The sequence below is a fragment of the Osmia lignaria genome, chromosome 14 (assembly GCF_051020975.1).
Source record: "Osmia lignaria lignaria isolate PbOS001 chromosome 14, iyOsmLign1, whole genome shotgun sequence".
Lineage (NCBI taxonomy): Eukaryota > Metazoa > Arthropoda > Insecta > Hymenoptera > Megachilidae > Osmia > Osmia lignaria.
The window spans coordinates 12813132-13966564 of NC_135045.1; the positions used below are offsets into that span (position 1 = coordinate 12813132).

Genomic DNA, 1153433 nt, shown 5'->3' on the forward strand with positions numbered 1-1153433 from the left:
TCCCTATGTACTGTGCACCGATCATCAGAAGTCTCGCCGGACGACACAGGGGCAAGAGGATGTACTACGCACACATCGATTACTCCCCTAGTTTTACACCAGTTTAACCGTTTCAACCAACCATACGTCGCGACCAAAAGTACGTGTGAGCTGAGGTGCGGTGCGACCAATTAAATTGCGTTATTTTCACGATACTTCTGTGACCCCCATCGCTTGCACATATGTTAAGTCCACGCGGGAAAATTTAAATCAATATTTGCTTTTCACTTATATACTATATTTTATAATATTTAAAGATTAAAAATTATATTACTGTTTTTTAAATTACTTTTAATATTAACATGTATCGTTAAAATTAAAATTCCTCTACGAAAGTCTGATTTCATCGCGAGTTTCTATCGTGAAACTAATTTAGTTTTTGAGTCGTTCAATTGTTATACAATTTTAGAAACAATACTTCAGAGTATATCTTACATTCCAGGTTAATCGAACACTCTTTTGTTCGAATTTTCTTAAACTCGTGGTCAGTTCTAAATCCATCACCTGCTTCTCCTATTTTCTCTTTTCTTTCCTATTGTTTTATGCCATTAATTTCACCATTTAAAATGAACAAATAAAAAAAATATATCATTAAAAATAAAAGTAAATGAATTATACTAGAACTTTAATTCAGAAAAATTTTATTGAAAAAATATTATATCGAATATGAAATGTTGCTATTAATTTTTAACACAAAACTGTAATTTAATAAATTTCATTACTTAACTTGAATCGATCAATTATTTTTCTTTTTTATATTTTTAATTCTTAATACAAATAAAAATGCATTTATTTATTAACATTGGCGTGATATTCTATTGTTATTATATAGTTTTAAGAAATTTTGCAAGGTGTTTTGATACCTCAGTAATAGAAAGAATGAAACAGAAATCACTTGTAAGCATTACCCTCGGTTACGATGGACCTTAAGGGAGGTTCATTTTCTGAAACGGAGTCGTTTTACTTGAATATCACGCATTCATACATAATGCATTACATTTACCGATAGCTTCCCTCCACCCTGAAAAGTAACGAATGGCTACGAATAATTCAGTACTTCCTTCGCGTCAACTTTCCCCCAACTTCAACTGTTATCGCGTTAATGTAACTTTGAAAAACAATAAAGAATATAAATTGCTGTGGTATAAAAGTAATAATTGGGAAAATAAATTTCAGTACGTGTCCAGCGGTTGGAAATTGGTTGGAAACAGTTAGAATTGGGCATTTGATATGTAACAACCTAATAACGTAAATAATACAAATTCTTTTACAAATATTTTTTTAAACTGTGCAAAAGATAATATTATCTAATTACAAAGAAGTATTAAGAGCACTAGAGTGATCAAAGCTACCAAAAAGGGAGAGAATTGGGCGATTCAAAGCCAGCAGGATCTTCTGAGATAGAATGTCCGAACAACTTTACTCAAAGGAAATGTCCGACCAAGAGACACCAGGAAATTGTCCTTCCACGCTCGAATCCTTTCCCCTGTTAATGACATTTTCTCAATATATGCGAATCTTCGCAATCAAATTTAAGAGCACAAAAAGATTGAAACAATATTAATCAATCGGTTAAAACATAAATAAATGTAAGTTATAAGCGAAACTTCTGGCATTGTTTTTATATTTAAATTCGTACATCAACATTTATTATTTTATGTTATTTATAATATTTGTAAAGTATTTGAAATAGGATGGTAAAACAAATATTGAGTATAGTTTTAATTATTTAGAATAATGTAGGATTACCTTTTGGAAAAACCAAGGATCTTGATGAGTATGTTACCTATAAGAGATTGAAAAATAGAAATATTGTCATTAATCTTAATACTAATACATTTTTAATGTGCTCCGAAATCTTTCAAATTTTAATTTTCGGACATTTCAGTCTTCTATTTTTTATCAGTGGCAGAAATAGAGAGAGGCTGGAGTGCCCCCCACCCCCCGAGGGATTGGCCCTTTTCATAAGATTCTAAAATTCTCTCGTAGGATGTTGCGAAATGCAAAATATTAATAAAGCTAAGAAAGGCTCACCCCCGACAATAATCTTATCGTTCATTATACCAATGTTTTCTATTCTGAGTTATCTACTTCATAATAAATCTTTAAACAAATTTCGTGACTATTTCCTTGCATTGTTATATCTTAAACGTCATTCTATTTTACCCTATTTTTATATTATATACTGAAATATTCGATGACTCTCTGATGATGTATCAACATAGATCAACGATGTCTAACTATCTCTCGGAATTAAACTGGAAGCGAAGAACGCTTTCGCGGAAACGAGAAATAAAATGGCCTGATATAACACAGGACATGTCCTTAGAGGCAGAAGATTATCCAAGACGATGGTAGTCATGACGACGGCACAGTGTATCGTGGAAAAGTACATTCGTTTCTTAGCTTTTCAACGTCTGAATAAGGGTGGTGAATCGAAGAGGGTGCAGAAAAGAGCTCGACCATGTAAAAGTTACTTGGAAGTGGAAAAATTGACGAGAACTCGGCTACTTTAACCCCTTTTTTCTGTTTCAACCGCACAGATAACTTCTTTGAGGAGCATCCGACCATTATTCAGCCTTTAGTCGGATTACGATCTGAACTTTTATTATTTTCCAAGTGAATTAATACTTTGTCAAAGTAATCGTTGCAATATTAGAGATTTCAATTTTTTGATTACATAATTTCAGTAAATAATTACGTAAATTCAGTGAGTTATGAATTCATTATATTTGGATGAGGAGTCACTGGAAAAGTTTCAATTTAATTTTTAACATTTCTTTACCATTCTTTTAAAAATGAGAATTTTTGTTTAAAAATTCGAATATTTAATTTTAATCAAAGCATCGTTATTTACGTTTTATAGATCTGACTCACAAATGACTCAGCACCATCGTTTAGAGTTTAGAGATTACTAATTTCAGTAACATTCATTAAAAATCAATTATCTGAATGGTAGTAAGTACGGTACTTACCCTTATTTTACTTTATCATTGTTTCTTTAAATTTTCCATAATAAAAAACTGAGTAAGTTGCTTTCTGAACTTAAAGCGCTTTCATCTTTCACCGCTTTTAAAAATGTTTCAAAGGTAGTGGTACTCGCGTCACGATCGCGAAACCGCTCGTTGCTGGTTTGGATTTTCCGTCTCAGTTCGAATGAGTCAGTGTTGTTTTACGCACGATTCTCTAGCAGGATATTTTTCTGTGATACCACGAAAGTGAACAGGCTGAAGCGAACGAGACTCGAAACTATTGACACAGATATCATTTTAACCGAGTCGAAGCCTGCTACTGTTTAATTAACGGAATCAGAACGAACATTATATGACACTGATAATTATTTCTAGATCGTTAAAACAATTTAATAAGAGGCTGGAATTTCGACGAATGCTAGGAAGCTACAGGTTTCCTTTTCTTCGGACAACTTGTTGATCGTCGACCTTTCTTACACAATCTCGGCTGGTTTTAGAATAATTCATTTTTTTAAATGAATGTATCCTGCTTAACCACAATGCAAGATTTTGAATGGTAGTTAATCTATTTAGTTTGATTAATTTTTGTATGATTCAGTGTTATCATAAGTTTCATTTGGGGATTTAAATACTTACCAAAATAAAAGTAAAAAAATTCGAAAATAAAGGTGTGACGATAAAGTCCATGGTTCAAATCAGTGATGAACTTTTTTAAAAATAATGCAAATATTTGTAAAGTATTCAGTAATTTACATATTTCAAACCTAAGTTTGAACAAATAAGATCTGCTGTTCAAAAAAATGGACCGCTATTTTTATATATATTTAAATAAATTCTTAAGGAAGCCTAGTCAAAATTAAAATGAAAATTTTCAAAAGTATGCAGTTCCGTCCCGTTTTATACGACCTTCGTTGTTCGTTCACTGACTCAAGTATTATGTGTGTAACATTGCAATCGTTAACAGTGAAAGTCCAAACTAGTTGCACGAATAAATAAACAGGGATCAGCCAAACGTACAAGTTCCGTCTCGGCACAGTTTTATAAGAGAGCGCGAATCAACAAGGAAACGGTATAGACTTTGAAAACATTAATTCGGCTTAGCTGACTGAATGGCGCGTTGATTTTGAACTTGAAATCAGATTACAATTCGTCTTAGCATCGCTCGCTTTGATTTGCCAAACGATATTATGCTGTTAGACTTTATGAAGCACGCTCACTTATTTTGAATCGATCTTCAGTAATATTTCTTAAATACAACAGATGACTTTTAATTTAACTATATTCTTGTCTTATGTTATGTTAAGTTTTACTCGATTATAATTTCGATGGAACAAAAACAGAAGATCTCTAGCAAAGATCAAGTCCAAAAATATTCAAAAACTCAAACTATTAATAAAGCTTGAATTTCTAAAAAAATAAAAAAATAAATTATTTCTATTCAATAAGGAATCACTTCATCACTTATCCCTAACCAAATAATGAACCCTTAAGTGCACCATCAACCAAACGCTTTCACAACAACCAAAGGTAAAATCAAATTAAAGCAGCATCACAAAATCATTTTGAAACTGTCTCTTGGCTAAATGTAATTTCCTACAAGCAACACTGGAGTTCGATCAATAAACTCGATTAAAATCCCTAATCAAACTGTATCAGAATTTAGTAAACAACCGTAAAGAAATTCTTTAGAGATTTGATAGTAAGTAGTCCCATCAGAGGACACTTAACAAAACGGCAACGTGAAACGAGCAAACAATTAACAAAGTCATTAATCGCAGAGGTTCGTTCCCGTATCGCTTCGTGAACTTTAATAAAACACGCCGTCGGGCTTATCGATCTTCGACTTCGAGTCGAGATAGATCGAATCGCGAATTCAGGGACGATGTGAACGGATCTAACTGCGCAGTTCGCGATCACTCGATGGTAACCGATGAAAGCCGAACTGTCGTCGATGGGTGGGGCGGTATATAAAGAATGCCGATGCGGAGGAGACGGCAATTTAACGCAGACATTCGCGGTTCGTGCACATCACTCGTTCATAGCTGCTCAATCACCAACCGGATCCACGTGGATACCACAACTGTCAAGCGATAACATCGCTACTATAATCTTGGTATGTTTAATGAACATTTAATAAACGTTTTGATAAACGGATTAATAAGAGATAAATGAATTAAAAAACATTCTTTTTTATTATGATTCAGTGTAATTATTTTGAGCCGTGTTGTTTGTTGATAAGGGGATAGGTAGGAAAAGAGCAATTGAAATTTCTCCATTTTTATTAAATTTGTTATCAGGCTACATTTAAAAATTTATATTACAATTTTAGAGTAATTGTTTTGGGTCAAGTTATATAATTGTGAATGATAAAGTGAATAATGATAATTAGAATTTTAGTATATTTATTGAATTTGTTATTCTCCAAAATATTTTTGACATTTTTGTTTTAAGAGTTCTTACTAATAGATGGCCAAAAGAAATAAGGACGTGAACAAAATAGAGAAGTTTAAAAAATAGATTTTTATCATTGATAGATATAGTTGAAATTGATTAATGGACGTTGGTTAATCATTGAGGATGTCGAAGATCAAATTGATAAATGGTAATTAAATTTGATAAGCTTTGACTTGAATTTTTATTGTGATGGAATTGTTAAGGTTTAAGCTTCATTTTTTGAAATTGAATAGTTTGATATAAAAAGAGCTGAAATATCATAGGGATATATCAACAATTTCAACTCGTTCTGTAACTCTTCTTACATTCCGCATAAGAATGAAGTCATTTCCGTGTCGATTAACATGTTTACGTAAAGTAATGATAAAGATTTTAGTATAAAAAAAATACGATTAAAGGGGGAAAATAATGAAACATACCTGTTTTTTTGTTTCTTTTTTTCTTTTACGTGGAGGAAATCTTCGGAAGACACCTCCAGCCCCCCTAGGGAGGGACCTGCACTGGGGCTACAGGGAGGGTTCCGGGACCTCTTACGAATACACTGGGACCCCCACCCCTGGTACTCCAATCTAAATGAAACATACCTACAAGTCTGATTCAATTTTAACAATTCACATCAAAAAGTTACTCAATTAAAATATACTTTAACATAGTAGATTACACATGTTACATATTTTTTCAAATCGATTGAAAAAGAATTTTAAAAAATACACGTGACAAATACATATAGCACGTAAACATGTGTTCGGATCATGCACTAGGCATAGACTAGTTTAGATGTTCAGAAAATATCAAAATAACGAAAATGTCTGCTACATGGAAAATTTAGAAAACGTAAATATATGATTAACCTAGAGATAAATGATATTACGAAATACACAAGTACGTTGCTGAAGCTTACATCAAATTGTACGCACGATTATGCGTGTTTACATTAGTTTACCGAGCCTGCAATACGTTTCCTATCTTTGCAAACGCAAAGCATTCCAAGGATAGGATTGTCCTTTCGCTCCTGTAACAGTCTAGATGATTAATCGAAGAATTTATTTGCCTTTAATCGATTTCTTTTACTGTTTTAGTTATTTAAAATGGGATTAGATTTTTTTTTGATTAGATAATCGAGAAATGGTTCGTATTTCGCATAATTTTCAACACATTAAAAAATCGTACAATTAATGTACCTTATTATTTTATCAGCATAAAAAGTTTATCGTATATTTGAAATGAAGTTGAAAATGAAATTGCTCATCTTTGAAATAATGTCTATTAATAAAAAAATTTTAATTATCTTTATTTAATAATTTAGCCATCACTTTTTTTTCAGTCAAGCTGAGCTGAAAATCTCTAGAACCAATATTTTATTAAATATTTAAAGAGTATAGACCAATGTAATGTTTGATCTTCTTTTGTTTAAGAATTAATCAGTTAAGTAAAATCAGAGATTTTTAAAGCTGAAATCTTTCGAAAGTTGACTTTCGTATTGAGTTTCTAGAACGTGGGCTAAATGAAATAAATTCGGAGTAATTAGAATTTGAAAGGTGGAAGAGTTGAGTAATTTTTGTTGGGTAACTGGTAGAAGTACGTAAGATCTTGATTTTTATATAAGAACATAATAATTATGACCTTGACTGATCATAGTAAAGATTGAAGAAAAGAATGATCGGTCATGGTCGATTTAATCCAAATATTACAAAGATATTATGACATGTCTTGAATCACTAAAGCATACTCACTTCATCTGTTCACATTAATTTTTACTTATTCGTATGTTTTAAAATTTCGTGATAAATTAAAATTCAGTTTACCTTCTTTGATGTAAGATAATTTACATATTATAATCGTTTCCTGAATAATGCTTTCCAAAATTAAACAATAACTGAGTATTATTTCTATTAACAAAAATGATTGTAAGGAAATGGAAATTTTTATGTATAATTTATAAATGATATTTAGAATAATTTGATCCGAAGTTATTAAACAAAAGCGTAAAATATCACAATGAAATTGGAAAAGTAAATAAGCAAAGGATGGAAAAAAAGTTGACCTGTATAATAATTATTCTTACCTTCGATGAAGTTAACATAGATTTTGTTAAAAGTTTTAGAAAAATTTCTGTAATTTAAAATAGAAAAATTGATGAATTTGCCTCGTATTATATGAATATTATTTTCATTGAAAAGACTATAGATTAAACAATAAAAAGCTCTTTATTAAAACACCTAAGGATCTTGATGCAATCAAATGAAAAATCTCGTACCTATCCCAGCTGTACAGTTATTATAACAGCCTATGCAACTGCTTCTAAGAACAGAGATATTTTCCTTGTATTTACGCAATTTGGACATCTCCAAAGATATCATTTTACCAAGACGAAAATAAATTAATCCTACGTGAAAGTAACCATACGTTCACCTGTGTATCAACAGCTCGATGACCTCAAATGGTTAACGTGTTTAAATGAACTTCTGCTTGCATTTCCACTTCTGAGAGTCATTTGACGTCATTGCTGCGATCACGGGAGTTCCCAAAGGGAATTCCTTCTTTTTCTTTGACGTTCGAGGTTTTACGTTAAATTGTCATTTCCTTTTTTCTACGTAATACTGAACGTTATTAATACGTTATCTGCCGCAATAGAAATAGGAAATCTGTAGAAATTATTTATTAATCGTTATTATTGGTAAAAATTTAATTTATTAATATATTGCAACTATCATAATATATTAAATTTTGAAACCAAATTGGACAAAATACTTGTCAAAATATAAAAAAATTTTATTTAATAATTTTAGATATGTCTAATCGTAAAATTGTATACTTGCAGAGTGATTTAGACAATTATTGTTCATAATGTGCTACACAAGTTAAATGAAATTTGATGAAATAGCTTTTGTTTTCATTTAATCCTCGGACAGCAGATTATGGAGAGAGCCCCAATTTGAAGTTAATTTTTGTATCTCATATTATTTTCAATTTATAAATTTTACATTGTTCCTTTAAAAATTATTTTGTCAACATATGAAACTCTATCGTTTAAAAATTATTCATTTAATTTTTGGGTAATGTCCTTGGACATATTTTGTAGTTTTGGGTCTCGATTGACCCAGACTCCGCTGTTCAAGTATTAAAATAACTTCAAAATAGGATTAATTGATTGCACAGTTTTTTACAATCAATACGAATTTAAAACGTCATAATTTTTTATAAATTTATTAAATCTTATCAGAGCTCTTGTTGTTATTTGCTTAAAATCGATATTAATTTATGAAACTAAATTAAGCTATACTTCACAATGTCATAAATTTAAAATCATTTCATTAAATTCTTTTAATTAATAACAAAATAAAATTAATAGATTCATATTTTTAACAATCGAAGCATAAAATGTAACAATATGCTGATCAAGGAAGCACTGAATTTTAATCATATATTTGTATTGATGGTTCTCAAATTTCCACAATGAATGATTTATTCCTGTCAAACGCTTTGCTCCAACAAATCTGATGACAAATCGATTATGCGTTCATGTTCCATACGGTTGTCAGGAAACAATCTATGACCAATCACGAAGGGGAAAGGTGTCGAACGAAACTTGCTTCAAAAAAGAAAAAAATAGGTCATGGTCATTGTTCTCTCACGAATCAACTTGTCTCTACTTGCGATGGAAATCGTAGATCATTACGCACAGATCAAATCTCTTTTCCTCTCTTACTATCTATCCAAAGAGGAGACACGTGTCTCTACCTCCTACCTCGATTCTAAAGACCCACATTGAGAAGGCAAGTCTCGCCAATTATTGCATCGTATATATGTACATACAGAACACTGCCACGATCTGAACGTCGAGGTACGACGACTTTCAGTGATATCTTGCCATCGGGTATAACGTGAATTGCTTATGATTCAGTTAACTGCATTGGCGTAACTAATTGTAAGATTTTTAGATTTACTAAGGTCCTCTAGATTTACTCATATGTCTAGTATGTATTGCATAAGGGACTACGTGTACCTAAGTCGATTGAAAACCCAATCTTTGAAAAACATTTTAATTTGATAATAGTACTATCTTCAAACTATATTTCTTGAAAACTTAATTTAAAAATTCCGAAAAATTAATGAAGTTGCAACCTACAAGAAATAAATTATTGTTTGATTTTTCAAATGAAAATTATAAGAGATATGTTAATTACTGGGGAAGCTATTTTCAAACAACTGTCTATAAGGAACTGCTATTGCATATTCAGTTTCCAGAATTTTCGGATAAAATTTACATGATTGTTACTAAACTATACCAATTTCAATTGCTTCACAAATCCATTTACAGGTTCATCTCACACTTTGGGTGCATTCTTTACCTTTTACATATACTGAAACAGTTAAATTCAAATTTTTATTGTTTCGTTTTTAAATTCGAATTAGAACTTCTTTTTAATTAGAACAATTTTTTTATATACATATGTTACTAAACTAATTGTTATTAAATTACTTAAAGTAATTATTTATACTGTAACTCTAAATATGTAACAAATGATTGCATAAATTTATTATTGTAATTAGGTATTAATCACAGAAGTATTTAAACAAATAATGCTTTGTTTTAATTATACAATTTACTTCCTCTTTACAAAACCCTCAACATATCTATATTATTTTCATTTTGTAAAATGTCATGATGAAAAAAACAACATTGTATATAAACATCGATCCTTGTTAACCGTAATTTATCAAGTCCAACTTTTTTATTCACACAAATACATAAAATATCAGTCGTTCATAACGTGAGTTAGTTTTGAATATTAGTCAACAGAATGTGGAAATGTTGCAGGAAACGTAACATGGATCCCGACGGTTTCAAGGATTTCGCCAAGGAAATGGCAGAATACATTGTTAATTATCTGGAGAATATCAGGGACAGGTGAGTTTTTTATTGTCTTTAAACATTATATCCTGTATCATTTGTCCTTTGCGTTTTGTTACACATACCTGCAACGGAATGTTCGATATTTATTATCATAATAAGGTACATTCGTAGCAGAAAAATTTTGTAATTGCTTGTAGAAAAAGTCGCTTATTTTCATTCTGTATTTTACAATTGTACAAAATTGTTAAAAAAGAAATATTTCAAAAATTTATAGAATTTATTGAAGATTTTATTAGCTCACAAAAGAAATCCAATCACTACACTTTTTTACATTTAATTAATGTTTCATAATAACTAGCAATAGTACAATGAAAGTTTTAACAATTGCAACTTTTTTTAAGTCAAATTGATCTTAATTTGTAGAAAAGTACTACCAACAGTGGAACCAGGTTACATGAAGCCTCTCTTGCCAGCTGAGGCTCCACAAACTCCAGAAAGTTGGAAGGATATAATGGCAGACATTGAAAGAGTAATCATGCCAGGAGTGAGTAATCCAATCTGAAAACTTATTATTAATCCTTCCACACAGTAATCATTTCAAGAATGAATACCTATTATTAATCTTTCCATGAGCTCTAAAAATATAGCCACCTATTATTGTTCCACTATTAAAATATATTATTAATTGTATTAATTGTTTACACATATTGTTAATGAATATGATTTTAAAAAGAGCCATAAAAAAAGTAAAAGATTACATTAGAATGTGCAATTATTTGCGACAAAGTTAAGAAAAATTTTGCTGCTATTATTATTATTATTCTTTTCTTTTGTTTTTTTTATTTTGATAGAAAAAAAAATTGGTTTTAGGTAACTCATTGGCATAGTCCAAAATTCCACGCTTATTTTCCTACGGCTCAATCGTACCCAGCAATTGTTGCTGATATGCTCAGCGGTGCTATCGCTTGCATTGGATTCACTTGGGTAAGAGTCAATGATACTTCACTTCTTAATTATTATCATTATTTATTTACCAAGATATAAGTGCATTCATTTGTTTACATAATTTTGAATTATTTTCTTATCCTTCTATTCTCACAATTCAAATTAGTCAGTGCCATTTATTCTATGCCGATATGCTTCATTATATTTTAATATAATTTAAATGTGAAATAAGATTAATTAATTTTTGTGTACAGATCGCGAGCCCTGCTTGTACAGAATTGGAAGTGATAATGCTGGACTGGTTGGGAAAAATGTTAGATTTACCTAACGAATTTCTAGCTTGCAGCGGTGGAAAAGGAGGTGGTGTTATACAGGTAATATTTTGAAAATATTGAAGAAGTATTTTAGTTATAATTCTTAAAATTTTGAATGCGTTACTAGATTATACTATACTGACGATGAAATTCTTAGAATTTTAAATAGTGTGCTATACTATAATTTTAACTCTTAAAATTTTAAATACTAACGAACCCAACTGTGAAATAAATGCTAAGAAATTAAAGCCGATTTTATTTAAAATTTAATATAAATTCTACTAAAGCTCATCTTATAAATCAAGTAATATTGTTCCCTAATGCATTTTGTATTGGAAAAATTTACTTTTCTAATTTAATCGTTAAGAAATCATAAAAGCATACATTTGTCACTTGTTGCTCGCCTATTAAACTCTTCATGATGAATCTTAAGCTTTAACTTCGGGAAAATCGGCTAATAGCAGCAATAAAATAGCAGTTGAATTTCACTTTATAGGGAACTGCAAGTGAAGCAACTTTAGTAGCACTTCTCGGTGCCAAGGCTAGAAAAATAAGGCAGGTCAAGGAACAACATCCTGAATGGACAGACAACGAAATAGTGGGAAAACTAGTCGCTTATAGTTCCTGTAAGTAATTAGTTAAAATGAATTTAAAATGTATTCACACGTTAATCTGTTTTTCCAATTTTATCTTACTTGGAAAGTTGAAGAAGTTTGATAAGTAGCTTACACATATAAATTTAAAAGGTTTAATACAAATTGTATAGTAAGTTATAATAATTTAAAGAAATCATTAAACATCACTGAATGATGACGTTCATAAAAAAAAAAAAAAAAAAAAAAAAAAAGAAAACAAATTACTCTTATTTTATACAATACCAAAAATTAAAAAATCACTTTCATCCGGAATGGATGAACAACGAAAAATAAGAATGTCAAGGGGATTAGAAATTAGGTGGATAAAAAATTCTAGCCACTATTCGATCATGATTTTCTCGTAAACAAGATTAACGATGACGTTGGCCGGCGCTCTTTAACATTTGACAAAGGCATGAGAGTAAGAGGGTGAGTTGACAGGACAGAGTACGGGGTTGCAGCACTTCATCAGCCAGCACTTTGTCACCATGGCAACCCGTAATAACCACTCGAGTTATTCCAACCCTTCTATCATCGACCACCCACACTCACCCCTTCGATTGCTCTGCGCTCCTGTTACCACTTCGCTCTGCTGGCACGTCGAATCGTAGAAAGTTACCTGCACAAAAGCATTTCGTAATTTTCCATCGTCAATGTAGCTCGACGGATGCATTAGCAATTCGAAGAAGAAAGGAATGAGGTGTCTCATGAGAATACTTGTAATGCTTCTATATCGATGATTAATACCTCTTGAAATAATAGCTTATTGATTATTGTGTTGTGAAGATTGAAAATTGAAAGAGGCTTTTATTTTGTTGAATGAAATGTAAGTCATTTTATGAAACTTGCAACAGTTGATTAATACTCGAATGAAAATAGTAGTGTTTATTGTTTATAACAAATTACAAGAAATAGGTATAACAGAATAATCATTAAAACATTTCATTTATAAAAATAATGAAACTATTTTTTAAGTTAATTATTTTAAATGTGTGTATATTGTTATTGTAACCGTAGATAGTATGAAAACCTTGAAATAAAAATTTCAAAAAGATTAATTTCAAGTAAAATACAATTGGAATAAATTAAAATGTGATTTTTCATAGGGATTGTAATCAAATTCTATTTTTAAAATATTTATAAACTACTTTGAACTGTTCGATTGAATTTTCAACAATTGAAAAAGGTTTTTATTAAACTAAATTTTCTTACATATATTTTTGATAACATAACAATTTTTTCATATACATTTCTATATATGTGTAACAGACAAGATAAAATTTTATTTTTAATTTGTCTTTCAGGTCAGGCTCACAGTTCTGTAGAACGAGCTGGCCTTCTAGGAGGCGTGAAATTTCGATCCTTAGAAGTTGATTCTAAATACAAACTTCGAGGTGAAACACTTGCAGAAGCGATTCGCAAGGATAGAGAACAAGGATTAATTCCATTCTACGTAAGTTATAAAATTTTCTTTTAAAATATTAACACTAAAACAACCAAAATTTCTTCAAAACGACGAACTTCACATTTTTTATTTTAAGTTACAAAAATGATCAATGTCAAAATAAAAAATTATTTTATATGGTAATTCATTTCTAATTTTTAATTTTTAATTTAAACACAGGTATATCTCTGACGTCGTATTGTTCTAGTGTTAAAACTTCACTTGCTATAATTTATATAACTTATAATTACGTATTTATTAAAATTATTTTATAGGCTGTTGCAACGTTAGGGACAACTTGCTCCTGTGCATTCGATCGCCTCGATGAAATGGGGGTTGTTGCAAATCGCGAGAACATTTGGTTGCACGTGGATGCTGCTTATGCTGGTGAACTATTAAAAAATTATACTATTCTCTATGAAATATTTATATGGTTTTTTCATTAGGTTCCGCTTTTATTTGCCCGGAATTTCGACATTTAATGAATGGTATTGAGTTAGCTGACTCTTTCAATTTTAATCCACACAAATGGATGTTGGTGAACTTTGATTGTTCAACCATGTGGTTAAAAGATCCGACTTATGTTATTAATGCATTCAACGTTGACCCGTTGTATCTGAAACATGACATGCAAGGATCTGCCCCAGATTATAGGGTAAATTTGCACATTCATTTGTAATAATTAATCATTTTTATAATGATCAATGAGTCAGAATATATGTATTATTACACAAACTATTGAATTAACAACAATTTAAATTTATTTGTAATATATTATATTACCTTAAGGATTTTTAACTGTCTTAAATTTTAATTATATCTATTTTAAAATAATTTTAATTCACATAAGTAAATTTCAGTTTGTAAAAGAGAGATATACACCTAATTTTGTAGTTTGCTTCCTTCCCTGTAAAGGCAAAAATTTATTAATATGCACTTAAAAGCAACATCTGTTTTCGTTCCATAGCATTGGCAAATTCCATTGGGACGTAGATTCAGAGCGTTGAAATTGTGGTTCGTTTTGAGAATTTATGGGGTAGAGAATCTCCAACGATATATCAGGACTCACGTCGCCCAAGCTCATGAATTCGAGGCACTGGTCCTTTCAGACCCACGATTCGAGATTGTGGCTGAAGTGGTATTAGGACTCGTTTGCTTCCGGTTGAAGGTAAATTATTTTCAAGATTATCATTTATAACATAAAGTGTATGACATACTATAATATTGTAATTACCTATGTATCCTTTTTTAATTCTTTTTCTTTCAGTTGTTTTATCTGCACATAAAGTAAAAGATTGAAAATTTGAATTTGAAAATTAGCTATTCTTATCCTTATGAATTATGAAAAGAATTTATTTTATATTATAATAGTATTTTATGTCTGCATTTTCTTAAATATTAGATAAAAAGAATTTTTAGCTTGCAAAGAATTAAAGTACCAAACATCTTATTTTGCTAGCTGCATGAAATCTTTTATATTAACTATATGAAAATTATTCACAGGGATCAAACGACCTGAACGAGAATTTGTTGAAGAAAATCAACGCTACTAAAAACATTCATCTTGTGCCATCCAAGATAAATGATACGTATTTCCTGCGGTTTGCAATTTGCTCGCGATTTAGCGAGAGCAAGGATATTCAGAATTCCTGGAAGGAAATAAAACTCAGGGCTGAAGAAGTCCTCGAGGAGCAATCGGTTTCTAAGTGATGGCGGGCTCAGATAGCTCGTGGTTGCAGATCCTTGGCACCTGCAACCTGCAATCAATCTTAGCTTTTAATTCTTTTCTTGTCTTAAGTAGACCTGGAAGAACCAGTGGATGATTTAAATGTGCTGATCTGTCTTACGTATTTCACAATTTTAAATTAATTACAAAATTTATACACTACTTACTTTTTATGTTTATAACAGGTAAGGAAATTTTAATTTATTAAAAATATTTTTTTGCGCTACGACATTATAGCAAATATAGTTAGTGTCAAAGAATTATTTAAAGAATCTGATTACTGAAAAATCTAAACATTTTTCAGAGCTTGTAAAATTAATTTATATGGATGTATTAACCCTTGAACGACGGTTAGCAGGTCAATCATGATCCATTCCTAAGAATGCGTGAATTAGAATTAGAAACATTTCAAACGAAAGACTTTCAAACATTGGAAAAATGCTAATTAAAAAGATAATATAACATTTAAAAAGTAAAAATTTGAAACGAATTTAAATTCTAAATTATGCTTTGGCTGGGAAAAGACCTGATATGTTATTTGAGGATTAATCAGTACCAGATTCTCAAATAAAAATTATTTATTAGGTAATTAGTAAGATTTGGAAATACGCTGGACATGTCCCGTGTGTACGTAAAATGCCAAAGATCGTTCTTCGGATGCCGTTTTACGCAAAGAAGCACATAACTCGCGTAAATGCAGTATTACTGTCACCTTGTGCTACTTTTTCCGATAGCTAGCCAACGTTCTTCAGATCCTTTAAATCGCTTTCTTCCATCGTTGAACGACACATACACTGTGCATCTTTTGCAACACTGTTACATAGTTGTTGGCACACGTGCAACTTGCAAAAATATTGTTGGGTTTTCTATCAAAGAAACAGAATCTTATCTTGTATACATTAAACAAGTTAATAATATAAATCCAATATAATTTTTGCATTTGCTTGATAAATTATGAAAAATGCATGGTGTTATACAGGGTGTTCCACACTTTTCTGATTAAAATTTGTCAGTTCATTCTATGAGTATAAAGAAGAAAATAAAATGTTATTGGATCATTAAGTATGAAATTTGACTAAATTTTTTGACAAGCAAAAATCGGTGAAATTTAAGATTCAAAGATCGGGGTCCAGTCAGGATCGGATCGAGATCGGGTCGGGAATTTTTACATTTCGTTCGGGTACCCGCAATTTTGGGATTCGAACTCACTTTAAGTGAAACTTTAGGTGTCATTACATTTAATCTGTTTATGCCAGCTGTGTACTATTTGAGGTCATTGAAGGTATTAAATGTAACACCGTTTATGGCTTCTATGAGAGCGGATTTCCACTACAGCAGTGTTTCCCAACCATTTTTGTGCCATGCCCCACTTAAGCCTTTCTAAAATTCTTATACCCCCTATGTAACGTAAACATCATTTTTAATATTCAAAAATTGAATTATTCACTGAAGAAACTTAAATGATAGGTTTTACAAAAAAATCACTAGGAAATTGTTGAGGAAACACAGTAAGTAAATTTTCAAAACATACAATGGAGAACCGAAATTCAAGTAGGATATAATTTTAATGAAAGATTCTTCTATATTATATTAATTATTAGTAATTATGGACGTTTACCCACCTTGAGTAGCGACTGAGAGTCGTCATACGATTAACTTAAACTCTGGATGAATCCATCTTCGAATTGCTCCCGTTAACAATCAAATTGCCCCTTTGTGGGGCGTGGACCCCACGTTAGGAAACGCTGCACTAGAGAGTTAAACTCGCGCGAGAAGCTGTTAAGAACATTTATCGTAAATGGACACTGTGCCTATCTAGAATTATATTTGAGAATTTCAATTTATAAATACTACAAATTTATTAAATCTTGAATAGTAATTATATGTGACACGAAGCGTTAAAATTGTAACAGTTCAATGACACAAAAACAATTTCTGACTGAATTTAAATAAACTGTTAGGTGTCAAAATTAATTCGATGCTTTTGGTATTACATTTTCTTAGCTTCGTTTTGAATTTGAATATTTTCCCGCGCTTCTGTGAATTTGAATAGTGGCCCAAGAATATGATAAAGATAACGATGAATTCAATAATTGAAATTACTGTAACTATTAAAAAATGAATCTTCGATTTAAAAAAGGGAAGGCTCCGAATAAAATGCATCTAATATAATACATAGATATATGAATCTTTTCTTTGCATTTGGAAAATAAAATCTAAACAGTATGGTGACCGAAATGAAAAATCTAAAATATATTAGGTTTTAACTATGAAAACTATCGATTTGCATGTAACATTTCTTATTTATGTTCATTGAATTTACAGACATAGTATGACTGAAAAAATTGAGATACCCTGTATATATCATCACAATAATGTACCCTTGTTGAACACATATAATGTTAGTGTAGATATCAAATGCAATACGAGAAACGAATTAACATGAACGCTGTTGTTGAATTAAATCGCGTTGTAAGCAGTGCGCTGAATGCAATTTCCGCGTGTAGACTCAATGTAGACTCAAATATAGTTTTGTTAAAAGGATCTCTAAATTGACTAGTTGTGAATATATCATTAACAGTTTCGTATATTTTAAAAGAAAACATAATAATAAAAGTATTTTTTACTTCTGTAACAAAATGCAGTTTCTATAGTTTCCTTATTTTCAGTATATTTTGTAAAGATAATTATACAAATTAGGAATATATAATTTTATTTGTCACTTTAATACTTTGCGACATTTTAATAAAAATTAAATTATTTGCAAAATATTCTGTTAAAATGTTTAGCTAAAAGTAGGTTAACTAATTATAAAATTGTTCCCTGATGCAATATGTATATGAAAAACAATACTGTATAAAATATTGTTTAATAAGCCTGTATATTAAACAGCAAACAAAGTTATATGCATAATAATGAGCTATAAAATATTGAATAACTGATTGATTAAATTTAAATTAAATTATATTAAAGTATTACATATTTCTTTTACATAAAATGATGATAATGAAATTATTTAATTAATAGAATATTTTTTTTCAATTCAATATTGCAGTTCTAAAAATAAATACTCATCTAATGTGTATTAATTGTTAAAGAGTACGTAACATATTTATGTTGTAAATAAGTTATAATAATCATAAATATGTAGTATATGTATGTATGTAAGATATCTTAATCTTCCTCTTTCGCACAAGCTATCATCATTCCCAAATATTATATTCATTTGCCATAATTGTACTTGAATTTCAATATCAATAATTGAAAATAACTAATAACCAAATTAGTTAGATTTAATGTAACACTTTGAATGTAATACTAATATCTTGAATGATTTGTTTTATATTATACTGTAGCCATTGGCATAACTTGAACCTTCTAGGGTGGGCTAACAATAAATCTCTTTTGAAAAATTATTTAATTTTTGAATTTTGAAACTTTCAGGATTTAGAATTTTGAAGTATTTAAATTTTGGAACACTGAAATTTTTAAATTCTGAAATCTAGGGAATCTAAAAATTTGAAATTTTTGAATTCTAAAATTTAAAAATAATGAAGATCTACATTTTTGTTGAATTTTCATATTGTTAATACACTTATGGCATTTTTAATGTAAAGTAGTGCTGCAACTGGGACAATAAATAGATCTAGAATTACTTTGCACTGTTTGGTCTATCAAACGAGCAAACGTTCTTAAAAATAATTATGATTAAATAACTATTTCATATGCACTGGTTACGATTTGGCACACTGATTTTCTATAAGAATGAGCAACATACAGATATTCAAGAATAGTTAAATATAATAATTAAAATGTATATATTTTTTTATACTCAAGGTATTCAAATATATTGAAAATATTTATATCAATAGGAGTATTAATTTAAAGCAATGAATTTGAATAAGTATTAATTTTGTTAATCATAAGAACGTTTTCTCGGTGAAATAACACAGATTGCTGTTAAACGGGACCAACGGAAAGTAATGAAAAGAAATGTAACTGTATGTACGTACCTGTTATACAAAAAATGTGTTTCAAGCTTTCGTTCAATAGCTTAACATATAAACATTAATATTATCTGTCAAAATGATTGTCGTTATAGCAATAATAAATCATATAAAACATGTGACTTAATTAATATCCTAGGACACATACGAGTACCCCACTGTGTTCTAATTGTTACGGTTAACTCCGCCGGGGTGCCGACTCAGTCGGGGAGTCCGGGGTTCGTGTAAGAATAAGACGGTGTTAGCGGAATAACGTTGTGTATTTCTGTGCTTAATGTCAGTGCTGTATGTCAGTGCTTAATGCTACGGCCCTGCGGGTACGACAGTCTAAGGGACTTAAATCTAGGTGCGCGGTGCTTAGCCTACGGTACGGTCGCGGTGCGGGCGAGAGACGGCCGCGTATAGTGACGAGGCAGCGGTCGCGGTACGGTGGCAGTATGTGCGCGGTACGGTCGCGGTACGGTCGTGACCCGGCGGGATACGGCGGAGGTAGTGGGAAGATGCTCGGGAGACGAGTAGAGATGTCTCTGGGGCGGACGACCGCAGTGCGCGTTTCGTCCCACCCCGACAATCGGGAGACCGTGGCTCCGGTGGACGTTCGGATGTCGTGTACGTCCGGTCTGGCGGTCGGGAAGCCGCACGGGAGAGTCCCGGCAGTGGCTGGCGGATACAGTCGAGCTACCGGCGGACGACCGCGGTACGCGTCTCGTCTGTCGAACACTGACAGAGCCGTGGGAATCCAAAAATGTAGCTAATCTTGTCTCTTTCTCGCTCATCCTGGGATTCGCTTCCGAGTACAGATCTTCCTGTTCCCGGCTCGCGGCGCGGTATATACATGCTTGCGAGGCCGTTTGCCTTGCGAGTTTCGCGGTTCTCGCGGTTGCCATCTGGCGGTGGTGTTATCAATCCGCGAGCTAGCGGTCTCGTGGTTGCGGGTCCGCGGGGGCCTGCTATTTCGCGTTCAATATTTACATTACATAATTATAAGTTATAATTATTCTAATGTTTCTACCTTAGTAAACATACGTGTTCTTTGGTATACTTATTTAAAATGATATGTTATAAGACTATTTATAAGTGATTTGGGTTACGTCTTAACTTTTCTAAAAAATCAAGTATTACAGGTAGAGTAACTCATCATCCTGTGTACTTTTAACCGACTTCGAAAAAGGAGGAGGTTACTCAATTCTATCAGTATTTTTTTTTCTGTTTTTTTTTAATTTTATTTTATTTTATTTTTTTTAATGTTCGCCGATTACTCCGAGATGGATGGAACAATCGGAACGAACCTGTAGCATCTTGTTGATGTAGCATCTTGTTGAGTACGTCTCCCGATTGGGCCCGTTAAAAAAACATTTTGCATTTTTCATTCGTAACGATTTTTATTGCAAAAAACGTAAAGCTGCATTTATATTTTTCGGCGTTTCCTCTGCAAGGAATGTACCGATCGCGATGAAAACTTTCACATTTAGTAGGAGATATATCCGCGATGATCTCACTTGCATTTTATGGAATTTGTTGGTTATTAACCATCTAAATTCAGTCAATATATTGTTTTCGGTTTATGGTTATAAAAACTCAAAATCACCTCACGATATCCTACAAATACTGCACGTTCCACTAAAAAGTGTGAAATAAAATAATTTGGGTATACTTCCGAAAGGCCCTCCCCCCACCCTAGGACAACCAAACTTCGGATTTATAGTAATTGAAGGACGAGAAATCGAATGAGACCATTTTCAGAACTGGCAAATAAACCGTTCTCGAGGGTCAGGTTAGGTTAGGGTTAGGTTCCACGGACCTGGCCAAGTGTACTGGCTGGGCGGAGAGGTGATACCCCGACGTGGCGCGTCCCCAGGTGGCGGATTTTCGGAGTGCATGGAGGGTAGGAGTGAAATAAAATAGATCCCGCGAACCAAACACCAAGGGAAGGAGAACCCATCAAAATCTGCTCTGTGACTGGGGGACAGAATACAGACACGGTAACCCCTGCCTGTCGTACAAGGCGACTAAAAGGGGGGCGCTTGCTGCTGTCGAAGTAGCCTCGCAGATGACCCGGGGCGATGCCGGTGGGATCTACGGATTCTGGCAGGGCCTCCCTTGCCGGTAAGGCCTGGGTCGGAGAGGCGAAAAGGTGGTTGCGGCGTCGTTGAGTTCTCCAGGGGCTAGGCTGCGTGGCGGTCTGGTGCGGGTAGCGAACCCGGAGTGCCCTAGCAAATATACCGTAACCCAGTGGTCACGTCTCGCTGGAACGGGGGGCTTGCCTTCATCGGCCGGCCCGCGAGGATGACAACCTCTGTAAAAATCCCTAGCCCCAGGCTGCGGTCGGCGGTGAGGAGGGCGTGGCCGGAGTAAGCGCCGGGCGTGGCTGATGGGTGCATTAGTCTCTAATGGCCAACCCCGGGGTACCTGGCGACCCCCCGGGTGGACCCACGGACCGACCCACTCGTGGGAATAATTCAATACAAACAGAAAAAACACGACGGGTTACACCTATGACGACAACAGCGACGGACCGGGACATGAACCAGGGTATGGCGGTGCTGACCAGCACCGAGGGGAACGCGAACTTGTTCGCTGCTCCCCGCTCCCAGAGAGCTAGAAGAGAGGCCTTGCGACCCCGTGAAGGTAGGAGCTCCTCTGTTTCGGAGAGAGGAGCTCCGAGTTCGATCGACAGTGGGGAGAACTCGGATGAGTCTTTTGTGTCCGCTGCATCACTGAACCGCCCGTTAAGGAGGGGGGGGCCCGCGGAAGGCCAAGGAAAAGCTCCTCCTGGCGACGAGGGATGAGGCGGGGGTCAGTGAAGAGGAGCGGGTCCTTGACCACTCTCTGCTCCCACCCGCCCCAAGCAAAGGCAGCATTCCCCTCCCAGAGCTGCTTGAGTTGGAGCTCCGCTACGAGCCAACGAGGGCTCTGGCAGCGCGGACACTGGAGCTGACCGCGGACGTGAAGAGGGTTGCCTCCGTGTCCAAGGGGCTCAAAGGGACCTTCCAGAGGTCCCTCTGGCGGCTGCCCGGCGCATTAGGGCCATCAACGCGGAGATGGCCAAGAGAATGGCGCCGGACAGCGAAGCGGAGGAAGTCGTAGGGCTGAGGCTTCAGCTCCGCCAGCGGGAGGAGCAACTCGCACCCTGACCAAAGAGCTGACGGAGGTGCGGGCTCGCCTGGTGGCGGTTGAGGCCCCCATCTTCACTGCCCCGGCCCGCATCGAGAAGGCGGCTAGACCGGCCTCTCCCCTGGCGGAGCAGGGCGGAACCAAGAAGAGGAGGCCGGAACAGGAGATGGCCATGCCCGAGCCAGTGGCTGGCCCATCCTGGCTGGAAGTGGCGCCGCCCGTCCCCATCCTGGCCAAGAGGGCTGCCCCCTCTCCATCTAAGGGGGTGCCCAAGATTTCCCGGGTGGAGGCGGTCGACCTTGAGGGGGGGGGGGGGGGGCGGGGGGGGGCATAAGGGTTTGCCTTGCTGTCCTTATGCAGCAGGTCTCCTCCCTCAGGGCGGAGTTTCTTGGCGTTCGGGGGGCCGGGGTAGCTCCGCTGACGCAGAGGAATAGTGGTGGGGGTATCAAGGCCGCGCTCCAAACCAGGGCTGTTGGCGCGGCCAAGACTGCCCTGAAGCTAAAGCCCGCTGGCTGGGGCCAACCGGCGACCAGGGCTCCACCCCTACCGATGGAGGAGGCGAAGAGGGAGTCGCCCCTGGAGGCGAAGATGCGGGGCATTCAACAGGAGACCCGTCTCGCCGCCCAGGGGAAAACTTGAGCCACGGTCATGGGCCGCAAGGCCAAAAGGGCCCAAAAGAAGGAGGTGGCCGGGGTCCCAGTGATGCAGCAGCAGGGAACTAAGACTACCTCCATGAAGAGTGTCCCAGCCCCGGCCAATAGTAGCAGTTTAGTTTCAATCCGGCCGTCCGAGGACAAGCGCGGATGTGCCACCTCACCCGTTAGGGTATATGCAAACATATCTACCCACTCCCCAACAACCACCACCACCCAGGTGGCGGGGAGTGGAAAAACTGTCAAACTCCTTTTATTTCAAATTCATCGTTATCGGGTACGGAAGACCCAACACTTGACTCATCGTCGGCGTGTAAGGAATTTATTCTAGGACGCTCTGACTTTTATCAAGCTTACCTGATGGTCTCAGCTCATCCCACCAGGCGCTTAACGTCCACAGCCAGAGCCTCGTTTGCCACCGGTAAACCGGTGGCCCGGGCCACACCACGAGGAGGAGAGGTTGGCACATGTCACCGCAGGGGCAGTACTGCAAGGCCCCGTACGGCATCTTTGTGACCCGGCCAATAGTAGCAAGAAGAGGGTTGCCAGGCCGCCAAAAAAAGCGGCCGTCACCTTGACTTTGGCCCCGGAGGCCAAGGCCACATATGCCGAGGTGATGGCCACCGTCCGAGAAAAGGTCGATCTAAAGACAATCGGGATCACCGAGATTCGGCGCCGGCGGGCGGTCACTGGCGGCCTGGTGCTCGAAATACCGGGCGAGGAGCGCACCGAGAGGGTGGCTGCGTTAGTTGGCCGCCTTCAGGAGGTGTTCGGGGGCACCGAGGTCCGGGTGTCTCGCCCCATGAAAATGGGCGAGATGAGGCTTTCGGGACTGGACGACTCGGTGTCCCCAGTGGAGGTTGCGGCAGCTTTGGCCGCTGTGGGGGGTTGTGGCCCAGCCGACGTCGAAGTCGGGGAGATAAGAATCTCCCCGGCTAGGCTAGGCACTGTTTGGGCCAAATGCCCCCTGACTGCGCTGAGTAACATAGCCGCCTCCGGGAGGATCCTGGTGGGCTGGTCGTCCGCCAGGGTCGAGGCGCTGCCGGTGCGGCCTTTGCAGTGTTTCCGCTGCCTCGAAAAAAAGGCCATGTGAGGCAGAGGTGCACCTGCGAGGTGGACCGGTCCGATCGCTGCTACGTTTGCGGCGAGTCGGACCAAAGGGCCGCCACATGCAGCGCCTCCCCGCGGTGCCCCTTATGCACCGGCTTGTGGCGACCCGCGGGGCACCGGTTGGGAGCGAAGTCGTGCGCCCCCAAGGCCCGGAGGCCGAACAGCAAAATGGGCGCCGTGCAGGGGGTTGTAGCAGCCCCCCAACAGGCGCAGCAGCCACCAGCCAAGGCTGCTGCGCCCAATAAGAAGAGGGGTGACAGACCTGCCACGCCGAAAGGAGGAAAAGCCACGGAGGCGGCTACGTCCAAGCAGTAATGCGGCCCATTGGGCCCATAATTCAGGGCAACCTGAACCACTCGGCCAGGGCGCAAGATCTTCTTCTGCATCACCTGGCCGAGTGGAAAATTGGGTTGGCTGTGACCGCGGAGCCGTACAGGGTCCCCGACAGACACGACTGGTTCGGGGACGACGACGGCTCCGTGGCAGTGATTGGCAGCGCCCTTGCCCCGCCCCCTTCGCTAATAGAACGGAGGCGGGGGTTTGTGGCGGTGCTGTGGTGCGATACCGCGGTGGTGGGCGTCTATTGCCCGCCCAGTTGGCCCCTCGCGACGTTCGAAGAGTGTTTAGGCCGGGTGGGAGACGTGGTTTCCCGTTGCTACCCCCGGCCGGCATTCGTCCTCGGGGATTTCAACTCCCATGCCCAATCGTGGGGGTCCCCGAGGACTGACGCGAGGGGTGAGGCGGTACTCGAGTGGGCGGCGGAATTCGAGCTCCGGCTGTTGAACCGGGGCTCGGTCAGCACCTGCGTACGCGCTTGGAGGAAGTCGGTAGTTGACCTATCGTTCGCAACTCCCTCGGCCGCACGCATGGTGCAGAGTTGGAGGGTGGTGGAGGGGGCGGAGACGCTTAGCTATCATCGCTACATCCGCCTCGGATTCTTCACCCTCAACCGTCGCCCGCCGAGCGGCCCACCGCCGCGGAGATGGGCGCTGAAGGGGCTTGACAGGGACGCGCTGATGGCCGCAGCTCTCGCTGTGACCTGGCGGGAGCAACCGGACGGACCAGTCGCGGATATAGGGGAGGAGGTTAAATGGTTCCGAGGCACGATGAAGGCGATCTGTGACGTCGCCATGCCCCGGGCCAAATGCCTCCCCAGACGGGCCGCCTACAGGTGGTCGGGCGAAATCGCCGACATTCGACAGAATTGCAACGTCGCCCGACGCCAGTGGCGGGGGAGGAAGAGCTGTACGGGTGGTACCGTGTATTGGTGGTAGCCTTACAGCTGGCCATCAGGGAGGCCAAGTCCCGTGCATGGCAGGAGCTCCTCGGCTCTCTAAATGCCGATCCGTGGGGGCGCCCTTATATGTGAGCGATGGACGAACTAAGGCCCTGGGCGCCCACCGTGACGGAGAGCCTCGACCCCCAGTTCTTGGGCCAGGTGGTGGACACGTTGTTCCCTCGTGACAACGGTAGCCACTCCTGGCCCCCGCCGGTCGAAGTGGAATGGACCGACGACATGGGGGTCACAGAGGGGGAGCTGGCCGGGGCAATTAAACGCATGGGGGCTCGGAACACCGCTCTGGGCCCCGACGGCGTCCCCGGCCGACCCTGGGTATTGGCTCTCCGCGTCCTTGGACCGCGATTGAGTCGCCTCTTCAGCGTCTGTCTCAAGGAGGGGGTATTCCCCTTGGAGTGGAAGGTTGGACAACTGGTCCTGCTTAGAAAGGAAGGACGGCCCGCGGAGAGTCCCTCCGCGTACCGGCCCATAGTTTTGCTCGACGAGGTCGGGAAGCTTTTAGAAAGCGTTATAGCTGACCGCCTCGCCGGGCACCTATCCCGGGTAGGCCCTGATCTGGCCGAGTCGCAGTACGGCTTTAGACGGGGGCGCAGCACCATTGATGCGATCGATTCGCTGCGCTCCCAATGCGACTCGGCTACATCCCGGGGCGGGGTGGCGATCGGTATTTCGTTAGACATAGTGAACGCCTTTAACACTCTGCCCTACGGGACGATACTGAAGATCACGAAGTACCCCCAGTACTGAGACTGATGATCGGGGCTTACCTGCGGGATAGGTCAATCATGTATATGGGCCGGGACGGACGTGTCTATCGGAGGGACGTCGACGAGGGTGTACCCCAGGGGTCCCGTTTGGGGCCCCCACTGTGGAACGTGGGGTACAACCCAGTTTTGCGGGTCGTAGTCCCGGACGGTGTCAGCATAACGTGCTTTGCAATTGACACGTACGTGTTTGCCACCGACCGGGACTGGAGCAGGACCAGTCGTCTTGTGGAGATTGGTGTGGCTGCCGTCGCAGCTGCGGTCCGGAGACTGGGGCTGCAGATAGCGCCCCACAAGACCGAGGCGATGTGGTTTTACTCGCCTCGGCGTGGGGTTGCACCACTGCCCCAGTCTTGGATCCGGGTAGGTAACACCAGGTGGGTGAAGGGTTCAAGTATCTTGGCCTCCACCTGGACAGCCACTGGCACTTCGAAAGGCATTTCGACCGTCTTGCCCCCCGATTAGACGGGGTAGCAAACGCCCTTGGGCGGGTCGAGCAAGAAGGTTCGCCGCCTTTATACGGGGATCGTGCGGAGCGTTGCCCTATATGAGCCGCTCATATGGGCTGAGGCCCTGATGGCGTCTCGCCGCAGCCAAGTTGTGTTGCGGTGAGTGGAGAGGAGAATGGCTATCAGGGTCGTGAGGGGGTACCGCACGGTCTCCCACGCGGCGGCGATAACTCTGGCGGGTCTCGTACCCTTCAAGTACCTCCAGAGCCGACGGTCGAACGGGAATTGAGGTGCCAGGCCCGACAAGATGCCCCGGACCGGTAGCGTCGCGAGATCATCGCGAGCGGCACCGCTGGCCACCGAACGATCGAGGTGATCCTGCCCGTCAGCAAATAATGGCAGGACCGCGGCTTTGGTCGGATCACCTACCGGACCACACAGGTGCTCAGCGGGCATGGTTGCTTCCGTGACTTCCTGTGCCGGATTGGTCGCGAGGCGGCAGCTGTATGCCACTGTGGGGCGGGGCAGGACTCCGCGCGGTACACACTGCAGCCTTGTCCAGTGTTCGCGCGGCCCCGTCACGCCCTGCAGTGTGAGTCAGGGGTGGATCTCTCGCCGGCGAGCGTTGTGAGAAACATTCTCGCCGGCGAGGATCAGTGAAGGGCGATGACCTCCTTCTGTGAGGAGGTCATCGCCTTGAAGGAGGAGGCGGATCGGGGTCGGGAGAGTGCCAACAGTAGAAGACGCCGTCGGGGGAGTGGTCCCCGGCGTCGGCGGAGTTGGCACGTAGGGGAAGGGTCAAAGGTTAGACTCTCCCTCGAGATGGGGCGCAAACGCGCCAAGGGCGGGGGGGTCCCGAAATGTTCGTCAGAGGTCTCGGGTCCCGCCCTCAAGCCCAGTGCAGGCCACCGCGGGGGTTTTAGCAGGTAAGAATCCTGCACTACCCCCGGCCCTTCCTCAGGGGGCTGAGGGTGTCTTGTAGAAGATTTCCCCCACGAAACAAAAAAAATAAGGTTAGCCGCCGGAGGGCGGCCGGCAACACTGCAACCGTCGTCGTATATTCAAAGTTTTAAATAGAACACCCTTTAGTTAGTCAGGTTGGAACCCCCGCTGCGTCAACGGCTGTTCGACACTTAACGATGACATCTACTACAGCAAAGACGGTTGTATTGCATAGTTGCGTCTGTATAGGAAAGATTCTATGTATTGTACGAAAGTTTTTAATTAATATCTCGGAAACTAATAGGAAGCCGAAGATACCATTTTATATTTGGGGTCGTCTACAGTGCACCGATGAGATGTTGCGGAGGCTAAGGAGTGACTCCTCGGTCTGTCCCGCTTAGTCCCAACGTCGTTACGCACCCACACCACTTGACTTTGCGGTGTGCAAGCAGCGGGCTTAGTATGTGTGAGCGTTTCGACCAATAACGCGCGACGGTCTAGAATGCGTGTGCATTAGGCGTGACTAGAAACCTCTGACCAATTGTACCCGCATTCCTTAGCCTCCGCAACATCTGAACGGTGCACTGTACCTGCTCCCAACCAATCCTCCAAAGGGTATAGCCGGATAAGATGGTCAAAAGTGCCCCCAAACCAAATTCGACTTGCTATGAACCATTCGATAGGTGATCAAATAAAACTAGTCTGTGCCAAGTTTCAACCCTGTATCTCATCTGGGAAGGTAGTTACGGGTAAAAATGTAATCGCGAGGTTTTTGGCCAATTTCTCCTATTTAGTGACATTCGAAAATTCTGAGAAAAAGCAGAGACATTTCTATTTGTGAGGCACATATTAGAGAATTTTTTCAGATTTTTAGATTGAAAATTGAAGCCGTGAAAAATCAAAAATGTCAAAAAATGCTGAAAAATTGCGATTTTGTATTGAAGAAGATGAGGTCCTACGATCATATCTATTTTATAAGTGTATATTATTGATACTATCATCCTCAATTTTTTTCAGATTTTTTGGTAAGGTGCGCCACAGTTAACAAAATTAAAATCCGTTTTTTTCCCTGTTTTTTGCGTGTTAGAATTACTTATTCGGCGAATTTTCGTCTGTTATTTATCAAATACATGGTATATACACTGTTCAATGTTTTTACATGCAGTGGAATAGAATAGGAATTAAACTAAAAAAACCTAATTGATAAAAGTACGTTATGTCCGTTATATTTCAAACGATTAAAGGTATTTTCAATGGTGTCGGTGGTCCAGCGGTAAAGTGTCTGACTGCTAAACCGGTGGAAGCTTCTTTTCGTAGGTTTGAGTCCGCTCAGACTCAATCTTTTTTTTTGGAAGTACAGTATTTCAAACTGTGAGAAACCTATGGTTCTCATTGCCGCTCTGTGTGTACGCGTGTGAGTGTTCGCCCTCGTGACGAACCGCGTTTTCTTTCGTCTCCTTGCATCCCGATTGCAATATGGTGATAGACGTGTAAAAGCAAGCGTACAATAAACCATATTAAAGTAACGTGTCAACGGAATTGTGTTGCCTGAGTTTCCCGACCTGCTCCGTTTAACACAAACTTATCCAGTTTTTTCAAACTACTTATCCAGAACTGTTGAAGATAATGAAAAATATTAAACAATACTGTAACTAACAAAATACATGACAAGAGAAACGATAGAATAGAAAGTACTTCAAAATGCTATTTATATAATATGTGCCTCACAAATAGAATGTTAGGATTATAAGGGTGGACCCGTCTGATAATCTATAAAGATCAGGATAGCGTTTTTAAGTATGACTTTATTAAACATAGCGTTACATTACACTAGCGCGGGCTTTTAATCATATGAACATAGTGAACAAGATCTACGATCGATTATCGATCGTTACCAACCTCGCCGCGGATTGCGTTGTTGGTATCCCTAACATAGAAATGTCTCTGATTTTTTTCAGAATTTTCGAATGTCATTAAATAGGAGAAAATGGCCAAAAACCTCGTGATTACATTTTTACCCGTAACTACCCTCCCAGATAAGATACAGGGTTGAAACTTGACACAGACTAGTTTTTTTTTATCACCTATCGAATGGTTCATAGCAAGTCGAATTTGGTTTGGGGGCGCTTTTGACCATCTTATCCGGCTATACATACCCTTTGTGGTCTGTTTTACGTTTTTGACGTCTTTCGCGAGTGAAAATCGTAGAATACAAATTTCTTCGACCTGGACACTTGTACACACATCAGCCCTTGAGTGCTTGTTTTGTTCTGTTCGACCCAAAGAATAGCGCTCTGGTCTCTATTTGGACATACGATTTGCAAAAATGTTTATATTACGAATAAATTAATGCAGGTGAGTCCGATCCGACATTTTCTCGACCGTTGACAGACATAAATTTTAATATTTTATAACTTTTTGACGATTTGGATCATATAAGGACCAGAGCGCCATTCTTTACGACTTTCTGAACACGTCCCTTAAATTTTTTTGCATTCTGTTTCGTAATGACGACGTAATTTGTGTTCTCATTTCTAGGGATTTTTCTAGGGGGGAGAAATTAAGAAGCTGGAGGTTTGAAAGGGGCAGGATAAGGGAAAAGGAAGCAAGGCAGAAGAAAAAGAAAGCGAAAAAAAAGGCGAAGGAAGAAAAAGAAAACAGGATTGAAAAGGAGAAAAACAAGGAAAAACGAAAAGCAGGGGAGAAAAAGCGGAGGAGAAAAGAGAAGATACAGAGGATGAGATGAAGGAGAAGAGTATAAAAGAGAAAGACAAGAGGAGCAAATAAAGGAAGCAGAAGATAAAGGGAGAAATAAAGGAGGAATACAAGGAGGAGCAAACGAAAGAGGATGCGAGAAGAAAAAAGGGAGAAACAAAGAAGGAGGTCGGAGGGAGATCTGGAAGGAATTGAGGAAGCAAAGGAATGGAGAAGGAGAGAGGAAACAGGAAGAATGAAGAGAGAAGAAGAGGAATGGATAAAGATATGGGAGAATAGAATGGAAAGGGCGAGAAGAGAAAGAAGGAAGAGAAGTTTAGTGGAGGTAAAAGATCTAGAAGAAAGAACAGTACGCATCAAGAAGATGGTAAGAAAAGATTTGAGAAAAAATGGTGGAAATTAGGAAGGTGACAGAAGTATTAGGGGCAGGAGGGAGAAAAGTCATTCTGACAGAGGACTAGAGGAAGAAGATGATAAAACAGAAATGATGTGGAAGAAAAAAGGTATGTGGGAAAGGTGGCAGGTGGTAATAGATGAGGGCCTATCGAGAGAAGAGAGAAGAAATAAATGGCGAATTAAAGAAAAGGCTAGAGAGGAAACGGCAAAGGGAAGATGGGTAGAATACAGCAGCAGAAGACTATGGATCGATGGAGAAGAGTGGAGATGGAACGAAGAGGAAGAGAGATGGGTATTGGGAGATGGAAAGTAAGGAAAACAAAGGAGGACAAAGGTTAGGGGAAGAAAAAGAGAGGGTATGAAGAAGGAAAAGAAAAGGAGGTTATATCCAACAACAAGTGTAAATATGCAAATTTAGCAAATGTAAAGTTAAGAGAAGCTTATGTTCAAATGTAAAATGTACCAGGTTCGGGCACGCTCCTACAAAAAGCAGCTCGCTACCCTGAAAATACATTCATACATACAGTACCCATTTTTCATACTTTAGAAAAAATATTTTGGAGGCCTTGAGGGTGATGTACTATTATATAAATTGACTTCACATTTTCAAACAATGGAATGCAGTAATATAAAATATATTAAAACTTCAAGGATAAATTAAAAATTATATCTTTTATTGAACTTGACTATGTGCAATGTAAAATTGTAGCAAAGGTATAATTTACAATTATAAAAATAATATAATTATCAAATGACAAATTAAATACATTCCTCAAAGAATTTGGAACTTAATACAAATTTCATTTTCAGCTGAACAATATGAACTGACGAATGGCTTTTCGTGGACAGTAGATCTATTTTTGGACGTAACACTTGGTACAGGTACATTTACTTCGACATATATTAATTTTTTACACTTTTAAGAACTCTTCTCGATAATTTTCTTTGGTGGACCACCAAAACGTTTTGTCAATTGAATTATCCTCTCCGCTTCTCGAATGCCACTTAATCTAGCACCGTGTACTGTGCTATAGTGACCCGGAATTGTGGCTTCTCCAGCAAATAGGAGAATTGGTGGTATTGGCTCACATGTACCTGAAGAAAGATAAGAACTTTTTCCAAAACGGCCAGAGCTATTAAACAGATAGCTAAATTCACGAATTCCTCTCCTTTCTTACAAAGAAAAACTATTTTAAAATAACATGCATAAAATAAAAAGATTCTATTTTAATTGCTACTTTAATAGAATAAATTTGGACGTCATTATTCATCCAACATACTTTAGATTTGCATTCTCTTGCACTAGCTGAATCTACATGTTTTGTGTAATTTAAATTTGATAAATGAATTATATGCGAAAATGTCGGATATCCAATACTCGAGTCGGGTTCTGTCGATTCGGGATTTTTGAAATTTGGAGATGTTAGGTTTTAGTCAGCAAAAGATGGTTCTTTTATTTTTGTTACTATATAGATGACTCTACCTCCTCCCCTCTCTCTCCGGTTAGAGTAAAAATATTCGTTAAGGGGGTAGACACGGGTAATGCAGCGAGGTGACATTACCGGCAAATATGGGCCTATTAATGGGTTTACGGAAATCGGTTATTTGTCCTTATATGAGAACACATAGGGCTGGGTGAGGGCTCATTCGAAAGAGGAAGGTACAATGCAGGGCGGTCAACACATGGTTTAATGAGATTATGTCGATATTTAATAATATCAGTGTCGAAAGTAGAAGAAAAAATCGACAAAATGCAGTTGCGAAATCGAAGCATTTTTAGGTCACTAAAAGAGTTTTGTGACTCAAACGGTGAGTTGACCGCCCTGCATTCAACCTTCCTCTTTCGAATGAGCTCTTATTCAGCTCAAGATCTTCTCATATAAGGACGAATAACCGATTCCCGTAAAAGCATTCCCAAAGACGAGTTCCACCATTACAGTAAAACCTGGATAAATGCAACCAAGATTGGGACCCAGTGGTTGCATTTATCCAAGCGAGGTGTCGAATCTCGGGTTACACGCGACGACCAGCCAAGCGTGAACGTAGAAAGGGACAGACAGTGGCGGAAAGAGAGAGGTCCGATGATGAAAGGAAAGAGCCGAAATGTATCGGTGTGACTAATACTAATTCAACTATAAAATTTTTTTATTTTTGACTTTTTTTTATTAAAACTTTCACTAACGCATTGGTGAAATTTTTCTGATTCAAATGGTACCAAACACGATATAGTTTCAATTATAATTACTTGCTAAAATTGATGTTAAAGGTTGGCGAAAAGCAACAGAGATTGAAATCAAAACCACTCGCGGTGTCGGCTCTGGTTTCAAAGGTTTCATTTATCCAGGCAAGGTGTCGATTCTGGGCATTTAATGTTGCATTTATCCAAGCGAGGTGTCGATTCTGGGCATTTAATGTTGCATTTATCCAAGCGAGGTGTCGATTCTGCGTCCGTACACATGTTTTGTATTCAGCCGACATGCCGATTCTGTGTCCGTACACATGTTTTGTATTCAGCCGACATGCCGATTCTGTGTCCGTCCACATCTTTTGTATTCAGCCGACATCATTTATATTCAGTCGTGGTGTCAATTCTATGTTGTTTATTCTATTACTATTGTTTATAAATATAATTCAAACTATATTGTGTTTGGTGTCATTTTAATAAGAAAAATCTCACAAATGCATTAGTAAAAGTTTCATTAAGAAAAAGTTAAAAATAAAAAAGTTTTATCGTTCAATTAGTATTAGCCACACCGATATTACGGTCGGATCATATTACACGGTTTCCTCGTCGAGCGGCTCGGTTCGCCTAGGGGGATCCCCCCAAGTGGAGGGGATAGCGATGTTGCATTTATCCAAGCATTCTTTCGTTGCATTTATCCAGGTTTTACTGTATCTGGATACTACAGAGCAAGTCACGTGACAAATTTAGTTCAGCTAGTAGTTATAAGGTGGCGTCTAAGTAGAAAGGCTGCCGAGTTGTAATCGTAGTCAGAATCAAGCGTTAGCTTGATTACGTCACTCGAACTGTGCTGCGAAGGCAAGCGAAAAAGGCAACATCGCCCGAACGCTGAGAGAGATGCACTACAGTCATGCTGTCCTTCTCTCATTCTGAATGTTGAGATTGTCCCTTTTCGCTAACAAGCTGTAAGTTTTGACTGCGGCCCGCCTGGATTTTTCACAGCGCCCCATAACCTCGCCCCATTCAAACTATATCGTGTTTGGTATCATTTTAATCAGAAAAATTTCACTAATGCGCTAGTAAAAGTTTCGGCTGAACTATACTTTAGGGGACACAAAATTATCTGCTTTTTTCTTCTCAATCTAATAGTTTTCGATGCGTAGAATTCAAAAATGCAGGTTTTAACTGTCGAAATGCAGCGGTTTAAAAGTTATGAGCGTGTAAAGTTTTAGTGCATTTGCTACGTTACTGCGACGCCATATTGGCTTCTTGTCCAATGAACGGTGTCGCCAGCAGCAGACAGAACCACGTGGGTGACGACCATTTTAGCGGGCAAAGTCAAATGTTTTAGTACATTTGTTTTGCAGATGTTACACTTTTTACATACATCAATTGTTTTGCAGCCTACAGGTAAGAATTGTTTCAGAATTTCCAATGCGTTTGAAGAGTTTAGTTGTCTGTGCCACGTTTTCGCTATATTTTTTGCCGTTTTTTTCTTGTTTTTGACTGTTTTGTTTGTTTTTTGTTGTTTGTTTAATTGTTTTTTAAAAACGAAGTTCAACCAAAGTTTCAGTAAAAAAAGTCAAAAATAAAGAAGTTCTATAATTGAAGTAGTTTAGTCACACCGATACGTTTCGGCTCTTTCCTTTGATCATTAGACCTCTCTCTCTCTCTCCTCCACTGTCTGTCCCTTTCTACGTTCATGCTTGGCTGGTCGTCGCATCTAATTCGAGATTCGACATCTCGGCTACATGTATGCAACGTCTGGTTCCCAATCTCTGTTGCATATATTCAGCTTTTACTGTATATGTAGACGCGAGGTCCCTCCATTTATTAGTTCTAATAGTACCATAGTACTTTTTTATGCAGAATGTTTCAAGGAGTTGACACAAGTAAAAAAAAAATGCAATTCTATTTAAATAAAAAGTGGATTTGCATTTTTGAGTGCATCGTTGCATTCACGGAGAAGATGAAATCACAGAAAAATAGACATTATCATACCATTGAACTTTTACATAAACAGCTTTTTCCTATCTCTTATCAAATTCAAGATATAACCCGTCAGAAATTGCATGACGTATCCTGTATATTTTTATTAATTAAGAAACATTTATTTAAAGAAGTTAATAACTTTTTCTAAAAAGTTTCTCAGATTGCACGTTCCTTCGGTTCTTCAGAGTAGGCATATATTTTTCAGCAGCGAGGGGTGCTACGGTGCGCTATATAAAATCCACGCGTTCAGTCAGTCAGAATTTATCGGAGCGGGACAATTCTATCATTTAGGTTGAAAGAAGGATAGCATGATCACCCTACATCTCACTCTAACCACGCGCCAATGTTTCGTTTTCGTTCTTCAGGCGGATCGTCGCGATGCCTCTGGCGAGATGAGCGTTTGAATGTTTTGTAAAAATGCTTGAGGCGCTGTTGCATCCCTAGATCGTGTTGCGCGCACGCTAGCTGAGAATTAAACCTTTCAAGTTCGTAACAGACCACGCAAGTGGCTCCACCAGGCCCAACGAAAAAACTGCTGTAATACCGACGCCCGAATCGGAGAGGTCACGTGCCGTGTCTAGCGTAGTTTTTCGCAATAACAAAGAAGAACAAAGAACAAAAAAGAAGTTTATTTTGCGTTACGATGTAAAGTTTAATATCTTAGAATAAACATAAAATAATTTTTAACAAAAAACAAATCCGACTTCGAAATGCACTAAAAAGTGTAAAATAATTTTTATTTCATTTATACCAATATTCCATAGTTATTAATAATATCTACTTAATCGTTAACTAGGATACCAAATACATTTCAAAGTTTTCGGAGGCGACAAAATTAAAAACTTTTCCTCTACTAGGAAAATCCTAACTCGGGCGTCGGCAACCTATGATAAATGACCCATTTGATAATTTCAAGTAAACAATATTCAACGGGAATCAACATACCCATTGCGAATTAACTATACAGGGTGATCCTCTCGCTAGGGGACACAAAGGAACTGGCGAAAATGAATCCCTTGACCGCACCATGAAGGCACACAGAGTTGTCTCGGCCTGGGTAGGTTCCTGATGGTACGTGACAATACGGACCTCTTTATGGTGCGGTCAAGGGGTCCATTGTCGCCAGTGTTCCTTTGTGTCCCCTAGCGAGAGGATCACCCTCTACTGCAGTTCACGAGTGACCGCATTAACTCGCGCTGCTCACTAGGTCTAGGGAGATTTTTAATAGCGTGTGTGATTCCCCTTTACAGCTTGCTTCTTACTTTGCGTTCACATCATTTTTTTTTCGAAAAATGATAGCAATTTCATTGTATCGTGAAACTTTACAATATCATCACCGGTTATCAGTTATCGTACGTCATATATTTCTGCCCACCATTTATATGATCGCAAAATATAATAAGAAGCAAGCTGTAGGGGGGAATCACACACGTTATTAAAAATGTCCCTAGACCTAGTGAGCTGCGCGAGTTAAGTATGGTCTCTCGTGAATTGTAGTATAGTGCATGTATGTATATCAGGAGTGCTGCCAATTTCTGATACAATCGTTAAAATTACAAATGTTTTCAGCCGGACCTATAACGTTCCGCTTTTTCTCTTACGACTTATTAATTACCAAGTTTGCCATACCGCAATTAAATCGTTATTGGCAGCATCGTTTGTTCGGGTATTTTTAATTTTGCGCCGCCTCCGAAAACTTTGAAATGTATTTGGTATCCTAGTTAACGATTAATAGCTATGGAATATTGGTATAAATGAAATAGAAATTATTTTACACTTTTTAGTACATTTCGAAGTCGGATTTGTTTTTTGTTAAAAATTATTTTTGTACCAGTAGTATTTGTAGGATAGTGTAAGGTGATTTTAGGTTTCTGTTGCTTAGCTAATAACCATAAACCGAAAAAAAATTTCCCGAATTTAAGTTGTTAATAAACAACAGATTTCATAAATTTTTACGAGTGAGATCATCGCGGATATACAGGGTGTCACGCGACTGCCTCGACAGCCGAAGAGGGATGATTGCTAAGGTGATTCTAAGCAACTTTTTTCCTTTGCCAAAATGTTGGTTCGTTTTCGAGTTATTAACAAAAAACACCGACCAATCTGTGCGCGTACAGCACGCGGGCACAGGGACTGCAATGTCCTCGTGAACGAAAACGTGAACGAACGGCTCGGCACCCCGTTGTCATAGCACAATAAAAAAACTGAACTGGTACAACATTTTTAGTCGTTTAAAATGAATACGGAACCTAATCTCTTGTCGCCTGTCATAATGTAAAAAAGGAAATTCCAAGCATTCTAAACAACAAATAAAAATGATTGAAATTGAATAATTAATAAACGTTTGAATTGGAGGCTACGTTAATGATGAAAAATTTGAAAACAATTTAAATGAAACTTTCGCATTCGTTCCTAAATTAACCTGCTACGCTGAAAGCAGATAATTGTCACTGGGAAACGAGGAAACACGTTCGGTAGAACAGCCCTTTTCATGATCCGGCCAGTGAACGGCCCTCATTTATTGCACTTAGATATGAATAATAGACGAGGTATTTCCTCTTCGAATGTTCAGAATCGACACAATGACTTAGCGGGAATTATTTGCTTTCAGCGTAGCAAGTTAATTTAGAAACGAATGGGTAAGTTTCATTTAAATTGTTTTCAAATCTTTCATCATTAACGTAGCCTCCAATTCAAACGTTTATTAATTATTTCACTTCAAATATTTTCATTTGTTGCTTAGAATCCTTAGAATTTCCTTTTTTACATTATGACAGGCGACAAGAGATTAGGTTCCGTCTTCATTCTAAACAACGACGAAAAATGTTCAACCAGTTCAGTTTTTTTATTGTGCTATGCCAACAGGGTGCTATGCCGTTCATTCGCGACCTACGTCAGGCCCGGTTTTCGTACTCGACACTGCAGTCCCTGGGATTGCGCGCTATACGCGCTCGGATTGGTCGGTGTTTTTTGTTATTAACTCGAGAACCAAGCCTTAACCAACATTTTAGCAAAGGAAAAAGTTGTTTAGAATCACCTTGGCAATTATCCCGCTTCGGCTGTCGAGGTAGTCGCGTGACACCCTGTATATCCTACTAAATATGAAAGGTTTCATCGCGAACGATACATTCCTGGCAGAGTAACATGAAGCAATAGATTTTTTGCTATAACGGTAGTTATTAACAAATTCCATAAATTTTGGCAAGTAGGATCATTGCGGATATATCTCCTACTAAATGTGAAAGGTTTCATCGCAATCGGTACATTCCCTGCAGCATAAATGCCGGAAGATATAAATGAAGTATTACGTTTTTTGCGATAAAAGTCGTTAGGAATGAAAAAATACAAAAATTGTTTTGCTGGACCAATCGGGAGATATACTCTACAAGATACAAAATTTTCGATCCGATTGGTCCATCCATCTCGCGGTAATCGGTGAAAAATGTAAATCAAGCATTACGTTCATTGCAAAAAAATCGTTAGCAATGAAACAATGCAAAATGTCTTTTTGACAGGACAAAGTGGGAGAAATACTCTACAAGATGCAAATAGTTTCATTCCGATTCGTCCATCTGTCTCGGAGTAATCGGCGAACGTTCGGCGCACGTACATGAAATAATACGTTTTTTTGCAATAAAAAGCGTTCGGAATGAAAAACTATAAAATGTTTTTTTAACGGGACCAATCGGGGCACATACTTTAGAAGATGCAAAACGTTTCGTTCCGATTGGTCCACCCGTCTCGGAGTAATCGGCGAACATACATTAAAAAAAAAAAAAAAAAAAAAAAAATATACACATCGAATTGAGTATTCTCCTCCTTTTCGAAGTCGGATAAAAATACAAAATTAACAGCAGAGCTGTGTTTCGGGGCGAATTTTGTTGAATATGACCGTGAATTGGGAGTATTTACGAAAAAAAGTTTTTAATTCACTAAGGCAACCAAAACAATTCTTAACCCGTTCCGGGTAGCGAGTACCCGACATTTTTGAATTCTTGCACATCTATACTATCGAAAACCTACCTAACCCGACCCGACCCGACTCGGTATTTTTAGGTTCTCGCATATCTCCAAAAAAACAGTGTCTATACCTGGCAAAGGACTGGCCAAATCGCACTGATGCCCAACAGTGCTGTCCATTCCCATATAACTATATGCACCAGCAAAGTATTGATCCATGCACCATTTACTTCTGAGGAGATTTGCTGGATAGGGAAGCGTTGGATCACCGGTAAATTGTCGAAGGACTCTTGTTATTGACTCAACCACCTCTTCGTCGGAACATAATTCCATATCCGCTGCTTCACGACCACAGATCCATGCACATAAAACGTGCTGTGATGTCGATAACTCTTCTATGTTTGAGATTCCTGTAATATGAGAAAATCTGAATTATTTGATTTAATGCATATGTTATTTAATCACTTTAAAAAATAATATTTGTTTGACACTCGAAGGGCCAATTGCAAACGACGATATCAGGTCACTTTTTACTCACAGCTGAATTTTCATAATTCATACTTTAGATCTTGATCTTTAATAGAAACTATTTTCTGATAATGTTTGTATTTAAAAATATTATTTTATTTAATTCTCTGTTGGTTGTTATACGTTTTAAACGTATTTTATTATACGTATTTGTTGCCATTGACAGGAGTGAAAAGTGATCCTGTATCAGTTGTACGAGGGTTAATAATGTTATCAAGCATATATAACGACAATAGGAATAACTAATTAAAGCATAGACAAACATGGTAAATGGAATTATTCACTTTTTAAATTTAGTAATAAAAGTAACATCGAATACTCTTCCTATTTTTAAATTTTAACTATTATATTAAAATCTGACCTTTCACCCAGTCGCATCTGTCAGCAAGTTCATCAGCTGACCAAGCTAGCTTAATGCCACCTTCTTTCCAAACCCAGAACGGCCTCGCGTATTCCAAGAATATTTTATTAACGTAACCATATCCCAATTTACAAATAGCCTCGACTTTCTCAGCAGGCAATGCTGGACAGAAAAGTTTATCGTGTTGATGTTTCAGGACACCAAGAGACACGGTAACGATAACGTAATCAGCGGGAAATTCTTCGCCATCGCAACACTTCACCACAGCTCGAGGACAAGAATCACTTATGGCACCCCATCTGACACAGCTAACTGGCTTACAGTATCTAATAGAACAAATGTACCCATTTCATTTTCTGTAAATAAATCAACTAACATTGATATCATTAAATATAACATTTATTTATAGCGAAATGAATAGTTATTTATTGCTTTCGATATTGATATTGTTGGTAAATTTGAAGTAATCATTAAGATTGAATTGGTTAGCATAGAACATTCATTGTACTTTACATTAAAAATTTGTTAGGTAAATTTGAGATCTATTCTGGATGCAAAATTCCAATAATACATTACTGTCCAAGGATTGATTGATTAATTATGAGCAGTTTAATCAATGTTATGAACCTTCTACTAAGGAATGTGTAACGAAGAATGAAGTTCATATATTTACGATGTTATAAATAAATTCAATTATATTTTGAATGAAAGTATGTTTAATGACTTTAATAATAATTAGTAGGCAAACTTTTCTTGTTTAATAGTGTTGGTGTGAAGAGTAATAAATATTCATTTTATCGTTAAAATGTCAAACTTAGAAGTACATACATTCTTTATCTGACATTTTAACTTCTAGAATAAAAACTACAATTATTAATTATTAATTCAAAGCTTCTAAAAGTCCCATCAATGACTATTACAAAATTAATAATATCTATGATTAATTTTCTAATACCTAATAATATCCTTTGATTATACAAATTAATATACATATGTATAAATCGTTTTAACCTTTATAGTAAGTATTAAAAATAACATGTAAATTATTAAAATTATCGTATAGAAACTGTGAATTATAATGATCCATACAATATCATTAAACTGAACAATAATTTCCAAAAAATTTGCAACCCATTAATATGTAGAATATATAAAATAGTAAACGACAATTGTAAATATTTTTATCAAATAATTCCAGAGTGGAATACAAATATGTATAGTTGCCAGAAAAATGAACAACAGGTAATCGGATACCCGGTCTCTGTGTTGTCTATTTGAACTTGAATCGGTCAAAATCAATCAGTTTTGCTTGAAACGCTTTGCAAACACCATTGGTAGCAAAAGAGTTAACTAACTTGAGAGAACAGCTTGGCAAATCTCGTAGCAGCGGAGCAAGTACACCGACGTAGCCAAGAGGCACTCTAACATTACCACCAGGAATCTCGATGTAACTTCCAAATTGATCAGCAGAAACTAGCGAAAGATCATCACCGCACCGACATCTCACGCAGTTTGTCATTCCGTACATCACTCTGGCTGCGTCATATCTGAAGACGTAAAATTGCCAACGGTATCGAGAGGGAACATTTTGAAATATTGTGTCGTTAAAAACGCAGTGATGTAACGTAACATGCTAGATCTGATTTACTATCTAATTGCCAAACAATTATTTTCATTCATATAATTATTTGTATGATAGGAGGTGTATTTCTGGAATTAATTAGTTGAACACTTGTGTTTTAACATTCGATTATTTAATTCACGAATTGACGGTTTAAATATGAGGCGTTAATTATTTCAGGTTATCATTCATTTAAAAGATTGTAATTACGAGGGCAAATAAATTTAATAAAATGCAAGTGTCACAAGATCTCAACAAATAGTGCGTGATTACAACTTTTTAAATTTTCCACAAAATTGACAATTTACTGTAGAGCATATTAAAATTCTGCTAGCATATAAAGATCATTTTTTTAAATATGTTTATTGCGGACTGGGGGCCACGGATATTCGCTGGTTTAATTAAATGAGTAAAAATAATATTAATTGTGAAAATAAATTAATATTAATATGCGCAGTATTTGAACCTTTGTTTTTACTTGGTTTCTGATACTTTCAATGTGATATTGTTATTCGTTCTTAGTGTATCTTCAGACTTTCGTGCAATTGTTCGAACTTTGAACACAAAACATTTATACGAATTTTTGAATCTACTCAAAAACTTTTAGCCTACTATACCCCAATCCAACCTAACCTAATTCACTTATATTAGGCTTAATGCAATATAAAAAGTACAAGCTTTTTTTATTATAACTGTCAAATCGTGATCGCCCTAAGACTCTGAGAAAGTGCATTTTATTTAAAGCCCTTTCTTATATAAAAAATACCCGATTTCATTATCAGTAAAATCGTCGTTAAAGGCTTTTTTCCATGGTTTTACCCATATCTTATAAAGTAAATTCATTTTATATATAAAAATATCTGAAAGTCTGCAAGTTTGAAAGTAAATTCTGAAAAGTCTGTAAATAGCGTTGTTAACGATATATTACCATCTTATCAAACTAGAAGGGTATTGTTGAACAACTACATAATAATTAAACTCGTATTCTGAAACTATCTCTAGCAATTTCACTACCATCTACGGTAAATTAAATCACGCCAGTACGAATATTAGAGCTACTTTTACATCACTGCTGATAAAGTTTGCAGTTGACCTGGGCAACTGTACCGTTGCTCCTCCGGGAAATTGTGGAGCTCCTGCTGAATTCTGACACCCATGAAATTCAGCAACGTACCGTGGGTGCGGCCACAACCTAGGGAGAAAAGAGCTGCTGCCTGTTGCTCGATTTGACGGAAGGTATGATATGCAGTAATGCTGACAGGAAGATCGATAGCCCGTCCATCGCTTGTACAAAAAAGACCGCGACTTGGATCAGGTCTGAACAGAGGTGGCTTCAGAAGACCCTCTTGAGCAGCTAAGGTGAAAACAGGATTCGCTACGCATCCTCCTTCGATCCAAGTGGCGCCCATTTCCGCCACTACGTCACCTAACCAACATGAATGGATTCGGCCTCCTGGTCTGCAAAGAAGATTCGTTATCGGCACCTTGTAATTAATAATCTACCAAAAATATGGGACCAACTTTTGATAAGGATGTAAAATAACTCAGCTATACGAAATATGTACACAGGAATTTAGATCAAAATGAAGGACTTAAATTTAAAAACGACCAAATTTCGTAAATTGGGAAAATAATGTCTCAAAAGGTCTAAAGTTAAATTTCAATCACCAATGATTTGTTTAATAAATATATAATCTAAAACAAATAATTCTAAATATAATTTAATAAATAAATATTAAATGATTCCAAATATCATTTTTTTATTCTCAATACTTAAAAAATATTAGAACTATCTTTACTCAGCATGAGTACTTACAAGGAATGATCCCGAACACGGAAATTCAAAAAATGATGAAACTCTGTGGATATGTAGAGGATCTACAGAGTCCATTTGATTAAAACGCAATTTTTTTTGCTATGAAAATCGCCTTTAAATTTTGATCGTTTTTCGTTGTTTTTTCTTTTTCTCCGAAACCATTAGAGATATTCAAAAACTTCATAAACGAAAGTTGTTCATTTTAATATATAGTGTTTTCTTTTAATGTTGAAACAAAAAATGGTTTAAACAATTACAAAATGTTATAAATAAAAAAGCTTAGAAGCTATTGAAAAGTTCTAAATTCTTGCGAAAATTGAAAATGGTCTGTTGTTTAAAGTGATATAACGTTTAATTATCATTTCCTATTTTAAGGGTGCAAAAAATATTACTGAATATAATAATAATATGTTTTGTTTTTATGTTATTATTTGCAAACGGTAACTGATATAAAACGGTCCTTCGGACAATAATGTCAAAGTACGCTAAATATACTTTTTTCACATAATCGTATCTTTTAAACAAGTGGTTTTCTAAACTTTAACTTGCATTTTCAAATGTTCCAGGTCGGAAACAATGATTTAATATTTTTTAACCAACAATTTTCGGTCTCCTAAGACGAATTGCAGCCTTTATATCTATTAATAATTCATATTAACTACAATTAGTTACTCTTGAATGCAAATAATTTTAATAATTATCCATTACCTGTATACATTGTGGGTAACTTTTTGCCAGTTGTGTTGTTGTATGCCCCAGTATCAGTCTTTTATTATAATAAATAGAAACAGAGGGCACAGAGTGCAACGAAAATAATATAAGATATAATTATCCCAAATTTTTACGAAAACATGTTCTCCTGTGCTTTTAAAAAATTGCGAAAAATCGTTTAAATCATCAGTTGGTTGGAATCTGTGACCCTGCATGGCCATATTTTAGTAATTTTAAATTCTCTTTCAAGAGAACATTTCATCTAATAAAATGCTTGCCATAAATCCGGTAAATGTAATTTGTTTGCTTATGATTACATTCAGCGTAACGAATGACAATCAAACACCAATTAATAACCGTGGACAAGAACTTTATGATATATTAAAAGATCTGCTGGTTAGAGCGGTTGAAGATATGTTGTCTGTAATGGAAACTGAACATACATTAAAATTTGTTGATCCGTTTAGATCACATTCTGTGGAATTTGTGGACGAAATATTTTCACCTATTGATGAGAAAGTTGTAGAACAAGTAGAAGATAAAATCGAAACACAGGAAGGAGGTATTGTGACATTAGAATATAAAGGAAATGCTGTTGTATATTGGAAAGGTGGAAAAAGGAAATGACTTTTATGAGAAAATGTGTAGCATAAGTTCCGAAAAGTTCAATCGATTCACCAATTGTACAGGTAAAGCACATTTAAAAAAAGAAATATTTTGCTTTTGTAATAGCATTTGTTACAATAACATTTTGGAATAAAATGAGTTAATCTTTTTACGTTTTTACAGAGATGGGAAGAAGCACTGCATAAAGAGGGAACTCGAAGAGAAAAATAATTACAAATTTCAGAATACGTTTTCAATCAAGTTTGGAAAAGTGAAAATCGTGTTATTATCCACGATTTAGATATCCGAATGTGGACTGTAGAAGCAAATGAAGTAATTAAACTGGAAGAATTTAAGACATTTTGACACTGGTTATGGAGTTTCAAAAAGGCTCATAGAACAGTTTCTAGAAAAATAAACAAATTTATTACCCGTTCATACGAAATTGATTCTCCTAAATTGGACGAAATTGCCTCCTCTTTTGTTAATCGCGTACAACCTTACATTAAAAAAAATATTGACGAAAGTGGATTCGATTTAGAGTTACATTCTGGTCGTACTTTAGCAATGCAAGGATCAAAAATTGTAGAAATTGTTGTTCAATCTACTTCCGCTACGACTCATCGTTACACAATACTTCTTACAGTTTCAGCTTCGGGTAAGCTACTTTCTCCTCTCTTTCTTGTTCTAAATTCTAAAGGAACAAGGAGGTAATTTCGGGCCAAAGGTACCAGGGTCATTGTTTAAATCGTGGAATGTTTATTTGGTGGCATCAACATCTGGAAAATTAACAAAAGAATTATTCAATGAATGATTAATGAATGTATATCTACCCAATATAGGACCGAAAAGTGTCTTGTTAATAAACTCATGGTCACTGTCCAGAAATATTAAAAGAAAATGTGCTGTCAAATAAAGATTTGGAAATTTACACAATACCAAGAAAAACGACAGGATTGATACAACTTGTTGATCTTGATTGAAAAACTTTGTCACAAAATTTTCCGACCTCGTAATATTAAAAAATTATGACATTAATTTGCATTTTTGAGATAATGTTATTAAACTTCAATCGTTAGTACATAATCAGCTATCGCCACTAAAATATCACAATATGTTTTCATATGCATGGTACAAAAGTGAGTTGATTGAAGAAAAACCAAGTAATTTTGCAAACCCAGTAGATTTTGTTTTTGCTCAACAAGATTCTGTAATCCCACCACATATATTCTAGCTACGCTGTAATACGATAGAGATTAACACAAAACCTACGTGATGCATAATATGTAATCATCGTGATTTTTTAAACAAGGGTAAACAAGGGTAAACAAGGACAACAATTATTGTCCTAAGGACCGCTTTATATCAGTTATCGTTTGCAAATAACAAAATGAACACGAAACATATCATTATATTTAATAATATTTTTTGCTCCCTTAAAATAGCAAATGATAATTAAACGTTATATCACTTTAAACAACAGACCACTTTCTATTTTCATGACAAGGTTTAGAATTTTTCAATAGTTTCTAAGTTTTTTGTTTATAACTTTTTGTAATTGCTTAAACAATTTTTTGTTTCAACATAAAAAGCACTATACATTAAGATGAACAACTTCCGTTTATAAAGTTTTTGGATATCTTTAACGGTTTCGGAAAAAAAAAAATTAAAAGCGGCCGAAATTTTGAGGGCGACTTTACCCCTTTAGACTGAAAACGGACAGCAAAAAAAATTGCGTTTCGATCAGGAGAACATCCTCTACGTCAGTGTTTCCCAAACTTTCGACATCAATGTACCCCTTCTATCATTTTCGTAACACTGAGTACCCCTCGTAAAAAAAAAAAAATTGCATATACTTTAATAACAATATATATTTATTTTTTCCTTTTTTAGTACATAAACAAAATAATAATAAACGTAAAATAAAATTCATTCATTTCATTCATAAAATTCTTCCTGTCCCCCAGGAGGTACGCGTACCAGACTTTGGGAAACACTGCTCTACGTATCTACAAAGTTTCGTAATTGTTTGGATTTCTGATTTCGGGAGTGTTCCTTGTTAGTTTGCATTTCCATGAATAGTCTAATGAGTGTAATAGGTATACGATGATTTTTCAGTGTGATTCGTGGTTACTGTAAATGGTATACCTATCCGTTGCCTCTAATATTGTGAAATTTTGAAGACCACATTGTGCTAAACGATGCGCAGCTGAAAGTCCGGCCATCCCTGCACCAATGATCACCACTGTTGGTTCCGGTTTGCATGGATCCAACATGCAAGGATCCAGTTGACATGACTCGAATCTGGCCACTTTTGTACATGACGGTATTTCCTTACCACCTCCTCCTTTCTTTGACGAGTAGGTTCTAGACATATTCAACATAAACATATATCTTATGACGGTTCCCATTTTCTTCTTTTTTATATTTATTTCCTTAGAAATTTGTAGCTAATCAGACAAAGAATTTTCATTTTATGAAACTTTAAGTCACGATTAAACTCAACAAACTCGTTGAAATTGATTATTATCTAGGGTACAAATTTTGCGAATGCATTATTGATAGAAAATAACTACATAATTGATTTGAAATATGAAATATTCTGTGATTTATAAATAAACTGTACGGTAATTGTTAGGCTGTTTCGAGTATTTATTTGTAGAAGAAAAAACATGCAATGAACAGTATTAATTACATTATATTTTCATCCGTACAATTCCAATAATTATCACTGTTTAATTATAAAAATTTGTAAAACTTTTCAAAAGAATCAAGTTATTTATGAAGTTAGCGCAAAATACAATTATGATTAACGACAAACGCAAAATATTGTAAAATAACAATTTGTATCTAATTACTGAAAAATCAGGGCATAATTTAATTTAGCAATACTTCAAATTCAAATATTGATAATCAATAAAAATTTATAATTCTCTCTTTAATCACGCAATCTGTCATAAATGGTGTATGAAGTTATCAAACTTGCATTCCAACCTTACAATTTTTTTTCTATAAACACATTTCTACAGTGTTTTGTAAACAAAATGAAAATATTTGTTAGTTAATTGTAAGTTATTCCTAAAAAAAAAACACTTAGGATGTAAATTCAGGAGTATAAAATCTAAATTTGAAATTCTAACGTCAAAATGTGAATGCTAATTACCGTAATAACTTACTTTACTAAAATTGTTTGGAACCTTCGAAACGATAATCTGGACCTCGTAAGTAGCATCTCATTGGACGTAAATCTGCGAAACTAGTAAATTTGTTCATGAAGACGATAATGCTTAATCTTGATAAAAATTTACATAGATGTTATCAAGGAGGGGTTTTTTATTGGTGAACGTTGCTATGAGGAGAGCATGCCACACGCGCAAACAAACGACCATTGCCTTCCTGATGTTTCATTGTTTAACTCTCGTATGTATTGTACTTACATATAGTACATGGTCACTATTCTGGTCAAATTGACCGAAAATCAGAAGCTAATATCTAATCATCTATTAACCAAATTTTCTACTCCTAAGAAATTTACTGTTTTCTAATTAAAAGCCATTGTAGAACATATTCATTGATTAAAATATAAATTAATTTTACTTTTTACTTATACGTGGAAAAGAATGATACGATGTAATCAAAATTGGAACGGTGCACACGGGTTAAAGTCATAGCCGACTATGACAATTTCCTGTTTTGATTCCGGTGAAATTGTAGCCTTTTATTGAAATTTCGTCCATAATTTCTAGAACACTTTAGGATTATTCTACAATCTTTTGTAAATTAGGGATTTTAGATAAACTTTAGATGAACTAATTGTTTTAGTAAAATAGATCTTTCCAGTCAATGCAAAACTTGTATTCATGGAATTTGCCGCAATTTTAATATCGTGCTGAAGAATCGAACGTTTAAAATTGGAGTATCCATAATAGAATGATAGAAGATTGTATGTACGTCATTCAAAATAAATTATGGCATTCATTTCATTTGAATCAAACAAGAATATTAGGTAACAAATTAATCCTTTATTTTTAAGTTATTTTTTGAAATGCAAGATATCTGGTAATTACATATATTCAAACGTATAATATCTAATTAAATAATGAAACTTTGCTGTAATGTAGTTCTTACAAAAATATTACACACTAATTTTTTATTAATAGCTATTTATTTTGAAGGGGTGAATGCAACCCTCAAAAGGGGAGATGCATGATGTATTATAATGAATATGCTTGAATCTATTAGAAATACGGCAGTGGTGTGAGTTGATGAAATTCATGTTTTCGCACACGTTATATCTGTGAAAGTGGTTCAAATTCGGTAAAATTCATGTATATATTGTAATCCAAATGGTGTCGATGAAAAACTTAATCAATAATCAATAATCAAAAATATAAAAAATACGATAGCTTAAAGTTAACAAAACTACAACTTCAAAAACAGTGTTTCTGAATACGTAAGTTAATATATGCATATAAATGTTTGAAATATATGTATATGTATATGTAATGTTTGCGTATGCGTGCATATATCATACTGTTAATATAGAAGAAAATTAATGAAAAATAAATAGATCTAAAACAAATAGGAATATTCATATGCGCATACACCATGTATAAAAATCGTAAACAATAAAGAAGATATTCTAAAAATAATAAAACAGTAAACAATAAGAATACAAAAAATAGCAATGATGGAGAAAGATCACGAAAGAGATAGCTGGATAACCTTTTAGCGCACATATTATCTACTCACGTGTGTGTACTTATATTTAGACACTTACATGTACGCACGCAAATACGTTATACATATATATATAACGTTATACATATATAAAATACATATATACATTTTTTTCTATATGTATATATTAACTTACGGATTCAGAAATAGCATTTTTGAAATTATTGTTTCGCTAACTTCAAGCCATCGTATATTTTATGTTTGATTTTTTATTTTTTATCTATATGCCTGTACGTTTTTCCGGATTACAACATGTATAAACACCGAATTTGACCAAGACCACTTTTACAGATATAATGTGGGCCTTGACTGTGTAAAATGATTTGCAAAATGTCTATTCATTTAAACATTGTTATGTAGGAGAGGGGAGAAAAAGGCGTTTCGTCTGTCAGATTCGTCAATGGAGCTGACAACCGACGAACCCTGGCCCAAACATCTATCATACCGCAATTCGAATGCTAGGCCTGCCAGGCGACCGCTTGCGAGAGCACTGTCACTGGATCTTTCGCCGCTACCTAGCGATACCCGGCCCGAACTAAAAGGCATCTGGGGAGACGAAACCTTCTCCCCTCCTCCACTAAATGCCTACAGTTACAACATAATTTCTTTATTTTTCAAATCCTACATTAATATTCTTTTTTTAAATCTGCAATAACAAATTATGAATGAAAATATTAATCAACGAACACAATTAATACGAGCTATAAATATTTATGTCAGCAAAAATATCATTACAATGATTACGCTTAAATTAAATCACAAAGTTTCATTTTTTCCGGCAAAGAACTTTGCAATTATTTACTTTCGTCATACAACTCACATGCTACTTTAGATTCGAATAGTTATTACAGATATTTTCAATATTTTACTTTCATAAACTGAACATCCAATTTCAACTATTTTTCTCGTTAACTATAAACGAATGAACGAAGTTTTGCATTAAAATCTTATTTTCTTAAAACTAAACATCATCCTACAAAGACTGAAAGCTCTAACAGGTACTTGAAACTTTGAAATCGAGTTAGAAATTTTAGAAAATTAAATACAATTTTCCTACTTTTGCTCCATAGCGTAAAACTTATTCTACGATATTGTTTGCGTTTTTGACTCGAGATTTAAACTTTCTATCCTCGTCGCTAAATCAGCCGAAGATTTTGCGAATGATTCATGTGCTTTTTCTTCCAAACAAGGTGTCTTAGGTCCCACGATTTCTGTCGCTTGTTTTGTAATTTCATTCCAAGCAAATATAACATCTTCTTCTCGAGTTAAACGACTGCAAATTACGAATCGAACAACCAATTTTTCGCGAAAAGTTGCAGCAACCACATAAATCTTCTTTTCGGCTGTTAAACGGCTGAGAAGTTCTTTAGTTAACTGATTGTCACCCTGAAAATCATAATAAATTGATTAAAATAAAATTTAGAAAAAAAAAGAAATTACACTTTATGTGAAAGTAGAAAATTGTACATATCTATTTAATCTCATATTAATTATTCATATTCACATTAGTGTCTTACAATTATAATTTGTTGAAATATTTACGTAAATTAACATCATAGGTTAAAAAGTTCATAAAATTATATTTCATTTTATGATGAACTTCTTTTCTCTGTTATGTATACACGTATATAACAGCTGAAAGTGGCATTTTTTTAAAAACAATTTTCTTGTTACAGACTTTTAAATTATATCGCAAAACTTTTAACCACTCGGGTACGACAAACATTGGACACTTCTTGTCTTATCGACGGGAGCTGATTCAGTGAACTAAGAAACTTGATAAACAAAACCTACAGTATATGGAGTTTGGTCGATAAACCAAGAAATCATGCTTTCTGCGACCTATAGTTAAATAGGTAATATTCTTCAAATTTCTGATTATTTTAATTACTTCATTATGTATATTTTGTTCTATAATTTTTATATATGTACCTTTATTCTGAAGCAAATTAAACCCATGGATCTACCTATCACTAATTCGAACCTGCTGTCCGATTTAACATATTCTTCAAATATTTGAGCAAATTTTATGGTACGCCTTATGTGTTCCTGTAAACCGTCCACTCCGTATAGACGTAAGACAAACCAAAGTTTCAAAGAACGAAAACGTCGTCCCAACGGAATTTGCCAATTCTGAAAAATAATTTTATATTTTTTAATTTTTCATAAAAATGAACAAAATAATTTATTGAATAAGTAAATAATTACCCTATAATCTGGAGCAACTCCTTCTTTATCGTGCGCCAAATAAATCCTATCTACACTGAAGACTTCAATGAGTCTCCTAGAATCTTTAACCCTATAATTGTTTAAAATATACAGCTATATCGTTTTGAGAGTAAAGAATTTTGTTATTTGTATAAACTGCAAAAAAATACACGCACCATAGTGCAGAACAATCGAAATTCACGAGTAACCATTTGTGTGGATTAATATTGAAGGAGTCAACGTATTCAACGCCAGTCATTAAATACCGATATTCGGGACAAACGAAAGCAGCACCTACAAAAATATATATGTTTACATAACGTTAATAACTATTTTTAATTTTTTGGAAAGAAAGTAAGTTTCTCATTTCTATCTACTTGTTATTTATTTTACGCTGTATGATTTATTGAACATAGATTAATTAAAATTAATTTTTAATTTATTCAAATCATATTGCTTGGTTTTAAAAGATTTGAACGGAATTCAATATAACTCAATTTACAGAAGTTTGAAATTATATTTAAAAAGTGTACTATGTTATACTTTATGGCCTAAAAGTAACGAAATTCAAAGTGATTAATTATTAATTGTTAAACATTTCTAAACAAAAGATTGTAGTTGTTATAAATTTATTAACCTGCATATGCAGCATCGACGTGCAACCAAACATTGTACTCTTTACAAATGGGTCCCAATTCTTCAAGTTTATCAAAGGCACACGTGCCAGTGGTACCCAAAGTAGCTATAACACAGCATGGTACCAAACCTTTCTCCAAGTCCTCCTTGATCGCTTTCAATAACGTTTCACCTCGAAAAACACATTTCTCGTCGGCTGGTAAAAGTTTCATGGTAACCGAGGCTAAAATTCCTGCTTTTTCTATAGAGGAATTTGATTGATCTGTGTGAAACAAACATTGACACTTAAAATGATCAATCTTGCTGTAAAACTATTTAAGAAAGCGATTGATGATTAAACAAATTTATTTTCTGAACTTTAAGTAACATTTATCTCTGTTGATTGCTAACTGAAGTTTAGGTTACAAATTAACAAAATTTCATATTAATCTTTTCTGATAAATTTCAAAAATTGGAAGTAAAATTTAATGTATAATTAGCACATTAAAGATATATTAATTATAAAATTAAATAAGGGCATAATATGAAATAGTTACCAGACGTATATGCAACCAATTTCGACCTAATATAAGCATCATCCCAGTCTGAATGAAGATGTTTTATCCGACGTGTGGTTTGTTCTATAGCTACTAATAAACACACCAACGTAGACTCACTTGCTGATCCCTATTTAAATAAAGAAAACTACGTAATATATGTAAAAGTAATTAATACATTAAATGCTAAACAGCAATTAACCCTAAACATATGTATACAGGGTGTCTCATTTTAATCTTTATACGCGATCTCCTCGAAAAATATTCATTGTTCGAAAAAAGTGTTTAGACAAAACATACTCTATTCGAAGGGGGACATACAATGGTGGACACTGTTTGTTTCTACATGAAGGCGCCTCCGGGATTTGAAAGTGACCTTTATTTTTTTAAATGGAATGGGGTACTTTTTTATGCATCAAACGATCTAGCTAGACATTCTTTATAGAAAAGTACTGACCTATGTATGTCGAAAAGCTGGTAGTTTAGGAGATATTTCAGTTTAAATAATTCTACTACAGTGACTGATATGAAGCAGCGTATTATTGACAAATGTGGCAAAATATCAGCCGTTACATTAAATAACGTAGGCCAGTCCTTACTTCATCGATTTCAAAAATGTTGTGATGCAAATGATCATTATGTTCAACCATACTTGTAAATAAACGCTAATATCAGCACGAATTTTAGAATTATTTAAACTGAAATATCTCCTAAACTACCAGCTTTTCGACATACATAGGTCAGTACTTTTTTATAAAGAATGTCTAGCTACATCGTTTGATGCATAAAGAAGTACCCCATTCCATTTAAAAAAACAAAGGTCACCTTCAAATTTCGGAGGCACCTCCATGTAGAAATGAAACAGTGTCTACCATTGCATGTTCCCTTTCGAACAGAGCATGTTTCATTGAAACACTTTTTTCGAAAAATGAATATTTTTCGAGAAGATCGCGTGTAAAGATTAAAATGAGACACCCTGTGTATTTAAGCTAATAATTTCTAGAAATATTAATTTCTAGTAACATTTATCATAAACATATTAAACATAACAATTATTGAACTCTCATTAAAAGGTACATTAGAACATAACGAAAGAAACAGTAATATAAGAATACAAGAATACAAGAATAAATTGAGAAAACTGATTGAAGGAATGTAATATTTTTGTACAATAACATTAAAAATAATGATATAATAAACTTAATGAATTTTATATTATTAAATTGGTTAAAGAAAAGTGATTGACATAGCGGCTCGTTGGTCTAGGGGTATGATTCTCGCTTAGGGTGCGAGAGGTCCCGGGTTCAAATCCCGGACGAGCCCAAAATTGTTTTTTATTTTTACATTTTAATTATAAAATATAGAAAATGTGTTAAAAAATAGATATTAACAATTCCGCTATAAATGTTTCAATTACAAGTAAAGGATTCTTAGAAAAATATTAACACTGAAGTACACAGGGTGTTTCCTACTTTTCCGGCAAGATTGTAGAAGCATGATGAAAATAAGAAAAAAATGTTATATGAAATTTGTTTAACCCTTTGTTACGAAATTATAGGCAAATATTGAATGTAACCTGAATAGGTGCGAAACAGCAGATTTAAACCTGAATAATACGGAAGGTCGATTGTGTTTACTTTGCCTCTACTTTGCCTCAGTTGCTGAGATGCAGCAAAATCCTCAGGAAATTCAAAATGTAATACATTCCATATTACATCGATGTTAAGTTTGTATCAGTGCAGAAGGTGGTTATTTTGAAATGATGATATAAAAATTCTTAACGATCCTCATACGTTAAGAAATATCTTGTAAGTACAGGCAAAATATGCACAATTGACCTTCCGTATTATTCAGCTTTAAATCTGCTGTTCTGCACCTATTCAGGCTACATTCAATATTTGCCTATAATTTCGTAACAAAGCGTTTATAAACAAACTTCATATAACATTTTCTTCTTATTTTCACTTGTAAATCATACTCCTACAATCTTGCCGGAAAAGTAGGAAACACCCTGTATACACACACCCTAAATTAGTAAGATGAATACAAGAGAACTGTAAAGCATCCTCCTTTAAATTTTTCGAGACAGAAATCTTTTAAAAATACAAATTTGCATTTGTGGATCACAATTGATCATTTTATTAAATTGTTAAATAATTAATGTAATTTGTAAGAGATACAACGAGCAACCTCATTTTGTTGCAAAAACTTAATGCATTAAAGCCATCATGCAATCAAATGTACGATTTGTAAAATTTATTAAAAAATTATAGCATATTTCAATCTTTCCAAAAAAGATTTTTTCCTTAAGATATTTTCACCATATTGAATTAAGATGAAAATACCCTCACTCTGATGGGAAATAAATACTAATTTGTAGGTGAGTTATGTTATGGAAAGATGTTGATACATATATAGATGTGTCTGTTGCGTGCGCATGAGAACACGATTATGAAAGCATATGTATAACTGTAACACAATAATAAAGTTTAATGTTATATATAAAGACTATACAACAAGTTATAAATGGATTGTAGTTTTATATACAGAAATCAAATTTCTATTGATGATTCTTTAGATTAACAATAGTTATCTACCTGTATAACACCACCTCCTGGGCCTTCGCCACAGTTTAGAAACTCCTCCGGTAATCCTATTAATTTTCCGAGCCAGTTCATTGTAATAACTTCGAGCTCGGTGCAGGCGGGTGAAGCAAGCCATGAAAGTCCAATACAACCGATACCACTGCTCAAAATTTCACCCACAAGAGCCGGATAGGAATTTGCTGTCGGATAAAATGCATGAAAATGCGGTGAATTCCAATGTGTTACCTGTAAATAAGCACAAACCACTGTGAAAATGGCTATATGTTGTAAGATGTACTAAATTATTAATAATTAATACATAATATGAGTGGTTCACTTTTAAATTCACGCCTTTAGTTTATTATCCTACATTATTAGTATAATTCTAACGCCATTAAAAGCTTATTTACCCTTTTCTTATTAACCCTTCGATAACTTATCCCTAATAGACATCAGAACTCTAACATATTGACTGTCATATATTTGGCTCAAAAATATTTCACCTACAATTGGCTTAAAATGCATGTACTTATTTAATTAAAAATATTCGTATCAGGTACTTATTTGCAATTATAAACAAAATGAGTAACGAAATATCGAAAAAATAATACCGCGTTATTTCGAGTTTAAGCTGCAGTAGGATTTTAAAATTAGAAAATTGGAAAAAATAATAAAAATAAAAGTGATTTTATGATAGGTATTGAAAAATAAGAAAATATTTGTTTCAATGAAATAGATAGAAATACAAGGTGTTCGACAACAGATGAGAGATCTTTTAAGGGATGATTCTTGGGATCAAAATAAGATGAAAATCAAGAATTACGAAATAGCGTTTGCGGCTTTGTTTTCCAATAATTAATGTTTAAAAACTCGAGTTAAAGCGCCTAAAACCTGCAATCTGCCCAGCACCGACGACTGAACGTCGCGCGTCGCGTCGCGTCGCACAGTGGGACAAAACGGCTTTCGGCGATCAAAATTCGATTTTCGTGAATTCGAAAATTGAAAAACTAATTACATATATCGATAGAGAATGAACTGTAGTTTAACGTAGTGTAATCCGTTTTTTCATATTTGCTTCCGTTTTGCCGTGGTTCGCATTCCAAGTCAGTAGAAATTCGTCAAAACGAAACGCTGATAATATTACCCGTAACTTCAATGTACGATTCTAATGAATTTTACTCGGAAAGATAAAATTCAAATGAATTACAAAGTTTACTAGATTAGTATAGATTCTATTCAGTGCATAAAATAAGTTAAAATGTTAACTTTTTAAATAATAGGATCTGATTGAAACGAAGTACATTTAACTAAAATCACAACTTTGCGTTTGATTTAAAAAAAAATGCCACAACGTGCCACATGTTTAATTATTACTGCAGGAAAGAGTGAACCTTCCTCTATTAGAATCAGAAAAAAACGGCTGCCCCAACTTGCCACTGCTCAAAAAAATGGCGATTGAAGTAAATTACACTCATCTTGGCCGCAGCGCACGATGATGGAAAAGCAGTACCAGATACGATTATTATCCAGTTAACTGCATTCGACGTGTATATTCGTTATCCAAAACTTTATTTTGGTTCAATAAAAGTTGCCGATCCCTTCTACAGTGATTGTAATTTAACGATCGCGATAATCTTCAAACATCTACCAGCTATTCTATTAAGTACCAGTTGTGCCAATCACCATATCATAAACTGATCCACTTTTTTTATTAACCTATCGGCCATCAATTACCTTCTATAAACGTTGGCACAGCCCTTGGTTAATCAAATCAGTAGATATATTTTCGTTATGTTCTCTTAACTTCTGCCTTTTGGTCACTGCTGAACAATCCTGCAAACTTTTCACTGGTCTACCTATATTAAACGTGGATGGAACTTCATATATCGGTGTGTCACATGTTTCTTCAGTTTTTAAAATCATGCGGGTACTAAGCCACAACTGATTCTGCGCTTCGAATCTTGATACCGACCTATTAGCACCATTCCACCTTCTTTTGAAGATTCTGTAATAATGTCGGATCGGTGTCCTATTAACAATTTGCACATTGTTCGTCCTTGCAACATGCCATAACAAATGAAAACTGTTTTCACGTATGATTTGGTATAGATCATAATAAATATAAATAAATATATTATAATAACACATGTCTTGTCATTTTGTCATATTTTGACACCCTGTAGTTCAATATGATTCATATTGATACAACTTATGTACCATAATGTAGACAAAAACTTCCCAAAATTTCATTAAAATATTTCCAATAGAACCGAAGTTACAGAATTTTCATCGCCGAAAGCCGTTTTGTCCCACTGTGCGTCGTCGAGAAACAGAATAGCACGAGGTAAGTTCCTACTATTCAATGATTTTTGGTTATGACTGTACCCACCCATGCTGACCTGACGTTCAGTCGTCGGTGCTGGGCAGATTGCAGGTTTCAGGCGCTTTTTACTCGAATTTTTAAACGTTAATTACTGGAAAATAAAGCCGCAAACGCTATATCGTCATTCTTGATTTTCGTCTTATTTTGATACCTAGAATCACCTCTTAAAAAGTCTCCCACCTGTTGTCGAACACCCTGTATAACTATAATAAGCTACTTACAATTTATTGAAAATCTTCTTTAGATATATTATCACTTTCGACATCTACATTTAACATCTGATGTTAAAATATTCGGTAAATATTCGGAAGTGTAACTCCTGTCAGAATCGAGCTGATTTTTTTTTTTGTGTGGTTTCTTACAGTTAAAAAACATCATATTTAATATTATTATGGCAGCGCATCAACAAAAACAATGTCAATAAATATTTTTTTAAAGATTTTATGTACTCGTTCACTGTGCGCGGTGAAAACTCGACGAAATAGAAAATATTCGGTTGAACAGTAACATATTAAATTCGTTTGGCTGACTGGGGGGTTCGGTCCCCCAGACCCCCCTATATACTAGACTAACTAATACCAATAAATATGTTGCTTTGTAAATTGTATTTATTATTTCCTTATATTAAAAGTGGGTATTGGTATTAGTTAGTGTAGTATACAGGGGAGTCTGGGGGGCAGAACCCCCCAGTCAGCAAAACGAATTTAATATGTTACTGTTCAACTCGAGGGGATGTTTTGTTTTTTGTTTACATCTGGAATTGCTGTGGTAATATCCCAAAATTTGGACGACGTGACTACCACATGGCTGGTTATATTGCCGCACAGTTAAAGCGTACATGCCATTTTCGATGCTATTCAGCAATTTTATAATGAAGAATTGTCAAAATAGTTTGTATGTCTATTGTATTTTGAAAAAACAGAATATTTCTTTTAGAAACCTTGAAAAAAAGTTCGAAAGATCGACGAATAAAAGTCTTTAAAAAAATATTTATTGACATTGTTTTTGTTGATGCGCTGCCATAATAACATTAAATATGATGTTTTTTAACTGTAAGAAACCACACAAAAAAAAATCAACTCGATTCTGACAGGAGTTACACTTCCGAATATTTACCAAATATTCACTTAGAATTTCAACCGCACCATAATTTGACGACTTAAAAATGTGAATAAAAAGTGCGGCTTAAATTCGAAGTAATACGGTAAACCAGATTTGTTAAAAATAATAGTATTTAATGAAACTTGTTGAAAGATTGGTTCAAAAATAATTCTATACCTGACTTTCCAGTAAACCAGAAAGACAAGAACAGTAGTCCTTATGATTACATCTTTTTCATTTAAAATGCAATATGAATATGTTTCTGTAACTGTTATAAAGAAAGCATAGTAAAATAATGTACTGTCTACTGATGACAAGAAGTCTCACGGGAGGGTACGGGGGCAAAAGGGTGATACTATGCTTATATCCGCTGACCCCCTAGTTTTACACGAGCCTAATTAACAGATGTCACCGTTTCGACCAATCGTGCATCACGACCGAAAGTACGTGTGAACTAAGGTGGGGTGGGGTGCGATCAATCAATTTACGTTATTCTCATGGGACTTCTTGTGATCGGTGAATAGTGTATAACACAATTTTTTTTTTAAATGGACTTAGGTTAATCCGGCTGTCAGGTACGAAGTTAAATCTTAAAACGCATTCACATCCGGAACCAATAACCAACATATGCATCGCGTGATGTTCCACTCGTCACCATTTAATTTTATTTAACCTTTTTTTTCAACAAACAAAACAAAAAATGAAAGAATTTAATAAAATACAGACTTACCCCTGGTATAATATACTGCTCGACATCTTTAAGCACTTGCTGCCAGGTTTCCGCTTTCTGTGGCGCTTCTTTCGGCAACAATTCACTAAGATATCCAGGTTCAACATCCGGAAGAACATTCTTGTTCCTCAAGTTATCCGTATAATTAGCCACGAAATCGATGGCCGCTTTGCCAAAATCAACAAACTCTTTTGTGTCCATTACCGATCAGAATTTCCCAATAATATACTTTTTTATTTTTAATTAATCCTATGTGTTAGAACAAAACAACAATTATTAAGATATAAATAAAAAACACAAAAAGCTTTTGTGATATTTGTTATAATATCAACGTTCTATAACATGCTCGAAATTTCAACGGAAACGATCTAAGGACAAACAATCGAACCCGATCGGAACCTATGATACACGTGTCGTGTTGAGAACGGTCCCCGAAGGAGTGAGTTCGCTTCTGAACCTCGCCGGATAATGTTAAATGCCGACACATAAGACATAGAAAACTTTCTCTCGCTTTCTCCATAATTATACAAAAAACAAAATTAATCTGTCTGTGTCACGGAGGAAACGAAAAAGGTCCTATTTCGGGAAAGACTCCGTTGAAATTTCGTTTTTTTTGGGTGATTCTCTTGTAAACGCACGTTATTATGAAATTCCCTTAAAATTTAATTAGATATAAATAATAATAATATCTAAACACTGATGGGATTTAATACTGTAGAAATTTTAATCTCTGGATAGATTGAAAAATAAAACTTTATCAAAAAGTCAAATAAACTTCGTGTTGACAGCTTGTATTCAATAATTGACAGGAAAGATATATAATTTTTCCTTATTTTACATTGTTAGACTACGACGGTTAGGTCATTTGTTATATTTATCAATATACTGATATTTACATTTAATCTTAGAACGTTCTTTCATTCTATTATCCACTTAAGGTTTTTGGGTCAAAAATAATTCAAAGACCGCTCTAGGGTTAACTTCTACGATACGTACAACCACTTCCATTAATCCATGAAACCGACGATTTTATACCGATATTTGTAATATCAGTAACTTTAGTTTTATGAAATTGATTGTCAAAGTTGTTCGTCTAGATATTGAAGAATGAAATTGACGATTAATACACGTATATACGTAACTGAAAAACATATTAGGTTAAATAATTGAAAAATAATTATTGATCATATTAACCAGTTTAATTATTTCATTGAAGATTCATTAATGTTGATTATTATTTTGTTTGTTTTGTTGTATTTCATAATTCTTACTTTTCAGTTTAATCAATAATTTCAGTGCTTTTAAAAAATTATGTGTATTAATTACTATAGAAATAGTTACTTTTCAAATTTATGCCGTCAGTTTATCGCTATTAGTATAAAATAATAATAGTACTATACAAAAACTTTCTTTCCCCTTTCTTTTAATTAATCAATGAATTACCTTGAATCTCTTATATCCTCGTGATAGTCAACGTGTTAATATTCCTTGAAAATTTTTATTAATTTCACTTAGCTTTCAGTTCTACTGTTATTTAAAATTAAGTGAAAAAAGAAACAATAGAGCAATCACTGCTTGTGGATATGCAACATGTATAAAGGAAATGGTACTCTAAAAATACTAGAAGCATATCGAACTTATTTAAATATGCTTGAATATATCCATTTATGAATTATTGCTTTAGTTAACGAGCGAAAACGGTAAAAATGGTAAAAATATGATATGCAGAAAAAATGTCCTTGAACTAATCCCGGAAGAGCATTAATCAGGGCGGTAGTGCATAACGGCCTTCACTTCTTCCAAGGAAATTATCCGAAACGGGAAAAAGCATTTACAGCAAATGTAAATTTATGAAATGCATTTATTTTCCATGTTCCAATTCAATTTTCAAAACTAATCGTTGTTACCAACTCTTGATTTACTGTTCAGTATGATGGTTAATTTATAAGAAGAAATATTGCTCAAATTAGAAATACAGATATCGTAAATTTCTAAATTATTCTAATGTTACTCGCGAAAATATTGAATAATTATTTCGCGATTGAATTAAACATTAGCTATCCGATGCTTATTCCTTAAAAATAAACTTAAAATATCTTACTTTAAGAAATACAGCAAAAATTAAAGAGCAAGTATCAATTCTTTTCCGCAATAATTTTAATTTGTTGCTTAGTCTGTTATCTAATAAATTTTGATGAATAACATGAAGTTTATGAAATGGAGTGATTCACAATCATGATTACAAATTAAATATTTGTAATAATATTTGCACGTGTAAACTATTAAAAATCACATTCCTATTAATATATGCCCTAGATAACTTTTTATTATGTTCAATCAATATTCGCATAACTTAGTCACAATTGTTATACAATGTCAAGAGTAATTATACATTTCGTGGTATCTTTAACTTTTGCAATTCTAAATTGCTTTTTGTATCTAATAATATGTTATAATTATATTTAATTGTTTTAATTTTACATAAACTGGAAAATTATTTACTTTTAAATGGTACTTTGTATTTGTCATACTAGGTAAGGAGAAGATAAAAAATAGTAATAAATATCAACATTACGAATACAAAATATCGGCTGTCAAGGTATTAAGCTATTCAAAACTTTTCTTCTTTTAATTATTTTATTTTATTATTGAATTGATGGTACTGGTCACCGATAACCCCATGGCATTCAATGTATTAAATTTAACAATGGCTACCCTGCTACCTTGTATAAACAATGCAATATTAATAGCGTATGAAATTCTCTTTAACCTTTTTTTCTTTTAATTATTTGATAATATTAAACTTCTATTGTTGATCAGTGATGACAGAAATTAACGCGTTAAGTAAATAAATCTACTTACCAGAAGGGGCAATGCACTGAAAAAGATGATTTTAGAGAATTGCAATTTTTTGAATGGTCAGCTTCAATCAACGAAGAGAACGTATTCCACTGAGAATGATAGCAGAACCATCCCCTTTATATACCCTCGGCTGATTAACACTGTTTTTCACTTATTGAATGTAAAATGGCTGACATTTCTGTGCATGTTTCTTTCTCCCAGGATTTTCATTGCTGTCGTGGGCAACCTTGATCAATCATGGCAGCACGATCATTTTTACAACTTCACTAATTATTTGTTTCAATTCTCTGAAATTGTTTGTAGGAGTGAGATGTGAGAGGAAAATGCTAAACTATGGAATCCGTTTGTTGAATAACAAAAATTGACTTTACAGTGTACAAATTTAATACTAATACGTTGAACGCTGCACAGCAAAAGCAATTAAAGATCATTTTTAATAATATTAGTATTATATTATTTATACAAAAGATCGAATGGAAAGTTTAAAATGCAAACTACAATCGTATTCAAAGAAACTATGTATAATCATAGTGTGCCATACTATAATCAAACCTGTTTTTGTGCGGTCTTTTTTTATGCGATATGTTTTTATGTGACTTGTTTATTGCGATTTTTTTTTGATGCTATTTTTTTTGTCAATCACAAAAAAGAATCGCAAAAAATAATTCGTACAAAAAGATTATGCATAAAAGAAGATACATTTCATATTTCTTTTAGGGACAGTAGAGTATTTCCTTTGGGATACATCTGTGTCCGCCATGTTTTGAAAGTACCGCAATGCGTTTGAAAAATGTGGCGGCCGATGTCGATAAGGAAGATCAGTCAAGATTATTCTCACCGCCACCTTTATTGAACTATGTTTATTATTCATTTGTTATATTTAAAACAAATTGGAATTAATTTTATGAATGTTCATTCCTCCAAGAGCCTTTAAACCCAAAAGACGTGTATACTATTATATTAACAATTTCAAATATATTATTATAATTAATACGCAATTCATTCAATTTAAATGTGGGATAAACCCCCATAAAAACAGTATCGCTGGCGCCATCTTATGACGCACGAGAAAGTTAACAGTATAAGCGATTTCTTTCATTTGCAAAAATTAATGACATTATGACTATAACACGTTCGATTCTACTGAATAAAACTCAAAAATTGCTTACTTGACAAAAAGATGGAGCTTTCTATTTCATGATTTTTTCCGTGCAAGGTCAGACGTCACTAACAGTATGGATCTCAAAGCGCGATAATGTAAAATTGAAGAAAAGATATTGTATAAACATAAAGTTTATGTCTTATTTCGCAGAATGTGCAGTTATAGAATTTTAATTTAGAATGTAGATTGTAAGAAGTATAGTTATGCAAACGAAAATGCAGTTTAATTATAAAATACCGATAATTTACATTAATTTCAAGCAGAGGTCAATTAAACCATTAAAAACATTCAACGCAGAATCATATTTTTCAAGAATAGAGACAAAATATCCACTTAGTCATTTGAAATTAAAGCAAAATATGTTCACTTTTCTCATTCAATATCATCAGTCATTTTAACGTTTTGCAGCATTATTTAAAATGTGTACAAATATATAATAAATGTTTGTGAAAGATAAATTGAGTAAAATTTTCTGACCAAGCTTTATTAATATTTCAATCATATTTGACAATAATACACATGTAAATTAAAATATTTACAACGTAAACAAACAAAACCATTTCTCTATCAATAGAACCTTCCAATTTGGAAATAAGCAGAATAACATGATACACTATATTAAAATGGTTATAACGATGAAATTCAAATAATTAATAAAAGGTTTGAAAAAATAAATCAATTTTTGGGCTCGTCCGGGATTTGAACCCGGGACCTCTCGCACCCGAAGCGAGAATCATACCCCTAGACCAACGAGCCAACTTGTCAATGTCGTTCATCTTAATGACTACCAAGCTCCTGACAAGATAAACTAAAATTAGATAATAATATATATTTATAAACATATAAAATCATCAAGTAAAATGTATTATCTAGTCATTCATCACACAATTCCTTCAAACAAGTTGTATGAGTTCAAAATTTCAATCTATTCCTACAATCTTTATTAAATAATTTTTTTTTTAATAATATTTATGAAATTAAAATGTATTATCACCTTTCTGATTAAAATTGAAGATTCAACTGTCTAAGAGGATTATTTTGCTAGATTAAAATGTGGAACCAATGTTACCGACTGAGGAAACGGATTTAGGTCGATTTCTCAATAATTTGTTCTCCACGATCAGCTTTTTAGTGAAAGGATTGTTTATTAATCTGGCTCGTTGGTCTAGGGGTATGATTCTCGCTTAGGGTGCGAGAGGTCCCGGGTTCAAATCCCGGACGAGCCCATATATTTTTGTTTAAATAATCAATTTCTCAAATTTTTTATTCCTTATGAAGGTACCAATCTCTAATGAAGGTTTGCTCTCTAATGAATACTTCACACTTTCAAATTGAAGAAAAGAAGTTTAAACGCCTAAAACTTTCAATATTTTATACTGAAACATACTGTATTGTAATACAAAACAATAGCAACAGACCTTTGCAAAACATAAACTGACACATAGTGTTTCAAATTTATTTCATAACTTGAGAAATATAAAACGTATACATGAAATAAAATTTTTCAATCGCTTGAAGTTTCTTACATTTTCAACTTAGTGGACGCATACAGTATGTATGTACTTAAAATGTTGAGGTCCGATACCAACCATCATTTTATCCCTTGAAGATGACTTCCGCTTTTAACGCGCCCTGTATTTCGCACATATAATTAGTTTTAAATACAACTATTCTTTTATATTTTTCTTATTTATATATTTCGTATCAAAGTGATGTATGTATTTCTTAATTTATTTATCATATTGAACTTGAATATTTTATGTAATTCATTTAAATCGTAACATATGAATTAAAATTAAACATTTTCCTAATGAATAAGGTCGCATTCAAAAAAATGGAAATCTGTAAAATTTTCACACAAATTGAACACAATACATTTATACAGAAGTATATTGAAAAGTCATATTTTCTTGGCCATACCACATTTTGATTGTTAGTTATGTCAGTCAATTTTGTTTTTCTAGTTTGTGGATTCTGATTTAAAATTTATTAAGATTATTACAAAAATTAAAATATTTAAATCTACTAAATGATGGAAGTTAATATAAATATTCGCACTGATTGAATTGGTAAATTGCATAGGAGCAGAACAAAAAATAACAAAGCGGAATTTTATTTAAAAAAATTTGTTTACCTCTCCACAGTGATATAACGAAGAAAATTTAACTTAAATTGCAGTTCGACTTTCTCAAACTTTCTCTTAGCCACATTAGTTCATTCTGAACTGACCTTTTTCCTAAACGCTTACCCTCATTTCCTGAGAAAGGATCCACGTGTACGTACAAATTTCTACAAACATAAGCAGATTTTTTAAACCTAACATTTCAAATAGTGCAGACTGCTCACACAACAGATATTTAAATTAGTTTTCCCAATTTTTGAAATGGAGCAAATTCCGCAACAGAAATGCATTGGAAGTAAAAGGATAATAGCATTTGAATACTTTGCATAACAATGAAACCATTTACATAACATTGGACGATAAAAAGTAATAAGAGATATGACCATGAAGGTGGTGATTGTCATGATCAACTATTTTCAGTATCTTATTACCATTTACCGGAACTATATTTTCATTTGCAATGAGAGAAAAATGTTTCTTTTGGAAATTTTTCTCTACGAAGATATAAGTTGAATCAAAAAAGTTCATTAGCATATAAACATTAGGTATTCTCTGTATTTTTTAATGTTTTTATTTAGCTAATAAATATACTCAATGATGGTTTGTGTACGAAATGAAATAAATATTTCAACTCTTTAATATTTAGTACGCTTATGTTGAGTATTGATACTAGAGTAAACATTATTAATTGAAAATTTCCCAAATTTTGTTCTATAACTAATTAAAATGAAAAATGAACCTGAGAAATATAGTTTTAAGAATAAGTATTTAGAGTTTGAAATGTATTTCCTTTCTGTATTATTACTAATTCTGGTAACGTACAGTTAATCAACTATTTTAAAACCATATCCATAATTATCCCTCTAAATCTTCGTAAAATTTATGTTGTGCTTTTTGTTCAATTCCATTTAAAAACCTGTAACTTATTGTTAGGTAATTGTTCTGATTCCAGAAAATATTATTTATACTTCCAACAATACACAAATCAATGTAAAAGTTTTTCCAAACTTGAAAATATGTAAGTACTTTCAATATAAGTGTACTGTATGTTGAAGTACCTAAATAAGAAAAAGAGATTTCACATGGGGGCGTAGCTCAGATGGTAGAGCGCTCGCTTAGCATGCGAGAGGTACCGGGATCGATACCCGGCGCCTCCAGAAATAAATTGTGAATTTAATTTTTTTACCTTTCAAATACTGATAAATAAAGATATATTGCCATGATCGTTAAATGGTTATTTTTAGGAACCTTCAATAGTTGCATAATACGTTGAACGCTGCAGTGTAAATGAATGTGTGTAGTCAGACAGTGATATTCTGCTTATAGGGGATAGAAATAGTTAATTTTCAGATTTAAAATTCCAAATTGCTGCTGTACATTATTAGATTGTCATAATGCTATCAAAAATCGATTTTTACTTTTATTTTATTAATTACTCGATTACAATTAGATTCAAATAGTTACTACGTTCAATGGGTTAAGAGGACAGTTATTTTGCGTCATTAGCTAGATGCATCTATAGAATCCTCGGCGCCAAGTACTAGAAATCAAAACATTTGTCTATCCGCTTATACATACACCTATGCATTATGAATTTATATTAATAAAAATATTTTTTATTAATTGCTTATACAGATCATTATAAATATGAAAGAAGCTCGGAATCAGCGGCGCCGTGGCTTAGTTGGTTAAAGCGCCTGTCTAGTAAACAGGAGATCGAGGGTTCGAATCCCTCCGGGGCCTTGCAACTGCAGATGTTTTTTTTGCCATTGAGACAGTTATTTTTATACTTGTGTCGTCTTAAAATCTACAAGCGATTCGTACATAAATATATAATTTTAAAACATTATGCAATGAAAGTTATGAATCTACAATGAATTAAAGGAAAAGTATAAATATTAAAATACTTCGTGGTATATACCAATTTGATAAAAATTATTGAAGAAAAAGTTATTACAATTTCTCCTCGTAAAGAAAGCAAGGAATCTGCTGTTTAAAGTTCTATAATAAATGTTTCACTAAATTTTATAATTATTATAAATTTTACCTATAAATATTAACCGTTAAATGTGAGTACCACGTTATGTTTTTTCTTAACTAAAAACGTTAAGGTTGGAATTAAAATTCCATGTAAAAATCTTTATGTTTTTCATTATATTATGACCCAACTTGCGTTGGGCACTACAAAAAATTTCTATTAAGACTCATCAATTATTCCCCTCCACGGAAATCTTTAGTAAAAGGCGAAAGATTTATACGTGATTTGAAGGGAAACCAGAGTGCTAGTTCAATCTCCAGTTCATAATATATATCCTCGTCATTCACATTTAACAGCGAGAAAGTTCGCCACCTAGTGGCCTACTTGTATATTAAATCAAACTGAGAAAATAAATATAAATTCTTTTTACACTTAACTTATTTGTTGAAATGGTGATTGTCGCTAAAAATATACATAAAAATTCTTATTCAGCAATAAATTTGTAAAAGGTGTCACATTTAATCATTATTTACTATTATATATTTTTGTAAACATTAATAACTATACAAATATTAAAACCAACATATCATATGCATCATATTGCATCAGAATGCATCATATTTTTATATATGTAGGTACATTAATCTGTAATTAATTATATTTTTTAATAATAATAATGAAAGTATTCACTAGTAATGTGAATACTAATATGTATGTCAGAGGACACTATTATGTTTTCTACTAATATATTAATATTAAATATAGTGAAATGTATAATAACAATTAAAATTTCAAATTGGTGATCTGAAATAAATGTTTTGAATTGTGTCAGACAACAGTCACTGATTTCGTAGGAATAATTCTATAGTGCGCCACCCGATGGCGACACCAACATCATTGAATTCGAGTAGAATAGTGTGGGCATTTGTATCAAGTGTTTTTTATGCATCAAAGAAGCCATTTAAATCTGTATACATCATACGCCTTATTGGATAGTACAACAAATGTTAAAGATAAGTTTTACACCTTAATTTAATTCCATTAGCAACAAAATCTATGTACTTAGAATTAAATTTTATGTTTATTAGCTCTTTTATTATTTTGCTTAAATAGTAAATATAGTATGTATATTATTTTAATATAAAATGTTAGGAAGAATAAAGTTCATACATTCTTAATGCACTTAACCTTATAGAGACGGCGTTAAATTTCTTTTGCGCCAAATTTTCTAAGATAGGACTCGGTGTTTTATTTAAATATTTGTGTTTTATTGTCACCTGGATAGAATAGAAAAGAAATGACTTCTTTTTTTTTAAGTTCAATTATGAAAAACGTAAGTACCTACAACATCTAAAAAATATACCTGCCCGCTTTGTCAAAATGAACTTGGCTCATCCTGTATTTGATAAACAAACAGTATTCAACGTAGTAATCATTCTACCGAAAAATAGAATAAATCTCGTATTAAAGCTCAGTCCATCTCAACTTAAATATTAACCCTTTCACTATGATAATTTAAATAAAAAATGTTTGCACTATATGAATATGAACATGGAATAAAATTCTTCCTACTTACCACATAGAGTTATTTCGGCAAAAATTCTGGCTTATTGAATTCATTTTACACTGCACACGTTGTTCTGTTTCATTGTGACTTATTCCATCATCTTTTCATATAATATATGATATATGTTGATATAAAAATAAGTACAGTTACTGTTAGTATACAATCACCACTTTTTCGTAATTCAATTTTTTGAATATTTTTTAACAAGAAGAGGATTCAAATTTATTAACTTACACACAAAATATAGACCTGCAGTGAATGTGAAATTTATTATTATAATTTCATGGGTTTACAGATTTAAGCAAGAATAGAGTGTTCTATCACTATACAAGAACAAACAAAAACTGCTCGTCTGGTCAGAAAGAAAATCTTTTCCGGGTGTTGCATTCCCCAAAGTCCTTGAAGGCGTTAGAATTGTTGGGTTCGACACACATGGCCCATATCATAAACAATAGTATAGGACCTACTGTCCGGTTTTTCTTAAGGTGTTTATACAAACATCGGCAAACCGTATTTGAGCATAATTTTTACATATTATCGTTAGTCTAACCTGTGAAGCAAATAATGAAAATTTATTCTAAGATACTAATTGTAAGTTGTACCATGACTTATGGACAGGGGTGTATGTATATTGCTGACGAAGTGTGGATCGGAGATGCACCTTTACATCGGCAGCAAAAGAGTTAATGCTCATCAGACCGATAAGCTCGCGTGTGTCGCGTGCTCGGAATAAACGCGTGAAAAAAGTGTGACGAACGGTATGGACATCGGCATGCGTTCGCTTCTTGCAACAGGCAGCAGGCCACGCATGCAGATGAACTTGCAGGCTACGTCGATAGCAACGGCAAGGAGGGGTTCTGTCGATTGAAAAAGGGACAGCCGATAACAGCGCGAAGGGTAGATGAAATGGGGGTTCGTTTACCCCTGGAAGAGTCACCCTGTCCTCATCGATCCTCATCCTCCGCCTTCTCTACGGGCGTCTCCTCTTTCCACCCTCTTGTTTCTCCCTCTCTCGTACCGCTACTACCATCCTTGTAGCGCCTCATTCTATTTCTACTACCACCCGCGCGATTCTATCCTCTCTCTGTCCCACAAGCCGACTCTTCGACTTCTTGCATCTCGCTCCGCGCCTCTCTCTATTCCTCTTGTCCGATACTCCCGTCAGCATCGCGAAGAAATTCACTTTCGCGAAAAAAAAGGAACCCGCGAAAAATCGATGCTGGCCGCCTATTGGTCACGTAGTCGGTGGATCGCGACCGCATTGGTGCTCGCCGACTCGCGGGCGTGGCTTAAAGATGAGCTCTCGCTATGTCATCGCTTATATTGATCCTATACTCGGGCCAGCCGGTGGAGAACGACGTGGGCACACACCGACGTTGATCCACATGCATGCCGTGTTACGCGGCCCACGTTCCATTGCGAGCTGATCCGTGCACGCGCGGCCGAGCACACGTCCATTTCCGTTTCCACGCTTATCCGCTGCCGGAACCCGCGCCACGGTGTGCCCTTAACACGTTCGCTGTGGACTCCGCCGATCCGCGTCGCCTCTGATCTTTAGCAATATGCGCGCGACGGGGATCCTCATCACATTCAATAATTAATATTATTTTTACTAATTTCATTCACCTGAAAATGCCCACAATTCTTCCTAGGCTGTCCCAAAATTGAAAGCGAATAGTGGAACCTGAATGTATCTGCACGTTGCCTCCTACGTTGCACCTGATGTACATACCTTGGACAACATAAGAGGAATTAGTCTCGTGTTATCTTTCTGCGTAGAATGAAATTTCATGTATTCGCACGAAGGAAATAAATCTAAATCTAAACACGGAATTGATCCAAAGTGATACGTGCTCACACGTGCTACGTGCACGGACAACATCAAACGCCAAGGGTCTTAAGGACCATAGGATCTACCCGTTCTCGTTAGATCATTGATGTGAAGCTATGTTGGGCACGGTTTTAGCCCTTAAGTGCTGTGTGCTGTTGGCATATAAAGAAAAATAATGAATTAAAAAGTCAGAAAGGCTATACATAGTTTGTTCAACAACATAGAAGAATTTAATTTCCTGGAACCCCATCCTGTAGGATCTCTTTGAAATAGCTGATAATCAGTCAATTATTAAGATGTTTTTTTTTGGTAGTAAGCGTTGTATACGGACAAATGTGATTGAGGTCTAAATTGACCCCTTATTTTGATTTTAAGGTATATTCGCACACGCACAGTGTGCTTGAAACAATGGCAACAGTTCGTTTCGAATTGGGTAGTATAGTATATTCAGTAACCATAACTTAAGACATTTAATTTTAGGTTAGCAAAAGGTAGATTCGATAGCTTTAAGGCTTATTTTCATATTAATAGTGTACAGAGTACTATGTCAAGTTTATAAATTGAAAGGATCAGAAAGAGAATAGGAATGTATGTTGCAGAACGTAATACATATTTGCCAAAGAGAATTCTGAGCTGTACATCTATACTTCAAAATGCGCCATTATGCGAACTCCAAACGCTGCGAAATGTGATTAAGAATCGTGAATATATTATAAGTACATGCAACCTGAAATACAGCATTGTTGGAATTGATAATGTTTAGTTGCTCGGTGCAATCACGAAAGTTATAATACATCATTTTCAAATCTCAAGTTCAATACAAAAATGAAATTAAATATTTTCTTAATTATTTTTTAACCAATTTTCGATTTATATATTAAGAACATAGTAACCTATAAGTAAAGAAATATTTTATAGGTATTAGACTTAAAATCAACAGCTATCATTTTATTTAAATTCACTATTCATTGATAATATTTGTAAAAATTAGAAGTTAAATGTTTGAAAAGAATATTCAGCAGCACAAATTCATTCTCATAAATTTTATCAAATTCAATAATTTCACAAATGTGTAGTATTATTGAAGTATCGTAGATAGATACATTATCGAAGAATTATTTTATATATATACATAGATATCAATATTGATAGCGCGGAAACAAATCACGGATAACACTTCCTGATGATAGCTGAATCTTTCATTCACTCCTGAATATCGAATCGGGGGATTTCGAGGTCGATAGTCTCGAAGAATGCATGAGGGAACCGCGTGATTAATTTATCAGCTAGAATCTCTCTCTTCATTATGAACGACACATATATTTGGGTTAATGGTGCCAGCTGGTTTGAAGCCAGAATAGTTTACGTGGTAGATGTGTGGTAAGAATCAAGTACTTACTTGTGTCTTCATACTGATCCCTTTGCATTTCATGTAATGAACGCCTTGTCCTTTAAGATGTAACAGAAATCTTGAAAACTGAAAAAGAAATAAGAGTCTTGAATAACTTTCCGATTCTGTAGTGTATATTATAATCATAATTAGAATTATTCTTGTAAAATAATTTAGATTAAAATTTGTTCTTTTTATTTTTTACATAATTGAAAAAATTTAATTGATGAATTTAAAAGATGATAGGTATGCTTATAATTTTTACAGTTTGCCGTTGAAAGAATTAAAAAATTTACCTATTTTATTTGAAAATTTACAAACTTGGGTAAAACTATAAAAAAAGGACTGTGACACCGAGTTTTCTGATTTTTAAATACGCATAGAAAGAAGTGCCCTGTGTAAAATGCACTTTGTTCAAGACCTCGGACGATTACGGTTCAAAAGTTATGAGGGAAAGAAAATCGAATATATTACTATTCAATCAAAATGAACTTTGCAACTTTTCTAAAAATTGCTACTGCATTATTCTTCTTTATTTAGATTGCCCTTATGCAAGTTTAAAGCATAACTATCGGAATATGAGACATTCAACGCAAATTTTTTCGCCTTTCTAGATCATAAGTCTACTATACCCTAACCTAATCCATTTTCAGTATGTAGGAAATTCATGAATGAATAAAGACAAAATGTTTGAGCGCGCTACCAGTAATTTTATTACTTTGCATAGGAAAAATATCAAAATCTATGATGAAAACATACTACTGTATGATAATTATCCATTTTTATACACATATTCAATTCACTGTAATGTAAGAAATACAAGTTCTCTTTTTGTTATAATTTTTGAATCGAGATTATCCCAAGACTCTGGCTTTTACTCTGGGCTCATCTCTTTACAACATTTCCAAAAATCAGCGAAATAGGCGTTGAAGCCTCTTTTTCTATAATTTTATCCTGTAGTAAATTCATTTTCCTATTTAATAAAAGAATAATTTTAAGAAAGTAACGTAACATTTCTTAAACTAAAAAACTAGTTTCTCAAGCACGGAAAGTAGCAAGAATTGTGAAAATTTATATTGAACTGAAGTAAATTGAGTTTCTTTCCGACTTTCTAGTTGTCACCGTATTTAAATACGGTGCGCAATCAATTTCAAAAGTTTTGAAGGTGAACGGAAGGGGTAGCAAAAAGCAGGGGCGTGAGTTATATCGTGACTGTTTTGATGGATTAATTCGCGAACCGAACGGAAAGCTGCAAAGACCGACTTCGGTGTTGGGTGGTTCGTTTCATTTTTCTAGTTAGCCGAGGAACTATTGAAAAACGACTCGTCGTTCTGTATGTTGATTTTTCGAATTCGACTATGTATTGTACTCCGATAATTGTACCTCAATGCTTTCTAAATATAACAAAATATTACAGGATCAAACCATTTTTTATTTATTTATTTATTGTCGTGTGAGTTGACTGCCACCAGTGATATTATCATTTATATTGGTGATTGTCTTACTTATGTCATCATAAACTTCCACTAAAATTAAAATATAAATAAATGACTGCTTATACACGATTTGTTAAATAATAGTATTTACATTACAATTTCTTCTTGCATTATTTTTCTATTATTTATTATATATTACTTAATATTCTTATTTATTCTAAAAAGGATATGATTTCTTTTACACACTTTTTATTATTCAGGCATTCCTTTATAGTTGAGGGTAGTTTAGGATGCAAAGAAGAAAAAACGTTTATTCTTGATAATTCGAAGTAGTTTAAAAAATGTTTCTGGTAAATTAGATTACCGTCAATTTGAAGGTTGAAGTTTTCCCTTCGCAATGATTGCCTGAAATCTTAATGTACGACTTTTTATTGCTCTTTTATTGTAATTTAAATAATGATGAAAAAATACAGTAGCAATAGCTAATTTTATTCATTTATTTATTAATACTGATAACATACATATATGAGGTGTCAATTCAAAGTTTGTTCATCTGATTAACTCAAATCACCGAAAACAAAAATGTAAAAAAGGAAGGAGAAGAGAAAGCAAAGTTATTGATGTCACGTTCACGCTCTTTTCACAAGTCCCTTTTGAAGAATCCCATGCTCTTATGGGGTCCTGTACACATCGATTGCGGACCATGTGCGCCTTAGTCACGGTGGCATATGGCTAAGTCATGAAGCCACTAGGTGGTCCTCAGTATATTACTCTACCTGTCGTCATCCGTTCCTTATGGGGGGTTCAACTTATGGCTATTTGTATGACAACAAAAGTTGTTTTTATACTGCCCCATGTCAGTCATTGATGACTTGCAATTACTAGAAAATATATGGTAGTTGTGGCACGTGCGAATTCATTCGTTCTTTATTCAATGACCACTATGGATACGTCAAAATTCTTGTGCTATAGTAAAAGAGACTTTCCACATTAAAATTTAGATGTCACTTTTTTCAAATTGAAAAATAAATAAAAAGTAGGTGTTTAGACCGCAAAAGATATTTCTTATTTAATACTGAAAGAATATTTAACTTATTTACAATTAATTAATAATTTAAATCTAAATAATTCAACGTTTTGTTAGATATCAGTTATTATAATTGAATAAGCAATTATTAAATCATGTCAAATGCAGTTAGAGTTATATTACATTTTATTTGGAAATAAATGTAATAATATAATAATTTTATTTCATCATATGTAGTAATATTAAGTCTAATAATTTTCTGTATCTATATTCTCATATTATATGTATAATAATATTATTCAGATAACAATCAGCTCTTCAGTTATTTTATGTTTAATCATCTTTTTAAACAAATTTTAATGTACGTACACCTATGTGTATGTTAGATGCTATTATATATCATATTACTTGTTCTGCTTATTATGTATAAAATTATATTTCTAAAATAATTAGATTTATCTATTAATTAGAATAAATTAGGATATCACCTAAAGACTGGTATCAGAGAACCTTATAATAATTGGGGGTATAGCTCAGTGGTAGAGCATTCGACTGCAGATCGAGAGGTCCCCGGTTCAAACCCGGGTGCCCCCTTACCCTTATTTTTTCATTTTTTTTATCTCTTATTCTACACATTTTATATTTTAATGTTATTTATAAGTTGGTTTGTCAATATCTGAACCAATTCTAATGAAATGACTATTTTTAAATGGAGGAAATTACTATGCTTAGACGTTCATTTAAGTCAATTTACTATCTATTATTGATTTATTTATCTTTAGTTTAAACCTATATATAGATGTAGGTAATGCTGGTTTTCTTAATGTTAAGGTCGTAATGTTGTTTTCTTATTTTTTAATACAAATACTGATAAATGGTACTTGCAATAACAAAAAGTAAATAAAACACAATTTTATTTTACATAATTGTAGCATCAAGTTTAACCTTAGAAATCCTAAGGGAAAGTTGAAAAACTTCCACAAATCTTTACACTTTTCAACCTTTTGGAATACTTAGGGTTAAAGAACTCAAAAAGATGGCTACAATATTATTTTCATTTTTTTTTAAATACAAATTTTAAAATACAAAGAAAACATCGTGTTACTATGACGCGTCGTTTTCAGAACAGAAGGTTTATCGATCAATCTTTAAGATCATGTACCTAATCACACTACATGAATGTTCCAAGCGAGAACCACCTGCTCCAGCATTAAACGTTAAATCCGTAAGCTCCACAAAATATTCGATAAAATCCGTGAAATGCCCTCTATGTTCCGGATGATCAGGCCAATTGGCTGATCGCCAAATGAAATGTATATGCGGCATAAGTTTCCCCATTTGACTCGTTTGTCATATTTACGTTCATGCACCCTCCTATATCGCCATTCATTACTGGTAACCGGTACGTGTATAGTGTTTGGTGAAAAATGAATCAAAGAAAGACGAACATAAAGTCAGCCAATTTGATTGCATAGACAAGTGAAAATTATAGGTGCATCTAATATTTTCGGAAAATATAATAGAGATTCATTCACAGTTTTTAGATCATTCTATGCTGATTATATGTATTTTAATACAATCTTGAAGAATTATGGTTGTTTTATCTTAAATTTTTGTATCATTTATTTTTAATATAAATAATTTATTTTAAAAAAATTTATCAATAAACTTTTTGATATTAGCAATTATTAACCAAAAATTAACCTTCGAATAGCTGGACCAATAGTTAGCTAGATTTTCAAATCATCTACAATCAGAGGCCGATTGCAATTTAAATTTTTACTAGGAGATTAGTGATTCTTGTAGAATATCGGACCTAATTTTAATTAATTAGGCTTCAAATCCTTATCGGCCCACCAAGAATTTTTCTGAACTCCCGATGGTTAGTCCATTATCCGCTGATTGGTGCATCGACAAAAATTAGGCACTTAAATTTCCACACGAAAGATTTTTAAATATTAGAAATAACATAAAATTCAGAAAATTAACATCTTAAACGATACGTTGAGTCAGCGAGGATTTGACTCCAATATCCAAGGGTTAATAAGCTTATTTAATCCTCGATAATGTATTGGGTACCATTGCTACCTTTACGCGATTTTGGGTAAGTCAAATGACAGATGGTACCGCGCTAATCCACCATTATCGCTGCCAATGATCGGTAGTGCGTTGAATAGAATACTTTCGATTCACTAGCTTTAGGGATTCACCCTGAAGGTAGTTTAGTATGAGCAATCGCGTGAATCACTGTAGATCGATCTAACTGGTCTAATCCAACGATTGATAGGAAGAAGTATTGATACATGTAACTTTCTTTCAGAAGGGTTAATTGTTGTATTTGTTTCATTGTTAGAATTATAACACAATAATTACCAAAAGTAAATAAAGATGCTATTAAAAGAATTTTAAACAATTTATGTTGCCTATTATGCGATATATAAGACAAAATTATAATAGTCCATTTATAATCCATTATAATGGCCCAATCAAGACAACACTTTCCTAATATTTTTTTTTTTTATTTCATTAACTAAATATAAAGAGAAATTATTCCTTTTTATGATGATTTTAAATTTAAATATTAAAAGAGAATTTTTCATTCTTACAAACTTTATTTTAAATTTTTAATTTAAAAAGCTAGTATTCATATTTATAGAACTCTTCAGAAAAAAGATTATCATAAATTATTATAAATTATTAGAATTTATTAGAAATGATTAGAAATCATTAGACATTAGTTGCGAAGTTTCCACTGTACGATTTGCTTTTATTCCCTAAACCCTAAATAATTATTTCATAGTGGTTATACTCGATGTAGGTATTAAATTCTATTGCTGCTTCTAAATTCTAAATCAAACAGAGTAAGACAATTTTTGATAACTGAATTAGTTAGATGATAAGTAATAATTAGTACAAAATTGCCAGATGTTTTTGAGTGGTATTTTTTAAATTGAAATCGAAATTTCGATAATTTTATATTTTCCTAGGCATTTATTTATAAATTCACAACCCCTATGCCGTATACGGTCGAGAAGCATGGTACAACATGGAAGACCAACGCAAACAGTGGCTTACCACGTGCGATAGGTTCAAAGAGCAGGATCCTTGCTTCAACCACTAGCAAGGCGGTAACAAAGGGTCTTCGTCCCTGAGGGGTTTCTACGTTTTGTCCTCGGAGGATTGTCAGTCTCACCCCAGGCCGATATCTAGGGGCTGAACGTTTAAATTATTCATAAACAGTCGAGTGATTTGTAGAATATAACTTACTATTACGTGCTATAACGTCCCCGGCTTCATTCGAATTCATCCCGACCAGTTAATATCTGACTCTTTGTCGCTGTCTACTTATACAGATAATAATTTCCTACATTTATGTACAAGGTGTCCATTCAATGAACATTTTTTTAAGTTAGACTTATTTATTTTAACTTTGAAAAACATATGTTTATAAATTTGAAAAATATTATCAAAAAATTATTTTATTCACTTATTGATAAAAAGGTTTTAAATTTTATTTAACAAACGCATTATACAATTCTTTTTCATTGAAATATCATTCATACTATAATGATAAGAAAAATAATTTATTGTGATAGCAATATTATTACGGCTAATATTTGAAACTTTAGAAAATTTAATTGTTAGTGATACTGTTACCGCAAATGAATTGGATTGATAAAACATCGATGCAATGATGTCTGCGTGGAAAGAATCGTTCACGACGCTAATTTAATTTTCCCTGAGTTCACGAGAGTCTCTTTGTTCAGAGGTAATCCAAGATGGAAACCAATTCAGAATTCTGCTGACCGAAGGTAACGCGAAGCAGAAAAGTTTTCTCGAAAGCCGAAAAGAAATGCACGATATAAAAGTTTGCAGACCATTGTTCCTGAATTGCTTAACATTGCAGAAACAATTGTCGTTCTATTTTATAATACATAATTTAAAATTCTTGATCGTTAGGTACCATTCGAAAACTAATCTGATAAAAATGATTATTAAAATTCTTTAGTATAGAAAAATTAATGTTAGTTTTTCCCATTAGTCATTCCCATCTAAATTATTATTTTATCAATTATTAATTTCAACCGGGACTCATTTTCACTTCTTTCAATTATTATTTATTACATTATAAATAAAAAAGTTTCTTTAATGTTACTTCGTAATGTGTAATAGGGAAAGTTGTATTTTAGAAATAACAAAATTATTTAATAAACAAATATCACGCTTATAGGAATCCATATTTCTTAAATAAATCCATTCTACTATTGAAATTCTAAATTTCTGATTATCGATTTTTAAATTTTTCTGAGTTTTGATTGCTACGTTTCCCAACATCAGTTTTAAAGGTTTAATTTCTAACCAATTTCTTAATTTTAATTCCTAAATTTAAAAATATCAATTTTTCCAGTTTAATTTCAATTTCAATTTTGAATCAAATGAGAGTTTACAAAATTGCACGCTTTAAAGAAAAACTCAAAAGCAAAGTAGTTAGTGTACATTTTTCATATTTATTTTGTGAAACAATTTCATTTGATGCTAACATTGTTTTTTCTCTTGACATGAATCGATACATCAGTGTTTATGGGTAACCCATTTTTCGCGAGGAAAAATGTATCCGAGTATATATGTGACATTCTATCAGTTAAGCCACCCCAACTTGGCTAGTGATCTAATTTAATTGACACCCTAATAGCGAGCCTGTACGGCCGTTAGAGTTTCGGGTATGGTGCTCGAGTGCTCGTGGAGAAGGATGAAAATATAAGGGTGGTTAGCTGGGCGACGCATGGGGCGAAGACAATTGAATTTCATAGGGGTTTGGCCGCTTAACCAGCTAATTGGTTTGTTCATGTTACTGCAAGTACATAACTTGTTGGCTATTCGACTGACTCGTTATTTGTCCGTACTTTTTACTTTATACAATTAAACGGTAAGTAGGGTGCGTGATTTTATAATAAACAGGAAATAGTTATCTTACCTACATAGAACAGTGTTCTCTTCAATTATCTAATTGGTATTAAGAAATATCATTTTGAAATAGCTTATCTTACTAAATATTAAATTATAAGTTTGGTAGATGTGGAATCATTAAAAATTCTAAATAAAATATGGATAAGTATAGTAATTAATATAATTAAGCTATAATTAGGAATTTTTTATTTTTTATTTTCATAAATTTTCAACATGATAAAGTTTTCATTGTTCTTTCCTTTACACTTCAAACATATTCCACCTCTAATACAAAAATTCATTTCAAGAATAAAATAAAAATTTGTTAATTCCATTCATAAATAGAACAGAATTTGATGGGATAAAAATCTTGACATGAAAATGTCACTATAAAATATTCAAACGTATTTATATTTCAATCATTAACAATTCGATAAATGAAACATACAAGTAATTATACGTAGATATCAGTAAAAAATATAAACATAAATTGTAAATTATATGAATCAAGAATTTCTGTATGTGTTCGCAGAGGAGGTAAATGAATTCCTCGCCTCTATTCCGACCAGCCAAGCCACTAAGAAGCGAAAACTGTGCCCCTTTACGGCACTTTCATGAAGTGAATATTTAACTTTACGTCTTGCGGGTTAAAAATGCTGACCCGCCGGCAGAGGTTTAAAAAGTTGGCGAAGTACCGAGATAAAAGATAACGGCTGATAAAACTTGCTCAAAGTTTCGCGCCAAACTGTACGGTACTTGCGTTAGGCACGTAGAAATTACTCCTGTTCTTCCAATTAGAAAGTTTTTCATTGTTTTTTGATAAGCAATCATCTGAATACTTCTCGTGAAATTTTCCAGACAAAATACTATTTCTGTCAAAACATTGTCATTCACCTAAGAAATAATTATCATTACCCATTGATAAAATCTAATTCATAGTGTTAATGACGGTAAGAATTATTTTTAATTATTGTTAGTTAATGTCATTTGATGTTAATTAATGTAGTTGATTAACCCTGTATGGATGAAACACCTCTAAGCTTGATATTATGCATGAGTCGTATATTATTTATCTAAATTAAGTTATTTCTTCCTAAAAGCATACACTGTAAACTTATAATCTCTCTACCTATAAACTTTATTTTGTACTAAAATCATAACAAGGATTTGCTCTTTTTCTTCTCCAACTGGTTAAGTTTTAATATGCAACTTTTAAATTAAATAAAAAATTATTTTTAGCTTAAGATTTTCTTTGCTTATCCATGTCAAGTTAAAAGCTTAAAATTATAAGGATAACTCTATGGATGTATTTATTTATAATCATTTAATTTGTATTTTACATTTCACAATGATATTGAATTAATAAAATACTGTGACATATTTAAAACATTCATATTAAAAACACGATAATACGTTTGGTCGTATTCCATTCCATCGTTTTAAAATCAAGCCAACCGGTATAATTAACAGAATTCTGTGTAACATCTGTTCCAATCCTTTTGTTACTAATTTAATTACTACAGCAGGAAACGAAATTTTACATTTTTATTATTAAGACTGGTTGATTTGGACCATTATTTATCGTAATTTGATTTTAAAGCTGTTAAAAGCGTGGGACTCTTTTTGTCCCAATAGTATTTTTTTGTAGGATAATAATGACCCATCAATAATACAATATATTTCAAGAAATTGGGTTATTAAATTTAACATTTTCACTGTTGTAGTAGAGATCAAACATTTTTAAATTTCGATTACTAAGGATACAATTATTTAATTTTTACCTAAAAATTGAAAGTATAGCGTCTCAAGTTAGTATCATTAACGTAATAAATAATTAATATAATTAACATAATACTCACGTTACCCAACATTTATTTTGTTGTATTTATTATTGATTATACACCAAATTAACCCTGAATGACTTTCCAAAGGACGCTGTGGGTTTTTGAAGCTATAAAATTCGTGTCCATGGAATTGCAGTTTATCTCACAATGCGTAGATCTCCTGCCGTACACTGAGCAAAAAATGACTTTTTTTGTTCAAAATTGTCTGGTCTTCTCAATTTTTAACGGAATCGAACTTTGCATTATCGGCTACGAATCGTCTGATGGATTAATTGGGCTATAGGTTCTTGGGGTGAAATTTTTTCAAAAATCGACTTCCTTACTCCTCTTTAAAATCTTTCTACGAGTAATTTGAGCCACCATACGTTCGATTCCGTTAAAAATTGAGAGCTCCAGACAATTTTGAACAAAAGAAGTCAGTTTTTGCCCACTATGTGCCGTCATACACTAAGGTTCAATACAAAATTTAAGACGCCGCTTACCGATTAACTGATAACCATCTAACAGTCAACGCGTTAAATGAACTTTGTTCTGCCTTATATTAAAAGAAATAGAAAAAAAAATTAATTTCCTGGAATTTTTGTTTTAGGAATCCAGGCTCCGGAGGGATTCGAACCCTCGATCTCCTGTTTACTAGACAGGCGCTTTAACCAACTAAGCCACGGCGCCGTTGAAAATCCGACGAATTTGTCCATATTTCACTTATGTGATATGCTTAATATACATAAATTAAGTTATACTTAATAATATAAATTATAATTCATTAAAAGTGTCACATTTCTATCTGATGAGATAATATAAATTGCTGGAATGAGAGTTACTTCAATTTCAACTATTTTTATTGTGCAATATTTTTCCTTATTACTATTTTATAATTTATTAATGAATAGAAAAAATGATGATAATAGAAGCAAACAGGTACATACATATATAAAAAAAATTGGTATTAGGTTGTTGGATGTCAAATAACCAATTTCGAATCAATCAATTACGATGGATCAATTTACAGTTTAATGTTGCTCACTTTTTAATTATTCCTTATATGTACTTCCGAATGGTTATGGATCTTTTGATTTGTTATTTCAGTTTTCTAGTTTGTTTCTGTTACTTTTTGAACAGAAAATTAAATATTCTCTAATGACAACAATACCAATCGAATGTTATACGTTAGTCGATTCGTTGTTTATTTAAGCTAATAAATTTTATCCCATTTACACTAAGGATATTGATAAAACGTTTGTGTAATCATTTTGGTTAAACTTTAAGCTTTAAATTGATATGACATAAGTGTTATTTTACGATACTTTTATGTCATGAAATCATGTCAGATTTTTTTGTATTTCGAGAAACTTGGTATAAATTAAATACAAAATAATAAATTAAACGTCATATACTATTTAATACAAAATAATAATTCATAAATTTTCTTTGAGCCAAATCATTTTGGTTAAATTTTTTAAATACCATATAAAACACTAACAATATTTTTATGGAAAAGTTGGGTATTCTTATTCATTCCACTTTATCTTCCGCATAAGAGAATATTAGATTAATTATCGTGGCCAGGAATAATCTTCAGTCATATTTTAATGTCTTTCAATTCATCTGACGTACAATTACATTCTTTTATTATTCATTCTTATTAAAAGTAAATCTCTTCAATATTAAATGCATCATTCTCTTTTATCTTTTAACCTACCGCACACTTCGCGTTCTTTTCATACATTCGCAATTAATGCACACACAATTTGATTATATTTTCCGTTTCTGAAATTTGATTGCTTCTTTTGTGAATACGTAACACGATTGTAAACAGTGTATCAAAAGATTCTTTACAATCATACCGAAGGTAGATTAAAGGCGTAGCTCGAGGCAAAAGCATATTCCCTTTTCAACAAGTTATCTCGCTTACTTCGTTAACAACTAATAATCTGTGAAACTGGATTGCTCCTGCTACGATCCATTAATTTCTTATTAATTAGGTCGTTAACATTGAAAACACCATTGAAGAATCTGCCGCGAGCTTTTCAGCGCGTTTAATCGAATTCCCTCTGGAGCTGGCTTCATTTGATTCAATCAATACATCTTAAATTACTTGTTTTATTCAGAAATTGACATTCACATAAATAAATTCGACAAGTCTTATTAGTTATCTATTTGAAATAAGAGGTTAAATAATTTAATTTGATCCTTATTTTGATATTAACGATAAGATATATGAGTATTTACACGTAATTTTCATAAAAGTTGTAGTTTTCTTTTTTTAAGGTAAATTTTGAAAAATACTTAAAATTTTTCAAAAACGTCTGTATCATATTGAAAATTAAATAAATTACATAAAATAGGTGACACATTGGTCAGTGGTAATCGACATTACAAATTTAATTTAATTAATCCTTAAATAGCAGAGCCTGAGTCAATCGTGACCCAAACCTGCAAAATATAGGTATACAAGAATATTAATCTAAAGTTAAATGTATAATTTTTAAATGAAAGAGTTTCATATATTGAACAAATAGTTTTTAAAGGAACAATGTAAAGAAAATGAAAATATGTGAAATACAAAGTTGTATTAAAATTGGAGCTCTCTCCATGGTCCGCCGCCCAGTTCAGAAATCAAAATACTAAAATTGTTACAACTACCATACAAATTATATGATTAATATAAAATATGAAACTGAAGCATTCTATCAAAAAATTAATTTTTTATACTTTCATTTTGTAATGTATCTGGCTAAATATTTACTAATACCTACATTCGCAGTGAAAAAAGCTCTATAGATAGTAAGCCATTATACATAATACAATTTATTTAGAATACAATTAACTTAAGTTTTTCCCTTTATATGGAAAAAAAAAAAAATATATACACATCGAATTGAGTATAAAAAGGGGTTAAAAATTCTGTATTGTTTCTTACTTATTTTGTCTATCCTCTGTATGTATTGTACTATCAGTTTTCGACAATAAACAGTTTAAATATCAAGATAGGAAAAGCTCTCAGAAGCGAAGAAAATCGAGAAATACGATGAGCAGATAGATGTATGGATAAAGAGTAGACGTGGGAGACGAGAAGACAGAGAGAAAGGGAGTATCGGGTATTCCTCGTAAATTCTCGCGAATAGCTTCAAGTAAAATATAGAGGTGGCTACGTTCCGCATATGTCATTCCTGCTCTTTCTCGCTCACTTTACGAATACTCGCGGACGATCACGTAGAGACGGATAGGTGTGCGGTTCTGTTTTAATCCAGCGCTTCTCACACCAATGTTCTGTCAGTAAAATTGATAGAAATTCAGTAAATTTAAAAAAAATTTGTAGTTCTAGTGTAGAAATGATTATCATCCCTAATTTCTATTTCGATAACATAAAATTTATTCCGCCTTATTTCTTTTTATGTAAAATTATTTGAGACTATCACACAAGGAAGACGTTTAAATAGATAAACGTTTAGATTTTTACGTATCATTTTTAACTTTAACTTTATATTATAATTTTTAATAAATAAAAATGTTGCAAAATAGCGGAGTTATTCGCTACTTTTAAAATCTATTCTATTAGAAGTCTAACCAGAGCATACGGTTTTAGGGACATGAAAATATTGACAAAACAATAAGTACAACATTTTAAAAATAAAAATATTATTTACTGAAACTGGCAGTGGTAACAATATGTTATTGACATTTACGATTTTTCTTTTATTTTACAAGATATTATCAAAACTTATTTTCTATCCTACTTTCCACTATCTTCGTCAAGAACGAAGACAATTTCGAAAGGGGCAAGTTTGAGAAACTCTGTCTTAACTTACGTAAACGACGATGCCATTTGGAGCATCGTGTCTAGGTGGGTGGAGTTGGAAAGAAAGAGAAAGGGTGAAGAGCAAATCGTGGGGACATTTCACACGCGACAGAGCACATGCTCGAGCCAGCAAGTACGAGGTACATTGGAAAGGACAGAACAAGATGTGTGCCCGATGAAAGTACATTTTCTGCTTCTATACTAGGGGGTACATAGGATATACGGAATAAAGAATTGTTCTTTTCTATTTTGCTCCTGGAGACTGTCGATGACGTTAATTTTAACATATTTCCTTGAATTCTATTGTTTCAATATCTATTACCAATAGATATGTAGAGGTTTGATATGTTTCTTAAAAAATGAAACACGATGTAAATATTGTTATTTAACATATTAAATACACTGACATAACTAGATGAAGGCCAGGGTAGGCCATATTTGGTATTTTAAAATTTCAAATTTCCAAAATTGTAAAATTTCGAAATTCTAAAGTTTTAAAAATTTAATATTTTACAATTCTAAGATTCTAAGGGTTGAAAATTCCAAGATTCCAAGATTCCAAGATTTTAATATTCTAATACTTTAACGTTCGGCATTTGTCAGACAGGTTTGCACACGGTACCAATTGCCGTGTGCTAATTACTATGGTGTTATTTGTATCAAGGCTGGTTGTTATTTGTTCAAACACGGACGAACGAACAACAGGGAACGAAGAACAAGGATTTCGTATCGGGAATAGTAAACGAAGAGCGATACAACGGCTAAATAAAACTAGCAGGACTGCGATATCAATTTCCAGAAAACCAAATAATTTTTCCCTTCGGTTTGAGGAAAATAACGGGAAATATCGTTCTTTCGGTGCGATCCTCTGGCGATGCCTGTGCCTGTCCTGGCGCATAGAGTGCAAAACGAAGGGAGAGTAACCATAGTAAGCTCGAAAAGCTCTGAACAGCTCGAAAAGCTCGAAAAACCCGAAAGAGAGTGTCACGTTTCCATGGAAACCTGGTGGGGCAACTCCGCCTCTGGACTTGCCGGTTCGATATCCTCTCGTCTGCTTCGTTGCTCCAACGTCAACGTGTTCCACATTTTTCCGAGCCAGCCTCGCCAAGTATTTTCCCTGTTGGTTCAATGGAAAAAAAAGAAAAACCGAGAGGAAGCACCGATGGCAGTGCGGCGATCTGAAAAAACCTCTTTTTTCCAACGAGACACTTCGATACTTTCAAACCGTCCGAGGATCCTCACTCCGAGGTCCGAGGATACTTTCTTCCTCATAACCCAATTTTCATCCTCTGTCAGGTTCGATTATATTAGTTTTTTAGTAAAATGAAAGGGTGGATTTAGTTCGCTGATTCAAAGTGTATTTAACGGAGAATGATTAAAAGTCGAGAAATTATTAAATATGTAACCGATTTCGAAACATCAAAAGTCTGAACGGATTTGATGACATGAAAGTATTATAATCAATTTAAATCTTAAAGTTTCCTTGAAACGAGTTCATCAGGAATTCTTCGACGTTCTTAATATAATTTGAACGATTGCCAATTATAGTAAATGATGGCCTATATTTCTAAACATCAAAAGCTTGACACAATTTGATAACATAAAAATGGCATAAAATAACACTTATGTTATATCAATTTGAAGCTTACAGTTGAAAATGTCTATATAAACCTTCGATCAATATACAGACTAGTTAATGCAGAAACAAAGATAAAAATCTCAGAAAATTTATCGGTGTCAAATTGTATGATCCTGCTAACCATTTGACATTTCTTCTTCATGAAATTCAGCATCCATTGAATTTTTCATACACTGGAGTGATTAGGGTGATTAACTCCAAAAGTGTTGTTTCGTTTTATAATTTTTGCCATGAAGCAAATTTTATGTAAAAAAATAGAGAAAATCTGATATATATGTTACATAGTTTCTGTTTTATTTCAATTTGCAGATATAATACCTACTCATCGTCAAATTTGGTAACCCCATATAGTATAACTTACTTAAAATAAAAAATCAGAAAAAGTGACTATTACTATTTTCTTTCAAACAATTGCAAAAATGTCACTGAAATGCCATTATTTGAAAGCGTATGCAAATACCTTTTGAATCCATTCTAACAGTAAGTGCAAGGATTAAGAAAATGATAAAATCCTATTATGGACAGAATGGAAGTTAGAATTAAATTAAATTAAAATCAATTCTGAATCATATGTAAGGCAAGGAGTAGTTTGTGCTCTAAAAATCGTAACCAAGAAATTTCGCGGGAATAAGTTTGAAGTGGCGCGCGCAAAACGTGGTAAAAGGTAACGTTACCGATATCTCGGCTGGACGTGACTGCGACGTCGGTCCGAGGTCGAGGAACGTAGGTTTAATTTCGTTGAGTGCATCCAACGGGTGATCCGACGGGTCGACGCTACCCTCTGGATATGTGTCTATTCAGAAACATGTGCATGTAAGTCGTCATGCGCGCGCGAGCGTGCACTAGCGATGGGCATTCAATGCACCCCCAATTTGATTTTCAAGCAAATCTGTCGTCTTAACGTCTCCAATGCTTGTTCATTGTGTACCTGACAGAAGAAAAAAAAATTTTATTCATTTTGCAACTCACTTACACCTTGTCAACTCTTAGATGGCGGAGGGTATTAGCTAAATTTGTATTTTCAAAAATTTAAGTATCTAATTTCCAAATGAAATGGTTTTACATATCAGAAATATAATGTCTAAAGAAATAGTAAAAAATTTCGAAAATTAGAGCTAAATTTAAATTCTAAAGTATATGTATCTTTAGTCAGCAAAGTACCTACTCGGCTCCATCGTACAAGGGTTAATAAGGGGAAAATGGGTTACTATGGTACGAATTAATTTTTTTTCTTCAAAGTAAGAGTGGAAAACGTTGGTTAATAAAGTGTAGAATTATTAACAAGTTGTAATAAATTTAAAACAAAATATGATTTTTTACAATAAAATTAGATAATTTAATTCTTAAACAAATTTACCTTTTCAATTTTGCACGTTTGAAATACTGCTTAAAATAAGTTGAGAAAGTCATAATAAAATATAAATATTGGCATTGTATTTGAACAGATTCAAAGAAATGTTAGTTTCGAAGAAATTGAAGTTTTCAGGGTATGAATATTTCTAGGAATTTTGCTGCAAAAGATACCGGTTCGTAAAATACAGTACGTGAAATGAATTGAGAAAAGCATATAAAAATTTCAAAATAGGTATGCTTCTTCAAACAATAAACCTGTAGCTCATTTGAGAACACTTCACGCGGTTTTATTTCTGTTCGTTGACTTTAAAGTCTGACCGAGATTTTCTTCGTTTCTTCAAGAAAAATACAAAAAAAAAATGAAGAAAAGCATCACATCCCGAAGCATTAATTCTAGAGAAAGCCGAAATGCAACATTGTGCATGATCTTTAAAATGTATGAAGTACATGAAGACTTTGAAAAAGATTCTGAGATAAAATTATCCCGTAGTATTACGGATCCATAAAACTTGTATGGTTCATTATACCTTAATCCCTTTTCTTTTGTTTTTATTCAACTTCATTAAAAATTATCAAAACTCTTCATTCATTAACACGTTGACTGTCAAGGAAATTGACACTATAAAAATGTAAGAAATAAGTAGAAGAAAGAAAATTTGGAGTATCAGTAGAATTACACTGAGACTTTAAATCAAATAATTAATGCATAATATTCTTAATATTTATTTTATTCTATTTTATATTGTATCAGCTGTGATTATTTTCTTCCCGGTAGCCAGCATATTTAAAGAAGTATGTGATATATAATTTTTATATTGTATATGTGCTTTACAATTTGTCCAGCTGGACATTTGGTAAATTTTTCCATCAATTTATAATACATAAATAGCTATACAATCTTCATTTACAATTTTTATTAATATAAATGTTAATATAAATCTTAATGTTGTCCTTCGAGTCACTAGAAGAGTTTATAATCTAGACTCATAATATACCTATCCATCATTTCAGAAAAATTACTAACATTTTCAAAAATGAATAATTTTAATTTGCTATTGAATTTGTGATTTCTATCCTATTTGAGTTTAATTTGTATTAATTTATTCTGTCTCCTGTATATCATTAAATTCTATTGTATATTAACTTCTAACTATTCTATTCTATTCTATTTATCACTCAATCCAATAAAAGTAATAAAACAATTTTTAATATAGTGTTTCTCAAGAACTTACAATTTTTTACCCCCTAATTATTAGAATATAAGAATCAAACACAAATAAGGATTACCCATATGTCTGAAATTTGTAATTTTTATTCCATTTTAATTTAATTGCTAGTAACTTATTCTACTGCTTTCCTTGCATCACCCAATTTTATTTGATATTAATTTTTAACTGTTTCCCACCTTGAATCTTTCGATTATTCCTCAAACCCATAAAATTTTTAATTGAGAGTTTCTCAAGAACCATTTTGCCTCCCCTGTACACTATTTGTTAGGATATGAAAAATAAAAATGAATCAAGAGTTACGCTTATGTTCTATAATCCAATTTTACTTTTCACGAATACTAAATCAACGTGGTGAGTATTTAAACGATTCAATTCACCTTGTTCCCATCGCTAGCATTCGCGATAGTACGTTTGGTTTACGGCGCGAGTGAATAACACATAGAAAAAGGTCCCTGTAGCAGTGATTCACCTAGGTACAATAAAAATATGTCTCGCTCTCCAGCTCTTGCCAGAATCAACCCCTGTCGACTACTGAGGGGCGAAGTGCCGGCTTAAACCACCCCCGTACACGCCCGACGCTCGAAGGGTAGGTTGGACTTGGGTCCGACCAACCCGTGGCCGCCATTATTGACCATCGGTCTTGATTAGCACGATACTGTTCTGCCTCTTTCCTTTCGCAACCTTCCGAAGTATCCGAAGCGTCGCCAAACTTTTTTTTTTTCATTTTGTTACCTTCTTCCATCTGTCATCTGTTGTTTTTTTATTTCGTTTTCCATTACAAGATGTTTGGAGATTTTCCGCTCCACCATGTGAAAAGATATCTTTTGTTCTCTGGAAGATCGAAACGAAATTCTTGTTATTTGTTTGAGATCGCTCAAAAATTCTGTTTCTTGAGTTTTAATTTAGGATGAAAATAATTGAGATCCTTTAGTAGTTTCAATGGTCTTCTTTCAAATTTTACCCTTAGATAATGCTTTGATTTATTTTAAATGAGCAATAAGATTTCTTCTTTACAATTACACTGTTATGATTACAATAGTGATTCTTATTTTAGAAAAGATATGATTTTTTGTTATTTGGTATAATATAAATTAAATGCCATCATGGTCAACGATAATTAATTTAATAAAATAATAAACTAGTGAAGGAAGAAAGAAAATTTGAAATACTACTGAAGTTATCTACACTAGCAATTGAAATTAGCAATAGATTTGAAGCAATAGATTAGAAAATTAATTTTTAATGACTTGTATTATCTATACTATTCAAAATTACCATTAAATCTTGAATATAATGCGCATGTCCGATTTAGTCTGACAATACATATCCATAACTTTTCAAAATTCTATTTTAAATTGCATAAAATATTTGTTAACAAAACTGAAACTTTCAATAAAAAATAAATAAAATTTATTAAGGAATATCCTTTATCGACGTCGCCGGCTCAAAATTTAGCTCGGCGAATTTCTCGCATTAAAATCAAGGAATGTTTTATGAATATTTGTTTAAATATTGATAGGAGACCATTAACAGTGTCGAAAAATGTTTACTTTTTTTCATAATTCAATATAAAATCTTAGAAATAAAATGACGATCACCTAGATGATTCAAGGACAAAATTACCAGTACCAGTTTCACAGTTCAGAGATGCTCAATAAAATTCATCTTTCGCATTCCCTTGAAACGCAACCTTCAGACATTCAGCAGAAAGGTGACACGACTTGTTCTACGTGTTCCATCGTTCGACTTTTCCATTCGATTCGCTCGCACGTACCGCAAATCATTCCAAAATCTTCTAGTAGGACGCGTCCGTGCCCCCTGCGCGTATCTCGCACGAGGGAGACAGATTTGCGGCGCAAGCGTGCCAACGTAGCTACCCCACCAAAGCTCTCCCCCGTTTCGGTGCGAGCTAGTCCGAGACGGTTCGGTGGTGACCATGGATGGTAGGGTGGAAACCTCTCCTCCGACAGGGCTATGCACACGGTTTCACAGAACGTTCAGAACCACCACCTCCACCTATCTATGCGTCCCTCCAAGTCCCTCCAGGTCCCTCCAACTTTCTCATCCTCGACGCTGAAGCCGGGAATCCCGCGAAGCCGACTCCATAGTGTCGCGGTACCCGCTAATCAAATCGCACATTCCGAGATCTTCGTGGCAGCGTGCATTTTTTTCCGCTCGATTCATAGATATTCATTCAAGTTTCGTCACTTTGATAGAGAGCATCTTTGAAATGTCTCAAAGTATCGTCACTTTTTTCGTATCGCGTCATGCGATGATTAACGGCGCATCGGTGATCGCGCGAGTCGCTTGACGAATCGACGAACCCGTGGACGGTGAACGAAGGAAGAACGAAATAAATTAAATGCAGAACATTACCGAAACATCATGGAAGTATGCATCGTATCGTAATCATCCGCGTTCTTCATTTACCTCGGAAAGTGGACTGATCGGTGTACCATTTACGGAGTTGGACAGCATAAAAGGAGAGGAAGATTAATTCAATCGGTAGTCCATCGACGTGGAAGATCAGTCACCGAGCGGAATTCGAAGGATTCCGAAGAAAAGTTCGGACCAGCCCGAAGGGAAGAAAGTCATTGTCAGTGGTGGATAATCATCGTCGGCTGAATGGACGGGTGCGTCGGCCGATGACGAGTTCGAGACGCGTCCTCTCCACCGATGCGAGGGGCAAGAAAGAAAAAAGAAAAGGAGAGCGTGGCAGGACGAAAATCGCGATTCAACAGCCGTGGAATTCGTCGTTTCTTACCGGTCGCGGTCCTCGCATTCGGCTCGTATCTGCCGGGACGAAAAGGAAGACCCGCGACGAACGGCAACCTCAACGTCCGAAAGTATCGCTGCTACGTGATTCATTGGGTTTTTCTCTCTATTGGCATTCGGAATTTACATCGGTCCCGGCCACGATTTCCATCGACACGCGTGTAAAAACTGCACCGCCTCCTGCTGCTGATCAAAGCCGAACGCTCGAGATAGACGCGCTGCGAACAAGATTAGAAGGATAGAACTGAGAAAGCCTTAGACTGCTATCGAGGCGATCTTCGTCTTTCTACTCGACTCATCGAAACGTGGCCGCGGCCGCGGCCGTCGCGAAAAGGCTCGTTTCGACTGCCACGTTGAGATTCGTATTAGGATCGGAACGCAAGGAGTACTCGTAAGAAAGGCATCCTCCTTAGCTTGCTGGGACCTGGATTTTACCATTTTACTCGTCTTCTCGATGTATTAGAAATACAAAGTTTTAATGTACCGATGTCGAAGAAATGTTAAACAGCATAATATCCTCCCAAGAAACTTCCATAAAGAAGTTCAGAGGGATCTTCAGTGTTTTAGATTGTTTTTATTACTTTCGTATCAGTGCTATCTCGTGTCAATTATAATGCAACCGCGGAAGCATTTCGATGCACTTTGTAATGATCAATTATGAAACTGTCTGGCGTGAATTATACAAGGTCTGAATAAAGGGTGCCAGGGCAAACGAAGATAATCTCGCTAAAAGGAGAAAAGAAAACGAGAAAGGTCGCAGACAATTTTACAAAGAAGACCGGCTTAGATTGGAGAAACATAAGCAAGGTTATGGTCGAGATAAACCGGGAGCCGTGGACAAACCGATAAGACGCGAACTGTCGCTTTGGAGTTCAGAGCACGAGAGGGACCGAACGAGTCCGTGGCTGGCCTCAGGTCCGCTCGGACCTTGCCGGAAACCGAGGTGCTCTGCTCTCTTCAGTTCCATTCCTGATCTCGACCTGTCGATTCGCGTCTCGATCCGTCTGCAAGCGCAAAAATTCAGCCCGGGAATTTCAGTGATGTCGATCATTCGACGCGGTGACGCGCGATTCCAAGTGACAGTTTTTCCTCTTTCGTGAAACAATTTAACTATCTATTGACAGGGAGCTCCGCATCGTTACGTTTTCATCGAGACGAAAATTCTTATTGAAAGAATGCAATTTTCATGAGAACGGATAAGGCGATTAACGACTCGAAACGTTCGAGTCATTGATCATCGACGTTGCGACGTAAGCACTGTCGAGTGTCCACTTTATTGCCGGTAAATAGTGGTATTTTTCTTGTTCGCGAAGTCGCAGACAGAGACTATTTACAAACATGCCATTCAGAGTCAGCTTGTAGCAGCGGCGCTCGTAAACATTCGTAAGCGTCGTTCGCTCGGCACGCTCGTGGTGATCCTAGAAACAAGAAACGTCAGTGCTTCTGTTGCGCCCGATACGCGATCGTTCGACTGACAAGCGTGCGGACTTCTCTACCCTGTGGCAGACAAAGTCATCGGAAGGTGACAAAAGTAAAGAGCCTCTCGACAATCGATCGTCATCAGCGGTTACTTCGCAACAGCGGGAACGAGATTACGACGGGAACTTTGGACGATCGATCGATAAAAAAACGGGAAAAACGATTGTTTTCTTCGACGTCGTTCAATGTGATCTGCCGAGACGCGAACGATAGGAATAAACAGGCTCGATGAAGACGGCGAAAGTGTGTGTCGGTTTCGTGTGTCTGATCAATTAAAACTGTTCAGTTAGTGATAGAAAGATTTTGTGTTCTGACGAACAGTGACCCGAGAAGTGTACGCTGAATTCAGTTTCAATTTCAAATAGTATATTGTCTCAGGCCTAGTCAACATCATCAAGAATATTAATAATTCTTCATATTTAAATTAAAACCAACTAGTTTTTTTTTTCTTCGGCGACAAGGGAACACGACTAAAGATGCATTCATAATTGAAAAGGTTCATTTTCTGCGTTGAGGAAGGAGAAAATATTAACTTGAAAAGTGTGCATTGCATTAGGTTTCAATTTCATAAGTTAGCACCATACAAAATAACAGAAATTATTCTCAACCTTAAAATCAAGACCAAATCATTTTCATCAAATGTGCAATCATAATTGAGTGAACATTAATCTTGGAATAAACTACATATATAAATAGAGAAATTTCGTGCTGCTGGAAGCATTGATGTTTCCCCATCATCTAGAATAATACCAATTATCCTCAGTCTTGGTGTCTGCAAATGTGCAATTATAATTGACGACTGATTAGAGAGACTGATTGAAAGGATCCAAGCTTAAGAACAAAAGAGACGGCCGTCGGTCGGTGTTCCCACGATTGCCTCTTCCTGGTCTTATACTGGAGCTGTACTTGCCGTACGCACCACTGCCGGGGGGTGGCGGAATCCTCCCGGCGGTGAGCAGCGGTCCTGGTTCAGGAGGGTGTCGTCCGGTACTGTTGGGTGGCGTCGATCTGTCGATGTCGGCGGCAGTGCAGCCGGTCGCGACGCTGCCGACGCTACCGAGTAGCGGTCCGCCGCCGCACAATCCGCTTCACCATACACCTGGGGGGCTACCTCTGCCACCATTGGGCTCGGCACCGGTGATGATGCCTCGGCCACCGGCGACCACCATGCCATCTTTGGGTCCTTCGTTACCGCCGTCGCATCAGGACACCGGCGACTTGGCAGAGGCTGCGCCCAACCAGGACGTCCTCTTGGCTCTCCTCGCCAGGAACAAGAACTTGGAAGGTAAGGATTCTTTCGATGTTTTTGTGAGATCTGACTGGGCTGTGACCGTTCCAGAGCGCGATTTTCTTGTACGAAGACAGTATTTCAGGGAAGATTAGGTATGTTTGGTTCTACCTTTGATGTTTTTGAAATGGAACAGTTGCGTGCAACTTACTAGGCTTTTTTAAAATTAAAGAAACGAACCACTGTCCTTATTGTTTACATCAAAGGACAGGAGGATCCACGTTAAGTTCTTTAATGTTCTCTCTAAACCTTTAACTTTCTTACTTAAGAAGAGCCTCCGTTGCACCGCAATGTACCTATACGTAAGTCTATCACGGATGATGCATTCCAAGCATAAAATATACAAAATTTATAGCAGTTGAGAATGTTATTATTATACATTGTTTTGAAAATATTTATGATTGAAGCAATAGCTAAAGGATTAACCTCAATCCTTTGTATACGAAGAATTTACATATGTATATGTGTTTAATAAACACTGTGCTGTTCTGTAAATAAATGAACAAAGGCTGTAAGCTTAAAACAACAAAATTGTTCATTAATTTAGCTTAAATAAAAGGTCTTTCTGTACAGAGCGTTGAGCTGAAACATTATTTGTTACCTACTTGAAGAATTAAGATGATGAATTAACATTTATGATATGTATTTATGTAAGATTTCAATGAAATAATAATATTTTGTAATTAATTTTAAAGATGAAGAATTTATATTTTATTTAGTTAGTTTTCTTGAATGCTGTATTTGGTTGAGGAATAGTATTATTAGTTATTAAAGCACGATATACATTTTAATTAGAAGGATTATTTTCAGAATGTTTATTCTGATGTTGAATTGATAGTAAAATTTGAAAATTGCAACATCACTTTTAACGTTATATGCCTTTAATGAAACTAATAAAAAAAAACGTGGTTCTGTTTCTTTTTTTTTGAAAGATGAATGCTATTTATTTATAGCAATCTGTCACGAACCATGCTATCATATTCTTTAAAATTTTGTAAACTTTTTTCAATTCAAAGTTAAAGAACAATTATCGTTCTACATTGAGCTGCGTAAAATTTGTTTGGATTTCTTTAAAACGAAGTACATGATGCAATTCGTTACAAGAAGTAGTGTTACTGACACCACGATTGCATTATCTGTATGAAGAAAATTATAAATCTTACCAGATTCACTCTCAAGGTAATGAGTCCAAAGTGCATCAACTTACTCGAAAACATATAATTCGATTTATTTTTAGTTCTCTCCTAAGCCCCTAAAAATATTTAAACAACATATATAAATTATATAGTGTAATAGTTTTTTTTTAATTTTGATCACATCAATAATTAACAAAATTAAGGGTACTCACAGTTCTCTTAGAAATCGTCAAAAGTAAAAAATCACGCTCCATAATTCTATTTCACAAGATTTACTTGTTATCGCATTAGGCAGATTGCAAAAGAACAATTCTATTTGCATCTGTAATCGGAATCACTTTCCTGATTCCAATTAATTACAATCGATCATTAAAATCATAGAATTAATTATTCAATCGGCGATCAAATTTAGCTGCGAATAATCGATTTTACATAAAATGAGACGGTCATCGAGAGACATATACTGGAATCATTTATTTATGTGTTTTATATACGAATGATAAAATGCAATTGCGCAGAAAAGCTGAGGATTGATGATTTGAAACTGGTTACAAATTTCATTATTTCATTGGTTGGTTTTTAATGGACCATGGATAATACTTTACCGCAATAATTTTTTTTCTTATTTTGAAAATTAATGAAGGTAATAAAAGGCAATTAAAAATAGTATCACTATTTACTATTAGATGAAAAATATAGAAATTATCGTTTCCAGTAGTTGCAAATAACATTACGATGGTTATTGCAAAAATTGCGTGGAGTGAAATTTCACCCATCAGCATTGATCCTTAAAGGGTTAAAATTAATCATATTTTTTTCACACGTTGGCTGACGTGAGTAGTGTTTCAAATTTAATGTAATCAAATAATAAAATTAATAAAACAGTAGGGAATAAAAATTTTCGGATACCCGCAATTTTGGCACCTCAATACCTACCGACTCCAGACCTAAACTCAATTCGAGACTGGAAACTCAAATCGGGAGTCAACGCTGCATTCGGGGCATCATTTTTCATACTTACTCTAAATTTTTAATTTTGAAAGCATTTTCATACGTTATCGTGTATAATCGAATGTAATTGAGTTCCGGGTTCCAAATTGATATTCGCGTTTTCAAATGAGGTGTACTCAAACTTTATGTACTAAAGAAAATTCCCGACCCGAATTTTCAGGTACCTGCAAAACCTAGGGATATAATGCAGGATTATACTAATAATAATTAAATAAGAAACTCAAAGCTTTAATTTAAAATGTAATTATTCATACCTTATATAATTAAATTTTTAATATATTAATCTGTTGAAATTACTGAGTAATTAATAAAACAATTAATAATTCTAAAAGGGAAAATCAGACCGTTTATTTTTCGAAAATTACCTTTATAAATTTTTATAAGATCATCTTCAGATAAGAAATGAGCAACTTTAGCCTAAATAATGAAGTCGCTGTCACGAGTTCTTCTAATATCGGGTCAGGTTAACATTTTTGTGCCACAGTACGCGAACAGTGGGGACTTTTCGATAAGAGGATGTCGATCCGAATGATTGATAAGATTAACTGTTCACATCGAGAACGCACGATTTTGTCACATTTCGGCTATCTACACCGATTCGTATCAATTTTGAAATATCCGGTTTCTTGTTCATCGATAGAAGTCACGATTCACAACCTTTCGAACACACCTGATCGATATTCGTCGATACGCATTCTAAAGTACTGATTTTGTCACTTGAATCGCATAGTACGATTAATAAATCCAGAAAAGTTAAAGTATAGGTACTTTCACGCGGTTCAAAAGTCATACATATTATAATGTTCCAGCGTTATCAGTGATATGTTATATTATCATTACCAACATAAGATTAAGTCAAACTAAGAATCAATTCATAATTTACTATTGATCTATTTAATTGGACGATTAACAGAAATAAATTCACTATTTATTACGCGCGTAAGATTTAATCTACCATTAAGTGGAGTACATTACGACGGTGATAGTCTTGTATCGTACTAGTAAATGTTATCAATTGATAGAGGCTATTCGTAAATATTGGATTGGAGTGATGCGTACAATTAAGATTTCCGATTTGTTTGTTTGTTTAGAATTAAAGTTTATTCATACACGTGGTAATAAGAAAAACTGTGATTGATACAATAAGAAGATATTATTAGTTGCATCATAATCTAATTTGGATTATTATCAATATTCTTAATGCGATACAGTTGTGAAATTTGTATAAAAATGATGGAAATTTTTTCTCTTACTGAATTATAAATTATTTTCAAACACAGAATAATATATTTTTGTGATACTTTTTATAAAGAGAAAATTTCATATGATATTTTGTAAGTGATTTTTTAATTATTCTTAAGAAAAAGATAACATCAAGTTCTTTTTAAAATTTATAAGCAGTTCAATTTTATTAAAAACACACACTGTAGAGAATGAATAAGCATCAGAGATAAAAATACCGTGCCAGTTCTAAAAAAGAAATTTTCGTGCAATAGAAAATAATTTTTACGAATTAAGATGAATTAAGATTGATTTTCACTACTTGCAGTTTCATCGTCGATTCATCATGGAATATTTTTTATCATGTTATCAAAATTCCATGTGTAATCTCTTGAATTTGGAGATGTACCTCTTCTATTCAAGTAATGGTCGTTTCTAATCGCGAAAAATTGCGTTGTATATATTGTCGACAGCAATTATGATCATCTTATACTAAAAATTGTGATTAGGATGAATTGAACAAAAAATTAAGTTTTATTTTATTATTGTAAAACTTTTCATAATTGTAGGAAATCATAGAATGCAATACTGAAATTTTATTTTAATAAAAAGGTTGAGGTATAGTTGTAATATAAAGATTCCCTTTGTCTTTGTTTCTTCATTTCTTTTATACTTTCCTCGCAAAGCAAGTTATCGCATGAGTTATTTATACGGTCGATTTCGGTGAGTAGAACAAGGTCGAAGATTTCTTCAATTATGAATACCCTTATCCAGAGATTTCTCGGTTCCATTCGCTACGGCTACGAGGTTTCAATTTCCGACTACTAAATATTTTTTAACGGCTCCATTCAGGTGCATGACAAATGAGTTACGAGCTCTAGAAACCTATTCCTTCCTATTCTAAAAGTCCTTGCGTTCTCTCTAGGAAGGGTATTTCTTTTTACCTATTTTTAGAACAAAACATCTTCGCTTTAAAATTTTCCTTTCATAATGAAAGTTTGTTTAAAAATTAATCCCAACATGAACATTGAAAATACAATTAAAATGGTAAAACTTTTCTATTATTACATTGTTTTATACCGTTAGTAGGTATCTGTTATAATAAAATATTATTTTTTTATTTGTTTACTTGTAATGCTACCTTTTATATTATTTATGTTGGTTGCAATATTACTATAACCTTTTGCCTTTACTGTCTGATCTTTCATATTTCTAAAACTCTGAATTATATTTTCATATAATTCTCTTAATTTTCCTTTATTTTAGTGTTTGTTGAGAAAAAAAAAGCATTCGTATGGATATGATTTCAAAGTTACATTCTAATGTGATCCTAATCCCGCATTCATCTCATCTGAAACTTTTTTTTTAGAAAAAAATACGAAATCAGCAATAGTTTCTTTATTTGTTGAAAGTGTTAATTCTCGGACAGCGGACCATGGAGACGGCCACAATATTAATTTAATTTTTTATTTTATATTATTTTCATTTTCTAAATTTTATATTGTTCCTTTAAAAATTATGTTTCCGATATATAAAATTCTTTCATTTAAAAATTATACATTCATCTTTAGGTTAACATCCTTGTTTATATTTTGTATGTTTGGGTGTCGATTAACCCAGATTCCGTCGTTTAAGAATTAACGCGTTTAAGTATTTAATGGATCCTCATCCTTTTCGAACGAAAGTTCAAACTAAACAGCTAACAAAAATTGTTCGAACGTTCTTCGATAACGAAGAATAGAGGACGAAATTGTAGCTAGTTCGCGGGTCCGCGTGAAGGTTTTGTTAAAAGGGCGCGGTGAGAGTGGTGGATATTTTAATAAGGTAAGTGCTGCAAGACCGGTTGCTATGCCATTGGGGCGGTTTAATCATGTAATGTGTTCGGAGGCTCGGCCACCCCACAATCAATACGGTATTGCTTCGGGCACGATAGCGAATGTGCTTAAATCTAAACCTAAATCTAAACTTAGGCCCAAACAGACCGGTCTAAACTGCATGCCTCTGTTAGCCTTTTCTACTGGTACTGCCAGTCGATTGAGCGTTTCCTACCTAGTAACACGTGGCTATTAAGTTCTGTCGTATCGCAAGGTGGATTTCAATATTGTAGAAAATTAGTTGATGACATAAAAGTATCATAAAATAGTACTTATGGCACATCAATTTCAAACTTGAGATTTGAAGAAAATTACTATATAAATGATTTGTTAATGTTGTTAATATAGAATGACTGATCGTCAAGCACAGCAAGCAGTAATTAGTTTTAAAGTGTATAAAGTCTGACACGATTTCATGACATAAAATTGTTACAAAATAACACTTATAATACAGTGGTACCTCGATATACGACCTTAATGCGTTCCTGATGTTTGGACTTATACCGAATAGGACGTATACCAAACGAACCTTTCCCATAAGAAGTAATGTAAAAATGAATAATCCGTTCTGATGTAAAAAAAACTCCTATTGATATTATATCTACATTAATGGGGTTGTAAAATAATTTAAACACTGTTTATGTCATGAGCAGCGTTTAAACGATTTCCTAGAAGTTTATAAAAAATATTCACTAGTTTATTTAACATAATTAATTTGTAAAAGATAAATGTAACCCAATGATAGATTCTAAATTAGCAAATCAAATGAAATAAATTTTATTGCTTCCTGTTTTGCACCCTTACTTGTATGATCAGTCAGTTAATAATACATCAACTCCGAATATAATTGATTATTAATTTAATTATTTAAAAATAACGTAAAATTCACAGAAAAAATTTATGTCGTATACCGAGTAAAATTAGTCACATCCAAACAGGACGTATTCCAAAGCAGACGTATACCGAGGTACCACTGTATACAATGTATTAATGAAAGTTAAGGGTCTGAAGAAAATTACAGTACAAACGTTTTACTAATGTTCTTTATGCAAAATGATCGATTGTCAATTACAATAAACAATGACTAATTTTGGAAAATATGAAGTTCAACATGATTTTTCGTAATATGAAATAGCTGATTGCTAATTACTATAAAAAATAAGCGACTCCGAAACATAGAAAGTGAATTGATTGATCGATCATTTCTTCTATTAGAGAACTAGCCACTTTATGTAAAGAATTTTCAGCCAATTTAAGCTTCATATTGATATTATTATAAGTGCTATTTTGCAATACTGTTATGTCATCAAATCTCTAACTTTTGATTTTCCAAATCGGCTATTTAATTTGCCACAACCTAACGATTTGATGACTTCATCGTTACAATGAGAAAATATTTCCCAGAATAACTTAAAACCAATCATTGGCCATGAACTGAAATGATCAAACACGACATGATAACAAAACACACGTTGATAACTCAGAAGAAAATGGGGCCAAGTGAAATTTCGGAACAGACAGACAAGTAAAGAGTCGCGGTTTAATAAAGCGTAGAAAGCTCCAATGAGGATGTCAAGCATCCCTCGCGTAAATGGTAACCATAGGAAACGGTGGCTCATGGCGAATGGGAGTCGGATGGTGACGGGGGTGGAAAGAAAATGGCGGCTGGTTAGAGGGCGCGTGGTATTCACGCGCGGGGGTGGAAGTGCCGGGGCGGGAAAATGAGGATGAAGGTTCGCATCTTTGTTGCGGACAGCGACGGATCGGCTTTGTCGTTTTCAAAGGACCAAACCTTGAGATTCTTGTCGAGTTTTGTGCGTCTGTAGCGCGCGTTGGGAACGTACTTTTCCGGCTTAAGGTAGCCTAAGCCGGTGATTGGAAGAGCTTATCGTATTAAAGAGATGAAAAAGGCATTCTTTCTAGAGGGGTTTTTCTTGCTGTTTGGTAATTTCATGTTGATTAGATTGTTTAAATTAATAAAATTTGAGTTTTTTTATATACTACATATAAGAATATAAAACATATAAGTATATGCTGTAGGACAATGTTATAATTAATTGATAATTTTAAAACATTTTAATAAATGTTGTTGACGATGTTACTGGCATGAGATTATTAGTATTGAAAATAGGATAATAAGTCATATTAATGGTAAAACAATAATCTTGTAATGATCCGCCTATAAAATAAAATAAAATAAAATTTTCGGTGTTATATTAGTCAACAATCTTGCCTGTTCTTGCACTAGGAGACTTGTTATTTTTCTATTGAAATATGATTTAGAAATCTGAGAAATTCAATTGAAATGAAGTACCAAGTTTTAATATCATGTTGAAAGAAAGAAAATATTGATAATCGAGATTAAAAATTGAAGCATAGAATGATTAGAAACGGTAAAATTGATTAATTCTGATTATTAGCATTTCGTTAAATAATTTATATTTTCATCTCAGAAATCTTAGAAGTAAGAGATAGTTACGTGATTTAGGATTGGAATTAAAAGCAGTATAAAGAATTGAAAAAAAAGTATCAGTTTTGATGTTTCAATGAATGGTAAAAATGGTAAAAAGTTTTGGCATAAATAGATCCTAGCTAGTCAAATTTATATTAAACAAAAGATCATAACGTGTTTTGTAAAAAATTGTAATATATGTTAAGTTGATAATGAATGATTAAAAATAATAGTAAACATGGACATACTGTCAAGAAGATGAGAATGGTAGTTTCATCAAAGATCGATTAGAGAACCAGTACGCACTAAATATTCTGAAGTAATAAAAAAGCTGGCCGGTCTTTTTTCTTCCGTACAAAAGAGCAGGAACGTTTTCCCACCTACATTTCTCTTGGTGAAATGTTCGCGGACCGCCGAGATGGGAATTGCTTTCCAAGTCGAAAGTTTCTGCGGTGACGGTGGTTTTTCCTATTTCTCTTTTTATGGCATCGCCGCATCTCCACTACCCACGCCGGAAACCCCGTTGGAACGAACCCCAACGACCCTTCCGGCTTTCGTTTCCTTCGTGTTCTTCGTTTTCTCGCTACGACTTTGCCCCGAGCAACCACTACGCGTGATACATCGGGCTTGTAACGTCGTTAAATAACAGTTATCGACCAGCAATGACCAGTTTCTGTCTTTATGAGAGAAAATTATTAGCCGCCCACGTATCGATACCCTCTCGATGTGTCATTTTTTATGACCAGCACAGACGAAACTCAGCTTTCAACGATATAATTGTTTTGGGGATGCGTTCTGGCCTCAGGACTTAGGAAAAATTAAAGAAAAAAATATTTCAAACTATTTTATGAAAACATTAACGTAAGTAAGTGTTGAAGAGTTCAAATAAAATGGTATTTTAAATAGAAATGAAATTTTGACAAATAAAGTCATTATTTCAGGGATGTTTGCGACTCTACAAGTTCTATGGATATTAAGTAGAGCTGAATAAAATTTAGAGAAAAAATATTCCAAATGTTAAATGTTACAAAATGGTCAAATAAAATTATTTTATTTGTCGAAATTTCATTTCCTGTTATTTAAGCTGTGTAACATCTAATAATTTAAATATGTATTTCAAATATTTCTTGACAATAAAAGTAAATTGATAAAAAGAACGGTATATCTATATTATAACTCAAGAAACTATAATATTTGTCAAAGAAAATTTACGTTTTATTTATGTATCATTTATATATATATTAACCCTTGAACAGTGGAGCATAGGTTAATCGAGAGCTAAACTTACAAAACTCGTACAAGGATACCAACCTAAAGTTAAATGTATGATTTTTAGACGAAACGGTTTCATATATTGGAATAATCATTTTTAAAGGAACAGGAGAGTGTAAAATTTAGAAAATGAAATTAATATGAAATCTAAAATTAAATCAAAATTGTGACACTTCATGATCTGTCGTCCCAGGGTTAAACAATGCGTCACTTAAGATTTCCATCACTAACAATAAGCTACTGCTTTGTAGACACAAAATTAATTAAGCAAAACTAAATATACTTCAATCTCTTATAAAAAATTAACTTTTCCTTCCATTAAGTTTGAAGAATAAAAATAGCTCGAATGCTTATAATTTCAATATTTTTCAAACTCTTATTATCTTTTATTCCTAAAAAGGAAATCAGAAGTTATTTCGAGGGGATCTGATTCACTTTGTCGACAATTACATAAAACAAAAAACCAAAAACCAAAAAAATAATAAAACGAAACAAAAAAAAGATTATAAAAACCAAAAAACAACATAATTGTCGACAAAATGATCGTGTCGACAAAGTGAACGGTTCCGATTCAGAGGACTCAGAATTTCTTTGCACCTCGGATAAAATTCACGACTACGATACTGTTATTCATAACCACGATACGACTAGAGCGTAAAAAAGTTGGAAAATAGCACGTCGCGAAGTCGTTTTCCTCCTGTTGTGAAAATTAATGCGAGGATAAAACGCGACGAGGACACGGAGAAAAGCAAACGGCGTGTAAAGCAGCATCTGGGAAAGGAACTGTTCCTGGGAGTCCTTTGGGCACGCGTCGAGCCTTGGCATCAAGTTACCACGTCTCACCCTGTGGGTCATTACGCTATTACCAGTTTTTTCCATTCTCTTGTAAGCGATCGAAGACAGCCCATTTCCGGGCTGACGTTTCAAATTTGAAGTTTGATCGATAGTTTCTTTTTTATGACAGTTTCTTTTGTTTTTTCTTCTTTTTTTTCATCTTTGGATATACTCGTGGGATCATGGTAGACGTTATTCTTATATAAATTGATAATACTCTAGACTGTTTTTTTTTAGTGAAAACATTATGTTATTATTATAATTATGTTAAAATGTTTTGTTTGAATTAGTTTTTATACATGCAAATCATGTTTTTGACACATGCTTATCAAGTTGCAAAAAAGAGTATATTTATTCAATACTCATATTTTTCAAATAATTATTTCAATAATTAGATAATTATTCAACAGTTTATATTTACAGGATTTTCAAGTTACAAAATAAAGTACATTTTTTAGATATTTAAAAAATTGCAGTCTTTAGAAGTTATTAATCTATTTTAATGATCAGAAATTTTAAATAGGTAAAAAAATAAAGATTTTTAACAGATAGAAGTAAAATTATTTTATTTGGTATTTGTCTGAGTAGCGACCGTCTTAAAATTATTAGGTTCCTGGAATTAATGGCAATGGTAAATCAATAATAATTAAATGAACTAAAATTATATCACGAACGGAATGGAATGTATCATTTAACATTTTACTTATAGAGCAACTATTAAGATTTTCGAAATTATAGTGTATCCAATTTGATTGATTTGGATTATAAATAAAATATTGGTAATCAAATGTTCGTTAATTGATTTTCTATCAAGAACTGTTAGCATTCAATTTGTAACCTATGAATGTTTAAGATATAGTACTATTGATATAGCATTTCTGAAATAAAAGCACATTAAATACAATTACACGTGTCTGTATAAATACGCCCCACTAAATAATCATATTTCATTGTTGTTGAAGTAAAAATATTATTTATCTGGTATAAAAAGATACACGAACTTTTAAAAACTGTGCTTGCATTTTTATTAAGTAATATAAGTCATGGTACTTTTATGTACAATAATCACAGTGAATACACGTAGGGCTCGTCTTACAATTAGCGTACTTGTCACTATGAGCGAAATTTTCTTCGCCCCCTCCCGCTCGCTCAATAATAATATATGCACATAAAAATGTTCTACCTCGAAGTTGATGCATTTTTTATTACACGTTTTTATAAATGGTATTTAAGGCGCCGAGGATGTTTACTGCCCTGACCGGTAATCCTATTTCACCCTTCCCTAAAGCTGGTGCTGAATACATATATGTTTTAAATGATGAAGTTTCCTCAATAGGTAACATGCTGCGACATAAGTCGACCTCCTTTTCAGAAGCTTCTACGCAAGTTACCACATTGACTAACACCGAGATAACACTATTATACTTCAGTATGTCACCGACACGTGAGTCGAGCTACTGTCTGAAGAGGAATGTCTTCGATAAGATTAAATATTTCGTTCGTCACTATTAGAATGTCAATATTTGATTAAGAGTTATATATAAAGTATATAAAAAGAAGTTCTTATCAAAATTAACCCTGTCATGATCTAAATCCCTAATTCTTCAATTATTTACTATAATTATCCTATTTAAAGACTTCATTTAACATTTGTGATGCAGCTATTATAAAAATAAGGGTAAGGGTTGAAAAAAATGCAGCAAAATGAAATAGTTCCATAATTTAATATCTCATTAATATCATAATTTAAAATAAGTTTTCTACAAAAGAATTGGTGATATTTTGATTGCTTTAGTTTCAAACATTAATTTCAATTCATAATTAATCACGGGAACTGAATTCGGTCTTCATTAATTAAATAGAAATTCAGCAAAATTGACTTTATCTAATTACGTACGTAATTTTATAATTTTTCTTCACTAGATTAACTTCTCATGAAGATTTATTATATGATTGTAACATATGATTCAGTAAAATATCTCCAGTTATTACTTTACGAATAATTACTTGCCTGACACCATTTACTATTTCAAATGCCAAACTTAAATGTTAGATTTAATATTATTTGCAAATGTAATTTACATAAATGTACGAAAAGTATTTTTCAAATGTTGATTGCAGGCTTACAATTAGATTATGGCTTGTAATTTCAACCGATTACAATTTTCTCAGGTCATCTAATAAACCAACCTTTTTAGCTTCTTCAAGTTCGAACTTTTAAAGAGTGTGTAAATATTTTTTTTTTATCCATTGTACATGCGACTACGCTGGTGGCAAATGCGTTAATCCAGTAAAGCATCAAAGTTGCCAACAATACTTTGAAAAACGATTCGATTACAGTCCTCGACAAACAAGGAGACCGCACGAGCAATGGGCAACAGCTAAACACCGTGTAATCCGAAACGTTACACCGAAAATTCGAGGGGGTTGGAGTTGGTTTATGCGCGTATGTACGTGGGAACCCATGACCCGGGGGTTGTTTTTCTTGTAGGCGGTGCTGGTGGATTTTTTCGGGGTTTGCGGTTAGGTTTTTCGATGAAGAACAACCGGCTCGTGTGGATGTTATGCCCGTTTTTCCGGCGCCACGTGACTACTCGATGAGGTTTGGTCCACGCAATCACGTGTGTCCCTTTTGTGGCCACGCGTTACCCATTGTTGCCTGAGTTTACACGATCGAAGATTAAGTGGCTCTTGATGGGAACTAAACACCGTTTAAATCGCGCACTTAGAAAACTTATGTTTATATAGAATTAATAACGATGGCTTGTTACTGCGAAAAACATGAGGTACAATACATTTTGAAACCGTATGTTAACGAATTATACTGAATATAGAGTTCATTTTTTGCAACCTTGCGTTGAGATCCATTCTATTCAGTTGTTGCATATTAAAAAGTTGCATTATTAATTGAAAATCCTTTTCAAGTTCATTCAACAATTATTTTGCCAATACAAGGTATTGCAGGCATAAATTTATAAAATATTTATAAAATAATAATGTAAAAAAATAAACTTAAAATTAATACATAAATTAATAATTTTTAAACTTTCTAAAATTCAAGCTCATCATCATACATCAAACGGATGTATAGTATCATTAAGAATTATTATTCATGTTGAATTTGGTATTCTGGTAGATTTCAAAATATAAAAAGTCAAACACAATTTAATGATATGCAAGTACCTCAGAATGACACTTGTGATATGTTAGTTTGGAGTTTAAGTTTTGATGATTATGATTATATACCCCTGGTGAACAGGACCCCTACTGATACCATACTTCCCACTGAAGTGAATTTTTCCCGTGAAAAATCTCCAAATTTGTTAGCGCAATATTTCGAAAACAAACGAAAATCAAGTGTATACATGCAAGCTTAATGAATTCGACTTCAAAAACACTATCAAATGATCGAAAGAAAAATATGTATATAGTTCCATTTAAAAAACCAAACTTTGCCATTATATTTTTGAAAATAACAATGCAAAAAAAAATTCGTCTACGTCAAAATGTTGCCCCAGCTTAGCATGCAATGACCACCAAAGCAATTTCCTGTATCTTTAATAGTTTAGGAAATAATTGAGTGTTTCCACTTACGCGAGACACACTGTATAAGAGTTTCATAAATATTCTTAACACAAAATGATTAATTGTCACTTAAAACTAATTTTATAATCATACTATAGATTGATGTTTGATAACGTAATAGAGATTGGGTTTGACTATTTTATATTCTATGTCATTAAATGATACTTAATAAGACAATAGAATATGCAAAGGATAAATACAAAATTGGTCAATTGTAGCCCTCACTGCTAATGAAATTCTTAATTATTTATTCTTAATCTAATGAGAAATTTATAAACATTACATATAATAAATATAAAAAATGTATGTATAGATATTACAAAATAATTTAATTTTTAGTAACAAACAATACTTAAAACGAAATATCATAAAAAATGAGTTATTTCATTTAAAGAAATTATGAATCATAGTATGGTAAAAGTAAACTAATTTACTTTCAACGAAAAATTCAGAAAGTAGAAGATTATTATTTATTCTAAATCTTTCGAAATGCTAATTGTTATATAAATTACGAATATTTTCATTCAGTCTATGTTTCTGCATGCATTCTGTACATAAATTTAATAACAAAAATGTTTATCTAATTTCAATTTAATTTAACGTGCAAAATTATGTGAGTGAATATTTTCCACACAATTTTCGCGCTTTTTTTTTTTCTTTGTAAAGTATACATGGCAATTTCAGTGTTTACGCGCGAACAGTTTAATTCACATGGGTGACGAATCAGAATATTGCACAGGTAGGTGAACGAGTATACTCGTTTGCAGGTAAATTATTTATCATTTCTACCGCGAGAAAAGTACTATCGAGTTTAAGCACGACTGACACGATATCCCATAAAAACCTTACTATCCTTGGTAAGATAAAACGTCAGCATTGTCTACATATTTTTGAAACAAAATCACGTATAAGTCGGTAAAGAATTCGAATTAACCGAACTTTCTGTTGTAGTTTATGCAAATACAATAAAATATTTCATAACAGCTTTCTAATTTTATTTATTTGAATTTTATTTTTTATTTCAATAATTTCTTTTGATATTCGTTCTTTTATTTTCATTTCTTTTTATATGATTTATTTTAATAGTTTTAATCGGTTTGTTCTTTTCCTTTTGTTTTAGAACGGAAGATCAAAACACCAAGCTGTTTTCCGATCAAGGAAGAACGTGAGTCCTTTTTAATTTGATATTCATTTGTTTTTGTTTGTTTGCTTCTGTTTCTTCTTTCTCCCTTAGTTTTTATTTGTATCATTTAATTAAAATTATTCTTCATATCAGTTCATGCGACATTTATAAATAGGCGTGGAAGTGCGACTACTTTAATACATTTAGGTACTTATCCTATTTTATATCAATTTTAAACACTTCATGCAGATGTGTAAATAATAGCATTTACAGTAAGTTTTTGGCAAAAAGCTAACATATAGTTGGCTTTTAATGTGTTTCAAAGTTTAGTTAATAGTTTCTTTCAATGGAATACACACCTCAGTGAATTTAAATGAATTTGTGTGCAAGGTAAGGAGATAAAATAACACAAATTACAATATATGTATAGTATATTCTATGGTACACTATATTCTACATACTTTATTTACAGTATGCATACATATACACTCGTGATCAAATCAGACTTCCCTAGAAAAAATGGTGATATCCCGGGTAGCCGTCCAATCCCTTTCCCTAGGAATGGTCGGAGAAAATGACGTTGTCCACTCACCACTTGCTTATAAGTGTTTACACGGGAAAATTTGAATGAATATTTACTTTATTACTCATATTTCTTAGTTTATATAGTAAATTTTATAATAATTAATAATTAAAAATTATATTATTTTTTTTTCTATATTGCTTTTAACATTGGTATTGAAATTAAAATTCTAAAAATTCCTGCTTCCACTGTATCGCTATTATCCCTAGAGAAGCCTGATTTCATCGCGAGTATACCTATAAGCAAGTGTTATGCTAATTTCATTTTGGTAAGCCACTGAATCAACTATCTAACAGTAAAGGTATATAACATTTTATTTTTTTGGTAAACCTCTTCTTTAGGAGACCCCACTCCAATGACTTTGACATATATTATAAGGGACACCTCCCTGAGTAATTTTTCCTTATAACTTAACCGTCGGTCGTTGCTTATTAAAACGTTATTAGCAACGAAAAATTGAAAAATGTACCGTTATTTTTCTAAAAATCTAAATTTTCTCCGCATAAAGTGCTGCCATGTTAATTAAATATTCTAGTACTGAAACCGACAAATAGGAATTCAGAATTCAGGCATTGGAAGGTTAAATGATAATTGTATGTCTAATTTAGTAAAATTGTATCTGAGACACATTTAAAGAAGTTTATATTTCTCGGTCCTTTTACTTTCCATCTAATGCTCAAAGCTCTGTCATTCTTTCAAAATATTCAACTGTACATAGGTAAATCTCAAAATTCGATCAAAAACCACCGCTCCAATGTATCATTATCAAAAGCAAAGATCCGTTTCAAGTACTGACCCTTATTTTTCCAAGTGGCTATCGGCAGTTGATTCTACAGAGGGGTAGAAAGCACGAAACATTAAGTAGAAGACCATCTACTCTACCCCATATGTTGTCGAGAACGTACTATCAGTCATGCCAGTTGGTCGTTCGTTGTATTGTACAATGGCATTGTTATGTGCGATTAGGAGTTACTTTTCCAGTTGTTTATCATCGAGCTGGCTTATCCTTGAAACTTTCAAAGTCGAGTGGTGTAACTTACGCCGAAAATGCGGGCGCCTCTTGTTGGCCCCTAGCTGCGACCCTTTCAACATTTTTAAGACCATCAAAGACAGTTTAATCGGTGATCTCGTGTAGCGAGTGACATGGTGGTTTTTTAAGCTAACATTTTTATTTATCTACATAGTGTGCTTATGATAGAATATAAACTTACTTAAATACACTTAGGAAGCAATTGATTGATTCTATAGCGGAATTAATTTAATGATAAAAATATTATAATTACCATATTAAATGTGATGGATGGTATGAATTTAATTAAGTCAAATAATTGAAAAGCGAAGGAAAAAAGGGAAATTACATTAACACATCATGGTAGTCACCAGTGATCGGTGCCCCAAGTTTTAAATAATTGAATAATTAATCAAAGTAAAGAGATTTTGAATAGTGTCAGTGTTATATTTGTAATGCAAGGTACCAATCGAGAAGCTTAAATTTGAATATTAACCGATTGTATCCTTATATTAACTACAATAAACTAATAACTACAGTTTTAATATTTCTGACTACATATATCTATTTTCATTGTGGTGGTCAACATTAAGAATTCAATGTAACAAACTTTACGTGTATAGATATTAGCAGAAGAAATTTTGTAATTGGAGAATAATTCCATAGAGAATAAATCGAACAAACAAATACGTATTCTACCATTGCATGGAAACAAATTACAATAACGGTCAATGACTCCAACACGAAATTGAACAAAAGTCATCTGCATGGAGTCGGACAACAAAGAGTGAAACACAAAGAGTCGTAAGTCGCAACAAGGAGAAAAGGGTAGTAACACCTACAAGTTACGAGATGATCTTATACAGCAGAATTAAAACGCGTGTACAGCACGCGTACACATTCATCGACGCACATGGTGCCAGAAGCGACGGGGCACCAGTTGTTCTGGCACGCTCCTGACACGTGCAACTCACGTGGCGACTCGAATGAGTGGATTGTTCATTCCAACGTTTTGTGAGCCACTTTTGCGCCAACCTGAAAGAACATCGGTTTTGCTGCAACAGGACACGATAATAGGAAATAATTGATAAAATACGAAACAATTACGGTACGCTTGACATATAAATAAAAAAGGCTTAAATATGAGATTGCTGCATAATGAATAACGAATTGCGAAATAGTGAAAATCTGACACTATTTTATGACACAACAGTGTCGTAAAATGACACTTACGGCACGTCAATTTGAAAACTGAGCTTTAACGAAAATGAACACAAATATTTTAGTAGCATTCCTATCAAACACTGACTAGTTCTTCTACGAAGAACGGTAAAATTACTTTTTAAATTATCTCTTAATATAAACGATATTAGAGTGTCTTAAATATCGGGACAAAAATCATGAATTTGAAAACCTTAGATTATTTCATAAATTGTCAACTATTTCTGTCTTTTGACATTGCACTCGAATGCCTTTGCATGCAGAATATTCAAAAAAAATTGATCTGTCGTGAGTAAAAAAAAAACACATAATTTCATTTAAAAAGGAAAATTTGTTTGCCTAGATACTGTTATATTGACTTGAATAGACATATTACATCATTTTCCATACACTTTTTGTTGATTAATACCAAGGACATTTTTCTTGATCCTACATCGTAGAAGAGTTACGAGTCAGTAGAAGTATCACACATGAAATCAATAACGCCCAGCGGCGTCCACAACTCCATTAAGATAATTGTATTGTCGCTTTATTTCTCCTTCCATTTGTCCATCTATCTTTTCGACTGTCTGTTTAACTGGAGTTTCTTCGTGGATACGACTGGGTAAAAATGGCCTTAGAAGTTAAAAATTGTCTGCTAAAAAAAGAGTCAATTTGTACGACCCTACTGCCTATTTAGGATGATTGTATTATATAATTTAATAGCGGAAGAATTTTCATTGAACTTGGTTTTCTCTTTTGAGGGAATTCTGTAGTTGGTTTCATATTACCTGAAAATAATTTAAAAGGTTTTATATAGTTTCTTAAGGCTTTGCATTTATATTTATTTTCAAGCTTAAAACAGAAAAATTAGTGGTTTATTATTTGTTTCTTGTTCGATATGGAATGAAAAGAGATACTTCAATAAATGTCGGAAAATTTACATATATCTTTAGATGAACAATACAAAGAGGTATTCTGCAATAAGATAGAAATTTTGAGAAAATGCTCATAGGAACACCATAAGAAGTAATAAGTGAATTATTTACCAAGTTTTAGTAGTAATAAATGATTGATTTGTTTACGAATTGAATGGTGATTATTACAAATAAAGGGATTAAAGATGTTCCATCCTGAAAGGGTTAACAAGCCATCCACAATTTAAAATGAAAATTTGAATTAGTTCTAAAATTCACATTTCCTATCAGTCAAAAAGTACTCATGATATAAGCTCAAACCGGTCTGTCGATCACTTGGGCGGAAAAAGGAAACGCCCATGGCTTTACCACCGAGTGAATGGTCCGCAGAAGAGGCGTTAAATGCGACAAAACCATGACATCCGGTGGACACGGGTCGACACGTGACCCGTTCAATGCTGTTAAGCCAAGTACTCGATGAGGATGGCCAAAATGCTATTCTAAGCGTCGTTCAACACTTAAGACCCTTTATCCTCAGCTTTTTCTTCAATTTGTTACAATACCGTTTAATTTCTATGTTTGACAACTGTAATTATTATGCTGTGTCATCAAAGTATGATACCATTCATAAGGATTCAAATTAATTGATATCTACAATATTACAACGCTGTGAGAAATACAAATGTAACCCTTCACAGCTTTAGATCCTTGATCACATAAATAAAAGATATTACTTTTATTGTAAAAATTTGTAAACATTTGATATAACGATCAATTACATTTACATATTATGTAGTAGAGACTTTGATAAGTATTTTAGAATTTTTTTAAATTTATTGATATATTAAAACTATCCAATAGTGTAATAAATACTTTGCCTATAAAAAGTTAATTATTTGTTTAAAATAAATGACACTGTATTAATGAATAGAATAATACTTTAATTCAATTTTTAAAGAAAACATTATTACACAAAAATAAAAGTAATGGACGATTTTTACAATTTAAGATTTCACTTTTTCATTATCTGAAGTTTAAACATAACATCAAAATTGTTAATAAATTTCTAACTAAAATGCAGTTTAAAAAGAGAAGCAAATGTATACCAGTTTGTGTACAAATGATTGCCTGCAACCAAGAGTATTTACGATAAAACAGATCTTTACGGACAATTACATGATGGAAGCATGGGAACTGGGCTACGGGACATCCCGATTCACCCATAAATCCACCTGCAATTTGCAATGCATGCCATGGATAGCCAGAAAGCATACCACTGGAAACACTCGCATTCGTTGCCATCTGTATGTAGGTGTGGCGTGGCAAGTATTGTCATGCTAAACTATTTTTGTCCACAATAGTCATCGACAAAACCGCGAATCGATGACCGTGATGGATCGTCGCTCTTCTACCGTGGTTGGGATAGTTTGCTCTGAAACTAGGTAATTCTATTTGTAAAATTGTTGTCTATTTGGTCGAATTATCTAACCTTTTGTCCTGTAGATTAATTTATTAATTAACTTTTGATTAATTTCTTGATTTGACGATTTTAAAAATTTTATTTATCCCATGACTACATCTTTTAACAAATATCATAATTATTAAAATATAAAAAGTTTCATCAAATGTGATAACATAAAGGTACCAACAAATGGTAATTATACCACCCTAATTTGTATAAATTTACATCTAACGATAAGTAAGGAATAGTTATTTTGTTTTTTATATAGATTAATTTATTTATGACATACTAGGTGTCATTTAATTGATATCCACTGCAATTAAAATGAAAATGTAGAATCATAATTTTTGACATAACGCCCTTTTTTAACAACCTAACTTATTTAAACCTTCACTTTATTTTCAATCTTTGCTTCTATTTTAATGCAATATTCCAAAATTTGTAAATAGAATAACAAATAAGCTTGAAATGTATAAAATTCTTAGAATGATTTTATTATATAACTACACTTAGAATATTAGCAAAAATATATATATATATAAGTAAGTAAGTCTTTAGGATAGTAATAAAATGAACCATATTTGTGTATTATAAGAAAAATGAAAAATGGATCCTTAATCGATTACGCTTATTGAACGCAGGGGAAGCGATAGCACGCAGTAATCCATCTTGTCTCTAACGTACCAAACAAAAGGAACTAAAGAAACGAAAATCATGAGCGCCATCTGCAAGGCTTATCTTTAAATTTACTTAAATCTAACAAAAATGAAATTGAAATTCATATTATATTGTTGTTTTAAGAGTCCTTGGTAATGGAACTTCAAATATGAAAGCATCCTTTTGCTGTGATTTTAATGAACTTTTGTTTATATTGCTTACCATACCAAGAAATTAAAATGGTCAGCACCACTCTAGTCGGATGTATTTAAAATTTTATCCAACAATGGGTATCCATCCCACAATTGAAAGTAGGTTTTCTATAGCCAGCAGGGGAAAAAGCAACTAAGCACGAATTTGGTTTCTATTCATGTACGCACGAAGCCCTGCGAGCTTTTCATTTTTTTTCTCGAACAGAATTTCTTGAGCTTCCGGTCATTGTTGCGTTAATAATAATCCAAAGCGGATTATTCGTGTGCTCGCTGAACGATACGACTGCCTACTGTCGATTGAATTGAAACGACGTTTCGATGACAATTGAATAAATGAAAATAAATTGTCTTTGAAAAGGTAAAATAGTGTATTATCGATCAAGAATAAAACAACCTATGCTTTCAAATATTTAACATACATACAATATAAAATTGAAAGTTTCATTTTAAGAAGCATAAGACTTTTGATTAATTTTCATTTTTGTGAAGGATTTAATTTGCTTTATATCAAATTATCAAGTGGATTTATTTTTATAAACACGTACGTAGAAAATAGAAATTTTAAGGAACAATCAAGGGAAGAATCGCAAGGAAAGTGAATTTTAAGAGTTCTTTTTGGCTTCTGGAAGGTATTATCACTTTTTATAATTTTCATTATTTCATGCTTTACATAATTCCACTATTTTTCGATTTGTTCCCCTTTGATTCTATATGACTGTATTATTATTATTATAATAATTACAGAGTAAAATTCGAAGTGTTGAAAAGTACCCAAAGTAGGTTTCAAGCGTTCACAATTAACAGAAAATGTAGAATCTGTTATTTATCATTCACAAAACATCTACTGTGACCATTATTCAATCCAAACTTAAAAAGCAAATGATAATCTTTACTCAGATAATGAGAAAAATTTGGAGGAAGAAAAAAACGTATAAAAACAATTATTTTTATTTTCCAAGGAAGAAAGTACCTTAAGAAATTTCTGAAACAGTTAAACAAGAAGGAATTATTCTCGTTGACAAGTCGAAAGTCAACGCATCGCGTAGAAATCAGTGAAAGAAGAAAAACATATCGTCCCCTAATAGCCCTCATTGACGAGAGCACCGGAGACAAGCTAAGGGGGTGGATTCTCCTGTTTTCATTTCAATTTCTACCCCTTGATAGCTGGGTCTCTTTTCGAGGCCAGATGGCGAACGCTCGTACTCTCTTCGTCCCCTATCCTCTTCTCTCTATCTACTTCCTCTTTGAGCGCGTATAACGCGATCGTGTTCGTGAAGCGATGGTAGGTGGAGAGATCGAAATGATTGAACATGTCAATGTTTGGTTTGGCTTATACCAGCGTGCCTGTAACGTGGTTAACGAATCGGTTTACTTTCCTAGGGTTTAGCTCGCTTTTCCTCGCTCTATTCGTCTCAGGACACGCTTCGAGTGGCTGAGAGAATTTTCACTGAAAACTGAATTATAGTTATCGATACGGTGATTAAAGTTCAAGAAGATAATTTCGTTAATGAGCATTTTTATAGATTATTTAAACACATTAAGTGTACAAATCAATTAGTGCCTTCCTAATTAGTATTTTAGATTTGAATATTTTATCACCCCCTTTATGATAATTTCAGGTAATTATCGATATCTCGTCAAACCCATCGATTTTGCTCGTTTTTTACTGTATCGTTGGGATGATGATTCTGATAATCGCCGCTCGGCTTTAGTTTTCAAGATATTTGCAACAGAAAGTTGCTACTATACAGTAAATTCTGCGTATAGCTACACGTCCATGGCAGTGTGTGCGTCAGTATGGGATGGCTGATTTCTATAAACACAGCATGGTACCTGTCAAGTAGTATACATAACGGGTGGAACTTAAAAATACAATATTAATTTAACCTAACCTAACCGAACCTAATCTAATATAAAATTAAATTAGTGAATTAGATTAGGTTAAATTAGGTCAGATTAATATTCCGGCCGCCATGAAGCGGCCGGCCACGCAACTCAAAATTCAAAATCATTGAAATCAATCAAGTTCGATTTTTTATTTAATTCACTCGTTATACTTCTTAAGTTTCGGCCGCCGTAATCTGCTTGCACACACCGCAACGGACGTATAGATATACGCAGAATTCATTGGTATAGTAGCAACTTTCGTTTGCAAATATTTCGAAAACTAAGGCCGAGCGGCGGTTATATATATATATGCTCAGAATCATTATCTTAACAACATGTTAAAAAATGAGCGAAATCGGTGGGGTTGACGAGATATCGATAATTATCATATTATTTTCTTCCTAGATAGGAGGAAATATTAATTTCTGCCTGCTGACTAATAAATATGGCTTGGCTTACAAAATATTTTCCATTTATTTATTCATGCCTTCATTTCAAATAACTTAAACTTATAACTTAAAATTATAATTTATACTAATACACTATTTATTTAAAATTTTTAAATTTAATATATATTCCACCCCATATCCTATACTCACCCCTTTTCTTTATGTCTAATTTTTGTAACCATTCTGTTCATTCCTTCCACTACCTGTAACCTGTTTGAAATATCTCATCCCGTACAACAAAAAGTGCGTAAAAAGTGGAGTTGCCTCCGTATTGCTGCAAACCCCTCAATTCAATTATCAGCCCTGTGGCCACAAGCGTCGATAGGCTGCGGGGAAGTTGAAGTGTTTAAATTTAGACGAATGAAATAATAAGATCAAACGGTAAATATGCTCGATGAAAGGCACCGCGTGCAAACAAAACTTTTGAGACGAGGGTGTGCTTTGACCGCGTTGCTTCTGAAAATACATATCGCGATTCTCCCGGGATACTCGGTGCTTCATATCGATTGTCGGCCCTGCGCACCAACCGCGAAGAGTTTTAGTAAACAGCTATGCGACACGCGAATTAATGTTGGGACAGTTAATTATAATAAATATCGATAAACTCATTGATTTTTTTAGAGCTTTTGAGTATGCCAACGGACATCATTCAAATTCACAAGAATAGACTGCATTTTTAAACTCTTCTATTTTTTAACATCTTTCTTAAATGTCATTGAACCAGTCTTAGTAATTTGAACAAGAATTAAATAAGAAAGTATTTAAAGTAATTTAAAGATGTTTATTAATAGGACAATTTAATAAATATTCTGAAAAAGTCAAAATGTAAATTTATCATCAAAACAGAAATTGCAATTTTAATATCATATTTGTTCGAAGAGACTCGTTTTTCAAGTAAAATTATGGATACTATTAATAAATTGAGGAATTGAATTTTGGAAACATTACACATTTATACTTATCCTTAATAATTGTTATCGCAAAATGCCGTAATGAATTAATACCGTAATGCTTAATCATTCTTATTAGCATTAAGTGTTTTCATTATTTTGTTTAACCCCTGTACATTGTACATACATACATACATACATACACGGAAAACAAATAATATATTTTTGGATATTGTTGTATCCCCCTTTGTATATGCTGGAATTTTTAGAAGCGATGTATGACGAAGCATTTCACTTTATTATTGTAGGTATAGTAATGTTCACACATGCGTATTTTGAGGGGTACATTTTTTGTTTCTGTAGCTGAATAATATGTTGATTTCCCCTTTTTTTGATGAAAGTCGAAGTCTCCGTAGGGGTAAATTTACAGTTTGTATAGAAAATAATGGTACAAAGAAATGTGTATTATATTATAGATTTAAAAAAATATTAATTTGTAAAATTGTTATGAGAGAGAATTAGAAGTTATAATTCCTATTTTTCTGATTTTCTTTTTAATATTTACATTTGAATAAAATTACCTAAATTTCTTTTGCAAACTACTGTGAATTTCATTAATTCTTCTGTTAGAATAAAAATAAAGAAAAATTGTTTTATAGTAGCATAACAATTTATTGTATAGATAATAGCATAGTCAAATGCAAGAATTATAGAAGTAGAAATTTGACGTATAAAAACAGGACACGAGTGGGTACGTCATCGTTACTTAAAATTTTTACGTTTAAAATAACGTTTACTTTGTCAGCTGCACTCTTTCGTTCACTTAAATGAACATGCTCCAGATACGGAATTCCATCTTCTTAAGTTATAATGCATTTCTTATTCTACTTTCCTCGAAGGGAACATCAATGTAAAGAAGAAAGGAAGCGTGAAGTGCATATTCAAAGAATAGATCACTCTGATATGATCAAAGAAAAATGGATCAAAGAAAGTTGAACAAGTAGAGCACAAAAGATGCAACAAATGTGTGTATCACATTTTTACATCAATAGATTTCTTACAAATGGTTTTTTATCAGCACTGTTTTACTGATAAATCATTTTCTTCGCTATTGTTTATTTTACTTCTTTTAATGTATTATTTTTACACTTTATAGAAAATAATTTTTAACGGGAACAAAAGTTTCATTTATAACATGAATATGGACTTTGATTTTACGATATGATAGCAAAAAAAAGTATTTTATCAGTTGTTTATTAAAATTGGTACATTTGAACGCCATAAAGGGTTAAAATATTGTTATTATTATTATTAATAATCACTTAATAGTGATCCATATTATTCAATTTTATTACATTAAACTTAAATTTTATTGACATAATTTAATTATAGATAAATCATTCATGATCAAAGATATATTAATTGATTTTCATTCAATAAGTAATTTGATATCAAAATTACCAGTCGATATTAAAAAGTCTATTAATAGAGGTCTTAATGCGGTATCAACACGTTTTGTACATACTAAAACTCGATCAAGAGGTCTTCTAGTCATGAGGATTTTCTAGTCAACGAGATGTTAATATGTTTAACATGTACCGATATTGAAGATTTTGCAAAAATTATATCACAACTCTTAATGGTAAAAACATCACAAGTATATTAACTAGCTATACTTTTACTGCTATATTGTGCCTAAAAGTATATTTCTTCCCTAAATTAAAATTGGATCTTTGGTAAACACCTTGTTTTCTGCCAATCATACCGTGGAAAACAAATGTGTAATTCCGTCAGCTAAGTTCTACTGCTCTCCTTAGTTAAAATATTATATTTATGATTTCTTCTTACTTTTCAAAACATTTGAAAAATGCTTCGAAACATTAGTTAAAACACTGAAGCTGAGGAGGACAGTCAAAAGGCAGAAAACAACAGTGTCGTATATTCTCAGAAAACGATCGTCTAAAAGAAAATCACAGGAGAAGATTTCGTCGAGTAGAAGCCAAGACGGAGTTGAAAGTCATCCTGTTAATTACAGGGATCGTTCTAACAAATCATCACGGGCCGACCGCAAACCCCATAATTGCAGGCCTTATGGTTTCACCCGTGGCACGAGCGCTTCCGCAGCTGACCATCGAGTACTACGAAGTCTATAACGGGAACGCAATATCCCGGAACACCCGTGGACTATGGAAGCCATAATGTAGAGCAGCGCCCACCGTCCATGAACGGAGTGATTCACCGAAATGCGCGACAGATGCACGATTTCGAAGATAGCTGGTGGATATAACATTTAACGTTCGGAAGTAGCCCGATAACTTCTGGAAGCCTGCACGTGGTTCGCCTTTGTTTTTATACCAACCCTTAGCTTGCTTCATCCTTCCATAAGGTTCCAGGATGAATGGATCCTTACCTGACATAATTACGAAAAATTCTGAATTTTTTGCATTTAATTATTGAAACATTTGGCATTGATCAAAAAATGAGAAATTATATTTTGAATAATTTACAAATTTACATAGGTGAAAATTATTATATCTGCATTATTACAGTACCTGACTATCAAATTAGGGCCCCATGTAAAAATGTTTTAATTATAATATTCATTTGTAAATGGCCCCGTGTTTATCAAATAAATCACACGCCTACTTTGGGATTAATCACGAGTTTATCTGAAATTCAACGCGTTGAAACGCTATTGTGCCTCTCGTTCCTTGATCACCGACTACAAATTTCCTCTCATTTTTCCATGCTAACAATGAGAACCACCCTTCTAGAGAGGGTAATCAGGAAAAAAAGGAGAAGAATGACGCGGCAGACGCGAAACAGACGAGCGCGTTCGGATAGTCGTGGCTGCTAGAAGTAGAAGAGGGTGTCTGGTTTGTATACGTAGAAAACACGCCGGATACCGGTATCTGCAACCTGGAAATAAGAGAATCACGCATAATCGGACGTGACAAGTGACGTTCTCGCCGGGTAGTAAGTCAGCCCCTCTGCTTTTCGTCGGAGCGTTACGATACCGAGGGGAGAAACTGTACTCCCCCTTGGCTTGTATTCACAGTACACCCACGCACAATGACTGTCCCTAATAGGTACACGCAGCCCTTGATTAGAATCTAGGAGATGCCTGTGACTTTTGTGAGCTCGCAAATGTGTGTTTGTCCGACCGAACAGCTTCACTACTACTCAAAAGTATTTTATTACGTTGGGATATCAATTTTCGAGAAAAGGAAACCATCAGTTTTTATTTATACAACAAATAATTTGCGCATATGCGCAAAACTTTTCCGTTCTTCGCCAACGTGTATAGGTAGCACTAGATAATTTTAGAAAAATAACCATTTATTTCTATTAATGCAAGAATAGTGATCATTGTGTTTAAGTTATAAAGTACATGGTTAAGTGCAAATTACGCAGAAAGTGAGAAATATTTTTTTTCCGTACAAAGTAGAAGCTCGGGCAGAAAGTCACGCGATATTCGCACTATGTATTCTCTTTAGTTATACAACGCGCCAGAAAGTGATGTTACACCCGGAAAGATGGACGGTCACCTGATACGAGCCTGTACGTGTGCCACTCACGTGTAATTATAATAATGAACCGTAATTTATGATTTATGACGTTGATCATTTTTTAGTGGTCAATGTCGGACAAGAACGATAAGATAAAAGGTCGTATAGTAGCTTTATGTAGATGACCTAAATATTCTTGTAGAATTAATTTTTAATTTTGTGCACTATCGTGTGCGTGTTATGGTTATAAAAATCCTTTCTGACTTTACGTTTTCATTAATTCTTTGAATTATGATGGGTGTTAAAAACGTTCCACTTTTTTTGTCCTTAAATATGCATGATGAGATTTTGAATACCTTCTCGATAAATTAATATTATTTGTAGCACAAAAATTTACATTACACCTTACTCCTTTACTTTGATTGAAACAAATTTTCTTTTATTCATTTCGTATAATTTTACGTTCCTATAATAATAACTATTAGGTATAGCTCTAGGAGAACCGAACCTCATACTTCACAATTTATTTTTAACGCTTTCTTGTTTAATAAATATCTTTAATGAACCAAAATCACTTTCTCAGTCTCACAAGGGAAAGGTCAAAAGTGGATGGTAGAGTTGCTCGTCCAGACTATGTTTATTCGAAGGAGCATGAAACGAGGAGTTTATGGTGCAATTTTTGGGTGCTTTTAGCAGCGGGTTCAAAAATTATGGAACTTTTAAATTTTCATATTTTTAAGTGCAAATGATCACACCAGTACAAATTGCATCACTTGGGAAAACATGCAATTTTCCCTGATACTCATCTTAATTGTTAGTAAACATCGTCACTTTTACACTTAATTTTCACTTCATATTTCGATTTCTCATGTTTTCTAATCATTTGCACTTAAAAATATGAAAATTTAAAAGTCCCATAACTTTTGAACCCGTTGCCAATGGCACCCAAAAATTGCACCATAAATTCCTCGTTTCATGCTCTTTCGAATAAACATAGTCTGGACGAGCAACTCTACCATCCACTTTTGACCATTCCCTTATCAGTATTTTCTAATTGGTGGGCTTGACAAACTCCCTGCTTGATTTTCCTAAGATTAACCATTGGATATCGGACGCAGAATCAATCGTGACAGAAAATATTTCGACTAAAATTAGGTCCTAAAAGTATATATTGGAAAAATAATACCTAAAGAAATACATATCATACATAGTTTACAGCTTACAAGTTAGAAAGTGAAAATGAAAGAGAGTTTAAAATTAAATTGAAATTATTGCTAACTCAGCGGTCATTCATCCAAGAGTTAAAATGAACTTATTTCATCAATGTTTATTAAACGATAAAAAAATGAGATTTCTACGCAGCATGTGCCTGTTCTTATTGTTAAATTCGGTGCCTCAAGAAATTTAAGGTCCTCCTTTATGAAGGAACATAATTTTCAAGCACGTTAATGGATATCTAGAATCGCGAGGATGTTGTAAAATGGACATACCAGGAGCCTATTAATAAGCATGAACTCTGTTGGTTAAGTTTAATGATACACATTAAAGCAAAATAGGGCCGTCTGAACCGTCGACCGTTTGGTCAATTATGCAGGCTTCAGAAGTGTTTTCAACGAACGAGACTACCCTTTTTGGGGTTGGCTTTCCTAAAGGATGTCAATTAATTCTAAAGCGAAAATTACCTACTAAAAATGTATACATATCAAGACGAATGAAATATTTTAAAATTTAATACACATTTTTACGCCTATTAACACTTATCCTATCGGCTTTTACCTCCTGAAATCCTGAATTATCCTATCGGTCTCCTGAAGGAAAAACCAGCCTATATTCTTTTTTATGCATTATTTTTAGGTAAAAGTACAAAATCGTTTATAGCTTTGAACCATACTGTATATCATATTACAAATTGCAAAAATGCGATGCCGACGGTTTAGCGATAGACCAGAAACTTTGCATAAATGCAATGCCGACGGGTTAAGTGTTAAGTAATTAGACTACCCTAATCAATTAAAATAAATATGTCATTTTTCAGGATTTTTTTATAAGTCACAGGGATACTTTTTTCGATCAAAACTTTTAATAAAAACAGATACGTGAATAGTACATACAAGTTTTGTTTCACTTAAATTGTATCGGGCTTTATAGATCTTGAAATTTACCATTGTTTATTATTCACTGGTCATCGTTTATTTTTTGTTCAAAATATTACTGAAAGGTTTATATAATAATTTTCTTCAAATTTTAAGCTAAAAATTGGTCTATCATAAAAGTTATTTGACAATATTTTTACGTCATCAAATTTTGTTAATGAATTCTAATGGTTTGAAATCACCCATTTAATATGCAATAATCTAATGTGTTAATTTTTCTAAAATCTATTTTTGACAATATTTAAAATGGAAAAATATTTTTGTTACATCAAGAGAAAATATTTAAAAGTCACAAGTGGTAACAAAGCTACGATATAGGAGCATCCCGAAAGGGAAACGAAAAGTTATGAGCGTACACGCACAGTTTGGATTATGAGGCTTGCTCGGCTCGACATTAGGTCCTCATGGGACGTTATTAACGTTGGCTATCATGCGTGGTGCAAATAGAGCGTGCCCGAAACACGAAAGCATTACGCTTGATTACTCAACCTGCCAAGCGATGAACTGGCATAATGCGTGACGTTTCCTACGGTTACATTCATGACATGCTTTGTACGAAGCTGAAACTAATTTTGAAAATTCGCCAGACATAGCCAAGATTGTAGGACAGTCGTTTTTTCGTCAAACTGGCTGTAATGTTATACAAACTGAGACAGAACGAGTAATACATAAATGGTATATAAACATCATCTTCATACAAAAACTTCAATGCAGTTCAATTAATATTTCTTCAAAGAAAACCCAATGCAACATGTTAAATCTATTGACAATCTTATAAATAATTTCTGCATAATTTTAAAAAAAATCCATGCTTACAATAAATTGTACAGAGTGGTCCAATAAAAATTAGCACCTCGAATATCTTTCGAATTTCAAACCATTAAGGTAAAATTTTTCGAATAAAAATTTGTTAGTAAAAATAAGTTTAATATGTAATCACCCTTCCATGAGTTTGATTGACTTTGACCTCTTTGCCTTCTAAGCAAATGTATTTAAACAATGTGATCATGCCATAATCACTTTAGTACTGAAAAATTTTTCCCTTACTTTTATGGTTGCACAGATATGCAATCGTGCTGATTCTTATTGGATCACTTTGTATATCTGTATATTATTATCATTTTCTATTAACATAAAAATTATTTATTATTATTCCTGATAACGAATTATGATTCAACATTGTATACCTACAATAAAAAGAGGTATAAACTGAAACAATGTATAAACACGATCAATAATAATTCTGTCACAACAATTTGCCAAAATCTATTCTGAGGTACCACGGGTATCGTTGATAAAGATCTACCCCATCAAATAAAACTATTTTTATTATCAATATTCGGAGTCTGTTCCAGTGTGGATCAGAGAATTGGCACGGGCCTCTCGATCGTGGGATTTCGCATCCCTTGGGGTTAAAGGGAATGATCTGGATTTCGTCCGACTGCGGTATCCCTCGGGAAAACTTGGACGTTCCCTTAATTACTACGTTTTACCGTCGTTGGAATAATTAAGACCAACGGACGCATCCAGCGAAACGATTATCGTCCTGAGTAGAAAAATTCTGTGATTAAAGTTTATGCACATCATAAGAACACGAATTTAATTCAATCGTATTTCCATATCCTTTTATGAGAATGAAAAAGAATAAAATTTGACTTTTGTGTAATTAAAACATCAGAAAAGAGACTAAAAAGTAAAACAAGGAAATAAATAGTTTCTTCAGTTATAAAATTGGCAATTATTATGGCAAACAAGTCAATAAAATAAACAAATAATGTTGTGAGGAAGATTTTAAAGGTTATCGCAATTAAGAAATTTGAATAAAATTTAATTTTGTTATTTAATAATTTAATTCATATTACACCTACATATAAAGTCCTATCTTTATTATTATTTCCCATACAGGCAAAAAAAAAAAAATTACGTATATACAAAATAAAGAGGAAATAAAATCAACAATAATAATGGAAAAATAAAACAGTACTAAATACATACGGTTTTTAAGTTTGTAACAAGTAAATGATTTTCATCGTTTGCTGGTTAGTAAGACTTGACGCAAGCGGATCTGAAAAAGCCCAGGCATCGTTGTGCGAGGGTTAACTTTGAACAATCATTCAGATCACCTGTTTCTGATTCTTCTCCACAACCTGTTCGATGAATTTTTCAAACATTATCGATTGGAAGGCATCAATGGACACAATTATCCGGTCACGTGTCGATCCAAGCGCGTGTTTCCGAAAGAGAGCGAAGGGTGCTCAGGGAGAAGGTGAAGATAGAGCAGATCCTTTCGTCCTTTGAAGGATTCGACGTTGATGAATGTCGTACACGTGACGGTCGTCTGTTCTTCATTTATCTCGAATTGTAGTTGAACCTTCGTGTATTTTTGATACACGCTTTGATCCGTCCTTGCTTTGCTTTCATTTCATCATGGAAATTATTAAAACATTTAAAATTCTACAACAAATATACTTGAATGAAACAATTTTATATTGTTATACATTTAATAATACCTTTATAAAATAATATTTATATTTTCATAGTATATTATCTTACATTACATAAATTAACACATTTATATATTAAATTAAGAACTAAATTCGTGATTTTTACATTTCTGTTATCGTAGAATTATTTATTCAAATTGAACAAATAATAATCTTAAATTGAGGTAAGCATTATTTAAAATATAATCTTTGCTATATTACTGAATAATAAATAGTAATAAAAGGAATATAAGTTGATTAAATATTTATATTCTAAAAGTACAAAATTGTTACTCTTGTTTTTAATAAAAATCAGTGAAAAACACAAAAAGGGAACAAACTATACTGCTTTCCTGAATATAAAGTTTCAATCTTATGAAATAAAATATGTTAAAGATAAAATGAGATTAAAACTTTTTTTTCGCAGACGATAGAAATTTCAAGTAAATAATGAAATTATTATAAATATTTATATAAATTAACTGTTATTAAAAATGATACGTTTAATATCGAATTTATAGCAAACATTTCGTCTCAAACAAAAGGTATTATCGAGTTGTATAAACGATACGCGTGTCAAATACGTGACTTCGATTAGAATCGGCAGATGATCATCAAACAATCAATTGGATTATTTTTATCTGATTCCTTCAGATACACGTTTCACTAGTGTAAGTTACATGAGCGATTACCGTTCACGTAACAACTTTCAATAAAAATATCCTGAAGTATTATCGTCTGTTATAAAATGTTTACTAATTAAAGCAAATAATTAATTAGTTCGTATATCTTCTCAATAAATTACAATTATAATTATAATTTGAATACTTCTGAAAAATATAAAATTGTGTATCAACTTTCAAACTTCATCAATGGTAAATTAAACACTTCTAGTCTTTCAATTATTTATTTCATTAATTTTCAACGAATTGATTTAACCATATTTTATAAATAAAATGTATATCAGTATACCTATGCATTACAAATAAAAATATTTTCTATAATTCCTGAACTTTCTGCTTGCTTATTATTAAAATAATTAACAACAACAAAATTATAATTAGATTGAAGTTGTTAAAATTCTTGTCTACATTCATTTAGGTATATAAAAATTAAGAATAAGGCGTAGTATTTTAAATCCTATGAATTTCTCCAATTTTTCAGTAAATTCATTCAGTAAATTATGTATAATTATTTATTCATAAAACGTAATAATAAAATAAAACAAAATATTATAATAAAATTTTATTGGTAGTGAAAAACTTTCTATTTTGTTTCAACAAATTACAAGTCTTCTTATCAAGTTTAATACAGTTTTCGTACTGGTCAACCTTCTTTTATTTGTATATTTATCTTTTCTTATATGTATATTGCAAAATTATGTGTATGTAGAATTTCTAGAATTTTATTGTAAATGTAGTTCCTTTCCATTTATTGTACTGACTCGAATGAGCTTTACTTCCACACTTTAATCATTTATCTGTGTAGATATTTTTGCACAATGTTATGTGTATTTCTAAAAGCGTATAAAAACGAACAGACGCATCAAGCGCATATATGCATCAGTAATACAAATCGATTATAATATGTAACGGCAAAATAGTTTTCTTTCGATCAATATTTGATCCTTTTCGATCGTCAAAATATTCCCCTAAATTCGAGATGTTTTGTTCTTTAGTAACAGCAAACGAGAGCTGGGCTAATGTCAACGCTCGTAAAACCGGGAACGTATCCTCGAAACGCACGGTCAGGACGATCCATCCGGTACCGAGACGGCAAAGTCCTGTGCCTCTCTGATTTCCCAGGGGATTTTGCCAGCGCTTCGTTTCCACAGTTCTACACCCTCGAACGTTAGCCTCTTCCCATACGTGTTCTCCTTCTCTCATGGAAACTCACTGTTGCACAGGCCCGATGATTACGGTGGTATGTGATTTTGCTTCGTCGAGTAATTTCAGCATGGAAAAATTTCGTTTACAACTATGAAACATGATGGACTGAGCATAGAATATAAAAGAAAGCTCTTGCGATTGGTACGTGAAATCAGAAGATTTACCATTTTGATAAATGCTCAAGTATTTGATTTAGATATTGTGAGATATGGTTTTTTGAGGACGTACAGGCTGGTATGAATAAATATAAGCAATGTCTTTTACTTTGACAAAATAAAGGCAATGCTATACTTTTAATGAATAAAAAATAAGCATTACTTATACCCCATCTGTTTTTTTCTTTAAGCAACTTTTCATATTATTATATAATTTTCTTTTACCTCCTAATTGCTTTTGTGTTCACTCTTAACTTATAACAAAAAGGTGTAACTCATATCAGCCATAGACGACTTCATAATTTTTTTAGTATTAAGCTGAGGTAAAAGTTCCTTTATGAATGGATTCTGAGCAATATCTGTATATATATATTTGTCGGTTGAAAAGTTTCTATTCTGTATAATTATCTTTTTATAATACTTTATTGTTTCTTTTTTATAGGGGGAGGTTCTTTTTATAATAATTTTTACAATCGGTATAAGTATTTCAAAAGTAATTATCTTTACATATGTAAAGCGCAAAAGGAACAGAATTATGTACAATGAATTCTAATATAAACCGATTGATCTTTGTATTTGGAAAGGATAAAGAGAAATTCTGGGATCCTGATTAACTTTCTCGCTCATCAGACACATTGTGGTTCTCGTTACTGAAAGTTAAACAGAAATCCAGGTCGACTGTAGCTTAGCGTATCGATCTTCGATAATTTCCGTAGTTCGCACGGACAGTGTTTAATCCATTTACAAGAGTTGTTATCCTCCTGTCATCCAATAATCCATGTTCGATAGATTGACACACGTTCGAGAATAGAGTTAAGACTACCTTAATTTTTTCTCACCAAAGTACTATAACAGAATCTTTTTTTATTGATGCTTTCCCATGATTATAGGATATTTAAACACAATCGTAAAGACAATTATTATTAACAAGAGAAAATTTATCTGAACAATTTTACATGTAATTTTTTTTTTCTTTCATATTTTTGTAAATATATAATAAATTCCATGGTATATAATATAAAACAGAGGTTTTATTTTTAAAAAATTTGAAAAAATTCTGGGATACTTATTGAGTTCTTCCTTTAATATATAGGTATAACCTATTTGATTCTCTGAGTCAAATGTTTAAAGAATTAATTGTGGAAAATAAATATTCAGAAGGAAATTTGGAAAAGTTGGAATTTGCTTCGAACATAAACAACCCACCTTACTCACGAAGAGTTAATATTTAAAAATCACAAACTGCAACTCATAAAAAAAATAAATAAATAATAAAAACGTTGAAGAAACAATCACAGCAGTTTTAATTTCAAAACAATAAAAAATATAAAAATAAAGATAATAATATTTGATTTTGCTATACGCAGTACCAGCAAAGGAGCAACTCAATTAAAAACCCTCATGGTGTATCACCATAGGACACCAGCAGTTTTTTCGATCTTCACCGTGAGAAGGCAAGTAGCCGATCACCCTATGACCCATGGGTACCATCGTGGAACGTGTCAAGTGTGGAGCAAAAACAGCCATGAACAACGACCGTGAACACAATGGCAGGTCGTAACACTTGCACACTGCTCCATAAGCGGATCCATGCATCTCTTTCTCGTTCACATATCCTGTGTCATTCGTTGCCGACTTCTAGCACGGAAAGCCCTATGGGCACCTCCTGCAATATGCTGGCGAGTACATCGGATACTCTTGGGTTTGGTGTTTGCAGTGCCGTTCCCATAACTCCCCCGTGAATTCACTCGGCTTGTTACATCTCCAGGGACTCGATGCTGATATAATGTGAGAATCGAGACTGGCTGAGTCTTTGGTTGAATCGATAGACAGCAAATTTCAACTTTGGGCGATCCAGTGTTCCGATAACAGAAATTGTGGCAAACAGTTGAAGATGGAACTTTGTATTTGCAATTAGGTGATGGATAATGAAATAAATTAGTTGATTAGTTTATAATAACGATATAACCTCAGAATTTAAAAAACTAGAAAATATGTTTCTTTACCATGTTTAGAATATTAACGAATTGTTAAATAATAAAACTACTTTAGAAAATTATTATTGAGGGTAGATGTAGCTACTTTTTTCTCAAATTTTGTTATAAATTTGAATAAACATAAGATTAACAACAGCTATATTTAACGAAAATTGGCACGTGTCAAAGGACAGATGGTGAAGCCTTTGCCATCAGTTCTCCCTTTTCTTAGCATCCTTCAAACTTCCTGTCAGAAGAAATTGACCAATGTTCTTGAATGATGACACAGTTCAATGGATCAGTTGTCCGGTATCTTGTTACCCCATTCGACACCATTGGCTTCTAGGACCTCGTGCTGCTACTGTATCGTTTTCACTGTTTTAACCCTTCTGCTGTTGAAAGTCAATGGGTTACCGATAAAATTTCATTGTGTCATCAAGAATTACTTGAGTAAATATGTAGATATTGTTGAAGATGAAATGATAAAGAAGATATTAAGTATGTAAATTAATTAACATTTTATCTACTGAAAATCCTCTATATCCCAAATTTTCTACGTTTGTAAAAAGAAGATAAAATAACATTAGGGTTACTTATATTTTTAAATGACAGTTAATGATTAATTAAAAAATATAACTTAATATTTTCAAAAGATATGGTAACCTTTATATGCTTGCAAACCATTAATTTAAAAATGAAATAATTACAGAGAAAATAATTCGTTTGTTATTCTTCGAATTATCATGTCATCGGCTGAAAGAGTTTGATTGAAAACATGTTCCGCAGGGGTGCTTTCGATTCAACCACCCTCTCAATATGTGACCTCAAAGGAACAAAATAAAATGGACTTTTATTAGAGGCCCTCCTGGAGTCGTAACGCGAACAAGTCAAAGAAAATAAGAGCAACGGCAGCTGGTGCTCGCTGAAGCAAACGAAAAAAAAAAATATATTAATAACTGAGGCCTTTGCATCGTCCACCTTGTGACCCTTTGATTTCCGGTTTCTCGACCTTTCCCGGAAGCAATGTCTGTGTGTAAAGCTCCGTGACGTTGTACCTCGAATGAAAATCACTGTACGGAATAATTTGTCAATCGTAGAAAGAAAAATGGAAACAGCATGACTCGAAGACATCTGTCTTTTTGGTTCAGTGATCATTAGTTAAATTATAATTATGTGACTGTGCTGATAATTATTTCATTTTATTCAATTAAAATTCTTAAGGTTATTTAAAACTGTAATTCTATTTAATTAATGTTTTATACGTTCAAATGTAATTTTAGTGAACTGCAAAAATATATAAGATGTTTAGAAATATACTATTATAGGTACATACAAGATGACATGATGAAAATGTACTAAAGGTTTTTATAAAGATATTAATTAATTACATAATTGATTTACAATAAATTCAATTTAATTATGAACACTATGAATATTATTTAATTATATAATTATATAATTTTTATTTGCACATAGAAATGTATATTCTAGATAATGCTAATAAATTTTGGATAATTTGAAAAAAAAATTTAAAACATCCACCAAAATTGTGAAATAATTAGTTGCACTTATTATTCTTTAAAAAAATCGCAACTGAAATTAATTATAATATTTTCTAAATTAAGAGGATTCATTTTATTATTTTGTACTTTTTGTATTTACTATCTGGTATGCTTGTGTTATGGTTATTTGTAAAAAGAAAAAATATAAAAGAACAAAAACTGTGATAACTGAATAATTGAGTACGTCCGCACTTAGCCCGCTTTGCCGAACTCTTTACCTATTAGCTATACCTGTAATACGCACAATAATTATAGATTGCGCTATTTTATGGACTAGGTGTGTGGAGTTTTCTTCTATACCGTCGCGTCGGTATCTTCAACAGTTTGCAATACTATACAAAACTATTTTACTAACACTTAATTTACTATAATTTTATTAGTCTAATGATAATGTTATCAGCCACACATATGCACACTTTAAGTAATCAATCAACTTCTCGTGGCAAAGAACTAATATTGTAAATATTAAAAAGAGCAACATTCACATTGATTCATTTAAAATTGATTATTATTTTCAATCGATACGATTTATAGTCATTACTATAATACAAGCGACCATGGAGGATCAATTTAGAGTTCGTCTCGTCTAAACGAGCGTGTAACAAGAAGCCACTTCCACCTAGTCGACCAGTAATAGATTAAAGCCATCTTCCACCCCTGATCCGAAACGTATATTGTCCCCTTAACACCCCTATCCCGGTAGTTTTGCTTTAGTTCACTTGACCCTACTTGTCCCATCAGGGTCTGGTGCCGCGTTTCTCCCTTCAACGTGCTCCATTTCGTTTATGTCCCTCTGTTTTACTGCCGAATTTTTCATTCTATCCTTCTTTATCGCTTTTTGTCCCTTTGTACCCGGACTCTCTTCTGCTTTCGCATCTCTGTGAATTTTCTCGCGTTTAGTTTCATCGTCGTTTGTCTTTATACGCCTTTTATTAGCTGCTTGCCTCTCAATTCCTTTTGGATTTGCTTACTCTCTTTATACATTCATCTTTTTCAACCAATGTTTCACTGTTGATTATTTGAATTACTATTTTTGGAAACGAATTGTTATTTTGTTTTTAATTCGTTTAACAACAGCAAATATTACAGATCCCGCCCTTACATTGTCGTAAAAGTATTTCAATCCTACACCAATCAGTAACATGAATTTCTTTCACCAAAACCCACAATATCGTCTTTATCCTCCAATATATATTTGCAATTGTACATATGTATAATGAAATCTAAAACAAATATCTAAACAGACAATCAAAGTGTTGTAAAATAGGAATTGTAATACTTAATTTCTTTTGTGGAAATTCTTCAATGAAAAATCTTCAAATCTTAATATTTAATTAAACCAGTTAACATCAAATCATCTTCGAGAAATTTCATCTTCAAGTAAATTCGAGTAGTTCGATTTTTGCGAGTAGCTCGCTTTTGTTTCAAACAGTTCGTCGATTTCAAGTAATTCGGCAAATTCAAGCGCTCGGCTCGGCTCGAACAATCGAAGCGAGTTCAGCTCGGTTTGTAAATTACGAGTACTCACACACCTCTACTAAATATCTCCCACAATATATATTTTTAATAAAATCCTGAAATAAATCTAAACATATTTGGTAAAATAAAAATTATAATAATATTTTTCATAAAAAGTTTTCGATAAAAAATTTTTGAAATGCTAATAATTAATTCAATCAATCAACATCGCGTCAGCCAACAAATTACCTACTTAATCTTTCGAACAGTTGCGTATCGTCGTTCCGCTATAAAACAGCACGTCAGTAGGCATATCAGCGCATCTCTTTCAATTCTCTGCTCCTTTTATCTATTCGACTATCTGGAAGCTAGACAAGCGTATATATATGTGCGAGTGCTTTCCATGTCGGTCGGGAAAAAGGCAACCCTTACTCGCACCCCTCGCTCGTGTGGTTTATACGGAAGAATGCGAGACCAGGCTGGCTGTGACAGGGAGCGGTGCGAAGAGTCCACGCAATTTCCTTAATGTACTCGCTAAATGTTCTAACCCTCTTCGTCTGATACATATACCAGCCAGTATTACGTATGTACATACTGCTTCTATATGCCGTATGTGTTCGTGTACGCGAACACCCTTCGAGACAAGGGTGTGCGGTCACACGTGGAACGCTTGAAGGAAGTAGGCTAAGCGGGCACGAGTGGGTGTCATGATGGAAGCGATTATCGATTACGTAGCATATCTATGTAAGGAGTGCTATTACCAGTTTCGTTAAACGTGTATTTCCTTTGAAAGTCTGTTTTGTTTTTTGTTTTTATAAAAACATGCTTTTTTTTGTCTCCTGCAGAAAGTATTGACAGAGATATTGGAAAAAATGTTTTTCTTTTACTTTTTCTTCAGGTTTTTTAACTGATTGGACTGTTGAAATAATACTTCTAATTGATTATGGGTTACTTATGTAAATGCATACTTTTATAAAAAAATAGATTAGGAAATTGGGTGCCAGATAGATAGATACCTACTTGTTTTGTTGTTAAACAATTGTTCTATAAATGTTTCTTTTCGATTTTTCAAACCATAGTTATTAACACATTTTTTCGTGTAAAGAATAATTCATTGCACATATTTTGTAGCTTTTTTAATTAAATATAGAACCTTTAGCATTCTTTAATTTATTAATAAATTGTATCACTGATTATTTCACTAATTAATTGTATCACTAAGTATACGTCATTTCTATACATAATTTCAAATTACGGAATTTGGGTCAATCGTGATCGCACTTTACAAAACTTATTCAAAAATATTAACCTAAAGGAAAAAAGAGTTTCATATATTAGAATAATTTTTAACGAAACAGTGCAAAATTTAGAAAATGAGAATAATATATAATACAAAATCGAATTAAAATTGTGACTCTCTCCATAGTCCGCTGTCCGATTCTCAATAACATGTTTAATAAAAGCCTAAAATGAACCAAAAACATTACATACACACACACATACATATTCATTTTTTTCTCTAATTACATTTGTACATCTTAAAATTTTACATAGATTGAATAATGTATCCCATACCTAATAACTGAAAATCAAAGGTAAATATACCTACACACAATTATTTGTCATACTTTTACAGACTTTTAAATCTACCTTTCTGTTCTTCTTCTGACAATTATTCATAATATATTTTGCACATAGTTTGATCTATGTATTCGTTTTTAGACAGAATGACAGACATTAGTCAATGTCTGATTATATTCTGATCACTGTATCCTTCGTCATGGATCATTTTGGATCGAGCCAGTTTCTAGGATAGAAGGAACACTTGGATAAAATGCTTAATGGGGTAGCTAATGTCCCCATATGCCTAAGCCAGCGCATGGATATGCAGGACACGCAATGGGCGGTGCGCATAAATAATTTAAGCCCCGGACCATCATCCATCCTCGCGAAGAACCCCATTTGGTGTACGTGGTGCTTGCTTTAGTCATGCGTTTCCTACCTACGTAACGTGTTACTTTGATAGCTTAATACAGAAACCTCACTCTGATCGCTTTGTAATCCGATGCAAGTCAAGTTTACTGAAATTCCGAACTTATCCGACAATGAGTGACTTCGCACACCATAACTTTACTGATAGTAGGTACGTTACATTGGTATCAAACGAGAGTGTTTGTACATTGTTGAGCGAAACTGTATTTTTAGTAAGTCGTAGATGCATCAAATGCAATTATTTTGTTAAATATTTCGAAATGTATGATTTTAGGGATGAAAATAAGGGGCAGGATAAAAAAATGTGCTTATGTGCTGAAGAATAGAAATTATTACAAAATCTGATGTTTAAGCTTTTAATAAGAAAAAGGAAATAGTTAATAGCTTATAAAGGGGAAAATCTATATTCTCATAAAAATATTTAGATTTCAAATTTGATCTTATTTTAAAATTGTTAAGCTTCTACATTTGAAATTTTCTCTTTTTTTACATTTCTGAATTTAAACTTTTATCCTAATTTCTTTTAATTTGCATTTTTTTAAGCATGACCCTTTCTTTAATTTTATTTATAATTTCCTTTGATCTGCAATTATTTAAACCTGAAAGCTTTAATTTTGCTCCTAATTCTTTCTAATTTAAAATCTTGCTTGAATGCTACTTATGAAATTTAATAAAAATCATACGAATGCTTCTAATAAAGTTAATCGACATCATTTGTCCGAGTTGTAATCGACGATAAAATCCATGAACGTGACTCGCTCTTTTCTCCATGGTGTTCACCCCACGTGAAGAAGGGAAAAACAGGTCCATGGCCTTTTTATCTGGGGTTCTGTGAGCCGCAACGAACCATTCGTATATTAGCCAGTCCCGCGGACACATTGTGAGCATTTTATACATGTTTGCACAATTCCCGATGAATTTTCGTCGTCCACGGCCAACTGTTTGCCAGCCAGGATCGTTCAGAAGGGAGAAAAACGAATTCGACGGATCAGTTGCCGTTTTATCGGTCGGAAGTTATTGGATTTATTAATGTCGTTGGTTAGGCACAGTGAATTTATTTTATTGTCAGTAGTGATTATTCCCTATCACGATATTTTATCTTTGATTTTGATAGTACTTGTCTTTGTAGTGTTTAGATTTCTTATTTACTACATCTTTAATGAATTAATTTCTTCCTTTTTATACTCTAAAATATTTGTAATATAATTAAATTATGAAAAATTGCATACTTAGAAATGCGGGAAATAATAATATTAAACTTGATTTCAATAACTGATAAAGTATACAAAATTGGTATGTACATTCGTATTAATTTCTAATATGAAAATTATTTGAAAAACTGAAGAGATGGTTATTGTAAGTTTAACGTAAACATTGAGAAATATTCAACAGTTTTCCATTTGCAATATCTATGATCCTAATCGTTGGTATTTTCCAGTTTTTTACACTGTACGTTTCAACTCATTCTATGCACTTTACTTAATTGCATCCTCCATGAAACACCAAGTTTGCTGTCGTTTCGTATACGCATCAGTTTTATCAGGAAAAAAAATTGTGAGAACATAAAATGGAATGCTACTTTAAATGTTGAGTAAAAACGAACAAATTATTTACTTACATTTCTGATCAGTATTTAAATTGAAGCTTTCAAAATGGATACATTTATAATTATCTCTTTTCTTCTTATATTTAATCGAATGAACACAGAACTAGAAATTTTAATCATAAAATTAATATAAACAGTGCTTTTAGTTTGTATTTATTAATACCTAACTGTACAATATTATGTATAAAAAATAGTTTTAATAGAAAAGATCATAATAATTTGATCATAATAGTATGCAGCTGATTGCTTGCAATATCAAAACTTATTATTTTTTTCATTATATTACAATGTTACAACCAATCATAACACCATAATTTAAAAAAGCTTACTTTTAGATTCTATCAAAATAGCTTCAAACAAACGGATTATTTTATAATACATAAAGATAATTATGTACTTGAGATTCCAATTTCATTATTCCAATCGTTAAGTCCAAATATTTAGGTGTCTAATATAAATCCAATTAATCTCTTCCGTTGAAATCACCTCTGTCAGACGGATCTTTCACTATCCATAGATATCAAACTCGTCGATTACTACATATACGCGGTTAATTGACTTTTATTACAAATGATTGATTTCTAGGACAACCTGTGTGCACCTACCGCACTTGGCTATATTTACGAATAAATCTTTTATATTTTATAGTCATATAGTTGAGTTACAATTATTGAAAAGGGTAAGACTTTAATCATAAATTAATGAAAGCAAATACAGAAAAAATTCTAAAACTTCCCTTGAAATTTTCTATGCTTGATTTCTATTTTTTTTTTTCTTAATACCAAATAGTTATCATTGTCACAGTTATAAATTTGTTGCTTACAACAGGCATTTAGTACTGAATTCTTCTGCAACCATAGGGTTACCATAAAGTTACATTTAATACACAGTTCAACTTAAAAGTGAAAATTTAGAGATGATTTATAAGTACACTTTGGTGCAAAGTAGACTTTTTTGGCTAAAGAAAAATAAATATAGTTCAAAGAGCCTTTTTTTGATAAAACCCTGTAGAGATCCTAGAAAAAGTCTAATCTAGAATTTCCTACTCTCATGCATAACCTATTATGACCAAACGTCGTAGGATCTACAGACGAACCAGGGGTGAACTGAGAGTTTGAGAAAATTTCTGTTGGGCCAGTAGGTGTTTGAGGACTAAATTAAAATTAGGGCCGGTATTCTGCAATAAGGTCCATAGTGTCACTAATCACCAGATAAAAATTTTAATCCCTGAGGCGAACTATAATTATTCTTAATAACATAGATCTACCCCCTTAAACATACAAATTTTCCAGTTTGAAAAGCAGGATCTTCCCTTTTTTATACTTCTCCTTAACTAAAAGAAGCCTAAATTGCACACAATCGTACATATTGAACTTGATCCCATCCATGTGCACCCCACCTACCCGCTGGATTTTGATCCACGAAGCCGGAACTGGCTGCGAAGTCAGACATCGTTGATCTCCAGGGATCGCGTTACTTTTGATTATCCCTGAAACAGCAAAAGGGAACCGGACATGAAAGGTTCAGCGAGCACGGACCGGTGCACGCAAATGCGCGGGCGTATGTCGTTTAAGCCCATTTAACCGTACAAACGTTTGAGAGATCTCGGACGGTGCCGAGGAGACAATGAGAGGGAGCTGTCGTCGGGCTTTGTGAGCGGCTTTTCATACGAACGCGGACGGGGGAGTTGCAACGAGGATTGCACGTAGCCGAAATTCGAAATGACGAGGTAGCTAGAGGGGTTTGGCGGTCCGAGGTCGCTGCTGAAATCGACGAAGAAGGGGCTGTTGGCGAGGCGGTGGTTATTCTGCCGCGACGGCACACCCACGCACGCGCTCTTTTCACCCCTTTTACCTCTTCTCTTCTTTCTACCCTACCTCCCTTCTTCTTGTTTACCGACGAAACGGTACCCATGACTACACCAGTGAAAATTTAAATTCTCTGTATTATCGTTTGGATCTATCAATTGTAAAAGAGATACTGCAGGACAAAAATAAAAATTTCAGGATAGAGATTTTTTAATTGAAATGGATAATTAGTTATTTTATTAGGAATTTATGATTAATTGCGTTCAATGCAAAATAATTCCAATCAGTAAGGTGTCTATGCGTCAGAGAAAGAATTAATGATATTTAAAATTGAGTAATGTGAGAAATATTCAGTACTGTCCTACTGTTCTCATTTCTTAATTATTTATGAAAGTCATTATTTTCTATATGCGTAGTTTGATAACAAGAACAATAATTTTATTATACAGGTTGACAAATTTATTTAATTATGAAAGTTTATGTAATTATTTTTTCATTTATCAACTGTCAGGATCTACTTGCAGTTTAATATAGTAACTTACAAACAAAATCCGAAATTCTCTGAAACTTAATTATGTAAATAATTGTATAGAACGAAAAATATTTTTGAAGGAAATTTAATCCTTTGACTATTATTCTAACTAATTAGTAACTTTCCTGTGGAAATAATCATTTTGTAATATTTTTTTCCATTTTGGTACTAAAATTGTATATTTTCGATGATTTTTTACTCTGTAATTAGTGCAAATATCAAATGCTTAATCATTTGTAGACTCTTAATGTAAAAAACTCATCAATTACAATCTCAAAACAGTAATATGAATTAATTGATCGATTAGTTTTACTTAGATAAAATTCTGGATAAAATCTCAAGTATTCTGAGATTGTATCATAAATCATAAATATTTATTTAATTTGATAAAATATACAATATTTTATGAACAATATATTGAATAAACACTAATTTTAATTGATACCTTTTAGTCTTCACGTAAGAAGTGCAAGAACCAAAACAGCTCTACTTTCATAGCAGTAAATATAATAAAGAGCAAAAGAATCGAGACTTTAAAGGGCCACACTAGAATTTATATTTCGACTCACTTACTCTTTCTCTACCCTTTTCTCGTTCCCCAGCTTTCTCTGCTACGTATTCTGTTTTCGACTTTGCGTACACCTCGTCTCGGTCCGATTTTCCCGCTTCCCTGCCCCGCAGACGATTCCGCTCGCGTGCACGTCCATGACACAATGGCACATCTGGTGCTAACTTCTGCTTTGCCCGTCGCGCTTGTCGCAAGAAATCGGCCTCGCTCGTTCTCGTCGAAAACGCGCCAAATCTGCTCCTAGTTACGACGAGGAATCGCGCCAATGTCGGTATATAGACGTTTGTTCGTTGCGACGCCGTGAATGCGACAACCTGTTCTTTTTTTTTTTTTTTTTTTTCTTTTTGTAGTCGACGATGAAACTGGTCGGTGAAAAATGACGGTTTATTATTTTTTCAACGACGCTTGCTTGCCGAGCGGGTGCTTTTATACTCTTTGTACTCGACACAATGACAATGGAACGCTGGATTTCGAAATGGATCGTGTCAGGTTTTAGTCATTCTTTCTGTCACTGATGACCGGGCTGATACCTCTCAACAGGTTCTCTATGGTCTTTTTCCAGCGGTGCGGTGTATTAAATATTCTTATTCTTTTATTGAAAATTTCACGGTAGATAATTTTGTCATTTCTTTAAACTGAAGATTAAAAAACAATTGTGTTGCTTTTTTTATTATGATACAAGTGTTCTTAGACTGTTTTTGATCAACAAAATTATACAGGTTGGACCAACGTTATTTTACTGTAAATTTTGTAAAAATAAATTGAAAAACAAACCTTAATTAAAAAGTTATTTATTGATTCAAATATTTTGTTTTAATTAAATAAGGAAAATTATATCCATTCAATGGCTACGATTCGGTAGCTCACAAATAGTTCTTTTCTCAGCATAATTAATTTAATTAAAACTTTAAATGATGGATTATTTAATTCTTCAATAAATCAACTCGTTGAAAGAGTGGTAAAACAATGTGACTAATGATTGATAATAATGTCATTTAAATCCTAAATTTTTAATTCGAATCATGCATTTTGTTAAAACAATAAAACTAATCTAGGAGAAAATATGTTTCATCACATATTACATAACAATTTTCGCACACTGGTATAATAAATACATATGTATTTATCATAAACTATTTTTCAATTCAACTGTATTTCTAAAAAAGAAAAGAACGCAATAATGATTAAAAACAAAATGTAAAATTTTTTGGAATGAGAAAGTGACTTTGGTCGACCCTGTATTTTTCGTGCAACTCATCATTTTTTGTACATAAAAAAACAAAAAATAAAATTAAATATACAGGGAAGAGTGTCTTATGATGATACAAATTCTTTGAAATGATCTAATACTTCTTCGAAAAAAAGTCGTGGAAAAAATGTTCTACAGATGAGGAGCAAACCGGCAAAAAGGCGATATCGATGAAATACGCGCGTTCACGAGGTCCGTACGTTTTTTAATTTAACGCTATTCCCGCGGCTGGGCGGAGTGGAAGGCGCGGAGGAATCGGGAGCGAGATACAACTGCATATAACTGAATTTGCACGGGCAGATCCTCTCCATGGGCGTTTCCATTACATCGGCGGGTAATAAATTACGGCACCCTCACCGCGTAAATACGTTTGAATTTATATCGGCCGGTTGCTCGCCTGCCCCATTTACGCATATGGTTTTTTAGGCGATGAATTTTAGGCGGACCCCGTCCGTATCGTTGGCCCCGTGCTGATCGAATTATTAGATCGAACGTGAAACCTTTTATATAGAATATCAACACGTTGATGCATCAACTAATATACCTAAATATTAAAAATTGTTAATTTTTTTACATTGGATAGCATTCAACGGCACACTGTGACTTAAATTTTTACGGAAAAAATTAATGACGGACCATAATTTAATTAATTCAGCCCCAAATCTCTACCAGACCAGCTTAAAGTTTCCCGAACCCCCGAAGAAATAAAAACTTTTGTTATTAATAATGTTAGGCTTCTTACGTTTTAAAATCGGTTTTAATACTTCACCATTTGATTATTGATTTTATATCTGTTAAACTAAAATTGAGATTAGTTTTAATGATATTTCTGTTATTAAAAAATCATTGACGACTGTTTAAAGAAGAAACTTCCAGTGTTTCCAAAAATTATATAATTGCTTTATAGCAATTTAGATAAGAATTTATATTCTACACGGTATTTTAAAGAGCTATTGTTGGCGATGCCAACGCGCCTTGTCGTGTACTTAGTACGTTGCGTATGCGCTAGGAGTGCATCCCTACCATAGACTGTGGCCCAATGATTCGGCCGTTACATATAAAACCGTTATTTCTTTATGTGATGTTCGCGCCTTCAAGCAAGACCACGTTTATGTATTCTTTGTCGTTAAATCTAAATATATATACCTACTATAAAATAAGAAATAAAACAGCTATCTTATTTATCTCATTTATAAACTTGAACAGACTTTCTTTGAGAACTGTTTAACAAAATGTGTATTAAATATTTTTTAGTCAAAGAAGTGTAATAAATGTAGATTGCACTTCCCATTTATGATGTAATGACAAAAGTTTTGGAATAATGAAATGTTTTACAAAGAACAGAAACCAAAACAAAAAAGCATCGAGAGAAAAATCATCATCTAGGGGATGAAGGTGCCAGAAGCGCCGATAATGACTCGAATCCGACCCTCATCCCCTGACCTTTCGTTCTGATATTTACGATATCCTCGAAGGAAGCGAAATGAAAAAAAAAGAGAGAGAAATGTCATCGTTTGTCGGGTCAAGTGTGCAACGCCGGGGGGATGCGTTCCATCCTGACGAGCCAGTACTGCTTGCAACCCCCTTTTTTCCTGCCTCGTGGTCGTTAGTCTTGCCACGAGCCAGGAGGAACCCGTAGGCGAGCGAACCTCCACCCTTGGATAGGCCGCGATAAAACCTAGCACTGATGCTTTTTACGGTGACGAACGACTCCTGGAGGCGTGTCGACATGTGCAACGGAGTCGACGAAGGGTGGGCTCGGGTGATCGAAGCTCCAGGAGGACGCCCACGGAAATCACGGGGTCGCGCAATCGCAGAGCCACCCCCTTAATGGATCTTCGCGATGGAAACGAGAGGGTTGTATCGGATGTATCGGCAACCAGCGACATCTTCGGCTTTCCAGGTGTCCTGCTGAAAATGCGAACGGATGAGGAATGGACAGCAAAAAGTGAAGTAGTAACAGAAGGTAAACTCCTGCCAGGGGCGTCGAGTAAGGTATGGTAGCTTTTGTGAAGCTGACCTTGCTAGCTTAGAGCTATGGAATATCGATTTTAAAAATCGGCAATTAATAACTACAACAGATTGATGAAAAACTTTCATGAATGAAGTTGATGTGAAGTATTTTGGTAAGTTACTGATAAAAGAAAGTAAAATTTCTTACCCCTATCTTTTTATTGCTACGTATGTATAAATTCAAATTTTTTATTTATTAAGAATAAAGGATGATAGAACTACGTATCTAGGAAAAAGTTAACATGACGCCTCTGATACGAATGAATTAATGGCGTTGAAGAAGCATACAGGGAACTTATTATGAGATTAAATATTAGGGTGGAATGAGCCACCTACAGTCACTCACACTGAAAATCGTCCACCCACACCACAGTTGCCAATCGGTATATTAGTCTAAATAAAACAATAAATACAAATAAAATACAATGTTTGCCCATATTAAATTATTCTACATAAATAACTACATAATATAATCTAAAAGCAAAAGATTCTGTTGAATAATAATCGAGATATACCATTGCAAATAGAATCATGTCCGAAATGAACCTCACAGTGAAAATCGTCCACCTGCAACAATGTTTGATAAATTGCAATAGTTATTTGATTTTGTAATTTTTAATGAGTAATCCTTATAGATTTTTGTGTGCTGAATCCGAATCTTTAAGCCATTTTTATCTAATTTTTATAGTTTTCGCGATAATAAATCTTAAACACAAATTGCAAATATTCAACTTTGAAAATGATTTATACTTTTACAATAGCAGATATTCAGGTTCTTTTTTCACGCAATAATTCTGTGAAATCTACCGAATAAAATGATATAAATTGTTACTACATTATAAACATGTAATGTTTAAATAATAATGGAAGTGGAATATTTTTTATTATATTTCAAAAACTAACAATCTAGGAGAAAATCTAATAATATCACACGATAGAGAAACATTTTTGCTAAGTATACCATTAAATCAAGGTATAAAATTATGTTTCTACTTTAAGATTTAACGATAAATATGATAATTTGACATAGAAGGAAGGAACATAATCGCAAAACTTACCCGACAAACAGGTCGACGTTCAACATTGAGAACTACTGGTGTCACCTATACATATAACGCCATCTAATAGATATCTAATAGATTTAATTTAATTTAATAATTTAATATGCGCAATCATTGTATTCTATTTGTATTTATTGTTTTATTTAGACTAATATACGCCCCATTGAGGGTGGACGATTGTCACTATGAGTTACTGTACGTGTTTCAATTCTTTTAGACTAAATATAAATTGTTTCGTTGCTTTTAGTAATTATTGAGTTTATTATTATAACTTATTGGGTGATTTAATTAATTATCATTCTTGGTATCTTCTGACCCTTTTAAATTTCTTGGGCATAATTTGAAAGAAAATTATTAGTTTTTATTTCGGAATGCATTTAAATCTTATTATTATTTCTTGCATTATTTTGCATTTTCGATTTTCTGTTTAGATCAAATTATAATAAGGCTGAATCTTCTAGGCTGAATGCAAGGTGATTTTAGCCCAATATGTATCGTACATTTCTTTCTATGCGTATATACATACACGCAGTATTTATGTATACTTCATTATAGTTAAGTATATTTTGATATTGTTATAAGTCAAAGTGACCTTGCATTCTATTATCAAATGTTACAGAGCATTCTTCTGACAAAACTATGTTCCAAAATCTAGCAAAATCATAGTAAAATCATTGTCTACATATATTATAGCGTGTCGTATTCTAATATAGTTTTAAATAATTTCATTAAATTTATAAACGAGTTTCCATCTTTCACTGTTTACATGACTACTAACCTCTTCCTTACAAAAACATAATAAACGCTTAGAAATTTACGTATTCATATTGTTCAACGAACAGTAATCACGGTTCGAACACCAGACAAGAACCTGTTCAAGCGAGACACAAGCTCGTAAGCCTTTAATCGACCATGACAATCGACAACTATCAGAGAAATCATCCACTCGTTTATGATCTCGCTGTAGAATCATAATCGACCAACGATTCCAGTTAGATCGGTCGCACTACGAAGAATGTAAAATTTTCCACCTGATGGGACGAGAGGCAACAGATGGTTCGACACTTTGCATGCACGACCATGGTCATGCCCATAAAATCTGCTATGCGTACGCGTCACCTTCCTTCCACGCTTCTAAAACGACGTGCCAATAAAAAAAAGTTTGACACGCAAACGATTTGCCAGGCAGGGTGTGATGTATCTTTTTTTCAGCGGTAATAATGCAAATTGGTTACACGTCATTGCACTTTATGGCTAGTTTTTATTATCATTAGGCTGTGGATATTTATACAAATAGGCACCAGCATAATTTTTATTGTTTATGTTGATCAAAAATATTTTATGTATTTCCTATATTTTGAATATTCTAAATAAGTTCTATTGATTTCTCTATAGTTTATCATTTAATTATCATTTATTTGTTCTAACACTTTTATTACTTGGAAAGTATTTGTTTGTTTATTCATTATAGAGAGTGGTGCAGTACAGATAGTATGTATAATCCGAGATAATAAATAATTTGAAAGAAAAGAATTAAAATTATGAAATATTGTCGGCGCTTAAGTGGAGGGGGAGAGGAGGGTTTCGCCCGGGCTTTAGTTCGGACCAGAGACCGCTAGGTGGCAGCGAGATGATCAGTGACGGTGTTCTCGCAAGCGGTCGCCCGGGATGCAGTTCGAATATATAGAAGTTTCGAATTGCGGTGTGATAGGTGTCTAGGGCAGGGATCGTCTGTTATCAGCCCCACTGACGAGTCTGACAGACGAACCTGAGAACGCTTTTTTCTCCCCTCTCCTACAATAAATATATTTTTGAAAAAAGCATCTACTTTTTAATAAAACAAAAATGGCTACTTTCTTACAGCAAAAATACATACTTTAATCCAAAGGTTAATTCTTTGAAAGTCCAATAAAATTACGAATTGCTGTCAAAAAATGTGCGTATTACTAGAGTAGGTATATTTTATACTAGGGTATAACAGCGTCCTAAACGACAAAAATTAAACAATATTTTTGGATCCAATAATCAACAATGTCACTTGAGATAAACTGTGGAAGGGTTAAAGATCTGAAATATGAAATAGAAGAAAAAAAAGTCGGTTTTAAAAAATTTCTAGACCAGAACCTGCTTGTTAAGGGGTGCGATCAGAGGTCGCACAGCCAAGAGGAAAATCGCGAGCACCGCGTTTGAAACGCGAACCGGAGAGAGGGTTTTCATCCGAAAGGCGAAGGGGGTGAACGAGATACAAGGACAAAGAGGATACGAGCCATCTGACGCGACCGAGAAAAACAAAGACGAGCATTGAAAGTGTGCCGGTTGATGGTGGTAGGCGCATCTATACGTCTACTTACTTATACGTCGACCTATACCCACCCTCGTCGACTTTATTCGGTTCGGTGTGTATGGGCGCGCGCTCGCCAGCCAGGGATGAAAAAAAAAAAAAGAGTATACACGTCTGATCTCGACTAAGATTATAAAATGGCGACCCTCACCCCCCGAGCCGAGGGCTGTTCTTAATTTCGCTCGGATCCTTTTGTCCCCCACCTACTCTTCAGCCCCGTTCCTCCTCTTTTTCGCTTCTTTCGCTTCTTTCGTTTCTCCAGCATCCAGCTCGCCTCCACCCACTTTCTTTGCCTTTCCGCGACGCTTGCTTTCACAATCGACGCAGCTCTCTAGACGTTGCCAAAGGAATTCGCCGAGTAAAGGCCGACGAATTCTTTTACGTGACGATTCTGATGAATAGAAACCGTAGCCACGCTCGTACCCGTGGAAATGGATCCACGGATGTGCCGTTGGATGATCGTCGACTGAAGAAAATGCGAGCACAAACTGGTGGGGTGGTTCTCTGTCATTTTTTTCTTTTCTTTTTACGACTCGGTTCGGTTTCTATTTGTTCTTACAAAAAAGTCAGCACGAATGTCTTCCTTAGATTTTTATGAACTTTTGCATGTTGATAAATCAATACTATTACGATTTTTCCTGTATAGGATGTTCAATGTAAATTTAACAAATTATAAATAAAAAATAATAAATGCTAGTAGATGGACAAATTATAAAAATACTTTTTGGCCAATAAAAAATTAAGTTAACCATCTCCCTTTCTAAATATCACAATATGTCATTGAGATAACGAAGAATTTGTATTTCTAATCCAGTCGTTTTAACATAAGCATTATTTAGTTTTTACAATATTTATAAAATATCAATCCCCATTGTTCAATAATTTTGTCAGTGCGGATAGTATAATAGTACAATTGTTATTTTTAAGTTGAAACGTTTGAATATGAAAAATTTATCACTAAATGAAAAAATGATATTGGATAATAGTTTGATATAAATGTTAGTCGTCAGATGTGATTTTGAAAAATTAAACAATGAATACTCCTTATTTATGGTCCGCTTGCCAGACTAATTATTGTTCTACTCTACTTCAAATTGAATGTAAAGCGTATCAATAATATTTGTAATTATAACTTTTGACGATGAAGTTAATTTGTGTATGTTTGCACTAGAAACACAGAAGAATAACTTTGGAAGAGAATATCAAGGAACTTTAAAAATGGAATAATTACATAACAAACGAGGGAAATAGATCTAATCTAAATGAACAATTTAAAACAACAATTTTCATATAATTAATTAGATTCTTAGATTCTAATAAAATATTAATATTAATATTGTACAACGTTCATTTAAGAACTAATTTTTCACTTTTTTCTTTTTTTTATTAAGCTTTCAAATCATAATACAGATTTATTCGCTTTTCGGAGTGACAAAGAAGGAATTATACAAACAATTTATACTTTGAAATTACAGCTTTTAAGAAAAGAAACAATACATGTGCACGCTGCAATATGGGGTTTCCTGAGTAAAAAAGTCATTTTTAGAGGCAACTGACACTTGATTGATTAATAAAAATTTCAAAATTGCATATTTTCTAATTCCTTTAATTATTATATTCGCACATGATCTAATCAAGTTATAGATTTTTTTTACCTGTACTTTAAAAAAATGTCTATCTATATAATCCAGAACTTAACGAAAATACCTAAATTCTATTCTTTTATATATCTAACTAAATTAATTTGCCAAAATCATTGTAACTTCAGTAAGAACATTTATACATAGACAATAAGATCAAAGATCGCTGCCAGACCTCTGATTTACATATGTACTAACCATCCAACTAAAATTGCAGTAAACTGAAATTCAACCCCAGCAACTGCAAATGTCACCACCCTAACATAAGCCAATACATTTCTCTGTCAAAAGCATCAGAAACATAAGAAACGTTCATTCTCATCCTCGTAGCGTATCATCACCGTGTCAACAGCACATCACCGGCACTCTAGCCAGCACCCAGCAAGTCAGGACAGCGTTCGCGTACGGAAAGCTGTTTGTGGTGCGCCGATCGCCATATTGGAGGCGGTCGATCTTTCCACCAATCGGTGTCAAAGCGTTAGAAGCGTAGGTGCGAGCCATAGCCAATAGGATTGCCACACGCCCCACCGAAAATTTGCCACACCCACAAGTGTCACGTGCGCACGAGCAGCTCCAGTATCGTTCGAACAGTCTGTCGCGTATCCTCGCATCGTTAGCATCGCTACTCGCTGATTCACTCTCAATGATTTTCCTTCTCTCAATACATCGACATCCTTTATAATCATTGGTCCTTTGTTATCTTTAAAACAATAGTTCGATGGATTTACAAAAGTGTTGGATAAGTTTGTTGAATGAAGTTGGTGAAGCACTTATTGTTAAATGAAGGACATATTTAAAAATATGTACTGAATTGGGACAAATTTGTTACCGAAAAGGATTGAAATATCCATGTTTATTTTTAAAAAACAGTGGAATATAACATCTGTTATGATGGTGAGACGAATATTCTAGATATTAAGACCTAGAACTTAGGAATAATGAATGTTAATCATCAGGGTATAAAAGAAAAATTAAATTGAAATTCTATGGGGACGTAAAAAGTCCCAAAATAATCAAGATTCAATAAACGAACGTCATATGAAGCGAAAAATAAAAATTAACATTAGGATCAAAAGCTACACGTAGTATTCAGCTAATTAGTCCTAAATTATCAACGTCTGGAGTTTGACTAATTGTCGATGAAGAAAAAGAAATGACTGGAGACAAGTGAATCGGATAGAAAGTCGCAGTTATGACTATGATAAGCCTGGAAATGTTGGGCCGGGAGGCTCTGTCTCTGGAAGGGATGTATCGGCGTGCTCGTCAAGATATCTTGACACCGCCACATGACAGTCCAGAGTCGCAGAACGTCCGCCGGAACAGCAGTAACGCCGGAAACACTGTGAACGTCACAAACTTCGAGAAGGCTGACCACAACGAAATGCATCCACTCGATCAGCCGGCTCTGGAACTCGGTTTACCGGCTCACATTCCCGAGATTCTTTATTGTAAGTGAGGAATGTTGATCCTGTTGGTCGAATTTTCATTACCAATGGTGTAAAGAAATCGTGTGACACTTAAATAGTTTCTAATTAGAGTTGACACGATGTGCAAGTGTACTTGAAGTGTTGAAAGAGCTATAGTAATGTGAAATTTGATTTTGAAGAAAAGAATGTTAAATTTCGTCTAATAATTACAAAATATTTTTTTTTAATTTATTGCGTTATTTGATGTTGATTGGTTTAATAAATTAACCAAATATAGGCATTTCTCATTTTTATAGTCCGGCCTTTCTGAATTTGTTATGGATAATGTGAAAAAAAATTACCATAGTATTTATTTTTTTGATTATTTGATCTCTTATAATTCTCATCAACTTTTATTGCAATATTATAATTATAAAATTATGGTATTACAATATTGTAGAAATGAAGGTCGAGTGGCAGTAAAAATTATAGTAATTTCTTCTCAAAATATCCACATTAAGATTAGAACATTAGATGATAAAAATAAAATATAATCAGTTTAGCAATTTGTTATTATGACAGTGAATCGACTTTAAAAAACCGTGATAAAAATTTTATTCGTGATAATAGAAATCTAAATTAATTTATAATCATTGCAACACACACTTACAGAAAAATTCAAATCACATTTATTTGTAATTATTCAAAATAAATATAAACAACTGTTATTATTTTGTGATTCATGTATTTTCAAAATCTTGCATTTAATCTTTCCCGTCGCGTCGGTTCGATAGGATAATACGTGTCCATCAATATAATTATTTTTGTATACTTATCTTTCTTAAAAACGTAGAATTAATCACGGAAATAGTATTCAGTTTAGAAATCACTATAAAATTTAATAGATTCATTAAATGAATTCATTAAATTCAGGTCTATAATAAATTATAATAAATATCATTGACCACGGCATTAAGTATTTTCTTGAATTTTGTGCTCTTTCAGTTACTCAATTATATTAAATTTGTAGTGCTAATCACCATCGACTTCCACGGCGCTCAATATATTAATTTGCTCATCATTTATATTCACAACTTTTTTTTACTCTTTGATGAATCGCGAAAATAACTCATTGAAATTTTGATTCGAAAATGAATGATGATGTTTTTGGTTGCTGTATAAAGGGTCTGGTGAATGTTGCAGCCTCGATACCAAAATGTGGAGGCTGTCAGGAAGCAATTTTGGACAAGTACGTTCTGAGGGTTCTCGAAAGGTGTTGGCACGCGAGGTGTCTCACGTGCAGAGATTGCGGTGCAAGATTGACCGACAAATGTTTTGCGAGGAACGGTCATGTTTTCTGCAAGGACGACTTTTTCAAGTAAGTACCAATAATTATTTCTAAAAATTCAATAATTTTTTATTTTACTTTTATCTTTTCATTCCCATCGCCTTTCTGATCATTACAAAATTTAACTTCAGCCAATCATTTTCTTCCATTGTATTGAATGCAACAGCTATTGCATTGTTGGATAAATAAGTTCGATTTTAAAAAAGAAAGTTACGTAAAGACAATATCAATATGTTACACGTATTATAAAAAAATATTGTTCAAAACACCTTTATGCCGCATATGAAAAACGTGTGAATCGTGAGATAATCAATACATCATTACGTAACAACATGTACGTACACTTTTTCTTCCTATAAACACTATCTGGAGAGATAGTGAGAAAGGTATATAAAACTTTTATCAGTTACTATTTATCGCTTGCAAAATGCACGTGGAGAACCGAAACTCTGTATTATTCATCATGGATGATAAAAAAGTAGATATTAATAGGAAAGTACAAAAAGTTAGATCAAACGTGTACACATACACACACACGTAAGTAAGTACATACATCTGGGAGCGGTATCGATTGTGTCCGTAGAACGCGCCTTTTCTCATCCACCCATACTTTGGTAAAGTACGAGACGCCATTTTTCTTCTTCTGAGTCGAAGGTACTTGCTCCCTTTCCGCTTCGTCTCATCCTTCTCCATAGAACTCGCCCTTTCTTGGGATCGGAATTTTCAGGGGAATTGGAAGATTCGAGTTCGCAACGCGTTCAGAAACAATAAAAAGAACATTCAAGTTCGATGAAGGAATGATTTGTTGCGTTTGACGTATCGGCTCGGAGATGGTTTCTATTATTTCTAGAAACAAGCCTTATTTTTAATCGTCATAACGTTTATTAATACCTTCAAGAAAGATTAAAGTATTGTTAGTTTCTTTTTTTCTTTATAATGAAATTTCAGCTAAATGAACTAGCATATGATGGTCACCGAGAATTGATATCTAAAACTTTATGTTATAGAATAATTTTAAAAAAATTTGGTATAATGTTATGATAATAATGTATGGTACATGCTAAGTTGGAAATTTTTATTTGAAAATTAATTCAACATTTTGATTAAGTTGAAATGATTTTTCTAATAAAAAATACAGTAGATAAGTTATTGAAGTAGTATTATTTATGTGCATAGTGATTCAGTGCCTGTTGTTCAAGAGATACCTACTCTAACAGTAAGTGGTTTACAATCTTCCAGTTTCCCTGATATAGATACATTGTGGTTGATAAGAAATACTTTCACTATTTTATGGTATTAATTTTATTCTAACTTTCAATCAATGTAATTTAATCAAATAGTTACTAAACCAAAAAATATAGGGTATTCTAAGTACCATTCAGACTTTAACAGTAATAGATGATAGCAATATAAATAATCATACTAATTAATAAAATCATTGTATCCTCAATACTTTGTATTGAACGGCCAAACTGGATTGATCGTAGTTTAAATCTACCGAACATACTACTTCAACTAAAGTTGAAGACAATCTACCAGAAAACAATATTTAAAAGAATGTCATAATACAGAATTTATAATAGAAAAATAAAATATTGTAAAATATAAAATGAAATTCAAATTATTAAATTAAAATGTATGGTACCCTATGTAGTCGTTTCAATTGTAACAATCAGTACACAAATTAATACTAATTATAATCCCAACAGTTATTTCATAATAGATATGGTTAAAAAAACTATTCGAATACAATATTTACAAAGAAAGCCTGTTGTGGTATCCCCTTCTAATTTTAAGAAGAATAAAATGTTTTATCTGTCACAAAATGTTTCTAAAGGGTGAAACCCCACTTTAAAGTTTATCCTTTATTTATTAACTTAGACTATACAAAAATAACGCTCCGTTAAAATATTTTTTTAGTAAACACACGAAAACGTGTATAAAACTTGTCCAAATTTCTCGCGACCACTCTAGGGTTAACTAATTTAAAAAAAAAAAACCTGTAGTTTCTAATACAAGAAAAAAACATTTCTATTTTTAAGGCAGTATCAGCATGATACGGCGACACGTTGCTGTCACTAATGCACGAACGTAATGTGAAAATGTTGTGTGTTGTTGGTGTGGCAGGCGTTTTGGGACGAAATGCGCGGGCTGCGGCCAAGGATTGGCACCGTCGCAAGTTGTGCGTAGGGCCCAAGAATTGGTCTACCATCTAACTTGTTTCTCGTGCGCCCTTTGCTCTCGACAGTTGGACACTGGCGACGAATTCTACCTCATGGAGGACAGGAAGCTTGTTTGCAAGCCCGATTACGAACAGGCAAAGGCAAAAGGTAAAAGATAAATTACACTCAATTGCAATAAATTTGTTTAAGTTCAATCCTTTAAATTACACTTCATTGATCAGATATTTCTTTTGTTAGTAAAATGAGATTGTTGCCGATCAGTTGCTCTATATCTGTATAGATTTCTTATTTTAACCCTTTAGATATAATGTAAGAAAAAGTAATTTTATTTAAAACTCTTCAATTGCAATGATTGTGAAGGTATCTGAATAATATTTTTTACTCTTGATTGAAAAGATATTATACTTGAATTTTTCTTTTCTTTGCTGCTATATTTTCTTACAAAGTTTTCGAAAGAAATTTAAATTCTGTAAGTTATTTGAAATTAGATGCATGATGTTCCATAGCACAAGGATTGAATTGGTGCTTAAACGAATTTGATTTTCCTTAGAACACCTTAGAACAAGTATCCTTCGAAAAATTAATTTATTCTACTTGCTACATTTTTTTCGAATGTCTAAATTGTAACGTCATAGATAGAAATTTTAAAAATATTAACAAGTACAGTGAAATAAATAATATTACCCAAATGTTGCATTGATATGATTGTATAGATTACGAAAAAATAATTCAGAAGAATGTTTCTGCATGAAATTCCTTTATTTACAATTTGTTGTTGAACGCTCCCATTTTTTCAAATTGTAGAATTGGCAGACGGAGGAAGTATAGACGGTGACCAACCAAACAAAAGGCCGAGGACGACGATCACGGCAAAACAGCTGGAAACTTTGAAATTAGCTTATAATACCAGTCCTAAACCAGCAAGGCACGTGCGAGAACAACTCTCACAGGATACAGGACTCGACATGCGTGTTGTTCAAGTCTGGTTTCAAAACAGGTATGTTTATTTGAAATATTAACATTTAGTAAATACGAGCTAATGATACCTAATACATTTGTACTTACCATTCATAAACGATATAGATAAGTATCATCATTTTACAACTTATAGCTAACAGATTAATTCATTTGTTATCAGTATCCCTGTTTAAAAATTTAAATATTTAGTTAAAAGAATATATATATATACATATATATAAGTAAGTACACGTATACATATACCGATCGAATTGAGTAACCTCCTCCTTTTTCGAAGTCGATTAACAAAATAATGATCAAAGATTTAGAGAGAAAAAATGTAACCGTTCGTAAACACGCTGAATAGTCTTTTCCGAACTTCCTAACAAATATTTACTTTTTCCAATTCATCTTTTAAACATTTGACTGAAAGAACGATTATTAAGTATTCCAGAATTTTTTCAGATTTTTTGAATGACAAGCATATTAAAAAGATTGATCGTGAACATAATTGACTCAGGTTGCCCACGCCGAATCAACTTTATTACCTAAATTTTTAAAAAATGATATAAGCATCATATTTGAAGAAATAGCATGCACTTAAAAAAATGGAAATACAATTTAATTTAATTTGTTAGTAATCTGTCGTTCGAGCGTTGATGGTCCAAGAACTTATGTAAAATCGTTCACTTTATTTAGAACAACTTGACCACGGATTGCATGAAATATAGTACAGTTAATAGTGAAAATGATTCAGAAACAAAATAATATGATTTCTAACTATTAACACTCGAATTACCGAGTTTGATACACGCTTACTATAAAGTTGAAAATAATGTAGAAAATTAAATAGATAAAGGACGAAACATAATTCTTTATCTCGTCAAGCCAACATACATTTCAACAAAAAAACCTTAATAATACTTGCACGTTAAAATAAGAAACTTGAAACCTGTAATTTTAACTGGTTTGGTAGTTCTAGTGTTAAATATTATAAAATCTAGTATATAACTGAAAAGTAGGAATAACAAAGTAAATATTAATTCAAATTTTCCCGCGTAAACATTTATACACAAGTAAAAGGGAATTACAGATTTATAGGGTGTCCTAGCTAAAGTGTGACAGAACCGTTATTCCGTAACTGTTAATTGTACAATAAATTATTGATATGGAAATTGCACGGTAAAATTTTTTTGGTGGAGAAAACACCATCCTCCACACCATGGGGTACTTACCGCAACAATAGGGCCACTTTTACGATTTGCTACTCGAACCGAGACGGCTCTGCTAAAAATTGGAAAATTTGTTATATCTTGAAAACTAATTAAAGTCGGGCGTATACATTAAAGCTTAATAAATTCGTCTTGAAAAGCACTTTCACGTGATCTGAGAAAAATATATAGTTCCATTTTAAAAAACAAAACTTTACCATCATATCTCTTGAACTAATAATGCAAAAAATTTTTTACTTCTGCCAAAACATAGTTCCCATAGTACCGTGCAATTTTCATATCGACAATCTTTTTTAATTAATAATTACGGAATAACGAGTCTGTCACACCTTAGCCGGGACACCTTGTATATGTACAAACATGGGGCCGTTTCCCAACTTTGTCATTTTCCTTGAAAATGCCCTTTGAAAAGGGGTGGGAACCTGAGGGAGAGGAAGTCTGATTTAATCGCGAATGTACAAGAGTGAAACCAATTAAAAGTAATAAAGTTTTAAGCAACTGGCACAGGTTAACATTTAAACGATACTTAAATTTTAATACCAAATACGATTACACGAGTCTTTTCTCTTACCCGAATATTCTCGTTACTAGTTAGGATACCATAGAAAAACAGTTTTGTCATGGTTTCAGAAGCCATTTATAACTGAAACTTAATTGGACCAGATAACATCAATTTCTATAGTTTTTAAGCGAATCTAATTTAAATAAATTTTTATTTCTTCAACATTGAAAAATAAATTATCTTCATTTTTTTAAATATATTTAGCAGCTTTATGTGATACGTGCTATGTTTTATTTATCAGTTATCTGTAAATTCAGATTTTTATAACACATCTTATCGGTTTCGACAACGTAGGATATGACATTGCGTACAATGTAGCAAGCAGAAGAAAAAAATATTTTATCAGCTTTACAAGTACCTACGTGTATTACAGTTACTAGCAAGTCTGTGTTTAATGTTAATCCTATGATTTTTTTATATGGAGCAGAACACTGTGAAAATGTCGATGCACTGTACTGTTATCACGATTTCTTTTATAATTATTGATAAAAGGAACGTAGAGGTTGTAAAAATACGCACGTGTGATGTAGGTATATTTTTCTCTGGAAACATCTTCTCGATGCTCCTTAACAATGTTAAAATAACTTACAATTCTTGTTGCAATGGGTGAAAAATCGCATGGATATAAAATTAATGCTTTGTTAGAATTTTTAACAATGGTAATCTATAGAAGTTCTTCAATTTCAAACGAGAGAGTCTGAATCACCATTGTATTCCACGATCTGTTTTTTTCTTCTTTTTTTTATGAAGAGAAAAATTTATTTTATGAAGATTTCAGGCATTGTAAGAGAATTTCAAAATAAAAAATTTAGATTTATTGTAGTATCTAAATAAAATGCTCATTCAACTTGATCTATTTATATTTTTTCAATTAGCATTCTTAGTAAAATTAGCTGATTTTGGAGTGTCTGCAAAAAATAAACATATCTTACAATTGGCATTCTTTCACAATTTTGAAAAAAGGAATGAATAAATAGAAATAAGAATAAATCTAATACTATTCATTTTAAAGAAGAATAATCTTCTGTCAAATATTTAAAATAAATTAAAGTACACGTAGGTACTCATACGTTTTCATTAGGAACTTTGTCTAAAGTCAATTAATTAATTAATGTTACTTTTGTATTACTATTTATTTGTTTAAAAGAAATTATATTAACAGCTATTGATTAATGCGAAAGCTTTTATCAATTGCCACCCGTAATAGTTTTTATCCCTTTGGTAGTGGTGTATTTCAAATAATAATTATTTTTTGTATTATTTGTTGTTTATAGGAGAGCAAAGGAGAAGAGACTGAAAAAAGATGCGGGAAGAACGAGATGGTCACAGTATTTTCGAAGTATGAAAGGAACAGGAGCTGGTGGACATTCACCTAGACATGATAAGCTCCTTGATAAGGATGAACTTAAGGTCGACTTAGACTCCACCTTTGGTCACCATGGTATGTACCAATATTTACATTTACCTATTTTGTTCTTTGTTCTTATGATTTTATTGCAAAAATAGCTCAATTGATTTGTCAAACATTTTATTAAGAATATCGTCATACATTATTCTGTGAAAACAAAACAAAAATGAATCTTAATGATTGAAATTTGATCCCACTTATTCTATTCAAAATAAGATATAGCAATTAGAATAATTCAAATAAAAAGGATCAACCTTTAACTGAACAAACGAGTACCCCTTTTTATATTTCTTTTAACAGTTTGTATTCTTCTGAACATGTGCATCGATTTACATTTGCAAAATACAAATTTATGCAAAGAGATTTTTAATATTCAAGCTGCAATTGTAATTAATGATCTTAAAATATTAAACGGTTTATTCAATTTTTGTAATTAATATCTATCATCATAAAATTCTAGCAGACATTATGATTAAATTGTAAATATAGTTTTATCATAGTTTATATGTATATAATAACAAATTATTACATCTTGATTAATTCCATTTTCATATTATTTTATTTGAAATTGCAATTTATAGGAGCAATATTTGTACCGTCTATCCCAAATAATGTTCTTGATGATTCTGTAGTCAAAAAATTGCACGGCGTTATTAAAAATGGGCATTGAAAAGCGACCGATAACACGTTATTTGTGTTTCCAATATCGCGAAATGTACGCAGGTTCCCCTTTTGTATGCACAAGCATTTCTTCCGTTTCGTGAAACGAGAAAATGTTGATATCAATGCCTAGGATCGTCGAATATATTCGTGTTGCAACAGATTTTATTACACTGAAATGAAATAACTTGCTACAAAAACAAAAAATTCTTCAAGGAATAAAAAGAACAAAATTTTTGAATGTTCAAATTCTCTTCCTACATTGCAGTGTGCTTGTAATTCTCCTTTCAAAAAAGACATTTTTCGTAGCTTCAACGTGGAAGTTAATGTACGCTTTCAAAATAAAATAAATCAGCAATTCTCAACCTTTCCATAAATGCGTATCACCAAAATCACAATTTAAGAATTTTATTATCATTAACAAAAGTAATATGTCTTGTAGTACATACATTCGCGATCAAGTCAGGTTTCTCTAGGAAAAATCGGTTCTCGGCCTTTCCGAGAATATAAGATTGTATAAGAATCTGGCCCTATCATTTGCGTGTAAACATTGAAGCTTGAAAATTTGAATTAATATTTATTTTGTTATTCGTACTTCGCAGTTTTATACTAATACTTTGACTGGGTTTTTACAAAAATCCGGTCGAAAAATGCCACGCGGCGCGATCTCGCGTCTTCTGTTTTATGTCACAATGCGTTATGCAGCGCGGTAACTCTATTTAATTTTATAGTTTTGTTAATTATCAAATTATTTGCATTCTAAAATAATCAGCTTGCAAAAATACAGGTGTTCAATCGTGTAACATTAACAGTGTATTGCATTAACGTTAAACGTACGGATAGTTGGGTCCACTGAGCCGATTCCGTGGCATTTTTTGACATGGAACAAAGTGCGATCGCATCGCTTAGCACTCAAACCGTTAATAAGTAAAGATTATATTATTTTGTTTCTAAATCATTTTTAATATTAACATCGTCAAAAGATTTCAAAAATTCTTGCTTCCTCGATATCGGCATTTCCCTAGGAAGGCTTGATTTGATCGCAAGTATACATACATAAAAACCTAAGAAAGATTATACATTTAATTATATTGAAATTAATAAAATTTAATAAAATTGATATATAATAAAATAATTATATTTTATTATATTAATTTATTATATTATATTAATTATATTTTAATGATCGCAACAGTAGGGCCGCTTTTACAACTTGCCACTCAAATCGAGACGCATCTACTGAAAATCGGGAAATTTGTAAACGTTATATCTTGAAAACTAATTAAAATCGAGTGTATACATTAAAGCTTAATAAATTCGTCTTGAGAAGCACTATCACATAAACTAAAAAAAAAATATATAGTTCCATTTGAAAAACGAAACTTGACCGTCATATCTCTTAAACTAATAATGCAAAAGATTTTTCACTTCGGCCAAAACATAGGCCCCCTTTTACCGTGCAATTTCCATATCAACAATTTTTTGTATCATTAATAGTAACGGAATAACGGAATTATAACACTTAAGGTGGGACACACTGTATATTAATAAAATAATTATATTTAAAGAATAAACTAATATGTACAATTGCTAAATAATATTGCACAAATATTGTACACTGTATATTGCACAAATCATCCATCTACCACTCAGATGCCTTGTGCATATTATTAGTGGTACGTGTACCACTAGTTGAAAATGACTGAAATAAAAAAAACGGAGTATAAAAATATCAGCAAAACGTTGAAAACAATTTAAAGTTTAATCAAATAATTAATCTTATTTTTATGTTGAAAGATTAATTAAATTGCAACTTACAATTGCACAATGTAATGTTAAATTAATTCGTGATACCGGTAGCAAGTTCTTTCCATGACAGTTGACGTGTTAAAAAAAAAAAAATTGGAAAAATACAAATACTGAAAAGAAGTATTCTTTTCCTGTGTTACATTCGCTTTAACGTTGGTTACATCTAAGCTCTCGTGTACTGGAGCGTTTAGCGGAGGGGAAGACGATCTCGTCAATTATTCAGGTAGTCGTGGCGGCTAACTGCCAGTTCACCGTGTCCGAGATTTCAGGAAGATTGCGGACTATCCTCGAATTTATGCCTATCGTTAACCATGCTCGTCGTAAAGTCATGTAAACTTCAGCTATTGCGTAAATTTTAAACAACATCATTACCGAGTGTCTTTCCTTCGCCTGACAGCATTTTAATCACGCGCACTTCAATTACGTTTCAGATTAAAAAATAAATTTGTTAAAGTGCATTCATTGTTAGGGTAAAATTTTACGCTTAGAAACGAAATTTACTTTTACATTGCATAAAATCTGACAGTGAGTATTGAAAGGATTTTTGTAAATTTTAAATATTTTAAAACAAGTTGATTATCAATTAGTAAGAACTTACTTTCAATAATAGGTTTATTTTTATGTGCCATAAGATTAAATACATTGCAAAGTTTAAATTATAAATTATTTTAATTGCTATATTAAATTGTTTGTAAAGCAAAACGTTAGATATACAAAATAATCATGTAATGATTTTATAATTTATTTAACACTGGAACAACCGGATGAATTTAAATTACTTTTAAATTATTGAAAATAAAGTCAAGAAATGAATTAAAGAGAAGAAAAATAAATTAGTATGTACAATCCATCTCTATCTCAATATAAAAGTTCATCTTTATTTCGACAAAAGCATCTTAATAAATTCTGCAATTTAGTTATAATAAATCTGAAATTCATTATTTCGAGGGGTTTGGTTGTTCTAGTGTCCAAGAAAATACATTCTTTGTGATATTAAAAGCATTCTTTTTGATAATAAATGAATATTTGCATTTATCGTTAGATTTGAGTAACGACAGTTACGGCACTGTGGTGAACATGGGATTAGATGGTGAAGGCGCGAGTCCAGGTGGCGGTGGAAATGGGGCAGGTGGGGGCCCTCCACGTGGTTATTTGGGTGCAACAACACCCCCTTATCTTTCAACGTCCAGATCACCGTCCTTACCACCTCAATTCCCATATCCACCGGATGCTGGCCTCTCCGTCTACACTACCCTAGGTAAGTAAATGTATCATTATCACACCATAAACTATTAAAACATCAAACAGCCGACTTCGAAATATCAAATTTTAAACTTAACATATTTTATGTTCTTTATATCGTACATTTTTACAGCACTGATAGAAGTTCCTGTTAATTGTTAATTTAGTTTTTCTACGTACATTTTAACCCTTTGACTATGACATACTTTAATAAAAAATCCATACAACTGCAGGATAGAGGACCTTTGTTACCAGTACAATTCTTTAACATATACAATTATTAGTCATTAATCGTAAGTTTCTTTTCTCATCATTAGGTACAAATGAGCTATGTATGTCATGAAAATGATTGCTTTTACGGTGATCATTATTTATACTTAAATTTTGCACTAATATTGTGTTGTGTAATTATCATGAATTCTTGTTTAAATAAAAGAATAAGTGTTGTACCCCCATCGATAATTACCAACTGGACGATGAATGTTGCAGGAGGCGCAGGTGGCATGGTACCAGGGCCAGCGTCGGATTTGAGCAACGAATCGAGCGGAGGCGGCGGAGGCGGTGGAGGCGGCGGCGGAGGCGGTTACCCAGACTTTCCACCCTCGCCCGATTCATGGCTCGGCGAACCACCACCTCCACATGCTCACCACCATTCACACTACGCCACATAACCCGGCAAACTTACGCGTTGCCAAGCACCGTTCGGAAGAGCGGATCGGCGCAAAGCGTTCACCTGACGAGCCCTTCGACGAAACATAACTCGGTCGAAAGACTAAGGCCCTCCATCCGATCAACCTGTCCTTCGTCGATCGTCGATGTTAACGATCCTCGACCCGATCGAAAGGATCTCGGTGTTCTCGATGTTCCATCGTAAAAGAAAAAGGATTCATCTACGAGAGGAACTCGATACAAAGCTGACAATCGAGCACCGACTCGAGCCAGGGAATCATTCTACACCGTACTCTGCACCGTCCCGGCCGGTTTCCCGTCATCGAAATGATGCCATATTGTCTGAGCTGTCGTATAACGTTACATTTATAGCGCACGTACGATACACATTCGATAGGTACGATTAATCTAAATATATTTATGTACAAGTTCCTCGTTTCTCGGTACTATGGAGTTTAATCGTCGAATAAAGAAACCTAGAGGGTAGTTTAGACGTGTCGCGAGAAACGAGCGTTCGTTTGAATCGATGCGACTCAACAGAAACAAACTGCTCTTCGAACATATACCTTGATATTGATCAAAATCAATATTTGGGAAATATTTCGGAGAGCTCCATTCGCTTCTTCCAACGAACGACTCCGTTGTATCGATCGAAAAATCGCGATTCTAATTCGCAAATCACATCGTTTCGTTCATAGGACACGTTTCTGTGGTATTACAGCGCTTACGTGACGATAGAAGTTTCAGGTGTCATTTATTGTAAATAGTTTTCAGATTAGATTCTATCATACTACAGTAAAAGAAGGCAGAAAATGATAAGTAGGAACAGAATATAAAGAGGATTGGCGTACAGCGATCTTTGCAGGGACGACGCCGTCCGCAAGCAAAATTCCGAATATAAATTTAACCCTGAAGCACTTTTACGAATCGACGCTCGTTAGATATCATCCGTGTGAACAAAAATTTACCTAACATTTTTCGATATTTTTGATTAGTATACTTATAAAAATACATCGAATAGCAAAACTTTGTTTGGAAAAGATATCAACGAATTATAAGGATTCGTTTGAGAAAGATCAATGTTGGTTGATCACAGTGTAAACAATCACATTATCCCATAAAAGTCACCACGTGTAAGGATTTAGTAGTTTGAAATTGGCGCGTATCGCGGCCAATCAAAAGCACGCTACTTACCTTTCCGCGAACCGCTCATGGTCAGTCGACTTTGAGAAGCGGTAGGGTGTAGACGTGACGTGTAAACGGTCCGCGTTAATTGTATACTTCCGCTTCTACTTTCGAGCGTCTTGTAAACAATCTTGTGATAGCGTGATTTCTAATCGTGACAGTTGGATGTGAACCGTTGATCGTGTCGTATTTTATCACGTATAAGACGTTTTGTTTCCGATCGGCGAACCTCATGGGACCCCTGTCATTGGATAGACGCATCTACATAACTGTATAATTGACGGTGTATCGTGAGATATATAGTAACTCTTGAAATGTTTTCTACCCTGGTACCAGTGTCTGAGGTTGTCATCTAAAAGTAAGTCTTGTTTTAAACAAATTATTAGACGATAGTTACTCGGTTCCGTCAACGTACACGAAATCGCCAAACAAATATGGCGACGTTCGATCGACTATCAAATCACAGTTTGTTTGCATGTTTGTTTATCGTTGGGGTAACTGAGCGTCATTAGATTACACCTTTGACGCGTTCTGTGTCACGTTTTATCGATTAACCACTATCGTTGGACGATTCGATCGATCGATCTGATTTAAACGAATGTTCGATTTGCACGGTTGACACTTTACGGATGAAATTGTGAAATGTTTTCTAGGATAAATACCTTACGTTTCTTTAAAATTTTATGAAAAATATCTGTAACTAAATGATTCGAACAGATAACAGTTTTTACCATTTGAACTTCCTCTTTTAATCCATAGATTTGTTAATTACATTTTCATCGGTAGAGTGGTAATAATTTTAAATAATCAAAGTCATAACGATGTCAATTGTCCTCGATTCATACATGCGTTATGTATAAAATGTATATGTATGTACACATAAAGTACACATACTCGCAAAAGTACGATTAGATATAAAATAATCGATAATCAAAAGTAGCAGGTTCGATCGATCGAATCTGACGATTAATTTTAGACGCATGCGCAATGATACGAGGCATGCCGCGGTCGATTCTATTTCAAATATTTTGGCGCGCAATCATTAATAATCGTATACTTTTGAAATTATTTTTCAAAAATTATTCGTGTGCCTCGTATTATTCGAAGGAGCAATTGAGATATCACGCGACATGAACAAGGACCGAGACAGAAAGAAAAATATCACTGTAGAATTGTATATACGTCGTCCCCAATCGTTTTACCCGCGAAAAAAACGATCGTCAAGAAATATGCTGTACTCCGTCGGGTAAGAATATTGAATGTTGTACAAAATTATGAAAAGCGAACACGTGCTCCTCACCGAATTTCACAAAGAAAAAAAAAAGAGAAAGATTCGCGTGACTAGCGCAATTCATAAACTTCATCGACATGAGTTACTACGGATCTTTATATTATTATCTAGTCATCGAGTGATAATAAAAATTCTATCGTAATCTACATCACCCTGTATTTTCTTTTTAGCTTTACAATTGAATCATATTTTTAACGTCGGAATATTTCATTTACAGGAATGATTGTAGTAAGCAAATTTTATTAGGATGTTTTATATTTCACGTAGGAATTGCATATAGATTCCTTTTTGAAGTTTTACTTGTCGGTTACGTGGATACTATATTAATTTTTTTTTATTAAAATTGAAATTAGAAAAGAATTAAATTTGACGTTATGAGATTGGGAAGTAACTTTACGAGCTTTACCTTTTTCTTTTCTTGAGAATTATTTATTATAATATTAAGTAATAACAATTTTTAATCGAAGTAAGCATTATTATTTGAATCAAATTCGTGTCATATTAATTAAACTCGTCAAAATATTCCAAACTTTGTTTTTAATTTATTAAAGTTCTTTCGCTGAAATCTACATTGATTTTGAAAAGATAAGAAAAAGTTATTATATGCTAATTAATTTCTATTCTTTATTTATTTATTTAAAATTTTAAAGTAGATATGTACCCATTTCGCAAATTAATTGTCAGCCTAATACAAATTATCAAACAGTAGCAGATGATAATACCATCGTGATTAAATATTTTTTTCTTTTTATTTACTAAATATGTCTTGCTTTTCTTTTATTCAAATGCTATCTTATGAGAAGAATGAAATTAGTTTAAGAATTTTTCTAATGTTAAATGTTGGTAAAGTTTCTTTTGTTTCTATTAAAAAATAAATATTGTTTAATCATTTTATCAAATGATATAATACAGTTGAATAAAGAAGAAAAGAAAAAGGAAACGATTTATAATGGAAGGAATGATTTTAGGAATTTTAGGAATGAATTTGGTCACAAATTTCAATATTTGTCAAATATCAATGGCACTTTATTTGTGGGACTATGTACAGATGCTGAGTAAAATGATAAATTCTGAGTTTATATGTACACGAGCGCGAATTTCTGGTCTCGAAAAACACGAAATACGATAAAATGGACAGTTTTATCTTTTGTTAATTAAAACTGCGTAAATCTTTGGAAAGAAGAAACAATCTACAAAAGAACGATTACACAATTATATACAAAACTCACAATGTACAGTTTCATCTTCTTTTCAAAAGTACGCTTTACCTTCTTCATTCTTTTCTTTTCACAAATGTATGAAAATACTTTCTTGCAGTTAGCACACAATATAACAAGCGTCGCTGTCGTTTATCAATTGGTACAATTTTAATTTGAAATTTAAATAGAATCAAACAGCGCGTCAATAACAGAGATATAATAATAACGCAATTATAAAAAGTAAACTGTAACGTCAATTTTTAAAATTTGCAACCAACAGCGACTTTACATTCTGGTTCCTCTAACTCTATCAATTATCCAACGGCTCCTCGTACGTCCTTGTTTTCTTCAGTATACTCTTCGTGATTTGTAATTGTTTTGCTATAGCCTTTTCGACGTTCTTTTTGTTTTTGTTCGACGCGGATAGATGTTGAAAAGTATCCTCTAATGCCCTTCTAGTTTTCATTAGCCTTCTCTTCAGCGTTTCATTTTCTTGTTTTAAAGCTTCCACCTCGTCGAGACCTAATAAAATAAAATGGAATATTGTTAATTATTATACTCTAATTGAACGAAATTATAGATAGTTAAGAAGATTATAATAATTTGTGAAAGTTTGAAAGAATTCGGTGAAATTATTAGATATAATCATAGTAAAATTTCTATAAAAATTACCTTCTATCGGCAATGGGCTTTCGTTATCCATTTCTCGAACTGCTCTGTTACTATTGCCATTGTCTTCGTCGCTTAATAAATTTGTCATTGATTCGGTGATTTTCAAAGTATCTTTTAATGGTCTCATAGTTGTAATAGCTGCATCGCTCTCAATCCCTAAATCTGGTGAACAACTTGTCTTGCTACGTCCACCCATCGTTGGGTAACTTACAGGTAACCAATATTGCGAATTCTATATAAAAATAGTAGTTAATAGTAGTTGATTGGAAAGCAGCAAATAATCCAACTTAACACCTTTCACTATCAATTGTTACAATAATACACTGTTAACACAAATGTTGCCTTTTTGTTTTTATTGAATATTTTTATTCTTAACACATTATCTACCGTTCACAAATAAAATAAATAAGCATTATCATTTTATAACTTGGCATTAGACAAAGATTAAAGGTGTAACTCTTAGTTTCAATTTCCTCTTAAGTAAAGTGCATTTAATTTTTATTGCTTCAACTAACTCATAAACTAATTTGTAATAATCAAAATATCAACAATTAATTTTTTTTTCAACAATCGATGGACTCGAAAAATCTATTAATAGGCTTCCAGTAGAAAAAGTGTAAATAAGAATAATATGCGTCTTCTCACTTAAAAGAAGAATATTGTCTCATAGTGATAAGTATTATTGAAATAATTGACGGAATGCAACACATGCGTCAGTAACAGCGAAGGTGTTAATCGTGAATAAAAATTATCAACTAACGCTATAAGCTGGATATTCTTGCATGAAGTCCTCGCATGTTTGTTTCAGTATAGCCTCTGTAGGTATTGAAGAAACTCCACTGGAACTTGGCGCCGAATCACTTGCTTCGCAAAGTGCAACATGCCTTCGGAGTTCTTTGTTAGCGACCTCTAGCTCCTGTAATCGTACCCTATGAGATTCGTTTACTTGATTTAGATCCGATATCTGAAAACAGACGTCAAAAATTATATTTCAAATCTATATTAATTTTAATCACTATTTAAACGTGACGATGGAAGCTTTTGAACATTCCTAACCAATAATATAAAAAATAGTAGACGTGATTTGAAATTATATTCTATCATAGCAAAAAGGTTGTTCATATTATTTTGTAAAATAAATCTTGAAGACCTTACCTCTTTGTTAAATTTGTCGTGTATAGAACGGACGGTCATATCACATCTACTCTCTGTTTTCCTCATTTCTTGCTCCAAACGTAATTTATCATTCGTTAACTTAGTATTTTCTACAAGAATTTGGCTGTGCGATAGAGTGAGGTGGTCCAATTCTTTTGTCAATGCTGATATGCTTGCTTTAGCAGTTTCATTTTCTTCCTCTAGCTTCTTAATTCGTGTTCTCAACTAAAATTGGATAAACAATAAATTGTAATTGAAAAATATCCATCTAGGAATGTAAAACTCATTTCAATTTCTTTTAATTCGATAGCTAAATGTTTTTTAAATATTCTTCAGAAACAGTTGCATTAAGCACAATTCTTATTTTATTACTATTTTCACACGAAAATTAATAAAAATGAAGTATTTATTTGTATTTCATATAATTGTTAGAAGGTTAAAAAGCTTGGACATTGTAATATTTTAAACAGTAAATCTACTAAATTCTACAATAACTTTTAAAGCATTGTTTACCATTGAATGTTGGTATTAAGATTATAATTAAAAAAATTATTCTATTAATATGAATCTAAACAAATAATTGTATCTTAAACATGATATAAACTAACGTAAGTCTTAAAATCATAAATTTTTCAACTCGAATATAATCAGGAAAATAATTAATTACCGCATCATTTTCTCTGTTAAGCGTTATCAACATCTCCGCGGTTTTCCTCTCAGAGTTTTCTTTATAGTGCATCAATTCGGCTTTCTGTTTGTTCATTTCCGCTGCCATACTTTCCAGATCAACTAATTTCTTTTCTAATTGTGCTTTGCGAGCACAGTTTTGTTTATTTTCCTTCTTCAACACGTGAAGTTCGTGTGTTCTCCTTTCCAAAGACGATTGCAATTTCTCGCAGAACTTCTGCGACTTTTCCAATTTAATGATTAAGGGAGATATTTTTTCATCAAATTCCTAATAACATTAACAAAAAAATATTATAGCAATAACAAAAATTTGTATAACAGGTTAATAACTAATTTTAAGATTTTAATATTTACTGACAACTTTCAATAACTATGATTTTATTAAAATTAATAGCAGTCAAAATTTATTCCTCGTAAAGTAAAATACTTAAAGTAAAAATATTTACATTTTTCTTTTAAATTCTGAAAATTTTAATTGATAATTATTAAGATCTCGCGATTGCTTATTAGGATAGATCATAAAAATTTTAGAAATATCTGAATGTGTTTTTGAACTTTTCCTAATTTTTCCTAATTATGCATATAAGTATAATGGTGGACTAATAACAGGATTTAATCATTTCAATTTCTCAGCCAATTCAATTTTATATAACCAAATAATTAGTAATAAAGAAAACTTTAAATACTCTTAGTATTATGTTAAAAATGCAAGGTACCAATCTAAAAACCGAAATTTCGAATTAACTGATCGTATCTTTAATAATTATTGTTTTAATGGACCTTATCAATGATAAAATAACAAAGATCTTCGTTAATAATTCATTACCCTAACAACAAGAGTAAATAAATACTTACACAATCGAACGAAACGTTGCTGGTCAAATCATTTCTAAGAGCACTGAGCTCATTGTACAACAAAGCATTCGTTTCCTTCAATTCTTGTATATGATGACTCGTCTCAGAATCATTCAAATCATTTTGATAAATATTATGATAAGGCACATACTCCAAGGAGTCCTCAGAATCGCTGAACGTCTTGGTGTACTTAGAAAACCTGGATCGATTCAACGATTTCTGTTGCGTCTCCTGTAGCCCAATCCTAGCCAAAGAAACAGTTCTATCCGGTTCTGAAAACGCTTCTGAATCAGACTGCGTAGAGCCATGGTTTTTAGTAGCACTGAGCAGATTCTCTGACCAACTTTTCTTCACCGAATTATCCATCGACCTTGCGCTTACTTGCTCCAAGTTAAATGGAAGATCATTGGTCGAAAGACCCTCCAATGCGTTAACAAAATCATCAGACAGTATCTTCGAGCTCATCAACACATCGAGTACAATCCTCTTATGCTCATTACCAACTGTGTCTGCATGGTCTACAGTCTTCATCATCTCTTGCATGAACTTCATCAAGTCTTTCAAATGAGTACGTAACAATTCGCAATACTTTTTCGCTCTCTCCGTCTGGTTATCCCCGTATCCGTCGATTTCTGTCGCAATGTCCGGTCTCGAGACTAGTTTCAACCACTTCAAGTAGTCGACTTCCTTCTCTAACTCGTTCTTCTGCATCACCAGCTTCTGTACATAATCCGTCATGGTTTTTACATCAATGGGCTCGTTCCCGTCGACGTAGTTCAGTTGGATCACTTCATTGGTAAACGTTACCCTGATACCAATGTCGTTCAATTCCTTGACCAGGGTCGATAGCTGCGCGCTGGCGCTCTCTTGCATCATGTCCGACTTGTTTCGGCTCCTTTCGTGACAGTAGGTGGCAGTCATATGATTATGGAGTTTCGCTATTTCCTTGTTCTTGCTCCACAATTCCGTGTTCACCAGCTTCTGCAAATTCTGAGTTTTCACCTGCAGCTCTTTCGACAGCTGTTCGATCTTTTGATTCTTCTCCTCTATCTCTGTGTCTCGTTGCTGAAGTTGTCGAAGAAGGTCCTCTCGTTCAAGCACCTCTTCACCTTCAGTTTTCGCTGTTTCTTTTAATTTGTCGAGCTCCTTCTCTTTGTCTTGTAGTTGCTCCCTTATCGTCTGCTTCTCGATTTCTAAAACTTCTATCTTCTGTTCCTTGTCTTGAAGTCGTCCCTGCAGTTCCTGTGGAACAAATTGTATTTATGTTTGATGAGTTTGGGAAATGATATGTAAATCGTGTTAATAAGATGCTTTACATTTATTTGATTTTAAGCGCTTTGGGTTTATTTTTATTAGTTTTGTAAGATAGGAGGATATGTAAAATAATATTTAACACGTTGACTACTATATTTAAATCATACTTAAATTTCCATAGTAGTCTATAACTCAAATCGTTCAGAATTTTCGAACGATTCGAAATATTCATATTAAATACTTGAAATTATGTTGATGGGATGAGATTTGTTCAAAATTAAAATTAATCGCTTCAGCGTGGAAATCAACGTTTTACTTGTAAATAAAAGGTCTTGTTTGGAAGTAAATGAGAGTCACTTTACAAATTAAACTAACTCGTACAAATGATATGTGGGTGGTAAGAGTGAATATTTTATAGTACGTTAGTTAACTGACTCTTACTTGTCATAAAATGTAATCAAAGATAATTCTAAATTAAATAAACAATGTTGTAAAACAATTGAAAGAACTAATTGAAAGGCACTGTAAGAGCCATCAGGATGTAAGGAAGTGATTGTAATTAAAACTGAATTGTAATATAACGTACGAACGAAAACAGTTAGATTTTATAAATATAAATCAAAAGAGGTAATAAACAAATGGTTATTATTACCTACGTATACGTTTTTACAATCAATAAAACGATTTCTTTAAGAGATCTGAATAGAAAATACAAAATAGTACAATTCTTTATGAAAGTTTGCTTTCAAAAATTTAGATACATAATTTAAAAATTGTTATGATATTTAAATTGATATAAGAAACAATACTCAAAGGTGAAATATTCTTAGTTCTTCATATTGTGTATTAATTCTTTATCGGTTTCAGTTAACTACTATTTGACAATTCTTCCGTTTCATTTAATCGTATACTTTAAAAATATTTTGCTTTTTACATTAACAATAACAGGAAGATTCTTTATACAAGGTGATCGCCAACAAGTGGGACAAATTTTAACAAAAATCACTTTAACAAAAGTGACGAAATCGAGTTCGCGGCTTTATTTTTTGTTAATTAAAGTTGAAAATTTGAGTGAATGCGCCTATAACCGGCAATCTGCACAGCACCGACGAGTGAACTTCATGCAAGTAAGGACGTGTACAATCAGAATACTAGAAGCTCAACATGTGCTATTCTGCGATATTTAATGTAACGTGTGAACGGTTGACAATCCTGTATTAATTTTAGTGAATACGATGTGCGTTATAACATTTCGTCCAAGATTAAAAAAAGAATGTTTAATGATATGCAACGATTTGTCAGTACTTACTTTATACCATACTATAGCAAAAAGGAACTCAATTTCACGTGGTAAGTTTTTAGTATCCAATGGCTGGTGGCAATGACTGTACAGGCCGGTTTTAGGCGATTTTCACACGAATCTTTTAACTCTAATAACTAAAAAAACAAGTTCAAAAATCATCTCGTATAATTTGTTTCACCTGTTGTCGAATACCCTGTATAATCTAAGTGGCTAAAATTGATGTTCCAATCAAAATACAGTTATTAAATATAAAGTACTTGGGTTCTTCACATTGAAGATGAAAAAATGTTAATTTTTACTATTACTACATGGAATGTGAATGTTTACTATCATTTGGCAGCTACCTTTCTGTTTTTATATAATATATAACAGAGTAAAATTACTTCAGATCTTACATACTGTCTACGTGTTATACTATTTTCTATGTAAATGTTTAAAAGAATTGTCATTTATTTTATAGTAGATATGATGAAAAATTATGATTATTTCAAAATTGACGTTCCGTTATAAGTACTTGTTTCTAGGAATAAATGAAAAGACATTTCCCAAATTTTAAAATAATAAAAAGACAAAAGAATCCAAGTTTCTTACAATTGTACACTCACGTTCAAATCAGGCTTTCATAGGAAAAATGTCGATACAAGGTAAACAGCAATTCTTAAATCATAATTTTGACTATATCAATATTAAAAGTGATTTAAAATAAAAATAATATAACTTTTAACTATTAAATATTGTTACATTTAATATACATATAACTACGAATAACAAAGAATGTATTAATTCAAATTTTTCTGCGTAAACATTTACACGCAAGTGGTGGTGGGGGCCACAGACCTATATATAGGTATAGATATGGGGGGCCCCATTCTTATATTGCCATTTTCCCCTGGGACGCCTACGAGAAAAGGTAGAAATCTGGGACATCCCCGTATTTCCTGGGAAAATCTGATTTGATCATGAATATACTTACACCGTTCATATTTACTAACAAGTACAGAATACTTATAGGAAATTGTTGAAATAATTAAATGAAAGTTACCTCCGATTCAACTTCAATCTGCTTCTCCAAACGACTCTTCTCAGCCTTGATCGTCTCTATTTGGTCTCGTAGGTCGTTAATTTTGGCTTCCATTTCGTCGAATCGTTGCTGCACATATAAAGTATTGTTCTTGTCAATAAAACTCGGAAACAAAATCGGTTTGAACGATCGGTAGGCTTTATTTGCAAAACAGCTGCGATTACAAAGATAGTATGTTTATGTACAAAAGTTGCGTGCGACAAAATTATTGTTTGCATTTCTAAGCCGTGCTAATTAAACAAATTGAAAGAATTTCGGTGTTCATGGAATTCGTGGTAATCGAAGGTAAAAATAGAGGGACATTTGCATGCTATTAATCATCGTGTAGAATTTTCTGTTTTAGTGATTTAGGATATTTAGAGTTTCGGTTTCCTTGACCAACTGCGAGGCGAGACAAGGGTTACAATATCTGGCCCCTAAAAGCAAACAAATAGATCTAATTTGTAGTTTTACTCGATTAATGCTCTACCGATCTTCTGAACACTTAATTTGCTATTTTATTTTTGGTATTAAACTCGGATAGTTTAACAGTGGAATTTAGAATCTATGATAGTTTCAGAATCTTTAGCGTTGCGAAAGTGAAAAGAAAGCGAAGCACTAGAAAAGAAATATTCATTAACAAGCAGGGAAACAATTAGCGATATTAATTGTAAATTAGTATAATTTATGTGCATTGTGTAGTGTGCTGCAGGTGATGATTAAATTGTTGGCTACCAGTATTTTAAGTTTGTTCATCATAAATCACTTTCTTGTTTTTAAATAAAATAATATTCCTTTTTATAAAAGAAAGTTAAAAGGGTACACGACTAAATTTGATTTCTATCTGTTTCTATCTGAAGTAAATAAAAAAATGAATCATGATTTCATATTTATGTGAAAAATAATTTCATTACTTTTTATATTTATGGGAGCCAAAATTAATAAATATAACTTTTAATTCGTACATTTGTCTGGGTTAGACGATAGAAATTTTGAAATGACATTGAAGATCACTTATTAAATGTAATACAATAAATAATATTTAAAAATAATTGACCGCTAATTCAAATTTTTGTATAAAAATTCAAATATCTAATCTCCTGCCCAAAACTGACATGTAATTTAGTTATGATATACATAGTTTCCCAAATGATTGAATCATACTCTTTTCATTATCATTAAAGATATCGTTGGTTTGCCAAATAACACAACTGAGAAAAGTAAATTTTTTCAGAGAAATTATTATTTACTCACTTTCAAAAATACTATAGTAATATTTGTTTAACTTCCTTTTATTTATCAAAATCAAACACGTAATCTTAAATACACTGAATCAAGATGTTCTAAATGAAAATTCCGATTGGCTCTTTTTTAACACGACACTCAATACGTTTACCTACCTCCATCCTCATCGAGGCACACAAACAGGAGAACATTTTTAATCGCTTGTTCGATTTCAATTGTATCGAATTATAATCCTTGAAAAGATACTCGACGCGAATGCTAGGATACTTAGCACTGGTGAATATCCACAAAAAATTCAAGATAGCGTCGTTTTTTTCGAGTCGATCTTCGAATTCAGTGATGATCCGTCTTTCAAAACGTGGAAAATCGTGAAAAGTCGTTGCTTTTCAATCTCGTGACAATTCGACCGATTTTTCTCCTCGAAATTTCGCTTCTTTTTTCTCGAAGGTCGTTTTTCCCTTCGTCGTTAAGATAAATAAAAAATAATAATAATCACACGTTATTTTTCCTCGCGATTCGTACTTTAATCGTCGTTTTAATTAAAAAGTAAAAAATAAGGATACGTGGTCGGTTCCTCGAGTCTCCTGATCGAGATTCGTCGATCGTGTTTTTTAGTATTTTCTCGTTTTTTTTTTTCTTTTTATTCTTTTTTTCGTTATTGTCGTTCGTTGTGGAGGAAAGCCACGGTGGTTGGAACAGTGTCGAGACGAATTCTCGTGCGAAGACTGTCGTGAACGGATCGCGCAGACTTCGCGAGCGGACTGTCTCTATTATTAGACGAAAGGCACGTCTTCGTTTTCGTATCACGAGGATAGCATGTCGCCGGGACTTGGTCTTCCACGAATATTACTCGATAGCTGATCGTCTTAAAAAGCATCGTGCCGATTTCATTCAGTCGTATTTCTCCTAGCATCGATAATTCGTGCTCGTTTAGGATGGAATTTCTGTGTGGGTTGTCAATGGTCGTTAGACTGGAGAGTCCTAAATTAATCTGACTTTTAACATCTTGTACTCTTGACTTTTAACAGATTAAATATCATTAACCTTTAGAGTACTACGCCGGATATGTACGTTCATTGTCCGAAAAAATTGTCATTATGGCAAATTGGCCTAAAGATACATTTATTTGCTCAGAATGATACGGCTGCAACGACCTGATACACAAAGCGAGACACCCAAAGGTGATAATTTCAATTTTTTTGTAAATTTATTCCTACACGAAAGAAATATTTCGAAGTAAAATTATATCGGATCAAGAGTTTAGGATTAACTTAATTTTTTTTATAAACCTTTTGCTGTCGTTGCTTCCGTTAAACACAACTGTACGTTTGTATAATCAGGGTCGGCTTTAGGGTGTCTATAACTTTTCCAGCTTGAATTTTTTTTCCTTTTTTATAAAACGTTTTTAAAAATTAAAATTAAAATTAAGGCACCCTGGGGTGTTCGCCGCCCTGGGCGGTAGCCTAAGTTTACCATCCCTCAAACCCGCTACATACTGTTTATATTAAATTATTTCATTCAATATCCGAATATAAATAAAGTAATTTTATTCATTAAATTCTATTCGTAATAAGATATTTCTGATGTAAATATTACTGTTTTTTCAATTATATGTCTGTTATTTTGAGATGTAAATGTTGTGTTAGATGATTATAGTAACACAGTAACGTAAGAGTCAAACAGAACAGTATATTTTTCTTTTCACGTAAACCGATCGTACACGATTACACAGACATTTGTAAAATTTAAAAGGGAAATATTTCGTATAATAACTTGAAATATTTCATGAGTGTTGATACTCTTTTTATAGAGAGTAACAAAATGAAAAATATACATTTTCACTTAGAAAAACAGTTATGACCTAATAAAATTAGTTTCTATCTTTTACTCTATTATAAAATTATAGCTTCGCCCAGTTTCGTAAGACACTCTGCATATAAAACAATACTATCGTTTCCTCAAAAAGATGTTATTTATCCCCGTATTAGCACAAAATAATAAGAAACTCATTTTGTATCATTTTAAAACTGTTTCGAATTAAGAAATAATTTAAAACATCTTGTATGTGAATCGTAATTTTAGAAAAAAGGTCATTATAGTAGTATTATTGTGCTTTCTATTGTAATATTTTAATTTAATGTAACAAAGGTAGAACTAAAGTATTAAAAGAATTTATATTGTGCAACCTGTAAAAATTTTGAGTTTTTGTTGCTTTAAATGTTTTTAGATTTACATGTTTCAAATTAAAAAATAACTTTTAAAAGTAATTCTTAAAATTTTTCTTAATAAAATATTTTAAATAAAAGTTTACGATAATCAAATGAAAAATCAACGGAGATTAGGTTAATCTTTTGAAAAAATATTTAAATTTAATAACCCTTGAGGAACTGGAACCTTGGGCTACAGCTTAATTAAACTATATATAGATTCGCCCATGGGTAAATTTTGGAACAGAATTGAAGAAACACCGGAGCTTCGCAGCTTAAAAGAATTTTCTGAAAAGTTTTACACAACAGCAGGTGATTATAAATTAGTTTAAAAAATAGTATTTCTGAACAACAAAAAATTAGATATTTTTTATACGTTATAAAATTGTTGTAAAATTGTCCATAAGGTTTTAAAATTTAATATTTTCCCTCCATAATTTCCTTAGTATAATCCAATCCACGATATAAATTAACGAATAACTTTAATTTTTATTAATTATAGTCTCTCGAAAGCTTCGTCAATTTATATTTGATTTACATTTGCAAAATTTGACATAGTTCTGTCAATTTTGATGATATATATGCCAATAAAATTTAAAAGATATATGGAAAATCTAATTATAAATTTATCAAACAGTCTATTTGAAATAAAAAACATGTAGAGTTGAGTAGCTTGGACTTTGAGGAAACAGTATGCAGTATATGATTTTATGAAAGAATTAGTTAGGAAAACAGTATAAAAAAAAATTGTACAAAAATTTATTAAAACTTGTCAGTGAAATAAAAAATTTACATATAACTGTATAAAATACAACTATTCAAATCAACAGCGGTACGCATACACAAGTTAAAGGTATAATACTCTTGTTCGTAGTTTTTATCCATGCCATGCGTTAATACTACGAATTCGTGCAAAAAAGTATATTTTTTCTTTAAAAAAAAAAATGATAATCAATAAAAATATTTGAAACTTCTTGATAAAAATCGACAAAAAATAAATAACAAACAAACGAATAAAAAAAGAAACCTTTATATATGTAGGAAATTGTAGTTCAAAAAGTGATTGAAAAATTACTAAAGTCTGAGCTCGAATCCTTTAATGCGTACATGTTGAATAGTGCACAGCTACTTGTTGTCTCAATTTTTCAAATTAATAAATGGTAGCCCAAAAGCAGTAAGTGTCATGCAGTGAGAGTGATGATTGGCGAAAAGTAGAAAAAGAGAAGTAGAAGATGTTAGGTGATATTCAGTATCTCTGAAAGAAAGAGAAACGTTTGATAATAGTTAAGCCATGCATTACAGATTCAAAGATCTGTCTCTACGCTTGCAAATTCTCATACAGTATAACTAATTATGTATTTGTTAAGAATTACAGTCGTTTATAAAAGTATTCGAACGATTGCATTCCGAATTGTTAATAAATAAAATATACACATTAGGTTCAAATTTTCAAGATAATATTGCAACTGATGTAATGGTCGCATTAGAAAAGAAAGTGGATAATTGGTGGACATTTAGATACAAAATATGATAAGTATAGAAAGTTCATCTTTTACTAAAAATACTTTTAGTAGAAAAATTGAAAAATAAAAATCTTTTTTCTTTCATATTTAAAGATAAGTCTAATTTTTTGTTCTAAATATATAAAAATTTTACTATGCATATTAGGTGTATAAATTAATTCGATGCCTTTAATATTACACCTTCGTAATTACCATTTTAAATTTGAATATTTATCCACGCTTCTGTATATTTAAAAAGTGGCACGAAAATATAATAACGATACAAATTATTTCGATAATTAGAGCTATTATAATTGTTTAAAAATCTTCAATTTAAAAAAATGAAACAAGAACACTTAATATGTGTGAAGGGTGACAAAAATTTATGGAACTACAGACTACTTAACCCTTTGATTGTAAAGGCCACCGCGATTCGCCTGAATTAAGATTTTAGTAATATGTCTACGATATTGATATCATTACTATTGTATTATAATAATATTAACTGAATTGTATGTATATTGCGAAGGTTACAGTTTGAATTTGTTGATACATTCTTATCAATCATGAAAATAATTTAGGGATAATAATGTAAAGCTTCAAAAAAGAAACTTTTATCACTGTATGATCTTTTAAAAACGTAGAGACAACCGTGCAAAGTAGATAAATCATGATGTCCACCTGATTGCTGGGATCTCGCTCCGGATCATCCGTCATGTCGGTGCTGAAGTCTCTTCGAATAAACTGATTATGACTATCCCTCGATGACTGGATATTCTCGCACTCTCGTAACCTGTTCAATTCGATTTCCAACTCCATGATCTTCTGTTCCTTCCTCAGCTTCACGTTCTCCAGTTGTTGTTGTCTCTCCATGAATCCTTGGATTGTCTTGATGGCTTTCTCGTGTTCTCCTTCCAACTTCTTCAGCCTGTAGTCCGTCGTTTCAACGTGCTTTTGCATGTTACACAACTTCAATACCAATTGCTTTCTTGATTCTTCTTGACGTTTCAAGTCAGCATCTTTTTCTTCTATTTCCTACAGTTAATATGTTTTATTTGTATAAATGGACAGGTGTAAATTAACTTTAGGAATCCCAGGAAGAGGTCAAAGAATGTTTATAAAATTTTTAATTCCTAAGTATTTTTTTCTTTTTTTTCAATTATCATAACTTTAGTAGATTATTAATCATCTAGTTTTGTGTCTAAAAATAAAATTCGTTATTATAAATTAATTAGGATTTGTATTGACAGATAGAATGAATAGAAATTTAATATGATCAATAACAATTTTAAGAACTAAAGCATATGTATATAAGAAAAAGACATTTAATTCTTCTTTAAATTTTCAACTTTGGTTCCATAGAGGATTTTCTGTGTCCATATAGGTCCAATCTAATTTACTTTGTAAAATTTAAAAACTTAATGAAAGAATAGCGAGTAACATGTATAAATTTTCAAATAATTATATCAACACACATTAAAGTCTTCTTAGTTACAAATTTTTACAGATTTTGTAAGCCCCACAGTTCATAGAAAAATTATATAAAAGTATAGAAAATACTTGATTTATTGAAATCATTTTTTCTTATTTTTGAAAGGTCGAGTTTAAACTTTACAAAACCTTGTGATTCCTAGAGTTAATATTATTTATTATATATCTTTACAGAAGTAAAAAAGATTAACTGCAAGCGTATTTCAAGACTGAAGTAATTCGAGGAAGTAAAAAGGGGAAGGATAGAAATTTCCACGAACCTTGATCAAATCTCTCACGTCTTTGACCTCTCCGCTAAGAGTTTGCAATGGCGACTTCATTCTCGTTGACCTTTCTCGGTTTGGTTCCCAATCGAGACAAGTGTTTGCCTTCTTCGTCATCCCTTGGACACACGTTAACTTCTGTCCCATTCTCGATTGTAAAGGATCTTCAATTGGATTCATAGCCGATGGACTGCTAGGTGGAGATCGCTTGGCGTAACCGTTTTCAAACTGTAATGAAAATTAATTAAAGATTTTGAAAATTATTTATCCGATATAACTCAAAATAACATATTACGTAAAAACTATTTAAAGAAAGTATTATATTTTATTCAGTCCTTTGGAAACTAATACAATTACAGGGCAGTAGTAAAAAAAGACCGATTTTAGACTTTTTGAATGCACACTTATTTACCTATAATTTAATAGGAAAATTATAAAAACCATGTATAAACTTTAGAATTTTTCCATTAATAAAATTCATCTAATAAGGGTTTCAAATTATTGCATAATAAATGATGGATTTTGAAACATAGAATGTCTGACATGATTTAACATAAAAGTATTACAAATTACCATTTGCAGTACATATATCAATTTGAAACTTAAGGTTTGGTGGAAATTACTACATAAACCCTTCATTAACATTTTCAATGTATCTGCATAATAATTATGCATTTCAAAAAAATTGATCAATAACAGCATTTTCTAAAATTAACCAAATTATACCACTGTTCTTCATTACATTGTAAACTCTAATTATGCTCAAGCATTATTTTATTTTTATTGCACAATGAATATTGTAATCACATACTACTATATTATTAAAATTTAGTAACTTCAGAACCATGGCTTCGCGTTTACACCAGTAGCAACAGATAAACTATTATCTATAACCTGTAGTATAATTTTCATTTGATAATTGCAACAAAATACATGCAAATAAAATAAGAAATCAAAGAATCACCTGAGTGAGTAGGGCACGATGTTTGTTGTTCAGATCCGTGAGGGCATCGTCCCTGGTTTTTATAGAAGCCCTTAACTGATCGACTTGTTTCTTTCTTTTCTCTGAAACTGCATTCAGCTCCTCGTACGCTCGATACTTCTCATCCAGCTGAGCGTTTTTCTCCTTAATGATTCTTTCTTTTTCAATCAGCTCGTTTCGACTCTGTTGAACGACGGTATCTCTTTTCAACACTTGCTCCTCCAGCTCTTTTACCTTCTCTCGTAACTCTTCTATGTCTTGCACCCTTTCTGCAGCCAAATTCTCTTTCAAACGCGTCTCAGCTTCTAAACGTTCCCTGAATTCGTCCCTTTCGCTCTCCAGCTCTTGTGCCCAAACACGTTCCTCTTCTAAACTGTTCGTTACCTGTTTCACCTATATTAATCCATGAATAATTGTATCATAATTGACCTTGGTTCGTTTTGGATAGATTGTTGCTTGAACATAATTTTCTATAACTTTCCTTATAACTATAAGCGTACCACATTAACTAGTACAAGAATAATATTTAACGGACAATTTTTATGAATTTTCATTAAAATTGCGAGAATGTCAAAAATACAGATTTCATTAAAATTTGTCAACGATTAGTACAGTATCAAAACTAATATAGCTCGTCCTATTTGCAGAGTATCCCCAAAAATCACAGAATTAATGTTTAAAAAATTTTTAAATGTTGAACACTTTCCACCACAAACAAAAATAATTTTTATCAGAATCAATAAAGAAGAAGTAACTGTTTATTTCTCTGAATACTAAATACTCAAATATACAACGTGTTGCAAATGTTTTATGAGTGAAGAATATCGGTGCAAGCTCTTGCACGAGCAGAAGCGTACTGATTAATTTTTTTCCCTCTTTTTGAGGAATGATAGCCGGCTTATCAGGAAACGCATTCCTTTCGCGGCAGCTGAAGGAAGTGGATACTGATAAGGTAAAAACGATGTAGATACATAGGAAGAAAAATATGTAGAACAGTATTTACTTGTCGATTGTAGCGTTCACGAACAGTGTATCATTCTTTAGGATGAGTTCCGTGGAAATGAGTCAGAAATGAATAAGTCACCTTCTCTACTTTCCTTAGAATTCATTTGTATACTATTATATTTTTTGTTCGTTTCTTAGGACATGTAATTTTGCCCTTTATAGTACGTATGACAATTCATTTTATTGAAGTTTTATAAAATGAACCTTTGTATTTTATACAATAAGCTAAATATATCATAACAAATAGCTTCAGTAATTTATTCAGACCCTTATTAAAATCATTAATAATAATAAAACCTTTTTTCCCTCTATATGTCTTAGATTAATAGAATTAATCTAACACACACACAGTGAGTTTAATATTAATGGATTAAATATGGTTCTCATTATTTAAAACGTTTGAACAATTAAACATTTTATTTTATTTTAATCCACTAATATTAAACATATTTGTATATTCATAAATATATACGGCAATAAAGCTAATTTAAATTATTTGCATGATATAATTAAGGATTATCAACAAGGGTGTCCCGCGACTTTTGAGTAGGAATGCTCGTTAAAAGATATACATATGTTTCTTCTTGTATGAAATTATTCAAAAAAATACTTGGAACTCCAATAACCCACGTACCACTCAATGTGTTAATAAATTACATATTCTGAATGACATTTTACCTCGGCCTCTAGAGATGCAACAAGTTCCTCCATTTGATGCAATTTCTCTTCGTTCTCCAGTGCCTTCTCTGGCGTAATGCCGAATGCTTCCTTATAGTAGATTGATGCATCTGCAACCTTTTCCTGGTATTCCGCTAATTCTGTCGTAACAGAGAGCAGCACAACATTTTCATCGCACCGAGGATAAATTAGTCTTAAGGGAGGCAAAGAGTGTAAATCGAAAGAGGAATTCAAACGAGCAACGGCATAGTTACGACTAAGAATGAAAATCGATAAATTAAAACCTTAGAATACATTACTTTTTCAGAATCTATTTTAGAGTTTATTATAAATTAAATGGAATATTTATAATTACATAATAATACAAAAATTATGAAAGATCAAATATATAAACTGTGCATATTAAAACAAAAATCATGGAAACTGAAATAATTCCTCCATTTTCATTTGAAATCTCACAACTAACCTTTCTCAAGCAGCCTGATCTTTTCTCGTTCATTTTCAAGGGACTGTTGATATTGAGCTTGATTCCTCGAGGAAGCTTCTTTTTGTTCTTCAATTAATTCGAACGCTTTGGCTGCTTGACTAAGAAGTTCCTGCTTCTCAAGTAGCTCCTTCCTCAATGATTCAATTTCAACCTAATAGTAAAAGTAAATCTCGTGAACGAAGACGTACAATAATTTAATTAGAATAATTAAAATCCATCTGTCGTTATCTATTAGATTTTTCATTCCCAGATACTGAATTATTTAGTACCCTAGTTTTTAAATTATTCTTTCTAATATGGTTTTGTACAATTAATGCAAAATTTGTAATTAATTGTTCGTAAAATTACATATAAAATTAATATATTTTGGTCAACAAATAAATTGAATTTATTTAGTTATAAACTGAAATAAATTTGACTAGCTTATGACAAATTTAAACAGTTTAAACTGGAAAACATTGTATAATTTTAAAAAATATAATTTTTTCCGATGCATTTATTTGTATTTTACCAAAACTTAAATAATAAACCAAAGAAACCGTGTTGTAAAGTCGATCAAACATAGCGCACTGATAACATCTGAAACTTAAAAAGGTCAGTACAAACTTAATGAAAACAAAAGAAAATACATATATGTGAAAAAACAAATTAATGCCAATTCAAATGACATAAATTCATAACTATATAAGAAATTATGATTAATAATTAACTGAAGATCTATGAAACGTGCAGAAACCTTCAACTCAATATTCTTCTTGATCGCATTTTCGTCCGCCGACGTAATACCCATTCGTTCTTCGAGAAAGTAAATTCGTAATTTAAGGTTGAAGTTCTCCTTTTTAAGAGCTTCTAATTGGTCTTCGTATTCTTTCATTGTTCTACCGATTCCTCCCCCGTCTCTAGTTCCGATTACCCCCGTTGGGGAGGTCTTACCAGGCGATTTCACATTTGTACCTGAAATAGAAAAATAAATGCTTTTAGTTTTTCTTATGTAAATGAGTAACACAATTGCATACTATCAAACGTTTCGTTTTCTAAAAAATTTTAATTCTGTTGATCTATTAACCACCTTTCTGATACTAGGAATCATTATACTTCGTCACAATTATATTCATTACATTATTTTAATCATTCTCTGATATGAAATATTATATATAAAAATGGACGATTAATAAAGTCTTACTATTTTTACTACTAAAACTCTTACTAATCACTACATAATTAAAAGGATGAATAGTGTTTACTTAAAATTTTTATTCGAATATATCATAACTTATTACTATTATGATAATAATATAATAGTAGGAAATAAATTATAATGCATAAAAATAGAAAAAGATAATAAGGACTTGACGATAATAATTAGTCTTACTTTTCATAATTAGCAAGACAAATAATACCATAATAATAATAATAATAAAAATACGAATAATAGAAATACATAATAATGTAATAAGTACCTTAACCTAATAATAAAAAAAAAAATAATAAGAAACAAGAAAATTGATGATTAGAGATTATTAGAACCTTACTTTCCATAATTAGCAGAAGAGATGGTGTTACCCTAATACCATTGGGTATTTTATCGACGTCAGAGCTTCTCCTAAGTCATTTCTAATGAAAGAATTTTAACGAGTTACCAACTTCTTCACACGCGAAATTTTCACCGTTTACGTGTTATAACGATCTTTCAACAAGTCACCGGTTTGATCACGGCTACGATATACTCGTTTACATTGATCCGATGACGGTAACTTTACCTTTAACATTTACGTGCTGAACATGAGAACCCAAATTTTGTACGATCACGTTTACGACTATGACAGTTTCAAGCTTCCTAACCCGTAACCCCCTTTCTGATTTTCCATCAAATCTATCCGAGTTGCCGAGAAATCGTGAACAAAAGACAATCTATCAACGACGTCATAAACATTTACGTAACTAATTATAAGCTAAAGGGACCCTCGAATGATCAATATTTATTGACAAATTACATTCACCTCTTACATTCAATATTTATTGAAAATACATTCAATTTTTAATTAACATTATTGATATAATTCAGTAGGGGTCAAGATGAGCCTGGTCTTTCCAAAAATGTGGGCTGATCCCCTCACCATTTAAAAATTCTAAGATTCTGAAATTTCCAAATTCTACAATTTTGAGGCTTTAAGCCCTGAGATTCTAGGGTTTTAGATCCTGTTGTAAAATCTTATGAAATGCAAGATATTAAATATTTGACACTGTCAATAAAGCCAAAAAACTTGACCCACTCTATCCAGAATTCTTACGATTAGTTACAATTCCAATGGTTGATATTTGAAAATGTCTAATCAAACGAAAACTTGTATGTACATAAATACATACAGTTTTAATCTTATCAGTGAAAACAAAAAGAAAAGAGTATGGACTAGGGAGTAACTTTTAAGAAGAAACATTTTTTCTTTGAAACTTGAAAACATTTTTTTAATTATTTTTGTAAATAAGAAGTTTTTTTTACAATGTATTAAATTTAGTAAGACCAGCTATCATGAAACAAGATACAGTTATGCGAAAAGCTATTTCAGTTGAGGAACAGTTGTCATTAAATCTCCAATTGTCTTAACATATGTTTCTTGGTCGTGTAAATCTGGAACGTGCATGAGAAATACCATATTAACGAAGGCATTTCTGCCATGTAAAAGGAAACCTATGGACAAAAAGTACCGCGTAAAGAAAGGAACCAGTGTACTTTCAATAGCTCTCAGATGATTAATATTGTCAATACTAAAAATATTTTGGTTTTCATCATTTTGCCTTCTCAATATTTGTTCAACGTGTATACACGTCGTATAAAATAAAAAATTACCATTTGCTATAAAAACTCCAAAGAAGTAATAAAAACGTCATTGGGTGGTATGTGTTCTTTATATTACCATTAAAACTACTATGTATTTTATAAGAAAAAGTTTGACTATTCTCTTTGGTATATTGGATATTCCCCGTACAATGTATTACTTTTTACAAACTGACAATGAGTCCGAATTATTTTGTATACTTTACTGAATATTTTAACTTCTTAAAATTATTTTCTTTCTGTAACTTTTCTTACGTATAAATTTTATTATTTTTTGATAATTCTTAAATTTTTAATAACAATAACCTTTTCAACAATGAACTGTTAATTTTTTATTGAATAAAAATGTAATCCTTTTTCGTTTAGCTTTACTTTTTTTGTAAAATTTATAATACGAACATTTGCCCTGCATTCGACGTGTATACTCTTCATTATTTGATTTTAATAATGCATCCCGTGAGCAATTTTTAAAACTAAATTCCGTCGTTAACTGGTTTATTATTGGCAATTCGTCAATCTATTCCCTCATTGAAATGCTGACAATAGATATGAGGGACGGACTGGCCCATCGGGAATTCGAGAAAATCCTTGGTAGGCAGTTAGGGAATTGGGGCCTAATTAATTAAAATTAGGGCTCGTGATGCTACTAATCTCCCAGTAAAAATTTAAATCCCAGTTCACCCCTGGTAGATATTGGTCAGTTGAAGGTCCTCTTAAAATGTGAACTGCTCTTCCCCCTTCCATCAAAATTATTAGAAAAAGTAAAAAAGAAAGCATTTATCAATTCATAAAATGTAAATAAAGATAAATATTTGGACCGAGCTGCAATATAATATTCTTATTACGTGATATTATAAATAAAAACTGTTAGAATTAACAATTTTCATTGCAATATGCTTTAAAAAAAACATCATCAGTATTTCTCAGTGGGGTGTTTCTAAAATTACAATTTTTGTATTGTTAAAAATAAAAGAGCATTGAAATAGTTCTCGTTATTCAGTTATTAATTTGGTTGCTACGCGATTTCTTATAATCATTGTTCCTTATTTATTTCATGCGAGTGAGTGATTTTTGAATTCTTGCCAATGCAATGGAGTGCAGAGTTTGTAACAAACAAGTTCCACTCCCGTGAAAAATCGATCGTAACGCAAACGCGACTTTGAGAACATGAAAACTAAAGATAAGCATGTCTCGATTAGGTCTCTTTTAAGGATACGATCCTCCTCGTGACTAACGAAGACAGTTAACGCAAAATCAGCGGGAGGTGGTTTTTTTCCTCCAGGTGGACTTTTTGCAATAATTGAACGTTGAATCGATCCTATTCTCGAATTCATTCGAGCTACGTGAGTGATGCCAATTTCGTGATGCTAAACGTGCGCCGCCGTCTTGCTCCCTTTAAATCTTTTCTGGCGCGTCACCAAGCGCCGTTAAACCTTTCAGTCGATCCTTACCACCGTCGCTTTCGATGCTCGTTTGATGCACATTTTTACAGTTCTTCCTTCCATTCCCTTTGTCAGTTCTCTTCGTTCATTAACCATGCTCTTCGCTGTGTCGTTCTCTTTCTTCTGGCATGCGATTCGTAGACAAAAGATGACACGTTTTTGTCCCTCGGTACCTCTACCCACCGGAGATTCCATCTGACGTTTTAACCGTTTATTTGAGGATCGTGAATTCTTTTGTATTTTAGGATCAAGCGAAGTGGTAAAGCACCGATGAAATTCTTTTTTATCGAATTTTCCATATACTGATATCGTTATGATACCGGGGAAGAATCACTATTTCAAGGAGAGCTTCCAAAATAATCCTTTCGTTATTAATGTAGGGGTATCAATTTTTATAACACTGCACTGTCAGGTAAAAATAGATAGTATGTATTTTGCCTAGCTTTTAATTTTGGACCTTTCGCTCTGTTATCACCTCCGACCCAATGCTTTCAATGGGTAATGGAATTTTGTCAATATTAATTGTTATAGTTTTGACGATAGTGGTCTTCTCGAGTATAGTCTGCATAATTAATTATTATATCTCAGTACTCTGATGTGTGCGGGTACCCGAAATTTCGAACTCCGGTCGGTACAAATCAATTGCGTAAAAACAGTTCAATATATTCAAAATAGACAATAATGTTAATATCGAGAACCGCTCAATTTGATAGGTGTATAGGAGAGGGGAAAAGGGGGATCGTCTGTCAGGCTCGTCAGTGGGGCTGACAACAGACGATCCCTACCCCATACATCTATCATACCGCAATTCGGAACTTCGAACTGCATGCCGGGCGACTGGTTGCGAGAACGCTGTCACCGATCGTCTCGCCGCCACCTAGCGGTCCCCAGCCCGAACTAAAGGCGTCCGGGGTGACGAAACCCTCATCTCTTCCTACACTTAAACGCCTACAGGTGTATTTATTTAATAGGGCATAATGTTATACGATGCATAGCTTTCGAGATATCAATATTATTAAATGTACAACAATACTTTCACCACAATAGCATCAGTGTTTTCTTCTAGAAGAAAAAGTTAATCTTAGGCATTCGGTTTATAGAAATTCAGAATATAATACTAGGGGATATAGTTTAAAAAAAACTAAGCCTAAACATTGAACGAATGTTATTTAAGATCATGATCTTGACGACATACATCATTGGAAGTGCTACCTCTCTCCATCGACATACCAAAAGTAGATGAAAGTATTGTTGTTATTACATTTAGAAACCAATATTTCGAAAACTATGAATCGTTGCGCACTAGCGGTTTGCAGTATTCTTTTTGTTGATAAAAATATCTATCAGATACACCTATCAAATTGAGGGGTCCCGGGAATAACATTCTCTGCCAATGATCGTATTTCAAACAAAATGCTATATTGAATCTCGGTTATCGGGGCAACTCGCTCGAACTCATCTGACCTTTCCCGAACTGGTCTGATTATGTCGGACTAACCGAGTGTTCATATGACTCGGGTACCCGCCCAAACCCGTTCAACTTTATTCGATTCGACTGCTCGAGTGCTCAACACAGACGGGTACCAGTACACCTCCACAAGACAAAGTTTATTATAACTTAAGAAAATTTGGATATTGAGTTTAAGAAGTTTGAAAACCTTTGAAAACTTAATTTCGGTATAAATATCATAAAAAAATAAAGTAGAAAATTCTATCGAAGATATGGGACTTTGGAACGTGTCACTGGATTCAGTGTCCACAACATGAAAACCATTGAAAAGTAAAGAAGGCCGATCTCTAAAATAACGTATCTAGATGATAACTTCTGGGACAGTCAAACAAGTGTATCCAAATGCATCTGTCACTTGTGCTTTAATACAGACTATTAAGCACGGTAGTTTGCAGTACGACGTTTCTTTGTGCGACACAATTCAGCGCGAACAAGTAGGAACATTGGGTGTATTCAACAAGGTAAATATTTAGGCAGTTTAACGACATATAACAACGCAAGGTTAAGTATCGGTGTTTTATGATTAAATATGTAAGTGATTAAAAACATTGCGGTGGTGATTAATAAGATTTTTAATTAAGTGCTTTGTTAATCCTATGTATATTTTCGAATTTAATTCTTGAATGGCAGCAGGGCCGCGTCTAGAGTTCTTCAGGCCCCAGGTATACAAATGAAAACCGGACCCCTTCTTATACATTGTATATTTCTTAATTAAATTTAAAGGTCAAAGTCAGCAAATTTATTTATTTCAGGAAAATTTTCGGTCGACTAGTAGGAATTTGGAGCCTAATTAATTAAAATCAGCGGGTTCGTCATGTTACTTACCTTACGGTAAAAGTTTAAGTCTCATCCCATCCCTGATAATGACAAATACCTTTATACGGGCCACTTCTTTGACCAGGCTCTAGGCATCTGCCTATATTTCTTAAAGATAAACGTAGCCCTGGATAGCAGGACTGATTTGAATTCTAATTTAATAATGAAATTTAATTTCTAGTTCTATTTCAAGCTAGTTTTCTAAATTGTATAATCGAGAGATGAGGACGGACCTTTTTGACTAATTTAATATTTTACACGATTTAATTGCTTAATCAACTTCAACTTAGTGTTTTAAACAATTCTAAATATTATTATTGAAAGGCAAGAATGTTGCTCTGAAAAGAGCATAGACAATTTTAATGATAGCAGCCACTTTATCGACGGAGTAACAAGGTGTTACGTAATAATTCCGTATCAACTTTTTTTCTTTCCTCTATTACGTTCTTTCATTGCAAGATTAACGCGTCTATTCATCAAACGATTACACATATTATTCTTAAATGAATCACTTTTTACACATCATAAAGGATACACTGGGACGAAGTAATTTATTCGACGACCTCTAAATGATCTGAATTGTTAATTCCAATTAAAACAAAAACTCTATACCTAGTGCATAATATTAGAAACATTCAATTTTCAACAATTAAATTGTAAATATGATTGATCTAAAATTTAAATTAACAAACTTTTGGTTAGAATCTCATGCTGGAAATATTGCACTTTTTAATAGTAATAGGTTAAATAGGCTATTATTGTTGTTAATAAATTTTTATAAATATTTCGTACCGAACATAACTTGAATTTTTATTGGCTTGTCCTGGATGTTTTCGAGGAGGGTCGAAGCATTTAAGCGCGACCTACCACATCCCATCCCACGTGGAACCTTATCACCTTATCGTATCGTCACATTTTAAGGAACTTTTTTAACGATTAAACATTTTGAAGAAATATCCATAGAATTATTCACGGTTGTTCAGAAATATCGTGGATGTTTTTACCGTGGGCCGCGCAAACACCAACTGAAAGAGAATGGTTGAGCAGCGCCAAAGTTTACATCGCAATAACGTGCAGTTAAAATTATATTCGGAGCGTATATCGTATCACGTACTAGGTATAGGCAGACTTTTCAAGGATTCTTCGAGCCACAACATCGTGCTTTGGAAAGACTTATCAATTTTATTTTTTATATGTTTTCTTCATTCCCGAGAAAATTTTAAAACAATTCTATTTAATTCTCTACAAAATTATTTATTAAAATTGATCAAATACATGATATCATCACATAATAACATCCTCCGTTCAATGTACGCATATTCTGTAATTGAAAGATATTCTTTCAAATAGATTATGATTTTCAAACTATTATTAAGGTAGAAATAGCTACTGAATCATCTTATTCTTTCTAATAAATTATCCCAAAATTCCCTTCAACAGAAAACGATCTTGTATGAAACAAAATTAGAAAAGAGAAGTACTACTTTCATTCATCACTTTGTGACAGTAGAAATAAAACAGACGAGTCACTAACTGCAAAATTAATTTCCATGACAATCTGTCTACACCCTGAGGTATCTTAAATTGTTTCTTTTATAAAAAATATTTACTTGATTCCAAATACTTTGGAACTTTATTTTAAGAATTGAAGGATAGAACAGAAATAAAATATCCTTGTAATAGAAAATTTGCTCAGTACAATAAAAAGAAACTACTGATTTTCATAAAGATTTTTTGGGAGTGTTTGTTAAACTAAACTAAACTTACACTGATTGATAAATCATTAATGCAATATAAATAAAGATACTTTAGCCAAGAAATATTAGTAATTTGTTGTATTGAAAACGCTGAAAGCTGTAATTTTCTGCTAAAATTAAGTTTAAGCAATACATTTTGTAATTTTAATCAATTGACGATATTCTAAGAATCGAAAGAATTTTAGTACAAGAAGAATTTCATTTAGTATTTGTCTCATATGACACAAAAGGAAAGTACACAATATCCATTTCTTACTGCAGTACTGTAAATATATTTCTCTTTAAAATTTTCTCTCTAAACTAATTGCCCATAGTGAAAATGTCAAAGCACTGATTTAATTTTAAACCTCCCAGACAAACTTGTGAAAGCGAATTAACGTCCTTCAATATACACGTGGTTCAACAGATAAATTTTCCAATAACAATAATATTTGAAAAGCAACAAAGCAAAAAATTATCTAAAAACGATACAACTAAAAATTCGTTCAGAATGTAATTTTCTCTAACAATTGAAGTTCCAATATCTGTTCATATTAATGTACTTTTGTATTATTTTTATTTATTGTTACATAGATTCTATTTATTAGTAATACTAAAACTACCAAACTAATCAAAATGACTGGCTTCAAATTTCTTATTTTAAATTATAACTTTTTTTGTTAAGACGTATGTTGGCTATGATCGAGATAAAACATAAATGTATATATGTATATATATTAAATTATGTTTCATCCTTTTGCTGTTTAATTTTCTACATTATTTTCCTTTCAAAAATAAGTGCATATTAAACGTCGATAGTTCTAGTGTTAAACGTTCTAAGTAAGTATACATATCTCTGTTTGTTTCGAACATACAGTGAATCAAAATGGTATTGGTACACCAAGTTTCAGTGTGATAATTTTAATCAAGAACTGAACTATTATTATACCTAATACTTATGCATACTGTGGTGTCTTAATAAGCAATATAATAAACTATAATGCAATATGGTACATAATGCATGGTGCAAGCACTAAATCCTCTGCAAACAGGAAGTAAATCCTATCCCACGTTTAAACGTTAGATTGATCGCCGGAAGCTATCCTCTCACATGCATTTCCCTCTTATGGTTACAATTGCCAGCTAAAATTCCAAGCGAGTCCTGTTTCCACTTGAATTTTACCCCGATGCAGTTCCTCTCCAATGTTCTACACCACGTGTTCCAACCCCTGTGAGTATATATTACTTTTTGTCTACCTTCGCGGAAGAAAGACAGCATCCATTTTTTAGAATGAACAATTTTTTTCATTCTTTACCTATAGTAACCCTTCGTTTTTAACGTCGAATCGCAATACAATTTATTATATAATTCAAATACGATTCTCAGTTACCATACCATAATTCTATGCTAAATATTCATTATTCTGAATCAACATTCTATATTCAATGAGGTTACAATTGTAGACGATCCCTACACCAGACACCTATCATACCGCAATTCGGAACTTCTATATGTATATTCAAATTGCATGCCGGGCGACCGCCAGCGAGAACACTATTATCTCGCCGCCACCTAGCGGTCCCCGACCCGAATTAAAGGGCGTCCGGGGAGACGAAATCCTCTTCCCCCTCCACTAAACGCCTACACAATCAATATTTTACAAGATTTTTTGAATTTTGTTTCAAATGTCAAATAGATGATTAATTCCTTTATTACAGATTTATGAAGTTATGTTCTATAAAAAGTAATTTTAATTGAGTATCAATGTCTTAAACGAAGGGTTAAGTTTATCAGTAAGTAGAACCCGGTTCAAATTGATAAGAAGATATAAGTGTTCGAATACAAGAATTTTCAAGTTAATTTTAAATATAAATTTTTTAATTTCGCATAGCACGTTCGATATAAAACCGCCGTACTAATTACGGATTAATTTCAAATACATCTTACATAAATTTCGAAATCTCTCATCTTTACCCCTCAGAAAGTTTCATTTAAAAAAATCTGACCAACACAAAAATATCAACAATTTGAACTGTCACCGAACGTTCCAAGAAGCAAATAACAGGAGAGGTAATATTTCTCGTTTCCGGCTATCGATCAAGGTGTTTCCGTGATTTAGGTATCGATGCGAGTGCAATATCGACTTTTGCCTCGAGTCTGTGTCGAGCGGACACGGGGCTCGCGTATTTATAGATGACACATTTAGGCCAGAAGCAGAGTTTCTCGGCTATCTTTATTTTGGCAGACCGCTCTCCAGGCCCTCGGTGTCTGTCCAACACCGGTGACTGTAATTAAAGTCGCGAATTCGAAACGTGAGCGCACGCAATTGCAATTTCACCGGCTAGCATCAGCCTATTAATTGTAGAGCAGAAACGAGGATCCGAAGCAGACGGACCTCGTTGGTTATTTCGGGTTACTTGAACTGGTCACGGCATTGCGACACGATGCGTTTACCTTTGGCTGACACGCGCGTTAACGGGGGGGTTCTCGTGTTCCTCAATCGATATTGGATTCTGCTAATCGACTCTGTCAAGCTAATCGAACGGAAAATAGAATGGGGAATTGGATTCAAGGAGAACGATGCTCTCGTTAAAAATAAAATGGATTATTATTAGGTTGTCCCATATCAAATGGACGATTTCGTAACATAACAAGTCTCATAGAATTTCCATGACATAAAAGTAGCAAAAAATAATAGTTGTGCTACGTCAGTTTAAAGCTTAAAGTCTAACGATGAAAAAAATTACTACATATGTACATAGATATTTCATTAATGTGATTGATACACAATTATTGATTGTTGATTGTACTAAATAGTGCATTAAAATGTATGTACTGTTCATTAAAGTCTATCGCGATTTCATGACAGAAAAGTATTGCAAAATAACATTTATGCCATATCAATTTGAAGCATAAAATCTAAAGAGAATTCCTACATAAATGTTTCATTATTACTTTTGATACAATTACAACAAACTATAATTTCCAACAAAATTCAACTATTATTGCATTAAAGATTTCGATCGAAACATTCTACACCAAAGATTACTGACAATTTAATAAAATAATTAAAGAAACTGCACTAATAAACATAATATAATATTAATTTAACAAATTTCAATCAGAAAATACAAAGTTCTGAAGTAAACCATGTGGTGGTCGATTATAATAACCAATTGCAAACTATAATATACATATAACTTTAAAGAACTCGAGGGTTTTAATATTATTCTTATCTAATATTATTAATTTATTTAAAAATAAGATTCAATAATCAAGAGAAAAATATTGTGTTTTTAATACTTTCTCCAACATGAATAAAAAATGACCCTCCTTCGAATTGACCTTAAACCTTCCAACACCTTGAGATTCCCAGGATTAACGTTGCAACTATTCGTTATAGTATCTATTAAATTAAATGAAAATGAGATGAATTTATAAACAGTCTATGTTATACAATAAATGGATCATAAATGATTCATTGAATGAATTTACATATCGAATTTATACTGCTTTTGTATGCATCAGATATAGCAACAGGAAAATTGCATGGTCAAATAAGGTTTCTTTAATGAATATAAATTATTGTGTTTATAGAATGTTATAATGGTGAGAAATTGAAAATGAATGATGAAATATTACAGACACACAGAATTAGTAACACTAAATTCGTAACAAGTTATCATGTTTCTATGTTCCTTACTCTTTGTTTTCTCTATTTATCTGCATGCAAGCATCTTCTAAACTTAGATCAGCCGAGTATCGCAAAACGTCACAGACAATATAACTACAAACAAAGATTAGAGATAAAAGAGCATTAAACGATAGGAATATACTTTTCAACGTGTTTTTTCAAATTTCAAACATTTGATGGCAGAGGTACATCAAAATATTGTAATTAAAATTAACGTTTTTATGGTAACTAAACTCATTGCTCTACATCAACATTACCGGCATTTTATTGAACCATAAATAATGTATACATTCGAAAATATTAAATTTTTAAATTGTTTTTAACTCGCAAAACATATTTTAACAGTGGTTAGCTAATTACCATCGATGTAGAACATTTAGTATATTTTTAGATGGGCAAAATAAGTCAATTCGAAGATGAGACTCGAAAGATTAAGGTTTATCGTCCCTGCCATGTGCGTTAATACGTAAAAATAGAATTACATACACTGTGAATTATCATTCACTTCATAAAGGCACCAATTTTTCGTAGACGTGTAGGCGTCTGGCTCTACCCCAATCATGTCAACGTATAAATGAAAACGACACGTAGAAAGCAGTTTGGAAACGTGTAATTAATTTTAACCATACGTCAGGTTCATTACCCGACCATTTAACAGGTTATATGCGGCGCTTAGATGATTACCTCTTTATCCAAACCGTAACAGATGTATCATATGAATCATCAATTATTAGGCTCTTGCAGATCAAAGGGCGAATTTCAGAACTTGGAAAGTCTGATATGATTCGATGACATAAAAGTGTCATAAAATAGCACTTGTAATACATCAATTTCAAGCTTACATTATGGTGAAAATGACTACATAAATGGTTTAATAATACTCTTATTATAAAATGGCTGGTTGTTAGTTAAAGAAAACAATGACTGATTTTGAAGCATACAGGTCTGACACAATTTCATTGCATAAAAGTTTCACTAAATAACACTTGTGATTTATCAATTTAAAGATCATATAAAAGTTTCATCAGTAATATTAATAAAAATTGACTGTCTCTAAATTGAAAATTAGAGAATACTAAGCGGTATGTTACGAGAAGAACTATAGTCATTTTCTATTAGGAATATTGACAAAACTTTTATGTAGTTATTTTCAGCAAAATTTAATAATTGTAATTAATTTAACATGAGCCAGTCTAATACAATTGGACGCACAATCAAAAAACATAATTCTAAAGTATGAAAACTGATTTAAAACAATTTGAACTTTAAAACTGATAAAAATATGATCATTAGATTTGGTCCATTACAATTTGTGCGACGTTATGTAAGCTTTGGGACACGATTCAAATTAACTAAAATCAATTTTAACTGAGATTGTCTTGTACACGATCGAATTTCTAAATAGAATGTATTAGATAAATTCATAGGGTAAGCATTTGTTAGTTATTAGCCAATATGTTTACCTAATGCGTGTAGTACAAATTATATGTCAAATAATAACATCTTTTGTGAAGTATTTATTATTTTAATAAGGTGAATCAAGAATAGATGTGATTATTTGACTTATTTATAGCCAAGGATGGTTATTAGGTTTGAAATATAAAATTTTGTGTGGAATGATTATGGTATATTAGAAATGATTTCTTAACCCTTAAATGATGAGGTGAGGTCTGACATATCCTATTTATTTATTCAACCAATTATTAGATAAAACATGCCCAATTATTCTATAAATGCAAGTACTAAACGACAAATATACTCCATAAGTTAAAAATTTTCTATAAAAGAAAATTAAACAGACATTTTATTACCGTTTATTTAAAAGTTTCCGTATTCCTCAAAAACCAGCTCACCAGTTAAGAGTTAAGCATGGGTGACTATATTCTTATTTGAATTATTTGTAAAAGAATATATGGAATATTGTACTTACAAGGGAACATCGGGGACTGATACACTCCGATTTTGATGAAACTTTGCATAAATATTTATTAGACCTCTTTATGAAGATAACTGTAATTCGTTGGTGCCCGTTTTTTACTTTGAGGGAGATATCAACCCTTTTATCCGAACCGCCCTTTCTATATACGTGCTTATAAATCGTAAACAACAAAAGATATAAAAAAATAGTTGAAATAAAAGTTATACCGTTTCTTGAGGTCTATAAAGCTGCGTAAAGTTTTTCAAAACGGAGGGGGAGGGGGAATTAAATTTTGCAAAAAGCATGATTTAAAAGAAAAACTTACACGCAGCTTTATAGACCTCAAGAAACGGTGTAACTTTTATTTCAACTATTTTTTTTATATCTTTTGTTGTTTACGATTTATAAGCACGTATATAGAAAGGGCGGTTCGGATAAAAGGGTTGACATCTCCTTCAAAGTGAAAAACGGGCACCAACGAATTACAGTTATCTTCATAAACAGGTCTAATAAATATTTATGCAAAGTTTCATCAAAATCGGAGTGTATCAGTCCCCGATGTTCCCTTGTTAGATTGTTTATATCTCTTTTGTGATTTTTATTGAATTTCCAGTAATAGTTATATAAAAACAAACATGCTCTAAGATCATCCGATTGCTCAGACCTGGTGTATACAATTCATTGTTGAATTATGGCAAACAGAATTGCGAAAAGGAATCATTGATCAAAGGGGTTAAATCAATCCTAGCATGTGAAACGTTTACAGCTAACAACCCTGCTGATCCTGGTATTCAATACAAATTTCGCATTCCACGATGCAGACGAAAGTTTAGAAGATAGGAGAATCTGAGCCACCTGGAAAAACAAACAATCCAATGCTCCACAGTGGACTAGTGTGCACCGTAGGATATTGTGCAAGTAACACAGCCGGCAGAACATCGAAATTGTTCGCAAAGGTGGCGAATAACGCGGCAGAAGACCACGGGGCAACGTGTTACAGAAATAAATACAGTGTCGCGACACGTATCCCCTGCTCCTCTCACCGCGAATCCCCTCTGAAATAAATGGGCCACCGCTTCCTGTAATTTGAGACCGCGAAAAACACTTTTCTAGGATACACACGGCTTTTATTTCGGTAGGAAAATGAATCTTTGCGCGGTTAAGATCAACTCTGATATGTCCATGGTACTTTTACTATTAGAATTTTTTTATTAATCTTAGAAAGATTAGAAGAGGAGCTTTTTAAACCTACCAATTAAAAAATACTAAAAATTTACTATTTTGCTCAAACGAAAAATTTCTAAAAAATTATCTATTGTTATTTAGGTCTTCAAGATTAGTATTGAAGAGATAATCTTTGTTTAATATAGGCATTGCATAGAATCCCTTGGCAATATACATATACATATAATGCCTGACGTTTTTGGGCAAAGTATGATATGAGTAATATTTCACACATTTCCTAGGCATTTTATGCAATGCCAAAAGATAAACCAGCAAAGTATAAAATACTCCCGCTAATGACGTTTCTAATATCACCTGGTATTTTCTTTTTTCATTTATGTTTTTCTTTAATGAAGAAGGTCTTCATGACTTTCTTTTCAAGTTTTACTTTTTTTGTAAGAAAGACAATTAAATGCAATTCTAAATTAAATTCTTTCCTTTCTTGTTGCAACAAGTAGGTTCATATTTTATTTTCTCTTATTTTCCTCAATAAGAAAGTCTTATACTTTATTTTGTACTTCTTTCATGATTCTCTTTTAACACTTTACCTAAATAGTATTTCTCATTCTACAGAATCCCTAGATATTACATACAATGCATACAAAAAGTTTATATAATATTAAAATAATTCGGATATTTCATACTTTGCCCAAAAACGCCAGGCAACCTATACAATGCCTGCTTTTCATACATTGCCGGTAACATACATATTATTTTTTAGAAAAGCGTTAAGAATGAATGGTAGTTACATACACTTACGATTAAATAAGGTTTTCCTAAGGAAAATGGCGATATAGGAAAAGCAAATATTCTCAAAATCCTAATTTGAAGTAATAATAGATTAACAAAATTTAATTAGAAGTATTTAATTCTAAAAAAATACAATCGCTCTGTAATGGTTCATGTTAGCTTGTGATATAATTACCCATTATAGTTACCCATTTAGTATTATTTATACTATTATTAAGTTATTATATAAACAAAATGATATACAAAACGAGTAATAATAATAATTATGAATTATTAAAGAGAAGTGAAAAATTTTAATCAATGGATTTATTAAAAGACAGAGATTTGCTCAATATTTACTTGCTCAACAAATGTAATCAAATAATAAGTACATTATCATTTATTTGAAAAAACATATACTATCTCAACAATATTATGTATAACCACACGTAATTTAAATTTAAATTTAGAGATTATATTACATGGTCAGTAAACTGCCAAAGAATTCGCATTCCAAACTTTACCATGCCGATGCAATAAAGTTCAGACGATATATTTAGTCTCTCTAAAATGAAATTCTCATAAAAATTTAACGGAACTATAAACTTACTTCGCTTTTCCATTATACGACACATTACAACAGTAATTACAACCCAGTACTATTTCATATCGTGGATAGAGTGTAATGGAATGTTTGTTTTGGAACATTTGATAAATGGTAGAAAAATTAAAATGTTCATCCATGTTGTTCAATTAATTGTCATATCATGGGTATATTATATATGTACATTCACGATTTCATTGAAAAACAAAGGCATTGATATGCATTTGTACTGCACTTGGATCTTGTGGAAAATTCCAACTGACTAATCTATTCCGCCTTAACTATCTCAAGACATAAATATATTACATCTGTATCTACAACATTTTCTTTATCGACTATGTTGTGAAATATATTTAACTTTATTTTTCGCATCTAACGACGAGTCAAATGAATTTTATATTAACTAAAAACTAAAATTAACTTAAATAAACAATACAAAAATATTAATTCTTCAGTTTATATTTTCAAAACTTTGTAGTATTAGAAAATTATATTTATTTGTCACAGATAAAGCTATAAAGTTAAACAAATAAGTCTGAAGAGGACCATAATTTTTATTAAAATGTTATTAAAAGAAGAATAGTGTTCCTTTTATTCCTAATATTAACACTATTTATATAAAATTAGAAAAAAGATAAAATAATTTTCTAAGCTTACACAAATGACAAATAACTAAACATCAAGAACCGTTTCAATGTCTTTTTATTTTTCGTGTTATAATTTTTTTGCAAATTTTACATATTATGCAATTTTTCTTCAAATCAATTTCCAAGATACAAAAAAAATTTTTTATTGTTTGAAACTGTATTTTCGGGTCAAAATTAAAAACCAAATCATGCTACGGGGGGGTGAATAATATAAAGTTCTAAGTTTAGAAACACAGCACCGCAAAATACTAATCAAACTTCAAATAATCGTCACTTAAAGATTCCTGTCTTCAATTAACACCACATAAATCTAACACCAGATTTCACCGGTATTTCCAGAAATCCATCAAATTTTATCAAGGCACAAAGAGATCCACAGGATTCATCGCGTACAATGATCCTCTGCTTCTGAACAACATCCCGCTAGTTTGTGGAATTTAATTAATCCAACTGGTCGAATTGAACCAAACCTCGACTCTGTTTTAATTAACGTTATCCAATCCTTAAGATCTGGAAACAACGAACGATAGATTCGTCTCTGTTATTCGTCTAGAATGCCATGGAGAAAATTAAAAGCTGCTCGCAGCTGTTGTAAACCGAGTAAAGAGTAGAGCGTGTATCGCGCGTAGACGAAAATCAAACAGCGATGGAACGGCGAGCACGTGCAATTTTATCTATAGATCCACGGATTACGGAAACGCGGTTGAAACCAGAGCAAAATGTTGGCCAGCGCTGGCACAGATTCGTTCAGCCAACGTACAAATTTATGCTTTACTACAAAGCAACGTTGGCTAGGTTAGTCTAGCTAACTTTTGGCCACTGGCCACGCCAACTGCCTCCTGTTAGAACCACTGTTTCGAATCTTTCTTTCTGTTTCAAATGACTACGGATGTTTGTGTATCTTGTTAGATAATTAGTACAAATTGCGATCGCAATGATGGTATGAGTTTTTAATTGGAGTTTCTGTCATGACTCAATAGATTAAAGGAGATTTTGTTAAGAGGACAATAGTTGAAAATTTGGGCGTGACCACCCCTGTCGGCAGACTAGAGATTACGTCGGAGCCTGCGTAGACGCGAAATAGCTGTAATAGCGTGGAAGAAGGTTCGTTGACCTGTTTTCATCGTGATAGATGCAATTACCAAGACACGCCAGGCCGTGCGAATTCTCGTGCACTTTATTAGATAGAATGATATTGGGATCTATTACTTCATCAAGAGGACCAAACAATAAAAAACCAATTCTTATTTTTCATTATTTTTAGCTTAAGACTATTTTTGTTATTTTTCAATAGAACAAATCACACATTTCTTACCTATATAAAAATCAAAGTTCAAATGATTAAATCTTCTTTATTTTAAATGAAATATGAATAGATCCGTTTAACTCCTATACAATTAAAAATAAAGAAAAATAGAGAATGATAATTCAACGTTCATGTCAAGCAAAAATTGTATCCAAAAACTAACTTCTGGACTCCAGTATATTGTCACACTTTCCAAATTTTAGAGAATAAATCAAAAGTGCAAAAATCTTGTAATTTTGAAATCATTAAAGACATGTATGTAATTTTATTGTTTAAAAGTGAAATAATGTACTGGAGAACGGTGGACTTAATATCAACATATCTTGACTCAATACTGCCTAGTTCCAATTTTGTATCTTTTCTTGTGTGACTTAATAATACTATAAACCTGGACAAAGTGTTATATGGTTCTGACGTATCTTTTGAAGGAGGTATCAAATCCAAAATTATTTTAACCTAACACTGGATTTCAAATTATTTGACTCTGAAATTTTTTATAAACTAGTATCAAAAGCCCCTTTTAGACTGTTTGGCACGGAACAAAATATGGACTTAATATTATTTTTACATTATTATATTAAAAATTAAGCGACTAGATCAAAATAATTTTCGTCATCAGAAAGAGTGAAAAGTGGTCTTATACTCTGGCTCTAGGATCTAGATTTATATTTTAAAAAGAAATAGACTTGGATTAATTTGACTCTTATTGTTAGATAGAGATTTAAAATTTGTATTTATCCTAAGTAAAATGTCACTTATTAATTTCGTAACAGAATCCTCATTTTTATTCTTATTCGAACATCAACCTTAATTACCTATAAAAAAAATTTCCAAATTTCACCTATTTCCAGATACTCCAAAGTAGTGTAAATCATCTTATAAATATCTTCGAAAATAAGTTTCTGGAACGACCATTTTCTTGTCAGTAGAATTATTGAGCAATCAGCTGTTGGTCAGTGATGAACGTTATCGATACAGGGTCAATTGCTCAGGGGAAATGGTCAATAAAGGTAGTTTCACTAGGGAAAGAGGAAGGTAACTGATCGTTCCATTGTCAGCCCCAATATCGGTGACCTCTCGTCACTTAAGCAATCAGTTAATCTACAGGAACATCATCTGTACACGACATGTTCGTTCGAAGTCGAACTGGAACTAATAAATACGCCTTTGTAATCAATTCTTATATAACAATCTACAGTGATCATGGAGCGTAAAATTATATCCGGTTCGTCGTGATGAACGATAAATCTTAACGACTCATTGATCGACAATTTGTGATATGAATCTTAACGCATCGCTAACGAAGATGAAAATGTCAATAAATTCAGATAGATATGCGTAACATATAAATATTTATTCGCTATGTATTTCATTTACAGCTTAACTCTTCGCTGCTTAATTTTTGTTATTAAAAAAATATATAGCTTTTAATAATACAATATGCTTCTCTATTTCAGAAATTTGTATAAAGAAAAATTGTATAATATTGAAAATTTTCACTATTATGTGAAAGAATTTGTAGTCCCAAATGTTTAAAAACATACAAGAATTTGATAGCAACACAATGCAATGGAGGTCCAACAATAAGTGCAGAGAAAATTACATTATTTTGAAAAAAAAAAAATTACAAAAGACAATTGTAGTATATTTGATATAAGTAGTATACCAAATTTAAATAAAAAAGATGGTAATTGTTTGACTTACCGTTTATTAATGGTAAAGTCTGGCTCATAGTTATGTCTTGTAACGGCAAATTTGTGCTGAAACAAAAAAATAATAGAAGCGTAAATTAAGTATTATAAAATAAAATTCCTCGTGTGATTATTAATAATTAATAATTAATAGAGATTAATTATTAGATTTAAAACTAATAGTTTTGTTAAATTAAAAATATAAAAAATATCTTGTAATAAAAATGCTATGACTAAATAATTAATATTAGAATATATAGAATAAAATATTAATATTTTATTTTATCGTTCAAAATACATAACCATATGACATGACTACGTACACTAATTTTCAATATGGCAATCAACCTGTCAAAAGAGACAATAAATTGTCTTTTCTTGCAACTTTCATATACATAGATATTTTGCATATTTTTATATGTTATAATAACATAAACATCCGCAGACTAATGATTACAAATTTTCTGGATTCAAAAATCAAACATAAGATAACATGTGTTCATTATGTTGCTGAGTAAGGGCAGACATTTTTTGTTCATATTTGTTCGAGGTCTATAATGAAAGGACGGTCTTTGACTATAGCTCAAAGACCGTTTATTTTTGGAATACGGCCGAAAATGGAGCGAAGGCACGTGGTGCCTCCTGATTCCACAGGAAATAGACTCAACGAACTAGACCGAATTAGATGAAACTTTTAAAAAGGATCAAGATGAAGGCTAACTTCTATTTCCAGAACGACGCTCGATTAGGAGCAAAACATCCTGTGTACTAAGGACGAAGTTCGGGCATACGTTAAGGATTAATCAGCTGAATCAATGGGGATTTAAATAATCCAGAGAATTCTAGTGGAATCTCCTACCAGACTTAGTAAAATAAAAAACGAATTGTTGTATGTGGTTTGTTTCAAAAATGATATGATTGATTTATTAAAAATTTGTATTGTGAATTTCTCTGATAACAATGAGGAAAATTGCAACTTAATCCTTGAATCTTTAAATGAGTTTAAAATGAAATTATAGGGAATAATAAATATACAAAAATATAGAACATCAACCGTAACTATTCTGTTTTTATTCAAATGACTTCATAAGAATTGGTAAACTAACATAGAAAGCCTCATAGAATTTAATGACATAAAAGTACATTACTACACAATAATACATACGCCATGTTAATTTAAAGCCTAAATTGTGAAAAAAAATAGTAAAAGGCAATTTTTTAACTTTTTTATTTGAGCCTGTAATTGAAATTTAAAATATGACATTTGTAAATTTAAGTATGTATGTTATGTGTATGCTGAAAATCGCAATTTTCGAAAATTTTAATTACTTGTAACTTCTATAAGTGCATTGACCCATCTCGATGAAATTTTCAGCATACACATAACTTATTTGAATCTACGAAGAACATATATTTTACATTTTCATTATAGGCTCACATCAAAAAGTTGAGAAATTACCCTTCACTATTTTTTTTTCATGATTTCAATAAATTGTAATTTTTTAAAACAGCAAAAGTACATATCTTAGTAAATTAATTTTTATAGCTTCTCAAAAAACTTCGTTATTTGGTCCAGTTTTATTATAAATGAGGTATTCTATTTTAAACGGTGTGCGAATACTTTTGCGCCCCACTGTATTTACATTTGTACAGAGATGGCTGTATCGGTATTAAACTAACGTCGATAATCTCACAAAGACGAATTCAGTAATCTATATATTATAATGACTAAATAGTTTTTCGTATTCGTTGACAGTTTTTGATAAAATTAAAAACTTCACTCAGGATATTCTGCAACGAAGGCTATTAGCAATTTAATAAAATATTTGAAGTAAGTACATTTAATGAACGCGCAATATGATAAGACCTCTGGATCTTGACATGATTTTTATAAAAGTTTATATAATTTTGAAGTCGAGGTAACTTAGTACATAAATGAAATTATCACTGTATAGGAGCGTTTTCTAACGAAAACTGCCGTGATGAAAGGGTTAACAACGACCCAGATTTCGATTTCAATGGTCATCGTTTGAACGAACGATGGCTTAACGTAATGTAAAACTGTTTGGATGACATGCCAGTGATGTATAGTAGTGAACCACGTGAAAGCACGGGTAAAAGCAATAAGGAAATGCAGTATTTCCAGAAAGGTTTAATATAGATTTCATCCAAATGCTATTCCTGCCGGCCGGTGTTGAAACGTAAAATGAGTAATTAACGGATAACGTTCCTCCAGCGTGTTGTCGCGAATCTTAACAAGTTCTAAGAGTTCTACTATTATTCGCCACCGCACCGTGCTGTCTGGAAAAGCCGACAGCACTGGCTTCTAGTGCTTAGAAACTTGCTTCAAACATGGACCAGCTGCTTAAAGATTCATAGAAGTTAATGATTTTGTTGAAATTCTGAAGTTTAAAAAAGAGTGCTTTAAAATTAAAACTAAAAATAGAGACGCAATGTATAAAATCATGTTGGCAAATCTAATTTATTTTAATTTCAAAAACCCTTTGATAGATGTATAAATTAATTTAATGCAATTTCTTTTTTTTCTTTAATCGAACTCTAATTATTAAAATAATCGTTATCTTTATCATATTATCCCGCCACTTTACAATTCCACAGAGACGCGGGAAAATATCCAAATTTGAAATAATGATTAAATAGCCGTAATACTAGAGGCATCGAAAATTTTTGAGAACAGTTAGATAATTTAAATATTAAAGAAAAATACACAGTAATAAATAGAAGAATATCACATAGATAAAAAGAACATGCAGTATAAAAGAATTATTAAAATAATTAACAATATTACAAAATGAATAATTTTAAACGATAACTGTATTATTCTAAAAGCGTCCAACAAACTTTTAAGAAATTAATCCATATGCATTATTAGAAGATTTGAAAAATGTGTTCATATCACTACTTTTTTTTTATTCAAGATGACATCAAATATAACAAAACGGATCAAAAACATACAATTTTTGTACTTCTATTGATTTTCGATGAGAAATAGCGATCTAAAAAATTTTGTTATGCATCCGAATACAATAGTATTAAATTTTTCTTCATTTATATATTAATTATTATTATTATCATTACTGTATCTTATTAAAGGTAATAATCTGGCGCACGGAACGAATAGGTATATCAAATTCCTGATGCAAATGAATTAATAAAACTGTAAATTTTTATTTCTTTTTTCTAAATAATCAGAATATTGTATCCTTTTAAATTTCATAATACGTACGAATTTAGGAATCATGCACCTAAAGTTTCAATAAAATAAATATCAACAGAAATTTCAATAGAATGGAAAATATGAACTAACTGAAATAAGCAACCATGATCAACTAAAGTCTGTAATTTTGAACAGAGCCGCCCCAAAGCACCGGTCGAACGGAGCACTTGCCCCACATTTAAAATGCTTTCAAAACTATTAAATTTATTATCAAATTTCACAGTATACATATAACAAGTACAAAATATTCGTGTTATCTTTAATTTTACAGTTATGTGTACCTCATTGAATACTTTCAGTAATCTCGACTTTCATTCCGGGCTCTGCAATATCTAACGACAGCTTCGATTTTAAATGCTTCGTAGCTTGTAAAAATATAAATGTTTCGAAGTCCTTCGCTATTTATATTGCAAATCTGCTACATAAAATAATATACTATGACATAGGTAATTAAACTGTGGTCCACGGACCCCTGGGGGTCCGCGTAACCATTACCAGGGGTGCGCGAAATTATAAAAAATGGTTGCAAACAGTTGAAGCAGACAATGAAAAGGCAAGAAGAGCGGAGCAATAAAAAATATATTTTTAAGGTAGTAAATAAAACACGAACTTATTATATTCTGTGATTTTTATGTATTTCTTTTTATTTTTATATCATATTGCTTAAAAATTATTATTTGTATTTTTCTCAGAAGTCGACTTTTTTCCAGGTTTCTATATTTTATATAACTAATAAACATTGTACGAAAAAGATGTTGTTCAAGAGGGGGTCCTCGGACTACATAAGTTTAAGAACCCCTGTACTATGATATTCTTGTGTTTCCAACCTTTTCCAACTATAAATTTTGTCTTACATAACGTTACAATTTTTTTTTAAATAAATTTCTAAATGAGAAAAATATCTTATATCGTTTAAAGCTGTTTCTTTTTAAAATGACAGAAAAAAACTTAGCAAAGAAGGATTAATGAATATTATTTTTAACAAAGTTTCATAATTGAATTAACCACTTCGTCCTCAACAATTTAACAGTTATCTAAAGTATTACATCCCTCTTGTACTTCTTGTTAAAAATATAATTTCCTTTTCTTGAACCCCCAAAACAAAAACTCGCTCAAATAATTACCAGAACTCTTTGAACGTATCATTAACCTTTGTTATCCTTCGTCACTCTTCAAAAGACGAGGGCTACCAATTTTTCTTTTAGCACGGTCTATTTAAAAAACTGCAAGACCAACGTAATTCCGTTCACCTCGCCAATGGGAGACACAAATCGCTATAACCATGGGTGTCCTCTCCTCTTTTCAACTGCACCCCAACATCCGACTCTGATATATTAAGCACAACCCTTACGTCCACGTTTAACTAATCCAGATCCAGACTTCTGAGAATCTTCGGACGCCTCAGAAGTCTTCCGAACCGGAACGAACACGGAGGAAAAGCGAAGGGATGACACCGACGTTCATATTATTATTGTGAACTTTATGCGACAGATAACGATAACTCAAAATAGCCAATTTTCAGACAATAGAACGTAAATTTACAAATTCTATTTGACGGAGTCTTTCTCGATACATGTATGTACATTTCTTATAAACTTACATGGCTAATATTTACAAATTTAAGGGACACAATTCTCTTTCTGAGTTACTAAAGCTGAGGATTGAAACATGAAAATCATTGATAACCAATCTTGACATAAATGTAAGTACCATAAAATAACATTTGTGGCATACCATTTTTAAGTTTAAGGGTTGTTGAAAATGGCATTGTTGCACATTAAATGGCAGATTTTGAAACCTAGGAAGTTTCACATGATTTGATGACAGAAAGGTATTACGAGATAACATTGTACCTATAGCATGTTAATTTGAAGCTTTAAGTTTAATGAAAATGACTACATAAAGGTTATCATTATTCTTAATCAAAATTGGTCATATCTTCGTTACAATAAACAACAGAACAATTAATTCATTAACATTGAATTATCCAATTTCTTACAAAGAACTTTTTATGCAAAATCATGGTAAAATCTTTACGCAGTCATTTTTATTCAATCTTAGCTTTAAATTAATATATCATAATTGCTATTTTAAGAAACTTTTCTGTCATGAAATCATGTCAGATATTCTATGATTTCAGCAACCTAAACCTTTTATAATGTAGCAACTTTATCTCTTTTCAAAATATAGTAGTAAGTAAGTACATGTGCGAATGAAGATAATACAGAATCTGATTTAAAAAGAAATGATTTTACTAATATTGCGATAAGGAAAATAAAGACATTAATTTCATTTTAATGCAATGATTTAATCATTCTCAAATGGTAAATATATTGTCCTTATTTAGTATCAAAACCAAATGTTTATTATAAAATGAAATTACAAAACATTACAAATATGACAAAACTGACGTAGAAATGAATCAGAAATTAATAAAACGACCATCTGCGTCGTTGCAAAGCTACAATTGGTCGCAACAGAGATTCGTTACATAATTCATAACGCATTTCATAACGTGCAAACGGAACAGCATAAAAATTAATATAATATGTATGAAACTAAATGCAACCATACTGAAACAATATTTAACAATATCTTTTGTAAAACAGAATCTACAAATGTAAATCTGAAAATCCAAAAATTTTAATAATGCACTTCCAAAAAGATTACTGATCAAATTAATAATTTATCTATTTTTCCCAATCATATTAAAAATTTAAATTAACGATAGCTATATTGTTCTCCGCCGTACGCGTACTGCTAGCTAATCATCGAAGACAAGTCGAATCGTCGAAGAATTGATAAGATTGAAAACAATTTCATGAAATGACGCAGAGAGTTGTCGTCATCTGGCAAAATGGAGGGTGGTTGTGTAAGTAATCAATACCCGGAGAGCAGATATGGTGGCATGGACCGAAACAGGAGCACGAGGTACGAGTATTAATCGATTCTGTAAGGGTTGCGTTCTTTCCATAGAACTTCCTTTGTACAAAATTTTGTATCATTTGTGAAATGATCCATTGTAAAATGCAACAAAGAGCGCACTGTTTACGATATTGCGAAGGTCTCGAGATTACCTTTGACACAACTTGATATAAACACTCACCGACTTGTATAATACATATAAAAGAAAAAAAAGTTTCATATTAATGATGATTACATTCTAGTACTAAAGTCATGTAAGATCATCTATTAAACCTTTCCACCAAAATTTCTTTTTTTTTTATTGTATACATAAAAATTATCCTTCGTGTTGCTATTATTTATTGTCACCGTTGCCAATTGAAGGTAGTAATACCTGTATATTCAAATGAACAAAAAGAAAATATAAAATAACGCATACATGTGACATATATTGTCCAACAGAGAGACAGAAACATTCATCATGGCGTATTTGTTCAATTAGGGTTAAAAAGAGTTAATTAATTGTCTAAAATATATAAATTGTCATAAGATTCATATATTAATCTCATTTGTTTAAAAATTATTTTATACTGTTTTATGAATTGTTGCAAGAAAGTTACGATCAAAGAGTTTTATTATCTCTGTCATTTATAATAATTAAGCACGTGATTCTACGTTAAATAATAATCAAACAGGAAAATCGTAATCTTTTACTTTTCTATTAGAAATTATTATAAACATGTATAAATTCTATAAAATATAATATAAAAACTAAATTATAAAAATTTGTAATTTAGGAAAATTCTTTTGTAATTTAAATTCAGCAAATTTAAACATTAATTATTATGGAATAATCACACATATAATCTGAGCTTCACTGGTGGAATTATTTATTGCGTAGAATCTAGAAACATTTCCACTGTATTTTAAATTAATACAACGTTTAAGTAACATCAGCTTTGCATACTGTTAGAAAATTTGTTAATTAAAATATTCTTCAATTTACAATATCAAATTGGCATCACCAAAACTAAAAATCATATATAATTATTAAAATAAATTATAATTGCCTTTGGCGATATGCTTTATTTATTATATACCACATTTTAATACGCTTTAATTATTCATATATGATTCTTTAAACATTTTTATCATTAACTTCAACTTTATAACATTTAATTTATTAAAGAAAACTTTGTTTGAACAATTCGGTAAACGTCACTTAATTTTAGTACGTTTCAAAATAAAATTGTATTGAATTTTAATTAAACGTTTAACGAACGATATTCGAACAGATAAAATTAAATTAAAACTAAAAACTGTTCGCTGGTCGTATTACTGCGTAAAGGTTAACAAAGTTCAACGATATTTTGATATTTTAATATTTCATTTAAACACCACGTGTCAATTAAAAAATCTGCGATATCCAGTAATACTCTAGATATAAATTATCATCAGTAATAAATCTTTTTCGGTAACAAATGTAAAACACAAACTGCAGTTTCAAAATTCCTAAAAATAAGTAGCAATACAGATGACAATAAATATATAAAGTATATTCAAATGGATATTTATTATATTATGAATAATTAGACTGCGGATTTGGAACTTTCACGATAATTTAACTATCAAACGGCGGATGTTGTCAATAATTGTGACACAGAATTACGAAATGCAAAAATGCTTCATCTAAAATTAGGTATTCAAATGTTTTAAAGAATTCAATATCGTTATATGTATATCGAAGAAGTAGATAATAACTAAAGAAATAAGGTAAAGCTTGGAAAATAAAAACAGAAAAATCTAAAATTAAATTTAACCCCTTATTGAATATATAGCAAATGTGCTATATAAAATGATATGCTACAAAATTCTTGTATTATTCAAACATTTGTGACTATCATGATGTAACTAGGTAGAGGCCAGAGTTGGCCTGCCCCCCCCCCAAATATGCATTAGCCCTCTCGCCGCTCTAAAATTTTAACATCCCAATAGGAATGTGTAAGTAGCCGATATTACAGGCTTAGGTAGGCGTCCGATACATGCGCGCCGCAGTCGGGTAGCCCGGCTACCTCGGGTTCGATCCTCCCGTGGGCCGCAGTCCGTGATCCAACTCTCATCTACTTGTTAATAATACTTGCAATAAGCATGTGCAAAATCTGTTTTATATGGAATTTTGGAATAAGATAATTTTCCGAAATAGTCGGGCTACCCGACTGCACGCATGTATCGGATGCCTGCCCGATGTTTTCCGAACCGACCCGACTAGTCGGGCCGAGCACATCACTACATCCGAAGTTTCCAAATTGCCAAAACTCCTCCAGAATTTCGAAATTCCAAAATTTCTGGGACCTCGCCCACCCTAGAATAAAATCCTAGTTACGCCAACTAGCTCTTTTAAAATACAAAAAACCATGTAATGAAGGGTTAAATTGTATAATATTAGTTGTCCATTATCCAAAGGGTTAAATTAGTCACGATGACTTTTCACATTTCCATTATGTTCGTGTTATGATTTTCTTACAAGACTTAACCTAACCTCAAAATTCCTAATGACTAATACGTTTCACTCCTACTATAAATGCAATTCAGTCAGCTGATCCAAAAGTATGACTCGATATTATAAGGCCAAAGATTAAGAGGATAATGATCGGTGGATCATCAACATGTTTTCACTGGAAGTAATACCATAAATCAGCTTTAGCATCGCATGATCGTTCGAAACACATTGTTGAGCGATATTAGAACGAGCTAGTTCACGTTAACGTGCAAACCTTCCTCAATTACCAGATCGTTAAACGTATTAACTTGCCCAGTTAAACAATTAGTTCGCCCTTGTCGAGTGGAAACATTGTTTACAGCGAATGTCTAGCTACCGTACCTACTGTTATACGTCTCACCGTGTAGGTGTCCAGTGGGCGAAAGAGTTCATTAAGGCTTTAATGAATGCACAAGATATGTACTTGAAAAACGTACATGTATGTAAATCGATTCAATTTAGTCTGACGTATCGCAAACGTTCAATGCGTAAATGGCCATTGTGTGACGACTTTTTTGCGACGCATACATTGTGATTCTCACAAGAATTTTCGTGTTTCAAACACAAATGAAATTGTGGAGAAAGACTTTGAAATTTTTTTTTATATTTTCAATTCTTTTATTTTAAGTATTCGTGATACTTGTTTGGAAACTAATTATTGATTAGTTATATTAATTAATAATTTATAAATAATACTTATTTACTCTCTTTTTATTCAATCCTATGAACAGTGTATCGAATATACAGATCCTAAGCCTTTTTCTTATTTAACACTCTGTATACAAGTGCTTCTATGTTCGATTGCTAAAATATTGAAAGCTTATTCATGGCACCAAAGTACCAACGAGTAATTTAAATACCAAAAGATTCGAATGGCTCCAGTTCCCAAGGATCGACAGAGGTTAAAGTAAATGTGTAGGGAACATGATTTGAAAAAATTTGATTAGAACTGGATAAGTACTTTATTAGACGTCAATCGATGCGTTTTGTTATTCTTTACAAAATAGTACTTGATACTTGGGTCGAAAATTGATTATTTCGAAAAATATCTTACAAAGTGACAGGAAAAGTCTCTTCTGAAGATTCCTTTTGAACCAATCAATTTTCAATCCAAGTATCTTAATACTTTTTGTAGAGAACAAAGCTCTTTTCGTACAGAACTTCGAAACATATAGAAAAGTGCATAGTTTCGTCTAAAAGAATAAAATTGACATTGAAATCTTTGAAACGCCTCCATTTCCGGAATCGGGAAGTTATGCTCAATTCAACACTACTTAATTTCGTCTGTCTTTTACGGTTTCAAAGCTATAGCTTGTCCCAGTTTCATGGGACACCCTGTATATTCGAATACTAGAGTATTTAAAGTTTATTCATGGCATTTAAGTATGTACTTGCGAATAATTTAAATACCACGAAGTTCAAATAGCTCCAGTTCTAGCTACAATATAGTAAAAACTACTCGTATTAAAAAAAAAAAGAACAATAAAATTATTGTGTGTTTCTCTAGAAATAATTAAAATAATTACTTGCATAATACATAATACATATATTTTGTTCATTAATTTTTGGTATTCATTTTCTTTTATATAAAAAAATATTATTAAAAGAATATTTAAATTACATCAGTTTTCAAAATGAAAAAAAGAACTATAAAAAATTTTTAAATAAACAATGCACCTTCTTTTCTTGTACTTTTGTAATTTGAAACAAAGCTGACTAATTGTAAGTAGTATAATCGCAATGAGCGTTGACCTCTTGCAATTTAATATTCAACCATGCTAGAATAAAGTACAATTGAATATGACTCTATTAACTCGTTCCTGTATTCTTTCTCTTAATTAATTCATTCCTACACATTATAGTATACGTAAATACTATAAACAAACGTCTGGCTAAATGATTCATGGTTCCTATTCGGTAGTAGCTTTAATAAAAACGAATTTATGTTAATGAATGTGTTAATTACGAAACCAACGAATCTAAGGTTAAATTCATGGAAGATATTAACGATGAACTCTAAACTTGAATAGATTAATAAGCAAACAAAGGATTTCGTCTTCGATACTTTTCGGAGTATAAATAGCTTGCTAAGCAAACTATTAATCATCATAGTGTATTTATGAGTCAGTTTAAGGAGAAAACAACAATTGATCTGGTATTTGCACACCAGGAACAGATACCAACCCTTTGTGCTACTTTTACCACTGCGTAGTTGGAATCTTCCATTACTTTGAAACAAAAATTGTACACGTGACATTAGATTATTCCATAACAAATAGAAAAAATCTAGTATCATCTTGTAAAAGTACCACGAAATAGCACTTATAGCATATCAATTTAAAGCCTGAAGTTCAATAAAAATGACTATATATACAGGGTGATTCTCTCGCTACGCAAGACAAAAGCCGTGCCGCACAATGGAACCCATGCTGTTCCGTTTCTTGTCCTTCGTCTCAGCCATAAACACACACAGAGCAGTCTTGGATCCGGCGATATGGCCCCTGGGTCTCTTTACCCGCAAAAACAGCAAGGTTCGATTGTGCGGCACGGCTTTTGTCTTGCGTAGCAAGAGAATCACCCTGTATAAAGGTGTTATGATTCTTAATACTTTATTAGTTTTTCATTGCAGGTAATGTACATACAGCTCATAGTACTGTTCATTAGTGAATATTCCATTTTAAACGAACAATTAACCAATTTGTATGAAGAATATTAACGAAACCTACATACTATGTATCTACAACCCTTCAGAGTAACATTATTTTGAGCTATTTTTATGTCATCAAATCGTGTCAAACTTCATAATTGTTTACTGTAACTATCGATTAGCCATTTTATGTGATAATTTTCATATAACTTTAACCTTTAAATTGGTATATCATAAATATTATTACATGATACATTTATGTCATCAAATCATGTTTAATCTAATACAAATTACAAACAGATATTTGAACAACAAAATAGATAAGTAATAAAAACTGCATACATATATGACGCTAATGGTTACTCAATAATTTTATTTACTTAATTTACTATTGTACAATATCGAGCACAGTAGGTTTCCCTAGGTAAAATGGCGTATGTAAAAAATGTTCTTGCGTAAATATTTATACGCAAGTGGTGGGAGGCCCCACTCTCCTCGGAAACGCCTGGTGAGGGCCAGAAACCCAAAAATCTGTAAACTTACCAAAGGACTATCCCGAAGTGACAATTTCCGATTTTGATGAAACTTATGTATAATATAGATCTCGAAAAAATATTTGACACGTATTTTTTTGTAGCTGCCAACATTCATGTTAAGGGGGTGAAAATAGCCCCCAAAGTGGAGGGCGAGAATCATATTTGGTCGAATATCTCTGAAATCAGCAGAGCTAGAGGGATAGTGTAAATTGCAAGATTATGTATTTTTTTATGAGGAATCTAAATATGGAAATGGATTTCAAAAATTCGCATTTGTTTAAATAATATATTAAAAAATGGGACTTTTTTGTTAATTTTTCCGTTCAAAAGTTGATGTATCTCTCTGTAAATTTCGATATAAAAAGTATACTCGCAGGTACAAAATACGAATAAAATGGAATTTTCATTTTTACAGTGTAAATATAGTTAACTTGGTCGAATTTTTATCGCATTTTTGCGAGACGCAGTCCTTAAATGCATATAATAATCAAACAGATAAAAAACTTCTACGTTTTTACTGGTAACGGTATTACAGTGAACCTAACAACTTTGTTTTGGGTAAGGTCAAAATTACCGTCGTAGGTATAAGATACAGCCGGGCGGCGCGCGGTGCTATTGCACCCGAATTGTTTCAAATTTTTGGCAACTGAAACCAAGTTGTTGCACGTTTACAAAGATATGGGAGCTCTGAAAACAGCTGGTGTAACCGTTGGTTCCTGCAATTTTCTGAAAAGCTGAAAATAATGAAATTATTACTTTATTCAATGCAATGATTGCAATAATGATACTCGACTAGAAAATGATTAAAACATAAATGTTCCTGACACCACGTTTTATACAAACAACACTACTACAGCGATTACAAATTATAACTGATGTATTCGTGAAACAAAGTTCTACGGGGTTTTCGAATTCTCCTGCCCGGCTGATTCTTATACTTGCGACGGTAATTTTGACCCCACCCGAAACAAAGTTGTTAAGTTCACTGTAATACCGTTACCAGTAAAAGCGTAGAAGTTTCTTATCTGTTTGATTATATGCATTTAAGGACTGCGTCTCGCAAAAATACGTTAAAAATTCGACCACGTTAACTATATTTACAATGTAAAAATGAAAATTCCATTTTATCCATATTTTGTACCTGCGAGTATACTTTTCATATCGAAATTTACAGGGAGATACATCAACTTTTGAACGGAAAAATTAACAAAAAAGTCCCATTTTTTAATATATTATTTCAACAAATGCGAATTTTGGAAATCCATTTCCATATTTGGATTCCTCATAAAAAAATACATAATCGTGCAATTTACACCATCCCTCTAGCTCTGCTAGTTTCAGAGATATTCGACTAATTGTGATTCTCACCCTCCACTTTGGGAGCTTAACATGAATGTCGGCAGCTACAAAAAAATACGTGTCAAATATTTTTTCGAGATCTATATTATACATAAGTTTCATCAAAATCGGAAATTGTCACTTCGGGATGCTCCCTTGTTAGAAGAGGCTGGGAACCTACGTGGGGAGGACATATGGCCATTTTTCCTGGAGAAGTCTACCATGCTCGATACTGTACATCAGGAAACTTACAATTACAAAGACTTGAAGACAAATATAATGAAGTATATTTTTGAACCTATCTTCAATGAAATCGTGTGTACAATGCTTAATAATAGTGCACCTATAAAGTGCAGTAAGTGCATTTACTAAGCTTCAACAAATCTGTTAAAATACAGAATAAGGAATTGATATACGAAATGACTGATTCAAGTGTGAAGTACAATAGAAATTTGTAAAATACCACCTTCTTGGAATATTTGTCAGACAATTTTCAGGTTCGCAGAAACGATGCAACGAGTAAAAGGATGCTGCATTTAGCGGCTTCTTTGATTACCGTGTTTACAATGAAACATTTGATGCTGTTATTCAAAGCTGTCAAACCGCACCCTCTTGTTACATATCGAGAAAGTAACGATGCAAGGTTTACCTTAAAATATTCACGACAATCTAAATTTAGGTAACGACAGGGGAAACGTAGTGAAAATCGTTTTGATCTACTTGCGTGACGCATTTTCGCTGCAAAATGTATTCTTTTTCAATATCCAAATTCGAAAAACATAGCATATACATATATAACTTACTTACTAAAAAAATTGTAAAATACGAACTGCAATTTTTTAAGAATAACGAAAACACGTTATCTAATGAAATAATTTTCCTAGCTTTAAAAAAAAAAAAAAAATTAAAATCTTTGATCCAATTTTAAAAAACTTATTCTGTTTTAAAGGGTGCAGGTACAAATACATTTGCGCCCCACTGCACTGTATGTTAGGGAGGATTAGATACGGTGCCTTATATTCTAATTTTTTTTAACAAACAATTGACTATAGATTCACTATACTCGATGTGAAATCAGCGGGTTACTCACTTTCGAAATGGGCTGTAAACGCTACCCCATGCGCTGGTCCTGGTCGGCGAGGGTGGATTGTTTTGATGTTGATTGGAATATCCGTAGCCGGCGAAAAACATATTGCGGTAATTGTTCCTCATCAGTGTAGACCAGAATAAAAATATCCGTACAAATAAAACGGGGCCCCTTCTTATATAAAACAACTTACGCGTATAAAACGAACCTTACCAATAAAAACTATAAAACAACAATAGATAATAATACAAAGTGTTATTGTTAGACGATAATACTAGAAAACTTGTACTTTCAATTGAAACGCTTTGGCACGTGTTAATTTGGCACAGAAACGTCTATTATAACATACACGTTTTCAAGCGAGCATTATCGGTGCGAACCGATGAATCTCGTCAGTCTTACGATTACGAAACGGAGCATCTACTTCTTCTTTTTTCTTTTTTTCAAAACAAAAATCCGTGTCCCAAATCGAAACTGTGTTACCACGGATCGACCTCTATATGTTCCTGGACCGATCAATGCCGACAGATAACTCTCGCCCAACGTCAGGTGACGATTCCACTGTGTCCTAAAGCACGTTGTTCCACACCGAATAAACACTCTTCTTCTCCTGTTGATCGATTCGCGACAGACAACAAAACACGTAAAAACAGCACCCTGTCACTGAATCAGCAGTTTGTACTTTAACACAGTCCTCTTGGGGAAAAGCAATAGCTTTAACACCGGTTTTCTATCGCCTTCCATCGCGAGTCTCTCGATCGAATCGAAAGAATCACTGCTCCTTTCGATACACCCAATCTGTGTAATCCATTCAGACCGTTGTCCTTTTTATCACGCGCGGATTTTCAACGAAGCGCAAAGATCCACACGACCACGAAACCTCCTACTCTGACGACAGATTGAACGCAACTGAAAAGCAGGCGGCGACACAGCTCTGTGGTTCTGATCGAGGGGCAGGAACGAGCGGAGGGTTTAAGGTCGGAAGATTCTTGCGAGCTGATGGAAGAGCAACCGAGAGAAGGGAGGGTCACATGGACCCCATGCGAATGGGCAAAGAGGGAAAAAGAGGGAGAGACGGTAGAGCAAAGATAAAGAGCAGACGGAGTACGTGACGGAGGGAGAACCAAACGACAAAAACAAATACAGGGTAGAAGCGGGGTTGTAAGGAGACGGAAACGTGGTGTGCATCGGTCAAATGCAGCGTCTCTCATTTGGAGATAAAATAGTACGGTGTGATAGCATGATGATAACATAATACGATAATGCGGGATGCTATACCTAATGATGCGATCGTAGGACTGAATTGATACAAAAGTAATTTCGATTTTAGTCATTTTTCATTTTAATACAGTTTTTGAAATAAACTTTTATTTAACACATTTTATTCCACAATGAAAATAGAAATTATTATAGTAAGACATGTTCGAGATCTATCGAACATTTTCAAATTTAAATCTTCTGTTGTTGGTATGTATTTTATTTTCTTTCCTTCTTTTTCATTATTCAATTAAGCACATTCGTTTGTAATGCAATGAACGCATTGACACTTTTAACAATTTTGAACGTTTTTGAACAAATGTTGCAATCTCAATTCCTTAGATACTTTTCATACCAAATTATGTTTTTAAAATAAAAATAATATTACAGCTTTAATGAGTACCCATGTACTCGATTATCCACATAGAAGCTGATTATTTACACTGTAAATTGATTCAACGTTATAATAAGCTGCTTTAACCTTATATTAAAATTTATTTATTAATACTTTTATATAAAATGATAAATTGTAGAAGCAATATAAACATAATCAGTCTTGCATAATACTCAATTTTTGGTTTAGTGGCAATACAGGTCGAATAGTCGAATAATTATATTTTTTATTATAATGACTTAAATGTTCCGAATTTCTAGTAATAATAGTTCACTGCAAAATTTAATAGATATTGTAATTTTGATTTTTACTAATGTAGGAATTCGTGAGAAATTCAAACCAGAAATCTCAAACTGAAAAACCTAAATATCTATTTATATTACGTATGCAAACCATAAATAATAACATTACAGTAGTATACTGTACAAAAACCTTAAAAAAATACAATATATAATATTACAAATTCTTTCATGCATATGTATCTTTAAAACTAAAAGTGAACGGTGGTTATTATGAAAATTAATTTCCATAAGAACATTGTAATCGATAAGATGCATTGGTATAATTAGGAATAGATCAGGTCTCATAAATTTACAAAGAATGTCAAATTCAAATTTAACTCTTCACTTAATAAGAACGTTATTTTGTTTTTAGTTGCATATTGCATTTCGACCCAAATTTTTATTTCCATTAAAATTTCACGAGCTAATGAATTCTCTTTTTAGTGGGAAGAGATGCCAATCCACATTTTGGGAAAGCCAGGCGCGCCGTGGTTCCACAGTTGCGCCAATCGTAAACGCACCCTATTCTGCATAATCTACGAATTAAAATTGCTAAATAGCATTAATGTAGTGCCTGCAGACACAAGACACTTCGGTGTACGAAATTTGTGTTAAAAGCAATTTTTTACTCGGTGAATACCTTCTATAATTTATGAATAAATTAGCTACAATATTAATGTTAATATGTTATTGAACTTCATTGGATTTACAAATAATACAAAATTCTACTGACTGCCGGCAAATAGGGTTAACTCGTGCTATGAGTCATACTTTAAATGTGCAATAAAATTGAGGACGTTCTGAGGATTATACCAGTATATAATCTTGTATATCAGTGATTACCAGTAAAAGTAATCGCTCATTTTTGTTTACATTTCCTGAAAGCAACAGCTGGGAATTCTAGTAAACTTTTTTCTCTTATATCAGGTAATTAATCCATAAACTTTATGTTAATTTATTCACCGCATATTAAAATGCATACAATTTTATTGTTCATTACGTTAAATAAAATTTACCGGATAAACTTTATAAATTCATAAGAAAACAGAAAAAAAATATCGTTAGTATTGATTAATTTCTAAAATCCAATTTAATTTTAACTTTTGTACAAACATAAAAACAACATACTTATGTGTATAAATTAAGTATAATGACCAAATGTTTTACCATTTTAAATATATGAAGGTTTAATTATTACTATTATTGATAAAACTACTTTAATCCATTGACCAGATTTTTATTTAATTTTAAAATTGAAAATCATAGACTTTGTAGTTAAATCTTTTTTCTAATTCTTCTATTCAAAAATCCCCACATAGGGTTTATTAAAAAAAAAAAGAAGAATCCAAGAAATTTCATGAATTTCTTACGTGTAAGAAAACTGTAGATTACAGAACAAATACCGACAAGCCTATCAGTCATCCGTTTTATGATTTTACCTTTCTGATAAAAACCCATCCTGTTCGGAAAGAGTTCGAAGAAATTTAATTTCTTGCGGGCAAGTAACGACCACGAAAATGAGTATGTATTCTGTTTACTTCAGAATTTATAAACCATAATCGTGAGTAAGAAACACGGTTCTTATTGAAAAACAGGTACCGAGATTTACAGCTTTAGGGACAATTACAATTGATTGTCAGGTATATCGTATACCCGAAGTGAGTCAACACCATAAAACTTATAGTTTAATACCGATACTACACGATTAACTTATACGTTAAATTGACGATAATTCAAATTAATAATAAATAAAAAACATGTTTAAATAACTGATACCTATCGAGATTACGACATGGACGATAAGAAATTTGATATTTTTTACTGAATTTTTAAGAAACAGATAAATCTGGAGAACCACTGGAATGAGAAATGACCTCTAACCCTCGCCGGTAGAATTATCATTGTTTAAATAAGCAGTAAAAGAATTGAATCTTTAATTTGCATGGTACATATGTAGCAATCTAATATAAATTCATATAACATAATTTTAATATACGTACTTCTTTCACAAATTTTCAATTAACAATTATGTATATGTAGATATAAGTTTAACAGTTATGATTATATTGTACATAAATTATCATAAAAAATTGAGAAATCTAATTGAAAGTTGCATTTTAAATCTTTGACATGTATGTAAACATATAAATAGTAGATAAATATAATTGATAAATTATTTTAAGTAAACACTTTGCTTATTTGGAACTGATTTAAGGGTAATTTTCTGAATATATTGATATTGAAAATTTATCAAAAATCTAATATTTTAAACAGACCGCTTATAGTGAAAAATATATATCGTCATCTAATATCAAGTGTTAAAAATGAGCTTTTTCATATCACCAGGGAGCGCAAAAAATACATCGATCTGCTTATAGTTCTTCTTATTAATACCAGACGGCACTACAGTACAAAAAAGCGCCATCTCAAAAACAACTATATAAGTAAGTAAATACTTACGTAACCTTAAAATCTAATTTTAACGAATTTCTTTATATAAAGTAAATAAGATTTTGTATGTGTATTTTATTAATAGAAACTAAATACATACGAAAGTAATTACACAAATCTGTAACAACAAGGCAAGTTTAATATCATTTAAAACGAAACTGTTTATTAATTCGAGGCTTCACAAGAAATGTCGATAAAATCATTTTCTATTATTTACATCAAATTGGACACACTGACAGCTGAAAACAATAGAATATGTGACAATTGAATGTGTAACAAACAAGCTAAGTATATATAAGACATTAAAAGTACTTCATTCTTTTTATTTGTTTCTTAAAAGAAGAAATAATAATTTCAATTTTATAACAAAGTTTTATATTAGGCGCACGTATATATTTAATAAATTATTAAAATATTCAGGTATACAATATTTGTTAAATATTTAAATAAAATAAAATGCATAACATAAAGTTGAATGTACAGTCATCCGAGGTCTTTCTTAAGTAGTAAGGAGCAAGTTTAAAGGAACTACGATGCGTAAATAATAGAGACCCCCTACTATGTATTACAACAAAAAGTAACATGCTAAATACGTAAAATTAAACAAAAACTACTTACGCATCGAAATAATTTACTGTAGCTGCCGTTTCGTTCAAGAATTCCCCCATTTTGTAATCCAATTTCACAACACATCACCAAAAAACCACGAAAAATGAGGATCCACATGCACTTCCAAATCCCAAACCGTTGAATTTGAAAACATTAACTCACAATGCCTCCGCCGTATACGCTAAGTGCACTCTTCATTTTATGTGTAGCAGTTCTACCAACATTGGATATTTAATTTTTATCTTCTATAAAAAAATGTTCCTAGTGAATCAATGACTTCATTGGTTTATGTCCTAAGAAGAATCGAGTTTGACAAAGCATAGTGACGTTATATAATTATTTCTACACACAGAAAGATAAATATATGTATAGTATTCCGTCACACAATGTAAATACATATACATCATTTCTGTTTATTTTTAACTGAAGTATAAAACACGTATAAGTGTTGTTCATTCAATGGTAATCTTACAACTTGGTGATACTCGATGTATGTGTGCATGTATGTACATACTGTTGTGTGGGAGCGAAATTCAGTAATTCGAATTTCGCGCTAAGTTTCCGTGTTTTTCCCGAAACAGGGGATACAGTATCGCACTTTATAACCAGTAACTACTTACGTGACTAGGCAGTATGGCAGTCGGCTGCTTGTGATGCATGGTTTGGTTGTACGTAAAGTTATCGTCGCCGCGTATTCACTGATGTTTTTACGATGACTCAATCAAGTCGAACCGTGTTTCAGCAGTAAAGAATGAATTATTGGTATATTCTTCTTTTATTCTACTGGTTTTAATATTGCTCCAATTAGTGACCCCAAAGTCAGCACATTGACATTGACAGGTGGTAGTTGTCATTTTCTGGTCGCGTCGTTGGAGGTTATAGCACCATGTTTGCAACGCTAAAGAATAAAATAAGAGAAGAAATAGGGAGTGACGTGTCAACTGTTGTTAGAAATGCCGGCAATGTGCGCGGTATCAATTCAAGGCATATGTCTCAGGTAAACATGTTGTTTCTATGTATCAAATGTTATCAGTGTTTAACGCGATATCGCGTCTATAAACACCTAATTCACTTATTTATAGATCGTCATTAATTTCTCATTATTGTTTTAAAGTGTTATTAATCGTTGGGGAAATTTTAACAGGATTTTAAATTAAATATCAATTTATATTTCTACATATGTTTTCCAGATGGTTCATTAATATTGCATGTGTTCATTATCCGGTTTTGTATTATCACAAGTCTTGTTGGAATATCTGCTAACAATTCGCTTTAACGTAGTTTTCTTTAGTCGTATTATGTTTCATGAATTTTCTTTGTTTTTACGTTGTAAAAAAAATGTTGTATTTTAGATAAATTTATAATTAGATAAACTAAATGCATTATTTAAATACGAATATTTAAAATAAAATTTTTTTAATATTTAATGTTAATAGATAATATATTCTATTGTTATTGAACTTGTATCTATATAAATGTTTATGTAATATAAATTATTATAAGAAATAACAATCTTTTTATAGACGGGATCCACAAGTAGCATTAGTGGATCTCAGCTTTCATTAGATGGTTCCCGAGAAGAAAATGCAGCATCACCTTCTCCACCTATTTCTTTAAAAAAAGACAATAGTTTTGATCTGAAATTGAATGATGGAATGCAACTTTCTGCCAAAGATATTAAAAAATTTGAAAACAGAGAAGATGAGTGGCGGAAAAGAGTAGCCAAAAAAGAAGCAGAGATGCTAAAAAGAATGGAAAAAAAGGAAGAGGAATGGAAAGTAAGACTTCTTGAAAGAGAAAAAGAATGGAAGAAAGTTGTTGAAAAACAAGAAAAAGAGAAAAGCAGATTAGAAGAGGAACTACAAAATATAGAACGCACAAAACAGTCATTGGAATTATCTTTAAAAGATGCTGAAGGTACATGTTAAATAAAGCATGATAATTAATATCACATATAATTATGTGTTATACTAATTATAATCAATGAATGAAACTAACGTTTCTATTAATAATATCATGTTTCAGAATACAAAAAGAAGTTGTATAGTTTTCAAGAAGATGCAGAACAGCTAGAAGGTTTTCAAACCCAAGAAATGGCAAAAATAAAGCATTTAGTATGTTCAATTTAATGCATGCGTACTTAACAAAACTAAGTGTATGAACTATTATTTATATTTTCATATTTTTTAATGAAGTTGTTGGCCAAAGAACAAGAAGTGGACGAGAAAACGCATCATTTAAAAGCAGCTACTGGAGAAATTGACAGTTTAAAAAGTGAAGTTTCACGTCTAAGAAGATATGAAGATGAGTTGAACAATGTGCAGGTGAGTACTTTATTATTTCATTTGATTTTGAATACTATTTGAAAATACACCATGAACCTTAGACTTATGTTAACATAATTGTGTTAATATAAGTTGCTTAATTACCCTCAGTTGAGTAAATAAACATGGAGCATATTTTAATTTTAGTTAAAAATATTTATTCACATTTTTTCTGTTCAAACGTTTTATAAATTACCTGTACATCAAAGTAAATTAAAATACATCAAAGTGATATCTAAAACAAAGAAATTTTTTATAAGGTTTCATTTATTCAATTACTTTCATTTATTCAATTACTTTCATTTATTCAATTACATTCATTTATTACTTTTACATGTATGTATTATATAGAATTTTACATTTATATCTTTTATATACTCATTGAACATATTAGTTACTAGAAGAATGTAATATTCTCTGAATATGCATTGTTTTAAACTATATATTGTAACAAAGGAAGAGAAGGAGAAAGTATTATTTAAACCAAATATTTTTTAAATATTTCTTATAACTAATCGTAATTTATAATAATTTGTTTAACCTAGAAGAACTTCTATAACAAAGAAATGTAGTACATATAACTTAATTCGTGTAATAATTATAGCATGGTAAGATCAAATGATTCCTTTAGAAACACTTTTCATAAATATGTATTAAAATCTGTTTTTTCTATAACAATGTTATTTCTACTTAAAGCAAATCCATTTCTTTTTCAAATGAATGAATTCTTTTGCATATACTTTCAGTGCTGTATCAGATTGAAAGAATATTAGATTAATAATTTTAAATCTAACATTTTTGTATTATACATTGTGCTACATATTGATTAATACCATGGATTATTTGTTTCTTTTTTTTTGTTATTATTATGGAAACAGATAGAACTGCATGAACAGATTATTTTTGTTTATTCCTATCATAATGTTTTTTAAAAAATTACTTGTTTTTGTAATACTAGTTAAATGTTATACAGTTTCCTAAAAAGTTAATAAACGTATATCTTTTAGATATAAGCACGCTTTTCTTATAAACTTGAATTTTATTTTGAGGCTTTTTTCTTTTATTATTTTTATTATTATTATTTATAGCTTTTTGTTTTGTCACTGCTATGTTTTTCTGCACTTTTTTTTAATACTGACACAATACCAAAATCTATCATGGACAGTGACTATGATAATAGTCATAATCTATTATTTGATTACATTTCAAACATTTATTAAAATGAAATAAATAATAAGCATATGTTCCATAACTGTTAGTTGCCTTCCTGTTTTTCCAATATTTTGTAGGAAGTATTTTACTTCCATTTGATTTAAATTTAGTTTGGGAAAAAGATAGGTATTTCGTTAATTATATAAACAAGTTGTAAATGAACAGTGTTCTTTTATTGGTTATGGAACATGAGCGAAACCTAAGTGAAATTGAAAGTTTTGTGAAAACAACATACGCATGAAGATTGGAAAACTTTGATAAACGAGAGCATTGGAGATCAGAGTAGGCGGTATTTTCCGCTAATTCGCTGCTGCTACCGCTGACGCTAGAGGTACGTCTTCAAAGCTTTGCTGCTACTCTGCAACATAAATAACTTCTATAGATTTTACTTATATCAATGTTGCTCTTTATGTAATTCTCTCCTTGGTGCAAAATTTTATAACATACAAGAAATGCATGTATTAACTAGTGAAAGTGGTTTAATAATAGAAGAATTTCTCATCTTACAGTAAAAATTTCATTTAAAATAAACTGTTTCTCTACTGCAGTACTCATACTCCAATGTTGTTACTCTCATAACAGCGTGGAATAATTATTAATCAATTTTAACCAGTAAAACAATGAATTTATACACATTTGTTTTCAATATTGTATTGTATTCATCTTATAACAGATAATAAAAGACTTTATTTATTTTTTTAATAAAGATATTTATCTAACACAGTATTTGTTTTTACTTCCTAAACTTTTTTTTTTTTCGTTTTGTTCACTTTCAGCATTGTTGTTATTTATCATGTAATTCATCATTATTCGCTTATTCTTGGCTTCATAAGGTTTGGATTATTTTTAACATTTTATTCATGTTTATGCATTAGCAATGCTTTGGTAAGATTTGCAACAAAGCTTTACAGAGCAAAATTGAATAATGATAATAACAACAAAATATTCGTTGTAACAACATTGACCTTTCCAGGATGAAATGGAAACATTACGCCATTCTACTCAACGAGAGAGAGCTCAACTTTCCTGTCAACTAGCACAAACCGAAGAAGAAGTTCGTCATCTAAAGGACAAAGTTTTTGTGTTAGAACAGAGAATTGCTTTAGAGACTAATGATCAAGTGACAGTTGATGAAAGAATAGCTGATCTGATGAGAGAAAGAGCATTGTTAGAAAGGAAGTTGGAGGAAGCACACCTTCATCTATCCGATATAAAGACTAGTTGGTCAGGGAAAATATCCAGTTTAGAAACACAAGTTGGAAGGCTTAGTAGACAGGCTGGTGAGGAAGGTTTAGAGAGAAGACGAGTTGAAGAGGAAAGTGAGAAATTGAAGCAAAGGATCAAGCAGCTAGAAGCTGAAATAGAGGTGAACAATGTTGTCATGGCGACGAAAGACGCCAAGCTTTTGCGCATGGCAGAGGACATCGACGAGATGGCCACGGAACTAAAAGAGCTCCGGGCCAGCGTCGATGATGAGGTGGAAGAGTTTAAGCGGCAAATTGTGAGTTACCGCGATATGTAGTCGTGCATGACTTAGATTATTTTGGAGAAGATGTCCCGTTAGACCTTGAAATGTAAACAAATGAACATTCCTTCTTTTATCAACTGGCAAATTTTTTAATGATCACAGTACTAAATAATAATCTTTCAAAGCTTTGAATTTTGTTCTTTTTTTTATACAACTTTCTTTTTTTTATATCAATATGTATACTGAAAACAAGAAATTGAGTATTTTTATCTTACATAATATATTTTGTTTCTAATTAGATTACCTGTGATCATGAAAAGTTATGTTTGTATTCTATTTTTACCATGGTTTCTCTAACTGTTTATCGTAATTGTTTGAACACATTTTAATGATTTTATAAGCTATTGACGTTACACGTTGTTGAGTGTAAAATCACTGGAACGCGTGTACACGAACGCGTAGAATAATATCGTGTGTTAAACTTGTAGAAAAAAAAACTACATATCGCCTATGTATACTTGCATGTTTTTTCTAAGATGCTTGACGCTTGACGCACAGAACATTTATTTTATGCATATTTATCAGCACATTCTTTTGTTTATAATTTTTTATTTACCGTTAATAAGCATGCAGAAACTTACAATGTACATTTTATAATTTATCTAAGTCAGTATCATGTACCAATAAACAAAGATGACATTGGGTCAACTCTTTAAAATCCTACTACATTTCCACTTGTGTGCCTTTGTACATGAAAGTTAGGTAGTATCGACATAATGATATTTTTATGTACGGTCGCATCTCTGTATATTTTATTTGTCGAATAAAAAATAATAATAATAAAAAAAAAATAATAATAAATTACATCGTTTATCGCATTCGTTTTTGTGCTTATTTTTTTTATACCCATTTTTATATCCCTCTTTTCTCAAGCGGCTTTTTACATATTTATTATAAACACAAATTTCTACACGATTCTTACAGGGTTAAACGAATCATTATATTTTACTACACTAATGACACTGTTCAATTATGTTTACGTTGCTGTAAATATTAGGAATGTGTGTCCAGGCGGATACAATTAAAAGGAAACATATTGTACATTGTTTAGAATAGAAACTATAATAGAATGGTTAAATAGAAGGATTGAAAGTTTTATTGAAAATTCAGTTGTATAGTAAAAGTTGTTCTAAACCAATTACAGTCTGTTGCAGGTTCGAGCTTTGGAATTAATGGCACAACCAAAATTTTGTATTCAAGTACTGCTGTTACAACACAACTTTGTTTTTTAATTTCCAATCTGAATTGTTATATTCATGGTATTATATTTGAAACATTACTTTGTGTTTCCATTAGAAATTTATGTAGTAGCTCATTTCAAGCACAAGAGATTATTTGACAGAATGCAGAAATGTTTTATCAATAATAATTTTTCATTAAATCCTACTGCCTTAATTGAGCTATCTATATAAACGGTATTAAAATAATTTGTAAATATTTATTTATATCAATACGAAGAATTATAATATTTATTGTAATGATGATTGCTCCATGTTCATTTTACTCATATGTATGTTTCAACTAACTTCACATTTTATATCTTGCTTTAATCTTTTAGTGACAAACCTTAATTGTACCATAAATTCCAAAGATATGGGTTCTCTGGTCACATCTCACAGAGTGTTGTCAACACAAAATTATAGTTATGTGTTCGATAGTTTCAGTATTAGATACCACTCACGTGTTTTATTTTCTTTTCTTTTTGTCAGGAATCATCATCTAAGGAGATCTCTGAATTGAAGCAAAGTCTAACAGGAACTACGACGAAGCTTACAGCTATTACTTCTGAATTAGCACACGTTCGTTTATCTCTGGAAGGTGAACGAACAAATAATTCCTCCTTACACCTAGAGGTAGCTCGCTTAAGAGAAGACTTAGAATCAGAACGAACATCATCAGCAACTTTAAGGGTGTGCTTAGAGAAGGAAAAAGGTGAAAAGGACTCTGCTTTATTGAGAAACGCTCAGGTTTCTCAGGACATTGAAATTGTGAAACAGGAAAATCGTCGTCAAGAAGTGGAAAATGCAGAGTTACAAAATAGGATAGAAACTTTAGAAAATAATTTACAGAATAAAAGCAAGGAAGTTGAACAAGCAATGGCAACATTAGAAGAAACTAAGAAGCGAATGTTAGAATTAGAAGAAGTAGAACGAAACAGAGAGAAAATGGAGAAAAGTGAGAAAGTTTTGAAAAGTAGTTTATTGGACCTAGAGGAACAACTAAACGAGAAGACTAAGGTAAAATATGAAGAAATAAGAATGGAGGTGAATTTTACAGGACACTAATCATTGAATGTATGTATAGACAATTAAGGTTTTACAACAACGGCTAACAGACATGAAGAAGACCCTTCACCGAGAGTTAAGAGTCCCATCTTCTTCGCTGGACAGTGATGCTGAACCTTCTGCTGCAATTCTCAAGCCTAGCTCGTCAAAGACAATCACTGCCAGACACACCACTACAAGAGAGGATGACGTTAACTTCAAATATCTTAAACATGTTCTCATAAAGTTCCTAACAAGTAGGGAATATGAGGTAAATTCAATGACTCACTTCACAAGAAGGAGAATATTATTTATTCTGCTCTCCTTTACTTTTCTGGTCCTTGAAAAGTTTTAGCAGAAGTTTTTTTATACATATACACATATGTATATATTTTGCTATCACAAAAATTAAAAAATTTTAAACTAACTTTCCTTTTTCCTTTTCTTTGTAAGGCTCTTCATTTGACAAGAGCAGTTGCCACTCTTCTACATTTCTCCCCGGAAGAGGAACGATTGTTGCAAGAAACCTTGGAATGGAAAATGTCATGGTTCGGTACCCGGCCTAATTTAGGTTTTGGACAGACTGCCAAAGCTATACCGCCTAGCTGATAGCTGCAACAAATTTCCTTTTCTATAGGTATCATAAAAGTGGCCACTGATTCGTGGTTAAAGTCGAAGAATTGGATTGTGTCGATAATTGATCGCACATGATCAAAAAGATTAGCAAAGGAAACAGTGATAGGAAAGATTTATAAGCTAGAGGTTTCATAAATTTTGTAATATATTTAGCATTTATAAAACACATATATAATATAATTTATTCACGAAAGCTATAGCGAGCTTCGAAAACGTGCAGTATATTATTGTGTAGCATCAAATATTATTTAGAGAAAAATTTATAAGTTGGGGATAAAAAGGAAAATCTTTAACATTCATCGTGTGTAATGACATTGAGCATAAAGAGACAAGATGCATAATATTGATTCAGAAGTGAGTCACGATATGTGGTTGTTTTCGTATGCAAATACTATACATACGTAACTTTGCAATATTCAATACACAAGAATTATATCTAAATCCATTTATTATATGTATGTATACGATCATAAAATGAAAGCAAGGACTTCGGTCATTAAAAGGTATGTTTAATTTTTTATTTTCTGATGTAATGCTTTTATACATAAAAATTATTCTATCGTGCATTTTTTTACCTGACCTATTGTATGCTTAATTAAAGTACATTAACATCATTTAAATTGTTGCATCATCGTTCTATGATGTGAGCAACTTAGGATTCTTTGGAAGTGTTCAAATATTCTTTAAACATGGCTGCAGGTCGGTTATAAATAATAAAAGCTTCGTTGGTCACGGAGCTAGATGTATAATTGCCATAATTATTATTTGTGATATGAACATTGCATTTGTATTATGTTCATGTTTGTAAATAACATAGTAGTGTCTCTGTAGGTGGTAATCAAAATACACGAAAAATAGAATGATTTTTTAGAAAGAATGATTCATTCAACTTGTATCTAGTAACCGAGTCAAATGATTGTCTTTTATCTGTGGTATTTATTTTATGAAGTTTGTGTAATTATTTTAATGATAATGATAAAATTATATTGACAGTAAAAATTTATAATTATAAGCGGAGAGTATCGACGTATTGCTGTACCGCATTTAGATAGATAAATGTACATGAAAAAAAAAAAAAAACATTTATTTTTCATGTGCAAATTATTTAAGAGCGCGAATATTTTTGTTCATCGATTATTACTTATTTATTACAGTATTTTGTGAATGTAAGACTGTACTTAGACTTCAATATTCGATATTTCAAGTTGATGCAATTATATCAATTAAATAAATTCTAAAAATATTTCAGCTCAGTGGAATTCCTTTCATTTATTGTTAAATATCCAAAGACTAATGACAAAAATTATTTCACATGTTGAAAACAATACAGTAAGATTATAGATCAGTTAAGGAATAAAACAAATTGTTACACATGTGTAAAGTATAATTATTTATTTACATAAGCCTACGTTAGTTTTACTGATTAATAACATATACATTACAAGTGGAGAATGATATTTCATAAATATCAAATTGGTAATTTTATAAAGATCGTATTTTATAACTTTCTTTTTAATTTAACTTGATTTACTCAAATTTTTAATTTTATTTTTTCTTATCGTTTAGAGAAAAACCAAAATGAGAAATTTGACTAATAATATTAATTTTAAAAATACATCTTCAAATTTACTATACATGAAAATACAATTATGCAGTAGTGCTAAATATAAAAATACAAGTGAAATCCCCAATAGTATTCCATTAGATGCCTATTTTTGAAATGGTAAACTAATTAACAACAAGATTAAAAGAAAAAAGTTTTGTAAAATACAGATTGTAATTGTTACTAATTTATCTGTACAAGTTTAACACTTGGGCAAACAATGATCTATGTCTGATCACCGGGATTATTTGAGAAACTATTGAAAAACAACTAACTACATCTTTATTAAAATCTAGCATAAGAATAATATATACATGGTGCATTAGTAAAGACGAAACACATGAAGTACATAGAACTACTAGGTATGTTTAAATACCTTTTAAAGTGGAAGTGAATCTGTATTTCATCGAACACTAATATCTTTTTTTTCTTTTAAGAGGTATACGTTACATTTATCTGTTATCTTTTTTGATTATGAAGTTAGATTACATTTAATAGTATAATAAATTGAGCTTAATCGCGTTATGTTTAATTATTGTGTTCATTACTTAGATTTCATTGGTAATTTTATACTAGAATAACCGAGATAGGTGCAAATTAAAAAATATGTATATATAAACAATAAGTTTCGTTAAAATCAATATTGGATATTGTGACAGGTTTTGTATATTTAAACTAAATACTGCAAACATGCTATTGACAATTCATTATCTTTTTTTTCCTTCTTTTGAAGAAAAAACCTTTTGAATAATCGCAAATAGAACATGAAAGGGTTAAATATGAAATAAAGTACCTTTTTTTTTATAAAAGATCAAAATTTGTTATAGAATGACTTTAATCAAACTAATTCTACCTTCAGTGCCAATCTTACGCTATGTAGAGTATTTATAAAATATACAGGAACATGTCACCATATTCGCTCGTCCCAATGTCAGAAGAACTATTGGCGAAATTTGTCCGATCGTTTGATGACAGAAATAGAATCTTCTCTGCGCAACAAGCTCCCTGTTTCTGGCCTTTTATCATAAAAATAATCTTACAACAGTTCGACAAACTTTCAGCCTAAATGTATGTTCTGTGGTATCGCATGTGTTATGTTATAAAACCCTTTACGCGTTGTATCTACAAGGCGCAATGTAATTTGTCATGTTCATATTTAAAAAAAAAAAGAAAAAAGAAACATTACGTTACACGTCTAACTTTTACATATATCCTCGACACTTGAAATCGTGCGCGACGACTAGAACTTCCTCGTTCCGGATATAATTTCTTTATAAAGTTCAGGTGTGATCTCGACGTACTCTTTGTTACCCGACAAGAAGTACATCTTGTCTTGAACTTTACTCGGATCGAAGCCTTCCTTTTGAAGGTTCACTTTCTTCAGTTTAAACGTTCCTGTCATTTCTAGTTCCTTCACGATTCTTAAGAATATTGGTCTCGCATAGGCTGGCAAAGCTTTTTCCAATCCTTCCGCCAGGGCTTTGAAGTCTAGAAGGCTGTCTGGATCAACTATCGCTGCCATTCCAGCCCTTCCTTCCATTCCAGGTACCTTGAAAAACATTAACATACGTTTACTGATAATTAGTCATGTGGGTAAATTAATTTTTTACTTTTTGCAGTGGATTCTCGGTTCTTTGAAGTCACATTAAGGGATAGTCAAAGAAATTGAAATTTTTAAAATAATTTCTTGCCACTATGGCCCATTGAGATGGTGATAATTTAAATTTCATTTTAGATTTCTTTTCATTTTTGTTCATGTTTGTAAATTTGCAATTATTTCTTTAGATACTGTCTCATTACACAATTTAAACATCTAATTTTAGGTGATATGCTCTTGTGGTTTGAGTCATATTGACCCTCCATGCACCGTTTGACATTTAAGATAATATTGATTTGAGATAATATTGTTTTTAAAATTACACACCTGAACTCCATAAACAGTAGCATCTCGTTGTCCAGCAATATTGCTGATGACACCCTCCACTTCGGCAGTGGCGACATTTTCACCTTTCCACCTAAACGTATCTCCTACTCTGTCTTTGAAATAAATATAACCACATTCATCCTCTACCAAAATATCACCTACAAAAGAGAACGATAAAATATGTAAGTCTTCTTCGAAAAGAAAAAATACAAAAATGCTTGATTGTATAATATATGTATGGAATTTTGTATTTACAGTTCGTAATGATTTGCAGTTTCTCTTATCATTTTTCAAATATAACTTACCTGTCAGGAAAGCCTTATCACCTTTAACAAACACATCTTGTATTATCTTTTTTTTTGACGCTTCTTTATCTAGGTAGCCATTGAACTCTCTCAAGGCATTCCCTTCTTTTATTAGTCCTATGAACATCCCTGGCTCATCTGAATAAAAAAAAATAATTTAGTGTTATTCAAATTAATATTATTACATGACAAGCGATGTAATTATATTTTAGCTAGGTTTTATTAAAAAGTTTATTCAAAAAGTTACATGGTATCAAAGAGTCCACAACATAGGATCATTTTTGTGTAGATGGAGGATTTTTTATGATTTCAAAATCAATACAATATTTTTTTAATAGTGTATTGTATATTTTTTACATAGGTTGATTCTTTGGAGTACTCTGCGTGAAAAAGTATTAGGAGGCACCACCAATATGCAGTTTCATTAAAAAAAAAAATTTATTTCGTCTTGTATTCTTCTGTAAAATTTTAAAATATTGCAAAGTACATATTAAGGTACTCACAGGGGCGGCGCGAGGCAGGTTCAGCGCGTTCGCCGGAACCCGGCCTCGCGTTTTGAATGGCCCCGCGGAAACTCGCGGTTGAAACTAATAAAAAATTATCTTCGATCATCAATAAGCCAAGACCGATTTACATCCCTGGCTATTCTTTCGATAGAATGCGAAGTAGCTAACTCAATCAATTTTGATGATGTAATCAAAGATTTTGTGGCGAAAAAAGCGAGAAAAATTATGTAATATTCATCTTACAAGAAATATATGTAACATCCTTTGTACTTATAATAAATAATTCCTTATTGTGAAATTTAAGTATAGGATTTAAATGTGTATTTTGGCCCCGCAAAAGGTCACGCCGGCCCTGGGTACTCACTTGGATTGAAAGATATTTTAGGGAGAAACACGGAGAAACACACGGTCTCTCCCTAAAATATCTTTTGAACTAATCGATTTTTGACCCAATGGCCTTATTACTTTTTTGGAGAAAATTAAAACTCACTTCGATTGACATATAGAAAAATATATAATTCCATTTAAGAAAACGAAATTGATCTTGAAATCTGTGGAACGCCTCCGGAACTTCCATTTGCGGAACCAATATGTACTTACATACATCAGATAATGGTCTATTCAACATTATTTAAGTTTTCCTAACGACATCTTTTTCTATCTTCGATCATTTTAGAGCTATAGCATGTTCGAATTCCATGTTATCTATATACATGGTTGATCTTAAAATCTCCTAACATAAAATTCTCCACTTTATTAAAAAATAAAGTTTTCTGTCATGTTGTGATTCCTTCGGTACCATATAATTCGTAAATAAACATTTTCCATATTTTTACTAATAATAGAAATATTTAGGTATTTTGTTTGTACTGTAAAGCTAACTTAAAATATGTCATTTTTTCATTATCCATTGACAAAATGTTAGATAACTGTTTGAAATTCTTACTTGTTTCTGCCCTGATGCACAATCCATTTGGACCTCTAATTGGTTCGTAAGTTTCGCTATTTACACGAATAATTGCTAACGGATGGAATCTTCTTGGTATAATTAATGGTACAAAACCGACAGCACCAGCTTTACCATCCAGATTTGCTGTAATGTAAAAGTATATTAGAAAATCTTGTGAAATTTCACTTTCGTAGATATCAATATTCGAAATTATGAAGAAATAACGTATTTATAATAAAAAAAATAAAATTTGGATTACAAAGTGCGATTTAATGTTTCATAAGATTATGCAAAATGCAAAAATGAGAACTAAATATTTTTGAAAAACAATTCAATTCGGCGTAAACTAAAAAGAAGAAAATATTTATCAACTTGAATATTGTGACTCAAAGAAACTCAATACGACATAAAAGCACCAAATAGTATTATCACAAAGAGTTGAAGGTTTCAAAGAAAACAGCACGATATACAGAGTTTAACGAAATAATATTCAAGATTCATTCTTATCCCGATTTACATAAAACGTTAAATATCGAACTAGGCACGTAACTATTAGCATTGTGCAAACGTTTCCACTGTCCTTTTAAAACAATTTATTTTATTAATATTTTATAGTTGAAAGAATATTTTTAATGATAATATTTTATTATCAGTCATAGCGATAACAGTCATTAGCGAATTATTGAGAAATTTATAATAATACTATACATATATTACTATATAAACTTCGCAAATGATTTTTGTTGATGCAGCAGCTAATTTGTAGAAAATAAAACAGTTATTAATAGGTATAACTAATAGTTTAATACGTTAATACTCTTGTTATACTAAAATTAGTTTGCAGTTGTCCTGATTGCTGTATTTTTTTATCTCTTGATTAAACAAAAAAAAAGATACAATGACGAATATGTGTCTTATGGATTTTTATTTTTACATGAATTTTCAAGGTATTGTTATTCTAATAAATGTGACTCTTTTTATACCATTTTTTATACAAATTAAGCAAAATATATTACAAAGTTAACCGAAATTCCTCGTAACGCTATTTATATATGGTCAATGGAAACTTTTGCACACTCCTATTAATATTTTTAATTTTACCGATATTTGCATTTCCCTCGCTGGACCCGTAAAATTCAGCGACTCTTTTAATGTTGAAACGCGTGACGAACTCGTTCCAAATTTGCGGTCTCATGCCATTTCCAAACATGAGTCTTAATCTATGTGCATTGTCTTCCGGTTTCGGTGGCGCATTCAGTAAGTAACGGCACATTTCACCGACAAATTGCGCAGCCTAATAAGTAAAATTACCAATGAACAAAGTTATTTACACTATCAGCAACGTTAATTATAATCGTCAGAATTATTAGTGTCATGAAGTTATATCTAATTCATCATTAACTGTTTACAGTTCAACTGTGCTTTCTTGGCAAAAATTTAGTTAAATGCATTAGTTTGCAATATCTGTAAACCTTGGAAGATTTGTGAACAGAATATCTACTAATTTTATATTATTGTGTGAAATAACATGTTTGATGTAGTGCACAGTTTGATTTGTTGTTATCAAATAGTTCATTTCATTGTTTACTGCCTCAATAATTATTATTGTAATTAAATAACATGTTGACTACCATGGTGGATCTTTGGTGGCCCGTACATTGCTACACCTCAAATCTAATATACATATAATGAAATAATTCAGAAAAAAAGAAATTGGTAGCATTACTATTATATAGGATTTAAAGGAAACACCATTCAATACTTATATGGTATATTAGAACACACTGTACTGTACTGTACTGTATGCATAGGTTCGCCCACGATAAGTAGGTTCGTCTCCGCGTCTATTTCCTTAGGCTCCCAGTGTTAATAACAGCACTGGTTAAGCCATTAATAACACCATAACCGAAATTAAGTCCCGGCTCGTAACGAAGGTATAACATTGAAGCAAAAATGGAAAACATAATGTATGTATTATGATTGCAATTTTCTTATAATCAAATTAATATTGAGTTAGTATTTTTGAAGCGAGTTGTAAACGCGTTTGTCACACAATTTAAATTTCAGACGGCATGGAATGTGTTAATAGAAAGAATAAAAAGAAATTATTCATTTGATCAAGTCATTTCATAAGCAATGTCATCTTATGTACCTTGTTTGTAATTGTAAATGTTTAGAAATTCGTTGGTACGTATCCTGCCTGAATTATTTCACAACTAGTTTAATTTAAATGCAGTATTCAAATCATTCTTTTGCTATACTTATTGCTTCTATGCGAATTCGTATAAAAATAGCAATACGGGGTGATACCAAATTTTAGATTAAGGCAGGTTCGGATTACGATTTCTGAAGCGCAAGACTTGAACGGCCATCTTGGTTGATAAATTTCATTTAAAAATTCAAATTTATTTTAGATCAAATTAAATAATATCTAATCGCAAAAAGAGGGCAACAGTAAACAAAATTTCAGTTAATATTTTTTGGCAAGTGAAACTTGGGGCTGCAACCCTCATTCCTAGACATCCTCTTGATTCTATACTGGATTAAGGATATTAAAATATTAACAGAAAATTGTTAAGGTAAGATATTAACGCGTTGATTTCCATGGAGAGATCACTGGTGACCAGTGTATATAAAATTTTATATAATTAAATAATCAACAGCAAGAGAAGACGAATTTTAAATACACTCCGCAAAACAATTAAGGGATCACCTCTACAAACCTGAAAAATAGGGCGAGATTCAAATGGTTATCGATATGGTAAAAAGATCATTTGAAGCTGTGAAATCTCAGTTTTTAGATACTTTTTTAGGATTCCAGCTATCTTGCTTTTTATAAAAGTTATAGTTGTATAAGTAGTACTTAGAAAAGTTACCGATTCGCTAGATCAATCGCTGTGTAACTGCTAGAAGCGAAAGACCCGCTGCTCCCACTCTTACCGCTTCAGACTTCCCCCACCATCCAGCAGTGTCAGTAGTGGGGCAGCGGTTTCTAGCGGCTAGGACTAGGAATACGCGTCAGATATTGGAAGAGTCGGGAAGTTTGTCACGGTTGCTAATTTTCGGTGGGCAAAAGGGAACCAGAGTTCCCAGAGTACGCTACCCTTGCAGATGAACAAGAGGCGCGAAATGCACCCTTAAATTTGCTAACAGAGGGGAACTATGAAGAAGAAGAAGAAGAAGAAGGGTCAGGAAACCAACTGAAAGAGTGGGGGGAGCCGAGCGTGAGCTGCGTGCCCGCGGGCCGCAGGTTAGACAGGTTTGCGCTAGAAGTCCGCTTGAACGGAACGACATTACGGGAAATTAACGCTGAAGCTTTATTTTATACAAACCTGCAATTTTGAACGCAGTGGTCAAAACGGGTAAAACATTGTCACAATGCATTCGCTTGAGTCCCAATGGAATCGGCAAATTCTCGACTTTAAAATGAACTTAAGATCATGATTGGTGACGACCATCTTTGGTGAGATGCAGCGAGTTAAAGATAAAATGGAAATTATATGAGTTTGAAGCATATCGCCAAAAAAAGCGGGTACATCAAAATGTTTATCAAATTGAGAAACCAAGAGATGCATCTTATCGTTAAAGAGAAAAGTCTGTTCTTTCTATTGCTTTCTCATTGAATGTTCTGCGATGATTTCTTTGCTTTCTAGGGGCAGTTAGAGTCAAAACGACGACTTTTACTTCAAAGTTGAATAACTTGGCCAAAAAAAAAATCGTACAATAATCAACAGATAGGTACTGATTTTACAGAGAAAGGTAATCCCTTTCGACTGGTATAAATATAACTTGTTAAAAAATTATGTTCACTTCATGCAACATTACATAGTTGAATAAAATTTTAAAAAATTTTCTAAGTACCACTTATATAACTATAATTTTTCGAAAAAGCAACATACATAGCTAGAATCTTAAAAGGGTATCTAAAGATATCGATCAGACCATTTTTGTCGGAGCTATAACCATCTGAAACTCGCCCTATTTTTTGGGTTCCGAAAGATGATCCCTTAATTGTTTTGCGGTATGTACTATTATTAATCCTTCACTGCATCGCGTTGTTTTGTTACACAAAATAATGTCACGAAATTTTTGTATTTTTTATCTTATAATTTATCTTTTGTCATTATAGTTACTCTTCAATAAAAAAAATATTCTTTATTGTTGAACGGTGTATTTCTTTTCAAAATTCAACAAGAAATGACACTACAAAGGATTAATAATGTAAAATGATAAACTGAATAAATTAATTATATTTCGAATAATTAGTGTTTTAGTGTGTTTTACTGCAGATGTTCATTTTCACTGTGGTAAGATAAAGGTCATCAATGACCAAAAATGCGAATTAATTTCAGTTAACTAATTAAGGAAATCAAAGAGTAAAGCAATTATAAGTGTTACTAACAATAAAATCATACTGTTAATTTGAAATAGCAAATCAAAATATTACATTAAAACATCAAATGAACACGTTTAATACCACAGCAGAGAAGGCTATGTATAGTCAGACACGTTATACAGTAATGCTTCGAAATAAGCAAGTGGTCTCTGCTTCGAAATAAGCAAGTCGCTATCCCCTCTTCTTTGTTTGAAGTCGCCCGCAAAGTGAGAGGTACGAGAAACGAGTGAGAGGTCCATCAAAGCGCGAAGCCGATGTTTAGGGTAATAAATTTCACGCTCGACTGAGCAGTGACATCGGTTAGTAGAAGAAGGATGGAATATATATAATGCTTTCTCAGTCTGGTATATTTGCTTCGAAATAAAGCATAGTGCGAGAATGAGAGGGCATGTTATATTCTATCCTTGTCCAAAAAATAACATCGCTGCTCGACCGATCACTTTATGATTTGCCGCTACCTCGGATCTCTCACTCGTTTCTCGCGTTTTCTATCGTCCCGTTTCAAGAACAAAGTCAAGCCGAATAGGTACCTGCTTCGAAATAAGCAACTGTTCGGTCCCGAGCCACTTGCTTATTTCGAAGCATTACTGTAATTAGATACAATCGCTCAGTATACGATCGTTTCATTTTTCAAATTGTTTTCCACTGTCGTAGTTAGTATGACATGTGTTCCTTTCGTAGTTAGTATGACATGTGTTAACTGTAGAAAAAATTTACTCTAATTTTTTGTGTTTTCATTATTTGCGAGGACCGGTTAATGTTCCAAATTAAATTTTTAGTATTTTATTTAATATTAATGCTATTTAAAGTATACCTCTCCTTTCACTAATATTCGGTTATAATTAATTCAAATAAATTTTGTTATCAATTAACGCTATTCAAAATTTGTCTCCTCTTTCCTTTTACTAATTATACGTTTCAATAGCGCAATTACGGTGGATCAGAAAGGTCAGCTGACCTTCTTATTAAGCAATTAAAAACTTTTTTTTTATGCAAAAAAAATAATATTGGAATATTTTCGAAATTTTCAGATAATGCTGAGTGTAAACAAAAATGCAGAAAATTAAACTTAATATGATCATGATGTTAATGAAGTATGAACAAAACTGTTTCGACCCCTCTGTTGGAGAATTATGCCGTTTACCAATGACCCTTACAGTAGTTACATATAAGAATAATAAATTCGTATTATAGTGCGCCTTACTAGATACGATTACATATTTCTATTATGGCAATCAACATGTTAACGCAGTAACACGACTGCGGGCAGGGGTCAGAAAAGCCAGCTGACGCCCTATTAAAAAATTAGAAACCTTCTTTTTCCAATAAATACCGGAATATTTTGGAAAATTTAAAAAATTGTTGTCGGGAATAAACCAAAATTGAAGAAAATTACATTTATTATTAATCTTTTTGATCCTCTCTATCGGATAATTATTATATCGGGCCGCTGTGTTAATGTATTAAAGTTAAAGTTACTCATGAAAAGCAACGCTGCTTATGGAATGATCTGATGATTTCAATGAGATTGTTATAAAATTTGTAAACCACCTACTGTACAATTATACTTGATGCAGTCTGTCCAATAAGCCGACACTGAAAACTTGGGCCTCAACACAGTTGGTATACCTTTGAGAATTGCGAAACCTGCTCCAATCATTCCACCAGTGGTATGGTACAATGGATTTGGATTGTACAGGATATCGCTAGATCTTATTCCTAGTAAATTAAACGGCATTACGACCAGCAAATACCTGGAAAAACAAAAATTATTCTCTTTACATGTCAATATTACACACTATGAATAGGATACTGTTAATACATTTTATTACCCCTAAGAGTAATAAAATGTATAAAAATATTAAGACACATTCTGAAAAACTTTTTAGATACATACCTTAGCAGATATTAAAATAAAGATTGCAAGCAAATTTTAAATCTTATAAAAAAGAGCGTACTTATGTACTTTTATTCATTTCACCCCTTCCCAACTAAGTTCGCGACATTTTCTCATCTTTTCCTATTGGATTATTTATTAATATTCTATAAATTCCAATTCTCAATTCAGATAAGCGCCAATTAATAATCTTTTATCATATTTGTGTCAAATCTTTTATTTTTTTGTGTATATGTGTATAATGATTAATGCAAAAATTTGAATAATATACTACTGCAACCGGTAACACTCTGACAACATTTTTGTCAATAATGGACTATAATAAATATTTCATTTAACTACATTTAATTTTCTACGTTCTTTTTCTTTTTAACCGACTTTGGGAAAGGTTGAAATGTATTTAGTATACTATTAAACGATTAAATAGGTTTTATTAATAGCTGTGAAGTATTGGTATAAATGAAATGAAATAGTAATGCAGCAAGAGATTTTGTTAATAATTGTTACGTAGTTGTATAAACGAAATATAAATTATTTTATGTATAACAGTTTCATTAAGTGTTATTATGATAAAAGCTAATATTATTGAAAAATCATATGCTTCGATGTGAAATTTTTTTTTACTTATTGTCATTTATAATAAAATGCTTTATTCGAATATGAGGATTTAGTAAAACACGCTTAACAGATGTAAATGTATGTATTACCGTAATCGCATAATGCAGAATTTGATTTGGTAATGATGTAAAAGTGTGTGAATCTAGAATAATCAATATTACAATTGAGTGGATAAGGTGACATGTCACAAATTAATTATTAATTACTCAAGGCAAGTTATTAATTTGCATCTTATTTCTTCAGTTAACGAATAATGGTTAGACAACTATGAATTTATGTTTTTATTGACGGTAATAATAAAAGAGCTGTGTTTTCTCTTTTAAACTAAAAAAAAAAATTAAATATTTTTTGATTTTTTAAAAGATATGTAAACGAATTTATTGTCTTTCGAAAATCCGATAGCATTATACATAGACAAAACAATATAGTGCTACTTTATAGATTGGTTTTCGAAAAATTGTTACATGGCACCTTTATTCACTCGTGTCTTCAATTATTCTATTAATTATGATTTAACCTTTTGACATAGTTTGAAAAACTAAATCTCCGACTTGAAAGTGTTATTTGTAGAATCTAAAATATGTGAGAAAATAAGGAAATGTTTTTATTTAATTGTGAAAGGAGTGAAATTATTACACTGACGCAAAACAGAAGTTGTTAGTTAGGATAAGGATACTATGTTATCAGTAAAAAACAGACATAATGCAGGCAGACAGGATGCAGACACGTTTGCAGAGACTACATTTACATGTAATCTCATTCTGAACGAGTCGTAAGGCTTTCCTGAGAGGATTACAGATCATTTATACGTTCAGCAGCTAGATAATTCATTCGGATTCATGGAATAAATAAACTGTTCTGAAATTGTTCGTCATTCTAATTGTAAGTCCGTTGTTTTTTTAATAATGAATTTAAGTAACAAATTAGACTTTGGCAACAAATTATTCGTCAATTAAAAAGGGTTGAAAAATCATAGAACTGTTGCAAAACCAGTTTTGCTTTAAAAAAGCTTTTAAATTATTTGCAAAAATACGTAAATTATACTTATTTTAGATTTTGTTAGAACAATTTGTTAATTGGAGAAAGTTTATCGGTTCCTGTTATCAAATCTGACGATGATACTATATATTATATATTTATGTATAAAGAGTTGCAAATATATCTTACTTTGTTAATTTTGAATATATTTATCCACGACTTTCTATAACAATATTTAATATAATAAATAATTTAGATATCGAAAAATTATTTTAATTATTTTAAATATTGTCTGAAAATATCTTGATCTTATTACTTGCACTCTTCAACTGCTATTAATCAATATCTTTCTTTTTTTGTGTGTAATTTAGAATAACAACACTATATTGTTAAATAATGAACAATTAACAAACATGTTTTCTTAACTTAATGCTTAAAATACTTTAAAAGAAACATAAAACATTTGAAAATTTTACAAATTTTAATGGTATTAAGCTCTAGATAAATTCCTGCTTAATTCTTTCAAATGACAATTAATTAATTGAGCACATATAATTTTTTACGTATTTCTTATTCTGTGTAAGTAATTTCATTTCTTTTGAATTATACCAAAATTGTTTGCTTTGAAGCAGTTTTTTATATTTTTCTTTTAATTATGATTTTAATTAATTATGGAATGGGCAGGCATTACTGGTATAATTTTAAAACAGTGCACTAGTATTGAGTGTATTATTATTATTTATATATTGCTATTTTACAGGAGAATTATTGATCAGCTTCGAATTTTCCAGAGGTATGTCGTTTTAATTTGTCGTTTAAGAATGACCTACATCTGATAATCAATATTCGTACATAATGAATTAACTTTTGTAAACTACGGTGATATAGTCAACCTTGACTATATGGTATGGTTGAAGTTCAATGTTAAAAATAAAGCAGTGTTAAGGAATGCTTGAATATAAAATGACATTGTTTAAAATCATTATATTCCTATTAATTTCAAATAAAGTACCTATTATTCAAACACATGAATGAAATAATGGTTATTTAAATCTTACAATTAAGTTATAAAAAGATTTCAATAATTACTATCTATTTCAAAAATATTTCCTGAAACGCTATATTTACCTTTTATCAAAGTAATAATACCGTTTATACTCATTTATTGCAATAGATTTAGACTATTTAAAAAAAAAGATAAGTAGGGATGGGTGGGTTATTGAGTTAGACATTGAGTTAGACGATTAACAAATATTGGAAATATGTTGTAGAAAATTTGCCCCGAATTGTTTATTTTTACACATGTTTCCAAAATTAATATTAAAAAACTGGTCTTGGTTTAGCAAAAATATTATGTTTAAAAAACCCTTTTATTCTCTTTGATTTTCATTTTCTAAACTGTAAAATAATCCTTTAAATATTATTTTTGCAAAATTCTGGTGCCCAATTTTAATCAAAGCACTTCTTATATACATATGTACCTATGTATACATTTCGTAGGTCTGGGTCACTCTTTGATCCGGCATTCATTGTTCGATGATTAAGAATGAAAAGGGTATTGCATTGAACCTCTCTATTTCATTCAGAAGTGTCTCAAATCGCTTATTGTTAGTTTATGATCAGTTTAGGAATTGTATGGATTTTATGGTCGCATTAAAAGAAAAGGAACTTTGTTTACCTTGAATTTAGTACTATAGCCACTTTTGGTAGGCCAGTGGTGCCGCTGGTATAAATGTACAATAATTTGTCTCTGTATCCAGGTTCATCTTTGACCACTGGTTCTTCTGTGCTGGCTTCTGATAAAAGTTTGTTCAAATCGATCGCACCATCTTCATGGGTTTCGGATTTGAAGCACACTTTGTATCTGTCGATGCCATGAATCGAATCTTTAATATCATTGATGGCTGAAAAAGAAAATTCAATATTTTATATTCATTTAATTTTACATAATTAATACTTCAATTTTTCATAAATAAAAATGTTTTTATTAAAATATTTCTGTTATTTTAATACATCATTTAAAGAAGGCACGCAAAAAATAAAAAGAAAACGATAATATTTATTAGCACAAAAGCTATTTTCTTTTTTTTTAAATAATTTTTATAGATGACTTCAATTGTTTTTCAAATTAAAACATTAGGGTCCTATTTTTAGACCCTTCTGTTTTATATAATACAGTATGAAAGTTTGATGATTATTTGATCAATGAAATTGAAGAAATATTAATTTTACTCTTTTAAACATTCGTTGCATTATATTGTAAACCCGTTACATAAAATTTTATATCGAATATTCGTAATTGTAAATTGTTTTTTAAATAAGTTTCTTGAATAGAAAAATACTATGTATGTATAACTACATAATTAATATATGTAATTTAATTTTGTTCAAACAATCTGTTGTTTTTGTAAATGTATTGTAATAAATATTGTGCTGCATATTGATTCTGAGTGAGAGACGGTGGGAACAAAATTGGTTTAAGAAGGAGTTAGCGAAGATTTGCAAAGATTACGAAACCTTCAAATCGAGTCGACGCGTAGAGTTCGACATTTAAAATTGAAATCCCTTACATTTTCTCGGACATACATATCGGCACTCTTATCGTTATATTTAGCAATTCTAATTCTTGAGAAAACATTCGATTTTATTTATTAACAGGATCAATTCCATTGTTTATAAATAAGTATCCCTAATTTATTTTCCATATTTGAATTTGCATATACACAAATTCTCTTTAAATTGTTTTAATTTTGATAAAAAGAAGAGAAGGAGAGAAGCGCCACAATACTGATTCGGTGACAGATTCGGTGAAACTTTGTGTATGTATGTACATACAAGCGAAATTCAATGTAGTAGTATTACTCATTAGTTAGTTTACAATTAGGGAAAATAAGTTGTAGACGTTTAGTGGAGGGGGAGAGAGGGTTTCGTATCCCCGGACGCCTTTAGTTCGGGCCGGGGACCGCCAGGTCTCCCGGCATGCAGTTCGAATATACAGTGTGTCCCACCTTAAGTGTTATAATTCCGTTATTCCGTAACTATTAATGATACAAAAAATTGTTGATATGGGAATTGCACGGTAAAAGGGGGCCTATGTTTTGGCCGAAGTGAAAAATCTTTTGCATTATTAGTTTAAGAGATATGATGGTCAAGTTTCGTTTTTCAAATGGAACTATATATTTTTTTTTAGTTGATGTGATAGTGCTTCTCAAGACGAATTTATTAAGCTTTAATATATACACTCGATTTTAATTAGTTTTCAAGATATAACGTTTACAAATTTCCCGATTTTCAGTAGATGCGTCCCGGTTTGAGTGGCAAGTCGTAAAAGCGGTATTGTTGCGGTTTCTTATTCTTTGGGTCTGCCGTTCCTAGCGTAGACCCCCGCTATGACACTTACCGCAACAGTAGGGCCGCTTTTACAACTTGCCACTCAAACCGAGACGCATCTACTGAAAATCGGGAAATTTGTAAACGTTATATCTTGAAAACTAATTAAAATCGAGTGTATACATTAAAGCTTAATAAATTCGTCTTGAGAAGCACTATCACATGAACTAAAAAAAAATATATAGTTCCATTTGAAAAACGAAACTTGACCGTCATATCTCTTAAACTAATAATGCAAAAGATTTTTCACTTCGGCCAAAACATAGGCCCCCTTTTACCGTACAATTTCCATATCAACAATTTTTTGTATCATTAATAGTAACGGAATAACGGAATTATAACACTTAAGGTGGGACACACTGTATGTATAGAAGTTCCGAACTGCGATACGATAGGTGTCTGGGGCAGGGATCGTCTGTTGTCAGCTCCACTGACGAGTCTGACGGACGATCCCGAGACGAAACACCTTTTTCTCCCCTTTTCTACAAAGTTGTTTAAAATGACGAATTTTACAACATGTTTAAAAATCATCGAAATCGGAGTAGCTTTTTTCTAACAATTCATCTTTTTTTTACAATCAAATGTCATTTAATTTTGTTCAAAATAAATTTCAATTTTTGAATGAAAGTATATCAACCAAGAGGGCTTTCGAAGGTTTAATAGCTCCGAGGCGTAGAAATCTTAACCCAGTCTTGGCCATAAGGGTCACTGATGACCGAAAGCTCAAATTTTGTTAATCGAATAAATAGTAAGCAAAAAAGAATAGATAAATTTGAAATAATATTAGTTTCTACCATACTAATATTGAAAAGTACCAAATTTTAAATTAAAGTCTAAAAATTAACCAATCATATCCTCTGAAATGTTGCTTCTATAGAGGTCATCGATGACCGGCTCTACGAATTCATTTAAATTAAATAATAAATCTACAAGTACAGTGATAGAATGTTAATACTTTTATTAACTTTTTACTGAGGCAGTTGACGCATCAGTAACGAAACAAGTTAAAAACAAAAAATTCCATTTTGAAATGGAAAAAGTAAAGAAAATAATATTTCTTCACAATGCTTTCCCCTCTTTCATATCTTTCCTACACGCGGCTGCAATAATTAAGTGTCATATTTACCGGACGAGTAGTCTTCCACATAAATGATACTCTTCACTTCGGCGATACGAACGCAATGAATCAAAGATTGAAGTCGTAAATTCGTGTTAATTAGAGCAGTGACAACGCCGAGTTTTCCAAGACCAAGCCAGATAGCAACATATTCCGGCCTGTTTGGCATCATTAATGCCACCGCATCTCCTTTTACGTAACCAGCTTTTTGAAACACAGAGGCTATCTGGTTGCTATATTTGTTAATCTGGAAGTTTAAATTTTTATCCATTATTTCTCAATATTTTTCTCATTTAAATGTAAACAAACATACAATTCGTTTCTACGTTTCATTCGACTTGAAATAAATAAATCTCAAATTTATATCAGCTTTGTTTTCTGAATATAAATACTACTTTATTAATTTTCTTATCATTCTTTACGAATCTTGTATGAATACTACTAACAAGTATATTTTGATGTTTCTGAATAATAATTGAAAGACATTCTGAAATTGTTAGTAAAAATAATGTTTTGAATTGGTTTAGTTATGAAATTATTAAGGAATATTAAAAAAAATATTTGAATATTTTGGATGTCTGAATTTGTTTAGAGAAAGAAATTTATGAGCATGTAAAATGTTAATTCATGACATTGCTATTAATAGATTCTCGTTTTTATTAACAAAAAATGTCAACAAATTGCTTAATTACTGAAGACAAATAATTTGAAGCTGAATATTGCTTTGTAACTAAACTTCGAAATTGCCTGTACTCATTGGCATAACTAGAATTTTTTTTGGAACTAGCTAGATCCTATAGAAATTTTGGACTTCTGATATTTCGAAATCTTGAAATTTTAAAATGGCGGAAGGGCCAATCCACATTTTTGGGAGTGCCAGGCCCACCCTGGCCCTTACCTCGTTACGCCGAAGCCTATACATATGTATTCATAAGTGACACAATTTTGATAAAATCTTATCACCCTTTCTACAATTTCAAATGCTTGAAAATATAGCTGACAGACATACAACTTTCAACTTTCCAGAATTTTCAACTTTAAATATACTGTTAATTTTCCATAAAATTAAAAATTATCTTTCTTTTAATTTTGTACTTACGTCAGCGTTCGTCCAAACGCGATCCTCAAAGAAGAAACAAGGTTTATTAGGGTAATGTTCCACCCTTTTTCGGAAAACCTTTGTAACAGTCATATTGTTCCGACGATGGCTTTTCGTTTCTAATTCTGCTGTAACAGCACGATACAGAAACCTGAAAAATAATAATTATAAAATTAAAATTCATTTTTTAAACAATTTAATGAATAAATAAATTGAAGTATAAAATTAAAAATGTAGAACAAAAATTCTATGTTAAAATTCTTATAAAATACGAATTTCATTTTACTATTTGTTTATAATTTACCGTGTAGGTATTTCGTCTACATAACATTTTATATTTGTGGCTATTACACAATATTTGCTTTTTGTGCATTCTCATAATCACTCTATGATCAAGCTATAATTATATAATATTACAGTACATGAGTCATGAATGCATGTAATTAAATTCTATTTACATTACTCGGTTAATTCATTAATTATTTCCTTTTTTATCAAGTATTATTTTTCCATCTAAATAATAAATTTATTATAACACTGATTGATAAAAGAAGCGTTATATTTGCAAACTGTATTGTTAAATGAAAGTAAATGAAATTTCAACTCAATTAACCCTTGATCACCGAATGTTAGATCAATCGTGATCTAATCTTACGAAATGAAAGAGTTTTTATATAGATAAATAAAATATTTAATGGGAATATTGAAAATATCTAATGTCTTTCATATAAAAAGATTCTCAAAAATTATTTATTCTTACACATGTTTTCAAAATTAATATCGAAGAAGCAGCGCCGAATTAAACGGGACCCGGTCATAGGCGTTAATTTACTATACTAACAATAAAACATATTTCCTACCGTTATCCTTTTTCTTTACATTCAAAGTTATTTAATTTTATTTAGAATAAATTTGAATTTTCTAACCAAGTTTATTAACTAACGATAAGAGGCCCTCGAAGGTTCGATGACAAGATTGAAATGATCTTGTTTTAGCAGAAATATTTAATGGAAATGTTGTTTTTATATTACAAATATTACCTATTGTATATTAGAAAATTAATAATTTTATGGAATACCTAGTGTAAAGTTTAGAAAATAAAAATAATATAAAATATAAAATTAAATTTTAAAATGTCACTGTTTTCTCAGCGAACTCTGTTATTTTACAGTTATATGTTTAATAATAACGACGACGAAGTAATAAACAAATAAATTTTGCATATTCACGTTATGTAGTTATCGTGGCAATGTTCTACGTAAATTTCCATAAATAATAGTTTTGTAAGGTAGCGTAAATGACACCGCAGGTCATCGATGCTGAACTTTTCACGGTCTTGTGAAGGAATCGGGTGTCTGTGAAATATTTACGAAACCTCTGAATAATATATCAATTATGATAATGACACAAGTTGAATAACATGACAGAAACGATCATTACGTCTGATCGTATTCAGATCCTAATTTCAATCACCGTTCTTAAAGAAACACGACAAATGAATGAATATTTTAACATATGCATTGCAAAAAGAAAAGAGCGTAACAAGTAATTGCAAATAATTCAAGGCCGGGATCGTTCATGTTGTTGATAATAAAAATTGGCAAGTAATGCTGATCATAAAATAGAATGCGTAATTATGTTATATATACATATGTACATATATGACTGGTCGTAAATATGTTCACAATGTATTTTGTTTCTTTTTTTTTGTATTTTGCACGAAATATTTCAATACCTTATTATTCAATATTTCGATGTTGTTCATTTCATTATTTGTATAATACCATTGAATTTCTTTACGTAACTAAAATTCTAAACCTTTTTTTCATAATTTAGAATTTGTACATGTATTTATATTACTGATCAAAAGTCAGAATTACGTTTTATGATATGTACACTATTGGTAAAAAATTTCAGATCTTAAATCATATTTCTATGAAATTTATTTAACCATAAATAATTGGTAAGTTTATTTCATTTTTAATTGCATATTTCTCATTATACAGAAATAATTCAAATATAATGTTCTTTCAAAATTTCAGCGCGTTGTTCAGACTCTAATTCAAATAATTTCAATTAATCACGAGTAATTCTACGCACGTAAATGTTTATAAAAGAAAAATGCTTGGACGAAAATGTATCATTGAAGAATATTCAAAAATTTATTTTTAGTTTTTTTATTGTCATTGCAATTAGCACCAGTTATTAAAGTAGCATTAGTAAAGTATGCGAAAAATCACTTTTTTCATTATATTCAGTGATAGTCGAATACAAAACAATGAGGTAATTAATTCTGCGGTATTTATAAACGACCTTATTAAATAAAAAGCAATATAGAGCAATTAATTTTCCCATTGACTACCTATAAGTTGGGCTCAAATTATGTGTTTCTATTCCTATTTAATCATTCTAAAAGATACTAATATAAAAGTAAAAAGAAAATTGTTATAAGGAACTTAAACGAAAAATTAAAATGTTAAAATATCAAAACTATCATATTAAATCATACCTAGTGTGATTATGAAAAATTGTTTTATTTTTTGGTAACATACCATAAAAGAAAATATCATGAAATAAAACTTATTCCACATTAGTTTAAAACATCGAAATGACCACTTAAATGTGAATTATCTTCAAAAATGGCAAAGTTACCCCTTCGGGTCAGTTTCAAAAATCGGTACAAACGAACTCTTTGGGGTACAAACGAAAGTGAAGGTGGTACAAACGGGTACAAACGAAGGGGAATACAATACAATTTGAAGAAATTGAATTTTTCAAAGTTGGGTGCCAGGTTCAGGTAGGTCCGGGCGACAGCTTGCGAGAACACTGTCACCGATCATCTCGCCGCCACCTAGCGGTCCCTGCCCCGAACTAAAGGCGTCCGGGGAGACGAAACCCTCTCTCCCCCTCTACCAAACGCTTACAATTAATAGCTGTTGGGTATTTGTATAAATGAAATAGAAATTATTTCATACTTTTTAGTGCATTTTGTTGTACAAATGAAGTATAAGTTATTTTACACTTTTTAGCGCATTTTGAAGTCGGTTATAGATAAATAGATAGCTTTATTTCTTGCCTTTCGGCTTTGAAAGGGGGTTTGGCACGTGAGTGCGCCTACAATATTTTATAAGATATGTACATTAAGTTTAATACAATAACGTCCGTGATCTTCAGGTCTTCCGTCCCAGGTCTATCTCCTTCCTTCTTCGAATTATTTCCCTCATCCATTTTCTCCCCTTCTCTTGACCCTGCAAAATATTCTACCTTGTTAAATCATTATCCCTTTCTACTTCCCTACATTCTTTTAACAAGTGTTCTATTGTGTCCTCTCCTAATCCACAAATTCTACAGACGTTGTCCTCTTTCTTTTTCCAGTATCTGTTGCCTCTTTCTTCATTCCCACATCTGAACCTTGCAATCATTGACTGGTCCCTTCCTTTGTATTCTTCTTTCAGATAGTAAGCTCGGTTTTCCTCCCTTATCCCTCTGTATTTTCCGTTATACCTTCCTATTACTATTCTGTCATAAAATGTTTGGCACTGCTCTGCTCTGTCTAATTGTGATAGATTTTCTGCTAGCGTCAGGTCTCCCGTGCATTTACCTTTGACATCCTTTATTTCTATTCCTTTCTCTTCGTAGTATTGTCTTCTCTGTTCTTCCCATTTCGATCTTTTCCTCTCGCATTTTGTATCTACCTCTTTCCAGCATTCTAGTATTAACTTGTTAATTCCTTTCGTCCTTGTTTTTTCTTCGTATCTCACCGCTCTCCTGCCTGCTTCTATTCTTATTTTGTCCTCCTTTGTTTCGTCCATTACTATATATGTTGGTGTATTGAAGTCCAATCCTAATACCCATTTTATGTACTTTGTATGTAGTTTTTCAAGTCTCTCCGATTCGCTCCATCCCCATATATCTGCTGCATACATCATAACGCTTTTCACCAAACTTCTGTAGATCTTCATCCTTCTTTCAAAGTTGTTTTTGAATCTCCTTTCTCCTATTCCCCATGTTTGCTTCATCACTATCATCGCCTTTTTCGCTGTTTCTCTCCAGTGCATCTCCGTTCCTCCATTTTTCTGGAAGTGATACCCTAGGTATTTGAAGTCTTTTACTTCTTCTAATTCTTCTTCTCCCCATTTTTATATCTCCTTTTTCTTCTGACTTCTTCCTTTCTTGAAAATTATTATCTTCGACTTTCCAGCGTTTAGCATTAACTCTCTTCTTTCAAAGTATCTTTTCATTCTGTTTATCATTTCCTTTAAGTCCTGCGGATGTGTTGCTAATAGTACGATGTCATCTGCGTACGACAGTGACCAAAACTTCTCTTTTCTGATCACCATTCCTCCTGCTTGTCCTTCTCTCAATTTCTCTTCAAGGTCCGCCGTGTATAACGAGAATAAGGTAGGGCTTAGTGGACATCCTTGCCTTAATCCTTTCGTTGTCCAAAACTTTTCAGATACTTTCCCATTAACTCTTATCCTATTCTCTGTTTACTTTATCGAAAGCCGCTGTTAGATCTGCGAAGAAAGCATATAGCTTTCCTCCTTTTTCTTTGATTTCTCTGTTTACCACGTAGTTTAGAATAAAAATGTTGTCCATTGTGCTTCTTCCTTTTCTGAAGCCTGCTTGCGTCTCTGGTATGATTTTCTTTTCCTCTAGTTCTGCACTTAATCTGTTCTCTAGAATCATCGCGTATATCTTGTATGCCGTATTTAGTAGCGTTATCCCTCTGTAATTCTTTACATCATCCCTATCTCCCTTCTTAAATATAGGGCTAATTATACCTACTTTCCATATTAAAATACTCCCTCTCTCTCCCTTTCTCGTCCAGAAAGCATCCTCTATTTCCACCTTCACCTGCAAGGACCTGCAAGGATATTACCTTTTCTGCTGTATCTTTCGGTGTTTCGCCTCTTGGTAGTTCTTCTCCTTTCAGTGTGATATTGTTTCGTTTCTCCCTTTTTTCTCTTGCCTCCTCTTTTCGCTCTATACGGTTTATTCTTTCAATTAATTCGTCCGCCTTATCTCTTTTAGTTTCTAGATTTTTAATTCTGTTCTGTATTTCTTCTTTTTCTCGCTTCCACGCTTCTTGCTTTCTTTTCCATTCTTCTTTTAGTTCTCTTATTTCCTTATTTATGGATTCGTTTTCTTTCTTAATATCTTGTGTGTCCTTCTTCACTGTCAGTACCAGCTCAGTCAATCTGTCTAATCTTTCTAATTTCAATCTGTCTAATTTTTATATCTTTAAGTTCGCCTTCTGTTCCTTCCCCTTCCGTAGCTTCTTGCGGTGGTGATCTTCCTACTCTTCTTGCTTTTTGGAAATTTTCTATCAGTTCTTTCTCCACTCTTCTTCTTTCTTCTTCTGCTTCTTCTTCTTCTCTTTTTCTTTTAAAAGAGTCCAGCAGTGATCTTTGGCTGCCCGACCTATACTTCCCAAGCTGTTCAGCTAAAGTCGGCCTTCCTCTTTTTCCAGAATCCTTTGGGCTCTCCGTCTTTCCTGTCTTACTTATCTATGTTTTTCTCTCTCTGTGTTTGCTTCTATGCCGCTCTGATCTGCCTCTAGATGTCGCTACCTTCGTTTTTCTTTATCTTATCAGTTTATCATCAAATCGATCTACATTTATCGACGTATTATTCCACGTCGTTTATTAATCTACAATATCGACTTTTTCCACGTAGCTCATTAGTCAATCTAACCTCTTACCTCTTTCGCCAGTTTCATTTCTTTTAAGCAACTTGTTTCTGTGTACTTTTTTGATGCCTTTATACACCTGTGTTCTTTGGTTTTTCCTCTTTCCAGCGGTATTTATTGCACCTCTATCCGTTCAGATTTTCCTTCGGAATTGATTGATTTTGTTTCACTTCTCTCCGACACGTACTGCCTCTATAGCTATCGTCACCTGACCCCCCTTGAAGTCGGTTATATTTTTTGTTAAAAATTATTTTATTTCACACTTTTTAGTGGAACGAACAGTATTTGTAGGATGCCGTAAGGTGGTTTATTGTTCTTATTGGTTAATTGCAATAACGATAGTTATTAACGATAACAAATTCCATAAATTTTTGCAAGTGGGATCATCGTGGAAACATCTCCTATTAAATGTGAAAGCTTTTATCGCGATCGGTACATTCCTTTCAAAGTAACGCCAAGAAATAAGGTTTTTGCTATAACAATAGTTATTATACAATATGTAAACTGAATTTCGGTCGATGCGATATGTGTATAAGAAACAGTAGAGAATCGGCGAGTGCATGCTGACCCATACACCGCCAGAGGTAAGTACGCGGGTATACGTAGAATTCAATGTAGTAGTAACAATAGTTTTTTACGAATATCTCGAAAACTATAAAGCTTTCCGTTAATTATGCATAATGAAAAAGTTGTTCAGAATCATGCCCCCGGCAACATATTAAAGGATCATTGAAATCATTCTATGTTGAGATTAGACACTTCCTGTGTTTTGCAATAATAATCCTTAGCAATGAAAAAATGAAAAATGTTTTTTAACGGGACCAATCGAGAGACATACTCTACAATCTACAAGATGCAAAAGGTTTCGTTCCGATTGGTCCATCCATCTTGGAGTAATCGGTGAACAAACACAGAAAAAAAGATATATATACAATATACTGATCGAATTGAGCAATCTCCTCCTTTTTCGAAGTCGGTTAAAAATACGAATAAGAATGTAGGTATTAATTCAAATTCCGCGTAAACGTTTACATATATGCAAGTGGTGGGCCGCCACGGACCTATAACATGTATGTATGTATGTATACATATGTATGTATGTATGTATGTAGGGCTCCTTCTTTACATAGACATTTTCCCCGGGGATGCCTATGAGAAAGCTGGGAACCAGGGACATGGTTATTTTTGTTGGAGAAGCCCCATTTGATCGCGAGTGTACATTATCAAAATTATTGAATTTAATAAGCTTCAAATACGCACGCAATTTTATTCATAATTATATCTTATAGTCAATTGTATATCAAAGTTTACCATGTTAAAGGAGTTTGAAAGTCAAGAGTCCTTACGTGGAAATAAAACAATTAAAAGAAGAAGCTGTGAAACTTTGAATGACTTGTTTGTCAATGATAAACGAGGTATGTACATAAGTAGTATGCTCGGTGATATTAGAATGAACCTTGGAAGGAAGTTTTATAAACGACAGGAAATACGTTGCGCTTATTAGAAAATAATTGAATTCTTCGATTACTGTAATTAGATTTGTTTCAACTATGAGTCTATCATTTTTCTCCAAACAGTTTCTGGATTTCTTTGGACGATGTAAGAATGGCTTAGTCAATCGATGACCTTCCATTGCGCAATGCGGAATTTCTATTTTTTCTGCTTTTCCTTTTGCATAAATTCCATGTTATTATAATTGGTTATCCCGTTGTAGCAATCAATATTAATTTCTTTGAATAAATCAATCATTAACTTCAATTTTGCATTAATGAGATATTGATTTACAATTTTAGATTAATGGAATATTTATTCGTTCGTTGCACTCTACATAATTTGTAAAATAATGAATCTTCTTTTAACACGTTAAATATCTTAACATGAAAATGAACGGAATTATATAATTATTGTAATTATTTAAAATGCATTTGTTTAATTTTCCAGTTTAATTTTCTACATACTGTCTTACAAAATTTATATAATAATATTGTTGATTATAATTTTCTTTAATTACTTTTTGCTTTTAGTTATTGGAGAATATTAAATGTATGATCGATTGATCGATGGTGACCCCACCCCCTAGGTTCAATGTGTTAATATTAATATTAATATTGATTACTAAAGTCAGCAGCGGATTAAGATTTCCGAGGCCCCAAGCCTATCGAACCTTCGAGGGTCCCTTTGGTTCAAAAACTGAAGTTTATATTAAACAAAATAAAATAACATGTAAATGTAAAGAAAAAGGACATTAGTAAAATAAATTATAATACATTCAATATTTTTTGCCATGGTAAATGGAAGACATAATGGAGCCTCCTGCAAAGTGGGACCCGGGCTACAGCTCCCCTAGACATCCCTTTAAACCGGAGCTAACTAACGTATATTAATATAATATTAATAATGTTAAATAGGTGGTGGTGAATATTTAAATTTTATCGATTTCCTTTCTACGCCAATACTATTACTATTGTACCAAAGAAATTTACTTTATTAACTTCAATAAAGTGGCATCTTTAGTTCAAACAAAAGGCGACTTGTTTCCATTAATGATTCTGAATTATTTTTTCGTCATATAATTCCAATTTGATTAACAAACAATAAGAGAAGCACATAATAATTAAGAACGCATATTGAAAACATTTTATAAAAGGTCTCCATAAAAGAAAATCCATTACATTAGCTTTTCATTAAAAGCAGTGAACATAACGTTTTTATATTCGACGAAACTGACCGTCCTTGAATAACTAAGAAAGATCTGAAACTCAGTAATTGCGAACTTTGTAAACGTACCGGAGATATGTATTCTCCTGATAACGTAATTTACTTTCACTGCCTATTTTCAGTGTAAAGAGATGGAAAACTTAAAGTTTCAACCATTCTTCGTTTCTTTTTTCTTACCAAAATCATTAAAAAATATTATTTAAGAAAATAAATGAAATTTTATTATAAGATGGTATGTATAGTAAGGGCATATTTTACCTTCTTAGAAGATGAAAATGTAAGCAAAAATGATTGCATATTAATTAGGAGACCCTCCTAATTAATTCAGATATTCACAAAATTTTATATATCTTTTTTTTTAAATTACTGAGTTCAGAGTCTCTTCTTATTAGTAAAATTAAAATAAAAGTTTATAGTTAATAGAGTGTTAACACCACAGCAATTAATAATGAATGTTATCTATTTTTAAAATGAAAATAAATTTTTAAAATTAGATGAAAGAAGGAAGAAAAATAAATTATCATACATAATTATTCTTTATCTCAACAATATTCAACGTATATCTCAGCAAATGTATAAATAGGTGGTTTTTTTTTTAAGTTGCAGTTACTGAATAAAATTTAAATTAATTTTGTACGAATATAAAAAAGAAAAGTATTTAATCTTTAATGGACAAAGAAACCTCTCAGGCTTTTACAGATTTTTTCTGGTTTCCCGTCTGGCGTCACTGTTGCAAACACAAAGCGATAAGACACAGTAAACACGATATTATTCGTAGCAAATACAAAGAGCTCGTGTTCAAAGAGGTATTTGCAATGTGCGCCAATGAAATGCTCTGTTGTTAATGATCCGCTCTTTTTATGTCATCGCTTTCATTTTAGACACTCAGGATCGTTTTCTCAATAATAATAATTTATGCTTAGATCAAAGTTTAAACTTTGCTCAGACATATTTTGTTATTTTTCAAAACATGGAACGATTTCAAATGTTAATGTTTAAAGTGTTTGCTACTTTTTAATGTAAGAAGCACTTCAATAAGTACATAAAACTGAAGGTCCAACTTGTATCTGTCAGAGTTAAATCTTTGAATTAAAAAGTTAAATACATTTCAGCGATTCTCAACCTTTCCATAAATGCGTACCACCGAAATTAATTTTCAAGAATTCCAGTACCATCAATGAAAATATGTTTTGTGCATTCACGATCAAGTCAGACTTCCTCAGGAAAAATGGAAATGTCTGATGTCCCTGGTGCTCGGGGTTCCCCTTAATACTAGTATCGCCGTGCCGGGAAAACTAACACGGTAGAAAAGGGGTCCCATATAAGATTGTATGTACATATGACTCTGGCCCTATTATTTGCGTGTAAACGTTTACAGGGAAAATTTGAATTTATATTTATTAATTATTCATATATCTTAGTCATATACGAAATTTTATAATATTTAATAATGAAAAATTACATTATTTTTTGTTAAGTAACTATTGAGATTAATATCGTCAAGATTAAGATTTTGAAATTCCTGCTTCTCGTTCATCACCATTTCCCTTAAGGAAGCCTAATTTGTAAATGCCAATATCAAAATTTTTCATAAAATAAACGTGTTTAATAAATTTATGTCGTTTTGTAAAAAACACAAATAGCATGAGCATTAATTCTTTCTTGTTGTATTACAACAGCAGAAATTATTTGAATATAAACTCCTTGCACCAAGCCACAGATTTATACTTTATTACGTACATACATAGGTACAGCTTCTATTTTTCTATTTTGTATATGGAGTTTATATCTACAAATACAGTCTACAAACAAACAAATAAATAAATGAATAGAAATTTTTTTAGTGTCATATCATTTTCACGCTAGTGTACTTCAAAGCAATAGTAATGTGTTTATTATACCGTTTAAGGAATTGTATTGAAAAATACTATCAATACAATATGTTAGATTCCGATGTTTAATAAATATTTTATTAAACTTAATACACGGAATTCTTACATTGGACACTTAAAGTAATTTCCTACTGCTAGCGATTCTTTACGTGATTACACAACTCTACTTCTGGCTCTGATTCGTATTCTTATTCTGAAGGAAAAGTGTTCTGGTACTGTTTTTAAAAGGTCGGAAGTCTGATTTTGAAAGTGGTGAAAATGAGGATTAGGACCAATAGGAGTTCTTGGATATTACTGACAATGAGGTTCGAAGGATCAAGCGTATGATTCAGGGATGGTGAGTAAGGAACTCAAGGGTCGTACGTGTAATTGTATACATACGAGTACATATACATATGTAGAAGACAGTGCGGCTAGAGACAGAATTTAGGATTTCTCTATCTTAACCGAAACGAGAAGAGTAAAAATATTTGCTTAGTCTATGACGGTATCCAACAAGTATTAATGGTGCCATGGACAGGCAAGATTCATCGATGGAAAAATACGTTTTGTTGACCCTTTGCCTCTCAATAGTCAATCGCGAAGACAATTACATAAGTCTCCATGTAACAAATACAAGGGTCATGTGCGATATAGATTCTTTATGCATTTCAATGCAGCAAGCCCAATGATCCGTTTTAACTAACGTGCTCGATTAAAACGTTTTGATAGCAACAGTAAACGAGTTAATTTAATCAAATAATTAAGAAAAGAGCAAGTAAGTAAATTCTAAGTAACATTATTACTGGTATTTTAAATATCTATTTCATGTACAGACATCTAACGCTTTTTTAAATACACAAAAGCGCAAAAAAATATTTAAATTTAAAATAACAATTAAGAAGGCTTAATGCTAAAGGGCACCGAATTAATTTGTACACCTAATATTTAGATTAAATATTAGTATTTATCTATTTAATTTAAATGTAATATAATTAAATAAATATTATATATTAACAATTATTAATTACAGAAATATTTAATTTTCTATTTTTTCTATTTCGTATTATTACATGAAATTAATATTATTTTAGACATCTAGGTACCTGACTTCATTTAAACATTTCGGATATCAAAATATTTACTTTTTCAGAACAGATATAAAAATAAAAGAAATTATGTTTTACTGTATATATTCATAAAAAATCCTGAATTCTAAAGTCTCATACCGAAATATGTATTTATCAATATGTTAATAATTCATTTATGTTAACATTTCTAAAACTTGAACTTTGTATTGTAGGAAAATGAAATTTATACTTTGACCACTTATTATCATTACTATTAGTGTTTTTTACAGTCTTTAGTATTCGATTATTGGAATATTTATAACTACTTTGTGAGCGATTATCGCAAAAAAAATTGAATATACATAATTTCATTCATTCATTGCAATAGACTAGTATATACATTCTGGGTTATGAAACGATTGACCTCTATTATCATCATTGCATTGCACTATGTATTTCGATCAGTTTATAGCTTGTATGAGACATCTAACAGAGATACAGACTTATTTCTGCCGAAGGAAATGGGCACGGTAAATATAAAACAGATTGATACACTGGGTTCGAGCTATTAAAGGGTAAGCTTTCCAAATTTGGATCACATCGGTAAACATTTTTTAATCTATATTGATAATGAACCATATTTAACCCCTCACACTCCAAAAAAATATTATACCAAATAACCTTATGTAAATAATATTATTTGCTGCTAAATAAGAATACCAAAATAATATGTATTACAATAAAATATGAAATATATTTCGAATCATTTGATTTATACGTTTATATCAATATTTCAAGTCGCGTTTTTATTAATTATTCAAAGCTTATTGTTTTATTTTAACGGGATATTTATAGATAATAAATGATTCTTCGTAAATAGAAACCTTCGATGTAAAACACTATTTTCTTAAAATTTTTAGCTTTTTGCAATATACAGGGTCTTCCATTCAAATGTTTGTCTTTTAGTTTTGCTCAATACATTTTTTTTTAACTTCTAGTGTTTTAAAGCTATAATTTTAAAGTGTCTTTACGTTTAACCGTTGAACAGCGGAGGCTGGATTAATCAAAACCCAAACTTACAAAACATACAAGGATACTAATCTAAAGTCAAATGTATGATTTTCAAATGAAAGAGATTTATATGTATATTGGAAGAGTAATTTTTAAAGAAACAGTGTAAAATTTAGAAATTGAAAATAATATAAAATACATAATTAAATTGAAATTGTAGCTTTCCCCATGGTCCGCCATCCAAGGATTAACAAATGTTGTCTAATACCCATCATTTCAAGTAGGTACTTAATACAAATATTTTTAATGTTGGGAATTTAAGCACCAGTCAAATATAAATGACGGTGAACTTGTAGAAAAGCTACTCCCCCTTTGATTTCGATGTTTTTTAAATATGTTGTAAAATTCGATATTTTAAGCAACTTTCTTCCTCTAAGCTATATGCCGAACTCAATTAACTTGCGAGATATTAGCGAAAGAATATTATTACTACTACATACAGCGAATTCTGTCTATGTATACGTATGCACCCGTGGTCATGTGTGACCTAACCTAATCTAGACGAATAAATAACAGAAAAAATAAAATACCGCCAACATCTTGTAGTGCACAATGAATAATACCAATGTTGACAGAATATAACTATTTTTGTTATTTGTATGTTAAGTTAGGTTAGGTTATATTAACATTCCGATCGCCTTTAGGCTGCTGGCCAGATAATAGTCAACGTATTAAAGCACAAAGTAGCTTTTAATAATTCTTTTTAATTCTTCAAATGTATATTTCTAATTTTGTGCAAATTTTGCATATCTGTACTTTTTCCGCTTTCGACAAGGAAAGCGCAGAAATGGTTCATCGTTGAACGCAGGAAGTGCGTTCCACCATTCGTTTAACCCGATTACTTTAACTTTCACACATCGTTTGTTTTATCACTCTTATATCTTGCCTGCACTCGTGAGACTGATTAAAAGTGAAACTGAATGTGCCCACGCATTCGTATTTTTTAATTGATATTTTAAATGAATTTTCTTGTTATCTATAACGACAATATTCATCTACTACCACCCACCCATCCATCCATGCAGTAAACTGTTTCTTTCTTGAATGATGGTCGGTCATTGACCCTCGCAAAGCTATGCTCGTTGGCCAAAGCAGACCGTTAGGGTAGAAGAAATACATGCATTAAAATCTGCCTGTACGCTTATTTACAGTTGTTGCAAAGAAAATGAGTTATAACATTGCAGAATAGATGGATAAATTTAGATCCAGCTTTTCAACGTTCCAACATTTTGCACTTAGGGGAGGGTTACCTTAATTGGTTCGTCGTCGGTGTTTTACCTACTACTGTAACTTGACGTGTATAAGGCAATTTGCGTCGTACAACGGGCAAAATACGGTTCTTAGGCTTAAAGCTATTTTCTCGTATTTCGAAAACATAAATAGCGACCTTTTCTCCCTTTACCCTCTATGTTTTCACCCTTTCCCTTTGCTTTGACTACTGTTTTCCACTGCCAGTAGAAATTTTCCTACGTATAAAATTATAACTTCCAAGATATTGTGGTTTTCCTGATTATAGTTAGAATGATCATTTCGTTATTTTCTTGTCTTAAACAGAAGGAGATTATTTTCAAAATTATTTTTAATACAGAGTGCAATGTGAAATTGTCAAAATTTAACAACATAAAAGTAATAATGCTGAGAATAAGAGAACTTTTGTCAAATTTTTCGTGATGATCTTTTAGTTATATGTTTTACTGGAATTTAAGTATTTTAAGTAGTTTTAAGTATTAAGCAATTTATTTTCCAATAAAACTATTCAAGGACTTCTTTCTTCACGTATTTAATTTAATTGAAACTTGAAAGCACTTAAAAGAAGAAATCAAGACCTGATTTATATTGTTCTATGACATAGAGTCTGTTATTAAGATATAATTGTATTCATTAATTTATTGTAAATAAAAGTGACAAACAAGTGACATGTAAAGAGCAATTAAACAATCTAAATATTACAGACAAAAATATGTGTTAAGTAAAGTCATGCTATTAGAAACAATATTAGAGATAACCAATAATCATTTCAATACAAAAAGTTATAGATATTTATTAGACGAGGTATAAATTATAACAACCCGCAAATTGATGTAAAAATAATAAAAAGAATTTTAAGAAATATCATAACGCATTTAAGACATAGTTTTTTTCGTTCTTTTCTTTGCTCAAACAAAACGGTAATTCTTCTTTCCCGCGTATAACCATCGATCCATCGAAAACCGTAATTCTCGCTTTTCAATGGATGAACAAGTGACCTATTGCGCGAAGACAAACTAATCGTTAGAATGAAATATCAATTTTTCAAAATCAAACAGAGTATAATATTAAGCTCTCTTTTATTACAGCCTATATTAAATATTAATATTTCAATTACATAATGAAATATTTATTAATTGATTTTCAATCAATAAATCGATAACATCAATCTATAACTCCTTTGGTGTGAATTTTGTCTATTTTAAAAAGAAATCCTCAAACGTATCTTTTTCTTAATATAGATTTGAGAGTTACGTTTTTGCAAATTATGATACAATTTTATTTTAAGAAATATAAAATAGTGATAAAAGCAAACATAAAATATTAAAAAAAAGAAAACAGTATGAAAATGTAATATAGATTCAAAAGGGGGACAGTAGGGTTAAAACGGATCATTGAAAACGATTATCGAAACGTATATACCATCCCTATCAATTCGCGTCTAATGTAAACGAGAAATGATTTGTGACTTACTTCATATCACGAGGCAGAACCTTGCAGATGACGTACAGCTTCCGATGAAATCTGCATAGCACGGGTAGCAACGCCACAGCAAGCACGATCTGTGCGATCTTGTTAAATCCGGGAAACCCGAATCTGGTTGCGACCGCACCAAACATTGCACCGATGATCGCCAGGATTAACAGTAAAAGTCTGATGTCCATGTTCCAATGTCACCCACTCTATCCACCGAATTCTGCTACTTGTATTTTGAAACTGTGAAAGTTAATACAAATATATATATATATATATCTGAGAATTTCTCTCTTGTCAGAGAATAGATAATTAGGACAATGATCCTTTCGTTTCTATTGAAAATTTCTTTAGGAATGTCAACCTACACAAGATAATACGATCGTTCACGAATGCGACTCTTAGGGAACCCTCTTTTCGCTTCGAACTTAAGACGAGCACTCTTTATGTTTCGAAATTACGTAAGGTAGCCACGGTATCGGTAGTAACATTATTTCTGAACCGTACAAGTTACCACGATCAATACTTTGCATTTTAGGGATAGCCGAGCGACTGACATCTATCCGTTTGCGTATGAAAGCTAAAACGGGCTTGGTTCGTCGCTCGTTCGCTTCTTCTTTGTCAAATTAATATTCCGTACGCTTTAAAAATCTGCACGAAACTACAAGGTCAATCTCGGTTACGTTCCCGAAGCAAACAGGACGCCACTACTATGAACGGACGAGTTTAGCATTTGAGAATTGTATCACACAGTCTCTTTGTTACGAATCAGTCTCTTTGTCAAGAAGTTACGGAAGACTACTCTGTCCAAGAGAGCCAACAGCCTCTTTGTTTCAGAATCGCACGTGTTACGATCACTATCTTGTCTCGTATAGGGATAACATGAACTGCCACAACAACGATCGTATTTATACCTATACGATGTATCACGGTCAATATACACCACCTTTCAAAAACTGTATAATGCACTTTCTGCTGCAGTCTCTGAAATATCATTTGTTCGAAATTACACCAGATGCGAATATTAACTGATTGGTGGTTTAGCGAGGATACGAGCAGCCTATCAGTGCTTGTAGTTTTGGAAAATTAAATAGAAACGCTAGGATCAATTTTGATGCATTTCGGAGTTGCACCTGGCACGAGCCAAGCATCTGCGTTACATATAGCGTTACTACAGGCGCAACGATCAATATCATTTTCTTATTTATTTAGCCAATCAATTTCTAAACTGACTTATTTATAACAAAATTGATATTTTGAATCTTATTTAATACTTTATGTCTCTTCATGGATATCACGATTGTTTGACAGAGGAACATACACGAGACTCTACTGCAAGGAAATTCCTTTACGCTACTCACGAGAAAACGCAATTCTTTTACTTTTTTTCAAATTGCACGTGGTGCACAACGATCGGTACCTTGCTCGTTAATGGAGAGTCGCGCAACACCCACGTTAGACGATCCTTCGTTGACTGAAAATTGTTCGTAACAGAATGCAATCAATATTCCACGAGTTCGAAACGGGAATCATTAACTGTCCACGGTAACACCGACAGCATAAGCAGCCGGCGAAGCGACCAACTGAACAGAAGCACGGCACCGCGGTTTCTTCCTCGTCGCTTTACAATTGCGCCACCACGGCAAAATTATTCGCGTACGATAGTGTGTTCGGAGTAGTAGAAAATCGAAGTTTTATTTTAACGGGACCCTCTCCTACCAACCGCTTTTTCCTCCGGCTGTTACACTGCCGAGCCAGTCACTAAGCATGCTCAGCTACTGCGGACTCTCGTAACCATATTTTTATTTTATTTTATTTTATTTTATTTTACTACGGACCTGCTATAATCTATAGAATAGACCAGCCAACTTTTGTAGGAGTTTCTACCGTACGATCTGAAATACCGACCTCTTGCAAAACCTCGTTTTGTTGCGCTCTCTACGTTTAAGTACTGTGATTAAGAATTACGTTGCACAGTCGGAAAGAATTTCTAAAAAATAAGAAAAAAAGTGAGGGTTTAATACACAGTTAGGAGTATATGAAGTATTTAAAATGGTAAAAATGATCTGAGTACAAATACTTATTGAAGTCTGTAGGATTTTTTCGTATGAAATATCTTTTTAATATTTTTTGAAAGATTTTATTCAAACTGTGTACTTTGTCGGATGTTAATCAAAACGGTTTTTATTTTTTGCAAAAAAGTATTATGATATTTGGGTCGAAAATTAATTACTTTGAAAGATATCTTACGAAGAAACCATTGTGCTCTCCCACTCATCCCCTAAAATATCTTTTAAACTAATCAATTTTTGACCCAAGTATCTTAATACTTTTTTATAGAGAGTAATAAGATGTGAGATAACAAGAAATTGATCTTGAAGTCTTTGGAACGCTTCTTCCGGGACCGACACATGCATCGTACGATGTTCCATTTAACCCCATATGATTTTTTCTAATGACATTTTTCTCTATCTTCTACGATTTTAGAACTATAACTTGAACCAGTTGCATGTAACATCCTGTATACAACAAATAAGCCTTGTATAAATAAACAATTGTAAAAAGGTACTTAAACTAACCCTACAACGAAAGGTTAAAGAACTTGAATTAAAATTATAACTTTGCCTGAAATATTTGGTTTTTATAAAACTTTGTTAATTGAATTTTTGAAATACGGGTCCAATAAGATTTTTGAATAACTACGTATTTGGTTTTTTTTCTATTCTTGTACATCCAATAACTTAATTTATCTTACAATTTATATAAAACGCAAGTAATATGATATAAAGATTAGGCAGAATCGCGTATTTCCTACGGTTTCACTTTAACATTGCATCCTCCTACCATGTTCTTATCTTGCTTCCTGTATATTATACTCGACCTGCACACATCTATGACACAGAATATTAAAATTAGCATAAATATATATTGAAAAGCAAAGTAACAAATTCTGTGTTACGGAATCTAATTATGAAACATGTAATTAACTAATACTTTACTTTGTACTATACACTTACCATAGATTTGTATCAGACAGCGGACAAAGAAATGGCAGTCGAACCATGAAAGATCGTCGGATTCTTCATCTATCTTTTTTTTGCAAGAGAATCGTATGTCGTGCGTAAATAATGGTAGAAGATGGTGGATAACTAAAGAAAAGAGAAAAAGAAAATAAGAAGAAATTTATGAAATGAAGAGAATCCTGCTTAATAGATTAAAACTAGTTGAAGTTGTTAAACTGGTGATTCTTCAAAGCTATTGACTTATAAATTTGACGCGCTCTGCGTCAGATCCGGTGAAACATCATTGTGCATAGAAGTATGTAGGTATGTGTTTGGTACTAAAAGCGCAGAAATAAAATACAGGATATTTCATGCAAGTAGATCAAGCTAAAGCTCTAAAATGGATATAAGATAGAAAAAAATATCATGAAGAAAAATTAAATGGTGTCGGATGAAGCATCACATGATGCGTATGTTGGTTCCGGAAGTAAAGGTGTTTCAAAGATTTCAAGGTTATTCTTACTTTTTTAAACGGAACGATACATGTATGCGTTTTCTAGATGTCAATCGAAGCATGTTCTTATTACATACAAAAAAGTATTAAGATACTTGGATCGAAAATTCATCAGTTCAAAATATATCTTAGGAAGAGACCTGTAGTCTCTTCCTGTATCTCCTTAAAATATCTTTTCAATTAATCAGTTTCTCATGCAAGTATCTTAATACTTTTTTGTAGAGAATAAAAAAACGCTTTGACTGAAGTCACAAGAAGTATACAATCCCAATAGAATTTTTTCAATTGAAACTGTGTATTTTTGTGTATTCGGAACATTCTATGTAAAAAAGTATTAAGATACAGTATCAAAAAAACTATAAATTCCTGAGGTATTTTAAATTTTTCTTTGAGGAATATTTAGTATAAATTTAGTAGTATATATGTATGGGAGAGGAAAAGGAAGTTCAGTACACTCACACTATCAATCTGGTCACAGAATCTTTATTATCTATGTTTCACCATTTTTAATACATATTTTAATGTTAAGTTTTAACAGATCACATGTGTTACTATACCACATTGATTATTATCTAATGAAAAAGAGATATGATAAGACATGGTAACATACTTTAGTTCAATTTGAAATGATCATTAATTTCAAACACATTTATAAAATATTTTTTCAGTAAAAATGTTTCGATCCATGATTGTAAAATTATTGCATGATTGAACACAACGTAATTGTTACTTTGTACAGTGATTAATTATTCCATCACATAGCTATATGTAATAGATGTACAATGATTTCAACACGAATTATTTCTATTGTTTTACTAGAACTGTACTGTCAAACAATTTAAGCATAAAAGATAAATAAATGGAGAAGAACATACAATTCTACCTTAAAAATAAGCACCATCAGCATTTCACTGAAACTTAATCTGTATATATTAATACTCTGAATATTTCGTAAAAATGCAGTAATTTTTAAATCACATAAGCTATATATAGTCAGCTTGCTGTTGAATTAACTTTCTTAAAATGTTAAACAGTAATTAATATATTTTATTTTTATTATAGATTTACTGATTCAGAGCTAAGATAGGACATGATGGGAAGACTTAACATTCTGAAAGTGAATTTAGGTATATTTAAAAATAAATAGTTATTGTTGAATTAGCTTGTAAAGAAATAATAGTTAGATGGTAATATAAGATTTGCAGAAATTAAACAGAGGAATTACCTATTTTTGCTGAGCTGGATACAATTTTTATACATTGATCTACTGATGGCAAATATTCTAAAATAATAATAAATTCCTTTCATTTAATTTTGCGAACTTTTCTGATATGCTTCAACATCAACTAAATTCAAAATATCAAACTCTATAATATTTTTTCCTGCAAACTGTCCAAACACACCACTTGATATGCTACGTTTAACAACTGTAAAGTAAAAATAAAGAAATTAGTATAGCAAAAAATATTATGTGATTATTATTAAATGCTTTAATAACTGACCATTTGAATTGACTTTTGTTAACATGTATGTTGGTAAATCTTGACATTCACGGGCTATATATGTACCAACCACTGATAAATCGGTAATCGGTGGTGTTACTACTTTCATTGTTTCACGTACAATTTCTGTGTCTACTTCATAATAACCTGAAACAATTATAAATATACAATACTTATCTTAATATAAGATAATTTAAAAATAAAAATATCTCTTCCATAAACCTAATTATATTTACCATTGTATATTTTTCGAAGAAGATCATACATGTTGCGTGGTGGTAGAACTGTTTTACGATTTAGTGGCATAACAAAACAGCATCGCCCATCAACATCAATAATACCAGTTTTATTCTACAGCAAAATGAAATATAAATTCAAAGCTGTAATTTATTATATAAAATGTTATTTACAGTATCTCCTAATTTATTAAACTTACAATGTTGAAATCATGTATGAACCTGCCTTGACGACCACCACGGAAGTCAGGCACATCAATTTTCTCATAATGTTCATTTTCCAAATCAAATTCAAATTGTTCATTGAAGAAACTACTTATATTGCCATCAAAATTTTTTTCAATACTCATTACTTCCTGCTGTTCATCTTTTATTGAACTTCTTAAAAGCAAATCTAAATCTGCCATCAAACTTTGTTGAGCAGCACTTTCAGCATAAGATGCTTTATTCGAATTATCGTATGGAATGCTGTACCATCCTGTTCTAAATCTATGCATTTGTGTTCGAGCATACTGCCTATATATGTATAAACCTCCAATTACTCCAATGATAAGAATCATCAACGCAACAAGGAACAGTGAAAATGTTGCTGTAACATGAATATGATGTATGCTTCTTCGTGAAACAAAAAAATGACCTCCTACATCAGACTTTTGACGTTGTGCTTCTGGATCTCTCTTTGAAGTTTCCTATTTAAAAAAACATGTATTCATAGAAAGAAAATTTTAACTGAGACAATTAAAATTCAAATTAACACTAGACTGTTAACACTAAAACTGTTAAACATATATTTATTTTAGAATTGAAAAAAATTGCACTGACATAAGAAAATTCATAAATCAATATCATAATAACCATAATAATAACAATGACGCTATGATAATGCTGAATACATGTAATAATCTATTATCAAATGACACTGTAAAATATGCTTTATATACGTTATCTTTCTACTGCCAATAACAATTATGATGATGAATTTATATACTTTAGAATAGCATTCAATAGAAATAAAAATTCGGTCACGTAATTGATCGAGGACTACATATATGTTTATTTATGAACAGCAAAGTATATTTAAAATATATAAAAAACTTTGTTTATCAATTATTCTTTTTTAAAGTTGATGAAAATTGTTAGATTGAAAGAAATGCTAACCCCAGCATTTTCTTCAACAAACAACGCTTGCTCCTTTTTGTCCGTCTTCTTCTCGGTAAGGGCCTTTGTGATAATCGTCATCTTGATGGATGTTTTGACTTCAGTTCGTTCTTAATTCAAGTATCAGTACTCCTTCTGCACGATAGCCGTGCGTTAGGATGTATAATTTTAACTAACGATTATCGCACTTCAAACAAATGTTTGAAAGTAACACAATACGTACGCAGGTAAAACAAACTACAGCTCACAAACTTTTCAGATGAACTGCATACATACAAATGCAGTCGAGATTGATCGGTGACAACCGCGCCCTCATTGCACTAATAAATACGATGTGCGCCTGCGTCAACTCTGAACAAACGGTATAGTCCACTGTTTTCCAGTGATGATCTTATGTATATATATATATACTTCGTATATAGTACATATATATGTATGTTATTTTAAAGACATTTTTATCATATTCCAGAAAGCATAAGAAACTTATGCTGTATTACTATTATTTAATATTTCCCTATGTCCATTTATATTTCCTACGTTCTTTATAACGGTATGTATTAATATAACATGGATCAAGCACAGAGTACTGTTAAGGATAGTAAATTAGAAAATGTAGAACATAAAAATAAATATTTACTTAAAAACGAAGAGATAATCGATAAGCAATCAGAACTTGATCATAATGAGTTAGTTAAATTAACGAAAGAAGCAATTGATAATATAATAGAAAGTGATCCGCTGTTCTCTGGTTTACCGTCGGATGTTACGGTTGAAGAACTTAAAGCTCAAATTGCAGTTGCACAAGGGCAAGCAATAACTTTGTATTTGAATCGTGGAGAACTACCAAAACTTGGGATTGTGGTAACATTATTTCGTATAAATTTTTTTGTTTTCCTCATTACAAAAATTACATTATGTAATTATTTAAAAACACTTTTTTCACGTTTAGGTGCCTCCTCACAACACTACAGTTTTAAATCTCAAGAAAGCTATCAAGCGTCACACAAATTTATCTTTGAAAAGAGAGAATGTTAAGAAAAAAATAAGTTGGACACACATTTGGAAAAAATATCATTTGTGCTTTGATAATGTAAAACTGATAAATGATAATGAAAACATCAAAGCTTATGGAGTTACAAATAAAGCAGAATTATATTATGTTAAGAAGCGCAGAGAGAAAAATAAATTGATAAAGAATACTTAGTTTCTATACAAAAGATTAAATATATAAATATTTTTAATTTTTATAAATTATAATAATGTATATTTTATAAAACATGCTACAATATTATTAAAATTTACATTTATTTTTCATATCCACGTACTAATAACATGTCCTTTTCTAGTTTTAGAATTTCACACTTTAGATGTGGATTAACATCTTCTAACATTAAACAAGTTAACTCAAATCCTGCAGAATCATAAAAGTTTGTCACAAGCAATTGCTTTAAATTGGGCATTTTGTATAAAGCCTCTAATCCTCTTTCTGTTACATTCTTACATTCTGATATATCAAGATATTCTAATGTTGGATATTCTCCAGCTATTTTATCTATACTCCAATCATTAATTGTGTTACAACCTCTTAAGATCAGACATTTAAGGTGATGTAAATGAGATATGACATAAAAATTTTCATATTCTAAAGGATATCCTCTTAAATCTAATCCTTCTAAGACAAAGTCTGGTTGATATTCTTTTGGAAAATTAGCAATTTCAGTTGTATTAGAGTTATCGATCCAGTCATTTTGATTTGTAAACTTCACTCTGCCACCACTCACTATCACAAATTTAGCTGATGCTAAATCAGGACCTAATGCTTGATTTCTCTCATACCTATATTTTTGTAACTTTTTTCTAAGTTGTACTTTATAATGTTTCCACCAGCGTATCCAATTATATGTAAAAAAATCATGTATCTCAGGTGCAGTAGGGTTAAAATACATCATACTTAATGGCCCACTATTCGTTTTCTTCTTGAATGTAACTTTCTCTTCATCCTCAACATAAAGATCAATCGTATCCTGTCGTTTGCGTAGGTATTTTACTAAGTAATCGATACTGTTCCTATCGTTGTAAAATAACCGTGCAGTATTATTACATATTTTATTACGATGAGCAAGACATTCAAAAATTTGTTTAGTCGTAACGTGCGTAGAATACTGAAACATTTTCGTTAAAAAATTATTGTGCAACATTTTGTACGAGTGCAACATACTTTACACATAAATTGAACAATTCTTGTATTATGTGATACTATTTCATTCATTAATAATTAAATTCACTGTTTATCATAATATAATTAGTTAAACCATCATTTAAAAACAAAATATCTTTGTTAATTTTAAAAATTTCACGAATCACCATGCTCCTAAGGTACACGTGTATCCTATAATATACATATATATATCGCAGTTCACCAGAGTCCATAACTGCGAAAAGACCAGTTTTCGTTCTTCGCGCTTCTCCAGTGCGCATCTTCGCCCTGATTGGCGATACTCCCAAACGAAGTGGAAAGCGATTAGCAGAGAGCTCGCTGCGTTCCCCCACCATCTTCCAACTTGCGCGTCGCAGTTATGGACTCTGGTGAACTGCGGTATATGTTTGTATGTATATGTATAAGTACTTATGTATTTTCGGCCCTAGTATTGGTTGAAGCGGTCACATCACTAATTAGGCTTGTTTGTGTAAAACTAGAGAACATGCCGGTGTGCGCGTTCCCCTTCAGCCTAGAGAGAGCCCCGTCTACACAATCGTTTCTTCCGACTCGTAACACTTACTAGAATTATTTTAAAACCATTTTAGAATAATTTTAGAGAAATTTTAGAATCATTCTGGAATTTTAGATTTATTTTACAATTATTCTAGAATTATTTTAGCATTTTAGAATTACTTTAGAATCATTCTAGAATTATTTCTGTATACTTATTCTATTTTATAATTTTAATAAATAAATGTATTTTCTTCAATTATACAGTAATTCAATAACTTTTTAGATCATACACTTATAAAATAAAACAATCCAAATTCAAAGATAAATAATTTATTCTGAAATAATTTACAATATATAATTATCAAATACCTAAATTAATCATCTATCGAGGTGTTAAAATTACAATAACAATTATTCATTGATGGCAACACTCTCTAGGTTTTTTACCAATGGCCCAAAAGTCTTTAATAGCCTGTGAAACACCAGGACCATCATTTATAAATACAAGCAGTCCACAAAGTATAAATGCTGAAAAGATAAATAACGACAAGTGTAAAATTTTTGGTAATACTGTCCCAACAACAATTGGACATGCATAGTCTGTAATAATAACCTCCAAACCCCTATTAGAAAAAGGATTATATTGTACTCAAGTATTATTAATTTATGTATTAATACTATATTATTAATGGTATTATATTTTATATTAAAAAAATAGAAAATATGAATATTAACAAATATTCACCAGTGTGTATGCATTACAACTAATATACACATTATTCCATCAAAAACAGCATTTTCCATTATCAATGCAGTAGGAATTATAATTGGAAGTGCTGATGAGGCAAGTTTTTTTAAAACTCAAAGATGTATACATGATCACTATTAATTGTACTTGCTTTCCGACTCAATTGCAGACCAATAGTTCCATTTACTGGAAACTAAAGAAATAAATTATTAAATTTAATAGCATACATATACATTATGCATAAATTTGTAGAAAATAAACAATTGACATTAAAGATAATAATTTTATAAAACTATTACCTTAGTTCCATTATTAATTACATTAGAATTTAAACATTCTTTAGGATTTGTAATAGTTGTGGATGTTCTGCTAAACTGAGAAGACATATGAGTTTGCAAAAAGATTGGTGTTAGACAGTGATTCTGTAAAATTAATATAATCTATGTTACAATGTCTTACAACACAAATTCAATATAATCGTACATATGTATATAACAAATTAAAAGTAATTTTCTAAATTTTATATTTTGTTTTATTATGCTTGCAATTTACATTACATTTTATATTATAATACAATTAATTAAATAATTCTGTATTGAATAAGACGAATAACGAAGACATATAACGAAAGACATTTGCTAATGTTATCAAAAAATAGTCAATTAAGATTATGCAGAGGAAGAATTTAAATATCTTTCCAAATCTTATATACAATTTACCTAGGTGTGTAATCTTATGGAAGATATTAAAAGTTATTAATTTTTTAACAATCATTTTATAATTGTTGAGTACAAGATCTTTCGGAAAAAAATCTTATTAAAGAAAGACAGTGTATCTCTTTCAATTTTAATGACAATCAAAAGTTACAATTAGAACACATGATACACACAAACAAGAATACCACACCTATATACTTACATATATGTATAGTAGTTGTAACAAATCTATTATACCGCGTTTATTTGAAAAAATTACGAATCATAAGCAGGTAATTGAAACATACAAAAATATAATTTGAACATTTTATTTAAAATTAATCAGAATAGAAAAAGTACTGACACAGTATTAATATGATTGCATGTTTAAAAATAAGTATATGTATATAACATTTGAACGAATGTCAACTGTCGATGGTAGCGACAGTATCAAGGTGTCAAGTAGGTGACAGTAATCAATTTGTTTTGTTCGATGAAGATATCGACAAAGGTTTTCTCCGACAGATACCTACTAAAAATGAAATATATCGCTTAATTTATTTGTACTACCGTTTTTAAATTAATACGAGGTATAAGAAAATAAAAATTTAACGGAATATGCATTTGTGAACTGTATAACTTTTTGTGTGCAATAACATACTAAAGACAAAAGTAATATAATATTTATTAAAAACATTAATTTAATGACTATATTTTAATTGTTGGTACCAATTCATTTGGGTTTGTATAAGAATTGTTTATTATTTTGCAATTTATTAAAAGACCGACAAGATGATGGAAGATATGCAAGAAGAGGTTAGTATTTTTTCTTGGTATATTTTCACTAACTTTAAATTTTTAAAATGTAAATTTATTATCTTTATGTTAAAAATGCAAGTTAAAGAAATATTTATACATTTTAATTAATGTTTTATTGTTTTAGATCCAATTTGTGGTTGATGATGTAAGCAAAATTATTAAAGAAGCAATCGAAGTATCCATTGGTGGAAATACTTATCAACATAATAAAGTAAATCAATGGGCATCAAATGTTGTTGAAGGATGCTTGGGTAATCTGACAAAACTTCAGAAACCATACAAATATATTGGTGACTATTGCTATGTTTAAAAAAAAATTAATGTCTTAGTACACATCAGTAATATACAAAAAATTAAATTCCTTAATTTTGCTTGTTTAAAATTCTCTTAGTTACCTGTACTATTATGCAGAAGAATGGAGCAGGATTGCATACAGCAAGCTCATGTTTTTGGGATAATGCTACTGATGGAAGTTGTACAGTACGTTGGGAAAACAAGACCATGTATTGTATTGTTTCCGTATTTGGCTTGGCAATTTAATTGATATTAGTGTATTAACAGCTTCTGACAAATATTAAAGAAAAGTACCAAACTTCTGTTTAACATGTAGCATAAATTATAGTAAGTGCGATATAGAAAATATGATATCTATTTTTCACAACAGCTTCTTTCTTTTACTAATATTATGTATTTTTTATATTGCAAATACACTATGCTTGAAATACTAATTATTGTATTTGTTAATAGTAGTATTTATAGTAAGTTTATTAACTGAAAATTAATATTAAAAGAATTTATTTTATTGTATGTTTCATATAAAGGATATTATTTATTTACACTTATGTTTGACATGAGAATGTTACTGCATTTTAATTTTTACAGTACTTAATGATAGTTGATCATATATTTCACATAACATAAAAATACACAGTCATGTATTGATTGATGTATATTAAGTTGCAAAATATATGAATATTTTTTGTAAATGAACACAAAATATGTGTATGTTTTTGATCTTTAGTAGTGATTATTCCAACTGGAATTGGAACTTGATAATTATGTAATATTGCATATATGTTTGAAAATAAAATTTAATAAATTATCAGCAATATTTCAAATAACGTAAATTATAATCATTATTCCATAGTATTTTATAGTTCCGATATCTTGGTTAAAAAATCCTCGTCAACAGTTAAATCTTCGTCTAATAGGACCATATTAACGTTTAAACTGTCGCCAAATTCATCGTCTATATATAGGTCTTCAACAGTGCTGTCAGGAACATCCTGTAAACATGTTTCATATAAAAGACAAATAATAATTTAATATTATATATAGGTTATTAATATATTATTAATATATAATCGAAATTAGTTCTTAAATTATGTAATGTTCAAATAAATGATGTCATAAAATATCAATAAAAAAAAAAAAAAAGAACAACTTTAACCAGCAGTTGCTTATACATATACAAGGTGTCCCATGCAACTGACGACCAGTAAAGCTATAGCTTTAAAATGGTATACAATAGAAAAAAATATTAGAAAAAATTGAACGGTATCGAATGGAGCATCACATAATGTACGTGTCAATTCTAGAAGTGGAGGTTTTGTAAAGATTTCGTCTAATGAAATTTTTGTCTATTTTCCATTATTTTAAAACTATACCTTGACCGAGTTGCATGGAACATTCTGTATAAAGTATATCTTGTTCATGAAGTTCTTACCCCTCTGCGTATTGGTAATTTCCCTAAAGCCGAGTTATTCATTGATCTCAATTGGTTCAATGCTGCTGGTAAAGAACGTCTTCTTGGTAAAGCATTGTGATAACACGACTTACAATTTTTGTTTTTCGAACTATCATTTAGAAACATCAAATTAAAATCCTTCACCTCGTTTTCCTTTACTTCTCTCCGATCATCAACACTACTTTGATCTATCGTCATTGTGGATGTTTGTACAGTTCCTTCAATATTGCTTGTTTCATCATTTCTAAATTCTTTATCCGACTTTATATCATTACATGAGTTATTAAATTCGCTCGACACTTCAGCAATTGATTCGCAGATAAAACTTCTGTTGTAAGATGCATCATAGGAACAACTGGATTTTTCTCGACTATTAATACTGATAGTAACTTCGTTTCCAGGCTTTTGTTGGACTTTGTTACTGGTCATATTGTTTTTATTGAACAGAAACGATTCGTCCTTTGTTGTATCTCTTTCAATTATTCTAATTTTTTCGTTATCTCTATTCATTCGTAAATTGTATAAGTCTTCGAAGATAGATTTGCAGGATTGGCCATTGTCCATTGTGTCTTCAAACTCTTGAAAGGACTTAAATGGAGGAGATGGACAGGATTCATCGGTATTCGGTGTGACGGAGCGTACAATCTTCGTAGCTCGATCCAAGGCGTCTTTTAAAACTTGTAATGGTTTACTCCGAGGACTTATAGTTTCCATCGAATCGTTTGAATTTCCGGAAATCTGAGTTAATATTTCTTGGTTGTTTTCGGTTTCAGCAGCTAATTATTGTATCAAAAATGAGAGATGATTATAATCATTTGTATACAAATATCACAGGACTACTATATTTGGGGGGGAGGGGGGATTTAATGACGATTCTTTTTTTTGCAATACGTTCGCTGTGATCTTGACGATAGGTGTACGACATTTGTGTCACATTCAATTAATATTAAAATTTTGACGGCATCAGTCACGAATTTATATGTATACAGTGTTCTACCTATCTAAGCCAAGTTACGTCTCTAAAATGATATAAGATAAAAAGAAATGTCATTTGAAAAAATGAAATGTCGTCGAATGGAGCATTCATTACTAGTGGAGGCGTTTCAAAGATTTCAGTCATCTTCATCTCTTTAAATGGAATTGTGTACCTTAGTATACACCAATCGAAATATTTTTAATTCTCTACAAAAGAGTAATAAGGCACTTGAATTGAAAATTAATTGGTTCAGAAGATACCTTTCTTCTTAAGGAAAGACCACTCTAGACCATTTACCTATTTCTCCCTAAAATATTTTTCGAACCAATTAATTTTCGACTCAAGCGCCTTAATACTTTTTTTGTAAAGAATAAAAAGATGCTTCGACTGACGTGTAGAAAAATATATAGTCCCATTTAAAAAAGTGAAAATGACCTTGAAATCTTTAAAACGCCTGGAACCGACGCATACAGTAGCACCTAATGTGATACTCTATCCTACACCGTTTAATTTTGCCTAATAAAATTTTCCTCTGTTTGATACGATTTGAAAAATATATGTTGGCCCAGTTGTATGAGACACGCTGTATAAATTTTTACGTGAGAATTTTTTAAAATTTATTTCTATTCATTATACTGTGTAATAATTTCAAATTGAAAGCTAATAATTACAAAAATACACAAAAATAACTTTTTCAGTCATCTGTTTTTCGATACAAAGGATTTATATGAAAATCATATATTAGATGAGGCCATCCAAATCTTAATATTAAAATTATTTTTACTTATTTACTTAGTGAGTGTTTATAACTAGTAATCCACAGCAAACTCATTAAACATTTTAATATCAGCTTCATTTGATTTTAAAACAAGAATGCTGACGCATGGTTCTATCTATTACCTTCTGGTGTTTTATTTATCACATAAGTGTTATCACTTTTCGCTGGAGAAGTATATTCGTTCGTTTGAGCTAGGGTAAAAGTTTCGGTTGAAACTGTATCGTTATCGTCTGTATGTTGTGCAGTATATTGTGACTGTAAACAAAAAATGTATGCATGTAATTTTTAAAGATCACGTTACACACGCTATCAATTAATTAATTATCATTATAATAATTTTATAATATTGTCTTACTGGTTCATCACAATATGATTTCCGCATTTTGGATATGCAGATTAATTTCTCCTTTCTCCATAATGAAGTTTCGAAAAAGCTTTGGGGATCAGAATTTAATACTTTTCGTTGCGTTATCGCATCTTTAATACTTTCAGGTGTGTGCAAATAAGGAATCTATAATAAAAATTAGATGATTGTGAGGAACTGACGAAGTTTTAAAAGAAGAATTATATTTCCAAGAAGAAGCATACTTTACGACATTGTTGTAAAGATGATTTCATATAACTAGGATCATATTGATTGGGAGATTTATTGTATTTTGGTTCCAAGCTAGTCTTATGACTGGCTGGTTTATGTGGTTCATAGTCTTTACTTTTTGTTTGATTGAGTATTTCAGTTTTTGCATTTAGACCTGATCAACAAAATTTCATCAAAGAAGTTTAAGTTAAATTGTTTACAGATTAGACGTTTAATGCGACACAAATTATTTACACTCCTGCTCAAAGGTTACAGGCTACTGTTTAAAATTTCACGAGGGTCTAAAAAATATATTTAAAAAAAATACAATTATAAGTGGAAACGTTAAAATATTTAAATTTTATCTCTTTTCATATTTTATATAACTAGCTATGTGTATGATAACAAATAGATGTGATAATTATTTATTCAAAACTTTAACAAAATCATTAATGAATTGTTATTTAATAAATTGAATAAACTGTTATTTTCAAATTTTTAAATAAAATCATGCAACAGAATGAGATTATCGAATTCATTACATTATCACAGCTTCTATTATTTCGTACAAAAGGAATACTACGAGTCATGAAAAAATAACATACATGTCAGTAGATGTACATTGTACAGCATCGAACAAAGTAGACTTCTCCTAGGGCAGGCCTGTCTAACTTGCGGCCCGCGGGCCTCTCGTGGCTCCTTCCCCTAACACGCAGCCTGCGCTCGGCTCCCCCCACTCTTTCAGTTGGTTTCCCGACTCTTCCAATATTTGACGCGTATTCCTAGTCCTACTGGGTGACCCATCCTCTCGCTATTGGGCCCAAAGGAATTGCCGCCACAATAGAATGAAGAAGTCGACATCCCATTTCTGTCATCGCTTGCTTGACGGAGGTGGCCCCTGCAGCGGAGACGGCTGCGTGTGTGAAAATGTGTGTAATGAGCAGAAGAGTCCCATTTAAACGCTGCGGAAAACAGAATATTTTCTTAACACATTTTCACCCACACAGCCGTTTCCGCTGCAGGGGCCACCTCCGTCAAGTAAGCGATGACAGAAATGGGATGTCGACTTCTTCATTCTATTGTGGCGGCAATTCCTTTGGGCCCAATAGCGAGAGGATGGATCACCCTGTAGCTGCTAGAAATCGCTGTCCCACTACTGACGCTACTGGATGGTGGGGGAAGTCTGAAGCGGTAAGAGTGGGAGCAGTGGTTTCCGAAGAAAGTGACGATCTATGGGAAGGACGCTCAATATATACATACAATATGGGTCTGTGGCCACCCACCACTTACGTATAAACGTTTACGCGGCAGAATTTTAGTAGATATTTATATTATTATTCATATTTCTTAATTATATACTAAATTTGATAATACTTAATAATTAAGAATTATAATATTATGTTTCTAAATCACTTTTAATATTAACATCGTCAAAATTAAGATTTTGAGAATTTCTGCTTCCCCTGTAACGCCATTCTCCCTAAAGACGTCTACTTTGTTCGATACTGTACATACTTGTATCACTGTGCAATAATGAAATTAAAATGTCTGCTAAATTATTCACTTCTTGATATAAATACCTTAATATATTTTATAGAAAGTGAAAATCTGCATTAACTAACGTACTAAAAAATATACATATATCTTTCTAGAAAAAAAAAAAAATAAATAAAAACAAAAACTTTGACCTTTACTAGTTCTCAATGCTTTCATCTATTAAAAAACTATTATTATATATTAAATTATGCTCCACTAGAAACTATTTAATTTTTATTTAAAAAAATTATTTAAAATGTGTTTCGGTATAGTTAACAGTCTCAACGATACTTGCAATTTTCAATTCAAAATGAAATACTCTATAAGAGGAGGGCTCGTTCTAGCGATCATTTAGAAAATATTAAAAATATATTATTTCTATCATTCAGAAAATGTACAAAAAATGATTTATTGTCGCTTATGCCTTAAAGATTTGTAATAAATAAAGTGATATTGGCTTAATAAAGGTATTATTAGAAAAAGCATTAAGAATGAATAGAGGCTTCGTTATTCTAGGGTTATAGATTTTCAAAAGGGATGTGTCTCGACTTTTGAGCAAGAATGTACATTATTTATAAGTAAAATAATTTGATGTATAAATCTGTCTGTCAGACGGTCTGCTAAAAAATAAATTCCAGTACGTACTCGTATCCGCTGAGGTGTGCGACGAATCGCTGCCGTAGAAGAAATGTTCCCTTCTGTTCGCCAATACTTTCTTCAGCTGTTTCAAATTGGTTCTGGCATCTTTGAAGGACTCGTCATCGGTGGAATCCAACAACGGTGACGAGTACACCGATGTACTCCTGGATTCCATGGTTTCTTGCGGTCCTTTTACCTTCTTGTAAGTGCTGTTCCATGGTTGGGAAGCCTCCGAGTTAACTTCATCGTTCGGAGCAACATCCAACGTTTCTATGTTACAATTCGGATAGTTATGTTTCTTATAATTATTATGCGCACTGCAAAGCACATTCATGTTTTTCTGGATGTTATCGTTAGTGGTGCGTTTAACATCCTCGCCAAAGAAGTTTACTTGTTCGATGTGCGCTGTGGCTTTGACGCTTCGGGTTTGTTTTGATCTTTTTGAATATAAATATTGGCTCGTTGGTGATTCTGGATTTCTCGCAGGATATAACTGTCTCGTTGAAGCACTTTTGGTTAATTTTAAACTCTTGGATTTGGAGATTCCCATCGGAGATCGTGTCACTGGTGAAACAAACGTCTTTCCAGTATCGTTGTTGTTGTTTGCATATTGATCAATGTAAACTGGTTCTTCGTCTTCGTATTGCATCTGTAAATATTGAAAATTTTGCAAACAACAATGTTTTGTTAACTTCTCCGATACAGCAAATTTAAATTACAAAGTATTTATGCTAATGTTAACCTTCGTTGTATGATTTTCTTTCTTAATTTTGAATAGAAACAGAGTTTTAATCGATCTTTGCACTTCTATATTCGATCACAATCCACTTCGAATGTTATTTTCAATATAATAAAAATACAAATAAAAAAAGTAAAGTAAAGAAAAAAATTGGGGGTTTAAAAGATCAAAGTAAAATTTTCAACCTTATGTAGAAGAAAATTTATAATTACAATAGTTTAATAAATACAAGAATTTAATACCGTGTTATTTCATGTATCAAGCAAATTTTCAACATATGTAATTGTGGACATCATCGGTGACTGATGCTTCAAATGTAATTTGAACCAATAAATTTAGAAAATAAAGAGAAGAATAACTTTAAATAATAATACTGTTTGGAGTATCGAGTTATTTGTAGAATTAAACATCTTAATTAATGAAGAAACGAACCTCTAGCCTTTGAAGAAATCTGCGCATTCTGTTCATATCTAACGTTCTTTTATTCACATCCAATTGCAGTCCAGCTTCCAATAAGTTATTCAACAATGGTGGGAAATCGTATAAATCCATAATAACACCTCGTTTCCAATGCATGTACTGTCTTTCCACGTCTGCTTTGCTGTAGCCGCTCCATGGTACACGCACTGTACATCGTTTAACAATTAATTTTTATTACATGGAAAATTACATGATGCAAGGAGAGAATTCAACAATTATGTACAAAAATTTTAGTTCTTCTTTTTTTCTAAGGGATACTTATACATTTACTGTCGTGTACTCGTCGCCTCAGTTTTTTTTACAATCGAATAATTAATTTAAAAAAAGAGTACGCAAACTACGTACAGCATTAGTGTTCTATGAATAATGTAAGAGAGCAAATTAAAAGTATAATTTGAAAAATAACCCATCACATTGTGAAATAATATGCTTAAAAAAATTTTTAATAGCCCATGTTATATTTATAGCAAAATGTATGAATTATAGTTTGGAAAATGATAATTATGAAAACCATGAAATGTAAATCTATCGAATAAGAAGAAAAGAAATGAATTTCATTATGGATAAGAAAGTAATTCTATGACAAAGTGATAATTTGACAGTCTTAATAATAGAATTACCGACGTTTGATGTACATTTATTTTTAAGTTGAAAATTAAATGAAGGGTGAAACATAATACATCCATTTCAACAAAAACATCTCGATAAAATTTAGAATTTAAAATAAGAAACTTGAAGCCAGCGATTTTGACTGGTTTGGTACCTGTAATATTAAAAAAACAAGAACAGACAGTAAACCAAAATTGCTATGCAAGACAATAAAATCAAATATAACTTATAAAACAAAGCCCCCAGCCCTATTTATAAAGAATAACGTTAACGAACCGTTACTAATAATTATTATTATCGCTGTAAATATGACCTAAAGAGAACTCAATAATTAACATAAATTAGCGAAAAAACATTAGTATCACATAAACGTTTTGTCGTTCAATAAAACTTTATTTGCAAAATAAGCATCATTAATTTTTAACAAGAGCTATAATTATTTTTGCGCTAATCTAGTAATTATTCAGGAAACGGAAATCATGGATCCCCAAGTATCTCTGGGAAACATTTTCGCGTATTTACATAATCGAAGCAGTTGCGAAATTTTGTTTCAGAATGGCTGATAAAAACATAAGCAGCGAAATCGACGAACCATTGCATATATTGAAATCTCAGTGAACGTGATTCCGTTTCCTTATCGGTTCGAAAACCAGTTTTATTTTTACACCGCGATTCTCGACAGGATTTCTAGTTTAAAAGCAAATCTCGTAATCGTTCAGGTTCACATGAAGAAATCAACGAGCTCGGGATTCCGCGTGTGCTCCGAGTCTCGCTCGGGATGTTCCGTGAGAATCCAGAGAAAGCAACGGGAAATTCGGGATAAAGGAAATGAACGATTATCCAGTCTTTAATTGTGAGAAGCTAGGTTGATTAATTTCATATTTTATTAATTTTCATTCTTCTATAACTCTTACATTCAATAGATAATTAACGGTGTTATTAAATGGTTGGTTTCGAGACATCAAAGATTTGACACGATTTGATAACATATAAAACTATCGTAGATTAGCACTTAATGGTACGTCAATTTCAAGCTTAAGATTGGAAGAAAATAACTGCATAAAGTATTTATCGATATTCTTAACACAAACTGATGGGTTGTCAAAGAACTTAATCGTTTTACTGAATATCATACAGTAATCGACAAGACGATTCGTTAACAATTAAACAGTTTTGCATTAAAAAATATTAACGAAGATTTTCTATGATACTTTTCAATAAACTGTAAGCTTCAAATTGATATAGGATAAGGTTGCTCAAGTCGTACCCCTTAAGCAAAAACTCGTATAAATGTTAGGATTCATCAAATAAATAAGAATTATATGTGTTATTCAAAACTTGTGTGAACATTGATATTATTTATTTGTAATAAAATTCAAAACTCTGTATGATTTTACATAAAATAAACTAAATATTTAAAATCTCATAGCGGTACCACGTAGGAAACTGGTTTCCAAAGTGGTACCACCTATAAGCAACAATAATAATTAAAGCCTATTTCTTTATTAATCTGTTTACATATGTTACATATTCAGTTAGTACAAACATCACACACATATTTCTTTATTCTTTTGTTAACTCCAGCGCATAGATCATGCATCCATGCTTTACATTTCAAGCTTCGAATCATATTTTCCTTCCGGTCTTCTGCACAAATATTATAAAACCAATCAGTGTAAGTTTTCTTTTTTTAAATTTTTAATGTAGGTACTTTTCTGTTGACTACTTCCTTTTTTGTATATTCAGATGCCGTTACATGCGCAGTTGTCGTCCTATTAAATTCAAAATTCAAAATTCAAAATTCAAAATTCAAAATTCAAAAGGTACGACTTGAGCAACCTTACCCTATATCATAGGTGTTATGTTAAAATACTTTTGTGTCATGAAATTGCGTTAGATTTCACATGTTTACTCCAACTGCAAATCAATCATTTTGTATTAAGAGTATTAATTTATGTAGTTATTAGCCAATCCGTATCTAATCGTAAGATTGAAAATCTTGAGAAGGAGGCTATAGCATTTAGACTTTCTGTCACTTTTGTACAGGCCAAACGGTAAGAGTTATCGAAAAAATTCTTGCGCGATTGTGTTTAGTGGGTTAAAATTTTAACGAATTGCTGAATTTTTATTTTTTTTTGCCACTTTCGGTTCGATCGGAAATGGCCGAAAAAGAGTTGGCTCTCATTGTCAGAGGTGTGCGAGTGCTCAATTTATTCGAATACTCAAATTTCGAGTCAAACAATGATCGGTCGAAATCGACGAACTGCTTGAAAAAAAAGCGAGCTACTCGAATATTCGAGCTGAAAATTCATCTTCAAGTAAATCGAAGTTTTACGACGCTCGGTTTTGTTTTAAACAGTTCGTCGATTTCGAGTAATTCGGCAAATTCAAGCGCTCGGCTCGGCTCGAACAATCGAAGCGAGTTCAGCTCGGCTTGTAAATTACCTCAATTGTAGTTCACCTTTTTGTAGCCAACAAAAAAGGTTGGAATTGATATACATAAGTGCTGTTTTGTGATAATATTATGTTATTATATCACGTCAAACATTCCATATTTCGAAATCAGCCATTTAATAGGTATACAACGGTCTAATATGATGGTTGTTTAGTTATTTTTTACTTTTCTACGTAAGTATTAAAATCTCCAAATGGGGGTTATACTGGTAAATTAATTAACTGAGAACTTACTTGTACACATTTCCCAAATTAACAAAGTTAGTCCGTAGACATCGCTCTCCTTTCGTGCCTCGTAACTACGAAAAAGTTCCGGTGCTTGCCAACGGAAGATCTCGGTTCTTAAACGTTCTTCGTATTCCCTTTCTGGTTTTGGCTGCATAGATCATAATGAATATTGCTGTTTTTTAGTTATAAAATCATTAATACTATTCGCAAATGAATAAAAGATACTAAATAACCAATGAAACACAAGAATCTACATATATACATGTTTATCATGGTTAAAAATATTATTTCTTCTGCTTAAACATCAAGTAATAAGATATAAAAAATAAATATTATAACACAAAAATACTAACTGTAAATACTTGACGTAAGATTATAATTTAACGTTAGATGTTTTATTCATTAAAAAAGATTTAATAGTTCTTTACTATCAGTCTTCATTAAGTCCTTGATTACAAATAAAATCAAAATTTGTCTTTACAAGTTTGAGGTCTGTTCCAAAACTAGATTAATAATATGTAACAGGAAGAAGTTATTTCATAAAAAAATAACAAAAAAACGGAAATTAAAATTCAAAATCATCTAGATATTTGTTTGACCCTCTATTGGAATTCCTAGGATTAAAATATGAAAAACATTTTTGCTATTTCACTTCCTGGCATATTGCAATATTAATCGCGCTTGTAAAAGAAAAATCGTGAGAATTGGGCATGAAAGCCTATTGAGAATCGTGTAAAGTTCACAGAAATTATTCTCAATCCAGCACGCAGACGTTAGATAAATTAATTCTCACCATTCTAATCCCTGTTACTTTCTGTATTACTTCATCAAATTTACGACCACGATTTCTTCTCTACTTTCATGCATACTATGCGAACTAATTAAAATCATATCGATTGGAATCCTGTTAATTGTCTTTATCATATCAATTGTTATTAATTGAATGCCAGAAATCAAACCTTACGATTCTATCTAAATAATAAAGTTTAAGTGTCGTACAATTAAGAGAACTACTTAATTCTTCCAACTTATAGTTACTATTAAGTTATAAAATTGTAATATGTTATATATATCCACTTCAAGTGATGAGTAAAGCATTCAAACATTGCATTATTAATAACAAAAAAACAAAAAAACAAAAAAAAAATTGTTAAATAGAGTTTAATGAAATGTTTAGATAGCTTAGTGAACCATAAAAATCTTAAAATAACTATTAATCCAAGATGTTTGGGCTTTATTTCTACTTTATTTATAAAACTGATGTAAGAATTTAATTTTCATTAGAAAATATAAAAATTTAAGTAAATAAATTTCAGATGATTATGAGTAAGAAGTTTTAATATAGTGACGTTTAATTGATATGATTTAAACAGAATAATGATTGACATTGGTTTAGTGATTTATTTAGTTGATTCATTTCCTAAAATATACATGACACTCTGAATTGTGAATTGCATATGATTTACGTGAATTTTCATGCTTCAGCCGTTGAATGTAATTAAGAACGTCACGATACAGTGATTTCATTCAAAAATAGACATTTTTGTGAGAAACAAGATTGTTTCCTGCTGCGAAATACCGTTGGGTGTAACAATGGAAAAACGGATGTGACGTTACATCCACTCAATTTTAGCCATTTTGTACACGTCACTCTCGAAATAATTAGAGGATCTCGTATTTAAAAAATAGAAAACTGATATCTATTTTTAGAGATTTTACAAAAATTATTCACGATAATGTGATGGTAGTAAAAATTAAATTTCAAAGGATTATAAAATGCTTTCTTTTTTCATTTTATTTAAAGTAGAATACTTTTTGCAATATTTTGTTTCCGACTTCAGAAATTTTAGGGAATTTAATTTAATTGGTATAAATTAAAAATATGCTAAAGTCTAAAATGTTTTACAAAATAAATTCTTTTATGGCAACGTTGGAAAAAAAGATAGATAAATATTTTTAAGCGGCACATTTTGCATCCTAATGCTACTATGAGGGTGAGATGAAAAGCTTCTCAGCCTAACTTATAAGAGATACAGAATTATTCTTCGTTAGCTTGACTTCAAATGGTCATAAAATTGTCTTCTGCAGAAGGTCAGATCACGCGATATCGCGCGTTTGACTCACGTTAATAACAAACAGGAAAAAGGTTATAAATACAATAACGTAATATGAGTTTGCATTAAAAGTATCAAATAGTCTGCATTTGAAGAACTTTTGTGTATTATACACAACAAAAAAGATTAAAATACGCGTAATAATAAAGTATTTCTATGTTAAGCTGGATTCTATTGTACTAGTAAGTACATTGGTTGCCATATAAACTACTTACATGCGGATAATGCTTCAATTTTCATAAGAATCTACCAGCCATATTATTAGGAATTCTATGACTTTCCCATTAGCGTAACTAGGTAGAGACCCCCATGTGGATTGACTACTCGCAATTTAAAAATTTAAAAATTCTAAGACTCTAAGGTATTAAAATACAATTTCAAACATTCCGAAGTTTTTAAATCCTAATATTATAAAATATTTAATATTTGAAATTACAAATAATAGATATGTTAAAATAGTGTAAAAATAATACATAAAATCTATTGAAAATAAAAATATCAATGGTCTACTCGGGTATATTTAATAAAATTATCAACAACTTCATAGTGGCAACCAACACGTTAAAAATGAAAATACTTACGTTATTGACGTGCATCGCCAATTCCCATCCACCGAGTTTGACCATACCATTAGAAGCCAAATAGACGCAATGCGAGTTGATGGCAGTATGCACGTATCCGCGCATGTGAGAATGTCTCAATGCATCCGACAGTCTTCCTCCGCATCTCGCGATACCTTGTATGGATATACGTTCACCCTGATCGTGTATATAATGATAAAGGGTGCAATCAATGGATTCTAAAATTGAGACTAAACCATGGTCGTCTGTGAAGGTACTAGCCATCAATAACAGCACGTTTGGGTGTCGAATTTCTCTAATAAACAGAAAATGACACCAAATCTACATTATAAAAAGATTATATCCTTTTATAAATTAAAGGATAATTATTATTTAATGATAATTAAGAACTTCAATTGCTAATCGTTAATTGTAATAAAAATTGTCCTTTTTTTCCAGCTCTAGCATTTCATTAATTATAGTATCTACATATGTATATGAATTTTAGGCAAAATACAAGGTAAAAGAAATAATTTTAATTTAATACTATAATAATCATAAATAAACATTTGAGGGGTCATATTTTTCACCTATGTTTATCATTTCGATTATTTTATTATACATACATATATTAAGAGATCAATGACAATTTTTTATGCGAAATTGATACTTACGAAAGTACATCTAAATCTGCTTTTACAGCATCTTTACATTCTGGGTGTGAGTGTCTTTTCAAAGAAACTCTAGTATTTTGCCACTCGGCAAAAATTAACTCCAGATATCGATCTTCCGTCCCGGCTACCCATCCGATTTCAAAGATTTCCGACGGTGGTATACGTGGCACACCCAGAACACACGATTTTAGTTCATGGCATTTTCTTTCATTGTCACATTTATTGTTATTATTTTTAGTCAAAAGATCGGCTCTCTTTTTATCTGGACTAGCCGGTGTATCCGTATCCACGTCGTCAGAAAGTCGTCTACGATCTATGAATGCTTGCAATGCATTACGGTAAGATTCGCTAGAATCAGAGATAACGTCATTATTAATAATATAAATAATTACTATGGATATACCAAATAGTGCTGTGAATAAAAAATATAAATTTAAAGGTTATAATACAAAATTTGTTGATTTTTTAATTATTCGTAAGTATTTCAAAATGTCACTGAGAGACTAGAATAATGTTAGTTGAGAAGCACTGTTTAATATTTGATAAAACTATTTTATTCATCTGTTCTCTTATTTTATCAATTTTGTAGCACATTGAACAGTTGTTTACTATTATTTATACTAACACTTAGTTAACTTCAGAAATTGTTTTAAATTATGATGCTTTATATCACATCACACTATAGATATTCACACACAATAAATGAGAACATGCAGGGCGATCGGTATTTCGTAAAGCATGAAGGTAATACACCAAGAAAATGTGACTAATTTACTTTTATCAAATAATAAATAAAACGAAAGACACTGATCGTTGTCAGAAGCGAAGAAACATTGTAACTACTTATAGAATAAAGAGTAACGTAGAGTCGTTTGGAAGAACCACAGTGGACGCTGTCAGTTTGAATTATCCTTTGACAACACACGCGACAAAATAGGTTAAGACGTTTATTGCCCTTGCCGGTAAAAATATAACACTCACCTGACAGTTCGTCCGCAACTGTATCTCCTTTCATGTCGCTTTTTTACGCCGTCTGTCATTTTTTTAAACGCAGAAAACAATAGAGCTTTCGTCTTGGAATTAAAAAATAAACTTATCCTTACGAATAATGCGCGTGACAGTGATTAGCGTCGGTAACCCGTATACAATAAAAATGCTAGCCACGGTGCGCTATTGGTCATTACTAAATTTCTGATTTTTGATTGGCAGGCGCGTAAATTTGAACTCGACAATTTAACACAAGAAAAATAAGTGTTTTTTGTTAAAAATGATTTTATTTAACGAGTTATTAAGTTAAAATGTGAACCTGGTAACGTTATTTTATTCGAGTTCCGAAATTCTAACCAATGTACGAGTGAATTTCGTTATAGTTCGATGTTCGCAACATGTAAACGATTTCCCGCGGAAGGTGTGGTGATAATGATCGCTATTTTCTCGTGTTCAGTGAGGTTTAACATGATCACAATGAGCCGGAACCCGATCTAACATTGAACTTTCGAAGGAAAAAAATACATATGCTACGTGCATTGGAACTGCACGATCCAATATGTACATACACATACAAAGACTAGTGAGCATTTGTTCGATGAAACTTGTTTTACGAGCATGTGTGTGCTTGTATTATTTTAAAGTGTGTGTAATGCAATTAATTATTCATTCAATTATCTAGACGTAAATTCTATGGAATTGTGAAAACGTATCGCCATTTTGTACTTTCTGTTATGAAGCGTATTGATGTAATTGTAAAAATTATAAAGAATATTTAAAAAATTATGTAAAATAAGTTTCGATAATAATATTAGACTTACTTATTTAAGCCACACTGTTTTTGTGCCAGATTCCATCCGTTTCGATCTCTTTGTATAACATCCCTGTAAAAAAAATAGAGATGAATATTTGAAGGTATGCGAATATTCATATATTAAAAATATATTCAGAAAATTCGAAAAACTCGGAAAATATTAAAAATTTTATGAAATTAAATAGATTTAAACCGAAACTAATTTGAGTACAATGTATCTTGAGTACAATTATGCACGTATTTACAATTATTTCTGTTCATACATTTAGACATTTTAATCCTCGAACAGAGAAACAAAGTCTTTGCTGATATAACGTATAATTCCTTTTCCTTTTCTAAATTTTATACTATTTTTTTTAGATATTATATTTCGAAAGTATGAAAATCTTCCGTTCGGAAATTTTAGTGCTTAATTTTAATTTGGGTTACGATTGACCCAGTTTACTGTTTGAGGATTACCTAATCATACAATTTTGTATGGTCAAAATTAAAACAAAAATTGAATATTTGATTATTCAATTGAAATTGAAATAAATTAAAATTAAATAGCGATTTTTACAGTTAAAACTCGTTTTCGATGCATTCGTAATGTTTCGCGGAAAATTGCATTGATTATATGGTTTCGTTCCAGATAACGTTATATAGTAATTTTATTAAACTTAATCCACTTTCTAATACGTAATCCAGTTGCAGCGTTATATGTAATAAAATGTATTAGTAAATCCTCAGGAGGAAAACTGAGGGGATGCACCAATTTCAACCGAGTGCAATCGAAACGGTCAGGTCAGTAGAACAACTCAGCCGGGAGAAAAAACTGTTGTACCGCGAAAAGTGAATAGCCTGTAACGTTCGTTTCTGGCCTGCGAAATTCCACTTGTACTTTCTCTGATTCCTTTTTCATGGATCGTAGAGCAACGACACAATTATTTCCGTTCCTATTTAAATGTTTCTTTGTTCTTCCTTTGTATTTCCCATGGTCAGTAGCGTAGCCGAAAGATCAAGAAAAAATTGATTGGTATTTACTGTGTTTAGAATTGATTATTTTTCATTTTATTTAACCCTATCAGTGTAGAATATTTTTAACAAGTGATTGTCAAATTCATTTTTAAAGACTCTGGTTGGTTATTATAAATTATTAATGTGATCTTAATGGTATTTAGAACAACATTATTATTTGAATCTTTTTAATTAATTGATGGGTGATTGTCGTGGCGCCGAATGTGTTAATTTTTATTCCATCAAATTGAAAATTGAGAAATGTTTATAAATTAAAAATTGACATTATACTTTTGTGTTATTTCGCGGATTGAATTGGACATGTTGTGCATAATTATGCATCGTATGCATTAAATTAAACGTACAGAAATAGACACACTCCTGATTGGTGAAATCAGGCGTAAACGGCAATTTCTTCAATTGAATTCAAACATTCGAGCAGCGTTCGTTTAAGAAATCCCCACAACCGATTGCCAGAACAATTAATTAAGCTCTGTATAACGACTGAGGCGACGAGTGGGTGAAATTGATGCTAATGGTGTTGGAATTTTCCTGTCCATAAATGTTTTCAATAATTATTGCAGTTTCTGTTGACATTAATTTCCGGCTGCAAATAACATAAACCGCAGTAATCGGACCGATACTGGATACCAATTGATGATACTCGAACAATTTGATACCAAACAAATCACTTTCACATACTAAAACACATTTTGAAAAATGCTAAAACGTCACAATACAAGATATTCCTATTGTTATCATGTATAAGTTTTTATTTGTATCTATAATTAAAACAGAAATTATTTATACTTTCCATCGATAGTATCGAATCAACGAAATTAATTTAATCAATTAATTGAACTCGGCTCGCTTGGTGTAGTGACTGTATAATCGTCAATAACAAATGCAATTAAAATGTTTTGATCAGGTTACACTTCATTAATTAGGTGGGTTGATCCATTGAATTTTAATGGACGAAAATTAAATGAAAGATTAATTAAACGATCGATAAGTTGGATCTGAAGTATCGATGTCAATATTGAAAATTGTAATTCCTTCTCGGTTTTATCGATAAACATGAGACAAAATCTAATGAATACTTTCCAATTGAAACGTGAAGGTAAGTCTTGTAGCTTTTGTATGTATACAAGGACTCGTGCTGATGGTTGTTTGAAATTCAAGTTGAAACGTAACGGTGAGTATCCATTCACAAAATAATGATTTCTGTTTGTGGCTTATAGTAAAATCAGAAACCTTCGGCATGAGAAAAAATACACGTAATGATAATGCAATCTGATAAGCTGTAATCTGAAGCTACTGAAGGTATTTGGAAAAATAGTGCGCTTCCGTAATTCACATTCGTCCGAGTATGGACGAATTTAATGCTTGCTCGAATGGCTCCTTTTAGACCCAGGAATCAATCCTTTTATTTGATACATTGACTGACGATGAGTGTTACATGAGCCACCAGTGATGTTCAAAGAGGGGAGTTGAAAGAAAGTATTTTTCGATCAAATTTTGAAATAATATTGAAAAAGAAAAATTAAAGTATAATAAATATAGTATAATGGCAGTTTTGTATAATTATACATTAGAATTCATTTGGATTATATATTAGGATAATATAGCATCCAGAATTATCTATACTATTTATTATAAAAAGTTAATATTGTTTGTTACTATATAACGAGTATAGTAATTTGACAGTTTTCTATGTTGGATTATCTGTTAAAAAAAACATAGCACACAGGATTATATAGATTATTACGAGAAATATATTCTGTTCAAGGTAGCATATTCACGATTAAATTAGGTTTTCCCAGGGAAAAAGATAATGTTCCGGGTTCTTGTCCTTCCCAGTAGGTATTCCCAGGAAAAATAACAATCTAGCAGAATCTAAATATGTACAGTGGGTCCAAAAAGTATTTGTACACCATTTAAAACAAAGTACCTCGTTTAAAATTAGACCAAATGACTTGAGGTTTCTCGAGAAACTATACAAATTAATTTACTAACATAAGATATGCGCTTTTGTCGTTTTACAAAATTAAAATTTGTTGAAATCGTGAAAAAAATAGTGAAGGGCAATTTTTCAACTTTTTTATGTGAGTGTATAATGAAAATTTAAAATATGTCTTTCGTAGATTCAAATAAGTTAGGCTGTTGCCTCTCACCACTTGTGTATAAATGCATACGTAAAAACAGTTTGAATTGATATTTATTTATTATTCATATTTCTTAATTATATAATATTTAATAATTACAATTTATATTATTTTTTTTTTCTAAATTACTTTTAATATTAATATGGTATTTTCGGAATTTTTATTTCCTGTATATCACTAGGGAAGCCTAATTTGACCGTGAGTGTATACAGAGGATTACTTATTACCTACAACAACAAAAATTATATTCTATTCAAAGTGATTTCGAAAGAATCTTTTTATATAAAAGACCTTTCTTTATTAAATACATGATTAAAAATCAATTTGAATACACAGTAAACCAATTGTTATTTTTAGGAAGTATATGAATTACTAAGGAAACTATTATTCTAACTGGTCTTGTCAAACCGAAAGTGTACAGGCTTTCAGAAATCAGTTTCTCTAAGAAATAATTACTGCTTTGGTAGCCAGCGGCATTATACATATATTCAATACTAGGTGTTTTGTTTATGTGATCTAGATTAGTGAAGACGAAATAGGAAATAGTATGCAGATAGGATACTACACATCCTATGGCCGCATTTCATATTTTTCGCACTAGAAAACTGGCCAACTAAGTAGTTGCATCAATTTCTGCATGTACCTGCATGCACCTATTTACTATTAATATGAAAGGAGCATTTTAATTTATTCTTTTTTTAAATTTTCAATCTATTTTGGTATCAGATATGTATGTACATATATTACATTTGATCGTAAATTGTCATTTGAAAGTGAACATGGGATTAAATAGTTCTTAAATTGATAATCTTATTATCATCGTAAAATAAACATTTTAATTTGATATCTTATTGTTGGTAAATAGATAATGTTTATCTTTTAGTACCGTCAGGGTGTTTCATTGATATTTATGGGCATTTACGACAAACAGGTACTTCTGGATGAAATTTGAAATTTTTCGTGTAATAATTTACAAACTAAATTTATGAAATGACTTTAGAAAATAATTAAAAATAAGAACTGTATAAAAACAGTAGAGTTCTGTGAACTAAAGAATCAAATTTAATGTCTTTATAAAACCTTACTAGTTATTTTTATTTAACAAAGATTTCTGTTTAGAAATTCTTTGCAGATGTAAAGGTGAAAAATATAACTCTTCAGCTTTCAAAATATAACAAATTATAATAGTCATTACGTCTTAATATTTTTATTCTCTTAAGGAATTGCAAAAGTAAATGTATATGTAACAAATTTAAAAATCTTAAGATTGAATCTATCTTTGAAGCTTAAAGTGAATCAAACGTTTTATAAGTAATTCATTATTTAAAAAAAGTTTGAATTATATTATGTCTAATTGAATTACATACCAGTCTAATTGTAAAAAATAAATTGATAAATCTTGGGTCTAATTCTATGCTAATCAACAAATTGAAGTAATGACTTTGAATTGAATTTGAATTAAATTTTTGGTAATAAACAGAAGATGATTTCAAAAATAAACTTTTCTCAGTTATGAGAAGCTAAATTCGTTCTCCAAGCTTAAAGTGTGGCAGATTAGGAGAACGTAGCAGATTACTTGATGCATTAAACGGGTACTATACATGTCGTCCGAGTCTCTTCTCTTATACCAAGACGAAACGATTAACAGGGAAAGCATACACAGCATATTAGTATGCTTAATAAACCTTTATTGTGTGCTCGTGCAGTAAGAACTGACCCGTTGCTATTTTCAGATCTGCATCGTCACAGTTTCATTAGCAGTACATGGGCAATGTAGAATACGATGATGCCCGAATTTGTGATAAAAAATGCTAGAATGTAAATGCAATTAGATGTATTTGTAAAAGAATTGTTTTATTTCGAAACAGCATCATTGACGTAACTAGGTAGTGTGCACCTGTCCTCTTAAAAATCTGGACCGGCTCTTTACCAAAAATGTGAACCTTTACCATTTGAAAATTCGAAGATTCAAAAGTTCCAAAATACCTACATTTCAGAATTTCAAATTTATTAGGTGTAAAAATAAATTCTCTACTTTTTCTTTATTTTGATTAAAGATTCCAAATTCCAAAATTCTAAGGTTCAAAAGCTCCAAAATTTTGAAATTTCTGATTTCCTATTTTTCAGAATTCTAAATTTACAAATCTTCTAAATTTCAGAATTTTAAAAGTAAACAATCCTGAGATTCAAAAATTCAAAACATTAGAATTCCAGAATCCTGAAATTCCAGATCATCAAAATTTTAAAATTTCAAAGGGACCTGATTTATCCCCTTAAACCTTCTGGTCCGAATTATTCTAATTAATAGCATGAACGCAATGAAAGTTTTTGTCCTTGTGAGGACAATTGAGTGCAGAGGTAACTACTCAATGCTTTGATCTTTCAATATTTTTATGCCAATTAATTTATGCAAAAAATTTTAAATATTAGAGTTTGGATACTTGGTTGCCCGATTGTGTCCAAGGCTTAAATTGATAATTAAATATAAAAGCAGATCTGATTAATGATACTTCATAGCAAATAGTAACTGAAGATGAAAATGGCACTGTTGAAATGATACATATTTAGATGGTAGAAATGATTTTAATTCATAGATTGATGTAATACTAAAAAGAGTCAATTAATTTTTTAATCGGTACAAAGTACTGCTATTGCAGGTATTAGAATTGGTTATATAATATTAATTAAAATTTATCAAAAAGGTTTTCTTTCAAAGTTTAAGTTTACCTACCAAAACCTTTCATTTTTCTTGAGAATTTCAAAATTTTCCACATAGGAATGTAAGTCTGGTATTTGCAAGGGTTACTGGTACGTAGAATATCGTATTAATATTTCATACCGATCGTCTGATTAGTTTCTTTTTATTCTAATTAGGCGTTAAAAAAAACGCGTTGAAAGTTCACTTATCTACGTTATACCCCAATAAAAAAAGCGATATATGTATGTCGCAACATTGTTGGAAGTTTATACTTTTAAAAAATGTAAAATCAATCGTGATCCTGATCAATAAAGATACTTCGTCTAAAATTTAACGCTTAAATTGTTTAATGTAAAACCCTGATGCATTAGAAAAATAGTTAAAAATTTAGAAATTATAAATGACAAAAAATGTTAATTGCAACTTTCTCAGCGATATGATATCTAAGGATAAAATAATTTAATATACGAAACACATAAAATTACCATAAAATTCTTCATTTCACTCAACACAATTTTAAAAACAATATTCTTCAAACGATGCACCTAATTAGAGGAACGTCAGTTGCATGAAACATTAACTTTACGTAACTTTGTACAACAGTTATCTCAACTTCATAATGCTAGATAAGCGAGAATATTCAATGTGAAATCAGATCGAACCACCAAATGCAAGAACTGTCACATGACCCGTGAAAACGAATTGAAACTTGAAATTTTATTAAACCGACGATAACGTGGTCTACGATCGCAATTGCAACGATGATAAAACTAACGCGGTTGATCATTGTTTTTCATCGCGAACTAGTGTTTTAGAGCAGGGGAACCTGGACGCAGCGACGTCTATGATAAAGCATCATTCTCATGCCGACGAGTTATGTTATAGGTGAAGGTTACCGTGCCAGTTAGCTGATAAATAGTACCGAAAAGCATGATAAAAGTTGAATAATATAAGGTGGTATAAGAAAATCTAAAATTATAATCTTTGATGTTTTGGCCTTTATTTTGAAATTTGAAATATGTCACGAATTGCTGACTTTTTTTAAACATTATATCCTAATACTTTGAGAACTAATTGATTTTAATGCAAAATATTAGGTAAGGCGTATAAATTAGTTCTGTGACTTTTTTTGGCAGAAAGTCATGGTAACTCTTAATTATTGAAGGAATTTATATTGTTAATCATATTTTTGCGCCGTTTTTCAAACATACAGAAGCGTGGAAAAATATTCAAATTTAAAATAGTAAATAAAAGAGTAATATTAAAAGCACCGAATTAATTTGTTTACCTAATAAATTTTGTTTAAAATAATTTTTGAAAAATGAAAAAAATTAAAATAAGACACCTTGTATGTGCAAGTTAGACAAATGTTGAACTAGAATTTTGAGTTAAAATACTAATTTTGACAAGTAATTATGGGAACACATTCACAATGTGTCAAAAGACTATTGGTACATCCAGTTTTATTTAAAAATGTATTCTTTATGAAGTAGTGTGTTAACATTTTTTTGGCAAAATTTAATTAATTAATACCTATAAAACAAATGATATTTTACGTGATATCAAAAACAGTAAAAATGTTTATAATCTCAACATCACAAGAAAAAGTAACATCATTTCCTTTTTCTTAATTAATTTTCATTTCAAGTGAAGGTAAATGAACCTTATAATAAATTCCTCTTGACTATTATTTTATCTATTTACAATAATAGAAATATTTTAAGGACTATCCCATTTCCTTCTCTTTTGTTTTACAATTTCTGGTAATGGGAAATCACTGATCACGCGTGAAATATTTGGGAACTGGTTGTGAAATTGTTGTAGTAAAATTTATTTGATATCAAAAGGTTCAATTGTAAAGATTCTTGGTGAAAGTACCGACATGTTCGTACGTTTAATTGCTGTATTCACCGTTCGATTAGACGATGCGAAATGTAGACTAACGACAGCTTCTCCTATTATTACATTCGTATGCAAAATAAGTATTGATGAGTTTTTTCCCTTACTCTGTACTTTCACTGTTTTAAGAACTGCTTTCTAAATCTTATACTCCATACTGAATATTTATAATTACCTAATGTTGTATAATTTTGTTAATTCATTATTGATTCCGATTCTAATAAACTATCCGATTCATTTTCAGGCGGAATTTGTATTATACTATAATAATAAATTGAATTGATTATTAAAAAATGAAAATTAATTTAATTTACAATACTCTGTGTAAGGGCAACTGTACACAAAAATATATAAAAGATAAGTTGATTTTCATTTCTAAGTGTATTGAAATAGTAGCTATGCCTATTCATTTCCAAAATGTTAAATATTAAATATAAACTGTCCCGTTGATATAATTTCACTGATCCAACATTACGTAAAAGTGGATCATTTTATTATTTGAATGCAGGTGGAACAATTCTAATAAGTGTGACACGCGTGATGCGTTTAGCAACTGCAATTATTATCATACGCATTGTTAGAGTGCAATGAAAGAAATGCCTGTTCGTTTGTCACTAGTATAACGAACAATGAGGTGTCTCACTTTGCTGAACACTGTTTCCTGTTTATGCCATAATAATAGTGTGAACCCGAGAGTTAAAAAAATATACCGTTGTACTTGAAATAATTATTCTTTTCTCTTTTACCTTTTTTATTTTTTTGGTGAATCCTTCGGTAAAATCACAGGAAATTAAACCATATCAGATTGCATATTTTTTGAGGAAAAATTTGATACGAAAGTAATAATTAACTAATTAACTCTTGTATTACAATCAAACTATTAGGTATAGCCTTTCTTTCTTTTTTTAATTGAAGATTTATCTTTAAGAAGACTTTTTAAATACACAGAAGCGCAAGAAAATATTCAATTTCAAAATAGTAATTAAGAAGGTATAATATCAAAGGCACCGAGTTAATTTCTACATCTTAAATTAGTTTTCACTACACCTTTGTAATTATCATAATACTTTAGATTTGAATATTGTCTCACTCTTTTTATAAATTGGAAACTTTTGAAAATTAAAAAAATTCAAACTTTTATGACTTGAAAAAAAGTCTTTATCTTATTTTTTTCAGTAGGTAATTACATTTCTTGCCTAATTAGAATCACAAAAATTTGTTGCTAAATCGTTACAAGAAATAATTTTTCTTTGTTTTGCTTTTATATATTTATTAATATAGTCATATATGAATCATATTAATTATACAGCAATTATTTAATAACTGTTTATTATTTTAAGTTTAACATGTTTTAATCTCATATTTACGGTTGTAAAATTTTTCTTAACAGAATTGTTATAAAAATTCCTTCGTTTTTTATTTAATAACTCCATTGAGAAATGTTAATTTTAATCAGTATTTATTTACACATTCTCTTGTATAGGTTTAACGCGTTCCACGATGATTACAGAAATTATGTTATTAAGCACTTGATGAATGAAAAATGAGCAAAAGTAGTTCATCCATTCCATTATTTGAAATAGAAATATCAAATCAAGAGAATTCAAATTGTATCACATGTATCGGAGGAATAATCACGACACTGACATACCATCGTAACACGAATTTGTGTCTATTTTGAAGGTTGATTCTGTTCTCCCGCTCACAAGTGTATATTTACTGTGCGCAACGGTTACTATCCTTTTGACATGGATTTTAATTAAAATCCTCCAAATCTATCGTTAACGAATACTGAAGTTTCATTTAAACAAACCTTCCATAGATATGTTTGTTTATTTTTAAATTTTTTTGAGTCATTTGAAATCTAAATGGATACAAGCACTTTTACATTAGAACCTATCATTATTTCACATCTGCAATTTTAAATAAAACCTACTGGAAGTATTCAATAAGTAATTTTAAAATTTTAAATTGAGGGTACACTTTTTAAACCAAAATAACTTTTTTAAAAACAGACCAAACAACTAGAGTTTTTTTTTTTTGAGAAGCTAGAATTACTAGATACCATGTCTTTATTGTTTTAAAAATTTACAATTTGTCGGAATCATGAAAAAAGTAATGGAGGACACTTTTTTATCTAAGCTTGTAATGAAGATTTAAATTAACTAAATTTTCAAATTACATAAATTTTGCAGATTTAGGTCAACGCACTTGCAATCAGAAGTAACGCGCAAGCAATTAAAATCTCAATTTTTTCGCTTAAACTTTATTATAGAATACAATGATCATTATTTTCTCTGTCTTCTATCATCTTCAAAAAATTACCCACTTTATTTCTCAAAAACTCTTCAGGGAATATATTTGAGTGAAAATAAGGCTTCTTATCTCTCATTTTTAATCCTTTATAACACGTAACAAACTTTATTAACCTTCACCTTATTTTCAATAAAATGCATTTAAATGTACTTACATTTCTAAGGTCTGTATGCATTTGTTGAAACAAAAGAAAGTTAAATGTCATCGCCTTGACGAAAATAAGAAAACTCTTTAGCTAAAAGCCAATATTATAGGAAAAAAAAATGTATGTAAGAATGTTTTAACGTGTTTATGGTGCAGTACAGAATTTTAATTCTTAATATAATTACGCATATTTTGATAAATAAAACATTTTGAATCGTTCTTTGTTTGAAAATTAGCTGGCTACCGTTATGGGGGTCATGGATCTATCGACTGTAACGAGTGTTGACAGTAATTACGAAGTTCTTTAAAAGCAGCCTTTATAAACACACGTATGTATGTAATAGCAAGTGGGACATTAACAACTCGACAGTTGGAGTTTTATTAGTTTATGTTTGCTAGCGATATTCTATTCTTTATGTAAACAGTAATTCATGTTGTAATAGCCAAATAGTTATTCGAACAATATAAATTTTTCTTCTAGAAAATTAAAAGAATCATTCTAGAATTATATTGAAAATTCAAGAAAATAGAAATTGCTATTTCAAAAGAGTGATTTTTTAAAGAATAACTGTAACAATGATTTTGACAGCTATTCAAGAAATATAAAGACAAAATACTGTATTTTTTAAAATTTTTATTATTATTTAAAAAATAAATAAAATTATTTAAAGAGAACTATAATTATAAAACTTTTTTCTTTTTATTAGTTAACATTTCACAGAGAAAAGTTCTACCTGTGCTCAACGATATTCTTCTCTTTTTAAAATATTCAGCCATTTAATCTACTTCTGATTCTGTTTTATATGCGACTTAGGTTTATTCCACTTAATGTTCTAATTAATATTCTACACTTTAATGTGGTAGCACGTCGTGAAAGTCACACATGTGTTCATCATCGCGTCTCTAATATCTTTGACACATCTAATCATGAATTTTTTTCTAGTTAGTTGCAATTTTTTTCTTAAATTATTAATATCTTTTGTTAGAGGCAAACGTTTCTTATCGTTTTGTATCTATTCTATTATAGTTTTAGAAATATTATCGTGTCATCAGTTTACCATACGATTATATTGCAAAAAAATCAACCAGCATGATCGTTAATGTCTATGTATTTAGTTAGAAATAGAGTTTTCTTCTAACTTTTAAATTTCAAAACTTTGTAGAAGAAACGTAATATATAGCAAAACCTTAGAAAAAATTATAATTAGAAAATCTTTAGAAAAAATATTTAAAAATATTTTATAAATCATATCAATAATTATTTTAAAAGAAGGTATATATTTATTTAGTCTACTTTTTTCACTTCTTCTGATAAATTTTAATGTCTAAAGTATACAAAAATAATAGAATAGTTTGAATTACAAGAATTATATCAAAAATTCTGAATCATGATACTTTAAACCAAAAGGGGAAGTGTACCTTGAAAGATTAATTAATTAGTTCTCCTTCGGTCTTTATCGTAATTATCGTGCACATTGTAAGTAGGTACGTGTCCTTCTTTTCACAGTAATTACAAAACTGTTTCGTTATGATTACATGTTTCCAATATGTATACTTCGAAGAAGATACACATTTTTATGTAAATAAATTAACATTTAATTGTATTTGTAGTTGCAAAGAAACGTTACGTACACGATGTAACCTTTCAATCATTACCGTTAAGAGGAAAAAAAAGAATCTATATAAACCGATAAATCTTGTGTGTAAAAAATAAAAAGTCACATGTACGAGGTTCATCATTAAACAGATCGTCGAAATTATTATTGTCAGCAAACAAACCGCTGTGTAAGATAATAATGTCAGTCTGTGTAGCTACTAACATTATCACAGCTATTCAGAAAAAATTTATATGTTTATAATTATAAATTTACCAATATAGAATCCACGATATTTTTATTCGATAGTATATGCATAACATTAAATTTATTAAATTGTCTTCATTTTCAGCAAGCTTCTAATATTTGATAGGCAGTTGATGTTTGTTATCTTTTCTATTTATTCTACTTAAGTCAGTTGTTAAGTGCAGCGTTACAACAAAAAACGTTATCAGTGCTTTCCATAATACATGATAATTCTTCTTATCAACACGTTTATTTTCGTTAGTTGGAACTTCTTTATTTTCAGTTCATTTTCCTCAGCTCATTCAAAAAGACAAAATTAAATCAGTTGTATAATAATCGAGGTAACGATTGTTATTAATTACTGATCAGTAATTAATTGGTAATATTAACAATATTAACTTTTCGGTTATCAACAAGCTTTTAATTCGACCATCGGATATTCCTTACTTTAAGTAGCAAAATAATATAAAGTACATATTATCCTCTCGTCCTTAACTTATTTATGCCAACCTCTTTTTCAATGATAATTAATAGACATATTCTAATAATAGAATTCTAATACAGAAACTTAACTACTGATAAACATTAAGTTACTCAAATTTTTTAACTATAAATTTATAATAATTAACAACATTAACTTTAAAACTCTAATTTAACCATTAAATAAATAAAATAAATTTTTAATTTTTAAAATGTTCCGTGCTTAAACTGTAACAGTTATTTGACTGCTCTTAACACGAAATAATAGAAAAATGTCCATCATATCGTCAAGTTTGTGGCACCTGTCACTTTTCATGTGTTGAACCTTCCGTTGTAGATTTGAACTCGGAAAGCACATTGTAGGTAATAAATTTTTAACTGTGACATTGACAAAACAATTATATACATTGTGAAACGGAAAGATAGAAGTTGTATTTATGTATAAAAGCTAAACAGGTAATTATACATTCGTTGGTAACGTTCATTTGAAAATTTCTCCATTCTAGAATACTTTTTTTTTCTAATAAAATAAAACAATATGACTTTAGACGACGCATGTCGTTCTATACGAAATCTAACTGAAATGTTCAAAACCCAAATGAAAAAGAAAACAGAAAATCAGTGAACAAAGAATCGTTCGCAACGTATTCTTGAACAAGAATTCGGAGTCCAGTACAAAACAAAATCAGTATTTTACGTTTGAAAAATTTTCAGAAATTAGCTTCAAGGACTCCTCTAATTTTCGCTTGTTTCGAAATATGTACAGAAAACTTAAAACCGACGTTATCTTACAAGTAAGTTTATTATAATTGAATATCTATAGGCGTCAATAGCACGTGTCGAGCGTATATAGGTGTCAGTATCATTGAAAGGGTTAAAGAGGAAAATAAACAAAAAGAAGAACAACAACAATGAAACAAAAGAAAAAAGAAAAAGAACGAATAAGAAAACACTTACTTTCTAAGCCACTTGAACATTCCCATCATGCCCATCGCGCACGTGGCGCATCGGCAGACTGCTCGTAGATAAGAATCGATAAGATGACAGGTGAACACCGCGATGCCAAGGAACACTCCGATCAGGAGTTTACTGCGCGACGACGCGTGCGGATCGTGCCGATCCGCTTCCTTTCCACGACTGACGACGCCGGCCTGACGAACGTTCGTGTCGCCGCGACACTTCCTTCTGACACTTCTGACAACACGACTGACCGACCGTTCGCCGTTCGCTTCGAATTCTAACTGTGGTACGATCATCGATCGATCCCCACTACCGATATCCTGGTCGAATCTTCGGTATCCTTGCGACTTGTTCCTTCGAACGAACGAATCAAGGGTAAATCAACCGAGTCAAATATTGCGTCTCTATTAATAAATCATTATAGTGGCTTTTGGATGAATATTATATGATTGAGGATTGGATCCTTAGATCGAAAAATCATCTATTATGATTGAACATTCTATCGATAATTTTGTTGCCTTTTTAATATTCTTACGATTTCAGTCGTAATGTACACGCATTTAACAGAAGAGGTAGCAGAAGGGTGATTAATATTTTAATGATTAATGTATGTTATTTTTACATTAGGGGATCTCGAGGTAAGGGAACAAATTTTCGAGTTCTGGAGGTTTCAGCTTATTGAGTTTAACACCGGTGCACGGTGCTCAGAAAACAAAGGTGCGACTTACAGAGGGTTTGTTTGATAATTTCGACTTGTAAAGTTGTAAACAAAAGGCAAATTCAAAGGCCAATTATTGTTGATTGTATACCTATAACTAAATATACAACTTATGTATTCTATACCTCCATGTATAAATATTATTGTAAGATTAATTTTATACTTGAAATATTCCTTTTTATTATTAAAAACAAGCTGTGATTTTACTTTGTTTCCTGAATTTGAGTTGTAAAGGTAAAATACATAAATCATTCAAATTAACGGAAACTTTATTAATTGCGAGTTATAGAGGTTTTTATAATGGAGTGGAAGGGAATAAAGAAAATATAATATTTGTCTTATAGAAGTTTTCGAATTATCGAGGTTCGACCGTAATATGGGTCGGCAGTTGCAAGTCAATTATAAAAATTTGACAAATAATAATTTTATTATTTAATTTAATTTCGTTCTACTTTTTTTCTTTAATACTTTAGCGCTTCTAAGACTTTATAGGCACTAATTCCATATTACAGAAGTTATCATTTTTTTATGTATGTGCTGCTTATAAATTGGTAGTTCCAAGTTGATTATTTAAATTTAATGAATTAATTTTCCATTATATAATTTCATTTCATTTTTAATATTTTTACATTTGTAGGATTTCATACTAATTCTATTTTATTATATGTAGGCACTTTTCGTTGGGACAGAATTATTAATCCTTTAGTTATGGTGCATATCATGCATGATCGGTAACTGCAAAACGACGATTAAAATTTGGCTAATAAACTTTCTATAATATAGCTAGTTTTATTATTATTTTTTTAATATTTCTACTTTTCTGGTACTAATTACTTTGTATTTCTATATTATGTCACGTGTAGGGGTAAATTGTTGATTATATTATGTTCAGTTTTAAAAATTAATAATTCATTTTCGAGCTCTTCTGTATACATATACAATATGCCCCATGCATGCTATAACTCCAAAATAGCCGAATATAGAAAAATTAAGAAGTGTAGACTGGAGCATCACTTTATGTGTGTGTTAATACTGGAAGAGGATGCATGTCAAAGATTTCAAAGTTAATTTCAATTTCTTTTTCTTTTAGTAGAACTATATAAGGAAGAGATAATTCGAAGGGTTAAAATAAGACGAAAATCAAGGATGACAAAAAAGCGTTTACGCCTTTGGAGTAAAAAGCGCCTAAAACAGATAATCCTCACAGCACCTAGATTGAACGTCGTGTCAGTAGGGGCCTGCACAGCCACAACCAACAGTCATTGATAATAGAAGCTTACTACGTGTATTATATTTCTTTTTGTTACAGTATGATATAAGGTGCTGACAAATTGTTGTCTGGCATAAAACTTTTCACTAAAATTAATACGATATTAATACGGCAGCACCGAAGAACAGAATACATAGCACGTGGTAAGCTTCCATGTAGTATTCAATGATTGTTGGAAATGACTGTACACACTCCTACTGACACGATGTTCAATCCGTCGGTGCTATGGAGATTGCCGGTTTTAGGCGCTTTTTACTCGAGTCTTTTAACGTTTAATAACTAACGTAAGAAACAAAGGTGTGAATGCTATTTTGTCATTTTTTATTTTTGTCTTATTTTGAATCCCAGAATTATCTCTTAAAATTTGTCTTACCTGTATACTTATTTATATGTCAATCGAAGCGTCTTTTTATTACCCACAAAAAAGTGTTAAGGCATTTGGGTCGAAAATTGATTAGTTCAAAAGATATCTTAAAGAAAGACTACTAGGCTCTCCCTGTCTCTCTCTAAAACAATTTCTTTTAAACTAACTAACTTTCGACTCAAGTACTTTACTGCTTTTTTTAATGAAAGATAACAAAATGTATCGATTAATGTCAAAAGAAGTACTCATTGTCAGTTCCATTAATTGCTTTTTAATGAAATTACCTATTTTGGGGGGAAAGGGTTAAAGTTGGAAGTGTGAAGCTAGATAATAGGAAATAACGTGGAAATTGCGTAACTATCTGTTGAAATATAAAGGAAAGATAATTTCTCAAAACGTACAAAGGTCGAAGTTTGTATTTAAAAAATCTGCAAATTATGAATAATATTTCATTGCACTTGCTGATATTTTGGTTTTCATTGCCAGTATAATTCAAATTGTTTTTAAAAACTTTGAAATGTTATATCTCGGCTTTGAAAGTTTTAGAAACAATATAATTTTTAAGTATTAAATAGGTGACAATTTTTGCAGTATAAAATTTCATATTGTAATAATAATTTATTCAATTGTCTAAATTAATATAAAAATTACCCAAGATGCACACAGTTTATAATCTGACGAAATGTAACATTTTTTCTGCAATTACATATTGACTGCCAATTCAGTGTGAACTTTGAAAACGAATTAATTTTTCATAAATGTCAAAATAATTTTAGACTTAAGAGTTAATAATTCAATCCACGATTAATTAAATTAATTAGACGAGTATTTATTTTTAATAAAATATATTTAACTACATTACTACTGCTGAAATTGATAATCCATCCAGTCTATCCATAGGTATTATTTTCACAACAAAAACATCAAATAATTTGATTTCACCAATAAGACTTACCTGTATAATTGTTTTAGGTTCATCATTTTCATGATTTTTTCGTCGAATGATAAAATGTTTCCAAATCTTCTTTTAAATTATATTGAAAACTGATACAAATGCACTGTAATGATCTATTCAACACTTGCTTCGTCTTAAACTTATAAAATTAAATCAGATTTATCTCAACTATAAATTGATGGTCATGGTGATAAAAATAAATTAAAAATATGTATTACACCGTTCACGTTTGCTGTTACTGTTAGAGAGAATGCAACATCGTGTCAAACTAATCGACATCTGAAACGAAACTCACTTGTAAATATTGAAACAGTGTTTAAGTTTGACAACAAGCTTCGACTTTAGCGAACTTACGCGTGTCTCTAATCTGTCAGTTGTCTTTGATTATAATTTCTTGCTTGACATTTACGTTTTTTGTTGTCTTTGGAATTTTCTGTATCAAATTAAATTCATCGATTCAAGCGCGCCACTTGAAACAGATGTTTCATATAAAATAATTAGAAGATTTACGTAAATTGTTCAACATGTCAAGTGGTTTGTAGATCCACAAATATAGTATGATTAAATAATTGAGAAAAAAAATTTCAGGAGAATTCTAAGTAGCATCAATATTATAACAATTTTGTAAGGTACCAAATAGGATATTTATAATTATATTACTGCTTTTAATATACTTTCCAAGCAAGTAATAATAATTTTCCAATTTTCATAAAATAAAATTCAATGCAAAGTAATGTCTATCATAATATTTTCCAAGGAAATAATACTGTCATTACAGTACTATTAGAATAATAATTTTTTTGATAAATACTAATAATTATTAACAACAAATTTGAAATTTTAGTAAAATATAAAATAAAATAAAATTTGATAAAAAATAGTATCCATCACCAATGATTACTATTTTCTTATGTAACATTATGTCTTTGAAAATAATAATTTTCTAATAACAATCTTTAAATTTCAACAAAACAAAATTTTACAAAAATATAATATCCATTACAATTACTTTGAATTATTGTGGTAAAATCATTCTAAGGTATGCATACTTCAAATTATCATCTTATTGTTAGAGTCATTTTAGCAATTAATCTGTCGAGCTTTCAACTACGCCGCTTAATGCATTCCTAGACGATGCTTGTTATTCTGGAACTAGGAAGCTTTTTTGCCCTCTCATTCTCCTTGATAAAGTTCGTTTGATGTCAAGTTGTAGGTACACGTAATGGAATGTCTCTTTTCGTTGGCTCAATTCATGAGACCACCAGACGGTAATCAGTGTGATGAGTGATAACAAACAACAATTACTGGGACATTAGTGGTACATACATATAGGAAGAGTAGAACATTTTGTAATGTAAGCATTAATGTGCAGTGTAATTAATTATTATTAATATTATTGGACGTGTGAGAAAAGAAATTAACGTATTGCTACTATTTAAAAGATTAACAATCGATAAAGTATCGATGAAAAATGCTGATCATTTGAAAGACTCTTAATTATGATCTAAATGTGGTTAAATAAAATCTATGATTCCCGCAATTTTCTTTTCCTTTTTATACATAACTAGCAGAATCAATTTTAACACATTTGTGGAATTAATTCTATATCTGTGACATGGTGCAAGAAGTACCAATGTCAGTGTTTACAAAGTTGAGACATTAGCACTTAAAGATATGTTAAAAAATTCATATTCATATAATTTCTGACACAAAAGTTTCTGCTGTTTCAAATTTCGTATCTAACGCAAAAAGAGAGAATTAAAGCTTATGTTATTTTTACATTGACTTGTACAAACGCCATTATAGTCATTACTAAATAAAATTTTAAATTGTTATTTTTGCAAAAATACGATATTACCACTTTTTGCACCAAGCCACAATATAATTTAGAATTAAATCTAACTGATTGTTAGGTATATTTTATCTATATAATATAAGTAAATGGTCGTAATTTCCAATATTTTATAAAATGAATTTTAAGGCAAAATACGTCTGTTTTCATTTTTCTTCAACGCCTCCGTGCATTCACTCTTTCAATATTCCTTTTGCCATAAATGGTTAACTATTAAGAATATTAAGAAAAAAAAAAAAATTAGATCGATAGTTACAGTTTCCGAGATAATAGTTTGCAATACTTTAACTGATTTACTCTGTATAATACGGAAAGAAAATACATTTATTATTGTAGAATATCAAAACAATATTTATAAGCCAATAATGATTTTTTTTATGATGAAATAGCTGTTTAAATTAAGTATATAAAATCTCAGGCATATTAATATCACTTTAAAAATAAATACATTATGTATAACACTCATTAATAAGATAATAAGTTTTAACGAATACTTATCAAGTTAGTAATATTTATACATAAATGCGAGGACTAGCTTATCCATGTTCTTTGTACAAACCAAAACATAGTAATCACATGAATATAAAATGGTAACGAAACAAATGTACATAGGAAAAGCACAGAGATTCTTTCTATATAATAATTGTGCTGTTATCATATTGAAATTAATGAAATAGAGATTAAATATAATTTCTGTAAAACTTCAAAGAAACCAATGGAGTCTAAATGGCACTTTACGATGCTTTATGCAATTATTCCTAATTTCATTTTTTTTGGTACATTTATTGTTAATTAGCGCGACTTCATTTCTTGTTTCACACAGGAAGTAAATGCTTGGAAACGTTTGTGTCGTTGTTGAGACTGCAACATACAAGAATATGAAAATATGAAAGTGTATTAAAAACTATATTGATGTATGAACGGATTTTAACACTAGAATTATCAATGTTTGATGCACTTTTATTTTTAAGTTAAAAATGATATGAAAAATTATATACAGGATACAACATAATTTAATGTATACATTTAGTTTTTAATGGCAACAGTCAACATACAATTTCAACAAGAATACCTTGATAAAATTTATAATTTAAAATAAAAAACATGAAGCCAGTTATTTTAATTGGTTTGGTAGTTCCAATGTTAATAATAATAATAATAATAATAAAGTAATATTGAAAATTATTATCAAGTATATCAGCACAATTACTCTGATAAAATTAATTATTTAAAACTAAATTTTTTAAGAAGTAATGTCTTGAACCCTGTTAAATACAATAAAATAATGTTTTTATACCTTAAAACCTCTACGAAGACGATCCTTCATTATTGCAATAAATTCTTGATAAGATAATTGACCATCACCGTCATCGTCGAAAAGTGCAAATACAGTGTCAATAATATGATCTGAAAGTATGCTTCCCGTGCATATTTTCACAGCTCGTTGAAATTCATCTGAAAGATAAGAAAAATAATTGTTGGAAATTTATGTCTGAAGCTTTGATAGATATCTAAGTTATTTTTAGAAAATGGTATCCTTTAAAACCTTTTGATATTGGATGATCAGCCAGTGTATACATTCGCATAGCGATTGCAAAATCATCGAGATTATTTAAAAATTGATAGAATCGTCTGAACTCTTCGAATCCGATACCCGTCTGAAGATCTGGATTCTGTATTATTCTATCCAAGTACTTATCGCATCTGTAAGCAGAGAATACGTAAAATAATCAGAGATCAATCAATTATACAAGATTCTATCGTTTACATATTTTATATTTTTAATTCGGTAAAAATGAACATTTGTAAAGCATATATGTATTTGTTAATCTACACCCTTTCTGTTTCATCAGAAATTTATGGAAAATTATCATCATTATAATTACATAAGCGCCACAAATGAGTTTTTAATAATGAGAATAATTGTAAATATTAATTTAAACTGATCGACTATTTAATGACGACTGTATTTTTCCTAATTACGAGATTACAAATCATTCTTTTTGACTGAAAAATTGCAAAATATTTTAATATTTTATTACAGGAGTAGCTCGTAGATAGGCGCTGCGAAACTGCAGCACCCCCATTTCTTTTTGATTAATAAAATTAATGTATTTATTAATTTTATCGATGGTAAACAATATTTTTTGAAAACTTTTGTATACTTTCAATACTGACTTACTCGTCAGTAACGAGTTGAGTATATCTTAACAGAATCTTGGCAAAATCTAACTCGGAAATAGTATCTCTTCCTTTACTAAATTCGTGAAACTCAAGTTCTAGAACTTCCTGTTGTAAGTTTTCCATGAAACGTTTAAAGTCTTCGTATTTCAGCTCGTTATTGCCGTCTTTTCCAAAGAAGTGTATCATTAAAGATGTATCTACTGCATGTCGACGTTGCAAACCCTGTAAAAAAATATTATTATGATCGGTTATAATATCTGTAATTTATAAATGACAAAAGTTTAATACTAATAGAAACCACTAAATAAATGTATAATTCTTTTTTTTTATTATTAGAAAAAAGAAAAGGAATATGTTCAAATATTAGTCGTCGAATCGAAAATTCTATATAATAAAATAATTCTTAACAAAAAATACAACCGACTTCAAAATATTATATTTTATTTTATTCTTATATATTATATTTTAATAAAAATGCAAAATATTTGTTTACGAGATCAATTGGGGGGAATATGTATTCTACAAGATGCAAAAGGTTTCGTTCCGATTGGTCCATCTATCTCGGAGTAATCAGCGTACACGAAAAAAAAAAAAAAAAAAAAAAAATTATACTGATCGAATTGAGTAAACTCCGCCTTTTTCGAAGTCGGTTAAAAACGAATAAAATTAGTTTAATCTGCTTTCTTATATACTGTTACCGTTCATAATTAATAGAAATTATTATCGAGAAAATAGTAAAATGAAAAGTTTTATAACATTCTACTTGATAACAACAATTACTAAATTACACTATTTATTAAGCAAATATTACAAAAAAAATATTAGAAATTTCAAGTTGTAACAACGGTAAAAAGAAACTTCGCGAAAAGCGACGCGGTCTAGAAACGTCCAGACGATTTCGAGAAAGTCGATGATAGAGTCTCGCGGGAAGCAGAGACGCGAGGCGCGAGCGGAGAAAACGCCAAATTCATTCCTGACGACGACGAGATCGTTGATTTCGGCGACTGCGGATAGCAACGAGCGGATATAAATTAAGGATTCGCGACTGCCTCGGACTATTTCGCCTGCTGTTAACAGAGAGAAAGGACGAGCTAAGACCATCGGCCGCTCTTGGTCAGCAGGTTAGGGACTCCGGCAGGAGAGTACGGCGACAATTCCTGGACGCCTACCGGAAGAAGGGAGAGTACGGGAGACCTGTTTCTGGACGCTCGACCGACACGGAGAGTACGGCGATAATACCTGGACGCCTGCCAGAGAAGAGAGAGAGAGAGAGATCCCGGTAGGAGAGTTCGGCGACAATACCTGGACGCTTATCGGAAGAGAGGAGAGTACGGGAGACCTGTTCCTGGACGCTCGACCGACACGGAGAGTACGGCGATAATACCTGGACGCCTGTCGGTCGAGAGAGTACAGAGCATCTCCTGGACGCCCTAGTAGAGATAGTTTCCTAGACGCCCGTTCGATATGGAGAGTTCGGCGATAATACCTGGACGCCTATCGAACGGGAGAAGTATAAACATGGCGCTCTTTGTAGAATGTTTTGTACAAATAAATAAAAGAGAAAACTGTATCCTACACCTTGTAACCTCACCTAATCCAATAAATCCTATCTTTTCAACAGTTTTCCTTATATTTTCGATTAACGATGGCTACAAAGTTTTATAAAACCATTCTCATTTACCTTAAACTAAAAATAAGTAAACATTTGACATAATTGAAATATAATATAAATATTTTCAAAAGTATATTTTTCTCATCTTTATATCTAATGTTACGTGCGGAGTAGGCGTAGTTGGTAGGTGACTACTCTGCGGTAGTTTGTGATCCGACGCAACGCTTAAACACCTTCTTTTGTGAAGGAGAAGTATTATGAGATTCGTTCGTTGGATACAGGGTTTGGGAATACGCACCAAATAATTACCAAAATTGAATAAATAACTATTATATATATTATCCCAAAAGAAATGATTTGTTACAAATTCGAATTGTTATACTTTCCGGACGAGAATACAAGTATGATAGTACGATGCGTGACCAAAAGATATTACAATTTTCTTAACAACTGAGGACAGAGTATACAGATTTTGGTTGGGAATCACCGGATGAACAGAAACGGTTAACGAATTTGATAGATGGCTGTCTTCTCTCTCTCTTCCTCTCGACGCACGGATGATGGAACAATGTTCTTGATAATTGAAACTATGGGTTTACACTAACAATGAGTCTATACTTGATGTCACGAGAGTCCATAACTGCGAAAAAACAAGTTTTCGTTCTTTTCTGCGCATTGTCGCTCTGATTGGCGATACTTCCAGCGGAAGTGGAAAGCGATTGGCGGATCGCTTTCCCCCACCATCTTCCAACCTGCGCGCTTAGTTATGGACTCTCGTGACATCAAGTATAAATGTCTTTACACTAACGGTTCTATCGGTAAATTATTTGAAACTGGAGTCTTTCTTTAACGAGGAAAACTGAGTTTTTTCGCGTGACACTGTTATTCAAGAAACTCTGCTCGAAGTATTTCGAAATACCAGGCGTTCCTCGGACAGAGAGACCGCGCACCTCGCGACTGTATGGACGACTGTGCTCGCTATTGCCCGTAATCGGTTTTTTATTATGGCTGAAAATGCTGATTTTGCATGGGTTGAGAAAAGAGTTCACTAGCATATTGACCTATTGGAATGTTGGTGCGTTGGCACATATTTTCGGCGCAACGTTTCGAGAAGAAGAAAGAATTTGTTAACGCTGGTGATTCTAAGGACGTCAGTCAATGAACTGATTTCATGATTGCTAACGCTTTCGTAACTTGAAATGGGAGATAATAGAATTTTTCTTTGTCGGGACGTAACACTAACAATAAATATATGACAATTTATTAAATAGAGGAAATCAGGAAAACATAATTTAATAATGAATTCATATTTTTATTAACGAATCTGTAATCGTAATCTTAACATGTATACTTACGATAAAAGAATTTTGCCTACCTGATCATCATCGATGTATTGAACTTGAATCTCTTCAGGGGTTGTTTGTCTTTCGGTTAAAAGGTCTAATTTTTCTTTAGTTTCTGTACCATGACGACCTCTCCAAGCATGGCTAAAGACTTTTTCCATCTACACGAATCGAAAACAATATAAATTATTAACATTTCTTAATTGTAGCTAAACATAAAATTTTTGTAACAAAACATACAAGTGGATTTGCATAACAGAGAGGCAAAATGGCAGCAATGATTTCAGCATCCAATGTTATGGGTCTGAAATAAATGGCAAGAGGGTTAGCATGGCAAAGATTAATAATAATGGATGGCACACGTGTATTGTATTTTATTGTGATATGTTTATGTGCCAACTTATTATATTCGCTTCTTAATGAAACAATGTTAGGTTTGAATTTTATGGAAGCTGAATTTATATACTTACCCTGTACTTTAGAATATTATTATAAAATTAGCTTTGTTTTTAAGTATCTTTATTAAACATTCAAATTTGTTAAATCTTTAATCATGTTAAAAAGTTTTCTACTTTACATCAATTTCAATATTTTACTCGGCAATTTATTAAACAGAGTTCCAATTAGGTTTTATATTTTGTTATTTTATCCAGTTCACCCTAATAAATTAAAATTTTTTTCAACTGTACAAATTACGATGGTAATAACAATAAGTAAATAAAACTGGTAAGTTTTAAACTGATTAAATTACCGAGTATGAAAAATGGAAATTTGTAATAATTCAATTAAATATTAAAATATTTACTAGCGACCTTTATAAACACGAATTACAACGAAATATACGAAATAGTGTAACTTATAATAATGTTAAATAATTTTAATTATACCTAATTAAGTATAAGTTGCAAATAGAAAGTGCACTCTAAAGAAAAACCAAACGCGTGTACATTTGACATAACGAAAACTTACGTAGGATCTAGAGACAATCTCTTGTTCCTTAATCTCTTCATGGTTGTTACGAAGTTTCCGTTTGAAATTGACCTCTCGGTTCGGTGTAATTATAGAATTCAACTGATACATCGAAAAGAAAGTATCAACAAATAATAATTCAATTAACAACTAATTAAATGAAATTAATCAAACTAAAAGATACTGCATTACACCCAAATTAAAGCTTTCGTGAAACGAAGTGATTAAGCGAAAACGCAAATGAAAAATTAGACAAACTTGTGATATGTAACAAAAGAAAACAGCCCAAGAAAGAAGAAACAATTTCAAGCATTAAAATGTACAAGAAGATTAATTTCGAAATGAATAAAAGAAAAATTAATGACTGCTTAACAATAAAAAATAAAATTAAAAATTAGTAATTACAAATTTTAAAGCAAAAATATTGTTATGGAAAATTAGCATTAACCCTTGAACAGCGGAGCCTAGATCAATCGTGATCCAAACTTACAAAACACATACAACAATTTTAATCTAAACTTAAATGTATGTTTTTAAAACGAAAGGGTTTCATATATTGTAGGAATAATTTAAAAAAAAAACCACCAGTGTAGAATGTAGAAAATAGAAATTTAAATTAAAACTATGGCTCTCTCCGTGGTCCGCCGCGCCGTTCGAAGGTAAAGATACTTATCATTTTGTTAAAATGTTGCAGGAACATAAAAATAACATCCATAATTATAAAACAACAAATAACATGATCAAACTTTTCGATTTATAAGTTGAACGAATTACAAAAAAAATTTCGTTCGATTTTAATTAACATTTAGAAATGTTAATGTAATTACATCCTTTTTAATTATCCTAACGCAAACCCTTTTTTACCTTGATGCATGGTTTTAACATAAAGATAGCTATATAAATTTTTACATATTTTAAAATAAATACAATAAAATAAAAATTGGGAAACAAAAGGGAGCAACATATACTCATATTTATTAAAAAGTTCTGAACGAAGACTAGTACATCTCATAGTAGATTATGTTAAATTAAAAATTTTTCATTTACATTAACTCTCTCAGCCCTGTTAGTGGCAAGTGCCACGTCGTCTGATTTGTATGCCTATGGTGGAAACCCGTTTTTTGACGGGATAGTTCTTATGGCAGTTATAAATAATATTTTGTGCCAGAAAAATTTGTTTCTAAATATTAAACAATCTGAAGGTGAAAGAGTTAAGTTACTACTGCTAAGTTGAAACTTAATATGTATAATTAACTATATTAATTATACAATATTTTCTATAATACAAATTTTATTTGATTTATTTCGTATAATAAAAAGAATTTGATATTTAATGTTTTTAAATGACAAGGGTTAGTTACGATAAATTCATCTCATTATTAGTTTATAAATTTCGAAGTTTTTTAAGTTAAATGTAATTTCTTTTTATCCTCTCGCTAATTTCAAAATCTGTGTAATGAAAATTTGGAAGTTAAACCCATATAAAGCAAAATTAAGGAATGAGTTAGGATAATTAAAAAGCCCCATGGTTATTCTAATATTCTCGACTGGAAATTATTAAAAATAAGCATAAAAATTATTAATGGATATTCTGATATTCCCGTTATGGATAGAAGATGTTAAAACATCGAGGAAAGAGTAAATCGACAAATACTGTTAAGCAAGTTCGTTAGATGTCAAAAGCGTACAGCCGTCATGGTCTGATTACGATTTGCAAGCGATTAAAGAGTCGATAATAATTGAGGCTGTACTCTCCGTTCGATCGCCCTTTTCTGTTTTTTTTTTTCCCATGAATATATTTAAACTCACTGCACGTTTCATTTCATCGTCGAGTTCTCGATTCTTCAACTTGCCATTGACAGTGAGTAACCGTCGGATCTGTGAAAATTACAAACGCAACCGTGCAAATTGAAAAATTCTAATTCTTTCATTGAACTCATTCTTCATCGTTCATCGAATCACACGAGCCTCTTTTCGTCGTTGTATATTTTTAGTTACATTTTCTTGTTGCCACGTGCTCGGTGCCACTGTATTTAGGTTTTACTAAATACGTTTAACTTTATGATAAATGCTGTGCAATATGTTTATTGTTTTGTTAAACTGCATTTCCGATTTAAATTCAATTACAAATAAGAATGGGAAAATTATGAAGTTCTTTTTTAGAACAAAATTTTTATTTGATATCTTCATAATAAATTATATTTGTGAGAAATTATTTTTTACAGCAAATTATATAGCAGGAATTTTATATAATTAAGATAGTATTATTTGTCAAATTTAATATTAATTTCAAAGTTTATTTAGCTGCAATAAATTAGTTTATTTATTATTTACTTAGTTTACGCTCATTTTAAATATTATTAGAAATATCATAGAGTAACAAAATTATGTTTTTTTAAAGGAACATATTTTTTAAATTAATATCATATTTTATTATTTGTTTCTTTTTCTATCTATTGAATACTTTTATAAACTTTTAAATAATTCAAATTAAAACTGTTCTTTGATTATATTATGTATATATTTATATTAATTACATCTATCAGTGCAAATGAATTGATTTATTGTTTATTATGAAAGGTTAACAATTTTAAGTTTTTTCAACATTTTTTAAATATAAGGGTAAATATAAAACAATTCAAACAATAAAGATAAAGTTTAATGAAAATCTGGAGGTACTGGTTGTTAAATAAAAACTTCATATCAGTTATTAGTAAATGTCACTAATTTTATATATCTTTCATGTCACTGGAGTTTTAAAATTGTGTCGTATACCATTTTTTTGTTTTATTTCATGTTGTATCATTGGTTTATGAATAAATTCATTTTGAAGTGAAATTAAAGTATGATTTACTATAAAACTGTAAATGATGCATTTGATTAAAATTCTTTAACATTTTACTTTAAATGCATGCTATAAATAACTGGGTATAACAAAATATCAAGACAAATTATTCAAAACGCGTACTCACAATAAATTCTTTAAATTGTTCGTCTTTGATTTGTTGCCAAAATTTGAATCTTAATTTTTATATGTATGCATTAAACTTCTATGAAACAATAAAAGATAAAATTAGTGCTACTTTATTTGAACCATTTCAGTGAAATAGATATGAACGTGTTTATATAGCTACTTAAAAAAACTTTTAAAAATTTGTGGACAAAGTGAACTCATGCACACAAAAGAATAAAAACAATCATCTTACCACAAGAAACTCGGTTTTGTCCACGCGTCCATTCCCATCGGTGTCGAACATGTTAAATGCGATGTGAAAACCTGACTTCGGTTCTGAAAGAAAATTCCTTCTCGTTTCGTGTTTATTTTCGACATAATAATAATTTAGTTCTTTCTACGGACACAGTATCTTAAGTTACTTTTAATAAGTGACAAAATGAATGTATACTCACTGATCAGGATGGACAAGAGAAACAAATACTCCGTGTAAGAAATGATTCCTAGAAAGGAAACAAATGAAAATAAATTATTATCTATTACGTTATTACATAATTTTTCAAAAATTTATCATGTTTTATTAAATATAGCAATTTTTATTTTTTATTTTGTATATTACCCAATAATATGTTAATTTTAATAGGCGTCCTTTGCATAATTCATAAGTTAACCAAATATTAGATTAATTTTTTATATAAACCAATAACAGTATAAAGAAATATAATAAAAAATCGACAATCAGTTGACGACGACGACGTATGGGGAATAGACGTGCTCTGCGACGAATCCGTTTTATTCATTTTATAATTACCGTTTCTAATTAGTTTAGGCACGTAGAGGTAATAAAACCTATACTTATAATTTTTTATTTAAAAGGGGGCAAACGAAAATTCCAACAGGGCATTAATGGGCAAACGATGGGCAAACGTTTGCAAAAAGAAAATTGAGTTGTTTATAATTTTTAAATTAAAAGGGGGCAAACGAAAATTTCAACAGAGCATTAATGGGCAAACGATGGGTAAACGTTTGCAAAAAGAAAATTTTTAATTTTTTAATACTGGGTGGCCAACTTCACACGGCTATAGCTTGAAGCTATTTTCCTAGTGATCCATACCTTCGAGTTAGATACGTCTCTCCGTAAACTTGCATGTTCTAGTAGCTAGGACCTAAGTAGTTGGTCAGATCGTCGGGGTGCTTCTTACTCAGTCTTCTCGGGATAGATGTGCGATATAAGTTATTTGCTAGCAGATTTGGATGATCTTCTAGCCTTTTTTTGTATCTAGCAGCATGGCATGATATTGTGCTTACAACAGATTCTATCTGGAGATCCTTTCTGAGATCTTCGTTCCGACTATACCACGGAGCATTAACTACCATGCGGAGAATTATCGATTGTAAGGCTTCGATTTTTTTTAATATTGCTCATAGCTGCCGTACCCCATAGTTTTATCCCATAGGTCCAGATAAGTTTGATAATGGTCTTGTATAGTAGAAGTTTGTTCCTTGGATTCAGTTTAGAGTTTGTACCTGTTAGATAGGCCATGTTTCTCCTTTTTATCTTAATTTGCTCTATTTTTTTTAAGCTTTGAGCTCTTGTACGCGTTTAGCTAGTCCATTGGCATTTCAAACTACAAGAGTTAGTTTATGATTCATTGCGATTTTTTCTGAGCATGAGTTTTGTTAAGAGGTCTAGTATAGTGTTGAATTGTTGCATTTGTTGTTTTAGCAGATTCATTTGCTCGTTGTGCATGATTATTAGAATTTCTGTATTTTTAACTAATAAAGCAAGCAGCTTTTTAATTTTACATGTATCCCCGGTAGTACTGGTTTCAACGTTGTTGATGAAGTCATTTTATGGCAGCGAGTTTATTTTTGTTTGAGCACCGCTAGTTACCCGTGCATATGATTTTGCAGAAGCTTGATTATAGTGTAGAGCATCTTGAATTGTGGTGGCGGTACCTGTATTTGACTGAGCTTGGTATGCGCTGAGCTTAATTTGCGTCTGAGCTGAGGGAAAAGTTTCTGTTGCAATTGCTTTCTAGCAATACAGCCTTTGCAGCTGGCAGGATGATTGCCTTGACAATTAAAACATTCAACATTGTCGGTGCAATTCTTTATTGGGCAGTCATTAGTGAGCTGATTTTTAGCACATCTGACGCAGGCTGGAGTTTTATTATAATAATTTTTAGTATGGCCAAAGGATTGGCATCTACTGCATTGAGGAATGTCGGTTGGACTTTACCAAAAGGTGGGACGCAAATCCGGATGGGTCATATATCATTGGAAAGCCCTTGACGAGAGGAACACAATGGCGTGAGTGGGAGGTGTTAAATATGTGACCTTGACCCGCTAGAGGTCAAAAACTGAGATGATTTCAAATATATATATTGAGTTTATTCAAAAGCTGGGTGGCAAATCCAGATGGGTCGTATGTCATTGGAAAGCCCTTGACGAGAGGAACACAATGGTGTGGGTGGGAGGTCATAAATATCAGACCCTGACCCGCTAGAGGTTAAAAACTAAAATTACGTTAATTTTGTTGTGCGAGAGGTTTTCGTCCAGATAGACCCACTCCTGACGCTGGATTATGATAAAAACGCGAATGTTGCTGTGCAACGTACAAACCACCGCAGATACAGCGCCGTCATCGCCATATTTAGGTTAGGTTAGGTTAAGTTAGGGTGTCTTTTTTGAAGATTTCTCCTCGTTAAATAAGAAAGAAAAAAAAGTTAATAAATTTATATGTTTTGGGGCATTTTAGTTTTTGACGTCTAGCGGGTCAAAGTCTCATATTTAAGACTTCCCACCCACACCGTTGTGTTCCTCTCGTCAAGGGCTTTCCAATGACATATGACCCATTCGGATTTGCCGCCCAGCTTTTGAGTAAACTCAATATATATATTTGAAATCATCTTAGTTTTTGACCTCTAGCGGGTCAAGGTCTCATATTTACGACCTCCCACCCACACCATTGTATTCCTTTCGTCAAGGGCTTTCCAATGACATATGACACATCCGGATTTGCGTCCCACCTTCTGGTAAAGGTTAACCAACTCCTCTATTGTCATATCTATTTCTGCTACAGGGTGATCCTCTACCCAAAGGAAGTGCCGCCACAATAGAATGTAGAAGTCGACATCCCATTTCTGTCATCGCTTACTTGACCGAGGTGGCCCCTGCAGCGAAGACGACTGTGTGCGTGAAAATGTGTTAAGAAAATATTCTGTTTTCCGCAGTGCTTAAATGGGACTTTTCTGCTCATTACACACATTTTCACGCACACAGCCGTCTTCGCTGCAGGGGTCAAGTAAGTGATGACAGAAATGGGAAGTCGACTTCTACATTCTATTGTGGCGGCACTTCCTTTGGGTAGCGTAGCGAGAGGATCACCCTGTAGTTACGGATGCTGAAATTAGTCTTTTTTTACGTAATCCATTATTGATAACGTAGCGATCGCCTTTCTTTGCCAAACGGGGTTTAGTTGGTACCTTTTTAATTGATCCTTTAGAGTCAGTCATAGCCTGCCGCACTATGGGTCACCGGCGAAGGCTTGCTTTTCTTCCTTTCTTTAATCTTTCTTTTAATTATAAAAGTAAATTTCTGTATAGTATGTGTTTGTAGAACAACACTTCGTATTACTAAGAGACTGATTCAGACACTCGCTTAATTGTAAACACACGATTGCCTCGAACGGTTACTTCGATAAGACTGATGAAAATCTTTAAAACAATTATTTTGACGACTAATGCATAGGCTTACTTTGCATTTTTCACAGAAAAAGTAAGTTTTAATACCACATCTTCTACGTCTGATTCATTTCCATTGCCAATTCGCGATAAAAATTCTTCCACCAACATCTCATTTTTTTTGGCGAGGTGCCGAAAGTGTTCGTTTGGGACCAAGCCAAGCTTTCGTAGCCGAGGCTGCCGTCCCTGAGCCCGCGCGCTATGCGCGTTCTGATTGGCCAGCGGTTTTCCTTAATAATTCAAAAACGAAGCTTCAAACAACATTTTTGCAAAGGAAAATGTTGTTCAAAATCACCGCAGCTACCATCCCCTTAAAGGACTAACACTCTTTCTGGGACACCCTGTATACTCCATTTTGGAAGCAGACGGCTAATTGTTTAAAAGATATTAACAATTAAAGTTAGTTACTTCTTACATTCTGAAGTGTAACAAACTGATGTGAAGTGTCACACATAGAAACGGTTAGCCCCGCGGTTAAACACATGACTCGCAATCTAAAGGTCCACGGTTCAAATCCTTAGTTCCTTTTTCTTTTAATGACAGTTTTGTAACGTCCCAGCAGTACCTCAATTTCGGATAAATGTCTAGTCGGTAAGTCGGTCGGTAAATGAAATTATCGATAAATGATCGACGTGCGACCACGTGTGCGCTAGCGGAACCGCGATGATCTCGCGGTGGGGTGAAATCTTAGAGTAGGGGTGCTCGGTAGACACGTGCTGGGGAATTCCAGAAATCAAAAGGAATTCTATATAGAAAAAAAACGCTTGGTCAGAAAAATCTGACTATAAGATCGTCTCCGACTTCGGTCGAATGCAGACAACACTCTGATAGTAGAGGAAAGCTCTGCGCTGACTTGCTTAGGCAACGATAGAATGCAAGAGTAAGCTAAATCCTTCTCTTTCAGTGGTGACGTGCGAGTCTTCGGATATGTGGACACCGTACTCATGGTGCGCAACGTGTTGAACACGTGTTAGTGCTGAGCCAATACTCAAGTGTAAAGAGCTAGCGAGGAGCGGAGCTCCTTGAGCAGGCCTGTAAGTACTAGCATAGCTCTGGCTAGACCAGAAACCGATTGCGACCTGTAGGCCAGAGTTCACTCGTGTCTGAGGATATCGTACAAGCCACTGAATATAGTTTTCAATACTTAGCGTAGTTGGTGATTGTACAGAGTATTGGCTGTATCCATAGGTTAAGCCGCGTACTAATACTAATCATATATTTTCTACTGTATTTTCTCATCTAGGGCGTACTCATTATAATTTCTTATTGTATTTCTATTCTAGCCCGCACTCATTGTTATACTAGCATTATTATCTTATATCATATTGAGAACAAGCATATTTAGTTATCAGCAGTTTACTTACTTGAATAAACCACTATTAGTCTAGCACATTAATGTTTGGATTTTACTCCTCAAGCGCACACCACACGAACCCATAATCCCTAATACTTGATACGAGTCGCCTTCTAAAGCCGAGTATCCACCTGTATCCAATACCCGTATCGTATCACCGTTCCGAACCCTTTTGAGGCAGGCCGATTCCTATTGCCTAACCGTTTCTATCAAGAAACGAAGAAATATTGTCCGAGCCGTAGCACGCCGTGGCATGCAACGAGGCAACGTCTGCCTATTCAAAAGGGTTCGGAACGGTGATACGATACGGGCGTTGGATACAGGTGGATACTCGGCTTTAAGGGAATCGCTCTCCCTATACGTCGGTGTAGTGACGTACCTATCTCTGGGACGTTACAGTTTCTTTCTTTTTGAATACATGTTACAGCTGTGCTATAGTCATTGTATTCATTAATAATTCATCACATACGCTGCAATTTTTATAGAATTTAAATTATGTTTTCCGTCTAGTACGTACATTAATATCGCTACGGCATCGTATGCTTATTTGCTACTAGCTGTTTACCCGGACCTCGTCCCGGAGGACATGTGTAATAAGACACGCAAATATGTAGGTGATAGCGTGTATTTACATTTAACGCCAATAGATTCCTGCATCACCCTTGAGGTTCTATTGTGAATGCGCTTTTTTTTAGTGGTTTCCCCAGTAGACCTATTTCACTATTACGAAAAATAGCTTAATACTTGTGCTTTGCTCTGGCATTTAATTACTTTAAATACATTATGACTCCAATAACGTTTCCTTTAATTGCAATAAATAATTTAAAGGGTCTAGCCGTATAAGCATAGTGAATCGGCCCCAGCAACAATTTCGGTTAATATTTATACCACATAATGCTTTCTACCTAAACAACAATTGTGTGCAATTTCAACCCCCTACCCCCTCTGATAAGGGAGATATGAGGGTATAACCCCAAAACTTTACTATTTTTTTTCTCGGAAACTATTTAAGATTCAATAGTAGGTATTCATTAACTGTATTTCATACTTTTTTTTCAAAATTTTCAACCTTATATTAAAGGTTGAAAATTAATAAATAAATTTTTGGAAGTGATTTTTATAAACAATCCCTTGAGTGACACCCACCGAAAAAATTAAGAATAATCCTTTACTATTTAACTCTTATCTGTAAAAGTTTCAAGGGCATCGGATTGGTACATCATAGTTAAAAAAAAATAAAACCAATGCAACGCCCTTTCATAAGGCAAAGCCAGGCTGAACGTTAGAGGCGCTCAACCTAACCGACTTATAGGGGAATACGTTGCGCTGCGCCGTCCCGCCACGTTTCTCATACCAGAAACAGCTCCCAGAAAAGTATGAACTTTTCTTTCCCTAAACTGTGTGTTGGTCATTTATTTAAATAATATACTAACAATTTAAATTTTTTAATTAAATTTTCAGATCTTAACTTTTAGCGTCCGTGTTTTCACGGCGTTCCTCGTTTTAAATATGTGAGAGCCCTAAATCACAGATTTATATCACAGATTTATATCATGTCTTGAACAATGGCACTATGTTAGATGCCATTAGTTGTCCTTTTAATAGTCGAAGAAGGTATCACAGGGATAACTGCAATATCATTCTATTCAACGTTGTAAAGAACATTTCCGTCTTTACCTTTTCACGTACGTATTACTTTTAATTAAATTATAGCTGGTACCTGTGAATTGTTGTAACTAAGGTCTTCCTCGTTTTAAGTATATGGGCGCCCTGAAAAGGGTTAATTATGTTATAAATTTTAATTCACTTATTTGATAAAACTAACATTATTCCAGTTATTGATGAAAATAGCGACGAAGGTTATAACTTATTTACAAGCTTGTTTTTTTTAAAAAAGTTTTCGAGTATTCTTTTTCAAATCATCTACTTCAACCTGACGATACATAACACAATCAGCTCTCTTTGGGCTTAAAAACGAGAAACACCTTAGTTGTATTTATATAAGGGGGCCATTTGTAACGTACAACGCATCAGCTCTTTTTAGGGCTCCCACATACTTAAAACAAGGAACGCCGTGAAAACACGGACGCTAAAAGTTAAGATCTGAAAATTTAATTAAAAAATTTAAATTGTTAATATATTATTTAAATAAATGATTGTTAACTAACACACAGTTTAGGGAAAGAAAAGTTCATACTTTTCTGACAATGACAGCTGTTTCTGGTATGAGTAACCTGGCGGATCGGCGCGGCGCAACGTATTCCCCTTTAAGTCGGTTAGGTTGAGCGCCTCTAACGTTTAGCCTGGCTTTGCCTTATGAAAGGGGGTTGCATTGGTTTTATTTTTTTTTAACTATAATGTACCAATCCGATGCCCTTGAAACTTTTACAGATAAGAGTTAAATAGTAAAGGATTATTCTTAATTTTTTCGGTGGGTGTCACTCAAGGGATTGTTTATAAAAATCACTTTCAAAAATTTATTTATTAATTTTCAACCCTTAATCATCAGATAAAAATTTTGAAAAAAAAAAAAAAAAATGAAATACAGCTAATGAATACCTACTATTGAATCTTAAATAGTTTCCGAGAAAAAAAATAGTAAAGTTTTGGGGTTATACCCTCATATCTCCCTTATCAGAGGGGGTAGGGTTTGAAATTGCACACAATTGTTGTTTAGGTAAAAAGCATTATGTGGTATAAATATTAACCGAAATTGTTGCTGGGGCCGATTCACTATGCTTATACGGCCTTTAGCACAACTACCCAATGTCAGGCAAAAACCCTGTAATTATTAAAAGTCATGGTTTCATGTATTATAATTTTAAACAAGGCAAAACCCGTTTGTAATTACCCCAGATACGGCATCGCCCCGCGGGCCGCGGGTAGTCTCTTACAGACACAGAATTTTTTACAGACATGGTGTCTCTCACAGACATGGTGTTTTTTACAGACATGTTGTTGTCTCTCTTACAAACATATTTTTTACCGTCTAACAAATATGTAATATACATTTAATAACAATATAATTGTTACTGTATCTACATCAGATATGTAATATACATTTAATAGCAATAACATTAATACGTCTTTTTCCTCCCAGTTGTCTACCACACGCCTCACGGTTAGCTCACGCACATCCCTAGCCACTTTGCCAAGTGTAATACATGAGATAGAAGAGGGACCGGAACAGGCAGGCTCCATCCCCTGTGATGGGAACAATAGTGTGAGGCACCATCTCACCCTTAATATTTAAAAACTCAAGTGTCATAGCGATTTAAAAACAAAGAGAAGAGACAAACCGCACTGAAAAGTGAAACAAACGCGAAGTAGTATATTAGAATAGCGATGTTCTCCCACTTCTTGCATCCAGCGATAGTCCGATATACGCTTACGTCAATTAAATAGGTTTCTATGATGTTTAATATGCATAAAATTTGGATGGCTACCACAATAGCCAAATACACTAAGCGGGTTAATGAGAAATGTCAAGAGTCACGATCATAATATCAGAAGTCGCATTATCAACAAAACTAACACCTTAACGGTCCCTCCTATCTTTAATTCACAAAACACTATTCAGCTACGCATCGTCAACACAGCACGTACAGACCAAACAAAAGAGTTGTTAGAAAGATTAAGTTAGCCAAACGGTACCCTAAAAATTCCAAACTTTAATAATGCATAACTTTTGAAATAAGGAATTTCGACACTCGAAATCGTTACATTTAGTCTATATTTATTGAATACAATCAGATCATGCAAAAAAGGTTTAAAAAATGCTGCTCCTAAGCAAAGTTTAACCCTAACTGTTATAATATCAACTTCCGTGAATAGGCTCCCCCTTGATAAAGCATTAGGAACTAGAATTTAATTTTTTTTACCTATTTGCAAACATTTATTATAAATCTGCTACAGCATTCAATATAGCTAAGAATTTAAAAAATGGCACTCACGAAAAAGGTACTATTCTGAAAATATAACTCGAACATTTTGCAACCAGAAAAGGGGTATGACTTCTTCTAGTTACATGGATCACCCTGTTGGTTTGAAAAAGGCGTACTCGTAGTGTTAATATCTTCTAAAAACGAATCAATTTCCACATAGAATCACATCCGGAACAATCCAAAGGATAATGTACCAAGGTGTAGTTTTTAATCGAAGGGACGTGGTACCAGTTTTTCTGATGTTTGCCGACCTCCCCGAATAGCTTCATCCAAGGGGGTTAATCCGAAATACTCGATTCAAGGATAGAAGAAACGAAATGTATAACTCTGACCATTTCCTTCCACCCACTTTCTTCGTAAGACTTTTCACCTTTCTCGAAGCCCGTGAAAGGATTTTTATAGAGTGCTTATGGGATAATAAAATCGATTTTACGTTCGCCACAAAAGCGAAGCACGCGAGGGAGGTGTGTTCGAGGGTGATCAAAATTTTCGATACACGAGACTATCCTGTGTCCCATCACGGACGCCTTTAAAACTCTGAATTATTGGGCATTCTCGAGCCGCGAGGAGAAAAAGATAGGGGATGCATAAAAATGCCTAGGACGCTATGAGGCGTAGCTAATTCCATTCGTTGCTACTTCTAGACATGTTCTATTGTGAGCACTGCCACGGTGAGACGCGAGTTTTAACGTGATTACCGTAGAAATTAATACGGAATTTTGTCGAGACATCCTCGTAAACAAAGAAGGTAAATCCTATAAATCCTATAAATCCTATAAATGGATTTATTCGTGAATGGATATCAATCTTCGGCAGTCGGCTTCCTTTAGTGTAACATTAAATATACTTCCTTTAAGGAAAATTAAATAATGTATTGCTTTTTCAAAATAAATATTATAATTCGGTTGTATTATGGTCAAATGGTATTACATAAAAGTATTACTAAATAACAGAACTGAATTAAGATTTCTGAGGCGCGGGGCAATCAAACTTTCAAAACTCTCTTGGCTCATACACTTTGTTCAAAAATTGAAATTTATTCTAAATAAAATTGAATAACGTTTAATTGTAAAGAAAAAAACGGTAACAATAAAAAAATTGTAATTCAATATTTTTTGACATAGGAAATGGAAAGATTATAAGAGCGGCGTTGCGAAATAGCATTTATGATGTATCAATTTAAAGCTTAAAGTTATATGAAAATAACTATATCTGTAGCTTGGTGCAAGAAGTATGTTCAAAATATGTTTATAAAAAATCATATTCAAATAATTTCTGGCACAGAAGTTTCAAATCTGTTTTCCAATATAAAAATAGAGAATTAATGCTTGTGCTATTTGTTGATGGACGTAAATGTTCCATCAATATTCATAATCCAAAATGACTGATTGATGCTTCTAACAAACAATAATCTATTTTTCCGTTGAATGATAATATGCACATCTATTACCTATACTGTATAATACTACACTAGTGGTATAATCATAATGTAGTAAAATAATAATTGCAAATATCTGCAAAAGGGTTAAATAAAAATCCTATTTATGTGAAATCTATTGACTTTTGCTAAGATATTCAAAGAATATTATTTGATTATGTTTTTGTAATATATGTGAATGGAATGATAAAAATACAATAAAAATTTTAAAAATATTCAAAGGCTGCAAGGTAGATTTATAAGGGTTAGAGTAGATCAAGTCGGTGTTCGTTTATAAAAATCTGGTTCGTGGATCACACGCAGGTAAGAAAAAGAGAAAGTGGTATTAACATAGAGAGCAACGTGGCTCGTTTATTAGAGGGAAGTGTGAAACTGGCTCCGTGCGTGCGCGATTATTTGCATTTCCATTAGCGCGACAAACGTGCGGTGAACGCAGAAAAAGCCAGGAAGAGGCTGAAACCAGCTGCACCGGTGACTCGTTAACGACAGGACCCTGTTATTTTGTCCGTCGATGGGGTGGCGGGATTAATTGCTCTACCGATCTCAGAAATGTTCGTGCGAGCTCTTGTAAGAGTCTTGGGAGCCTTTGAAAATTTCACCTTCGATGCGAATTTAACATGTGAATTGCTACATTGAAGACACTGAAAATTTCATTAGGTAGCATTTCTATTTTAAATAAATCTTATCCATTAATTTTCACAATATTGCATTAACCCTTACGATTAGAGCGTGGACTGCTGAAACAATGATAATTTAAATTTAATTTTATATTCCATATCAGTGGTTCTCAATCGGAGGTACGCGGAATAGTGCCAAGGAATTTAATTTGTTTTGCTCTTCAAAAAATAATTAGATATCTATTATTTACTATAAATTTATTTTGCCTACCTCATTAGCTACATTTACAATGTACCTAGTTTTATTTATTTTAGTGTTTCTTAATATAATTTTTATAACTTTTTTGTTTATAGAATAATTTATATCATTTTTTCAGGAATTATAATCAACAATCTGGAAACATATCATGGAGAAGTCTAGTAGTACACAATCACCGAAAATCGTACAATATTATTTTACAAAATCATTTCGCGTAGAGCCGCAATTAATCGACTGCGACAGTCTTTGGAATTAACGGTCCCGGCTTCCTTTTTATGGGCGTATCTGAAAGATAGGGTCTACGCGAACAAGTACGAACAATTCTTAAGCTGCAAGACACTATTCGAACAGAAATTAGAGGAATTCAGTTACAAACATTAAACTCCACTATGGAAAATGTCGTCGAAAGAGTTTGCCTATGCGATGGAGAAAATGAGTGACACTTAAAGGATGTAGTATTACCTATATAGTGTTAGAGAATCTTGAAGTTTTATACTTTATAATTAACTAACAATGAATAAAAAATATAACCAATAAAATAAGTTATTAACTATTTAAATCTCTTCACGACGCTGTATAAGTACTATTAGAATATTTGTGATTTCATTTACTGAAAAATAAATGTTTGTATTTCTGGTAAATTTTACTATTGTTTTTGTCAAATAGCCTCGCGATCATTAATAAAGATTTTCTTATTTTGCAATAATAAGAGGTACTTGAAAAAAAGGTTGAGCACCACTACTCCACATTATTTGAATTTTCTACTTGTAATATTTTCTTGCAATATTTTTTTGCACAATTGTTGCAGCTCCGTCATTCGAGGGTTATATATCCAATACCAGTATTTCTAATGAAGCAAGTCGAAGAATTTTAAACTTCATCCTCAATGGGTTCCATTCTATTTCTTTTTTCACGATGCTATATGGTCACTTGTGTACGTCACCCTTACTTTATGTGCGTTTCAAATTTGCACGGATAATGAAATGCTAATTGAATCGATTAAATGCAGAGTGGCGCAATTAACCTGGTACCGAATGTTCTTCACGGTGTTTGAAGATATATTGGAGAATAGAGTAATGGGGAAGAATAAATTTTGATGCTAAAACGTTGGTTCGCGTTATTGCTCTTTTATTATAATGGGGATGAGAAGAGGTGCGAATGCTATAATAGAAAGTGGAAATAATGAAAAGGAAGGTATGTTAATTTATTGGTTTTTTACTTGTTAGGTACTTTAGATTCTAAATTTAACAACTCAATTTCTCAAAAGTTATTATTCAACTAGATTTCTTGTAAATAATCTAATACGAACAAATTTTTTATTTTATAATGTTAGTTTCTTTATTTGTTCTACGTCAAATTAAAAAAACAAACGAATAGTAATGCTTTCATGACTATGGTTATAATGTTTCATAAAACAGTTTCATTCATTCAAACATTTCACAACTATAAATACCTATAGTTATTACAAATACCTTCTAATATAAAATTATCTACAACGATAAACATTATTTTGGACGACAACAATTTAATAGTTGTCTTGAAAATAGATTACAAAGAAATTAATACAATTTTAAAACAGTTTATATGTTATAAAATCACACTGATTTCTTTTTTAAATCTATTTCTAAGACAGTCTTCTATCAAATAGTTATAATCCACAAATATATTTATAATTGTTCCTGAAGTATATTGTTGAAAATTGAGATGTACGAGATCCTGAAAATTACAGGTATCCGATACTTGGATCGCGTTGAGAATTATTTCAGTCGAATCGTGACCCCCCATACGTGCACTGTGTTTCGGAACAAACTTTATTCAGCATGACCGTGAATTGGAAGTGTTTATAAAAAATTGCATCTAATTCACTGTGAGCCGACCAAAACACTTTTCGATCCAATCCACAAGTATCGGATACTCCAAATTTTCGAGTTCTCGCAGATATATGTGGGCCTTGAGTGGAGGGGGCGAGAGGGTTTCGTCTCCCCGGACGCCTTTAAGTCGGGCCGGGGACCGCTAGGTGGCGGCGAGATGATCGGTGACAGTGTCCTCGCAGGTGGTCGCCCGGTATGCAGTTCGAATATATAGAAGTTCCGAACTGCGGTATAATAGGTGTCAGGGGGAGGGATCGTTTATTGTCAGTTCCACTGACGGGTCTGACAGACGATCCTGAGACGAAACGCATTTTTCCGCCGGCATCCTACATATACATATACAGCGGATAATCAAATTACATATTAGAGCCATGGTATGAAAAATGGGTTTTTCTTGTTTGTGTAGAAATAGAGCCACAATTTTAAGGTTTTTACATTGTGTCACTTTTAACCAATAATCCTCTACTAATAATGTACAGAAAAATACTTATAAAAATAAACAAGTACATTTATGGTATAAGATTATATTCACGTATGTATGTTAGTATTTCGTAACGCCGCCTTTTGCTGCAATTACTGTCTCAATTATTTTCGACATACTTTCGATGCATTTTAAGCAATTTTTCTGGTCTATACTTCTATCAAACGTTCAATCAATTGACATTTATTACTAATAATAAATATTTCCACAAATTTTCGATGGGATTGAAGCCCGGAGAATTTCCAGGCCAGTCAAGAACTTTCACTTTTTTCAACTGTGTATCATAACTTTACAAGCATCAATACATCATAAAAAAATGATAAAAACTCCGTTTAACTAGGTTTTCATTTAAGAATTAATCGTTTTTATGTAAAATCATCATTTATGCGAGTGGCTCTAATAATTTGATCACCCACTGTACCTTCGAGTACATACTTGATGGGACCCGATCCAAACGATGCAGATCCAACTCGACCCGACATTTTCGGATTCTCGTACGCCTCTAATGTTTAATCATTTAACTGCATTCGACGTGTATACGCGTCAATCCAAAACTTTATTTCGGTGCGGTTGACGTGTATACTGGTCGTGCAAAATAAAAAATTACTATTTACTATAAAAACTCCAAATTGATAGGAAGGGTAGGAAGAGGGAATTTAGAATGTAACGGTCGTCAAATGGCCAGGGCGCAGGCGGGTGGAAGAGGGAATGTTTCAGTCATGTATAAGCGCCTTGTAAATCCTAAGGGGAAACAATAAACTACATACATATAAAAACTCCAAATTTTAATAAGAAGTAATAAAAATGTCATTTGGCGGTATTTTTCCTTTATATCACCAATAAAATTGCTATGTATTTTATAAAAAAAAATTTGATTATTTGGAATATTAGATAAATATTCGTCATTGCTTGATTTTAATTACGCATCTCGCGAGGGATTTTTAAAACTAAATTCCGCAGTTAACTATTTAATAATATAAAATATGATATATTTGATTATATTTCAATGAAGATAATGACAAAATGACGAAAATTTTAACTCAACATCTAAACTGATGTTCTGCGAAAAGCTGCTCGCACAGAGCGAAGGTACGAAGATATGAACAAAGGGGTCTCTATGTCCCCTACCTTAGCGAAGGTGTTAACATGTTGACTGTCGTTGAGGTTCATTTTCTAATTGAAAACTGCCTCGTTGGAAAAACTATTTCAACGCGCAAGAAGATATGTACATTTGTCGCGTCGTTAAAGAATTTTTTCTTTCAAACATTTAAAAATCGAAAAAGCAACGTGTGATATTTTCTGACTAACTCACCTTTGTCCCGAAGGTTTCTGAACATATGTGGGTTTCCTTGGCGTAGCGAAGGGATGCTGTTTCTCATCACTTCCAGCTCCTTGTCAGCTAACACGCGTCTCTTCAGTCTCGCTGGAATATCACCGAAATTTACTTATTTATTTAGGTTATTCACGTGGTTCGGTTGATCAAAGAAAAGAACCGTGGTTTCACTGCATCGTCATTGCCAGTTTGTATGGGGAGGTACGCACGTCAAAGCATCGAGGAAAAGTTCTACAAAATCACTTGTTTACAGTTCGAAGCTCTATTTTAGCCACAACGTGCATGCATTGAAATAGAATGATGAGATATTTTTATTCTGAAATGTTTCTGTCTTGATAGACAACTTTATATTGTGACAAGCATAGCGGATAATTTGGAATGAAAAAACTTGAATTTTGATTTTTGAATAGACAAATGAATTGTAATAAATGAAATAGTTGATTTGTTTATAAAATCTTTTATAATTATAACTTCGTAAACGCTTCGTTGCATGATTTTTTTTAAACAATGAAAAGTCAATATTTGCATAATATTGAAAATTTGCAACATTACGTAACATGATATTTACAATTACTAAATACAAGAAATACAAAAAGTTAATTGAATATTATTTTACGTAGCAAAATAACATAAAGCAACGAAGGATTAAAAATAATGTTCATAAATGAAAGAGTACCCTTAACTATAGTATAGTTAGATATATAGTTTTTACAGTCACGAATCAACTAAAATTATTATTAATGTAGTATGTTGTTTGATTTCACTAAATTAATGGCAGTTAATTTATGGCACCAAATTATAATGACATTGTATGATAATATGATAAAGCAAATATCTATTTGTTCTTCGTATAATACATATATTACGTGGTCAGAAAAATTAATCTTTTCTAATTTATTTATCATTATGATTGTGTAATGAATATTGAGAAGTTGTAAGTTTTAAAAAGTGAAGTAAAACTTTTTCTAATATTTTACAGTGCATGCAGATTACAAAAAAGGTAAGTTTGAAAATGTTAATACAGATTTTAGAAAGCAACAGTACACGATTTAATATTACCAACAATTTTTTTTAGTATTTATCCCATAAAGAAAGCACTTAATATATATATGTTCCTTTTTTTCAATAAGAAAGAAACATCTAGTAATGAATTAATTTAATTTTGTTCAACTATTAAAGTTAATATCTTTTCAGTTGCTATTTAAAATTTAAATATTTTTCCGCATTAATTGAAATTATCATGACTCTTTAAAAATAAAGCATAAAGTAAAAAAACAGAAGGGACACTGAATTTATTTGCACACCTAATATTTAACATTCTATGTTCCACTACATAAACATATTCGTATTAAACAGTTTAATAGGATTTGAATGGTACGAAACAAAAGGTAGCACTGGAATGGTGAATATATGGTGGAAGAAATTACGAGGGCGTTTGTTGTCAAAGGCAAAGACGAGTTATTATCGTAACCTGACAACGTTAATGCTATTCAAGCAAATTTATATAATGCTTACGTCTCGGTTCTGCTTCGATAACGCTGTCGAGGAAGTCCTGCGGTGTCATGTACAGTTGCCCATCATATTCGACTGATGCAAATTTTATAAACCTTCTTTCTCTCATCGTCAGTTTAACTGCCTTTTGTGCCTCATCCTCTCGCTGTGAACAAAATGAAACAGAAAGTTGAACTGTAATCTTTGAATTGTACATTTGTAATAGCTGCTTTTCATTGTTTACTATACAATATGTCTTAATATTTTAATGGCCGCATATTCTATGAGATCAATTTTTATATTAAAAAAAATTACTAAAAGAATCATACGTCTGAGAGTTTCTACGAGATTCTTAAATATGAAATGGCTGATTTAAAAACATTAAAAGTCTGATGCAATTTCACGACATAAAAGTATGTGTTGTAATACACCACTCGTGATATATCAATTGAAAACTTAAAGTTTCAGAAAAATGATTATAGAACAATTATAGGAAGCCAATCTAATTTTACTGTCAAATTGAATCTTAAAATTTACTAATAATGATAAACTATATATTATACATAAACTCTTCATAAATATTAATAACGCAAATTGCCTAATTATTAAAGAATTGTCTTACTAATTACTATGTTCAATACACAGTAAAATAGTTAGCTAATAATCAACTTTATATTAAGAACATTAATAAAAAGTTCATATGACCACTTTTAATAAACTTTAAATTTTAAGTTGATATATCACACATGAAATTATGTCAAACTATGTTCGTTTCAAAATTAGTCATTGTTTATATTAACAATGTGGTCATTTTCAGCAAACCTTAAGTTTCATAGTACTATTTTGCAATACTTTTATGTCATGAAATTGTCAGTCATTTGATGTTTTGAAATCGGCTATTTAATATGCAACCATCAAATATAATATATGCCACTAAATTACCAGATTTCAAATTGTAAATACATAATATATAGTGCAGTAAATGGAAATAAAATAAAGTTCATCTTCCACAAAAATGTATAAATACAGTTAAACCTCTATAAGTCGTCACTCCGGATAAATTGTCATTTTAAAATTGACATGGTTTTTACTCCGGATAAGTCTTCACTCCGTTTAAGTCGTCAAAATTTCTCGGTCCCTTGAGTGACGACTTATCGAGGTTTTACTGTATTCCATTGGCTAGAAATCAGTTTCATGGGAAACAAAATTTCATATGTAAAAAAATCTTAATAATTCAATCACACTGGCCAGGCTCCCCGAAAGGTTAACTATCGATACACGAGTGAAACATGACTATGAAAGATTGTCGAATTTCTAGAAGGGCGAGGCCCTTTTGTTGGCTTCCTTCGTGTGAGCCTCTACGCCCACTTTGTGGTTGATTACTTTCCTCCCACCTATCTGCTTACCTACCTATCCAGGTAATATCCATCACGTATATTTCGCAACATAAGCTGCCGTTAAAGCTTTAAAAAATATACACGCAAGACTGGTGTAACGATGTGAATTTTGCGATCTCGCCGGCCATGAACACTCTACATGAGATTTTCTTTCTCAAAAAATCAATTTCCAAAGCTTGTTCGTTTGATTAACGTTACATTCGAAGTGAAGAAACTCCTTTTATTACGGAAAAGAAAACAAGATACATTCATTTAGAATTTTCTATTTTATATAAATTATTCGAAAATATGTTCATAACTAAAATAAGTATGAATCAAACATGATAAAAAAAAAAAAAATAATTTTAATTTAAATCCTGTGGATACTTTTAATCCTTCCTCATGATCCTAAGATTAAAAATCTAAAGTTACATAAAGTTGCCGTCTCTAATTATGTTCCTATCAAAAAGTCCAATTACAATATAATAAAAAGGCAAGAATGATAAATCTCGGAAAGTTTCTAAATTTTCTCTAAAGCGTGTTAATCGTTGGTCAAGGTCAGTCATGAGAAGAAGTAGATACAATCCAGTCTCTTACGAAACAAACATCGTTCCAGGGATACGATCTCACGATTCTTCATTGAAAAATACATCAGTGACAGAGGTGGAGGTTGACTCGTGGGGGAAAGATATTTCCGCGAGAATGAATTTACGTCGTGGCTAACTCATAAATCGTTTCGTTTTCTTTCCGTGGTTAATGTGCGGTGCCGTCGATTTATGGGATACCAAACGCCGTTAGGTCTAATCTTCTTTCGTTAGAAAGAAGCAACGAAAGTGCCGGTGGCTTTGTATAAATTGCTACCGGCTAAACTGGGGCCACCAGTTACCACCATAAACATGGTCTTCTGGTTTCGGAAATTAGGTGTGTGATGTGGTCAAATAAATAAAATTCTTTTTCTGATTCAATGCCCTTTAAAGGAGGTTCAGACAATCAATTACCACTATTTCAGTATTTTCAATATTACTAAATCTGAAACTGAAGACATTTTAAATTAATTATAAGATAAATACACTATCATTGATATTACTCTAATTTTGTGATCCCATAGCTCATTAACTATTTCTCTTTTTCCAGACAACATATAAGGCATTCAGTGTAATACTGGCTTAGCTAATAAAAATTCTAAAAAATGACATTTTTGACATAAGTACATACACTCGCGATCAAATCAGGCTTCCCCAGAAAAAAGATAATGTTTCAGGTTCTTGTGATTCTTTACATATAGGCATTCCTAGGGAAAATGACAATAAAGGGGGAAAAATTTGAATTAACATTCATTTTGTTATTCCAATTTTTCAATTATATACCAACCTATTCAATTTTATAATATTTAACAATTAAAAATTATAATATTTTTTTCTAAATTGCTTTTAATATTAATATCGTAAAAATTAAGATTTTGAGAATTCTTGCTTCTTGTATATCGCCATTTTTCCTAGGGAAGTTTAACTTAATCGAGAGTGTACTTCGTGTTTTTTATGGGCATCGGAAACTCGATGTAGAAAACAATATTGCAGAAAGTTATCTGTGATAAGTCAAAATAACGAAGAATTAATTATCACGTAATGTAAGTGTTAATTACTCAAAAGTTATTGTTCTAAAGTTAGGGCTGTGATGTGCTGAATGCCTCATATCTTCATCTGCCTCTTCAGCAATGATTACGTCAATGATCCAACCGTGATAAGACAGTGTTAATTTCAGTCAAAAATTCTTTTATTAATATTCCAACCAAGGTTTTTCCACCTTCGTACAAACGTCTGTTGGCATGTCTTTGCGTGTCTACCGAATCCAAAGGGGTGTTAGTCTTGGCATGTTTTCGGTTCGTGGTAATGACAGACACTATGAACATTTATGCTAAGTGCGAAACCTGATTTCTTTTTCTTCCAATGGCCCACTGCGTGTGATTAAGGCCCGTTTCATCTGCACTCGTAAACGTTTACCTCTTTCTTACCCCGCTGACCTACCTACCCGTGTCGGTTGTTATAGTTTTCAATAAAGAAACACGCGACCAGCTCTCTCCTGCTGCAACAATTTTCTCCTGGTTCCAGCTAAATCGTTGCCCGCCAGAGACGATCGTATCTGGCGAGGATCGTTGGCAAAACTCCGATGATTTTTAAGGACACGGTACGCCATTATCTTCCCTCAGGCGAGCTTTCAACTGCTCCTTGTTGCCAGTATGTGATTTAGTTCTTTTTTCTTTTTTTAATAGTTCTGAAGCGAATTTTTGTTTTTATTACTTGTATTGATTGAGTAGATTATATTAGTCGTAAACGTTGATTCCTATGTTGGTACACAACTTTATTAAGCTCTGATTTCATTTTCGAAATAATTAAGGAATAATCAGTTTTTAAAAAGCTCTCAAATTTCTATCTTACTGATTATTACGACAATGATAGTAAATTGTATTAATGGTATTCTATCTTTTTCTATGACTTACATATTAGTTAACGTATCAATTTGCGTTTGAGTCAATTTTCAGAAAAAGTTCGTTTCTTTCTTTCCCAAAAGTAACGAAAAACAATGTAATTAATAATTATCTATGATCGAATGTTTACGTGGGTATTGAAAATTAAAGCTGAAGCGATCGATGCAAACCACGTGGACGGCAAAACACCTGCCTACTGTTGATGCACCAATGCACGTGGTTCACCACGGTGCATAATGCAATGGCGATTATAGTGGCGCTGAGATTGCGGCAGGAAATTGAAATCAGATAACAGCCTCGCATCGGAATACTACCTTCCTACAGCTACGTATTTGCACATGAATATTTAATTGCTAAATTTTTCGTGTTTACCCTCGGGAGTTTTTACCTGTTAACCATCTAAATGTATAACAAAATAAAGTAAAAATTCAACACCGATATCACCGATTTTTGGATACGTTGAATAGAGAAGGGCCTTAAGTAAAATGCATTTTGTCAAAATCCTGGGACAATCACGATTCAAAAGTTATGAAAAAAAGAAACTTGTATTTCTTACATTACATTGAGCCGAATATAAGCGTTTAAAAATGGATAATGACTGTTTAGTAATATGTTCCCATCATAGATTTTAATATTTTTTCTTTGAAAAATAATAAAATTACTGGCATTACGATAAAATATTTCGCCTTTAAAAAATGAATTAGGTTAAGTTATAGTAAATTAATGATATACGAAGGCGAATGTACGATGTCTTGCATTTTCATAGTTATGCGGTCAATATGGTATAAAAGAAGTAACTTATATTAGATTAAATATAATGTAATATATTTAATTTTTTTTCTCTTACAACTTTTTTTCTTTTCTTATAACAAACCTCGGACAAAGTGCATTTTACTCAGGGCCCTTCTCTATACATATAACACATCCAAAAATCAGTTAAATCGGTGTTAAAGTCCTATTTTAATGGTTTTACCAACAAGTTTAATTTTATGTATGATTTTCTACGATTTTTAGAAATTGTTTTATTAATTAGAAACATTGACTGATAAATTGTTAAGTAATATACCCTTTCTATAGTTATGTTCACTTTATATATTTGATAAACATGCACTTCAAATGTAAAAGCACATTTAACTGTGTGAAATGAAAAGAAAATCAAAACAGATTTATTCAGTGCTCCATTTGAAAAATTTCCATAAAATCTATCTTGAAACGCTATTTTATAATGTGATTTTTACAGTTCATTAAACCTAGATTCATTGAAAATTAAGTTTCCGTATAAAACAGGAACCGTAAAAACATAAAAGAAATTCTTATTTTATGATGCAACGATAATGGAAAAAATTTCATCCTAGTTATTTAAGGACTCGGAAATCTTCGAGTTTTACACAACTCAAATAAAAATTTAATTTTTCCAATTAGTGGAGATAATTACCATTCACGTTTTCTACAGTAAACTAAAATTTATATTCATGGAAACCTCTGAAACATACCATTGCAATCAATCAATTCTACTTAAATCTTCCTGAAACTATAATCAAACAAACCATCAGCTTAAGCTTAACTTTACACTCCTATAAATCTAATTTTATTAGTTTACTAGCTGTGAACTGCGAACCATTTTACGAGACGTTTGTGCTGATTAAAGATTTCTTCCTGAACCGTACTCCACCGAAGTACCCTTAGTTTGTTGAAACAAACTACTTTCAATTAATTATTCCTAAAAAGCGTTATACAATTTACGTAATTTTTTTAGAAGAGATTGAATATTATATCATCTAAAAAATATTCAAATGTGAATTTTTACTGTGTTTTCAGGAAATTGATTGGAAAGAACGGCGAAGAAAACTGCGTCAAACATAATAATTAAAGCTCTAATTAGTAAAGATATGAAGAGTTAATTTTCAAACCTAAGCTCTTAATTTTCTGTCTTATATTATTAGTATAACAGTAATGTTTAAGTCCTGAAATTGCTGGTATCCGAACAAAGTTATATGCAGGACAAACTTTCGGGGTCGCACTCGAACTCGAAAAAAATTCCCGACTCGAGTTCGAGCCGAATTTTCAGGTATCCGCACACCCTAGAAATATTATAAAAATAATGAATAAAATTTGTCAACAATCATACCTCAGTGTGGTAGTCAACATGTTAAACTTAACTCTAATAATAATAATAATAATCTCTTGTTAGCAAAAAGTAAAAATAACATAAAAAAATTAACATTGAGTTATAGATTCCATGAAAAACGAACTATTTTTGAAACAGCGTGTTGCAAACAATCTAGGAGAAGATCAAGTTCACCTTCACCAGTAGATGCTTGATTATCCATTATACTACAACTGGTAATGGTTCATCAGATAAACGAAATCCAATTATATGACGATGTCCAGGGCTTGCTGTACATTACAGATCTTGCGGAATTTCAATTTATACGATATTTCCTACTATTTATGATGATTCTTCGTTATCGAATGCTTCGCTTGTTCAACGAAGAACAAGAAGATAACGTGTTCAAGAACATTCGTTCCTTCGATCCGATTCAGACGTTCCTTCTACCATCTGTATCTACGCAAGTTTACCTCAGTGCCAACAGCTTTTATACTTTGATTTTAAAGTGTACCAGTTTTACGATTGTACATTACTCGCTGAATAATAAAATTTTGCTCGAAAATATTGAGCAATAAAAGGACGTTTTATGGAATGTACTTTCAGTTTAAGGTGGTTTATCAGTTCTACCGTACTTGTATCTACATCTTCCGTTTATTACTGTAACATCTTTCGATATAGTGGCAAATAAAATAACGTTTATGTAACGTTACCTAGTGATCCAAGGAGATTTCAATATCAGAAAACTAACTCTGACAGAAAGAGAAATAGATACTCTAAAACTGCTGAATGGTTTTTATAGAAAGATAGCAAAAAGTATTTTAAAACACAGTGAATGTTATTTTTTGATTATAAAATTGCCAGAAAAAATTGTTAATATTAAATTTAGATAATTGAATGGATGGCATAAGCAATGAAATAAAAATGTTCTATCTACTTATCTTGCATTTAATCTTTTAATCTTTCATCTATGTATACATATTTCTACTGTTAAAGCGAATTTATTTGGTCATGCAAGAGACGAATAAACAAAGAAAAGAAAAAAATTGCAAAGATTTTCTTGGAAATAATTTTTGGGATATTCACGAGTTCTTTGAATAATCCCTCCATATTCCCCATCTTCCGAAATAAAAATACCTTCTACCTTCTACTTTTTTCCAAGCAAGAAGCATCAGGTCGTATTAAAAATTTCCTTTCCTCGTCTCAAAACCCCAGTAATTGCTTCTGACTCGGTAATTGCCCTCTTAACAAATTGTATCTCATCCGAGCAGCAGTATCTTCCTTACCATCGTTCATCGTATCTTTTAATAATCAATTTTCTGCCAGCAGCAAGAAGCGTAATCGTAGCGAGATAGCTGAAAGAGGGAAGGCAAAACACTATGCCAGCCTTGGGAATCACGTACAGCCATCTCGCGATACGTTCGACAAGGCTTGAAAAATCTTATCGTTTGAAAATGAAGATTTATGCTGCTTTGACTCTTAATTTCACACTATCGTTTATCAACCTAACGCAATTAAGTAACTACGCTTGATAATTATGAAATGACAGATAGTGTAGTTTAGTTAACATCCACATCGTGTACAAAAGGATTAAATAGTATCCGCATACTATCAACAAAATAAGCTAACTAGAAGGAAATCAAGATTCCTTTCAATTGCTCCTTTCTGTAAAATCACAGATTAATTTCTTGGGTTTATATAAGAACTCGGCAAATATTGATTGCATTTCAATCATTCGATCAATTCTTAAAGAACTTGATATGTAAATGAGGCCTGCTATAGTTGAAGTTGTTAACAGTTCTAGAATAGACTGTGAGTACTATCATTGCGCGGTTCAGTGATACGATTCGCGCGTTGTTTTCTAACATTCTTTGGAGCCGTGTTCCGTGTTATCGCCAGACAACATGTTCGTCGATCGCTGTATCGAGATGGTGAAACGACCGTGACGATGTACTTAGTCGAATCTCGGACGAGATAATAGCCGCCAGTGTATTACTGGTTTGCTGTGATTTGTGGCTGTGCCAGAATCTGCACTTGTTCTGTTAGATTCCAGGTATAGTTATGGATGACTTGTATACAAGAGAACATATGATACGAGATGATCTGTTTATGGTTGATGCTTTGATAATTTGTTTTGGTTGAGCTAAAGTGCAGTAGAATTTGAATAAATGCAACCCTGATGCTTGTAAATGAATATCATTTGAGTAGCAATGGAATTGTTGGAGAGATTTTGAATTTATGCAGAAATATTGCATGATGAAACTTGTGTTACTCTACTTTTCTGAAGCATCTTTTTTTTTCTAAAATATAAGATACAACAAATATTAAATCTTCTACGATTCTGTGTTTTATTTAATTTTATTTGTGATTTAATGGTTTCTACTAACAATTTCAGTTAGTATGAATTCCATCAAGATGGTTTTGAAACGCAGTGTATCAAGGTAAGAATATGAAGTCGCAAATGAGAAATTTGGGATGGTAGATCATATTGGTTTATGATATATTACCTTTGCGGGCAGCAGAAAAAACCCTTTGAAATTTCTAAATCTATATCTATGTGCATTTAAGGTCGATTTAAGATATTAACATTATATTACTTTTATATCACAACTTCATTTATTAGTATGAATAATGTTTTATGACGCAGATGTACATTTTCTATTTCTTTATTTGTAAAGAGACTTTTCTGTTTGTTCTATGCATACTCATGGAATATATTAGAAGTAGTAAAATGTTTATATATTAAACATAACAACTCAATTCTTATCAATTAAATAATTTTTACAACTTTATAGTTTAAAAATATCTTTGGGAGAATATTTTACATTTGAATATACTAAAAGATAATTTAGTAAATTAAACATTGTGGAAAATAAGAAAAGCATTTTCTTACAAACACACTCAATTTTAACCTATAACCTATAACCTCAAATGTTAATGTCACATTGTGTAACATTTTTTTTTCATTAACAGAAAAAAATGAAATCACGTGGTACAATCTATATGTGATGAATTTAAGCTATTCAACACTGGTGAATCAACTACTCAACAAAGTCATTAAACTATGCGACACTATATATCAGCGAACATAAACAAATCCTCTACGTTAAATACATCAAATTTTGCAAATTATACTGATATCATTGCGTAAGTTGAAAACTCATTCTTCACATTCAAATCTAGTGTTTATAAAAGTTTATAAACTTATATTTTCTATACAAGGGGAGATAATAAATCTGTATTTACAAACCTTACGAGATTTGGCGTGTACGACATTGGATTTTGAACATTTGTAGCCAATAAGGAGCGCGATAGATACTGCTGCTAATAACCCGGTGCTATTTTTCCATTGTTTCACTTCACTATCACTTCGCCACGAATTGCAAGAACGTGTGACACCACGAAAATGCCGGGAGAATAAAGATAATCGACGTGACAACCTCACTACCGTCGCCATGTTTAATGCAGATGACAGCAGCACGCGCATGCGTTGTAAGTCGATTCGCAAATTTATCCCGCATATTATGAATTTACTTTCGTATTTTATAACTTGATTAATAAACAATTTTAATAACCTCGTCGCTTAATAAATGATGTATTATTTTAACAATCAACATGACAATAAAAATAATTAATTTCTTGTCAGTTCAAAGCAAATAATCTGTAATTATTGAGTCAGTTAAAAGAAGTTGTGTTACTTCAAAGTTGTTTTTATTAATTAAAAGTGTACCTTTTATAAAAACTGTTTGATAGATTGTTAAACATTTGTTAGAAAATATAGTAAATCCATTTGTAGAAAATATGTATTCATCAGACTGTGTTCAGAATTAGTTCACGGAAGAGGATAACATAACCAAATTATTTAATGACTGAAGTTGATAACAATGAGACCCTTACCTACCTAGGTTTATTTACTTATTCACTCTTGTAGGTTTATTCGTTACATTTAGGGCAGTGGTATACTATTATGAAGGAATGGAAACTAATAATAAATTAATATAGTGTATACTGTACATATTAACAGTATTGACATTATAAAATAATACCATAAAATTTTATGGTATCAGTTAACAAATGTAAAGTTATTCAAACCTACATTGGTTCTCATAAATAAGCTACGGATATTTATGTAAAAATATTTAAGGGAGAGATTTGGGATCTTATAATTTAAAATAAATTTTGACGAATTTTGTACTTTCTTTGACGTCATTTGATGCATCTTGTTATTCTCTAAGAAAAAGTATCAAGGTAAAAAATTGATTGGTTTAAAAGATAACGTAGAAAGGTAGTAGACACCACTAATCTCTTCCTAAGATATTTTTTGAAGTAATGATTTTTCGATCCAAGTACCTTAATACTCTTTTGTAGAGAATTAAAAAACGCTTCAACTGATGTATAACTAACGTAAGTACACAATTCCATTAAAAAGAAATGAAGATAACTTTGAAACCTTTGAAACGCTTCTAGTTTCGGTGCCGACACACGCATCATATATGTGTGTATAATGCTCCATTCGACGCCATTTAATTTTTCTTAATTACATTTTAGTTTATGTTCTACTATTCTAAAGTTATAGCTTGTCCCAGTTACATGAAACACTCTCGTGTTACATAAATTTTGTGTTACATGCAACCAATACGTGTAACACATTTAAAATATGCAAAATGTGTAAAATATGAAACATAAATTAATCAAAGTCTGAATGTGTGCAAAAACCCTATGTAAAGGGTACACATTATGTAAAATAAAAAGTTGATCCATTTTTTTTAATCGTTTCTTGCAAAAATATATATTTACAAAAATATCTGCAATCTATACATAACGCCGTATAAATTCAACATTACGGTGAATCACCTGATACCAGTTCAATGATCGTGTTTTAACGAGGTATAGAAAGACACGCAAGGCGAAACAACTATGTCTGGACGATGTGATATTTGAATGACTAAAATAGCGTGGAGGATAAAGCAGCAAAAGACAGTATTGGAAGGGCGTTATGTAACGAAACGGTGCCATCTTCACCCACGATATGCTGTGACGCAACGCTCAAGAGTTTCGTTCAAGCGCCGCGAGTGCTAAAATTATGCGGGCTAATGTACTTACTCGTACTCTTACTACCGGTTACCCTAGTAATTGACGTTTATTAACCGGGACTACCTGCATCTTTTTTCCTCCTGGTTGCATTTATGCATCGTAGAGTTATAAATTTTCTCCCCAATAAAAAATATTGTAACTATGTAGTGCATAGATAGGGATTAAAACAGGAAGTGATATCTTTTATTTCTCAGGTGTATGATATAAAAATCTTTAAAATGACCACCTTTTAAATGCATATGCATTTTTTAAACGAAACTGGTTATTCATATATTTTTGTGTATACGATTTTTATAGATATTAACGCTACTTTTACTGTTTTCATATTGCGATGAGGTCTGCAAAGATTTTTTTTAAATTAAATATTCCATCAATGAAATGCAGTTTTGCACCTGTTATCTGAAGACCAAATGGCAATTCTTTTTAGCTTTATACATTTTTCGTGTTATGAAATTAGTAAGGGTGATATGATTGTAATATTCCATTCTATGTTAACACTTTGATATGATGTAACGTACTTATGGCATTAGTATGTAACATTTACGTTTTCTCATCCTTCCTTATCAAAATTCAATTGAAAAATACCTGTTTATCGTTAAATTAAAAATGTGCCTAAATTATGAACAAATTCTCTTTTTACTGAAAGTGTCAAGCATTATTTATAATGATAAGGTTGTAAATTGTAAAGCTCAATTGCGAGATATTATTGCTTGACTCGACAACTTTATTTCTAAGGGATTAAAAGAGAGTTGATTGCTGTTATTATAGGGTATATAGTATACTTATTGCTGGTTAGAAGTTGTAATTGAGACTTGTTTTGTTAAGAATACGTTTGTTACAGAATGATAGTAGCTTTGCTGTTAGAAAATATACATACATAATTTTTCTTGTTTTAGTAATACGAATATGAAAATGTAATTTATTTTACATCCATTTGAAAAATTCTTTAACGTGTAAACAGCTGTAGTGGAAATTACCGTACGTGGTTAGACACATTAGGTACTTAACGAGTTAACATTAAAAACTTAATATTAATATTTAAGAATACCTATTCACTTATTTTATTATATAAGTATATTAGATTTGTGGTGTCGGTTATCAGTGATTTTCATAACAATGATTTTATTACTATTGATTTTAATTACTATAGGTTTTATTAACTCTAGGTGCCTAAACTAATTATAAACTGTAAAACTACGTAAACTATGAATAAAACTATTGTCTATCGTCGCGGATTCGTCACAGATCGCAAGGGCACGTCTATTCCCAATACGTCGCGTCGCGTCGTCGTCGTCAATTGATCGTCGATTTTTCGTGATCGGACGTGTCGCGAACCCCCTGCGACCCCCTGCCATCAGCAGTGGAATCCAGAATATATTCTGGAATACGTCTTTTATTTCCTACATTACTATTGATTATTACAATAATTTTATACTATTGACTGACAATGAGAGATATCTATTCATGGATTTCAAACGATAAAAATGATATAATATTATATATTAAAAAAAAAATATAACACTTAATTTCATAAGTCTATATTCCGTTTTCTCTTATGTAAATGTTAAATATAGATTGTCGTATAGATCACTGTACGACTAATAATAGAGAGTAGTACAAATAGTGTTTCTCTACTTTGTAACATTCAGTATATTTCACAAGATTTAGTTGCCAATTATTAAATTAGAACTTCATTGAAGTTTAGTAGAATATAACTTAAAAATTTTTAATTACTTTTATTTTAACCGAAAAAAAATTCATATTTAAAAATTTTTTTAAAATACAATGCTTGAATAGAATATTTATTTTTGTTAAGTACTTTTAATTTGATGTTGAAATTTAGTCTAATTTTTTATTAAATACGAGCAAGTTTTTTTCGATAAAATCATGTTTTTGTTAACAATAAGCATAACAAGAATACAATTGATGTTAATTTTACATTTCGCCAGAGAATAATGCACGATCATTTGCACGTGTCACGTAAAGTAAGTACAGCAATTAATAATGGTAATTAATAGCGGATACGTCAGTGTCACTTACATACCGATGAAGCAGCAATACATCATTCATAGTTATCTAGAGTTTATAATTTCATAACGGTTCTTGATTACTTGCAGCAAAGTGCAAATTCTATCTATTTGTAATTTACAATGATTGATCGATCGTTTTTGCATTAACGATATATACAGGTATCTTGTTTTTATCTTTTCAACAGCATATTGACTCTGTATTAATGCAAAATTGTTATCGACAAGAAGCGACTTCCAGGTGTTATCAATTATTTAAACGGTAATATAAAAATATCTATTTTACACGTAAATGTATCTATGGCATCAAAACAGCATTTTTATATATATTTATAACACAGGATGTCCCACAAGATATGAAAGGTGTGATATTTTAATCGATCAAATACGTTCACGGTTAAATCAGACTTCCACAGGGAAAGTGATCATGTCCCGGGTTCCTACCTTTCTCCGTAAACTTCATCGAGGAAGATAACAATGGAACACAAAGGGCACCATATTTGTAAGTACATATCTGTACATGTATAGCTTTGTTACCTTCCATCATGTGTGTATGTATGTACACACATTTATGCGGAAAACTTGAATTAATATTTATTGTGTTATTTGTACTTCTTAGTTATGTACTAAATTTTATAATACATAGTAATGAAAAACGACCGCGCGGAACATACCCAACACTCGCGTGGTTCGGCCCGCGCTAACGGCGCGCTCTGATTGGCCAGTGTTTTTCGATAATAACTCGAAAACGAAGCCTTAACCAACATTTTGGCAAAGGAAAAAGTTGTTTAGAATGACCTCACCAATCATCCCTCTTCCGTTCCTACCCCAGTTCTGGGACACCCTGTATTTCTTCACAATATCTAAGTACTCTTAAGCTATCGCTTTGATACTTCGCATAAATTGTAAGGAATATTGATACTAATGTAAGTTAAAATTTGTTTACATTTTATTTTATCTTAATTATTTGATCATATTGAATTCACAGTGCCGACCACCGGTGACTGCTATTTGTCAGGTTCAAATCATACATATGTTAGGTCAGTAAAGACCCAACTCCGGCATCCGAAGATTAATAAATCATAGCACAATGTAATTATTTAGAATATCATAAGAGTTTATAATTCTGTCAGTCATATAAGCTCAAAGGCATACAAGATCAAGCAACAAGAAATTTTCTTTACCTCATTTCGAGGCGCCTTGTCCAGTCATGCAAGATGGAAATACCCTCTCTGATCGTCCGCTCACGATCCATAAGAGTGTGATTAATAACAAAGCCGTATACCGACCGTGAAAGCGGTATCAATTAAACGAGTATCGCAAAAAGTTCGTAAACGTCAATTACTAATTGGAAGCATCCGTTTATCTCACTGTCTCCGCGATCCTGCCGCGACCTAACATCCTGAAAAGAATAAAACCTCCGGATTCTTTGAGTCGTTGCGTTGCTTGTGTTCAGCATTCCTGCTGGCCCATAGAAGAAAAAAGAACGAGCGGTTGTGTCGCACGTACTACTGCTTGTTCGTAACGACAGGAAAAAAGAAACTTGTCATGAACATTCTTCAGGCTGCTCGACATCGATCGACAAGATAGAATGAGAACGATATAGTAAGCTTGACTGTAATATGTTGTGCAGCGATACTAAAGAATAATCGTCTGGTTAATCCTTTGTTGCTCTATGTTGAGTTTAATCTAACCTCCTATTTTTAGATTAGCTCAACACATAAGAGGAATTTTTGTCTACTTGATTCTAAATTAGAATAATTTGAAATATTCTTAAGATGTCATGTATTAACCCTTTGCACTCCAAGCATATCTGCTATACGTTGGTAGTTCACTTCAAGCAAAATGCTAAAATTAAAAAATTAATTTTTTCCAATTTTCTGCTTGTCCTGCTTGTTTGAGTAAAATTTATTAGAGTATGCAGCCAGCTGCGTTGGTCAAGAGTCCTTTAACCATCTCTTCGACCGAGCATCTCTCTCCAGAGGGAAGATTGTCTAGGAATTATGGGTTGTATCCGCGCAGGACGAAGCTTCCACAAGCTAGTAGCTAGCAGCCGTGCATCCGCCAAGGCTATCGACTCTCTCATCTGCGCTTATTTGAATAATTGAAGTCGATCCGGCTTAGCGTACTTACGATCGCTCCAGCGAAACAGCCACCGATTTCTTCATAGCTTGGAAAGCAACAAAGAAGCCGCCTCAACCGGGAGGTACCTTTAATGATTGCCACAATGACACCAATAATCCTGATAACGTGGCATCGCACATTCCAGAAAACATGACAAAATGATACTGACAGTAATTATCCACTGTAGAGGCATTTAGTGGACTTGTTAATGATGTGATCGGTTAGCTGCGCCCTGTAGCCATTCGTTTCTTGCTCGAGCGTAAATTAGCGAAATGGTCATTTGGGCTTGATTTAGATGCTGATGAAAACAGACACTCCTGATAATCTATTAACGTTTCGAATATTCTCCTTTGATCAAATGTTCATCAGCTACCGGCATTCATTACAGATTATGTAGGCCAATTAATTCGGTGTGCTTGTGGTGGTAATGCATATGTACAGTTATGTACTCATAAAATTGAACGTTTGCCTATATAAGAAAATGAATATTTATAAGTAATACAATATGTATGATAAATGAAATAAAAACACTGTAGGCGTTTAAGTGGAGGGGGAGAGGAGGGTTTCGTCTCCCCGGACGCCTTTAGTTCGGGCCGGGGACCGCTAGGTGGCGGCGAGATGATCGGTGACGGTGTTCTCGCAAGCGGTCGCACGGCATGCAGTTCGAATATACACGGTGATTCTCTCGCAGCCGGACGCAAAGGAACATTGGCGACAATGAACCCCTTGACTGCGGCATGAAGAGGTCCGCATTGTCACGTGTCAGCGGGGACTTACCCGGGCCGAGACGACTCTGTGTGTGTACGGACCTCTTTATGATACGGTCAAGGGGTTCATTATCGCTAGTTCCTTTGTGTCCGGCTGCGAGAGAATCACCCTGTATAGAAGTCCCGAATTGCGGTATGATAGGTATCTGGGGCAGGGATCGTCTGTTGTCAGCCCCACTGACAGACGACCCCGAGACGAAACGCCTTTTTCTCCCCTTTTCTACAACACCTCCTTAATTATTCTGTTTTAATCCCATCAAACTTATTTGGGAAAAATTAAAATTTAATATATACAAATGACTTCAAAATAAAATAACGAAGAAAGTGTAACGATATTTCATATTTCTTTATACAAAAGGTTTATAGATTGTCATTGATGTTAAATGCTATGTAACAAAATATTAATGTATTAGGTTGTGTAATAAATTCTCGCGTTTTTATATTTTATGTTTTTCCCGCAATTTTGTGTTTTGTTAGGTAAAGTATATATATGCATTCGCAAGTCTTTTTCTTGCTGTACAGACCTATCTGCTTCAATTTTTCGAATTAATTAATTTTAACCAATTTTCAGGCTTTTGAAATGGAAGTTCCGGAAGGCAAAAAAATGTATTTTCGACATATGTTCTATTTCGCCTTCCGTCGCGTCGTGGAGTAAAGATGGTTAACGATGGTCTTGAAGGCACACCCTATCTTTTCGGCCAACTCTCGTGTTGTTTGACGACCATCTTCCTTCAGAAACGTCTTGAGACGGTCTTCGTCGAACTCGGAAGATCGGCCGGAGCGAGGTGCGTCGCCAAGGTTGAAATTGCTATTTTTGAACTTGGCAAACCAATTTTGAGCGGACCTCGGAGCTATAGCATCTACTCCTCACACGTCACAAATGTTGCGAACTACTTCCGTAGCTTTTTGACCACGACAAAAGGAGCAGATATCGAAAATGAACTTTTTTGCCTCTTGGAACTTACATTTTAAATACCTGAAAATTAATTAAAATTAATTAATTCAAAAAATTGAAGTAGGTAGATTTGTAGAGCAAGAAAAAGACTTGCGAATGCATATATATACTTTACCTAACAAAACATAAAACTGCGGGAAAGAAATAAAATATAAAAAACGCAGGAATTTATTACACAACCTAATAAAATAGCTATATCTCTTTATTTTCACTTATATTCCTATCGGTATAAAAGCTGTACTTTATCTCCTTGTGATACTTTTTTATTAATTGTTTAATAATACATATGAATATTATATTAAATATGTATATTGTATTGTTGCTTATGAATGTGTATTTTTCATGGGTCTTACCTGAATGTATATTCAATTTTGTGAGTATTGGCGTAACTAAAAGAATTTTTGTCTGACCGAGATGGGTCAGGTCTTCTAAAAATGTATTACTTGATTCTGACACAGGATGTACTTCCGAAAGGACCCCCCACCCCCCCGTCCTAGAGCAGCCAAACTTCGGATTTATAGTAATTGAGAGACGAGAAATCGAATGAGACTATTTTCAGGACCGGCAAATAAACCGTTCTCGAGATATACATATAAAATATACTCACATTCGGCTTGAAAACAGACTGCGCATGCGCAGGAGGGAGTGAGGCTGCGCAATGGCTCTCTTGCTCCTTCGGAGAGTCCTTTGCTTCCTCACGTGCTACCTCAGCAGAACCAGAATGCTCACTCGTTACAAGCGTTCAACTTTAATTCAAATTTTAAAGCTTTAATTCTTTGATTTCGATTTTAGTTTTTCTCGTCCCTCCATTACTATAAATTTGAAGTTTGGCTGTCCTTTCGGAAGTTTCTCCCTGACATATTTAGTTTTCATTTATAATTTTACGTATTAACTTCTTAAACCTGACACTTTACTTTTTACTGGCCCAGTAAAAATTTTGTCATATCTAAATTACTATAACTCTCAAAATAATATATTATGGTTTTTTTGATTACTATCAAGAATGGTTACCTAATTTATTATATTTCAATACTCAGCTTTCTTAAAATAAGTTTCCAGACGATTTTACCATATAATAGCAGCAAATATACAAAAATTGTATATTACGTTTCTTATTTCCATTTTTACTGTGGTGCTTAATGTTTTAATAACATGTTTTTGAATACTTGAAAGCTTCTTGATGTGGAAACCACGATGTCCTCTGCTTCCGCCTTTGTGTTTCACATAATCTGCAGCTATTCATACAAGATTATTTAATATTAAATTTTTAATAACCACCAACAGGGATTACAACCACGATGAGAAAGGCAATTATCAACTCACCAGTGTCTTGGATTCTTGCATCAAATACTGTTTTTATGCACACGTGAATACGACTTAATATTGTGTTCGACAACATTGTCCCTCGATCCGTTGACGTTAACGGGAATAGCGTAACAAAATCAATATTATTATTAATGGATTGAACGGTGAACATAATTATCTTTATATCTTTATCATGATAGCGTCGGGACGAAGGCAAGAGATGTTAGAAAAGACGAGTAGGAATTCTACTACAGCAACATTAACTATTTCATCTTCTTGCTTGATAGTTTTTCGTACTACCGGATCGTACATGGTTTTTGCTTAGTTCAACTATTATCATGTCTACACCTGTCGTTTTTTCATAATCCTGTTTCTCTTCGTTCCTCTTCTTCGATGGACGTTTCTTTTTATTTAATAATTTCCCTTACGATGTTCTTTCTATGACGTTCAGTTGTCGTAAATCAATCGGTTGTAAGGGTCTCAATTATTGCACGCATTTCGTGATTATTAGAGTATTCCATATGTCAAGATCTGATATTCATATAGAGTATTATTTCATACTTTTTAGTGCATTTCGAAATCGGTTGTATTTTTTGTTAAAAATTATTTTATTTCACATTTTTTAGTGGAATGAGCGGTATTTGTAGAATGCCGTAAGGTGGTTTACCGTTCTTATTGGTTAATTGCAATAATGATAGTTTTTAACGATAACAAGTTCCATACATTTTTGCAAGTGGGATCATCACGGAAATGTTTCATCGCGATCGGTATATTCCGTGCAAATTAACACCAAGGAATAAGGTTTTTGTTATAACAATAGTTATTAACAATAACAAATTGCATAAATTTTTGCAAGTGAGATATTGCGGAAATACATATCTTCTATTAGATGTGAAAGGCTTCATCGCAATCGGTAGATGCCTTGCAGAGTACATATACATACATGTACATATACATAGAAACAGTAGAGAATCGGCGACTGCATGCTGACTCATACACCGCCAGAGTCACGTAGCCATACGTAGAATTCAATGTAGTAATAACAATAGTTTTTCACGAATATCTCGGAAACTAAAGCTTTTCGTTAAAAGTTGTTCAGAATCATGCCCCCGACAACATATTAAAGGGTCATTGAAATCGTCCTATGTTGAGATTAAAAACTTCTTGTATTTTGCAATAACAATGAAAAAATGAAAAATTTTTTTTAATGGGACCAACCGGAAGATATACCCTACATGATGCAAAAGGTTTCGTTCCGATTGGTCCATCTATATCGGAGTAATCGGTGAACACACACAGAAAAAAAAATATACTGATCGAATTGAGTAACCTCCTGCTTTTCGAAGTCGGTTAAAAATGAAAACAGTATAGAATATAAAATTAAATTTAAATCATTGTCGTTTTACCAAAACAATACATATGTCATATTAATTTGAAGTATAAAGTTTGGTAAAAATAAATAATAAATTTGTCTATTTAAATTAATTGTGCCTTAATATTTTTAACTTCTATATTTATAAGTATTTAAAAACTTTATCTTTGAATTATATGGGAAAGTTTTGTTATTATTTTACAGCATATTAATAAGGATTTTTAATTTACTAAGTGTCCTAATTAATTTTAAACTGTCTTTAACAGCAATATTTTCTATTGAATATGTTTTCTTCTCAAATTTGTAAAAGAGATAATGTTAAAAAGACATTTTTTTCATTAATGTAAAATTAGAAAAAAAAAACGAATTTTGCTGCAATGCTGAGTAAGTTTTCTAACAAGGAAACATACCGAAATGTTCGTCTCCCATTGCGATGAAACTTGATAAATATCTTAAGCAGGTGAAAATAAGGGACACATATCTTTTTAATAGCTGCCCAATCCTAAGATGCCCAATCAGCGTAACATGTTTCCTCTTCGAATGCTCAGGATTGGCACAATGAGCCAGTGACAGCCAACCATTTTCATTGCAGGTTTTCATTTACATTATTTTTGGACTTTTTCAAATTTAATGTAGGTTATAATTCACATGTTTATTAGTTATTGCATTTTAATCCTTTTTTTATTATTTGCAAACTTATTTAAAAAAAAAGAAAAAATAATAGTATCGATTTATTTATTCTACATGAAATCTATTCATTACTTTATTCGTTGTTCATGAGCAACCAATAATTCGATACTATTATTCTTTTCTTTTTTTTATTCATTATTCCATACAACTTTTGCCCAACGAGTCCTACTATGTATACCGATGTGATTCCGATGCACTTGATCACGATCACGGTTCGAACGCAAAGCATACCCAACACTTCAGTGGTTCAGCCCGCGTTCTACGTGCGCTCTCATTGGCCAGTGTTTTTCGTTAATAATTCGAAAACGAAGCCTTAACCAACATTTTGGCAAAGGAAAAAGTTGTTTAGGTATACCCTGTAGACATACGAGCGGCTATTTTTATGAGTTACACATTTGTTAATTACAGTAGGGTCTTGTTTTCGCTGCATTCCGTGTCATGCCTATCTATGCCTATCTAACATGCAGTCATTAAGGTAACAGAATTGTTATTATGTACTTAACATACGTATCTTCATACGCACATGCCTGTGCGGTAAAGAACTACCCATAATATACGCAAATAATAAATAATTGCTGAAATCACTTGCGTTGAAAATCAATTAATTTTAATTAATCAAAATATCGTATGGTTATAAAATATCAATTCGTGGTAATACGATTGAATTTCAGAACGACATTTTAATCTTACTGTTTTGCACACAGACACTTTGTGCTGAATAAATCTTATTCATCTGTGGCCATAAAGCATACTAATACTAATAAAGTTCAGCCAGATGATTGTGATACCAGGTACACAGGATATGTAAACGTCATGTAGAAAACAGGCCCCCTCATTTCGACAATCTAATAGACTTTTGTTTCGGTACAAATTCAGCACCAACATGTGACATTTATGAAAATGCTGCTATTATTACTTGTGCGTGGTGTAAAAAATCATTCTGCTTTTGACATTTCTTTACACTTTACGGAATACCATTTCTACGAAACTTTTGTTCCGTAAATTTACAATCTTCATACTATTAATATTGCATTCTTTACATCATAATTGGGATAAATAATTCACTAACGAATAGTACACACGCCAAGTATATTTAATCTTCAATCGAAATGAAATGATATCAATTATTAAATTTGATGAAATCATCCTCGTCCGATAGCGATCGTATATAATGTCTATGTACATAAAAGTAAAGAAACTGATAAGCCTTCTCGAATTTAATGTTTACTACTTCTGTAATTTTTATATCAATTTTGTTGTTAACGTATATTAATTTCCAAGCAATAAATTACTTCCTAACAATGTTATACTTTTCATGCACAAATGTAGGAGAAATTGACCAAAACGTGTGTTTTACATTTTTGCCCATTACTCCCCCGCCCTATATGTGGTCATATCCGGCTGTACCCTTTTAGATGATCTTGGTATGATTAATAAATGTGTATCTCATAAAAATAGCCGCCCGTATTTCTATACATATACATGTTACATATGTATACTCGTGCGGCCGTAGCTCGGCGGATTCGCGCGGTCTGCATATTACAAAACTGTAAGAGGCAAATCTATTATATTATATGTATATCAGTGGATTCAGAACAAAATTTTGGTTCTTTTTTGTTATTATGTTATTATGTAAATTTACAATACATTTTTTTGTTATAAACAAATTACTTTATACAAATTCTGTGATCACTTTTTGTTTTACCTCAAGAAACCATGAAACTTTTCCCTATGAAGTTTTCTTATATTTGTGATAGTTTTCTAGATACCATTTTTCTGCTGAAACTTCAAGGGGTGATTTCACTCCCTAAACTTGCGATTGGGCAGCTATAAAAAAATATGTGTCCCTTATTTTCACCTGCTTAATATACCCACCATGTTTCATCGAAATCGGAGACGGACATTTCGGTATGTTTCCTTGTAAGCAAGAAATTGAAATATAAATACAGGTATAAAAAAAATAGCATCAGAAGCATTCTTTTGAAAGAAAATGAACAACGAAATTGTATAATAGGATTAGCGTTGATAAATTGCTAAAGAAGATAAGATATATGAAATAAAGAACAAGATCCAGTTGTATTCAATAATATTTCATTTATTACCTCTAAAAATTATATGGCGACGATATGGTGGGGTTTTGCATCGAAGGAACGAGAGAGAAGATAAGGGGAGTGATAAATACACATTTCTTCATCCTTGGTGAAACTATTCCTTTGAAACAGTGTCACAAGGATCAAAATTACATTTCTTCTGCTCCTATCTCTTCTCCCTTCTCGTTGTTCTTGAAAACAATGAGCAACGCAAGTATACATGAAGGAAAGAGGACAAGAGAAAAAAGGGATCCTGAATGATGTCACAAAGTAGCGTTGTAAGTGGCGATATTTTGACTAAATATTAAAAACAAAACAGTCTGAAGGGTTTCATACCTTAGAACCCAATAGCTGTTTTTCTCATCGTTACCTCTTGCTCATTCTCTCTCTTTTCACCGATTTTCATTAACAATTAAATATTTCATATTTCTTTTTGTTTCAGTCTATGAGAATTAAATACGTAGCTTACAAATGGCAGTGCTAGACCAGTTTCTTCATCGTTGTCTCAGCTGTTCCGATAAAGGATCGCTAGTACGTTCGTCTCCGTGCTTGTCGTATTCTTATTATACTTCTACGCTCTTTTTCTTTTTCTTTTTTACCACGAGATTTCAAATACTGATTTTATCCGACGCCACTGTGTTAGGAACGATCACAACGATTCGCATGTACCATGATTAGACTGTGGATGTTTATGCAAATCAGTGCAAAGAAACGGAACTTGAAGAGAAATTTGTTTTTTCATTAGATGGTTTTAAAAATGTATATTTTATTTTGTACATTGTGTTCGACTGATAGATTATCACGTTCAGAATCAAGCTATGCAATAATTATTAAGTAAGTAATTAACACTTATGTTGTTGCAATGATTAATCAATATATGGATATATTAATACCCCCTCTTTGTATTTTTTTATTATCCAAATTATGCGTATATATATTCACGCAGTTTTTGTGTACAGTTTATCAGAAAAGGTTTTGAATGATTAAAATAAGATTGTGTTCTTTTCCTTTTTTTCTAATAATTTTATTATATAAATTTTAGGTGCTTGCCATCAGTGACCCCCATTACAGTCATTGTGTTAATTATTAGATTGCATTAGGTTTGAAATATTGATAATTGGTGACCCTTCCATAATTAACGCGTTAATATTAATGTGTACGAAACTTTTCAAAATTTTATTTCTGTTGAACAATTCCTCAAAAAACTGTTTCAATAATAAATACCGCATAATATTTCTGAATAAAATAACGTAAGTAACATTTATTCATCATATTATGTGCATGAATTACACAATATTAAGTACATAAAGTCTAACGACAATGTTGTACGGAAACTTTATTGAAACTGATTTGTATATATTTTAACAATGTTATAATTGCATAAAAAACATCCGCAGTCTAAATTCATGACAAACGACTTCGCAGTTTAGTATACAATTCGTCGATGGAACAAGGTGCTTTCATCTTTTTTTTTATCTTTTCAATTTAAAATACAAAATAATCTGGATATCGTCGATTGAAAATGTCACGTGACCATCTTCCATGCCGAGAACACGATACCTAGGATAAAAATTAAAAATAATAAGCGCGTACAATTTTTGTTTTCTTTTGTATACAATTTAACTTACATAATATAGTAGCTGTTTTTCTCTTCTTCTTCATCATCATCTTCTTCTCCGTTATACAGTCTTATTATTAATAATAATAATAATAATAATAACAACAATAATAATAATAATAATAATAATAATAATAATAATAATAATAATAAAGTCCTGTCGAATAATACGAAACCATCGAATAACTTACAATTTATATCGCACACTGATCATCCGGTTTCCCTTTAGTCTCTTTATTCCGATCTTCTATACGATTACAATGTATAATGTAGCAGTTTGGTGTCTGATCGACACATCGCGACGGTTTTTTGAATGACGCGCACAGAAACGAAATTGCTTTTTAAGGATATTCCGTATAATTTTTTTCATTTTATTCCTTCTATTTTCCTCCGGTTTCTCGTTCTCGCAATTGTACAAACGTCGTTCTTCTTTTTTATTGTCTCTCGTTAAACTCGTACAGCCCATGCGCGCTATCGTTACAATAAATTTGTCTTTTTACCTCTGTCTCATTCGCCAAAACATGCATACCTTATTACAATTGCAGAAACTCGCCAAAAATATCGACATTTGCGTTTTCATATATTTTTTTTTCTGATATGAAATATTTGTGACGATTGTATGAATTTGATAAGAATTTTTTTTTTTGATGCTGAAAGTGGTTGAAATGAGATGTGATGTTGAAGAGAGGTATCGTTCTGTTTGTAAAAAGGAATAAATACAAATTGAATATTTTTAGCGAAAAATATTTGAGATAATTCAATGTACTTCTAATATACATCTCGAATTTAGAATAGATAAATATCTGTTCTTTTCTTATGTTTTCTACCATTTTATACGAATGGCTTAAAGATGGTATCTTTTTACTTTCGAAAAATTTAAATTTAGGAAGAATAAATGAAAAATCGTAATTTTATGCGTGAAATCTTTAAGAAGAAGTAAACACTTTTAGGAGATCAAATGAAAGATGGATAGTAGTCAACGAAAATTAAATATCTTTCCCTTTTTGAAAAATTTAATTATGAATAGTGTAAACTTTTATAACTGCCTTATAATATCGGAAACAATTACTTTTCTCAGAGAATAAAAAAATAACGTTTCATTGAATTCTTGCATCAAAAGGAGTGTTCATGATAGATGTAATTAAGGTAGCTCGAATCAGGGCATACATATTTATTTCACACATTACTGCGAAAATGCATGCGGAAGCATTTTGCCTCGTTCTACTTCCGTAATTTAGAGCAACCGAAATACAAGCGTGTTATCATCTGGAAATGGAAATTTAAGTGGCTGTGTTCGTTGCGAGTAAAGCGGTCCAATTTCAATTCCGCCGGAAGTAATAGCCAACTTTTTTGTCGGGGACTATTGTTACATCTGTTGCATAACCGTGGCTCTATGCTTGGGAAAATGCTTTCCAACTGATAAACATGGAACACCTGGTCCAAAATGAAAGTTTCATTTCGTACAATGTTTAACGGTGGAACAAGTGACCTATTTTTAAATCGAAGATGAATTGGAAAAGTAAATGAATAAAAGTTGGAACATAAATTAGAATATATAATTACTCTATATCTAATAAAAAGTCAACATAGCTACATCATGACGAAAAGGTTTTTAATAATTTTTGTAACATAAAATGAGAAATCTGGAAACTATCATTTTGGTGGGTTTGGTTGTTCGAATGTTACGTAAAAATTGTATTTTTTTTTTAATTTGAATATTTATTTAAGAAAGCGTGTACTTTATTAATGTATTGTAAATTTTGGTAATTATATAGAAGTTTGCCCTCCTCACCGATTTTCGTGATCTTGAAATATGTTGTCAAAGTCATCATTCTGAACAACTTTTCCCTATACATGTTATCGTGGCTCGGCCTTAGTTTCCGAGATATTCGTAAAAAACTGTAGTTATACTTATGTCACTAGTACACTGTATTCCGGCAAAAATGGAGACTGAATGGTGATTGAAAGAGTGATTGAAGTGGTATGAGGTTAGGATTAGGGTTTTGTTTTTGATTTTTTCACCTTATAATTACTCTTTCTTTCACCTTTTATATATTGTATACCTGTTATTCATTTTGTGTTTCGTCAGAAATCAGAAACATCTCGGCCATCATGTCTAAAAATGCCATTATACGCTCATTAACATCATGTTGACGCCAGAATAAAAACTCAGCTATATATCCCACGTAATGAGATGTACGAGTTCCATATGGAGGAATATTAGCTCTCGTATCACGCCATGTACGCTCTAAACCTAACCTAATCCTAACCCTAACCCTAACCCTAACCTCAAACCACTTCAATCACTCTTTCAATCACCATTCAGTCTCCATTTTTCCCGGAATATAGTGTACTGGTGACATAAGTATAACTACAATTTTTTACGAATATCTCGGAAACTAAGGCCGAGCGGCGGTAACATGTTAGGGAAAAGTTGTTCAGAATGATGACCTTGACAACATATTTCAAGATCACGAAAATCGGTGAGGAGGGCAAACTTCTAAATAATTACATAAACTTTTTTTCTACCTTATATCTATTTTACTTAATTTTTTTTTTTTTTTCATTTATCTGTATTTTTTGGTGTTATATATACTTTTTATTAACAACTTTAATTTCTGTTGATGAAAATGATAAAAGTAGACTTATTGATTTATATGCTACCTTCCTGTTGATTTCCGATAATTCTTTTTCAATAATTTTAATTTTCCAGTGATATAAAATGTGTTGATTTACTCATTATCTTATTGTTATAAGATTTTATGTATGTACATCATCTTATTCAAATTTTATTCAGTTTCAAAAGACTGATTTATTAAAAGCAATAAATTGAATCTACTGTATATTCATCTTCCAGTTTATAATTTAATTACTATCCATTTATTTGATTCATAGGTGCATATATTTTGATTTTAATAGGCATACTTTTACAACTGTCTTTCAATTCATCAGCTGATGGTTAACAACAAGAAACGAAAATTCTCCAAAAATTATTTAAATTAAAACGTTCGTTTACTATTTAATTTTATTTGCCTTTTAATCAACTCACAATTTTAATATCAAATTATGTAGATACTTCGTTCATTTTTCATTTTCATATCATCATCATCCTCTTCCACAATACCCTTATTCGAATATATTTATTGAAATTCACACACATCATAATTACCTCGTATCTCTTGTTTTTACATTTCATACTATAATTCAAGTATAATAATTTTTTTAAAAAGAAAATATTTCAAATATTAGTCGATAATTTTTGACGAATTCGTACGTCCGAAGGACAGTCACAACATACGAAGAACACATGATCGATGCGCATGATTGATGAGTAATGATCGTAGACGTATGTACACGGAGTCAACTGTTTACAATAAATAAGTCTTCAATAAATATACTACTAGCATTAATAGGTCGTTCCTATAAAGATTCGTAGCGAGGTCAAGACATTTCTGGCTTCTCTTCGGATGTCGACAAAAATCATTGATCGAGATTCAAGGAGACGTTGCGCGCGATAGAATCTCATCGAGTTCCTTCGGATTTTCTTTTCTTTTCTTTACTTTACTTTTCTTCACAAATCTGTCGCGTTTCATCAAATATAAAATGCAACCGCGTGCCAGATGTTTTTTAAACTTACGAAAGGCAGTTCAGTGTTTTCTATGAAAATGCATCAAAAATACCTCCTTATTGCGACGTTGCGAGGTTCGTACCTACGGAAAATCTTTATTCTTTTACTTTTTATTATTATTCCTACGCTTTTGTAACGTCAATTATATTCGAGCAATAAATAATTTACGAGTGATTTCTTAACACTTTGACAGCCTGTGTCACATATTCGTGATTATTCACGTCATTTTTAAACAAATTTCAAATGAAAAATTAATAACTTTGCAAACATAGTTCATCAATTATACGAAATGTGCACCGATCAAAATGTTAAGATTGATCTTTAAAAAAGAAAAAATGAACAGAGCATTATAATAGATTTCCAAGATTCTATTTACAATATGCTTTTCTTCTATTTTCAAATAATTATATCAGCTAAGTGGAAGGATACAAAAATTAGGCTATTTCCTTCCAGGGACGCTGATAATAAGTTCGATGATATTTAAATCTCGTTTACAATATTCAACTTTAATCGCTATTTCCCATGGAGGAATTACAAATTTTTTGCAGATAGGTATTTGCCTCTCCGTTAGAATAAAGAACGTCTTAACGTTCATTTAATATTAATACTTTTTTATCTTCGCGAGTAGTTTTAATACTTTGGATTCTCTGTCTAAAAAACGTACAAAATTATCGGTCTTTTCTTTAAAAATTCAAGCTTTTCATACCGTTTTTACTGATATTAGCAGTAGAAGGCTACTAGTCAATTTCCTTAACATTTATGTTGCGAAATTTAATTATAGTCATTCATCAGAAAATGTATTTTCTTCGTTGTAAGAATAAACTAGGCTAATTCTTTATTATTATTATTAATATTATTATTTTTAGTAGATAAATAAAATACAGAAGAGAAATTTTGTTAGTCATGGATAAGTGAATAAACTAATTTAATTTTGATAAATGCCAATAACAACATTAAAAACACTGCCAATAGTCGTTTAGTAAGTATCAATAGAATTGTTTTTTTCTTTAAAATTGAAATTATTCAAGAACCATTGATAAAATTGATTACGCAACATAAAAATTAAGGAACACTCTAACTTCTCCTATCCAATTTTCTTTTTACACCACTATCTGAAAATCCTGAATACCCAAACTTTCGATGCGTTTAGCCTAAAAGAAATAAGGAAAGGAACACACGCGACGCTTGTAATCTCCTTAGGGAAAATCACCGCGAAATCGTAAATAACGTTCATAGTTATCTGACGTATGTGATTGGCCTCTTGTGACGACCGTATGCCGACCTAATCATCGTCTCCTTAATTCCCTCGATTACCCTGCTATTACCTTGGCAGTCTGTTCTCCATGGTGTCTCTCTCGGTGTTGTTCGTCGAACGTTAGTCCTAGCCTTAGTCCTCTTCGTTCGACATCGCACATTGTCTCGTTTCCCGTGCTCCTCGCTTCCGTTCAAATACTATCATTACTTCTCTTACCGCGAATCGCGGGCCGTGTTAATTATAACTACTTATTGCAGATAATGTACAAGGTGTTCTTCGTCCGCCGAACAACAAAGTTGAAAATTTTTAAGAAAGTGAATTTAAAAAGACGGTCTTAACTTAACGTCGTGCAAGGCGTCTCGAGCAGTTGTAGCGAGCAGTTTTAATTGATCGCGGTCCAATGAAGGTGAATTTTGGCTTATTAGAAAACGGAAGGGCTGATGGATGGTGAACGAATACATTAATTTTCGCACGGCATAAGCGAAAACATCTTCATTGGACACGCTGTAAAGGAATACCAACGAGTCAGGCATTTAATGAAAACAGTTCGGTTTGAATCAGCTGCGCTCGCGAGGCCGTTCGCGTAATTAGTCCATTTGCGAACGATCCGGAACGCGGTGCTATTCTATACGCGACAGCGAATCGTTTTTACAGAATAAGAGCCGAGTTTTCTGCTCGTTACAAGGGACCCGTCGTTTGATAAGACCCGTCTCTTCCCGTTGGTAATTACGTCTTTTCGAAATAACGAGGAAAGACCGAGCGGACAAGCCGTCTCGGCCGACACGCTCCTTCGTGACGTACCATGAAACATACACGGTTCATTTCACGTTCCAATCGCTTTCCGTCGACACTAGTGGGCACGCTTGTTTTGCGGCAATTATCGCAAATGTGGCTCGAAATCGAAGCGAGTCGAACTCGATGAAATTAATTAGGCTGAACATGCATGATTTGAGGTGTCTACCGCATGCACTGACGTATACGTAATCTTTTATTTTTCTGTTAGGTTATCTCTACCTTTATTAGAAGCGACGAGCATATAGCGTTGCTTAATTCTAAGATAATTATTTTGCGCATTTTGAGATGGCCTAGCTAATAAAAAATTAACAAATAAATGTAATTAAATTCTTGTAAATTTAGCAAACTATTCGCAAAAAGGATCCTCGTGTTGCATGCAAACTTAAGATTGGTTTACTTCCTATCGAGTGCAATAATCTTAATGGATAAGACACCTCGAAAGCACAAAATAAAGCAAGAATTCCAAGAATATATCAAGTGAATTTTCTTTTCTTTCGATTAAGAGCCACCGGCGCGCCGCGCCGCACCGCGGCGGATCGAAACACCGAGAGTTCCACGCGCGGAACACTTCATGCGCACGCAATCGTCATACATGAATGTGGAGTATGTTGTAAATCGTATCGTATCATGATTACTATGTACACGTAAGTTTACAAATAAATCCATCCCAGTGGACACTATCGAGTTTAACCGAAGGCTGGTAATTCGGCTTACATAGCTAACCTCTCGAACGGTATGCCAGGGGTGGTGGTCGACTGAATAATTTCTGGCGTGTCGAACCTGTCGCTGTCGTCTGTGCTGTCCGCTACTTCTTCGACCGATTTGTTCTCCTCCTCGAGCAACCCGAACGTGCTGGACGTTCCGGTAGCCTCGATCGAGGTGGTCGAATCCATTACGGCAGTCACGTGTTCGTTCGAATATGTCGAAGACGCGTCTTCGTCGATAAACAAGGATTCAGACAACGAGGATTCAGATCTCGAGACATCGTCCGCGACGTCGTCGGAGGATAGACTCGAAGAATTTCGAATAGATCGATCAGAAACGGTCTGAGGAACTTTCACGGTCACCGATTGGTCGGGATTAACGGTGGTCTCGTATGTATTCACGGCACGGTCGATCGTCTTGGCACGATTTTTCCCGAAACCTTTCCCTACCCTACGTGGATTGCCAGAAGACTGGTTTTTCCGCGAGGAAGCCTGCTTGCCTCTGCGCCTAGGCGAGACTCCTCTCTCTGAAGGGGCGGTTGACACACCAGGAGACCACCAAGAGGAGAAGGACGTTGCGAAGATCGGTACGGGAGTTGCCGTGGGCACCGCAGACGTGTTGTCCGTTCTGCTCCCAGGCGTGAACCTTTTCCGGGGCAGAGGCACCGCTCCGTTCCTCCTCGCTGCTGGCCCCTTCTTCTTTTTCTTCTTCCCGTCCGTCAAATTAGGCTTTTTACTTTGACTCATGCTGCCAGCGGCGTGTACTTTTTTTGCGTTTGACGCTGGTGCTTTGCTCTTACCGTTGCTGTTGCCGGTGACATTCCTGCCGACAGTTGCCACCACCTCGGCCGCCTCTTGGACCCGCAGCTTCCGTTTCTTAGACGGAACCGAGAGCGCCTCTCTTCGACATGCCTCCTCGCTCGCAGCCCCTTCGCAGGATCTCTTTGACTCCGGGGAAGTTCCGTTCAAAGGGAAAGCCTCGCTTCTTACCGGATGTACCGCGCTCCCTTCACCCTTCTCCTCTACGATTTGACACTGAGGACCCGGTTTCTCGCCCGGTCTGCATCGTCGCTTCCTCTTCTTCCTCTTCTTACGTTTGCGACACCTGAACTTGTCCCTGCCGTCCTTTTCCTGTACCGGAAGAGTGGGGCAGAGCGACTGTTGGATCAAGTCACCGCGATGCACGTTGTGCCGATGACGAACGTTGTGCTGAGCTCCCAACATCCGCCTTTGAAGCGCCTCCACCCGCTCCGATGGAGCGACCTGAGTTAATACTCGCGCGTAGGCGGACAGTCTGCCCAGGTTGTGACCTTTCGCCTGTACCCTCCTCGGCTGTCCACGCCGGTTCAACCCGAGATACAGGGTCTTCTTTGCCGTGGACCATTTTGCCGAACTGTAGGTGTTATAGTTGTGCTGCTCGAGGGTCTCGTTGAACACGCAATCGTCTGTGTACTCTCGCTGTAACAAAATACAAAAAAATGGTCAGACATCGATGTTAACGTTCAAACATAGAAAAATCGTTCAATTTGATTGACTGAACTCCAATCTCCGTTTAGGTTCATATGGTTCTTGTAATTTTTCTATTTTTAACCAGCTATTCAGCTCCGTTTCGGCGTCATAAAGACAAGTCGGTTTTTCGTTACGCGCCGCAGTAATCTTTACGCTCGCCAGAATTTTTCTGCTGACCGTCGGATAAACGCTGTAATTAGAGCCGATGAAGAGCGAGGCCGCTTCCGCTCGTCTAGAAACGAGTTACCATAAAGCGGACAGTGAAATCATAGCGCGGCGTAACGCCAGCGAAAACATAATGCTCGGTGTGCGGCATCTCTCACCGGTCTGGCTGCTTCCACTGTATGCTTAATGCTCATTTAGCTTCCATCGGGAAACACCATTAATACTTTGACCGGCGATTACCCGCTTTCGAGAGTCTGCCTCAACGAAATGAGAATTGTGTGTTAAAGGGGAAGACGATTCCGAGCATCACCGCTTTTATGCTTTACGCTTGAACGGTACAATTACAACGTGATAATGACGAGTAATTGGTCTTATCGATCGATAACTATTGCTGGATTTTCTACGATTTCTATAATAGAAAGATATCCCAAAATCGTTTTGTTGCTTCCTACTTAAAATTGATGTTCTCAAGAACCAATTAATTTTATTAGATATTCTTTCTTTTTCAAATTTCAGACAGATTTACAGTATAGTTTCAAGGTAAAATTTTGTGAAAAAAAGAAGGATTAGTTCATTTGGAGGTTGAAGTTAATTTGTGTTTATTGAATTTCCTAGGTTTCTTTCCACTCTTCAAATTTTATTTTTTCAATTTAGAAACTGGAGAGAAACAATTTATGTTCCTGACTTATATAACAGTGCGAAATATGATGTAAATCTTTATTTTTTCAATTTGGCCTACTTTGAATCAAAACTGACACAATTTCTTAAAGAAAAGATATTACAGAATTACTAGAAATGTGGTATACAGTTATAATAAATAATGATCATTGTATTTTTTGTTAATCAGCACAATATGATACAGTAGGAATTGTTAACTTAGAAGAAAAATGCAATTTGGCAGCACAAAATATTGGGAGGATAAAAATAAGTAAACAATATAGGTATGTAACGCATACATATATTATGTAATAAATTATCATTTTTCGTACGTAATGTGTTTCTAATATAAATCGTTCGATTATCTGAAAAATTCGATTATCCGAACATTTTAAACAGAATTAGTTCGGATAATCGAGATTCTACTGTAATTGTTTTTAAGCAGTTAAAATTATTGAGTTACTGCACATTAAATGGCAGATTTTGAAATACAGAAAATCTCCATATTTTTATAAAGGGTTCGAAATGTTCAATGAAAAGTTACATTATTAATGCTCAAGCTAATTTTGCTAATTTTGCTAATTTTGCTAATTTTGCTAATTTTGTAATGAATTATTAGGATCACACCGTTAGCTACATTAGTTACACAGGGCTGAATTAAAATTTCTTCAAAAGCTCCCTTGGTTGATAAACTTAGTTTAAAAATTAATATTTATTCTTAATAAAATTAATAAACATTTAATGCTAATGAAAAAGGGCAACAGTACGTCATTCAAAGATTTTTGACATATCTAATAAATGGACTGATAACGGGGCACCTGCAAAGAATTTACAAAGTGGAGCCCGAAGCTGTAGCCCCCCTTAGACCTCCTTTTAATCCGGCAGTGTATGTACATATTTATGTCCTGAATGTGTTTATTTACTCATCCAGTAACTGCTTCAATGTTGTTACTGATACGTCACAGGTTCGCTGAGAACGTCTGAGTAAATTGAATAACACCCGACACGTTATTATGACTATTGAATCGCAAATTGAGGACTTAACGTTGAATTTATACCGTTGAATGTTGCCGCCCAATTTCTACTCATTTAACTCTTCCACTTTAAACGTTTACTAGCTATAATTTTACTTTCACTAACTTCCTTGCGTTTCAATTGAAATTTCTAGGTACTGTAATCAACGATATGTGATAGATTGTACTACATTATAATCAAAGAAGAGGATTCAATTTGTTAATTATAGGATGTTCATCAATCTTCTAAATATAGGATTCAGTTTGTGTCTTCAAGATAGTGATCGTGTTAAGAATGGTACTTGAATAACGAAACATTACTTGTTACGAGATTTTTATGGAAATGAAGCTGCACTGATTATAGAGGATACATTTATTGCGAGCTTTTAAATGATTTCAGGATGTTCAACAACGGGAATGAGAATTGCAGTAATTATTCAACATTACCTTAATGGTTTGAAAAGGTTATAATGTTTAATTTACTAACAAGAAGAACACAAGTCTTATTATCACATAAGTAAAGTTTTACAATATTTTATTTGGTATCATTGACCCGGTTTTATTTAAACATAATGACCTTTTGTTTTATGGTTCTTATAATTATTTTAAGTTTCACTTAATCAATTTTGAAAACGAAACAATTTGGTTCCAATAATTTCAGTTGATAGCACATAATGCTTTTTGCCTAAAGAACAACTGTGAGCAATTTCAACCCCCTACCCTCACTGATAAAGGAGATATGCGGGTAACAACCCTAAACTTTACTATTTCTTTTCTCGGAAACTGCTTTAGATATTTGAACACACTAAAGTGCAAATAATAGGTACTCATTAGCTGTGCTTCATATATATTTTTTTAAACTTTTATCCGGTGATTTTTATAAACAATCCGTTGTGTGACATCCACCGAAAAAATTAAAAATAATCCTTTATTACTTAACTATTATCTGTAAAAGTTTCAAGAGTGTCGGATGGGTACAACATGATTTAAAAAAAAAGAAACCAAATATAACGCCCCTTCATAGGGCAAAGACAGGCTGAACGTTAGTGGCGCTCAATGTAACTGACCTACAAAAGAATACGTTTCGCCGGTCTGTCATGATTTTTATACCATTTTATACCATTTTTTCCGATTGGTCCTGTTAAAAAAACATTTTACATTTTTTCATTGCTAATGATTTTTTTGCAAAAAACATAATGCTTGATTTATATTTTTCACCGATTGCTCCGACACGGATGGATCAATCGAAACGAATAAGACTTTTGCATCTTGTAGAGTATATCTCCCGATTGGTTCCGTAAAAAAAATATTCTGCATTTGTTTATTCCTGACGATTTTTATTGCAGAAAACGTAATTTATATTTTTCGGCGTTTACTCTGTAAGGAATGTACCAATCGCGATGAAAGCTTTCACATCTAATAAGGGATATTTCCGCGACGATCTCACTTGCAAAAATTTATGGAATTTGTTATTGTTAATAACTATTGTTATTGCAAAATATTCCTTGTTTGGTGTCTGCAATGCATAGCCATTACTCTGCAAGGAATGTACCGATTGCGACTTTTCAACATTGTCCGTGAAAGTAGACTTCGTCATTTTCTTTATCAATTGGTCGCTAAAAAAAGAAGGGTTGGCTTGCCCCTTCATGTATCGGTCGCTGGAAGCTGGTTTGGACTGTTTCTTTGCAAAAGAAACCGTCGTTATCTTTGCATTTCTGTGAGTGCCCTTTCGTCATGCGTGTTATCAGATAACTAAATCATATAAAGTTAGACCATCTAAACTTTTGACACAACTAAGAGCGACGTTCGGCCTTTTGCAAAATTCTTTTTGCCAAGATCAATTATAGCTTTTTTATTAACCATCTAAATTTGATTAGTATATTTTCTTTTGTTTATGGTTATTACCTAACCAATAAAAACGTAAAACCGCCTTACGGTATTCCAAAAATACTGCTCGTTCCACTAAAAAGTGTAAAATAAAATTATTTTTAACAAAAGATACAACCGACTTCGAGATGCGCTAAAAAATATAAAATAATTTATATTTCGTTTATACAATTACTTAACAATTATTAATAAAACCTCTTGCTGCATTAACAAAATACGTTAAAAAGTATGAAATATTTTCTATTTCATTTATACCTACCAATACTCTACAGCTATTAATAAAATCTATTTAATCGTTAAATATGTAGTATATTAAATACATTTCAACCTTTTCGGAGGCGGCGCAAAATTAAAAATACCCGAATTAAAGTACCCGAGTTAAAAATACCCAATAACGAACGAACTTGGTAATTAATAAGTTGCGAGAAAAAATACGGAACGTTATAGATACGGCTGAAAACATTTGTAATTGTAACGATTGTATCAGAAATTGGCAACACTTCTGATGTAATGTAGTTAATCCGCAATGGGTGTGTTGATTCTCGTTGAATATTGTTTACTTGAAATTATCAAATGTATCACTTGGTGACCCGTAAGTCATAGGTTGTCGACACCTGAACCGGGATCTTTCTAGTAGAAGAAATGTTTTTAATTTTACGCCGCCTCCGAAAAGATTGAAATGTATTTAGTATACTATTTAACGATTAAATAGATTTTATTAACAGCTGTGGATTATTGGTATAAATGAAATAGAAATTATTTCATACTTTTTAGCGCATTTTGTTAATGCAGCAAGAGGTTTTATTAATAATTGTTAAATAATTGTATAAACGAAATATAAATTATTTTATACTTTTTAGCGCATCTCGAAGTCGGTTGTATTTTTTGTTAAAAATTATTTTATGTGTAAAGCATTTAACTAACAGTCATTTATTTAAATAATATATTAACAAATTGATTTTTTTAATTAAGCTATCTTACTGAATAATGGCAATTGAATGGAATGTGTAAGGTATATATACTAAATGCTTTTTATTTAAAAACATACAGTTTAAGGCAAACAAAGTTCATATTTTTCTGAGAACTGTTTCTGGTATAAAAATTGTAGCGGGCCGGTGAAACGTGTTCCTCAGTAGGTTGGTTAGGTTGAGCGTCATTAACGTTCAGGCTGTCTTTGCCTTATGAAGGGGCGTTATAATTGTTTTATTTTTTTTTTTTAAATCATGTTGTACCAATTCGACACTCTTGAAACTTTTACAGATAATAATTAAGCAATAAAGGATTATTCTTAATTTTTTCAGTGGGTGTCACTTAAGGGATTGTCTATAAAAATCACCTTAAAAAATTTATTTATTATTTATTTATTTTTCAACTCTTAATCATCGGATAGAAATTTTGAAAAACATATATGAAGTACAGCTAATGAGTACCTACTATTTGCACTTTAGTGTGCTCAAATATCTTAAAAGATTCCGAGAAAAAAAAAATAGTAAAATTTAGGTTTGTTTCCCCTCATATGCCCCTTAAAAAAGGGAGGGGTAGGGGTTGAAATTCCTCAAAGTTCTTTAAGCAAAAAGCATGCGATTTAAATATCAACCGAAATTGTTGTTGGGGACCGATTCACCATGCTTGTACGGTTAGACCCTTTATCTCAAGTTTTATTCCATTTTTACACAGTTCATGTAAAATATGATTTTAATCGTAACAGTGTAACAACGACAATGTAAATGTGTATGTTTTTGATAAAATCTACCATACAAAATTTGAAATTATTACAATTGCAGCTAAAATTTAATTTAATAAAACAAATTAAGCTATAATATTCCGTGTTTCACGTTAAATAGGGATTAGCTGAATTTCTTTTATAAAATAAGTTGAATCTCTTATCTCAAGAAAATTTTCATAAAATCTTTTTCGAAAATTGATTTTTCAGAAAAATATATGAAACCACCAAGCAGATGTTATTCTAATTTATGAACGATTAAAGTGCAATACAAGAAAGATTTGTCGTTAAGAAAATCTACATCGGTATTTCTCTCTGATTTACGTCAAATTCGTAGCTCGTTAATTTTCACACCGATGAAGGAGAAAAATAAAAATAAGAGGAGAGAATTCTGATGTCTGGCCGCATCCTCGTTTATAGCAACGATAAATGTGGAATACCGCGAAATAGCAATTTCATTGAGCGGCATGTGCGTGGCATGATTACAGAACGATCGCATTGACCCTCGAATAATGTAATTTATCTCACCAGATATATTTGTGGATACGTTGAGGGTGTGAACGAGAATAACTTTTACGATTTATGCACATTTCGGCGCATACGTCTATGCCGTTTCGTTGACAGCCTATTGATTAATATTACTTCGAGTTTTGCATCTAAAGAAAAAGAAATTCCTTCGTAGGTTGCTATTTCACCGATATTAGCATTCAATTATCAATGTTATTAGAAATTTTTAAAAATTATCTAGTTGAAAATGTTCGTATTGAGTAGGTATCTGGAATTATGAAAATATTGTGAAAATAATGGATAAGATTTGTGCAAAATAAGAATATGATTTAATTAAATTTTCAATAACTTTAGGATAGTAGTCAACGTGCTAATATTACGTCGCGTCGGTCTAATTAAGTAATATTTTACATTTGAATATTTTCTCATCCTCTGTTTTAGATTTGAAATGCTACCAATAAATGGCGCAAGAATATCGATAACGATGATAGTTGTTTGCCGAATTGCTTTTCTCAACACAGAAGGTTGAGAATCACTGAGTAGTAATTTAAATCATTTCTACGAGTTCCTTAAGGCGTCCATAAATATGAAATACTAGGTAAAATGTGTTTCGTCGAGCAACGCACATGTTGTGCCGCAATTATTCACTTAGCAATTGAATTCACCCTTGAATTTCGCCATAAGCAAAGGAAAACGAGCGATCATGCATTAAACGTGACACCTAAACAAACCTTTGTGTTTTCGCTGGAAGATTTACGCGCCACCGAATGGCCGATTTCTCTCACTGTCGACAGCTCGAGTGAAAAAATGCACCGGCAAAATTATTGAAATCATCGGGATTTCCTTTCTCTGTGAAAGATACGTCGTGGACATGTGGCTCCTGTTCACTATCCTGTCTGCAACCACGAAACTTCCTTTCGTACATTGCGAAGTTTGCTTACTGACCGTCAAAATATCAGCTTTGATCTCTTGGAACGTTGTTTTAACATTTTCAGGCTTCACTTGTATTGTAGAAGGGTAATCATCCTCGTTTCCGTTTAGAAGTTTGTAGACACTTAACATTTTGACTGTCATTCTGAACTTGTTGAAAGTTTCAGGTTTCAGCAAATATCAATTTTATTTCTAACAAATTTAATGTGTTATTTTAAGGATAATTAAGTTTCTGTATTATAGATATAAATTTTTACTACATACTTGGTATAATTGGAGGGTTTATAAATAAAAATAACCCTTGTCAAAAGATAATAATAATAACACTTTGAAATTCACACTAGTGAACTTGAAAACAATTTACATAAGGTGATTCTAATAGCAATTAAATTTCTTCATCATATATTAGGTGAACAAATTAATTGAGTACCTTTAGCATTATGCCTGCTTAATTTTTATTTTTAACTGACTTCGAAAAAGGAGTATCAGTGTATTTATTTTTAAATTTGAATATTTTCTTGCATTTCTGCGTATTTGAAAAGCAGCGCAAGAATACAATAGAAATATCGATTATTTCAATAATTGGAACTATCATAACTTTTTGAAAATAAATTTTCAATTAAGAAAAAAGGTACATAATTGATTTGTATACCTAATACATTTATAAATACGCTTCTAATTAAACTCTTATAGAATATCACAAAACTTTCCGCAATCTGAAATATTTTACAATTTTTTAATACGTTTTGAAATATTCAGTCATGTTATTATTTGATTTTCTAATAAACCTGAGAATAAATGATTTAGGATAAAACTCTACTTACTTAGTTTATTCCAATTTTTGTATCAATAAATAAATACAGATGAAGTGAACTTTATTCCTGTATTTGGAATATTACATTAAGATAAATCATTTAGTATTTAACATAAAATTATATTAAAAATTGTATAATTCACGAAGTAACAATTTTTTATTTAACCAGTACCACGAAAATTTAATTCGAAGAAATTACGATACAAATACACAGATTGACGTTTAATTTTTTGATTGTTGCAATTCTCGGATAACATTAAGCCTTCAAACGCTTTTAACTTAATATGTTGTGCAAGTATCAATTACAGACGTCGATGCTGTTTATCTAGCAAATTACGGAGGATGGATTGACTTCGTGTATAATTTTTCAATTGCCAATCCAGTTGCAATATATGTATGTATATATCGGATCAACACACTACGAGCTATTTTACAGACGCTATTAACTTGAGCACGGAAATCTGTTCCCTTTCAATGCCTCGAACTTAATGGTAGGTCTGCAATTAATGAGAACCGAAACGTGTAATTTGTCAAATAAATTATAGCGAACGTCGAACGGAATTACGATTTCTCCAAGTGGTAAACATAATCATGATGTTACCTACTTCTGACCGTTTACAAGTTGGATACTTTTCAGTTGGTATTGTATTTAATCTGTGGGTAGATCTGAGATTTAATATCATTAATTTTGTACTACACTGTTCGAAATAATTGGAGGAAATCATTTAACATTAACGAGATATCGTTAGTTATAATTTAAGAGGAGCCTACAATTAACTTGTACGGATGATAATTAATCAAAATTCTATAAAAGTACACCGTGCTTGTATACTTTGATAGATTGAGTTGTGATTAGAGTTTGACTAATTTGATTAGAGCTCAATTAACTTATAACTATAGCTATACATATATTTGACGTACAATTGCGATCAAATCAGGTTTCTATAGAAAAAGCGGTGGTGTCCCGGGTTCCCGCCCTTGTCCATAGACATCCCTGGAGAAATTGACAATACAGGGAAGGGGATCTATACAAGTCTGTGACCTTCCGCCACTTGTACCTATATGTATAAACGCTTATGCGGGAAAAATTGAACTAATATTTATTCTATTATTTGTATTTTTATTCAGTATACAATTTATATTATTTACTTTCTGAATTACTTTCAATATTAATATCGTCTAAAATTAAAATTTTGAGAATGTTTGCTTCCCCTGTATCATTATTTTCCCTATTACCTAAAAAAATTGCGTCATTTTGATTATTTCAACAACGGCATTTAATTATGATTTAATGAAATAATATTTTAAACAGAAAATGAAATTTCGACAGTGAAAATAATTTTACACTAAAATTGAAAGAAAAACTGTTTTAAGTACTATTCAAAATTTCAAACAAAATAATATTTCTTGACCAAAACTTCATTTTCTACTTAAAATATTATTTTATTTGAACTCTGAAGAATGTAAATATCATTTTAAACGTTATTTGAAATATCTTTTCTCAAAATTTTACTTACAATCAACTGTGGTTAAAAATTATTTTAAATGGTCAAGTTAGACCTATTCTCTACAAACTGAGCTGCAGTAACATTAAAGCGATGATTACGTAACATTTGTAACGAGCCTTTTCCTCTGAAACGCGAGTCAGACTTGGTGGCCTGAGTGCTCGCGGTTACCGCAGAAGTCAAATTGCGCGTATATTTATGTTTAGTATATCTATATTTATCAACGAAGCTGATTTTAAAGCAATTAACCACCATTTAACTGTATTTTAAAGCAATTAAACCACCATTTAAAAGCAACTGTAATTACTGTTATCGGATCGATCGTCAGCACCGGAGAGCATCCTCTTCCTTGGCAATGTTAAAAACAAGAAAAATAATTTTAATTCTTATCAGAAGTTCGTTTCCTTCTCCTATCATTCTGGTTTAGTCTGACAGTGATAGTAGTAAGATATATATCTTCAATTGATTGATAAATAAAGTCATAGCATTGATATTATTAATTAAAAGATTATACAATCTCAAAGGGAAACTAGTGAGATATTTTATATTTTATTTTTAAAAAGTAACATTTTAGCTTTGAAGTTTTAAATTAAGATGACCTAGTGTTTAAAACAATAAAAGATAGAATATTTTAATAATTCCTTAAACAGGAGAAAAACAAAAAAATAACACTACTTTACTTATTAATCTCACAATTAGCATTAATTTCAACCGAATTTGTATTCGTAAGAATTGTGTTGGATCTTGTTAATATTTCATGTTTTTTTAAAGAAACTTCCAATTATAAAATTACTCAAAAATAAAATTTTTATATATGAATTTCCTTCGCGGTTTATAAAATTACATTATAGCAAATTTCATTAAACTATCCAGAAGAATTATTACATTTTTACTCATCCATCGGTCGTACCAATACCCCTCACATAACAATTAATCTTTTCGAAAAATCAACAAAATCTCTTTCGTCTTAACCTTTCCAATCATCAAAAATTTTAACGAGCATCACGTCCTTATACGCTATACATGTAATATGCGTTTTGTGACGAGCAATGAATCAAGCCCCGTTGAATTACCGATGTCAACGAATTAATGTCACAGAATTTGAAAGGAGACATACGTAGCTTAATCGACCGACAAGCCTGTTACCTGTCGTTTGACGTGACACGTGTTCATCCAACGACTCGTACACGCAAAGATGTACATACACGTACGAGAGATATGTATGCAACTCGTTCGACGGTTCATGCGGGGTCAAAGTCAACTGGTTCCTACCCCATATTCAGCGTGCAACGTATGTACGAGCGCAATTGCATCACCGTTTCATCCGCCATAAATTATCCGTCTCGTTCGTGGCAAGAGAACGTGCCTGTCCCACGGGCCAGATTATCATTTTTGCACGCCCCGTGTCTGTTACGCGCAATTTCGTCTGGATACGTCTTACTGTTGCTTCTCGAGGTTCTCTTTGATCCTCCTTCAGGCTAGTATTTAGCGCGTTCACTGTCAGAGTGCAAACGACCATATCTGGTACCGGCATATTTTTCGATGAATTATTAACGTGTTCACTTTGTTCCAATAGAAATATCCATAGGCGTGCAACTTTTTATTCCTATTTATTGTATAACTTATTAATTATAATTTATTAGTTGGTAAATAAAAGAATGGGTAGATTTCACCTTTTAAAAAATGAATTTCTCCTTCCGTTCAGTTGGATTGAGAAGTTAAAGTTCCACTTCTTTCGGATCAGATGTCACTGGATTGTCTAATACTATATTAAGATTAAAGCTTGGTATCAGATAGTCGAAGAAAGAATCTGACGCAATCTTGGATGACCCAATAGGCTTTTCAATACCATTATCATCTTATTATCTTATTATCTTGAACACAACATCCGTAACACCTTCTTTCTTGTGACAATATTGCGTAAGATTTTTCCTTAGCTGTGTGTAATGATTTGATCAACATTTCTCCTATTTCTTCTGATGATATGATACTGCCCATAATAGTGAGGTCAATAGCAGTTAGTATCACATACAATTGATACCTTACTAGGTTTCCATCCTCGCTTGGGTCTTTCACAAAATTAATCACGTTGAAAATGCATTGATATGTAGCTGAAAGAGCTATCGTCATACAAATTTGTAAGTCAATCGTGACATATTGTTCAAATCTTTTGTAAAAGTTTAGGATCTGTTTTTACTGTTCTATCTTAATTTATATTAGTTAGTAATTTTATAAATAATCTTCTTTTATAAGGGAGCTCTCGAAATCTAACGCTCTGATTTTAGCGAAACTTGGAATTATGATTGATCTTCGGATATTAAAATTACTCGTAAAGTTTTCACCGTAAAAGACTAATAGTTTACAAGATATTTTACATATTTGACATTTTGAAACATGTGTGTATAATTTATTGAAAATTGCTATAGAAACCAAACAAATGATGTTGGTGGTAAGACGCGTGTTGCTGAGGGAAGTACCTTTTTTTTTTCATAAAATATTCCGAAATGATATAAATGAATTTTTATTTCATACACATTTTTTGCAATTAATTGTAGTTATTACAGTAATAGGACAATTGCATCAAGAATTTCCATTCTCGTCCAGTCTCACGGTTAACGATACAAAGGATATATTTCTAAAATATTTAAAACAATTCAGTCTTCGTTGTTAAATATACATGTTTGCTATCTTTCCCACAGTGTTTCATTGTGCGCTTCGTCACATAATGACAACGCGAACCACGGCGCCAAGAGTGAGCGATCAATCTCATTATTTTCATCGTACACACGGCGCGGCGTGGCGTGTACGCGTTTCCGTGATGCGGACGGACGTGAGTAGCATGCTCGCCACTCGTTCGCAGGTGCATTTGCCGGGATATCGCCGTTTACGGCGAACTTATCGTAAATAATGGTCTCGTTAGAAAAAAAAACCCACTTAATGGAGAGCGTAATTTCGCGGTGCCACCAGCACCAGGCCGCTTGTTGCACGCTGTTTTACACCTAGACAAGAAAACTTTATGACTCGACTGTACCGCTCCTTGTCTACGGATAAGAGATTTATCCTTGCTGTAAGGCACAGCTTGCACTGTGTGCGCAACGTGTTGCAACCGAGACTCCTAAGGTCATTTTAACCGTGAAAACCCTTGCGCACACTGTGTTTATCGTCGAAACGACGAGTTCGGTGTTTTAATCACGACTATTTGGTTCACGTGAACAGCCTGTTAAAAACAACATGCGGTAAGGTGTAAGTTTTCCTGATTTGTAGTAAGACACCTATTTGTAATTAATATTCTTGTGTAAAATAACTGATTCATTTTTCACTTGTGATTGTTTGTTCAATGTGAACGAGTAAACCAAATGATTATTTGGTTCATGTAAATAGATTGTTAGAAATTAAAACGGAATAAATTTTTTAAATTGTTAATAGAATTTTAAAAAATTCAGAATTGTACATCCTACTCATTTCTAAGTAGAGCTTATGTTTTTATATATATTATATTTCAAGTAAAAACTATTCAAAATAATTTTGTCTAAGTTTGATAATATTTAATAATTTGATTCATTTGATATTGGAATTATTAACTGAAATAATAATTTCTTCAGTATAATATCAATTTCTTCTTCTTCGCTATTAGTTATAATTGTACATAATTTTATAATAAACTATTTAGTAAATTATGTAATCTTGCTGGACCTATTCCACCTTTCATTCAATTTTTAATAACCCATAAGACATTGTAGAAATTCAATCATTAATATACTATTAAAGCTTCACTTTTTCAATCATTTAACTGTATAACCATTAAAGGTTTTGCAAATTACAAATTGATTGTACAACATTGACTTAATTTCCCAACAATTATATATGTAGATAACAGTTTTTGTTATCCGATATCCTCTCGACATAATTAAGAAGACAGGAAAATTTTTATGTATTTCCCTACCATGGAAAATAAGCGTGTCCATAATTTGATTTCTTCGCAGGAAATTACACCTGTCTCATGGTCGTCGTTCTTTCATATCCTCATTAATATTCCATTAAATTTTTCTTCTCCCCCGCAGAATATTCCATATGTGTAAAAAAGATTTAAATGACGCAGCATATTATCGATGCAACGCCATAGTTCGTTTTCATCCCAACAATTTCCAGGATTATCAGAAAACACAAGCTGCCGTGTTTCAATCGCTTTCGTGAAAAAACACGATGATCACTTTCTTTAATGATAACCACCCCTGTGTGATCACGGCTAACTGGCACGATTAAGTGACGTTCATGTTGATGTCGGTGTTTCAATTAAAAGCAAAGTTGTCTCATGGAAGAGAGAGCCTTCAGGTTTTGCGTTGTTTCCTTGTTACGACAACACAAGAGGGCTTATTTAACCCAGACCCTTTCTTGTTATGAAACACCTTAGAGTTTCTGAATAACGCGTATAGTAAATAAAATTTTATTAATCTGTTGGCTTAGAATTAGTAATTTCAGATAATTACGGATAAGAAATATTGATACTTTTTACGTATTTATAATGTTTATAAAGGTTTTATATTTTTTGATAAAATCTAAAGGAAACTATTCTACAAATTTGTAAGCTCCGATTAAACAACATTTAGATAGGTAATATTTACAGTTTGCCTGTAATTAGTGTAAAAACATTGCATCTTTAATTAATGTTTATGAAATTAAATTTCATAAATTTGTACGTTTTAGCTCAATAACTTTTTTTTGAATAAAAGAAATTCTAATTATCTCTTCTAACAAAATTCTAATATTTCTTGATGAATACTTTTGCCTAAATAAAAATAATTCTCTTCGCAGAATCACAAATCATTTCTTAAACCAACCCCAAGGACATTATTCCACAACGATCAAGATACTCTACTTCTTGAAAACTTGATTGACAACGGGTCTCGTTAATTGCACTCTCATGTGACGGTACAGTCTATTAAGGACAACGTCTTCTTTGTTGCAAATTAACTGAACACGCGTGACAGTTGGTGATCAGGCATTTGTTAGAGAAGTCACACACGAGCCAGATAATTTTGTAGAGTTCATGCTTTCTATTCTAGTCCCTTCTTCAGCAGCCATTTCTATACGCGTCTGTGACTCTAATAATTGAATAGGCCATCCTCGTTTCTGCTTCTGGTTTGCAATTTTCCTTCCATCGTCGCAAGAAAACCATTTGATGCCCCGTTTGTTCTTGAAGATAATTCGAAGTTTAATTGGGACAGAGGGTAACATTCAGGGTTATTGCTCCCCTTTTGTAATTAACCGTGTAATGAGAATTCGCTTCGTCTGGGATTCATTTGGATAACGAACATTCTACTACCTTTTCTTTGCATTTAAATTACAATTGTTTCTTCTATCTTTGGTAAGTATAGAAAAATATGTGGAACAATTTATTTTTTATGAATTATTAAAGGGTAAAGTATAATTTAAATTTTAATATTGTTTGTAACAATATTATTGTTAAATTATTAAAAAAAAAAAATTGAAAATTAACAGTTCTTTATTGTGATAATAATACTAGTACGTCAACCATTCGTATAGATACATACTAGGGATGTGCGGCCCGACTAATGTGTCGGGTTCCCGACTAGCCGGGTCGGTTCGGAAAACATCGGGCCGATACATGCGTGCCCGACTATTTCGGGTTTGGTCGGGTACAGTCGGGCAGATTCGGACGAGCTCTCAAATTATCTTATTCCAAAATTCCATATAAAACAGATTTTGCACATGCTTATTGCAAGTATTAACAAGTAAGTACATGGGAGTTGGATCGCGGGCCGCGGCTCACGGGAGCTCGTCCGAATCAGTCTGACTGCACCCGACCGAACCCGAAATAGTCGGGCTACCCGACTGCACGCATGTATCGGACGCCCGTCCGAGCCCGTAATATCGGGTACCCGCACATCCCTAATAGATAGGTACTGTATAAATGTTTAAGCAGGACCGGTGCTGAGCTGTTAGCTAGCTACGCGCTAGAAACATTTGGCTGCCTTTATCAATGCAATTTGCGATTAGATTCATAATCTAATCATGTTTTTATGACAGTTCTATATAATTGACGAGGGTAAATATCCGTAAAAATAATGATATATTTATTTTAATTTTATTAAAAAAAAAAAAATGAACGGTATATTAGAAAGAAACAACATTAGGTATTTGTAAAATCAGAGTTGTATTTTTCCTGATTTCGTATTTGTTAATTCATCAATAATATCGGTTAATTTTAAACTTTCGCACAATGAATACATATATTGACAATTGTTCCTTGGATTTTACTTACGATTAGTATTAGACACTACAGGGGTAGGTTCATCTTAACAGATGATACAATATCGTCAAATTTCTATCTTTTTTATTTTACAGAGCTAATTAGTTTTTAAACAAAATATTTGCATGTTTTAATATTAATAATACAATTAAATCATGATAAAAGTTGTTGTAATAGCGAAAGTAAGACAACGAGGACAAGTCACGCAAAAGCTTAAGATAGAGTGGAATGTGGATTGTCATCGTTTGAAATAGAAGACGGTAATTCCTTCAGTTTCGTTTTATCTCGTTTCTTTTTTTTTAACTGAATTTCTTGTATATTTTGTCGAACGAATTCAAATGTTGCTATATTGTATACTATCATGAATTCACTGAAATTATGTTTATATTTTATGATTGATCACGGATATATAGCTTTCATTAAATAAAGATGTATAATATTAAAATTATAATATGTCAAAAAGTGTCGAAATTCATTAATAAAACGCTTCATGAGGTAAAAGAAAAAATTATTATAAAAAACACAGATATTATTTTTAAATAAATGCTTTACATATTATGAAAAAAATCAACGACGATTTAGTTTTATTTTGCGCGGAATTATATAACTTTTAGAGATAAAATTATTGAATGACAAATCGGTGTCTCGTTCTAAAACTAGGAATGTTACGTAGAGACCCAGAATTCGAGTTAAATCCAATAAGTTCGAAGAACGGTGAACACAGTATTAAGATTAGGATTGTTACGAAAATCGGTAGAATTTGAGATAATCAACTTTGTGGGAGCAAAATAGATATGCTGCGTAATTGATAATTTTAAGATCAAGTAGTTCTGTTAAAAATTATGCAAAATAAATCATAAAATAGTGAAAAGAAAAAACATTGGACCTTTCAAAATAAATCTTATCGATATCTTAACTAAAGAAAATTATTTTCCTATTATTTCAATATGTATTTCGAAAATATTATTAAATTTACTTTTATTCATCGTATTTTGCACTAATTCCAATTTTTAAGTAATTTTATGACGTATATTATAAGAGCTCCCAAATGTAATTTTCTGAGTAATTTCTTTTTCGAAAATAACAAAAGCCATTGATGAACTGTATGGTCATGAAACAGTAAATTGACGAAAATGATTAAGAAATAATTGACATAGTAGCAATCAATTTTCAGCCTTTTCACTTTCCTACTGTACAATTAACAGACTTGCAATTCAGTTGATAACGGCGATTAGAAACGCATGACAGTAACATATGTCTGATAATATTTCTAGTGCAAAACACGAAATCATTCAAGGTTCATTTCACATTTGAAACACATGCTTCGACACGCATCTGCATTTCGAATATATAATTAAAAGTCGTTTAGCCGGAGTGAAATTGTTCCTTATTACTGGACACGAAGCCATGATTTATTTGCATTGATTAGTAACAACACATTGGATGAGGAGTTATTTAATCATAGAAAGGAATATTGCTTTGGCGAAACAAGTAGAAATTATATTTTAAATCATTTACTTTTCACTGAGTACTTCCTAGGAAGGAATTGTATGTGATTATGTGATTATTTGCTTAGAAATGTAATAGGCTGTTGACTTGTAAGATTCAGAGGGCAAGTAACATTAACAGTGTACTTACTTATTATTAGTGGTTTTTGAATAATTCATCTTTTTAATAAAAGAACAAAGCAAGTCAAATTTTCTTTTGTTTTTGTATCTTCTGATAGTTTATTATTTCAAAAATATAATTTTAAGGTATTTTGGAAGTACTTGATAAAGCAAGTATGACATTTTTATTTTCATGTAATATGAAACACGTTTTTATCGGCTAATCTGGAAGTAAATCAGTATTTGTAAATTTGCTACTCAAAAAACAGACATCTTTGTTTCCGAGAAAAAGAAACTTTATATCTCGTCATTTTTTCTATCTTTTGATATTTTTCTTTTATTCTGCTTAAGTCTATAGTCATACTTGTACAGATTATGCATTTTTTTAGAGTCTTTTTTTATTTTATACAACTACAATTACTATCACATCAATCATGAAGAACAAAGAATAAATGTATGCTGTTAAATAATTGAAAAGTTGCATAATTTCTGTATAGAAAATTCTTTAGAATTGCCTATTGAAGGATCATTACCTTTTGACTAACTATAACCTTTGACACTTTTAGTAAAGCTAAAGGATCTGGTGCAGCCCAGACAAAAATCCTAGTTACGCCACTGTGTATAGGTATCCTTAACGAGCATCCTCGGGTAAAAATGAAACGAACGAAAGAACAGGCTCGTGTGGCAATTGATTCGCAACACAGGCTGTAGGAACAGGCTTGTGTGGTCGATGGACGAAACGAGAAGATTTACGGCGCCTTAATCGCTCCACGGTAATTTGTAGAACTCGAGGAGGAGGTGGTCGCGAACAGCTAATCGAATTAGCGAATTAATTGCGTTATTAGACGCTGCGCCGTAGGGGCTATCCAGTACCAGAGTCCACGTCAATAACCGTAAATCACTGGTTTGAATTTTGAATGCCGATTATCTTGTTGCATACTTTCGTATTCGAAACCGAGAACAGCCCACGCGTCGATTCGTTCCTTTCATTTCTTTTTTATACTTCACTGGTCACTTTATATCACGCTGCTCGCTAATTCCGAGGTGTTAATCGTTTAATAGGCGAGACATCGTCGATCGTGTATTTTAGAGGACGTAGACAGATGGGATGGGTTGTAGGTTCAGATTCTCCTTTTCTAATTTGGTCAACGACGCGAGCCCTCGAGCTAACAGGATTAGGAACAGGTTCTCTTTTCTTCTCTTGCATTGTTTTTTTAACAGTGAATTGTTTAAAGGAAGAAACTGTAGGAGCAGGGAATTGTAATTTATTGCGTCGTTTTTTGCTAGATTCTCTTTCAATGAAATGTTTTAGAAGATAGAGAATTTTGCTGTGTTTCCGAATGGCCCCACCAAAATTGAGAACTCAGGTTCGGTATATAACCTAAATTGACTACAAGAAACCGATTAAACTTGATTTCAGAGCTGGATGTTTTACCCTTTTCGAGATATCGTGGTAAGGTTAGGTTCTGTGTCGAATAGCGCATACGTAGTCCCAAAATTGTACAGAAATTTCTTACCACGATATCTCAAAAACGGTAAGACATCCAGCTCTGAAACCAATTTTAATCGGTTTCTGGTAGTCAATTTAGGTTATATACCGAACCTGAGTTCTCAATTTTGGTTGGGTCATTCGGAAATTTATCCGAGAATTTTAACGAATGAAGAAAAGTAAGATCCAGGTGATTATTGTATTGTAAAGAAATTTTATTATAATATAAAATTGTTTTGAAAATGGAGATAATTGCAAGGTTGTCTTCTAAAGTAAGGAAGAAAAAAATTCTCTCGAGAGCAAGGATGACTGTTCGTTCACATAAATTCTTTTCGGTAGCAACTTCTAGCTTCTCGACGGGATCACTAATTCCACGGGAAAATGTTTCTGCTCCCACTTTGGTAGGAACTTGTTCGCGTAAATTACGAGATTGGCGCGTGTAGTACGCTGGTGCACGCAGAATTACGCTCTTAGACGTGTCTAAGGTTAAACTAGCAACGGATCGGGTATGCGACGTGTATTTTCGTGTTACCATGTCAAAAGAAACCGCGCTCGTAAACCAAACGAAGTACGATGTCAGTGTCTTCCACGCGAGAAGATACATTACTTCGCAACTCACAGTGGTTCTTCGCTTTATTTCTTCGATACTCATCGTTCAACCGTTGCTTGATCCTTCATTAACATACGAGTCGTTTCAAGTTGAATTATAGAGAACGTTTAGACACGATTTCCATAAAGGAGCTTGAATAAAATTTGGGAAAATAAATATTTAATATATTATTTCTAATATTTGGTCCTACAAGGTAAATAATAAAATAACTTTATTTTATGCTCCAAATTATTAAATCTGAATTATTAATATCAGGACTATTATATTTTGGAATTGGTACAGTAAGCAATGTTGTATAATAAATTATTGATTTTCATTTTAACAAAATATTACTATACCACGACAATAATTTAAACACTAAAAGTTTGTAAATTTAAGGATATTGTAATATCCTTAGATTACATAAGGTTCGTATTAGATAATTGGTAAACAATTAAAATATGAACAAAATACTTTCCTTTTGTATAATGCAATATGAGAAATAAGGAGATATATTCACGTATGCATATACTCTGATGTCCAAAAGTTAAGCATAATTAGTAATTATGTGCATTTTACGAATTATGCTTAACTTTTGGAAACCAGTGTATATTATAATAACATTGTTATGGGTCAGAGGTAATGTGGAACAGGTTAATGTGTTTCATTTATCTAAATATTTAGTGTTTAAATAACATAGCTATTTAAAATTAATCGTATGTTGTTTTATGATTAGTTGAAGAAACAAATATAAATTAAAAAACAAAAAATACTAAAATATTTTGCAAAGTGTACAGATTAAAAATTAAACAATCAGTAAACTCAATTTTCTAATTTTTAACTTAGAAAAAGTTAAAAATTGTAACTACATAACAATTATAAACTCCTAAGTTCTTAAACTCCACCTATTCATTAACATTTACCCTTCAAAAACACTTGGTACAGCAAATCTTCAGAATATCAATCTCTATTACAATCGAAATGTAGAAAATCGAAAATGTCATAAACAATAATGGGGCGTAGTTACGAAAGCTAAGGAAGATACCGTTACTTAATACCAGATCTGCCTCTTCGAAACCGAAAAGAAATGAAAAAAAAAAAGCGGAAAATCTCAAACAAACAGGTCCTTATAAATCTCTACGAGAAGTATCCTTAAAGTAAGACGTTACTTTTCCTGTCCACGTTTCCCTATCATTTTCCCATGGGGAAGCCGGACGAAAATTTGAGAACCCGAAAAAAAGGGTAAACGTTAGTGGTCCGAATGTGGCCCGAAAGGAGGATCCTCTCCTTCAGGATTATTTAGGGGCATTCCTCGAACGCCCACTGGTCACCCACGAGCCACGAACCTCCACCAAGAGACCCCTAAAAGTTCGTCCTTTCGAGAACACCGCTAAACAAGACGAAACGAAAGCGACTCCGTCTGGTTCAGCTTCTCCATTTTCGACAAGCAAGACAGATTACTCGAGCCCGGTGTGCGCATGCAATTCTCCGTTCGTTGAATTTTTATTTCGTCTCGTCGCGTCGCTTGGCTCGTGCTAAACGCGAGAATTCTTGTCTGGTCAACCAGACCGTTCGATTTGTTTCTTAAACTTCAGCTGATTTATTTGTTCCTTTTGTGGTAGAAACGCTGTAGGATATTTGTAGAACAGGGGTGAAAATTAGGATAGTTTCTTGGGGTAAGGTGATACAGTAGAATTCTAATAAATTAGGATGGTGAATGATGAACTGTGAAATGCTGTGAATTGTTCCAAATATAAATATTAAAAATATTATGCAACGAAGGGTTAATAAGCTGTGGCTGGATGTGACAAGGAATAAGGGACGTATCTAAAAATGACAAAAATCTATGGTCGTTTTATGGTAAAAACATTGTAGGATATTTGTAGAACAGGGGGTGAAAATTAGGATAGTTTCTTGGGGTAAGGTGATACAGTAGAATTCTAATATATTATGATGGTGAATGATGAACTGTGAAATGCTGTGAATTGTTCTAAACATAAATATTAATAAATTATTAGGGTGACAAATAAATTGACTCGTATGTATAGGAGAATCTATAAATTACCATAAATACACTACCATCAGTAAACAAACTGTGAGCTTCAATTTAAAAATTATTTATATTTTTAATAATCAAAGCTTCAATGTGCTGGTGTAGTTTAAGGTGTTAATTCTTTCCAGTAGGTACCAGATTGTACCCATAATTCAACATCGCCTTGTAAAGGGAACAGCGTATCACGAAGACCAAGATTTCCTTGTTTCTCTCATTTTCATTCTCAAAGAGTAAAGCTGCGGTTCCGCCGAATGTACAGCCGATCGTCTATCATAATATTTGTGCCCGTGTCGGCGGTTTGAATTATGTTGTAACGAGTAGTCACGAAGCAAAGGAAGGAAGAGATGCTAGCAGCTGCCGTTTGTCTTTGTTCGTCGGTGTGTATGCGACGAAAAGAAGAAAAAAAAAAGATCAAGAACGGACCAGAACTCTTGGTAAGTAAGTACGAGGCTGATGTACGACGGGCCAAACGAGCAAGCACCGTGTCCGATTTTAACGAGAATCCAGCCAGATTAGTGTCTGATAAACTATCGTTGGTTTGGGTTAATCCATTGCTGACCGTTGGTCAGGATGGATTTCATATTTTCCGATGGTATTTCATTGATATTCGTAATTAAGACAAAGAGATGGACGACACTCGAGATGGACATCCTTTATCTTGGAATTACTGGATTTACTGAAAAATCTTTTCTAGCAAAGAAAATAATTGCTTTTTGTGTTTTAGCATGTAACAGGATCATTTTTGTAAACACGACTCTTTTTTTGGTTTTAAATAAAAAATGTTGAATATTTTTAATTATTTTTGGGACCATTTTAAGTTATTATTTTAATATAATAAATTACATAGATTATAGACCAAAATCATGATTTCTAACTTATTTTATTTGCTATAAAATGAAGAGAATTCCATATCTTTAAAACTTATTAAGGAGTTAGTAAATCAATTGCTATTTTGAAAATAATTAACTCGACCCAATATACCTGATCTGGGAACACCGGACCACCTGTTGGTTATATTATCACCAAGAAATCTAGCTCGTTCAATCTCTTGGAAAAATGAAGAAACAAGAAATCATAGAGCGGTCACATAAGTTAAATAAACGCTCTCATTCGTATAAGCTGCACACGCATAAAGTGGCTAAAATACTAGCTGCGTATCTATACTTCTCGCGACCATCTCGATAAGGCTACAATTTCGAGCCATTCTATTTCAGCAACTTTTATTTCTTGCGTTCTTACTGTTCTATAACCAGAGTTTATCCAATCTCTTGAAACAACTTCATTCGAGTCCCTTACTTTATTAATTATACAATTAATTATACACGTTAAAGCTATTAAAAAGTTCATTAAACCGTATTTTTATTTTTACCAAATCTTCATAATATTTTATTATATCTGGTATCTATAATGTCACATATTTATAATTAGGTAAGTTAAAAAATTCCAAATAATATCAACATGTTAATCTTCACCGATGACTTTAATGTCCCTGTAACTCGGATCACCCGAAAGCCGAGCCGATAACAAAGGGAGTATCCACCCTTTTCATGTTTCTCTGAACCATGATTCATAAAAACTTAACCCAAAACAAGAAGACAAAAAAAAGAATCGTTATTCGCGGTAGGTCGAACACCGTGGAGTAACGAAAGCACACAGTTGAAAACATCGATTTTCCATTCAGAGACTATCCTCATGGGAAATTCACACGTGTCCCAAAGACGTTCGAGTCTTCTTTTTCATGGCGGGGACGAGATTTTTTGAGGTACCATTCAGTGTCGTGAGACGTGCAAGGTCCAGCATGTATTTATGTGACACCATGGCCGATAAGGGTAACAGCCAATTAAACTTGAAAGCAGGCCGAGATTCGAGAAACAACCCCCTGCTGCCGTTTGACGCGGCTTCAATTACAGGATCCTCGTGAACGACCATCACTTTCACGCTAGCTGCCTTTTGTCTCCCTTTCACCACGCCCCTGAGATCTTCGAGACAGGAGATGATCCTTCGGGATCCTCTTTTGGAGGAATACAACGGATCGTATCTGAGATTTCGGATTCCTTCCCATACCAAAGATAAAAGTTTGCATATTAAATTATGCAACTCGATATCTAAACGTACCTAAAGTAATTTTAGAACTGTTCATGAAGGACGTACTCTTTTAGACTTTTCATAAAAACCATTCTACCTCGAAATTTTCTTCGAAAACATTCTATCTATAATTTTATTGTTCATAATTTGATTGATAAAAATTTCATTTTACTCTCGACATTACATAATTGTTTTATAATTTTTTTAAACAAAAAAATATTTATTTTTGCGTAAAACTGTATTTCTTTTAAAAATTCAAAGAGAAATTCGTATCGAAGGGTTAATGAGTTAAAATCAGAAAAATAAATTAAAGGAAAAAGTAGTGAGAATGTAACTGAATGTGAGAAGAAGGAAAGAAGTCTAGAAATGGGAAAAATCTATGAACGCCCTTTACGGACGACCTCCTACTGGTTGCTAATGTGTTGACTACATGTGAAGTTAAAGCGTAGGTAAGTACCTGTATCAAGCTTTACATGTTTTTATCTTACTAGTGCTAGTTCGATGGCAAGGCGTTTCTTAGTCGCCAGCTCGACGTGTTTCACGACGGATGAAGAGGTTTCCACAAAGGACGATGGAAAGCCAGAAGAAACGCGTCCGCTTCAGCACGGACGAACGCGAAAGGAAGGAAGAGCTTTATCGCGTCGGATCGATATTTATTCTACGCATTTCGTTTTATTGATCCGAGATCATTGGCTGCGAGTTCTTCCCGGTGTTCAAGAGCGCCATAATATCATGCTTTCCCTATCTTCCTCTTTGCTCACCCCTTTTTCCGCGTTAATTTATACCCGTCTGTTCGCTCCCGCGATAAGTGAAAGCCTCCTTCTCGAATCACGTCTCGTCACCGATCTATCGATCGCGTGGGTTGGATCATCCGGTTCCTTATGAGCGTGAGAGCTCGTTTGTTCAACATTTTCATCAGAGAACACGGCAGTCTTGTATAACGCGATAGTGGGTGTCATCAAATCTAGGGAGGGCATATTTTTCTTTTGCACAAGCAATATTATTTATCACTTGAGAGCCTCAATACAAAAAAGAGAATTAGTAGTTGATTTGTTAACAAAATAATTGGGCTGTTTGCTTTATAATTCAAATTAATAATTCTGATTAAAGAGAAACAAATAATTTAATTGAAGTAAGTGGCAAAGTATAAAGTTGATTCGATGAATTAATTATTGTATATCTCAAATGTACAAATTAATTCTGAGCTTTCTTTTTTTTAACTGTAGATTTGTTTCTAACGTCATGGCAACTTCAATTATTATATTTTCGCGCCACTTTTCAAGTACACAAAAGCGCAAGAAGATATTCAAATTTAAAATAGTAATTACAAAAGTGGAGTAGTAAAGGCACTGAATTAATCTGTATGTATGTACACCTAATGTTAATGATACTTCACACATAACATAAATATACAATACTAGAAATACAGTTTCTAACAAAGGCGGTTATAGCGTAAGGGTTAATTATTCTACAAATGCAACTCGTGTTTGATATTACAAGAGAAAAAGTTAACAAGCATACTATTACAATTGACGAAAATTTACCAAGTTAAGTAATTTAACCATTCAATTTAAAATAATTGAAAATATGTCTGATCTTAGTCTGCTGTCTACTGGCAAACGACGCAATTTTCGGGTTTCTTTCGCGGCTTCTCAACGAGCGACCCTCGGAAAAATCTCAGATTCCTCGGTTACAAATTAAGTATTTAAGATAATTAGCCGAGCGTGGCTCGTTTCGTCCGTGAAAGGAGCGAAAGATCTTATCGTGTTCCGGTCGATTCTGCTGGACCTCTTCGCTCCGAGCTTCTGGCCCCTTGATTTACGTGGACCAGCGACGAAACACGCACCGCCCCGTCATTATTTTTATCTTCGGTCACGATTAAACAATTGTTGGCCCACGGCATCGCCACCTTAGCGAGAACCTACCCTCCTAACACCATTTTCACGACACGTTACAGTGATAATTATTACGTTTAACATTTTATGATCAGTAAATCACGTTAACTCTTAATCTATTTATTTCTGTAATTGCAACAATGACAATAAAAAACTCGGAAGATAATCATTTTTTTCATGCACTTTAAGTGGAACAGAATTGACATGGAATATAGGAGAATTAAGTCTAATAATCATTTTAAATAGGGTAGCTTAATGTTCTATTCTACTTTCTCATGTACTAATAAATAGTTAACTTTGTGTTAATGTTCAAACTTGTTTTTCTAAATGTTATGTAAGGGACTAGTTTATAATAATTGCAACATTAAAATTTGCTGTAATACGCCACTAAAACAAATTTTACTACATTTAAAAATGATTTTCTTAATCAACTTATTGAAGAAAAATAGAAAAAAGTGCATTGTATTATTAAATAGAAATGATGATGTCATCAACTAGTGATACCAAAAGAAGTTTGAGATTTTATTTTAAAAGATACTGATTGTGAGTTAAAAATTAAAAATTAAGAATCTACTTCTGCTACAAAATAAGAGCAACTTAAGCAAAAAGATATGTATGTAATAAAAAAATCTCATAACTTTCAAAGTACATATTAACACAGATGTCTAATAGCGAATTTGTGATGGTGATTAAAATATTGCAAAGTAATGTTTAATTTTCTGAATTAGTATTATTAGGGTTATTATAAGATTTATTTTGTAGAATATTTAATAGAATAATAATGCTAATTATGTTTTGTTGGCACGAAATCCCTATAGGCCATATATTGCTATGAAATAACGTCCACGTTATTCTTTCTTAATTATTATTTCTATTATAATGTTAGTTTATAAGTTAATTTCTCATATTATTGTACTCGTTTATATAATCATTAATATTAAGCTTAGTATAGCGTAACTCTGTCATATTTGTAACAGACATAAAAAGTGAAAACATTAGTAATTAATAACTTATTAATTCGTTTACGAGTTTTACATTAACGATAAGTATAACTCGTAACATCGTAAAATATTTTACATTTATACCATTTTCTGGCATTTATGAATATTATACATAATTTGAAGTATTAATTAAAATCCTTATCTTTAAACTTTACGAGGAGATAATAATTATATCTATTGTAAATTTTTCAATCGTACGTAATATTTTTGAACAAAGGAAGTTTACCTTCTTTTCTTATCTAAAAGAATGTGAAATTAAATAGCAGGTTAAGTAATTATCATTAAATGTACAGAATATCAATTGTAGACGATCTTGCGCAATAAAATCCCGTCCAATTTTAATCTCACAGATATAATTAAATTCACTGAGCACTTGCTATAAAGTACTACATATAACAAGATCTCAGTTACGATCAACTCCATAAAATATGAACTGCAAAACATCCATACGGACAATAAAATTTTATGGTAAACTTCGATTAAAATCAAATTGTAAATATGTATAATGTCGTATGTTGCATAAATTTTAATTCTAATTAGATTCAATACGATTAAATCGGAATCGTGTAATAAAACTTCGAGCCCGGTTAATTTCGACTAAATTACAATTGAAATTTCATTTATTGAATATTATATCCGACGAATACAACGATAGTATTATGAGCTGAATACTTGGAATAATATTTGAAATTGAAGAATTACTCGTAGTAATTTCATTAATTAATGCAAGATCAGATTTCGTAACTTCAAACTATATTGTACCTTTTATAAATGAATTTAATCAACGCTACTCATTAACGGGTTAAATGCCGGATTAATTTTACAATAATAATAAAATCTATAGTTTGTGAGATGTTTCAAATTTAAAAGTGAAATATATTACATAAAAAGACTTGAAATGTTCCAGATACCGCAGGTACTTTAATACTATTTCGTGCATAATATTCTAAGAAATCAATCTATGTAAAAGGAAAAAAAGAATTTCCGTAAAATTTCAGAGGCACTTCCGTCTAGGCAAGACTTCAGATAATATAAATTTAATTTGAAATAAATATTTAAATAAAAATAACATCCTACATAATTCAGCCCACTATTTGATGTTATCTTGGTTGCAAAGTCCATAAAATATAAACATTGGAATCGGAACTTCGGGATATTGAATCGGCAATCCTTGACTTAATTTACTCAACAACTGAGCAAAGTTGAAAAAAGCAAATAGAGTTAGCCACACGTTTCCTGCAGAAATATGCTTCGATGTATCATTAACCAACACACTGTAGATATAATGTAACCTGGCGGTACAGCTATCGGCTAGTACTGTATTTAGCGGCTATAAATTAAGGTACAAATTAATATTTATGCAGCCATAACACGGTAGCAGTAACACGAACGGGACGTGCTTCTCTTAACTGCTTTGCTTTTATCATCGGCATTTTCTTCGATCCTTCTTCTACCCGACAGTTTTCTCTCGTTCAGTAGATAGATCGATGAAAATTAGTATCCTCCTCAGGTATTTCACGTATATCGATTAGGCCTGTTGCTGCATTGAAAAACGAGGAAACGTTTGAGAAAATGTAGTTAATGTGTTAACTGTCAGCGAACAAATAGATAGCACAAGTAGTTAAAAATGTTTTACGTGTATCATTAGAGTCTGATTCCATTTTCATTATAGTTTAATTGGAAATTTTTGTAATTTTAACATCTTGACCGCTAACAGGAAGATTTTATTCCAGTTAGATTATATCCTTTAATTAAAAGTTTATATGGTTCTATGTAATACTTGATCTCTTAAGGAAATTGCATACATTAATTAGCAGTTGCGACGGCTATAATAAAGGAAACAACAGTGCTTTCGTAATGTATTGGTTAATATAGTGACATATAATTATAGTGCTTATCTATCATAGGTCAGTGCTTAAACATTCCAATTATTAATAGACCAATGCTTAATTGTGTAGTTAACTTGACATTTAATTTAGGATTCTTTTAGAATATTTATAATGGTGCTACATATATGTTATATTGAATACCATATACTGAAATAAATTAAAAATAGAATTTTTTAATTATTTTAAATAGTATACACTTATGAATCGTTGAAACATATATAAAGTTTTCAATTAAACTACATCTAATACATATTATAGTAATCAATAGATGAATATTTTAATTTAATAATCTAATTAATACTTTTAAATAATTATTATTCTAAACTTTATTTATTTTTGAAGAATTAAGTGTCTTATTTTACAATATAAACTTTAGTAGCACTTATAGATACTTGGTGAAAATAGTAATACTTCAAGGATTCTTTAAAAAACTACAAAAAGGAACTTTATGCAATTAGTTTAAGAGTTTTTCTGAAATTCTATCAAAGGACTATGCTCTTTTCACGCTATTGTATAATAGGAAAGTGTGTCAATGACGAATTGGTGCTTGATGTGTTTATTTATCTAACAAACTGACTCGTGCTACTTCATTAAAACATTTCTGAGCCATTCTCTTGTTGTTTTACCTTTCTTTAACTTGGTTTAGGCAGCCTGTAGGTTTAAACTAGAGATGTGCGAGTACTGGTAATTTACAAGCCGAGCTGAACTCGCTTCGATTGTTCGAGCTTGAATTTGCCGAATTACTCGAAATCGACGAACTGTTTGAAAGAAAAGCGAGCTACTCGAAAAAATCGAACTACTCAAATATCTACTGATAATTCATCTTCAAGTAAATCGAAGTTTTACGACGGCTCGTAAGCTTTTTTATTTTTAACTCTTTCTTAATGAAACTTTTACTAACGCATTTGTGAGATTTTTCTGATTAAAATGAGACCAAACACAATCTAGTTTGAATTATATTCACACAAAGTACAAACACACGGTGCTCTCATTAAAATAACAATAAAAGGATAATGTGAAAGATCAATTAAGGTTGCAGCACATAGAATCGACACCTAGGCTGGTTATATGCAATGTGTTCCTAACATAGGATCGACACCTAGGCTGGTTATATGCAATGTGTCACTAACATAGAATCGACACCTAGGCTGGATATATGCCGAGTTTTTACTATACGAGACAAGGTCCTTATTACTATCTATTAAGAATCTATCCGAGGGATTAACTCTATGGTAGACTTAAACATTTTCAATACAAAATGGTTGGTGTATCATTATTTTTTTCCTTTGTTCGTCATTTCATGTCAAGAATATTAGTGAAATTTTAATATATTTAGTTGGTTTCATTAAATCTTTAGCTTTAAAACAATATGGCATGAGTGCCATTTTGCAATGTTATGAAATCATATCAGATTCTCTGCCATTTGATAAGCAAGAACGTAACATGTATGTAGAATTCTATTGTTTGCTAAAATTTGTAATCATCTATTTTGTATTAAGAATATCGATGAAACATTTACATAATTATTTTCATTAAGCGTAAGCTTGAAATCAACATGCTATAACAACACGGTGATTTGCGGTACTTTTATGTCATCAAATTATGATAAACTGTCTAAGTTTCAAAATCTGCCATTTGATATGCAATAACCCAGAAGCCTCTCACCAGTTTGCGATATTCCAATTATTATCTAAATCTGATTTAATTCCAAATTCCTGGAAATCGTTCTAATTACAGTATCGCCCCGATTTCATCTTATCGCCCATGTGGTCATCGTTTCAACTGAAGTCATCGAAACTCTCGTTTGCTTTCATCGACATTAACCAGTTATCATCTAGCGTGTTAATGGACAATCATTAGATAAGGCTTGGCTTGGCTTCTAAACAAGCGATCGTTGCAAGTGCATTAATATAGCGAAGTGAACCAGAGAAGCCGGCAGGATTCTCTGGAAAGGATGCTAATGCATCCCGGTGAAATTGTTGCTCCCATGGTGGATGTGTGGATTCCTGCGTGATTCCGGGCTCGGAATGTCCGAGACACGCGAACAACCATGCAAAAAGCACCTTGGATAACGATGAAAAACGCGCACCGGTTCGTTCGCGGTAAACATCCCGCGGTTTATCCGCCACGTTAATTCCGGCTCGATTCAGCGAACTGAATTGAACTGTCCGTGGATCGAGACAACTCCGGTTTTCCATCGACTGTACGAGTTACTTTTTAACGATACATCAAGTTCGCTGTTTCCTTCGGTTCTGGATACATCATAGCGGAAGCTCATGGTTTTCAACCGACCCGATAAAAATCGTCTTTGCGCGAAACAGGTGATATAGTCGACAGGTGTTGCCGGCGTGTCATGTTAGCGAGACTGATGGAACGCGGACCATGATTAAACACGCGATCGTTCTTTTTTATATTGACGCATGTAAACTTCAATGTAAAAAGTCGCAAATGAGTGATAATGTCGGATAGCAGGAAGCTTCTGATTTTCTGATCATTTTATAGAAAAACTGGAAGAGATGTCTTGATCGTTTCAATTTAAAAGATATAGAGGGATGTTTCAAGATTTTTCAGGTTTTTCTTGGTTTTGATGGAAGTAAATTGATAAGAAAAAAGTTGAATATAATTTGTTGTTACAGCGCAGCGTGAAAATGCTGCAGTGAAGATAGAGATGTATGGGATAAGTTTCCGAATGGTCCCACCAAAATTGAAAACTCAAGTTCGGTATATAACCTAAATTGATTACCAGAAACAGATTAAAATTGGTTTCAGAGCTGGATGTCTTACCGTTTTTGAGATATCGTGGTAAGAAATTTTTGCACAATTTTGGGATACTGAGCATGCGCTATTCGATACTGGGCATATGTTATTCGATACTGCGCATACACAGAACCTAACCTTACCACGATATCTCGAAAACGGTAAGACATCCGGCTCTGAAACCAAGTTTAATCGGTTTCTTGTAGTCAATGTAGGTTATATACCGAACCTGAGTTCTCAATTTTGGTGGGGCAATTCGGAAACACAGCCGACGTATGTATAAAAGACATTAAAATTTTAATTATTCGAATTATGAATAATTAATTCTGAACTTCTCCCAATGTATAATAGTAATGCTATTTAATCCTTGGGACACAGTTGAGCACTACCTATGATTCAGAATAATTTCTGATTTTTTATAACATAAAATCAATTTTACAGAAAATTTAGAACTTTCTCCACTTTTCACTTCAAGGTGCAAGGGAATTTGTATGCGATAATAAATAGAAATGATAACTATTCAACCTATGTATATATCTGTCCACAATACTCCAAACAATAACTGATAATCAATCATTCGAGTAACCGGTATTCGAATAATCGATGTTCGAGTGTGCATAATAATTTGATACCCAAAAGCCAGAGTACAGCCAGTACTTTGCTTGCTGCCCGTGGCCTACATCTCCGCGACCATGAAATCTCGTCCCGGTTCCAGCCGTCCCAAAGCCTGGAGGCTTCTTCAAGGGAGAGATTCGAGGTATCGAGTGGCGTTATCGCGCGTCACCATTATCGGGTAATTGAACGGGCGAACCTGCAGGGCGTACCAACGTAACGATGACCCTGCACGTGCAAAGTGCAACTTGCAAACCTGCTTTTACACGAAAAAAAGACCAGCCGTCTTAACGGTCGCGGCGCGCCGCGGCGAGAGGATAAAAAAAGGGAAAGTAACCTTTCCACTTTTGCGAGAGGTAGATTGAAAGAAAAGAGGAAGGTTATTTCTTCGCTACCGGCGCGAAAGAATGCGGCGGATGCTTGGTAACAGGCGTACGTTTACGCTTCGCTTTTGAGAGACGCGTCATCAAAAGACACCGATGTTAGGCGTACGTCTCTCTAAATCGGGATCCTCTGGATCGCGCGTCGCCAGAGTTCGTTTAACTTTCGAACTGACCCCGATTTAAACCAGAAAAAGATGCGGACGAGATTCACGACGACGGAAGCCGGAGAACCCGACATCGTCGTGACTTCCTCACGGCACGAGGAAAAAGGGTCTCGGTCGTCTACGACTCGCTGCGAAAATAGGAACAGTCGTGTTACGTCTCTTGAAAATAGACCGATGGAAGCGTGATGGGACGTGTTATGGGGTGATCCCGGAAAGCAAATGCTTTTTCTTTTGCTTCCATTCTTCGCGCTGGCAAATTGGACTTCAATTAGGCTGGCTTTTATAGTCTTTTCTCAAGAATCACGTGTATATCTTTTTGACCGCTCTGGACGCACATGTGCCTGTGTCCGCTCGAAGCTATTAGTCCTATATGCGTTTGGCAATTGCATTTCTTAGTAATTACACGCCAAATGTTATCAGATCAGAATCAAATGGTAAAACGATAAAAAAAGAAAGAGAAATGAAATGATAAAGCAGCAGTCAAAGAAATACTGACTGATATTTCTGTTTGTAATATGTTTAAATCCAATACATTTGAAACTCCGAAAAAAAGAGAAAGGAAAAAAAGGGAAATCTACTAAATAGGAAAAAAAAATTCAGAAAATGCCCAGACCACCTAGTGAAAAGTGACTTTCCGTAGCAGCGACTGAACAAGCAGCATGAATTTGAGTTAATTGAGTACGCAATCACTGATAAATATACACGAATGGTGAGGATAGTGTTAGAAAAAGCAGGTTTCCGAACACGCGACTGGATCAGGTTCTACCGGTGCATAGCACACGCGACACGTGAATGCTCTTTCAATTTATTCCTTTAACTATGGATCTACCCCTTTGATTTGTTTATTTATACCGGGAAAAACGGAGGGGCAGCATTGACGATTCAATGTTTACGAGCTCGATCAGGAACGGGCGAAATCTTCAGCCTCATTTAAGTCGATGATAAGCGTAATGATTACACGTTCGTTTGGCATAGCTCCTGTGTTAGCGATTAAAGGCGTGTTTACGTTGTCCCTTTGCATCATCAATTAAAGATTGAAGCGCATGCCGAGCAAATGATACTGATAATAAAAAAAAATATATATACCGATCGAATTGAGTAACCTCCTCCTTTTTCGAAGTCGGTTAAAAATGGGGCATTTCTGTACCTCACACTACGTTTGTGGTTCAAGAATGATAAGGGGAACATGATGGTGATAGAAAATGGACAAACTTGGGGAAAAAACATGCATCACTGCTTGTTAATAGCTGCAATTCATTTTCATTTGGAAAAATGAAAATTTACTAATCAACACGCTGATGCCATTAACGACCAATGTTCCGAATTTTGTACAGTTGAATAATTAATAATAGAAAAAAAATTTGGCAAATTTGACCAAACGCGAATTTCGCGATAATCATTGCATTTAGGATCTTTTATGTTACAATTGTATGACTTTGGAAACAGTTCTGTCCGCTGTAAATTATCTTATCAGAAAATTTACGAATTGAATTATTGTTTTCCGTGCATATGTATGTGTATAAAAAGACTAACACTGGTAGTGTATGATGAAATAATTTTCAAAAATTCAACTTCAGTAAGGTTATTTGTCACCTAAAACCTGAGAGATTACAAAGTACATACATATAGTCTACCGAGGGGTTACAGGAAGCAGTTTGTTCGCACGCGGAATGCGAACACGCGACAAGAACAAATTCTACCGCACTGAACTCACGACGAGTGTTCCGGCACAGGGTGCAGCCGGCATTCAAACGGCCTTCAGCTCTATTCTCGACCTAATGCAATACCTGTCACGAGACTTCCTACTCTATCCGACGGAGTTGAACGTATTACATTTTTCATTCAATAAAAATTAGAAATTAACGTAAGTTATTTGAAAATAATTAATTTCAATCATATTTTAATTTGAAGATTATCCAAATAAACTTTTATTCGAATAACTCAGTTATTTGTGCGATGAGCTGGGCGAACCAGTAAAAACATCCAATAAACATTATTTAATATTTAAAATAAATAGGTTGTTATCTACTTGATTATTTATGCTACAGAGTCTCTATTCGTGTAGTTTGGCTAAATTTACAATTTAGAAGGAAAGCATATCAAAAGCTTGTTGCGAGTTTTGTTTCTTTTTCGTTGATAATATTATGCATCCATCGCGCTAGTTTAAATTATATGATACACGAGCGAACGTTCGGTGTTCAACTACTAATAAAATGACAGAAGAAACGTGCTGGGAACTGGATTTATTGAAAGTCGTTCGAAACCGCGGGGAAAATATGTAACGAGTTCCCAGGTGTTCTTTCACGCCTTTAAGGGAACACGCTATTAAATATGAAATTTTACAGTGCTGAAAGATGAAGCTGATTCTCCTGGCATCCAGGATCATACATGTGATTAACACGTTTGCTCCCAGTTCTTATTTGGAATGCCGTTTGCCACTGATCATGCATAGATCGTGCAATTACAGACCGGCTTACCCTTGCATTCTTTTTTTTTTTATAAAATAATATAAATTGATATGTTGGAATGCAACGATATCTACGCACACGGGAATAGAATCGAAGAAACAGGTAATAACGAGAAAGTGTTGAAACTCTTGACCTACAGTTTTCTCTGGATCAAAAATAAACGAACGATGAAGAGGATAATTCAAAAACTTTGAGTATATTACGATTTCAAAATAAATATTATGCCTTTTAAGTAGATAAACGTTTTATAAAATTTTAAGAAAATTGCACTTAATTATAATCAAAACTAATTCAACTTGGGATGACGAAGCCAGCTCTTTGCTAATTCAATGTATATTTTAAAGTTAGTCATTTTCAATTTTTCAGGGATTCCACCTTACTCACTGATATATACAAATATTATTCATACAAATTATTACAATTATCTATTTATAATGAAGAAGTAGTCCAATTCATATGACGAATTTTTACCTTTATCCTTGTTCTTTCCAATCTTTCTTGATTAATGAAGGTGTCTCGTGTTGGGAATACATATAAATTAGGAGATAGGTAGAAGCTAATAATTATGAAACTGTGTAGAGTGACGGCAATCAGGGTTGAATATCTTTTTTAATTGTTTTAATTGCTGGCCAGCTGCCGGGATAGAACGACAGATATAGGTGTTCTAATTACAAGGTACCGATAGCTCGTAGAAACAGGTTAACGTGTGTTTATGTCCACAGTTCCTCTAATGTAAATACTTGACAATATTATACTGGGTCTTCACCTTCGCTTAGATTAACTAAACATAACCAGCAGATTGTTATCGGTTTCACTCGATGATCAAGGATTAATGAAGTATTCTTTGATTTGCCACGTTAGAATAACAGATTTGGTTAAGGCTTGATAACACATTTACTGTCATCAATTTTGCTGTACTTGTTTCATTATTAATTAGTTTAATTATGTTTATCAACTAGGGATGTGCAGCCCGACTAATGTGTTGGGTTCCCTACTACATAGTCGGGTCGGTTCGGAAAACATCGGGCGGGCGTCCGTTACATGCGTGCTGTCGGGTAACCCGACTATTTCGGGTTTGGTCGGGTACAGTCGGGTAGATTCGGACGAGCTCCCAAATTATCTTATTCCAAAATTCCATATGAAACAGATTTTGCACATGTTTATTGCAAATATTAACAAGTACATGAGAGTTGGGTCGCGGGCCGCGGCCCGCAGGAGCTCGTCCGAATCAGCCCGATTGTACCCGACTCAACCCGAAATAGTCGGGCTACCCGACTACACGCATGTATCGGACGCCCGTCCGAGCCCGCCCGAGCTCGTAATATAGGGTACCCGCACATCCCTAGTATCAACACTACTATTGAAATGTCTTAAAACATTTGTCATACTGAAAATGATGAATTTTGAATATCTAATGGCTTTTTCTATAATATAGAAATATAAAAATTAGAAAATATGAAAATTTAGGAATATGTCAGGTGTAAAAATTAATTCGGTGCCTGTAGCATTAGGTCTTTTTAATTTCTACTTCAAACTTGAATATTTGCCCGTGCTTCTGTGTATTTGAAAAGTGACGCGGGAATATAATAAACCTAAGTCTAATAGAAATGCAGAAATACTGAAATATAGTGATATAGAAAGTTGATTAATTCCATCTATTTAGAATGATGTTATTTTAAAACAGAGTAGGATATTAAATTTAATTTCTGTCATTTGAAGTGATTCTTTTGGAACAAGATACAGGATTAAGCTTAACTTTAGTTGTTTGCAGTGATTTTTTTTCTGGGACGACGCATTATATTGTGTTGCTGTCTGATAAGGTGATTGATAAAACAGATAAATTGTGTTTGAATAATATATTGCAGTAAACCCTTGATTATCTGAACATTATTCGGCTAAGCTTTCGTTTATCCGATCAGTGTCAAATATCATGCTGATGCATTCTGTTTCAGCTGCTTTGCATGTATCGAAACAAGAAAAAAATGTGACGAATGAGTATGTACAGTAAAAAAGTCACCTCTTTTTATGTTACCAGAGTGTGAATTTTTTCTTTTCGTTGCAAACATAACGGTGTAACAAGTTAAAGTTAATTTTCAAATTTCAAGCTTTCGATTTCGACTACCTTATATTATTAGCAAGCCTAGTTGATTTTTAAGTTGAAAATGTCAAGCTTTCAATTTGCTCTCTGTTACATTATTAATATAATAATAATAATCAGTATATTCAAAGCAATATTTTTCTACTGCTTTGCGATCATCGGTGATATCTCGCGGTATTCAACGTGTTAATAATACGCGAATAGTACAAATAGAAATGTTATATTTACTTTGATCGTAATATTATCCAGATGAAATTTCAATTTCGTAATACCTGGAGAGGTTAAAAAATGATGACAAACACGATTATCACTCACATAAACGCTAATAAGTCTACAGTGGTTAGTAAGGAAGCAACGATTTCAAGCCTTTCTTGCTCGTGGTAGCAGCCATGTGCGATTACGCCAGAATTTCACGCTCGGCCCTTTCAAATGGACTTTTTTCTTTTACAGTCCCTGGCCATCGAATTAGGACCAGCATTTTTCACGTTTTCCGTAAAATTAAAAGGCCTGTTCAAATTGTAATGATATAATTTATTAGCTATTAACATAATAGACTACGGTAAATGTTCGGAAGTGTCACTCCTGTCAGAATCGAGCTGATTTTCTTTTGTGTGGTTTCTTACAGTTAAAAAACATCATATTTAATATTATTATGGCAGCGCATTAACAAAAACAATGTCAATAAATATTTTTTTAAAGATTTTTTTTTTATCCCCCACGAGTTGAACAGTAACATATTTAATTCGTTTTGCTGACTGGGGGGCTGAGCCCCCAGATTCCCCCTAGATACTATACTAACTAATACCGATACTCATTTTTAATATACGGAAATAATAAACGCAATTTACAAAGTAACATATTTATTGGTATTAGTTAGTGTAGTTATTAGGAGGGGTCTGGGGGGCACAGCCCCCCAGTCAGCAAAACGAATTTAATATGTTACTGTTCAACTCGTGGGGGATGTTTTGTTTTTTGTTTACATCTGGAATTGTCGTGGTAGTATCCCAAAATTCGGACGACGTAATTACCACATGGTTGATTATATTGCCGATTTTCTATTTCGTCGAGTATTCACCGCGCATAGTGAACCATGCCATCTTCGATGCTATTCAGCAATTTTATAATGAAGAATTGTCAAAATAGTTTGCATGTCTATTGTATTTTGAAACAACAGAATATTTCTTTTAGAAATCTTGAAAAAAAGTTCGAAAGATCGACGAATAAAAATCTTTAAAAAAATATTTTTGCCATAATGCCATAATAATATTAAATATGAACATTTTTAACTGTGAGAAACCACACAAAAAAAAATCAGCTCGATTTTGACAGGAGTGACACTTCCGAACATTTACCGTATCCTTTCCAGTATGCTCCGTATACATTGCTTGATCATATGCTTTATATCTTCATTATTTTCCCACATATCTGTAAACCAGTCTTTTGAGTAGGCTCCAGACAAACACTCGCACGGCCCTTAATCGCCCACAGTAGTAACAAATCTGTTGCTATGTATACCTGGTTATCAATGTATTTAGTAGTAATTTAAGTGACCAAAGACAATTTTCCATATACGACATAATATTATAGCCATAAAAGTGAAATTTTCGTACGTGGTTCTAATTCGATGGCCAGAGACTGTACTTCTTTGAGAATTCACGCTCATGATTATCAAAAGATCATTTAATCCTTCAAAGACATTATCTGAAACATTAAACAGTTTAGTGAAAAATCTTTCGTTTCGAATTATTCTTTGCTGAAAAAGATAATTACTACCTTAATTTGAAATCAGACATAGGTACAATTTATACAATATGATAGAATTCGATGAAACAAAATAGATTAGAAAGATTACTCGTGTGTTTGTTATGTTCTAGCTGTTTAACAGCTTGTAAAAAAAATAATTACACGGTCTATCAGTGGGTCGTACAAGTCACACGACCTATCGGTGGATTGCATGGGAACCATCCAGTTCACCAGTGGATCACACGCGAACCATTCTATAAAACATCACTTGATTGACTTCAAACTGTTTATACTCTTAGTATCACAAACCATTTTCTCAACGTTGCCTATCACCTATCTTCATCTTCTATTTTATCAAAGAAACAGGTCCAATAAATGATTTCCTCTTCTTCTCGAATGACGGTGCACAAAATGTAACTAAGTACATACTTTCCGCGAACTGAACGCGAGATACGGAAACGAGATAGCAAGGTCGCAACCCTTTACTTCTAGTCAGTCAATCATTGAATGATATACAATGTGATATTGTGTGTTTATTGTAATCGAGCCACACTAGGTAATTGATCGATCTCACTGTGTGTGTTTTTAATGTCCTTTTTTTTTTCTTTTTTAATTCAATCATAATTTTAACAGACAAATTTGAATTCATAGATTCTCTTTAAATATGTAAATATGTAAAGACTTAAATATGAAACTTTTAGTAATTATCATCATGATTATAGTGGATAAGAATCTGAGAAAATAAAATAAAGACGAATTAAAGTTACATCAGAGATACGGTTGGATGGTATAAGCTATCATTATAAAAAAATGATATTGAATAATTCCCAAAGATGTCATACACAAATATTGTAAGAGACGAACCCCTTCATGCAATCGGTCACCGAAGTATTTGTACCTTGTCAATTGCTAATCTTTTTATTCGATTTATATTACTTTAAAAGGAATATTATTAAATTTATATGAATACATGTACGTATGTTTTGAATTTTGAAAAATTAAAACTTGATTCCCCATATAATGTTCCTTCATTTATTTTTATTTGTTGCATTTACTGAAAATTAACTAATAACTGACTACCAATTAAAGCTATAATCATGAGAAGCAAAAATTATTAATTCTGGACTAGAATGAACTGATTAATCCTCGGACGATAGACCATGGAAAGAGTCCCAATTTAATTTTGTATTTTAAACTATAAGTTTATAAAAAATTATATTTTCAATTTTCAGTTAATATCCTCATACATGTTTTGTAACTTTTGATCTCGACTGATCCAGTCTCCGTTGTTCAAGGATTACAATCGATAAAATTTAAAGAATTCATAATTCTCAAATTCTGACCACGAAAGTATAAACTAGTGAACTGAAGAACAATAATATTTTGTAATTATGTAGACAAATCATACTAATAGTAATTTGTAAATCAACGTTTTCAAAAAATTTACGACCACCTTATTCGTGACATGCCAGAAATGTTGAACAGCGTGTTTTACTGCATTCGCATTTTCAAACATATCCCGATCAAGGAAGTAACGCGTAATTACGTGTACAACAAGATGAAATGTTGTTCTAAGATTTTCTTTTTAATCCTTATTTGATTTTGTAAAGTAAATTCACAGTTTCAGATTCAGATCTCTTGCCCCAGTGTAGTTTATCGCAAAGTGTAACATGTTGCCATTTGCCATACAACCCAACTCGCGTTTAAACGGTAATAATCTAAAAATAAAGGGTAAACTGTCGCTTTCAGAATTAATTTACATGTACCAGTGTTCAATTTATTGCATTTCAAGTTTGCTTCTGTAATGTATAAACTCTAACATTAGAACAAGCAAATTTCAAATATTTTATTGAAAGTTACAAAAATTATAAAGAAATATACACTTATTGATTTTTATTGAGATACATAATAATAATTCATATTTAAAAATGTTTTCTTGAAAGAAATCTTAAAAAGCAGTAATAGTTTTTTCAACAAATTACCATACAAAGAATTTCTTATCAAATCTTTCATTTAATTTATTTTCTAAAAGTATCACAATTGTATAAATCCCATTTATTTGTTACTACAAACCAAACTTTCGTCTATCTCATTTATTTCCTCTATCCTAATTATTAATTATTCCATAAATGGTTCTGGATCTGTCGCGAATAACAAGAATGCTAATCCGTCAAAACCATAATTTCCGTACAAATCTCGGATAATTAAAAATATGAAAGTTATCTATCGAATTGTGCTCATTTTAACCCGACCAGATAACCAACCGAACATTAATCTGTTACTAGTTGCATTACAGCGGCAATAGACTGTTTTGCCTAGATGTTCGTGTTATGTAGATTAGTTATCAGATATACTCAGTGCACTATTCGATTCTTTCTAACAGTTCTGTTCAGAACGTAAATTAAACATCTGCAAATATATGGTAGGTTGTGTTAATTTCTTCATTCCGAAGATCTTAAGGTGTTAGTTTCGTAAAGTGGATAACGTGTCGTTTCGAAAGTGGTATTCACAATTTCATTGCTTCATTTAAAGCTGTCATCGTTTCTGTTGTATCTTTTACTTTGATTCATCTTAGTTAGAATACTGATTACGGTGTTGTTATTTTGGAATTTCGTTTCCTACATAAATTATAAACATTCTTACTAATTCTGCATTACGTCGTGTACACTATCAACCAAAAGTATTCAACGATCTGAATTTTTTAAATCATTATTTTATTTTATTTAGGTAATACATTACAAAAAGATATAATTCTTTTACATCTTTGTAAATGAAAACAGTGATTTGAATGTAAACTCTGAATTCAAAGGAAAATGCAACACCTTCCGTAGTAAAGTTTTATCTAAATAAATATTTGAAAATAAATATTTGAGTTCAAATGCGATATGCAATTCAACTAAATATAAAACATACAATAATATTCTCATTACGTGAAATTATGAATAAAAAATATATTAGAATAAAGCAGTAAAAAAGTAAGAGATCTAGCCCACCTAGGACAAAGATCTTAATTACGCTAATGATCATGATCCAAAGACCTCTCCTTGTAATAGATATCTCCATAAATATCTTATACAATCAAAGACCTATATATTTCAGGCTATAAGCTAAAAATTCCTTAGAAATATAGTAACCGAGCAGGCTCTTAACTGTATGAATAACAAAATAGCTCTATCAAAGGCAAGGCACTTAAACAGTTCGTTTAGGATAGAAATAAATCCGCAATATGTATGGTCGAAGATCAAGCACAATATGCAAATACTTGACAGTTTATATTTATTAGCGAAAAGAACGAACGAATTCCTCGAGAAACCGATCAACGATACGACTCTCTTTCTGTTCGATACGGTTCGAAGCGTACCAGTCGACTTTAATGAAATGCAGTTCTTAACGAGACTAGTTTCGAGCTGGTTGTTTAACCACGTCTTTATTTCAATCTCTGCTTGTTTCTATCGGTCCGTCTAATCGCACCAGCATCGAAAGCCACCTCGGGAATCCGTGACATTCATTTGGTTTCGTATCCGCTTTACGAATACGACAGCTACATCTGGGCTACCTTCCATCGTGTTTTCACATTATCGCGATGTAAATCCCTTTTGATTTCGTTTCCTTTAATATCTGCACGTATTATCGGACCTCTGAATACTGGAAGGTTACTTGAAAACTTGACGTCACCTCGGAATTCATGACGCTTAGATGAATTTATTCTTCATTTAATGCACACTGAGTGAGTAATTTTAATCTATCCAGCCTGACATGTGTCCGAACATATAATTTTAACAGATACAGATTGGTTAACAGATGGTGGTTCCAGCAGATTTTTGCAGACAAAATGTCTCTCTTATTCGTTACGATTCTGACAGTTACAGTCTTTCATATTGATTCCTTCGTTATAGTCACTTAATTCTCTTCGAAACCGCATTTGTAAAATTATTTTCTTTCTAAAATTTTATTCGCAATATGGCATTTATATCGCAAGTGTCATTCTTAAATTTCCATAGTAAAGAAGGAGGTAGAAATGCAGAATACCCATTTTATTTTTTACTCTAGGAAGCCTTGTAGGTAATAGCTGTGGAGAATTGAATATGAAATTCAACTGATATTATCGCTCTCTCAATGATTCACTTTCCAGGGGTTAATCGTGAATAAATTGTCAATATCCAGAGCAAGGAATCATCAGATCAGAATAATTAGCGTTCTAATATAGAATCAATTTTCAATTTCCTCGTTACACGAAGAACTGACATGGGGACGTGGCAGAAATCACGAAAGTGACAAGATTAATCGGCCATTAAACGTATCTTCTTGCGAAATGGTACACAATCAAGAGTGTATCAACCCCAGGGGAACGCATTCCTTTTGTTCAGTACTAGTTACAGGCAACTCGGTGGATAAAAAAAGGAACGAAAGAGGGAACGATAGTAGTTAAGGGCTAAACCTGTTTCTCAGGCTCGTACAGCTGCTCCTGTATTTCGATCAAACGTCATTGGCTTTAATTAAGTCTCGAAAATGTCGATGAAATTGATCGGAATGAAATAGCATCGATTTGTTTCGTCGCCCACACATTCGCGATACAATACAGTAGTGATTCTATACTGGGACCGATAGGAGTAATCGTTTTCGAGAAGAGTTATAAAATCTTTAGGAAATTCTTTCGTTAGTATTCTGATTTCATTAAAGCTTAATACTTTTTACATTTTCTTTCTTTGGCAATAAAATTAATTATTCGATCACACATATTGATCACACTTGTCATTGTTTCGCCTTTTATAATGCGAAAATAATTCATGTTAATTTAACTGTTTAGACTACTATTGAATAAAAATGTAACAAATAAATCATAAATTCGTGCAAAGAAAGATTCAGAATTACACTTATGTGTAATACTTCAAAGGAAAAACTAACGCATGATATGCCACCATGAATTTTTAATAGTCGCTTCTAATGATTCTTGTCTCAAAAATTAGTGCAATAATTAAAAGGTAAATCATAATTTATTTAAGATGAACTTATAATTTCAGGATTGCAAAAAAAAAAGATAAACACAATTCCTAATTAATATTAGTGTATCGAAGTATGTGGTTGAGTTAATAATTTCATTCTAAGACACATTTTCATTAACGAAAGTCTATTATAAAAATAATAACAATTTTCATAATTGCAATCAAGCAAGGTCGATAATTTTCAATCGAATCGCGAGTTTAACTAAAGTAAGTTCTACAAATATTAGTTCACTTAATATGCAAATAGCAGTTTAATTAAGTTATTATCTTCATGCCGAAATAATAAACGTAACTATAATATACTATCACATATCTTCCATTCGTAAAACGTAAGTATATTATTAATACTTGAATAGAACATTAAAAATTAATAGAGACACGATTTGATTAAAATTAATTATTGAGTCATGAAAGTATGAAAAAAAATGATAATTTATATTTCGTTTTATATTTTATTTGACACTAAATGTTGGTAATAATATGGTATTTTAGAATATCTGATTTCGAAATATAAAAGTTTGGTACAATTTCATGACAAAATTATTGCAAAATAGCACTTATGGTATATCAATTTGAAGCTTAAGGCTTATTGTTAGTGAAAATATGACCATATGAATTTTTCAGCAATATTCTTAATACAAAGTGGCTGATTCTTCATTTAACATGAATAACCAAATATCACTAACTATTTAATTTCCTTTAAAGGAATTGATAAACAATTATAAATTGATATATCTCAAGTGCAATTTTGTGGTCATTTTCTATCATCGGATTAATTTAGACTTTTTATACATTAAAATCAGCTTTTTGATAAGCATTAACATAATATTTAAAAACAATTAATAAATTAAATTATTTCGTTTTATCTCAAATTTAACCAAAGGTTATTATTATTTGTGTATTTTAACATGAATCTTTGATAAAAGTCATGAATTGCTGCTGACCTACTTATTAAGATAGAATACTTTTGTGTCTTACTGTACACGTGAATATCTTGTTCTCATAAATTCACTATTAAATTGAAAATCACTTCAAGAAAATTTAAAAGAATATCTGTGAAGTGTAATAGAAAGAAACTTTATTATTGAACTGAAAAGTCTTATCAGTAATATTCTTCAAGTCATATTCATCAGTAATATTCTTTTCTATATCAGTAGCGCAACTCGAAAACATTGAATCTTTTTATATTCCTTTAATTTAGATGCCGCGATAACGTATTATGGAATATCGAATAAAAACGATGGGCATTGCTTTGCTGGACTCGAGGAATGCCCTGATCGTTGATTTTATCGAAAGGGAAGAGTAAGATTTTCTGATAGACAGTTTGACTTACCGAGCCGTATAGAAGACCACAGGAATCCATGCACAGGTACAGGCAGGTCGCAACCCCTTGAATCCTCAGTTGACCTCTAGACACAGACATTCGTTGAAATATTGCTGAAACAAAAAGAAAAAGAACAATAGAACGATTAATTTACTGTACATAGCTTCATTATATTTGATACTTATGACAGGTATCTACACTACAAAAGTGTTAAACTTTTCTTTGACTGATTATTCAATTAGACTTGATCAATTTTTTTGATTAAGAATAAAAAGTATTTAAAGTAATTCGAAAACGTTCATCTAAAACGAATCAAAATTTTAATTTCAAATTCAATTTCATAAAGAAGGATTATATATACTAATTTATTTTTCTATTTTATTCTAAATTTAATAAAAATACAATACCTACATATTGCATTAGTATAAAGTATCACGGTAATTTGTATATTTTGCATATTTCAAATAATTTATTTTCTTTTCTTATAACTACCATGCAGTTTTGTATTTTTATGTAACATGTATGCTGTAAACAAACATTCTAATTCTAATTAGAATAATTCAATTAACCCATTACTGCACTTACTGTTACAGTATGTAATTATCAATCATGAGCTTTGTAATAAAACCTTTTATTTAATTCTCTGACTATTGTTTTGCTAAATACAATATCTAAATTTTCAAATGTAGCTTATAGTAAGAAAATTATTCTGCAAAGTATCACGTTTAAATTTTTAAATAAAGCTTGCAGTAAAAAATGAGATCAGACTTAAAAGCGGATTCAAATGTCTGTCTAATTTTGATTCCTCTACTTTTCGCAGATTAAAACCCTGCCAAGAAGGGCGCTTTCTTTTTTTTCTATTACTAGAAATATTCCATGTGCTAACAACCTGGGAGTCCATTTATCCTCGAGGGCCGGATGTAGACTACTTCGACTCGTTCTGGTTCGAGTGCAGTGTAATCATTCCTATTTTTCGCCGCATGTAAATACAAAGTATACACGGGGAACATTCTTGACAATCTTCCAGGGAACAGGTCATTCCACGTGGTTAGAAGGTATCGATTATCAGAGTCGAATATCGCTAAAGAACGAGTCCATGAAACGAAGATGAAAGTAACTAATTATCGATAGTACCATCAGAATTTATAAATTATGTACATATATATCGTTTTCAGTCTTTCTGTTTCAATCCAATAATTACATTCATTGCATATTACGTCGTTGGTAAATTTATTGATGGTACGATAAAAATATTGTTATTGATGTTCAAGAAACGAGAAATTACAGATCAATTGATCTAACTGAGAAATAGAAGGGTGCTGGCCTGTATACCTACAATTAGTTTAAGTGTGAAATAAGTTTAATTAAATTAGCTTTAAAGAGATTTATGTAAATGAAGGGTAACAGATTTTTTAGAGATTCTTTTTGCTGTATCTGGTCTATGTTACAATTGAAAGGTACAGGAGAAGCAGCCGCATTTTCTTTTAGCAGAAATTTGCTAGAAATTAGTTCTTTTCCTTAAAAATTCTTAAAATCTAAGTACTTATTTTCTAGAGTACCTATATCCAGGATACTCCACAAAATTTCAAGATTTTTTGCAAAATTGTATCGAAGAAAAATTTAAATATGTTTAAATCAGCCTAATTTTCTTAAACTGAAATTCTCTTTTCTCAACATTCTTTTAGAGATATGATCGAAAATTTCTGAATTCGCTTCTGATCTAACTCTTGTAAAATTTCTTCGCAAAAACCCTTTAGTTACTATCATTCACATTTACAAGACTGTTAAGGTCCTATGTAAGGTATCCCGACATACTAATCCTGTTATTAGGATGTATATAATCTATTAAACAAACATAACAGGACTGTAAATTAAGCAGGGTGAGAAAAAAGGTGTATGTGAATGAATACCTTAAACAGAAAAAAAAATAATAAGCCACCAGACAAGGGTGGCTTTTCAGTAGCTGAAACGAGGGTATTAATTTTCACACTATTTGAAAGTTTCTCCGAGCTCTCTAGACCTCTTCTATCAACTATAATATGATATTATTCAGCATTTAAGTAAAATAGAAATGAAATAGATAACATTGCAATAATTTTAACGCATTAACTACTATTAATACTCTAGCAATTTTAGTTAAAAAATAAAAATAGCGATGTTATCGAAGACATTAGAAAACGTAATTAAAATCTTAAGAATTTAAAGTGATCCTATCATGTAATCAATGTTGTAAAGTAATTAAAACAAAAAAACAATTAAGTAAATTTCAAACAAATTTATTCGAGTATATAAGTTGAGTATAAGAACAATAACTTTAAAAATTACTTTTAAAGAAATTTTGTTATATATAAATAAATTTTTGGTTTTTCATTATCTGGAATTTTTGAATTTTAAAATATTGGAATTCTAAAACTTTGGAATCTTACAATTTTAAAATGGTGAACGTCAACATTTTTGAGAAGGATAGTTCAGATTTGGGGGGGGGGGGGGGGGGGGGTAAGGCCCATCCTAGTTATGCGAATCAACACTGAATCACACTCAAGGTTGAGTGAATTTCCCATTATCATTAATGTTACTGAACATTTTCTCTTATCAGAAACGTCGATTCCAAGGTGGACTAGATGTCGTTCTGATTAGACGCGTCTAAGAACGGCTGCTCAAACTTATTTGCAACAGCTGCATCGTGTAAATTTCGCCAGTATAACGTGAGTGAAATGATTTTTTTTTATCTCGTCGTTATACGTTCACGCGATTTAATGGAACTTTAATTTAATCTGGTCGCGTGTATGTCAGGCAGCATGAGCTCTTAAATGAAATTCGAGAATGACGGGAGGACTCGTTTAGGCGAACGAAATGTTGTCGTGAACGGTAATTTGTTAATGTAAACTGTCATCTTGCTGTTTCTTCGTGATGGTGCCAGCGAAATGTATAATTTTTACGTTTCATTGCTATACCGAGATTAATTAATACATTTAATGCTGTGTGGGCCACTGGTGGTCCATGATATTTACCAAATACACATCTTTAGTTAAGAATAAGAAATGTATGCAAGTGTATAAAAATGAATAAATATTTCGTAATAATATTTCCAATGAAGAAACATCTACTTACATACATGTTGTCTTTAAAGATATTATGGCAAAAGCATTTCATAGAAATAAATGACATTGTCAATTATTCATTTAATTTTCTTTATAAGAAAAAGTGAATTTCATAATTAAATTTCTGGTACTGTCATATTATAATCCAAAGGATTTGCCATATTATATATGTATATGTACATATACATAAACAGACTAGTATTTCATAGTAGGTAATTTTTAAGTCTTCAAACGAAGAAACTCATATTATTCTTAATGATGCATTAAGAACATTTTATAGAAATATATGACTCTGTCAGTTATTCATTTAATTTTCTTTATAAATGAAAAATCCTCAGAAACAGTTTCACACTCGACATACTCGCGGCACTTTTCATTCAGTGGACCGATAAAATAGGTACACGAACAGATACATTTTACGTGGGGGTATTTAAATGCATATTAATGCAAATGTAAACTAATACATACGAATTTTTATAATCGTTTCAGATAATATAATAGCGAGCAAAATAACAAACAACCGTGCATCGGATTAAATACCTCTTGGTCAAACTATCATACTAATCGCTAGCAAACAGCATTTAATTAGAAATTATGTCGCAAGTATGTCGGTTCCCGTCGTACCGCCAACTCGTTCAAGAATCCCGATCGAGTTTTACCTAGCGAAATTTAATTAGCATAAAGTGTCGATCTCCCTTTTACATTACGACTCGACCGATCACTTCAACCGACCTTTTTTCTCTCCTTAATAATCGTAATCGTATTCTTGCAATGGCAGAAAGACGTTCGATAAAAGGTAAGATGTCGCGACAAGATCTCGATTCGATTGAAAATCTTAATTAAACGCGGAATTATAATTTCTAGGGGCGGCCTGACAATTTTCGATACGTGACATATGTACGACCACAATTGTCAGATTAAAAAACCTTGTTGTTTAGTTGCTCGCCGATCCACCGTACTTCTTATGAATTCCACAGTAATTATAAATTATTAATTAGCAATTAACTGGGTTTTCTTCGTGCACCGTGGATAATCTGTAGATCGCTCCCTTTTCTATCTTTCTTCATTATTTAACGATTTTTTTTTTTATTTTAATATGTAAAAAAATATGCTCGATGAATGCGAGCAAACTTGTTTCTCGTTTGTTTGAAAATATGTATATATGAAGTTTTCTCCTTGCATTACACAGCATGTTTTTTGCAAAATAATTTGGGATGATAAAAAATTTTAACACGTTGGGTACTACATTAATATTACTTTCATTTTTCACCAAATTTCAGCTATTTGTAATTAGGTTTAATAATTAAGTAAATCAAGAATTTCTAATAATACAGGCGAAGGCGTTTTATTTTATTATACCATATTATTGCGATAAAGCTATAATTGAAATATGTAATTTACATGATATAATTGAATATTACCAAAACAGGTAGCTACTATCCTATGACTTTAAAAGAGGCAACGTGTACCCAGCTACGCAATAAATTGAAGAGCGATCACCTAGAACATAAATTTATGTCTCCAGTCTTCAAAGTGTTAATCATCTTTTGTTAATTATAAAATACATTATACATTCCACGAAATGAATGACTGTCAAAGTATTAGTAATTAACAGGATATACAATAATATCTGCTACAAAAACAATTAAAAATTCAATTATGGTTCATAATTACTAGAATTATACTTCAGTCTTGATTTTCAGTCAACAAACTAAGAGAACGCGTTGGAGCCTTGTTATAATTTTAAAAGCAAAATCTCAACGCGTAACTACTAGTCGAAACGACTAATTTCACTTTTCAATCATAAAACGAGCCACGTTTCTTTTGCTTTCTTTTACACACCGTGCATATATTATTCAAACAAAACAGATTTTTACGCGGTGTTTATATTACGGGGCTGTTCAAAGCTTGAAAATCCGGATGCCTCATAGCGAACCGGAGCACTGTTATTACTGAAATTACAGTGTGGCCAGCTCACGCGATTTTTACGAATTTTCGCCACGATCATTCAATGATGGTGGCTTGTAACGGCTTTAGAAAGAGAGGCCAGCATTAAGGTGTCAAACGTATCACATAAATAATCTTATCGGTACCTTTGGATTTATTTGCTTCGAGAAATTTAAACTCCGAACATCAGTTTCTCTTAGAGTATTCTAATAATAGCTAAACTTAAGAAAAGTCGGTTGATTTGAGGATCATTTCATCTAATTTTCAAAAAAAAAAGCAAAAAAAATGAATTAAGCTTGTGATACAGTTTACAGTTTAGATGTGACAAAATACCATTTGGGTTAAAATTAATTCTTATAAGGTCCTACAGCTTGATTCTGATTTTATTAGTAATGAATAAAATTCATTATTAAATTATTAAAATTGTGTTAAAATTTCATTAGAAATATTTGACTTTCTGAACTATATACATATTATGTGTAAAATTGTTTGATAATCAAAAAATTGATTCCTAATTTTAGAAATGAAAAATTATTAATTCTGGGTTAGATAAATTGCAAGAATATCTAAATAAATAATATGAAATTTAGAAAATGAAAAGGCGAAAAATGTCAAATTAAATTTAATCTTGAAATTATTGATTAGATCAATAAAGATCCATTTTTGTTCAAATTAATAAAATTATAAGTTTTGCAATGCTCTTATAAAAATCTCAAAGACTAAACTTAACTTTATTTCTCATATAGAAATTATCAAAATTTCAAGTAATCCATTGAACAATATTAATTTTTCGAATTATAAAATCGAGAATCCCTAAAATATTGTTTAATAACATACAAATAAATGTTGTTTTAGTGAGTATTGAAAAGGTTAAGAGGCTACAAATTGAACACAAAGCAGTAAACTCGCAGCCAGTTAAAATTTCATTGCTAACAATTTGCTGATCAATAAATCCATTGAGGAAGACGGAAACAAATTGTAACTGGTGGCAGGCCACACGTCCGAAATGGAAAATAGCTCTACAACAGTTTACCATATAACGCGAATCATTAAATAGTAATGATTCAATAATAGACTGTTGAACAGGCATCGAGCGTGTCTCATTCCAATTCACGCCTCAATAACGTTCACTTAGAACATTGTAAAATAGCGAACTTAAAACAGCTACATCTAATCAACGAAATGGAGAAGTAAAGTGTTTACGAGCCCTTTTTCCAACATGAGGAAGAGTGGATTGGTTATGAATGTTTCTTGAACCAGGCAGAGTGAATAGAAATTTGTCAAGCAATCAACTTCAATTGGGTGAACGAATCTCGACTTTTCTGATATTTATTTTTCGCTTTAGCTTACATAGATTTGATCTTTTTGAAAATAAAATTTATAATATATTTGTAATTACAGCGTTATTTTAATAAACGATACGTCTATTATAAAATAATATTAGATAAAACTAAACATATGAATATCTTTACGAAACTGATTATTATCTACGCGCCTATACTTTTACACGGCGAACTACATATCTATATAATATACAGAGTGTTAAAAAATACCTTGAAAACCTCTACACCGCTGGATAGATCACGAAAAATCGAAGTGAAAAGTTCTGTAGCATTTTTCGATGGGATCAATAGTTTAACCACATTTCGTTGTTGAAAATTGAAAAATTGACCAATCAGCGCGCAGCTTGAGTGGCAAGACCCGCGGAGTAGGAGACTAGCCTCCTCTGCCGCCGACGAGCCGCGCCACTGAGTGTCGCGCTTACGCATGCGCCAAGAGTCTAATGGAGACGGAATTAATTAATTATTTAAATAATTAAAACGTTGTTTGCTATTGTAAAGATAGCAATTCTATGGTTTTTTAACCATTTAAGATAGCAATCTTTACTACAGGATACAGACGAAAATTGTACGTGTACAATTTATCAAACCGTTTAATAAATTGAAACAACTGGGTATGACCCACTAATAGATTAAACAAACAAACAAACAAACATTTGCTCTTGGCGCATGCGTAAGCGCGACACTCAGCGGCGCGGCTCATCGGCGGCAGAGGAGGCTAGTCTCCTACTCCGCGGGTCTTGTCACTCAAGCTGCGCGCTGATTGGTCAATTTTTCAATTTTCAACAACGAAATATGGCTAAACTACTGATTCCATCGAAAAATGCTACAGTACTTTTCACTTCGATTTTTCGTGATCTATCCAGCGGTGTAGAGGTCTTCAGGGTATTTTTTAACACCCTGTATAAACTATTAAACGGAAAAAGACGATGTGGCGCTCCAGGCGCATTAGGAACTCTCGCAGCGCCTTCTTTCTTTGACGGGAAGAACAAATCCCTTCTTATATTAACACTTTAAATGCCAATTTGGACCATCAATCAGCAATTACAGTTACTCTAATATTCAGACACGTTTTAAAACAAAATTACTTCTTTAAACTTGGTCCAAACGACAAACGAAATTTTTAATACATATGCACGGCTTAAATCTACAAAACGTATTGTTTAAATTTTCATTAGACACTCATATGAAGAAACAGTAAAAAATAATTTTAATTATTTTCTATGCGATTTCCAAAAATTACAATTTCTTCCATTTTTTTACGCGTTATCTAGTAAATAAGTTCTTTTAACTTTTTAAATAAAAAATTAAGCCTTCTACTACCACTTTTGAAGAAATTATTCCATTTTATATGGTGTCATGATATTAATTAACGTAACTGCATTATAGATCGGGTAATTTCACAAAAAAAAAGAATATAAAAATGACAACAAATCAAAGATGCCATGAAATGTACCACCCTCGTAGAGTAAACGAGAAACAATGATAACGCGTAATTGAAAAAATAAAAAGAATCATAAGACAAAGGGAAGAAAATGATTTGACTATAACATGCTTTCCGCTTCGGAAGCTAACAAGTAGACGTTCAACCTGTCAGACAAGAAACGGAACGAGGGATAAAGGCTTGGTTTCTCTTTCTCGATGTATCGTCTCGATAATCGCTTCCAAGTCGAGGTGACACGTCGCACGTCGTTACCAGCGAATCGCTGAGAAGCGCGTGAAACGATGCAGGGAATCAATTAGAACGCTGACGTTCGTTAACGTTGCAGGTCATTAGCGGCGACCGAGCGACGAGACGCGTGACTAATCCGCGCGACATGAGAATGCAGCCTGCAGGTGAGACTTATTTCGCGACCAATTCAACCACGCGTTCACTTATTAAGAAGGACGAGTAATGCAACCTGTTTTACTATCGGTCATACCGAACCACGTTAATGGCATGTTTAATCTGCTAATGCAAATATAATGCAGTAAATTGTGAGATATGATATACAAAGTGTTTGTAAAATAGTGTGAAATTACGTTTCGAATCGTGTGAAATTACATTGCGAATTGCAGAATTTTAATCAAGACGTGAAAAGGATTTTAATCAGGATGTTCTTTGTAAGAACTATGAAAGAAAAATATTAAATGTTTCATTAATTTCATCAAGATTTTGATGGAGTATATAGAAAAGGTATGAAAGATTATAGTTTTGAGAACGATTGTTAACTGTTCAAGAACTTACTGATCTATGAAGGTTGTGAAGGATTATACTTTTAAGGATCCCTATAAATTGTGAATTAAAAAACCTTTAATGTTAATTATAACAAAATTATGAAGAGTAATTGACAGATCGTTATAAATTCAGATGATTTTTTACTTTTGCATAAAGAATTAATGTTACATAAAATTGTTATTTAAAAATAGTTAGAGAATTTTGAACCTACCTATATTATTTGAAATTTTGTAAATATAAAGCAATTCAATTAAGAACTAATTAAGAATTTTTTCTTCTTTATTCGAAAAATTATTTGTTAAAGGTATCGTAACAAAAACTATTTACAACCCAAGTTTAATAATACTTTAACAGAATTTTTAAGTAGTATTTAAGTATTGGTCCTTCCTTTAACATTACTAATTCCCTACAAACTAAATCACCTGTTGATAAATCAAAGAATTTTGAAACAATATCGAAGAACGTGTGAAGAGATTTCGATAAAATGGACCTTAAAGCATGATTATCTTAAAGCGAGAAACGCGATATCTGATCAATCGATTTACGATGTTCCAATACGACACATTGATTATCACCTTTTTACTTGAACGGCGATAGAAGCATGTAATTATCCAGCTGTATCCCGCATCGTGTCGGTTCTGTAAAAGATCCTACTCTTTAATCTACTTTATCCATGCCGCGAGTAGCTATAAACGAATCCCACGATTAGCATAAGGTAATTTACAACTGGGATTACTTAATCCTCCAAACTTCATTTACAGTGTTGCCTTCGTAATCCCGTCGTGTCGGTCTCGCTTTAATTAAGCGATACATGCACGTGAAAAGGGATAATTAGGATTTATTAGTTTTTAGGCAGCCTGTAATCGATTCGAAGAAACGTATGATTTTCTGATTTGGTCATTAGTATCTAACAGACGGTTTTTGCCGTTTCGGTTGAAAAAATATAAATTTTGGATCAAGCATCATTAACATGTTAATTATTATCTCGCCCACTAATGACTAACGTTTTAAATAAAAGAAAAGAAAAAAAATTGAACAACTTATTTTGCTCCAAAATCGTTCAAACTCTACCGTAGAGAAATACAAAAATTGCGATAAATATAGCGAATAGTTACCGACTCAAATTTAGTTTACTGTAATTGAAAATGATTATTTGTTGAATTTTAATAAATAATTTTGTAAGAAAAAAACATGAAAATCGCAAATTAAGTAAATCTAATAGTAACTGTGCAAGAACTCGGAAATATCGGGTTGGGTCAAGTCTACTCGAGTCGAGTCGAATAAAATCGGATCAGTTCGGGTTCTTGAAAATTTCAAGTACCCCATACTCGGATCGGGTTGGAAATCGTTTTTCGAATTTCAGGAATCTTGAATCGACCGAGATAATTCCCAGCCCGACCCGAGTATCGGCTATCCGAAATTCCCACACATTTCTACTAATAGTACAAAGTAGAAATTGAACTATTTTTCAACGTGTCTGACTATACATGCCCATTTTCCCTGTGACATTGAACGTGTAACCACTTGCTTCATGCTGATTAAGAATTACATTTGTAGGTATCAGATCACTATAAACTTTTTATTTTTTATCTTTATTTTGTCTATATTTGAATTTCATTTGTCTGCTGTTTCTACGTTAATTTCTATAAGAATAGAATAGACTTAAATTCTTAAACATTCGAAAATGCTTTCAGATAAATAGTCAATATGTCCAAGTTGTTTTTTTTTTTTTAATTTTTAAATGCTTAATTATACCTTATGTTCAAAAAGTACCGGGAATTTGTCAATAAAACGAAAACGGTACAATTATTCATCGATATTTATTTTATTCCCTTCAAAGTAATCTCCATCGCAAGCAATACACATATTCCAACGCTTCTTCCAATCCTCGAAACACTTTTCATAGGCCGATTTTGGAATCGCCTTCAGTTCCCTCTGCGAATTCTCCTTTATCGCCTCAACCGTCTGAAAACGCTTTCCGCGAAGTGGCAATAGGAGTCGTGGGAATAGGAAAAAGTCACACGGAGCCATGTCAGGTGAATGCGGAGCTTGTGGAATGATATTAATCTTGTTTTTAGTCAAATAGTCGCGTACAAGATGGGATGTGTGAGCCGGTGCATTGCTTCAACCCTTCTCATGCCCAAAACATCGTGCATAACGCTCTGTACCGATCCTAACGAGACACCAATATCGGCTGCTATCTCCCGGATGCTCACACGACGATTTTCAAGCACAATTCTCTTAACTTTTTCAATGTTTTCGTCAGTCACAGCGGTAGATGGACGACCGGAACGAGGCCCTCTTTTAACTTTTTGTACCACTCGTATGCTCGTGTTTTCGACATTGTCGAATCTCCGAAAGCTACCGTTAACATTTTCAACGCTTCCGCACATGATATTTTGTTAGAAACACAACATTTCAGACAGACTCTTTGCTCAACTAAATTCGACATAGCGAAATTCGCAGAGTAGACCAAACAATGACTGCTTTATAAGTCTATTACGTACAAACTATCTAACAGATTTCGGTTAACAATGACATATAAACAACTGACGGATGTACCGACTTAGAAAACAAATGATCTTACCAATATCTCAAGCGCGGTTCGTTTAAATGAGAAATTCCCGGTACTTTTTGAACATAAAGTATGTATTGTAAGTGGAAAGCTATATTAGAAATCAAGCATTAATGAATTAATAATTATGATAGTATAAAGAATATAGGGTTGTTCGAAGTAACCCAATATTTTGCGTTATTATATTATATAAAATCAGCGAAATGTTGTACAGTGGATTTATGAGAACATTATAAGAAAATTGTTACGCGAGGGCTGTAATTTCCGGAGTGCTTTTAGGACTTGTACCATTTCCGACCGGGAGATACTTCAACTCGCATTTTGAAACTATTAATATCATTAATATTTATAATTATGTATAATTACGTTGCTTCCTTAAGGACTATTAAGAATATATCATCATTGAAACCATTAAAACGAATGATTCTCATCGTTTCGATTTTAAAAGATGATATACAATTTTTGAGTTAATCATCTGTAAGTTCAATCATTTGTGAGTTCATTAAAAAGATTACAAATTACAAATTAAATAGTATAAATGATAATAAAATGACTACAAATAATAAATAATTATGAAAGGCTACAAATTAAGTGCTAAATTATACTGTACAATAGGTATATGTATGTAGAATATCATATGTTCAAGGTAAATTATTCTTACAAACTGACGAATCTTCTTTTAAAAATATGACAGTAGATAAAATAGTAAAAATATAATATCTACACCAAAACGGTAAGGTAGTCGTGTGGAAAAACCCATACGGTCTTTTTGGGGTATTTAACACCTTACCAACCGGAAGCCTATTAACACATTGACTACCACCTAAAAGTAAAAAGAGGAAAAGAAAGTATAGGTTTCTTGAATAGCATTACCTATTATTACACCAATGGCACAAATAGAAAATCTAAAATATAGAATGAAACACTGAAATATTGCACACTTAATACATTGATTGCTATGTAGATTAAGTATAACTGATGCTATGAAATTAATGTAATGAAATAATTATTGTAACATATCAAATTACGTACATCATTGGCGGTCCTCATTATAAATCCTTACATAATTAAGAAGCGATAACAGAAACAATAATTTCAAATAACATTAATATATAATATTAATAGTATGAAATAGCAGATAATGACCGTAAATTAAAAAATTAATCATATCTGTAATAAACTATACGATAATGTGCTTTATTGCATACATCTATTTACATTTAACGTACCTATTAATAAGTTTTTGAACAATAATTGTTTATTTTTAATTCGTTGTTTAATTCGTTTTAATTAGTTATGTTATAATTAAAAGCCTCTTGATGAAATCAATTACAAAGCAACAGTGTTGATTCAGGTGTTAATAATAAAGTTCAGGTAATATCAAGATAGAAACCTTTGTTATATCTTTAACCAGTCAGCTCTGTTTGACGACTATATCCGTCACGTGTAAAATTTAGTTACTATTTGCTATTTAAATTGTAATTTTAGCAAAAACTGAAATATATTCGTAAATTTCAATATGTTTAGAATCTTTGGAGGTCAAAACGAAATAAAACAAACAAATAAAAAGTATAAATAATTTGAGATGAATTCATGCATCCCCGTATGCACTGGCTGGAACTGCTTATCAGTTCCCTATCAGACTACAGGTGTGCTCTTTGTTATAAAAAAAAGATTAGGAAAGAATCGCGGTATTGGTGTTCGACGTGCAAAGTGCCACTATGAGTTGTTCCTTGCTTTAGTGAATATGTACCACTCGACAGCAGTAGTTTACATTTTTAACTTTTATAGATATTTGATTTTTCCTAAGTTTTTCGTTTATTATGTATTTAGTATATGTTCATGTTAAGCGAATGAGTAAATATTAGTAATAAAATTGTTCATTTTATAAAATAAAGCCGTCTTTTTGATCCAATATTTTAACAGCGTCACTTACTCTGTTTGACGACTAGGTATACCCGTCATCGCTTGATTCTCGCGACAACACATAGGTGCGAGCTCTGAAAAGAGGTCGCCACAGCTGATTGGTTAACATACCTATATAATTGAATTTTAATCACTTTTTTATTTTTATTCCTTATTACTTATATCTATATCTTCAGATTTTTATCATTTTATTTATAATTTGGAAAGCTTATTCTAAAATACTTTATAAATAATATCACCTGCTAAGACGATTAATACATCATTCATAGGCAATGATAAGACAAAATATTCGAACAGTACTTAAAATGGGATAATAATCAGTAAGATCCTAATTCTTTATTTTTCAAAGCATGGCAATTTTAAGCATCAACTTTATCGTAACACTTTCCTACAACAGAAAAATGTATCCCTTCAATAACTTTCTTATTATCACTCTATAATTAAACATTTACTAAAAATTACTCGGAACAATTACATTTTAATGGCGCCACTTTGTACTCCATAGGAAAGTTAAACCCTCTATCATTTTAGAAGATTGATCTAATAATTTCAATGAGCTTCTATCTCCGCTACAAGGTCCTTACAAATAAACACACAATTTATTTTTCCAATTATATCAACAACACGATATTATTTCGCTACACATCATCTGGTGTATGTACCTACATTCGATGATTCATGCGATCGAAGCATCAACCTCCAGAAACATCCTAATCGTTAATCGATCGGTCGATTTCTGCCGTAAACGAAGCAATCTCAGTGAAATTGTTATACGTTCAGGCATAAGTTAACCGGTGTTTGAACCGTGTTCATCATGACAAAAAGTCCACGAAATTTCTTGTCATGCAATATTCATCGACGCGATTATTGGTACGAGAACCGCTGGTAATTACTAATGAAGGCCCGTTGATGGGCTATCGGTAAATTACGAATACCAACTGCTACCACGAGGCGCGATCGTAACTGTATCAACGAACGAGGAATCGATCGTAGTCCTTGATATCGAGCGCCTTTTTTTGCGCATCTTTACAACTCCCTGCACACTTTATGCCACAACGTTTCCCACCTTCTTCGTCTTCCTTCTTAATCATTTCTTTCTTTTTCCCGGTAGTGATCGACGACTGTTTTACGACACGCACATTCTTCCCACCTTTTTCTTCGTGCATTTTCCTTTTCTCGTTTTACATTTCTTGCGATGATACACCGTGCCGACAGGGAATAATGTTTAATCGAGGAACGATATATCGTTTTCTACCTGAAAATTATTGCTGACCGATCGTCATTGATTTGCCTCGCGCTACTTTTTTTTCTTTCTTTGCACATTACATCGCTTCGGTAAGGTTTATGCATTGCGATCCGAGGAAGTGGTAATTTGTCGGCTCGTTATGACGAGTAACGTTTACACGCGAATCCTGACCCTATGTAACGAGTACGAATAGTGTTTACTAGATACATTGATCTTAGAGTATCAAATTGTGATAATAAGATATTGTATTTACAATGCAATTAGTTGTCAAGGATTTAAAGTTTATTATTCGGTACAACGATTTGCACATTTGTAATTCAACGTGACTGTTACGGGTCATTCTTGTAGAATACGTTATTTTTTTATCAATTATTTACCGGGATTTTAAAAACTATAACATATTATGACGATTAACGCGTTTGTTATTTAATATGATGAGTGCGAATCATATGTACTTATTTACACTTCGATTAAATCCCCAGGGCAAACGGTGCATCTAATCTATCGATATCGAGCACAAATAATTAGGCATTCGATTTAAAAAAACAAAGGTGACCACTCTATCTTCTCTACACCTCCACTTACAAGAACACTATTTATATCACATTATGCAGTTTCTTAAGCTCTATAACTTTTGTAACTAACATTTTCTCGTATTGTTTGAAATAACCAAGATATTTAAGTGGACAGAGTTTGTGAGACACACTGTACATACAGGGTGTCTCACGATTGCCTTGACAGCCAAAGAGGGATGATTGCTAGGGTGATTCTAAACAACTTTTTCCTTTGCCAAAATGTTGGTTAAGGCTTCGTTTTCGAGTTATTAACAAAAAATACTGACCAATCCGAGTGCGTACAGCGTGCGGGCTCAGGGACGGCAGTGTCGACTACGAAAATCGGGCCTGACGTAGGTCGCGAACGAACAGCTCGGCACCCTGTTGGCATAGCACAATAAACAAAGTGAACTGGTTGAACATTTTTAGTCGTTTAAAATGAATACGGAACCTAATTTCTTGTCGTCTGTCATAATGTAAAAATGGAAATTCTAACCATTATAAACAACAAATAAAAATAATTGAAATGGAATAATTAATAAACGTTTGAATTGGAGGCTACGTTAATGATGAAAAATTTGAAAACAATTTAAATGAAACTTACCGATTCGTTCCTAATTTAACCTGCTACGCTGAAAGCAGAAAATTGCCACTGGGTCGGTCCCAACCATTCGACGAGGAAACACGTTCGGTAGAACAGCTGATTTTATGGTCAGGCCATTGAACTCGTCTCATTTATTGCACTTAGTTAGGTATGAATAATAGGCAAGGTGTTTTTTCGTCGAATGGTTGGAACCGACACAGTGACCCAGTAGCAATTATCTGTTTTCAGCGTAGCAGGTTAATTTAAGAACGAATGGGTATTTCATTTAAATTATTTTCAAATTTTTCATCATTAACGTAGCCTCCAATTTAAACGTTGGTTGTAGTGCCGAATACGACCAGTCGCCGATCAAGATGAAATTTTGAGGGGCGTGGGGGAGGGGGGAGGGGACCCCAAATATAAAGTGGTATCTTCGGCTTCCTATTAGTTTCCGAGATATTAATTAAAAACTTTCGTACAATACATAGAATTTTTCCTGTACAGACGCAACTAACACTACCGTCTTCGCTGTAGCAACCGTCATCGTCAAGTGTCGAACAATCGTTCACACCATAGCGATATCGGCTTCCGTTTCTATAGGGTGTTCCATGTAAAATCTATTTTTTTAGTTACATTACGTTATGTTTTATATTTTATTACTAATTCTCAAGGAATTAAACACAATTGATTTATACGTAGGTTAGGTCAGGGCAGATAAATTTCCGGCCGCCGGAAGGCGGCCGGCAACGCTACAACAGTCGTCGTATCTCCAAAGTTTTGAATAGGACACCCTATAGATAGTCAGGTTGAAATCCCCGCTGTGTCAACGGCTGTTCGACACTTGACGATGTCAGCTTACTACAGCGAAGACGGTTGTGTTAGTTATATCTGTATAGGAAAAATTGCATGTATTGTACGAAAGATTTTAATTAATATCGCAGAAAAAGTAATAGGAAGCCGAAGATACCACTTTATATTTGGTGTCCCCTCCCCTCTCCCTCAAAATTTCATCTCGATCGGCGACCGGTCGTATTCGGAACTTCATCCCAAACGTTTATTAATTATTCCAATTCAATTATTTTTATTTGTTATTTATAATGGTTAGAATTTCCATTTTTACATTATGACAGACGACAAGAGATTAGGTTCCCTATTCATTTTAAACAACGACTAAAAATGTTCAACCAGTTCACTTTGTTTATTGTGCTATGCCAACCGGGTGCCGAGCCGTTTGTTCGCGACTTACGTTCGGCCCGGTTTTCGTAGTCGACACTGCCGTCCCTGAACCAGCGCGCTGTACGCGCTCGGATTGGTCAGTGTTTTTGCTTAATAATTCAAAAAGGAAGCTTCAAACCACTTTCTCGCAATGGAAAAAGTTGTTCAGAATCATCCCACCTACCACCACTTCAGAGGGTGAAAATACGTTACGGGACACCCTGTACAAGTTCCGAATTGCGGTATGATAGGTGTCGAGGGCAGGGATCGTCTGTTGTCAGTCCCACTGGACGAGTCTGACAGACGATCCCGAGATGAAACGCCTTTTTCTCCCCTCTCCTACAGTAATTTAATTCTTTCCAGTGTAAATGTTTATACGCAAATGATAACGCCAGACTGTTATACGGAGCCTCTTTCCTACGTTGTCATTTTTCTCAACGATATCTGTGGAGGAGGACGAAAACCCAGAACATCTAAAGTGAATTAGTACAATACCATTATTTGCACAGATTTGATAACTTATTATCTATCATGATAATTAATTCGTTATAATTTATAGATTAAGTAATGAAATAACTGGTCCTACGTTTCTTTCTTCTATTATAGAAAAGTTAAATAAATATTTATTGAATAATGAATTGTTAATAATAAAGTGTGTATATCTAAATAAATTTTCTGTCGAATACTGTTAATATTAAAAAAATATATTTATAGGTTTCAGGTTGATAAAGTAATATTCCAGTACTTGTGATAATTGATTTTTTTCAATAAGTTCAGAACTTCAAAACAATTTTAATAAAATGTGAATATAAATGTAAAGTAACATTTTTTAATTCCTCTTTGTGATTGATAGTTGTTAAAAATAAAAAATTCATTTATATCACAAGGAACATCAATGATACTGGAGTATCCATAAAAGATCTGTCCTGTAATACAAATCTTTCAAAGTTTAATTTCGTAGCAATGTATAATGAAGTAATAATAATTTGTCTCGTGATTAAGTAAAAATAAAATGAAATGTTAGATTTTATTATGCAATGAAATGAAAAAAATAGAGAAAGAGAAAGCATCGAAGAGTTCGCGTAATTTATCGTAATGCGAAAAGGAAATATCCGAGAATCGAGTGTGCTCGAATCGTAATAATAATAAGATAGAAATAATCACGATCAACGCGAAAGAATAAATAATTTAAAAGTCAAGGCTGAATCACTTTCATCCGAACTGGTTCTTGCCGTAAAATACCAACTATATCACGCGTTTTCCTTCAATCCTACCCCTTTTCTTTCTCTTGGTTTGCAAGAAATCTTAATCGAAACTTCTCTTTTCCTACGTTGTCGGTATTTAAGGAAAAATATTTGCATGCACGCCGCAACGCTTGCTACGATATAAATTTAAATCTTTCGCCTGTATACGTTTATTAGTTGCCGTTTAATTCCGCTAATATTGCAGAAGATTACAATGTAACTCGATCACTTACGTGAAATGTTATTTCTCTTCGATATATGTATAGATATTATTCTTGGCAAAACCAGTCTTAATCAACTATCTAATTAAATATTGAAGCTACCTACGCAAATCGTAATTCAAATATTACATTTACGATTAAGGAATCTATTATTTTATATTTCAGTAATATACGTGTATAGATGTGCTGCTGGTTTAATCAGTTTAAAGCACTTTGTTGGAAAACGGAAATCTCAATCTTAATTTCTAGGTTTTCTTTTCTTAATTAACCTATACACAGACTAGTAGAATATTATTATTGTGATATTCGAATATCATTATATTAATATTTCTTACATTTCTTTCTGAATCATTTAAAGACTTAATGCATAATAAAATACTAATCTGTGTTAAAGTATTTTATTAATATTTTACAAGGAAGGTATTATTGTTTAATATTGTTATATGTATATTATAATAAACCAAAAAAAAAAAATTAACAATACATCTTTCTTTATCTAGAAAAGTAAAAATATTTTTGAGAGGTAAATAACCCTACACGAATAGCAGTGTCAAGTAACGATTTATTTGTTCCATAATAGGGATGATACCTTTTAAAACATTTTACGAATACATTGTTAATTAAAAGAACTGGGTTACTGATGTTACTTTAGAAGTTGACGTAAATAAATAAATAACTAAATAAATAAACATCTTAGAATTCTAGAACGTATGTCAAAACCATAATCACAGGGAATTTCCATTCATTCAAACTCAATGTTTCCTTTAATGTTTCGTAGAAGCATCAATAAACGGGGGGGGGGGGGGGGGATAAAAAACATAATAATAATTATGAAAAATCGAATTTAAAAAATCGATTTATTGGGAAAGATTATTGTTGCATGTCATGCGTGAAAATTGTATAACATTTTTCAATGAAAGAGTAAGTATTTAGTATTTATCTTTTTACAAAATTACTTAACGATAAGTGGAAGTTTTTTCGAAGAATGGTATACGTTTTGTAATCTCTATTTACATGTAGCAGTAGCAGTATCAACAGTGCTAAATATCGCAACTGTAGTAGTACTAATAATAATATGTAGTAGTAGTAATTTGTTAGCTTTAAGCACACAAATCGTTGCAAACCAGTCTTTACTGTAAACACTTTACTTTTTTCGTGTTTGCAGAATCTGTATTTGCTTTCACACGAACATCCACTTTGCGCAATATTGTGCTTCAGGTAAAAAAGTGTTCGATGAAAGAAATTGTAAGTACAATCAATAATGTGTGTTTTTGTTTCTTTTCAATTTAATACCCGAGTTTTATAAGACCAGATAACAAATGAAATTGAAAATAGTAAAAAAAGATATTTAATTTAAGTCGTTCAATATAAAAAACGATAGAGAAGAAAAAAAATAGAAAATTTTCGGACATACTGCTGGAACTGTTGAGACCTTGAAACAATTTTAATTTGAAAAGGTCAATAAAAATTTTAATAGTTATGGAATTACATGAAATCAGGTATTTTTCATTTTAGGGCAAAACTAATTGTTTAAAAGTTTTCTGTAATATTTATGAAATACTATATTATAAAATTTGATAGATAGATGTAATTCTCAAAATTTTAATTCTGGGAATAGTAATATTAAAATTAATTTAGGAAAAACCAATACAGTTGTTAATTATTAAATATTATAAAATTTAATATATTTATATGACTGGATATAAAGTGAATGGATAATAAAGTGAATATTAGATAAAATTTTGCCGGGTAAACTTTTACACGGCAGTGGTGTTTTCTCCATTTTTTACATCGTCATATTCCTTAAAGAAGTATTAAGTAAAGCCCTAATATTATACTTTGCCATTTATTCTATCAATGTGAACTAGACTTAAAGGTTGAGTTCAAACGATACGTGGTAAAGCAAGTTCAAATGTCGAGCTGTCATGCGATTTGTTAGCCGTTTAAAATGGTCGTGTGGTGCGTGACTTTATTCACGTACGGGCGAATATTACGTGACAATGAGCGACCTTGTCTGCTCTTGATCCGATGATTTCTCCGTGTTCTAAGAATGAATAAACGAAAATTCTCTTTCACCGGAAAGCATCGTCGATATGACGCACAAATCAGAATAATTTCGTCGCGATGACTCATTCGAATTAAAGTGTACAAATCAGGCACAGGCATTATTTAAATAATTTATTTCATGATTCGATGTTGATTGGTGCATTTGATTTTCTTTTTTTAATTCTTATATTTTATGTAGCTGGTGATAATGAAAAATGTGTATTTGAAAATTCCAGCATGTTATTACATCTAAAATATCATTATCTAGATTGATTCTTTGGTTTCCTTTTAATCTCACGTTTCAAAATTAGTCATTTCCTAGAGAGCATAGACTTTCTAGTATTACGCTAGATTACGAGCTGTTTCGAGTATAAAATTTCAAAAGAAAATCATCTTCTACGCTGACAATGAGATAAATATTATATCTTACCTCCGACCAGTTTCGAATTTTCATTTTAATTTTCTACGAACGGAATCTTTATTTTTAAATACTTTGAAAATGTAAAAATATCATTTGTATAAAAGTTGTAAAGTTACATAAAAATAACAGAAAATAATATTTTAACAGCTATTAAATCATTTTTCAAACGGAAATTTATGTTGATTAATTGTAAATTCTGTTTCCTAACAGCAGAAATTTCACTTCTTTTCTTTTATTTGTGTTTCTAACTAATTAACTAAATGATAATAAATAAGCGTAACACATAATAAATAAATAACCAGTGAACAAAATCGTATAACCTTAGTCTAAATTTTAAATAAGATAACAAATACTAATACAATTTATTTCATAAATACATCATTACTTAAATACCATCAATTAAGATAAATAACGGAGTAAATATAATACATAATGAATAAAATAAAAATTTTATTGGAAAGGAAGTTTATTTAAATAATGCTCAGTCTTGAACTGTACCAACTTCAAGTAAATAAGTGTTAATTAATAGTTGCTAATGACATTTACTGGATGCAACGGTCAATAAATAATATAAAAAACAGAACCTACAAGTAACATATGCATATTTTTAATTTTTCCAAATTGTATATAATGTTCATGTACAGTAATGATGCCCATGAGGTACACCATTCGATCGGATTGACGAAACAAAGGTAATCAGGAGTTCAGGTTGCTCATGTTTCAGACTTGCCTATACCGCAACATGCCTCTTCTGTTTCTACTAGAACTGAAGTCGAGAGATCGGAACCGATGAAAGAACGAATCGTGGGATTTATTACGTAGCCGCATAAAATTTATGCCCATCTGATTAAATTCCAAACGTCGTGGCCGCTTAAGTCCCAAGGAATATCTATGGGCAAATTAGCGCCGGTCCTGCTCCAAGTTAAACGGAAACTAAAAACTTTAACGAGGACAAATAACTGGAAAGGTGATGTATTGCGGTTAGACACGTTACTCATCTCGTCGCGTTAAATCCTTGAATCTACCAACCAGTATTCTTCCTATTTCGAGAGATTGAATGACTCGATTCGAAATCATTCGAAGATGAAGGAACCGATTTAAATGTACTTGAAACACGGTGACACAGTCGCGTTCTGATTGTAAGTAGATTCATTCAGATTAAACTATTATTAAAATGATCACTGATATGTTAATTCATCTTTTAATTAACTTTTGCTCGTCCAATTTTTACCACGGGAACAACTCTAACTCATCAGAATATAACAAAGATTTGGAAACATATTACTTAGATTTGGGCAAAACTTGAAACAATATTTTAAATAATGTAATATCAATATTGCCACAGTTGTGTGTCTTTTTGACAGTAATAAGCAATGCACATAAATGATACAAATATAGATAAAATAAATAGATAAATATAAAATTGTGTTTTTAAGAAACATTTTCTGTAAGATTTATTGTACTTATATCGTCTTATATTACTTGCTATGTACCTACCATAAAATGAGTCTAAAGAAGAGTAATTTATCATTAACTATTCCTAGAAAAGTTCCAAGTTTTCTGCACCATCAATACTTTTCACAGTAACAGAAATAAATCTTTCTTTTCACTACTTCTGCCACAAGCTAATATTTTCCTAGAATGTCTGTTTGAGAAGAAAACAGTGCTCTAAAAGTCGGCAAACCCTCAAAGCGTGTAAATACTAAAAAAGAGACGTGGAATAATATACAAAAGACAATGTGCATGATGAGGAAGGAAGTTAGAACAGGTGGAAAATCCTCGAAACATCCGTACCTCTGACGAAGTTCGTTTATTTTCTATGCCACTCGATTTGTTGACGGTATGCACCAAGCTATTTGTGATATCATTCACATCCACCAGATATATCCAAACCACGAATATTTTAAGAACCTTCTAACATTTCTGGCTTTGTAAAATTCTATGAACTTCGATGATAATCAAACAACCAAAAGATAAAGAAGGAGTTCACTGATTGTGAAAAGCAAGTAACAATCGTCAAGATTGATCTCATGTATGAACGACAATTTTGAATTTCTATAGAAACCCATCATCTATATCATTAACAATTCCTTTACTTATTCAATAAAAAATATCCATGTTAGATATTTAAAATTATTGATAATGAAAGCAACGAAATATTGTGAAGATAACAGGTAAAATTAGTTAAAAATAAAAATACTATTTAATGAAACTTTTAAAAGCTTCAGTGTAGTACTCTGCAAATCTTTGTTAGATAAATGTATCATAAATTATTTCGAATTAAGCAGCGAAAGAAGTGCATATTATATCCTTGTTATTGCAATATTTTTATTAAACACAATCAATAAATACACATAATAGTAATTAATCATCAAAAATATAAACATAACAGTGTAAAGATTAGATTAAAATCTCATTGATTTATATAATAAATTAGTGTTAATAAAATATATGTATGTATATTTATACAATGAATTAATAAAATAATGTATTTACTTTACAAAATATTTTAAGGAAGCGATATAATTACTCTCCAATAATTAAAGTTACTATGAATCTATCCATCCCCTCCCCTTTAATTTAATTATCAATTTTTTATTTTTTCTGCTTAATTTCAAATCTAAACGTGATCAAATTACTTAACGCAGTCAACCAGATATCAAAAACTCAAAGCTGTTATAAATAATCCAGTATCATATCTTGTGGAATTTGGTAATTGTCTACTATGCTGGCTTCCTCTTTACCGCATGGCTTTAGGTTTACATTTAGGATTACATTTAATTTTAATGTAATATTAGAAGTACTTAGATTTGTTTGCGATACTTTTTTTTTAAAGATATTCTATCTTTTTAACCTTTTTGAGTATGTTAAAAATTTGAAAAAAATCGAATATGATGATCAAACAGTAGATAACTGCCTGGAATTCAATTAGAAGACAAAAAATTATGTTGTAACTGTGGGAAAGGCACCAGTCTTTCATTAATTTTTGAGTATAATATTTTTAATAAAGAACAGTTACAAGAATTTTGTCCGGACATACATTACGACGCAATAGGACTAACTAGCGATGGGCAATACAGTATCGATATTTAACATGACGATATATTGCAGTATCGATACTTAATATGTGAATATCGAAATTTTGATACAATGTATATACAGTAAGGAGAAAATTAGATAGAAAAATATTTTGTAGCAATAAGTTTCACTTACATGTTTATTCACATATATAGAATGTATGCAATATTGATCTGAATGTATAGTAATGCATAAATTAATAAATAGTTATGTAAACGTAAATTAGATATAAACTGTTAACAGAAGATCTGTATATAGATTCTAAATAATCCTCGTAATGGATGCACGTCCAAAAAAATTAAAATATTAAATATAATAATATGTTTATCATATATAAAACAAATATTTGAATAAATAGTCTATTTTTTACTGAACTTCACTTCTAATTTAATTGTACGTATTGATATCAATAATATCGATACTTTATTCCCAATTGATGTATATCGATACGTATCTATGCCCATCACTAGGACTAATTGACCAACGCTTGCATTCACACTCATTTCTACCAACACTCACTTCTGCCAATCACCACACTCTCCTGCCTACATTCACTCCATTGCCAACCCAATCATTCCTTTCACATTCACATACAAAAACAAACCTCACAGTAACCTTTTTCTGAAAAGCGCTCAAATATTTTAATTATCCTGTCCATTCGACTTTCGTCAAATATTCCTTTGAATGAAATAAGTAGAACAACGGAAGCTAGCACAAACTAAAAAGAAGACGGTTCGAAAGAAGCTGCACGTGTTGCATCAAAATAAATTACGAATACATTTCGCGATGCGGGCAAATGAGTTACCGAGTGTCACGAAGAGGCCACTAACCCGTGGTTATGTCACAAAGAGAAGCTTCGTCGCAGCCTGGTTGGTGTTCTCCTCGTGGCGCTGAAAATAGAAGCCTGTTGACTGTGACGAGAACACCACAATAAACCGTATTCCCCTTAAACGTTTAACCCTTTAAACGTACTTCCTCTGTCTGTTTCTTAAAGCACAATTTTATTTCCGGTTGGCGCTGATTATATTACTCTTATTACTATTCCACCTGATTTTCACTATTTTTGTTCCGAAAGAAAAGAAAGAAGAAATTTAGAAATAATAAGGTTTCGATTAATACTGTTACGCACTGGGTATTTCAGTACATACATATTTTTCTTTGATTTTGATGAGTTATAAAACAACACGAGTAAATAGATACTCTATATAATGAAGTTTCAAGGCTGATAAAATTCTTAGAATCATTAAATGTTACTTTATTCAGCAATTCTTATGTAATTTTATTATTCAAATACGTTTGGTAAAACTTTTCGTAGATCAATCATGAAACGTCGTTTTCAGAAAGTATCTTTAAGCAGTGTCAACGTGAGAAGAATAGAAATAAAATGCTCAACAAGAATTCTAGCTTCCAAGTACATGCTTCAGCTTCCAAATCGGATAAAGACCTCTTTCATCGACAATTCCGAAGACGGAACTAAACGAAACGAAGCTGGAAGAACGCCAACGATTCCACGGTTCAAAGGAACAAATTGAATCGTCGTGCTAGAAATTCCAACGATTTCCTTTAAATTGTGGGTAGAAACAGAAATAAACGAAAAGTAGTAAAAATGAAAGATTTTATCTTGCTATTCGAAATTTAATTTGCTATTCGTATTTTTGTTTTACAAGAGAGTTTTATATTTTCGAAAATTGCGAAAAAAGGAAAAGCTTGATTTCTTTTTACCATTGAAGATAGAAATCCTCCCTTCTAAAGCGTTTGAAAATTCAAAGCCGAAGGAGAGACGGTACGCGGTGCACGGTAGAGACCCAAATGGTGATAAATCGTCGTTCTTGTTCGTTTTGCTGGAGTAATTTGTGCCGCTAAGTGGCCACCGGCTAGCATAACTCTTTGGGGAGGCGCCTATAGGAACAACGACACCGTGAAACACGGGTACCTTTTTATGTAAATTCGTCGCTCCGAGGAGTTCGGCAGTCGTATAATATCCGGAAGCACCGGTCCAGAGGAAACCGCCACGAAAACGGTCGGTTAGAAGAGAGGAAACCTTTCGTAATTTCTCAGATTACCTGCTGAGAAACCGATGGTCATCTTCCACGTGCGAATTTATCGAAATAAAAAAGGTACGAATCGATAAACGAGATTGTTCTTTTAATTCAGTATTGGTTAGCATGAATTATAGCGTTTTTATGGGACACGAAATATTCAGAAGAGGAAATATCGTACTTTTACGTACTAATAAACTGTCATTATTATTTAATACATAGGTACACAATTTTTTATATTAATTTTAGTATAATAACATTTCAGTTGCTTTTGAGATAAAATGGAATCTAAAATGAGTGATAATCTTTAAGAAAATTAAGTTTAAATGAATAAACTTTCATTTTCAGCTCATAAAATGTCATTCATTTCATCGCCAATGTGACAAATTTCTTATAACATTCCTTTAATATTTCCATCAGCATGCTTCTTTTAGTAATTACAGGAATGAATATATATCTAATGATTGTTTTAATTAGAAGAATAAATATGGCAAAATATGAATTTGTCTTCAGGATTGAGTGTGATATTATCTAATTGTAAGTAATATCAAGAGTAATATCTAAACTACAGATGTTTGTTCAAATGCAAATGCAAATGCAAATTTTTTTACAGGAAATAAACGAAGGAGTTTCGTTATTAAATGGCTCGACAAATATATTTTTTATTCTATAATATAAATTTTGCACAATGTATATATTTTAGTTGCTATAAATCTTCAATTATATTTTAACATTTTATGTAAAAAGGAAGCTGAGAAGGCTACAATTAAAATTATTATTGTTGATCGATATGTTCAGTAACTCCAATTGTAATATCAAAATTATGAAAAAGGAATATTAAATTATTTAAATACTGTAAACAGTATTACATAAATACATAATAAACATGAAAAATATCTAACTTTGAAATGTTTAGATGTATTTTCCTCAAAATTGATTTTATGATACTGAGGACTCCTTTGCATCTATAGTTTGATAATATCTCATCAAAATAACGTTATTTTATAAATTCACAAGAAACCAAGAAAATTACAAGGCCATCTTAAAAAACGTACATCTAAACAGCTTACAAGAGTGTCGTTCTCGCGAAAGAACCACTCGATTAATCCTCGCGTTGTTGTTTCCACCAAGACTTCCAATTCTAATTTCGGTATCTTTATTTCCCTGGACCTTTTTCCCAACTACAAGCCATAGTACGATAGATCTTTTTGTCTTTCCTGGTGTATTAATCTTGGCCGGGCGTCAAGACCGCCCGCCGACTTTCAGGACCGTAAATTCACGTTTCAAGGGAGGAATAAGATGTTTGGAATTTTTATAGATTCTCATCCGCGATGCTCCCACAACACAATATTCCCCCCTGATCGTGTGCTCTACGACCCCTTTCGACCCTCGATTCTCAAATTTACATAAGCGATCGGCGCGGCGGCGTGTCCCACGTGCTGATGTGTAGCTATACTAATGTAACGCCTGCTAAAACAAGCCGGCTCGTTCATCGACACCGATTCTTTGACAAAAATAAAAAGGAAGCTCATAGTTTTTAATTTTTAACCCTTTCACTATGTATATGATTTCAATTTTGAAAACTTCTTTGCTATATAGGAATGTACATATTAAATTAACTAAATTTTACATTAAATATATCTTTCGAATTTCTATTTATTTACTATTGATTTATTATTTTTTGATACAAAGGAAAAATATATATAATATTATACAATATTTAGTAACAACAAACATAAAAATGTTAGTAAATTATGATAAAACTAATATATCTGAAGTATTGGTACTATTATTAATATTATTAATATAATCGCCACTTGAATGATTAGTATTTTATTCAATCACTTTAAGATTGAAAATTATCAGAGATTTTAAATTTTAAATGCTCCGAACAACAACACTTTTTTTTTTTCACTTAAGTTACTAGTATAGTTGTTTTTTAATATAGTTTATTAATGACAGGTATGAAAAATATAAAATAATTAATAATTTCTTACATTGTAACTTAATTTTCGTAATATGTGTTCTATATTTAATAATCCATTTTTAAAATTCTTATAATAATATAATATATAAATAACTATCCTATACATATAAATTATAGATTTATTAAATTAATTCAATGTAAATATTTATGTTAATAAATATCTATATTTAATCAAAATTCTTCTTCTATACTTTTCAGATACTTCGTCAATACCATTGTTCCAATTGTTCTGAAGGTGGTATCCATTTTACAACTACCTAGCTTAACTGCAATTGCATCCCCATTAGCTTTTGTTGCACTTGTAACTTCAGTTCACGTATCGTTAAATCAACGAAACTGATTCGTAAAAATCTACGCGATCGGTATCGAATTTGCGACTGAAAGCTCGCGTCAATGTTTACATGTCAAAGGGTCGTTTGCAGCTGACGTCTCGGTAAATACATTTCTCTGATAAAGGTGAAACTGAATTAATGGAGGATCTTGAATAGTAGTGGCGATTTGATTGTTTCAGTAATCAATTGGTACAGAAATTAGCAGCAGTGATAAAGCGGTAATAATCATAAAATAAAGGTAATAATAATAATAAAGAAATGTTAAAATTATACTGATAAAGAGTAAAATGACAGTAAATGATAGTAAAATGATTAAAAAAAATAATTCATCAATATAGAGTATACCGCAGTATGGAGTGTAAATAGGAAGATGATAATTCTAAATAACAGTAAACTAAATGAAATTGTAAAAAATAAGTATTAAAATGATAGCAACGAATAACTAATAGAATGATGGTGAAATAATTGGAAGAAATTATTGATGTACAAGGTGCACCACAATATAAAATACGGACAGGTAGCTGATGATTCTAAATGAAGAAACGAAGTGAAAAATATAGAATACAAATTTTTTATACACGGCTTTGTTTTTGAGAAAATTTAATTTGAAAATTCTAATGTGTGTGCTCATTTATCACATTCTAATCATAAGAAATACAAAGTAATAATTTAGTAACTCAGTTGATTATTAATGAAAAATATTTTTAATAATTTTCAAACTATCTTTTCTTTATTTTAAACAAAGCCTTATGTAAAACAAATTATATGTATAATACCTACCTATACGTATACTTTCTACTTTATATCTCAATTTAAAACTGTTTGCAAAAATAACAATATATTATATTGAAAGAGTTAAGAGTAATCACTTTATAATATAAGAACATTAAATTCAGAATGCAATCATATACCTTTGCAACACGAGAATCACGAGATCAAATCGATCGGTATAAATATCGTATTTCTTAGTTGTATAGCTTTATTCGTCCGATATCATGTGTTAATTGAGTTTCTCATTCAATGCGGAAAATTAAGAAAATAAATCATTCCATCGCTTTGGGTTGCTTAAAAATTGCAAAACGCCCATCTATCTTTGACATCCTTTGCTCCAGTTTCTCTTTACGATCGAGAATAACTCGTTTCGCGATACAATAAATTACTCACCTATTATAGAATCATGATAAATTACTCACTTATTATATCTTCATGAAAAAAGAAAATTAATGGTTGTACTTTCTAAGCAAAGGGTGGACCATGCGTATAAAGCAGTGTAGAGCAGACACAAGCAGATTTTAATGAGAAAAAGGATGAAGAAAATTGCTGTAAAAATACGAACATTTCTAATGTACTCCTGATTAGTCGTCGGATCGTTTCATAAATTCTGATATTATACAAGATGTTAATGAATTTGTTGGTTGCGATGAATAATTAGGTAGCGAGATATAAAAATTATGTACGTTTACTATGCATGTTAATGAACACCTTAAAGACTGCACATTTCATCACAGTTATAGTGGTTGTAATTTAATATTCTCTTTTATATGCAAATGGTACTTATTTAATAGCTTTATGTTTGAGAATTTCTATACTGAACGCTTCAAAATTATAATTAACACATGCTGTAATAGATAAAAAAACTGTTATAATAACAAAAGAGAAAATGGTTGAATGATTTCTTGTTCCATAAAATGATAAGAAATAAATATTATCATTGCAAATGCAACAATGCATTTATTAAAATTAAATGATTAAACCGTCTCAATTTAAACACATATCTACTTATACTTCGCTTATTCTATTTTATTATATACATATTTGACAATTCACATTACATATCAGAACCTCTATTATTATTATTTTTCACTCTCTTCTTACATCATTCAAACAAAATTAATCAAAGATTAAAATCACGTTTGTAGCCTTTCTTAACAAGATATTGATCATGATTCTCTTGAATTGCAAAATATTAATAATCCCAATTATTGCTGGACGAAATTGAAATTGCTCGATGAACTATCGCAATCTCTTGCGAGAAACAATTTGATGAATGGACTGTGATGATCATCGTTCCTCTGGTTTCGCCATTAATTAGCCAGTCAACACGGCTCTCTACACCCAACAGAGTAATTGCTCGTCTTTGGTTTCACAACCGAGATCCGTGATAATGCGGTTTGCTCCGTTCACGAGTACGAATCTAAGTAAGTAAATGACATGGTGTCTGGTCAGCAGTGATATGGTGGCCCCATATATATCAGCGTTTATTGCAACGGTGGTAATTTAAACAAATCAGAGTAACAGTACAATATACATGTAGCTTTAATCCTTTCAAAACTGATAAGACCTTTACAATATCCATTAGAGAATCATAGGTAATTTAAAAAAGAATCGACGTAATCTATAAGTACACTCGTGAACAAATCAGGCTTTTCTAAAAAAAATGGCGTTACAGAGGAAGCAGAAGATTTCAAAATCTTAATTTTGGCGATATTAACATTAAGAGCAATTTATTAAAAATAATTGTTAGAAAAATACGAATAACAAAGTAGATATTAATTCAAATTTTCCCTATATTCTTATTAACCAATTCGTATCTAAGATTGAAAATCTTAATAAGGGGGCTATAGCATTTAGACTTTCTGTCACTTTTGTACCTACAGGCCAAACGGTAAGAGTTATCGAAAAAATTCTTGCGCCATTGTGTTTAGTGGGCCAAAATCTCAACGAATGGCCGAAATAAATTTTTTTTTTGCCTCTTTCGGTCTGACCAGAAATGACCGAAAAAGGGTTGGCTCTAGAGCGAATCTCGTTCTAGTTCACTTTAGCTTGTTCTGCCCATGGGAACCTAATGGGAAGGGCGAGACTTCACCGGTACATCACCGTTTTCCCCGGAGAAGCTTGATTTGATCGAAGCAAGTGTACATTAGCTAAGCCTATAATCTAATGGATTATCAGACGTGCAATTAGCTTTAATTAAAACTGCAAAAAATATCGATCACTTTCTAGTGCATGTAGGTAGTACATAAAGGTGAACTTGTTTTAAGAGAACAAAAACAATCGATCATGCTATCAATAATTTAAACTAATAAGAACACAAAATTGAAATATTATGCTGCCAAAATCAATTGTTTATCTTCAATTCCGAGTTTAAGAATGTATTGTTTCAATAGAGTCAGGTTGTTTAACATAATATAGAAATTTATTACAATATTGCAATTATTCGGTTCATTATTAAAGAACTTTGTCTCGAAAGGGTTTAACTGTTTACATCATTGCAAGTCATTGATATTATTTTTTAGTTATATTTAGTAGTTTTAAAGCTTATCTAATCATTGTAAATATTATCGTTCAAGTGGTAAAGTAATTGAACAGAACGTTGTATCATGTCGGCATATTGTGACTTCAACCAGATGTATTTGGCTTACAATGTCTGAGAGATTGTCCTGATATGGTACTTGTTTCTGACGTGGCCTGTTCATGTACCAGCCGAAAACTCGAAATGATCGAGTAGTTTGTAAGACAAGTTAAATGATGCTTGTTTCGATTATTCAATTAATGATGGATGAAGTCTCTGGATCCTTTTATAAAAAAAATGACTCGCGTATATTTAACCCTTATGCCAAAAGCCATAGTACTTACCTGGATACCTTTACGGTGAATTATATTTCAATTTAAAAAGAAATAAAATTATTATCTACGAAATAAAAGAATCATTCGCTAATTTTCCAAATAAGTGAAGCGTTATGGTAGACAAAAGAACCAATTCATGGGATGATCAGATCCCAATGGAATGTTTATACTTCGTTACACGGGATATACATACGTGAAGATCCCATATTAAAAAGAAGATTCGCCGGATTAATGGCCTATGAAATAAGACATTTTTGACGGAAGCCGAGTACCGCTTATAATTTACTTAAACACCATGTTCATTAAAAATCAGTAATAAGCGTGCACCGGAACGCTTACTCGCTGTTTATCCAGCTTACGGAGAAGTCATTTACGGTTAACTGTATCCGTGGTTTGCATTAGATAGGAATGTTTCTTAAAGCCGCCACACAGAAGGAGAGTTAAAGAGACGACCACGGTTTGACAGATAGTCGATCCTATAAATCGGATCCGTGGAAAAACTGGATCGGTCAGAAACGATTGGATATCTTAGTATTTTTAAATACCAACCTGCTAGCCAGGAATATGATTAGCACGAACGATACACGCTCTTTTAAACAATGTTGACAATTAACAGCACCACAGTGTGGAATAGAAAAATAGAATGCAATTTACGAGTCTGTATCTATTTAAGTAATCAGTACAGGAAGTTCGTTCAGGATCGAAAGTGTTGCTTTGCATGCAGTAGGTCAATTGAATTGATAAGGATATAATTTACGTCTTATTGTGTGCACCGAATTGGATACAGTATGGTTTAATATGTGACTTTGTTCGTTTCCTATAACATTAATAAAATTTAGAATAATTTTCTACATTATTCTTTGATTAGATATTTCATGTATTGTATTCTATGGTTAACTTATATTTTATATTTTGTATTTATTAATTTGAAAATAGTCATTAGTATGACGTATTCTTGTAATACAGAATTGTAAGTTCAAACTATTATAGTAAAAGTCAAACATGAAATGATATAAAATTAAATATCAAAATTTGTAATTCTATCCATTAACATTATTACCATAATCATGTAGTAAAAATATTTAAATCCAACTTGCCATATATATATTGTAAGCGTTTAGTGGTGAAGGGGAGAGGGTTTTGCCACCCCGGACACCTTTAGTTTAGGCCGGGGACCGCTAGGTGGCGGCGAGAGATCGGTGACAGTGTTCTCGCAAGCGGTCGCCCGGCATGCAGTTCGAATATATGTATGTAGAAGTTCCGAATTATGGTATGATAGGTGTCTGGGGTAGGGATCGTCTGTTGTCAGCCCCACTGACGAGTCTGACAGACACGATCCCAAGACGGAAAGCGCCTTTTTCTCCCCTCTCCTACAACTTCAGAAGTAGAGAGACCGCTAAATTGACCGCGCGTAGCAATTAAGAGCGAAGAGAATTAGTGAACGGAGCTGATTAAAACGGATATCCTGACAACAGTATTTTTATTTAACCAACCTTACAATATATAGATAAGCTCTTACGATACCAAATTAACCGTTCAACTTTTACACCCTCTATATCGATCCTCAGAGTCTTATAATTCTTGTCCAAAAAAAGTTATCAAAATGAAGAACACTTTATCTTTCCACCTTCTTCCATTCAAACACAAACAGGTCCAATAACGTCCACTGTAAATTCACACTCTAAGCCAAGCCTTCGTCTCGATTTCGCTTTCGACGATGAAGCTCAGCCGTATTCGTCTGGCCGCTATAAAAATAATTGTGGCGAGGGTGGCCACAAATTTCTTCGTGGTGCAAAACACTTTCGACCGGTTCGGCTGGATTATGACATTATCGGAATAATCGATGGTCACGATTTGCCACGGTTACGCTGTCGGCCTCGCGATCTTTTGTAGCGGAACCTCCTCCCTGATTTATGAATAAAACGGCGCGGCGCGGCGCACTGTTGCTCCTTATCCGGTTGGTACACGAGTTTCGGACCGGGACGTTTCGCGAGGAACTTCGAGAAATGATGTATGGGTCGTTGGTGGATTCAACGAGACAACCACGGCCCTATACGACCCGCGTTTCTGGATTTCTTCTTTATTTTACGATACGACCGGCCACACGCGTTCGCCACCTACCACTCGATACATTATTTCCGTCCGCCTCTACGACCAGGGTTAATTCGCGCCTGCCTAATTGTCTGTGTGGGTGGAACTCGTTTTCAACAGATTTTACACTGTTTCTTTCGATCGGTGACGACTGTTTTTCAAGTGTTTTTCGTACAAATATCGTCAGATAAGATCAATTTGGTATAGATTTTGTTGACCGAACTGGTGGTTGATTACTGATCGATGTATAAAAGTATAAATGAACTGCAGTTTTGTTGATTTTTATTTTGATTTTTACTTATTTTGATTTTTACTTAAATTGATTTTAAACATGTTTTATTATGAAAGTACAAAATTGTACACAAAATATTATCTTGTTATGTTATTTTAACATGTAGAAAAAAACAATAGCTTAAATAAAGATCACTATGAAAATATGTATAGATAGTTAACATTTACTTCTCATTGATTACAATTGTGTGAAATAAACAAACAAAACAAAAATCTAGATATTTACATAAAGACAATTGTGATATTTTGCTAAAACGGAAAAAAAGTAATATCAATATATGACAGTGTGTTAATTTCATATTTTGTATTATGTTCTAATACATCACACTCTTATAAGTTTGATATAAAACCTTTTATAATTTTAGAAAATATCAAATACTAAAAAAATCGAAAAAGTCATATAAAGAAGAAATTCGTATCTGCAGATTCTCCAAATAAAACTCCAAGGCCCGATGTTGAAGAATTAGATGGCAAGAAATAATCATCTTCGTTTCATTCAAGATGTTTCAATGGTTGCCTCGAATATCACAATCGGCATCAAATAAACCATTAATCAAGTTTCAGCTACTGATTCGCGACTAGCGTAGAACGCCGCGAAAGGTTAACTGCACATTAGAAGCTGACACAAATCATTCTAATGCATTTGCGTTCGTCTAACAGCTTCTGAACGCGCATACCTTCAGCTCGATCTTTCCTCTGGTACTTACTCTGGTAGATTAGTTAGACGAGTAACAACACAAAGGCTGGCAACGAGCACTTTCATTCGAGCGTTTCTTTATTGTTCCGAGAGACGCGAGCGGTATACGCGTGCGGTAACATAATGGGTTGATTGGTCCTTTGGCGAGGAGGGAGGGAATATTTATTGTTTTCGCCGAAGCTCAAAACGCTTGTTAACGTGACACGTCGTAAAGCACGTGCCCACGTGCCACGATTTGCTGACACTTCACAATAGCATCGGAATTGCTGGCGCCCCGTACGAACACGGCCGAGAAAACAGTTAGGGCGTGTTGCGTGTACGCCTCCTGTGTTCGTTGCCTGATGTCTTTGTCGGATCGGGGTACGGCGCGGCGATCGACGCTAACGGTTCTACACGCCTCGAGAAAGATGTTAATGTGCATCCTGGTAGCTGATAGATAAGCCAGCTAGACCAGCTGCTTGAATACATTTGATTAGAAACTGACGAGCGACCTGTCAGATCGCGAATACCCTCGCTTGGGTGGAGCTGTTGAAACACAGTGTAGATTCAATGGGTTTGTTATGCTTCAACCTTACGTATCTATTCAACGAAGGATGAAAAGTGACAGTGATGTTGCATGATTCAATGGGGTAAATCCGATCACGATGACACCGCGTTTATCACGATGGTGATTGCTCGTATAGGAGAATGAGCAAATGAATGCATTATATTGGAAGTCTGTCTGGCAGAATTTTATGACAGAAAATTATTGTAAAATAACACTTGTAGTAGATCAATTTAAAGGTTAAGATTTATTGAAACTGATTTTATAAAAGGTTTCATCGATATTCTTCATATAAATTGGCTGATTGGAAATTTTAGCAAAGGATAGTTCTACTACGTTAGCGTATATCAAGTGATCAATTTCAAAATATAAAAAATCTAATATAATTTCATAACAAAAAAGTATCAAGAGAAAGCATATTGATTAAGATCAATATTTTTAATACAAAATGGCTAGTTTTTTATCGTAACAAACAATGATTGAATCAATTTGTAGATACGATTTCATGACATAAAAGTATCGCAAAATATCATTTATGACACATCAATCTAAAACTTAAAACTGAACAAAAATGATTATACATACAAATGTATCAGTAATACAGTGGTACCTCGGTATACGACCTTAATCCGTTCCTGATGTTTGGACTTATACCAAACCAACCTTTTCCATAAGAAGTAATCTAAAAATGATTAATCCGTTCTCATGTAAAAAAAAACTCCTATTGATATTATACCTACATTAATGGGGTTGTAAAATAATTTAAACACTGTTTATGTTATGAATAGCATTTAAACGATTTTTTAATTTGTAAAATATAAATGTAACCTAATGATAAATTCTAAATTAACAAACCAAATGGAATAAATTTTACTGCCTCCTGTTTTGCGGTTATAGTTTGTTATATGATATCCTTACTTGTATGATCAGTCAGTTAATAATACATCAACTCCGAATATAATTGACTATTAATTTAATTTTTCCTCTGAGATAATTATTTAAAAAAGACGCAAAATTTACACAAAAAATTTATGTCGTATACCGAACAAAATATGTATCGAGGTACCACTATATTCCTAATACAATATCTGTGATCCACTGATTGCATGCAGGAATAAGATTTAAAATGTGTCATCAGTCTTGCTGTTTTCCCTTCGCACAAATAAAAAATATGGATCATAAAATTTTAACAATATAAAAGAAACATAAGTTAAGGAAATCATTCAGGTTTATCCAGCTAGAGCTACGCAAATGACACTGCATCCATAACTTTTATTAATCATCAAACTGTCATGCTTAAAGTTTCCTAGCCAATTAAACTCGGGCATTGAAAAGAAAGTAGTAACATAAAAACTTCTACAACGTATCGACCTTATGTTCTTCGACCCATAACTAACAACCTTCCGTTCTAACAATGACTTTAATCGATCGTAACTAAAACTAGATTCATCTTCCTGCGAACATTTTATTTCTAGCTTGTTAAACAGCCAACTATCTGCGAGTATCGTAGAAAAGTAATAAAATTGAGTAGGATCGTTGGTGTAAAAGTCAATCGATCGCCGAAAAGTTAGAGGATGTCAAACAGTTCGATGGTGCAAGAATGCGGTGGTAACAATGCTATTGGCAAGATAAAATAACGATAATTGGTCACCCCTCAAGCATTCGAAATACTACTTGTTCCAGCCATATTCTGTGAACAGGTTCAGGTATATAAGGTACGGGTCGATGGTTATCGAGGGATCATAAAACCAGAAGAAACGAGCTATTGCTTAGGTGAGGTGGTCTTCGGTTATAAAAACGTAGAAACAAGTTCGAAGCAATAATGACATTGAAATAGCGATGCATACAAGAGGCAACCGACTCGATAGAGTCATTTCTTTATCTTCTTTTTGTTTTCCATTCCTGGAAAGCCGGCTGTTGCCAACCAACCCTCCTTCAACATTCGCTCGATCTATCTTGAAGTTTACACCTTCATCGAAGAAAGTGTTGAATAATTTTCTTTTGATCAGAAATTCAATTTGCGATGTCATTTGTGGTATTAGTTTTTTTTGTAATTTATAAACTTGTTGTTCGACTTTACTTGTTCGTGAGGGAAATTATTCCATCTTTTAAAGTTAATTCGTTCGATTCATCTTTCATTTATTATTGTTTTAATATATTTTAATATTATTAAAATTATTAAAGTTTCATTACGTTAATTTTATAAAACTTTACTGAAAGTTTACAATAATTAACATACTAGTTAATTTAATAACCATACATTTATTAGAATGTCACTAATTGCGAATTAATCAACTGAAAACTACTAAAACCATACAAAGTAATAACTTAAATATTAATAAAATGTCACCACGATTTAATTTAATTTATATAGGATATGCAATGAATCTATTAATTTTGCATACAAATTCACAGAACACTGAAGATATAACATAGTATCTTTGCAAAAAGCTAAACAACAACAAGAAGTGATTACTCCATGTTTCAGTTTTTTTCTTTAAAGAAAACTATTAAAATACCAATTATAGAGAACAAGTAATCTTTCTACACACGAGCGGATCAAAGCAAAACCAGTACCTCCTTTTGCTACATGTTTCGTTTTTGCTAGGAAAACTGTTGCAATAAAAACAAAGGTTGCTTTTTTGTACTTCTTCACACCAACAAATATATCAACTACATAGAACCAGTATCAGCTGAGTAAATATTTTCATCTTTTATCTCTAATATATCGCTGCTATATATCGTACAAAATTGTTGCAAGAAAAACGAGTTTGCAAATACGTACACTTTTCGTATCGGATGTTCCGGAACGAAGCCCGCAAAGCAAGGCCGAAACCTTGCTCGATAAATCAGCAAAATGCAAATGGGGATCGATAATGAATTTCGATCGGGCAATTAACAATCTAGCATTGCCGAGTGCAACGATGCGACAAAGGCACCCTTTGATGAGCCCCGTTTAATCACAATTTGCGCGGATGAATTTTTACGAATGATTAATTAACCAGCAGCATGGATAGCCAATTAAATTGAACCGTACGTAAGTACATAAAAGGTCGTGATTAGTTAAAGTGCTGTCACCACTCGGCATCGTCATGGAATGAGTTGCTTGATTTATGTTAGGATAATCAAACGTTTCCGTTGAAAGTTTTCAGAAAAATCGAAGAGAAACTTAACCGGTCACTTTGATCTTCACCGTTGAAATGATAACCGTGTTGTAATTTGTCGGATGTTAACTAGTCCCTGATCAAGAGATTTATTATTTACCACGACATACTGTTAATTATTACAGATTCCATCTCTTTTCTCATTGAATATGATTAATGGTCAGTGAGATTTTTGTTCTTTAAATACATTTCTAAGGGTTTTTTCTCAAAATCCTTCAATTGTTCTTTAGTTATCTTGTCTTCTAAATTCGAACGGTCCATTCTAAAATATTGAAATTTTGACACAATTTCGATAAAATAAAGGTATCGTTAAAAAAGCACTTATGGCAAATCAATTTAAAGGTCAAAGTTTGTTGAAAATGGCTACATAAACACTTTACTAGTATTTGTAATTTGTATCAATTGAAAGATTGCTGAACATTGTACAATTAGTTTACATTATTAATGTAAGGAGAGTTAATAATGAAAACAATGTTACAAATTGTTTCACTGCGAGCCTAGAGTGTTTACATTCTTTGTAAATTTTAATAATTTATTTCATATGAATACCTAACCATTTTATTAACCGACTTCGAAAAGGAGGAGGTTACTCAATTCGATCAGTATGTATTTTTTTTTTTTTTTTTTTTTTGTTCACCAATTACTCCGAGATGGATGGACCAATCGGAACGAAACTTATTGCATCTTGTAGGGTATGTCTTCCGATTGGTCCCTTTGAAAAAAAATTTTTCATTTTTTCATTGTTATTGCAAAATACAGGAAGTTTCTAATGTCAAGATTGGACGATTTCAATGACCTTTTAATATGTTGTCGGAGACATGATTCTGAACAACTTTTTCATTATACATAATTAACGGAAAGTTTTAGTTTCCGAGATATTCGTGAAAAAATAATTGTTACTACTACATTGAATTCTACGTATGCCTACGTGTCTCTACCGGTGCATAAGTCAGCATGCAGTCGCCGATTCACTACTGTTTCTTGTATACATGTATACTCTCCAAGGCATGTACCGATTGCAATGAAACCTTTCACATCTAATAGGAGATATTTCCGCGATATCTCACTTGCAAAAATTTATGCAATCTATTATTGTTAATAACTATTGTTATAACTTGTATGGAACTTGTTATCGTTAAAAACTATCGTTATTGCAATTAACCAATAAGAACGGTAAACCACCTTACGGCATCCTACAAATACTGTTCGTTCCACTAAAAAGTGTGAAATAAAATAATTTTTAACAAAAAATACAACCGACTTCGAAATGCGCTAAAAAGTATGAAATAATTTCTACTCCATTTATACAAAAACCCAACAGCTATTAATAAAACCTATTTACTCGTTAAATATTTCAACCTTTTCGGAGGTGGCGCAAAATTAAAAATACCCGAATATACGATGCTGCCAATAATGATTTGATAGGTTGCAGACGTCTGAACTAGAATCTTCCTAGTAGAAGAAAAGTTTTTAATTTTGCGCCGCCTCCGAAAAGGTTGAAATGTATTTAGTATACTATTTAACGAGTAAATAGGTTTTATTAATAGCTGTTGGGTTTTTGTATAAATGAAGTAGAAATTATTTCATACTTTTTAGCACATTTCGAAGTCGGTTGTATTTTTTGTTAAAAATTATTTTATGATTGAAGAATTCAATTTCCAAATATTACGAAAACAAGTAAACTTATTGTATTAACAAGTAACTGAATATTTTAATTCTGCATACACGAAAGCACGTACTGTATTAACAGTATAGTAAAAAATTAATATGGTATCGAAAAAAAGTCCCTAACTAATTAACACCAAATTGGAGAGTTTGTAAATCTTCGCATGAAAGTTTGAACAATCCTGTTGGAACAGCTGAAAAAAGTAGGTTACGCTCTTGTTTCCCGACAATGTTTCTCGTCCTCGAGCACATGTTTTTTTCTATAAGAGCAAGGAATCACTTTCGACGTAATAAAGCAACGATTTCTTAATATTTTTGTTGCGGTTCGCGTGCAAGGGATCGAGAATTCGGCATTTATTGGGAACCATGCAGAGCAGACCGGTTTTATTTTCGATTACGCGGATGAGACCGGTGAAATTACAGCAATGCGTTTCTTTCCACCACGATTTAAACAGCTTTCAGTGCAAAAAAGATATATTCTTATAAGTATTCTTATAAGTAATTACATTCTAAAACGATCGTTAAAATCGATGTGTGTTTTTAATAGAAGAACTATTGACCATAATATGACATAAACGATCCTGTTTCAGGTAAATACAACGTGTGTTATATTCCCGCTCAGAGGTCCCAGAACACTTATGAAATTTTATATAAATTTACAAAATTAAAATCAAAGTTAAGTATGCAGTGTCAGAATTAAATTTCTAATTTCTTTATTCAAAACTAGAAAAAATAGTGATATCTATGTATTATTCAGAGAATTGTTTAAAATAAAAATGATAAAACAATACTCTACTAAAAACCAATATAATACTAATCGCAAGTAATGCATTATATTGTCAAAAAAAATAACATAGCGATGTATTACTCGAATTAAGTAGAATATTATTTTTTTTTAATCAAATTCAAATTGACTAGACTCTGAAGCTGTTGTTATATCAATAAAAACAAGAAATGTAGTGAAATTCTTAAAATGTATTAAAACTTCTCATTTAATCTAATCTAATTTCTAAGTTGATCCTTATCTTTACATAAATTAATAAAATAATTTTATTGTGCAAGTACTTAATTTTCTATAAGTGTTCTAACAGCTGCTATATTATACATAAACGGGTTTTATATAATATAAACATTTTTTAATTTCTAGTTAAGAATTTAATAAACATGATTTAAATAAAAAATTGAAAGTCTTTTTCTTTCACATTACCTAATAATCACATTACCTGTATAAGTATTAAAATTCTAGTTTCTTTATATGAATAGTTCTCTTAAAACTCACTGTTCGCACAAAGAACCCAGATAATCTTCGATGAAATCCTTCGAGATACTTTTCAACCCTCATAATTCGCCATCAACAAAGCTCAACGATTCCACGCGACCCCGAGCAGTTGAAAAGGACCTCAAGCCGAAAAACAAAATCGTGCCCGAAAATAACTTTATCCTCGACCTCTTCCCTAATCCCCGTCTCTGGTTCCTGGGTTTGCGGCTTTTTCGAACGACTACGGTGGCGTAAACGTGCAAACTGGAAACTCGAGACCGGCCCAGCTGTGCTCCGAACGACACGTTGCTGACAGATGCGCCACGAGGAGAACCACCAGGAAAACCGCAACAATGGACGTCCAATCGGTCGGATCGTTGCTCGTGTAAACGGTCGTTAACCGGAGAGACAATGAACGAAACGGAGCCGACCGAAGAGAAAAACAGGGTGCGAGCTAAATAAGCACCAACAGGGGTTAGAAAAGCCTTCACCCTCTGTCTGTTCTTTTCACGAATATCGGTTTCCCGTGACCTACTTGCACCGATTTTTATTCATCGAAGGAGATCAATTGTTGCCTGTACCCTTGTCAGAAGAGTGAATTTTCCTGGCTGGGTTTCTCAATATAGACCACTATGTTTCGTTTTGATCAATTTGATAGTAATTAATATGTTAATTTTTTTTTACGGTAACATGGACACCTAGTTTTATACTCCTTTTTAAAACTTAATAATAATTTCAATTGCTTTACATTTTTCCTTAAAACGTAGATAAATAATGTAATAAGGTTATCAGCGGTAGGAAGTGAAAGTAAATGGAAAACAATTTACATAATTGAATTTAACCGCGAGACGACTTTGTTACAATATAAAAATTATTAAGGGGACTATGATACCTTCTCCTTTATATAACAACACTTGAATGAAAATAGCAGTCAGTAATACCTAAACAAATAGAAATTGTTTGAAAATAACGGTACCCCATTCACGTGATCCAATCACAACACTTATCTTAGCTATTGAAGAAAATCTTTTTAAACAAAATGTCACGCGTGAAAACGATAAGTTATCCACTTTCACCAATGTAATCGCTTTTCAGCGACAAGATAAACATGTTCTTTTAAGAAAATCGTTGCCGTCCCATAAAGCAATTCTACCTCAACACACAAATGAGATGTTTTTCGCGAAACACCTCTTTGAATCGGCATTATTCAAGAACGGGTCTATAGGTCCCAATAAATCGATCCCTGTCACTGTTATTTACAATTTCCCGGACATTTTCTCACGGCAAACTTTCAAGTAGAATTTCACACGTATAAATATGTTTTCGAAGAAATTTCACGCCAACTCGTGACACTAGATTCGTTCATTTCTAGTTAGATTTGTTCGTCAGCTTGTTTCCTCGTTAATCTTTCAGCGACATAAGCTGATGATTCATTATTTTAGCCTTTTAATTGCGACGCGGAAGAAGCAATTTCTAAGCTTGATGAATTGCTCAGGATTTTGTGAAATAAACGAAGGAACGGTGTCTAATCGCGATAAATCCTCTACGATTTCGTATGATTAATTGCAACGAGATTTCTTCGAAGTGGAAGCGTTAGATTTTGTGCGAATTTCTAACAATTCTCAAATAGCAGATTCAGTGAAGATCAAGGAATTGTCGAATTTTTTGGGGGATAAATTAAGGTATTCAGGCATCACTATGATCGCTGAAGTCAAATATTATTTGATACTATCTATCAAAATCTAATAAGTTTCGTATAACAAGCATCGAGAGATTATTCATTAAAATTTAGTATAAGTACTTACACAGACGATCAGATCAGGCTTCCATAACGAAAATGGCGATACAGAAGAAGCAGAAATTCTCAAAATCTTAATTTTGACGATAAACTTTTCTAAAAGTAATTTAGAAAAAAAAAATAATATTACTGTAGGCATTTAGCGGAGGGGGAGAGGAGGGTTTCGTCTTCCCTGACGCCTTTAGTTCGGGCCGGGGACCGCTAGGTGGTGGCGAGATGATCGGTGCAGTGTTCTCGCAAGCGGTCGCCCGCCATGCAGTTCGAATATATGTATAGGAGTTCCGAATTACGGTATGATAGGTGTCTGAGGCAGAGATCATCTGTTGTCAGCCCCACTGACGAGTCTGACAGAGGATCCCGAGACGAAACGCCTTTTTCGCCCCTCTCCTACATTACTTTTAATTATTCAATATAAAATTTGGTATACAACTGAAAAATACGAATAACGAAGTAAATATTAATTCAAATTTTCCTGCGTAAAGTTTTATGTACAAATGATGATGATGGATTACAAACCTATACATATACAGGGCCTGTTTCTTATTTTTCAATTTTTTTTCTGGGACATTACTATTTTATTTGAAAAATCCTAATTTCGCGAGTGTACAATGGATCAATGTCGAACTGAAAGGGTTGATTTTCAAATTTTAAACTACAAAATTTTACTTACTATCTTACATTATTATCGGTGTAACAGAAACATCTACTATAGAAAATAATATTTTCCCATTATTTTTCCTTTAATTAATCGAGTATCTCTAATTAGCTGTGTCTGTTACTAACAACCTTTTCAATATTCAAAGTATTCTGTAACACTAAACGTTACAGCTTTGTAAAAACACCGCTACCGTATCACCAGCCTTAACATCTCTCATAGTCTGAAATTACGGGTACTATCTCGATTAACAGTACAGAACATCTCGGGTCGTAGAAGTAGCATGGCATTCCCTTCAGTATATTTCTCTTATCGTGATCAATATATTACCTGGATCCTCGTTTTATCGCTTTTTATTATGTGATCGGACTCGTCCTACAATTACGCGAGCGGAAAAAATCAGCTTCTATACGTGCCGCTATTAAACGAAGCTTGAGTGGATCGCGTTAAATTAAATCTCAAAACGTAATCCAGATCGATGCGATCGCGACGCGATCGGAATCACGTAACCTCGTATTTCATGACAGGCGTGTTTTGCCAAGAAGAATCCTTTCTTGTCAGCTACGAACAAGCAACAGGTTGTATTGTACATACGCGCCGCGGTCACTGTTGCTCCTCGTCCAGCGCACGTGGTTCATCGTTGCACAGTGTACATACTTACATTTACACGTGCACCGGATTGCGCAGGTATGCAAGCTTAATGCGCGCAGCCTACACACGCGCCGAGCATGATTAAGTCTTTCGATTATAATCACCATCAACAGGGACTGGCTAGTCCTGCGAATGATTTACTAACACGATTCGACAAGACATGCCAGAAAACTGTTGATAAATAAACAAGCTTTAATACTGGTTATTCCATTGCTGATTGCATAACATTGTACCGAAGTTCGTGGACCTGTTTATTACCCTTTTATCTAGTAGGGGCGGTTATGGTCGTTCAATGCAAATTGTTTAGGTATTTCAAAATAGGATGGAAAATTTCTGATTGCAGGTAAAATTTTAGAAAATTTTACAAAAATTTCTACACAAATTCTTGATCGTATTTTGAAGAAGAGTTTGCTATAATTTCGCACAGTTATTACTTTTGGAATTAGCTATAATTATATAAAATTTATGTGATATAAATAATATATAGTTATAATTACATATATAAAAAGATCAAATTAATATTTAAGAAATGCTGCAGTCTCCTCGCTAGCGTAATGAAAGTATAATTAATATATGAATTAATTATGGGACAACACGTTAATATTTTATCTTATCGTCTTCTAATAATTTATAATTTTGCTATGTTGCAGAAAGCATGTTGCTCAATTAATTATCTTAATGTATAATGTCAATAATAGAGATGAAGTGGTTCGTTTAAAAAATTGAAGATAATAATTCTCCAGCAAACACCTATATGTATAGACGACTTTAAATAACAACAATAGAAAGATCTTTTTTTCTATTTTAAAAAATTCTAATATTTGTATAACTTTAACTTAACGGTGGGAAAGAAATTCAGGATAACGAAATTCGTGTTTTAATCGGTGCCAAATGAAAACCAACAATCCATAAAATTTCAACAATAAAAGCCAATATAGCTGCTTTATATTTTTTCTAGTCGAAGTTTCGCTCCGTAATCAAAGCATGAATAAACTAAACGGTCATTGTAAGTATTTTAGCCTGATACATATAAGATCTTTCTTATCTCGTTTCCAGCTTTTATAGTTCAATATTCATTCACACATTTTTACGAGGATTATTTCTATCGATGAAACCTTGTTTCACGTCATTATGATGGAGATAATTTGATCATTTAACGGTTGATCAAACCTCCCCCTGTTGATCGTTTTTACTACTCTAGTGGCGTAATTGAATTTTAATGAAGCATAGACCATACTCCATTCTTCCAGCTTGCTACTTTGTTATCTTATCGAATATAAATAAAGCAAAATAATTCATTCTTTTTTTAAATTTCTTTTTGGTTTTATTCAAATTCTTTAAAACTTTATAAATGCAATCATTCTAGCTTATCGATCACTTAGAATTTAATTTATTTCCAATTTACAATGTAGAAAATTGCTACCCATGATAGCAGTTGAAATCTCTACCTGTTTGTTACGTGTAATTTTATTAAATTGCTGGTTGGTTACTCAAAATTGCGTGTATCATGCTGGCCGGAAAATACGTAGGTGAAGGAATCTTTCAATCAGCCATCTGCCCATGAAATTTGCCCTCGCATCAAGACCTTGATGACCTTGACCGCCTTGCGATCAACTCTTCTGATTAAAGTCGAAGAATCGAGAGTTTAACGGTACGTACCGTTCTTTCGTACGATCGAAATTCAATGACTTCAAGGCAAAGAAGCTGGCTTGAATCGAAACATATCGAAACTTCGACTGAATTTTTGAAATTTCAATAATTGATTAAATAATCAATTTAAAATATATTATAATTTCATTTTTAATTAAATATGGTAAAATAATTCTAACAATTTAGTTACATAGTATTTAACCAACGTTATAAAATAGCTGCTAAACAAAAATTCATTAAGTAAAGAATAAGACACTGAAAAGTACTATGGTGAAATGATGTATCAAAACGAAGAACATTTTCCTTGTTTCCTAGTTTCATTACTATTCTAACACCGCTTGAATTAATTAACCAATCGAGATAACGACGAACGTTAAATCGTTAACAATGCAAATGAAAGGATCAGTTTAGGGAATATTCATGGTGTACCAGTGGTGGCCCATAAAAATGTTTCTAGGACAAAGGAAACGGTCCTAATAGGGACACCCGTAACTAGCTGAATGAGTTATTTAATTTTTTTTTTTTTAATTCGGATACCGAGTCATTATCATCGTGGAAACTCGTCCGTTTGTGATGTAGATGAGCCATTATCAGTGAACCAACTCCGACGCAGATAAAATTCGATGTCAATGAACGCTCCTTTCTAACCGCCTTCCGTGTTAGACATTTTTGTCCTAATTGGCTGCGAAGCTCGTGAGCAGCAGAAATGCCTCTCTGTAGGTAACTATGTATCATTGGCCAACGAACAAAGTCTACCTGGTTCTTTCTTAACGAGGACTGCGATCATTTTCATGCTGACGACTTCTTCACATTATCTCGTCGTTGATAAAACGTGGAAGTTATTAGGGGGACTAATTACTTTCCCTTCCATCGAACGTTCCAATTAAACTCTCATGATCAACAATGATGCAGCAAATTCATAGTTCCCTTGCCGCCTTCCTTTTTCTCGTTCATCAGATAAAATCTTAACAAATATTCACACGTTAACACCAGGATAATCTGAAACTTGTGAGAATGAGAGGTTTTAAAATTCTTCTTTTAAAATAGAGACACTTGGAATGCCATGGATACCTATCATCGGTGGCTGGCACCGCAAATTAGATATTATTTTTAATGATATTACAAATTGAATACTTGAAGGTTAAAATTTGGAAATTAGCTACTCCTGTTATTAATAATTAAAGTTTCCTATATGTCTTACAACAAATCTCCATTTTTCAATTGACAATTTAAACTTTCCACTTTCTACATAGTATAGGTAATTAATGCTACATAAAATTTTTTTAAAATTTCTCTTCTCTAGTTTGAAATTTTCCAGTTTGAAATGACTACATACTAAATATCCTTTTTCATTCATTAGCTGACATTTACTGACGTTTTATCACTTCCTGTGTTATATTACGTAAGTAATTATTCAATTATCCTCTGCAATTATCTCTAGCTTTCTGTTTTTTCTTCTTTTTTTTTTCTTTTAGTAGAAACAGTGTAGAATAAAAAAAAATCGTTCGGTGCTGAATGTCTAAGCATAATTTATGTTCAACCATAAGGGTCGATCAGAGTAGTCCCTTATCGAAGACAATCTCTCTTCGGAGCGAGTTTGCTCGAAAATATTTAAAAGACTGAATGTTAACAAGATCAAAGAAACAACTCGTCGTTTTTTCATTGTCAAGTTTTCAAATTTATCAAATTTATCTAGTTCATCTACTTCCGTTTTTTGTAAATGACGAATCATCCTATTGTATTCAGTAAAATAACTGACACGTGTTTCAGATAGTAGGAGATGTTTTAATAGAAAATTCAATAGCTCAAGATCCGTTTTATTTAATATTTTATGCTAACATTTTATAAATTAAAATATTTCAAGTGTCAAAAAAGATAGTTGCAATGAAATAAATATAATCTTGAAAATTTCTATAATATTTCAATTTTGTAAATTCATATAAGTCCTTTTAGCCACTAATTTAAAACTTTAAAACTATTTTCTAATACAATAAAAAAGAATTTTCAATTTTCTTAGAATTTTACAATAGAGCAGCTTCTACAATCTAGAATCTAGATTCTGGTTACGCACTTTCAAGTAATGTGACATGTTCATCAGAATGAGTTAAGAATTTTGAAAATTAAGTGGCGAAAAGGTTTATAAAATAAATTTTGATTAAATGTGTACTGAACGTTTTATAAATAAAAGTGAAAATGTGACTTTTGCACTTCGTTAGAATTTTATTTCATTTTTATAAATCTTTTTCGAGTTTTAATAGCTGAATAAATGAAATTCACTATAAACCCTATACTTGGAAAATTATTTTATATATTCAGATAGGATCTTTTGCAAATAAAAAATAAAACGTTGCGTGAGGTGTGAGATAAAAGTAAATCTCACGCAAAATACAAATGCAAGATATCAGGAAACAGCCTGAGGTCCCTTTCCTGTAATAATATCTAATAGCACAGATTTCAAACTAATAACCCTGTATGACACGCTATACGGTGCTAGTTATTACAATGTACCATTAATACAATAACTCTAACTCATTCCAATATGCAATTACCGTGGTAATACGTTGATTTACGTCAAATGCACTTACGAAGATGGTCTTTCGTGCAAGTCAAGAAACCCGTGCAACGTCTTATTTTTAGTATTTTATTGTCAACTGTACGGTAAAAAGAAAAAAATAATACACGAAGAAAATGTAATGATGGTCGCAAGAATCATGATGGTATTGCGCTGAATAAAAAACAGTGCTTCTTGGAAATTTATGTTTGAAATGATAGTGTTATGCCTTGAGGATGTTGTGATTCAATCTCTTGCTTCGATACATACATTGTAGTACAAGCATGATTTTCTTATCATGTGTATGATTCTCGATGTATTAAAGGTACGAAATAATTCTGTGCTTCTTTTCCTTTTTTAATTAAAGCTTTGTTATCGAACAGTCATCCTAATTTCAATTATTGAAGTAATTGTTATTGTTATATTATATTTTCACGCCACTTTTCAGACGCACAGAAGCGCGAGAAAAAATTCAAATTTAAAGTAGCAGTTAAAGTATAATGCGCCAGACATCGAATTAATTTGTACACCTAATATATTTTCAATTTAATATGTTAGGGAAATGCGAAGGTTTCCATTATTTTGAAATTAAAAAAAAAAGTGTAAGCACATGGCAATAAGTGGCGCCAAAAAATAAATTAATATCTATGTATACATTTCAAATAAGCCAATCAATACCGAATAATCGACGCATTACGAATAATTTTTACAACTTGAAATAAAAAGTCTGAAGTCGGTCACTTTGATAGGTTTAGTTGTTTCATGTGTTAATTTCCATCTTTTTATGCGTTATGCTTTTTCAATTCAAAACACGTGCATAGTCTCGTCAATGGGAGGAAAGATGACTGAATTTATCCCTAGTCATTGGGAATAAGTTATCGTGAATATGTAAATTGAAGAGCCTCTGTCTGACCAGGCCAGATGTAGCCTCAACAGGTCGCTAGCTCGTTTCATCGAGATCTCGCGCGATGCTGAAGACGACGGGGGATAGAACGGCTTAATCTTCGTAATGAACGGCCTCCAGTGACCGCTTAATTATTTATTTTTAATATATAACTCAACTCAGGACGATAGAACTGCGTTATTAGAATTAGGGTGTTCAACCCTTTCAGCTATGAATATCTTTGTATTCGTTGGAGATTTAATACCTTTCTTTGTTTTCTGTGATGATAGCAAGTCGTAAATTCAATTCTCTGCTTATTTCGAAATATTATAATTGATTAATTAAACAGTAGAAAACTTCATTCATCTAAATTCATATATAGGACAGGAAAGTGCGGTGGCGAATTTCGTTTTTGGAGAGCTCTAAAGGGAAAGAATATTTGGGATTCTAATTAAAAATATAACACCCAACATTTATAATAAAAACTTTATAATATTTTTATGAATACAGTTATGGAATACAATCATTTTTTCTTCAGAACTCTTTTAACATGAAGAAATTCAATATTTGCATTTGACTAGTTGAATATTAACCATATGATCTTTTTTCTAATTAATCTTAATTTTTAAACTGTTCAAATGAAAAATTTTAAGGAGTTGATTTATATTTCAAAAGCAAAATTGAACTTTTTTAATTTATGCCTCTATCAATGTCCAAAAATAATATATACATAAATAAGAATATATGCAGAATTGTCAGTCATTAAATTTTACTACTGCGAATAATTTTTCATCAAGAAAATTTCGAATTTCATTACAATTTTCAATATCATTTTAACATTTAAAAAGTACATTCAGTTTAAGGAATCAATAAATACTCGTTTGATTCAATGTTGTGAAGGGTTAATAGTGTTATAACTCTCATGACTTATGAACAGTGGTATATTTCTTTATAGCACCAGAAGGGTTAATGGAGCAACGGAGATTCGACGTGACGATGCACATGGCCGAGATCTTGTCCCTGGTGAATTCCTTTTCAATGGCCGAGAGATAGGGATCTTCGATAAGCGAGTACATCGTCTGATATCATCTGACCGCGTAGTTCACACGACCGAAAGAAAGTGAAACCAGTTTGATATCGGCGCGAGAAAACGGGCGTCCCTTTTTATTTCGACGCTTGTGCAGACTGGGACGCGCGATCCAGACGCGTTTATTCTGTCCCGTTCTCTCGTTCATTTCCTTTTTCCTCCGAGGAACGAGTCTTTATCGTTCCAAGGAAAATCCTACTCGCTCAGGGATACACGTTTGTTCTTTTCTATTGGATGAAAATAAAAAACAGCGGAAAAAAAAGGAAAGCGAAATGCTCGCGTTTGTGATTAATCGAGTCTGGTCTTAAGCTTGCGGCGATTAAATTCTGATAGGAAATTTTCGTTTTGTGCAGAATCGACGCTGAAAGTATCGATACCACTCGTGCTGACGTATGTACACTGAGGTTTTTAAATCAAGCTCGAGAATGACCATCGTTTGTTTAAAAATGGTAAATGCTTTGATCAAGGTAGATATAGAAAATTAAAAACTATGGGAACATATGTGGCACTGTTTGTATTGCGAATAAAATTGTTAGGTGATAGAGATGTCGTGTGACGGCATTTGGTCGACCCTACAAGTTTTTGTTCTTTGAATAAGTGATTGAATCAAAGAATTGTATTACTTATGTTCATCAAATTTAGAAATTAAACTTGCTATATTTGTAAAAATAGGTTGGAATGATGGATATTATAAAAATACTCATAACAACATTTAAAGTATAAATAAATTTAATTTATAACTTATAATAATAATTTATCATTTATAATTTATAAAATTTTATTTATAATAAATCTGGTATAGTGGTTATGTGATATTTAGTTCTTGCTGCTGGTTGAACTTTCAAGTAACCTGTGTAGAAGTTCCAAAAATTTTGCTATGATCAATTTTACATTTTCTAAAAGTTAATATCCAAGTTATAGAAAATGGAGGCAAAAATTTTCATGACTGAATTATAGGTTTAGATATAAAAGATATGGGCAAATGTCTACAATTAGGGCCCTAACGAGAAATCAATTGAACAGAGGTAAATTCTATGTATTTTTGCCCCTAGAATCGAAAACTGTTGATAAAATTTGGGGGTCGTTTGTATTTTTTCAGATACATAGGTTAGGTTAAGTTATCAGAAAAAATATAACTTACCTCACGGCAAAAACTGGACCAGTCAACAATAGTCTCCTTGAAAAGAATAACGGTAATTATTGAGATTAGGTTACACCTCACCGATTTTGATGAAATTTAAACGTATTGTAAAACTTAACATTTTGAACAACTTTTTCCTATACATATAACCGCAGCTCGGCTTTAGTTTTCGAGATATTTTCGAAAAACTGTCGAAACTAACACATTGAATTCTGGCCATCCGTGTGCGTCGGTGACAACATACGCATTAGTATGGGATCGCCGCTTTTCTACTGTTTCTGCAGGCAACAGCACGGCGACCGATGACCAATATATACCTTGTGTACATCAGTGTACTTCTGCATTCATGATTTCAATGTATCGCAGCTATGATGGCAGCTGGGAATTTAATATAGCCTAACCTAACCCAATCTACTCTACCTAATCAGTGAATTAAGTTAGGTCAGGGTAAAGTGATATTCTGGTCGCCGTTAGGCGACCAGACACACATACTGAGATTCAAAACCATGAAAATTACTTAAATTTAATTTTTAAGCCCACCCGTAATATATGTATATTTATTGTATTGATGTCGGTCGCCGTGCTGCTGTCTGCAAAAGCAGTAGAAAAGCGGCGATCCCATACTAATGCGTACGTTGTCACGGACACACGCGGATGGCCAGAATTCTATGTGTTAGTTTCAACAGTTTTTCGAAAATATCTCGAAAACTAAAGCCGAGCGGCGGTTATATGTATAGGAAAAAGTTGTTCGAAATGTCTAATTTTACAACATATTTAAATTTCATCAAAATCGGTGAGGTGTAACCTAATCTCAATAATTACCGGAATAACTTCAATGTGTGAATTTAAACAAAGTGTTCAAAGTAGTACATGGCTAGTCAATTCTAATCTTGATATCACGACGATTGCCCGTTTTATTGGATATTTTCTCATGATGCGTCCTCCGCACTGTGCACTCTATGAACAGGAATTAGAACTGAGCAAGGAGACTATTGTTGACGAGTCAAGTTTTAGCCATGAGGTAAGTTATATTTTTCCTGATAGCCAAACCTAACCCATGTAGGTTAGTGACGCGCTTTAAAAGTATTGTCTGCCCCACAAAGTCATTATCTTTTGAAAATAACGGTTTCATGTTAATATTCACCACAATATCTTAGTAAATACAAGCGACCCCCAAATTTTATCAACAGTTTTGGATTCGGGGGACAAAAATACATAGAATTTATCTCTTTTCAATTGATTTCTCGTTGGGGCCCTAATTGTAGACATTTACCAAGATATGAAAGTAAAGCAGAAACTTGTAATTAAGGCTAAAAACTGAAATAATTGCAATCAAATTATTAAGTGTAGAAATTAATTTGGTGGCTGTGGTATTACGGCTTCTTAATTACTATTGTAAATTTGAATATTTCCCCGCGTTTCTGTGTATTTGAAAAGTGGCGCGAGAATGTAATAACATTAACGATTACTTTAGTAACTAACGATTAACACGATAACTACAAGATAGTTATAATGACTTTTTAAAAATAAAGCTCTAATTAAAAGAAAAAACAAGAGAATACTTAATAAGTTATATTTATCTGACGATGAGAAGAAGCTGTGAAAATAATAAGGTAGGTAAAAACGATAAACTAAGTCAGTTCAAGCTACAACTGTTTTGTTTCCTAAAATAGCACTCTGGTCACTTTTACTAAAAGTGGAAATGAAGCTTGTTCAAAACATGAACGTTTCTTATTTCCGTTTCCGTATACTATGTAGCACATTGGGCGACCATTATGCCACACGATACGGCCGTTTTTACATTTGAATATCGCACACGGTCGCATAAAAGCGCGCACACTTGAAAATCGTTACGATACCGGGCACGCTCGACGTCTATGAAAAATCCAACGATTAGATATGCCGAGCCACTACCTTTACGAGCGACCGGTAAAAACGATACGGAAGAAACGCTGGAAAATTCGACGTAAAAGGATGTGGAACGTGCACGTAGCCGAAGCTAATTTGCACACGAATGCGTCGAGATTCCACGAATATGAAGAAAATGAAACGGTGCGACAAAGCCAAACAAAATATCCTCCACCGTAAACTTCTTCTTTGAGGAGTTTCAACGGGGTTCTATAATGGACCCTTTGAAGAAAGCTATGGGATTGATTGTTTACAACACGAAGGATATTTAGAAGCTTCTTCCAGACGTTGTGAACTCATGACAATGTATACATATAGAATGCTTCAAAAAGGGATCCTATGTGCATTGTAGAAATCGCAAATTCTTGGTAGCAAAAGAAATTGAAAAATTCTTTATCACTTTGCCATTTATTTATGACACTTTCATTACCAATGTCACGTATTCAATAATAATACTTTTAAACTATGTATATGTTCTGAAGGTTTCATTTGAAAAATTCTCAAAATTAACGAAGTTACAGACAAAAGAAGATAAAATGTTATTAAATGCAAAGTAGACAAAATTCTCCTCAATTGCTGTATAAATCAACGAACGTTAAACCTGAGTAGGACACAATAGATCAAACATTCACGCCTAATTATAAATCATTAGATTAGTGGCAATAAGTCTGTTTTATAGCGTTGAAGGATGTTAAAGTGAATAAACGAACGATTTCGTTGTCAAGGTTCTTCAGAGGATGTCCATTCAGTTATAAATTCACTTTCAATGTGAATACCTGCACAGCCGTTGATTTATGTGTTAACAAGGAATTTTATTTAAAATTTCTGATTGTGAATGAAATAATTTTGGCGATTTTCAGTATGCAATTTGTTTGCCGATTTAATAGTAGGAGGTAATTGTTCTTTATTACATTTCTAATAATGTAATGTAAGGCAACGAGTATGATGAATCCAATTGTAGGAAGATTCGTAATAGTATAATCTATCAATATTTTTTGCCTTTATGGTTTGTAAACTAATTCGTAAGAAGCAAAAAATAAATTCCTATTTTCCAGTGACCTCGGTCACTTACGTAAGACGGTCGGTCGTTCTTAAATGTGACACAACCGTCTTTTCTGGCCACTGCCAGACAAGTTCCCCTTTCTCTTTCAGCTCATCTGTTCGCACAATTCACGGTGGATCTTTCCCAAGTCTATGAGAAACGTTTCACGGTATAGTAATGGGCGTAGAAGAGAGTGTACCGAAAATAGGCGGCGACTAAATATACGTTGCGCACCGGTCGCAGCGGAGTCGAAAGACAAATGGGGACTCGTCCGCTGTACCTGAACGTGCAAACTTTGCCACGCAAAAGTTCATTGCTTTCTGCCGTTGGATTCCGGGTCACGCGATCTTGTTCTGGCCCGTTCAAATTCACAACATTCTCACGCCTGGCCGAACCAAAAGGTACGAACGAGGCTTCTTCAGCCTTTGCATCTTTCGCTCCTTGTCTGTTAAACGATCTTTGTTTTCCATTGGTTCACATTTCAGATTTAACTATTTCATTAAACAGTTAAGAATATTTTTACATCAAATTCTACTTGATAGAATTATGTAATTCGTAAGGTGTGTTTTGGACATAACAATGTTATCATCAGATTGTCAAATTTAACCTTCAAGCAACGGAGCTTGCTAATTGTTACTAGTTGTAAGGAATAGTGTAAAATTTTAATTTTAATTAATTATTAAAATAATTAAAATAATTAAAAAATAATTAAAATTAAAAATAAGAAATTAAATTAAAATATTGGCCCTCTCCGTGGTCCGCAGTCCGAGGGCTAAATAATCAATTTATGGATAATATTAATTTCTTTGGTAATTTTCTCGAGTCTTTTAAATATAGTAGCAAAAGATTATACGTGAAACGCAGAAGAATATTTAATACTTCTCTACAATTAGACCGTTCACAAATCAAAACGATTGATTCCACTTTTTGTACTTTTTTTTTATATCAATTTCTCTACTTTTAATTTTGTGGAGTTAATCGATTTACCAGAAAAGAGATCATTCCTTTTATAATAATAAATAAATAAATAAATAAGTGGTTTCACATACAATTTCGAAAACATATATTTTTAATTATATATATATATATAATTTAACTCCATATTTAAAATTGTATAAACATACATATTTTCGTAGCTTTATCTGAAAAGCAATGATTGATTAAGGTTAGATACTTAATTAGTAATTTTATCATTAATTCTTATTGAACTGAAACAATTTAACGGACAGTGTATCGGAAAACTGGTTTTCTAGTATTTCATTAAAATTTGTAGATATCTACCGAGAAGCTTCTCTATCAAGAGCAAACTAAATTACTGGCACCCTTCTTAATGATTAATAGAACCAGAAATTAGCATTTCATTAGTATTCAATTATTCGTAAGTTTAATCAGAATTCCAGCAAATATAGATACGTTGCTACCGGTTTTCTGTATTTGAAAAATCTCACTGAATCCTTACCATAATTAATATTCATTAATTCATTAATAATTGGTACTTCTTGCACTATTGCAGGAACTAACATAAAATAATGAATAATCAATGATGCGTTAACGAGTATAATTAAACTGCAAAATGATTCAATTCTTTCCGTTCATAAATAAGTTATATTTATTATTACTTACAATTAGTATTATTGTTCAGCATTAATATTCTACTTTTAACTAATGCACATGATCATTGAATTTATTGTATTAATTTGTATTATCAAATAATGCAGTGATATCAGTACAGAATCCACAAAGCTCTTAATTAATAAGTGAATTTATTGTTAATAACCATCTTTAATTATCAGATTTATTATATTACCAGTTTGTTAATTAACTGTTAGTACCAAGCACGGCGCATAATAATTATTACAACTCTTATCAATCTTCCGGTCATCAAATACTAAAATTTTTCAAATAACAGTCAATAATTAATGTCCTCCGTGTTTGCTGCTGATATTAATGTCGCACATTGATCGATACCGCGATAAATAATCTCATTAGCATGAATTCTAATGAATCCAGATAAATAATTGCTCGACTTACTGTAACATACAACACCATGTATCAATTAAAGATCCATTTGAAAGGTAATTAAATCATTTACCTTTATTCATCAGCTTTTAACATTTTACCAGAACTATTTTTTTTCCTCAAATTACTTAAATTATAAAAAACTTTCAGTGAACGTAATCACCTTTCAGCACAGGAAACACCTGCATCAATCAGTACACATCGTAAAACGCGAACGACAAGCGTTACAGTTGTTTAATGCGAACGTCACCAGACGGTCTAATTAGCATACTCGGATCGAACGTTTTTCCGAAAACGCCACGATTAAGTTTACTTGAACGGAAAGATAAATTGGGCGTTATAAAATAAGGTAATTAACGAACGAAAAACGAATAGTCCTAGTGGAAATGCAGACAGATGAAAAACGAGCAGTAAAACATACCGTAAGCATATAGGAAATAGACTTAACCCTTTCGCTACCTGCGATGTAGTTATACCCTCTACAAAGATGAATAATACTGTACGAAGAATATGTACATATATAGTATGTATACGTATTACGTACTGGAAATTCTGAATAGCAAACGCATATTAACATTAACCCATACACAGGCTTAACATTTAATATAGAAACATGAAGTTAAATTCATACTAATTGCGAGCTATGTAAAAGTAAGAAAATTTCTTAAAAATATAAAAATAAGTAATGAATAACTAATTTACAAAATTTCAACCACCGAATTGCAATTGTTATTTCGTGTATGTACAGTGGACAATTTTCGATTAAAGGAAAGGGTTAGTGAAAGGGTTAGAGATGATAATTTAAAAAATGGTTTTTATGAAAAAGTATTTGTATAGTTATTTATTAAGTAAACTTTCTCTTACTATTTCAATTCAAAGATGTAAAGAAATAAATAAAATGACGGTGTAGGAGCTTGAATAGCAAAGTTCTTCTCCGCATTCAGGCTTTTGCGGTAGGGCTTTCAACTGTGACTTAAAATGAAGAGATTAAAATGCACAACATGAATTTGTTAGGAAAACATAAAAGGACTTTACGATAACTTAGATTTTCTCTAATACATAGAATTTTCTTCTATCCTCAATTTTAAGGCCAAAAATGATGCTTCTTCTTTATGTATGTATTAATTATACCTATGTAGATATTAAACATTTTTATTTTTTTTTTATTTTAGATCACAAATGCAATTTTTGTGACTTTCATCTCAAAAGCTTACATTTAGGATAAGACGCTGCTGTTACTGCTCCTGCACCACCACCTTTCTTAACGTACTTTTTGTTTAGAAATGCTGATAAACATTTTCATTTTTCATATCATATTCATGTCCACTCCTAGAAAACGGGAGCGATTGAACCCATGAATTTTCCACGACTCGTCGAGCAAAAAGATATTTCTCTGTTTACGATTTCGTTGATCCAAGAATGGTGTTTATTCACTTGTATGTTCACATTCTGAAATGTGAATTGGCTGAAAAATAGAAAAGAAATCTTAACAAGATCTCATTCTGGTAGGTGCGCGACGCGATAATGAGATCTTGAGATTGCCAGACCGCCATCGTTTCAAATTTAATTAGTGATGAAGCACCGATTACAATTCGATGTATCCTGTGACACAGGATCGTTCACTAGGACATTTGGCTTTCCCCGACAAACACGGTTAAATGTTCCCAATTACTTCCATTTTCATCTTACGTCTCATGTTGGAATTGCATCGTAGTGCTTTTATTATCGTTTGATTTTTAATTAATGCGTTTTCGATCCCTCTTCTTTAGAAGAATTTATAGTTATTATATGTATACATGCATAGAATACTTCTAACGATTTTTAACTCGTTACATTTTATGATGTCATTTCCGCCACTTTATGGATTATATTTATCTTTCGTGAGTTTTGGAACTGTTTTATTGAAAAAATTAAACCACCTCCCTTCAGCAATTCTATCAATGGTTTAGTTTTTTTATTTGAATTTACTGGTACATATATGGAAGACACTCGATTTTAAAGAATGTGACTATGAACTTTTCGAGTACAATGAATCCATGTGTGTGTTTAAAGAAAGTCATATTTGCCTTATAAATTCATCCATAAGACAAATATCTTATCTCTTTAATACAAACAAAAAATTTAAGCGCAGATATTAGGAATTTATCGTGCACGCTTCGAAGGAAAGACATGTTATTTAGCTTAGCTTAATACTTTTATCTATAGAACACTTTGTTATCCAATAAACTTACGTTTTTTCTAACATACCAATTTTTGCCAACAAATGCAGATAAAGAAAAATAGAAAATGATAAACTTAATTTTTTTTGAAAGCTTAAAAGATATTTGAATTAAAAGATCACAATAAGGTATTTGCTAATCCAACACGTATTTCAAAGTTTAAATATAAATTAAAATTCTTTGTTATTCTTATTTCCTACATTTTTTATCATTTTTTTAGATATTAGTTTCCTCATATACATATAATTTCTGTTTTTAACTATACATTTTCTATTTGAATAGCAGTTAAATCCCTATTGTGTCAACATTTTAGAAATCTAAATCACAATTGATCGAGATTAACAAATCCATAAAATATTTTCAGCAATCTAAATCAGTAAAAAAAAAAATACAAAAAAAAAAAATGAAGATATTCTATCCTAAAATTGTCTATCTTAGAATCATCTTAAATTGTTTAAGAGCTCAACATACATATGAATCTGAAACGCTCCATTAGCATCCAAGTTCTGTTTCAACCAAGTAAATTTCAATAAACGTCGAAGGAACGTGTGATAAGTACTTAGTTTCTAAAATAAACCAGTTCACTCTAAAAATAAGAGTCGCGCGAATCGTCCGGGATTTCGCGTAATTTATTCGTGTCACGAGGATCGCCAAGCTGACGAAGACATCGTGTATCGAGTTGGACGAATTCATGAATCGAATTTTTGAACCTGTCCACGCCGACACGGTCACGTTTCGCAAGTCACGCGAGCTTTATGCACGGCCCACTTTTATAATCGACTGATTGACACGATCGATTATATATCAGGAATAAATTAAATTCTCTCTCGACACTTTGGATGACGAGTGCACGGCCTGTTAATAGAATTCATGCCCCTGCTCCGCATCGAATCGCCTTGTCGTCGCGTCGAATCGCAAGAAGCAACCAGTAGGAAAAATGAAGATCGTTCAAGGATCACGCGTGTTTAGATCAACTTTCCAAGCGTTGTATTGGCTACTTGTTATTCACGAATTCTTTCAGTCAAAGTTTAACCATTTAATATATCACATTTAATTACATTAACTACATTTAATTACTTACGAACAACTATAAACTACTGCTATGGACGATTATAACCGTCCAACACAAAGCATGTAATAAATATGTAATACTGCACTGCAAATAACATTTAATAATCAAAATTATTTTAGGCTGTGTTTCCGAATGGACCCACCAAAATTGAGAACTCAGATTCGGTATATGTATAACCTAAATTGACTACAAGAAACTGATTAAAGTTGGTTTCACAGGTGGATGTCTTACCGTTTTCGAGATATCGTGATAAGGTTAGGTTGAATAAGGCAGTATCAAATAGCATATGTTCAGTATCGAATAGCGCATGCTCAGTATCGAATAGCGCATGCGTAGTCCCAAAATTGTACTTAATCGGTTTCTGGTAATCAATTTAGGTTATATACCGAACCTGAGTTTTCAATTTTGGTGGGGCCATTCGGAAACTTATCCTTATTTTATTTGCTTTGCTATATTCGGTTGAATAATTACAAACCTATAAAAATCTTTTCAGACACATATGATAATAGTGTTAATAGGGTTAAACGTCTATCAAAGAATATTGGTAAGTGAGATATTGCTAAGAGAGTTCGTATAATATATACGAACTTTCATGTAACTTTACAAAATTGTTTATTAGATCAATCTAAATTTTTACCATATTTGGTTGGTACTTTGCATTAGGAGTTACACCACCTTATATCTGGACTTCACCCCCTAACAAAATGTATCAACAAACTGAAGAACTGTGTAAACTAAAGCGAACAATTCAGTAAACTGCATGAGCTGTACTGCACTTTTTATTAGTTCAAATATATTATCTACGATATGTTCATTTTTCAAAATGCTTTGAAATACTTACAGTTCTATATCTTTTTGATCATTTAAGCAAAATTAGAATCTAGAAATATTATAATATTTTTCTTGAATATTTTGAGATGTTAATTAAGACAAGTGGTCTAATTGTAAGAAGAGCACTGTATTACAGGTACACGGAAAAATGGCGTCAAATTACAAAACCGAGTACCATGTTTCTCTTCTTTACGTTCGTTCTCGAAATACGCTCTTAGCAAGCAAGCGCCGAAAGTGAAACCTGCCCCTCCTAAAAAGGATCCTCCATCCCCCCAACATCCCTCGATCTTGAGAAACACAAGGTTCCAACAACAACGGCGGCGTCGATTTGAAATTTTATTTCCTCATTTGTATAACGAGATTTCGAGTGAGTGACACGCAAAAGCGGCACGCTAATTGGATTACGCTGTTTAACCAGGCTGCACTTTGTTAAAGGACGCCTGTTAGACTTTCAAATGGTCCTCAGGATGGTACCCGTCGCAGTCGAGATATAGGTGCTCTCTATTGTTTCGGTCCAGAGAATATAAGTCGGCGACTGTGCCGTCTCGACGACGTTGCTTCATGAATTCGTGCGGCTCGGCCATACATTATTCATAGGCGCCATGAATTATATCAAAGTCCTCGGGATAGGTCTGGTCTGCTCCCTCGGACCATCTTTCCAGGCTCTCGATCGTGTGACGTGACATTTGTTAGACTCACCTAGATCCTCACCTGAGCCAGCCGTTATTCCGGTTGCCATTGTCTGCATGAAAACTTCCGGAGCGGCGTAATCCTTCGTCCCGGAATTTCTGTCGTCTCAGCGGGCGACATCGTAGAGTTTCGGTTCATTAACGAGTTTCATTGAAGAGGACACTCGCTCCTTTTCGATACACACTCTTCGGTGCTTCATTGAGTCTTCGTGTTCGGCTGGTGAGACCTTTACACGTCGATTTCACGGTCCGGTTTGTTATAATTAACGGCTTGATATCGATCAGCTGATCAATCAACAGGTTCTTTATTATTATCGGATACACTTGACGTTTTGATTTCTTATGTCGCACTTTCGATTTACATGTCGGTACACTTCAGATAAATTTCACCGTTTTATTTGCAAAGTTTTATTTAAAAACTCGGTTTCAAGAGATTGGTATACTGCTAACGGTTCAAAAGAAATTGTATTTTTTTCGAACGTAATACAGCTTTTTTAAGTGGAAATTTATCGTAATAATTTAAAAAAATTACAAATTGTAGTTGGAGAATAGAACCTGTAAATTAAAATTAAAATTATTCTAACACAGGTCAGATAAAACATGTGCTAGATAATTCATAATCAATTAAGATATATTCATTCCTTTTTCCAAGTAATATTTTGCAACATGTACTTTTAGACGTCTTCGAATCATATTAGACTTTCTGTTTCGAAATCTACTAATTAATATGCAAGAGCCCAATTACACATCTCGCAATTAACTATTTTCTATAGTGATCGCGAAGATACGTTTTTTAAAAATTCTCATTACTGGATTATCAAAATCGACGAACTCGACGAGCAACTGAAATGGCAACGTTTTTAAATTTCACTGGTAATTGCATCAGGGATTTAATCCCCTGCCAGTTATTGTAATTACTCGCAATTACAAGTTGTAATTACAGTGGCGGAAAAAAATGTACATAGGTACAAGCTGCGTGTTTATCACACTTGCCATCACGATATGCTCCTAACCGGTCGTTCCTATGTTCCTGTCATGTTTTTGCATCTTAATTGAGTTCAACAATAGCTGTTACACATTGTAATTACCAGCGACAGTTTATCACGAGAGGAAATTGCAATGTAAGTTTACTAAAACGGTTCGACAAAGCTAAAAAAGGTAACACGAAATAACCCCTTCAGGTTAAAAATCAAAGTTGCACGAGTATGAGACAATAATTTATGAAAATATTTTGTTTATTTTTCCATTTATAACGAAACGAACTGCAATTAATTCCAAATAGGGCGGAGTTATTGTCTGGAAAAATTGATATGAAGTCATTATCGATATTTATTTTATGAATATCATTGGCATTTAAAAATTTTTAGACAAAGTGTATATGAACAGATACTTTATTTTATTTTAAAACAAAAGCTATTGTCTATCAATTAATCGCTTATTTGTACGAAGCACGTACTTACATACCTACTGTAAAAAAATTGTAATAGCGTGAAATATATAATACATTAATTAATAAAAAAAAAGACCATTTTATTTTGAAATTAAAATTTAGAAAAAAAACAACTTACGATTAGTATAATCTCAATTTCAATATTAAAAATTGGACTATAAGTGCAAACGTTTGGTTTTTGCATATCAAATGAATAATTCGAAGATACCTATACCTATGACATAAAAATACTGCAAAATAATATTCATTTTAGCACATATTACATTAATGAATAATATTTTTAATGCACTTTATTTCATCAGTCACAATTTAATATTTACCATTAGAAAAGAATAACTGTTATAAAAACCACACATAATTAAAAGAAGATTAAAACTCTGGATGAGAATTTTCGTTGCGAAATCTTGCAAATTCGAAAAAAATAAAGAAAGAAGAGAATTCTGAATGGAGAGTGGATTGCAAAAGCGTTCCAAGTGAACAGCTAATTACGGATTATCCGAAACGATTGCGGCTGACCCATGAAACAGCGGTTCCCATTTATCAAGCAGCACCGATCGAAAGTAAATCGCTATCGTGACCGTCTGCACGGAGTATCGTCCATCAACAGGAAATCGCGATAAACGCGAACCTTGAGCGGAATTTCACCGAAATTCTTTTTTCGCCAACGATATCGAGAGAACTTTAATTAATGACAGTATGACTCTGCGGGTCTGCTATCGACTATGTCCTCTTTATCTCCCGCAGACTGTCCGAACTGGTTAAGGTTGGAATCTTAATGCCAGATATTCACCTTGAATCCTGAATGTTAACTTCCTCATTCCGTGCTGACGACGAGACGTTAAAAAAAAAAAATGTAGGGTCCACGAATGAACGTAATGACATCGATCGGAGGATCATCGAAAAGAGAAACTTTTAAAATGTCCTTTTCGGAATTATTTAATGAGCTTCCGTATGTTATTAGATCATCTTTCTGTATATAATTTCTTAATATTAAAATCTCAACAGGGAAAGACTTTTCAACTGGATAAGTCCATCAGTTCAGACGTATAAGCTATGTAGATACCTAATTTATTAAGAATCAGATTTTTGTTTAACTTCAGTTTAAAAGTTAATTATTTAAACTACAAATGGAAATTGTATGAAATACATATTATTTAAAGTTGTGCATGTAATTTTTGCTAGGTACCTACTTACGTAAATTCCCAAAGAGAGTTTATGATGAAGAGTGAATTAAGAGCCCAGGGGTGGCCAACGATAATTTTTCATTCATAACATAGTGTAATAGATAGAAAAGCGAAATTTTTGCATGCGGTCCTAATGATGAGCCATAGACTGTACGTATATTTTTCTCAAAGTTAATCAGATCATCAAGAGCAACAAGAAGTTCAATATTAGTTGGAACGATTGCTTTTTCGTTTATACATCTAACAACTTATAACTAACAACTTGTAAGATTTATAACCTTATGATTATTATTTGCTTAACCACTTTGATTTATATCAGGTGTTACTGATATTGATAAGTGGCGTTTTACAACAGTATGCTTTATCTCGTTTTGCATCGACGATATCATGTACTAATTATAATTTTGAAATTAATAATTTTATTGCGTGTAACGAATTCCTAACATTGTTTGTAAATTTCAAATCCACTCCGATCGAATTAACTACAATTATTAATAAAGCATTAATAAAGCATTGGTAGGAATTAAAAAAAAAGATGATTTATACTCGAAAGTCACAGACTATGTTTTTAAAGAGAATTTAATCCTATTAGTAGATCACTTTCTGATACAAAAGATAGCATAAAGTAACAAGAGTTATTAATCTGATGAAATATGCGACTGGCAAAGTGTTATTGAAACACTAGGAGGAGAAAAGTTCCCCAATGACGCACAAGTAGAAGAATTCGTGCTCAATTTACTACGTATCTGTCTGGCTAATTGTAAGCTGCGTAGCAAAGTAACTTAGCCCTAGTTTAGAAATACATTAATCAAATTAAGATTTTTGCAAATACTTGATCAACTCTCTCAACAATGATCAATGGTCGATCAACTGCACATTCCATGGTATCTTTAACTCTTGCAATGTTAGTTTATTAATAGAATTATACTTGAGCACGAGGCAAAGTTATTAATTTTTTAACTGTAATTAATATTTAAGTAATATGTATTAGTAATATTACTTTATTACTATTGTAAGATACAATTTTTTAATTTAAAGAATTTAACAAATGTCATGATTTACGACAAAAGTTATCAAATTGTAAGCTAAATATAATAATAATAATATACTAAGAAATTGAGAAACTAAAAAACTGAAAATTCATAAGTTGTAAAAATCTACATTTATAAAGGCCATTAGTATCTTTCAAGAAAATCGTAAAATATGTGGAGGGTTTAATTTTTTAAATAAAAAAAGAAATACATAGTCGATTTACAGCCATCGAAATTATATTTAAAAGAAGCGAACGATATTTCTTAATCCACAGGAAATATCGGGCATCAGTAGCCGAGCAGCCAGGCAAGCAGCCGGATATCAGAGATCGAAGAAAGAAACGGAGAACTTCCAGATCTTCGGTTGCCCTCTCCTCTTCCGTGTATGTGCGACCGGCTATTTGAATTTATTACCGGCGTATTTCGACCACCCAGAAAACAAACGGATACCGTGGACGGTTCGAGGCCGAGTTTTCGACTGCGTGCGCGAGGGAAGAAAACGTTCTATAGGTCAACTTAGAATAGAATCGAAAGACGGTGTTCTCGAGCCGGCGCGTTCCTAAGCTTCGTAAGTATCAGGCACCCCAATTTCACGCACGCGTTTCTCTTCTTTTCTTTTTTTCTTTTTTTTTTAAATATTCCTAAAGATATTGTCATATCGTGTGTTACAGTTAAAATGAACATATACAGTAGAATAACCAAACTTGTCAAAGGATAAATTTCAGATTCCTGATTTTAAGTTATAGAAATTATTAACGTACTTTTGTCGAGATAAAAAATAAATTCTATATTGTAGGAGAGGAAATAATGTTAAATAAATAAAATGCTCTCTCCGTAATGTTGGTTAACTGGGCGTTTTAATAATATAATTAACTTTGTCGTATCACAGTCGCGGAACCACGCCGTTTATCTAAATCGATTGTCTCGGTCTAATCTCGTCTGAATCTGCGTCTCATCTCTGTCCCTAGTCCGCGGACCGTTACCTATATATGCCTATTGCCTATTTCGGTGGTGGGGATATCCCCGAATCTTCGAGAAGATTCCATGTCGCGTTTTCTACGCTTACAATATGTTAATTTATTTTCAATTTAAACGTAGATCAACGTCGATTACTTATGCAGTAGATTCGATACACTGCATTTGCAATTATTCAAAATATATCGTACTAATTTTATTTTCTATATAATTTTAATTTTCCATTTGCTACCGTTGAAAATGAATATAATATTAGTGCTATTTAGAATCATTGGTATTGCGCATAAGATGGTCCTTCAAAAATCAAATACTTAACATCCCTCTATAAGTTATAAAATTTAGAAATAAAGTTTTTTTTTTAATTCGCCTAAATTTAAGATATGTTGAAGTTGACGGTGAGTTTTATATAATAAGTTAGCTGGACACATTTTCTGGAATTATAGAGCGAATGAATGGAAGAAGAAACCAGGAAGGCCAATGAAATTGAAAGTCTGGCTTTCGCTTTCAGCGCCAAAAACAAGGCGCCTGTTCATCGACCCCCACTGAAATACAAACATAATTGCTAGTACCTATATCGCTATCGCAATTTAATTTGGCGATTAGATTCTATCACGAGATTATGCAAGACAAATATTTCTTTAAATATCTTAGTTTTGAGAGTGTTATAATTCTAAGGAAAATAACTGACAATGAAGAATTAATTACGTGATACGTGTTACGAAAAACATTTAAACTATGACACTTATTTTAATCGCTATATGTAATAATTAATTATGGCTAAAAAATTTAAATAACAGTACAAGATAGAAATTTTTCTTTTTACTTTGTAACAGCAATAAAAATATTATTATGACAGATATTTAGCTTATATGTATATTTGCAACAAATGAATAACAAAATGTATCGTTTGTCTCTCATATATTTTATTATACAAATTGAATATGTTACGAAGAAATAATTGTAAATAAATTTAGTATCAAAATTTCATCGCCAGTAAAATCTGAATATTCAAATAGTTGTTACATGATAATCTAATGAATATTTCAACGCATGTCGCTAAAGTTGTTTTAATTAAAGTTAAAACGGTATCGACAGTTTGATTAGTAATAACAGATACTTATCGATATAGAAACAGGAATTTCGTTTCTAATTTACGATACATTTCAATATCCGAATGTTCGCGTAACTTGTCACCGAAATAATTTGAGTAAAACACGTTTGAAGCAATAATTTAATTTGTTAATTTAAACAGCAGGGATATGTCCTCAAGTAAATTTCATCGAATTAATCTCATTGCTATGACAGTCGCAGTAACGGCAAATATTATTATTGAAATACAGTGTAGGAATCATTTTTAATTTATTTCAGAACAATTTTTTTAACCCTCTATGCATTCGTGTAACTTTGAGATAATATATCAAATTTTAGTTGTAGATTTAAAATTGTATAATTAATTTATTAGATATACAAATTAACTCTATGCCATTCTTTTTTTTTTACAATAATTGAAGATTTATTTTAGGATATAAGGTAACGCTAATTGTTGAAGTAATCATTATTGTTATCATATTTTTGCGCCACTTTATTAATGAAAAGGTACAATAAACAAGTGAAGCATCGTAAGTAGGGGAGATCGGGGACAAAAGTAACATTTTTCATGTTTGGCTTTATTACCACTGAGTGTTAAGAGTGAATTTGAAAAATTCACATGTAGCCCATATATTCCTCTATAAATGCACACTGGTTCAAGTTCCATGTAAGCAATATATTAGGCAGCCATGAACGTTGTCCGTAGACATGACAAGTCTACGAATAGGGACATAAGTAATTTGATACCAATGCAACACATGTTATGCAAAATTTTATCTTTATTGCAACAATCAATATAGCCTCTGAATAAATTATACATATAATATCATAGGGACTTTGTTAATTTGTTATCAAAACTTATCCCAAAGACAAGTTTTAACTTTTAACAGCTTACATAAAACACGGTTATAAAGTCTACAAACAACTTATGAAATACCATTATGGCACAGATAAGTCACCTCACCTTCAATACAGTCTTCATGAGACCAACCCTTACATTTCATGCACTAAAACGTGTTATTTTCGTCCCCGAGACAACGTGTTACTTTTGTCCCCAACCTCGTTTTTTAAGTTTGAAAATTAATAATTTGGAAAGTATATCGACGGTATCTAAATCAAAGATCTGGTTAGGTTAATGCACTATTTAAGAATACATAGACACCTGTTTGCCTCCGAATCTCGGCACTGCCTATCGTTTATTACAAAAAACTTGAAAGGAGAAAAACTTACTTGGTGGCTATCAAATCACAAATGTTAGGTTAACAAAAGCAGTTCAGGCGGTAACCCCGCATCGACTAACTATAAAGGGAGAGGGTATGATTGTGCCTCCCACTATAATGATAAATCTTCCTGAGGACATTACATGTGGACTTACTTTTGCCCCCGCCCCGTTCTCTCCTACCTTATTTACCCAACAATGACAACAATCCTTACGCCGTGAGCGATTCTAGTCGGCATTAGTACAGGTCGTTTCGTGGATGACGACTATGGCCAGCGATTTAAGGATTAACGCGATTGAGCGAAGAAACAGAATGACCAAGAATTTGGACAGGTGCATTAGGCAACAAGAAGCGACTACTATTTACGTTGCTCTACGTACCTGAAGGAACGTGGCACGATCACTTAGAAGGGCGATTAGCCGCAACAGGTGCATCCAAGTTACCTGGTTCCAAGCACCGACAATATAAACACGGCCTTACGGCCCGGCGCGACTTTTCGCGGCCACGCTCGATGTGTTCCGTTTTTTGACCGTATTCACAATCGTTTTAACCCTTTAGTTACGGATACCTGCATCGCGAATTCGTGATTTTATTACATTGTCAAAAGGTTTAGGTCGTCATTCATATAACAGCAGAGTACATGAATTCATATTATTAAAGGGTAAACTATACAAAATGTCAAGGAAATGGGTGGCCAAACTTTAGTACCATATTTTACTGTTTCTAAGGATAACAAAAGATCATTTAAGCATATGTAGGTCTGTTATTTCCTTGATACCCTGTATAATGATAAGCCTTAAAGAGTTAGATGTACATGTATACATATAAGTACTTGATGAATCTATATTTTACATGACAGAAATGTCAAAATTGATTCATAGAGATAGAGGAATAAAATAAAATAATTACTTTAATTAAAAATTATTGTTTACAAAATTGTAAAATTCTAATAAAAAAAAAATGGTAACACAGACTAATTATAATCTTACTTGACAAGGTGATTGGCAATGTGTATACCAATAATTGACACATTATAATTGTATATTAATTCAAGAAACAAGTTGTTACTTTCTTTTTTTTATTAATATCACGTTTATCGATTTCAGGCGTAAGTTTGCTATTTTGTATTAATATTATTTAGAGGAATAAAGTGCTGGTAAATAAAAAAAAAATAGACAAATAAATTTGATCAGCAAAAAATTTAACTTTGATTACTATAATTTCCTAGTATTGCATAAATTATTCTAATATTCTCACTTGCCATTCTCCCCTTTTATTTGTAATAATTTGATAAAATTAGCATATAAACTTCTATAACTATTATAGCAATTTTACCATACTCTCTTTAAAATATCAGAAAAATAATTAAGGGTATCGTACGATTACAGATTTTATTATCAATAGATAATTTATTTTTACCTGCGCCATATCGTTATAATGCTTGTTAGAAAAAAACTAAACCAGCAATCACTTCACTGATTTAATGTTTGAGTCAAAAATAAAAGACCAATATGTTAAATTAGGCAGTTAAATGGTGAAGTATCTATTACACAAGATGAAAAAACTAAAGTGACTTTCACACCGACCCCGGAAATAAAAAAGTGCTCATTATTCTTATTATCCCGCCGCTTCTAGCGATACGTAAACTGTTAGAAAACTATGAATAATGATCGATTTCGAGGACAACGGAAGCGACAACATAAAATTATCACTTATTTGATAAATTACTCTTCCGACATGCGGCTAATTCCACTGAACATCGACAGCCTGTTATCCACGAGGAGGACACAGATCTTATCTGATGGATTTTTCGCGTTTGATAGTCGCTTCAGGCTGTAAAACGATGTGGTTTTTAATTCACAATTAGCGGCGGATTTAAGTAGGATATTCTCTTATTTCTGCTTTCCCGTTTAACTGCCCTGATGTTATCTAGCAATTTTATGGAATGCAAAAGAACGCGAGGAAATTATGTATCCCTTTTCCTCGTTCCAGAAGAAACCTCTTCCGCTCCTTTTTGATCCCTCCCTTCTTCGTCTCGTAAAAGTTCTTTAACGTTAACGCACCTTTTATTATATTTTTTCCTCTATCTTTCAAAGAATTGGCCATTTCCAAAATGATATTATTTCAAACAGTACTGTATTTTCAAAAAGGAAATAATTGCATTTACCTATGTTACGGATGCAATACTGTATTAATTTGACTAATACCGTAATAATTCTAACTAAGTAATAATTCTAATAAAATGTATAATATTGTATTTTATAATCGTTTTGTTTTTAAGATTTATAATTTTAATAGTAATCATCTTACTATTCATTCTATAATTCAACCGAAATATTTTGATTTCGTCATACTATGATTATTTTTGAAATTTCACTAGGCAGTATAATAATTTTTGAAATTTTGTGCCTTTAGGAATTCAGAATGTGAATGTTCTTTATTTGGTTACCTTAATTACTAGTTACACAGGTACATAAATTTGTAAAAGGGCACTATCAACGTTATCGAGAAATATTAATTGCAGATTATATTTCTATGACGAAGGTATCCACGCTTATGGTGGTTTCATTAAAAGCGTTTCTTATTTCGTGGTTCCTGCGGGTGAGACACATTTCTTACGTTGAATTTCAAAAACTTGCAGTAATATACAATAATAAAGATCTTATCATAATATGTTATTTTATAATTATGCCTCTGCGTGTTTTATCAAATCTTCAGACAATCTTTACAATAGATCACACTTTATTTCAATATCCTATTTTATTTGATAATCTAATATTGTATTTAAGCAATTTCGTAAAAAATTTGAAAAGAAATTCTCTTATCGCAAAAATTTAATATTTAAATAAGGAACTTTATTGTACCTTTATTATAATTTATAAAACCAACAGATACAGATGATCAAATTTTGGACGATAGTTTTTTCATTTATAGCTCAATGACAAAAAAGCACTCTACTAGTTAATGTTATATATTGAACTTTTCTGTTCATATCTACATATACTCTGACGAAAATATATGTATATCTATTGCCTGAAAACTTTCAATTTGATTAACTACTTATATTTTAATTAGGCATACAACTTTCAAAAGAGAGAAAAATTGTTTGTAGAGTTTATATAAAAAAATAAAATTTACATATAAAAATATGATTTAAATTTCTTGTATGATGTTCTAAATATGGGCTAAAATGATCGTAACATAAAACGTAAATTTTCCATATTATTATTTCTTTCTATTGTTAATTTCATATTTTGCTGATATTTTTAATAATAAAAATATACCATTGTACCCAACAACACAACATTTTACCCAGTACATTTCCTACGAATGACATCAGCCTTTTTTTATTTATCTCATACACACAATACTTTTTGATAAATTATACAGAATTGCAAAAGTGCCGGAAGCGTATCATTTAATCACCAAAAATGATAGCAAATCAAGGAACAACAACAACTCTTGCGAGGTCAACGACACTAGTTCATAACAGAAATTTCCGCGCATTTGATTTGTTTTTCACGAAGACACAAAACATTATCAGATTCTGAAAGTATTAGTTTTCTTATGAAAAAAAAGTCTAGCAATGATTAGAACAGCTCAAAGTTTAGAAAGAGATAAGAATTGCGCAAGTCTCGTATAGTTACTCACTAATCACGCGAGATTGAGTTGCCAGACAACACGTGTATTACCAACTTGTAAGGTGTCATTTGAAAGGTGCCGACATGACGACACACACTTTACTGCGGTGGGAGTAAACTCGACTGATCGCTCTCTTCCGCCAAGGATCGTATTGTCAAGGAATACAACCAAGGATCGATCATTGAGACAAAGCGATAATCGAGGACGATCGACGACCGGAAGGGCTCATATCGATCGATCGCAGGCTCTTTTCCTACAAAATTAAGTCAATCTTGGACCATACAACCGTGTTTTACAAGAACGGCTAGCGTAGTTTCTCTATGCGTGAGCATTATCCGTTAATTTCTCGTTTTATAATTCTCGTTGATGTATTAAATTGTTGCTTGTTCACATACCCATCAGGTTACCACCTCGTCATCCAAATCAAACTGTGTGTAAACTGCGTTCGTTGGCGAAATAAATCAGAAGTCCGCAAATTAAGACGAAGGTCCGAAGATTTATTTTTTCATTTAAACTGACCGAAAGAAAATCCTCGAGTCCCTATCCATTGGGATTCGTTACAAATTTCAGTCCAAATCCTTTTACATGACACTTTCAATTTCTTTTAGGGTACGTTTATGTTGGAGCGTCGATCATAGCTGCGAAAAAATATCACTTATCGTTTATCGACGCTCCAACATAAACGTACCCTTAGTCTTTTCAATTTACCTATTAAGATTTCATGACAAATTTGACAATCTTTAGAAAATCTTTTTTACGAATATCATAAATAACTACATTAAATTTTTGTTATATAATTTTATATTAAGTTATATAGAATAATAATGTTTTATTTACTTGTTTAATATTACAGCTGGGGGTAAATACCGAAATTAATTAATACTCTTTTAAAGATCCATATTTTTGAATTATCAAAATGACCAAAATGACCAAAATGACCCTTATATTTCTTAAATATAAGAAATCGAAAGAACCACAGATCAAGGATTACAATAGATTCAGTGAAAAGTAAATCAATCTTTTTATAATATTCATATCGTACAAGAAATGTATTATCTATACGTTATTTATCACTATCATAGAAAAAAAAATATTTTTGTACCATAATCTGTGGAAATGCAACGAGACCAGAGTATACCCTAATAAAGGGTCATAAATGGTTGAGAAAAACGTAAGAAGACGACGGGTGGCAAATGCTTAGAGACGATAGCGTGGCTTGGTTGATTGTTATGCTAATCGAGCTCGTAAACTTTCGACGCGAATGGTATCCAGTCGAAAAGACGAAGAAAGAGCTGGCCAGTCCTCGACCATAGCCAACAACGTAGGTGCACGTAGGTCTGTCTGATTAATCGTGGGACCACACAGGCATAGTTTTGACTTCGTGACAGCTGAGACCACGTTCAGACGTCAGCATTACCGGCACTTCTTGCTCGACTTTGATTGCATAACAAGGCGACGGTATGCAGCCGGTAACCAACCAGATTATGGGAGCTGTGAGTTTGTTAGGCGGCGCCTCGCTTCGACTTCTCCACTGACGCGTCGCGGCTAGACTATCACGTATGTATGTGTATGTATATATGTATACTATATGTATATGTATGTATCTCGTATCTAACTGCAAGGAGCCAGAGATGGAGATCGCTTCGCCTTTAGGAATCTCGTTTCCTCGGGAAGGTCGAGGGTCGCGAGACTCTTGATTGATCGCTTCTGGAATTGTTCGTCATGATCGTTTACTAGGTCAGTGGTGCATAAACGACCGTCGAGAAGTTTCGAGGATTTTGAGGTAGGTTATTGTTACTGAATTCAGTTGGATGTTCAGCATTTAGGTAGAATTGTGGGATAAAATTATTATACTTTCAGCTTGAAATCGAATATCGAGTGTTCCTTGGTTGTGTAGAATTTTTAGTTTGTTAAATTGTCAAACTATTCTATTACGAAATAAATAATTCTGTTAACCAATAGACTGTGAATATTCATACAAATACAATATTCCCTCTATTAAGCTGATTAAGAATATCTTTTATTTTCCATATTTTGCACATTTTTTATACATTCTTCATTAACAATTTACAACTATAATTTGTATCATGGCCTACACGCTCATGATACAAAATTTTGATTTAAACATTTTTATTAAAATCATTAAGTTTAAATCATAAATCGTATAGTTTTGTATATGTTTTACATACCCAACAGAGTATTTTCAGCATAGAATTTCTGATGACTTTACAGAAAATTATCAATTTAAAATGAGAAAAAATAAAGAAACTTTAATAGAATATCCATAGTATACATCGAATATCCATCGTAGCGTCACTACGATAAATAGAATCCTGCGGCAAAATCTCCAGAAGCAATGCAGCTCACGCACTCGACCGGAATAATGTATTCAATTTTATTTCAGCTATCGGCTGGAACGAGATCGCGTTATAAATTGGATGGATCCGATCGGCGATACCTATTATGCCGTGTTCGGTAAAGAGATAAATCGTGTCTAGAATCGCTGCTGGAATTGTTCGTCACGTGTGTTGAGTTTGATCGAATTCATGCACCGGAATATCTCCGATCATCGACACTAACGATCTACCGATCTCACTAACCTACCTATCTATCTTTGCCAATTGTTCTTTTATCTTTGATCGGATGCATCGAGATCGATATCGATCCAACATTTGAAATATATTATCGATATTTTATTGATCATTAAACGTGATTCAATCGGGAATCTGTAGGTATACGTAGGATCGCATGAAAGAGATTAAGTATTGAAAACAAGGTCGATAAATTGATTACAGTAATTTGAGAGCAGAATAAAAAGTCTGTTACATATTTTCTGAATAATTTTGTGAGATATTTAAAGATAAATTTCTAGAATAAATAAAATGGCAAATTAAGCGTGGAGACAATTTATGGATAATTTTTTAAGGTATTTGATTTTTTTAAATAAACTTTGCATAAATAACTGATACGAAATACTAGAAACATTAAAATAACTAACAAGAAATATTAGAAATATTGAATAAATTTTAGAAGAGTGGGAATATAATCTAGTATTACTAAAGGTAGCATATTTTGATAATCTGCGTTAATAATGATGCTGTCATAATTTGCATTTTTTAAGAAAATATTACCAAATTTAAATTAACAAAATTAACTATCATTTGTTATTTATGAATGTAACAAAATTTTCTTACCTAATTAAATAAGCACTCATTTCATATGTTACAAGTTATAATGTACAAAGAGGTGTAAAACACATGACAGTAGCTTACTTGATGGGCAAAACCAAATGTAACAAGTTTATCTGTGACACGTGAACTATCACCATGACGCATAATATTACATTTCTCGTACAAATAACATATGGGTGAAATCATTGATAGAATTCTGAAACGCCTATCACGTGTCTAATTCTATCACAAACTATCTATTGTTACATTTACATTTTACCTGATATTATAACTTTCTTTGCTTAATTTCTGTAACAAGTATATACCTATACTTTGTACATTGATTATTATCATTTTTAGCAATTTTCATTCGTGCTGTATTATTAATTTTATGAATCTATCAATGATTAATGCATACTTTATAAATCAAATCATTCATTTCTATTATAAACGTTAAGTATTCAGTAGATATATGATAATAAATGGAGTTAAAAGGTTCACGTTTTCATGCAATGATTAGTTACTATATAACAGTTTTTCCTTTCTGATTTCTGTCGTAAACTTTCGAGTTTGTGAAATGTATATTGACTTTTGCCTCTGGACATATTTGTTTCATCAATTTGCAGCTTGTAAAACTTTCTTCAATTGCAAAAATAAAGTAAATAAGTATTACTCTGCTGTGACGAACTTTCAATCTTTTCGTATTTCTCTGCGAGTCCTTCGATACTGACGTGAGTGAGTCAAACGTGACCCATATTTCAGCGTTTATATTTGACTTTTATTTTATCAGGTATTTTAGCTTCTTAAATTACAACAATCGAAAGGAAATGGTATATTTCTGTAATTGAACAACGCTTGTATGTACACAATTTGCTTTTGAATTATTACCTACGTAAGTAGGTACTTAATTACTATAGTGTCAATCCAAATGTCAGTATAACACAGATTTAAAGTTGGGTCTTGAATGTCGCTGCATTCATTATTCTAAGGTTCAATAATGTATTTCTAATAAAATTCCATGAGTTTATAAATAATTAAAATTTAATCAAGATGAAAATTTAATTAAGATAATTATTTGAAAATTTATCTAATCGTTTATTATTTTATCAATGCAAAACAAATTCTGGTAAAATGGTACTTGAACCAAGTAATAATCCTAGAAAGGGGTCGGTAGTTACCCGTGTATCCGAAGAAGAGTCAATTAGAAGGGAATTAATTTGATGTCACCAACCTAACTGCTGTGTAATTTTCTTACGTATTTAGCGTGACAATCACAGAGAGCATCAACTGATGATTCAGCAAAGAAAGGAAAAGAGGATGAGCGTGCAGCTCAAATTCTCTAGCGGAATGCACGCGACTCGGCTCGATAATTAATACGATAGTAATTCGCGTGTGCGGACAGTTTGATTAATCGGTTTCTTGATTCGTCTGTATCACGCACGTGCCAGGGGATCTCCTCAAAGTGCATGTGAACCCGATCAATAAATTCTCCAATTGATTTACGACTGCCAGTTAAGGACAGGAGTATTTCGTTGTGTCGCATCGACCACTTCGATCTCACGACCAAAGTCTTCTACAGCGAGCAATTTTATTATTTTCCCGAATGTTCATTTAGAATAATTCCAATTACAGTTGATTTATTGAATTGCGAATAATTTTCCTGAGAAAGGTAATCAGTGGAAATTAATCTTAATGATTTAAACGTTTCCGATGGTGTTGAAATAAAAAATTAAATATTTACATTTTTTCACAGATTGTTTCTAAAGGGGAGGATTTTCGAAGAAAGCTTAGGAGATAGTCTCGTCGAAGATTTTATTGAAATCCGAGGTCCGTTGGTTTCACAAAGGGAAAAGGACTTCCCCTGTGCAACAAGCGAAGCTAGTTCTCAATTATTCGATGGCATGAGACGGTGGGACGATTGGAAGAATCAATGAGGCACGAAAGGGAGAGATCGATGTGGGCGGCACCTTTGACCAAACGAAGGTCTAAGGAAGGTAGCGCGGTATGCATCATCCTTTTACCTCCCTCCTGTGAGGGTCGATAAACTTCGACTCACCTAATCAGACTCGAGCCTCATTGGTGGTATCCCCCGATGCATTATCCCTTTATTGCCGGATGATCTATCGCGGTAATATTGAAAAATGGCCCCCGCCGCCTAGCCTTCCTTTGACGACAGATCCGAAGATACATAATATATGGCCGGTCTCATTGAGAACCTCCCGGCTTTTCGGCGGGATTACAAAAAACCGATGCCCAGCATCCTGTTTGTCCAACGGGAAGAATCTTCCTACCCTCTTGTTCTGATACCTTCGGAAGAGAAGTTGGTACTACTGACAATGAGATCCGGTTAAATTAATGAACTAATTGAGACAACGAAAAAGAATAAGACATTTCTTTTCATTTGGCTAATCTTTATAGGATCGTGTGTGGGGTATAGGTGTATTCCACAATATATTATTTTGCTACCATTTCGTAATTACCGGGGTAGAAGAAATATTTGTATTGATCAGAGAATGTAGCCAACATGTATATGTGTTGGAATATTGATAAAATAAAATAATTTTTAATAATTGTACTGAATGAAATTTGCTTCCTGTAAAGTCCAAGAATATACATAGCTGGGCAATAAATTGTAATTGTGATAAAACATTCACCACAAAATAGAAAATTCCTACTATCCCATCAAACTTTCAACATACTCATATGTTATAAACTTACAACAAACTTACCAAGCAAAATAACCATTATCTCTCCCATTTTATCCACTGTTTTCTCAACAAACATTTGAAAGGGTACACCATAATGCAGTCGCAGTTTCATCGAATCCTACTAAACTAGTTGCATAACCAACCACAAAAAAAGGAAATAAAAAGAAAACCGTAAGAAACTTTCTACATACATTAATCGTCGCGTAAAATAAGTATTAGAGCAAAACGGAAGTTTGTCAAGACACAAACCTACGCACGTATTCGCCAAGATAATTATATACATAGCTTAGAGTCCAGGTTCTAAGTTTGTCACTCGTACGTAACTCAGTGTAAATACGAAGAGAACGGAGATCTTTTCTCTCGTCAGGAAGCTACGAAACTGTCATATTGTTGCAAATGAACGATTTTGTCTTTAACTGCGTATTGTTGCTACAATTTATTGGCTTTCGTCAAGCGAGCAGCATGCCAGTCGTGCGCCAACAAACATTGGCAAGAATTTACGCGGGCGTAAAAGAATTTTCTTCGAGCAATCGTTTATCTAGAAATAATCTCTGCTTGATATAGGGCGCACCTGTGATCACGGAACGATCGTACATTTTGTTTATTTTCAGATTATTCAAATGTATTTCGATGAATTCAACACATCTATCGTGATGAATAGAATTAATGATAGCTGACTAACATTACGGTAGTATGCTTAAATAGTAACAAAGTTACGTGACACTATTTAATTAACCCTTGGATAACGAAAAATTTTTTTTTTTAAATTATAAAAAGAAATTAGCATCAAGTGACGGTAATAATGGAACCATTCTCTTTTATCAATAAAATGGTTTAAGGGTGGAAACCATCCCTAAAAAAGAAATTGTGAATATTTTACGAGGCGGTACAAGATATGGAAAAACATTCAACTTCAAAGTTAGAAAAACAAAAATTTCCTGAAAATATATTTTCAACTTTACAAATTGATTCGGTGGAAATTGTAAGTTGAGCACTCTGAAACACGCTATGCAGATAGACAATGTCGGACACGTTTCTCTCAAGCTGTAGCTTTGAAACACCTGACAAGTTTATGGCTTGCCATACTTGGAACTCGTATCAATCGAAAAACGTTTAGGTTTAGAATAATTAAATTTGCATGAAGAGAAAATTGATTAACGCATTGATAGCTGGTTTGTTCTTTTCAAAAATGGATCTTACTAAATCTCTTATACGTGGCATTTCATCCGATCAATTACCACTTAAAGACGCATTTACAACCTTTTCGCCAATAAAACCGCGCGATCCTGCGTATTATCCCATTCAATTTAATAGCTGTGAAGCAGTTACGAGATAATGCGCGCGTTTTCGATTTATTAAAACGCGATCGCATATTTCTGCCTGACCTCCTTCGTTGTGCTATTAATAATGTTAAGTACTAATTACGTACATGTGTAAGTATTCTAATAAAATCGTCGTAAAGAATAAGAATTAACGATATGAAATCGAACGAAAGGAAAATAGCTAAAGCAGCTTGTGGGTAGTTGGAACTAAAGTTCATTAGTTATCTCAGAAACTAGTCGTTTTGTTAGTGTTATAAATAACATTCATCTTTGAAAAATCAATTTTTTACCATTGTCCAATTCAAAAAATCAATTTTATTACCGATAATAAGAAATTAGTAGATAGTGAAATTAAAACCAAAACTCTACAATCTAGAATAATAATGATAATAATGTTGATCTTAGAAAAGGTAGTTGATAAATAACAAAGCAACAAATTATTACAGAAAAGAAGGCTCGCTTAATCGTTAATTATTAAGTTTTCGTTACCCACGTGTAAATAGTGATTCGCGGTCTTTTAGTAAAATTTTATCATGTTTTAATTTAATTCCATTAAACGTTACTCAGGATAAGTCATATCCATTAATATATTTACATTTTTAACTTGGATTAAAATAGAAATCAATAAAATATGTAAATATATATTAATCAATCCACATTTTCCATATTTAATTAATACAAAACGACGTAAAATCTATGTGAAACTCATGAAAAATTATTACTGTTATGTTCCTTATAATTATAAATATATATGTAAATGTCACAAACGATTCTGCAATAGTAGATAATAATTATCTCTTTCTAAGCGAGTGTTTTTCTGATGTTTAATACTTTTTAATTTCCGTTCACCTTCAATTAGTACTTCCTTATTTACCTCATTAAACGTTAAATATGACATTACTTTCTTGAATCATTATTGACTTCATATAAACGCATGTGGCAGCAACAATGATCAATATTACATTAGAAAGTTTTACTTGAAATCTTTATTCTTCTAATAATGTAAGTGTCCAAATATGTACTCTGATGGATAGTTGGGTACAAGACGTTTGATAATTGATTTTTCAGTAGCTCAGAGAAAAATGTTCATTGACCCTATGATCGATTTGTAGCTAGTTGGAACGTGTTAATTGAGTTTCTCGTTAACGAAAAGTAGTTTTGGTTCGCGTTGTTTCAAAGGCAATATTTCTCCGGAATGCCTGATACGTGGCTTACTAATTGGCTAAATTAATTACGGGGCACCGGCATGTAGTTTATCGACTGATACGCAAATACTTTCGACTTATGGCACTCCCCGTGTACGCTACTGTAACACGTTACTGTATGTATACAAGTGTACAGAGTGTATATGTCGGCGTAACCGAGAGGGAAGGTGGCTTTGCCTGCTCTTCTTTTTATTCTGGGCCCTTCGAGAAACCTACAAGGTCCCGCTTGAAAAGAAACAGCCCCATTTTTCACTATATCAGCGCAGATAAGATTGCACGGAAATAAAGGAGGTATAAAAGCTCGACGATTCTTGGTAAAACGTACAACAACTCCGCTTGTACATTGGACACGGATTAGGTGAGAAACGGATTTACGAGTTAACTGGATTACAAGTAATTTTATTTCTAATACTGTTTGTTAAATAGGTCATCAAATTTAAACACTTTCAACACTTTCGTGTTTGTTGGAATTACAAGGTGCTGGATTCATTAACACTTCCAAGCCATTATTCTTTACCTTATTTTTACACACTCTATAAAATAATGTTAATTACCATTAAGAAATTAGTAATTTTCTAACGTACGTAACCTGAAATATAGGTATAATTCTAATAGTAATCTAAGAAATATAATTCTATTACTAATTTGTTGGTATCTAGTTGTAAAAAGAGAATTAAAATTGTAAAAATGTAGCCATCATCGAGTCTTCGAAGAGGATCGGGTCAATCATGATCCAGACTTATGAAACGTGCCTAACAGTGTATCAATTAAAGTTAGAAGTACATATTAATTCGTTAACGAAAGGATTTCATAGCCTGGAAATGAATGATTGTCCCAGGCAAGAAAGAATACACGAACTAATCTAACAAGGTTCGAGCAACTGCTCTGAAAGGTAACAAACGGTCCATCGATACTGATCCGGTCACGACCGAACCAGTCCAACGAATTCCGCTTGCGATGCAAGGCAAAAAGGGTCGAGAGAAAATCTTTGGGGTCGAACAGAGCCAGTTGATAGAAAGAGAATATCAACGTTGGTCTGTGCAGGAAATGGTCTCGGAATTGTTAAGTAATTTCCCTGTCGGATTACCGGGATTGGAGATTATGAAGAGGGTACTCTCTAAGCGTGGTGTCAAACAGAAAAAGCGAGCAACAAAGAAAAAAACAGTGAGTAATTCGAGAGATTCTTTCGTGTGGAGTACAAAAGTATCGTTCAGGCAGAGAGTGACTCAAACGCGCACACGTATCTACATACGTGATATGCACCGACCCGCGAAATCCGATTATGAATTTTTGTGTGGACGTCGTCTCTAAACTGGCTCTCTAAACCGTTTCGATCAACCAGCCGACCCGTGTCGACGATCTTCAGAAGACTTGAAGAATTTCTTAACCCTTTGGACACGATGCGATGCATCGTTTCGACGGAAAAGACCCATGAAACTTAAATGGGCGTAATTCGGTGAGTAACGACTCACCGAAAAGGACGGGGTTCACCAGAAACCACCGTAAGGAGCTTAAGCAGCTGGGACCAGTCGGATGGTGTCATCTTCTTACCACTTGCTTCTCCTTGTTTTAGGCTCGCCGTGATTGCACGGTAATCCATTAACTGACGGAAAATGAACTTGAGATTTAAGAAGTCATCAGCTTACGAGAACCTGTGATTTTTTATTTCAACCAATTATTTTCATATTTCTATCTTTGTTCGTTAAAAACGAAATGAAGATTCGTCATAACATAATACATTGAAGAGTCTATTATCATTTTTGGATGATTTGAAATTCGTTAATGGATAATATTAACTTGTAAATTGGTTTAAATCGTAATTTGATTCAACGAAAAAGAAAAAAGAAAAAATATTCATAGTAAAATTGCTAACTACCAAATTATCATTTATAACTGACACCAGTAATCAAACTATTAGGTAATAACTATTACAAACAAAAGGAAAAGTAGTAAAATGTGTTCGTTAATAATATTAAAATAGAACTGCGCATTTTTCTTAGTTTGGTCTTAATGAAAAATTATCAATTACTACAGAACTCTATCTTGGTATTGAATACGAATATGTGTACATACATATGTATATCAATGTTTCTTGGTTAATGTTTTACAAACTAGTTACTCTGCCCTTACTTTAACGAAACAACCGCTTCCACTTCTTTATCATTTAGATAAGCATTTTATCGTATCCGCTGTAACATTGTATTTTTTACCCTGTTTCGTCTATTAGGTTATCTTTGTATTACACGTACTATGATGTTAGTACGTTATGGCAGATAAAACTGTATTTGCATGATTTCAATGAAACTCTATGAATTATATTGCTATTACGTATACTGATTACAGTTATGACACATCTTGAATCAGAAGAACGTTTGTCCAATGTATGAATGTTTTATCTATTTTAATTTTAATTTATTCAAAATAAAAGAATCAATCCCTTATGAATTGACGCTTTACTCTTAAAGGAAATCAATGATGAGCAAAGTTGAAGAAAAAATAGATTTTTATAGGTATAAAATACATTAATAAAATATGAAATTTTGTACACACCATCATTATCCAATCACTTGAAAGTTTAGGTCGTTTTCTTATAATAATTAAGTTACATCGTTCTGATTTTTGCAGCGTTTAGATTTTATTTTAAACACCTCTTCAGGCTCATATTATGGCAATAGAATGCACTTTATAAAAATATATTGAACGCTGAATGAAAATCGAGATCCTTGTTATGTATGTTTTTTTTTTTCAATTAAGTTTAGCAATCAGAGCTAGCAGATATATTCATTTCGTTTAGTAATGACAAGCATCTTCAAGCGGGCCCTTTTTGTTTCTACATATTGTGCCTATTTTACCTAGGGGTAAACGCAGCCGTGGGCTAAAGAGATAAATACATCCCTCATAAATGTTTTGTAAAAATACAAAGAACTAAGGAAAATAAAAATTGATGTCGATTTAGTATTCAATGGTGACACCATGATTAGTAAATACACAAAAAGTTGTGTAAAAAGAAAGGTATTCTGGGTATGAAAGGGTTAAAATGTTAATGTATCTCTAACAGAATGGAGAACCGCGAAAAAAATAGTATTTCTTTAAACGACGTTCTACGAAGACTAACAAAAGCAAGGGTTAAATGAAAGGCATTTGTTACTTGTAACGCTCCCAGTGTTCCCAACAGTTAACTCTTCTGAAGCTTTAATTTGTACGCGTGTGGCCTCTTGTCTCCCTACGAGACAAGCAATCAACAAAGTAATATGCTCATATGGTCACGCAATATAAACGGGTTCACACCGGAAATTCAACGTTCGAACCTTATTAAATATTCTAATTGTAAGACACAGAACGATCGGAAAAGTATTCTCCTAATAACGAACAAATAGTACTAATTACAGATGTATAGAGATGTCTATTACAGATTCAAAAATTTTTAATTTTCAACTAAAAACGAATAGTAATGCTAAATTTGATTATTAACTCTTACACTCTACAGTGAATATAACGTTATTTTAATTTAGAATCTACTTACATTATATTTCTGTAAATATAACTTCGCTTTTCAATTAAGATTAATCCTTTTCACGTATTTTACTTCAAAACAGAAATATTACCACAAATATAGCAAAATATTGCTGATTCTGTTAATGCTAAAGAATATCTGTTTTAGCATAATCAAAGGTATATGATAAACACCATCCCCGAAGTGATCCACGAAGCATAGATCATGTTAATACATGACTCATTCTGGTTGTTTGAATATAAAAAGCAACAAATGATTGCTTTATTTAAAGTCCATGTGATCTCGTTGGATGGAAATTTTGGATTCCAAAAGTGAAGGAAAACAAGCAAAACTTCGGCCCGTTCAAACTACACGCCTCTTAAAAACCACGAAATACTCGGCAGCCAGCATTGCTCGGTAAACACACGATTGAAAGATTAATATCACACGAAGCACCGTTGCACTTGATCATACCATGAAATCTTTACACTCTGACGAATCTATCAATCATAACCCCGTGCATTTTGATTTATCGAGCTTATTAGCGGTTAGGTACATTTACAAAGTAGCATGGTAAGTAATAATGGATACCTTAAGTTAGTTAACTTGGCTGCGAATGCGAAACCAAATCGCGAGCCATTTATCAGAGTATCCTTCCTGGAATACGTATCTTAATCAGTGCTTGAAATTGGTCGACACATTGTTTCTAAGGAATTTCTCATTTGTGATACTACCCTGAAATAATTCATTAGAATGTTGCATGTCAAATGGCCGATTTTGGAACATGGAAGGTCTCAGAAGGTTTCCTGGCATAAAAGTATCGCAAAATGACATTTGAAGCTTCAATTTTGATAAAAATAATTACATAAACGTTTCATTAATATTCTTGATATAAAATGGCTGGTTTTTCGTTATTCTCCATGACATAATAAATTGAATGAAAAATTCATTGATATTCTGAATTATAAGCAACTGAAAATTTAATGGACAAACAGTACATTAATTGATCTCTTGTTTTTTCAACGAAGAAGCAGGCATTAATTTATACAGTTATTTTCAATAAAACCTAAATAAGCTTCAGAAACTATATGTTTAAAAATCATCCATTTCATATGTAACGACTTAATATTAATTATACAAATGCTTAAAATTATATATTTAGAATGAGGGGGTGGCATTTGTGGTATTGTGAAAGTGAAACTACATATCTCTGAGGAAGGGGTAGTTTTATTTAAATTTTAAAAGCAAAAATAAAATGCTTCAAGATTATCCTATAGTATCTTTACCTTAATCTTGAAATTTTTTTATAATTTACTTACCTATACAATAACATGATTATCAAACTTCTAACAACGTAATATTAGCACTAAATCTATACTATAAATCTATGCACTTTTCTTAAACATTGAGTATAATGTTGGTACACACAATCAATAGTAATAACACTAATAAAATTGTCCACAACAAAGCAATCAATATAAGCTTTGACAACAAGAATAATAAAAATAAAAATAAAATGACAACTTTCTATTTACATTTATCAAGTCTCACCCTGAACATTCCACAATCATACAAGCTATACCCCAACAAGCAGGAAGATATCAACAGAAACACCGTTTCCTTCTTTTCTATGCACCATAATTTTCCCATCTTATCCAATGCAGAAAAAGAAAAAGAAAGTACCCCACGTATCGTAACGCATTGAGCAACACCCACAGTTGGAGTCACGTAATGTACTAATTCAAAGATAACCGAACGAGATTCCGTTTTCAGAAAACTGTGAAAGAAAGATAACGAGGAGAAAAGTTTCCAATTGAAATTTCCCTGAAACCATGGAACCTATTGGACGCAGAGATATTTCCATGCGTGGGCGTTCCGGCACGTGCCGTGAAAGACCATCGCTTCCCGGTTTGCCTCGATATTGTTTGATATTCTTAGAAATTTGTTTATCTGATGAACTTGTTCGAATAGCTTCAGTGGAAATTACCGAACAGAAATTAGGGCCGATTTACAGAAAAAGAAAATCAAGGAAATCAAGGCACGTACTGTACGTGTTTCATCGTCAGTCACGATAAGAGGGAAAAGGATTTACGTATTCTGTAACGTTGCGCGACGATTATATAACATATTCTTAACACTCTAAGACGCTTTTAACGCTTTACCTACCGGAAGTCTATTAATACGTTCACTACCGACATTGGATTGAAAATTCGCCCCTCGTAGACCAGTTTTAAAAAATAAAATAAAATACTATAGGATAATTTCAAGCCATGCACGTCGTTTTTGTATTAGAGTATTTTTAAGATAATATGGTAAAGTTTGATTTTTATTACTATCTATCTTAAAGCATGTAAAACAATTAATTATGATCTCATACAGGAAATCAAAGGCGGTACCTACTTATATAATGCTGCTAGCGAGTGTGATAAAACAAATTAATAAATCTCGGGTACTTATTAATTTATCTATAACTCAGTTCAAATAATCAAAGTTAACAGAAAACTGAACGGAAGGGTTAATTTTTGTTGGCACTAAATAAAATGATAACCAAAATTGGTAAAAGATCCCCCGCAATACATACAATTAGAAGAATTTTCAAATAATCCAACCATCTCTATTTCTTAATACAAAAAATTAGAAACTGGAACAGTATTCCATTTAGATATAATCCATTGCATACAATAAGGATTTATGAATAAAATTCCGTGAATGATAATAAATAATAATAATTTCTATTTCATACTGCAAATAATTTAATGTCTTCGAAAATATCATTTTCAAAAGGAGACCCACATATTCCGTAGAACTGGATAATTTTCTATTTTTTTCCGATGACATACATAGTTCGCACATGACTCAAGATGACTACGAGTAGTTTATACGAAGGTCGACCACGAGACACACTTATCTTTACAAATTGCTCTAAAACTGTTACGTATACATATAGACGACCACATAATTCATGCTCTAACAGTCCAACCATCGGTGGGGGTTTCTATTAATTATACTTTACTGTTCTAGATTCGTAAGCAAAAATTAAACAGATAATTCAATATTCATACAAATGTTTTAAAGTAAAACAATTCACTTTTCTAATTATAAGAGGCAGAAGGCTGGAACAATAAGCGTGTACTATAAATTCAGAATAAAAATAAATAGTATAAATTTTCATCTGAAGCTGCGACTCCTAAATTAATAAATAGAAAATTGCAAAAATTCAAACTAAATGAAAACGAAACTTATTTATTGATTTACCATACGTTTAAATTTCTATTACCCCTATTATTAGGATTTTTTTACGTATCTCATTAAAAATGGATAATAAAAGTAACGAAATATCCCGAAGATAGATAAAATTTTAACATTTGAAATTTTTATTAATCTGACTTAAATGAAAACGAAACCTATTTGCTTATCTCAGGTGCCCGATACTCTACAATATTTGCAAGTAACGCATGGATAATAGAAAAGTAGGTGCCTACATTTTTATAAATATTCAATCAGGTTGAACTTTGGTTATTTTAGCGTTAAAAGATAGAAAGTGCACTTTATTCGAAGGAAAATAAGAAGATGATATGGTACACGATACACACGCGTGTACATGAAACAAAAATAAAGAAGACAGAAATGTATCGAGGTTCGTTGTCTCGTCTGCTGTAGGTCTGAACCCGTATGGATCTATGCCAACGACAACATTTTTAACATACAATGTTGATTATACCGTGGCTGCAAATGACGACAATCAACGTGGACGAGAATTGAATCAGTAAACTTTCATCAACGGAAGTACGAGAAATTTCACTTGCAAATTTGAAATTGAAAAAAGTGTGTCATAATAGCGAGGTTTAACCCTTTACGAGCTGTTAATCTTATCTGAAAAGTAATTTCGTTTGTGCTTCATGTAATCGTTTATCGATGAATATAATTATTAAATAAGAACAACGCGAGTTCCCGATAAATCGGTTATCTTAAATGTTATTTATAATTAATTGAATTGTTTGAAAGCCAGGTTATTAGCGAACGGATAATGCGACGGTTACTGTGTAAATGATACGTAATTTTTATTTCCTCTATTTACGTTTCCAGAATGATATCTTTATATCACTGGTTAATTTACATAACTCCAAGTTTTAATGCTAATTTCATGCATCCTGTACTTAAAATACTAACATTAAACTGTTAATTTTATTTACGCTGATTATTGGTATTATGTTAAGTTAACGATTACGTGAAATGAAAAGTATTATTTAAGAATTGAAATTATATTATTACATTAATTTGATATGATGTAATTTAAGGCCTTAACAAATGATTTATCAAAATAATCTTCAATTCTTTCTTTTGCCAATTAAAACTATTTTATGATCTACAAAAATTAATGACAATTAGTTACAATAGTGCATTTAGTTACTATTAATCAATTTTAACAAATTATTAACTAATTACGAGATACATCTGTTACCCTATATTTCAACAACTAAATGTTATATTTTTAAAACTACTAATTAAGTAGAATATTTTACAAAAATTTATTCGAATAAACAAAATAATCCAAAAACAGGTAAACACGTTAATTCCGTTAAGTGCAATTTCATTTAAATCTCAAGTATGTAGAGTTCAACAGGCATAAAGTATATGTTGCTCACGGTTCCATTAAATATGAAGAATATCAAGCAATTAACTTTATATAGACCAATCAACACCACTTACAAAGCTAATAAATCCAACAAAACGACATGGGCTCGTGTCGTTTATAAAACCATCGAACAATCGCGAAATAGAAACAAAGTACACGTAACTTAGACTTTGTCCATATTCAATAAATATATTGATTCCACAAAATTAATTTTCCTACATAATATATTCAAAACTTTCATGATAATTTGAATTGGTTATAACTTTTCATGGCTCCATCGTGTTAGCTTTCTGAGTTGCAGAAATACGTTGCAGAGAAAGACAAATATGTTAAGAAGATTCATCTTTCTATGAATTTAATTGCTTTTATAAGTGCATAGATGTTAATGAGGCAGTCTTAAATATAATCCAATTTGTTCGAAAGTTATTGTAAATTGTTTACTTGTTGAAAAGAACAATGAAATTGAAGAAAGTGGATTTTGTGCCTACGCTTTTGAGACCGTCTTAATAATTCATCCCTTCGGAGAAATACGATCAAGCAACCGGGTCCATCAATTTTCCCGATTATACGAGCACGTTATTAGAAACTGCCCGTTTCCGATCAGAACTTTCTAACCAAAGGCAGAGAATTTTCAGGAAATAAAATAAAATTTGACGACGATATCAAGGCGGGACGCGGATCTTGTATCGCGTATCGTTGCCGGAAAACTCGATCCGCTTCTGAATCGCGGTAAATTCACGCCACATCTGTCAACATAATTTCTTCAAACTTGGACGAGCGTAGAACAGTGCCTAACAGTAACCAACCGCATCGAACTGAGTCGGGCGTGATATGTATATGATAACAAAAAAGATACAAGACAGCTAATTCCCGTAAGAACCTCGTCAATCATCCAGAAATAACGGCCCTGCTCGATAATGAATAATTTTATTAAATACCTATAAGAATACCTTACGGAAAATTATGAAAGTAATAGATTAGATTTGTCGGGAATAAAATCATTATTCTGCGGATTTTTTGATTAATACGACTATTAGTCAACGTATTAAGTATTTAGGAATTTATCGTGGGAGGCTTATTTTTACTTTTTCTTTGTATTTTCATTATTTATGTTCTACTTTGTACATGAAAGGCTCCCTAATGTCTTTGGTTGGCTTAATGTAAGTGGTGGACATAAATTAGCAAAATTTTAGGCTTTTTTGTCGAACTTGAGTGTGAGTGATTTATTTTTAAAGAAATCACCAATCACTTAATTGCGATATTATTTTAGAAATGTCACCCGTAACATAGACTACATCTTTAAACCTTAACTAATATTACAAATTAATTATGAAAAAGGCTGTGTATCCGAATCGCCCCACCAAAATTGAGAACCCAGGTACGGTATATAACCTAAACTGACTACAAGAAACCGATTAAAGTTGGTTTCAGAGCTGGATGTCTCACCATTTTCGAGATATCGTGGTAAGGTTAGGTTAGGTTAGGTTCTGTGTATGCGTAGTATCGAATAGCATACGTTCAGTACCGAATAGCGCATGCTTAGTATCGAATAGCGCATACGTAGTCTCAACATTGTACATACAAACATTTCTTATCACGATATCTCAAAAACGGTAAGACATCCAGCTCTGAAACCAATTTTAATCGGTTTCTGGTAGTCAATTTAGGTTATATACCGAACCTGAGTTCTCAATTTTGGTGGGGCGATTCGGAAACTTATCCATCAAAAATATCATTAAAAAGAAATAGCTTCATTTTCTTTCAAGAAAGCTTAAATAAAATGCATACTAAATCAAGTTAACACCATAAGAACAAGTAAAAATATTGTAAGGCTGAAATTTTCATACGCATTTCTGATCGAGCCTGAATTGAAAAAAAGAGTAGGCAAAAAAAAAACCGAGCCGTACGATAAGCTCGTGTATCGTGCACCCAACGAAAATAAAGGGGTAGCGAGAGGGAGGTGGCTCGTAAATCTGTAGCTTCTTTGTAAATCGAAAGAATAAAGGAGGCAACAACAATGCGATATGTTAATCATAAATTTCGACGGGCGTGCGTGCACCGTCCACCGCATGAAAAAGGAGAACGCGAAAGAAAGAAAGACGAAAGGATTGCGAGAAGATATGCCCAGCACCCAAGAGGAGAACGAACGTGGGATTAGATGGGAGTAAAGGAAAAAGTTTAGTGGAAAGGATGAGTCTTGAAGCTGAAAAGAACGAAGAAACAAAACGCATCTGTGTAGTCTTTTTGTATTGTGAGTCATCAAGGTGTAACATTAGAAATCAAAAGTTAGTGAAAAAAAGAAAGGTCAAAGGAAATGAAGCGATTCTAGATATTTTATTATTTAGCGAGATTTAAAAGTTAACTACTCAATGGTAATTAATAATTCGTAAATATTATATATCTTTTATAAATAATATTAATGAATCTTCAAACAAGTATCATTTAATAACTATTTGTTCTTATGTATCTTTCTCTCTCTTTTTTTTAAGCAATATCTGTTTAATTTTCCTTTTCTGAATGACTCTCTGAATGATGTAAGTACATATATACAAATACATTCTCAATTAAAAGCTCTAAATATTTTAGTATGTTGTTAAGTATTAGGTAATAATTATAATTAAGTCCTAATTATAATTTTAACTCTTAAATTTACAATGCTGCCATCTTTTTAACATATAAATTGATAGTTTAAAAATTATTTATAAACTCCCCCAAAACATTGCAGCATTTTCAGCATTTTGATTTAGGTCACAAAAAAAAGCGACAATTAAATCAATTGATTCTATACCTTGCAATTAAATATCACGTGTTATTACGAAAATTAAACTTGAATATTTAACATAAAAATGTTTCTGCAAGTATATTACGGAAAAAAAAGTAAAGCTTTAATTAACGTTATCCAATTTCATACAAATTACTTTTAACAGTCTTGCCACATTGCCGTGAAGAGATCCATGCTCGACTTTAAAATGCTAGGGAAGATTCGATGATCCCAGGATAAGCAAACCGAGTAGACGTTAATAGCAAAGGTATTCACCACGATTGCAATGAATTAACATTCCTAAAAAATTTTCGCTGCTTGCAACGTTATCGATCCACTGGTTACAACATTTTCCCTTCACGTGAATATAACGTTCAATGTTACCCAGTTGCACGAACGGCGAAATTAAGTCAGATTACGACGATAAGGGTACCATCACCGTAATTAAATCCCCAAGGATTAAGTCAGGAATTTAAATTCACCGTAATTGTAAACATTGCGCGTTCTTGCGTGTCTATCCGTATAATTTGAAGGTTTATGGTTATACCCACAGTGGTACGAAGAAAAGGCGTTCTCGAAGAACAAATGTGACTGAAATCCAGTGAAAAAGGGGTAAAAAAGAAACAAATGAGTGAGATACCGTATAATCAAATTATATAATTCCCTAACCGTGTTTGGTGGCTTTTTTATGTCATCTGTGCTACAAAGTTATTATTCTGAAATTATTACTATTATTATTAGGTAGAAAGTTAAATATATAAATTACAAATTGGCATGATTTTAATTACATCATTGGCATAACTATATAGAGGCAAAAGTGGGCCTGGCATCCTAAAAAAAACCATTCCAACATTTTAAGATTCTAAAACTAAAATTTTCTAGTACTCATATTCCAAAATTCCAACATTTAAAAATCCCAAAATTCTAAAATTTTAAGATTTTTAAATCCTCTCAAAATCTTATCGTAATAATAAAATTCTGGCCTATCCTAAAAAAATCCTAGTTACGCCAATACGTGATACCAATCTACAAAGTATTAAAATTTTATTTTATTTATAAAGTCTTTTGCTGCTGTATGTTCTTTGGTCTAACCACATTTCAATGGAAACATTCAACATATAACCAACATTCTGTAGAACAACAAGGAACACGTTAAAATTTCCAGCGAAACAAGCAACAAGCAATAAAAATGTTGCTCATTGTTCTTTCATTAGGTACGTATCTTCACGTTCTCGTGTTAGGAAGGATCGACGAACGTTGAAAGAGAGACAGGAGTTACACGAAAGGATCTAGAAGATCCGAACAAGAAATTTTTAATGAAGAACACAAAAGAACAGGATGTTATCTCTGCAGACAAAGGTATTCATTTTACGTCAAGTTTTTACGAGAAATAAAGCAAATGTTGCACTTGTTATTTTGTTAGTTGCAACAATGTTGGCTATCGTGGAGACCAAGATACGTTAGTAATGCATGGATCGTCTGGAAATAGGCGGAGGATCAGTGATTAAAGCTTGGCTAATTAAGAATAACGCGAATCTTCGCATCTACTCTTCCCTCGTAATTAGTACGCTATTAATAAGAAGACGTTATTTTCATTTGTAAACTTAAAGGAATTCACTGACGTTATTTGCTTTGGCAGTGGAAACCTTTAAACTAGAAATTACCGCTATTCTCTAATTGCTCTTGCGTTTAGATCGCGATAGCTTTCGACACATTCTGAAGAACACGATTCTGTTAACCCTTTCGCTATTATGGACGACTATAATCACTCACCGTGAAACGATCACTGGATTCTACAGTCAACTATGATACTTATAATTGTTCAACGCAAAGTGTTTACATTTCAAAGTAGCAAGCGTGCAATAGAAATTTTCGTATAATAATTAATAACAAAAATATCTACACTAAAAATATTCTAAAGAAAACGAACAAATCTATTAAACAAATTTATTCTATTCATTCTTTCGTTATTATGGACGATTATAATCGCATCATAGTGGATACTATGGCGATTATAGCCGTCTAACGAAAGCTTTTACACTTTGAAATAGTAGATATACATTCTTAATAACAATCTCTACGCTAAAAAATTTCTCCTTACAAACAAAGTTATTTTATTTACGTTCAGATGCTGAGTTAAATAATTTACCTAATATACAAATATAGGAGAATAGTGTTTAGCAGAGAAGATCATAGCGAAGGGGTTAACAGATATATTCGATCATTGCGTTTGATCGTTATCGCGAAACGGATATATCTGTGCACAGAGTAGCTGGACATTGGAATTTATCCCAATTTGTAAACGATGCTAGCATAACATAAGATCGTACATTACTGCTCGAAGGTCTTATTGTTAGAACATTGCAATGTTAAGTACAATTTTGAATTTTACGTAGATCATAAAGTTACAGTAATTTTTATTATTAAATAATTGTACGATAATAATATTTGATTTCTGCATGATACAACTCTCCTACGTTAACAATAAAAAGGTACTTACACGTGCGATCAAATAAGCCTTTTCTAGAAAAAATAGGGATAAAGGGAAAGCAGGTATTCTCAAAACCCTAATTTTAACGATATTAATATTAAAATTAATTTAGAAAAAAAAATAATATAATATTCAAAAATTAGGAGGCAACAACAATTATTAAATATTTAATAATTTAATAATTAAATATTATAAAATTTAGAATATAACTGAAAAGTACGAATAATAAAATAAATATTAATTTAAATTTTGCCGCGTAAACGTTTAATACGCAAATGGTGAGAAGACACAGACCTATGCACTATATGTATATGTAATACATATACAAGATTTCCTTCGCTACATTGCATTTTTTCTGCTTACGACGAAGGTTGGGAACCTTGCACAACACCATCTTACGTGGGGAAGTCTGATTTCATTGCGAATATATTAACTTAAGAATGTAGCATAAAGTTGTGGATTTATTAAGCAATTATTAAAATTTGATTAATTTTTGAGTAATTTGAATTAAAAGTATTTAGTAAGCATTGTAAAATTTTTGATTTCTTAACTTTAAGATATAAAATTCTGTACATTATATATTTGTCATTTAAACAAATTACTATACTTAATTATCTAACAAAGTTTAAATAATATAGCGATTATAATTTGCGATATTTATTGATAAGAAAAAATTGTACCCTTTAAGATAAAAGTATTGAAATATCCTAACATTTATAAGTACTTTCACATCCTATCATACTTTAGCATAGTTCGTTCGAGTGAAAGAGTACTATGATTTAATACTGCCTATAAGCAGTAAAGTGTTAAATCGTAAATGAACGCAGACATACACTTCAGAGTTCGTATTACATCTAGACCTGTGGATTGTTTTCTTTCGGTAAAACTGGCTTCCGTTTGTAAGAACAATTAATGAATATGTATTACCCTATACACACTATGTACCGGGTAACAGTCATTCAACCACGAATGACATAACAAGTAACACGTATCGTGTTTGAGCTCCTGTCTGAGTTATTTGTAGCGCGTTACGCACAGTGTTGTTTAATTATTTGCAAATGAAACACGGTTAATTCTTAGTTGAAACTGGCAACAAGACAGATGCAAATAATTTAATTAAAAACAACAATTAGGCCTTATTCTTATTGAAAAAGTACTCTACTATTAAATAATTTCTAATTTCTTTCTTTCGATATTCTTACTCATTTGTAAGAAACTTGAGATATTTTAAAAATATACTAACCTCTGAGTTAGATAAACTGATTTCTTCAAAAATAATTTTAAAACCGGAACGAATAGAGTATTTATTGCTGACTAAAAATTGAATTTGATATAGGTACTAAATAAATTTTTAAACTCTATAAAACCTAAATAAAGAAACAAAAATTTCTTAATTATATTATAAAAATATGTACATGAACTTTGCCTTGAGACGAACGAAAAGCACACATGTGTCAACACTTTGACTATAATAATTTTATTTTTCGTAAACTTAATCCATTTTTCATGAAATTTGACTGTCGCTATTAGACATGAATACTTGATATGAAACTATTTCCCATAAGATGGGCAATAGATCCCTCTAAGAATTCACATAGTAATTATGAAGCAGCCTAAATGAAAGCATATCCCACATACCTACAGTAAAGTTACTTTTCAAAAAACATGATATCATAATCCACGCAATCTAACTTAAAACTATCCCATAGAGTCAGAAATAGCACCAAAATTACATTTCTTTCCATTCCCATGAGGTAATTTCATATCCTAACCTTGAAAAGAATCATTGGAGCCAAGGAACTATAAACTGTAATTTACATTGGAACCCATTCTCTTTCTCTCTCCGCCAACGCATCAAAATAATAGCCAGTGCAATTCGAAGCGCTAATGACCCATCAAAGAATCGTAATAAAAGGAGGGGGGGGGGGGGGGGGCTGTAAGCATGGAGGGGAGGGGGAATTGGCATGCGTTCGCGGCTTAAAGTCAAAGTAGATCGGTAATCCCTTTCATTAGGCAAGTATATATGCGTGCAACTGGTCGTAATGGCATAGTCACGTTTTCTTAGCAAAGCCGAACGTCGTTATATACGTTGGCTAGTTTACAAGTCGACGACTGTAAGTTCCTTTTTAACTTTACGACTATTTCCGTGTGCTCGGATTTTAATACCACCCTGTCACGATCCGAAGACAAATTCGTTGTTATCGCACAGGAAAGAACTAGGAATTCGAACCTTCACCGCCCTTTTCATTTTTCCTACCGATGCGTTTCGATTCCACGCTCTGATAATTACGAAATCGTGTGCGAACTCGAATAAAGGTGTAAAGTGAAGGTAATTGAGGAGCCACGTCGTCGAGTAATGACGGTGGTTCGTGCAAATCGTACAAAATGACCCCGAGCACCCCCCCCCCCATCAGGGAAACGCGTTCCAAACGGAAACCCGCTTTCGGATTACGTGATTGTAATCCTGAGTTATATAATCTTCAACGCAAATATTTGCGATCGTTAAAGTACCCCGAATTAGGTGAAACAAGCACCATTGGCTAGTTTGTGTCTAACCGTGATTCGAACAGTGTTTTAATACGTATATATGGATGTTCGATTGTACAGTAGGTTGCGTTGTTATTACAGAAATCGGATGAATGAAACGATTTCATTTTTGCAAACGAACCTTAATAACACTGACGATGAATCCGAGCATTTATGAAAATTTAGTTCATTTAATTTGAAATCTGTCTGCATTCGTAATTGCATTAATCTATTTTATGATACTGATTCGAATATATTACACAGGTTTTATGAAGCTTAAACTCCTAGTTAATGATATTTTTATGCTTTATCAAGAAACGGTCATTTAAAATGTTGAAAGAATTAGACCTTTTAATCCTGTTAGTCTTAAATAATTTTGCGACAGAAGTGAAATAAAAGCTTCGTGAAGGAATAAAATTAAAAATTAAATACATTCTGCATTCCGATGTTAAATAACTGTGTTTAAAAATCATCAAATGTTGAAAAATAAATTGTACTATTTTTCTAAAAAAGATGGAAAAATACAAAACAAATTTTATTTTAAATAAACAACGTCCTAGTTTCTGTATTAATAAATAACCTCTTCCACTCAAGCAATTCTATCTCTCGGTCTGATTTGCAACTATCCCCGCGTGCCACTCGAAGGAGAAGAAGAAGAATAAGAGGAAGAAGAAGAAGAAGAAGAAGAAGAAGAAGAACGAGCTACGAAGCCTTAATATATGTTCGTACAATGCAATAAAACTAACGATTCGATCGTGATTCACCCTTCCCCGTTGGTTCTGATCGCCAAGCTTTGACAGGCGACTCCTACACAAGAACGAGAGGCCGTGTCCATGGCGCGGATAAGCAACGTCAAGTTGCCACCGCGTTGTGAGGCCGACATAACACGAAACCATGGGGTAAAAGAAGAGCAGAACGACCGAGAGGACGGGACAACACATGGTTCACGCTGACCGTTTGAAACTAATGCATCTGTCCAGTGATTCGGGCACACGACGAAAATCAATCAAGTCCATTAAGGGGCTACGAACCGGCCGAGCATTATAATACCGATATACCAGCTAATGTAACGCGATACCAATGTATGCATGCGTCCATGGGGACGCGTCCAGATCCCAGACCCTCCTGTGTTATGTCATTAATGAAGATCCATTTAACGTGACGCCCTGTCGATTACGAAATTGATGACGATTCTACAATGTACCCCCTACTCCTTGTCAACTGTCCTTTAAACTTGATATCATAGCATTTCTATCGTCATCTATCGATGTGAATCGAGGAAATTGAATAAGAATAAAAAATGAGGGACAGTAATGGGAAAAGAAGAGAAAAAAATGAATTTAAAATTGAATGGTTCACCATTCAGGAAACACTGTAAACATTGAAAATACCTCTCTTAATTAGAAAATTTTCAAAAAATTATTTATTTTTGCTTATATTTTCAAGATTAAAAAAACAAAACCATTAGAAATAATTAGTTATGTACATATGATGCTTTATCTTTCTAAGATTAAGGTGTTATGATTTGTCAAACTAAAATTAATAATTCAAATATAGTAAATATATTTATTAATATGGCAATTAATTAAATGCTTCACAATGAGAAAATGAGATATGATATTTATTAACATAGGATCTGTAGTAAGTGTTAATTGAGAGTATACAAGTCATAGTAAATTAGAAAATAGTAATTCCATATTTTTCCCTGTTTTTATAATTATCAATCTTATCATGTGTATGTATTATTATAATAAAGCCTGAAAAGAACGTTAAAATAAGATCCATAATAATTCTTTTTTATATATATAATATATTATCCACACTGAAGTTCTAAGAATTTGATAATAAGTATTAAAAGATCTTTAATCTTATTAATTTAGATAAACAAGCCAACTTCAAATTACCAAACACATTGAAGAATTTCATTTCACGTCATATATACAGGTGGTCTCGTACCACCTTTTAACCAATTACATGTACTTTGTAACATCTCTAAGTAGTTACGTAAATATTACATCAGATAGATAAGAATCGAAAAGGTACTGAAATTATTTATAGTTTTGATGTCATATCACAGTTATCTTATTCTATTCACCAGAAGTACTTTCAAATACCATCAAAGTATCATTTCCGAACATTTAGAGAAAATCAACGTTTGATTATGATCCAGGAAGGCATATAGTTTAGACTGATCTAAGGAAGAGTTGACGCGGATACGCGTTGAAAAATGATCAAGTAAAATCGATTTAACGAAGAGATATGCAGTGTGCAATTTACGATATCCTAGCCGATACATCAAACCTGATACTCTTAATGCCGTCCATAATTGACTATCGTTGGTAAATCGAGTGCAATTTATCGAACACGGGCTTCGTCAATTTATCATGAATGCAAGCTTTATACAGAAAATTATAAGAGCACTTTGTACGACAGCAGATAGAAAGTTAGGTACACAAAGGTTCAGTTAGACGACCCTCGTGAGAGATCAGAAACGACGCTTTCATAGATCCATGTGTGTCAACCATTTCGATATTACCTACATATATCAGTTAATGATTGTCTCGATGTGAAGCCAACTTTCGTTTCTGGCACAGTTCATGCGAATAAGCATGCATGCGATGGAATTATCAGGCTATTGCAGATGCCTATAAATTTTAAAAAGATTTTCCTCTTTCCTGTGATCAAAATTTCAGAATTTAAACTTCAAGTTATTATAGCACAAGTGCCATTTAGTAATACTTTTAATTGTTTAATTTAATTGTTTAAATTATTTAAATTAACTCGTGGTTATTAGCGACCACTGTTACATTTGTGGGTAGTCAAACAATTAAGTAGCTATAGTGAGTTGTACAGTTCAATATCTTTTAGAAAATTCACTACATTTTTACAGTGGTCGTGGCTATCAAGCAGGGTGCGAACTTCATTGAGGAAATTATGTTTGAGTCTTTTTCGGTGTATTTGGGGCATCGCAATAGAATGCGTTTAACACTGTAGTTTTCGTCGCAGTCCGGGCATTTCTTCGGTCCTTCCTTTGTGATCAGGTGGATGTGAGTTAAATTTGTGTGACCGATTCTCAATCTGGTTATCCGGACTTGGTTCGCTCTGGGTAGCAATAGGGTTCGATTGTGTTCGAAGATGTCCTTTCTTAACGTTTTAAGGTGGGTATGTCTCGAATTTATCCACTGTTCATTGCGTAACGATTCCAATAGCGCTTTTACTGAGTTTTTCAGGTCTTTATAATAGACTGGTTATTTGAGAATGTTCTTCCAATAGAGATGCTCTTTTAGCAGAGTCATCAGCTTGTTCGTTTCCTGGTATGCCAACGTGGCAAGAAACCCATCGAAACAGTATATTTTTGGTGTTCAGTTTAGATATTTCTTCTACCGTTTCTTTTATGATGGGGTTTTCTGATTTTATATTTTTCAGTGATAAAAGGGTACTCATTGAGTCAGTGTTAATAATAAAATTTGATTGGTTGGATTTTTTAATGTAGTATATTGCTTGCAGGATAGCACAAGCTTCACTCGAGAATACTGAGTAATGTTTTGGGAGTTTGATAAGTATTTCTTCTTGCTTGTCTATGATAATTGCACATTCAGCATTGTTTGTAGATTTAGAACCGTCTGTAAAAATATTGATGTACTCTGGAAATTTGTTGAGGTTTTCTAGAAATAGATTTTCCGTGATTAGTGGGTTCGTACTATTTTTTGGGCTTGCAGTTGTTTCTGCTAGTATTTGCGGAGTTTTTAATGTCCATGGCGGGACTAGATATTGTTTTGTTGGCAAAATGGGAGATAGTTGGAAGTTTATTTCTCTAAAATATTTTTATATGCGGATGTTGAATGGTTTCGGGAGTCTTGATTTCTTTCTAAATTGGTTTACATAGTTATTGGAAAAAATTTTTCAATAAGCTGGGCAGTTTGGAGATGATGCGATTTTTAACGCATAGTCGAGGCTTAGTTTCTTTCTTCTATGTTCCAGAGTTGGGAGCTGCGCTTCGCACGGTATACTTTCGATTGGGCTCGTCCTGAAGGCTCCACTAGCTAGTCTTGCCGCTGTGTTGTTGATTGGGGAGAGCATATTTAGTGCTTTTTGTTTTGCTGAGTTATAGATTAAGGAACCATAAACAATTTTGTAACGGATAAACGATATGTACGTGTTTTTTATAATTTGTCATTCTGCTCCCCAGTTTTTCGATGACAGAGTCTTTAGGATATTTAGGCGTCGCGTCGGTTGCATTTGTCTCTTAGTGATTTTAGGTGAGATATCTAGGTGAGTTTTTTGTCGAAAATTAATCCTAGAATCTTTGTTTGTTCGTGAATTTGAAGTTTGTGTCCGCCGAGAAGGAGATTTATTACGGGTGGGCCATTCTGTTTTGAGAAAATAGTTACAGTAGTTTTGAATTGTGAAAATTTAAAGCCAGTTACTTCTGAGAACTTTTGTAGTTTATTTAGGGTTTGTTGTAGGATTTCTTCTGTAGTTTTGATATTTTTGCCTGATGTAAAAATTTTAAGGTCGTCAGCAAATAGGATACGTTTAACTGGAGCTTCTATTGTATGGACTATGTCGTTGATGGCAATTAGGAATAGGGTTACGCTTATACCTGAGTCCTGCGGGACCCCATTAAAAATTTCAACTCTTTCAGAAAGATGGCCGTTAACGCGTACGCGAATATATCTTTTTTCTAGAAAGTTGATTATAAATTTGAGTATATTACCATCTATTTTGTGGTGGATGAGTTGTTTAATGATACGGCGTCTCCATACCATGTCGTACGCTTTTTCCATATCCATGGAGACTGTTGCCGAATGTTCGTTATTAATGAATGCTTCACATATGTTGAATTTCAAGTAGATTAAGCCGTCCATTGTCGATCGGTGCCGTCTAAAACCACTTTGGTGTTCTGTAATTATTTTATTTTTTTCTAGGTACCAAATCAGTCTTTTATTTACTATTTTATCGAGCAATTTACAGAGACAATTTGTCAATGAGATGGGTCTGTAACCTTCCGTGAGGAGTTTATTTTTCCCTGGTTTTGGTATTGGAATAACTGTGGCTTCGTGCCATTTGTTAGGAAAAACGTTTTTTTGCCATATATAGTTGTATAATTCTAGTAAGCATTTTAGTGCTACGAGTGGGAGTTCTTTAATAAATATATTTGGTATCCCTGGACTAGAATTTTTGCAGGACGTAAGAGTAGATTGGAACTCGTTTATTTCAATTTTTAAGTTGATGCAACTCTGGTGATGTAACATTTTCGTTGGCAATAGGCTGGTTTTAGCAGCGCGTTTAAATTCTAGGAATTGGTGGTCAAAGTTCTCGTCACTAGAATTTCTTGCAAAGATATTTGCTAGGAAATTTGCCATTTCAATAGGGTCGGTAGAGATTTGGTTTTCAGGGGTGGTCAAAGCTGTGATTTTCGAGTAATTTGATTGACCATTTATAGATTTCAATTTTTTCCACAAAGTTTCTGGCTTTTCTTGACTTGTTAGCGATGATATAAAATGCTTCCACGATTCTTTTTTGCTTTCTTTAATTATCTTAGTTGCTATTGCTCTATTTCTTTTAAAAGTTATTTTGTCAACGTCAGTTGTATGTTTTTTGTATACATTGAATGCATGTTTTTTTTCTTTTATGACTTTCTCACATTCCTCGTTCCACCATGGTACATTTCTTTTTGCAAAATTGTTTGATGTTTTGGGAATTGATTCAGGAGCTGCCTGTAAAATTAGTTTTTCGAAATTTGAAAATGTTTCATCTATTTCACTTGGGTCGGTTTCGCTGGGATTTTTAAGTTTTTTCAAGTTTTCTTCTATATAATGTTTGTCGAGAGTTCTATCCAGTTAGCTTTATGAAACTTCCATCGTGGCTGGGAGATTTTCGTGCAAATTTCATTTTTCCCAACATTAATAACAGAAAAACTGTGATGCAGTAATTACCAGTTGAGTTTGTGTGAAGTTTATTTGTTATATTCAACCAATTTAGTACAATATAAATAAAATCGTCCAATAAGATAAATTTTCAAGATTTCAATTCCTTCTTAATATAACTTTTTAATCTCGTGTTGAAACTATTTTCCATTGCATCCTTGAAATAAATACTTTAGTACATAATTACAAGGAAATAACCGTTAGATAACACGTCCATTAAAATATAAATATTGTATTATATATCAATCTCAGTTTTTCCAATTATGCGCCATTTTTCCAGAAGTATCTCGATCTCTTACTCGTTCTACTAGTTGAAGATAAATTAATCCAATTTTACGGGTCATTTGAGGTGTGAGTTTTATCGTACCGTGAAATTTCCGCATAAGATAAATTTTAATTATATAGCACGCTGGTCAGCGAGAAGGAACGCGATTATTGCACGTGAAATGCATTTGATATTCATTAACCGAGGCGTCTCGTTTATTAATTGCACATCTAATGCGCTATGATTACTTAACGATTGTCGCCGAGAATGTATCACTAATAACTAAATACGCCATAATTATTAACTAATCACTAGTGCGTGACTTTAATAAGAATACCTATTAAGGATTCCAAATGGTTCGTATGTGTCCAACTTGTTGCGTTCCATGAATTTCTTACGAAACGTAACCGCACACTGCTGGGAACAAGACATAAGTTAAATAAGTTATTCAAATCGGGTAACACTGAACCGACTTATACGTGTAAAATAAATTTACGCTTCAAGTAAAATTAGAATTATGATTCTTTGGTTAGAAATGCATCTGTGTTAGTGGAACGTGCAACGACTGACTAGGTATTGAGACTTAACGTGAAATTTCGAAAACAGAAAAACTAATCCTTTATTGTGTTGTTGGAATAAATTCAAAAATTAGTGAATGTATTTGTCTTCTTCTGATAGAAACGAATGCTATTAATATATGAATCTACTTATTTGATTGAATAAATAAAATTAGTGAATGAATAAATCAAGTTTCACAATTAAGTCTGCTAAAAAATAATACTGACCATATTGCCAAATGAACTAAAAATTGACTGTTCTTGATTTCATTCAGAAAAAAGACTAAATTCACGACTTCTATAAGATCCATAAAACGTTGACTTATGCAACAAACTTCACCAAAAAATTCTCTAAAATTCTTCTTTTTCTCAGTTATTTCTGAGTTTGCTGGTTAAAAAATAAAATGATACTCCATATTGCTCTTAGCTTTTCTATTAAAAATTGATGTCCATCCTCGCTACAAAATGAAGCCAACAAATGCTTTCACCCTATTACGCGAATATTTCATTAAAAGGTATGAAAGGTCAATGAACCTCTCATTCTTCATGAGCAGGCCGAAAAGAGTAGCCTGTAACCACGAAACACAAATCATTAATAATAATTCCAGGGAACGAACAATCATGGCACGCTTGGGCCCCTTCTTGATTCGCCTAATATCGATTAACGACAGCATTGACCGGGGGTTAATAGTTTTCTTTGCGACAAAGACTTGAAATGCGGGCTGCTGCGTTAGACGCCGCTTCATTTATCATCTTTTCAGCCGGAACCCATCGACGCCTGATGCTCGTGAACATGTTTCGTTTCGTTTCATTTCGTTTCGTTTAATCCGACAAGAAAGCGAATCTCCGAATCGTTCACCCTATCATACTAAAAGCCGATAATTATTTTTGCAAAACCGAATGGTTGACACACGAGTAACAAGATTATCCTGTACACTTGATGATCGGCTATAGGAATGCAGGATATAATAATTCGTTTCGTGATCAACAGCATCCGTGCGAGTTGTGTAGCTAATGTCACGTTTCCAGCGCTAATCCTTCAAAGGAACATAAAGCTGAATGGTGATATTGGCGTTCAAAATGCGATTCCTATAATACATGTAAAAAACTTATTTGTATCGGGTGATAATGTGACGTTTCAGTGATAAGCTTTAACACTTAAAATATCATTTCTAAATATAGACAATTTACAGCGTTCTATTAAATAATAGTAGCCATCATTATGAATGTTAATCATAGATTGTTAGGGCTATAGGTAATTCATAATGTTCTAACAAAGAGCAGAGTGCTATTTCAGGGCTAATTCCTTAATAAGTAACGCAGTTTATAGCATTGCAGTTGATACTAATGTAACGTGCCAGTGTTAACTTCTCTCAATTGAAATATAATTTCTAGATATGAACAATTTATAGCGTTCTATCTAATCGTAAGTATCATATACTTACTGTTCCAATACTACCCTCCAGCGTTTGAAATATAGTTCTTGGACATATAGAGTTTATAGTGTTCGACTAAGCAGTAAAGTGCTATTTCAGTGATTCCTGGATATAAGTAGTTTATAACATTCCACTTGTGAAGTGTTAACCTCTTGCATTCGAAATATAACTCTTAAATATAGACAATTTATAGGGTTCTATTGAAAAACAGTGTATTATTCCAGTGCAATCTTTTTACGATTGAATCACCTACAATTTTTAAGCATAGATAATCTATAGCGTTCTGCTAAGCAGTATAATATTATTTCCATTTTCACAGTTAGAACTATCAAATTTACAATGTTTTATTGAATAATAGTGTACCGTATGAACCTTCATCTTTTGCATTTCAAGTCAATTCTTAGAGCATCGGTAGTTTATAATATTTTACTAATTATTATAAGCAATAGAGTGCTATTTCAGTACTATGTATTAACACATTGCGTTTGAAATTCGTAGATAAGTACATGCAGTTTATACCATTCTATTATATTTAAATATTTTTAATTAAAATTTTTAAAAAATATTTTACATTTATTTAAAGATCGAAGAAATTAAAATGAAAATATTTATAAAAATTAAAAAAAATTTAAGTAAAAAAATCATAATAATATACTATACGAATGTTAATCTGTTGCATTTGAAGTATCTATGTATAAATGATCTATTCTCGAGCGTAGCTAATCTATAACATTTTTTTAAAGAATAAGATACTATTTTAGTAGGAACCCTTACAGCTTCCATTTTCAGAAAACAGGCAGAATAATAATAAGATGTTCCTCTGCAAACCTTTTTCATTATAAAATTACAATTTTTAAATATTAATGAACATTCTAAACCGTGAAAATTGATAATCAAGTATGATATAGAAAAATTAAAATGAAAACGATAAAAATTGCAAATAAGTGGCCAACTCCATGAAATTATTGAATTTTACATAACTCAATTTCGTATCTGCTACGTTCATTTCATCGAATCACCTTTTCATTCATCAACCCGTTAATTAATTGCAAGACCGTACGTCAAAGGGTTCGAGCTCTAACCGGAAGTTCGTGCGTTTCCTCCAGCGAAGATTAACTCATGTTGTTAGATCGCAGATAAAATAACGAACGAATCATAAGATATCAAATTATATTGCATCGAACATATTGAGCATCATAGCAGATGGTATACCTATTTGAAATTATTCGTATTAATTGTTTTTGAGAGATTCTTGAAATATAACCAGTCTATAATCATGTCATACTGAAGTTTATTTTACAGATAAGAAAAAAAAGTTGCTGTGATAAATGAATCTACGAGAATTTATCGATGTAATCCAACTTGCGAATCGAACCCATATAAGAGTATTGATTTATTCGAACGATGTAAAATAAAAACAGAATCAACGTTAGTAATAGACAGTGATAAAGACTTCAGATATCGATAAGCGTATTCTATACGGCTTACATCAAATTAGACAAATAAATATTATTTTACCCAAATCGAAATATGAATTTTGGTATTGAAATATGAGCTTAGTACTCGAATTCTATTTATCTACTTACCTATTTTATCAATATTTAATTCATTTCGTATTTTGCAAGGAATAAGATATGATAGAACAACTTTTCTTTTTTAAGTTATTTGGTAATATAATATTAAATTTTTGACAGTAATCACCAATGACCACCATAGCGGTGAACGCGTTAAAAAAAAATTCCTTGTTACTATTCAACTATCCCCTTAATCATGTTCTCCTCCATCGTAAGCCAAGAGAAACATCGGTGTAACTCATCCCAGTTACGTGACCCATCTACCATGAAAATCATCTCGTCGTAATTTTCCCGAAATCTCTCGACGAGTTAACGAGTGGTCGGTCTCTGAAATTCTTGTGCGTTAAACGTCTACTACGGTCATTTTATTGTCATCACGAATATAAAGAAGGATTGGAGGAAAGTCATTTCCCGACTCGTTTAAAAAATATGTCCCCGTTTCGTACTCCACGGATCTCTGGACATTTAATAATCGGAGTTTCCAACATTCTCGAACATACGTTCAACGGCATTATTTCGGCATTTATTTCATTCGAGTTACCTACGTCCGGGATATTTCAATTAAAATCAGTAGAGCGGAATTAAAATCAGTCGCTCAGCACGCAGCACACTCTATCGCGTGGGTGTTAAGAGCTGCGTGTGGTTACAGGGGTTCCTGGCATTTCACTCTACGACTATGTATTAGCTTATTACATATCAAATGACGGATTTCGAAACATGGCAAATCTGATATGATTTGATGACACACATACTTATATGCTTGATTTGAAATGTAATAATATAATGCCACAAGTGCCATTTTGTGATATTTCAATTACTAATTCCATGAAATCATGTTAAACTTTACATGTATATATACACCTACACTTCGTGACAAAATTATAAGACACGTACGAAATTCATGGAAAATTCTATATAAGTCTTGAGTTTTGTCTTCCCTTATAGATACGTAGTGTTACTGTTAAGTACATTATGTAGACATGCACATATTCTACAGTTCTACAAAATACCGAAGGCTGTAAGTTTAAAAGAAAAGAATACTTCTATTGCAGAAATTTCAAGAGCGACCAGACAAAGCCAATGTGCTGTGCTAAATTATTTAAAAAATAGGAAAAATTATGGAAGAAAGCATCTTGGTGTACTTCCAAAAACAATAACCGAGCGACAACGACGAGCCATTCTGAGGGTAGCGTCGAATTCTAGCCTGACAGCATGGCAAATTCTAACAAAAGCTGGTGCTCACACCAATATTCGTAATGTGCAACAGGATAAGTTTCCGAATGGCCCTACCAAAATAGAGAACTCAGGTTCGGTATACAAACATAAATTGACTACTAGTCAAAATTGGTTTCAGAGCTGGATGTCTTACCGTTTTTCAGATATTGCGGTAAGAAATTTTTGTACAATTTTGGGACTACGAATGCACTATTCGATACTGCGCATACATAGAATCTAACCTAATCTTACCACCATATCTCGAAAACGGTTAAACATCCAGCTCTGAAACCAAGTTTAATGGGTTTCTTGTAGTCAATTTAGGTTATATATCGAACCTGAGTTCTCAGTTTTGGTGGGGCCATTCGGAAACATAGCCGAGCAAGTATAATTAAACAAGCGGAGCATTTAAAAAGACGAAAATTGCAGAAGAAAACCGCCTTTTGCAAATCGGCATAAAACAGCCTGGGAAAATTGTGTTGAAAAACATCTCCAGTGGAGAAAAGTCATTTTTTCGGATGAAAAACGTTTCAATTTGGATAAACCGGAAAGTCTTTCATATTATTTTCACGAGTTGTGGAAGAGAGAATTGCATTTATCAAGGAAGCAAATGGGTGCAGGTAGCATAGCAATATAAAATTTGTTAATACTAGCATGAATACTTCTATGTATAGAGAAATATTAGAAGAACAGTCAACACGACATGCCAGCATTATTGTGTGTGAAAATTATATTTTTCAACAAAACAATACCGTTGTACATGCAGTGAAAGGGATAAAAAATTTTTTGAAGACCACAATATATAGATTTTACCGTTGCCTGCAAGGTCTCTAACTTTAAATATAATAGAAAACATCTGAGAAATGTTAACCGCAATAAATGGATACCGCAACAAATAATTGAAAGGATAAAAAATAGAGGGGGCGCAACAAGTTACTAATAAATAGACAAAATTTGTTTTCATTTACTTTCACTCATTTTTTCTTGCTTCAAAAATTCATTGTCTTATAGTTTTGTTACACCTTATTTCGTAAAAGATTATAAATTTTAATTGAATTTTGCTCAATCTAACTTGCCAACATTGCTGCTATGGAAATCAATTTAAGTAATTTAGTTGATTTTGCATGTTAGTAACGGAAACTTTGAAGAAAAAAGTAGTATTAATAAAATGCTAGATAAAATCTCAGTGTCTCATAGGTTTATCGCTGAGTATATTTTGAATCAGTTCTTCTTTGCTACAACTGGCACCTAGCCATTTTGTATCAAAAATATTAATAAAACAATTATGTAGTTATGTTTATCAAGTTTTAAGCTTTAGATTGACATACTGCAAGTAGTATTTTGTATTACTTTTATGTTATGAATTTATATTAGATTTTCTACTTGATATTTTTTACTTGAAATGTAACAACCTAACAGATTTTTCCCTCTGTTCGTGCTTCAATTATCTTGGTTCGAGAGCGACGAATAAATTACTCCGATTCTTTGTTCGTGCACAAGTTTCACGGTTCAACGGTGTTTCCGATTTTTCCGTTTTACGGTAGACGGAATGGCCTGCTAACACGTGAACACGCACGTCTGATTTGTTCGATGTCAGACTGCCTTTTGGTCAGTTTGGTTCTGGTGAAATGTGAACTTCCATTTTTTGGGAATTATATTTGGTCAGTGCATATGAAACGTGCATTTCAGTTCTGCTTCTTTTTCTTTTTTTTTTTTATGTAGTTTTCTACATCTCATCGACTACTGGTACTCAGCAATGAATTTTCATTTGCATTTTCATTATGTGAATGTGGTTATTCTTTAAGGTAGATATAGGTTTGTATCTTCTAAATAGAAAATAAATAAATAGATGATGAAACATAAACTGGTAATCATTCTTTAGCTGAAATCCTAATAAATAATTTAAAATTAAGAAAGCTAAGTTAATCTATTAAGAGAACAACACTCAAACAGCGTGTAAAAAGTTCTTCAAACACTCTCGAAACTTTCTCCTCAGTTAGAAACACAAAAAGAATTCAGTCAGTTATACGAAGTAAGATCTGACGAAATCTAGAAATTCGTGGAAAATTATAAACGAAGCTCCGGTCTGGCTTGGCCGGGAGCAAAAATCATCCGTATAAATCCCTTGTCCAAATATCATCGCAGGTATTCGTGGCCTGTGACCACAACGAGGAAGTACCTACAAGAGACACGTGAGAAGGTACAAGGAACGACCACCGGCTTGTACCTGACCGAAATGGTACTGCTTCAGAAAGAAACCGCAGCAGCGTTTCGAGATGTACAGCTCGGAATTGTAGCGAGTTCGTGCGGATCGAGCGAGTTCTTCAGAAGCAGCGAGCATATTAGCATATCTCGATCGCAGCTATGCACTTCCAGAGGCGCGATAATAGCTTGTACTCGCAACAAAAGTTCATTAACGAGGTCTCGATGGATATCGTGCCGCTCCAACACGGATTATTGCGTGCACGTACAACTGCGACACGCTAATACCCGGTAATGCGAGAGCTCGATGCATACGTCGCGTCGCGTCGCGTCGCGTCGCAAGCAATCGGCTCCCATGCGATTAAGACGTGCGAACAAATTCATTTTCCTCCTCGTCACGCGTCTTTTTCTTTGCTTAATTTGTTCCAATTATTTAGGGAACTTTCATGGAGATTTCTAAGAAACGTTACAACGAAGATATAAAAAACCATTTTATAATAGGTATTTGTCACTTTAACCCTTGCACGGCCGAGACCGATCAATCGTGACCTAATATCAATTTTTAAATGGAAGAGTGTCGCACACTAGAAAATAATAATTAAAGGAATAGTATAAAATTTAGAATAAGAAAATACCTAATAGATAATATAAAATTTTCATTGCTGTTTAAAAGTCTGAAATATTGGTATCAGAGTATTATGCTATTATCTATTATTATTATGCAGGGCCAGACTAGGCGGCCGCCAAGGGCCCCCCCCCCCAGGGTCCAGGACCCTCCTAAGATGATCTTGCAATAACAGTAATGTTTACATACTTGAATATTAATCGATGTAAATGCAAATCTAAATTAGTTATACAAACTTTAATGTTAATTTTATAAATTTTATTTGAGGTAGGTACTTTTTTTATATCATATATGTAAAAGGGCCCTTTTTCGGAGCTCGCCTCGGACTATGATTATATATTATCATATTGTTGGTTGAAGTATCAGAGGATTTATAAGTACAATGATTACAAATCTAATGCCTTCTTCTGTTTGTGGTAAATATTTCTTGAATGCTCAAAAATCAATTACACATATCTAAACAGCAATCGAAAATATTTTTCCTTTGTCCCCATAAATCCACCCTGCCCCTACTTTCAAATCACACTGTACTAAGATTTTGCCCAATTTACTTACGAAACGGGTGCATCTTTTATCCCGAAATTATTCGCACGAAATGAAAAAATGAAAAAATGAAAAACATCGTTGGTACCCGACACCGAAACCCAGATAAAATTACTAGTCGTTCCCAGCGCTGTCGGCTGCTGCGAATAATAAAATAAATACTTGTTACCGGGGCCATATCAACGAAACATCGAATCGGGCCCGGATATAAATTACACCCGTGTACGATACGTAGCGGCTAATACCATTCGTATAATTCAATACCCCTCAATGAAAACTAAGCGAGTCGGTGAACGAGTGCAAAACGTTCACTTTCTGTACGTTGGTTCTCGTTAATGCACGTAACAGTGGGCGGATCAAGACCCCCAAGTGCGAAAAGTTTGATGGTACGTTATTATTTTTAGGGACGATAAATATTTGCCGATTTAACCACACCACGTCGCCTTAGGTGCCGATTTATCCACCGTGACGATTTGCATACAGGGGATGCAAGATCGCAGGAGGATCGATCGTGAGTGCAATTGATTTAGCGAGGCGTCTTCGATCGCCTCATAAATCACTGCACCAACTTTGCCTCTTATTAGAAGAAACGTTTCTTCTCATTAAAGATTAAAGCATCTTACTAATTCGAAAAAATATTTTTAAGAATTTGTACGTATCTTGTTAATTGATCCTAATATAAATTAATTTCGTTAATCGTATAAGATTGTATAATACGTATACTACTCTATACAGAGATATAATGTTAAAAATATTATGATAAATTGTTATCTGAGTTAATTGAGTTCATTCTTGGGAAATCCAATACAACATGTAACATTTTTATAAAACTTTAATATAAAAATTTAATAAATCTCTAACCATAGAGAAAGATGAAACGAATATCAATCTCTGTATCAATAACGAAATTTTACAAATTCCTCGAGCTTTCATATAAACTTAAATTTATTGACATGTCATATTCTTAAACTCTCTTCAATGCTCATTGAAGAATAAGCATACTCTATACTAACGACAAGTTTTACACTTACTCTTTAATATTCTTTATCTCTATCCACCTCTAAAAAGCTCAATAAAAAGTTAAATATACGATCAAGGAAATAAATTGTACACGCAAAAATCTATACATATATTAACCACGTTCACGATTTCTAACGACACATCCTGTCGCCTATCGTTGTTTCTAGCCAATTATCAGCTGCATCGAGTTGGTTAAAAATGTTTCAATAAAGGATAACTGTAGTCGTACTAACAATGAATACATCAACAATTCAGGCGTCTGAATTCCTACATGTCGTAAGACAGGTGAAAGGGGACAGCCTCGACGATATTGCTTTCAAGATACACCACGATATCGACTTTCGTCGTTGTGAATTATAACGCGTATAAACACGCTCCGCGTACGCAGAAACGGGCATGTTAGGCCATTTATCGGTCACCGTTTGACAACGTGAAAATTGCTTCTTATCTATGACACGTCGATCGTGTAGCACGTGTAGATTTTATGCCACATCAGGAAGCCTGTACGAATATGGAGGCTCTCGGATAAGGTTCGGTGAACCGATAAGTGATATCGAGCGAAATGCACGCCAGCTTCCACTAAACTGACATATTTTTTGAATTTCCACAAAAAACTTTGTGGATTACAATTTGCAACGAGCACGATAGGCTTCCCTTAGAAAAATGCTTCTGTAGGAAAAGAAGGACGTTCCACTCAGGTTTAAACAGCTGGGGAAACAATTTTATTTAATAGTTTTTAGTTATAAATTAGATTTTATAATATTTCATAATTAAGAATTTGTTTCTGAATTAATATCACTATTAATACATAGGTATCTTTAAAATTAGAATTTTGACAATTGTATATTAATTCTGTAATGTAAACAAAATTATGTACGTAGAAATTATATTACAATTGCAGAGAATTATAAAGATATTCATTCTCAATGTAACTGTTTGAGGGTAGTTATTTTTTTTACTAATATACTATATACAAATATTTACATTAAATATTGATCATTTAAAATTATTTTTGCAACTATATACACAAACGAAATTTTTTTTCAGTTCTATCTATTTCATTAATTTGAGTGAATGGACTTGTATACTTTTGTTATGAAATTGATGTATTTCAAAAATACATCCTATTTCAAAATATTGAAGGAATAATCGAGGAGAATTCGAAATTAACATTGACAGAGACACTAATTTCCGGTTCAACCGTCTGATGCTATGTTTAGAACCCGCCGCAATCTTCGAATTTGATAAACAGTGTAATTGGTTGCTTAATCTATCAATCGGGTGACGACCCAATTCTATCCCTAGCATGTTCAACGAGATTTACCGACACTCGGTGCACACGTAATATTCCTGTGTAGTTCACAATCAGTTAAAACATTGTTTTTAATATTCAAAGATTAATTTATTTCTATTAATAAAAAAGGTTCTACAGTAATTAATACATCCCGTACCTTTCATGAGATTTTGTAAAGTATTATGTTATAAACATTTACTAAAAATTAATGATATCTTATTGTAATAGGTTAAAATTTGAAAACTGTAATTACAGTACATTACTTTAACCAATAAAAATTGTTTGCTTTTGGAAATAAAATTATTAAATAAAAAATTATCGTGTGCTGTTATACTAAACATCTAGGTATGCTTATTTCTAGTGTGGTAGTCAACTACTCTTTATCGAATAGGTATGTTTTATGAAGTTTAAAAAAAAAATCAATATAAGATTTCATGAATTCATCTAAATTATACCATATGCCATAAATTTTGTCAACGAGTAATTAGTAAACACCAACTTGAAGGGTTAACCTAATATTCAGTACAATTCTAACATAACATTTCTCAGCGCAGCTTTCTCTCAAATCAATGAATGAAAATCCCTCTGACGGTTCTGTCATCAGACCACCCTGTATATCGTCGTCATGGACTGGCCGTCGATGAGCAATTCGCGTCACAGAGGACACACAAAAACCTTCGCACAGAGTCAACGAGCAACGAACTGTTGCTTCAGTGAGGGCTCGATCGCGGGTGGTCAAATCCTGAAGGACAGTGAGAGAGAAAAAGAAAAAGAAAAAGCAAGAGAGAGAGAGAGAGAGAGAGAGAAAGGAAAATAATAGTAAGAGAAGGTTGTACGGTGCAAAAGGTGCAAGGGAACGGTTAATTAGGAATCCTCGAGGGCCGACAGGCTACGTGGCAGGACGAGAGGAACCGCGATCGGTATTCCACACGCTTCACACGGGGACCACTTAATGTCGCTGTGTTCGCCCCTAAATCTTCAAGCTGCCGGCCAAGAACGCATGGGGTCAATTGGGTGGGTCCTTAAATCGCGAAATCTCGGTACGATGACAAATCGCTGTTATATATGCTCCCGTTCCAAGCGGCACCGAACAACGTCGGCGACCCTCGAGAAAGCTCCGACCACTCGGTGCGTGCTTCATCCTTCTGCTTCATGCTGCTCCTGAGCGCGTAAATCAACATTTTCGCTGTGTCCCATCGATGCACGTTTTTTATGGCCACCATGCACCGGCTAAAGACGGTCAAAGACTCGGGAACGAGCTTCGAGGCTTTCTTCGCTTAATCGCGCGCTTCCAAGTGCGAAATTGCCGGCGCGCCGCGCCGGTGCTGATGGTTCGACCACGATTAAAGCCCCGTTCATATCTAGGATACTGAACCTGGCTAATTTCACATTGTTAATAGTACTTACACTGATTATAAGATATTTTTATTATTTTACTTTCTCTAAATTTTCAAATACTTATCTTGCAAAATTATCTTTAATTGTTTTCAGTTCTAATTGGTGACAGATGCCTTCTTCCAGATAAATATGGTTCGTATGACATTAAAAATATTAAGAAATATTTACCGTGTGTGATACGTTTAATGTCGGTAGATATAAACGGACCTAAAGCTTATGCAGCGAATGATGTTTAGTCTATATGCTGAAAGTGCATTAACGCAATATGTGGATGCCATTACAACACTATATTCCTAAATAATTGTCAGATATACGTAAATAGTAAATAACGATTTTATATAGCCGTTTCTCGTCTGTTACCAGGCATTAGCAAAAATGGGATCAAAAACGTGTAGTCCCTGCAATATAATTTTTCGTGTAAACGTTGTAATTCTTTCCTTTTTTTCTAAATAAATAAATGTTAAGTATGCAAAAAATCTTTGGAAATTCAGCGTGAAAACATAGTATGTGTAATGCTAATGGTAATGCAATTCAAAACTATACTTCTATTTTCCTTTTTTAATTTGTGATGTCAGTCACTGCTTATATGTATATTTTGAGTTGAACGTGTTCATAAAAGAAGGTATTTTTTGACGATTTACGATGCTTTTTTAAGAGTTTTCATTATGCTTTAATTTTAACGATTGAGAGTTGGAGTGGACACGAGAAACGTAGCCACACCTTCTAATTAATGGCCTAACGTGCCTTGTCACGTACCCCTGTTTTTCATCAATAAGAAACTTCTTCTGAGAATGTCACGAAGTAACGGGTGTTGATTTAACTAATTATCAGCTACGAATCTCTCTCGAATCAACGACAAAATAACTTGTACATATTAGTCAAGTACTATGGTATCTAAGACTATTTTAGAATTACTATAAATTAATAACTAATAACAGTGAATGAAATCTATGTATTTTTATTTTTCCTACACCTATAGATTTACAGTGAGGTAAAAATATATTGGCACACCTTGCTTTCAAAGACAAAACTTTGAAGCTTCTCAACGAATGCTGCAGGGAGCTCCAAGCTTCTTCTTTCAAACAAGTTGTCTCACAAAATAATTGTACGAGTTCAACGTTAACTCAATTCTCAAGCCCTCTTAAATCATGAAACCACCGGAAAAGGGTCGGGAAATAAGACGCATCTCAACGAATTGAATCAATTTAAGTATACGTGTATGTACTCCAACTCTTATCACTTTGGCAATTGGTGTCACGTATTCGTGATTTTAATATTCAATCTTCTATGTAAATAATTTTTACTTTATTTTTTAAATTTGAAAATTGGTAGTTTTCTTATGTATATTACTTATACAAATTTTCAAACATAATTCTTTCATTGTCAGTAATAAAATAAAATATAAAATATAAAAATATTCAATTAAGGTAAATAGGTACTTTGTATGAATGGGTTAACATTGTGTTCACCCCGATCTATTTACTCGTTAACTTCTTGGTGCAGAATATACATATGTACTTTAGCCATAAGTCAGTATTCATAGGATTAGACGCATGCTTTTCGCGTTTCAACTCGTTCTCGTGAGAGTTACTCGACTAACCGAGTTTACACCGTTTCTCCTCGACTCCCATTAATTATCATTTCAAAGACGAGTCCGCGAGGAGCATTGGTTCAATATATCACACGATCCTGCCGTTTCGTAAATCTTATTAAATATGATTCCAAGCTTCCCTGATAATCCTACGTTGCTGCGATACATTCATCGTCGATTCACTAGGCAGCGAGTAAATTCACGTTTTATCGCGTTTGAATTAACACATCATTGAACGGTTGTTTTCAACGCTACGGTATTCTAACTGTACAATTTATTATTGGATTTTCTTTCTCTTTCTTAAATTATGTCATCGGTTTACTGAAAGTATAACACCTGAGAAAAGCAAATTTTTTAACAAGTCGATATGTAATATTTTTTTAATCGTTTGGCAATCAATAAATTCTTTTATTTACAATTTAGCTAATCATTAAGTTTAAAAGACATCTTTGGGACATTGAACACTTTAATAAAATATTATTAAAAACAAATGAGTAGACTGAAAATTATTAATCCATAAATGTGCAAATATATGCTTATCATAAATAATAACAATTTTTTTCAGAATATTATAATAGTTTGTAAGTCGTTAAGTCAAATTTAGAAGACAAGTTTCTGTTTTAAAATGACCGTTTTGGAACTGAAGACACTACTCTTATCTTATCAACTATTGGGCTGAATCATATTTTCTTTTAAATATTAAAGAATATTTTGATTAAATTCTAATAAGCAGGTGAGTGTTCTTAATTGAATATATATTACCTGCATTTCAATTACAAAATGTTTGTTTGTTATTTCTGAAATAATTTTTTTTAATAATATTAATAAGCAATGCAATATAAAACAATATTACAGTATTACTTCTAGTAAATAAGTTTTACATTTTATAATACAGATAACCAATTTTTTAGAATAGCTCGATAGCCTATCTAACTCTTTATCTACATATTTTGTTACGTTTCCCAGTCTAGTGTTACACATGGAATGTAGAGCAATTTTCATTCAGAAAAATCAAATTCTCCCATTTTTTGAATACCGACCTTTTATAAATATGATGACAAAGCTTAGTCTCAAATTGGAAATTTAAAACGTTCGCAATAAAATCATCCCAATATACATATCTTTTGCATCGTCATCTAGAAATCAGACTAGGTCACAAACATTTATTTCTTCCATTCAATTTCAGAAAAAAAGGTAGAAAAAGAAGCAACAAAGGTGAAAGCCGAAAATATCCACAATAAAATCCCTCGAAAATATTTTTTCTGTTACCACAATTAAATGTTACCTTTGCAATTCTCAGCAAAGAAAAATACTCCCAATAAAAATGGAAATACAAAAAGGAAAAAAATCAATCATTAAGCCTTTCTTTTTTGACATCGTCTCGAAATAAAACTAATGAAAAATATTGATCCACGAATTCGAATATAAAATAAAACGATGCGTCGAATTTATGTAAACAATGTCCAGTGAGGAAACGAGACTGTCGAGATTGTCCAGGAATTTGTGAGCAAATTCTATTGCCTAGAGCAGGGGTGGGTAAATAGCGGCCCGCTAAGAGTTTTTTTGTGGTCCGCCAAGAGAGTCAGAAAAATCCGCCTCGAACCGAGATTTCCTTCCCGTGCGCGACCGAAGATTCGTCTCGTATTTTCCACTAGGACGGCCACGTCAATACATTGATTTTTATGGTACAATTTATACCTTTCTGAAATCCAAGGTTAACTAATGAATGGAATAATTAAAAAAAGTACGGCCCTCCGCTAACCTCCGCTTCCACAAAGTGGCCCCCGAGCCAAAACAATTGCCCACCCCTGGCCTAAGGCAATATAGGTCACGACCTCGCGATCCCGTCGGATAGTTCCGTCTTTGCCTAATCGCGGCGTTCTCTCCGGCTGATAATGGCGTATCGGGGCCATTGAATCCCCTCGAAGCTTCCGTTATCACCGGCCCTCGCCGACTGATTTATTATCCGACCGCTGGCTTCCTTTCCTTTCTTTTTTCCTTTTCTTCCCTCTTTCGTACTCACAGTGGTGTTCCAAGTCGCGTTACCGATCGCACGAGCAGAAATATTCGTGACTCCCTTTCAAAAAAATAATTTATCCCTGTAAGTTGAATCGATCGCAAGTCACATTTCAACGTAACTAGATACTGATCGTGATTTACAATCGCGAAAACACGTTACCAGCTTTATTGGGTTATGACTGTACGGACAACTTGTTCCTTTGAATTCGTGCGATTCGAAAAGTGACATGGATGAAGAAATACAATCCGTTCAATTGATCATTTATACATAAGAGAAGCAAAACATTTTAACTTTTCTTTTTCTTTCTTATTTAATATAAGCTTCTCGAGAATTGATATAGATTTTATGGCCATCGTAAAATTTCTCTGTCTGGATATTTAGACAGTCGTCGTATCTTTCAGCACGTTGGCTGTCTTGGGATCATCAGTGACAGACAAATAATGAAATAATATTAAAATTTTTGATGTTACAGATACTGGTGAATCGATATCGAAATCGAAAATATCGACAGCTGGAAGAAAGTGAAAGCGAATAAGGGGGTCAAGAATTTGAAAAAAGAAGAAGCAGAAGCAGTAGATACAGAAAATTCCTGGTTGAACGAATTATAAAATACAATCTCGTAAACAGCTGGAAAGGTTGCGATTATCGCGTCGGTTAAAGCGCGCAGGACGAAATATTTGCACGTTTGCGTCCAATCGAAGATATCGCTCGGCGAAAATAAACGAGCAGGCTGAGTGTGCAGGTACACTGAATCAATTAACGTATATACTCGAAGGAGTATGTAAACGAGCCATCACAGTTGGCATTTCCGTTGGTGATCGGCTTGATCGCGATATCACTAAGCTCATTTACATGAGATCATCCCGCAGAAGATGAAACAACAAATCTCCGCGCGATACTCCTCCAAATAAATTGCACGATAATTAATCTTCCAGGATCTGAGGTTCACGATCGCGTTCAACAGCATAGATTAATGTTAAGTAGAAAATACTTTTACCATTTCTTTTTTTGTCTATAAGAAACGAAAAGAAAAAACGGAATCTTAATTAACATGCCTAACCATTTTCACGCCAAGCACCTAGATTAAAATTCTAATTAATACTGTCGTTCAGATTAGCCTACGCTTGTAAGAGGAGAAAAGTTTTTCGACTAATAAAGAAAATTATTTTTCATGATTTTTACTTAAGAAACCCCTTGCGTTCCTAGCAATAAATTCTTTGGCAATTATAATTTATTTTCTTATTTTCTGTGTTTCTGTTACAAAGAAAATGTAAAATACATATTAGGGACACTGTTTTGGTCACATCTTGAATAATTATAGTATTACTTTCATAATGGAATAATATCTGATGATAGTTGAATTTGAATAATTCGAATTCGACAGTAAATTTTCCATTTTATATGACAAGAGAACTCTGGATGATTACCCGGTATGATTTTGTTTGCGCTTATAATTAGGTATATGTACAAATATTAGTGTCAAATATCTAAATCGGTTAACCCTTTGCTGTATGATATCGAATGACATCGGTGACGAAATTTACAATTAAAATGTGTCAAATTTGGTTGGTACTTTGAATATAGTTGAATTTTGAATTTAATTCTAATTCTAATTTGCTCAGTAAAGGATCGTTGGATGCCAGGTACATAAGTATGTACATATGCGCGATATTTAAATTTTCTTTTATTTGTTTTAAAATTCAAGCAATTCAATAGCTCTGACTGACGCAACTATCAATAAAATCATAGCAAAAAGGTTTAACGTCTTTTTCATTAACTTGAAACACATAATAAGGTGGTATAATTATAGCTCCTTTACAAAGATTACTTTAATCATTATATCTCTTTAAATAATAATTAAGAAAATAATTCAGATATTTCATTAAATTTCAATAATTAGTGAAATAATAGTGTGTATACATTTAAACCGGACATAAAGTGCATTTATAAACACCATTGCGAATATCAGTCGGATAAAGATTGTTCCTTACACGTTTCTTCTATGTTTTATCATTATGTGATATTCGAATTTTTAATTCACATTCCGATTGTATAATCATAGGAATGCTCGTAAGGATGAACCCGTTTTGCGAGACGATTTTCACCTGTGATTAAATCGGCTCGATTCCCCCTACCTATCTCCACAACGATCGTCATAAATGGAACATATGTACGTGTGAATCTTTACGAACTGTGTAACCTTGTTTCCAACTACTTACTAATGTGTATTAATCGAGATACGTTGCACAAAAAATAAATAGTTGAATACTTATTGTGTCATTGACTCGATTATTCTCGCCAGCTGATGTTTAACGTTTTAGAAACTCTCAATTATTATCTTAATTAATCCTGTTGTCTTCACCCGAGTCTAGATGATCAAAAATGATGATTAAGTTTTCATGAATACTATAATCTTTAAATCTTTGTCCTTACATTCAACTTATTTAAATTTTATATTTATTTCTTTATCGGTTTACATCTTTTGCAAGAATAAATTATTTCAAAATTGAAAAAAAAATTTAATTTAATCAACAATTATTATTAATCTCGATAAAGTTTGGCAATAAATTATTGCAGAGATTTCTTATCATTCACAAAGTTAATAATGTAAAATATGAAAAGAACTCTGCTTTCTTATAAGTATTTCAACCATTTTTAGACCCGAATGAAATTTTAATAGGTGTTCTATGGTATCTGAAGAGAGATCTATGGATTTTGTATACACTATTCAACCTGACTACGAAGAACACAATTCTTTCTTCTGAACTGCATATGACGAAACTTTCCTTGTGGGTCAACATGACCCTGCATTCATTGATCGTATTAAAAGGGGGATTACGAATACAAGGCAAGATCGTGGGATGTGCTGCGTTCAAACTAGGTCAACCCGTGGCTCAACCACTATGATTGTACGTCTATTATAGATTACTTAGTTTGTATTCTCCTGAAAGTAGAATGATCCTGTCTCATATGTCATTTCTCTTAAAAATTGTAGATGATCAAATATCTTCTTCCATTTTGCAAAATTTAAGTAGACAAACTAATATCATCGCCACGAATAAATGACAAACCACTACTTGCATTTGACGTGTGTTGTACTCACTATTGTATTATTAACCTTTATATTTAATTAATGTACAATTCTATTAGTAATCTCTTGTTAGGTATAAAAAAGATTCTATAAAATATGCATATCATCAAAGTGTTGAAATGTCCTTTTTAAATTACGATGTAAACAAGTACAAATAGAAATTTAATAATTAGTATTCAAATTCTGTGATACACTATCTAGAATAATTTTGTGAATACGGTCTCAAAACCACTCGAAAGAGTCTCAACTGTTAGAAATGGAAGAAATGCTAATAAGGTAGTGCGGCAATTAAGTACACCGTGTTTCGTAATGGATTCATATCTGCTATATCACGTACTACTTTAAAAACTGGTAATTCTGCAGCATACATTATGGAAGCTTTCAAATACATATAATCATACCAATAGGTTCTTTTTTGCTACAAAAAGACACCTAAAATTACAAAAGTTATTGATCTCCTAAAATCTCTAAGTAGTTTTCAATTAGGTTGAGTCTCGAGTTTGCCGACCAATGATGAGGATTTTTATATGGGAATTCCGAAAGGAAAAATTCTCAAAATATACCATCAAAGTAAGGTTAGTAGATTAAAAGTCATACTTTATGGCACAAAATAATCAGAATTAAGAAAAAAAAACTACCATAGAGTGATTAGCGATTATTTAACCGCAATGTTAATAGAAAGTGTAAATAATAACAAATATGTTAAACGATAAGAAGCAAAGCGACGGACTGTGTCATCCACCATTGAATAACAGAACAGTTACACGCATAGGTAAATCAAAATATAAAAGAGTTAAAAACAACACCGGAAGAGAGTCGAAAATAGAATAGTTAGTCACTGAGACGAGCGACGAGTGGTGTCTATTGGCAAGCTAGAAGTATTTTGGCAAGATATATACAAATCGCAATTAAACCGTTCAAAGACAGTGTTATTCCATCGAGCCACCATCGAAAAATAGATAGTCTGTTCAATTAATCTTCGAATTTCTCATTTTTTGTAATACATATTATCTATTATTTAAGAAATAACAAGGTTTAAGGCGTTAAGTTACTTAATTTTATTTTTTTTTAAAAACGGTTTATCATAAACAAATTTCTAGTTAATTATTATTAAAAAAATTATTAACATTCCTAACCAAAAATTCAAATACCCTCTGATCTAATATCATGATACATATCATGATAAGATATCCAAGTGTGTGCACATAAGAATCTGTGGATCTTTTATTTTATAAACATACTATATACCTGTATAATAATTTCCTAAAGCTTATTTGGTCTTTTACAAGTAAAGTTTGTCAACCTCACGTATACAAATAATTAACCCTTTCGCTTCGAAATGTGTGCAGAAAATAAATTAAACTACGTATAAATTATTATAAATTTCATCCCAAAGTTCATAGAATATAAAATGCAATTGTAAGCATTTCGTTCGTTAGCCGAAACGGAAGGGTTAAATACCTAAAGGTCAGAACGAAGTAATTTTCTATTTCTTCTAAACGTTTACCCAAATTCCTGGGAAAACTATGTGAAAACATTATAAAAGATCTACAGCTATCGTACGAATTCCGTTATTCTCAAGTTCTTACGTAAACGCTCAACAAGAGGAAATTGAAGTACACAGCTTTCGTTCGGTCATTAGGACGGTTAAGCAAGTGTCTCGTGAAAGGGTACCGCCACAATTATCGGAAACAAGGCCAAGAATTATATTATAGAAATAGTGTTCCTTCAGAGAAGCAAAACTGAACCAATAATATTCTTTTCCCAGAAAATAATTATTCGTGTGTATATTAACACGGAATAAGAAAATAGCTAACCTAATCTAACCTATTTAACAGCTATTTCAGTTAAATAAATAATGAATGTCTTACAATTAGTTAGTTTCATTATTTTCAATTTGTTATCATATTTGACTTCCGAATTAATTTTAAATAGACATGTAAAAATAATCTGCAGTTAATAATATTAATAAAATTTAAAAATATTATAAAAATTGAATAAAGAATATGTAATAAAAACGACTAAATAGAGATTAAAGTATTGTAATTTATAATATAAACTAAATGTAACAAAGTTAAGGTATTAATTATCTCTTAAGTTGGAACAGTTGCATAATTACATATCTATTTATAGGTTCAACTCTTCTATTATCAGAATTTAAAAATATTTAAACAAAAGGTATAAATAATCGCATAGTTAATTCCAGTGAATATTATTTTGATGTATATGAATAATGTATTATGCCTCGTATCATTGCTTTAATTACCTATTTAATTATATTTAAAGTGTGTAATGTCAGTCAACAGTGACCCTTGTGGCATTCAACATATTAGTAGCCTTACTTCTCACTGTTATGTAACCTCCTTTCCAGAAATAATTGAATGATCGGTTAAATTTAAACGCAAAGCTTCCCGAATTCTATTCTACTAATGGATAGATGTTGTTGAATGAAAGCGTGAATCTTTTTGGAAAACAGTCGCATAGAGAAATTGAAACGGTTCTAGGCATTCATCCCCATTTCAAAAAAGAAGCTTCGATCTGTCGACGTGAATTTAGAGCTACCACCGACGAACTAACAAAGTTTCAAAGGTTAGCGCGGACTAGTTAAGAAGAGGTACATGTACTACTGGGCAGCGCATATTCTTGGATCAGCTCTGTCGTCCCAGTCGCAGACCTGATCGCATTCTCTTGTTAATTTCGCCGTTAATTCCGGTCACAAGAAAAACACTTTCTCATCCACATAATCTTGTTTTCGATTCCGTGATTTCGCTCGACGCGACATTAAATCTTTTCATAAGTTTTGATGGTATCCTTATGACGATCACAATTGAAGCTTAATGAATAACTGATTGTGGGAACTAATAAATCAATACTTGCATATTATACGTATAATAATATCGTGTTATACACATATAGGTAAATGAATACATTAGTTAATTTAAGCAAAGACTGGTGTATGACATACACATTCTTCTTTTGGAACAATTATTTTTTATTAATCATTTCAAATGCTTCATAGATTATTACGAAAAAATGTTCATAGTATTTACATAATAAATTTGTTAATTATCGTGGAAATAAGGTAAGATAAGGTAATTATTAAAAAATTTATTGTAGGTTGTAAGCATTGTTCTTAAAATTAATATTCTTCAAAATGCAAATATGTTTGTGCTTCTGTCAATCTGATTTAAAAATTGTCTCAATCTTTTTAAAGATATTAAAATTATCCTAGATCAAAATAATGGATAAAGGACTCGGTTCAAATTTCAAGTCGTTCCATATTTTATAAAAACAAAAATCTTCAAAAAAATTTGTTACGCAATGATTTATCTCAATTTAATTTCATAACTTCCTATCATTTTTCATTCATGCCTATCCTATCTAAATGTTTTTACATGCAACGATTTCACTGAAAATATTACAAACAAAATCACGTGAACTTGAGAATACGATAACAGATTTATCTTTATCGTGAAGGAAAAAGCAGAAGGTTCCAAGATTCGATTTAGAATGCAAAATCGGGATGCTCGAGGTATCGAACGTCCGAGTGGAATCTCGAAATAAGGTCAACGTCACCGATCAAGGCACGACGACGAACTGGGCCGTACGAAACTGAATACACATCCCCGAGTACCAAGTAGGATATCTAAGGGTTTGCTGGAACTGACATCGTGAACCAGCTACCTGAATTGAATAAGCACTGAATTCAAAAGAACTATTTTGAAGGACGGACAGCAAGAAAAGAGGTCAATTATAGATTCGCTAATAGTTTCGTTTATTTTTCCATTTTTTCTACCTATATTGATTTATTATTTTGAACCTTTGAGTATCTTAGAGTCGATATATTAATTTTGAGGTATTTGTTAAAAATACATTCATCTAATAAATTGTCTTTTCATATAGAATAGTTAAATTTCTAGAAATTCATGCTACGCATTTCAAACATCACCACCATCTATATAACTAATTGTGAATAAATTTACAAATACTAAAAGGATTAAACGATCAAATTATAATCGATTGATACAAAATATGGACATATGTATCTATGACCTATAAAAATATTGATTTTAAAAGTATATTCGGTTTTCAAGTGTCCTATGTTGCACAATATCATAGGTATAATAATTATTAAATCATTGTATCATCGATGATTTCTTTCGATCGAATCAAACGTCTGAATGGTAACTCAGCAACTAAAAGAGGCCAGAATGTAATTGCATCGACCTTGCTAGAAACTATAAACACCCACGCGAATCATAAAAGGTGGTAAAATTCTGAATGCAAGTTCTTTTCGAAGCGCGGAATAAGAAAAATGATTTCACAGCTCTGACAGAAATGTTTTCACCGTTGCGTCGCGTCGCGTCGCGTTGAATCAATTTTCTGTCAACGAACGATCATGAAACTCGTGACCACCGTAACTTTCGCTTAACTCTGAACCTCTAACACGATATCACTTTGAAAAAATCGTTTTTCATAGCGAGAGAAGCTGCAATTAAGGAAAAATGGTGTGCGTGTAAGACCGACGTTGAGCGTGGTATGCGAATGCAGGTATACACGGAACAGAATAAAAGGAAGAGAATTAATGTTTCCAGTTGCAGTGGAATCGTTGAATATATTAAGATAGATATAGAAAATCGGTACTCACTGTAATCCGATGTGTCGTCGTTAGAGCCGTTCACCGTGCCATCCGGCAGGATTTGCAAATGCCGATTTTTGATGTACATCTGGATCTTCCTGGAAGCGCCAGTGATGTGGGACAAATTGGCCGATCGTTCTGCCCTTACCCCAGCATCAGCCATTAAATCAACCGGTGCGGCACTCACTGCACTGATAACCGTGCCAATCGCCAACACACTCAAACCGGTGGCACTTGATTTCGCACTGCAGTTGAACACACTCGATTTACGGAGTCCGCACTGTCCGAACGCGAGCAGGAAGAAGAGTAAGGCTAACTGAAAGTACGTGAAACGGTTGTTACGACACTCGCGCCTCTTCTTTCTTGTTCTAGTATGGCCACTCCTCGAAGAGGACTCGTGGTCGAGGGAAGGAAAGTCGGTCTGCCGATCGACCGTCAACTCGACCTTGGTGGCGCGCGACTCGCATCGCCAGGAATTTGTCGCGTCCACTTCCTTCCACGTTTCATCGGTCAAGGACGGAAGCGTACTTGTCGCGTTGGTGGTTACCACCTTCTCATACGTCCGATCCGATCTCGAAGGGTCGTTCGACTGACTAGAGAACCGTGCTTTCCCTATTCCTGTTTGGTTTGCAACTCGAAACTCCGTCCAGTTTCCAGTTGCCGACAAGTCGCGTTTAGAGCACCATCCTTGTACTCCGTGGCAATCATGGCTTGTTTTCTCCTTTTCGTGGCCTGTCTTCGAAGCGAGCTGAATCCTTGCTTGAAATCTACGGCTGATCGTCCTCTCATGCTCGAGCGAACACCCCTCTCGTCTCGATCGCGTCTGCCTTATCGTCCCGTTTTCGTCGAACTGGTCGATGGTGTCGCGAAGTCGCGATTCCGGTTGTTCCGGACCACAAGTATCCTCGTGCTGGCAATCCTGCCGATCATCAGCCGTCCGTGAGGACACATCGATAGCCTCTGTAGGAACGTTAAACGAGATGTGTGGCTTGTTTCGACGGAGTCCTCTTAATACGGAACGCGCGGACGCGGCTCCAGTCCGGCGAAAGGAGAAACCGGACCAACAACGAGACTTCACACCAGTGTCATCCAACGATTCGTCCTTCTCGTCGCGATTCGTCCGCGGAAATCGTCGTACGATACTCGTTCGAACAACTCTATTTTCGCGGTACAAGGAAGAAGACTCGGTGGTTGCTGAGGTTAGGATCGGTATCGGGCAGACGGCACGGTAATCACAGTGCAGCACCGTTGGCCCGCCCGTGTCGATCTCAGCGGGCATGACGGTCTCATCCACACTCCTTTCCAAGCCCTCCTCCCTCTTATCTACACACCACACTTCTCCCTTTCCTTTTATCTTTCTATCTTTCTGTTCACTTTCTCTTTTTTATTCTTCTTTCTTCTCGCTGATTATGTCTACTGCTTCTTCTTCTTCTTCTTCTTCTTCTTCTGTTCTTCGTTATTTTATTATATTCCCTCTCGTGTCGTACAATTTCCGTTGTTTCACTGTTGCTCCTCGTTGTCGTATCGAGCGGTCTGACTGCTAAAAATCAAAGCCACGGTACACAATTCGATTCGTCGTACAGGTAATCACACGAATGGTAATAATACAGTTTCACAATGTAAGTCCACCTCATCCTCGGTTACTTTCGCCTCGAACACAGGAGGCCCTGTGGGAAAATTCTCGTTGAACAGTGAGGATGCAGCAGTTGGTCTGCTGTTACCGTCCATGTACCCCGTTTTCGATAATCTCGCATTATTGCGGACCGCCGTGGCAGCGGTTTCTCCTTCGGCTAGCCTGATCGATTGACAACGGTCAATCGACGATAACGATGACGATGACAGTGCCGATGTCTCGTCAGCGCGAACCAGATCACGCCAGTCAGAACGGCTTGTTCGCAAAGATGGGAAACCACGGAATAGGTTTACGAGGTAGCATCGAGGCGTCGTGTGATGGATTCTGAATACAAACGAGCGACTGGATCGTCTTGGTTTCCTGTAGCCGATATCGCCGAGGGTACTCGTTACACTGCGAATGATCCTGGGTGAAGATCGGTCGACGAGGCGATTACTGAACGAAAAGCCTACGACAGGGAATTAGCGACAAAGGAGACGAAAGGATCGTTGCTCGCTTGTCTTTAATCGGTTTTGTCGAGGCACGCAGCTTGATGCTACCGATTACCTTCGTCGACCTCGCTCTGTCCCTCTCCTCTTATTTCCTCTATCAATCGCAAGAACCTCCACCGACACGTTACTCGTACCGCCTTAACGGGTTTCTCTCTCTCTCTCCCCCTCTCTTCCAGCAACACCACCACCTCCTCCTCCACCTCTTTACTTCTGTCCTTGTCTATATCACAGTGTATTGCTTCTTTCACCGACTTCTTTGCCCTTGCCCTCTTCGTTGACCACTCGTGGGAGAGCGTATCCTTCCGGAGTCGCGAAGGGTCGTGAATCACGCGCCAAAGTTGTTTCGCGAAATATTCGCGGGCAAACACTGCCACCACTTCTCACCACTGATCGAACGAAAGCAACGCGTCTACTACGAAAGCTGATTCGACTCGGGATGGTTAACGAACACGGCTAGTGTGTTCCACCGACACGTTCGTCACCGGGGCAAAAACACCTGGTTAACTCGTACAGGATGATGCTTCCAACGCGGCTTGCTGATAAACAACCGACACACGTACGGTGATACGTTACCGAGAGAGAAAGAGAGAGAGAAAAAAGTAAACAGCTAATGACCTCCGTGTGACACTCGACCGGTAAAGAGCGTGGTATCGGTTGACCGGCCAAACCGAGAAAAAGATGATCGACGAATATACAAGCACGCAGACACGCAGACACGCAGGCAGGCAGCCAGGCAGGCAGGCAGGCAGGCAGGCAGGTAGGCAGGCAGGCACGCACGCACGCACGCACGCACGCACGCACGCACGCACGTACGGACGCACGCACGAGGCGAAGACGAACACGAGAGTAATCCCTCGTGGCGATGACGATCGTTTCGGAGTAGGACCGATCTTTTTTTGCCCACCGCACCGATCGACTTCTAGATCCAACACGTTGACCACGACAAAACCACGATGTCACCGCAGTGAAGCTGGCAGATTCGGTGAACGGTCAACGATCCTATCTTAGGACGTGCTTGATTCCTCGAAACGAACGATCCAACGTCGCGATCGTGCCGTATGTCGGTATTATTAGGAGGTCGGGGGTAGTCCGGCAAGTCCGGGGTTATCTGGTAGGTCGGATGGTGCCGGTGCGGCGTCCGAGAAACTACTGAACGAGTGCCGCGGTTCTCTTCTCCGGCTCGGTTCGGGCACGCTCCTCGGTTCGCTCTCGTAGAGAGATCGACACACCAGCACACGGGCCGGCAGCAGCCGAGAGTGAAACCAATACCAGCGCGCGGGGATCGACTCGACTCGCTACTCACACGGATCCACAGCATCCATCCCATCCCGTCGTCGTAGTTGTAGTAGTAGCTGTCGTCCCGTTTCGTCCCGTTTCGTCCCGTTTCGTCCCGTCTCGTCCCGTTCCGCTTCGTACCGTGTCGTCCCGATTCCGTCCCATCCCAGAGCGACGCAGCACGCGACAGATCTGGATGCTCGCTCGCTCTCGTCCTCTACCTCGCCACCACGACCACCACGCGCCTCTTCTTCTCCCTCTCTTCTTTCGCGCTACTCCCCTTATCCCCTTCTACCTTCCCTTATCTCTCCTCCTCCTCCTTCTCCTCCTTCTCCTTTACTTCTCTTCCCTCTCTTCTTCTTTCTCCTTCCCCTTTACTTTCTCTCTCTCTATTTCTCCATCCCTCCCACCCTCTCTTTTTATTTACTCTTCTTTCGCACTCTCTTTCTCTTTCTCCTTCTCTTTCTCTTACTCTTACTTTTTCTCTTTCTCCGCTTATATATCTTCGCCACTCTACCTGTCTACCTATGCTGCTCTTTCCCACTGCCTTCCTCACCTTCTTTCCCTGAATCTCTTCTTCTCTGTCAATCCGTAACCCCTTTTTTCTTTCACCCTTTTTTTCTCTTCGATATTCGCTTCCCTTGTATTACGCTCGGACTACTTCCTCCTCGTTCTCTTCGTTAAACGCTTCTCCTCGAGTTACGTCGTTTTTCGGGGCTGCTCTATTATTTTACCTATCCCGTATGACGGAGTTAGAGGAAGGTCGATGCGGTAAGATAAAGGTGGGCTAGAGAAAAAGGTAGCCCGTTAACAAGGCCACGAAGGACGCACGCGAACACCTGCAAACCTGGCAAGATAAATCGCTCAGAAATCGCCTGTTGCACACGCGTCCGTGTCACGATCCTTTTACTTCGTCCTCCTCCTGTCGCCTGCCTTCGATTCCTTCCTCTTTTTCTTCTTCTTCTTCTTCTCCTCCTCCTCCCTCTCCTTTTTCGTCTTCTTCTTCTTCTTCTTCTTCTTCTTCTTAGCGTACACTCGATTCCGCTGCTGATCTTTACCTGTCCCGTTTCAGCTTGTTCGCTTCTTACCTTGTATCTTGGCTAACTCGTACTTCCTCTTCTTCGTTCTGTGTTATTCCTCTGTTTTGCTAACGGGATGACTCCAGTCTGGCTCCTTTTCTTCACAACGATTCCACCACGACCAGTCGACGATCAGCCGCAACACGCATGAGTTCTCGTTTTCTTCGGCTTCTTCGTTTCCTTTTCATGCTTCCTTAGACACTAGCGAAAGCTCTCTATCGAGGTCAGCTGTGCGTACCTGTAAACAGTAACAAGGTCGTTCCTTGAGTACTATTGATGAAACGTTTCCGTATTGTTATTAGGGAAAAACGTGAGGTGAATCGGAGTCGGGACTGCAAACATTGGGAAAACATGATGTTGCATCGGTCGGAACGCTTTTGTGTATTGGCATGCTTCAAGGAATTTCGTGACAAGGAAAATGAGAATTCGTTGAAACCGATTTTTACCTTATTAGGGTCGTAATAAAGAAATTTCAATGCAACTATGTTTCTTTCATTTATTTCGTTCACTGACAATGTCATTTTTTATCTAAAAAATCAATTAAACGAAAAGGTAATGAATTCTTTTAGCTTATAAAACTAATTTTTAATGAATTTTGGCTTGAATTTAAAGTGAACTACCTATGTTCAATGTTTTTTGAATAAATGTTATTTTCAATATGATAGATTTGGTTTGTGCAACCCCAGCCTTATTACAAAACGATAACTTTTGAGTAATTAGTATTTAATTCTTTTCGTCTGACGCTGATAATTAAAAAAAAAAAACGATCTCAAGATCTAATCTTAATCTGACGGGCTGAATGCTTCAATTAAACTTTAATGCATTAGGTGGAGTATAATAAGCTTGGCATTTTCACCAGGAAATAAGACAAAATAAAACAATTCCATCATAATATTCATCTTTCTCGTCATCTTTACACTCACCCTTGAAAAGAAAATAAGACGAGCGTACGAATATGAATTATCTCGTATCGTATCACAGGTGGTATTATTCTGATAATAAAGCATACAATGTGTGTTTGGATAATCGAGATTCTACTGTACAAACTTATATATGTACCACAGCAAAAGATTCAATAATAACATATATTAATCTCACCAAGAAAATACACTATCCACATTCATGACCTTATGAACAATCAGTCTGAACGTAACTTATGATAAACTCTTGCATCATGCGAGCAAATGTAACCTTTTATCATTCCCTGATATTTAGACCAATAGCACACAAAGGATCACATATTTCAGCACTATATCCTCATCTCTACTCTATATTTATATAATCATTTTTAAAATATAATCAATTTTAAAATATACCTTGACGGGGTAGAAATTATTCCGAAGTCAAATATCATAAGGAAAAATTCATTTAACATTCATATCTACATCGATGGGGATGGTACAAGTCAAGTTTGAGACTTTTGAAAATTTGTATAATTAGTTCCGATTGTTCACTATTATATTCTGATGCATAGTGACTTAATTAAATGATGTAGGTTGACAAATTTGTTAACACGTTGAATGCCACGTGGGTCATTAAACGTAATATAATCGAATAATTAAAAAAAAAAAAATACATTTGAATAGCATTAATATTATACTAATATCATCAAATCGAATCAGAAAATCGAAAACTTAGATTTGAATATCAATTATTTGTACGACACTGCAAATCTAATATAATCGAATAATTAAAAAAAGAAAATAGAAAATAAATTTTTAATAGTATTATTATAATGTTAGTAATGCACAATAGCAATTTGGAACCTTAAATTTGAAAATTAGCTATTCGTATTCTTAATAAGAAAAATTTCACTGTGTCCGACTATGCATATACACATATTTTAAGTATCTTGTATTAATGCAGTAATTTCTAACTCTACCCAATACATACATGTAAATGAGTCTCAAACCACCTAAGAAAAGCATGAAGCATGAAGCATGTATGTATTTATGTAGACAGAAAACGGAGGAAAAAGGCGAAAGGATCAAGGTACATCGGGTATGCGTTTCGAACGTCGTTAATAGCAGCTTTTTCGAGGAAAACTATCTCATCCGGTAGAACAGTGTACAATGCGGCTTCCTAGACGTGTACAAAGATAAAGGGAGAATACCCTTCATCGAGGATCGCACCGCGACATTCCCTGATATATCTAAAGGAGAAGCCCTCGTCTTTTACGAGGCGCGTCAAATTTCCACCGTTGTCAAACATCTCGTCGAACTCGGCTGTTCGAAGATAGCCGATAGTGGTTTCCAAGTTTCCAACAATGTAGAAATATTTTCGTCGCGATCCATTGTCGGTCGGTTTGCTTTAGACAAGTCACTTAACGCGCACTTACCGTTCATCTCGTAAATACGGAGCTGTCAAGGATTGTTTGAAAAAATGACGGAATGGATCGGTGCACGCTGATAGACGCGGATTTATACGTGCCGTAGATTACGAGGCGCCACATTCTTCCGTCCCTTACGTTCACCCCGTTAAGGGGTTACACTTTCTCCATCAACTTCGAAAAATACAATACTATACCTTGAGGAATTTATTAGCTATTCTTATATATTAATAAATAGTACACTTTATTATCGAATTCGATACATTTATTTTCAAGGAAATTAAATTCCTATCCTATTTTAAGTGTAACCGGTATAATCAGTGTAATCCTGTAACACTTGACTCTATTTATCAGACAAGTTATAAATTGGGCTTTTGATGAAATAAGTTCATCGATCTCTCTTTGGAAATCGTCTAATGTTTTTAAAAGGGTATTAACTAAATAAGCTCTTTTGTATTGATTGAAATAAATGAAAATAAAAAACAACTATGTCTAATGAATTGGGTTCTTAATCAATTGAGCAACATGAGGTCTAACCGTAAGTGTTGTAGAGCACCTTGACAGGATTAAATAATTTGTATTCCAATATTTTTAATTTGACTAATATTTGCACATATTAACATATCAATTTGAATATGTTAGCAGCAATTTATGCTTGTTAATATTTGCAGTCCTATAATACATATGTATACATCAAAATCGCAATAATATCGAATGATTTTTTGAATTACGATTCAGGATTTTACAGAATATAGCTACAAATTATTGCTAACAAATTAAAGAAAAAATGATTTGAACTATATTGAACTACATCTTAATTAAATTATCTATTAGAAAAAAAAGTTCAATATATTGTCATTTCTTTTTGCTTTGCTAGCAGTAATTTGTAGTTATACTCCGAATAATCCTGATCCATCTTAATTTGAATGAAAAATCAATCAATATTATTGCAAGAAAGGTGGCAGATATACTTATCGGTATATCTAATACTTATTTTATTGATATTTCCTTAAAAATGGACAAATGGAATTTTCTTTAAATAACTATGTAAAAGATAAATAAATCATGTAAAATTTCGTCAAATAATGAAATATCAGAAATATTCTAAGACTTTAGCACGATACTGTGTATCAACTCTGTCGATCAAGGTACGAAGTGTCTTCAGTTATTCATTTTACCCAAATCGTTGTTCAATGTCAGCTTTTACACAAAATATATCTGTAATTGATAGTAGCCTCAGGTCACTGACTATTAATTCAATGCTTATAACCTTGATCAATTTCCCTCTTGTGCTATATACAATCATTACCGTTTAAACATACACGTGGCAATTTCAGTCAAATTAGCGTCGCGACCTATAGAAACGATCGGATTAAGCCGGCTTGACGTAAATGTTTTAAAAGCAAACCATACGAAACGAAACGATCGTAAAAGTGAACCATTAATGATACTTCAATTCAGAGCTGACATATCAATTAGCCGTATAAGCATCCATCGTGGTTGTCGAGACGTTACACTTTTATTCCGCCAAAGGAACATCGTGAGTTTTTCGACACGAGAAGCACGCAAAAAGATGAAACGTTAATGAAATCTTTGATGTATGAAAGTATACCAAGGTGTAATTTAATTGGAGTTAATTAACATAATGTAATAATTATTATATCAATCGACTCGGAATATATACCTACGTATTGCTTGATGAATGTAACCTTGTAAATTTTAATTATAGAAACAGAAATTGTAAACAAAGCAAAACTGTAAAATCCTGTTTTTAAATTATATATTATTTTTTACTTTACCAGGTATTACATATTACTTTGTAAATTTTATTTTGTGATAACAGTGTAGAAATGCAACGTCAACTTTCAATTTCCAATACTCTAAGAAGAGTGTTTTCTAGAGAGGGAAAAAAGTGAATTCTGTTTGTATTCAAGAATTCTAAAATTTGGAGAAATGATTAAAGTATCATACAAATAAGTCTTGTAGATATTGTGATTTTAATTATTTTTTAACAAAAATTTTTTAATTAATCCTATGACTTATTTTCTGACAGATCACGTTTGTCTAATTTATTATTCATTTCATAAACAGATATAAGAGAAAATTGACGTTATGAATTTTAAATACTGAACGATTTATAACATTGTCGACATTTAACTGTACAAAGCTAAACCGTTTAACCTAAACCGGACCCATAAGTATGAATTAATGCAAAATTCAATAAGTAGGCGTAAATACATATTGGTCTAGCTTCCGAGATAAGTCTTGAAACTCGTACTGACGACATTATTAAATCAACGAATAACACGCTATAATATACCTGTAATACATATTTATGTGCGAGAGAAATCATCGAGGTGCTCTATTATTAAGAAATTTCAATTCGTGTAATTACTACTTGGACAGCGATAAGCGAGCGTCGATTCATAAATTACAATCGAATTCTATCCACCCACTTCTAGCAGCTCGAAACCCACGCATATGAAACTCTAAGGGGGAAGAATAATTGAAAAGTTTGACGCGTGCAAACTTTCTGCTCAAGTTTATAATCATAAAAATTTATTAAAACGATAGAATTAATGCAATCTTCTCTATCTGTAATAAGAATTAACCCTCTACAAAAATAAAAAAGTATTTAAATACTTTTGAATGATAGCGCATATCTTGTAAATTTTAACACAAATATTATTTCTAATAATAACGCAAAAATTGTATGAACTTGTTCAAGAGTAAGTAATAATCTCTATTAACTACTTATGAACTGAAATATTTTAACGAATTTTATTAAAATATCTAAAATAAATTAACTCGATGCAGTAGGATCTACATTCAACTTTTTAAAACAGAATTCACATTATATATAACAAAGCATTGCATAAATTATTAAATAATAATATTATTTTTACTTTAATTTAAAAATAAACTAATTAAAAGACCAATTCAATCACAAACAAAAAATCACAAAATCGTTCTTTAAAAGGATAAACGCTTTTTTTTAAAGCGTTAAATGTTAAATGTTATGTACTCTACAATTAAAGGGTGTAATTCCGAAAGACCCCCCAACCCTAGGGCAGCCAAACTTCGGATTTATAGTAATTGAGAGACGAGAAATCGAATGAGACCATTTTCAAGTCCGACAAATAAACCGTCCTCGAGATATATGAAATGTACTCATTGTCAGTACTCGTATTCGGCTTGAAAATCAGACTGCGCATGCGCAGGAGGGAGTGAGGCTGCGCAATCGCCTTCTTGCTCCCTCGGAGGGTTCCTTGCTTCCTCACGTGCTCCCTTAGCAGAAACAGAGTGCTTACTCGTCACTCTTCCACCAGCTCTTAAGCGCTCAACTTTAATTTAAATTTTAAAGCTCTTTTTTTAATTTTTATTTTAGTTTTTCTCGTCCCTCAATTACTATAAATCCGAAGTTTAGCTGCCCTAGGGTTGGGGGGTCTTTCGGAAGTACATCCCAACACGGGGTAGGGGTTTTACTGGATAGGGTGCCACCCCTCGTGGGTGGTACAAGTCCCACTCTGCCAGGCGTCCTTTACGCCGAATAGTGCGAAAGGGTCTGCTCCGCGCGTACGTAACTGCATTTCCCCTCCAGCAAATTTAAAAAGAAAAAGGTTAGGTTAAGTTAGGTTTGATCAGGTTAGGTGGAGTATCCTTCGAGAATCAATATGACGTCATTTGTTAAGTCTAATTTACCGGCTAACTACTAGTTACCTGTATCTCTGAAACGGTTAGATATCCAGCTCTGTAATTAGTCTCAATCGATTCATCGTGTGCTAAAACCCCTATATATAGACCCTCATCCACCTAGGGTGGCGGGGCCTTTCGGAAGTTTTCCTCAATTAAAATATTTGACGGACATCATTTTTTTTAATGAGATTCGTTTATTTGTCATCTCTATCAGTGTTCTCTTTTAAATTTAACTTTTGCGGTATATCCACTTTAAGAAGAGTGAAATGACGTTGATGACAGAATAAAATAAATAGTTGACATTCATTAAATAATAAGGAGGATCTGAGATGAGAGAGAAGAGCAATCGAGAGCAATCCAGCTGTTGATCCTCGATCATCAACGATCTTCCCATCGATCGGTCAAGTGCCGTGATCTTATCTGCAACACTGGCTTAAATGTAACGAACTGCATGTCGATTTTGCAATCTTTTGTTCCACGTAACTTGCTTTCGTTCGATGCTTGGAGAAGAACATTCCTCTCCGTTAGAAATTTCGTTTTATTAAGCACGGAGAGAACACTTGCGTCAAACAAGCAGTTTCTTTTTTTTAAATCGCCATTCACGTAAAGTCGACTGTTGAAAGCTTCAATCTGAGAGCTTAATTTCAAATTTTATCTTATTGCATTTAGTAGAATTTTCAGTGTTATACACACGATCAAGTACGCGAGACGGATAACTATATTTTTGCACTGTGTTTTCCAATTTCATTTTCTAATTTTGCTACTGTATATCATTAGTTTGGTGTTAAGTGCATTCAAAAGTTTTGCTTTGCTTTGTTGTTCAATATTTAATTTAACACGTTCACTGAGGTGGGGTCGCCGATGCCTTAAACGTAATGTAATTGAATAATTACAAAAAGAAAGAGAGGAGAAAAAGGAATAGCATTAATATGATACCAATAAAAAATTGAGATTTTAAATTAAGAAATTAACCAAGATTTTATGGTGTCTAACTACAGATACTCCTTTTCGCCGATCGTGAAATCCAAATGCTGCACAATGTGCAGTACTAATAATCAAATAACATCATGAAACTTTCTAATAAAGTTATGAAAAACTTGAATCGTAAGAAAACGTTTTCTGCTCTAAGTCAGTTTGCAATTACTGTAATGCCTGATGATTAATCTTCATCATTCTCTGTTGAATTTCCAATGAACTTTCACATATAAGTTGAATTTCATTATCTTTTATTGACCCATTAGATATTTAAATTACAAATGGATTATATATAGATCAAAAAGCATGTAGTGAAAGTTTCTCGTAGACTTGAAACATTAATCCGAGTTTAAAAGATTTTAATTTGACACGTCATTGGTTTCAAAGCCTCGTTTAATTTAAAACTTTTCAATTTTTCCGAAGGGTGAGTTTCGAACGATATCAAATGACTTATGTCATAACATTTGTGCTAACTAAAACGACAATGAGATAAATTCTATGTGAGTGCAGGCATCTTTTAAAACTTATTTTTAGCCTCGGTGCATTCAGGAAAGACTGCATACCCTACTCTAGATTAAACAGAAAAATACGATCTGAAATAGAAATAAGGCTATTTTAGAGAAAAAACCTATAAACCATGATACGCGTGCATTGCTTTAAACTTTGAATGCTATAAATAAAAGAGAACTGTTTATTTTGAAAATATGACACATTTGTGCTTTGTAAAAGTAAAGTAATTTTAAGATCTTATTATTTCTTAAAAATACTATATGTAGGCTTATCTATAAATATCAACAGTGTAATTGATGTTAAATTAAATTTGAAGTGATAATCTATTATACCTTTTTGATTCATGTTAATGTGCAAACAAAAATGTATATGATCGGTTTCAATACGTACGAGTATATATTTTATTTTATATTTTTGTCTTATATTATTTCGAATAATTATAAAAAATGATTGAAACAGATTGTTAAGAAATTGAAAAAAAGAAATCGCCCAACGTGGGGCTCGAACCCACGACCCTGAGATTAAGAGTCTCATGCTCTACCGACTGAGCTAGCCGGGCATTCGCTACTTTATTTTAAATTTTACTATTTATACCAGAATATAACATCTATTTAAATATTGTTTATCTATACTGAATTACTAGAACATTAATAAATATATATCAAAAAGCATTTATACAAAGGGATATATATATATATATAGACATTTGTTTAGCCAATATATTTTATATGGTGTAATATGATATAATATTAATGCCACCTTCGCAATTCAACATTAGGAGGCTATCGTTGCACTTATTTCGTATAATATCAATCTAAATAAATTATAAATTAATTTTTACCTTATTTTTATTCGTAACCCTTCGAAGTTTGTTATTTCTCATTATAATGTGTACCCTTACCTTTCAAATTATATTCTAAATTTTTAAGAAATCGATTTTTATTAATTTATCTATTTGACATGCTCTATTTTCCAAATATTATATATATAATTACACAATAGTAAATTAATTTTTTTCTACTAATTCTCAAAGATTACCATACACTCCCTTAGTTCTTACAATTAAATGCCTTGTTATATTTTTAAAGTATCATATTGCAATTGTACAATAATAAAATAAGCTTTGCCTATTCTATCACTATCCGTTATTAAATAAGTTTCTCGCATTTATTATTCATATAAAAACGTAAACTGCTTTCTCTTATATTTTACATATAGTCATTTGCCCTCAACTCTTGCATCTTCTCACTGAATGACAAAATGTCACTCCTCGTATGAATTCAAGCAAACATTCTGTCACATTTGAAATCGATATGTACATAAGTGCACATGTATGTACACGTGTATAACTTACAGGTTGAGGCTCTCAGGATTGAGTGGTTAACAAGGACTTGGAGAGGAATCGGTAAGTGTCGTTATAGGCTATCGAGTGCTTACTTAAGGGGCAGATACATACTGTTATCTGTTTATTTAGTCCGTGTAAAATTGCCGGTCTCTACCGAGGATCAGTTACCACGGTCGTTTTACAACAGACAAGATTTTCTTCTAGAGTTTTAGTGCCTGCAATTCTATGCCAATTTTCAGTGAAAGCTCCGCGCTGACCCGATGATAGTCCTCGAAGCAGCCATAAGGTTCACAACTCGTAATTTACCGGTGGTAGCAATGAAAATGTATTCTATGTAGAACGGTTGTAACCATTGTTCTGGCCAACCTTCAGCTTACGCTACATTCTAAATGCAGGTAGGAAGGACGTCATTTATTTTATGAGACTCTTTATTGCGGATCGGAGCAAAGAATTCGCTGTTGAGGAAATATTTAACAATGGAACACTTGATCATTCGACGATGTTTCAATAACCTGTTGTTGACAAATTATTTGCATAAAAAACAAGTTAAAACACTAAAATGGGAACTTTTACAAATTTTTTAGTCATTTTAACAAAAAAAATTTAATTTATCATTAGTTATTTAATGCTTTGAAATTTTTTAAACTTTGACAGTGCTTTAATTTTTCTTACACTAGCATACTTTACCTTATTCCTATTTACTTTTATTATGTATTAATTACAATCTAGAAGCTAATCATTTTCTAGCGCACCTAGCATCATCTGACTATATTTTTCTAAAAAAATATTTAAAGATGCGTACACATTTGTTACTTATATATAGCCTTTGTACTGACATCCGTTATTTCATTTTTTGGTAACGAGGTTCGGTGTGTGACCCGTTTCCAAATCTATTAACACTAAACCCACCATGTGCGGTTAAATGACCATTTTTGTCGGAAATATGCAATCAAGAATCCTATAATTTGTAAAAAATACGATGAGAAAGAAGAAAATAAACATTATTTGTTTTCAAATGTAAGAAAATATTTTCTTCACTATCTAATTGTTCATCATTTTTACTCTATATTAAGAAATATGTCTTTTTAAAGCGATCATTTTACCGCTGACGGTAAGAATAGGTATACACGAAGTATCGATAGGTTTAGTGTTAACTGTTAACTACACCTATTACTCTCCACTCTTGCTTATTTCGTTACTTCCTTTGGAGCGGGTCATTCTTCCGACAGTGCACGGAACAGCCGAACCAAGAGTAACAAGTAACGGTATGCAGTAACAAGACATAGTCCACATTTATTACCACGGCCTGCTGGCTAGGTAACAGGTCACGGTAACAAACGTGTAAGTACGCAGCTTAATACTACTACAACTACCAAAGGGATCAAAATGACTGGTTTCCAGTTTCTTATTTTGAATTATAAATTTTATCAAGGTTTTTTTTGTTGAAATGTATGTTGGCTGTTATCGAGCTGAAGAATGAATGTATATGTTAAATTGTGTGTTATCTTTTATCTATTTATAGTAATCTACATTATTTTCAACTTAAAAATAAGTGTGCATCAAACGTCGGTAGTTCTAGTGTTAATATAAATAAAATTACATGGGCCATTGACTGTTTAAAATATTCGACCGCCAAAGTGTTAAGTTAAAAATTAATGCTCAAACGTGTTTGTTAGGTTCAATCGGTAATCGTTTGGTAGGGTTCGCGGTCATTTAATTGAAGGGGATCATTGTTCTATGAGGTATAACGAGCCTGTAGATTTTCGGTGGGATGATGTTATAATCATCTTAGGGGCACCGACGTTTGAGCAAGGGCGTAACCAGGCTACACCGGCAGAAAGATGACCCACGAAAGAACGGACAGACCAATGGCGTGGCATTTGTTATGCTTAATCGCACATATTTCTTCATTCTTTTTACATCGTTAGCTTCAAATTATGAATTAGCTAACTTTGTAATATGTATTGCAAAATTTAAACGTAAGCATTTTTTATCAAACAATTGAGCATAATTAGTTAAACATTCAAAATAACAATTATTTAAAACAGGAATGTTAATATCATTTTCAATTTATATTGAACTAAAATAGTAGTTCAATTTTTCTGCTGACAAATGGTTAATATCGTATAGGAATTCAACAAAATTCAATAAAATAAAGGAAAACATTATTTATATGCAATCACATGAGTATAAAAAAATTTACTGACAAAACACTAAAATATTAATAGAAAAGAAATAATATAAATTTTATTTCTCAATTGAGGCACTTAGGACTACAGGGTTGCAACTAACATTTTTAAGTATTTTTGAATTAAACACAAAAACAGTTAGTTAAATTGTTAAATGTAATGTCGTAAATGAAAAAATAATAATAATAATATCAGTTGCATCCTCAGAACCAAGTCCCTTGATCGTCGTTCAAATTACTCCTAATCTCACTGTTAAAATTTCGCCTAAAAGCGAAATTGGTTCATCATGGTTACAATTTTATTCACGAATTCTCATGAAATATTCCATGTTCTGCTGGTATAAAACGTCTTAATCAAGCATGCACAAAGAAAGGGTAAAGGGGCAAAAGGGTGGTGATGTATAACATGTAGAGGACCCTTCGATCGAATCGATCGATCGTCGAAATTCAAAGTGATCCCGGTACTTTCTGCGCCATTGGGACCGTCGAAATTTTATAGTTTAATAATAGAGCGGCACGGAGAATGTTTGCTTATCGCATCCCTGATTTTCGTCCGAAGACACGACGGCGACGCCCGTCGTTCGTCGCGCGGCTTATAGGATAGGACGTGGAGAATAAGAATGAAGGTATGAATGAAAAAAAAGAAACCAGGCGAAAAAGAACGTAGAAAAAGGTAAAGGTAAAAACAAAGATGAAGGTAGACTCTGAGAGCGGCATGGATCACGTGCAAAAGAGGGTGGGTGACTTGTGCGAAGCTGCTTAGCCAGCCTCCTTAGATGACTCCCACCTGCGGCTCCTTCTCCCTCTTTTACCACCAGACACGAATAATCGAAGCATAATTTCAGCCCGTAGGCTGTTACTCGCGTATTTCGGACGTTCCCTTTTTATGTGGCCACGTACGACCCTCTTTATCATACACATGGTTGTATCCTATCAGATTGGCAGAATTAGCTTATGCGGAAAATATAATTAACAAGAGTCTCTTTTTTACCTGATTGCTTGTTCCTCTTCTCTTTGCTATATAACGATGCATGTTACATAGCATATGCTCGCAGATTAGTAGACATTTCGAAGAGAACACCCTATCATGTCGAAGAGATTAGGCTATGCTGTATACATACGAGTATATTAAAGTTAAGCTCTTTACCGCACAAGGTATATACATACTGGCTGAGGGAATTCGGCCATACAGAATTTGTTATTATTAGAGCTTTGTTTCTTTTTTTTCTTTTTTTTTTTACATGATTTTACGTATGATTTTTCTAGCTATACATCGTGTGTACTTTAAAATTAGTCAGAGTAAACTGCAAGAGATCTGACACTTATCCAAGCACTTATTTCTATTAAATATTTATCACGTGTTAAATTTTAATAAATACATAATTCGGTCATATAATTTAGTTGTCAACTTAACAACATTCTATTATGATAATCACGTTATACTCTGTAAATTTTTTCTATGATACTCTATGATATTCTTTCTACTATACCTATACGATATATTCTATTATCAGTAAATCAACAAAAATATATTAAAGATTAAATCTTTATTTAAATCGATTTTAAAATTTGATTAATTGAACTACAATTGAGATTTGTAAAAAATATTCTATATTAGGTACTTCTAAACAGGTATTTTGCTAAACAGAAACTTAAATCTTCAAATGGCACCTATGATAAAAAATGGATTCAAGAAAACCTGTAGTTTCGATTTCCATACAACTATAAATTCATACGTTAAACCGGTAGGCAATACTAATTATGCAAAAGTTCCAATTCAGATGTAACAAATAGCATTAGAATTCAGCCTAGACGCGCGAAGTGTTTATTTACGATCGAATTATACCGTAGTACATAACTTTTAACGTGATACGCAAGGGTGTTACAATCTAACTTCTCTGTTATTTCGTCATCAATTCACAGGTGATAAATAACTGAACGCATAATCATGCACGATATTTAAAGTGTTGCTACTAATATATAACATTGTAGCATGCACAAGATAATATTTCATAGTGCAGTGGTATGCATTTAGATTGACATATTAAAGCAGAATATATCGAAGATAAACACAAAGTATGTTTTATTACACGTAGGGTAATACGAATACTACACACGATCGCTATAAATTTGTCTTTCAGTCGGATATTAAAGTACCATTAATAGCAAAAGTGTGAAGCACTCTTCTGTCGTCCCAATACGGTGTACGATTTATTGACAATTTATTCCTTGAAGCTGGTCGACTTATCCGATGATTGATTCGAGGGAACACCGTGTATATAGGCGCCGTATCGATACGTACACTATTGGTAGAAAGTTTGAAAGTAATCTTATTTTATAAGAATTTAGTACATATGTGTAACATATCCCTTTTAACAAAAAATTTCAATTCTTCTAGCAATTTCTTTCTTTGAGTATTGTTCAATGAGTAGATGTTTGCCTCCTGCCATATTACCTATTACTTTTTATAATAATTATATAGTTCATTGTGTTTTTCAAAATCTTAAATATTTTCAATTTAAAATCGGAAGTTGTTAAATAAATATATAAATTAATACTAAAACTAGACTGTATATGCAAGTAGGTATTTAATAATAATTTCAACCTGATCAGAATTTAATACTGTATACATCTTAATATAAAGTATAATTTAAAAAAAAGTAAATAGGCTAAAATTTGACGAATCTTTTAGCCATTTTCTAAACTTTCTGCTGATAGTATATATGTATATACAAGGTACAACGAGATCGGACGTAAATTAATGTGCTCCGAGCGCGATTTTTACTTCTATTCGTCCCATAATAAGCGATTATCATAATAACTGCCATTATGTTACGGGTTAACCGAGACTACGTCGAAATTTGGCCGATAGGGCAAACAAATTAACACAATCGAAAGAAAAATATGGCTTGGACCATAGCTATTTCATTATGAACATTCGTGAAACCTTTGTTACTATTGTTTTATTTACGACCTCGATCAAAGGGATGTGTTTAGAATGGAAAATAAAGCTGTGGAGATTGTTCGATGGTGTTTGAGAAAGAATATGATAATTTGAATATTTATAATAATATTCATTAATCAAAGTGCCAATGGTGACAATTTCCATATTTAACGAGAAAATCAGTAGTACTAAATTTGATGGATATTTCGGAAATACAATTAACACTTTGATATTTCATTTTTTATTTCATTGCTTTTTACCTTGTTTCCATCTGCTATAGCATTTGTTACAATTACAATTTGTCGATTCGTGATTTTACAAAGTAGATTATAAAAACTTGAAAATAAATCATCTTTTTCCAAACATAGAAAAGAATATAAAATAAAGATTTTCAATTTTACAAAACATGCAGTAAAATTTAGTTTAGCATTGATATGATAAATAAATAAAGATACTTTTCAACTGGATTAACCAAAATATTAATTAATTTCTGCAAAAATAAAACAATTAGTTGAGAATTTATAAAATGTATCAATTAGCAGTATTCGTAAATAGAACAACAAATTTTTTAATTTAATATGAATACAGATTATGTATTACCATAAATGATATATTAAATATTAAACAAATCATTGAAATTAAAGTAGTTGAATAACGAATACAATCACTTTTCTGTTTCATTAAACGTAGTCATAAATTCCTAAAAAATATCTATGTTATGTTAATAATTTCGAAGCAAGAATATGAAAATTGATCGTTAGTTTAATAATTCGAATATCAAAAGCGACCGAAAATATGAGAAAATTGGTTGCGATTAAGGAAAATGCAAACGCTTCTACAAAACATGATATGTGATGTGCGTGTATATCAATCATTTATAAAAACTGTCCGTTAAGAGGCGCTATCGAATAACTGAAAATAATCGAGTCTCGAATCCGAAATGAATTGTTTATGAACGATTTACCGTGTAATTTAGCCGCCTTAAATTTCTCTTTCACGCGCGCACTCTCGATTCCCAGATGAAGCCATTAATAGTTCAGATCACGCATCAATCACGTACTTATTGCTTTATGGTTATTCTGCCTTAATTATGGTCATTATAAGCCGAAAATTTTATGCTACGATTGCCTCGTGTGATACCGATCCCGGACTCTAAGAACTACGGTTCAAATACCAAAGGCACCGACTACGGATTCTTCGAATATCGAAATCTTTTTCTAATATCCTATACGTGTAAGTATACCTCCTTTTTTCCTTCCCTTTTTGCCTCGATAAAACAGTTAGGCATTTCTCGAAAGCTGTGATGTTTACGTCATGAGAACGCTGCATCGCCTGTGATTTATTATACCATTTCATTGATGGTTTGAATAATTTTGTAAGAAACAAATAATTGTTCTTAGGAATTTGTCTTCTTATCATTTCAATAATTTTCAAAACAAATTTCTTTTTAATAAATTAGCAGTCAGTTGACTGGACCACCGGGGTGGTTGGAAACCTTCTTAATATTTAAAGAGCATGTAAGGGATATAAGGCATGTAACGCACTTACAATTTGGTTTTATTTAGTTTCTTTAACTCCTATTCTGTTTCATTGCACGTAAAAACATTGAACATTGTTCAACACCCTTATTTGATAAAAACAAAAAGAAAATTCGCCCTATAAGTAACTCTGACACGTGAAAAACGGCAAGAAATTCGGTTTTTAATTTTTTTAACCATGCCACACCAGACCAAAAAATCTCAAAAAAAATTGAGAATAATAATAATATCAATAATATACACTTACAAAAAAAATATGAATCCATATCTGCGACTTTTTCAATAGAAAATCGCCATTTTTCAGCATTTTGGGGGATTTTTTATTTTTTACATCTCGGGTTTTCAGTCTAAAAATCTGCGAAGCTCCTATAATATACATATGTGCCTCATAAATAGAAATGTCTCTGATGTGTTTTAGAATTTTTCATGCACAAACATAGAATATATTGAACAAAAACGTGATTTTTCATTTTTGCGCATTAGGTACTACCTTTCCCAGATGAGATACAGTGCTGAAACTTGACACAGACTGTTTCTTCTTGATAATCTATCGAATCTGTCATCGCAAGTCGAATTTGGTTTAGGAGCACTTTCGACCACCTTATCCGACTATACCTTTTATAATACATTTCTAACTAAAATAGTAAACAATATAATATCTTTCTTAAAAATCACAACTGATTAAAAGAAAAGAAAAAAGAAAAGAATCATGAATTTGCAAATAAAAATACTTAAACTGTATCTTAAATGAAATTTAATCACGAAATCAACCCCAAAGTTTGTTCCTAGACACATGTTATCCTTTCCCTAAAATACTGAAGATTAAAGCCAATTAAATTCACCCCTTTGAAAGGTATTACATTACAGACGAAACGTGAATGTCGTATATTCTACAAGAGGAACCCATGGTTCCCGCAAGCTTACTGGAAACTTGGAACCACCCGTGGTCATGGTAAGTCGTGTGCAACTGCAGGGTGTATATAGTCACCTGCTTGACCGATTAGTTTCATCCATCATACGCCATAAAGGAAGTCGAGGGCTGAACAATATCTGATTTCGGTTTCGACCTGTGTGGCGTTTCGGATCGTGGTAGGGCCTCGAGTATCCCGGGGACCCGAACCCTTTTCTGGACAATAGGGCCACCCTCTTTAGAGACGTTTCTTCCCCAAAAGAAACCGGCGCGCGACAACCTGCCCTTTTTACGACGCCTTGCTTCTATTCAATAATCCTTGTCCACGAATGATCGTGTAAACACCGATACGCCGAAAAACACGTGGAACTAAGGTACAATGAAACACCTTTATGGCGAGTTGTTCAGAGATCACAACCTTTTTTTCTTTTTAGAATATCGTAAACGAGAAAGAATGCAAATAAGAAACGTTCGTTTTATTATATCTGAACTGCTTACGCTAATCCGTTTACGATCAGATTAGATGGTGTTGAGATTGATACTTAAGAGGGCTTCGGTTCAATTGTATATGAAAGGTCCTCGGGACAAAGATGTTGTATTTTCTTTTTATAAAAGAAAACAGCAATATTATAAGATTTGTGGAAGCATACACTCCCAGGCAAAATAATAACACATGTGTGCTGTTCTTATGGAAATGGATGAATGTGTGGATCCTGAAAACCGAGTTCGACCCAGATTGAAAAAGGTTGCATTAATGTGTGCTATCTTCAAAGATAGAAAGTTAGCTTAGAATTATCGAATAGAAATGGTATTGGTACTATCTCAAAATTTTTATATTTTTTTTACTTAATAATTTGATAATTTTGACAGTGTAGATCTTGAAATCCCAGTTCAACCCAGATTGAAAAAAGATATTCGAACTAGATGTTTCAGATAAAACGAAACGAGATAAGGTGTTCGAGGAATTTTGGAATTCCCATATCTAAGGAATCTAAAAGAACGTCACACAGAACGCTTCTAATGCGGTTCAATTTAGAATTCCAGGATGGGTATAGAGTTTCGAACGAGAAAAGATGGTGGTAGGCAAAAGAGCCGACTGACACGATCCGAAACAAGGGAACAATTCCCTTGCCAACCCTTTTCCGGTGATTAATGTATGCAAAGACAGCGCGTTCGAGAACAAACCCGTTCTACTGATCGGCTGAAACCAAACCAGGCAAGCAAAAGCGATTTCTCTGACGAGTTCAATTAACCACTGGCCCGATTGACGAAGTGGTGTCTGGGAAGACACAGTTAATAGCTTCTTCCAATTAAAAGCGATAAATAAATTTTAGTGAATGTACTTGCACTTGTTTTTAGTACACCTATGAGTGTACTTGTTAATTTAATAAGTAAATACATTCACAATCGATTCACAGTCGATCTATTATTAGAAATCATTCAAATAACGAATAAATCTTCTTATTAGAAACTGAAACAATGCACAAATAATTAATTAACTGAAAAAATGGTAAGTAATTTTCAAAATCTTTATTTCGAAGGTATTAATATTTAGATTAATTTAGGAAAAATTGATATAATTATTAATTTTTAAATATTGTAAAATTTAATAAATAACTAGAAAAAAAATAAAAGTAAAAGCTTAACCAACAGCGCTATTTTCCCTATCAAGAGACGTCTACCATGCTCGGTAGTATAGACATGAAATTGCTGAGGACATTGACCTTTACAACATATGTCAAGATCACAGAAATCGATGAAGGGTACCCTATTCTGCATAATTACCAGTTGTTTTTTTACATTTCCGACTGGGTTGCCTTTTACACGAATCCTCCGAAAATCCGTGATCTAATGCCTCCTTTGATACACTACGAAAGACAGAAAACACTGTCTGGACTACCTTGGTACACGGTGGACACTGAACACGAGACGACAAAAAGTAGGAATCCATGACATCGAGCTTGTTGAAGCGTTTCCAAGGGAGCTTGGAGTTTCAAATTCCAGAATAACCGTGGCTGTTCAGCAAGGAACAGGACACAGGGACAACACCTCGTGGAGGGAGGACAATTCCCTTGGCAACCCTTTCAGCATGATTAATGTACGTGAAGATAGCAAGTTTCGAGGCCAAGCCCATCCCCATACACGAGGGCGTATTAGTTTAAGGGAAGGAAAAAGATAGACAGAAAGGAAGAAGAAGAGAAAATAAAATGTTCACATCCGACCTCTTTCATTATAAATGCCCCTGTGTGTTTATTGTCTCGGGCCAGTCTCTCCCTCTATCTCTCCCTCTCTCTTTCTCTTTGGCTGTGCTTCGAGAAACCCGTAAACTCTTTCGGGGTTTTTTGGGGGCTGGGCCCGAAAACCGTAGGACGCCTTCCTTACAAGATGCATACAGTCCGATTTTTTCGGCATCGGGTCTATAGATGCTGCTCAACGATAAGGAACGTTGTACGCCGATTTCTTGGATCGAGGATCGTAAGTCTGCATGTACCTGTGCAGCTCGTGTCTAATGAAGCCACGGAATTTCGATCTTCTTTACGATCCAACCTGGCCAAATCAGATTCTGAGGACGGTTCATTGGGCGGGTACCGTCGTTAGTTGCTGTTTCACAGAAAATTATTACTACTTATCATGTAATGATATGGAGGTTTGTTTGTTCGCAAAATCATGTTGTTACACCGGATTGGCGAGTTACTGATTCGGAGATTTCGAATTGAAAGCAGTTGCAGTAGGTAATATGCTTGTTAGGTAGACAAGTTTATCGAAAGCAACGAATTATCAATTTATTCGTTATTGCAGCAAATTTCACTTTTAAAGCCTGAATTAGTTAAAGACTTGGCTAAGTACCATAGTAAATGAATCATTAATAATTAAATTTTTGATAATTTGATAGTCATTCTTCAAAAGATAGATATTAAATTCTCTATAATTTAATAATAAATAACGTAGGAAAATAGGTAAATCTATATTATCAATTTCCTTCTTATTGGTATAAATCTTATTAATATACACGTATTTCAAATTAAATATTTCAATTGAGTAGCAAATGAATCATTAACGATCGTTAAATCTCTGTTAAATCGGTAGACTATTATTAGACTTCTTTAAAAGAACAGGTATTATTTCTCTATAATTTAATAATAAATTAAGTATGTGAAAACATATACTGAAAACTCTTACTGAAGCACGTCTCAATTCATATTATGCATTTCGAATGAGTGAATTAAATGAATCATTAATTATTAGAGCTGGGTTGATTAATTTTCAGTCAATAATTGCTGACATTAAAAAGTCTATTAAGAGACTTCCGATGAATGAGACGATAAATAGGTGATTTAATAATATTTTGATACATTAATATTATTCAGAAATAAATTTCACCTGTATCTTTCTAACAATAGTATTGTTAGAATAGAAGGATCTGTAAACTTGAAATATCTTAATTGCTGAGAATTGTTCGACCCAAGTTCGATACTAACGAAATTATCGATGTGCCAAACTGATTAAGATTAAAATTCGTACCGCCAAGAAGCTCTCTGGACATCGTCGAAGGAGTTAAAGAAAATCTCAGCTGAATGCTGTTCGCCGAGATTGATTAATTGAAGGTTAAGGGTTTCGGGGCGTTAAGTGGTTCACTGAAATGTTTCTATGGTCTGAACGATGGGAGCCATGAGAGGCCGCGCGTGGATTTAAAGCCGGACGAAAGGACAAAGGAAAAAGAAGGAGAAGAATGCGACCTCGACCAGTTGCCGCTTCTTTCGTGTCAAAACACGGCGCTAATACATCATTAAAAGAACGCGCCCCTAGCGTGTCGGCCTAGCGCCACTGAGGGATACAAGGACACCTTATAATCGATTGGCCTTATTTTCGATAGGATACTGCGTCTTCGTTACAAGACCACCACCTCATTTATTTGCTCTCATCGTTCGTTATTTATTGGTCGTTGATTGGATGTCGGCTAACTTTTTCATTTTGAACCATGTCTTTTCTTATAAAGGTGAATATCATCATCGATGTAAGTATGTAGTTAGAATTTCTGACGAAGGGAGACGAGGTAAGTACTACTTGACTTTATTAGAAGCTAAAAACTATACACTGCCATTCATAAATCATGGAACACCTTTACGATTTTATACGTAATAAAAACATTATCGTATATATTTGTATTGCACATCGTATTTTGGTCCAAATGTTTATTTCTTATAAAATAAAATTTGATAAACTTATCGAAAAAACTGCGAAAAGAATTGAAGACTTAAAAAGTAAATAATTTACTATTTGAACTTGGGGTGTTGATACTTATACAATTTTGGTGTTATCCTATGAAAGATTATAATTTTATTTTTAATAATTCTAGCTTATTATTTACATAATTTTTAATTACTTAAGTGATAAATCTCTTATGATAATTAAAATGTCAACAACTTCAGTGTTTAATATAAAAATTAAGCTGTAGAAACAAACCAATTAACTTTATGTTACCATAAATTTACAAAGTCTATTAAGGTTTATCTGGACGAAGCTGATGAGCCAGGGGAAAAAAAAAAGAAATAGATGTTATGTACAATGCAATTGGAGAGCCTACAAATCTACGCGATCTGTGTAATTATTACCGTAATTAGTGTATACGTAGCTCTAAATGGAAGGAGGGAAAACTTTCTAAGTGCCTTGAATGGAGGCTATTAAGAAAATTTCTCAAGCTATTAAGAAAATATTACGGTAACAGTAAGGAAACGTACCATTTTCTGTTATTAGATTAATATTCCCTGAACTACACTTTACAGTTAAATGGAACATGCAACATTTCGTAGTATTAACTCGTTTCAAACGAAAGAATCAATTTATTTACGAAATTTTCAATAGTTATAGTAATAATGTTTCAAAACATGTACATTTTAGACAATTCTGAAGATGACCAACATAAACGATAAGAATATCGAAAATTGATCTCAAATCTAAAACAAACGTTCCAAAAATTTAACACAGTAATGGAGAATTAGTACCTATAAGTAAATGATTAATTGATATCACCAAACAAAAATAAATCTTGAAACAAGCACCATGAGCATCATGCTTTCAACTTACTGTAGACATACTCTATTAAGTGATGTCAACAGCTAGTAAAAACTTTAATATTTAATATCCATTTCATAAACTCTGAACCTTGCTTGAATCTATCCTATCAATGTTTTCAGTAAGTATCATAATATCCATTAGTATATAGGATATAGTATATGCAATATATCTATAGATTTCTCTTTATCATTTAAAAGAATGATCTTCATGAATCAGTACGAGTTAATATAATTTATTATACCATAATAGTAAATAACACGTCACCAGCATGGATGCGTGTACGTAGATTTATGACAGTCACGCTGATTCATTCAACAAAATATGGCACTTATTGATCGAGAATCATAAATGGCAACACGAATCATTGCATGATGTATCGGAATACGCGATAATATTTTACCAGTGCTTTAATTACAGTTATAAATTCTTCATACTTCTCATGCAGATTAACATTTCATGCTATCATTTAAATTAACATCATGCTACCAAACGAGCCATTCCGTCTTCCTTCTGATTTCATCCTTGTAGAAAAGAACAGCAAATTTATCGTGAAAAATATTTGAATAATAATGTAATTTATATATTATTTTATCAAGATACAAACAAATTATTATAGTGATAGGTATTTTATAAAAGTTCATCACACTATATCAGAAGAACAATTAAAGTTTGTATAATTTAAAGAAAGAATAGTTCATCATACTGCTAAAAACATTCAGATTCTTCAAACTTTATAAAAAAATTATCTTGAATTATTTTTCTCTCAGATTACACTCAATTTCAATTCTACGTTCTATTTATTATATCACGATATAGTATCGGTATATTATCGTGTGATATTTAAATTTCCATGATAAGGAACGCTGACGTTCCGGATACAAGAAATCCGGTTAAAAATAAATCGATGACAAAACGAGTCATCGATTCGTTCGAAAAGGGAGCGAAACGTGTAAAGAGAAGAAGCAGACAGCAAATAAGTAGAATGACAAATTGATGCGGTGTTAAATTGGTGGGCGAGCCGATGCATTCGGAGATAATATCCGTAACTTCTAGATGCGAGTCGACCAGTGAAAACCAAATTTGCGATGCCCTCAGGCTCAATCGTTATGCACCACAACTTCCTAAATTAGTTTCAACTCACTCTGATTGAACACCGGCATAGCAAATCCTTACCGATCTCGAGCCGCTCGCTCGTTCGATCGAAGATTTATCACCATTCGATCGATTAATATTAAAGCCAAGTACGCACACTCACTGTGATTATGCCGTTGTTCGTTCGGTTAGATCGTTTTGTACGTAGTCTGAGATACAGGCGATATTTCAAAGAAATAAAGTGATTCATAATGAGGACAATAAATTTTGACAAATTGTTAAAAATATTAATCTGCATAGAAAATATGAAAAATTCATTACTACGAAAGTTGTCTTTTAACACGTTAAATGCCGTAAAGATAATTACTGACCGATATTACAAATTAAATATATAGATACTGAAATCATTCAAAGAAAATAATAGAAAAAAAATATTATTTTGACTACGATTACAATTAATTATACCCTACTGATAATGTAAGGAAGCAAATTGAAAATTGAAAATTAAAAATTAAAAATTAAAAATCTGAAAGTTAATTAATCTTACCCTTAATAATATAATTGGAGTTTCAATTTTCCACTGCATCAGTCAACGTGTTACAGTATTAAAATTAATTGAAGAACTCATTAGTACAAAAGTTTTTCTTCAAAAAATAAAACATTTAATTGGAAAAAGTTTTACTTAATCAATTATAAGTAAGAGTGCTTAAAAATGATTTGCATACCTATGTAAATATAATATACAATTGTATCTTTTACTTCATCGATAAGATCATTAATTAAAAACGATACAAAGATATTTAAAGTTATTTAAAGATATGATTCATTTCATCGATTTGCATTCACTTATCTATATATCAAGCACTTTAACCGTTTATTTTTCATTGAGGTATAACATGATTAATTATTTTCGCATTACGCAAGATTAATCTTGAAGATCGTGATTCTTGAAGATGGTACCTATGAAAAATATTCCACCATATATGTATATTTAAAGTATTAATAAGAAGGTGGGACGTTTTGAAATTTATTATCGTATTACAAAGAATTAAAGCACAAAGATGTTATCAAGATTAATTCGTTTAAGAAATAAATACACGAGAAAACGTTCGATGATCCTTAACCGATTAGATTCTTTGGACATAAAGATATCTATTTTTGATAATTTATTAATACAAATATTAGGTAAAGTGTTATATTTGAAGAAAGTATCACATAGACGGTATTATATCTATTCCGACATCATCTGCGTATTAATAAGATTTATCCATTTGATTTACTTGTATTAAGAATATTAATTATTTGCACTAATTATTTTTGCGATACTTTATTGTCATTAAATTGTATTAGACTTTATATGTTTCGAAATCACTCATTGTACTAATTGTAAGTAAGAATATTAATGGTGCATTTATGTAATAATTTGCATGAATATATCATAAGTGCTATTATGAAATACTTTTATGTAATCAAATTGTGCTAGACTTTCGATTTCAAAATCCATCATTTCGTATTTCGTCCTAATCGTAAGTGCCACATAAATGACATCGAATCACGAGGTCGGAACAATTGAATGAATAAAAATGAATCTCGTCCGTTCATACGAAGGGGTTAAAAGGGCCTTTTGCCGAGCGAAGGTAATATCAGAGAAGGCAAGTAATCGATTCTTTTCTCTTATTTTTCGCAAATCAAGCTACCATGGTTTTCGAACATAAATCATAGCGTTCGCTTTACTGATGCTACTTAAGTAATATATCGCGTGTAATTCAAGGCTTGTAACGGGGGGGTATCGTAGACGAATACGTAGTTTTTCACGATATGCAACGGAGAAAAGAAAAAGAAATGCAAAACGGAAAGAAGTCGAACTATCATCGATGCTCAACCGATGAGAAACGCATTACCGATCTGCAATTTTCCATGTTTCGAAGCTCCAATAAATAATACACGGTCACAGGAGAAGAAGAAAAAAGCGGGGGATGTTTAAAAGAATCTCATATGTACCACGTTTCATTGATGATATTTAAGCATCGATCGCAGAAAAAATATCGTTGGCGATGTTACATTTTCGAACGAGAGCTCCTGAGCAACGGAAATAGGTGCAAAAAGCGTATACCGATACTTACGGATCCGGTACAATTATTCGCTATGCGTTCAAGAAGCATTTCTTGATAACATGGGGCAATGTCAGATCAACGATTTATGACACTTCGATGAATACTCATTATCGGCAAGTGCAGCCGGTCCAACGATTACTAGAATTACCGAACATCGATTTAACGTGTCCTTACCTATGTACGTGTTATTTAAATAACAATAATGCTGCCTCTAAACGCTTTAGGATGTCAGAAATATGTAAAAAGACTTTAAAAACAGAAAGTGTTTACAAAAATATTGAATAAACGTTCTTTTTAAATTGTTTCTTTTTTAAACATCGAAACGTATTTTGTCTACATGAAAAAGTGTATTCTGTTTATATTTCAACTATTTATAAATTATTTAGCACGTCTTCCATGTAGTCTATGTACAATTGCAAAACTAATGGTAATATTAGGTACCTTAGTCTTCAAATAAAAATATATAGTGGTTCATTTTAAACTTTCCGTTTAATTCATCCCATCATTTTTGTAGAGGATCGAGATTTTGATTTTTGTGAGAAATATCACTTTCTTAAACATCCTTATATTAGATAACCATTAGCAAATATAACTAGGTAGGTATGCTTTTTATAACTGCCATACTACCAGGAAATAAAAGTCATCCAAACGTTATTATCTACGTAATATTTCAAAGGTTTCTTTAATATGATAAAGTATATGTACAGTGAGAGGCAAAAGTGAGTATACACTGTTCAAGATATAATAGAATACCTCGGTTAAAATTGGACTAAATAACTTGAGGTTTTTTGAAAAGCTATAACAATTAATTCTCTAAAATATGTATTTTCAACGTTTTAAAAAATTACAATTTGTTGAAATAGTGAATGGTCATTTTTCAACGTTAAAATTTAAAATATGTCTTCCGTAGATTCAGATAAGTTATGTGTACGTTGAAAATTTCATCGAGATCACATAAATAGATTCACATTTTATACATTAACATGAAAAAGTTGAAAAATTACCATTCACTATTTTTTTTCACAATTTCAACAAATTGTAATTTTAATTGTAATTTAATTGTAGTAACTCAATAAGTATGAAAAACTATAAATATTAAAGAATTAAATCTACAGTAATATATATATATATATATATATATATGTTGAAAATATTATGTGAAACTCATGAAAATACAAAAACTTTTATTCTCAACAGTTTGTAAAAACATGTTATTATAAAATCAATAGAAAAGTGATAAAAAAAATATTATAGAAAAATGCAGGAAAAACTTCGTAACCTAAAAAATAGAATACACGTAAGATGCAATACAGATTGATTAAAGCAATCACATCACGGAACATAGATAATTTACTCACTTTTTTATATAACCATTATTTCCAACGCAAAAACATAAAATAGCATGAAAGTGTTTCTTACGAACCAGCGCTTATTAAATCTTTAAAGAATTCCCTTTTTTAAACTTGTATGTTACAAAATAATAATAATTATTTTATTTCTAAATATTTTGCCGAGAGATATGAAACGTTTTAGTAGATCAACAAGAATGTTGCATCGATGCCAAGGAATATTCTAAAGCGTTCACAAAATCTTATCCAACAAATTGCAATTGCTTCAATCAGGGATTTATCACGATTGAATCGTCGTTTATTATAGTCATTATCTTGCTACAGGTTGATGCGCGTTCATTTGCATCAAGCAGACCGGTGCGGTGGTCATTCGCTTGCTTCAGACGCCGCGCCGGTTTACGGATGCCGTTGGACATAGCATTGTTCATAAATATCGATGAAATTGGTGTAAAACGTCTGCCGATGTTTCTCGATGACCATTCTACGCGAACTTCTCAGATTAACTGACAAATTAATAGCCAATCGAAGTAAATTTGTGCTTTCGTATATACATACGTATCAGGATTACTACTGGTAATTCTTGTTTCTTACAATTAGATTGTATAAATAAGAGCGAACCTCTTGAGTTTGAAAAACATGAATGTATTCAATAATTTCAACGCGTTTGTATATTTTGAAAGTAGGTATTCATAGCAATTTACAACATTTGGTAACAAAATTAAACTTCTATTTTAACAGAATTTACTCTACTAGCTTTAGTCTTATTAGATATTAGAGATATTTAATTACTGCTTTTATCAGGCATAAATTTTCAGGCATAAAATACGAAAGACATATTTTAAATTTTCATTATAGAGTCATATAAAAAAGTTATAAAATTACCATTCACTATTTTCTTTCACGATTTCAACAACTTGTAATTTTTTAAGACGATGAAGATACATATTTTAGTGAATTAATTTTTATAGCTTCTCAAAAAACCTCAAGTTATTTAGTCCAATTTTAACCGAGGTATTCTATTATATCTTGAACAGTGTCTACTCACTTTTGCCTCTCATTGTATAATTTACCTTTACAGAAATATACAGAATTAAATGAGGGATAATGTATTACACAGTACATATGTAGGTATATGTATCTTAAATTGTAATGTTTGCAAATCATTCTTTTAATAAAATAATTAAAAAGGAAAAGAAACATTGCGATCTAATCCTTATATTACATAGAACATTCCAAACACCATCTTCTACATCTTTCATCACCATCTCACTTTTAAACTCTCCTACCCCCCAAAAACTACATAGCTACATATATGTACGTATGTATAAAACTACATAGTACTAGTGAAGAAAAAGCTCTCGTTTCATGTTCTAACCCTCTGTTACGTAATCCCATAGTTAATATCGGAGCCATTCCAAACGCCGCATTTGACAGAATCCATGTCGTGTCTATTTTCAACCGACTACTCGACAAAAAACCGAAAGGGTTCATCTCGTCTCCCGGAAAGCTCGTAAAGTCCACTTGTTCACTGTCCCTTCTCTCATCCCTTGTTCAACACTCCCATGATCCTTGATTGACATGCAACATTCTGCAACAACAGCTGATCCAATTTACGGAGTGAAAATGATCGCGTCCGAGCAAAGTCGGCACTTTTACGCTCTAAAAATAGTGATCCACTGAGTGAGCTAATCCCATTGAATTCGTGTGAGCATTAAACGCGACGGAATCCACGTTAGACAGCGGGTGTAATGACATCTGGTCGAGACGAGACATAAGAAAATATTTCCTGCATAAAACGTTTGACGCCAGTTAGTTTGGATGGATTCCTTTATTTGATTAGAGTACCAACGCGATGCGCTAGCCGCTAGCGCATCGTCCAATTAACGAGACCGAACACTCTAGCAGCCACTAAACGACCGGTTCTCCTTTAATCGCTTGAACTTGATTAGTTTTTAATTGAACATACTTGTCAGTTACAGGTTATTAAAATACAAGATATGTGAGGTATCAAGCATATTTAAGTAATCAAGTTACTTAACTTATCGTTAGATATTCATAGCAGAAATAGAAGAACCCTTTGGCTGCTGCACGTTTTAAAAAAAAAAAAATGTTATTAGACAATAGTTAAAGCTGACTAATTGTAAAAATTAAAAATAGAACTTAATTTTGTTCTTTTTCTAATGATTCATTAGAGGAGAATATTTTTTTTTTTTTTTGAAAATCCTGTTCTACATCGTTGCTACTAACAGACAAATGTCCTAATGTTTTCTTGCTATAAGTAATTTAATATCTTTTCACAGAAAATCATCAGCTAGACCGATTAACTCATTAAAAGATATAAGTATATGATTTTATATAAAAAGTGATTTTTATATGTCTTTTATGCGTCAATCTACAACAGATTAACTACATAACATTATGTTTCCTTTGACGCCATTTTATTTTTATCTAAAATACTTTTTGGTAATATAAACAGTTTCGAAAATATTTATTAAGTACTGTTTAAAATTAGACCTACAGGATTTCATGGTTGACACAATGTTGACTCATAAGAAGAAATCAAAAAACGTATAATACCTAATTCCTTAGAAGTAAAAAATTAAGCATTATTCTTGGTTGCATTGTATTGCAAATATACTACATAGAGTAATACAATATACTACGAAATTTTTGTACGTGGTTAAATGTAACTGAAGTGCACGTTGCATTATTAATATTTCTAATTTTTTTAAATTGCAATATTTTGTTTTATTTGTACGATATACCTATTGTGAATCTATAATACATGTATATATTTACTTTTAAAATAAATTTTAGAAACTACAAAAGTTTCTTTATTTTTTTATTTCTTTATTATTATTGTACTTGCGAGGTTCTACATTAAAAAAACCATGCAGCGAAGGGTGAATTCATAATTAAATTGTACTTATCTAATATAAACAATTTTTAATTTGTCGAATCACATACGTAGTGTTTATTGATCTGTTTTTATTCTCTTATAGCTTTTCTGTCGGAATTCTGATAAATGAGCATGCATTTATGATTGTTCAATGATACGTACAATTATTTCCTATTCAAATTTTACTTGCCGAACGTCATTTTCTACTATCCATCTTTACAATTGAGAATTCTGGTTTACAGTTTACGATGAATTTCATTACAGTAATTTGTAGTGTTGTTTAGATCACGAGTAGTTTGAGTATTTTTGAGCATCTTGATTTGTAATAGTGCAACATTCTAGAGGAACAGAAGCACTTGCAAAAAAAGGAAATGTGCATTACGTGCTTCAAAATGTCCATTTACATGAATATCATGTACTTACAACAAGTCGCCAAGGTAGCAGATGCTATTTATCAAGCTGGAAGTGCCTTTAGACGTGTCTGAGATAAGAATTAATTTTATGTTACAAACAATATTCAAAACAAACACATTTCAAACAGTATTATACAATTCAGATTAATTTTTTGTAAGCTTTACGTTGTTTAAGACCTTGTAAAACTTTCAATCATAATTTTTTTTGTTAACCTTTCTACTACAAATGCTAAAACTGTACAGTAAAGTTCTTCCGGCTTACCATGTAAATAGAATAGTCTCTTCAGTATTCAATTCAAATTTAATTCATTTTTTTTACTCTAAAGGATCATTATATTAAAATTCATATACTAAAAACACAAATAAACATCATAATGTTAAATACACAAAGTGTTTTCAAACGCGTGTGAAGTGCAGCAGAGGCAAATTTGGGACACGAAGATAATAACAAAAAAGAGGTATATATTTTATATAAGCATACCAATAAAAGGTAAAATAGGCTAAAATATGTATTTAAAAATTCTTCATTTTTAAAACTAAAATAATAAATTTCTTTGATTATATTGGAATATGATGTTTGAAATATTTTAGTCTCAACTCTTAGGTATGGGTTAAAATGATGACCCTTCTTTCTATACCTATTGTTACAAAAAAGAAAAAGCATCCTACTCTAATACCTACTTTAAAGCACCTATAATTTCATTACAAATTGTCAACTTCATTTATAGTTTTTTGTAATATATTATATATGAATATTAATAGGATACCTAATATTTCAATAATATTTAAAACTGTATTAGCTGCAGCTTTTAAAATTGAACTACGAAGAAAAGGAACCAAGATGTCCAAAACATTGATTTCAATAGATAAGACGTAAAAAAAGGTGACAAGGAAGATTATGATCTTCTGTATTAATACTAATTTCCATGAAAAAAGAAAAGGCGAAGGATATAGTTTATGATCCTATCGTTTCACACCGAGAGCGAACCATCCCTTGGTAAAACACATAATTTTTAATACCATCGGGAACCACCCTTGTCCCCTACTGTTTTCCACGCATTTGTTCTCTGCCAGCTGTCACACTATGCATTTTATGTACATATTTTTGAAGGAAACTTTATCTCTATTTGTGCAGTATATGTAACACATTTCACCGTGCTCTGCTATTATGAATTTTTATGTAAATTTTATTTAATCTGATTGTAAAATCTAAGAAGTTCAACCTTATGAACAAATTCCGTTATCAGAGAGAGTGGAATACGTTCGATTCCACTGTAAAATAAAATATTAATACCATCTATTGTTTCTTTAAGTTCTGCATAGATGGTATAAGGAAAATTTTAATAGGTAAGTACTGTCCGCTGATCACAAGAAGTCCCATGAGAATAACGCGATCCGAATGAACGCGCCCCATTTCAGCTCACACGTACTTCCAGTCCTGACGTATGAAGCGTTCACATTTAACATCGTAAGTACTAATTAGGCTCGTGTGAAACTAGGGGGTCAGTCAATGTGTGCGTAGTACCCCATCTTACTCCTGTGCTGTTCCACGAAACTTTTTGTGATCGGAAAACGAGAAAGTTGATCGATAAAATCGGACATTATCGCTTTTTATTTTTTCATTTCGCGTACCATGAGGATGCATTAACAATAAATTCATTTTTGTATTGGTAAGTTTAGGAAATATAAAATAATATAATATTTATGATATAATTGCATTCAAAATGACTATACATTTATAATTTCATGTAAAAATCTATTTCTTTTTTTTTTTACGTAATGACAACGAAAGAAAAGTGGTATTAAACGCTTTCAAAATGTTAACTCTTCCCGTACATAGTTTTTACTTGTGAAATGAAGAAAATACCTAAGCACTTTTACATATTTATAAACAATTTCTGAGTATCATGTTGAAAATTTAAGCTGATAATTACAAATAGAATCATATGAGCAAAATATGAATCATTTAAATACATATCATATAATAAGAATAAATATAGAAAGAAATAATTTTTTTCTCTTTTTGTTAAGCAATTTGAAAATGAAAGGGTTAATTTATTTTTATAGAAACGATTCTATGTTTTATGTAACTGAAAACTAAAAATTATATGAATTTGGATATTCACAAAGCACGTCTAATCAGTAAATGGAACTGTTGAATATTGACGTGACGAATATCAGGATGACACAATGCTTACTGTGGTGTGTCAGATTGTGCAACTTGAATATAAGTAGCGTCTAATGACAGTATCGTGTTTGATAGATTATTTTATGGGTTAAGCTTCTTAACATTCCTAATCAGATGTATGCCATTTAGTTCGTAATGGTGTCAGAGATTTGATGTAATCCCTGGGATTTAGACAAGACGTTCGTGCGAATAGTGGTTTCAAATTGCAAACCCCAAACAGTTATTTTTTAAAACCAACTAAGTTATCTTTTAAAGATTTATTTTCAATGTTGTATACTTTGTATAATAGAAAATTAATATAATAAATAAAGAAATTTCAAATCAATTATATTAGTTTACTATTTTTGCACCAAGGTTCATGATCTAAATCCAACTTGTATATGTTACAAATTAATATGAAAAACAAGGATTAAACTCACTATTATAATAATTTATTATTTTTGCATTACAGTTTATCCTATTTCACATGCATTATAAAACCATGAATTATTTATATACCTATATGTGAGCTAGATTTATAATTCATAGCCAACTATATTTATATCATCCACGTTACAGATTTTATCCTATTTTGTGTGTTTTATACAATACCTGCACATAAAATAAATAAGTTTAAAATTTATTATTTCTTTCCTGAAGTTCATAATCAGTGATATTCACATTATCCTCGAGAAAAATTTGATTTCACTTGCTTCATATACGATATGAAGCTAATACAACAAACAAATATCAAATTTTTTATTAAAAATCTTGGATTGAAGAATGGAAAAATTTTACTCTTTTACATTATATTCTAGATTCTACGGACAACTCTTTCAAAGTAGACACTTATTTTTTCAAATTACCTCTAAAATATCACACTATAACTAACAAAATTATGTAATAAACATACAATATCCTAATGCAATTTTTTAAAGAGAATGATTTTTTATCATAATAGCATTTAATCAGATTATAATCAATTCTTAGAGCAATCGCCAATAACCTATGCGTTTGATGCGACATTAAATTCCTCCATAGAAAGAACAAGAAATCATATTCACTGTTCTGAAATAAGGATGAGTTGGTAGGTGTTAAAGAATTTCCATCGAACCCCTGTCTACCTATGGAGCCTAAACTTGGCGGGACTTACTGAGCCGAGGTACATACATGTAAATTTATTCCATTGAGGTGTGGTGCGATCCGTTGCACATACATATATCGTGCTATGGACAGCGTAGTTTCGTTTTACCGCCTCCACCTAAGTTATGTACCCACCAGCTCGCTCGTCCACTTTAGCTTCTGCTCCAGTGTTCGAACCACTTTCGCTTTCGGGGCCCCGTCGCCGCGGCGCGCCGCGCCGTCCAGAAAGAATAATTTTGATCAGTCAGCAGTCCGTCGACTCTTAACGCGTCTCGTTAGAATCCTTCCCTCTTCCCCTTCAACGTTAATATCTTTCTTTTGCATCATCGTATTTCACCACGTGCGTTGTTCGTGGTCTAATGGTGAATTATGGCGGTGATAAAATATTCTTGTACCATCACATAGTAGGAATTCTCTGCGATCCTCTGCATTCCGCTTAATTAAATATGTATTACAAGGAAAAAATGATGCTCGACAAATGATTTCTTTTGTATTTGTGTATAATCATATTTTTTATATAAGATTTTCAAGACCGAAATAGTTCAATATCGTGCGGAAATTTTCAATATTTTGCAAAAGTAATTGTAATTGTAATTGGTATGTTAAGTGCATTTGATATACTTGTTAGAGAGTGCAAGAAAAGAAAATTATTTATTTATTTTTTATTGGTAGAACGGTAAGGATTAAAATTGTAAACTGAAATAATCTAAATTTTAACACATAGAATTATGTCTATTTTTGCTTCTGTCTTTTAGGAAAAGTATTAGAAATACTTAATAAAAGAAAAAGAAAAAAATTTAATTCAATTTACTGCACTAATTTACTTCTAAAATAACTGAATTAAACATTTCTTAATCAATAAAATCATTTGGTTTAATTACTCCTAATAAAATATTTAACTGTTAAAAATTATACGTATACATAAAAGCAATTATTATTTTCAGAAATAAAAATAACAGACAAGTTACATTTAAACCAACAATGAAATGTTTGTAAATAATACGATGTATTCATAAAACTGAAACTACTTTTTTTCCCAAAATAAGAATAAGTATTATTAATAAAAATACGAAATTCTTGACATCTTTAAAGTATAGAAAATTGTCAAAAAATAGTTAGCTATCGTTATGTACAAAGGATACTATCAAATGAATGATATTATCGTTCTAAGAGTTTGCTTCAGCTTCGCCTTTTTCTGATTTCATAATCATAGTTGAAACGCTATCAAATCAGTCTTTCGGCTGACAATAAAGTAGATGCTAGTATGAACAACAAACATCTTTTCTATTCACGACGATCACGCGTGATTTGTATAACAAGAAACAAAGCGGTACGAAATTTGCGTTTTTAACTGAAACCGTAACTCTAAGCCCCGCACCTCTAAACTGTGACTTAATTCTAAGCTAGAATTATAGTTTCTGAGCTTCAGAAATTGCACGCGATTATCCATAGAAATACAGCTTTTCCAACGAAACTGTTCACATCGACAATAAATCTGCTCAAGCATCGCTTGAGGTAAATACAATGAAATTCCTTCTGAATGAATCCTTGTAAACTTTTTCGCGTAAATCTAAGATTTCATGTCCAAAGAAGAACGGCAAAAGCTTTACTGAATGAATCTAAAAGGTAGATGGAATGAAAATAAATTGTATTATTTATAGCTTAAGAAGATCGCGCACAGGATATACACATACATATGTTACTTCGAACGTTATTTAACTTTGATTTTATGATATAATGTAGATTCAGATTTCAAAATTGATTATCTTACTGCGATTGAGTTTTAAAAATTTCTACTTTTCGCCATATTTTATATTATTTAAATGAATGCATTGGTTAAACTGTTAGAACATTTAATATAAGGATACTGTATATATTGCAAGAAATATACAGGTTGTCCCAGTATTGATGGTACAACCGTAGAACGGATGATTCTAGATAAGAAAATAAGTCGAAAATATGGAATACAATTTTTTCACGTGAAGCTTTGTTTTTGAAAAAATCAATTTTGAATCTTCTCCGAGTACGCTAGCACTTGACTATGTATCTCGTTATTGAACGAATTTCGATACAAATCATATGTCGTAGCTTTATAAGTAATAATAAACCATGTAACTTTTAAGATTTACTTTATTAATGCAGAAATTGTTGAAAATGTTGGCCAGCGTACTACGTATACAACTTTGCTTCTCACAAGTGTATAGGTATGTACATACTCGGAGAAAATTCAAAGCCGATGTTTCTTGAAAACAAAGCCTCAAATGAAAAATATTTATTGCATAGTTTCGACCTATTTTTTTTTTATTTATTTAATTTATTTAATTCTTATATAAAACCCCTGTACCATTAATACTGGAACACTCTGTATAAACACTTGGGAAATGTAACTTTGAAACTCCTTTACAGATATACTATAATAATTTTCCGAATACAGTGTGTAATTAATAAATATAAAATGAAAATTATTTCAGATGCCATTTCTTAATATTAACAAGTCTCTAATAAATTTCAATCATTTTTCAAAATTAGTTGAGTTTGTAGAAATTATTTCTTAATTAAAACTATTTATTTAGGTATGTATTTTAGATTAAAAAATGAAACTAACGACTATTAACATTGAAACAATTCATTCTAATTTGTAAATCATTATTTGCATTAAAATAATTCATCCTAATTCGTGAATCATTATTTGCGTTTAAACAATTTACTCTAATTCGTCGATGATCACTTGCATTTAACTAAACTATTCTAATCCATCAATCATTATTTGCATTTAAATAATTTATCCTAATTTCTTGAAGTCTTTTATCAATCAAGCAATTCAAGTTTCTCTTCCATTAGGACTTCTTTTAATACGTACACAAGTACCTGCTACTTTAATTTTATAATTCACCATTTAAAATCTCTCTAAAAATCAATTGTATTTTATACAATTGAATCTCAATAAATTGAGCTAATAAGTAATTGATTAAATTTATTTTTTAACAAAAATCAAAATAAACAACATGTATATAATATATGTTATCCTTTATATTTGATTACCAGTTATAAAAAGTTTAACACAATTTAATAACAAAATCATCCCCAAATAGTACTTATCCCATATCAAAATCTATACAAAATAATTATAAGAGTCTTCCACTAATGTTCATCGTACAAAATGATTGATTATCAGTTGCAACACACGGCGCGTCGGCAGTTGAAAGATAAATTATGACAGCGTACATAAAAACAAAAATAAATTTGTGTACTGTTGCTTTATAGATTTTAATCAAGAAATTTCACAGTAAAGGTATTTTTAATTTAGTATAACATTTAGAGAAAATCGTGTATTATTTTGGACATACATTCCAATAATAAAAACCTAAAGAAGACTACAAAGTAAGTCGAAACGTTAATTTATTCATACAAATGGCCTACACGTTAGAAAAGATTAGACAGGAACAATTTTGATAATAAAAGTCGTATGACATTATCTAGAACAAAGTTATAGCTATTAACAGTTTTGTGAATAAATTATTCATTTCATTGCATACATCCTGCCTCCTTAAAGGACATTTTCCTCCCTCGGTATCTTCAGGTTACATAAAACTTGTATATGTCCGAACATTGAGCGATACATGGAAATCAATAATCATTCGAGCCAGATGGCGACCATCCGTCGACAGGAGACGAATTTACGTAGGACAGATCGCATTCAAGACGCGACTGAATTCTTTGATCTTCCACGAAGGATCGTCGATCCTGCGTGGCTCTAAACGTCCTCGCAAGCCGTAAAACCCGACACTGAAATCTGAAACGTTGTCTAAAGATCGATGGCGAACATCGCCAGACAGTAAGACGTGTATACCGTTGATGAAAAAGAAGTAAAAACTATAGGATTTGTGCAGGCTCCGATCGCGCCGGAAGTGGTGGGTGCCAACAGATCTGGGAGCGAAATTCGATAGTAGTAGATTCCTTTTTCGTAGAATTTTTTCGTATACCTTGTCTGTACGTATTTCAGCACCACCGTGTAGATTCGGACGCTTGATATGGCCGATTTATTGGCCTTTTTAAAAGGAAAACACAGCTCACAATCTCTTTCGTTTACAGGTGTAAAGAAATCAACTGTTTCATTCGATAAAAACTTCCATTCATGAATGAAATTGTTCCTGGAAGTTTAGAATAAGGTCACTTTCATTCGGAAATCAGGGGATATGGACATTTTGTTGGTTTCGACATTATCGTTAAAACCCCTAATATTAAATTAAATGATTATTTACTAATTCTTTGTAGTGAATAGAATTTTAAAATATTAAAATATATTGTTTTGAATTTTTTCTATAACGTACCCCTCAATCTTGAGAAGAGGATTTAAGACTAATTTTATAGACTGTTCTAAATATATCCACAAATATTTATTATTCTATTAATTTAGTGTTAGATGCTATAAAAATTTATTATCTGCAATTAAAGGAAAGCGGTATATTTTTATACTAATAAAATCGTTCGAAAAACTATGGTGAAATATTAAATTCTACAATTTTTGTTTTACATTGAATCCATGTCGCCTAAATTTAAATGCTCGTATCATCTATTTTAATTCTTAATGACCGATCTTAATTAAGCAATTACAAATAATTATGTAAAATACTTGAAAATTTATCCAATCATAAAAGCTATATATGAAAAAATATATATGTATACTTATTGAAAATAACATTATCATTTGGAACTGTTTTCTATGATTCTAGCATGATAGGGAAGAGCAGGGACAAAAGTAACATTGTAGATATGTAACTAAAAATCTATTATAGCTTTTATCACAAATTTTTGATATACAATCCGAAATTACAATGAAAGTACACACAAATATGTTCCAACAACACAGATAAACAATTAATATATTAGGTAGTGTACTAAATAACCTTTTGACATCCTGAAGTAACTTCTTTGTGTTTTAAAATTGTAACATATTTATTCCTTACGCAAGTGCTTATCCTTTCTTTTCATCTTTGATTTTACTCTTTTGAATGCAATACTGGTCGTTATACTTAATACTTTCAAGCGTCTCGTCAGTGAAAAGTTGTAATGCAAGTCCAAAAGCATGATCGAAGATTATTGTAACATTGGTAGTTGGGATCGGTTGTAACGTTTCTAGCGACCAAGAAGATTAATATTATTTTTTTGTTTATATGAAATCTTAAAATACGAGCAAACTAACAATAAGTGACAAATGGATGCAATCTAGTGAATATAAAGATTGGACACGTGAAACCGAAACGTACCTTATATTTTCTACAATTGCGATACCGAATAATTGACTACAAAGTTTACCTTTTACCATTTATTATTATAATTTAAATCAAATAAATATTTTAGTTTTATAAAAATTGATTTGTATTAGTTACGATTCCATACAATGTTATAACCAATCACCCGTTCAGGACGGTAGCTTTAGTAGTACTTTCTTCGGTCTCCATTTTTTATTAATAACTTGGATATTACTTGGCATAAAGCGAAACTGCTTAACCTTAATAATGTCAGATAACCATGTAAAGTTCTAGTATAAACATTTTTCTTGTAAGTGTAATAGTTTTTGCGTAATGGTAGTTCAAAGTGAAATTGTTACTTTTGTCCCCGGTCTTTCCTACTCAAATTATTAGGTATAAAACAGAAATGCAGTAGCTGCACAAGTAATTGTAAATATCATCGGAAATAAGAAGGATTTAGAAACTGTGCAAACGTGTTTATCTTATTGGTGTACTTTAAACCACCATTAATCGACGTATCATTACGATATAACAGTTTATTCCTGTTCAGAGTAAAAAAAGAAAGTGGCTGTCATGAAAACAAAATATCGAACAGGAGACGTTTATGTTAATACAAATCATCGTATGGTCATCGATAATTCCAAGAGATGAAACCTGTATTTAAAAGACGAAAGCAATAATTTGTCTATGCTTTATTACAGAGACTTGTCACAATAAATTGGTTACAAAAAACAAACAAAAACCTAATTAATTAACCCTTCGTAATTGTGGATTTGTTTGCCGACTGACTTTCTAAAATAAAAAAATAAAAAAAAATTATATTCCTCTGCTATTAGGAAAATGGGTATCGATACTTTTTTAACTGCAATTTTATTGCAAACTGTTACGAAATGTTTATATCCAGAAGCTATTAACTTTTTTGCACTGTGATCTTACAGTAATTTCCATGAAACCAGGTATTTCTACAAAATTTATGATCTAGAAGAAGAAGGTTCTACTACATAAACTTATCGTACCGGTTTTAAGTATAACTTACAATTAGAAAAATTGTATAAATCCCTTACGACAGTTTAATCAGTTCAAGGGATATAGGAATTTCATGGAAACATTTTGATATCCAGCTAATTGTAAGTCGAATTTACCTAGAAGCGACTAATGCGAGTTGATGAGTGAATAGTCTTATTTCGCTTCCAATTTATAAACTTGCTATTATTTTAAGATTTACTCTATGTATGCTGCTAGTTTTACATTCATTAACACCATATTAAAATTTAAGTATAAGTTATGCAGATCTTCAAACTTGATATCACTTCTTTAGAAGGAAAATATGCAATTCTCTGAACCTTATTTAGATGCAATTAAATAGACCAAACTGTTGGACCATATTTGTCTAATACTGAAGGAATCATTTTGAAAACTATAATATAAAAAAAATACAATTTCTAATGTGTCTTGTTACCAGTCATTGTGAATATTTATATAGGTATGTAGGAGAGGGAAGTAAAAGGCGTTTCGCGTCTCGGGATCGTCTGTCAGAATTTTCAGTGGGGCTGATAACAGACGATCCCTGCCCCAGACACTTATCGTACCGTTATTCGGAACTTACGTATAATCGGACGGCATGCCGAGCGACCGCTTGCGAGAACACTGCACCGATCTCTCGCCGCCACCTAGCGGTCCTCGGCCCGAACTCAAGGCGTCCGAAGAGACGAAACCCTCTCCCCTCCACTAAATGCCTGCAGGTACATATGTATAAATGATGTTTGATTGTGAGATTATATTCACCACGCAATTAAGTTAGATACATACTCTTTTGTAAACACAATTGGCGCGTTTGCTGAAATTTGATACGACGGGAAGATATTTAAATCGAAACATCTAATATTTCCGACAATACATTATGTGTAATATACATTTCATTTAGATACCATCAGTTAAATTATACGAAACTGGCCTGCTATTCAAACTGTTGACAATAAATTGTTTATTTACGAATAACCATTTACATGCATTAAAATAATGTTCCGCGAGCGTGAGCAGTATTATAAAGAACATTTCCCTTTAATTTGATTATTCAAACGATCGAGTGAAGGAACATTTGTACGAGAAAAAATCAAAATTACCTATACACTGGTTACAATCATTGCCTGATGCTCGACTTACTAATCTGGCCTTTGTAGTTACCTATACGTGTATGTAATTCCTATGATAAGAATGAGTTACGATGTATTTTGTCATGCCGGAACAAGACGACAAAAGGGCCAGTAACGTTGGCTGATCTGTTATTCGTGCACACGTACTTACCTAGAGCAAACGCATATTCAGTATTTACTCATTTACATATTTCCAAGATGCACTTAAGGCTCTGCTTGGATGAGGCGTACGTGAGTTTGATAACTATCGTGTTCCACTATTACGTAGGTGGATCGTGCTAAACTGCTAAACCCATACGTTCGCGTGTAACCGAGAAAGTGTCCTTCGATAAATTGATACACTGATTGAATCTACTTGAAAATTTACCTCATACTTTCTATGTACAGAATGTCTCACACAATTCGACCATACCTCTAAAATGATAAGGTTTATTTTTTCAAATAGAATTGTATATTCTTTTAAACGTCAATCGATATACAGTGGTACCTCGGTATACATACGTCTGCTTTGGAATACGTCCAATTCGGAATACGTTCTGTTTGGACGTGAGAAATTTTGCTGGGTATACGACAAATTTTTGTGTGAATTTTGCGTCATTTTTAGAGAAAAAATTATCTCAGAGAAAAAATTAAATTAATAGTCAATTGTATTCGGAGTTGATGTATTATTAACTGACTGATCATACAAGTAAGGATATCATATAACAAACTATAACTACAAAACAGGAGGCAATACAATTTATTCCATTTGGTTTGTTAATTTAGAATCTATCATTAGGTTACATTTATATTTTACAAAAATAATTATGTTAAATAAACTGGTGAATATTTTTTATAAACTTCTAGGAAATTGCTTAAATACTGTTCATGATATAAACAGTGTTTAAATTATTTTACAACCCCATTAATGTAGGTATAATATCAATAGGAGTTTTTCTTTACATGAGAACGAATTAATCATTTTTACATTACTTCTTATGGGAAAGGTTGATTTGGTATAAGTCCAAACATCAGGAACGGATTGAGATCGTATACTGGGGTACCACTGTATAGGAGTATGGCTTTATCACTTGCGTATAAACGTCTACGTCGGAAAATTTGAATTGATATTTATCTATTATTCATGTTTCTCCGTTATATACTTAATTTTATAATATTTAAAAATTAAAAATTATATTGTTCTTCTTCTAAATCAATTTTAATGTTACTATCATCATAATTAAGATTTTTAGAATTCCTGTTTTCTGTACATATCTTTCGGATTAATTAATCTTTAGCCCAATACCTTCATACTTTTTAGTAGAGAATTAAATAATGCATCGATTGACGTCATAAAAGGTATCTACATAATTCTAAACAAATTTTTTTAAATGAAATTGAAAAATAAAAAAATCAATAATTCAAATGTTTGTATGGAATATCTCATATGTATCTCATTTTTGAAATCTTTGAAATACTTCCACTTTTAAAGAGTGCTCCATTTGATACTATTTAATTTTTTCCAATGAAATTTAAAACGATCTTCTATCGTTTTAAAGTTACAGCTTTGCCAGTTGCATTGGATGCTTCGCATACTTTATTACCTTTAATTGCAGTGAAATTTTTGTTTTCTGTTAACGTGGCAGCTAACGTGTCAAATGACCGTCATTAATTCCCTAACTTTGCACAATCGCCTACGTGCCTTTTCCTTTTGGTATGTAGTCAGTTTCATGGTACAGATCTTTCTGGGTATCACCTGTTCATCTAGTATCTACTTCGATTAATTTAAAAGCAGTCATTGAAAATAGTCATTGCACCTTGCTCGAAGAAAGTCAGTCTTATATTTATACAGTGACGATACGCATGGATGAAGGAAGGTAAAACCGGTCTGACATTAAATGACATTAATTTTCACGAAGGATCTAGCCGTTGCTTGGCTATCCTTTAACATATCAAGATACCTGCTGCTTTCGATCCCAGAAGCTGACTTTTCGCACAATCCATCATACATACCACCCATACGAATGACACACCGTCTGAATTGTAATAAGCGAAACCCGTTCAAATAAGGTTTAACGCGTGTCCACCGAGGGAAGATTCGTGAGAAAAATTTTGACAGATGTTCCGAATAATCTGATCAAACGGAACTTGAAAACCGGATTAGTGTTTTTCAGCATCTGATTCAGCATCATTGTGACAATGAATATACTCTTTCATTCGAAAGTCACAGGACATCTAAATGGAAATTTTATAACATCGGGAAAAAAAATTATTAGAATCCTTAAAATATTTAGAAAAAAACAGTCATTTTTTGAATGAGGTATCCTAATAAATCCGTGCAATTAACATTCATTTAATATTTCATTGCTGTTAACCCTTGTACACCCTTCAAACTTTTATTACCTTTTCATCGTTTCAGGAAAAACAAATGTAAATAATATCTTACTTGATTAGTGTATTTTTTATACATTTTTAATGAACAGAATATACACATCTGATAAACAGAAATTTGTATTAAAAAGTTTCTAAGCGATAGATAAATTAGAATGCATACATTTTACTATTTGATAGTAAAATTAATTCTGATTAAAAGTATACTATACAAAATTGAATAAATCATCTATGTATAAACTAGATTTTCACGGAGGTCTATTTACATTTTGCTTATGTAATATTCGTGTACAATTGGTAGCCTTGGTCGAGAATCTCAATTACGGTATAGGTAATCGGCTATCTCGTTGATTACCTTTGATTTTCAACGCCGATAACTTAACGTTGATTGTGCATACTCATGATCACACACGAAACGGTGTTCTGAAAATGCTGTCCAGCATGAATATCGCAGAAGAAGCTGCATCATACGAAAAGTAATTACATGCTAAAGTCACTAACAATAAGTGTAGGACACTTTTGAACATGTCGATGAAATTATACTTCCCTTTTTTATTCTATCCAGATGATAAAACTTAAATACATATAATAATACGAGACTTCTGTTCACTTGTCTGTTATCGTTGTATACAAGATTAAACATTACAAAATAACAAACAAAATGAAAATAAAATGTAAACGTTTCTGATTCTGTTTTTTTTTTTTTTTTTTCTTTTTATCTCCAATGATCTTTACAATTTGTCCTAGGGGGACATTCGGTAAATTGTTATATCGGGGTTCCAAGTGTATATCGCGTAGATGCTTCCCCATAGCGTTCTTAGAAACGCTACTGGTTTAGCGTTCATCTATCTGTTCGATAAACCTTTATATATTTAACGAATGATCGTAGAATTGATTGTCCATAAAAATTGTGCAAAATATTAAATATTAAAAAATCGGCTGAAAGATAATGAGAACAACTATGTAGGAGAAAGATCATGATATAGAACTAAAAACTGTGCTGGTGTCGGAGGTCGTTGGGGTGTCTTCTATGCAGTCTTCTAGGCATATTGGTATTGTACAGGTCCTTGGCTCGATCGTTGGGATGGTTGTCCAGTCTGGTTTGGTATTTGCCACTCAGGCGAGTAATCAGTGAATCGTAGATTAAAACTAATAAATTCGCAAGTAGCGGTTTAACACTTTATCCATTGGCAGGGTAATAATAATAGGTTTTTCGATACCAACGGTTGATGACTGAAAATCAATCATCAAATTTTTTTATGATTAGGTATTAATTTATTTGTAACTCAATTGAATTAATAACAGTTAGGTGTAGGTAGTATCCACCAATCACAAGATTGTACTGCGCACACATCGCCCAATTGCCCAGTTTTACACGAGCCTAATTAATGATGTGACCACTTCGACCAATCATACGTCACGACCGAAAGTACGTGTGAACTGAGGTGGAGCGCGATCAATTAGATTGCATTATTCTTATGCCTTGTCTACACCCGTAGAGAAAATCGCGGAACTCGTGTCTATAGACAATATTCCGCAACTGTCTATAGACAAATGAAGAACAAAGCGGGTGTCTATGATTGTTCCATACATGAAAATCGCAAGTCTATTGTCTTCCATCTCGAATGGAAAACTTGAGACAAATTGCGCTACATCTCGCAGTGGAGACGTGTTCATAGACAGAAACAAATGAGTCTATATCCAGACCTGTGTCATGGTGTTGTGGCGACTAACTGTAGATGTGGACACGTGACAAAGTCGTCGACTGTGTTGCAAATTATTCGCGACTGTCTGTAGACAAAGTTCTCGATTTGTCTATAGACAGTCACACGATTTTGTCTACGAGTGTAGACAAGGCTTTATGGGACTTCTCCTAATCGGAACTACTTTTAACAATTTTTAATTGCTACGAAGTTGTGATAACACCTATCCATTTTATTTGCAAAAAGTGTATTAACAAATTAGATTTGGCAATAAATTATATGTATAATAACATACATAGTTATTAAATATGTAGGAAATAAAAGATGTATGTATTCCAGAGTATTCTGGATTCTACTGCTGACGGCAGGGGGGTCGCAGGGGGTCCGCGATGCAACCGATCATAAAAAAATCGACAATCAATCGACGACGATGACGTATGGGGAATAGACGTGCGACGTGCCCTGCAACAAATCTGCGACGAATCCGCGACGAACCCGCGACGAACCCGTTTCATTCGTAGTTTACTTCGTTTTACCGTTTACGATTAGTTTAAGTACGTAGAATTAATAAAACCTATAAATATTAAAAAGTGAATCCTTCCTCAGGCATGGAATATTGTAATATTGTAATAATTGTAACGGTGCATCAAACAGTTTAACCCTTTGACTGCTATATATATATATATATATATACATATGCGTCCGATGGAAGCTGTTGTTGCAAACTATGGACGCATATCTGCGTCCATAGATTATTTCTTGTATATCCTAGTCATAATCAAATAAAAATTATCAACGCATATTATTAGTTATACATCATATGTTATCATATTATAATGACATGACAAAACACTAAAAAAGAAAAAGAAATAAACTGAGAAATAAGATGGAATAAAAAGAAAAGTGGTAAGTGTTATTGACTTGGTTCTTATTTTGTACCTACAGAATGTTCAAGCCTAGAGTGCTCAGCGGTCAAAGGGTTAAAATGCAATCGTTGTACAACATATTGAAAAACTTTTATGCAAAAAGAAGAGCTGTTCTCAGACTGTTTCATAAATCCGTTTAACACGCAACTAGGAAGGTCAGAGGAACTTCCGTTCACACAAACGAACGATATTGCAAAAAGAACAATGCTGCGCGTAGCCTACCTACATATATCTCTACCCTCTATCTTTTGTGCAACTTTTGTATGATTGCAACAAAAAGATGTTGCAATGTGTTAAAAGAAATGTGTTAAATTTTAAAACGTTTCTAAGCTTATAAATTCATAACGCAATTAACGGATATGCTGGATTATAGTCATTTTGACTTGCATTTAAAACAACTGTCATTTCATGCGGGTCTGAAGGCTGATTTGTGTAGAAAATTTAAAATAGAATTTCATGTGTAAATATTAAATATATTGTGCGACTTTCGTTAATAATATTTTCACATTTTGTATATTTTTGTAACTAACTGTAACTTAAAATAATCTTTCAATTATCAAGCGAAAATGAATAAAAAAATATTATTTATATTACTTTCCTACTAATGTATTATTTACTTATAAAGGATAATTGAATGAAAAAGTAATTGTTAATAAAAGGAAAAATTAAATTACTTTGCAACAATAGTTTTCTATCAAAATTCTTTCTCAAATTCAATATATCACAATTTATTGTTACAAAACGAATTAAAATGCGCGGACCAATGTATGCAATCTAGTGTGAAATGAGTTCGCTATGCATATAAAGCTAGCAGCAATTACAAAGCTTGCTTTTTTTGCTTTCAACGATGCTAAGACACTTGACATTTTATAGTCAGATACGAAACAACTTCGAGAAAACATTAACGAGAATGTAGATTGCGGCACGAGCGAAGCGATATTACAACTCGGGAAAAATATTAAGAGAACACGATTCGAGAAAATCGATATTACGCAAATAGAAGTTAATTTCAATCGAAACAATCAACTATCGAACGTTAATTCGAACCTAATCAAGCAGCTCGCTCCTTAGCGCCCATCTGCGAGCAACAATCAGTCTCTAACTATCTGATCGTATAACTCTATTCTGCATTTAGAGAACGTAACTGATTGTGGAACTTTCAGCGTCTAATTAAAAACAATCAAAAATGTGCTACTAGCAAATCTGTCAACACCTTTATGCTTTCTGACAAAATAAACTATTGTAATATTTCAGTAATATTTCGGTCCTATATCACTACTGAGTGATATAGGTGCAGGGACTAGTTTTGAATAATTATTTATATATATTCTTTTTTAATTAATTATGAATAGTTATCTGTATCTGCAATAGATTTTTTTTTAAATAATCGAAGTACGTAATATCTTACTTAATTACCTTTAATTGCAATTTGTTTGCAAATTTATGAATACCTCTGTTATCTGTGACAAAATAAACCATTCTAAACAATGTTAAGACATGTGTAAGTATGAAAACATAACGTGTTTGAAACAAAGATGAACTCTTAGATACCTACTTGGTGATTGATATAAATGCAAAAAATGAGCGAGAATGTACATATATTTCATTTCAATAAAATGTATTATTTGCGTTTATATTATCCGGGTTTGCTTCCGGGTTTTCTACAGTTTTCATTTTTTCGTCTATTAGAATAATGTTTAAGTTTACAAGAAATGAAGTGTTAATAAACTAATACCTTTTATGAATACATTTTGTATTGCATGTATGATTTATACATATATTTTTTAAACGATTCACAAGATAAAAAGCAGAAAATTAATTAAAAACGAATTTAACCATATAAAAGTAAAAACTTTTGAAATTGATTTTACACGAATTTTAAATAAAATGATAAGAGATATTCGTATAAAGGTGGATAAAGAGCGATTTATTTTTATACAATTGATAACATACAATTGATACTTATGAAATACACACAAAATGCCTGAGAATGAGCAACCCATATTACGTTGCTGTATGGCACACCATCCGAAACATGGTCCAACTGTTCATTTATTGATTGTGTCTTACAAAAAAATCCATACTAAAAAATAAAAATGAATACAACATCGTTATGTAACTATGCAATAACTTACATAACATTTATTATAATAAGAATTTATAATATATATATAATATTTACAAAATTAAACAGAAACACATTAATCTAAAGAAAATATATCATATATGAACAAGTACTGATTATTTCAATTCATTGAAAATTGTAATTTTATTCGTAATGTCATATGATCATTTTAAATATTTTATAGCTTTAAGAAAGCAAACATAGATTTCAACCCTTTAATTATTCGAAGCAATTTTGTCATAAAAATACCAGAAAATCTTATTAACTGAATTTAAATTTTTCATGTAACATAATACACATGTTTTTGAAATATCGAAGCCATACGTAGATTTGAAACTAAAAAAATGTTTGAATGCTATTCTTTGCTAAAGTTGAGCAAATAAATTGTTCAAACATTTGAATCGTTTCGATCATTCCAAAAAGTGATATTTTACGAAAAATTCCTAGCTTATCAGTAATAAGTTTAATTTGCTTGTGATACTGAAGCTAAGCAGTGCTCGATTAGCTTTTTCTGAATGCTCAGACAATTTCAGTGCTTAGATAAGATTTTACTTACAATTAGACTTTATAATTTATATGCATAAAGTTTCTCAATTCAGAAAGCATATTATCGCTTATTTATTCAAAAGAAACGGAATTTACCCAGTAGTATGATAATTTAAATGATCCTGCAGATAATGGAAAAACTCCCAACGATTTTTATAATATTAAGTTATTCGAAAAGAATGTTGGTATTTTAAGTGATGTTACAAGAAACATCATTTTTTTACTGTTTTTAGTAATAAACTTCCCAAATTAATTTCCCAACAAATATATAATTACTGTAAACCTTAACCAGAAATAATAAATAGCCAAACGAAGCTGATAGATTTATTATATATTTACATATGCACATACCCTCTAAATCCGTGAAGCATGTTCCTTTAAATTCCCCTAACTGATGAAATTCTAAATAAAAATGTCGGTTGTTAATAACAAATATCATAAATATCCGTTCTCTGAACTCTGTTAATCAATATAGGTAATAAAGAATGTTTTCATTTCTCATTTAACCGTCCTCTTAATTTTATCATAGATAAGGTGTACCAATATCTATTAATAATAAGATATAGTATAGAACAGTAGTTCTCAATCAGTGGTATGCCTACCACTAATGGTACGCGATAGGCAGCTGGGTAGTACGTAAATAATTTATGTAACATGTAGTATAACAATTTTAATACGACTTGGTAATTGTACATGTTAGTTTCTTTTTTATATCATTATTCTATTAGAAGAAACAAAGAAAGAAATATATAAAAGCAATATAATTATGCAATGTAATGTGTATAATCTCTCTTAAATCTTTATGTATGTACATATACTCGGAATTAAATCAGGCTTTTCTGGGGAAAATGACGATGTAGGGATGAGAGCCTCTAGATTTCTGGCTTCCCACCACCTGCGCATAAACGTTCACGCCGGAGAATCTGAATTGATATTAATTTTATTATTCATATTTCTTAATTGTAATACTAAATATTTCTTGATTAAAATTAGGATTTTGAGATTGTTGCTTCCCCTATATTGCCATATTTTTTAAGGAAGCCTACTTTGCTCGATACTGTAGATGACATATTTTCCTTGATGGTACTGGAATTTATGAATTTTAGTTTAGATGGTATGCATTTATCAAAAGGTTGAAAATCACTGGTATAGAATCAAATATTTCCTCGGATGATGTCTACTTAATTTGTCATTAAATAAAATCAATACCCTTCTTTGAAAACACTAATCGATGAAATATGGCAATAAAAAATCTCGTAATGTGTACTAGTGGAATCTTATAGATGAAAGTGGCTATCAGTAGAGCTTATTTAGATAAAACAAAACACCCAGTACTATTACCTAACCCTCGAATAGTGTTAGTCAGGTCAGCTGTGACTCAGACCTCCGAATTGTGTACTTACTGACAACAGTAAATCGATTAAAATTAGACACTTTAATTTCCAAACGAAAGATTTTTATATACTGGAAATATGACATGTAAAAAGAAAAGTACAGTAGAATTAATAAAATCAAACGAATTTAAGATGTTGCAAAAGAGTTGGAAAGTTCATTGAAGCGTATTCGTCGCAAGATTCGAATCGTTCGCGATTTTCTTAGCGAGGTAAAAGCGTTCGGTCAGAAGCATGGCCATTCTTAAATCGAAGCTTGGAATATAGCGAAAACGGGCCAGTGACCGTGGGCATCTCGCGTGCGGAACTTTGGCGTACGTGCAATTCGAACAAATTACGATGGCGCTGGCTTAGTCACCGTTGACATCGCGACGACGCGCGGCGCGTCGCTTCGCGTCGCGTCGCGTCGGTGCGACAGCGTCTCGATCAGGAGAAAGAAAAGACGTAACGAGAGGCCAACGTAGATAAAGGAAAAGACAAGAGAGCAACGGAGCGTCGAGCTTATTACAGTCGGTATTCGACTCCCTTGTTGGGTGGCGCGTGCTTTGCCGCGATCCCGAACGAACTCTTGCTCTCATTTAATTAATAGTACCTCTAATCAGCCTTAATTTGTCAATGAAATCGAATGAATCTCGCGCGACAAATGAAAAACGCTGATGGCCAGGGGTGGGATCAAGTTATTCATTTACACACAAGAGCCAACTGTATTCATTTTTAAATAAAAGCCCAGTTACACTGAATACCTATTATGTATTTTTCTCTGGAGTATTAACATTTACAAATTGCAGATTTGTAAATTATTGTAACACTGTAGGTTATTGTTAACTATAAAAAATATAGAAAAACACGTTCTTTCTATTGTCACTCTGTTTATCTGATCAGCGTATTTACATACAGTGGGTCAGAAAATTATTCGCTCACCGTTTAAAACAGAATACCTCATTTAAAATTGGACCAAATGACTTGAGGGTTTTTGAGAAGCTATAAAAATTAATTTACTAAGATATGTACTTTTGCTGTTTTAAAAAATTAGTCTATAATGAAAATTTAAAATATGTCATAACATAACTAGTCACGTTCTTAGGTGAAAAGTCGCGATTTTCGGAAATTTTAATTACTTGTAACTTCTAAGTGCATTGACCGATCTCGATGAAATTTTCAACATACACATAACTTATCTGAATGTACGAAAAATATATTTAAAATTTTTATTATACACTCACATAAAAAAGTTGAAAAATTACCCTTCACTATTTTTAGTACCCTTCAAAAGTACATATCTTAGTAAATTAATTTTTGCAGCTTCTCCAAAAGCCTCAAGTCATTTGGTCCAATTTTAAATGAGGTATTCTGTTTTAAACAGTGTACGAAGACTTTCGTGATTGACTGTATGTATTAGTGAATATTGAATATAAATAAATTCTAATAAAAATGTTTCACTGTATTGGATTTCAATATTCCCTAATCATAAAAAGGTCTTATTTCACTGTGGTTCCATAATATTAACATGTTATAATAATTGTCATGTCGGCACCGATAAATGTATTTGAATAATTGAAAGAAAAAAAATAATAAAAAGCAAATAAAGTTTTAAATTAATAGTAATCAACTTGAATTTTTTGTTAATGAAATCAAATGCGAAATGACTGATGGGATCAAATTTAACATATACTTACTAATACATGTTGTAACCAGTAGAAAAGTGTTATCTGTTTTGTGGGATTTTGATATTACTTAGGAAGGATTTTTGAACTTGTACAATGTTTTTATTCAAGTAATAGTGATCAGCTTTGATTTTCGAATAAAATTGGATAAAATCGAACGAATCTCGTACGATAAAATAAATGAAAAAGATTAATGACTAGAGATGTAATTAAGTTTAATATATTCACTATATATTCTTAAAGTTTTTCTTCGTATAATTTGAATACTACTACAGATAAGAGGTTCTCGAGCCGTAAAGTTAAAGGTTCTTCAAAGGTTTATACTCTTTATAAAGTAGGTATTCGTATTTAACTAATTAATTTCTGCACATTTTGAGATCCTGAAGAAAATATTACCTGTAATGATGTTGACTAGATATGACTTACACTCCATAAGTTTCAACATTAACACTAGAACTACCAAAGGGGTCAAAATGATTGGTTTCAGGTTTCTTATTTTAAATTATTATAGAATTCATTAAAGTGCTTTCCCTGAAATGTATGTTGATTGCTGTTAAGTTAAAGAATTACTGTATATGTTGGTTTATCTTTTATTCTTTACCTACTTACATAGCTGTATTTTTGTATTTTATTTTCAACTTAAATGTCAGTGTATATCGAACGCCACTAATTGTACAGCATGTATGTGTACAGCATGTATGTAAGATATGATATTTCATTTTATATATTTGCAAAACAGATAAAAAAATTGCAAAGAATAGAAAACATTTTAATTGAAATGTTCAGGAAAGAAGCAGACTAGAATTTATTTCGCGATAAGATATAAAACTCAATCTGTTTGAATACTCGGTAGCTTAAAATGCTTGATTTGAAAGTGGGTCATTAATTTTCTATGACAGAAGTAGCTTATTACCTTTGCAACAATGATGCTAAACAAAGATACTTGTGATAACTGCTTATCGATATTTACCTTTCTTATCTATTACGTGCTACTATTTTATTAGTTCAGTTTTTATCTATCATTTCTCGCTGAATATCAATAAAAATCTGGCGAAAAATTTCCTATTATCAAAATGAGCGGTTTAATTAGCTTTTGATGGAAATATTTTATACTGACGATGAGTAAAATGGTTGTTATTTTCAATTTAACTACATATTACATAAAATGGAAATGAAATGGAAGCTTGATGGAAGACCTGAATAAATTTTTTATTCTTTAATAAACTGACTGTGACAATGAAGAAAATGGACAGTACCAGGTAATAATACACATTAAAACGCCGATTATTACTAACAATGCCATAATGAAAACGGCTATGTATAGTAAGGTGCGCTATAATTGTAACTATTCGTACTGTTATTTTAAAATAAAGTGTATTTTTCAATTTAAACAATCCCGTAACTATGTACTTACTATAATATGAATATCACTTTGAATTTAATTTCAGTTATTTGATCGTGTGTGTTAAATTATTTATTATAAGTATGTATTAAATTCGTGTTAAACGTCCAACCTGTTAATATTAAATAATCTAACTTTTAAGCAAAATTTTAACTTTCTGATGAATAAAAAGTTGCTAAAAATTGATAATTTAAGCCAAAATATATAGATGCTTACATAGAAGAAATCAATTTATTGAAACAACTATAGATAATCGGAAATAATCCTTATTAAACCTTACCGTTCCTACACAGGACATCAGGAACAGGAAAACAAGAAAATACGGAAAATCCAGTGACTTTTATTAAATAAAGCATATTCATATTAGTTTCATTGAAAGACACAAAAAGCGATCGTTCCATTTTCCCACCAGCTGCCGTATCTTTCTACCACTTTCGATAATGTGGGCTTAAGCTGATATTGAGCGGTGAAACTTTAAGGTAAACTTGAATTCATTACACCTGTTCGAGAGGTCGAATAAAGCCGATGTCTCGAACGACAAACGACCGCCTTCGGGCTACTCGAGTTTCCGGTCGATATATCTCTCTACAGACGACTAAACTCGATAGGACCCGATATCAACCTGTATGTACGCCTATCAATTCTTTTTTCTTTTTAATCCAGAACCACCTTACAATTAATCATTGAAAAATATTCTGGAAAATTAATAGGAGTATAAATCGAATCGACGAGCAAAACAAAAAACGATGTAACTAATGATAAACGATGGAAAATTGTACCGTTCTTATCTGTTCGATGAAAAACTAGTTAAATTAATGATTCTATGCATTTTTGCATGTAGACTCGCAGTAATCGAAAGTCAGGTTGACAGATTTGATATTATTATTTAACATGCAATCCCGTTTGAACTTGTGTGGTGCGCAAGGATAGCATCAAAATTCAACGCCACACAAATGTAATTGCACTGGATAGAGAACTGATCATTTCCTTTTCAATTCTTTCCGCTTGTCGATATTATTGATTGGTTACCATCCGTTTAACGGAAGTGTTTTAAAAATCTTCGTATTAGTTACAGAAGTTACAGAACTTACTGCAGTTTCTTTTTCGGGGAAAATTCAACGTAGAGTTTGTGATGTTCTTTCAGAGAAAAAAAAGAAAGAAATTAATTGAAATAACTTTATATCACATTAATTCGTCAGTACATTGCATTCTTCCTTTACATAAGCTATTATTTATTGATATTTTAATTTTCATTATCCTTTATTCTTATTATTTTCCAAAAACTAAAGTGATCGATTGTGTAAAATATGAAGTAGAAAGAAATAACAAGGTTTAAATATTGCTTTTAGGTATTTACCTTCAAAGGAGGATGTTAAAAAATGGCCAATTTTGACATCGCCCGGAAATAACAATCATGAAGAATGTAGAACCTTTAAAAATCTGTCCAAAATAACAAAAAATGTCTTTATCATTTTCCCGAGAAAAATGATAGAAAAGTTGTTGAAAATGGATTTAAACATGTATACATATATGATAATAATTGAACTCACTTAGAGATCTAGTCGAGAATTTTTGTCGAATTCCGAAAATTTATCCAGCACATAAGTACATTTGTTCGAATACCTGTAATTTCGGGAGCCGAACTCGACTCGAGGTTCGAAACTAAATTCGGAAACATGATTTCCCAGACTTACCATACATTTTTCAGCTTGAAAGTATTTTCATATGTTATCTTGTTTAATCGAATGTAACCGACAATGAGTTTCGTGTTTCGAGCCGAATTCGAGTCCCGAGTTACTATTTGGATTCCGAAATTACTGGTAACCGATCAAATTATATATGTACCTATATATAACTTTAATTGTAAATTATTGAACTTATAATATTCGTCTCCGGATGCAAAACGGTAAGCGCGTATTGATTGTTCTACCCATGTAGCAATGATTTATGGTACTTTGATCTCGCTTGATTTCAAACTTCAATTAATTTATTAGCTAATTTTTTTAATCAGTTATTTTGAAAATGGTTTCAGAATGCATTCATTTAGCAGCAAGGACAAACAACAAGAAAAGAATTCTTTCGGTATTATTTTGAGGACAGTGTCAACCCATGGTTTTCAAACAAAAATCTTCCACGTGAAGTTATGGTTATGATCAATCGATGTAGATCAGACCATTATAACCTCTCTGCATCCCTGGCGCGTGTCCATATTGTAGAAAACGCCAAATGCGGCTTTGAAACACAAGACCTGAACCATATGCTTTGGCAGTGTCCTTTGCTAAAATATCCAACGAGCCGAATTGATGAAAAAGTTAAGCAATCTCGGTCTACTTCCATCGCTAAATATTAGATCCTTGCTGTACAAACCGAACGTCGAAGCATGTCTTGTGGTTCACAGTTTCTTTAAAAAGAGCAACATAAAAGTGTAAAATTGCATTTATCATCAAATTTCTTGTATTCTACTGTAACGTTTCACAAATAGACATACAGGTTTATAACTCTCCTCTGAGAGTTCAACTTAAGCTTAAATGAAAAAATGCTCACATGTTTGAATTCAAGGGATATTTTGTTCCATGGAAAACATTTTTAAAGGTTCTACATGAATTTTTCATTTCTAGACAGTGCCAAAAATGACTATTTTTTGGCATCCTTCTTTGTAGGTAAGAAAGAACCTTAAATATGTACCTTTATAAAAGAAGAAAAGGCAATGTTATGTATCAGTCAACACATTGTTAAAATTTGAAAAAAATATTGATCAGTTTGCCTTACGAGGTTTCATCTAAAATGAATATAACAAACGTAACTACTAAACTAGATATTCAAAAATAAATTACTAATGAGAGAATAATTTTACCAGTAACTAACTTAAACTGTAATAAATTTCAATTGCAGTTTTATCATTTATTTTATACTTGCAGAAGAAACATAAAATTGCCTTAATCGTGCCTCTCGTTAACTTCTTAATATGTATAATATCACTTCTTTAACTCACTAATCATATTAACTTTGAATGAACTTCAGAAAATCATCATCCAACGTAATACCTCAAATCAGACAAATCATTGAAAATAAACCTATTAAACAAACTCACTTAATCTTTATAAATTTACTAATAAGCGGCTTGAATGTCCTGTCTACAATTTGATCGCTAAAAAACAAGACAAAGTAACAAACATTAATTCGCGTTCAAGAAGAAACAGTGATAACCGTAATCAGATTTCTCGTTAACTCATTAATATGCCATGCCATCATTTATGATCAAATATCGTTATTCTCATCGTTACCGCAATTATTCTCAATCATAATTTATCATACAATTTTTTTGCCTAAATACCGAGTTTCAGTGTGTTAGACTGTTGAATATCAAATAGCGAATTTCAAAAAGCAGTCTAATATGATTTGATCGCATAAAAGAATCGCAAAATAACACTCGTACCCTTTTAACTTAAAGTTTAAACTTTAATGAAAATGATTACATAAATTTACACTTTTGTTAACATTTTTAATACGAAATAACTGGTTGCTAGTTACTATTACAGTAAACGATGACTGATTTCGAAACATATAAAGTTTGACACGATTTGATGACATAAAAGTAACACAAAATAGCACTTATGGTATATCAATTTGAAATTTAAACTTAAGTGACAATAACTAATGAATTTTATGTCTTTGTATTTTTAATACAAGTTGAGTGATTTTTCGGTGGAAGAAATGGTATAATCAACCTATTATTATAATATATCCAATTTCAATAATTACTCAATTTATATTAGGAATGTTAATAAAACGTTAATATGGTAATATTCAGCAAACTTTAAGCTTCAAATTGATGTTTCGTATGTGCTATATCGCGATACTTTTATATCATTAAATTGTATTAGACCTTATGTATTTCAAGATTGGTCAATGTTTGCTGTAACTGGCAGTCGACAATTTTACGTTAATAATCTTGATAGAATGCTTATGTAGTAGTGATGTGCGACCCAACTAATATGTCGGGTTCCCGACTATTCGGGTCGGTTCGGAAAACATCGGGCGGACTCGGGCAAGTGTCCGATACATACGTGCAGTCAGGTAACCTAACTGTTTCGGGTCAGGTCGAATAAAGTCGGACAGATTCGGACGAGCTCCCGCGGGCCGCGGGCGATAAAATTAATTTTTTATGTGGGAAAATAATACTTGTAACAAATTTATTTGAAATGAATTTCATTCCATGCCACCTGTATGTTCATTTTATACAAAATAGATTTTGAACATGCTTATTGCAAGCATTAACAAGTACATAAGAGTTGGATCGCGGACCGCGGCCCGCGGGGGCTCATCCGAGTCTGCCCGACTTTATCCGACCTGACCCGAAATAGTCGGGCTACCCGACTGCACGCATGTATCGGACACCCGCCCGAGCCGTAAAATCGGATACCCGCACATCCCTATTATATAGCCATTGCCATCGAACCTTAGGCTTCAAAATGATGTGTCACTATAAGCGCGATATGCCACTTTGCTATACTTTTAAGTCATCAAATCCTGTCAGAATTTCCATATTTCGAAATCTACCGTTTGATATGCAACAACATAAAATATTTTCCTAAAAAACAGATACAATTTTCTTTGAAAGGCGTTAGAAATATTGTGAAAGGTTAATTGAAAAATCGTAGTAAGTATCGCGATCATTGAATCGTACTTCCGTTCAACGGAATGCCGCAAACCGTAGTAGGTATCTTCAGTGTCATATCGAGCGAATTATGATAATTTGTTGGCGTGACGCGCTGTAAGATCCTCGCTGTCTGGCGAAGCAATTACACCAGCGGCGCATGAGACAGAATGTCGACATCGTGGTGCAACGTGCACGTGATTGCAAATGGGACAGTGTCTGCTGGTGTTCGGTAAAAGCCGGCACGATAGAGACGATCGCGTCATAGGAATGGGGCAAAGCATCGAACGAAAAGAAACGCCATTACCGAAGGCATGTATACTTACTTGCTGTAAAAATATGGTACCTTGCCGACGATTAACGAGCTGCCATCGATCGCTAACAAACCGGTCACGTTTAATTTAAAAACAAAAACGAACAGATGTATCGATTTCATGCTCCAAAATATGTATGTTAGTAGCAGTTTGACAGATGACGTTATCTATTCGTCATTTCAGTATGTAGAATTTTACATTATTCTTCTTTACTTCGTTTACATTCTTTATGGTTCAATAAGTGCTAATTTCTGTACAAAAGTTGAGAAATGTAAAGGGTATAGCAGGATAAGATAGTCAAAAGTGCCCTTGAGCCGATTTTACTTCGCATAGCTTATCCCAAAAAACCACGGTACACCAAGTTTCAACCCTGTACCTCAACCGGGAGGGTAGTTACAGGGTAAGAAAGAAAAAGTAGTTGTTACCATATTTCTCCTATTTAACATTATGCGAAAAATCTGTAAAAATTCTAAAATATTCTAGACATGTTTCTTTGTGATTGTGAATTTTTTCAGATTTTTCGGTTGCAAATCCCAGGCGTGAAAAATCAAAAACGATTAGATTTTAAAAACGCTAAAATTATAAAAATCGTAGATCTTATGAAATGTACGACTAACAAAGCGTTATGTAAGCATTAGAATCTAAGAGATACTGTGCAATGTGAAATTTATCGCTAACTACTATCCTAAAATCAGTGAATATCTTGCCAATTTGTAATTTTATTTTCAATAAATTGAGTCTATTACTTTTATAATAGTTAGGTCTTTATTGTATGGATAAACTTTCAAATATTTAGCAAAATTATTTATAATTAAACCACAGAACTTTATAAAGACTTTAATTTTTGAAAGAGAATAATAAAAAGGCTATGCTTTTTCATAAATAGGAACTCTCAAGTATATTACAAATTAAATTACTAATTCTATTAATAATCTACTGATAGTTATAAAAAGCAACTTATAATTACAAAAGATGAAGGATTCGAGGAAATATATGGTTGTCAAAATGTCCAGCTTAAAAGTAAGAAATTTATACACATGTGTACCTCATAGATTCTAATGATTGGTAACGTATTTCAAGTAGAACGGACGCTAGGATAATACCTCCTGCCAATTGTCATCACTTCACATTCCAGTGCCTTGAAGGCATCTCTTTTTATTCAAACTGAACCGCTTTTGTATAAATAATAAGCACATTCCCGTTGAAACTTCCATAACGGGTGCTACGATACTTCAGCTTGACCTGAACAGGAACTTGTCACTCGTGAGCTTCGCTAGAAGCGCTAATTAGCTTCCGCGAACTTCCTTTTTCTGCACACGTTAATGTGTAATGTCATAATTCTGGTTTGACAAGCATTTAAAGTAATAAAATTGACCTGGCCACGATAGTCCGTCAGATAGTTTATAAAGAAGCTGTGTTTATGTCTAACAAGTTCATAAAATCCGGATGTCAATGTGCAAAGTTTATGAATACGATTATAAACGGATCGTGCCCCGACGAGAGTTAACTTTAGCGTTAAAAGTAAAAATTATCCGCCAACTTTGAAAATGAAAATGATTTTGATAGAAATTTTTCAATTCCGATAATGGCCATAAAAAACCGTTAGACGCCTGTAGAGGTGTATAATACAGTATGGAATAATAAAATAATTAATGCAATTAATTTAAATCTGTAATATATTAAAATAACAATTTGCATAAACACAATAAAGTTATCATATTTATTTATTTCATACTCATACCTAAAGAAAGATTCATACTTTGCCATATTCATCTATGTTTATACCTTTTAATAATAAAAACTAATGACACCTGAAATTAATAACTATTTCTTTTATATTTGTCACAATACACTACCTACTTTTTTATTTGTAAAAGTTCGTGAAAATTTACGAATCATAAGAAAATATAATTAATCTAACAAAGTGGATAGACCTAACTATATTCTATTTTACTATGCTATTGAATACTATTAAGGAAGCTATTTTGCACATTCGAACCAATTATTCTTTAATAAACTATTTTCAATCTTTCGAGCACCTAACCAACAGATAAAGTCATTTAACTAGCTAATCCTCTAATTATTTCAAACAGTCCTTCCAATAAAAAATCGCAGGTAATTCCGTTCCTAGCTCCTTTTTACGCCAATCAAAGTCAGGAGCCATTTAAGTAACAGATCTATCAAACTGTCCGTGGTGGTGTATACCAAAGGCGGCTACTAAATTCCTCCGAGGGTATCTGTCAAATCGAACACAAGGAAACGCGTGTTATTTAAACACTTCGGTGTGCCGACCTAGAAATCTTATTAAAACGAGCTGTCGGTTCCGTAACAACCTTGGAAATAAAAAGCATACTCATCCCAGATAGAACGATATACCGTATAACACAGGACAAAAGGGATATATTTTCCAGAGCAACTTTTCTTAAATTAAAAAATCTTTGCACAGCCACCCTATTTTTCAGACGTAGCCTCATTAGACTATCATTTTTTCCGGTATCTTTCTAACAATTTTTAATAGCCTTTTCAGAAGCTATAGCTTACTTTTTATTGCGAAGAGATGAGAGGTACTCTGCTCCCTACACATGGTCTTACCTTAGATGCTTTCTGAACGTCACACGTTGACATAATAGTAGGGTCCTCACATTAGCGGGTAATAAATTCCAAATACATTTGTATCGATAACTAATATCCTGAGATGCCTACACTTTAAGGCTCTATCCTTAGGCTAACTTAGGATGTGATCATTTCTGCCAATAACAAAAAAAAATATGCCTTGTCTATAATGATTATCCGAAATGGGAATCAATTAAAGCTGTTTGGTATGGAACTTACCGAAATATTTTCAAAATGTTCAAAATAGGGGTATTCATAATGATGTATCAGGGTATTGTACTTACATACTTACAGAAGCACGTTTAACGCATAACCAAGCAAGAGATGAAATGGGACTGTTAACACACGATCGAGCAAGAAAGAGAATCAAGAGAAAGGAGCAACTCCTATCATCTCGCGGCACAGTTCAACTGCGAAGGTCGGTCAATGGCCAACGCCGGCTAACAGCCGCTAAAGTGGGAAGGGAAAGCTCGATGGTGAAAAGAAAAAGAGAACGATACACGTTGAGAGTGCAAGGGAAGGAAAAAGAAGGATGTAACTCGGATGGTACCAGAATATCATTACGTTCAATTGCTATACGGCGACATCCAGCGACCAGATGGTACATGTCAATGCACGTGCGTGCGCCCGGAGAAAAAAGGCTTGACACTGGCTGCCAGTCGGGTTACTGTAACAAGATTATTCAAGTTCGCGTCAACAACACCCAACTACGACAGATTCCATCCTCGTTTGGAACGCGGAAATTTCTTCGTCACGGCAAAACATTAGCGGACAAGCCAGCTGATCGTTGATGGAAATTACTACTTGTAGACTCACCTATGGCTAAATCGATCAGATGAATCTACAATATACCTACTTACATGTTGTAGGTACCTATTATGTCGGCATATCTGTGATTATAAGGCAGATTGACGCAAGTTACATTTCAATATTTCTGCAACTATCGCATCATTAAGATCTAAAAGACAGCATTTGTGCTTTTAAAAAGAATTACTTTTCTCTTCAAACCAGCAATGCAATAAAATAGAATTCCAATTTTTATTTATATGCATATATACACACACACACACACACATACACACGAGTATACGTATATACACGTATATCAGTCATAATAATCTAATGTAAGTACAAAAAGTTTCAGTCTGACCGATTTATTATGTGAAAAAAGAATTTTAAGTTTTGAACTTTAAACAACATTGCCTGCAAATATGGCTTATGCTGCTTTGTTTTATAATTGCAATAATTTATTAAATGTTTCGTGGAGAAAAAAGCAAAATTTTTTAAATGAAAATCTGTTTGAACGATAACCTTAAAAAATGTATGATTGGAATAATATTCTTTTAATATAGTCTGAAGTCACCGTGAATACGGATTAAACCATTATTGTTCAAAGATAAGTTCCGCGAATAGTTTGCGAAACTCGCAGCTTCTGATTATCATAATCACATTTACCGTGTCCAAAAACGAATATTTATCACCTCTTCGAACCTGTATAAGTCATAGAGTGCAAGAGAATAATTTTTCTAACCTATAACAAAAGCTTAACATTTGTTTCTATAAGTACTTACTCTGTGAATCTCTATTGCCTCGGTTTCTTGTTTATCTTCGGCTAATTAGTTAGTAACGTTTAGACAAAAGAAGAGAAGAAGGACGATTTATCTTTTGTCATGTATTTGTAAAAATGAATAGCTTGTGATAAATAATGAAAATACTTTTAAATAAGATCAACACTTACATTTCTAAAAGGTAAACTATTGCAAAAATTTAATACTTGTATTTAGTGAATCATAATTATACATATACGTTAATAACATTGCAAATAAAACGTTCTAAAGATATTGTTAATTATTTCTCAAACACCGATATTACATTGATTAAAAATTTCTATTCATTTCAAAATTTCAATTTTAATAATGAAAACATAATAATAGGTCAAATTAGAAAGAACTTAACGTCATCGCTATCTAATTAAGCATTTGAAAACAGAACTTCTCAATCGTTCGTTAATAACCTTTTTTTTAATGTTTTATCGAAAACCTCTAATTTATGAACTTAATTATTTAATTAGGAATACATTGTTCGATTTGCCAATTCACCAATGAAATGTTACGCGTTAACCGTTCATACAAATAGAGCAATCAAAGATTATGTTGTCGCGTAAAAGCAATACATGAACACGAGTTTATCTAATTCTACGAACAGAAAGACGGTTTTACGTAAGAAAAGCGTTGCAGTTTCATTTAATCGTAGATTTAAAAGTAGGCCAAGTTATTTCATTGATCGTTTCCCGTAATATACACACCAACGACGCGCGTTCTCATTAATTAAAGACTACAGAGAAAGCTAATTACGAACGTTTCGTAATGATTACGACGAACCATCGGCATTTGTTATCTAATGTAATTTTCAATTACAAAAACGCAGTAACAGTTCTGATTTCCTCAAACAGATGCAATCGTTATCTTATTTGATACTTCTACGAAAATATTCATACCTATTTGATACCTTTACAAAATTTTAAACACTCGTTTGTTATTTGAAGTAATATCAGACAGATATTAATATTTTACGATCAGTGAAGCATCAAAAGAGCATCGACCACTTCTTTCTTTATGTGTAAAATGATATAACACCAATTATCGTATACATATCGTGTTTATACTAATCTTTTAATTATATAAAAAATTTATACATATATCAGGCTTCCTTAGGGAAAATGACGATATAATGGAAGTAGGAGTTTTCAAAATCTTAGTTTTTATGATATTAACATTAAATGTAATTTAGAACAAAAATATAATTTTTTTATTATCAAATATTATAAATGTTAGTATATAACCGAGAAATATGAACAATAAATAAATGTACATTCAAATTTTTGCACGTAAATAATAGGGCCAGATTTCTATATACACACACACCTATGCCTATGAGGAAGGGCGAGAACTCGAGAAATTATCATTTTTCCTGAGGAAGCCTGATATGATCGCGAGTGCAGTTAAGTTGAAAATTAATTAATTCAAAAACTTTATTAACACGTCGACTGCCCCGCTAAAAATAGACATATGTAGTCAAACATTATTAAAATACTACATAGTTATTAAGCATAAGATCGATTAATTTTCAAATTTAAATTTTCAATTTGGTAAATGTTTTAGTACAATATTAATGGTATTCAAGGTTTATTTTTTCTTCTATTTTGCTAGTAATTCAATTATATAAAATTTGAGACTGCAGTCACATGTGACCACCATTGCAGTCAACGTATTACCTTCAATTTTTCAATATTCTATTTGAAAAAGAAAAAGGGTTAATCATTTATCGATTTTCGAAAATAATTTCTAATTATTTCAATTTTTATATTCGTTTAACGTATGATCACTTAAGCATTAATGAAGGACTTTTTTGCAACGATCTACTCACTAGTAGTACTGGTTCACCAGTTCCGTGTTGAAATAAATTTTCCTGAATGCCTTCTTCTTCCTCTTCTTCTTCTTACACCGTGTTAACATTCCCTGGCAACGTCTGGAAACAGAAGAATGAAATAATGTAGTTCATTAGTTGGAAAGCATCACTTGCAATCATGTTCCAATCGTCTTGCTGGAAAAAGAGGGAAAATGATACCCTCTATCATGTCGTTAGTATTTCAAAAGAAACAAAAAAAGCCAATGATTTACTGTAATTTCTCAAGTTGAAAACAGCAAAAAAAAAAAATACTGTGCGTTGCTATAAAGTGGTCACTGATTTATATGATAAAAAGTGGTTTGTATAAATTATTGAAGTGGACTGATGCAATTTAATAAATATTTCATTTTTACGTTACAGAATACCGTCGTGCCAGAGTGTAATAAAAAAAAATTTATATTGGTGCCACGATGCGTGTGCGAAACATTGACTTTCGCTCTGGTTCGAGAACAGGTCGACGATGTTGTCGCGTGAATTACTGATAATTAGCAAACAGATAGCTGGTGCGAGCTCAAATAGATATAGGAGAAACACATATTTATTAGTTAAACCTAGATTAAACTTAACATTAGACACGCTGTTGACCGAAATCATGGAATCATCTTATTCAAAATTATATTTTATAATATAAATTACATAAATAATTTATATTGCTATTATTTTCTTATTGTCATTTTGTAATAGATAGTAAATATATGAGGATTGTAAAAAAGGATCTTTGATTAAATACAAAAAAGAAGAAAAGAGTATTTCTAAAAATTAATAATTAGTAAAATCGATCCAAAATAAATCTTCAAATAAGCTCCATGATTTATTTACTTAACTTTTTAACTCAATGAAAAAAAAAAATTAGTACAAGAAACATCGAGTTAACCGAAGTTATTAATTAATTTAGCTCCCAATCAACATTTAATCATCACACAGTTACGATGAATATAAAATATTGCGACAATCGAAGGAAATTATTTTAGCTGAAAATGTAATATTGCATCTAATTATTCCAATCCAATACCGACTAATGATTAAATTTTATGATAAATAGGTAATTATTATCGCTAATATTTACCAATTTCATTACACTTGAAATAACAATTCCTCCAACGTGATTAAAAAATTGTATTGTTTGTCTATAGCCTAGAAAAAGGAAAAGAATTCGACTTTTAATGTTACTTAATTTACGCGATTATTTAGTGATGATTAAGTAACTGATTCTCTGTGAACCTTAATTTCTATTCTTGAATTTAAAAAGAAATAGAATGAAGATTAATCCTCCTCTTTTTCAATCAACCCGGAACACGAGCTTTTAATAGATTCATTGAAACATCATCCGAAAATCATAAAAAAAGATTTCACGCGAATTAGAAACGCGACAAGTATATTAGAGGGCATGCTCCTAATTTTTTATCTTTAAAATGAACAACACATAGAAATATTCGAGCTCCGGCTGTCAGCTTTTAATCGTCATACCATGAAAGAATACGTCGACAGTGATGACATGGGTGTTCTGTGACATTTAGAAAAAAGGAATGGTGATGTACGAATGCTTGATTTGAAGAAAAAAAAAAAAATTCCTTGATCTGTTATTCCATTGTAACAAGGTCAAAATACAGTGTAACAAACACTATTGATGTGTTGACAAAATTATAATCAGAAGGAATAATTAATACAAATTTCATTAAAATACTATATCAGTTAATAAAGAAGAAAAAAAGACTGAGCACTCTCATTTTTCACAGATGGTCAATCTAAAAAACTGATAACTCTTCAATTAAGAATATTTCAACAGCAATAATTAATCATCGATTATAAGATAAATGTCAGGTTTTAAAGAAGGAATACAAAGATTGATACTTTTATAATAAATTGTAATTTGAATTATGTATATTTTAAACTTAATTAATAGTTTTATATATTAAAATTTAAAAAATGGCTTAACAGTTCCTTATATTAGAAAATTTTATAATTTAATACTAACTTTAATATTATTTCTAATAATAGACTGTATAATAACATAAATAAATGTACAGAAGTAAGTACTAAATATTTCCTGTATTTATTCTGCATATATTTTACATACATTTTGCATACATTTTGCATATTCGCCACATATGTATGTATGATGCTTCCATACATTTCCGTAGTCTAAATATTATACAGGGTATCCCGTAACTAGTAGTGCAAGCGAGTAGGGGATGATTCTACGTGAGAAATTGAATCGAAAATGTAGAATAAAATTTTTTCATATAACGCTTTACTTTCGAAAAAAAATAAGTTTGAAAATTTGTCGAATACGCGTGCACTTGGACCGGCTTCAGCTCGACGGATTTCATTGTAGATCACCTCCATTCTTATTCGTAAACGTTATCAATGAATCGATGGAGAGATTTCCAGAATTCGTCTAATTTATGAACTGTTGGAAATGATGTCCACGTTGTTGCAAATATAAATGTACTCTCCTTATTAAATTGCATCGAACGTTTTCTAATGTGTCGTTGTTCAATTTTAATTGTTCAAACGCTATAATAATTGTTTGTTTTAATTGTTCAACGCTCGTCATGTCATCATTGTACACAATCGACTTAACATGACCCCACAAATAAAAATGTAAAGGTGATAGGTCCGCGTACTCGATAAATTTTCAAACTTATTTTTTTCGAAAATAAAGCGTCATATGAAAAAATTTTATTCTACATTTTCGATTCAATTTTTCGCTTGTACCACCAGTTACGGGACACCCTATATATTACTATAATTTAAAACGCTAAGCTGTTCAATAAGATAAAAATCTGGTATAAAAGTTTACTTGCGAATATGTATAAAATAAATTTTACTATTAAGTCATGTTCGACTATTCTTATTCTTATTCTTAAGTCATACCAACTATTCTTACCTCTAATAATAATTAAAGTTTTAGCATGTCTTGTAACATATGGCTATTTTCACTGCAGTAATCAACGTATTAGGATACGTGTCTACCTAAGGATAAAACTCGTGCAAGAAGCTATCGAGAGAGTTAAGCTAGCGGACAGTGGTTCTCAACACATGTCCATTGGCTCTTGATAGTTTTTCGTATGAACTTTACTACCAAGTGGACGCGCTCCTCCCCTTAATAATAACTCTATCTTATAAATTTATAAATCGTTGAAGGTATTATACTGCTTTGTCCTTTTACGAATATTCTGTTATACTTGAGACGAGGAATGTATAAGTAACACTGTTAAGAAAAATATATGTCATACACCGTCATTATCAGTTTTCCGGATTGAAAATTCCTCCTTTGCCTTACAATAAAATCAAAGTAAATTCATTCAAAGAAGATAGAGCTGAGGTTAATAGTAGTAAAAATGGTCGTTTAATCTCTAGAATTTAAATTAACTATTCATATGTGACATGAATACCTTGAGATTAGCCTGCAAATGAAGTACATGGACGGCACATTTATACAAAATTGCCTGCCAGAAGCAGCGGTCGGTGATGATTTGCAAGCCCAGCAAACAGGATTTTCAAGACGCTCGGTATTAGTTTCAAAGATGTTCGTCGATTCATCAAGGCCATGATAAAAAGGAGAATGCTCGTTTTTCACGAGTATAGTGTAGAAGTTAGGGGATTTGAAACAGGACACTAAGTAAGCATATTCTTATTCTGTTCTTACAGTCTGTGCTAATAAAACTTCTCTGTGAAATGTTTTGCTTTCAGTAGAATCTACTGAATAGTCCTTTCATTCCAGTGAATGCAGTGATTGTAAGCAATGCAGTTTTTGGCTGACTCCTGCGGATGTTATTTTTTCCACGGCGAAAAGATTCGAATGAAGGTCATTTTCTATTGCTAATACGACGTTAACGAATAACTGAAACAGTGAATGAGAGTCAAAAGTTCTGAGAGTTTCCTAAGGGGATATTCTAATGTAAACAGCGTTTTGCAATGTGATGTTTAAAAAAATTAAATTAAAGAAAATCATTAAACTTAATACGCTAACATTTGTACATACTTAAAGAAATAATACGAATTTTTATTAAACATTCTATTAAAAATTGTAGGAGTTATAAACATGTAAGTGCGAAATACCTGAGTAATCAGACACCACAAATGTGGCTATCGTTCGACCAACAAGAAATAATATAAAAAAAGGACTGGCAGAATGACGAGGGTTTAAAATAAAAACTTCGACTTTTATAAGGATTTTTAAACTATTAAAACATTTTTAGACTGATCATACTAATCTTATTCACTCATTGTACTATAATGATAACTTTTGGTCATAATTTGCCATAATTAATCAGAAAAATTAACCTTTTGTAATTTATTTATTGTCGTGATTTTAATATTGCCAAATAATTTCATAAAAAAAAAATACGAAAATTCTAACATCAAAAAGTGTTATTAATAAGCTATCACTTTGTAAGATATTAAGATAGCAGTTACGAACTATTATAATTTTCAGTCACAATTTTAATGATTAGAATTACAAATTAATTGGTCTAAAGGTCTTTGGCATCGATGATAATGTAAAATAATTTTCTGATACCTTACAAGCAGCGATCGATACTGCGAAAAATATTGAAAAATAATACTTGCGGTTTAAGTTATTGGTCAGGTTACGATAAACGATATTCTACGGACAATAAAGTCTACTTTATACTATATGTATAGATTCTAATTACCATATTGCTATGTTGTAAAGAAAGTTAAAAGAAAAAAATGTGATTAAAAATTCAACCCGGTTGACTGTGCAACAGATCCATTTATTATAGAATATATACGATAATATAATGTGGATACAAAAATGCGTTCCGACGAGTATGCCATGCGTTCCGGAAGTGGAGTTTACAATAGAGCGGTCTTATAGCCATAGTGGAGGGGGAAATCCACTAAATGGTTGGCAACCATTACACGCGCGTTGTTCGCAAACTAAATAAAATTTCGAAAATAAGTCTTCTTAAAATAAACGCCAATTTTCTATTTCTTTTTCAGTCATTCATTTCTGTTCACTGATTATAATACAAAAATAAATAATTATCATTAATTCTATGAATTTATTTCATAATTCTATTTTCTCATTTCCTTGTATAAGTGAAATTTTACTTTTCAAGAATATTCTTCAATCATAAATAAAGAAAATTTTTGATTTGGCGTAATAATCCAAAGGAATATTTACACCTGTCCAATCGCATAAGTGTTACATGCTGTATTAAATTTTAAGCCAGCAAGTAATAATACCGGCCAATTATTCACAAAAATCTTAATTCGTCCAAAATAAAAGTAGCTTTAACACCTGATGTTTGTCATATTCATCGCGTGCTTATTTCGTTCTGTTTTTATGTGCATGTCCCTGATCTGATTGCGAAATGTATTTATAGCTTCGTCATATGCAAATTTAGTCATCTAAAGAAATATACTGGGACACATATTTAATGCAACGCAATCATTTGTTCGACTCTACTTAGTCGATATTTTTCAATTAACATTTATCAAGACTACTACTTTTTACAATAACTATAATTTTTACATAATAAAGAGTTGTCAAATGAAGAGTTTGACAATGAGTCTGAAGGAAAAACGATCTTACATTAGTCGTACAAAGTAAACTTCCCAGCATTAGAGAATCAAACTGTATCAATTTATCTCCCATTACCATTAAAAATCCAATTCCTGATCACTTCAGAGTAACTATCGCTGTTTCTTTAACATGTAAATGGAAAAATTCATTAAATCCTAATGATCTTTTGTAACCGACTAAATCTATGTTTTATTTTTAATTTTATATTTAAAAACGTACAATAATACAACTTTTAAAATAACAATAATAAATGCAAAAAGAGTAGTTTCTCATCACCTATAAATTAAAAATAAATTCAAAAATAAATGGAAATAATATTAACAAACCTTTAAAAATAATCAGTAATTACTGTAATAATTTTGAAGAATAAATTTTTAACATAAATTGATTATACAATACATATTTATAAACTGAACTGATCAAGAATTGATTTCTTAACGGTATACGCTTAAACAATTCGAATGTTATCAGATACTTCAATTTGTTTCTGAAAAACAAAAAAAAAAGAAAATTACATCAAGTAATCCATCAAACATTACTGCTCCAGTTCTTCTTCTCCATATATAGTTTTACCTTCTTCTTCGATTGAACTCAGACTATTATCACAAAAGATTCATAAATTTCTTCAAAAAAGAATCCTGAAAATACAGATATCTCTATTTGATCCTCCTGAAGAAACATTCCCTCTTGTATATCGAACAAAGGCGATTACAAGTATGTAATCATCGTTAGTGATGAGATACTTTGAAGAAGGTAATCTAATTATTCTTCATTATACTCGTGGGAAAAATATCTATTAATCATTGTATTGTACCTGCAGCTATTACGCACCAAAACCACTCGAGACTTTCACGCAGTGTGAACAGAGGCTAAAGATCAAGATTCCTGTCAAGATCTATCGAGACGGACGAATGCATCAGAGTGATCTTAAGTGGTTCTTGACCTCGCACTTCTATAACTTTATATGTATGTATAGTATGCATCCATGTGTAACTTCGAAGCACACGAGTCTTTTATACACGAGTGGTAAAATCATCCCTTAAAATTCGATATTCATAAATAAAAAGCAGACACTGCATATGATTTGCGAACTATCGTGTCTAGAAGAATTTAAAAAGTACATTAATGATTTTTCACACGGAACTGAAAAGAAATATATGACACCATATCGAAAGCATTTTAAATTAACCCTTGGACGGTGGACCATGGAAATAATCACAAGTTTAATTTAATTTTGTATTCCATATTATTTTCATTTCATAAATTTTACACTCTTCCTTTAAACATTATTTTTCCGCTATATAAAACTGATACTTCGTTTAAAAATGATACTTTCATTAACTTTAAGTTAATACCCTTGTATACTTTTGTAAGTTTGGGCCACGACTGACCCAGGCTCGACTGTTCAAGGGTTAAATTACATTTAATTTACATTTATTAGCCAACCCGTATCTAAGATTGAAAATCTTGAGAAGGGGGCTATCTATAGGGTTTAGACTTTTTGTCACTTTTGTACAGGCCAAACGGTAAGAGTTATCAAGAAAATTCTTGCGCCATTTTTTTAGTGGGTCAAAATCTCAACGAATGGCCGAATTTCTTTTTTTTTTTTTTTTTTTTTTCTTTTTCTTTCTTGCTACTTCCGATCTGACCGAGAATGGCCGAAAAAGGATTGGCTCTAGAGCGAATCTCGCTCTAGTTCACTTTATTTAGTTCTATAGATATTCTATTTTTAATGAATAAAAATATTTTATTTGGAAATCTGAAAACCTAATTTTTTCTATCTAGTTTTTCTACTATACATATTTTATGCAATTATCATAATTGATTTGGCCACCATCATCTATAGATGGCAAAATAAATGATTATTATTTCGTCAAAAAAGAAAAAAGTATTTGTACAAAAGTCAGCTGCCGCACTGTAAAATTCATACCCTTATTTCTTTAGTGTATAAATAAAATTTGATTTTCGCTAAAATTATTTAAGATTTCTTAAATGATATTATTTATGTTTCCTGTTTATTTCATATTTGAAACGTAGTTACTGAAAGCGGAAGCAGCAATAATTATGATCTAGTTAAATTAAGTAGAGTAGACTGTAACCGCGTCTTCTGATAGTCTTTGCAATCTTGTGCTCTTCTTTGAATTATGAGTGACATAATTAGAACCAGCTACTTGACCAACAGAAAAATCTTTTATAGCACTGTATCTCAGCGTACTTCATTACAACTCCATTTGCAACTTGTTTAGCAATATTTTGTTGAGCTCGTTAATGGATATATCATACATATATTTTGCTTATCACGATTGCGCTGAACACATTTCGTGATCGTAGCCTACACCCCTTTTTGAATGACAAAACACATCAAATCATTTAATTTAGAACTAGATTTTATACATTAATATTTTTCGGCAAAAGAGTATGTATTTTTATTTTCAAAATATTATGTTAAAACTAGCTACTTGATGTTGGCATGAAAACCTTACCTTGGAACTCTTTTGATTGTAGCACCTTAAAATAATATTATTCTAATTAAATTAGAGATAAATCGTTAACGATTAAAAGCTAATTAATTAGTTTTCAATCAAATATCAATTGAAAAATCTGTATATGTACCTGACTTGTCTACTCTTTTGCAATTTTGTAAAAATGATTACATTGATTCACAGTAATTGAAAGGGTTAAATAGCGTGTATGTGACAAATAAGGTATACGCAATCTTGAATAATACCTACACTGCTATGTCATGCAGCAAATAGAGCTTCAAACTATCAAATATCAAACTAGTAGTACGTATCGATGACTCACGATCAAAGATAGAGTATTAATTACAAACTTTCACAATTGATAATGGATAAAGTGGAGACTCTATTAGATGGATCTTTTATTATCAAAACACGATTCAAATTAGTAACCATAAGAATAAGAAATCGTTGCAAGAAAATACATTTTCTATAGATGAAGCACTACACGATTTCAGTTTCATGAACTTTATCCAGAAAATGTTCGTTACCACTTTTATCATTTATTAGCCGTGTCGCCAAGTTGGCATGAATTACACCTGTGTTACATGTCATCTTAGACAAGTTGACCGAAAAAACTAACCCATACAGAGACGCTGGTTACCGCAGATAACACAAGCATGGTTAATAGTAAATAGGTCAATCACCTTCGTAGATACACTAGCTGTTATATAAATCTTAAAGCTGTAACGCAACACCATAAAGAGTTATATAGTAGCGAGTTGCTTTATCGTTCGCAGTTCACAATTTCGCGGAAGAACTCGATTTAAATAGCCTTTTAAATTGAAAACTTTTTCGCTTTCAATGAGATCCACGTGATATTGGAATCTTACCATTGTTATATAAACGACAAAAGCCGTATCTGTTAATAATTTCATGATATTTCTTGGATTCACATGAAGTTTATACTGTCCTAACAAAGACTTTTAAGAGAGCTACAGTGAAAATGGAGATGTATAGTAAGACCTATTTATACTCTACTTGTTAAGTATATAAACAATTAATCCTCAAATATAAATTTTCAATTTATTACAGTATATTATTACTATAAAAGTAATTCCTTTTCTACATTACAATCGGCCATTTTTCATTCTTTCTGTATATTTTAATACAGAAAATACAGTTGAACATTTCTTCTCTTTCTTTTTAGATTACACCTAGGAGACATTGATCGCCAGATGTTTTTGAATATAAATTCAAATATTAAATTAAATTCCAACGTTTGAACGGTTCTGGAATGCTTATTTTTATACTTATCAGAAGACGTTTCAGTACGACACGTGGAGGTTTTTGAGATACCAGATCCAAGTTTTTATGGCATACGATGTACATACCAACAAGGTTTTCTTCCGTAACTAACATGGTCATGAGACTCCCGTGAAAACCGGCCTTAACATGCACGCATGTACGCAAGGTCATATCTTTTACCTACTCAACAGGTTTATTATGATCGGTATATCAAAATAACCAGTGAATTGTGAATCCAAAAGTGACTTGAGATACTTCACAGTTAATTTAATACACATGAAAATTTTATAAACTTTGTCAATACTATGGGGTAGCATATCCTCTATATGTAATTATAATAAACATTTTTTATACACATGGTCTGTCTTAAAAGTAAAATCGTTAATGTAAATTAGGTCTATAGTCTATAAAGTAAAGTGGTTCCTTTTAAAGCATTCCAGTAAAATCAATGTTGAAAGTGTTTTCCTGTATGTTGTTTTATTATCAACTCACATAATTTGATCATAATTTTTTAAAATATTTTTTATTACGTAAAAATGAAAAATTCATAAATAATTTATAACTATTTGAGATAGAATTTTCAGCTTACGCTTTCTATCGGCCTAACAAATGAAAGTCAAGGATCGAAATTTATTTCGTGGTCAGTTGGTCGGTGAAGTGATCCAGTAGAATAAATTGACCGATTCGTATCACTTCCTATAATTCCAGCAGGTTTAATAACCTCGTCTAGTAAATACGAACGACTGTGCATAATAACGGTTGCATACGCGATAGACAAGCATTAAACTATTTTAAACACCGTTCAATTGCGGCGTAGGCTACAGTCTAGACAGTAGCAAAGGTTGCGTAACATTTAGTAATGAAATCAATGATCTATGATCTATTAGCTTTCGCTTCAACGTTGATTCTACTAGTGTAACTAGTAAATTTCAACTTGAAATTCTAAACGTTTCTCTAACTTTGTTAATTGTATTTATTCTACCTGCTTCACCATACTAGAGTATAATTTCACTAATGAACTTGAACGTGAAGAAAGAAATCTATATTCCAGAAATAGTTACGATTGCATTGACCCGAAAAATGATGTATTAAAATAATTTAGTGATTTCATTCAAAGGGACATTCTAACTACCGGGGTCGTGAATAGAATCTGTAAGGTTCTTTAATTATCGTTGCCCCGCAAATTGGTCGAATAAATAGACGTTCGCATATAATACGCGGAAGAAACTCATCCACGAACAAAATTAACTCGCGGGCAGTTTGCCACTTATATAAATTTCCCGTTGAAACTTTAATGTCGATCCACCCGATCTACGAAGAAATATCGCCAATTGTACTGAAATGAAAATATTTCAAGAATATTTCTAATGGAGATCCATGAAGAACGTTACTTTGACAAATTGATCGACATGTATTTGACAATAAAACTACCAACATTAATACGTTGACTATTTATAGGGGTTTGCTGTTGGCCAACACCACTAGTTTAATATGAAATTTTTCGAGGTTTCGTATTTCTGCTATTAGTTTAGCAAAATAATAAAAGATTCAAGGAGGAAAGAAAATTTTGATTATTACTAAAATTACATTATTAAAAATAAAAAAACTAACAATAAGACTTTAGATTAAAACTTCATTTCTTAATATTCCGTATAATCCACTAGCAAGCATGTCATCTCTTAAACGAAATATCGGCGGGTCGTTGTATGCAGAATCCAATATTGAAATTGAACGCAGTGACGCGTAGTAAATGCACGTATTACCATAAAGCTAAGCTTGGTAAGATTGGCGATACGAAAAGCTTTCTCTCATTCATTTCTAAGCCCGTCTCGTTGGCTGGCGACAAAGGCGACGAAACTTCAAGGGAATAACTAACGACGTTAGCTGCTCGTTCCTCAGCTTCTCATAGCACTTAAATCACCATGTAAGAAGATTACAATCAGCGTACATGACTACTTTGATCGGGCCATAGTCGAAAAACTGAACACAATGGACGCTGCTACGAGGCATAGGTTACCGATCAATGGCAGCATTTACAAAAAGAACGTGATTAAACGAGCCATTCGCCACACCCAGATCTGAAAATATAGTAGTATTAACTCTGGTTTCTAATAAAATTTAATTGAAAGACCATTTCACCGACATTTTCTATCCTGTTGAAGATCTTTAATGCTCCTTGAAGTGATCCTCTTTTGTCAGATTACACAAGTGATACTTTATATTTATAGTAGTATTGATTTGTATTTTTTTCCCGTAATTTTCCCGTAAATAAAAGATAAAATAATTTTTAACAAAAAATACAACCGATAAAAAAATGCGAAATTTCTTTTTTAGGAGACTAATCAGGGGACATACTCTACAAAATGCAAAAGGCTTCGTTCCGATTGGTCCATCCGTCTCGGAGTAATCGGTGAACATACACTGAGTAACCTCCTTCTTTTTCGAAGTCGGTTAAAAAAAGACGAGTAAATTCGCCATATAGGTAACCAATATCACAGTGTGTCGAAAAAAATGAAACTTAATCTTGAATAGGACCTTTAGGATACTATTGTTTTTCAAGTGTTAAATATTTTTCATACGTATATTTGACAATTATTACTCATAATCTATTATATTCTACAAATTATACTCCATCTGATCTTAATAAATTATAGCCATTTTTGTATAATATTCTACTAATTATCAATGTGAAATTCAACTATCATATCTGATTCTATTAATATGTTTGTTTATTAAAACTGTAATTTCGCAGTGTAATAAATTTCAAAAACTAAGCTGCAAAGATCACCGAAAATTATAACATTCTTGATTGGCTCCTTCATTAATGATCATGTGAATATGGTCCTACAAAGAGTGCCCAAATATTCAAGAACCGTTATAAAGCAATACGTGAGAGAAAGATCCAAATAAAACTATAGGGAGCTTTTACATACCGGATGTCTGAATATTTACGGATTAAATCGAAGAAATAAATTCATCAAAAGAAAACTATTAATTACTCGAAAAGAAGCTATCTCTTTATTATTAGCATTATTTTATAGTATTTGACGGCTCGTACTCCAATGGCGTGTCATAAATCTTCCTCGTATCGTATAATTCACAAGTTATATACCCGCAGGTAACAAGCACGAAATCTGTTGATTGCCCTGATACCGTAAACAAAAAGTTACATACATACTTGTTACACGCCACTTCACCGTAACTAAAAATCTTCAATGGGAATAAGCAGAAACTCTATTGTCCAGTAACTTACGCCGTCTTGTATTGTGCATTATATCATCGCGCTGTTTGCTCTATCACAATGAAAGCGACTCGTGGTAAAACACATTGCTGCTATAGCAATAAAATATAGTTGATCGTGGAGACGACCAGGTAGGTCGTAAACAATGTCCTGTCTAACTGTATCATCCGAAACACCACTTTGTCTTTATCCATTAGAATAAACTACGATTATTCATGTGTACCTACATACATAATGGGCAATATTAAATTGCTCAAATATTGTATTTTACAGGTATCAGTAAGTAACATATTCCAGATGGAATACAAATGGCATTTAGTTAATTACTATAATTAGGTATGTCAATTTAAGTCAACATTTTCATGCTTTATCCTTCTTGTTTAGCTAGTATTCTAAATAATTGCAATTACATAATAGTTTGCCATAAAATGAAATTTAAAAACTTGATGACATATTAAGAAGTTACATAAATTTTCGGATCACTTGAATCCGTATAATTAATAAAAACAGAATTTACAAAATATGAGCAATGTATTTTCAAGAAGAAACAAAGGAAAGCAATCTTCTTTCTCACAAGGAATGTTACCCAAGAACACTTTCTCTATCTTCTTCTTTATTGTTTTTCATCAGGTTGGTTCATCCTCGAGGGTGTAACTTTTCAAATTATTTCAAAGCGATCGTTCGTCGAAGCGAATTACATACTGACGAACCGTTCGCTATTTAGAATTGGGTTTCATCGAAGCGGACTCGAACAAGTTCGTTCATGGTCCGCCTAAATCGATATCTCGTCTACGGAAAGGACACAAACGTAATCGAGTTTATATTGCCAAGAGAAGAAGAGGTCTGGAGCTGAAAATGTTCAGTCATCGGTCGACTTTGCAGCACGTAAAGCGCTCGTCTTAGCGAAATGTCGCAGGCAATATTCGTGAAAGTCATTTACATCGTTGCTTCTTACCGAGCTGGCTACTCGGTGACGTCAACTTCGATTACAGCCAAATTCAATGGCAAGGTCTTTGGCCTCGGCACCTCTTTGGTATTAAGGTCAAAGACAGCGAGAAAAATGTGTCTATACAGCCAGTACTGTCAGCCTTGTTCGACGGATCACTACACAATGAGAAATAGAATTCAACTACCAAACAGTAGATAAATAAAATTAACATAATGTTGCACAGCAATTATTACAATATATTAATTTATTGGGTTTATTGAATTTCTATAGTAGATTATCATATCATTATTGACCCTTCAACGTATACATTGAAAAAAAAAAAGAAAATGATTACGTTTAACTTTAATTTTCTAGGTTTGCTCTTGTTTTGAAGGAAGTATTTATCTTTTTCCAGGAAGTTTTCAATAAACGTCACTCTATTCTATATTATTTTCCTCTTGATTAAATTAGAAAGCCTCTTCATCCTTTAAGAATAAAATGGTTAACAATAGGATCAAGTCTAGAAATCGAGGGAAGATAAAAATTCAGTACTGTTCGCATGATTATGAGTTCTCAGGGCTTTGCATTGCCGGTACGACGAAGAACTTTATCACGAAGACAATTGAAAGCTATTTACGAGACAGCGTGATTTAAGAAGAACAAACGAGCACAGTGAAGAAAGAATTCTCCACGCGAGCGATGACAATCCGTGGTTTAATTTCGCGTGCCATCGCCTCGTGAAAAGAAACACTAAAACAAAAAGGATCTGCTTATCTAATATCTCTCGGTTGCTTCCCGAGCTAGAGTAGAATGCTTCTCTTCTATCGTTATATAATACTTCGTCCCTCTGGCTGAAGAATAATGTATACGAATGAAGATAAAGTTGAAGAGAGGGGAGAATGAAAGATGAAAAATAAAAAGCACAGAAAGGGAAGAATGAAACGTACCGAGGGATAATTCTGGAGGTTGCAACCAAAAGCGTGGGTGAGGATCAAGATAAATCATTTACATACGCTTTTATACCGTGCCGCGTGTTTACACGCCTACGAGCCAGTGTATTAACGATACTTTAACGAAGATACGTGGAAAAGCGCGAGATAATGCATCAGAATTTTTCTAAACGAACGATGCTCTAACGAATAAAGACCCGTAACTATGCGACTTTCAGTCCCTTCCGTTGATATGGTCCGTTAGTAATAAAACATCACAATGAAGATGTCTAAATAAGATTGTAACAACTGACGAATATAGGTAATGCGCTACTGGTTCAGCAAAAGTATTGCACCTATGTTAAGTTTATAGAAATCTACAAAATTTAGAGATTTACGCACGATGACGACAAGATACTACATAGTGATTAGTTGAGATAAATGCACGAACAAAATTAGTGCTTTAAAATGATGACAGTAATACACACTATGACGATTGAACAGGTAAACACCTGTTTTAATAAGTACTAAATACAATAACGAAATGTAAAAAAGTTAACCAAAGTCATTAATATTTCGTGTCATCGCCTGTTGCTTTGATGACCACCTGAATTTTATTTCACGTGCTTTTGATGAGCCTTCTAATAATATCAGAATTGATTTCATTGCGCTACAGATGATTAATGTTGACGGATTTATTCTTTGGACCTCAACACTCATGGAGTATTCATTTTCAATGGGGTTGAGGTCTGGTGAATTTCCAAATTATTCTATGTACTACAATATGCATTTCGTAGTAGATGTACGATAATTTGAGACACTAGTGTACAATAAAATTTAATTAGTATGTATTATTATGTTAAGAGGGGGGGAAATTAGAGATATAAGCACAGAATTTTTAATAGCTATAAGACTCTCATCATTTTTCTGAAAAAGCAAACTGTTGAATATCTGATATGTAAAACACTTGATTTTATACGTAGGTAATTGATTCTCCCTTCTACCACTAATAACTTATTTGCACAATAAGAGCTTGTGTTCGAATATATAAATTCTAAATATAGAAATTAAATTTCGAAAAAATATGTTCTAAAATTTTGCAACATTGAATACCGTCAAATGGTAATCTATATATATAAAAATGAATGTTTCTTTGTTTGTCCCGTGTGCGTTCTTACACCATTCATCCGATTACGATGAAACTTTGATGAGTTATTATACGAACGCCCGCGAAGGTTTCTGGGCGTGTACAGTAAATCCTGGATATATGCAAGAGAAATTAGGACCCAAAAATTGCATATATCCACTCGAGGTGTCGAATCTCGGGTTACACGCGACGCTAGCCAAGCGTGAACATAGAAAGGGACAGATAGTGGAGGAGAGATAGAGGTCCAATGATCAAAGGAAAGAGCCGAAATGTATCGGTGTGACTAATACCAATTCAATTATAAAATTTTTTTATTTTTTATTTTTTTTAATGAAACTTTTACTAGCACATTGGTGAGATTTTTCTGATTAAAATGATACCAAACACGATATAGTTTGAATTATAATTACTTGCTAAAATTGATAAAAGTTGGCGAAAAGCCAAAGAGATTGAATCAAAACATTGCATATACGCACTGGTGGTGTCGAAGTTTGACCGGACAAGAAAGACAAATGTCCTGGTCCTGACTGATTCATCAACGCCCAGCCCAAACCCCTGAATCTAGAAACATGAAATTCGAGTAGTGTATTCCTCTCATGACGTAAGCACTCACTAAGAAGGGATTTTTAGAAATAGGACTCTTAAGAGTGTAAAAAGGGTTAAAATCTATTTACACGGATTACACAAACCAGACTTAGTTTTTGCTTACGAAGATCACCCATACAAATGATTAAAAACATAATTCAGGATTTCGTTCTAATCAACCTCTAAAGGCGCAAATCTAGATTCAGGGGTGAAGGTAACTATGTAGATTACGGACCGCACCACCGATTTCGATGATTTTTAAATATGGGGTAGAAATCAACATTTTGAATAACTTTTTCCTATACATATAACCGCCGCTCGACCTTAGTTCTTGAGATATTTTTGAAAAACTGTGAAAACTATCACATTGAATTCTGGCCATCCATGTGCGTCCGTGGCAACGTACGCATTAGTATGGGATTGCCGCTTTTCTACTGTTTCCGCAGGCAGCAATACCTTTCTGAAATGCTAGAGATTGATCACCAGAAAATAATACAACCATTATTACTTCAAATTCTCGAAGTTTTTATTTATGAGAGCGGGCGAAGCCGCGACGGGGATGCTAGTAATAAAATAATTTACAAAAGAAATAGATTCATAAAAATTCCGATACCACTAAAATATTTTGAACGATATACATAATAACGCACGATACCTATGATCGAATATGATATTACACGGGCAATAATGTTTAAGTATACACCTTGCAGAATGTTCAACACCTTGACTGGCTGCCAGTGCAGCTTCAAAGATTAAATGTATTTCGTGGCTGGTATAATTATTTTTGATTGAATTGTATAGTATATCATTATGAGTCGTTTCAATATCAAACGCCTTGGTTCGTTTTCCGAATTATTGTATTTTTCAAGATACAAGTCGTCAACCCTCCAAAGATGCAATTGAGATAATAGCCGTACACCTCCCACAACATTGCTATACTCATCGGATTATACTGTGATCGATCAAAAAAACTAGTGGATGTAAATTGATTTGAGATGAATAAAGAATTGATTGAAATAAAGCATACTTGGGCCGCTTATTTGCCAAGTCGATTAACTCCACAAAACAGAAAGTAGAGAAGTTGTTGAAACATGAAAAAGTGTCTAATTCTGATAGTGATCTTAATTCTTAAGTGCATGCTGGAAATGCAGCAAGTTATACTCTTCTTTATCACCATGGTTCAGTTCTTGAATATTTTGAATAAAGACCCCTAACAGTGAAAATTAGTGCTTTAATAAATTAATTTTTCAATAAATTAGACATTTCTAGTCTAGCTTAAATCTAGGAAATTTTGCTGCAATCTCAATATTTGAAAGCAAACGTTTCAAATTCAAGCTACTTATTCAACAACTTACTAAAATTTATGAAATATGAAAAATGAAAACTTAAACAAGTAGAGAAGAAGATTTGTTTTTTCATGATAATAACGGATCTTGTATCGTAATAATTATCTAACAAGCATTATAATTAGAAAATTTAATCGGTCCAATAGATTTTCGTTTATTTATTATAAATTATTGTAAAACTGGGTGTGCTTCCGAAAGGCCCCCCCCCCCCCCCCCCCCCACCCTAGGGCAACCAAATTTCGGATTTATAGTAATTGAGGGACGAGAAATCGAATGAGACCATTTTCAGAACTGGCAAATAAACCGTTCTCGAGGGTTAGGTTAGGTTAGGTTAGGTTAGGCTTAGGTTAGGCGTAAGGCGCCTGATGGGTGTAATCGCTAACCCACTCAGGGTAGCTTTTTCGTCCCTAATTCAACATTCCTTACGCCGACAACGGGTCAGGTGTTGGATAATTTATCCATACCCGGCGCCACTTGGAGGGTGGCCGGCTAGTGGGAAGTGGATTTATTTAGAGCAATTGCTCCCTTTAACGCAAAACCGAGTTGCTAATCCACCTAGGCTCAAGTAAACAATGATGAGGTTAGGACTGGTTAGATTAGGTAGAGTAGCCTCTGAAAATCAATTTATGACGTCATTTGTGATAATTATCTCTAGTTACGACTAGTTTACAGGCTAACTATTAGGTACCTGTATCTCTGGAACGGTTTATTTGCCAGGTTCTGAAAATGGTCTCATTCGATTTCTCGTCCCTCAATTACTATAAATCCGAAGTTTGGTTGTCTTGGGGTGGGGGGGCCTTTCGGAAGTTTCCCCGATGCTTAACTTTTTATGTTTTATTAACTTCTCTACTTTTTTGTGGCAAAGTTAATAGACGTAGCAAATAAGATTTGGCTCATGTAATAGTCTAATTCAGGCCTGGCCAACTCAAATGGTTTCACGGGCCACTTTGATGATGCATAACGTTACAGCGGGCCGCACTCTGCGATACATAAACATACACATCAATGGTAACATATACAGTTGTAGCTGCTTTATAAAGAGAATTTCATTTATAAACGAAAAGAAATAATGTGTTAGGTACGTTTTCATAGAGACAAAATTTAAATATTCTATTAAACTTACAATGAAAAAATACTTATTTTAATAAACCATTTCAAGTTCGTATATTAACTTTTCGCAGAGGCCTATTAGACTGGATATACACTATCGGTTCGGTCACAGTCCGCTCACGGTCCGGTAAAATCTTACCGTACCCATACTGCTATGCCACTTTCGAGCCGCTCTCGATCTGATAGTCTATTATAAAAAATCTTTCCGATTGTACTTTTGGCACTAGTAGATGCAAATTATAAATTTACTGCTGTAGATATTGGTTCATATGGAAAAAGTAATGATGAACTCTGCTTTCGGAAAAAGGTTACAAAGTTGCAAATTGAATGTTCTCGAGGTTCTCAGGACCATTTTCAGGACCATTTTCAAGAGTGATATTAGGTGATGAAGCATTTCCATTAAATAAATATTTAATGCGCCCTTATCTAGGATCAAAAAGTATAGAAGACATTGAAAAAAGAATATTTAATTATCGATTATGTAGAGGAAGAAGATAAGTCGAGTGTGCATTTGGGATTTTATCACAAACCTTCAGAGTTTATTGTAGAAAACTCATAGCTGATCCTGAAAATGCCACTACAATTATTTTAACGACATGCATTCTGCATAATATTATTAGAAACAGTCGATCTTAAATTGCAAAAAGAATTTGGAATACATTGAGACAAATCATGTAAACAATCTACGAAGATAAGATGGAAATGTACGAGCTGAAGCGTTTCAAACGAGGTAGCGCAGTCACGCTCTAGGAAAATATTCTTCGTGAGTGATCAAGATCGGACTGGGTTCGAAGTGAGATCAGAGCGAGACTGGAGCGTGATCGGGTCAGAGCTGGAGGGTGTGAATACGCTCATAAGATTTACATTGTACTATATTTTACTGGACCGAGACCGGACCGTGACCGAACCGATAGTGTGTATCCAGCCTTACTCTCTACACATATTTTCACCGATCCTAATCACATGTCCCCAGCACACCGTTTTTCACGCATGTGATTTGTTTGAGTACTCAATTGTTTTGAAAACATTCCATTATGCTTGTCTTCACCTCTTGCCCCTGTGCCATCCTGTCAGTTACCTTTCCAGCGCAGTATTATACATATGTAAGTACGTTAACATTGCGGCAGGGGTATTTGTAATTACAAATGTATAACATCAAATAGATACTTCAAATTAACTAGTTTAACATAATTAAGAAAATTTTCATTTATTTATTTTTTTTTTTCAAATACCTACTTTTTTGGTGAACCTAGGACGGATTGGACGAGCTATTGATAACTTCATAGATGTTCACTCTTTCGGCCCTACTAATGGCACTTACCACTTTCAGATTTAGAGCTTTGCTGTACCTATTATACATATAATAAACCTGGTGGTGGTAATTGCTACGACGCGACGCAACGTTCTGATTTCTACGCCTATGGTGAAAACTCGTTTAAATTCTGCAAAGAAGTGTCTATAACAGTTATAAACAATATTTTGCACCACAGGAATTTTTTTTTCAGTATCAAAAAATCCAGAGCTGAAAGAGTTAAGGATCAAGTATTTCTTTTCAACAAGTATTAATCAATTGATAAGGAAATATGTATGTAGAAACGAATTATTGAATTAGATGAAGAATATACATACATATAGAAAATAAATAAAACTACTAAAATACAGTTGTCGCAATAGAACTTTTGCACTTATCTAATAATTACACAAAAGATTTCTGTATTTAATGACACCACTTTCGAAATATTCTAGTTGCAATCATAGATTTTCAAGCATCTATCGTTTAGCATTACACAAGCAATAAGTGTCAATTAATTTGACGTCTAAAAGGATTTTTAACAGTGTGATATTTATCATCGGGGATCCGTGAAACATATCGAATCGTCGCGTCGGTATAACATTATTTGAATAACGCGACTGTCCGGCAACCCCGACTTCGTGTCCATGTTAAGGCGTGGACATAGAACGAGGGTTGAATGCAAGGAAATGAGCCTTGAAATATCGTTTGACGTAATAGATATTCCAACGGCTAGGAAGTTAGGTATTAAACACGGTAAAAGTAATGAAGAATTACTCTGAAACGGGCGTGTCTGAAACTGGTTTCCAATCTGATTGAGAGTAATGCCGTGTCCGCGGGTTGCCGTTTTATGAATGAAAGTACAAACTGTCTACCGTTAGTAACTGTCTTCAAGTTTTGATCGTTAGAAAAATTAGACTGCTTTTCCGTTACGGCTATCAAACAAGGAATAGTAAAATTCTTGTTTAGGATCATGTTCTTTCACTTAAGTGGTTGATCGATGGGCGTTAAACATTGATTAACCATATCTTTGGATATTAAATATTTAATTAAACGTAAATGAATCATGGTGAAGTGCATATTTGGAGGTTTTCGTGAAAAAGCTGAAATTAAAATAAAAAGAAATGACATTCAAGATCGTGCTCTTTCATTTGACCCGTAAATCGATGGATTTAGACACGGATTAATGATAACTATTATTATGGTGAAATGTTGAAAGATTTTATTGAAAGTGGTTGCAATGCAATATCTGACAAACTGTAAAATCTATGAAAGATAAAATAAAGAGATTAAAATGCATACTATTAATAAGTGTTAAACATCAATTAATACTTCCTTACTCTTATTAGATATTTTAATTAGGTAATTCTATATACACGTGTTGTGGATAAAATTCATATTTATTTATTAGGTATATACAAAATAAGTGATTGATAAATTTTTCATTATACTAATTAATAGTAGATACTTCAAAATGAACAAAATGCAACAGAAGTAAGTTACCTTGTCTCGTGACCTTAGTATTAATGACAAACAAAACAGATAAGAATAACTGATGATAAGTAATGGCTTACAATTAGTAAGAAAATAATTGCATATCACCAAAATTAATTTATATCGAGCTAATAGAAAAGTCTCTAATAATTAAGCCGTTCAGTTAGTTTTAACATTTCTTGGTACCTTGACAATCACACGATTACTCGCACGTAATAAACGGGTCAGAGACATTCGTACAATTATGATTGATCGTAATGTAATGTTTCGCACGATACACATTCCTTCGTGCTTCGTAACAGTTAAATAAAAATAAGTAAGTTTCAGACACGCCATCGTGGTACCTAGAAACGATGCCAGAAGAACTCTCACTTCTCCAGACCGACTTTTGTAGAACAACCATAATTGATCGAGTTGTGTAACAGGCATGAGACCAACTTCAAAATGCCTTTGAGGCACGAACATTTATTATGATAAGGAGTCGTGTCTTCTATTTTGAACTTACTTAGCATTTTACATCTGCTGTGTTTACAGGTATACACATAGTATGTACACTGGTTGAATAATTTTGCCCATAATAAACCATTAATCAGTGGATCCAGGCAAAACCTCTGATTAATTCAACGATAATGAGAAGTACGGAAATCAAAACATTAGTTAATGAATATTTCTATGGTATCGGGTTCGATTTATCATTCTGATAAATGGAAAAATTTAGATAAATTTGTTCCGCGGTTGTACGGCAATTTTTAGGTGTGTATAATGCATGTGACAAATGTTTCTAAACTATTATAGTATGAATAATGGCTATAAACATAGATTTCATTTTTTTGTTGCCAAAGCTTTATATTTTTCTTCACTTAGAAGAGTTTGCTCGGCACACGTGTGAATAATTTAATAAGATTTGAAATTTTTAGCATACTTATTATCCAATACCTTGACCATAGGTATAAATAATTTGTTTAAAAAAGAAATGGGAAACATTCTCAGCATGTTCAATACCGCAGTGAAAATGGTCTTGTACAGTACGGAACACCACTGAATATAATCGCTGCATTTTTCAGTTGAAGTTTTGTATTGGATACTTAAGCTAATATAATATTAATGAGACAAATTTGTTTTTAATTTCAAAATATTAGCTATAATTTACATACCCTATTTTTAATACGCCAACGTCATATACATGAGTATATGTATTATTATAATAAAATCTGAAGAGGCCTTTAACTGTTCTTAACTGGAGAGATAATTTACCAAAGCGCCTGTTTTCTCGTATTGGCAAATGTATTACCTATGATAAGTTAACTCGTCATATCCAATTAAAAGGTTAAAAATACATCAAGTTTAAATTTACGTGGATTGTCTTCGAAGCATTTCCTACGTTAAAATCGAAACGTCACAAAATCAAGAACGATGATAATCCGTTCTTTTTTAAACAAAGAAAGATTGCCAGGAAAGGTACCTACTGTTAATTAGTTTTATTAATGATAAGGGGAAGAGGAGAAAACTGTGCACGTTATTTGCTTGCACGAACAAATTTTCGATCCTTCATGAAAGCAAAAGGAAGTCGATTTTTAGCCCAAACTTTTGCTTCAAAAATTCACTCCCTCACTTCGCTCGTATGTGAAATTAGTATTCGTTTAGATTACAATTTTCTGGAGCTAGTGAAGCGAGGGAACAGTACTTGTGATTGTTCCATTCATTTTTGAAAAAATCTCACAAATTAAAGCAGAACGGTGGTAACATGTAGACAGGATGTCCCATTGTAATCAATAAATGCGATTATCTCGAGAACTATTCGTTATTTGAAAAAACGTTTCATACGAAACTTTTCCTGTTTCGAGGGGTGGCGTAATCCAGTGCCGCTATTTTGCTTGTAAGTGTACTCATGAAGGACAGATGAAGGTCATCTTTATTTCTTTTTAATGGAATTACAAAATTTCTTATGCATTATTCGATGCATCTTGATATTCTGAATACAAATGTGTTAACCTATTTATGTCGAAAAACTATTATTTTAGGAGATATTTTAATTTAATAAAAATTGCAAATCTCCATTATTAATTACATAAGTGTACACTCGCGCAATATTCTATGACACGTGGAATTTTTGTTTTTAGGATGTAGAGAATAATGATAGAATTGCAACAACTTATACCTTGTAACATTTTATTTAAAAAAACTGAAAACAGTTAAGTAGCAAACATTCAGTACATAATTTATGTATCTGCAAATTCTCGAATACGTTACCCTCCACATCAATACATTTTTCAATGGGTCGCTTAATTATCAGCTTGCACATTCATGAGTATTTCCAGAGTGACACATTTGAATGCCTGAGATATTCTCTCTTTCATATTTTCAATACTTGTCGGCTGACGGCTAAAAACCTTTTCCTTCACATAACCCTTCACATAATATCTCCCAAATTAATAGTTTTCTGATATATAAATAGGTTAACACATTTTTATTCAGAATACCAAGATGCATCGAATAGTGCATAAGAAATTATATAATTCCGTTTAAAAAAAATTAAGATGACCTTCATGTGTCCTTCATGCGTACATTTACAGACAAAATAGCGATACTGGATTACGTCCCTCTCGATATAGAAAAAGTTTCATATGAAACATTTTTTCAAATAACTAATAATTTTCGAGATAATCCCATTTATTGATTAAAATGGGACACTCTGCGTACAAGAAAAAGTGGCTGAAAATAGTGTCTTTAACGACATACATATTTAAAGGTCATCGAAATCAGTGAGGGAACCCCTTTTCTATTTAATTACCTAATTTTCTAATTATGTTAATTTAAACAAACCAATAAGCATCAAATTGTAATAATTAGAATAAACAGCTTAATATTGATATATCGAAGTATTAGTCTTAATAAAAGACTTGATATTATGGAGAGTACGATAATTGCTAATTAATTCTTAAATTATAAGCCGCATTTGTATGCAGCACGCGACACGCGATATCTACATTTGTATCGTTAAGTACTCAATTGAATTACGTAATTGATTGAATCGGTTACGGTTTGTTTAATGAATTAGTGTAAGCTGTAATTTAACAGCTAATATAATTTAACCGACTTCGACAAAGGAGGAGGTTACTCAATTCGATCAGTATATTTTATTTTTATTTTTATTTTATTGTTTTTTTTGTATATATACATATATATTCACCGATTACTCAGAGACGGATGGACCAAATCGGAATGAAACCTTTCGCATCTTGTAGAGTATGTCTCCCGATTCGTCTCGTAAAAAAAAATTTTGCATTTTTTTATTCGTAACGACTTTTATTGCAAAAAACATCATCTATATTTTTCGGCGTGTACTCTGCAAGGAATGTACCGATCGCGATGAAACCTTTCACATTTAATAGAAGATATTTCCACGATGACGTCACATGTAAAAATTTATGTAATTTGTTATTGTTAATAACTATTATTATAGCAATAACCCTATTCCTCGGTGTTACTTTGCAAGGAATGCACCGATCGCGATGAAACTTTTTACATTTACGATAGTAGGAGAGATTTCCGCGATGATCCCAGTTGCAAACAGTTTTTATTAACCATCTAAATTCGATCAATATATTTTTTTTTGGTTTATGGTTATTATATAATCAATGAAAACACAAAACCACCTTACGGTATCCTACAAATACTGCTCGTTCCATTAAAAAATGTGAAATAAAATAATTTTTAACAAAAAATACAAACGACTTCGAGATGCACTAAAAAGTGCAAAATAATTTGTATTTTATTTATACAACTACGTGACAATTATATTTATACAACTACATGACAATTATTAATAAAATCTCTTGCTGCGTTAACAAAATGCGCTAAAAAGTATCAAATAATTTGAAGACCTCATAAGTTTCAGGATAGAAGACAGGATAGAGTCAGATCATTTACCACTGAAATTGGAAATATGTATATGGGGAAACCAGGTTAGAGAAACAAGAAGAAGAGCTATGGAAAGAGAGACTGCTTTGGACGGAGGAAGGAAAGAGACACTACCAGGAGGAAGTGGAATAAATTGAATTCGAAAAGAAGGATCCAAATGAAATGATGGAGGAGATGGTACACAAGATCAACGGGATGGTACTCAAGAAAGTAGTAAAGGTAACGAAAATATAACTAGGGTACAAGAAATGAATAAAGAACGCACAGAGGGAAAAAGAGAAACGCGTAAAGAGCTGAGAAAATGGAGAAGAGGAAAATGACAAAAAGAGACATACATTCAGAAAAGAAGAGAATTCAAGAAACTCTGCGAGAAGAAGAAGAACCAACAACAGAAGAAAGAAGAAGAAGATAAAATAGAACAGATTAAAAACACTAACGAAATATGGAAATGTATCAACCGGGAAAGGAAAAGAAGAAGAAGAATAACAAACAAAGTAAGCATACAGGGCTGAAGAAGACACTTCATGAAATTATTATTAGAAGGAAAAGAACACAAAGACCAAAGAGAGGTTAGAGGAAACGGAAGAACAGCAGGATCCAAGTGAAATTATAATGGAACAAAAAGAGAAGAGACAAATTAAGAATTTGAAAAAAAGGAAAGCAGCAGGAGAAGACGGCCTAGAAAACGAGGTCTGGATATATGGAGGAAGAACGGTACTCATTAGAATCACAACACTGATAAACAAAATATGGAGGGGAGACGGAATGCCAAGGAGATAGAAAGTAGGCATAATTAGCCCTATATTTAAGAAGCAAGACAGGGATGATGTAAAGAATTAGGGAGGGATAACGCTGCTAAATACGGCATACAAGATATACGCGATGATTTTGAAGAACAGATTAAATGCAGAACTAGAGGAAAAGAAAATCATACCAGAGACGCAAGCAGGCTTCAGAAAAGAAAGAAGCATAATGGACAACATTTTTATACTGAACTACCATATGTTGTAAACAGAGAAATCAAAGAGAAAGTAGGAAAGATATATGCTTTCTTTGCAGACCTAACAGCGGCTTTCAATAAAGTAAACAGAAAAAAACAGAAAAATTATGGAGGAAAAGGGAATAAATAATACTTTAAGAACGAGAATCAATAAAATTTACAAAGAAACAGAAAATAGGATAAGAGTTAATGGGAAAGTATCCGAAAAGTTTTGGACAACGAAAGGATTAAGGTAAGGATGCCCATTAAGCCCTATCTTATTCTCGCTATATACGGCGGACTTATCGTTAAGAGAGAAGCTGAGAGGACAAGCAGGAGGAATGATGATCGGCAAAGAGAAGATATGGTCATTGTCGTACGCTATGCGCGGGTACCCGATATTACGGGCTCGGGCGGACATCCGATACATCCGTGCAGTCGGGTAGCCCGATTATTTCGGGTTCGGTCGGGTACAGTCGGGCAGATTCGGACGAGCTCCCGTGGCCCGCGACCCAACTCTCATGTACTTACTTGTTAATACTTGCAATAAACATGTGCAAAATCTGTTTTATATGGAATTTTGAAATAAGATAGTTTAATAATAAGATAATTTGGAGCTCGTCCGACTCTGCCCGATTGTACCCGACCGAACCCGAAACATTAGTCGGGCCGCACATCACTATCGTACGCAGATGATATCGTACTATTAGCAAAATACCCGCAGGACTAAAAGGAAATGATAAGCAAAATGAAAAGATATTTTGAAAAAAAAAGAGTTAATTCTAAACGCTAGAAAGTCGAAGATGATAATTTTCAAGAAAAGGAGAAGCCAGAAGAAAAAGGAGAAATGGAAATGAGGAGAAGAAGAATTAGAAGAAGTAAAAGATTTCAAATACCTAGGGTATCACATAGTGATGAAGCAAACATGGAGAATAGGGGAAAGAAGATTAAAAAACAACTATGAAAGAAGGATGAAGATCTATGGAATTTTTGTGAAAAGCGTCATGATGTATGCAACAGAGATATGGGGATAGAGCGAATCGGAGAGACTCGAAAAATGATACTATTTAAACAGTGCCGGTTTTAGCAATATTGGCGCCCTGGGCAAGATTATCGTGGCGTCCATTCATGGGATCAAAATTATGCGCCCGCACTCGCGTGGTAAGGGAGCCGAGCATGGCGACAAAAATCCGCACAAAGCGGAGAGCGCGATAACCATTATAAATAGATATAGTAAGTTAAAATACAGGGTGTAAACGATAATTTTGGCAGAAATCATAGGGTAAGTATTTTGAGCATAGGAACCCGTGTCCGGAAATGCACCAATAAAGAACTACGGCGATCCTTAATTTTGGTCTTTAGCGCCTGATTGGTAGGCAAACCATCGTTCTCGGGCTGACTCTGAGATTCCCGCGTTTTGTTGTTGTTGTTTTCACTCTCCTCCCCATTGATTCGTTTTCTGTTGTTTTAGAAAGTTAAATTTTGTTTGACAGATGTCTAACAATCGTTGATTTTTTTTAGTTTATTGTAAAACTTTCAATGTTTGTCGTTTTTGTCACCTCCACGACTGGCCCACCTCAAAAGAAACGGTTTCCAGAACGATGGTTGCCTACCCATCACGCGATAAAGCCAAAATTAAAGATCGCCGTAATTGTTTACTGGTGCATTTCCGGACACGGGTTCCTATGCTCAAAATACTTGCTTATGGAACCTCTACCTACCCTATGATTTTTGCCAAAATTAGCGTTTACACCCTGTATATGTATATAGGTAAAAAACGTGTCAGGAAAGATGTAGACATAAATGCTGCAGCATATATAGCATATATATAATATTACATATGAGATGTAGATAGAGAGAAGAGACAATGAGAAAATATCGGTATACATATTCGCATAGTACTCTAGGGACACCGGGCTGCGGCGCCCTCTACAGATCTAGCGCCCTGGACGATTGCCCCCCCTCCCTAACGACGGCACTGTATATAAAGTAGTAATGTATAAAATGGATATTAGGTTTGGACGTCAACACATCAACATACGTATATGTGTAGTAATGGACGAAACAAAAGAGGACAATATAAAGGTGGATACAGAGGCATGCAACAGAACACAGTAACGTATCTCCGTCGCGTAACACACTGTGCAACATTTGTCGTTGCGCGACGATGTTACGTTGCAGACGTTGTTACGTTGCGGACGTATATACTTACTTACATACACAGAATCTCGTGGCGTATCATCAGTTCATGGTTCGTATGCACGTCCAAACTTGCATAGATGGACGTGTGTGAAGTTAGCCCCGCACTTTTCGAATTTTGTATTTTTTGAAATTGTGCTGTATTGTGCTACGTTTGTGCCGTATTGTGCCGTAAACCGCAACTCCGTAAGTCAAAGTGTACTTAAGAAAACTAAAATAAACAAAATTTTTGATAGCCTCGCACTTTTCGAATTTTGAGTTTTTCTTTTTTGTGCCGAATTGTGCTATCAATAACAATTAAGATAATAAATAAAAACAAAATTATACTAGCCCCGCACTTTTGCCGAAACGAACTTGTTCTTTTTTTAGATAATTTATGATAACTTGTGCTACGTTGTGCCGTCGATAGAAACTCGGTATCTCTATCCATTTTGTAGATAAAAAATGGGTAATTATTTAGATTACGGACGGTAACTCCGATTTCGATGATTTTTGAATATGTTGTAGAAATCAACATTTTGAACAACTTTTTCCTATACATGTAACCGCCGCTCGGCCTTAGTTTTCGAGATATTTTCGAAAAACTGTTGAAACTAACACATTGAATTCTGGCCATCCATGTGCGTCCGTGACAACGTACGCATTAGTATGGGATTGCCGCTTTTCTACTGTTTCTGCAGGCAACAGCACGGCGACCGATGACCAATATATACCTTGTGTACATCAGTGTACTTCTGCATTCATGATTTCAATGTATCGTAGCTATGATGGCAGCTGGGAATTTAATATAGCCTAACGGCGACCAGACACACATACTGAGATTCAAAATCATGAAAATTAGTTAAATTTAATTTTTAAGCCCATCTGTTATACATGAATATATATAATATATTGGTGTCGGTCACCGTGCTGCTGCCTGCAAAAACAATAGAAAAGCGGCGATCGCATACTGACGCGTAAGAAGTACACGGACGCACACGAACAGGCAGAATTCAATGTATTAGTTTCGACAGTTTTTCGAAAATATCTCGAAAACTAACGCCGAGCGGCGGTTATATGTATAGGAAAAAGTTGTTCAAAATGTTGATTTCTACAACATATTCAAAAATCATCGAAATCGGAGTTACCGTCCGTAATCTAAATAATTACCAAAAAATGTTGAACTTTTAGGAATACGAAATTTAATATTCGTATAACTTACGAAAGGCGATAGATAATCGAATTCTGCAATTTGTACTGAATTGTGCTACTTACAATCTGCGAGACACAATCGTTAAAAGTTGATATTAGCTTAAGTGACAATAAAAATTAACGAAAAAGCTTGGGGATGAATCAAAAACTTGAGATTTTCGAAATTTCTTTGATTGTGCCGGATTGTGCTAGACTAACACAACAAGTTTTCCTAATGACAAAATGTCGTCAGATCGCCAGATTTCGCAGCGCTGGCAAATACGTTAGGAATTTGCATGCGTTTAAAAGCTGGATAAGTGCAAGAGAGATTGGGACCCAAACATTGTAAATACAGTAAAACCTGGATAAATGCAACGAAAGAATGCTTGGATAAGTGCAACATCGCTATCCCCTCCACTTGGGGGGATCTCCCTAGGCGAACCGAGCCGCTCGACGAGGAAACCGTGTAATATGATCCGACCGTAATATCCGTGTGACTAATACTAATTGACCGATAAAACTTTTTTATTTTTAACTTTTTCTTAATGAAACTTTTACTAACGCATTTGTGAGATTTTTCTGATTAAAATGACACCAAACACGATATAGTTTGAATTATATTTATAAACAATAATAATAGAATAAACAAGATAGAATTGACACCACGACTGAATATAAATGATGTGTACGGACGCAGAATCGACATGTCATGTCGACTAAATACAAAACGTGTGTACGGACTCAGAATCGACATGTCGGCTGAATACAAAAGATGTGTACGGACTCAGAATCGACACCTCGCTTGGATAAATGCAACCACTGGGTCCCAATCTCGGTTGCATTTATCCAGGTTTTACTGTACGATACGGGCGTTTCTGTTGCATGTTTGTACCCACCTTAAGAATAGAAGCGTGCAGGAGAGCGGTGAAATACGAAGAAAAAATAAGGATGAAAGGAATAAACAAGATAATACTGCAATACTGGACAGCGGTAGATACAAGATGCGGGAGAAAAAGATCGAAATGGGAAGAATAGAGAAGACAATACTATGAAGAGAAAGGAATAGAAATAAAGGATATTAAATTTAGGTTACGGGAGATCTAACGCTAACAGAAAATCTGTTACAGTCAGACAAAGCAGAACAGTGCGAATCTTTCTATGAGAGAATAGTAGTAGGAAGGTATAACGGAAAATACAGAGAAATAAGGGAGGAAAACCGAGCTTATTATCTGAAAGCAGAGTATAAAGGCAGGGATCAGTCAATGATTGCAAGGTTCAGATGTGAAAATGAAGAAAGAGGCAATAGATACTGGAAAAATAAAGAGAATAACGTCTGTAGAATGTGTGGACAAGGAGAGGAGACAATAGAACAATTATTAAAAGAATGAATATTTTGCAGGGACAAGAGCAGCGGAGAAAATGAATGAGGTAAATATGTAATCCGAAGAAGGAAGGAGATAGACCAGAAACAGAAGACCTGAAGTTCACGGGCAATATTATTGTATATAATTTATAGAATATTGTAGGCGCAATCACGTTCCAAACCCTCTTTCAAAGCAGAAAGGCATGAAATAAAGTTATCTATCTAAATATGAAATAATTTCTATTTCATTTATACCAATACTCCACAGCTATTAATAAAACCTATTTAATCATTAAATAGTATACTAAATACATTTCAACCGTTTCGGAGGCGGCGGGAAATTAAATATACCAGAATAAACGATGCTGCCAATAACGATTTGATTGCGGTATGGCGAGCTTGGTAATTAATAAGTCGTAAGAAAAAATACGGAACGTTATAGATACGGCTGAAAACATTTGTAATTGTAACGATTGTATCAGAAGTTGGTAGCACTTCTGATGTGCATGTAGTTAATCCGTAATGGGTACTTATACTGATTCCCATTGAATATTGTTTACTTGAAATTATCAAATGGGTCACTTGGTGACCCATGAGTTATAGGTTACCGACAACTGAACTAGGATCTTCCTAGTAGAAGAAAAGTGTTTAATTTTGCGCCGCCTCCGAAAAGGTTGAAATGTATACTATTTAACGATTAAATAGGTTTTATTAATAGTTGTGGAGTATTGGTATAAATGAAATAGAAATTAATTTACACTTTTTAGCGCATTTTGTTAAAATGCAGCAAGAAATTTTATTAATAATTGTCACGTAGTTGTATAAATTAAAATATAAATTATTTTACACTTTTTAGCGTATTTTGAAGTCGGTTGTATTTTTTGTTAAAAATTATTTTATCGTATAAATGAACGATCTCAACTGACTTAACGATAAAACTAAAGGTCGAAGATATTGAAGAAAATTTTTTGTTAAATTATTATTTCAATGTAAACAGAAATGAATCCATTTCAGTATGCGCATCAATTAGGTAAGTAAAATGAAAAATATGTGCATGTATATTATATTTTGTTTTTAATTTGAGTCTAGAGGATTTTATTTTTAATTTTAAATATTTAAGAATTCAAGTTACAAGAAAAACAGAAATAATTACTATAGTATATAATATTTCTAATTAAAAATTAAAAAACAAAAGTGATGTTATACAAAATTTTTATAATGAAACATAATATTTTGTCCTTTCTGCTAGACATGCAATTCTTGCAATATCACAAAAAGTGTAGGATAGAAATAATTTCAGGCAAAAATCAAACAAAATCAAAAGAAACTGTGTCAGACAAGTAGATGGTAAAGAAAACAGTAAAGTTTTCAACAAGCGAATCCTTGATTATTATCGATGCAAGGTGCACGAAATATAATAGGAAAGTTTCCATAATGATCGTCTGCCACTAGGTATTTTTTTCCACGTAATTTCCAGGTATTTTCTCTATTGAGATTTCAATGTTGCCTCTTTCTACCGCAGACAAAGAGCCGTTCAAACGTTTATTTCTCGTTTTTCACCCTTAGTTTTTCTTACACGCCTCTTCGCGTATTGTTTTCAAAGACGTCAATGATGAATGAATTATACTTGAACGACCCTCGCCAACAAAGAATTACACGGTGCATTTGCTTGTCTAGCTGAACGTAGCTGGTAGCCAATAGGGATCCTTATTTTTATCTTTGAAACATGTTAGCATGCGCCTACTAATAAGTGAACTTTGACGTACGCAACACTCTCAACGTGAATCTTTCATTTCAATTTTATCGTACGATCTATCACTCATATTGGTTGTTTAAAATTTTATTAAAAATTGTGTTTCAAAATATTATTAATCATAAATATCTAAAAGTTATTCATAATCAACAGATACGTACTTATGTATCTTTTTTTATTTCGTTTCTATTGACAATTTTCATTTCTAACACTTACATATAAGTATCGTTTACCATGTCATCTTCAATTATAATGTGCAATGTAGTATTACCGAAAATCATTCTATTATAGGTGCAACACGCTCAGCAAACAAGTTAGATGACCTCAAAGTTCCATATATGTACAACATAAGTAACGTAAGACAATGAAGTCATTATTTATTGTGTACATCTTCTACTGATAAACAATCAACTTTCACACGGAAGCTATTCAGGAATCATGAAAACGTCCTTGCAAATTCATTATACTTTTCGATCTATCTAGCATTGATCGTTGATGAAATTGACAGTTCGTTTTCGCGCTTAACGCGTGTATTCTTACGTGGTATAATTAGTTACTAATTAATAGTAGCAGCTAGAGAATAATGGTTAGTTCCCATGACGATTGCAATCAAAAATTCCAAAGAGACGACCACGGTCATTAAATCTTAGATCGGCCGCGTATACATACGCAAAGCTAGTGTAGTTTGTTTTGTTTTGAAGGAAATTGAGCTGGGAATCGTATTATTATGCATTGTACGAGCTTAGCTGCACGGTTCGTTAACATTCATGAGTGCGCGTTGCGCCGACAAAAGGGTTGCCACGATACAGTTTCACACATTTTTTCTCATTAAGTCATAAGGACACCCTTTAAAAGAGAGGATAAACAGTTAGCTCAGGTATATTGTTCTCCTATCGCTGGAATAATACGCACTTTTTACTACTTTTTTACAAGCTACACCTCTTTGTTTTCAACCTATCGCGTGTTGTCTATGTACTGTTAAATGATTCCATAGGTAATGTCGTTTTCACACATAATTATAACGTATTAGAAGAAATTATATTTTACTCGTTAATCAAAATTATTTTGAAATATCATTACATATACGCGAAAGCGAATCTTTTTAAGGAAAGGTTTATGTAGCCATCTTTACCAAATCTTAAGCGAACTTTTTCATCAAAAGACATGAAACTTGCTTTTGAAATCAGAAGGAGTCCTACATGGTGCTGGAATAGTTGACTAACGGTATATCAGTGGAACAGTATCTAATTTTGACCCAATAAACATGAGAATGAAAAACAAAACTTTAAACGCGTTTTTCTCACAACAACAAAATTACAAACCGATTTGAAATATTGTTGATATTCTTTTGTTTATTGAATTGATTATCGCATGGACCAAAGTGGTGAATTTAGGAAAACACATTCTTTATATACATATATATATATTTTTATTTTAAAGTTGCATCAACCCGAAAGGGTCATTAGCAACCACGCAAGAAGAAAAGAAAAACAAAAACATAAGTACAGATACTCATAGTAGACACAAGGTAACCGTTAAACAAGATTATACCGGATTAAACCAAAACTTAAATTAGATGAATAAGATTTACATGTTTCAAAAAATTAAGCAGTTTTTTACATGATTCAAAGGTTCTAGTAAGCTCTTTGGTGTCTCCATTCACTTGAAATAGTCTTCTTTCGCTCTCATACACCGGGCACGACGAGATAATGTGGTGGATCGAGTTCCTTAAGTTACAATTGTTACACATTGGAGGATCCTCTTTTTTGATCAGATGTACGTAGGAAAAATTGGTATGGCCAATTCGTCGTACTCTTGATAGTATGGTTTGCTGCTTCCTATTGGACAAGAAGGCGGGGCTTCTTTCAAATATATCATTCCTGATACAGTGTATGTAAGTAGCACGAAAGTTTTTCCAGGCAGTGTTCCAATGATTTTTAATAGCTTTGTAGAAAGATGCTACAATTTTTTGGTGGAAGGCTGGTATACTTAGATTTTGACGCTGCTGATTTGCAGCCTCTTTAGCGATTTGGTCCGCTCTCTCGTTCCCTCTTATTCCTAGGTGGGACGGAACCCGTCCAATAAGAATCTCTACAGCTTTATTATTAGATAAAATTACATTATATGTGTCAATGATGTTATTGACCCTATTATGCATAAAATAATTGATAGTATTTTTGATCATTTTTGGTTAAACCTGCATAAAACACCGCAACTTTGTTTTGTTTTTGTCTCAATTAAGAATTTCATTAATTTTTTTCATTTCAGGAAATGCTATTGTTGGATTATTTGATTGGTGGCCACTGTTTTTATCCCATATTTTTATTTTGTAAACAGTGCAGTGACCACCATCTACAACTAACACCACAACAACAAACATTATTTCGTATACTCAAATAATGGACAAAAGTAAAGGACAAAAAGCTTTTGTGCAACATGTTGTGTCGCGTAGCGAACCCTTTGTACCACAAGTTGTCGTAACAGCAATAACTGTCCAAGTAACCGTTATTTACCAAAATTTAGTTTATTATCTATTACCGCGTTATACCAAGTTTTCGAAACCGAATCATAATTTTTATGTTACCCAGATGTTCATCAAAAGTCGAGGTGCTCCTTGGTTTTATTACTTGCTACGGTCATTAATAGAACCCCTCATACCCCTGCGTGGGTCACTCGAGGGTACGATCGGTAACTTCGGATGACCTTTGGGAAGGGACGAAAATTCACACTTATAGGAAATACATAGTTTCAACCCCACTAGTTTTCGACACCACCCCCTCCTTTCCCCCAAAAGCGAATCTGCGTTCACGATTATTTTTGTAAACGCTCCAGCGTACAAAATAAATAGAACGATACGACAGCGAAACATACAGATCATTTTCGACTACCAAGCATTGTAAGACACATCTATCTAATCGAATATAAACGCGTACGCAACATGTTGTATACTTTAAGGAAAAAAAATTCCTACACATCATCTAAAGTCCCCTTAAGCTTTATATTCACATAAAATAAGTGTTAATGTATGGCATTTTTATGTCATCAAATTATGTTAAACTTCTGATGTTTTAAAATTGGTTACTTAATATGTAAAAACCTATTAAATAAATAAAAAGAAACATTTTTGCCATTTACTATGATTAAGTACCATCATTCCTGTAATTTATCCTTTTCTTTCTCAAGAAATTTTTCAATTTCAATTCAAAATATTTGCTTAAATTTAAAAAATCAAAGTTACATTTTCTTATCCTTAAATAACAATCGTAGTGATATATTAAGATTTTAATCTTAATTCCATAGATATTTTCAATTATATCATTATCAATAGTTTCGTAATCATTCTTTTGTTTTCACAAACCAGTCACCTTTATTTGGGCATTATTAAAATTTTAATTCAAAAGATTTGTCTATTCAATTTGGCTATTACAGATATTTTCTGCTTATTATTGATCATCGTTTTTTAACACGTTAGAAAAAAATTATTTCTTTTATTTACTATGTTTTTTATCATATCATTATCAAGGATTTGATTTTGACCTCTTTATTACCTGTACATTTGTTTTTACTGCTAAGCAGTCAAAATTAAATCCGAAATAAAGTAATGATCTCACCAATCTTCAATTTTTATGTAGGTACGTTTTCAATCTATACTAAAAATGAGAAAATTGGTCGTTTCAGTGGAAATAAAAATACATAGATGAATACATATTTGTTTATAATAAATGTTCCAGCGGTGTATACATCCTGAATTGATAATAAAAGTCTCTTATGTAATTTCGATATTTAATACTTTTTCTGACAGGTAAAAGCGCCTTCTTTCTAATTATCGACAATATGATAATCGGTTAGTTCGATGTAGAGTGCATTTAAGTCACTCTTAATCGAATATAACGAGCAAGATAAATTACATGTACAGCGGAAACGTAAAATTTGCATAAAACGCTCATTTCTTAAAACGCTATACTACATAGTAGGTACATATGCCATAGTACGTATTACCTTGCAATCGTATTCTTTTTTTATTATAATGAACGAAACGCTAAAAAGTGTGCCAAGGTGAAATATAAGTAAACTACCACGCCGTAACGTAGACTGATATACTCATTATTATATTCTATTGTATTCATGATGCTTATCTAAAATTCTATTTTTTAGCGATTTAATTATTACCTAATTTCTTATAATTCTTATTTTATTTTATTCAATTACATGAGCAGTTAAAAGCAAAAATAGAAAGAAAATTAGTTGCATATTTTCTCACTACGTGTCAGCCTTCTATTTTATTAATTGTTGGATTACATTATTATGATAATGAAGGTAGTATTATTACGTAGATATTTATGCGTTTTCGTTTGCTCGATTACTAACGTTTTTATCAGATAGTGATTGAAATAAGTTCACTGAAATTCTTATTAATTACAGTAACTACATGTGATTAAGTAATTTATTTTATTTTATAAACAGTCAGACATAGGAAATATTAAAATCGAATGAAATTTAAATACTGACAAAAACTGTTTTATTAAACAATATAAGTTAACTTCTACAAGATTTCATAAATCATGGATTTACCCCTTCTGGCTTATTATGAGCAACATAATGTGCTGCGATCATGCCTGATTATCATCAAGATTAAAATTAATACTCGTCACATAAGTGTGTAAGTACACTATGTCCATGATCGTGGGCTCTAGATATGTATTATGCGTTACTTACATATGTTATTTTATAACTCTAAAAACGAACGTGTAAATAATAATCAAATCTAATGATTAATGAAATAAGAAAACTAATAATTAAACTTATTTTTCTAAATTAAGCGTAACCGTTCGTAAGATAAAATAAAAAAAGAATAAGAATTTTAAGAAGTTAAGTAATTCTGTTGTACCATGAATGTGATTCATTTTATATATGAACACGAGAAAAAACTAAGAAATCTCATAAATATTTATTTTTTTCAATTATGTATGTAAATACAGAAGAAAAAAAATTACTTTTATAAATATCTGAATAGTTTAATATCTAAAAGTACTGTCATTAAAAGAATTAAAGCGTGAAATAAAGAAAAAAAGATAAGTAATTAATTGAAATAGTTTCATAGCTATTAAAAACTACAAATATCATACCTACTATCAATTATGACGCGAATCCTTTGCTAATTGTAAACTATAATTAACAGTTAATGAAAAACAAGTTTTCTGACATTCGGAACTGCTTTTTAAAATATTATACGATTAAATCTGAAAATTTCAAACAAGTGTACGGTTCAAATCAGAATTTAGCAGATTTACGAACAACAAATATCTGATGGATGACGAATAATATCTCATTTACGATTAACGAATAATTTTCAACTGTTTTCACGAAGAAACATTTGTATTTGAATCATCAATAAACATAAATCGCGGTATTATTTGGATAAGGTAGAAATAATTTTGTATTCAAAAGTACATTTTCGTTTGAGTAATTATTTCTTCATATAAATAGAAAGAAATTGATGTAAATTGTACGAAATTGCATATTTTAAAGAATTCAGTATGCAAGCATCAAATTATTTGGAATCAGCGAGCTAATTTAGTTCATTTTAATTACTCTACTGGTAATTGATAGAAATAAATTACTACTCCAAAATCTGTTATTGATTAATTAAAACTTTAATTAAATAAACATTAAAAAGTATCTCAAAGTGCAATAATAACAAACAGTAACAGTTAAAATAACAAATACCCGCTATGAATAACGTAAATAATTAATAATAGGTGAATAAAAAATAATGGCCAATTCTGCTTAAGACTCATAACATTTGTGAAAGATGAAAATTACAACATGTAGACCGGCTGATATAGAGGCCGCAGGTGGTAGATAGAGAAGTATTATCAATTGAAGATTACAAGGAACGATAAAGCAGAAACAAGAAAAAAAGTTAAATTCTTACCAATTTCATGCAGAGGTTTCCCTTTAATCCAACAGATTGCACTGAACAGAAGACGTAACGGGATTTCTAAAAGCCGATACCACAAGGTTTTCTACGAAAGCCGCACTCGCGTGTCGAGAAATCACCGGTCGTTTTTCTCCCGTAACAAAACGAACAGAAGATTTTACGATCTACCTGTCGCAGGTAATAGATGTCACATAAGTGATTTCGCAGTTTCACGGTTTCACAAACACTAAGCGGATGATTTCGCTTTCACTAAAAGGGCTCCACTTCTCATCACAATTCGTAGAATTCATTGGTGAGCAAACTTCATTAAACTCCCAACCATAACGAAGCTCGCGTCCTCGATGCCGACCGTTTGACACGTCGTATTTATTGAGTTCACCAACACGCTTCGAGACAAATCAGAAAGAGAATTCTCATTCTTTCTCCGCGTTACGTAACACCAGAGAATCCATGCCATCGAATAGTGGGCAGGTTCGTTTCCTCGGTACACACATGAATTTACACGAACACCGGTCACCCAATTTCTCCGCTGACCAATGCTCGACCTTCAAAAACGGGTGCAATAACCTTCCACGGTGACGTCTGTCCGCCGTTAGCACGTGGTGAATTACTCGCAATACCGTTCGAGGAATCGAATATTAGAGGTGAATTGGAGAACACGTGGTCGGTTGGTTGGTTGCGTGAGAGCAACGTTAACGCTCGAACGTCGTGAGAATACTAAAGAAGAGGTAGGTGGTGCCGATTCGTGTTCACGGAAACGACCTCCCTTGGTTGAAAGTTGTTGACGATAGGAGCCGGTCAGAACGGAAATCGAGCCACGAGCCACGAGCCACGAGCCATGAGCCACACGCGCTTCGAACCGGGTAACGGAGCGCAAAACGAACCACCCCTTGCATCCGGCACGTATTTACGTGAAACGCGCACAGGTGGTACGTGACTATCGTAAGATCGTGCGAGAAGATAATTACGTATGCGTCCGATCGAGCAAGAAACGAGATATGTAAGGGCGAATTGCCGTGAAAGATCCAAAGATTTCAACGACTTACTGGGATCAAGAAGGCTTTATAAGTGTGTTAGTAACACGCGAGAAAGAGAACCGAAGCGGACGGAATGCGTGCGATACAGCAACACTTAGGTAAGTACTTACTTAGGTAGGAAGGAAGGAATTGCGTCAAACGTAGCGTAAAAGATTGCGCGCGAAAGGTCCGCGTACGACTATCGGTATAGTTAGGTGATTAGAACAAGGTCTTATCAGCGTGAGCGTGCACGAGGTACTGAACCACGGCACCGGGTATCCAGTGCCGGCCCCTCTTTACACGTAACACACGAGTGGAGGGACAGACAGGTGCTCCAGCTTCTGTCTGTCCGCCTGTCTGCCCGCCTGTCCGCCCGCCCGACACGTTTGCTCCATCGCATCGTTTAAGCTGCGTTCACACTTCAAACAAGATCTTATGTAATATCGGCTGCCTTTCAATCACACGTTTCAACATTGAATTAGTTGCATAGTATAAGAGATGCGAGTAATGAATTTCAAAGATTTGCAAACATAATTTGAAATATGCTCTTGTGTTTTCCAATTCCCCATCCATAAGAGATTCATAAATCAGTCATTGAAGTTACTAGATACGTAGCATTAGAGTAAATAGATAGAAAACACTTCAGTTTATAATCTTTCAAAAAAATTGCAATGCATTAGATACTGAATAATAAACATTTATGTTTTGTTTTCTTGTCAAGCTTGTTATTAAAAAGAAAAATTATGATTACCTAAAAGAAAGGTGGCATTATGCCATAGAAAATGATTGATTCTAGAAATCAAAGAAAGTGTTGCAAATGTCTTAAAGATGATTTAACTGACTAAGAGCAGTTAACTTTCTAATTTTTGTTCAGAATGAACAACTTTGTTTGGATTGTCATTTTTAACAAATTTTTAAACGACTATAATTGATCATAATACATATCTAATGGTACCCCGTATCTTGAATATCTTGAGGCCGACAACCGTAGTCGCAAAAGTGTTGGTAGCAAAAGTGTTTACGAGTTAGGATAGATGAAAATGAAGCGCTTGTAATTTTTAACCCTTTTGACACGAGCAATATAGAAATCATGTTCTATTTATTTTACACAAGTTCTCAGGTCACGCTATTACATATTGCATTGCATTTAATTTTTGGAGTAACTGAGCACTGATTAACTCTATTTCTCATGGAATCAACTTTCTTTTACATTAAAACGTTGAAAAACATTATTTTTATTATTTCTGCTTTACAGCCGCAAAAAAAAGATCTATACTTCAGAATCTCTTCAGACTATTTTTTACAGTACAGATTCTTAGCAAGTAATCAGAGTATTTCGTAAGAATTTAATTTTGTATTGTGAAATGAAATTTTTTTAATACAATCTGATTAACCTTTTAATTATTTGTATAATCTATAATCTGTCTATCTATCAGCTCCGCATAGTAGAATAGCTAACAATTAATTTTAATAGGTAATATTCTACAACAAATTTTCACTATTGATAATATCTATAGAGTGAAATAATTCTACATTACTTTTATATGCTAATCTTCTTATATTCTTTACCTACAAAATGCCGCGAACAAAAATAAAATTCTTGCTACAAGTTTTTTCTTCTGTCAATTAATACCGATATCTCCATTAATGCCGTCAAAAATCCCACCTTAGTCGTATCATTTATTTATTAGATTTTATATATAAGACATGACACCTGTTTACGTTTTATCAACCAATTACATAATGTCTCAATGAAAGGAACAAGATGAACATGTAACGTCCTACCGATAATAATATTGAATTAAATAATGTTTAGTCGATAATTAATGTATTATAGTAAAACCTCGTAGCATTAGATGGCGTGCACGCTCGCGCTAGTAATAAGAGTGGAGGGTATGAACTAGCAACGCGCAAATTCTAAGAATCGCCGCAGGCAAAAATTCCAGAGTATAAAAAAAAAAAACAACAAAATTCCCGAAATCTACGTGCTGAATCAGCAGGATTTCAAGTATAAATAGAGGCGCGCCACGCGGAGAAAAGTCAGTCTGGTTTCGACCACGCTCAAGTACGGTTCGCACCACTCGCATACAGCTAACACTGTAGTAGTAGTACTGCAGCCAAGAGTTTTTTCAGCACTTGCATATCTAAGTATTGCAATAGCTGCAGAGAAGACCAGGGCAATTCTTTTGCAATGTTCTTTTACCAGTAACGAGTGCGGGTTTCTCTACTGTATGAGTGTGAGTACTCTACTCATGGTTCGCAACGTACATGTCCGGTCAAAATTCGGAGAAGATTTGGGGCTGTGTGAGGGCTCATTCGAAAGAGGAAGGCTCAATGCAAGGGGCTCAGGTCATGGTTCAACGAGATTGTGTTGATATCTAATAACATGAGTGTCCAAAGTAGAGGAAAAATCGAAAAAATACACCCGCAGAATCCAAGTACATTTTAGGTCACTAAAAGAGTTTTGTGACTCAAACGATGACCTAAGCCCCCTGCATTGAACCTTCCTCTTTTGAATGAGCCCTTACCCAGCCTCAAATATTCTCATATAAGGACGAAAAACGAAAAATTCCGGACCCCTTTTTAGGCCCATTTTTGTCGGTAAGGTCACCTCGCTGCATTACCCGTGTCTACCCACGTAAGGGGGAATGAGCCCTCACCCAGCCTCAAATATTCTCATATAAGGACGAAAAACGAAAAATCCCAGACCCCTTTTTATGCCCATTTTTGCCGGTAAGGGCACCTCGCTGCATTACCCGTGTCTACCCCTTTAACCGCGCACCACACTAACCTATATTCCAAATAACACACGAGTCGCTTTCTGAGGGAACCACTCTCCTTGTATGTTAGTGCAGTACGTAACAGAGTCTCACTTTGGGACGTTACAAACAGGTAAACTCTACCAGTCATCACCGAACAAAATTTGTCGGCATTACAACCAATACAGTCACATACTAGTTCCCTTTGCAACTTTCCGCTTATTAATGTAAACGACCAGTAGTTACAACTTGATTAAACGTCTAATTTTATTATTACATGCCTGTCACTCTGCAACAGATGCATCACGCAAGAAAGAATATGGTAAAAACAAATCATAATCGATTTAACTGTAAAAAAGATCCACGTGCAGAAGCGATAAAATACACGGTAGAAATGAAAACCTGCATTCAAAAGACAGAGTCTACGATTAATCAAATGCCTGTTATTACCAACAGATTGTTAATTTCATGTTTGATCTTTATGTTTCCTGATAGAAAGTTCGTCGAGTGTGAAGGATGAACGTTACAGCTTATTTCCATATTCTTAGTCGACTGTGAAATTGAAGTCGACTAGAAACGGTCCCTAGGTAATTGATCTTCTTTCAGCATTTTTCAATCGTGAAGATCATGTCATTCGATAATAAACATTCTCTTCCCATTTTTTTATCTACTTTGACAAGTGTCTACTCGAATAAACATTCTTGTATTTATCAAATTCAAACCGAATTAAAAAAAAAATAATTAATGAACGAAAGTTGTAACATATTATGGTATATACCGGCATCCCACGAAACAGTATCAAGTTATGTCTCTCCCCTGTCTCTCCTTCAAATATCTCTTGAATTAACAAATTTTCAATTTCTTTTTATCTGAATACTTTTTATAGAGAATACAAAAATACATCGATCATCTTCAAAAAAGTACATTGTTTTAATAAATTTTTTTTTTAATGGAACTTTGTTTACATAAGTCCATTCTATGGAACATTCTACGTTAAAAAAGTAAAAAAGTAACCAAATTTTTGTATGTAATATCCAATTTTTTAATTTAAGATACCTTATAAACTGTCAATTTTGTTGATATTAAATATTATTAAATTATACCCTATTGATGTATTAATGCATCACATGAGCTCAGCCATACATATCATGTATACGAAATCTAGTCATCTAGTCGTTATCTGCAAACCTTAAGCTTCAAATTATTATGTCATAAATGCCATTTTAGCATACTTTTCTGTCATAAAATCGTAATAAGATGGTTCAAACGTAATCCAGATCCTAGGTATGCCTTTCGAAATCAGTCCTTCCTTGCTTTAACTATGCTATCAATTAGCCATTGTATATTAAGAATATTGATAAAATATTTATAAAGTCATTTTTAGGAAACCTTAAAGTTCAAATTCATGTTATTTTAAACTACTTTTATGTCATCAAATCTTGTCAGACATATGATCTTTTGAAATCTGCCATTTAATATGCAACAACCTACTATATACGAGCTTTTAACATCTAACTTTTTGGACTATATTTTGGAATTCATTTTATTTTTATATATTCTACTAAATATTAATTACAATTTATAAATTAATAATTTTACAGAGTATGTAAACTCTGCCGTGAAATATCATTTGATTAATAATCTATTATTAGTTATAAAAAGAAACTTAAAATTGCAAAAAATTACGGCTGACAAAATGTTAAATATTCAAGCAATTTTTACTATAATATTATTTGTATTATACTTTATTTATTAGATTATGTAACATATTTTATTTATGTTTGTATTATCAACTGTATGTAAGTACTTACTTATGTACTGTTTACCGATCATAAGAAGTCCCATGAGAATAACGTAATCTGATTGGTCACACCCCACTTCAGCTCACACATACTTTCAGTCCTAACGTATGATTGGTCGAAGTGGTCACATCTCCTAATTAGGTTCGTGTAAAATTAGGGGATTAGGCGATGTGTGCATAATACCTCCACTTGTCCCTGTGCAGTCCCGCGTGACTTCTTGTGATCGTTGAACAATACATAGGCCGGTATTCACAGTCGTAACTTATTTCTAAGCTGGGCTTAAGCACAAGCTTAAGACATCGGCTAGATTCACAGTCGCCGAATAAGTAACGTCTTAAGCCTCGTACTGACTTGGGCATTTTGCCCAAACGAATGCTCTCGGCAAACGAACGTGAAAGGGTCTAGCCGTATAAGCATAGTGAATCGGCCCCAGTAACAATTTCGGTTCATATTGATATCACATAATGCTTTTTGCCTAAACAACAATTGTGTGCAATTTCAACCCCCTACCCCCTCTGATAAGGGAGATATGAGGGTAAAACCGAAAACCTTTACCATTTTTTTTCTCGGAAACTATTTAAGATATTAGATCACATTAAAGTGCAAATAGTAGGTATTCATTAGTTGTATATCATATTTTTTTTTTCAAAATTTTTATTCGATGATTAAGGGTTGAAAATTAATAAATAAATCTTTGAAAATGATTTTTATAAACAATCCCTTGGATGACACCCACCGAAAAAATTAAGAATAATCCTTTACTATTTAACTATTATCTGTAAAAATTTCAAGAGTGTCGGATTGGTACATCATAGTTAAAAAAAAATAAAACCAATGCAACGCCCTTTCATAAGGCAAAGCCGGCCTGAACGTTAGAGGCGCTCAACCTAATCGACCTACAGGGGAATACGTAGCGCCGACCCGCCACGTTTCTCGTACCAGAAACAGCTCTCAGAAAAGTATGAGCTCTTCTTTCCCTAAACTGTGTGTTAGTTAACAGTCATTTATTTAAATAATATATTAACAATTTAAATTTTTTAATTAAGTTTTCTGGTCCTATTTTTTAACGTCCGTGTTTTCACGGTGTTTCTCGTTTTAAGTATGTGGGAGCCCTAAAAAGAGCTGATTATGTTGTACGTTACAAATGGCACCCTTATATAAATGCAACTAAAGTGTTCCTCGTTTTAAGTATATGGGAGCCCTGAAAACGGCTGATTATTAAGCCCTAAAAAGAGCTGATTGTGTTATGTATTGTCAGGTTGAAGTATATGATTTGAAACAGAATACTCAAAAACTTTTTTTAAAAAAACACGCTTGTAAATAAATTTTAATCTTCGTCGCTATTTTCATCAATAACTGGAATAATGTTAGTTTTGTCGAACAAGTGAGTTAAAATTTCGGACGGTTTAACTATTCTGGATTTATAACGCGCATGGGATAAAAAATGATCGCGACGACGTGGGAGCAACAACCTACCGTTCTGTTACCATTCGGATAATCGCATGCATATTGGTTTATACCCGCGTAACTATTTACGTTTGATTTGTATTCTATGTAACAATTCTAAGTTTTACCGTTTATATGTCGCGACCGAACTTTCATTTTTATAATGTTATTGTTTTGTTGTAAATATTGTACATTTAACGCGTCATGTTCGTCCAATAATTCCGCAAGATAACGTTTTTACCGCGAGATTTTAAAGTTTGCAAATTCTATCCAATTAACGAGTCCTCTATATTCGGCAACAAGAGGGAACAAGACAGTGGACACTAAAATCATGGACTCAGGATCGTACGCTTTACCCTTTATGATGCGTCTATTTACACGCCAATTTAGGCTCCGTGATTGCGTAAAAAAGTATCGGGGCATATAAACCGCATTGGAAAATACACCATTTGTACCATAAAACGCGCTTAACTCTTTTCTGGACACCCATATACTTAAAACGAAGGTCACCTTAATTGCAGCCATTTCCAGGTAGTACTGGTACGCTATAATATAATTAACCCTTTTCAGGGCGACCATATACTTAAAACGAGGAAAATCTTAGTTACAACTATTCACAGGTACCAGCTACAATTTAATTAAAAGTAATACGTACGTGAAAAGGTAAAGACGGAAATAGTTATAGAAGTCTATGTTCTTTACAGCGTTGAATAGAATGATATTGCAGTTATACCTGTGATACCTTCTTTGACTATTAAAAGGACAACTAATGGCATCTAACACAGTGCCATTGTTCAAGACATGATATAAATCTGTGATTTAGGGCTCCCACTTAATTAAAAAATTTAAATTGTTAATATATTATTTAAATAAATGACTGTTAACTAACACACAGTTTAGGGAAAGAAGAGCTCATACTTTTCTGAGAGCTGTTTCTGGTACGAGAAACGTGGCGGGTCGGCCCTACGTATTCCCCTGTAGGTCGGTTAGGTTGAGCGCCTCTAACGTTCAGGCCGGCTTTGCCTTATGAAAGGGCGTTGCATTGGTTTTATTTTTTTTTAACTATGATGTACCAATCCGACACTTTTGAAATTTTTACAGATAATAGTTAAATAGTAAAGGATTATTCTTAATTTTTTCGGTGGGTGTCATCCAAGGGATTGTTTATAAAAATCATTTTCAAAGATTTATTTATTAATTTTCAACCCTTAATCATCGAATAAAAATTTTGAAAAAAAATATGATATACAGCTAATGAATACCTACTATTTGCACTTTAATGTGATCAAATATCTTAAATAGTTTCTGAGAAAGAAAATGGTAAAGGTTTTCGGTTTTACCCTCATATCTCCCTTATCAGAGGGGTAGGGGGTTGAAATTGCACACAATTGTTGTTTAGGCAAAAAACATTATGTGATATAAATATCAACCGAAATTGTTACTGGGGCCGATTCACTATGCTTATACGGCTAGACCCTTTCTTCGGCTGTTCGCGCAAATCTTTCTACCTAGGGTACCGTAAACCTTTGTATCTGGGTTCTATGCAGAAAGGTTCTTTCTACCGTAAACCAGTCGAAGTCAGAATGTCGACAGGAACAGATGTCACAATCACCAGTGCAGCGTATATTATTATGAACACAATAATTAAAAGAAAAAGAAGAAAAAAAATCAAGATAAACGATGGTGGATTAGTCAGATGTATAAAAATAGAGCAACCTCTAGTGGTGAAAAAGTAGTTAGAGATTTACAGATAGAAGCTAGTGGACATTTTAAAAATTTTGTGCGGATGTCATCGGAAGATTTTGAATTTTTAATAAACGCTATCGGTCCCAAAATTCAAAAAAACGACACCAGATTCAGAAAAGCTGAAATGACGGTGAAAGAACGCTTAGCTATAACGCTACGTTTTTTAGCAACGGGAGATTCATATACGAGCCTTCAGTATCTGTTTAAAGTATCCAAACAATTAATATCAAAAATTGTTCCGGATTTCGAAAATCAGTTTATGACGGTTCATCAGGTCATATCATAAACTGAGTTTTTCCGAAGGGTAAATTCGACAGCGGTCGACTAACGGTATGTACTTGGAAATTTGTAACCGGCATAGTAAAATTGGTCGCACGAATATCCTTTGATGGACCGACAGCCGTCGGAAAGCGTTCGTTCGTGCCCAGGGCCTTCACGAACACATTAACGGGCCGTACTCACTTCAGCATTTTTGCCCGAAAGAACGTTTTTGGCGCACAAATGCATAGGTCAGTACGAGGTTTTAAGCATCAGCTTAAGCATTTGCTTAGAAAAGTAAATGCTTATCAGTGTAGATTCACAGTCGATGCTTAAGAAAGTCTTAGGCTCTTATGAATTCATAGTCGAATAAGTCCGCCTTATTTGTAGAAAACGAGTTCTTATTTGGCTTCATTGAGGTTATGTTTTTAAGTCGACGATATTGAGGACTTAAGCACGCGTTTGAAGGTGTTATTGTGCAGTGATGGGACGGGAGGGAGTAGGTTAGGGTACACGAATACGGTAAAAGAGATTAAAATTACCGATCCCTCCTGCGATGCAGCTGTTAATTTGTTTGCGGTATTATGCTACTGCAAGTTTTCAAGTAAGTCATATAAATATATCACTACTCCTAAAAGAAGTAGAAAAAAATAAAGATTATCTATATATGTACTGTAATTGTAGCTTATTCTGGGAGACACAATGAATGTTTCTCAGCCCACAGTCTCCCGCAAAGTATTTTGGGTGAGTTCACTAATAGGCAGTCTGATGACGGACTATATCAAGTTTCCCAGGGATCCGGACAATTCCACTCAAAATCACAGGTTATTCAATAATTTGGGACAGGGAAACGGAGCTAGTGGTTTACCAGGTGTGGATTTTATATCATTATAACTTTTTCTATATGCACATATACATACATACATACATATACTATGTAATTGATTTACCAGGTGTGGATGGCGCTATTGATTGCACCCACATTAGATTAACAGCATCCAGGTTCAACAACATGGAAGAAATGTACAGAAATAGAAAAGGATATTTTTCATTGAATGTTCAGGTATGTCATTAAGTTATTTATTTTACCCAATATTCATTGAAATGAACCATATTAATATTTTACTCGACTGATTGATGCACAAATTAATATTAAATTATTCGATCGACTCAGGTACAATGAAATCCAGATCAGGACCCAACAGATAGTAGAAAGAACATTCGGTGTTTGGAAGCGCCGTTTTCCATGTCTTACAAGGGGTTTAACAACGAAGTTCTTATGTTCCACAACAACGGTAGTTGCATGTGCTGTGTTGCATAATTTAGCCCTAATTTTCAATGACATTCTTGTAGAAGAAGATGAAATTGAAAACCAAAATGAAGATGGAGAAGAATTATTAGGAAACGTGGGAAATGTTAATGGCATTGATGGATTTGCTACACATGAAGCACTCGTTGCTTGTACGTTTCATTGAGTAATTGTGTCAAATGAAATGTAATAAGGGGTTTTTTATGCCTATCGAGCCAATAAATAATCATTATTCTTTCGGCTCAAATTGGTTTAATTTATTGATTAAAATACCCTCATCCTCAGTCATATCACAACCTATACCTTGAATCAATAATTTCAGTCGTAAGTTTAATTTTGTGTTACTTTGTGTTCGTATTTCAGAATGAAACTTTAAATATAAGAGATTTTTATAACGTATGTGATAACATTAATTATAAAATTGTTCTTAATAAATTTGGCTTTTTTTATTAATAAATTTGGCTCTGTCTATCGCTCGCTCAATTATTTGAATTCAATTCAAAAACCGCGTCACTAAGTAAGAAATAATGCTACATTTTCAAGAATCATTTTCATTGGTTGTTACAGTAGAAAATCGACGGAAATAGCCGAATGTCAAATAAGCATTGCTTAAGCATGGACTTCACTAAGCAAAGCTTAAGCATCGCTTCCTTAACTAAGTCGGTCTTATTCTCCGACTCTGAATACATAGCGACTTAAGCATTGCTTATTCGAATAAGACGATCTTAGTCAAGAACGTCTTAAGTCCTTGCTTAAGTTGCGACTCTGAATACGGCCCATAGCACAGCCGACTCTAGTACTAGCCATGCTGAACAACGTGGCAACACCGCTCACGTGACAATCGGGAGTCCTATTTTCAAAAACAGAGTCCTGTGCTCGGAATTGTAATTAACGTCTTTTAATTAAAAGCTGTAGTAATATACACTATTTTGTGTTAATTATGTATAAACAATATATAAACGTTGTAACTATGGCAAATAGAAGTGATGTGGTAGTATAAAATTGTTATAAATGTGATATATATTTTGTGTACTCTCAAAGTAGTTTGGTGTTGTGAAGCATGATATTTGAAATATTTACAGTGGTTTCAAGAAAATTTAGGTATGAAGCAAAATGAAACCATCTTTGGATCAAATTGAAACATTTAAGAATTGATAAACGTGTATATAAGTTAATAAAAACCTTGAAACAAGCGAAATTATTGGAACGAAACCAAAGAGGTTATGTGAAGTCCAGAAAGTAGTCGGGAGTCTGACGACGTTGATTGGCTGAGAGTCTGGGAGTCCGGAAGGCAGATAGAGTAGGGTAGGTGTTGATATATTCAGACCGGACTCCCGCGGTGTTGCCATTTTTACTTCAGCACGGCTAGTACTAGAGTCGGCTGTGATAGTGTCCGTTCGTCTAGTGAAAAAGCACTAAAGGGGAAGGTGCCCCTATCACCGGGTCACGCGCGAGCGCGCAGCCATTATGCCTCGTTCGCATGAGAAATACCTTCGTATTTCAGGAGAAAAGAAATTTTTTCAAATAAATGCTTAATCGAAGAAGTGAGGCGGTCCATTCCTCAACAAGTAAAATATATAATCAGCACCATTAAAAACTCGGTTGTCGAAATAATTAATTGCGTCGAGCCTCGGCCGGCAAAGGTGGCTCTCTCCGCCCTATAGGATGGTGCACGAAACTGCGAACGCAGACCGTGATTCCATACCGAACCGGAAGCTGCATAAGAGCCTTTCTCTCGCACTGTAACTTCTGTCCTTGTTTAGCCCCATTTCACTCCGACTCAAGGCTCGTCAAATGCCATCCTTGTCGTTTCGCTTACGTCGAGATAGCGCGAAACCGACTCTCGTTCGAATGCCTCGATTACTTTTTAGCCACGTACGAAACTTCTGGTGTTTCAAATTTCATAATAGCTCAGAGTTTGGGAACAATCCTCTTTACAAAATGCAAATACGAGTAACTTAATGGGAGATCTTCTTCTTTCTTATATCAGTTTCTTTAACACAGAAGTAAATGCAAGCATTGAATAACAGCGAGTAAAATGAAACAGTTTCATCTTATTCGTTTTTCGTTTTTTTCTTTTTCTCCGAAATCGTTAGAGGTATCAAAAGACTTTATAAGCAACAGTTATTCACCTTAAGGTATAGTATTTTTTATGCCTCGACAAAAAATTGTTTAAACAATTACAAAAAGTCTCTTTAAATTTTGAAACAATTGAAAAACGCGGCGACAAATTTCGCGGGAACATGACGTCACGATATCTTTAGTTGTATATGTTAAAATCAGTGATACAAGGTATGCATGTAGAGAAACGACATCAGCGCCGCCTGGATTTTCTGCGCCGAGTTAAAATTTGTATCAAATTCACAAGAGTGGAGCTTGGAGGGTCTGACGGACGCTATGATTGATGTTGTACGTTGGTCACATGCGTTTTAAATTCTGTGTTTATTTATAATATTTTAATTTTTATTTAAAATTTATGATTTGTGCAATGGGGAAGACATTGTGAAAAGAATATCCAGAGTCCTGGTTATTCTTACTTGCGTATTACATGAATTATTTACTCCCCAGTGTTTCATTTAATTGAAAGATGAATGAAAGATCTACAATAATGTTTACTTCTATAATGAATTATTGAAAACTGTTTTCAGAAACATGATTTATAATTACGTGATATTTATATAATATTTGAATAATGAATTTTAATTGTACATATACGATTATTTGATTTGTAAATAAGAAAATGATAAAATAATTTATAATGAATCATGATCAAGAATTATAGAAAGATGTATACATGTATTATTGTTTAATTATGAATGAAAATTATATGGATCGTATTAAAAAATCCATGTACGGTGATTACACAGAATGAAATAATTAACTTAGTATTAGATGTATATAATGTACAATATATCATTAAATTAAAAATAACAAAATGCAATCCATTAATAAAATGCCATCCTTCGGGGATAATACACTATCTGCCTGTATTCAGGCTGAAATGAAAAATATGGATAATATTTATAATGGCAGTGATATGGAAAAATATTTTAAAGACAATATGTCTGGTTCTAAACTAATGAATAATTCAAACAGTATTGATAAAAAAAGTCACCCAGAATTAAATAGTGCATTATGTAATTCAATGAATATTAAATCTACTTTGAATCAGAATAATTCAAAATGTGAAGAATCTAAAACTAGAAATGCTCTAAAATTCAGGGCTAATAGCAAAGCTAATACATCTAGCAGATCAAAAATTAGAAGTACTACTTGTGTAACAAGAAACTGTAGTTCATCTAAAGTTGGTAAAGAAGATGTAAACATTAATTACTTGAAAAGCGATATTTCTTCAGAAACAAATACATTATTAAAACAATGTAATAAATCTGAATTATCAACTTTGCATACTAATAGCAACAGTATTAAAATTAGTGGTTCATCCAGAACAACAAATAATACAAACAATTTAATATTGTCTAACAGTAGGGGTACAATAAATATTGGAGATAAGTCATCAATCATAGTTCCTTCTGTTTCTATTTTTAATACTCAAGATAGATGCAAGTTAGCTTCTTGGGGCTTACCACCAAATATTCTTCAGGTAATATTAACTATTCTGGCACAACTATCTTGATATAAACTACTTGTACTAAAAGTGATTCATGTATGTTACAGAAATATGAAGCACGAGGAATAACAAATATGTTTCCTTGGCAAGTGGAATGTTTATCAAATCATAAAGTTATTGAAGAGCAATGCAATCTTGTATATTCTGCTCCAACATCAGCTGGAAAAACCTTAGTAGCAGAGATTCTTATGATAAAAACTATATTAGAAAGACACAAGAAAGCAATTTTTATCTTGCCATTTGTTTCTGTTGTTAGAGAAAAAATGTATTATTTTCAAGTAAGATTTATTTGAATAAATCAGTCTAACAACAATTACATATGTGTGTTCTAATTTTATAGTTATAATTTTATAGGATTTGCTGTCTGACAGTGGAATTCGTGTACAAGGATTTATGGGTGGTATTGCTCCTCCAGGAGGATTTTCTGCTACTCATGTTGCAATAGCAACAATTGAAAAAGCCAATTCCTTAATAAATCGTTTAATGGAAGAAAATGAGATAGTTAATTTAGGAGCTGTAGTAATAGATGAATTGCATCTTGTTGGTGATCCGCATCGTGGATATCTTCTTGAATTACTGTTGACTAAACTAAAATATATGACTGTTAGGTAATTAAAACATACTTATTGTTATTAGAAAAAAAAATTCTGATTTGGCCTTTTTACAGGGATGAAAATATAAATATACAATTGATTGGTATGTCTGCTACACTTCCAAACTTATCTCTTTTAGCCAGCTGGTTGAATGCTGAACTGTATAAAACGGAATTTAGACCTGTCCCTTTGAATGAACAGTGCAAAGTATTACACAATATAAAAAAATATATTACATTCATATACTTCAAATTTGTATAACAAAAATTTTTATGATTCTAGATAGGTAAAAATATTTATGACAATAAATTACATCTAATCAGAACTCTAATATCAATGCCAGAACTAACAACGGATTCAGGAGATATTATTCACTTATGTATCGAAACAATATCTGATGGGCATAGTGTACTAATTTTTTGTCCAACAAAAAATTGGTGTGAAAAACTAGCTGAACAAATAGCTGTTGCGTTCTATAAATTAGGTTTGTTTAATAAATTAATGCGGTTTATTATTGTGAAAATATGTAAGTAACCTTGTATCTTTTAGGCCGAGGCGATACAAAACTTGCAGAAATTTTAAGACATCAGTTAGATTCTACATTAATTTCCGAGACATTGGAGCAATTAAAACGCAGTCCAATAGGTTTGGATAATGTACTAAACAACACAGTTTCATTCGGAACAGCTTTCCATCATGCTGGACTTACTATGGATGAGCGTGATATCATAGAAGGAGCTTTTAGGTATTTATTTGAATATGTATAAACTTAAAAATGTATAACTTGATATTAATATATTCAGATCAGGATCGTTAAGAGTTCTTGTTGCTACATCAACTTTAAGTAGTGGAGTAAATTTACCAGCAAGAAGAGTAATTATCAGATCTCCAATGTTTAATGGGAAACTATTAGATAGTCTTACCTACAGACAAATGATAGGGCGTTCAGGTAGAATGGGAAAAGACACAGCAGGTGAGATAAAACAATACGTTATAAAACTAGTTTATTCTTATGTATTTAAATGTAACATCACTTGTAAATCCATAGGAGAAAGTATACTTATTTGTGAACCAAGCGAACAAAAAGCAGCCGAAGTATTATTATCAGCCAGTCTGCAACCTATTAAATCCTGTCTTGATGATTCAGGCCCCTTAATTAGAGCTCTTTTAGAAGCTATAGCTAGTGAAGTTGTATATACTCCATCAGATCTTGAATTGTACACTAAATGCACTTTAATAAGTTTAGATAATGAACATGACTCAAAAGATCCTTCAAATGAAGCAATACAATTTTTAATAGACAATGAATTCTTGTTGTATGTATATTTCTTATTGTAATACATATAAGGAACATTTGTATTGATTTGTATATATGCAATTTAATTTTGTCTAGACTACAAAACACAGAAGAGGGACATAGATGGATTGCTACAGCTTTTGGAAAAGCATGTTTAGCAGCTTCTATACCACCTAGAGAGGGTTTGTTTCTACTAGAAGAACTTCAGAAAGCTAGACGATGTTTTGTTTTAGACACTGAATTACATGTAGTATATTTAGTAACTCCTATCAGCTCTGGAAATCAAATTGGAACTATCGATTGGATGACTTTTATGGAATTATGGAAAATGTTATCAGAAAGTGAACGTAGAGTTGGACAACTTGTTGGTGTAGAAGAGCGATTTTTAACATCAGCTATTCAGGGTATAGTGCGACCAGGAAAATCGGTAAACTATTTAATATACTTTAATAAATAATTTCAGCTTAATTGAAAACTTTTAAATTTAATAAAAATTAAATATTTTCAGCTTAATATACATAGAAGATTTTATACCGCGTTAGCTTTACACGACTTGGTTCATGAAGTTCCTCTTAGCACAGTTTGTAAAAAGTACGGTTGTTGCCGTGGAATTCTTCAAAGTTTACAACAATCTGCATCTGCATTTGCTGGTAATATTTTATCTTCTCCCAAGAGAAATTCGATGTAATAACATTACTATACTTTGAATTTGTTTTCAGGAATGGTCACACAATTTTGTAAACAATTAGGCTGGGACTGCATGGAATTATTAGTCTCACAATTCCAGGCCCGTTTACAATTTGGTGTTTGTAGAGAATTATTAGACTTATTACGCCTTCCAATGTTAAATGGATTGCGTGCTAGAAGTCTTTATAAACAAGGAATTACATGCGTAGCAGATTTAGCTGTTGCTAATGAACTTGATATTGAACGAGCACTTTATAAAGCTCTTCCCTTTGAAAGGTTTAGTATAAAAATATTTTAATAGTAAAATATACTCAAAATCAACAATAATTTAATAAATTGTACATTCTCCAAATTATATTTTAGCGAAAAAGAACACGATGGTGAACATGAATCGGAAGCGATGAAACGAAATAAAATGAGAACAGTATTTGTTACTGGCAGAGATGGCTTAACACCTCATGAAGCAGCTATCATGTTGGTACATGAAGCTAGAGCATTAGTTGCGGTATATAATTATCATTCTTCTCGTTAAAATTAATATAATTTTGGAATTACTTTAAAATTTAGTAATTTCCTTATTTACAGAACGAACTGAAATTGCAAGATATGTCATGGAAGCAAACTGAACAATGTATTACTGGGAGTGAATCTCATACAGAAACAAATTTACAACAAAATACATTTCATACTACAACAAATACCAATATACATACAAAGGCTGAAATTTCTGCATGCAATAATTCTGAAATTAACATTAATTCAAGTGATAAACTATTTAAAGAGAAAAATGAACAAAATTCATGTTCAATAATTACAAAGAATTTTGGTCCCATTAATGAAGAAAACGAAATTTTAAAGGTGTTGGGTAAAATTGAAACATTTGAAGCTGATATAAATATCTCTAATAAAGTTGAAAATACGAAAGAGTTTAACAATAAGTGTAATTTAGAAAATGATGTGTTGCAAGAAAATAAGAATCATAGTACAAAACCTACTGATCAATTATTGCAATTAGATATTCCAGAAATGTTTAATTCCTCAAATGGGAAACTTTCTTTTGATTTTTTTGAAGAAAGTAGTCCCAAAATACCACATGATATTCTACAAAAGCGAAGTAGTGAATCATTGATTAGTTTCAAGGATAATAAAAAGAATCATACTCAAAACATTACTGTTAAACATTCAATAGAAGCGATACAAAAATCTCAAAATAAAAGTGAAGTACCTTGTAAAAAAATTAGAACTTCAGATAAAACAAATACTACCACACCAGTTTGTGTAAATATAATGACTCATATGTTGAGTTTTGAGAAAGATGTAAAGTCATCACCAATTTCAAGAAGCCCTAGTCTGTTTGACGATAGTCTGAATCTCGATACACAAATTTGTAATGTTCTTGAACAAAATATTGTCGATTCTTTGCATTTTTCAGAATTTGAAGAAACTAAATCATTCGAACATAAAGTAGTAACGGAAAGTAAAGTATCCACAGATTTACATATTACTAGCAATGGTAATAATAAAATCCAAACAGATAAAGATGGAAGTGCATTGAATTTTCCAAGTCCAAAGAATAATACATTTTTCTGGAAGGATGATTCGTGGAACGAATCAAAGAAAATTATTGAAAAGGTAAATGAAGTTAATGTTCAAAATAAGGAAGATCGATCAGTTAAACATAATGCTAGAAGTATAAAAAATACAAATTTGAAAAGTATTGTAAAGCCTGGAGTAATTAATTCTGCACCAGAAATTAAGAAAAAATATAATAAGAAATTAAAAAATTTGAAGGATTCTGATGATTTAATGAAGATATCACAAAAGCGTAGATTTAAAGATATAGCAGTTGCAAAATCGCCTATGGCAAATGTAGTTGTGTTTAGTAAAAGTCGTGGAGGATCATTAGATTCAAACAAGTCTGATTCAGATGATATTATTGTCGCTTCGCAAAATATAAATTCACCTGCTACAAGTATCAAAATAAGAAGTAAATTAGATTCTGAAAGAAAGCAAAAGCTTTGTACTCAAAAGACTACTAATAATACACCTATCAGTATTAAAAAGACACATACCACTGCAGTTTCAAAAACGCTCCAAATTGAAAAACGCAATATTATACAGAAATTGAGTGAAATATTTACCAAAAAAGTATTAACTAGTAAAGACTGCAGTACAGATAGTGTGATCTCAAATTCAGATGAAGATACCCCTGCAAAATCAATGAAAATATTACAGAAATCTCAAATAAATGTAAAAAGAGGTCAAAACAATCCCGAAGCGTGCTTACAAACTAACGACCTTGTAAGTAAAATGAATAATTGGAATACACTAAACATTGTCAAAGTTGGAAGCGATAGAGGCACATTTAATTTATTCAAACATGAAATAATGCAAAAACGGTATATCTCTTTAGCTTTGAATTGTGAAATTCATATTGATGATGAAAATAATATAGGTTCCAAAATTATTGGTTTCACTAATCCTGAAAAGAAAAAAAAATCTAAGAAAGTAGAAAAATACGTTCATGATAATAAAAAGTTAAACGGTGTTGCTATTGCTTGGGAAAGCAATATTGCATATTATATTTCTTTCTCCAATGAGCAAGGTATTAAAAATTATATTAACATTAATTTTAATTTGAAACATTTTTTAAAACAATATTTTTTCAGATTTAAAAATCCCAGTTAAAGAACAAATAAAATTATTGAGAAGCATACTTTCTAATACATTTTTATATGTAAAGTGTTTTGCAACTAAGGAAATATTTAAGACTTTGTACGAATGCTGTGGTATTTTTGCATGCTGCAGATTTTTAGACCCGAAAGTAGCACATTGGTTGCATGATAGCAGTGTTCATGAAAAAACTTTTAATGAAATGGTAAAAGGAACAAATCATTCTTAAATTTTATTTGTATTTTAAGTACAATCAAGTTCTGTAGTTCATTGTATAGTAACTATAGCATGTATTTAAAAAACTATGTAAACTGTAAACAGGTAGAAGAATATTTTCCACAAGGTCGTTTTATAACAAAAAGAATACCTGCATGTTATGATACAGGACCTGGACTTAATATTAAAAGTTCAATTCCAGGAGAATTTAGAGCATCTGCTGAAGTTGTACTTACATGGCACATGACAGATAAACTTTTAGATAAATTAGAACAAGTACATTCAACATTACCACGTACGTTTAAAGGTAATGATATAATAAAATTTTTTTTATTAGTTTCTGTTTCACTTTATTTCTATATTCGATCCGTCTTAACAAAATTTTAATACATTTCCAGATATTGAAATGAGAATAATAATTTCACTAGCTTGCATGGAATTAAATGGATTAGGTGTATCTTTAAATTCATTACAAGATTTATCTTCTGTTATACGTAAAGAAATGATATCGTTAGAAGAACGAGCATATGCATTGTGCGGAAAAAAATTCAATATTTCTTCATCGAAAGAAATAAAAAAGGTTTGTAAATAAACTTGAAAAATATTTTACTCGTGTAATTGTTAAAATTTACTAATTAAATTTTTAATTTTGTAGATTTTAGGATTATGTAATGGGAAAAAGGTTGGTGTAAATAAAGCTGTATTAGGACGATCTAATCATCCTATAGCTAGCCTCATTATGTCATGGCGTAAATTAAATGCAACTCAAACTAAGGTAGGTTCAATATCAAAGGAAAAATGATCAAAATATTGCAATTATTTGCTAAAGCTCTCCTACACTAAATTACATGCTATACCTAATTAACTTAGTATAATCAGATAAAAATTCAACACATTTCATTTGTAGATTATCTATCCGATATTAAACATAGCTCAGCAGAGTTGCCGTATCCATTCTAACTGTGTTACGAATACACTAACTGGTAGAATATCAATGTGTGAACCAAATTTACAAAACATACCAAAGGATTTTATTTCTGAAAATGGTAGTTTTACTATAAGTGTTCGAATGGCATTTGTACCTACTGTAGGCAATGTTATATTATCAGCAGACTATTGTCAACTTGAATTCAGAATATTAGCCCACTTTTCAAAAGATAAAACATTATGTGATATTATGAGTAAACCAGGTGATATTTTTAAAAATATTGCAGCAAATTGGAATCATGTTTCTGAAGATCAGGTATACGAAATATTATAGATATTTATTCGATATAAATAACAATCATTTTAACAAGTTTCTATTAAAAGGTCGATGATACTATGCGTCAGCACACCAAACAATTATGTTACGGAATGATTTATGGTATGGGAATAAAATCACTTGCCGAAAATTTATCTGTGGATGAAATCAAAGCTAAAGAATTCTTAGAATCTTTTATGAATGCATATCCAGGGATATCTACATGGTTGAATAATGTAGTAGAAGAAGCACGCGTAAGTGGATATGTAACAACCATTTTTGAAAGACGTAGAACGCTTCCCGCATTAACGAGTACAAATGGAGCAGAGAAATGTAAATTCTTTCAATGTTAATAATACAACATTTTGCGCTAAATTGAAATATTTATAAATAAATTCTTGTAACTAGCACAAGCAGAACGTCAAGCAGTAAATACTAAAGTTCAAGGTTCTGCAGCTGATATCACAAAAAAAGCAATGGTAAATATTGAAGAGAAAATACGATCTGAATTTCCAACTTCAGTAGTTATTATGCCCACTGTTAATTCTATTCGGAAACTAAGAAGTAATAGTAGGGAAGCACAGCAAAGTGGCGGTTTCTTAATATTACAACTTCATGATGAATTATTGTATGAAGTAGGTATTTTATAAAACACAATTTCATTCATTTTAAAAATAACAAAAATGTAACTACAATTTTTTATTTTACGTTAGGTAAATATCAAAGACTTGCGACAAGTGGCAACAATAGTAAAAGAATCAATGGAACAAGCATGCCAACTTGAAGTTCCACTACCAGTAAAACTCAAAGTTGGATCTGCATGGGGAGATCTTTGCGAATATAATCTTTGATGTTAATTTAATAACTCTTTTTACTGATAATAGTAATATATGTGTATATATATATATATAGTTTAAAAACAAAATCATATTAATCAGGTTAGATTTTTATTATATAAAATATTTATTCAATTTTAATGTTATGCATTGTGAAGCATACATTTATAATGATATGAATTGTACAGATTTATATTATTTGTTATATTTTTATATTACATTTCTTACCTTACAATTTTAAATGATGAATTTTATAATTAAATTATATAAATTATTTGTATTTGTTGATTGTAAAAAAAAAGAAATATTAAAGTATTTTTAATCAGCAATGTTTTTAACAAATCTTATTCATTCAATTATATATTAAAAACTACTGGTTTATATAATACAAAATTCAAAGATATTGTATAAAAAAGAAAAAACAACCGAGTCAGTTTGTATGTATTTACTTATCGATGTTACGATGTTTATTATAAAAATGCACATGAATTGTATTGCGTAATACCATTAAATTATAAATTAAATAAAATAGTTTTTGTTATTTAACACTTCATATTTATTAATGTATCTAAAAGTATATTTTACACACAACTGTGAAAATAATATCTTTTATATAGTATCACAAGGTGGTGCCAACGATTGATGTAGTTTTGTTACTGCAGTTTGTACTATTTGTTGAAAAATTTCATCTTCTTTACTGGTTACTTCCAAATTTAATAAATCTATATGTGCTTTCTTCCCATCAACTGTTACATACAGTTTCTCTCCTTTGAAAATTTTAGGAACAGAATCTTCACCAAACATTTCTTGAAGCATTTCTATCAAACATTCTTTAAAATGCATCCGATCCATTTTTGTAGGTGCAGGTAATACTTTAGGTGGTTGTTCCATCATTTCAGCTTGTAATATTGCAGTTAGAACAGAATCTGCGTACATATCATTTACAGGTGTTGCGATCCATTCCATGGTAACAATTTTTCCATCAATTGTAACATCAATATTTTTAAACACACGTAATTTCTTATCATCAACAATTTCTAAATTTCCAGCAATTTGTGTTAGAAGATGTTTTAATACTGGTAGTGATGCTGAGAAATATACACTCTGCCTTTGAATTACTTGACTCATACTCATATCTGTATATTTTGATAAGTCACAAGGTGCTAGCATATGATAATTGAAGTTTCTCTTAACTAACACTCCTGATAGTGTTTGTCCTGGTTTAGGTGTTTCCATTGCTAATGTGCCCATCACTTTAGCAGTTTTTTCTCCTCTAAAGTACAATTCCACAGCAACTGTATTTCTGGGATTATGTATTTCCATTGTTGTGTTAGGATCATCCTCATATTCCCGCTGTAAAGCAGCTTTCAATCTTCCCATTTCATTTTGTTCTCCATGCACAAGCACAACATGTGGTGGTTTCAAAATACGTATAAATTCAGAAGTCTGTTGGTAATCAGTATGGGCTGAGAATGATATATAATCAACAGACATTTTTAATGGTAATTTCTGTCCAGACATGGTTGTGATTTCTTCAGGTTCTGATAAAATTGTTTTCGCCAATGTTCCTTCTACGCAATAACCAGCTATTATAACTCCATTCTTTGCATCTATACACCAGGATTCAAACAATTCCCTTGATAAACCACTCTGCATCATACCAGGAGATGCCATTACTACACACGGACCAATATCTTCAAAATGATCAATTCCTTTTAGATTAGAAATATGTTTAAATACAAATGGATTGTTGATGGCAATTTGTCTCCTGATTTTATCATTCATCGCATTTACATAAGTTTGATAGACTGCCATACACTTTTTTGCTAGAGAAGAAGCATAATATATAGGAATTTCATGTAGTTCAGGGTGTTGACTCCAATATTCATCTAGAATAAGGAGAAGCTCTTGTGCTCTTCCTAATGCAAATACAGGTATTAAACACCTTCCTCCTCTGTTAACAATTTCATGAACTAAATTTGTAAATCTTCCCTCACGATCTTCTCTTTTTTCATGTATATGTGTACCATAAGTAGATTCAGTAATTAACACATCTGGATGAATGTTTGGAATTTCAGCAGCCATCAAATGTCTATCTTCTTGCCGACTAAAGTCTCCAGTATATAAAATTTTAACACCTGCTATTTCTATCATAAACATAGCAGCGCCTAATACATGACCAGCATTGTAGGCCCAGAATTTTATTCCAAAGACATCTTTTTCTTCATGAAAATTAATTGTTTCTATTTTATCCATACTAGTTTCTAGATCTGATTCAGTATATAACATTTGTTCTGTAGCAATGTTGCTGACTTTGATATAATCAGACAACAGCCAACGATAAATAGCTTTAGTGGCATGAGTCATAAAACATCGTCCTTTAAAACTAGTTTTTTGTAGAAACCAAGGTAAAGCTCCACAATGGTCCAAATGAAAATGAGAAATTAAAAGTAAATCTATCTCATCCGCTTCTACTAAATCTACAAATGGTAGTGCATCCATTCCAGATAAACCAGGATGAATACCACAATCCAACATGATTTTTTTTCCTTTAAATTCTAACATAATACACGATCTCCCTACTTCTTGACCAGCACCAAGTGGTCTAATTGATAATAAATCACTTTCTTCAGCTGGCACTTGTGCTTCTGGTTTTCGTTTTGCAGACATTTTTTATGAATTAATAATTTTCATACAATAATATAAGAAATTATAATTCTTATTTCATATTTTTCACTCATAAATTATATTTGTAAGTAAGAGTTTACAAAGTTATGTATAAAACGATGAACATGCTTTTCTTCGTTTATAAATGTTGTATGAACATATCATCACTCAAAGAAAAAATGAATCCTCATAAACTATAAATATGCTTAATTTATAGGTATGTAACACTACGTTGAAGGTTAGAGAATTATTTTTTAAAATGAATGAAACATTTGCACTGAAATCAAAGTAGATTAATGTTATCTTTTGTTATCCATCTACGTTTCATAAACAAAATATCACGTTAATATTTAAATTAATAATAATTTATCACGTTTTGTTTGAGTCTAACCTATACCATTATATACGTATCACAGAGAGATCAACGCAGATGTAAACTGTACTAAACGATTTGCTATGCTACATATTTTACGTAAGTATACGTTTCACTATATCATATTTATATTTATACTAATTTATGTATATGTATATATTGTATATTTTAATATCATCAAAAGCTTTAGTATAAATATTATATAACTTATATCATAGAAATAAGAAATAATTATTTAATAGAAATGTGGGGAAAGAATTATTTCCAACAAATTGGACTTTGTTTTCTCTTGGCAATGTATCAATCAAATTTTTGTATTCTTATAAAGAGAAATAAAATATATGAGTCTGTTTTAAAATATTAAGGAATACTATTTAATTTAATTCAGTCTTTTAAAGTCTAAAAAGTAATTTTTCAAATAATATCAGTTTTTAATTAATTTTATGTAATTCAGAGATTGCAATGAATTTCATAATTATAGAATATTCATTATAGCATTTGTTAATTTTTTTAAAGAAACATACATTCAATAAAATATAATCACATTGAATAAAATTTCTAATAGAGTATTGTACTGAATGAAGAAATATTTATATAAATGTTTATATGTAAAATAGATATAAATATCTGAGAAAATTATCTGAGAAAAAAAGAGGTAAATTTAATGTTGGCATCTAAATAAATACCTTGACTGCTGTCCAGTCCAAGTATACATTTTCTCGAAATAGTAATCCTTAATGTAACCACGTAGGATATACCTGTTCGTATATCCTTTTATACGAACACGTTCTCCGTGCATTATATAAAGTCATCATACAGCATATAATTACTGAATTACAAAAGTAATTGACATATTTTAACTTTTAACTACGGTATCAAAAATGAGCCGCATCATTTGAAGGTATTCTTGTTACTGTCAGAAGATGGCGGCTGTTTCAGAATGTTCAATTTGAAGCGCGCCAAAACAAATCGATTTAAAATACTAAAATTATACATATATTTTAATCGAGCTTCTTAGACTGTTAACTCAGTATGATTATGTATTTTGTTTAAGAAGAATCAATATGTTTTTCTCTGTTAAATATTTTAAGTAATATTCATTCTATCGTAAAATATGTATATACTAAAAACAGATACTTTTGCAAAAGATTAATATGAGCAAGAAAATAATGTTGGAAAAATGATGTATGATAATATTACTCATTCAATGTGAAAAATGAAATAAAGTACATACTATTCCTTTTAAACTTTAATTGAATATGTCGTGTCGAATGCCATTCTAGGAAATCCCATGCATAAGGAAAACGAATGTTACTTTCAAATAATAGTGACTTATAAATTTACCTATTTTAGAATCACTTCTTTTTAAAATAAAACTGCACACAAACAGATGTATGGTTTTTCAAAATATATGCGTTTCAAATATTAAAAATTGTCAACTAAATGTAAATCTTAATTAATATTTATTACTACTAATAAGGAAAATTCTGCGAGCTGCAGACTGTTCTTCAATTAAAGTAATTCTCTGTACTATTGGAAAGTGGTATCTTTGTGTCTACGACATTGATGAAAAGCCTGTTAAATTGAACATTTCTTAAGCATTTTGTTAAATTAATTATAAATGTAACAGTACAATTGCTACAAACAATTCTTCATTGTTATTTAAAATTTTATATTTAATGCAGAAAATTTTCTTTTCTTTTCTTTATCAATTTACTTAAAATTATAATTTGTACTATTAAAAGGGAACGTTTTTGTAGTTATACTATTTATGTGTTACACTGTTAAAATCGAACTTTTTAATATTTTTATTGAATTAAAAGACCTTTGCCGATTAAAATCTTTAGTGAAAGGAACTCAATCTTAGGCGGGAAGTTTTATATCTTTGTTTCTTTTAACTGTCGATTACGCAGTAATTTAGCAAGGTGGAGTCGAGATTATATTAGTAGCACATCAGATTTTTGCGCGCGACTACGTAAGTCAGCAATAATTGCCAAATCACTTGAACCGTATTTGTGTGCTGACGATATTTAAGTGGATCTATCTTTAGGAACAAAGTTCACACGCGATATGAGTACGTAACGCATAAATATATCATATAAAATGCTTACAAAAATGTATTTTTGTGTATTCTACATTCTACAATTTTATTTTACTTTCTACTAGTCACGCGTTCGATTATGTAATCTTTTTTGTATCTTGGGTGATAGAAATTCTAGGTGGTGCTACTAACAATAAGTTGATACAATCGTGTATATGTAATTATGTATGTACATACATATAACATTGAAGTTAAAAGATATTGTGTGACCTTAGTATTGCACGAATTTTTTTAAATGTGACACTTTCGAGAATTCTATTTTATTATATTGTACTCCAATTTACATTTATTATTTCTAAATAATAATAAAACTTAATATTATTTATTAAACAGTATTTATTATTTAGCTTTTCGTTGTAAATAAAAATTTTCTAACATCAAATCGTTTAAGAATATGTATAAGAACTGTTGATTTCATTGTTTCTTTTTACAAATGTTAATGTTTGTCGCGTTATTTATTAGGATTTGATGAATTAAATATAAAAATTTTATCATTATATCAACGTACAGAAAATGTTTCTGCATTTCAAAGTATTGAGTAATATCACAGAAATCTTATATTTATATTTGATTCCTTAAAATTAGTAAATTAAAAAAGACATCCTCGCTCGTTATTTTTACTTTTTAATGTTTATTTTTCATCTAGTTGGTTAAAGTTTAGAAACATATATTACATATAACATTTTTTAATCATTATTCATATTTATTATCTATTAAATATAATATTTTCGTCAGTTATAATTTACTCTCCATTCACTTTATTTAAGTTTAGTAGCTTGAAGTGTAACTGGAGTACCATCTCGCGGCAAACTGGTATGATAAAGATAACAAGTAACAGTCTTACGCCGCTTCTTCTTAAAGTAACATAGAGTTCCTATTGTTCAGTCAAATGCTATAAAAAGTTTTTAGCTTACGTTTCTTTTCTATTTTTCAATATGATCCGTCAAAAACTTGTTTTAATGATATTCATTCTTATATTAGGTTTATATCTACAATTAGCGAGAACAGTTACGAATAAAAACAATAATGAGTTTCGTGTGGAATTAGTGCAGGTGGTAAGTAAGCTTTATAATTCGATTATAGATTAAAGTCATGTATCTTTTCGTTTTTTCTTCTAATATTTAACTTAAAATTAGTTAAATAATATTATATAATATTTATTTATCAATGCTATTTATTATCATATATATTTTTCAATTTTTTGTTATTATTTCTTATCTATATTTCCCGACTTAATTAAAAATTTAAATTAACATTCATTACTTAATATATTCTATCTTTATTAGAAATATATTTTTCAATTTAAAGGTCAAAATATTTTATATCAATTTTCGCGCATTTTGAAAATTAATATTCGAAACCTTATCAGCTATTTAGACACGGAGAACGTACACCGCGTGAAAAAGAACTGTGGCCGAATGATCCTTACGATATATCGGTATATGAACCATGGGGTCTTGCACGATTAACGAATGTAAGCAACAACTAAACGATAATGTTAAATATAAATATAGAAATATTAACAGTAAAATATAATTTGTTTATAGCAAGGAAAAATGAGAGAATATCGAATAGGACAGGTGTTGAGAGAGCGTTACGATAAATTTTTAGGAGATATTTATCGACCTAGCGATGTGTACGCTTTCAGCACGGATCATGATCGAACAAAAACGTCTCTTCAATTAGTCTTAGCTGGATTATATAATCCGGCACCAGCGCAAACGTGGAATGAAAATTTGTTATGGATACCTATACCAGTACATTATATGCCGGAGAAAGTGGATGATCTAATGAAGCCAGATACTTCTTCAGTGTAAGTATACCGTTAGATAACGCCGTTTTTCTTGTTTATGTGCAATTAAAAATGACAAAAAGGCAAAGAAAATAACTTAGGGGAAAGTCCAGGCTAAAATTAGGTAAGTACCAGGAAAGATTATATTAATGTTAAAATCCTTTTTTATTTTCACAGATATTTAGATGCTCTGGACAAAGTGAGAAACTCGGAAGAGGTTCTTAAAAAAGTATTAGTATATAAAGATCTTTTTAAATTTCTCAGCGAAAAGACTGGTATAAATATAACTAAAACAAATCAAGTGTATGAAATATATAATCTGCTGGTAGCACAGGTACGCTTTTAATATTCCAATAGAATTTAATTTTATAATTTTATTATTATTATTTTAATATTTCAGTAGAATCTAATTATATAACGGTAATGACTGTACGAGTGACTTAACTTTGATTTATCATTTAAATAATGCTACCATTATTTCAATATATTCGTTTCTCTTATTGATTGTTAAAATAATTTTGCAGAAAGCTATGAATTTCCCGTCACCAGATTGGTGCACCGATGAAATATTGAAAAAGCTTCAGGAAATCGTGAAGCTGGAATACGAGATTCGTTCTTACACGCCTCAATTGAAACGATTGAACGGTGGTCCGCTTATTAAAAGGTTTATCGAGAATATTAAAATTAACGAGGGACGTGATACACCCAGAAAGATCTACTTATACGGCGGACACGAAGTAAATATCGCTGGAGTTGCGAAAGCTTTGAATTTTAGTGAACCTGAGATACCAGCTTATGGATCTGCGATTATAATTGAAAAATTGAGCAATGCAAATGGTGAAATTTATATCAGGGTAATTATATACAATTATCAATTAATCTTTACTTGATGGATCGATGTACCAGTGATAATTTATGTTCAATTTTATACTTATTTCCATTTTTCAAATTTTAAACTATTCCCTTAGATATTATTTTGACAATATATTCAAATGTTTTTTAAGCGTTGCGATTGGTGGTATTAAAACAGTACTGTTTTGTTTTATTAATATCAATAATATTTATAACCACCTTATAATTGCCTCGCGCACTTTAACAAATGAAATACTAAATTCAAGAAACCCTAATGATATTTACTATATTAATTAATATCATAATCCGTCTCCACCGTTCAAGGGTTAATATGATATTTATAATATTAATTCAACTAACATAAAGGAAATTCAAAACATTAAAATAGAAGACAAATAATTGAAAAAAGTATTCTGATTTGTTTGATGAAGAAAAATTTCCAGAAAAATATGAATAGTGATGTGTCATCCGTTAATTATGCTACGTCAGAAAAGAGGAATTATTGAAGAATACAGTAATTCCTCCAAGATTACAACTGTGGTCGGAATCGAAATGTTGGAATCACAGTAGAATGATTCTGTCGCCGTGGCTCGCCTTTGTATGTAGTAAAAGAGGGTCGTAAAAGAGAATGATAGCATGAGAGGTTCGTAGTAGCCCAGGCATTATGTACTATTTTGGAGCATCCCGTTTTTGAATGAAAGTAGGATAAATATAATGTAAATTATATCGTGTTTGGTTTCATTTTAATCGGAAGAATCTCAAAAGTATGTTAAAAAAACTTTCAGTCAAAAAATCGTTGAAATTAAAAAGTTATATTGCAATATTACGAATTATTAAAGTGCCAACTCACATCAAAAGAACCGCGGCGGGCATCACGTAACGCTATTTAACACGCTTGACTGGCTCCAGCGAGGAAAGCATAGGCGCAGGAATAACGCACGCATAGGCGTAAGACCAGATGCAGTCGCAATATGGGAATCAGACCACAGTCGCAATCTTAGAAGAATTACTCTAGTACCTTTTTCCAATGACCGATAACATTAAAAGCATAGTTATACAGGGTGATTTTCTCGCTAGTGTACTCAAAGGAAATGCTGCCACACTAGTATGAATGGACCCAAGTCCTTTTCTATCATCGATACCTCGACGGGAGTGCATGCTGCAGCTGTTTACGTGAAAAACTGTGTAACGAGAACGAAACGTTTAAATGGGACTTTCTTTCTTGTTATACACATTTTCATGGACACAGCTGCAGTATGCACCCTCGTCGAGATACCGATGACAGAAAAGGGCTTGGGTCCATTCATACTAGTGTGGTGGCATTGCCTTTGAGTACACTAGTCAGAGAATCACCCTGTACTTGATAACATGAGGCAGCAATACTTTTATTTACACCTACAAATTAATTTTACTATCAAATTAGAATAATGTAATTATGATGAAATTAATAATGAAATTATTTATACTACATTGTTTTATTATTTATTAGATGCTCCTTTGGACTGGAGTTACTGAAGAACTAATTCCTTACAAACTAGCTGGTTGTGAGGAGATTTGTCCAATCGACAAATATTTAAGTATTGTGAAGGACATTATTCCATCGGATGAAGAAGCGAATCACAAGTGGAATTTAATATCTAAAGAAGAATTACAGAAATTGTATGAAGAGAAAATAAACTTCAATTAAATGTGTTCTTTACATTTTTAATGCATAGGTGAGGTAAACCAGTCATGTCATACATTTTTATGAGACCAAAGGTTACTTCATTTCAACTGGAGTTTCTAATACATATATAATACATACATATATATTTATTGTAAATTCGCCAATATTTCTGTAATAAAATGTATTAATAATCTATGTTTATGTAAAATTTTAAAATTAATTAATTATTGGTTTATAGGAGCTATGAACTGTTCTTCGGAAAACCGTTATGCTCTGATTTAGATGAAATTTTGCGAATAACCTCCTTTTTGCGAAAGGAAACATCTGTGAGCATGATTTTTGGTGACTCGAGAAAAAATTATTTACCATTTTGATGTCATTCCCTACCTTTCCGACGATCGATTCTTCTGAAAATGATGCTCCGAGTTTGAAAATAGTTGCTTTTTGTAAAAGTATTGTTTATGAAAAGAATTTTTGATAACCCGAAAGTAAAAATAGTTTTTTAACGTTTTCTCATTATTTGCACTCTCCCATTGTCCACTCTGTTGCCTGGATACCTATGTCAGGAATAAATAAATGATAATCGCAAAATTAATAAAGGTATAACGATGGCGTGTAAACTGATTTCTTACATTGATTCATGCCTTGTAATTTATAAAGCTGTTTATTTAGAATGTCGCAGCAATGAAATTTGTTTTCTCTTGTGAAGAAATTGAGTGATCCTCAATCAATAATCGCGTGGCTGAAGGAAATAGAATTTATTCCACGTGAAAAATGGTGCACAGACCGTAAGAAGAAAATGATTTACGTTGAAACAATGGGAAGCGTGGATTCTTTTCAGTGTTACAAATCTGGAAATTATGATCACCATGTTTCAATATTGCATAATAGATGATTATTATTATTATTTTTAGTATATAATTTATATTATAAATATGAATTACATTTATATTATGTTTTAATATTTTTTTATGTGAAAATTGTTTAATAGGTTTGACCATTCTCATTTAAGTCTTGAAAGTTGTGTACTGTTAACGTACATGTGTTTGCATGGCAATTTTCATATGAACAAACAAGACATGAATGCAGTATTGTTGAAAACCACAAGATTTCTTTCGAAACAATCGCAATCAAATTCATGTATATTATGCAGGGAAATATGAGCAATAGTTCTTGCACATTTGATGGACGACAACATGAAATGGATGGATTAAGGTCGATTTATATTATCCGTTCAGACACGGGCCGTTTCCGATCAGTTAGGTTCCGACAAATATTGTTCTGTGTTATTGAATACGAGTGTTTATATATACCGTGATGGATCGGTTTAGACGCATTCCGTTTCAAATATAAGACGACCAATACTACATCGTTTTTTTCGGAACCTAACTGATCGGAAACGGCCCGTGTCTGAACGGATAATATAAATCGACCTTTACTCGGTGATCCGGAGACAGTAATAGAGATCGACGAATGCAAAATTGGTCGCCGAAAGTGTGAAGGATCGTGAATACTTGGTATGGTCCTTTCTGTTATACATCTATTCTATAGAATTCCATTACGTTTGTACTTGATTTTTTTTCCTTATTTTACATTAAAAATTTTCGATAGGTATGATAGAGCGTGGAGGATGTAGTAAATACTGTTTGGAAATGTGTCCCGAAAATAAGCGGGATGAACGTATCCTTGTTTCGTTAATATTAAAACATGTTGCAATAGGTACAAAAATTCATACTGATTCCTGGAAAGGATACATATAAATATAAATTTATCCAAATATGGCTATGTTTATTTAACGATAAATCATTCCACAAATTTTGTAGATCCCGAAAATGGGACTTATACTCAAACTATTGAGTCATGGCGTGCTTTACGAGCATGTTTAAGTAGAAGTAATATTAAAGAAAATATGTTTGTTGATCATATGTATGAATATCTGTGGCGGTATTAAATAAAAACAATCGGTGCACACCCCTTCTCCCAATTATTATTAAATGATATCAAATATGTATATTCATGAAAGTAATAAAACAAATATGCACATGTATGTACATGTATATACATATAAGTCATTTAGTCTTTGTTGAGGGCGGGAGTATGGAATATTGTTAATGTATGTATGTACATACTGTCTGTACGGAAATACTGTCTGAGTAGGTTCTGGGGTAGTGTTTGGTGGAAGCGGTAATATCAAACACTATTAATGTATATACTGTTTACAAGTAAAAGCTGTTTGCAATGTGATTCCACTGGTTTGAAGGTGCAAATTATGTGTTCGGAACAGTTAGTCCATCACATACATTGTGCTCTGTCGGCAAGGTAGGGAATGACACCAAAATGGTAAAAAAATTTTTTTCGAGTCTCCAAAATCCATTTCCAAAGATATCTCCTTTTGCAAAATGGAGCTTCTTTGCAAAATTTGATTTAAATCAGAGGATGATGGATTTCCGAAGAACAGCCGTAAATGTACTTACATATACATATACTTGTAAATTTCTTTCTTACCAGCTTTGAAATTTTTTCATTTTATCGACATTTTCATTCTGTCAGTATTTTATCACAGAATTTTTTATGATAAGTTCTCTTTGACATTACATAATTTTCATATTACATAAAAGCAATGTTTGTAAGAAGGATTTGATTGTACTTCCAAAAACCTGTCAAATCCATTTGGTTGAAACTTTGCAAATAGGTTCATTTCATATAAAAGCAATGATTGTGAGAAGGATTTTCGGCGATTTGAAGATTAAGACCCAAAACTTTGCGAAAAATGTTTTATCATGTTTGGGTCACTGAAAACTTTCATGCTTTGATTTCGCTGGAGCTATAAAAATAAGTTGCCTACAAATAAGAAAGTTATTTGCTAAAAAGAATTTTGGTGACGAAAGTTATGACCTAAAGTTTTGGAAAAATCGTTTTATTAGGGTAATGTCACTCATTGTATTACCGGCATATCTAACGTAAGGAAGAAGAATGCAATGTTGGATCAATTCGATTTATTCATTCTACATAAACAACGATTCATTACCTTATTCGTTGTTCATGAGCAACCAATAATTCGATACTATTATTCTTTTCTCTTTTTTTTATTCATTATTCAATACAACTTTTGCTTAACGAGTCCTATTATACTAACGTGGTGCCAATGCATTTGATCACGACCACGATTCGAACGCAGAGCATACCGAACACTGTCGCGGTTCAGCTGTGTTCTGCGCGCGCTTTCATTGGACAGTGTTTTTCATTAATAACTCGAAAACGAAGCCTTAAGCATAATTATGCCTTAAGCATAAGTGAGGACATAACAAATACAGTAAAACCTCGATAAGTCGTCACTCAAGGGACCGTGAAATTTTGACGACTTAAACGGATTGACGACTTATCCGGGTGATGACTTATAGAGGTTTTATTGTATATGTATAATTAATAAAAATATCCCGGGCTAAACTACCGAAAACATCCATACTGCAATTCAGCTGAAATTTTACAAATAGCTTCATTTTGTATAGAGATAATGTTTGCAAGAAGGATTTTCGGCGATTCGGAAATAGATTTATTACCATTATAATGACATTTTCTCTCTTACCAACGCAACGTAGTATGTATAACGGGCGAACCTTTTAAAACAAACAATCACCGTGCTTGGGCATTCTACGAGTCCGAAGGATAAACTGATCCAAAAATAAAAATATAAAACAATTCGAAGGTTAAGACCCAAAAATGTTGCCAGCCGCCTTCGAGCAGCTGGTTTAAAACAATTTACAGCTACCGTAACTTAACTTATCAAATACGATATGTAATATTGGGAATATTGTTAAGTAAATATATATTTGTAATTTTGAAAATATTTATATCTTCCATACATGTTAAAAATAATTAAAAACAGCAGTTTTTGTGACTTCAGAGTCGCCTTCAAATCTATGCAGAATATTCCCTCGATCATAATTGTATCGATAACATAGGGAGTGATTCTCAAATGATAAAAAATTTTGTCGAGTCGCCAATAATCTTTTTCACAATCATCATTTTTGTCAAAAAAATATTTCTAACATTTCTAACGTCTTTCTAAAATTTTAGCCAATTCGGAGTATGGAGATTTCTGGAAATACAGCCATATCCCTCATATTCCATATTGTATTTTATGAGTTAGGTTAGATTAAAATTTTTTTAAACCGAAAGGCGGCTGGCAACGTTTTTGGGCCCTGTTTCTCGAGTTGCCAAAAATCCTTCTTGCAAATATTGTTTTTATGTAAAATGAAACTATCTGCAAAATTTCAACCAAATCTGATTTGACAGGTTTTCAGAAGTTTAGCCGATATAAGTATTTTGGGTTAATTTCATTATGTACAATTATTATTTTTTTCAATTATAGTACAAGTTACATAATGGCTTGTATAATTTTTTTGTCTTACTTTGGTCTTTAAAAAAAAAAGAAGTAAGAAAAAGAGGAAGATTTAATCTTCTTAAAACAGTTAGTATTTTAATACTTATAATTTTAATTAATAAATCCATCCAGCCTGTACAATACTGTACCTATAATTTTGCCATGCCGATACTTATCGCTTCCTATGTCTGTTCGAAAAAAGTGGATCGATAAATCTGCTTTATTTTCATACTCCTAGTGTTACTTTATTCAATGAATAAAGGACGACGTATGTTTTTCGTGACGCTTCGTTCCGCACGACGGAATCATGAAGGAGAGTTACGTGTGATTAGGCCAGTATGGGTACACCCGCTTAACTACAAATGATCATAATACATACAAACAAGCGCAAACGAGCGTTTGAGCGGTATAGAATAGTCCGAATTGTCATTAAGCTCCGAGGATGGTTCCCCATTGGGACCCGTGGGATCTCCCCGTTGCGTCTATACACTTCTACGTTCCATCGAATTCGTTCACACTAACGACACACACACACAACCGAATATCCTTCGATTCCCTTGATTCTTACTTCGACCCCGACAGATCTGATATCATCCACCACCATCCCTAGGGCTCTCACTCATCTGCCGACAAAAGAGCATCTGCGCGATCCGATCTGTAATGCTGCTGCAACCTGTTCACAAGTAGGTTGCCCTATGCACAGCATGAATTCATTATCAGTCTAGTATAAACATATTGCCACTATAATCGGGCTAGAGAGCTGCTGTCAGTGGAGGAAGTTACGAGTCCTGTTTCTACCTATTATACATCATCCCACCGGACCTCTATCTATTCCACGGATTACCATTCTTTCATACGTCAATCATCTCACGGAAAACCATGATTTAGTCAATTCGATGAGTGAGAAATTGTCTATCCGAAGGATTATTATTATTAATAAACATACACGGATTTCTCTGTTTGACACCAATACACGTAACGTTTGATCTTTAAAACATTTACCACCTGTAAGAAGACATGGTTCATTGATCTTACGAAGATAGCTGGATAAGATCGTATTACCATTCGAACCGAATGGTATTCAGACGATCATGAATCAATAATTGCACACCATCAGTGGGTTATTCTTAAAACGGCGGAGTACGAACGGAATTGGGAGGTACACTCGTCGAAAAGTCCTAGTAAACTATTTAAGTGGTTTCAGTTGGAAATCAGTGTAGAACGTGTCTTTTGCCGTTGTAACGGGGCGAAATGTTTGAACATACGGGAGCATAGAATTCGGAAGGTTAACTGAAAAAATTCTTGTTAGACGTAGCTAATACAACAGATACACAGACTAGGATACACGTGTGTGGTCAACGGCAGACTGACTGTATATGCAGGGCTGCGGTGGCAGGTGACGGCGTGTTGTGAGCTGCATAATGAATAATGCCAAAGCCGAACCACAAGCCGTTCCTGTCCTTCCACTAGGCTGACTGAATGACAGCCAGTCTAGGAAAAACCGCTGATTGGCTGTGCATGTTCCTGGCTCTCGTGCCTGTCACATTTTCTGTGTCTACCTATGTGGGGCTCGATCGAAATCAACCTCCACGCTGAGACTGATTTTCGTTTTTTTCAGGGAAACGCAAATTTGTTAAATTTCGAATTTTCTTTAAAGTATTCTCTGCCCTTAGCAGCGAATTGACACATGGTGAAAAATTTAGAACAGTCAACAAAGAATTTCCTTCAATTTGAATACGTATACAGTTTTGTCTTAATGGGATTTCTTCTATAATTGTAGGTAAATTGCTCTTCTTTGTTTTATCTTTTTTTTTAAATTAATTGTAAGTAAAAAACTGAGGTAGGTACTAGGCTCGTGCAATGTAATCATTAAACTGTTATATATCTTTTGAGAAAATGATTTGTTTAATGAAAACTATTCTGTAACGAAATAGGTCCCATTTTTTAAAACTTTTGTCTCTGGGAATTAATAAACTTTGTAATGTTTCTACTTTTTACTCAAAAGAACAATGTAAACTGTTTGTAAACAACGCAAAATTGCACGCTTGCAATAGAAATTTTCTTATTTTACTTTCATTTTATTCGTTAGATGTATTCATAAAGCGTCGGGAGATATTTATAAACAAAGCTGCAGTTACCGTGTATACTGTGTACAGTATTCCTAAAGTTTTCCCGGCACTTTCCCGTATATGGTGCCACATCTGAAGCTGTATGGTCGATGTGATGTTGTTACTGCCACGATATAAATTATAATTAGTGGAGCCCGTAATACCCTTTGAATAAATAATCAACGAGTAGCAGCAACTACCCGTACGCTTGCCTCTATTTAAGTCAAGGTCTCGGAACTCATTTCTTGTCACACCTTTATGCTCCTGTTAAACATAAATTCATATGATACCTACGTCTCGAAACACGAATTACAAACATTATTTTTATCAATAATTCAATTCATTTTATCAAACATTATTTTATGTGATTCATTTATTCACGAAAATCTTTGTACATCCCATGAAAAAGTCATGTCGATTAAAATGAACAATAACTTCGTGAACAATACGAGATGATACTAACTACTTTATAACAAAAAATATGCTAGGTATTGTATAGAAAAAAAGGGAGAAAAAAAAATGAAAGAAAATGTATTAGAATCTTATTTTATAAAATTACCGGTTAAATCATATAATAAAAATATTAATTTGTAGGATATCCTTTTGCTTCCGAAATAGCATTTATTCTTTTTAGCATATATGTGTAATACTCCGACTATCAGATAAAGATTGAATTTTTTACCATTCTTGTTCGAAGGCACTTTCTTCATTTATTATATTTCTTTGCAAATAATCTCAAAAGTATTTTGTATAATATTTCTATAAAATATAAATATATCAAAGCATATGTTAATCAAAACGACTTTTTTTAAACAAAATGATTGCAAGAAAAATTTTACTATTGGAGTAGCGAATATGTGTGCTTCAGAGTTTGGAATGAACGATCTGGAGTACGTTTAAAAGATTCTAAAATTTCAGCTTGCAACCCTCGATTACTGTGCCGGTGCTTGGAGGATCGAAAACTACTTTAAAGTAATTAGAGGATTGTCAACCCATCCCAACCCATTGCCTGTTCCCATTAGGGATGTTCTTCGAGTACAGATTCGAGTGGGATGAACGAGGAAAATCCTAGCTCTCGATCCCTCTTGCATCTGAAATCAGACTGGAAATTGCAGCTGGATATATCATTTGTGCCATTGGAAATTATTATCGGTTTCTATTAGTGGTTATAAAATATCCATTGTATACTGATGAAAGATAGATTTCATATAAAATTTCATGAAAAAGAAGAATATCAATAGATAAACAGCTCACTGGTGTTACAAAATTTTATTTTCATTCTAAATAAATGTTTAATATTCTAAAAAGATATGATGCGTTTAAAATAAATTTTATATTACGTGCATTTGCTTAAATTTATGAATGAATATGAATTGGCTTTTACTAATAATGAATTTTAGCCAATGCAGTAACAAAAAATAGTATGATTGAAATTGTTTTATCATTCGTTTCTTCGTTAATATAATAATTAAGTGATACGAATTCAATGACCAAGGGCTGTATATACATATGTATAAAAATTGGAAAAAATATTGAAAATGTTTATCCTTTAAAATTTATCTTCACCACATGAGTTAAGAAAAGAGTTAATTAATTTTCTGTTTTACTTTGTCTGTTGGAGACATACCAATTAACTGACAGATAATTTGCAAAAAAGAGATTCGGAATTGCTCTTCTTCGGTTATTCGTTGAATTGGAAATGGTAACGCGGTCTCAGTTCTCTACAACGCTCCTTGCACGCAAATTGGGTTCAACGTGAATACTTAATGCGAAACTGTGGTCGAGCAGGAGTCAAGGTGCAGTGATGGGAGACAGAGAGGAAAAGGTCGTTTGGCGTTCGTCCGAGGTGCCAACTTAGTTAGATCGTCTAACCAGGCGACTTCACACGGTACATCACGTGCGATGTACGATCGACATTTTCCCTCCTTTACAACGTTACATTAAAATTATTTTACTAACGAAGGATAGAGGTGGTTTTATACGATGGTAAAAACGCGATTTAAGGAATCAGATAAATTTATAAACCATTGTCGTTTAATATTTGCCAGGCAATAAAATTAACTATATATATTTTTTATTTGAATGTTGCAATAGACGAAAAGAAATTAACTTACACATAATTTATTTATGACAATTTCTATTGTTTTAAAAGTTATAAGCAGAATCAAATTGGAAATTTAGTTTAACTAGGATATTTGTTTAGGATAGTCTTCTAACTTTACTAGAAGTACAAAATTTAAATTTAAATTTAAGTTTCTAATAAATTGCACATTTATTTGTTTAATTGTTATATACAGTTTTGTTAGATTCTTCTATTAAACTAATTTGTAAATAATTTATTTAATCAACAAATTAAGCAGTATTTATAAATAATAAATTAATTTCTTTAACATAATCCATTACAATACTATCAGATTATTTTTATTTAGAAGATATAGAATCTTTTACGTTCTTAATTGATTACGTTTTATAATTACATTTCATTTTAGAATTTTTTAATTTATTTCATTTTCTTTGTTAAAAATTTTATGTAAACAGCATTTATTAATAGTTGTTAATACAATACCATTCTAAAATGTCAGGTCGCGTTTAATACGCAAACCTGTATTCAAAGAGAATGGAGGGAATCAGAATCAGCGGAATAATGTACATACATCAGCATAATGTATAAAAGGAAAGAAAATTTTCTGTTTGATTTTATGGCAACATCCTTTTATCGAACACGATACTAAAGAAAGATCTTACATATTAAATGAGATCCTACTTCTAAAGCTACGCGATCCGTATTCGGGAAAAATCAGAAGATTTCACGATGTATGTAAATGGCTCTTGTTATTTCATACAAACTGAGTTATATCTTGTTATAAGTGAATTACGAAATGCGAGGTATACTTGAGTCATGAAAGGACTTTATTTTCAAAAATAAGTGATCAGTTAAGAAGATTTTGAGACCGTTCAGAAATAAAGTTGGGTCCTTTATGTAAATGTTCAAAACATTAAATAGTATATGTCATTATTAGATTCATTAGTATCTAATTGTTGTAAACATGATATGTAAATGAAAGTTATCGATAAGTTTCATAAAAAGCAATAGATTACGTTAGTAGAACCTTCGTATTTTGTTAACAAGAACCTTGTCATATATTACTCAATCAATGTTTTGCAAAATGAGAAAATTAATTTATTATAAATTTATTCGATCTGAATTATAATTATTTTATACTGTTTCATTTGGATTAAAATTTAATAAATTCTACTTTACTATAATTTTATTTAGGTGTAATCTAAATGGTAATGCTCCTTTAATTTCTCGAATATTGTAAATAGACACAGTGCGAATACAATTATAGAGTTATAATCAGAAATACATCATAGAAATCGTATTTTTTAACCAACAATCGAGCGCATCATCATCATCTAAAATCTAAAGAAACATAAGTATACAAAAATTGAAATATACGAAACGTAACACGTAGTCCGGCTCTTTCCGTTCTCATTCCTGAAACGTAACGATACGATTAACCAAAACTAGTGTAAAATTTTTAATCTGGAAAAAAAGTGAATTAAAAGAAAGACTAGAGTCAGTAGAAAAGACGTGGCTAATAATCGTGTAGGTAGGGTGATGCTTATCCTCTAATTCAACATTCTGGACGTCCTCCCTGGTATCGTGGTCACTGCAGTCGCATTAGTTAGGACTAACAACGCTGGCGGACAATCAAAAGCTGATGGGCCATGATTCGCTATGATAATGAACCATGAATACGGCATGAAGCGAGTGAGCTGGGGACGGCAACTTCTCGCTTCGCTCGCTAGCCTCCACACCGTAGCCAATGGTCGGGGTTAAAGGGAGTTGAGGTGGGAATATGAAGGGATGAGAAGAGAGTCGGGCTACCGATGCGCGGTAATACCTCTGTTGACGCACGGATTAAAGTCTTTTTCGACCCCACGCGAGCATCGGTTTTAGGCGTCATCGGTATTGAACCCTTTGCTTGTCTGGCCATCCTTTCTGTGACAAGTCGCTAACACGCTGCACAGAGTTATCCTTTACATTTCGAATGGAATCCTGTCTTTAGAGCTGTCAATCGAAAACGATTCGATGCTGGTCGACTCAATATTGAGATTAATTTGTAAAGATAGAAGGTGAATCCATTGTAACATTGGAATTATGTGTTATGGATATGATTGTTTAGGTTTTAATTATTGATCTCATGTTACATTTATATTTAATTCTTCTTCGATGTCCTTTAATTGTTCGGTTTTGTCTCTATTATAATTAAGGTATAATTAAGATCAGTTGGTCAACACTAATTTACAAAATTTTCCATATCTCTTGCTATTATTCATTGACATTGAAGAATAGGAAAACTCTGTTACCTTACATTTTTTAGATTCTGTAGATACCCAGTTTTTAAAGTTATCATGAAAAGAACAAATCATAACTAATAAAATAACTTTAAATTCTTGATCTTATTGCTAAATCAAATTATTGATGTAAATATACAATATTTTTACGTTAAAATAACGTATATTTTTACGTTATCCTTTGAAGGAAAATCTTAGCGACCATTAAGAATTACTTCTAATCAGATCTTGCAATTCCTAAAAGATAATCAACTAAAATTTGATAAAGAAGACATGTCAGGATGTTAAAAGTAAATTGAAAGTAAGAACGGAAATTAATCAATTAATTATACCTAACATTCTTTTTTCTGTCAAAGGTCCAATTGAATTACGACTGAAAATCATACCAAGACCTTTACATCGAACTAATAATATAACCCTAAATACATATAACAGCTGCAAACAAGTATCTTTGCCAAACGTTTTATAAATGAATTCATCTTTTGGTAGAGAATGCCGTCTAATAGCTTTCCAAAATTATATCAATAAACGAAAAAGAATAAAAAAAAGATAAAGTCTGAGAAATAATAAATAATATGAAAAATGAAGATCGAGATATTATGTAAAATTGTAAACCGTGGAAAAGTGCATAAAGCAAGACTGTGAAGGCGAGTTGGAGTAGGAGGGAAAGTTAAGGTTAAAATAAGCGGGGGCGATGAGTAAAAAGGAAAGGAAAGGAAAGGAAAGGAAAGGAAGGGAAGGGAAGGGAAGGGAAGGGAAGGGAAGGGAAGGGAAGGGAAGGGAAGGGAAGGGAAGGGAAGGGAAGGGATGGGAAGGGAAGGGAAGGGAAGGGAAGGGAAGGGAAGGGAAGGGAAGGGAAGGGGAGGGAGGGAAGGGTGGGAAGGGATGGGAAGGGAAGGGAAGGGAAGGGATGGGAAGGGAAGGGAAGGGAAGGGAAGGGAAGGGAAGGGAAGGGGGAAGGGAAGGGAAGGGAGGGGAAGGGTGGGGAAGGGATGGGTGAAGAAGGAGGAGAAGGGAATATGCGTGCACGCGAAGGTGCGTGCGCTGTATAACCGCGTTGGAGGCACTGTTTCAGCGTTTCAGAGCGGAGCAGAGCGGAGCGAAGCTGAATGACTGAGCGAGGGTGCGGACTCGCGTGGCCCGCATTGGCTGCTGAATTATATATGAATGGAGCGTAAGGGCTGTTGCCTAGCAACCGCATACACCACGTTAAGACAAAATGGAGAAGCACGCAGCATCCGTGCGCGGCCTTCCTCCCTTTCTCTGTCTCTTTTCTTTTCTGCCGTTTGCCATCGTCTCGGGGATTTCAAACAAGACCCTTCTTCCTCTCTTCTTTAAACTCACTGCTCCCGTTCACCCTCTCCCACTTCCGTTTCTTTCCTGAACGAACCACTTTGCTTCGGTCGGCAATGAAGTTTCAAAGCACATTTTTCCTCGATTGACTTTGAATTCAGATCTTTCAGTTTAACGGTGATTAAAGAGAACGTTTTCGATATCTACACTATCTTATGGTTGGACAGGGAAGGAAAAATTTGACGTTCAACATTGGCGTAATTACTCGTAAGATTTTCGTCTAGGATAGAATAGTTTTCTTAGCTTTATTAAAACTGTCTAGTGTTTAATTTTGGCATATTTTTTATTCATTATCTTATGTAATAAGAATATTATTGTATGTTTTGTATTTAGTTGTATTGCATATTGCATTTCAGCTCAAATTAAAATAAGATTTTAGGAGCTGATGAATGTTTCAATACTTAATTTTTAGTAAGGAGGAGTAGTTAGGATTTTAGAGTGACCAGATTCATCCTGATCTCTACCTAATAACGACAATGGTATTCAAGTATTTCAATTTATATTAAATTCATTATATGATCAATCTTATCATCTTTTACTAAAGTGCAGGAATTCGATTATATTGAATATATCTTACAAAGGTTTTATAGTGAAAACTAGTTGAATTTATGTTAATTAATTTTAACTTTCAAATCTCAAACTTGAAATAAACAATCATATGTTTTGTACTACCTATGTATCGGTTAAAACTTTTTACTGTATATTATTATAGAATATGTTTTGTATACTAACCCAATTTCAATCTTATGATATTCATTTTTCTATTCACTATTTCCGCTGTTTTACATGCGTGCGAATTAAGCTGATAAGTAGACGTATCTTTGACGGGAGCAATGGACGTCCATTAGCAAGCTTTGTACCGATCTCTGTAGCCTTCAACCTCCCGCGCCAACCCCGCCAACCTTGCTACCGCCAACCATTATGTCCCGACTATATCGTACGCGGCGAGCCACGTACTGTTCTTCTTCCCATGAGCGCCATTATTCGTTCATTCTCCGTCTCTGAAATATACTTAGCTTGTTTCATTCTTGCGTTCGTATGGATCTTGATCTCTTACATCTTTCGATATTATATCATACTGGATAAATTGTTTCTGATTTTCTAGATATTTTAAGTTTAAAAGTAAGATACTTCATACAAAACTGTGAAACATTCTAAACAAAGGCAATTACTTATAACGGCATTGAAATTATGTAAGATAATTTATTGCAGTTTATATATTTTTTTATAAAGTAATATTTGTACTTACAATAATCATTTCTATTCGTTCTTGAGTCAGAGTGTAGATAAAAAATTGAATACGCCTGACCAATGACGGAGTTATTCTACTTACCAGGAGAACATAGTAGTACAGACGTCGGTGCAGACCGTTTCTATTTCTATTTAGTACACCCAAATTAATTCAATTGAATAGTTATGGCTAAATTTAATTTATTAGTGTAGTTTTTTACTTATTGATGTAATAAATATTAAATCTGCACTACCTTTACTTATTATGTATAATTAGGAATGGAAATGTCTGACTAATTTTAAATTGTTTCTATTTGGAGTAGATACTACTACATACCTACATACTATCGATTTAAATCACTGTAACTTTGAGCTTTAGACAAAGATACATAAATTCATAGAAAAAGAAAATTATATTAAAGATTATTAAACTTATTAGATATATATTATTTGTGTTTGTTTTAAGGCTTAGAATTTTGAATAATTCTTCTTTCTGCAATCTATATGTCTATACGTTTTATTATATGTGCATACTTATATTCAAAAATAGATTTATATAAATTATTCTTTATTTATGAAATATAGAAGCACTTTTGTTAAAATAATTGTTTACTCATACGATTCTCTATTCTTTGCAATAACCGATCTAAGTTAAGATCACATAACAATCATTTATTTAACAATACAATTTTATATGTATAATAGAATTTTTAACTTAAAAATTTTCAAATAAAACTTGCTCCAGTTATACAACGTATTTTGCATTATTCATATTTATTAAATAGCGTCGTGTTGTATAAAACATTGTACTAGCGTAACCATCAAAAATTTGTTTATACCGCATTTACTGTTATAAATTCAAACCATTAATAATTGATAAAATTATGTTACAATGCCTTCTTTTTCCCTTTGATATTCTCCTATGTCCTATGTCTATCTCTTTTACGGAAACAAAAAGAAAAAAATTGGATAATCAATTTGACCGGTATATTTACTGATCGAAAACCCAATGTATTTCCTCTTCCCATGAGCATCGTCTCTTATCTTTGTTCCTTTACAATCCACTTGAACTAGTCCTCTCGGAACCTTTTTTCATCCAACAGATCACATCACAGATCACGGCCGCTTCCTGATGACACATGTAAGAGACCAGTCTCAGCCCCAACACGGCCGAAGCAAGCCGATCATCTCAAATTACAAAGGGTATCGGAAACGGATTTATTTCGGCGCCCTCTTCCACCCCATTATGCGTTTTATACTCTGTATAAGATTCCAATCGATTTCTCTACTTGTGACTGTAAGAAACTCAAAGAAATATGTAATAAAAGACCTAATATTATTTTAATTAAGTTTCAAAACTTCAACAAAATATAAAAAAAGCTTTTAACTCTCATTGCTTAACTAAATAAATTGTAATAAAAAGCATAACAAAAAAGAATGAAGCTCATAATTATTCAAATTGCGTCATCAAAATACAAATTTAATGTTTGATGCTTTTATATTTTTCAACTGTTTTATGCGGTATCCTTAAGTTTACATTAAAGTAACGGTTACATACGAACGATTCGAGGATAATTATTCAATCGCAGTTGAGAATATTTGGTCGGTGCCTGGATTAAAAGGGTAATAATCAAATATGGTACACTTAATTCCATTGTATCCCAACATAATTCCATGGAAAATATATTTCTCCCCCAATCTGAAGACCCCACGCAGGCTGTTAAATATAATCTGCTACCGCGTTTGTTACTTCTTACTCTTCCATCTCTTCCTTGCAGTATTCAAGCTCTCAGTTTCCTCGTGTAGGCTTTGTGGAGGCAGAACAAGGGGTTAACCTCTTACATTATTCAGCCGTTCATTATATATGAATAAATTTTCGAGTAATGCCGAGATAAAGCTGCCAAGTTTTAGGTACCTGCTTCGCTTTAATATTTAGAAGACACTGTCACGCAGTACCGTTATGCTCCGTCTTCTCCTTAACTTTCTGAGATTCGTGTATAACGTATATATTCATCGTCGATAGGTATTACAATTGTACATTTTACGCTTGGTAACTTTGTTTCGTTTTCAATTACACTTTTGGTAAAATTTTCTTCAAATTTCAATAGAGAATTGTCCGAGTAAAAATCATTTTAAACACTTCCTTAAGTATAAAATACTATAGACGTATGTACATGTATAAATTGCTATTTACTGATTAATTTAGCAATTATTGATTTTCCCTTGTAATATTTCTGTTGCAACTTTTATACGAAATGAAATATTACATTTGATCGAGGCTTGTAGATAAATATTTTCACAGTATTGTTTCTTACACGTAGCATACTTCACAAGTGATGAAATGATTGAAATGCTGTAATACATGAAATCATATAACCAATATGAAATTGTGTCAGAGACACAAAATACATGATTTACTTTGGATGATTTTATTCCCATAAGACTTACATCTGTCTAGCAACGTAGAGAATATATGTATATACATACGTACAGAGATCCGAAACGAGTCGGCACGTGTTACTTTCGACTAATTTAATGTGATAACGTGACAGCAGACGGGTCAATAGGAATTTACAGTATTTGCAGACGGGAATCAAAGCAGGGCACTTAACTGTGTAGACAGACTAGAGGGGGTGGAGAAAGGCAAGTTGACTGCCACGGACGAGGGAAGTACAACGGATATGAGAATGGAGGGAATCTCAAAGGTAGATAGAGAGCAATTGAAAGGAAAAGAAGACAGAGTGGATCAAGGAGGACAGAAACATCAAGAAGAAGGAAAAGGGTAAGAAAAGGAGAATTGAAAAGACGTCCATGTGTTAACGCTTAGCAAAAGAGGACATCTGGTTGGATGAAACGTGACAGCGTCCGAGCTAGTGAAGAACAGTAAGAGAAGATGAAAGACGGAAGGAGTCTGAAGGACTTGGAAGAAAGTAGAAAATGTCACGACTACTAGAACATTCGGGTATAATTTGGTCGAGGACTAGCGTTGCACTAGGTTGGACAATAAAGTAGATCAACGAATCAGAGGGCAAAATCAAGTACTACTGGTTGGTCGAGCAGCCAACTACTTCGGCAGCCAACATAGTTTCTCTTCTTTTAATGTCACGTCACTACCTAGAAAAGGAACGCGTTAATCTTTTAAGAGTATTGGCTGACCGACCCTTAGCAATTCCCTGGGTAAACCGTCGCCGCTTCAATTGACCATTTCTTCGAGTTTTATATACGGTTAGCTATCGGTCTGTTCACTCGACTCGTTCTGCGTTCGGAACATAAGGAACTGTAGGTACTTTATAGTCGGACAATTGTTTACTCGGTAATAACGTCATTTGAATCACGCGAAATCGAAGCAGAATCAAAGACACGCGATTGTTGACTGCTTTGTCGGTTCGTTCGTTCGTTAGAAGCAAGCCAAGTTTGGAATTACGGTTTCTAGAATGTGACACAGTTCGATAAAGCTTCTCTTTGATCGATAAAAATACTCTGTTCTTAGTATTTTAGTTACCCTTTGTTTTCATCAGATTTTATTATGAGTTACTTGTTAGCATAATGTCGGATTCAATTATTTTTGTATTAAAAATGAATACTTACTAAGCAGCTTAGTACATAAAGATTAATTACGTTAGGAAATACCAAGTGGTCTTCTATTATACTTTACAACGCAGTATAATTAACAGTGTTTAGATTTTTATTGTTGACAAAATCATGTAGAAAGGATGAAGTACCTTGGTTGCAACAAAAAAATATGGAGCATAATTGGGATCAGACTATTTAGTACGGATAAAGTATTAATGTATATATTTTTTTTCTTTTCTTTTTTTTCTATACAATTTCCTGTATTTCGAATTTTAACTATACTTTATTACAAAGATATATAACTTATGTTTTGCTCAAGAAGAAAGAGAAGAAAAGAACGTGTTAATAAGATGACACAGGGAGGAAGCTATAGTCGGCCGATTTGAAGTGCTTAAGAGAAGAATACAAGAGGGGGTCGTGACTGCATCAACATAGGGTGGCCGAACGAGTTTTTGTATTATACGGAGATTATCAACCTGTTCGGTTCCATTTCGAGGGTGCAGAAGGTGGAAGGAGAGCATAAAGAGAGGGGGAGAGAGAGAGAGAGAGAGAGAGAGAGAGAGAGAGAGAGAGAGAGAGAGAGTCAGTGTGATGGCAGTGACGAGAACGAAAAGGGGGATGCTTGTACCGTAGCGAGGAAAGTTGGAAGGGGTTGAGGAGGAGGTAGAACGTCGAGGGTCGTTCGAGAAGGGGGTTTGTCCCAAGTTGGGGGGTCGCGAATAGAGCATGCAAGCACGCACACGCTACATTCCCTTGGGACGAGGCCGCTCTTTATGCTCGATATAATACCGCTCTCAAAACATACACACTTCTCCCGTTCTCTTAACGGGTGTAGCCCAGGCACACGCCGCGCCGCGCCAGGAGAGTGAGCCGGGCCAAGGCTGGTAGGTGGGGTTCCTGGGAGCTATATCGTCTCTCTGTGGCACAACAAAATACGCTTTCTACACAACCGTGTCGCGACTCTGTACAACCGATTGTAACCTGTAACAGAGGTGAGACCAAGCACATAATTGATTTGAAAATCACGAAAGAATTTCCGTGTCTGAATTGGTCTATGACTAGTATTACTAAATAACAAGTTAGCTACCGCTTCTACTAGGGTAGGAGTTGGAGACTTCTAAAGACATCTTCTAAGACATTATTCGCGAAAATCGGAACCGGAAGTCTAAACTTAGGGCGAGGCTAGCTATGGTTATAAGCTTTATTTTAAGAAATCAACCTTGATTTTCCAGAACGTATGGTTCTTGAGATATACAGGCTGACATACGGACAGATGGATGGACAGAGCCAAATTATAAGATTTCCTTTAGAAGACTAAAAGGTGATAACTAGACTGACAATGAGTTAACAGTCGTGCAAGTGTATTTAATAAACAGTTGGTAATACTGTTATTTACATATTCGACCGGAGTAAAAATTCAAGGTATATTCGTGCATATTTTTTGAATAAAATAATTTTTAACAAAAAATACAACCGACTTCAAAATGCGCTAAAAAGTATAAAATAATATCTATTTCATTTATACCAATACTCCACTATTAATAAATTAATAAAACCTATTTAATCGTTCCGATTAGTCCATCGGTCTCGGAATAATCAGCGAACATAGATAAAAAAATATATACAATTGAGTATCGAATTGAGTAACCTCCTCCTTTTTCGAAGTCGGTTAAAAAAGCTGCTTAATTTTGTATATTTTATTTTCCTGAAGTAGGTTGGTGACTGGCAATTATAGCGACCAATTCGAAACATTAATGTTATTTTCACCTTTCCACTGATGAGTGCAACAACTACTTTGATGTTTGTACTCGTTGTCCTCTTGTACGATCTAATTTTTGTCCTTTGCTTCCAATCACTTTTCTGCAGGCAAAATTCAGAACTTCTTACAAATGTTGACAATTGTTTTCTCATTAAAATTGTCATAAGATGTCTCATTAAGATGTCAATAAGAACACACAAGCGCCTGAAATTTAAAGTTAAACGCTTTCGTATTCATACATTTACTACGAGTGATAGTATATAAATAGCAAATTAGTACGATAAAGTATGTATTTTAAATTAATCTTTATGCCTACCGTTAGATTAATCGTATTTCTTGAAAATAGCATTTTAATTTATCTATTATTTTTTTATAATGATGATTAACAATCGATTATATTATATTGTCATTGGCAAAATTGATTGGATAACCATTAATTATGTTATAATATTGCTGCTAAAATAGTTATAGAAGATTATTAATGAAAATGTGTTTGAATGTGTTTGAAAATGTGTAATGAAAATCGTAGTTGATATCTGATGGAGTAGATCACCATAAAGAGAAAAATAGTACCATAAAAAATTAAACATTATAATCAAGAATGCATGACAACGTTCATTAGACTGTTAATATTAAAATAGTTTATAAATACGCATTTTGAACAGGTTTTACATATTGCAATTATTAATAACATACTTTTTGGAATGCAAGTAAAATTGCAAGTATATTTTTTCGCATACGCGGTTTTTTATGTGCGTAATTAATCTTCCATTCATTCTTACCAAATCGCTTTGTAATCTCTCGAACGCTCTTTCTTTTTCTTTATTCTCCCTTGATGTCATTCTTTGGCGACCTCCTAAATAGTATATAACTTTTACTACTGGTATGCGTGTCATGTTATGTATTGTGACTAATTAGAAGGCGATTCTTCGGTCTCGCGTGTCAAATACCAGTCACTGTGAATTGCCACCCTCATTCGCCTCTTCCATCAGTCATGGTGTCATTTTCCTCGTCCCTATTGTAATAGTCGCTAGTACAACAGAATAATTGTATGATTTTCGTGAAATTTTCTTCTGTAGGTTTCACGAACAACTTATTGTTTAGTAAAATATTATGAATTATTATAACTATCCTAGATAATAGGCTTTAAAATACAATGCGTAAGTTGTTTATTAAAGAGTATATATTTTATGTTAAAAGTTAGAACAATTTTTTATTTTCGCTGACTTTCTTTTAGAGTCTTACTGGCTATACATACTTCCAAGTTTTTCTAATACGTTCTTTCCAATATTTTTACATTCTAAAAACGACTTTCTCATTTTATGGTAACTTCTTTAACTCTGTTACGGTCTCTGGGTTTTCGTCGACCTTTAGTATTTTCATTTTCTTTTTTTTTAAATTATCGATACAACGAACAGAGATGACACAATCTACGCTCTATTGCGGAAGAAATGTCGCAGTCAATCAGTCGGTTAAAATTTTCATTTTAATTTTTCTTTCTTGAGGTATGAAATAGTTGCTATTAAATGAAAATTTTGTGTTGATGTCATGACAGAATTGAATAAATGACTATGTGTTAAATATACTCCCTCGCAAAATTAGAGGAACACCCATTTTTTACGTAGAAATTTTTACGTAGATATCACTGCACCAAGTCGCTATAATCGAACAATTCCGACGGAATTTGGAAGGGTACGGTTTCTGCTTTAAGGTATCAAATGGAGCTACTTGGATACCACCTTTTGGAGGTTTTACCGCGCTTTGTTTGCAACTTTCATTTTCGCAGATTTGTATGATGTCAGTTAATGCGAAAATAAATAGGGTGGAAAGGTCTCCTTATGATATCTGATAATACAGTGCCGAAGCTGACTGTTTGACCTTTAATTTGCATTTTTTTTTATTCTTGTAAGTGGAACTGTTCGCAAACTACAGGTCATGAAAGTTGAGAATGATTTGTTTACTTTACACTTGAATAACTCGGTCAAAAAAAATCACACAAGGTGTTTGAAGAGAAGGAATTACAGCTAAAGAAACAGACTTTCCTGTCTAATTGTTACAGCTAAGAAAAAAAATTTTGCTGAGCCGAAAGAGACAGAGAAATTCGATTTAAAAAATTACAAATTACTGTTAATATTTCTTCGAAGTTATATAACTTCAAAATTTTAATAAATTTGAAAATTCCTCAAACAGTTTTCGAAAGAGGACCATTTGCTCTTTTACCTGCTATACTGCTCACTCCAATACAACTTTTCGGACCGAAGTTACGTCCATTTGAAGTTCGTATAATTTCTACGTAAAAAGTGGGTGTTCTTCTAATTTTGCGAGGGAGTGTAATGAAATTGTATAATAATAAAGATTTACAGCTGAAGACAGTGAAAAAAATATTTTTTACGCTAATATAATGCGTAATGTTCTTTCAGGAATGAAGAAAACTCCTGGTTGATCTTATCCCATTATAGTGAAGCTTGACACTTTCCACTTAAGTCGAAGACAAGACCCTCCGTTGTTCCCGTTTAGTAATCCCCGACACTGGACGGAAGTTTACAAGGAATATTTAAGTCTCCACTAAGCTAGGATTAAGCAAAGGCAAACACTTTGATTAGCGGAGACCAGCTTTTGTTTTTGTTACCACGTCCTGCTTCATTTAAACGCTCCGGCAATTGGGATTTAGGATTAACACCGAAATGTCTTTTCAATAATGATCCAACACCGTGTGCCAGAAAATGAAACTTTTATTACTCTTTTAGTTGCTTATTTATGAAATTTCACTTGACAGAATTATGTAGTTATTTACGACTTTGTGTAATAACTATTAAGCAAATGTATGTAGGACGCCTTTATTTAAAGTTACATTTAATTACATAAGTTCTAAAAAAAATAATTTTAATAGGTACCATTGTTTGTGTATTATTTGTAGAATAAATTATAAATTATTTTATGATAGTACTTTGCTGGTTCTTGTCAATGTATCCGTGTAACAGAATAAAAACAGTTAAGCACTCTAAATCAGATAATTATGTATTAAAAAATCTCAGAAAGATATGGCCAAACTCTGAGGTGTTCAAAATCGTTTCTTGCTCTAAATATTATAAAAAATAAATTTAAGTATAAGTACGTTGGTAAAGACTATTGTACTAATTATTTATCGACGACAGTTGAAACATTTTATCAAAGTTTTATATCTTCAGCAACTAGCATGTTTGTAATTGGTCAAAGGAGAAAAAGGGTAATATTATTAATCCAAGTCCATGTTAAACGAAATGAAAAAAATTTATAAGCTTGAGGTGAATAATAGTTGTACAATCAAGGCGACGAATAAACGGCTTTAGCTTCATACTTTTAATTAGGCATGAAACAAATGTTATTCATTTTAAGCCTCTTTTTAAACACCCATGATGTCGAAAGTGGCTTAAGATAAGTGATTTTTTGAAATATTATTTAAACTACTGACTTTCTTAAAAAATGATAGTCATTTACAAATGGAATTTTCAATTCATAATTTAATATCATAATATCCATTAGTGCTGGACATTTGTAACTTCATGCAACTGAAATTTCTCCAATTTTCAAAGTTCTTTACGTAATGTTTACGTAATGCGGTATAAAAGCTAGATTTTTAATATTTTTCATTTTCTAAAGATTGTACCTTATATGTCATAATACAAATTGAATGAATTGTATAAATAGAAAAAATACGTTTATAAAAAGTTCTAAATATTCAGCAGCAATGGATATTAAATAATACATTGAAAATTCTAACCGGAAATGACTATCAACGAAGGTTGTTCTTTTTGGAATAACTTAAATCAATTTTCCCCTGCGGTTGTGTGAAAGAACGAGCTTAATCTTTCGCGCTCAAAACTACAATGTTTTATAATAACACGGCAGGCAAGACAGCGGTGGCATTAAGGGGGAACAAAGTGCTCTCCGGCGACGACAAAAAAGTTCATATTTTTTCAATTAAGACTGGCGAAGAAGCGAGGGTAGGTTCTCGTCAACGCGAGAGAGGGTGTTTCGACACCATTAGCGCTCTCATAAAAACACGAAACAGCCTCGTCTACGTCGAACGAACTCTTTCGTACTTAAGTATCAGAACAAGAATTAACAGTTTATTAGCGGAAATGAAAATTTCGATCTATGGTTAACTAAAAGAGCGGTATCAATGGTTTCAAATAATAGTCATCATTCTGGTTTGATATGTGAAAAGGTATTGAACACTTACTGCCACAATAGAAATGAATGTGCGCAGTCAGACGTACTAAAACACTAATCATTAAGTACACAATTAATGAATAATTAATTTTCAAACTTTAGTTTACAATTTGGTATCTTATATTATTAGTATAATACTAATGTTATATAATACATGTACAATCTTTTTTCTTCTCTTTTAATAATATTTCAATTACATGAAAGTTGAGTTAGCCCGATGGCGGTTATTGCGTTAACCTTGCAAGCTAGTAATTATGCACTGACAAAATGGGTCCAACAGGTGGTAATTAATTTAGATAAATTCATTGAATCTCATAATGATTTATTAAAAATTTGTTTAAAACGAAAACTATTTACCTGACTGAAAGTTTACTTCAAACTTTTAAGTTATATGTATATGCAGAATGGGCCGGAAATCGTAGTACAACCGGGCAGGGAGTGATTCTACGTTAAAAAAGAAGAAAATATTTTGGTATAACATTTTCTCATCCGGGGTTCCGTTTTCGAGAAAATTGACTTTAAAGTTTGGTGAACTTATAAACGATTTTAGTGTACTGTACATATTGTGGTATTGTACAATAATAGTAAGTAGTAAAGAAGAATAAACAATGAGTAATCAGTAGAAACACTTTGTATTGTTTTATCCATACAATCATCAATATTTGTAAACACTGGGAATACACGACAAGCAAATTGTACTAAACCGTTTACAAGTTCAATAAATTTTCGAAAACGGAGCCCTCGTTGAGAAAATGTTATACCAAAACATTTTCTTCTTTTTTAACGTAGAATCACCCCTTGCCTGGCTGTACCACGATTTCCGGCCCATCCTGTGTATAAAAAATAAAAGACAGGTACATAGGATAAGGAGGGAAGGGTGAATTAACATAGTGAAAAGAAAAATGGAGTATAAAATAGAAAAGCTATCCAAAACACTTAAATGCTTTTTGGTAGTAATACAGAATAGAATAATTCTTTTTGATTTTACTGCTTATATTACATACTACGAAGGTTGATGCTCTAATTAATTATACTTTCATACTTTTGGTTATACTTTTAATTACCTAATACATGCAAAAGTAAAATAGCGTACCGTATATTTTTTGATAATTAAATTGTTAATTAATATACAAAACGAGGAAACTTTTGGCGATTTCTTTTTTATAGTAGTTTATAGTCACATCAACAGCAAAGGTTATTAGCGACTGTACTAAGAATTACGGGTACATTAGGGATAAATGATTGGGAGCTGTGTTACAGAATTTTATCACTGTGTCCTGGTGCGATGTTCAATTTCCTCCTTATTTGCCCGTATTTTCTGCATTCAATGATGACGTGGTTGATGGTTAAATTTATATTGCATATTTCGTAAATGCTGTGAGGGCTATTATTAAGGATGTGTTCTGATTCGCGTTAGTGCAACTTGTTGTCTTCTATTTTTGGAATTTGTTGTGATGTCGTAGAAGTTGATTTTGACGATTTTGAATGATTAATTTTTACCCGATTTGCATATGTTCCTGTTGAAAACTTCATGTTCATGTTACCTACATTGCGTATGAGTGTAAGGTTGAAAAATAAACGATTGAAACCAGTTGGATCCATTTTTAATTTCTTCAAGGTAATTGCCCTAATCAGCTGTGCGAAATGTGTCGAAAATATGACCGATTTAAGAATTTTTTAATTGAATTTAAATCGTAAGATGCTATTGCACAATATTTATATATAGTTATAATTGAGGTTTTTTTATACGCAAAGAGAATCAACGGCGTCTCAAACGTAAATTTAGAACATCTCAAACCAGTATCGAATGATGTGTGAGCTCCTTTATTCCGACGCGACGGTTGAAACAATTTTGTCCCATTTCAGTTTTTTTAGATATAGCTAATGTCCGATACTAGGTGCCGCATGCCGTCCGGTACTAGGGGAACTCCCCTTACGTAATGTGGATTCCAGGAGAATCCCCCACTTTGGTGTTCGGGGTTAAAGAAGTAACAATTGCGTGAAGTTGAACATTGCGAAATATACATATTTCATTTTGTTTATAATATTATATTATACATACGCTGCCTACATAAAATATTTGCTTTTATCCATGTTACTTGAATAGATATCTTATACATATGTATATACCGTGTTATATTTGATGTTATTAACGTATATACATAGGTCAAAAGCGAGGTACATATTTCATTCAACTTGGGCGAAAGTTAATTCGAGCTGTTGTAGAGTAGCCGATCTCTTGAGGAAGCATACTGGCAAGCAGAGAAAATTGGGAATTTGTAGAAAAAGTAGTTGGTCGACAGGTCGAGCTGTCGGAAGTGCGAAATGATAGTCGAGTATCGGCATCCATACGGCCAGTTGGAAACTGAGTGACGGTTTTCGAGCGAGTTAGGAAGGTCGAGAGGGGTGATTGTGTTCTGTGTTATGTATAATTCACCAACATAGCTCGAGTCTCGCGTCGGCAACTCCTGCGTCCTGTCCGTTATATCTGCTGCACCGGTCTCGTACTTTACTATATATAGCCTCTCACTGTCACGGCATCTTGGATATTTTCCTTTTCTTTCTACCCCCTTTTATTTTCACCTATCCTCTTTCCACTCTCCTCTTTCTTTCGCTCCCTTTTTTATTTTCATTCCGTTTCTATTCGCCATCCTTTCCTCTTTCACCGTACCCTCGCCACGCCGTTTTCTATTTTCGCTTCTCTGCTCTGTTCTTTCGGTTACATCGTCCTTTTAGATTCCACCCTTAGTCAATTTTGCGTGCCACAGAGCCCTTTGTATAGCGGGTCACGTGTCCCGCGGTCGAACAATGTCACATAACTTTGATAATTCCACCGCTGGTGCATCATTCATAAGTTGGTCATTGTATCGCAATAACTTTTATGATGAGATCGCGCTGTAATGTCCCCGGGTATTCTTGGAAACTTACAACTATGGGAGTTATTCTTTTTTTTGCTTTTCACTTCTCTTCCTTCTTATTCTTGAAACTTTATGACGTTAGCTTACTTGTTTTCAAAGAATATAGGGAAAGTCTGAAAAACAAACAGTTTTGAAATAGACAGATGGTTTGTGCTTTAAAATGTTATTATTTCATATAAATATAAATATATATTATCTAGCTTTGTTTATGTCTCAAAAATGTAAAAAACGCAACTTAATTGTTATCATTTGAATAAAATTTCAGCTACGTTTAACGAAACAAACATTCAAGGAATCGTGATTCACCGATTCAACAATTAGCTATACCAGCACTAAGGACATTCGTTCCCCAAATGATTGTTGGTCTGAAAACGAATCCAAAAATCAAACTAATCAAACGAACCCTGAAGGCAAATTGGCTGCGATTTATCCCCAGGCTATTCGGTCATTGAGAACGCATAGTACCTACGCCGCGCCGCCGCGCCGCCGCGCCGCCGGTTAGAACCGCACAAGTGTAGCGATAATGTAAACATGATTTGTAACACAAAAGCTACATGAGTTAGGCACGCCTGCCACATGTTCGAGCCTGAGTGCACAGGTCGTGTCGTAGCCTCGTATTGAACGACCCCCGTATACTCCACCATCCTTATGAGCAATGTGTACACAAGTAAACAAGCCTTAGGTATTGAACGGTGTTTGCATGCTGTACCAATTAATCAGCAGATACTATAAACTCGTTTCCCTCGCGGCCTTTTTCCTTCTTGAGTTCTCTTCTGACACTGGAACAGGTTGTCCTATACAAGCTACAAAGCAAAGTGTTTGTCACGGTTCTTGTCTGAACTTTGATCTAGATACTGCAATTTTTGGAGACCATTAGCAAAACTAACATTGATAGCTATTCGATCATTGTTTTCTTAATGTTTTCCTTAATAAATGCTGTTGTTCCGTTCTGTGCGGGTACTGCGTTTTCTTTATAAAATCTCGTTAGGAAATCAACTTATAAGGAGAAGAAGAAAATATAGTGCATTTTGATCCAAAGCTGGGCAAAATTTAGAGAAAAAAATTTTACATATCACGAGATATTACAAAGTTTAAATTAAATAACGTTATTATAATAATTTGAAACAGGAAGTATTATTCAAAGTATTATTTTATTTGGATTATATAGCACCTAATATTTTAAACATACATTCAAAAATTTCTTAATAACAAAATGAAATTTAAAAATGAAATGGATTATAGCACAAGACACTACGTAGGTATTATACATATAATGTTTGCCAAAGTAAATTTATTTTTAGTTTATGAACTGTTCTAATGTAACAAAGTACATTGGTATTATGTAAATTATAATAATGATTTGAAGAATTTTAGATAGTTAGCTTATTTTAATTGAATGTAAAATATTTTTTAATTTGCGTATTCACCAGAACGTATTTGGATGATTAAAAACAATAATTAGTATTCACAGTAATTTTGTATAATATACTGGCATGAAAAAAAGAAACAAAGAGAGGAGCTTAAGCTAATTAACAAGAAGACATTAATCGGATATGATTTTTCCAAGTAAAGTCATTAAATCTTTTGATAGCAATCACGTATCGCGACGGTAACATTACCTATTTTATTTGAAACGTGCGTTGAAGTGCGATTTCCTGATTTGGATAAATAATCTTTTTAACGGTCTATTCGTGTTCACATTATAAATTTGTAATTGCATACAATACTTGATAGCGACATGACATGCAATGTGTCTGCGTCTGAATTTGGTTCAATAAAAAATATTGCACGAGATTGTATTACCTGTATTAAACTAATATTTGTTCGAGTGTATAAACAAAGAGACATATTCAATAAAATTATAGGTTTTAAACTACATATCTGCAGTTAATAATAAAATAACCAATATTCATCTGTGTACAATTTTTAAAGGACACGCATAAAAACATTTGTTTGAAATGTTTATATACACTTATTTATTCTATAATTATATTAAGGCAGAAAAATTAAAGTAAAGTAAAAGAAGATTGTGTTTACCTAATTACTTTATGTTTTTTTTTAATCTTCCCCCCCCCCCCCCCCCCCCCCCATTGATTGTGTGGACCTACTAAATAACTTATTCTGGTCATATTGCACGTTTGCAACTAGAATGTTTAGTTTCATATTAAATTATATATTAATATTGTACAATGATAATAATAATAACATGGAATTTTATTTACATATCCTGAAAAGTATATCAAAATGTCACTGGATCATATTTAGAACCAGATCAATTTACCTTATTTGTTAAGGAAAAATAGAAGGATACAAATTTATCAATAACATCAAGGTTTACTTTATTATACTATAATATTTATAATTGAGTAGGTACTTGGAACAAAGTTGGACACAAAGTATAGTAAACGAGTTATGGCACATGATATGTACAGTATGAAGGAAAATTGTTTTCCTTTCTGTTTGTTTTACATTGCGCGCAATTTGGTGTACACTTAAGAAACATCTTTTTAAAAATTTCACTTCACCGTTCTGTACACGTAACGTACAATTTTTTTTATTTCGCGAAGTGGTGTCTGATCACAAATGAAAATCTATTAGAAACTATACATCGTAGGTACACCATGTGTATAAGTTTACAAAAATTCTCTGCTACTGTAAAAAGGACACGAACAATTTTTCTTTTTCTTCACGCTGGTCAATCTGGTCAACATACAAATATATGTAGATCAAAAGCGAATAGATGTAACTAGTGCATCAATTATTATCAGATAACAATTTACAAAGATATTTACCTTTTCTTTTTGATTATATACAAACTAGTGAAAGTATCTACGACGAATAAGAATAAATGTAAAGCCATACATTGAATAAAACGAAGATTACTTAGCTAACTTTGGTCGTGTTTGCCAAACTCTCTTAAATAATTTATTAAATTTACATATTTGCTATCCAAGTTGCACGCAACATATGTACATAGAAATTCTACAGTATCAGGCAATTAAACTAATACTTTATGATATGTCTTTATAATATTATTATGTCGTTCATCAATTATGTGTTCTTACTCGTAAAATGGTAGTCGGATACTTTTACAATATATGTATACTGCTAGATCTCGAATTATATATTACAGAATTTTTCTTCTCTAACCAAATCACGTTCGTCTTTCTTTCTTTTTATACAATTAATTTTTGTAAAAATTATCAAATATCCTCCAATGCTTACAACTATGTTCGAATTCTTGTTGAAGAATCTTTGATAACAAAACAGGGACCTTTGGATTTGTACAAATAAAAATGAAACCTTTAATTCGTGATTTATCTTGTATTTTCGTCGATAGCCCAAGATAGAATGTTTCTTAAGTCGCGTGGAAGGTGCATTTTGTGAATTTTTCCTTTTTAACCTCATAGTATATCATTTATAAAAATACACGAACATTGACGAAGGAAATGCATTTTGATAAAAATGAAAATATAATTAATTAAGTTCAGTGTAGGTATTAAAGTTTTTGGGAGCTGTTCTCTTTTATTTAATTCATCTACGAGTTATTTCTTTTTAATTACATTTCCATCTTTCTTTTATTTATTGCTACAATAGATCCTTCACGATCCCATAATATGAAACAAGAAAAATAGAATTAACTAAGCGCAATTGTTAAAAATATATTGAATCGCTAAACAATTCCGCTGATTGACATCTATGAAAATTGATCACGCATACATCTATGAGTAAGATTTTTAGGTTTAACAATTCATTTTGGCTTTCTTTAGATTCATTACGAACATTCAATCTAATCGTTGATAGTTATTATTTCTACTAATTAGTAGTTCCCGTAGTATTTTATACAAACCCTTTTATAATTGTATCTGTCAACGTAGTACAGTTCGATTACATCGTTAATTGATAGTTCTTGATAGAAACAACTCTTTCATTAAAATAAAGGAGCAACGTATGTATACAAGAATTTCCTGTTTTTAAGCATGATACATACATACATGTAGGTAGGACTTTGTCTAGTATTTCTTTAATTATTATTATTTGCTTTGTCTTGCACTTTGGGAAAATTTGAGTCGACTAGTGTCAATATAGAGCGATCCATGTAAGCAAGTTTTAAAAAATCATTTTATTCAAAGTTAACGAAGAAGGAATTACATACGATTAAAACAAGTGTTTTACTTCGAAATTATTCCTTTTTAATGTTAAAAATATGGACAGAAATAAACAAATTGTTTAACGTTTACTTCCTTTCTAGTAAACCATGCTTTCAATAATTGAAATTCTGTCGTTTAAAAGTTTAAACTTATTTAAAAAATAATTATAAAACGTTAGTATTTATTTTTAGGATATTTCTAGTTCCTAAAAAATTGTTGTTAACTAATTAAACAAAGTGGTATAAATTTCCTTTTTGTAAGTGCAGTAGGTGAAATGTTTTTCTTTTATTGAAGTTAGAATTATTTAAACAAAGGGTATAGCAGGATAAGATGGTCAAAGGTGTCCTTGAACCGATTTTATTCAGCAATGCACCATTTTATAACTTATAATAAAAAACCATTGTACACCGAGTTTCAACCCTGTATCTCAACCGGGTGGGGTAGTTACAGGGTGAGAAAGAAAAAGTGGGTTTTGCCATATTTTCCCTATTTAATAGCATTCAAAAAATCTGAAAAAATTCTAGAATATTCTAGCCATGTTTCTTTATGATTGTGAATTTTTTCAGATTTTTCGGTTGCAAATCCTAGGCGTGAAAAATCAAAAATGCAAAAAAAAAGCTTTCAAGAAACTAGATTTTTATTTTCACAGTAGTTAGATATTAGCATGACTGATGTCCTCAATTTTTTTCAGATTTTTCAGTCGGATGCGCCGTGTTTAAAAAAATCAAAAACCAATATTTTCGACATATTTCGTGAGATAACATGAGAAATACTTTCAATTTTTATTACATTTCCTTTACACACTTAGTGCATTATGTGATTTCTAATATTTCTGCAATGAATGGAGTAAGATCTGAACGGAGAGAGTGAAGTTATTGTAAATTATTGAGAATTACACACGGTATCTCCTAAAATATTCGACAGTTTTTCAACATTGTCGGTGGCTAAATGGTTAAGGTGTCCGAACGCGGAACCGCTGTAAAGTTTTTTGTCGCAGGTGCACGCTCCATGAACGTCGAATATTTTTTTTTCTTAAAATCATTTTTTTTTAAATTATTAATTACACAAGAATACACACTAATCATTTAATAACGTATGAAAAATATTTTTAAAATATATTATCATGAAGTATACATAAAAATAAGTGGTGCACGACTGAAAAATCTGAAAAAAATTGAGGACACCAGTCATACTAATATCTAACTACTGTGAAAGTAAAAATCTAGTGTCTCGAAAGTTTCTATCCGAAATCTCAATTTTTCAACTTTTTTTTGCGTTTTTGATTTTTCACGCCTAGGATTTGCAACCAAAAAATCTGAAAAAATTCATAATCATAAAGAAACATGGCTAGAATATTCTAGAATTTTTTCAGATTTTTTGAATGCCATTAAATAAGGAAAATATGGTAAAAACCACTTTTTCTTTTTCACCCTGTAACTACCCTCCCGGTTGAGATACAGGGTTGAAACTTGGTGTACAATGGTGTTTTATTATAAGCTATAAAATGGTGCATTGCTGAATAAAATCGGCTCAAGGGCACTTTTGACCATCTTATCCTGCTATACTCTTTTGTTCGAAAACGTTTCATTTGTTTATAAATTTCTTCTTCAACAGTAATTAAAAACGAAGAATTAATTGTAAGTTATTAGTTGAAACTTTTTCATGTTCTTGTTTCGATGAACCTTTTTGAATATTTTACCATTCTCTTATTTTAATAAGTACAAAAAGATATAATGTCCTTAACTATAGAAATTGAAGAAGATAACTCTGTTATTAGACTTTCATGGATCATCCTGTATATAGTATTACGATTACCTTTGCAGTTATTGTAAATGTAGAATGTATGTACACGTTGGTACTCATTTTCTATTCACGAGTTGAACTCTTCATTTGCCAAATCAATTAACTCCACAGAAAAAAAAAAGAAAATTGATGAAATAATGTAAGTCAAGTAAGCAATATTGAAATGTTAAAAAATTTCTAGAGTGGAGTTAATTATTGTGGTTTACAAACAGCTCAGTTAAAGATTACCACTAAAATGAAGGGAATACCAAATTGTACATGCATCTGATTTTAAGTATAATGAGTAGGTTTTAATTACGACTTTGTTGACGTTCCTTCAAAATAGTTGGCACGTAGAATACACTAGAAAGAGGTTCGAGTTTCTTAAATTAGATACTTTTACTAAACGATACTGTTTGTCGATTGTTGTTCCTGTGTTATGAAATGCAGTTATAAAGATTAGCTCCTTTTTGCAGAACATAAAATATAGGAAGATTCGAACGATCAATTTATTAGAAATTGCTTTCTTTTTTTTCCCCATTAATTGTATGTACAAGTATGCAAAATACTGTGGATTAAAGGTTTCCTTTGTTCCTCTTTAAACACATAATTTTTTCAAAGATCATCAATGATCTTAAAAAAAAAAAATTCACGCTACCATATACCTACTCGCGTCAGATAGCAAAATTCTTAAGTGTATACTACGATAATGAATAACCGATAAAAGCACATTGCGATATGATTTGTTACCCTGTCATCAATGTTTGCTAAACGTTTTGCCCTTTAGAAGATTCTCCTTCGAAGAAATTTTTTAACCAATTTTGTGGCATTACGTCGCATCGTATCATGGGGAGAGAAAGACACTTTTTAATGATTATTACAAGCAAATTGTATTGTACGATTCCGATAACTTGTTCGTTAGATGAGCATTTCAAGATACAAAACAACAAGAGAAAAGAAAAACAAAAACGATTCCTAGTACATATCTGATGATGATAATAAGAGACGAAAGAAATGCAGATGACACATAATCGATTTAATCATACTTCTACAGTTTTGAACTGTACGACACTACAAATCATCAATCATACATTATGTATAAAGGGACATATCTATACATATTCACCTCGAAAGTCCAAGAAGAGATCGACACCTATGAATTTGTTAAGACAAAAATAAAACATGTTTTTATCTCTTTTTTAGTCTATTAATAAATACGTATATTAAACCATATTTACAAAAATCTACATAAAACTGTAACAAAAAATACGCATAATAGAATTTATCTAAAACGAAAAGAACATAGATTTTCATAGGCTAGGTTACATTTTAAAATTGATTTTTAACAATGAAATGAAACAATTTTCCGCAAAAAACATCTGCTCTTTGGCTTAACAAAAAATAGGAATTAAGATAAAAGATTCTTCGCGAAGAACTTTTTTTCTAAATTAGTCATTTTCAAGATGTTTTAAAAATACGGTTAAAAAAAAAACACGTTTAATGTGTTAAAAAATATGTAAAACATTTTGCCATTTCTAGCTGTATGTATTCCCTTAATGAAAAAAAACCGAGCATGCTATGCAATATTATAAATTTACAACACGATGTGTGTATTTGATGCTGAACGTTTAATGAGACACAAACACGTACATATATGAATTTCTTGATTGAAACAACAGATTTATCGGTATCACATTCTCTGGTTGTCCCATCAAATGGCTAAAGGATCAATGACATGTCATCGTGACATTTTGAAAAGTATAAATTGCTTCAGTTACCAATCTGATCTTCCACATATTTATTCATTCTCGAAATTAAATAAATAATATTGAAAGTGACTTCAAAGCATCACAGTAATCGTGCACTACAGTAGACACTGTAATTTAAAAAAAAAAAACAGACAAATCCATAATTTAATTTAATAAAAATAGTTACGATCATTCGCTATTTCGAAATGCTATCCGTGGAAATTAACCCTCAAACGATGGAGCCAGGCCTATAAAAACAGTACCTACTTCGATTAACATTAGACACTCAAATTTTTGAATGATAGATTTTAATAAAATGAAGAAAATTTGAGAAAGTCTAAAATTATATTTATGGTGTCACTGTTTTATTGTCGGTATTCTATCGTCCGAGGGTCAAAATATTTCCGAGGATCACGATAAATTAATTCCCTTTTTCAACTAATTTGCACATTGTGCAGGATTTCTGTTATTGATAACACGCGACCATCATTAGATCATCAAAATAATCTTTAATTGATGAAAGAAAAGTGTTTCGAACAGGAGTTAGACGATGATGTAAATCAGTGATGGATATTGAGACAGTAATGTGATAAGTTGCAGGTAATCTAAGTAGGCCTTAAGTTATCACCATATTTTTGGCAATGATTAAAAATGTAATTGATATATAACTATTTTTCAATTAGGTATTATTTTCTATGAAAAAACAGTAAGTATTAGCCTCAGATAACGTCATTAATTCTAATCTCTCCTTTGGAATTTTTTAACATTTAATTCTTGAGATTATCGTTAAAGTAATAAAATAATTATATACGTGATATACATAACATTTCGCATTTACCTATCTTCCACTTACAAGGAAGGTTTTTGAGGTGTTCGCCTCCGTTTGTTTTGATTTTTGGATATGTTTTAAAGGACCGAAAAATAAGGTATACGTGTATTTGTTATTTTGACCCGTTTTCAAATTTAGGGGGTGAACGACCCTCTAAAGTTTCGCCGATAATAGGCTATCTCGAAAACTATCATAGATAGAAGAAAACTTTTTAAGGAAAAGTTTCATAGCTTTTTATGAGCATATAACAGCTGACCATAAATATTGTAAAAAATAATTTGTTTATAACATTATTTCAAAATTAATCACAATTTACATAATATCAAAAAAGAACATCAATTTTTTTCTGAACCATTGGTGTATTATATACTATGTTTGCCTCTTACATTTTTGCATATTTTAATATTATACAATACGCACCGCGCATATACGCCGGTTCGCGGTCATACTATACATACATACATATGTATGTATATGACGTACCGTCAATATGTATCTTTCTTGCAACGATTTTCTCTCGCAAACAACATGTATATGATCGGCTACATTTTATTTATTTCTTTCTCTTGTTTTTATCACACTACAATCTATGTAGGTATCAGATGACCAAGGAAGTTCTGTCGGCCGAGCATGAGTCATATCATAAGACTCTAAATCGATATTAACGCCATGAAACAGAATCAGTGAATGCATAGAGAAGTGATACTTACATATTACGCACTTAACAAACAGTAGACAATTAATCATACGTGTATACATATATGTATGTAGTTCTTAAAACCATCATTAATGCACTGTGCACTTTCTTGAAAAGTTCTGCCACTCATGCACGAGTCACTTGATATTTTTGTACGCTTAACAATAACAGCTTATCGAGTCATGCGTTATATTTTCCGAAGTTTTGCTACTTATATCTCAACAGTTGGTTAGTTCTTTACTCAAATCCGAGCGTTCAACGTGATCACAGTATTGATTTTGTAATACGGTGATTAAAAATGATTATCAAACATCGATAGTTAGATGCTCTTGGTGTAAGAAAGCATTTTGTTTAAAACATTTTTTTTCATGAATATCACTTCTGCAACAAATATGAATATTAAGTGAATCATTTTGTAAATTGCATGCATCTTATAAAAGGTTCAGATTATAAATTTATACCACATACACATATCTAACATACACTTGAAATATAATTGCACCAATCATGTTACTAATACCGGAAATTAATTTACATTTATTATATTCCTTACCATCTTTATCGCATATTAATACATAGGTACTAAAGTAACCTTTATTAATATTGTAAGCTATAAATAACTTTACTAACGCCTAGCGTACATGGTAAACGCCAGATATCGTAATGTGTATTAACCGTGCATCCATATTTGGTATGACCGCGACCCAGCATATGTGCGCGATGCATATTGTATAATATTAAAATATGCAAAAATGTAAGAGGCAAACATAGTATATAATACACCATTGATTCAGAAAAAAATTTATGTTCTTTATTGTTATTATGTAAATTGTGATTACTTTTGAAATAATGTTATAAACAAATTATTTTTTACAAAATTTATAGCCATTTGTTATATGCTCATAAAAAATCATAAAACTTTTCCTTAAAAAGTTTCCTTCTATCTATGATAGTTTTCGAGATAGCTTATTATAGCCGAAACTTTAGGGAGTCGTTTAATACGCCCTAAATTTGAAAACGGGCCAAAATAACAAATACACGTATACCTTATTTTTCTGTCCTTTAAAACATATCCAAAAATCAAAACAATCGGGGGCGGCACACCTCAAAAACCTTCCTTATTAGAATTGTACGTACATGTTTGCATTTCTTTTAACTGTTTCCTAATTTTGTATAATAATTTTAATGTTGCCACATTCTGAACATAATAAACAAACATAAAAAAATATTTTAAGACATTATAATGATTTCATATTTAAAAATTATATCAAACAATGATAAACTTATTGGCAGTTGATTACAGCCATGACGGTAGATGATATCAAAAAATATTTATTTATTATAGGAAACAATAATCAAAAACATTTGTTACAGACACTTAAAATTGCATTATTGAACCGTTAAATTATCTAATTTAATATACAAGCTGTCCCGGAACTCGCGTAACTTTCGTAAATGGGGGTTGTCAACTAGGGTGATTCTCAACAACTTTTTCCTTTACCAAAATGTTGGTTGTAGCTTCGTTTTTGAGTTATTAACGAAAAACAGTGGCCAACAAGAGCGCGCGTAGAACGCGCGCTGAACCACGGGGACGTTGGGTTTCGCTCGTGGTCGTGAACAAACGCATTGACATAGAATGGGTATCAAGAGAAGCGTGCGATAAATGTTACATCGTCTTAAATTAAGAACAATGTGGAATTATTGGTTGTTCATGAACAACGAATAAAATAATGAATCGTTCATGTAGAATGAATAAGTCGAATTGATTTTGGTAAAGGAAAAAGTTGTTCAGAATCACCCCAGCAACCCCCCATTGCCGGGAGTTACGCGGGTTCCGGTACACCTTGTATAATGTAAAATAAAGTAATTGCCTTTATCAAATTTTATTTGCAAAGAGGCATTTTTTATTGTAAATGTTACTATGTTGAATTATTATTTTAATGATAATGAAAAAAAGTAATGATGTTACTTGGAAATGTAAACGCTTTACATTAGATGACTACATACAATCTTCTGTACTACCCCTCTTATTGTTAGCCTAATTGACCTATCATTTCGAAATATCCAGAAAAAAATGATAAAACTATCTGAAAAGCAATTAAACAAATAAATTATGTAAACTATTTTTAGTTTCCTGCAAAGGATACATAGGCCATTCCAATTTTACTTAAAGAATCAAATGTATACCAAACTTTAAATATCTCAAAATATTTAGAAAAATGTAAAATGATAGATAAGACATTTTAATTAATTATAAGAAGGGCAGTATAGTTATTCATAGTAGGTACTCACGGCAAGCGATCGTAGTCGCCCTTAATAGCAAACAGATTAAAACGGTATGCCACGTTCTGAATGAATTTATTTGTATGTACAATATTACAACATATCACAATACTGACCCAATCTCCATCACTATTTCACACATCTGAGATGTCTGATAGGAGCGACAATTTTGATTCCATCGAGCTAGACGGAGGCAAAATAACGATTGATAACCAACAAAATAATAATGAATGTTATTAAATTCTATATTGCACTAGAACCTTTTTTTTGTCTGTTACCTAATAGAATGACAATAGACTATTATTTTTCTAGAAAATACCTATTCTCTTATGTATATATACAATTTAAAAACGATTACCAACTGTTCGCTTAGTTTTTAACTATTACAGCGATGTATCGTAATATAATTCTTCGTTTTTTACCGAATAATATCCTCGCGGTATTGCTGGGTGCACGCTGATGGATTCAAGCATGATCACGTATCATCAAATATCATTTTTATTTTGATCTGGTTCCTGTGGTCGACGACGTGATCAGCTAATTGCGTGCATAATCAGACGAGGATCTCGTTTCTCGGATTTCGTTGCCAACGAAATCTTAAAGAAACAAAAATAAATCGCGTTTGGTCGTGAAATATAACGAGTAGTTTATCAAGAATCGAGAGAACAATTTCTTGGTGATTGTTGACCGACCAATCACGCTCCCAATGTTACTAAATCAATCACGAAGAAGTTTTTATTTTATAATTTTAATCATGTCATTCGTTGAAAATATTTCGTTTGATATTGGTTCGTTTCGTGATGATGTTGTCGTATTTTTATTTTCATTTGCCACAAGGAAACTTTCTGGCATACGTACAGGGAACGCGCGATTAGTCACGGGAAATACAAATAAAGTTAATTAATTCATTGACTAATAACTACAATATTGCTTCAATATGATATGGTACAGTCTTTTCACTGATTGTCCAATATCACTACGTAACACGTCCTCTTAATATTTCTTTTTGTCTTGGTTTCTCACCCTCTACTTTCTTCCTCCCTTTCACCCTCATCTCGCGCATTTCGCTAATCTATATACACCACTGGATCGATCGTGATTTAATAAATATTAGTAATAAATAATTCCAGAAACTTTAGTAATTTGCAGTTTCGTAGAAATAGGCAAATTATTGTTAAGAATTTTAATAACTTTATCAGTAAAAATTTTTAAAATTTCTACAAGTAACTGTAATTAATATAATATTTCTCTGTAAAATAATTACTAAAGTTTGGTTTCCTTAAATCGTTGTTTTTTTACTTTTGAAATTAAAAAGAGCAACGAAACGATGTAAATCTGTGATAAAATAATTTAAAAGAATTCGTTCCAGTATTGAATATTTCATTGTATAACTTTTACTCTTCTCGCACTCATACATTTTTCTCTCTCTTTTTCTCTAGTTTCTCACTTTTTACACTGTCTCATGTGTCTTTGTTAGGATTAATATCACTTATTTCTTCGGCGCGACGTTACTGGCGCGTCGATTTTATAACAATACGTACTTTTATATTTTATGTTTCGAATTGTACTTTCCAAGACGCATTGACGATTATTTGGCTATGTACGTTTCAACTGACTCTTCTTTATTCACGAGAATCACCTCCATCCTTTTAATTTATCATCAAGAAGAAATATGTAATTTATTTAATTTTAGTTTTCTGGGCTTTTGATGCATTTCTTTCAAAACTACCATTCAGTTTTAACAACTTTTATACATTTGAACAATTTTTGTACCTTAACGATTTGAAAAGTCTCAGAACATGTTCACAATTTTCTGTGTGCGTCTATTGATTTTTTTTTCCTTTTTTTAATAGGAATTGACTGAATTCGCTTAATAAATTAAATAAATTTTATATGATATAAATAGTTGGTGTCTTCCAGATTTCTTTAATTTAATTTAATTTGAAAATTAACATTTATAAAGCGGAATTTGCTGGTGTATACACTAAATTTAGTAGTGCTTTGACAAAGTCCGTGATCATGAAATCAGCATCAACGACGATTTCCAGTCGATACGAGTTGGTTTGAGAGTGGATACGCTCGTAAACTGTTTTATCGCGATCGTAGCTGATATGCTTCACAAATTCTATCTCACTTTGCAGATGATTTGATCTAGGCTTTCCGTAAGAGCTTTTTTATGTCATTTTATATGATATTCTTATGCAACATGTACCGCAGCTTCCAGTTCATAACGCGTAGTCTCAGTCTCGTTTACTTTAAATGTTTTATTATTTTATTTTTCGTATTAATATACAACAGAAATTCTTAACGTATACAAAAACTAGTAAATTTCATAATAATAATAGATCACTTCAGAAGTTCATATAAAAAAAGAAAAAAAGAAATAGTGTAATAATCAATTCAAAGGCTCGTTCAAATTGCTGAGATAATCTAATATATTACCTGAATGAAATATACTTTCAATATAAAGTAAATTACGCGAATCATTATCTAATGAAATTGTGATCATTATCTGACTAATAAATTGTTCAATCATTGAGCGTGTTGTGTAAATTAAAACCAGGAAAACGTCGCAAATAATAAAAAATTGTTAAAAATTATTGAAAATTATTATTAAATGATTACTTACAAATGAATAGCAAGGTTCAGAGGAGCAGACTCGCAAATCGATGAGTCAATTGAAAATTCCTTAGAAGACGCGTCGAGAACATCGCGCGTACGCAATAACCACAAAATATTCGTATTAAGCCTGTGACAGTCTGACTATCGTCATTTCTGTTGCCACAGTATCGAGCTATATTATTCGATCCACTTGAAACCGAGAATCCTTAGCGAACGCCATCAGTACAGTAACTGTACAACTGTCCAACGTAGATATTACAGTTGAACTGACGGTTTAATTCCTCGCAGCAATGGCCTGTCCTCCTTATATCCACTTATATCTCGTTTCTTTTTACGGCCATCCCTGAAACTCGGTCAAGGGTTCTGGTTTGGGCTCGAGACTGGGCAGCTGATACGGTCAGTTTTGCTGTCACAAGCCACCCTCGGGTCAATGTTGAGCCGCGAATTTCATGCGCTTCTGCTTTTGTCGTTGGTTACAGAACCAGACCCTGACAACGTTCTTTTTCAGGTCGAGTTTCTCCGCGATCGCGGCTATCTTTTCGCCGGATGGCCGCGGTTGAACGGCGAAATACGCCTCCAGTGATCGTTTCTCAGGTGCTGCTATGCTGGTCCTCTTTCTTTTCTTTTCACCAGCTGGTAATACCGACGGAGCGTCGGGATCTCGCCTCTTGTTCTTCGCCTGAGCCTCTGCCTCCTCGAGCCACGCTTGCAGGATCGGCTTCAGGGCGATCATGTTGTTATGGGATAACGTCAACGACTCAAACCGACATATCGTTGATTGGGAGAGCGCCCCGACGCCAGGTAACTTTAAATTTGCCAATGCCTTACCGACGTCGGCTTGCGTCACACCGAGCTTGATGCGTCTCTGTTTGAACCTCTCCGCAAACGCTTCCAATTCTCGTGGATCCGTGTCCGCGTCCGGATGCAAGCCTGCAGCTGCAGCCGCAGCTGCGGCCGCTGCCATTGCGGGATGATGGTGAGCCGGATGTGGTACGCTACCGCCTCCACCGCCTAGGTTACCGTGATGGTGATGATGACTCATCATTCCGTTCATGCCTCCGTACACCGAAGGACCATGGATACCGGCGTGATGGCCAGGACCACCGCCGGTGTTTTCTGACATTGGAGTTAACGTAGTCATTGAATTGGCTGGGTCCAACATGTCCAGACTTTCCATACCTGGATGGCTCATCTGCAACAGCAAAATGAACAAATTGGGTTATGAATCATCGACGATGGCTGAGAAGTTTATTACATATTGGAAAGTTATTAGGTGTACCAGTGAATAATTGATATTTTTTTGGTATGTTAAATGTGGCACATAGTTTTAATAAAACCAAATTTCCAATTTAATTTATATGTAATGTTGTACAATACATGTTGTACATTACTGTTTAGCAAATGAAAAACAACAAGGCAGTATATTATAAATTAAAATTACATTTTTTCATCTATTACAAAGATGGTGGGCTGAACCATCTTTATTTATACCTTTTCCGAATAATTTAATAATATTGGATAAATAAAAACGGAATATAACGGTTTCGAGTGTCGGAATCCATTGGTTAGGTTAAATTAGATTATCTAGGCACAAAATGATAAAAGAAGACATAAGAAGATACAATAGACACTTTGAATACTCATAAAGAACTGTTCAGTCAGTAATGTCAACAATTATAATCATAATATCAAAATTCATAATACCAACAAAAACTATCACCTTAACGGTCTATTTTTGATTCATGAGACATTATTCAATTAAATATGGACAATATAGCACGTAAGTATGTATATATAAGTCAAACAAAAGAGTCCTGGAAAGATAAAGTTGGCCATACAATACGCCAAAAGTAGCAAACTCTAAAACAACGCATAACTTTTGAATCAATTGATTCCGATACTCAAAATCATTATACAGGATGGGGAAAAAGTCGCAAAACGAATGGAACATCTTTTGCAAAAACTTTAAAGTATATCTGGGAAATTTATTATAGAAATCCACCCTCTAAATTCCGGAACATGGAAGGTCACATACCTCACCATGTTGTTGAAAAGATTGCAGTAAACGTAGAATAATCGATTTAGAGGGTGAGGTGTTAGACAAATTTCGCACATTAAAATGACGACGATAAGCTTTTTGAATCAGTATCATTGAGTGATGATTTTCAAAATAAAATATAACAACTTTTGGTACGTTGAATAACCCTCCGACTACTGCGATTTCTAGGCCTTTGCCGGAGTCACTTTTAAACTCACGCCGATATTTCACTAATACATGTTAGCGGTCGCTCGAGAATGCTCGAGAACCGCACCGACTTATACCAAACAAACGATCGCCCGAGGTCGAGAATTTCATCAATATAATATTACAAAATGATTAATTTTATATTAAGTTAGGATTTTCGTTGTGGATCACGGGAATGAAAATCTTCTGAATTGTCAGAAAAATTATAGTGATTCTATCTGGTTATGGAACTGAGAAGTTTGCGTCGTTTGCTTCTGCATTGTATGTTTTAGTTTTGTGGTGGGATATTCGTCGCCGATCCTCACTTGGCTACGCACGCCAACAGTTCCGTCATTGTGTGCGTGATCGCTCTCAAGTGGACTTCGGCATAGCATACGAAGGGATAATGCTATACGTTGTTCTGCGAAGCAAGAAAAGGGAAAAAATAAAATTTAAAGGAATTAAGAATTTTTCCAATTGTTTTGCGACTTTTTTCCCATCCTACATTTCGTGTGAATATTATCAGATAATGCAAAAACAGTTCAAAACAAAAATGGTACTACAAAACGAAGTTTAACCAGATAGTAGATTATTGACTGACACACCTATTATATTTAAATATTAGTTTGTGTTAAGGTTGATGTTAGTCCTGTTGATTAAATACTTACAGGAAGTAGTATAATCGGGTTTAATTTTGAAATAGGCGAGAATATAAAAAGCAAATCAAACAATAATCAATAAGAAAAATTAGTTATTGATCATTTACATCTCTTATTGTTAGTCACTTTAATAGAATATTTAATACAAATATTTTTCAATGCGTCTGAAAAAATTACACAGAGTATTACAACAATCTCAGCGTCATCAGACAATTTATGAAAATTTCAAGATTGACATTTCATTGATAAACTTCCTTTATCTAGAAAAAAAAGTGAAAGATTATAAAGATGAGTTGTTTGCATAAAACATGGTAAATATAAAAAATCCAAACTTCTTTGTTAGATTTCGTATGGGAAATTATTTGTATAAATTGATAATTATTTGTTATAACTAATAATCGACCATATTGCGTTAAGAATTTTGATGAAATTTTGATGTACTATTTTTATCAAACATTAAACTTCAAATTAACATGACATAATTTCAAAATTAACTATTTAATATAAAGGAACCAGATATTTATTTAAATAAGTGCATAAAATTAGTAAATGCTTATTAAACATACTGTTCTTAACATGCTCCAATATTTAATAATCAATAGAATCGATCGAGAATAGATTACTTGATAACAAAATTATACATATACCTAATTGTACTTGTTAGCGTTGTGAAAAGAAAGAAATTAATGAAACGAGTAGTGTGCAAAGTGGTGGGACAAGGATGCAAAGGTGAAGAGGAAACGTGTACAAACTAACACGCACAATTATGCAGCACGTGCCGTGGTCGCCGTCGCGAATACAGTGTGCACGACCCCTTACAAATTATTTATGATCTCTCTTCGTATTTTTCCTCCTAGAAACTGACGCGACGGAACGCTAGCTAGCGCTCCTGTACTTCTTTCTCTCTCCTACCTTCCTCTCTCTCTCTCTCTCTCTTAAAGATATTCCAGTGACCAAATCATAATTTTTTCTCTTCGTCAAATATAAACAAACATGTGGTTTAGGTACCGCAAAATTAACGAGACTTGTCTTTTTACAAATTTTATTGCAAACCTTTTATACAAAATAAAATAGCCCTTTTTAAGTAATTCTAAACTAACAAACGAACTTATACGAAATTATATTTTTTTAACAAACTTTAGGTATTACAAACCTTTTATACGTTCATTTTATTCAGAGAATTTTTATTTCTGAAAAATCAGCACTTTGTAACTGTTACATGTTATTGGTTTACTGTAATTCAAAATATTTTGAACTCTTAAATTTAGCTAACTAACGTAAGTTAAGTCAAGTTAAAAAGTTTCAACTCTTTCGAAATAATATTTTATTAGAAACCTTTAAAATTCAAAGACTTTTAGTTACATTATGAAAGAAACAAAATTTTGTCAGTTATTCAGCAGAGAATGATTGAATAATTAATCAGTTTCTATTACAAGAAATATCAAATCAATTTTTTGGAAATCTTAATTTTCTTCTAGCAAACCGATTGTATATTTTTATTTGGTTTTACACAAAAGTGAATAGCGTAACATCGTACAATTTCTGGTATCTCATTTTCTTGATATTTACAATAAATTCAGCGCTAAGAATATTTTCTAATTATTAGTAATGTACGAAATAGATAAAAATAAATGTTAATAGTGGATAATTATAATACAAATACTCTTTATTTAAACCTGTGTGCAAAGTAAATACCAATGTTCAGATTTTTTAGTTATTTTTATTGCTATCAATTTGGTATTACAATAACTTAAAAATAGTTTCATTAGTTTTGTAACTTTGATGGATGACGTATATAATATGAAAGTGTTAACGCATTTTAGTAGTCTCTGTTCGATACATTGATAATACGAATTACATGTCCACTAAAATACTTAACAGCATTTGCAGTACCTCTTTTATGTAACGTGATCACAAAGAGCAAAAAACTGCAAAAAATTAGTACTTCGAAAAGTGTTTAAAACAAATATGATTAAATGTTATCTATTAAATGTTAACAAATAATTCTAGATATCATGAAATTAAAGATTGCGAATTTAATGGGTAAACTAGATTATAATGTGATCAATTCAAAATTATCCTAGACCGTTCATAAGAATAATATCACCGTAGCCGTCTTAAACTTTTATCCACTACTGTAATATCGTACAAAATCGTAATAAATATTTAACAAAAATTCATTAAAACGAAAAAAATAAAAAACTGCTTTCTGGAATTACTCATACTTTTACTCTAACATTCCTTACAATCTCAAAACATCCGTATTAACATTACAAGTCCACGATTTCCTAACGCACTTCTAATTCTGAACTCGAAAAGATCGTAAAATATAAATAAGAAGGATCCTGCATATAAATCGGCGAAAAACGGAAAATGTAATACATTCCAACTCGTGCAGGATCATGCGCCTACAGGACATTTGCGATAAGTAGATAGGGCGTGACGCGTATGCGTACGAATAGGTTGGTACACGCAACATTTATTCTCACGAGAATATGCAGTATAGCAAGAGCTAACTGGATGGTACGGTTTCGGTCCAGGGGTGCTCTGGAATAGCATAGTTACATCAGAAATGCAGGAGGGTGGGTGGTGGATAGGTAGCAGTAGGAAAGAGGAAGAAGGTACAGGGTTGAAGAAGGATGGTAGCAAATATGGGATGAGCGAGGAGCTAGCCCAGGGGCGTGCAAGGTAGGGCTCTAGAGACCCCCGCAATATTTCATCATTACGCTGACACGACGGTAGGGTTAGTCGATTCCTCTCTCTCTCTCTCTCTTCATTCTTCTTCGTCTCTGTATATCTCTCTTATTCTATTGCACGCTTACGATTTTTCTCCTTTACTCTAACCTGCGCACCCTTCGTTTTCTGCCAATGATACAAAACTCGTTACATGCGTTCGTGAACGTAATATGTTGCGCGTTAAGCAAGCCGGTGGGACACCACTGCACTGTTATTGAATTCGTCAACCTCGCGTATAAAAACAGACTTTATGGGACACTTGCTGTTTGACCATCTGTACGGGAGATTCATAGGTACGAGCGAGAAGGAGAACTGTAAAGCAGGAGAAGGGTGCTCGTATCACCGCACTGCGGGAAGCCAGAACTGGGATCTATACACCCACGTCATGGTCACTGAATACACTCGCGACTAATAGTCGACCGATTCTCATTCAGATCAATGAAACTGCTTCTTTATCTGATGTCTTATTGATGAGTTCTTTAATGTTTCTTTGAATATTAGGTTGTTCAGTATTAACGAAGTATCATCAATCTGCAATCAATCTTTAGCAAAAGTGAACGATTAAAATGTGATTTATCAGAGATACTAAAGTACCACTTTTGAAATGGGAAAATTAGTTTCTAGCTGTTATTTCTGTAACGAAGTCCTCTGTAAGAAAAAAAGAAGATGGAAAATAAAATATTTTATCCTTTTCGAAGTCGGTTAAAAAGATAACCATTATTAAGTATTTTTATATATCGCGCAATTTTACTAGTGTACGTAAAACAGAATCGACAAGTCGAAAATAAAATTCTGACAAAATTGATTGCGTTCCACCCCGTGTGTTGCGTTACGAATCGTCCCACTGGCGAAATAATACATACATATACGAGATACGCCCCTACGTTCAAGAAGATCATTCGAGGTCACTGCACACTGCTGACTTCACCCCATTGTTATCCTATCATCTACTCATCCGCTTCAGATTGTTTGAATTACCAATAATAAAAGTTTCAAAAAAACCGAAAAGACATGCGAAAAATTGTGAATGAATTTAATTGCAATCTAACATATTGTTATTGAGCGATCTTTTAACCCTCTATAACACTACCTAGTTTTAAAGTCAAATACCATTACATCTATAATTTTAAAGTTTCATATTTCTTTTTTTGTTTACTATAACAAAGTATAGTATTTTATTGTTGTATCATTCCAATCAGAAAACTTATTTATAATAATTTGCAATTCCTGATTGTGAGCATCAGTATAAGCATTTTTATTTCAAAACAATAGCTAGTAATTACTTTATATAAATTATTTTTTTTTTTTCAGGCGTGCTGCGTTCTTTTGCTTTTTCACGTCTGTTAGAAAGTAGTGATGGGCATATTTCTGAATTGCATCGATATTTGGTATCGATACATATCGATAACCAAAGTATCGATATACATCAATTGAGAATAAAGTATCGATCTTATTGATATCAATACGTACAATTAAATTAGAAGTGAAGTTCAGTAAAAGATAGACTATTTATTCAAATGTTTGTTTTATATATGATAAACATATTATTATATTTAATATTTTAATTTTTTTGGACGTGCATCCATTACGAGGATTATTTAAAATCTATATACAAATGTAATTTACGTTTACAATAACTATTTATTAACTTTTGCATTACTATACATTGAGATCAATATTGTAGCCGCCAGTACTAAACAATGACGTCAAATTGTTGTTTACGTTGAATGAACTATACAGTATTGCCTCGAAATAAGCAATTCGCTCGGGACCGAACAGTTGCTTATTACGGAGCAGGTATGCTATTCGGCTTGACTTTGTTCTCGAAACGGGACGATGACAATACTGTATATATGTAAATACATACATATGTCATGTTAAATATTGATACTGTATCGCCCATCACTATTAGGATGATGTCCGTTACAGAGTGTGCAAACAACTGCCGTGATCGCGGCGCGGCGTACGGATTTTTGTATTATTCAATAAATGTTATATTTATGATCTTTATTCGCGGTCCACTGTCCTCTTCAATAATTATAAAAATTTCTTTCGTTAACGAACGTTAAACGTAAAAGCAAAATATAGATATTTTATAAATTTATTTATTATTGATAATATCAAATATTAAATTCGTTCATTTTAGTTCAAAACTAAAATCTGTTGCTTGCATCGGCAGACAATTGAATTTTTTAATTGAAATTAATCATAGATCATAATTAATTGCCAAGCATAATGAATTATTATCAGTGGTTTCACCGGTTCGTTGAAATTCGTTGCGAGTTATAATCACATTCGAATATTGTATTTTATACATATATTTTGAAGCTGTGTTTTGGCGTAGGTACATACTTTATTGCGATAATTGTTTCATCAATAAATTTCGTTGTTGGTAGCAACATTAAGTTTTAATAAAATTGTTATGCATCTGAGGTAATTTATCCCCTATCGTAATTCATTCGAGCGTGTGTGTGTGAGCAAATTTTTGCCTGAAATAAAATATACAACCATATATTATTATTTTGCTACTAATTTAACTGATCCTATATGCATATAAATAGACATGCGTAGCAAAACACATTAATTCATCAGTCAAAGTAAGCTATACTAATTTTTAACATTGTACTAATTATTATATTAATATTCTCAAATTTAGCAATGATTCATACTTATTTTACTTACATGTTAAATATTACATACTTATAAGTTCAAGAGCTTGGTTTTCAGTTGATAATCTTGTTAAAAATGTTAAGGATTTTAATCACCATGTTAAATGTACCAACGATAAATATTTGATATAATTTTTTGTCCTTTTAATCTACAACATATTTTATAATTGAAATCATTTTTTTACGTTTTTAATGTGAAATACAAATTCACTAAATGTGTAATATATCTGACCTTTTTAAATAGAGTTTTAACTTAAAGTGCCAGTCATTGTGTAGTTTATCCTATGTATTTTTTTGTATACGCTTGAATATTATTTCCATAAAGTGATTTCTAATCATTTACTTAAATTATTATACTTTGCTTCAATTAATCACTCCAGGTACCGTATTTCAAATAAATATTTTCAATACACTTGTATTAATCACTTATCGTACTTGGACAGAACTATTACAATAATAATTATTTTCAATCATTTTCATTTGAAATATACTCAATTCGGGGCATTGTGACCACGAAACCATTTAACAATAATCTTTTAACAATAACGCGGATTTATAGAAAACATTAATATGAGACTAGTATGATAAAAATGTAGACTCACAAAGAGGTGTGAATGTACCTGATGATGTGGCCGGTTATTTGGATGCGGGGCTGCCATGTGGGCTCCATGGTGATAAACGGAAACAGGGTCATGCTTCAAAGGCATTGGGGTGCCTGCGTTGTGTTTTCCTAAATCCGCAGCCAAAGCTTCTGCCCTCGAAAGTAAGCCGTCTTGTAGACCGCTGTTCAAGCCCCCGAATAAGTCACCCTGCAACGTTAAAAGCGACACGTGACACTGATTGAAGGATCAAGGATCGTACGTCAAGCTGATACGGTAAAATTCTCAAAGAAACTTTCTTTCTTTCCTTAAAACAAATCTAAATCACTTCAAGAATATCTCATTACAGGAGTTGGACAAATTTTTGGATCAAAGAATGATCCAGGAATAGATACTTGCGAGTGATATTTAATGAAGTTAAATTACGTCTTTAATGATAGATTCTAAGAAAAAATTCGGTTTGACGGTTCATCAAAAATATGTTTTATAAAGTTTACATAGTTGAAGTTGCACTAAATGTTATTTTTTGCTTGTAAAAAATATAACGTATAGCTTTTGACAAGTACTATAAAAGTAAAGAAAATGACAAATTTTGCAATATAAGATAAAATATTTTAAACATTTGTAGTGAATTATTAAATGTAATGCAATCTATATCTTAAATTCAGTTTATACGAAATTTTAATAAGATTAAAGGAAAATTATGCACGCGTTAACGTGAAAACGATGGACAATGGACTGCGATTCGGCCAGTTAGATTAATGCTATTTGAAAAGGGGCTACCCGTGACCTACGAGATTTGCTAATCAAATTCGTTTGCTTGTCAAATGTAGCTGGGGATACTGGCTATTTTGAGGTTGAAGAGCTACTAAAAGTAAACGATCATAGGGTCCAGATATTGTTCCATGTTTCGTAAACTGTCCGTTATAACACCAATAGAAATAATTTTGCATTTTGTGCACAAATATCACACCATAAGTTATTTAACACTGTACAAAATTATTTCTCTCTTTTCTCTTATTAAATATGCAAAAGTTTTCATTGTTTAGAAGATCTTTATACTTTACCTATAAGTCAATAATTATCTTTAATATAATATTTCCTAAATCAGGGAATAGTTTTTTTCATCAAGATATTTTGCCACTTTTCAGCCAAAAAATGAATGACAACAATTATATTTTCTTCAAAGAAAATATAATCATTGATGAATTGTTGATAAATTAATTGACAATAATAATAGCCATTATTATTATTATTATTACTTATACTATTATGCAATAGTAATTTCTGACGTATAATAAGAATAATAATAACAGCAGCAATAATTTCCCGTATTTACATATGTACATTTTACCAGCTGCTCGGTGTTGATTAAACAAGAGATATTTTTAATAATAATTGTATTAATTAATATAAGATTTTAACATTGTGACACACTATCATGAAAAAAATGAGTTTAACAAAATACATTATAATTTCAGGAAAACTAAATCTATTCCGTAAAACAGAGTAGAAATTCCGTAAAAATTTGTAGTATGTTAAGAATATTTTCCGAAATTCATTGAAATATTTCATTAAAATAGTTTTATTTATGTACCTTTGAATTGTATTATTAGAATTAGGATCATTGGATGTGGACAATCGAACGAATAAGAATGAAAGGGTAAGTATAACCTTCTTTTGGGTGACACATGAAATACCAGTTGGAAAGCAAATTTATGGTTTCGTTTTGTTCACGTACGCTGCTATACCGTGGCAATCGATATTATATGGGACATTTCGCGTCAACTGCATCTGTCACACGCAGCATGTTACAAGGTTTGGCTAGCGTGCAAGAAACATCGTTACATTATTCTAAAGAAATAGAAACAATTGTGATATAGTGCAATTTAGACTTTTTAAAAAGAATATACGTTGTTAGATGTTTGGTTGCAAATACCCAATCAATACAATAGTTACTTTCTGGAGAGTGTTATCTATTCGTATGAATCGATGTTTAACATTTATTATTCATCATAATCAGTCAGCAATTAAATGAAACAGCGGTTATTAACATTAACATGAACTTTGTATAATCCTTTTGTATCGAATAAAAAATACTGTTCCATTTATTTAAATAATAGTCTTATATATTTTAGTATAGTCTTATATACATTTAATGGTCGATTTGGAAACATCATACATTTCTCACTGTTTCATGATATAAAAGTAGGTATACCTACTGTAAAATATCATATATGATAGAGGTATACGAGAATTAAAAAATATTCGCTCGAGTCGAGTTGAGTTCTCCAAAGTATAGATGTGCAAGAAATTGTTTTAATCGGCTCAAAGTGAATTAAATTTCATAGCCATGTTTGATAAAGTTCGTCGCGAAAAACTATTTTCCAAAAATTTTTCAAATATATATATAATAAATGTACTATGACAGCAAAGAGTTGTTGCATACTTCGAAAATTGCATTTTGACCACTGTGGGTCGGGTTCTCGAAAGAATAGATGTGCGAGGGGTAAGCGATATTCGGATCGGATCGAGAATTATTTTGTTCGGTTCGCGACGAACTGTATATGTATACCAGAGCTCGGCAAGATTTTCACTTTTCAGCCGATTTTCAGCTGGCTCCGCCTACCGCTATTCCCCTTGCCGCGACGTTCAGCGCGCAGTCTACAAACCGTTTGAGGGTCAGGAGCGTATCACTCGTAAACGTATGCTGGCAACCACTAAAAAAAAACGCATCGACAATCGACAATAGTATGTACCTCGCGGGTGGGGTGGAAAGCTATTGCCAGCATATGTTCACGAGTGATACGCTCCTGAGCCTCAAACGGTTCATAGGCCGCGCGCTGAACGTCGTCGCGGCAAGGAGAATTGCGGTAGGCGGAGCCAGCTGAAAATCGGCTGAAAAGTGCAAATCTTGCCGAGCTCTGATATACATATACATATGTTACAGCATTCAATGCCGCTTGAAATTTAAAAATATTGTGATTGGTTATTGAAATATAGATCGTCAAAGTTGACGAATTTTCATGCTTCTTAGTACGCACCAAAATAAAAGAAGACAAATGTATCAAGCTGAAAGTTTATATTTCAAAAAATCATTTACAATATTTCAATAACATTTCACCATTAAAATGTATTTGGTATGCAGATAAGCTTTGCATACGAGTGATGCAAAATATGTTTAAATAAAGTCTTGTATTTCCTTTCTCAACGTCACGTTAACTGTTACTGTATGTACATGTTATTATAACGGTAGAGAAACAGTTGTGATAGTCATCGAAAGTCACCCTCAATGACATAAAGTTAGATCTCAACTATGATATCCAATCAAAAAATTTTGCTACTTTTTGCAACTTCTGTAAGATATTTAATATTAAAATGCTGAGAGGTATCTATCTATGCTCTCCGTGAATAGTATTCAGGATGCAGGATGAACTGCCGAATTATTAACAGTAATAAAATAATTTTTAACAAAAAATACAAATTAATAAAACCTATTTACTCGTTAAATAGTATACTAAATACATTTCAACCTTTTCGGAGGCGGTGCAAAATTAAAAACTTTTCTTCTACTAGGAAGATTCTAGTTCAGACGTCGGCAACCTATCAAATCATTATTGGCAGCATCGTATATTCGGGTATTTTTAATTTTGCGCCGCCTCCGAAAAGCTTGAAATGTATTTAGTATACTATTTAACGAGTAAATAGGTTTTGTTAATAGCTGTTGGGTATTTGTATAAACGAAATAGAAATTATTTCATGCTTTTTAGTGCATTTCGAGGTCGGTTGTATTTTTTGTTAAAAATTATTTTATTTCATACTTTTTAGTGGAACGAGCAGTATTTGTAGGATGCCTTAAGGTGGTTTACCGTTCTTATCGGTTAATTGCAATAACGATAGTTTTTAACGATAACAAGTTCCATACAAGTTATAACAATAGTTATTAACAATAACAAATTGCATAAATTTTTGCAAGTGAGATATCGAGATTAACTTAAAATTAAGTTAAAAACAATGTTTGTATCAATGGTATTTGATTCTCCATTTATATCTTAGATTTTTAACAACATATTTGAACTTAGTGATATTTGAAAATAATGATTTTTATGAAGGTCGCATAAAATTATGGATTTTTACCAGCTTTTCCAAAAACCGAACCACTGTGCAACCGGACTCGAACAATGCAGACTCGACCCGAGTATCGGTTACTCGAAATGGTCGAGCTTCCGCATATTCCTAAGCTATGGTATATCAAACTGAAGCTTAAAATTTACTGAAGAGTAGTAGAACATAAGCATTACATAAATATTTTTAATATAAACTGCCTTCTTGTCAAAGAATAGTCCTATTGATTACTGCGTTTAATACACACTAACGATAAGATAGTTAATGTTAAAGATATTAATAAGAAGCTCATATTGTTAGTTTTCAGTTAAAATATCTAAAAAACTTTAACCCTCGGAGGGCGGACCATAGAGAGAAAGTCCCAATTTTAATTTAATTTTATATTCATATTATTTTCAGTTTCTAAATACACTTTTGCCCCAAAAATTATTCTTCCAATATATGAAACTCTTTCATTTAAAAAATATACATTTAACTTTAGTGTTTTATAAGTTTAGGTGTCGATTGATCCAGACTCCGGTGTTCAAGGATTGAGCTTCAGATTGGTATAATATAAGTAAATGCGCTTCTTTCTGACAGTGTTGAATCATTAAATCGTGTCGAACTTTCTATGTTATAAAAATGGTCATTGTTTATTATAACCGGCCACCAATTATTTTGTATTCAGAATATTAATGAAAAATATTTGTGCAGTGATTTTCACCAAACTTTAAGTTTCAAATTAATGTGTCATAAGTGATGTTTTAAAATACTTTTATGTCATCACTTTGTGTGTATTGAAGTCTGTCATTGATTGCTGTAACTATTAACCAGACATTTCCTAATAAGAATATTAATGAAACGCTTATATCATCATTTCAAGTAAAGTTCAAGCTTTAAATCTATATAATATAAATATTATTTTACATTGCTTTCAAATCATCAAATCGCGTGAAACTTATGCACAAAGGTTAGAATAAATACATTTTCTTATGAATTCGTACACTTATGGATATCATTTATTTAACATAACTAAAAATCATTGAAAATCGAAGTATACTTTATAGTTTTTAATTTTTCATGGTACAAAAATTACGCGTTTTTTATGTGTTAATCAATGTCAGTTTCCTGGTGACGATCCTCAAAAATAGAACGGCCTGAAACAGCAGTATCGATTTCTCTTCTTCGCATCACTAGGAAAGTGTGTCCGTTGCTTTATTAAATATCGATAAAGGTAGATTCATTGTCAAAACAATTTAACTGGAATCCTCTGTGGCATAGGATTTCATCAAAATTGTATGAACCCATTGCAATCAATTCCCATCGTCGGATCGTTTCTCATTCGGTAATGGAAAACAGTGTAAGTCAAACATTAAACGTTTTCGAAATATCCTGTAATTCATGGAAAATTGAACAGTTTTCCATTCGATCCGTGTCTACTCGTTACCGTAACTTATCGAAACATTTTATATGATATATTTATACCCAGATATACATATAGAGTGTTCTGAGTGTTTTTTCACAAAATACAGAAGTACATTGTGTAGCTAAAAATAACAAAATAAAAATATGTTATACAAAGAGTGACAAGAAATGTTTTATTATAAAGTTATAAACAAATGGTTAAAGCCAATTTTTTATTTGTATACGTGGAAAATAGTAAGAAAAAGGTATTTTCAATATTATTATTGAAACATAGTAAAATTTTCAAGAATTTCGCAGTGTAATAATTTGTATGCTATATACTATGAACTAATACACATTTGCAAATTTTATTTGTAATTAAAATAAATAATAGCTATTTGAAATGATATTTTAATTTTGTATTTCTAAGAAGTTTCAAAAATATAGAAATTATTTATTTATATTACTGGTTATTAATATATTGATCTTTCAATGGCTTTAATCAGTCTTACTTATAATTGCCAAGCAAATGAACAATGTTGAAAATACTAACGATAAGAGGTTCTAATTTAATGGGGAAGTAATATTTTTATATTTTTTCACAAAAACCCAATACACCCTGTAAATACACAATAAATACACTAATATATGTTATGCAAAGAAGCATCATCATCATCATCATTATCATATATTTGTTTATGCAGCATAGATATTTTTATTGAATTTGTAAATCATTAAACGTATCACAAATTTACACTGAAGAAGAATTTGTTTTATCGCGATATTTATTGAAATACGAACAGTTTCGTTGATAAAGGAGAGGGTAAAAACGATTCGCTATCCACTTGTTTCATTATAAACTGTAATGTCCGCATCGGCCGATCAATGTTTCATGTGAAAACCACCGCCGTGCTTCAACGCTTCGATTATTTATGAAATCCTCGTGTCTTCGTCGAGTACGTGTACATACTGCCTTGTCTGTAGGTTGCTGAACTACCGTCGCTCTTTTCTAATTTTCAAGTTTTCCTCTCTGTATTTTTCTTTCTTTTTACCGTGCTATTGCCGCTTACCGAGTATTCCGTTTATAATTCTATAAAGAATGTATTATTTTCTGCAGTTGATTGAAAAAACTTTAGAATAGCTTTAAAACAAAGAAAAAAAATATAAGGAAAAAATAAGAATGTTTGTATTACAATATTATTTTCTTTTAGATTTATGAGAAATAGTAGCGAATGAGTGTTCTTAATTCCTGCGATACTAAGGACGGCTTTAATCGTCTAATATAGCAGAAATTTTAAATGTAATTCTATGGTTTACATTGCAAATAAAATTTACAATCGAGTAAAATTATTTGATTTACGTTTAATGTATTAAGTTAAAGAATTAAACACATCAACTAAAAAAAATGCTTAAATAGCATTAAAATTATATTATACGTATAGATACAGATATGCAAATGGTAGCAAATGGAAAACTTAATTTAAGAAATATATGTATGTAGTATGTAGTCATTTTCACTGTGGTAATCAATGTGTTTATCAGGTATTTCGTGACATATTTATAACTTCTGCAATTGTTAATAAAATGTCTTACAAAAATTTGTGTTACTACTTTAGATATGTATAAGTATACATGCAAAACGTCAGTTTAGTAGGTTTGATAGTTTTCTCTAATTACATGCTTAAAAATCACATTGAAATCGGATGTATTCCTACAATAGAATCTACCCCTATTCTTTTCAAGTTAGAGTGTACCCAACCCATGTGTTACGTGACGGAAAACTATTATTCGTGCAGACGAATGCTTTACCTAAACGAGAATTAACAGGATAATAAATTCTAAATTGGCTCCTTTCTTGAAGAGTGGTAGAAAGCTTGCTAGTTTAAGGCAATTTTTTCTCGTCTACGGGAACCTATCATCAGAAAATATACCACCTTCAATACTTAGAATAAGATCTTTCTGTTCACGAGTGTATAAATCAAACAAAAATGTATATGACTGTGTAGGAATTTTTGCAAGCAATCTTAATTTAAAAAACAAATTATTCTAAATTTTGCGTTTTCAAATCTTGTTATTCGTTATACTGACCTTTCGTTTCAGATTTATTTGAAAACGTTGTACAATTATTATAATATAATCGCTTATTGTTAGTATTATACTAACATAAATAAATAAATAAATAAATATTACAGTTCCAGCTTCTATTTCGAAAAACACCCTGTATATGCGAGTAGGATAGTTTTTCCAAGAGTTAATTCGACGGGAAAGGGCAGAGATGAGAAAAGTGACGGCAATGCCTCGCAACGGATACAGATTGCTCTTGTTAGTCATGTAGTTAGTACCTCGTGCAGTTGTTTAGCAAAGTTTCTACAGGGTCCCCCTTCGAACTCGATTCGGTAGGTCCCCGTGGTTAATAGAGTCATTTTTCCGAGCTGCCTGCGGCCAACCCAGCCGTTAAATACCTCTTCCAGCTACGAAACGTTAAAGATTAGCCAATTACAATTGAATTATCGCGCCCTACCAAGCCGTCTGTATAATTTATCTGCTCGGAGCTTGTTCGCAAGAAGACGGGAATGATTAAGCTCGTAATGTAGTACACGATACCACCTACTAAATCTACTTGCTCCTTCGTTTAACAAACCTCTCACTTAATAATAATTCTTTCATTGTAAACGATTACAACATAAATTAAAACGATTTTAAGCCTCTTAGGGAAATATTTTATTTGATGTATTATTTTATAATGACTGTTATTCAATTATCATAGAATACTTATTCAAATTTCATCAGTTCCTTAAAAAATGATTAGAATTGTTGAAATATTTAAAAGAGGGCAGTGTTTTTTTTTTGTATTTTACGCTATTAACCGAACCGAAATATATCGCTACTTCAAAAGACCAATGACATAACTTAAAAATTGCAAATTTTTAGTTAAATGCGTCGTTGTTCTCAGGAACACCTAATTCTTCTAATGCAAGCATTGCATAATTACAGAAGTGTGCTTGAAATGTCAGTTTTCTATTTTAGAAGAAGAAAGACATCATTAAACAAAGGGAGAATTAGGAGTACATAAGTGTGTAAGTACATTATAATATTTGTGCGTAGTACAACATAAAAATTCATTGTTTAATTATAAGTATGTAAAACTAAAAAATAATTGGTCTTTTTCATTTCCTGAAAAATGACTTTTCTGTCATTGTGTCATTATTTTTCTAAACCGATGATATGATAACAAATCTAAGTATTTATTTGAAAATACAAAATAATGTAAATAATTTATTTAAAATCTCATAAAAAAACATTTTTATCAATTTTAGTATTTTAGCAAACTAGTTTCTTTATATAATAACTTCTATTTATACTGACGTCTATCAATATTAGAACGGTCATAATTGACAAGGTCCTATTACAAAACAAATAATATCATTTTTATTATTCACATTAAAAGAAAGAAACATTATTTTGTGTGTATCTTTTCTCAGCCGTCATAAACATGTTTTAGTTAAGTTAACAATTCATTATATATTCACTGTTGTATATTAACAGAAACATGTTTTAACTTTAATAACTTCTTATATAAATGTCAATCATTTTAAACATTATAATTTGACAAAAAATGTAAAACAAGTTTATTATGTTGTGAACACACATCAGTATGAGTAGTTTTATTAATTTTGTTTTCTAAATGCACTGTAATGTCATTGTAATGGTAAAGAAAAGAAAAAGAATAAAAGTAAACTACAGAAATGAACAAAGTTTTTATCTTATTTCGAAATTGTACATCGGTTTGGTGAAACAAGGTTTGAAATATATCCTAGTTTCGCAATCATCTGGAAGGCAATCGAGACGCGTTTCGATTGTGATACAACGAAAAATATAATCTTCGTAATTCCCCGGTGACTGACAGAGATACAGCACACATTCGTCAAAATTTTTCACCATGCAATTCGTCATTCCATGATACAATCCACTTTTATCTATTATGCAAAATCTTCGAAATTGAAAAAACAGTAAACCGCCATTGTCAGAATGAACTAAACTGCATAAATGAAATACATACACACAAATACTAAAGTGGCTAGGGTACAATTCGATGCAATCGAACGCAACATACACACTCATGACTATATAATGAGCGCAGTTCTGTTTTCCATTACGGTTCAACAATTGGAAACAAGTCCGAGCTTTAAAATAGCAGCGGTAAAGAATTTAACGGGAGTGAATAAAAAATATAAAAGGAACTGTGGTTATTCCATTCATTTCAATACATCAATCGCTGAAGTATTAAAAGTAATATCAATTTATACATACAAGAGGTAAAAGACTTAATAATAATTGGTACATAAAATACCATCAGTTATGCATTAAGAAATCAATTATTAATAAACTAATATATATTAGATATTCCTTTATTAACACGCAGATAATCTTAGAACCATGTTTCGTGGAAATGTGAATTAACTCTGGAGCGGTTAGACAAATCAAATGCATCTTGCACATCTACCTATATATCATTATTCATTATACTTTTTGAATACTTGTCAGAACCATTCATTTTTCTTGTACTCGATGACGTAAGCAATTTTACGATTCTTGCTAGGCTTAAAAAGAGGACACTCGGTGAATTTTTCTATTAATATTATAAAACTAATCAATAATAAATTTCTTATTGTTAACGAAATTCTTCTCTATTAAAAAACTACAAACATTAATTGATGTACAAGGTCTTTCAATAAGAGCGATTGAACGTTGAATTGAAACATGTAAAGCGAAAAATACGGTAGATAATCTAGTATTCATTGCTTTATTTTAAAGTGTATTCGATTGCACTATACATGAAATACAATATCATATAAATGACCTCCATGATTGTATTTGGTGGAGTTAATACGACAAACCCAATTTTCGATGACTCTGGCACATAAATCAAGTCGTATTTCACCGATAACACGAATTATGTTTGTTTTAAGATTATCAATAGTTTGTGATTTGTTGGAATAAACAAGAGGAATAACGTTTAATGGCGTTAAGTCACAAGATCTTGGCGGTCAGTTGACAGCCGTATTTCTCGATATAATCCTATCGTTGAATTTCGATTTCAATAAAGCAATACTTGCAACAGAAGTGTGGCATGTGGAGCACCATCTTGTTGAAATCATATTTCAAACAAATCAAATCCATCCAATTAACGCCAAAAGGATGATGAAATCATCGAACGGTAACGCTTACCAGTAACAGTTACAGTTACACTTCCTTTATTTCGAAAAAAACAAGGGCCAATTACTCCACCAGTATAAAAATCACACAAATTAGTATCTTTCTTTGGGTACAATGATCGCTCAACTACTGATCGAGGATTATCATCTCTCCAAATTCGGCAATTTTGTTTATTGGCAAAGCCATCAATCCAAAAGTGAGCTTCGTCACTGAAAATGATTTTTGTGGCGAAATAAGGATCAGTTTCCATACGGTCTAAAGCACAATCAGCAAATTCACGACGCATGCGATGGTTTCAAGTAGGCTTCAGTTCTTGAGTTAACTGAATCTTGTAAGGATGAAGACCGAAATCTCTATGCAAAATTCGCCATACAGAAGTCTGAGAAATGTCTAATCGTTGAAAACGTCATGAAATCAATAAGTTTGGATTGTCAGTAACACTTTCCCTTACAGTCGCAATATTTTCTTCACTTCTTGCACTACATTGACGTCTCGAAATGTGTTGATCAACAATTGAGCCAGTGGCTTCGAATTTCTGTACCAGATGATGAATTGTCAGTTCTGTTGGTTGATTATGTTGACCATATATGTATTGAACGAAATGCACGAAAGGTTTCTCGAATTGAATAAGAACTTTGATAATAAATTTTAATAATTTCAACGCGTTGAGCAACTGTGAGTATCTATTCATGACGACTTGTCTATTCACGTGACTCTTATAATTGAATAACAAACATGGCGGCTGTGACAAATGAAAGATCTATCGCTCTTATTGAAAGACCCTGCATTATTCAAGATAAAATTTCTGGTTATGAGGAGGTGAACTCCATATGTTGTGTCTTTGAAGAAAGTAAAAACTGCTATACGTCAAGAATTAAACTGAAAATACATTAGGAATCGAACACTCGATTAAAACTATGGTTAACTGGAATCTAAAAGGAGAACCTTTCCCGGACCGACGGCCAACGGATATCGCAAATTGGGACAATTACGTTATTTCTGTCCGATAACCTACATTGCAAGACAGTCTGACGCATGAATAAATAAATCCTTCGAGAAAATCTGACATCTGACACGAAAATGAGCAGACTGTACGAATTATCACTTGCATGGCGGAGTAGCTGCTGTCTAGAGTAACGAGAATATTCACTCCGTCGCGTCGCGTCGCGCGGCTCTGCTGCCATGATCAAATTCGGTTTCACTTGTGACACAGACAGTAGTCGATCCCCCGGCGACGGCGCCATCGATTTAGAAACGATCCAAATTTGTATCTTGTTCGATATTTTACCCCGTTAGAAATTCTCCTGCTCTGTCTGCCGTGAAACTTAACCAGTCGCCGCGCCACCGGGAGTTCGTTCGACGCCATCTGCTAATTATTGATGCCGTTTATTGGATAACACGGTTAACGATCTATTATTAATGACGAATTGCAAAACGTCGGCTCGTGTTTTAAATTATCATGCAACGAATCGGCGGAAATTGTAATATCGTGATGCCTAGAATTGTGGTATAAAATATAGTGAAAAACATAATCGAACACACACGCATAAAACATAAATATGCAATTTAAATATAAATTGTTATTTTGTTCAATGTTTGAGTATGAAACGTGAAGAAACAAAATATAGTTTTGTGCAGAATGCTTACCATTACACTTTTTATGAATCACAGTTGTATTTTATTATTATTTTGAATTCATAGATTTCAAATATATTGATTTTAAATTACAGAAATTATTATGGTGTTTTTGTCGAGGTAAAGATTGATTTTATATGTTAATTTATTTTCCATTTGTCATCCACTTATTTTATCAATTTATTTTCTATTTAAAAATGAGTTTGCGTTTAACGCCAGTTGTTGCTTATATTTTTCAAACACATTCAGAAACTTATACAACTACGTCTAGCTATTGCTTTTCTTACACTACAAGTATTAAATTTTAAGCCAATTGTGGTTTAATATTCATTCAAGAATCTATGAAACAGGATATATTTTATATTTCAAGAAAATCGAATTAACAACGGCCTTCAATATCAAATAATTAACACAATAATAAATAAAGAAAATAGTTTTATTTTATCTAAAAAGCCTAAGGAGACGTGCTTCTCTAACCCTTGAGCTAAATAATATTGAAAACATTTTATTTCGCTCATCTAGAAACTTTTCAGAAAATTATTTCATTTTAATTATTATTTAAAATCAGTCCTAAAAAAATGTTTTAGTTCATTAAAGCTATTATTAAAGAAAATAGCATTAGAAATGAATACCTAACTGCTATAATGCTCTGTCTTTTTAGAGTTAAGAAAAAAGGAGACAGCAAAATTTAATTTTATAATTTTCAATCGAAATGAATTTTTCAAAATAACGAAATGAATAAATTGTAAAAAATGTCACAAAATAAAACACACCTGTTCAAAATTCACCAAAACATAAAGCAAATTTCTATACAGATCCTAGTTTATTACTAATTTTCCATGGAAATATGGATTTGCATTTTGCGGTTTGATAATAAATTCACAGAAAGGGTATTAACCAATTATCAAACGGTAAGTACATATGTATAGTTACAAGCGTTTGCTGCATTCGCTGCTAACATAAGCAGCGCATAGCTGTTTTTTTTTCTTTTCTTTTTTACGGTACTCAAACTATTTCGCATCAGCTCATCGTATATCTAAATAATCAATTTACCACTGGCCATAATCGTAACCACGAGTTAGCGAGTTTATGTCAGCCAAGCCACCGTAACTACGTGGCTTCGTATAGCATAAATATTATGGGGCACTTCGTATAAAGCAACAGAGTTTCGGAGTTATTCTCTTTTCCCTTTTTTCCCGGACTTGTCTTGGTGTTCCTCTGCCCCACCTTTTCCCAGCTTAACTGGCTTTTCTAAATATCCTATTATTCTATTTTACTTTCATCAACGCTTATCCTGGCTTCCTTCTATTTCAAACTTTATTATACATTGTGCATTGTTCAGTTTTAACTTAAAAATTGTTGCTTTTGATTATGAGGAGCGCATTGTATTCTTTATTTAAATTTAATTTCGTTCTGATATGAAAAATTTTCATGCTCGTTTAGATTAAAGTTTTGTGATATTTTTTAAGTAAATATACCTGAGTAATATAGTCCTGAGACATGAATGAAATATAAAAATACGAAACATTTTAGGGGAAGTTCATACATATGATTCTGTAGATATTTTCTGTGAAGTGGAATATTTGAAAATTATTCAAGACAAGTGTAATCACAATGCATAAAAAGAGATAAGATATTTCATGTTTAGCATAACTCTTAGCCCATTCCATTAATTATAATTATTCAAATTAGTAATTACTAATGTATACCTTCCATTCTATTCTTTTTTACTAATACTTATAGTCATTTTTGTCGTTGATAAATAACATAAAATATGACAATAGCATAAAACATTACTTCTGATATTTCTATTGTAATTGACCATTGAACATTATTTGGTTTAAACATTGGTTGAATATGAATTTAGAAGTATTCGTTCCTTTCCAATTTAAAATCGACTTGGAATGGATACGATAGTTAAAAAGGAATAATAATATTATAATGTACTCACGTTATGCCTTGGTGACCAGGAGTTGCACATAATGGAGGCATCTTCCAATATACGACTCTGGAAAAAGAAAACTTTCAATGTTTAACTGTTTCATTTTCTCCGGTACTTTCATATTATTATATGTATATCAATTTCTTTCGGATATTTTTTTCAATCATGTCTACGAAGCATGAAAATGAAGTTTCATTAATATATTTATTAGTTTTAGAGGCTGATACAATTCTTTATATTTCTGTTTCTTTTTGTGTCAGGTAGGTATATTAACTAAAGTAAAAAAAACACAAATTGATTATATACAATTTTGAATGTCTTTTATTATGTTTCATTACACGGTTAAATGTAAAATAAGATTAAATATCTCCATAGAGTTGTTTATTTTAGTTACTTAGAAACTTAATTATCGTTTGGATTTCGAATAAAGATTCTGGTAATTTAAGGTACAGATCTCATATTTATAGATTGCATTTTTAAAGAATCATAAGCAAATTGCAGTTTCCTGTTCACTGATATTCTAGAAGCGGAAGTGCAAACATAATTGATGTTTTAAAACTCGAAAACATATTTTCACATGAACAATAATTTACAACCAATATTTTGTATAGAATTTATTAAAAAACTTTGTTTATATAAAGCAAAAAAAAAAAAAAGAGTTTTGATAATATAAATTAATATGATAATTTGATGACATAAAACTGTTACAAAATAACACCAATGGAAATATCAAACTGAAGTCTATAACACTGCCTAACGAATCTTAACTTTTCTTTTATGTTCCGATCCCCACTAGATGATTCTTATAGCGTTTTGTACGCTGATTACGAATCTGCAAACCGTTTTGCTCCTACACCTACAGGTTTTGAGAATGTTGATTTTGAAAAAAAAACATATTTTTCAGATTTAAACAAATTTTCTGACGTAATTGTAAAAGATATTGAAATTCTATTTATACTAAAAGATTCTGTAAACTTTCCTGAATACAACGATACCTATCTTTAATACATTATAAGTGTTTAAGTATGTTTAAACGATCATTGAACGCGGAGGGACCTCGATTTGGCACCAACTTTTTAGGATATTTTTCAATTTCTCTGAAAAAGTAGAGGTTCAGCGTAAAATCGTTTTATTTTGAAAAACCACCCGAAGAATGTTGCAATATTGATTTTTTTATCAAGCCAGAAAGCGAAATAGTTCCGCGGGAGACGAAGTACCGACAGTGATGCTCCGCGTCAGGACGGTTGCTAAGCGTCCCGCCTATATTACCGCTTAAAGCAGCTGCATTAGCTGGGACGCCGAGTAACCGTCCTGACGCGGAGCATCACTGTCGGTACTTGGTCTCCCGCGGAGCTATTTCGCTTTCTGGCTTGATAAAAAAATCGATGTTGCAACTTTCTCCGGGTGGTTTTTTAAGGTAAAAATCTGTTCTATCTAGTTTTCAGATTCGTAATCAAACCATCGTATAAAACACTATAAGAATCACCTAGTGGGGATCGGAACACAAAAAAAAGAAGTTAAAATTTGTTGGACAGTGTAATTTACTGTGGATGATTAGGTATATAAACTTTTCACAAATGTTTCTATACTATTTGCCTATACTTGCCACAGAATCGTCTGGCCGTTGTATCGTATCATAATCTGTAGATTTTTTTTTTTATTAACTGATCATCGTTTATTATAACTGGTCACCAATCATTTTGTATTCAAAAAATTAGTGAAACTTTAAACTTCAAGCTTTAAATTTATGTATCATAAGTGCTATTTTGCAATACTATTGTATTATGTCATCAAATCGTATCAGGCTTTGTATATTTCAAAATCAATCACTGTTTGCTGCAATTGGCACCTAGCTATTTTATAATATACTAAGAATATCGATGAAATGTTTATATAATAATTTTCAGTAATTTTAAGCTTCAAATTGATACAGAATGAGTATGATTTTTTTTACGATACTATTGTGTCACTAAAGCTTGTTAGATTTTTGATCTAACAATCTAATATACCTATTGTTCTGTTATTATACATATAAGAAGTCTCATTTTTTTTATTTCATTGATCGTTATAAATTTCAGACAGTAACAACGTATTTCAGTGCATCAAATACAACAGTGATCAACAAAATTTTTATAATACCAGCTGATGATCCATTCAGCGGTTGAACCACAGTTCACCACTGGACAGAAATTCATGCACATCGTACCGGCGCGGCGCGGCGCGGCGCGCTGTATCTGTCAACGAAACTTAATATTCATCTGGCTTGCATATTTTATTCCCAGCAATCGCGTAATTATGTATATTTAAAGCGCGCCGCTAAGATCGACAGAATCGGGCCATCCCGGCGACGCGACGCGACGCCGGCGTCACAAATTAAATGAATCATTTTAGGATTCGTGCAGAACTGGGTAATTCAATCTCGTTCTCATTAAAGTGTCGGCCAATTCTGAGTTCGATCAGTGGCAGTGATTATTATAAGATTCACAACTAACATGAATGATTCATTTTTCTTCAATGATAGTTTTCATTTACCCTTTGACTGCAAAGCGTTTTAAAAGGAAACCATCACTATTTTACGATCCGACGTTGCTAAATTAAAACTTTGCTTTATTCAAAATAAATGAAACATAGTCCTTGATACTCAGTTATTTGATAGGTTGTCGTATGTATGTACATACACAGTCAAAGTGTTCACAGTCAAAGATGTAATTTATAAAGGTTTCGTTATCTTTTTTCTTTTTAAAAAACGTACAATTTTCGTTTCCTGAAAGAGTTTAAAATAAATAGACTGTAATAATTATGGACATGAGCCTTAGCCATTTATGATTTTGAATAGAAAATTATTTTTAGTCGTCAGAAGTGCTTCAATAGCTTTTATTCTTTGGAAATAGATATGCATTGTCCCTTCATACAAACATATCCTGAAAACAAGTTTTGTTATATATTTATTTATTTCCAATATTACATCTTTCTGATGCATATTCGAAACCGGATAAGTGCGTAGTTCACAATGTTGTTCACAATATCTATAGGAAATGGTTGGGATCAAAATGATTGTTTCTCCAATTTTAAACGACGTACCCCTATCAACCGCGCTTTGTGTTCACGCACGTGTATGTAGTACTATGACCGAACCTTTCGCAGTGCATTATCAATCAATGTGCCGATAGGCAAGCATGGACGCCTGTTAGTATGGAGGCACATTGCGTTTGCTTCGCCGGAAGCTGTACACACTGTATCGAGTGTAAATACAAACCTAGGGTAACATCTATGATATGTACGCACAAGTTGCCATAGAGTTGTGTGTGTACATTGTTTTGGATTGATTTAAGCCGTGGCGTGGGTGCGCATTTTTCTTTCTTTAAAGGTTTTGTCTGTTGTTTGTCAATTTAATTTTTCGATAACAATCCAGAATAGTAAATGAAATTTGAAGAAAATTTACAGTTTCGTTAATTAACCGATAACAGTATTTTCAGTAATAATTATTAACAGTACCTACATGGATCAAATCGTAAATTTCTTTCTTCAACTTATACCACTTTCATAATTAGCGGCGTATTGAATTACTAATTAGAAAGGGGAATAGTATTGTTACATCCCAGCGTATTTTTCAAAATTTATTTATTCCTCACAACATTTCACCGACCCTGTGTTCCTCATCAGTGTTTTGCATTTGGATTTCGTTCCCATGTGAGGAGCACAAGGAAGAGTTTTGCGTTGTAAATTTTACAATAGTTAGTGGAATTTCGGTATTTATCCATTTATTTCAAACAGTATTTAGGTATGTATGTATGTATATCCTTCCTTGAAATCGTCGTTGCACTCAACCGAACTGCGTAGTTATAAGAGATAGAAAAACGTCGCGATCCCGAAATTGCATTCTTCGTCGAACAATCGTTGCGAGGTACATGACGTTGAGCCCGTGTGTCGTAGAGAAAGAGTGTCGTGTAAATTCGGGTATCTAATTGCTCGGCAAGTTCTTTGCATCGAAGATAGTGTCGTGAATTATTAGATTATTCGGTTTCGCGGCAAAGACTCACAATCAGACGCACACGTTAAATCTTCGCACATTAAATTCTTCTTCTATCTTTTCTTTTGTTTTATCTTAAAATCGATTTTAAACGTATTAAAGATCCGGTCGCGGTCGTGTTTAATTCGTTAATTCGTATATGTAATTCGTTATATCTCGTAATATCTTAATATCGGCGCGACAACTGTATGTGCAGCAGGCATTTTCATTCTCCTTGTTTTTCAGACTCCAGACAACCACCAGCGAACAACACAAGCATATATTACGTATATAAAATTATAGCATCTATTACGATGAGTTTGTCTATTTCAAATTCTTTCATTGCGACGATCTGGATCTCATAAACAGGTAAAATGGGCAATCTGTAAGACGGTCTCGGTCATGGAAATTTTCTCATTTTGATCGTTCCTTACTATTTTCATCGTTTGATCAGGGACGACCTGCAAGACGTTCGTCTCGGAAGTATTTTCCATTCAGGTCGTTCCCTCGTTCTAACGAAGTTTCGTATTCATAAATATAGTTTTTGCTGATCATTTCTGTTACATCAACATTTACATTGTTTCGCCATCTATTTTCTTTTCGAATTATACAAACGGTTACCATTAAATTATTTCATTCTTTCAAATTACCAAATACTTTCACATATTTCATATTTTTCACGCATATCAACACTATACGATTTCGAAGATGGACCCGTATGGGACCAGAGCATCACCAAACCCGCAGTAGACTAAAAGGTCTACTGTCAAATATTTTAAATTGTTCTAGTCATAGAGAGCGGAGGCACGAACGCGCTCAGACTCGTCATACGCGACTGGGATTGGTGGCAGCGATACCTATTCAACCGCGCAACTAAACACATATTTAATTTCTTTTTTCTTTTTACGTTACGTCGTCGTCTCGCACAGGCGACAGACGTAACAACGACGACGACGACGTAACGTAACAGTATAATAATTTCAAAGTTTTGGTGAAATTTTCAAAATCGGCTTTTAGCTATATGTATTTTCAGTGCGACTACTTCACTGAACAACACTAGATCCACTCCGTTGCAAGCATTTCAATTTTCCAAACCACTTCGAATTCTCGTAGGTACAAGGTACTATCAACGTTACAAGGGTATCTGGATATGTGTAAGGTATTAATGCATTGGTAGCAAATATATAGTGTGTGCACGCACACCAGTTAACGTGCAGGATATGCATCCAGGTTTCGGGAGGAAAATACATTGCCGATTCTCGAGCGAGCAAACAGTCACAGTCGAAACAGTTTGCCCGGCTAATTGATTTTCCTTGGTATCCTCGATTCGGCATAACTGGTGCATGGATGCGGTGCGTCGCATCGCTGCGCTCTACACAACCAGACAAACGCGAGCGCATCCTACAAATCCAATCGGAAACTCCCGTTTGATTATCAGAGAAGCTCTGTGCCCGGCCGATTGTAAATCAACCGCAAAATTCCGTTTCGCAAATTGTGCAGGGCACCGTGGATCGCTCTGCCGATCGATCGACCTATGTATGCATGCATGTTCGAGACGGCTTCCAGGCTCTCTGGATGCATGGAATATTTTGATATAATCAAACTCGTTGCTGGTTCATGGGAAAATATGAAATTATTTGAATTACTTTTTTGTGGATATTTTCACCTGGTTTCGAATATTATGCTCCATTTGTCAAATAACATATTTATTTTAATAACTCTTCATTGTATGAGATTTCCTTTCTAACACCTTTGGTGAACGTTTTAACTTAGCTTTGGAGATAGAATTTCATTTGTTAGAAAGTATATTCTGTTGGATTTATCAGAGAGTATAGAGGCAAAAATAATCTATTATTAGTCTTGGAATGTCTTAATTAATATTCTTCTAAAAATCCTATCATGTTCCCAATTTTTGAACTTTGTTTATAAGAACAGATAAGAGCGTCTGGCACCTCATCGTTCTTCCTCGAAGAGTCAGCCGAGTTGCATCTTTAGCATGTCTAAGGCGTGCTTTCTTTGCGTTATCAAATAAAACTTTATTATAGACACTGTTTTATTAATTAAACCCATATCCATTATTCACCTGTATATTTTTAATACTTTTTCAATGCCTCTTTATTGTCTAATGTTTTCTTTTGTAATTATTTTTTGAAAAGACAATAGTTAAAGATTAAGTCGAAAATGAATTTTCATGAATTGTCAAAGTATTTGTAAGAAAATACACTTGCAGCGGAGAAATTAACAATCTCAACAATTCTTTCAGTAATTTAATAATAATTAAAGAACGTTACAAATTAATAAGCGCAATTCTTAAATATCACTGAAATGTATTAGTGTCGCTTATAATATTGTTATTTATGTGTATATTTATCATACTTTCAATTAAATTCATTACGTTACACATTAGTGTATCATAACCTTTCGTTGTACAATAAATGAACTGTACATTTCATTATTAATGATATTATAAAAGATACAAAGTTAAAAATCTGCAAAATTAAAGAATTTCACTTTAGGTAAGTCTTTCAAATAAACAAACATTCAGTATCACTATTCGTAAAAGTACAGAAATGTATCTCTTGTAATTCAAAATTATGAAAATTATTCCACAAAGGTTTAATAATGTCATAAAAAATAATGAATTATATTTATTAATTTAAAACATCTATTAATTATTAAATTATCAAGCACATTTTTCTTGCAATGTTACTATGCTATTACGTATTCTAATACGTTTTATTTACAATTAGATGAGATGTATATTATTGGCAACAATAGAGAGGGGGAAATAGTAATTGAAATAAAATTTCCTTAGCAGACAACGAAGAAGAAGTATTCAAAAAGCAAGCTTCTTCGAGAAAGTTTGACTGATAATTAACTGAATTTACCGAGGGCCGCGAGTCAAAGTGTGAAGTCGTGTTCCAAGTCTTTCTGCACTTCGACGCTCCACTATGCTGGTTAATAACAAATGAGTTCGTGCTTCGCCCCTTCACTTTTGTTATAATCGGGGACACTTGCTACCTTACAGTTACTGTCTACCATTTTCTATTATTCAGCAGATTCGCTTGAACCGTTCTAAACACCGTTCGGATGTGCTTTTCCTTCTTAATCTTTGACGTTTCGATCTTTGTTGTCATCTCCAGACAGTATTTCTTATACACCTCCATATCTTGTTGTATCACAACAGATGCTCTACAGTGTGAGTATATAGAAACTGTAACATTTTATATTCTTAACAAGTTGATCGCGGACATGGATTTAAATTACTTTTTCGTGAAAAGAAACAATGAGAGCCGTATCAGTTGATCGTGGATCATGTTCGACGATATGTGGAACGTTGAACTATTGTTTTATGTGAAGACTTAAAACTAATTTTTAGAATAATCGTAAGAAATTGCCTAAATCAACAATAAAAGAAAACACCCATAGATTTTAATCACTCTTCGGTGTCTGATGCAATGAAAAGATCTGGATCCTTCCATCGCAACAGATGATTATAGTGGAACGTTATAAACAACAATTAAATTATCTGGCCAAGACACTTCGAAGCTTTTTTGATATACATACATGGTTGAAATGAAGTTACAACTCGACCGCCTCAAAAAATACTAAATGGTAACAGAAAGTAGTATATTCGAAAAGCAAATATTTTGATTGCAACGATGGTATGATAACAGATGTATTTTTTTAAAATAATGCGAGAACTTATTAATGCCAACCGGTCTCCTTGGTTTCTCAAAATGACAAGCTTACAGTTTACTTAATTCTGGCTGGGATAGCTATAAGTTATAAAAACATTATTAGTTTATATAAGAATATCCGATAACTGAGTTTTTCAATCATACCAGACCTGGAGTAGATAGGCAGTCAGGAGAATTTACGTTCACTCGGGTCATTATTATTTCAAATGGAAAATATAGACCTTGGCGAAGCGTGAAGCGTCTAAGAGCCATCTAAAGAGAATTTATGAAATATCGTAATGCAGTATTCTGATTTGCAGACGCTTCTCTTGGTCCCTGACAACTCTTTACTCTGCGATTTTTTTGCTTTTAATGCAGAATACGATTAAGCTATCTGAGAAATATCGTTTCACTTGATTCGTGTTACGAAATGAATTAGGTACATTAATTTTGTGAATTTCTTTTTTTTGTATCGATTATTTAAAGCTCTTTCTTTTGCTATTATTCGAAATAACTAAATCATATTTCTACAAGAACTGTTTTAAACGACTTTTTAATATGATCTTTGCATTTTTAATAAACATGCCAATTTTAATTATACGTAGTACGTACCCAGGTAAATACATAACAAAATACATAATAAAATGTAGACTACTAAAACGTTTGTTTTTAATGAAAACTCAAGAAAACAAAAACAAAAACAAAAAAAGGGAAAACATTTTCCATCGTATAAGAGTAGCACGAGTAGTTCATGAAGCACTTTTAAATGATATACATACATATAGTAGACTCTTGACAACTTTCCACTCGCTAACTCTCCACAGAGGCCTATTACCTTCCATACCAACCTTCATTAATACTAATCACTTGTCCCCAGTACGCCGTTTTTCACGCATGTAATTTGTTCGAGTATTCAATTGTTTTGAAAACATTCCATTATGCTTATCTTCACCTCTTGCCTCTGTGCTACATGTCTTTCCAGCGCAGTATTATACATACGTTAGCTTTGTGGTGGGGGACATTCGGTAGGTTTCCGTTTCCCACAATTTCACCCCCCTACAGCCACAAATACAGAAAATTATCAAGAGTCTATTGTAGTAAAAAAAAAGAAAGTTATCAGTTACGAAAAGTCAGAAAGTCCATTAGATGCCATTTTGGGCTAGAAGCGACTTAAAATAAAATATTCATTAATGGACGATATTAAGCTAATAAACTCAATGATCTATTATTGCAATAATGAACCAGCCATTTTTTAGAAACGCAAACATTTATGTATGTAATTATTTTCATTGAACTGTCAGCTTTAAATTGATATGACATAACTACTATTTGGCTATATATTCCTACTGTTTTCAGTTTTCTGTTTGAAATGAAACAAAGTGCATGGAACTTGTTTAATTCTCCCACGATTGAAGCGCTTTATCTTCGTTCGTGCATGATTAATGATATCATGCTAATTCGATGGTCAATAATACAAGCTACACTGGATTTATTATTCCAATCGATATAAATTCATGCTCTGTAACTGCAACATAATGATTATTATCCATCACGTAACACAGGAAATCTAGCAGGAAAATCGTATTTATTAAATAATGTTATCCGCGTTACCAATCAAGTTTCAACAATTTAAGTCATTTTCCTTGTAACAATCGTTTTCATATTGATACACCCCAATTATGCAGAACAGTCTATTAAAGGTGTTAGCGGATACCATAAGGTACCATCAAAGTACCACTTTCTGTTCGCCCACTGACGAAAGAGATACTCTTTATTGATGCGACATTTCAGTTATCGGGATCGTTTTACGATTATATCAGTTTATAACAGAATGGCAGCAGGTACACGTCATTATACATATACATGCAAATACTACATATATTTACACCACTACGTTTTGGCGTTCGTTCATTTATGACTAAACAATTTTTGTACATATATAAATTAAAATTGGACAAAGTCCCTGAAAATAAAATAAATGTGAAGGTTGTAGATTCAAAAGTGCTAGCTGCAGTCACATTAAAATCAGAATCACATGCATTATTGTTTAAACAAAGGAAGGAAATAAGGACATAAATAAGAAATATTCTGTACCTAAGTGTTTGTAATGGCACTGTTTATTAGATATATTAAAAGCACTTATATGTACTCGTTGATGTAATTAAGTTGAAAATAAGTTGTAATTAAGCATTCATTTCCAATGGCAAAATTAGAAAGGAATTGAACCAAGAGTTATGAAATCTGAACAAAAATAATTTATATCTGAAATAAACATGCTTTTACTTGTATGTTAATTGCATTAAATTTTAATTTCTGTCATATTTATTTCTTTTCTAATAAAGTGAACTATTTATTCACATATACTATAATGATCTTATTTTTTATAATGCATATAATTCTATAATAATTCATGTATACTTGATTATTCAGATTACCATCGGATAAAAAAATTAATATCTAAAAAAGCTACAAACACTTTTCAAATCGTATACAAAAAGATCCAAACCTAACCCCCTAAGCTAGGTTCTGGGCCTGCTGTCACCACTTCCTGTCTATTTCATTTATAAAATGTAATAAAAATGAATTGTTCTGGGTGAGAAGAACACAAAAAAAAAAAATAATAATTCACGATTAGAAGCAAGGATTACAGCGTGCAACGGCACGCTTCGTAAAAGTCGAATTCTTCTAGGCTGCAATAGGGGCTGGCACGGAAGGAATCGATAAATCATGATGATTCGCTTTATGGTATTTACAGTTAAGCCGAAATTGACGGTTGCCAGAGCGTAAAAATCAGTGATTTCGTTATCACTATGTATCGAGGGATAGATACTCTCATTGGCTGCGTGATGTTCCGCCCCCGCAGCCCCGCCAATCAGACCAGCCGCTCACCCTCATCGATCCAAACCATCCACACTATACTCAGCCGCCATGCTCAACTTGCCCATTCCCCTATTCTTCGCCAACCATGTACCGATCTGGACTTAAGACTCTATGACAAAACAGAACTCTATCTACACCAGAAATTATTGTTCATCAATTTTCAAACTGATTAACCAATGTATTTTGACACCATGCCAGAAAGAAAATTCTTTCCAGGAACGGTTTTCTTTGATTATTTATGGGTTAGACCAACTTTTTGAATTGTTACCTAACTACAGCTCTGCAGCTATGTGATTCTTGTAGCTACTGAGCGAAGTTAGTGATCTTTCTCCATGAAAATTAGTGATCAACTGCAGATCCGAGCACTGATTATACATCTATCGTTTTATCATTCTAATATAATTTCTATTTAGAAAATTAATTAATTATGATAAATATTATCTTGTATTTTATAATTTGCCCATGGTACTATCAATATACATAGGTACTCTTTAAATCTTTTTCAAATTATGAAGGCTGTAGCAAGCTTTAAGCCTTTAAATTAAACATGTTTTAACGTGTGTTGATGTAATTACTTGAAAATTTACGTAATTCTGTACTATGTCTACAATATTTTAAGTGTTGCAAAGCAATCTTATTTGTAAAATGTTAAACTATTACTTCAATTAAGTAATGACCCCCAAAAATCATTTCTGGAACTAAATCTGAAAATACAAATAAGAGTTAATTATTTCTTTTTATCTGAACTAAAGTGTTGTATCTTCTACTGCAAAGGAATATTATACGATATCAATTTATTTTAATTAAATATTGTAACCAACTTTAGTAAAAAGTTTTCATAGTTTCATAGTTTATTTAAATTGAGACTTGATTTAAAATTAGTTCTTTTTATAAATAACATCTCCCAACATTATTAATTGCATGTATTATTAAATTTTGTAGTTAAAGTTGTTTTTTAAATAAATCTGAAATTATCCTTTTACACGTGTTTTATAATTAAAACAATTTATTGTCGATTACGTTGCGCTTAATGTGACATTTGCGTTATGGTTTCCAAGTGCAATGAATTGTTCTTAAGTATGATGGAGCGGTATTCTTGCGTAATCGTTTCTCATCCATCATGAGAAGTAGACAAGAACGGGTGTAGATTTCCCAGACGGAAGGATAAATTTTGCTGTCGATCGAATACTTATTACGTGCTTCATAATTGAATGTTTCGAAAGCAATAAAAGCAACGCGATATCTTCTCATTAAAATTTGTTTATTACTAGGATTGTATTTGTATTAATTATGCTTGTTATATAATAGAGAGCCACTACTGATTAAAAGGATGTCAAGACGTTAATAGGTATTCTGACAAAGAGTAGTTATGTACAGAGAGTAACAAAGTTAAACATTTTTTTATTTATTACAATGATAAATAATGTTTTAATTTACAATATAGGAAAACAAGTTTCAAAATCGTAAGCGATGGAAAAGTTATTTCTAAATTAATTTGTAAATATCATTTTAATGTAAATTATTTTCCTTTTCAATTGATTTATCTGTGAAATAATATGTTATTGAAATAATAATTAATAATTTAGATAGGTGCAGTAGTGTAAAAGAAATGACTCGCCGTCAAAATCAGTATTTCAATATTTCTTCTTCCATGATAAATTTTCAACTTAAGCTTTAAAAGTCTTATTTTGATAGTTTCTGATAGAGTTAGTTATGTTTTTATTAAGATTTTGCAATATTTCATATTGGATGCACCTATTTTAATTGCGTTTGAAATAAGTGAAACTTTATTTCGATAGTACCTATACACGTTTGCTAAAAAGTACGTGATAGGTACTTGAAGGAGTACACGACAAGATACTATCTAATCATCAAACGTGATTATTTATGTTAGTTCTATCTAGTTAACACGCAGACTCGTCATTACTGCGGCCACGGTAACGACCTTATATGGTGATGGTAGGGTTCCACTAATGGTGGTCCGCTTCTAACCTACTTGTCAACCCCGTACACCTATACAACCCCGTCTACTTACTCCATCACCCTCACCGTCAAATTCTCTTTTCTTTCTATCCTTCTTTCATTTACCTGCTTACTTTTTGTTTCTCTATTTTCTTGCTTTTACACTCTGTCCATTTTTAGTATGCCTATCTTATTTTTACCCTTACCACTATCTTCCTTGTATTGTTTATGTTCTATCATTCTTGGTTTAATGGTTTATAATTAAAAAATTTTTTAATAAAATTCTGTAAAATTATCTATAGGAATATGCAGTAGAAAAGTAGAGGTTCTATTTAAAAAATTAGGAGGTGGTCTCAGTATGATCCTCATAAAGAAAAATTAGACATGAGGTTAATGAAGGGTTTATGTAGTTATTTTCTTCTTACTTTAAGCTTCAAATGAATGTTGCACAAGTGGTGTTTTGCAATATTTTTATGTTCTATTCCAAAGTTTATTTATTTTATTATATTATATAATAGAACCTAATACTTTAGTGGAACAAACCCTTTGAGTTATAATATTATAATAATTTACATTTAAAAAAATTATAAGACCCATAAAAAATACCTAAATACCTATATATAGTATATCCATTCAATAGTTGAGATTCAACTTATTGTTAGTAATAGAATCGAAATCTCAAGCCTTGAAAAAAAGTGAAGCCAAAGTTTACAGAGTAGGAATTTTCCAATACTCCGAAATTAAATTAGATTAAATCAGTTCTTAATACTTCTAAATTATATCTGTAAAAAAATATTAATATGATCTGTTTCGAACACAGTACTTCTTTATACTCAAAACTATCCGTCATTTCTCTGGATTATCGCACTTTTATTCGTCTTTATTCCTTTTAAATCAAACTAATAATGGCCGATGCAGAGAAACCTTCATCTGATTTTCATTCCGAATTTCATGCTCGACATTTCACGTCATTTTAGTTAGCTGAAACGTCACGGGCTCCGTTTTTCATTTTCATTGCTCTGCTGCAACGTTCTTCAACGATGCGATGGTTCAGCTACAACGTCAGAAACTACTTTTCGGATCTCGTTTGCAAGAGGCAATTATTAAATTAAAATATAATCTTCCGACCACAGTTTTCACTTCATTGCAAATAAATTAACCCTTCGTATGCTATGCCGGAGTCACTTGTGACTCGTCGCGTCGGTTGAAAGCGATCACGCAAGCAATAACGAAACAGTGGCGTGCGTAGCCAAGTGACGATCGCCGACGGATATCCCATCATAAAACTAATAAAACATACAATGCAGAAGCAAACGACGCAAACTTCTCAGTTCCATAACTAAATAGAATCACTATAATTTTTCTCACAATTCAGAAAATTTTCATTTTCCCGTGATCCACAACGAAAATCCTAACGTAATATAAAATTAATCATTTTGTAATATTATATTGATGAAATTCTCGATCTCGGGTGATCGTTTGTTTGGTATAGGTCGATGTGGTTCTTGAGCATTCTCGAGCGACCGCTACATGTATTAATGAAATATCGGTGTGAGTCAAAAGTGACTCCGGCACAGGCATAGAAATCGCAGTAGTAATTGTATCTTCACTGCTAAACATCTTGCGTTTTTACCGTGTGCGACGTTGATTTTTTTGTGAATTCACTAAAAATCCAGTAATATTTTCGTTTTTTTTTTTTTTTTCTTTTTTCTTTAAAAGAGAATACGAAAGCATTTGAATCGTGTAACGATTTTATTACAATTTATTTACAGTGGCCCACAAAAGTATGCGTCTATGCTTTGAAACAGAATGACCTTTTCAACATTGAACCAAAAGACTTGAGATTTTTTAAAAAGCTAGATGAATTATTGCTTTCAATATTTGGGAAAGATTACAATTGTCTAAAATCGTGAAAAGATCAGCGAAGGTGGCTTTTTACAAATCTTTTACCTAAATTTGTAATGAAAATTTATTCATTACAGATAGAAAATTTTTTCTAAACTTAAGTAAGTTACATGCATACTTAAAATTTCATTAAAAAATATTTTCATTTTTTTTCCCTTAACATTAAATTTAAATTTGGTGACTAAAAACCCTTATATAATATTTTAGGATGAAAATATGCAGTTTTAATTTTCTGTTCTTTAAAGGTAAAATTAAATATTTGTTCAATGTGATAAAGCAATTTAAGTAGACGATTAATTACATATGAAAAGTGGAAAATTTCTAATTGTTCTTAAAATTTCTATTTAATTGCATAATATTTAAATATAATTGTCTCGTAACGGCCAATGTTATAACTCATCGATCGCATTAAAGGTTATGTTTTGAAAAAAGAAAAAACGACTCTAGTTTACATTCAAGTCAAGTTCTTCCTTCAGACCTAAATTTAGCTGTAGGCACTACCTTAAACGTCAAACGACTGTCTGATGAAAAGGTCAAACTCTTATATACGTGTCAAAGTTAATAGTTATTCTATTGATCTTAGCTATCACCCGGAACTTCACATGCATTCATTCCGCTGTTAAAAATTACGTTAACGTATGTTGTTATTAAACAAATCATAGAAAACTTTAAAATACCAGCAAAATGTTTGGAGACATTCAATTTGATTTTTATACGCGCAATATTCGTAATTTATTTTTTTTTCAGCGATGAAAGGAGTATTTTTTTGACAAAATAAATAAATTAAATTCAGAAGAATAGAAAGAACTTTCAATTTATATAATAGAAAGGAATATCAGCTTCATTTTCTTAAAAGTTCTGATTGATCATTTTCTTGAAAGGATAACTATTTTAATTTCATCCTCACTTTCAACAAAATTGCAAAAGTAGAATTTATTATTATCTAAATTTTCGTCGAAGCAATCCTTATCAAAACTTGTTTAGTTTTCCTAACAATTTAATGTTTCTTGGAACCCTTTTCATAAGGAGGTACATAATTTTATTATACATCATATAACAGGTATAAAGATATTTACTATAAAAATATCTTCAAATTATCTAACTATATACTCTAGAAATTGTAGTTTATAGTTTACACTTTAATACACTTTCTATACACTTTATCTACTGGCAAAATTTTATAAATGATTGCATTGGAAATGAGTATGTAATTAAATAACAAATATTTCACTTATCATTTCTATCTTAATTAATGAATGGAAAAAGTGAAAAAATAAGGATAATTAAAACAATATACGGTAAAAATAAAACTGATTATAACATCCAGATAAAATATAAAATATATAATTTAAAATGATTAAAATTTAAAAAAACTTCAATTATAATATACAAGAAGCCTATCATGAGTTCAGACGATCAAACTGCAAGGGCTTAATCTACACCTAAAAAGAAGATGTTAGATAAAATTTGTCAGGAAACACTTTGTAACAGAGATGAATAAACAAATGTTGTATGTATGTATGCTATAAATATCAGCGTATTCTTCGTTGAAAGATATTTTTGGTATTTTAATATAAAATGTTACTTTACACTATATGTATGTACATATCTGAAAACTAACTGCGAGTCTACGCAAATCTACGTAGACCAAATAAATACACTCAACCTTTTATGTGCTGTAATGGAAATGTATACAACATTTACTTATAACTCTATAACTAAACATTTCCTGACAAACTTTACACATATTGATATTTTTTTCTTCTTTTTAGGTACAAATTAAATCATCACAGTTTGACCGTCTAAGTAAGTTCAGGGCACTCTGTATAATAATAAAATTTCAAATCACTGATAAAGTTTCAAAACTACAATAGCTATTACATAATAATCTTTCTGTAGTATAGAAACCTTGAAGTGAGCAAAGGATTAGACTGATTAAGTAAAAATTAAAAAATATAAATATACCTATATGTATATGTAACTATTTTTCTATTTAATTAAGAATCATCATAAACTTTTGCAATAATATTTCTACGGTGTTAATAATTTTATTCTGACAGGTTTGATTCCAATGTTAATTTATGGACACAAATCCTATACAATTCCTTTTCTTTTCAACATCATACGTATATAATCAATATTATCCGTTTCTGCGATGTTTTATACGCTGTTTAAAAATGCCTTTTATTCCTGTACCACGTTGGTCATGTGTCAACCAATGACTGATCTTAAAACGAGCTTACGGCACTCGTGAAAGCGTACGCGTCAAATATATGCTAACGATGGATGGCTTGAATATTTTACTGCTTGTAGGCAGTAGTCACGTACCGAATAATAAGCAAAATCAAATTGCTTGCAGGCTAGCTCATTAAATAGTGTATCACCTTTACAGAAGCTTCACTCGTTACAGACTGTGAATTTGTTTGCTTCCTTCATGGAGTAATACCAAGCAGTGAAAGAAGTTTCCTATGATTTTTTTTCTTCACAAAAGCTTCATTCCTTGATTGAAAGTACGCGATAAAAAATTAATTATCAGAACGTCGAATCATTATTTTCTATAACTTTAGCCGTCTTTCAAGCCAAACGCAAAGGAAATAACTGACTCTTGTAAGTCCCTTCAAACGTCTGCCAGCTTCCATAATAGCCAAGAATAAGAATACATACATATTTTCTTAATTGTAAAAAGTTAAGTTTAAAGAACGCAATTAAATAATCGTATTGTGAGTGGTTAAAATTACAAAGTGTCCTACTGCATACGTATGACTATTTTTACCGCAGCAAATGTGTAAATTGTACAATGATACATGTATTAATAATATAGAATAAAACAAAACAATATTTTATAAAAAAAAAAAATATTAACGTACTCCTTTCCATTATTAGATAATATTCTGTATTGAAGAAATAGATCTAAAGCAGGCATAATGGAAATTCAATTATAGCTAAAAAATGACCAGGTATCAAACTACTTCGCCCCTACTTTCAGGTAAATCTTCGAAAATTAAACTGACTGCAGAATTGTAGAATTTTTCGTGTAGAATGATATATATTAGAAAGTATTCTTTTGATTATAATAACAATAAAGAAAAAATGATGTATATTTGATTTTGAATTCAACGATGTACATACTTATATTAAGATATAGGTACATTCTCTATATAGAATTTGAAATATTACAGACAGACGTTTAAGTGTGACGCGTAGTCTGATATAGCCTGTTAAAAAAGATTGATGGAAAAGGCGAAGTTATCGATAAATTTTTGAATATGCTCAGTTTGAGTATAAAGTGGTGGTAAGATTGTGCTGCGCCGATTGGATTTGGAATGGAAAATATATCAGGGTTAAATCTTAACGATAATAGTTTGATTATGTATAGTAAAATATCACAGTTTAAGCGTGAAACAATAATTTTTATCATTTCAAGAACTCAAATGAGTAAGGGATTCTAAAATCCATAAGGTTATTATCATTGGGCCGCACAGTCCTCATAAAATAGTGTGTAAAAATAGAAAAGGAAAATATAGTAAATATGGTCAAACATACTAAATGGTCAAAATCTTGTAAAACAATTGAATTTAACTGTTTGCAAAATTCATGACAAACGTTCTACTAATTAAGGCAGAAGGCAATTAATAATATTTAATAGGTACCTAAAAACCTGAACTTTGAAAGGACTTGCAATTAACAGATCTAGGGATAGAAATAGGAGAAATTACTTTAAGATGTAAAACATTCATTTATAACCTATCAACATCTAATTAAAGATGTACAATGATCCAATTATTCAAACAAAAATAAGGTGATTATTAATTAAACTTTCAAAAGTCTTTGCTATCTTATTAAATTAATCTAAATTTTATAAGGTGACAATGAGGTTAATAAGGTATTGCATTTTGTAAATATAGGTACGTACAAATTTTATCATTAAATGAATTACTTATTCAGTTTGAAGGGGAACAGAACTTCAAACACTTCTTAATTCAAGGTTAATTAGCTTAATAAAGAATGAATTTTACATGCTATGAATTTGTTTTAAGTAAATGATTTAACAAATAAACGAAACAGATATGAATTCTTATTATCGTTACCATAAAGTATGTATGTATCACTATTACATATGTATACATACTTGTATACCTGTTTACAATAATAGAATGTTTTGCAACAAATTTTTCTTAAATACTGTTTTACTTCTGATAATTATCAATACCGTGTGTTACAGAACTTATTACCTGACTATGAACATATTAGGTTGTTGCATATCAAATAACTGACATGATTTAATGACACAAAAGTACCGCAAGGTACAACTTAGGGCATATCGATTTGAAGCTAATAGTTTTATGAAATTGACCACGGAAACTCTTACTTGATTTTTTTAATAAAAAATAGTTTATTAAAAAATTATAGCTAACAATGATCGATTTTGAAACTTGAAACTTGGGATTTAATGAAAATGATTACATAAACATTTCGTAAATATTCCTAATATAAATTAATTAGATCTTTGTTGAAATAAGCAATGAATCAATCAGTTTAGTTCTTACCGTCCATTAGCAAATATCCATTGCTAAAGGAACACATTAATGACGAATTTATGTACCTTTTATTATTATCAATCTTAACCCTAGAAAGACCGAATCTCGTACGTGATAATTCAGTTCTAACGCTTTCCTTTTTTAATTACTTGTAACGCAGTATTAATATTGAAGGCATAAGTGAAAATAAATAATTTTTTGGAAATTTTTCAAATGAAAAAAATACACGTTCTTGTAGAAAAGGCATTTGCCCCACAATTTCGATAATTGTTAAATATGTTGCAAAATTCGACATTTTAAGCAACTGTTTTTCCTTTAACCTACATATGTATATCGAATTCACTTAATTTCCGAGATATTAACCGTCTGTACTACTACATTAAATTTCGCCTGTACGTATACACTCGTGGCCGTGTGTACGTCGGCAAGCGACCTTTGCTTATTTACTGTTTCTGTCAACAGCATCACATGGCTCGGCCACCATCCGCATAACAGGTGAACTTAAAAATCAAACCTAATTGATTTGAATCATTTTGAATCTTGACTTGCCGCCGTGGCTGGTCGTCTCACGGCGGCCGAAATGTTGTTTTGACCTAACCTATTTTAACTTAATCCAGTCATTAGGTTGAATATATTATAGAAATCCAGATTTTTATCAACCTTTTTCTTTTATGCGTTTAGATTAGGTTAGGTTCGGTTAAATTAATATACTGGTCATCATTATTGCGACCAACCGTGCAATTTAAAATTATTGAAACGACTTAAGTTTGATTTTTAAGTTTACTCGTTACATAGGAGGTTGCCGTACCCAGTGCCTCTGTTTACAGAAATAGTAAGCAAACGACGCGACGATCGCATACACTGATAGGGACGCATACGTATTGGCAGAATTTAATGTAGTGGTAACGATATTTTTTCGCAAACATCACGAAAACTAAGCAAGTCCGACATGTATGGGTTAGAGAAAAAGTTGCTTAAAATGTCGAATTTCAATTGTCGAAATCATCGAAATCAGAGGAGAAGCGCCTTTTCTACTGAAAAGTCCATTGAAAAATAATATATTTTCAATATTTTCTAACTAATAAACTAAGCTTCACATTGACATACCATAGACCATAAGCACTATTTTGCGGTACTTTCATGTCATCAAGTTATATCAAACTCTCTACGTTTCGAAATCCTCTGTTTGATATACAACAGCTTAATACATGCATATGTATGTTGTAGCATAAACGAACCGTGTTATTGGCCCACTTATAAAAACAAAATAGGGAGCAGACTTCATTGATCGTCGGAGCAGGGTTAGGGTGACAAGTAGGAAATAATTTGAGAACGAATGACACGTAAATTCAGTGGGACTATAATTGCAGTAGTAGTATGTAATGCACTTAAAGAAGGATGAGAGCAAACAGCGGGTGGCAGGTTGGGTCACGTGGCGGCCACGCGACGACACGTGACACCAACACCCGACTAGTAAAGTGTCACGTGGTATTCGGTACTCGGTATAACCTTCTAATGCATAGGAGGATTTCGGGGCCGGTAAAACGGACGGGACGACTCTTCACGTGCTACGGCAACATGTTTCAGGGTACAGGAAGAGGGCGGTAGCACGCCAATATCCCACCAGGGAGATGAGCGCATTAAGAAAATTGAAACGTCGATTTGTCCACGAAATTCGGCTTGACGATAATTGCGTTAAGAGGCCGGGGTGAAACTCTGGATACTGGGAGAATAGACGCCGCGGAAGACATATCACGGTCGATATTGCTTTAACCGGGGATGATGCTAATTTCAACGGACGGAAACCACTTCAGCCGAGTTCCTTCAGAAGAATCTCCTTCTGTCTAGGGTGAAAAGACTTTCATTTATAAAGTGTCATATCGGAAGCTGTATTCTCATTGCTTTTAAAAGCATGTTAGCGGCACTGATTTATGACATATCGTGGTTTGAGCTTCCGCTTAAAAATGGCCCGCAAAGATTACGTTCATTAGAGCAGTTGGAATCGTATTGTTTTTACATTCATTGAACATTGGTGGGTGTTTTAATCAACCAGGTTTAGAATTTTTCAAATTTATTCGATGGAATATAAATACATAGCACCGTTTCGGGAATTACGATCTTAAGATTTTATTGTATATCTTTCAATTAATATAGTTTCATTTCATAGCTTTACAGAACGGTGGGTTTCACTTCACTGTGCCAATATACATACATGGGCACGGACAAAGATTAAAACGTTAAAATTATTGATCAAACGAGTTCAAATGATTTCAGTTTAAAAAGAAATATGGCATTCCAAAAATTTGCATACATACATTTGCATACCTACATTTATACATGTAGAGTGCATCCTTTAACGATATCTACGATTTTTTAACTGTTGCGAATAAGCTTAGGTATATCATAAGAAATTGATGCATGATATTAATTAATTTTCAATCGCCTATATGTTGCAGTAGTTAAAACTTTCAAAACTTGATTTTTATTTAAAAAATGTACAATGCATTAATTTTTTTAATTGAAACCATATAAGGGAGACCGGGGCAAGTTGTTACGAGGGCTGGTTTATACAGTGACACTTTTTGGACACTATATGTATGTAGCTCGATTATGGCTAGATATTTGAAGTTCATTAGTTAAATGTTGTTTACAATGGAATTTACATCTACTTTCAGTGACGTTAATAATGGTTATTTAATTTTTTTTCGTTTCTACAGCAGCGAAATAAACATTCAGATTGGCTCTTCACTCCGTCTAGACTCTAGCGATATTGTACAGAACATTATATAATTTGTGTATACAAAAAGGGCTGACAAAATGCGGCAAAGGTATTCCTTATTATACATATGTATGTATTTACGTATTCATTGTTACTCGGATTTAGAAAGTAATTAATTCTTTATTGTTCACCCTGTGTTGTTTCTTAAATAAAAATAGATACTTATTTTATACTTTTTTTATTTATATATATACAGGGTGTTCAGTAATTCCCAGAAGCGGAGTGCACGACTTTATTCTCTGCAAAAAACTAACAATAAGATATATACGTGTTTTCAGAATCGCAATAGGATCGATAGTTTTAGAGATATGTATTCCTTCTTAAAGTTTCTTAAATTCGACCAATCAGAACACAGTTACACATGGAATGCAGGAACGTCCGCTCAACGATACGTGCGTGTGTATCGATGTGATATTTGAAATCGAACAAAAGATTGCAATATTCATTTATTGATTTATTAGAAGCCACTTTTTGCAAGTCATTTTATTCCTTTATTCAATATTACCAATGCGACGTAACAGCAAAATACATGGCCCAGAACAGTATCAACTTGATACATTTTCCACTCGTCAAATAAACATTTTATAACTTATTTTATAATTGTTTTTCTGGAAGTTTCACTTAGATTATATAAAGAAGATTAAAAAAATATTTCAGCATACCTTTTTTGCGTAATTGATTCAAACAAAATTTGTAAAAATGAAAAACTGAAAAACGTATCAGTATGCTGCGGTCTCCCCTATTACTGAATATATTAATCAATTCAGCTCGTTATTTTATGTAAAAATGAAGGTAATTCTTAAGTACAAGGTACATATTGAAAAGTCTGTGTTGAGTTGTATGTATTTACATAGATTCAAATCCACCATAAATATTTAGGTATATGTACCATATATCACTGCTGAAACATTTGACGATAGTTTTACAGAACAAAAAAAGATGCAGAAAGTACTAAAAATAAATTGTATGTATTTATAATAATTTCATGCATATTTGTAATAATTTTCCAACTATTATACAGGGTGTCCCAGAAAGAGTGTTAGTTCTTTAAGGGAATGGTAGCTGGGGTGAATCTGAACAACATTTTGAAGCTTCGTTTTTGAATTATTAAGGAAAAACACTGGCCAATCAGAGCACGCATAGCACGCGGACTCAGAGACGGCAGCCTCGACTACGAAACCTGGACTTGACCTTATTGTTAGTCCCGAACGAACACTTTCTGCATCCTACCGCCCCTGAGCCTAATAGTGAGCCTAACGCACTATGCGCGTTCTGATTGGCCAGTGTTTTTCCTTAATAATTCAAAAATGAAGCTTTAAACAACATTTTTGCAAAGGAAAATGTTGTTCAGAATCACCCCAGCTATCATCCCCTTAAAGGACTAACACTCTTTCTGGGACACCCTATATAAATTGTATATAATATATAATCTCATTATATGAGATTGTTCAGAAATCAGAAGTAAATGAATATACTACATACATAGAAATTATGAAATTATATACATATTATGAATTATAGCAAGTAATTGTATCAAGAAATACATTCAATATTACATTATTTATTACATTTTACTAAGTGAAACTAATATAACTAGTTACGCTTTCGCCAAAAAGCTTTAAATAGTAACGAATATAAAAACAGGAATACGAAATGCTGAAATAGCGAGAAATATAGGAAACGATGTTGTAAAAGCGGTGAAAATAAAGTTGGCCAATCGATCGACTAAAAGGTGAAAAAGGGGTCGACAAGAGGTACCTACGAACTCTTTCCGGCAAACATCGACAACGGGAATAATTGTCAATAAACGTCGCGGTATGCTATTTTATTTGAAGAATGACACATATCTGACATGGAGGTTTACTTTGCCCACGCATTCTGTTCCTTTACGCATGTGTCCTCGTATTGGAGCAGGTGTACATCTACCCATCCGGTTCAACCACGTTTCTCCCTTCTACGTTTAGATACAATCGTGATACAAACATATGGTCATAATAATAGACTCTTGATTTTGGCGAAGGGTGTCGCTTTCCAGTATTCCGTGATTGTTTCAGTATAAATTTTTCACATTCTTTCATTGCGATCCATAAGCATATTACAAAATTAACTACTAATTAATCATCAAGTTCCGCCTTTTCCAATTACCTTAATGTCCATAAAAAAGTGGAAATAGATGGTATCTATCAATCAGTAATTTTTAATCAATTATTTATTTACTTTCATCTGAAATATAAATAAAATCTATTCATCCGATTTTAGTGTAACACCATTTGGGATGTTTCATTAGTTGTCTTATTGTTAGATAGTCCTATTCACAGTAACGGTTACGCTTCGCACAACATAAAACATATTGAGAAGCAGTATTCTTATCCACGAAGAGGTACGCGTGTATGTACCTTGGCGTACATAGGCAAAGGAATGGGATGCGTATGTACATGTACAGGCTGTCATTTGATCTGCGGGGAGAGACTGAAGCTAACGGAGTAGACACGAGTATAGACCATTCCCCATCCGAAATCTATCGGAACTTACGATTAGCAATTCTCGCGTTTAACACTTCACTCACGTACAAACCTCTACCCCTTAGATAGTACGCACACACCAACGAATTGGTTATATTTTATAATCATCCCCTATCACTTCGATCACTTCGAACGTTTGGGTACTAAAAAGAGTAATATTATATTTAACAAAAACTAGAAAGAAGTGGTTACCTAAAACCAGAAAAATAGCTATGGAATTATTTACAAAATACTTGCAAAGAGATTCAAGAACATACATTTACAGAATTAAAATAGTATTAATAAAATTTTTTTAATTGACAGCTATTACTATATTAAAAAATAAATATATATTTGAAAAATAATATTTAAGATGTAGTTCTTATGAATCTTTACTAAAGTTGGAAATACTAATAATAATTGTTGGAGTGCCATAATTAGTGTAGTTCATCCTACTAAAAGTTAAATAATAACAGTTTAAAATGAAATGCGCAGACAGTTTGAATTTAGTTGCAATTAGACGTAGACACGTTCATTAAAAGATAAAAGAACAGATTACACGTGATGAAAGCAGGTAAAAGAAAAAAGGAAGGAAGAAGTCCGCAATTAGTCATAGGGAGAACGAGAAACAGGTTGAACATGGGTGAGAGCCGATGAGGTTTTTGCCGAGGGTGGGAGAAGAAAAGGGGTTGAGGAAAGGGAGAGAACCCACGAAGGGATCTCGGTAAGTATTATTGTAATTATACACTTAGGTTTATTTCCTGCGTGCCCGCCCCTTCTAGGGGCTGATAGCATTATATATTACGGCTCCCTAATAAAAATAATAATAACAGCGTTAAACCACCGAGAACCGAGCGGAAGTAATGTTCGCCCTTTCTGTTAGCCCGCAAGTACCTGTTTCAGGCCAACGGTGAATATTCCACCCCAATGTTGGACTCTCGGGTAATGCAGCTATATTAATAATGTACATTTGCACATGGGTTAGAACGTATTAACAGATTTATCTCTTGCAATAGCTGTTTAATTGACTGTAAAGTTTATGCTAAATAATTCAGCATAATTTTTGGTATTTAGCTTAAATACCGATTAATGCTTTCTTTCTTTTAATAGTATCATTACTAAACTAACATCACTTTTTCAGTATTAATCTTGCAGATACAAGCGATAATGAATAATTTTTTATTTAATAACAAACTTGATTGTTATACAAGATTAAACCTTCGATATTCAGAATTTTGTTCTACTAGAATAAGTTGAAACTTGTTTTATCTAATTTATCGTTAGTTGAAAACATAATTTTATAATTGAATAATGTAATTTTATTAAAATACACAAATAAGTAGATGTTTATAGACAAAATTAGTAACAAGGTAAGTAGTGACTAAAAGAATAACTACTTTAATGATTACTTGATCAGCCTCTTTTCTTCTTCAATTTAGATTTTATAATAATTGTAATAAATAAAATCAAAACAAATTTTATATTATTGGACAAGGGGTAATTAAAGTAACATGTATTATAAATGGAATAGTTCACTCAAACTATTGATTGTGGATATGTCCCACTGTCTGTCGATACTAAAGTCCCATTAGCAAGTATCGTTTGAGCATACATACGTGCGTGACTAAACTTCCCCCCTTTCTTACACCTGCTGTTGGCAAGTGCCACTTCAAGCCTTTATTTCATCCTACTCACCAATACTTATTTCTTGCCCTAATCTGTTCTATCGTTTTATCCACTTGTGCTTCTTCATTCTTTCAAAGGAACATGAAACATTATTCCTAATACCTATTAGAATAGCATTTATGTTAATTAATATGTCTATTATTTGAAAATTTTTATGTTTGATCTTTGAAATCTTGCAGGAGACGTTATTTAGTTGTCATTGAACAAAGTTGAAAAAAAAAGTTGCATATTTTTTCTCATTATCAGATCTTCGGTGTATACCTAGGTACTTACTTTACAAGCAAATTAGAAAATAAGTTGAAATAAATAAATTGGATGAATAGCGATTTCTCTACAGGTTGTTTATAATAATTAGCATCTTAAATACTAGTACTAGACTACTAGTACAGAGTACAAATTGAAATATGAAATTGAGAAACTAAGTGTTTGTTAATACAAGACACAGAACGAATTAAATAATTTATAAGCTTAATTAAACATTAAATGTATATTGAACCACTTTTGTTGCTTTGGTAATATAATTAATTGACAATTTATAATTAATTGAACTTACGTTTGTAAGTTCGCCTAATAAATAAAACATTTAACTTGTGATCAGTATCATACTTCGTTTTCACATCTATTTTCATATTTTATTAAGTATTCTTTTCAATAATAAGTTTTTAGGCCCTTCATGTATACTTAATCAAAATTTATGTAATTGGACATTATATAAATTTGTATTTATGGAGCTTGTTACTTTATTATACAAAATGTAATGTAACAGTTTTTATACTTTCTCTTATATGGATATAAAATAGCCTTCCTTTAAGCTGACTTTAAACCTTTTGGCATCTTAAAATTCCTAGAATTAATATTATTGACTTAACGCAAATAACATAGAGATACGTTATTTTAAATCATTATTTCAACTATTGTATTTTTGTCTTTTTGATTATTATCTATTTTTCAAAATAACAACTACCCTTAATGCTTCTCATCTATTGGTGTAAGTAGGATTTTTGTTTAGAGTGAAGAAGGACTTTCAGTTTTACTAAAAATGTCAAGTATACATATAGTGTTGTTCAATTCTATCATAAGAACATTATTATACATAGATTTTTATATTGAACTGCATTTCATATTTCATATTGCATTGCGGTCTAAGTATATACCTATTTCTATTAAAGTAAAGTTTTAACGAATGTTCCTTTACTTAAGTATTCCAATAATCCTTTATGAGGCAAGTTCGGTTCCTATATTTTAGCTTACACCAGTGTTTTTATCTCTTGTCACGTCCTGTGATGCATTCTTTAAATTCCTTTTCATCATCCAAATTCATCGTTTCCCAATTCTGAGTGAGCAGTTTATTTGGATCGGCATATTGTGAAAATGCTGACGACCCAAGTGAATGTAGCTCACCAGAATTAACAAATCAACCTCGTGCCTTCTTTACATCATTATAAATTAATGCGTCAAACACTCTCGCGAGTAGTTGGAGTGCAAGTACAATCTTCGAGCATAAATCTGCGAGCATAATCCGCGAGTACAATTCTCAAGTACAGTTCCGAGTTCAATCTTCAAGTTCGTACACGATTCTGCTACGAAAGCTCAGTGCTTCGACAGAGCAAGATTCCGTTAACTCGGTTAGCTAAATAGTCCGAATTCAAGAATTAAATTAAAAATTCTCGGATTGTCTTAAAGTTGTTAATTCGATTTCACTTTAAAGCATAAAACTTGGAACGAAGGAACCCAATAATCTAATAACCTAATTGGCATAAAAACCGACCGATTAAGTCTAGTTTGATCGTAGCGTACGAAGGAGGAATTGCAAATCGAAAGGACGGCTAATTTCTCCAAGGTGCAAGGGCTCATCAATATTTCTTTCTGAAGGTTCTTCGAGCGGATGGACTGTTGTCTTCGGTTGCGCTCCATAATTTTCAATTTGTGCAAATTAACGTTCCTGTTCTCCGCGCGTCTCACGCGTGAAGCACAATAAATAAGGGAGGCAAGCGAGTAGTAAATATAAATCAGGAGTGATTGGATGTAAGTGGGGAGCGTTATGTGTCCCCAGTGTCCCCTGTGTGGGATCGTCCGCGGCTGTTCTATGGTTGTGGGGTACACGTACATACTGGAACCGTAGGTGAACAGTTCGTGAGACGATGCACTATCCACGTACTTACTTTCACCATCGAAGGGACTTAGACTACCCCGTTTATCTCGCATCGATGTTTCTCCGCACCGGGGATCCTACTACTGCATCTGTAATATATTATTACATTATTTTTCTTGCTGGAATTTTTCGCTGCTCATACCTATATTATATTAACTCTTAACGGACGTTTATCCTGCGGTATTTTCTTCTCACTGCTGACTTTTGGAAGTTCATCTGTGTGTGCTTTTTATACCATAGACGGATGTTGGATCATTTTGACTTACAAGTAGAATATCTTTGTACGTACCTATATGAGTTTAACAAATGATATATATTTCCAAATTATTATATACATATAATTATATATTTTCACATGTTCATACGTATTATATTTAACACAGTGCTTGGATTGCCATATAAATCCATTGTGTTATGCTTCATAGGTAATAACGTGGTTGCAATGAAATTATTCTACCTCTACTTTCACATAAAAATCTTTGACTTTAAAATGAATTTCCATTTATCGAATTCACGTTACGGTGGTAATACGAACGTTAAACAATACTACAATAATTTCTACCCCCAAAATGAAACACATGGTAAGTTAAGAACTTCGTTGAACGAGGTCATATTCAAAATTCCATTTACGAAACCTAATTTTCTATCGTCCCAAAATAACAAAGTGTATATGAATCGATCAACGCTTAATTCAACTATTTGTATAAAAAAATAACAAGATAAAAAAAAAGAAAATAGAAAGTAGATTGAATCATTGTTAAAGTCCTTCAAGATGAAATTTAATACCTAAATGTCTACATAAATAAATAAAACAACCGACTTCGGAAACGATTAAAAATTACTTTCCATCCATTTCTTTATGAAGTATAACGATGCAAAAAATATTGGCAAGGTGATTTGAAAGTAAATGCACAATTTCCGAGTGTAACGACTTTTCGTAAATCGTGGTATCAAATTTACATTTCCAACAGAGACTGACATGCAACGAAAACAGAAAAGCCATTGTGTTTGAAAGTGAAATCATCAATTCGATGGACACTCACAAAGGTACGTAAATATACTAACGATAAGCATCCACGGATGACCTTTTTTAAACACGTTCACCTTTCTATCTCGTACACAGGTGCGCACTTGTGAGTGGCACAGGTGTAGGCAAGATATCGATTATGCAATCTCGTGGTCTGCTACCCCCGTACGAACAGTAATGCACGAATACGCGTGCATCTGTTCTGGGCTGTACGCCACCCCAATACATGTATATCAAACCGACTCGAACCCAGTCTGTCAAACACTCCTGACGTTAATTACCGCCTTACTACCGCTCCACCAAACCACCACGCCATCCACTTGACGCACACGCCACTTTTTCAGATTTCCCTGTAACACACTCTATTCTATACATCCCTTGTTTCGCTTTTTACAATTTACAACACAACAGGATATACACATACGAAAAGAAAAACATCCTGAGTATGTAATTTTTACACAGTTTGAAACTGTACATTTAACCTTTGATTTACAAGGTAGATTGGTTTTGTAAAAGTATCATGTACATGACAATTCATATTCTATATACACAGTACATATGATCATCGCATGGTGGATGCAAGATCATTTTGACTCAGCTACAAGAATAAAATGTACAAAATAAAGATTTATTTATAAAGCTCATGCAAATAATAAAACTTTATACCCATAGTGTAACTTGATAAATAGGAGTTCTGACGTCTCCCTTGCCAGAAATTATTGGAACACTTAACCCTGCTGCTTCTCTTCGGGTCTACATGAACGACAATGAAAATTACATTTCCATATGTTTGTACTATGTTCTTAGAGATTTATTTTTAATTCAGTATGAATTTTATATTTATTTCTTTGATATTTCACATTTCATAGGAATAAGTTATTTTAAAACTTGAAAAAATAAACTGTAGTTTCGAATATCCCTAATGTTTGATCGAAACGAAAGGGAAACCTGGATAAGCATGGTGAATCGGCCCCAGCCACAATTTCGATTTATATTTATACCACATATTGCTTTTTGCCTAAAGAACAACTATAATTTCAACTCCCTGCCATTTTGGTAAAGGAGATATGGGAGTAACAACCCTAAACTTTACTATTTTTTTCTCATGTTCAAAATATTTGAACACATTAAAATACAAAGTAGGTATTCATTAGGTGCACTTGAAATATTTTTCCCAAATTTTTAGCCAATGATTCAGATTATAAAAATAACAGTTAAATTTTTTAATGTTACTTTTATAAACAATCCCTTAAGTGACACCCGCGAAAAAAATTAAAAACAACGATTCATTTCTTTTATCTATAAAAGTTTCAAGAGGGTTGTCATTGATAGAACATGTTTAATAAAAAAATAAAACCGATCTAACGTGAGGCGAGGGAAATAATTGCAAAGCAATAGCTGTAGCAAAGACGTTTCTATTAGTTATGTATTTTACGTATTATATCGAAAATTTTTAATTTTTAATTAATATCTAGGAAACTAATAGCATGATGAAGATATCGCCTTATATTTGGGGTACTTTACCCCCCAATGTGTTGATCGGCCACTCGTGAGATTTGAAACATTATCCAAAGAATATAGCATGCAATCGTAATACATTTCAAATGTCATGAAATGAAAACGTAGGTGAAGAAAATAGTAGAGTTAAATAACAAAACATTCCTCAGTTCGTAAAACTTTGTCTTAATAAACAGGAACATTTAGACCAAAATGCAATGCACTTAAATACAAATCATACAATAATATAAAGACATTATTATTGCTGTCACATAAGTTGAAAAATATGTTTTTATAATAAAGATGCTCCTAATCACTTTTCACCTCTTTCAAAATATACCGAACTGATTTTAACGGATGATCCGAAAATCTCTTGCATGTATGTAAATAGGGTACGTTCCATCGATTGATGGTATTTTCAATTTCCTATACTAACCATAAATGAACTATTTATACCGGAAATCGAAGTTTTTCCTAGTAGAACCTAGTAGTTTCCACTGCAGTCATTGATTATTTATCAAAAAATAAGAAATTATTATCCCAAACATCGTTTGGTATGTCTTTATAAATCTTAAATTGATTCTGAAAGCATGATTCACGAATAGAACATAGCCAGATAAATAATGATTTTCTTAGTAAAATTGTTTCTATCGGTAGAATAGATCTAATTAATTGTATACTAAAATTCAACTATAAACTATTTTTGGTTAAAGAATTGAAAAACATTTTATGTATTTTTTTAATACATATGAAATTCATTTGCTATCTGATTGGAAGATTACTCAAAATTACAAAATAACATGTTATATACGCTTCATTCATTGTAACTCTATATTTGATAAAAATAAATACTAAATAAGTAATCGAATGCATAATCTTTAATATTTTAATCTGTATTCAATATGTAATATGTTTAATAACATCTGAATATTCTTTGAATATTCAACTGTTAATAGTAATTATTTATTTACTATTAATTATTATATTTTTCTATACTGAAAGTTCATCTACTATTTTTGATTATTGATTATTAGCAACGTTTTCGAATATTCACAGAATATTCAGATTTTGTTGAAGTGTTAGATATTGAATATTCTATAAATACATACATATATAATATTTAATATGTTTAATAAATATGCTTAATATCATATAAATATTTAAAAACTATGATAAAAATTGATAAAAGAATATAACATTAAAATGTTTTATTAAAATATGAAACATTGTATATTCTATTTAATGCATAATATTTAAGATTTTCAATGCAATTTGACTATTGTATGCATGTTCAAAGACTATAATAATACTTGCTAATGAAAAATAATAAGTAAGAATTAAATATTGAGCAAATATTATTAGTAGTAAAAATAATGATAAATATGCTTCCTAAAAACTATTTAAATTCTATCAACACCTGGCAACTTTACATCTTCCAATCGAATAAACATTTGTAACAATTTCATTTCCCTACTGGCACATTTCACGTATTGTATCTGACATTTATGCAATATACACATACATACAAACGTTTACTCTTACGAAATAGTTCTCATGAATCTAACGGTTAGGAACGACGCGAACTGACTGCAGTCTGCTTCCTTGGTAAATAGAAATTCCAAAAATTTTCTACTCGACAGAAGCTGTTACATATCTGTCGTGTATGCAGTATGAATACAGTATACTTGTACAAAGTAGTTCTAACCGAAGGAAAGGTATAAGCTGACGTCATTTGGTGTACATAGTGTTGCAACGATTCTCCGCTAGGCCAAGTAGAAACGTGCAGCTTATTCAAATATTGAATTACGCGAAAATTCTGGAAATCAGGCTACATGCTACAGGATATCTGTGTAGAATAGTAGTCTTCGTAGAAAGTCTCTGGCTATTACACAAGGGAAGCACAGTTCAAATTCCAGAGCTAATTAACAAAGCAGGTTCTACGTGACTTGATTTACTCATCTTTGCCTGTTACAATAGTTTGCACGATTCTCAGTGATAATGTAGTAAAATCTTGAATAATATAATACATCAGAAATTTTCCGAAGAAGTATACATTATTAATATACAATAATGTCGTGTTTTGCATCGTTACAACAAAATGTTCACTGTAAATACTGTAGAATCATCTCTACTTATCGAAATCAATAGCGAAACAGAAGAATTCACATACATATTGGAATTTTTCTGATAGTAATATGAGAATTTGGGCAACTCAAAAATTCAAAAAACTTTAAAATTTTGCAAAAAAAATAGTTCATATGACATTAATTTTTGTTCTGTCAATGCAATGGTTAAAGAAATTCGGAGCTTTACCAAATCGCACCAGATATGGAAAAAAAAATTCTCATCCCATATTTCTTTCAATAAAAGTTTAAAAGACCGACAGCCCCTTTATATGCATATGGATTCAAATTGATGTTTCTCTTTGATGCATTATTTAATTTTCGAATTTCTTCTTAAGCATTTAAATATTAATTTGATATGTACATAAATATTTCTGAATATTCATTAACAATATGAAATAAATGAAAATGTCGATAAATCAATAAAGATTACATATGTACATACAGAGTGTTAAAAAGGGGTTAAATATTTAAACGGTAGATAGTATTCATCAAGTAAAAGAAAAACATTGCAATGAACATGGGTCCGAAAATGTAAAGTTTTCAGAGAAATCGCTATGACATCGTATTGTTCTAATCAAAAAAATGGCAGAAATGGCCTTACCAATGGAGGTGCTGTAATCGCTCGAAGATTTTCTATGGAAAAATATCCAAACCAAAAAATACCATTTTATGTATTGTTTACGAAACTTCATCAACGTCTTTCTGAGACCTGCTCATTGTACACTGTTTTTATTCGATCCCCGATATAAAGGTTCGTGGCCTAAGGGCGAGCAACTGAAAAAACTTCAGAAATAAGTACAAGAAGAATTTCAGCAGCAGCAGTAGCAACAGTAGGGATTGATCATCCTTTTGATCAGCTACCTTGGGCCTTTTATTTTACCAAATCGACTATTAGATGTAGCATAACATGATTTTTCGACAAACATACTACAAAAGGTTTTAAAATCTACTGGATCTGTGCAGCTCATTGATACTGATGCAGCTCATTTTGCCCTCAATGTTCGACAATACACATTTAACATAATTAAACTAATATTTCCGAAGAACATGGATTAGACGTAATGGATCAGTTTCATCCGATTTCCCCCTCGATCATCTGATTTTAATCCATTAGACTTTTTCGTATGAAAATTTTTTAAGAATATGATATATTCGTCACTGATAAATGACATATATGAATCACGTAGGCAAATAGAAAATGCCTGTGAAGAGGTCCAAAGAAAATCAGAGATTTTTGAAAAAATTCTCTTATACGAAGCTATGAAGCCTGCGTGAACGTTGTGGAACACATGAAAAGTTTTTTATCAATATCAGCAGCAGAAATAAAATAATAAGATACTCGGCTATTTACATATCATGATTGATTACAAGAAGCAAGTATAATTAAGCCCTACAACTTAAACAGAAAATTGCTTATGACTTTGAATAAACAAATTTTTTAATTCAAGTTCATTTGAACTTTTTTCTTCCATTGGACGAGTACTACTTAAGATATACCCTTAAGATATTTAACCCTTTTTTTAACATCCTGTATAAAGTTGTATACCTGATATAATTATCGTCAATAACAGTACCCATTTTCGAATGCAAGAAACAAAATTGAATTTTGTCCCAGATTAAATTTCCCAAACAATTTGTATTCTAACTTTTAAAATTATTTATCTATAAAAATGGCTTCATTTTTACTCTTGCACTACAAAGAACAAGACGTTCTATATAAAAATATAATACACGGTATGGAGTTTAGTTAGATTAAATTGAAATTCAATCAGACGAATCCATAAAATGTAAATATAGTTCTGTTTAAAGTTGCATAGTTATGTCTGCATTTCTTCCGAGACAGACTGAATGTTACACTCACAACAATAGTATCAGAAATATTTAATCTACAATTGATCCTCAGTCTCATTGGTATTCAACGTTAACCTGAATTAAAAGTTAGTAAATACGAAAGAACATTATTATGTACTTAAAATGGTGATTTTCAAATGTTTCTAAAAAATCTCGTTTATGAGTTTTAATTATCGAGGAACTACACGAGTCGATTGTACTTAAATAATAATTATTAACGCTACTCATACAAGTATAATAAAATATTTAATTACCGAGTTTAATTAAAATCTTCTATAATTGCATTAATGTTGTTATTTCATTATTATGATATAATGCATTGTAGAAATATCGCATAAGTATACACGAGAAACAACAGCGTTGCATAACGAAATGGCAATGAACTATTATTCTGAGGCAATATTTGGAGCCAATTATATTTAATGTACAATTTTATTAAACTCGACAGTAAGTGGAGTATTAAAAGGCTTTTGACTATATTGATTCTCATTAAAACACGTAACATGTCTACCGAATTATTGAATGTTGATAATATAAAAATATTTCAATTGTCAAAATGTTGTTATTTTAATTATAGAAATAGTAAACTTTAGTATACCTTCATCTTTCAGAAATATTTTGTAATTATATTACTACAATTCAGATGTGACAAACCTGGGTTGTATTATCATGATGGTTCAATTTTTTCTTGAGCCCTCTTAAATAAATGGAAAACCTCAAAGGGTATAGCAGGATAAGATGGTCAAAAGTGCCCTTGAACCGATTTTATTCAGCAATGCACCATTTTATAACTTATAATAAAAAACCATTGTACACCGAGTTTCAACCCTGTATCTCAACCGGGTGGGGTAGTAACAGGGTGAGAAAGAAAAAGTGATTTTTGCCATATTTTCTCTATTTAATGGCATTCAAAAAATCTGAAAAAATTCTAAAATATTCTAGCCATGTTTCTTTATGATTGTGAATTTTTTCAGATTTTTTGAATGCCATTAAATAGAGAAAATATGGCAAAAATCACTTTTTCTTTCTCACCCTGTTACTACCCCACCCGGTTGAGATACAGGGTTGAAACTCGGTGTACAATGGTTTTTTATTATAAGTTATAAAATGGTGCATTGCAGAATAAAATCGGTTCAAGGGCACTTTTGACCATCTTATCCTGCTATACCCTTTGTTGGGTATAGTTCAGAAGAGAATCTAAAAACAAGTTGAAACGTAATGAATAAAAATTGGTGACAACACCTACGTTTATGGATACCTTGAGCGGGGAGGGGGGTAAACTTCTTATGCTTGTGCTTTATATATAATTACAATTATAAAGTGTAGTTACAGGGTAAAATGGAAATAACAATTTTTACCATACTTTCCCTATTTAACGATATGCAAAAATCCTGAGAAAATTCTAAAATATTTTAGACGTGTTTATTTATGATTGTGAATCTTTTTCAGATTTTATGGTTTCAAATCCTGGGCGTGAAAAATCAAATCCGCAAAAGAAAGTCGAAAAATGGAAGTTACGGGTAGAAGTTTTCGAGCGACTACATTTTTATTTTTCCAGTAGTTGGATAATAGCATGACTATTATCCCCAATTTTTTTCAGATTTTTCGTTAGGGTGTGCCGTACTTGAAAAAAAAAAAAAAAATTAGAAACTGATATGTTCGACATACATATTTCATGGGATAATGTAAGAAATACGTTTACATTTAGTTTATATTTAGTGTGATTTTAAATAATTCTGCATTGAACAGAGTAAGATATGAATAAAGATAATCGATTAATTATTAATTGAAAAGATATGCTCATCTTATTTTCCGAAGTAGGAAAAACTTTTTCAACATGTAGCTAGTCTAACGGTTAAGGTGCCCGACAACTGAACCGCTGGAAACTTCTTTTTCGTAGATTTGCACCCCCCAAAATTCCACGTTTTTTTATGAATGAATTTATTTTTAATTATTGATTTTATGACAATAAACAATATTCATTTGAAAATACTTCAAAAATATTTATGTATCGCATAAATTATAAGATATTAAATAATACCATGAATCCTAGAACATTCGTCTAGGATTTGGAACCAAAAAATATAAAAAGAATTCACAATGATAAATAAATACCTATGTTTAGAATATTTTAATATTTAAAAAAAATTTTTACATAACATTACAGACATGGTGAAAACCGCTATTTCTATTTTATCCTGTAACTACCTTCCTGGTTGAGATACAGGATTGAAACGTGGTGTACAATGGTCTCTTTTGGTAAGCGATTGAATGGTACATTGCCAGGTAAAATCGACTCAGGGGCACTTTTGACCACTTTACCTTGCTATACTCTTTCTTATACAACATATGTATCGAATAATTTACTATGAAATTTTTGTACTTTTTGAACATTTGCAATATTAATTAACATAAAGTTGAGCATTTTCAATATTATACAGTTTCCTTTTTTAAATAGATTTTTAAAATAAAAATGTGTATTACGTAAAACTGTATTTTTTTTCAAAATGGAAACAAAATTATACAGCAATAAACAAAAATAAATTTTTGTTTCATTACCAGTAAATATTGTAACTTAAGTACCTCCAATAGCCACAATTATTGAAAAAATCATGAACCAAAGTGTTAACAAGACAAACTTAACAATGGAATCAACGTATATATGTATATAAATTTTTACCAATTTTTATGAGCAATATATTTTATTGTTTTACAAGGAAAAAACGTTTTTCAACGGTTGATGGTTGATGACGCGGTAAATGTATAGAAGAATAATCAATAAACGTCGCCGTCTAGTCTCTTAAGAGTCGTTACACTTATCGATGCTTCATTTTCCAGCAATATTTAGTTCATCCATTCGGATACAGTAATCGTAAACTATTTTTTCATACTATTCTTCAAAATGTTATCGATCGATTGTTGTCATTTATCTTAAAATAAACGACAAGCACAAATCCTGTTTGACGACGGCGATGCTAAAAGCACAGAATTTATGATCACGTACATCAACTATGTTGTATCATGATAAAACAGTGTTTCTATTCCCTGTGAATAGGAAACGGTTATAAATTTTCATGAATTTCCATAAAGATTTTATAAAATGAATAATAATATTTTAATCAGAAAGTTTCTAACAGTTTAAATAAAACAAAAAGATTTATTTAGATATATTTTTAGTTAATTACATTGCTATCATAAATTAAATTATAACTATGAATTATAATGTATAACATAATTTGAATGAAAAGCAGTAATTCACCTTCTATTAAGTTTATTTTATAAATAATAAATATCTACAATTGAAATTTAGTGTAACAAATCTAGTGTAACAATCTAAAGGTCAAATAAAATTTATTTTTACCTACTTAATCTAGGAAATGTTTTCAAAATTGTTTAATTCCTAAACGAATATAACAAGTTACATTTTTGATTATGCAAATACTATTGTGTTTTATTTACGTTAAGTACGTGAATAAATATAAGATAATGATAACTTTATAATATTTCAATTAGCTACGCGAGATCAAAATACACGAAGGTAATAAGAAATTGCACTTATAAAATCATTATATCATAGTAGTAAGAATTGAAAAGTAATGAAATGATCTACTATAGGGTAACGCAAACTGATTAAGTGGTTGATATTCCGATGAAGCAAAAGATAGGTAGGTTGTGGAAAACGCGCGAGACGACGGTCATCGAAACGTAAATAATAATTACTCGTTGTACGATGAATTCGTAATACGAAGCTCTATCAATTATCATAGATAATTAGTACACACGGACATGGCACCACACTTCACGTTTACGAACAATTAACGGTATTAACTGATTAACGATCGTCACGCGATTGACATTGCATAAAACTTTATGAACACTTAATGTTTATTAGAACTTCTGAACGCATTTCATCGAGTAATAAACTAATCATCAATCGTGTCTGAAATATTATTTATATTGAATCATATCAAACATAGAAAGTCTGACATACATAATTTGATGGCATAAGAGTATTGTAAACTGTCGCTTTTTATCGATATTCTAAGTACAAAATGGTTAGTTCTTTGTTTAAACAAATTATGAATCTACAGGTTTACAGTCTCACATTGTACTTTTATATTAAAAGGAATAAGAATTGATGATTAAATGATTAGTTTGAAAGATCAGTGCTTTATTTGTTTTTAATGGATATTAGATTACTTCCTTTTCTTTAATGTACATTTCATTACTATTGATGTAAAAGCAGTTCAAAGCACACAAGAAAGTGAAATACAGCTTAAGAACATAATTCTTGTCTGCGAAATTATATTAGGAATAATTTGAAGGATATTTTCTATCCCCTGTTTCAACCCCTAAAACTATTTCATTGTCAACAGAAGAGATACTCTCGTTATAAACTTTACTTTGCAAAGTTTCGATTATCACTTTGTTTTTTCAATTTTTTAATGAATAAACCATTTTTTTTTGTGAGCCTACTGAAAATCCTTAAACGTCATATTTGTATTCACACACGGAATCAATATTTTGTTTCAACATGTATCTTCGTTATTTATTGGTGCACCCTTCGTTGTATGTCGCTTGGACAGCGACGGCGAATTTACCGCAGAAAACACCATTCGAAATAAATCCGGTGTCTAGGTGGGAGGGAATTGGTTGCATGGACGAAAAAAAAGAAGAAAAATAATAGAGACGCAAGGATGATGGGAGAGGTAGCCAAAAAATCGCAGGAAGGAGCGATTACATCGGATTCACGTTACCGGCCGTAACAGTACGGCTGTAATCTCATCTAGGCACTCAGCTCGTAGCAACGGTTTTTATCCTATTACGTCACATGAATAAACTAAAGACTATGGCGGTCCGCGGCACAGCAGAGGAAAGAGATCGTGATGGGGAGAAACCAGTCGGTTCGACGTGTGCCATCGTTTCAAACTGCATGGAGGGACGCGGGATCAGTCTGCAGAGAGATTCGTGTTGTGGATGGATACGTTCAAGAGAGTGAGGAACTTGTCAGAAGAAGAAGAAGAAGAAGAAGAAGAAGAAGAAGAAGAGAGGAATACGCCACTGCTAGCGAAACAGAGCTCCGATTGATTCTGTTTAGATACCTGCTACTTCTCGGTTACAACGTGAAACGAGCATTACCAATGACACAGATAACCGGGTACCTACAAAGGTGTATATGTTTTTTCGATATAGCCAAACAGTGCCTACAACTGCATAGGACGGTTAGATTGCAAAAAAGTTGGATAATACAGTACATTTCAGAAATATACTAAACCCTATTATTATATACTATATGTATATCATTTTGTATAATTAAAAAAAAAAAAAGAATTATAATTCCTACTTACAGTAACTTTTGTTTTAATATAGCGATTTTCAAGTGTTTGTTTTATTGCTTGACATCATTAACGATAAATAGTAGTAGCATTCTTGGTTATTTACAATAATTTGATACAAAAATTCCTCATGGAATGCAATTACTTGAAACAAAAAATACTATAATTAAAGTCGTTTACACTAATGGTGCGGGATACGGCATATCAAAAGAATTTGGTCCGTCAAAAAAGTACCGTTACAGATTTTGTCATAAAATGAAAATCATGATGAATAAAGGTATTCAAGACATGTAACAATAAGAAGCTTCCAACATTACGTTACAGCTATCATCAACGGTGTCAAGTATGTTCAATAAAAAAAATCTATTAAACTCTAATAATTGGAATAAATTATACAATGATTGACACCTTAAACTAATCAAAAACTATTTTAACTGATCAAATGTATTTACATATTTAAAAAGCAGTAGTAAAAATTAATTATTGTCATGCACACGATTATGTATTAATACACATCAATTCATTGGGATTGACATGTCAATTTGAGCCTCGGACCGTTAGACACGCGCTTTGTCGTACCCAAGCTTTTCGCTTAAAAACGAAATTCTAATACCCACTCCCCAGCAGCCACCATCTCCAAATGGCATCGGGTATGGATAAATTGCTTTCTCATGGCTTTGCCAATCATCGTATCGGGTGCGGAAGATCCAATATTTAATTCTCAGCGGCGCGGCGCAGCGTAAGCAATTTTATTCTTCGGCGAAAAAAGTAATCTGACAATGAGTGGGTTAAACAACTACACCCAACTACGCTCTTATTGAAATTGTATGTATTAATAGTAATATTCGACAAATAATAATTTTATATTAATTTAACAAGCAAAATATGAAAGCTGTAACAAATACCAAAAAACACGGCTTGCCAATTATTTTGCCAATATTATCAGTTGAAAAAGATTAACGAAATACTTACACTTATAAGCATATCAGGTTAAACAAATTAATATGTATTAAGAAGAAAAATATTTAATATGTAATTCTTATGTAATCATGTAATCCTTACTAAAGTCGAGAGTGTCATTGACCACTGCAGTAGCAAAGTGTTAATTAATTTCAAATAAAACGACAATTCGCTTCAGATTAAAGATGATATATCCGAAAATATTCTATTTATAGAATTCAAATCGTAAATATATATATAATCGTATATACATATATATAAAAGTACAATAAACGTAGGTAAGATAAACGATGGGTACACGAAACGTGTAATATATGTGACAGAGAAAGCTTTGGTACGATGCAAATATATATTTTTATCGTCGTCTTACATTCTAAACTTATCGGAATATAGCAGCCACAAATCTTCATGTATAATGTATGTAGTGTTCTTTGCAAACTTTAATCGCAGTTTTTTGTGTTTTTATCGAGAGAGAAACAGATTTCTTCCATGCTAGTCGATACAATAATAATAATATACAACAAAAAAAAAAGTTTTATCACGTTGTAAATGCAATAATAATGATCCACGCTAGCAATTATTTAATTGTAGTTATTTATAATTAAAATTATATCTGTGCTTGAAAAAGTTCTATAAAAGTGTATGAAAATTTTATTTACTTACGTTTCAAAAATTAGATTGTCGATATAAGTTATAATTTGTTTCTAACTTGTATTAGGGCTATCCAAAAGTTTTCATGATTTATATACATATACATAAGGATATGAGGGGTTTTAGAAGAACAAAATAACCATCGCGGTAGAAACAGTCGTCTAATCAAATACACGATAAAATGGATTTTTGAAGATATTCAAAATTAATTTTCGGTTTGTTGCTATGCAGTATTAGTGTAATTTGAATGGTATCTAGAAGTATCCTAATTATTTAAGCTAATCAAATTCGTAGTATTGGTCACCGGTGACCGACATCGCAATAAACAAAAATGTTAATATGATAGTATTCCAAATTTTCCTTTTTTAATCTTATATATATATAATTAATTATAAAGATTCAAACGCAGTCCAAATAATCTGTAATAAAAGAAGCTTTCCTCAATGCAAATAAAAGTAAAATATCTTAGAATTTATTTTGGTTGAATTTAAGTAGTTTCCGATTGATAAACATTTCTGCGCGTAATCCTGCATTGATAAATTATTGGTTCGAAAATTAAATTATAATTTAATTTTGCACAATTATTAATGATGATAACACGACTATATTATTAAATGTAATATTTTTACCAAAATTCAGATAAGATGAAGTGAGTACCTTTTTAAAAAATATTTAATTAAATAAAGTATTTGTTTAAACTATAAAGCAAATTCAAAAAGATAATTTAAACGGTATAAGTGGCACTAAATATATTATAATATAGTGAAATATTCAATCATCAAACAAAAATGGCGAGGCAAGTAAAAATCAGTAAAAACTTTGTGGTTTGTATGTCATAATACCTACTTGCAAAATTTAATTACATAAATTTGTATATCTTTTATATTTTTAGTAACCTTATAAAAAAATAGTGTGATATACTTATGCAAAATAAAATCAACTCTGTTATTAATCATTATGCGGACAACCGAATAATAGCTCGAATAATAGCATAATCGAATATTTTCTTTTATATTTCCCTTTAACAATTTTTTATGCTGTAGTGAAAATCGATTTTTTCATAAAGACACTCTATATCCTTACTCTCTGAATACGATTCGAAAATAAATCTTACAAAAAGGAAATATTACATATTAAAGCTTTTTTGGGTACCCTGATCTCCAGTGCCTACACGGGGATCATTCTCTTCGAACTCTATTATCCAAGGGCTTTGGTTTATAAATAAATAAATAAAACATCAATTACAATTGGTTCTATAAATGTATTTTATGTTTATTTAAATTATTAAAATTTGAAATTCATTAAATTTTCAGAAAAATGTTAAGACTCTCCGACGTATACACATTGTTCGGTAACTGTCAACTAAATTCGTTTCGTCATATCAATGTTAGTTTTTTCATTAAATTTGTAAAAGAATATTTATATCGTTATAAAAATTTCATAGTACATCGTAAGCACTATATACAATAATGACCCGAAACTACGTCAATTCTCTTTGTTGAACAAAATCTTCTAATTAGCTGTTGGATACCAAATTGCTGTCAATCCGTTTTACAGTGAGGAAACATAATAATCTTACAATTAGTAATTACGAGTAGGACAAAAAAATGATTACTTACGCGTCGTACGATTCAGAATACAATATCATACGGCGTAAATTTGTAAGATAAGAGTACAAATGTAACTAATAAATCGGGCACAATTATCATGAAAATTTAATACGTCGAATGTCACAATAAAAACGAACGTACATATGTAGGACGAGATTTATATATCAATTATATAAAATTATGTAAAAATTATATAATAGTAATTCAGCGTATAACAGTTCCATTTTTCAATTTAAAGGTTCTACATGCTATCTTATAAGATGAATATGATATTGATGCTACTTAGAATTCAACTATTTAATTATGTATGGTGATGATTTAATTTAATTATTTATGGTGATTATCACTGATGACATCCATGAAACTATATGTGCTAATAGTAAATCATAATCACTACACAGCACAGTAACGAACTATAACTACCCCTAACCCTTTTCGTTTAATGAAATCTTTCAATAAGTTTCTGTATATCGTATCATCATCAACCTGTTTCACAATGAAAAAGTATGGTAATTTTCATAACCACGAGTGGAATAAAATGGTGATTACTCACGGTAGGATTCGGCATACAGCGTCGCGGTGGTGGCGGCATGGGGTCTGGAGCAGCGCGATAAGGCGGCGGCGAATATCGTCCCGAAGGGAAACAACCCGGAGCAGTGATCGGTGCCCCGTGGAGTCCCTTGCTCCCCATCATCTTATCCGGTGAGTACATCATTTTGCAGCCAGTTAAGTCTAAGCTGTCGGGCTTAGACCTAAACCAGTCGAAAACCAGCACCCTCAAATGAAACGATACCAGTTGCGGCAACCGCGCTTCTTCTTCTTCACATCAGTATTCGTATCGGTTCGCATCTGTATAGCAAGTACTCTATATGTCCTCGCAATTTTACAAAAGTACTTTCACCTTCACTTTCATCAAATCGCTAGGAACGCACCAACGGGTAAATAATGTACTCGTGACAGAAGTATTTTTGCACACTTTTCTTTTTGCAAACCACCACTCACCCTTATCGTCCTACCGAGGACGATCAATCAGTGCACCGATTTCGTTACAATCAATCCAAGATAACGTGGATCTTACATCTTGCACACGTCTTGTGTTAATAATGCCGATCGAACATTTCGATTCGTTCCTACGAATCCAGCGACCTCACACTTCACCGGAGAAAACAAGACACAGAGGAACAGAGAGAAAGAGGAGAGGGGTGAGTAAGAGAGAGAGAGAGGGGGAGGGGTAGCGCCAGTGTTCGTCGGAGGATATGAATAAATGATTGCCTATTGAGGAGCAGCTGATTCGAAAGAAGTCCACGGGTTAGGAGACGAGAAACCTCCCAAGGATATGAACGATGTTGAACCGGATCGATTTACGTCACAAAGATCAATCACTTGACGAACATCCACGAAGAAAAAAAAAAAAATAAGATTTTTAAACGATAAGTTGTCCACTAATCGATGATTCTAATTAGCCACGTAGAACCGTACGCGGATGTTGTCCTGAAGCTGTGCACTTTTTGGCGCTGACTGGTCGGCGAAGAGTGGTCCGTAGATGAACTCTTCCACAGGGGATGGCGGGAGTAAAGGAAGAAGAAGGAAACAACGGAACAAGGGATGGTGGTGGTGATTCAGGAGATTTGCTGAGCGGCGCGTGCTCACAAGCAGAGGGGTTGTTCGCCACAGGCTGAACCGGCAACAACCGGAACGAAGGGGTAGATCGTGCATAGGCGGAGTCTAGCACTGTCACGCTTGCGCCCCTGCAGGGATACAGGTCGGCCATCTTTGCCATTGCCTTCGTGCTCGACATGGGTGTCTCTAACCGCGACCACCCGTTTGTCCATCCTTCCTGCAATCTACCCTCCCTCGTTTTCCTTTTGACCATCCTGCCTCCTTTTCTCTCTTTAATCTATATCAACTTTAGTCATTTCCTCTTTTTCTCATCTCCCCCCAATGTTACACGCCCTTACCAACTACCTCTACGAACTACTCCTGTTCTTGTCGAACCTTGCCCCGCGCAACCTTGTCTCGTCAAAGCTTCTCCTCGTATTGTCTACCTACTTTTCTTCCCTTGCGTCGTATTTTTGTTCGACCACGGCAAAATCTCTCGCTGCTGGATTACTAGTTACGTCGTAAATTGGTCAGCCTCGATTGCCCTACGGCTTAACACCAAGGTCGCTGTTACTGTTACCAGTCATTTATCTTCGATTTGCCTCGGATCGCAAGGTATTCGCGGAATTCCTTTGCTTGCTTGATACCAACCATGCCCTGAATTCTTTTAACGAACGTGTTCGTATGGAGTGATTTCGAGTAGCGGTTCTCGAAACAATTTCGAAAGATGGGTTGTTAGTTACTATTATCTTAAAGAAAAATATGTTGCTTTCTTATCCATCATGCCTATTGGTTAATTTTATTTTGATTAGTTATTGATTAATTAAAGCTATTGAAGTTATTGATTAATTATTTCATTGTTAACTATTAATTTACAATAATAAAGCATTTAATATATTAAAATAAAAAAAATATCATGATTTGTCAGGGTATAAAACAAATTTTGTTTACTGTTTATTAAAGTCAAATAAATAATATCAGGAATAATTTAAAGTTGGCAATTGTAATCAATAACCTTATTGTTATTATAAGATTATCATTGTTTTGTTATTGTTGAACATGTTTTCTAATTATTTCTATTTACTGTACAATATCTTTTGTTTCAACCAAACAAACAATTAAATTATTTTATTGAAGCTGGTTTTGCTCTCCTGCTTTGTGTGGTTTCATTCTGAAACAAAAAAAAAAAATAGTATATTCAGTATTCACAGGAATAATTGATTTACCTATTACTATTGTTGCTCGATTGTTCGGTTAAGCTAGGTCCTTTCAAATAGTTATTATTTAAAGCAATGTTTTATGCCAGATATAAACAATGGTTTTTTAACGTATTTATTGCAAAGTATTTTGTATTTATTATAATAATTACACTATTTTAGAAACTAAAAAATCACTGTGTTATTTTGTTTTTGTAATAAAAGCTGATAAGAATAATAATATCATTTTTAAAATGTAATAATTAATACAAATGTTCATTATAATACAGGGTGTCTCAAAATGGCCTGACATTTTAAATTTCGCACAATTTTTGTTGTAGCGAACATAGAGTACTAATCTTTGACAATTGGTATCAGGAAGTATTGAGGTTTAGTCATGCAGAATTACACGACTGAGCAACGCATAGTCCGCAATTAGTCCGCAATTATGCCAAAATGTTATTGAAAATTTCGACAAAAGAGTGAACGTTTGCAAACAGGGACGAGGCGGCCATTTATCGGATATTGTGTTGCATACATAACCTCCATGTTTGTACTTTATATTGAAATAAAAAGATTTGTACTTTTCAAACAAATAATGTGTTTTATTAATAAATCAAAATGTCAGGTCATTTTGAGACACCCTTTACATTATAGATATTTATTGTCAAAGAGATGTTCCTTTTTTTCGTTTTCAACATAAATTTTGTAATTTCTAAATAATTCCGACATAAGCATTTGCGAACAGTGCCGACTATAATTTTATAACAAATTTTGTTTAAATTTTATTTAATTTTATCTTTAATACTAAAATTACAATACGCATTAATTTTTGTTTCGTATATTATTAGATATACAACATTTAATATGAACTAGTCATCCTATCGTAGAAAAACTTTTTTATCTGAACACATTTCTCTCTTATAAATGAAAAATGTTTTATACATCTTAAAAAAGTACCCTTTATGTTTAAGTTGCTTATACTGTTTAAAAATATATGAATATTAACTATAATTTAGTCGGTCCGGTAACTGCCTTGATATTAAAAGTAAATATTAATACTTGTACTATTAATTTCTTTTTCAACACGTTGACAACTGGTGGTTGCTGATGACAGGGGCTTCAGATTCAATTTAATTAACCCTTTCGTTCCGGCAAATGCCTCCCTGGCGGCTCGATGCTGAATGCATACAACGCGTGATTAGTTTTTATTGAGTTGTAACATACACCCTCGTTCATAAATTATGTTATACCTTACCATTTATCATGGTATCGTATTATCAATACGACTTTGTGTTTATCTGGAACAATTGCAATGAAGTGGAAAGCTCAAATTAACGCAATGGACACCTTAATCATTGAATCTCAAGGCTATTGAGAAATGTTAATATAAACTGGAAGAAGGTATTCAAAAACAGCGCTCTGCGCCAAAAGAAGTTCTGTAAGCGGTGTTTGACAGAAAATGAAGAGCCGCTCACCAGAAAGCTGGCGAAACAAATTCTAGCTATCATCGAAGGAAAAAGAAGATATTAAAAAAGAACCTACTGACCTCATGTCGGTATGTTAAGGATTTAAGCAAAGCATTATCCTAGATTAGAGTTAAGTTGGATTATACAAAACAAGCATTCAGTTTAGTATTTAATTCAAAATGAGCTGGTTAATAATAATGAATAACAAAAAGGTGATATATGAAGTATTAAAGTGTTTGAATACAAGAGGTTTTACAGTGTATACATTTCACATAAATATATTTGAAATTCTAAAACAATTGTGAGTGTCTTAACGATTAGCTGAGCTACTACTTGATTCGCTATATCTTCATAGTAAGTGCAGATTTGTGTGAGCTATTTCATAATGAATTTTTAAAGTGTCATGGACCCTTCGTAACCCAGATCCCCTCTGTTACTCCCACAAGGCTCCGAGACTTTCGTCGATCCAATAAACGAATAAAGCTGTTTTACGCTATTCTTGACTCTCAGCTTCCAACTGACCGACACAAAAGTTGATTTTGCCATTTTTTCTTTCTTTTATCTCAGCGAGATTTAGCGTAAAAACTTTCGAATGCAATAAATAAGAATCATATTTATAAACAGTGACAAATACGAAGCTACTGTTGCTGTCATACATTAATTATCCTTCATTCATATCTTTCTTCAACTTTAATGCAATATTATTTCATTTTATTTCGAATAACATTTATAGTAAAATATAAAGGAATTAAAAAGATAAAAGAATATTACTTTTGTAAAGATGGCACTGAATGATACAAACAGCAGGTTTTCTAAGATATCTTTATTCAAACTACTCGTCCTATGTCCCTTCATCGAGAACTTACTGACCGAATTTTGTATATTATAATGCGCGTCGTCCGCGCTTTCCCGACTCTTACTCTTTTTAGGGAAAACCCATTGACGTCACCATACCCCATAGCTCCTGGGCAACGTCTCGCGAACAAGAGAGAGAACGACCAAGTCCTCCGTAACTGTCATCAACACCCTTGTCACTTGACCGGACCGACAGATATTTGGGACTTAGCCTGAGTTTACGACGGGGCTGTCGAAGGCGACGCTAGTTATCATCACTGTCGTCCCGACCATAAACTGTCCCGTCGCAAACCCAGGCCCCCTCAATAGCCCTTAAATATTGGCTAGCTCTTACACTTTCTATATAAGTTTCAGTAAAATAAAAGAAAAAAATTTTAACTTACAATTCCGTTTAAATTAAATTGATCCAAAATGAGAATCCAATATTTAATAATTTACGACTCTCATTATATAAGTTTTGAAAAGAAAATAATGTATGAACATTTTATGAAGAAACTGTTGTATCACCTGTGTACTAGTTTCATTCACTGTAACAATTAGTTATTTAAAAACAAGTAAACAAAAAAATAAAAATATTAATGTCGTATGGATCATATAAATAGTATTGTAATGAAAACATGAACAAAATTTTAGCACATTTTCTCATTAACATCCAAAGGTATACTGAACATTTTGACTTAGCTATCTTACAATTAAAAAAAAGTAGCAAAAGGTTTAGAAATGACTCACTAGCAGCCTTAAAAAAGAACAAAACGGATAAGGAAGGAAACGAGCATAAACAGTTGGTTCACGCAGTCCAAGTTTGTTTATTGGGCCAGGAGGCCACCAACAATCGTTCATTTCACGAAAAGAAAAAAGAAGTGATAGAAAAGTGGTAATAGAAACAGTAGTTTCAGCGGCGTGGTTTGTCCGACTAGACGGCTCAGCGAAAAAAAGACAGAAAGGACAGCGCAACGGTACCTACAGAAGATGGAAGGTGTTAGCTGGAGGAGAAAACGTCGAGATGGCGGGTAGGGGAAGGAAGAGGGCTACGAATTTGGCGGCAGTCGTTTTCCGAGGGATGTTGCGCGGAAGGTTCCCGCGGGGCCTGTGTTATCGCCTCGGCAGGATGACCAGCCCGCGGTATTAAATATTAAACCTACTTGCACCGGCAGCCTATCCTCAACAAGGTATCTAAACCTTCTCTCCAACCACCCCTCAGCTACCCCTCGTCCTCAGTCCACCATCGACTCACCACCGCTGTCTGCCATCAAAACCTACGCCTGGTAGGTTTACTGCTGGCTCCCGATCTCTCCGTTCGTTCCTCCGTGATGCTTAGGCCGTTTCTACACTTCGCATCGCCTTGCTTCGCCTCGAACGATGGAACGCAGTAATCTTCTTCGAATAGCAATCGTTCTTTTCCCAGCCAAATTGATTCCTTGAGTTTAAAGAAGAACGCTAACACGTCCAGGCTCCTTGAGCATTTTAACTCAGTTCAAAGTACTTGCGGATAAGAAGATGAGAGACACCGGTGAGGATACGATTAATGTCTGCTGCTATTTGAATACCTGGATTTATATACATATATCATCGTTCATAATCATCTGATACTTAGCGTCTCATTGCTGTTTCTGTGATTGTAATCTACAATTGTCATCAAATTAACTATAAAAACTACACTGATTGTAAAGGTTATTATTGAGATAAAGAAAAAATGTTTTGAATTGTTGTAATATAATAACGAGAACATAAAAATTCACTATTGCGGTTTGTTTTCACAACGGACTGTCCGAGCTGTTTTAAAATATAAAAACAAGAAAATAATTATAAAGATGAATATTCATTAACTTAACATAAAAGGAATTCTTCTTTACTCTACGTGTACTGTGAACTTTAAATAATGAAATTTGACCTTGGAAAATAAGTATTATACTAACTAACTGAACTACATAGCTGGTTTGTATAACAGCTAATAATATCTATAAAATGAAACGAAACAAGGAACGAAATCATTAAATATTAATATTTAATTAAGGCCTATAAATATATACTTACATGGCCATGTTATACCCACACTTATCTTAATTTCTCTCAGCACTGTGTTCGGCTTTACAATAGAAGTATTTGATACTTTTTTGTCGGTTGCTCTTCTCGTAATAATGCACGTTAATACGGAAACTCTTACTTATTATTTAATCTAATGTAAAGGTGAGATCCCTTCTTGCATAAAATCCACATGCCAAACAAGGCAGATTCACAGCGACGCATGCTGATTTATATACGTATTTGGCCGAGAGACCTCTGACGGTCGACTTAATATCTAATTACTCTCACATGATATTATTATACATTATACAATTAAATTTGAAGTCTTCAATTAAAATTGAAGTCTAAATCAAAATTTTTGCAGCCGTTTAATATAATCTTCTTGATGATGTATGACTGCTTACCAAGGTTTAAGTATTGTCTGCGAAGGATGCATTGTGCAAGCGGTAAGGTGCAGGATGTAGAATGTAGGGTGTAAGATAGAGCGTGTAATATGTTGCTCATGTCTAAAATGCTCTTTACTCACCTATTATTTCAAGCTATCGTTGTTTATAATCAAAATAATCAATAACATTGATTATTTGTACTTTACGTGTATTTTAATTGAGTAAAAATACATGAGAAAACGGTCAAGTCGAAAAGAAATGTAACAAATTCAAAAATTATTTCGTATCAAACTATTACAAACTATTGCATTGTTAGTTTAAGAGATATGATGGTCAGGTTTTGTTTTTTAAATAGAACCATATATTTTTTTTCAGATCATGTAATAGTGCTTCTCAAGACGAATTCATTGAGCTTCAATGTATACACTCGATTTTAATTATTTTTCAAGATATAACGTTTACAAATCTCCCGATTTTCAGTAGATACGTCTCGGTTTGAGTGACAAGTCGTAAAAGCGGCCCTATTGTTGCGGTAAGTGCCACAGCGGTTATTCTATGAGTCTGCCGTTCCTAGCATAGACCCCCCGCTGCTGTGGCCGCTTTTACGACTTGCCACTCAAACTGACAATGAGACGTATCTAGTGAAAAATAATTTTTAACAAAAAATACAACCGACTTTAAAATGTGCTAAAAAGTGTAAAATAATTTCTATTTTATTGATACCTATTTATATCTATTTAATCGTTAAATAGTATATTAAATACACTTCAACCTTTTCGAAGGCAGCGCAAAATTAAAAACTTTTCTTCTACTCGGAAGATCCTACTTCAGGGGTTGGCAACCTATGACACGCCGGTTACCGAATGATCCATTTGATAATTTCAAGTTTTACAATATTCAACGGGAGTCAACATACCCATTGCGAATTAACTACATGTGCATCAGAAGTGTTGCCAATTTCTGATACAATCGTTACAATTACAAATGTTTTCAGCCGTATCTATAACGTCTCGTATTTTTTCTTGCAACTTATTAATTCCTTTATGCCGCGTCCCAATCAAATCGTTATTAGCAGCATCGTTTATTCGGGTATTCTGAATTTTGCGTCGCCTCCGAAAAGGTTGAAATGTATTTAGTATACTATTTAACGATTAAACAGGTTTTGTTAATAGCTGTGGAGCATTGGTATAAATGAAATAGAAATTATTTTACACTTTTTACCGCATTTTGAAGTCGGTTGTGTTTTTTGTTGAAAATTATTTTATTTCACATTATTTAGTGCAGTATTTGTAGAATAGCGTAAGGTGATTTTGCGTTTTTATTGCTTAGCTATATAATAACCATAAACCAAAAAAAATTGATCAGATTTAGATGGCTAATAAACAACAAATTCCATACATTTTTGCAAGTGGGATCATCGTGGAAATATCCCTTATTAGATGTGATAGCTTTCATCGCAATCGGTACATTCCTTGCATAGTAAACGCCAAAAAATATAACTGAAGCATTACGTTTTTTGCGATAAAAGTCATTAGAAATGAGAAAATGCAAAATATTTTTTTGCCGGACCAATTGGGAGGAACACTCTACAAGATCCAAACGTTTTCTTTTCGATTGATCCATCATCTCGAAGTAATTAGTGAACATACGCCGAGCGTACATGAAACAGTAAGTTTTTTGTAATAAAAATCATCATGAATGAAAAATTTCAAAATATTTTTTTTACGACGCCAATCGGGAGTTATACTCTACAAGATGCAAAAAGTTTCGTTCCGATTGGCCCATCCATCTCGGAGTAATCAGTGTACATAAAAAAAAAAAAAAAATGTACTGACCGGAAAATTTGTAAACGTTATATCTTGAAAACTAATTAAAATCGAGTGCATACATTAAAGCTTAATGAATTCGTCTTTAGAAGCACTATTATACAATGATCTGAAGAAAAATATATGGTTCCATTTAAAAAGCAAAACTTGACCATCATATTTCTTAAACTAATAATGTAAAAGATTTTCACTTTGGCCAAAACATAGGCCTCATTTTACCATGCAATTTCCATATCAACAATTTTTTGCATAATTAATAGTTACGGAATAAGAGCTCTATCACAGTTGGGCTGGGACACCCTGTATATGTATATATGTATATACAGGGTGTCCCAGCTAGGGATGGGCAATATGTTTCGATTAATTAAATATCGATACTTTTTTACATAACATCGATATTTTTTATCTCTGTGAGAAAACTGAACAGCATGATATGATAACGCGACGCGCTATAATTGTTTTACCCACGTATCAGACGCTTTAAATTCAAATCCGCGGAACTGGCTTGCAGCAGCTAAAGCCCACTCCTGCAAGTTTCGCGTGGTCACTTGCTGATATTTTTTCCGAGCTTCCTGAAAACGATCATTTGTCCAGGAATCAATGATGGCATATTTATCAAATGCGGTTCCACCATTTGTAATGTGTGTTGTAATGCAATCATGTCATATTACAATAATTTAAAATATGTAGTGTGTTTTGTTACGTTACTAGTTGTCATATGAATTTGCAAATGTGCCTGGTAACATACGTTAGTTGGCCTGGTAACGTAACAAAAATATTTATTTGGAATTTCTTGATGCTGTCATAGCGTCGCTTCCAAGTTTGTGAAAATTTCAAAAAATTATAATGTCGAACGTGGTGTTTGTGGACGTGGATTCGGCAGCACAAGAATCGGTGTGTCCCGAAGAAGATGTGTGCAATGATATTGCGAGGTTGCAATTAAAAGATGCCGTGGTATATTATGAAGAGCTCCTTGCTCAAGATGACATGATTGCATCACAACCTTCAGCAGTCATTAATGATAGGGCCATGCTCATGGGAGAAGAAATTTACTATCGCACGATGGAAATGTTGAGCGAGAAGAAACTCATCGAATGCGATGAACTTTTTATGAAGGATGAACCCGACGAAGAGAACGTGTATGAAGAAATTGGAGGATACAGTTCGTCCGAAGATTATGAGCCAGAGAAGAAGACGATGAAAACAGAATATGTTCCACTGGAATACAAAATTAAAGTGGTGAATATTGCAACGGCACACCCAAATTGGACACTGAAGAACCTACAGAAGAAAGGGTGCTCCCGCTTAAAACGTATGGATGATTTGGCAAAGTGGAAAGCACACATTACAAATGGTGGAACTGCATTTGATAAATATGCCATCATTGATTCCTGGACAAATGATCGTTTTCAGGAAGCTCGGAAAAATTATCAGCAAGTGACCACGCGAAACCTGCAGGAGTGGACTTTAGCTGCTGCAAGCCAGTTCCGCGGATTTGAATTTAAAGCGTCTGATACGTGGGTAAAACAATTTAAACGCAAACATGGCATCCGGCAACGGAAAATTACAAAGTATGTTTCCGAAAGCGAAACCACCACCATGGAGGAAACGTGGGCTTCGGCAGAAAATTTTCGAGCCCAAGTTCGTGCTCTAATACCAAATTTCAATCCGGATTTTGTTATTAACACAGCCCAAACAGGCTGTCAATATCAATCCACCTTCGACAGAACGCTCACTCGCCGAGGGTCAAAAGTAGTCACTGTACAAAGGCAGAGCATGAATAAGGTGACACATTCTTATACAGCACAATACGCTCTGACTTTGTCTGGAAAGTTATTACCAGTTGTTTTTGTGTGCCTGCAAGAGGCATCAGGTACATTTGGACCAAGGGTTCGAAAGTTGGTAGAGGAGTACTCGGCCAAATACCAGAACGTCGTTGTGACGCGTACAAAATCGGGAAAACTGACCAGTGCGTTGTACAAAGTTTTTTTAAATAATTGCTTAAAGCCTTATGTACAAAAAGAACGTTTCCTTTTATTGATAGATTCTTGGGGAGGACAGACTAATCCGGTGATATACGATGAACTATTTCAGGATGACGAGTGTATGCCAACGTGTAGTGTAAAAGTAATACCTCCGAACTGCACTCCTCTGGTCCAGCCGTGTGACGTGTACTTTTACAGACAGGTAAAAAAAATAATAAAGCGTCTACGAAACTGTTCATACCTAATCCAGGAGAAACGTGAAATAAATTCTAGGGAGGACTGTATAAAGATTCATTCCATTGTACATCATCAACTATCCTCCCCAATATTTGTAAATATGTTACAGTATGCGTGGTATGCGTCCAAACTCTTTGATACAAGAGAAGTACATATTTGTTAATGTAAATGAAATATGTTTTCCGGTAGACGTCCTCAAAAAAGCGTGCTCTTACATGAATGCTGCGTTTATAGTGTGTGCTAGATGTCGCAACAATTATTGTTTCCCATGTTTTTACGACAAATATCACACTGGATCGTGTCATTAATCAGAATGTGCAATAATACAGTGAATATAACATGTATTATTTTTATGTTCGATTTTTTTCCCAATGCCCACAAAAAAAAGAATTATCTATATAAAACATAAAAGTAACTATTCATTGGTGCAGATTTCATAAATTTTAGGCTAAAAATTGAGGTAGGTATCAATTAAAGAAGAAAAAAAAAAATTATCGAGGGTGGGGGGACTCGAACCAGCAACCTATTGATTACCAATACCTTACGTTACGCCATCACCCATTTGAACCGTTGTTCATCTTTATACGCAAACTGTTTATGGTGTACAGCGATTTTTATGTAATTTTCAGGCAATTTTCTCGGAAAATCTTGAGAGGCGCGCGCTACTGCTTTGCCAAATTAAATTTGGAGAGGACATCTTCAAATACTGCAAGTTTCAAGAAAATCCGTTTCCCGTCGATCGCGCCCTCCCTTGTTAGATTTAAAAAATTATCTTATCCAAATACTCCATCTATAATTTTCTTTATCGTCTCAATCCTTTTGCATCTGTTCTACTATTGCAGGTACAGTGACTTTTTATAATGTACGCATAATATTTTGATGTTTATGCATATCTATTCTTAGAATATCCCATTCCCTATAGATTTAATAAAAACATATTTTCTAGTCACGAAGTCAACCCTGTTGCACTTACAGCTCAAGAACTCGCAAAATACTATTACTACTTGGAGGAAATTCATTAATATTCTTCGAAGTTAACATTGAATGTACGATTCTGATTTAACTATATTTTTTAGGAAAACATAAATAAGAAAGATAGTGTAACATTTTTTGTTTACCTGTATATACATTTTCTAGGCTACACTCTAGGAAATGTGCTCAGGGTGATGTTTCCAAAATCAGCCCTAGTAAAAAAGAATTCGATACTTCGATATCTTTTAAAAAGCATCGATGTTCAATTATCGATTTTTTAACTAATCGATTATTTTAACATCGATATTTTTGTCGAACATCGCCCATCCCTAACCGCGTGGAGGTCTACTATAACGATTACCAAATACGTGCACATGCACACACACAATAAGATATCAACCCGACCGTGCAACCTCGACGCGGTACACCTTGGCTACTGCTAATACCGACGGTACTTGAACTTTATCGACTCATATCTCGAAAAGTACTCTACCTAAAGAAGCTCACGGAAGTGTTTTGGAAAGCTCTCGATGTCAGCTACAAGAATATTAAATAAAAAGTGGGGGTTTCCATTTGAAATTTTTAACTTGACCTTGATAGCTCCTCCATACTTACGCTCAAGGTCAAATACGTACCACCGTTTGATGCATCTATTGAAATCCTACAACTTATGTATGAAATATTTTTTCCTAAAATGCTTTGTTTTCGAGATATTTCACCGGTCCCGGACTTTTTCCTCACCCTGTATATGTATATATTTCTGTGTACATATTACATTTTTATACTATAAGTCATGATTGGTGTTAAAGAAAAAAAAAGGAGAGGGAATACAAACCTCACTGAAACATGACAGGTTTCCATTAGAATAGAATGAATCGTATCATACGTATAATCATGGCAGTTGCCAGTTGTATGCTGTAATTCATAGTCTTGTATTAACGAAGGTAATAATTACACTCGAAAAGCCTGGCTGCACAGTTGTTCAAAAACGGGATAAATGAAAGTTAACCTAAAATTATCTGACCGTGACATATCATTTTTCTAATCAATGTAATAAGTGTATTTTAGCCCGATGTATAGCCCGACAGAATACAATGATACGTTGCATACGTTACATAGCGAATAAGGGTTGCAACTTCAAATTTCACACGCAACTAACGTTTTATATTAGGGAGATGCAAACGTTTCTATTCCTACACCCTGCCGCAAAAGTATTTGTCTACTGTCGAAAACAGAATACCTCGTTTAAAATTGGACCAAATGACTTCAGGTTTCTCGAGAAGCTATACAAATTAATTTACTAAGATATGTGCCTTTGTCATTTCAAAAAATTAAAATTTGCCGAAATCAGGAGAGAAATAGTAAAACGCAATTTTTCAACTTTTTATGTAAGCCTATAATAAAAATTTAAAATATGTCTTTCGTAGATTTAAAGAAGCTATGTGCATGCTGAAAATTTCATCGAGATCGGTCAATGCACTTAGAAGTTACAAGTAATTAAAATTTCTGAAAATCGCGACTTTTCATCTAACAATAAAAACGAAACTAGTCATGTTCTTAGATAAAAAGTCGCGATTAACGGAAAGGAGATGGCCATCTCCATACCTTAGCCGACCCCCATTGTACCGGCAAATTTTTACCCCATGGAATCCATAGAACAGGCTGCCAAGATGGTCTGTACCAAATTTTATCCAAATTGATTAATGGGAACATGGTCAAAATGGCGCAAAGTTGACCATTTTAACACGGTGCTTTATGGGAAGTGGTCGAAATCGTGCTTTCGGCATCCTAGTTTCCGGATATGTTAAACTAGACGATAATACCTTTAAAATGAGCCCATGGGTATTAAAATCGTCAAACGGGAACTTGGTCAAAACCTGTTGTGAAAAAATGAAGATAATCTTCAAAGTCGATTTCGAACCAAACTACTCAGCGGATTTTAACCAAGTTCCCATTTTGTCGATTTTGATGCTCATGGGCTCATTTGAAAGATATTATTGTCTAGTTTAACATATCCGGAAACTAAGATGCCGAAAGCACGATTTCGACCACTCCCCATAAAACCCCGTGTTAAAATGGTCAACTTTGGGCGCCATTTTGACCATGTTCTCATTAATCGATTTGGATAAAACTTGGTACAGATCATCTTGGCGGCCTATTCTATGGATTCCGCGGGGTAAAAATTTGCCGGGACAATGGGGGTCGACTAAGGTATGGAGATGGCCATCTCCTTTAATTACTTGTAACTTCTAAGTGCATTGACTGATCTCGATGAAATTTTCAGCATGCACATAACATATTTAAATTTACAAATATCATATTTTAAATTTTCGTTACAGGTTCAGATAAAAAAGTTAATTCTTATTAAAGTTATTTCTTTCCCGATTTCGGCAAATTTTAATTTTTTCTTAGTAAACTAATATCTTGGTAAACTAATTTGTATAGCTTCTTGAGAAACCTAAAGTCATTTGATCCAATTTTAAACGAGGTATTCTGTTTTAAACGGTGGACGAATACTTTTGCGGCAGGGTGTATATAAAAGTTTATATTCCTATATATAGTAAATAGCGATATGAAATATTTTAATAAAATTTCTAAAGTGGTTTGTTTTATTATCACGTTTTTTTATGTTAATATTAATCAATATGTATAGAGCATTATACAGAATAAACCATATTCATTGACATATTTACATTTTTAATTTGGATGAAAATAAAAATACATATTGCCTCGAAATAAGCAACTCGCTCGGGACCAAACAATTGTTTATTACGGAGCAGGTATGCTATTCGGCTTGACTTTATTCTTGAATCGGGACCGAGAGGCACACTATAAAGTAATCGGCCTAACATGCAAATTTGTTTTTTTAAAAAAAGGATAGAAGATGATTTCTTCGCTCTGAAGGCCGGGCGATTTCAAACAAAGAAGAGGGGATAGCAAGTTGCTTATTTCGAGGCGATACTGCAGATAAAGCACATATATTGCATTGTACATTTTTCTTGTTTTATAACACAGTACAATATAATACAGTAATTAATATATTATAATAATTATAATTGTTAACTTATTAACAATTCATCGATGAATGTATTAACTCTAAAACAAAAGACCATTTTTTAATCACAACATTCAAATTTAAGTAAAATCTGGTTAAAATTTGTTGACATAAGGGAATTATACTAAAACGAGTAGGTATTTTTATTTAAATACAACGTTAATAAAATATTCAATACGTATTCGATAATCCGCAGTCCACATTTTAATTAATAGATTTGTATAATTATATAGACACAACTAACTAACGATCAATGGATATATTTCCATTAGAAAATAATTTATTAGAAAATAATAAAAATTTCATTGCAATATTAATTACAAATATCATCGCATAACTGTTAGTTTATTTATTTTATTATGTTTATATATACTTCTTCAAGAATAAAGAATAACCATTATGTAAAATTAAAATGATATAATAATATTTTTTACAAACTTCCTTGTAACTGTTTGTAAGTTCCAAAGTAATTAAAAAGCCTTCAGTCCAACGTTGTTTCTACTAAAAGCGGATTTCAAAACTTGCTTTTTAAAGAAAGAAGATTTAACACTTAATTTTTACTTTAAATTACATTCTAAAGTAATACTTCTATAATGTAAACAATAAACTAATAAATACTATAGAAATTCATTTTATTTTACCTTCATAATATCCATTATTGCATTAAAGTTGCTTCGAATTGACATTGATATTAAATTTATACCATTTTAATAATAATTTTGTGTGAATACATTTGTCATCGAAACAACGTTTTGTAATTAATTGTTCAGAATATAATTCTTTTATATGTTTTACTATACCTAATTGCTGTTGTGTTCAAAATGTCTTATTTATGTTAATGTATAATCACAGATATATATCATTGAAATAAACAAATGAATTCATATTTTCATTAATTTTATTGAAATAAACAATGTATCAATCAAGTAATTAACAATTTAATATTGTCCAATATTTATTCCAATGAAAAATCACCTATTTAGCATTAGGAACATCAATAAAATATTTACATAGTCATATTCTTCAAACCTCAAATGAATATTTCAAACTTGTACGTCATCAAATCATGTCAGACTTTCTATACTTCGGAATTTACCATTTGGTATGCAACAATTTAATATGTATTATCAAATACACGTCACGATTACCTTCATTTTCCACGTAATTTGTAATTGTAGATAATGAAACCTACATCTAAAACAGCACGCAGTACCAACGAGACAGCAAATAAGCTTAAATCCAGGAGAATACACCGTACAAAGTATTGATAAGTATTTACTGAACGGATTCATACGTTTTATCACTTATTTTTTTCCCAACATTTCGTGCAAATTGTACGTACGATTCGATTAATATTTAGGAAGAAACCGAATGGAAATCTATGGGACTGAATTCTTATAAATTATCAACTGAGATACAATTTTCTATAATACAGAAGCGATTATTACCCCTGTATTGTTGAATATATTATTAAAAAAATTTATGAATGCTTAAGTTGAACAACAATTAATTGCAGTATTAATTTATTAATTTCTTAACACTCTAACTGCCGCAAGTTTTGTGATACCTGAAACACTTGCAATTTTAGAATCCTTTCCATACTTAACAATAGATTATCAATAAAATTGTAATTGAACTAGTAAAATAAAAATAAAAAAATCAAAGTGTTAAATAATAATATAGTTGGAAATTGGATTACACAGCATCGACGGAATCGATATCTTGGCCGTTCACGTACTATACGTATAATCATCTGTGAGTCGTTGAAAATCTATGAAAACCCATGGCCAAGTTCCATCCCCGATACCTTGCAATATTAATAAACCGTACAAATCACCGTGGCTCAATTCCACGGTTAAATCTACCAGCATAGGCCATAGATTACAGCAATTGAGGCCGGAAAGATGGAAGTAAGGGAGGCTCGGTTGTAGCCGAGCTGAAGTTCGGAATAAAAAGAAAAAGCATAGCAGGTTCGGAACAGGAAAAGAATCCACGAGAGAAAACGAGGGGGTTAGATCGTAGGGGAGAGACTGGAGAACACAAGGCCGCCACGAAGAAACGTAGGACCACGTTTCACCATAGAATACACACACGTGGGGGTTGGAGGCACGATCACGTGTGCGAATCCACTAACACATCCTTCGCTGCTGGTACATGGACCTTCTCGCTTTCACATGTACGATCACGCAGACAGGGATATGGTTACACCGACGCATAGATTGCATACTTATGCCAGCACTGTGCACATAAAGTTAGGGCGGCGCGCGCTCTCCTTCGCTGCCGCACAAGAATAAGAAACACGGTAGCATACATAAACAAGGAGGTTGGGGATGCAGCAATTTAAAACGTACCCCGGAATTCCTCCCAACGGGGTCGTAGAGCGGCCCTCTATATTACGAATTCCTCCCTCCCTCCCTACTCTCCCTCACCACGATCCCGACCTCTCCTTCACCGTTACCTTTGCCTCTTCCCTGTGTCCCCTTGCATCTTACCGGGGAATTTCGGTCGTATAAAGTGGGACTATGAGCTGAATGTGCCGTGTGTATTCGCGTCCACCTTTTCCTACAAATCGAACTGCCTCTTCCTAGGAAAGTAGATTTTGATAATGTGTGATAACTGCTGTAGATCTCTGCGACTCCAGGGGTGTAGGGGTAAAGAACATACATATAATAAGGGAGGTATAGTAGCAGATTGAAAACGATAGATTTTAATTGAACAGAATTAATCATTAATTACACAAAATGTTAACGTTGTTACTGTTATTTGAAATACTATTTCATCTTATCGTATCATTTAATTTAATAAGTATTTTAAAATATAATAAATACATTATTTATATATGGTTATATGTATACTTATTTAAGAAAATAATAAATATATTATTTATAACTCTGCATGAGCAATGCCACTACCTGTTTACCAAGATTTCAACTCGGGTGATCATTTTGAAGTGAAATTTTAAAGAGAATTTACTGGTGAATATTTGAAAAGTTTAAAGTAAATACAATACCATTTTATTATGTATTATAATACTATAATTATACTTATTTTATTGAATATTGTCACTATACTAAATAAAAATATCCCAGCTGTACGTTTCATTTTCTCAAATATTTAAAAATTAAAAATTTTTGAAATGTATTACTCTTGCAAACTAACACCGACTAATGCCGACTCAGTTAGAGTGAATTCCCCCAGGTCGTACAATTTCTAATAGGTAAACTTCTAGTACAAGCACCCACATATCTTCGCACAAATGGAAAAAAAATGATAATAATCAGTTCGATCGTTGTCACGAACGGACCCAGCTGAACAACCCAGAAAATACTCTTCGTCCACGGAAGTTGAGGCAAAGTTCCGTCAGAATAGTTAATCACCCTCTTTCGTAAGTAACAACGCGTACCGTCACAAAGTTTCGAGGACGAAGAGACTTAATCAGGCTAGGTTGAAAAGTTATCCCGACAGCGAAGTTTGAATCCTTCCGGGTTAATGCCTATTATGCAGATCAAGCGCAGCCAATGCGCGGCTGAGTCAACTGACGTTAACAATGGAGAATTTGCAAGTTGCTTTATCGTTGTGAATCGGCCCAAACGATTGGGTGTTTGAACGGCGGTGTTGCCTCGGGCGTCTCTGTTTGCAGACATAAGGGAGTAACGGAGTCGGCCTGGCCCGGTTGGGCTACCTCTCCGAGAGTCGGGGGAGTTCAATTGGTGGCGGCAATCCTAGTAATGTACCCATGGGGCTCTGTCAAAGTGCTTTCTAGAAGAGAACGATGTTGCATTCAGCATTCGAAAAGTTTATTTTTGACGAAAGTGTCGCCCGTGCACCGAAACGGCTGCATATCTTCGGCAAGGATAATCCTGTGATTGAAATCCCTTTGATTTCGCTTGATTTCAGGGTATCTATGATGTGAAAGGAAAAATATCAAGTCATTCACATACAATTTTTTTACATACCTATTTAATTACAAATAACTAAATATTTTTCACAATACCTAACTAAATATTGTGAAAATAATAGATAAGATTTGTTAAAAATAAAAGTAATATCTAATGAAACATTGAATAGCTTCAGCGTGATGTTAACGTGTTAATTTTCTAAGAGAAATTTCACATTTCTCTCTTAATAGTGAGTTACATTATATTATTTGTCTAAACAATTGTGTCATTGCCACAAATTTGCAGCCTGTAACCTTTATCTTGCACTAAACTTCTCCATAGAGCAAGAGCTAATAAGCTTCTGGTAAGTAAAGTGTTTATGAAATGAAACCATTTCCGTTTACAAAATGTAAAATACAAAATGTAATTTCTTTATTGAAATAAGACTGCTCGACTTTTACAGTGTAGAGAATGAAGCGAGAGATTAAACGAAAGATAGAATAATGGTAGTAGTGAAGTTTTATCAAAGAAACAGACACATCCCTGATGTTCCTTCAGTCTTTTCACACCTCCATGCCCAGAGACTTAAGGTTAAAAACCGGTGGCTAAATAATGTATATCACAGCAGCAATAGCGGGCGATAAAACAGTTATAAAAACACCGGCAACTACGTTAAGATCAATTATTTAAGATGTACAGCTCCGTAAAGAGAGAGTCGAGCAGTCGTAAAGGGGGCGAAAGAAAGTAACGCTTCTAGGACGAACCGGAAGGGTAAGGAAGCCGGAGGGTAGGGCCATCGCGGGGGTTATAAAGGTTGCAGTTAAAAGTTACCTGAATTATCAAGGGACTGACTGTTTCGAGACGATGGCAACACCCGTTCTTTTCGAGTTGTTGCGTATTGGAATTTCTAAAAGTTATCATCTTGTTATCATAATCAAGCTGTCGTAAAATAGAAAACAATCTAATATCTATTCTCAGGACTCCTATACACTGTGTCTTGTTTGACATATGTATTTACTGTCACGTGACTCGTATGTATTGTAGATAACATACGATTAAGAATTTTTTGAATTATCTGATTAGAAATTTCAAATATTTAATATAAATTATAGATATAGATAAGAGATGTAATGAAATATTGTAAAAATGATAGACAAGATTCGTTAAAAATAAAAATTGTACCTTACAAAATTTTCAACAGCTTGAACGTACTGAATAGCATCAACGTGTTAACTGTATTAAATTACTAACTTCAGGCACAATGATGAAAATGATCCACAACGTTGTATTTTATTGAAAAGAAAATAATTTATGTAATAATAATAATTATGGCCGCTGATTTTGCAGACGAAGAATTTGTTAGGGAAGATGCGAATGATTTTGATGTTATAATTGTAGGCGCTGGTTTAACTGGTCTTACATGTGCATACAATATTCTGCAAAAGAAAACTGGGTTAAGTGTCTTAATTATCGAGGAAAATAGTAATAATTATCATTCTAAATAAGAATTTATAGAAGTCCGTTTACAATGATATTTGATAGCATCGTTAACCTATGAAACATCATAATTAGGTTTCTATAAAATATTTGTATTCTTTCTTTGTAATTTCATATTCTTATTTTAACTGTTTCTTTTGTAATTGAATCAAGCATGAATTCTGTATTATTTATTGGATATAATCCAAATATTTTATTACATTTATTTAAGTATCTATTTCTTCTACAAAAAAAATTGTGGTTGTAACAAATTCTAGTACCATTGGTATTAACGTTGCTTGATTATATCACAGATTTTGGAGAAAAAGAAATAATTTCATGTAATAGTTATATATAAATAACATACAATCACACAATTTTTAATACAAATACATCCGTTATTTATAAATATTTGAAAATAGACGAAGTCGGAGGTCGTATTTTACCTAAAGCTTTTAGCGAGACCTATCATGCAAATTTCTTACAAGAGCATATAACTGATTTAATAAAAACAATGGACCTAAATATTGATCGAAGAAAAATAATTGATATGAGAAAAAGAATATTGTGTACAAACTATAGACCTTCACAAAATTTACCTAAATATTATGGAGCTGAGGTTTATTCTTTTCTTCAAATGGTAACAGAACATTAATTTTATATTTTATTTATTTTGTCAGCTAAGGTATAATATAGAATTTATAAACGATTTATAAAACAAATGGCTGTGTTATCCTATGTTTATCTGTTTAATATAAATATTATTTTAAATCTTTCTGTTCAAATAACAATAACAATGGCAATAGCAATAGCAATAGCAATAACAATAACAATAACAATAACAATAATAATAAATATTACAAAATTTGATATACATTATTCATATACACTACGTTTATAAAAAGATATACCTACCCTGCAAATTGTAAATTATCCATGACTCAAAATTTCTTTTTTATTTCGACTTATTGTATTTAACAAGTTTCTACAATGCGGTAAAACTACTAACATATTATGAAATACTTTAATAACGCTATAACGTAATACATTATTAATATTTATTGTGCATTACCCTTTCAGATGGAAAAAGAAGCTATAGCACTTAAATTAAGCACAAATACTATGCATAATGAAATAGAACATCTCGCTGAAACAAGTGTAGAAGAACTATTACGTAAAATTGTTTATTTTTCCTTCGCACGTTCATTATGTCGAGCATATATTTGCAGTGCATGTGGTAAATTCATTTGTCGATAAGTAGACTTAATACGAGTATCTTTATGATTCACTGTGCATAACCGTAAATCAAACATTAGAAAGATAATGTAAAATTAAGTGTATTGAATTTGCAATTCGTTACAGCCATGCGAAATCTCAACGATATTTCTGTTCTTTGGTTGCTCTCCGTACTGAACGGTGCTCTTGGTCTTTTCAACCGATTAAGGATTATGTTTGGTGATAATAATCGATATTTCATACAAGTATAAGAAACAATTTTTTATTTATATTTTGCATGTACAAACATTTTTTAACGTTCTATACATTCAAGTAACATTAAAAACCAATTTTGTCTTAAACTCATATCTTTTCATTTTAAATGCGTTTTTTCAATTATGCTCGTACTATCACATGCAGGGTGGTGTAACTAAAATTGCCCATAAATTGTTAAAAAACATTTTACGATTCTATGGTAAAATCAGATACGCAGAAGTAGTTAATGAGATTAAATTCAACGATGATCGAGTATACGTTCTAACAGAAAAAAATCATTTCAGGTATGATACTTTCATAAAATATGTTATTAATTTTTCCAAGTAATTCTTGAATAACACTTGTAAATAAGATGAGTATACAGGCAAACAGGAAATAGTTACGTTTAGGTAGTTTTGTGATAGTTTAATAGATAATATTTCTAATTTATTACATTTATATCACTAGCATTACTTAAATGAAGTACATCAGATTTCTAAAAAAAAATACTTTACAAAGTCTAATTGTTTATGTATGTACGAGTAATACAATTATTTAAATATACTTTCTGTTGCCAAAAAATCTTTAACAATTTTCATTTAAGAATTTTCTCAAGTACTATTTAAGATACTTAAAAAATAACTGAAAGTGTGAACCCATGGAATTCATCTTGACAAGATAAGAATTAATATGTATAATTTATTTGCTACATAACTGTAATTGTCTTTTGTAGATGTGAATTAGTAGTGATAGCAGTGCCTCCACCAATGCATAATCGCATTATCATTAAGCCATCATCTCAATGTTTATTAAATACTCAAATTCTGTATATACCAAGCAAGAATGTATTCTTTAATGTAGCTTATAAAAATCTACATTGGAATGATAATTCCATAAAGGACGTCGTCACTACATGGGATTCGAACAGCAATTTAAATATTGTTTATGATGTAACTCGCAGCAACTCAGAAAGATTTATGCTTTCTGGATTTCTTGCAGAACCTGATTCCACTCAGACTAACAGAAAAGGATTATTTAATACATTAAATCAGTGTTTCGAAACTATAGATACCTCGAAATATTTGCAATATAAAGAATACAATCACTTTTCGAATGATCAAATGAAAGGTGGTAGTCCTATGAGTGTTATGATGCCCACCTCCATCAACAGCTATATCAACTACATGGGTACCACGTTTGAAAGGTGTGCAAATGTTTTAAATATTGATAGAAATGAAATTGTAACATTATTTTTATTAGTAAACGAAAGAATATATAATAATTAAAAGTTAGAAAATTATTATTTAGAAAAAACAAGTAAAAATACGTTTTGAGTGCTTTCCAAAATTTTACTAACCAGAGATTAATTGAAACAACTTATTACAAAATAACATTTTCTGACATGTATGTATAGCTCTGAATATACAGATTACAACATAATCTCTGAAAAGGTCTTTCTGATATTTCATTATGCAAACCTTAGCACCTTTTTATGTTTTGTTTAAATCGACCTATTTAAGAAAAAGAAAAAATCTAAAAAAATATTTGATACAAAATGACCGTTAGAAAAAATTTATTTCATGATTACATGCGCTCCTTAGGGTAATGTTACTTTATCCTTTGGAGTATTTTCGTACAACCATTAATAATGGAAATATTTAAGCGTTCTCATTTAATAACCCACTCTGAATATTATATCCATCGAAAAATATAGCAACTACAATTATATTCTTACATTTAACCGCCTCTGTGATCATGGGCATCCGCAGGATTTTTTTTAGGGAGGGGCATGATATAAAATATCACTTCTAGATTAACGAATGTATGCTATAGCCGTGTGAAAAAAAAGGAGAGTCAAGAACAATTCGAGATACAAGATAGTTCGAGCGAGAAAGAGACGAGTTCTAAACGAAGGAGACAATAAATGCTGTATTCGACATCCGAGGCTCTCTCTATCCAAGGGGGAGCAAGTGCCCCGATTGCCCCCCCTTGCGGACGCCCATGCCTGTGATATCTCTTTCATTACTTTTTGAACAAGTGTTTTCATTCCTTAGAATTTGCTGAATCATACTATGAAAGAACATAACAAAATTCACCTGTTTCTAACATTGCGCTTTACAAGGAAACGATACAAGCGATAATTAAATTTAAAAAATTTGTTCTACATTTATTAAGTGCAAATGAATTGTTTTTCAAGGATCTTCTTTGCCTCCAGTGAATATGCTACTAATTGGCCAGGAACTATAGACGGTGCGATAGAAGTTGGAAAAATGACTGCTTATTCGATTCTGTATAGAATTAGACCACAGGTGCTTACTTCTCATGAAATAGCCAGTCTTAAGTACGTATTTTATATTATTGTAATGAAATATTACTTTGCTCTCAAAATAAATGCACCTACACCGTGGAAACAGCAAATTTTTCAGAACAAAAATAATCAAAAAATTCGTGCCAGTTATTTAAAATTTAAACACAGCGCCCAAAAGTCAGATGTTGAACTTTGAATTGCTCTCATCTCGAAAACAAAGTGTTAGTTTCTGCAAAATGATAAAGAACTTTTCAATCTCTTTTCACCCAGACAATTTGCAGTTTTGCACGGTGTGTACATCATTTTTTTAAAATCCTAAGAAAAAAATCATCACAGACACAGAAAGTGAAATTTTCAATATCTGAAGCACAAAGGATATAGTAAGATATGATGGTCAAAAGTGCCCTTGAGCCGATTTTATTGAGCTATGCGCCATTTAATAGCTTACCAAAAGGAACTGTTGTATACCAAGTTTCAACTCAGTATCTTAACCAGGAGGGTAGTTACGGAGTAAAATAGAAAAACCGGTTTTTGCCATATGTTCTCAATTTAATGGTATTCAAAAAATCTAAAAAAATTCTACAATATTCTAGTCATGTTTGCTTATGGTTGTGATTTTTTCAGATTTTTCGGTTGCAAATCCTAGACGTGAAGTAGTTAGATATTAGCATTAAATTTTTACATTTCTTTTACGCACTTATTGTTAATGTATTATATAATTTTGAATATTTCTACACTGGTCGGAGCAAGATTTGAATGGAGGGAGTTATGTTATTGTAAATAATTGAAAATTATGCACCCTACCTTTTAAAGTTTTAGACAGTTTCTCAACGTCACATCGCGTCGCGTCGGTGGAAGCTGAACGGTTAAGGGGGTAGACACGGGTAATAGTAGCGCGTTGACTTTACCGGCAAAAATGGGCCTAAACAGGGGTTTACGGGATTCGACTTTTCGTCCTTATATAAGAAGATTTGGGGCTGGGTGAGGGCTTATTCGAAAGAGGAAGGTCCAATGCAGTACGGTCAACTCATGTTTCAGTGGAATTATATTAGCCCTCACCCAGCCCCAAATTCTCTCATATAAGGACGAATAGTCGAATCCCGTAAAAGCATTCCTACAGACAAGTTCCGCCATTTTGTGGATAATACAGAGCAAGTCACGTGACAAATTCAGTTCAGCTAATACTTACTGTGCGTTGCAGCTAAGTTGCCGAGCACCGGCAAACTGAACCGACAGAGGGGCAAGGGGACTGTGCGTTCGCTCCACCTAATCCCTTACAGGGGCCCGTAACTTGAGAAGTGAGCAGCCAGATTGCTTAGGCGTAAAATTTCCATATTCGCGGAAGATGCATTTAACTATATAAACATGCGATTTTTTCAGGATATTAATGGATTTTTTATAATACTCGTTCTTGACAACAGTTGTTATTATGCAAAATTTATGGAAATTACAATATGGAAAGTGTAAAAACTCTCCTGTTTTCTTAATAATGTAAACCCCGAATCTACCTCTACGCCAATGCATTCAACTCGCCGCTCGCTATCGCTTCATCTCATTCTGTTTCAATGTCTGTCCTTGGCGACGTTCGTCACGCGATAGATTTGTGGATGTAAGGGCATCGGCCAATAAACATAATACGTGTGACTGGAGGCAAGTCAACGAATTTGATTGGACGGCAACTTAGCTGCAACGCACAGTAAGTAGTTATAAGGTGGCGTCTAACTAATCGTAAGAAGGCTGTCGATTTGGAATCGTAGCCAAAATCAGGCGTTAGCTTGGTTACGTTACTCGACTGTGTCAACGAAGACAAGCGAAAAAGGCAACAACGCCCGAACGCTGAATGAGACGCACTAGTCATGCTGTCCTTCTCTCATTCTGAATGTTGAGATCGTCCCTTTTCGCTAAGTTTTGACTGACGCCCGCCTGGATTTTTCACAGCGCCCCATAACAAACCTCCCTCAAAGAGGAGGTATAACAAGAGAAGAAAATACCTCCTCTTTGCAATAATTCTGCAAATGTTTACATACATAAGTTGTATATGAGATATTTATTTATTTAAATTATTTGTATTCACTCAGAATATTGACTAACACTCCTTTGTATTTTTTATTAGTTTCGAAAAACAAAGTTACTATAGGTTTTTGGAAATACAAGCGTCACGCAATTGGGACGAAGTATATCTTTTTGGTAAGAGATAGAAAAAAGCTATTGATGTAAAAGTTGAATGGTATGACTTATGAAAAACATGAGATATCTCACGAAATATTAATTTTTTAAACATTGTACTGTTAGACATAGGCGCGTTAGCGAAATAGAAGAGAGGGAATATGTAGTAGCGAGGAGAGAGAAGGAGAGAAGGAGCCGAGGCTTCTCCGTTTATTAGTTCTAATAGTACCATAGTACTTTTTAATACGAGTAAAATAAATATGCAATTCTATTTAAATAAAAAGTTCATCTGCATTTTTTTAGTGCATCGTTGCATTCACGAAGAAAATAAAAGCATAGAAAAATAAACATTATCATACCATTGAACTTTTACATAAACAGCTTTTTTCTATCTCTTACCAAATTCAAGATATAACCCGTCCCAATTGCGTGACGCACCCTGTATGCTTTTATGAATTAAAAAACATTTATTTAAAGAAGTTGCGCGCACGCCAGCTGAGAATTAGTTTTTTCAAGTTCGTAACAGAACACGCTAGTGGCTCCACCAGGCCCAACGAAAAAACTGCTGTAATACCGACGTCCCGAATCGGAGAGGTCACGTGCCGTGGCTGCAGAACCGCTAGATACTGTTTTGTCGTAGCTTCGCGCCCCGCGAAAGTCTCATCTGTTTTTTCATAAAATCACTTTTTTTAAATTAATAATTACATAAGAGTAAACAATAATCATTTAATAACGTATACATTATATTTTAAAAACATTTTTGAAACACTACCGATTCTTTGGCTAGATATTGTTCCAATTACGGATAGCTTTTAATATTTTGTTAATTGAACATATAGCCAGAGAATCGATGGTCCTTCAAAATTATTTTTATGTACACGTTATATTTTGTATATGTTATTAAATGATTATTGTTTATTTGGATGTAATTAAAAATTAAAAAAACAATGATTTTATGAAAAAAAAAAGATTGGACTTTCGTGGGGCGTGAATCTACGACAAAAAAGTTTCTAGCGCTTCTACAGTCGGACAGTGATATTGAGAAATTATCTAAAACTTCAAAAGATAAGGTGCTTAATTTTCAATTATTTACGTCGAAAATATCGGGTTTTGCTTTTTTTTCGGTTTGACGCACCAGAATGAAAAATCTGAAAAAATTGAGAATACTTGCCATGCTAATATCTAACTTTCTAAGAGTATCAATAATATAGTGCTGAAATCGCTTCTACCCGAAATCTCAATTTTTCGACAATCTTTTTGCGTTTTTGATTTTTCACGTCTAGGATTTGTAACCGAAAAATCTGAAAAAATTCACAACCATAAGCAAATATATCTAGAATATTGTAAAATTTGTTTAGATATTTTGAATAGCATTAAATTGGGAAAATGTGGCAAAAGCCACTTTTTCTATTTTACCCTATAACTACCCTCCTGATTGCGATACAGGGTTGAAACTTGGTATACAATGGTTCTTTTTGGTAAGCTATTAAATAGTACATAGGTTAATAAAATCGACTCGAGGATACTTCTGATCATCTTATCCTGCTGTACCCTTTCATTTTAGTTTCCCCTATACACGAGCCAATCTCTGCTTTTTTACTGAAGAGAAAGCTTTTTAGCAAATTTTTATATCCTTAAGCATTCGTTCCATTTAACAATGCGTTCGAATAATTAATACGTTCGTTTCGTACGTTATAAAGATGCGTTAAAGACATGAATTTCAGATGTCTTTACAACGTTCGTTTCGTACCCTGTAAAGATGCCTTAAAGACATGAATTTCAGATGTCTTAACGTCGTTCGGGACAAAATATTGTAAAGATGTCCAGGTAAGGTCATAAGACGTTCAGACCTAAAATGGTCGTAAAATGGATGTCTTTAAGACATCGTGTGCTATCTGGGTTACTTGTTACCGATTGAGTAGGTATTGATTAATTTTTGTGGACAACATTTTTTTGTTAGAGCATTGAAAATGATTAAAAAATTGTAGCAATACTGAATAAATATCTTTTTTTATTATTTCTTAAATTTAATACGTTTCTGTAATTTTTCTTTGAATTGATAATGTAAAGTATAATGAAAAGGTCTTTCAATAGATTCGAAGGAGCAAGGCAAATAGAGCCAGTACCTTTCAAGATATGTGCTATACAGTACCTGGGTTTAATGCTTAATGTTACTGTTTTCCTGTCTTTTATGAAAACTGCTTATATTAGTACGTAATTTATTTGATTTGAAACAATAACTTGAATATCAAATTGATTCTGTAATTGATGCTAAAGGAAATTGTAAAAATATTAATGGAAATTTTAATGAAGCTATAAGTATACCATAAGAGAAAATGTAAAAATTTTGATCAGATAGGTTTCATTATTGTTAGCTTAATTTGCAGTATTAAATTAAATCAGCTGTACAATAGAATATATGTATAAAAATCAGCGGTAAATAATATACCTATAGCTTAATTGGTTATAAATTATAACTAAAACGTTTTAAAAGAAAATTTTATTTTATATATACAAAAACTTTGATTTATAAAATGAAGAAGAACAAGAGTTATGTGTGCACCAAATATTTTAATTGCGGTAAAATATATATGGTAACATTACCCTTTCTTTTATATTTCTGTAGAAAAAAATGTGAAATCAAAAATTAAGTACGAATTAAACTAAAGTACAAGATAGAAAAACTGTGGCTGTTTTTATAGAATCTTATTTAATTCGAATATTTAAACAGTATAATGTATAAAATAGCGTGATACTATAAGTATTATGAGTACTTAATTAATAAAAAGAAATTACTACATAGTACGTATACATCTTTGTGTTAATAATAGCATCTACATTTCATACGGAGATTTGTAAGTTATACCTGTTTTAATAATACTAATCATAATTTAATAATATAAATATGCACAATAACTTTTCATTAATTTAAAGATTCAATACATTATCAGCCTATAAGAATTCTGTAATTTATATTTTTAAAATAAAACATACTTTTATCATTTAAGTATTATTGTATTCTTAAATTTTCAAATCAAACGATAGGCGGGCCAAGAACAAAAGTGTAATAAATTCGTACATCAAACGCGAGGTAAACACATGAACGTTAAACATGACCTCTACACAGAACAACAAAGTGAAACCAGAATATGTATTAACCGCAGTTTCATGTTCCTATTCCTCCTGATCAAGACCAAACGCACCGAATTACAATAACATGTACAAAATTATATAAAAATTATTCAATTACAGTGTAAGTGTGTTACTAAACACTGAATAAGGTAAGTAACATTCATTGTTAATTATCTAAAAATTATACTTTGTTCTAAATATTTTCAAAGCATTTACAACTATGGATTACAATTTCTCAATAAATCAAAACACTTCTACAAATGAATTAAATAATGAAAAATGCTCACGTTCTGTGGTTACAGATTTACTATTTATTTATTGTCATAGCTGTAAGAAAATTATATTCAATTAAAATTGTACCTACACAAAATGTTTTCTTGTCTAAATATTCCAAGGAATTGTATTGCATTGCGTTAAAATACCGAAATAATGAATAACAGACTAATAATACAATATCATCAAGACAAAATGTACAATTTAATTAAATGCGCTAATATCTTTGTCTTATATCTTTTATGATAAATAGAGATCACCACTTTGAAATATGATAATCAGTTAGGAATAATTATTTAATTCAGATTTATGGCATTTTTATCATTTTGATAACAAAACAGCATCAAATACGAAGAATAACGAAGAATTACTACTAATTACAAAGCTTTCCGCTTACGAAGAATGTACTGTATTACATAGTATGTATTTATCATCTTCAAAATGTGTTTGCATAAACTAGACTTGACAAATATTGATAGTTTTTCTTACAATAAGAACGTGGAAATTTCGCACTTCAGGATATACATATTTAGAAATTATAACTTGAAAATAAAAGCAATGGTAATTATAGAGCTTGATATTTACATTTATTTAAAACGCAACAAATTTTTCGAATATTGACACAAGCTGAACCTGTACCGCCAATCTATAGAGTTACATTAACGTATCCTTTTATATGTATTTTAATTTCCTAATTTATTCAACATGAGGCCTAGATTAACTAAGAAGGAATACAATTAACTGCCTAATATCACTACTGTTATTCATTTAAGCAATACAAAATGTCTCAAAGCGAATCCAGCGATGATGAAACAGGACTACAGACACCAATGTTTCTCAGAAAGGGATCTCGATGCAGCCGTGGAACACCAGGTACATGTATAAAATAATACAATTTATACATAAAACAAACTTTGGTTATTCATTTCGCTCTTATTCGTATGTTTTTTTCTGCTTTTGATAACTTTTTGCACTCGTGGCTGTAAGGAAGGAAATTTCTGGAAAACGGAACCATAACAAATGCCCCCACCACAAAATTAACGTATATGTAATACCGTGGTACACGATGGGCTAGAAACCATAAAAATGTAGCCAAAAATTAATTTTTCAAGTTTAATATTTTGAAGAATATTTTTTTTAAACACCATATTACTTCTAAACATGTAAAGAATAAATGTGTGAAACCAAAATAAGACGAAACACTTCGAATCATTAGACTTACTGTTAAAATGTTCTTATTGTTAGTGACGTCTTGGATGCTTTTATCTCCATTACAATATATTTAGGTATAATCTTCAGATTATCAGTTCTAAGTTTGCTATTTTAGATTTTGAAAAGAAATAGTTTGCTAAGAGCTTCAACGGTAATTAAATTGATAATCTATTAGAAAATATCCATAACTGATTTTTAGGTTTTCTTGTCTGTTTTGTGTTTTATCTTTGTTTCCTTTTAATCATAATAATCATCACGTAAATCATTAGATATTATTTTTATTGATCCTTTTTATTGACTTCATAAACTAATCTAATATTGTATTTACAATGTTACCTACTTTTAGAATCATTTACAAAAAAAATAGCTATAGCTATAATTAAATATGTATTGCATTTGTATTGCACTTTAACCTTTTACATTAAGATTTCTTCATTTTACTGCAGTAACTCCGTCATCTATAGCAAGTTCAGTAATATTTGGTCAAATCCCAGAAGAAGTACTTCGAGTTTGGAGTCAACTACCAGAAGCAATACGTTTGGATCCCAGTTTAGCAGTTTTTCAAAGAGAATACGATCGAGTTCATCAAACTGAGGAAGGGCGGTTTGTATCTCTCTAAAATTACGCATAATACGATAATAGGTACAAAAATAAATCTCAATTGATGAAGTTTCATTATTATTAAAGAGGACATGGATAAGCTGAATCAAGTCCTCGGTATATTTTATGATAAGACTGAAAATAAATAAAAAGCTTTGTATAAATTATTGTTAAACTGCTCACAATACACCCCTTGATTACTATAATTAATCATTTCCAATATTTTTACAATTCTGTAACTTGTGCAATTTGTTTTCTTAACATGTATATGTATAAATGTTGGTTTTATTTTTCGTTTCTTTATACCAGGGTTATAAACTTTCAAAATAATTTTTTAATAATTTAAAGATTGTTTGAATTCTCGTGCACTCTCAGTACTCCTTTAATTTCGTTAGGTTCTTTTAATGTCTCAGTTTTAACCTAATTGTTTTCTTTTTTAGGTCTTCAGATGTCGTAAAGAAAGACTGCTTAGTAGTGAACATGTCCCTTGGGACACAGACTGCATTGCAACAGAGGTAGGTTACCTCGGAAAAATGTGTTTCTTTCTCTACTTGTAAATTGTTACTTTCTTTTTATATGTACATATATCAAAACTGCAATTGGATAAATTTCCGAAAAGCTCCAACATCCGATTTTCTTGACCTTGACATATGTTATCAAGGACACCCTCCTGAGTAACATTCAATAGGTTATATCCATTTCTATGGGACTTTAATATCCTCAATCAATTTCTGGAAAGGATCCAATTTATGTATTTTATATGTATATTTCGACAAATGATCAGCCAAGTTTTCCGTTTTGATACCACTCCGATTTAACGATCTTCTCATCACTCGCCTCGATGATTCGATTGTCTGTGTATACGCTCCACTACCAGAGTCTATAAATTCAACTGAATGATTGACGGTTTTATGTATACATATATCCGTGTTCATTTAAGTTTGCATATCCCTTCCAGCAATCGGTATGAATCTCAGAACTGGGAGCCACATGTATTTTTATTAAATTTAATAAAGTGGACTTATCTCGCTGATTGTTGGGGCATATATCCAAACGATAAGCTGTAGATTCTTCACGGACTATCATACCAAGAATCCATGAACCCTCAATTACTCGTTCCCGTTCGTATTTTCTTTGGTCAATTTTGCATTCGTCAATTTCGGCAATACAACCGTTCCCTCCAATATAACCTAGTGAGGTAACATATTGAAATAAAATCACTGATATTGTTGCGTTATTTGAAAGCATATTACCTTTGTCATTATATTGTTTGTCTAATGAAATCACACAAACTTCACGGCAAAAGGAATATCTATTTGCTACTGTTTCAGTTGATGTCGTTTCTTCATTAAGCCAACTGCTTTCACGAATAGCTTGTATAAAAGACATGCCAGTAGCAAAACAATACGTTAAAATGATACATTTTGCAGGTGATATGTAGCATCTTTGAAATCATGTATTATGACTGACAAAAACAACATGCTCATATTTTCTGCACATACACCTCGAGACTTATCTAATGTCATTGCCTTTTTATGAATTTTGCAATACCGCGAGTTAGATATAAGTTCTAATTCTCTCGGCCACTGTAACGTTGATGCTATATCTTTTAATTTTGCACTCAATAAAAACAAATTCATTCTTTCGCACATTTTCACAATCCTCGCACGTGAACATTAGACAGTATACTACATTATGAACACAAGCATGTGGTATTTATATTATTTGAATATGTTTATATGCCAAAATGTAACAAGTATTAGTAAAATATTTCCGTTTTTTGTGCCGAAAGGTTCAAAATATGATAATTACAGTACAGTTTCCAATCTTTCTTTGTTAATAACTTTTGAATAAACAATAATGTGGGAGCTTTTCGGAACTTCAGCCCTGCAATTAAAGCTGCAAATCTAAGCATTAATGTTCTCTATCATTTGTATCAAGATTAAAAGTAAACTGTAATATTATTTACTCTTATTTTATACATTATGCATTTTGTATAGAATTCAATGCATAAAATTATCGTAATACTTTTAAATCAATACTTATTAAAGTGTACACAGTAAATTACAGTATTAATAATTTAGAGTGTTGTTTAATTGTTACTATCACTAATCAAAAGGTCGTTTTCACTAAAATTGTTTTTTGAACCGTCTGTTAGTAAAAAAAAAATAAACACGACATGTACAGAAATATATATGACAAAAATGTGCGACACATAATACTTTGCATTTTTTGATACAACAGTAAGCTATAAATAAGTAATATTAATTACATATTTATGCGGTAAATATTTAGAATAAAGGAGCCACCTCCGATTTCGATCGCCTTGAAATATGTTGTCAAGGTCGTCGTTCTGAACAACCTTTTCCTATACATATAATAGTCGGACTCATTTAGTTTTCGAAATATTTGAGAAAATAACGCGCTTTACTTTCAATATTTCCAAGAGTGAATAAATCGCAACTAGGATCTCCTCTATTGTTTTGGGGGGCTTCGTCCACGACGAGAATAACCCCAAACCCCTTTGGGACGGACTTTTTTAAGTACAGTAAAACCTCGTTTATGCGGCCTTCGATCAACCGAGCCTCCGCGTTATCCGAAACAACAGACTGATCCGAGCACTCCGCATTAATTGAGGTGTATGCTCGGATAATACGGAAAAACTCGGATAAAACGGATGAAACCGCTGTGCCTATGTTGTACACGCGTAGTTAGATTTTCACTTTTATATACTTTTGTGATTAAATTTCATTCTATCATATCAAATACATAAAAATTCTTCCGTGTTATCCGAGTTTTCGCTTATCCGAGGGACCTCCTCCCCACATTACTTCGGATAAACGAGGTTTTACTGTACTTCAAAAACATGTGGGGATTAATGAACGATATGTAGTTATAAGCTTAATACAGTCAAATGCTAAACGGAGCACATATTAGTCATTTATTCATTTAAACTTTCATTCAAGGGATACATAATTGCCATTATTTTGAAAAATGCATCTTATCTTTCAGAAAAATCGAAAATTTTTTGTTAAATATTTAGAATAAAGGAGCTACCTCCGATTTCCGTTCATTAATCCCCACATGTGTTTTCGAAGTACCTAAAAAAGTCCGTCCCAAAGGGGTTTGAGGGGCTTCGCCCCCCAAAACAACAGAGGAAATCCTAGTTGCGATTTATTCACTCTTGGAAATATTGACAGTAAAGCGCGTTATTTTCTCAAATATCTTGAAAACTAAAAGAATGACGACATTGACAACATATTTCAAGGTGATCGAATTCGGAGGTGGCTCCCTTATTCTAAAAATTGACCATGTTTTTTTAATTTAATGTTTCATATGGATATTAGGATACGAAATAAGGGATCTAGAGAAGAAGATGGACATGACGTTACACAAGAACCTCACGAAGTTAAACAAAATCCTTTTTATCGTTATATAAAGTTGATTTTATTGACTTGTTGTTGGCTCATATTTACTGTAAGTCTGATATATGAGTTCTTAGCTGAAGTTATTAACTAGAAGATGTTCGCTTAAATTTTTAAATAAATTAATATGAAAAAAAGTATTTATTTTGTGGACAAATGCATAAGAAGTAGAAATGTTAAGAGGATAACATTATCAGTTAATCGCCATAACATTTTGAATTTGAATAAAAGTTTTTTAGATTTAGAATACTATTTTACTTGAATTCACTTGTAATTTTTGCTGTGCCTAATTAATTTTCTCAAATAAAATTTCATACTTGCAGTTAATATTAATAATCAAAAGTGAAAAAGTAGAGGCAATGCACCAAATCTCGGTACCAAAGGGTGAAATAAAAAGTATCCTTTTTTTATTTATAATAAATTATGAATATAATTGGAATACATGCAGAGTTTACAATATTAATTTTGAGTTTAATATACAAAACATATGTTAGAAAAATAATGTTATAAAATAAAAATCTTGTAACATTATTATAATTCATCCGGTTTGAAAATTAAATAAAAAATACCTTTAGTTCGCTACTTTTCTTAAAATGGTAATGCTATATATAAAAATGATAGAAAATATTAAATCATCCTTAAGAAATTACAGATTACAAAATGCACGGTGACATTTCTGGCAGAGAAATTAGTGTAACAATAGAAGGCTCGTTACTTCCACCGATACAATCAAAAGAATATACAAATGTATCCGACAGATATTTAATGGTATGGTTGGAACTGTTAGTCAATGAGACAAATAATACGGATGAGTTCTTTTCGGTACACTCCAAACAAATTAAGGTTAGTTAAGTTATTTATAAAACAAATATTGATTTCATTATTATAAATTGTAATGTGAAATTATTGATAAGATAAGAAAATCAAGTCTATTGGTAAACTCCGTAATGCAATTTATTGTAGTATTTAGGTAGAATTATTTTTTGTAAATAGAGTAATGTATTTCAATATATTTTTATAAATATTATATTTTAAACCTAGGTATAATAATATTCTTCGGACGTGAATATCCACTCCTCGAGTGCGTATACATATTTGCACTTTTTAGAGCGAAAGAGTTAAACCTTTCACTTACTCCATTGTATAACGAGTGTAATACTTATGATACTGAAATCTTCCATGATCTTTTTTTTCCTTCAGATATTCAATTATAATGAATTTATTCATTATGAGTTCACCATTGACCTCGATAGCAAGTAATGTTTTAAATCTGTATATTTAATGTTACTGTCATGTTGATTATATTAGCGCTTAAAAATCAAATTTTCACACTTTCTTTTGAATACATATAATAACATAAGATGATTTCCAAAGATTTGAATGACTATAAAAGAAAAATTGCATAATACTTATTAAATGCGGAAAGTAAGAAAGAAACTCATCTAATTTGTATTTTATTGCTAATACAAATTTATTATTTACATACAGAATATAAGCAATGTATGGATGTTACCAATACTTCCTGAAAATCTGATGGATCTTTTCTCTGGACAGAGATACCATAATATTTTTGAGCTGCAAAATGTTAATAAAGAGTATGTTGAAAACAATTTTTATACTTATTCTCTCGTATGTATATATGATATATATTATCATCATGACAAGGAATAGAACTTGCTTCAAACAATTTCTTGCATGTATAATTTATTATTAGGGGGTGTAACTATTTTTGTCGCTTTTACTATAAACATTTAATAAAGTTTTATTAACTTAAATATATTAACTTATGCTAAATATGTTGTTTTACAGGATGTTAAAGGGAGGCTTAGCTTCTATTAATTTAAAAACAAACCTAGATTCCAGTTTTGCTGTTTCCATTTCGTATGATTTATCATCAATAAATAAAGATGATGGTATAGCGTATGCTGCAATTGTTTTATTTGGGTTATATGTGCTAATAGTATTTGAGGTACTTCATTTTATCTTTTTATCTTATTATCTATATACAATATGATTATTTTAATATCAAACATGATTTATCCTTTTAACCCATTTGAAATATTATAATAAATAATTCTAGATTGTACATAGAACCTTAGCCGCCATGTTAGCATCAACTATGTCTATCGCAATATTAGCAGCTTTAAATGAGGTATTTCAAACAGAAGAACTAAATGAAACTATGATACTCAATACTTATTTCGAGACAAAATATTTTTGTTTTTTTCAGAGACCAAGTATGGTTGAATTGGTATCTTGGATAGACGTTGATACATTAATGTTATTATTCGCTATGATGATACTAGTCGCCGTTATTGCTGAAACAGGAATATTTGACTGGTTGGCAGTCTATGCTTACAAGGTAAGATTTTATGAACTTGTGAAAAAATTTACATATAATTTTAATGGTTATACTAACTTTGCATATTAAAATTAGACTACAGAAAAAATTTACACAGTACATATGTCAGAAGACCATGACATTTTTTTCAATAAAGAGGTCTATTGTTTTATCAAAAGTGAAAATATGTAGGAGAACGGAGACAGAAATAACAATTTCAATAACAAGCTATTATACTTGCAACAAAAATGTTCACACCAAAATCTTATATAGTCATCCGACATTATTGAATTATAGCAATTTCGCCGTATAACAAGTAATATTCAAGCTATTAATAAAAAGTGGAGACCGGGGAAAATGTAGCAACCGACCCTGACGGTTGGTTGGTTGTAATACTGGGCGGTATCGTAACTACCACAAATCTATCTTTATAAAATTAAAATATTTATAGATTTAAATTATAATAATAAATTTAAAAAAGGTGAAATTTGTAGCCAATTATTCTGTATCGCAATTGTAGAAAATATAAGGAACGTTTTGCCTTTATGAGCCCAATCTTTATACTCATCTTCAATATATTATATTTATTTTACATTTGGTTTGCTCCATATAAATAAGAAAACAATGGTCTTTATCTTCTTGGTCGCTAGAAACGTTACAACCGACTCCGACTACTGATGTTACAATAATCCTCGATCATCCTTTTGGATTTACATTACAAAATTTCACTAACGGGACACTTAAAATTGTTAAATACATAGACCAGTATTACATTCAAAAGAGTCAAATCACAAACATAAGAAAAAGCATTTACTTGCGTAATAAATACTTAGATTACAATTTTGTAAAAGAAGTTACTTTAGGGTGCCGAAAAAACATTTTGTTCACTACGTATATATATAAATAGCTAACAGTGTATTTGTTAGGACATGGTTGTTGTATATTTTAATTGTAATTTTGCATTGTATATCTAACATTTGCGCATAATGGCTATAAAAGATTTTGAGTTATTTTCAATGTTACTTTCGCTCCCTTGTTACTTTTGTCCCCACTCTCCCCTGCTATACTCTAATTGTTACTCTTATACTTTTTTTGTACCTAATATAGATAAGCGTTTTATGAGAGCTTCAGGTAATAATTGTTTGAAATATGATTATTTATCACTCTTATTATTAAATTGTATATAACTTGTTATTGTAATTACTTTTATAAATGTACAATGTCATACGACTATTGCTTGCAGATAACTGGGGGAGAATTGTGGCCGCTCATAGGTACACTGTGCTTTTTCACAGCGTTCATCTCAGCATTTCTAGATAATGTTACAACGGTACTTTTAATGACACCGGTAACTATCAGATTATGCGAAGTTATGGAAATAAATCCAGTGCCAATATTGACAGCAATGGTGGTTTATTCTAATATCGGTGGTGCTATGACACCGATAGGTGACCCACCTAACGTAATTATTGCTTCTAATCGAGATGTTATTAATAATGTAAGTATTTTACAACTTTACAATAAGTATTTATTATCCTTGTTTCACAATAATACGTAATATTAAATCAATTGAAATGATACGCTTGTCTCCCTTTAAAAAATAAGAGATTTTTATAATTTTTTTTCTTTCCTTCGGAAACACATTCTCGCTTTTAATTAATAATAATATTTTAGGAACTCAAATTATGGTATTGAGCACCACCTATAAATTAGACCAGCGAGACAAAATTTTTGTTAATATTTTCAAATGATATATAGTAATGTAAACTATTCTTACTTTATGTTGTATGTTTTTCTTAAATAAGGAAAAGAAACATAAGAATCACTTATTATATTTTTGCAGTGATTTGTTGGGAAAGTCCTTTTAACATATTGATTGCTGTAGTAGAAACATCCATGCTTAGTCAGATACAAGATAATATCAGTTATTAACGCAATCACCTTGAGTGATTTTCGCTAAAAAAAGTTTTTTTTTCTGTTTTGTAGGGTATCGATTTTAGTACATTTACGATGCACATGAGCATTGGTGTTATATTAGTTATAATCGTAGCCTATGTTCAGCTACGATTTATCTTTCGAGATGTGGATGTTCTTAGATTCGATGAACCGCCAGATGTACAGGTATGAATGATTTTACTCTATTTCCTATTGAATTAGTTACATTTTATTGTACATTAACCGTTAAAAATAAAACAATCCAACAATTGATAGCAACATATGTTTTATTACTAACCTGACGCTGCATTTTAATCTAAAATATATCAGTTGAAATAAATTGTACACAAATAATGATACTTTTTGATCTTTGTTGTAGGAATTAAGGCATGAAATTGCAATTTGGCAAAGAGCTGCGGCAAGTTTATCCAGTTACAGTAAAGATGAAAATTTAGTGAGGGAAACTTTATTGAAAAAAGTTCAACGATTAGTTTCACAATTAAAAAGGAAAATAGTGACGGGTAGTGTAACACTTGAAAGATATAAAACAACACTTGAGGAACTTCAAGAAAAGGTAACTATAATATTACCTGTATATCGTATATATGTATATAATGTTTAATTTTTTTGGTAATTATTGAGATTAGGTTACACCTCACCAATTTTGGTGAAATTTAAACATGTTGTAAAATTAGACAGTTTGAACAACTTTTCCCTATACATATAACCGCCGCTCGGCCTTGGTTTTCGAGATATTTTCGAAAAACTGTCGAAACTGATACATTAAATTCTGCCTGTTCGTATGCGTGCCTGTTAGGTGCGACCGCCGCTTTTCTACTGTTTTTGCAGGCAGCAACACGGCGACCGACCAACATATATACATATACATATATTACGGGTGGGCTTAAGGGGGTAGACACGGCACGTGACCTCTCCGATTCGGGACGTCGGTATTACAGCAGTTTTTTCGTTGGGCCTGGTGGAGCCAGTTGCGTGGTCTGGTACGAATTTGAAAGGTTTAATTCTCAGCTAGCGTGCGCGCAACACGATCTAGGAAGGCAACAGCGCCTCAAGTATTTTTACAAACACATTCAAACGCTCATCTCGCCAGAGGCATCGCGACGATACGCCTGAAGAACGAAAGCGAAACATTGGCGCGTGTTTAGAGTAAGATGTACGGTGATCGTGCTATCCTTCTTTCAACCCAAATGATAGAATTGTCCCGCTCCGATAAATTCTGACTGACTGAACGCGTGGATTTTATATAGCGCACCGTAGCACCCCTCGCTGCTGAAAAATATATGCCTACTCTAAAGAACCGAAGGAACGTGCAATCTGAGAAATTTTTTAGAAAAAGTTATTAACTTCTTTAAATAAATGTTTTTAAATTAATAAAAATATACAGGATACGCCATGCAATTTCTGACGGGTTATATCTTGAATTTGGTAAGAGATAGGAAAACGCTGTTTATGTAAAAGTTCAATAGTATGATAATGTCTATTTTTCTGTGATTTCATTTTCTCCGTGAATGCAACGATACACTCAAAAAATGCAAATCCACTTTTTATTTAAATGGAATTGCATTTTTTTTTTACTTGTGTCAACTCCTTGAAACATTCTGCATAAAAAAGTACTATGGTACTATTAGAACTAATAAATGGAGGGACCTCGCGTCTACATATACAGTAAAAGCTGAATACAGTAAAACCTGGATAAATTCAACCAAGATTGGGACCCAGTGGTTGCGTTTACCTAAGCACGGTATCGAAGCTCGGATGACACGCGACGACCAGCCAAGCGTGAACGTTGAAAGGGACAGACAGTGGTGGAAAGAGAGAGGTCCGAAATCAAAGGAAAGAGCCGAAACGTATCGGTGTGACTAATACTAATTGAATCAAAAAACTTTTTTATTTTTGACTTTTTTAGAGTGAAACTTTTACTAGCGCATTGGTGAAATTTTTCTGATTAAAATGATACCAAACACGATATAGTTGAATGGGGCGAGGTTATGGGACGCTGTGAAAAATCCAAGCGAGCCGCAGTCAAAACTTAGCGAAAAGGGACAATTTCAACATTCAGAACGAGAGAAGGACAGCATGACTGTAGTGCGTCTCACTCAGCGTTCGGGCGATGTTGCCTTTTTCGCTTGCCTTCGCAGCACAGTTCGAGTGACGTAATCAGGCTAACGCTTGATTCTGACTACGATTCCAAATCGGCAGCCTTTCTACTTAGACGCCACCTTATAACTACTAGCTGAACTAAATTTGTCACGTGACTTGCTCTGTAGTATCCAGATAATGGGGAAACTCGTCTTTGGGAATGCTTTTACGGGAATCGGTTATTCGTCCTTAAATGAGAAGATCTTGAGCTGAATAAGGGCTCATTCGAAAGAGGAAGGTTCAATGAAGGGGGCTCAACAAATCGTTTTAGTCACAAAGCTCTTATAGTTACCTAAAATGTACTTGGATTCAGCGGGCGTATTTTCTCGATTTTTCCTCTACTTTGGACACTCATATTATTAGATATTAACACAATCTTGTTAAACGATCGGTTGAGCCCCCTCACCCAGCCCTAAGTGTTCTCATACAAGGACAAATAACCAATTCCCGTAAACCCATTAATAGGCCCATTTTTGCCGGTAATGTCACCTCGCTGCATTACCCGTGTCTACCCCCTTAAAAATCAAATTTAACTACAGTATTGCTTCGAAATAAGCAACTGGTCTCTGCTTCGAAATAAGCAACACGCTATCCCCTCTTCTTTGTTTGAAGTCGCCCGCAAAGTGAGAGGTACGAGAAATGAGTGAGAGGTCCATGAAAGCGCGAAGCCGATGTTTGTTTATTACGCGTTCGCGGTAGAGGATGCCGTTATGTGACGCGGATTCCACCACCGGAAGATGCGTACTTCCTTACAACCTTTTACCTTTGTAAGGAGAATAATTTTAGGCTGTAGTTCCGAATAGCCCCGGTGGCCGATCGACATGGGCTTTGGAGGGGGGAGAGGGGGGAGGGAGAAAACCCCAAATATCAAACGGTATCCACATCAGACCAGTAGTTCCGGAGATATTAATGAAAAACTTTCGCAGAATACATAGAATTTTGCCTATACAGACATGACTAACACAACCATCCCCGCTGTAGAAACCGTGGTCGTCAAGCGTCAAGCAGTCGATGGCACAGTAGGGGGTCTCGATCTGGGTATCTACAGTGTGTCGTATATATATAAAGCGCATTATTTTGTAAACTGTGGTTCAGGTTTACATTAATCTCGTCGTTTTACTCGTTTTGATATGCTGAATACGAATATGATTTTTGTTTTTAATGGAAATAACAAGCTGTCGAAATATTCGCAAACAACTTTACACAGAATTTTACCCAATAATGTAAGGCATATGTAAGGCGAATTTGCCAGTTATACATATACGAACAGAAGGTAACACTTTGTTCGTCTACGAATATCAAACCGTAGGTTAGGTTAGGTTATATTCTCCGTGGCGGGGATGCCGGGGGAGGGGCAAAGCCTAAAACACAAGAATAATTACTTTAAATACAATGGTACAATGATCACAACTGAATGAGACACCCTATAGATACTAAGGTCGAGACCCCCTACTGTGTCATCGGCTACTTGACACTCGACGACCACGATTTCTACAGCGGGGATGGTTGTGTTAGTCATGTCTGTATAGGCAGAATTCTACATATTCTGCGAAAGTTTTTAATTAATATCTTCGAAACTACTGGTCTGATGTGGATACCGTTTGATATTTGGGGTCTTCCCCCTCCCCCCTCTCCCCCCTCCAAAGGGGGACCACCCCCTCCGCCGGGGCTATTCTGAACTATACCCTAATTTTATACTGAGACTAAGCTAAGTCGTTAAAAGTAAATATATTTCTGAAGGTTGTTGGACAAGTGTTTATGTGTTTGTGAGAACTAATACCTCAGAGGTATGTTAGATATCGATAAGATCGTCAAAGATGACTTTAAGAATGCTGACGAAGTGATAGGATCTGAGGATCAACAGTAAGTGACTTCGAGTCTCGATGTCTCGTTCCAAGTTTTTTATTCTCCCTCTCCTGGGTCTTACGAACGGTCAGCAAGGAGCCGCAGAGAGGTAGTCCAACGAGGGAGGTGTTGACGAAAAGTGGCCAATTAGCAAACGTTTGGAGTTTGACTAATGGCCGTAGGCTGAACGGTTTAGCAAATCACCTCGCTAGACATTTCCCATATAAGCTAGCCGAAAACCCAGCAGCTGCGGTGCATGTGGGAGTCTTAAGTTGCGTGTTTGCACAGAATCGGCGATAACTCCTAGGCAGGAGCGACTGATGGCTCAGGTATAGGCTGTGTGCTAGATGCGAGCGACTGAGGGCTCTGGTAGAGGCTGTGTGCCAAATGCGAGCGACTGAGGACTCTGATGGTCTTGGTGACCGGTGCTACCTGAGTATGCGGCTTAAATGGTTCGGGAGTTTTACAAACGATAGAGTGGTGCCTGGGACAGAGCGCAAGACGGTTCGAACCCTGTCGGGGTTGATAGAACTCACAAGACACATGCACGGCATGGGGTCCGTTTAAGACACGGAAGAGAAAGTTAGAATTTAAGTAAAGTAAATGGCAAGACCTCGTAAAAGATTGTAAACTGCTCGTCGTGAACATTTGTGGACAATGCGAATGCCAAATAAACGTTCTGACTTTACGGGCCTTGTCCTGTAGAAGGTCTGTTTACTGTTGGACCTTTTGAAGCTTCATGGTGATTGATTCGGTACGTGACAAAATACTAATCCGACCAGCTTAGATAGGTTTCTAGCAATTAGACTGACCGTGCTTCTAAATTGATGTAGTAAATTCATCGATTCGTGAATTTACCGTTGTTACCATTTTTACCAGGTACATAGAAGGCAAAACGGACAATATCTTATGATGAGTTTATTGCTCTCGATAGTTAAACCCGTAAGATTGTTCAAAGTATAATACTGCTATTATAGATCCGCGAGCGGTATACTATGCCGCGTAACATTCTCCCCCCGTTGAGAGGGCACCGATCAAGTAATTATACTGAGAAACTAAATCAATAACGTTAATCCGAAGGGCTAGATTTAACGAAAACTATGAATTGACTAGACGTTGAAAAAAAAAAGAAGTTCTACATATCTGATGTATGTGTGTGTTTTGAGTGCGTGTTATGATGTACGCTTCTGATGTACAGAATCAGTCGTTCTGATCACCCTGAGCTGCCTGCTTGGGTAGGGGTATAAGTTGGTTTGTGGTCTGATGACGTATTCGTGTCAGCTGCGATTGGGACAGCTTGACCGATGTCATCAGAGTCTGGATGGACCGTCTCGACTCTGTCAAGTGGCCAATATAGAAGGATGGGATGTTAAAATCCCCAAGCAGGATGGTTGTGTCCTGTTTTGGATGATCTCCTTTCGACTGGTTGGTGTGAAAGGTCAGCTCAGCGAGATGTTCTCGCTGCTATCTAGTCCAGCAGTGATGCTGCACCCTTTGGATGTGGTGCCAGCTGGGTGGATGGTTTGGTAAAGTTTTCCTGGAATTTCGTTCACACAGATTTGTTAGGGAATCACCGATCAGGAATTGATCGGGGTTAGAACCGGAATGTCATTCGGGTCCGAGTAATTGATATGAACGGGTGAGAATTTAAAATAAATAAATTCCGAATATGAAGGTGTTGATGATTTTGATCGTAATTAGTTCTATGCGTATGACGCGTTTGAAACGAAATATAGACGATTACACGGCTAATTATTAAGTCCTCAAACAATAGGTGTGAGTAGAGGAACAAGATTCTATTTCATAAAATGTTCTGTGATGAACGTAATTACCTTGTTTTTTGGTGAGTGGTTGACCATAATAGTAAATGCAGTTCGTGTAATTCACTGTTTGTGCCAATGCAGTTGGAACCGTGGTCCGAATGTAGGTTTAGACATGGCTGTGGTGCCGGTATTTCATTCTTTGATGAATAATAGCTGGAATGGTGAACTCCTACGTTGTAGAATGGCTAAGACTCCACGACCCTGGCTACATGTGAGTCATTCATAATGCTTCACCGACGATAGTTGGAATCGGCGGCAACGGACGCAGGTAGTGATGACCATTCACCCTTGACTCCGGCCGTCAATGAGCCAGTGTCGTCGCTGGGTCAGTCTCGTCGTCTGGCCGCAAAGGGATGGCTTGGGTACCTGCTTGTACCTGAGCCTGGCGCTCATCTCCGAATACAGGTGCGGTGTCTCGGATCTTCGACAGGTTGTAGGATGCGTCGGTGTCTCGTCGTACCGACAAGTGTCCCATATCCAGGTAGTCCGCTGTTGCAGGTTGATACTGCTGGGTTTGCTTTTGGCCGTGGTGGCCTGACAAGCAGTGTCTCGCCTGGGTCTGGAAACTGGGGTGCTCCCCCCGCTAACCCATTCTAATCTCGTCTGCGTGAGATTAAGTCTGGACCCCCGGGTGGCAATAGGTTTATTCGTTTGACACTTCGTAACGAAAGTGTCTCTTTGGCGCCTAACAGTAGGTCAGTCGATGCAGGTAGGCGAGACGTTGGGTTTGCCAGTTGTAAATTCTTCATACTTCGGTGTGCGTACGGACAAAGGGTTGACCCAGAATGAACGAAAATACAGCTGGTGTTGTCCTGAAGGTCAATGTCCGAATGTACCTGTTGTTTTTGACTGTGTTGTCGTTGTAGGTGTATGCGATGATGTAATCGTCATCGTGTCCTGGATTTCGATCGGAATTGGACCCTTTCCTAAGAAATGTCCAGCCTTTTGGCGAGGATTTCAAATGTATTCCTCGAGGCGCAGGTGTTGAATGTTTTCTTGTCATTTACTCCGATTGCCGCGGCGTCTCGATCGACGAAGGAGGTTCTGTTACTCCTTGGGTAGTAAATTCCGCGGTGCCTGCTGGTTGATGAAGCAGGGTATGGTGTTTTTGATGGCATACTCAACATGTACTGCTGAAACAGGCGTTGGCGCTGTGACCGTCCCTAAAGCAGTTTCGACACAAAGTCGTTTTTCCCACGGCTGCAAGTCTCTCCTGGATTGATAGTCCGCCGAATCACTCACAGGTCCAAATGGGATGTTCGTGATCACAAATAGGGCATCGTGTAGATGCTTTTGGTACCTGTGGTCTCGCGTTTGACCTGCGTTGCTCGTACGGGTGATGACGGGTTTTTGAGGCGAGAAACGCATGGCCTCGTGATGATCGAGAATTCGAAGTTCGCGAATTTCCCGAAGATCCTGCTTCAACCCGTTCGGACGACGGAGTCGCCTTTGTGCTCGATGTCCGGGCACAATTGGCCCGCCTTTCCAGAAACTCGAGCAGGTCAGTGTAGGCTGGGATCCTTTTCTTGTCCTTTTGAGCGAGTTCCCAGTGCCACACGGTATTTGAGTTTATTTTGGAAAGGATAATTGATAACAGAAGGCTGTTCCATGCTGCTATGTCTTCGCCCAAATTCCTCAATGCGCGAAGGTGTTGATTTATGGTATCCACCAAATCGCCCAAAGCTTCTAGTGAATCCTTGACAAGTTTTGGGATGTCGCGGAGTGCATCGCAATGTCCCAAAATGGTACGGCGGGGACAATCGAACTTTTGTCGCAATAAATCGATGGCGTCATTATAGTTCGCATCGGTAGTGCTCAATGCTTGAATGCATGTAGCAGCTCTGCCGGTCAGGGTCGATCTAAGGTACTGTAATTTCTGTACCGGCGTCAAATCTTCATTACGGTCGATCATCGACGACAAGATATCGTAAAACGAAGTCCATCCGTCTATGGTACCGTCAAATGTCGGCAGAGGCATTTCGGGCAATTTAATTGCCATAGGTGCCGATGTGGTCGATGGTCGAGGTGACGGACCATTACTACCTGCCATAGGCTTCTTCGGATTAATCTAATTCTTCGATGTCGAACTGGATATCGTCAAACTTCTTCCATGTCTCGTTTAGACCACTTAGATGCGTTTGCAACAAGAATGTCTCGCGTGAATCGGACTCTTCGAAATAGTCGAGGAAGGTCGTTAACGAAGAAATTTGTCCGAGGATGTGTCCGCGTTTCCGTCGCAACGTACCGATGTTCTGTAACTTTAATGATTTTGAATCTCAGTTTGTGTGTCTGGTCGCCGTCAAGCGACCAGAATATTACTTTAGCCTAACCTAACCTAACCTAATTCACTGATTAGGTAGATTAGATTGGGTTACGGATACTTAATTAGGCTATATTAAATTCCCGACTGCCATTAGAGCTACAATACGTTGAAATCATGAACACAGAAGTACTGTGCGTTGCAGCTAAGTTGCCGTCCAATCAAATTCGTTGACCTGCCTCCAGTCACACGTATTATGTTTATTGGCTGAGGCCCTTACATCCACAAATCTATCGCGTGACGAACGTCGCCAAGGACAGACATTGAAACAGAATGAGATGAAGCAATAGCGAGCGGCGAGTTGAATGCATTGGCGTAGAGGTAGATTCGGGGTTTACATTATTAAGAAAACAGGAGAGTTTTTACACTTTCCATATTGTAATTTCCATAAATTTTGCATAATAACAACTGTTGTCAAGAACGAGTATTATAAAAAATCCATTAATATCCTGAAAAAATCGCATGTTTATATAGTTAAATGCATCTTCCGCGAATATGGAAATTTTACGCCTATGCAATCTGGCCGCTCACTTCTCAAGTTACGGGCCCCTGGAGGGGATTAGGTGGAGCGAACGCACAGTCCCCTTGCCCCTTTGTCGGTTCAGTTTGTGGGTGCTCGGCAACTTAGCTGCAACGCACAGTACACAAGGTATATGTATTTGCTTCGAAATAAAGCATAGCGCGAGAATGAGAGGGCATGCTATACTCTATCCTTGTTAAAAAAATAACATCGCTGCTCGGCCGATCACTTTATGATTTGCCGCTACCTCGGATCTCTCATTCGTTTCTCGCGTTCTCTATCGTCCCGTTTCGAGAACAAAGTCAAGCCGAATAGCAACCTGCTTCGAAATAAGCAACTGTTCGGTCCCGAGTCACTTGCTTATTTCGAAGCATTACTGGATTGGTCATCGGTCGCCGTGCTGTTGCCTGCAGAAACAGTAGAAAAGTGGCGATCCCATAATAATGCGTATGTATACGGACACACACGGATAGGCCGAATTCAATGCGTTAGTTTTGACAGTTTTTCGAAAATATCTCGAAAACTAAGGCGGTGGTTATATGTATAGGAAGAAGTTGTTCAAAATATGTATTGAGTTTTACAATATATTTAAATTTCATCAAAATTGGTGAGGTGTAACCTAATCTCAATAATTACCATTTTTTTTCCTTTTTTCATTAAATAATGCTAATGTGATTTAAAATATGATTTGTATTAAATACAAATAAATTACATCATCAACTTTTTGTTAATTTTATTTCATTATTGCAGTACTGCAAACTGGTAATTTTGAGATGTACAGAATTAACAGCTGTAAAATATAAAGTTATTTATTGTTTTACTTTAAATAGGAAAAAGGATATGTAATTAAAACACTTACAAATTCTGTAACATGTGCAATCATAAAAATATTAAGAATTGCGAGTGATTATTAAGAATAAACGAAATCTAAACATTTTTTTCTTTTTTTCTTACAGTATCCTATTCGCGATAAATGGTTACTAGTAAAGTCTGGGTTCGCGTTAATCTTCGTGATTACGCTGTTCTTTTTACACAGTGTCCCGAATCTGCATTTATCACTGGGATTGACGGCTTTAGTTGGTGTCCTTTTATTATTAATTTTAGCGGACAGCGAAGATTTAGATGGTCTTATGGCACGTGTGGAATGGAGTACTTTATTATTTTTCGCGTCGTTATTCGTCCTTATGGAGGTATAAAACTACTTTAGAAATGCTATAAATAACAATGTAAGAAGACGAATATTATAACAGAAGGCGGGTAATTTGAAATAAATCAAAAAAATAATCTTCATTAAAATAATATACTCGTTTTAGGCTCTTTCGCGGCTAGGTCTCATCGCGTGGATAGGAAAACAAACGGAAAGAATTATTTTGTCGGTAAACGAAGAATCAAGATTAGCGGTGGCTATATTACTATTACTTTGGGTATCGACTTTTGCTAGTGCATTTGTGGATAATGTACCTTTGTCAACGATGATGATAAGAATTGTAATTAATCTGGCACAAAATCGAGAACTTAGATTACCATTGCAACCATTAGTGTGGGCTTTAGCATTTGGTGGTTGTATGGGAGGTAAGAAAGTTCCTAAATTCTTTCATTATTCTTAATAACGACAATGAATATGGTAACAATCACTTGACATTTATACGATGAAAACATATTGAATTACATAAAGATTCAATGGAAACTAATTTTTGCGTTATTTATGCGTTTGAATGGATAAATATATTTGCAGGAAATGGAACTTTGATTGGAGCTACTGCCAACGTAGTTTGTGTAGGTGTTGCTGAGCAACATGGATATAAATTCACTTTTATGCAATTCTTTAAGTGAGTTTCAGCTCTTAAATGCATGTATATTAAAAAATTCTTTTATGGCTTTATTACATTTCTTACTGTTTGAAGATACCCTTTATATTCATTCGCGTAACTGGGGCTTTTCTCTGGAGTGAGCTGATCCCTTAGCTTTACTAACAATATCAAGTGTTTAATACTGATGAAAATTCCACCTTAATTCTTTAAAATTTTGGAACTTTAAAAGTTAGAATCTTAAAATTTTCAAATGGAGAAGAAGCCAGTCCACATTTTTGAACAGACCATCATCACCACCACCACCCCTCTCCCTTTCCACGGCCACTATGTACACTGACATATTTAGTTACGCGAATGTTTATATTATAACCTCATCATGATTAGTATAAGTATTTGAATAAAAAATAAAAAATATTTCTCACAAAGGATGTTAATATTCACAATTCTAACTTTAAATGAGAAACTTCAATTTTAAAACGAATACATCAGATTAATCACGAATAATTAAGCTCCTTTTGACAGGAGTCCATTCATTCATTCCTAGTGATATAATAATTTCATTGATGTAATAAATAATTATCATTTCAGGGTGGGTTTTCCGATTATGCTGACAAGTGCTGCTACAATAACTATGTACTTAATGATCGCTCATGTTGTTTTTGATTGGAACGGATAATGCTATCAATGCGACCGATTAATCATTTAATTGCATTTTAGAACAATATCTGTATCATTATAATTGTAATGTGTATACTTATATTTATTGTAATATTTAATTAATATTACACATAGGATGAGCAAGTATTCTGGTAATGTACAAACTTACTTCGATACACAAAAAACTATTTTATAATAATTAAATTACAATTATTATTATGATATATTGTCATTTCTGTACGTTTATAAAAATTAATTCCAGGTATACAAACAAATTTTACCATAAAAGTTACTTTTATTTACCTAGTATAATGTGTTTATACAATCAACTTAATTTCTTAATAAAATTCAGGGTTTTGAAGAATTCCAGATGTCAAAAACATAGAAATTAATTATCAATTATCATTCTATAATAATTTTTTAGCTTTAATCTTATAGAATTATAAAAATGTTATCTTTCTAATAAATAAAATTCAATCTTATCTTTATTTTTAATTATTTGGAAGTATAAGCCCGTTTATAAATATCTTACAGCTATTATGTACGATGTTTCATTTGATAAATGATTATACAATTTAAAACAATGAAAATAATAAGATTATCAAATTAACATAATTAAAGTAACTGTTAAGGATAGAATTTCATGAATAAATGTACGTCTATGGTAAACCAGAGAGAAATATTTAATTATCTAAACATAGTTAATAGCCATTCCACCTGTATCAAACGCCCGTATCATATCACCGTTCCGAACCCTTTTGAATAGGCAGACGTTGCCTCGTTGCATGCCACGGCGTGCTACGGCTCGGACAATATTTCTTCGTTTCTTGAAAGAAACTCCTATAGGCGAGAAGTTTCGATTTCCTGCATGCTGTTTCTTTATTGTAATTGTCCTAACCATATCGTGCTTGGTATCATTTTAATCAGAAAAACGTCACAAATATCTTGGTAAAAGTTTTATAAGAAAAAAATGAAAAATAACAAAGTTCAGTCATTGCATTAGTATTATCTCACTGATATATCCGATTCCAGATCATATTATCTCGAGCCTCAAGTGTCATGTTTCCACTTGACATAGCATTTCGGGCCTTCGCCTGGGTATGTTGTTTTTACGTTTCAAGTGGTCTCCGAACCTATCCTTTGAACAGCAAGAAACCGACAATTTTCGGATCGGCCCGTTCCTTCACCTCCGTATCACAGCCCAATAGAACTTTCGATATTCGGCAACGGAAAAATCTCTGGATAATTAACATTGTCCTTTTTCAATAATCACAGAGGTTCTTATTAACATTGCTCTTTTATGTACAGCGTATCACCGCAGATAATTGATCTGTTTAAATATATTTAGACGATAAAATTTGTCTAAATTAAATTAGATTAAGTTCATAAATAATTTCATCGATTTTGAAATGAATCCAATAATACCGCAAGATTTCAAATAAATTGAAACCCAAGTGACGGTACGAAACGCTATGTCAAGTGCAAATGTATAAACCTTTCCTTCGATGCAACGGCAAAGAATCGACAAAGAATCAACGGCACGCAGCAAAACGAAACTCTTCGCCTGTAGTGGCCCAGTCCTATTGCCGAACCGTTTCTATCAAGAAACGAAGAAATATTGTCCGAGCCGTAGCAAGCCGTGGCATGCAACGAGGCAACGTCTGCCTATTCGAAAGGGTTCGGAACGGTGATACGATACGGACGTTTGATACAGGTGGATACTCGGCTTAAAAGGGCCTTTCGAAAGCACTAAATCTAACGATAAGTCAGTAGTGCATGGGTTCGGTCATGCCTAGAAGCCTTTACGTGCACAGAGAAACTTGTGGCCGTACATTTGCCGTATCACCGAGAATACAAAACTGCTCGGGAGTGGCAAATATCACCGTGACACCGGGAGTATAAAACTACCCGGGAGTGGTGATCCTTACCATAGCACCGAGAGCCCAAGCTGCCCGGGAGATGTAAGAATCGGACAAAAATCAGCTAGCTCGTACTGTGGCTAGAAGGCTGTTTGCAAGATCGCTGACGATCAAAAAGATTCGTGAGCATACAACGATAATTGGGAATATTTGGCGCTCTGGGGTTCCGGGTTAGGATTTGGAAGAGACGTGACGGTTTCGGCATCAGGGATCGGTACAACGCACAGTGGGACATATCGGCTTTCGGCGATCAAGAGTCGATTTTCGTGAATTCGAGAATTGAAAAACTATTTGCGTACATCGATAGAGAATAAACTGTAGTTTAACGTAGTGTAATCCGTTTTTTCATATTTGCTTCCGTTTTGCCGTGGTCCGCACTCAAAGTCAGTACAAATTCGTCAGAACGAAACGCTGATGATATTACCCGTAACTTCAATGTACGATTCTAATGAATTTTACTCGGAAAGATAAAATTCAAATGAATTATAAAGTTTACTTGATTAGTATAGATTCTATTCAGTGCATAAAGTAAGTTAAAATGTTAACAACTTTTTAAATAATAGGATCTGATTGAAACGAAGTACATTTAACTAGGATTTCGAATTTGTGTTTCATTTTTTAAAAATGCTGGCATTTGCCGAATGTTTAATTATTACTACAGAAAAGAGTGAACCTTCCTCTATCAGAAACTAAAAAAATTGGGTGCACGTTTTTGCACTTTTTCAAGAAAATGGCGATTGAATGAAATTACACCCATGTTGGCCGCTGCGCACGATGATAGAAAAACACTACCAGATACGATTATTAACCAATTAACTGCATTCCACGTGTATATTCGTCATCCAAAACTTTATTTCGTCCTAGCAATATGCCATAATAGATTTTCATAATTGTAGAAACTATTTTCACGAATGATTTGGTATAGATCATAATAAATATAAATAAATATATTATAATAACACATGTCTTGTCATTTTTTAATTATTAAATCCGTTTCTCTTATAGTTATTAACAGTTTTGAGTCAAATTTTTGTTAAATGACAAAATATGTCTAACAAGTGAAGGATATTGAACGCGTTGCACTTTATACGTGAATATTTTGACACCCTGTAGTTCAATATGATTTATATTGGTACAACTTAAGTACCATATATAAGCAAAAATTTCCCAAAATTTTATTAAAATATTCCCAATAGAACAGAAGTTACAGATTTTTTATCGCCGAAAGCCGTTTTGTCCCACTGTGCGCCGGTCGCGCTGTAGAGTGCTACCCCGGTCCGCGTGGCGACGGTTTTAATTAGCTCATTGTTATTGTTATAGCAAAAACCCTATTTCTTGGTGTTACTTTGCACGGAATGCAGCGATCGCGATGAAGCCTTTCACATCTTACAGGAGATATTTCTGTGATGATCCCACTTGCAAAAATGTATGGAACTTGTTATCATTAATAACTATCGTTATTGCAATTAACCAATAAGAAAGGTAAACCTCCTTACGGCATCCTACAAGTACTGCTTGTTCCACTAAAAAGTGTAAAATAAGATAATTTTTAACAAAAAATACAACCGACTTCAAAATTGCGCTAAAAAGTGTAAAATAACTTATACTTCATTTCTACAACAAAATGCACTAAACTGTATGAAACAATTTCTATTTCTTAATGAAATAATTTCTATTTCATTTATACAAATACCCAACAGCTATTAATAAAAGCTATTTACTCGTTAAATAGTATACTAAATACATATCAACCTTTTCAGAAACGACGCAAAATTAAAGACTTTTCTTCTACTAGGAAGTATTTTAAATTTTGCGCCGCCTCCGAAAAGGTTGAAATGTATTTAGTATACTATTTAACGAGTAAATAACTTTTATTAATAGCTGTTGTGTATTTGTATAAATGAAATAGAAATTATTTCATACTTTTTAGTGCATTTTGTTGTAGAAATGAAGTATAAGTTATTTTACAGTTTTTAGTGCATTTCGTAGTCGGTTGTATTTTTTGTTAAAAATTATTTTATTTCACACATTTTAGTGGAACGAGCAGTATTTGTAGGGTGCCGTAAGGTGGTTTACCGTTCTTACTGTTTAATTGCAATAGCGATAGTTATTAACGATAACAAGTTCCATAAATTTTTGCAAGCGGGATCATCGCGGAAATATCTCCTATTAAATGTGAATGTTTTCATCGCAATCGGTACATCGGTGCAAAGTAACACCAAGGAATAGGGTTTTTGTTATAACAATAGTTATTAACAATAACAAATTGCGGTGAACTTGTAAATGAGCTACTCCCCCTCCGATTTTGATGATTTTTAAATATGTTGTAAAATTCGATATTTTAAGCAACTTCTTTCCTTTAACAATAAGCTATATGTCGGACTCGATTAGTATGCAAGATATTCGCGAAAAACTATGAGTACTATTGCATTGAATTTCGCCTGCACGTATACGTTCGCGGCTGTGTGTGTCGGCAAGCAATCCTCGCTTCTCTACTGTTTCTGTCAACAGCCCGACTACGATTCATATAACGGGTGAGCTTAAAATTAAAGGTAATTATTGAGATTAGGTTACACCTCACCGATTTTGATGAAATTTAAATATGTTGTAAAATTAGGCATTTTGAACAACTTTTTCCTATACATATAACCGCCGCTCGGCCTTAGTTTTCGAAACTCGAGATATTTTCGAAAAACTGTTGAAACTAACACATTGAATTCTGGCCATCCGTGCGTGTCCGTGACAACGTACGCATTAGTATGTGATCGCGGGTATACTTCCGAAAGGCCCCCCCACCCCAGGACAACCAAATTTCGGATTTATAGTAATTGAGGGACGAGAAATCGAATGAGACCATTTTCAGAACTGGCAAATAAACCGTTCTCGAGATATACACGGTATTCTAAAAGTGTGGGACCCCTCTATTATCTCGATAAAAACGCATTTCCACGGAAAATGACTAAAACAAAAGTTGTAGGGATCGTAAAGTATTATCTTGTAGTGACCTTGAACTTAACCTTGCAGGTTAGGGTTAGGGTTAGGTTAGGTTTAGGTTAGGCGTAAGGCGTCTGGTGGGTGTAGTCGCTAACCCACTCAGGGTAGCTTTTTCGTCCCTAATTCAACATTTCTTACGCCGACAACGGGTCAGGTGTTGGGTCTTCCTTTCCCGAAAATGATAATTGGCACGCCCGTAAAGATAATACTTTACGACCCCTACAACTTTTGGTTTAGTCATTTTCCGTGGAAATGCGTTTTTATCGAGATAATAGAGGGGTCCCACACTTTTAGAATACCGTGTATATCTCGAGAACGGTTTATTTGTCAGTTCTGAAAATGGTCTCATTCGCTTTCTCGTCCCTCAATTACTATAAATCCGAAGTTTGGTTGTCCTGGGGTGGGGGGGCCTTTCGGAAGTTTCCCCGTCTGGTCGCCTAACGGTCTAACCCTAACCTAACTTAATTCACTGATTAAGTAGAGTAGATTGGGTTAGGTTAGGCTATATTAAATTCCCAGCTGCCATCATAGCTGCGATATATTGAAATCATGAATGCAGAAGTACACAAGGTATATATTGGTCATCGGTCGCCGTGCTGTTGCCTGCAGAAACAGTAGAAATGCGGCGATCCCATACTAATGCGTACGTTGTCACGGACACACACGGATGGCCAGAATTCAATGTGTTAGTTTTGACAGTTTTTCGAAAATATCTCGAAAACTAAGGCCGAGCGGCGGTTATATGTATAGGAAAAAGTTGTTCAAAATGTTGATTTTTACAACATATTCAAAAATCATCGAAAGCGGAGTTACCGTCCGTAATTTAAATAATTACCAAATTGATATTCTGAACAATTTGGTGAAATACTGATTACTTATGAAAAGTACCCCGAAAATAAATCTGTTGCCAGAGTTATTAAAATTTTTTTAGACAGATAAGTTAGTATATTTTTTCAGCATACAATATGATATTATGTTGGAGTTTCCTGATTTTGCGTTAGGCCCAAATATTGGATGAGTAGATAACGAAAATGTGATGCTGGAAGAACAACACGGCTGGAGCGAGTTCTTCAATGCTGGCGAACATAGAAAAGGACAAATAGCGAAAGAGAAAGAGGTCCGAGAATTAAAAGGTCCGAGAAAAAACATTTGAGTGAAACAATATTAATTCAACAATAACTTTTTTATTTTTCATTTTTGCTAAATGAAACTTTTACCAATGTAATTGTAAGGTTCTTCTGATTAAAATAAGACCAAACACCATATAATTTGCATTATTTTTACTTATTTAGATATAAATAAGTAAATAAATAATTATAATTCAAATTATGTCATGTTTGATCTTGTTTTAATCAGAAAAATCTCATAAATACGTTAATAACATTGTCATTAAAAAAAATTCAAAAATAAAAAGGTTTTAATCTTAAATTTTGATTGTGTTAGTATTGTCTCATACGTACACGGGTATTTAAACTTGGTTTTTTCCCTGAACGCTGCTTCGATTCTCGGCAGTCACCACATCAAAGGCGAGCCGAACTCGCTCAAGAAACTGTGGTTTCTGCGGCGACACGCAAAAATTGGTCTGATTCATCGTACATAATACATATAGCTATCGTAGCATCCGTGTGTCATTTAGGTGTATGCGAAGAGTGACGTAGAATAGCATGCCGTTAGTTGGATGCGATAGCTGAGGTGGCGTTGAAATCAGTTTCTGTTCGGCCTAATTTTCGATGAAACGTTTTACCAACGCGAAATTCGGAGTTCGGCCTCGACGCTCGCGTCACCTTAAACTTTGTGAGATTCCCTCTTAAATTCTGCCTTGTCATTTCCCCGGTATTAATCAAGTTGATTAATGGACCGGGCAGAAACTGTTAATCGTGAATGCATATGGCCTGGTTAGTCGGACAGAACGCGCATACGTAGAAGACAGAGACTGACATTACCGACCGCCAATGGCCACAAGCCTTTTTAGTTAGACGCCACCTTATAACTACTAGCTGAACTAAATTTGTCACGTGACTTGCTCTGTATTATCCACAAAATGGCGGAACTCGTCTGTGGGAATTTCGTCCTTATATGAGAAGATTTTGATCTAAATAAGGGGTCATTCGAAAGAGGAACGTTCAATGCAAGGCGGCCTGGTCACCGTTTGAGTCACAAAACTTTTTTAGTGACCTAAAAATACTTGGATTCTGAGGTTGTATTTTGTTGATTTATACTCTACTTTGGACACTGATATTATTAGATATCAACACAATCTGGTTGAACCAAGACCAGAACGCCCTGTATTTGACCTTCCTCTTTCGAATGAGTCCTCACCCAGCCCCAAATTTTCTCATACAAGGACGAAAAGTGTATTCCCGTAAACCTCTTTTTAGGCCCATTTTTATCGGTAATGTCATCTCGCTGCAATACCCGTGTCTACCCCCATAAGGACACCGACGAGATGCTGTTAAAGACTGCCATCCTTATGGGAGTTCGCGGCGGCGAAAAAATTCGACGTTTTCTTACGCCCTCTAGAATATATTGCGACTGCAGTAAGAAACAGAACCAGAATCAGTGAGTTTACCAACGACGAGGTTCGGTGCTGAACTGTATCATGAGACATGAAATGATATTTTATCTGGTCGATGCTATTATTATTTCTTCGGTGATTCGAGTTAAGTTCGTTTTACAAACCTTTCGGAGATACTTTTTAAGACGTCAAATATTTTAAAGGAGGTAACTTAATAACCCTCCTTAGTTCATTGGAAATTATTTTTTTAATAAATGACGAACTCTAGTTCTAACTATAAAGTATGTGTTTTTAAGGTAAATAAATATTCATTTAGAAAAAATGATGAATAGAAAAAAAATTATTTTCTTCTAATTTCATTTAGAAATCATTTAGAAATAAAAATGAATAAAAAATATTACATAGGTTCTGTAGGATATAATCAATAATAATAATAATGTAATAATCATAATAATCATAATAATATAATAAGTAACAGGTGTCGAAAAGAAGAGAAATGTATTTCAATAAAATCTTTTATTTAATAGTAAGTAAAAGCTGGATAAGTGCAACAAAAGATTGGTAGGATAAGTGCAACATCGCTATCCTGTCCACTTGGGGGGATCCCCCTAGGCGAACCGAGACGCTCGACCAGGAAGCCGTGTAATATGATCCGAACCGTATTATCGGTGTGACTAATACTAATTCAACGATAAAACTTTTTTATTTTTAACTTTTTCTTAATGAAATTTTTACTAACGCATTGGTGAGATTTTCCTGATTAAAATGATACCAAAAACGATATAGTTTGAATTATATTTATTTATTTATTCAGAATATGCTGCGGTAATGCCACGAATGATCGGTAATGAGCAAGAGCCGTTATTCCATGTTTGATTGTGAGTCGAGCAACTCACGGTGCGATTGATAGCAAAAATTGTAAAAGTAACTAAGTCGCGGTATTTTCAGTGTTAGATTTGTATTCCACGAAAAAATAAATATCTAAAATTACCACAATAGTATATACAAATTTGTCCACTGCTTGACACAGTCTGCGACCTTTCAGAATATTCGAGGTCTGTTTTCTGTTATAATGTCTTGCCATAAAACTTTGAAAAAGAAAGGACAGTCAATGATGGGCCATGATGGGGTATGTGCGGGCAATGACGCACTCAGAATTTGTTCTTGGAGGGAGCTAAGTTAAACGAATAAAAATATTTTTAATACAAAAAACAGTGTTATTAATATGTGACAAATAGTAACACTAATTTAATTAGGAACAGATTTTGGAAAATTTTCTGTTGTTCTCCTTCCTTTTTCTGTGGGGGATGCTAGAGCTCCTTAGCCTCCCCTTGAGTGCGCCAGTGTCAGCGCGGGGTATGCAAAAACGCGAACTTTCAAATGTTTGGGACGTTCGACTCTGTTCACCACATGGCAGAATAAGGGAATATACTAAGAGCTTAGTATGTCATTCTCTGTTAAAAATGCCGACTTCCGCTACCTGTGAAAAAGGTAAAAATGCCCACCTGTTAACAGTATGCTAAGAGACGAATCTCTGTTAACAGTTAAATAATATTTTTAGTTTAAGAATCATTATTTTATAAATATAACAGTAATTGTCGAATTATTTTTTATTTAATTCTTCTATTTTTTTTCACAATGTTACGTACCAAATATTCTTATTTTTCATATATTTATTTAATATCGATTATTACAATAATTGTATTATTGTATTATAATAAAAATGTAATCCAATTATAAGGTAAAATATGTTATTTTAGGTTGTTAGGTAATGCAACTTACTCAGCATTTGTGCTTAAATGTAATTATTTATTATTATAACACAGTAATTATATTCAAACTTTAATTTACGCAATGCCTCTTTGTTCTCACACATCATCACACATGGCTTCCAAGGAACTGCTTTGTGCGCACAGTAGAAGAAGGCAGATTCACATTTTATTACCCTTAGTATATATTATATATAGATAAAAGGTATTACACTCAACACCCTCTCTTAATACCTTTTGTCTCAAAATTAACTTCGTTGAAAAATGAAAGCAAACATATAAAAATAACATAAAAATACAAACAAAAGAAAATCAGATTAACATTTTCGTTTCGAGCCCTCTCTGGCTTTACATTTCTAATCCTATATTATATCTTAACTTATTAAACAATGATCTCTGTAAACCCTTAGTAAGAATGTCCGCTTCTTGCTTTTCAATACATATATACTTAATACTAATAATACCTTCTCTTAAATATTCGCAAACAAAATTATACTTAATGTCCATATGTTTTACTCTTTTGTTGTTTTCTGGATTCCTGATCAAAGCAATGCATCCTTGATTGTCTTCAAAGATAGTAATATTGTCAACTTTTATGTTCAAATCATATAATAGCTTCTTAAACCATAAACTTTCCTGGACTGAGCTACATAATGCTACTAGTTCGGCTTCTGTTGTCGACAAAGCCACACAATTTTGTCTTCTCGTACTCCATGCTGTTGCATTGCCATATACTTTGATCAAGTATCCTGAGACAGATTTTCTATTATTCAAGTCTCCTCCCCAATCTGAATCAACATAGCACGTTATTGGGTCTTGTTTCACATTTCTTCTATATACTAAACTTAAATTAACAGTTCCTTTTATATATCTTAATAGTCTCTTAAGGTAAATCCAAGTTTCTTTGGTTGCTTTATCCTGATATCTACTAAAGTAGTTTATCGCAAAACAAATGTCAGGGCGTGATCCTAGCATCAAATACATTAAACATCCTATAAGCTCTCTTATTTGTAGATCACATTCAACCTTTTCGTTTTCATTTATCATTAATTTCAGTTTTGAATCAATTGGAGTTGAACATGGCTTGCAATCTTCCATGTTAAATCGCTTCAGAATCCCCAACGCGTATCTTTCTTGACTTATCTTTAATATTCCGCTGCTTCTATTATAATCAAATTCGAGTCCCAAAAAATTCTTTAGTTCTCCTTTGTCTTTCATTTCAAACTCATTAGCTAGTTTAACCTTATGAACATTAATTATTTCTAATTCAGGAGCAGCAATAATCATGTCATCGACATATAATAGTAAATACATTGTGTTAAAGCAGGATTGTGGGTGTGGACTGGGTGTAATCACTAACACGCGTTCAAGCTAAACACAGTTTAATTAAAAAAAAATAGTTTTAATATAAGGAACCAAAAAATGAGACGCACGCGGCATGTGCTCTCGATGCTCGATACACATTATAAGAAACAAAAGAAAGAACGCCTTCCCGCGCGCTCTGCCACTCGGGGTGACCCCCGAGACACGAGGGCAGCCGAAAACACCCGTCGCACAGTGGCGAATTTGCCCGAATTCGTGGCCAAAAGTGAAAAAATTTTTTTTGCGAATTTGAAAAATCTTTGTAGCATATTTCATTTATGAATTATCAGAGCATATTTCCCCCCTATTGCCAATCTTTTATATGTAATTCTGTTAGAGATATACGAGTTCAAAGTTGGCATTTTTGTAACGTCAGTTTTTTCGACCATAATTAAAAGTAGCTTAGTGATTTATTATCGGGCCATGATGCTAGTTTATCAGTATTGATGTAAACTAGCATGTTCTTAGTTAATATACATCCCAGTGTTATTACGTTTTCTTAATTATTAAAGGTACGATAGATAAGAATACAAGACCTATACATTTTTCTACTTGATTAATGAAAAAGTTGTCCATCGACCAAGATCGACCGGTAATTTTTTTTTTAAATGAAACCTTGAAGATTACTGAACAAGTATCTGCTTCATTTAGCTGCGACTTTTTGCGACCTTATGAGTTATTATCATTTGTTTACTGGCCGCACGGTTCGTGGAGCGGGTCGTTTATACCATAGGATGGCGAGTACGCTGCTTTACCTGCTTGATGTTCTTATTCCTACGGTTAAAAGGTCCTAGCAATTTGATGAGTAGGGCATGTTTATAACACAGGCGATGAATACAGTCTGTTACCTGTTTTGTATTTTCAATCCTACGGTTGCATAGTTCTGGCAATATGACGAAGGGTACATTTATGGCATTGCAGTTCTTTTCCACATTTAGCATTTCTTTTTGTACCTGTTTACAGAAAGTCCCTTTTTTCTCCTTCCACTGAAATTTTCAGTTTAGGAAAATTAGACACACCCCCATAAGCCAATTAGCACGTCAATACACCACCTCCACAACATTAATTGAACCAATAGAAAAAAGTCAAAGTTACTGTAATATTATTTCATTCTGGAGACATAATTAAACACGCAATCCTTCCAATCGGACAACTAGGTGAAGAAGCTCAAGAGTCCCGGAATAAAGATATTAAGAAGTTTCGGGAGCATCATTCTAGAAAATTTTCTAGAATAAAAACTATGGAGGACATTTATCACAATTTATTGGTATCGTCAGATCCATATATAAGCAGCACGAGGAAAGTATGGCCGAAAAAAGGAAAAACATATCCTCCGGATGTTATTCGATTCTTCGACATTCCAAATATTCTAGAATTTGAAGAAGAAGAAGAAGAAATAGAAGAAGAAGAACGGGAATGATGTTTAGGACAATTTAGAATAAATTTTTTTAGAATATTTTGGAACAATCTATATATATATATATGTATGTTTATCTGTAAATATTATTTGTTTCATGTATATTAATGTATATATGTATTATATTGTACATTTTTCCTTCTTCTAATATTGAAATTTAACACTTCATCATGTGGAATGCTCTAAAAAATCAATCCATGTAAAAAGAAAAGATATGCTACTCAATCTAATAATTTAAACATGATTTTAAAGTCATATTGTATAAGAAATTAATATTTTTTATTAAAAAAGTACATTATTATCATTCTAGAACCATAATACTGTAAGTTATTTCATTAATTTGCATCAGATACCAAAATATTAATTTTGGCCACGAATTCGGACAAATTCGCCACTGTGCGTCGCCAGAAACGCGCCGAACCTAGCCCATCTCAATACTACCGCCGTTCAAGCGCTTCTCGCGAGTCATCGTCATGTTCATTTTATAACATAGATTTTTGAAACGGTCCCTCGGCAGTGCTTTGGTAAATATATCTGCGCGCTGACCCTCGGACGGAACGTACTCGACTTTAATTTCTCCCTCATTTACCTTTTCGCGGATGAAATGGAAACGCACATCTATATGTTTCGTTCTCTTATGGAATACTGGATTTCTGACTAGTTGAATTGCGCTTTGGTTGTCGACATATAGCGTCGTTTCCCTATCACAGGGGCACCCGATATCCGATAGCAACCTTCTTATCCAGACTACTTCTCGCGCTGCCGTCGATGCAGCCACATATTCGGCTTCCGTTGTACTTAACGTCACCAATCGCTGCCGCTGCGATGACCACGTGACGGCCCCACCCGCGAGACAGAAGACGTATCCAGTTGTGGACCTTCGCGTTTCGATATCCCCAGCGTAGTCGGCGTCTGAGAACCCCATTAACATTGCTTCGCTACCGCCGCTTTCGTACTTGATTCCATAATCAATCGTGCCTTAAAGGTACGCGAATATACGCTTTACCGCTCGCCAGTGTGTCTCATTGTGGTTGCTCAGATATTTGCTTACCGAATTTACCGCGAACGCAATATCCGGTCTTGATACGGTTGCTAAGAAAACCAACGACCCGATCGCCTCGCGATAAGGTACATTACTCAATTTTCTGTCATCCTTCCCGGTTGGGAACAGTGCCGCGTGCGGATCCGCCGGCACACTCACCGCTTTCGCGTCTGCCATTCCGAATTTTTAAATTATTTTTCGCGTGTACGCGCTCTGATGAATTGTTAGCGTTTTTCGCCCCTTATCGCGTTCTATCTGCAACCCGACGAATACATTTGAGTCCTCGACCCTTATTTTGAACGTTTCACTTAGTCGCTGAATTATTGTCTTAAGGGTCTCTACGCTATTTGAAGCGACTAGACTGTCGTCAACAAATAGCGCCAAGTACACTACATCGTCCTTAATTTTTCCGATGAACACGCACCTATCTGCTTCACACTCTTTGAGGTTGTGCTTGTTCAGAAAGTTCGTGAATTTCAGGTTCCCACACCTTGGAGCCTGTTTGAGCCCATAGAGTGACCTCTCGAGCTTACACGCGACGTTCCTGGGATCTTCCTTCATCTTCAGCCCCTTCGGGATTTCCATCAATAGTTTGAACGTCAAACTGCACTACCTCGAGATTTTTCGCAACAATTGTCGCCAGCAGTACTCTCAGTGAATCGTATCTCACTACTGGAGAGAACGTTTCTCCGAAGTCGATACCTTCTCTTTGCAGGAATCCTCTTGCACACAGTCGTGCCTTGAACCGATGCGACTTCCCGTCTGCATCCGTCTTCACTCGAAACACCCATTTCGAGTCGATCAGTTTCATTTCTGGTGTTCTTTTCACGAGTTTCCACGTTTTGTTTTCCTCGTGTGCTTTGAACTCATTTTGAATAGCACTCGCCCTCTGCGTGGCTTCAGTGCTGTTCATTGCCTCTTCGTACCTCATCGGTTCAATATACTCGGCAACGTTTGCATTGTGCCGGTACCTGCTTGGAGTTTGAATTTTGGAGCGATCCCGCAGAACTCTTTGACCGTCTCGCACTGGCACGTTCCCTCGTTCCCCGGCGTCGCTGCTGTCCTCTTCTGCTCATTCCGCGTTGTCGCTGTCGTCCCCTTCGGCATCAGTTGCGTTCCCGTTCTCGTACTCGTACACGTTCTGGTCTGTCGATCGTGGAAGTATTACCTCTTCTTCTTCTTGCTTCCCTTCTGCTTTCGCGAACGGCACTCCAACTTGTTCGTTGAACACGACATTGCGGGCTATGCTGACCTTTCGCGATTGCGGGTCATACACCCGGTAGTTCGTCGATTCCCCTGTATACCCGACAAAAATCTGCTTGCTCGCTCGCGCGTCGAATTTTTGCGTGAATTGTTTGGGAGTATGCACATACACATCCGAACCGAAAATTCGTAGGTGCTTTAGATTTGGAGCTTTCCCAGTCCAGGCTTCGTATGGCGTCAGGGCACCACTCGTCCACACGGTTCGGTTTAGAACATACACAGCACAGTTCACTGCTTCTGCCCACAGGCTCAACGGCAGGTTTTTCGCGATTATCATTGTGCGCGCACTTTCGACAATTGTTCGATTGTCGCGTTCTGCTTTGCCGTTCTGTTCCGGGTTGTACGGTGCCGTCGCTTCTCGCTGGATTCCACATTTTTCGAGGTAGTCATTCATCTCCTTGTTGTGAAACTCCCGACCGTTATCCGAGCGAAGCGTTTTCATTTTTCGCCCGAACTTGTTCTCGATCATCTTCTCGAAGATCTTGAATTTTTCGTACACCTCGGATTTGTTCTTCATGAAGTACACGTGTCTGTAGCCGGTCGCTTCATCCTTGAAGGTTAGGAAGTACCTTGATCCTCCGACCGAGTTCGTTGACATCGGTCCGCAGACATCCGAGTGCATCTTTTCCCCCGGTTTTATTCTGTTATCGCGTTCTAATTTCTTATTAAAGGGCAGCCTGTGCAGTTTCCCCATTTGACACGGTTCGCAGAAAACGTCATTTTTATCCGTGATTGACACTCCACTCACTAGTCGCTTTTCGACCAATTCGCGTATCGCGCGCTTTCCGACGTGTCCCAGTCGTTCGTGCCACACGGTTAGATTCGTCGTGGATATGTTCGCTTCTTCGGAGCTTCCTTCTTTCGCGACCTTGAAGAACATGCGATACACGTCGTTGTTTTGCTTCATGTGTTACGAGCCGGAGGGGGCGGCTGCGTAGCCGGGGCTTAATTTAGGTATATGGTATTTGTTAATGGCTTGACCAGTGTTGTTATTAACACTGGGAGCCTAAGGAAGTAGACGTGGAGACGAACCTACGTATGGCTAACGTAGGGAGCTCCAGGAGGTTGGCTATAGTGGACGAACCTACGTATGGCTAACGTAGGGAGCCACAGGAAAGGTGTAGAGTGGAGGACGAACCTACGTATGGCTAACGTAGGGAGCCTCAGGAGCGTGATATGCGGACGAACCTACGTATGGCTAACGTAGGGAGCCGCAGGAAGCGTTAGTATTAGGTCTCGTAACTTGATTGATGTACCTCGAGCGGTAAAGGTACACCTTAGTGGGTTTCTGGATAGTAAATATAATTGAATAGTAGAATGTAAGTTAAAAATAATGTGAGTTTATTCTCTATTCCGGGACCTTACAATTGTTGTGTGTAATTGTCGCGGTGTTCGATGAATTAAACTCTAGGTTGAAAGTTTAAATGAGTTGAATAAATAGAAATTAGTTTCGATTCCGCGATTGCAAGAATCTAATCCTTTTCGGTTTTCACGAACACGAGCAAACGGGGGCGGACTACAACGATTAAAATAATGCTTAACAGCAGACAACGTACTGTATAGTTACTGTGAGTGCTTGAAGGGGACTTGAATACCCGATCTCGCAGAGTTTCCTCGTTGCAGAGATTATCCGTAAAAGAACGTACTGACGTGTAACGAACTGATTCTAGACTTCAACTAGACCCGAGGTGCCCTTGTCGCTACCCTTTTTATACTCAAAAATTAGAGTAAAAGAGTGGTGGGGACTGACTCTACGTGACCCGTAGGACCGCGCCCTTGCTTTGCGTTGGTCTCGAATTTTCTAGAAGACGGTTGGTGTCGGGTGCACCCATCCGATTCCATATAAGGAAATTTTTTGAGAAGGGTTTGTAACACCATATAAGGAAATTTCCGAGACGGATACGTAACACATGCCTGTGGCGAGCACTTCACCATTGTGCACCACTTCGACCCGATTGTTTTTAAACTGCACTCCGAGTCCCATTTTTGTGCACACTCCGACGGAGAATAAGTTTTTTCGCAATTTCGGAACATGCAACACTTTCTCGATTCGCGCATCGTGCCACACACCGTCGATAAGTCTTTTGATTCGCACCGTGCCTTCGCCAGCGACACTGCAGGTCTGATTATCACCCAGTGATATTGTAGCGCCAGTGTTGTCCTTCTTGTAGTCGGTAAACCAGTCACGTCGGTAAGTTAGGTGCCTCGACGCGCCACTGTCGATCAGCCAGACCTCGCTTTGATCGGCTGCCATTACATGGCTTTGTGTCCACAGCACAAGAGCGTTTTCGGCGTGCTTCGAATCCCTCGTAGCCGAACCATGGCCCGTCTCTACTACAAATGCGCAATCACGGGGTTTTTCGCCATCATTTGATTTTTCCCCGTCACCGGATTTTCCGCCGTTATCACGCGGCTTCCTTTTGTTTCGACACTGCCTTGCGAAATGTCCCATCCTTTGGCATTTGTAACACTGTGGTCCCTTTTTATTTTTCGCCTTTTTATTCTCGGTGTTTTTCGCACCTTGCGGACGTCGATTTTTGCCCGTCGCAGCCAACGCTTCCGAAGCGTCTTCGTCACTGGTGAGTCTCGTGTCTTCTCTGATCAGTCTTTCTAGCAGATTGTCGAGAGTTTGTCGTTCGGGATCGACACTATCCCACGCCACTTGCAGCGTGTTAAACCTCGCGGTCAGGCTCGTGAGAATTTTTGCCATAACTGTGGCGTCCGATATGTTTTCCCCGACGTCCTTTAGCTGACTTGCCATGTTCGTTACCTTGGCCACATGCTGTATCGCTGTATCCGCTTCGTTCATCCGATACGCATAAAACCTTTGCAGCAAGCTCAACTTGTTTGTCACAGTCTTTTGCTCGTGAATTAGACACAGTTTGTTCCACATTTCTTTCGCAGAAATGCACGAGAGCACACACACTTGTTGAGCTTCGTCGAGGTTGGAGAGGATTAGATACTTCGCAGTTGCATCGTCTTTCACATTTTTCTTTTGCGCGGGCTCGTTTCCGACAGCCGGCTCTTCCCTCGTGCCGTCCACAATGTCTAGGACATCGTTCATGATGAATAACGCGTTCACTTGAGCTTTCCAGTCCTGGAAATTCGTTCCATCGAAAGGCTTCACACCCTTCACCGTAATTCCGACCGACATCGCGAACCCGATTGTTTTACCGGCACTCGAAACAATGGCCGACTCGCGTCCCGCGCCACGTGCGTCTATTTTATCACAGCGTTCACACAACTTTTCGCAGTTAACCGTGGACTGGGCCCATAACCTGTTAAAGCAGGATTGTGGGTGTGGACTGGGTGTAATCACTAACACGCGTTCAAGCTAAACACAGTTTAATTAAAAAAAATAGTTTTAATATAAGGAACCAAAAAATGAGACGCACGCGGCATGTGCCCTCGATGCTCGATACACATTATAAGAAACAAAAGAAAGAACGCCTTCCCGCGCGCTCTGCCACTCGGGGTGACCCCCGAGACACGAGGGCAGCCGAAAACACCCGTCGCCAGAAACGCGCGGAACCTAGCTCATCTCAATACATTGTTCCAGTCTTTGACTCTTTGGTATATAGACAATAATCGTTTTCTGACCTTATAAAGCCTAATTTTAATAAGAAATCATTGATCCTTTCATTCCAGCATTTTGAAGCTTGTCTTAAACCATAAAGTGACTTATTTAATTTGAACACATAACCTTTCTTGCATTTTACACCCTTTGGGGGATAAATATATATTTTCTCTTTAAGTCTGCCATTTAAGAACGCCGTTTTCACGTCCAATTGTGTGAAGTAATACCCCTTTTGATTCCCTATCGCTAATAGAGTTCTTATTGTAGAAGTTCTAGCCACTGGTGAATAAATTTCATGATAATTAAACGTATTTTGCTGCGCAAATCCTCTCGCGACCAGCCTGGCTTTGTATTTGCTGTCTCTAGTAGTTTCAAATGGTTTAAAACTATATACCCACTTCGTATCTATAACCTCAGTATTTTCAGGCATCACTACTGGTTCCCATGTATTATTTTTATTGATAGATTCTAATTCTCTCTCCATTGCACCTATCCATAATTCTCTATCCTCTCTTTCATCTAACTCCAGAAAATCTTTGGGTGCTTGCTCAACAAATGACACGGCATCAAACGCCATATATAACTCATAATCCTTTAGTTTCTGTGGTAATCTTACACTCCTACCTCTTCTTGTATTTGTAGATTCAGTATCATCTCTCATTTCATTTTGATTTGTACTTCTTTCATCCATTTCAGGCTGTTCTTCTTCTTCAACACTTTCATATTCCTCTGTATCTTCTGAGTCTGTGTCGTTAGTCAACTGTACTTCGCCTTCTAAATTTATCGTTCCTGTATTTTTATTTTCTTCTATTATTTGTATTCTCTTTCTTTGTTGCATCACGGACTTCTCATCAAAAGCTATATCCCTTGAAACAATAATTTTTCTATCCATTGGATTCCATACCCTATAGCCATTATTAGTATAGCCTACCAAGATACATTTTAACGCTTTAGGATCAAATTTACTTCTTAATTCCTTTGGAATATGTATATAAGCAATGGAACCGAAAATTTTTTAATTATTTACATTGGGTTTTCTTTTATACCAAACCTCTGCAGGTGTAATGTCTGGTAAATTTGTCGAAGGACTTCTGTTTATAAGATATGCAGCTGTCCTTATAGCTTCACCCCAAAATTCCTTAGATAGGTTTGAATCACTGATCATTGATCTAGCTTTATCCACCAATGTTCTATTGAAACGCTCAGCTTTACCATTCTGCTGTGGTGTGTATGGTACAGAATAGTCAATGGATGTTCCATTCTCTCTACAGTAATTTTTGAAGTCATTCGAGATGTATTCTCGGCCGTTGTCACACCTCAACGTCAATATTCGTTTATTAAATCTAGTCTGTGCCATCTGAACATACTCTTTAAACTTCTCGAAAACCTCATCCTTACCTTTAATTAAGTAAACGCAAACAAACCCTGAGAAATCATCTATGAAAGTGGCTAGGTATCTAAAACCATCATGCGTCACTGGAGATATCGGCCCACACACATCCGAATGTATTATCTCTAATATGCTCTTACTTCTATTCCTAGTTCCAAAACTTTTCTTTGTCATCTTTCCTTTTATGCAAAATTCACAAAATTCATTGCCATTCAATTTCATATCATCAATACCATCTACCATTTTCTTACTTATTACCTTATTTAAATTAGAATAACCAATATGACCATATCTCCTGTGCCACAACTTTACTCTTTCATCTTCTAATTCTACATTTGAACACTCATGTTTTCCCAATTTAAAACTGAGTTTATAGAGGCTATCCCTATAACCTATAGCTATCAAACCTTGTCTATGCCATAATTGTACTTCACCATTTTCAAATACAGTCGTTATCTTGGCCACTTCCAAAGTCTTTACAGGTAATAGATTTCTTCTCAATTTTGACACGTAGAACACATTTTGAATCTTACATCTAAATTCTTTTCCATTTACCTTACTTACTATATTTATATTTCCTATTCCTATCGCTTCTATATAACATTTATCTTAGCAATTAAAATTTTTATAGGATCTTTTAGCATAGTTAGATTTGAAAAACAATCCTTTTCTTTCACTAAGTGATTTGTACATCCCGAATCAACAAAGAATGTTACATAGTTCTCACTTACAGTCTCTTGATTCTCGTAGTTGTCAACCATAAAGCAAATATCGTCCCTTTCCTGTTCTCTATTTTGTTGGTTACACTCAGTATAATTTCCTTCTTGTCCTCTGTACCCCTGTTTGTGTTCTCCATAGTTCCTTCCTCGACTATTTTGGTATCCTCTTCCTCTTCCTCTGAAATTCCTTGGATACGAATTTCTAGTTCCTCTGTTTGCATTATATTGATGCGTTGTTCCTCTTGATTGACCAAATTTAGACATTCCTCTGTAGTTTTCAAAATTTCTTGACTCTGGTTTGCATTGTTTCTTACAATCTTTTATAAAATGTCCTTGTTTCCCACAATTAAAGCAAGATCCATGCTTATACGACACAAAAGCAGAAGGATATGACGTTTGCTCCATGCATCCACTCTTGTCCAATTTTCTTTTCTCTTCTTCAGCCCTTAACTTTGATTTTACAAAATTAAATGTCAAAGTTTCTGCTGGCATATTTTCCAAAACTGTAGTTACAGTTTCATAGGACTTTGGCAATGAAAGAAGCAAGCTACAAACAGCATCTTCCTCTTTAATTTCGACACCTGATGTTTTTAGTTGTCGCAATGTTTCCTCAAACTTTAAAATAAATTCTTGCAAACTTTCTCCATCTTTTAACTTCATTCCCATTAATTTCTTTCTCAAAAGTAACTGTCCTGGTAATCCTCGTTTCTCATACATCTCCTTTAAACTTTCCCACATAGCATGTGCTGTCTTTTTATCTTTAACAATATCTATTTGATTGTCATCAATGCATTGGACAATTATTGATTTACATGTTTCATCTTGCTGTTTCGCTTCTTTCTTCTTCTTTAGATCAGTATAATCTTCTTCTTTAAATTCGTTGTTAATTCTTTCCACTGTTGTATACCAAGTCAATTCACTATCATACTTAAATAGTCCGGCTTCCTCACCATCTTATCTTATTTCAATAGCCCGGTTTTCTCATCGTATTTTAGCAACAAACATCCCAAATCTTTCCTTCTAATGACTCAACCGAACTACTCAGCTCCGAACCTTGACCCCCTGACTCCTGACCTCATCCCTTACCGACCACTAGACACAAAGTAACTCCCACTTTCCTATTTTTCCAATTCTATAAAATACCCGACACGTTTTCCTCCGTGCTCAGATTTTGCCGAACAGTTTTAGAAGTAGAGTCTACGCTCGACCGACGAATATTGTATCCAATAAAACTTCATCTGTATTTCATTTGTTTATTTAAATAAACTACCTGTGTGAAATACAACATAATTTTTGGCGACGAGGATGGGATGTCCAGCACTCTACATACAGTGAACAAAAGTGGAATTAGCAACTCCATCCTGTAAACCGAGTGGCAGCATTCAAGTTGCTGAGAACTTGGACATCGAACGAAACGAAGTACAAAGGATACAGCATACCGGAAGGAAATCCTGCAACCTGGTTGAAAATACTGGACCTAGCAACGCCAGCACCAATTGCGGACAAAAAACCTTCCATAGTAAGTACTGCTCGATAAATATTCGCCGGTGTAGACAATTCTTTTCCTTCTATTCTTCCAAACTCTCCTAAATCATACGTAATCATGCTTAACGTTGATCAGAGGCCACAAATCACGTACGAACTCTCATTTTTAGTTAAGTTAATTCCGGAAAAATTTGACGGTGATCGATATCAAATCCGTAGTTTTGTAAAGCAAGTTGACGGAGTGTTTGAACTAGCCACTGAAGCTCAAAAAGCTGCTCTATTACTTTATGTGAAAAGTCGTATTTCCGGTAAAGCACGGGAACAAATAGACATTCATTGCAATCTCACGACTTGGGAAGGAGTTTCTGAGCTTCTTTTAAATCTTTATCAAGATAAAAAATCTCTTGATCAGTTGTTCGAGGAACTAAATTCTATGGTTCAAAAGCCAAATGAAAACGTTTCGCAATTTTTTCAAAGAATTGAAGATCTTTCATCTCGAATTCTCGCAGCCGTTCACACGTCAGAACAAAACGAAAATCTTTTACCTGGCAGTATCGCAATGATAACTAAGATGACCCTCAACCGATTCATTTACCATACTCATCCACAAATCTCACAAATGCTTCGGTACAGAGAGTTTCAAACAATTAATCAAGCCTTTACAGCCGCTACAGCGGAAGAAAGGGCTCTTCGAATTCGTTATGGTAATTTTCCACAGTGCACTTATTGTAACAGAACAAATCACGCAAGTGAAAATTGTTATCAAAAGAACTCTAAACCAAATCTTTCAACATCTCGATACTCTAAACCAGTCCATTTTACTCAACAAAATTCATCCTTCAGACAAAACAATCCCCAAAATTATTATAAAAATCCAAATCAGTTGCAAAGCTTTAATCGACCTAATAACTCATTGTCAACTCAAAATTCGCACAATTCAACTAATTATTATAAAAATCCAAATCAGTCGCAAAACTTTAATCGACCTAATAATTCATTGTCAACTCAAAATTCGCACAGTTCAATTAACCAAACTCAATGTCGATATTGTAAAAATATGGGCCATTCTATTGATGAATGTATTAAAAGATTTGCTGCAAACGTTCGACGCAATAAAAATAACGGGAATAGATCAAACCTTCAAAATACGCAACACTCAAGCGTTCATCTAAGTAATCAGAATTATCAACCTCCTACACAAAACTCTAATCCTCCTGAGCATGCGCTAATGAATAACGAAGAATCTAACATTTCGACACTCTTTAATTCATTCACTTTTCATAACGTTTACATAAATAATAACGAGTTAACATTCGTCTTATTCGAATCTCCATCATCAATCTCCCCCGATGGAATCCTAAAATTTTTAGTCGATACTGGAGCGTCTGTCTCCTTAGTTAAAAAATCGAGTCTCGGTAATTATAAAATTACTAACTCTGCACCGATCATGCTTAACGGTATTAATGTCAATGCGCCAATCGCAACTCTCGGAGAAACGGAACTAAATTTAGCAGTCCGTAAATATTCATTTAATTGCAAATTTCAAGTTCTCGATTCCAATACGGGTATTCCTTTCGATGGTCTCTTAGGGCAAGACTTTTTCGACGCGCAAAATTGCAAAATCGATTTTCAAAAATCATCTATTTTAATCAAGTCGATTCCGTTTTCAATTCCTCTACAACGTAATACAACTCAACAATCAGACACGTCTTTAATATCAATCAGTCCACGAACTGAAATGGTGGCCAAAGTATCGATCGAAAATCCTCTTAATCTAAAGGAAGGAATAATCTTAAACCAAACGCTGGATCAAAAGGAATCATTAATTATCCCCAGCACGCTAGTAAAAGTAATAAACAAAAATGAAGCCTTAATCACAATTATTAATCGATCTATGGAAAAGAAAACATTCGCTAAACCTAAACTACCACTCCTACGTCTTTCTGAACAAGCTCGTATCTTTTATTCTTCTGATAAACCAGTAGATATGAACGAAAGACTTAAATTATTAAATGAAAATTTACGTACTAATCATCTAAACCCTGAAGAGAAAGATTCAATAATTAAATTATGTCATGAATTCGAAGACATTTTCCATCTCCCTCATGACTCATTAACTACAACCTCTGCAGCTATAAAAAAAATTCCACTAACAGACAATACTCCTGTTCAAGTGAAATCCTATAGGTATCCCGAGGTACATAAAAATGAAGTATCAAAACAAATCGAAAAAATGCTTACACAGGGAATCATTAAACCTTCCACAAGCCCGTGGTCAAGCCCACTTTGGGTCGTACCCAAGAAAACGGACGCTTCTGGTCAACAAAAGTGGCGAATTGTCATTGACTATAGAAAGCTCAATGAAAAAACTATCGGTGACGCCTACCCTCTTCCTTATATAGAAGATATCTTAGATCAACTGGGGCATGCTCAGTATTTTACCACACTAGATTTAGCAAGTGGCTTTCACCAGATTCCCATGCACCCAGACGATGCTCCGAAAACCGCTTTTTCGACTCCAGAAGGTCATTTTGAATATACACGTATGCCCTTCGGTCTTAAAAATGCTCCCTCCGTTTTTCAACGAATGATGAACAACATTTTGACTGGACTTAGCTTCAGACAATGCTTTGTCTATCTGGATGATGTAGTAATTTACGGTTCCAGCCTCTCTGATCATAATACAAAATTACGTAACGTCTTTAACAGATTCCGTGAATATAATCTTAAACTCCAACCAGATAAGTGCGAATTTTTACGCGAATCCTGTCAATATCTCGGACACATAATCACTAAAGACGGAGTCAGACCAAACCCTCAGAAAATTGAATGTATACAAAAAATGGACCCTCCAAAAACTTTAAAACAAATAAAAACATTCCTCGGTATGGCAGGGTACTATCGAAAATTTATTCCAAATTTTTCAACAATCGCGAAACCAATTACATTGCTATTAAAAAACGACACCAAATTTATTTGGTCCCAGGAACAGCAACACGCTTTCGAAACGTTAAAATCAATCTTAACAACTGAACCCTTATTACAGTATCCCGATTTTACTCAACCTTTTGTCGTCACTTGCGATGCCTCCAACGTAGGCATCGGCGGCGTTCTCTCTCAAATAAAAAATAATAAGGATTTACCTATAGCTTATTATTCAAGAACTCTAAATAGCTCGGAGCAAAATTATTCCACAACAGAGAAGGAGTTACTAGCTATCATAAATACAATCGAACACTTTCGACCGTATCTTTATGGCAGGGAATTTACAATTTATTCAGATCACAGGCCTCTCCAATGGCTTTTTAACTGCAAAAATCCTTCTTCGAAACTTCTCCGATGGCGCTTGCGCCTTAACGAATACAAGTACGTAATAAAATACAAACCCGGAAGAGTGAATTCTAACGCAGACGGTTTATCGCGATTACATCCTGATCCAAACAAAATCACTCAATCCACATTTCATGTACATAAAGCCAGTCAAACGTACCAAGATTTTACGAAATTCCATTACACCAATATGCAAGTAATTGAATTTCCAAAAGAGGAAACACCCCTCCCGAAACTAAAAGGTACAATAGTACTCTTATGGTCTGAAGATTTAGATAAAGAAAATCAATATTCAGATTACGTAACGGAAAATTTCGATACAACATCACTAACATCAAGCCCTAATGGATTTTATAAATTGCAAAATGACAAACAAACTTTACTAATTCTATTTCCTAAAAATTTACATCATGACAAAATCGATTATCGTAATTTATTCCAAAGTTTTATGACGCTTCGAGATATAATCAAAGCAAAAGATTTTATTTTAGTTCCACCAAAAAAACAAGGCGGTATTAAACCTGAAATTTTTAATGAAATGGTTAAATTCATTTTTTCTTCCAACAATATTAAATTTTTGAATACAAAAAAAATTGTCCCCAAAGACCGTGATGAAATTCGAATCATCCTTAAAGAATGCCACGACAGTAAACTATCTGGACATTGTGGTTTTAATCGTACCTATTCTAGAGTCAAAGAAAGATATCACTGGTCCACAATGAAAAGTGACATTAGAAGTTACATTAAGACATGTCACTCTTGTCAACTAAATAAAACAAATTTTAGACCTACTAAACAACCCATGGAAATCACTACTACAACAGAAAAACCTTTTCAAAAATTAGCTATCGACGTAGTAGGACCTCTCCCTTTGACTGAACTAGGCAATCGATTCATCATTACAGCTCAAGACGACTTGACAAAGTACTCATTTGCATTTGCAGTTCCGAATCATGAAGCACAAACAATCGTTGAAAAATTACTCTTTATCTTCATTTACTTTGGTATCCCTCAAACATTCTTGACCGATCAAGGTTCAGAGTTTATGTCAGATCTTGTCAAAGAGATGAGTAACCTCTTTAAGACAAAGCATATCTCAACCACACCTTATCATCCTCAAACGAATGGAGCTCTCGAGAGATCTCATCTTACTCTAAAGGATTATCTAAAACATTACATAAACCAGAAACAAACAGACTGGGATACTTACGTTACTTTTGCGATGTTTAGCTATAATACAGCAGTACACAAATCTACCCGTTACACGCCATACGAACTCCTTTTTGGACGGAAGGCTTATTTGCCTTCAGCTATAACGCAAAATCCAGAATTTCACTATACTTACGATGATTATATTCGATCACTCAAATTTAAACTAAATACATCCTTTCAAATGGCACGTGAAAATCTTATTGATTCAAAACTACGTAGTAAAGAATACCATGATAAGAAAATCAATCCAATTAAATTTAAAGTTAACGACCTCGTTACAATCGAAAATAAACAAATTTCACCAGGATTATCTAAGAAGCTTGCAAGCAACGCTAAAGGACCCTATAAGATTATTAGAACCTTTCCTAATCAAACTGTTGAAATCCAAATTGGCCGAAAATTGGTTACATATCATACTAACTTACTCAAACCGTATTTTTCAGATGAATCAGACAATTCTAATCCTCCTTCTACTTCCGCTCCTAGCCAGCAGTCATTTTTTCTCTCACCATCCTTTCGAGAAATCAAGCGGAATCTTTTATAACAAAAAAGGAACAGTACTAATTGCGAATTCGAAACTTACATTGCTTTCATATATGAATAAAACTCACCTAAATAACGCAATTATGATTATCGACAACTATCTTGTTAAAACCAAAGCTATTTGTAATTTGACATTGCAAGATCCAACTCGAAAAGGTCATACTAGTTTTCATTGTGAACGCACTATTCAATTAATCGAAGCAGAAGTATTAGAAATCAATTCGAAACGTGAAATCCTTCAACAACTAACTGAGAAATTGGTTATCAGGAAAAGACGTGGCCTTCTAAATGGCATGTCATATTTGTTAAAATGGGCTTTTGGCACTCCCGACGCTGATGATGCCCAATTCTATGAAGACAGCATCAAAACATTAATAAATAATAACAGGCAAACACAAACTTTGCTTAAGTCACAAGTCCAAGTGATTACTAACACTATTAAAAACTTCAACAGCTCCTTGTATCTTCTTCAGAATCAAGAGAAAGCAATGAATGAAAATATAGAAATAATCAATTCATTTACGGCTCAAACTAATTCATATATTTCACGTTTACAAATGGAATCTACGATAAACCAACTGGTTACCACTTTAAATATGCTAGTAAGTCAAATTAATCGAGAATTCTCAAAATATATAGAAGCTATTAATCTGGCTGAACATAATATCGTTTCACCATTCATTATCACTCCTAAGATCTTATTTGAAGAATTAAAAAATTATAAAAATGAACATGAGTTAATTATGAAACCAAATTTGGAAAATATACATGTTTTTTATAAATTTATTCAACTTCATGTAATTTCCACAAACGATAACATAATATTTGCACTTCAAATTCCTTTAGTCGTACGAACGAAATTTGATCTCTTTGAACTTATTCCTCTTCCAATCCAGCACAACGATTCAAAATTTTCATCTTATATTATCCCTCAGAATCGTTATCTCCTTTTATCTCAAACTAAATCACAATTTACCTTCCTTAATGAATTGTCTAACTGTAACGAATATCGAGACGAGGAGTACGTCTGCTATCACCTGCACACTACAGCTTCAACAAGTCAAGCAATCTGTGAAATTGAGCTGCTGTCTCCTCACATAAAGAAAATTCCGTCTACCTGTACGACGAAAACAATCAAGGCAACCATAGAAACCTGGAATTACATTGCAAAAAACCAATGGATCTACGTCCTCCATGAGCCAACTACTCTAACCGTCATGTGCGAAGAAGGTCAAAATCACATGGAAGATGTGATTCTTCAGAGAAGTGGAATCATTCACCTTCAACCTCGCTGCAAGGGATATACTAGTCTCTTTGTGATTGAAGCCACCCACGAAATTAGTAAAAATGCAACCTACTATGTTCCACGCATGAACATTCTGGATGATGACTGTTGCATTCTGACACCTCATCTAGAGGCAATCGAATCGGTTACCTTAAAGCCGATACACCTTACGAACATCGATCTCACAGAACTCAAATACGCCAACAAGAAATTAGGTGAATTTGATGAGATCATTACTAAGCAAATAAATCAGCCATTCATAGTAACACATACTAGGTGGTACACTGTTGCCCTTGGAACAATTGTAGCGCTTCTGGTACTATTTGTGCTACTAAAGTGCTGTAAAAATTTCGGATGTCTCCGCTGGTTACAACGACTATGCTGTTCGACCACAGATCCAATTCGTGGAGAGATCAACCCACCATTAATCAAGAACTTTGTCAACTGCATCTTCGATTCATCATCATCATCATCTTCAAGACAATCTACAACGCCGAACAACGAGATAGTCACTTATCAACCAAGAAGGGATCGAGCCGTGGTCATCAACCCAATACCTGAGTTGTCGGAAGACGAAGAAACAACCCCTGTAATTCGAGTCCAGTCACGACAAAGAACGCGAAGAAGTACCACTCCCCTCTAAAAACACATGTATCATTGATGTCCCTGTATACTTTTTATTATTTTATATTATTTTACTCATAATTCCTATACTCTAAAACAATCATTTAATCTTATAAAAAAAAAAAAAAAGAAAAAAAAAAAAAAAAAAAAAATGAAAGGGAAAGAAAAGAAAGATAGATATATATATTTTATACATATCCGATATATGTAACGCAATCATTTACATTCTATTTATAATTAGACTATTTAAATTATTTTATAGATATTTAATACTATTCATAATCGATGTTCCTACACTATTTTATATTATCTTTAATGCAAAATCTATGTAATTCAACTACTCGTAATTACGTTAGTAATTTTTATGGCGGAAGGTGTTACAAACCAACATAATTTTTGTCAATTTTTTTTTATTTTATTTTTTATTTTCTTTTTATATATATAACATATGTGATCATGCTAAAACCTAATCGTTAACCTCCCGTTAACAATCTTATGGCGGAAGGTGTTGTATACCAAGTCAATTCACTATCATACTTAAATAGTCCGGCTTCCTCACCATCTTATCTTATTTCAATAGCCCGGTTTTCTCATCGTATTTTAGCAACAAACATCCCAAATCTTTCCTTCTAATGACTCAACCGAACTACTCAGCTCCGAACCTTGACCCCCTGACTCCTGACCTCATCCCTTACCGACCACTAGACACAAAGTAACTCCCACTTTCCTATTTTTCCAATTCTATAAAATACCCGACACGTTTTCCTCCGTGCTCAGATTTTGCCGAACAGTTTTAGAAGTAGAGTCTACGCTCGACCGACGAATATTGTATCCAATAAAACTTCATCTGTATTTCATTTGTTTATTTAAATAAACTACCTGTGTGAAATACAACACCACAACATCTTTTTCATTAAGTAACATAATGACCCTAAATTTCCAAGCGTGGTAGTTATTTCCATTTAATGGTTCAGTATTTAGATAATTATTCTTGCTATTATTAGCCATGATTTTACTTTTACTATATGCAACCACGTGTATGATTTTCTTTTTAACCTCGTATTTTCTAATCCACCTGAATCCCATGTACTGGGCCCATAACCTGTTATTTTAGGTTGTTAGGTAATGCAACTTACTCAGCATGTGTGCTTAAATGTAATTATTTATTATTATAACACAGTAATTATATTCAAACTTTAATTTACGCAATGCCTCTTTGTTCTCACACATCATCACACATGGCTTCCAAGGAACTGCTTTGTGCGCACAGTAGAAGAAGGCAGATTCACATTTTATCACCCTTAGTATATATTATATGTAGATAAAAGGTATTACACTCAACAAAATATAATTGTTTTCCAAGCAGCACCGACGAGATAATTATTGTACTGTGACAAAGCTAAATCATCTCGTTGGTGGTATAATAGTTTTTTTTGGCGGTACAATGGATAATATCACTATTCTACATTATCCATCATTCCTATTTACCGATCGTAACCCTGGCCTACTGGGCCCACTTGGCGTGCCGCACTTTAACACAGGGGTTGGCAGTCTTTAACGGTATCTCGTCGGTGTCAATACGTATGCGCCTAACGTTCCCCGAATGCGCAGTAGTGAATCGCGCATGGTCAGTATCGAATAGCGCATACTTACGATTAGTCCCAGAATTTCACAAAACTTCTTACCACGATATCTCAAAAACGGTAAGACATCCAGCTCTGAAACCAATTTTATTCGATTTCTGGTAGTCAATTTAAGTTATATGCCGAAATTAGTTTCGCGCAGAAAATCCAGGCGGCGCTGGTGTCAATACAAAACATATAAATGATATCGGTAAGGTACACACACACAAGCACATGGTCCCTATATACGTGTGCATGGTCTTACTTATTCAAAACTTTCAAAAATAAAAATAATGAAAGGGGAAAAATGACAACAATATATGTATAATAAAGAAAATATATTAAATTTTTACAAAAATATAATAAATATATATAGGTTTTATTAATTATATGCGCGTAGATTACAGAGTAAAACTAGATGGATTGCGGATGAAACGGGTTCGTCACGGGTTCTTCGCGGGTTCGTCGCAGATTTTCGTCGCAGATTTTTCGTCGCAGGGCACATCTGCTATCGATGCGTTGCCGTCATCAACTGCTCGTCGATTCTTTTTTGATCGGTCGCGTCGCGGGCCTCCCGCGACCCCCCTGCCATCGGCAGCAGGTTCCAGAATATTCTGGAATGTGTGTCTCTTTTATTTCCTACATTCGGCCATCCTGCAATTCATCCGTCCCGGATGAATCTCGGTGATTAGGTACGCCACGGTTTAATATATTCGGCGCATGTTGATGTAATTTTCGGACCTTCTCCTAAACCTACTTTCTCTACATCATACGTATCATTAGGCTTAACTTTATTAATACGGTATGGTCCTAAAAATTTCGCGCGCAATTTACGGCCTGGCCCCATTTGAGTGCGCTTTATCGCGACAACGTCATTTAATTTATACTGGTGTGCTTTTTTTCTTTTCCGATTATACACCCTACGATTTTCTTCTTGTGTCTTAAGCAATTGGGTTTTTGCTTTCTCTCGAAGCTCGTCTCGATTTTCTTCAAATTGCGTCAAGAGTCCTTTTTCGATTACTTCTTTTAATAATAAATCGTCTTTGTTACGCATCTTTACTCCGAATAGCAGCTCAAATGGGGTCATTCCGATGCTTCGCTGAAACGTCGAGTTCAATATTCTTTGTAATTTGTCAACATATTTGTACCATTTAGTCGGATCCTCTATAGATAATTTTGAAAGTGTAGCAATAATAGTTCTATTTAATCTTTCTATTTGGCCATTTGCTCTCGGAAGGCCGGTTGTTATCAACATGTGGTTTTTTATTTTCATTTTTACAATAGTCTTCGAATTCTTGAGAGGTAAAGGCGGTTCCTCTGTCTGATACTATTTGTATAGGGTTTCCGAATACACTTTTCTGTACGTCTAATTTATTTATAACCTCGCGCGTTGTCGTCGATTTTGTCGGATATAGCCAAACAAATTTTGTGAAGCTATCGATAATGGCGAAAATATGATTGTAATTTTTATGAGTGGATTCTAAAGGTCCTAAGTGATCGATGTGATATGTATGTAATGGAATATCTGTTTTAGTAAGAGGATGTAAGAATCCTTCTTGTTTTCCTAATTTTCTATTCGCCAGAATGCACGGAATACAATTGCTGATACATCGCTCTATTTTTTGTCTAAGATTCGGAATGAAATAGTCTTGAGAGATTATATTTTCGGTTCGCACGACAGCAAAGTGCCCTTTTTGGTGAGCATCTTGAATAATTTCGTCTTGTAGAGCTTGCGGTATTACTAATAATTCTCGACCGTCAATAAATTTGTAAAGTAAACCGTCTCGAATAGAATAATCTTTATAAGGTCTGTCTTTCAAAATTTCAAAAAGTAATTTAATTTCCGAATCTTCTTCTTGCAACTTCTTAATCTTAGGAATAACTGGTATTTTCCTTATTGTCATTATTGCATTCCTACTCAACGCGTCTACGTGCTTCATTCTTGTTCCTGATCTGTGTTCTATTGTGTAATTGAAATCTTCTAAGAAAAGAGCCCATCTGGCTATACGCGGGATTAAATCTCTTTTATCCATTGTTTTTTGAAATGCCGCGCAATCCGTCACGATTTCCCAACAAATACGTTCGAAATTTTTCAAGTGCTCTAACAATAGCAAGGGCTTCGAGTTCATAACTACTATAGTCACGATTTCCCAACAAATACGTTCGAAATTTTTCAAGTGCTCTAACAATAGCAAGGGCTTCGAGTTCATAACTACTATAGTTTTTTTCTTCGGGTTTAGTTTTACGACTCATATAGTATACAGGATGTAATTTCTCGTTATCAGGAGAACGTTGCATTAACACGGCTCCAAATCCGTCTTTACATGCGTCGGTATGTAATTCAGTCTCGCAATTTGGGTCGTAAATTTTTAACACCGGACTTTGACATAGAATTCTTTTCAATTCGTTAAACGCTACTCTTTGTGGATTACCAAATTCGAAAGATTTTTCCTTTCGCAACATATCACTAAGGGGCTTCGCAATAATAGAATAATTAAATATAAATTTGCGAAAGTAACATGACAAGCCTAAAAAGCTTTGTACGTCTTTCATGTTCTTCGGTTCTGGGAAATTAATAACGGCTTTCACCTTTTCTTCGGACGGATAGACTTTCCCATCTTCGATATGGTGACCCAAAAATTCGATACGTCTGTGCATCCACTTACATTTCTTTAAGTTTAAATCTAAACCGTATTCGCTGGCAATCTGTAGAACTAACTTCAATCGCGTCAAACATTCCTTTTCGTCCGTCGCTGGAACTATTATATCGTCTATGTATATTAGGGCGATACCCCGAATAACTAACTCTCTATACGCGTCATTTATAAATCTTTGAAACACCGACGGGGCGTTAGAAAGATCGAATGGCATCTTGGTAAACTGATACTGCCCGTAATGCGTCACGAATGCAGTAAACTTTTTACTCTCTTTATCGACCGTGATATGGAAAAATGCATTTTTTAAATCGATGGTACAAAAAATGCGAGCTTCAAGCAAACGGTCTAATAATTCTTCGATTAGTGGAGCGGAAATTTATCTTTTACCGTAATTTTATTTAGTTTTCGATAGTCGATACAAACACGAGGAGATCCGTCTTTCTTTTTTACTATTACGACTGGACTCGCGTATTCGGATGCACAAGGTTCAACAATGCCGTTTTCAAGCCATTCGTCTATTTGTTTTTGTAACGCGTCTCTCTCAGATATGGGCAATCTACGCGGTTTTTGGCTTACCGGTTTTTCTTCTTTAAGAATAATTCGCATTTTTATCTCCGAATCTTTCTTCTTATCGGGTTTGTACGAGCTTATTAGTCCGTGTAATTCGTCATGTATTTCGTCGTCTTGAACGTGTCCTAAATCTAACGGGTTACTATCGGTAGGCATTTGCGTCAAAAACGTACACAATGGGATTTTACGCAGCGTAATATTTTGCGGATCGACTATTAATTCGGCTAGATTTATAATATCGGTACCAATTACGCCTTCCATTTTCATTGAATCTACTGGCACGATGTAAACCGTGGTTGGAAATTCTTCCGAATCTATTTTAATAATTACTTGTACGTATCCGAGGGGTTGTGTCTCGTTTCCTTTACCGAAGCCCGATAATTTCGTCGTACATGGATGAAGATTGCCAATGCCGATCTTCTTATAAACGTCTTCGCGTAGCAGACTAACACAACTACCAGTATCTACTAATGCTTTAACGCATACGTCGTTAATAAAAATGTCTTTGCGCATTTCATGTTTTGCTGCCGTCGATATACTATTTACAACCGGAGTGGGATCTGTAGTTGCAGGTGACTTACCCTGTTTTTCGAGTACACATTCACGACGAGACTAACGGTTGCGTTCAGAACCCAGTCAACAAGGGTCGTAAATCCTCGTTACGATTTCTATCGACGCCGCGAATCGCGTACTACCCTACGACCGATTAAGGAGATAGGGTTGGTAAGGTTGTAATGAATTATAGACTGCATGTGATGTTTAGATGTGTTTGATGCTTGCACAAGGATTTAATGATATTATGAGTTACTCTGACTCGAGTGTTAACAGTTGTTCGTATATGTGAGTTAACGAATGCTTATGAAGTAAACTGATCGGAGTCTCAACGGAGGCTTTAGAATACGAACGAAGTGATCTGGTCAGAGGATCGACCAGAAGTGCCCTGCGTTTCATGTTTTGTCTCTAGTTTCTATTTTCCCTCTCCCGGATCTCAAGAACGGTCAGTTAGGAGCTGCAGCGAACCAGCCGAACCTAACAGCCGCGATGCACATGGGAACCATTTGGTTTTGAAGGATCGGTTGTACCCCAGGCAATAAATGAATGAATGGTTTCATGGTCAAGGTGACCGTTGGTGCCTGGGACCGACTTTTAGACTGCGCAGACACATGCCTCACACAGGGTCCGTCTAAGACCCGGAAGAGAAGAATTTTTGGGCCTTTGTTTAGGCAGTGGGAATGAATGTTCTGAGTTTATGGTTTGGAACCTTCTAAGCCCTGGGTGGTAATTTCATTAATGCGTGATGAACTACCACTCCGGCCAGCTTAGGGTAGTTTTTAAGAACCATGTTAAATGTGACCGATCGTGTTTTCCGAATTAGTGCAATATACTTGTGAAAGCTGCCATGCCGCGTAACATACCCTTTTCCTTGTTTCTACATTCGGTGGCGGTATGACCAAAAGACTTACATTCGAAACACTTTTTCCCCAACGCTTTTCGATTACAGTCTCTAGAAAGATGTCCTTTGTCGCCGCAATTATAACATCGTGGTTCGAATTTCGCTGTTGTTGGTTCTTGTTTCCTTGTAAACGTCGTTTTCTTCGAATATTCGCCCTTTCTTCCGAAATCCGTTCTTCTCGTTGAGTCTTCTCTCGTTTTTATCTGCTTCTCTTGATTCTTCTTCCGCAACGTTTCATAAATTTTTAAACGGTCTTTAAAATCACTGAGTTTCTTCGTTCCAAGCAGAATTAATTTGTTGTTCGTTTCGTCTGATATACCGTCGATAATATATTGTATTAGAGCGTCGTTTTCAATTGTACCTCGTGATGCTATCTCTTTCATGATAAGATAATATTCTTGCACAGTTTCGTCTTTTCGCATTTTCCGCTGCGACAGTAAATTGTGTAATTCTGCGCTATTTACTTTCGTTGAAAATTCTTCGCGCAGGAGCGATTTCAGTTTTGTCCATGTTTTCACAACACCTTCGCTTTGTACATACAATTTCGCGAGTCCTCTAAGCGATTTTTTTGCAAATACCAGCTTTTGGAGATCCGACCATTTGAACAACACTGCAATATCCTCGAAATCTGCAATCCAGCGTTCCACTGCGTGGGAACCACTGCCATCGAAGGGTCGTATCGAGTCTTCTACGTCGCGATAATTCATTGAAAATTCCACGGTCCTTCTCGGTCTGTCTTGACGAGAAGCATTGTCGTCGCGTTCCTCGTTTCGAATTGATGCAGCGGATGCGCGATCGTCACCCGGATCGCTTCCATTTTCATGTTCATTCTGGTTGTTACGACGATCATCGTCTGGGTCTTCGTCTTCGGTTACCTCTTCATCTTCATGAGCTGGTACGAGTGAATTTATGTCCATCAATGCGTTGCACACTTTTTGAATCAATTCCTCTCTTGAGCCTCGATAATCCAAACCAAGAATATTACAACACGAGACCAAATCGCCGAATGTTAGTGCATTTGCTTCTGTTAATTTTGCTACATGTTCCGTAGAACCGTCTTTAAATGGGAATCCCGGAAATTCCCGCAATCGTTTGCGATTGGATCTATCACCGTCACTGTTAAATATGAATCGGTGAAGGGCTTTTATAGAAGCCGCTGATGCTGTACTGATTTTGCGTCCTACCGTCGCGATTTGCTCGAGGTTTTCCATTTTCTTGTTCGAGAAACACAGTTCGTCCACACGCGTCACAAATTATTGTTACTGTATCCTGAATTGCACACACGTCACAAACTATCGTCACGAATTATCGTCGCAAATTATCGTCACGAATTATCGTCACAAATTATTGTCACAAATTATCCTCACCAATTATCGTCACAATAATTCTCACAAATTATCGTCACAAGTTATCGTCACAAATTATCGTCGCGAATTGTAATTCGTCTTTTACGCCGTCGCGACACGTATAGTTTTTTTTTTTTTTTTTTTTTTTTTTGGCTTTTTAGATAGGACGAGCCCCCAATTTATAGGTTTTATTAATTATATGCGCGTAGATTACAGAGTAAAACTAGATGGATTGCGAATGAAACGGGTTCGTCACGGGTTCTTCGCAGGTTCATCACAGATTTTCGTCGCAGATTTTTCGTCGCAGGGCACATCTGCTATCGATGCGTTGCCGTCGTCAACTGCTCGTCGATTCCTTTTTGATCGGTCGCATCGCGGGCCCCCCGCGACCCCCCTGCCATCGGCAGTAGGTTCCAGAATATTCTGGAATGCGTGTCTCTTTTATTTCCTACATATATATATATCAATAATAATATACAATTAATCACAATCATACATACAATAAAACACCACTCTGCTCGCAAATTACACTTAATATATTAATACCATGTTAATGGTTTTATATATTGTATATGTAAACTGAATACTTACAATCTTCTTCTTCTTTTCATTTGCGTCCAGGTGTCTTGTTGCTGTATTTTAATAGAGGCAGCCTCTGACATGCAATATTTATTACAGTCTCTGCAATAAATATTTTCATTAACAATTATTTACATATGCTATAAAAAGTATATAAGAGTTATTACCAAATAAGTTCAGTGTTGGAACTGCTGATGTTGTTAATCTTTTCCCCATGAAGTATTTTTCTTTAAAGTAGCTGCTACAGATCACCCGGAATTTCAGTTTTCAGGTGGAAGCACCGACTTTGGGTTGTCACATACTTCCACCCACTGTGCCATCCTCTTCTTATCCTTTCTCTCTTGGGGGAAGAAGAACATCCTGCTGTTTTCGTTAATACACTCTCTGATGCTGCATATTTTCTTCCTCTTTCTTTTAAGATACATTCTAATAATTAAAATTAAATACATTATTAAAACAGCAATGTAAACAGTTAATGCTTTCAATAACAATTTTAAAAAATTCTGTTCTTACTTAATTTCTATCTTCTCCTCCTGTTGCTGCATCTCATCAGCAGAAGTTATTGAGAAACCTAAAAACGTAGGAAAAATTTGAAAAAATATCTTTTTAAATAATAATAATAGTCATAATAATAATAGCAATAGTAATAATAATGGTAGTAATAATAATAATAGTAATAATTATAATAATGGAATTCACGAACCTGGAAATTCTGTCACCACTGTCACCCACTGTGAGCCTTAAATTCAGTCTCTTTAAATTTTGAAACAATTGAAAAACGAGGCGACAAATTTCGCGGGAACATGACGTCACGATCTTTAGTTGTGTACATATGTTAAAATCAGTGATACAAGGTATGCACGTAGAGAAGCGACAGCAGCGCCGCCTGGATTTTCTGCGCCGAGTTAAAATTTGCATCAAGTTCACAAGAGTGGAGCTTAGAGGGCCTGGCTCGAACGCTGAGTGAGACGCACTACGGTCATGCTGTTTTTCTCTCATTTTGAATGTTGAGATCGTTCCTTTTCGCTAAGTTTTGACTAACGCCCGCCTGGATTTTTCACAAACCTCGCTCAAAGAGAAGGTATAACAAGAGAAGAATATACCTTCTCTTTGCAATAATTCTGCAAATGTTTACATAAGTTGTATATGAGATATTCATTTATTTAAATTATTTGTATTTATTCAGAATATTGACTAACACTCCTTTGTATTTTTTATTAGTTTTGAAACACAAAGTAACAAAGTTTTGGTACGAGATAGGAAAAAGCTATTGATGTTGTAAAGTCGCGGGTTCTCTCTCTCACTGAGTCCTCGGCGTACTTTATGTAATTTAATCTGACAATGAGTTGTTAGTTAGATAGCGATTCTCACTTACCTTTCGCTTGGCGAGTAGAACCTATCTGTGGATAGAACCTGTAGTGGTGAGTCGTCCAGGTATTGGAACGGTAGGGTAAATGGTTGAGTAAAGATCACGCACTTCCGATCACAATGTATGTTTATTCGTACGAGTACAGTCTTTCGATTCGCGCGCGTTTTACAATTGAAGTTTTACAGAACCTTGCTCTGTCGAAGCACTGAGCCTCGTAGCAGAGTCGTATACGTTTAGACTTATTTTATCAAATTACCGGAATCTTGCTCTCTCGAAGCCCTGAGCTTCGTAGCAGAGTCGTGTAGATTCTTGAGTATCGAACTCTGAGCGGTACTTCACGGATTATCTTCGCGGATTTCTGTACGAGTATTGGAATTGAATCCCGAATTGCGCGTGGCGCGGATTATTATTTGAACTGTTATTTACGAGCTGGCGCACTAGACGGACTAGCCGCATTGAACGATTTAGACAAATTATTATTACTGCACGTTACGAATTGCTTAACTGATCTGATCTGATCGCGATTATTTCTGAATCTGTACTATATTTCTGAGCTTCTGTGCATCTGCTCGCGACCGGGCTCGGTCGCGTTATTTTATATTGATGAGTGAGGTCAACGTTTGATTTGTCAATTCGGGTGAACCACCTCGTTCGGATCGTCAGCGTTCCCGCCGTCCGACGCGACCCGACTGAACTGCTCAGTCAGAATTTGCGGAACGATGAATTTGGATGGCGAAATAGAAGTTTAAAGAATTTGAATAGCGAAATAAAAGTTTCACGAATGCGTCACAGGACGTAACAATGTAAAAGTTGAATGGTATGACTTATGAAAAATATGAGATATCTCACGAAATATTAGTTTTTTCAAGATTGTACTGTTAGATATAGGCGTGTTTCGTGCGGATTGATGGTTGTGTAGCTGGAAGCCTTTATCGAAAGGACTGACGATTGAGGAGAGCAGTAATTGTAGTCGGTTTGAAATGAAGAACTCTTAGTTTGAATGATTATTGTATATAATTCACAAATATAATAAACACAATTACGCACAAGACAAAACTGAACAATTATGAACTGAACACAACGAACTTGTAACGAAAACTTTAAGACTCGGTGATTGAAAAATACGTTGAATTGGTGGTGTTTGAAATTGGAGCGTTGGTGTGTATCGGTTGGATGGTTAATTAATTCTGATTGTCGCGATCGCTTTGTTAATGCGAGCGGACGGTGTTTAGTCGGTTTGGCGCAAGAGTGCGTGGTTGTCACGCGTTTGTGGGCGTCAAAGCACCCGAATTGAGTCGGAGTGATATGCAGGACCCACCACTGCCTTTCAGGGTGGTGAATAAAACGAAAGACTTGGTCTACTGAATATATGAGATCTTTTTATTCTCGCCTTCTAACCACAGGTCGGTTCGACTTGAATGTCGGTGCGAAGTAACATGGCGCTAGCTTCTCGCTAGTTCCGTATCCCCACTCTAGCTGAGTGGGTTGTGCGCAGGCTGATCCCCACACGTTGGTATGACACGGTTTGAACGGAACAAGGCGCGTTAAGCCGAGTATCCACCTGTATCAAACATCCGTATCGTATCACCGTTCCGAACCCTTTCGAATAGGCAGACGTTACCTCGTTGCATGCCACGGCGTACTACGGCTCGGACAATATTTCTTCGTTTTTTGATAGAAACGGTTCGGCAATAGGACTGGGCCACTACAGGCGAGGAGTTTCGTTTTGCTGCGTGCCGTTCCAAAGGAACGGAGGCAACGGACCCATCCGAAAAATTTGTCGATTCTTTGCCGTTGCATCGAAGAAAAGGTTTATGCATTTGCACTTGACATAGCGTTTCGTGCCGTCACTTGGGTTTCAATTTATTTGAAATCTTGCGGTATTATTGGATTCATTTCAAAATCGATGAAATTATTTATGAACTTAATCTAATTTAATTTAGACAAATTTTATCGTCTAAATATATTTAAACAGATCAATTATCTTCGGTGATACGCTGTACATAAAAGAGCAATGTTAATAAGAACCTCTGTGATTATTGAAAAAGGACAATGTTAATTTTCCAGAGATTTTTCCGTTGCCGAGTATCGAATGTTCTATTGGGCTGTGATACGGAGGTGAAGGAACGGGCCGATCCGAAAATTGTCGGTTTCTTGCTCTTCAAAGCATAGGTTCGGAGACCACTTGAAACGTAAAAACAACATACCCAGGCGAAGGCCCGAAATGCTATGTCAAGTGGAAACATGACACTTGAGGCACGAGATAATATGATTTGGAATCGGATATATCAGTGAGATAATACGAATGCAACGACTGAACTTTGTTATTTTTCATTTTTTTCTTATAAAACTGTTACCAAGATAGTTGTGACGTTTTTCTGATTAAAATGATACCAAACACGATATGGTTAGGACAATTACAATAAAGAAACAGCATGCAGGAAATCGAAACTTCTCGCCTATAGGAGTTTCTTTCAAGAAACGAAGAAATATTGTCCGAGCCGTAGCACGCCGTGGCATGCAACGAGGCAACGTCTGCCTATTCAAAAGGGTTCGGAACGGTGATACGATACGGGCGTTTGATACAGGTGGATACTCGGCTTTAGCGAAATAGTGAGGGAATAGTAGCGAGGGGAGAGAAGGAGAGAAGGAGCCGAGGCCCCTCCATTTATTAGTTCTAATAGTACCATAGTACCATAGTACTTTTTTTATGCAGAATGTTCCAAGGAGTTGATCCGAGTAAAGAAAAAAATGCAATTCTATTTAAATAAAAAATGCGTCTGCATTTTTTTAGTGCATCGTTGCATTCACGAAGAAAATGAAGTCATAGAAAAATAAACATTAGCATACCATTAAACTTTTACATGAACAGCTTTTTCCTATCTCTTACCAAATTCAAAATATAACCCGTCGCAACTGCGTGACGCACCCTGTATGCTTGTATGAATTAAAAAACATTTATTTAAAGAAGCTAATAACTTTTTCTAAAAAAATTCTCAGATTGCACGTTCCTTCGGTTCTTCAGAGTAGGTTCTTCACTCTAACCACGCGCCAATGTTTCGCTTTCGTTCTTTAGGCGGACCGTCGCGATGCCTCTGGCGAGATGAGCGTTTGAATGTGTTTGTAAAAATACTTGAGTCGCTGTTGCCTTCCTAGATCGTGTTGCGCGCACGCTAGCTGAGAATTAAACCTTTCAAGTTCGTAACAGACCACGCAAGTGGCTCCACCAGGCTCAACGAAAAAACTGCTGTAATACCGACGTCCCGAATCGAAGAGGTCACGTGCCCTGTTTCCACTGGAAGTAGAGTAGAAGTGAGGGAGATTGATATTTCAGTAGAGCCAACTTAACTTTTGTTTGCTAAATGTACACAAACTCACAAGCGATGCAAAATCTCTTGTTGTCCATGATCTTCCAAATTTCCTTTTCTTTTAAAATATTAATTAATGTTAAAGTTTCATCATATGATCATATATCACGTTTATTTTCCATTTTGGTAACTAAATAATAAAAAGTAAAGGTTGGCACTATCTATTTTGAATCTGTTTCAACCGTTTCTACCGACTAAATTTTGTATGAAATCGCTATCATTCCGTCAAAGCTTGTGGATCGAAACGGGAGTGAAATGGGAGTGAGCGTTGTCGGTCACGTTTCCATCGACTTAAATTTGGTTCTACGCCGCACTAGGTGCGAATTAATGCTTCGGTGGAAACTTGGTCAGTGTACATACATATAATCTTTAATGTTGAACCATATAATATTAACATTTCTTAATAATTTCTAGCACAAACAATTGCTTTCGATTTGCTCTTTCCGAATCTAAGATTCCAATGCAAATTTTATATTCGATCAGATATTCAAAAATCAAAGATATAAAATTTATTTTTTCATAAATAGGTAGTAAATGATCTTTTCATAGAAATATTATGGTACCATAAAATTGCTCCTGATTTGTTTTATAATATTAAATAGTCAGATATTTTAAAAGCAAATTATTAACAAGGAGCAATTGAAATAATGTTGTTGCATACATGTTATAGGTAGGCTATGACGTCATACATGACAGTCGGGTTTGGTTCCACCTATAGATACACACATACATGTTAGAATAATTTTGAAGAAGTACCCTCGATCAAGGTTCTGGGGTAAGTGCCATGCCGTTCCTCATGGTCCTCCTACCAGAAGATGCAAGATCTTCCCCACTCCGTGGCCAGATCCTTCTAGATCAACCTTATCTTTTTACACGTGCCATGCAGCACCATGACTTCGGGTCATCGGCCACACGCGCGTTCCTTCGAGAATCGGCGATCGAACTCTCTATCGTCGTTCCATAAACAAAACATCCGCGACTCTTAGAATTCGTCGCACCTCAAGTATCAACCACCGCCGGCCCAAGTCCGATGACAGACATATGGCTCGGAGTATCGATAGTCTAAAGAATCCTAAGAAATCCTTGAAACTCAGGTCAAAGCCCAAAATGCAGATTATTTACTATCTATATGGAAGATAAAAAATTTCTGCTTTTTTATTTGCAAATATCTCATTAAATATAATGTTTGCGACTGGAGCAATTTTAGATTCCGAAGGAGCAAATGGGGAGCAATTTTTTAAGATATAAATTGTTAAGAAATATTAATATTCTGCGCCAACTTTACTTCGATCATCCTTATCACCGACGAGATACTGTTCAGCGTAGTCTCCCCGCTTACCGAGAAAAATCGAGAGGTTAAAACAGCGACGTTCGAACGCGGAACACTTCACTTCGACAGATTTTTCCAAGTCTATATATCAATCGATCTATCGTTTTATTCGTGACTATCGGAATTTCTTAAGAACTATTGTTTCAAAATTAGGTTCGCGACGCAACCTTTGACGAACATCGTTCGGTCCGTCAACACCCCCCAAGTGGAGAGGATAGCGATGCTGCACTTATGCAGCCAATCTTTTGTTGCACTTTTCCAGGTTTTACTTACTATTAAATAAAAGATTTTATTGAAATACATTTTTCTTCTTCTCGACACCTGTTACTTATTATATTATTATGATTACTATGATTATTACATTATTATTATTATTGATTATATCCTACAGAACCTATGTAATATTTTTTATTCATTTTTATTTCTAAATGATTTCTAAATGAAATTAGAAGAAAATAATTTTTTTTCTATTCATCATTTTTTCTAAATGAATATTTATTTACCTTAAAAACACATACTTCACAGTTAGAACTAGAGTTCGTCATTTATTAAAAAAATAATTTCCAATGAACTAAAGGGGGTTATTAAGTTACCTCCTTTAAAATATTTGACGTCTTAAAAAGTATCTCCGAAAGGTTTGTAAAACGAACTTAACTCGAATCACCGAAGAAATAATAATAGCATCGACCAGATAAAATATCATTTCATGTCTCATGATACAGTTCAGCACCGAACCTCGTCGTTGGTAAACTCACTGATTCTGGTTCTGTTTCTTACTGCGGTCGCAATATATTCTAGAGGGCGTAAGAAAACGTCGAACTTTTTCGCCGCCGCGAACTCCCATAAGGATGGCAGTCTTTAACAGTATCTCGTCGGTGGTATTGTGGCTAATAAAACCTTATAGACGATTCTCGCGCATTTTCTGATCATTACACTTCAAACTTTGAAGTGAATTTCAAAGCTTTAATTATCTTTCCGTAATTTCTTAAATTTTTTTTATAACTCTATTGTAGGTTTATTAATATAGCTTTTACGTTTATTAATATAGGTAGGTTAAAAATTAATACAGGTTTAGGCTGAACTTCATCTTCGGGGACCAAAAATTTCTGGATGAAAAGTATCAAATCTTATAGTTTTTGACTTGAAACATTCGAAAATGCAAGTTAGAAGTCCAGGAAACTAATAGTTTAAAAGATACGAGTACATGAAAATGTGTGTACTTGGCGTACTTTGACAGGTCAGTATGACGCCATTTTGTCCAATGAGTGGAGTCGCCGTCGGTAAAACAGAATTATATAAGTGGTGGCCTAAACCCGGTATACCTAAGGTTAAGTTTTTTTTTTTATAAACAATATCCCTTCGGATTTGATAGGAACTGAAGGTACTCACACCCAACAAATAGAGTCCAAACAAAGGATTGGATGCGGGGAAGAGTCAATATGACATCGTACTGTCCTGTCAAAGTACGCCAAGTACACACATTTTTATATACAGTAAAACCTGGATAAATGCAACGAAAGAATGCTTGGATAAGTGCAACATCGCTATCCCCTCCACTTGGGAGGATCCCCCTAAGCGAACCGAGCCGCTCGACGAGGAAACCGTGTAATATGATCTGACCGTAATATCAGTGTGACTAATACTAATTGAACGACAAAACTTTTTTATTTTTAACTTTTTCTTAATGAAACTTTTACTAACGCATTTGTGAGATTTTTCTGATTAAAATGACACCAAACACGATATAGGTTGAATGATATTTATAAACAATAGTAATAGAATAAACAACATAGAATTGACACCACGACTGAATATAAATGATGTGTACGGACGCAGAATCGGCATGTCGGGTAAATACAAAACATGTGTACGGACGCAGAATCGACACCTTGCCTGGATAAATGAAACCTTTGAAACCAAAGCCGACACCGCGACTGGTTTTGATTTCGATCTCTGTTGCTTTTCGCCAACCTTTAACATCAATTTTAGCAAGTAATTATAATTGAAACTAAATCGTGTTTGGTACCATTTTAATCAGAAAAATTTCACCAATGCGTTAGTAAAAGTTTCAATAAAAAAAAGACAAAAATAAAAAAGTTTTATAGTTGAATTAGTATTAGTCACACCGATACGTTTCGGCTCTTTCCTTTCTTCCAAACATTTACATGTTTGTTGCATGCAAATTGATTACAACTGATTCTAACTTTTTATCGTAGGTTCTATGATAATTTACTATAATCAAAAGGGGTCACCATTGCAAGAAAGACTGGTGAGAAATAGGAAACTAATAGTGGATTCATTAGGAAGCGTAGGTACCAGTTTTTACATTAAAGTAGTATAAACTCAAAAAATAATTGTTATTAAAGTTCTTTATTTTTACAGATCAAACCAGGGTGTACAGCATGATAGTTCAAGAGATCCTGTATCGTCTCAACCCAATTTTACACATGTTTGTTCAATAATTGCTTTCTGTATAGGACGTTTAATTATCTTATAAGTGTATAGCGTTCATGTTCTGGTGTAGTATTTTGTTAATAAAAAACGGCTTGTACTTTACTGGTCGGTATTTTAATCCCGTTTTGTCTAAATATCCATTCGCTATTTATGTACTAATACAACCCTAACCTAACCATTTAGTATTTTTATATAAAACAATGTGTAAGCTAAGAAACTATTTTTCTAGGATTTCCCCTCATTTATTTTTCCTTTTCACTTATAGTTCCTCACTGCAACGTAATATATTGTAGCATAAGCATATTTTAATTAATGAAAAGTATAATAAATTTTCTACACTTGCACTATCAACCAAACTTTGCGTTTAAATTTTGTCAAGTTCAATGCAACAGCTAACTATTTCTTTTACATTCCGAATAGAATACAGAATTAGCAAAAAGCGCCCTCTAGTGTCCATCGACCAGCCGTGTATCTTTGGGAATTACCATTTCTGTGTAGAAAAATCTGCTGTAATACCGACGTCCCAAATTTTTTAGATAATTACTAACCAATAACAATTTTGCTATTCATTTAATTTATTTACCACATTGAATACCACCTGATGCGTGCGCCGCTACGGCCCTATGGCGTTTAACGTGCTAACGTTGTAAACAACTTAAATAAAAAAGCAAAAGGAAAACGAAAGAAAATTCTGATTTTTACATTTCATAATGTACATACATACATATATACATACTTTTCCACAGTTATACTAACTGCATCGAAAAATTTTTAAACAAATAAAGTGCATTTTAATATAAATAGGAAAAAGTATGAGACCAGTGTTGTGCGACAAAGAAAGTATTAAAAATTTATGCAATAGGGCATTGAAAATATTCTTAAAGAAACTTTTTATTGATATTAATCGAATACACTAAATTAAAAAATGATGAGTATAATACTTATTTATACAATAATTCATATTCATCAATAATTGGCGTATCGTATCGATTTAATTCATCAAATCAGTTTACTTTTATCATTGTTCGATATGAAAAATATTGTTTCCAGTCGTTATATGTACATTAATTGCTACAAAAATCTGATTTCCCTTAATAATCCAATCATCTTATAACTGTAAGCAAAACGTTTCGATACTTAATTTTCTAACATCATATTAATTAATGAATAATTCAAATATGTAAATTAACATTCATGTAAAATGAAGTGATATTCTTCGCTACTATATTCGAATCTGTATTTTTTACGTATAACAATTTAACTCAATAAGTTGAAGAATGAAAATTTATCAATTATATAAATTAGCGTTTTTACTTAAATCAAACTGATATTAAATAAACATATTTGAATATAATATGATAAACTATCTCCCGTCCATATATTTTATATTTACACTACATGTATTTGTAATTTGTAATATCATTACTAATTTTCACTCTTCAATGTTTATTTTACATAAATATAAGTACAAGAAGTTCATAAAAGTAACAGCATTTATCAATAAAGGGTTCTTTGTTAAATTTCATAAGCACCAAATGAATGACAAACATTGATATCACTTTTCAAATTATTGGACATAAAGATAAAAAACATGCGATACCTCATTTATGAACATTATTGTACATTAAACAGTATACAGTAAAACCTGGATAAATGCAACGAAAGAATGCTTGGATAAGTGCAACATCGCTATCCCCTCCACTTGGGGGGATCCCCCTAAGCGAACCGAGACGCTCAACGAGGAAGCCGTGTAATACGATCCGAACTGTTATACCGAACTGTGACTAATACTAATTCAACGATAAAACTTTTTTATTTTTAACTTTTTCTTAATGAAACTTTTACTAACGCATTTGTGAGATTTTTCTGATTAAAATGATACCAAACATAAGGCAGGCCGTACACCAAAGATGCATCAAACACACAACACGTCGCATGTTGTGTACGAACGTAGAATAGGTATCGCGGCTGAATACAAACGATGTGTACGGACGCAGAATCGACACCTCGACTGGATATATGCAACATTAAATGCCCAGAATCGACACCTCGGCTGGATATATGAAACATTATATGCCCAAAATCGACACCTCGCCTGGATATATGCAACGTCTGGGTCCCAATGTTTGTTGCATATATCCAACTTTTACTGTATTAATGTAAAATTATGATTATGAAAACGAGGCAGGTACAGAAATCGTTATAAGCTAAAAACTGCAAAAAATGTTTAATCGAATATTTAAATACTTTTTGCGCAAATGATACAGAGTTTCGTCACCTGTAAATTCTTAAAAATAGGTTTACATACAAAATTAAAATATTTTACAGGACCGCTAAACTGATATATTCTAAAAAAAAACATAAATATATCAGATCTACACGAATACCGTGTAGCCTTTTGTTTTGTTAAATTTAACTATTTAAGATTAGACATTAAACTTTAACAGTCAAGGAATACATGATTTAAGAAATAATATTAAATACTAAATGTTCGTGTGCAACTTCTTTCCTCTTCACGATAACAAAGGTATAATGTTTGTTTTAAAACATTAGTTTATTGATTTTATTAAATATAATACAGTTTGTGACATTTTATTAATATTATTCTAATTTTTACACACGTAAATGAATTATCCAAATTGATCCTGTACTCAAAAATGAAAATATCAATTTTTGTATAAAATATAATTAAAAATTTAAAACATATACTTGTATTATTGTAAAACAAATAAAATGCGACTATAAAAATTATTACTTCTATAACATGTCATTAATGTATGTATATTATTATAGAAATCAGAAATAGTATTTCTGAAAGATAATTTAATCTTAATTCAATCTATTTCAATTTTTTTTTGAATAAAGAATTATAATTTGACAGAAAGAAAACAGGATCCTAATATAATTTAATCGTAGTAAAATAAAAATTCATTAAAAAAGAAAGCATTAAAATTTTGTCAAAACTTTAATCTGTATAGTGGTATTAATTTAAATTTTAAATGAATGGAAACATATTATATACAGAATCAAACACACAAAAATAATGTTTTAGAATAAATATACATAATAAATGACAAGTTTAACATAAACATACATATATCACGCACTGAACGAAATAATACTATTTTTATAAAATGTTTCATTACTGACAATTGATCGAAAAAGAATGTACAAAAATATTAATATACGATACATTGATTTATCTATGATATACTTCTACATATCCAGTAAATTAAATTTTTAACCGTCACAGTAATTTCAAAATCTTTGACTTTTATTACTCACATATTTTTTTTAAATTTCTTGAATATTAATTGTTCACTTTTAACTATTAAAATAATTCATTGTTACAAATTTCCAAGTATCATTAATTATAATTAATTTTCTTTATGATAATATAAGTATCTTTTAATACACGAAATATTTCATTCACTGTTTATAAATAACTTTACATAGACCTATAACGTCGGTCATTACAAATATTTTTAATTCATTGTGACTCACAATAAGAATGTAAAATATATATCACATTCTTACTATTCGTATTCTTCTACAATTTTATTTAGTTTGTAATAATATTTATTTGTTCTGTTATACACCTTCCTAGATTTTCTCACAAAAATTATTTACAATTGTAATCTAAAGAAATTAAAGAATCACAGCAACAAATGGGACACATTAATTAGATACGTAGGTATTTCTACGTTATACGAATAGATATTATTTATATGGATGATCGTTATCAAGCAGTATATTTATGTCAGTTGTAAAATTAAGACACAATAAATAAAAGTCGATTCAGAGACTGTGTGAAATATTCTAATCCATGATTCTATACTTGTGAATTCAAATTAGTGACTCCATATCACATGTCTTTAACAACACGATAATTATCAAATTACGACAATTCACGTTGTCCGAAGATTAGTATAGCTTTTTACATGTTATAAGAAAATTTTTCAGATTCCTGGTATGTATTGTTCGAAATTCAAATACTTGTGCCCTTCTACTGTATAATATGTAACATTGATTATGATTACAGTATTAAGATGATATATGACTTACCATTAGATAAACTACCGTTTGTAACGTCCTTTTATTAACTGCAGAGCTTTCGCCATTAAAGGCGCTTTAGTTTTCTTTACAACACCAGTTGCTAATAAAATAAATAAAAGCGTTTTTAATCTAATCGACTGCTTTTAAATACTCTTTAACTTAGAATGTACATACCTATTTATTTTAGGAAATGTTTAAGTTTCTAAAAATCATAGTAAAATACTTACATGGTTTAGCTCGGGATATAGGAGGTGGTGGAACAGAAATATTCGTGGCGTCCGCAGGATTTCCGCCACTAATTAATTTCTTCTTTAAGCTAGATGCAGTACTAGGTACACAATTGGCAGTACCATACTTAGCTTGCTTTTTAAGAACATTTCTTGGAGGTTTAACAATATTATCTACATAAGCAAGCTTAGCAGACCTTACTGGAACAGATTTATCTATTGACTGCTTTATATTAGCTGTAAGCGCTTTTAATTTTGCTTCTCGCTCATCCAGACAACGCTATTGGGTAAGAAAAATTAATGTAGAACATAGAATTACTGTATAAATAACTTAAATACTTTTAAAAAATATATATACCATGTACATTTCACGCCATGTTTCCATTTCTTCTCTTTGTTTGTTTCTAAATTCACGATTACAATGAAACTGCCATAAACAATCTGTATCTTCAATTAAATAGGGATTGTAGTGTTCCAACATAAATAATTGATCTGGCGTTGCACGTTCCAGAATAGGTTTCAGGATATCAAAAGGTACACCACCCGTAAATTCAAGTGCTGCATGTAGAAAACAAGTAAACTGTTTAAAGTAACTATTACTAAAAAAAAAACGGCACAATATCTTGAACAGTATACTGTTGCACACAAATTATTATTTTTTTACTATGTTTAAAGACAAAGTTTATTGCTTAAAACTGTAAATTTTTAATTATTTTTGAATTTTATACATTATAAAATTATAAAATATAAAACACAGAATACAAATATTGCACCAAATAAGTGATGTAACTTAAAAAAGATATGTACTTTTCATTCTCTAAGAATAATTTTGTTCTGATGTAACAATGTTATCAGTACTACACAATGTTTATAAATATGTACTTTTAATCCACAATCGTATTGCACAAAGCTTGTCACGAAACGTAATTCAGATATTTGAAATCTCAGAAATCCTTACATTTTTATGCGCTGAGATACTTTTGGAAACACCTGTTCTCGCACATCCCTAATACACAACTTACCATCAATATTTTCTATTAATACTCTCGTACACAACTCGAACAGGGTTGGAACACTTGTGTAACCAGATTTGTTTCCTGAATATACTTTTGTTCTAGAATTAAAAGATATTTTATTTATATTTTATTGATATACAGTCAGACTTCCATATCCAAGAATATTACATTCCAAACCCTATCGCATATAACACCAAATAATGCCCTCTTTGTATAATCAATTTTTTTAAATTGATCATTGTATGATCAATTTTAAATAATAAATTATATTTTGGCATAGAACATGAAACAAGTCTGCGGATAATAGACTCAAACTGTTTACTATTAATATAAATGTATTTATATACATAGATGTATATCAATAAATCTTTTAGAATTAAAGAAAAATGATACCTGTTACGTATTACACATATTTATTTATTTCTATAAACTTACCTTTGATTTTTAACATACATCACATCTGTAAGAGCTTTGTCTTCTTCTTTGCGATGAACAGGATTAACATATGGCAAGGGTTTATAATGTGGACTAATTTCAGGTAGTGTAGATGCTAAATCTACATTCAAAGGTTCTAGTTTCATAGCTGATGACAAAAGAGATGGTGTCTACAATAAAAAATATTTATTACATTATGCCTCTTTATGAAATTTATCAAAAATTTATAACATTGTATCAGTCTAATTATATGTATATAACTTTCATAAATTAAAATTATATAGTATAAATTACTTGTACACTTTCAGTTGCTGATTCAGTTTTCAATGCTGTTTTCTTGCTATTTGTGATTAACTGTTCTGTTTTGACTGTTTTTGTTGAACTTGAACTTGGGGAATTATTACTACGTTTCTTAGATAGTTGAGCCATTGTGCACATACCAAGTGCTTCTGCAAAGCTAGCGCCTGAACATAAAATAATACACTGATAAATATTAATTTTAAATTACTACAGTCTATTATAAACAATAATATAAAACAACCCTTTTTTAAATATATTACAATTGTAGTACAGAAGTATATAAGTATTTCATAAAATACATTTTGTACTATGCTAATTTTAAGTAACTTTCAGTTTACATTGTATGAGTAGACCATTTTTTTTTATCATGGCATTATTACGAATATTGTTATTATCACCCTTTATAGCAAAATTATAAATTATCAGAAAAAAATTATAAAAACACGAAAAATAATGTTTTTCTTATATACTTTATATATATATGAACAGTCTTTTGTTTAACATGGCCTTTCTGCCATAAAACTATACATGTATAAAATAAAATAATACATCAATTTATAACAAAATAGTAACTCCTACAAGATCGTTGACAATTTTGTTATTTTTTGAGTAAAAGAAAACGATTAATTAACAACACAAATTTCCATGGATCTCCAATAATCCACGTAATACGTTAAAACATGTTAGAAGTTATTACCAGCACATAATAATATAACAATAAACAAACTTTATTCAATAGTTATCAATTAAAAATAAAATAAACATTACAAACTTCTTTTCTGGTTGTGCTGAAAGTAATAAGTTTTAAACTAACCAGAGTGGCAATCTATTCCTTCATCACCATTCATTTCTTGTTTTATTTTCACTAATTCTTTTGGTTCCTTTGATCCATGTTTAGAATACTTTGAATCTTTACTACTTTTACTTTCATGTTTACTTATCCCTTCTTTGCGTTCCTTTTTCTTACTACTACCTTTATTTTTATCACAATGCTTATCATGAGAGGAACTGTTGTTATGCTTTGATTCGGAAGATTCTTTATTATTATAATGATTATCAGTTTTCTTAGTTTCATCTTTATTAGAAGATGTGTGTGTCTCACTTGTATGTTTAAATTTCTCCCCACTTTCTTTTAATTTGTTGCTAGAAGAATCAGTTTTGTGCCTACTAGAGCTTCCCTTTATTTTCTCCTGAGATTCTTTTTTTTCAAGCTTAATCTCACTTTTGTTTAATATGTCTTTCTCCTTGGGTTCTTCTTTTACTTTAATTACATCTAGCATAGTATTAGCATCATGTTTTTCAGAATTAAAAGATACATCAAATTTACCTTCTTCATTCTCACTTTCTGAATTTTTTCTTCGCTTACTTTCTTTCCTTGAAGCATTAGAATCATTATTTTTACGCTTTTTATGATTTTCTTCATTGTTCTTAGGTAAATTACTGTTACAGGAAGACCTATTAGAGTATTTTTCTAAGTTATCAGATTTGCTGTGAGTATGGTGCTTAGAACCATGCGTATCATCATTTTTAGAGGCACTTTTATTATCTTTTGAAAACTTTTTGTCGTTTCTCGATTCATGTCTATGACTATGTTTATGTTTATCATACTTCTTCTGTTTTTCTAAATCATTATCTAAAGTTTTGACATCACAATTACTTTTCGATTGGAATTCTATAGGTTTTACTTTTGATTCATGCTTAGAAGATTGTTTACTATTGTATGATGTATGTGATACTTCAGCTTTTTCTATCTTATGCCTATGCACGTGTTTTCCACTATTTTCACTTTTGAGTCTGAAAAATTAATTAAACATATGCGCTTTCAATTTGTGAATATTATAGAATATTTATAAAAAAATAAAAGAATCACATTCAAGATAACTTAATATTCTTTCTTAAAAATGAGTAACTTGAATTTAAAATATATTATAAAATTGTTAAATTAGTGTATAAAGTTAGTGAAATTATATTATACATAAAATTACATGCAACTTAAGAATTATATTAATTTACAAATACTATGAAGCATTTGCAGAACAAGATGGTAGAAAAAATATGATTTCATTTACTTGATTGAACTTTCTTCGGATCTGGGAGATTCCCGACTATCATTATAACTTTCAGGCGCATCAGGCACACATGCTTCATCTTCATCTTCACCTTCGCTGCTTTCTTCATTAGCAACCATTGTTTTCCATTTTGCAACAAGCGCTTTGGCAGCTTCTCCAATTCCCCCTTCGTATTTTCTTAAAGCATTTACTGTACGTCCTACTCCAGTCTCTTGTAAATGTTGTACCGTAACTGGCAGATTAGATAACTTTGAAATACAATGTAGTATCTGCAATATATTCAAAAAGAGATATATTAAACTTAATTTACTACCTCATAAGAAATTCATGTATTAAATAATTATGAATGTAGAAAAATAAAAAGTAAAAGTATTGATCAATAAAGAGATACATTACGAATCAATTTTTTCAATTACAAAAATAAATATTCTTTATTATATGAATATTTTTGAGTAAATATACTAAGATTGGTAAACATACAATCAGCTAAGATTACAATATTTCCAAAAGGATTGGTTTTAACTAAAGGATTAAAACCAAATAAAAATATTTCAAAAAATTTATTTTTATTTATGTTTGCGATATATATGTTTAATTTTTAACAATAATGGATTTAATTTAGGTAAAATTTTGTCTTTGTTTAGATATTATCATTAGGTTATACCCTAACGTCGTTAATAAAATACTGAAGTTGTATTCATCATTACAGGTTTGTAGAAGATGAAAATTAGTGCATCAATACATACTCTATCCTCATTGTCATCACATTTTTCAATATTTCGCTGATAGTGCTTAATTTTATCCACTACAGACATTATTGCGGCTACCAGCTGCTAACCACTGCTAACTGCTGTTGATCCTTATTCATAGACAGACGAATACCGCACAGATGAGAAAATTGATTTCGATGAAGTATTAATTTTATTTTTTTATATCGTAAATTTCGTCAATTGGATTGACGTATTGGCATTAACTCCTAAAAATGCAATTTCTATAAAGTGAATCGAATTCTTACTGATCAGTTTTAGTAATAAATAGAAACTAATAATACAAACTTCAAATAAAAACTCGCCATAAAAATAAAAATTCTTAGTCTATAACACAGATAAAATTGTAAAATAAAATGGTATACACATAAAAAAGATCGTGTAAAAATGATTTGTAAGTGAACTCATTTTCAATCAATTGAATATTTATGACGCGTTAACTCGTCATACTTTAACTTCTACAAAATTAATTTATACGCATGCATCCAACAGGTATGACGTGTATTACGTCACAAAATTCAGTTTCATATTATTTATTTTGTACATACCAAATCAATTTCATTGCATATTCATGTCAAATGTAACAAAACAAAAATATATACTGAGACAATTATTAAATAATTAATAATGTGTGATGAGTGGTTGTTAGTTAATAGTTCAATAGCTGATAGTTGAATATTTCAATATTTATACTTTAAATAATAAAACATTTATAAGATTGTAATCACATGAATTTTCAAGCATTTTGCAGTGCTATAGAATTAATTAGAAAGCGATGCCAGCGTCGAAGCCGAATTCTGAATTCCGTGTCGATAAAACAGCCCACGTTTAATCAAATCGGTCGAACAGAAATTAAGCACCATCTCAGTTATTGCCTCCAACTGTTGCGTATACCTGATCTCGTCCAACAACGCTCTCGAATACATAAGTTCACCCCTTTTCCTGTTCATCCCTTGACGCCTATCACGTCCTTTTTGGGCAGGACACATAATTTCTCAAAAGGGTTCTTTCCGGTTAGATTTCCCAAACAGATTGTTATTTGGGTGAAAAAAGAGATCCAATACTGCCGATTGAAAAGATTTATTATCTTAGCTAACAACTATCGCTTTGGCTTTTTTCTCTTTTGTTGCACATGCCGACTAGACAAGAAGTATAAAAAACGGAAGGTGAAGAAAACAAAAAAAACGCTGTGAGCCTACGCTCTTTCCTCCCAGTTCATAGCGCCAAAATTCAAAATTGATAATCTTACAAACTACTAGGAATAGAAATAGAAGTGCATCTATATCTAATACAGATACCAATCCTTTTTCCAAAAACACATTATTTCCATTTCCGGTGCGTGACACGAAAAACCTTCTCCTCCCTTATTCTCTAAAAAGGACACGTAGCTCCTACCACACCAAAGGCGTTTTCAGTCGTTTAAATACAGGCTCCAAATAAGGAGCAAGCAGTCAAAAAGTTACCTTAGCTTGTGCGGAACGCATTGACGTTTCATTGTAAAGCAACACTTTAAATAAAACAGCTCTCAAATAAACACTTGGTGTAATCTTTCGACACAACTAACAGCATATTATACTACGTTATTTTTGCATACACCTAAATGACTCACGTATGCTACGATAGTTATATTATATACGGTGAATGCTTACAAGGGGAACTAAGGGGAACCAAGTGTAACGCTCACTTATTAATGAACCTTGCAGAGCTCGTCGAGCTGAACACGCCTATACCCCATGTTGGGGGTAGACGGCTAATTGTTTAAAAGATATTAACAATTAAAGTTAATTTCTCCTTACATTGAGAATTATGACAAACACATACATACAAACGCTTAGCTCCGCAGTAAAACAGAGTCGCATGCGAACCGCCGAACGAGCAGGTAGTGCAGTAATCACAGCACATGACAGGTAAAAAGTTCCACAGTAAGCAGCGTAAAGTGTACTAGAACCAGTATTATCTTAATCAGTTGTTTAACCATATTTTGCAACGAAGTTAAAAAGTGATAAAGCAGTGGAAGTATACATAAAAAAAGGGGGGAAGCTCCTCCCCCCGCTAGAAATAAGAAAATGAGTGAAAGTGAACCGAAAGACGAAACAAAAAGAAGCCGTGTAACAAACCTCATCAGTATAAAAGAAATAGCCAAAATAATTAACGATGAAACAGCACCCACACGAGCATCAAGCATCAACGCTGCAAAAATAGTGCACCTAGTTAAAAACAGATGCAACAGCAGCAACAGACCTAAACCAAACATCCTAGCTAGAAAAAAACAGGCGCAAGAAGGAGAACCATCGGCCGCAATGAAGACAAAAAAGACCACCCAGACGGGGAGGAAAAACCCCGATATTACACAAAATCAAGAAGAAGTTAGCCTACAGGAACTCCAAAACACGGTAACGGAACTAAACAAAGTAATAACAAATCTCTCCAAGCAATTGGAAGAAGAAAGGGCCCGAAACACTGGCCAGGAAGGAAAAATCCAGATAGAACAACCACCTTTAGAACTAGAAGTGCCAACCTTTACTTTTTATTATTTAGTTACCAAAATGGAAAATAAACGTGATATATGATCATATGATGAAACTTTAACATTAATTAATATTTTAAAAGAAAAGGAAATTTGGAAGATCATGGACAACAAGAGATTTTGCATCGCTTGTGAGTTTGTGTACATTTAGCAAACAAAAGTTAAGTTGGCTCTACTGAAATATCAATCTCCCTCACTTCTACTCTACTTCCAGTGGAAACAGGGCACGTGACCTCTTCGATTCGGGACGTCGGTATTACAGCAGTTTTTTCATTGGGCCTGGTGGAGCCACTTGCGTGGTCTGTTACGAACTTGAAAGGTTTAATTCTCAGCTAGCGTGCGCGCAACACGATCTAGGAATGCAACAGCGCCTCAAGCATTTTTACAAACACATTCAAACGCTCATCTCGCCAGAGGCATCGCGACGAAACGCCTGAAGAACGAAAGCGAAACATTGGCGCATGTTTAGAGCGAGATGTACGGTGATCGTGCTATCCTTCTTTCAACCCAAATGATAGAATTGTCCCGCTCCGATAAATTCTGACTGACTGGACGCGTGGATTTTATATAGCGCACCGTAGCATCCCTCGCTGCTGAAAAATTTATGCCTACTCTAAAGAACCGAAGGAACGTGCAATCTGAGAAATTTTCTAGAAAAAGTTATTAACTTCTTTAAATAAATGTTTTTTAATTAATAAAAATATACAGGATACGTCATGCAATTTCTGACGAGTTATATCTTGAATTTGGTAAGAGATAGGAAAAAGCTGTTTATGTAAAAGTTCAACAGTATGATAATGTCTATTTTTCTGTGATTTCATTTTCTCCGTGAATGCAACGATGCACTCAAAAAATGCAAATCCACTTTTTATTTAAATGGAATTGCATTTTTTTTTTTTACTTGAGTCAACTCCTTGAAACATTCTGCATAAAAAAGTACTATGGTACTATTAGAACTAATAAATGGAGGCACCTCGCGTCTACATATACAGTAAAAGCTGCAACAGAGTTTGGGAAGCAGACGTTGCATACATCCAGCCGAGATGTCGAATCTCGAATTAGATGCGACGACCAGCCAAGCATGAACGTAGAAAGGGATAGACAGTGGCGGAAAGAGAGAGGTCTAATGATCAAAGGAAAGAGCCGAAACGTATCGGTGTGACTAATACTAATTCAGTTATAAAACTTTTTTATTTTTGACTTTTTTTTACTGAAACTTTTACTAGCGCATTGGTGAAATTTTTCTGATTAAAATGATACCAAACACGATATAGTTTGAATGGGGCGAGGTTATGGGGCGCTGTGAAAAATCCAGGCGGGCCGCGGTCAAAACTTAGCGAAAAGGGACGATCTCAACATTCAGAATGAGAGAAGGACAGCATGACTGTAGTACGTCTCACTCAGCGTTCGGGCGATGTTGCCGTTTTCGCTTGTCTTCGCAGCACAGTTCGAGTCACGTAATCAAACTAACGCTTGATTCTGACTACGATTCCAAATCGACAGCCTTTCCACTTAGACGCCACCTTATAACTACTAGCTGAACTAAATTTGTCACGTCACTTGCTCTGTAGTATCCAGATAATGGCGGAACTCGTCTTTGGGAATGCTTTTACGGGAATACACTTTTCGTCCTCATATGAGAAGATTTTGATCTAAATAACGGTTCATTCGAAAGAGGAAGGTTCAATGCAGGGCGGTCTGGTCATCGTTTGAGTCACGGAACTGTTTTAGTGACCTAAAAAATACTTGGAATCTGCGGATGTATTTTGTCGATTTTTCCTCTATTTTGGACACTCATATTATTAGATATCAACACAATCGCGTTGAACCATGACCAGACCGCCCTGCATTGGACCTTCCTCTTTCGAATGAGCCCTCACCCAGCCCTAAAGCTTCTCATATAAGGACGAAAAGTGTATTCCCGTAAACCCCTGTTTAGGCCCATTTTTGCCGGTAATGTCACCTCGCTGCATTACCGGCAAAAATGGGCCTAAAAAGGGGTTTACGGGAATCGGTTATTTGTCCTTATATGGGAAGACTTGGGGCTGGGTGAGGGCTCATTCGAAAGAGGAAGGATTGTGTCGATATTTAATAATATGAGTGTCCAAAGTAGAGAAAAAAATCAACAAAATGCAGTCGCGGAATCGAAGCATTTTTAGGCCACTAAAAGAATTTTGTGACTCAAACGGTGACCAGGCCGCCCTGCATTGAACCTTGTTATTAAATCTATATTACATTGTTTAACCTTCCTCTTTCGAATCAGCCCTCACCCAGCCTCAAATATTCTCATATAAGGACGAAAACCGAAAAATTCTGGACCCCGTTTTAGGCCCATTTTTGCCGGTAAGGTCACCTCGCTGCATTACCCGTGTCTACCCCCTTAAGTCGGCGATTATTGTTTATTCAAAAGTTATTAACAAAGAAAGATCGATATATGCGCCGCAATTTTCCCGGAAATCTGAACATTTCTATGGATATAACGCTTCCAAAATGCATATGGCACGACAGCTAAGAATTAGTTCATTCAAGTTCGTAACAGAACACGTAAGTGGCTCTACCAGGCCCAACGAAAAAACTGCTGTAATACCGACCTGCCAAATCGGAGAGGTCACGTGCCACCCCCTTAATGCATAAAGCTTTTGGCTATTTTCGTTGATTTGTAATTGTTTCTTAGTACTAATTTAATAATACAAAACTATTCAGGAAAGGAAATTTTGTAGACTAAATGAAAACTGAATTTGTTTGTTCCAGGTGATGGATGGGCGAAAAGGGAAGAAGAAGAAGAAGAAGGAAGGAATAAAAACAGTGAGTGAGAGAGCAGGAGATGATAAAGGGAAGGAATTATGGTATCCGAAGATGATACAGCGACTTACATACTACTAGGAAAATTTACTTACTAAATAATGCAACAACAAAAACAACTAACTTAAACGAAAAGAAGACTATAATACAATAATAACGATTAAACTTGGTATACTAATTTCTTACTACCTAAATAGATAGTCTATGTGTAATACCATTAATAAAGCTTTGTTGAGATAATTATATTTTGCTTGTTTAAACTTATCCTAGCCCTACTCTATTACTCCTAGAGTAATTATTTAGGCACTTATTAACAGGCTAGCTAATCGAAATAGCTATGATTCTTTTGACACTCAAAATACATATGTACAGGCTCCGTTGTAGACTTACTTAGAATACTGTTTTATCAGTCCTTAAGGGTATATTCTTTAGCTAGGAACGCAGTTGAGTGCCCTGTAGCTTTTTTCGTTGCACTTTTTTGAGGGAAGACCATCCTTGGCGAGGACTAGTTCAGGATTCATCGTTCCAGGGCAATCCTTTCATGTATTCGTGAGACTCCGTGTGAGATCCATTGCAGGAAGATCCGTGCTGAATATGAGCAGTTCTTTGTTCTTCGCCACTTCTTTGGGGTTATATAATAAAGCATTGCTGCCTTTTGCTCTCTTCGTGTGGTATATGATTGGAATGTTGCTGGCTTTATCTTGTATGCATCCGTACTTGTCCAAGAACATGAATGCTTCTGGTAGCATAAGCCCTGAGGTTTTAGGTTTTTCTAAATAGGGTTCGAGCTACAATGCAACTCCCCTTATCAAGTTCTTTTTTGGCTTGCTGTTTAGAGCTTTGAGAAAATGAATTCTGATTGCTTTCAGCATGAATATATCAAAACGGAAGCATTTTGCTCTATCGTAGATTACTTTGTTTCTTATATACTTGATTTGTCCTGTAGGGAGGTATCTGCACATGTGTAGGGATGGCCTACACATGTTCGATGCCGACCGCAGTAATTTCCTTTTGTAGCCATAGTTAATCGAAATGCAAGGAAAATCTGTTGGAAAGACAGGATTTATTTTAGGAGCAGATACAAGGTGTAGGATACAGTTTTCCTTTTTATTTATTCGTACAAAACTTTTTACAAAGAGCGCCATGCTTATACTTTTCCCGTTCGATAGGCGTCCAGGTATTATCGCCGAACTCTCCATATCGAACGGGCGTCTCGAAAACTAACTTTACTAGGGCGTCCAGGAGATGCTCTGTACTCTCCCGACCGACAGGCGTCCAGGTATTATCGCCGTACTCTCCGTATCGGTCGAGCGTCCAGGAACAGGTTTCCCGTACTCTCCCTTCTTCGGGTAGGCGTCCAGGAATTGTCGCCGAACTCTCCTACCGGGATCTCTCTCTCTCTCTTCTCCGGCAGGCGTCCAGGTATTATCGCCGTACTCTCCTGCCAGAGTCCCTAACCTGCTGACCAAGAGCGGCCGATGGTCTTACCTCGTCCTTTCTCTCTGTTAACAGCAGGCGAAGTAGACCGAGGCCGTCGCGAGCCCTTATTTTCCGCTCGTTGCCATCTGCGGTCGCCGAAATCAACGATCTCGTCGTCAGGAATAAATTTGGCGTTTTCCGCGCTCGCGTTCCGCATCTCCGCTCGCGCCTCGTGACTTCGCTCGCGTCTCGCGTCCCTGTCTCCCGCGATACTCTATCGTCGGTTTTCTCGAAATCGTCTGGACGTTTCCAGACTGCGTCGCTTTCGCGAAGTTTCTTTTTTACCGTTGTTACATTCGCCCCCTCTGGACACGAAATCGTCTCGATGAGTAGTCCAGGATTTTATTCGTTGAAGTCCTCTCTGGAACTGGGGCCGGCTTCTTCTTCCCTCCTTCTTTTCCGGGGACGCCCACGTCTTCGGATGGGCACCACTGGTGTCGGCATCAGCCCTCGTTCTCCAGTGTAGGGGCTGAGTGCTGAAGCGTGGTAGACTCCAATCGCCACAGGCTCGGCTTCCCTGGTTGTCAGCTCGTACTGCTTGCGCCGATGCGCCGTTTCACGACGTATGGCCCATCTCGTCTCGGGGCCAGCTTGGATGAGTAGTTCTGGTCTTGTTTACTCAGTGTGTGGGTGGCAACCCAGACTAGGTCGCTGGTCCCGTATTCTGGTCCCTCACGCCGTCGTTTATCTGCATACCGTTTCCTGCGGTCCTGGCACTCTTCCTGTGTTTGTTGCGCCACTCGCAGGGTGTCGGCCAGGGCGAGCAGTTTCGGGGTGACCTTAGGTAGAAAATTTTCTCCTTCGATGATTGCCCTCAGGTCACGATTGGTGTCGTCTGGTGTCCGCAGCTCTCGTCCAAACGTGAGATAAGCAGCCGTATACCCAGTCGTCTCGCATTTCGCCGAATTCATAGAGAAATGGATGGCAGGAAGTCGATCGTTCCAGGTGGTGTGGTCGTTCCGGACATAGATCCCAAGCTGTGCCTTCAGGTCTCGGTTCTTCCTCTCCACTGGATTCGCCTCTGGATGATAAACAGGGGTAAAAGATTGCTGGATACCTAAGCAATGAGCAACTTGCTGCATTATTCCGCATATGAACTGTGTACCGTTGTCGCTGATGATTCGGCGGGGTAACCCGAATCTTAGTAATACCTCATTTATTAGGACCTCTGCACACGCCGTTGCGGTTGCCTGCTGTAATGGAAATATTTCTACCCACCGGGAAGCGGTGCCCTCGATTATCAATATCCAGCGGTTGTTCTTCTTCATGGTAGGTAGTGGGCCAAAGAGGTCTACCGCCAGTACTTCAAAACGTCGCTGCATCACAGGTGTTTGAAGCAAGCCGGCTGGCTTGAGGTTGCTGGACTTGTAACGTTGACATTCGATACAGGAACGGACGTACTCCGCAATTTCTCGAGCCATCCCTGACCAGAAGTATCGTTTCATTATCCGGTGGAGGGTGTGCATGCGTTTGAACCGGTAGATCCCAAAGGAGGTGGTAAATGTCGTCTTGTCTCGATCTTCAGGCCATACTCCGATCTGCTAATATCCTGACTGCAGATCCAGGGTGGACATGTAGTTGGTCTTCTTGGCTGCATGCAGTAAATCGTCGATCCTTGGTAGTGGGTACGAATCGCTGACCGTGATTGCATTTAGGCGTCGATAATCGACGCAAATCAGAATGCTGCCATTCTTCTTCGGTACCAGGACCACAGGTGCAACCCAGGGTGACTCGCATTCCCCGATGATGTCACATTCCAACATTTTCTTCAGCTCCTTTTGCAGCAGCTCTCTTTTCGCGGGTGGCAGGCGATACGGTGGTACTGCTATGGGAGCATGGTTTTCGGTGTTTATTCTGTGGATTGCCTCGGCCGTCGGAGGCCCCTCTGCTTGAAAGAGCTCCTTGTTAACCTTTAACAGATTTTGTAGTTTCTCAATTTCTTTCGGGGTTATACTTACGGCTTCGTCTTCCCGTATTTCTTCTATGCCGACTGCCGCGATGTCCATCCGTCCGGATTCGTAGGTGCGTAGGCACTTCTGGAATAATTTATCAACTTCCGACCATTTGGATTTCGCCCCTTCCCTCGTGCGTTTTCGCGGGCTTCTTAACGAGCTGGTGGCGGTGGAAATTCTTGCGAGACTTCCTCCAGGTATGTTTGCAGCCCGTTTGGTGTCTGCCACGAAGCATGTGATGCCCGGGATCGAGTCTCCTTCTGTCTCGTTGGTTTCCCCTTGATAGTCATACTCCTGTTTAGGGTCTTCGATAAAATGCCAGCTTCGTTGCGGAGTGTTGATAATGATCCCAGCATCTTCCATGAAATCTACCCCCAGGAGTGTACGATTGTCCTTGCTGTTGGGTAAGATGATGAACTGGGTTGGAATTGTTCGTCCTTCCAGGTCCACGTCTACTTTCGTAACCAGGACTTCCCGGATACGTGGGTTTCCGTCGGCCAAAGCAACTTGCATGCTCTTATGTGAAAAGGTCAGTCCTATCTTCCTGAGTACTGCGAAGAGGCTCTGACTCGCCACGCAGCACTTGGCCCCGGTATCGAAATAGGCATGACCCTTTTCACCTGCGATGGTTACCGTTACCTTTGGTCGTGTTCTCGGCTGGTCCGGGGTGTCGATGATGTTGTCCTCTTATTACAATCCGGGCATTTGCTTCTTACGAAGCCAGGTTTGCCGCAGCCATAACATTTCAAGGGTGGTTTCGTCGCTGGCGTTGGTCTTGAGTGTGGTGTTTCCCGTAGATTTCGCGGGGGCTTGGAACTTCCGGTGTCTACATTCCAGTGTACTATGCCCGAATTTCCGGCATATTCCGCACCGTGACCGTTCCTTCCATCGTTGATCCTTCTTCACGGGTCGTTCCTCTAGATTTTGCTGCTGGGCCTCTTTTTCCAGTTTTTCAATTTCCCTTGCGCGGTTCACGAGGTCGGTGAAAGACGAGACGGATTCCCTCGAAATCCGTTCACGTAGATGAAAGCGTAGAAGGCCGTACAGCATATCTATTTGGACGCTTTCCGTGGGCAGCTCTGGCAATTCCGCAAGAAGGGCTCTTTTCTTGCTGATGAAGAGGTCGGTGGGCACCTTTGGATCTTGGGCGGTGCGAAATACCTCGGTGTACACCTGATGCGCGGGTCTTCGGGGCGGGAAGGTAGCGCGTATCAGATCCACAGCTTCTCTCCAGGTTCATTCCGTGGTTTGGACGCCTCTCCACCACGTGACCACGTGTTCTTGCAGGAGCAGGGGTAGTCCACGGAGAGCGTTTTCGTCGGAGATATGCTCAATGTCTTTGTAGATGGAGGTCGTCGTTATAAATTCAACGATCTTTGCGTAGCTTTGGATTCCATCAAAGCGCGCTGAACATTTCGCGAAGCTTCCTTCCTCTACCGGGCGTGTCCGTTGGATGGATTCCAGGATTTCGGAAAGCTGGGAAGTGGATATCTGGAGGTTCGTCGGTGAGGAGGATTTGTAGCCATAGTTAATCGAAATGCAAGGAAAATCTGTTGGAAAGACAGGATTTATTTTAGGAGCGGTTACAAGGTGTAGGATACAGTTTTCCTTTTTATTTATTCGTACAAAACTTTTTACAAAGAACGCCATGCTTATACTTTTCCCGTTCGATAAGCGTTCAGGTATTATCGCCGAACTCTCCATATCGAACGGGCGTCTCGAAAACTAACTCTACTAGGGCGTCCAGGAGATGCTCTGTACTCTCCCGACCGACAGGCGTCCAGGTATTATCGCCGTACTCTCCGTATCGGTCGAGCGTCCAGGAACAGGTTTCCCGTACTCTCCCTTCTTCGGGTAGGCGTCAAGGAATTGTCGCCGAACTCTCCTACCGGGATCTCTCTCTCTCTCTTCTCCGGCAGACGTCCAGGTATTATCGCCGTACTCTCCTGCCAGAGTCCCTAACCTGCTGACCAAGAGCGGCCGATGGTCTTACCTCGTCCTTTCTTTCTGTTAACAGCAGGCGAAGTAGACCGAGGCCGTCGCGAGCCCTTATTTTCCGCTCGTTGCCATCCGCGGTCGCCGAAATCAACGATCTCGTCGTCAGGAATGAATTTGGCGTTTTCCGCGCTCGCGTTCCGCGTCTCCACTCGCACCTCGCATCCCTGTCTCCCGCGATACTCTATCGTCGGTTTTCTCGAAATCGTCTGGACGTTTCCAGACTGCGTCGCTTTCGCGAAGTTTCTTTTTTACCGTTGTTACACTTTCAAATATTCGCAACTTTTCCATTACGTACGGGGCTACAGAGAACCAAATTGGGCATGCATACGACATAATGGATCTTGTTTATGTTGATTTTTAATTTCCAAGCTGAACAATAACTGATTATTTTGTTGAAGGTTTCCTGCAGTTTTGCCTGGATGGTTAGTACGTGCTTGTGGATGTAGTAAATGATCAGATCGTCTGCAAATGCCACGACTTTGTATCCATCGTTGCTGTTAAGGGCATAAATAGATTTAGACAGTCCGAGTAGAATAAGCTGAAAAGGATTGGAGAGTTTACGGCCCCTTGTTGTAATCCATTTGACATGGTGAAGATTTTATCAGACATTTGATTATCGAGAGAAACTTTGAACTTTCTACCTATTATCATGTTGTATATCATTTGAAGTAAATGTGGTGGGAATTTTTGCTTGTGCAGCTTAAATATGAGGCCCTTTGTCCATACGGTATCAAAAGTCTTTTCCATATCGATCAGGTAAGCCTCCATCATCTGATTCTCGTTGAGGACTCAGCAGATGTCCGATGTTAGCTTGTTGATTGTATACACTGTTGAATGGTCTCGTTTGAAGCCGAACTGCTGGTCGGGCAATAAGTTTTCTGCTACAACAAAACTATTAATTCTATTATTTATTATTATTTTAAATAGTTTACCGATATTTGGAAGCAGGCTTATTGGTCTGTAATTCTTCAACACTGCAGGGTCTTTATCTTTCTTAAGCAAAGCAACGATTTTAGCTGTTTTCCATTTGCTTGGGAAATAATAATTGTTGAGACAATTGTTAAATAGAATAGAGAGTGTCCGAATTATGTTGCCAGGCTGCTTCTTTAGCACTGCACTAGGTATATAGTCAAAACTAGACGACTTTTTTTTTATAAGTTTTTTTAGTGCTAGTTTGATTTTATTGGAGTTGGTGAAATAGTTGTCGGATTCTACGGGAGCGTCTGATGTGTTGGAATCGGAAAACTGAGTCTTCTGCTGCGCGCTAAAACTATTTGTGATTTTCATAACTTTGTTGTTAACGAAATTTTCGAACTTTGTTTCCGGTTGGTCTGCTGGAAAGTTTTTTGTATGAACCCTTTGAAAGTGCGTGCCTAGCAGAGCTAACTTGTTCTGTGTGTAGATTCGTACTTGTTATCAACAATTTTGACTGAGGTAGGATCGATGTCTGTTTCTCTCAGCAAGCTAAATCCTGCGCGCTGATATGAAATTCTGCAGAAACGTTGCTGGATCGCGGCCGAAATACTTGATTTTTGAATCTGTTGTTCCAAAACTTAGATGCTGCCGCAGTGTAGATGCGTTTAAGCTCTGCGTTTATTATTTTTATACAATTCTTCAGGAAAGTAATCATCTCAGTTTCGTATAATTGCGTGTTTCTGTAATATTTAAATAAGCAGGATAGCAACTTACTCTTCAGATTCTGCAGTTTATGGATTGTGCTGTTGTGGTATGCTTCCACTGAGTTGAATGGCTTATATTTGGGTGTAGTTTTCTGCAGTGCATCGTATACTGCTTCTTCTAAGTTGCCTATTGTTTTGTTGATTTTGTCCGGCGACAGATTTTTTGAACAGCTCAGTTTGCAGTGTTTGGATTCTTGTAAATCCTTCTCAAAAGCTTCCCAGTTGGTTTTTCTCAGTAATAGGCATTCAGCTTGATGAGGAGTTGTTTTGGCTATTACTAAGTTCTCGTGATTTAAAATGAGTTGAATCGCTCAGTGATCACTGTCGTAGGGTATTGCCTTAAGAAAGCAATGCTTATTTGTACTGTTGTTTAACAGTCTAGAATCTACACATGCTATGTCCAGAGTGGAGTTTGCTCTACGAAATGTGGCCACGTCAGGAAACAGTGAGCTTGAGTTTGATGAAAATTTTTTCAAATTCTTTGATGAACTGACGACTGTCATCGTTCACGCTGTAGGTCGCAACAATGTGAAAAGCTTTGTTGTTACTTAACTTCAAAGTTATTGCAGTCGTCTCAATTACTCCCTGATCAATGAAGTTTAGGTCAACTCTAGTGAACTGAATGTCGTTGCGTACGAGTACATATCGCTGTTCCTCCTCCTTGGATCGCATTTTGTCTGTCGTTTCGGACTACTTTATAATTTTTAAACTGTAAGCTGTGTTTAGCGTTAAGTTTTGTCTCATTTAAACATAACACGTGCGGATTATGTATTTCGAGGAACGAGGTTAGAAATGCTCTCTTATAAAGGTTGATAATGGAGTTCACACTAATAGAGATAATTTTGAAATTCTTGAGCACTTGTCTCAAGTTACCTGTCTTCATAGATTGGCTTCTTTGATTAGGGAGCATTGCGACTGCTGCTAGAAGTAAAGTTTCCATGATTGACTCCATACATGAACATGTGCAGTAGCATGTCTATTTTTTCAGTATTGTTGTTAACTTGCTGCATAATTTTTGGTATTTGCGCGCTGAGATTGATGATGGCGTTTGCCAGCTGCTGCGGGTCAGACTGACAAGAATGGTTTTGTGGGCTTGAATGCTTCCTGGGTAATGAATGCTTGTGGTGCTTGGTTTTTCATTTCTGCTGCAGGCAGCGATGGGCTATGCTTTACCATATTTTTGCTGCCAATAGGATTTCTTCTGCTGGAAGATTCTTGCATCTTAGACTTGAAAATTGGGCATCCCCTGTATGAAGCAGGGTGACCAAATTGCTTGCAGTTATGCAGTAAACACTTTATGCAAGTTTTCCCCCAGCTTGCACTCTCCTCTAATGTGTGCTTCATTGCACTTAACGCATCTGAAACTCAGGAAATAGTTTAGCTGTGAGTGACCAATTCTTTGCCAATTTTTGCACTGAGGTAGCTCTTTTCTGACTAGCTTTTCCCACTGGATTTTGTGGTAACTTACATATCTAATGTTTTTTAAAAAAGTTGTATCTGACAATGAGTCGGAAGAGAATTCAACCAAGAATTTTGGCAATTTTTTGTTCTCCTTTTTTGATTTTATTGTCTCAAATAAAGAGATTTTCACTGCCTTTATTTTGCTTGAGGCCATCTCATTGATTTCTTTTAGGACAGTGTTCTTATCTGCTTCAGGATCGATATCTTTTAGTAGATAGTATTGGGCTTTCAGTATCTTTGGTGTGTAAAATTTTATATTCCTGGATGACAGTTTTTTTTTCACCTTGTTGTGAGAGGTTATGTCACCCATCATTAGTATATGTTTAGCACTAGAGATTCTTTTTATAAAAAAGTTGGTATTGTTGCAACTCACTTTGGCTATTTGGACTGTATTTTGTACCGATGAGTCATAAACCACTATTGGCGGTGGCTTAGTGCCTTTGGCATCTTGTCTGCTTCTGGGAAAATTACCCTGGGAATCACTGTTGTGTATTGCCCAGGAGTGTTCTTGGCTGACTTTGTCACCTAGGGTTTGAGTGTCACTCCCTTCAGGTTGTGTGTCCATCTGGTCCCTGCTTGTGTTGGCGCTGAGACTGCTACTGCAAATCTGCTTTCCTGCTAGTTGATGGTGCTTCATCTAATAACTGAAATCTGTTATGTGTTTCAATGGTGGAGCTCTTCTTGCCGCACTGTAGGTTTCCTAATTCTTGACACCGCTGTGCTGCTAGTGCTTTCCAAGTTTAGATTCACTGCTTTTAACCTTTCAATTTCTGCTTTCAAATACTGTATAGTTTTCATCAACTCTGCCACATTAACTGACTCTGTCAGTTAGAATATCAATGTTAGAGTTTACCGTAGGTGAAGACGACATAACTGGTCTTTCATTAGTACTTGGATCTTGAGAGACGGGGGCTTAACTTTTTCTTCGCACGATGTTGAGCGCTGGGTTGAGCTTTGACTTTTTCCTATCAGCATTAATTACTGCTTCGATACTCCCACCCTTTATTTTCGTGGTTATGTTCGGTAGCGTAGCCTTCAGACCACGCTTTTCTGCTTTAGACGCCGAGCGGTCCTGGTTTTTCGGGTCTTTTCTTTCCAATTCGGATTTTTCTCTTTCAAGAATGGCTATTTTGTCAATTTCTTCTTTTTAGTCGCACATATTTGCTATCTGTCGTAGTGCGTGGCGTGCACGTGCCACGTACCAACATAACCTCGAATCACATAGCGCTTCGAGTACCCGACGCGAACTGCGGAGCTAACCGTTTGTATGTGTGAGTTTATCATACTTCTCAATGTAAGGAGTAACTAATTTTAATTGTTAATATCTTTAATATATCGTTAATATCTCGACGAGCTTTACAAGGTGGCAAAGTTTCATTAATAAGTGAGCGTTACACTTGGATAGTTTCCCTTGTTAGACCAATTTTTGCGTGTTGCTACAGAAACCACAGTTTTTTCAACGAGTTCGGCTCGCCTTTGATGTGGCGACAGCCGAGAATCGAAACAGTGTACGAGAAAAAAAGTAATTTTAAATATCCATGTACATGTGAGACAATACTAACGCAATAAAAATTTAAGATTAACATTTTTTATTTTTGGTTCTTTTTTTATGAAATTTTTACCAAATTGTTTGTGAAAAAGTCCTGATTAAAATGATACCAAACACTACATAGTTTGTGCCATGGGAACAGGCCCTCCAAACTCTACTCTTGTGAATTTGATGCAAATTTTAACTTTGCGCCGGAATTCCAGGCGGCGCTGATGTCGCTTCTCTACATGCGTACCTTGTATCACTGATTTTTACATACACAACTGAAAATATCGTGACATCATGTTCCCGCGAAATCTGTCACCGCGTTATTCAGACGCGTTGACATTTTCAACATAGTGTTAGATGAGAACCTCTGCTAGCTTGACTAGCGGAGATAACACCCTGCATTCCCTATTCCCACGGTACGGCCGCTCAGAAAACTGATGACATGTAGAAACACAAGAATCCGACGACTGGGCAGCTTCTTCGCGAACGAAACTGCGCAATATATTTATATATATAATATAAAAACCACACCCGTGCAGACATTCTGTGCCAGGCGACTTCGTAGCAAGGGTCACGATCGCTTTGTAGTTATTACAAGGAAATTAGTTCTAATTTCAACTATTACCTTAATAAACGAACGTGTGTGGAAGTGATACCGAGTAGTTTTTAACCGCCTCCCTAGGTTGCGACATAACAATACATGTAGGTTATTTACATCTACAAAATGTATGTTTTTAATTTTCATTACAGGCCCAAAAGAAACAATTATAAAAAGTGCCTTTCAGTATTTTTATAATATATAAAACGACAGAAGCATATCATCTAGTATGTTAATTTTTATAGCTCCTCAAATAATCTCAAGTTATTTGGTTTATTCTGTTTTAGAAGGTGTCCGTAGTGTAGGTATGTAAATTAATGTATTATAATGTAATCTGCGAGCAGAGTGTGTGCTTTATTGTGATTCTATTTTTTATATTAACATTAATATATATACATATTCATTGAATTTTTCTAAAAATTTGATATATTTTTTTTATTGTGACATATTGTTGTAATTTTTTCCCTTCCATTATTTTTATTTTTCAAATTTCTGAGTAATTAAGACCATGCAACACGTATATAGGGACCATGTGCATGTGTATGTATCTCCTGGAATTTGCGGGCAGTACTAATTTTCGTTACAGCATGAAATACGGGAATTTGGAGGGCTTGGTTCGCTATCATTGAATCTTTACTATTGACTAAAATGCCTGGGCCAGTGATGCCAGAATCGTGGGAGGTGGGACAAAGTACCCTCTCCATGGCGTCCTAATGTCCCACGTATCCGTGTGCGCTCCTCCACTTCCTCCGGCTTACAGTCTTGCATGTTGAAATTTTTAATCACATTTCTCAAGTATCTTGTCTGGTTTAGTGTGATACTCCCAGTTGACAAATCCTGAGTTACTTTAATGCCCAAGAAATAGTTAACTGGTCCCAAATCCTTCATTTTGAAGAATTTGCTCAACGTGCTTTTCACCTCTTGTACTTTATCATAGTCTGTACCGGCCAGCAGTAGATCGTCTACATACAACAACAAATACACGTGAAAACTTACCTCTACTTTAATATACAACCAGTCATACTCTAACCGAATGAAACCCATCGCTTCCATGGCCTTGTTAAATTTGTCATTCCAGTTCTTAGGAGTTTTTCAGGCCATACAGAGTCTTTTTCAATTTTATTGCCTGCTTAGTCGTATTACCAGATTTCACGCTTTCAAAACTCTTTGGCAACTCCTTTACATCACCATGCAGAAAGGCACTGCAAACATCTAACTGAAACACTTTTTGGTTATATTCATTACATACCCCAAAAGTCCTCAAGATATGCTGGTTTTGCCAGGTTTCTCCTATCCCTAAAATTGTATCTTCCCTGTTCTGGTTCTTCTTCAGCTGACATAAAACCATCCTCTTCTTCACCTACACTCTGTGACCTCCCTTCTACCACTTGGTCTCCGGGTGTATATTGTGTGTTTTCTGTGTCGTCATCATCTTCTACTTGGTAATCATAATACACCTGGTTCTCCACCTCTGGCTGCTCTATTACATTTGTCGTTGGCAGGAACACAACATCTCTTACTATCTCTACTTTGCCTGTCTTCGGGGAATATACTCGGTAACCCTTAGTGGTTTTTTCGTATCGGACGAATCTCTTAGGCTCCCACTTTCTCCTCAGTTGTTTTGAAAAGTGAACCGACACTTCCGAATCAAACTCCCGCAGCTCATTCACATTCACCTCACATTGATGGTAACAACAATATGGGGTTTTACCCACAACTTGACTGGGACCTGTCCTGTTTATTATATAGGCTGCTGTATTCAACGCTTCAGCCCACAACTTCTTGCTCATAGTGAATATCATGCTCCGAGCTGCTTCTACTAGAGTTCTCATTTCTCTTTCTGCCCTTCCATTCTGTTCTGGTGTGTATTTTACAGATCTCTGGTGGATTATTCCGCTCTTTACGAAGACGTCACTCAACACCTTATTTTCGAGGTAGGAAATTTAGAATGAATCTTGGTAGCGATTATGTCACTGATTCTATGATTACAACGAACTGGAGGGGTTCGAGCCTCCAAGAACCGGTAGCGGTTCGCTGGAGGTAGCCGAAATGAATTGGAAAACTCCTTTTGAAGGTAGATCTATATGTATATGTGTATATTTTAACCAGTTGGGTAGATACAACGAATCACCAGAGCTTTGTACGAAGAAGTTAATTATTTACTGACTATAAATTATGCGTCGAAGAATTACGCGAGAATATTTTACTTTAGTACACGAAAATATTTTACTTTAAAGACGATAAATGTTTTAACAAAACCCCAACTATGGGTGTGCAACGACGCGTGGATACAGACACGTATCCACCCGTAGTTACGCACCGATTTCCCCCCTAAAGACTGCTACACGCAGAGATGAGTCACCCTGATTTAACTTTAAACTGTAAATGGAGTTGTCGGAGTCAATACCACGCAAAACGCACGACTGAGGACCTGTCGCAGCACCCTTACACCCGGCCGAATAGTCGGAGGAGATGCTCAGGTGGAGACGTACACGAAGCCAAAATCAGGTTGTGACACATAAGAGTTTACCTAAAGGCACTTTCGTGGGCTTGAGATGTTCTCCGATGTCGGACACCTGGTTCTAACAGTGCGGATCCGATTGCGATATTCGCGCTCCGCACGGTACAGAAACATTCAGGTTAACCCTGTCGAGCAGTTCGAGAAGGGACAAGTGGTGTCTGTATGTTGTAACCCGTAAATCAATTGAGAATGACCAGAAGATGTCGGCAGGTACAAAATGTGGGCTGAGCAACACTTCGGACACCCAATATAACTCACGGATTACAGAGAACCGATTTTACCGAACAGAGTGGCAACAGTTCCCTACAGCCGCATCCACTACTTCACAAAAGCATACAAGGACAACCAATGAGTAACGGCTGGGCACGTTTGTGAGCTGAGCGATACTCTGGTTGCTCGAACGAGCCTGAGAAATATGCTGCGATCAAATAAGGTAGAAACCGTTCGACTTCTCACAATTGAGCCCACCTCTCACACAAGTACAATCAGAAGATACGGCGAGACACTTGCGTGGGCCGAGCGTCACTTCGATTGCTTGTATGAGCCTGGGAGTTGTGTCGCAATAAACTGAGACGTTGAGCAGTCTCAGTCATTATCTGTATCTGCGGTAGTCTCCCGAGAATTGACTCTCGACCAACAAATACTTACAGTTTCTTCGATTCAGCGAAAATATAAACGACTTTAGAACTATCCGCAAACTGCTTCTCGTTACACAATTGAAATTTTAATCACTTTAACTGCTACGCTATGTGTATCCATTACACTTGAAAATTATTTAATAGAAATTTACACTTCAGCAGTGCCACGGCGCGATTTGTGCTCGTGACCCCTCGATTTGAGGCGCGTGCAAAACGAGAATATGATAGGCGGTTTGACTAAAATATTGGATCGGTTTGACCCGTCGATTTCACAACGGTTTTCGCTGAATGGAATTAGATGCGTGTTCTCTGAGTCACTTCTAGACGTGGAGTGTCTTTCCCGGAGCTCGTATCGATCTCCTTCGATCTCTATCGAGTAGGGATCGATGCGTACGCATAAGTAGTAAGTGGGGCACATTCCCGAATTTCATACTTCGCGAACAAGGATCGCGGAAGCCCAGTGGTAGGGATACACATATATACTGTAGCACGAATGTATATAACCAGCACGGTTACAACCTTTCTTTGCGGGCAATGAACTGTTCGATGTGTGTTCCTACCTCTACTTTATATCTGAGGAAATACACGAACCTGTACGATGAAAAATCGCCCTTCAATAACAAAAAGAATCTAGTTCTGCCTAAGGACTCCTCTTCCATTGGGCCACATACATCAGCGTGAACCAGTTCTAACCTCTCACTCGCACGATGGTCACTACCCTGAAAAGGTCTTCTATGTTGTTTACCAGCTAAACAGTTTTTACATACAAAGTCTTTGCTATCATCTACGAATTTTATATTGTTCTTGGTTAACACCCTTTTCACATGATCCATGTTCTGATGTGCAAGACTACAGTGCCACACAGACAAATACTCTAACCCCTCTGTTACACAACACTTATATTATATCCATTTTATATAATCTATCCTGTCTAAATGCCAAGGCTTGAACACCTCCATTTCTATCCACTATCTCACACTTGTCTTTGTCAGATTTTAATGCGTCTCCTTTATCCAAAGTCAACCGAGAACAAGTTGAACCTCAACTCAGGTACATATAGCACACCCGTCAAACTTGTTTCAATTTGCTTTTGGCCTACTTGTGCACTTAGACGTATAGTCCCTACACCTTTGGCCTTCAGCACGTTGCCATCACCTATAACAACACTGTTTCTTACTGGACCATCGTCCATACTCTCAAACCTACTCCTGTCTCAGGACAGGTGTTCAGTAGCTCCTGTATCCATGTATCAGTCATCCGCCTGTGCACTGTGATGCGCCCCTACAAATGCGTTACTGATCTCACTCTCTTCCAATGTTCCTCTCACTTCTTCTTTCTTTTCTACCTTTTCCTTATTATTCTCTTTATCTCTGCTCTCTCTATTTCTTTTAAGCCAGCAGTATTCAAGGACGTGTCCATCCCTCTTACAGTACGAATACTATCGTGTTTTGGGCTTTTCCTCCTTCTTGAAACAGTGCTTTGCGATATTTCCAACCTTTCCGCAAGTAAAGCACGTGGTCTTTTTTTTCCTCGAGCTTACACCAGCCAATGCCTTAGACTCTTCTTTAGCAGAATCTCATGTCTGCTTCTCGGTGGACACCGACTCCAATGCAGACCTAAGGCAACGACATTAAAATCTTTTAGTCATAACCATATTATCTGATATTGGCTCTCCGGCTTGCGTGAACTTTTAGTGCGGATCTCTTCTAATTTGGATATATACGTTGATACTGAAATATTCTTAAACTCGCACAAGAAAAATTTCTGTTGTAAGAGGTGCACACTTACTTTTGATTCTCTGTCGTATACTGATTTTAATTTTGACCATATTTCTTTCGACGTCTCATACGATAAGATATGTGTAAGCGCAGCCTGTTCCATTCTTGTCACCAGAATCTCCTGCACTTTCGCATCGTCCCTTAGCCACTTACGTCCTTCTCTATCTTCTTCCGGCTTAACCGCTTCTCCAGTTACAATATTCATCAGTCCTCTTCCTTTCAATATAACGGTGATTTGGAATTTCCAATCCGCCCTATTCTCAGTGTTTAGCTTTAAGCTCACAATGTTCGTCGAAGTATCTATTTCAAACAATCGTTTATTTTAACTACCTTTAACACACTTCTCTGTTCTAACCACAGAATAAAAATCAAAACGCCCGTTTACATGTTAGAAGATCACGATCGATCAGAGGTTCTCGTGTAAGTGTCGTGTCTTTTGACACAGTCCTCTTGCCAGAGGGTCCCCGGACCAACTCCGTGGCGAGATCCTTTATTTCAAATCCTTATCTCTCTGCACGCGCCATGCAGCACCATGACTTTGGGTCATCGGCCACACGCGCGTTTCTTTGAAGCTCGGCGATCGAACTCTCTATCGCCATTCCATATACAAAACATTTGCGACTCTTAGAATTCGTCGCACCTCGAATATCAACTACCGCCGGCCCAAGTCTGATAGACATACGGCTCGGGGTATCGATATTCCAAAGAACCCTGAGAAGTCGGTTAGAGTCCTTGAAAAGCAGGTCAAAGCCCCAAATGCACTGACTCTGCCACGTGTCAACCCTTACACGCGTGCTGACGCTAACATACAACTTAATGTCCGGGCTCATAACCTGTTAGAAAAAACTTTTATTTGTAGAGTCTTAATAGCTAAATATATGAACGCTTACACAAAACGGCTTAACGCAACCTCCGCACTTTTTACTTCTAACGGATTCTAACTGAAACGCGATAAAGACTGTTAAAGATATTACTGTCTTACAATGCACGATTTCAAATACAGCGCGCAAATTCAACTGTATGCTTTCTTTTCTTTTGTTTTTATACCGAACGTGTACGATGCATAAAGAGAACGCCTCGTGGCTTAAGTGAGATTGAATTAATAAAATACGTTTATCGGTTAAATGTGCAAGCTTTGTTTATTTTCATGTACAATCGTCTGTTTTCCGTGCTCTGCATATATTTAATAAAGACAAAAGAGGATCGTAACGATTTTAACGGATTAATTTGAAAAAGAAAAGGTCGCCAACTGCAGAATATTAATGGGAAGTCAGGCGTGTCAACGCCATCCAGGGTGGCAACCTTGTAGAAAAACAAAAAGAAAAATCTCTGTTTCCCATCAACAATTACCTACACCGAAAGAATTGAGGATAAAAATCATAGAGAGGAGTGAAGCTGATAAGCTGGGGTCAGGAAGTCATATCGTAGCGATGGCTGCCCATCAAGGTCCAGGAGATGGAGCCAGGAAAACAATAAATCAAAACAAACCTGTGTTCAAGGGCTTCAAGTGCCATACGCCGGGGCACAAGGCGAATTCGTGACCGAACAAAAAATCCGAAAAAACCCGAATTAAGCCGAAGCAATCAGCAAACGTCATTGATGAGTCATTTGCGGTAAGCCATACGGTCATTGACAGTAAATCCGATTGACAATACGTGTAAATCGTAACTGTTAGATTTTTCTGTGGCAAAAATCACAAGTAAGGGACACGAGGTGATTTTTCGTAAAGACGGCGCGTATGTTCCGTAAAGAACGGAAAGGCGATCTGTATTACGTGCGTGAAAAGTTGGACTGTGCAAAAACGGTGTTTCAACCCGCGAGTCATTTGAATAGTAAAGACTTAATCAAACTAACGACGGTATTGTGCCCAAAATGGAAATGGATGATCCGGAAGAGCTATCGCGTTGTGAGGTGTGCCTGAAGGGTAAAATAACCGCATTACCTTTCCCTAAAGGACGAGTGCCGTGCGCAGAAACATTAAAGATCATACATTCCGACGATGTGGGTCCATTTAGGACGGAATCTACAGGATGTGAAAAATACTTTGTGACATTTGTTGACGATAACACAAGATGGTGCAAAGTGTACTTTTTGAGACAGAAGTGCGGCGTGTACGACGCACTTAAGCTTTATCAGAAGTTTGTGGAGAAGCAAACTGGTAAAAAGGTGAAATATTTACAATTTGACAACGGTCGTGAATATGCCCAGTTTGATAAATATCTGGCCAATGAAGGAATACAGAGACGATTGACGGTTCCCCGCACTCCACAGCTACATGGAGTGGCCAAACGAATGAATCGGACCCTGTTGGACATGGCTAGGTGTTTGTTATTGCAATCCGGATTGAAGGCGTCGTTCTGGTCGGAAGTCATTGCCACGGTTTGCCACATCCGTAACCGATATCTAACGAGCGCCTTGGATGGTATATATGGTATGGATGGTAAATACGGTAAAAGTGAATTACCTCAGAAAATTCGGGTCGAAGGTGATGGTGCTGGATAAGAATCCATGGAAAAGATAAGTGGAAGGCGTATTCGTGGGATATCATGGATAAAAATCCATGGATAAAAAATCTGTAGAAGGCGTATTCGTGGGATATCCCAGGGAAAGAAACGGGTTCCGTGTATGGATACCGAGCACACGGCAGATAATTCATTAAGGCCCGTGATGTAAAATTCTTGGAAGAGACTCGTGATAATTCTTGTGACACGCGTGTACTTGACGAATGGTTTGTACCAGCGGAAGTGAAGACCATGCAGCATCTGTTGAATTCTCACTTCTTCCTACGAAGCCCAGTGAGCAGCCTCAGACGCAGATAACACCGGAAACGGTCATACAACCTGAAGAAACAAGAATAAGGGCCGTCGGAAGACCGAAGTTGATCTGAAGTGATGAAGAGGCCGTTGGAAGGTGTACCAGACACGTGCTGCACCAACGCATAATGAAGACAAGCTTCAAGCCGACGAGAATGTACTAGCTCTAGGGAACGATGCGTTTGTCGATATGGCTGAGGTTAATGTGGAAAGCGCTCTGAAAAGTGACGCACATGAGTGGATAAACGCGATAGAGTCTGAATTCGTGAATTTGGTGAAAAATGACACGTGGGACATTATCCGAAAGGAAGACTGTAAAAATGTCAACGGTTGTCGCTTAGTGCTTGCAAACAAGTACGGCCCTGATGGCGAAATAGAGCGACGCAAAGCTTGCCTGGTAGCAAAAGGGTACAGTCAGCGATATGGTGTCGACTATCACCAAACGTTTGCTCCTGTGGGGAAGCTTGAGACGCTGAGACTATTACTGGCTCATGCAGTGCAATTCAGATTACAAGTTTGGCAATTTGACGTGGCAACAGCGTACCTGAACGGATCGCTGGAAGAGGATGTGATCATGAAAATACCGAAGATGCTGTGTGAAGTGTTAAATCGAATTGTGACTAAAGAAAAGGAAAACTTAAAGATTGAAGCTCATGCGAGAAAAATGTTAATGGATATTAGTGCTGGTGGCAATGTGTGTAAGCTAAAGAAAGCTTTATATGGCTTGAAACAAACTGGCCATCGGCGGGATGCACGTCTGTGTGAGAAACTCGTGAGTATGGGTTTGAAACCTACAAAGAATAAGCCGTGTTTGTTTTGGAATGAACGTGGGAATGATATACTGTTTGTATTAGTGTAACGTCAAGGAAATAAAACGAGAACTTATGGAAGACTTCGAAATAAAAGAATTTGGTCTCGCGAAATATTGTATTGGTCTTGAGATTGATCAAAGTAAGGGTCAGGTTAAACTTTCTCAGGCGGGATACGTATTAGAATTACTCAAACAGTACAGAATGGATAAATGCAATCCAGTTTTGACTCTTTTGGAAGTGAGTGTGTACTTTGATGAGACGAGTGACTATGATTTGCGCGAAGAATGTCCGTATCGCAAATTGGTCAGGGCACTTATGTATTTATCAGTGGCAACGCGGCCGGATATCGCGAATACTGCATCCAGGTTAGCCCAGTTTGTCAACAAGCCGCGTAAATGCCATTAGTTCGCTGCGAAAGGGGTACTAAGATATCTTGCGAGTACTCCATATATTAGAATCACGTATAAAAAGACGGATGAGGCGTTGATTGGGTATGCAGATGCTAATTGGGGGACTTACACCCTGGACCATCGCGTCGTTTGTATACGGGGTATGTGTTCTTACTCGGAGGCGAATCGATTACTTGAAAATCGCAAAAACAACGTACTGTTGCGTTATCGTCAACGGAGGCCGAATATGTCAGTCTTGCGGAAGCGGCGAAGGAGGCGATTTACCTGCGGAGTTTGTTTACAGTGAAACATGTGTCTACGGAACATATGATCGCGGACGTGTTGACAAAACCGTTGGCTCGCGAGAGACACGAGAAGTGTTTAAAGAGACTTGGACTTGACATAGAATAAAATGTGTGAGTGAGCAGCGTATAGTTTGAGGGCGTATAGTGAGAGGACGTGTAGTGCACGTGCTTCTCTAGTACAAACTATACTTTTCGGAAATGTTCCATGGCACGTGTGTCTGCTGCGTCACCGCGAGGAACGCGTAGAACAATAGACTGTTCTTGTAACCATCCATCGAGAACGTTCAAGATCTCCGCGAACGTATAAAAGGACGTGTCGCGTTGACACAGTCAGTCAGTTGAATTAGGTCATACGAACAAAAAAAATAAAGCTCGTAAGTTTCGTATGAGTTCATTGATCCGGCACAGCAATAAACATTACATATCTTTACATATCTTAAGTTGATGGTAAGAGAGATGAACAAACTTTGTTAGTGTGTACAAATAAATATTACTAAATAGAAATGTCGTTCTTGTGTAAAAAGCGGGTGATGATATATAGTTCCTTGAAGTGTGGATCAGCAAGGAAGGTTTCTATGCACCAGGGGGATTGCCAGCCCTGTCACCGAAGACCATTGGTGAATTCAAGACGGTGACGATCCAAGAGGGGGCACTGCCAGAGTACTGTTCGTTGCTGGTAAGTTGCCGTCCAATCAAATTCGTTGACCTACCTCCAGTCACACGTATTATGTTTATTGGTCGAGGTCCTTACATCGACAAATCTATCGCGTGACGAACATCGCTAAAGACAGACATTGAAACAGAATGAGATGAAGCGATAGCGAGCGACGATTCGGACGCATTGACGTAGACGTAGATTCGGGATTTACATTATTAAGAAAACAGGAAAGTTTTTACACTTTCCATAATGTAATTTCCATAAATTTTGCATAATAACAACTGTTGTCAAGAACGAGTATTATAAAAAATCCATTAATATCCCGAAAAAATCGCAAGTTTATATAGTTAAATGTATCTTCCGCGGATATGGAAATTTTACACCTATGCAATGTGACCACTGACTTCTCAAGTTACGGGTTGTTGGAGGGGATTAGGTGGAGCGAACGCACAGTCTCCTTGCCCCTCTGTCCAATCAGTTTGTAGGTGTTCGGCAACTTACCAGCAACGAACAGTACGTGATTGAGGTTGTCTTCCACGATTCGATAGCGACATAGGGGACTGTTTATGTTGGGTGTGGCGCTACGATACACCCGGGATGACGATCGGTAGTTGTTAGTCAGTCATAGCTCTCTCCTGATATATTTACTCCCTTTGTATAATCTAAGTCCTAAATACATCTGCCCATAATCTACTCCAGGGTGCTGATTATTCGGAACCTCCCCCTCAACCATTCGGGACCCAACAATTGGCGCTGCTGACCTATATTAAGCTTGTATTTAGTAAATACAATCAACGTACACAATGGCGGAAACCCCGGAACAAATCAAAGCCCTCACAGCGACCATTAACAGCCTTCATCAGTTGCAATATCAATAGAAGCAAACTGAGAATACCTCCACATCACAAGGTGAGATACCTCCAATCAACAAAACCAGATTTGTATAACCAACTGAGCGTTCTCGTGCTCGACAAACTGGGACAAACGGAATTCGACAGACTGCTAGACCACGAGACTTTCCTACGAAAATGCTGCAAAAATATCTCATATTGACTCTAAAGAAACTTTTCTGCGACAAGATACCTATTACACGTCGTCGCATCGAAATTCCCAACTATCGATACGATAGATTAATACCCATCACAGAGCACATCGATCGCATAAACTGTCACGCAGCAGATTTCGACTGAACGAAACTGACAGACGACAGCCTTCGAATCTTGCTGCTCTTGCAATCCTTCTGTTATTCAAAGGATAACGAAGAATTAAAAAAATTAGCCTTGTGTGTAGTAGAGAAGAACCAGAATGCTTCACTGAGGGATATCACCGCCAAGCTCAAGGCTCACCTTAACGTTTCCTGTGGATTAAAGACTCTGGAGAATCCGGTGAAAAGTTCCCCGTTGGCGAGTTGTAGTGCAGTTAAAGCAAAGAAGTTTCCGTCGTGAATCAAAAAAGACCAATTTAACCCCAAATCGAACGTCAAGTACAACGGTTGTGGCGGAACACATATTCGGTCAAAATGTAACTTCCGTGACGCGGTGTGTTATAAGTTGTGGCGATCAGCGTTGTACACTCCCGAAGCGCCCTCTGGGAGTAACTAGGTTAAGTTAGGCTAGTTAGTTTTAGTTACTAGATTAAGATGTAAATATATACTTGGTAAGCCTAGATTCTAAGAAGACGCGCTAAAAAGGCGAGCGTCGTTTTTCGCTCTGGAAAAATACGCCAAAGAAGCTAGCCGCAGAATTTATATATCATTGTACAATAAAGAAAAATATTTTTGTGCAATCAGTTCAATCATCATACCTGCTTATTTGTTCACGAACCAAAGTCCCCACATAATTGGTGCCGAAATTCATGCAAATAAAAAGGAGGAAAAATGAATACAGAAGAACGCTCGACCGACGCTACAACATCGGACGCTAGGAAACAGGAAATCCAGGCGAGTGAATTCCGTAATGTGAAGCTACCAGTATTTTGGAAAGAGGAACCGCGTTTGTGGTTCATCACGTTGGAAAAGGAATTTGCTGTATACGGTGTGCGAGCCGATGCAGTAAAAAGTTCTGCAATCGTCCGAAGCTTAGATCAAGACACGATGAAAATCGTGTTGGACGTGATCGAAGCCCCTCCAGAGAAGAGCACGTACGACGACATCAAGCAAGCTCTGATCGAACGGCCAGCCAAATCGGATGAAGCAAATCTTCGCCGTTTATTGTCTGGTTTGTAATTAGGCAATAAGAAACCCTCAGAATTATTGAGGGAAATGAAGCAGCTAGCGGGGGCGAATATAGGAGAAAACGCGATTCGCACACTGTGGATGCAGCGGCTTCCGAGCAAGGTGCAGGGAGTGCTGACCATCATCGACGACGCGGCCTTGGATCATGTGGCAAAAGTAGCAGATAAAACGATGGAACGCTCGGGGGTGGAAATGGCGGCCATTTCCGAGCGTACCCACGCCAAGGGGGATGCAATGGCGGACGCGTCGAAGGAACGACGGACCCAGAAGACAAGATGGCGACGTGCCGGCCATTACAAAAAGACTTTCTCGTTTGGAGGCATGGCTCAGCAGAAGGGATCGTAGTAACAACCGGCAACGCTTCTTCAGGCGAAGAAGAAACAGTAGCCGAGACAACAGCGCAGACAGAAACGGGCTCTGTTACTACAACCATAAATTCGCAGAGGAAACCGTGCAACTGGACGGGACCGGGCAAACGCCAGCAGGGAAAAACTAGAGACGGCGTCCCAAGTCGAAGCGATTGGCGACGGCCCTCGGAAACAACGGAGCAGTAATTAACACATATGGCGAGAAATTAATGGCGTTGAATTTGGGAATTCGTCGCGATTTCTCCTGGCGGTTTGTAGTAGCGGACGTGTCTAAACCAATTATGGGCGCTGATTTTTTATATCTTTTCAACTTATTAGTCGACCTGCGAAATAGAAAATTATTAGACGGTGACACACAAATCCGCAGAAGCATTAGAATTTGCAAAGATAACGTTTCCTCCATCTCAACAATAGACGTAAATAGCAAATTTAAGACATTACTAAAAGAATACAGGATTGCCTCGAAACAAGCAAGTGGCTCGGGACCGAACAGTTGCTTATTTCGAAGCAGGTTGCTATTCGGCTTGACTTTGTTCTCGAAACGGGACGATAGAGAACGCGAGAAACGAGTAAGAGATCCGAGGTAGCAGCAAATCATAAAATGATCGGCCGAGCAGCGATGTTATTTTTTGAACAAGGATAGAATATAGCATGCCCTCTCATTCTCGCACTATGCTTTATTTCGAAGCAAATATACCAGACTGAGAAAGCATTATATATATTCCATCCTTCTTCTACTAACCGATGTCACTGCTTAGTCGAGCGTGAAATTTATTACTCTAAACATCGTCTTCGCGCTTTCATGGACCTCTCACTCATTTCTCGTACCTCTTACTTTGCGGGCGACTTCAAACAAAGAAGAGGGGATAGCGAGTTGCTTATTTCGAGGCAGAGACCACTTGCTTATTTCGAGGCAATGCTGTATATCGATATCACCAAGCCGAATGTCAGTCTGCTTTTTGTCTGAAGTGGACATCATCATCAGTACATCAAAATGTTCAGTGATGATGAGGTGATGATTGCTGCAACTGTATTTATAGTAATTGCAAAGAAGCAGACAGTTAAGAAACGGAGATTTTGGGTGCGTCCTAGTTTACGAAGCAGGAATATTTATAGTGCGAGTGATTTTATGAGAGATTTGATTTGTGACGATGCCAACTTAATTAATCTGGAGTATCGATGCAACGGCGGATTTAGAAATTTTTTTAGAATGTCCAATACTGAATTCGAAACTTTATTGACTTTAATTGGACCAAAAATTGTTAAAAATGATACAAATTTTAGAAAAGCAATCCCCGTAAAAGAGCGTCTTGGTCTGACATTAAGATTTTTAGCGTCAGAAGATTCGTATCAATCCATTATGTACTTGTTTAAAATTTCAAAACAAGTAATTTCAAAAATTATCCCGGAAGTATGTGAAGCCCTCATCGATGTACTACAATCTTATGTAAAAGTAAGTACATAATACTGCATATTGATTAAATTACTAAATAATTAATATTATATTTCCTGTATTATTTAATTCTAATTGTAAACATATAATACGTTATAATTAAGATATACAAAAATACAATATAATACTAATAATGGCAATGGCAATGGCAATGGCAATGGCAATGGCAATGGCAATGGCAAAAATCCAGGCGGGCCGCAGTCAAAACTTAGCGAAAGGGGACAATCTCAACATTCAGAATGAGAGAAGGACAGCATGACTGTAGTGCGTCTCACTCAGCGTTCGGGCGATGTTGCCTTTTTCGCTTGCCTTCGCAGCACAGTTCGAGTGACGTGATCAAGCTAACGCTTGATTCTGACTGCGATTCCAAATCGGCAGCCTTTCTACTTAGACGCCACCTTATAACTACTAGCTAAACTAAATTTGTCACGTGACTTGCTCTGTATTATCCAGATAATGGCGGAACTCGTCTGTGAGAATGCAATCGCGATTTTTCGCTTTTCGTCCTTATATGAGAATATTTGAGGCTGGGTGAGGGCTCATTCGAAAGAGAAAAGTTCAGTGCAGCGCGCTCTGGTCATCGTTTGAGTCACAAAACTCTTTTAGTGACCTAAAAATACCTTGGATTCTACGGATGTATTTTCTCGATTTTTCCTCTACTTTGGACACTCATATTATTAGATATTAACAAAATCTCATTCAATCATGACCAGAGCGCGCTGCATTGAATCTTCCTCTTTCGAATGAGCCCTCACCCAGCCTCAAATATTCTCATATAAGGACGAAAAGCGAAAAATCCCGGACCCCTTTTTAGGCCCATTTTTGCCGGTAATGTCACCTCGCTGCATTACCCGTGTCTACCCCCTTAAGTGCGGTCAATCGTGAACTGCAGTATAGTTAATCTGTAATGGGTATGTTGATTCCCGTTGAATATTGTTTACTTGAAATTATCAAATAGGTCATTTGTCATAGTAGATTCCTAGTAGAAGAAATGTTTACAATTTTGCGCCGCCTCCGAAAACTTTGAAATGTATTTGGTACCCTAATTAACGATTAAGTAGATATTATTAATAGCTATGAAATATTAGTATAAATGAAATAGAAATTATTTTACACTTTTTAGTGCATTTCGAAGTCGGATTTGTTTTTTGTTAAAAATTATTTTATTTCATACTTTTTAGAGGAACCCGTAGTATTTTTAGGATAGTATAAGATGATTTTGGGTTTTCGTTGCTTAGCTAAGAACTATGAACCGAAAAAAAATTGACCGAATTTAAATGGTTAATAAACAACAAATTTCATAAATTTTTGCAAGTGGGATCATCACGGATGTATAGGGTGTCACGCGACTACCTCCATAGCCGAAGAGGGATGATTGCTAAGGTGATTCTAAACAACTTTTTCCTTTGCCAAGATGTTGGTTCGTTTTCGAGTTATTAACAAAAAACACCGACCAATCCAAGCACGTATAGCGCGCGGTCTCAGGGACTGCAGAGTCTGCTACGGAAACCTTGCGAGCAAGGTGCTTTAGCGCCCCACGGGTACCTTACCCACGTATGCTCTACCTCCGAAAATCCCTAAAATATCCAAATCCACACGCAACATACCAAACATTTATTTAAGGTGATGACTTTACCGACTAAAACTGTACCGACAGTCCCTAGAAAAATCCCTAGACGTGAGTTTTCAAATTACGTCCTCATTTCTAAACAGAATGTAAAAAAATTTGTGGGGCGTGTTCAGGAGGTTCTAAAGAATATTTGTCTGGTCCTTATATTATCCAAATCGTCAAAAACTTATAAAATATTGAGATTGCTATCTGTCAACGGTCAAGAAAATGGCGCATCGGACTCACCTGCATTGATTTATTCGTAATATAAACATTTCTGCCAATAGTTTGTCCAAATAGGGACCAGACTGATATTCTTTGGGTCGGATAGAATAAAACGAGCACCCAAGGGATAATGTACAAGTCTCCAGGAAGAAGTAATTTGAGAACTACGATTTCGTTGACTGTTCATTCGCGAAAGACGTCAACAAGGTAAAACAGACCAGAAATTTAGTTCCTCGTTTATTCTGTAGGGCGCAGTTCATTCGTTTTCTACGCTCGACCGCGCGCTCATTCGCAGCTCGTATATCTGAATCTGTGTGCGTCGACCGAACCGTCGCTCAGTGGGACAAAACGGCTTTCTGCGATCAAAATTCGATTTTCGTGAATTCGAAAATTGAAAAACCAATTACATACATCGATAGAGAATAAACTGTAGTTTAACGTAGTGTCATCCGTTTTTTCATATTTCCTTCCGTTTTGCCGCGGTTCGCACTCAAAGTCAGTGTTCGAGCGTTCGTTAAAAAATTAAACAATTTATAAAACGTGCCCGATAGGGACCACCGAGGTGTTCTCTTCGGAGAATAAGATAACGTCGAGAAGTGTGAGGAGACGAAAATGTATCGCGTTCAAAAGGAAAGTTAGTCGTCATCAGATCTCGGGCGCGACCGGTCAAACAGTTATACTTTTATATCGCGTATTCGGGGCTAAACAATTTTATTTCATTGTAATTACGTAAATTCTTAATAACACAATATCTGATCATTTGAAATCACGTCGTCAACCATCAAATATTATTTAACGTCTTTCACGACGGCTGGACGTCTCTCTGCGCAAGAGACTCCAACGGAACCTGGTTTCCGTACCATCATAATTGGACGTCTTTTCGCACGAGAGACTCCAACGGGAACTGTTTCCCGAAAAATCTGTTATCACGCGATTATTCAATCGCTGATGGGCGCCCGACCTCGTATACACGAAATCATTCAAAACACGCGCGACACACTCACACACAAAACACACAATTCAAAATCAAGGGTTTTTTACGCCTTCGGGCTTTTTCCCTTTTTCAAATAACAAAATCAAGGGTTTTTTATGCCTTCGGGCTTTTTCCCTTGTTTAATACGAAAATAAACTATCACTTTTTATACCGGATCAATCTTGACTCGTAATTTAATAAACCAGCTTCGATTCATCCTGAACATCCTACCAAAACGTAAAATAATTACGACAGTTCCCCGAATTTCCATCCGGTCTTATCGCTCTCGAATGTTTAGAAAACTCGAGAGCCGAAACTAAAGGGGGAACGAATTCGAGGAGAGCTGAAATCGAGAGGACAGGCATTCTCGTTCCAGCCTTCTTGTATCTAACATACGAAAACGCTTCGGTTGAACGATTTCGATCATACGGTCAGTAGAAATTCGTCAAGACGAAACGCTGATAATATTACCCATAACTTCAATGTACGATTCTAATAAATTTTACTCGGAAAGATAAAATTCAAATGAATTACAAAGTTTACTAGATTAGTATAGATTCTATTCAGTGCATAAAATAAATTAAAATGTTAACAACTTTTTAAATAATAGGATCTGATTGAAACGAAATACATTTAACTAAAATCTCAACTTTGCGTTTGATTTTAAAAAAATGTGCACACTTGTGCAGGGTGTGATTATTACTGTAGTAAAGAGTGAACCTTCCACTATCAGAATCAGAAAAAAACGGCTGCCCCAACCTGCCACTGTTCAAAAAAATGGCGATTAAAATAAATTACACCAATCTTGGCCGCAGCGCACGATGATGGATAAGCAGTACCAGATACGATTATTATCCAGTTAACTGCATTCGACGCGTACATTCGTTATCCAAAACTTTATTTGCGCCTTGCAATATGCCATAATAAATTTTCATAATTGTCGAAACTATTTTCACGAATGATTTGGTATAGATCATAATAAATATAAATAAATATATTATAATAACACATGTCTTGTCATTTTTTAATTATTAAATCCGTTTTTATTATAGTTATTAACAGGTTTGAGTCAAATTTTTGTTAAATGACATAAAATATGTCTAACAAGTGATGGATATTGAACGCGTTACACTTTATACGTGAATATCTTGACACCCTGTAGTTCAATATGATTTATACACAACTTAAGTACCATAATGTATTATTTCCAATAGAACCGAAGTTACAGAATTTTGATCGCCAAAAGCCGTTTTGTCCCACTGTGCGTCGACGATGATATAATGTATCGTGGAGAATGGGACGTCACCTTTTAAGACTCGACCTTCCCATTCTCTACGATACATTGTATCGTCGGCGACGTGCGACGGTTCGGTCGACGCACACATATTCACATATACGAGCTGCGAATGAGCGCGCCGTCGAGCACAGAAAACGAACAAACTGCGCCCTACAGAAAAAACGAGGAGCTAAATTTGTGGTTTGTTTTACCTTTTTGACGTCTTTCGCGAGTGAAAAATCAACGAAATCGTAGTTTTCACTTTTTGTCTAAACGAAAGCTTGTACACCATCCCCTGAGTGCTCGTTTTGCTCTATCTGACCCAAAGAATGGCGCTCTGGTCTCTATTTGGACATTCGTTTCGCAAAAATGTTTATATTACGAATAAATTAATGCAGGTGAGTCCGATCCGCCATTTTTTCGATTGTGAACAGACACCAAATTCAATATTTTATAACTTTTTGACGATTTGGGTAAAATAAGGACCAGAGCGCCATTCTTTAGGGCCTTCTGAGCACGTCCCTCAAATTGTTTTGCATTCTGTTTAGAAATGACGACGTAATTCGAAAACTCGCATCTAGGGATTTTTCTAGGGTCTGTCGGTAAAGTTTTCGACGCTCACATCACCTTAATAAAAATCCCTAGACGCGAGTTTTCAAATTACGTCTTTATTTCTAAATAGAATGTAAAAAAATTTGAGGGACGTGTTCAGGAGGTTCTAAAGAATATTTGTCTGGTCCTTATATTATCTAAATCGTCAAAAACTTATAAAATATTGAAATTGCTGTCTGTCAACGGTCAAGAAAATGGCGGATCGGATTCACCGACATTGATTTATTCGTAATATAAACATTTCTACCAATAGTTTGTCCAAATAGGGACCAGACTGATATTCTTTGGGTCGGACAGAATAAAACGAGCACCCAAGGGATGATGTACAAGTCTCCAGGAAGAAGTAATTTGAGAACTACGATTTTGTTGACTGTTCATTCGCGAAAGACGTTAACAAGATAAAAAAGACCAGAAATTTAGTTCCTCGTTTATTCAGTAGGGCGCAGTTTGTTCGTTTCCTACGCTCGGCCGCGCGCTCATTTGCAGCTCGTATATCTGAATCTGTGTGCGTCGACGGAACCGTCGACGACGTTATAATGTATCGTGGAGAATAGGACGTTCGAGCCTGGAAGAGGCGATAGACTTTGACGCGTGAATTTCACGCGACGTTCTATCGACTACGATAGCGATTTTCAACCCATAAATCATGTCATGAGATCATTATTTCTATCATTATTTTTTGCTGCTATTATTATTTTCTTTTTTTGTAAAACTGCAGAATACATACGTCCTTCCCGATTTCCGGATATGATATTCTATTCTTTTTTTGAAAAATATGAACGGCCAAGAATGGTTACTAATATAGTTCTCCAGGTATAAATGGGGTCATTACGAGGTCTGCTGGTATTGCTTTGTGACTAGCGGTATAGATAATCGACCATAGCGGAGCGCACGACTCGCCTACCTGAAACAGGGGTACACCGCGTCCTTTTCCAACTCATTATGGCACCAATTTTCATTTCTCATCACTGATGGTGACGTCAAAAAGTGATCGATTTAGCATGTAATGACTGAAAATCGATTTTTTCAACAACTTTTTCTTATACATATAAAGAGAGCGGTCTCGTTTAGTTTCCGAGATATTCGCAGAAAGCTGCCGATACAGATGCATTGAATTGTACCTATAGTTGTTCATTTGTGACAGCATACATACGCGTCAGATTGATTGCCACTTACCTTCCCTTTAGAAATGAGGGTCGAACAGGAGTAAAGGTTCCGTTCACAACTACATATACCAGACTCCAAGAAATGTCTATTCAAACTCAGTTACAAGTGAATGTTATTGATGTAATAAGTTAGGTTTGGGTATATATTTACATCCGGCTGCCGTAAGGCGGTCGGCAACGCTTTTATTTAAGTAATATATAATACGCATTTTTAATAGCTTTTGTTCATTTCTTAGAATTTCTTGTTATACTTCTTTTGATAATTAATTTATTATTGTAGTGAGAGATCGAATGTTTGAATGGGAATGGAATGCGCGCCGAATGAGTGAGAGCGAATGAGAACTGAACGATAGGTATAAGGTATGGATGATTGGTTGAATGATGTACGAAAGAGGAGCGAAAGGAGAGCGAGTGAGATGAGAATATATATATGTACGAATGTAGAAGGGAAGAGAAGAAGAGAATGGGAGAGTGCGAACGAGAGTGCGAACGGGAATGCGAAGATTATAATTTAATAAACGGACATAATTATTGAGTCAGGAGTTTCTTTTTACCTACTTTGGTCGCGAATCGTGAGATTGCGACAATTATCAGAGGTGGGATCGCCACGTGTGAAACCGTTCGCGAGTGATCGTGGAGTGACGAAAGAGGACGAACAGCCGGAAAGTTCAAAACGTGCGAATATCGCTGTTCGTGGGTGTTGAGCCTTTCTCGGTCGGCGTGCAGACAGGCGGAAACGCGGAGTACTGGGCTGTGTGAGGGTTTTTGGAAATAGCGCGAGGTCGACGGGCGTAGTACTCGGATATTTCAATGATGATGGCCGACGAAGGACGAGAAGGCGACGAACGGCATTTTTGGGGCGTAGCGAATGTGTTGCCGGAGTTTGATCCTGTTTCCAATGACCTTACCGTGGAGGACTGGATCGAGAAAATTGAGGAATACGGCGATCTGTATAATTGGGACGAAATAGCCATAAGACATTATGCCTTGTCGAAGTTAACCGGTGTCGTGAGGAAATGGCGAGACAGTTTGCCACGTGTTGCGCGCTCGTGGGTACAATGGAAGGACTTGCTTATCGAAAACTTCCCATCGGACGAAAGTATGGTGAGTGAAAAGTTAAAAGCTCAGAATTATAAAAGAAGTTCTAATCAGGACATTGTAGAATATTATTACGAGAAACTAACCAGGTGCAACAAGGCGGGAATGGGTGATCGCGAGGCGATCGAGTGGATCGTGGACGGGTTAAACAACACCCGATTCCATCGACCCAACCCAGCGCGCAGTTGACGTGTTACGCCTGTAAACAAACGTGACATACAACGCGTACCTGTCCAAGGGCAAGACCGGTGATAACGTGTTATAAGTGCGGCCAAAGCGGACACATATCGCGAGCATGCCAGAGAGGTGTGTCTCGAGATCAACAAAGAGCGTCAGCACAACCTGCACAAACGATGACAGCGACGACAACGCAAGGAGAGGTTAACAGAGTTTTCCACATTACCGGCGACACGCACCAAAAATATTTTAAGGACGCCCTGCTGAACGATCGCCCGATCAAGTGTTACGTTGATTTGGGGAGTAGTGTGGTGGCACTACAACAGGACGTGGCTAATGAGCTTGGTTTGACTTACCACAAGACATTGTTGAACAGTTTTATAGGGTATGGCGAGGGCCGAGTACAAGCGGTGGGCGTGCTAACGGCAGTTATCAGTATTGACGGTGTTGCTGTACGGGCCGAAATACACGTGGTGCCGAAGGGAAGCCAGGCTGTGCCACTGTTGGTGGGACACCCTTATACGGAACATCCCGAAGTCGTCATTGTGAGTCGCAGCGGCGAGCTGAGGGTGATAACTATCACCGACAGGCTGGGAGGGGACGTAACCCAGCCTAGCGAAAGGACCACATTCCGAGCAGGTAAGCGATACGTGATTCCAAACAATTATCTGGGCCATATCGTTGTAGCAAGTGACGTGCCAAACGGAGAGCTATGCGTCGAGGGTGGCCTACGGGAGATAGGCCCCATAATCCCTAGATGCATCGTCGCCACGGTCGAGGAAGGACAGACCATCCTACCTGTCTTAAACGTAACCGGCCAACGAATGACGATCGAACCAGGCGACGCCGTCACCCGTGGGGTCGATTGCCAGGGACCAAGTCGACACGGACGTGGATGGAGAAGAAGCGGACGATCTACTGCGCGTGCTCAACGAAAACCGCGATCTCGTTGCTAAGACGTTACGACAGCTAGGTAGAACAAGTAAGGCGGCAATGCGAATAGATCTTGCGACGGATAAACCCGTAGTTTATAGGCCATACCGCGTATCCTACCACGAGAGGCGACAAATAAGCGATATGATCGATGATTTGTAGACGGCGGATATTATAGAAGATAGTAACTCTTCTTTTGCCAGCCCGGTTTTGCTGGTCCGAAAGAAAAACGGCGAGATGCGGATGTGCATCGACTATCGCGCGATTAATAAAGCAACCGTCAAGGATAAGTACCCACTGCCGCGCGTGTACGATCAACTAGACAGACTGCGCGAACAAAAGTATTACACGAGTATAGATTTATTTAGCGGTTACTATCAGGTGCCGGTAGAACCAGGTTCGCGGGAGAAAACGGCCTTCATAACGCCAGACGGTCACTATCAATTTAAACGAATGCCTTTTGGCCTATGTAACGCGCCCACGGTGTTCCAACGAATGATAAATACTATCTTGGGATCTCTGCGTTATGACATAGCTATGGCATATCTGGACGACATCATTATACCGAGCATGACCGTAGAGGAGGGCTTGAATCGCTTAGTGAAAATTTTCGAAGTCTTTAGGGATGCGGGGCTAACCATAAATCTAAAAAAATGTCATTTTCTTAAAGTAAGAGTAGAGTATCTAGGGTTCGAAATCTCAATGTCAGGCATACAACCAAGCCAACGAAAACTAGAGAGCGTACGCGAATTCCCAACCCCGAGAGGTGCCCGGGACGTGCGTAGCTTCCTGGGATTAGCCAGCTATTTTCGGCGATTCGTCAACAATTTTGCGGTTATCGCGAGTCCGTTAACCAATTTACTCCGCAAGGACGTGAAACTTTCCTGGGGTGATAAGCAAGACGGGGCTCTTGAACTAATCAAGACCGCGTTGACGTCGAAACCGCTCTTAGCGATATATGATCACGGCGCGGAGACAGAGGTCCATACGGATGCTTGTATGTTAGGCTTGAAAAGTTTCGAGTCTATCTAATCGGGATTCATTTCATTATCAAAACCGATTGCAATAGCCTAAAAATGTTAGAGAGTAAGCGAGACCTAAGTCCGCGCATCGGGAGGTGGTTTGTTAGATTATCGGAATTGGATTATAGCATTGAGTACCAAATAGACGAACAGAATAGTGTTGCAGACGCGTTAAGTAGAAATCCGGTAGGAGCGCCCGAGAATACCGAAGTCGAAGGGTTACCCGTCCTAGGAGTTCAGGTTAACACCGACTGGGTAGCGGCGATGCAACGAGCAGATGCCGATATTTTACACGTTCGAGACAAGCTCGAGGCCGGCGACCAGAGCGTTCATCGGAAGTTTACAATGTATAACGCACGAGTTTATAAAGTGTCGAAAGCATCGATAAAACGTTAGGAAAAGCTAAGGAAGAATACTACTTCCCGAAAATGCGAGATTTTGTCACCAGATATATAAACCGGTGCGTAACATGTCTGTATTCCAAGGTTCCCACGGGGAAGAAACCCGGGTTCTTACATCCATTAGATAAGGGCAGCGCCCCATTTCAAACTATCCACATTGACCATTTAGGACCGTTACCGATGACGGAATGTAACAATAAGTACGTAGTTGCGATTGTATGCGGATATAGCAAATATGTAGTACTAAAGGCAATGGAAGATGTAGGGGTGAATTCTACGTTAACATTTATTCGAGATTTTATGTCGCATTACGGTAGGCCGAATCGTATTATCAGCGATCGAGGAACTGCGTTCACCGCGCGGGAGTTTGAGAGATTTTGTCAGGATCACGGGATCCAACACGTAAAGGTAGCAACAGGCACACCGCGTGCAAACGGGCAAGTCGAGCGGATAAATAGCGTCATACTAAACTGCCTAACCGCGATGACGCACGAAATCAATGGCGAGGACTGGGATAGAAAATTGTACGATGTGCAATGGGGCATTAATAGCAGTAGGCACAAAACTACGCGAAAGACACCATACGAAATTGTTTTTAGTTATAAAGCCCCGGGATGGCACGAAAGCGAGCTCGCCCGAGAAATCCGAGAGATCAACGCGCAATTTGGCGTAACAGAGGCAGGTGTAGATGTTACCGAGCTATTAAAGGAAAACGAAAATACGCTTAGCGAACAATTCAACAAGAAACGAACCAAAGCGAAAGAGTACCAAGTAGGCGACTTAGTTCTTATGAGAAGCGAGATACCTGCGTCGGGCGAGAGTCGCAAATTATCGCCTAAATATCGAGGACCGTATGAAATTGAAAAGGTACTCGGAAATGACCGTTACGTTGTGCGAGACATTGAAGGTGAAAAACAGAGCGCTAGAACTTACCAAGGGGTGGTAGCGGTAGACCGATTAAAATTCGTAGCGAGAGCAGGAGAGTATGCAAACCGTGCGCAAACGCGATCTCAAAAAACGCCCGAAGAGCGAGCCGCCGTAGAAAATGTACAATCCCGTTATAATGAAACCGAGCGAAAGGGGAAGTCCGTCGACGAGGACGTCGAGTGAGCAGGATGGCCGAATGTAGTGAGAGATAGGATGTTCGAATGGGAATGGAATGCGCGCCGAATGAGTGAGAGCGAATGAGAACTGAACGATAGGTATAAGGTATGGATGATTGGTTGAATGATGTACGAAAGAGGAGCGAAAGGAGAGCGAGTGAGATGAGAATATATGTATGTACGAATGTAGAAGGGAAGAGAAGAAGAGAATGGGAGAGTGCGAACGAGAGTGCGAACGGGAACGCGAAGATTATAATTTAATAAACGGACATAATTATTGAGTCAGGAGTTTCTTTTTATCTACTTTGGTCGCGAATCGTGAGATTGCGACATTATTATTTCAGAAAAACATTGCCGGCCGCTTTACGGCAGCCGAATTTAAATACATAGCTTTTCCTAACCCATCACATCAATGATATTCATTTCTAATTGAATTGGAATACACATTTCTTGAAGTCTGGTATATGCAGTTATGAACGGAGCCTTTATGTTCGCCGACCCTCGTTTCTAAACAGACGACAAATGGCCAGCGGATGACAACCAACACCGCATGTGCTGCGGTAAGCGCACATCTATAGGCAGAATTCAATATGTTATATCGAAATTTGTTCGTAAATATCTCGGAAACTAAGCGTTTCCAAATATTGCTTTGGTTCTTCAAGTTAAATGATAAGTGAGAGAATTAAATTTACCTCATATGCATAATTACAGCAAAGTACACTTTTATATCTCTGGTATTTTTTGAGCTATAACTAATTGAATATGTTCAGTTTTAATTCTGTTGTAATTGACGTTCCAAATGCCTACTACACTATGGCTTTACATTTTAAAATAATGCTACAATATTTTTGACCAGCTTTTCGAGGCCAATGCAACAATAAAACTGTTGTACTTTTACCAGTGTGTTAGCGACGGCTTATTTTTAAGGATCGTCGAGGGCAATTAACCCGACTCTAGTTTGCTTTCGTACGCTTTATGATGGAGACTTGGACTGCGTGAGGTCTTGAAAGAGGGTGAGTGAGACTAAACAGGCCTGGTGATCGAGGATAGCTGATGACCACGTTGGGTCTCTCAGCTATTAGGAATCGAAGGATTGCTTGTTTCAATGGAAACTGTTTACAACAGGCAAGCGGCTCGCAGGAAAGTTCTTTCAGAATCACCTGCAAAAACTGCTCAAGGCCGCAGGGTGAAATTACGATAGGTCTGGGCGTTGTGCTTTCGGAGTTAGAAAAATCGAAGTAGGCAAACGGTTGAGGAAGGCCATATGTATTTTATCAGCGCGTTTCCCTTTCAAGGGAAAGTACCCAATCGTGCGGAGTGTCGTAAACAAAAGGGTATACATACTGTCGAAGACGTCCTCACGACCGAGGATTTTTGGGACAGCAGGATATCATTGTATACGGTCGTCGTGTACGATTGTGCGAATAAAAGTTGAACATTTTATATGCCCACTATTATTTAATCACCCGCTCGGTTAGTCTTACAATAATGTACTTTATTATTGTTTGTAAAGTACAATAATGTACTTCATATAGTTTGAATTATATTTATTTATTTATTTATTCAGAATATGCTGCGAAACTATTGACTGGAAATTAGGTGCTTTATGATGTTAGGAAAAGCCCGTGATTTACATGAAACCGGACAGTTTCTTTCTATTGAATTACAAACTAACAATAATAATAGAATAAACAACATAGAATCGACTCCTCGGCTGCATGTAAATGATGTGTACGGACGCAGAATCGACACCTCGCACAGTGGGCCAGGAGATTCAGTTCCGTGGCCAAAAGTAATAAACCCACTTAAAATGTACAAAATTATAATTATAACTATATATATAGTTTTTTGGATTGCTGATTCTAATTCTGAAGTCAAAATTTCAAAATGGCAAACCTAATATGGCTGAGAATTATTTTTAAAAATTATTGAATATATTCTAAACGTGGCATATAGGGGTTTTCAAGGATGCTAGAAACGAATATGTATTAAATATTCTAAAATGGTTAATCCAATATGGGAAATGATTATTTAGACTTTGCTGGATTAAAAATTTTTTAATACAACATGAAACATCTAGTATTATTAATATTATTACTATTATTATTAATGATTTTTTTTGCGGTTTTTTGTTTTTTTTTATCTGTTTTTTGTTGGTTTTTTATATTTTATTTTTATTTTTTTCTTACTATATCTTAATCACAAGTTGACATAAAAATAAATTAATATGAAAATAGTTTATCGTGAATTTTCAAACTGGTAATTATAAAAAGTTTCTTCATCAGATAACTCTGTGATATCAAGTAGCTGATTAAACGTATCAAATCCAGTATTTTCTTCAGCAACCTCTTCCGTTGTACTACCGTCATTATCACTATCCTGTTCTTCTTCATCTGCGTCGATCAAAAGTAACTGCGTCACTTCTGTTGGCAACGGCAATCGTTTTCTTTTACTTATTCGAGATGTCATACTCATGTTAGACACTATTGGATCGGAGGTGTCCATTACTCGATAAAATAAATCTTCTAAGTTTGTCTTCCTGCTGAAATGTCTACTGTAACTAAGTCTGAAATGTCTGTAATCCTTATTACGAGATTCGGACGCCTCTTCTCCAAACATTCCTACTGGTAAGACAGAGTGCCTTATTATATCTCCAGAATGAATTAATATTTTATGAATTGTCGATGGCATGGGAAACCATGGATGAAGTGAGATATATAACCGTGTGGTATTTGTACAGAATTCTTCGAATCTTTTTACATCAATTGGTAGTTGGCATGAAAGAGTAATTAAAATAATCTTGAAATTATGTATCAAGCGGTGATCAATTTGTAAGCAATCAGCGAATATATCTGCATTTTTAAATGCTCTGCGTGCTGTATTGCCGTCGTTAGTATTACCACTACCACCAGTTTTTGGCTTATCAACTATCAGGCCTAATTTATTATGCAGAGATTTTTGTACTTGAACTTTTTGTTCTGCCAACAGTTTTTTTTCTTCAGGAGTTCTCACCTGCCATTTTTTTATATTAATTCGATACGCTATGTGCAAACAGCATTCGAAAAACCTAATCCAGGCATGTAATGGGCTAACTCCATACTGAAGCGAATTAGGATCAGGAAGAAACTTGTTTGTTTGCCCAGAGATGTTCTGAAAATCATTGAAATTCTTTGGAGTTGATTTACAAATAGGGCAACTTTGTGAGGATTTGGTATTTGTTAAAATATTAAGTACTTTCCCATCAATCAAAGTTAAATGCAGAGAAAAATGAATTACCACCTTCTGGCCCGTACTTAATACCACCTCAAAAATTTGTAGTTCATCGATTTGCTTTTGAATTTCAGCTTTCTGAGATAGAATAACTTCCGCTGATTCTTTAATAAAATGTAATTTAACTGGACGACAAAATCTTGGAGATTGTGAGGTATAATTATACCAAATTATCTTTCCATTTTCCGTTGTTAATTGCAAGGGTATAAGTGTTGTAGCAAAAATATTTTCATCGCTGAAATCATTGCCATCTGAACTGTTTTTGAAACGCTGTTTATACCTTGAGTGTCCACTGCTACCATCAAACCCCCAGGAACATGTTAAAACTAATTCTACTTCCGTTAATTTACACGTATCCATGATTCGAAATAAGATTTCTTCTTGCATTTCAACTATTCGCTTGCCTGTATGATTTAATAATGACTGAAGAGAAACCTGTGCTATGTGTTCATTGATAACGATTGTATCCTTTGATGGTCTTAAAAGACTCTTAGTTTCTCTTATCTTATTATAAGCAGGCCAAATATTAGCTCCAGACATTTGACACTCTCGGCGAATAGCGTTATATGTTTCTTTTGTTAAAGACTGGTTTAATAAAAAAACTAAAGCCTCTAACGGAGTTTTCATAATGATTGGAGTCTCTTTAGTATGCATTAATTTTCTTATTTTAGTAACTCGAGAAGGACTCTTCGTAAGATCATCGAGTACTGTCCTAAGGTCATCGTTTTTAGACACAGTAGCTGCATGACATGCTGCTAAAATAAGTCTTTGGGGATCATGAGCATTACTAGAACTAATCGCAGATGTTTCTCGTCTTTTCGATCGATTAGATTTTACTGTATAATCAAGAGGTCTTCTACCAGTACTTATTTTTATTTTTTTAGGGATAAAGTCAGGTACAACGAATTCTGAATCAAGCCAGACTTTATTCTTTGAAAGAAATCTGTCAGTTTTTCTACATGCCGCATTAAATCTGATATTGCGCTTTGCTTTAAGTGTAGATAATGCAAGCTTGAGGCGATCCAGATTCTCACCATCTAAATTATTAACATTTTTACCAAGTTTAGATAATATGTACGTGAGGATTAAATCTATGTCTGATGATTTTGAAAGCTGCTCAAGAATTTCACGTTTACTGAAATTCATTATCTTACAATCAGTAGTTACGGCTTTATAACACTAATCTATATAAAAGTCTAAGAACTCGGCTAGGAGTCCCCCTTGTTATACGGATCGTGGATGATTTTCACATGCGAGAAAGCTCCTTGTAGGGAGAGCCTCGTAGGGAGAGAGTGGCGAACCATGTATTTTAGTCAGCGCAACTTACAGTATCAAATATAATTTTTTTCAGTCATTGTAATTAAAAGGCGCAAAAAGGCGCATATTCAAGTTATAGTATATATCCTTACGAGTAATTTGGTGTATCATACGATTGATTTCAGAGTGGAAGCTCAGGGAAGGTTTCATTTGAAATGGAACAAGTGCACTATAAAATTCTAAAAAATTAGTTTCATCGGACGAAAAAAGTCAATGTAGCATATGGAACTTCATGTACTATATAAAAATAACCTTATTTGTTTAATTAAAAAAATAAAAATATACTGCTATGACATCTGATTAGATAAGATTCATAGCAATGTGTGTACGAAAGTTATCGAACGTTTAGATTTGCAAACACTTTTCTTTATATTCAAGTCCTTCCACAAACAATGTCAATCAACATAAAGAAAAACTATTTTAGCATTTAGTGTAGGAAAGTGTATATAAATATATAATATCACACATGTTTGATTTCATGTAAGTTCAAAAAATTGCATTTTGGCCAATCATAGTGAACTTCTGGCCCACTGTGTCTCGGCTGGATAAATGTGACCTCTGAAAACACAGAGCCGACATCTCGGCTGGTTTTGATTTCGATCTCTTTGGCTTTTCGCCAACTTGTAACATCAATTTTAGCAAGTAATTACAATTCAAACTATATCGTGTTTGGTATCATTTTAATCAGAAAAATCTCTCCAATGCGCTAGTAAAAGTTTGAATGAGAAAAAGTCAAAAATAAAAAAGTTTTATAATTGAATTCGTATTAGTAACACCGATACGTTTCGGCTCCTCGCTTTGAATCCTTGGATCTCTCGCTCCTCCACTATCTGTCCCTTTCTACGTTCACACTTGGCTTGCGCTGCATGTAAACGCAGAATCGACACCTCGGCTGGAATGCAACCACTGTGTCCCAATCTCGGTTGCATTTATTCAGCCGAGGTGTCGATTCTGCGTTTACATGCAGCGCAAGCCAAGTGTGAACGTAGAAAGGGACAGATAGTGGAGGAGCGAGAGGTCCAAGGATTCAAAGCGAGGAGCCGAAACGTATCGGTGTTACTAATACGAATTCAATTATAAAACTTTTTTATTTTTGACTTTTTCTCATTCAAACTTTTACTAGCGCATTGGAGAGATTTTTCTGATTAAAATGATACCAAACATGATACAAGTTGGACTGTATTTACTTGTTACATTGACAAAAAAAAGTTTCGGACTAAGGGAAGGGTAACGAATGAAAAAGACAAGCTACGATCATGATAATCGGCAGTCCCTCTTTCACTTGTTGTCCTTTTCTACGTTTGAAACTGTCAACTAACTTCTAACAAGGTAGGAACTGTGATCACCCGATCGGCGAGCGCCAACGGAGGAAATGCCTGCAATGTGTACAATGCTTTTATTGCAGTGAACTTTTAAAAACGTAGGCGAAACATCGACCGTTTGCTAGACGGTCAAGAGGATTACGACGTCAGGGCTAATCGCTTCCCTGGTGCTTGCTATTAATTTCTTGTATATCTCTTTTATCGAAGATGTTTCATAAGTGACGTATTGTTTCTATTGCTGTCAAATTCTCAGCAGATTGTAGGCATTTCAGTTCCAGTAAACCGTCATCTTCGATAAGTCCATCAGGAGATGCACCCAAGTATGGAATGTCGCGATCAATGAACAATCCACAAGTTCGAATCCTTGTTTTCATTGCGTTCGCTACGTTTTTTCTTGCAATGTGTTCTTTATCGCGGCCGTATTTCATAGCAGCGGTATCGACAGATGGAGGATATAAAATGTTTTTTACCATTGCTGCGCAGGATGTTGTTTGTCTCATGCGATACACTGCTCCAAAATTCGAAGCAGTTGGCATTTCCTCCTTCAAAGTTCTCCATAAATCTGAATCGTTTTGCTCTCTTGTGTTCGTTTCTATTATTGTACGATTTTTTGCATTGTCACCAAACTTTTCAAAATGTTCCTTGCGAAGTTGAAGCAGCATATCACTCGGAAGATCTGGTCTTTGCGAGTTTGGACCATAATATTTATCCGTTCCTTGCACTGGCTTAAATTTCCTTCTCTTGCCATATGTCATTCGAAATTCTTTCGTTTGCGCAACTTTTTTCTGCTGCCGTTCTTCCAATCTCTGTACTAGTGGTGGTACGGTTTTACACATGTTCTTATGCATTTGTGTAAGTACTTGTTGCGTATTGTATTGCATAACAGCTCCTGCAACTCTAGCATTGTAGGAACCTCTTGCACCAAAATTAATACGTTTTCCACCAATCTCTTTGCAGATAATTGAATTAAATGTTTCTACGGGATTGTTTGTAACATTCGTTAACAAACTATCCGAATAGCAGCTGAGGAATTGTATGGCTTTCTCGACTTCGCTATACAGACCGAACAATTTCAAAGATGGAACGTAATTTTTCTCAGCTCTGTTTTCGTCCCGCATACACGTATGGCTGCGGCTATTGCACTCCTTGTGCTCACCAAATATATGGCTAGGAATACTTAAAATGTCCTTCTGAAGTTCTCTAGCTTTGATATGCTGAGGCCCTTTTTCTTGTTTTCGCGCATTGACTGCTAAAACAACAGCTCTACGAATATTTAAAATATTTTTTCTAATGATATTTCGGTGCGTAACATAGCCACGAGCTCTGCGACCCTTCGTTTGCGTTTTTTCCGCAACGTGTCTCAACTTTTTACATAAATTACGAAGTAAGTGATTGGTACACTCTACTTTTCTAACGGTTACATTTTGTTCTCGGTAAGGTCTGATATTCACAATAGTATGATAGACGTTGCTATCACCATCGGCAACAACCGTTCTATATATCAAGTCATGCATTTCAATGCTGCAATTGAAACCTTCAGCAATAGCATCACTTTCCATGCTACTAGAACTGGCATAACGATCATAGTTTTTATAACATTTATGATGTTTTGGGGATGTAGCTTTTCGTTCCGCTATATCACATATTGTGCAGTGTTTATTTCGTATGCCGATAAACAGAACTTTTCCTGTACGGAAACCTACAATGGCACCAACACAGAAAGTGAATTATAATTCGCACAATACGATCTCTTCATCCAGCTACCATCCGCTATGACAGTTATGTATGGGATACCGTCGACGACTTCATTGTTTTTAGAAGCTAATCGTCTTTCTTCTTCACCTGCTGCCTGCATGGTATGCATTGCGCTTTTCATAAATTCATCTACAAGCTTTTCACGGTACCTCAGGTACGTCGTTTTAGCCATGCAGGGCATGTTCAGGACGGCGCATTAGGACCGGCGTGACCTTTTGCGGGGCCTGGTTCCAAAACTTTTGTGGAGCCAGAATACACATTCAAATCCTATACTTAAATTTCACAATAAGGAATTATTTATTATAAGTAGAAAGGATGTCACATATATTTTTTGTAAAATGAATATTACATAATTTTTCTCGCTTTTTTCGCCGCAAAATCTTTGATTGTGTCATCAAAATTGATTGAGTTTGCTACTTCGCTTTTTATTGACAGAATAGCCAGAGATGTAAATCGGTCTTGGCTTATTGATGACTGAAGATAATTTTTTATTAGTTTCAATCGCGAGTTTTTGTAAACCGCGGGGCCTTTCAAAACGCGAGGCCGGGTTCCGGCGAACGCGCTGAACCTGTCTCGCGCCGGCCCTGCGGCGCATAATTCTTCTAATTGTGCATAGCCAATTCCGACTGTAACAGTAGCGGTCGTCATGGCCTCATTTATATTCATTATATCTGAATGCATAGGATCCGACCAAACAGTATCTTCGTAATTGCACATTTGGCACTTGAAGAAAAACTGTGCGAGACACCCATGCTGGCGACTACCGATCATTTTCCAATCGCGAAAATGACATTGAATACCTTGTGCACGATTGTCGAACGTTCTATGTATTTCATTCCAAAAGAACTGAACGTCAACAATGCGGCGGCCTTCTGGCACTGTTTTCCGAAATACGTGCCACATCTACGTGTCCGACGTCTACGACGAGATTATCGTCGTTATTGTCCAGGACGTTTTATACAGTAGGTCTCTCACTTGTACATTCGCATTGTACAACGATAGTTTCATCGTTGCAACCGCAACAGGATACGCTGCAACCAGAACCGCTGTTGCAGTTATTGCAAATGCAGCAGCAGCAAATGCAGCAGCAGCAAATGCAGCAAATGCATGAACTGTTGCAGAAAATGCAGAACATGCTGAGTATAGCGTAAGTCATTCTTTTACATTCCTGTTTGTACGTTATTTCTGCTATTGATTGTTTATGAATAATAACATAATATTTATTTTTCAACAAGCGGAGTAGATCGTTGGAGGCAATAGCCGTAACAAGTGAATACGACAATAATATATGTATAATATGTAATAATGATAAAGATATTATAATAATATGATTTGTTTGATTTCAGAAACTATTATTAATTATAGTTTATTTTTAATTATTATTATTATATTTTATTTTTAATTATTATTATTATATTTTATTTTTAATTTTTATTATTATATTTTATTTTTTATTATTATTATTATATTTTAGATTCTATTTTTATATTATTATATATGTATCCATTTCTATTTTTATCCGACTTCGAAAAGGAGGAGGATACTCAATTCGATGTGTATGTATTTTTTCTTTTTTTTTTTTTTTTTATGTATGTTCACCGATTACGCCGAGACGGATGGACCAATCGGAACGAAACTTTTTGCGTCCTGTAGAGTGTAACTCCTCATTGGTCCAGTAAAAAAAATATTTTGCATCTTTTCATTCCTAACGACTATTTCTTCTAAATGTATGTTCGCCGATTACTCCAAGATGGATGGACCAATCGAATAAAAAATTTTACATCTTGTAGAGTATATTTCCCGATTGGTCTCGCAAAAAAAAGTTTGTATTTTTTCATTCCTAACGACTTATGTCGCAAAAAACGTAATACTTCATTTATGTCTTCTGGCGTTTATGCTGCAGGGAATGTATCGATTGTGATGAAAACTTTCACATTTAGTAGAAGGTATATCCGCGATGATCTCAATTGCAAAAATTTATTGAATTTGTTAATAACTACTATTATAGCAAAAAATCTACGCCTTCATGTTACTCTGCAAGGAATGTATCGTTCGCGATGAAACCTTTCATATTTGGTAGGAATTACAGGGTGTCAGGCGACTACCTCGACAGCCGTAGAGGGATGATTGCTAAGGGGATTCTAAACAACTTTTTCCTTTGCCAAATTGTTGGTTAAGCCTTGATTTGCGAGTTAATAACAAAAAACACCGACCAATCCGAGCGCGGATAGAGCGCAGTCCCAGGGACTGCAGTGTCGGGTACGAAAACCGGGCTTGACGTTGGTCGCGAACGAACGGCTTGGCACCCCGTTGGCATAGCACAATAAAAAAACTGAACTGGTAGAACATTTTTAGTCGCTGTTTAGAATGAATATGGAACCTAATCTCTTATTGCCTGTCATAATGTAAAAAAGGAAATTCTAAGGATTTTAAACAACAAATAAAAATGTTTGAAGTGGTATAATTAATAAACGTTTGAATTAAAGGCTACACTAATGATGCAAAATTTGAAAACAATTTAAATGAAACTTACCCATTCGTTACTAAATTAACTTGCTACGCTGAAAGCAAATAATTCCCACTAGATCACTGTGTCGATTCCGGACATTCGATGAGCAAACACCTTGCCTGTCATTCACACCTAAGTGCAATAAATGAGGGGAGTTCACTGGCCCGATCATGAAAATTACTGTTCTACCGAACGTGTTTCCTCGATTCCCAGTGACAATTATCTGCTTTCAGCGTAGTAGGTTAATTTACGAACGAATGCGAAAGTTTCATTTATATTGTTTTCAAATTTTTCATCAATAACGTGGCTTCCAATTCAAACGTTTATTAATTATTCCATTTCAATCATTTTTATTTGTTGTTTAGAATCCTTAGAATTTCCTTTTTTACATTATGATAGGCGACAAGAGATTAGGTTCCGTATTCATTTTAAACAACGACTAAAAATGTTCTACCCGTCCAATTTTTTTATTGTGCTATGCCAACGGGGTGCCGAGCCGTTCGTTTGCGACCTACGTCAGGCCCGGTTTTCATAGCCGACATTGCAGTCCCTGAGCCCGCGCGCTGTACGCGCTCGGATTGGTCGGTGTTTTTTGTTAATAACTAGAAAAACAAGCCTTACCAACATTTTGGAAAAGGAAAAAGTTGTTTAGAATCACCTTAGCAATCATCCCTCTTCGGCTGTAGAGGTAGTCGCGTGACACTTTGTATATCCGCGATGACCCCACTTGCAAAAATTTATAGAATTTGTTGTTTATTAACCATTTAAATTTGGTCAATATTTTTTAGGTTTATGGTTATTAGCTAAGTAACAGAAACCCAAAATCACCTTACACTATCCTAAAAATACTACAGGTTCCACTAAAAAGTGTGAAATAAAATAATTTTTAACAAAAAACAAATCCGACTTCGAAATGCACTAAAAAGTGTCAAATAATTTCTATTTCATTTATACCAATATTCCATAGCTATTAATATCTACTTAATCGTTAAATAGGATACCAAATACATTTCAAAGTTTTCGGAGGCGGCGCAAAATTAAAAATACCCGAACAAGCGATGCTGCCAATAACGATTTGATTGCGGTATGGCAAACTTGGTAATTAATAAGTCGTAAGAGAAACATTATAGATCCAGCTGAAAACATTTGTAATTGTAACGATTGTATGAGAAATTAGCAGCCCTCCTGATGTACATGCATTATACTGCAGTTCACAAGAGACCATACTTAACTCGCGCCGCTCACTTGGTCTAGAGAGATTTTTAATAACGTGTGTTATTCCCCTCTACAGCTTGCTTCTTATTATACTTTGCGACCATATAAATGGCGGGCAGAAATATATAACATACGATAATTGATAATCGGTGATGATATTGTAAAGTTTCACGATACAATGAAATTCCTATTATTTGTCGCAAGAAAAAAATGATGTGAACACAAAGTAAGAAGCAAGCTGTAAAGGGGAATCACACGCACTATTAAAAATCTCCCTAGACCACAGTAGGTCACTAGCTGCGCGAGTTAAGTGCGGTCACTCGTGAACTGCAGTATAGTTAATTCGCAATGAGTTTGTTGATTCCCGTTGAATATTATTTACTTGAAATTATCAAATGGGTGATTTATCATAGGTTGCCGACGTCCGAGTTAGGATCTTCTTAGTAGAGGAAAAGTTTTTAATTTTGCGCCGCCTCCGAAAACTTTGAAATGTATGTATTTGGTATCCTATTCAACGATTAAGTAGATATTATTAATAGCTATGGAATATTGGTATAAATGAAATAGAAATTATTTGACACTTTTTAGTGCATTTCGAAGTCGGATTTGTTTTTTGTTAAAAATTATTTTATATTATATATTCTTTTAATTTTTTTTACTACTTTTATATATTTCTATTTATAATATACAATATTTTCCGCAAGTTACGTTCTTCTCATTATTCTCATATTCCTTATCCTGTGTACTGACGTCAGTCAAATAAAATATTTTATTTTTTATTATATATTTTGTTTACAGTTATTTTAGTACCCGTCTCTTTCCTATATCCCCCCAAAAAGGAAAAGTGTGAATTATGTATATATACATTCATTTTTCACAATCAGATCATGACGAAGATTGTATATAAATGTACATATACTGGATACATGACAAATGTTTATAGTATCTTTTATTTTTTTTATTGAATAAAGTAAATGCATTATCAATTAATTGCAATTTATTAATTATCAACAATTTTATTTTACAATTTATCATTTTCTTTTTATTTCGTTCATAGTAATATACTGCGTTCCTATCACATTAGATAGTTCTTATTCCTAAACATTCGTACTTCGGAAAAAGATTTGATACCACTTATATATATCGGAGTACCATATCGGGACAAATTATTTTTAAAAAAACTAACCTTGGGCATTCGATTTGTAGGAATATTCTTCCCTTGGTTATGTTATATTACAAGAAATGTATATATAATATTTGGGTGAAGGAGTTATGTAATTTCATTTCAACACTATTGTATTTTATACTTTGGCGGGGACGTACATAATATAGCTATCGTAGCATCCGTGTGACATTTAGATGTATGCGAAAAGTCACGTAGCATAGCATGCCGTTAGTTGGATGCAATAACTGAGGTGGCGCTGAAATCAGTTTCTGTTCGGCCTAATTTTCAATGCAACGTTGACTGTTTTACCGACGCAGAATTCGAAGTTTCGGTTCTTCAGGGTAGCCTGATATTTTTCAGCACCGAGGCGTGAAGAAAGTGGGAAAAAAGGATAACCTTTTAAAAATAAGATGCAAAGGATGTACATATATGTAATAACATGAATGTAAATCTTTTTGGTTATTTTACTGTGGTGTATTATGATTTATACTGTATTTTTCATTTAAAAATACACGTATGATAAGACATAGCTAAATATTAATGTGTCGTAATAATTTTGTAATATATATGAGTGCATAACAGAGAATTCGTCGAATTTTAAATTTGTAAAAATGAATAAGTAGGTATATACATACATTTAACACATATGTGTAATATAGAATTGTTATTGAAAACATTGTGGTTGATTCCTTTTACTCATTACTCACTGTCGCATGTAAGCACCTTGAACGGAGTATGGATGACGTGTGCGAAAGTGGGTGTGCCCATTGTTGACTAGCTATTCGACGAATAAGTTCTTTTTACTCCTACTTTACTGAAACAGTGTATTGTTAACTTTTTTAGATTATATTTATTGTAAGTATATTTTATTTTTTACGATTGATTGAAAATTGTTATCAGAAATATACTTATAAATAACATAATAACACCCAAAATTTAGAATTTCGATATCTACTCTTTGACGTTAATCGATTAATCGTTATCTTTATCAGTTCTAGACAATTTTTTGAATAAGAAAAAATGTCGCAACAACAGTACTATCCCTATAAAGTAAGTACATTTCAATTATTGTAGAAGATTTAATGGAATTTTTATTTACACGATTACTGATTAGATCGATCTATTCTTGGCTTGGATCGATCACCAGTATTTTTAACACTACTCGTTCGAATCAATTAAACCGCGTTAGTTAAATCTGCTTGTATTACTTTAAATTTGTATTGTTAATACGTATTTTTTGAATAAGATTTTATAATTTTTCAGAAGCATTGTATAGATTTAAATGTTATGTATATAAAATTAATTTAAACAATATATTATCTATATAATTAAATTTTTTATTTTTATCAATATTTTTAACGGTTGTGGGCTTAACTTTTACATTTTTACCTATAATATATACATTTTCCAGTACACCTATAAATATGAATAAATATCAAGTTATATTGAATTTGATTGCAATAAATTACTATTTATTTTTGTACAAATAAGTTTGTTACATCTACATGTATGCCGAGTTATTAGTCAATGGTGATATGAATAGCAATCTTATTTATATCAATAATTTCTAATATTACTTATAATATAATGATATATCTGCAAAAATTTAACTTTAAAAATCTATAAAGTATATTTCTTTTATTATAGTGCACTCCTACGGTATATCCTGCAGATCCTTTTGATGCCAATGCAGATGCTTCATTGCTACGTAAAGCAATGAAAGGTTTTGGCACTGATGAGAGAACGATTATTGATGTGCTTACAAAGAGAGGAATTGTTCAACGTTTAGAAATTGCTGAAGCATACAAAACATTATATGGAAAAGATTTGGTTAGTGACCTGAAAAGTGAACTTACAGGAAAATTAGAAGATGTTATAATTGCCCTTATGACACCACTGCCTCATTATTATGCTAAAGAATTACATGATGCTATATGTGGGTTGGGAACTGATGAGGAAGCAATTGTAGAAATTTTGTGCACATTGAGCAATTATGGTATACGTACAATTGCAGCATTCTATGAAAATTGTAAGTCATTTTGTTTTGTATATTGCATGTAATTTTAAAACAGAACAGTCTTAAAGTTTTCAAGTTTAAGACATGTTTATAAGAAAATACTCTCTATGTTTTGCAAGGATTGTACAAGGTGTGAAAAAAGGGGTTAAATATTTTAAGGGTAGATGGAACTTGTCAAATGCAAGAAAAAAGTTCTAATAAACATGGATCAAAAACATTTATATACAGGGTGAGTCGCCTAAGGCAAGCCACCTGAATACATTTTTGGAGATAGACACAAATGTTTCAGACAAAAGTTGTTTGGTTTCGATGAGCTCATTACGTGGTGTACATAACTTTTCTTCAGATGGAGGCGCTTAGGAGATTTGAAGGGCAACTTCGTTTTTTTAAATGGAATGGGGTACTTTTTTATGCATCAAACGATGCAGCTAGACATTCTTTATAAAAAAGTACTGACCTATGTATGTTGAAAAGCTGGTAGTTAAGGAGATATTTCAATTTAAATAATTCTAAAATTCGTATTGACATTAGCGTTTATTTACAAGTATGGTTCAACATAATGACCATTTGCATCACAGCATTTTTTAAATCAATGAAGTAAGGACTGGCCTACGTTATTTAATGTAACGGCTGATATTTTGCCACATTCGTCAATAATACGCTGCTTCATATCAGTCACTGTAGTTGAATCTTTCGCGTAAACTTTATCCTTTAAATAGCCAGTTCTTACTTCATCGATTTCAAAAATGTTGTGATGCAAATGATCGTTATGTTCAACCATACTTGTAAATAAACGCTAATGCCAATACGAATTTTAGAATTATTTAAATTGAAATATCTCCTAAACTATCAGCTTTTTGACATACATAGATCAGTACTTTTTTATAAAGAATGTCTAGCTGCATCGTTTGATGCATAAAAAAGTACCTCAAATCTCCTAAACGCCTCCATCTGAAGAAAAGTTATGTACACCACGTAATGAGCTCGTCGAAACCAAACAACTTTTGTCTGAAACATTTGTTTCTATCTCTAAAAATGTATTCAGGTGGCTTGCCTTAGGCGACTCACCCTGTATGTGTATTTAAAAATCATCGAAATCGAAGGTGCCGTCCGTAATATAAATAATTACCCTACTTTTAAAATATTTCGCCTTTTTCTAACACCCTATATAGCTAGCTTTTTCAGAGGCAAAGGTTGCACTGATACTACGATCTTCGGCTCCTGATGATTTTTCTGTTAAACACACTTGAAATTTTCAAATAATTATTAACTGCAGAGCAGGCCATGACAGCCCCCATGCAAGCTTTATAATACTTTGATTGAACATTAGTGGAATATTTTTTATTCAACAGTATATGGAAAAACTCTTGAGAGTGAACTGAAGGGAGATACATCAGGACATTTTAAAAGATTGTTGGTTTCTCTGGTCCAAGCAAATAGGGATGAAAACCAAGGAGTAGACCAAGCTCAAGGTGTAGCAGATGCTCAGGCACTTTATGAGGCTGGTATGCATAAAAATGCTATAGTGTATCTGTTACGATATAGGTACATAGTGGGATGGTGTAAGTACACTGATTGTAAGTCTCGTCGAATCTGTCGCGGCGTGTGACTCTAACACATATTCACGCTCATTGGCCCTCAAGCGTAAGCAAATGTTAGAGTCACACGCCACGACAGATTCGATGAGACTCACAAGGAATGATCCCGTAACCGGAAATTCCAAAAATTATAAAACTTTGTAAATGCATAAAGGATGGCCCTCTGATTAAAACGCAATTTTTTTGGCTGCCCGTTTTCAATCTAAGAGGGTGAAAATCGCCCTTAAAATTTCGGCTGTTCTTCATTTCTTTTTCTCCGAAACCGTTAAAGATATCCAAAAACTTCACAAACAAAAGTTGTTCATCTTAATGTATAGTGTTTTCCTATGTTGAAACAAAAAATTGTTCAAACAATCACAAAAAGTTATAAACAAAAAAGCTTAAAAACTATTGAAAAGTTCTAAAAGTTATTATGAAAAATAATTTTGAACAAAGGATTCCGCGCCTTGAAACTAGGATTTTTAGATTCTACTCGTTAAATACTTCAAAAAGATAAGAAAAAAGGCCATCATTTTTGGGCCCCTGAGGTAGTTTACCCAAAAACTTTCTTCTACTAAGAAGATCCTAGTTCAGGCGTCAGCAACCTATCAAATCGTTATTGGCAGCATCGTATATTCGGGTATTATTAATTTTACGCCGCGTACGGAAAGGTTGAAATGTATTTAGTATTTACGATTTTACGAGTAAATAGGTTTTATTAATAGCTGTTGGGTATTTGTATAAATGAAGTAGAAATTATTTCATATTTTGTAGTGCATTTCGAAGTCGGTTGTATTTTTGGTTAAAAATTATTTTATTCCACACTTTTTAGTGGAACGAGCAGTATTTGTAGGATGCCGTAAGGTGGTTTACCGTTCTTATTGGTTAATTGCAATAACGATAGTTTTTAACGATAACAAGTTCCATACATTTTTGCAAGTGAGATATCGCGGAAATATCTCCTGTTAGATGTGAAAGGTTTCATCGCAATCGGTACATACCTTACAGAGTATATGAGTTGCATTGAACTTGTCGCAGTGAAGTTGGCTACAAATTCACTAACACATCCACGCTGCGTTGGTGAGACGATGGGCGAGATCGACTCACCGACGCTGCGGCGTGATTGTGTTAGTGAATATGTAGCCAACTTCACTGCGACAAGTTCAATGCAACTCAGTGTACATATATAGAAACAGTAGAGAATCGGCAACTGCATGCTGACTCATACACCGGTAGAAACACGTAGGCATACGTAGAGTTCAATGGAGTAGTAATAGTTTTTCACGAATATCTCGAAAACTAAAGCTTTCCGTTAATTATGCATAATGAAAAAGTTGTTCAGAATCATGCTCCCAACAATATATTAAAAGGTCATTGAAATCGTCCAACCTTGAGATTAAAAAGTTCCTATATTTTGCAATAACAATGAAAAAATTAAAAATTTTTTTTCAATGGGACCAATCGGAAGACATACCCTACAAGATGCAAAAGGTTTCGTTCCGATTGGTCCATCCATCTCGGAGTAATCGGTGAACACATACAGAAAAAAAAAAAATACATACTGATCGAATTGAGTAACCTCCTCCTTTTCGAAGTTGGTTAAAAATAGGAAATGGTCTGTTGTTTAAAGCAGCGGTCACCAAACTACGGCCGGCAGGCCGGATCCGGCCCTCCCAAGATTTTCATGCGGCTTCCGACTTTTATTTATAAATATTTTATATAAGAAATATTGATGGGAATATTTTTATTATTATTTCCCCTTTTTAATTATATCTACAATACATACATACATATAATATGGATATACATACATTTTAATAGATATTTTACATTATAAATTCCAATATAAACTATGTTTGTTTACACATGCGATGTAAATTAATGTTCTAATAGGATTTTAATAAGAATATTTTTAGTCCGGTGCCCATGTTTTTAAAAATTTCAAACCGGCCCGTTTCTCAAAAAGTGTGGTGATCCCTGGTTTAAAGCGGTGTAATGTTTGATTATTATTTGCTATTTTAAGGGAGCAAAAAATATTACTAAATATAATGATATGGTTCATTTTTATTTTACTATTTGCAAACGGTAACTGATATAAAAAGGTCGTTAGGACAGTAATTGTTGTTCCTGACCCTACCTATCATTTATGATTTAAAAAAAGAATACGTAGTTATCGTTGTTTAAAAAAATCACGATGGTTACGTATTATGCGTCACATAGGTTTTGTGTTAATCTCTATGATGATGGAACTCTTCAAAAAAGAGTTTAAAGCACAAAAGTTGATTGCACCATGAACAATGTATTATAGCATAGCTACCACATATGGAATAACGTGGTGGGTTTGTAGAATCGTGTTGAGCAAAAGCAAAATCTACTGGATTTGCAAAATTACTTGGTTTTTCTTGTGTACCCACTTTTGAACCAGACATATGAAAACATAATGTGTTAGTGACGGTAGCTGATTAATTACTAACGATTGAAGTTTAATAACATTATTTCGAAAATGCAAATTAATGTCATAATTTTTTATTACTACGAGATCGGAAAATTTTCTAACAATCTTTTTCCATATGTGGAAGCCATATACATCTAGTGGTTGTATCAATCCTGATGTTTTTCTTGGTATTGCGTAAAGGGTCTAGCCGTATAAGCATCGTGAATCGGCCCCAGCAATAATTTCGGTTGGTATTTGTCACACATAGTGCTTTTTGTCTAAAGAACAACTGTGAGCAATTTCAGCCCTCTACCCCCACTGATAAGGGAAATATGAGGGTAAGAACTCTAAACTTGACTAATTTTTTTCTCGAAAATTATGTAAGATATTTGAACACACTAAAGTGCAAATAGTAGGTACTCATTATCTGTATTTCATATACATATTTGTTTTCAAAATTTATATTCGATGATTAAGGGTTGAAAATTAATAAATAAATTTTTGAAAATAATTTTTATAAACAATCCCTTCAGTGACACCCACCGAAAAAATTAAGAATAATCCTTTACTACTTAACTATTATCTGTAAAAGTTTCAAGAGTGTTGGATTGGTACAATATGGTTAAAAAAAATAGAACCAATGCAACGCCCCTTCATAAGGCAAAGCCTTAAAGCCTCAATCTGACCGACCTACAAGGGAACACGTTGCACCAGCCCCCTACGTAACCTCATACCAGAAACAGCTCTCAGAAAAATATGAACTCTCCTTTCCCTAAACTGTATGTTTTTGAATAAAGTATTTAGTTAACAGTCATTTATTTAAACAATGCATTAACGATTTCAACTTTTTAAGTAAGTTTTCTTACTAAATGGCAATTTCCTTTTGCGTAACGTATACAGGGTGTCCGCGCTAAAGGGTGACAGGCGTTTTATTTCGTAACTACTGATGACACGAAAAATTGTTTATATGGAAATTGCACGGTACAATGGGGCCTATGTTTTGGCGTGAACGAAAATTTATTTACATTATTAGTTTAAAAGATATGATGGTCAAGTTTCGTTTTTTAAATGGAACTATAATATATTTTTTTTCAGATCATGTGATAGTGCTTTTTAAGACGAATTTATTAAGTTATAATGTATACACCCGATTTTAATTAGTTTTCAAGATAGAACGTTTACTTTCCCGGTTTTCAGTGGATACGTCTCAGTTTGAGTAGCAAGTCGTAAAAGCGGCCCTATTGTTGCGGTTTCTTATTCTTTGGGTCTGCCGTTCCTAGCGTAGACCCCCGTTGTGGCACTTACCGCAACAATAGGGCCACTTTTATGACTTGCTACTCAAACCGAGACGTATCTACTGAAAATTGGCAAATTTGGAAACGTTATATCTCGAAAACCAATTAAAATCGAGTGTATACATTAAAACTTAATGAATTCGTCTTGAGAAGCACTATCATATGATCTGACAAAAAATATACAGTTCCACTTAAAAAACGAAACTTGACCATCATATCTCTTAAACTAATAATGTAAATAAATTTTCGTTTACGCCAAAACATAGACCCCATTGTACCGTGCAATTTCTATATAAACAATTTTTCGTGTCATCAATAGTTACGAAATAAGGCGGCTGTCACACTTTAGCGCGGACACCCTGTATATGAAGCGTGGAATAAATTAGAGGATATGCATTTTTGAAATTTTTTTTTCACTATTTGGTAACAGATATTATGTGCATACTTTAAAAGCCCTAAAAAGAGTTAATTATGTTATAGAGTACAAGTTAGTATCTGGGAATGACTGCAATTAAAGTGTTCCTCATATTAAGGATTATATAGGAGTCCTGAAAAGAGTTAATTGTGTTTTAGGGGACAAATGGTACAAGGGGATAAGCGGATTTAATCCTTCGCGATATATTTAAAAAATTGGCGAATTATTATTATAGTTATATTATTATTATTATTATTATTATTGTTATTATTATTATTAAGTCGTTTATTTTTTAAAAATAAATTTTTGTATATTTTGATCTAGCTGTATTAAAAAATCGAATGCGGTATGATATTTAAGCGCATTTTTATTCAAATAATATATCTATAGATGAATATTATTCTTTTATTCACCTGGCTCGTGGAGAATGAAATAATTTAAAGTAAAATGTTTTGAGTTTTTAATATTGTGTTTCAAATATTTTACAAAACTGCAGCATCGATGTAAAGAACATAGACTTTTATGACCAATACTGTATTTAACTTTCCACAATTGTGAATAATAGCGCAGTACAGTACTAATATTTATTTTTAAGGACAACGGCGAAAACTTGTTTAGATCCCACATATTTAAAACGAGGAACACCTTAATCACAATAATATAAAGGTACCATTTGAACCCTACAACATAATCAGCTGTTTTAAGGCTCCCACATACGAAAGACGATAAACATCGTGAAAACACGGATGTTAAAAGTTAAGAACAGAAAACTTGATTACACAGTTTAAATTGCTAAATTAAATTATTTAAATAAACGACTGTTAACTAAATGTTTTATTCAAAAACATACAGTTTAGGGAAAGGAGAGTTCATATTTTTCTGATAGTTGTTTCTGGTATGAGGTACGTAGGGGGCTGGTGCAACGTGTTCCCTTGTAGGTCGGTCAGATTGAGGCTTTAAGGCTTTGCCTTATGAAGGGGCGTTGCATTGGTTCTATTTTTTTTAACCATATTGTACCAATCCAACACTCTTGAAACTTTTACAGATAATAGTTAAGTAGTAAAGGATTATTCTTAATTTTTTCGGTGGGCATCACTCAAGGGATTGTTTATAAAAATCATCGTCAAAAATTGATTTATTAATTTTCAATCGGATAAAAATTTTGAAAAAATATATGAGGTACAGATTATGAGTACCTACTATTTGCATTTTAATGTGTTCCAATATCTTACACAGTTTTCGAGAAAAAAATTAGTCAAGTTTAGGGATCCCCTTACCCTTATATCTCCCTTATCAGTGAGGGTGGGGGGTTGAAATTGCTCCCAGTTGTGCGTTAAGCAAAAAGCATTATGTGCTATAAATATCAACCGAAATTGTTGCTGGGGCCGATTCACTATGCTTATACGACTAGACTTAGACCCTTCCCAAATTTTTATTTGGTTTTCTTTTAATGTTTCCGGACAGTGGCCAGTCTATGAGTATATTAACAAGATACTTTTTGGTCCTGTATTGGGTAAATATACATTCATTAACCATTCATTAAATAATTCTTTTGTTAATTTTCCAGATGTTGATGCCACCAAATAAACATTCCACGGTTTAAACAATGATTCTAGTATCTTTAGCCCGAAATTACCTGCTTGTTCTTTTAGAATCTAGAACAAGAAAGAGAGAAGAAGTACTGTGCATATGTAGGTAGAAAGAATACTTATGTGACGGTGCAGAGGCAAAGGGAGCTTTGCATGCTTCTCCCAGTCCCCACGTTTGATCCTCGCGTTTAAAGTTCATCGCAACGTTAACGTCCTGTCATTTCACTTTGTCACGAAGTGTCATTTTACTTCTTTGTCAGGCGACGCAAATAATATGTGACCGCATCGGCCAATAACGTGCAACGATCTAGAATGTGAGGTGAGGTGTGACTTACCGAATACGACTAATCGTACCCGCATTACTTTCGCTAATATTCTTTCTATCTCTGCACAGTAGTTTACCCGAAACTGAAACTGTAGGAAGTATTTTACAACTATGGGTCGCAGCGAAAGTAAATTGGACAATTCTAAGGAAGTACAACAGAATGTAACTCTAAATTAAATCCAGTTTCGTTACCATTGAATACATTATTTTTAATGTAAGATTTTACGCGATTAACAAAAGAGGAGGCAATTTCGTTCAATTTAGCAGAATCAATTTCGTATGGATGGGTAATAAATTTGTTTATTTCTTTAGAAATTATTCTATGAGCTTTTCTGAAACTCCGTAACCAATGTTGAGATGCCTTAAATTCTTCCAGTTTAATTACTTCATTTGCATCTAAAGCCCACATTCGGATAAATCGTGGATAATGGGATGATTTTCACTTTTCTGGGCATTGAAAACGTATTCTGAAATCTGTAAAGATTTTTTTCTTTGAGTTTCCCCTTTATTCGGTGCTTCTATCAAGAACAACAATTATTGTTCTAAGGACCTTTTTATATCAGTTACCATTTGCAAATAATAAAATAAAAATGAAACATCATTATATTTAGTAATATTTTTTGCTCCTTTCAAATAGCAAATGCTAATCAAACGTTACATCGCTTTAAACAACAGACCATTTACTATTTTCATAACAAGTTTTAGAACTTTTCAATAGTTTTTAAACATTTTTGTTTATAAATTTTTGTGATTGTTTAAACAATTTTTTGTTTCAACTTAGGAAAACACTATACATTAAGATGAACAACTTTCGTTTGTGAAGTTTTTGATATCTTTAACGGTTTCAAAGAAAAAGAAGAAACGGCCGAAATTTTAAACGCGATTTTTACCTCCTTAGATTGAAAACAGGCAGCAAAAAAAATTGCATTTTAATCAGGGGGGCATCTTCTACGTATCCACAAAGTTTCATAATTTTTGGAATTTTCGGATTCGGGATCATTCCCTGTCAGTGTACTATGTAGAGATCGTAAGTTGCCGTCGAATCAAATTTGTTGTCCTGCCTCCAGTCACACATTTATTTTTATTGACCGAGGCTTTCACGTCCACAAATTTATCGCGCGACGAAAGTCGCTAAAGATAAACATTGAAACAGAATGAGATGATGCGATAGCGAGCGACGATTCGAACGCATTGACGTAAACATAGATTTACATTATTAAGATAACAGGAGAGTTTTTACACTTTTCATAAATTTTGCGTAATAACAATTGTTGTCAAGAACAAGTATTATAAAAAAATCCATTAATGCTCAGAAAAAATCGCACGTTTATATAGTCAAATGTATCCCCCGCGAATATGGAAATTGTATGTACGTCTTGACACCTCAAGATTAAGGATCCTGGAAGGGATTAGGTGGAGCCAGCGGCCCAGTCCCCTTGCCCCTGTGCTGTTCAATTTGTAGGTGCTTGGCAACTTACGACCTCTGCATAGTACATACAATGTACATTTGCCATTTGGGGTGATAACAGGGGTATACTTCCAAAAGGCCCCCCCACCTTAGAACAACCAAATTTCGGATTTATAGTAATTGAGGGACTAGAAATCGAATGAGACCATTTTCAGAACTGGCAAATAAACCGTTCTCGAGATATACACGGTATTCTAAAAGTGTGGGACCCCTCTATTATCTCGATAAAAACGCATTTTCACGGAAAATGACTAAAACAAAAGTTGTAGGGGTCGTAAAGTATTATCTTGTAGTGACCTTGAACTTAACATTGCAGGTTAGGGTTAGGGTTAGGTTAGGTTAGGGTTAGGTTAGGCGTAAGGCGCTTGCTGGGTGTAGTCGCTAACCCACTCAGGGTAGCTTTTTCGTCCCTAATTCAACATTCCTTACGCCGACAACGGGTCAGGTGTTGGGTTTTCCTTACCCGAAAACGATAATTAGCACGCCCGTCACGATCTAGGTGCACGGTAATGCACCAGCCATGTTCTCGCACTACCTCCTTTTACACGAAACAACTTAACTGTTTTTTAGAGGCTTATAACTCGGCACTGGAGACAGATGGATAGGTGTAATTTCATACACTTGTTAAGTGCTATCATGTCTCAACATTGCCAAAAAATTAATTTTTCAACATTAGTAAGTTCCGAGATATAGGACCTCAAAAATCGCTAAATTTGTCACTGACTCACTTATATATCATCAAAACCTTCTGGGTACTTCCCATTGAGTTAGATGCTTGAAATTTGGTACATAGGGTCACCATAACGTACGTTCAAAAGAATAATTATCAAAGTTTGAAATTTTGAAGCATTACGAAATAGGTATGTAGGATGGAACATAGCAGCATAACATATATAATAAAAAAAATTGAAGGGAAGATGGGAGATTCAATTTTCAGGTTTTATGCCCAAAATGGGATGAAAAAATAGTTAAAAAAAAAAAAAAAAAAAAAAACTAATTATGTCATTATTTAGAATGGTCTGTCAACGTTTTCTTAATTAACTTTCTTTGTAAAAATGCATTTATTAATTTACTTAATATCCACCATAAAGATAAAAAATATTTAGGATTTAATGAATCAGGGATAAGAGTAATACCTACTTGATAATTCATGAAATCCCAACAAAAATTGATAAAATCCCAACAAAAACATCTTGTAAATAGGAGCCAAGTTCTTATGGCCGTAAAAAGTTGTGAGATCAAACTAAATACGGCCAAGTTCGGTAACTTAGAAATAACGCTTGCAATACTGAAAAAAGCTTTTGTGAAAATTAGGTTAAAAGAACGCTATTTAATTCTGAAGAGTTACATGGAGGGCTAAATTATTCAAACTTGGCCGCTACTTTTTAAACCAATGGCCATAAAAGGTGTTAGGTAACGGCCAAGTTTGAATAATTTAGCCCTCCATGTAATTCTTCAAAAATTAAATAGCGTTCTTTTAACCTAATTTTCACAAAAGCTTTTTTCAGTATTGCAAGCGTTATTTCTAAGCTACCGAACATGGCCGTATTTAGTTTGATCTCACAACTTTTTACGGCCATAAGAACTTGGCTCCTATTTACAGGATGTTTTTGTTGGGATAATACTTTACGACTCCTACAACTTTTGTTTTAGTTATTTTCCGTGGAAATGCGTTCTTATCGAGATAATAGGGAGGTCCCACACTTTTAGAATACCCTGTATATCTGGAGAACGGTTTATTTGCCAGTTCTGAAAATGGTCTCATTCGATTTTTCGTCCCTCAATTACTATAAATCCGAAGTTTGGTTGTCCCGGGCTGGGGGGCCTTTCGGAAGTTTCCCCGATAACAGTATACATTTGCCAAAAAATGTATACTCACATTATTCCAAATATGCACTTACACTGTAACATATCTATTGTCCACTAATCGCAAGAAGTCCCCTGAGAACAATGCAATGTGATTGGCCGTGTCCCACCTCAGTTTACACGTACTTCCAATCGTGATATATGATTGGTCGAAGCAGTCACACCTATTAATTAGGGTCGTGTAAAATTAGACCCTTGGACTTAGGAATTAACTACTCTTTTTGGCCGATTTACAGAAGCTACGCCCCCTTCCTCCTAGAGAAAAAATTCTAAATTATTATATTTTTTGTCACTATATACTAAAATAAATAGAACTAATCCTTTAGTCAGAAATTGCGGAAATCATATCTCATTCTATAAAAATATAAAGGATTAAAATAAAGAGTTGTTAGTTGCTATGTTGAAAAACTGATTTTTTTTCTACATCAAATACATATATTAAAAAAATTGCTGCTTATATTGTAATGTTATTTTCAGAAACTATATCTTTTCAGTTGTGATTTTCGAGTAAAGGATTAGTCCTATCGAAAAAATGAAAAAGACCTTTTTTATGCAGAATTTTAAGACAAACAACTTTTGTCTAAAACATTCTTTCGTATCTGCATTTGTTTTCGAGAAATTCAATAAAAACTGTTTTAAGGATCTAAATATTAAACAACCCTTAAAATGCTAAACAACGGGAATGGAGGAGTCAGAAAACCATTTTGACCAATTCTAGTAAAATCTCCACTGTTATCAAAAAAGTATTCACCTTTTTCTGTGTATACAGTACTTGGACAATATTGAGAATAGTGAGAATTTAGTCGCTTTGACCTCCCGTATCTCCAAAACTACCCCTATGCTCAACTTAAATTTTTTCTGAGATTAATGTACCATCATATGGAATTGATTGGCACGTAGTTTGATTTGAAATTCGAGTGGGAAAAAATGGGCGAAAAAACGCGTGTTTTTGAGGTCACTCTTTGTTGACACGAGTGTAATCCTAATGCGCCACGCGCCTGAGATGTATTGAGGACTATATGTAGTCGTTGCAGGGCCCAAGACGTACTGCGGAAGAAAGGGAGCGTAGCTTCTGAAAATTGGCTGAAAAATGCAATTAATTCCCAAGCCAACGGTCTAGTTTTACACGAGCCCCGTTAGTGGATGTAAAGGAAAAGTCGGTGCCCTCAATTCCGAAGCCCGAACTAGGTGATCAGTCGATGTTGTGTAGTACCCCCTTTACATCTGTGTCGTCCACGTAACTTCTTGTGATCGGAGGACAGTATTTTGATGTTAAATGCATAATTTCTTCATCCATAGGTGAGAAGCAGTGGGGTACAGATGAATCTCAATTTAATGCTATTTTAGTAACGCGTAGTTATCAACAATTAAGACAAACGTTTATTGAATATGAAAAAATATCTGGACATGACATTGAAGTTGCTATTAAAAAAGAATTTTCAGGAAGTCTTGAGAAGGGTCTTCTTGGAATAGGTCAGTACTTTTCTTGAAATTATTTATTTTAAAAATAACAAGATATGTTTAACGGTAATCACTTCGTCCTTCCCTCTGCACCCCCATCTCGTGAAATTTAGCTTAACCTAACCAGAATTCATTTAAAAGCATTGGTTGCCGGCCGTCTTGTAAGTGTTTGTATATAGGGTGTTACAGAAAAAATGTTAATCCCTTGAAGTAGAAGCATTAATTCAAAATTGAAGCATTAAGCAACATTTTGGTAAAGGAAAAAGGGCTAAACTTCGTTTTAGGGAACCAAAAATTTTTGGTTAAAAATGATCAAATCTTGTAGTTTTTGACCTGAAAAGTCCGAAAATGCAAGTTAAAAATTTAGGAAACCAATAGTTTAAAAGATGCGAGTATATAAAAATGTGTGTACTTGGCGTACTTTGACAGGTCAGTACGACGTCATATTGTCCAATGAGTGGAGTCGCCGTCGGTAAAACAGAATTATACAGTATGATTCTCTCGGCGCGTAACACATAGCCGTGCCGCACAATGGAACCCCTGCTGTTCCGTTTCTTGCTTGGTCTCAGCCATAAACATACACAGAGCAGTCTTGGGTCCGGCGATATGGCCCCTGGGTCTCTTTACCCGCAACAACCGCAGGGTTCCATTGTGCGGGACGGCTATTGTGTTGCGCGCCGAGAGAATCACCCTGTATAAGTGGTGGCCTAAACCCGGTATACCTAAGGTTAGTTTTTTTTTTATAAACAATATCCTCTCGGATTTCATAGAAATTGATGGTACTCACACCCAACAAATAGAGTCCAAACAAAAGATTGGATGCGGGGAAGAATCAATATTGCATCGTACTGACCTGTCAAAGTACGCCAAATACACACATTTTTATATACTCGCATCTTTTAAACTATTAGTTTCCTAAACTTTCAACTTGCATTTTCGGACTTTTCAGGTCAAAAACTACAAGAACACATTTTTTGGACCCGTTAATTTTTGGTCCCCTAAGACGAAGTTTAACCGGAAAAAGTTGTTCAGAAGTACCCCTTTATGGGATTAACATTCTTTTTAGGACACCCTGTATATGTAAGTGGCGAAGCTGTCACTTTTAGTTATGCTTCGACTGCATCACAGATGCACACTCCCGAGTAAAATTCTGTGCACTAGTAAGTTTTTTGTGAATACCTTGAAAACTTGTGATTTCCGCCAAAAATGACAATCATTCGTATTCAGCACATTAAGACGAGTAGAACGGCATATGATAGGTGCAAAAAGAGCGAGGGGGTTAAAGTATGGTAAAGTTTGGCCTTTTTAATATTATACTTTTATGCAACAGTGAAATGCGTGAAATCAAAAGTTGGTTTCTTTGCTGAACGATTATATGCTAGTATGCATGGAATTGGTACAAAAGATCGAACATTAATTCGCATTATCGTTTCTCGAAGTGAAATCGATTTAGGTGATATCAAAAAGGCGTTTGAAGAACGATATGGAAAATCACTGGAAAGTTGGATTGTCGTACGTATTCGTATTACACTTGTGTATACCTTATTAAATTAGTTTATGTTTATCCTACAAATATAGATATTCATGAAAAAATATATACAATAATTTTGTATTGCAGAAAATAAAATATACTGTATCATATTATTTCTAATATTACCATTATTAATATTTCAGGGTGACACATCTGGCGACTATAAGAAAGCTTTGCTCTCTCTTGTTTCTACTTAAGTGAAACGGATTGTTTCACAATATATATTAAAAATTTAACAATCATTACTATGGAATTACATGACAGGTGTCTCTTTAATAATATAAGATAACACAGTTGCCTGAAGCGCTTATATGAATCTCATTAATTAAATATTGAGATATAAAAGGTTGTGCATTTAAGCATATTTTTGTACCATCTTTGAATCTTTATATAGCATCACAGTTATAGTATAATTTGCTTTTTATGATGAACTATAATTTATTTTTGATGAAATGTTTATTAAATCGCAGTTATAATTTTTTTTTATGAAAAATATTGATATATTTTACAATTAAAATCTCATATTTATATAAATTGTTGTGAAATCTATAGAAGTAATAAATATGTTGCAAACGTTACTTATTTGTACATTTAATATTACAAATCATTCATAATTTATAGGATATCTATTTTACATATTACAGTAGTAAGTTAAATTCAATCAAAATGTTGGTTCGAGGAATCGGACTTCCGCTAATCTAGTGTCTGTTTTTGACCATAGTAATAAGTGTTTTTATATAAATTATTTTTAAATTAATAATCTTGAAAGTATATTTTGTGTTTACATGTAAATTAGCTATTGAACATCATCATGAAACATAATTTTTTTCTGTTTATTTCTTAAACTTCTACGTACTGCCCCTGAAAAAAATGTTAATAAAATTAGTTTCCTCCAATATTACAATGGTGCATAAAATTATGATTATGTATACTTGTGTTAGTCTGTTTTACTTCAGGGGTCTTCTTATTGTTAGTAAAATTTGTATTATTTAACGGGGAAAACATAGCTGGCATTCTCTCAAAGAATTTATGCATTGGAGTTGGTATTGTTTTATCCAATGGAATCCAGGCAGTATTAGGTAAATTAAAGAATTCTTCACCATACATTGTATGCAAATCAAAGATATTCTTTCTATAAATAAAAATTAAATACTTAACACTCACATCAATATTCGTGTATAGCTAAAGAAACATAAAAAATTGTATTTTATAATATACTCATTTACCCTGTATTTTCTACTTCTTTATAAATAGTAGCAAATGCCCCATTTCTTACTGTATGCCTCATGATATAACGTCCCGGAGCCAAATTTTGGAGGTATTGAATTATATTATGTAAAATTGTTAAAGAGTTGTCAACTTTAATATTATACAGTCGTTTAATTTCATTGTTTATAGACATCGCTGTACGATGCTCGACTTGTAATATTTCTGATGTTTTTGCTGATATTCGAACTGTAACAAAATAAAATCTAATGTATACTATTGATATAAAAAATGAAAATTACTTACCTCGTGCAAGAGATGTATGAGGTCTAAAAATGAGGGATACCCATTGTTTTAATGATTCTTCTAATGTTACAGCTTCAGCACCAAGATCGGCTTGGTATTCTAATTTAGGTGTTAACATTAACAACCTCTGTACTTTATTTTCTAAGATCTATACAATTGAATAAATAATTTCCATTAGATTTATTAGATTATAAAATTTAGTATAAACGTTAAAATGTTATGTAGTGTCTTCAAACCTCAAATCCATCTGTTTTTGTTCGGACTAACATTCTGTATTCTTTGGCAACATTTTTCATTAATCCATTTTGCTCCGATAATTGTGGTCCAATAGTAAATAGTTTATAAGATATATTACCTTTAAAGTTGGTTTTAAAAGTTTTATTTTGAGTATCTATAAATTACAGATTTAATTGCATTACATACTTTTAACGCTCTTTTCTTTTTTGTTTTTTAAAAAATTTAATATAATCTCATATTTAGCACATTCAATACTACATTCAATTTTTTATCTATGTAATACTATTTATCATGGTTAGTTACTAAAATTGTATTTTAATATCAAGGTTTATGTCAATAAAGATAACAAAACTATTCTTACCTTGACTATTTGATATAAAATGTGAAGTATTACAGTGTGCAGTAGTACTTGAATGTGTTTTACAATCCGACATATTTTTCAAGGAATCTATGTCGTTTTTATATTCTGGTTCTTTTGAAGCATCTTTAATATTATTATCTTTCTCTACTACCCTTGAACATAATGTACTATAAATTTGCGTTAAATTATTTTCATATTCTTCAAATTTTAGTAGCTCTTCACAATTAATATTATTAAATACATTGTTGTCATATCCTTCAATACTAACATTATACAAGTGTTGATTACAATATCATTATTAAATAAAATAATAAAATGTACAAGAAATATGTATAAAAATTATTTGTATTTATCTTACCTTTCTGTAGTTTGATGTTTTGCATCAATAAGAAAATATCTAAGGATATACTTATATACCCAATTATTTTTATCTGGAACATTACTTGCAATTGGTGGTGGTGGCTTGTCTATATAGATAGTATTTTTATCATTATGCCTTTTCATAACTAGAGGTAAAATCCAGGAATTTGAATAACTTGGGTCAATGTTATTTACCAAACAATTAAGACCACTGGATGAAATTACTAAATCTACATTATTATTGCCAGTCAATTCTTGACAATTTGGATCTTCACTTACTGGTAGTTTAAAAGGAACTGATGATTCACTGCAAAGGTTTTTCTCAGGAGGAAATCTCTTTCTTAATTGTTGAGAAGTAACACACAACTTGTATGGTTTCATAGAAGATGGTAGTATTATTTTTGGGAACTCACCCTATGTATAATAATAAAATTTTATGTAGTTAATATATAATAATATTTACTTGTATATTATTTACCAATTACATTTGATTAATTTAATCAGAAGCACTTATTTGATTTTACCATTATTTACCATTTGTAAACAGAGAGAAATAAATTTCACTTCAATATTTTTATTTGCTATAAAGGGAACATTTGTAACTTCACTATAATATCTAGGTAATTTATAAATATATCGTAATTTTGATTTCCAACGTAAATTTACATAATCTTCACATGTAATTTTAAATGACCTTTCATGCCACTTGCTCTTGGCAAATTCTATAAACTCATCTTGTTCTTGAGATATTATATGTTGTAAATTCTATTTAAAAACACAATAATATAAGATTACATACATCCAGTATTTTTTATTATACCCAAAAAATTGTTCTAATACTCTTTAATAATACAATGCTTCACTTACTAAATAAGTTTGTAATTCTTCTCTTTCTATTGGAGTTAACTTTGGCTTATCAGCTTCTGAAAATCTCAACAAAACTCTTAAACACATTGCATGTTGCGCTGCATTTAATTTTGATTTTTTAGGGAACCTAAATATTGGTTTAGTTATACCAGGTACATAAGGTTTGACATCTTTTTTTTGTTGTAATTGACTTTCCTTTTTTGTGTCATTTGTTGTAATTTCATTATCTGTATCCTCTTTATTTAGTTCAGGATCTATACTCTTTATTAAATTAATGTCAACATTGTTATAGTCTTCTTCAATACCTTTAAATGGATCAATGAAATTTCCATTCATAATTCTATACATAACACTTTCCTTTTCTAATCTTTCCGCACTAAAGAAAGTATTATCTAATATGTCTTCCAATGGAGGTTTCCTGTCGAAACAAATAACATTTTTTTGGTGATCAGAAAATTCATATTTATTTCATACAAATGTTAAAAATATTAATACTAGTTTAGTTTTAAATACAAATGTCACACATATATATTTGATACGATAATTTAAGGATATATTTTTTAAAATAAAAAACTACTATGATGATATAACCTAATATTAACAATATCATTTAAATGGGCTACACTTGGTTTTAGGGAAACAAAAATTTTTGATTCAAATACATAAAATGTTATAATTTTCAACTTGAAAAAATATTAACATATTGTTAATAATAACAACACATAATATGCTTCACAGTAATATTAACAATTGTAAATAATATTAATAAACCTACAAAATTATAATATAAAACAAATAAAACATAAAATAAGAACATATACATATATGTTTATATATATATGCACATGTATATAAATGATTATTTGTTTATAAAAGAAAATATTATTCAATCGGTATATCCCTAGCAAACGGACCGTTCACCGATTATGACATGTTATATATCCTTAGATTCATCTTGTTGAGTACATTACTAATTTCTATGTCATTGTTTGCGGAAATTCGTTTTTTTGTATAAAATTTGCTATAAACTTTCAAGAAAAAAGTATGGTTAAGTATGTTTTTGATACATTTATGAACAGAAACAAATGACAGTTTATATGACTATATTAATTTTACAGAGGTATGTACATACATATGTATGTACAGACCCACTTATATTAATTTTACAGAGGTACATATGTACTTATATCTACAAACCTAGTGTGAAATACAACAATAAAAAATAATGTACATTTTATACTTTAAGTCTAAAAAGACAATAGGTTAGGTTATATTTAATCCTGGACGGCGATAGCCGGCCGGCAATATTTCAGTACATATCTGTAACTTTACTTTCAACAGGCATCAAAGATATCTGCATGTTCACATTATAAAGCTTGTACCTTAATGTAATGTAAATGTTTAAAAATCTTCTTTTTCAGATGCATCATAGGCCTTCCAACTGTAGGATATTATAGCAGTGCTTGGCTTAATCCACTCATTTATAACAATAATTATGGTTTTAGTATCTATGTTTTCAACAGGTATCAAAAATATCTTCATACTTTTTCCTTTACTTCTACCAAATACTCATTGTCTTTCTACGTAATGGGTTCTGCCTTATTTTATTCAACTTCTGACATCAGAAACCTTTGTTCTCATTAAGATTTCTACATATATCCTGTAATAGTCAGTCTACATTTGTATAACTACATTTGCAGTCTACATGCATATCCACTTTTCATTCTTCATTCCCATTGCATTGCCACATTATGGACAATTAATTTTTTTTTTAAACCTTATCCTGCAGGAATTTGAAAAATAGAATTCAAATAATGTGGACTGAATGTACCGACAATCATTTGTTTCCATTCATAAATGTATCGAAAACATACTTAATCATACATTTTTTTCGAAACTTCTCAGCAAATTTCAAGAGAACACACGAATTTCCGCAAAAAAATACAAACACCTCAATAATGTACTCAAAAACACGAATTTAATGATGTATAACACATCAAAATCGGTGAACGGTCCATTTCCTAGGAATGTTTCATATAATTTTAAGTTATTAAAACATAATTACTATATGAGTTAGGTTAACCCAATATGATACTTTATACTTACCAATCAATATTCAAAAACCTCTCCATAATTTATCAAATAAACTCTTGAAGAACTATAATATTTTTAATTCATATCATTAGATCACATGTTACAAATGTATAATCAAGGGTATGTATTTACACTGAGTTCCATCGAAGTTGTCGCAGTGAAGTTGGCGCACTAACACATTCACGCCGCGACGATGAGCCGATGGGCGAGGTGCTGACGACGCGGTGTGAATGTGTTAAGCCGAGTATCCACCTGTATCAAACGCCCGTATCGTATCACCGTTCCGAACCTTTTGAATAGGCAGACGTTGCCTCGTTGCATGCCACGGCGTGCTACGGCTCGGACAATATTTCTTCGTTTCTTGAAAGAAACTCCTATAGGCGAGGAGTTTCGGTTTGCTGCGTGCTGTTTCTCCTTTAACTTGCATGATGTAATTTTAATATTCTGAAGTTTTAAAAAGTTACAAACGAATAACAAATGCGTATTCGCGCGCATAGAAACTACCAATAATTGTACTTTTTGTTATTTTTGGTTCTTTTTTTTGTTTAGAAGACACAATTCAGAAATAGCAAACACTATTATAAGTAAAAATTGTCCAAACCACATCGTATTTGGTATCATTTTAATCAGAAAAACGTTACAAATATCTTGGTAAAAGTTTTATAAGAAAAAAATGAAAAATAACAAAGTTCAGTCGTTACATTAGTATTATCTCACTGATATATCCGATCCCAGATCATATTATCTCGTGCCTCAAGTGTCATGTTTCCACTTGACATAGCATTTCGAGCTTTCGCCTGGGTATGTTGTTTTTACGTTTCAAGTGGTCTCCGAACCTCTTCTTTGAACGGCAAGAAACCGACAATTTTCGGATCGGCCCGTTCCTTCACCTCCGTATCACAGCCCAATAGAACTTTCGATACTCGGCAACGGAAAAATCTCTGGAAAATTAACATTGTCCTTTTTCAATAATCACACAGGTGATTATTAACATTGCTCCTTTATGTACAGCGTATCACCGAAGATAATTAATCTGTTTAAATATATTTAGACGATAAAATTTGTCTAAATTAAATTAGATTAAGTTCATAAATAATTTCATCGATTTTGAAATGAATCCAATAATACCGCAAGATTTCAAATAAATTGAAACCCCAGTGACGGCACGAAACGCTATGTCAAGTGCAAACTCATGAACCTTTCCTTCGATGCAACGGCAAAGAATCGACAAATTTTTCGAATGGGTCCGTTGCCTTCGTTCCTTTGGAACAGCACGCATCAAAACGAAACTCCTCGCTTGTAGTATCCTATTGCCGAACCGTTTCTATCAAGAAACGAAAAAATGTTGTCCGAGCCGCAGCACGCCGTTGCATGTGTCACGTAGAAAGTTCACAGGTTTTTAAATGAATAGCACTTTTAAAGGTTTAGCACTTTATTTTTATAATATGATCCCGACTGACTCTGCTTATGTCCGGTAAGGTCTTTTATAATGTCGTTGGTGGTGGAGAAGGGGCCGATGATTGACAAGGTGGGATGTCTGTGAGAACGCGTCTTATCGAATACTTAAGTAGGTGGTCGTAATATGATGTTTAGGTGTCCGGTCGTGAGGAGTTCGGTTGTTCGAATATCGATCGTTTAGGCGGGTGGCCGTAACACGATGTTTGTCCGATCGTGGGAAGAATTCGATTAAGGGCACAGACCAGTGATGCCAGAACCGTGGGACGTGGGACAAATTTTTACCCTCTCCACGACGTCCCACGACGTCCCAGTGATTCCCCTACCGCAGTTGTTTCATCTAACACAAGCGCGTTGTCCCACGTGTCCGTGTGAGCTCTGCGGGTTTGGTAGAGTTCGGCTGCTTTCGTCATTTCTACGTTATCGGCTCGATGCTCAAACCGCTAAAGCACGTGGCAGCAGCATCGACGAATCGACAAAATAATATAATTTCGTCCATGGCAATATGGTAGAAGTGAGAAACCAGGAGATTCAGTTCGAATCCCGATTCTACGGTTTCAGTTCTGATTCTTAATGCATTAACGTTTTTTTAATACATAAAAATACATTTTTAATACATTAATATTATGAAATACATTAACTTGGGAAGCAGTTAAAAGAAGGAGTTGAACTGCATCTTTCTTTGATATTTTTTTTAATATTTAAGTTTTATATATATACATATGTATGTACGTCCATATGATAAAAGTACGTGATACAGAAGTAATTTCTTCAATTAGATATTACAGTTATTCTAACTATTACAATACGTAAATCCGAAGACATACGAGGAAAATTGCAACTGGTCCACGCTTATACGATATTGCATATTTTACTTTCCTATAATACAACAAGGAAACAAAACTATAATATAGTGATTACCATAATACAATAGAAAATGTTAAGCTTGCTATAAACCTTATGTGTTTTCTGTGTAGTTATGCTGCACTTTCGCTTCGTTGCTTTATAATGACTAATGACTGATTTTTCTTTTGAATGAAACTTCCACTAGCGTATTGATGAAATTTTTCGATTAAAACAAGATCAAACACGACATAATTTGAATTATACTTACTTTATATATTTGCATTAGGTTTTAAATAAATAAGTAGATATATTGCAAATTATGTCGTGTTAGGTCTTATTTTAATCAGAAGAACCTTACAATTACATTGGTAAAATTTTCATTTAGCAAAAATGAAAAATAAAAATAGTTATGGTTAAATTAATATTGTCTCACTCAAATGTTTCTTTTCGTGCCCTTTAATTCTCGGACCTCTTTCTCTTTCGCTATTTGTCCTTTTCTATGCTCGCCAGCATTCAAGAACTCGCTCGAGCTATGTCGTTCTGCCAGCATCACATTTTCGTTACCTATTCATCGAATATTTGAGTGTAACGCAAAATCAAGGGAGTCCAGTATAATAACACATTCTATGCTGAAAGAATATACTAAGTTATCTGTCTAAAAAAATTTTAATAAATCTGACAACAGATTTATTTTCGGGCTGCTTTTCTTAAGTAATCAGCATTTTACCAGTCTCCTGTACGCATCGTGTGTAGCAGTTTGTAGCAAACTCAACATGTTTTCGATATTACGTCGAATACACAACCGATCGAAAAATATTAAAAATGCAGGATATTTTGTGCCGTTTTCTATATGCTAAAGGCGATTGACATGAAATAAATGACTAACAATGAATAGTATAATAAAGGTGATCGCTGTTCATCTATTTCCTTTCTACGATGTATTTCTTCCACAAGAGACGGTTTCCTAACAATTTACAGTACAGTAAAACCTGGGTACAGTAATGCTTCGAAATAAGCAAGTGGTCTCTGCTTCGAAATAAGCAAGTCGCTATCCCCTCTTCTTTGTTTGAAGTCGCCCGCAAAGTGAGAGGTACGAGAAACGAGTGAGAGGTCCATGAAAGCGCGAAGCCGATGTTTAGGGTAATAAATTTCACACTCGACTGAGTAGTGACATCGATTAGTAGAAGAAGGATGGAATATATATAATGCTTTCTCAGTCTGGTATATTTGCTTCGAAATAAAGCATAGTGCGAGAATGAGAGGGCATGTTATATTCTATCCTTGTCCAAAAAATAACATCGCTGCTCGGCCGATCACTTTATGATTTGCCGCTACCTCGGATCTCTCACTCGTTTCTCGCGTTTTCTATCGTCCCGTTTCAAGAACAAAGTCAAGCCGAATAGCTACCTGCTTCGAAATAAGCAACTGTTCGGTCCCGAGCCACTTGCTTATTTCGAAGCATTACTGTACTAACACAATCAAAATTTAATATTAGAACCTTTTTATTTTTGAATTTTTTTTAATGACAATGTTACTAACGTATTTATGAGATTTTTCTGATTAAAACAAGATCAAACATGACATAATTTGAATTATAATTATTTATTTACTTATTTATATCTAAATAAGTAAAAATAATGCAAATTATATGGTGTTTGGTCTTATTTTAATCAGAAGAACTTTACAATTACATTGGTAAAAGTTTCATTTAGCAAAGATGAAAAATAAAAAAGTTATTGCTGAATTAATATTGTTTCACTCAAATGTTTTTTTTCAGGCCCTTTAATTCTCGGACCTCTTTTTCTTTTGCTATTTGTCCTTTTCTACGTACGCCAGCATTGAAGAACTCGCTCCAGCCGTGTTGTTCTTCCAGCATCACATTTTCGTTACCTATTCATCCAATATTTGGGCGTAACGCAAAATCAGGAGAGTCCAGCATAATATCATATTCTATGCTGAAAAAACATACTAACTTATCTGTCTAAACAAATTTTAATAACTCTGGCAACAGATTTGTTTTCGGGGTGCTTTTCATAAGTAATCAGTATTTCACCAAATTGTTCAGAATATCAATTTTTATAACATCTCAAAAAATCATCGAAATCGGGAAGGACGTATTTGTTCTTCAGTTTCACTAAAAAAAAGAATAATAATAGCAACAAAAAATAATAATAGTACGTCTTGTGAGACATGGGTTGAAAATCGCTATCCTAGTCGATAGAACGATGCGTGAAAAAAAATGTACGTGTCAGAGTTCATCGCCACTTTAAGACTCGACCTTCCCATTCTCTACGATACATTGTATCGTCGGCGACGTGCGACGGTTCGGTCGACGCACACATATTCACATATACTAGCTGCGAATGAGCGCGCCGTCGAGCACAGAAAACGAACAAACTGCGCCCTACAGAAAAAACGAGGAGCTAAATTTGTGGTTTGTTTTACCTTTTTGACGTCTTTCGCGAGTGAAAAATCAACGAAATCGTAGTTTTCACTTTTTGTCTAAACGAAAGCTTGTACACCATCCCCTGAGTGCTCGTTTTGCTCTATCTGACCCAAAGAATGGCGCTCTGGTCTCTATTTGGACATTCGTTTCGCAAAAATGTTTATATTACGAATAAATTAATGCAGGTGAGTCCGATCCGCCATTTTTTCGATTGTGGACAGACACCAATTTCAATATTTTATAACTTTTTGACGATTTGGGTAAAATAAGGACCAGAGCGCCATTCTTTAGGGCCTTCTGAACACGTCCCTCAAATTGTTCTGCATTCTGTTTAGAAATGACGACGTAATTCGAAAACTCGCGTCTAGGGATTTTTCTAGGGTCTGTCGGTAAAGTTTTCGACGCTCACATCACCTTAATAAAAATCCCTAGACGCGAGTTTTCAAATTACGTCTTTATTTCTAAATAGAATGTAAAAAAATTTGAGGGACGTGTTCAGGAGGTTCTAAAGAATATTTGTCTGGTCCTTATATTATCTAAATCGTCAAAAACTTATAAAATATTGAAATTGCTGTCTGTCAACGGTCAAGAAAATGGCGGATCGGATTCACCTACATTGATTTATTCGTAATATAAACATTTCTACCAATAGTTTGTCCAAATAGGGACCAGACTGATATTCTTTGGGTCGGACAGAATAAAACGAGCACCCAAGGGATGATGTACAGGGTGTAAAAAAATTAAATGTCACGACCTATATGGGGTGATTCTACACCTCTGGATCGGTGGAGATCTGTCAAAGAAAGCGACCGCAAAATTGACCTTGACCCCTAATTTCAAGGTCAAACTTTTTTATTGGCTTATCGTATAGTGCTCATCGAGGGGATAAAAAGTCTGAAAGGAACCATGTGCCGGAAATCAACCCTTCTCCTAGAAAAAAGCCGTCAAAGTTTCCATATACCATAATGTATTAAACGTTGAGTCGCCCGGTACTCCTCTCCAGTAATCTTGGCGCGGCAGTCTCGCGTATCGCTCGAATTTCATGCTATAGGACAATTCTTTAATTTCAATCACAATGCCAGCATATAGGAAGGGTAAATTCTAAGAGAGCATATTTAAAAAGACAAAATAACTACTGTGTGTAAAAGAAAATAAGAATGAATTTAATTCACTGAAGTTTTGCACTTCGAATATAAACGCAAGATAAATGTTTTGTTTTATCATTTCACAGTTCGTTAACACATCGCAGTTACGTAGTTAATGCATTAGTTAATTATTACGCAAAGGACTGCATCAAACATTCGAATCTCGTGAAATATATCATTATATTGATTATGGTTGCAATTTGCAACAGACAATATAAATGAGTTTTTTTCGCAGAAGTTTTGCATTTAAAATATAGATGCAAAGGTTGTTGATCGAGGAACAAAAAATCGTATTATTCGCTGCACCATTTGTCTTATCTCGGAAATGAGGTTTTTAGTGAACCGGATATAACAAATCAGCTCGTTCTCTCCGAGAGTGATGATAAAATTCTATTAGTTCTAGAAATCATTTTATTTATAATGTGCGTATATTTTGTAGTCAAATCCAAGATTGAAAGCATTGACTCCGCATAGTAATAGGTCGTGATCCCAGCTTCCCCACTAAGCATTTTATTTTCTCGTTCTTCCACTTTTTTTTGCTGCTACTTGTTTCCTTTCTCTGTTCCTTCCGTTCTTGCTTTCTCTGTTTCCTACTTCCTTCTTTCTTAGTTCCGCTTTCCTTCCTTCGTTCGTTCCTTCAGTCCATCCTTCTTCCTCTCTGCCGCTCTTTGTTTCTGTCCTTTTTTCTTCATGCCTCGAGGTCGAGCGTCATAAAAAGTATCGGATCAGCATTACACGTGAATTGGTGTAGGTTCTATCCGAACGGCCACTCGGTTGTTGAACTTATAGATGTGATGTTCACCCCATCTCTATTTTTCTCCCTGGTTTGCTTATTTCCTTTCTTTCTTTCCTCTGTAGTTTTTATGATTTCAATAGGAAACCCCTCCATCTCGCACGGTTTCGACCTCCGTAAAGAGGCAGTTTATTCGGAATCACCAAACAGTGAAGATGCCGAAGTATAAAAATATTCGAGTTATGTTGCGTGCTATTGACGAAGCGGGACGAAATTATTCTTTAGCTCGTAAGATTTATCGTGATTTAGTGCGGAACAATGGAAGACGATTACACCCCAACGAAATTCCTGATAGACGTGATTTTGCGCGACTGGAATATCAATTCGGGGAGCAGGAAATCGTGATGCAGCTTAATACAAGACGTAACGGAGCAGGTCGACCTCGAGTGCATTGGCAGAAAGAAGAAAAAGTTATAGCTCTCGCAAGAGCTTATCCACTGATGGGGTTACGGAGCATCGCGAGAAGAGTAGGAATCTCGCACATGACAGTGCGGCGTATAATACGCGAAGAAGGTCTGCGACCATATAAAGTTCGACGTGTCCAAGCCCTACGCCCTAATGATTATGCCACACGGCGAGAATTTTGTAACTGGATGTTACGTAAACTGCGACACGATCCACGCTTTTTGGAACGTGTCCTATTCACGGATGAGAGCAGCTTTTCGAGTAGCAACATCCTCAATCGGCAGAACGCAAGGATTTGGGCGTACCGCAACCCCCGTGCGATGATGGAACAATTTAATCAAGGAAGATTCACCGTTAATGTCTGGGCAGGCATCATTGGCAACCATATTATCGGCCCGATCTATTTGCCGACACGGTTAACCAGTGCAACATATCTTCAATTTCTAAGATCAAAACTCTTGAGTGAACTGCGGCACATCATTCCGCGAAATCAACGTAATTCAACTTACTTTATGCACGATGGTGCTCCACCGCACTCCAGCCGAATGGTGCAACAATTTCTAAATGAAATGTTTGGATCGCGATGGATAGGACGAAGACCTGCTCCCCATGTGTGGCCTCCCCGTTCACCGGATTTGACACTGCTGGATTTCTTCCTCTGGGGAATCGTGAAAGACATTGTTTATCGCTCAGGTGGAGAAATTACATCGGTCCCACAATTGAAACGGCGGATTGAATATGCATTCAACCAAATTAAATCAACTCGTAACATCGGCGAGAAGATATCAAGAAATATGGAGCAGCGTGTGCGTGCATGTTTGTGCAACCGTGGTGGTCACATCGAAGCGAGCACGCAGGCACGGCGTCCTACTCTTCTCGCCATGCTCCGTAACCCCATCAGTGGATAAGCTCTTGCGAGAGCTATATCTTTTTCTTCTTTCTGCCAATGCACTCGAGGTCGACCTGCTCCGTTACGTCTTGTAGTAAGCTGCATCACGATTTCCTGCTCCCCGAATTGATAATCCAGTCGCGCAAAATCTCGTCTATCAGGAATTTCGTTGAGGTGTAATCGTCTTCCATTGTTCCGCACTAAGTCATCTTACGAGCTAAAGTAATTTCGTCCCGCTTCGTCAATAGCACACCCGTCCGTCAACAGATAATTAAATTATTTTAATTAAATTATTGTATCATATATTATTATTTTTTATATTATCTTATGTTATATATTATTATTTTTTATATTATTATTTTATATAATTCTTTTCTATTATATTTTTATTATCTATTATATTATTTTTATTATTAGCTGTGTCATTCTATATTATATTACGAATGTTTCGATTAAATTCATTTTTATTTTCGTTTACACGCAGTCGTGATTTTGTCTTTTTAAATATGCTGTATTAGAATTTACCCTTCCTATATGCTGGCATTGTGATTGAAATTCAAGAATTGTCCTATAGCATGAAATTCGAGCGATACGCGAGACTGCCGCGCCAAGATCACTGGAGAGGGGTACCGGGCGACTCAACGTTTAATGCATTATGGTATATGGAAACTTTGACGGCTTTTTTCTAGGAGAAGGGTTGATTTCCGGCACATGGTTCCTTTCAGACTTTTTATCCCCTCGATGAGCACTATACGATAAGCCAATAAAAAAGTTTTACCTTGAAATTAGGGGTCAAGGTCAATTTTGCGGTCGCTTTCTTTGACAGATCTCCACCGATCCAGAGGTGTAGAATCACCTCATATAGGTCGTGACATTTAATTTTTTTACACCCTGTACAAGTCTCCAGGAAGAAGTAATTTGAGAACTACGATTTTGTTGACTGTTCATTCGCGAAAGACGTTAACAAGATAAAAAAGACCAGAAATTTAGTTCCTCGTTTATTCAGTAGGGCGCCGTTTGTTCGTTTTCTACGCTCGGCCGCGCGCTCATTTGCAGCTCGTATATCTGAATCTGTGTGCGTCGACGGAACCGTCGACGACGTTATAATGTATCGTGGAGAATGGGACGTTCGAGCCTGGAAGAGGCGATAGACTTTGACGCGTGAATTTCACGCGACGTTCTATCGACTACGATAGCGATTTTCAACCCATAAATCATGTCATGAGATCATTATTTCTATCATTATTTTTTGCTGCTATTATTATTTTCTTTTTTTGTAAAACTGCAGAATAAATACGTCCTTCCCGATTTCCGGATATGATATTCTATTCTTTTTTTGAAAAATATGAACGGCCAAGAATGGTTACTAATATAGTTCTCCAGGTATAAATGGGGTCATTACGAGGTCTGCTGGTATTGCTTTGTGACTAGCGGTATAGATAATCGACCATAGCGGAGCGCACGACTCGCCTACCTGAAACAGGGGTACACCGCGTCCTTTTCCAGCTCATTGTGGCGCCAATTTTCATTTCTCGTCACTGATGGTGACGTCAAAAAGTGATCGATTTAGCATGTAATGACTGAAAATCGATTTTTTCAACAACTTTTTCTTATACATATAAAGAGAGCGGTCTCGTTTAGATTCCGAGATATTCGCAGAAAGTTGCCGATACAGATGCATTGAATTGCACTGTTGGCGCAGTTTACTAATTTGCTGGTGTGTGGATAAATGATTGCACAATGGGTTTTATAATAATGCAGTAAGAATATATATTTGGATAATTATGAATAATACTTATGGATAATATTTAGTTATACAAAAACTTAAATCAAATCAGTCAAGGCAAAAGGTACTCTTCTAAGGAACGTTCCGCGACGTAGTAACAACGTAAAAGCGCATGGGCCTCGCCGCACGCTGCTAGCATAGCAGGGGTGGAGAGAATGGCGGTAGGAGGTAGAGCGCGGGGAAACGCTTTCTCCAACATGTAGCTATAGTTGTTCATTTGTGACATCATACATACGCGTCAGATTGATTGCCACTTACCTTCCCTTTACAAACGAGGGTCGAACAGGAGTAAAGGTTCCGTTCACAACTACATATACCAGACTCCAAGAAATGTCTATTCAAACTCAGTTACAAGTGAATGTTATTGATGTAATAAGTTAGGTTAGGGTATATATTTACATCCGGCCGCCGTAAGGCGGTCGGCAACGCTTTTATTTAAATAATATATAATACGCATTTTTAATAGCTTTTGTTCATTTCTTAGAATTTCTTTTTATACTTCTTTTGATAATTAGTTTATTATTATATCAGAAAAACATTGGCGGCAGCTTTACGGCAGCCGAATTTAAATACATAGCCTTTCCTAACCCATCACATTAATGATATTCATTTCTAATTGAATTGGAATACACATTTCTTGAAGTCTGGTATATGCAGTTATGAACGGAGCCTTTACGTTCGCCGACCCTCGTTTCTAAACAGAAGACAAATGGCCAGCGGATGACAACCAACAGTTATGCATGTGCTGTCGTAGGCGCATATCTATAGGCAGAATTCAATATGTTATATCGAAAGTTGTTCGTAAATATTTCGGAAACTAAGCGTTTCCAAATATTGCTTTGGTTCTTCAAGTTAAATGATAAGTGATAGAATTAAATTTACCTCATATGCATAATTACAGCAAAGTACACTTGTTCGAAAATGCATTAATGTAAACCGTCGCCACGCGGACCGCGGCAGCACTCTGCAGCGCGACCGGCAGCCACCTTGAATGGCGGTCAGGCCAACCAATCACCGAGCTTAACGTCACGATATATTAATAAAAAAGTTAGCTGGTGTGCCCACCGAGAGAGGGCAGTGTGGCAATTAAAGAAAAGTTAGAATAAGACAAATTTTATGATCTCATTATTTCATATTGATAATAAAATCGTTTGCATGCATGACCGAGTTTTGGTTCAGTGAATCCCACTGTTTTTATCCTTATTGATGGGCATTATATGGATTTTCGGTTAACATGTGTGGCTGCGCCGGTAGGGAAAAAGAGACGGTTTGTAATAGTGGGAAGCCAACGGCTCTTGCTACGACGAAGCCGGTGGTTCGGCCATTACGTTTTTGTATCGCTACGCTAAACCACGTGCAGTACAGTTCAAGTAATTTCAAGTGCGACTTACGAATTTAGACTCTAAAAAGCTCAATCTCGCAACGCGAATTCAGTGCCAACGGCTAATGCGAACTCGCGATAAATTTAAAGCGCGCAAATCCACGTAATTAATATAATTAATTATTGTTCGATCCCGAGCCACTTGCTTATTTCGAGGCAATCCTGTACATCGTAGAAAGGAAATAGATGAACAGCGATCACCTTTATTATACTCTTCATTGTTGGTCATTTATTTCATTTAGATGGCCCTTGACATATAAAAAGCGGAACAAAATATCCTGGATGTTTAATATTTGTCGATCGGTTGTGTATTCTACATAATATCGAAAATATGTTGAGTATGCTACAAACTGCTACACACGATCTGTACAGGAGAATAGTGAAATTCTGATTACTTAAGAAAAGCAGTCAGAAAATAAATCTATTGCCAGATTTATTAAAATTTTTTTAGACAGATAAGTTAATATATTCTTTCAGCATAGAATGTGTTATTATGCTGAATTTTCCCGATTCTCCTAAAAGTGTGCGAGGCTGGCAGAACGACACAGCTCGAGCGAGTTCTTGAATGCTGGCGAACGTAGAAAAAGACAAATAGCGAAAGAGAAAGAGATCCGAGAATTAAACGGCCCGAGAAAAAACATTTGAGTGAGACAATATTAATTTAACCATAACTTTTTTATTTTTCATTTTTGCTAAATGAAACTTTTACCAATGTAATTGTAAGGTTCTTCTGATTAAAATAAGACCAAACACGACATAATTTGCATTATATTTACTTATTTATTTAAAACCTAATGCAAATATATAAAGTAACTATAATTCAAATTATGTCGTTGTTTGATCTTGTTTTAATCGAAAAAGGGTATAGCAGGATAAGATGGTCAAAAGTGCCCTTGAGCCGATTTTACTTCGCAATGCACCATTCGATAGCTTATCCCAAAAAACCATGGTACACCAAGTTTCAACCCTGTACCTCAACCGGGAGGGTAGTTACAGGGTAAGAAAGAAAAAGTAGTTTTTGCCATATTTCTCCTATTTAACAATACGCAAGAAATCTGCAAAAATTCTAAAATATTCTAGACATGTTTCTTTATGACTATGAATTTTTTCAGATATTTCGGTTGCAAATCCCAGCCGTGAAAAATCAAAAACCCCAAAAAAAGTCGAAAAATTGAGATTTCGGGTAGAAACTTTCGAGCGACTAGATTTTTACTTTCACAATAGTTAGATATTAACATGACTATTATCCCCAATTTTTTTCAGATTTTTAGGTGTGGTGCACCGTACTTATAAAAATCAAAAACCGTAATTTTCGGCATATTTTGTGCCATAACTTGAGAAATACCTACAATTTTTACATTTCCTTTATATGGTTAGTGGATTGTGTGATTTTTTATATTTTTGCGTTGGATGGAGCAAGATCTGAACGGAGAGAGTAAAGTTATAGTAAATAATTGAAAATTACGGACCTTATCTTCTGAAATATTTCGATCACGGTGGGTGAGTGGGTAAGGTCTCCGACTGCGGAACCGCTGGAAACTTTTTTGTCGCAAGTTCGCGCCCCTATGAAGGGCCAATTTTTTTTTTTCATAAAATCATTTTTTTTTTTAAATTATTAATTACATAAGAATCCACAATAATCATTTAGTAATGTATGAAAAATGGTTTTAAAATATTTTATCATTAAGTATACATAAAAATAAGTTGTGCACTACTGATAACAGCACTACAATTAAGGTAAAATATGAATATGCTTTCCATATCCATCATAAACCTATAACCACGCGGCTTTTCAATTAACAAAATGTTGGGAGCTATCCGTAATTAGAACAATACATAATCAGAAAACCGGTAGTATACATCTTATTTTTATATATACTTAATGATAAAATATTTTAAAACCATTTTTCATACATTACTAAATGATTATTGTGTATTCTTATGTAATTAATAATAAAAAAAACATGGTTTTATGAAAAAAAAAATTGGACCTTCATGGCGGCGCGAACCTGCGACAAAAAAATTTCCAGCGGTCCCGCAGTCGGAGACCTTACCCATTCATTTTTCTTTTTTTTTTTTTAATGTACGTTTATTGTGCAAAAAAATAACAATGTCAATAATATAAAATAAACTTAACGTTCAAAAGTTCATTCTTACATCTAACTAGGACTAAGGCTCTAAAAATAGAGCACACGTCGCCTGTAACTATAACTTACTTAAATTGCACTTAATGCTACTGTCAAACGTATATAAGGTACAAAATGCGCTTTGGTGTGGAGGTTCCATATATAGAGCTGCACAATTTCTCTATATATATGCCGTCTTAATATATATGCAGGTACGCGAAGTTCTATAGTTATACCACTAGTCTGTATCGCTAATATTGCCAATATAGAAGCCTTATCTAGATGTTATATATACATAGGAAAAATACAACTATATATCAGTAATAAATTGCGTGGGGATTATGTATCTTATAAAACTTACAAAAACTTATAATTATGTAACCTATAAAACTAACGAAAACATAAAACTAGATATGGACATGGTAATTACAATCCCCTGGTTGTTAATATAATAAATTTAGCCTATTTCCTTATTTGCTTAGCCACCAAAACTTCTCCGTGTCATCACGATGATTATCTAATAAGTCGTAGTTTGATAATTTAATATTAAAGCGCATATCAGCATCATTTACCGATATGTTTTTATTATATAATATTTTTGTATCGTTAGGTTTCCTGTACACATGATATATGATAGGCAAATTATTTACATTCTGTATTAGGTCCAAACTATCTAGATATATGAATGCTTCCGGGGGCACGTAGCCCGTCTGCATAGTTTTATTGAAGTACATTGTGTTGGGGTACGTGGAACTGTATATCAAGTTATTTTCAGAAATACTTCTGATATTTGCCCAATGTTGTCTGATGAGTTTTAGGATGAACAAGTCTATTCTTATTATTAGGGGTATTAATATATTTTATGTAATTTGTTTCGGGAGATCTATACATGTTCATGCATGCTCGGATGCATTTCCTCTCAAATAATCGAGCTTTTTCCATGGAACTCGCATTTACGTTGAACCATATCTGGCATCCATAAGATATTAACCTTACCCATTCATCCACCATGATCGTTGCAAAACTTTCTAATATTTCAGAAGATAAGGTGCGTAATTTTCAATTATCTACAATAGCTTTACTCTCTCCATTCAGATCTTGCTCCATCCAACGCAAAAATATAAAAAATCACACAATCCACTAACTATATAAAGGAAATGTAAAAATTAAAGGTATTTCTCAAGTTATTGTACAAAATATGCCGAAACTGACGGTTTTTGATTTTTGTAAGTACGATGCACCACACTTAAAAATCTGAAAAAAATTGGAGATAATAGTCATGCTAATATCTAACTACTGTGAAAGTAAAAATCTAGTCGCTCGAAAGCTTCTACCCGAAATCTCAATTCTTCGACTTTTTTTTGCGTTTTTGATTTTTCACGGCTGGGATTTGCAACCGAAGAATCTGAAAAAATTCACAATCATAAAGAAACATGTCTAGAATATTTTAGAATTTTTGCAGCTTTTTGCATATTGTTAAATAGGAGAAATATGGCAAAAACTACTTTTTCTTTCTTACCCTGTAACTACATTGGCACATTGCGAAGTAAAGTCGGCTCAAGGGCACTTTTGACCATCTTATCTTGCTATACCCTTTCATCAATACGCTAGTGGAAGTTTCATTCAAAAGAAAAATCAGTCATTATAAAGCAACGAAACGTAAGTGCAGATTAAGTACACAAAAAAAACATAAGGTTTATACCAAGCTTAACATTTTCTATTGTATTATGGTAATCCCTATATTATAGTTTTGTTTCCTTGTTGTGTTATAGGAAAGTAAAATATGCAATATCGTATAAGCGTGGACCAGTTACAATAGTTGCAAGAAACCTGATATGTATATAACAACTTAAATGAGGAATCAAATTGTATCTAATCCATCTTTCATTGTAATGACCATTCAGAGAATAAAATTATAATAGTTGTAAGGAATAAGAAATAAAACTAACAAATCGTTAAAGATTGAAATTTCTTTATATCCTTACAATTTAACCTAACCAATTTTCCTCGTATGCTTCGGATTTACGTACTGTAATAGTTAGAATAACAGTAATATCTAATTGGAGAAATTACTTCTGTATCACATACTTTTATCATATGTACGTACATACATATGTATATATATAAAACTTAAATATTTAAAAAAATATCAGAGAAAGATGCAGTTCAACTCCTTTTTTTAACTGTTTTCCAAGTTAATGTATTTCATAGTATTAATGTATTAAAAATGTATTTTTATGTATTAAAAAAACATTAATGCATTAAGAATCAGAACTGAAACCGTAGAATCGGGATTCGAACTGATTCTCCTGGTTTCTTAATTCAGCCATATTGCCATGGACGAAATTATATTATTTTGTCGATGCTGCTGCCACGTGCTTTAGCGGTTTAAGCATCGAGCCGATAACGTAGAAATGACGAGAGCAGCCGAACTCTGCCAAACCCGCAGAGCTCACACGGACACGTGGGACAACGCGCTTGTGTTAGATGAAACAACTGCGGTAGGGGAGTCACTGGGACGTCGTGGGACGTCGTGGAGAGGGTAAAGATTTGTCCCATGTCCCACGGTTCTTGCATCACTGGGCCGAAGCCCCGAGGCAACTCATCGATCCGCGCATCGATCGGTCCTACTTATAGTCTAGTCGCACGGGAGTGGGGATGCCGCCGCGGAGGGGCCCGCGATGCGCGACGCCGATCCGCGGCTGTCGTCGCAATTGTGCGAATAAAAGTTGAACATTTTACATGCCCACTATTATTTAATCACCCGCTCGGTTTTTCTTACAATAATGTACTTCATTATTGTTTGTAAAGTACAATAATTTTACTTCATATAGTTTGAATTATATTTATTTATTTATTTATTTATTCAGAATATGCTGCGAAACTATTGACTGGAAATTAGGTGCTTTATGATGTTAGGAAAAGCCCGTGATTTACATGAAACCGGACAGTTTCTTCCTATTGAATTACAAACTAACAATAATAATAGAATAAACAACATAGAATCGACTCCTCGGCTGTATGTAAATGATGTGTACGGACGCAGAATCGACACCTCGGCTGGATAAATGTAACCTTTGAAAACACAGAGCCGACACTTCGGCTGATTTTGATTTCGATCTCTCTGGCTTTTCGCCAACTTGTAACATCAATTTTAGCAAGTAATTACAATTCAAACTATATCGTGTTTGGTATCATTTTAATCAGAAAAATCTCTCCAATGCGCTAGTAAAAGTTTGAATGAGAAAAAGTCAAAAATAAAAAAGTTTTATAATTGAATTCGTATTAGTAACACCGATACGTTTCGGCTTCTCACTTTGAATCCTTGGACCTCTCGCTCCTCCACTATCTGTCCCTTTCTACGTTCACGCTTGGCTTGCGCCGCATGTAAACACAGAATCGACACCTCGGCTGGAATGCAACCACTGTGTCCCAATCTCGGTTGCATTTATTCAGCCGAGGTATCGATTCTGTGTTTACAAGCGGAGCGAGCCAAGCGTGAACGTAGAAAGGGACAGGTAGTGGAGGATTCAAAGCGAGGAGCCGAACGTATCGGTGTTACTAATGCGAATTCAATTATAAAACTTTTTTATTTTTGACTTTTTCTCATTCAAACTTTTACTAGCGCATTGGAGAGATTTTTCTGATTAAAATGATACCAAACATGATACAAGTTAGACTATATTTACTTGTTAAATGGACGATAAAAAGTTTCAGACTAACAATAAGAGAAGGGTGACGTATGAAAAAGACAAGCTACGATCGTGATAATCGGCAGTCCCTCTTTCACTTGTTGTCCTTTTCTACGTTTGAAACTGTCAGCAAACTTCTAACAAGGTAGGAACTGTGATCACTCGATCGGTGAGCGCCAACGGAGGAAATGCCTGCAATGTGTACAATGCTTTTATTGCAGTCAACTTTTAAAAACGTAGGCGAAACATCGACCGTTTGCTAGACGGTCAAGAGGATTACGACGTCAGGGCTAATCGCTTCCAAATGTTGGCAAAAGTCGTGGCCTGAGGGAAATACAGTGGGTCACAAAATTATTCGCTCACCAACCGAATACCTCATTGGATTAAATGATTTGTAACCGATCGATTAGGCCATCGATACGTCACATAGTGTAGGGGCCCATAGGGCCGGTCCCACTATCATGTCATAGTACGAATCGCGTAAACGTAAGACTCTCCTTCGCTGCCGGGAGCACCGAGCGAGGTGCCTGCCGATCCGCAGAACGAGCACTTGTCGTCGAGGTTCCAATGCGAACAGACGCATACCGAGCTCAAGTAGAATCAATCGAAAGATTTTGCAATCTTCGCAAGCCAACCAGCAGTTACGAGAAATCGTACTTTGGCATCGCTTCCGAGACTACTCCCATGCTCCATGTGCAACCTGAGGCGATTTTCTTCATCAACCGGGTTCATATGAACCCGCACGAATGAGGAAATCGCATAAGCAAGGCGTGTGACGTGAAGAGACTGTCGGTGCCCGCGTATCATTAAAATAGCTTAAAGAAGGAACTCGACTACAGGTTCCCGTGTCAATGTCCGAGATCTCGAATATTCGACAGCTTGTACCGTCGTAAGCCTATTTGTAAACGCGACGCGAGCGTCAAGGACATGGTGTTCCGGGAAGTCGCAGTTGTTGTTTTCCCCCTTGCTATAGATTCCTCGTCAACCCACTCTTAAGGAAAGAGTGCGGTTACAGACTCGAGGCTCTTTGAAAAGCTATAAAAATTAATTTACTAAGATATGTACTTGTGCTGTTTTAAAAAATCATAGTTTGTCGAAATCGTCGGAAAAAATAACGAAGAGTAATTTTTCAACTTTTTTGTGTGAGTCTATAATGAAAATTTAAAATATGTACATTCAAATAATTCGCATTGCCTTGACGACCTCGCTAATAAGCCTGATTTTTTTAAAAATATTTTTTTCCTTATGGAAGAGAAAATACGTTAACGTACGCCCAAAACATTCCCTTTCGCACTCGGCTAAGGGAAAGCTTGGGCAGTGTGGGACCACCCAGAAGGGGTGATATACTACCCACTAAAACCTCTTCCCCTGCACTATCTTATTACTACCTTATTCTATCGGGAAGGGTGACAGTCTATTATTTTCAATAATATTCACGAAGTGACATCTCAGCCGCTGTATGTCATGGGAATAGTTTTCTAAGCAAGGGTTTCCACCCAAAACTATAGTAGTGATGTATGCCGCCGCGTATACACCACAACCGGTTGCGCCTGAACTCTTTCAAAAAGTATATCCTTTTTGCGAATATGAGGAAATCGTAACGCAATATATTTTTTTTCTTCCTCTACGAGCTTCTCATATGCACTGCCAGGTAAACTATCGTATGCATGGAGTTTGCGACCGTTGAAATAGATACTTCGCCAGTGATCAGAACAGTTGCCTCCAATTATTTGTACGCTTTTGTCACTACGGCAGGGATTGATACATTTTGTAAACTGTAAGTATAGGACACTTTGCGTTTCAAAAGGAGTAGTTTCTCTGACGACACGTAAAAATCTATCTAACGATTCATCGTTTAATTTACTTTGCACAGGTAGTGCAACGTCAGTTACGGAACAAACAGCAGTCTCTAATATATAGTATCGTACAGCATCATTTGTGCAATTTTCTTCCTGGACTGAATGACTGACAATGACACAGTCGCTATTTACTGCTTCAACAGTTATATTTGATGCTTCAACACTGTTCTGTGTCATGTTTTCATATTTATGCTTTTTTGCGACTTTTCTGTTAGATTTTTGAATAGATGCGTCTTCTTTTGCCCGTAGTATATATTCTGGATTTCTAATAGGCATGTGTCTATTGTGGCGGCTGTCCAATATTTCCGGAAGTATGCATTCTTCGTAGAAACGCGTTAGGAAAGGTTCCATATGATTTGTCCAAAACGCGTCGTCCCTATTTACGCGGATCATATGTATGCTTTTAGGTGTCCAGTTAGCGAAAATACAGTACTTCCGTTGCGTTACATGCAACTGACCTTGTACTTGGTAGAAATACTGGTGCTTGCTATTCATTTCTTGTATATCTCTTTTATCGAAGATGTTTCATAAGTGACGTATTGTTTCTATTGCTGTCAAATTCTCAGCAGATTGTGGGCATTTCAGTTCCAGTAAACCGTCATCTTCGATAAGTCCATCAGGAGATGCACCCAAGTATGGAATGTCGCGATCAATGAACAATCCACAAGTTCGAATCCTTGTTTTCATTGCGTTCGCTATGTTTTTTCTTGCAATGTGTTCTTTATCGCGGCCGTATTTCATAGCAGCGGTATCGACAGATGGAGGATATAAAATGTTTTTTACCATTGCTGCGCAGGATGTTGTTTGTCTTATGGGACACACTGCTCCAAAATTCGAAGCAGTTAGCGTTTCCTCCTTCAAAGTTCTCCATAAATCTGAATCGTTTTGCTCTCTTGTGTTCGTTTCTATTATTGTACGATTTTTTGCATTGTCACCAAGCTTTTCAAAATGTTCCTTGCGAAGTTGAAGCAGTATAACACTCGGAAGATCTGGTCTCTGCGAGTTTAGACCATAATATTTATCGATTCCTTGCACTGGTTTCAATTTCCTTGTCTTTCCATAGGTCATTCGAGATTGTTTCGTTTTCGCAACTTTTTTCTGCCGCCGTTCCTCCAATCTCTTTACTGGTGGCGGAATGGTTTTACACATGTTGTTATGCATTTCTGTAAGTACTTGTTGCGTATTGTATTGCGTAACAGCTCCCGCAGCTCCAGCATTGTAGGAACTTCTTGCACCAAAATTAATACGTTTTCCACCAATCTCTTTGCAGAAAATTGAATTAAATGTTTCTGCGGGATTGTTTGTAACATTCATTAACAAACTATCCGAATAGCAGCTGAGAAATCGTATGGCTTTCTCGACTTCGCTATACAGACCGAACAATTTCAAAGATGGAACGTAATTTTTCTCAGCTCTGTTTTCGTCCCGCATACACGTATGGCTGCATCTATTGCGCTCCTTGTGCTCACCAAATATATGGCTAGGGATACTTGAAATGTCCTTCTGAAGTTCTCTAGCTTTGATATGCTGCGACCCTTTTTCTTGTTTTCGTGCATTGACTGCTAAAACAACAGCTCTACGAATATTTAAAATATTTTTTTTAATGATATTTCGTTGCGCAACATAGCCACGAGCTCTGTGACCCTTCGTTTGCGTTTTCTCCGCAACGTGTCTCAACTTTTTACATAAATTACGAAGTAAGTGTTTGGTACACTCTACTTTTCTAACGGTTACATTTTGTTCTCGGTAAGGTCTGTTATTCACAATAGTATGATAGACGTTGCTATCACCATCGGCAACAACCGTTCTATATATCAAGCCATGCATTTCAATGGTGCAATTGAAACCTTCAGCAATAGCATCACTTTCCATGCTACTAGAACTGGCATAACGATCATAGTTTTTATAACATTTATGATGTTTTGGGGATGTAGCTTTTCGTTCCGCTATATCACATATTGTGCAGTATTTATTTCGTATACCGATAAACAGAACTTTTCCTGTACGGAAACCTACAATGGCACCAACACCGGAAAGTGAAATATAATTCGTACCATACGATCTCTTTATCCAGCTACTATCCGCTATGGCAGTTATGTATGGGATACCGTCGACGACTTCATTGTTTTCAGAAGCTAATCATCTTTCTTCTTCACCTGCTGCCTGCATGGTATGCATTGCGCTTTTCATAAATTCGTCTACAAGTTTTTCACCGTACCTCAGGTACGTCGTTTCAGCCATGCAGGGTATGTTCAGGGCGGCGCATAATTCTTCTAATTGTGCATTGCCGATTCCGACTGCAACAGTCGCGGTCGTCATGGCCTCATTTACATTCATTATATCTGAATGCACAGGTTCCGACCAAACAGTATCTTCGTCATTGCACATTTGGCACTTGAAGAAAAACTGTGTCAGACACCTATGCTGGCGACTACCGATCATTTTCCAATCGCGAAAATGACATTCAGTACTTCGCGCATGATTGTCGAACGTTCTATGTATTTCATTCCAAAAGAACTGAACGTCAATAATGAGGCGGCCTTCTGGCACATTTTCCGAAATACGTGCCACATCTACGTGTCCGACGTCTACGACGAGATTATCGTCGCTATTGTCCAGGACGTTTTCTACAGTGGGTCTCTTACTTGTACATTCGCATTGTACAACGATAGTTTCATCGTTGCAACCCCAACAGGATACGCTGCAACCAGAACCGCTGTTGCAGTTATTGCAAATGCAGCAAATGCATGAACTGCTGCAGAAAACGCAATGGCGGGAGGAGGAACAGCAAGATGCTGAGTAAGTCGTAAGTCATTTTTTTACGTTCCTGTTTATACGTTATTTCTGCTATTCTTTGTTTATATATAATAACATAATATTTATACTTTCAGCCACAGCAACCGCCACAGCAACCGCCACAGCCGCACCAATCACAGCTGAACCAGCTGTATGAACCTGAGCAGCAGAACGTAAGTCGTTTTTTTACGTTCCTGTGTGTACGTTATTTCTGCTATTGATTGTTTATGAATAATAACATAATATATATTTTTCCAGGCATACGAACCGCAACGGCTGATACGGCAATGCCGCCGCACAGTGGTCCAATTTACCGATTTGGCTGGCCAAAATTATTTATGTTTATGCTTAATAGGTTTAGGATGCTTCCAAATAATGCCTTATACAGTTTTCCTTCAAAAAAATTATTTTTTTATGTGTTAAACGGGAATTATGTTAATCAAATGAAACAAAAAAATAAATTGTTGAAATAACCAATAAAAACTAGTACAAAATTTTAATATTAAAACTATTTTTAATATTTAAATAGTACATTTTTTTCAATTATAAGGGTCCTTGATCATGTTTATAAATCTCCGTCCGAGAGTTGTTCATCAGATGAAGAATTTTCTGCAGTACGCGGAGTTTCTGCTAGAAGGAACATTTCAATGGTCTCCTTCAGAAACAAGGCTCCATTTTCCATGGGGACTTGGGGATCGGATCCAGAGCATGCATCTATGTGAAAAGTGGGCTCAGGGCAACGAAACTGACAGAGTTCTGTACGAGAGACCAAGCAGCAGTGTTATTGCCAGTTGGGGAGGGAGGCAGCGGGGCGAATCTTGTGGTTTGCTCGACCTACCTGCCCTACGACTCTGAGGGACCCCCGCCTACGAGGGAACTCAGAGAGCTGGTTGACTACTGCAAGGTCAAAGGGCTGCAACTAGTGATTGGGTGCGATGCGAACGCGCACCACATCGTCTGGGGTAGCAGCAATATAAATAGGAGAGGCGAGGCGTTATTGGAATACCTCGCAACCACGGACCTGGAGATTCTAAACAGAGGCTCCAGCCCAACCTTTGTTACCTCCAGGCGGCAGGAGGTACTTGACATTACGCTGGGCTCCGCAAAGGTGGCCCAAGCCATACGGGATTGGCGTGTAGATGATGAGGCTACGCTCTCTAATCACAGGCTAATCACTTTCAAGCTACTGACAGATTCGGACCTAAGGGCCTCGGAAATATACAGGAACCCCAGGGCCACCTGCTGGCCTCAATACCGTGAGAGCCTAAGGGAAGAGCTCAGGGGGCATTGCGTGAAACCGAGAACCACGGAGGGGGTCGAGATCGAGGTCGCGAGACTGCAGATCGCGATCATCGGCTCCTACGAAAGGTCCTGTCCACTAAAACAAAGGAGGGAGAGCAGAAGGGTTCCCTGGTGGAACAACGAGCTGAACAAGCTCAGAGCCAGGGCCCGGAAGCTACTGAATAACGCCATGAAGGCGAACACAGCAGAAGCTTGGGACTCTTACAAAGAGGCTCAGAAAGCTTACAAGAAAACGATCAGAGCGTCTAAAAGGGAGACCTGGAAAAACTTCTGGCAAGAGACCGAGGCCCTACCGTTGGTAGCCAGGCTTCGGGAGGTATTCGTATCCGGCCCTCCGCAAAAACCGGAAGGTCTGAAACTTCCAAATGGAGGTGTCACAGCAGACCCCATGCAGACATTGAGGCACCTCGTGGAGTCGCACTTCCCAGGCTCGAAGCTGATACCGGAGGAACAGACACCTCTTAGGAACAGTGCACGGGACTGGGAATTGGCTTCCAAGGTGGTCACAATGGACAGAATAAGATGGGCTATTAACTCATTCAGCAGGTACAAAAGCCCGGGTGTGGACGGGATTTTCCCGGCTCTCCTTCAGGAAGCCGAGGAGGACCTGTTGAGGTAGCTGTGCGGGATATACAGAGCATGCCTAGCACTAGGATATGTACTACATCAATGGAGAGTAGCCAGGGTGGTCTTCCTGCCCAAGCCAGGCAGAAGTGGCTACGAACGGCGAAATCTTATAGGCCAATCAGCCTAACATCTTTTCTACTTAAAACGCTAGAAAGGTTGGTTGACAGGCACGTTAGAGAACATACACTGGCAAAGAGACCAATACATGCCTCACAACATGCATATCAGTCGGGCAAATCCGTGGAGACGGCACTCCATCACCTTGTTAGGGAGGTCGAGGAGGCCCTATCTAAGGGAAAGTCCGTCGTGAGTGTTTTCATAGACATAGAAGGGGCTTTCGACAGCACATCCTTCGATGTGATGAATGAAGCGGCAAGCAGCTTCGGAATTGACGACAGTCTGATTACCTGGCTCGGCAACATGCTGAGGACCAGGACCATAATAACCTCCTCCGACGGGTCTTCGTTGAGGGCACGCATCGCAAGGGGCTGCCCGCAGGGGGGAGTCCTATCTCCCCTGCTGTGGACCCTTGTGGTAGACGGGTTACTCTGCAGGCTCAGTGAGGAAGGTTTTCTGGTGCTAGGGTATGCGGATGACATCTGCATATCGGTCAAAAGCAGACATCAGCACTACATAGCGAGGAGACTGCAGGAAGCACTTACACTCGTGCAAGAATGGTGCCTATCACACAAACTCAAGGTAAATCCTACCAAGATGGAGATGGTACTGTTCTCGAGGAAAAGGTCCTTTGATTTCAAGGCCCCTCATTGTTCGAGGTGGAGATCAGTCTATCCACCTCAGCGAAATATCTAGGGATCACCCTAGATACGAAGTTAAATTAGAAACTATACATCGAAAAGCAGGCACAAACGGCAACTGCAACATACTGGGCCTGCAGAAGGATGTTTGGAACAACGTGGGGACTAAAACCAAGAATGGTCAGGTGGATTTACACCGCAATCTTAGTACCCCAAATAACATACGCCTCCGTTGTATGGTGGACCTCCATGAGGAAACACTGCAACAGGAGGAACCTAGAAAAGATATATCGCCTAGCATTGCTTGGGATGACTGGGGCTTTCCGCACCACACCGACCATGGCAATGGGGACACTCATGGACCTGCCACCACCACATATTGTGGTGGAAGCAGGGGCCAGGTGCACAGCCGTAAGACTATTCTTAGTAGGCAAATGGAAGGGGGCGCTAACGGGCCACGCGTCAATCTTTAGGGAATTCAGGGAACCAAGAGGGGCCCTAACACTAGAGGGGAGACGCGTGTGACCCGACATACCACTTCAATAATAGCTTCCGGGTAAGAATCCCATGCAAAGAAGCATGGGAAGTAAACCGGGAGGAACTCCTTACTCCGGGAGGGCTGATCTGGTACACAGACGGCTCCAAAACCAAGACGGGTACCGGAGCAGGAATCTGGGGAGAGGCCCAGGGCGGAATTGTCGCTGTCCTTGGACATGTATCCATCCTTCAGGCGGAAGTGTTTGCCACATGGGCCTGCGCCAAGTTGAACTTGGAAAGGGACTATAGGGACAAACACATATACATCTGTAGTGACAGTAAGGCTGCGCTTGGATCCCTACGTGCCACGATAGTGCGATCCAGGCTGGTACAAGACTGCACAGACTTGCTGGAGCGGTTGGCTGGCAATAACAACCGCGTCAACTTAATCTGGGTACCTGGACACGCGGGTATTCTGGGCAATGAGAGGGCTAATATGTTGGCAAGGGAAGGAGCCAGAAGGCCCGGCCCAGACACAACATACCGCATAGGTGTCGATAGGGGGACGGTAAAGGAGATGGTGAGGGAGTGGGCGAGAACCCAGACCTACCTGACCTGGAACCGAACCCAAGGTATGAGACACGCTAAGGCCATGTTCAAAGGGCCATCGTCACGGCTAGGCAAGACTCTGAGCTGCCTAGACAGAAATCAACTGCGTCTACTCGTAGGGCTCATCACTGGGCACTGGTACACGAGAAAGCACCTGATGCACCTGGGAACCGAAAGTGAACCTGGGTGCCCGAGATGTGGAGAGGAGGATGAGACCCCTCTCCATCTGATATGGCGTTGTAAAGGACTGGAGGCTCTAAGGCGATCTAGCTTTGGGGTCCCCGTCCTCGACGACGCAAGAGTGGGGGACATTGGAGTGGGCAGGCTTCTTGGCTTTGCCAGAGAGGCCGGCCTACACAATTTACCTCGATACTAGGACCGCCCATAAGGACTCGGGCACAATGGTCCCAAGAGGACTGAGTGCCCGGAGACCTCGCAGTAATAATAATATATAATTATTATATTTTATTTTTAATTATTATTATTATATTTTATTTTTTATTATTATTATTACATTTTATTTCTTCTTATTATTATTCTATTTTGTAATTATATTTTAGTTTCTATTTTTATATTATTATATATGTATCCATTTCTATTTTATTATATAGTCTTTTAATTCTTTTTTTTTTTTACTCCTTTTATATATTTCTATTTATAATATACAATATTTTCCGCAAGTTGGGTGGTGGGATGAAGAGTGCATGAAGAGGAAGAAAGAAGTGAGAAAGACGCTGGAGGAAAGGAAGGGTAGGGGGGGAGAATTACAGGGAGGCCAAAAGGGAGTATAACAGATTATGCGGAGCCAAGAAGGAAAAAATGAACAAGAACTTCGAAAGAGAAGTAGAAGAGGCAAGAACGGAAAGTGACGTATGGAAAATAATTAACAAAGAGAGAAAGAGGAGAGGGAAGTTGAAAACGGGCATAAAAGAAGAGGAGTGGAGGAAGCACTTCGTGAATCTACTGGGGGCATCAGAGGAAAAAGTAGTGCTGGGAGGAGAAAGAGACAGAGAACGAGACGAGGAAGCGGATATAAGCAAGGAAGAAATAAGGAAAGCGGTGGTGAAACTTAGAGATGGGAAAGCGACGGGGGTGACGAGATCCCCAACGAAGTGTGGAAATACGGAGGAGAAGAGGTACTGGATTGGGCATGGGAAGTATGTAATAGAATGTGAAGGGGTGAGGGATGGCCGGAGGGGTGGAAGGAGGGGATAATAGCACCCATAAAGAAGAAGGGGGATGGGACAAGGGCAACGGACTACAGGAGGGTGACACTAATGCCCACGCTCTACAAGATATACGCGGCGGTTTTGACAGAAAGGTTGAGAGAGGAAGTGGAGGAAAAGGGTATACTACCGGTAAATCAGACAGGGTTCAGAAGAGGGATGGGAACAGTCGACAACGTATATGTGCTAAACTACCCGGTGAACAGGCAGATAAAGAGGGCAAAGGGAAAAGTGGTAGCATTCTTCATAGATCTGAGGACGGCGTTCGATTCAGTAGACAGAGGAGTACTGTTAGAGTCGCTAAAGCAAAGTGGAGTAAGGGAAGGACTAAGGAAAAGGATAATAGAGATACTAAGAGAGACTAGAAGCAGGGTAAGAACAGGGGAAGGGATGACAGAGCCATTCTGGACTGCGAGAGGGGTGCCCACTAAGCCCGCTGCTGTATAACCTGCTGACAGCAGACATGGAAGAGAAGATAAGCAAGGGGGAAGGAGGGGGGATAAAGATTGGAGGGAGGAAAATTTATACACTGGCCTATGCGGATGATGTAGTGGTATTAGCGGAGGAGGAAGGGGATATGAGGGCGTTATTAGGAAGATTAGAAAGATACTTGGAGGAGAAAAGGCTAGAACTGAACCAGGACAAATAAAAAATAATGAGGTTTAGAAAAGGAGCAGGAAGGTGGAAAAAGACGAGCTGGTGGTGGAAAGGAAAGAAAATAGAGGAGGTGGATCAGTTCAAATACCTAGGATATGTGTTTAGAAGAAACGGAGGAAGCGAGCTACAGGTAAAGGACAGGAAAAACTGGAAGAGAAGAATTTGGCTGTGGGACAAGCTAGTATGGACGGTCATAGCCTATGGAGCAGAGGTATGGGGATGGAGGGAGTGGAAGGAGATAGAGGGGCTACATGAGAGGTTTTTAAGATGGACGTTAGGAGTGGATTGGCGCACGCCAGGATACCTGCTTAGAGAGGAGTTGCAAAGGTGGAAAATGAGAATAAGATCGGGAAAGCTGGCGTGGGGATATGGAAGAAAACTATGGGAAGGAAGAGGGGGGGAGTTGGCCAAGAGCTGCTGGGAACAGTTGATCAGAAGCGAAGCGGGAGGGGGGGGGGGGGGGGGGGGGGGGGGAGCAAATGGGAAGAGGAAAGAGAAAAGTTCTTCGCGGAAAGGAGAGGGGAAATAGGGAGACTAGAAGAAAAAAGGAGGAGCGGAGAGATGGGGTATGAAGAGTTTGAGATGAAAGATAGACAACTACAAGAAAAGGAGGGATGGGAAAAGATAATAGAATCGAGATACAACAAGTGGTATAAAGTAATAAAAGAGCCAGGGATCCCGGAATATTTAAAAAAAGGGTGGAAGGAAGAAAGGTGGAGAAGAGTGGCCAGGTTCAGGCTGGGAAACGAAGTAAAGGAAGCAAAATACTGGGAAGAAGAAGAGAAAAGAAAGTGTAGAGTGTGTGGTTGAGAAGAAGAGAGCTGGGAGCACGTATGGGAAAGGTGCACCACAGGAGAAGGGAGAAAAGAGGGATGGCAAGAGAAGGTGCAACAGTTATTAGGGGGAAACGGCGAAGGAGAAGCATGGATGAAACAGATAGAGAAATACAGGCGGGAGGTGGAGCAGAGGGGGTAGACGGGAGGGAACAGCAAAAAGGAGGGTACAGGGACCAAGGCGACAACAAAACCGGGGGGGGGTTAGAAGAGAAAGCAGGAGAGAGCAAAATGCAAGGAGTACGAAAGAGGTCCTCAACGGAAACAAGATGAAGGGCAACACACAGATATCGGGGTGAGGAAAGGCCCCACAAGAACGAGAGCAGGAACGAGAGTAGGAACAAAAGCAGATGGGAGAATAGAGGCAACAGATGGCGCCACAGAAGAGCCGTAAAACGAGGTAGGCTAGAGAAGCACGTGCACGGGCAAGGGCCTTACAAGAATAAAAAGAAAAAGGAAAAGAAGGCACACAAGAGCGAAGCACAGTGAGGAGACGCGGAATTTAAAGCAAAAAGACTAAAGAAGAAAGAGGGGAGATGGACAGCGTAACGGAGTTAAGAAGGGAAATAAGAAAGCTGAGAGAGGAAGTGGCAGAATTAAGAGAAGAGCTGAGAAGTTGGAGGTTAGGGGAAAGAAGACCAAAAGAAGAGGAAACCGGCGAGAGAGAGAAAGAGAGGGATAAGGGAAAAGACACAGAGGAGATCACAGAGGAGAAGAACAAAGGAAAGGAAGAGAGTGGAAACGAAGAAAAAAGAAACAGTGAGGAAAGGAACATTAAGAACACGAAAGAAGAAAGTCAAGGAGGCGCAGTGTCAGCAGAAGAAAGGGCAAGAGGAGAAGAAGCATATAAGATGAAGAAGAAGGAAGAGGAAAGAAGACAGCGATGGCTGAGCGAGGAAGAAAGAAGGAAGAGCATAAGAAGAGGGAAAAGTCTAGTCTGGAAAGGGGTGGAAGGGAAAAATCAAGAAGAAAGGCTGAAGCACATTAGGGTAATCCTAGAGAAAGAACTAGGAGAAAAGATAACAATAAAAGGAGTGACAGAGAGGGAAGGGGAGGGGGGAAGAGTGATAGTAATCACAGAATTAGAGGAGGAAGATAAAAAGAAGGAAATGGTATGGATGAGGAACGGGATATGGGAAAGGTGGAGGGTGGAAATAGATGAGGATTTGAGCAAGGAAGAGAGAAGACTCAAGTGGCTGATAAAAGAAAAAGCGAAAAAGGAGAAAGAAGAAGGTAGAAGTGTTCTATATACAGTAATGCTTCGAAATAAGCAAGTGGTCTCTGCTTCGAAATAAGCAAGTCGCTATCCCCTCTTTTTTGTTTGAAGTCGCCCGCAAAGTGAGAGGTACGAGAAATGAGTGAGAGGTCCATGAAAGCGCGAAGCCGATGTTTAGGGTAATAAATTTCACGCTTGACTGAGCAGTGACATCGGTTAGTAGAAGAAGGATGGAATATATATAATGCTTTCTCAGTCTGGTATATTTGCTTCGAAATAAAGCATAGTGCGAGAATGAGAGGGCATGCTATATTCTATCCTTGTTCAAAAAATAACATCCCTGCTCGGCCGATCACTTTATGATTTGCCGCTACCTCGGTTCTCTCACTCGCTTCTCGCGTTCTCTATCGTCCCGTTTCGAGAACAAAGTCAAGCCGAATAGCGTACCTGCTTCGAAATAAGCAACTGTTCGGTCCCGAGCCACTTGCTTATTTCGAAGCATTACTGTAATAGCAGAAGAATATGGGTGGAGGGAATAGAAATAAAGTGGAGGGAAGACAAAAAGAGGTGGGAAAAAGTGACACAGAGGGAAAGGTTGGAAAGGGCCACGAAGTAAGAAGAGAGCGATGAGAAAGAGGGGAAGAAGAGGAGGAAGTACAAAGAAAACCAAAGGAAGAGGAATAACAGGAAGAGAAAGGACAAATAGGACAACAAGGAGAAGAAGAGGTCCGAAGAGAGAAGAATGAAAGGATTAAAAAGCTATTATCTTTTTGGTAGTTCATGAATAGACGATTATTTTATGTTATTTTGATTTTTTGTTATTACGTTACTTTTGATATTATGAGATTTTGGTTATTTTACAGAAGAATACGCCTAGTGGCAGAAAACTTATATTATTTTTATACATACTATAATTATAATTTTTAATTTTATCAGTATTTTATCAGTATTAATGTTACTATGGATAGGTAAAGAGATTATGTATTTATTTTTATTTTGCTTTTTGGAGTATTTAGTCTTGGTTAGAGTTAGGTTCTGTTTCATTTTTGATAGTACAAAGTACAAGTTTAGTTAATAGTAAGGAAAGAGAATAAGGTGACTTGATGTTAACATAGGTTAAGAAAAGTTCAGTTGAGGAGACCACAATATATTTCTTTTTGTGTTTTAATTTTATTATAACTCAAAGATATTATAGTTTATATTTGTGTATCGCTTTATATCATGTTCCTGCGGTTGTTACACGTTATGTAGATATAGAGTAAGGGAAGAAAGAAAAAGAAAAGGATAAGGACAGATAGGGAAAGATTGTAGAAAGTAGAGAGAAGAAAGATTATGTAATGCCGGGTCCACACTGCTGTTCGCGAACAGTTCGCGGGCCATGTTCGCCAGCAATGTGGACACTTTCGCGAACAGCGAGCAGGTAGCAGCGAACTCGTCAGCGAACATCGAACACTGTTCGCTAAGGAGGCGGTACATCAAAGAGTCTGTTTGCGAACTCGAAACATGTCTGGACGCGTTGTAACATATTTCTGTTGAATTTGACGACCGTTCGCAGTTCCGTCATCAGCCAGCGAACAATTGTGCAACCGTTTGCGTTCCGTTTGCGAGCTGTTCACGAACTATGTCTGAGCTTAGGTGTGAATTCTATTCGCGAACTGTTCGCAAACAGCTCGCAAACAGCTCGAGAACTGTTCGCGAACATTTCTATCCAGTGTAGACCCGGCATAACAGGTTGGGGAACGCTCCTGTAAAAAGCGCCTCAGAAACCCGAAAGGGATCGAATAAACTTAACAACAACAACAATATTTTCCGCAAGTTACGTTTTTCTCATTTATTCTCATATTCCTTATCCTGTGTAATGTCAAATAAAATATTTTATTTTTTATTATATATTTTGTTTACAGTTACTTTAGTAACTGTACCCGTCCCTTTCCTATATCCCCCCAAAAAGGAAAAGTGTGAATTATGTATATATACATTCATTTTTCACAATCAGATCATGACGAAGATTGTATATAAATGTACATATACTGGATACATGACAAATGTTTATAGTATCTTTTATTTTTTTTATTGAATAAAGTAAATGCATTATCAATTAATAGCAATTTATTAATTATCAACAATTTTATTTTACAATTTATCATTTTCTTTTTATTTCGTTCATAGTATTACAATTCATGTTATTCAAAAATAAATATACTGCGTTCCTATCACATTTATATAGTTCTTATTCCTAAACATTCGTACTTCGGAAAAAGATTTGATACCACTTATATGTATATTTCGGAGTACCATATCGGGACATATTATTTTAAAAACAAACTAACCTTAAGCATTCGATTTGTAGGAATATTCTTCCCTTGGTTATGTTATATTACAAGAAATGTATACAGGGTGTCCCAGAACTGGGGTAGGAACGGAAAAGGGATGATTGGTGAGGTCATTCTAAACAACTTTTTCCTTTGCCAAAATGTTGGTTAAGGCTTCGTTTTCGAGATATTATCGAAAAACACTGGCCAATCAGAGCGCGCCGTTAGCGCGGGCCGAACCACGAGAGTGTTGGGTATGTTCCGCGCGGTCGTGATCAAGTGCATCGGCACCACGTCGGTGTAATAGGATTCGTTGTTCATGAGTAATCAATAATTCGATATAATTATTCTTTTCTTTTTTTTATTCATTATCCGATGCAACTTCTACTCAACGAATCCCATCATACCGACGTAGTGCAAATTACATGATACCGACGGTGTTTGGTATCATTTTAATCAAAAAAATTTCATCAATACGATAGTAAAAGTTTCATTTTAAAAAAGTCAAAAATAAAAAAGTTTTATAATTCAATTAGTTTAGTCACACCGATAAGTTTCGGCTCTTTCCTTTGATCATTGGATAACTCTCTCTCTCTCCTCCACTGTCTGTCCCTTTCTACGTTTACGCTTGGTTTACCAAACCAATCCTTTAATGCTTCCTTGTTAGTTAAAAACATATCGAATCGCAATATAACAATATGACATAGCCTATGTCCATCTTGAAAGAATAAGCTGTACAATAGTGCAAATTACATTAAAATCTGTTTAGCCGTTTAAACGTGAAGGAAGAAAAAACGATCAGCATTTTCACTTTTATATATTATATAGTAAGGATTAAAATTAAAATTCGGTCCTCTATAACAGTCTGCTATTTTCTGCCGATTTTCATATGTCACGCCTCCTTTCCCCCGCCGCGCGTCTTGGCACCCGTGGCGACCGTAGTGCTTTGGTAACCTCAGGCGCGTATCATTAGAATCGCGCGTGACAAAAAACAACGCATCGATAATAGTACCTCATGGGTGATGTGGAAATCTATTATTACGGTTGTCGCCCTACGCGCGATTCATATGATACGCGCTTGAGGTTACCCAAGCACTACGGTCGCCGCGGGGGCCAAGACGCGCGGTGGGGGAAAAGAGGCGTGACATCTGAAAATCAGCCGAGAAGAGCAGTTAATTCCGAAGCCTGCTCTATAACATATTTGAAGCTCACAAAAATCTGCTTTTTTTTTTATTTTTAAAAAGTTTTTTTTTTGGAAAACAAAAGGTAGTCTATGTCCTTCCTAAGGATGCAATCTATCTCCTTGTCAAGTTTTATCGAAATCTGTTCAGCGGTTTAGGCGTGAAAAGGTAACAAACAGACAGACAGACAGAGTTACTTTCGCATTTATAATATTAGTATGGATGTCAGTTATTATGAAAGTGGTGTAAATGGAAATGTAAAAAACATTGAACTTGTCAGTTCTTATGTATTATGCCGTTTAACCAATATAACTGAAAAATTTTGACTTATACCACGTTCATAATAACTAGCACATATATTAATAATAAAATAAAAATATTGTGATATTTCCTTTTTTCCCTTCAAAAATAAGTAATAATAATTATTTAAAGAGCTCATTTAAATCCCAGTATATGCGCGTCCATTTAAAATTTAAATGGCTGAAGTTGCAGGATCTGCTGCCAATCTGCCGCAAATCAGCTATCACAGTCTGCGCGCAGACTTTGTTTTGTTTCTGTCGCCAATTTGGCAACAGGTTATGTTAGCAGGATCTGCTCGGTTTCTGACGCCAATCTGCTATATGATTCTGTCGGCAAGTTCTGTTTGCAGAAACGCAGCCAAATGCGGAAACAGATGGCTATGGATTTGTAGACAGATTCTACCAGAGTCTGTTGCCAATCTGCTGCCAATCTGCATGCGAATTGCTATCTGGGAATCTGCATGCAGATTGCTAACTGGGAAGTCGACTTTTTTATTTTTTTTTATTTTTTACATTCCAATATGTGATAATTATCATAAAAACACATAAAACAATAAAATTCACAGCACCATTCCCGATACTCGAACTGCAACCGATAACGAATGAACCAGGACTGACTCTCGAAATGAACAAGGTATCTTGAACAAAATATCGTATCGCTTCCTTCTGTTTATTAAATAATCCACGAGATTAAGGAAAATGTATAAGCGAGTCCTGATAGACGGAGAGACGAGTCGGTGCTTCGTTTCTAGTCAAATAGTTTGTTAAATAAGGAACTCGACGACAGGTTTTCGTTTAGATTGCGTTAGGTGTAAGCGAGTGCCTCTCTGTGGCTGGGGGGTTTAGAATACAGCCACGGTAACCCCTGCCTGTCGTAAGAGGCGACTAAAAGGAGGATTAGGTTTAAGTTAGGGTTAGGTCTCGTCCTAGCTGAAGGTGTTAGGCACCGTGCCGAGAGGCTCATGGCTGCAGGGACGGAAATTGTGCAGTCGCGAACGGTCCCTCCGGGGTACCTGTCGTCCCCCCCGAGTAGGCTTGCCCACGCAAGGCGGCTCTGCGTGGGTGGATATTGAATTCCGACCCTGCTCGTGGGATCCAAATGGAAAAATTAAATACAAACAAAAATAAAAACATAAACAAACTAACAAAAGCACAAACAGGATTAGATAAAACGACGATGAAACCCGGCGATAAAAGGGATAAAGCTGTAACACGAATACAGGGAAAATAGAGGGAAATAGTAAGCAGAACCTGGGTGATGAGGAAAGTAATGAAGAAATGAAAGAGGACAATAGCTTGAAACTTAGCGACAGAATTCATGGAGACCTCAAGACGGTCTTTAGGCCAACGCGAACGCTATCCAGGAGCCCTTTCAGAGTTAGGAAGGACAGTAAAATAGCTGATGTGGAACTGACTGGCGATGAAGAAGAGGAAAACGTTTTCACGGAAGAGACAGATTATATTAAAAAGAACGGAGACGCTGAAATATAATGAAGTATTCACAAGTACAGGAGAGGACCTGGTAGGGATGGATACGACAATGATGGCCATATATCAGATACTGGATATGATTAAAAAAATAAATGAGACGGTAAGCGAATATTTGCAAAGAAGCAAAAATACTAGCCCAGGGGCGAAGAAAGCCAGTCTAAAAGTGGGCCAGGACCTTGATAAGGTAAAGGAGTTAGTGCTGAACGCAACTATGGCATATAAGACTGAAAAGAATAGACATATAGAAAGGGAAAGACTTGATGAAATTAGAGTTAGAAGACTGTTAGAAAATGCTAGCATGGGCGGAAATATCAGCAACAACAGAATGGAGAGTTACGACTACAACATAAATAAAAGAAAAACGGTAACACCGTCGGAACTGGAAACCTCCACTAAAAAGACTAGAATTTTCAATAGGGAAGCTAAACTGAAACCGACGAGAAGGAATATACAAACATTGAGAAACAGCGAAGGAGCCTCCTCGGAATCAGAGTGGGAGACGGTGCAGAAGAGAATAAAGAAAACATATAATATAGAAAGAGCGAAAACAACGACAGGGACGGATAGGATTGAAAATGAAGAGAAGACCACCAAAACTATGAGTAGTTATAAAAAACCTAATACAATGAACAAAACGAGCGAGGCGATCACGATAAAAGTAGGGAAGGAACTAACGTACGAGGATGTTACTAAAAACCTGAAAGCTAAAATGGGAAAGGATATTAAAGGAATAAAACGCATAAGGCAAACAAGAACGGGGGATATCATTGTGAAATTTGGAAACAAAGTGGATAGCACGGATTTCCATAATAAAGCCAAAACTGTGATGGGAGAAGAAACAGAAATAAGAAGGTTAGTACCTAAGACTACAATAAAGATCATGGACATTGACCCGGGAGCGGGTATTGAAGAAATAGTAGACAGAGTGTCACAAGAAACGGATATAAATAGAAATGAACTAAAGTGTAAAAGCCTAAGGAAAGCCTATATGGGCACGCAGGAGGCAATAGTGGAAGGTCCTGGTGAGTTAGGCCGCGTTCAGACTATGCAATTTAGTTGTACAGCTTTCCGTGCAACTTCAGGTCCGAATTTTTGTGTTTCTGACCGTGCCTGTACCAGGTATGCCGCCCGAAAAAGGAAATGATTTTCTCTTGTAGAAATACCAACTTCCGCATTTTTTATCAGATCTTTGCAGAAGCGACGTCAATCGATTCCTTATGTTTTTGCGATCAAAATGAACTCAAACGCGACATAAATTGGACACTAATTAACCAAGTTACGTGAAAAATCTAAATGCATAGTTAAAAGCCAATTTCGTTAAAAGTAGTCCGGTTTACGTGATATGAGGTATCATTTTAATCGGGAGAACACCAGCAATCCATTGGTACCACTTTCATACCGATGCGGTGAAAAATAAAGAATTTGATGTTTTGAAAAATTGACACGGTCGGTCGGTTCGACCTTAGGCCGCCGAGCGCCTACCTGGGGCCTGTACCCGGTATGTCGTGCGAAAAAGAAAATGGTTGTTTTCTCTTGTCGCCTAGCATTTACCAGCAGCGGTTCGATCTTTCCGACACCGGTTGCGTTTAAAAATGGGCGGGCTCTATGACAATATAACCAGCAGAGCCCACCTTCCTTTTCTTTGCAATTTTCTGTGCTGCTGGTAAATGCTAGGAGACAAGAGAAAACAACCATTTTCTTTTTCGCACGACATACCGGGTACAGGGCCCAGGTAGGCGGCTAAGGTCGAACCGACCGACCGTGTCAATTTTTCAAAACATCAAATTCTTTATTTTTCACCGCATCGGTATGAAAGTGGTACTAATGGATTGCTGGTGTTCTCCCAATTAAAATGATACCCCATATCACGTAAACCGGACTACTTTTAACGAAATTGGCTTTTAACTATGCATTTAGATTTTTCACGTAACTTGGTTAATTATTGTCCAATTTATGTCGCGTTTGGGTTCATTATGATCGCAAAAACATAAGGAATCGATTGACGTCGCTTCCGCAAAGATCTGATAAAAAATGCGGAAGTTGGTATTTCTACAAGAGAAAATCATTTCCTTTTTCGGGCGGCATACCTGGTACAGGCACGACCAGAAACACAAAAATTCGGACCCGAAGTTGCACGGAAAGTTGTACAACTAAATTGCATAGTCTGAACGCGGCCTTACTGATGAAAATAAGGGACAATAAAATTAAGATAGGTTGGGTCTATTGCAGGGTCAGACAGTTACCTACTATAATGAGGTTCTATAAATGCCATAATTTTGGGCATGCGGCCGCAAGATGTGTGGCTGTAGAGGGTGATTCCGCGATATGTAGAAGGTATGGCGATAAAACTCATACGATGTCGGAATGTAAAGCAGAAAAAACAAGGTGTATACTATGCGCGGCAAAGGGATTACTGGAAAAAGACCTTAATCACATTGCAGGCACACTTAGATCTAAACAATATAAAGAAGCGATAAGCGGAGTAAAAATCGGCTAAATTCACGCTAAACGTACTACAGATCAATTTAAATAGATGCAAAGTTGCGCACGATCTTTTAAACAAGACGGTGGAGAAAAGAATGCCGGACCTTGTGTTTATGACTGAACAAAATAAGAAGATGAGTAAGAGTTACTGGTATATAGACGCAACGGGTGATGCAGCTCTTTGGATCACAAATAGTGGAATAGTGAAGGGAAGGAAAACTGACGTAGTTAAGCGTAGTATAGGCATGATAGCAATTGAATATAATAATTTATTAATTATTAGTATATATCTATCCCCAAATATTGATCCGGATACTGTAGATGAGAGGTTACATGTAGTCGCAGGATTAATTAAGCTAAAGAAATGGTCCGGAGTCCTAATAGGTGGCGACTTTAATAGTAAATTGCTAGTGTCGGGCAGTACATGGAACCCTAGAGGGAAAAAATTAATAGAATTTATGACGGGCAATAGCCTATTATCAGTATATACGGAAGGGGGAAATACTTGTATAAGAGGTGAGGAAACTAAAATAGATTTGATGTTAGTTAATACTGACCTGAATGATAAAGTAAAGAAAAGTTTCATACTACCTGATCACACGGGGTCGGATCACTTATACATGTGGCATGTGGTTGAATTACTGGTACCTGGAAATAAAAAGAGAAAGATTAGTGAGGGAAAAAGAAGTATCGATGGGAAAAAATATATTGAAAATTTTCTGGAAAAGTATGGGGCCCGGGAGGTAGGAGATAGTTTTCCGGGGACATGGGAAACCATACAAGATCTTAGAAAGACGATGGAAGAACTACGGGAATTAGGTACTAGATGTAGTGGGATAACGAACAGAAGACCAGGGAAGGTGCCGGTTCACTGGTGGAATTCCGATATAGCTAGACTGAGAAAGAGTGTAAATAAATGTCGTAGGGGGGTCACTGGGGCCAGAAGAAGGGGTGAGGTCGAAACGGAAGAAATAAATAAATTAGTAAGGGCGTATAAACAAGAAAAAATTGAATTGAATAGAACTATTAGAAGAGCGAAAAGAGAAAGCTGGGTAAAATTGATAGAGACGGTAGAGGGTGAGACACGGGGGAGGCCATATAAAGTTGTTATGAAGCAGCTCAAACCGAGCACACCTCCGGTTGTTCTTGATCTGGTACAGACTAGGGAGGTTGTAAAGGGTCTTTTTATCCTACAACCACCTGAGCATGTGGTAGATCAGGCGGTGGATGATTGTTCAAATCATAGGGATGAAGTCACGGAAATAGAAAATAACGGAAACGAAGAGGCTATTACTGAAGGCGAGGTAAAGGACGCGTGTAATATGAGTAAGGTGAGAAAAGCACCAGGCCAGGATGGTATCCCTGCGATGGCTGCCAGAGTAACGGGACTGGGGGCCGTGAAATTTTGGACAGGATTTCTAAATGGGTGCTATGAAAATGGTTACTGGCCAAATGAGTGGAAGATGACGAGACTCGTGCTACTACCAAAGGTAAAACAGAATAAAGATAGTGGTAATATTCAAAGAAAAATAAATCCATCTCAGTTTAGACCTTTGTGTATAACATCTAATGTAGCAAAAATTTTCGAATATACAGAGTGTCCCGTAAAGAGTGTCAGTTCTTTGAGGGGGTGGTAATTCTGAACAACATTTTCTTTTGCGAATAAGTTGTTTGAAGCTTCGTTTTTGAATTATTAACGAAAAACACTGACCAATCCGAGTGCGTACAGCGCGCGGGCTCAGGGGCGGCAGCGTCGGCTGCGACAGCCAAGCTTGACGTAGGTCGCGTACGAATACTTTCGGCACCCCGTTCGCATAGCACAATAAAAAAATTGAACTGGTTGAACATTTTTAGTTGTTTAGTTGTTTAAAATGAATACGGAACCTAATCTCTTGTTGTCTGTCAAAATGTAAAAAAGGAAATTCTAAGCATTCTAAACAACAAATAAAAATGATTCAAATGGTATAATTAATAAACGTTTGAATTGGAGGTTACGTTAATGATGAAAAATTTGAAAACAATTTAAATGAAACTTACCCATTCGTTCCTAAATGAACCTGCTACGCTGAAAGCAAATAATTCCCACTGACAAACACGTGTGCAGAACAGCTGATTTCAAACTCGGGGCAATGAACTCTCACTGCACTTTCACTATCACTTACGTTGTTACACTTAAGTTTGAAGAAATGGTGGCCCCGAAAGGGGCCGATTGTTTTAATGAACCAATTCATATGAATGAATTGATCTACGTTAAATAAATTGGTGGCCTCGAAAGGGGCCGATTTTTCTAATGGAGAAAGAACTCCACGCGCCCACCTTGGGCCTCCACACAGGTTGTTACTCTTTTGAGTATGTTGCTTTGCACTCGGCTTAGTGTCTCCGGAGTGATTGCTGCAACGGCACCGTGGATAAGTGCAATTGCTTCATCCCGGGAATTGATGGGGTTTCTGTATACTTCGTTCTGAAATAATTATTAAAAAACATAATTAAATGTTCATGTTTATTGTTAAGAAGTGGCACGTATAAATAACTGTAAACGTACCTTTAAATACCCCCAAAAATAAAAATCTAACGGATTCATATCCGGTGATCGCGGGGGCCACGGAACAGGACCACCGCGGCCAATCCACCTGTCCTGAAAGTTTGGTTTAGATGGGTCCGAACATTTGCGGCGTAATGGGTTGGCGTACCGTCGTGTTGGAAGAACATGTACCACCGAATTTCTAGTGGAATTTCTTCCAAAAGAGTCGGGAGAACATCTTCTACAAACACTGTATGTTGGGCCGTCCAATCTGTTTGGCAGAATGTACGGCCCAACAACAAAATCGCCACAAATTCCGGCCCATACATTGATTGACCAGTGGTGTTGCGCTGCTCGTGGACGAATCGCATGAGGATTCGCATCCCTCCACAGATGTGAGTTGTGAGCATTAAAGCACCCCTCCCGTGTGAAGAGGGCTTCGTCTGTCCACAAAACATACCGGCAAAACGATGGATTCCGCGCGATTTTTCCCCGCAACCACTGGGAATATTCCATCCGCCGGGGAAAATCCATCGCCTGATTTCTGAGGATTCTGTGAACTATTGTGCGGCTTACGCTGAAATGAAACAGGAATAATGCATATTAAAAGAAGAGTTAAAAAAAATATGAATAGAAAATATAAATTTTCATATTAAAATTATTATACTTTTATTATAACATTTTAATCCATTGCATATGAAAACTTACTTAGTGCGCCGGCTGACATCGCGTATACTGCGGGTGCCATCCTGATTAAATTGCTCCAGGATTTCCTCTTCCTGCAGCGGAGAAGTTCGTGTGGTGCGACCCATCTCCTTCCGCTGAGGCACCAGCGAGACAGTGGCATGTGCCCGGGAGACCAGCCTCCGGAAACACTGAGCACTTGGTGCATTTTCTGTTGTGCTATACTTTTCCCGATACCGCAGAGCCGCGAGTTCCGCGTTGCCCTCGCACTGGGCATAAACGATGAACATGTTATAATAATCTGTACGCGACCTACGTCAAGCCCGGCTGTCGCAGCCAACGCTGCCGTCCCTAAGCCCGCGCGCTATACGCGGTCGAATTGGTCAGTGTGGTCAGTATGTTCAATAATTCAAAAACGAAGCTTCAAACAACTTTTTCGCAAAGGAAAATGTTGTTCAGAATCACCCCAGCTACCACCCCCTCAAAGGACTAACACTCTTTACGGGACACCCTGTATTATTAAAGAGAGGCTTCTTGAAGCGATTAAAAAGAACAATATTGCGGAAAACCAGTTTGGGGAAAGGCACCGAAGTGTCCCCCTCCGATTTTGATGAAACTTCGTACATTTGTTAACCAGGTAAAAATAAGGAACACGTATTTTTTCATATCTGCTGAGACGCGACTTTAAGGGGTGAAACCACCCCTCAAAGTTTCGACCTGAAACTGCTATCTTGAAAACCAAAAGAGATACGTGAAGACTTCTAATGGGCGGATTTAATGGTTTTTTATATACAATAATATGGAGTTAACAGATTGTCAAAAATACAATTTGTTTATAACAAAAAAATTGTTTATAACATTATTTTACAACTTATTTAAATTTATGTGTTAACAAAAAATGTAGAGCATTTCATTCCAAATCCATTTATATATATGTTTATGAAATTCCCTCCTACAGTTCCGCAGATTTTTATTATTTATGACTCGCGCGTACGCCCGCTGAGTCAGCGCGTGATACTTTAATCGTATCTGACGTTATACACCGATGTTATTTATTCGCATAAGTGGAAAACAACTATTTTTATAACATACAATGGTTAATTTTGTTAAATTTGTATCGCATGATATAAAATAATTAAAGTTATACATACTCGATGGTGGATGTATGAAATTGATAATTTTAATATGCAACAAGGAATTTGAATAACTTAAGGAACATAGTCGTGACAAAAATGATACTCTTCGAAGAAATGCTTCAAACATAAAGGCTTTCGGCACCAAGCACAGGTAATAATATTCACATCACCATATACGTGCCATCGTGGTTCATTATCTACAGCATAGCAGAACTCCACGGGATTTTCAAAATGAGGTGGTCTCGATGATACACATCCACTTTTATACCATGAATATTTAATAAAGTTTTCAAATCGTAGGGAAGAAAATTGATTATGAGCCAGCGACTGAAGTTTTAAAATATTGTCCCTCGTGTGGAGATTAATCTCATAATGTAATAGGATGACTGTCCGAAAACCGGCGAACAAAATTTTTCCATACACGAAATCCGTGCACGTTTAATGGTTGTAAACATTTTGTAGTCCCTGCTGGAATCGTAAATACTAGTAATTCTTTATTTTCCGGTGTAGCTTCTACAATACTACGACTACAATGTCCACTCCAAGAATCTAATAGTGAAGCAGTCTTCTCGTTTGTATTAGGAAAGTAAACTTCTTTTAACCAAATTTTAAATGTTGACGCGGTAGCCAAAATGTTCGTTGGTTTAAACATAGTCTGCTGTACCCTAGGTCCAAACTCTCCAGATGTTTCCTTTAACACGACGAAGAGAGGAGATAGCAGTTTTCCGCTTGCAGATATTGTAGGTTGTATAGTGTAGCTATGAGTAGTGGATGGAATTGACTGTATTACAGCTTCTACTTTCTTCGTACCTTTCAACGCCAAAGTTCGTCCAGAATGTAGTTCGAGGTTGAAACCACTTTGATTCGAATTATACAAATTCTCAAATCCGTAACGATCGGTATAGGATTTAACACGCTCCAGAAAATTATGAGAACTTGAAATCAGTTCTGGTTCTTTATCGATACTGGGCCTCGTCACAAACTTCGTAACTTTTCGCGATACTATGCCATATGCTTTTTTAAATTTTAACAGCCATGTACGGCCAGCTGTAAATGATGCTAAATCTTCTTCTAATTTTGCTTGTAACGCCCACCGTCGAATATCTATGTCATGTACTATTATATTTGACCGTATTGCTTGTATAACATTTTTGTATGTATAATCTGCAATACGCAGTAATTTATCTAAACGTGTGCCACCCATTTCGACTTGGGCAGCCCATCTGCGTAACTGCCGAATAGACTTGACCATTTTGAATCTAGATTGCACTGTTTCTAATTTCAAACGTTTTGTCTTACCACTCTTCCAGTATTCCACAGCATTTTTTCTGTATTCATAACTGGTTGGTGCTTCGGAGAGCGTACATTTTTCTAGTTGTTGATCTTGTTCCTCTTCATCAGTAAGGTCCGTTTCCGTTAGGTCCATTTCCGTTTCTTGCAGCCACTGGAAATTTACATCAGGATCTTCACCGTTTGCAAACTCTTCTTCAATGTCTAAATATGTTTCTTGTTCTATGTTGAATGTTGGATCTTCCATACGTTGCATGATTATGTCATATAAAATGTCTTTTAACTCTAACTCAGCACTGTTAACAGGCGTCACTTTTTTATCCACAGAATTAAAAGCTATGGATAATAAAGTAAACACATTTATCGGATCAATATAAACCATTGTGCAGAATAAGTTTTGGCAATAATAAACTTCTATTCGTCTCGGTAACTAAACGTCTTGAATTCAAATACTGGACAAAGTAAAAAGTCACTGCATTCACCGATTTTATATACGTATTCTGGCTCATTGCTATACGATAAATCACGTGGTCGAAGCGCGATTGGTGAGAATTCTGCATATAAATAACAAAAATTTATAAGATTATACAAGCGAAGGTCACATAGGTTACAAGATATTTTTATTTTTAAAGTAAATGTTTCATAAACAATCGCTTTACTATTCCATTCGTTGAGTGGATACTGTAGTGGACATATGGAAAAACCTGCATCAGATAATAAACAATTAGAAGTATTTACTATCTATCTGAAAATAAACCACGTATGGCTATTATTACTTGTGCTTGGTACCGAAAGCCTTTATGTTTGAAGCATTTCTTCGATGATTATCATTTTTGTCACGAGTATGTTCCTTAAGTTATACAAATCACTTGTTGCATATTAAAATTATCAATTTAATACATCTACCATCGAGTATGTATAACTTTAATTATTTTATATCATGCGATACAAATTTAACAAGATTAACCATTGTATGTTATAAAAATAGTTGTTTTCCACTTACGCGGATAAATAATATCGGTATAACGTCAGGTACGATTAAAGTATCACGCGCTGACTCAGCGGGCATTCGCGCGAGATATAAATAATAAAAATCTGCGAAACTGTAGGAGGCAATTTGGAATAAAATGCTCTATATTTTTTGTCATTACATAAATTTAAATAAGTTGTAAAATAATGTTATAAACATTTTTTTTGTTATAAACAAATGGTATTTTCGACAATCTGTTAACGCCATATTATTGTATATAAAAAACCATTAAATCCGCCCATTAGAAGTTTACACGTATCTTCTTTGGTTTTCGAGATAGCAGTTTCAGGTTGAAACTTTGAGGGGTGGTTTCACCCCTTAAAGTCGCGTCTCAGCCGATATAAAAAAATACGTGTCCCTTATTTTTACCTGCTTAACAAATGTACGAAGTTTCATCTAAATCGAAGGGGGACACTTCGCGGCCTTTCCTTGCAGACTCAATCTTTTTTTTTTGGAAATACATTTTTTCAAACTTATCCAGTTTTTTCAAACTACTTATCCAGAATTGTTAAAGATAATGACAAATATTAAACAATACTGTAACTGACAAAATACATGACAAGAGAAACGGTAGAATAGAAAGTACTTCAAAATGGTATTTATGTATATTACAGATAAAAATATTAAAAAAATATTATTGAAACATTTGTAAACAAGTATTAGAAATACGAACTACGAAAAGGAACTTTATAATTACTGTTTAACACTTCTGAACTTTAATTATGTGACAAAAGAAAACAAAATACATCCTTTGGTATATAGCGCATTATAAATATAACACAATGTCGATAGAACCTCTGATATGAACATAAAAGAAAAAACTTTAATGGCGCCGATCGATATCCGAAGTGATCGTTCAATTTCGCACCGATGAACCATACATGCTAGATCGCCACGCGACAATGCTACCAACTTCACTCCCCACGCATACCGCCCGCAATGCCATCCACCGGATACATATTTTTGACAACAAGTATATTAACGATTATCATGTAGGTAGAAGTTTGAAAAAATGTATTTCCAAAAAAAAAAAGATTGAATCTGAGTGGACTCGAACCTACGAAAAGAAGTTCCCAGCGGTTTAGCAGTCAGACGCTTTACGGATGTGTTGAAATATTCCATCTGTCGATGCAATGAATATCCTCGTCTATATTAACATGTGTGTGATATGTGTGATCGAGCGTTCTAGACGTCTCGAAGGCGGCGTATTTTTTTTGAAGTAGTTTCTTGTTCTTTAAATGCGTCACCGGACTGCTGCTGGCGTTGCCCGGGCCAGTCAGTCTATCGTGATCCTTCAGAGTAAAAGGATGTATCTTACATGTATTCGTTTCTTTTTCTTATAATTAAATATATATACTTTCATTTTCTTTTATATCAAACCATTTGCGATTCATTCATTTAATATACCCTAACCACAACAAGAAGGAAAGTAACACCAAAGAAAAGAGAGAGAATTCTCGTCTAGCGCGAAATTTTCAGCCAATCACCGCGCACGTCACGCACCCCGATTTGTCGAAACGTCCCCACGCAGAAAGTCATTCGCGCGACGAGCCCTTCAGGTGACGATCGCGATCGAAATTTTTCACTATTGGTCGATCAATTGTATAAGTACGTGACGGGAGCCCGTGCGTCCGAGAGACAGAGTTATCTTAGAATATCGCGTAACTTCTGCTTGGCAAAGTCCTCCGCGTAGCAAGGCAGAGTGTCGTGAAGGTGTAAATTACCGATTTCGGGATAAAGACTCAGAGACGCGCACGTTAAATCTTAACACTCTTAAAATTCTATCCTTTTCTCTTTCGATTTTAACCCGTTGCTCGCGTGAATTTTTCGTATTAGCTTCATTTTCCGCGTACATTCAATCTTTTTAAATCGCGAATCGTGAATTGTCGTAGAACGGTCTCTCATTAAACGTGTTGCATTCGTCAAATTCAATTAGTCAATCGCGATAAGTGCGTGATCAACGAAAAGTTTCATCTTTACTTTGGTGTTCCAGATCTACAAGCGTAATTCAAGCGTCAATTCAAGCGAATAATTATTATCTTGCTTTTCTTTATGCATCTTTCTGGTGAGCCGTTGACGAATTCCATAAATGTACGACGGAGCAGTAACAATATCAATTTTGAATAAATGATTTTATTTATTATTTTCTACTAACCCACTGAGTGTCTCAGTTCTTTCTCACCCTTCTGTACAATTAGTTGCAACCACTTCTTGTTGTATGGAGCACGGTTACACTATGAAACCGCAACTTAAGACCTACTCTATCGATTCGACCTTGTGCATGATCGTTTCGCCATGACGTTAGCTTTGCTTTACTCGGCTCATGATCAGTTGTATATCACTTTAATAGTATTTCCTAAGAACGAGAAGTTTTAACTGGCAACGCAGAGCAAACAAATAATAATTGACACCTTACTATTAATTGTATAGTACCTGTCGAACGTTTAAATTTTAATCTTAAATTATATGAGTTCAAAGTACTTAACTTCTATGAATCCGCCCACTTCTTCCTTGGTCGGCAGTAGTGGGTCGGAGGAGTTCTCCTTTGGCGGAAACAAGGTGTCTGTTGGATGATCCTTTTCAAGACTTTCGATAAAGGATTGATCTTTTCGATAAGTTAAAATTTTGACTCTGATCTTGCTTTGTCCAAGGCTCGGACAAGAATGCTGGTCCTCTCGACGTCAGCTCTTTTAAATCGTTCCCCTTTTGGTTTCAGATCTCGGGTTTTCTAAACAATCGAGAGCGATAAGACCGGGTGACGATTCGGGGAAGGATCGTGATTATTTAACGTGCCGAAAGGATGTTTGGGATATATCGAAGCCGGTTTGATAAATAATCAATCGAGATTAGTATGGTGTTGAATAAAGAGTTTATTTCGTGATATTATGGAAGGGAAAAAGCTCGAAGGCATAAAAAACTCTTGATGTTATTTGATAAAGGGGAAAAGCCTGAAGGCATAAAAAGCCTTTGAAATTTGAGTTGTATGAATTGATACTATGTGTGTGAGTGTGCCGCGTGTGATATAGATGATATCGTGTACACGAAAGTCGGGCGCCCATTAGCGATTTATTAATCGCGTGATACCGGCTTTTTCGGGAAACAATTCCCGTAGGAGTCTCCTGCGCAGAGAGGCGTCCAATCATGATGATACGGAAACCAGGTTCCGTTGGAGTCTCCTGAATAGGGAGACGTCCAGACGTCGCGTCGTCAGAGACGTTAGATGATGTTTGATTGTTGCCGGCAGGGCCCTGGGCGTGATGATAATGCATGGTAGTGAATTTACGTAATCGTGGGAAAAAAACTATTGAAAACCAACTACGCGATACAAAATGAAAACCGTTCGACCGATCGCGACCGAAGTGCGTTGACGACTGTTTTATTAAGGCAAAGGCGACACCCCTTCCCTCCAAACGTTCCGACGTTATCTATTTCTCAGAAACGAACTTTCGGGTGGTCCATGTCGTGCACGTTTTATAAACATTTTTTAATGAACGCTCAGACAGTTCAATTATATTGACTAGTCCGGAAAACCCACTAAGATGTATCTTTACCGCTCGAGGTACACTAATCAAGTTCCGAGACCTAATACTAACATTTCCAGCGGCTACCTTCATTAGCCATACGTAGGTTCATCTCCGCGTCTACTTCCTTTGGCTCCCAGTGTTAATAACAGTACTGGTTAAGCCATTAACAATACCATAACCGAAATTAAGCCCCGGCTACGCAGCCATCCCCTCCGGCTCGTAACAACTTTTTAGCTAAATATTAATATGCTATTAATTATTTTGCTGTGCTCGTTGTAGGCTCTCTCTCTCCAAGGGGGAGGGATGCTGTGCCCAGCATTACTCCTAGGATTGCGAACACGCAATATTATATGTGCTTGGAATTATACCATCAGATCGTCCGAGCGAACGTCTTCTCGCGGATCAAGAAATGTAAATTCAGCGTTTGCGCAACGTGTGACGGTTGACCAAATATGGTCATCCCCACTAGTAAGCCTTGGTAAAAAGGTCATAAAAAGGGTAAAAGACGCCCAGAAGACAGAGTTCGCAAAGAAGTTCAATAGAGTCTTTAGCCACGCGTGTATTAGAACGAATGAAAAGTCATAATAAACCTATTCTCGTCACACTCAACGTACGGTGAATTCAAAATTCCTTAACCACTCTAGAACCCAAGCATCCCACATAACCTTATGCACCGAGGGCACAACAATTTGTTGATTCTCTTTATGTTTCACAACAAATTGTATAAAGTGTGTGTAAATTCGAATTTTTACAGTTAAATTATTTATGTACGCTAATGTATGATAATATATGATAATTTTTAAAACTATGAAATAATCTATAAAATGATATTTTGATTTAACCAAATGTTTACGTTAAACATGAATATAGTAACTTATTACGATAATTGCAATGAAAAGTGTCATTTTAAATTTGTTAAATTTTTATTTATACAATTTACTTCTTATGAAAACATTTTTTGATTTGCTAAAATTAGTTTTTAAAATTAAGGTTAAAAATAATCTTAATGTGTAACATGAATGATCGACCTGTTAACACTCTTTTTTACATTAACTGTTTAAAAAAGATTAAACAAAACAGTAGAAAATCTTCAATTCTATCATATTTTACATCTTTTTAAACATTAATAATAATATGTCATTGAAAAAATACAAAATACATTTAGTTTGTAATACATACCAAAAATGTAGCTAAATGAGAAAATTATTGCCGAAAATTAAATTTTTTGTGATTTCATAAATAAATATGTCCTGTTGCAGAAGAAAAAACGAAACTGAACCATGCTTTAATAACATTTGTTGTGGTTAGTTGATCAATATAAATCTTATTTAGTAATATTTCAAAGGGTTTAATAATAATGATAATAATAATGATAATATATAGTTTTTATAAAATACAATAAAATAATTAGATAAACTTAAGGATAATCATTTACGATTAAATAGATGTGTTATGTTGTTCAGTTTGAGAGCTTTCACTATTGCATGGTGAAAGCTGCTTTTATTCATAGGTTCGTGTAAGCGAACGGAATCAAGAAAGGTTCTTTGAAAATTTTATGTCAACATTCTGTAAATATTATATTTTAGCAAATGGATACACTGATATTAAACCATGTTTTCTTCATGGCTGCTTATTTAATGTAATTTTGCTATTATCATCAATCAATGAATAGGTACTAATCAATTCAAATCATTTACAGTACAAATCATTTCTAGTCTTTTAATACTATAAATTGGTGATTGCCCTCAGAACTAGGCAAATAGTTAAAAACATATGTACATACATTATATATAATACATTTATTGAGTAGAAAGAAGAAAAACAATTTATTTGTCTATCTATAGAAAGTTAAATAGAATTCAGGTGAAAATTATTAGTTTTAGTACACAAAAGTGTTATAAATTGAGTTTAAAAGATTAATATTTGCATAATGTAACCAGAAAATAATGTTTATATAATTATTATTTGATAATACAAATTACTATTCATTTTTATATAATTATTACTTGATAATACAAATTACTATTCTTCTTTATATAATTATTATTTGATAATACAAATTACTATTCTTGAAGGTGGTAAAATGAAGCCAAAACGTAAAACTGTTGGTTGTAAAATTTATTTTGGATCATTATTTATGCCAAAGGATTATTCCTTCATTTCAAAATAAAATAATGCTTACTTAAGCAAATAAATTATTGTTAAAACACAGCTCACTGATGTTCCTGCACTCGAGTATTGCATAAAGTGCCTAAAGCGTGTCAAAGGACCACCCACTTGTTGGTGTAAAAGAACAAAACCTGAATTTGTATTTTAAATTGGCTTGGCTTTTATTAGCAATCGTTTTGACTATGAGAACTAATTAAATAAGTGGGTGACAAGTCTTATTCTGGTCTTTATTTTTCTAAACGGTCACTCTGCACCTCACCTTGCTCCCACCCCGTTGACCCTATTCTCCATCTTTGTACTAGGGTTTAATACGTTGGGTATGTCACGTAGAAAGTTCACAGGATTTTAAGAAATAAATGAATAACACTTTTAAGAGTTTGGCACTTTATTTTACAGTATGATTCCGACTAACTAATTGCTTATGTCCGGTGAGGTCTTTTTATTATTAGTTGGTGGTGGAGAAGGGGCCGGTGAGGTTGATGATTAACAGGGTGGGTTGTCCGTGAGAACACGTCTTATTGAATATTTAAGTAGGTGGTCGTAACATGATGTTTAGGTGTCCGGTCGTGGGAAGAATTCAATTGTCGTACGTTTAGGAGGCTGGTCGTAACAGGTACGACGTTTTTGGGGACCAACATTGACCTTTCCGCTAGGGCGGCATCGGTCCCTAGGGACTGATGTACTTTTCATTTAGGTATCGAACAATGTCAAACTTATCTAATAAACTTGGTAATTAATGTAATATAGAAATAACACGTTTACATTTCTTAATGTAATTTATGAAAACATTCTAAACATAAACGAGGTTCAGTTTTACACTTATCACAAAACGTTACAACTTTTCTTATGATATTCCCGGCTATTTTGCGATCGAACAATTTTACGTTTGTATTTCTAACATTTACAGCAGTATTTTCGGATCTCATGTGATTTCCTGAATCCACTATAATATTTAGAAAGAGATTAGAACAGAATAATCGCGTTGAGCGTGTTATCTTCTGTTTATATTTCGTATGACTCATCGTCAGAATAATCATAAATAGAAAAATTAAACAGAGAAAGGACAATTTCATGCGGAATTAAATTTTAGACTACTGTTTATTTTTTTCACTTTTTCTAATTGATGGCGAATTTGGCCTAATAGAAATTGGGATAGTAATATGAAACAGTGTTACTTTAGAGAAAAATAAAGTTGTAAAACTAAGATAGAACATTAATAATGATAAATCATAGATAATAGAACGTCAAATATAATAAGACGACCACAATTATTTTATTTTGGCCATAAGTGGTCTGATAATCATTAAATTCGCAATTAGCCTTTAGAATCTGCAGAAAATCCGTTATTGCAAAATATATACATTTTAAATATTCATATGTTCATTTTATTATTTAGTGATAAATTTAAAGATGTGGTAGTAATATAAGATTGTCTTGTATTGCTACCAATAAGTATTCGGGGTACCGGAAGTAATGTCGCGTCTGCCTGACATCTTATAAGAGCCGTAGTTGAAGAAAACCCGTGTTTAATAATTGCAGAGATTGTAGAAGTGTTAAGTGTAGCATGGACCACAGTGCAAGAACACCTTACAAAAATTGGGAAGGTCCATCGACACGGAAGATGTAATAATTGGTGTAACACAATTCATGTACGACAAATACTAGCTATTTATTAATTATATGAGATACACGTGACTGCGTATGTACATCAGGAATGGAAGTCATACGACGCTCTCTCAGCCCCTTTTGGCGGGCTGCTTGGCTACCAACATTCACAGAAAACTCTAGTGACTAGTTGACACAGTGTGACCAACCATCACACCTTCCCCTTCACCTGTTTGTGATATTATTAGTATTTATAGTAGTCTTTGTATCTTGACTGCTCCGTCACTCTTCGTCCACTTCTCGTAGTCATAGCATTATTATTCTCCTGACTTCTTGCTTGATTGGCAGGCTCATTAGCAGCCGCATCTGGTCGTTGGTTATGATCTCTCACTTGATCACTCCCATCAATCCTGGCTCTATTACAATCTGTATCTTGTAGTTCATCCCAGTGGTCTTGTTCCTGTATCCTTTTGTATTTGTTGTATGATTTTTTTAAATGGACAGAATTCCTTCTTATTACGTTACCATTTTGATTTTGTAGAATATATGACCTAGGACTCCTGTGTTTCTGAAGGATTTTTGCCGATTCCCATTTTTTATTATTTTTATTAAATATGACTGCATCCTCGCCGACGTTCAAACTATACCTGGGTTTGCAGTTCCTGTCATGATAATATTTGTAAATTTTTTGTCTTTTTTCAATTTGTTGATGAGCCTGTGACTCAACTTTTGGCTTGAGTAGCTCCGAATGGATCGGAACTTTTGTTCTTGTTCGTCTACTAAAAAGCACTTATGCTGGAGACACAGTAAGGCCTGTTATGGGAGTATTGCGATATTCCAATAATGCTACATCTAATTCCTTGTCCTCTTCAATGCATTTTTTTAGTATTTTCTTGGCCACTTGAACCGCCCTTTCAGCTTGACCATTGCTCCTGGGGTAGTGTGGAGAATTCGTGACGACATCAAAATTCCACTGTTGTGCGAAGACTTTAAGTTCATAGGAGGAGAAAGGTTGATTGTCACATATTATAGTCTTTGGTATTCCATGAGTTGCAAATACTTTTTTAAGGTTTAGTATGACCTCACCGGCAGTCTTGTTTTTTAGTTTTAATATTTCCAACCATTTCGAGTAATAGTTTTGTATTATAAGATAATCATTTCCCGCGCATTCACAGATATCACAAGCAATCTTGTTGAACGGTATGTCCGGTATATCATGCGTTATTAATGGCTCCCTGTTGTTCAAAGATCTGTACTTCTCGCAGGTGGCGCACTTCAATATCATATTCTCAATTTCATTCATGAAACCCGATCAATAAATTAGTTGCCTTGCTCTGGCTTTTGTTTTTTCAATTCCTAAATGAGACTCGTGTAACAGCTTCAGCATATTTTGTCGCAATGAACTCGGTATGACCAGCCGATAGTTAAAGAAAAGCATATTGTCCTGAACACTTAGCTCATTCTGATATTTAAAGTAAAACTTGACATCATTCCTAACTCCAGACTTAGCTTTCGGCCAACCTAGAAGGGAGTATTCTATAACTTCACTCAATATGGGATCCAATTCTGTAGCCTCCTGAATTTCTCTTTTCTGCTTTTCTGATATGTTCAGATTAGTGCTTATCGAGTGTACCACCTCCGAAATCCAATTATTCTCATCAATCGCTTCTTCTAAGTGCGATCTTGACAGCAGGTTTGCAACATGCATGAGTTTTCCTGGTACATAGTATTTTGCTACTATTTCATACCTTAGGAGTTTTATTTTCATTCGCTGAAATGTAGGAGATGGTATGTCTCCTATATTTTTTACATTTAACAAGTTAACAAGCGGTTTATGATCGGTCAACACGTGAACTTTGCGCCCGTAAACGAATTGGTGAAACTTATTGGTGGCAAATACTATAGCAAGGAGTTCTTTTTCTATTACTGCATAGTTCTTTTCGGACTCACTTAAACTTCTAGATGCAAAAAACACGGGCTTCTCATCTTAAAGCAAACAACATCCCAGACCGGATCCTGACGCGTCAGACTGGATGAAGATTTGCCTGTTCGCATTGAAATTTGCAAGAACAGGGGCCTTTTTCATGGCTATTTTTATTTCTTGTAGAGCCTACGAATGATACTCAAACCAGTAAAACTCAACACTATCTTTTAGCAATTCTCGTAGTGGGGCTGTTAATTTACTTAAATTCGGTATGTACTGTCTAACATAATTTATCATTCCAAGTATCCTTTGTACTTCAATTTTTGATTTAGGATTTTTGATGGCCTTAATTGCTCTGACTCTTTCAGGGTCAATTTTCATGCCCTCCTTTGAAAAAACATGGCCCAGATATTTTACTTCCGTCACCTTATAGCGAATTTTATTCTGGTTAAATTTTATTCCTAGTTTTCGGGCCCTCGTAAGTACTTGTTTTAATATTTTGTCATGTTCTTCATTTGTTTCTGCTGAAATGCAAATATCATCAAAGTAAACGGTGACACCGTCAATATCTCCAAAGTTTCTGTTATTTATTTCTTGGAAGTATTCCGGTGCCATGTTCACCCCAAAGGGCAATCTGTTAAATTTCCAGTTGCCAAAGACAGTGCTGAACGTACACAACTCACTCGAGCTCTCATCCAGTTCAACGTGCCAAAATCCGTCCTTTAAATCTAGAACAGTGAAAATATTTTTATTACACAATTTCTCGCTTATTTCCTCAACGGTTGGGATAAGTACGCTCGAATTTCGCTTTATCGCTTTATTCAGGTCCCTCGGGTCAAGGCACAGTCTCAATGATTTGTCTGGTTTTTCAATAATAACCAAATTGCTAACCCACCCCTTCGGATTATCAACTTTAGCGATTTTCTTTTTCTCTTGTAATTCTAACAGTTTATTTTTTAGTTTTTCTTTTATTTTAAGCGGAATCCTTCTAGGTGGTCTGGCCACTGGTTTATAACTTGAATCTACTGCTATATTGCATTTTCCTTCAAACCTACCCAGTCCCTCAAAGATATCCTTATTTTACTTTATAAACTCATCTTTTTCTGAGAGTTTTCTAACTAGATCAACTTTGCTGATTAAATTTAGTCTAACGCAGGCTGCTAATCCCAGAATTGGTGTTACTATTATAAATTCATCATATATTTCGTTATTTTTGACTCTACATTTTAGTTGTATCGTGCCCCGAGGTCTGATTTTGAACCCGCCAAACGTTTCTAGTATAATATTTGTAGGTTTTACTTCAAATTGCTTGTTAATCTTCCTAAAGAAATAATTTGGCAAGATATTGACTTGCGCGCCCGAGTCTAGTTTAAAACATATCTTAGTGTCCTCCACTATAACAGTTTCCATCCACGTGTTAATGCTACTAATTTTAGCTGTACATAGGGTTTCAACAAACAAATTAGTACTTTCTAAATCAATGTCCTCAGATTCTTGTATTTCTGAGACCTCCTTTGCTCGGCAAGCCACTGCGAAGTGGTTCTTCCTTCTACACTTATTGCAGCCCTTCCCAAATGCTGGACACTGTCGAGGACCATGTCATCTCAAACATCGTCGACATTTGAATTCAGAAGATTCATTTTGTGGATTTGCCTTTTCTTCTTTGCTCCTACATCCACTTAATTTTTTCTGGAGACTGTCCACCGTTTTCTCATTGAATGTTTTAACTTGCTACTTAGAAATCTCCGATGCTCGACAATAATCTATGGCTTTTTGCATGTCTAGGTCAGGTACGCGAAGAAGTTTTTCTTGAATTCCTGGATCATTTGTACCCATCACTATTCTATCTCTTATCATTTGGTCATGGAGAGCTCCAAATTCACATTTCTGTGCCGCTATTTTTATATCTGTTACAAACTGTTCAAATTTTTTTCCTTCTTTCTGCTTCCTATTATTGAACAGGTACCTTTCGTACACCACATTTTTCTTTGGCATACAGTACGCCTCAAATGCGTCAATCACATTTTGAGTTACTTTTTTTTGTTGTTCTGTTAGGGTGAATGTGTTGAAGAGTTCAACTGCTTCCTCCTCGATTAAGTTTAAAAAGATCGCGACCTTCACCTCTTCTTCTGCCTTTGATTTTCCCGAGGCATTAATAAAAATTTCAAATGCTTGCTTAAATTTACGTCAATTCTCACTAATATTTCCTTCTAGGCTTAGACTTTTCGGTGGCTTAAAAATGGTTCCAGTAGATTCCATTTTCCTTTTGTTCTTTGTTGCACGTGGCCCTCAATTTATTTTGACTTTATGTTGTTTTATTAGTTTCAGGTTATTTAAGTTACCCGTATTTTTTCCGACTGCGCCATGTAATAATTGGTGTAACACAATTCATGTACGACAAATACTAGCTAGTTATTAATTATATGAGATACACGTGACTGCGTATGTACATCAGGAATGGAAGTCATACGACACTCTCTCAGCCCCTTTTGGCGGGCTGCTTGGCTACCAACATTCACACAAAACTCTAGTGAGTAGTTGATGCAGTGTGATCAACCGTCACAGAAGATGGGTTCCGCATTACCTTAGTGCAGAGAATCGAGCAACAAGGGTTGCAGTTTGCAATTCTTTACTGCTTAGTTAGACATGGAACAGAGCCTTTCTTCGACCGTTTAGTTACCGGCGATGAAAAGTTGGTTATGTACGACAACCCAAAACGGCAACGACAATGGTTATCGCCAAATGAAACACCGATAGCAACTCCGAAATTAAATATTCACAGGAGTAAAGTATTGTTGTGTGTATGGTGGAACATGAAAGAAGTAATTCATTTTGAACTTTTAAAGCCTGCAAATACTGTTAATACTGCCACCTACTGTGAACAATTAACAAAAACACAAAAACATCTTGTAATTGCAAACAGGAAAGGTGTCATACTGCATCATGATAACGCTAGGTCTCACACTTCAAAAATCACGCAACAAAAAGTCAAAGAACTTGGCTGGGAAACTTTGATACATCCACCCTACTCTCCCGATATAGCCCTCTCTGATTATCATTTATTTAGATCCCTACAACATTTCTTAGATAGTAAAAAATATTTCAATGGGCGAAGAGGTAAAAAATGGCATACAAATATATTTTAATGAAAAAACGAGAAATTTTTACAAAAAAGGTACAGTCGGTCACGAAAATATTCGGACACCACTATAGTTCTGACTATTATAGTCCGTACTTCAGAAATTTATGCAATAAGAACAAAAAGAGGTTTCATGTATGTTACTATGCAGTGTGTAGTTAACAAAAACATAAGAGATATTTATTTACGATAAGTGATTACATAAATAATAAAAGAAAAATGGAAAGTACGCTCATTTTCATGTCACGAAAATATTCGGACACTTGCAGTACTTCTCAAGTTTCTAGGTTCTAGGAACTGACTGAAACAATGTTTGTAAACATATCACTAATACTATGTACAGAGTATGTTATAGATCGAATATTTGTCAGTCTTAATCAAAATTTGTGCGAAATGGGTCGAAAAAGTAAGAACACGTCATTTGATATACGACAATTAGTAATTTTTCATCGGGAAAAGGGGAAATCGATTCACAAAATTGCAGATTTATTAAATATTAGTAAGAGCACAGTATGAGATATTGTGCGACGTTACAATAACGAAGATAGAATTGAATCTATCCCTCAAAGCGGACGCAAACCGATCCTCAATACTCGTGATAAACGCCCCATAATTAGGAAAATCAAATGTGATTCTCGTTAATAAGTGCTCCAACGTTAGCAGCTGAATTAAATAATGACCGTGGAATATCAGTGCATCCGGAAAACATAAGAAGAGTATTACGATCAGAGGGCTATAATGGAAGAATAGCTCGAAAAAAGCCGTATATTAACGCGAACAACAGGATGAAGAGATTGAATTTTGCAAAAAACTATATTTCAAAGGAAAGTCAGTTGTGGGAAGACGTAATTTTCGCGGACGAGCCCAAATTTAATATTTATGGAAGCGATGGAAGAATTAGGGTATGGCGGAAATCGAGAGAAGAATTAAATCCGAGACATTTGCAGCCGACTGTAAAACACGGTGGTGGGTCTGTGATGGTGTGGGGCTGTATTTCGGCCCATGGAGTAGGCGAATTAGTTTTTATCGACGACATCCTCGATAAAAATGGATATCTGCACATTTTACAAAACAATTTAAAAAAAAGTGCTGATAACATAGGACGTCAAAGTGGGATAAAATTTTATCAGGATAACGACCCAAAGCACAAATCGCGTATTGTGCAAGAATTCTTATTATACACTTGCAAGAATGTCCTCCACCCACCACCGCAATCGCCAGATTTGAATCCTATTGAAAATTTATGGGATGAATTAGATCGCCGAATTCGAACAACTTCCATAAACATAAAGGACAAACTAAAAAGACGCCTGCAAGAAGAATGGCTACGTATTGGGCAAGATTATTTAAAAAGAATAATTTGTAATATGCCAATGCGATTACGGCACGTCATAAAGCATATGGGATATCCAACAAAATATTAATTTATAAAAACAAGATTTATATATACTGTTCGTTTTATCTATAGATATATCGATTTATATATAGCATTCCCCACGCCTGTCGTATTTACCTCTTTTACGATGGGGATTGCCGGTACTTTTATTTACCATGCCGTTTTCCACTACTCATGAAGCGATTAACAAAGCATAGTGTAAATTAATTGAATAATATTACACAAATTTATATCAAAATGAAACGTAGACATCGCTATAAAGGGCCAGCAGAGTCGAGATGCGAGTACAATTTGCAACGTAATAATATCTACTATGACGGTGAATTTAAAAATTCCAATTTATCCGCATTCTTTGTCAAGATGTATAGTTTACTTGTACAAATTTTTATGAAAATAGATCAACATTTTACCCAAAAAATGACAAAAATAGATTATTTTTCAATATATTTTTTAAACAAATAAATTTATCAAAAAGATGGCTACATAGATCACACAAATTCCATTTTGAATTTTTCGCCTACACCTAATAGTTCCTGAGATATTTAAGAATATTTTCTGTTTTGCAACCCCAATTTTGGGGGGTATTTTCACCCCTTCAGCATGGACGATGGCCGATAAAAAAAAAATATGTGTCAAATATTTTATTGAGTTCTATATCATACTTAAAGGGCATCAAAATCGGCGTGTGTCGATTGGGTAATGTCCCTTGTTAGTTAAAGAAAATATACGATCAAAATTTTGAAATATACCTTTCATACGTATATTATTAAATTATAATAGCATAAACATGTTTATTATTTTTTAAAGTATTTTAACAGTGTTGATTGCACTTTCTTCTGCTTTTTCATATGTTTGTATATGTGATGATAAACCGGCAGTATTTTATCCAAGTCTCTGTTAACTTGCATACTTCGATGCATCTCTGGATCGCAAAAGCCTCGCAAGCCTCGCATTAACTGAATTTTTGTTTGCATTAAATGCGACCTGGTACCATTTTAAAATTCGCACTAAATCGAATATCGCACTATGTGAACTAGCATTAATCGAGACTTGCCTGTATACTGGTTTTCGGGCGACGCGATATGCGTATAGAAACAGTAGAGAGTAGGCGACTGTATGTTGACCCATACACAGCCAGAGTAGGCGGTAGAATACACATAGGCATACGTAGAATGCAATGTAGTAGTAACAATACTTTTTCACAAATACCTCGGAAACTAAAGCTTTCAGTTGATTATGCATAATAAAAAAGTTCTTCAGCATCATGCCCCCGACAACATATTAAAGGATCACTGAAATCATCCTAGATTAGAAACTTTCCGATTTTTGCAATAATAATCCTTGGCAATGAAAAAATCCAAAATGTTTTTTTAACGGGACTAATCAGGAGACATACTCTACAAGATGCAAAGGGTTTTGTTCCGATTCTTTCATCCGTCTCGGAATAATCGGCGAACATACATTTAGAAAAAAAAGTCGTTAGGAATGAAAAAATGCAAAATATTCTTTTTACGGGACCAATCGGAAGACATACTCTACCAGATGCAAATGGTTTCGTTCCGATTGGTCCATCCGTCTCGGCGTAATCGGTGAATATACATGGAAAAAAAAAACACATCGAATTGAGTATCCTCCTCCTTTTCGAAGTCGGATGAAAAGAAAAATAACCTTCCTCACGTACCTTGCATGGGAATATCTCCGAAACCGTGTAAAGGCTTCACAAGGTAGAAACAAATGATGAAAAGTTATAAAATGAAATAATTATAAGCTCTGTCACGAAGGCAGACCACTTTTATCAAACATGCCTCCTTTTAAATAAACCTTTAATTTCTGGAAAGGAAAACTCTCAGGCAAACAGGCCACTTGCTCTTGAAATAAACAGCAGGCCCAGCGATAACAGAACCAAATGTTTTGGGAAAGCAATGGGTCCATCGTAATCGCACAACAGATGCAACCACTCTAAACCGTCACCGAAACAGATGGGCCCCGCCCGATCATCTGAATAATAACCAGATCACCCTTTCTCATTAGTATATAAACCCGTTTGTACCAACGATCTTCGGTCAGTACCAAAAGTCATCTTGTGTTGAGAACTTCGAGTACGAACGTGAGCTGGTTGCTGTTTAGTGAGATCGGGTTGAAGTCCATTTCGAGCAAAGTTTAACCTTATAGAATCCGCGAATCGAGTCAGTGTTCTATTTGACATTTCCGATCAGCCACACACGACACCCCGCATTGCCAGTGCGTCAAAACTGAACATACAACGGAGGTAGGTAATATGCACATTACACACCTATACACGCGACAAGAACAATTGTAATAGACTGAGATTCTAAAATACATTGCTGTGTCAACCCCACATTAGCATCTTTCTTTAAACCCAGTGAAACTAGTGACAGTTCCCACAACAATACAATCTAACCGCTTGGGTTGTATTGACATTAAATAATATAAGTTACGCGGCCTCTCTCCTGAAAGCCTCCGCTAGCCACACGCGCTGCCTAGCCTTCGGCCACGTAACAGCTCAAACTCTTCCTTGTACATCCTCACATGGGGAGCACCAAAACCCGAAGGCTTGATGAGGAGGCACAAGGTCGAGGAGAAAACGATTAATTGAAGAAAAGAGTAAAGATATCCCCCTTACGCCCCTTATATGGATAAGACTATCGAAACCCGAAAGCTTGATAAGGGAACGTAAGGTGGACAAATTTTTAATTTTCCACCAGGACGTGACAAATGTATCGCCATTTGCTGTTCTTATAAATGCCTCTTGCGGGATTATCTCTATGGACTTCATATATAGGGTGTTTCAGAACTCGCGTGGATCCCGTGAAGGGGTGGTAACTGGGGTGATTCTGAACAACATTTTCCTTTGCGAAAATGTTGTTGGAAGCTTCGTTTTTGAATTATTAAGGAAAAATACTGGCGAATCAGAGAGCGTATACTGCGCGGACTCAGGGATGGCAGCGTTGGCTGCGAAAGCGGGGCTTGACGTAGGTCCCGAACGATCGGTTCGGCACCGCGTCGGTATAGTACAATAAAAAAATTGAACTGGTTGAACATTTTTAGTCGTTGTTTAGAATGAATACACAACCTAATCTCTTATCGTCTGTCATTATGTAAAAAAGAAAATTCTAAACATTGTAAACAGCATATAAAAATGTTTGAAATGGAATAATCAATATAAATTTGAAAACAATTTAAATAAAACTTACCTGTTCGTTCCTAAATTGATCTGCTATACTGAAACCAGATAATTCCCACTGGGTCACTGTGTCGATCCTGAACATTCGAGAAGGGAACAAATTATGAAGAACAGCTGATCTCCAGACGAGATCATTGAGCCTACTCAACTACATGGTCACTATCACCTTTCACAGAAGTTTCATTCAGGTAAATAAACATTTTTATTCACTGTCATGTTGCTATTGCACTGGAAACATGAAATACATATAATATTCCGCACTACTTCGTAACATTTTCACGATGTTATTGGTCTTCCTTTCCAACTTCAAATGGCACTGCTAGCTTGAGAGTCTGCGAGATCTACTTCGCTTTTTGTCTTTTTCTACATTCAGAACTAGGCCATGGTTCGTGATCATTTTGTTATTCTCGATAACCAAGAGTCACCAAGGGAGACTCGTGTCGACCCTTTTAAGTCACCGAACGTAGAAAAGGACAAAGAGTGAAAAAGACCTCCCAACAATCAAGCTGACAGTCCTATTTGAAGTTGGAAAGGGAGACCAATTATGTCGTGAAAACGTTACGAAGTAGTGCGGAATATTACATGTTTTTCATCTGTGCAACGTAACAGTGAATAAAAATGTTTATTTACATGAACGAAAATTCTGTGAAAGGACCGTGTGGTTGAGTGGGTTCAATGATCTCGTCTGGAGATTAGCTGTTCTTTGTAGGCGTTTAGTGGAGGAGAGAGAGTTTCGTATCCCCGGACGTCGTGAGTTCGGGTCGGGGAGCGCTGGATAGCGGCGAGATTGAACGGAGCCTCTCGCTAGCGCTCGCCCGGCATGCCGTTCGGATATATTATACATGTATGTATAAGTTCCGAATAGCGGTACGATAGGTGTCTGTGGCAGGGATCGTCTGTTGTCAGCCCCACTGACGAGTCTGACAGACGATCCCGAGATGAAACGCCTTTTTCTCTCCTACAACTTCGAAATTTGTTCCCTCCTCGAATGTTTAGGATCGACACAGTGACCCAGTGAGAATTATCTGTTTTCAGCATAGCAGGTTAATTTAGGAACGAATGGGTAAGTTTCATTTAAATTGTTTTCTAATTTTTCATCATTAATGTAGCCTCCAATTCAAATGTTTATTAATTACTCCATTTCAATCATTTTTATTTGTTGTTCAGAATGCTTCGAATTTCCTTTTTTACATTATGACAGGCGACAAGAAATTAGGTTCCGTATTCATTTTAAACAACGACTAAAAATGTTCAACCAGTTCAATTTTTTTATTGTGCTATGCCAACGGGGTGCCGAACCATTCGTTCGCGATCTACGTGAAGCCCCGCTTTTGTAGCCGACGCTGTCGTCCCTGAGCCCGCGCGCTATATGCGCTCGGATTGATCAGTGTTTTTCCTTAATAATTCATAAACGAAGCTTCAAACAAATTTTTCGCAAAGGAAAAAGTTGTTCAGAACCACCGCAGCTACCACCCCTTCACTGGGTGAAAATGAGTTCTGGGACACCCTGTATATTTTATTTTATTAGAAGTCTACAAACTATTATTATATAAAAAACTAAATACAAATTTTATATAGTGATATATCACTGTATACATAATGATTTAAGGAAACAATACAGATAAGAACACATAGATAAACTCAAGACACATTCTGATACGTGTTTCTCCTATTACGCATTTTTTCACAATGCTTCATTCTTTTTTTTTACGCTTCCGTTCTTCTATAACGGTCATTCAGTACCAACCGTGATATATGAAAGCAACCAAATCTCAATACATATCAAGAATAGTTGTTACGAGAGAGTATTTTGCTCGTCGTAATACTTGATATATAATCATTGTTAAAAGTGTTAATCATTGTTAATCATTGATAATACTGCGTAGGGGTTAAAATCTTGGTATCTTATATTCGTACCTTCTCCTTTATCATAAATTTGCCCTCTTACCATTGCTAATCTTACCATAATTTAATTTTTAATATAGCGAATAATGATGACATTGATATGAAGAAACATGTAGTATTCAATCCTGGAATCCATTTTTGTTTCTGTCGAAATAACGAAAAATGTTTCGTTCCTACTGATTGCAGTAGTTTTGCATCTACTAATCCCGCTCCAAATACATGCCTAGAACCTTGTCAGTGTGCTGAAGAAATAATGTGGAACTGTAATACACCACCTAAACCAAGTTGCAAGTGGGTTAATAATTTTTTTGAGTTACGTCGACAGTGGAGTAATCATGCACGTCGACAGAATTGTAAATGTTGCAATTGTAAATTACGGTAGGTAAGTTTTTATAGTTTTTCATTTAAGAATTAGTAATTTGATTTAAAGCAAATAATTTAGTCAAATAAATGATTATTTATAATAAACATTTTTCAGTTAATCGGTAATGTTAATTGTGGTTAAACAGTTTACTATCAACTATACCACTAACTGTAGATGGAAAATATTTAAACAAATTGTTTTACATAAACAGTCGTTTGGTATGCGTGGGATGCAGACATCTTGAAAGATATAATATAACTTCATCCATGCAAGAGAAAATAATTTGATTTACTGCAGGACATAATCAAAGAATAGATGCTTGCACTAATTAAATGTCTTCACCATATTTCAAATAAATTCTAAGTAAATGAAGAAATAATATATACAGAAACGGATTATTAATAAAAAATGTGGTGTTGATATGTAGTCTATTATTCCAGTTATTGTTAAGGGGGTAGACACCAGCGAGGTGACATTACCGGCATGTTAGCGTCAGCACGTGTGCAGGGGTTGACACGTGGCAGGGTCAATACATTTGGGGCTTTGACCTGCTTTTCAAGGATTTCTCAGGATTCTTTAAGCTATCGATACCCCGAGCCATACATCTGTCATCGGACTTAGGCCGGCGGTAGTTGATACTTGAGGTGCGACGAATTCTAAGAGTCGCGGATGTTTTGTTTATGGAACGGCGATAGAGAGTTCGATCGCCGATCCTCGAAGGAACGCGCGTGTGGTCGATGACCCGAAGTCATGGTGCTGCATGACACGTGTAAAAAGATAAGGGTGTTCTAGAAGGATCTGGCCACGGAGTGGGGAAGATCTTGCATCTTCTGGTAGGAGGACCATGAGGAACGGCATGGCACTTACCCCAGAACCACACTTGAATACGCGTCTTAAACTCAATCATTTTTTTTGACCGATTTCTAACAGGCAAAAATGGGCCTATAAAGGGGTTTACGGGAATACACTTTTCGTCCTTATATGAGAAGATCTTGAACTGAATAAGGGTTCATTCGAAAGAGGAAGGTTCAATGCAGGGCGGTCTGGTCACAGCTTGTATGACAAAACTCTTTTAGTGACAAAAATACTTGGATTCTGCGAGTGTATTTTGTCAACTTTTGCTCTACTTTGGACACTTATATTATTTAGATACCAACACAATCTCGTTAAACCATAACCAAACCGCCCTGCATTGAACCTTCCTCTTTCGAATGAACCCTTATTCAGCTCAAAATCTTCTCATATAAAGACGAAAAGTGTATTTCCGTAAATCCCGTTTTAAGCCCGTTTATACTAGTAATGTCATTTCGCTACATTACCTGAGTCTACCCCCTTAATACTTTGACTAAAGCAGTTTAGGGAATTTATACATTTACTAGGTAATGTATGCATTACCTTTATTTCACACTTTGCCTGCAACATATCTGAAAGTTAGTTTGCATTTTAGTCATGCTAAAAAAATAATAGTATTTGCTTTACAATAATTGACAGGTTTTATTACAATAAACTTTTCATATCTACAAATTATTATCTGCAATAAAGATCTTGTGTGTGGACAGAGAAATTCCAGAAATAGAAAAATTTCTCTTGTTTTCCATTGACATTGGTTTTACACAAAATAGTGCATTTTGCAACATTTATAGATTTGAAGTTATTTTGTCCGATACCTCATAAATGTTTATTTTCTTAGTTAGACTTACAATTAGATAAAGAATGGAAATCATCCTCAATTGTTTTGACGAATTCTTCTAATTCCTAAAATAAACTTCATTCATCTTAAAGACTATTAATCTCATAGCAACATGCATTAAAATATTCTGCTGAGGATGATCTTTTCATGCTTCTTTCAGTATAGAGGGAGACGAAAGCAACGTTTGTTCTGCTGTCTCTCTTTCTCTCTCCTTTTTCTTTTGCGCAGCGCTTCACACTAACCTGCGACCGTTGCGCGTTTAGTTAGTTAGCCACGAGCAAGCGTCATATGCAGGGCAAGCGATACAGTTTAAGAATTCCTATAGACAATAAAATAAGCTTCAGGCTATTTATTTGCTTTACTGCTTTCTCAATCCACCGTTGCAACATATTTGATAATTTATACTTTCTGTCATATTTATTATATCATAATAGTTCGTTCGAACAGTTTCGTTTAAAAGTTATGCCTAATTTTTTTATGGCCGAAATTTGTATAAATCATATGTAAAAATATTCAAGTGTGTTGGAAAGAGTAATGCTTTTCTTATGTTGGTACATATGGGTGTGTTGAATTGTGGTGCCATCTGAGGAGAGTATGAACCTTGTATAGAAAGCGTGCGTGTAGAGAGTGTGGAAGCAAATGAGAAGCAGAGCGAAGTATTATTATAAACATTTTTATTTTTTATTTATTGGCTACAACCAAATATATACATATATACATTAAGAAAGCCCATGGTGGAATTATTTAAACCCCAAATTACAACAGGTTATGGGCTCAGGAGGCCTGATTCAAGTAGATTAGAAAACAAATTGAGGTTAAACACGTGCAAGAGAAGATTCGAGAAATGGCTGTAAATATTAAAAGTTATTTCAACATTGATCCCTTAGTGAGAAATAATTATCATGCCTGGAAATTCAGAGTCGAAACTATAATGACTGAACGAGGGGTGATAGAAATGATTGAAGAAGAATATAAAGATGCGGACTACGCAGAAGTTGAGAAACGGGAAGAAGCAAGGAAAAAGGATAACAAGTGCAAATCGATTATTGTTCAAAGTGTAGACAACAGCCAGTTAGATTTGATTAGAGGAAAGTCTGAAAGAAGCATATTAAAAAGAATTGTTTACCAGGGCAACTGTTCTTGAAAAGAAAATTAATGGCGATGAAACTAATTGTAAGTGAAGACGAAAGTCTGGAAGAATTCGTTATAAAATTTGAAGAAGTACTGAATCAGCCAAGCATCCGGTGTAGAAGTCAAAGAAGAAATTGTCATATGTAATTTGCTCCTCTCTCTACCAAAGTCATATGAAACGGTGGTGACAATGTTGGAGAATATGCCAACGGAAACTCTCACGCTTAACATGGTGAAATCAAAGTTAAGAGCTGAAGCTGAAAAGAGAATTGGAAGATTAATAAATAACGCTAAGGCAGGATTGGAATCTGCTGCTTTCTCAACGAACAAGCATGGAGTATGGTGTGGTTGTGGAGAATGTGGACATTTTAAAAAGGATTGTAAAAAGTGGCAACCAGAGGAGTTTAAGAAATATGAATATCCTGGAAGGCTAACGAAGGTAGCTAGAAGCTAGCCGAGAAGAGGTCAAGCTAGGGGAATTAGCCGTGTATATGCTACAATAGGACTAGAATCAGCACCAAAGAAACAAGAGAGGGCAAGGAAGAGGATACCAGCCTGTTAGAAGAGGAAACTATACAGAACGGAATCAGCAAATTAGAGAACCAGAAGACAACAACACCTGCGTCATGGGTAATAGTAAACAAGACGAAAGGATTGTAGGTGACAACGAAATCACATTCTGTGTTGATATTGCACTGGACACAAATAAAAAATATGTAATATTCCGCACTACAGTAAAAGCTGGATATATGCAACAAACATTGGGACCCAGACGTTGCATATATCCAGTCGAGGTGTCGAATCTCGGGTTACACGCGACGAGCAGCCAAGCGTGAACGTAGAAAAGGACAGACAGTGGCAGAAAGAGAGAGGTCCGATAATCAAAGGAAAGAGCCGAAACGTATCGGTGTGACTAATACTAATTGAATCAACAAACTTTTTTATTTTTGACTTTTTTTTAATGAAACTTGTACTAGCGCATTGGTGAGATTTTTGTGATTAAAGTGGTACCAAACATGATATAGTTTGAATTATAATTACTTGCTAAAATTGATGTTAAAAGTTGGCGAAAAGCAAAGGAGGATTGGAAATGAAAACCGGTTGCGGTGTCGGCTCGGGTTTCAAACGTTGCATGTATCCAGCCGAGGTGTCGATTCTGGGCATTTAATGTTGCATACAGGGTGTCCCAGAACTGGGGTAGGAACGGAAGAGGGATGATTGGTGAGGTCATTCTAAACAACTTTTTCCTTTGCCAAAATGTTGGTTAAGGCTTCGTTTTCGAGTTATTATCGAAAAACACTGGCCAATCAGAGCGCGCCGTTAGCGCGGGCCGAACCACGAGAGTGTTGGGTATGTTCCGCGCGGTCATGATCAAGTGCATCGGCACCACGTCGGTGTAATAGGATTCGTTGTTCATGAGTAATCAATAATTCGATACAATTATTCTTTTCTTCTTTTTATTCATTATCCGATGCAACTTCTACTCAACGAATCCCATCATCCCGACGTAGTGCCGAGGCACTTGATCACGACCGCGCGGAACATACCCAACACTCTCGTGGTTCGGCCCGCGCTAACGGCGCGCTCTGATTGGCCAGTGTTTTTCGTTAATAACTCGAAAACGAAGCCTTAACCAACATTTTGGCAAAGGAAAAAGTTGTTTAGAATGACCTCATCAATCATTCCTCTTCCGTTCCTACCCCAGTTCTGGGACACCCTGTATATCCAGCCGAGGTGTCGATTCTGGGCATTTAATGTTGCATATATCCAGCCGAGGTGTCGATTCTGGGCATTTAAACGTTGCATATATCCAGTCTTGGTATCGATTCTGCGTCCGTACAAATCGTTTGTACCGTGCCGCGATACCTACTCTACGTTCGTACACAACATGCGACGTGTTGCATGTTGCATGTTGCGTGTTTGATGTATCTTTGGTGTACGGCCTGCCTTATACATATGTACAGTTTTATTATTATTTTAATAAATAAATATAATTCAAATCATATCGTGTTTGGTACCATTTTAATCAGAAAAATCTCACAAATGCGTTTGTAAAAGTTTCATTAAGAAAAAGTTAAAAATAAAAAAGTTTTACCGTTCAATTAGTATTAGTCACACCGATATTACGGTCGGATCGTATTACACGGTTTCCTCGCCGAGCGGCTCGGTTCGATTTAGGGGGATCCCCCCAAGTGGAGGGGATAGCGATGTTGCATATATCCAGCCAAACTTTTGTTGCATATATCCAGCTTTTACTGTACTTCGTAATGTTTTCACGACATTATTGGCCTTCCTTGCCAACTTCAAATAGGACTGCCAGCTTGAATGTTGTGAGGTCTTTTTTGCTCTTTGTCCTTTTTTACGTTCGGGTGACTTCAAAGAATCGACACGAGTCTCTCTCGATTATTCTTGGTTACCGAGAATAACAAATTTATGACCACGAACCATGACCTTTTTCGGAATGTAAAAAAAGACAAAAAGCGAAACAGATCTCGCAAACGCTCAAGCTAGCAGTCCCATTTGAAGTTGGAGGAAGACCAATAACGTCGTGAAAACGTTACGAAGTAGTGCGGAATATTAAATGTTTTTCATTTGTGTCCAGTGCAATAGCAACGTGACAGTGAATAAACATGTTTATTTACATGAAAGAAAATTCTGTGAAGGGTGATAGTGACCGTGTGGTTGAGTGAGTTCAATGATCTCGTCTGAAGTTCAGCTGTTCTTCGTAATGTGTTCTCTCCTCGAATGTTCAGGATCGACACAGTGACCCAGTGGGAATTATCTGCTTTCTGCGTAACAGGTAAATTTAGGAACGAATGGGTAAGTTTCATTTAAATTGTTTTCTAATTTTTCATCATTAACGTAGCCTCCAATTCAAACGTTTATTAATTATTCCATTACAATCATTTTTATGTGTTGTTTCTGAGAGTGGTTTTGCGTTGGTGGGCGGATTCCCCTTATCAAAGGACTGAAGATCGAGGATGAGTGATAAACTTTGCACGTAGATTATAACAAACACAAACTTGATTTATTCACAATATGTATGACACAAACCACGCGAACAACGAACATAACGATGAAAAATACAATTTGATGAGCGAACGATTGATTTGGCAAACTGTACTTTAAGCGGTTTGGTTTGGTGTTTGAACGAATGATCGTTTGATTTGTTCGGTCGATTTTCTAACGCCCGTGGTGCGAGCGCGCATGACAAAGAACTATCGATTCATGTTGCCAACGGTTCACGTAGATCCCTAAGTGGACCCCTACTTTATCTTTAACACACCACCTCCCTGTTGAACAATGAGAGCTGAGAGTATACATTGCATGAATGAGTGAACACGTGACTTAACAATTTTTACATCGGACGAAGCATTAACGCACGGGGTAAGTACAGTTATCTTACTCTTAACCTAGTTAGACGTAGAATTACAAAACTTTAATCTGAGGTTGGTTATCAATGACATATCATACGGTTTGTGTTTACTACCCCGTTACTATTACGACGTAGTATTGTCGGTTTCGCCATTGATTGTTACCGGCAGGAAGCACAGCTTCGATATCGGATGTTTGTATTCGGTCCGCGCCGTGTTTATTGTGACGACACGTACGAATCCATCTTCGCCTGAATGACGGACGATAATGCGTCCGAGCTCCTATTTGCTAGGAGGTAGGTTTAGATTTCCGATCAAGACTAGTTGGCCGACCTGATGCAAGGTATGCAAGTAATCATTTTGCCATGATTTCCAACAAATTTCAGTTAGCTTTTGCACGTGCTGCCACCGAGATGACCTATTGTCTCTCAGTTCGAGTACGCTTGGCTCCGGTTGGGCTACAAGACTGCTCTTTCAGTGCGGTTAGGATAAAATTTTATAGACGAGCGAGGAGTAACGCCGCACATAGTCCAAGTCGTGGAACGCTTACGCTTTTGACCGGTGCAACTCGAGATTTGGCCATCGCAAGAGGGACACAAACTGTGCCATCCTGAAGGACACTACTTGAGTAAACGACTGCCGCATAGGTTGTAATGGAAGCGTCGGAAAAGCCGTGAAGACTTTGTTTGACTCTGGTTTGAGTTGAAATTTTTCGGGGAATCGAAATGTTTCTTAACTCCGGGAGTTGCTGGCAGAATTTCTGCCATTTCATTAGGCTTTCCGGAATCACGATCTCGTTCCATTCGCAGTTCAGAGGCCATAACTGCTGAATTAGGATCTTGATTGATATTACTACTGAGGCAATCCATTCCATGGGATCGAAGATCTTCGTAATCGCAGAAAGGATTGTCCGTTTAGTGGACCCGAGGTTGTTCTGAATTGTTACTTGGAACTGAAATTGGTCTAACGCAGGGTTCTAGAGCAATCCTAGGACTGAAACTGTTTCGTTTGCATTTAACGATTTACTAAAAGCGAGACCATGATTATTTGGGTCGATATCGGAAAGTAAAGTGGAGTCATTACTGGCCCACTTTCTTAAGGAAAAGCCACCCTTTGCGAGAAGCTCCATCGTTTGATTTCGTATGTGACGTAACGACTGAATGGAGTCACTCCCGAAGAGAAAATCATCGACATACGCTTGATCATTGAGAATGGAAATAGCATCTGGAAAATTTAAACCCTCACCTTGATCTAATTGTTGGAGAACTCGAAGAGTTAGGTGTGGGGCTGAAGTGGTCCCGTAGGTGACCGTAAGGAGTTGATATTCTTTTACGGAGTCGGATGGAGAGTTACGCCAGAGTATGCGTTGAAAATCTCGGTCTCTCGGATCTATTAGGATTTGCCGGTACATTTTGACAATGTCAGCTGTATACACCTATTGGAATTGGCGCAAACGGACAAGGATCGCAGCAAGATCCTTTTGCAATTTGGGTCCACTCAATAAATGGTCGTTCAAGGATTTTCCATTAGATGTACGCCGAGATGCGTTAAACAGAACACGAAGACGCGTTGTTGCACTGGTACTACGAAATACTGCGTGATGAGGAATATAATAAGTTGGATTGGATTGAAGTTGAACCGGGCCAATCTCTCTCATATGGCCAAGAGGAAGGTAATAATCTCATACTCGGAGAGGAAATTGCAATATTCTTTATAAGTGATTTGGTCCTGATGAAGACGATTTTCTTGTGATCGAAGACTTCTTAGTGCTCCTAATCGCGATTCGCCTAATTGAATGGGTGGGTCGGTTTTGAATGGTAATCGCAAAACATAGTGATGTTGTTCGCGAACAACAGGTGTTCGCGAATGCGTTTCTTTAAAATGACGTTCGCATTTTTGTTCCTCAGGTGTCAACATAAGCGTGCTTGGAAGGTCCTCGAGTTCCCAAACCGCTTAAAATCCTGATGTCGACTGAGGACATTGGAGATTCGGCAGGAAGAGGACCGGATAAGATCCATCCAAGAGATGTGTTTTGAGATGTGGGTGTACATGCTGAGCTTTGCCTTACCTCTTGCCGTACAAGTCGCTCCAATAATAAGATCTATAGGATCAAAGCTCATGGGATCCTCATCGGCTAGTTTCAAACCTGAAAGGTGAGACAGTGTAGCGATTGAACTATTTCGCGATGGAATGTACCTTGTTAGTGCCGTCATGATAATCGCTGTTGTCGAATATGCAGGCTCGTTTTTCGTTACCGGAGTAATGATAATGTCGGTGACATGGCGGGCGAATGATTACGTTTCGCTGATTCCAGTGATTTGAGTGTTTTGGCGTACTCGTTCAAGGTGGAGTGATTGAGCTAGGTGTTCGGAAATGAGCGTCGCAGCTGAATCTTGGTCCAGCAACGCTCTCGCAATGACGCATCGACCGGTGAGTGAATGCACTCGTACTCTTGCTGTTGAAAGGAGAATTCTAGATGTAATAGGTGATTTGAATGCGAAATTAGAACTTATCTCTACTCCTTCTTCTAGAGTGGTGGAACTCGTTCCTGTTGGTGTGACACAGACATCTTTGCCTGCGCGGAAGTGCAGCAACATGTGGTGCTTTTGTTGACACTCTTTGCAATGGTGAGTACGCGTGCATTGCGCTGCTGCGTGTTTGACCGAAAAGCAATTCACGCACCGTTTCTGCTGTTTTAAGTTTCTGCTCGGGTGGTGATTTTACTAGAAAGGTTGGACATTGATAAAGCAAATGATTTTGTTTGTAGACCGCGCATAAAATTTTGTACGTTGCAGTAGAATGAATTGATACTGGTTTCAGTTTAATTGGCTTTACTTTATCGGATTCGCTTGGTTTCTCGCGTTTGCTCGTTGGCAGCAATTCTAAGGCTCGGATTCTTTTCTCTAAAAACGTGTCAAATTCTTCATAGGTCGGAAATTCTGTGCAATCACCGAGATTAAACTCCCACGCTTTACGCGACGTGCGATCCAATTTCTGCGTGCCTAAAAATACAATAATAAAAATGCAATAACCACGCTTCTACTGGGCGTTGAAGATTTCGCAACATTTGAATCGATATATTTATGTTATCCCGTAACGATCGGAGTTCCGAAGGAGTTTCGGACGAAACTGGCGGTAACGAAAACAACGTATTTAAATGAGTTAAGACTAACCGGCGCTTGTTGTCATAACGCAATGTTATTATTTGCCACGCGACTTCAAAATTATTTTCTGTTACAGGTAGATGACTCACCGCTCGGCTGGCATCGCCCTTTAGCGACGAATACAGAAAGTGTAGGCGTTCGACGTTAGACAAAGTGTCGTTGTTTATTACCATGGAGGTGAACCGGTCGCGGAAACTCTCCCACTCTTCAAACGCTCCCTCGAAGGTCGGAAGGTGAATCCTCGGTAGGTGAGCTGCTGCTGGTCGTGACGTCATCGAATTTGGAAAACTGCCGTTAGACGCACTATTTTCAGATGGAGGATAAACCTTGTAAAGGATTTCTGCCATGAAGTCCTGGGCTTCCTGGTAGCGCTCTTCACAGATTGCAAATTGGTCCTTCACGAAGTAGGATGAACTTGCCTTCATCTTCAGGTCCGCACTGGCAGCGATTTTCGCGTGCAGGTCTTGACATTGTGAAAATGCGTGTTTCAACATTGCCATCCTGTTCTATGTGGTAGCTGCGGTCATTTTCACTTGACCCAGCTTTTTAAAATTGGCGAGCGCTCGTTCAATCAAACGCATCGTTAGTGTTTGTTTTTGTATCAGTTCTTCTAACGAACTTATGATCGTTAACGGTTTGAATTCTGATTGCAAATCGGCGTTTTACCAACTTCCTTTTCCTCGATTCCAATCCGGCTCGAAGAACCAACAATGTTTCTGAGCGCGGTTTTGCGTCGGCGGGCGGATTCCCCTTGTCAAAGGACTGAAAATCGAGGATGAGTGATAAACTTTGCACGTAGATTATAACAAACACAAACTTGATTTATTCACAATATGTATGACACAAACCACACGAACAACAAATAAAACGATGAAAAATACAATTTGATGAACGAACGATTGATGTGATGAGCGAACGATTGATTTGGCGAACTTAGCTTTAAGTGGTTTGGTTTGGTGTTATTGAGGTGCTCGTTAACGAACGAATAATCGTTTGATTTGTTTGATCGATTCTCTAACGCCCGTGGCGCGAGTGCGCATGACAGAGAGCTATCGATTCGTGTTGCCAACGGTTCGCGTAGATCCCTAGGTGGATCCCTACTTTATCTTTAACAGTTGTTTAGACTGCTTAGAATTTCCTTTTTTACATTATGACAGGCGACAAGAGATTAGATTCCGTATTCATTTTAAACAATTAAAAATGTTCGACCAGTTCAATTTTTTTATTGTGCTATGTCAGCGGGGTGCCGAGCCGTTTGTTCGCGTACTACGTCAAGCCCGGCTGACGCTGCCATCCCTGAGCCCGTGCGCTATACGCACTCGGATTGGTCAGTGTTTTTCTTTAATAATCCAAAAACAAAGCTTCAAACAACATTTTCCCAAAGGAAAATGTTCATAATCACCCCAACTACCATCCCTTCACGAGACCAACGCGAGTTCTGGAACACCCTGTGTAGCGTGAAACCACTAGAAGAAACTACAGAGGATAGATAGAAAGCTAGGCCAGTAGTAACGGGATTCGCACAGAGAAACACATTTAATTATGATGAAATATATTCACCGGTAGCAAGGATATCAACGATAAGAATCCTATTGGCTATAGGTAATCAAAGGGCTTATCATCATGCTCAGTGAGACGTGAAAACTGCGTTTCTAAATGGTTATCTAAAGGAGGAAATTTATATTTATGCACCGTATGGGTGAAATGTAACAAGGATCACGTATTCAAGTTAAAAAGATCTCTTTTCGGGTTGAAACAGGCTCCTAAGTGTTGGAATGAGAGAATAAATACTTTCTTACTGAAGATGAGGTTTAGAAGGGCAGAAAGTGACTATTGTTTATACTGTTACATCCCCGGTCATCGACCGTATTTTCGCCTTTTGCCATTCCAAAAAGGCCTCACTCCGGAATCCGCAGAGCATCAGCATTTTCGCGCCCGGCAACGCCCGCGACACGAAGTCAAGGAACTCGCGGAACGCAATGACGAACACCCTGCGGTAGTTTCGCAAGCCACGGGTGTGACCCCTTTTGAGGAATATAAATTGGCGACACGAAACAGACCTTGCGCTCTTAGTTTTCTTGACCACGCGAAGCAGCGACGAAGTGCTGCCCGTCCGCGACCTGCAGTAGACCCGCACCTTAGGCTCCTCGAAACCTGGAAGATCATCAACGACGTGCTCGGCCGACGGTTCAACATGACTGTATCCCCGAGGTCTGTGGTTCCAGGCCCATAATAGGACAAGCTCCAGGAGTGCACCCGTGTGCTGTGCAGGACCACCACAAACCGCTTGCATCTTCCAAGGTCGAGTCGTAGCCACGCGCCGCGGGTCTAGTGTTCCGTCCGATCCGCGACGTAAGTGTAAAGCGAAACCTAAAGTATGAATGACCGACGTGTGCGGGACGAGAATATACGACACCCGAAGACGACGAGGGTATGTAATAACAAACAATCAGAATATACACACGTTTGAATAACTATATACGCGTACTCAGGTCACTGCACTCCCATCCTATCCGCCCATACTTCCCGAAAGGCAGGTCAAGGTGCGCTTTAGCGCTTTAAGCGGCAGAACCCGTGTAACGAATTTACCGTAGAATAAACGCCCGCAAGACGGGCTTGATGTGTTTGATGTTGGGATCTCGTCCAGACATTAGCTATGCAATTACTCAGATAGCCAAACCTACGCATAGCAGATTTTGTCGAATTCCTGTTACAAGGTTTTGTAAACAGAATGGCTACAGATTTGATGCGGGATGTGTTAAATCTAGTTATTGACGCAGATTGGCGGCAGAAATGTAACAAAACCTTGTGACGGTTTACTGCCGGGGGTTTGCCGGCTCAGCCGGTAAGTCCGGGGTTCAGGCGAACGAATGAATAAGTTGGTTGAATATGGGTGAAAATAGATATATTTAACTCTATGGTTACAGTCTAATTTAAAGCTACGGCCCTGGGTATCCTATCAGTTTAAGCGGTCTTACCAACTAACGATCTTAAAGCTAACGGTATCGAGCGGCCGCGGTCACGGTGCGGTCCTTAAAGCTAGCGGTGTCGAGCGGTCGCGGTCACGGCGCGGTCCTTAAAGCTAACGGTATCGAGCGGTCGCGATCACGGCGCGGTCTGGTCGCGGCGCGGTCGCGAGACGGGATGTTGGCCGTCCTATTGTAACATTTCGGTGCGGTACGGAAAACGGCGGAGGTAGTTGGATAGTCGGGAACGATGGTTAGATGCCTTCATGGGCGGACGACCGAGGACACAACCTGTCCTCACCCAGGCAGTAAGAAGACCGTGCTCCGGTGGACGCCGTAGACACGTATACGTCCGGTCCGGCGCACAGTGGGACAAAACGGCTTTCGGCGATCAAAAGTCGATTTTCGTGAATTCGAAAATTGAAAAACTAATTACATACATCGATAGAGAATAAACTGTAGTTTAACGTAGTGTAATCCGTTTTTTCATATTTCTTTCCGTTTTGCCGTGGTTCGCACTCAAAGTCAGTAGAAATTCGTCAAGACGAAACGCTGATAATATTACCCATAACTTCAATGTACGATTCTAATAAATTTTACTCGGAAAGATAAAATTCAAATGAATTACAAAGTTTACTAGATTAGTATAGATTCTATTCAGTGCATAAAATAAGTTAAAATGTTAACAACTTTTTAAATAATAGGATCTGATTGAAACGAAATACATTTAACTAAAATTTCAACTTTGCGTTTGATTTTAAAAAAATGTGCACATTTGTGCAGGGTGTGATTACTACTGTAGTAAAGAGTGAACCTTCCTCTATCAGAATCAGAAAAAAACGGCTGCCCCAACCTGTCACTGCTCAAAAAAATGGCGATTGAAATAAATTACACCCATCTTGGCCACAGCGCACGATGATGGAAAAGCAGTACCAGATACGATTATTATCCAGTTAACTGCATTCGACGTGTATATTCGTTATCCAAAACTTTATTTCGGTTCAATAAAAGTGTTCAATGTAACAACTTTTTATTAAATAATAGGATCTGATTGAAACGAAGTACATTTAACTAAAATCTCAACTTTGCGTTTGATTTTAAAAAAATGTGCACACTTGTGCAGGGTGTGATTATTACTGTAGTAAAGAGTGAACCTTCCTCTATCAGAATCAGAAAAAAACGGCTGCCCCAACCTGCCACTGCTTAACAAAATGGCGATTGAAATAAATTACACCCATCTTGGCCGCAGCGCACGATGATGGAAAAGCAGTACCAGATACGATTATTAACTAGTTAACTGCATTCAACGTGTAAATTCGTCATCTAAAACTTTATTTCGGCCTTGCAATATGCCATAATAAATTTTCATAATTGTCGAAACTATTTTCACAAATGATTTGGTATAGATCATAATAAATATAAATAAATATATTATAATAACACATGTTTTGTCATTTTTTAATTATTATATCCGTTTTCATTACAGTTATTAACAGTTTTAAGTTAAATTTTTGTTAAATAACATAAACTATGTCTAACAAGTGAAGGATATTGAAAGCGTTACAGTTTATACGTGAATATCTTGACACCCTGTAGTTCAATATGATTTATATTAATACAACTTAAGTATTACAATGTAGGCAAAAACTTACCAAAATTTCATTAAAATATTTCCAATAGAACCGAAGTTACAGAATTTTGATCGCCAGAAGCAGTTTTGTCCCACTGTGCGGCGGTCGGGAGGCCGCCGAGAAAACTCTCGGCAGTGGCCAGGGATACAGCGGTCAGTATCGCCGGACGGCCGTAAACACAACCCGTCCTGACGAACGCTGCTAGAAGAAATAGCAGGAGCCCAAAAATCGTAGGTGATCGCCTCTTTATCGCTCAGCAATAGTGATTCGCTTCCGAGTACCGATCTGGTTTCGGTAGTCTCGCGGCCCGGTATATATCTGCTCGCGAGGCCGTTCGCCTCGCGAGTTCGCGGTGCGCGCGGTCGCCACCTGTCGGCGGCGCTGGTACTAGCGCGTTGGTGGGGCCCGCGGTTTTGCGGCCTCGTACTCCTCACAACCTGCTAAAGAAGATCGACGTCAAAAACCGAGCAGATTCTGCTAACATAACCTGTTGTCAAATTGGAGGCAGAAACACAACAGAGTCTGCGCGCAGACTATGATGGTAGATTGGCAGCAGATTGACAGCGCATCATGCAACTTTAGCCTATATATATAATTGTTCAAGCCAATCAGAAAAAGCATTAAAACATTTAGAAACAATCTTGTTCAAAGAAGACTTATGGAGAAAAGATAGAAAAGGATATCCAATTACTATGAATTAGTTTTATATCACCTGTTTGCGAATTGCGTGGTCAGAGCAGACTGAGTCAGACACAAGCGTGTAACGGTAACAACACAAAGTTTATTCACAAAATTTACAAAACACAGACACGTGATGCGCGTGGTCAGCGTGTTCAAATGAAATTATTTACAATGATGAAATTATACAATGTGAGTCTTAGACACTAAACTGCATATAATTATGCAGCGCGGACAATACGAGAATTAGACAGCGTGGTCTGAAATCCTTCGCGTCGCGTGGGCTGAATTACGTTCTTGAATCGAAAAGAGAGCACTGCGAGGTACGTGTGTACGCGTCGAGCGATCGAACAAGAAGAACACGATCGATGATGGCGTCGATCGTGCCGGCAAGCCCGTGGAGAGGGGACCGCGTGGACAAAGTGGGCCCGAGAGATGCTGCCGCTATCGGTAACGACGCACCAACGAAGTATTTTCGTTGCCAACTTCGTCGTGCTGCGTGGACTTGTGGAATTTCGCCAACATCACCATAGGCAAATATAACCTAAAATCTTACAATACGCAATTCACTAAATTTCTTGAACTATTGTACTAGATAATATTAATTACATGTAGTCCGACAATATATTGTGTCAATTACATTTCTTTTCCTTGGTAATCTCTGGTACTTCACAATTTTTGGGCAAAACACGGAGCACATGACAGAATGTAACGCGTTATGCAGCTGACGCGATAAAACTGTAGCAATCGATAGAAATCGATAATTCCACACATTTTCATGATCAACCCCCTTTTTTGCCGAAAGTCACGAGTACTTTCCAATTTTTTAACAAGGGAAGGTGCTTATCATAAAAAATAAGTTGTTCTAAATATGACGCAATAAAGTCGTAAAAAATCGAAAAAATCAATAATTCCACTATTTTTCTATGCATTTTCATGATCAACCTCTTTTTTGCCAAAAATCACGAATACTTTCCAATTTTTTAACGGGGGATGTGCTTATCATGAAAAATAAGTTGTTCTAAATATGACGCAATAGAATAGTAAAAAATCGAAAAAATCATGATTTCCACTATTTTTCCATGTATTTGCATGACCGACCACTCTTTGTACTGGAAATCGCGAATACTTTTCAATGTTTTAACGCGATGCTAGCGTGGAGCCCGAACCTCGAATTCCGCGTCGGTAAAACAATCTTTTTCAACGTTTCATCGAAAATTAGGCCGAACAGAAACTGATTTCAGCGCCACCTCAGTTATTGCATCCAACTAACGGCATGCTATGCTACGTCACTTTTCGCATACATCTAAATGAAACACGTATGCTACGATAGCTATACAGTAAAAGCTGGATATACGCAACGAAAGATTGGCTGGATATATGCAAACCCTATCCCCTTCACTTGGGGGGATCCCCCTAGGCGAACCAAGACACTCGACGAAGAAGCCGTGTAATACGATCCGAACCGTAATATCGGTGTGACTAATACTAATTCAACGATAAAACTTTTTTATTTTTAACTTTTTCTTAATAAAACCTTTACTAACGCATTTGTGAGATTTTTCTGATTAAAATGATACCAAACACGATATAGTTTGAATTATATTCACGCTCAGAATCGACACCTTGGCTGGATATATGCAATGTTTGAAACCAGAGCCGACACCGCGGCTGGTTTTGATTTCGATCCCTCTTGCTTTTCGCCAACTTTTAACATCAATTTTAGCAAGTAATTATAATTCAAACTGTATCGTGTTTGGTACCATTTTAATCAGAAAAATCTCACCAATGCGCTAGTAAAAGTTTCATTGAAAAAAAGTCAAAAGTAAAAAAGTTTTATGATTGAATTAGTATTAGTCACACCGATACGTTTCGGCTCTGTCCTTTGATCATTGGACCTCCCTCTTTCTTCCACTGCACTGTCTGGCCCTTTCAACGTTCACGCTCGGCTGGAGCCACATGTAAACATCGAATCGACATCTCGGCTCATTACATATATGCAATGTTTAGGTCCCACTTCCTTTTGCATCTATCAACTTTTACTGTATATGAAATATATGCTTTCAGATAAAAAATTATATAATGGTTTGAATGCAAGACATTTTTATTTTCATTCCCTATTCGTAACTTCGGTCAAACTGCAGAACAACTACTGTTCACGCGTTTCGTCGCCGTGAGAAGGGAGGCGATTGGAAAACTCGGTGATTTTAGAGAGGTGCCGGACGTTAGGACGATGCGGTTATCAAGAAAGAGCTGGAGTTAGTTTCAAAAGAACTAACTGTATTTAAGCTCGTTTTCGACGGTTGTACAAGTTTGACAAAGTCTTAATTCTAAGTTTAATAAAATAACGAACTTTAAGAGCGATTTTATTTCTGTCCGCGTATTCCCGAAGCAGAAAGTTCGGAATTTCGGCGGGAAGGCGAAGCGCGATGTTTCGGCGACCGAAGACTGATTAAGAATCAAAATTAAGCGGTTAAGATCAACCCGCTTAAATATTGAGAAGTCCCCTTTGTTCCAGGGGCCGCCCGTCATCTCTCCGCCGAACTCGTCACGCTCCGTCGGCCAGCCGAGTCGGCGAAACGGTAGCGAGGCGACATGTAAACACCTGGTACAAAGGGGAAGACTGTTACGTTAATGTGGAACGGTTTAGATTCTAAATAGAGCCTATTATTAGATAACCAAATTGATTTATGGTAGTGTAACGTCCCGGAATTATTATCGCGAGTACGCTACTGCACCGACTGCGTAGGGAGAGCGGTTCCCTATGAGAAGGCGACTCGTAAATAACAAAATAATGAAGGGATCATAGGTTCGGGTGGTGCGCGGTAAAGGAGTGAAATCCAACGTTAATTCCTTTCTCAAAAAAGTCGTAATAAGTGTTTATTCAAGAAAAAATGCAATGTGTTTGTTTATAATATGTGTATAAAAAGAAAAGGTAAGTAATTATTTGAGTTATATAAAAATGTAAGTAATGAAAATAATTAGTGTAATCAGTGTACAAATGTTGCGCCCTGTTCTTGAAATACAAAAGGAAAATTAATTATATTAGTTACAATGAGTGCGCCCTGTATATAAAAAAAATACAAAGAAAAATAACAAAATAGTGAAGACCTAATACAAAGAAAAACTTAATTGATTAGTGAACGCGTCTCTAGATACGATTATGAAAATTCTAAATCTATAACTTGAATTTATAAAATAAAATTTATTCAAATAAATTGTTCGATTGTCGAGGAGTTGGCGTGGATCCGTTCCGACACTGTAGGAGCTAACCCGTTCGGCCGCAGTACGATTTCTGAGCAACTTAGCCGTCACTGATAGGCCGCATCCAAGGAGCTTCTGCTTTCGCTCGCTCGTTAAGCTTGGTTGCGAACACTGCAGGACGGTATCGTCGCTCTAGAGCCAGTGTGCTAATAGGCCGCATCCAAGGAGCTTCGGCTTTCGCTCGCTCGTTAAGCTTGGTAGCGAACCTGACACGTGTGAGAACCGCTGCGAACCGGTGGTCGAGCGCTCCGGGTCTGACGCAGAACCTTTGCCGCCTTGCCGACAAAAGAATCTAAGCTACTGGAAACCTATGTAGTGATCGTATCATAGATCCGTGTCGGACTACGATCAGAATCGAAGTAGAAGTGCTCCTCGCGGCACGCTCGTATTTATACTCGAGATTTGCTTACGTAGCAGTTTTTTCTATATGCGTTTTCGATACCGGAAGTGTTTGGACTTTGACCGGAGTGTACGTGACTCCGCGCGTATCGCTGTCTCTGTCTATGCGTAGTGCTATCTTTCTTTATTCTGCGCTCTATTCCTGTCTCTTTCTATATGTTATTCCTATCTCTATCTATATATCCCGCGTCGATCTTTTATCGACGCGGTAGAATTATCGACGCGGTAATTATCGATGTATTTTTTTTTTTTTTTTTGTATAAATTTTGTTAAGTATAAATACAACATTCTTTTCTTATTAAATATGAATATAATTGTCAATCTGAATTGTGTTATTACAATAATAAAAAAACGAAGTGTTATAATTTTGATTGTATAAAAACTAAAAAAAATAAATATATTTTTTAATAATTAATAATGATAGGTTTTTTTTTTTTTTTTTTTTTTATTCATTCTTCTTCCTGTGGGATGTTACAGCCTTCCCCCTGTGTTAGTCTCTTGTCCTCAAGAGACTTTTTTGTTTGTAGTTCTTGGCAAGTCTGGCATTGGCATTTTGTTTCGTCGTTTCGGGGGGATGCGGCCAATTTTCCAAAATATTTTATGATCTTTGCGTGTTTTCTTCTTGGATCTGTTCTGCTTAATTTCTTGAAGGTTTTCCAATTCAATTCCGGAATGTTGATTGGTATTAACCTCCATGGTGTACTCTCTGTTTGTTTAGGATGCTGTATTGGAGCCTTTGAAGATATTTGGAGTAATTAGTAAATTATTAAATTACGGAAAAGAAATATACCTGTACCTCCTTGAGTTTCTTTAAGGCTTTCCTTAAGCGTTTTAATTGCTGGCGTTTGCCGGCACGTCTAACCATGTTTGTTATTAGAATTTTTCGAAAATAAATATGGCGTTTGCGTAGGTGGCGCTTTACGCCTTCTTTCTTTCTTTATCATTCTTTCTTTGTCTTTCCTCTTTTGGGAAAGACCATAATGGCGGTTAAGGGTTCTTATTGAATAAGTAAGCGTTTTTTACAGAAAATGGAGTTATAGTTTATTGGAAAATTTATAAATATATATATTTAATAGCATTGATTATTTTGCTATTGCCAGTAAAGGTCGTTTAGGTAAACGACTTCGTGGTCCTCGGATGGGAAGAGCGCTCCTTGTTCTAAGATTTCTTTGTCGTCTGGTTCCATATTCCTCATGGCTACTAGACATTTGTTGCACGCTATGGCAGGTTGAAAATCGGCGTATTCCCAATTACACGCCACACATTGGGTTTGTTGAACGCCGAATTCCTTTACGATAAAATGGTGCGTGCCTTGGTGCACCCATTGTCCTCGAACCTCTGGGCGTACGCGCCTAGCGCAGTGGAAGCAAAGTCTTTTTGATATTGGATGAAATATGTTTTGGAATGCTATGCTGTTGTCTGTGATGCAGAGAGCATCAATAGTCGTCGTAGGTGCCCGCATTTTCTTATTTCTACAAATTATTATGACATTTAATACTTATTTCTTAACTTTTAATATTATTTAGTGCTTACTTTTTTTATAATTCTTCACTTTTTCACAATTTCTTTCCTTCCTTTTTTCTTTTTGTTGTCTTGAGCTCTTTCTTGTCCTGTTGCAGCCGTTAGCTTTGGTACAGTAATGTTCTTTATGAGGTGCTTCCACTTGCTTCCAACGGTTTTTTAGATCTTCGTTAATACGCATGCGCGTGTTCATGAATCTAGTGGATTTTTGCATCGATCTTCACGTTTGATCTATGATGTTGATTGGTAGATAGGCCCTCTTTAGCCTATCTTTGTGAACGATTCGCTTTTTATTGGGTCCTATTGCCAATTCTATGTTATTTGGTTCTATGTTTCGAAGTATAGTGTATGGTCCAGTGTATTCCTTTTCAAATTTGTTTCTTCTAGGCGGGTTTAATAGCATAACTTTTTCACCTGTTTCGTAGTTTATTGGTCGAATTTTTCTGTCGTAATAGTGTTTTTGTCTGTGTTTTTCTTTTTCCAAATTTGATTTTGCTATTTCTCGTAAATTGTGCAGTGTTTGAATTAGTTTTTCGATATAATCAGGGTATGTTTTTAAATTATCGATCGGTTTAATACTTGATGGTTGACGAGCTTTTTTTCCGAAAACTAATTCATGTGGTGTGAATTTTGTTCCTTCGTGGATGCTGGTGTTATAGGAAAACATCGCTTGTGGTAACCATTCGTCCCAATGTTTTTCTTTTGAGATATAATGTTTTAAATATTCAATTAAAACATGATGGCTTCTTTCTAGTGATCCATTTGATTGTGGATGGAATGAAGATGTTCTGTATGTTTTGATTTGGAATGCTTTAGCTAATTTCTTCATTAATGATCCTGTGAAACATGTACCCTGGTCTGTAAGTATAGCTTTTGGACTTCCAAATTTGCATATAAAATGTTCTGTAAAAGCTTTTGCTACTTCTTCAGATGTAGTTGATATTAAGGGTATTGCAGCTGAGTATTTGGTCAAGTTATCCTGAATAGTAAGTATATAGCTGTTTCCTGTTGTAGTTATTGGCAATGGTCCTAATATATCTAAAGATACTTTGTCAAATGCATCAATAGGGGTATCAGTGATGACCATTGGTTCTTTGTTTTTCATTCTTACTAATTTCACTTTTTGACAGCTAATGCAGGTTCTAATATAATCAGTGATTTCCTTTTTCATGTTCTTCCAATAATAGTTATTTCTGATTCTATGGTAAGTCTTTTTTATTCCTTTATGTCCTCCTACTGGGCTTTCATGGTTTTCTCTAATGATATGTATTCTTTCTTCTTTAGGTGGTGTGACTATGGTTCCTTTACAGAGTGTGATAGAGATGTTTGAGTCTGCAAAAATTACTTGTAGGAGTTTATGTAATCCTTTTAGTTCAGGTATAGAACATTCTTGAATTTTCCTCTTATAGAATTCTTGGTAAAGTGTTTTTAGTGTTTTAGGTAAGACTTCTCTTGAATGTGTTACCAGGCCAAATATTTCTTTGTTCTTCTTTTTTAGATGTATAATGGTTTCTTCTTGATGAGGTATATGTATTTTTATTTTTTCCTTTTGTAAAAATTCTTTTGATTGATTGTCTATTGGTTTTCCTTCTTCATTTAGGAATACAATCACAATTCCTTTCTTCATCCAGAGGTGGTCAGTTGTCTCTATTATCTTGGATGTGACTGGTAGGTTGCTGATCACTCTTGGTTGTGTTATTTTATGAGTGGTAAGTTGATCCTCTTCTTTTATAATTTTAATAGGAGTTATTGGTGCTGTGGATGTACTTTCTGAATCATTTTTCTCCTCTTTTTTCAGCTCTGAAAATTCTTCTTTGGTTCCTAAAGATGTCTTTTTTGTCTCTGAAGATGCTTTTTTTATTTCTGAAGATGTTCTTTCTGTTTCTGAGGATGCTTTTTTTGTTCCTGAAGATGAACCTATTTTGGGTGGGTCTCTATATATGTGTTTGGGTAAAGTCATTCCTTCTTCAAAAACTTCAATTTCGTCACCAATTATTATTGGTTCATGTTTCCTTTTGATTGGTTTAGGAGGTTCATAAATCAACTTTTTTGGTGGTTGATGAATTTCTACTATAACTTGTTTTTCACTTTGTCTTCTCTTTTTGAATTGTTTGTTTGCAGAGCTTGATGTTTCCTTTTTCCTCTTCCTGAGTTGTTGGTCTTGAAATTCGTCAGTATCGCAATATTCTGATTCACTGGAGGTTGTGTTTTCTTTAAAGCGTTTCTTATTTGTTTGATGTAGACTGCTGCTTGTTTCATGTGGTCTCTTATAGTGTTGTGTAATTTTTTCTTTCTTTATTTCTTTCTCAGAATCAGACGAAGTATCTCGCTGTCGTGTAGGATGTGTTGTTTTTCTTCTTACAATACTTCTTTCGGATTCAGAGGAAGTATCTCTTTGTCGTGTGGTGTGTTGATGCGACTGTTTTTTCTTTTTTGTTTTTCTGTTTAGTTCTGAAGATGTATCTCGGCGTCTTGTTGGATACTGATGGGTTTCCTTCTTCTTTTTGATTTCTCTGGAGCTTGATGACGTAGTTGGTCTTCGTCTTGTAGGGTGTTGGTGGGTTTCCTTTTTTCTTTTATATTCCCTAGAATCGGATGTTGTCGATGGTCTAGGACGTGTAGGGTACTGGTGCGTTTCTTTTTTCTTCTTATGCTCCCTAGAATCGGTTGTCGTCGATGGTCTAGGACGTGTTGGATATTGGTGCCATTCTTTTTTCTTTTTTGTTATTTTTTTGGATCCTGTAGTTGATGTAGTGCTTCTCGGACGAGTTGGATATTGATGCCATTGTTTTTTCTTCTTGATTTCTCTTGATTCGGTGGTTGAAGTTGTTGCTCTGGGTCTGGTAGCATACTGGTGCCATTGTTTCTTCTTTTTAACTTCTTTTGAGTCTGTGGTAGAATGTTTTCGTTTCGCTTGAATTGGTAAGGTTGCAATAGGATTTCGGGATAATGCATCGGCGTTTATATTTTGTTTTCCGGGTTTATATTTGATCTCATAGTCGTATTCGCTTAATTTTAGTTTCCATCGCATTAATCTTGATGCGGGGTCTGTTAAATTATGCAGCCATGTTAATGGTTTGTGGTCAGTTATTAGATAAAATTTTCTTCCGTAAATATAGGGTCTGAAATGAGTTACGGCGTATACGACTGCTAACAATTCTCTTTCCGTAGCTGAGTATTGTGTTTCTGCCTTGTTTAATACTCTTGAAGTATATGATACTGGTTGATCTTTTCCAATTTCGCCCTGGCTTAGTACTGCTCCAACGGCGATTCCAGATGCGTCCGTGGTGATATTGAAAGGTTTTGTGAAATCTGGATATTGGAGAATTGGTTCCTCGCATAATTTATCTCTGAGGATGATGAAAGCTTGTTGTTGTTGCTGTGTCCATTCAAATTTTTGTTCTTTTTTTGTTAAATCTGATAGAGGTTTAGCTATTTTTGAAAAATTTTTTATAAATCTTCTATAATATCCGCATAAACCAAGGAATTGCCTAATATTCTTTACTGTTTTGGGAACTGGAAACTCTTTGACCGCTTCTACTTTCTTCGGGTCAGGTTTCACTCCATCCTCTGTGATAATGTGTCCCAAGTAGGCTACTTCCTTCTTCAGTAGCTCGCATTTTTCCGGCTGGAGATATAGATTTGCTTCTCTCAGTCTTGCCATAAGTCTATTGAATTTTGTCTCGTGTTCTTCTATTGAGCTAGCATAAATTACTATATCATCAATATACACGAATGCTTCGACCCCTTGTAGTCCATCCAGAACGTTGTTCATAAGTCTCTGGAATGAACCTGCAGCGTTCTTTAAACCAAATGGCATTCTTTTAAAATGGAAGTGTCCAAATGGCGTTGAAAAAGCTGTCTTGTGTTTGTCGTCTGGATGCATGGGTATCTGGTGGAAGCTAGACTTTAAGTCGAATATTGAGAAGTATTTTGCGCTTCCCAATTGATCTAGAATGTCGACTATGTTTGGCAATGGATATGCGTCGCTAATGGTTTTTTCATTTAATTTTCTAAAATCGATTACTAATCTCCATGATTTGTTTCCATGTGTATTTTCCTTTTTTGGAACTATCCAGATTGGAGAATTATAAGGTGATGATGAATGTTCGATTATATCTTTTTCTAATAATTCTTTGACTTGTGTATTTACTTCTTCCTTTAACGCCTGTGGGTATCTATATTGTTTTATGTTAACTGGAACTTCGTCAATTGTGATTATTCGATGGAAAATTTTGTTTGTTGCTCCAAGTTCGTCTTCGTTTAAGTAGAATCTGTCAGCGTTGTTTGAAATTAAATTCCTTATGCTTGATTTTTCTTCTCTATTTAAATGTTCCAGGCGTAGTGATGTAAATAGTGTAGTGATGCGTTCAGTAGAATCTGATGGTGCTTCTTCTTCTTCTTCTATTTTTATTTCTTCGTATGGTTCCAATTGTAAGGTAGGCATTTGAATTTTGATGTCTTCGGAGGAGACATTTGTTGCATGAAGGAAGGCTATGCCAGTTCTGTTTGTCACTACGGCGTTTCCCATGTATAATTGTGGATGTATTTCGATTTTTGGTATAAAGCCTGTCTTTTCTTCTGTATTTTCTACTTTAATGGGAATTGTTGTTCTAGTCCTTGATGGTATTGTGATTAAAGGCTCTTGGAATGGTATTATGAAATTGTTGACTATGAGCATAGATTTGGCGTAGTCAATGTTCGCTCCGCTATTTTTAAAGAATTCGGTTCCTAGTATTCCATCGTGCGCTATCGGAAGATCCTCCACAACATGGAATACGGACTCTGTATCCAGTGCTTTTACTTCGATGTATCCTAGGGTTGAAAGATAGCCTTCAGTTATTCCGTTTAATTCAAAGATGATATTGGTATTAATTATTGCTTTATTTGATATAATATGTTTTTTAATAATGTTTATATCTGATCCAGTGTCGATCATTAGTGATGCTACTCCTTGATGAAAGTTTTCACTTATGAGTTTGATGCTTGGTGGCTTTTCTGCGTAATTCGCTTTTAAACACAGGTTCGTTTCTTTACGTACCTGTGGTTCATGAGTTGTAGGTTGTTGTGGTTGGTTTTTAATCTTCTCTTGATACGCTTTCTTTCTGCATTGTTCGATGGTATGGCCAATATTTTGGCAATAAGTGCATATTGGAGGTTGCCTTCTCCAGTTTGCGGTGCCTTGGTACCAGTTACTAGGAGGTTGGTTTACCGGGGGTTGAAAGGTCGGATTTGCCAAAGGTTGGTTTGCCGGATGTTGAAAAGCCGGTGGTTGTCCCGTTCCTTGGCGTTGACCTGTGTTCTGCCGCTGGTTCACCGGGGTTTGGTTTTGTGGAACCCGGTTTGGTTGTATCCATTGACTTCTTTGTTGATTATAATTGTTGTAATTATTATAGTTGTTATTGAAATTGTTGTTGTTATTGTTGTTGAACCAGCAATTTTGAATTGTGTGTCCCGGGCGCTGGCAATGCTGGCAATATCTTGGCTGCCATTGGATCGACGATACCTGCTGCCTTTGGAATGAACGGCTACTGCAGGTGTTCGTACTGTGGCCGTACCCAAAACAGTTGCTGCATTGAATGGCCTGGGTATATCCCTCGGTCAATTTCATCCTCATCATATTTTCTTTGTACTCTGCTTCGCCTTTAATAGCTGCACTAATTGCTTCGTCCAAGGTGTTGAACTCGCAATTTCGTAATCGACTGAAGATTTCTGGTTTCATCCCAGTCAGAAATGCCTTGACAGCATTGGCTTCTGCAGATGCATTATACTGCTGCGTATATTCAGGAACTTCGATTTCGTTGCAGTTCTGAATTTGCAGCAAAATACTGGAGACTCGGCTACTGTAGTCGACGACTGCTTCGTTCGGCATCTGAGCCAATTTCGACATGTCTCCGCATAGTTGTATTGATGAGTATAATGGAGCAAAACGTGATTTCAGCACCGTAATCAGCTGTTCGATGGTATTGTAGTCTCCGCTCAATACTACTCTCGAGGCTTGTCCATATAATTTATTTTTAATTAATTGGACTAGGCCGTATTCGGCGTTTGGTGAAATCATGCCCCTTGCATTAAGGCAATTCTTCGTGAATTGGTACACGGAAATGTTGTGGCCATCGAAAGGTGGCACTATATCCGCTGCATCCCTTATGCTTATTGGTCGGTTGCCCTCGGCTGGTACGTTGGCTTCGTTATCCATGTTTATTGGTTAATATAATTATTTATTAATATATATATATATATATGTTTTTTATTATATATATATTTTTTATTTTTTTTTACGTATGTTTTTTTTTTTCCTTTTTTTTTTATCTATATATTTTCTTCTTTTGTTTATTTCAATATTTTTTTTTTGTTTTCTCCCCTTTTTTTTTTTTTTTTTTTATTTATTAATTTATCTATTTATTAGTATTTACTTAATTAATTACGCTTATACTTATTTTCTAATTTGTTTCAAGAAAGGTATTAACGTCCGCTAAGAATTGTATTCTTTTACCACTCCGTCGAACAGAAAACTCGAATGACCCGAACTATCATGAAGAATGACTCGACGGATTCTACCTGTTACAGTGACTCGACCTATCTGTTACAACGATTTGACCAATCCCACCGCTGTCACCAAATTTTTATATATATAATCTACGTGTAACGTCCCGGAATTATTATCGCGAGTACGCTACTGCACCGACTGCGTAGGGAGAGCGGTTCCCTATGAGAAGGCGACTCGTAAATAACAAAATAATGAAGGGATCATAGGTTCGGGTGGTGCGCGGTAAAGGAGTGAAATCCAACGTTAATTCCTTTCTCAAAAAAGTCGTAATGAGTGTTTATTCAAGAAAAAATGCAATGTGTTTGTTTATAATATGTGTATAAAAAGAAAAGGTAAGTAATTATTTGAGTTATATAAAAATGTAAGTAATGAAAATAATTAGTGTAATCAGTGTACAAATGTTGCGCCCTGTTCTTGAAATACAAAAGGAAAATTAATTATATTAGTTACAATGAGTGCGCCCTGTATATAAAAAAAATACAAAGAAAAATAACAAAATAGTGAAGACCTAATACAAAGAAAAACTTAATTGATTAGTGAACGCGTCTCTAGATACGATTATGAAAATTCTAAATCTATAACTTGAATTTATAAAATAAAATTTATTCAAATAAATTGTTCGATTGTCGAGGAGTTGGCGTGGATCCGTTCCGACACTGTAGGAGCTAACCCGTTCGGCCGCAGTACGATTTCTGAGCAACTTAGCCGTCACTGATAGGCCGCATCCAAGGAGCTTCTGCTTTCGCTCGCTCGTTAAGCTTGGTTGCGAACACTGCAGGACGGTATCGTCGCTCTAGAGCCAGTGTGCTAATAGGCCGCATCCAAGGAGCTTCGGCTTTCGCTCGCTCGTTAAGCTTGGTAGCGAACCTGACACGTGTGAGAACCGCTGCGAACCGGTGGTCGAGCGCTCCGGGTCTGACGCAGAACCTTTGCCGCCTTGCCGACAAAAGAATCTAAGCTACTGGAAACCTATGTAGTGATCGTATCATAGATCCGTGTCGGACTACGATCAGAATCGAAGTAGAAGTGCTCCTCGCGGCACGCTCGTATTTATACTCGAGATTTGCTTACGTAGCAGTTTTTTCTATATGCGTTTTCGATACCGGAAGTGTTTGGACTTTGACCGGAGTGTACGTGACTCCGCGCGTATCGCTGTCTCTGTCTATGCGTAGTGCTATCTTTCTTTATTCTGCGCTCTATTCCTGTCTCTTTCTATATGTTATTCCTATCTCTATCTATATATCCCGCGTCGATCTTTTATCGACGCGGTAGAATTATCGACGCGGTAATTATCGATGTATTTTTTTTTTTTTTTTGTATAAATTTTGTTAAGTATAAATACAACATTCTTTTCTTATTAAATATGAATATAATTGTCAATCTGAATTGTGTTATTACAATAATAAAAAAACGAAGTGTTATAATTTTGATTGTATAAAAACTAAAAAAAATAAATATATTTTTTAATAATTAATAATGATAGGTTTTTTTTTTTTTTTTTTTTTATTCATTCTTCTTCCTGTGGGATGTTACAGTAGGCTATTTATGGAATCCATAAGCGATTAGAAGTCTTTAAAGGTATATTGTGAACCTTAACCTTTTTAAACTAAGTAAACAACTTTGAAACGTTCGGTTTTCGCTCGAACGACTACCTCCTCGCTGATTTTGATTATTTTTGGTTATGTTATAGCAACCAATATTTTAAACAATTTTTGTCTCTACATATAAGCGACGGTTTTGCTTAGTTTCCGAGATATTTACGAAAATCTTTCGATATAACACATTGAATTCTGCCTATAGATGTGCGCCTGCGACAGCACATGCATAAGTGTTGGTTGTCTTCCGCTGGCCATTTGTCTTCTGTTTAGAAACGAGGGTCGCCGAAAGTAAAGGCTCCGTTCATAACTGCATATACCACACTTCAAGAAATGTGTATTCCAATTCAATTAGAAATGAATATCATTGATGTGATGGGTTAGGAAAGGCTATATATTTAAATTCGGCTGCCATAAAGCGGCCAGAAATGTTTTTCTGAAATAATAATAAATTAATTATAAAAAGAAGTATAAAAAGAAATTCTAAGAAATGAACAAAGGCTATTAAAAATGTGTATTATATATTATTTAAATAAAAGTGTTGCCGACCGCCTTACGACGGCCAGATGTAAATATATACCTTAACCTAACTTATTACATCAATAACATTCACTTGTAATTGAGTTTGAATAGACATTTCTTGGAGTCTGGTATATGTAGTTGTGAATGGAACTTTTACTCCTGCTCAACCCTCGTTTCTAAAGAAAAAGTAAGTGGGAACCAATCTGACGCAGATGTATGCTGTCACAAATGAACAACTATCGGCAGAATTCAATGCATCTGTATCGGCAGCTTTCTGCGAATATCTCGGAAACTAAGCGAGACCGCTCTTTATTTGTATAAGAAAAAGTTACTCCAAAAATCGATTTTCAGTCATTACATGTTAAATCGACCACTTTTTGACATCACCATCGGTGACGAGTAATGAAAATTGGCGTCACAATGAGCTGGAAAAGGACGCGGTGTACCCCTGTTTCAAATAGGCGAGTCGTGTGCTCTGCTAATATGGTCGGTTATCTATACCGCTGGTCTCAAAGCAATAACAGCAGACCTCGTAATGACCCCCTTTATACCTGGAGAACTATATTAGTAACCACTCTTGGCCGTTCATATTTCTTAAAAAAAGAAAAGAATATCATATCCGGAAATCGGGAAGGACGTATTTATACTGCAGTTTTACCACAAATAAATAATAATAGTACATCTCGTAACATATGGATTGAAAATCGCTATCCTAGTCGATAGAACGTCGCGTGAAAAAGAAATTCACGTGTCAAAGTCTATCGCCTCTTCTAGGCTCGATACATAATAATAATAATAATAAGACAATAATATGTGACCAGTTATTACGTGGGTGCACTCTATATTTTATCCTTTTCTTTACAATGACAAATCGCGGGACAATTACAAATTCGTTGAGCGCCAGCCACTCGGTGTGGCAAATAAGAAAAGAAATGCAGGAATGTACAGGGAACAGGTTACGCGGCTTATCCTGGTCTTGCCGTAACAACTACTACGCGGGGGAGTACGCAAGGAGGATTGTTATAGGAGGGAAATCTCAAAGGTCGGGAGGGTTCACTGGAAAGTTCTTTACGTTACGCGTTGTGGTAGGAACTGAGAAGGGAACTTTAAGGGTAGGGAAAGGGCTATCGCGAAGACGCGAAAAACCGGACGCGGAAGGCGTAATATGCGAACGAGAAGGTGCCGTTATCACCTTAGATCTTCAATCATTTTAGTAACGCAAGGGGCTTACCAAACTCGCCGCGTCGTTTCACACCCACACTCCGCTCTATCGCTCTGCGACACTGTCCCGTAGAATCGCTTCCGTCGATCACTCGCTACAACGCTTCGCACAAATCGCTCTCTAACTCTCAAAATCGCTTTTCAAAACTCAAAATCTAAACGCTCGTTATCTCGTATCGGTTGTCTAAGGCTAACTGCCCGTCGCAGGGAATTTCTGGGGAGGCGATGGGGTAGGATTGGGACCTCTTCCGGGACTAGGATTGATCTGTGATCGATCTGCCGGTAAGCCGTCCGTAGCACGAGTTCAACGATGCCAGTGAAATTGAAAAACGAGACACCGTTGGCGTTTCGTTTTTTTTTAGCGCGTTGCTACGGCTGGCGTTGTTATCTATTTCTTTCGAACAATAAGACGTCTTCATGGTAACGTAGAAGACATATTATTGAGAACATTTCCAAGCATTTGTGAAAAAGATAAGCACAAATGGGAAATAAAAAAGGCAGCAGTCGTCACGGATTGCTGGCAAGGAGAAGACTTTCCCTGAAAAGAGCTTATAGAAAACTGTAACTGCTCACAATTTATACATTTCAGTAACTTGTGTGAATTGTCCTACAAATATTTCTAATTTCATTCGTTCTACTTTGCAGGCGACGGAAAGAATGGCAATCGTCGACAATGACGATTCAAGCTGCTGCAGTTTTCGACGAAATAAATTCTCTCCCGGGAGAACTTTTATCAAAAAATGTAAAGGAGGTCGGTCAGACAGGTCTGTCTGGCCACCTACTAATATTTAAATATTATAATAAAAATTCTTCATTGCTCCCAAATAATCCTAAAGATGTGGGGCGCATCTCAGAAAACGTCCTTCGCGGAAATAATGATGTAGGGCGCATCTCAAAAAACGTCCTACGCGAAAACGACGAAACTGTCGTTGTACAATGCAAATGTACAAGTGTGAGACCCACTGTACAAAACGTCCTGGACGATAACGACGATAATCTCATCGTAGACGTCGGACACGTAGATATGGGACGTATTTCCGAAAATATGCCAGAAGGCCGCCGCATTGTTGACGTTCAGTTCATTTGGAATGAAATACATAGAACGTTCGACAATCATGCGCAAGGTATTGAATGTCATTTTCGCGATTGGAAAATGATCGGTAGTCGCCAGCATGGGTGTCTCACACAGTTTTCACACAATTACGAAGCTACTGTTTGGTCGGAACCTATGCGTTCAGATAAAATGAATGTAAACCGCGACTATTACAGTCGGAATCGGCTATGCACAATTAGAAGAATTATGCGCCGCCCTGGACATGCCGTGCATGACTGAAACGACGTACCGGAGGTACCGTCAAAAACTTGTAGATGAGTTTATGAAAAACGCAATGCATACCATGCAGGCAGCAGGTGAAGAAGAAAGACGATTAGCTTTTGAAAATAATAAAGTCGTCGACGGTATCCCATACATAACTGTCATAGCGGATGGTAGCTGGATGAAGAGATCGTATGGAAAATTTTTTTTCTTAATGTGCTCACTGAGATCAGTGCAGAAACCACTTTTTGGAAGATTCTACCGGGGCGGCGCGTGGGAGTTAAGAGATGGGATGACTACCGTTGGAATCGCCATCTCAAGGGCTATCTATGGTAAAAAAATCAGGTCGATCTGAGGTTACCCAGTCAACACGAACCCAACCGAAAAGGCAAATGAAGGGTCACAGAAATCGTGATTTTGTTGCGCACCGAAATATTGTTAAAAAAAATATTTCAAATATTCGTAGAGCTGTCGTTTTAGCAGTCAATGCGCGAAAACAAGAAAAAGTGCCTCAGCATATCAAAGCTAGAAAACTTCAGAAGGACATTTTAAGTATTCCTAGCCATATATTTGGTGAGCACAAGGAGTGCAATAGCCGCAGCCATACGTGTATGCGGGACGAAAACAGAGCTGAGAAAAATTACGTTCCATCTTTGAAATTATATGATCTGTATAACGAAGTCGAGAAAGCTATACGATTCCTCAGTTGCTATTCGGATAGTTTGTTAATGAATGTCACAAACAATCCCGCAGAAACATTCAATTCAATTATCTGCAAAGAGATTGGTGGAAAACGTATTAATTTTGGTGCAAGAGCTTCCTACAATGCTAGAGTTGCAGGAGCCGTTACGCAATACAATACGCAACAAGTACTTACAGAAATGCATAAGAACGTTCCACCACTAGTAACGAAATTGGAGGAATGGCGGCAAAAAAAAATTGCGAAAACGAAAGAATTTCGAATGACCTGTGGCAAGAGAAGGAAATTTAAGCCCGTGGAAGGAACGGATAAATATTATGGTCCAAACTTGCAAAGACCAGATCTTCCGAATGATATGCTGCTTCAACTTCGCAAGGAACATTTTGAAAAGCGTGCTGACAACGCAAAAAATTGTACAATAATAGAAATGAACACAAGAGACCAAAACGATTCAGATTTATGGAGAACTTTGAAGAAGGAACTGCTAACTGCTTCGAATTTTGGAGCAGTGTGTCGCATGAGAGAAACAACGTCGTGCGCAGCAATGGTAAAAATCATTTTATATCCTCCATCTGTCGATACTGCTGCTGTGAGATACGGCCGCGATAAAGAATACATTGCAAGAAAAAACGTAGCGAACGCAATGAAAACAAGGATTCGAACTTGTGAATTGTTCATTGATCGCGATATTCTATACGTGGCTGCCTCTCCTGATGGACGTATGACAGTTGACTGGAATTGAAATGCCCACTATCTGCTGGTAATTTGACAGCGATAGACGCAATAGAAACAATACGTCACTTACAAAACATCTTCGATAAGAGTGATATAGAACAAATGAATAGCAAGCACCAGTATTTCTACCAAGTACAAGGTCAGTTGCATATAACGCAACGGAAGTACTGTATTTTCGCTATCTGGACACCTAAAAGCATACATATGATCCGCGTGAATAGGAACGACGCGTTTTGGACAGATTATATGGAACCTTTCCTAACGCGTTTCTACGAAGAATGTATGCTTCCCGAAATATTGGACAGCCACCACAATAGACACATGCCTATTAGAAATCCAGAATACATATTACGGGCAAAAGAAGACGCATCAATTCAAAAACCTAGTAGAAAAATCGCAAAAAAGCGTACATATGAAAACATGACACAGAACAGTGTTGAAGCATCAAGTATGACCGTTGAAGCAGTAACTAGCGAGTGTGTTATTGTCAGTCATTCAGACCAAGAAGAAAACTACATAGATAATGATGTAGAATACTGTATATTAGAGACTGCTGTTTGTTCCGTAACTGACGTACAGAAAAATGTACTACTTTTTTCACAATTTACAAAATAAATTAAATGATGAATCGTTAGATCGATTTTTGCGTGTCGTCAGAGAAACTACTCCTTTTGAAACGCGAAGTGTCTTATACTTACAGTTTACAAAATTTATCAATCCCTGCCGTAGTGACAAAAGCGTGCAAATAATTGGAGGCAACTGTTCTGATCACTGGCGAAGTATCTGTTTCGACGGCCGCGAACTCCACGTGTACGACAGTTTACCTGGCAGTGCATATGACAAGCTCGTAGAGGAAGAAAAGAAGTATATGTAAGCCTCGGGTAAAAGACAATATATTGAGTGTTCGGCTTACAGTGGTCGCCACAATACTGCCTTTTCCGACAGCCACGCCGCGTTCACTACGCAATTAAACAACTGATTGTCGACGGCACTGCCGTGCCTATAAAATAATATGTAGGGCGACAGAACCCAATTACATATATCGCATTACGATTTTCTCATATTTGCGAAAAGGATATACTTTTTGAAAGAGTTCAGGCGCAACCGGACTGGCTGAAGTAATGCTTCAGGCGGTTCTGGCCTACCTGGTCCCGATAATATACATAGGTAAGTACTAGGTGGGCGGTTGTTAGTAGGTATAAGGAGTCCCACGCTACTGGGCTTGCACTACCCGCCCGGTGTGCATAAATAGTTTTAGTTGGAAACCCTTGCTCAGAAAACTATTCCCATGACGTACAGCGCCTGAGACGTCACGTTGTGAATATTATTGAAAACAAAATACTTTTGCCCTTCCCGACAGAATAAGAAAATAGTAATATGCACTGTTGTAGCATAGGCTAATAAGCCTACGCTAATAAGCGAGGTCGTCAAGACAATTAGTCCGACAATGCGATTTGAACGTTCGCCGTTTCGACTTTAGCGCCTAGATGCGCAACTCGTTCTCGTTAGCTGCCGACATGTTTGTGTTCGGCATTTTTAAGGAAATGAAAAGGTTTCGGACGAGGAAATCGAGAATGGGTGGAACCTGATTGGCGGATCAATGACGAGCCTACCTTAACTGGATTTCGGTTGTGAGAATCGTCTCTGGGCTGTACGATGTTGTTGACGAGGCGTCTGTGAATCCCAGGTTTGTAATCGCTTCGCTCCCGATCAGAATTCCCAGCGTGGGTGGTGGGTTGGATGGTTGACAGATCAATTCCGGTGTTATTGTATGATGATAGTGTAATCCATTTCACTAATAAAGGTTTGTATGTACACTGCACGTTAACAGATCGCATATCCTGTATGCGTACTGCACTTCCACAGACCGTGTATCCGGCTCGAAGGATCAAAATGTTTCTTCGATCGCGTAGAAACATACGTTGTGTATCGCCGCGCGGATTGTTTCCTTGTTGGGGTCGTAAAGCCCAACTAAACCTTTTGGTACGCGACGCTACACAACACGTGTCCGCCAAGTTAATTTTAGACACTGTAATCGATTGTTTTGTTAACGATAAATGTATGAGTTGAGTTTTGCCGATTTCGTATGCCACTACACTTGAACCGAACGACGTTCAAAGAAAGGATTCTAATTCACGTCCCGACTGCTGGACGTGAATGATAATTATTTTCTGGCTGATTTCGTATGCCTGTTGATGCGATTCGAAACTAAAAGAGCTTTCGTGTTCTCATTGATGCGACGTTCGAAAGAGAAGTGTCGAGCGAACCGGCCGATGTTCGCCATCATACCTCGTAGTGCTGTCAAAGGCGTTGCTGATTTTGCTCCGTTTTCCAATCAACGTTCTTTTCTAAAATTTGTGGACCCTTTGGCACCCCTCCCAGTGTGAGGGTGTGGGTTGTCTTGTGGAAGGGGGGGTTCTCGAAGGTTTGACAGAGTGACACTATTTCCTTCAAGTCGACCCTTGTTAGCAAATGCCGTTATGCACGTGTTGCTGGTCGACTCTTCAGGTCTCCAAGTTTATGACATGTCTCCGAGTTGTTAGTTGTAAATAAAGTTTACTGTAGCGCGAAAGTGGAATTGTCGGTTGTAAAGTTCAATAAAAATACGGAAAGTTAATCTCTACCGGAATTTGTTTTGCACGTACATGTCATAAACCAACCTTCGAGAAATATCCTGCATTGTATTCCGCGTCGGACGAAACACACTGACTTCACGATTTCACTCACAATCAAAGGATGAGAAAGTCGCGCACTAATTCCTGACCCTTGACTTCTTTGCAGATTGAAATACGTGAATTTAAGAGTACCGGATAAACGTGGATTTGCCGGAATCCGTCAACGTTCTCTCTGTCGTACAAGGCGTACTCAAGGAAGAAATTAAGACTGCCCAGAGCGAGATCACGGCCCTCCAAATTGCAACATGAAAATTGCCAGAGCACATGCAAAACGATGCTGACTCGACCAGGTTTCCCTACGAATCAACGACGTTTTGGATATGCCTGCGTAGGGCTATCTTTCGAGGGTACTGAGTCCCAAGATAGAAGGCTACCACAAGATGAAAGGGAAATGTCCGAGCTCGACTCTAGTCACGACTTGCAATCTAAAGATGGTTTTCTCCAGGAGGAGAGCCGTGTGCGAAAGCATCCGTTCCGCTCGTCGCTGGAGATCTGAGTGTCGATCGTTGGATCGACACTCAGCTCCTTCGATCTGGCGTTCGAAGGAGGGGATAGGCTCATGCGCACGCGCACGCGCACCACTATGACGAAAATAGTAGGGATAGCACGTACCATCGCTACAGTTCCGATTTCCCAGGAAAAATCTATGCTACTTTGTACTATACTTTGTAACGTACGAATGTACGGTTACAAGTATGAAAGGAACCATGTGCCAGAAATCAACCCTTCCCCTAGAAAAAAGCCGTCTAAGTTTCCCTATACGTTAATGCATTAAACGTTAAGTCGCGCGGTACCCCTCTCCAGTGACCTTGGCGTGTCAGTCTCGCGTATCGCTCGAATTTGATGTTATAAGGCAATTTTTGAATTTCAATCACAATGCCAGCATATAGGAAAGGTAAATTCTAAGACAGCATATTTAAAAACACAAAATAACTACTGTGTTTAAATAAAAATAAAAATGAATTTAGTTGAAACATTCGTAATATAATATAATATGATACAAATACGATAAAAACTGATTGTTTGATCGTTTTCGCCCCTTAACCGGGAAAGGGGTTAGAGAACGGATTCGGGAGCGATTTTTTGCCGGTGCACGACCTTGCCGAAGCGATAGACTTCTAGTGTGCGGAGCGCGTATAAAAAAGGGTGCGAATTGTGACGACGAAAGACTTTTGATTCGGAGAATTGTATCTGAATAAAGTTTAATGAAAAGAAAATGTTTAACAGTCCGAAGCAGCTTGTTCGATATTAGAAGAACTGGTACGCTAAGACGTATAAGAAGAAGGATATTCGCAGGTATGCGGTGGCATATTTATATTATGGTTCCCTTGTCCCCGCCGTCGCCCCCCGGCCTACCAGCCTAGTCGGTTCGCTACGTCGGCCAACGGAGCGAGTGAGATCGCTGGAGGCCGGCGGAACGAACAGCTGAGACGAAGGAAGCGATCTAGTATCTAGAAATTTCTAGCTCAATCGTTCGACGCTCGAACACTGATATAAGTAATATAATATATAAATAACATAAGTAATACAATAATAATAAAAATATTATATAAAATAATAATATATAATATAAGATAATAATAAAAAAAGTAATAAGTAATATAATAATAAATATAATAAGATAATAAATATTTGATGCAGTCCTTTGCGTAATAATTAACTGATGCATTAACTGCGTAACTGCGATGTGTTAACGAACTGTGAAATGATAAAACTAAACATTTATCTTGCGTTTATATTCGAAGTGCAAAACTTCAGTGAATTAAATTCATTTTCATTTTCTTTTAAACGCAGTAGCTATTTTGTGTTTTTAAATATGCTCTCTTAGAATTTACCGTTCCTATATGCTGGCATTGTGATTGAAATTCAAGACTTGTCTTATAACATCAAAGTCGAGGGATACGCGAGACTGACACACCAAGGACACTGGAGAGGGGTACCGCGCGACTTGACGTTTAATGCATTAACGTATCGGGAAACTTTCTCGGAGTGCCCTAACCCCCGAAAGGGGCGCGGGGAACCAGGACGACCCCCGGTCGATCCAGGCTGAGCCCCGACCGAGCGTTTCTCCGGGTGGCGGATAGGAGGACGGTCGGATGCGTGAAGTGGATCCCGAGTACCGCAGAACGGCTCGCCTCAAGTGACCAGGATACGGGAAAGGTGAGTCCATGGAGTGCCCTGGCCAACAGATGCCATAACGGACCCCCGAGGGCCCAAAAACCCTCGGTGAAGAAATAAAGCCCCGTCGCGGACCAGCTCCCCAAGCTAAGGTGTAAGCTATCGTGCTGAGAGCTGGATGGCACCGGGGTAATGGTGTCACGAACGATGCCCTTGGGGTACCAGGCGCCCCCCATTGTATCTAGCCTTACCCCTGTAAGCGGACTCTGCAGGGGTGGACCTTTATTTCCCGACTACTCGTGGGACTTTTATGGATCTAAATAATAAACAAACAAACATTGACGAAACGGAAACCAACATAAACGCGCTCGGAAGCGGTTCAGCGGAAGGGACAAGGGACCCAATTTTGGGGACCGCCCCCGAAGCACCGCCGACGAGTGACATAAGAGTGGGCGCGTCTGCGGCTGGCAAGGGTACAGCCTTGCCAGCCCTGGACACGCTCACGCTCAATGAAGAGCTCTCCTCCTGGGCAGCCAAGAAGAGGGCCCGGAGGGCACGTCAAGCGCTCAAAGGGAACTCTGGAGGGACTGCCCCTACGGACAACAGATGTGAGGCTGGGACGGCCCCAGCGACGGCGATGGCGAAGGGCCGGTTATCGGGCAACCCATTGCGGAAACGTCGCAGGCGGGCCATAAGGGGGTGTATGGTAAAGGGCTCAAAAGGTCCCGGCCGTTCATTTCCCCGAATACCCAACCTCTCGCGAAACGGCGACAGAAAGTGTTCCCGTCGCCGATAAGCTACAAGGAGGCGTTGACGACGGAGAGGAGGCTGGCCATAGCGCCGGCCAACTATCCAGAGTCGACACTCTCGGAAGATACAGGGCTCCAATGTCGAGGGGGCAATCGTGGAGGCGCTATGTGGGATTCCTAAAGGGGGCACCATGCCGCGGTTTGGCGATTGCCGGTTCGGCGGGGGCATACTGCTTGTCATCTGCGCGGATGCCGGCTCGATTGAATGGCTGAAGTCCACCGTAACCACAATCAAGCCCTGGGAGGGAGCGAACCTCCAGGTCATCGACAGCCAGCGGCTCCCCAAATTGAGGAGGATGCTGACTGTCATCCCCGGCCCTCCGACAAAAACGAAGGCTATCATGAGGCTGATCGAGAGTCAAAACCCAGGTCTCCGCACCGGACTCTGGAGAGTCTGGAGCAGGAGGGAGGGGCCAAATTCGGTCACTCTGGTGCTGGGAATTGACCCTGCCTCACATAGCCTCATAGTAAGGCAAGGCTTCGAGGTCCACGTGGGAATGAGCAAGGCCCTCTTCAGAGAGGGACCTGCCGGGCCCACGGAGGACCCGAAGCTACACAGAGAAAGTCCCGGACAGGGACCGGTAGCAGCGGCCCTGGGCACCGAGGGCGGAGAAGGGGGAGGTATGGGCAGAAAGGAAGGGGAACCGGAGGAGTTACAAGGGACATCCTCAGGAACCCTCCCCAACCATACCGACGCCGACCCACCCCAAGAGGTGGAAAAAAGGAACGAGACTGCCGGACCCTCGCAACGGCCCAGGGAAACCAGCACAACCGTCCCGCCGGGAAGATATATCCCCAGAGCTGGGCCGTTCAGGGGGAGGCCGACCTTGGCGGAAGCCACGAAAAGGACCGGGCTGATGGGAGTGCAAAGGGACGTTCAGCGCACCCTACCCCACTCCCTGAAGGCCGGTACTATCCACAGAAGCTGGGTGACACTTTAATTCACCTGGACAGGGCGCAGCTGCGCATGTTCGTGGGCCTACTGACAAGACACTGGTACACGAGAAAACACCTCGCACGCATGGGACTCACAGAGGAGTCGACGTGCCCGAGGTGTGAGGAGGAGGATGAGACACCCCTCCACGCACTTCTAAGATGTAGGGAACTAAGGGCCCTAAGAAGATCAATCCTGGGGACTTCTGAATCCTCATCACTAAGCATTTCGGCTGGCCTGGTGCCGGCGCTTCTAAATTTCGCAATAGAAGCCCAGCTGCCAAGACACAGCCAGTAAAGAGGCTGCCTAGCGGCCCGGGTACAATGGTCTCCAAGGACTGAGTGCCCGGTTAGTCGCAACCAAATAATAATAATAATAACAATAGAGAAACTTTGACGGCCTTTTTCTAGGGGAAGGGTTCATTTCCGGCACATGGTTACTTTCAGACTTTTTATCCCCTCGATGAGCACTGTACGATAGGTCAATACAAAAATTTGACCTTGAAATTAGGGTCAAGGTCAATTTTGCGGTCGCTTTCTTTGACAGATCTCCATCGATCCAGAGGCGTAGAATTACCCTACGTGGTCTGTAACATTTAATTTTTTTACACCCTGTATAAGAAAAAGTTGTTCAGGATATCGATTTTTATAACATATTCAAAAATCATCAAAACCGGGGAGCACGTATTTGTTCTGTAGTTTCACCAAAAAAAAGAATAATAATAGCAACAAAAAATAATGATAGTACATCTCGTAATACATGGGTTGATAAAATATTTTTCAACCAAAAAAAAACCGACTTCGAAATGCACTAAAAAGTGTAAACTAATTTCTATATCATTTATACCAATATTCCACAGCTATTCATAAATTCTACTTCATCATTAAATAGGATACTAAATACATTTCAACCTTTTCGGAGGCGGCGCAAAATGAAAAACTTTTCCTCTACTAGGAAGATCCTAGTTCAGGCGACGGTAACCTGTGACAAATGACCCATTTCATAATTTCAAGTAAACAATATTCAACGGGAATCAACATACCCATTGCGGATTAACTATACTGCAGTTCACGAGAAACCATACTTAACTCGCGCAGGTTACTAGGTCTAGGGACATTTTTAATAACGCGTGTGATTCCCCTGTACAGCTTGCTTTTTACTGTACGATCATATAATTGTTTCTTTGAAAAAATAATAGGAATTTCATTGTATCGTGTATCTGTACCATATCATCATCGGTTATCAGTTATCGTACGTCATATATTTCTGTCCACTATTTATTTGATTGGAAAGTAAGAAGCAAGGTGTAGAGGGTAATCACACACGTTATTAAAAATCTCCCTAGACCTAGTGAGCGAGTGAAGTGTGGTCTGTCGTGAATAGCAGTACATACATCAGAAGTGGTACCAACTTCTGATACAATCGTTGTAATTACAAATGTTTTGTGCCGTGTCTATAACGTTTCGAATTGTATTTCTTACGACTGATGAATTACCAACTTTGCCATACCGCAATGGAATCGTTATTAGCAGGATCGTATATTCTGGTATTTATAATTTTGCGCCGCCTCCGAAAAGGTTGAAATGTATTTAGTATCCTATTTAATGATGAAGTAGAATTTATGAATAGCTGTGGAATACTGGTATAAATGATATAGAAATTATTTTATACTTTTTAGTGCATTTCGAAGTCGGTTTTTTTTTGTTGAAAAATATTTTATTTCACAGTTTTTAGTGGTGCGTTTAGTATTTGTAGGATGTCGTAAGGAAATAAAAGAAAACAATCTAAAATATATGTTTATTTGTTTTTATTTGTGAAATATTTGATAAGAAGATAAGTAAAAAAAAAAAATTAGAATATAAAATGCAAATGAGAATGATGATAAAAAAAATTAAAATGGTGATAAAATAAAATTAAAAAATTAAAAAGAATGAGAAATAAGAAATGAAATAAAAATAAAAAAAGAAAGTATAATAAATAACGAATTAAATGTAAAATAAACTATACAGACTGAAATTTAAAATAAACTAAAATAATATTTATTAACGGCGCCGCCCCTTGCGCCACCCATTCCGGTACCCCTGCCGCCACCCCTCCCTCCCCGCGGCCATCTTCCGCGGTTTTGGCGGCCCCAGCAGCCGTTCCTCTCTCTGTAACGTAAAATTGTACATGTTAATATAGCTCACCCATTTTAGAATAATTTTTTATATTACTTGAGACGGAAATGTGTTAATCATTTTCTCGCTTATATCTGCGAAACTCACTTCGCCGCGGCTTCACATCCGCCTCACTTTCTTCCGGGTGCTGCGGCGGTTGTTGGTGCTGCGGCGGTTGCTGGTGCTGCGGCGGTTGTTGTTGTTGCGGCGGTTGTTGCTGCTGCGGCGGTGGTTGGTGCTGCAGCATTTGCTGTTGCTGCAGCTGTTGCTGTAGCAACGCAACCTCTCTGTCCCTCTCCTGCTCCCGCGTCTGCATGTGCTGCAGCTGTTGCTGCAGCTGCAGCAATGCGTTCATAATTTCGTTTTCTGAAAGAAAAAGGAGGTATGTAACATGCATGTTTTTAAATCATGCAGTATATTACTTTTTCACTGAAGTTGGAATTATTCTTACGTTCATTTGTTTCAACGTTGATGTCTTTCATATTTCTGTGAGAAAAAATGAATTTTTTGTTTGAATAAAAAGAAAATAATTCGTTGGCATTTGTGGATGAAGTTCCGAAAAGTAATCACCCCCATTTCTTTAAAATTCAGTAATCTTACGTCTTTTATACACTGATTACGAATACCGTAGACAATGCTATCCAACTGTGTTTACGAGCTGTGAACGGTTACATGTAAGTTTTGAATATATGATATTGAAATAATATGATAGTGAAATTTGGCGACAACTTGATTTTCATTGTAAATAAAAAAAAATTAAATTTGTTTACGTTAATCTCACTGAATACAACTGCTTCTCAGAAATGGAAGCAGTACTGCCGCAAAACAGCAAATCCTAATATCCTGAAGTAATTGACTAAACGGATGTACGTTTATCTTGTCCCGTCGCCGCCACAATAATTTGGAACTAATAATGTTGTTGAAAGAATTTCTTATTTTTCGCGTAAGCGGTGCCGGCCGTGTTACGATGGCCCAATAGTCGCCAATTTTTCGCTATCATATTCGTAATCAGTGTATCAACGAACGTAAGAATAGTTTTATTTTTTAAATCCAAAAAATGGGGGCTGAGTGGTTTTCCGAACTACACCCAACCAAACCACGAACCATTAACGATGAAATTAATATATGTTATATGTATAATATATATTATATAAAGAAATGAAATATTGCTTGTTATTTGGTACTTACGTCTGAACAGCAGCTCGTTCGGATTGAAAATGAACAAAATCTGTGTCTTCTAAAAGAAGACAGTTGGTGGGGCACATTCCATGATCGCATACACAAACAATTTTCGCTGTTGCGTCGTATAGATGCACAAATATCATCTAGTTCCTACATTATTAGAAGTTTGCCGACTGCTTCGAACGTAAAGAAGGACAGCGATTGAATCAGAGGACGGAGCGAAAACAATCGACTGTATGTCTGTAGAACAATACTAATGCAACCATGAAACTTTTTTATTTATAATTTTTTGGGTTTAAAAGTGTTATCAACAGCTTTGTGATAATTTTCTGATGAAAATAAGACCAAACTGGAAGTAAATCGGACTAGTTTTTGTATTAATCAGTTTCAATTGATGAGGTGAATCATTACTAGCCAATGAAAGTAAAATTAAACCGATTTATGTCGTGTTGGTACTCATTTTAATCGGAATAACCTGAACAATCCATTGATACTATTTTTTGGAAGATAAGACAAAAATTATTGTAAATGTACTGTTCGTTACTGGTTGGTGATTTGTTTTACTCGCGGCATCCCTTTGGAATGCATCTATCTCGTTTTCTCGCGTAATACGTATTCTCTTTCCTTTTTTATGACGGATCCGAAGCTCTGCTGGGTTCCAGGAAATTGGCAGTAGGGCAATGTCACGCAATTTTATCGGCCAGCGTAGGGGAAATGATAGATCCATTGCACACACCGCCGCTTTCTTAATTTTTTACACGAGCCAAGTCAGTAGATGTAGATGTTTCGACCAATAATATGTTACGTGGCCGACGGCTTGGCAGCGCGCGTGGCTATCAGAGGCTTTCTGATTGGCGGCCGCGTAACTTATTTTATTATCAATACAACCCGAGCGGTAAGATTGTATTGTGGTAGGAACTGTCACAAGGTTTCACTGGGTTTAAAGGAGAATGCTAATGTGGGTTTGACACAGCAATGTATATATTCTACAATCTTGGTCTATTACAGATGTTGTTGTCGCGAATATAGGTGTATAATGTGATATATTACCTATTTCCACTATGCTCGGTGTTCACGCACTGGCAATGCGGGGGTGTTGTGTGTGGTTGATTGTAATGCCAAATAGAACCACGACTCGCGGATTCTATAAGGTGAATGTTGCTCGAAGGGGACTTCAACCCGATCTCACTAATAGTAACCAACTCACTACCGTACACGACGTGCTCGACACGAGATGAACTCTGGTACTGCCCCCGATCGTTGGTACGAACGGGTTTATATACTAATTAAGAAGGGTGGTCTGGTTACTATTCGAGTGATCAGGCTGGGTCCACCTGCCTCTGCGACAGTTTAGAGTGGTTGCATCTGCTATTTGATTACGGCGGACCCATTGCTTTCCCAAGTGTTTGGTTCTGCTATCGGTGGGCCTTCTGTTTATTACGAGAGTAAATGGTCGGTTTGCCCGAGAGTTTTCCTTTCCAGATGTTTAAGCTTATTTGAAAGGAGACACGTTTGATAAAAACGGTCTGTCTACGTGACAAATATATTACGGCTGCAAGTCGTGTGAGCAAAGGCGGAGCACGACCAATCCTACCCAAATTTTTTGCGACGGCCAAGTTACGAACGGCGAACAGCAGTCAGTTTCAATTAATACCTTTCAACGGTGCTTTCCATTGAATTTTTTTTCAATATATTCTGTTGTAAGGTAAATTGTAACAACCATTATTTTTTTTTTTTTTTTTTTTTAATTTATTTTGTAATAATTTATAAATAAAGAAGAAGGTCCCATTTTGCTTTCAGTAAGTAATTGTATTTGAAAACAAACGGACCAAGTCTGCTTGAAACGACTTATTTATAAAAGAAGTGTGCTTGAAGCGACTAATTGTTAAAAGAAGTCTGCTATAAGCGAGCATAAAAGAAGTCCGCTTTAAGCGACTGATTGTTAAAACAAGTCTGCTATAAGCGACTGATTGTTAAAACAAGTCTGCTATAAGCGACTGATTGATAAAATAAGTCAGCTTGAAGCGACTTATTTATAAAAGAAGTCTGCTTTAATCGACTGATTGTTAAAAGAAGTCTGCTTTAAGCGACTGATTGTTAAAAGAAGTCTACTTTCAGCGACTGATTGATAAAAGAAGTCTGCTTTAAGCGACTGATCGATAAAACAAGTCTGCTTTCAGCGACTGATCGATAAAAGAAGACTGCTGTACGCGACTGATTGATAAAACAGGTCTCCTTTAAGCGAGTGATTGTGAAAATAAAAAAAGCGCGGCAAATCCTTTTTTTGAATCCTTCAACTTCACTGAGACCAAGTAGGTCTGATACATGAAAGTATGGGTAGACGTACAAAAAGTGCATCCCGTATGAGACAGAGTGTTTCTGTAGCGTTATTATGTTGGTGCGGCTTCGGAACTTTTAAATATCTCGATATATCTTGAAAACTGCGCATCTGATCAAAAAATATCATAGAAGATAAATAGTAGGAAACTTAATTTCCTACAAAAAAGGTATCTAAACATTTTGCCATAGCTCGCATCGTTTCCGAGATATTTGCAGATTTAGCTCAAGGAAAGGGGCCTCACGGAAATATTCCGAGATATTTCTTCTTCTTGTTGTTCTTCTTCTGCACAGCTAAGCTGGAAGTGGCATTTGCAGCTCGGAGTAGTGCAGAGTTATCTCAAAGAAAGGGACCACGGTGTTTCTGTGTCTTTATTATGTTGGTGCGGCATCGGAACTTTTAAATATCTCGATATATCTCGAAAACTACGCATCTGATCAAAAAATATCATAGAACATGAATAGTAGGAAACTTAATTCTCTCCAAAAATGTCTGTTAACATTTTGCCATAGCTCGCATCGTTTCCGAGATATTTGCAGATTTAGCTCAAGGAAAGGGGTCTCACGGACATATTCCGAGATATTTCTTGTTCTTGTTGTTCTTCTTCTGCACATCTAAGCTGGAAGTGGGATTTGCAGTTTGGAATAGTGCAGAGGTATCTCAAAGAAACGGGCCACGGTGTTTCTGTATCTTTATTATGTTGGTGCGGCTTCGGAACTTGTAAGCATCTCGATATATCTCGAAAACTACGCATCTGATCAAAAAATATCATAGAACATAAATAGTAGGAAACTTAATTCTCTACAAAAAAGGTCTCTTAACATTTTGCCATAGCTCGTATCGTTTCCGAGATATTTGCAGATTTACCTCAAGGAAAGGGGCCCACGGACATATTTCGAGATATTTCATCTTCTTCTTGTTCTTCTTCTGCACAGCTGAGCTGGAAGTGGCATTTGCAGCTCGGAATGGTGCAGATTTATCTCAAAGAAAGGGGCCACGGTGTTTCTGTATCTTTATTATGTTGGTGCGGCTTCGGAACTTTTAAATATCTCGATATATTTCGAAAACTACGCATCTGATCAAAAAATATCATAGAACATAAATAGTAGGAAACTTAATTCTCTACAAAACAGGTCTCTTAACATTTTGCCATAGCTCCCATCGTTTCCGAGATATTTGCAGATTTAGCTCAAGGAAAGGGGCCTCACGGACATATTCCGAGATATTTCTTGTTCTGGTTGTGCTTCTTCTGCACAGCTAAGCTGGAAGTGGCATTTGCAGCTCACAATAGTGCAGAGTTGTCTCAAAGAAACGGGCCACGGTGTTTCTGTATCTTTATTGTGCTGGTGCGGCTTCGGAACTTTTAAACATCTCGATATATCTCGAAAAGTACGCATCTGACCAAAAAATATCATAGAATATCAATAGTAGGAAACTTAATTTCCTACAAGAAGGTCTCTCAACATTTTGCCATAGCTCGCATCGTTTCCGAGATATTTGCAGATTTATCTCAAGGAAAGGGGCCCACGGGCATATTTCGAGATATTTCATGTTCTTCTTGTTCTTCTTCTGCACAGCTGAGCTGGAAGTGGCATTTGCAGCTCGAAATGGTGCAGATTTATCTCAGAGAAAGGGGCCACGGTGTTTCTGTATCTTTATTATGTTGGTGCGACTTCGGAACTTTTAAATATCTCGATATATCTCGGAAATTACGCATCTGATCAAAAAATATCATAGAACATAAATAGTAGGAAACGTAATTTCCTACAAAAAAGGTCTCTTAACATTTTGCCATAGCTCGCATCGTTTCCGAGATATTTGCAGATTTACCTCAAGGGAAGGGGCCTGACGGACTTATTTCGAGATATTTCTTCTTCTTGTTGTTCTTCTTCTGCACAGCTAAGCTGGAAATGGCATTTGCAGCTCGCAGTAGTGCAGAGTTATCTCAAAGAACGGGGCCACGGTGTTTCTGTATCTTTATTATGTTGGTGCGGCTTCGGAACTTTTAAATATCTCGATATATCTCGAAAACTTCGCATCTGATCAAAAAATATCATAGAACATGAATAGTAGGAAACTTAATTTTCTGTACTGCAGGAAATGCGGTAACCAGGGCCACCAAATGCGCGAATGCACTAAAGAACCTAAGTGCAGGCTGTGCGTTGCAGGTAATCTGCCTGAAGAGATGGTTAGACACGTAGCGGCATCAGTCAAGTGTCAGAAATACAAGGAGGCCATGAAAAACAAAAGGCAAAATTAACATTTTGCAAATAAATTTAAATCACTGCAGAACTGCCCGCGATTTACTGACGGCGACCACAAACAAATACGATGTCGACGTAGTGGCAGTTTCAGAACCCTATCGACGGGAGAGAAATATCCCTCATAGTTAGCGAAAATGGTTTTGTCATAATTATAACGACTTGTTTATTATAAGTGTGTATGCATCACCTAACGTGCATACAAATGAGTTTGAAGCGATGCTAGTCTCGTTGGCTAAGTCGATTAAAACTCTAAAGAGCAACCAAGGCATCATCGTTATGGGGGACTTTAACTCTAGATCCCCACTCTGGGGTTCAGATAAATGGTGCAGTAGGGGTAGGATACTGTTCCAATTCTGCAACTCGGTAGATCTCCTTCCCACCGTCACGAAAGGAGGTGCCACATGTGACCGCGGCAGTGGATCAAAAATTGACATAATGATCTGCAATAAACTAGCCCTACAGGACCTACATGACTCGGTGGTCATAGGAGATTATTCGGCCTCGGACCATAGGTACCTTCTTCATGCATATCATATGAAGCAAACAGTAGTGGGTGGTACCTCCCCTTTCGAACTAAAGAAAGGAGTGTTGGATGAGAAAAACTTTGTAAAAACCTTCCTCAATAAATACGGTGATGAAAACTACGATAAAATAGCGCGTACCGACACTACCTTGGAGGTGGATAGGTTCGTGGATGATATAAATAAAATGGTAAACAAACACACCCGATATACAGGTCTAAGCAAAAATAACCGCACACCAGTACCGTGGTGGAATAATGAGATTGCAGAAAAAAGGGCGGCAGCGAACAGAGCTAGGAGAAAATATACTCGAGACAAGGCTAGGACCGACCATGATACCATTGAAATATCATGGAAGGAATTTAAAAGATGCAAATCAGAATTGAACCTGGTAATACGGAAATTCAAGAGAGATAGCTGGGCCACATTGCTAAAAGAAGTTGACGCCGATATATGGGGCAGACCATATAAACTGGTCACCAGAACTATAAAAAACAAGACAACAAGACCGGATGTCCTAAATGAAAAGGAAGTGGACGAAGTAGTTAAAAAGCTATTTATATTAAATCCGGAGAACGTAAGTGACCAGGAAAATGAAAGTACCTATACAAAAGAAAAAAGAGGAAGAATACGTACCTAGAAAAAAAGAAGTCATCACCCAGGAGGAGGTCCAGGAGATTGCGTCCAAGATGTCCTCGAAGAAGGCCCCCGGTCCAGATGGGGTTACCTCAGCGGTGGCAAAGGAGCTAGGCCTAAAAGCATCAAGATGGTTGGCATGCATTTTTAATACCTGTTACACCCGAGGGTATTGGCCAGCAGCATGGAAGACCGGTAGGTTGGTGTTACTGCCTAAGGGGAAGGCGACCACCGGTGCTGAAAGGGCCTATAGGCCTCTCACGATCATATCATGCATAGCTAAAATCTTTGAGCATGTAGTAAAGGAGAAACTACTGCAGGCACTAAAAGATGAGGATTTTGCACCAAACCAATTTGGCTTTCGGAAGGGCAGGTCAACCTTGGATGCCATGAAAATGGTGATGTCGCATTGCGATAAGGCCAGGAAAGTTAGAAGACACTGCCTCCTGGTGCTGTTGGACGTGAAAAACGCGTTCAACACCATCAGGTGGAGCAGTATTGTAAGAAATATGCGACAGAGAGGCTTCCCGGAAATGCTAATTAACATAGTACGTAGTTACCTGCAGGACAGATGGATTATATACAAGAGTAAGGACACTGACTGCAGGTACCAGGTGTTTGGGGGCGTTCCTCAGGGGTCGGTCATCGGCCCTCTTTTATGGAACCTGGTGTATGACGACCTCCTGAGGATTAGTACAAGAAGGGACGTGCACCTAGTTGGATATGCTGATGACATAGGTGTCATCATAATTGACAAAAATCTAGCTAGGATGACATTAGTGGCCGAGTCTACAATTAGACAAATGGGGGCGTGGTACGAGAAGGAGGGGCTTAGCCTCGCACACCACAAAACAGAAGCCATCCTGCTTACAGGCAGAAAAGTGGCAGGGGGCCTGAAAATAAAGTGTGGGGAACAACAAATTAAGACAGCGCGAGAAGCTAAATACTTGGGGGTCACGTTCGAGATGAGCAGAATATTTAAAATGCACATTATAACTGCCTGTAATAAGGCCCTAAAATACGCAAACACATTGGCACAGCTCATGCCAAACATAAACGGGGCAGGGAATGTGGCCCGCAAATTATATTACAAAGTGGTAGAGTCGGTTGTTCTCTACGCGGCTCCAATCTGGGCTAAGAGACCCGAGAGCAAGGGTAATGCAGGTATCCTCCGTAGCACGCAACGTACTGCGTTACTAAGAGTCGCACACGCGTATAGGACGGTGTCTGCCGATTCGTTATGTGTTATAACGGGGGAGATCCCGATAGAGTTAATTATCCGTGAAAGGGAGGAGATATACAACAAAAAAGAGGAAGAACAGGACAAAGACGGCGAGAGTACAGGGAGAATCAAAGAAAGTACACGCGCCATCACGATGGAAAGATGGCAGCATAAATGGGAAAATTCAGATAAAGGAAGATGGACTAATAGTCTGATCCCGGTAATAAAGGAGTGGCGCGCCTGGGGGCCCAGTCTTCTTAATTTCCACCTGACCCAGGTGCTGACGGGCCATGGGTGCTTTGGAACCTTTCTCAAGAAAATAAAAAAAGGCGGTCAAAACGGAGCTGACTGCTGGTTTTGCCCAGGATGTGAGGATAACCCAGAACACTTTCTATTTGAGTGTAGTAGATGGAGCAGAGAAAGGGCACAGTTGTGCTCCCTCCTACACGCAGAGTTTAACAAAGGTAGTTTCATGAAATTCCTCAAAGAAGAAGCTACGAGAAGTTTTGTAATAGCATACATAACCGCGACCTTGAGGGAGAAAGAAGATTATGAGAGGAAAAGAGCAAGAGAAGGAACAACAAGAAGAAGAAGAAGAAGAAGAAGAAGAAGAAGAAGGGGTAGAGGTTAAATAAAACATTGAAAGCATGAAAATAATGATGAATGGATGTGCACAATCTATTCTCCGATTATTTATATAATTATGTATACTATGAAAAAACCTGTATGTTTGTCTGTTTTAATTATTTATTTATATTAGCTAATTTCTACTCACCTCATAATATGCTCTAGTAATAGCGGTGTGTTCATCCCCACTACCTTTAGACCGGTCTTTTGAGACCCCCTGTATATAGAAAAATTTGGGTACTGCAGAGCAAGTTGATCTTACTTGTGGAACTGTAGACTCCTGAGGGTTAAGCCTTTTGATAAGTTTTTATTATTATTACTAATTGACAATGTTTGATTTAAAAAAAATTGACCATTTACCTTCTTTATAAATGAAACATATAGATTTTATGGTTTTAAGTATCTTATTGGAGGACGGAGGGACACTCCTTTAGTATTTTATGATTTTATGACAAAAACGTACGAGTAAAAGGCTCCCCGATAGGTGATATATGGAGGCCAATAAAGGGCATTGGCCCAGGAAAGACACGCCCTTTATTAAGGACTAGGGTATGGATAGTTAATCCGCTCTGTCTTGTAGCCGAAAATGTCGTCCCGCCCACGAAGTAATGCTCAATAGCGGTTCCGGGGGCGCGGTTTCTTCGCGACCGGCAGCACGATGGTGAAACCGAGGTGGGTTTTTTAGTGGGTAAGCTACTATTGTAGCAGCCTCACACTCCCGAGCGACCATCAGCTCGGCGTGCATAAAGCATTTTTCCCCCTCGTAAAAAAAAAGAAAAAAAAAAAAGATATAGTACTAATGATATTGTTATTAAATGTACATTGATCTGTGGGAATGAATCAGTATATTACATTATATCGAATGTAGATATAGTACCAATGATATTGTTATTAAATGTACATTGATCTGTGGGAAGGAATCAGTATATTACATTACCTCTAATGTAGATATGGTAATAATGATATTGGCACTAACTATAGGTACTTTGATCTGTTGGAATGTTTCACTATATGACATTATATCTAATGAAGATATAGTAATAATGATATTGTTAATAATGTACATTGATCTCTGGGAATGAATCAGTATATTACATTACAACTAATGTGGATATGGTAATAATGATATTGTTATTAAATGTAAATTGATCTGTGAGAACGAATAAGTTTATTACATTATAACGAATGTAGATATAGTACTAATGATATTGGTATTAAATGTACATTGATCTGTGGGAATGGATCTGTATATTACATTATATCTAATGTAGGTGTGGTAATAATGATATTGTTATTAAATGTACATTACATATCTAATGTAGATATAGTACTAATGATATTGTTATTAAATGCACATTGATCTGTGGGAATGAACCAGTATATTACATTATATCGAATGTAGATATAGTACCAATGCTGTTGTAATTATGTGTACATTGATCTGTGTGAATGAATCTGTATATGACATTATATCTAATGTAGATGTAGTACTAATCATATTGTTACTAAATGTACATTGATCTGTGGGTAGTAATCAGTATATTCCATTATATCTAATTTAGATATGGTAATAATGATATTGTTATTAAATCCACACTAAATATCTAATGTAGATATAGTACTAATGATATTGTTATTAAATGTACATTGATCTGTGGGAATGAATCAGTATATTACATTATATCGAATGTAGATACAGCACTAATCATATTGTTATTAAATTTACATTACATATCTAATGTAGATATAGTACCAATGATATTGTTATTAAATGTACATTGATCTGTGGGAATGAATCAGTATATTACATTGAGTCTAATGTAGATATGGTAATAATGATATTGTTATTAACTGTACATTGATCTGTGGGTAGTAATCAGTATATTACGTTGTATCAAATGTACATATAGACCTAATGATATTGTTATTATATGTACATTAATCTGTGGGAAGGAATGAGTATATTACATTATGTCTAATGTAGATATGGTAATAATGATATTATTTTTAAATATACATTACATATCTAAGGTAGATATAGTACTAATAATATTGTGATTAAATGTACATTGATCTGCTGGAATGAATCAGTATATTACATTATATCGAATGTAGATATGGTACTAATGATATGGTTATTAAATGTACACTGATCTGTGGGAAGGTATCAGTATATTACATTATATCTATTGTAGATATAGTAATAATGATATTGTTATTAAGTGGCCATTGATCTGTGGGAATGAATCAGTATATTACATTATATCGAATGTAGATATAGTACTAATGATATTGTTATTAAATGTACATTGATCTGTGGGAACAAATAAGTATATTACATTATATCGAATGTACATATACAACTAATGATCTTGTTATTAATGTACATTGATCTGCGGGAACGAATAAGTATATTACATTGTATCGAATGTAGGTATGGTAATAATGATATTGTTATTAAATGTACATTTATCTGTGGGAATTAATCAGTATATTACATTACATCGAATGTAGATATAATACCAATGATATAGTTATTAAATGTACATTTATCTGTGGGAATTAATCAGTATATTACATTATACCGAATGTAGATATAGTGCCAATGATATTGTTAATAAATGTACATTGATCTGTGGGAAGTAATCAGTATATTACATTATATCTAATGTAGATATGGTAATAATGATATTGTTATTAAACCTCCATTACATATCTAATGTAGATATGGTACTAATGATATTGTTATTAAATGTACATTGATCTGTGGTAATTAATCAGTATATTACATTATATCGAATGTAGATATGGTGATAATGATATTGCTATTAAATGTACATTGATCTGTGGGAAGGAATCAGTATATTACATTATATCTAATGTAGATATGGTAATAATGATATCGTTTTTAACTGTACATTACATATCTAATGTAGATATAGTACCAATGATATTGTTATTAAATGTACATTGATCACTGGGAATGAATCAGTATATTACATTATATCGAATGTAGATATGGTAATAATGATATTGTTATTAACTGTACATTACATATCTGCAGATTTAGCTCAAGGAAAGTGGCCTCACGGACATATTCCGAGATATGTCTTCTTCTTGTTGTTCTTCTTCTGCATAGCTAAGCTGGAAGTGGCATTTGCAGCTCGGAATAGTGCACAGTTATCTGAAAGAAAGGGGCCACGGTGTTTCTGTCTTTATTATGTTGGTGCGGCTTCGGAACTTTTAAATATCTCGATATATCTCGAAAACTACGCATCTGATCAAAAAATATCATAGAACATAAATAGTAGGAAACTTAATTCTCTACAGAAAGGGTGTCTCAACATTTTGCCATAGCTCGCATCGTTTCCGAGATATTTGCAGAAATAGCTCAAGAAAAGCGGCCTCACGGACGTATTCCGAGATATTTCTTGTTCTTGTTGTGCTTCTTCTGCACAGCTATGGCAAAATGTTAAGACACCTTTTTTGTAGAGAATTAGGTTTCCTACTATTTATGTTGTATGATATGTTTTGATCAGATGCGTAGTTTTCGAGATATATCGAGATATTTAAAAGTTCCCAAGCCGCACCAACATAATAAAGATACATAAACACCATGGCCCCTTTCGTTGAGATAACTCTGCATTATTCCGAGCTGCAAATGCCACTTCCAGCTTAGCTGTGCAGAAGAAGAACAACAAGAAGAAGAGATATCTCGGAATATGTCCCTGAGGCGCCTTTCCTTGAGCTAAACCTGCAAATATCTCGGAAACGATGCGAGCTATGGCAAAATGTTAAGAGACCTTTTTTGTAGGAAATTAAGTTACCAACTATTTATCTTGTATGATATTTTTTGATCAGATGCGTAGTTTTCGAGATATATCGAGAAATTTAAAAGTTCCGAAGCCGCACCAACATAATAGAGATACAGAAAAACCGTGGCCCCTTTCTTTGGTATAACCCTGCACTATTCCAAGCTGCAACTGCCACTTCAAGCTTAGCTTGGCAGAAGAAGCATAACAAGAAGAAGAAATATCTCGGAATATGTCCGTGGGCCCCTTTCCTTGAGCTAAATCTGCAAATATCTCGGAAACGCTGCGAGCTATGGCAAAATGTTACGAGATCGTTTTTGTAGGAAATGAAGCTTCCTACTATTTATGTTGTTTGAGATTTTTTGATCAGATGCGTAGTTTTGGAGATATATCGAGATATTTATAAGTTCCGAAGCCGCACCAACATAATAAAGATACAGAAACCCCGAGGCCCCTATGTCTGAGATAACTCTGCACTATTCCGAGCTGCAAATGCCACTTCCAGCGTAGCCGTGCAGAAGACGAACAACAAGAACAAGAAATATATCGGAATATGTCCGTCAGGCCCCTTTCCTTGAGCTAAATCTGCAAATATCTCGGAAACGCTGCGAGCTATGGCAAAATGTTACGAGATCGTTTTTGTAGGAAATGAAGCTTCCTACTATTTATGTTGTTTGAGATTTTTTGATCAGATGCATAGTTTTCGAGATATATCGCGATATTTAAAAGTTCCGAAGCAGCACCAACATCATAAAGATACAGAAACAACGTGGCCCCTTTCTTTGAGATAACTGTACACTATTCCGAGCTGCAAATGCCACTTCCAGCTTACCTGTGCAGAGGAAGAACAACAAGAAGAAGAAGTATCTCGAGATATGTCCGCGAGGCCCCTTTCCTTGAGCTAAATCTGCGAATATCTCGGAAACGATGCGAGCTCTGACAAAATGTTAAGAGACCTTTTTTGTAGCAAATTAAGTTTCCTACTATTTATGTTCTATGATATTTTTTGATCAGATGCGTAGTTATCGAGATATATCGAGATATTTAAAAGTTCCGAAGCCGCACCAACATAATAAAGATACAGAAACACCGTGGCCCCTTTCTTTGAGATAACTCTGCACTATTCCGAGCTACAAATGCCACTTCCAGCTTAGCTGTGCAGAGGGGGCACAACAAGAAGAAGAAATATCTCGGAATATATCCGTGAGGCCCCTTTCCTTGAGCTAAATCTGCAAATATCTCGGGAACGATGCGAGCTGTGGCAAAATGTTAAGATACCTTTTTTGTAGGAAATTAGGTTTCCTTCGATTCATGTTCTATGATATTTTTTGATCAGATGCGTAGTTTTCGAGATATATCCGGATATTTAGAAGTTCCGAAGCCGCACCAACATAATAAAGACACAGAAATACCGTGGCCCCATTCTTTGAGATAACTCAGCACTATTCCGAGCTGCAAATGCCACTTCCAGGTTAGCTGTGCAGAAGAAGAAATATCTCGTTCCTGGCACATCAAATCCTGCTGATTGCGCTTCAAGAGGATTGACCACAGCTCAGCTTGAACAACACGAGCTGTGGTGGAAGGGACCACCATGGCTTTTACAATCTCAAGAATCATGGCCTGTACAACGCAACGCATCTGACGACACTTGCCTGCAGGAGTGTGGTCCAGGAATCTTACACGTGTTAACGTGCCAAAAAATCGAATATCACTGGGACTTGATTCACAAATATTCATCTCTACAAAACCTTTTTCATGTTACCTCAGTTTGTTACAGGTTCATCTCCAAACTGAGAAAGACAACTGCTTCAACGAGGCTCTCGAACACAGCAGCTGATGTGGAAAAGGCCAAAATCTTCTGGATCAAGGCCACACAATCAGCATACTTCTCACACGAGCTCAAGATGATGGTCAACAACCAAACGCTGCCATCGTCCCACGCCTTCAATCGACTCACGGCCTTTACCGACGATCAAGGAGTCATTCGAGTTGAAGGAAGACTCAGCAACGCTCAGTTAACCTATGAAGGTAAACACCCTGCAATCCTTCCACGTCACTCACGTCTGTCCGAATTGATTGTAGATCACTCCCACAAAGCAACGCTTCATGGAGGGACACAACTTACACTCGCTCACATCAGACAGACTTACTGGATCATCGGTGGACGAGCTCCAGTCAAATCTTACATTCTGCGGTGTGTTGTGTGTGCTCGGCAGAGGGGGATCCGTGCTCATCAACTGATGGGCCAACTACCCCTCTCTCGGGTTACACCCTCACACCCATTCTCACACACCGGCGTAGACTACGCCGGTCCAATCACTCTCAAGACGTGGAAGGGGCGAGGTACGAAGACACAGAAAGGCTGGATCTGTGTCTTCGTTTGCATGACGACGTCTGCAGTTCATCTTGACATGGTTACCGACTATACAACGGATGGATTCATTGCAACGTACCGACGGTTCGTAGCAAGAAGAGGCATTCCAAGCACGATCTTCTCCAATTGTGGGACGAACTTCATCGGAGCAGAATCAGCACTGAAATCAATGTTCGTCGAGGGCACTCAAGACAATCAACGATTGGCCAAGCTGTTCGTCAACGACCAAACAACTTGGAATTTCAACCCTCCTGCAGCGTCGCACATGGGAAGAAAGTGGGAGGCGGTGGTCAAATCCGTCAAGTACCATCTAAGACGAACGGTGAGTGACACTCTGCTCACCTATGAAGAATGTACTACTCTTCTAACTCAGATTGAAGCAATGCTCAATTCACGACCACTGGGGCCTCTCACGGACGACCCCGACGATCTCTCAGTGCTGACACCAGCTCACTTCCTCATTGGAAGACCAATCTCGACACTGCCTGAACCATCTGTCGAACATGCTCAACTCTCACCGAGAGCCAGGTGGCATCTCATCCAGCAGAAGCTACAACAATTCTGGAAGCGTTGGTCATCTCAACATCTCCAACGGATGCAGTCGATCTCAAAATGGCATCACCCTTCCAACAACATCAACGTTGGATCCTTGGTACTGGTGACCGACGAACGCTTCCCACCATGCAAGTGGCCTCTTGCTCGAGTGCTCGCAGTTCACCCTAGACCAGATGGACTGACGAGGGTCGTCACGATCAAGACGGCCACCACAACTCTAACTCGGCCAATTGCGAAATTGGCTTTGCTTCCTGTCACAGATACGAGCTCATCACCATCTTCTACGAGCTGCTGATGGCGGGCGGAATGTAATTTCTACCGCCTTCACGCGGACCGCGGCAGCACTCAACAGCGCGACCGGCAGCCACCTTGGATGCCGGTCAGGCCGACCAATCAGCATGCGTTACGTCAGCAAGAAGAAAGCCAACGGTTCCCGCTGCGACGAAGTTGGTTGAGCGGCCATTAACATTCTGAGTCTTGTACGATTGCGCACGTGTTATACAATTCTTGAATTTACGTTGATATTAGCTTGATCTCTAACGCTCAATCTCGCCAAATACTTGCGTTTTGTTGTGCCAACGGCCTACGCGAAAGCGTGAATCTCAATCTCTTTAAATCCTTGAGATTAATATAATTTCGCGGTAGCCACGTGTTGGGCCAACACGTGGTGGTTACACAGCTCGATTTCAACCTCAATTCTGCGCGACGCGTGTGAATATGACGATCTCGATCTCAAGTTTACATTGTTCAACGAACAGACTTCTATATAGTGTACATACTTTTGTGAATATAAACGTTTGTTAATTGTTCAAACTCGATCTCATTCTTTCTTTCCGTCACACCGCCAATCCCTGCAAACCGAACCGACTTCTCGATCGCGAAAAAAACTCGAACTCGATCTTATACAATATCTCGTGTAGATATAGTAATAATGACATTGATATTAAATGTATATTACATATCTGATGTTGATATAGTAACAGCTATGTTGTTATTAAATGTATATAAAATATGAAATGTAGATATGCCAATAATGATATTCTTGTTAAATATATATTATTGTACATTATATCTCATGTAGATATAGTAATAATGATATTGTTATTAAATGTATATTACATATCTAGTGCAGATATGCCAATAATGATATTCTTATTAAATGTATGTTACATTATATCTCATGTACATATAGTAATGACATTGTTATTAAATGTATTGTTTCGTCCGTAGTTATAACCCATTTTCGTCTTTCGCCATTGCAAGGAGGTCTCGCTCTGGAATCCGCGTAACATCAGCGTTTTCTCGCTTAGCGACGCCCGCGATACGAAATCGGGGAACTCGCGGAATGCGATGGCGAAAAACCCTTTGCTTGCAGGTTTTCGCAAGCAAAGACCGTGACCTACTCCCCTTTTGGGAGTATAAGTTATCGCCACAACGCAGGTACGCCAGTTCCGTGATAGCGTAAAGCAGAGACGAAGTTCTGTCCGTTTGCGACCCGCAGTAGATCCGCACGTAAGGCTAAACTCGAAACCAGGAAGATCATCGACGAAGTGCTCGGCCGACGGTTCAACACGAGTGTATCGCCGTGGTCTGAGATAACAGACCCATAATTGGACCAAGTCCAGGAGTGCGCCCGTGTGCTGTGCAGGACTACCACCAACCGCTTGTATCTCCAAGGTCGAGTCGTAGCCACGCGTCGCGAGTCTAGTGTATCGTCCGAACCGCGAAGCAAGCGAAAACCGAGACCCTCAGTGTGAATGACCATCAAGTGAATACGAGAACGAACGAGCGACGAACAACACCCGAAGTCGGCGAAGGGTATGTAACACCCAGAGACAGAATATATGTATATCTATTGAAGACCCATACATGTCTATCTTTAATAATTGAACACCCCATCCTGTACTCCTATACTACCTGCAAGGAAGGTCAAGGTACGCTTTAGCGTTTTGATCGGCAGAACCCAGAACATAGTAATAGTGAAATAACCACCCTTAAGGTGGGACGTAACAGTATATTACATTATATCTCATGTAGATATCGTAATAATGAGATTATTATTCAATGTATATTACATATCTGATGTAGATATAGTAACAGTTATATTGTTATTAAATGTATATTACATTATATCTCATGTACTTATAGTAATGACCAGACGTGGAACAAAAACCGAACGAACTTATTTGCCAACCCAATATATTACATTATATCTCATGTACATATAGTAATGATATTGTGATTAAATGTATATTACGTTTCTAATCAATCAGCCCTTATTAAACAAGTACTAGACGATTCTCATATTCAATCTATCCATCAAATTCAAATAAAATTTGACGAACTCCAAAACAATGTACAAATCGAAGAAATAATCAGCTCTTTTATTATACACACAGAATTTGTCCTTTCCGAACTACATATAAATCTCGATGAAATAATCAACACGATTATACTAGGTAAACAAGGAATAATCAATCCACAGGTTGTAAAACCACAACAATTTTTGGAAACATTTGATAAATTCATTAAAACCCACTTTCTTTATAATCATATTCAACCAACCCTCGAAAATTTTCAAACCCTACTTGATATTAGTAATTTAAAACTTTGGATCAACAATGGAAAAATTGTATATACAATAATAACTCCTATTTTGGATGATACACAGTGGAAGGTCACTAAAATTTATCCAATTCCCTCAAAGAGAGACAAAATTTTTGTGGCTCCAGTAATCGAACATGAAATTATATTTACTACGCAAGAACAATATATTCCTACTGACTATAGATATATACAAAAATTCTGTAAAAGGACGCCTTTAATTCATTTTTGTAAACTTAATCAACCCACGCATAGTAAATTAGGAACACAAGATTGTCAAATTGAGCTAGTTAACAACAAAAACAAAATTAACACGTGCCCATTCTCCGTATTCAAAATTATAGACGCTACATTTATACCTCTTGAACAACCAAATGTTTATATATTAATACCAGATAAACCATTAGCACTAGACATTCTCTGTGATAGACATGAAGCACAAACTATACAAACCCCTAGTTTAATTAAAAGCGATGAACCTTGTATAATAACCTATGAAAACAATGTAATGAAAATTGGAGGCACCACCCAAGAAGTTACTTATGAAACTAAATTCAAAGAGTTCTCTTTCAACATTTCACAAAGTGATCTAAAACTATCAGAAAAAAACGTTGATTTTATTCCAAAGGTTACTCCAAATTTCAACCAATACCGAACAATTTTAGGACAGATCAACAACCAAATAGATCAAATTCAAATGAAACACCGAATCAAAAGAGGCGTGTAGAGGCGTCCGAATGCCTGATTGACCGTACAGCGCCGTTGAATCCGTCGAAGGCCTCGAAGAGCCGTCTCGTAAGAGTCACCGAGGTGAGTATGAGGTCGCAGGAGAAGAAGTCGCACGACGTAGCGCCCAGAGGAGTCTCGAGAGTGGGTGCGAGTCTCACATTCCTGCTCTTCCAGAGTGAGAGCTTGAGAGGATTTGGATGGGACCTCTTCTTGAATCCAAAACTTGGTGAGGAGCTCGTGGAGCTCATGATCAGCTGTTCCGTGGAGAGCTACCTTCTCTCCGTGAGGTGATCCGGTGATGAGGGGTCCGAGGACTACCTATCTGAAGATCGTAGCGAGGGCTACCGGCGAAACCTGGTCGGCTTTGACCATTTCCGATAAGAGGAGCTGGCCGGATACATCGGCTCCCAAGATGATGTCAATGGGCCCAGGAACGAGGAAGTCCAGATCCGAACGTTGCAATCCTGAAAGATGAGGTAACCGAGTTGAGGTAGCCCGTACAGAAGGAAGCGTTGCGGTGACCCGAGGCAGAACGTGAGCCTCGACTGGCAGAGAATTGTCCGAATGCAGCGCCCGAAGGTTGATGGATACCACTCCTCGCGTCCGGCCGGAACTCCTCCCTCCGATGCCCAGGAGGGGCAACTGCGGTGGTCTCTTACGTAAATGAAGAAGAGAAACTAACCTCTCTGAGATGACCGAAAGTTCCGAACTAGAATCCAGGAGCATCCTAACCGGATGAGGACGTCCCTGAGGTCCAACGAGGAGAGCACTGGAGGTGGCGAGAAGAACCGATGACTGGAGGAGGGCCGATTGAGGTGGCTCCTTTTGGAGGAGTTACTCCGACTGAGGTGGCGAGGCCTCGTCCGGATGATGGTCCGGCGGTGCACCCGAATCCTCTAATGAGGAGTCCTTTGCTGAGGTGTCCGCGGCGGCCTGATGTACGGCGATATGGGGCGGTCGTCCATCGGGTGCGCCAGGAAGTGGATGAGGGTGTGGTGTTTGTTACCACACGTGCGGCATCGTCTCTCGCTGCGGCAATTCAGGGCACTGTGTCGACTGAGGCAATTAAAGCACAGGCGGTGCTGCACTGCCACACGTCGGCGCTCGATCACTGGAACAGCAAGGAACTACGCGCACTCGGATATGTAATGCCGCTTCCCGCACATATCGCAGAGACTGTCTTTGTAATTAGGCGGTAGCTCCGATGCGTGGTAGGCTCATCCGGCGGCGGCAACCGGTGGTCGTGAGGTGATCCGTGCAGCACTAGTCGAAGGCCGTGAGGTGACCGGAGGGCGTCCTGAGGTGGCGGGTGCTTTCGGCCCTAGTGTCTCGTCACGGGAGAGCTCGAGGGTTTCCCGTGCTCTAGCCCGTCCAATGAGGAAGTCCTGAAGATCCTTCCATGAAGCAGGCTCGTCTTTTCGCCCGAGGTGGTTCTCCCAGCCCTCGCGCGTGAGGGGGTCCAGGCGGCGCGCCAGCAGGTGCACGAGGATGACGTCCCAGTGCTCAACTGGGACGTGGAGGTCCTTAAGTGCGTCGAGAACCTCCTTGGCCTCGGAGAGGAGCCCACTGAGTGCCTGAGCGGACTTTGGCGGAAGAGGTATCCCGTTCACGAGGCGCTCTACCTGCGCGGATATCAAGAGGCGATGATTCTCGTAGCGACGAGTGAGGGTTTCCTAGGTGTGCGTGAAGGACTCCCCGCTCACGGGAATGCTCGCGATGAAGCGAGAGGCTTTTCCGGTGAGGCTGGGTTTCAGGTAGAACATTTTCTCGACTGGTTCCAAGTGGGGGCTGTCGCCCACCAGCGTCAAGAACAAGTCGGCGAAGGGACGCCACTCCGTGTAGCTTCCGGCGAAAGTCGGGAGCTGAATCTTAGGGAGAGATCGTCGTACTCCTCCCGAGGCGGCCATGAGGGAGCTCCTGGCGAGGCGATCCGCGGTGCGAGGTGAGGTTTCTTCCCGCTTCTCCCGTAGCGTCGTGAGGATCGACTTCGCTGTGGAGTAAGCTTCGAGGACCCGCACATAGGTATCCTCCTTAAAGTAGAGGTGCTTCGTGAGGCCTTCCATCTTGGGCTCGCACAATTTCTCGTGGGGGGCCTCGAATATGGTGAGGTGACCGTCGAGGAAATCCTCGTTCTGCGGGAGCGCTGAAAGACAGTAGTCCTCGAAGTCGCCTTTCTTCGCCTGCGTGGCCATTAGCGATATGACCTTGAGGCGCGACGCCTGCAGGTCGAATTTCTCTTCGAGGTGAGAGATGAGCCGGTGACCCACTCTTTAAACTGGTGAAACCGCTCGGACGAGGTCGCGATACCGCCTGACAACACGCGGCGTCGTTGAGGATTCCCGTACACACTCGTGCTCGTTATTCTCGCGCGGAGACCGTTTTCTGAGGGGCAATAATGCGAGGATTAGACACTGAGGTGACAAGGAGTCGCTTGAGAATATATTCCGTTGTCCAAACCTCACAAAACCGCTCAAAACTTGACAGAGATGCGTAGCGTGATGTCGCTTGTAACGAAACAAAACTCAATATGGCTACGCGGTGCGCGTTGCTCGCACGAGGAATGTAGTACGCGGAGAAGAACGCGTGGCGGCAGCACCGCCCAGACGGGCCCCGCGTAACGAGGAGACCCTTTATACGCTCGTTCATGCAACACTATGATATTTTTTGATCAGCTGCGTAGTTTTCGAGATATATCGAGATATTCTAAAGTACCGAAGCCGTACCCACACTATAAAGGCAAATATTTCGGAAATTGTGCGAAATATGGCAAAATGTTAACAGATCGCTTTCGTAAGGAATTAAATTTCCAATTATTTATGTTCTACGACAGTTTTTGATCAGCTGCGTAGTTTTCGAGATATATCAAATTCCTTTAAAAGCACCGAAGCCGTACCCACAATATAAAGGAAAATATCTCGGAAACTGTGCGAAATATGGCGAAATGATAACACACATTTTTGTAAGGAATTAAATTCCCAATTATTTATGTTCTATGACATTTTTTGATCAGCTGCATAGTTTTCGAGATATATCAAATTCCTTTAAAAGCACCGAAGCCGTACCCACAATATAAAGGAAAATATCTCGGAAACTGTGCGAAATATGGCGAAATGATAAGACACCTTTTTGTAAGGAATTAAATTCCCAATTATTTATGTTCTATGACATTTTTTGATCAGCTGCATAGTTTTCGAGATATATCAAATTTCCTTAAAAGTACCGAAGCCGTACCCACATTATAAAGATACAGAAACACCGTGGCCCCTTGTTTTGTGGTAAATCTTCATATATCTCTCCGCAAATTTCTTAGATATGTGCCTTTATAATGTGCGCACGGTTTTCGTATTTTTAAGTATCTCGATATATCCCGAAAACTATGCAGTTGATCAAAAAATATCATAACATATAGAGGTGGAAATTTAATTTTTCACAAACAAGGTCTTAACATTTTGCCATATTTCGCACAGTTTTCTTGATATTTGCCTTTACATAAGGGATCAGTATATTATGTAAAGTCGCGGATTTCTCTCTCTTACTGAGTCCTCGGCGTACTTTATGAAATTTGATCTACGTTGTCAGGTAGATAGAGGTTTTCACTTACCTTTCGCTGGGTTGATAGAACCTATCTACGGACGGAACCTGGGGTGGTGTGTCGTCCAAGTGTTGGAGCGGTAGGGTAGATGTTCGAGTGAAGATCACGCACTTTCGATCACAATGAATGTTTATTCGTTACTGGTACAGTCTTTCGATTCGTTAGCGTTTTACAATTGAAGGTTACGGAGCCTTGCTCTGTCGAAGTACGGTGCTTCGTAGCAGAGTTATATAGGTTAGACTTATTTAATTAATCGAGTTACCGGAATCTTGCTCTGTCGAAGCACTGAGCTTTCGTAGCAGAGTCGTGTAGATTCTTGAGGATCGAACTTGGAACGGTACTTCGCGGATTATATTCGCGGATTTTTGTACTTGTACTTGAATTTCGAACTGCGCCTATGAGAACTTCTTACGAGAACTATTGGTAAAATTGACTGTGTGCGGGCGGGCCCGGTCGCGTTATTTTATATTGATAAATGAGGTCGACATTTGATTTGGCAATTCGGGTGAACCACCTCGTTCGGATCGTCAGCGTTCTCGCCGTACGACGACCCGGCTGAGTTGCTCACTCAGAATTTGCAGAACGATGAATTTGGATGGTGCAATAGAAGTTTAAAGAATTTGGTTGATGAAATAGAAGTTCCAAGAATGCGTCGCAGGACGTGACAATACATATGTTGTACTGATTTGAATTGTGAAATCAATTACAAAATTAAGGAAACTTATGTTTATTTATATGCATATAGAATGCGTCACAGGACGTGACAATTACATTATACCAAATATAGAGATAGTAATAATGATATTTTTATTAAATGTACATAGGTCTGTGGGAAGGAATCAATATATTATATCTAATGTAAATATAGTAATAATGATATTGTAATTAAATATACGTACATTGATCTGTGGGAGGTAATCAGTATATTATATTATATGTAATGTAGATATCGTAAAAATTATATTCTTATTAAATGTATATTACACATCTAACGTAGATATGCCAATAATGATATTTTTATTAAATGTATCTTACATTATATCTCATGTAGATATAGTTAGAATGACATTGTTATTAAATGTAAATTACATTATATCTCATGTAGATATAGTAATAAGACATTATTATTTTATGTATATTACATATTTAACGTAGATATGCCAATAATGATATTCTTATTAAATTTATATTACATTATATCTCATGTCGATATAGTAATACTAATATTGTTATTAAATGTATAATACATATCTGATTTAGATATAGCAATAAGTATATTGTTATTAAATGTATATTACATTATATCTCATGTAGATATAGTAATAATGACATGGTTATTAAATGTACATTACATATCTGATGTAGATATTGCATCAATTATATTGTTATTAAATGTATGTTACATTATATATCATGTAGATATAGTAATAATGACATTGTTATTAAATTGTTACGTCGCGAGCGAGTTACGGCGCGCGACGTACAAAATAAAAAAAAAATAAAAATTAATTAGAGGAAAATTAGTGATGGTTGATATGCGGTTGATACGATGGTTGATGAACGGTATTAGCGCTGCCACCAGTCCCAATCGCTCGTGACGATGTTGGATCACTCACGATTAGAACAATAAAAGAGTTGTTAAATGAGTTAATAGGTTAATTGAGAAATTAATCGGGTTCGTCAATGCTCTAGTCCCATACGGGCCCCTCGTATGAATTTGTGGTTAGATGGTAGGCGTGAAAATGAAGGAAAGGAAGTGTTTTGAAACGTAAATGAATTTAAACTGGTTAGGTGTAACAAAAATATAATTTCAGAAAAATAAACGTAACATTAAAAGTGGTTGGTTAACAGAAAATGCGAGCTGTTTGAAATACAAGAAAAAATAAATATATTATAAAGAAAGATATGAATTATATGAAAATGAAGCTATTGATTATTGGTTAATTAAAGTTTGATTAATGATTCAATGATTCGAGCAACGATGTTCGGCGAAGAATTATGCGCGAAAAAGAAAGAAAGAACGGTCCCAGAGGGTAAATTACCGGAGCCACGGTTTCGTGGGGCCGTCTTCTTTTCGTATGGATCGGAGTTTATTTAATAATGTTAACTTTCGATACCTTGAGTCTCTATACTGAACGGAACGATCTAGAGGGAAATTTTCCAGAATACACGGTTTCGTAGATCGCGCGTTTTGCCTCACTACGTCCAGATTCGTCGTATTGGATAAAAATGAAATGGACAACTTACCAAGATCGATGTAAGATAATATATGATAAGACTTTAATTCGTATGCTTAGTCGCTGGTGTTGTCTAGAAATCAGGAAGTCAAAGAAGAGGTGAGAAAACTGCCACTTGCACTACGCGTTCGCGATCGGCCTTTATTACGGTGTTACGGGACGATTAATTACAAGACGAATACAAAATATTTCAAAATCAACGCGACGCGGAAAAAGGAAAGAAAAAAAATTAATTTATTCGGACGGTTTAAAAACGAAAGAGAAAAGATAGATCATTGAAAAGTGTGAAATGAATTTAACGTATTCGTATGAGTCCTTGTCACAAAACCGCGAGCCGAAACACTCTCAACACTCTGTCTTGATGCGGACTTGCCGAGCAATCTAATTACGCGATTTTACTAACAATTCTATCTCTACGCGAACACGGGCTCCCCGTCACGCACCTTGCGATTTTTCGACGAAGAGTGATTTGCCTCAGTCTAGCGATCGTGTCTCAGGGTTCGACCCGCGATCATGGGCCCAAAGTGGGGACATCATTTGGCAAATCAGGGTACGTGTCGGAGGGGAAATCCCGTGCGTATTGGGCTAGTTGGCCGCTCTTCCTAGTTCTCTCATCCCTTCTTGACTTTCCTTTCTACCTTCGTCTAAGGTTGTCCATTTCTTTCTACCTCTCTAACGCTACGCGGATTTCATGCATCGCAATTCTAAAGTTTCTGGAATATTCGAAATCTATTACGACTTAATTTATTCGAATTTGCTAATCAAAGAGGCTTTTATCAATGGCATTTCCGGTATCGAAAGAAGTCTACGTTTATTACAGATGTTTGATTTACTGTTTTGAATGAATATTAATTGAATACTGTTAATTATTCTGTTCTTCCCCTTTTGAGCGGTTTGCGCAAGACGCAACCGGTGATTTTTTAATAATCGTCGTCAAATCGCGGATACATGCGTATGCATTTAGTTAAAATTCTTTTCGCGCTTATTAGTTATTAACATTTTCATTCGTACTTCGACGATATACGTATATTCGAAACGTTCTACGTTTAACGTTTAACGACGATGTTTATTGTCTCGATCGACCTTTGTCTCGAACATTCGTGAACAATTTCGAACTACAGCGGTTGTCACGCAAACCCTCGCATTCCAATATCATTCAAACAGTTTCATTCCGTGGCATACCAATCGCTTTGTTCTTAATTGCATTTATTCCTTGTGGAAGGACCGGCTGACGCATGTTTTGGAGGTGTTACGTCCCGGCGGAAAATTTGAAATTTATCCGCCTTGCGTCCCTTATCAAGCCCTTTTTGGGTTACAAGAATTTCTCATGTGAGGGGCGTACAGGCGGGTGTTTCGGTTTTCCGCCAATCTTTCCATTCCTCCTCCTTGAACATTCTTGTCAAGCCTTTCGAGGTTACGAGAATTTCTCATGCAGGGATGTACAGGGAAGAGTTTGAGTTTAATTCTTTTCTATTTTTGACTTCCTCTATCGCTTTCTCTTCTTTACCTGCTCTACCCTGGAATCGTGTATCTTGTCAAGCTCTTTCGAGGGTTACGAGAATTTCTCATGCAAGGTACACGAGGAAAGGCCGTTTCTATTTTCTACTTTTCAATAGCTTACGTGACCCTCCTTGAAACTATCGTCGCCAGCCATTGTAATAAGATAGTAATACGCACAAAAACTCGGGTTAGCTCGAGAGAGAGAGAGAGCCGTAGCAATAACATCAACGCTACGCAGTTAGCCAGTGCTTCGCATTTCGGGAATTACCCTTGGTAACTGCGTAGAAACGGGAAAATCGTAATAACTCTTTTGTTAGAAACCTCTTTCTCACTCCGTTGCACAAAGCGTCAGCCGGTCCAACAAGGACCATCTTTACCTGATTGTAACGATAGTATGAGAGAGTGGATGGATGAAACAAATTTAAACAACGAAAGTAAGAATTGAGAACGCTTACGAAAGCGAACGTCGCGAACGTTCGACCGCCGTTCGAAAATCAAGGGTCGTTCGAAGCAATAAACACTATTGTATCGAAATTCTAAGAACTGCCTAGCGATAACGGCAAATTTTGAACAAAGGAACGTTCTCGAAGGAACGTTCGCCAGATTTAGAATTGTTTAAAATTCATAAAATGCGAAACGCCGAATAGATCGAGGCGATAGTTTTAATGTGCGATAGATTGCATAATTCGCCACGGCGTTACAACCACCGTAAGCGCATCATCCGCTTTTAAATATATTAAATCATACTGTCTTTTTGCAAATTGGGAATGAATAATTTTGATCATGATGTATGGATGACGGTTTCCCGTCAAGACCTCTATATTTCGATTTCAAATCTCATTCTGCATTCCAACTAAACTAATAGTTATGTCGCGATTAAATGCCGTTAATTAATTATATGTATAAAGAGAAATACTGCGTAGTTTCTGAAAACCGTTGAAACTATCATGGCGACGAATGAGAAAAGGAAGGAACACCAAAGAAAGGGGATGAACGATCTTCGTCTAGCTCGCGCGTCTTAGCCAATCACCGGGCACGCGACACTTCCGAAAACGGGCTACGATTCGCCAAACCGTCCCCTCCAAGGACGATGTTCGCGCGACGGGCCCTTCGGCCATCGATCGCGCACGAAATTTGTCACTCTTGATCGATCAATCGTTAGGTACGTGATCGGGAGCCCGTGTGTCCGAGAGACGGAGTTGTTCGGAATTCGTGATAGATTTCCTCTGCGGTAAAGTCCTCCGCGTAGCGAGGCAGAGTGCCGTGGTAATTGACATAATCCGATTCTTAACAAGGACTCACAGACGCGCACGTTAAACTTTCCCTCTACCTAAATTTTCTATCATTTCTTTCTTTTTAAACCGTTTGCTCGCGTAGTAATGTCGTATTAACTTCACTCCGCGTAAATCATATATTGATCGTTTTCGTAATAAATTGTAATTAATCGTAAATCGTTATTCGTTTGTCTCTCGTCGACGTACTCGTCCGTTTTAATTCATTTCCGCCGCGACAAGTGCAGTGATCAACGTCTTACCGTTTCTTTGGTGTTCCAGATCATCAGGCGAATACAGAGCAATTTAGCAAACGAATATTATAATCTTGTTTCGTATTATACAGCGTAACGGTAAGTCGTTTCAATTACATTTTTCGATCACGACGTTATTGATTGGCAAAACGGGCGATCTGGTCCAGCCCTTCAGGGTTACGAGAATTTCTCAGGTCAGATCTTTCCACCGTACGAGGTATCGATATCATTCAATATTAAATATTATTTTCCGTTTATTACAATTTCAACATTCTGATCTTTCCATCATCTAAAGGGCACCTTAGTCCAGCTCTTTCGGGAGTTACGAGAATTTCTCAGGCTAAGGTGTACCGCGGGCGGAAACCGCCGGTTTTACAGCTAAATATAGGAAGTGAAAATGTAATAATCGAGTCACGCGACCGGTACACTAGTCTAATGTTTCAAACTGTGATATCAGAGTGTTTTCATATCCATATATATATATCTTGTTAACTAATCTTAAGCATCTTTACACTTGTACACATTTTTGCAAAACTGGTAATTTTCAATTTAACGGAATTTCTAAATTATTGAACTCATAATTTTGGCAATTATCTGATTTTCATTCACGATTAAACCAGTTTCATTTAGTTAAACAGTTTCCATTTATTTCAAATACACCTCACGCATTTCAGCCAAACACGCCTACCAACATACTCAGATTCAAGGAGGGTCCCGTACGGGACCAAGCGTTGAACGAACCCAACGAAAGGCTAATAATTATAATCTTTTAACATCTTATCAATTTTGTCTTTCGTCTTTTAAATTGTCGAGAGCGTTAACACGCTTGCGACTGGTGGCAGCGATACCAACCATCGCGCTAAAATAGGGAAGCAGGAATTAGGGGTTGAATTCCAACCAATTAATTGAAATTTAACCACCTATATCTCCAATTTTTATCTTTCCTTTTTACATTGCGCCGTCGCACGCGCGCAACGTAACAGAGGTATGAGAGGTACCTCCTTAGTAAAATAGAAGAAAATTCTTCTTTATATTGCACGGTTAAGTCGGGAAATTTCCAAGTGCGTCGCACTGCTTAACCGCGCGGCGAAAGATGTTTACGATACCCCTCCCTAAACAGTTTCGACTTTCGAAGTTTTTGTCGCTGCGTAGTTTCGACTAGGCAATCATCCCAAGGAAAGGTTGACTCGTATTATTTGAAAGAACTAAATATAGCCTCCTTTGTGTGCTTCGCCTGGGATTATCTCCAAATGCTTCGCACTGGCGAGGTACACAAATTTGGTATATTGACGGTTAAACTATTGAAACTAGTAAAAGAAAAGGAAAAGAAGAATTATAATTTTAATCTCAAACTCCTTTCTGGTGTTCTCCGTGAGGAACCACTTCCAAGTGCACACGCACCCGACGGAAGAACACAAGATCGGAGGAGTGCGAGCAGGTAACGAGGAAAAGAAATAAATTAGTAAGGCCCTTCCTTGCGCCCCTCACGTGGAAAGTTTCCAAGCGCAGCGCACCCGATGAGGAACGCAAGGTCGGGTTTATGAAAATGAACCCGGACGTAACAAAATGTATTATACATTATATCTAATATAGATATAGTAATAATGACATTGTTATTAAATGTATATTACATATCTGATGTAGATATAGTAACAGTTACATTGTCATTAAATGTATATTACATTATATCCCATGTAGATATAAAAATATTGACATTGTTATTAAATGTATATTACATTATATCTTATGTAGATATAGTAATAATGACATTGTTATTAAATGTACATTACATATCTGATGTAGATATAGCATCAATTATATTGTTATTAAGTGTATATTACATTGTATATTTTGTAGATATAGTAATAATGACATTGTTAATAAATGGATATTCCATTATATCTCGTGTAGATATAGTAATGATGACATTGTTATCAAATTATATTACATTGTATATCATGTAGATATAGTAATACTGACATTGTTATTGAATGTATATTACATATCTGATGTAGAAATGGTAATAATTATATTGTTATTAAATGTATTGTTACGTGCGGAGCAGGCGTAGTGGTAGGTGTCTAGTCTGCGGACTGTTATGATCCGGCGCAACGCTTAAACACCTTCTTTGTGAAGGAAAGATATTATAGGATTCGGATTCGGTCTAGACTTATACAAGTCTCTCGCTCGTTGGACACAAGGTTTGGGAAATACGCACTAAATAAATATCAAACTTGAATAAATAACTATTATATATTTTTGCCAAAAGAAATGAAGTATGAAAATATAATGGGTATTCAAAAGATATTATAATTTTCCTTAATTACTGAGGACAGAGTATCCAGATTTTTAATTGGACTCACCGGATGTTTAGATGAACGGAAACGGTTAACGAGTTCGATCCTTCGCTCCCTCCTCTCTCTGTTCCTCCCGACGCACGGATGATAATACGGTTCTTGATAATTGAAACTATGCCTCTACACTAACAATAAGTCTAAATATTTTTACACTAACAATTCTAATTACAAATGGTTTGAAAACTTGAGTCTTTTTAACGAGAAAACTGAGTCTTTTCGCGTGACACTTGATTCTCACGAAACTCTGCTCGACGTATTTTGCAATACTAGATGTTCCTCGGACAGAGAGACCGCGCACCTCGCGACTGTATGGCCGACTGTGTGTCTATTGTCCGTAATTGGTTTTTTATTAAGGTTGAAAATGCTGATTTTGCATGGTTGCGGAAAGAGTTCAGTAGTATACTCACCTGTCTATGCGTTGCACATATTTTCTACGCAGCGTTTCGAGAAGAAGAGAGAATTTGTTGACGCTGGTGACTCTAAGGAGGTCAGTCAATGAACCGATTTCCTGATTGCTAACGCTTTTGCGACTTGAAATTGGAGACAATGGAATTTTCTTTGTCGGGACGTAACAGTATATTACATAATATCTGATGTAGATGTAGTAACATTTATATTGATATTAAATGTATATTACATTATATCTCATGCAGATATAGTAATAATGACATTATTATTGAATGTAGATTACATTTTACCTCATGTAGATATAGTAATAATGACATTGTTTTCAAATGTATATTACATTATATCTAATGTAGATAGAGAAATAGTGACATGGTAATTAAATGTAGATTACATATCTGATGGAGATATAGCATCAACTATATTGTTATTAAATGTATATTGCATTATATATCATGTACATATAGTAATAATGACATTGTTATTATATGTATATTACATTATATCCCATGTACATATAGTAATAATGACATTGTTATTGAATGTAGATTACATTTTACCTCATGTAGATATAGTAATAATGACATTGTTTTCAAATGTATATTACATTATATCTGATGTAGATATAGTAATAATGACATTGCTTTAAATGCGTATTACATTATGTCTAATGTAGATATAGTAATAATGACATTGTTATTAAATGTATATTACATACTGTTCTGAATAACCGGAATATCGAATGGGTAGGATATGAGGTGGAATTGGTGTCACCGGTAATAAATAAATTGTACACAAAAATTATGTTAGAAGAACAAAAGGAACTAAATGTATTTCTTTGATTGAAAATTAAATGCCTCTACTCTACGGGTACCGGCTGTAAAAAGCCCCAGTTGAAAGTGGGGAAAAAGCCTGGTCCCAACAAAAGAAAATTAAATCAAATTGAATGCCTGAAAATGGGAAAACAACAAATAATGCATTGTAGAACTTACGAAAACTAGAGATACATAAACGAATTTGAATGGTCATTCAATGCTTAAAAATAGCGCACGCAGAGAGATCTCTCTTACCTAATTCTTAATGGAATGGCGCCTCGCCGCCGTCACCGCAGTTCGCCGTGGTCCTCGCGAAAAGAAACTTCCTGATCACAGGAAGGGTCCCGCAATCGGGGACAGAGTGACCGTAAACACGCGTCACTCTCTGCACGGCTAGCCAGGTGAGCAGAACCAGCCGATCGCCGTACTGTGCCGTACCAATCACTGCATACAGTTGGCCATCTGACTCTCCCACAAGATCGCCGGGCCGTGCAGAACACAAACGACAGCACGTAGTGCTTCAGAACAGAGGACGCACGCACAATCGCACTCGCCACACGTTTAAAGTCTGATTAAAATCAAAACTGTGGCACAAATCGCAATTCAAAAAACACATCAAAACGTTCCAACTTCACAGGGTACCGATCACGGTCTCAATGCCTGGGCCAAGCCCCGGGCCATACACCGCCACCACCGACCCGCCGCTCGCGCCTGCGCCTTGCTGCGTGACAGCGACCCCGCATGCACCCCCGCGCAGCGCCAAATATAAATCTAACCCCTCGAACTCAACATGCAAAAGCCACACATGCTCGACATGCTAGATAGGCAACATGCTGGACATGCAAAAACACCGCGAAACGCGAACAACATACCTTATGTAGATATGCCAATACTGATATTCTTATTAAATGTATATTACATTACATCTCATGGAGATATAGTAACAATGACATTGTTATTATATGCATATTACATTATATCTCATGTAGATATAGTAATAATGACATTCTTATTAAATGTATATTACATTATATCTAATGTAGATATAGTAATACCGACATTGATATTAAATGTATATTACATTATACCTCATGTAGATATAGTATTAATGACAATGTTATTAAATGTATATTACATTATATCGGATGTAGATATAGCAATAACGACATTGTTATTAAATGAATATTACATATCTAATGTAGTTATGCCAATAATGATATTTATGTTAAATCCATAATACATTATATCTCATGTAGATATAGTAATACTGACATTGTTACTGAATGTATATTACATTATATCTCATGTAGATATAGTAATAATGACATTGTTATTAAATGTGTATTGCATTATATCTGATGTACATATAGTAATAATGACATTGTTATTAAATGTGTATTATATTATATCTCGTGTAGATATAGTAATAATGACATTGTTATTAAATGCAGATTACATTATATCTCATGTGGATATAGTAATAATGACGTTTTTATTAAATGTATATTACATATCTGCTGTACGTATAGTAACAATTATACTGTTATTAAGTGTATATTACATTATATTTCATCTAGTTATAGTAACGATTATATTGTTATTAAATGTATATTATATTATATCTCATGTAGATTTAATAACAGTATAATTGTTGGTATACCTACTTCATATATCTAATATACATATAATAACAATGTCATTATTTCTTTATCTACATGTAATATAATGTAATAAACATTTAATAAGAATATCATTATTGCCAGATCTACATTAGATATATAAGACACATCGAATAACCATGTCATTATTACTATATCTACATGAGATATAATGTAACATACATTTGAAAACAATGTCATTATTATTATATTTACATGAGATGTAGTGTAATATACATTTACTAACAATGTCATTATTACTATATCTACATGAGATATAACGTTGTTACGTCGCGAGCGAACTACGGCGCGCGACGTACAAAATAAAAGATAAAGAAGAGCTATTGAAAAATTAGGAAAACTATATTTATATTTGTATTATTATTTCTTTTCCTTCTGAGTGGTTAATACGCGGTTAGGAACGTTATTGACGCTGCCACCAGTCCTAACCGTATTTGACGATGTTGGGTCAACCACGATTAGAACAATAAAAAGAAAAAAGAATCAAGTTAAGATTCCGGATTGTTTGAGTTCGTCAATGCTCTGGTCCTATACGGGCCCCTCGTGTGAATTCGTGCAAGAAATCGGGCGTGTTAATAAAGGAAAATGAAAAGGGTGTTTTAACGCAAATTATTAGAAATCAAATATCGGTAATATGTGTATAATTTCGGAAAGATAATTACAACAAAATGGTTTGATTAACAAAATATTCGAGCTGTGTGAAATATATGAAAAAGAGAAATTAGTATGTGTTAGAACGGTTATTAAATTAGAAAAGATATATGAAATTTAAATGTAATGAACTTTAACGAAAAGCTGGCAGGAAAATAATATAATTATGTGCAATAATGATGATTCGAACTTCGGTGTTTTACAATGATTCGAGAGCGATAGAAAACGAAGAGACGGTCCCAGTTGAATACTTCCAAGACAACTGTCTCGTTGGCCGTCTTCGCTTGCGCGTATTTGGGAAATTTTAGTTAATTTAGAAATCTCTTAGATACCTCAAAATTATGGAACAGATCGATCTAGTGGGATACTTCCACAACTAGCAGTCTCGTAGATCGCCGTTTTGCCTCACTCGACACCAGATTCGCTGTGTTAAAGTATAGACTGTGCAATTCACCAATTCGTTGTAGTGTATTTTAAATATGTTATTTCAATGGATCGTATACGAAAAATTGTGGTGGTTGTAGTCTGGAAATCTGGAAGACGAAGAAAAGATGAGAACTTTTGCACGCGCACTACGCGATCGCGTTTGAGCCTTAGATCTTTACGCAAACGAAATACAATTAGAGACTAATACGAAAACAACGCGACGCGAGAAAAAAAATATAATTAATTTACGTACGAAATAAAAAAATGAAAGAGAAAAGATAGGCATTGAAAGGTGTGAAATGAATTTAACGTATTCGTTTGAGTCCTTGTCACAAAACTGCGAACCGAAACACTCTCGACACTCTGCCTTGATGAGGACTTGCCGAGCAATCTAATTACATGATTTTACTAACAACTCTATCTCTACGCGAACATGGGCTCCCCGTCACGCACCTTACGATTTTTCGACGAAGAGTGATTTGCCTCAGTCAAGCGATCGTGTCTCAGGGTTCGACCCGCGATCAAGGGCCCAAAGTGGGGACATCATTTGGCAAATCAGGGTACGTGTCGAAGGGGAAAGCCCGCACGCATTGGTTTTGACTAGGCGCGTTTCCCGAGTTCCCATCCCTCCTTGACCTTCGACTCTGTCTAACGTCGACTTTCTTTTCTTTACCCCTACAGCGCTACACGAATTCTATGCGTCGCAATTTCTATACTTTTCTGGAATCTTCGCAATGGCTTCTATTTGAATTAATTCATTTTCCAGATTAATTAATGAACCTTCTATAAGCGTAACCCTGGTGTCGACAAACATTTATTTAGTTTTTTGCTCGTTCGAAGTATTTCATAACCGATGTTCGTTATTTTACAGTTTTCCACGCATATTACACGCATTTTCCAGGTTTCGTGGCATTTTACTTTTGATAAATTATAGGAGGATCTCATTCGCTCTTCTAACGAAGATTCACGAGTATTGAATACATATTAATTGTTTCAGAATATTTCCTATAACGCTTGGCAGTTTTTGTTGCCTATTCTCGACAACACGTGTTTATGATCCCTGCCGACCATTATCTCGAACGTTCTTGAACGTTGGTCGACGTTTTCAAAATCGCAGTGGTTGTCACGCAAACCTCGCTCTCCATTCCCATTCAAACCACTTCATATCATTCAGATCGATTCGCTCTCGTTCTTTATTGCACTCATTCTTCCGTGGAAGGACCGGCTGACGCATACTCTACAGGTATGAGAGGTACCCGCTCGTAAAGTAGGCAAAAATCGCATTTTCACTTATTCTGCGCAGTTAAGCTGGGATACCTCTATGTGTGTCGCACTGCTTAACCGCGCGGCGATGGATGGTTATGATACCCCTCTTTGACCTTACACGGTTTCGAATTTCAATACATTTCTAGTGCGTAGTTCCTACGGCAATTGTCCCAAAGAAGACTAATTTGTATTATTTGAAAGAGCTAAATATAGCCTCCTTTGCGCTCCTCGCCTGGGATACTTCCATGTGCGTCGCACTGGCGAGGCACACAAGGTGGGTAAATTAAATGTGAACTATTGAAATGAAAATAAAAGAAAGGAAAGGTCATTTTAAATCTCAAACTCCTAGCTCGTGTTCCCGTGTGGAATACCTTCAGGTGCATCGCACCCGACGGAGAAGCACGAGGTAGGAGGAGCGCGAGTGAACGGAAAATTTGGAAAAGATGAGGAAAAAAAATGTAAGGCCCTTCCTTGCGCCTCTCATGTGGAATACCTTCAAGTGCTGCGCACTCGATGAGGAATACAAGGTCGGGATGAAAATTCAGCCCGGACGTAACAACGTAATATACATTTAATAAGAATGACATTATTACTATATCTACATGAGATATAATGTAATACACATTTAATAACAATGTCATTTTTACTATATCTACATGAGACATAATGTAATATACATATAATAACAATGTCATTGTTACTATATCTACATCAGATATAATGTAATATACATTTAATAAAAATGTCGTTACTACTATATCTATATTAGATATAATGTAATATACATTTAATAACAATGTCATCCTTACTATATCCACATGAGATATAATGTAATATACAATTAATAAGAATATCATTATTGGCATATCTACATTAGATATGTAACATACATTTAATAACAATGTCCTTCCTACTATATCTACATGAGATATAATTTAATATGCGCTTAATAACGGTATAATTGTTACTAGACCTACATCAGATATATAATATACATTTAATAACAGTGACATTACTACTATGTCTACATGAGATATAATGAAACCTACATTTAATAAGAATATCATTATTAGCATATCTACATTAGATATGTAATATACATATAACAATAATGTCGTTGTTACTATATCTACATGAGATATAATGAAATATACATTTAATAAGAATATAATTGTTACTATATCTACAGCTGAAATGTAATATACATGTTAAGCCGAGTATCCACCTGTATCAAACGCCCGTATCGTATCACCGTTCCGAACCCTTTTGAATAGGCAGACGTTGCCTCGTTGCATGCCACGGCGTGCTACGGCTCGGACAATATTTCTTCGTTTCTTGAAAGAAACTCCTATAGGCGAGAAGTTTCGATTTGCTGCATGCTGTTTCTTTATTGTAATTGTCCTAACCATATCATGTTTGGTATCATTTTAATCAGAAAAACGTCACAAATATCTTGGTAAAAGTTTTATAAGAAAAAAATGAAAAATAACAAAGTTCAGTCATTGCATTAGTATTATCTCACTGATATATCCGATTCCAGATCATATTATCTCGAGCCTCAAGTGTCATGTTTCCACTTGACATAGCATTTCGGGTCTTCGCCTGGGTATGTTGTTTTTACGTTTCAAGTGGTCTCCGAACCTATCCTTTGAACAGCAAGAAACCGACAATTTTCGGATCGGCCCGTTCCTTCACCTCCGTATCACAGCCCAATAGAACTTTCGATATTCGGCAACGGAAAAATCTCTGGATAATTAACATTGTCCTTTTTCAATAATCACAGAGATTCTTATTAACATTGCTCTTTTATGTACAGCGTATCACCGAAGATAATTGATCTGTTTAAATATATTTAGACGATAAAATTTGTCTAAATTAAATTAGATTAAGTTCATAAATAATTTCATCGATTTTGAAATGAATCCAATAATACTGCAAGATTTCAAATAAATTGAAACCCAAGTGACGGCATGAAACGCTATGTCAAGTGCAAACGCATAAACCTTTCCTTCGATACAACGGCAAAGAATCGACAAATTTTTCGGATGGGTCCGTTGCCTCCGTTCCTTTGGAACGGCACGCAGCAAAACGAAACTCCTCGCCTGTAGTGGCCCAGTCCTATTGCCGAACCGTTTCTATCAAAAAACGAAGAAATATTGTCCGAGGCGTAGCACGCCGTGGCATGCAACGTGGCAACGTCTGCCTATTCGAAAGGGTTCGGAACGGTGATACGATACGGGCGTTTGATACAGGTGGATACTCGGCTTTAGAAGATCACGATGGATCAGAGGTTCTCGGGTAAGTGCCGTGTCTTTTGACAGAGTCCTCTTGCCAGAGGGTCCCCGGACCCTCCCCACTCCGTGGCGAGATCCTTTAATTCAAACTCTTATCTTTCTGCACGCGCCATGCAGCACCATGACTTAGGGTCATCGGCCACAAGCGCGTTTCTTTGAAACTCGGCGATCGAACTCTCTATCGCCGTTCCATAAACAAAACGTCCGCGACTCTTAGAATTCGACGCACCTCAAGTATCAATTACGGCCGGCATAAGTCCGATGACAGACACATGGCTCGGGGCATCGATAGCCTAAAGAATCCTAAGAAATCCTTGAAACCCAGGTCAAAGCCCAAAATACATTGACCTTGCCACGTGTCAACCCTTGAACACGTGCTGACGCTAACATACATTTACTAACAATGTCATTATTACTATATCTACATGAGATATAACATAATATACATTTAATAACAATGTCATCATTACTATATCTACATGAGATATAATGTAATATACATTTAATAAGAATATCATTATTGGCATATCTACATTAGATATGTTACATACATTTAATAACAATGACATTATTACTATATCTACATAAGATATAATGAAATATACATTTAATAAGAATATCATTATTGGCATATCTACATTAGATATGTAATATACATTTAGTAACAAAGTCATTATTACTATATCTACATGAGATATAATGTAATATACATTTAATAACAATATAATTGTGTTACGTTCCGCGTCGAGCGAGCGCGCAACGTAAAAAAAAGAAGAAAAATTTAAATTTAAGTTAGATGGAAAATATTGAACTTGATTCCTCTTATTTTTGGGCGATGAGAAAGGTATCGCTGCCACCAGTTCTGACCGCCTATGACGCGGTGGCGTCCTCTACGGTCAGAACAAATTAAAAGACGGAAATTTAGATAGTGATTATTTCCGTTGGGTTCGTCAGTGTTCTGGGTCCCATACGGATCCCTCCTTGAAACCTTGTGTTGGGGTGCGTGGATATAAAATATAGAATGATAAGGGAAATGATACAAAATGGAATTTGAAAGAAATATTAATACTGGTTAGTGTGCAAAAAGAAAAGTAAATTTAATTCGAAATAATTATTGAAGCTAACAAAAACTGAATTTGAAATGACTATGGCTTGAGTACTGAAATGATTCTATTTGAATACTGTTAATTACTATCAAAACGAGTTCAATTAGAACAATACTGATTTACAAGGGTGTAACGTCCCGCTAGCAACACCCAGCACCTTTTTTTTCGTTATTGTAATCAATTTTCAGTTTGAGTTTTGTATAAGATATTTAATTTAATTTTCGTTATTAATATTTAGTATTTAGTTTAATTTGTATTATATTATATTTCTTATAATAAATAATTTTCATTAATCGATAATATAGCCTAATTGAATAAGTCGATAAGCGTTTAGTCGGTAAGTCGGTCGGTAAGTCGATTATCAATAAATGATCGACAAACAAATGCATACGCGCCAGCGCAACCCCGATGATCTCGCGGTGGGGTGAGATTCTAGAGTAGGGTGATCGCGTAGATTAAGGAGCAGGGGTGCTCGGCCGTCACGTGATGAGGAATTCCAGAAATCTAGAGGAACCCTATAATGAAAAAAAGCGCTAAGTCAGCAAAATCTGACTATAAATAGAGGCGTTCCACGCAGAGTCAGATCAGATCTTCCCTGACTTCGGTCAGATGCAGACAGCACTCTGGAAGTAGAGGAAAGCTTGCGCTGAATTGCTTAGGCAACTATAGAGCGCGAGATTAGCTTTGTCCTTCTCTTTCAGTGGTGACGTACGAGAGTTCGGATCTGTGGACACCCTACTCATGGTACGCAACGTGTTGAACACGTGCTAATATTGAGACACATACTCAAGTGTAAAGAGCTAGCGAGGAGCGGAGCTCCTTGAGCAGGCCTGTATTAGCATAGCTCTGGCTAGACCAGAAACCGATTGCGACCTGTAGGTAAAGTCCGCTCGTGTCTGAAGGTATCGTGCAAGTCACTGGAATATAGTTTCCAGTACTTAGTGTAATTTGGCAAATTGTACAGAGTGTTGGCTGTATTCGAAGATTAAGTCGCGTTATTATTACTTATTATTAATTACTAACTACTAATCATACATTTTCTACTGTATTTCACTATCTAGGGCGTACCTATTATAATTTCTTATTGTATTTCATATTCTAGCCGCACCTATTGTTATACTCAGAACAAGCATAGTTAGTTTACTTACTTGAATAAAAATAATTTTAGTTTGATACATTTATGTTGGATTTCACTACTTAACCGCACACCACACGAACCTATAGTCCCTATTTTCGTTCATACGAGTCGCCTTCTTGGGGAACCGCTCTCCCTATACGTCGGTGCAGTGACGTACCTATCATTGGGTCGTTACAAGGATAAAGATGCTTAACCTATTGTTTGATATTAATACGAATGAAATCGGAAAAGATGCTTAGCCTTTGGTTTACAATGAGAGCTTCTATTATAATTATTAACCGGATTTGAAATGTAAAAATTATATGTTTTTAATGTAGGACGACTGCCTCGACCAAATATAATGGAAAATTAAGGTTTTAGGCGGTTTCTATCCGCAAGGTAACGACCTGAACGAAGAGACTCTTACAACCCCCGAAAGGGCTTTACACGTCGTCCCCGATAAAGTATCGTAGTCGAAACAATCGTCACACACACAAATTCGCGATGACTGAAAATTCGGAATATTAAAATAGCGAAATATATTATAATCGGTACCTGAATATGGAAACGAGACGATCTAAAATGAAGAGACTCTTACAACCCGTAGGCTTAATAGATCGCCCGTTTTGCCGTGTCGAAATTGAATAATAATGCCGTGCTCGACAAATTAGTACAGAACAGGCTTACCGTGAAATTGTAGAATATGATATAAGATAAAAATCGCTTTGTAGTTCGCTAATAATGTTGGTGAATAATCGCTGTTGAATCTGGAACACCAAGAAAGATAAGAGGCTGATGTCGCACTAACACTTGCCGCGCACCCGGTTGTCGTTTATTGAAAAAATTAAATAGACGTATCACAAGACGGTTACAATTTTCGAAAAATAGAATAATAAACGCGATTGAATTTAATTCGAAGATTACGCGATCAAACGGATTAAACGAAAGACAAAAGACAGAATTTTAATAGTGTGAAATGAGTTTAACGTGCGCGTCTCTGAGTCTTTGCCGCGTATTCGGAATTTCACCCTCATGACACTCTACCTACGATTAGGACTTGCCGCGCAGCTAAATTACAACGAAATACAATCGACAACTCTATCTCTAGACGCACGGGCTCCCGTCACGACTCACTCGATTTTTCGATGAAGAGTGATCAGAATCGATCGCGATCCTAGCCGGAAGGGCCCGTCGCGAGGACGACGTCCTTTGTGGGGACATTTCAGCAAATCACAGCGCGTAACGACGGCGTCGCGTGCGTTTCTATTGGTCGAAAGCGCGTGCCAGCTAAATTCCTCTAGATCATGCTTTCTCTCTTTCTTGGTGTTTTTTCTCTGTCTAACGGCTTTTCGGTGTTTCTACGCCGTAGAATTTCTGGAATGTTCCATGCTTTCGATAATTTCGTATATTAGCTAGCAACGATGCGAATATCTGTTAACAGTTTGAATCAGTCTTACTGAACAATAAATATGCGGATAATTATGAACATAAACTATGTCTGATGTACTATTACGTTTAAATAATGGACCGGTTATCGCGAGGTTCCCTAGTTAACAATTGGCTTTTCCATAACATTTTGTTCGTAAAGAAATCGATTAACAATACGAATTGCGCTGGAACGCTCGTTGTAAGGCATTCGGTTATTACATTTGCGACGTAGTTGGTTCGAGAACGTTCTCGCCATTCGAAAATTACCGTTAGGTTTTCGGATTCAGGCAAATTCTCGGAATTCGATACAATGATCTTTATTGCCCCGTACGACCCTTTGCCTCTAAACAGTACTCGAACGCTTGCTAACGTTTGCTTGCAAGGGCTCTCATTCCTTGCTCTCGCACTCTTCATACAAATATTCATCACGCTAGATTACTTCGCGTTTTCATTCCAGCATTCAATTCATACACGCGATCGGGTTAGGGACCGACTGGCGCCCACGCGTGAAAAAGAGGAGAGTATCGGTGTTAATTTCAGAAATAAATTAATCTTTACGCTTTTGCGCAGTTAGCCTGAGGAGACCCCTATAATGCGAAGCACTGGCTAACCGCGCAGCGAACGCTGTTTACGATACCTCTCCTCGGTCGAAACCGAGTTTTACTGTTACTACGCAGTTGAGCACGACGATAGCTTCAAGGAGGGGTATCAACTAAGAAAAGAATTGAGAAGTATGAGAAGAATGAAAGGATAGAAAAGACAAAGTAGAATAATTATAAGCTCAAACTCTTCCCTGTGCATTTCCCACATGAAGAAGTCTCTTACAACCCGAAGGCTTGATGGGAAAGCACAGAGTCAAGAAGAAATAAAAGAAAGATGAAGTAGTAATTCGTCCTCCTCACGCCCCTTACACGAGGAGACTCCTACAACCCGAAGGCTTGATAAGGGAACGTGAGGCGGACAAATTCGTAAAATTTTTCCGGACGTAACATAAAAAGGAAAGAAAGAGGATAGTGGTTAAATTTCAGTTAGTTAATTGGAATTCAATCCCCTATTCCTTCTTCCCTATTTTGGCGCGATGGTTGGTATCGCTGCCACCAGTCTTGAGCGGGTTCACGCTCTCGACAATTAAATGACGAAAGACAAGATTAATAAGATGTTAAATTAGAAGTTTGAAACTAATAGCCTTTCGTTGGGTTCGTTCAACGCTTAGGTCCCGTACGGGTCCCTCCTTGAACCTGTGTATGTTGGTAGGCGTGTTTTAACTGAAAAGTGTGAGGTGTGTTTGAAATAAATTTGAAACTGTTTAAGTAAATGAAACTGGTTCAATTGTGAATGAAAAATCAAGTAAATAATAACAAAGAAATGCCAAAATTGAGATTTTAATAAATTTGGAAAACTCGTTAATATAGAAAATACCAGTTTTTGCAAAATATGAACAAGGGTAAAGATGCTTAAAATTAATTAACAAAAATATAACGATGTGAAAACGCTCTGATATCACAGTTGAAACTATCGAGTATTATACCGGTCGCGCGAAATGGTTATCACTATTTCGCTTTCCATCAATTAAACGAGAAATCGGCGGTTTCGCCCGTGTGAGTACATCCCAGCCTGAGTTATTCTCGTAACCCTCGAAAGAGCTGGACTAAGGTGCCCCTTGGATGATAGGAAATTGGAATGGCGAGATAGTGATAATTGAGAAAAAATAATTAAATCAATCGATACCTCGTGTGGTGGAACGATCTGACCTGAGACTCTCTCGTAACCCTGAAGGGCTGGACTAGATCGCCCAATTTGCCAATTGATAACGTCGTGTTTAAAAATGGTAATAGGATCGACTTACCGTTACGCTGTTTAATAAGATACAAGATTTCTAAATTCGCTTGTAAATTCGCTTTGTATTCGCTTGATGATCTGGAACACCAAAGAACGATAAGATTGCGACCACTGCACTTGTCGCGGCGAAAACGGATTATTTCGGACGAGTACGTCGACGAGAGACAAACGAACAACGAAAAATAATTAATATAATATTACGCGAAATGAAGTTAAAACGGAAAAATACTACGCGAGCAAACGATTTAAAAACAGAAAGAAAAGATAGAATATTAGGGAGAAGGAAGGTTTAACGTGCGCGTCTATGAGTCCTTATTCAGAATTCCGATTATTTTAACCCGCACGGCACTCTGCCTCGCTACGCGGAGGACTACCGCAGAGAAAATATCGCGAACTTCCAAATAACTCTGTCTCTTGGACACACGGGCTCCCGATCACGTACTTACGATTGATCGATCAAGAGTGACAAATTTCGTGCGCGATCGATGGTCGAAGGGCCCGTCGCGCGAACATTGTCCTTGGAGGGGACGGTTTGGCGAATCGTAGTTCGTTTTCGGAAGTGTCGCGTGCCCGGTGATTGGTTAAGACGCGCGAGCTAGATGAAGATCTTTCATCCCCTTTCTTTGGTGTTCCTTTCTTTCTACTTCGTCGCCATAATAGTTTCAACGGTTTTCAGAAACTACGCAGTATTTCTCTTTATATGTATAATTAATTAATTGCATTGAATTGAAATATAACTATTGACTTGATGGAACTGTAAAATGAGATTTGAAATTAAAATATACAGGTTTTGATAGAAGAAGCCGTCATCCGTATGTCATGATCAAAATTATTCGCTTTCCTGATTCAATAAAGATAGTCCAATTTAATAGGTTTAAAAGCGGACGATGAGCTTACGGTGGTTGTAACGCCGTGGCGAATTATGCAATCTATCGCACATTAAAACTATCGCCTCGATCCATTCGGCGTTTCGCATGTTATGAATTTTAAACAATTCTAAATCTGGCGAACGTTCCTTCGAGATCGTTCCTTTGTTCAAAATTTGCCGTTATCGCTAGGCAGTTCTTAGAATTTCGATACAATAGTGTTTATTGCTTCGAACGACCCTTGATTTTCGAACGGCGGACGAACGTTCGCTACGTTCGCTTTTATAAGGGTTCTCAATTCTTACTTTCACCGTTTAAATTCATTTTCATCCATCCACTCTCTCACACTATCGTTACAATCAGGTAGTAATGACCCTTGTTGGACCGGCTGACGCTTTGTGCAATAGAGAAAGAAAGAGTTTTCTAACAAAAGAATTATTACGATTTTCCCGTTTCTACGCAGTTAGCACTGGCTACGTGCGTAGCGCTGGTGTTATGCTACGGCTCTCTCTCTCTCTCGAGCTAACCCGAGTTTTTATGCGTTATTACTGTATTATATTACTATGGTTGGCGACGATAGTTTCAAGGAGGGTCACGTAAACTATTGAAAAGAAGAAAATAGAAACGACCTTTCCTCGTGTACCTCGCATGAGAAATTCTCGTAACCCCAAAGGGCCTGACAAGATACACGATTCCAGGGTAGAGCAGGTAAAGAAGAGAAAGCGATAGAAGAAGTCAAAAATAGAAAAGAATTAAACTCAAACTGTTCCTTGTACACCCCTACGTGAGGAATCCTCGTAACCTCGAAAGGCTTGACAAGAATGTACAAGGTCGAGGAGGAATGGAAAGATTGGCGGAAAACCGAAACACCCGCCTGTACGCCCCTCACATGAGAAATTCTCGTAACCCATGATGGCTTGATAAGGGACGCAAGTAATATACATGTAATATACATTTAATAACATTGTCATTATTACCATATCTACATGAGATATGTAATATACATTTAATAACAATGACATTATTACTATATCTACATGAGATATAATGAAACCTACATTTAATACGAATATCATTATTGGCATATCTACATTAGATATGTAATATACATTTAATAACAATATAATTGTTACTATATCTACAGCTGATATGTAATATACATATAATAACAATGTCATTATTACTATACCTACATTAGATATAATGTAATATACATTTAATAAGAATATCATTATTGGCATATCTACATTAGATCCCTGAAAAAGTACATTACATTTAAAAAAAGGTAACGCCAAGTAGTTTAGGCACTATATGGTACATATTTTGTGAATTTTCTAAAAAAGTAATGGATATCATGCAAAACCAGCCAAGTATTGAGTTATATATATTTATCAAAATATTTATACTTGGCGTTTGGCTGCCTCGTTGCGATTCAACAAAATTTGTTGAACCATGACCACAGCGCCCTGCATTGGACCTTCCTCTTTCGAACGAACTCTCACCCAGTCCGAAATCTTCTCATATAAAGACGAAAAGTGTATTCCCGTAAACCCCTTTTTAGGCCCATTTTTGCCGGTAATGTCACATGCCTGCATTATCTGCGTTTACCCCCTTAACCTGGGTATCGGTTTCTGTAACCATTCCTGAAGGACACCACCTATCTCTGATTTTATTCTATATTAACACTCATAGTGACGACTGTGATCAGCTTGCAAAGAATGGTGAGAACTGATAATCCAGTTCTTGCGTTAAAAAGTCACAAAAAATGCCTATCAGTCGTTTAATAGTTTAGTGTAAATCCGGCTATCCGAGGACGGACACGGCTAAGCCACCTCACCCGAGCGGGTATATGCAACTATATTTCTATCTACTTCCCGCTGGCCACTACCAAGTGAACGGGCCCGGAAAAATCCTCGAGCGTCGCAGGGCCGTTTCTGCGAGCTAATCCTTTGGTCACGGTTCCAACCAGAGTCGGAAGCCGCGTCCACGGGGACCACGGGGAGGCGGATTCGCTGTGTACACGCCTGCACACACGCCGAGACCCTGTTAGGGCGACGGGAATGAGGGATAAGGAGGGGTGTGTGGAATTGGGAAGGGTGGGTGGATACATACACTCTTAGGCACATGCTCACATAAATACATACGTACATATACACACATATACATTTGCTTTGCCTGGCTCAGCCTGGCATCTCCGTTGCTCTTGTCCTGTATTGGGATAAATAAATAAATATATATATATAGATTAATAAATAAATAAATAAATAAATAGGTACGTGGGTGCTTGTATGAGGGAGGGAGTGAGTTACGTACTATATTACTACCGCGGCTCCTGGCTGCGCGTTATCTGAGAATCCTTTAATAAATAGGGTTTCGGCGCAATAATCGGCGAGTAGAGAGAAGGCCTCTGGTGACGACACAAAATGATGTGCCGCCTCCGGCCAACTCCACTGATCGGGGGGTACTATTTCGCGTAGGGCCTCTCTTTGTGGGTTGAACATTAGGCACTCCAGAAGGAAGTGCCCTACTGAGTCTACATCGGCACCACAGGAACAGGACTCGTCCTCGACAACACAGTATCTGAAAAGGCGATACCGGAAGTTTCCATGGCCTATGAGTACCTGCGTGCTGTAATGGTCCGGTCTAATCCAATTCGCTGCTATTCGTTCGCGGATACTCTTAAAGAAGTTGTACGTGGTGCGCCCTTTGAGAGAAGAATCCCACCTGGATTGCTACACGTTACAGACTTCATCCGCTACACGTTCTTTTACGTCATCCAAGCCCGCTGGAATCAGTACTTGCCCTATTTTCGTGACTTTTCCTCTTCGGAGGTCAGAGAGGGCCCTATATTTCTCTAGCAGGATGTCGAGAGAGACCGCGCCCGCTACCACGCACAGGCTCTCCCACGACGACATGCGGTACGCCGCAGTCGCCGAGATGAGAGCACGGCGCTGCAAGGAGCGAAGCACTTTCAACTCCCTTTCCGTGCACAGGTCAGTCCACCCGGTGGCGGCATACGTCACCACCGGGATGAAAACTCCACTGTAGATCACGGAGAGAGCGCCGAAACGGAGCCCCCATTGACATCTCGCCAACCTACTCTGTTTCTGAAAGAGGAGTCCCATTTTATCGTTCAGGTATCGACAGTGGGTACGCACACCCATACCGCTGTCGAAATGCACTCTTAAGTACCGCACAGCGGTTTTAAATTTTCTATTCGCGTTTCCAATTTTTATACTCGGGGGTCTACGGGTCCGATCCGTCTTGGACGGGCGGACGGCTTTTTGTATCCTATCTGGGCGAGCTCCGCCCCGTCTGCCTATCGGGGCCCTCTTGATGCAGCCGTTTCTGAGAACAATTGCCTTAGTTTTGCGGGCCGAGATCTCGAGTTTGACCGAAGAACACCACTCTAATATAATGTCCACCACGCGCTGACCTATCATCTCTAGTTCCCTTCTACTGTCTCCGCATACGATGACGAGAAGATCGTCAGCGTAGGCGATCACAGAAAAGTCCAGTGACTCTAGGAGCGCGATGAGGCCATCAAACTTAAGGTTCCAGCAGTCCGGGCCGAGGACAGAGCCCTGTGGGCAACCCCTCGTGGCCTGCTTGGATACCTTTCCTGACGCTACCTTGATGAATACCATACCATCGCTGAAGTAGCTTTGCATTACCTGGAAAACGTTTCTCGGACAACCTTTCTCCTTCAGCCCCTTCAGTACCAACGGCCCACCAGACGTTGTCGAAGGCGCCCGAGATGTCGAAGAGCAGCGCCGTTACGTATCGATGCTCGGAGGCGTCGACCGTGCGGCGCAGCTCGACAATCGCGTCCTCCGGAGATCCGTCCCGGGGCCAGCGACGTCTGGTGCAGTCGTTTCTTCAGGAGCTTCTCGAAGAGCTTTCCAACGACTGATAGGAGGCAGATAGGTCTGTATGACTTCGGGTCCTTTTCGTCCTTGTTCTCTCCCTTCAGGAGAATTCGGAGGCAACCCTCCTTCCATAGTGACGCGAAGACACCCCATCGGAGGCATCCGTTGAACAGCCGCACCATCTGGTCGGGGATGGTACTTACCGCAGCCTTGAGTGCGCGAACCTCGATGAGATCCGGCCCTGGCGCTTTGTTGTTCTTAAACGTCCTCGCGGCTGCTACAACTTCTTCCACCGTGAAGGGCGGGGGTGTTCTCCGTGTCCGGTGCGAGTATTGCGTCTTCCCTAATGGCTCGTTGCGCGGGTGTGTCCTGCCCTTCTAGGTCGTCTGGAACGTGTACATTCAGTAATATTTTCGCAGTTTCGTGTAAGCTTACTGTGTTTTCGCCGCCGCGTTGCAGGGTGCTCAGCACCCCTTCGACCCGAATCTTCTTTACCTGGAGCTTGTAGACGGTACCCCAGGGTTGTTTGTTGCCGTCCGATGTCACGTACTTACGCCAGCTTTCGCGCTTCGTGCGTTTCACGTTCTTGTTGTATTTCCGCAAAGCGCTGCGATATTCTTGCTGCTTCCGGAGACGGGTCGGCCCTTCCTGTTCCTCTTGGAAGGCACGTCGCAGCCTATATACGCTCTTTTTGAGCCGTGTTAATTCTTTTGTCCACCACGGGTTTGATTTTCTACAGACGTGCTTTCTTGGCATTGACGCGCTGCAGGAGTCTGTGATGACTCCCGAGAGCGTCTCCGCGCAAAACATCTTCCGCGGACTCGAGCCGTAGGGGCTCCAGCCTCGATCCTGAAAGGTCGGCCAGCTTTCCGCCGTACAACTCCCAGTCGGCTCGACTAGTGTCGAACCGAGTGTTAGCGGTACATCCGTTAGCCGCGTTGGCTTTCGGCACCCTCAGCTCGATATCCACGGCGTTGTGATCGCTATTCGCCCAGTCGCACCTAACTCTCCAGCTTCTGACGAAACGAAACATGGAGGGCGTCGCCAGAGTGACATCGATGAACGACGAGCCTCTGGGCGTCCAATAGGTCGGCGGCTGCGAAGCGTCGTTCACAACTTCAATACCAAATGCTCGGATGAGCCCCTCGAATGGGGCGCCTCTATCGTCGGTACTCTGGGGACCCCAGAGTGACGACCGTGCATTGGCGTCTAACGATACTAATAGTCTCTCCCCCCTCAGTGAGCGGAACACCACCTCAAGATGTTTGAGATGCTCCTCGATTTCGTCGCTGTACTGGAAATAGCACGAGACGACGTAAAACGAGAAGTCGGGGGTGAGCACCTCCACGCATACGCAATGGCTTGTGCTAAGTTGCGAGACAAACACTGCATCGAAGCTTGAATTGCACACCACGACAGCCGCTCTCGGAGGGTGCGACCTTGTGGCTGCGATTCTTGCTCCGGACCCTAATCCGCCGATGGTATAGCTCGTACCGTGCTGCCGGACGTATGGTTCTTGTAATAACAGTACGTCCAGGTGCTTTTTCGTTACGAGCTGACATACCTCACCCATCACTGCAGCTGAGCGCTGGGCGTTCAGTTGCAGTACTCTAATTCCCGTGGTGGTTGTTGCGGGCGCGTCCTGCGCGGTCCGGTTTCTCGGTGAGTTTGTATTAACATCCATAGTCGGTTCTTGAGAGTACCTGGTTGATCGCCGCGATGTGTGCTGGGCACTCCTTGTCGGTCACGTCGTGGTTGTGTGCTTTTCCTGCTTTCTTGCAGTTCACACATGACGCCTGTTTGTTTCTGTTGGGACAGTTCTTGAACATGTGTCCCGCCTCTGCACAGTGCCCGCAGACGTCGCTGTTGCTCCTGCAATGTTTCGACGTGTGACCATAGCTTTGGCACTTGTAGCACCTTGTTGCTGATAGATAGTCCCGGACTTGGCAACATTGCCACATGATATAGAGGCGCTCCTTCTTGATGAGCGCTTCCCGAGCCTCCCGCGATGCTTCCAATACTATATTGCAGCTCTCCTTGTTATTTTTGCTTCCTGTTTTGAAGGCCACCTTGATTTGGTGCTCGAGTTTCTCAGCTTCCTGCGGGTCGAGGTTCTGTTCGACGATGGCTTGTAGGACCTCATTGTCGTTTTCCCTCCTGGGAGCCCCGTAGATTATAATCCGTGGGCTCTTCTTGGTCGGTACGTCCACTAACAGTCCTGCTGTTTTTAGTTTCTCGTTCCGGAGGAGGGTATCGACGTTGCTCTTGTGAGCAGTTTCTACTATGATTCCGTTCCCCTGTGCCCGCTTGATATTTTTCACCTGCAGATTGTCATCCTTTGGTGATACTAGCTTAACTAGTGCCTGCTTCGTTTCATCGCTGTTTCCATAGAGTTTTGTATCCTTAGGCCGGATAACAACCACGTTAGGAGGGTTCTGCTTTTGATTTGAGAGCATTGCTGCTCTCGATTTTATGCCTAGACATTCCGCATAGGTCATAGCCGTCGGCTGGTTAACGGTCCTGGGTGCACTTTGCGTAGCAGACTCCATCTTCTTTTTTTGCTCCTGGTTCTGCTCCTTCAGTACGTGGATGCGTCCTTCCAGGTTGCTGCTTAGCAGGAGAGATTCCTGCAATAGACTATGCAACTTGTTTATTTTTGCCAGGATATACTTACCCGTAGCAGCTTCTACACCATATTCCGGAGATACTACTGCGGTGAGCCTCTTGTCTGTTGCCTCAGCTTTCTCCTTTATGTTGAAGATGGGGCCCCTTTCGTCCTGGATGTTCCTCGGTCGCTTTCCTGTGTCGCTGTTACTTGGTGCGTCTGTGCTCTCAGGCGGCAAGGCCGGTGCTGTTGCCTCTATTTGGTCGCTGCATACGTCGTTCTTCTTTGGCGGTGGCTCCTGATCCGTGTCCGAGGAAGTCCGCCGTTTCCGGACGTGCTTTCTTCTACGGGTCAGTCGTTTAATATAGCAGCTTCGCTCCAATAAAGTCGATAATGTATTCACAGGTTTGGAATAACATACAACAAATTTTGTTGAATCGCAAAGAGGCAGCCAAACGCCAAGTATAAATATTTTTCAAAATATATATAACTCAATACTTGGCTGGTTTTGCATGATATCCATTACTTTTTTAAAAAATTCACAAAATATGTACCATATAGTGCCTAAACTACTTGGCGTTACCTTTTTTTACATGTAATGTACTTTTTGTGGGATATCATGACGTTTTCAGGGCCACACTGAAATGCATTGTATATTAGTGCAAAGAGGTGCTCCGCTCATAATGCCTAAACTACTTGGCGTTACCTTTTTCTTACATGTCATGTACTTTTTGTGGGATATCACGACGTTTTTAGGACCACACTGAAATGCATTATGTATAGGTGCAAAGAGGTGCTCCGCTCATAATGCCTAAACTATAATACTTGGCGTTACCTTTTTTGTACATGTAATGTACTTTTTGTGGGTTAATATTTATTTTTTAAATTACTTTATATGTGTGAAATGTATTTAAAATTAATCTCTGGAGCCTTGAGTGTCATGTATTTTTGTAGCGATGGGATAGTTTCCTACGTTACTTCTTTCAAAGAACATCATGTATACATCCTTTGCACCTCTTGGCCACTGTTACTTATATTGAATTGTGTCATCATCAATGTATACGAACGTCTTTTTTGAATGCTTTATATAGCATGTGTAATGTTTCTTGCCTTTACTATTACTATCAATATACAATACAGCCCTTGTTGCCCTATATGTGTTTTGGTCGATGTGTATGCTTTCTGTATGCGCGGCTAGGGATGTTAGGTCTTTTAGTGTCCACAATTTTACCATTTTTATTGTGAAATAGCAGTAATTGTATTATGAAAACATTTTCAGCTGTCGTAATATCACTTTTTGAAAGTATACCCTTCTGTCCACACTGAGTACATACAGCATCATCCACTGTGTTCCATTCCGAATAGGTGTTAATGATATTCTGGAATGTTATTCTTTTTCCTTCTACCTAAGATAAGGGTAGTGTTAAAATTATATTGTCCTCTGTGTTAACAGACATTTGGTGGCAACATTTACAACGTATTGTGTGAGTTAACTTATGTTTCACAATCGCTCGGATATCAGTACAACTATTTATAATATGCAAGAAAAATTCATATGCGTCCTGTGGAATTTTTTGTACGAAAGTACCACCCGCATGTTGTCTAACAGCAAAAGAGTTAAGTATCTGTACATCAGTGCCTACGTAAGCTTGGGCTACAGCTCTCATAGCATCTGAACTTTTACGTGTCAATAACTTTCGGCGCATACTATCATAGCAAACTATACATTGGAATATAACATTAGCATATCCAGAGACGTGGTCAGCATTAATGAATCCTTTAACCGAGACATCTGCATAGATTGTTGTCGCATTATCTGTATGTACTGGTTCAAAGAATGGACGAGTTTTGGAAATTGAACTCCATTGTACATCATGATTTTTCTGTCTTCGTACCGGCTTACATTTCAGTGGAGCTAAATCTGGCCTCTGAATAAATACTTCTCAATCTGTTATATTCTTGTATAACCAATGTATTTGCCTTCACCATGAGTAGTGGGGCTAGGCCGGTTCTAATTCACTTGCGTCAGCATTTTTTTTGCTGACTCAGCAGAAATATGATACCTCCCACCCCCACCCCCGCCTTGAACTGAAATTTGACACCTTCGGGGGTAGGGTGGGGGTTGGGGTTGGGGTGGGGGTGGGCGGTATCATATTTCTGCTGAGTCAGCAAAAAAAATGCTCACGCAAGTGAATTAGAACTGGCCTAGCACCCTTTTGACCTTGAACTATTTTTGGTGTCACCTATAACGCCCCACTTCACCCCCATGACCTTGAAGTGAAATTTGACACCTATAAGACCCCCCCCCCGAATTATTTCTTCTTATCGGAAGACGACCACAAGACCCCCTCCCACCTTAAACGGAATTTTTCTGCGTCTTGGAAATGAGGTTTTTTGGTGACGCAGCAAATCTGACGTTGCAATTCGTGACTATAGAAGGCAGGGGTTTTGCTAAAGTTTCAAACATACGCAAAACCAAATTGACCATCACCGCAAATGCATCGTTCGCGAGATTGTATTGTGAAGAGTGAAATATGTATTCTCAAATTTTCCAGGGGTTTTTTTGCAAAAGGAAACGCACAAGTTCTATCGAAGAAGAGACACGCAAAAAAATAACAAAACATCAGGATGATGTAAAGTAAGTGTTCGAAACATATTCCATTTAAAGCTGGAATAAGGTATTTATTTGTTCTAATAACATACGTAAATGGCGTTTATTTGTTCTAGAATCAAACCTCAACGATTATGCCAAATTTTGGGTCGAAAATATCCGTTGACAGATTCTTGTATGAAGCATTTGGAAATTGGAATAAATATATTCGGCAACAAGTTTTATCCCCAACTCATATTATCGGACAACCGTAACAACCAGCTGGAGCAGAGCATAGTAACGTGGTCGCTGATTGTAGCTAAAGCAAACAACGTGCGCAGCTTCTTTGAAGATGCAACAGATACACGTGACAATATTAACTTTAACGATGTAAGCGTTGAATTTGGAGTGCTATATGGTGAAAAAGTTCTTAAATTGTTCAACAAAGATATATGTATGTATATGATGAGAAAAACGTTTGAGAAAATGATAATTTTAAATGATTGTATAATTGAAATGCATAATGCATTATACGATACACTGTATTCGGTGGAGCAAAAATTTAAAGAGTTTGTAACATTAGTTCGGGGATATGGGGATGTAAAAGTGCATGCGGAAGTTGTTCAGTATATTAGAGAGCCACATTTACGATCGAAATTCAATCATCGATGGCGAATTAGTAGCTTTAGGCATTCATGCAATAATAACAGCGGCTTCAACAGCATCTTAACAGAGAAAATAAATTGAATTATGTTACAAATTATACTTTAAGAAATCATAGAATTATGTTATAAATTATAATGTATTGCATCATTTGCAACTTCTCTCTCTACCTATATAAACCCAAACATCCCAGGAAAAAGTTTCACTTCCTATACGATAGTCGTACGATGTGCATATGCACATTTGATCTTCGAATTAACACAAAAAGAATTCGCACCAGATTGGAAAATACTTTTGTCTGCGCGCGTTGCTGGAATATTGTTAGCCAAAGAATTAGCCAAAGAAGAAAGTAATGGAACCGCGGAAAAGTAACAAGAAGAAGACGAAGTCGCGCAAACTTCCAGATGCAAAACGTGGGGGATTTCTTCCAGCACTTGTACCTATTTTTGCAGGCCTTTCAACTTTGGGCACGGTGGCTGCCGGTGCAGCAAGTATCGCCAAGGCAGTCAACGATGCATCTGCAGTACGGAAAACATTGGAGGAAGTGAAACGGCACAATCGTGTTATGGAAGGACTTTATCTTGCACCATATAAACGGGGAAAAGGAATTAAAGAAAAAAAAAGAAGCGCTTCGGCAAATTGTAACGCTTCCACAGGGCGCAATGACAAATGTACAGTTATATAACTTTGCACGAAAGTTGAACTTTCCATATTTTCGAGGTGTTTTCATGCGTACAAATTTACCCTCGAAATCGTTCTTAAACGAATGCGGTATCGTGAATTTAGATAAATCGGAAGGTCCTGGCACACACTGGGTAGCTTACGTAAAGCGGGGTAATTGTGTTAAATATTTCGATTCTTTTGGAAATCTGAGACCACCGACAGAGTTAATAAACTACTTTGGAAACCATGTAACGATTTTATACAATCACACGCAGTATCAAAAATTCAATACGAGTGAATGTGGACAACTCTGCTTGCATTTTTTAGCTGGAAATGTATAAAATAGTTTCGATGCACATATTCTTCACAGTTGCAAAGATGTCGTTGACGTTTACGTTAAGCGGAAAAAATTCTGTGCTTAGCACTGATTACTTTCCACCTATAGATTTGAAGGATGATAATTATGAACTCGGACTCGTTGATTTTCAAGCTTTTAACACAATACCGAACGTTGACTTTACAAACAATAAATTTCACTTTGATGCCGATGGTGACATCACGATACCGAATGGTTCGTACGAACTTGAAGCGCTAAATAAATAGTTGCAAGAGAAAATAATGGACAAGACAAAAATCATTTTATTTCGTACAAATAACAGCACTTTGAAAAGTGAAATATATAGTGATTATACAATCGATTTTACCAAACCAAATAATATAGGATCGCTTCTTGGGTTTTCTACATATCGCATATTACCGCCGGGGCAATGGCACGAGTCGGATATACCCGTAAATATTATGAAAGTAAATGTGCTGAGGATCGAATGTAATATTACGACTGGCGCGTATAGCAACGGTCAATGTGTTCATACCATTCATGAGTTTTCACCGCGCGTGCCACCAAGATATAAAATTTCGGAAAGTCCTACGAACGTCATTTATCTTCCAGTTATCGTGAAAGTCATTGATCACCTTAGTATACGCATTACCGATCAAAATGATAATCTGATAAATTTCCGTGGAGAAGAAGTGACAGTGAGGCTTCATATTAGGCGGTGTAAAAAATAACATGAATATAAACATAATAATCAATGGCCTGTTGAACGGCTCGAACGGCCCGCTGAACGGCTCGAACGGCTCGCTGAACGGCTCGAACGGCTCGAACGGCATGCTGAACATTTTACGACAGCTGCAATAAGGATAATGATGTAAAAACGATAACAATTATACAATCATTTAGTAGACGGAATATATCCAAATCGGACACATCGCAAGAGCACATCGTCGAACGCTCCGACGACGCGACTGTTTAATATACGTTAAATATCCGTTCACTTAATAGCCTTTCAAGAGAACAAGCAGCACTTATGCCAAACATTACTAGAAATAATGCTGTTGTACACAGATGCTAAAATTCAACCGATCAACAATCCGCCGAATGCATTATTGAGCACCCCGTTGAACGAGTTGCTAAAAGGATCGTTAGAAAATGGATGGAACCAGAACTTCAATCACAAACGCACAAATTGTACTTGCAGCAGCAGCAATTACCACGGTTGGAGGAATGATAATCATGTATTAAACGGTGGTGACTCTTTACAATCATTTAGTAAGGACAATATTTCCAAACTGAACACATCGCAAGATTTGAGCGACAAAAACGCGCAATTTCTGCAATCGTTGGGTTTTGTGATTAAGAAACGAAAATGACGGATCCATTGAACATTGACAGTTTACCGATTTCTGACGATCGAATTACATAGTTACAGCCCATACGCCAACACAACGTTCGGAAACAATGATGAAATACGAATTCCCATTCAACAAGATTTGTACACGTTTCCTTTGTTTTAAGTGAGAGTTACCTTTACGTCGAAGGAAAACTCATTTTCAACGATGACAATGTTGCAGGAACTTCAGTTGGACTAGAAATGAATTGCGCAGCATTTATGTTTGATGAAATTCGATATGAATTAAACAGCGTGGAGATCGATCGTTGTAAAAACGTTGGAATAACAACTATGATAAAAAATGGAGTATCGTTGACAACGACAAGATCAAAAATGCTTGAAAATGCTGGTTGGATAGACATACCCAATGCAGGAGGCTACTTTGACTTTTGTGTTCCTCTAAATATGCTGCTCGGTTTCTGTGATGTATTGAAATACGTGACATCACGGAGCCACGTGATGTACACGAGCACGGGCTATGTAGCGCGGAGCGGGGACGCCGAACGTGAACAGTGCCGCATTAGCTAGAAACTGATCTAGACCTACGACCCATGTATACGAGTCTAAATAAATATTAAAATTAAGTATCCGCGACCTTATTACCCGGACATTACAACTGGCGACGAGGATCGACGAAAATAAGGACCTAATGTGCAATTGACGCGAATAAGTAAAAGACGTATAGGAATACACGCACACGCCGTTGTTGACGTGCAGAACGCGACGGTCGCCACTCGGGAAGGCGAAACGCGAGTCGCATTCCGTTCCACGTGTGCAACAAAAGTGCCAGCTTAAACTGTAGTAAGGTGCAGCCGATTAAAAAGTTAATACGCTGTAGTAAGGTGCAGTGTAACGTTAAACAATAGAATATATGCCGGGACAAAAAGGTTCATCGTGGATTCAGCAGCTTAATAAGAAGCAAATTAAAGAAGAATTAGTTAAAAGGAGCATCGCATTCACAGAAACCGACAAATTTGAAAATTTACGCGAGTTACTGAGAGAAACCGTGGAAAAGGAAATAGCTGAAAAAAGAGCTAGTACAAATAATTCAAACGATAAGCCGATCGACGAAGAGAAGGTCGACCTGAACAAAAGTACATCCAGCGAGTCTGTTTACAGTCAAGCTGAAAGCGAAACAGAGAGCGATCCGAACGACAACATGGCAAGCGACAGTGCGTACCATGAGTAGGGTGTCCACAGATCCGAAGTCTCGTACGCCACCACTGAAAGAGAAGGACAAAGCTAATCTCGCGCTATATAGTTGCCAAAGCAATTCAGCGCAAGCTTTTCTCTTCTTCCAGAGTGCTGTCTGCATCTGACCGAAGTCAGGGAAGATCTGATCTGACTCCGTGTGGAACGCCTCTATTTATAGTCAGATTCTGCTCACTTAGCGCCTTTTTTCATTATAGGGTTCCTCTAGATTTCTGGAATTCCCCATCACGTGACGGCCGAGCACCCTTGCTCCTTAATCTACGCGGTCACCCTACTCTAGGTTCTCACCCCACCGTGAGATCATCGGGGTTGCGCTGGCGCACACGTGGTCGCTCGTAGATAATTTATCGATAATCTATTTTATCGGCCGACTTACCGACTATACGTTTATCGACTTATTTTATCAGACTGAATTATCTCTTGAAGTTTGAAATGAAAATTATTTATTATTACAAAAATATATATAATACAAATTAAACTAAATATTTCTTATAAACTTAACTAAATATAAAAAAAATTAAATTAAACATCTTGTACAAAATTTGAACTAAAAATTAATTATAATAATAAAAAAGAAAAAACGAAAAGTGCTGGGTCTTCTTAGCGGGACGTTACACTAGTAAAAACTATGACGGAACATTTAAACCCAAAGCCATCTAAAATAATGAAGAGATGCAAATTTAATGTGGCTAAACAGGAACCAAATGAATCAGTGGCTGAATTTGCAGCAAAATTAAAAAAGCTATCGTCACAGTGCAATTTCAGTGATATAAAAGTAGCACTCCGTGATCAATTTGTGAGTGGGTTAAGAGATCACAATACTAAAGCAGCACTACTTCGAATAGACAAATTGGATTACGAAACGGCATATGAAGAGGCCGTATCTCGGGAAGCTGCCGAGAAAAACGCAACGGGTACATTAAAAGTACTAGAAATCAAAAACGCGGGAAGTGAAATACATGCGTTTCAAAACACACGCAAGCCGAAAAATTAGAGCAACACTAGAGGCAATTCGACGAAGCCACCGAAAGATTCGCCCGAAGCCGATTCAAAACAATAACACGCCAAGCAGCCAGGAGAAATGAAGTGTTGTGCGTTATTGCTGTGGGAAGCCAAACCACACAAATAGGCAGTGTAGATACCGAAACTACAGATGCCGCGGCTGCGACAGGAACGGCCATCTGCAGCAAGCTTGCCGGAAGGGGACCGCCGCCGGACCATCCCAAAACCAGGATGCGAGAGGAGAGCGAGACTTCACCGGTTCGAGAATCGACTACACATCACAACGAGTTCTACAACATCAAATCGAGCGATGAGTATGAGAGTGTAATGTATGCGAGTGACAGTGACGCGCAGCCGATGCTTGTTGACATAACCGTGAACGGGATTAAGTTGAAAATGGAACTAGATACAGGTACATACGCCACGATAATTTCAGAAACAATTTACAATGATTACTTTAAACAATTTAAAATAGTAAAATCTGATAGAAAATTCAAGGTATACGGCGGTAATATGTTGCAATCGATTGGTAAATTGCCGAATTTAACTGTTGAATTAAAAAATTAAAAAAGAGTATTAGAATGTTTTGTTTTACCCGGTACGGGACCAGCGTTAATTGGCCGACAGTGGCTACAAGCTTTCGAGTCATGGCCGGTAAAATTGAACGGTATAAATGAGAATCGCGTGAATAAGATCGATACGGAAAGCGTTAAAAACTAATAAAAGCGAAACGAAAATCCATTTAAGAGACGATGCGCGGCCAGTAGCGATGAAGTGTAGGCACGTCGCGCATTCATTGAAACCACTGATCGAAAAAGAAATAGATAGGCTGGTAAAATTGGGCCATCTAGAGCCGATTGAAATTAGTGAATGGGCAACGCCAATCGTGCCGGTTTTCAAAAGTAATGGCGATATTAGAATTTGTGGAGATTTTAAGTTGACAGTAAACCCGTACATAATTATTGACAAATATCCGCTCCACACTATCGACGAGATCTTTGCGAGCCTCCAAGGAGGTGCAGTTTTTTCGGAGTTGGATTTAAAGCACGCGTACATGCAATTCCCAGTAGTTAAAGAATGCCTACCCTTGCTCACGATCGTAACTCACAAAGGCTTATTTAGATACAGAAATATTCCAGAGGGCGTTTCACCAGCGCCTGCAGATGTACAAAGAAAAATGGATAAATGTCTAATGGGAATCGATGGCGGGATCGCGTATCTCGACAATATCTATGTAACTGGCCGTACAGAAAGCGAACACAAAGAAAATTTAGAAAAAGTTTGTGCGAGGCTGGAAGAATGCGGATTAAGAATCAATAAAGAAAAAAGTAAATTCATGCAAGATAGAATCGAAATCTTAGGCTACGTTATAGATAAGAACGGGTTACACAAAGCGAAGTCAAAAGTACGCGCAATGATAGATGCCCCCCAACCAAAAAATCACAAAGAACTAGCTCCTTTCTTAGGATTAGTAACGTTCTACTCTAGATTTTTGCAAGACAGGTCAGCAAAACTAACACCGCTATACACATTATTAAATAAAAAAGAATTCGAATGGGATCAAGAATGCACAAGTGCGTTTGAATGGGTAAAAGATGAATTGATCTCACCTCGTATATTAGCGCATTATAACCCGAACGGGCAAATAGTCTTAGCATGTGATGCGTCATAAAATCGAACATGTCAGATCCCAAGCGGATGCAAATTGTAATGCATTGTCTAGACTTCCCATCGAAGACGAAGGAAATGATATTTTGTTATTAGAATTAGAACCTGATTTTTTACATGTAAACTTTTTTGAAGAAGGAATTAAAACTTTTGATTACAAAATATTAGCCACTGAAAATAAGGAAGATAAAACAATTAGCAACGTAATTAAACACGTATTAAATGTGTGGCCAGATGTAAAAGAACTACCGAATGACGAAAAACATTATTACTCAAAATGATTAGAATTAACAGTCGAGAAAGGATATTTATTTTGGGGCCTAAGAGCCGTTATTCCACAAAGCATGAGAACCTTAATTTTGAATGAATTACATGCCACACACCTAGGAATTGTAAAGATCAAAATGTTTGCTCGCTCGTATGTTTGGTGGCCAGGAATAGATTCGGACATAGAAGCTATAGTGAATAGATGCAAAATTTGTCTAATTCAGCATAAGAAGCCGCCGCATACGCCATTAACAACATGGCCATGGCCGACAAAGGCATGGAGCCGCATACATTGTGATTTTGCAGGACTATTCTATGGGAACACGTTTTTAATTATAATTGATGCGTATTCCAAATGGCCGGAAATAATTAATTTTAAGAATAACACAAAAGCGTATAGACTAATCGAGGAATTCAAAGGGTTACTTGCGAGATTTGGGTTGCCGTTACATTGTGTTACGGATGGAGGACCACAATTTAGAAGTGTGGAATTCCACGAATTCCTGATAAAAAACGGAGTAAAACATACTTATTCGCCCCCACACCATCCGGCGACTAACGGGGCCGCTGAAAACTTTGTGCAAACATTTAAAGATAAAGTCTCAAAAATCGTTCAAGGGGGAGAGACGCTGGACACAGCGGTCGATATGTTTTTGTACGATTACCGTAGTATCGAGCATTGTACCACACGTAGGAGTCCAGCATTCTTGATGTATGGTCGCGAGCTGAGAACTCAGTTCGACCTGTTAAAACCGAATGTAGCGGAGACTGTTGAAGATAAGCAACGTGCACAGATCGTTAACAGACCCGGTAAACGTAAGGTAGAGATAGCGGTAGATGAAGACGTTATGGTATGTTTTGAAGCTCCGAATTTTCCGTCGGAACATTCGAGGAATTAAGACGAGCTTCCGAGTAACGTTGCTCGTTGGAGCGTGAAAAAAGTTCGACGCGATCGCGGATCAGTATTTAACTCGTTTTCGGGGAATCCCCTTAAACGAAGCACACAAGGATCGTAGACGGTTTTAATCCGCAACGGAATTCGATGAAGAAGTGTTTCGTAATAAGCCCGTGTTTACTTTGTCACAATGCCGACTAAGAGAGAGCGAGGATTCCCGGAATCGATATATTTATATCTTTCGCCGTCTCGCCTCGCCCCCCTACAGGTGCCGAGCTACTCGATCCACCCGGGGGAACCTGTGAGGGGAAGGGCGAGTGGCGGGGAATCGCGAACCTCGCTCGCCCGTCGGCTATGATTTATTTTATAAACGATTAATAATAGATACAAACAAATATTGTACAGTTAATAGAATTAAATAATTAGTTGTAATATGATGTAAATTTAACAAAAATAATGTAGGAAGAAATATAATTAATAAAGTGAGCAAATCTCAAACATGCCGCCCGCCTCGTTGTTGGAACAGTAACGACGTGATCGTTTCCAAGAATCGGCGGTTGCTACTGCGTCACTGCTCGTTTGCCAGTAGAGTGCCGCCGCCCGCCGTGACAGACGTATCACGAGACGTCTCCTTAGCCATAGCGTTGTGCGTATCGTTCGGCAACACGAGTGGAATCAACCGTGTGATTGCACGTGTGGTCAGTCTAGTCGCAGCCGCTCCCCGCGCCTCAACAGAATTCGAATTAAAAAGGCGGGAGCGTTGTGATGTATTGAAATACGCGACATCACGGAGCTACGTGATGTACACGAGCACGGGCTATGTAGCGCGGAGCGGGGACGCCGAACGTGAGCAGTGCCGCATCAGCTAGAAACTGATCTAGACCTACGACCCATGTATACGAGTCTAAATAAATATTAAAATTAAGTATCCGCGACCTTATTACCCGGACATTACAGTTTCTGCGAAGATTATAAACGAATAGTGATTAATGCACATCATGAATTGATTCTGATTCGGTCGCGAGACGACAAAAACGCTGTTTATGGAACAGATGGTGCAAAATACACGCTGCAACTATACAAAGTACAGCGGAGGATGCCACATGTCACGCTCGAAGAAAGACACAAACTTTCATTGTTGCGTATCCTTGAAAACGGTCAAACGATAATTATGAGTTACCGTTCCTGGGACTTATACACGTATCCAATGTTACAAGCAACCACTAAACATACATGGAGCATTAAAGCAGCTACGCAATTAGAAAAACCGCGATATGTAATATTTGCATTATAAACGGATAAAAGAAATAGGCTCAATAGACATATCACCAAATTTGATGACTGCAAACTCACCAATTTTCGATTGTATTTAAATTCGGAATCATATCCGTATGACAATTTGAATCTTGACTTTAATAAAAATAGATACTCTGTCCTTTACGACATGTATGCAAAATTCAGAAAGTCATATTACGGAGCAATGTGCAGTAATGGTGATGACGGCGCTCTATACGATAAGATACTCTTTTTTGGCTATGGCCCATTCGTCGTCATTGATTGCTCGCATCAGAACGAATCGATGAAAAGCGCTACAATCGATATAAGAATCGATTTTGAGTGTAATGAAAACGTTCCTGAAAATACTAGCGCTTACTGTTTGATCATTCACGATCGTATCGTGCAGTACAATCCACTGTCCAATGTAGTGCGCAAACTCTCTTAAGTGGAAGAGGGTTTATATGAGATCATTCCATAGCAAAACCAGTCATTTTTCGCCACAAATTCAACTAATCAAAATGAACGTACCAACATTCGTGGACATTCAAGGCTTCAAAAGCGATACGAACGAGTTATTCGTAAAGGAACTTGCCATCTTCCAGAATGGGAGTCGTGTACAATGTTTCATCTTTGCGCCTCACATTTGCTGAGAGAAAATTGTCGAAAGCAGAATTAAGACAAATAAAATGGTTGACGCAAAATCATCATGGTTTTGAGTGGGACGATGGTACCGTGCCGTATTCACGCCTTCAAGAGTGTGCCGCTTCGTGTTTGAAAGATAGTATTCATGGATCTGTATACGTCAAGGGCATTGAGAAAGAAAAATGGCTGAAGAAACTTTATCCTTCAGTCAGTCCAATCAATATAGAGGTTTTAAACAAAGATGACGATCTACCGAATTTGCCAACCAAGAGCCGGCATATTCAGGATGGATGGATGGATAAATATATGGCATGCATCGCACACAACGGAGCATGTGCTATGAGAAACGTATCGATATTAAAAGAATGGTGGTTAAAGAAAAGGAAGGAGGAAGATGAAGAGCTGTGCATGGAACATTATAACCGGTCGGGGGATGACACGCACATAGATGGACCTCCACCGAAAAAGGAAAATTGTTACATTTGTCTTAAAACACGAAACATTTAATATCATTTATTAATTTTGTTCATTACTGTAAAATAATAAAATCTATTTAGTAAAAATATACTTTATGCGTCTTAATGTTGTTTTACCTAGAACGATTGTATGTGTAACGTTTGTGTTTCATATTCCAATGTAGGAGATACAAAGGAATGTTCTTCTATTTCAAAGACATGAGGGAGTAGGGCGAAATCCATGTTTACATGCAGACACGTGTCGATGTGCAATCTGGTACAGATAGAGAGAGCATCGTCGAGACAGACTTTTGGTCACGTTTTGCTTGGATGCCTCTTTGACGGCTTGCTGACGCGGTTAACATGAGGGGGTAGGGTGAAATCCATGTTTACAGGTAGACACGTGTCGATGTGCAATCTGATACAGATTGAGCGAGCATCGTCGAGACAGACTTTCGGTCACGTTGTTGCTTGGATGCGTATTTGATGGCTCGGTCACGAATTGCATTCCGCGTGCCCTCCACCACCGCCCGCCGCCGCCGCGGAGAAAAAGGGTTAATCGCGGTTAAAGCGCGTTATCGCCGCGGAGAAAATTGGGTTAATCGCGGTTAAAGCTCATCTACGGCCGCGGTTAAAGCATGTTCACGACGCGGACAAGCAGCTTTTCCGCAACCTATAAAGAGGCTGAATCATTAAATAAATGGTTATTATATAGACGATATGCGTTTCGCAAAGCAGCCCCTGTCTATCCTTATTCTCGATTTAGACGAGAGGACAACACGCATGGACGATCGCCGGCGACGACACGGGCCCCTCTTGCCGAATACGATACGTGGTATAATTTGCGGTCCATCGAACTGCGGTAAAACGAACGTCGTAATCAGTCTGATGGAGAGCCCGAACGGTGTAAGATTCAATAACGTATATGTATACTCAAAATCATTGGAACAACCAAAGTACAAATATCTCGAACGAATTTTGACAAACGTTCCTGAAATCGGATACTTTTCATTTTCAAATAACGCCGAAGTCGTGCCACCGAACGAGGCGCTACCCGATTCGGTGTTTACATTCGATGACGTTGCGTGCGACAAGCAAGACGTGATAAGAGAATATTTCGCTATGGGTAGGCACTCGCGCGTGGACTGCTTTTATCTCTGTCAGACTTACGCGAGAATACCGAAACACCTAATTCGCGACAATACCAACCTTTTGATCGTGTTCAAACAAGATGGCACGAATCTACACCACATTTATAATGATCATGTAAATACAGACATGTCGTATGAAAACTTTTGTAAATTGTGCGCACAGTGTTGGGAACAGAAATATGGTTTCGTAATAATCGACAAGGACAGCTCGATGGAACGTGGCCGTTGCAGAAAAGGATTTAACGAATTTGCCGTTTTCTGAAACATTTAGTCCTTCGATAGAACGCTTAGCGAATAGACGTCTTCTCTTTGTAATGGATAATAGTAATATTAAAGAATCGAGTAAAGTTGCGAATGCTATAGCTAAAACAAGCGATGCTATACGCAAAAACGCAGAGCTCTCAAATCGAGCAGCATCGACGAGTCGTTAGTCATCGAAAAACGATTGAGACCCGTGGTAGAACCCCTGGAACGAATTATCGAGAATATGTCAGCGGTATCGCCACATTCAGACACGATCGATATAAAATCCGAGTCGACATTCCCAACTTTGAATATTAAAGAACTGCAAAAATTGACGTCAACTCCTTTTCTTAACCCTCAAAGCACACAAACTGCAAGAGCACGCATTTATTCCGAACCTGGTACATCTTCGAGTGAACAGCCGGTGGATGTGATCTCGATTTTCATCGTGAAGAATCGATACATGCCGTTGAAACGTACGACGACAGCGACGAGAATCTTAATGTTTCTATGCAGCGAATTTTGGACAAACCTAGTGTAACGACCCAGTGATAGGTACGTCACTGCACCGACGTATAGGGAGAGCGGTTCCCCAAGAAGGCGACTCGTATGAACGAAAATAGGGATTATAGGTTCGTGTGGTGTGCGGTTAAGGAGTGAAATTCAACATTAATGTATCAAACTAAAATTATCTTTTATTCAAGTAAGTAAATTAACTATAATTGCTCTAAGTACAATAGGTACGGCTATAATATGAAATACAATAAGAAATTATAATAGGTACGCCCTAGATAATGAAATACAGTGGAAAATATATGATTAGTGGTTAGTAAGTAATAACGCGACTTGATCTTCGAATACAGTCAATACTCTGTACAATTTGCCAAGTTACACTAAGTACTGGAAAACTATATTCTAGTAGCTTGTATGATACCTTCGGACACAAGCGGACTATACCTACAGGTCGCAATCGGTTTCTGGTCTAGCCAGAGCTATGCTAATACAGGCCTGCTCAAGGAGCTCCGCTCCTCGCTAGCTCTTTACACTTGAACGTGTGGCTTAGTATTAGCACGTGTTCAACACGTTGCGTACCATAAGTAGGGTGTCCACAGATCCGAACTCTCGTACGTCGCTACTGAAAGAGAAGGATAGAGCTAATCTCGCGCTCTATAGTTGCCTAAGCAATTCAGCGCAAGCTTTTCCTCTACTTCCAGAGTATTGTCTGCATCTGACCGAAGCCAGGGAAGATCTCTTCTGACTTTGTGTGGAACGCCTCTATTTATAGTCAGATTCTGCTGACTTAGCGTTTTTTTTTTATTATAGGGTTCCTCTGAATTTCTGGAATTCCCCATCACGTGACGGCCGAGCACCCCTGCTCCTTAGTCTACGCGATCACCCTACTCTAGAATCTCACCCCACCGCGAGATCATCGGGGTTGCGCTGGCGCGTATGCATTCGTTTGTCGATCATTTATCGATAATCAACTTACCGACCAACTTACCGACTAATTGCTTATCGACTTATTCAATCAGACTATATTATCGATTAATGAAATTTATTTATCCTAAGAAATATAATACAAATCAAACTAATTACTTTTTTTATAAATTCAATTAAACGTAAAAGTTAAATTAACCATTTTGTGCTAAAAATAAATTATAATAATAAAAACGAAATGGACGAAGGTGCTGGGTCTTCTTAGCGGGTCGTTACACTAGCGAAAACATACGTAGCCATTTCACGGAAAATTTGGGGCTGTTGGCAGCTAAATACATTCAATTACTCTTTACCGATCGTGAGAAGAAGACAGATGACGTGTATAGAGTATACGTACAACGCAACAAATTAATGCTTGGAAGTTCAGTTTTCGACATAAACAAAAACGACGATGTGATTATTAATGGGGCGAAGTACAGAGGAACAACTGGTTTGTACGAATTACTATTCATGAGAATGCCTGATGACACCTTGTTCAACGATGCTGATTTACACAAATACGCGGAAATATTAAAGTCGTCGAACGCTCATAGACGCAGCCATATCTCGTCGGGGCTTGTGAAAAGTAACAAGGGTTACAAGTATAAATATATCATTGCAAAATTGCTTAAGAGCGAGCGGCGTGGAGGTAATCTGATACCGTTCGATATGGTGGCTAACGATAACGCGGTGGACTACGTGCACTGGAATGACCCAAACGAGCTCGTCGATAGATTACGTCTTCTCGTATCCTCGAAATCTGCAGGACATACGGGGCATGACAACGAGATCGTTTCTATAATCGAAGAACTTCGAGAAGCCGGGTTGATTATAAATTGACACGTTCGTAAAGCATGATGTTAGTTTACAAACATGAAGAAGGTGAAGAGCAATCATATCACGGACGAGAAAATACAGCTGGTCAACGAGTTGCTCGCGCCAGCGAGACGTAACTTTAGATGTAGACGAGTCATTGTACGGGTTTACGATGATCTCTGGCAAGCGGATCTCGTAGAGATGCGACAGTATGCGCAAATCAACAATGGCCACAATTACATACTCACCGTCATCGATGTCTTATCTAAATACGCCTGGGCCGTAGCAGTGAAAACGAAAAATGGAAAAAACGTTACGGATGCATTTGTAAACGTTTTGAATGATGGAAGAAAACCAAAAAATCTTCAAACGGATAAGAGAAAGGAATTTTATAATACAGAATTCCGAAATCTTATGAAAGAATACGATATAAATCATTACTCTACGCACAGTGTAATGAAAGCATCGATAATAGAACGTTGGTATAGGACGTTGAAAAATGAAATGTGGAAAAAGTTCACGCTTAATGGAAGCTACGCGTGGACAACCGTCTTACCGACGCTGGTCTCAGATTATAACAATAGAAGGCATCGCACGATTAGAATGCGTCCCGTCGACGTAACACCGGAACATGCGGACAAACTCTTATCGTCCGTATATTCTAACATAAAGATTGCAGCTTCGGCCAAGTACACGTGCGAGTTAGTAAATACAAAACCTTATTCGCAAAGGGTTATACACCGAATTGGACAACTGAAATTTTCACAATTATTAAAATTCAACGAACAAATCCTGTAACGTATCTCTTGCAGGATATGCAAAAACAACCGTTGGTTGGCGAGTTCTACGAATATGAGCTACAAAAAGTAAAAAATCACGATGTATACTTATTGTTAGTGGAGAAGGTTCTACAACGAAAGGGAAATAAAGTTTTCGTCAAATGGTTGGGGTTTAATTCTACACAGAATTCATGGATAGGAGCGAACAATATTTTGTAATCTATATTTAAAAATGTTTGTAATTATACAGATTATATGAATAAATAATTTTTCGGCTTTATTCTGTGTTTACTTTTATTACAGGTGAATGTTATTTTATAAATGAAAGGAGGTTGGTCTAAGAATATAGTGTATTGATAATTTTGAATACTTTTTAATACAATAAAGGTAATACATAATACAATAATACATAATACAATAATACATAATACAATAATACATAATACAATAATACATAATACAATAATACATAATACAATAATACATAATACAATAATACATAATACAATAATACATAATACAATAATACATAATACAATAATACATAATACAATAATACATAATACAATAATACATAATACAATAATACATAATACAATAATACATAATACAATAATACATAATACAATAATACATAATACAATAATACATAATACAATAATACATAATACAATAATACATAATACAATAATACATAATACAATAATACATAATACAATAATACATAATACAATAATACATAATACAATAATACATAATACAATAATACATAATACAATAATACATAATACAATAATACATAATACAATAACACATTATATACAATTCGCTGGGAGGTGGAGGCTATAACAGACAAAATAAAATTCGCATTAGGTAAAATCTAATAAATTAAAAACATAAACGGACGGGCAACTCACATCAATCTCCTCCAACCGTCATCGGATTGCATTCATTGAACACTTAAATTTTCCGTGTATGGTAGACATGGTGATACACATCAATATCTCCCCCTCAAATCTCCCCCTCAAATCGAATAAGCCTTCATGATTCGGATTCCAACCTTCGACCCACATTAACATCTGGCTGAACCGATGGTTTGCTCGCTTCCGGCGCATTTCGATGAATCTTTTTATTGGCACTAATCCTAAGCTTTCAGCTTTTAACAAACAACTAGTTAAAAATAAAATTAATACACCAAGACAAGTAATCGTTAAAGACTACTTACAATACTCTTCAATAAGTGCCTTAAAGGCAAGTAGTTCAAGTCGCGGAACGGTAGCCATCGTAAACTGAATAACCCCGAAACGAGCAGCGGATAACGAAATGAATAGTGGATAATGAAAACTCATCGGTTTATAAAGCGCCGAGAAAATATCCTCTCCAATCCTAATACATCCAAACACTAGACTTTCAGCATCTCACGAAATTGCAAATTTGCAAGAACTCCGAGTCGGGCGCCTCTCTCTCTCTCATGAAATTGCAAGGTTCGCAAAATATTGAACATTGCAAAGAATAACGATTGAATAATTTTATTTTCATATCGCATTAACGATTTTACAATTTTATTTTCATATTACATTAATGAAGTAGGGGGAAGGGTGAGGTAAAGAATAAATTACAGTAATAACGATTATATAACTTTACCATATTATTTACTTTATTATATTGTTACAAGAAGTACGGGGAAGGGTGTGGCAAAAATAAATTACACTGATAATGGTTATATACTTTTATTTTATCTTTATAACTTTACTATATTATTAAAAGAAGTATGGGGATGGGTGTGGCAAAAAAAATACTTTTATTTTATCTTTACTATTGTTACGTTGCGCGTGTGATGGCGCAACGTAAAAAGGAAAGATAAAGATTGGAGGATAAAATTGAGAGTGTAATAATTTAGAAATTCCGTTAGTAGAGAAGATACCAGTTTTGCAAAAATTGTGAACAAATGTAAAGATGCTTAAAATTAATTAACAAAATATGACTGTATAAGGCGCTCTAATATCACAACTGAAACCGACGAGTATATTACCGGACACGTAAAAGTGATTATCACAATTTCGCTTTTCAAATTTAACTATAAAATTGGCGGTTTCCGCCCGCGGAACACCCCAGCCTGAGAAATTCTCGTAACTCTCGAAAGAGCTGGACTAAGGTGCCCTTTTGATGACGGGAAAGAGAAATTGGAATTTCGAGACTGTAATAAACGAAAAATTAATACTGAAATCAGTTGATACCTGATACGGTGAAATTCTCGTAACCCCGAAGGGCTGGACCAGATCGCCCGTTTTGCCAATTGATAACGTCGTGATCGAAAAATGTAATTAAAACGACTTACCGTTACGCTGTTTAATAAAATACAAGATTATAATTTTCGCTTGCTAAGATTCTGTGTATTCGCTTGATGATCTGGAACACCAAAGAAACGGTAAGATGTCGATCACTGCACTTGTCACGGCGGAAACGGATTAAAGCGGACGAGTACGTCGATGAGAGACAAACGAATAATGATTTACGAATTACGATTTATTACGGAAACGATCGATATATAATTTACGCAGAGTGAAGTTAATACGAGAATACGCGCGAGCAAACGATTTAAAATCAGAAAGAAAAGATAGAAATTTTAGGTAGAAGGAAGATTTAACGTGCGCGCCTGTGAGTTCTTGTTAAGAATCGGATTATGTCAACTACCACGGCACTCTGCCTCGCTATGAGGTGGACTTTACCGCAGAGGAAATCTATCACGAATTCCGAACAACTCTGTCTCTCGGACACACGGGCTCCCGATCACGTACCTAACGATTGATCGATCAAGAGTGACAAATTTCGTGCGCGATCGATGGCCGAAGGGCCCGTCGCGCGAACATCGTCCTTAGAGGGGACGGTTTGGCGAATCATAGCCCGTTTTCGGAAGTGTCGCGTGCCCGGTGATTGGCTGAGACGCGCGAGCTAGACGAAGATATTTCATACCCTTTCTTTAGTGTTCCTTCCTTTTCTTGTTCGTCGCCATGATAGTTTCAACGGTTTTCAGAAACTACGCAGTCTTTCTCTTTATATGTAAAATTAATTAATTGCCTTTAATTGAAATATAACTATTGATTTGATCAAATTGTAGAATGAGATTTGAATTTGAAATATACAGGTTTTGATAAAGGAAACCGTCATCCGTATATTATGATCAATTCATTTTCCTGATTTGCTATAAAGATAATCTGATTTAATATGTTAAAAGACGGACAATGCGCTTACGGTTGTTGTAATGCCGTGGCGAATTATGCATTTTACAACAATCTATCGTATATTAAACTATCGCTTTGATGAATTCAGCATTTCGCATTCTATGAATTTTAAACAATTCTAAATCTGGCGAACGTTCCTTCGAGAACGTTCCTTTGTTCAAAATTTGCCGTTATCGCTAGGCAGTTCTTAGAATTTCGATACAATAGTGTTTATTGCTTCGAACGACCCTTGATTTTGGAACGGCGGTCGAACGTTCGCGACGTTCGCTTTCGTAAGGGTTCTCAATTCTTACTTTCATTGTTTAAATTCGTTCTCATCCATCCACTCTCTCATACTATCGTTACAATCAGGTAATGATGGTCCTTGTTGGACCGGCTGACGCTTTGTGCAGCAGAGTGAGAAAGAGGTTTCTAACAAAACAGTTATTACGATTTTCCCGTTTCTACGCAGTTAACAAGGGAAATTCCCGGAATGCGAAGCACTGGCTAACTGCGCAGCGCTGGTGTTATTGCTACGGCTCTCTCTCTCTTTCGAGCTAACCCGAGTTTTTGTGCGTATTATTATCTTATTACAATGGCTGGCGACGATAGTTTCAAGGAGGGTCACGTAAACTATTGAAAAGTAGAAAATAGAAACGGCCTTTCCTCGTGTACCTCGCATGAGAAATTCTCGTAACCCTCGAAAGAGCTTGACAAGATACACGATTCCAGGGTAGAGCAGGTAAAGAAGAGAAAGCGATAGAGGAAGTCAAAGATAGAAAAGAATTAAACTCAAACTCTTCCTTGTACATCCCTACATGAGGAATCCTCGTAACCTCGAAAGGCTTGACAAGAATGTACAGGGTTGAGGAGGAATGGTAAGATTGGCGAAAAACCGAAACACCCGCCTGTACGCCCCTTACATGAGAAATTCTCGTAACCCAAAAGGGCTTGATAAGGGACGCAAGGCGGATAAATTTCAAATTTTCCGTAACACTATATATTTATTTTCTCTCCGATATTTTATTACTTATTAAAGGAAGTATTGGAAAGGGTGTGGCAAAACTAAATTACATCGATAACGTTGCGCGTTGCGAGAGCGCGCAACGTAAAAATAAAAAAAGTTATCTTATTTTTGGGCGATGAGAAAGGTATCGCTGCCACCAGTTCTGACCGCGTATGACGCGGAAGCGTCCTCTACGGTCAGAACAAAATTAAAAGACGGAAAATTTAGATAGTGATAATTTCCGTTGGGTTCGTCAGTGCTCTGGGTCCCATACGGGTCCCTCCTTGAAACCTTGTGTTGGTATGCGTGGATTTAAAATGTAATCTACAATTTTTCTCTTACGACTTATTAATTACCAAGTTTGCCATACCGCAATCAAATCGTTATTGGCAGCATCGTTTGTTCGAGTATTTTTAATTTTGCGCCGCCTCCGAAAACTTTGAAATGTATTTGGTATCCTATTTAACGATTAAGTAGATATTATTAATAGCTATGGAATATTGGTATAAATGAAATAGAAATTATTTGACACTTTTTAGTGCATTTCGAAGTCGGATTTGTTTTTTGTTAAAAATTATTTTATTTCACACTTTTTAGTGGAACCTGTAGTATTTTTAGGATAGTGTAAGGTGATTTTGGGTTTCTGTTACTTAGCCAATAACCATAAACCTAAAAAATATTGACCAAATTTAAATAGTTAATAAACAACAGATTCCATAAATTCTTGCAAGTGGGGTCATCGCGGATATACAGAGTGTCACGCAACTACCTCTACAGCCGAAGAGGGATGATTGCTAAGGTGATTCTAAACAACTTTTTCCTTTTCCAAAATGTTGGTTAAGGCTTGTTTTTCTAGTTATTAACATAAAACACCGACCAATCTGGGCCTGACGTAGGTCGCAAACGAACGGCTCGGCACCCCGTTAGCATAGCACAATAAAAAGATTGGACGGGTAGAACATTTTTAGTCGTTTAAAATGAATACGGAACCTAATCTCTTGTCGCCTATCATAATGTAAAAAATGAAATTCTAAGCATTCTAAACAACAAATGAAAATGATTGAAATGGAATAATTAATAAACGTTTGAATTGGAAGCCACGTTAATGAAGAAAAATTTGAAAACAATATAAATGAAACCTTCGCATTCGTTCGTAAATTAACCTACTACGCTGAAAGCAGATAATTGTCACTGGGAATCGAGGAAACACGTTCGGTAGAACAGCAATTTTCATGATCGGGCCAGTGAACTCCCCTCATTTATTGCACTTAGGTGTGAATAATAGGCGAGGTGTTTGCTCATCCAATGTCCAGAATCGACACAGTGATCTAGTGGGAATTGTTTGCTTTCAGCGTAGCAAGTTAATTTAGAAACGAATGGGTAAGTTTCATTTAAATTGTTTTCAAATTTTGCATCATTAGTGTAGCCTTTAATTCAAACGTTTATTAATTATACCACTTCAAACATTTTTATTTGTTGTTTAAAATCCTTAGAATTTCCTTTTTTACATTATGACAGGCAATAAGAGATTAGGTTCCATATTCATTCTAAACAGCGACTAAAAATATTCTACCAGTTCAGTTTTTTTATTGTGCTATGCCAACGGGGTGCCAAGCCGTTCGTTCGCGACCAACGTCAGGCCCGGTTTTCGTACCCGACACTGCAGTCCCTGGGACTGCGCTCTATCTGCGCTCTATCCGCGCTCGGATTGGTCGGTGTTTTTTGTTATTAACTCGCAAACCAAGCCTTAACCAACAATTTGGCAAAGGAAAAAGTTGTTTAGAATCCCCTTAGCATCATTCCTCTAAGGCTGTCGAGGTAGTCGCCTGATGCCCTGTAATTCCTACCAAATATGAAGGGTTTCATCGCGAACGATACATTCCTTGCAGAGTAACACGAAGGCGTAGATTTTTTGCTATAATAGTAGTTATTAACAAATTCAATAAATTTTTGCAAGTGAGATCATCGCGGATATACCTCCTACTAAATGTGAAAGTTTTCATCACAATCGATACATTCCCTGCAGCATAAACTTCAGAAGACATAAATGAAGTATTACGTTTTTTGCGACATAAGTCGTTAGAAATGAAAAAATACAAACATTTGTTTGCGAGACCAATCGGGAAATATACTCTACAAGATGCAAAATTTTTTATTCGATTGGTCCATCCGTCTCGCGGTAATCGGTGAGAAATATAAGTCAAGCTTTACGTTTTTTGCAAAAAAATCGTTAACAATGAAAAAATGCAAAATGTTTTTTTAACGGGACTAATCGGGAGACATACTCTACAAGATGCAAAATTTTTTATTCGATTGGTCCATCTATCTTGGAGTAATCGGCGAACATACATTTAGAAGAAATAGTCGTTAGGAATGAAAAAATGCAAAATATTTTTTTTACTGGACCAATGAGGAGTTACACTCTACAGGACGCAAAAAGTTTCGTTCCGATTGGTCCATCCGCCTCTGAGTAATAAGCGAACGTACGTCGCACGTACATGACATAGTACGCTTTTTTGCAATAAAAAGCGTTCGGAATGAAAAAATGCAAAATGTTTTTTTAACGGGACCAATCGGGAGACATACTCTACCAGATGCAAAAGGTTTCGTTCCGATTGGTCCATCCGTCTCGGCGTAATCGGTGAACATACATAAAAAAAAAAAAAAAAAATACATACACATCGAATTGAGTATCCTCCTCCTTTTCGAAGTCGGATAATAAATACAAGATTCTTTTCCTATTTGTTAAATATGAATATAATTATTAATCTAGATGACGTTAATACAATAATAATAAAAAAAACGAACTGTTACAAACTTCAATTGTATAAAAACGAAAAAAATAAATAAATATTTTAATAATTAGTAATGATAAGACTTTGTGTTTATTCTTCTTCTTGCGGGATGTTACACGTTTATAAAGCAAAGAGGAATCATCTCCCTCCATTTCTAACAATGAAAACAGCTGACACATTCTGAGAATAATCTGCCAGATATCTTACATGTTTGTAACAACTCGCAATCGACATGAAATTAAAAGGTTTGCAAGAACTCGAAACCCTGCATGCGTATAAAGATACTTGGAAAACAGCGAACCTGGATCAGCGAACATGTGCTAGTTAGTGAATACAAAGCCTTCATGTATTCGCAGCTTCGCCCGCTCTCATAAATAAAAACTTCGAGAATTTGAATCCAGATTTGCGCCATGTTTCTAGATTCGGCGGTTTGGGTTGGGCGTTGACGAATCAGTCAGGACATGTCCTTATAGATTATATTATTGGGAAGGGTCAGGCAAAATAAATTACATTAATAACGGTTATATAATTTTATTTTCATAGGTTAAATTATTGGGAAGGGTCAGGCAAAATAAATTACATTAATAACGGTTATTGTTTGAAATTCAAGTTCGAGATTCTAGTGCAATCGAGAGCCGGTTCGGATTGTAATGATTGGCGGTGAGACGGAGACAAAGAGAGCTTGAGAAGATGAACAATCACAAACGTATATATTTACAAAATTCTGTACACTATTTACAATGTTCGTTGAACAGTTTATTCGAGCTCGAGATTATTGAGAAATTCAGACGCGTCGCGTAGAATTGAGATCGAGACGAGCTGTGTGAAAAACCACGTGTTGGCGCAACACGTGGCCATCACGAAATTATATTAATTTCGTGGATTTAACGAGATTGCACACTCCCGCAGTCGCGTAGGCCGTTGGCACTTGAGTTGCGAGTGTATTTCGAGATATTAGAGCTTGAGTTCGAGATAAAGATCAAGATACGCTTTTAAGAATTCTAACACGTGATAAACTCTACACGATGCAGAACGATAATGGCCGCTCCACCAGCTTCGTCGCAGCGAGAACCGTTGGCTTTCTTCTCGCTGACGTAACGCATGCTGATACGTCGGCCTGACCGGCATCCAAGGTGGCTGCCGGTCGCGCTGCAGAGTGCTGCCGCGGTCCGCGTGAAGGCGGTAGAAATTACATTTTCGAACATTCCGCCCGCCATCAGCAGCTCGTAGAAGATGGTGATGAGTTCGTATCTGTGACAGGAAGCAAAGCCAACTTCGCAATTGGCCGAGTTAGAGTTGTGGTGGCCGTCTTGATCGTGACGACCCTCGTTAGTCCATCTGGTCCAGGGTGAACTGCGAGCACTGGAGCAGGAGGCCACTTGCATGGTGGGAAGCATTCGTCGGTCAGCAGCACCAGAGATCCAACGTTGATGTTGTTGGGAGGGTGATGCCATTTTGAGATCGACTGCATCCGTTGGAGATGTTGAGATGACCAATGCTTCCAGAATTGTTGTAGCTTCTGCTGGATGAGATGCCACCTGGCTCTCGGTGAGAGTTGAGCGTGGTCGGCAGATGGTTCAGGCAGTGTCGAGATTGGTCTTCCAATGAGGAAGTGAGCTGGTGTCAGCACTGAGAGATCGTCGGGGTCGTCCGTGAGAGGCCCCAGTGGTCGTGAATTGAGCGTTGCTTCAATCTGAGTTAGAAGAGTAGTACATTCTTCATAGGTGAGCAGAGTGTCACTCACCGTTCGTCTTAGATGGTACTTGACGGATTTGACCACCGCCTCCCACTTTCCTCCCATGTGCGGCGTTGCAGAAGGGTTGATATTCCAAGTTGTTTGGACGTTGACGAACAGCTTGGCCAATCGTTGATTGTCTTGAGTGCCCTCGACGAACATTGATTTCAGTGCTGAATTTGCTCCGATGAAGTTCGTCCCACAATCGGAGAAGATCGTGCTTGGAATGCCTCTTCTTGCTACGAACCGTCGGTACGTTGCAATGAATCCATCCGTTGTATAGTTGGTGACCATTTCAAGATGAACTGCAGACGTCGTCATGCAAACGAAGACACAGATCCAGCCTTTCTGTGTCTTCGTACCTCGCCCCTTCCACGTCTTGAGAGTGATTGGACCGGCGTAGTCTACGCCGGTGTGAGAAAATGGGTGTGAGGGTGTAACCCGAGAGAGAGGTAGTTGGCCCATCAGTTGATGGGCACGGATCCCCCTCTGCCGAGCACACACAACACACCGCAGAATGTGCGATTTAATTGGAGCTCGTCCTCCGATGATCCAGTGTGTCTGTCTGATGTGGGCGAGTGTGAGCTGAGTGCCTCCATGAAGCGTTGCTTTGTGTACATGATATACAATCAATTCAGACAGACGTGAATAACGTGGAAGTATGGCTGGGTGTTTACCTTGGTAGGTCAGTGGTGCGTTGCAAAGTCGTCCTCCAACTCGAATGACCCCTTGATCGTCGATAAAGGTAGTCAGTCGGCTGAAGACATGCGATGATGGCAGTGATTGGTTGTTGATCATCATCTTAAGCTCGTGTGTGAAGTAGGCTGATTGTGTGGCCTTGATCCAGAAGATTTTGGCCCTTTCCAAATCAGCTGGCGAGTTCGAGATGCGAGTTGAAGATGGTGTCGATTTCCTCAGTTTGGTGACAAATCTGAAACAAGCTGAGGTAATAGTAAAGAGTTTGTGTAATGAAGAATATTTATGAATCAAGTCCCAGTGATATTCAATTTTTTGGCACGTCAAAACGTGCGAGATTCCTGGCCGACACTCCTGCAGGCAAGTGTCGTTAGATGCGTTGCGTTGTATAGGCCATGATTCACGAGATTGCAGGAGCCATGGTGGTCCCCTCCACCATAGCTCGTGTTGTTCAAGCTGTGTCGTAGGTAAGCCTCGAGATGCGCAATCAGCAGGGTTTGATGTGCCAGGAACATGCATCCAAGTTGCAGTTTGCGTCAATTCTTGAATTTGTGTCACACGATTCCTGACATAGTCTTTCCACCGTGATGCATGAGATTTGATCCATGTAAGTGTCACTTGAGAATCCGTTCACAGGTGTGTTGTAGCAATTTCGAGATAACAGTAATGTAAATTACTGCTGCCATGGCAAGTTGAGAAGCATCAGAGAAGCCGTGGAGTTCCACTGTCGAGTTGCTGAAGGTGTTGAACCACCTGGGAGTTGAAAGCTTGGCCAAGCTTGTGAGATCTTCTCTGACTGCGTTCCATCGAGACGTGACCTGAGATGGCAGTGGGTCATCCCATTGGAGATTGTGCAGCCATCATTCTTGCAGGAGTACCTTCGCTCGAATAATGACTGGTGACAAAAGGCCAAGCGGATCAAATATCTGTGCTACTTTAGATAGTACAAGGCGTTTGGTGAGATTTTGAAGTGAATGTGAAGCTATCATTGACAGTATTCCATCTGTAAAGGCTTGGAAAGAGTTGAATGCACTTTCACGACTTGAAGCACAATCGGCCGATGGTTCACAGCTAAGCAAGGACTTGGACGTCGAGGCGAAATTAAGCGAGCAAACGTACTTGTTAAATTCGTGTATTTAAATAAAGTCACTTGACAAGCGCGTCAATTCTTTAATTGTTTCTGACACAAACACAATGTGGAAATCACTTTCCAGTGGTAAAGCGGTGTTGGTTTCTCGGAACACGAACACGAGAATCTTTCATTTAATGACGGTAACGGTTTTTTTTCAATTCACAACAGGCTCGGTTTAGATGCTTACTTTTAGATGGCTTTCGCACGAATAACGAAAATTGTCCGGAGCGATCCAGAGTCGAAATAGCGGCGCGAGTATCACTTATCGACCTGGTGCGTGATTAGGCTTCGATAATTCGAACTAGCGCCGAGACTTTTACCGACGGAGTGAGTCGCGTACACGCCGCCCCCCGTTGAATGAATTCATTCAACAAGAGACGCCACTACGGCAACATGGAGGTTACGCGTGTGTACCGTAACCACGGAATTTCGTGTGATTGCATTTCGCTTGTGTGGTTACATTTCGCTGGTGTGATTACATTTCGCTGGACGAAGCCGGTGGTAAGTACAATTCAGATATGAATTGATCGACGGAATGTGTGGAGGACGAACTACGCATTACTCTGTGACGTCGTAGATTTCTCAGTTTCAGCGTTGATCGTGACGGGAAGAAAGCAGATCTTCGTTATTGGACGAGTGAATTCGGACTGCGCAGTTTTGATGGTGACGACGCGGACAAGACCGTCGTTCCCTGGATGGCAGGCGGTGATGCGTCCCATCTCCCATCGACTTGGCGGCAGAGTCGGGTTACGAAGTAGCACGAGTTGACCTACTTTGGTGAGGTTTTGTTTAATTTGCCATTTTGGTCGTTGATGCAGAGTGTGCAAATAATCGTGGCTCCACGCTTTTCAAAAGGTTTCGGTGAGCTTTTGTAAAAGTTGCCAGCGAGACAGCCGATTGTCTTTTACATCTAATATACTCGGTTCGGGCGGAGTTACAAGTGGTGCATTGATTAAAAAATGACCGGGTGTTAACGCGTGATAATCGTCAATATTGTCGGAGACGGTTCCAAGCGGTCGCGAATTGAGGCATGCTTCGACCCGACATAGAAAGGTAGTCATTTCTTCGAACGTGAGTGTGTGTGCGCCGATAGTACGCTTTAGATGGTATTTGCCGCTTTTAACCGCGGCTTCCCACAATCCGCCGAAGTACGGAGCGTTCGGGGGCATGAAGTGCCATTCGACTCCGTCTGTTGCTAATCTATTACCGAAATCGGCTGTTTTGAGTGCAGAACGAAAGGCGGTTAACAATTCGCGATTCGCTCCCTGGAATGTTGTCTCGTTATCGGAGTACATTGCGCTTGGAATCCCGCGGAGAGACACAAATCGGTGATAAGCTGCTAAGAAAACAGACGAACTATAATCGCTTACTAATTCGAGGTGCGTTGCTTTAACGGTTAAACAGATAAATACCGCGATGTACGCCTTATGTGATTTATGTCCGCGGCCAGAATGGGTTCTTACTTGAATCGGACCTGCATAATCCACGCCTGTATGAGTGAATGGTCGTTCTACCCTTGTAACTCGAGGTGCTGGTAAGTCCCCCATGAGCTCGGAGGGAACGTCGGCTCTCTCGCGCGTGCACGCGATGCATTTATATAAAATGCCTCGAATGGTAGCTCGTGCTCGTACGATCCAAAAATCATTTCGTAGGTAGGCGAGCGTGAGCTTGGGTCCCGCGTGTAATAGATTACGGTGCGCATTCTCAATTAACAATGTTAGGAGCGGGTGTGATTGAAGGATAATGGGTATTTTTGCATTTTCAGCGAGTTGAGATTTAGCAAGGCGCCCTTTTGCACGTATTAAACCGTCAGCATCCAGGTACGGTACGAGAGAAAGTAGAGGACTTGTCCTCGGGATCGGCTTGGATGCTCTTAGGGCTCTCAATTGCTCCGGGAACGCGTCGGTTTGGAGCCTGCGTTGCCAAAATACGCGAGCTTTGTGAATCGCGGTGAGCTTCAGAACGTTTTGCGAAGCAGAAGCTACTGTTTTCGATTCGGTGAGTTTACTTTCCTGTTTTCTTTTGATTCGTGCGCGAAGGATGTCTATGTAATGCAGTAAATGTGCGGTGATCCTCAGGAGTTTTGACCATTACGAATAGCGCGCTGCTAAATCCCACTGTTCGAAAGAGGTACTGAGGCTAGGAAGAGAAGATTGTCTTTCTTCGAGCGAGATCGCAGGAATCGGGTTAGAAGACGCATGAAGCCAAGAGGATTCCTGGTGCAGCCACTGAGGACCGGACCACCATAATTGGTAATCCTTTAATTGTTTAATAGACATCCCGCGAGACGCGCAGTCGGCGGGATTTTCGTGGGTTGATACGTGATGTCACTATGCGTTAGGACTAAGTTCGTGAATAAGCGCTACGCGGTTTGCGACAAAGGTTTTCCATCGAGTCGGTGGTTGATTTACCCACTCTAATGTGACACTGGAGTCGGTCCAACAGTGGGATTCGATCGTTTCCTGATTTAACGCGATTCGAACGAATTTTAAGAGGCGAGCCAGAAGCAACGCGGCGCATAATTCTAATCGGGGCACGCTGATCGTTTTGAGTGGAGCTACGCGAGTTTTGGCAAGGATGAGTGATATGCTAACGGTACCGTCACACAAAACACTTCGCGAGTAAACAGCAGCCGCGTACGCTTTCGTTGAGGCATCAGAAAACCCATGGCTTTGAGTTTTAATGATTTGCGGAGAAATTTTTCGTGGGATGGAGATATGTTCCAAATCAGGCAGTTGATCGTAAAAATTATGCCACTTCGAGAGAAGGGAACTTGGAAGGACGTCGTCCCAATCACATTGACTGGACCACAAAGTCTGAAGGTATATTTTTGCTACAATGATGACTGGCGCGATCCAACCTAAGGGATCGAAGAGCTTTGCTATGGTAGAAAGAATTGTTCGTTTTGTCTTAGGCAATTCGGTGGGTACTGCTAATTTAAAGTGAAACTGGTCTAATGCTGGATTCCATGTAATGCCGAGCACGGAAATGATTTCGTCGGCTTTTAATGATTTACTCGTCGCGAGTCCGTGGTTTTGAGGGTTGATGTCGGACAGGAGCGCAGAGCTATTGCTAGCCCATTTTCTTAACGAGAAGCCGCCTTTTCCTAATAGTTCAACGGTTTGGTCTCGCAATTGGCGAGCGGACTCGAGGCTATCGCCTCCGAAGAGGAAGTCATCGACATAGGATTGTTCGCGAAGAACGGAAACCGCTTCGGGATAGGGCGAGTCCTCATCCTCGGCTAATTGTTGCAAGACGCGAAGAGCCAAATACGGAGCTGGAGCGGTCCCATATGTGACCGTGAGGAGTTGATACTCTTCTACTGGTAGGAGGGGCGAGTCCCGCCACAGTATTCTTTGGTAGTCGAGATCTCGCGGGTCAATAAGAATCTGGCGATACATTTTCTCAACATCCGCGGTGTACACGAATTGAAATTGACGCCATCTAATCAAGATCGCGACAAGATCCTGCTGGAGTTTTGGTCCGGTTAGAAGAAGGTCGTTTAAGGACTTTCCATTCGACGATCGGCGCGAAGCATTAAAGACCACGCGAAGGCGAGTAGTTTCACTGCTCTCGCGGAAGACGGCATGATGCGGTATGTAATAACAATCTCTCGTGATTGGAGGAAGAGGATCGGCTGTCTTCATGTGACCGAAAGAGGCGTATTCTGAAAGGAATTCGCGATACATTCGAAGTGTGGCTGTGTCGCGAGATAACCGTCTTTCAAGCGCGCAGAAACTTTGTAGTGCTCCGGGCCGCGATTCTCCTAATTTAGCTGGAGGTTCGGTTTTGAAAGGCAATCGAACTATATAGCGTCCGTTTGATGCGCGTGATGCGCGTAATTCGCAATTTTTATCTTCAGGCGTCATGAGAATGGGAGAGGAGAGGGCCTCGATTTCCCAGAATCTCCGCAGATCTTGGTCGAGGTCCTCCAGGACGGAGATATGGTTGATACCGACGGAGACGTGAATGGAGGATTGTACCGGACCGGAGAGGATCCACCCTAGCACCGTATTCTGAGCAGTGGGAGTGTACGCGGAACCCTTTTTCACTCCCGGCAGTAGGAGTTGCCCGTACAAATCGGCTCCGATGATAACGTCGATAGGATCCGCGCTCATGGGGTCCTCGTCCGCCAAATTCAATTCTGCAAGGTGAGACCAATTAGTGATTGCGCCTTTTTGTGAAGGCACGTACCTGGTTAAAAAATGCATGATGATTGCGGTTGTGGAGTATGCAGATTCATTCAATTTGGCTGGCGTAACTGTTATTTCAGCAACGTGGTTGGATTGCGACTGAATTCCTCCGATTCCGGTAATTCGAGTGTGTTGCCTCGTTCGGTGGAGGCGGAGCAGTTGCGCTAACGGCTCGGTGATTAGCGTCACCGCGGAGCCTTGGTCCAGCAACGCGCGAGCCAGGACGCTCCGGCCTGTGTGCAAGTGGATTCGCACGCGAGCTGTTGAGAGCAGAATACTTGAATTAATTGGTGTATCGGACGCAACGTTCGCACTTATCTCGACTTCATGATCGGGGGTGGTCACTCCTTCTCCTGAGGCAGACGACGCGGCACCCCTTTTGGTTGAGGGCGCGCCATCCAGTTTTGTTGGAAAGTGTAACAGAGTATTATGCCGTTGATTGCAATCCTTACACGAACGCGGACTCGGATATTGCGTAACCGAGTGTTTTGTAGAAAAGCAATTAACGCATCGTTTCTGATGTTTGATAAAATTGTAACGTTCGAATGTCGATTTTGAAAGAAATGCTGTACATTGGTAAATTAAATGGTATTGTTGACAGACCGAACATGTTATTTTCACGGAGGTTGTTGAGTGGGCGGCAATCGGCTTAGATTTGCCCGGTTTGATTTTTTCGGTTTCGGTTGTTTTTTCGCGCTTAGTCACCGGTAACGCTTCTAGGACGCGGATTCTTTTCTCACAGAAAGTATCAAATTCGGTATAGGTGGGGAATTCGATAACATCGCTAAGTTGAAATTCCCAGGCTTTCCGCGAAGCTCGATCTAATTTTTGAACTCCCATAAAAACAAGCAAATCGCTCCAAGCGTCAACCGGTATATTTAAATTTCGGAGCATTTGAAGGGACATATTCATTTTGTCGCGTAACAATCGGAGGTCATGCAGTGTTTCCGACGAAACAGACGGTAACGAAAACAATGTGTTTAAATGGGTTGAAATTAACCGGTGTTTATTTTCGTTTGTTATCGTCTTCCACGCGACTTCAAAATTGTTTTCGGTGACCGGGAGATGTTTAACGGCTCGGCTCGCTTCGCCTATCAACGAGGCGTACAAAAAATGGAGACGTTCCACGTTCGACAAAGAAAGATTGTTTATTACCATGGAGGTGAAACGGTCACGGAAAGTCTCCCACTCGTCGAACGCTCCATCGAAGGTCGGCAACTGTAGCTTCGGAAGGTGGGCCGTTGGCTTTGACGTCATCGGATTTGAAATTTCCGTGTTGCTGGCTGATGGCTCTAGTGGAGCTGCGACCTTGGCAAGAACCTCCGCCATGTAATCCAGAGTCTCTTGATACCGCTCCTCGGACTTCTCGAATTGATTGTCAACGAAATACGGCATGTTGGATTTGGTCTTCGGGTCGATCCCAGCGGCGATCTTGGCGTCCAATTCTTGACTTTGGAGATACGTCTCCTTCAACATCGCCATGCGATTTTGCGTGGTCGCTGTGGTCATTTTAGACAGCCCCAATTTTTTCAAGTTGGCGAGAGCTCGTTCTATTGAGCGCATGGTTTGCGTTTGCTTTTGAAACAATTCTTCAAGGGTACTCATGGCGCTTGACGACTAACGGTTTTTTCCTCGATTCCAGATCCGGCTCGAAGGACCAAATTTGTAAAGGCTTGGAAAGAGTTGAATGCACTTTCACGACTTGAAGCACAATCGGCCGATGGTTCACGGCTAAGCAAGGACTTGGACGTCGAGGCGGGATTAAGCGAGCAAACGTACTTGTTAAATTCGTGTATTTAAATAAAGTCACTTGACAAGCGCGTCAATTCTTTAATTGTTTCTGACACAAACACAATGTGGAAATCACTTTCCAGCGGTGTTGGTTTCTCGGAACACGAACACGAGAATCTTTCATTTAATGATGGTAACGGTTTTTATCCGACTTCGAAAAGGAGGAGGATACTCAATTCGATGTGTATGTATTTTTTTTTTATTTTTTTTTATTTATTTATTTATTTTTTATGTTCACCGATTACGTCGAGACGGATGGACCAATCGGATCGAAACCTTTTGCATCTGGCAGAGTATGTCTCCCGATTGGTCCCGCTAAAAAAAAATTTAGCATTTTTTCATTCCGAACGCTTTTTATTGCAAAAAACGTACTATTTGATGTACGTGCGGTATACGTTCGTCGGTTACTTCGAGACGGATGGGTCAATCGGAACGAAACTTTTTGCGTCTTATAGAGTATAATTCCCTAATAGTCCTATAAAAAAAATATTTTGGATTTTTTCATTCCTGCCAATTTTTATTTCAAGAAAATGTACGGCATCATTTATATTTTTTTTTCTTTCGACGTTTACTCTACAGGGAATATACCGATTGCGACTTTTCAACATTATCCGTGAAATGAAATGAAATGAAAAAAAAAAAAAAATAGACTTGGTCATTTTCTCTACCAGTTGGTCGCTAAGAGAAGGGTTGGCTTCCTTCTTCAGGTATCAGTCGCTGGAAGCTAATTTGGACTGTTTCTTTGCAAAAGTAACCGTCGTAATCTTTGCATTTCTGCGAGTGCTCTTTCGTCATGCGGTTTAACGAGGACTTTGTTTGGTGCTAAATCAGATAGAGCTAAACCATCTAAACTTTTGACACGACTAAGAGCGACGTAAATTTGGCCTTTTGCAAAATTCTTTTTGCCAAGATCAATTACAGCTTTGTTTAATGTAGTCCCTTGTAATTTATGCACCGTTACTGCCCAACTTAGAATAAGTGGTAACATTCTGCGCTCGACGTCCCCATAACCTTTCGTCGCCTGAAACGTTGCTACAACTGGAGATATTGGGGTGTAACCGTCGATATCTTTAAATCTATTTCCAATGGACTCGTCGTCAAATTTTATAAGTACCGCGTCCGGCAACTCTCCCTGTTCTAGTTGATCTCTTCGAAGTGCCGGCCATGAAAATTTCTTCACTATTCCCATTGCGCCGTTTATCAAACCATCAGAAATTGATGTTTCGTCGCAGCATAATTTGCGATCCTTCAGTTAACTTTATTGTATGTAACAGTCCGCCACAATTATTTACATTTGTAGGTATGACATTTTCTGGTGGCCTTTTTCCATATGTAGCTGCCTCACGGGATTCGTCTATTGCATCAATGACGTACATTCGGTGTGATTTTGCTAATTCATCAGTCCTTTTTAAATTATATTCATTCACTAATTTTATCGTTGGGAATATTCTTACTGCTGCACCATCCTCGAACTCTCCGGTTAGAGGAACTCTTCTTCGTTCGCATAATATTTCCAGTTGAGAAGTTGACACTTCCCCAAACCGAAGGTTACTCAACAAATCGATGAACTCAACGTCATCTCTTTGTCGCATATTAATGGTGAGTTCGCAGAATGAAAATTGATGCCATAAAGAAATTTCTGCAGTACACCAATGTGGCTGTACAAAACACCAGTGTCCTTTTACTGGGGGCAACTGCATGATATCGCCAAAGAGAAGTACATTTACGCCACCAAATAGTTTATCATTTGTTTTGAATTCTTGCAATCTTAAATGAATTATTCGCAAATTCTCATAAGATACCATTGATATCTCGTCGATAATCAACCATCTTGTATGACGCCACTTTCGTCTCTCCTGTTCGAGCCTCTGTCCTGTCAGTCGTCGATAGGTCATTGCAGTACCTTTTTCAATAGGCAACGAGAACAAGGAATGCAGAGTTTTTCAGAATATTTGAGGGGCAGCGACGCCAGTCAAAGAAGCTACTTCAATGAAAGATGGTTTTATCATCGTATCAACTGCAGGATTATAGCAGCGTTTAACGTGTTCAACAAGTAACTTTAAAATAAACGACTTGCCACTACCAGCTCCTGCGGTAATAAAAAGCAATATTTCTTCCGTATTTTCATCATCATTTTTTTTAATATCTTTCTCAATTACTGCGGAAACTGATTTTAATAAGTCTTTCTGTTGAATATTAAGACTTCGAATACTATTACGGAACACGTCTTCTGGCATTGCAATTGTTTCTTGCTGTTGATCTTCATATAAATCACCTTGATCATAATATATTGTTTCGTCGGCATGAATTCCGACTGGATCTCTTAAATGTTCGTTAGTTTCGTCTTCATTTACAATATTCAAAGCAACAGCCTGGGCGAGCGCCGCTTCAATAATTTGCTCTGCGTGAGCAGATTGTTCGATGGTTGCGTTACCCAGCATAGGTTTCAACTCGCGTTGCCGTCGAAGAAAACATTGTTCCGAAGATTCGTTTTCGGAAATAAGTGTACTTTCATCACGACATGGAATGTGACACACTATTAAGTTATAGAAGTATCCTTCTCTATCACTGTTCAGGGTATAATATCGGTGGCGCAGTACAGCTGGTTTATTTCTTATTCGCATTCGTGTATTGTCCTTCAATTTTATAAACTTCAATCTCGAAATTTCTTCACCGTCAGTTCTAAGTTCAGCGTCGCCATCTTCTTCTGTCCATATTTCACTTGAAACTGTTTCATATCGGACAGCAAATTCGGCTAAACTCAAGTTTTCTAGGTTGTCTGGCCTCTTTACGTAACGATCGAATATGTTATTGAAAAATGATGTTCCATTTTCTTCAAATCGCAGAATTCTATATCTCTGCTCAGGTCGACAGCTGTTTATAAATACAGCTTTTCGCGAGCTCATTTTAAGAGGCAGATGGCATAATCGATAAGCACATTCTATAGCATTGACCATACGTTGAGATAGAATTGCCATAGATACCGAAAATAATTGATTTCGGATGGTATCGTTTCGGCGTTTCGCTCGTAAAACGGCTTCTTTAATAATATTTCCTGTG

General features: G+C 34.5%; 32 protein-coding genes, 9 long non-coding RNA genes, 9 other non-coding genes and 1 pseudogene across 102 annotated transcripts; 25 read left to right on the forward strand and 26 right to left on the reverse strand.

The window, feature by feature from the left end:
- Window positions 1-4946: 4946 nt before the first annotated feature.
- On the forward strand, window positions 4947-17820 carry Ddc (aromatic-L-amino-acid decarboxylase). Its single transcript, XM_034334822.2, has 11 exons — window positions 4947-5124; window positions 10288-10377; window positions 10747-10867; window positions 11194-11307; window positions 11523-11642; window positions 12079-12208; window positions 13522-13670; window positions 13937-14048; window positions 14108-14316; window positions 14629-14829; window positions 15165-17820. Exons 2-11 carry the CDS (start codon window positions 10298-10300, stop codon window positions 15369-15371), a joined length of 1443 nt encoding a protein of 480 aa, XP_034190713.1. The 5' UTR covers window positions 4947-5124; window positions 10288-10297; the 3' UTR covers window positions 15372-17820.
- A 13751-nt stretch (window positions 17821-31571) lies between these two features.
- LOC117609028 (peroxisomal N(1)-acetyl-spermine/spermidine oxidase) lies at window positions 31572-48004 on the reverse strand. Its single transcript, XM_034334865.2, has 7 exons — window positions 47788-48004; window positions 46760-46978; window positions 42586-42936; window positions 41213-41404; window positions 39858-40183; window positions 39100-39378; window positions 31572-31929 (listed from the first exon to the last, which is right to left on the reverse strand). Exons 1-7 carry the CDS (start codon window positions 47841-47843, stop codon window positions 31754-31756), a joined length of 1599 nt encoding a protein of 532 aa, XP_034190756.1. The 5' UTR covers window positions 47844-48004; the 3' UTR covers window positions 31572-31753.
- Window positions 48005-49313: 1309 nt separating this feature from the next.
- LOC117609029 (aromatic-L-amino-acid decarboxylase) lies at window positions 49314-62474 on the reverse strand. The gene is made up of 9 exons (XM_034334866.2): window positions 62393-62474; window positions 59531-59779; window positions 55329-55562; window positions 52732-52861; window positions 52197-52457; window positions 51736-51853; window positions 51560-51650; window positions 51284-51484; window positions 49314-50737 (listed from the first exon to the last, which is right to left on the reverse strand). The coding sequence occupies exons 2-9, from the start codon at window positions 59729-59731 to the stop codon at window positions 50435-50437; spliced, it is 1539 nt and encodes a 512-aa protein (XP_034190757.2). The 5' UTR covers window positions 59732-59779; window positions 62393-62474; the 3' UTR covers window positions 49314-50434.
- On the forward strand, window positions 53983-54054 carry TRNAP-AGG (transfer RNA proline (anticodon AGG)). Its single transcript has one exon. It is a non-coding gene; the product is annotated as a tRNA-Pro (tRNA).
- A 1764-nt stretch (window positions 62475-64238) lies between the features above and the next one.
- TRNAP-CGG (transfer RNA proline (anticodon CGG)) lies at window positions 64239-64310 on the reverse strand. The gene has a single exon. It is a non-coding gene; the product is annotated as a tRNA-Pro (tRNA).
- A 398-nt stretch (window positions 64311-64708) lies between these two features.
- Window positions 64709-64780, forward strand: TRNAP-AGG (transfer RNA proline (anticodon AGG)). Its single transcript has one exon. It is a non-coding gene; the product is annotated as a tRNA-Pro (tRNA).
- A 1980-nt stretch (window positions 64781-66760) lies between these two features.
- Window positions 66761-66833, forward strand: TRNAA-AGC (transfer RNA alanine (anticodon AGC)). The gene has a single exon. It is a non-coding gene; the product is annotated as a tRNA-Ala (tRNA).
- A 512-nt stretch (window positions 66834-67345) lies between these two features.
- TRNAT-AGU (transfer RNA threonine (anticodon AGU)) lies at window positions 67346-67419 on the forward strand. The gene has a single exon. It is a non-coding gene; the product is annotated as a tRNA-Thr (tRNA).
- A 419-nt stretch (window positions 67420-67838) lies between these two features.
- Window positions 67839-67959, reverse strand: LOC117609099 (U5 spliceosomal RNA). Its single transcript, XR_004582506.1, has one exon. It is a non-coding gene; the product is annotated as a U5 spliceosomal RNA (small nuclear RNA).
- A 7468-nt stretch (window positions 67960-75427) lies between these two features.
- On the forward strand, window positions 75428-75499 carry TRNAC-GCA (transfer RNA cysteine (anticodon GCA)). Its single transcript has one exon. It is a non-coding gene; the product is annotated as a tRNA-Cys (tRNA).
- Window positions 75500-82291: 6792 nt separating this feature from the next.
- On the reverse strand, window positions 82292-82365 carry TRNAT-AGU (transfer RNA threonine (anticodon AGU)). The gene has a single exon. It is a non-coding gene; the product is annotated as a tRNA-Thr (tRNA).
- A 9369-nt stretch (window positions 82366-91734) lies between these two features.
- Window positions 91735-165309, forward strand: Lim3 (Lim3 homeobox protein). Of its 2 annotated transcripts, XM_034334858.2 has the most exons (8): window positions 91735-95255; window positions 109764-109808; window positions 151637-151811; window positions 153909-154111; window positions 154769-154961; window positions 157990-158156; window positions 161635-161850; window positions 162324-165308. In XM_034334858.2, the coding sequence occupies exons 1-8, from the start codon at window positions 94985-94987 to the stop codon at window positions 162503-162505; spliced, it is 1452 nt and encodes a 483-aa protein (XP_034190749.2). In that variant the 5' UTR covers window positions 91735-94984; the 3' UTR covers window positions 162506-165308. The 2 variants fall into 2 exon arrangements, with proteins under 2 accessions (XP_034190749.2, XP_034190753.2); XM_034334862.2 differs by lacking the exons at window positions 91735-95255; window positions 109764-109808 and adding an exon at window positions 149110-150475 and having other exon boundaries at window positions 162324-165309.
- A 660-nt stretch (window positions 165310-165969) lies between these two features.
- Window positions 165970-223157, reverse strand: cnn (phosphodiesterase 4D interacting protein centrosomin). 5 transcript variants are annotated; one of them, XM_076692097.1, is made up of 15 exons: window positions 223080-223157; window positions 203192-203247; window positions 183761-183978; window positions 183004-183175; window positions 182538-182677; window positions 180837-181247; window positions 179870-180100; window positions 178800-179153; window positions 173147-173254; window positions 169548-170789; window positions 168673-168960; window positions 168006-168230; window positions 167611-167814; window positions 166851-167082; window positions 165970-166700 (listed from the first exon to the last, which is right to left on the reverse strand). In XM_076692097.1, the coding sequence occupies exons 2-15, from the start codon at window positions 203217-203219 to the stop codon at window positions 166489-166491; spliced, it is 4065 nt and encodes a 1354-aa protein (XP_076548212.1). In that variant the 5' UTR covers window positions 203220-203247; window positions 223080-223157; the 3' UTR covers window positions 165970-166488. The 5 variants fall into 5 exon arrangements, with proteins under 5 accessions (XP_076548212.1, XP_034190787.2, XP_034190785.2 ...); XM_034334896.2 differs by lacking the exon at window positions 223080-223157 and adding an exon at window positions 222469-222626; XM_034334894.2 differs by lacking the exon at window positions 223080-223157 and adding an exon at window positions 217471-218352.
- A 6-nt stretch (window positions 223158-223163) lies between these two features.
- On the forward strand, window positions 223164-233231 carry LOC117609061 (uncharacterized). The gene is made up of 9 exons (XM_034334905.2): window positions 223164-223456; window positions 223983-224376; window positions 224485-224573; window positions 224655-224783; window positions 226969-227496; window positions 229233-229760; window positions 229828-230058; window positions 230241-230926; window positions 231673-233231. The coding sequence occupies exons 1-8, from the start codon at window positions 223346-223348 to the stop codon at window positions 230394-230396; spliced, it is 2166 nt and encodes a 721-aa protein (XP_034190796.2). The 5' UTR covers window positions 223164-223345; the 3' UTR covers window positions 230397-230926; window positions 231673-233231.
- LOC117609055 (long-chain fatty acid transport protein 4) lies at window positions 233182-266089 on the reverse strand. Of its 3 annotated transcripts, none has more exons than XM_076692098.1 (11): window positions 266072-266089; window positions 264349-264591; window positions 249206-249356; window positions 248116-248353; window positions 245278-245503; window positions 241662-241860; window positions 236812-237004; window positions 235708-235854; window positions 234256-234393; window positions 233951-234108; window positions 233182-233575 (listed from the first exon to the last, which is right to left on the reverse strand). In XM_076692098.1, the coding sequence occupies exons 2-11, from the start codon at window positions 264537-264539 to the stop codon at window positions 233267-233269; spliced, it is 1950 nt and encodes a 649-aa protein (XP_076548213.1). In that variant the 5' UTR covers window positions 264540-264591; window positions 266072-266089; the 3' UTR covers window positions 233182-233266. The 3 variants fall into 3 exon arrangements, with proteins under 3 accessions (XP_076548213.1, XP_034190790.1, XP_034190791.1); XM_034334899.2 differs by lacking the exon at window positions 266072-266089 and adding an exon at window positions 265769-266064; XM_034334900.2 differs by lacking the exon at window positions 266072-266089 and adding an exon at window positions 264717-265206.
- Window positions 266090-266507: 418 nt separating this feature from the next.
- LOC143306046 (uncharacterized) lies at window positions 266508-267662 on the reverse strand. The gene is made up of 4 exons (XR_013063381.1): window positions 267629-267662; window positions 267366-267497; window positions 267193-267239; window positions 266508-266867 (listed from the first exon to the last, which is right to left on the reverse strand). It is a non-coding gene; the product is annotated as an uncharacterized LOC143306046 (long non-coding RNA).
- Window positions 267663-268331: 669 nt separating this feature from the next.
- LOC117609056 (uncharacterized) lies at window positions 268332-271021 on the reverse strand. 2 transcript variants are annotated; one of them, XR_004582496.2, is made up of 6 exons: window positions 270761-271021; window positions 269803-270291; window positions 269603-269717; window positions 269367-269513; window positions 269090-269291; window positions 268332-268975 (listed from the first exon to the last, which is right to left on the reverse strand). XR_004582496.2 is itself a non-coding variant. In XM_034334901.2 (5 exons), exons 1-5 carry the CDS (start codon window positions 270839-270841, stop codon window positions 269173-269175), a joined length of 951 nt encoding a protein of 316 aa, XP_034190792.1. In that variant the 5' UTR covers window positions 270842-271021; the 3' UTR covers window positions 268332-269172. The 2 variants fall into 2 exon arrangements, 1 of the variants encoding a protein (XP_034190792.1); XM_034334901.2 differs by having other exon boundaries at window positions 268332-269291.
- Window positions 271022-271327: 306 nt separating this feature from the next.
- On the forward strand, window positions 271328-271964 carry LOC117609060 (U11/U12 small nuclear ribonucleoprotein 25 kDa protein). The gene is made up of 2 exons (XM_034334904.2): window positions 271328-271621; window positions 271710-271964. The coding sequence occupies exons 1-2, from the start codon at window positions 271328-271330 to the stop codon at window positions 271962-271964; spliced, it is 549 nt and encodes a 182-aa protein (XP_034190795.1).
- A 100-nt stretch (window positions 271965-272064) lies between these two features.
- Window positions 272065-272976, reverse strand: LOC117609057 (distal membrane arm assembly component 2). The gene has a single exon (XM_034334902.2). It carries the CDS (start codon window positions 272974-272976, stop codon window positions 272065-272067), a length of 912 nt encoding a protein of 303 aa, XP_034190793.2.
- A 913-nt stretch (window positions 272977-273889) lies between these two features.
- Window positions 273890-275295, reverse strand: LOC117609017 (uncharacterized). 3 transcript variants are annotated; one of them, XR_013063406.1, is made up of 4 exons: window positions 275140-275294; window positions 274521-274643; window positions 274219-274414; window positions 273890-274001 (listed from the first exon to the last, which is right to left on the reverse strand). It is a non-coding gene; the product is annotated as an uncharacterized LOC117609017 (long non-coding RNA). The 3 variants fall into 3 exon arrangements; XR_013063405.1 differs by having other exon boundaries at window positions 273961-274414; window positions 275140-275295; XR_013063407.1 differs by having other exon boundaries at window positions 273961-274414; window positions 274941-275202.
- Window positions 275296-275376: 81 nt separating this feature from the next.
- Window positions 275377-276550, forward strand: Dlc90F (dynein light chain 90F). Of its 2 annotated transcripts, XM_034334850.2 has the most exons (4): window positions 275377-275588; window positions 275700-275732; window positions 275860-276025; window positions 276127-276550. In XM_034334850.2, the coding sequence occupies exons 2-4, from the start codon at window positions 275709-275711 to the stop codon at window positions 276273-276275; spliced, it is 339 nt and encodes a 112-aa protein (XP_034190741.1). In that variant the 5' UTR covers window positions 275377-275588; window positions 275700-275708; the 3' UTR covers window positions 276276-276550. The 2 variants fall into 2 exon arrangements, with proteins under 2 accessions (XP_034190741.1, XP_034190740.1); XM_034334849.2 differs by having other exon boundaries at window positions 275381-275732.
- A 108-nt stretch (window positions 276551-276658) lies between these two features.
- Window positions 276659-305503, reverse strand: LOC117609016 (uncharacterized). 2 transcript variants are annotated; one of them, XM_034334847.2, is made up of 12 exons: window positions 305141-305503; window positions 291652-291714; window positions 289844-290191; window positions 289191-289485; window positions 286502-286643; window positions 283157-283350; window positions 281992-282634; window positions 279825-279985; window positions 279592-279747; window positions 279359-279491; window positions 277462-278258; window positions 276659-277021 (listed from the first exon to the last, which is right to left on the reverse strand). In XM_034334847.2, exons 1-12 carry the CDS (start codon window positions 305437-305439, stop codon window positions 276887-276889), a joined length of 3366 nt encoding a protein of 1121 aa, XP_034190738.2. In that variant the 5' UTR covers window positions 305440-305503; the 3' UTR covers window positions 276659-276886. The 2 variants fall into 2 exon arrangements, with proteins under 2 accessions (XP_034190738.2, XP_034190739.2); XM_034334848.2 differs by lacking the exons at window positions 291652-291714; window positions 305141-305503 and adding an exon at window positions 290825-290986.
- On the forward strand, window positions 293491-294827 carry LOC117609019 (uncharacterized). The gene is made up of 3 exons (XR_004582484.2): window positions 293491-293760; window positions 293882-293963; window positions 294049-294827. It is a non-coding gene; the product is annotated as an uncharacterized LOC117609019 (long non-coding RNA).
- A 4023-nt stretch (window positions 305504-309526) lies between the features above and the next one.
- On the reverse strand, window positions 309527-345339 carry LOC117609022 (Mitochondrial calcium uptake 3). Of its 3 annotated transcripts, XM_034334854.2 has the most exons (12): window positions 345116-345339; window positions 335922-336063; window positions 334386-334496; window positions 319819-319866; window positions 319617-319699; window positions 318220-318288; window positions 316411-316512; window positions 315474-315602; window positions 312485-312708; window positions 311849-312006; window positions 311600-311757; window positions 309527-311163 (listed from the first exon to the last, which is right to left on the reverse strand). In XM_034334854.2, the coding sequence occupies exons 1-12, from the start codon at window positions 345320-345322 to the stop codon at window positions 311095-311097; spliced, it is 1500 nt and encodes a 499-aa protein (XP_034190745.2). In that variant the 5' UTR covers window positions 345323-345339; the 3' UTR covers window positions 309527-311094. The 3 variants fall into 3 exon arrangements, with proteins under 3 accessions (XP_034190745.2, XP_034190746.2, XP_034190747.2); XM_034334855.2 differs by lacking the exon at window positions 316411-316512 and having other exon boundaries at window positions 309528-311163; XM_034334856.2 differs by lacking the exons at window positions 316411-316512; window positions 318220-318288 and having other exon boundaries at window positions 309528-311163.
- On the forward strand, window positions 343580-345225 carry LOC117609023 (uncharacterized). The gene is made up of 3 exons (XR_004582487.2): window positions 343580-344306; window positions 344839-345012; window positions 345088-345225. It is a non-coding gene; the product is annotated as an uncharacterized LOC117609023 (long non-coding RNA).
- A 16561-nt stretch (window positions 345340-361900) lies between the features above and the next one.
- On the reverse strand, window positions 361901-542040 carry LOC117610641 (uncharacterized). Its single transcript, XM_076692300.1, has 3 exons — window positions 538349-542040; window positions 412440-412543; window positions 361901-367747 (listed from the first exon to the last, which is right to left on the reverse strand). Exons 1-3 carry the CDS (start codon window positions 539616-539618, stop codon window positions 366296-366298), a joined length of 2826 nt encoding a protein of 941 aa, XP_076548415.1. The 5' UTR covers window positions 539619-542040; the 3' UTR covers window positions 361901-366295.
- A 209-nt stretch (window positions 542041-542249) lies between these two features.
- Window positions 542250-646092, reverse strand: LOC143306081 (uncharacterized). The gene is made up of 3 exons (XR_013063482.1): window positions 644805-646092; window positions 606048-606149; window positions 542250-543055 (listed from the first exon to the last, which is right to left on the reverse strand). It is a non-coding gene; the product is annotated as an uncharacterized LOC143306081 (long non-coding RNA).
- On the reverse strand, window positions 550814-550886 carry TRNAK-CUU (transfer RNA lysine (anticodon CUU)). Its single transcript has one exon. It is a non-coding gene; the product is annotated as a tRNA-Lys (tRNA).
- An 11395-nt stretch (window positions 646093-657487) lies between the features above and the next one.
- DNApol-theta (DNA polymerase theta) lies at window positions 657488-666443 on the forward strand. 2 transcript variants are annotated; one of them, XM_034338253.2, is made up of 21 exons: window positions 657845-658750; window positions 658825-659055; window positions 659132-659385; window positions 659445-659577; window positions 659653-659854; window positions 659920-660115; window positions 660174-660343; window positions 660419-660686; window positions 660764-661094; window positions 661176-661317; window positions 661387-661630; window positions 661718-661859; window positions 661940-663959; window positions 664024-664232; window positions 664349-664550; window positions 664642-664823; window positions 664899-665018; window positions 665151-665486; window positions 665555-665819; window positions 665895-666121; window positions 666200-666443. In XM_034338253.2, the coding sequence occupies exons 1-21, from the start codon at window positions 658082-658084 to the stop codon at window positions 666335-666337; spliced, it is 6681 nt and encodes a 2226-aa protein (XP_034194144.2). In that variant the 5' UTR covers window positions 657845-658081; the 3' UTR covers window positions 666338-666443. The 2 variants fall into 2 exon arrangements, with proteins under 2 accessions (XP_034194145.2, XP_034194144.2); XM_034338254.2 differs by lacking the exon at window positions 666200-666443 and having other exon boundaries at window positions 657488-658750; window positions 665555-665740; window positions 665895-666052.
- Window positions 666444-666746: 303 nt separating this feature from the next.
- Cpsf73 (cleavage and polyadenylation specificity factor 73) lies at window positions 666747-669130 on the reverse strand. Its single transcript, XM_034338255.2, has one exon. The coding sequence runs from the start codon at window positions 668990-668992 to the stop codon at window positions 666932-666934; it is 2061 nt and encodes a 686-aa protein (XP_034194146.1). The 5' UTR covers window positions 668993-669130; the 3' UTR covers window positions 666747-666931.
- A 131-nt stretch (window positions 669131-669261) lies between these two features.
- On the forward strand, window positions 669262-676382 carry LOC117610639 (venom acid phosphatase Acph-1). Of its 4 annotated transcripts, none has more exons than XM_034338260.2 (7): window positions 669262-669461; window positions 672445-672518; window positions 672833-672937; window positions 673011-673276; window positions 673433-673589; window positions 673780-674109; window positions 675597-675957. In XM_034338260.2, the coding sequence occupies exons 1-7, from the start codon at window positions 669446-669448 to the stop codon at window positions 675792-675794; spliced, it is 1146 nt and encodes a 381-aa protein (XP_034194151.2). In that variant the 5' UTR covers window positions 669262-669445; the 3' UTR covers window positions 675795-675957. The 4 variants fall into 4 exon arrangements, with proteins under 4 accessions (XP_034194151.2, XP_034194152.2, XP_034194148.2 ...); XM_034338261.2 differs by lacking the exon at window positions 669262-669461 and adding an exon at window positions 671304-671436; XM_034338257.2 differs by lacking the exon at window positions 669262-669461 and adding an exon at window positions 676012-676382 and having other exon boundaries at window positions 672300-672518; window positions 675597-675822.
- Window positions 676383-712196: 35814 nt separating this feature from the next.
- Window positions 712197-783760, reverse strand: acj6 (abnormal chemosensory protein 6). Of its 2 annotated transcripts, none has more exons than XM_034338275.2 (4): window positions 782677-783760; window positions 738983-739039; window positions 724693-724881; window positions 712197-716976 (listed from the first exon to the last, which is right to left on the reverse strand). In XM_034338275.2, the coding sequence occupies exons 1-4, from the start codon at window positions 782836-782838 to the stop codon at window positions 716212-716214; spliced, it is 1173 nt and encodes a 390-aa protein (XP_034194166.1). In that variant the 5' UTR covers window positions 782839-783760; the 3' UTR covers window positions 712197-716211. The 2 variants fall into 2 exon arrangements, with proteins under 2 accessions (XP_034194166.1, XP_034194165.1); XM_034338274.2 differs by having other exon boundaries at window positions 724675-724881.
- Window positions 783761-792325: 8565 nt separating this feature from the next.
- LOC143306047 (uncharacterized) lies at window positions 792326-794009 on the forward strand. Its single transcript, XM_076691999.1, is given in 2 exon segments — window positions 792326-793831; window positions 793833-794009. Coding segments are annotated over 2 exon segments (1683 nt in total).
- An 8792-nt stretch (window positions 794010-802801) lies between these two features.
- On the forward strand, window positions 802802-811279 carry LOC117610642 (amine oxidase [flavin-containing] A-like). 3 transcript variants are annotated; one of them, XM_034338268.2, is made up of 8 exons: window positions 802802-803088; window positions 803505-803722; window positions 804163-804319; window positions 804445-804563; window positions 804718-804857; window positions 805286-805756; window positions 806750-806893; window positions 811121-811279. In XM_034338268.2, the coding sequence occupies exons 1-8, from the start codon at window positions 802935-802937 to the stop codon at window positions 811242-811244; spliced, it is 1527 nt and encodes a 508-aa protein (XP_034194159.2). In that variant the 5' UTR covers window positions 802802-802934; the 3' UTR covers window positions 811245-811279. The 3 variants fall into 3 exon arrangements, with proteins under 3 accessions (XP_034194159.2, XP_076548204.1, XP_076548203.1); XM_076692088.1 differs by having other exon boundaries at window positions 802922-803059; XM_076692089.1 differs by lacking the exon at window positions 803505-803722 and having other exon boundaries at window positions 802888-803059.
- Window positions 811280-812844: 1565 nt separating this feature from the next.
- On the forward strand, window positions 812845-833246 carry LOC117610651 (P protein). Its single transcript, XM_034338277.1, has 18 exons — window positions 812845-812992; window positions 813205-813304; window positions 814090-814246; window positions 814684-814758; window positions 817591-817720; window positions 817992-818064; window positions 818321-818511; window positions 819157-819263; window positions 819478-819637; window positions 819749-819820; window positions 819899-820030; window positions 821253-821507; window positions 821996-822130; window positions 822324-822518; window positions 831569-831802; window positions 831926-832184; window positions 832348-832441; window positions 833012-833246. The coding sequence occupies exons 1-18, from the start codon at window positions 812873-812875 to the stop codon at window positions 833097-833099; spliced, it is 2577 nt and encodes an 858-aa protein (XP_034194168.1). The 5' UTR covers window positions 812845-812872; the 3' UTR covers window positions 833100-833246.
- Window positions 833247-845276: 12030 nt separating this feature from the next.
- LOC143306042 (uncharacterized) lies at window positions 845277-846275 on the reverse strand (annotated as a pseudogene).
- A 352-nt stretch (window positions 846276-846627) lies between these two features.
- LOC143306049 (uncharacterized) lies at window positions 846628-847029 on the reverse strand. Its single transcript, XM_076692000.1, has one exon. The coding sequence runs from the start codon at window positions 847027-847029 to the stop codon at window positions 846628-846630; it is 402 nt and encodes a 133-aa protein (XP_076548115.1).
- Window positions 847030-866156: 19127 nt separating this feature from the next.
- LOC143306050 (uncharacterized) lies at window positions 866157-869039 on the reverse strand. Its single transcript, XM_076692001.1, has 3 exons — window positions 867761-869039; window positions 867458-867558; window positions 866157-866987 (listed from the first exon to the last, which is right to left on the reverse strand). The coding sequence occupies exons 1-3, from the start codon at window positions 869037-869039 to the stop codon at window positions 866166-866168; spliced, it is 2202 nt and encodes a 733-aa protein (XP_076548116.1). The 3' UTR covers window positions 866157-866165.
- Window positions 869040-874725: 5686 nt separating this feature from the next.
- LOC143306043 (uncharacterized) lies at window positions 874726-878376 on the forward strand. 14 transcript variants are annotated; one of them, XR_013063363.1, is made up of 4 exons: window positions 876412-877100; window positions 877193-877425; window positions 878037-878132; window positions 878203-878376. It is a non-coding gene; the product is annotated as an uncharacterized LOC143306043 (long non-coding RNA). The 14 variants fall into 14 exon arrangements; XR_013063362.1 differs by having other exon boundaries at window positions 876413-877057; XR_013063364.1 differs by having other exon boundaries at window positions 876413-876797; window positions 876869-877425.
- Window positions 878377-881558: 3182 nt separating this feature from the next.
- EloA (transcription elongation factor elongin A) lies at window positions 881559-887395 on the reverse strand. 2 transcript variants are annotated; one of them, XM_034338280.2, is made up of 9 exons: window positions 887124-887395; window positions 886378-886646; window positions 885123-886102; window positions 884309-884472; window positions 884009-884178; window positions 883580-883671; window positions 882916-883115; window positions 882558-882837; window positions 881559-882430 (listed from the first exon to the last, which is right to left on the reverse strand). In XM_034338280.2, the coding sequence occupies exons 1-9, from the start codon at window positions 887190-887192 to the stop codon at window positions 882351-882353; spliced, it is 2304 nt and encodes a 767-aa protein (XP_034194171.1). In that variant the 5' UTR covers window positions 887193-887395; the 3' UTR covers window positions 881559-882350. The 2 variants fall into 2 exon arrangements, with proteins under 2 accessions (XP_034194171.1, XP_034194172.1); XM_034338281.2 differs by having other exon boundaries at window positions 881564-882430; window positions 884303-884472; window positions 887124-887394.
- A 53610-nt stretch (window positions 887396-941005) lies between these two features.
- On the forward strand, window positions 941006-957668 carry LOC117610659 (annexin B9). 2 transcript variants are annotated; one of them, XM_034338295.2, is made up of 7 exons: window positions 941006-941148; window positions 941286-941343; window positions 941941-942322; window positions 943663-943815; window positions 954579-954752; window positions 956071-956252; window positions 956415-957668. In XM_034338295.2, exons 2-7 carry the CDS (start codon window positions 941314-941316, stop codon window positions 956466-956468), a joined length of 975 nt encoding a protein of 324 aa, XP_034194186.2. In that variant the 5' UTR covers window positions 941006-941148; window positions 941286-941313; the 3' UTR covers window positions 956469-957668. The 2 variants fall into 2 exon arrangements, with proteins under 2 accessions (XP_034194186.2, XP_076548411.1); XM_076692296.1 differs by lacking the exon at window positions 943663-943815.
- Window positions 955469-963386, reverse strand: LOC117610656 (uncharacterized). 13 transcript variants are annotated; one of them, XM_034338287.2, is made up of 12 exons: window positions 963022-963386; window positions 961835-961954; window positions 961715-961766; window positions 959609-960026; window positions 959276-959506; window positions 958740-959155; window positions 958382-958644; window positions 958020-958174; window positions 957784-957931; window positions 957498-957726; window positions 957204-957403; window positions 955469-957132 (listed from the first exon to the last, which is right to left on the reverse strand). In XM_034338287.2, the coding sequence occupies exons 3-12, from the start codon at window positions 961738-961740 to the stop codon at window positions 957068-957070; spliced, it is 2151 nt and encodes a 716-aa protein (XP_034194178.2). In that variant the 5' UTR covers window positions 961741-961766; window positions 961835-961954; window positions 963022-963386; the 3' UTR covers window positions 955469-957067. The 13 variants fall into 13 exon arrangements, with proteins under 13 accessions (XP_034194178.2, XP_076548407.1, XP_076548404.1 ...); XM_076692292.1 differs by adding exons at window positions 960523-961391; window positions 961483-961629 and having other exon boundaries at window positions 961715-963386; XM_076692289.1 differs by having other exon boundaries at window positions 961715-962146; window positions 962901-963386.
- An 8841-nt stretch (window positions 963387-972227) lies between these two features.
- LOC143306057 (uncharacterized) lies at window positions 972228-976928 on the forward strand. Its single transcript, XR_013063388.1, has 3 exons — window positions 972228-973227; window positions 973326-973493; window positions 976747-976928. It is a non-coding gene; the product is annotated as an uncharacterized LOC143306057 (long non-coding RNA).
- Window positions 973529-975732, forward strand: LOC143306058 (uncharacterized). Its single transcript, XR_013063389.1, has 2 exons — window positions 973529-973845; window positions 973961-975732. It is a non-coding gene; the product is annotated as an uncharacterized LOC143306058 (long non-coding RNA).
- An 8334-nt stretch (window positions 976929-985262) lies between the features above and the next one.
- On the forward strand, window positions 985263-987470 carry LOC143306051 (uncharacterized). The gene is made up of 3 exons (XM_076692002.1): window positions 985263-986019; window positions 986114-986419; window positions 986644-987470. Exons 1-3 carry the CDS (start codon window positions 985263-985265, stop codon window positions 987468-987470), a joined length of 1890 nt encoding a protein of 629 aa, XP_076548117.1.
- A 10601-nt stretch (window positions 987471-998071) lies between these two features.
- Window positions 998072-1004924, reverse strand: LOC117610648 (uncharacterized). Of its 3 annotated transcripts, XR_004582986.2 has the most exons (4): window positions 1002023-1004920; window positions 1001336-1001891; window positions 1000831-1001254; window positions 998072-999441 (listed from the first exon to the last, which is right to left on the reverse strand). XR_004582986.2 is itself a non-coding variant. In XM_034338273.2 (2 exons), exons 1-2 carry the CDS (start codon window positions 1004804-1004806, stop codon window positions 999404-999406), a joined length of 411 nt encoding a protein of 136 aa, XP_034194164.2. In that variant the 5' UTR covers window positions 1004807-1004924; the 3' UTR covers window positions 998072-999403. The 3 variants fall into 3 exon arrangements, 1 of the variants encoding a protein (XP_034194164.2); XR_013063383.1 differs by having other exon boundaries at window positions 998072-1001254; XM_034338273.2 differs by lacking the exons at window positions 1000831-1001254; window positions 1001336-1001891 and having other exon boundaries at window positions 1004434-1004924.
- Window positions 1004925-1010111: 5187 nt separating this feature from the next.
- Window positions 1010112-1026481, forward strand: LOC117610652 (uncharacterized). Of its 2 annotated transcripts, none has more exons than XR_013063448.1 (3): window positions 1010112-1010281; window positions 1024402-1024703; window positions 1024800-1026481. XR_013063448.1 is itself a non-coding variant. In XM_034338279.2 (3 exons), exons 1-3 carry the CDS (start codon window positions 1010224-1010226, stop codon window positions 1024801-1024803), a joined length of 360 nt encoding a protein of 119 aa, XP_034194170.1. In that variant the 5' UTR covers window positions 1010112-1010223; the 3' UTR covers window positions 1024804-1026481. The 2 variants fall into 2 exon arrangements, 1 of the variants encoding a protein (XP_034194170.1); XM_034338279.2 differs by having other exon boundaries at window positions 1024402-1024699.
- A 6692-nt stretch (window positions 1026482-1033173) lies between these two features.
- LOC143306066 (uncharacterized) lies at window positions 1033174-1036498 on the forward strand. Of its 2 annotated transcripts, none has more exons than XR_013063445.1 (3): window positions 1033174-1033310; window positions 1033412-1033507; window positions 1034121-1036498. It is a non-coding gene; the product is annotated as an uncharacterized LOC143306066 (long non-coding RNA). The 2 variants fall into 2 exon arrangements; XR_013063444.1 differs by lacking the exon at window positions 1034121-1036498 and adding an exon at window positions 1033810-1033948.
- Window positions 1036499-1071833: 35335 nt separating this feature from the next.
- Window positions 1071834-1072778, forward strand: LOC143306052 (uncharacterized). Its single transcript, XM_076692003.1, has one exon. The coding sequence runs from the start codon at window positions 1071834-1071836 to the stop codon at window positions 1072776-1072778; it is 945 nt and encodes a 314-aa protein (XP_076548118.1).
- Window positions 1072779-1142042: 69264 nt separating this feature from the next.
- On the reverse strand, window positions 1142043-1142855 carry LOC143306053 (uncharacterized). Its single transcript, XM_076692004.1, has one exon. It carries the CDS (start codon window positions 1142853-1142855, stop codon window positions 1142043-1142045), a length of 813 nt encoding a protein of 270 aa, XP_076548119.1.
- A 3864-nt stretch (window positions 1142856-1146719) lies between these two features.
- LOC143306054 (uncharacterized) lies at window positions 1146720-1150091 on the reverse strand. The gene is made up of 2 exons (XM_076692005.1): window positions 1149758-1150091; window positions 1146720-1148533 (listed from the first exon to the last, which is right to left on the reverse strand). Exons 1-2 carry the CDS (start codon window positions 1150089-1150091, stop codon window positions 1146720-1146722), a joined length of 2148 nt encoding a protein of 715 aa, XP_076548120.1.
- Between the last annotated feature and the right edge of the window lie 3342 nt (window positions 1150092-1153433).

What these genes read in the sequence shown, in the direction of transcription:
- LOC117609055 (XM_076692098.1), bottom strand. Translation starts at nt 264,539, where the DNA reads ATGGACATCAGACTTTTACTGTTAATCCTGGCGATCATCGGTGCAATG. An exon ending in GTTCTGCCTCGTGATATGAA is followed by an intron (nt 249,357 to 264,348) that starts GTAAGTCACAAA and finishes ATTATTTTTCAG; the next exon opens with GTTTCTGTATCGTGCTGTTA. An exon ending in GCATCAAGTATAATTGTACA is followed by an intron (nt 237,005 to 241,661) that starts GTAGGTGGTTTA and finishes TTTACTTATTAG; the next exon opens with GCTGCGCAATTTGTCGGTGA.
- LOC143306054 (XM_076692005.1), bottom strand. Translation starts at nt 1,150,091, where the DNA reads ATGACCACAGCGACCACGCAAAATCGCATGGCGATGTTGAAGGAGACG. An exon ending in CGACGAGTGGGAGACTTTCC is followed by an intron (nt 1,148,534 to 1,149,757) that starts GTGACCGTTTCA and finishes CTCACCTTGCAG; the next exon opens with AATTGAATTTGGCGGACGAG.
- LOC117609028 (XM_034334865.2), bottom strand. Translation starts at nt 47,843, where the DNA reads ATGCTACTTACGAGGTCCAGATTATCGTTTCGAAGGTTCCAAACAATT. An exon ending in ATATTAGAGGCAACGGATAG is followed by an intron (nt 42,937 to 46,759) that starts GTATACCATTTA and finishes TCTTCTTTGCAG; the next exon opens with ACCAGGAGGCCGAATCCATT. An exon ending in TTTGGCCAGTCCTTTGCCAG is followed by an intron (nt 31,930 to 39,099) that starts GTATAGACACTG and finishes ATCTTTCTTCAG; the next exon opens with GTACATGTGAGCCAATACCA.
- LOC117609022 (XM_034334854.2), bottom strand. Translation starts at nt 345,322, where the DNA reads ATGGCGACGGTAGTGAGGTTGTCACGTCGATTATCTTTATTCTCCCGG. An exon ending in TACACGCCAAATCTCGTAAG is followed by an intron (nt 336,064 to 345,115) that starts GTTTGTAAATAC and finishes TTTTGTTCACAG; the next exon opens with CGAGAGGATGAGGCACAAAA. An exon ending in TATCGAAGCAGAACCGAGAC is followed by an intron (nt 334,497 to 335,921) that starts GTAAGCATTATA and finishes GTGATATTCCAG; the next exon opens with CGAGACTGAAGAGACGCGTG.
- LOC117610639 (XM_034338257.2), top strand. Translation starts at nt 672,399, where the DNA reads ATGATCCGTCAAAAACTTGTTTTAATGATATTCATTCTTATATTAGGT. An exon ending in AAGCCAGATACTTCTTCAGT is followed by an intron (nt 673,277 to 673,432) that starts GTAAGTATACCG and finishes TTATTTTCACAG; the next exon opens with ATATTTAGATGCTCTGGACA. An exon ending in ATAATCTGCTGGTAGCACAG is followed by an intron (nt 673,590 to 673,779) that starts GTACGCTTTTAA and finishes ATAATTTTGCAG; the next exon opens with AAAGCTATGAATTTCCCGTC.
- LOC117609056 (XM_034334901.2), bottom strand. Translation starts at nt 270,841, where the DNA reads ATGACGATTATCACAAAGGCCCTTACCGAGAAGAAGACGGACAAAAAG. An exon ending in TTGTTGAAGAAAATGCTGGG is followed by an intron (nt 270,292 to 270,760) that starts GTTAGCATTTCT and finishes TTTTTTAAATAG; the next exon opens with GAAACTTCAAAGAGAGATCC. An exon ending in AACAAAAGTCAATTCAAATG is followed by an intron (nt 269,292 to 269,366) that starts GTCAGTTATTAA and finishes TTTACTTTACAG; the next exon opens with TTGTTAAACGTAGCATATCA.
- LOC117609060 (XM_034334904.2), top strand. Translation starts at nt 271,328, where the DNA reads ATGGATCAAGCACAGAGTACTGTTAAGGATAGTAAATTAGAAAATGTA. An exon ending in TACCAAAACTTGGGATTGTG is followed by an intron (nt 271,622 to 271,709) that starts GTAACATTATTT and finishes TTTCACGTTTAG; the next exon opens with GTGCCTCCTCACAACACTAC.
- LOC117610641 (XM_076692300.1), bottom strand. Translation starts at nt 539,618, where the DNA reads ATGCCCGCTGAGATCGACACGGGCGGGCCAACGGTGCTGCACTGTGAT. An exon ending in CGACGACACATCGGATTACA is followed by an intron (nt 412,544 to 538,348) that starts GTGAGTACCGAT and finishes TTTTTGTTTCAG; the next exon opens with CAATATTTCAACGAATGTCT. An exon ending in GTGGTCTTCTATACGGCTCG is followed by an intron (nt 367,748 to 412,439) that starts GTAAGTCAAACT and finishes ATTTTGTTACAG; the next exon opens with CGAGAGTACACAGACGATTG.
- LOC117610642 (XM_034338268.2), top strand. Translation starts at nt 802,935, where the DNA reads ATGGCCGCTGATTTTGCAGACGAAGAATTTGTTAGGGAAGATGCGAAT. An exon ending in ATATATTTGCAGTGCATGTG is followed by an intron (nt 804,320 to 804,444) that starts GTAAATTCATTT and finishes AATTCGTTACAG; the next exon opens with CCATGCGAAATCTCAACGAT. An exon ending in ATGGGTACCACGTTTGAAAG is followed by an intron (nt 805,757 to 806,749) that starts GTGTGCAAATGT and finishes TTGTTTTTCAAG; the next exon opens with GATCTTCTTTGCCTCCAGTG.
- LOC117609029 (XM_034334866.2), bottom strand. Translation starts at nt 59,731, where the DNA reads ATGGACACAAAAGAGTTTGTTGATTTTGGCAAAGCGGCCATCGATTTC. An exon ending in AGCAGTATATTATACCAGGG is followed by an intron (nt 55,563 to 59,530) that starts GTAAGTCTGTAT and finishes GCTTATTTACAG; the next exon opens with GTAACACATTGGAATTCACC. An exon ending in GAGTTGCTCCAGATTATAGG is followed by an intron (nt 51,485 to 51,559) that starts GTAATTATTTAC and finishes ATTATTTTTCAG; the next exon opens with AATTGGCAAATTCCGTTGGG.
- LOC117609061 (XM_034334905.2), top strand. Translation starts at nt 223,346, where the DNA reads ATGTTTGCAACGCTAAAGAATAAAATAAGAGAAGAAATAGGGAGTGAC. An exon ending in TGGCAAAAATAAAGCATTTA is followed by an intron (nt 224,574 to 224,654) that starts GTATGTTCAATT and finishes TTTTTAATGAAG; the next exon opens with TTGTTGGCCAAAGAACAAGA. An exon ending in AAGAGTTTAAGCGGCAAATT is followed by an intron (nt 227,497 to 229,232) that starts GTGAGTTACCGC and finishes TCTTTTTGTCAG; the next exon opens with GAATCATCATCTAAGGAGAT.
- LOC117610656 (XM_034338287.2), bottom strand. Translation starts at nt 961,740, where the DNA reads ATGGAGAGGTTTTTGAATATTGATTG. An exon ending in TTTTATATCAAATAGTCAAG is followed by an intron (nt 958,175 to 958,381) that starts GTAAGAATAGTT and finishes TGTAATTTATAG; the next exon opens with ATACTCAAAATAAAACTTTT. An exon ending in TCATACATCTCTTGCACGAG is followed by an intron (nt 957,727 to 957,783) that starts GTAAGTAATTTT and finishes ATTTTGTTACAG; the next exon opens with TTCGAATATCAGCAAAAACA.
- LOC143306049 (XM_076692000.1), bottom strand. Translation starts at nt 847,029, where the DNA reads ATGAGGTACGAAGAGGCAATGAACAGCACTGAAGCCACGCAGAGGGCG.
- cnn (XM_034334894.2), bottom strand. Translation starts at nt 217,592, where the DNA reads ATGAGGAACAATTACCGCAATATGTTTTTCGCCGGCTACGGATATTCC. An exon ending in AGATTGAAGTTGAATCGGAG is followed by an intron (nt 170,790 to 173,146) that starts GTAACTTTCATT and finishes TTTGTTCCACAG; the next exon opens with GAACTGCAGGGACGACTTCA. An exon ending in TTAACAGAGAAAATGATGCG is followed by an intron (nt 168,231 to 168,672) that starts GTAATTAATTAT and finishes ATCCAATTTTAG; the next exon opens with TTGAGAACACGAATTAAGAA.
- LOC143306050 (XM_076692001.1), bottom strand. Translation starts at nt 869,039, where the DNA reads ATGGAAAACCTCGAGCAAATCGCGACGGTAGGACGCAAAATCAGTACA. An exon ending in CGGCATGGCAGCTTTCACAA is followed by an intron (nt 867,559 to 867,760) that starts GTATATTGCACT and finishes TCCGGGTCTTAG; the next exon opens with ACGGACCCTGTGTGAGGCAT. An exon ending in TCATTCATTTATTGCCTGGG is followed by an intron (nt 866,988 to 867,457) that starts GTACAACCGATC and finishes CGCAACCGTTAG; the next exon opens with TCTCGTCGTGAATGTGTACT.
- LOC117610659 (XM_034338295.2), top strand. Translation starts at nt 941,314, where the DNA reads ATGTCGCAACAACAGTACTATCCCTATAAA. An exon ending in AACAGTACTATCCCTATAAA is followed by an intron (nt 941,344 to 941,940) that starts GTAAGTACATTT and finishes CTTTTATTATAG; the next exon opens with TGCACTCCTACGGTATATCC. An exon ending in CACTGGAAAGTTGGATTGTC is followed by an intron (nt 956,253 to 956,414) that starts GTACGTATTCGT and finishes TTAATATTTCAG; the next exon opens with GGTGACACATCTGGCGACTA.
- EloA (XM_034338281.2), bottom strand. Translation starts at nt 887,192, where the DNA reads ATGTCTGTAGTGGATAAAATTAAGCACTATCAGCGAAATATTGAAAAA. An exon ending in TCCGAAGAAAGTTCAATCAA is followed by an intron (nt 886,103 to 886,377) that starts GTAAATGAAATC and finishes TTAATTTTTCAG; the next exon opens with ACTCAAAAGTGAAAATAGTG. An exon ending in TATATCCCGAGCTAAACCAT is followed by an intron (nt 882,431 to 882,557) that starts GTAAGTATTTTA and finishes TTATTTTATTAG; the next exon opens with CAACTGGTGTTGTAAAGAAA.
- LOC117609016 (XM_034334847.2), bottom strand. Translation starts at nt 305,439, where the DNA reads ATGATCGTACCACAGTTAGAATTCGAAGCGAACGGCGAACGGTCGGTC. An exon ending in GATTTCTTCAAAGGCTAGAG is followed by an intron (nt 282,635 to 283,156) that starts GTTCGTTTCTTC and finishes CAATATTTACAG; the next exon opens with ATGCAATACGAAGACGAAGA. An exon ending in AATTACCAATACGCAGAGGG is followed by an intron (nt 277,022 to 277,461) that starts GTAAGAACTTCA and finishes ACATGTTTACAG; the next exon opens with GATGTTCCTGACAGCACTGT.
- Cpsf73 (XM_034338255.2), bottom strand. Translation starts at nt 668,992, where the DNA reads ATGTCTGCAAAACGAAAACCAGAAGCACAAGTGCCAGCTGAAGAAAGT.
- LOC143306053 (XM_076692004.1), bottom strand. Translation starts at nt 1,142,855, where the DNA reads ATGGTCACCAACTATACAACGGATGGATTCATTGCAACGTACCGACGG.
- LOC143306052 (XM_076692003.1), top strand. Translation starts at nt 1,071,834, where the DNA reads ATGCTAGTCTCGTTGGCTAAGTCGATTAAAACTCTAAAGAGCAACCAA.
- Ddc (XM_034334822.2), top strand. Translation starts at nt 10,298, where the DNA reads ATGGATCCCGACGGTTTCAAGGATTTCGCCAAGGAAATGGCAGAATAC. An exon ending in AAAGAGTAATCATGCCAGGA is followed by an intron (nt 10,868 to 11,193) that starts GTGAGTAATCCA and finishes AATTGGTTTTAG; the next exon opens with GTAACTCATTGGCATAGTCC. An exon ending in AAGGAGGTGGTGTTATACAG is followed by an intron (nt 11,643 to 12,078) that starts GTAATATTTTGA and finishes TTCACTTTATAG; the next exon opens with GGAACTGCAAGTGAAGCAAC.
- LOC117610652 (XM_034338279.2), top strand. Translation starts at nt 1,010,224, where the DNA reads ATGTCCTGTTGCAGAAGAAAAAACGAAACTGAACCATGCTTTAATAAC. An exon ending in CTTTAATAACATTTGTTGTG is followed by an intron (nt 1,010,282 to 1,024,401) that starts GTTAGTTGATCA and finishes TTTTTAATATAG; the next exon opens with CGAATAATGATGACATTGAT.
- Lim3 (XM_034334858.2), top strand. Translation starts at nt 94,985, where the DNA reads ATGTCGGCGGCAGTGCAGCCGGTCGCGACGCTGCCGACGCTACCGAGT. An exon ending in TGCAAGGACGACTTTTTCAA is followed by an intron (nt 151,812 to 153,908) that starts GTAAGTACCAAT and finishes TTGGTGTGGCAG; the next exon opens with GCGTTTTGGGACGAAATGCG. An exon ending in CTCCGTCTACACTACCCTAG is followed by an intron (nt 161,851 to 162,323) that starts GTAAGTAAATGT and finishes TGAATGTTGCAG; the next exon opens with GAGGCGCAGGTGGCATGGTA.
- LOC143306051 (XM_076692002.1), top strand. Translation starts at nt 985,263, where the DNA reads ATGCCTAGCACTAGGATATGTACTACATCAATGGAGAGTAGCCAGGGT. An exon ending in TGATTTCAAGGCCCCTCATT is followed by an intron (nt 986,020 to 986,113) that starts GTTCGAGGTGGA and finishes ATCGAAAAGCAG; the next exon opens with GCACAAACGGCAACTGCAAC. An exon ending in CAGGGGCCAGGTGCACAGCC is followed by an intron (nt 986,420 to 986,643) that starts GTAAGACTATTC and finishes TCTGGTACACAG; the next exon opens with ACGGCTCCAAAACCAAGACG.
- Dlc90F (XM_034334850.2), top strand. Translation starts at nt 275,709, where the DNA reads ATGATGGAAGATATGCAAGAAGAG. An exon ending in TGGAAGATATGCAAGAAGAG is followed by an intron (nt 275,733 to 275,859) that starts GTTAGTATTTTT and finishes TTATTGTTTTAG; the next exon opens with ATCCAATTTGTGGTTGATGA. An exon ending in GAAACCATACAAATATATTG is followed by an intron (nt 276,026 to 276,126) that starts GTGACTATTGCT and finishes AAATTCTCTTAG; the next exon opens with TTACCTGTACTATTATGCAG.
- DNApol-theta (XM_034338253.2), top strand. Translation starts at nt 658,082, where the DNA reads ATGCAATCCATTAATAAAATGCCATCCTTCGGGGATAATACACTATCT. An exon ending in CTAAAATATATGACTGTTAG is followed by an intron (nt 659,386 to 659,444) that starts GTAATTAAAACA and finishes GCCTTTTTACAG; the next exon opens with GGATGAAAATATAAATATAC. An exon ending in ATCATAGAAGGAGCTTTTAG is followed by an intron (nt 660,116 to 660,173) that starts GTATTTATTTGA and finishes TAATATATTCAG; the next exon opens with ATCAGGATCGTTAAGAGTTC.
- LOC117609057 (XM_034334902.2), bottom strand. Translation starts at nt 272,976, where the DNA reads ATGTTGCACTCGTACAAAATGTTGCACAATAATTTTTTAACGAAAATG.
- acj6 (XM_034338274.2), bottom strand. Translation starts at nt 782,838, where the DNA reads ATGATGTACTCACCGGATAAGATGATGGGGAGCAAGGGACTCCACGGG. An exon ending in GCTGTATGCCGAATCCTACC is followed by an intron (nt 739,040 to 782,676) that starts GTGAGTAATCAC and finishes TTCTTTTTCCAG; the next exon opens with AGTCGTATATTGGAAGATGC. An exon ending in AGGTACATTCACACCTCTTT is followed by an intron (nt 716,977 to 724,674) that starts GTGAGTCTACAT and finishes TTGCTGTTGCAG; the next exon opens with ATGAGCCATCCAGGTATGGA.
- LOC117610651 (XM_034338277.1), top strand. Translation starts at nt 812,873, where the DNA reads ATGTGTTTGCATAAACTAGACTTGACAAATATTGATAGTTTTTCTTAC. An exon ending in ATGTGCTAATAGTATTTGAG is followed by an intron (nt 819,638 to 819,748) that starts GTACTTCATTTT and finishes AAATAATTCTAG; the next exon opens with ATTGTACATAGAACCTTAGC. An exon ending in TGGCAGTCTATGCTTACAAG is followed by an intron (nt 820,031 to 821,252) that starts GTAAGATTTTAT and finishes TATTGCTTGCAG; the next exon opens with ATAACTGGGGGAGAATTGTG.
- LOC117610648 (XM_034338273.2), bottom strand. Translation starts at nt 1,004,806, where the DNA reads ATGGTTTATATTGATCCGATAAATGTGTTTACTTTATTATCCATAGCT. An exon ending in TGTGGAATACTGGAAGAGTG is followed by an intron (nt 999,442 to 1,004,433) that starts GTAAGACAAAAC and finishes TTTTATTTCCAG; the next exon opens with GTACCAGTAATTCAACCACA.